Source organism: Copidosoma floridanum, unplaced genomic scaffold (assembly GCF_036245765.1).
Source record: "Copidosoma floridanum isolate Cflo_tuat_1 unplaced genomic scaffold, Cflo_Japanese_pri ptg000008l, whole genome shotgun sequence".
In the NCBI taxonomy this organism is placed as follows: Eukaryota; Metazoa; Arthropoda; class Insecta; order Hymenoptera; family Encyrtidae; genus Copidosoma; species Copidosoma floridanum.
This window is the reverse complement of record NW_028321885.1, coordinates 10,890,960-11,865,000: the sequence shown is the minus strand read 5'-3', so window position 1 is coordinate 11,865,000 and position 974,041 is coordinate 10,890,960. Positions and strand designations below refer to the sequence as shown.

Below are 974,041 nucleotides of genomic sequence, written 5' to 3'. Positions count from 1 at the left end.
TCGTGATCATCGTCATTATCACCATCATCATAATCATTATTATTATCGTCATCAGCATTATCATTATAATCATCAGCAACAATATTATTACCATCATTATTATTATTATTATCATTATAATAATTATTATCATTATCATCATTTTCATCATCATTTTGATTTACATCATCAACATTATCATTATTAGTAATATCATTGTCATTATCATCATCATAATTATCATCTATATCATCATTATTATAATTATTATGACTATTATCATTGTTTTCATAAACATCATCTATATTATAACCATTATCATCACGATCTTTATCATTATCATTATTTTTATCATAATAATTATTATCATTATTATTATGATTATTATCATCATCATTATTATAATTACCATAATCATCATTATTATTATTATCATCTTTATCATTATCATAATCATTATAATCATCATCATTATTATCATTATCATGATTATCATCATTATTAGAACCATAAGCATTATTATTATCATTATCAGCGTCATTTTCATCATTATTACAAACATCATCATTATCATCATCATTATTATCATGACCATCATTACAATCATTATTATCCTCATCATTTTTATCATAATTATCATTGTCATCAGCAAAATTATTATCATCATCACCAGTACCATCATTATTATTATTATCTTCCTCATCATTATAATTATCAGTATTATCATCATTATTATCATCATTCTCATCATCATCATCATCATTATCTTGATCATCATCATCATTATTATCGTCATAAGCATCATTATCATCATTTTTATAATCATTTTGATTTACATCATTGACATTGTCATTATTATCAATATTTTCGTCATCATCATTATCATTATTATCATCATCATTATCATCATTATTATTATTATTATCATAATCATCATTATCATCATCATCATTATCGTTATCATCATCATCATCATAATTTGTATCATGACCATTATCAATATCATCATTGTCATCATCATTATTATGATCATTATCATCAGCATTATAATAATCAGTATTATTATTATTATCAGAATTTTCATCATTATTATAATTATTATTATTATTATAATCATCATTATTATTATTAACATTATTAACATTATATTTATCATTATTATCTTTACCATCATCATCACTATCATTATTATTATCATCATGATCATCATTATTGATGTAATTATATAGAATCATAATTATCATTATCATTATCATTATCAGCATTATTATAATCATCATTATCATCATTATCATTATTATTATCATCATCATCATTATCATCATCATCATTATCATTATCATCATCATCATCATAATTTGTATCATGACTATTATCAATATCATCATTGTCATCATCATTATTATGATCATTATCATCAGCATTATAATAATCAGTATCATTATTATTATCAGAATTTTTATCATTATTATAATTATTATTACTATCATCATCATCATTATTATTATTAACATTATTAACATTATATTTATCATTATTATCTTTACCATCATCATCATTATAATTATTATTATCATCATGATTATCATTATTGATGTAATTATATAGCATCATCATTATCATTATCATTATCATTATCAGCATTATTATAATCATCATTATCATCATTTTTATTAACATTATAAACATTATCTTCATTATAATAATCTTTATGATTATCATTATAAGTATCGTAATATCATCATAATTATTATCATGACCATCATCATGATCATCATTTTTATTATTATCATTATTATCATAATCATTATTATTATTATAAATATTATTACAATTGTTGTCATCATTATCATTATTTTTATTATTATTATAATTATTATTATCATGACCATTATTATCATCATTATCATTATAATTATCATTATTATTATTATCATCATCATTATCATCATGATTTTTATCACCATTATTATCATAAACATTATTATTATCAGTATTATTATTATTATGATTAACATCATTATTATTATCATCATCATCATCATCATTATCATCATAATTATTTTTATTAGAATGATTAATATCCTCATTGTTTACGAGGGAAGGGGTTCTATGCTGCTCTCAATCCAGTTCAGTCGTGTAGAGGTGGAAGTGGTTTACGGCGGAAGATAAATATAACGCAAATGTGCAATAAAAAAATTTACAATATATTTACAGTGCTTAAATTATGAAAATGTGCTCAAGTGAAGGCAAGCGGAGGGAAGCTTTCTCTGCCGCCGTGGCGCGCTAACTGACATACTATGACTAATATGTACTATGACTAATACTATAACTAATATTTATAGAGACAAAAGTTAAAGTAGAAATTCTAGTACATAGATAAATAAAGGTACAAGAGTAAAGGTAAAACGGTCTCTTGGGCATTGCAAATGTACGCGATGATAAAGGCGTATGATCGGAAAATTACTTCAACTTTAATACAAGAATAACAAACGTGACGCAATTTAAATTTAGAAAAGGTTTGTCGGCAAATATTTAGGTACAAAACTGAACATACCGCCCGCCAGACTACGGTTCGGGGTAAACGGAGTATTAACAATTAGCACTGCACTTATGTAAAACAAACTTAGAGTCTGTATTTTGAAAATGTCTATAATGTAATGGACCAGAAAGCGTCCAGCCGAATATGGTGCGCTGGGCCATGGGTGTCCCAGGTAGTCCGATGCGTAAGCCCTCTTGAAGAACTCGTGGAAGCACATCAGCTCCTAGCAGCAACTCGATTTCCGTCAGATCGGCTCGAAAGTCGTCTGCAAGCTCCCAACCCTGTAGATACTTCCAGTCGCCTGGAAGCTTGAAGTTTCCTGACCTGTAGCTGGATATGAGCGAGAGCACTAGAGCTTCGCACGTAAGCTTCCCGTCGCTAACCATGGAGGCGAGAGTAAGGTAAGTTTTTCCATGAACTCGCGGAGTCTTGATGCCACCGATACCAATGACCTCCATGCTGGCCTCTTCATATTCCTGGCAAAGTTAACTTAGCAGGCTCTTTGCAACAAAGGATCGCTGAGAGCAGTTGTCGAGCATGGCACGAGCGATGAGTGTGCGTCCGTCCGGTCCTTGAATTCGGACGAGCGCAGTAGGCAACAGCGTAGTGTTTGAAGAGTCTGGCGATGCCATCCAATGACAGGATACGCGACTCCCTTTCGTGAGTGTAGCAGGCCATGCAGAACAATCATTATAAGCAACATTATTATTATTTTCATAATTATTATAATTATTAGTTTGGTTATTATTATTATGATTATAATGATTATTATCATTATCATTATCATTATTCTTAATATTATGGTTATAACTATCGTCATCAATTTTATTATTATTATAACTATAAATAATATACTTATAATTATCAATTAAAATCATAATTATTATAATTATTATTATCATCATTATTATTATCGTCATCATTATAATCGTCATTATCATCATCATCATCATCATCATTACATCATCATCATCATTATCATTATTGTTTTTATCATCATCGTCCCTATTATTGTTATGATCATTGTCAGCATCATTATCATCATTATCATGATCATTATCATTATTATAATCATTAGCAATATTATCAGCATTATCATCATTATTATGATAAACATTTTCATCATCATCATCATCATCTTTGTCATCACCATCATTACCCTCATTATAATCATCATCATAATCATTATTATCATCGTCATCAGCATTATTATCATTATCATCATCAGCAACATCATTATTACAATCATCATTATTATTATCATTATTATGTTTATTATCATCATCATTATCCTTATCATCATTATCATCATAAAAATCATTATCACTATCACCACCATCATCATGATCTTCTTCATCATCATTATCATCATCTTCATCATTATTATCATTATTATTATCATTATTATCATCATCATTATCATTATCATTATTATTAACATCACCAACATTATTATTATCATTATCATCATTACTATTATTATTATCATTATTATCATCATCATCCCTATAATTATCATGATCATTATCATCATCATCATTATCTTGATCATCATCATCTTTCTAATTATTGACATTATTCTTATCAGCATAATTATCATTATTATTATAAACATCATCATCATCATCATTATCATCTTCATCATCGTTATCATCACTATTATCACCATCTTTAGCATGATCATTATCATCATTCATATTAACATCGTTATCAGCATTATTATTATCATCATTATCTGCGACATAATTATTATTATTACTATGACTATAATTATTAGTATCGTTATTGTTATAATTATAATTAATTTTATTATAATTATTATTATTATCATTATTATCATTATTTTCACTTTTATAATTATTACTATTGTCATTATTTTTATTATTTTTTTGATTATAAATAATACTATCATTATTATTATCATCATCATTATAATCATTATTACTATAATTATTATCATCATCATCATTAGAATCATCATCATAATTATTATTATCATCATCATCCCCATCATTATCATAATTATCATCATTATCATCATTATTATTATCATTATTATGATCAACATCATCATTATAATTATTAGCATTATTATTATCATCATCAGCGTCCTTATCATCATTATTATTAACATCATGATTATTATTATTATCATCACTATTATCGTTATCATTATAATCATCATCATTATTATTTTTATTATCAGCATTATTATTATTATTATTATCATAATTTGTATTAATATCATGAACAGTATCTTTATCCTTATTATCTTTATCATTATTATCATCATCATTATTATCACTATTATCACCATCATTATTATCCTCATCATTATCAATATTTTCATCGTCATTAGCATTATTATCATCTTCATCATTAGCAACATCATTATTTTTTTTATTATAATTATAATTATTAGTATCGTTATTGTTATTACTATTATTGTTATTATTATGATTATTATTATCATTATTATTATCATTATTTTTAGTGTTATAATTATTACTATCGTCATCATTTTCACTTTTATCATAATTATTGATAATATTATTATTATTATCATCATTATTATTATTATCATGATCATTATAATTATTATCATAATCATCATTATTATCACTAATATCATCATTATTACAATCATTATCATTATTATTATCGTTAACGTTATTTTTATTACTGACATTAATATTATTATCATTATTACCATTATTATTATCATTAGCATAATTATCATGAACATTATTATTATTATAATATAGATCATAATTATCATTATTATCATCATTATGGGTAGGATCATCATCATTATTATCAAGATTATCATCATCATGATCAAATTTATCATCATCGTTGCCATCATTATAAGTATCGTGATTATTATGATTATCATTGTCTTCATCATAATAATAATCATTATTTATAACATCATTAACATTATCATTATGATTAGTATCTTAATTATTATTACCATTATCATTATTATTATGACCGTTATCTTTGTCATTATTATCACCATTATTATCATCATTATCATCATGATCATCATTATTGATATCATTATTAGCATCAATATCATCATCATCAGCATCATTATTTTTTTAATATCATCATAATCATCGTAATCAGAATTATTATCATTATTTTTATTATTATTATCATCATCAGCATCAGCATCATTATTATTATCATTATTTTTATCATCAGCATTATTATCATTTTTATTGTTATCATTATTATCATAATTATTATCATTATTATCAACATTATTAACATTATTGTTATCATTCTTATCTTTATCATCATCTTCATTATCATCATGATCATCGTCATTATCACCATCAGCATCATTCTCATCATTTTCATCATCATTTTAATTTACATCATCAACATTATTATTATTAGTAATATCTTTGTCGTCATCATCATCATTATCATTATCATCATTATCATCATCATCATCATCATCATCATCATCATCATCATCATCACTACTATCATTATTATCATCATCATTATCATTATCATCATGATCATTATCATTATTATCATGATTATCATCATCATTATAATCATTAGCATTATTATTGTCATTATCAGCGTCATTATCATCATTATTATTAACATCATCATCATCATCATAATCATAACCATCTTCACCATCATTATTATCACAATCAGCATCATTATTATTATTTTCATCATCATTTTGATTTACATTATCAACATTATCATTTTTATCAATATCTTTGTCATTATCTTTATTATTATCATCATCATTATCGTCATCATCATCATCATCATTTTTATATTTATTATTTTTATCATCATCTCTATCATTATCATGATCATCATCATCATTATCATTATCATCATCATTATCATGATTATCACCATCATCATCATCATTTGCATTATTATTATTATTATCAGCGTCATTTTTATCATTATTATCAACATCATTATCATTATTATTATTATTATTACCATCATCACCATTAGCGTGGAAGCACATCAGCTCCTAGCAGCAACTCGATTTCCGTCAGATCAGCTCGAAAGTCGTCTGCAAGCTCCAAACCCTGTAGATACTTTCAGTCGCCTGGAAGCTTGAAGTTTCCTGACCTGTAGCTGGATATGAGCGAGAGCACTAGAGCTTCGCACGTGAGCTTCCCGTCGCTAACCATGGAGGCGAGAGTAAGGTAAGTTTTTCCATGAGTTCGCGGAGTCTTGATGCCACCGATACCAATGACCTCAATGCTGGCCTCTTCATATTCCTGGCAAAGTTAACTTAGCAGGCTCTTTGCAACAAAGGATCGCTAAGAGCAGTTGTCGAGCATGGCACGAGCAATGAGTGTGCGTCCGTCAGGGCCTTGAATTCAGACGAGCGCAGTAGGCAACAGCGTAGTGTTTGAAGAGTCTGGCGATGCCATCCAATGACAGGATACGCGACTCCCTTTCGTGAGTGTAGCAGGCCATGCAGAACACTCACTATAAGCACCATTTTTATTATTTTTATAATAATTATACTTATTAGTTTGGTTATTATTATTATGATTATAATGATTATTATCATTATCATTATTATTATTTTTATTATTATGATTATAACTATCGTCATCAATTTTATTATTATTATAATTATAAATAATATACTTATTATTATCAATTAAAATCAAAATTATTATAATCATTATCATAATCATTATTATTATCATCATCATTATAATCGTCATTATCATCATCATCATCATCATTACATCATCATCATCATGATCATCATCATCATCATCATCATCATCATTATCATCATCATCATCATCATCATCATCATCATCATCATCATCATCATTATTGTTTTTATCATCATCATCCCTATTATTGTTATGATCATTGTCAGCATTATTATTATCATTATCATGATCATTATCATCATTATAATCATTAGCAATATCATCAGCATTATCATCATTATTATTATAAACATCTTATTCATCATCATCATCATCTTTGTCATCACCATCATTACCATCATTATTATCATCATCATAATCATTATTATCATCGTCATCAGCATTATTATCATCATTATCATCAGCAACATCATTATTACAATCATCATTATTATTATCATTATTATGTTTATTATCATCATCATTATCCTTATCAACATTATCATCATAAAAATCATTATCATTATCACCACCATCATCATGATCTTCTTCATCATCATTATCGTCATCTTCATCATTATTATTATTATTATTATCATTATTATCATCATTACTATTATCATTATCATTATTATCATCATCATCCCTATAATTATCATGATCATTATCATCATCATCATTATCTTGATCATCATCATCATTATAATTATTAACATTATTGTTATCAGCATAATCATCTCTATTATTATAAACATCATCATCATCATCATTATCATCTTCATCATTGTTATCATCACTATTATCACCATCTTTAGCATGATCATTATCATCATTTATATTAACATCGTTATCAGCATTATTAATATCATTATTATCTGCGACAACGTTATTATTATTACTATTACTATAATTATTAATATCGTTATTGTTTTAATTATTATTAATTTTATTATAATTATTATTATTATCATTATTATCATTATTTTCACTTTTATAATTGTTACTATTGTCATTATTTTTATTATTTTTTGATTATAAATAATACTATCATTATTATTATCATCATCATTATAATCATTATTACTATAATTATTATCATCATCATCATTAGAATCATCATCATAATTATTATTATCATCATCATCCCCATCATTATCATGATTTTCATCATTATCATCATTATTATTATCATTATCATGATCAACATCATCATTTTAATCATAAGCATTATTATTATCGTCATCAGCGTCCTTATCATCATTATTATTAACATCATCATCATTATTATTATCATCACTATTATCGTTATCATTATAATCATCATCATCATCATTTTTATTATCAGCATTATTATTATTATTATTATCATAATTTTTACTAATATCATGAACATTATCTTTATCCTTAATATCTTTATCATTATTATCATCATCATTATTATTACTATTATCACCATCATTATTATCCTCATCATTATCAATATTTTCATCGTCATCAGCATTATTATCATCTTCATCATTAGCAACATCATTATTTTTTTTATTATAATTATAATTATTAGTATCGTTATTGTTATTACTATTATTGTTATTATTATGATCATTATTATCAACATTATTATTATTATTTTTAGTATTATAAGTATTACTATTGTCATCATTTTCATTTTTATCATGATTATTATATAATATTATCATTATTATCATTATTATTATTATTATCATCATTATGATTATTATCATAATCATCATTATCATAACTAACATCATCATTGTTAAAATTGTTATCATTATTATTATCGTTATTGTTATTTTTATTACTGACATTGATATTATTATCATTATTACCATTATTATTATCATTAGCATAATTATCATAAACATTATTATTATTATAATATAGATCATTATTATCATTATTATCATCATTATAATTAGGATCATCATCATTATTATCACCATTATTATCATCATTATCATCATGATCATTATTATTGATATCATTATTAGCCTCAATATCATCGTCATCAGCATCATTATTTTTTTAATATCACCATAATTATCGTAATCAGAATTATTATCATTATTTTTATTATTATTATCATCATTAGCATCAGCATCATTATTATTATCATTATTTTTATCATCAGCATTATTATCATTCTTATTGTTATCATTATTATCATAATTATTATCATTATTATCAACATTATTAACATTATCGTTATCATTCTTATCCTCATCATCATCATCATTATCATCATGATCATCGTCATTATCACCATCAGCATCATTATCATCATTTTCATCATCATTTTAATTTACATCATCAACATTATTATTATTAGTAATATCTTTGTCGTCATCATCATCATTATCATTATCATCATTATCATCATCATCATCATCATCATCATCATCACTACTATCATTATTATCATCATCATTATCATTATCATCATGATCATTATCATTATTATCATGATCATCATCATCATTATAATCATTAGCATTATTATTGTCATTATCAGCGTCATTATTATCATTATTATCAACATCATTATCATTATTATTATTACTATCACCATCATCACCATCATTATCATCATCATTATAATCATCATTATTATGATCGTCATCAGCATTATTATTATTATTATCTTTCTCATAATCATTATCATCATCATCACCATCATTATCATTAATATCATCATTATTATTATCATCAAGATCATTATCATAATCAACATCATTAATATTATCGTGATTAATATCATTATCATAATCATCATGATTATAAATATTATCATTATCATTCTTAGCATTATCATAATCATTATCATCATCATTATTATCATGATCTACATCATCATCATTATTATAAGCATTATTATTATCAGTATCAGCATAATTATTATTATTATTATAAACATCATCAACATCATTATTATCACTATCATTACTATCATTATAATCATTATCATCAATATTCTCATCGTCATTAGCATTATAATAATCATCAATATCAGAAACATCATTAATGTTTTCAATATTATTATAATTATTAGTATCGTTATTGTTATTATTATTATTGTTATTATCATGATTATTATCATCATTATTATAATCATTATAATTATTATTATAATTATTACTATCGTCATCATTTCTATTATTATTATGATTATGAATAATATGATTATTATTTTCATAATAACTATTATTATTATGATCATTATAATTATTATCATCATAATCATCATTATCATCACTAACATTATTATTATTAATATTATTATTATTATTATGTTTAGAATCATCATATTAATCAAGATTATCATTATCATCTTTAACATCTTTATCATCGTTATCATCATTATTAGTATCATTATTATCATCATTATTATCATCTTTATCATAATAAAGATTATTATTTTTAACATCGTCAACATTATCCTTATTATTGATATCCTCATTAATATTACCATCATTATTATTATCATCATTGTCATCATCGTTATTATAATCATCATCATCATTATTATCATCATTATGATTCTCATTATTAATATCATTATTAGCATCATTATCATCGACATCAGAATTATTATCATTGTCACTATCATCTTTATAATTGTAATCAGCATCATTATCAACATTATCATGATTATTATTTTCATCATTAGCATCATTATCATTGTCATTATTTTTATCAACCGCTTTATTTTTATTTTTATTGTCATCATTATTGACATGATTATTATTAATATTATTAACATTATCAACATTATCATTATCAATATTATCATTACTATCATCATTGTTATGATCATCATTATCAGCATTATAATAATCAGTATTATTATTATTATGAGCAGTCTTATCATTATTATAATTATTATTATCATCATGATCACCATTACTATTCTTAACATTATCATCATTGTAATTATCATTATTATCCTTATCATTATCATTATCATCATTGTTATTATTATTATCATCATGAATATTATTGTCATTATTATTATCATTATGATCATAATCATTAATATCATTATGTAGCATCATCATCATCATTATTATTTTTATTATTATCATCATTATCATTATTATTTTTATTATTATTAACATCACCAACATTATAATTATTATTATTATTATCTTTATCGTTATTATTATCATTATTATCACTATCATTATCATTATCATCATTTTCATCGTCATCATTATTATTATAATCATAAGCATCATTATTATCATTATCATTATTATGATAAGCATTATTATTATCATTAACAGCATCATTATTATCGTCATCAATATTATTATCATTATCATCATTATTATCATCATTATCAATATTATCATTATCATCCCTATCATTATCATGATAATTATTATCATCATTATTATCATGATCATTATCATCATTATAATTAGTAGCATAATTATTATTAGCATAATTATCATTATTATTATAAACATCGAGAACATCATTATTATCATTATCATCATTATTATCATCACTCCTATCACCATTATTATCATCATCATCATCATCATTATTATTTTTATCGTCATCAGCATTATTATCATCATCAGCAACATCATTATTATTTTTATCATTATTATAATTATTAGTATCGTTATTGTTTTTATTATTATTGTTTTCATCATGATTGTTATTATCATCATTATTATGATTAGTTTTACTATTATGATTATTACTATCGTCATCATTTCTATCATTATTATAATTATGAATAATATAATCATTATTATCATTATTACTATTATTATTATGATCATTATAATAATTATCATCATCATCATTATCATTACTAACATCATCATTATTAAAATCATTATTATTATTATGTTCAGGATCATCATCATTATCATCAAGATTATCATCATCATCTTTAACATCATTATCATCGTTATTATTATTATTAGAATCATCATTATCAATATTATTATCATCATCTCTATCATTATCATGATCATTATTATCATCATTATCATCATTATCATCATCATTATTATTTTCATCGTCATCAGCATTATTATCATCATCATTATCATCAACATCATTATCATTATTATCATTATCATCAACATCATTATCATTATTATCATTATTATTATTATTAGTATCGTTATTCTTATTATTATGATTATTGCTTTTATAATAATTAATATTTTTATCATTATTATTATTATTTTTACTATAACGATTATCACTATCGTTATCATTTTTATAATTGTTATGATTATAAACCATATTATCATTATTATTATCATCATCATTATAATCATTATTAATATCATTAATATCATTATCATCATCATAATCATCATCATAATTATTTTTTTTTTATCATCCCCATCATTATCATGATTATCATTATTATCATCATTATTATCGTTATCATCATGATCATCACCATCATCATTATCATGAGCCTTATTATTATTATTATCAGGGTCATTATCATCATTTTTACTAACATCATTATCATCATCATCATTATCATCACCATCATCACCATCATAATTATCATCAACATTATGACATTATTATTTTCATCGTCATCAACATTATTATTATCATCATCATCATCAACATCATTATTTTTATTATCATTATTATGATTATTAGTATCGTTATTCTTATTATTATTATTATTGTTTTTTAAATAATTATTACTTTCATTATTATTATCATTATTCTTACTATTATGATTATCACTATCGTCGTCATTTTTATTATTATTATGATTATAAATGATATTACCATTATTATTATCATCATCATTACAATTATTATTTTTATTATTATTATCATTATCATCATCATAATCATCATAATGATTATTATTTTTATCATCATCTCCATCATTATTATGATCATCATCATCATTATCATTATTATTATTATTATCATGATCATCACCATCTTTATCATTATTAGCATTATTTTTCTTATTATGAGCGTCATTATCATCGTTTTTATTGACATTATTATCATTATTATCATTATTATTTTCCTCATTATCATCATCATCATCATAAGCATCATTATTATGTTTATCATTATAATAATGATCATTAGCATTATTATCATCATTATCAGCGTCGTTATCATTATTATTATAAAGATCATCATCATCATTATTATCATTAGTATCATCACCCTCAACACCATCATTATTAACATCATCATTATCATTATTGTTATCATCGTCATCAGCATTATTATCATCATTGTCTTAAGCAACATCACCATCAATATCATCAACATCATCACCATCATCATTAATATTATCATCATCATTATTATTACCAGCATCATCATCATCGGGACTATCATCATCATTATCATCGTCATCAATATTATCATCATCATCATTCTCATCATGATCATCATCTTTTATATTATTATAAAGCAGCATTATGATCGTCATTATCATTATTATTATTATGATTGTTATCATCACTATCAGCATCTTTATCATCATTTTTATTATTATTTTAATTAGCATCACCAACATAATGATTATTATTAATATCCTTGTCATCATCATTATTATTATTATCAATATTATAATTATTAGTATCGTTATTCTTATTATTATTATTATTGTTTTTATAATAATTATTATTTTCATCATTATTATTATTATTTTCGCTATTATAATTATCACTATCGTCACTATTTTTATTATCATTATGATTATAAATAATATCATCATTATTTTTATCATCATTATTATTATCATTATTACTATTATCGTTATCATTATTATAATCATAATCATAATCATTATTATTATTATGATCATTATTATCTCCATTATTATCATGATCATCATCATCACCATAATTATCTCCATCATTATTATGATCATTATCATCATTATTATTATTATCATTATTATTAACATCATCATTATCATTATTATCATTATGATCATCGTAATTATCACCACAGTATCATTATCATCATCTTTATCATCATTATTATTATTATCATCATCATTTTCATCATTATTATCATTAGTATCATGACCAACATTAATATTATCATGATCATCATCATTAATATGATTATATAGCATCATCTTCATCATCATCATCATTATTATTATCATAAGTATCATAACCATGATCAATTTCATCATGATCATCATCATCTATGTCATTATATAGCATTTTTATCATCATCGTTATCATCATCATTATCATCATCGTCATTATCACCATCAGCATCATTATCATCAATTTTATTATCATTTTGATTTACATCAGCAACATTATTATTATTATGAATATCTCTGTTATTATTATTATCATTATTATCACCATTATTATTATAATCATTATCATTATCATTATTACTATCATCATTTCTATCATTATCATGATCATCATCAGCAACATCATCATTATCATCATCATTATTATTATTATTATTATCATCATTTTTATCATCATTATTATTATTATCATTATCATCTCTATTATTATTATTATCATCATCAGCAACAACATTATTATCATTATCATTATTATCATTATTATCGTCTTTATCATTATCATCATTATCATTATTATCATCATCTTTATCATTATTATGATTATTGTCAGCATTATTATCATGATTATCATGAACATTATCATCATTATGTTCATAAGCATTATTATCTTTATTATCAGCATCATCATCATTATTTTTATCATCACCATCATTATCATTACTATTATCACCATCATTATTATCATTATCACCATCAATTCTTTTTCCGTCTTTAGCATAATTGTCATCATCATCATCAGTAACATTGGTATTATTATTATTATTATTATTATTTTTATTATTAAAATTATTAGTATTGTTATTGTTATTATTATTATTGTTATTATTATGATTATTATTATTTTTATCATTATTATTATTATTATTACTATTATAATTATCACTATCGTCATCATTTTCATTATTTTTATGATTATAAATAATATCATCATAATTTTTATCATTATCACTATTATCATCATTACTATTATCATTATCATCATCATAATTACTATCATCATCATTATTATTATTATCATCATTATCTCCATTATGATCATGATCATCATCATCATTATCATTATTATCATTATTATCAACATTATCATTATCATCATTATCATTATCTTCACCATTATTACCATCATTATCACTATTATCATCATGATCTTTATCATCATTATTATTATCATCATTATCATCATCATTATAATGAGTATTATTATTATCGTGATCATCGCTAACATCATTATTATTTAAATTATTAACAATATTGTTATTGTTAACATTATTATTATCACTGACATTATTATAATTATCATTATCACCATTATTATTAGAAATTTTAGCATAATTATCTTGAACATTATTATTATTATTATTATAAACATCATTATTATCATCATTATCATCATTATCTTTTGGATTATCATTATTATTATTAAGATTATCAACATCATTTTCAATATTATCGTCATCGTTATCATCATTATTATTATTATCATTATTATCATCATCATTATTATCATCATTATCATTATTATCATTACTTCTATTACCATCATTATCATCATCATCATCATCAATATTTTTTCCGTCATAAGCAATATTACCATCATCAACATCAGCAACATTAGTTTTATTACAATTTTTATTATCATTATTATTATTATTACTATAATTATTAGTATTGTTATTGTTATTATTATTATTGTAATTATTATGATTATTATTATCATCAGTATTATCATTATTTTAACTTTTATAATTATCACTATCGTCGTCATTTTTATTATTCTTATGATTATAAATAATATTATCATTATTTTCATCATCATCACTATTATAATTATTACTATCATCAATATCATCATTAATATTACAATCATTATCATTATTATTATTATGATCATTATCTGAATCATTATTATGAATATCATCATCATCATTATTATTATCATAATTATGAACATAATCATTATCATTATTATCATTATCATCACCATCATCACCATCATTATCACTATTATCATTATGACCTTCATCATCATTATTATTATTATCATCATTATTATAATTATTATAATTATCATTATCATTATCATCATGATAATCATCATCATTATTATTATTATTATCATCTCTATCATTATCATGATCATCATCATCGTCATTATTATCATAATTATCATGATTATCATTATTACTATCATTATTACTATCATTATCATTATTATTATACTCATCATAATCATTATTATCGTGATCAATAGTATTATCATTATTATCATTATTATCAATATTATCATCAACGTCTCTATCATTATTATGATCATTATCATCATCATTATCATTATCATCACTATTATTACCATCATTATCATCATCATCATCATTATCAATATTTTTATCGTCATCAGCATTATTATCATCATCATCATTAGCAACATTATTATTATTGATATAATTCTTATAATTATTTGTATCGTTACAGTTATTATTATTATTGTTATTATTATAATTATTATTATCGTCATTATTATCATTATTTTTATTATTATAACTATTACTATCGTCATCATGTTTATTATTATTATGATTATAAATAATATTTTTATTATTATCATCATCATCTTTATTATGATCATTATCATTAATATCATTTTAAGCATTATTATCATATTCATTATTATTATTATTATGAATACAGCATTATTATCATCAGCATTATCATTTTTACTATCATTATCATAAGAATTATTATCATTATCATTATTTTTATCATCAGCATTATAATCATCCTTATTATCATCATTATCATTATAAGTATCGTCATTATTATTAACATTATCAACACAACCATTATCATTATTATCTTTATCATCATTATTATCATTATCATCATTATTGTCATTATCATTATCAGTATCATTATCATTAATTTTATCATCATCATTATTATCAACATCATCATTATTTTCATCATCATCATCATCATTATCATTATCATCATCATCATTATCATAAGTATCATGACTATCATAAGTATCATCATGATCATCATCATCTATGTCATTATATAGCATCATTTTTATCATTATCAGAACATCATTAGCATTATCGTCATTATCACCGATAGCATTATTATCATCATTTTTATTATTATTTTTAATTACATCAGCAACATTATCATCATTATCAATATCTCTGTCATTATCATTATCATTATTATCACCATTATCATAATTATCATCATCAATATTATTTTTATCATTATCATCATAATCATTATCAATATCATTATCATCATCATATTTATCATTATTATGATCATTGTCAGCATCATCACCATCATTATCACTATTAACATCATGATCTTCATAATCATCATTATTATTATTATAATTATCCTTATTATCATCATCATCATTTTTATTATCATTATCATCTTTATCATTATTATGATCATTGTCAGCATCATCATCAACATTATCATGATCATAATCATCATTAAAATTATTAGCATTATTATCATTATTATCAGCATAACCATCATTATTATTATAAATATCTTCATCATCATGATCATCAATATTATCACTTTCATTTTCATCATTATTACCATCATCATGATTGATATCATTATCATTATTACTCTTATCATTATCATTAATATCATCATTATCTCCATCATTATCATGATCATCATCTTTATCATTATCATAGTCATCATCATTATTACTATCAAGATTAATATTAATATCATTATTATTATTAATATCAATATAATTATCATCATCCCTATTATTATTATGCTAATTATGCTCATCATTATTATTATAATTATCATCATCATTATAATTATTAGCAGTATCATTATCATTATCAGCATGATTATTATAATTATTATAAACATTATCATAATCATTATCATCACTATCATTACCATTATTATCATTATCATCATCATCAATATTTTCATCGTCATCAGCATTATTATCATCATCATCATTAGCAACATCATTGTTGTTATTATCATTATTATAATTATAAGTATCGTGTATGTTTTTATTATGATTATTATTATCATCATTAAGATCATTATTTCTATCATTATAATTATCACTATCGCCATCATTTTTATTATAATTATGATCATAAATAATATAATCATCATTATCATCATTATTGTTATTATCATAATCATGATAATTAGTATCATTATTATCGTGATCATCGCTAACATCATGATTATTAAAATCATTACCATTATTACTATCGTTAACATTATTATTATTACTGATTGATTATAATTATCATAATTACCTCTATTATTATTATCAGCATAATTATCATAAACATTATTATCATTATTATCATAAACATCATTATTATTATCATTACCATCATTATGTTTAGGATCATCATCATTATTATTATTATTATCAACATTATTTTTAATATCATTATCATCGTTATCATCATTATTAGTATCATCATTATTATCATGATTATTTTCTTCATCATAATAATAATCGTTATTTATAACATCATCAACATTATCATTATTATTGATATCATAATTATTATTACTATCATCATTATTATCATCATTGTCATCATTGTTATTATAATTATCATCCACAACATTATCATTATTATGATAATCATCCTAAATATCATTATTAGCATCATTCTCATTGTCATCAGCATCATTATCATTTTTACTATCATCTTTAGTATCGTTATTAGCATTATTATCATGATTATCATGATTATTATCATCATCATCATCAGCATCATTGTCATTATCATTATTTTTATCATCAGCTTTATGATCATTTTTATTGTCATCATTATCGACATAATTATCATTAATATCATTAACATTATCAACATTAACATTATCATTATTATCTTTATCATCATTATTCTCATTATTATCATTATAAACATCATTATCATTATCACCATTATCATCATGATCTTCATCATCATCATAATTATTATCATCATCATTACTATTATTATTATTATCAACATTATCATCATCATCATTATTTTTATTAATAATAACATCACCAACATTATAATTATTATTATTATTATCTTTATCGTTATTATTATTATAATTATCACTATTAATATCATTATCATCATTTTTATCATAATCATTAATATTATCATTATCATAAGCAATATCATTATTACTTTAATCATTATTATAATTATTAGTATCATGATCATTATTATTATTATTATTATAGTAATCATTATTATTATTATTATCAGTATTTATTACTATTATGATTATCACTATCGTCATCATTTTTATTATTATTTTAATTATAAATAATATGCTCATTATTATTATCATCATCATTTATATTATAATTATTATAATTATTATTATAATCATCATTATCATTACCAAAATTATCATTATATTGATAATTTTTGTCATTGTTGTTATAATTATTATTACCATTATAATCATCATCATTATTATCATTATTATCATGATCATCATTATTATTATCATCATCAGCATTATTTTATCATCAGCAACATTTCAATTATTATTTTTATCATCATCATTAACATAATTATCATTATAATTATCATAATCATTATCATAATCATCATAAGCATCATTATTATAAACATAATCATTTTTATAATTATGAGCATTATTATCATCATTATCAGCGTCATTATCATTATTGTTAAAAAGATCGTCATCATCATTATCATCATTATTATCATCACTCTCAACACCTATATTATTGATATTGTCATTATCATTATTATTATCATCGTCATCAGCATTATTATTATCGTTATCTTTAGCAACATCATACATCATTATTATCACTATTATCACCATCATCATCCCTATCATTATCATGATTATCATCATTATTATAATTATTAGCACTATTATTATCAGCATAATTATCATTATTATTATCTTCATCATCATTATTATCATTACTTATATTACCATCATTAACATCATCATTATCATCAATATTTATATCGTCATCAGCAATATTATCCTAATCATCATCAGCATCATTATGATGATCATTATTATAATTATTATTATTATAATTATAAGTAATGTTATTGTTATTATTATTATTGTTATCATTATGATTATTATCATCATTATTATTATCATTATTTTTACTATTATAATTATCACTATCGTCATCATTTTTATCATTACTATGATTATAAATAATATCATAATTATTTTTATCATCATCATTATTAACATTATTACTATCATCATTATCATTATTATCATCATAACCATCATCATTATTATTATTATCATCATTATCTTTATTATTATCATGATCATCATCATCATTATTATTATCATCATGATCTTCATCAATTAAAACATAATTAGCATCATTATCATTATTATTAGCATTATCATCATAAGAATCAGTATCATTATCATCATAATTATCTTCACCATTAATATTATTCTTATTATCATCATTATTATCATAATTATTATCATTAATATTAATATTATCAATATCAACATTATTATTAATATTATCAATATCAACATTATTATTATTATTATTAATATCTTCGTTATTATCATCTTTATTAGTATCACCATTATCATCAATATCATAATCATCATCAGCAACATTATTATTATCATCATTATTATTATCATTATCATCTCTATTATTATTATGATTATTGTCAGCATTATCATTATCATCATTATTATGATCATAATTATCATTATAATTATTAGCATTATTTTCATCATTATCAGCATCATCATCATTATGATTATGAACATCTTCATCATTTTCATCTTTATCATCATTACATTATTACTATCATTATTATCATCATCATTATTATTATTATCGTCATCTGCATTATCATTATTATCAGTATAAGCAGCTTTATTATTAATATTATTTTCCTCATCATTATCATCATTATTATTATCACCATCATTACATTCATAATCACCATGATGATCATCATTATCATCATCATCATCATCATCATGATCATAATCATCATTATTATCGTCATTAATATTATTATTATTATTATTATAATCATTAATATCAATAATATCATCATTATCCCGTTTATTATCATGATCATTTTCATTATCATTATTATCATTATCATCATCATAATTATAATTACTAGCATTAATATTATTATTAGCATAATTATCATATCATCATCATCATCGTCATCATTATCAATACTGTGATAACCATCATTATCATTATAGTCATCATCATCAATATTTTTATCGTCATCAGCATTATCATCATCATTATAATAATTGTCATCATCATTTTCATCATTATTATCATTATCATCATCATCATTATCATCATCATTATCATTAGTATCATGACCATAATCATTATCATCATAATTATCGTCATTATTATTAACATTATCAACACAACCATGATTATCATCATCTTTATCATCATTTTTTTCATTATCATCATCATTGTCATTATAACCATCAGTATTATTATCATCATTTCAATCATCATCATTATCATTATCAGTATAATTATCATCATCATCATCATTTTCATTATTATCATCATCATCATTATCATCATCATCATCATCATCATCATCATTATCATTAGTATCATGACCATCATTAATATCATCATGATCATTATCATTAATATTATTATATAGCATCATCATTATTATTATCATCATCATTATTATCATTAGTATCATGACCATCATCAATATCATCGTGATCATAATCATCTATGTCATTATATAGCATCATTATGATCATCATCATTATCATCATTATCATCAACGTCATTATCACCATTAGCATCATTATAATCATTTCTATTATTATTTTGATTTACATCAGCAACATTATTATTATTATCAATATCTCTGTCATTATTATTATAATTATTATCACAATTATCATTATTATTATTATTATTATTATTATCATTATTATCATCATCATCCCTATTATTAATATGATCATTATCAGCAACAAAATTATAATCATCATTATTATTATCACCGTTATTGTCTTTATCATCATTATCATTATTATTATCGTCATCATCTTTATCATCATCATAATTATTGTCAGCATCATCATCATCATTATTATCATCATTATCATTATTATCATAACTATTATTACCATCATTATCATCATCATCATCATCAATATTTTTTCCGTCATAAGCATTATTACCATTATTATCATCAGCAACATTAGTTTTATTACAATTTTTATTATCATTATTATTATTATTACTATAATTATTAGTATTTTTGTTGTTAATATTATTATTGTAATTATTATGATTATTATTATTATCATTGATATCATTATTTTAACTATTATAATTATCACTATCGTCGTCATTTTTATTATTCTTATGATTATAAATAATATTATCATTATTTTTATCACCATCACTATTATCATTATTACTATCATCAATATCATCATTAATATTACAATCATCATCATTATTATTATTATCATTATTATCTCAATCATTATTATGATCATCATCATCATCATCATTATTATCATTATTATTAACATAATCATTATCATCATTATCATTATCATTACCATCATCACCATCATTATCACTATTACCATTATGACCTTCATCATCATCATTATTATTATCATAATCATTATCATTATTTATATTATCATTATCATTATCATCATGATAATCATCATCATTATTATTATTATCATCATCTCTATCATTATCATGATCATCATTTTCGTCATTAATATTATTATTATCATGATTATCATTATCATTATCATTATTATTATCATAATCATTATCATTATAATCATCATTATCATTATTATCGTGATCAATATTATTATCATTATTATCATTATTATCAATATGATCATCAACGTCTCTATTATTATTATGATCATTATCATTATCATTATCATTATCATCACTTTTATCATCATCATTATAATCATTATCATCATTATTAATATTTTCATCGTCATCAGCATTATCATCATCATCATCATGATCTTTATGATTATTATTATCGTCATCAATATTATCATTATCATCATCATCATCATGATCATCATCATTTATATCATTACATAGCATCATTATTATCGTCATTATCAACATCATCATCATCATAATTATCATCATCATTATTATGGTCATCAATATTATTATTATTATCATCATTATTATCATCTTTAACAATATTATCATCATCAGCCCTATCATTATCATGATCATTATCATCATCATCAGTATCATGATCATCATCATCATGATTATAATTATTTGCATTATTATTATCAGCATAATTATCATTATTATTATAATTATTATCATCATTATTATTATCTTCATCATCATTATTATCATTACTTATATTACCATCATTATCATCATTATTATCATCAATATTTTTATCGTCATCAGCATTATTATCATAATCATAAACAGAGAAATTATTATTATTATTATTATTATTATTATTATCATTATTGAATTATTAGTATCGTTATTGTTATCATGATTATTGTTTTTTATTATAACTATTATTATCATCATTATTATCATAATTTTTTTATTAAGAATATCACTATCGTCATTATTTTTATTATTAATATAATTATAAATAATATGATCATTATCATTATCATCATCATTATTATCATTATTATCATGATTATAAATATTATAATCATTATTATTATTAACATTATCATTATAATGATCATCATCATTATTATGACTATTTTTGACATTAACATTATTATTGTCATCGATATTATTATTGTCATTAGCATAATCATCATGATCATTATCATCATATTTATCATCATAATCATTATCAACACCATCATTACCATCAATATCACTATTATCATTATCATCATCATTATTATCATCATTATCATTATTATCAGCATCATCATCATCATGATCTTCAATATTATTATTATGGTCATCAATATTATCATTATCATAATCATTATCATGATCATCATCAGTTATATCATTACATAGCATCATTATCATCGTCATTATCAACATCATCATCATCATAATTTTCATCATTATTATTATGGTCATCAATATTATTATTATTATCATCATTAATATCATCTTTATCAATATTATCATCATCAGCCTTATCATTATCATGATCATTATCATCATCATCAGTATCATGATCATCATCATCATTATTATAATTATTAGCATTATTATTATCAGCATAATTATCATTATTATTATAATTGTTACTATCATTATTATTATTTTTATCATCATTATTATCATTACTTATATTACCATCATTATCATCATCATTATCATCAATATTTTTATCGTCATCAGCATTATTATCATAATCATTATCAGCAACATTATTATTATTATTATGATTATTATTATTATTATTAATATTATTATTATTATAATTATAAGCAATGTTATTATTATTATTATTGTTATCATTGTGATTATTATTATTATCATTATTATGATTATTTTTACAATTATAATTATCACTATCGTCATCATTTTTATCATTATTATGATCATAAATAATATCATTATTATTCTTATAATTATTATTATTAATATTATTACTATTATGATTATTATTATTAGCATCATAATCATCATTATTATTATTATTATCATCATTATCTCTATCATTATTATGATCATCATCATCATCATCATCATTATCATCATAATTTTAATTAATTACAACATTATTGGCATCATTATCTGTATTATTAGCATGATTATTAATTTCATTATTGTCATTATTTTTGTTATCAGCATTTATATTATTATCATTATTATAAGTATTATCATCATTAGGATCATTATCATTATCATCATAATTATCATCACCATTAATATTATTCTTATTATCATCATCATCATCATAATTATCATCATTATTATTAATATCATCAATATCAACATTATCATTATTATTAATATCTTCGTAATCATCATCTTTATTATTATTACCATTATCATCATTATCATAATCATCATCAGCAACATTATTATTATCATCATTATGATTATTATCATGATCATTATTATAATTATTTATTTCATTATTAATATCATTATTTCTATCATTATTATGATCATTATCAGCAATATTATTATTTCTATTATCATTATTATTATTATTATCGTCATTATCATCATCATCATTGTTTTTATCATCATTATTATTATTATTATCTTTATTATCAATATTATTGCTATTATTATTATCATTATCTCTATTATTATCATGATCATCATGATAACATCATTATCATCATTATCATGATCATTATCATCATTATGATTATTAGCATTATTATAGTTAATATCAGCGTCATAATTATTATTGTTATTAACATTATTATCATTATTATCATTACTATCATCACCATTATTGGTATCATTATCATCATCATTATTATTAATATTGTCATCTGCATTATTATTATTATTGGTATAAGCAGCATTATTATTATTATTATCTTCGTTATCATTATCATCATTATTATTATCACCATCATTACTTTTATTATTATCATGATGATTATCATTATCATCATCATCATCATCATCATCATGATTATAACCATCATTATTATCGTCATTAATATTATTATTATTATTATCATTATTATCATTATTATCGATAATATCATTATCATCCCTTTTATTATCATAATCATTTACATTATCATTATTATCAATATTATTATCATCATCCCTATCATTATTATAATCAATATCATCATTATTATTATCATAATCATTATCATCATTATAATTGTTATCAAAATCATTATCATTATCAGCATAATTATCATCATTATCATAAACATTATTATCATCATCATCATCACTATTATCACTATTATTATCATCATCATCATCATTAATATTTTCATTGTCATCAGCATTATTATCATCATTATCAACAGCAACATCATTGATGTTATTATTATTATTATAATTATAAGTATCGTTTATGTTATTATTATTATTAATATTATTATTTTTATTATTATTATTATTAATATTATTATTTCTATTATTATATTTATTACTATCGTCATCATTTTTATTCTAAGTATGATAATAAATAATATTATTATCATTATTATCAATATTATTATTATCATGATCATTATAATTAGTATCATTACTATCGTAATCATCGCTAACATCATCATTATTAAAATCATTACCATTATAATTGTTATCATTATCACCATTATTATTATCATTAGCATAATTATTATAAACATTATTATTATTATCATAAACATCATTATTATTATTATTATGATCATTATGTTCAGGATCATTATCATTATTATTAAGATTATCAACATCAACTTCAATAGCATCATTATCGTTATCATCATTATTACAATTATCATTATCATCATTATCATCATCATCATCATTATTATCAACACTTACATCATCATTATTTAAAACATTATTATTATTAGGTTTAGGATCATTATCATTATCATCAAGATTATCATCATCATCTTTAACATCATCATCATCGTCATCAGCATTATTATTATTTTTACTATCATCTATATTATCGTAATCAGCATTAGTATCATAATTATCATGATTATTATCATCATCATCATCAGCATCATTATCATTATCATTATTTTTATTATTATCTTTATGATCATTTTTATTGCCATCATTATCGACATGATTATCATTAATATAATTAACATCATCAACATTATCATCAGCGTCATTATCATCATTTTTCTAAACATCATCATCATTATCAATATCATTACCATCATCACTATCATTATTATTATCATCATCATCATCATTATTATCATCATCTCTATCATTATTATGATCATTATCAGCAATATCATTATTATCATCATCAGTATTATTATTATAATCCTTATCATCATCATTATTATCATCATCATCATTATAATCATTATCATCATTATCATTATCATCATCATCATTATTATCGTCATCGGCATCATTATTATCATCATCATTAGCAACACCATTATTATTTCAATTATTATCATAATTATAAGAATCGTGATCATTATTATCATTATCAACAGTATTATCATGATCATTTTTATCATTATCATTATCATCTTTATTATCACTAACATCATCATTATAAAAATTATTCTCATTATTATTATAGTTAACATTATTATTACTGACATTTGTATTATTATCATCATCACCATTATTATTATCATCAGCATAATTATCATGAACCTTAATATCATTATGATTATAAACATCATTATTATCCTCATTTTTATCATTATCGTTAGGATTATCATTATTATCATTAAAATTATCAGCCTGATCATCAACATCAGTATCATCGTTATTATTACTATAAGTGTTATTATTATCATTATAATCCATATCTTTATTATAATAATAATCATTATTTAAAACATCATCAACATTATCATTATTATCGATCTGTTAATTATTTTTACGATTATTATCATTATCATCATCGTCATCATTGTTATTTTAATTATCATTATCATTATTATTATGCTTATGATCATTACCATTAATATTATTATATAGCATCATCATCATCATCATTATTATCATCATCATCATTATCGTTAATATCACCATCAGCATAATTATTATCGTTTTTCTTATCATTTTGATTTACATAATCAACATTATTATTATTATCAATATACTCGTCATCATCATTATTAATATTATCATCATCATTATTATTATTATGATCGTCATTAGCATTATTATTATTATCATCATTAGCAACATTATTATTATTATTTTCTTTCTTATCATCATCATTATTATTATTATCACCATTATGACCATCATTATCATCAAAATCATCATCATTATTATCATCATCATGATTATCATCATCATTATTATCGTCATCAATATTATTATTATTATTATCATTATAATCATCATTATCAATATTGTCATTATCATCCCTTTCATTATCATGATCATTATCATTATCATCATTATTATAATTATTATCATCATTATAATTTTTAGCATTATTCTTGTTATCAGCATAATTATCATCATTATTATAAACATTATTATTATCATTATCATCATTATCATCACTATTATCACCATCATTATCGTCGTCATCATCATTATCAATATTTTTATCAACATCAGCATTATTATCATCATTATCATTAGCAACATCGTTATTATTATTATCAATATCATAATAATAAGTATTGTTATTGTTATGATTATTATTGTTATTGTTATGATTATTTTTATCATTATTATAATGATTTTTTTTACTATTTTAATTATCACTATCGTCGTCATTTTTATTATTATTATGATGATGAATAATCTTATCATAATTGTTATCATCATCATTATTTTCATTATTACTATTATCATTATCATCATCATTATAATCATCATCACTATTATTATTATCATCATCATCTCTATCATTATTATGATCATTATCATCATCATTATTATCATTATCATGATTATCACCATCAACATAATCATTAGCTTTATTATTATCATTATCAGCGTCATTATCATCATTATTACTAACATTATCATTATAATCATTATCATCACCACCATCTTTATCATTATTATCATCATCATCATCATCATTATTGTTATCGTCATTAATAGTATAATCATCATCATCATCATCATGATCATCATTATTTATATCATTATATAGCATCATTATTATCGTCATTATCATTATCATTATCATTATTATGATTATCATCATCATTAAATATATTAGCATTATTATCATTATTATGAGCATAATCATCATCTTTATTATAAACATCTTTATTATTATCATCATCATCATTATCATTACTATCATTTTCATCATTATTACCATCATCATTATTGATATCATTATCGATATTACTTTTCTCATTATCATTATTATTATCATCATCCCTATCATTGTCGTGATTATCATCAGCAACATTATCATTATTTTTATCATTATCATCATCATCATTAGCATCATAATTATAATCATCATTATCATTATAATCATTAGCATTATTATTATTATTATCAGCGTCATTCTTATTATTATTATAAAGATCATCATTATCATTATAATCTTTTTTATCATCACTCTCAACACCATCATTATTAACAATATCATTATCATTATTATTATCATCGTCATTCGCATTATTATCATCATTATTTTTTAGCAACATCATCATTATTATTATTACCATCATCACCATCATCATTACCATCATGATCATTATTATCAGCATCATCATCATTAAGATCATTATCATTATTATTATCGTCATCAATATTATAATCATCATCATCATTATCATAATCATCATCATTTAAATCATTATATAGCATCATTATTATCGTTATTATCATTATCATCATTATTATTGTTATTATCACTATCAGCATCATTATAATCATTTTTATCGTCAATTTAATTTACATCGGCAACATAATTATTATTATTATTATCTATGTCATCATCATCATTTTCATTATCACCATTTCATTATTATCATCATCATTATCATCATCAGCATCATTATCATCATTTCTATCATCAATTTAATTTACATCATTAACATTATCATTAATATTGATATCTCTGTTTTCATCATTATTATGATTATGATCATCATTATCATCATCATCATCATCATTATTAGTATCATAACCATTATTTGTATCATTATTGTTATCATCATCATTATAATCATCATTATCAGCATCATTATCATCGGTGTTATTATTATTATCATCCTTAACATTGATATTATGATTATTATCATCATCATTAGCAACATTATCATTATTATTATCATTATTATAATTATAAGTATCGTTATTGTCATTATTATTATTGTTATTACTATAGTTATTATTATCATCATTTGTTCATTATTTTTATTGTTTTAACTATCTCTATCGTCATTATTTTTATTATTGTTATAATTATAAAAAAAATTATCATTATTATCATTATCATCTTTATTATCACTAACATTATCATTGTAATAATTATTATCACTATTATTATTGTTAACATTATTATTACTGACATTAGTATTATTATCATCATCATCATTATTATTATCATCAGCATAATTATCATGAACCTTAATATTATTATAATCATAAACATCATAATTATCCTCATTATCATCATTATGGTTAGGATTATCATTATTATCATCAAAATTATCAGCCTGATCATCAATATCAGTATCATCGTTATTATTACTATTAGTTTTATTATTATTATTATTATCCATATCTTTATCATAATAATAATCATTATTTAAAACATCATCAACATTATCATTATTATCGATATGTTTATTATTTTTACAATTATTATCATTATCATCATCATCATCATTGTCATTTTAATCATCATTATTATTATCATTATGCACATGATCATCACCATTAATATTATTATATAGCATCATCATCATCATCATTATCATCATCATCATCATCATTATCATCATCATCGTTAATATCACCATCAGCATAATTATCATCATTTTTCTTATCATTTTGATTCACATAATCAACATTATTATTATTATCAATATATTCATCATCATCATCATTATTATTATCATCATCATTATTATTATTATCATCGTCATTAGCATTATTATTATTATCATTATCAGCAACATTATTATTATTATTATCTTTCTTATCATCATCATTATTATTATTATCACCATTATGACCATCATTATCATCATCATCATCATCATTATTATCATCATCATGATCATCATCATCATTATTATCGTCATCAATATACTTATCATTATTATCATGATAATCATCATTATTAATATTGTCATTATCATCCTTTTCATTATCATGATCATTATCATTATCATCATTATTATAATCATCACCATCATTATAATTATTAGCATTATTCTTGTTATCAGCATGATTGTCATCATTATTATAAACATTATTATTATCATTATCATCATTATCATCATCATTATTATTATAATCATCATCATCCCTATTATAATCATGATCATCATCAGCAATATCATTGTTATCATCTTCAGTATTATTATCATAATCCTCATCATCATCATTATTATCATCATCATTATTATCATAATCATCATTATGATAATCATCATTATCATCATTACTATCGTTATCGGCATCAGTATTATCATCATCATTAGCAACATCAGTATTATTTTAATTATTATTATGATTATAAGAATCGTGATCATTATTATTTTTTTAATAATAATTATTATTATTATCACTATTATTATTATTATTAGCACTATTGTCATCATATTTATTATTATTATAATTATAAATAATATGATCTTTATTATCATTATCAACATTAATATCATAATTATATGATCATCATCATCATCATCATCATTATCATCATCATCATAACCATTATCACCATTATCAGCAGCATCATTATCATCACCATCATTCTCATTATCATCATACTCATCTTCATTATCATTATCATTATCATTTTCATCATAATCATTATCATTATTATCATTATCACTATTATTATCATCGTCATCATAATCATTATCATTAACATCATTATTATTATTATTATCATCATCTTCCTTATCATCATTTAATTTATTTTAATAATCATTATCGTTATTTTATTTATTATTATGATGATTATAAATAATATGATTATCATTATTATTATCATCATTATCATCATAATCATTATGATTATTATTATTATCATCATCATTATTATTAACATTATCATTATAATGATTATCATCATCATTATGACTATTGTTAACATTATTATTATTAATGTTATCAGTATTATTAGTATTATCAGCATTATTATCATGATCATTATCATCAATTTTATTATCAGCATCATTATTATCTTCATCATTACCAACATCATTATTATTTTTATTATTAGTATAATTATTAGTATCGTGATCATTATAATTATTATTATGATACTCATTATCTTTATTATTATCAGTATTTTTACTAACATGATTATCACTATCGTCATCATTTTTATTATTGTTATAATTATAAACAATATGCTGATTGATATTATCAACATTATTTATATAATAATTATTATAATTATAATCATCATTATTATAATTATTTCCAAAATCATTATTATAATAATTACTATTGTTATTATTGTTATTATTATTATCATCATAGTCATTAACATAACTATCATCATCATCATTATCATCATTATTAGCATCATTATCATCGTTTCTATTATCATTTTAATTAACATCATCAACATTATCAATATTATTAATATCTTTGTTTTTATTATTATTATGATTATCATCATCATTATCATGATTATCATCATTATCATTAGTATCATAACCATCATTTGTATCATTATTGTCATCATCATCATTATAATCATCATCATCAGCATCATTATCATTCGTGTCATTATTATCATTATCCTTAACATTAATATTATGATTATTATTATCATCATTAACAACATCATTATTATTATTATCATTATTATAATTATAAGTATCGTTATTGTCATTATTATTATTGTTATTATTATAATTATTTTTATCATCATTTGTTCATTATTTTAATTGATATAACTATTTCTATTGTCATTATTTTTATTATTGTTATAATTATGAAAAAAAATATCATTATTATTATTATCATCATCATTATCATGATCATTATTATCATTATCATTATCATCATTATCATTACTAACATCATCATTATAAAAATTATTATCATTATTATTATTATCGTTAACATTATTATTACTAACATTAGTATTATTATCATTATCACCATTATTATTATCATCAGCATTATTATCATGAACCTCAATATCATTATGATCATAAACATCATTATTATCCTCATTATCATCATTATGGTTAGGATAATCATTATTATCATCAAAATTATTAGCCTGATCATCAGTATCAGTATCATTGTTATCATTACTATAAGTTTTATTATTATCTTTATAATACATATCTTTATTATAATAATAATCATTATTTAAAACATCATCAATAATATTATTATTATCGATATGGTAATTATTTTTACAATCGTGATCATTATCAACATTGTCATCATTGTCATTTTTATCGTTATTATCATCATCATTATGCTCATAATAATCACCACTAATGATATTATATAGTATCATCGTCATCATCATTATCATCATCATCATCATCATCATCATCATTATCAATATTTTCATCGTCTTAGCAATATTATCATCATTATCATTAGCAACATCGTTATTATTATTTTTAATATTATAATAATCAGTATTGTTATTGTTATGATAATTATTATTATTATTATATTTATTTATATCATTATTATTATAATTTTTTTCACTATTATAATTATCACTATTAACGTCATTTTTATTTTTATTATAATAATAAATAATCTTAACATAATTATTATCATCATCATTATTATTATTATTTCTATTATTATTATCATCATCATCATTACAATAATCATCACTATTATTATTATCATCATTATCTCTATCATTATCATAATCATTATCATTATCATTGTCATCACCACCATCTTTATCATTATTATCATCATCATCATCATCATTATTTTTATCGTTATCAGCATTATTACTATCATTATTATTAGCAACATCTTTGTTATTATTGTTTTTCTCATTATTATCATCATCATCATTATCACCATTATTACCATCATTATTATCATCATCAACATCATTTTTATTATCATCATTATTATTAATATCATCATCATCATTATCATCATTATCAATATAATCGATATTATCGACATTATTATTATTCTTACCATTATCATTATTATTTTTACCATTATTAGTATTTAGACCATCATTATTATTATCTTAATCATATCATTATTATTATTGTTATTTTTATCATCTCTATCATCATTATTATCATTATGATCATTATCATTATCATTATTATTATCATTGTTTTCATTATCATCATTATTATGATCATCATTATCATCATCTTTTTTACTTTTATCATTATAAGCACTATTATTAAAATCATCAATTTTATCATTATCATTATTATTTTTTAAATTATTGTCATTATCATTATTATGTTCCTTAAAATTATCATTATTATCAATTTTATTAATATCATTAACATTATTATTATCTCCTTTATCATCATTATTATTAAGACAATGATTATTATTATCTTAAAAATATTATAAAAATTATTATCGTTATACTTATTATTTCTATTATCATTATTATTATCATTATTATTATTAGTATCATTATAATAATTATCATCATCATTATCATTATCATTATTATCATCATTGTTTTTGTTATTATCATTATTATGATTATCATTATCATCATCTTTTTTACTTTTATCATTATTAGCACTATTATCAAAATCATCAACTTTATCGTTATCATCATTATTTTTAAAATCATTGTCATCACTATCATTATTATTGTTATTATTCAAATCATCAACAAAGTTATCAACATCATAAACATTATTATTATCATTATAATCCTGATTATCATCATTATCAAATTCATCAAAATCATTAACATTAATATTATCTTTACCATCATCATTACTATTAAGATTATCATCATTATTATTTTAATCATATTATCAGAATTATTATCGTTATACTCATGATTTTTACTATCATTATTATAATCGTTATCATTATAATTATCATCATTATCTATATCATTATTATTACTTTCATTATCATCATCATTATCATTATCGTCATCTCTATCATCATTATTATTATGATCATTTCCATAATCATTATTATTAATATCCTCATTATTTTTATTAACATTTTTACCATTATTATTATCATTATTATTATCATTAGCACTATTATTATCACCACGCTTATTAAAATCATGATTTTCACCATCATCATTATAATGTAATTATTATTATCATTATCATCATTATCATTATTACTATCATTATCATTATTATTATCATCATTATTATTATTATCATCATCATGTTCATCATTATTTTTTTTATCATCATTTTAATCACCATTATTATCATAATCATTATAATCATTATTATTATTTTTATGATAATCATTATTATAATCATCATCATCAGCATTATTTTTATTATAATTAATATTTGTATTATTAGCATTATTGTCATCATCATCATTATCATCATTTTCATTATCATTATCATCATCATCATTATTATCATTATTTTTATTATTAATATTGTTATAAACATTATCATCATCAATAGCATCATTTTCATCATCATCATTACCATCATCAGCATTATTTTTATAAGTATTAGCACTATAATTATCATTTCTATAATAATCATTATTTTCATCATCATTATCATTTTTATTATTACCCTCATTATTATCATTATCCTTATCACCATCATTATTATTCTCGTCATTATAAACAAGATTATCGTCATCAGCATCATTATCATCATCATTATTATTATTATTATCGTTATTATCAGCATCATTATTATCATCATTATCATCATTATCATTATCATTTTCGCCATTATTAGTATCATCGTCATTATCATCATCAAAATTATCACAAACATCATCATTAAAATAGTCATTATTATCATTTTTATCATCGCTAACATTATTGTTCATATTATTAGCAGTTTGATTATAATTATCATTATTATTATCATTATCATAATTTTAATTATCATTATCATCATCATCATCATCATAATTATCATTATTATCAGTAACATCGATCATCAACAGTATTATTATTCTTACCATTATCATTATTATTCAGACCATTATCATTATTATTATTATTATATCATTATTATTATTATCGTTATTTTAATCATCTTTAATATCATTATTATCATTGTTATCATAATTATTATTATTGTTATAATCTATCATCACCACCATTATTACTATCATTATTATCATCATTATCATAAATATTATCATCATCATCATCATCCTCATAATCATTATTATTATTATAATAAACGATTTTTTAATTATTATTATCGTTATTCTTATCATTTTTTTTATTATTATTACTATTATTATTATTATTATTATTATCATGGTCATCATCATTATCATTATCATTATCATCAGTATCATTAACACTATTATTTTAATTATCATTATTATCGTAATCATCATTATTATCATCACTTTTATTATTATTATAATCATTATTGTTATCATTATTACCATCATTATCATTATCACCACTATTGTCATCGTCTTAATTATCATTATCATTATTTTGATCATTATCTCCATCATCATTATTATTGTAATCATTTTTATAATTATATTCATCGTTTTTTTAATTATTTTTATCATCATTATTACTATTATTATTATCATCAACATCATTATCATTATTATTATTATCATTAAAATAATCATCATTATTATTATTATTATTATCGTCATTATCATTATCATCATCATCATCAGCATTAATATTATCATTATCATCATTATCATTATTATCATTATCATCAGCATCATCATTATTATCATTGTTATAATTATAATCATTATCATTATTATTATCACCAACATCATTATTATCGTCATTATCATTATCATCATCATCATCAGCATTATTATCATCATTATCATTATCATCATGATTATCATTATCATTATCATTATAAATATCACTGTTATTGTTATCACCAACGTTATCATTATAATAATCGTCATTATTATTTTTACGATCGCTAACATTATAATTAATATTATCTTTAGCTTGATTATCATTATTATTATAATCGTCATTTTGATCATTATTATTATCATTATCATTATCATCATCATCATCATTATCATCATTATCAATATAATTGATATTATTGACATTTTTATTATTCTTACCATTATCATTATTGTTCTTACTATTATCATTATTATTTAGACCATCATCATTATTATCTTAATCATATCATTATTATTACTATCGTTATTTTCATCATCTTTATCATCATTATTATCATCATCATTATTATCATTATTATTATCATCATCATTGTTTTAATTATCATCATTATTATGATCATCATTATCATCTTTTTTTTTACTTTTATTATTATTAGCACTATTATCAAAATCATCAACTTTATTATTATCATCATTATTTTTTAAAACATCGTCATTATCATTATTATGATTCTTAAAATTATCATTATCATCAATTTCGTTAATATGATTAACATTATTATTATCTCCTTTATCATCATTATTATTGAGACAATGATCATTATTATCTTAATAATATTATTAAAATTATTATCGTTATACTTATTATTTCTATTATAATTATTATTATTATTATAATTATAATAATTATCATCATTTTCATCATTATCATCATCATCATCATTATCATCGTCTTAATTATCATCATCGTTATAATTATCATCATTATCATTAACATTATCATCATCACTGTTTTTATTATCATCATTCTTATCATCATTATCATCATCTTTTTTACTATCTTCATTATTAGCTCTTTTATTAAAATTATCAACTTTATCGTTATCATCATTATTTTTAAAATTATTATCATCATCATCATTATGATAATCAAAATTATTATCATTATCAATTTCATTAATATAATCAACATTATTATTATTTCCTTTATCATCATTATTATTAAGACAATGATTACTATTATCCTTATCATATTATCAAAATTATTATCGTTATACTTACTATTTCTATTATCATTATTATCATTATTATAATCATCATCATCATCATTATCATCAACATCATCATCATTATTATCATCATCGTCATTATCATTTTCGTCATCATTATCATAACTATTATCATTACTATTATGATCATTATCACTATTATTATCATAATCATCATCATCGTCATCATCATCATTACCCTCATCATTATCATTATTATCATTACCATTATCCTTATCATTGTCATTATCATCGTTATCATTATTATCAGCATCGTCATCAGCATCATGATCATCATCATCATCATTATTATTATCATCATCATCATCTACATCATCATTATTATTTTTATTATCATCATCATTATTATCAGCATCATCATTATCAACATTTTCATTATCATCATTACCACCATTATTGTCATCATCATCATTTTTATTATAATTATCATCATCATTGTCATTATTATTATCACCATCATTATTATCACCAACATCATTATTAGAATAATCGTGATTATTATTATTACTACCGCTAACATTATTATTAATATTATTATTAGTTTGATTATCATTATAATCATCATTATGCTTATTATTATCATTATAATTATTATCATTATCATTATCAAAATCATGATCAACATTATTATCATCATAATAATCATTATTATTATCATCATCAACGTTATTATCATTATTATTATTATTTTAATCAACATCATCATCATTATTATCGTCATCATTATCTTCATCATTTTCCATAATCATCATCATCATCATCATTATTATTATCATAATTATCATCATCATCATTATCATCAACATCATTGTCATTTTTATCATCATGAGTTTACTTAACATTATTATTATTCTTATTATCAACATTATCATCATCAACATCATTATCATTATCACTATTATCATCATCATCATCTTTATTAGTATCATAATTTTCTGCACTATTTTTACTTCTATTAACATTATCATTATTATTATTAGCTTCGAAATCATTGTCATCACAATCATTATTATGATTCTTATTAAAATCATCAACAAAGTTATCAACATCATAAACATTATTATTATCATGATGATCCTTATCATCATCATTATCAATTTCATCGAAATTATTAACATTAATATTATCTTTACCATCATTATTATTATAAAGATTATTATTATTATTATCTTGATCATAATATTAGAATTGTTATGGTAATACTCATGATTTCTATTATCATTATTACTATCGTTATCATTATTATTGTCATCATCATCGATATTATAATCATTACTATCTCTATCATTATTATCATCATCATTATCATTATCATCTCTATCATCATTATTATAATGATCATCTCAATTATCAATATTATCGTTATTTTTATTATTTTTACTATCATTTTTACCTTTATTGTCATCATCATTATTATCATTAGAACTATTATTATCACCACGTAGTTATAATTATGATTTTCGACATCATTTTTATCATTAACATCATTATCATCATCATCATCAGTATACTTAATATTGTTATCATTATCATCATCGTTATCATCATCATCATTATCATCATTATCATCATTATCATTACCATTATTATTATTTTTATTATCATCATCATTATAATAATCGATATTATCATCATTATCATCATTATCATCATCACCATCATTATCATTATTATCGTCATTATTATCATCATCATTATCATCAGAATCATTATCATCATAATCTGCATCAACAATATTATTATTATCGTCATCATTATCATTAATATTATTATCATTATCACTATAATTATTATTATCATTATCATCATCATGATTATCATCATGATCTTTATCATCAGTACGTTCAACATTATTTTTATTATCATAATCATCATTATCGTAATCATTATTATTATCATCATTATTATAATTATCATCATGATCATTATCACAATTATCATCATCATCATTATTATTATCATCATCATCATAAAGATTAACATTATTATCATTATCAATGTTATCATCATTATTATCATCATAATTATTATCATGATCTTAATCATTATTATTATCATTAACATAATTATTATTATTATCATCATAATCCATATAATAATCATTATTATTATGATCATTATCATTACTAACGTAATCATTATCATTATTATCATTATCCTAATTATCAATCAGATCTTTATCATAATTATTATCTTCAACATTATTATCATCATCATTTTCATTCTTATTATTATGATTATTATTATATTTAGTATTATTATTATTATCATTATCATTATCATTATAACCATCATCATTGTCAGCATTATTATTATTATCATCATTATTAATATTATCATTATAATTATCATCATACTTCTCATCATGATCTTAATCATTATTATTATCATTATTATCGTCTTTATAATTATCATCATCATCATCATCATCATCATCATTATGATCATAATTATTATTATCATTATCACTACCTTTATCATTATCATGATGATTTTTATTATCATTATTATCATTAACATTATTATCATCATTATTATAATCAGTATAATTAACATTATTATCAATTTCATCATTATAATTATCATTATTATCATAATCATTACTATTATTAGCATTATTATTATTATCATTTTGTTCATTATTTACATTATCATTATCATCATAATAGTCATCATGTTCTTTATTATCATTATGATCATCAACATTATTATCATCATGATTATTATCAGTATGATTAACGTTATTATCGTAATAATCATCATCATTATTATTATTATCATCATCATTATTATTATCATATGGATTATCATGATCTTTATCATCATTATTATTATTAGCATTATTATAATCATCAACATCATTGATATATTCGTTATTATTATCATAAACATCATTAACATTATTATTATCATTATTATCTTTATCATTATAATCATCATCATTATCATTATTATAATTATTACCATTATTATTATTATTATTAATATTATTATCATCAACATTATTATTACTATCAACATTATCAATATTATTATCATCATTATCATCATTATGATTAACATTATTATCATTATCATTATTATCATAATTATTATTATGATCTTATCATCATTATTATCATCAACATCATTATCACCATTATCATCATTAGTATGATTAACATTATTATCATAATCATCATCATCATCATTATTAATAATATCATCATGATCATTATCATATGTACCATCGTAATCTTTTTTATCATTTTTATAATTAGAATTATTACAATCATCAACATCATAAATATAATAGTTATTATTATCATTGAAATTATTAACATCATCATTATCATTATTATCCTCATCATTATTATCATCATCACTATAGTCATTATCTATATCATCATTACTATTATCATTATTAATATTATTATTATCTTCATTATCATTATTATCAACATCATTAATATTATTATCATCATTATTATCTTGCAATTATCATAATTATCAACATTATCATAATTACCATTATTATTATTATAATCATTATCATCTATATTATTAAAATGATCATCATGATCATCATAATCATAATTATTATCATGATCTTTATTAACATTATTATCATCATTATCATTATAATTAACACTTTTATTATTATCATTAATATCATCATTATTATTATCATTATAATCATCATGATTATAAACATGATCTCTATTATTATTATTATTATCAACACTATTGCTATTATCATTATCATCATTATTATTTTCATTAACATCATTATTATTATTGTTATTATTATTAATTCTATTATTATTATTATTATTATCTTTATAATTATTATCATTATCATTATCATTATCATTATCATCGTCAATATCATCATCATCATCATCATCATCATCATCATCATTTTCATCATCATTATCACCACCATCATTATCATCATCATTATTATTATTATCAACATCATTATCATCCTCTTCATTATCATTATGTTTTTTATCGTCATTATCATCATCATCATCATCGTCATCATTTTCATAATAATTATCGTCAGTATGATTAACATTATAATTATAATCAGCATCATCATTATTATTTTTATCATTATTATTATCACATGCTTCATCATGATCTTCATCATCATTATTATCATCAGCAATATTATAATTATTAAGAACATCAATATAATTGTAATTATTATTATTAACATCATCAACATTATAACTATTATTATTATCTTTATTATTATCATTTTCATTAAAATCATTATCATTATCATCATCAATATCATCAGCATTATCTATATTATTATAATCAACATCATCAATACCATTAACATCAGTATTATCTTGACCATGATCATTATTATTATTACTATAATAATTATTACTAGTATAAATCATCATCATTATAAACATCATTATCATTATTATTATCATTATAATCATTATAATAAACATCGTCATTGTTATCTTAATCATCATTACCATAATCATCAGCATTATCATCATTAGTATCATCACCATCATCTTTTTTATCATCATTATTATTCTCATCATTATTATAATTATTATCATTATTATAATCATCATCCTCATCGTCATCATCATGATCGTTATTATTATTATCAATATTGTTATCAACATCATCACCTTAATCATTATTATCATGATCTATTTTATTATTATTATCATCAACATCATTATTATCATCATTATAATCAGTATATTTAACATTATTATCATTTACATCATTATCATTGTCATTATCGCTAACATTATTATATTTATCATCATGATCTTTGTCATTATTATTATTATTATTATTATTATTATTATTATTATTATTATTATTATTATCTACATCATTATCAGAATCATCATAATAATTAACATTATTATTATTATCGTCATTATCATCATTCTTATCATCATTTTTATCATCATCATCATTATCATAATTATTATCATGATCTTTATCATCATTATTATCATCAACATTATTTTTATCATTATCATCATCATCATCAATAGCATTATTATTATCATCATTATGAAACTCATCAGCATTATTCTTATCATCATTATCAATAATATAATCAATATTATTATCATTAACAGCATTAACATTATCATTATTATGATAATCTTTATCATTATTATTATCATCATCTTTTTTGTCGTCATTATTATCTTCATCATCATAATCATCATCATCATCAGCATCATTATTCTCACCATTATTATTATCACCAACATCATTATTAAAATAATTGTTATTATAATTTTTACTATCGCTAACATTATAATCATCATTATTATCCGTTTTATTATAATCTTGAACATAATTATAATCATTATTACTAGTATCATCATCATTATCATCATTATTATTATGAGTATAATTAACATTATTTTTATAATTATTATCATCATTGTTATCATCATTATCATCATCATTATTATATGTATCATCATGATCTTCATTATCATTATTATTATTAGCATTATTATAAACATCACTATCATTAATTAAATTGTTATTATTAACATTAACATCATAAACATTATCATTATTATTATTTTCTTTATTATAATTAACATCATCATTATCATTATCATTATTATCATTATTAATATCATTATTATTATCTTGACGATTATTATAATTATTAACACCAGTATTATTATAATCATCATCATTATAATCATCATTATCATCAGCATTATCATCATCATCATTATTATCATCATCAGCATTATTATTATTATCATTCTTATTATTATTATAATAATCATCATTATCATCATTTTTATCATTATCATCAACATCATTATCATCATAATTATTATTATTATCAATAGCATCATCAATATTATTAGTATCATCAGTATGATGACTATTATCACTATCATTATCATCATTTGCATAAGCATCATGATGATTATCATCATGATCTTTATAATTATCATTATCTTTATTATTATCATCATTATTATTATTATTATTATCATTATCATCAGCATCATCATCATTATTATTATTATCGTCAATATCATCATCATCATCATCATCAATTTCATCATCAGTATCATCATCATCATCAATATCATCATTATTATCATTATCATTATTATTTTTATCATAATTATAATTATTATCATTATTATTTTCATCATACTCATCATCATTATTATAATCATCATAATGATCATCATTATTATTATCAACATCATCACCTTTATCATTATTATTTTGATGTTTTTTATCATTATTATCATCAACATCATTAGTATCATCATTAAAATCAGTATATTTAACATTATATTATTTTCATCATTATCATTGTCATTATCGCTAACATTATCATAATTATTATCATGATCTTTATTATTATCATTATAATTATTATTATTATTATCAACATCATTATCTAAATCATCATTATAATTAACATTTTTATCATTATTATCATTATCATCTTTCTTTTCATCATCTTTATCATCATCATCATTATCATAATTATTATCATGATTTTTATCATCATTATTATTATCATCATTATCATCGTTATCGCATGTATCTTTATGATCTTCATTATCATTGTTATTATTAGCATTATTATAATCATTAACATCATAAATATAATTCTTATTATTATCATTAACATCATTAACATTATCATTATCATTATAATCTTTATTATTATTGTCATCATAATTATTTTTATTATCTTTATCATTATTATTATCATTAAAATTATTCAAATTATCATTATCAACATCATCAGCATAATTATCATCATCATGATTATCATTATTAGCATTATTAAAATCATCAGCAAGATTATTATTATGATAATAAACATTTACGTCATTATTATCATTGTTTTTCTCATCATTACCACTATCATCATCATCATCATTATCATCAGCGTTATCCTTATTATTATCATCATCATTATCATTATCGTTACTACCACCATAATTATTAGCATTATTATTATCATCAACTTTATTATTATTATTATTATTATCATTATCATACTTATTATAATGATCTTCATCATTATTATTATTATCAACATAATTATCATCATTATTATTAGTATTATTAACATTATTATCATGATCATCATCATAATTATTATTATTATCATCATCATCATTATTATATGTTTCATCATGATCTTCATCATCATTGCTATTATTAGCATTATTATAAACATCGACACCATGAATATAATTGTTAGTATTATCATTAACATCATTAACATTATCATAATCATTATTATCTTTATCATTATTATCATCATCATTATCATCATTATTATTATCATTATCATTTTTATCATGAATATCATTATTATCACCATTATTATTATTATTAACATAATCAATATTATGATTATCATTATTATCTTGACCATCATCATAATCATCAACATCATTATAATTATCATCATTATCATTTTTATCTTTATAATCATTATTATCATTATTATTATTATCATCATCATCATTATAATAATCATTATAATCTTAATCAACATTTTTATCATCATTATTATCATCTTAACGATTAACAGTATTATCATTATCATTATTATAATTATTATTATCATCATTATCATTATCATAATTATAAATACGATCTTTATTATTATTATTATCAACATTGTAATTATTATTATTATCATTATTATTATTATTATCTTTATTAACATTATTATTATTACTATAATTATTGATATCATTAACATTATCATTATAATTATTATCTTTATCATCATTATCATGATAATTATCATTTTCAATAATATCGTCAATATCATTATCATCATAATCATCATGATGATTATCATCATGATCTTTATCATTATCATTATCTTTATTATTATCATCATTATTATTATCATTATTATCATTATTATCAGCATCATCATCATTATCATTATTATAGTCAATATCATCATTATCATCATCATCAATTTCATCATCAGTATCATCATCATCATCAATTTCATCATCAGTATCATCATCATCATCAATATCATCATTATTATCATTATCATTATCATTTTTATCATAATTATAATTATTATCATTATTATTTCCATCATACTCATCATCATTATTATAATCATCATAATGATCATCATTATTATTATCAACATCATCACCTTTATCATTATTATTTTGATGTTTTTTATCATTATTATCATCAACATCATTAGTATCATCATTAAAATCAGTATATTTAACATTATTATTATTTTCATCATTATCATTGTCATTATCGCTAACATTATCATAATTATTATCATGATCTTTATTATTATCATTATAATTATTATTATTATTATCAACATTATTATCTAAATCATCATTATAATTAACATTTTTATCATTAATATCATTATCATCTTTCTTTTCATCATTTTTATCATCATCAATATTATCATAATTATTATCATGATTTTTATCATCATTCTTATTATTATCATTATCATCGTTATCGTATGTATCATCATGATCTTCATTATCATTGTTATTATTAGCATTATTATAACCATTAACATCATAAATATAATTCTTATTATTATCATTAACATCATTAACATTATCATTATCATTATAATCTTTATTATTATTATCATCATAATTATCTTTATCATTATTATTATCATTAAAATTATTCAAATCATCATTATCAACATCATTAGCATAATTATCATCATCATGATTATCATTATTAGCATTATTAAAATCATCAGCAAGATTATTATTATGATAATAAGTATTTACGTCATTATTATCATTTTTTTTATCATCATTACCACTATCATCATCATCATCATTATCATCAGCGTTATCCTTATTATTATCATCATCATTATCATTATCATTACTACCACCATAATTATTAGCATTATTGATATCATCAACATCATTATTATTATCATTATCATCATTATCATACTTATTATAATGATCTTCATTATCATTATTATCATCAACATCATTATCATCATTATCATTATTAGTATTATTAACATTATTATCATGATCATCATCATAATTATTATTATTATCATCATCATCATTATTATATGTTTCATCATGATCTTCATCATCATTGCTATTATCAGCATTATTATAATTATCGACACCATGAATATAATTGTTAGTATGATCATTAACATCATTAACATTATCATAATCATTATTATCTTTATTATTATAATCATCATCATTATCATCATCATTATTATCATTATCATTTTTATCATGAATATCATTATTATCATCATTGTTATCATTATTAACATCATTAATATTATTATTATCATTACTATCTTGACCATCATCATAATCATCAACATCATTATAATTATCATCATTATCATTTTTATCATTATAATCATCATTATCATTATTATTATTATCATCATCATCATTATAATAATCATTATAATCTTAATCAACATTTTTATTATGATTATTATCATCTTTACGATTAACAGTATCATCATTATCATTATTATAATTATTATTATCATCATAATCATTATCATAATTATGAGCACGATCTTTATTATTATTATTATTATTATCAACATTATTATTATTATTATTATTATTATCATTATTATTATTATTATTATCTTTATTAACATTATTATTATTATTATAATTATTAATATCATTAACATTATCATCATAATTATTATCTTTATCATCATTATCATGATAATTATCATTTTCAATAATATCGTCAATATCATTATCATCATAATCATCATTATTATTATCAGCATGATTAGTATCATCATTATTATCAACATAATCATTATTATCATTATCATTATTAGTACCATTATCATTGGCATAACTATCATCATTATTATTATCTTCATCAGCATAATTATTATCATGATCATAATTATTATTATTATTATCATCATCATTATCAACATCATTATCATTTTGACCTTTATTATTATCATAAGGACTATACTTTTCATTTATAATAATTATTTATATCATGATTATCATCATTATTATCATCATTTTTATCATCATCATCATCATCATCGTCATCATTGTCATCAACATCATCAGCATCATCATCCTTATCATCATTATCATTATTATTTTAATTCTTATCATAATAATCATTATTATCGAAGTTATCATCGTAATCTTCATCATTATGATTATTATCAATTTCATCATTATCATCATTATCATCATCAACATTATCATAATTATCTTCATCGTCTTTATCGTCATTATTATTATTAAAATTATTCAAATCATTAATATCATCTTCATCAGCATCATTATTATCATCATGATTATTATTATTAGCATTATTATAATTATCAGCATGATTATTATTATGATAATAAACATTAACGTCATTATTATAATTATTCTTATCATCATCATTACCACCAACATCATTATCATTATTATGTCCAGCGTTATCCTTATTTTTATTATTATTATTATTAATATCATTACTATCATCCTAATTATCAGCATTATTATTATTATTATCATTATTATCATCATTGTCATTATCATTATTATTATAATTATTATTATGATCTTCATTATTATTATTATCATCAACATCATTATGATCATTATGATCATCAGTATGATTAACATTATTATTATGATCATTATCATCATCATTATTATTATCATCATCATCATTATTATATTTATCATCATGGTCTTCATCATCATTGTTATTATTAGTATTATTATAATCATTAACATCATAAATATAAATATTATTATTATCATTAACATTATTAACATTATTATTATCATTATTATTTTTATCATTATTATAATTATTATTATTATTACCATCAACATCATTATTATCATTACCATAAACGACATTATTATCATTATTATTATTATAATTAATAGAATTTTTAATATTATTAGTATCGTCAGTATAATTACTATCATCACTATCATTATCATTATTTGCATAAGCATCTTGATGATTATTATCATGATCTTAATAGATATCATTATCTTTATTATCATTATTATTATTATTATCATCATTATTATCATCATGTTTATCATTATTATCATTAATATTATTATTATCCTTATCACAATTATCCTCATGATCATTGTCATTGTTATTATTATTATTATTATTATTATTGCTCTCATTATCATCATCATTAGTATCATCATCATCATCATTATCATGATTTTATTATCATTATTATTATTATTATTATCATCTTTTTTATGATAAACATCATTATCATTACCAGCATAATCATCATCATTATCATTATCATCATTATCATAATTATCATTATTATTTTCATTTTCATTATTATCATCAACATGATTATCATCATTATCATCATGAGTATAATTAACATTATTATCATGATCATCATCATCATCATTATTATTATGATCATCATCATCATTACCATATGTATTATCATGGTCTTTATTATCATTGTTATTATAAGCATTATAATAATCATCCACATCATGAATATAATTGTTATTATTATCATTAACATCATTAACATTATCATTATCATTATTATTTTCATCATTATTATTATCCTTATTATCATTACCATCAACATCATTATCATCATCATTGTTATTATCATCAGTAGCATTATTAATATTATTAGTATCATCAGTATGATTACTATCATTACTATCATTAACATCATTTGCATAAGCATCTTGATGATTATTATCATGATTTAAATAATAATCATTATCTTTATCATCATTATTATTATTAAAATTATTTAAATCATCAATATCATCATCATCAGCATCATTATCATCTTCATGATTATCATTATTAGCATTATTATAATCATCAGCATGATTATTATCATGATAATGAACATAAACATCATTATTATAATTATTCTTATCATCATCATTACCACCAACATCATTATCATCATTATCATCAGCGTTATCCTTATTTTTACTATCATTATTATCAATATCATTATTACCATCCAATTATCAGCATTATTATTATTATCATCATTATTATCATCATTATAATAATTATCATTATAATCTTTATCATCATTATTATCATCAACATCGGTATCATCATTATGATCATCAGTATGATTAACATTATTATTATGATCATCATTATCATTATTATAACTATCATCATCATTATTACCATATGTATCATCATGGTCTTAATTATCATTGTTATTATTAGCATTATTATAATCATTAACATCATAAATATAATTGTAATTATTATCATTAACATTATTAACATTATTATTATCATTATTGTCTTAATCATTATTATCATCATTATTATTATTACCATCAACATCATTATTATCATTACCATCAACATCATCATCATCATTATTATTATCATTAATAGCATTATTAATATTATTAGTATCATCATTATAATTACTATTATCACTATCATTATCATCATTTGTATAAGCATCTTGATGATTGTTATCATGATCTTAATAGATATCATTATCTTTGTTATTATTATTATTGTTATTATTATTATTATTATTATTATTATTATTATTATTATTATTATCATCATCATGTTTATTATTAATATCATTAATATAATTATCATCCTTATCATAATTATCCTCATGATCATTGTCATTATTATTATTATTATTATCATTGCTCTTATTATCATCATCATCATTATCATCATTATCATTATTTTAATTTTATTATCATTATTATTATTATCATTGTTATCATTTTTATGATTAACATCATAATCATTATCAGCATAATCATCATTATTATCATCATCATCATCATCATCATCATTATCTTTATCATTATTATTAACATCATCAAGATCATCAACAACATCATCAACTTGACCTTTATTATTTTCATAAGGACTATACTCATTATTATCATAATTAATTTCATCATTATTATCATCATTATCATCATAATCATTATCATCATCATTATCAACATTGTTATCATCGTCATCATCATCATCATCATTATCATTTTCATCATTCACATAATTAATATTATTATTATTATCATTAATATGACTATTATTATTATCATCATTATTATCTTTATCATCATTCTTATCATTATCATTATTATTATTATCGTCATTATCATCATAATTTATATAATCATCATGATTAGCATTATTAATATCATTATCATTATTATCATTATCATTATTTTCATTATTATCAATAGTACCATCATTATTTGCAACAGCGTTATCCTTATTATTATCATTATCATTATCATTATAATCATTACCATCATGTTTAACAGCATTATTATTATTATCATCATTATTATCATTATTATTATTATCACCATTATCATAATTATAATTATGATCTTCATAATCATTTTTATCATTAACATCATTATCATCATTATTATCATCATTATCATTATCATAATTATCATTATTATAATCATTTACATCATTAACATAATTGTTATTATTATCATTAACATTATTAACATTATAAATAACATTGTTATCTTTATTATCTTTATCATTATCATCATCATCATTATTATCGTCATTATCATCATCATTATTATAATCATTTCTATCATAAGCATCATTATCATAACCTTATTATTATTATTATCATTATTATTATCATTACCATCATTAGCGGCATCACTATAATCATCATCATTATTATCATCAGCATTATTTTTATCATGATCATTATTATCATTATTATCATCATGATTTTCATTATCTTTATCATCATTATCATTAACATCATAATCATCATAATATTATCATCATTATCATCATCATGATCAGCATTATTATTATTATTATTATTATTATTATTATCATTATCAGCATTATTATAATCATCATTAGCATTATAATTACCATAATAATAAACATTAACATTATCATCATTAATTATATTATCATCAATATTATTACCATAATTATCATCATCATCATCATCATCATTATCATCAGCATCATTATCATCATCATCAATATTATTATCAGCATTATAAGGAACATCATTATCATCATTATCGTTATTATTATCATCATTATCATCATTATTATTATTATCATCATTATACCGATTATTATTATTACTACTATTATTATTAGCAATATTAATATTATAGTCATTATCATTATTAGCATTATTATCATCATCATCATCATCATCATCATTATCACCATGATTATTATCATCATCAATATTACTATCATCATTATCATTAATATTATTTCTTTTATTATTATTATTATGATCTTGATCATCATCATTATTATCATTATAATCATAATCTTTAAAATTATCATCGCATCATCAATATTATCATTATTACAATCATCATCATCTTTATTATTATCATCATTATCATTATCATCAATTCCTTTATTATTATTATCATGATCTAAATCATCATTTTCATCATCATCATGATTATAATCTTTACAATTATTTTCATTATTATCATTATTATCATTTTTGTTATTATTTTCATAATCTTGATCATTATAATCATTATTATTATTATTATCATCATGATCATCATCATCATCAACATCATCATCATTATTATTATTATTATTATTACCATCATTATCATTACCAACAACATTATTGTTATAATAATCATCATCATCATTATCATTACGGCTAACATTATTATTAATATCATTATCATTGGTTTTATTCATTATTAACATTATTATTATAATCATTATTATCATAAGCATCATTATTATTATTTTTGTTATCAGTATTATTATTATCACTATTACTATTATTATTAGCATGAGCATCATGATTATCATTATTATTATCATTATGATTATTGTTATCTGTATTATCATTATTATCATTACTTTTGTCATCATCACTATCCTTATCATTATCATCATCACCATTATTATCATCACCAACATCATTCTAATAATAATTATTATCATTACTATTATTATTGCTAACATTTTTATTATTATCATCATCAGTATTATTATTATTATTAACATCGGTATCATAATTATTATTATCATTAGCATCATTATTATTATCCTTACCATCAGTATTATTATTTTTTTCACTGTTATTATTATTATAAGCATTGGCATCATACAGATCATCATCATTACCATTATGACTATCATTATCTTTATTATCATTATTATTATTATCATCATTATTTTCATCATTATCATCATCAGTATCATTTTTATTATTATCATTATCATTATCATCATCGTTTTCATTATTATTATCATTATCATCGTAATCACCATTATCATTATCATCATTATCATCATTATCATCCCCATCATCAGCATTATTATTATTATCATTATTATCATTATCAGCATTATTATAATCATCATTAGCATTATAATTACCATAATTATAAACATTAACACTATCATCATTAATTTTATTATCTTAATTATTACTATAATTATCATCATCATCATCATCATCATCATCATCATCATTATCATCGTCGTTAGCATCATTATCATCAACATCATAAGCAACATCGTTATTATCATTATCATATTTATAATTATTAATACCGTTATTATCATTAATTTTATTAAATTTTTGATTAACATTGTCATCATTATTATAACCATCATCATTTTTATTATTATTATCATTATTGTTATCATTATCATAATCTTCATTATCACTATCATTATTATCATTATTATTATTATCATTATTATTATTATTATTATCATCATTATCATAATTATCATAATTGTTTTTATTTAGATTATCATCATCCTTATCATAATCAGCATTAATAATTATAATTATCATCATCATCAGCATGATAATCATTATTATTATCATTATCATTATCAGCATTGTAATCATTATCATCATTATCATCTATGTAATCATCAATATCATTATTACCGTTATTATCAGCATCATCACCATCATTGTCATTATTATAATCAGCATTATTTTAATTATCATCATCATTATTATCTTTATCATTATTATTATCATCATTATCATCATTATTTTTATTATCATTATGATACTGATTATTATTATTATTACTATTATTATTAACAATATTAATATTATATTCATTATTATTATCAGCATTATTATCATCATCATCATCATCATCATTATCACCATGATTATTATCATCATCATTATTATTATTATCATTATCATTATTATCATTTCTTTTATTATTATTATCATGATCTTGATCATCATCGTCATCATCATTATAATTATAATCCTTACAATTATTATCGCATCATCAATATTATCATTATTACAATCATCATCATCAATATTATTATTATTATTATCAATATTATCAATTCCTTTATTATTATTATCATGATCTTAATCATCATCTTCATCGTCATCATGATTATAATCTTTATAATTATTATCGCATCATTAATATTATCATTATTACAATCATTATCATTATTATTATCATCATGATTATTATTATTATCATTTTCATTATTATCATTATCATGATTTTAATCATCATCTTTATTATTATCATAATCATAATCTTCACAATTATCATTATTATGATTATTATTATCATTTTCATTTTTATTATGTTCATTATCCTAATCATTATAATTATCATCATCATTATTATTATTGTGACTGTTAACATTATTATAATTATTATTTTTAGTATTATTTCTATAATCACCGTTATTATTATCTTCATAATTATTATTATCATCATTATTATCATCATAATTATCATTTTCATAATCATCATTATTATCAGCATCATTATCAACATCATTATTATTATTATTATCATCGTTATCATTATTATCATCATCATCATTGTCATTATCATTATTAGCATCATTATTATTGACATTATTATCAGTATGATTATAATTAACACTATTATTCTCATTATAAGCATGAGCATCATGACGATCATCATCATTATCATTATAATTATTATAATTTTTTTAATCATGATTATCATTATTATTATATTTATTATAATTATTATCATTATCATCATCATTATCATCATCATCATCATTATTATCATCATTATCACCATTATTATCATTACCAACAACGTTATTGCTATAATAATTATCATTATTATTTTCAATATCGCTAACATTATTATTAATATCATTATCATAATGATTTTCAGTATCAACATTATCATTATAATTATTATTATCATTATTATCACTATAATTATTATTATTAGCATGAGCATCATGATAATCATTATCATTATCATTGTAATTATTGTTATCTGTATTATCATCATTATCATTACTTTTGTCATCATCAACATCATTATCATTATCATTATCACCATTATTATCATCACTAACATCATTCTAATAATAATCAATATCATTACCATTATTATTGCTAACATAATTATTATTATTATCATCAGTATTGTTATTATTATAAACATCAGTATCATAATCATCATTATCATTAATATCATCATTTTTATCCTTATCATCAGTATTATCATTATTATCACTATCATTATCATTATAAGCATAAGCATCATGGTGATCATCATCATTATCATTATGACTATCATTATCTCTATTATCATCATCAATATGATTATCTTCATTATCATCATTCTCATTATCATCATTTATATAATTTTTATTTGTATCATGAACATTATCATTATCATCATTATCATCATTATCATCATCATCATCATTAGTATCATAATCATCATTATCGTTATTAATATCATTATTATCATCATTATTGTTATCATTATCATCATCATTATCATTATTATTATCATTATCTTCATTATCATCATCATCATCATTATCATTAATATCATTATGATAATTATTATCATCATTAATATCATCATTATCAGCATCATTATTAGCATCATAATCATAATTATAAGCATTATCATCATCATGGAAATTATCAACATCATCATTATTATCATTATCATTTCTATCGTAATCATCATCATCACCATTATTTTTGTCATCATCATCATTTTAATCATTATCATTAATATTATCACCATTACCATCATCATCATCATCATCATCATCATCATCATCATCATCTAAATTATTATTATCATAATCACTGTCGTTAGCATCGTTATCATAAACATCATTACCAACATCGTTATTATTATTATCATATTCATTATTATTGATATCGTTATCATCATTATTATCATTTAATCTTTAATTAACATAGTCATTATTATTATTATTATTTTTGTCATTATAATTATTACTATCATTATCAGTTTAATTATTATTATAATTATGATTATTAATATCATTATTATCATTATCGTAATTACAATCACAATTATCCTTATCATTATCATTATCATTATTATCATTACGAATATCATCATTATAATAAGTATAATTGTAATTATTATTACTGTTAAGATTATCAGTATTGTAATCTCCAGTATTACTTTCATTGTCACAATTATTATTATCATTATCATCATCATTTTCATTATTAATATCATCATCATTATCATAATCATTATTATCATTATTTTAATCATTATCATCATTATCATCATCATCTAAATCATCATTATTATTATTGTTATTACTATCATCATCATCATCATCATTATTATAATCATCATTATCAGCATCATTATCGTTCTCATCATCGGCATTAATATCATTATCATTATCATTATTATCATTATTATCATCATCATTATTATAATCAGTTTAATTTTCATCATTATCATTATTATTATTATCATCATTATCATCATTATTATTATTATCATCATTATCATCATCATCATCATCATCATCATCATCATCATCATCATTATTATTTTTATTACAATCATCATCATCATCATTATTATCATTACCAACATCATCATTATAATAATCTTTATCATTTTTATTATTATTATTGTTAACATTATTATAATTATTATCTCCAGTATTATTTCCATAATCATCATTATTACTATCATTAACATTATTATTATCATCATTATGATCATCATCATCATCATTATGATTATCATCATCATCATCATTATCATTATCATCAGCATTATTATTATCATTATTATTATCATCATCAGCATTATTATTCTCATTATTTTTATTATCATCATCGTCATTATTATTATCATCATCATCATTGTCATCATCATCATCGTCATCATCATTATCATTAGCATCTTTCTTGTTGACTGTATTATCAGTATTATTGTTATCATCACTATCATAATTATTGTTAGCATGACCATCATTATGATCATCATCATTATCATTATAATTATCATAATTTTTTTAATTATTATTATCATCATTATCATCGTTATCGTCATTATTATTATCATCATCATCATTTTTATTTTTATCATTATTCTTATTATCATTATCATTATTATCATTATCATAATCATCATCATCTATATCCTTATTATTAGGATTATCATTGTCATTATCATTATTATTATCATTATCATTATGATAAGTATTATTATCATTCTTATCATCATCATTAGCATCATTTTATTCATCATCATCATTATCATCATTATCATCAGCATCATTATCATCATCATTAATATTATCATCAGCATTATAAGGAACATCATTATTATTATAATCATTATTATTATTATTATTATTATCATAATAATAATTATTATTATTATTAGTATCACCATTATTATCATCACCAACAACATTATTGTTATAATAATTATTATCATTATTATTATTATCGCGAACATTATTATTATTATCATTATTATAAGTATTTTTATTATCAACATTATCATCATAATTATTATTATCATTAGCATAATGATTATTATTATTATCATCAGTATTAACATTATTATCACTATTCCTATTATTATTAACATAAGCATCATAATAATCATTGTGATTATCATTATGATAATTGTTATCTGTATTATTATCTTTGTTATTACTATTTTTATCATTATCATTATTTTTATTATCATCTCCACTATTATTATCATCACCGACATCATTTTAATAATAATCATCATTTAAACTATTATTATCACTGACATCATTATTATTATTATTATAAGTATCATTATTATAAACATCATTATCATAATTATCATTATCATTAACATTATCATTATTATCCTTATTATCAGTATTATTGTTATTATCACTAACATAATCATTATAAGCATAAGCATCATGAAAATCATTATCATTATCATTATGACTATTGTTATCTTCATTATCATTATCATAATTATCATCATTATTATCGTCATTTTTACTATCATCATTTATATCATTATGATTATCATCATGAATATTATTATTATTATAATTATCATCATCAATATCATCGATATCAGTATCATTATCATTATCATTATTACCATTATTATCATCATAATCATCATTATTATAATTATCAATATTATTAGCATCATAATCATCATTTTAAGAATTATTATTATCATTGAAATTATAGACATTATTATTATTATTTTCATTATCATTATTATTATCATTTTTATCGTTATCATCATTATCACCATTATTTTCGTCATCATCATCATCATTATAATCATTATCATTAATATCATAACCATCATCATCATTATCAAAATTATTATCATTATAGTCAACGTCGTTAGCATCATTATCATCAACATCATTAGCAATATCGTTATTATAATTATCATATTTATAATTAATAATATCGTTATCATCATTATCATCATTTTATTCCTGATGAACATTGTCATTATCATTATTATTACTTTAATTATTATAATAATGACTATCATCATTATTTTAATTATCATTATGATTATAAATAGTATTATCATTATTATCATTATCTTAATTAATATCATTATTATCCTTATCTTTATCATTATAATTATTATCATTACGATTATTATTATTATGATAATTATAATTATTATTATTATTACTTTTAACATTATTAGTATTCTAATCATCAGTATTATTTTTATTGTTACCATCATTATTATCATTAACATCATCATTATCATGATAATTATCATCATCATCACTATTATCATCATCATTATCATTATTAGCATTATAATTATTATCATCTATTTTATTATTATCATTTTTATCATCATTATCAGCATAATTATTATTCTTATTATTTTTATTATTATTATCATCATTATCATCATTATTGTCATTAGCGTAGTTATCATTATGAGCATTACTACCATTACTATTTTTATCATTATCATCATTGTCATTATTATAATTATTATCATCATTATCATCATTATCATCATCAGCATTATGATTATCATTATTATCATCATTGTAATCATTACTATTATTATTACCATTATTATCAGCATCGTTGTCATTATTGTCATTATCATCATCAGCATTATTATTATTAGCATTATGATTTTTATTATCATTATCATCATCATTATTATGATCATCATTATTATCATTATAATTATCATTTTTATCACCATCATCATCATCAATATCATTATTAGCATTATAATTATTATCATTAATTTTATTATTACCATTATTATTTTTCTTATCAGCATTATTATCATTATTATTTTAATTATTATTATTATTATCGTCTTTATTATCATCAGCATTATTATTATTAATAGCATTATCATTATAGTTATTATAATCATCATCATCAATATCGTCATAATTCTTGTCATTATCATTATTATTATTATCATTATTATTATGACAATTACCATAACATTGATATCATTATCATGAGCATCATTATCGTCATTATAATCATCAGCATTATTATCATCATCAGCATTATAATCATCATTATTATTATCATTATCAGTATCATCATCATCATTATCTTCGTCATTATTTTTATTATTATTATCGTTTTATCATTATTAACATCATTAACATGATCGTTTTTATTTTTTTATTTTTATGATTACTAATATCAGCATTATTATCATAATCGGTATCATCATCAGGATTCTCATCATTATCATCAATTTTATCATTATCAATATCATTATCATTGTCAGCATCATTATCAGTATCATGTTTATTGTTATTATTATTCCTATCGTCTTTATCATCATTAGCATAATTATCATCATCAGCATTATCATTATCGTTATTATGATTATTATCATTATGATCATCATAATTATCATTTTTATTATAATCATTGTCATTATCATTATCAGTATTATTATTATCATTATTATTGTCATTATCACCATGATTACTATTATTAGCATTATTATTACTGTTATTATTATTATCATTCCCATTATTATTATTATTATGATCTTAATTATCATCATCATTATCATTATTATAATCTTTATTACAACCATCATCATCATCATCATTATTATTATCATTTCAATTATCATTATTATTATTATTATCATTATTATCATTATTATATATATTATTATTCATATTATTATTATCATAATCTTGATTATTATCATCATCTTTATCATTATCATTATCATGATCATCATTTTTATCATCATTATTACCATTATCATTATCATCATTATCATTATCATCACCAACATCATTATCATAATAACCATTATCATTATTATTATTAACATTGTTAACATTTTTATAATTATTATCTTCAGTATTATTTTTTAATCAGCCCTATTCTTATCATTATTAATATTATTTTTATCATTATTATAATCATCATCATCATTATCATTATTTTTATTATAATCATCATTATTATCACAAACAAGATTATTTTTATAATAATAATCATCATTATTATTATCATCGCTAACTTTATTATTATCATTTTTATCAGTATTTTTATTATAAACATCATCATCATAATCATCATTATCATTAGCATCATCATTATTATTATTATCATCAGTATTGTCATTATTATAACTATTATTATTATCATTGAAAAGAGCATCATGATGATCATTATCAATATCATTATGATTCTTGTTATTAATATTATTATCATAATTATTTTTATCCTCATCATCATTATCATTATCATCATCATCATCATTATTTTTATCAGCATCATAATTATTATTATTAATACCATCATCAGCATTATCATTATCATTATTATTATCATTATTACCAACATCATTATTGTCATCATAATCATCATCATCAGCATCATTATTAGCATCATCATTATAATCAATATCATCGTTATTATTATCATTATTACTATAATGATCATAATTTGCATGAGTATCAGGATGATCATCATCATTATTATTATAATCATAATTATTTTCACTATCGTTATCATTATTATTATCTTTATTGTTATAATTATAATCATTATCATCATTATTATCATTATCATAATTATGATTATCACTTTCTTTATCTTTATTATTATTTTTATTTTCATTATTATTATTGTTATTATCATTATCATCATCTTTATCATCATCATTATTATTATAACCATCATTATTATCACCAATATTATTATTACCATTAGTTTTATTATCATCCTAACTATTTTTATTATAAGCGTAAGCATTCTGATGATCATTATCATTATTATTATGATTATCATTATCTTTATATCTATTATCTTTATCATTATCATTAATATTATTATCATTCTCATTATTATTATTATAATCATGATTATTATCATTATTATCGTCAGTATTATTATTATAATCAGCATTTTTGTCTTAATCATCAGAATAATTATCATCAATATCAACATAATTATTATTATCGATATTATAAGAATTATTATCACTATAATTATCACTATCATTGTTATTATTATTATTATTATCATTATCGGCATTATTATTATCATCAGCATCATTATTATCATTATTATCAGCATCATTATCATCAGCATTATTATCATCATCATCATCATTATCATCATTAGCATTATTCTAAACATTAATTTTATCATTATCATTATCATTATCATTATTATTGTCATAATCATCATTATCATTATTATTATTATCATCATTATCATTATCATTATGATAATTATCATTATTATCATAAATATCATTATCAGCATCATTATTATTATCATAATTATTATTATAAGCATAATAATCATTATTCAAATCATCGTCATTTTCAATATCATCTTTAGCATTATTTCTATCATTATTAGCATCATCATCATAATTATCATCATTATCATCATCATCATTATTATCATGGCCAATATTAATATAATTAAGACCGTCATTATTATTATTATGATTATTATCCTTATCATCATTATCATTATCATCATTATTGACATCATTATCATTATCATTATCATTATCATTATCATTATTATTATCATCATCATGAGCATCATTATTATTATCAATATCTTTAGTATTATTATTATCATCACAATCATCATCCAAATTAGCATCAGCGTCATAATGATCATTATCATTATGATAATCAATATTTTTATTATCATCACCATTATCATTACCATCATTATTTTCATTATCATGATCATCATTATTATGATTATTATTATTATTTTATTATCATCATCAGCATTATTATCATTATTATTATAATTATCATCATCATTATTATTATAATTATTATTATTATTACCATTATCAATAACATTATCATCATCAGCATTAAAATTATTAATATTTATCTTAATTATATTAGCATTATAATCATTATTATTTTAATCATTATAATAATCATCATCATCAATATTGTCAACAGCATAATTATTATCATCAGCATTATCATCATCGTTGTTATAATTATCATCATTATCATCATTATAATCATTAACACTATTATCATCATCATCATCATCATCATCATTATTATTATTATCATTATCACGATTATAATCTCCATTATTATTATTACCATTATAATCAGGATCATTATTTATTTTAGTCATTATCATTATTAGCATTATTATTATTATTATCATCATTATCATTATTACCATCATTATTATCATCATTATTATTATCATCATTATTATTATTATCATTTCCATTATTTTTTTTATCATTTTTATCATCATCATTATCATCATCATAATCATCATCATAACAATCAACGTCATCATCATCGTCAACACTATTATCATCCTTACAATTATTATTATCATTATCATAATTATTATTTTAATCATCATTATTATTATCCTTTCCTATATTATTATTATCTTGATATTAATCATTATCATTATTATCATTCTAATCATTATCATGATCATCATTATTATTATTATTATCACCCTTATCATTATCATCATCATCATTACCACTACCCAATTTATCATTTTAATAATCATCATCATTATTATTATTATTATAATTGTTAACATTATTTCAGATATTATCTCCAGTATTATTCTAGTATTTACCATTATTATTATCATCATCATTATTATTATCATCAATATTATCATCATCATCATTTTCATAATCAACATCATTATTAGCATCATTATCATCATCATCATTGGCATTAATATCTTTAATATTGTCATTATCATTATTATCATTATCATCATTATCGATATTATCATCATCATCATCCTCATTTTTGTCATCATCATCAGCATTATTATCATCATTATAATAATAATTTTAATTATTATCATCATTATAATCATCATCATTAGCATCTTAATCATCATCATCTCTTTCATCATCAGCATTATTATAAACATCACCATTATCATTATTATTATCATTGTTATCACTATCATCATCAGCATTTTTATGAACATTATTATTATCATTATTATTATTATTATCATTATTATCATCGTGATCATCTTCATCATCATTATAATCACTATCATTATCAGCATTATTATAAACATCGTCATTATCATTATCATTATTATTGTCATCATTATTTATTTTTATTATCATCATCATTATCATCATAATTTTTATTATTAGTATCCTTATCATTATCATCATTGATTTGCTAGTATATATCGGTGCCCTCCGGTGAATTTGGAAATTCAAAGTGATCAGTGATCCGTTGGGGGCGAAATGTAAGAAAATAAATAAATACAAGTAAAGTGTATTTAAATTTTCTGCGTTGATTTATTGATGCGCAACGTTTCGCTGACAATATGCGTCAGCCTCATCAGGCTACAAAATTAAAATTAAAAACACACAATGAGTGATCTGGAAGGCTCAAACACAAAAATACAATAAATTTATTGTAAATTGTTACCGCAGATACGCGAGAATTCGTAAGTTTGGTTGACTTACTCGTCACCTGTCGTGCTGTCGACTGACAATCAATTACAACCACAAGTCAGCGCTTATATAGGCGGAGCCGCAAAGGTAGACGGTAAAGGGCGATGAACTCGATCGGGACATTTAAACTTTAGTAGTAAAGGAAGGTATGCTCTATGAAAGGAAAGCACATCCTCCTTTCTATTGATGTTGTGTTTATCGAGTTTTATATAAAGCATTTCGGAAATAATTCTTTTTTTATAATTGGATTCTTTGTCAAGGATTTTAAAGTTATCCCAATCGAATTCATGGTCAAAATTGATTTGGTGTGCACAAACAACGGAATCGGAGTTTTTACTTTTCATATGTTCACTGATGCGGACCTCCGCCGCTCGCTTTGTTTCACCCACATATGACGCGGGACAATTTTTACAATAAAACTTATATACTACATTTGTCTGTTTATGTTTATTCGTTGTATCTTTTCCCAAGCGGACGATATGCTGCAGTTTATTGTTAATAAGAGGGTAAGTGTGAATATTGTAGGGTTTTAACATGGTTGAAATTTTTTCAAAATTATTGTCAATATATGGTATGCCAATTTTGCAGAGAGGGTAGGTGTTTGTAGTGCTTCTGTTATGATTACTATATTTGTGTCTTTTTAATCTGACCTTTATGTTTTTATTAATAAAGTTAAAAGGGTAATTGTTTTTTATCAACAGGTTTTTCACCCTAGCAATATTCACACCGTGAAAACGTGTACTGGCAAGTAAGATCGCCCTATCAACCAAATTAAAAACAATATTTCTCTTATAGCTAACTGGATGACCAGAAAAATAATTTAAGATTCGTCCGGAAGAAGTAGGTTTTTCAAACCAGTCAAAATTAAAATTATTAGAATTTCTTATTATCGTCAAGTCTAAAAAGTTGAGTTTCTTGTCAATCTCCATTTCATATGTAAATTGTAGTTTGGGATGATATGAATTAAAAATATTTAAGATTTGGTCAATATGGTCGACATTAATAAAAAGCAATACATCGTCCACGTAACGAAAATAAAAAGATGGAATAATATTATAGGTATTTTTTAAAATGGAGAGACAATCATTTTCCAGGTCGTCCATTACAAGGTCAGCAAACAAAGGTGAAATAGGAGAACCCATTGGCGTGCCGAAAATTTGTTGATAAAAAATGTTATCAAAAGTAAAAAAAGTATTATTGAACAAAAATTCTGTACATTGTCGAATTTCATCAACCGGGATTCGACATTTATTCATTATGGTCACAATACGTCGATCGATGCTCCGTAGTACCAACTCTAGAGGAATATTAGTAAATAGGGAGCTGACATCTAAAGACATTAGTCTATAATTAGTAGTGGGTTTTATATTTTTTAGTTTGTTTTTCAATTCAAAGCTATTATTAATGTGTGATATTGGAACGTTGACTGACTTCTTGAGTTCATCGTAAATTACTTTTGCTAGAAAATATGTAGGGCTATTGATAAGAGAGACGATAGGACGTAAAGGGGCATCGACCTTGTGAATTTTCGGCAAACCATAACATTTAGCTAGAGTTGTATCTGTGAGCGACAAAGCGTTGGGATGGTATGTTCTAGAAAGGAAGCCGTTAGAGTTGAGATTCTTTAAAATGTTAGAGGTTCTCTTTTGTAGAGAGTTTAATGGGTTTTTCGAAATAATTTTATACGTCGATTTATCAGACAGTAAATTATGCATTCTTTCCGTATAGTCACTTTTTTTGAGACAAACCGTAACGTTGCCTTTGTCAGCAGAGGTGAAAAATATATCGGGATTTTTGTTTAGAAAATTTTTTGTTGATTTTAAATTTTTTGCATATTGGCGGTCCTTTCTAGAAATAGCTGGCTTTTGTTTACAAGTATTAACTAAATATTGAGATAATTTGTCACGGATTTCGGTCTTTACTCGATCGTTCGTATCGAGGTGTGAGAGACCAACTTCTAGGTTTTTGATAATACATAAAAAATCGCGTTCACGAAAAGATGATGGGAGATTGAAATTCGGTCCAAGAGATGCAATTTCGGCGACATCTTTAGGAATGGCTATATTCGTTAAATTGTATATTGAATTATTATTACTGGTTGTGGTGTTTGTTTCCGGTAAGATTTTTTTAAATTTTTTATGTAACGTATGATTAGATCTTCTGTAGATGGTGTTTTGTTTGATGTTGACAAATTTATAATGTCGTTCACGAATATTGGAGTCTAATTTTAAAGACGCGATGTGATCTTTTAAACGGGAAATTGAGTTTTGCAAAAATCTAATATGTGTGTTAATGTCGCTTATTTCGAAGTTCAGAAGTTTTCGACAGAAATGTAAGGTACTTTTGTTGAAATCAGCATGTATCGGAAAAGATACAACGAATAAACATAAACAGACAAATGTAGTATATAAGTTTTATTGTAAAAATTGTCCCGCGTCATATGTGGGTGTAACAAAGCGAGCGGCGGAGGTCCGCATCAGTGAACATATGAAAAGTAAAAACTCCGATTCCGTTGTTTGTGCACACCAAATCAATTTTGACCATGAATTCGATTGGGATAACTTTAAAATCCTTGACAAAGAATCCAATTATAAAAAAAGAATTATTTCCGAAATGCTTTATATAAAACTCGATAAACACAACATCAATAGAAAGGAGGATGTGCTTTCCTTTAATAGAGCATACCTTCCTTTACTACGAAAGTTTAAATGTCCCGATCGAGTTCATCGCCCTTTACCGTCTACCTTTGCGGCTCCGCCTATATAAGCGCTGGCTTGTGGTTGTAATTGATTGTCAGTCGACAGCACGACAGGTGACGAGTAAGTCAACCAAACTTACGAATTCTCGCGTATCTGCGGTAACAATTTACAATAAATTTATTGTATTTTTGTGTTTGAGCCTTCCAGATCACTCATTGTGTGTTTTTAATTTTAATTTTGTAGCCTGATGAGGCTGACGCATATTGTCAGCGAAACGTTGCGCATCAATAAATCAACGCAGAAAATTTAAATACACTTTACTTGTATTTATTTATTTTCTTACATTTCGCCCCCAACGGATCACTGATCACTTTGAATTTCCATTATCATCATTATTATCATTACGAATATTATTATTATAATAATCATAATTATTATGATTATTACTGTTAACATTATTATTATTCTGATCTCTAGTACTAATTTTATCATCACTATTATTATTATTTTCATCATTATTATTTTCATCATTATTATTATTATCATCATTATCATCACTATTATCATTATCATTATTATTATTATCATCATCATTATATCCATCATTATTATCACTATCATTACCATTATTATCATTATTATTTTTATTATCATGATCATTATCGGTTTTAATATTATTATCATCATCATCATAGGCATTATTGTCATAATCATTATCGATATCAGCAGCATTATCATAATTATTTTTATTATGATAATTATCATTTTTATTATTATAATCATCATTATCATCTTTATCATTATCATTATCACTATTATAATCAGCATTATTATGAACATCATCACCATCATTATTATAATGATTGTAAACATTATCATTATAATTATCATTAATAAGCTCATCATCATCATTATCACTATTATAACCATCATCATTATTATCATGGTTATTATTTTTATCATTACCATTATGACTATTATAATCATAATTATCATTATTATTTTCTTTATTATTTCAATAATTTTAATTATTATTATTATTATTGTTATTTTTATCATCATCATCATTATTATCATTATTATTATTATCATAACCTTTATTATCATCACAGACATTATTTTTATAATAATCATCATTATTACTATTAATATCGCTAACATTATTATTAACATTACTATCAGTATTATTATTATTATTAACATCATCATCGTTATTATTATCATCCTCATCATCATCATCATCACCATAAGCTATATTATTATTATTATTATCATTAGTTTTATTAACATCCTAACTATTCTTATTATAAGCATGAGTATTCTAATGATCATTATCGTTATCATTATGATAATCATTATCTTTATTATCATCATCATTATTATTATTATTATTATTATCATCATCCTTATCATCATTATTATTATTTTTATTATCATTATTATTATCAGTATCATCATCATCATCAGCATTTATATCTTTATCATTATTATTATTATTATCAATATCAACATAATTATTATTATTATTATTAAAATCATTATTGTTATCATTATTGTCATTATTATTATTATTATTATTATCATTATTATCATCATCAGCCTCATTATTATCATCATCAGCATCATTATTATCATCATTATCAGCATCATTATCATTAGCATCATTATCATCATCATTAGCATCATTATTATCATTATTATCAGCATCATTATCATCAGCATCATTATTATTATCATTATTATCATCGTCATAATTATCATTATCACAATAATAATTATCATTATCATTATTATCATTATCATCAGCATAATTATTGTTATCATAGTTATCATTATAAGCATTATTATCATCATTAAAATCATTGACATCATTACTATTATCTTAATTATTATTGTTATTATTATTATCATTATTATCATCATTATCATCATCATCATTATTATCATGGCCATTATTAATATTATTAAGACCATCATCATTATTATTATGATCATCATCTTTATTATCATTATCATTTTCATCATCAGCAACATCATAATCATTATCATTATTACCAATATTATCATTTTTATTGTTATTATTACTATATCTATCATTGTTATGATTATTATTATCATTATTATCATAATGATTATAATTATCATGATCTTTGTCTTTTTTATTATTATTATAAACATCATTATCAGGGTTTGTCTTACCATTATTATTATCATCAGCAATATAAACATTATTATCATCATAATTATCATCATTATTATCATCATTATCATTATTACAATCATTATCAGCATCGTTTTTATCATTACTATCATCGGAAAAATTGTTATCTTTACAAGCATTATTATTATTTTTATTACTATCATTAGCATTATTATTATGATCATCATTATTATCATTATTATTATTATCATCAGCATTATTATCATCATCATTTGCATCATCATTATCATCACCTTTATTATCATTATCATTATCATCATCATCATCATCATTATTATTATCATTATCATCATCATCATCATTATCATTATTATCGTTAGCATCATTATCATTATCATCGTTATTATTATCATCATAATCATAATTATCATTATCATAATCATCACCATTTTTATCAACAGTATTATCATCATCATTAGTATCATAATCATCATCATCATTAGCATCATCATCATTATCATAATCATCAGTATTATTATTATTATCATTACTATCAATATCATTATGATCATGAGCATCATTTGGATCAGTATCATTATTATTATGATTATCATTATCTCTATTATTATTATAAATATTATTATCATCCTTACTATCATTATCATCATTATTATTATCATTTATATCATCATCATTCTTATTATCATTATTATCATCATCATCATCAACATCAATATTATCATTATTATCATCATCATCATCATCATGAGCATCATTAATATTATCATTATCATCAGTTTTATTATCATCATAACAGATCTTACCTATATAAGCATTAACATTCTGATGATTATCATTATAATTATTATGATTATCATTATCTTTATCATTATCATCATGATCATAATTATTATTATTATCATTATCCTCATAATCATTATCATCATAAGTATCATCATTTTTATCATAATTATTATTATAATTATTATTATCATTATCATCATGATCATCATTATTATTAACATCATCATAATCATTTTTAGTATTTTCAACATCATTTTTATCATCATCGTCATCATATTTATCATTATTATTATTTTTTTCAGCATTATTATTATCATTATTATTACTAACAGCATTATTATCATTATCATTATTATCAGTAACATCAGCATCATTATTATTATTATTATTATTATTATCATCAATATTATCATAATCATTATCATTATAAATTTCAGCATCATTATAATAATCATTATAATTATTATCATCATTATTACCATTAACATCATCATTATTATCATTATCATTATCATCATTATGATCATCATTATCATTATTATCATTATCATTATCATCATCATCATCATCATCATCATCATCATCAGCATTATTATCATGATCATCACTATTATCAGAAATATTATCATTTTTATCAGCATTATTATTATCATTATAATAGGAATCATCATCATTATCATTATCATTATTACAATTCTCATTATTATTATTATCATAATTACTATAATCATAATTATTATCATCATTATTAGCATTATCATCATCTTTATCATTATCATTAGCATTATTATCATCATCATCAGCATTATTAACATTATTATTAATATCATTATTGATAACATTATCATTATTCTCATCATCTTTATTATTATTATTATTAACTTCATCATCATCATCAACATTATTATCTTCATCATAATTATTATCATCATTATCATTTTTATCATCATTATCATTATTGTTATCCTTTTCACTATCATCAGCTTTCTTATTATCATCATCGTTATCATCACTATCCTTATTATCATCATGGTAAATATCATAATTATTATTACAATCATTATTATTATTATTACTATCATAATTATAATTATTATAAATATTATTAGCAACATCATTATTCTTATCATTATTACTATAACTATAAGAATTGTTATTATTATTATTATTATTATTATTATTTATGATATAATAATTATCATTATTATTATTTTATTATTTATATCATTATAATTATTATTATTATCATTATCATTATTATCGTTATTATAATTATCACTATCGTCATTAATATTACTTCTATTCTTATCATCATCATTATTATTATCTTCATTATTATTATTATTATCATTATTATAATCGGCATTTTTATTATAATTATCATCATTTTCATTATGATCATTATTAGCATCATTATTATTATCATTATTATCATCATCATCATTATCATTATTATTCTTACCATTATTATTGTTATCATTATTATAATCATCATTATTCTCATCATTATCATTATTATCATTAGCAATATTATTATTATTATCATTATCATTTTCATCGACAATGCATTATTTTTATTAGCGTTATAATCATCATTATTGTCATCGCTATCATAATTATAATATTTTTATCATTATTTTTACAATCATTAATATTATGATTATTATTGTTATCATTATTGTCATTGTCTTTTTCATTATTATCATTATTATTCTAATTATAATTGTTATCTTTATCATTATTGTTACCAACATCACTATTATAATTTTTATTACCATTATAATTATTATTATTGTTAACATTATATTTATCATTATCATTGTCATTATCATTATTATTATCATAAGAATGATTATAATTATAATTATTATCAGGATCATCATTAATATTATGATCATTCATATGATTATTCTTATTACTTTCATCATTATTATTATTATTATTATTATTATTAATATTACTATTGTTATTATGAATAACATTACCAGAATAATTATCATTATTTCTATCATTATTATTATTATATTTATTATCATCATCATTATCATTATTGTCATCGATATTTTATCATTTCTATTTTGATTATAATCATAATAATCGTCATCTCTATTATGATTATTATGATTATAATTATTATTTTTGTTTTTATCTTTGTTATTGTCTTTTTTAATCTTTCTATTATTCGTATCGTGATCGTTATGATCATTTTTACCAATATTAATTTTATAGTAATCATTATTATCATAATCATTCATATCGTTAACATTATTATTATTATTAATATCAGTATTATTTATATTACGACTATCATCATCATTATAAGCATTATGAGTATTGTCATTATTATTACCATTATCATTATCACCATCATAATTATTATTTCAATTATCATTATCATTATAATCATTCTTTCTATTGTCATTGTTATCACTATCGTTATTAGTATCATGATAATCGTTATTATTATCATTATTATTTTTACTATTGTTATTGTCATTGTCATAATCATCTGTTTTTTATCATAAATTTTTATTATTTTTATCATTATCTTTATCGTCAACGTTATTGTTTTTTTCAGAAATATCTGCACTATTACGATAATTGTTATTATTATCATCATATTTTATTATAATTGTTTTTGTTATTGTCATTATTATCATTACTTTTATCATTATCATCATTATTACCATTATCATCATTATCATCATCAGCATTATTATCATCATTATTATTAGCATTATTATCATCATCTTTTTCATTATTATTATAATCATTATTATTGTTATTTCTTACAGTATCGTCTTTATCATAATTATTATTACTATCATTATTGTTATAATTTTAATTATCATAATTACCATTATCATTATCAACTTCAAAATATTTATAATCACTACCATTATTATTATTTTTATGATCATTATTATCATAATAGTTAATTTTATTATTAATACTACAATTATAATTACAAATATTATAAGTATCATCATAATTGTTGTTACAATTACTCTCATCATTATTATTATTATCATTAAAATTATTATCATCATCATCAGCATTATCATATTTATCATAATTATTACTATAAGCATTATTATATTTATCAAAATCATAAAAATCATCATTATCATCTCTATCATTATTATCATCATTATTATTATTAAAATCATTATAATCATCATCATGTGTATGATAACCATCATCAATATTATTAAAACCATCATTATTTTTACTGTGATCATCATTTTCATCATTATTATCATTATTATCAATATTTTTACTATCATTATCATTATTATTATTATTATTAAGATCATCATAATCATCATCATCAGCATCATTATTATCATCATCATTATCATTATCATCACCTCCAATAGCATCATTACTATTTTTATTATCAACAGTATAATTCTTAATTTTACTATCATTATTATTATTACCATGATTATCATGATCATCATCATCATCATGATGATTATCACCATCAAAATTATCATCATCAACATCATTATCATAATGATTATCATTATTTTTAGTATCATCACTATTATCATTAGTATCATGATCATTATCATCATCATTATCATTATCATCATCTTTATCAACATCATTATCAGCATTGTTATCATTATCATCACTATCATCAGCATTATTATCATTTTTATCAGCTTCATTATCATCATCATCAACAGCATCATCATTATAACTCTTTTCATCGTCACAATATATATCATTATTATGATCTTAATCAGTATTATCATTATTATGCTCGTTATCATTACCATTATTATATTTATCATTTTTATCATCATCATCATAATCATCATCATCATTATCATCATTATTATCGTCATTATTATTATCATCATCATTATCATTATTAGCATCATTATTATTAGCATTATAATAATTATTATTAATATTATCATAAATAACATCAATATTATTATAATTATTATTATAATTATTATTATCATCATCATGATTATTATCATTTATATAATAAATGTCTTTATAGACATTATCATAATTCTTACTATTATAAGTATAATTATTCTAATAATAATCTGTATTATTATTTTTACTATTATGATTATAGTAATCATTATCATTATTATTATTATAAACACCTTTATTAATATAATAATTATCATTATTATCATCATTATTTTTATTGTTATCCTTATCATTATCAGCGTGTTTCTGATCATCATAATCGTCATTATGGTAATCCTTATTATTATCTACATAACCATCATAATCATTAATATTATCATTATCATCATTAGCATTATCATCATCATTATCATTATAATCACCAACATCATTATTTTATAGATTTTTATTATTGTTATAACTGTTGTTAACATTAACAATATTATAATTATTAGTATAATTATTATCATCAACATCATCATTGTTATCTTCATTATAATTTTAATTATTATTATCTTCTTTAGTATTATCATCATAATTAATATCATTGTCATAATTTACATCATTGTCTTTATGATGATTATAATAACTATCATTTTTGTTATAATTCTGATTATCATGATTACCATTATGATTATTAACATCATCATAATTATCATCACTTTTATCATTATTATTTTCATGATCATTATTATCATAATAGTTATTTTTATTATTAATACAACTATAATAATCATTATTATTACAAGTATCATCATTATTATCATTATTATTACTATTATCATTATCATTATTATTATTATTATCATCATAATCATTATCATTATTTATATCCTTATCATTATCATCATCATTATGATCAGTATCTTTATTAACATTATTATTATTATTTTTATCATTCTCCTCATTATTATTATAATCATTATTATCATCATCATCATCATTATTAGCATCATCATCATTATCATTAGCATTATTATCATTATAATTATTATTATTATTAACATTATCATTATTATCATTTTTATTATCATAATTATTATTAACATCATCATCATTATCATCATCATCAATTTCATCATCATTATTATTATTGTTATACTTATTATCATTATCATTTTTCTTATTATTATTATTGTTATCATCATTATCCTCATTATTATCATGGTTATCATTATGATTATCATCATTATCATTATAATTATCATTACCATTATTATTATAATTACAACAAATATTATTAGCATTATCATCATTATTCTTATTTCTACTAGAATTATTAGTACCGTTGTTATTCTTATTATTATTATCATTATTATAATTATTATTATTAATATCATCATTTATATTTTTATAATTAATATTATTATTATTTTTATTATTATTATTATTTATATTATTATAATTTTTTTTATTATTATCATTATTATCATAATCATGAGTATTATCATCATTATTATGCTTATTATCATTATCATCATTATATTCATCATCTTTAACATCATCATAATCATTTTCATCATTATTATCATTATCAACGTCATTGTTATCATCATCATCATTTATATTATGAGCATCATTATCATCAGCATTATAATTATCATTATTAATATAATTATATATAACATCATCATAATTGTCATTATTATTATAAATATTATCATCACTTTCATCATTATTATCATTCATATCATAAATATCATTATAGCCATTATTATAATTCTTATTATTATCAGTATGATTATTCTGATAATAATTAAAAATATTATTTCTTCTATTATAATTATAATCATCATTATCATTACTATTATTATAAATATCTTTATTATCATTATCATCATCGGTATTATCATCATTATTATTATTGTTATCCTTATCATTATGATCATTTTTCTGATCATCAGCATCGTCATTATCGTTATTCTTATTATTATCTACATTAGCATCATAATTATCATTATTATCATTATTATTATTATTATCATTATTATTATTATTATCATTATTATTATCATTACTATAAAAATAATTATGACTATGGTCATCACTGTTAATATTATTGATTTTTTTTTATTATTATTTTAATAATAATTATTATCGTTATTAATATCATTATTAGTATTATTAGCATTATTATCATTATCATCGTCATTAGCATTATTATCATCAACTTCTTCATTATTATCATCATAATTATTATTATTGTTATAATTAACGTTATCGTTTTTATTATAATTATTATTACTATCATTATTATTATAATTCTAATAATTAAGATTACCATTATCATTATCACCATAAGTATAATTATCATCATGATCATTATTTTTATTTTCAAAATTATTATTATTATAAAAGTTATTTTCATTGATGATAGTTTTATTATTATTATTATTATTAGGAACCTTATCATGATTATCATTATTATTATTATTATTATTATTATTATTATCATTGTAATTGTTATCTTCATCTTTATTATTATCAATATCATAAGCATCATTATCATTATTATTATTATCATAATTATTATCATTGCAATTATATTCATCATTATCATCATTAGCATAATCATAATCATTATCATCATCATCAGCATCATCATCATTATCACGTCCATCATGATCAGCATCATAATCATTATTATCTTCATAATCATTACCATCGTTATTATTCTTATCATCATCATCATTATCGTTTTCAGTATCTTTATTATTATAATTATTATCATTATCATCATTGTCATCATTATCTATATTATTATTATCATTATTATTATTATCAATATCAGCATTATCATCATTATCATAAGCATTATCATTATTAATATTATTATTACTATTATCATCACCATTATTATTAGCATTATTATCATAATCATGATTAATATCATCAGCATCATTATTCCTATAATCATAATTATTATCATCGTTATCAGCATCATCATCATCATTATTATCATCATCAGCTTCATTATCATCGTCATCAGCATCATCATCATTATCACTCTTTTCATCGTCACTATATATATCATTATTATTATTTTAATCATTATTATCATTATTATGCTTATTATCATCATCATCATTATATTTATCATCTTTATCATCATCATCATGATTATCATCATCATTATCATCATTATTATCGTCATTGTTATTATCATCATCATTATCATTAGTAGCACTTTTATCATCAGCATTATTATCATTATTATTAATATAATTATAAATAACATCATTATTATTATCATTATTATTAAAATTTTTATCATCATCATCACTATTATTATCATTTATATAATAAATATCTTTATAGCCATTTTTATAATTATTATTATCATAAGTATAATAATTCTGATAATAATCTGTGTTATTATTTCTACTATTATAATTAAAATTATTATTATCATTATTATTATCATAAACATCTTTATTAATATAATTATCATCATTATTATCATTTTTTTTTATTGTTATCCTTATTATTATTAGCCTGTTTCTAATTATTATCATCGTCATTATCGTAATTCTTATCATTATCTACATGAGCATCATAATTATCATTATTATCATTATCATCATTATTATCCTCATAATTATTATTATTATAATAATAATTATTACTATAATCATCACTGTTATTGTTATTATTTTTCTATTATTATTATTATCATAACTATTATTATTATTACTATCATCATTATCATTATTAGCATTATCATCATCATCATCATTATAATCGCCAACATCATTATTTTATAGATTTTTATTATTATTATAACTATTGTTAACATTATTAATATTATAATTATTAGTATAATTATCATTAACAACATCATTATTATCTTCATCATAATTATTATTATCATTATCTTCTTCATTATTATCATCATAATTATTATCATTGTCATAATTTACATCATTGTCTTTATGATAATTATAATTACTATTATTATTGTTATAATCCTGATTATCATAATTACCATTATGATTATCAACATCATCATAATTATCATCACTTTTATCATTATTATGTTCAAGATCATTATTATCATAATAGTTATTTTTATTAATAATACTACAATAATAATTATTATTATTACAAGTATCTTCATTATTATCATTATTATTACTATTAATATTATCATTATTATGATTATTATTCTTATTGTAATATTAATCTTTATTATTATCAATATTATCAGCATTATTATCATTATTATTATTATCATTATCATTATCTCTATAATCATAATTATTATCATTATAATAAGCATTATCATAATTATTATCATCATCATCAGCATCATCATTATTATCTTGAGCATCATTAACATTATCACTTCCATCATTATCAGCATCATTATTATTATTATTATAATTCTTATCATCATTAGTATTCTTATTATTATCATTATTATTATAATCAGTATCTTAATTAACATTATTATTATCATTATTATTATTATTATTATTATCATCATCATTTTTAGCATAATCATTATCATTATTAGCATTATTATAATTATTATTATCACAATTATGGATAGCATCATTATTATTATCATTCTTATTATCATAATTATTATCAACATCATTATCATCATTAAAATTATTATCTCCATCAGTATTATTATCATCATCATCATTATCGTCATTATTATTTTTATTGTTATTCTTATAATCATCATCAGCTCTCTTATTATCATCATTTTAATCATTATTATTCTTATTATTATCATGTTTATTATCATAATTATCATCATTATTATTATTATTATCATTACCATCATTATTATAATTATTATAAATATTATTAAAAACATCATCATTCTTTTTGTCACTACTAGAGCTATTAGTATCGTTGTTATTATTATTATTATTATTATCATTATTTATATTATTATAATTAATATTATAATTATTATTATTAATATTATTATATTTATTTTTATTATTATTATTATAATCATTATAATCATAATTATCACTGTTGTAATCAATATTATTTTTATTCTTATTATTATTATCATCATTATTATCATCATTATTATTATTTTTATCATTAGTATTATCAGCATTTTTATCATGATTATCATTATTATTATTCTCATCATCATTATCAGCATCATTATCATCATGATCATTATCATTATCATTATTATCATTATTATTCTCATCATCAGTATTATCATAATCATTATTATTATTATCGTTATAATCATTATTTTCCTTATCATTATCATCATTATCATTAGCAATATTATTATTATTATCATTATTATAATTATTACTATCATTGTTATAATTATCACTATTATTATTTTAATCATTCTTGTTTTTATTATTATTATCTTTATTATTAGCATAGTCACTATTGTTATTATTATCATTATTATTGTCATTGACAATGCATTATTTTTATTAGCATTATAATCATTATTATTGACATTGCTATCATGATAATTATGATTTTTATCATTATTTTTACAATTATCAGCATTATGATTATTTTTTTTATCATTATTATAATTGTCTTTTTCATTATTATCATTATTATCTTAATTATAATTGTTATTTTTATCATAATTGTTACCAACATCACTATTATAATTTTTATTATTATCATTATAATTATCGTTAACACTTTCATTATTATTAATATCTTCATTATCAATATCATTGTTATTAAATTTATTACAATTATTAATCAATATTATTATTAGCATCATCATTATCAGCATTATAATTATCATTATTATTATAATTATTAATAACATTATTATTATTGTCATTATTATTTTAATTATCAGTATCAATTTTATTATTATTATCATTCATATAATAAATATTATTATAGCCATTATTATAATTCTTATTATTATCAGTATAATTATTCTGATAATAATTAGTATTATTATTCCTTTTATTAAAATTATGATTATCATTATCATTATTATTATTATAAATATCTTTATTATTATCATCATCATCGGTATTATCATCATTATTATTATTGATATCCTTATCATTATCATCATTTTTCTGATTATTATCTTCGTCATTATCGTTATCCTTATCATTATCTACATTAGCATTATAATTATCATGATTATCATTATTATTATTATTATCATTATTATTATTACTATAATAATAATTATGACTATGGTCATTACTGTTATTATTATTGATTTTTTTATTATTATTATAATATTTATTATTATTATCATAATTATCATTATTATCATCATTAGCATTATTATCATCATCATCGTCATTAGCATTATCATCATTATCTTTTTCATTATTATCATAATAATTATTATTATTGTTATAATTATCATTATCGTTTTTATTGTAATCATTATTACTATTATTATTAGTATAATTCTAAATATCATGATTACCATCATTATTATCAACATAAATTTAATTATCATCATTATCATCTTTTTTATTTCCATGATTATTATTATTATAAAAGTTATTTTTATTATAAATACTACTATTATTATTATTATTATTATAAACCTCAACATGATTATCATTATTATTACTATCATCATTATCATTTTTATTATTATCATTCTTATTGATATCTTCATCTTTATTATTATCAATATCATTAGCATCATTATCATTATTATTATTATCATTATTATCATCATTGTTATCATAATTATCATCATCATCATTAGCCTATATATAATCATTATCATCATTATTAGCATCATCATTATTATCAATTCCATCAAAATCAGCATCACAATCATTATTATCATCATAATCATTACCATCGTTATTATCCTTATTATTATCATCATCATTATTTTTAGTATCTTTATTATCATTGATATTATCATTATCATTATTTTCATCATCATCGATATTATTATCTTCATTATTATCATTATCATTATCAGCATTATCGTCATCATCATCAGCATCATTATTATCATTATCATTCTAATCATTATTATCCTCATCATCATTGTTATTATCATCATCATTATCATCATTATCCTCATCATCATCATTATCATCAGCAATATTATTATTATTATCATTATTATTATTATTATTATTATTATCTATATCATTATCATTATTATTATTGTTATTATTATTATCATTATTATTGTCATCGACAATGCATTATTTTTATTAGTAATGAATCATTATTGTCGTCATTGCTATCATGATTATTATGATTTTTATTATTATTTTTACGATTATCAGCATTATGATTATTATTGTTATCATTATTGTCATTGTCTTTCTTATTATTATCATTCTTATTTTAATTATAATTGTTATCTTTATCATTATTGTTACCAACATCACTATTATAATTTTTATTACCATCATTATTATTATCGTTAATATTATCATTATCTTTGTCATCGTCATCATCATTATCATCATCATCAGAATTATTATAATTATAATCATTATCATAATTATCAGGATCATCATCATTATTATCATCATTTTTTCAATTATTGTCATCATTTTTATTAATATAGTTATTATTATTATTTTTTATTATTATTTATAATATTATTTTTATTATTACCATCATTGTTATAATAATTGTTATTATTTTTATCATTATTATCATTATATTTATTATTATCATCATTATCATCATTGTCATCGACATCGCATCATTTCTTTTATTATTATATTCATTATTATTATTATCTCTATTATGATTATTATGATTATTAATATTAATTTTGTTTATATCATTATTATCGTCTTTTTTATTCTTATAATCATTGTAATCGTAATCGTTATGATTATCATTAGAAATATTATTATTATCATTATCATCATTATCATTATTATTAGTATTGTTAACATTATTGTTATTATTTTCTTCAGTATTATTATTATTACTATCATTATTATTATCAGCATTATCATTATTATTATTATTATTATTATAATCATCATTATCATCAAAACCATTATTATCAGTCTTATAATCATTATCATCATCATTATCAACATAATCATCAGCATCATTATCATAATTATCACTATCATCAACATTATTATTATCTTCATCAGCATCATAATTATCATTATCATAAGAATCATTATCATCATCATCATTATTATCATTTTTATCATTATTATCACTATCATTATCACCATTTTTATCAGCATTATCATCATAATCATTATTAACATCATCATAAACATCATCATTATTATAACTCTTCTTATCATCACAATATATATCATTATCATCATCTTAATTATAATGATCATTATTATGCTTATTATTATCATCATCATTTTATTTATCATCTTTATCATCATCATAATCGTCATCATCCTTATCATCATTATCATCGTCATTGTTATTATCATCATCATTATCATTATTAGCATCATCATCATCAGAATTATAATCATCATTATTAATTTAATTATAAATAACATCATCATTATTATCATTATTATTATAATTATTATCATCATCATCATTATAATCGCCAACATCATTATTTTATAGATTTTCATCATTTTTATAACTATTGTTAACATTATTATTATTATGATCATTAGTATAATTATTATCATCATCGTCATCATTATCATTTTCATCATAAGCATTATTATCATTATTTTCTTCATTATCATCATAATAATCATTATTATTGTTATAATTTACATCGTCGTCTTTATAATAATTATAATTACTATTATTATTGTTATAATTCTGATAATTATGATTACCATTATGATTATCAACATGATCATAATTATCATCACTTTAATCATTATTATTTTCATGATCATTATTATCATAATAGTCATTGTTATCATAAATACTACTATTATGATTTTTATAATTATAAGTATTATCATTATTATTATTATTATTACTATCATCATTATCATTATAATTATTATTATTCTTATTGTTATATTTATGTTTATTATTATCAATATTATCAGCATTATTATTATTTTTATTATTATCATTATCATTACCGTTATAATTAAAATTATTATCATTAATATAAGCATTATCATAATCATTCTCATTATCGTCAGCATCATTATAATCATCTTTAGCATCATTAACATTATCACTTCCATCATTATTAGCATTATTATTATTATTATTATTATAATTATTATCATCATTAGTATTCTTATCATTATCATCATTATTATGTTCAGTGTCTTGATTAACATTATTATCATCATTATTTTTATTCTCCTTATCATCATTATTATCATTATTATCATCATCATTTTCAGCATCATCATCATCATAATTAGCATTATTATAATTATTATTATCATTATTATAGATAACATAATTATTGTTATCATTCTTATTTTCATAATTACAATCAACATCATTATTATCTTAAACATTATTATTTTTATCATTATTATTATCATCATCATCATTATCATCATCGTTATTTTTATCGTTATTCTGATTATTATTATCAGCTCTCTTATTATCATCATTGTTATTATCATTATTCTTATTATCATCATAATTATTATCATGATTATCATCATTATCATTATTATTATCATTACCATCATTATTATTATTATTATAAATATTATTAGCAACATTATTATTCTTTTAATCACTGCTAGAACTATAAGTATCGTTGTTATTATTATTATTATTATTAATATTTATATTATTATAATGAATATTATTATTATAATTATTATAATTTATATTATTATATTTATTTTTATCATTATTATTATTATTATTATCATAATTATAATTATCGCTATCGTCATCAATATTATTTTCATTCTTATTATTATTATCATTATTATCATCATTATTATTATTTTTATTATTACTTTTATCAGCATTTCATTATGATTATCATTATTAATATTCTCATAATCATTATTAGCATCATTATCATCATTATCATTATCATTATAATTATTATCATTATTATTCTCATCATCATTATTATTATTATTGTCATTATTATTATCATTATAATCATTATTTTCTTCATCATTATCATTATTGTCATTAGCAATATTATTATTATTATCATTATTATAATTATTATTATCCTTGTTATAATTATTACTATTATTATTATTATTCTTATTAATATTATTATAATCTTTATTATTATCATTATCACTATTGCTATTATCATCATTATTATTGTCATTGACAATGCATTATTTTTATTAGCATTATAATCATTATTATCGACATCGCTATCATGATTATCATGATTTTTATTATTATTTTCACAATCATCAGCATTATCAGCATTATGATTATGATTTTTATCATAAATGTCATTTTTTTTTACATTATTATCATTATTATCTTAATTATAATTGTTATCTTTATCATAATTGTTACCAACATCACTACTATAATTTTTTTTATCATTATTATTATTATCGTTAACATTATTATTATTATTATTGTCATTATTAGAATCATTGTTATTAAATTTACTATAATTATAATCATTATAAAAATCATCATCATTTTTATCATCATTTTTATAATTATAACTATCACTTATATTATTATTATTGTTATTATCAACACTATTATTGTCATTATAACTTTCATTATCATAATAATTATTTTTATTTTTATTATCATTATAATTATATTCATTATTATTATTATTATTAATATTGTCATCAACATTTTATTATTTCTCTTTTTATTATAATTATTTTTATCGTCACCTTTATTATTATAATTATGATTATTATTATTATTTTTGTTTATATTATGATTATTGTCTTTTTCATTCTTATTATTATTGTTATCGATATCGTTATGACCATTATTACTAATATTATTTAAAAATAATCATCATGGTTATTATTATTAGTATCATTTTTATTATTATTATTATTATCAGTATTATATTTATTATTACTAACATATTTATTATTAGCATTATCAGTATTATTAATATTATTACTATCATCATTATCATCATCATTAGCATTATCATTATTATTATCATTATTGATAACATCATTATTATTATCATCATTATTATCATCATTATCATCAACATCATCATCATCATTAACATTGTCATCTTCATTATTATCATTATCATTATAATTGTAATTATCACTATCGTCATAAATATTACTTTTATTCTTATCATCATCGTTATTATAATCAGCATGATTTTCATGATTATAATCATTATCATTATCATCATCATCGGCATCATTATCATTATTATCATTAGCAATATAATTATTATTATCATTATTATTATAATTATAATCATTGTTATAATTATCCCTATTTATATTATTATCATTTTTATTGATATTATTATTATCTATATTATTTTCATCATTATTATTAATATTATTACTATCATTACTATTGTCATCGACAATGCATCATTTTTATTAGTATTATAATCATTATCGTCGTCATCGTTATCATAATTATCATAATTTTTATTATTATTCTTACGATAATTACCATTATGATTATTTTTGTTATCATTATTGTCATTGTCTTTTTTATTATTATCATTATTATCTTAATTATAATTGTTATCTTTATGATTATTGTTACCAACATCACTATTATAAATTTTATTACAATTTTTATTACTATCGTTAACATTATTATTATCATTATCATCGTCAACATCATTATCAATATTTTTAGAATTATTATAATTAGAATCATTATTAGAATCATTATCATTATTATCATTATTTTTATAATTTTTATTATCACTTTTATTTTTATTATTATTATTATTATTATTATTATGAATATTATTATTGTTATTATAACTATCATAATCATAATAATAATTATTATTTTTATCATTATTATTATTTATTTATCATCATCATCATCATTATTATTGTCATCAACATTTCATTATTTATTTTTTATCATAATCATTATTATCGTCATCTCTATTGTAATTATAATGATTATCACTATTATTTTTGTTTTTATTATTATTATTGTCTTTTTTATTCTTGTTATTATTGTTATTGTAATCGTTATGATCATCATTACCAAGATTATTTTTTTAATATTCATCATTATTATTATTATTAGTATCGTTAACATTATTATTATTATTATCATCAGTATTATTTTAATTATCACTATCATCATTATTATTAGCATCATCAGTAATATTTTTATTATAACCATCATCATCATCATCATTATTATTATTTTAATTATCATTATCATTATGATCATTTTTTTTGTTTTCATTGTTATCATTATCGTTATTAGTATTATACTTATCGTTATTATGATTATTATTATTACTGTTGTTATTGTTAATGTCATAATCACCTTTTTTTTATTATAATTATTATTATTTTTATTATTATCTTTATCGTCAACGTTATTGTTTTATTTTAAAAAATCTTCATTATTATAATTAACATTTATATTATGATCGACATTTTTGTTATTATTGTTATCACTATCGTCATTATTATCACTAATTTCATCATCATCATCATCACCATTATCATCATTATCATCATTAGCATTATTATCATCATCATTATCATAAGCATTATTATCATTATCTTCTTATATATTATCATCATACTTAATATTATTTGTATAATTTACATTATCGTCTTTATTATAATAATTATTACTATCATTATTATTATAATTCTTATTATCATGATTACCATTATTATTATCAACATGATAATAATTATCATCACTATCATCATCATTATTTTTATGATTATTATTATTATAATAGCTATTTTCATTATTAATACTACTATTATAATTATTATTATTATAAGTCTCATTATAATTATTATTATTATTACTATCATAATTATCACTATTATTTTTATCATTCTTATTTTTATCTTTATTTTTATCATTATCAATATCATCAGCATCATAATCATTATTATTATCATTATTATTATCATCGTAATAATAATTATCATCATCATCATCAGCATTATCAAAATCATTATCATCATCAGCAGCTTCATCATTATTATCACTTCCATCATTATCAGCATTATAATCATTATTATCATCATAATCATTATTATCATTATTGTTTTTGTCATTATCATTATCATTATTATTAGTATCTTTATTATCATTAATATTATCATTATCATCATTGTCATCATCATCGATATTATTATCATCATTTTTATCATCATCATTATCAGCAATATCATCATCATCATTAGCATTATTAATATTATTATTATTATTATCATTATTGATAATATTATTATTATTATCATCATTATTGATAACATTATCATTATTCTTATTATTATAATCATTATTATTATCAACATTATCATCATTATCATTATTATCATAATTGGAATTATCACTATCGTCATCAATATTACTTTTATTCTTATCATTATCGTTATTATTATCAGCATGATTATCTTGATTATCATCATTATCATTATTATTATTATCAGCATCATTATCATTATAATTGTTTTAATCATTATTATTATCATTATTACTCCCAACATCATTATTATGATCATCATCTTTATTGTCATCATCCTCATGATTATCATCATCATCATTAGCAATATTATTGTTATTATCATCATTATTATAATTATTATCATTGTTATAACTATCACTATTATTATTATTATTATTCTTATTATTTTTATTATCTATATTATTATCACTCTTATTATTGTTATTATTATCATCATTTTTACTGTCATCGACAATGCATTATTGTTATTAGTATTAAAATTATTACTGTCGTCATTTCTATCATGATTGTTATGATTTTTATTATTATTTTTACTATTATCAGCATTATAATTATAATTGTTATCATTATTGTCATTGTCTTCTTAATTATTATCATTCTTATCTTAATTATAATTGTTATCTTTATTATTATTTTAACCAACATCACTATTATAATTTTTATTACCATTATTATTTTTATTGTTACTATTATCATTATCATTATCATCGTCATCATCATTATCATTATCATCAGAATTAATATAATTATAATTATTATCATCATTATCAGGATCATTACTATTTTTATTTTCATTTTTGTAAATATTATCATCATTTTTATTATTATTGTTATTATTATTATTTTTTTTATTATTATTAATATTAATTATATTATTATTGTTATTGTTACTATCATGATCATAATAATTATTATTATTTTTATTATTATTATTATATATATATTATTATCATCATTATCATTATTGTCATCAACAATACATCATTTCCCTCATGATCATAATTATTATTATTGTCATCTTCATTATGATTATTGTGATTATTATCATTATTTCTGTTTATATCATTATTTTTGTCTTTTTTATTCATATTATTATTGTTATCGTAATCGTTATGATCATCATTAGAAATATTATTATTATAATAATCATCATTATCATTATTGATAGTATTGTCAACATTATTTTTATTATTATCTTTAGTATTATTATTATTATTACTATCTTTATTATTATCAGCATTATTATTATTATTATTATCATTACCATCAGCATCATCATCATCATTATTATTACTTTTTTTATTGGCATTGTCATAATCATCTTTTTTTTTAATATTATTTTGATTTTCATCATTATCTTTATCGTCAACGTTATTGTTTTTTTTAGAAATATCTTTATTTTTACGATGAACATTATTATTATTATTATCATTTTTATTATTATTGTTATTGTTATCGTCATTATTATCATCACTTTCATTATCATTATCATTATCGTTACCATTATTATCATTATCATCATTAGCATTATTATCACCATTATCATCATTATTTTTATCGTCATCGCCAATGTCATTGTCGTTTTCGTCATTTTTTTATTATTATCATTATGATTATGGTCTTTTTTTTCTACCATCGTTATATTGATTATCATCATTATTCTTATATTAATTGTTTCTATTATTATTAGGAGTATAATTATCATTATCATTATTTTTAATATTTTTATTTTTCCTATTCCCATTATGTATATCGTGATTGTTTTTATAAATATTGTTATTGTTTGTATTATTATTATTTTTTTTAATTATTTTGAGTCTTTTTGTTTCTTGTTGTTTTGTTATTTTTATTATTATCGTTGTAGTTATTGTTTTTATTTTCATTATTGTTATGTTCATTTCGAATTTTATTATTATTTTATAATTATTATATTTTAATTACTATTATTATAATGATTTTTATTTTTATAATCATTATGATATTAATTTTGTTTTATTGACTATTTGTATTGTGATTAATGTTATAATTAATGTTAACATTATTTTTATTTTTATTTTTATCATTGTCACCACCCCTGTTGTTATTATTATTGTTACTATTATTGTCGCCGTTGTAGTTATTGATACATTAACATTTAATTTATTGTTTATATCATTATTATTAACGTCATAATTGTCATTACCTTTTCGATATATAAACCAAACTTACTCAAATCGTTGTAATCTCCTACCACGAAAATTACCGAACTAATTTTGTTTGTATAATGCACACTGATTTTTAACAATTCGAGTTCGTTTCTGCACAGTTTTTTTCTTGAAAAAGTCAATAATAATAGTGATTTACAATCTTGAAGTTTGTTTTAATTAAGTAGCTTTGCACTTTAGTTTTGTAGGATTCGTTAGGTGGCGTCGATGTTAGGTGTTTATCGATAGTACACTAAGCATAGGGGTGTTAGTCGTGCAGCTGGGCACCTTGGCTACTGTTGACTCTTCTTTCATGGGCTAGCTAAATAAATTGTTCTTTATACCAGATCGCTAGAATAACCGAGTGCCACAGAAAAATTGGCGTTTGGAACGTCAACGTCATCATCTTTAACATAACACTTGGAGACGCGTCTAGCTAGAGCACAACCTGATTTATTACTTTAGAGCTTTAAGGCCGTTGAACCATCCGGCCTGGTGCAGTCAGAGAATTTTCTCTTTTAAATGCAGGCCAAGGAAGATAGTCCTGTAGATTACGGGCCGCTACAACAGCTGCCTTTTTTGAGATTATTTGGAGAGCATACCTACAGAGAAAGTATTTTCCAGGCCCACTTTCCTAACTAACGAAGAGCGGTTGGTTATTTGGGGACCGACTCAAAAACGAGATAGTCTTTGGTCAGCGGCGTACCACCTTCCGTCACGGTCTCCATACACAGAGACTTCAAGGGTAAGAGTCCAGCTACGTTCAACCAGCTCTTTATCATCAAGAATACTGATAAGGAATAGCTAGAAGTCTCATTACTGGCCCTTTTTGGAGCCACTTTGAGTATTAACGTTTCCTACTTAACCATAAATCTCATCGGTTTTTTTAAGGGCCACCTAAAGTTAAACTACCTTGCCAAAAAAGACATTTTACTACCATTTTCGAAAACGATTCATTGACTCAAAGACTATGCAAAGCTGGCCACTATTCAACCAAGTCAGTCATTCACTGGCAGACGTCACGAGCGGAGTTGTTTGTCATAAGGCTTAGAACCTTGGTGACCAACGACCCTATATTACCCTCTCCACTCTAAGCAGTTAACCAGGAATCATCGATCTTCTCTGAGGTCGGCGCTGGGAGAACTTAACAGCTATGAAGGAAAAATAAACTAGAGCCAACGAAACAGTCTCCAACGAGCAAGTATCACGAACCAATCTTTTCATTTTAGCTTACAAAAACAACTGAGTCTCCAAAGAAAAATTTGCTTTGGACACCAACGTCTTCAACGGTATACAAGGAGATGTTGGGAAAGAGCTCTATAAGTGGCTCTAAAGCTCCAGCCCTCCGAGTGTTTCTCGACGATCGGGAAGCCCTGCGAGTGTTTCTCAACGATCGAGAAGCCCTCCGAACGTTTCTCGACGATCGAGAAGCCTTCCCAGAATCCTTTGACTAGTTTTCCTCCTGATTAGTGTGATTTTATGATAACAGGCCAGAGAATATTACCCTGAGGTACACCGGTAATTGCATTTGCTGGAAACTTTAGTACAGAAAGAGTTTATTTGAGAAGCTCACCAGTCCTTTTCAGGGTGCTTGGACGTCAAACTACCTTGCCAAAAAATAAGTTACAACCTAATGAAGTTGAAAAAAACAGCCTTTAGGGCTTACAAAAGTCTTAACTTTGCCAAAAGTTGCAAGAAGTCGAATTGGCAGGAAAACTTTGAACGCATCTAATGAATACATTTTTTGAGATCAAGAAAATCATGCTGAACATTTATCGAGATTAAAGCAGCATAAAAATTGATAAATAAATGATTTATCAAGTGAGAGATCAGCTTTTCTCTCTAACCCTTATAGTAATCTCTTGAATCTTCCAGATTTTTAAATGGGTAGAATATGTATTTGTATTTTTGTGGTGATAAAAAATGTAGGGATTAGGCTCCAGGACTTTGATGCTGTAATATGACAGTTGTAAGATAAAAGAAAAAATTTTTTTTAATTATATATTTTTTGTAAGTTTCAAATCTTTACGGCTTTAAGAAATAGCCTTTATTATAGATTATACTGGAGAAACTGCCAATCAACGGCCTTTTAGAGCCAACGATTATTTTATGGCTTAAGGAATTCACGGTACTTTTCAGCATGATTATATTTTTTTCACTTCTTACAGCTTCATGCTTGTTCAAATAAACTGTATAAATTCCAAACAAATATGTTTTTAATAAGAAGATTCTTGTTCTGAGAAGTGTCAGAAATAGATGTAAAATTGTTAACTGCAAACGTTTCACATTACATGTCAACACATTACGGTATTCCATTTAGTAATTCTTGGACGAACCTGGACAAGGAGGCCGCTAGTACGTACACAAGATTAGCTATGGCACCTGACAAGCATTCTTATATTGACACGCTTTTTAATCTTGGCATAAATAAGCCTTCTAGCGCAATAATCAGTTATTAGCATCGTTATCGTTATCGTTCTCAGTATCATCATAATCATCATTATTATTATTACAGTTATTATCATTTTCATTATAAGTATTATTATTATTATGATTATGATTATCATTATTATTATTATCACTGTTGTTTTTATTGATTATCATTATTAATATCATTATCATTTCAAAACCACTGTCATTATCATAATTATTTTTGTTATCATAATCATCATTATTGTCATTATTGTTATTGTTATTATGATTATTATTATTATTATAAGAAAAATAATAATTATTATTCTTATCATTGTTACTGTTTTAATAAAGTTTAGAGTAGTTTGTACTCCATCCTAAATGATCCCATGGAAACATTAATGAAAATACCATTGGATTACGAAAATATAAGAGTTTATCTTGATTACCACTTTTGGATAGTTTTCTGTTAAACTCTTTGGTTAGACGAGTAGATTAAAACTTTTTGGTCATTTTGAGTCTGAAACGATGACTGCTTTTATTTACAGCTATTGATTTATTGTAGGTATGGTTTTTTTTATACTACCTTTTTGTAATTAATAATTTCTTTTTACATAACGAATGTAAACTAAATATTTATAGTTTGTAGTTAAGATTTTTTTCTTTCGTAATAAAAGTCAGCATTGTCATGTGATTTTCTATCATGTTATCGTTTGTACTTAATTTGAGTTCTTCTTTAATCGAAACATGATCGTCGTATGTGTATAATAAACCATGTTTAGTTATTTTGCCCTTATTTTATTTGAGACTATGAGGTACAAGTGTCAAATTTATCCTTGTATTTTTATTTTATAAATAGATTTACTTTTTTGATTTATCTTATTACTTATAAAATATAGAAAACAAAAAATGTCTTGTAATATTGGATTACTGTTCTAAAAATTTTATGATAAAAAAAAAGGTTTTTTCGTTTTTTGTGATATCTATTTGGAGAACTTAAACAAATTTTGTAATTGTGACAACGATATTTTTCACGTGATGTTTTTCAGAATATTGCTGATCAACAGTTACATTTTTAACTTATTTCACCGTAGCAAAAAGTTTTGTTCAGGATTTATTATTTGTTGCACTGATACGATGACAATTTTTATTACGATAATTTTTTAATTTTATTCTTACTTCTTTTCAAGTTAATAAATTTCAAATATACCTGTAGGGTAGGGGGAAATAAGTTCAGGTGTTGGGTTGTGGAAGGACTATGGGGGGTATGAGGGTATGTGTAGACAGCCCAACCAAAATAGCTATATAATATAGGAAGATTTATACTGGTGGGGCTCAGCTCAGACCCCTGCAATCTTTATACGCCAACCACTTACCAGATCGTAGTGTGAATTGTATGCACATCTTAAATTAAATCTTATTTTAGTAATTGTTACTATATGTTTGACGTTAAACTGTCTGTGTGTAACTTTAACATAAAGTTTGTTATAATAACATTATTACAAAAACAGTTTATAATCTTAAAATAGAAGTTTGATATACAAAAACGACTGAAACAAAAAAAGTACAATTCTTGCTTTTCAATGTTATTTCAGATGAGGAAATCTAAATTGTTTTCTTTTTCGTTTAAAGCGGCTAATAATTGATAAATAGATAATCATTCGAAAATTTAAAAGTAGTGAAAATTAAAAACCAGTGGACAGTGTGTGCTTGGGTATCTAAGTATAAAGTTGTACTTTAAAAAAATTTAATGACATACAATATAATTTTAAGTATTAAAATACCTTGTATAAAACAATATTGTGTAGAAGGTGGTGCAATTATCGTGGGAATGAGTACACCTACGTTGGTTGGGTATGATTTTAATTAATATTTAATGAGTTGACGATTATTAAAAAAAGTTACAGCATAATACAATAAAAATAATGTATAGGCTGGCCAGTACGAGACTGTGCTTTCATCGATTCTTCCGACGGTTTCAAAACGACTTTCTACTGCCTATACACTGATTAAATCTGTAACGTCACGCTCACATCTATTATATACGATCCTACGCTTACTCCTAGTTTATATTTAATACCCGAAATATAATTGTATATAGAAAGTTAAGGAGAACCATTTTGTAGTATAGTTTTTGTCAATAGGGTAGTATTACATGCTAGTGAATTTCTATACAGGACGTTCATCACACATAGGTTTTTTTGACAGATATTATTTAAACATGAAACGTATATTCAAATAGCATAAAAAATACTTACAAAAATTGCAGCTTATTCGACTGTATCAGTATTTTATATATGTTACTAGAAAAAAATCGATATTTAACGTGTAAACTTATGGAAAAATCACGTTAAATGGCATTTATATGATTTGTAGGAATCTTCCAATTGTTTGGGTACAAAAGATTACGTTTAGATAAACCTATCAAATTTTTAAATAGACCCACAAGTTGGCTTTTAAACAAATTTAGAAAAAGGGGATGAAGTCTACGTAAAAGCATGCATGTGAGTACATCCACATGAAAAAAAGAATTGCTAGCTTTACTGCACACATTAGCTTTTCTCTCACTTCTCTGAACTTTTCCTTCACTAACTATGTGAATAACGTCCTTGAATCGAAAGATCACTTCAATTACGAATGAAAAAATTTTAAAGGAATAAAACACAACAAAAAAATTTTTATTGTGTTTGTACAGTACAAAAAATTTTTTTTTTAATTTTTGTAATTTTTGAAATATGTAAAGAATTTTATAAACAATTATTTATTTACTGTTAAGGTAAAAAATGAAATACGTAAAAATGAATATTTATTATTATATTGGATAGGTGCTCTGCTAAAATATACTCATTTCCAAGTTTTCTGAAAAAAAAAATTATTTTATTAAGTGAATTATTTATGTGTTTAATTTATAAATAAACCGGATAAATTGATATGTATAAAAATTTGCACTTGTACATCCAAGGATGTGAATAATCAACAATTTCAACATTTTTTACTGCGTATGTCTACAAAAAAAGTCGTACACAATTTGTACTTAATGTAAGATCCGAGAGATCAGCAGTTTTAACCATCAATTATTATGTAATTATTGCACCACGACTGCGCCTATGTCAATACAGAGTAATCAGGTTAAGCACCGATTAGTCGGTCGAATCCCTAGCATGACGTCTCTTACTTAGATGCAAGAATATAAAAACTCTTTGCGCTCAACAATATTCGCCTTTTCTCTTTCATCAAGTGCGCTAAAGTAACTATAAAGGTTGGAGAGTTAGTTCTGTTACGTTTTTCAAGCAAATGTAAGACTGAGTTTGGTGACTAATCTGTGAAAGAAAAACTTAAACAAACGAGACCACCGTAAACTCGCCCGAAAAGTAAGTCAAGGAGGAACAAGAAAGTATGGACCATTGACTTGGGTTCTGACGTTGAAAGCAGCTGCCTAATTATTGTCATCGCCATGACTACTTTTGTGTAGGATTAAAATTATGGTTACGGTCAACCTGGTAAGATTTTTCAACTGCGTGCGCGAAATCAACGAATAACCAAAGATTATAGAAGTAAGAACTTGAGAAAAATTATGAATTGTATAAGCATAGTAAATGCAAATCTAAATTTTATAATTCATATCTTTTGTAAAATCAACTATTTCCAGCTTCTCTGAATGTATCAACTCATCGGATGAGACATTACTTGGTTGTCGGGTATGTTTACTTCTTTCATTCTAAAATATTTTAATTACTTAATTATATAAAACATTTCTAGAACCAATATTCTAATTGATTGACACATAATTCTTACTTTGATGAATTAATTGAAAATCAAGGAAAATGTTAATAGATATAACATAACAAAGACTTTTATAAGGACTTGAGGTAAAACCACGAATAAGATACGCTACTCTTGCATTACGCATAGTATAAATTCAAACAGTGGGTCAACGCCAGTTTGCGTATGATACTTTTACACTACTGCACACATCCCATTTGGTGAAACTCAACACAACAACGCCGAGTCAACAATTTAAAAGAAAAACATACTGTTAGTAAAAGCAGTAAGGTCTTTGGGCTGACAGCTGATTCCCGACGAACAAATAAAATTGAATTTATTTGTTTGTAGAACAAATTTATGAGTTCCACCCCTCACTTATAGAAGTTTGGACGTAACAAACTGGTATCTCTTGTTGGGAGCTAGGCTTTTTGTTTTACTTAGAGTATGCTTTGACCAAATTAAAACTTTGATTAATTTTTTTTCATTTTATTTCATTTTTAGTTTTTTTTTAAATTTCTTTATTGTCTTACTTCATCTATTAAAAAAAATTTTATTTTATAAAATGGATCAGACGCCTGAGGATATAAACATGGTAGCTAATGTAGCTACAAAAGTAAAGTTACTGGAACAGTACCATAGGGCAAAGGAAGCCAAAAAATTACTTGAATCCCTCGAATAAATACGTAACGTAGCCCTAAATAATCCAGCTTTACATATAAATCAAGCTACCGTACACATACCTATTAATAATGGCTAAAACAAAGTACTCCGAGATTTGTTGCAAGATATTGAAAATGGTAGGTACCTTATTTTAGATGCGGAACAACCTATGTTTTTAAGAACAGCCATTTTCAGGCTAAAGGGTAGAGCAAAAAGTTGTCTAGGCAGCTCAAGAACAAATACATTAGATAATCTTATAATCCATTAAAAGGTTAACTTTGCTCCTTTCTATACTTGTTGCAAAAATCGAATGTAACTTGTCTACTTCTCAAACGGAAATTCAACCCTGTACTCAAAACAACATTCAGATACAACGAAAATTACGAAGCGGTACTAGCTTTTACTCAAGATCGAATTCTTTCAATAACGATCAAAATTTCAGATTAAATTTTGCTGAACAAGGCCATCCTTTGAACGAGAACAGTGCTCGTCATCGAGACGCAGCGGTGAGCAAACACCTGAATCAGCGTCCACTGACGAACCAATTTGTGCAATCACCCGAGTGTCCGTCGCAAGATACATTGTCAATGCACCGACAGTGAGACCTAAAATTTTACAATTAAATAAATGTAAAAATCCTTTTTATTACAGATACAGGAGCTGACGTCAATGCTATAAAAATATCTTCTTGACTACCAAATATTATTATAAATACTGATACAAAAATTGCTCTTATTGAATTAAAATATCATAACATTGGAAACAGTAACGTAAAACATATTTGACAAGAATTACGATTTTCACGTCTTATCACAAGAAACATCCCTCAGTGAGACAGGAATATTAGAAAATTTATTTCTCGATGAAGAACAGGCCAGGCTTTGTTATGACATGCCTTGATACTAAACAGAAACCTATAAGTCTCATTCTATTTATAAGAAGAATTGCAACATAAACCGACGAAAAACGTGAACCCGAATTGCTTGATACGACAGAATATATAAGTAAAGATAAAAATTTTCACAGAATTATAAATAATCTTAGCATAAACGAAGAAAACCAAGAATCTCTGCCCACTTCTCAATATTTTAAAACTACGGAGATAACCTTTTGTCAAAATCATGTATACAAACTACCAGCTGAAATGAAAGTTCCTATAGAAATTCTTGTATCGCAAACTAACAGCCATGGGCAAGCATACCTGCGCTCAATAAAAACTACTACTGGTGTATACATAAGCAAAGCAGTAACATACGACAAAGGCCGCTGCTTTACGATGGCTGTAAACGCTAGAGAAGAGCTGATAGAAATCGAGATCCCTCTGCAAAATCTCGTACCTTTTGATTTAGATTTAGAAAACTTTCTCGACTCAGGTTAAAATGATGATGTTCCTAATTTGTTACGTCCAAACTCCTATTAGTGAAGTGCGGAACTCGTAGATTCAATCTACGAACAAATAAATTGAATTTTTGTTCGTCAGGAACCGGCCATCAGCCCAAAGGCCTTATTTGATTTTACTTACAGTATGCTTTTCTTCAAAATCGTTGACTCGGCGTTCTGGTGTTAGGTTTCACCGAACAATATGTATGGAGTGGTGTACGCTGAGCTGGCGTTGACTTACTGTTAGAGTTTATGTTTTCTGTCATACGGTAGTAGTGTATCTTAATCGTCTTTTCATCTCACGTCCTTGTAAAGATCTTTTTTACTTACTGTCCATTTTATTTTTCCTCGATATTTAATTTATTCATTTAGGTAAGAATTTTGTGTCTTTCAATTAAAATTATAAGATCTTGAAATGTTTCATATAATTAAGTAATTGAAATGTTTTTGAATTCAAAAAGATAATTTAATCAACAACCAAGCTATGTCTTATCAGATGATTTAATAAATTTAGGAAAGCCAGAAATAGTTAATTTTACAAACAGTATAAGTAATAAAGTTTTAGATTCGCATTTACAATGTTATACAATTTATAGTTTCCTTAACTTAACTTACCTCCATGAGCGTTGGTAAGCCGTTGCTTGCACCCACACAGTCACAAGATCTTACAAGGTTAACCTCAACGATGTTCCTAATCCTACACGGGAGCACTCGGGGCGATGAGAATGATTAGGCTTCTGCTTTTAACGTCTGAACCTAAGTCGACGGTACTTTCTTTTTTGTTCCTCCTTAATTTACTTTTTAGGCGAGTTCACCGTGGCCTGGTTTGCTCGAACTTTTCTTACACAGCTTAGTCGCCAAACTAACTCTTACATTTGCTTGAAATGCATGCTTTTAACATGTAGCTCTCTAACCTTTATATTGACTTTGAAGAACGTGACAAAAGAGAAAAGGCGAATATTGTTATGTGCAAGGAACTTTTATACTCTTGCGTTTAAGGAGGATGCGTCAAGTTCGGGATCTGAACGACTAATCAGAGCTTAATCTTATTAACCTCAACTGATACGAGCACAGTTTTGGTGCAATAATTTTACAGTAATTAATGGTGGAGACTGCTGATCCCTCGGATTTTACATTAAGTACAAGTTGCTGTCGAAATTCTGTATGAATTATTTGTGTACATCCGCAGTAAAGAATGTTAAAATTGTCGATTCATCATATTATCTGGTGTACGGATGTGAAATGATTTTGTAAGATGAGCGTTTTGTTAGATTGTTTGAGGTTGCACGCGTAGTTCGAGTTTTGTGACAATAGCTTGTTTCAATAGAAGTAAGTTATATGTTACGCGATTGCAAAATCAGGTATACCGCCCGATGGTTCGAGGTCGCTGAGCTTTTGCTTCTTATAATTTAAAAACGAAACTCTTATTTTTTGAAGTAACAAATATTAAGTATATGACATGGTATGTCACGGCCCTCCCCCCCTTAGCTGATTGCTGCTCTCGGCAATCCAAAGAGTGAAAGTAGTCGAACTCATGTCTAGTACTTAAAGTACGAACGCAGTTATAATATATACATATATATTTCTTGTAGTATAAAGTATTCAATTAAAAAAATAAGACATAAAAATTATGTTTTACATATGGATTAATACAATTTGTAAGATGGATCATTATTACTTTAGATTTTGTCGTTGCAAGTCTTCCGTGTTAAACTTATTGCAGGTGATGTTGTGCTACAATTATAATTGCAGAATGGATAGTCATTTAAAAATGGCAGCTTAATGGTCACAATTCTGCTTAGTTCAGCAGGAATAATGTTTGCACTTGATTTATGAATAAGGTGATTTCAAGTTGTTGGTCAGTTTTTTTTTCTCTTTTCTTTTCTCTTTCCTTGAGTCATTACATGGTATCGTGGTGCACTTTAACCGATGTATATGAAAAGGTTGGTATATATCTTTTATCTAGAACGAGTTTTAACGAATTGTTTGATGGACGTGTTTATAGAAGTCATTAGAGTTGACGGGTACTTTACTTCTTGGGTGCAGCTTTTATCGGTAGCGTTATGCAGTACACGTGGATGCTTCGTATTCTACGAAGTATCTTAATGGCGTTGATGTTTTACGCGATATTTTTGAGAGATCCGTGATGCTTTATTGACCTTGCTCCATGGCTCGATTGAAATCAAGTGAGAGAAGGTACTGCAGTATTGCTGTCATGCTTTTATTATGTTGTTTTTTAATCATGTGTAAAATTATATTGTAACACTATGAGGTATATTTCTATTGACGTTTCATATGTTTGAAAAGCTTTTTGCGAACTATGAGACATGAATTCCACTGTAGATTCCCGTTACATTTTTACCATGCATTACTGTTAAACAAAATGTTGTTGAAGTTCAGTGTGTGGAAACACATCTTCTAAACGTTAAATCTTCCGTTGGTGATTTTACACGTGCATATAATTTGTTTTATGTTTACAAGTTGTATGAAATACAATGAAATAGTATTATTTTGAATAGTAGTATACGTAAACTTTTAAGAAAATTTTTGTGAAATTTGATTTAATTGTAGAAAACTCTTTTTTTTTTATGGTTTCAACATTTAGGTATTATTGGTAATAAATTTGGAACGTTGCTTACATTCACAGTGGTTGCCCAGTTTGCAAACCAGTTAACTAAAATTTAGTTATGTATATTTTAACTGCTGAAATTATTCCCTTACAAAATTGTTAAGGTTTAATCTTGTATGGCATGACTTGTATGGCACTCTTGTAAGTATGGCATGCCTACGTTTTAATGAGCGGTCAGATTGGTGATGGTAAGGTGTAGTAGTCTCAAGAATACAACCAAGAATTAGGGCTAAATTTGTTAACATATAATTTCAAAAACTCTTTCCATTATTAGTAAGTACCATTTTAGACACTCCATAGAATGCCATGAAGTGTCTCGCCAGAGCGTCTGCGACTGTGATAGCTCGGATGTATGGTATAGCTACTGCTATACAGTGTTTTAGGAATAAACATTGTATAGTTAATGTATGTTTATTAAAAGATGTTATGAATGCTAATGGTCCTACAGTATCAATGGCTATGTTTGAGAAAACTTCAGCTAGAGTATCAGTTATAATCATAGGTTCTTTTATTTTTATCCATGTTAGTTTTTGTACTTGGAAAATTTTGCATTTTCGTACGAAATTTTTAATACCTTTTCTCATACCATTCTAGTAATACAATTCTCGTATTCTTCTGTGAGTTTTATTTATGCCTCTGTGTCTACAAAGAGACTGTTGTGGCATTCTATTAATTTTTTTGTCTTATTTCGTTTGATAAAAGAGCACATTCACGGAAAGATACAGTTATTTCAATATTTAAATGACTGAATTTTTTATGAATTGTCTTAGGCAATATTTCTCTGGGCCAATTGTCGGTTATTTCACCCTTTCTGGATATTCTCAATTATTCCATTATTTTGTTTTCTGTTGCTTTGACTAAACCTGCTAAGCATGAGTAAAGATCTTGAAGCAATATTTAATCTTTTTCTTTTTCTTTCATAACCAAACAGAATACAAATTTATTTTTATAATTGGTTTTTATTACGTCTCCTACTTGTGGTTGCGCTTTATTCAATTCAGATTTTAACATGTAATTTAAATCTAATCATAATTTATTGTTAATAGTATTAAGCGTCAAGTCAGCCGAAATAAACGTTGCAATGTTGTCCTTTGCATATGTTAAACATTCTCGTGTGCTTAATATTTCGAGGTAAACTATTTTTGTTCTTGTCAAAGGTCTAATTATAGTGCTTTCTTTACGAGTAACTTGGTCATCGCGTTCAGCATTCCATTGCTGTCCCAACATTTCGAATATGGCTGTAGGACTAGTAAACGGTATCGAGTAACTGTGCTTCGGAGCGTATAGCTGTCTTATGAATGTGTCCCGCTGCTCAGTACTTGAACGAAAAGGTGTAGCAAGTATATTACTATGCGTTGCTTCTTTCTCTCTAGCTTCTTCACTATCTTCTTGTTCAATGGTAGAAAAATTAGGCTCTTTCCATGCAGTATCGACATCGTCTCCTACTACCGTAAATGCAGCTTTGGAGCGTCTTATGAGTGATTTTGATCTTATTGAAAAGTTCTCTTCTGCTATAGAGTTTTCAGACTCATCGGAATAGTCTTATGAATTATAAGAAAAAGTTTTTTAATTCTGACAATTGGTTTTGGTTGACTTTGGTTCGTTATTCTCTGTTGTTACTGGCGGTATAAAATAATCCTAATATACAGATAGGTCAGCAAAATATGTATTTTGCAAGCTATTAGTTAAATTATTTTCATCTAAACTACTTTCTAAAGCATCTTCATACGTTGATCTGCGAGCAGTAGATTACAACTTCGAATTTTGTGGTATTTTAGCAATCTTATCATCTTCTGATGTACTTGATGAGTCAGTGTCGAATTTAAATCCTACTGATTTGCAAGGTGCAGTTTTGATTTTTTCATTTGTAGAAGTCGTAGAAGTCAACGTTTGTACTGAAGGGTTGGATATTTCTTCTAAGTCACTGGCTTCAGTAACAGTTTCTTGTTGTGACTCCATATTTTTTGTGGTTGAAACGGATGATAAATCTGATTTAGTGTTCAAGAGACTAGGAAGAAGAGATTTATCTCTTAGGGGTATCGGTGCTTGCTGGTTCACTCCATCTTCCGACGTATCTAGAATGTCTGTATCATCAGAGTCTGAAGTGACCGTGTGTACGAAGCGTATGCGTAAGCACACACTAGGCTCGGATAGGGTGATTGGGAAAACACAATAAAAAACAATAAAATTAAACAGCATAAAAATATCAACTTTGAATGTCACTAACAGGCCAAGAAAACACAGTTAATATACACAAAAATTGCAAAGGTCAAATTTATACCGGAGAAAATAAATACTGTCTATATTCTTAAAACAACGAACTATTGAAATATATAAAGGTAAAGAATGTAGAAAGAAAAGAGTCAAGTTAAATAACACGATATGTAAACACGCACTGGCCTTGAGCTCGCAAGAAATTTTGAAAGTTACTCGAAATAAATGTGAAACTTAAAGCACTGATAGAAGATAACTGATTGAAATATTGAATAACTATAAACCACTGTCTTTAAAAAATGCACAATTACTGTCTGTGAAAATACACAAGAGTTTCACTGAGTCTTGCTGTTGATAATCACTGGTAGTTCGATGAGATTAACTATTTGAGCTGGTCTGCAAACTATGCAATGAGCAACTTAAACAAAGCACTAAGTGCACTGCACTGCACAACTGAGTTTTTCGCACTGTATAGCGAGAGTTATTCAGAAGATTTACACTAGCATTTAAGGTGATGTATGCACCTTTAAATGCTAGAGTTTGGCAACGTAACTTAAGAGAGTCTTTCTTCGACGAGAGCTAAGTATAATCTGGCGCTTACAGTATACAAAGCTTGCCGCGTGAATACGCACACACACACCTGCAGCGCGCCAAGTCGACTAAGCGCACACGCACAGAGCGTTGAGCCGACCGAGACTACAAGTGTACACAGTGTACACAAAAGCCGGGCCTACTGTCGGTCGCTCTCATTTCCAACATTCCGCCTGCCGTCAGTCAACGGCTGACAACAGCCGTAGACCGGCAGTGGCACCAACTTGTGAATTGGTCTCTTGAGAGCGCCCACTGAGGTCTTGAGAGTCACTACTCTAACCAGGCCATCCTTGCCTAGGTGGACGTCGACGACTCTGGCCAGCGGCCACTTTCCTGGTGGTCAACTCCAACCTTGGTATTGACATCCTCTTCAGTGGTGATACTTTCGTCTTGGAGCAGACGAATGAGCCTGACGTGGCTGAGTCTGACTTTATCACCAGGTAAATTACAGCACCCATAGCATCCTGAGACGCATCAGCAAAGCCATGAAGTTCCACTGCAGAAGAAGGATGGGCTTCAAGCCATCTAGGAACCGTCACTCTGGAGAGTTTGGCTAGATCATCTCGTATTTGTAGCCACCTCTGAGCGAGAGCATCTGGTATAGGTGTATCCCATGTAATTTTGAGTAGCCACAATTCCTGAATGATGAGTTTAGCTGCAACAATCACTGGAAAAACTATTCCAAGAGGATCGAAGATTTGAGATATTTCTGAAAGAATTGTTCTCTTCGTTGGAGTTTGACTGAGAGACTTGAGTGTGCACTGAAAGGTGAGATTGTCTGAAAGTGGTTTCCAAACCATTTCAAGTACCTTAGCATCGCAGTCATCGAGAGAGAGTGCTGATTCTTCACTGGAGTTTGAGTAACTGAATCCTGGCGAGTTTGAGTGCCACTTAGCCAGGGGCAATCCGCCCGCCATGCACAGCTCCTTGAGTTGGAGGGCCTGCTCGTTCAACTCATCTGGAGTCTCCGCTCCACCAAAAATGTCGTCCACATATCTGCCGCCAGTGAGAATCCGGGCCGCCTGGGGGTAACGGTGCCCTTCATCCTTCACCAGCTGCAGCAGTGAGCGTGTGGCCAGAAATGGAGCAGGCCTCGTCCCGTAGGTCACTGTGGTGAGCTGGAAGTGAGCTTCCTCGTGAGTTTGGCTATGCCAGATGATTCGCTGAAGATCCCAATCGTCTGAATGAACCTTGATCTGACGATACATCTTGGAGATGTCCGCAGAGAAAGTCCATTTGAATGTGCGTAACCAGAAGAGTATATCTGTTATGTTGGGCAGTAGATTAGGTCCCGTGTGAGTTATGCTGTTGAGTGAATGTCCAGAGAAAGTGAGGGCTGATCCATTGAAAACCACCCTGATTTTGGCGTTGTCTCCATCTTCCTTCAATACGCCGTGATGAGGCAGATAAAAATGAGGCTTGATGTTGAGCTCATCTGCAAGCACCGGTCGCATATGGCCAAGACTCAAATATTCATTCATGAAATCTGTGTAGTGCTTGTCGTACTTGTCATCTGTTTTGAGCCTGGCCACCGTGCGATCGAAGCATTTACGAGCACGGTTGACTGAGTTGCCCAGCAGAGATGGAGATTGCTTCAGAGGAAGCTTCACCACGTATCTTCCGGTGCTATCCCGAGAGTGAGTTCGCACAAAGTGTTCCTCACACTCCTGTTCCTCTGGTGTAAGCTGTGAGCTTGACTTTGAAGGGACCTTTTCTTGAATCCAGAAGTTGATGGGTAATTCCTGAAGTTTATCTTCTATTTTTGAAACGATATGGTGAGTGTGACGAGTAATCTTTATAACAGGCTGGTTAACGCAACCCGATAAAATCCAACCAAACAGTGTACGTTGAGCGATAGGTTCTGATAAAGAACCTCTGAGCAGATCTGAGGTGATTATAGCTGAATAGTAGTCAGTGCCAAGTAGCAAGTCTATGTCTCGTGAAACATAGAAATGGTGGTCAGCTAACTCTAGAAACTCCGTATGCAGCCACTATCTTGTCTTACATTGAAAAGATGGTAGTGGAGCTGTTACTCTAGGCAAGACGTGGAGCACCACATCGACGCTGGAGTCAGAATATAATGAAAACATTCTGAGTTCTACTTTACCAAGTGCTTTACTGACTACGTTGCCTCCAATGCCCAGGATACAGATGTTGGACTTCGTGCGCGTCAGCTGCAGACGCTTCACAGCATCTTCCGAAATATATGATAATTCTGAACCTTGGTCGATCAGAAGCCTGAGATGATGATGTGCAGCTGGAGCACGTACCTGGGCTACTGCTGTTGGCAACAAGATAGATGAGTGACTAGATGTTTGTTTGGACAATGTGATCCTTGTTGAGTTTGACTTGATGTTAACTCTGGGATGAGTATTACTAGATGTGGAGTTTCGACGATGAATGTGTCTAATGACTGCGCTGATTTCCTATTCTTGATGTTGAGTCGGCTGAGACGCCAACCTGCTGATCGGTTGCAACAACCGAGCGCCGTGAATCATGGTATGGTGAGCCTCACCACAGGTTTGGCACCTCTTCGTGTTCATACACTTAGCAGCAGCATGGCGGCCCAAACAGTTGAAGCACAAAGGCTTTTCATCCACGAACTGGTATCGTTGGTCAATGAAGAGGGCCGCGAATGCCGGACAGCGAGCAATAAAATGTTGCTGGTTGCAGTACGTGCACGGGAACACTGGAGAAGCCGGTCTATCATCCTACGACCGAGCCGAACTCCTAACCCGATTCTGCTGAGCGTTGCTGCCCGGTTGAGTGTTGCCGAGCGTATGAGTTTGACCTGTATGAGCGTGCTGAGCTTTGCTCGGTTTGGATTGAATCTTACTAGATATAGATGAGTTATCTTGTCTCTTGGTTGACTGAGCATCAACCATCTCCAAGGCTTGGGCCCGCTCGATCAAAAACTCCTCCAAGGCTTCGCACGCCGGGAAGTCGGCTCTTGCAGGTGTCAATGTTTCCCACGCCTCTTTGGTGGGTCGATCCAACGCTCGAAGCAGCTCATCCACGAACAAGGCATCCAGCACCTCTTGAGCAGAGCCAAGGCCAGAAATAAGCCTGCGGAGTATTCGACTCTCCGTTGCCAAATCCATTAACGACCCAACGCTGCCAACACGCATCGGTGGAATGCGTCTCTTGGCCTGCAGCAGCTGTGCGAGCACAAACCGCTTATTTTCATATCTCTCGAGCAGAGCATCCCAAGCGATCTTGAAGGATTCAGCAGTGAGAGGGAGTCCCTCGATGAGCTTTGATGGCTGGCCCGAGAGCGATGCTCACAGGTAGTAAAGGCGCTCCAAATCGGTGAGCCTCTCGTTTTCCATAATACTTGAGAAAAGATCTCGGAAACTCACCCATTCTGTGTAGTTGCTAGAGAATTGCGGAAGCTTAATCTCCGGGAGCTTGCCTCGTTGAGTGTGACTGACAGTAGTTGATGCCGCTGATGAGTTTGCCTGTGGATCCGGATGCGCAGCGAGCAGCCGGGTCATGAATCTCATTGACCTCGAGTATGCCTGCTGCGCGGCTCCCGACGCACTCTGACTGAAATACTCATTTCTGAGCATTACCGCCGGGCACGCATTTTCAATGAGAGCATGCTCACGTTTGAACTCTTCATGGAGCGCGACGCAGTCCTCTCTGAGCTGCATGGCCTCAGCGTGACTGCACTCCACAGTCGCCTCCTCAGCAGCTTTGCCACACTGGCTCAGGCCAATTATGCGCGCTCTCTGTGACTCGATTTTCGCGAGGAACCCGGCCGGAATCACATTTCCCGTCGAGCGTGTGCCGCGCCCCGGCAAGCCGTCAGTCACAGAAACCCACTGGCCATCGATGATAGTAGTCACAGCAACATCGTCACTCGCAGCCGCGGCTGCTGCATCGGCCCTCTCCATTGCGCACTGCCACTGGATCACTCCCCAATCACCCTTATCCGGCTCGAAGGACCAAAAATGTACGAGGCGTATGCGTTAGCATACACTAGGCTCGAATAGGGTGATTGGGAAAACACAATAAAAAACAATAAAATTAAACAGCATAAAAATAACAACTTTTAATGTCACTCACAGGCTAAGAAAACACAGTTAATATACACAAAAATTGTAAAGGTCAAATTTATACCGGAGAAAATAAATACTGTCTATATTCTTAAAGCAACGAAATATTGAAATATATAAAGGTAAAGAATGTAGAAAGAAAAGAGTCAAGTTGAATAACACGATATGTAAACACGCACTGGCCTTGAGCTCGCAAGAAATTTTGAAAGTTACTCGAAATAAATGTGAAACTTAAAGCACTGATAGAAGATAACTGATTGAAATATTGAATAACTATAAACCACTGTCTTTAAAAAATGCACAATTACTGTCTGTGAAAATACACAAGAGTTTCACTGAGTCTTGCTGTTGATAATCACTGGTAGTTCGATGAGATTAACTATTTGAGCTGGTCTGCAAACTATGCAATGAGCAACTTAAACAAAGCACTAAGTGCACTGCACTGCACAACTGAGTTTTTCCCACTGTATAGCGAGAGTTATTCAGAAGATTTACACTAGCATTTAAGGTGATGTATGAACCTTTAAATGCTAGAGTTTGGCAACGTAACTTAAGAGAGTCTTTCTTCGACGAGAGCTAAGTATAATCTGGCGCTTACAGTATACAAAGCTTGCCGCGTGAATACGCACACACACACACCTGCAGCGCGCCAAGTCGACTAAGCGCACACGCACAGAGCGTTGAGCCGACCGAGACTACAAGTGTACACAGTGTACACAAAAGCCGGGCCTACTGTCGGTCGCTCTCATTTCCAACATTCCGCCTGCCGTCAGTCAACGGCTGACAACAGCCGTAGACCGGCAGTGGCACCAACTTGTGAATTGGTCTCTTAAGAGCGCCCACTGAGGTCTTGAGAGTCACTACTCTAACCAGGCCATCCTTGCCTGGGTCGACGTCGACGACTCTGGCCAGCGGCCACTTTCCTGGTGGTAGAATCTCATGGATTTGAGGGTAACATACGGGACTGTAATTTTTTATAATTACTAGACTCACTGGCAGAGCTCGAATTGTAAGATCGACTACTGCTCCTGTTACTGCTGGATGTTGAAACTTTTAAACCTTTTTTACGCCTCCCTTTAAAATCCATATTATTTTTTACGGTATTTATTTCATAAGAATCTAAAGAGTTAAGTGATAAAGCGTCAGCAGTTAAATTCGAACGTCCGGGTTTGTACTTATAGGTGTAGTTGTACCCGCGGAGTTTAGCTTTCCATAGATTAAGGCAAGTCATGAGATTTTTTATTGATTTAATCCATGTCAAAGGTTCGTGGTTTCCGTAAACTGAAAACTCATGTCTGTATAAATAGTATTGAAAATGTTGTACAGCGGCTATTACTGCTAAACACTCTTTTTTAGTAGGGGGTAATTTGTTTCCCATTCATTAAGAGTGCGAAACATGTAGTCTACAGGATAGTCTTCTCCTTACTGTTCTTGAGTTTAAACAACATCGAAAGCTAAGTTGGATGAATCAATGGTTTGTCGAGATTGACACATGCAAGTTCCAGGGCCTTACATAGGACTATTTTTAATCTTTCAAAGCTCTCCTTCTGAGGCTTAGTCCAATCAAATTTTTGATTTTTTCGTAATAATAGGCTTTGCAATTTCAGCATAACCTTTAATAAATCGTCTATAATATCCTGTAAGTCCTAAAAATTTTTGTACTTTCGCACAATTTATTGAAGTTGGGAAATTTGAACTGCTTTGAGTTTCTTGGAATCAGATTTTACTCCATAACCTTCTATTCTATGTCCTAAATATGTTTCTTCAGGAGTTAATATTTCGCATTTATTAAGTTATAATTTCAAACCAGCATCTGATAGTTCATTAAGTAATTTTTTTACTTTTTTTTCATGTTCTTCTAAAGTTTTGTCTCATATTATAATATCATCTGAAAATATAAATAGTTATGTGCTTTGCAATTCTAATAATACAGAATCCACAAGTCTTTGGAACATAGCTGGTGCATTGCATAATCCAAATGGCATACCACTATACTTGTAACGTTTGTACGAAGTACTAAAAGCTGTTTCATGGCGATCTTCTAAAGATACATTAATTTAATGTAATGCATTAGCTAGGCCAAATACTGAAAAAAATTTTGACCCACTAATTTGCTGTAATATATCTGTAATATCAGACAATGGGTAAGCATCAAGCATAGTTTAAGGGTTTAATTTTTTGTAATCTATTACGAGGCGATGTCAAACGTTCTTTTTCAGTAGTAAAGTAATTTCTTCCACATTTGTTTAATGTGCAAGACATAAAGGCTACAGGATGATCTTCTTCTAATTCTTCTTGACTTAAAACAGCACCAAGAGCTAAGTTAAATAAATCAATGGTTTTCCGAGATTGATACATGGAAGAACCAGGGCCTCACATAAGGCTGATTTTAATCTTTCAAAGTTCTTTTTCTGAGTCCTAGTCCAATCGAATTTTTGATTTTTCCGTAATAATAGGGTTAAAGGCCTCGCAATTTCAGCATAATCTTTCATAAATCGTCAATAATATCCTGTGAGTCTTAAAAAATCTCGAATTTTTGCACAATTTGTTGGTATCGGGAAATTTTTAACTTCTTCAAGTTTCTTGGGATAAGGCTTACTCCATAACCACCTACTTAATGTCCTAAATATGCTTCTCCAGAGGTAAGAATTTCGCATTTATCTAGCTGTAATTTGAAGCTAGCATTTGTATAATCTGCCTTGCATAATCTAAATGTCATACCTGTATAGTCGTAGTGTCCGTACGGAGTACCGAGAGCTGTTTTGTGGCGATAATCTGGAGAATTTGATGAAATCGCTTAGCTAGATCGAAAATTTAAAAAAATTTTGACCCACCAATTTGCTCTAATATCGTTGTAGTATAAAGCAATGGGTAAATATCAGGGATAGTTATTGTGTTTCAGTTTCATTACTCGGCGTCGTGGTGATAGGTTTTACTAAGCAATATGTATGGAGTGGTGTACGCTGAGCTGGCCTTGACTTATTGTTAGAGTTTATGTCTTATGTCATATGATAGTAGCGTATCTTATACGTCTTTTTATCTCACGTCCTTGTAAGGATCTTTTTCATACAGTGTCTATTTTATTTTTCCTCGATATTTAATTTATTCATTAAAGTAAGAATTTCGTGTGAATCAATAAGAATTATTAGATCTTGGAATGTTTCATATAATTAAGTAATTAAAATGTTTTTGAATTAAGAAAATTAATTTAATTAACAACTAAGTTATGTCTTATCCAATAATTTAATAAATTCAGAAGAGCCAGAAATACTTAATTTTACAAATAGTATGAATAACAAAGTTTTAGATTCGCATTTACAATGTTATACAATTTATAGTTTCGTTAACTTAACTTATCTCCATGAGCGTTGGTAAGCCGTTTCTTGCGCGAACGCAGTCATAAGATCTTACAAGGATGACGGCAACGATGTTACTAATCCTACACAAGAGCACTCGTGGCGATGACAATAATAAGGCTTCTGCTTTTAACGTTGGAACCTCAGTCGACGGTCCCTTCTTTCTTGTTCCTCCTTGATTTACTTTTTAGGTGAGTTTACAGTGGCTTGATTTGCTTGAACATTTCTTACACAGCTTAGTCACCGAACTAGGTCTTACATTAGCTTGAAATGCACGCTTTTAACACGTAGCTTAATCACCGAACTAAGTCTTACATCCGCTTAAAAGACGCAACAGAACTTACTCTCCAATCTCTATACTTACTTTGGAGCACTTGATGAAAAAGCCGAATATTGTTATGTGCACAGAACTTTTACACTCTTGCGTATAAGGAGGACGCGTCAAGTTCGGGATCTGAACGACCAATCAGAGCTTAACCTAATTACCCTTGGCTGACACGAGTACAGTCGTGGTACAATAATTTCACAGTAATTGATAGTTAAAACTACTTATCTTTCAGATTTTACATTAAGTACAAGTTGCTGTCGAAATTGTGTATGATATTTCTTGTGTAAATTCACAGTAAAGAATGTTGAAATTGTCGATTCATCATATTATCTGGTGTACGGATGCCAAATGATTTTGTAAGATGAGCGTTGTATAAGATTATTTGAGGTTGCACTCATAGTTCGAGTTTTGCGACAATAGCTTGTTTCAAGAGAAGTAAGTTATATGTCACGCGATTGCAAAATCAGGTATACCGCTCGATGGCTCGAGATCGCTGAGCTTTTGTGTGTCCGTAAACTGTAAATTTTTGAATGTATGAATAGTGTTGAAAATGTTGTACAACAGCTATTACTATCAAACATCATTTTCTAGCAGTAAAGTAATTTCTTTCGCATTTATTAAGATCGGAAGACATATAGGATACAGGATGATCTTTTTCTGACTCTTCTTAACTTGAAACAGCATCAAAAGCTTAATTGGATAAATCAATAGTTTGTCGAGATGGACACATGCAACTACCAGGGCCTCACACAGGGCTGATTTTAATCTTTCAAAGCTCTCTTTCTGAGTCTTAGTCCAATTAAATTTTTTCTTTTTCCGTAATAGTAAGGTTAAAGGCCCTACAATTTCAGCATAATCTTTCATGAATCGTCAATAATATCCTGAGAGTCTTAGAAAATCTCGAATTTTTGCACAATTTGTTGGTATCAGAAAATTTTAAACTGCTTCAAGTTTCTTGGAATAAGGCTTATTCCATAAACACCTACTTAATGTCCTAAATATGCCTTTCCAGAGATTAGAATTACGCATTTATCTAGCTGTAATTTGAAACTAGCATCTGTTACTTTATTTAATTGTTTTTATACTTTTGTTTTGTATTTTTTAACAGTTTTAACACAAAGCATAATGTCATCTAAAAATACAAACTGTCATGTGCCTTGTAATCCCTATAATACAGAATCCATGAGTCCTTAAAATGTAGCTGGTAAATTGCATGATCTAAATGTCATATCTGTACGAAGAACCGAGAGCTGTTTTGTGGCGATAATCTGGAGATACTTCAATTTGATGAAATCCGTTAGCTAGATCGATAACTAAAAAAAATTTTGACCCACCAACTTGCTCTTATATCGCTGTAATATAAGGCAATGGGTAAATATCAGGGATGATTATAGCGTTTCATTTTCTGTAATCTATTACGGGTCGATGTCTCTTTTCTAAGTTGGGTCATAGCTTCTTAGGGAAAATCTACAGCAGACTATTGTATGGTAGGCTAAAAGAATACCTAACGCTTCCTTCTTGTGATTATTTATTAATCTGATCTTAAACTTCCTTTTGTAAAGCAGGGGAATATCCATATTGTTAGTAAAAACAGGCTTATCGTCAGTTGTCTGTATATTATGTTGTACAAATGATGTACGTAGAGCAGCACCACCTTTGATATAAAATAGATGTAAATGCTTTTTTACTTTTTGGCAAAGTTGTTTATAACTTGTCTTATTATGATGATGCCAGCGAAATTTTTTCATAATATATTATATTGTTTACTCTATTGTTATGTTGATGTAAAATCCTTTATCATCTACTAAATATTGATTATCTATAAACACAGAGCTTCGTTTTTAAATAATAAAAAGCAAAAGCTCAGCGATCTCGAGCCATCGAGCGGTAAACCTGATTTTGCAATCGCGTGACATATAACTTACTTCTCTTGAAACAAGCTATTGTCGCAAAACTCGAACTATGAGTGCAACCTCAAATAATCTTATACAACGCTCATCTTACAAAATCATTTGGCATCCGTACACCAGATAATATGATGAATCGACAATTTCAACATTCTTTACTGTGAATTTACACAAGAAATATCATACACAATTTCGACAGCAACTTGTACTTAATGTAAAATCTGAAAGATAAGTAGTTTTAACTATCAATTACTGTGAAATTATTGTACCACGACTGTACTCGTGTCAGCCAAGGGTAATTAGGTTAAGCTCTGATTGGTCGTTCAGATCCCGAACTTGACGCGTCCTCCTTAAACGCAAGAGTGTTAAAGTTCTGTGCACATAACAATATTCGGCTTTTTCATCAAGTGCTCCAAAGTAAGTATAGAGATTGGAGAGTAAGTTCTGTTGCGTCTTTTAAGCGGATGTAAGACTTAGTTCGGTGATTAAACTACGTGTTAAAAGCGTGCATTTCAAGCTAATGTAAGACCTAGTTCGGTGACTAAGCTGTGTAAGAAATGTTCAAGCAAATCAAGCCACTGTAAACTCACCTAAAAAGTAAATCAAGGAGGAACAAGAAAGAAGGGACCGTCGACTGAGGTTCCAACGTTAAAAGCAGAAGCCTTATTATTGTCATCGCCACGAGTGCTCTTGTGTAGGATTAGTAACATCGTTGCCGTCATCCTTGTAAGATCTTATGACTGCGTTCGCGCAAGAAACGGCTTACCAACGCTCATGGAGATAAGTTAAGTTAACGAAACTATAAATTGTATAACATTGTAAATGCGAATCTAAAACTTTGTTATTCATACTATTTGTAAAATTAAGTATTTCTGGCTCTTCTGAATTTATTAAATTATTGGATAAGACATAACTTAGTTGTTAATTAAATTAATTTTCTTAATTCAAAAACATTTTAATTACTTAATTATATGAAACATTCCAAGATCTAATAATTCTTATTGATTCACACGAAATTCTTACTTTAATGAATAAATTAAATATCGAGGAAAAATAAAATAGACACTGTATGAAAAAGATCCTTACAAGGACGTGAGATAAAAAGACGTATAAGATACGCTACTATCATATGACATAAGACATAAACTCTAACAATAAGTCAAGGCCAGCTCAGCGTACACCACTCCATACATATTGCTTAGTAAAACCTATCACCACGACGCCGAGTCAACGATTTCAAAGAAACGCATACTGGAAGTAAAACTAAATGCAAGGACCGGATATTAGCAAGGTACCGGATGTAGCTACAAGGGTGCAGTTACTTGAACCATACCATACGGTAAGGAAAACCGAAAAATCACTTGAATTTCTTGGATTATCATGTAATGTAGCCTCAAATAATTAAGCTTATCTGATATTAACTAATAATTTATATTCAAGGCCAACATGATATCTAACGTACCAAGAACGTTTGCCAGTGATTTACAAGTACCTATAGAAGTTGAAAAAATATTATTCATTAATACTCACGCTACCATGTACCATAAGAATTAACATATGTACCTTGCTCAGCAGTTACACCCTACAGCAAGACAAATTTTATCAGTTCACCAACTAAAGAGACAAGAAAATTTTGCATATTTTTCGCCTAATCGAAACAATATACGAGTTGACTATAACGATCCCAACATGTACAATCGCTATAATATATCTTATTATCATAACCCTAATGACACAAAAATTTTCCTGACCACCTTTAATTCGGACGGAAAAATAGTATTACACCCAGCTCTTCAATATCAAATAACGACTTAAATGATCTATCAGTACAATTGTTGCAAAAATTGAATAAAACGCAATCTTACCAGCCTTTGAACGATTCGTGGAAAAATCATCGGAATTTTGGCCCCACACAAGCTACGGAACACCAAAACCAATCATTAGCCTATTTCAATAGCCCCTTTCACACAAGCTTACTGCAGTGTGTATTTGGTAACTCGTCTACTTCTACAAAGGAAAATTACATCTATCAGATACCACATAAATCGCTAAATGACACAAGTTTTCGCTTAAGGTCAAACTCGTTCAATAGTCAGCAAAATTTTAGATCCAGTTCTCCTAAACCAGCCCATTCTTTCAACGGGAATGGTGCTAGTCGCCCAAACGCAGTGGCAAGCAAAGACCTGAATCAGCGTCTACTGACGAACCAATTTGTGCAATCACCCGATTGTCCGTCGCAAGAAACATTGGCAAGGACCGACAGTAAGACTTCAAACTTAAAAATCAAATGAAAGTGAAAACACTTCTATCATAGTTACGGAACTGGACGTCAATGCTATTTAAATATTTCGTAGTAGAAACAGTAACGTTAAACATATTTTTTTTTAAATCACGTTTTTCACGTCTTAGCACAAGAAGCACCCCTTAGTGAGAAAGGAGTATTAGGAAATTTATTTCTAGCCGAAGAACGGGCCAGGCTTTGTTATAACACCAGAGCCTTGATACTAAAAAAAGCCCTATAAGTCCCATTCCATTTATAGGAAGAATTGTAACAATAAGCGACGAAAAACGTGAACTTTAATTGCTTGATACAACGACAGAATAAATTAGTAATAATAATAATTTTAACGAAATTATAGATAATATCAGCAAAAATGGAGAATATTCGGAATCTCTTCCAACTTCTCAGCATTTTAAACCTACAGGAGTAACCTATGGTCAAAATCATGTATACAAAATACCAGCCAGAATAAGAGTTCTCGTAGATTCCTGTAACACAAACTGACAACCACGGGCAATTATACTTGCGCTTGGTGAAAACTACTCGTGGTATATTCATAGGCAAAGTAGCAGTAACATACGATAAAGGCCACTTTTCCAAGAGGGCTGTAAACACGAGAAAAAAGCCAGTAGAAATCGTGATCCCTCCGCAATATCTCGTACCTTTTGATCTAGATGATTTAGAAAAATTTTTTGACTCAGATTTTAGTGATGATGTTCACAACATAACAATAAAGGATTCAACTAAATTTATTACGGAGAAACTTTGCTGGCATCATCATGATAAGACAAGCTATAAAAAACTTCACCAATTAGTAAAAGAGTATTTATATCCATTTTACATTAGAAGTGATGCTGCTCCACGTACGTCATATGTACAACATAATATACCAACAACTGACGACAAACTTGCTTTACCTAAACAATATAGATACCCTTCTGCTCTACACAGGGAAGTTAAAGATCAATAAATTTTCACTAGAAGGAATAATTAGCTATTCTTCTAGCCCGTACAATAGTTCGCTGTGGATTGTCCCCTAAAAGACCAAACTAAGAAAAGAGATATTGACCTGTAATAAATTACAGAAACTGAAACACAATAACTATCCCTGATATTTACCCATTGCTTTATACTACAACGATATTAGAGCAAATTGGTGGGTCAAAATTTTTTTAAATTTTCGATCTAGCTAACGGATTTCATCAAATTCTCCAGATTATCGCCACAAAACAGCTCTCGGTACTCCGTACGGACACTACGACTATACAGGTATGACATTTAGATTATGCAAGGCAGATTATACAAATGCTAGCTTCAAATTACAGCTAGATAAATGCGAAATTCTTACCTCTGGAGAAGCATATTTAGGACATTAAGTAGGTGGTTATGGAGTAAGCCTTATCCCAAGAAACTTGAAGAAGTTAAAAATTTCCCGATACCAACAAATTGTGCAAAAATTCGAGATTTTTTAAGACTCACAGGATATTATTGACGATTTATGAAAGATTATGCTGAAATTGCGAGGCCTTTAACCCTATTATTACGGAAAAATCAAAAATTCGATTGGACTAGGACTCAGAAAAAGAACTTTGAAAGATTAAAATCAGCCTTATGTGAGGCCCTGGTTCTTCCATGTATCAATCTCGGAAAACCATTGATTTATTTAACTTAGCTCTTGGTGCTGTTTTAAGTCAAGAAGAATTAGAAGAAGATCATCCTGTAGCCTTTATGTCTTGCACATTAAACAAATGTGGAAGAAATTACTTTACTACTGAAAAAGAACGTTTGACATCGCCTCGTAATAGATTACAAAAAATTAAACCCTTAAACTATGCTTGATGCTTACCCATTGTCTGATATTACAGATATATTACAGCAAATTAGTGGGTCAAAATTTTTTTCAGTATTTGGCCTAGCTAATGCATTACATTAAATTAATGTATCTTTAGAAGATCGCCATGAAACAGCTTTTAGTACTTCGTACAAACGTTACAAGTATAGTGGTATGCCATTTGGATTATGCAATGCACCAGCTATGTTCCAAAGACTTGTGGATTCTGTATTATTAGAATTGCAAAGCACATAACTATTTATATTTTCAGATGATATTATAATATGAGACAAAACTTTAGAAGAACATGAAAAAAAAGTAAAAAAATTACTTAATGAACTATCAGATGCTGGTTTGAAATTATAACTTAATAAATGCGAAATATTAACTCCTGAAGAAACATATTTAGGACATAGAATAGAAGGTTATGGAGTAAAATCTGATTCCAAGAAACTCAAAGCAGTTCAAATTTCCCAACTTCAATAAATTGTGCGAAAGTACAAAAATTTTTAGGACTTACAGGATATTATAGACGATTTATTAAAGGTTATGCTGAAATTGCAAAGCCTATTATTACGAAAAAATCAAAAATTTGATTGGACTAAGCCTCAGAAGGAGAGCTTTGAAAGATTAAAAATAGTCCTATGTAAGGCCCTGGAACTTGCATGTGTCAATCTCGACAAACCATTGATTCATCCAACTTAGCTTTCGATGTTGTTTAAACTCAAGAACAGTAAGGAGAAGACTATCCTGTAGACTACATGTTTCGCACTCTTAATGAATGGGAAACAAATTACCCCCTACTAAAAAAGAGTGTTTAGCAGTAATAGCCGCTGTACAACATTTTCAATACTATTTATACAGACATGAGTTTTCAGTTTACGGAAACCACGAACCTTTGACATGGATTAAATCAATAAAAAATCTCATGACTTGCCTTAATCTATGGAAAGCTAAACTCCGCGGGTACAACTACACCTATAAGTACAAACCCGGACGTTCGAATTTAACTGCTGACGCTTTATCACTTAACTCTTTAGATTCTTATGAAATAAATACCGTAAAAAATAATATGGATTTTAAAGGGAGGCGTAAAAAAGGTTTAAAAGTTTCAACATCCAGCAGTAACAGGAGCAGTAGTCGATCTTACAATTCGAGCTCTGCCAGTGAGTCTAGTAATTATAAAAAATTACAGTCCCGTATGTTACCCTCAAATCCATGAGATTCTACCACCAGGAAAGTGGCCGCTGGCCAGAGTCGTCGACGTCGACCCAGGCAAGGATGGCCTGGTTAGAGTAGTGACTCTCAAGACCTCAGTGGGCGCTCTTAAGAGACCAATTCACAAGTTGGTGCCACTGCCGGTCTACGGCTGTTGTCAGCCGTTGACTGACGGCAGGCGGAATGTTGGAAATGAGAGCGACCGACAGTAGGCCCGGCTTTTGTGTACACTGTGTACACTTGTAGTCTCGGTCGGCTCAACGCTCTGTGCGTGTGCGCTTAGTCGACTTGGCGCGCTGCAGGTGTGTGTGTGTGCGTATTCACGCGGCAAGCTTTGTATACTGTAAGCGCCAGATTATACTTAGCTCTCGTCGAAGAAAGACTCTCTTAAGTTACGTTGCCAAACTCTAGCATTTAAAGGTTCATACATCACCTTAAATGCTAGTGTAAATCTTCTGAATAACTCTCGCTATACAGTGGGAAAAACTCAGTTGTGCAGTGCAGTGCACTTAGTGCTTTGTTTAAGTTGCTCATTGCATAGTTTGCAGACCAGCTCAAATAGTTAATCTCATCGAACTACCAGTGATTATCAACAGCAAGACTCAGTGAAACTCTTGTGTATTTTCACAGACAGTAATTGTGCATTTTTTAAAGACAGTGGTTTATAGTTATTCAATATTTCAATCAGTTATCTTCTATCAGTGCTTTAAGTTTCACATTTATTTCGAGTAACTTTCAAAATTTCTTGCGAGCTCAAGGCCAGTGCGTGTTTACATATCGTGTTATTCAACTTGACTCTTTTCTTTCTACATTCTTTACCTTTATATATTTCAATATTTCGTTGCTTTAAGAATATAGACAGTATTTATTTTCTCCGGTATAAATTTGACCTTTACAATTTTTGTGTATATTAACTGTGTTTTCTTAGCCTGTGAGTGACATTAAAAGTTGTTATTTTTATGCTGTTTAATTTTATTGTTTTTTATTGTGTTTTCCCAATCACCCTATTCGAGCCTAGTGTATGCTAACGCATACGCCTCGTACATTTTTGGTCCTTCGAGCCGGATAAGGGTGATTGGGGAGTGATCCAGTGGCAGTGCGCAATGGAGAGGGCCGATGCAGCAGCCGCGGCTGCGAGTGACGATGTTGCTGTGACTACTATCATCGATGGCCAGTGGGTTTCTGTGACTGACGGCTTGCCGGGGCGCGGCACACGCTCGACGGGAAATGTGATTCCGGCCGGGTTCCTCGCGAAAATCGAGTCACAGAGAGCGCGCATAATTGGCCTGAGCCAGTGTGGCAAAGCTGCTGAGGAGGCGACTGTGGAGTGCAGTCACGCTGAGGCCATGCAGCTCAGAGAGGACTGCGTCGCGCTCCATGAAGAGTTCAAACGTGAGCATGCTCTCATTGAAAATGCGTGCCCGGCGGTAATGCTCAGAAATGAGTATTTCAGTCAGAGTGCGTCGGGAGCCGCGCAGCAGGCATACTCGAGGTCAATGAGATTCATGACCCGGCTGCTCGCTGCGCATCCGGATCCACAGGCAAACTCATCAGCGGCATCAACTACTGTCAGTCACACTCAACGAGGCAAGCTCCCGGAGATTAAGCTTCCGCAATTCTCTAGCAACTACACAGAATGGGTGAGTTTCCGAGATCTTTTCTCAAGTATTATGGAAAACGAGAGGCTCACCGATTTGGAGCGCCTTTACTACCTGTGAGCATCGCTCTCGGGCCAGCCATCAAAGCTCATCGAGGGACTCCCTCTCACTGCTGAATCCTTCAAGATCGCTTGGGATGCTCTGCTCGAGAGATATGAAAATAAGCGGTTTGTGCTCGCACAGCTGCTGCAGGCCAAGAGACGCATTCCACCGATGCGTGTTGGCAGCGTTGGGTCGTTAATGGATTTGGCAACGGAGAGTCGAATACTCCGCAGGCTTATTTCTGGCCTTGGCTCTGCTCAAGAGGTGCTGGATGCCTTGTTCGTGGATGAGCTGCTTCGAGCGTTGGATCGACCCACCAAAGAGGCGTGGGAAACATTGACACCTGCAAGAGCCGACTTCCCGGCGTGCGAAGCCTTGGAGGAGTTTTTGATCGAGCGGGCCCAAGCCTTGGAGATGGTTGATGCTCAGTCAACCAAGAGACAAGATAACTCATCTATATCTAGTAAGATTCAATCCAAACCGAGCAAAGCTCAGCACGCTCATACAGGTCAAACTCATACGCTCGGCAACACTCAACCGGGCAGCAACGCTCAGCAGAATCGGGTTAGGAGTTCGGCTCGGTCGTAGGATGATAGACCGGCTTCTCCAGTGTTCCCGTGCACGTACTGCAACCAGCAACATTTTATTGCTCGCTGTCCGGCATTCGCGGCCCTCTTCATTGACCAACGATACCAGTTCGTGGATGAAAAGCCTTTGTGCTTCAACTGTTTGGGCCGCCATGCTGCTGCTAAGTGTATGAACACGAAGAGGTGCCAAACCTGTGGTGAGGCTCACCATACCATGATTCACGGCGCTCGGTTGTTGCAACCGATCAGCAGGTTGGCGTCTCAGCCGACTCAACATCAAGAATAGGAAATCAGCGCAGTCATTAGACACATTCATCGTCGAAACTCCACATCTAGTAATACTCATCCCAGAGTTAACATCAAGTCAAACTCAACAAGGATCACATCGTCCAAACAAACATCTAGTCACTCATCTATCTTGTTGCCAACAGCAGTAGCCCAGGTACGTGCTCCAGCTGCACATCATCATCTCAGGCTTCTGATCGACCAAGGTTCAGAATTATCATATATTTCGGAAGATGCTGTGAAGCGTCTGCAGCTGACGCGCACGAAGTCCAACATCTGTATCCTGGGCATTGGAGGCAACGTAGTCAGTAAAGCACTTGGTAAAGTAGAACTCAGAATGTTTTCATTATATTCTGACTCCAGCGTCGATGTGGTGCTCCACGTCTTGCCTAGAGTAACAGCTCCACTACCATCTTTTCAATGTAAGACAAGATAGTGGCTGCATACGGAGTTTCTAGAGTTAGCTGACCACCATTTCTATGTTTCACGAGACATAGACTTGCTACTTGGCACTGACTACTATTCAGCTATAATCACCTCAGATCTGCTCAGAGGTTCTTTATCAGAACCTATCGCTCAACGTACACTGTTTGGTTGGATTTTATCGGGTTGCGTTAACCAGCCTGTTATAAAGATTACTCGTCACACTCACCATATCGTTTCAAAAATAGAAGATAAACTTCAGGAATTACCCATCAACTTCTGGATTCAAGAAAAGGTCCCTTCAAAGTCAAGCTCACAGCTTACACCAGAGGAACAGGAGTGTGAGGAACACTTTGTGCGAACTCACTCTCGGGATAGCACCGGAAGATACGTGGTGAAGCTTCCTCTGAAGCAATCTCCATCTCTGCTGGGCAACTCAGTCAACCGTGCTCGTAAATGCTTCGATCGCACGGTGGCCAGGCTCAAAACAGATGACAAGTACGACAAGCACTACACAGATTTCATGAATGAATATTTGAGTCTTGGCCATATGCGACCGGTGCTTGCAGATGAGCTCAACATCAAGCCTCATTTTTATCTGCCTCATCACGGCGTATTGAAGGAAGATGGAGACAACGCCAAAATCAGGGTGGTTTTCAATGGATCAGCCCTCACTTTCTCTGGACATTCACTCAACAGCATAACTCACACGGGACCTAATCTACTGCCCAACATAACAGATATACTCTTCTGGTTACGCACATTCAAATGGACTTTCTCTGCGGACATCTCCAAGATGTATCGTCAGATCAAGGTTCATTCAGACGATTGGGATCTTCAGCGAATCATCTGGCATAGCCAAACTCACGAGGAAGCTCACTTCCAGCTCACCACAGTGACCTACGGGACGAGGCCTGCTCCATTTCTGGCCACACGCTCACTGCTGCAGCTGGTGAAGGATGAAGGGCACCGTTACCCCCAGGCGGCCCGGATTCTCACTGGCGGCAGATATGTGGACGACATTTTTGGTGGAGCGGAGACTCCAGATGAGTTGAACGAGCAGGCCCTCCAACTCAAGGAGCTGTGCATGGCGGGCGGATTGCCCCTGGCTAAGTGGCACTCAAACTCGCCAGGATTCAGTTACTCAAACTCCAGTGAAGAATCAGCACTCTCTCTCGATGACTGCGATGCTAAGGTACTTGAAATGGTTTGGAAACCACTTTCAGACAATCTCACCTTTCAGTGCACACTCAAGTCTCTCAGTCAAACTCCAACGAAGAGAACAATTCTTTCAGAAATATCTCAAATCTTCGATCCTCTTGGAATAGTTTTTCCAGTGATTGTTGCAGCTAAACTCATCATTCAGGAATTGTGGCTACTCAAAATTACATGGGATACACCTATACCAGATGCTCTCGCTCAGAGGTGGCTACAAATACGAGATGATCTAGCCAAACTCTCCAGAGTGACGGTTCCTAGATGGCTTGAAGCCCATCCTTCTTCTGCAGTGGAACTTCATGGCTTTGCTGATGCGTCTCAGGATGCTATGGGTGCTATAATTTACCTGGTGATAAAGTCAGACTCAGCCACGTCAGGCTCATTCGTCTGCTCCAAAAACAAATGATACGTAAGTACGTGATCAACCATCAACGGAAGATTTCGCGTTTTGAAGATGTCTTTCTACATACGGACTTTCAAGAACGATTAGGTAAACACTTGTCCAGTGTAAAGTTGTAACGGAAACTGTAACAGTGAAAATAATGTTTAATAGTTAGCAAAAAGCTTTTCAAGCATGTAAAACATCAATGACAATAAGCATGCAGGACCTTCTCTCATTTTATTTCGATGAAATATTAAGGATCCCGCAGAAATTTTGCATAATACATTAACGCCATAAGGACAATCCATGAAATTTAAAGCATTCACGCCTAAGATAAATGTTCCGATTGTGAGACAAGGTTAAGCAAACTCATAAGTGAAATAAGCTATTCGAAGCTGAAAAATACATATAACCAAAAGATTTTTCGTATTATAATGTAAAATTATGTGTTTTAGCAATAAAAAATTTATGTTAGTGTATAAATACGATTACAATAATAATTTAATTTGAAATAATCGAGAAAAATATAAGGTCCCAATTAATGGCACATCAAAAAACAGCATGGCCCAGTTGTCCCACTCAGTCAGTCCCGGTTTATCGGACATACAAAAACTGTTACATTGAACCTACCGTGATAAAAAAAAAATATTTGGTAGCTCGTAAAAATTAATAATAAGTATAATAATATAAAAAAGTTCACCCCACAAAATCATAATTTTGTAAAATAACAAAATAAGCTCAAATGAAGATAAAAATAGAAATTTAAAAAAATTGTCGGAAATAATAATAATTGCTATTCATATTTTAACTAAATGTATTCATTAATTCACTTTCTAATTTAAATAAATTAATAGTATTATGCAAGATAATAAACTTTAAATTTTTACAAACAACGAAATATTAAGACAACAAAATCTATTAATCTTATTATATCTACTATTCTTGTTTAATTTGTTTTTGAATAATTGGGACGTTGTCTCGCAATCGGGACATTTACCTTACTGCGTGACACTACCAATTAGAACTGCAATCAAGAAATAAAGTAAACAACAACTTTCTAATGGCTTCAATCAACATGCCCAGCAACCAATGCGTTGCAATTCACTGCAGATAACAGACATGTATTGACCTTATCATACTCCAGTTATAGATAGGGATGTAAAGCACGAACATCATACTATCGAACTCAGCAAAAATTGTGACCATTAAGCTGCCATTTCCAAATTGCAAACCATTCTACAATGATAACTGTAGCACAAAATCACCTACAATAAATTCAAGACGGAAGACTTACAACAGCACAACTACAAAAATAATAATGCATTTTATTAATTGTATTGATTGTTAAGCGCGTGGTGGCTCAGTTGGCTAGGTCGTGGATTGGCACGCGGGAGACCGTGGTTCGATTCCCGGCCAGTGCGACTTTCGAGCAAGTACCTCTGTGATTGTTCACATGTGCTTTTTCACCACGCAATGCTCCTCGAGGAGGGTTTAGGCGACCTCCTCGCAGCATAATTGCCTAATTTCCCCCTACCCCCCTCCCAGTAATGGGGAGGCCTCCCCATCCCTCTTCTCTTCCTTTTCCAAAGTGCTAAGTGCCCTGTGTAGTGCCCTTTATAGGAGCCGGACGTAAAGCACTATAATATAAAAAAAAAAAAAATTGTATTGATTAACATATAAACATAATTTTTATGTCATATTCTTACAATTTTATTTATAATATGATGAATATGTTTGTGTTTAAAGTACTTGACATAAGTTCAACTGCATTCGCTTTTATAATTGCCGAGGGAAGCAATCAGCTAAGAGGGGGGGCGTGTATCATCCCATGTCATATACTAAATATTAATTACTCCATAACGCAGAGTTTTTTTTTTAAATAATAAAAAGCAAGATCTCGGCGCTCTTGAAACATCGCGCATTACACCTGCTTCTGTAATCGCGTGACATGTTAGTTACTTCTTTTGAAACAAGCTACCGTCGCAAAACTTTAACTACGCGTGCAATTTCAAACAATCTTATAAAGCGCTTATCTTACAATATGAATTCGCACTAGTCCATCCAAGGATGTGAATAATAAATAATTTCAACATTTTTTACTGCGTTTGTCTACAAAAAATATCGTACACAATTTGTACTTAATGCAAGATCCAAGAGATCAGCAGTTTTAACCATCAGTTATTGTGTAATTATTGCACCACGACTCCACCCGTGTCAATCGATAGTAATTAGATTGAGCTCCGATTAGTCGTTTAGATCCCTAACCTGACGTCTTCTTCCTAAATGCAACAATATAAAAACTCTTTGCATTTAATAATATTCAGCTTTTCTCTTTTATCAAGTGCTTTAAAGTAACTATGAAGGTTGAACAAGTAGAATATTCAATGTTTTAATTTCAAGGGCTGATTGATAAACATAAACTTTTTGTCAAAAAATGTATGTTCATCGATTGGCCATTTTCAATGTGAAAAAAAACATACCTATAACAGTTAATGGTATGCATTTAGATAAGCAATTAACAAAAGTACTATGACCAAATTTTGTCTACTTCACACTCATCCGAATTACAGTTTTGGAAGCTATCCATTATTTTTGTGCACACCGATATACAAGACTTGACAAAATTTTTATTCTAACTCTTGAATGAATGTATTTTAAAAAGAAACTTGTGTGAAGTAAAAAAAACGTGCTTACTTTTTTTTAGCTTTCCTGCAATAACGTCCCATTGCTTTTCTTTCAGCCCTGAATTTAAATATTGGGGATGAGACTTGTCCCACAGAGTTGGTCTTGCTTTTACTTCTTGAATATGCTGCTCTTCTGTCAATTGATCCATTCGATTAACTCCATGTACCCTAATACACGGTGTAACGATCAGAGAGGACAGGAAGAAAATACGGCTACATCACTGAAAAACGCACATTCACACTGATTTTATAATACAATAACATTGAATTAACAAAAAAAATTTTAATCACATTCACATTAATATTTTTTAAGCTTGTATTCGCATGTGAATTTATATAAACCTGCGTACATTGTGTGCCATAAATACTGTCCATGTACTTCTCTAAGAGCCTCGAGCTTTAAAGTATTTTTCTGTTCTGTTTGTGTTCAACTAGAAATTAGCAACTACGCATATACAAACGTTAAATACTCGGGTTTCCGCGTTAATAGACCTAGACTAATATTTAATAATAACTCATAACTGACCAGATCGTGTCTTAACGATGAGTTTGGTGTTGAAAAAAGAATTCCCGGTGCGAAAAAGCTTATAGCCCGAAGCACGTGTGCCGATAAGCAGGGCCGTGACTCGCTTTTCTTTTCGCCTGGCTCTAAACAGTTTTGTAGCTGCTGTAGCCACTTTAGGTTGCACAGAGGGACAGCCGGGTAGGGGAGTCGGAAGAAGTGGTAGTGCAGGGAGAGGCACCGTGTACAGCGGTAACGTGTGGCAGCACACAGCTTTATGCGTGTTAACGTGCCATCGGGAGGGGTAACGCGGGTGAATGCGGGAGAACGCTGGTAAACGCGGGATAACGTAGGTTAACGTGGGTAAACGCGGGTAAGACACTGTTACCCGAGACAACGAGTTGTGAGAGCCAGACTCGTCAGTCAAAAATATAATAGGAAAAGGGAACGAACTCCCACATGTAAGATGGTGCACCCAGCGCTACACAAGTTTTCGGAGACATGGGCGTCGTATTTCAGGGCAAACTCGTCATGCATGGAGCTGAATCAGGCAATTAAGGTGTTACTACAGCTATTTAAGGAGTGATACCAGATCACGGGGTGGCATACTTGTTTTTAATAATGTATGTTTGACATACACGCCAACAGCGTTTAAGAGTGAGAAAAAGGTCTGTGCTGGTAAACTTTTCAATCGCTGCTACTGTTTACATAAAATTTGTCGTCATATCGCTAGATGAATTGGTCTAAGGCATGTCAAAAGTCACTAGTCACTGGCTTACGCTGGCAGATACTGTATGGAAGCACTGCCGTAGGTGGCATTAGTATTGCTGGCACTTACTAGAGATTATTTAAGACTACTTTAGCTAGAACCATTGTATCGAGCATTTCCTTTGAATGCTATCTACTATAAAAGCATCTTGAGGCCGACAGTAGGACTTCTTGCGGACAAATGAGAGAATGTGCAATTTATGTCTCCGTCGTCAAGTTGATGCGTGAAATAGCTTGTTATTAAAGGTGTTGCGTAGTGGCCGAGTGTTCTCGGGACCGAGTTGGGTAGTCGTAACCTCGGTGCTGAGCGTTCTCTGGATCGCATGCGTGGAATCTCGAATGTATGTAGGTGTGTAGGTATAGGTGTATGAGTACAAGAGTGCGTGTTTAAATCTGTGAATTGGGAGTTTGCGCCGGAGGTAGCGTAAATTCACTAGGAGTGTTTGTCTTATGTAAATAAATAAAAAAGTCAATCTAAAAGTGTAATCTGTGATAAGTGCATTAATTCGTACGTGTCTCAAATGTGTGTAACCTACTCATTTTCCTCGAGAAACATCCGTATTCCAACGTACAGTTGGTAGTAGGGCCTTCTCTAAGTAAAGAGTTTGCATAGAGATAGCAGAGATGAGCCTCAGCGGTGTCGATGAGTATATCGGGTGAAATGGCTTTGACGTGGTGACTTTCAGATAGTACGATGAGGTTGAAAGTATTTTAGTGCGTAGCATCGGGACGGATTTTTGTTGGCGTTAAAATGTCGGCAGCACTGAAATAATATAACGTTATACAATAGCGTTAGTTCTTAGAATACTATAACAAACGATTTTCTCTACCAAAATAACACAAAGAAAAATATTGTTACATGCATTTCACCTGAAGATTCTTACTCACCAGAAATTTTATAAAAGTCCAAATTATTTTCTACTTTTTTACTATACATTGATATTTTTTAAAAACGTATTGAAAACGAAAAACAGAGAAGTTATTAAAATAAAAGCTTATAAGCCATAAATGACTATAAGTACAAGAAATTCATCTTCTTTACCTTTTATTTTATACAGAGAACATTTTTTGTAGTCTCAGCGTTTTTCGTGACTATCAACAAATAGAATTAAAAATCTAATAGCCCAGTCATAATAAAAAGTTAAGGAAAGAAAATCTAAAAATCAGAGTTGCGAAAAAAATAACAGACCTTTAACGCAAGAAAAATGTAGTAAAGTAGTCTATCTTTTTGATAGAAAGATAAGCAGATTTGCGTATTTTTGAAAAAAAACTAATTTACTTTATATTCACACGCTTATACCACATTATTCAAATTTTTTACTCTATTTATTGTTGAACTAGGTTCTTACGATTTGTACATGGTATAAGTTTTTTGTTCATTTTTTCACTTCCTCTTATGAAATGAGAATTTTATTTAAAAGTACTTCAAAAGTTTAAAATACCCAAGTATTTTTTAAAACGTCCTCATTGATTTCAGAGAGTAACATCACATGATCCGAAACATTTATTTTCTGTCTGCCAATTTAAGTAAATAAAATTTGTTTTGATGCTCCAAAACTCAAAAGGTAAAATCTAATGCTAAAGAAATAAGTACTGTTACGTACGGACTTCTATAAGTAAACGGCAGAACTTGTTAAACCAACCGTCGCGTCAGCCCACAGGTCTTGTTTGCTTTTACTTACAGTATACTTTTCTTTTAAATTGTTGGCTCGGTGTTATGGTATTGAGTTTTACTAAATGGTATGTGTGCAGTAGTGAAAGAGTGTCATACGCAAACTGGCGTTGACCCACTGTTTGAACTTGTATCTTATCCATTGCAATAGTAGTGTTACGTACGATATTCAGGGCATATCATATTGACCTCCATTGACAACAGCGAGGCGATCTCAGCAAGAGACCATCGACAGGAAGGGGACGAGGCTATATAAGGCCCAGCGAGCCTCTAATCACGGCTCTCTAGCCGGGCTCTCTAGTCGGGACTCTAGTCGCGGCTCTCGCGGGATTCGGCAGCCGGGCAGTCAGGCGAGTTCAAGGGGGTCAGGCGAACAAAGGAGATCGGACAGATGAAGCACACGCGCTAGTATGCCTTTAATTTCGGTATCTTTAATAAAGCTCTTGATATTACAATTGTTGGTCATTCTCACGACACTCCTCCTTACCGATAATATCCCCATGTAACAGTTTCCCAATTCCCACCAGCAGATCAAAGATTTAAAATTATCAGAGAATACCACGAGGCGGCAATAGGTGGACATAGGGGAATGAATAAGACGTAAAACAGGATCGCCAAAGACTACTATTGGAGAAACATGCGCCCAGATGTGAGACAAGTCATCCTGGGATGTACATCATGCCAGACGAAAAAACTCGTCCGAATTAAAACAAAACAAGCAATGCTCATCAGCGACACATCGAGTAGACCGTCCGAAAAAATTTTTATAGACTTCTACGGGCCCATCAGTAAACCCTCAGCAAATCAATAAGCACATATTTTATCTATACAAAACTGGTTAACAAAAATTTATAGTTCTCGCACCTGTGAAGAGAGCAACAGCTGAAAAAACGGTAAGAGTGATAACAGATAAGTTTATAGCATACTTTGGACCGCCAGAACATTTATTGTCGTACTGATGCACACACTTTATGGAATACATCAAAGCATATGTAAAACAAAATGATCACTGGGACAAACATCTACCTATGTGCATGCATTCATATAATACCACGGACCATCAGAGTACAGGATACTCACCGCACGAATTAGTTTTCGGACAAAGAGCTAAATCACCATCTAGTATCAAACTGCCACCTAAGGGCCAAACTTCGGATAAATATTTCAAAGAGTTAGTTAAGACCGTGACAGAAATGAGAGCTATCGTAGCAATGAACCAAGTTCAGGCGAAATACCGATCAAAGTATTACTATGACTGCTAACTGAATACAAGATATTTCTTAGAGGGAGAAATGATTTATGTGCTGAAAGAGCCATCAAAGGGTAAATATGATTTGCAATACGAGGGCCCATATGAAATAACAGGCATTGATTACATCAATAAAAATGTAAAACTACAGAGAGGTGACGAAATAAGAATATCCCACGTAGACAAAATTAAAAAAACATGTATGGTAAAGGCACCGCCAGAGAATGCGAACAGGGCAAGGGACACGAAGAGATAGACTTAAACATTCGACTTCGCTTAAAATTTTCGCGTCCCCCAGACGCAGCGCGAAAATATAACAGAAAGGAGGGATCAATTGTATTTACGAAAAATTTTCACGGCTTCTAGACGCACGCGAAAATACAAGTAAAAGATAGGGAAGGAGATGCAGGGATTGGGTCAGTAAACTATACAGGCAATGATAAGAGCAATATAATTGGGAAAAAAGAGCATATATAATAACTATAATTATAACATCACGGGGCATCCATATGTCAAATTACGCCAGTAAACAAAAGTGAGGCGTATGGCACTACCTCAATTAGTAAATTTGTTAACGACAAAAGGTGCTTAGGATGATGAGTGAAGGGAAAAATTTTTTTTAATTGCGCAGGTGAAAAGAATTTTTTTTACATATAACAAATACGCATATTATAGCGAATCAATGACTGCTGAACAAAGGACACGTTGAATATAAATAAATATAGGAACAAAAAACATGTACAATGTAAACGAAGAAAAAAGATAACAGACTATAGTGCGTGTCATGTTAAAATCGATATATAAGTTATCTGAAACAAAAGAAAAGTATATAACAGAACGGCGTGAAAAAAAAAAACGGAGGGGCAGCGCAATAAAAATCGAAAGCCATCAGTTCTGGAATTTTTATTTTATTTTTTAACTGATTAACAAAAGGAAGCAATTACTATTGCTCTTCTCTCTTTTACATAAAGGGGATCTTTCACCTTAATCACGGGCTTTCATTCCCGCTCCCAATCCCGCTCTCAGCCCCGTCCCCGCTCCCAAGCTCCCAAGCACAGCAAGGGCACCCTGCACCCCTTCCATTGGCAGAGCGGGGCCAGGATCAGACACCGCTAGCTGAGGTGCAACGACACCGTGACAGTGTAGGCAGGACGCAGTTACCGCCGCCTCGTTGACAACGGGAAAGTGTCCAACTTTAACCAGCTAAACCAACGGAAAAAAACAACAAAAATAATCAACAAAGGAAATAAACGCGAGCCGACAGATAGTGATAGTGCATGGTACTCACTCTTATGCAAGGCTGCCTTTCTAACGGGAAGCCTGCTGGATCCTCGGCCGTCAAATCGACCACCAGGGCGAGGAAGGAGCCGTAGCACGTGCACCCCAGGACGACGGTGTACGATGTCCTCGACTCCAGGACATCGCAGCGGGTTCGTACCACCCGACCTGAGGAATAGAAGGATGACCCTTGGGGACAGTCCTGGAAGAGGGCCACAAACAACTGCCCAGACGGACAGTACACGTCACACCGGACTACGCCTCCACGGTACTTATACCTCTGCACGAGCAGAGGCACCACATCGGACGGCCACCCGGGCTGTCGCAGAGAAGGGGACAGGGCAAAACAGTCGTACGAATCTACGATCAACAGTGTCCCCAACTACAGCACAGGAAGAAATCAAGGAAATCATACAAGCAGATATGTATACAAATAATACAATCAGATATATATATAAATTATGCAAGCAGATATATATATATATACATATACACTAGTGAGGCTCCACCCCCCTGCGCGATCCGCGCGCCAACCCCCCCTTTTATTGTGTTATAAATGTAATTTTTCCAAAATAAGGTTTGTATTAATATTTTTTTAAGCCTTAAAAAGTGATAAAATTAATTGTTAGTATTAAAATAATATGTTAAAGTATATTTTACAGACTTCGAAAGACTATGGCATTTTCCGAAAATACTCGAAAATAAATATTCTACGCTGAGGAATGGTTACTAGTATGCTTTTAAGAAAATATGAAGAACAAGCTGCTAATTTCAAATAAAAGTGTTAAAGTTTATATGGGCAGAAAGATGTAACCTTCACTATTTGTTGGTGAGCTTTATTATTGCTTCTAGTGGCTCCCTTTTTTAATGAGCTGTCTATCTTGCTTGTGTCAATAGATACTTCTAAGCTCTTATAACTATATATGCCCCCTGCGCGCTCTGCACACCAACCCCCGTAATTGCAAATTATATTGCCGAAGTATAGAAAAAAACCCGAATTATATTAATTGTTACTTACAATTTATATTTTTAAAAAATGTATATTGATTATAATTGATTACATGAATTTTTAACAATCACTTTTTATTTTCCCTGACTAATAACAGCTACTTCTATGGGATTAGTAGGACACAATTTTCAAAACGATATAATTTTTAAAGAAGCACGTAACGTTATGCTGCCTTTTCAACTACAAAAATTTTTTGCATGGTTTATTATATTTGAAAATTTTTTTGGTAATATTATTTAAAACAAACACAACAAATTTTTCATTAAAGATTGTAAAGATGATCAAAATAAAGCTCTTTGACATTCAAACGAAATTTTTAATTCTGAAAATATGTCTTGTAAAGATTTCAGTTTACCAGAACCAAGAGAAACGATTAAAAAAAATATCGATACTGACAATAATGAAAGAATATTTTGTAAACATAAATTCGATGAAATGTTTTTACAACTCAGGCATAATGAACGTCGAATTCTTCAAAAAATATAATTAGAAGAAAAAAATTTTTTCATCGATGGTTCTGGTGGATCTGGAAAAACTTTTCTATACAAAACATTAATTTATTATTTTATATCAATTGAAAAAAAAATTCTTACAATGGCTTGGACAGGTATTGCTTCTATTCTGCTCCCAAAGGCAATGACCACTTACAAAAGTTTCAGACTTCCTTTAGACTTGAGCACTATAGAAAGTGCATTCTTCCAGTTTGAGCCAGATAAACAAAAATTACGTAATGTAGAAGTAATTATTTGGGATAAAGCTTCTATGATACTGGAAAAAGCGTTAGAAATCGTTAATAGGACCTTAAAAGATTTACCTAGTAGTAATAACCCTTTTGGAAATAAAATAATAATTTTAGGTGGAGACTTTTGTCAAAATCTCCCAGTAGTAAAAGACGGAAGCAAAATTACTATTGTTCAAGAAAACATAAAATTTTCCAATTATGGCCTTTACTTAATATTTTTTATTTAAAAATTAATATACGTTAAATTGATAAAAAATTTTCTCCATTGCTACTGGAAATAGAAGAAGGCAAAATTAAAACTTTCATAATTCCTCAGACATAGAAGAAAATGATGTATGTTCTAAAATTTTCAATAATGATGATGATTCTTTTATAAAAAAAGCTACATTAACATTTTACAATGAATACACTCATTTTTTAAACAAAGAAATTTTAAATAATATGGTAGGAATATTAGTAACGTACTATAGTATTGATAAAGCACCTCACAAAGGAGTAGATAAAACAGACGATAATGTTTATATTAACTTCCCTACAGAATATTGATATAGAATATAAAAGAAGGTCTTCCTCCACATGAATTGAATTTATAAATTAACGCTATTGTTATGTTAATACGAAACTCAAACATATCTGAAGGACTTTGCAATGGTACAAGATTACGAATTACAAAATCATTTAAATATTACATCGAAGCCGAAATAATCACAGGTAAAAAAAAAAAAAAAATAAAGTCCTTATTCCAAGAGTAACACTACAAGCAAACAATTCTTCTTCGCTACCATTTATATTGTACAGAAAACAATTTCCATTTACCTTAGCTTTTTCTATGACTATCAAAAAATCTCAAGGTCAAAGTTTTGATGCCTTAGGAGTATACCTTAGAAAACCATTATTTTCTCATGGGCAAATATATGTTGCATTGTCTAGAAGTAGAAACCCAAAAAAACTTTTTATCCAAATTGAATCAGAAAACAAATTTGAAATTAAAAATATTGTTTTGAATGAAATTTTAGAGTAACAAAAAAACTATTCTATAGTTCATTACTATTTTTATACTTTCTTGCAAATTTTATCTTTTATCAAGAAAGCAAATTTTAGTACCGTCTAGTACCCAGATTTATGTAATCATAAGCAATTCATTTTTTGTAATATGTTTTCAGATACACCATCATGGATGCAAAATTTCATCAGTGTGACGAATGTATCTAAAAATTTTCAAATCAAGAGTGTCTATCATCGCACGAAAAAATTCACAAAAAAAAATTTTTTGTATGTGATCTGTGTAGCATTATAATATTAGACAAGAAAAACTATTTACGTCACACAAAGGAATGCCAAAACATTGAAAAAAATTTTAAGTGTATTAAATGCGAAAAAAGTCTCAAAAGAAATTATCACTCACAGAGACTTTTGAAAAGTCATGAAAAAAACGTTCATAAAAATATTTGTCAAAATTGTGGAAAAGGTTATGTAAGAGCAGAGCACCTAAAAATACATTTCAGAGTATGTCATTAAAATAAACATCGTAAGTTAGATAATTGCAACAAACTTTTTTGTTATGGTCAAATAAAATTATATGTGAAAATTAGATCACTTGTAACAGTTAATATATAAGGCTTTACGAATATATTTACTATATATATGGGGAAGCTGGGGGGGAGTTAGGAGGGGAGCTGGGGGAGCGGGGGGAGATGCAGGGGCAAGGGGGAGATAGCAAAAAAGTAGCATTACTCGAAAAATGCAAGAAAATGAAAGAATAACTAACTCATTTGGGGGGGAGATGGGGGGGAGCAAAACCTCGCTCTAACTCCTACGACTATATAATACAGGAAGATGTATTAAAAAAAAAATGAGAGAGATAAATAAATAGAAAAAATATGTATGTATACAAGCGAGCAAGATACTTACCAGTCTATGAGTCGGGCAGATGGTTGGGGCCCACGTGATCGGCCCTCCGAGGACCACAACCTGCACCCTCCGGGTACGGCCCACCAATGGCACCCGCCGGCAGATGTACAAAGGAATGGGTTAAGGGAAACAATTAAGGAATATAAATTTATGTATATATATATATATATATATATATATATATATATATATATATATATACGACTATGTACAGGAACTAAGGGATGAAGATAAAGAGAAGACAAGGAAAAAAATACTTACGTTGGCACACTCCCGGCACACCAACGCCTTCTCCACGACGGCCCCGTCCAGTTGGGCACAAATGCTGCCGTCAACAGCAGTACATCCTGGGCTGCGGATACCATCGTGAGACAAGCTCACAAAATTTCGCAGCTAGCGGACAAACTCAGACGCACTCGCGAACGTTGCCATGATAACAAAAAAAAAGGAACAAAAAAAAAGGGAATCAAAAAATGAATAAGACGAAAGAAGAAATAGAAGAAATGGTTGACTTTCAAAAAAAGAGCGTACGGTTAACGTACTAAATAAAAGCAGAGCAGACACCGAAAACTAACGGACACCAAAAACTAACAAACACTGGCAAAGGAAAGCAGGGAGCACTGTGACGAACTGAGCACAACAAAGTCAGGGTAAGCAGTGACGAAGTAAAGTAAAAACCAAAATATCCAACGATCCTTACATTTCACCTCCCTTGGAAAATGTAAAAGAGAGGGCTAGCATGGGAAGTAAAAAGATGACCAAAAAAAAGGGAGAGGAAAAAAGTGCAGGTCAGCCACAAAATCCGCGACACTATATGCACCTTCCTGTTATAAACAACACACAGCGTTGAATACATGTCTAGAGGAAAGGGAACACAGCAATCTGTTTATGATAACCAAAAAGGCAGTACACGCAGACACGTCCTTCGAACATTTCCTATACTGACGTTGTACCGATCACACAAAGAAACAAAAATTTTACGACAAACCGTACCCATTTAACAGAAAGAAGCAAGTGTACCAAAAAAAAGGGAAAAAGAGAAAAAAAATTTTTTTTTCGTTCGTGAAAATTGTCGTAAAAATGGTAAATGTAAACAGCGTCGTAGGACTTAAAATCACGAGTGCTTAGGTGTCCTCTGGTTTTAACCATATAATAATGCGATAAATATCTCAGCATGTCGTATATAGTTTTAAGCAGTGCACAAGCCCCACGTTATATAAGGGTAGAGCCATACTCCTGGCTTAATTTGCAGTGTACAGCCTTCTCACATAGTTAAATTATTGTTTCGACGTTTGTCATTGCCTGTACGGAATGTCACGATTCAGGGGGGTAACTGAAACCACGCACGGGTTATGCTCACAGTTAAATTTTTTTTTCTTTTTACCTCCGTATGAGAAAAGAAAAGGGAAAAATGTAGTAATTTGCAAAGAGGGCAAACGCGAAAAGAATAAAGAAAGGCACCAATTTTTTTTTGTTTTAGGGCGGAAGCCGCACAAGGGAAAAAGCAAATAAGGGAGATACAGTTAATTGAGGAAAATCCGGGGATAATAATAGAGGACTTGGGCCTGATCCAGTCAGCCACATCAACGTGGCGAGTTATATGGTATATAGATTGAAATCAACTAATGCAAGAGTCAATGCAGTTTTTACAGGCACAGAGGCAGGCTAGCTGGAAATGCTCAGTAACACTGAGGAAAAAACAGGAATGTACGGAAAAAATAGATCAGGCCACAATCAAAGTTTGACAAGCAGAAGGAAATGTGCAAAGGGGCATATAGAGCAGCAGTGGGACAGGGAATTCATAGCCAAACCGCAGCGGTGCAAGTGATCCAAGGACAATTAACGGCGGCAAAAAAGGGAAAAATACAGGTATTAATAGTTTCAAAGCCGACTACCACAATCAACACAAACAAACATTTAGCGGAACAAGTAACAATCACAGCGTTCGGGAATCATGAAAAAGAAATACAAAATATGAAAAATTTTGAAGCAAAAGCAGGAAAAATAACAGAAAAAGGTTAAAAAATATTCGCCGACTTAATAACAGGGAAGGACGAGGTTTCAGGCATAATAAAAGAATTCGAACAATTAGCCAAAGAGCTCGCAACAAAATTTAGAGAAGCAGCCAATATAATATATTTAGCCAGTTGAGGCGTGACTCACCTACCAGAGGAAGCATTAATGCTGTATCGGAAGCCAAAATCTTAGCAGGACAACTAAGACCGGACCTCAAATTCGCAGGAGAGGAAAGTACAACAACAGAAGAAGAAATCGGGGAAACTTCAGAGATAACGACTGTAGCATTTAATGGTAACATCATATATTATATAGAGATACCCTTGGTAACAAAAGACGATTTCCATCTTCTAAGAATATCGCCGCTACCGATGGAATAAAAATAGTTCAACGATACAGACATTGTGGCCTACCTACTGCCAACATACAAATATGTGGCAGTAAGCACTAGTGCGAAGAGTTTTGCACCAATATCGCAGGAAACGGTTAAAGGATGCAAAAGAATGGGACGAAAGCGCATTTGCATACTGATGGAATCAGTACATGAAGTAGAGGAAGACCATCCTTGTGAAATAAAATTAATCCTAGGCTACACCATAAAAAATCCAGAAGAATGCCCGATAATACTAGCTAAACTAAAAGGCACTTACTGGACGTGCCTATATGCAAAAAACCAGCATGCTTTTAGCACTACGGGAGAGGAGAAAATACACGTGCAGTGTGGGCACACAAAGCATAAAACATTTAAAACGGTAGATGCAGGAGTAATAAATTTGTCAGAGGATTGCACGGCTCAAGCGGCAGATACCAGATTGAGTCCGGGATCAGAGGAGGGCAAGAGCAAAATAGTCAAACCTAAGGACTCCAACTTGAATTTAGGAAAGATAATACAGAGCATAAAAGGAACAAAAGGGAACAAGTTACGGGAGCTTATGGGTATAATAATAAAAAGAGACGGATTACAGGAACTCGGCAATAATGAGTAGGGGACTGAAGGAAACTCAGAGACAGGCACAAATCTAATGGATATAGTCCAACGCGTGCGCGAACTCTTGCAAATACAAGAGGAATCATCCGATTGGAAAGAATATGCCTGGGTAGCAGCAGAGATAACGCTGGGCATTGCGACAGGATCGTTCGGATTCTTAAAATGGGCGGGCCCCTTAATACTAAAACTTGCTAGAATGTTCGCACGTAGACAACGCAGAGGTGACACAGAGAGAGACGAAACTACGACAAGGGGTCCCTCAGCGCCTCAGCCAACACCCATCGAAATACGAAGGACTCCGAGACAACTATTCAACGTCCCGGTAGTCATCACGGAGACATATTCCAAGGGCCGGGGGCCCATATAAAACGTACAACGCAACAAAGTGATCAAAAAAAAATTAAAAAATATTAACTAAGAAATATTAAATAACAAATAATATTCGTACGACAATAATATTATAATGCTAATAATAACAATAGAATAATAATAGTATTGTAATAATAATATAAACTATAAGGTAGTAGCAATATTATAAGAATAATAACAATAGTAAGAGTAATAAGGAAAAAAGGAAATGAGCGCCAGGAGTCGCTCGACTATATCGGAGGGCGCAGTCCGTAGGACGGAGATAAGAAAGAATTTTTTGTTCCTTTAATACTTGTAACAGGAAATTTATATGAATTTTTTTTGTTATTTAAAATAAATGACAGTTACAACATGTATTTAAAATTATAAAGTAAACAGTTCACGTGAAATGACAATGTACATTGAATGTAAAGTAGTTCTAAGCAAATGTCCAATTGGCGGCAACTTCATATATAATTATAATGTAAGGCAAAGCGCGCACACAACCAATATTGTTACACACTCAGCACACAAGAAAGTAAGACTACATGAAGAAAAAAAAAAGCAAAATATTAATGTAAAGAGTACAGCGGTTCTCTACGATCGAATAAAAGGATAAGTGTGGAATGCTACATAAACAACACATACAACAGAATACAGCACAACACACACACATGCACGATGGCAATCAAGCCAACAGGCTCAACACAGCATAAACTGAAGTCAGCGTCGTTGAGTGCGACGATGTCGCGGTCTCGGACGTGTTACGTACGATATGCAGGGCATATCATACTGACTCCCCTTGACAACAGCGAGGCAATCTCAGCAAGAGACCATCGGCAGAAGGGGGATGAGGCTCTATTCGGCAGTCGGGCAGTCAGTCGAGTTCAAGGGGGTCAGGCGAATAAAGGGGATCGGACAGACCAAGCACACGCGCTACTTTGCCTTTAATTTCGGTATCTTTAATAAAGCTCTTGACATTACAACTGTTGGTCATTCTCACGACGCACCTCCTCACCAAAAATATTCCCACGTAACAGTAGCGTATCTTCTTCGTCTTTTTATCTCACGTCCTAGTAAAAGTCTTTGTCATGCGTTGTGTATTTACATTTTTTTAAATATTCAATTTATTCATCAAAGTAAGAATCATGTGTCTATCATTTCGAATTTTAATTCTTGGAATGTTTTATATAATTTAGTAATTAAAATATTTTCAAATAAAAAAAGTAAATTCAATCAACAATTAGGTAATGTCTTATCTAATGAGTTAATATATTTAGAGAAGTTAGAAATAGTTGATTTTACAAAAGATGTAAATTATAAAATTTAGATTCGCATTTACTTTGCTTGTACAATTCATAATTTTTCTTAACTTAACTTACTTCTATAATCTTTAGTTATCCGCTGATTTTGCGCACGCAGTTGCAAGATCTTACAAGGTTGACCGCAACGATAATTCTAATCCTGCACGAGAGTACTCATGGTGATGACAATAATTAGGCAGCTGCTTTTAAAGTCAGAACCCAAATCGATGGTCCTTTTCTTCTTGTTCTTTCTTGACTCACTTTTTGGGTGAGTCTACAGTGGCCTGGTTTGCTTGAGGTTTTTTCACACATATTAGTCACCAAACTCAGTCTCACATTTGCTTGAAAAATACAACAAAACTCACTCTTCTTCAGTTTTAAAAATCCATATCTTATTTTCATTTTAAAATTATTGGTTTTAATATTTGACAGTTTCTATAAACCACACCTTCATAAGATCCACTTAAAAGTTCTATTTTATATACTTATAATTATCAATATATTTGAGAGAAATATATAACTTAATTCTGGTTTTTCAACAGAAAACGTTGTCTACAATAATTAGAAAAGTTTTGTGGCCAAGTATAGACAAGAATACAGAAATTGCAACGAAGTGTTGAGATGGGCTATATAGCTCTTATTCTTATAAGTGGAGTTACTTTAAACTATAACATTTTTTGGGCAACAAAGTTAATGCTAGAAAGTGAGCTGGAAACCTTGACAAATTGTTTCAAAGAGCAACTACGACTAACCAACTAAGAGTCAGCTTGGTTAAGAATCTTTCTTAAAACTCAGCCTCAACTGAGTACGGAGTTATCATACGGATGATACTATCCGTACTGATCGATATATGTTGAAAAAATCTGATTTTAAACTAATTTTTATTAATTATTTGTGAAAAATCTACAGCTGTAGTTAATAGCTATATTTATAGCTGAATTTTATACATTTTTTATAGCTGTTTTGTAGGTAGTTATAGCTATAATTATAGCTATAAATTATAGGCATATTAATAGCTATAAATTTTTGACTGAGCATTGGCATTCAATTTAATCAAAGTCAAGACTGGACCACAAGTCGCAGCAACCAATCATTTCTCCGCCCAACGATGACGCAGCTCATATGACGTTTTTCTTATCACTCTTACATTATTTGAACAAAATACCGGAAGATAAGCTTTTTATTTTTAGAAATCAGGTAACTGATACACCAGAAAATCGTGTTCTTTCCAGACGAAAAAAAAAAATGACGATGATAGTAAGCTTCTCTTTTGATGCATTTTGTTCCTGCACATATGCAGTGCAATTAATTAAATTTGTTCTAGACTGTTTCGTTGTTGACATCAAACTTATACGCTCACAAGCTTATGAAACGACAGTTAAGACCAAATCCAACTGGAAAATGGGAAATTTATCAAATCCCGTTTACAATCAAAGCAACCTTGATAATAAATTTTTCGTTGTTGTCTTAATATTGACATGCTTCTTCTGCATTGGGTGGAGTAATACGATATTTTGTTGTTCGGTAAAATTTTACTATGGCTTTAATTTGTGTTTTTATTTCAGTAAAATCTCAACTACCAATTCATCCAAGGGCTGCGTTAAATCTGTTATAAACCACTTCACCCGGTCCATCACCTGCTGGTACAAAAATGGGATTGCCAAGTAACCAGTCTAATTTTCAATGTATTGAGCAAAATAAGGTTCCACACTACAATCCACAGCAGTACCAACAAAATCAAAACATGCCGGTGTACTCTGCTCAAACTGCTCAAACTCACACTCGGCCACCTTGTCAATATTCGGATCAGATAGTACCTACTTATCAAACAGGTAATATAAGAGTGTCGTTTGACTCACAAACAGAAAGCATAAGTAATCATCCCAACGGGAATATTATTCAACAAGATGTTAATGGTGCGGCTCCACCAAGTTTTGGATCTTCTTTGAGAGTTGTACCACCATCACGACTGTTAAACAATTCTGCTTCAGTTAATATCCCCACAACTCCTTGCGAAAACAATTCTATGGATACGATTCCGCCTGAACAGTCGAGATCTCAAGACCAATCCTTTATTCTGATACAAAGTTTATTTACAAGAAACGAGTCGCTTGAAGACGCAAATGCAAGCGTACTGAAAGATTCTTCTCTATCCATCCAAACTTTTGGAGCAACAGACAACTTTTAAAGATTTTCATAAAAAAAATCTTACTTCTCACTATTTTCACGTATTTATAATTATTCATGTCTTAAAACTTTGATGTTCAATTTGGATTGAGATTAAAAAAAATTGTTAAACATATTAATAATTTCAAACGATCTAAGTCATTTTTTACCATCGTCAGTTTCGTTTTTATAAAGTTCTTTGAAATTTTCTTGAGCGTTTTGTTTTTTAAAAAAATTTGGAAAAACTTTGCTCGTCTTACCATTGTTTTCTTTTTATAACTTTGCATGAGATCTGAGTTTTGTAGAAGGGCAACTACAGATACGTTTTCTTAGTTATGAGAACTAATTTAAAACTGCTACTTTTTTATATTTACCAATTTGTCATTTAGTCTTCAACGTAAAATATGTGAATCTCCTAATAACAATTATAGTAAAAAAACACCTTTTTGAAATGTAACTTTTATTTTTATCATTTTACGTACAGAGGTTCAATGAAACAGTTTAAGTTTAATTTTTAAAACAGTCTATACTTGTTACTGTTAAGTTTCTTCTACAGTACGATTTTATAAATGAAAAAGGAGAGTTTAATAAGAACGATAAAAATATTTATTAATAGTAGCATATCTATTGTAATGTTAAGTATTTCGTTAATTTGTATAATTATTCTAAAAATATTAGCTATGTGAATTAAAGTAGAAATTATGCCCTGCATTACTATTAGAAATTTGTACTTAACATTTTTAATAAAATTTTGTATTGATAAGAAAAATCATGCTAAAGTATCACTGCTTTTTGCTATCAAACTTTTTTTAATGATTTTACAAAATCTTATTTTGATAAGTATACTTTTATGTACGAGTACAATGATTGAAACCTACTTAATATTTTTTAATTCCTTAATTTATAGCTTTTGATTAATGAAAACATTCTTCAATCATGATTGCATACGTTTTTAATAAAAAGTTGTTGCAATGCTGTCCTATTATCCCTAACTTCAATAAATAAGAGCGTCTATAATATTATTAACGAGTATTGTACTTTTGCAAGGCCTTATAGAAAAGGTTAAACAGTAAAATTTTGTGGACTTCATGGTATCTTTTTTTGAAGGACCATAGTTAACTTCAACTCTGTTTGGAGTTTGTAGCTAGTAGTTGCCACGCGACAAACGGTAGTGTTTGTGCCTGGTGGTGCATGTCACCAGCAAAAGTACTAGGCCCTAGGGACTTCTTGTGCTTGCCCTAGTTGAATGCGCAACAGGTGCAAGCACTATTTTTCCTACCAAGAACATATCCGACCCTCCAAAATGCCCGAGGTATGAAAATTATATTTTCTGTATTTGTTATCTTAATAATATAAAGATTTTTGCTTTGTTTATTTTAGGTTGAGGGGCTAATCACTTGCAGTCCTTCAAAAATTTTCTCATAAAATACTCTCAGTCCTCTTAGTCCTCTTTCCAGTCCTCTGTAAGTCCTCTACTCAGACGGTAGAACAAGAGTGCATTAGTAAGTACTGAAAAAAACGAAGAGGACTTATATAGAGGACCAGGAGTACTTTAGAGAGGACTCGTGAAGACTGAGAGGACTATACGAAGGACCAAGAGGACTCTAGTTAATAATGAGTATACGACATAATACACAATTTTTGCAATGAACATGCTGCTATTATCTATATCCATTTTAAATGGTTATTGAAATTCTAAACGAATGTGACTTCCAAAAAATAATATATAATGTTTTTATAGGTTTATAGATTTTATAAATTACACTTAAATTGATTGTTTTAAAATTTTTATCACTTGAAGTACGTAAAAATGATACATTATGATAATATACTATCTTGCCTTTCAAGTTTTTGAATAAGTGTTAGAATAAAACATATAAGTTGTTATACATTTAGAACTCCGTTTATTAATGATGAGTTCTGGAACAATTGTTAAAACTTGTAAATTAAAAAAAGTATTAAATAAAGTGTTGTAGTTACAGTATGTTTCAGAAGTAGCAAAACTTTTACCCGAGGCGCAAACTGGCCACTCTATGAACTAATAAAATATTATAGGCATGTGACTCTAATGCTTGTCGGTAAATTAGAATTCAATACGTCCAATAGGTATACAAGCGAACGTCGATACACTTTAATCATTGTATCAATAGGCGCATATGAATAGATGGCGGTACTCTTCATACAAGCACTCTCTATTACCATCTATACATGCCCTTTCTCAATATATAAGATATAGAAAATACTTGATAATACAAATCCGCATAATTTCTTTTTCAAGAAATTTTTCTTTTTGAAGAAATAATTAAGAACGAGAAAAAATCCTCCCCGGGTGCGGATCGAACACACAACCTCCTGTTTACTAGACAGTTGCTCTACCACTTGAGCTACCGAGGAGCTGTGCATTCACTCGCATCGTAAGTTTAGATAAGTTCTCGTTCTCAATTCTTAAGCTGTCTTTCATCTAAGCTCGATATTGTAGGCATGTAATTCTAATGCTTGTCGGTAAATTAGAATTCAATACGTCCAATAGGTATACAAGCGAACGTCGATACACTTTAATCATTGTATGAATAGGCTCATATGTATAGATGGCGGTACTCTTTATACACGCACTCTCTATTACCATCCATACATGCCCTTTCTCAATATATAAGATATAGAAAATACTTGATAATACAAATCCACATAATTTCTTTTTCAAGAAATTTTCCTTTTTGGAGAAATAATTAAGAACGAGAAAAAATCCTCCCTGGGTGCGGACCGAACACACAACCTCCTGTTACATTAGCATTAGAGTCACATGCCTACAATATCGAGCTTAGGTGAAAGACAGCTTAAGAATTGAGAACGAGAACTTATCTAAACTTACGGTGCAAGTGAATGCACAGCTCCTCGGTAGCTCAAGTGGTAGAGCAACTGTCTAGTAAACAGGAGGTTGTTTGTTCGATCCGCACCCGGGAAGGATTTTTTCTCGTTCTTAATTATTTCTCCAAAAAGGAAAATTTCTTGAAAAAGAAATTATGTGGATTTGTATTATCAAGTATTTTCTATATCTTATATATTGAGAAAGGGCATGTGTGGATAGTAATAGAGAGTGCTTGTATGAAGAGTATCGCCATCTATACATATGCGCCTATTGATACAATGATTAAAGTGTATCGACGTTCGCTTGTATACCTATTGGACGTATTGAATTCCAATAAAATATTAATTGATAGCACGAGCGCCTATTACCCAATGATCCAGGGCGCTTACTGGCCACTTTGTAATATTATAAAATATTATTTAAAAACACAAGCACCTATTACCCAATGATCCGAGGCGCTATTTGGCCACTCTATGAACTAGTAAAATATTAACATTATATTATTTAATAGAGTGGCCAGTAAGCGCCCTGGGTAATTGGGTGATAGGCGCTTGCGTTATCAATAAATATTTGATTAGTTCATAGAGTAGCCAGTAAGCGCTCCGGGTCATTGGGTGATAAGCACTTGTGTTATCAATAAATATTTTAGTAGTTCATAGAGTGGCCAGTAAGCGCTCCGGGTCATTGGGTGATAGTGATAGTGACTAGAGTGATTAGCCCCTCGCTTTAGTCTTTTTTGGTCAAGTACTGTATTTGCTGGAGCTTACTGAAACATATTTGTTACATATTCATGGGACGTTTGTTTATCATTGCACATTTCTTATGCCTAGAATGTTTAGCAACAGTAGAAAACAGTAGAAACGTATTAAACTGAATTTTAGAAACTACTTTAAAACTTTATTAGATGATTGTCTATGCTACAATTCAATAATTTTAGTTATATCTAATTTTCAATTGACTGGTTGGATAAAATAAATGAAAACCTCAGTAGTTGTGAGTCAGCAATGCATTTTTTTATCAATTAACTCTGTACATGTACGATAATTATATATTTCTGTGGGTCATTCCACCGAAAATGGTCTATTTCGTGTTTCTGTCAATTACAACATCGTAAAACAAGATATTGATCTGATAATATACTATATATAATCAAAGTCATTTTATGCTTAAGGTATGAAAAATTGAGATTTTCAAGAAGTATTCCTAAAGTTTTAAGTACAAATAAAGAATTTTTCCGATTTTTTTGACCGAAAAAAACCAATCTCTTAGCTCTAAGACAATAATCTTGCCAATGAAAAGAAAATAACAAAAAAATGTCTATTTTAAGCTTTTGTACATTCCAGCTTTTACAATACGCCATATTTTGTGGAATGACGCATACACGTACAAGAGTAATGTACAAATACATAATATATTTACATAACTGTACATAACTTAACTTTTACTTAACATGCAGCCAAATAATTTTTCAAATTTTCTCGCATTTTTGCTGCAGATCCTAGAACAATCATTTTCTTTAGTACTAGTATGAACAAACCCATTATTGCCCGATGATAATTCATTCAAAAAATTGTCTTTTTCTACGTCGATTAAAATATTGTATAGTAAGTAAGTGCAGTTGACGATCAGAGATTCAACATCTGGCGGTTGCTGAATAGTAGTATAAAATATTCGCCACTTTTGGCAGGTATGTCCAAAAGCATTTTCTACAACTACCAGAGCTCATGACAGTCTTTTGTTGAAAAAAATTTGTTCTCTAGACAAGTTTTGACCAGGTTATGGCTTCATCACATTTGGCATTAAAGCGTAAGCACCATCACTGACAAAAAAAGGGCGACATTATATTTGAATTAGGAAGAGACTTTCAGGGGGAATTTCTAATTTTCTGTGAACAAGAGCTGTGTACAAATTTGATGCTCTAAAAGTATCAGGGTCTCTTTGATGGCCATAATTGTCAACATCAATGAAAATGTATTCGTAATTAGCATATTCAACGGCCTGCAGACAATTAAAAAAATTTCTTGTAATTGTCGTATAATGACGCCGAAAGAGCAGGTTTTTTTATTCTCACGTGTCGACCATCAAGAGCTCTCGAACTATGAGGAAATTGCCACTTCTTAAAAAATTTCTGGGAAATTTTCAAAAACTTATGCACATCGGATATAGGCATGTGCACATGTTCAAAAACAATCCAGATAACGTTCATGCATTCGTTGACGATTTGACGACAGTTGCCACTCCCATCTGAAAAGAGAAGGCTAAATTACTGTACGACGAGCCAGTTGCAAGAAATCTAAAACACATTTGATTAAAAGTATTTATTAAAAACACTATATATGTGCATGTGTTAGTTCTCATTATAGACACATAGGATTTTTTGTAATGTTGGATGGATGGATACTCTATAGACTTCATTATTGCTTCCAGGTATGTGTCAGTAGTGTGATGTATGCATTTTACATGCGTATAAGTTACCAGAAATTATATCATAAAGTATTAAAAATCTGAAAAAAACCTATTTTCTTACGTTGCATAAAAGTCTTGCGTACATAATTCCACATACATTTCGTACACAAAAATGCATCGTACGAAAAGGAGTTTTCCAGTAAAAAATATGTGACTACAAAAATAACTAAAATCTAGAAGATTCTCATCAATTCAGTATTTCTATGCTGAAAAAAAATTTTTTTCTACGACACACCTAATTCCCAACAAAGGTGCTTTTCAATTTTTCAACTTTGGTAAAAGTTTATTCGTTTTTTTACTGATCATATTAGGAACTATAAAACTTTTCTTTTTTATTTATAAATTAGCAAAAACTCTGTCTGTAAATGAATATAAATCACGTTGTATTACTTTTTAGTTTCGATTCTTACTTCAGATAAACTAGTTCTTCCTCTGGGAGAATCGGTTGAGAGATTAAATTGCATCAATTTTTAGTCAAGTGACTTTCCGTTTTCGATAGTATGCATTGAAAAGTTTCCACTCTTATCCTTGAATATTGCTTAAATTTATCTTGGTTTTTTTTCAGTAGAGGAAATAAGTGTGCATATTCGTTATTCTTTCTATCCTTGTTAATTTTGTTAGCTTGACAACTTCGTATTATACGCAATACGGAATCAATATTTTCGTTAACACCTTGAACCAATCGTGAAACTTCAGATTCGACGACAACACCCTCGTCATCAGACTCTAAAATGATGACATCATCCTCAAGTTCAGACATGATGTCCTTCCGTTAATATTTGGAATGCAAGTCTCTTCAATCTACATTACAAAATATGTATAATTAAAAAGACAAAATTTCGAAGAGAGTTGGGACTTGCCTGAGATCACTACTTTGTAGGGTCAGTGTGCAGACGCCTTTTGTATTACATTTTATTCACTGTCATTTGACTTATTCTTCAATAATAATTAACAATGTTTACACCTTTCCCCTTAAATTTTCGTACGCACATATGCTAGCTTTTATAACAATCAGTACAAATAAATTCTAATGTACTGAAAGGGTCGCGCTGGAAATGATACAAATTTTTTATTATTGTATAAACAATGTATCAGAATAAAAATGACCAAGAATCAACGAAGGAGTGGATAATTTTTCAGCGAATTTCCATCCTACTGGAAACAACTAGTAGTTGATACGCAAAAAATGATATATAACGGAATTTCTGCCATTTGAACTAAAAATATTTCAATTGCTTGAAAATACACTCTTATTATTAGGAAAAATAGTTTTGTCTAATTAAGGCGTCAGCATCAATTGTTGTTTGAGAGATTTGGGAGTATCATTCAGAGAGATGAGAAACGGGGAGTCCTCCCGGCGCGCGTCGATGCACCCCATTTACATACTGCACACCCCGACTTGCATCCAACAAATTTGAAACTGTACGACTCTAATCAAGTGTTTTTACAAAAAATGTCGGGTACAATTTAATTTTTTTGTCAAACATCTTCCTTTTGTATTTGGTTATTTATAAGAACTTTTTTTTTATTCTAATACTTTTATATTATATCTTAATCTCAATTAAAAGACAACCTAGCCTTATTCTATCGTCAGAGAACGTGTTAAACTGTCAATATTTAATAATTTTTTTATGCTCAAATATAATATAAACTTTTTAGCATGATTCAACATTTTCAACTTGTCTCCCGAACTTCTTTAAACAAACTGAAAATTAATCGTATTTTTTTATATTTTAGCTTGTATCCTCTTTCCTATTGATTAAAGAAACTGTGGAAACAAAATTATTTGTAAGAAAGTGTCCTATCGATGAAGGTCATTTGTGGTTATTCAAAAACTTTATTTTTGCAATGCTATATTTCTAAAAAGCGCTAAATTGTTTACTTTTACAATGAATGCTTGTGTATTTTTAGTTTTTATTTTTATTGATAAAAACAGTTAAAAATTTGAGACAATAATGAACGGAAAAAAAAACTTGTCCCTCGATGACTTTCTTTAGTATAATTACGCGTGATTTTGGACCTTGCAAAAATCTCGAGTGGTGCCCGTGAGCTGAAAAACAAAAATTTGATCCTGTATACGTGATCTCTTACTGCCTTTCTCCCCACATTAACAACCCATTAACTAAAAATATAAATTATTTTTTCTATAGTCCGTGTATTGAAAAGTGTCTTGTATTGAAATAATGTGTACATGAGTATATTTTTAGTATGTTTTTTTAATACTAGAAGAGCTTTTTTTTAAAACTAACGAAATGAGTCAAATTAATTTATTTTTACGCCTTGTAGTGTACTACAGAAACAACAACACAATCATTAATTATTAACACGACACAAAATTTAAGTAATATGATACTTACATATAATTATTCAAAAAAAATCAGCAGCAAAATCTAAACAATGATAGATTCAGCAGCAAAGTATTTATCTTTTATGTCTATCAATTTTTTCCAGTACTCTCATCAAAAGTGTATAGAGGACTCTGGGAGTACTGAGAGGACTGATGAGAGAACCGATGAGAGTACTTGAGTTGGAAAAATTTTTACAGATATGTGAGAACCAAGAGAATTGAGAGTAATAGTATGAGAACTCTGGAGGACTGAGAGTACTAGTGTGAGGACTAATAGTCTCTTAGACGAGTAAGCAACGGCGATAAGAAACCTAATACCTTATCAGTGGATATATTAGTAATATCTGGTTTTAGCCAAGTAAGCATCGGCCATTCAATACCTAACAGTTTTCAATGAATTTATAAATAAAATAATCTTTTAGGCAAGTGAAAATCGACAATCAGAAATCCAATCACTTTTCAGAAAATTTATTAACACAATAATCTCTTTAATGAGTAAGCATGGGTGATAAGAAAACCAATAATTTATTATTATATTTAAGGGATGATTTTATTTATAAATGCCCTAAAAATCTGTTGGGTTCCTTGTCACCGATGCTTACTCACCAACAATTCTTTTTCATGAATAAATTTAATAAAAATATGTTGGGTTTCTAATCGTTGAAACTTACTCACCAACGATATTATTTGAATTTTAAATCCACTAAAAATCTGTTGGATTTCTAATCACCGAAGCTTACTCGCCAAAGAAGTTATTTTAATTATAAATTTACTAAAAATTTGTTAGGTTTCTATCGATGATGTTTGCTTACCAAAGAGATTATTTTATCAATTAATTCACTGAAAAACTGTTTAGTAACTAATCTACTGTGTAATTTTACTTTCACGATTCATATCGTTGTCGTAGTTTTTTCCAATTTACTTTGGTCCTCTTGAATTCTCACTGTGGTACTCTTTAAGTCCTCTTGGTACTTTCTTTAGTTCTCTGGCAATCTGTATATAGTATGTAAAGTGACCACTGTGACGTGGTAGCTAAAGCTATCACGTCACTGTATACCTATACTTCGGGGCAAGTCATCAGCGGCTACCGAGTCCTAGAATAAAAAATATATTTTCTGTATGTATATCTATAACACATTACTCAATGTGTGTTCTCGATGCCGCGGACTACGAGCCAGAGGAGAGAGAAGGACCGAAGACCATGAAAGAGATTGAATGTGTGTGATGTATGATTGGGTGAGCATGTGTGTAAGATAGAGAAGGAGAGATGGAAGGGCTCGCGATGCGTCGGAGAGGAGTGGGAGCCGAGTGGTCGCGTCGATTCCCTAGTTTTTAAAACCTCCAATAATTTACGGGTTTTTAGGCGTGTTGGAGATTTTTCGGATACACGGGAGGGGTGCGCGCATCTATTGAAGTGGACTGCTATAACGCAGTCAGTATCGCGCGGAGCTGCATAGAGAGCAGATAGGAAAGAGAGAGTCATTTGATATAGGAAAGAGTGACAGGTAGAGCAGAGAGTGAGGAAAGGGATCCAGAAAGAGAGCATAGGAGAACACCGAACAACAATATCCGAGAGTTAACCGTGCCGCCAAGTCAACGCGACGATCGAGACGAACTCAAGGTAGCAACTCAAGGTGTGCGAGGACAAAAGGAAGATCATTTCGCGGAGGATGGTGCACTAGGTGTTATGTCGAAGTAAAGGTTTAGGGATGATCCGAGTGAGTCAGGACAAAGGTGTGTAGGATTTATATAGAGATAGGGAAAATTGAATCGATTGAAGGTACGCTTAGGGTTGTGCCTGTATGTGCATGTAGCCTAGGTACCAGCCACCGACAGTCAAGCCAGGGAGATGTTAGACGGTGAGGACGATCGGAGGTGATAACCCGAAGATATCTACCTCGAGAATAACGTGCCAATATACATAGTTATGTATATAGAGAGATTTTGATTTTAACAAAGATTTATTGATGCCAAGGGTAGTTGACACCCGAATGGCAGTAGCATAATTGACAAAGCTCATGAGAATTAAGTAAAATACAAATATCAATTTTACAATAAATGTCGCAAGTTAATACATCGTAAGAGCGTTCGAAATACTTTAATTTCGCGTATACAATTAGCGCATGAGAATAAACATTAAAATAAACAATATGTTAATTGCAATGAAGATGTCGAAAACCAATATCAATCGTTCAAATGTAACAATATATACGCTTGTGTGTTGCTCATCTCTCTCTTGAGTTTGATAGCATGTAATTATGGTAATCGGCTTTAAATAAATCAAGCGAGTCCCTTATTCTAATGGAAACTGGGATTTTGTCCCAGGGTTTCATTGCTCGCTGGGAAAATGATAATGCATATGCATTTAAAGAGGCACGTGGCAAACTGAAGTCAGACCGGGGGAAGCGCTCGGATCTACGCAAGTCTTGGCTCGCCGGTGGAAAAAGATCGAATAGACACCTTGGCTGCTGAGTAGTGAAAGTTTTATAAGTGGTAACAGCCAAAAAGTAGTCCCTTCTTACACTTGGTCGCAACCAGCCGAGTCTTTCGTAATACTGTCCAAGCGATGCGTCACGTCTGATGTTGAATATGAACCTCACAACAGCGTTGCATAGCCTATTAAGTTTCACGGAAAGGTACCCAGACAATGACCCATACACCAAACACGCGTAATCAAAATGTGGAATAACGAGGGCCAACGCGAGCATTGCCTTGAATGAGGGGGACAGGAGTCTCGCCACGTAGCGCAATCGATGCAGCACCCCGTGCACCCTGGAACAAATGGCTGCCACGTGCGCGTTCCAACTTAAATCACCAGCGAGCAGGACGCCAAGCGTTTTGACCCTGTCAACGAATGTTATCACGTGACCACCAGAAATACGCGGAGGGAAAGCCGTTTTATCCACGCGCATAAGGCTTTGGCAAGTACCCATAAGAATTGCAAACAGCTTGCCGAAGTTAAACTGAAGTCCGCAAGACTCCGTCCAATGAACGACCCTAGCAATGTCACCGTTGAAGCGCTCAATGGCAAAAGGTACCTCCGAAGGCCTACAGGATAAGTACAGCTGAAGATCATCAGCAAACAAAACCCCAGACGAGTAATTCAAAACCGAGAGTATCTCGTCGATAAACATTAAAAATAATAGCGGCCCAGTTGACGAGCCCTGGGGTATACCCGATGTCACTGGTAGAAATCTAGACAGGCAATCATTCGATCCACTCACAGCCTGGGAACTACCCGTCAAATAGCTGTGGAACCATCTTAAAGCATTCTCGGCGAAGCCCAAGTGACTCATTTTTTGCAATAGCACTGCGTGGTCAATAGAGTCAAAAGCCCTACGGAAGTCAAAGAGAACGAGCATAGTCAACCTCCCAGCCTCCATACCCACGCGAATATCATCAGTCACCTTAAGCAACGCCGATTGTGTCCCTCTATACTTCCTGAATCCAGACTGCAAAGGCGACAGCAAACTATTACTTTCAAGAAAATCGGCAACCCTTATTGCTATCAGCCTGTCGAATACCTTTGCAAAATGGATCATATTAGCGATTGGCCGAAAGTCACTCGGCGCTCGAGGACTTGCTACCTTAGGCAAAGGAATTATAATTGATCTCTTCCAGTCCACCGGATAAACACCACTAGCAAAGGATAAAATAAAAATTTTGGTTAAATAAGGTACAATTACGTTAGGAATGAATTTAAAATAAATAAGAGAAAGCCCATCTAAACTACGGCCCCGTGAGCCCCCCAGACTAGTCGCAAAAGCCTCCCTTACTTCGTTCTCGGTGCACGGCCTTAGAGCGAAGGAATGTGCACAAGCAGGCATCTCTGCGATAATTCCTTCAAGTTCAACATCGGTACATGCCTGGTGTACACTGGACATCCGCGAGAAATGCTCTGCCATACCATCGAGCCCATCGGTATCAATTGGCACAGACCTATCGCGACCAACCACCCCATACTGACGAAGGATGCTCCAAGTCGCCGCAGGTCCACGGGTGAGTCGCAACGAGTCACACAAAAACTTATCTCTTGCTAAACGAAGTTCAGACTTTACGATGCGCCTCAAATCCCTATAACGCGACATCAGGGACACGCAACCCGTTCTCCACGCAAGCCCGTACACCCGAGCGCGCTCACGACATTTAGCCCGCAGCTCTGAATTGAACCAGGGCGCTGGTTTTCGCCGTAAAGGCTTTGATTTCATCGGAGCATGCAAATTCAAGGCTGCACGAAGGGCACCCGTAGAAGCCGAGATAACCGCGTTAATATCGCCAGTGGTAAAGCTTTGAGAGCTAAAGGCTGAAGCAACACTCTTAGTGAAGGCTGCCAGATCAAAACTACCGAAATCTCGTGTCCTACGCTGAGGAAGTTCTTTAAGAGGACTAACCACGTAGTCGATAAACATATAATCATGACCGTTGATATAGGGTGATGGAGAGGAAGCCACACGAACAACCCTACTTGCCGCGCTAACCAATATCACGTAGAGCCAAGTGTGTGCAGGGTCCCGATGGTGGGTCGCACCAGTCGGTGCCAAGTACAGAGAATTCTCCGAAATTAAACTCTTTAAATGCTCCGAATAATATCCGTCTGCAAGGAGGTCTGAATCAGCCGCCAGTGTAATATCAGAAAAACCGCGCGCCTCTTCCTGTATAACTCTAAAAATTTCCGTTAGGACCTCACCCTTAGGACGACGGTACACTGAGGCCAGCAGTAGCCGCTCCCCTTCCCCGAAACGTACATCAAGTAGCAAATATTCTGTGGAGTTAATGTTATTTATTTTCGGTACGGCTAGGATGCAAAAACCAAATTTAGAGCGCAAATACACAGCCACTCCACCACCCTGCACAAACACACGTCTGCCCGCACCCGCCAACAGCCCTCGATCATGTCTAACAAGAACATAGCCTGGAATCTCAAAAAGCGTGGAGCAATGCTGTGGGGTTAGCCAGGTTTCAAATATACACAAAATATCAATACATTGCTCCTCAATGAAAACTTGCACATAATTTAAGTGCTCACATATAGAGCTTGCATTTAGCTGTGCCACCCGAGAGAGAGATTAGATTAGATTTAGATTTATTAGGCTAAGGGCCATAGTCCCAGAATAGCCTTGACAAGGTAAGTACATATCAGACACAGAGATTGATACATTAGAGCTGCATAGCAGCAAAAATATGTGTCAGCATAAACATTGGCGCAGAAAAACAAGTATAAAGTAAAGTGAAGTAAAATTAAAATTAAAAAAAAATAATAATAATTGAATGAATTAAAAAGTAAATATAAGAAATTTGACACTGGTAATTGGTATAAGAATTAATCCACTATAGACTAAGGATCGTGTAGCCGGTTGTCTCGTGATCGAATTAAATCCAATAGTCTGTGCTTGAAGCCGAGTCTAGAGAAACTCATACGGAGGCTGACAGGTAACCTGTTCCATTCTCTGGCCGCCGCGATAGTGAATGAAGTTTTGAATATGTCCAGAGCGGCTTTGGGTACGAAGAGTTCTTTGGTGTTTGATCTTCTAGAACAGACTGTATCTGATAACGTAATTTTAAAGGCAAATCTATCTGCGAGGTAGGTAGGAATTCCAGTTTTGAGGACACAGGCCAACAGGCTAAGCATGCAGTAAAGGATCCTGCTACTGAAAGACAGGATGTGATGTTTGCGGTATGCTGGTGTGATGTGTTCTGATTTGCGCATGTTTTCTACAAAGCGGAGAGCGGCATTTTTGCATCGACCTAATTTGGTCGTCATCTCGGCCGAAAGTCCGTAAAGCAACGCTACACAGTACTCGAGTCGTGGAAAAACCAGTGATTGAACGAGAAGTAGCTTTGTATCTCTAGGTATGCAGTCTTTAAGGCGCTTGAGTTTTGCAAGCGCAGTGAAACAGCTGGCGGCGGTGGCATTGCAATGAGGTCTCATAGTGAGAGATGAGTCGAGGAATACACCGAGGAGCTTGATGGTATCACTGGTGTCGATGATGGCCTCGTTCATTTTGATAGGAGGTAGAGTTTGGTTCATTCTTTTCCTAAATCCCCGGGTTCCAAACCAAATGGCAACAGTCTTCAGTACATTTACTATTAGGCCGTTCTGTTCGGCCCATATAGAAATTCGCGATAATACTAAGTTCACTTGTTCAATAAGACGCTCGGCTTCTTTGACATGGCCATGGAAATAAAAACAGAAATCATCAGCATAGATGTGGTAGCCACAATCCTGACAGACAGCAAGAAGATCGTTAATGAAAATTGAAAACAGAAGAGGTCCTAGTAGGCTCCCCTGCGGCACGCCGAGGCTGCGAAACAAAGTCTGAGAGAGTTCACCATCTGGTGAGCGAACAGTCTGTGTGCGATTTGATAAGTAAGATTCGATCCATTGCGCGGCAGGTTCTGAGAAACCGTAACACTTGAGCTTATTGACAAGTAGTTCGATGTTAACAAGGTCAAAAGCTCGAGTCTGATCAATGGAGACAAGTAGGGTAATTTGATCCTTATCCATGGCGCTCCGGATATCGTCGACGATGTTAATCAGAGCGGTATGGGTACTATGTCCTGACCTATAGCCCGACTGATGACTATCGAGAATGCTCCTTCTACTTATGTATTCCGAAATTTTGTAGAGAGCGACTGCCTCAAGCAACTTTCCCCCTGCGGCCAGGATGCTTATGGGCCTGAAATCCTTAGCAGCAACAGCTTTGTCTTTTTTGGGTATAGGGACGATAGTAGCATGCTTCCACAGAGTAGGGAATATGCCTGTCTGGAGCGACGTGTCGAATATGTGAAGCAGAACCGGCATGATGACTGGGAGACATGTCTCGAGAAATCGAACAGGCAGCCCATCGGAGCCACAAGCATTGGACTTAGCTGACTTAAAAGCCCTCAGCACTTCCAATTCCTCGACGTGGTTGAAGTAGAATCGCTCATCCGGATCAACTTGAGCGAATTGATGAGGTAATAGTGACACTGGCTCATCGCAGCCCACAAAAAACTTGTTCATCTCCGACGGCGAAGAAGGGAGCTGAGCCCTCTTGTGTGTACGTCCACCAAGGCCAATCGACTTGATCATCTTCCAGGTTTCCGCAGTGCTGCGACATTGAAGAAACTTAGTTTTGTGGTACTGAAGCATGGCGTCGCGAGTAGCTTGTTTGACTACGTTACGCAGGGTTTTGTACTTTACACGAAGGTGTTCCGATGAATTACGCTTGACATCGCGCCAGGCCCGGTTACGGGCTTTAATCAGGTCCTTAATTTCAGAGGTAATCCATGGTGTTGGGCGTGTTTTTGCCTTGAAAGTACGTATTGGCGCGTGCTTATCGTAGGTGGTTTTCAGAAAGTCAGCGAAGAGATAGACTTTCTCATTAACGTCTGCAGATTCAGTTATCTGGTACCAGTTATATTGGTTGAGATCCTGTATGACGGCTTGTTCGCTGAAGTTCCTGAAGGACCTACAAGTGATGTAGCGTGGAGCTTTGTCTGGGACAGGGACATTAAGCTCAGCTATAACGACATCATGAGCTGATATCCAAGGCATCCTGAGCTGCTCGTTCAGAAGAAGAAGATGAGGAGTGCTGAGACAGATGTAGTCGATGGTGGAGTCTGAGTTGCAGCTGTGATGTGTAGGTAAGAAAGGTACTCGTTCTAGGCCAAGAAGACACATGCTTTCCTTAAAATTCCGAGAGGTTGTAAGATCTGAGTTCCATTCAATATTAAAATCACCCATGAGGATCAGGGTGTCATAAGCACAGGAGCAGTTAAGGACGGCCATCTCAACGTCTTCCCAGAAACCGAATTTTGGGGGGCTGTACGCCACAATGCACAGCATTGTGAAAGCACCTAATTTGATCACCGAAAGCATAAATTCCGGACGCTTGGTGTACATGAGAGGACGGTTGGATGTCTCGAGTATTTTACAGGTCAGGGATTGGTGCACGTAGAGGGCAACCCCTCCGCAGCCCCGGCCAATACGGTCGTGCCTGTAAAAGTTATATCCTTGCAGATGTACCGATTGGTCGGGTATTTCTGGCTTCAAAAAACTTTCACTAACACCAAAAATCGATATGTTTTTGCTGGTGATCAAGTTGTGGATGTCAACAAGGTGCGCAGTGAGAGATTGAGCATTGATGTGACCCAATTTGACATTGCCTGTGTAATTTGAGTAAATATTATTACTCCCCATAATTTATAGTACGCGTTTTTCGCTCAATGCTGGCTCGCAAAAGAGGACATTTTTCTTTGTCAAAGGCGTTGTGTTTGTGGTTGACCTGCTTGCTGTTTTTGCAGTTGATGCAACAGACAGCAGTCTTATGGGTACAGTCTGTAGTTGAGTGTTCACCCGCGCAATGGCCACATGCCACAGTGTTCGAGCAGTCGGCAGCTGTATGACCTAGCATGAGGCACTTGTAGCACTGTAAAAGAGAGACGTGGTCAGCAAAACGACATTGGAACCATCCAAGGCTTATCCGATCACGACAGAAAAGCGCAGTACGACATTCAGGGGATACCTCGATGATACAGGACCTGTGCTTCTTGCTCTTAGCTGGGTAGAGATAGACTATTTTTACCTCGTCGTTTCCGCAGTCAGGCAAATTCTGCGCAATGACACACTGTAGTATGTCCTCATTGGAGTACTCGACAGGTATGCCATTTATAATGATGCGAGGCATGAGTTTCTTAAAAGGTTTGACTTCGAGTCCCAGCTCACCAAGAACAGGGCTCGTAGCAAGAGCTTTAACGGTTTCGCCCTCGACAATGATTGAGCAATCCGAGCGTAGATTTACACGTCCAACACGAAATTGAAGAGCAGCAGCGCTGACTTTGTTGAGCAAAGCTTTTTTGGTGTCATTCGCAGAGGTAAATTCATCCGCATGGTCCCTGCAAGGGCCTATAACTATCCTCTCAGAGCGTTTGATGGGAATGGATTTTCCATGTCCTAAGAGAACCTTATTGGAAGCTTTTGAAGGCTTTGCAGCGGTGGAAGCATATGAAAGTTGCGACGTTTTTGTCGACGCGCCGTTGGAAAGTGCCTGCGTCATGGGCCTACAGGCAGTATCAACACTGGTTTTAAGTCTGGCGATAGCTTGTGTGCATGCAGTTAGGGCACTATCAGACGCAAGGCGCGCGGTATAAGCGGACATTATGCTCTCAAATGCAGCGGAGAAACCGTTGACTGCAGCACGTAGTTCTTTCTTGCGTGTGGCTTCTTTCTCGTTGGTTAGCCCAGTTAAAAGTTGTTCACGGTGCAACGAGACCTCAGTGTGGAGACGCTTCAAGTCGTCTGCTGTGAGCAGAGAAGCAGAAGTCTCACAGTCCTCGAATCCATCGCTGGAGATCACACTCATGATGGTAATGCAGAGCAGGCCCGCAGGTACCAGGACATGAAGCCAGGTGGCGTTGTCTCCGCCAGGCACCCCCGAACAACAGCTCCCAGCGCCCGCAGCTTTGAGGTTATGTGAGCGGACTCCGAGTACTTGTAAGCGTCTCCTGGCTCAAGGAAGAAAAGTTTGCAGTAGCTACCAGCTACAGATCTTCCCAGGCCCCACGGAGACCAAGCGCTGAAACAGTCTTACTCACAGATAGAGTATTAGAGGAGTGAAAGGTCACAAACTGCCGGAGCACATGACGAACGAACTGCACAAGAACTCACCTCAGGCAAGACAGAGGGAGAGAGAGAGAGTGTGTAGAGCATTGAGAGTGTGCGGAGGCGAATAAATAGCGCGAGCACGCTGTTAAAATTTATATCAGTGAGTGTTTATTGATAAGTAGTGCCTCCATTTTTCCCCTTCTATTGTCCTTTCAGGAGTGCTTAGTGTTCCCGAGCCAGACAGCTGTGGCAGACCTCCCGGAGAAGAGATATCCAGAGTGTAGGGACATGGTAAGAAATTCAGTGGGAGTTTTGTAAGGGGAAGGGACGTAGGAAGGGACTCCCGGGGCAAATTAGTTTTCAGGGTTTGAGTGCAAGTGTGAGTGAATTGAGAGTGTTGACGGATCTGGGGTAGATAAAAGAAACTTAAAATTATAAAAATTGGGAGCAATTTCTCATTTAATTTTAATACGTATTAGAAAATAAGTTTACAAAAAAGTAAAAAAATTTATATATATCTTTCTATATTGTATAGTTAACTCAGTAAGGCATTCTAAACAAACCCCCACCACCCCCCCACCGCCCCGCACCAACTTTCCACAAAATAAGGTAAAAATCCATTATTTTCTTGCTTATTTTGACATATTGTAGTTTTCCCCAAAACCCCCCACAGCCCCCCCACCGACCCCCCACACAATTTTTCATGGCCTCCACCGCCCCCCCACAAAATATTATATGAATAGTATAGAAGTATGGTATAAATCTTTATTCAAGCCAGGGGGTTCAACCACGTATGGCTTCATGGGATAATAACAATGTATGTTTTAATATTTAATCAGATAGTTACAGATTACTGCACAATACTATAATCAGCTAAACTTAAATACAATCGATTGTATTTCGATTTACTGCATCCCTTAGTTTCTTTGTAAGCATAAAGTTTTTGGTGGGCTGACATTTTTTGTTAGCATTTTGTAACGTTGTTTTTTGTCAGCCCCATCAATGTGTTAAAGTCTATTACCACATTCCTACCAAATCACATGGAAATATTGTATAGTTTTTTTCTCAAAACATCCCACATCCCCCCCACCTACCCCCCATGGTCCTCCCACCGACCCCCACGAATTTTTTCATGGCCCCCACCGCCTCCCCACACCACTTTTTTAAAACCTGACCGTAATCATACCGTCTGTACCTATCTTTGGACAAAACTGTCTCATTGCCATGATTTATTTCATCGTCAAGAAGAAATTTAAAGGCATAAATTGATTTATAGAGGGTTGTTGCGCAAAACATCATTATTTATACAACTAAGTACGTTTAAAAACCAATTAATATGGAGTTAACAGTATTTTGAAACCAAATAATATATACACATATATTGGTGCGCATGATTATTATATTCTCATCACTTATATAGTCCTTTATTACAAAATTCTTCTTTTAACGTACATAAACTTAAGTTAAATTTAGAGTATCATTAATATAAACAATAAAAGTTACACATCACTTTATGAGTCATCTTATAAAGACTGATGAAACCACGAAGACTTACGTCCATTTCCATTTTTATTTAAATTAATGCTGAACTTGGTACAATAGATGAACACGATACACATTCATGATATATATTATTAATTAATAAATTTTACCTATACATAAGAAAGTAGTAATTAAATCATGTTATAAATATTAGATACATTATTATATTCAAAAACTTCTTTCCAAACTATATTTTCAAACTCTTAACTGTTTTCTCTATCGACTTGAACAAAAATTTCATTTTAATTTTTGCATCTTGATAAAGCCAAGTATAATTGACCATGAGAAAATAAAGGATTTGTTAGTATAATCCCACATTATTAAAATTTTGACCTTGAGACTTCTTTATAGTCATAGAAAATGCTACAACTAATGGGAATTGTTTTCTATATAAAATAAAAGGTAATGATGAAGTATTTCCAGTATTTAATGTAATTCTTGAAATAAAAACTTTATTACCAATTTTTTCTCCCGTTACTATTTTGCCTTCTACGTTATACTTCAGTAATTTAGTAATTCGCAAATCATGTACCGTTACGTAATCCGTCTGATATACTCAAATTTCGAATTAACATTACTATTGTACCTATTTTTAATTTAAGTTCATGAGGTGGCAAGCTTTCACGAATGTTGTTTAACATTTCTACGGGAAAATTTATATGAATATTATCATCTGATTTATCGACACCTTTGTATGTTGCAGTATCGATGCTGTAATAAGTTTTAGTTTCCCCATGTAATTTACTTAAAATCTTATCGTTTAAAAAAAAAGTATATTCATTATGTGAAGTTAGTATGACGTTATTGTCAAAACAGTTGCTGTAATCACCAAATATGTTGGTACAGATATCATCTTTTATTCAGGATTTAGGAATGTTAAATGTTTTTATGTCCCCTTCTCCAATTCTTAAAAATAATTTTAAAAATTCGTTATTACTAGAACGGATGATATTTTGTAATTATAAAATTTTGAAGAAGTTACATAAAAATGATGATTTAATAGTTTCTTTTATTATTATAGTTCTATTACCGTAATTTATAACTGGAAGGATTTGTCGAAAATCTCCTCCTAACACTATTAATTTATCACCAAAGCAAAGTTTTGTATTACACAAGTCCCTCAACGTTTCATCAACGATTTCTAAAGCTTTTTTCGGAATCATAGAAGCCTCGTCCCATATTATTAAATCAACTTCCCTTAATTTTTTTTTTTCAGTTTTAAATTCCAAAAATACACTGTCAATATTATCTAAGTCTAGAGGTAAACGAAAAGTTCTATGACTGGTCATACCTTCTGGTAGTAATACAGATGCAATTTCTGTTCAAGCCATTTACAAAATATTTTTACCTCTAGAAATAAAGTAATAAGTGAGTGTCTTATATAAGTAGGTTTTTCCGGATCCACCAGGACCATCTATAAAATATATTTTTTCATCTTGTTCACAAGTATTTTTAAAAATTTTTCTTTCATCTTCATTTAACAAATTTGTGTACATTACATCAAACATTTTTTTACTGAAAGATATTTCCTCAATATTGCAATTTTTTATATAGTTGCTAATGGTTGGTGTCGGTGAACTAAAAGACTCACATGATTTACCTTCCTATACCAAAATTTGATTAATATGTAGAAGAGCACAATTATCATTATCATTATCGAAGTCTTCCGTAAAATATTTTTAATATTCGGAAATTCAAAGTGATCAGTGATCCGTTGGGGGCGAAATGTAAGAAAATAAATAAATACAAGTAAAGTGTATTTAAATTTTCTGCGTTGATTTATTGATGCGCAACGTTTCGCTGACAATATGCGTCAGCCTCATCAGGCTACAAAATTAAAATTAAAAACACACAATGAGTGATCTGGAAGGCTCAAACACAAAAATACAATAAATTTTTTGTAAATTGTTACCGCAGATACGCGAGAATTCGTAAGTTTGGTTGACTTACTCGTCACCTGTCGTGCTGTCGACTGACAATAAATTACAACCACAAGCCTATCTGCGGTAACAATTTACAAAAAATTTATTGTATTTTTGTGTTTGAGCCTTCCAGATCACTCATTGTGTGTTTTTAATTTTAATTTTGTAGCCTGATGAGGCTGACGCATATTGTCAGCGAAACGTTGCGCATCAATAAATCAACGCAGAAAATTTAAATACACTTTACTTGTATTTATTTATTTTCTTACATTTCGCCCCCAACGGATCACTGATCACTTTGAATTTCCAAATTCACCGGAGGGCACTGATATATACTAGCAAATCATTTTTAATATTCATTTCATATTTTATCTCCTTTTTTTTCTGAAATCAAAAACCAAGCAAAAAATTGTTTTAACTGGTATGGAAACATAATTGTTATGGCTTCTTTAAAAATTTTGTCGATTTTAGAATCATGTTTTATTAAACCCATTGCAATTGCAGTATCCCTGAAATTTTTATATGGTATTCCATAATGTTTTTCAACGTCTTTAAACGATGTAGCCCCCTGTAATTGATTTAAAATGAGTTTAAAAAAAAAGCGTTCACGATCTTTTGGAGATACTATGTTTAATCTACCTATAGCAATATTTCTTAGTGTAAGATATCTTTTTTTTTAAATTTTAAGTTTATAGTCAAAAATGTAATGTTCTGGAATGTTAACATATTTTAGTGATTTTGCAAAATCATCTACTTTATTTAATACAAACCAAGCTGTAAGGAGTGTTTGATAATTTTTTATAACGTTTTTGATATTATTTTCTTCGAACAAGAGTTTTTGTTTATTTTCAATATGAACAGCTAGATTTACAACTGTATGACTTCTACCACAAATTGGATATTCTTGAAGTCTCCAAGCTGCTTCCATTGAACTTAGATATCTAGCATCTACATAACTACTAATTTCATCTACTATTTCTTCATTTAGTTCGTTTGATTTTTCTATTTAAATGTATGCTTAATATCATTAATTAACATGAATGAAATATTGAATTCTATTAAAAAGTTTACGTGTTTTTTTATTTTAAATATTAACTTAAATGTTTTAAGATAACTTGACGTATCAGGAATCACAAATTCCCACTAAAAATTTGACGTGGTAACGTCAAATTTATCGTATTTCAATATATATCATTTTCAAAAAATTACTTTACTGAGTTACTGAAAAAGTTAAGAATAAATAAGAATAAATACACAAAAACTGTAAATATGTATTTTTTTAAAATATTCGGAAGTTAAAGGGATGGCGCGCAGTGCGCGCAGGGGGGCGTTAGCCCCACTAGTATATACATACACTAGTAGGGCTCCGCCCCCCTGCGCGCTCCACGCACCAACCTCCCCTTTTATTGAGTTATAAGTGTAATTTTTTCGAAATGAGGTTTGTATTAATATTTTTTAAAGCATTACTAAATAGTACAATTAATTGTTAGTATGAAAATAATATGAATAGGTATATTTTACAGAATTCGGAAGACTGGCATTTTTCGTAAATACTCGGGAATAAATTTTTTTCGCTGGGGAATAATTACTGGTCTGCTTTTAAGGAAATATGAAAAACAAGCAACTAATTCCACATAAAAGTATTAAAGTTTCTATAGACAGAGAGATGTGCCCTTGGTGAGCTTTATTATTTCTTTTAGTGGCTCCCTTTCTTAAAAGAGCTGTCTATCCTGTATGTGTCAATAGATATTTCTAAGCTTTTATAACTATATATGCCCCCTGCGCACTCTGCGCACCAATCTCCGTAGTTGCAAATTAGATTTACAAAGTATAGAAAAAAACCCAAATTAAATTAATTGTTACTTAAAATTTGTATATGTAACAAATGTATATTGATCATAATTAGTTACATGAATTTTTAACAATCACTTTTTATTTTCCCTGACTAATAACAGCTATTTCTATGGGATTAGTAGAACACGATTTTCAAAACGATATAATTTTTAAAGAAACGTGTAACGTTATGCTGCCTATTCAACTACGAAAATTTTTCGCATGGTTTATTATGTCCGAAAAATTTTATTGGTAATATAATTTGGAACAAATACAAAAAATTTTTCATTGAAGATAGTAAAGATGATCAAAATAAAGCTCTTTCACATTGAAACGAAATTTTTTATTTTTAAAATATGTATTGTAAAGATTTCAGTTCATTAGAACCAACAGAAACGATGAAAAAAAATATTGATACTGACAATGAAGAAAGAATATTTTGTAAACATTAATTCCATGAAATTTTTTCACAACTCAGTCATGATCAACGTTGAATTTTGCAAGAAATAATTAAAAAAAAAAAAAGGGTTTTTCATCGATGGTCCTGGTAGATCTGGAAAAACTTTTTTATACAAAAGATTAATTTATTCTTTCACATCGATTGAAAAAAAAATTCTTACAATGGCTTGGACAGGTATTGCTTCTATTCTGCTCCCAAAGGGAATGACCACTTACAAAACATTTAGACTTCCTTCAGACTTAAGCACTATAGAAAGTGCATTCTTTCAGTTTAAGCCAGATAAACAAAAATTACGTAATGTAGAAGTAATTATTTGGGATAAAGCTTCTATGATACTGAAAAAAGCGTTAGAAATCGTTGATAGGACTTTAAAAGATTTATCTAGTAGTAATAAACCTTTTGGAAATAAAATAATAATCTTAGACGAAAGCAAAATTACTATTGTTCAAGAAATCATAAAATTTTCCAATTTTTGTCCTTTACTCAATATTTTTTATTCAAAAAATAATAGACGTTCAATTGATAAAAAATTTTCTCTATTGCTACTGGATATAGGAGAAAGCAAAATTAAAACTTTCATAATTCCTCAGTTAACAAAAAAAAATGATGTATGTTCTAAAATTGTTGATAATGATGATGATTCTTTTATAAGCAAAGCTATATTAACATCTCACAATGAATACACTTATTTTTTTAACAAAAAAATTTTAAATAATATGGTAGGAACATTAGTAACGTACTATAGTATTGATAAAGCACCTTACAAAGGAGTAGAGAAATCAGACGATAATGTTTATATTAACTTCCCTACAGAATATTGAAATAGTATTAAAGAAGGTCTTCCTCCACATGAATTGAATTTGAACATTAACGCTATTGTTATGTTGATACGAAACTTAAACATATCTGAAGGACTTTAAAGTGGTACAAGATTACGAATTACAAAATTATTTAAATACAATATCAAAGCTGAAATAATCACAGGTAAAAAAAAAAAAAAAATAAAGTCCTTATTCCAAGAGTAACACTACAAACAAACAATTCTTCTTTGCTACCATTTATATTGTACAGAAAACAATTTTTATTTACCTTAGCTTTTTCTACGACTATCAATAAATCTCAAGGTCAAAGTTTTGATGCCTTAGGAGTATACCTTAGAAAACCATTATTTTCTCATGGGCAAATATATGTTGCATTGTCTAGAAGTAGAAACCCAAAAAAATTTTTCATTTACATTGAATCAGAAAACAAATTTGAAATTAAAAATATTGTTTGGAATGAAATTTTACAGTAACAAAAAAACTATTTTATAGTTTATTACTATTTTTATACTTTCTTGCAAATTTTATCTGTTATCAAAAAAGCAAATTTCAGTACCGTCTAGTTCCCAGATTTATGTAATCATTAACAATCCATTTTTTGTAATATTTTTTCAGATACACCACCATGGATGCAAAATTTTATCAGTGTGACGAATGTATCTAAAAATTTTCAAATCAAGAGTGTCTATCATCGCACGAAAAAATTCACAAAAAAAAATTTTTTTGCATGTGATCTGTGTAGCATTATAATATTAGACAAGAAAAACTATTTGCGTTTCTCAAAAGAATGCCAAAACATTGAAAAAAATTTTATGTGTATTAAATGCGAAAAAAGTTTCAAGAGAAATTATCACTTACAGAGATATTTGAAAAGTCATGAAAAATACGTTCAAAAAAATATTTGTCAAAATTGTGGAAAAGGTTATGTAAGAGCAGAGCACCTAAAAATACATTTTAGAGTATGTTATTAAAGTAAACATCGTAAGTAAGATGATTGTAACAAAATTTTTTGTTATGGTCAAATAAAATTATATGTGAAAATTAGACCACTTGTAACAGTTAATATATAAGGCTTTACGAATATATTTACATTATATATGGGGAAGCTGGGGGGGAGTCTGGAGGGGTGCTGGGGGGAGGTGTGGGGGAGCGGGGGGGGGAGCTAGCAAAAAAGTAGAATTACTCGAAAAACGCAAGAAAATGAAAGAATAACTACCTTATTTGGGGGGGGGTGGGGGGGAGCAAAACCTCGCTTTAACTCTTACGACTACATAATATAGAAAGATATACATATACATATATCATTTCCGAATATATCAGTGCTTTGGGGTGAGACCATTGGCGACAAGTGCGGGCAGGCAAAAATACACAAACAGGGTGTTTTCATTAGGTAGAGTCGTTTAGCATTTTAGTTTTTTTTTGTCAGTGTCTTAGCGTAAGTAACAAGATGGCGTCACATGAACAAATAATGCCGGCGCTTGTAAAAACGCGGGAGCTACTCGCACTTAGCCGTAGTATCACAACGATGCCATTAGAGGCGCTGGCGGACGAATTATTTTTGCGGGGATTCAGTACGGAGGGAAAGAAGCCGTGGTAAGAGATAGGTTTCTCCGGGTGTTGATGTTGGAAATGGAGACCGGCAACGAGAGAGTGCCTCAGTACGAAGATGACGTGCTGGCGGACGCGAAGGAGGGGCAATTAGGGCACAGTACTCCACGGACAACACAAATAATTACGGCGGATGAGTGAATAAATAGGGAGTTATCGCGCGAAGACAGATCGGAATCGGAGAGGAGGGAGAGTTCAGTGCCTCCATCAGGACCAAGGGTGACGGATATGACGAAAGAGACATCAGTGTGGGTGCCACGGAGAGGAGGGGGAAGACGTGAGAGCAAGTGGGTGCAAGCTAGAGGACGAGTTAAGGCGAGCAGCAGAGACGAATATTAACCCCTATGTGCCGCTAGCGGACTCTTGGGTACAGACCGTGACGACGACGACGTACACGGCAACTTACACGACGCCTATCACAACGTCAGTACTAGGGGGGAGGGGGGGGGAGAATAGACCGAAATCAGGGTACGAGCGAATGCGAACGATCACGATTGATCCGAACCTGCAGAGGTTTTTAACGGCTAGTCTCCAGGGTGAACAGACCCTTAGCGCAACCAATTACACTCTTGGGGGGAGTTTTCCCATTTCGGGAGAATTATCCCAAGAGACGCTAAAGTACCTCATGAAACACCCTTCTAGATTCACACAGGGTGAAGGAGCACTTCAGGGGGCTCCTTTGGGACCTGTGTTAGCTCATCGGACAGTTAGGGGGTAATCAGGGGACGATAGGGGCTAGTAAGGGGGACCGGAGGAACAAATCAGGCGACTTTAATAGATAATTGGGCATTTCCTAAGGAAAGTAGGGGCGCCCCGAAAATCAAAATAATCGCCCAACAGTCGACTTTGAAGAGATCGGCACGAAGTTTTGTTCTACCGAATAGAACCAATCGAAGCGAGTACTTTACCCCCGAACCAGAAGTGAACGTGAGCGACCAGGATTCCCAAGAGGACGGCGAGGGGTACGAAAGGCGGAGGGAGGAACAGAACCAACAGGCCGAAGAAGAATATAGGTTAGAGTGCGCGGGGATCAAAGGGGAATTAGAGGAGAGAGACAGGGAAAGAGATATAAGAAGAGATTTTGCGGGCAAACAAGGATTTATTAGGACAAATGAACAACAGAACGATAAACAGAAGAGCGAAGAGTCTGGTACTAAAAAAAACTCAGTTTAAGGGATTACCACGCACTTAAAAGAGACCGGGGTCTAGAAGACTGAAAAGGGGAGCGGGTATAGCACAAGTATCAAGGAAACTGGTCGAACACTTGGATCAGGGGAATTCAGAAGAGGATTGGCGTGATTGGAGGGAGCCAGTTCCCCTCCCCAACACGGGAGGGTACAGTTGACAAGGGGCTATGAGCTGAACCTGCGGAATAAGCGTTCGGAAAGGGTCTCCGACGGTAACCCCTCTGATAAGGGAGGTTGACCGGCCGACTACCGCAAGGCGAGATCTTGGCCAGAACCACAGCCTGATCAGAGGAGACGAGGGAGTTTACCCGGGGAGAGGTATGAGGATCGGCGGGGACCCCAGGATGATCAAGGGTTCCGAGGCAATGATAAGGGGAATCAGAGTGTGCGAAGTAGCCCAGCCGAGGGATACCGAGTACACGGGTCTCGGTCTCGGGCCGTTAACTTCCTGAAGAGTTGGGGAGTGAAATTTTCGGGTGAAGACAAAGGTGAGGATGCGGAAGAGTTCTCGGAGCAATTAGAGGATTACCGAGAAAGTGCGGAGTTCAGCGACCACGAACTTCTGAGTGCGCTGCCGTGCATGTTATCCAAGAGAGCAATCCGCTGGTTCCGAACGATCCGAGGAGAGTTGAGGGATTGGGGCACCTTCAACGTGTCATTTAAGAGGCAGTTTATAGGGGATTATGACGAGAAAAATTTGCGGGATGACTTGTGTCGATGCACGCAAGCCAAGACAGAGAGAAGATCGCCATGTATCTGTCAAAGTTCAAATACATCGTTTCACAATTTACGATGCCACCCTTTACGAGATCGGTAGTAGAACTGGCGCGACGGAACTTGTTGCCGGAGTATCGCCGGGCGATGTCTGACAGACTGGTCATGAGTCTGGATGATATCGAGACTTATGGTTTATGATGGGAGAGACAGAAGTAGCTGGACAGCCGCTATGTCCCGCCCCCACCAGGTGCAGGGTTCTCCGGAGCTCCAGTGATCAAAACCAAGATCGCGTGCGTGGCTGACGCCAGTGAGGGGAAAGAGTCAAAGGAGGAGAATGCGTCAACCAAGAAGACAGGAAACAAGGGGAGGAAAAAAGGCAAGGGAGGAAATAAACAAGTGAGCGGAGATAGTGAGGTTAGGAAGGAGACAACGAGCCCAGAGGGAAACGTATCTCCGTTCGTTGATCTACCTCCAGAGTTAATCGCGAGTTTCGCGCAGGCGCAGAACCGTCTACCGTGAAGCCAATACTGGAGGCCTATGGTGTGAAATAATCAGGCACCCGTGAAGTCCCCGACGAACCTCAAGGAGGGGGGTCAGCCTATGGCCCCAGGATCTAACGGGGATCAAAAGGTTCCAATCCTAAGCGGGCGGTTAACCAAGGGAAAGCTGAAGGGGGTAATAGCTTCTACACCACGTGCTATACCTGCCAGGCTGTCAGCCATCGGTCAGCACAATGCCCAGAGGTGCTCTGCTACGCATGTTGAGCCAAAGGACACCTGGCGCAAAATTACCAGTTGGGAAAAGCCCCAGTGAATCCCAATCCTAAGCCGACAGTCAAGTGTCAGGTTTGTGGTACCAAGGGAGTAGTTTTCTCATCATGTCCAAAGTGCGTATTCTGGCAAAAAACGATGGGAAACGGGGCATGCGGGGGCCAGAGTTAAACAAGTTAACTTCTGCAACCCCCGCGTTCTGTCCGAGACTAGAATTAAAGGGAAACAGGATCGAGACGAGATCCTAAAAAGAGGTTGAGAGTAAATTAAGTGATTCGGTGAGGTTAGAAAAAAGTGAAGGGCAGAGAACCAACAGCAAAAAAACGTGGATTCTGGGACCAGATGGCTTATTGGTTTTGGTCCCTAAGAAGACCTTCCAAGAACCACAGAGTAAGAGTAAGGACAAACGGTCGGGGATACCGTCAGAGGATAAGCGAGTGCAAGCGACTAACGACGCTCAGGAAGCGGCTGAATCCTCTCGGAGAAGTTTAGACAGGCCGAGAGAAAGGAGCACGGAACAAGCATTAAAGTTAGGAGAAGCTGCAGCGAAAGAGGAATCGAAGGGTAAATACGGAAGGATGAGTGAAAGGTTAGAGGGGTGGTCTCCGAGTAGGGATAGAGATATGGGAAAAACGAGGGGGTCGTTGGTCGCGTGGAAAGATCGAGATCCAATATGGCAGTCACGAAAAAGAGAGTGGAAACGAAAAGTGAACGAGAAAAATGAGTCGGTTTAGTACACAAAGGAAGTATTGGGTCTGGACAAAGACTGTGACATCCAAGTGGATAACTTTAAGGGGGAACGAGACTTAAGAACGGAAAGAGTTTGTTATAATGAGAAAGTCTTGGAGCCAGACTTTGAGAATGTTAGGACGACCACTGATTGGGAAATCAAGCGACAAGAAAAAGGAGAGAAGGTTTCGACTTCCAGGAATAAGGTGAGCCTCAGCAGATCGACGTAGAGGATCTTCAAGGTTTTTTCGATAAGGTCTTTGAAGATAAGGATAGGGACATTTCGGGAAAACGTAATCAGAGTGCAGTTCTTCCGACAGCTAAAGTAGTGCCAGACAGCTATAGATTAGGGACGTCTAGTTTGTTTGAGTTCGAAGGCGTACAAGAAATAAGGTAAAATATAGAGAAGGACATATAGCCGAAGAAGGATTGTATGAGAACATTTCGAGTGCGAAGAGCAAAAACCGAACGTATCATTCGGTAAGGTGGGGAGGGAAAGAGTACGGCGCTCTTCTAGATACCGGAGCTCAGTCTTCGATTATTGGACCCAAGTTAGCGGAACAATTCAAAGAGCAATTGGAGCCAACTAATGCGGTAATTGTTAGGGTTAATAATACTTTTAATTTAATTACGGGTAATGGAGTTCGCGCAAAACAACTCAATATTTCCTGGTAATCCGTGGGTACCAATACTATGGTGAGTAATAGCGTTCGCGAGAAACACTTTATATTTCCCGGTGATCCATGGGTACCAATACTATGGTGAGTAATGGTGTTCGCGCAAAACAACTTAATATTTCCCGGTGATCCACGGGTACCAATACTATGGTGAGTAATGGTGTTCGCGCACAACAACTTGATATTTCCCGGTGATCCACGGGTATCAATACTATGGCGAGTAATGGTGTTCACGCCAAACAACTTAATAGGAAGAAGGAAACTTTAGGAATTCGAAGACTTTCCACTTACTTTTATTTAAAAAGGAAAACTCGGTACAGGCGGTGAACAATCGTAGAACGGAAACCGCGCTCGAAGAAGATCAAGTGGCAGTAGAGGCAGACTCTGTTTACCAGTTGATCGTTCGACGGTGACAAACGAAATTCGACTGTGTCCTCACTTCGTAGTAGACTAGGTTGTAGCAGAGGCGGACTCTTACTTCTTAGTCTACTTGGAAGGGTATCGTTGAATGTCGTGTGCCAAACTCATTTTCCTCTGGGCCTCCGGGATTTTTTATTGCGAGAAGCGGACCTCGGTCTCGAACTGGCTCGAAAAACGCAGGAAAACTTGCCAGGGGAAAATTTTGAAGAAAAGACAACAGTCGAAAATCCAATTGGCTAGAACTGTTCTAGTTTAGCCACTCAAAAATTGGCACATCCCACATCCAGTTTGCTCTCCTCTATGCGTCAAGAGAAGGGAAGGTGATTCACTTACTCATGCCCTTCCTTTCTCTTTTACATTAAAAAGTTACAAGACTTTATCATAACTTGATATTAACGTTAAGATGTGGTATTATCATTATTAACGAATAGTAAACATTGTTACCGTGAACAAAATTGTTAACGCGATACATAAGGGTTACACAGTAAACCATGAGCCTGCGAACATGAATGGTAAAAATCGGATAATTCTTTGAAAGTTAATAAGATTGCTTTCGTAGGTTTATGTAATATTGTTAGTGGCTAATGGTGTAGCGTGTACAGGTTGTATTAGCCATATGTGATAATTCTAGCATTTGCTAATATTCTTGCTTAGTCTATGGGTCTTAACTCTAAGTTATCCTAGTTTTTAACATCACGTCTTTCAAACTCAATCTATACATACTAATATCTAATATTAATTTTCAGCGCAGCTGTTCCCAGTTGAACTATTGCATCAATTGGTTTTAATAATCATTTCATTTTTACTTTGCTTGTCATTTCCGGTCAGCATAGGCCCTTGTGCATGTGCATGAATCATAGTTGGTCATCGTGCTGCAGCTACGAGTAACTTGCAGGTGATTCATGCCTCTTTTCGGATACACGTGGGTCCTTGCTTGAATTGCTTTTAAATCTACATGGAGATTTCCTTACAAATGAGCGGGTGAAAAATTATTGGTAGTTTTTAATTTACCGACATAACAACAGAGAGGACTCAAACAGTACTAAGAAAACTATAGAGGACTTTTTGAGAGAACTTTAAGAGGACTGGGAGTGATTAGCCCCTCGGATTTGACCATGTGTAAACCCTTGAGTGTTACTGTTTTAGGTAAACAACAAAATAATAATTTGAATAGTAAAATTTTTTGCAGAAAGGCAGAAAATAAGGATCTATCCGCTATTTTCGCACCTACATCAGCGCCGCAGGTGGCCAAGAGACAAAACGCTATAGGCAGGATAAATACGCAGCTAAGCACTGTGTAGAATGCAGTGTAAAAAAAGTATTTTTAATATTTGTATTAAAAGTAATTAAAATTGCACAATAATGAATCCAGAAAATTGTTGTGTAGGATTTGATAAAACAGTAAAATACATTGGCGATGGTGTTAGGCAGTGTAAAGAAGGTCAGCGAGCGTATAAAGCTGGGCATATTATTTACTGCGTTATCAGTTAAAAAGCTCCTGAAACTGCACTAAAGGCACAGCTTTGTACATTTGTTTTGTGATATTTTTGAGCTGTCTTCACTGTTGCTTAGTGTCAGTACACGATAATACTTTGAACATATTCGATGGAGCTCTAGGTACAAGAAAAAAATTTATTATTCTAATTGTTTCAATGAAATGTAATATAAATAAATATTATTATTTACATTTACTTGTCAAGATGAATCAACACAGCCACACAGTGTTTGCACTTTCCTAAAGTGCATTAGCACTTACACAAAATGGCCTCGCATTTCTTTACTTTAATTTGTTATTCGTGTGGAGTAAGTATCGTGAAGTCAAGATGTTTGTAAGCGTAACGCAAAAAACTTAATCCAACTATCAGGAGCTTCTTGACTGATACCGCAGTAAATTATATGCCCTGCTTTATACACTTGCTGACCTTCTTCATACGGCCCAACACCATCGCCAATATATTTTAATATTTTATCGAATCCTACATAATAATTTTCTTCATCCAGTAGTGCGCAATGTTAATTACTTGTAATAGAAATAATAAAAATACTACTATCACAATGCATTCTACACAGCGATTAGTTGCGTTTATCCTGCCTATAGTATTTCGTCTCTTGGCCACGTGCAGCGCTGAGGTTAGTGCGAACATAGCGGATAACAACAACAAAAAAACTGTAAAACTTTACTATTTTTTGGGAAAAGTGCGCCCACTTCTTCATTTTTTCTTTGTTCTTTTTATTTTGATTCATTGTTTGTATAATATTAAACAATGTACAGTATTTTAAGCAGTGCCTTAACAGTACACGATTTGTTTATACTGATTTTTATAAAAGCAGCACATGCGCATATGAGAATTAAAGGGAGGGAGGTTAGACAGTTTTAATTACCTTTTTTACAACTTATTTATGTTATGAGCACTTATTAATACTATCTTTAGGTATTTTTTGTCATACTTAGATGCTCTTAAAGTAGTCGTACCGATTTTTAAATTTCGTTCCCGGAACATTTTCTGAACTTAAGCGTTATTTTTTTGAGATAGTCATTGACACGTTTAACTATGTCAAAATAAATATAAATTCTTAACATTAATCTGAAGTGGACGGGCTTTAATAATAACTCATAACTTACCAGATCGTGTGTTAACGATAAGTTTGGTGTTAAAAGAAGACTTTTCGTGCATTAATCAAGAAGTGACAAGCGTGACGAATTCCCGGCGGGAAAAAGCTTGTAGCACGAAGCGCGTGTGCCGATGAACAGGGCCGTAACTCGCTTTTCTTTTCGCCTGGCTCTAAACGGCTTTGTAGCTGCTTTAGCCGCTGCAGGTTACACAGAGGGGCAGCACAGGTAGGAGAGTGGTAAGAAGTGGGAGCGCGATGTACACAGGTAACGTACGGTATACACGTTGACATGCACTTTGTAATGAAGCCGGTAGTTGGTATACATGAGATTTAACTAGTTTCAAAGCGTTACATCTAGTGAGCATGTATACACTACATGTGCCAACAGTACTCACGCCAACAGCGTATAAGAGTGAGAAAAAGGTCTGTGCTGGTCAACTGTTTAATCGCTACTACTGTTTACATAAAATTTGTCGTCATATCGCTAGATGAATTGGTCTAAGGTATGTCAGAAGTCACTAGTCGCTGGCTTACGCTAGCAGATGCTGTATGGAAACACTGCCCTAGGTGGCACTAGTATCGCTGGCGCTTACTAGAGATTATTTAAGACTACATCAGCTAGAACCGAGGTATCGAGCATTTCCTTTGAATGCCATCTACTATAAAAGCACCTTCACTAGCCAGTCTACCAAGTCTGCATGTCTTCTATATATTCTTGCTTTCCACTCTTGCTCTTCCCTTTTCTTGCTATACTGGCTGTTTTACTCTGTCTTTTTCTTTATCTCTCTTGCATGAAACATGTCAAAGAGGTAAACACACGTAGGCGAGCATTAAAAACAAGCCTGAGGCATCAAAATTGGTATCAAGTCAAGGTTTGGTGTTTTTTGGCTCAAAAAGAAAAATGACCCTGTCATATCTGTTGTAGCTTATCTTAAAGATTTTGGTTTCTTCGTTACTTTTCATTTAGAACATTTATCATCAAAATTGCTTGTTTGTAAAGTTAATATCAACATTTAATTCTAAAATATAAAAGTAAAACAAACTAAATGGTTGTAACATAGTTTTTTTATGATCATGCTCCAAATACTTCTTCTTAAAACAGGTAGTATTGAACAAAAATTTGTCCCTTAAACTATAAATTCGTTTTATAAAAATATATTCGTAAAAACAGATCATGTACAGTATTGTCTTATATATGAATTTACAAAGCTTTTTTGTAGAATCATAAAAGCCTTATTCTATACTTGAATCCACTTCAGCTTTTTTTTTATTCTTATCTTTTCAAAACAATTTTGCTATTCTTCAAATCTTAAGATTTACACAAAGGATTCTGAAGTTTAATAGATGCAATACCAGTCCAAACAATAAAACACATTATTTTTACTTGAAAAATAAGTGAACAATATTAAGTTTAATGTAAAACAAATTTGTTGCTGCAACGCATCTGTTTTGGGCATTGATATGTTAAATAATTGACAAAACTGATCTTTAATTTAAGAGTTTGTAGATACAAAAAAATGTATGATCTTCGATATTTTTATCAAAAACTTTAGTAAAATAATTTTTTTACAATTTTTCTAACAAAACCCAAATAAAAAGTCTTTATGGCTACCTCCTCCAAAATATCATCAAACCAAGAAACCATTTCTTCGAAACACACCGCAATAGCATTTCCCTTTAAAATTTCGTAAGTTACGTTGCTACGCGTTCTTTAACTTCTAAACAACGTTGCTCCTACTACTTAATTTTATATAAATTAAAATCAAAAACAATAATAACTATTTGGTAACTAGAATATTTTGCTTTTTTTAACTTTAAAAACAAATTTTAAAACTGTCATTAAATATGAGGTTTACCTAGCATTTCAAATGATATATAATCATAATTTGGCTTATTTGAAAATTTGCAATGTCAAGATTAAATTTGTTACAACATTTTCAAAGAAAGTATACTAATCGTTCAATATTATAAAGAACATCTAATTAAAATACAATTTTATTCAATATATATGTAAACAATATCTAGAAGTAAATCTTTTCATTAAATTGTTATCTAGTTGTAAAAGGTAACGCGCAGCTCGCTCAAAAGGCAAGACCTACTAGGACATAAACCCTCACAGCCTCCCACACATTTTTTTGTGACGACGCCCCCCCCCTCCCACCACAGCCACACTATTTTTGGGAAACCTGACAGGGATCACGCCGTCTTTCTCAGACCTTGATGTGTATACAGACGTGTACATGTTGTAGATGGATTAATTTATTATTTTTAATCTGCTTCATTATTAAATTACTTCAAGACAAAACTGTCTTATCACCATGATTCATCTCATCGCCAAGAAGAAATTTAAAGTCATAATTAACTACCAATATAAATGGTTTTGTATGGTGGAACGTTGCTTGGAATGCCCTACACAGTTAACTATATAATGTAACAGTTAACTTTATAATTTAATATATAATAATAATGACACTTTACGCAACGACCCTCTATAAATTAATTATGACTTTAAATTTCTTCCCCCTTTTTTTCTCCCGTAATTATTTTGCCTTCTATATTATACTTCAACAACTTAGTAATTCGCAATTGTGTATCATTACATAATCCGTCTAATATACTAAAATTTAGTACCTATTTTTAATTTAAGTTCATAAGTTGGCAAGCCTTCACAAATATTGTTTAACATTTCTATGGAAAAATTTGCATAAATATTATCATCCGATTTATCAACACCTTTATAGGTTGCAGTATCGATGCTGTAATAAATTTTAGTTTCTCCGTTTTTTAATTTACTTAAAATCTTATTTTTTTAAAAAAAAGTATATTCAATATGTGAAGTTAGTATTACGTTATTACCAAAACAGTTGCTGTAATTACCAAATATTTTGGTACAGACATCATCTGTTTCCCGGGATTTAGGAATGTTACATGTTTCTATGTCCTCTTCTCCAACTCTCAACAATAATTTTGGAAATTAATTATCACTAGAACGAATACTATTTTTTAATCTTAAAATTTTGAAGCAGTTCCATAAAAAACATGATTTAACAGTTTCCTTTATTATCACAGTTCTATTACCGATTTTTATAACTGGAAGAATTTGTCGAAAATCTCCTAATACTACTAGTTTATTACCAAAGCAAAGTTTTGTATTACACAAGTCTCTTAATGTATTATGAACGATTTCTAAAGATTTTTTCGTAATCATAGAAGCCTCGTCCTGTATAATTAAATCAACTTTCCTTTTTTTTCAGTTTCAAATTCTAAAAATACACTCCCAATATTATTTAAGTCTAAAGGTAAACGGAAAGTTCTATGACTGGTCATACTTTTTAGTAGTAAAACAGATGCAATTCCTGTCCAAGCCATTGACAAAATATTTTTACCTCTAGAAAGAAAGTAATAAATGAGTGTCTTATATAAGTAGGTTTTTCTGGATCCTTCAGGACCATCTATTAAATACACTTTTTTATCTTGTTTACAAATAGTTTAAGAAAATTTTTTTTATCTTGATTTAAATTTATGTACAATATATTAAACATTTTTTCACTAAAAGATATTTCCTCAATATTGCAATTTTATACATAGTTGCTAATGGTTGGTGTCGGTGAACTAAAAGACTCACATGATTTATCTTCCGATACCAAAATTTTATTAATATGTAGAAGAGCACAATTATCCTTATCATTATCGAAGTCTTCCGTAAAATATTTTTTATATTCATTCCATATTTTATCTCCTTGAATGTTTTCCGAAATTAATAACCAAGCAAAACATTGTCCTAACTGGTACGGAAACATAATTTTTATTGCTTCTTTAAAAATATTATCATTTTTTGAATCGTCTACAATTAAACCCATTGCAATTGCAGTAACTCTGAAATTTTTATGTATTATTCCATTATGTTTTTTAACGTCTCCGAATGATGTAGCCCCATGTAATTTATTCAAAATAAGTTTAAAAAAAAGTGCTTATGATGTTTTGGAGATACTATGTTTTATCTACTTACAGAAATATTTTTTATTATAATGTTTCTTTTTCCAAATTTCAAGTTTATTGTCAAAAATGTAATGTTCTGGAATGTTGACATATTTTAGTAATTTTGCAAAATCATTTGTTTTATTTAATTTAAACCAAGCTGTAAAGGGTGTTTAATTATTTTTTATTACGCTTTTGATATCATTTTCTTTAAATATAAGTTTTTGTTTATTTTCAAGATGAACAGCTAGATAGAACAACTGTTAAGTAATATGTATATAAACTATCTTTCTATGTTAAATCGTCACTGGTCTGGTACATACACCACGGCCAATGGGGCTATTACTGACCACGCTATATTATTGGTACTGTGCAGTTAATAGTAGCCCCACTTTTTGGCCGTGGTACGTATACTTTTTTTCTTTACACCTCCGCCGAAAGTTCAACACAAAAATTTATATGATTCGTACCCTTCGTTGTACTCATATTAATGATTCAGGTTACCTCTACTTCTGTACTAAATCCAGCGGCCACGCTCCTGTGACAGTTGATCATTTTATTTAGAGGTCAACTCGTTATACTTTTTAAGCCTCTACAATGTATGCAGTTGCCACGCTTCTGTGACAGTCGATCATTTTATTTAGAAGTCAAGTCGTTATACTTTATGAACCTCTACATCTGCACTGTATGCAGCGGCCACGCTCCTGTGACAGTCGATCATTTCATTTTGAAGTCAATTTATGCTGATGTTTTTTATGTTTTCGTGGAAACACAAAGAAAAACTATCTACAGCAGAAGCTATCGATGATCTTGCGCTGTCAAAGCAATAGTGTCTGATCAGGGCATTTAATGTATAGCATATTTCACTAAAGTATAATGGTCATGCGACGTCATTTGCCTATTCCATACACAAATGTGAAAAAAATAACGCTTAAAAAATTAAATAGTTCACTTATATAACATTGTGATATAACGTGTATTATTAAGATGCGTTTCACATAAACAAAATTCAAATTATTTGTGAAAAAATCTTTGTTTTGATTATGATACTCAAATATATCCAAAGATTTTCTATGTTGCATAAACTGTAAAGGTTATACTTCCGTAGCCATATTTGTATGTAATATAACGTCTGCTGCTGCTGCTTCTTCTGCAGTTCTGCTGCTGCTGCTGCTTCTCGTCACATAATATATAACTATATATACCTGCGCACGTGGTTCTGCGTAAATAAGGCAGGACTGATATTAAGCTTTTTCTAACTCGAAATCGGGTCAGATGCAACGAACTTCCGGCGCAGGTGTAAGAAAAAAAAATTTCATTTTTTATACGTCTCTCTATGATATAATCTGATACATATTCAATACATTACATACATTCAAATTACTTTTTATTACGCTATACCAAACACCTTGGAATTACTGCCCCATCAAAGTGACTTACAAGTTTAAGTAAACATACAGAGCCAGTTAAGTAATTTAATAATTATTTATTGTGACATTAGATGGATGCATGTTTGTGAGAATATTTTGTAATTATTTGTATTCCAAGCAGAGTACGATGAAATTTTAATAGTCTTATCTTTTGTAGGTTAAGAAATTAAAAACATGTACATAAAGCTTGGAAAAGTAAACTTAAGAAATAAGACTGCCCCCCAATCTCTATTGAGTAGAAATTTTATCGACAGGGAGATCATCTTCATACGGGGCACATCATTGAATGTAGAGAAATGACACATAGAAAGTCATAGTTTAACATAATATCATTATATTCACAAACGCGTGAAATCGGAGAAGGCTTCTCATACTATTACGAAAATAATATCAGGATCTGGAAAAGTTATAAAAATGGGAAATACATGCAAACAGTTTCTTATTTTTTAAATGACAAATAAGTGTAGGGGTTGACATGCGAAACGCACAAGGAGACAAAGCTTTAGTAGCGTACAGTGAGTGTGTGTTTATATACATATATATGCTATGCACACATTGTTTCAGTGATTCTAATAAGTAGACCCTACCCCTGCATATACACATTATGGACGGTGTGTATCCGAAATCTATCTAGTAATTTATCAACCCATCTTTTATTGTCTAGTCAAACTCATAATTTTTATTAGTAATTTTATTTATAATCGAAGAAACTAGATAAGTTTTTTTACTTCATATCTTTCATTTTACCCTTGTTACTTTTTAAGTAACAATATTTTTATTGAAATTGAAAGTTACATTTTACTGTTTTGTTATGAAAAAACCAGACGGATAAAAAATTTAAAAATGTTTCTTGAAACATAAAAATCATTGTGTATCAGTTTTGTCACCATCGAAGTAAAAGTTTTGTATGAAATTAATCATCTAACATTTCTGATTATTAATATTATTCATATTTTATAGCTTTTAAATTATTTTACAGTAGCATGTTACTTCACTGTAAAGATTTAGTAGCCTTGGTACTAGACTAACATTTCTTTAAAATTTTTAAGTTTACATTAGTAAACTTTTATTAAAAAGTTTAAATTTTAAGGATAAGACTTTAAAAAACTGTGCGCATGTAAGGAGTATCTGAAAACAAACTTGGTTTCTTAGAAATTTACCATACGCATCAGTAACTTGAGAAAAACGTTCTACCCTAGCCTTAATAATATACAATTTTAACAGCTTTTCTAAAACACTACAAAATTTAGACTGACTATAAAGAATTATTATATTTTTAAATAATAATAACTCGACTATTTACAAGTTGATAATTTATCTTTGTTGAAAATTTAAAACATTAAAATTATAGTTGCCAATAAATTACATTCCGACTACCTTCACTACTTACCAGAAAAAAGCCAAAGCCTAATATTAATATACTAGAGCATTTTATACAACTTATAAAAGAAATCCCTTCTGTAAGTTATTAGTTATATCTATAGCATGTGCAAACAGGAAAAACAAAACTGAATTTGTTTTGAATAGTGTACAATCATGACTCTAAAATTATATTAAAACGAATAATCTGTGGAGCTTTATATTTCAATTTTGTAGTATTCATACAGTAAGAAAGATACTAATACACATGTTAGTTACATGAACAGACAAATATTTCCTGAAAACTATGGTTATTTTACATAATCATTTTATCAGAAGTTATAAAGTACATTATTTTCATCATATAAAAAATTATACCCAATGAATAGACAGCACATTGTTTCATTCTACTTAATATTAATAACTAAAATTGTATTAATTATATTATGTGCTGTAATGTATTTCAAGTCTCTTTTAATATTATCGACTATAATTTTTTTTTAATAAATGGCTAAATCGTGGATAATTCAAACAACAAACGCTTCACTTTCATTGTTTTGCATTTCATTGGAATTTAATTTTATCCCTTCATGTTAATTCTCATCCTACGTTAGAGCATCGATATGTATAATCGAAGTAGGTTTAGTAACTGAATCAAAAGTTGTTGTAACTTTTCTCCGCGTAAAATTTTAAAATAAGTGGAACAACGTCATTATCATTCACATGTATTTTGTACATACTTGTAATGTAACATTGATTGCATTTTCACTTTTATTACTGAATTGACAGCTAAATTATATCGCACAAATTACTATCCAACTGTAATGATACAAACAATTGTATCTAAATCTGCATTGAAACTTTTATAGCAAGTTTTTAACTATAAAGAAAGTTTTACGAAGCTCCACGAGAACATTGGAAAAGGACTCGAGCAACTATTGCTGCGACTTGTTGATCTAATATTTGACTCATAACAAGTGCTAGAAGACGAGATTCATGATGTAATAATAAAGTTCTATTGTCTGGATGTCTTGAAAGATTTAATAATGTACCGGCAGCTCGTCTAAGCATATCCAAACTTGTTCCCATTAATTCTGGGTTATCTCGAAGAGCTGCTATACCATGTTGATTTGCTACGGTTAAAGCACTATTTTCTGCTTGTTCAATAAAAGCCACTAGTAATGCTACACAAGGAGTTTGCAATGCTATAGTGCGAGCTATTCCACTATCTGCTGCAGAAAGAAAGTGAAGTAAATTTACGCCAAATTCTCTTAAAACTTGTTCTTCACTTCTACAAAGTAGCCGTGAAAGTACAGAACATAACTTCTGAATCCTGGAATATGGAGGTGTCGCTACAACTAGATCTACGTTACTTTCAGTCACACACAATTTACAGAGAGCTTCAAGAGCTAGTCTTTGTGGTGAGAGGGAAGAATTCAAGTTTACAGTTGGAAAAGGATCTTGACCATGAGCTGCAGGGCATACGGACCAATGCAGAAGCCCATCCAAGATGGGTCTAGATATTTCTTCTGGATATTGACTTAAATCCATGTATCCAGCTATATTGGCTGCCATGACTAAGATATTTTCACGTATATGGTATAAAAAGTCCCACCACCATTCATTTTCTCCTTGCAAACTGCTGCATGATTCAGCAAAATCTGCATCTTCTTCTCTATCGTAATTTCGAGTTCTTTGTGTACGTGTAGGATGTTCATGATGAAGTAAGAGAAGCTTTCCTAATAAACTTAAAAATGTTATATTCCGTGTGAATTCTAATTCATTACCAGGAATGAATGTTAAATTTCTTAAAATAGTTGAGAGACATACACAGCGCCGTGCTAAATTATCTTGCGTTTCGGTAATTAGGTGTAAGCTTGCTTCATCCCTAGAGTAACTTTCATCTTCGTAATCAGTAATTTTTTTTCGTTTAAGAGTTCCAGCAGGATCTCGAACTCTTAACTTTAATTGATCTTTGATTAACGTGGATATTTCGTACGTTTCATGTTTGGATTGTTTATTTTTTCTTTCTAATTTTTCAATTTTTTCAAACTCATTACCAATCTGCGTGTTTTCGTCTTCTCCATATTCATAAACTTCTTCTATTTCTTCTTCTCTTTCTTCTTTTTCTACAACTTCTTCTTCTAAATCTTTTTTAAAAATAGAAGTAGTTTGCATATGGTTTTGATCATAAGTGTTTTTCCTAGATTTTAAAACTTCTGAGTTCAATTGATCTGCGAAATCATTGGAGTGTTTTACACCACTTCCAAAGTCTTTTCTTAAATTATCATGTTTTTTTTCAAAGATTTCCCGCGTGAGGTCATTCATTTCAATGGGTTCTTTTTTGATTCTAGAAAGCACATAGCTAAGAGTTTTCAATTTTTTTCTTTTGTCTTGATAATATTGTTTGGTATCGGATAAACTTTCCTTTTGCTTTGCAAGTGAAATGTCTGTACGTTTTTCTTCTATACTATCATGAAATTTTTCAGATTGATGACTCTGAATGTTACCTTTAGAGTAATTGTAGTTTAAATCTTTTTGTAAAACTAAAAGTTGTTCGGTTCCAAAATGGCTTGTCAAAGGACCAGTGCTTATCTCAGATTCAAAACACGTAACAATATAATTTATGGCATCACAGTCGATGTGCCATGGTTCTACTTCAGTTTCTTTCTGTTGTTGATCCCAAGATCGACGATTATCTAGAACAAATATGTCATCATCTTTTGGAATATATTTAACTGATTTTCCTCGTCGAGATATGAACGTATAATTAGAAGAGGACAAAAGTTTTATTCGATCGTCAGGATCGATAGGAGTGATAATAGCTCCAAGATCAATATTCGAGTTTTTTATGCTAAGTTGACGATAAGAGCAATCTTCATTGACTAAAGAAGAATCAAACATGTCAGACAGAGAGCGTGAAAAATGTTCTAATAAAATATCCAGTAATCCAGGCAAATGAGCTAATCCAAAGTATTGTATAGAAGAATCATCGAATAATAATATGTTTAATATATCTAATGCCCAGCAACTTTCTGCCAATAATCCCGACCTGAGAGCCATCATGATTCTCCAAGCTTCTACAGGTGCAATGTCAGTACGAGCTAATTTTCTTCGTTTGTACGATAAAGGCGTTATCCCTTCAATACTATCAGGAGGAAACGTCATTTCTCTTTTTATGATAGATTGTTGATTCAGTGCCGAGCTGATTCCAAGTTGATTCTGAAATAATGATAAAAAAATTACAATAACATTAAAGTTGATTTATTTCAAGTATAATTTACAAAAAATACATTGTTATAATAATAATTGTAGTAGGTAGACTTGTAAAAGAAATAATTATTAAGGACTGATTTTTTGTAAAAAAATGAAGACATGAAGAAGGTCGCACAGTTAGAAGATCAATGCCTTATCGTATTTTAGAAGGATTCATGAAACAATTCAAATTATCTTACTTTTGACAACCAACAGTTTAAAGATAATACAATAAAATTTAAAATAAGTCGAACTAGTAGTAAAAAAGAATCACGTTTAAAATAATAAATACACGGAGATAATGCAAATTCTAAAGGTGTGATTATTTAGTAGATTTGTGTTCTATAAAATAATGATAAAAAACTCAGCTTGTTAAAGCATAAGTTCCTAGTGACACTAAAAAGCAATTTTTACTAATGGTCTAAGGAGTATAGGTAAATCTTTTTAATAAACAATATTTGTGTGAATTTTAGGCTGTCTCAAGAGTGTGCCGTCTTACAGATCAGCCAAATCTCAAAAGAGAAAGTACCGAGAAGAAAACTAGCACAGAACACATTGTATAAAACAAAAGAAAAAATTTTCATACATTTTAACAGGGAATACGAAAGTTGCCGGGCACGTATATATACATGTGTGTTTTTAGAAAGTGACTTATGCAAACTCCACGAGTTTCTAGAATATGTATCAATAACATAGTAGAATTATGCGGACGTCCGTAGGACCCCCCCCCACAGCCACTTCACACCATTTTTCATACTACCCCACCACCTTTCCACACCATATTTCTTTTCCCCTGAGAACCTCTTCTATTAAGTATAAATCGCCTTTATTTACAATATATTTAATTATACTTGGTTTTAGTAAGAATGATTTTCATTTATTTTTCCGCACCACTAAGGAGTCAAATAGATGGAATTCATACATATTGATGAAATGTAGAATTTGTTTTTAATTATGTATTAATATAAGTAAATAATGTATTAAAAACTGTAATATAATTTTCGTCAAATTTTTTTAGTTCACTAATAAGTATAAAGTTCTTGGAACATTCAACTTTTTGTAAAATACTACTGTTTTTAAAGAATATAACATTCATTATTCCTTACATGTGCATGTATGAACTGATGCAACTAGATACACAAATTAAAACATTACATAATTATTAAATAACAATAACCGTGGAAGTATCGCCTAATTTAAATAGGTCAAGTGAATAACCTATTAAACTCAGCTATATCATAACCACAAAAAGACAGAAGTTCCTGTACCCAATTTGAAATAAGGATAGTATCTATAACAATATATATACTGTAATATGTATATGATCAATTTATACATTTCTTTAATACATTAATAATTTATATGCGTATTTATATGTATTATCTCCATTTAAAAAATCAGTCTGTATCTTACATACTTCTTTAACGAATACATGTTATAAAATAATTATTGTATTTTAATTTTCTAAATCAATAAATCAAAAATTTAATTTTACAACTGCAGTTTGAAACATTTATAATAATAAATTTACCAAATGTTTTGAAAACAGCTATAATAATTTTTTCATAACAAATTGTTTCCTTAAAAACAAACCTACATTACCGAAACTTTGACCCATTCGTTTATTGTCATAGCAAATGCCACAACGATTGGAAATTGTTTACGATAAAAAATAAAAGGTAATGTTAAGGTTCTTTCTGTGTCTAAAGTTATTCTTGGAATGAAGAGTCTATTTCCAAGTTTTTCTCCAGTTATTATTTCTCCTTCTAAATAATACTATAATAACTTTATGATTCGTAAACGTGTGCCATTACATAGTCCATCTAAAATACTTAAATTTCTAAGTAACATCACAATTGTACCAATTTTTAGATTCAGTTTATGAGGTCGTAATCCTTCACAAATAATGTTCAGCATTTCCACCAAAAGATTTAAATAAATATTATCGTCCGATTTATCAATTTCTTTATAAATTGCGTTATCTATACTACAGTAAGTTTCAATTTCTTCAGTTAATTTTTTAAGAATTATTATTTAAACAACAGGTGTACTTGTTACTTGATGTTAGTATAACACTATTTAACGAACAATTATAGATACTAAAAAATATTTGAGAATATATATCATTTGATATCCAATTTTTAGAAATTTTAAGAGTTTTTATTTCCTCTTCCCCATTTTCAAACAATAACTTTGAAAATCCTTTATTGTTAGAACGAATGTTTATTCCTAGTTTTAAAATTTAAAACGAGTTTCATAAAAATAAAGATTTAATAATTTGTTTACTGATGATTTGTTTTTTTACCGTTTCTTATCATTGGGAAAATCTGATGAAAATCACCTCCTAAAATAATTAATTTATTTCCAAAACATTTTTCAGTATTACATAAATCTCTCAACTTTTTGTCAACTATATATAATGTTTCTTTTGAAATCATTAAAGCCTGATCCCAACTAGTGAAATCAACTTCTCCTAGTTTTTTTTATCCGACTTGAATTCTGAAAATACACTTTCTATATTATTGAGATCTAAAGAAAGTCTAAAAGTTCTATGTTTTGTAATTTCCTTTAGAAGCGAAATTAATCCAATACCAGTCCATGCCATTGACATAATTTTATTTTATTTTGAGAAATAAAAAAATTTATTAACGTTTTATATAAGTAAGTTTTCCCGACCCTCCCAGACCATCTATAAGAAAAATATCACTTTTTTGTTTGTAAATAATATGAAATATTTTTTTCTGGTCATTATTTAAACTTTTATACATCAAGTTAAACATTTCTTTACTGAGAGATAGTTCTTTATCTATACTTTCTTTTTACCTTCCATTTTTTTGATGTAGGTAAATTAAAGCATCATCATGGTTCTTCTGATTCTAAAATTTGCTCAATATGTAAGAGAGCTAAATTATCTTTATCATTCGACAAATCCTCCCTAAAAAATTCTTTGTATTTATTCCATATTTAATCACCCTGAACGTTTTTTAAAATTAAAAACCAAGCAAAAAAATGTCTGAATCGATATGGAAACAAAACAGCAGTAGTTTCTTTAAAAATGTTATCTATTTTTTATCACTGTCTATTAAACCCATTGCAATTACAGTATCTTTAAAAATTTCACATGTTATTTCTTTATATGTTCTTATATCTTAAACATTGTTAAACCAGTTTCTTTATTTCATACAAGTTTTAAAAAAATCTCTTAGGGTCTTTTGGAGATACGATGTTTAATCTACCTATTGCAGTATTTTTATTGCATTTTTTATTCTTTGCTAAATTTTAAATTTGAAAATGTAGTATTCTGAAATGTTCACATACATTATGGATTTTGCAAAGTCATTATGTTTATTAAATTTAAAACAAGTTGTTAACTGTGTTTCGTAGTTTTCTTTAACAGTTTCATAATTATTTTCTTCAACTACAAGTTTTTGTTTGTTTTTAAGGTGAGCAGCTAAATTTACAACTGTATGACTTCTACCACTAATTGCAACTTTTTGCAATCTTCTAGATGCTTCCATTGGATCTACATATCTAGCACCAATGTAACTATTAATTTCATCAAAAGTTTTTTTGTCTCGGTCCTTAAATTTTTGAATTTCGAAATACGCTGTCACTAACTTTATGTATTAAGTCATAAATATATTTAATGCTTTAAATAGATACACGTTGATATGATATTTATATTTCATTAACAAAAATGTATTATACGGTAGTACATTGAATTAAACTAAAATTTCGTCTTTTCTCCAAAATTTATTATCATGTTGTTCGGAAGTTTTATTTTTTCTTTTATATTCAGGGTAACTATTCGTTTAAAACAAAGTTACGTTTGTAAAAGATTTTTGTAAAATTTTTGAAATTTTTTATCAATCATACAAGGGCTTTTTTCTGTATGAGGTCTATATAGCGTATGTTTAACCACTAATTTTGTAAGTTTTGTATTACCAGAAGAAATTTTAGCTTAAATAATTGCATCAGTTTGTCTAGGTGTAACAATTTTTTTTATCAGGATGCAAGGTTGTTAAAATGTGTGCATGAGAAACGATTTGGAATTTAATGGTATTAAAGTATGCTAATATTTTACCAAGTTTATTGTTTTTAATGATGTTCTCAAAAACTGACATTAATTTCAAGTGAAAAAGTCTAACAGTGACGTTTGGAATACCATTTGGTGTCGTATTTTTGGGAAATTTTAATAAAGTTAACTAATTCTTTTCATTTGAGATCGCATGTTACTATTAGAAATGAATCTGGTCTACTACACTTTCTCATTGTAGACATTGCATTTTGATACTGTTTATGCATATATCTTGGACTTGCAATGTATGTAGATAGAAAGATAAAAAGATTTCCAATTATTTTTTTGTCTCAAAGTTTTAAAAAATGTTGGATGCACTATTAACGATTGCCTTAAAAAAACCTTGATAACGTTCAATTCTTAAATTTTTTTGATTATATCTCAAATAATTTAAACTGTTATACTCAATCATGATATGAAAATGAATAAAAAATTACTGTGGCAACCATCCCCCATATAATAATCGATTAAAATAAATTTCGTTTAGTCAGTCTGTAGGAATAATGTTGTATCATGATTTTTTACTCTTATTTCAGTAGTTTTCAATATAACCAGTACTCTATTCTAAATCTCCTAAGGGAAAAAATAATGCAAACACCATAAGATCGATAAAATGACTTTATTTAAAACTGTTTCTTTCGGATGATTATCGGGTAATTATTTTGGGTATACACAAAGATCGAAGCTCTCTGGAAGTCTAGAGTTTAAAGCTACAAAAGCACCCCCTTCTGCAGTCAATAGTTTATTGTCAATGCTTTTTCGCTATTGGATTTTCTTTTACATTTTTTGTCAAAGTTTTGATATGTTTTTTAAGAATCTTACTACTGTTTATGGATTTCAACCTCAGATCGATAGCAATTTTATCATCATCATCACCATCGTCATCATCATCGTCATCGTCATCGTCATCGTCATCGCCATCGTCATCATCATCGTCATTGTCATCGTCATCGTCATCGTCATCGTCATCGTCATCCTCATCCTCATCGTCATCCTCATCGTTATCGTCATCGTCATCGTCATCGTCATCCTCATCCTCATCGTCATCCTCATCGTTATCGTCATCGTCCTCGTCATCGTCATCGTCATCGTCATCGAAAAATGGCGGCTGATGGCATGACTTTGACTGTCGATGAAGACTGCAAAAAATGTTAAAATAAGCAAATATCTTTAAATCTTATATTGCAAGCCAAAAAAATGTGTAAATATGTTTTTTTTTGGTGTTTTAGTAAAGATAAGCATACGTGTCTTAGTATAAGGTCATATTTTGGTTCTAACCTCAAAAAACAGCTCTAAATCGTATTTTTTTGTCAAAATATTTCATGAAGCCATCGAGATAAGCAAAAAAATTTTTCTTTCATGCGAATTACCTTAAATAAACCTTTATTTAATAAGGTTATCAGTCTGTGAGAAAACAAAATCTGTCCATAAACTATATAAACAGTCATTAACGTCTATTTTGCTAGTATGAGGGCATATCGCAAAAAGCTCATCCATCAGATGGCACGACTGTGCTTAAGCGATTCACGTGGACTAGTGTGTTTATATATAAGATGGTTCTATATCTAGACGACATGTCACACCATCGTATATATAGGTACACTAGTCCACGTGAATCGCTTAGACATCGTTGCGCCATCTGATGGATGAGCTTTTTGCGAAATATTCTCATAAACTTCATTTATCGTTCTAAGATAAGTGACACAATATATTTGGTACGAGATGAGCTGTAAAAATATAGCCAGTGAGAATTAAAACCATACACATTATTAAATAATACTTATAAAATATAATACACCCTTCCTCTAGAGATCCTGCAAGTTTTCCTGCAAGATCTTTTGGTATATGTACTAGAGAAAAGTTCCCTTAATTAAAAAATTGTTGCATGGTTAATTTCAATGTGAAGTATTACTACTCGAAAGTGTACATTATTTTCTAAATGAGAAAAATTATTTCGTATTTACTAACCACGTACATAAAGTGTCACCACGCTAACTACAAACAGGCCAGCTAAATGAAAGAACGTCGATAATCAAGAACTCACATGTGTTATATTTATTGTTCATGTTTACAAACTTTTCTGAATCAGGATATATTCGCCAGAATTATATATTTTTACAAGTGCTGTTTGTTGTAAGTATATTTTGATTGTACATGTAATTCTACAGGCCCGATTTGATAAAAGTGCTGTAAATTATTCCATGATTATCGCTTAAGTATAGCCGTTTTATATACATACATTGATTTACTCTATTCTTAAGTAGCAAGCACTATGTAACTTGAAGAGACGCCTGAAGATAGGCTGTCAGCTATTACGCGAATAGTTATTTGGAGTAAAACATACAAGAAAAATATATGTTCTGCATTGGTTACCTTTTTGTTGCACCCTAAAATTTTCATTTACTTTGTGGTCATCCTAATATTTACAATTAGAATTAGGTATTGCAATTATTAAATTTTGATAAAAACATCCTCTAAATAGAATCATATATTTGTATTTTTGATAAGTACAAATATTTTTTTAATATTTTAATTTCTGATTTGACTTCGATCTGCATCTTATAGATTTTTCGACTGTTTCTAATACTTATTGATGCTAATAAATTTTTTTAAAACTAATTAAAACAATCCACTGGAGGAGAAGAGGGTGATACCTAAAAATTTTGTCCATAGCCGATATTACGATACAGTCTTTCATTTTCCATTAGACCTCCGACAATTTTTGATACAAAGTAAAAATTCCAGATTTCGACAATGGCAGATAAGATTCATCGTGATCGATGCATGAATCCGTACGCAGATAAAGGAGTACAGCCACATAAGGGCTCCAACTTAAGAAAAATTTAATTAGGCTTATTAAAAAAGAAGCCCAATCTGCCAAACGATAGTCATGTATGTAATAATTATCGATTGGGGCGTTCATTAAAACGTGCAAGTGATAGATCAATTGATACTCTTCGTGCAAATGCAGACATAGACAGTGATGATACAATCTTAACGATTCTTACGACTATTGTAAAAATGTGGATGATAGTTCAAAGCCTTTTCTTCAAGAAGCAGGAGAACTATTTCAAGAGCTAAAAAATAAATTTTCAGGATTAATAAGTACCGATCCATTGAAAGTTCGAATTCTCACTTTACGTCCAGAGTCCTGGAGTATCAACAAAATATTTAGCAAGAAAAGCTAAAAAATTTAGAAAAAGTGGAGGAATTTTTGGTGAAATAATCACATCAGTACGAAAACGTATATCAGATACTCACATGATGACTATAAATAATATTTTTAATAAGGATTCCATTAGTAGAATTATGCCTGGAGTGAAAGATTTTGTATCAGTTAAAATTGATGACAAACGTACTTATTTTCAGAAACGTCTTTTAATGTTTGGCTTAAAAGAACTGTTTAATTTATTAAGAAGCACATCCCGATGTTTCAATTAGTTTTAGTGCTTTTGCAAAACTGCGACCCAAACATTGCATTTTACCAGGAGCAAGTGGAACTTATTCCGTGTGTGTTTGCACTATACATCAAAATGTAAAGCTTCAATTAGATGCAATAGATATAGTAAACGTGACGAAAAATTATGAAAACCCGATTGAAAATTACAAGGATCTTTTAAGTTTGATTGTTTGCAAAAATCCAAGAAACTCATGTTATTTAAATGATTGTCAAAGTTGTCAAAATATTACACAGTTATCAGGTATGTTGACCGAGGCCTTCAGGAACTTTGGTCTGGAGCAAATACAATATAGTACATGGACAGCAACCGACAGAGCGACATTGCTGACTGTGACATCTGATGTTAGTGAATTTATCAACAATCTGTGTTATAAATAACAAGTACTCAAGCCGCACTCATTTATTACTAAAATGCAGTCAGAATATATAAAATATATTAAAAGGAATATTTCTAATTACGAAGTAGTTATTATGTTTGATTTCTTAGAAAATTACTCCTATGTTGTGCAAGATGCTTCGCAAGCGTTTCACTTTAATAATGCACAGTGCACAATTTTTCCCATTATATATTATTTCAAAGAGAGTGACCAAATAAGACACAAAAGTTGTTTTTTTTTTATCAGATAGTACAAGACACGACACTGCTGCAGTATACACTGTACAAAAGTAACTAATTCCTCAAATTAAAAAACAAAAGAAAAATGTTAAGAAGATAAGTTACATTACAGATGGTGCGAAACAACACTTTAAAAACAAATATCAGATTTCAAATCTCGTCAATCATGAGCACGACTTTGGTGTTCAAGCAGAATGGCACTATACTAAAACTGCTCACGGGAAAAGTGCGTATGATGAAATTGGAGCCACATTCAAAAGATAGGCTTATCGAGCTAGCCTAACGGCTAAGCCAACAAAAGCAATACTCAAGCCCAAATCTTTATTTAAATGGTCGAAAAATCATTTTAAAAATATTTAAATATTTTATTTTCGTAAAATTGAACATGATAAGTCCACAAGATGTTTAAAAAGAAGATTTGATGCAGCTGTTCCTATACCAGAAATACTGAAAAATAACTCGTTTAAATTATTGCAAAATGGAAATCTACTTATGAAAAGATTCTCAAATGACATTGGGGTATTGAATTTTTATTAAAGAATAAAAAGATTGTATGATATATTCTTAGATTATGCTGAATTAAAATACAATAAAGCCTCATTTAATGCAAAATTCGACTTTTCCTTGATTTAAATTTGGAATTAGCGATTTGTAGATATCGTAGACGAAAAATAGTTAACAAATTCCTTATAATTTGTAAATTATCTTACTATTTTAAAGCATCAAATATTGTATCTAAAGTTTCTACCTTAACAACTTCGTTAATTTTTAATTGTACAGCTATTTCTTCCTAAAATAATGAAAAAACATTTTGCTGGTAATAAGCTGATACTATGATGAATAAGCCTATGTCAAGTTTATTGAAATTAGTAGCAAATTTAGAGAAAAACGTTACAACGCGTAATCATGAAATTAATTCAAGTTTAAATTCATCCTGTGGATCACATAAAAAACTTATTGTGTAACTTATGTCGCTTACTTTAGGGCGATAAATGAGATTAAATAATAAATCACAATGAATAAATTCTAAAGTCATAATACTTAATATAAATGAATTCTTGATCAAGCCCTACTGTTTTGAGTAAATAATTAAATAACATATGCTTAGAATCCATGTATTGAGTAAATATTGTAGTATCTAATGAACACAAATGAGTACTTTAATTGAATTAAAATATAGTACTTTGATTTTAATAGCAATATAATCCTATTGGAAATTTAATGTAATTATAAATTGAGTATTGTTGATATCAAGTTACAATTAACCATGTAACCATTTTTGAGTTGAGAAAACTTTACTCTAGCACAAATTCCGAAAGATCCTGTAGGAAAGCTTGAAGGATCTCTAGAGTATGGGTGTACAATATTTAATAAGTATTATTTATTAATGTGTCTTGATAAAATTCTTACTATTTTAATTTTCACAGTTCATCTCATACGAAATTCATAGTGTGACTCATCTTAGTACGATAATTAAAGTTTATACTAGCAAACTAGACAATAATGACTGTTTATATAGATTACGGACAGATTTTGTTTTCTCACAGACTGGTGACCTTAGTAAATTAAGGTTTATTTAAGGTAATTTGCATAAAAGAAATATTTTTGTGCTTATCTCGATGGCTACATGGAATATTTTAACAAAAAAATACGATTTAGAGCTGTTTTTTGAGGTTAAAACCAAAATATGACCTTACACTAAAACGCATATGCTTAACTTTACTACAAAGACCAAAAAAAACATGTTTACACATTTTTTTGGCTTGCAATATAAGATTCCAAGATATTTTTGCTTATTTTGACATTTTTTGCGGTCTTCATCGACAGTCAGACTCATGCCATCAGCCGCCATTTTTTATGTTCAGAAAGAGCCGCTCGTTATCGTAAACTACAGGTTTTAAGCTACAAAATAGTGATTTATTATAATTTTTCAGCTGCTTCTATTTTCAAACAGCAGGGGGGGTAAATATTAAAAAGAATGCCATATATATACGTATATAAGGGTGTCCCTTATTTACCAATATCTTTTTTTTGCCATGCCACCCCCTAAAAAACTTCTATTTGGTAAAAAAATGACCCCTGAATTTTTTCAGTTAAAAAAAAAACATTTAACCATGCCTATTTTGAAATAACGGTTTTTAGTTCACGTATGCGTATTACGCTTGATATAATATACTTTCTCAAATGAGTTTGCTTAAAATTGACCTTTAACCATTTGGAAGACAAACATTTTTTATGTAAAATTTGTCGTACAATCCGAATTTTCACTAATTTTCAACATAAGAGTGCACAGATAGGGTATACAGGTCTTTTATGTCGTTAAACGGCCTTTTTTCAACGATTTTTCATATAAAAGTGCCCTGTGAGCTCGTTTCTACTATTGTAAATGAACGAAAATAATATTTTTCAAGTAAAATTTATCATAGTTCTCAAATTTTTACTCATTTTCAACCTTCATTCACATCAAATAGCGTGAAAAGGTCTTCGATTTTGATAAACGACCATTTTTCAATGATTTTTCGCATTACAGCTTGATAAAACTTTCGTAACTAAATGAACGCAGCGAATTTACAGCAAAATTCAACGTAGAATCTAATTAATTTTCTACTTATTTCCAACCTACAGTTTGATTACATAGTGTTAAAAGGTCTTCAACGGCCATTACCAGCCAGTTTACAATGATTTTGTAGAGAAAAGGGATTTGTAATAGCTGGCAAGCTCAAAAATGGATTAAAAGAAGTATACGTTGCTTGTAATTTACAGGTAAAATATTTGTTAATCTTAGAAAAAAATTTGATACTTGAAAAATGAAAAATTAATGTAACTATGATCTTCGCATTAGTACCAACGATATCCACTGATATCATTTTTTTTGCCTTTTGATGAAAAAAAAAAAAAAAAAATACTGTTCAGTAATAGATAATAGGAAAGAAAAAAAAGCCAATAAGAGGCACTAAGTAAATCTACAAGAATAATCATTACGGAGGAATAATTTTTTTATTAAAAATACAATTTTATAATTAAACATTTGTCAGTTTCAGTTTTTTTACCATTGTTTCCTTTTTTGAATTATCAAATTCTCTACGAAATTTGCTTACATTTTAAACCAAAAATAATTTTTGATCTTCATTCTTTGTGATATTCATTTGATCTTGAGCCAGTTTGACTGCTCTTTCACCTGCATCATTAACGACTCGTAAATTTTTTACGATTTTTAAACCTTTCAAATAATCAACGTTATTAGACCAAGTTTTACAGTAAATTTTTAAAGAGTTTCTATTTATATTAAATCTATCAAAAAAACGTAATGATTGCCAATTGATAAAGTTATCTTATTCCATATTTATCAAATTTTCTAAACTTATATCAGAATGGATTATATATTCTTTCAAAATACAATCATCATTCTCTACATCTTTTTCTAATGGTAAAATCATTCAAACTTTTATTTCAAAAGATATATCCTCATCGAAAAATGAAATGGCACTTGCTTTTGTGGATAAATACCATAAGCGCCTTGTGATTTTTTGTAAGGCAGTATTGGATACCTAAGGATTGACTGCAGCATAATTATGGAGCTTTTTAATAAAATCCAAATCATTTTTCAGAGCTTGCACCGCATTTGGAGTTAAAAACCAGGCTTTTACATAAATAAAAACAATAAATATACAGACATCATGTGATTTTTTTATTCTGAAGCAATCACTTTAAAGGTTTTACGAAATGAAAATATTTTTATCGAGTAAATCGCTTTTGACATCCACCTAGCATGATGGTATGCTCCCGGTTTACGAATTTTGAATGATTAAGGTTCTCCTAAGAAGATCGCACATAGTTTAAGCAGATCTTTATAATCATCTCTAGGTTAATGCTCTTTCAAACAGCTTTGAAGAAAAAATTATTTCGTTTTTTTGTGAAAGTAATGATGAATCTTTGAGTTCATCAGTAATATCATATTTTGTTGGATCTAAATCGAGCCACTGATCATGAAATCTTTTAAATAATGGAACATCTGGACCTTTAGTTCCAGGCAATTTTAGTTGAAAGACGGATGCCAAGATGACTTCGTAAATATGGTGTCAACAAGGTAGATACAACAAATTTCTGTCAAGTAAATGCTCAAGAATAATTGCAGTGCCATTTACATTACCCAATTTGCATTCGTGGTATCGCAGCATAAAGCCTTCACTTTGTCTAATAGACCCCAATCATTTAAAGTTTTATAAATAGCATTAGCTTGTGTAGAACCTTTTCTACCAGGAAGTGCTGGTACATTCAAAATCTTCTCCGATTCACCATTTGTAACAAGAATAGGTAAGCGGTCAACTTTTTCATGAGTCCAAGCGTCAGGTATTATTTTTCTATCCCAGTAGATAACAGCTGCTTCTAAATTTAAATTGAATGCGTCTTTTAACTTCTCTGCTTTCTTTTGCCTAACATCGAGTCAAGCTCGATTAAATGAACTTTTATTAAAAATGAGAGTTTGAGTATCAATGCCCGAAGTATTAGAAACTATTCCAATCATTAAAAAAAAATGTCTGTAGAATATTCTACAAGCATTCAAAACGGCTACAACATCTTCTGTCATTATGTCAATACTACCTCGAACACCTTTTTTTCGTAATAACGACCTTTCAAGATCAACTTTGAAGCAGTGCTTTGTTGTGAATTTGGTTCACTTGATGAATCTAACGAAGATTGTTGAAAGCTCTGAGCTAATCCATGTGATTCTAAAAAATATTGACAACTCATTGTGTTAGCTTTTACATAGGGATTTTAAGTTATATGTAATTTAAGTAGTTAATATGTGATATAAATATATATCATTTAATTTTTCAAATTTAGTATATAATTCAAGCCTTGAAAAATATAAATAATAATGATACTTTCCAATATTTAAAATTGTATTAGCTTTTTGAATTTGAAAGATTTATTAGCTTTCAATTTTTTGTTTGAATAACAAGTTGAAAAAAAAAGACAAATATTTGAGTATTACATCCTGAAAAACCAAAATACTACAAAAACATTGGAATAAAAAATGTTATCAAAAAATATTTTACCATGTTAATCAGTCATCTCATCAAGAATCAACTTTTCAAGAACTACCGTAGAATTTAAGTTTGTTTGCTGTAAATCAGAAAGCATATTACTATCACGCATATTATCAAAAGGCACTTTAAGACTAGGAGAGATTACATTGTTCACAATAACTGAAAAGTAATGTTATTTAAATGAAATTGAAATATTAAATTAATTCATTTTAAAACTTTACTGTACCCTCAACTGAATCTAAGCTTATATCATAAATAAAATCTCCTATATATAATTTTGGTTCTATTGATCTTTGATCTTAGAGATATGCTTTCTGCTTATCACTTATATTATCTAAAACATCTCCATGGGCTACATCGAATAACATGTTTAATTTCATAGTTAAATTATTTTTCTGAACTAAACTACTTCGTGCTTTCAGATTGTTTTGAATCTTTCTATACTCTTCATATAAATAAGCTTTCTCCCAAAAAGAGCTTCTTTGACTGCTCAAGCTACACTATCCTTAATGGTTAAATTTACATGCCTTGTATTGAAGAAAAAAACTTTCAATAATTGCCTCTTTGTTGGTAGCTTATTACCAATAATTTGTGGCATAGCATCACCAATCAAAAAAATATGATTCAATCTGCTAGTGGAAGACATTCTTGAAATTTTTAAAAATGACCTGAAAATTGTTTTTTATAAGTTCATTATTAATAAATAAGATATTGAAATTATATAAAATTCTCATTTTTCAAAAATACAGTCAATGGTATATTCATTGATAAAATGAATAAAAGTATAGTAAAAAGTGTATAATATACCTTCATAGTGAAAAATTAGAAATTATTATCATATTATTATCCAAATAATACGGCTTTCAATTTTAAAATTGATACTTCGTTCATCAATTTCTTAGTATTTTTGTCATTATTTAAAAACTTTAAACAAGCTTCCATGTCATCACAATAGTACTATCATAGAGATACTCTATGAGTAATATGACAGTTGAGCCTAAGGATCCAATCACGAAAAAAAACAGAGAACAAGTGAAGAATATTATTTTCGTTTATTTACGAGACTGAAAACGAGCTCACAAGGCTCTTTTATATGAAAAATCGTTAAAAAAAGGCCGTTTACCGACGTAAAAGACCTTTCACCCTGTCTGTGCACTTTAAGGTTGAAAATAAGTAAAAATTCGGATTCTACGACAAATTTTACATAAAAAATGTTTGTCTTCCAAATTGTTAAAGGTCAACTTTAAGCAAACTCATTTGAGAAAGTATATTATGTCAAGCATAATACGCATACGTGAACTAAAAACCGTTATTTCAAAATAGGCATGGTTAAACACTTTTTTTTAAACTGAACAAATTCAGGGGTCATTTTTTCACCAAAAAGAAGATTTTTAGGAGACGGAAAGGCAAAAAAAAGATATTGGTATATAAGGGACACCCTAATATATATACATAGTTGACTTTTTTTTGGTTTTTCATTAAGATCAGAATTCAACGTGTTTGGCGTAACATAAAAAAGATGTACTTGAATTTTAATATTATATAAACTATTTTCTTTTTTTTTTATTCCTCTACTTATTAAAGATGCTAAACTGAACACATTATTGTAGTACCTGACAAGTATTATAATATTTTTCAACGAACTAAGACGAATTTTTTCCTTATGACAACACGTTGACTCATGTTATTTTTTTTGGCCAAAATACTGCTGGACAATACATACACTTATAACTCACTTCACCATAACTCGCAGGATTTACTAATAAATCATTTTTCTTAGTTAGAGTACTATTTAAAATTCAATTTAAATTTTCATTATTAAATTTATTATTTATTCTTTTACATGCAGTTTTTTTTTCTTTTTTTTTAGACTCAGTATATATAAGATGATGGAGTTTTCTTTTAATACCACTATTTTGATAACACAATAACTTAAACATACCTGAATTTACAGTTCCTTAGAATTCAGTATCCAATTTTAAATAATTTTAACAATCACAAAAATATAACACGTTCATGGAATTTCAAACAACAATTGTAATGTATAGATTTATTATATCCACAAAACTTTGTATTTTAATCGACGTTCCATAAGTCTTTGAGTTAATCCTTATTTTAAAATAATTTTTAAAATTTCATACATTTTTTAAATATTGATTTCTAACAATGAAATCAACATAAAAGTTCCAGATTTTTACGACATTTTCAACTATTATTAATCTTTATTTAGAATAAAAATAGTCCTTATCGTAAAAAAAAGAGAAAAATTTTTGAATAATCCATTTCTATCTGTTTAATATTAACTATACAATTATTTTATTACATATATAATTATTTTATTTGTTTTACAATGTTTATGAAAAAATTTTTTTAAGAAAAATAATACCATGAATAGATTTTATAATATATTATTGAATATTTGAATAAAAATATAATATGTACATAATAATTTCACATATTAATTTCAATACTTGATCAGGAATACTGATATAATATAATTTTTACATTTGCGGTTTTTTATACAAAAAAAAATTTTTTTTAATGTCATTTAAGATTTATAAAACTAAACTTTCAAATTTTACGCCGGGGGTTAGAGTGCGAAGCCCTTTTAGTAGATATATATATGTGTGTGTGTGTGTGTGTGTATGGGTGCGTGTGTGTTAATAGTATAATACCATGTCATGCAAGTATCTTCAGCTTGCCATCAGTCAGAGGCTATAATTAAAAAATCGCACGCAGAAGACGATGCCAGGCTAGCAGACTCTCCTCTTTTTCTTCTATCTTCCCTGTTTTCTACAGTTCTTGTAACTTGAAAAAAACATGTCAATTACATAGTTTTTTCTCGACACAGCCAAAAGAAATAACACTTATAGCTGTGGCAGTGGTAATTATTTTTTTTCGTAAAAAAAAAAAAATGACATATCAAAGTTCAGTAAGAAAAAAATTTTTTTTGCTGCTTTGGGGAGAAAGTTTAATAGTCAAGTGGAGAGTTAGAAAAAAAATCAGTAAATCTAAAAAATTAATAAACGGAAATCTCGACATTTGCAAGTATACGAGTCTCAAATGAGTTTTTCCTTTATCAAAACGAAGAAATGTTGGTACAAAGTTTCTTGTATACGTCGTTTACATCAATAAGATAGTTTTTTTTATTGCAAATAAATGCAAATAAAAACTTAACAACACAAAACACTAAAAAGTTGGTTATATTATGATTAACCTAGTCTTTTTCACTTTAAACTTAAGGAGGTTCAATCCCTCGCTATAGTCCATGCGACGCTCTCTATAGTTTGGTTTGTCACCTGGCTTTTTCGCTCTCCTGTGACAACATAACTGCTTGTAGTTTTTATCTCCGTTATTAACTAATTTCTTCTTTTACTAGTACCCTCGAGATGTTTATTGAAATCAAGTACAATCATTAGATATTTTTTTATCATGAAATTTTGATAGCGTCATTGTTATGTCTTTATTAACTTGTACACAAATTTTTATTTAGTTCTCATTGTTAATTCGTTTTCCGATAAAACTCCCTTGATTAAAAAAATTATTTTTTTTTTATTCAGAACTATTGAAACATTACAACGCAAGATTAGACATTATTTTTTATAAGAAGAATATTAAGCTAAAAAAATAGAAGTTTTTTAAGCTAATTAACAGAAAAACAATAAACCAATGCATCATTCCAAAATTCGACTGGTTACTGGTTCATAAAATTATTGCTTTACTGATTGATTATTGAATGGGCACAGCTTTACTACAGTTCATTTGAAATCAAAAGTGGCCGTTTTAACGAACGCATCGTGTATCATATCATCATGGCATTCGAAAGCTCGTATGACCTTTCCAACTGACCACTTAAATAGTAGATTGATCTCATCTGTGATGAGAATTATGGTGTAACGTCCAAGTTTCTACCCAGTTTTTAAATGGGCGTTGCCACTTTTTTAGTTGTTGAAAGGCACATGTACTTTCTTTGCTATCTTAACTAGAAAAAATTCCTCAATAAAAATAGGACTTCCATCTGGCCAACGGTGGTAACTGCTCTTTAACGTAGCTTACCAGTGGTCAGTAATATTGGGTCAGATGGATTTAAACCAAAGTTAGTTAGAGGTTGTGCATTTAAACAGGTGTCAATTGTACAGAATAATATACTTGATGTGTCAAAAGTCAATATGATATAGCTTACTGCTCTCCGGAGATAATATTTCACAAAATAGCTTCCAGCTAACCAGAAACTTTTAATATGTGGCACGGCTGGGAGGAGAAATGACCATTAAACTTCATTGGTAGCCAACGTTTCTGTCGTTATTTATAGAAACTGTAAGCCTCTATGAACATAGAACGAAGCTTCTTATCGACCCCATTAAGTGCTGCACACTTGTCGCTTAGAACAGTTTGACAGTATTTTTTCCTAGTAGAAAAGCACTCAAAGGCCACGATGAAGGAAGACGCATCGGCAATAACTCCTTAATGAATTGCTCTGGTGGCTTAACATAAGACTGTAGTGTTTTTTGTTTACACAATAATCTAAAAGCGAGATAGTAAGAGGTGCATTTAAAGAGAACTATTATGACAAGTCTAAAAATAGTCACATCGAACTGAAAGTTTTGACAAGGAGCTTATTTTGTCTAGTAGTGTTTGATGATTTGAATCACACAAAATGTCTAAAGCACATGTAATGCGTTCTAGGACTTGTGGTAAGTCAAACTCCTCAAGGAAAAGCTTACATGTCAACAAGCAAGACAAATTTGGTAATGGATTATTTGATAAGATAGTAGACAGTCTTGCAAAAACAAGTTTTGTTGAGCTCCTCTCAACAAACAAGTCTCAGCTTCTTTGAGTTTGTGGAAAGTCAAAAATGAATAGTGCATATAGGATTTTTTTCAGATACTGATAAAACCTATGATTGCAAGCCACAATCCTAATTAAGAAGGTAAAAGACGAGAATAACGGTATGAGATTGTTATTGTTGGTAATTTAAGGCACTGTTACTTGGTTTCTTCGTTCAAGGATAATCAACGACGGTTCTGCTAGGTTAAGAGGCAGTTTGAGTGAACTTATCTCAAGTCAGAGAGATTCATGCCACTGCAGTTGCAGACTAATATACCTTGAGCAGCAACATATGCAGGGTTTTGGACATAAAAGACATGGTATCAAAAGTTCTTTTATTTGGGACATGATTTAACAATCAATTAAGGACGACTTGAGGGTTCGTCTATGCATAAACAGATACTAAATTAAATTACAGGCCCTTCTTGCTATATCTAAGCAAATTAACGCATAAGTCAGCTACACTTGGAAATCTCAATTGTAGAGAACACAGACTGGTACTGTCTTGGTTTTTGTTACCAACAAATAAGATGTGCTAAGCAAGACAGTATAAACAAGGTGCTCAAAAATCTATGTAATTAAACAACTTTTTTCAGATGAAAGTGTAAATCTAGCCAATAAGATATGTAAACGGATTCTTAATCCTTGAACAAAATCATAAAATTCAGACCACTCCCTTAACCAGACAATTGGCAACAGTTGATCCCAATCTAAATCCAGCAGCCAAGTGTTCTGTATAAAAATTTCAGTTAATGTTACTACTGGCGTAAAGTACTCTTGATGATACAAGAGATGGGCTAATTTTAAGAGCACTGAACACTTTATAGGCTATATAGCGCGAAATATTAGATTTAAGAATTGGAGCATAAATGTACTATTTTTTATATAGTAACATTAGCACAGAATAGACGTATTTACAGTCTCAGATATAGATTTGATGTCAGGCTTGACTTAGGGCCAAGAACATTGTACATAAACTGTTTACTTGCTCAAAAAGAAGCCTCCAACATAAAAAATACCCTTTAGCTCTCTTTAAGTTACTACCACCTTATTTAAATCATTAGCTCTGACACAGAAGCTATCCAGTTATCAATTTTCTTCTGAAATATGCGCTCGTATTGGATATGACTTATTTTCATCAGTGCAACTGCTTTAGAAGTCAAAATGCTGAAAGAGTGTTGCAGCCATACTATAGGTGACAATATTTAGCTAAAAAATATTTAAATACTGATAAGGGTTATATCGCTAAAGTAGACGCTACCACCAACGATCCTTATGGTTTACCAAGATCTGCCGGAACACGTCAACGATATCAACTGTGAAAACGAACGTGTACCAGTGCTAATAGATTAGAGTCATCCGAATATCCTTTTCTAATTCTGATTCTATGTGAACAATTTTTTAACTAATCGCCTAATGATGTGTTTAAGGATCTTTTGAGTAAAGCTCTTTCCGATTCGAGTCAGAGAGTTTTCAGATTTCGTGATAAGAAAAAAGATCTGTTAAACTATACAGGTAACAAAGCCTGTACAAGGTTTTAGGTGATAAGCTGGCGACAAATATCGGCAAGAGTTTTGTGATAGCTTATCATGCAATAGTTCAGAAAAAAAATTTACGTTAATCAGTGGTTACTTACAACGTGCAGTAATAGACCACGTGGCAGCGCACAGCAAGGCCAAATCAGAAAATAAATATCAAAACCGGCTACAATCTTTACTTATTTATCAAGTAGCACTCTGTCTCGGCTCACCAAAATTCACTAAGCAAAGCACCTTAGTGTATTGACACTTAACATAAAGTATTTTCAGTTTATTATTACATTACAACTTTGCATCTATTCTTGACATTTTTTAAAATAAAAAAATTCTAACCAAAAATTTTTTTGTTTGGAACCAAGGTAGTTTTGGTCGATTAAAAAGCTATAAGAAAGTTTAAAAAAATATAATAATACTAAAAAGTACCGTGCATTTCTCATGCCATAACATAGTAGTTGGTCTTAAAAAATGGTCGTTGATTTGCACTTTCTCACATCGAAGAGAAATGTGAACAACTATTTGTCAAAGTTGTAAAGGTTCAAAACTGATAAAACATATACTTTTTCAAAATTTTTTTTCAATTACAAAACTTCACCATGAGAGCAGCAAAGTCCTAGAGCTTCGTTCATCCAGCTTTCAGCACCACATTAAATACCTACAATTCATTTCATCTATTTGAATAGCTGGAATATTAAAGTAATCCATGTCATGATTATTATCAAAAGATAATCAATCATCAACTTACTTTTTTTTTGTCGGTTTTGACGCTACTGTTTCAATCTCGATAAATATTCTGCATCAGTTTCTGGATGCTTAAAATTGTATACAATTTATGCATTTGATGTTTTCCTACAATTCGCCTTGTTGTAACTCTAATAATTTTAAGAAGCTTTTCTAAACGGTTATTTTTTTCAACTTTGTCAAGTTGTAATGTATTTGTTGGCAAGGTATTTTCACGTTGAATGGTTCTTGAAAGGGCCAATGAGACAAACTCTTTCTTGACTGCAGGTTCCAGACTATCTTGGTACCTTAGGGTTGTCTTTTCTGATCTGCTGTTATATAATCTGATTGGTTAGAAGGTAAATAATAACACTCTATGGCGTTGAAGCTAGTTGTATTGCTCTTCCTCAAAGTCTTCTGGTGTTATGCCGGAGATGTTGGCCTCCAAAGTACCTTATTTTCCATCGAGCTCAGTCATTTTAATGATCCAAGATCGAGAATGGTTCGTGTCACTTGCCTGTTAAAGACTGTCCCGTTTTCTTGGGTTCATTTTTCCTTTACAGCTTACTACTAGGTTCACCTAGTGCAGACCTCGAAGATAATCGGTGACTTATAGTTAAATGTTAGAATCGAGAGGATAATGTAGGGTTATCGGTGGCCAAAGTTTCAAGCCTCGTGATGAACAACTCTGCTCGCGGCGTCTGACAGTGAATGATTGACTTTTTAAAACAACGGTCGGTTTTATACCGTCTATTAGAAGATGAATTTGCTTTTAAACATTTGTCAGAAACAGTTGTAAAAAATATATTTTTTGGCAAGGTAATTCAACGTTTGATGGCCTTAAAAAACCGATAAAATGGATGGTGATTTAGTTAACGTTAAGATTTATGATGGCTTTGAAAAGGGCCAGTGATGATATTTTTCGTCAAAAGTTCATGACATTAAGTTGAGGAAAAAGTAATTTCAGTAATTTTTATTTTTTTAAAGCGAATTCATTTACATAAATTTGAAACACTAATTAACGATATATATGCTGTTTTTAACGATGATTTTATGTCATTATTCTGGTAGAATCGGAATTCTGTTGCAAGAGAACTTCTGAGCTTTCTGGACAAAAAACTAAATCAAGTGATTTGTGCAAGCCTCTTTTGAAGCCAACTTTACACCACTAAGAGAGTTCTACAGTAACCGAAAAAATGGTAGTCAAACGGGGAAAAGTCCGTGCTATACGGTAGATGTATTAAAATTTTCTAGCTAGGCTCCCTCAGATTATGCCAAGTCACTAAAGAAATGTGTGGTCTACCATTGTTCTGATAGAAGACAACGTCTTTCCGATTGATCAATTTTGGCGGTTTTTTTAGCTATTGCCTGCTGCAATTGCATAAGTTGTTTACAGTAGAGAGTCAAATTAATTAATTTGCCAGATTCAAGCAGCTCATAATGAGTGATTCCTATCCAGTTCAGACACGTCCCACCAAACACTCAGCATCATCTTCCTTGACGTCAGTACAGGCTTTGCAACCGTCTCTGAAGCTTCTCGAAGCTTCTACCACGATCTTTTTTCTACAGGGGTGTCATACGTAAAACTTCTTATCACTCGTAATTATCTGTTTCAAAAATGACTTGAGTTTTTTCGTTTAAGCAGCGATTCATAAATGGAAACTCGGTCACTAAAATTTTTCTCTTTTAATTCATGTAAAACTTAAGTATCGAACTTTTTTGGTATCCAGCCTTATGTGAATATTTCGAAACTGTTTTATGGTCGATTTTTAATTCTATAGCTATGTCATGAGATAAAATATGTCAATCTACCTCGATTTTTTAGAATTTCATTAACTTTTTCCATGATTGGCCGACAAGGATCAGGTTCATCTTTAACATCAAAATTTTCCGAACAAAAACGAGCAAACCAATTCTGATACTGGGGTTCACTTAAGTGATAAAACACAATTTTCGATGAGCCTGCGCTACATTTTTTTCTTTTTTCAGAAGTAAAAGAGCAAAATTTGATGAAAATGACCTAAAATCTCCATTTTTAAACTGCAACAAGTTTTTCCTGAGTACACGAATGGCGCTACTTTGATATCTACAACGTTTTATGGACAGCTACCTCTACAAATTTTTTATGATATGGCTTTATTGAATAAGTGTTACTAGCAATATAAAACTTTAACATGATCTATTGGGAAAAATCGAAATTACCGTTTTCCCAATTTAATATTTCTGGCAGATGTGGCTGCCCGAACTCCTGAAGTTCACCTTTAGTGACTTCTTCTGTAGCAAAAGGTGTTTTCGTAGCACCATGTTGGTCAGAAGAATAGCCGCGATGCTCTATAGCGTTAGTTGTACTTTGGTCAGACGTCTCCTGTTATGACGCCGAAGCTATAGTACTTAGAACTTCAAAACATTTTTTTTTCAAAGCACTTGATCTTCATGGCTATTGAGAGAAGAAATGGACGTAGGTCGCTTGCCCATTGCAAAGTGTCAGAGTATGGTCAACACCTAGCAGCACAACTAACATCACTGTTCTTTACGTACTTCCAGTGAACAACTCTAGTACTTGATATTTTGCTCGAGAATATTATCACCACACTCACTGAATTCGGTTGCAACTGACTTGGATTTTACTTTGACACCACATAGTGAGCCTTACTGAACTAAAGATAGTCGTCATCGTCGTCGTCGTCGTTGTCGTTATTATTATTATTATTGTTATTATTATTATAATAATAATTATTATTATAATTATTATTATTATTATTATTATTATTATTATTATTCTCGTTATAATTATTCTTAAAATTTTGTTGACATAATCTTGCCAATAGTTTTTTAATGCACAGATCTTGGTTCATCGGACTAATTTTCTCAATTTGGTTTCTATCAATATACATTTTTTTGAACGTGTCCAGTTTTTCATGTTTATTTTATACTCACTACTTAACGCAGCGACTACATTGTTAATGACCTTATTATTGCTCTTAACTATAAGTACGTGGTCTACAAATGACGCTACACACACAATACATTCATTAATTTTAAATACGATGATATTTTATTAATATGCACCTTTTTAAAAACAAAGTTGTCTAGAAATTTACTTAACCTTCTGTATTTGATTCAGTGATTAGACGGCTGCATTAAACCATACAAAGGCTTGCACTTGATGCCAAACACCGTAGGTATTTTCTTATTAGAATCTAGTTTTAAAGTTCTCCGTAGAGAAAATCTGGTTTCACTTCATATTAGATCATCTCCAGATCCAATTGAGAAGTAATGGAGCACATTACTCTGATCTTTTCGAAACTGGATATTGGGACGTATGGATTTTTATTAACCACACCTAGCATCTGTAGGAACCCGCACGCGCAGTATCACTTTGTGACTATTTATTTGCTCGTTTCACTTTAAATCGAAGAAATTGGCATACTCTGGTCACTTCATAATTGTCCAGGCATTGTTGACTTTATGATGCGCTTTAAGCTTTTTCTTGATAGCTGTTCTCTATCTTTTGTGATGCAGCCTACTGATGGGAGCATCATAGGTGTTAGGCTCTGTACATCGTAAAGTTGACTTCGTGTTTTTTTAGCTCCTGTGTGAGATTATTTTCTTTTAGTATTTTACATTAAGTATTAGTGTTCTTTAAAGCTTTATCTTGGTTGTTTTTTTTTCCTTATTTTGGACAGTGATAATTACATGCTCAATTACTTTTTCAATTTCACCTGTTCACATCGTCTCTAGCCTTACCTCCTTTACCTTTCAATCAAATTTCAGGTGATGAAATTTGTTGCTAAGGGTTTTGTGAGACTTATTTCGAGCCTTCAACCAAATCGTCTCTCAAACGGGGTATTGTTTTGACCCAGAACTATAGGATAATTACGGGAATACTCTCACCTAGTTTGCTGGCCAGCGCTTGCCTAAACCTTTTTGTTGCTCAACAGCATGTTCTGCTGTGCACCGGTCAAGGCACACTGGTGGCACTCTCTCCAGTACTCATCCACCACAAGTGACTGAAGAATAACATCATAGTAGAAAGACGCTCTCTTGCGCTTGATTTAGAATATTTTATTTGTATTAGTTTTGTTAGTAACTAAAAAACTTCTTGATTTTGACTTGCTTGAATTTATCAATAGAAGTAAAAAAAAAAATAAAGGTAAACCCAGATTACAAAATTATTGACTTCTGGCAATTACTAAAATTAAAGCAATCGTCTTGATTTTTCGCTTGATTAACCAATTTCATAAGGAGCAGAAGACTATTCATCATAAACTAAGTAAAATAATGTTGGACTTTTTGAAAAAAAGTGTTGTCTCTTAAATATTATTCAACATAAAGTATCCAAAACCAAGAAAAAAAAAATCGCCACAAATAGCTTGTGACTGTCTCAATGGATCTCACTAAATACATACACTTACTAGTACCTAAATTCTTTTCAATCTATTTTTTTTTATCTAACCACCTCTAACTAGAAAAAGAAGTTGGAAATCTCCTCTTATATAACGTAAGCACGTCCACCTTAAAAAATAATTTTACAAACTTACGTCAAGCATACATAAAGACTGTAGATGGTTCTTGAAAACCAATAAAATTTTATTAGTCAACCCATAGGTATCATAATTTTAATGTAAAGGTTAACGACCTTTTAGATTCTTTAATATAAAATATCTTACGGCAAAGAGAAGAAGTAGAAAGACTAAATTTTTGTTGAAATTAATTTGCCTAACTAAAAAACAAATAATAAAAGAAAATATTCATTTAGAGGTAATACGATGACACACACAAAAAGTAAGCCAAATTTTGTAAAGACCAATTAAAAGAATTGTGAGATATGGTTAACTATGTACGCATGCAAACATGAATAATTCTTAGACAAAGAAAACATCTTTTTGATTGTTACAGCATCGATTTCGTTGAAATTCATTTGGTAAATTCCATACAAACAATGAAAGATACTAGTCCAAGGATTTTTTTCGCGTGTTTTAATAATATAAGTGACTAAACATTTTAAGAAAGCAACTTTTCAAGCAAACAACTATGGTACTACTCGATCTACAAACTTTTTGTTTATTTTATTTGTTTTAAAGTTAGAAGACTTAGTTTTAAGAAAAAAGTATTTTAAATAAAAATTTTTAACAAACTACATTACTCCTATATTATTACTCTAATTAAAGTAGCAGTTTATTTAGCGGGACATATCAAAAAACAAAAATAAAACCCTACATCGAATCAAAAAAGGTACATGTACAAAATGTAGTTTATAAAAAAGTTTATGATTAGTGTCTTACTTATTTTTTGACGTAACCTTTAACTTTTTTCATGAATCGAAACAAACCATTAAAAATCACTTTTTTCAAATTTGTATGTTACAGATTTTGCTTCAAGAATTTAAAGCGTAGCTCCTTACATAGAGCCCTTACTTGACAGAAATAGGGGAAAATTACCTTCTAACACAATTTTTTTGTCTCTAAAATGTATGTTTGTATTGCACCGATCCTGCAGAGTCCTATCTACTACTCCTTAGGTTTTTTTTAATCCTGAAGGCTTCATCTAAAGTTATTAAAGCAACTTAGCATAATGTTTTGTTTCAGATTCTATTTAACAAAATACACTCTCTATACTGATAAAGTCCTAGGTAAACCAAAAGTCATTGCCATTAACAGAATGTTTTTACCTCGAGAAATCAATAAATTTATTAATATTTCGTACGAAACGTTTTTCTTCGTCCTATTCATTATTTAAATAAAAATAAATTCAATTAAACGGGTGTTTACAGAATGCAAAATTTCTTAGTGTCACCATTTTACTTTTTTTTTTGGATGAATAAATTAAACGATAGGCATGATTCATCTCCAAATTTACAAAATTTTATTTATGTGTAGAAGAGCACGGTTATTTCTTATTATAAACAAAATTATCGACAAAATAAGTTTTATATTTTTTCTATAAATGATTGCCGTTAATATTTTCTAAAATTTAAACCAATTAAAAACTTGTTATAATTGCATAGGATGTATAATTATGCTAGCTTTACTAAAAGTCTTATCAACTTGTACTGTTCTTGATTAAATTCGTATTGAATGCAGTATCTTTTAAGCACTTTAGATTGCCTATTGATAGAATTACTACAGATTTTTAATCTTCGGATGTTGTTTACCATTTTTAAATGCTTAATATTTAATTACTTTCACGAAAGTTGTTTATAATTTTCAATAGACGTTATATTTAATCTGCTGTTGCTCTTTTTTTCCAGTTTTTTTTTTTTTTTTTATTCTTGACGTTATAATTAAAAATATGGTTTTTAAAACTATACTTAAAAATAATGACCATTTTTATTATATTTTCTGGTTTTATTTAAGAATATTAATTTTTGAATATTTTCTGTTTTTTACTTGCTTTTTTGCCATACTTACAGACATGATAATATAACACACAAGGTGATTTTAGAAGCATTATAAAAAAAATGTTTTAAAATCATCTAGTGTGCTACATTATTATGCCTGTAATGTTAATTTTTATTTTTTTTAAGGTGTAGGGCTTAATTCACTATTTTGAGTTTTTTACCGGACAAAACAGCATATATGTGGTGATCATATTTTATACAATAAAATGTACTAAAAATCTCGTAAATTTTATATCAATACAATTTTAGTAATATATCACTTATAATTATCATTATTAGAACAGTAGAACGATGGTAAATAAGGTAATCAAGATCCAAAAAGAAAACTTATGCAAAATCTTTTAGAAAACGTGAAGCTATAATCGATGCCTCAGGAGTCGGTGCGCAAAGTGCACAGAAAGTGAAGCTTTATTAGTGTGTTTAAATGTGTGTATATATATATATAAGGGTGTTAAATCTTTCCTCAATAATAACGAACAAATTTGTTTCTCTGTAAATAAAGTTTAGTTTATTACTATTTACAAGGGCTATTTACAATAATTACAAAGTTACCTGTAAATAAAAAAACGACAATTGAAGTTTATTATTATCACTTCTTTAATTCACTCGTTTAACACTCTTAACGAAATCTATCTAATAATTGCTTTTATTATAAATCCTTAGAATTATCTCTCTCCATTACTGTAGTTTTTCCAACGTATTTTTCTGATCTGTTCAGTCTCTCAAAATTTGCTGATCATCCTAGAGTTAGTTGAAGGAGAGTTAATTGAAGGAGACGTGCGTAGTGTATAAAGCGCGGCCGATTCAAATGAAGAAAGCCTACTTTCTTTACATCTCCCCTTCCCACCGTGAAAATTGTGTCAAGAATTTTCATCATCTGTTGTATTTTCTATTGGTACTAATTTTGTTTTATGGAATAATTCTTTTTCTTTATTTTTTTTTCCGGTTTTAATTTTGTATATTGAATCTGATATTTTTTCCATTATTTCGAATGGGCCAATCCTAAGTTCATCTAGTTTTTTTCTGTTTAATTTATTGCCATTTTCCACATATACTAGGTCTCCTATGTTGAACTCGTATTCTTTTCTGTTTTTATCAAAGAGTTTTTTATTGTAATCATGTGATTTTATGGTCCTTTGTACTGCTAGTTCTCTATTTTTCTTCCAATCTTCTGCGTTTTTATTCTCTTTTAATTCTTTGGGTAACAGACTTGTATCTGTACCGTCTAGTAAATATTTTGGTGTAAAACCTGTAACTGAATGTTCTGTTACGTTATATTTGTTTACACACTCTCTTGCTACTGTTGTCCAAGCTTTCTTTTCCTTGGTTTCGTTAATTTTGCATCTTATTTTGTTAACTATCGTTTGGTTAAGTCTTTCATTTAGGCCGTTTGAAAAGGGTGTATTTAAAGCTGTGAATATAAGTTTTACTTTTTGTTCTTTTAGAAAATTTTTAAATTCTTTTGAGTTAATGCCTGGATATTGATCTGTAATTATCATATCTATTTTATCCGTTTCTAGTATATTTTGGACCAGTTTTATAAAATCACTTGCAGTTTGTGTTTTGGATGTTAAAATAAATGCATATCTTGTAAAATGATCGACTAATAAATGAAGGTATCTTTTCGTTGATTTTTGACCGCCAAATCCACCAATCGTATCGATTGACATTATTTCAAATGGTCTAGTTGCTGGTCCTAAGTGTGACATCAATCCGTATTTTATTTGGCCTCTCGATTTATTTTTTACGCATATGTTACAATTTTTGCATATTCGTTTTATATTTTCTATTAAATTTTTCGCTGTATAATGCGGGTATATTCTGTTTAATGTTTGTCTAATTCCAATATGGCACCATTCCATGTGCGTTTCTTTTATTAATTTAATGCTTAGTTTCTCTGATAAGATTATTTTATTTTTATTATTTTTTCCTTGTTTGTAAAAAATACCGTCATTATCAACTATTTTTCTTTTTTGTTTTTGTAACATATTGTTTTCTTGTTGATCCTTTTTTATTTCATTTATCTTTATCAAATTTACTATTTTTAGCATATCTTGTGTGTTAACTGATTCTAATACCGGATTTCGACTGAGACAGTCTGCTTCAAGGTTATATTTTCCTGGTAAATACTTTATTTTGAAATCGAATTGTGATAGGTAGTATGTCAACTCACCCAGTTCTGCGTCCGTTCTTACTTTAATATTAAGATTTTCCAAGGGTTTGTGGTCTGAATATACTTCAAAATATCTTCCAATCAGCCAGTGTTCCCAGTAATTTATTGCCTCTTTAATTGCTAGACATTCTAAATATATAGCTTTTTTTCTTTTTTGTGTTTCTTTCAGTTTTTTTGAAAAATAAGCCACTGGTTTTTCTTTTCCATTTTGTTGAACTTGTTTCAATATTGCACCCATGCCTTCTATTGAAGCATCTGTATATATTTTGATGGGCAAATCTTTATCAAATATCTCTAGCACTGGTTGAGAGCATAATAACTTTTTTATCTTTATAAAAGATTTTTCACATTCTTCAGACCAATCAAATTTCACATCTTTTCTTAACAATCTATGTAATGGATCTAATATTATTGAAATTTCTGGTACATATTCATAGTAAAAATTAATTTTTCCTAAGAACTGTCTAATATTTTTTTGAGTTTTAGGGGTGGGGAAATTTTGAATTGAAATCAAGTTATCTTTAATAGGTCTTACTGTGTTATTCTCGATGATGTGTCCAAGGTATTTTACTGACCTCGCTGCAAACGTGCATTTCTTCAATTTCAGTCTAAATCCTTCTTTTATAACCGCGTTTAAAACTTGTTCTATATGTAATATATGGTCTTCAAAAGTTTCTGAAAATATTAATAGGTCATCTATATAGTTTTCTGTACAATGTTTGAGATTATGTTTTCGAAGTATACTAGATAGGATTCTCTGAAATATTGCTAGCGCTGTTTTTAGACCAAATGGTCAGCAAGTCCATTGGTAGTGCCCTTCTTGTGTTATGAAGCCGGTTTTATTTCTATCCTCTATCCTTAGTGGAATCGACCAAAATGCAGAATTTATATCTAACGTTGTAAAGTATTTACAGTTTCTGGCTTTTATTATTATATCATCGATAAGTGGGAAAGGTTGCGCCTGTGGTATAATTATCTTGTTAAGATCTCTAAAGTCGATGCATAATCGAGATTTTTTTCCTTCATCTTTTTTAAAAGCCAGAGTCACTGGTGCCGCAAAAGGGCTATAAGACTCTTCGATTAGGTTTTTCTCTAATAATTTTGCTACCTGCTGTTCTATTTCTTTTTTGTCTTCAATCGTACATCTATATGGTCATTTACAACAATATTTATTCACTGATAGATCTATCCTTGCTTCATAGTCTTTCACTGTTCCTATATCATATTTGTCTTTTGCAAAAATCATTTTGTATTTATCTATTAGACTTTCTATTTTATATTTTTCTTTTTTATGTAAGTGGTCTAATTTCACTTCAAATTCTTTTTCTTGGACATGTTCATTAAAGTTCACTTTAGCTTCTATTGAGCTTTTTTTTTCTATCTCTGTTTTTATTTCGTTCTCTATTAACTTTTGAGAGATTTTTAAGTTCTCGTCTTGAGTTAATCTAAATAGTTTTATCATATCAAGCCCAATTAAGAAATCTTCAAAATCATCATTTTTCACTATAAATACATCTACTTCTTTTTCTATTTCAAATATTCTAATTTTTATTGTTACTAGTCCATTTGTTTGTGTCACACCATTGACTGTTTTTAATGATATTTTATTCATATCTCCTTTATTTTCTTTTATCTTAATAAATTTTGAATTTATAATTGATATCTGTGATCCTGGATCATAAATTCCATCCATATTTAGTCTGTCTTCTAGTAACATTTTTACTCTTATCAATGGTGTGATGATTCGTTTTTTGATTCATTTTGTAAATTTATTTCTAAGACTGCATTATTACCTATTGTCTTTGGTTGTTCTTTAGTTCCATTTGGTTTTGTTTTAAACCAACATTTATCTTCTGGATGGTATCTTGCACCTTTATTTAAGCTTTCACATGTCTTGCATGGTTTTTTTTCTTGTTTAGTTTCTTTTGTTCTAAAATTACTCTTTTTATCTACTCTTCCTTCATGGTTTTTTAATTCATTAAATAAGTCTGTTATATTTTCTAAATTTTCTCTATCTATTTTTTTCCTAATGTTTTCTGGTAGACCAAATCCAATTCTATCTATAACTGTGTCTATGTCCATATCTTTGTTGATTTCTAATAATAACTTTTCTTTTTTTATTGCATAATCTAATAAATAGTGAGCCTTCTTTGTATTTGTAATAGTGAGCATATGCTCTATTATTCCATCCTTTGTTTCCAAAAGTCTTTATGAATTTTTCTTTCCATGTATCCCATTGACTTTCTCTCTCTTTCAGCATCATTGAACTATACCAGTTTTGGCATGTGTCATCCAAAAAAAATCTTAATATTTCAATCTTATGTTCTTCTTCATCTATCTGCAATCTTGTACATTCTTTTTCGTATATAATTATCCATTGATGGGCATTGGATGTTTTACTATTGAATTTTTCTACAATTAACTTATCTGCAATATGTCTTAAATTCTTTTCTTCTCCTTTTTTCTGAGAAGCTTCTACTAATTTTTCTAATATTTTGGTTAAACTTGTATTGTCTATATCACTGGTTTTTTCACAATCTATCTCCTGCAAAATTCTATCTTCAAATTGTAAGTTTCCTGCTTCATCTATATATATTTTTTTAAGATTATCTGTTAATATAAACCATGCACTGATTTTGTCATTTCTTCTCTTCAAATTTGCTTTTATTTTACTATATGTGTTTTCTTTTAGTAACTCTTTATGTGCACTAACATTCATAACATCCTCTGGTAATACATACACTTTCCCATCCTCTGTTTTGATTGATATTATAGCTATCACACTTGATTTAGTATCGGTCGGAGAAACTACGACTTTAAAGTTAAATTGTAGTTTCATGTTTCACCAAAATTGTCGTTTTATAAGGGTGTTAAATCTTTCCTCAATAATAACGAACAAATTTGTTTCTCTGTAAATAAAGTTTAGTTTATTACTATTTACAAGGGCTATTTATAATAATTACAAAGTTACCTGTAAATAAAAAAACGACAATTGAAGTTTATTATTATCACTTCTTTAATTCACTCGTTTAACACTCTTAACGAAATCTATCTAATAATTGCTTTTATTATAAATCCTTAGAATTATCTCTCTCCATTACTGTAGTTTTTCCAACGTATTTTTCTGATCTGTTCAGTCTCTCAAAATTTGCTGATCATCCTAGAGTTAGTTGAAGGAGAGTTAATTGAAGGAGACGTGCGTAGTGTATAAAGCGCGGCCGATTCAAATGAAGAAAGCCTACTTTCTTTACATATATATATGTATATTACTAGTATACTACAATAAAGGCTTCACCCCGTGGGCTTTGCTTGTATGCCCTCTAAGACCATAATTATTTATTATTTTAGTTCTTATCATAACCATATTTATTTTTAAGTAACTTATACTTAAATGTATGATTTTTAAAATTAATCTTTTTATTATTAGTAACACTTTCAATTCGAATTCATTTCTATTAAATTCACACAATGAACGAAGAATTTGTGTTAAAATGTATTTTTAAATATGGTTTGTTAATATTAATTTATTTATTTATAAGTTTATAAGATATTAATTAAAACATATTTCGTTTAATTTTACTTTTGTAACAAAATTATTATTATTTATTATTTTTTGTGATACGGGGCTTTTACTAACGACTGAGTTTTATATTTTATTTTTCATTTTACATCTAATTATATTAAGATTATATATCTAGTTTAATAGACCAAATATCTTGTAATAACTTTTTATTTTGTACATATTTTTTTATAAAATTTAAATATTCTAAATTAAAGGTTATAAGAAAACACTCATGGAGATAGGATGTCAGTGAAGACAGTACTCGAGAGCAGACAATGTGTAGATCACATAATGTAACATCGAAGGAAAGTATCAGAGCAGCCGAAAAATCACCAAAACTATTATGATCGTTAGCAATAGAAAAAAAACGAGTAGATGTTAAGAGCATATCATGAAATGAATGTTGCAAATCGTTAACGTCAAAAACGAAGGTAGTATAAGAAATAATGATAGCACTATAGTTAGTTACATTACTTGTAACAATTTTTATAACTTACAAGTAGTTAAAATTATGTTCTTTTAGAATTACATATTTCCGAGTTTAATAAGTATAGTATAGTTTAGTAGCTTTACTAAGGCCTTGTGGTTAAAACCATGTCTGGCCCTGCAAAAAAAAATCTTTACAGTTTCGTAGAAATTTAACTAAATGATGACTTATAACACAAGTCATGAAGATAAAGGTCACGTCAACTTAGAAATTTAACATTTATTTTATATTATAAATTTAGTGGCACATAAATTTTATTGCTGGTTAGGAGTATTTTTCAAGCGTTTGAACTAATTTTTTCTGATTTTTACAAAAAAAGCGTGCTTAAAAAAACAATCTTTTTTTTTTTTTTTTTAAGGCTATCTACTTGTCTAGTTTAAAACCACAAAAAAATTTTTAAATACTAATCAAATGTAGGCAACTACTCAAAATATCTAAAAATTTTTTAAAGGTAAAAGAGGGTGAATCCGGACACTTAGAAATTAAAGGGGACAGCTGAACAGCTGTGAAATTTATTTTAACCCATAATCATTTCGGTAAGTAACAGTAGACAAAAATATATTTGAAATCATGAGGCAGATCCATATAAAAATAAATGATCGAAATTTTTAGTGCGAAGCTCCGGTATTATCAAATAAATAAATGATTTGGTACGTCACTCTTCCTTATTTAAATTTCTGGACCGTCCAAGATTAGACTCCATTGTATAACATTGAAATTTATATTAGGCAGTAGTCTGACACACTAAGAATACATAATGTGCGGGTCCGAAAGGTTTGCAAGTACTTAAACTGCATTAGTTGTGGTCACGATACGTAATTTTTGCAATGATATCGTGCGATAGTCATTGAATTAATCAAGTTAAAAACAGCATAACTATCTTTCAAGCGTACATAACCTGATCAGAGTAATATATCTATTTGATTAACATTACTATTTAAGTAATGCTCTCCTGTGTCCGACTACACCATCCTTTCTTATGGGTCCTCATCATAGGTGTCCGACTTCATTCGCAAACGACGTTAAGTCTTAAAGTTGATTATTTAGTTATTTTTGAGTGGAAGTAATTTAAAAAAATTTTTTTTATCAATACAAATAAAGGTTGTTTAATAGTAAAAAACGATTTTTTGTTTTAAGAATGTGAGTCTTTGTCGTAGACAAATAAAATTAATTTTTTCTTATAAAAACTGTCCGAATATACCCTACTTTACCTTGGATGATGAATTTTTTTTTAATCATGAAAACTTTAAATCCAAAAAATTGCTTTACAATTTGGCAACATTAAATACTTAACTACATATCTAAATATTCTACTAACCTTATAGTGATCAAGTTCTTGGCATTTAAATGATAAATTAGTGGATTGTATATAATATGCAATTTGATATAAGTATACAAGTTATATACACACATACATACACATATACATACACAAAGATAAATACCTGACTGGACCCAGACGAGGCATAAATAGACGACGTTTGGTTGTATCTCTGGTCCCAAGGAGAGGACGTATGCAACAGTGTATTTACAGATGTTTGCGAATTAGTCCTAGGATTTTGTTGATTATTCCATTGATGATTATTATTTGAACTTGTCGTCGATGAAATCGATGCAGAAACTGATATTTGAGTTGGTTGCGTTTGTTGATGTTGAGAAGGTTGTAATTGTTGATTGGAATACGTCATTCGCACTACGTTAGTGTTACCATACTGACTTGTATTTGCCGGCCAACCTAGAAACATTAACCAGTTAGTTACAAACAAAATGGAAAAAAAATTTAATCTTGGATCATAAAAATATTTTTAAAAAATTATATTAGTTTTAAGAAATCTAGTCATAAATTAGACGTTTATTAATCAAACTTCTTTTTTGTTTTAGCATAAAAAAGTTTTAGTATATTATTGTATTTTTGATAGTCGACTTTTTTGGTAGTGTCTAGACCTCGAGGGGCTTTCTTTTCGAAAAAAGCCGACACCTGGCCATCTCATCGGGTAAAAGTCACCGCCAGCTGTAAAAAGGTTGGTAAAGCGAGTTTAGATGGTTTATTGGAATATATCTTTCCATGAAACTTGATAATAGGTGGGGTGTGCGTTGAGTAGTGTCACTAAAAGTGTCTGGACATCTACCCCCACTACTACCCCTTCCGCTATGTTCAGTCAAACAGTTCTGAGTGCGCGGCACACGACTGTGTCTCTGATATGGGAAAAGCTGAAAAGAGTCGTAGATACAACAAAAAACCAAACCATATTAATTTATTTTACCAAGAAATTTGAAAAATCACATCTGAAATTATAGAAAATTTTTTTATAATCACGATTCTCATACTGACTCCAAGGTTAATAACTAGAGTACGAATAAAAAAAAATGTAATTTTTCAAGTTCTGAATTATGACAAGCATGTCAATTGAAGTGTGAGGTAATGAGTTATACGTATTACCAGCTTAAGTTTGAAGACATTATCAATAAGTAACTAGGAGTAGGGCACTAGATCTTGAAGCACGATTAAAAGAATAAAACAATCTTGTTAAATAAAACATAGTATTACATAAAACTAGATTAAAATACACATTGAATATTACAAAAGCTACTTGCAAGTAGTGATATGTAAAAACATATGTATACTACCAAAAGAAAATAAAGTAGTGCTGACTCCCGAAATAAAGTGAGGATACAACGACAAAAGTCAAATTTGATTGCGCTGATAACAACTATAGTTTCATCACTCAGTCTTTAATAGTTTAAACACAATGGTGCCTTTAATGTAGTGCATGATTAAAAAAAAATTTTTTATTAATGATAAATTTTTGTCTAAAGTAATAAGATACCGATACTTTTAATACTTTAATACTTGTTTATTGCCTTTTTAATTTATAAAGTAGCTCACGAGGCCAAGTAGTTTATAGTGCAAGTAACGGTGAAATAATAACAAATATATCACGAAGAGTGAAACCACAAAATTGTAGACTTATTCTCAACGATCACTCACAAATGCTTTCAGCCTACATGTCTCGTGTTATGAGATTTTATGCCTCATAGTAAGATTGCAGCTACAGACTTACAGCTTTCGTTCTTTTTATTTTTGGCTTAAAATTGTTGAATCTCAAAATTTTTACTTACAATTATTTATTATTTCAGAACTTACAATCTTAGAGTTACATAGTTACATACTTATAGGATTTTACTTTATGGTGTTAGAGTGTTTAAATTAAAAGGTTCAGTGGTCAAGATTAATAGATCACCCGTGTTTAGGATATGAGTTAAAAGTTTTTAAATTTATAGATGTAAGGTCTTAACTATTAAGAATTAGAATTAAAAATTCCAGGTTTAAACTAATAAACTCTTTAAATCAATGAACGAGTTCTGTCAATGATAGTTATTAAATGTATTTTTTAATATAATGTTTTATCCCACTGTTACTTGTAGCCTGCAAAAAGAACTAGAAATAGAAATATTTTTCGATCGAACCAGATTTCTTTTCTTTTCACTTAGAAGACATAAAAAAAGACTTCTAACTTAACTTACTTACCTATCTTTTTACGGTCATCGTGGACATAATCGTAATCATATGTTAAATTATAAATGTGATGTTGATCTAAGAAATGCGTGCTAATAAAACAGTAAAGTACAAAGTACAAAAAATAGATTTTTCTCTCTGACAAGAAAAAAACAACAAATCATACAAGAAAAAGTTTTAAACATAGTGCACACTTCCAAGACCAAAAAAGCCATGCTATACATGAGTCAGTTCAGCCATGATTTTTTGTGGTTTATTAAAATAATTTGCAACTCCAGCTCATATGCATATTAAAAGCTGTAGATTAAAAAAAATGTTCCTCCAGTAGCTTACGATGTATTACTTTATTTGAGTGTCGAAATATTTCTTAGTTTTTGCAAACTAGCGTCTTTAGTTAAAAGAGGACCTATTTTAAAATGGCTTCAACAAAGTTGTTAGCCAATGTTTCGTCATACTCTTTATGGATTTTGTTACTGAGTGGTTTAATTGCTATGTACTAAATTTTCCATATTTCACAGTTATTGATAAAAACTCTAAATATTGTTCTTGATTTAGTAATCATTGCGATGCAGTATCCTGACGAAAAAAATCTTAACTACTTGGACTGGTGCGTCTTAAAAGGGTATGCTACGATCGCCTTCTCTTCAGCTACGATTACCTCATAAGTTTTCTTGCGTGAGTGTGTATAGGTATTTGTATATGGTTGATTAGTGGTAGAAGTTGAATGAAATCTAGAGTATGTTTATTTATTTATTTGGTTTCACTACAAATCAATTTTATCTTTTCTAATACAGTTTTTGTAATTTGTCTATTCAATACATATTTTTTCTCGACATCCCACTGACATTTTTTTTCTTGCTCCATTCAAACAAAGGGAATCATACATTTTTATTGCACCCTTTTTTGCCTTTTTCGTTTTTGCTTTTATTTAACCTATTACTATGTACATTCATTCCTATCAATCGTTATATTTAAATTTTTTTCTTTATCTCCAATTTCTTGGTTCCTTTTATCAAATTATTATATTGTTATAGTCGTTGTCTTTTTGTTACGTAGTTAATTTTAAAAGATCTTTAAACTCTGTAGTAGAATATTTTATTTAAGCCTTTTTTTCCTGTAATAAATTTCTAGTTCTCAAAACTGCTTTGTTCTCCTCTACAATATGTTCCAATTTATCAATTTCTTTGACTCATTCTTTTAAAATTCTTTCTCTAGCTACCTCATATATCCACGGATGTTCTAGTTTTTATTATTTTACTCGATTGGCTTGGCTTTCTTTGATTTTTTCTTTTTCATCGGCCCAATTTCTGATTCTTTCTTCAATAATATTGGTTAGTAATTTGTATATTTTATTAAGTAGCGCAAACAACGTATAATTATAAATATCTCTGTCACCTCCAGCTTAATATATAGGACTCATTTTTGCTGTTTCCTAACTTTTTGCAATTTCAGTTTGACTAAATATTTCATGTATGATTCATGTTAATTTTACTTTCCAATCTAATGATAGTTTTTTGAAAAATTCTACAACTTAACTATCTTTCTCATCAGCTATTAGTTTTTCATTCTTTAAGGTACATTAATTATTTGTAATACTGATAATTCTGCGTTTAAGACTCCTGCTACTCTGTTTCTTGGCTCTCTGCTCGTGTCCTTTTCAATGCTTTATATTTTTCTTTTTTTTTTGTAATTATTTTTATCCATCCTGATTTTTGACTTGAACCATTTCTCAAAAGATTTTCATACAATTTTTCTTTGTTCACCGTACTTTTTTCCTTAATAATTTATCTGCCCTGTATTTTCTACTTCTTTTTTTTCAGACCTAGATTTTTGCTGCTTCATAGATATTTTGAGTTAAGAAATCTCATCTTTCGTGTACATGTTTTTTTTCTTTTTCTACACTTCGTGATCTTTCTTCCATAATGTCTTCAAATTTGATTTTGAATTGGCCATTTTTCTTTTTTTTCCTCTCCCATTTTGAATCAGCTTCGATTTATGGTAGTATGGATTTGCTCCGCTCTTTTATTTTTTCCTTCCCAATCCCCCTTATTGTGATAGACCATTTTTTACTTTTGTACCTCATTTACCATTAAAATTTGTTTTCACTTTCTTCATTCATCTTCTGATACTCTATTTTCTCTATTGCCTATGATACAAAATTATTCACGTGTTTTTTTTATTAGTATCAACCTCTTTTAAAATAATCCAGAACTCAGATACCAAAAAAAAACATTCAGCATACGTTAAATTCTAACGGTTTCATCTATGTGTGCATCAACGAAGTTTGAGTTAATCAAGGGAGCCACACAATCTATCTTCCAAGGCATGGAACTTCAAGGCCAGCCAACGGAGTCACCTTAGACTATCGAGATGTGCTTCACATCCTATCTATATCCTGTCTTCTCCATGATTCCTAGGTACAAAGATTTAGTCCTGTCGCACCCAAACATACTTATGACCCTTGTTCTTCGCTACATTATTAATTCTTAAAAGAAGCTTATCTACGCATGGGGGCAAAAACTCAAACAAATTTAGTGTCGAATCTAGTGTGGAATCCGGAAATAGAGCTACATACTCAATTTTTCCTCTACAGTGTTTTAGCTTTGATAATGATATCACGTGATTATATTGATTTAAAGGACACCAAGAAAGACTTCCGCGACGTAGATCCATTTGCTTTCACCGATGATGTGGCACTCCCAGTTTAGTCCGGTAGCTGAAGCATCAAAAAAGAGCCAATAAGGAACAAATCGGAGATAGCGTCCAAACTTTGCAGATCGCTTCGTATTATGGTCTGTAAACATGGAAAAATAGTTTTGTCCAACCAAACCACGGGCTTCAATTGTTATTAAACAATTAGTAAAAATTTACCATTTTTTTTCTTAGTTTTTCTCATATAACTTTTTTTGTGGCTGTCGGATTGCAAAAATAGCCAAAGATATTTTGTTCGTTATTTAATTATCTACCGATCTGTGTAGGCTAGATCATTAGAAGACTTTTTTTCGCGAAGTTATATTGCAAAAAAGTGCAAAAATCGTCGTTATAAATTGTCATTTTGAAACATCCATAACTTTTATAATGTTAAATGAAAATGCTTCAAAATTTGGTATTCGATAGCTCTTATAGAGATCTTAAGCCATGCTTAAGGCTTTTCTTGTATCATGGAAAATAACGTAAATAAACTATAATTATTTAAAAAATTCATTTGATTGTCCTGATCGTTAAAATTGAGCTAGATTGAAACTTTAATATGGATTTTATCCAGAATACAAAGGACTTCAATATTGTGAAAAAAAAAGTTTTTTTTTTCAATTTTTACCCCGATTTTTTACAAAATTTAATTTTGCAGTATTAACAAATTAACATTACTCGATCATTTTTTATTGTAAAAAAGTAGAACTAGTTCCATTTAATAGTGTATATTTTAACACAAATTTACAAAAAAAAATTTTTACGATACGATGTTTTTAACTATAGTTATGACCAATTTAGTAATTTTTGCAATAGTTTAATTTCTATCGGTTTTTTCGATTTGGAAAAAATATTATAGTATCTACATAGCATCTGTTGTTGTAATATATGACTTACAGATTTTTTAAAAAATAATTGACAGTTAGAAAAAATTACTTATTTATACAGTTTTACGTGCGATAACGGCCTGTGTACGGCGGATTGCATGTTTCAGGCGTTTCCATACCAGTTCGAAAAATCATATTATTTGATCTTTTACTTTTATTATTGTTTTGTAATAACTAAAAATACATAAACATACATTTTTATACAAAATTTATTATGTGAATGCAAGAAAATACGATGTACATGATATTTGTTGCATAAATTTTTTATAAAATACTATTTCTTATATTTTACGTTTTTTTGTCACTGGTATGTGATCACTATCACTCTCGGTGTCATCTTCTATTTCGGCGAACAAGATGTCATCAGAATCGTCTTCTAATACTAATTCACTCATCTGGATTTGAATTGCTCATGCTCTACGTTCTGAATACTGTATATGTCGTTATTATCTTCATCTTCACTAAGAGACACTACTCTGTCTTCCATGTTAGCACAATTTTTACCTTCACAGTATTTACACACGGCTGAGCAATGGATTCCATTGTTCTCTATTCGTACGCAGTAAAATTGAGAGGTAGGGATTCTCAAATACGTTCAAAAAGAAAATTATCGTTCACATGCGTCGACGCCTGAAACATGCAATCCGCCGTACACAGGCCGTTATCGCACGTAAAACTGTATAAATAAGTAATTTTTTCTAACTGTCAATTATTTTTTAAAAAATCTGTAAGTCATATATTACAACAACAGATGCTATGTAGATACTATAATATTTTTTCCAAATCGAAAAAACCGATAGAAATTAAACAATTGCAAAAATTACTAAATTGGTCATAACTATAGTTAAAAACATCGTATCGTAAAAATTTTTTTTTGTAAATTTGTGTAAAAATATACACTATTAAATGAAACTAGTTCTACTTTTTCACAATAAAAAATGATCGAGTAATATTAATTTGTTAATACTGCAAAATTAAATTTTGTAAAAAATCGGGGTAAAAATTAAAAAAAAAAATTTTTTTTTTTCACAATATTGAAGTCCTTTGTATTCTGAATAAAATCCATTTTAAAGTTTCAATCTAGCTCAATTTTAACGATCAGGACAATCAAATAAATTTTTTAATTAATTATAGTTTATTTACGTTATTTTTCATAATACAAGAAAAACCTTGAGCATGGCTTAAGATCTCTATAAGAGCTATCGAATACCAAATTTTGAAGCATTTTTATCAAACATTAGAAAAGTTATGGATGTTTCAAAATGACAATTTATAACGACGATTTTTGCACTTCTTTGCAATATAACTTCGCGAAAAAAAGTCTTCCAATGATCTTACCTACACAGATCGGTAGATAATTAAATAACGAACAAAATATTTTTGGCTATTTTTGCAATCCGACAGCCACAAAAAAAGTTATATGAGAAAAACTAAGAAAAAAATGGTAAATTTCTTACTAATTGTTTAATAACAATTGAAGCCCGTGGTTTGGTTGGACAAAACTATTTTTCCATGTTTACAGACCATAATACGAAGCGATCTGCAAAGTTTGGACGCTATCTCCGATTTGTTCCTTATTGATTGCTTCAGCTACCGGACTAGTTGTTTCTGTGGCGGTATTACCTCAAAAGAGAGCGATAGATAGAGAGAGAGAGAGAGAGAGAGAGAGAGAGAGACGGAAAGAGAAAAAAACTTCTGTCCATTATGTAAAAATACAAGGTGTGGCGTTGCACATCTCTTTTGATGGACCAATCAGGAATGCTTTCATCGCGGCACCATGTCTGTCTGCAAATTTCAAAAGCTTTCAAAACACCAAGCGTATTAACAGTAAAAAACTCGTAAAGTAATACATATTTTGAAATTTTAATGTTTTAATTCCAGTTGTTTCAGTGACCAAACGCACAATTCATGAATATTTACACAGAAAAAAGTGACTAAATAGGTTAACATTCATCAATTGACGTGTGTGCATGTCTATATATACATACGTGGGGCTTCGCCCCTCTGCGCGCTTCACGCGCCTATCCCCTACTGTTCTAACTTAAAAGGAGAGTCTCTAAATTTTATCTGTTAGTGGGGAGAGGATGGTGCCCAGAATTTTGTGAGAAAAAAGAGTTTTTGATCTACATGGTTAAGCATAAGTTATATTTATCAGTAAATTTCCACACCATCTAGAAGGTATTATTGTGGTACGTCGAGAGTTTTTTTTTAGACTTTCTGTTATGTTTAGAAGAAAAAAGTTTAATATCGTGTACATAAATTTAAATCAAGATCAACAGAAATTTTTTTAACTATTTGTGAACAAGAAGAAGAAGTATGTTTCATAGATGGTCCTGGAGGATCCAGAAAAATCTACTTCCATAAAACACTAATTAATTATTTTCTTTCTAGAGGTAAAAATATTTTGTCAATGGCTTGGACAGCAATTGCATCTGTATTGCTACCAAAAGGTATGACCAGTCATAGAACTTTCCGTTTACCTTCAGATTTAGATAATATTGAGAGTGTATTTTTAGAATTTGGAACTGAAAAAAAAAAAAATTAAGGAAAGTTAATTTAATTACATAGGACGAGGCTTCTATGATTCTAAAAAAAGCTCTAGGAATCGTTGATAGTACGTTGAGAGACTTGTGTAATACAAAACTTTGCTTTGGTGATAAATTAATAGTATTAGGAGGAGATTTTCGACAAATCCTTCCAGTTATAAAAAACGGTAATAGAACTACGACAATAGAAGAAACTATTAAATCATCATTTTTATGGAAGCATTTCAAAATTTTGATACCACAAAATATTATTCGTTCTAGTGATAAAGAATTTTCGAAATTATTGTTAAGAATTGAAGAAGGGAACATAGAAACATTTAACATTCCTAAATCCTGAATAACAGATGATGTCTGTACTACAATATTTCATAATTACAACAACGGTTTGGTTATAACGTAATACTAACTTCACATAACAAATATATTTTTTTTTACACAATAAAATTTTAAGTAAATCAAATGGAGAGACAAAAACTTATTTCAGCATCGATACTGCAACCTATAAAGGTGTTGATAAATCAGATGATAATATTTATGTAAATTTTCCCGTAGTAATGTTAAACAATATTCGTGAAGGCTTGCCACCTCATGAACTTAAATTAAAAATAGGGACAATGGTAATGTTAATTCAAAATTTTAGTATATAAGACGGATTATGTACCGGTACGCGATTACGAATTACTAAATTGTTGAAGTATTACATAGACAGCAAAATAGTGACGGGAGAAAGAATTGGTAATAGAGTTTTTATTCTTAAAATTACAATAAAAACTGGAAATACTTCATCATTACCCTTTATTTTATATAGAAAATAATTACCATTAGTTGTAGCGTTTGCTATGACTATAAACAAGTCTCAAGGTCAAAGTTTTGATAATGTAGGATTATACTTAAAAAAAACCTCTATTTTCTCATGGTCAATTATACGTGGCTTTATCGAGATGCAAAAATAAAAATGGAATTTTTGTTTAAATCGATAGAGAAAACATTTTGAATATTGAAAATATAGTTTGAAAAGAAGTTTGGGATTATAAGTAATAATGTATCTAATAATGACAACATGATTTTGATATTTCTATATCTATGGACAAAATTTATTACTCAATAATACATCCCATAGATAAATATAAGTTTAGAAAGTTGGAAGGAACATTTTAGAGATCTTCTGGGAGGGGTAGATGTTAAAACAGAGGGGATAAGAGGGGCAATGGACAACGAGGAGGTTACGGGAGAGGCGCTTATGGATTGGGAGATCACCACAGCAATAAATCGATTGAAAAAGAAAAAGGCAGCGGGTATAGATGGAATTCCAGGGGAGGCCTGGTTATTTGCGGGGGATATGATTAGGAATTAACTGATGGCGATTATAAAAAAGGTGTGGAAAGGTGAAGGGTTTCCAGAAGACTGGAGGACAGGGGTAGTAATTTCGTTGTTTAAAAAAGGGGACAGAGATGATCCAAAAATTATAGAGGGATATCGTTAATGCCCGCAGCTTATAAAGTATATACGGAGATAGTGAGGAAAAGATTGGAAGCGGAGATAAATGATAAGAATATGTTACCTGAGGGACAGACGGGATTCCGTAAATCCAGGTCCACGATTGATAATATTTATGTGTTGGATTATATAGTACAGAGGGCGAAAGTTAAAAATGAAAAATTATACGCACTGTTTGTAGATTTCAAAGCGGCGTTTGATACAGTGGACAGAAAGATTTTATGGGAGGTTTTGGAAAAAAAGGTGGTAAGCAAATATCTGATTAAAAGGTTGAAGGAGATCTATGTGGAAACAAAAGTGAGGATCAGAGGTAAAGAAGGACTATCAGAGGAATTTTGGATTAAGATGGGATTGAGACAGGGCTGTCTGCTGAGTCCAGCGTTATTCTGTTTATATATTGCCGGATTAGAGGAGGATTTTAGGGCAAGGGGTGTAGGCGGGGTATTAATAGATAAGGTCAGAACATGGTCACTAGGATATGCAGATGACCTAGTGTTATTCGCATTAAACACAGAGGCTATGCTAGATATGATGGGTGTGCTCAGAGGATTCGTGGTTAAGAGAAAGTTGTTTTTAAGTTGTACAAAAACAAAGATGCTTATATTTAACAGTAGGCAAAAACTGGGTAAAAGTGTATGGAAGTGGGGAAATTAAAAAATAGAAGAGGTAAAGTCTTTTAAATATTTGGGTTTTATCTTTAATAGGAAGGGGAACTATAATGATCATATTAATAAATCAAAAAGAAAAGGTAGAATAGTGTCAAAAAGAACGTGGAGTTTAGGGGAAAGGTTATGTAAAAATGACTTCAGAAGAAGGTGTTTTATGTATGATTATCTAGTCAAAATTACAATGTGCTACGGGGCAGAGATTTTCGGGTGGAAAGAGAGGAAAGAACTGGAAAAGGTGCAATTTGACTATTCTAGATGGATGTTAAAGTTAGACTTTTGTACGCCGAGATATTTGATATCAAAAGAAACGGGTATTAAAAAGTTATGGATAGACTTCGGTTAAAGATCATTGAGTTATGAGAATAAAGTTGTTAGCCAGGGGGAAGACAGACTCACGAAGTTGTGTTATGAAGAAATGTATGAGAAAGAAAAAAATGTAATGCATAAAGAAGAAAGGAGAAAATACATCCCATAGATATTTATTATGTTGTACCAATTGTTCCAATTGTACCAATTTAAACATAGATTTAAAACAGAATAGGAATAGACCTAAGTGTTCGTGGTTTGATAGGGCCTTATAAGTTGACACATAAAATAAGTCATCTTAATGCGAAAGTTTCACGGTTTGTATGAATAATAAACTAAATGTAATTTAAATTTTTACACGTATTGGTATTATTCATTCGTATACAAAATAATATAATACATACACATAAAAATTTGGGGCTGTGGGGCGGTTGTGTGGAATGCCCTACCGAGATTACTATAAAATATAGGAAGATATATATATATATATGTAGAGCGCGCGGTGGCTTAGTAGGCTAGGTCGTGGATTGGCACGCGGGAGACCGTGGTTCGATTCCCGGCCGGTGCGACTTTTCCGGGCAAGTACCTCTGTGATTTTTCACATGTGCTTTTTCACCACGCAATGCTCCTCGAGGAGGGTTGAGGCGACCTTCTCGCAGCAAAAATTGCCTAATTTACTCCCTACTTCTCTCTCAGTAATGGGAGGTCTCCCATCTCTCTTCCCTTCCTTCTCCCAAGTGCTAAGTGCCTATAGTAGTGCCCTTGTTAAAGGAGCCGGACGTGGAGCACTAATATATATATATATATATATATATATATATATATATATATATATATATATATATATACAGCATGATATGTAACGGTGGCATTTCCCGAGAACCGCGTGTAGAGCGATTTTTTCTGACGCGAACCCCGTTGGAATTAATTTTTTAGGGCAAATAGCTTTTAAATGGGAGCCGATTGAAAATACGTTCCAAACTACCCCTAAATGGGGTTAGAAAGCTATAGCGCGCCCGCATAAACTCACGACGTTGCCACATTGTTATTGGAGCTTAGTCGGTAAGCAGTGAGAACTATATCCATGTGCGCACGCAAGAGCGTCAGCTACTGCTGGTAACTTGAAGGTTGAATGTAAAAATTTTTACCTTAAGGTAAATATTGTCTGCTCCTTATGTTGTCAGTTGTTTATCCATCACGCGCTTACTGTCTTTCTCACTCTCATGTTGGACAAAAGCATCTTTAAATTTTTATACTTAAGTAATGTTACCTCGAATGAAAGTAAAATACCATATCAGTAGGGATTTGTCCACTCTACACGATAGTGTTTTTGCAAAAATAGTCGAGCTCTTTGTCAAAAATATTGTTGTTAGGTATGTCTTGCTTACGTTCCCGGGTATGTCGTCTGTACACGATTTAGAACGAGTCCATTCATAAATTGCAATAATCAAGTACCCGCCAAGTGCCCGACGAAGTGCCCGCCAAGTACCCGGGAAGTACCCGCCAAGTGCCCGCCAAGTACCTGGGAAGTGCCCGAGAAAGTGCCCACCAAGTCCCCGCCAAGTGCCCAGGAAGTACCTGCCAAGTGCCCCGGAAGTCCCCGCCTAGTACAATACAGTCGGGTACTTCCCGGGTACTTGGCGGGCACTTCCTCGGGTACTTCCCGGGCACTTCCTCGGGTACTTCACGTGCTCTTCCCGGGTACTTGGCGGGTACTTCCCGGGCACTTGGCGGGTACTTCCTCGGGTACTTCCCGGGCACTTGGCGGGTACTTCCTCGGGTACTTCCCGGGTACTTGGCGGGTACTTCTCGGGCACTTGGCGGGTACTTCCCGGGCACTTGGCGGGTACTTCCCGGGCACTTCCTCGGGTACTTCCCGGGCACTTCCCGGGTACTTCCCGGGCACTTGGCAGGTACTTCCCTGGTACTTCCCGGGCACTTCACGGGCACTTCCCGGGTACTTGGCGGGCACTTCCTCGGGTACTTCCCGGGTACTTCACGGGCACTTGGCGGGTACTTCCCGGGCACTTCCTCGGGTACTTCCCGGGCACTTGGCGGGTACTTCCCGGGTACTTGATTATTGCAATTTATGAATGGACTCGTTCTAAATCGTGTACAGACGACATACCCGGGAACGTCAGCAAGACATACCTAACAACAATATTTTTGACAAAGAGCTCGACTATTTTTGCAAAAACACTATCGTGTAGAGTGGACAAATCCCTACTGATATGGTATTTTACTTTCATTCGAGGTAACATTACTTAAGTATAAAAATTTAAAGATGCTTTTGTCCAACATGAGAGTGAGAAAGACAGTAAGCGCGTGATGGATAAACAACTGACAACATAAGGAGCAGACAATATTTACCTTAAGGTAAAAATTTTTACATTCAACCTTCAAGTTACCAGCAGTAGCTGACGCTCTTGCGTGCGCACATGGATATAGTTCTCACTGCTTACCGACTGAGCTCCAATAACAATGTGGCAACGTCGCGAGTTTATGCGGGCGCGCTATAGCTTTCCAACCCCATTTAGGGGTAGTTTGGAACGTATTTTCAATCGGCTCCCATTTAAAAGCTATTTGCCCTAAAAAATTAATTCCAACTGGGTTCGCGTCAGAAAAAATCGCTCTACACGCGGTTCTCGGGAAATGCCACCGTTACATATCATGCTGTATATATATATATATATATGTAAATTTAACTGCGTATGAGAGCCTCTGCTCAGATTGAGAACCACTATACAGAGGTGATGTGTACACCGTGTCTACATCGCTTAGTTAGAAGATTTTTAGCTCTCGCTCTAGCGGTGTCTCGCACTGTGGTGCTTTTTGTAATAAACGTATACCTAAATAAAGTTTCATATAATTTTATGTATGAGAGTCATAAATTTTTTTCCCCAATTTCTAAATTTAACATGGTAGCAGAGGTCTGTGGTTACTTAAGTGTATAGTTAATCAAGTTTCTCGTGTTAATCGAGACTTAAATATAATTAAAAATAAGATAAATGTAATGAGCGATAGTGGTACTGATGAAGAAAGTAATACAAAATTGAAAGAAGCTTTAACCGAGCCAAGTGAAGTAAAATCAATAAGAAAAAGTGAAATTAAGAAAGAACTAATAATGGCGGATGAATTTAAGTTGACGTTACCAGTCTTTGATGGAAAGGAGTACAGCACTTGGAAAAAGAGAATAAGTGTGTTTTTGAAATTAAAAAAATGTGAAATGGTGATTCAACGAGCGAGAGTTGATACGGACAATGACGAGACGTGGAGCACAAATGATTTAAAGGCTATGAATTATATTTATAGTGCCTTACCAAATAAACAAATGGAATGAGTTAATGATGAAACAACAAGCTTTGAAATAATTCAAAAATTAGATCGAATTTATTTACGTGGGTCAACCGCTTTACAGATTCGTGTGAGAAATAAACTCGAAAGATTGAAACTAAAAGATTTTACTGAAACTGGTGAATTTTATGGTAAATTTGAAAAATTAGTGATTGAGTTGAAAAATGCTGGTGCTACAGTTAGTGAGACCGAAAAATTGAACTACTTGTGAAGAACTTTGCCAAGTTCATTAAGTCACATTGGAGATTTAGTTGACTTATTGCCAGAAGCACAAAGGACTGTAGATTATGTTATTAATAAAATAAAAATCTATGAAGATAGAATAAAGAATGAAAATGTAAAGAAAAATGAATACGTAAATTCAAACGTATTTAAAACTGAAATAAAGTACTCAAGGACATGTTATTAATGTGGAAAATATGGACATACTCAAACTGAGTGTACGTGTCAGCAAAGCAATGTAAGGAATTTCGGCAAAGGCTCGAGAGGCCCACAACAACAAGCGCGTGGAGGCGTAAGATATCAACAGAGAGACAATGCTAATTCATATAGAGGCAATGGCAGAGGTCGAGGCACATCGAGAGGACGAGGAAGAGGTAAAGGAGGACAACATCAAGATCTTCAGAACATTGCTTTAAACTCGATCACTTTTACGACCGAAATTGAGAACAGCGTAAGCGACAATATTGAGGTAAATAATTGCGAGAATAATTTAGAATGGGTTTTTGATAGTGGATGCTCTGATCATATAATAAATAGCGATAAATATTTTGTGAGATTAAATAAATTAGATAAACTGATAAACGTAAAAGTAGATGGTCGAATTTTAAAAGCGACAAAAATAGCAGATATCAAAACAAAATTTGTAACGTATTATAATGAAACGGATATTGAATTAAAAGATGTATATTTTGTAAAAGAGATAGATAGAAACTTAATGAGTTTTAGAAAAATAACAAGTAAAGCAAAAATTATTTCTACTGAAAATGTGTCACAAATTTACTCTAGAGAAAATAATTTAATAGCTCTAGCATTTAAAGAAAATAATTTGTACAAAATCAAAACAGTTTTTTAAAGTAAACAAAACTATGTGACCAAAAATGTAAACGATTGTATAACTTTAAAAGAAAAATTTCATAGAATATTAGGACATGTGAATTTTTGATATTTGAAATTCCTTAGCGAAAATAATTTATTCGAAGGTTTACCGAATAATCTTGGAAGTGAATATATGAAATGCGGGACTTGTGTACAAAATAAAATGACAAATACGAGTTTTGAAAATAATAGATATAGAGCAAAAGATATCGGAGAAATTATTCATGCTGATGTAAATGGCCCGCATAGTACTGTAGGAAATAAAGGTGAGAAATATTTTCTTGTGTTAATCGATGGCTATAGTAAAGCCGGAAAAGTTTATCCTATTAAAGAGAAGAGTGAAGTATTTGATTGTATTGTAACTTACGTAAACCAAATAGATAATTTTACGGGCAAGAAAATTAAAAGATTGAGATGCGATAACGGCAGAAAATTTTTAAATGGAAATATTTATAATTTTGCTAGAGAAAAAGGAATCTATATTGAACCATGCCCTCCTTATGTTCACGAATTAAACGGAATTGCAGAACGTTATAATAGATCAGTAATGGAAACTGCTAGATGTTTATTAGCTGATGCAAAAATGACTAAGAGTTTTTGGCCAGAGGTCATTAAAACGACTGTTTACTTAAAAAATAGGACTTTAGCTAACACATATGAGAAAAAGACACCATATGAAATTATGATGGGATGAAAACTAGATATTAGAAATTTAAAACTATATGGCAGTAGAGTATTTGTTCGAGTTCCATAAGTTCAAAAAAGAGATAAATGGGATAGAAAAGCTGATTTAGGCGTGTTAGTAGGATATGAAGATGTGGGATACAGGTGTCTCGTAAATCAGAAGATTATCGTAGCTAAGCATGTCGATATAATTGAAGAAAATGTAAAATTAGTAGGATTTAATGATATAGAAAATGACGAAGATAAATGAAGATGAGTTAATTTTGTAAGTGTTGATAATCCTGCAAATTATAATGAAGCGATAAATGATGGTGATTGTGATAAATGGATAGAAGAGATAAATAGAGAGATGAATTGTTTAAAGAAAAATGATACGTGGAAATTAGTTGAAAAACCTAAAGATAAGAAATTAATAGATTTAAAATGGGTGTATACGAGAAAAGCTGATAGTAAATTTAAAGCTAGAATTCATATGCGAGGTTTTCAACAAAAAGAAATTATTGATGATATTTATTCACCTGTGGCGAGAGCACAAACACTAAAAATTTTGTTAAATTATTGTGTTCAAAATGAATAGATGATTAACCAAATGGATGTAGAGTCAGCATTTCGAAATGGAAAAGTTAAATCTGAAGTGTATGTTTTCCAACCACAAAGGTATGATGATAAATCAGGACGAGTGTGTGAACTTGAAAAGGCTCTGTATGGACTGCGCGAAAGTCCGAGAGCGTGGTACAAATGTTTAGATGAGTATCTTATAAAACTAGGATTTACGAAAAGTAAAATTGATTATTGTTTATATTTTTTTAAAGATAATGATGAGGAAATATATATGATCATTTTTGTAGATGATTTGTTAGTATGTGGAAAAAGTAGAGAATTGATCAACATAATTAAAAATAAATTATCTGAACAATTTAGAATGACAGATATGGGCCAAGTAAAAACTTATCTAGAAATAAACATCAATTTTGATTGTAAAAATTATAGTATGACTTTAGATCAAGAAAATTATATTGAGTCGTTGGCGAGAAAATATGATATCAAAAAAGCGAAATTATATGCAACTCCAATGGAACAAAATTTGAATTGTGAACCTGCTTTATCTGCATCAAATGATATTAAATATAGAAACCTGATTGGAGCACTATTATATACTAGTTCAAGTACTAGACCAGATATTTGTTTTTGTGTGAATTACTTAAGTAGATTCCAAAATTGCTATGATGTAAGTCATTTAAAATATGCATTGAGAATACTAAAATATCTATATTACACTAAAGATTTAAAATAAAAATTTGAGAAAAACATTGATAAAGATATATTGGATTGTTGTGTTGATGCAGATTGGGCAGGAAATATAAATGACAGAAAATCAAGGACAGGTTATATTACAAGAATGTATGGAAATTGTATCTATTGGAAATCAAAAAAACAAGATATTGTGACTAAATCTTGTACAGAGGCAGAATACGTCGCTCTACCTGTATGTGTAAGCAAAATTAAATTAATTAAAGAATTGTTGAAAGATTTTAATATGAATATTAAAGAACCTATAAAATCAAACTATATAGAGACACATTATGATTTTGTTAATGAAAACTATTTAAGTGGTGTAATAAATGAAATGAAAATTAATTCAGAAGAAAATCCTGCTGATATAATTACAAAGTTATTAAGGAGAGTCAAGTTCGAAAAATTCAGAGAAATGTTAAAGATTTGTTAATCTAAGAGGAAAAAAAAAGGAAAGAAAAAAGAAAAAAAAAAAAAGAAAGAAAGAGAAAAAAAGGGGTTAAATTTAAGGAGGCGTGTTGAAATATATACTTAAATTTAACTGCGTATGAGAGCCTCTGCTCAGATTGAGAACCACTATACCGAGGTGATGTGTACACCGTGTCTTCATCGCTTAGTTAGACGATTTTCAGCTCTCGCTCTAGCGGTGTCTCGCACTGTAGTGCTTCTTGTAATAAACGTATACCTAAATAAAGTTTCATATAATTTTATGTATGAGAGTCATACATTTCTTTTACCTAACCTCTAAATTCAACAATATATATATATGGGGCATTCCACGTGAACGGAGACGAAAAAAAATTTTTTTTTCTCCAAAGTTTGGGAATCAATAGTACTTCATTAGAGAACAATACTGGAATTTTTTCACATTTTTTGACGAAAACCCTTGCCGTCAGCGATGGTCACAATTTTGGAATTTTTTCTTAGAAGGCAAAATTCTCAATTTTGTAGACCAATCGATGCGCATTAAAAAAAAAATGAAAATAGCAATTCGATAGCATTTTTTCCGTAGAACACGATAAATATATTGTTAAAAATTTTGAGGTTAGTTTTGTCCCTCATTTTTGGGTTTTAAATTTTAAAATCGGTTTTTCGAAAAGTATGACACTTTTTTTTTTTTTTTTTTTTGAGCTCAAAATATGGACGTTTGAATAATTTTTGTCCCATGATGGACGCAGTTAAAATGTAAGCGCTAGAGGGCGCTAAGTGATAAAAAACACAGTTTTACGTTATATCTCGTTCCAAATGATAAAAAAATATGTGAAAAAAATGTATTTTAACATAAGTAAAGGCGCCGCATGCGATCTCGGTGTCAAATTTAATGAATTCAAAATGGCGGATCCAATATGGCGGCCAACATTTTTTAAATTAACGAATTTTGAAAACTAAAAAGTGTCATTGTAATCTACGTAAAATTTTAAGTCGAAAATGTATCTTACAAAATTTTCCTAAATTGCGTTATTTTCGTGAAAACTAACAGTAAAGATTTGGTTTTTTTTGACTCGACAGATTTGGACAATAATAGATAATATGAACATGAATTTTTAAACGGTATAATTCGTAGGTTGTCCTCGGTTGTTAGGATCACTGATTACAAATCTAGTGTTCGTTTCACAGTACAAGACGCAGCTCCTGGTTATCACTGGAATAATAACCAGGCTACAGTTTATAACACAGTCATTTACTTTAAAGAAAATGAGAAAGTTAATCACTGTACTCTGGTTATCATTTCAGACTGCCTATAAAATGACTCAGCAGCAGTTTACACCTCTCAGAATGCCGCGATTTAATTTATGAAAGGTAAATTTTAAACTATTTATAAACTTTACTATTTTTCTGATGGTGCTCCACAACAATATAAGAATTATCAAAATGGGATCAACTTTGCTCACCATAAAAAAGATTTTAATATTGATGCTGAGTGGAACTTTTTCCCTACGGCCCACGGGAAAGGACCATGTGATGGCCTTGGTGCTACGGTTAAAAGAAGTGCAGTATGCGCAAGCCTGCAGTCCAAAGAAATAATACTTACTGCCTAGGAGCTCTACAAATGGCTGAATACAACAGATCGTTTACCAAATATTAATTTTGAGTACTGTAACGAAAAGTCCATTGAAGCGAATAGAAAAAAACTAAGCAAGAGATTTAATTCTAATTTCAGAGTTCAGAACTTACAACAGAAACATTGCTTGATAAATTTGGATGATGGATACGTTGGAGCTAAGACTCATTCTTTCTCTTCTACTTTTGAAAAGTTTAAAATATTTTAATTTACTGTGCAGTGTTGATTATGAGAAAGGAGCTACTTATTTAGGATTAAAATAAGAAATAATACTTATAAAGAAAACGCTAGTATTCATTAACTTCCACATTCCCACAATTATCTATAATAATTATTATTATGCACCATCAGAAAAATAGTAAAGTTTATTAATAGTTTTAAATTTACCTTTCATAAATTGAATCGCGGCTTTCTGAGAGGTATAAACTGCTACCGAGTCATTTTGAAGGCAGTCTGAAATGATAACCAGAGTACAGTGATTAACTTTCTCATTTTCTTTAAAGTAAATGACTGTGTTATAAACTGTAGCCTGGTTATTATTCCAGTGATAACCAGGAGCTGCGTCTTGTACTGTGAAACGAACACTAGATTTGTAATCAGTGACCCTAACAACCGAGGACAACCTACGAATTATACCGTTTAAAAATTCATGTTCATATTATCTATTATTGTCCAAATCTGTCGAGTCAAAAAAAACCAAATCTTTACTGTTAGTTTTCACGAAAATAACGCAATTTAGGAAAATTTTGTAAGATACATTTTCGACTTAAACTTTTACGTAGATTACAATGACACTTTTTAGTTTTCAAAATTCGTTAATTTTAAAAATGTTGGCCGCCATATTGGATCCGCCATTTTTAATTCATTAAATTTGACATCGAGATCGCATGCGGCGCCTTTACTTATGTTAAAATACATTTTTTTCACATATTTTTTTATCATTTGGAACGAGATATAACGTAAAACTGTGTTTTTTATCACTTAGCGCCCTCTAGCGCTTACATTTTAACTGCGTCCATCATGGGACAAAAATTATTCAAACGTCCATATTTTGAGCTAAAAAAAAAAAAAAAAAAAAAGTGTCATACTTTTCGAAAAACCGATTTTAAAATTTAAAACCCAAAAATGAGGGACAAAACTAACCTCAAAATTTTTAACAATATATTTATCGTGTTCTACGGAAAAAATGCTATCGAATTGCTATTTTCATTTTTTTTTTAATACGCATCGATTGGTCTACAAAATTGAGAATTTTGCCTTCTAAGAAAAAATTCCAAAATTGTGACCATCGCTGACGGCAAGGGTTTTTGTCAAAAAATGTGAAAAAATTCCAGTATTGTTCTCTAATGAAGTACTATTGATTCCCAAAGTTTGGAGAAAAAAAATTTTTTTTTCGTCTCCGTTCACGTGGAATGCCCCATATATATATATATATATATATCTCACTTTGAGGTGGATACGGGGGATAGGTTTTAGTTTTAACTTTGGCCACTTCGTCTCATTGTATAGGCACTTCAGCGCTGTAGTATTTACAGCGCATTTATATGTTAGTTTGATTAATAATTTAAATGAAATCAGGGAAGGATGTATGTATTGATGTATGCTTGATTGATGGTGAAAGTACAGTATGTAACTAGTAGTATTTTTTATGATATAACCAAGCGCTTACCACTACTACTTATCAGCAATTGGTTGGGATTCACTTCAACGCACCCGTTGGCCTCTAATGCAATTCTGAAAAAGTACTTTCATCGAACAACTTGAAAATGATTAAAGGGCTACGAAGTTTTGTGGACTAAATTTATTAAAGGTCATTTAGTTTAACAATGATGTTTTTCACGATGTAAAGTATGATATGGAATTAAACGTTATTAATGTCCAAACGTGCTAAAATGTCTAAGCACATGAACTTTCCCGCCTGTTTTCTTATTTTGTAATACTGACAAGTGCTCAGTAATTAGTCCGTTTACACCTATGTTTTTATTTCGGACTTTGTAAGATCGTAAAATTTCACGCAGAAAATGCTCTTAACAGAATTTTTTTTGTAGATATGCTGTTACAAACTAATGCTTATAATATACCAATATGCTTTTAATAACTTTTATATAGGTTATTTTTAAATCAGTGGCTAGCCTAACGAGATGTTTAATTGCATAATTCATGGTTCAGTTATCGATTTGATCTCTTTAGGTCAATAAAAGCAATGTACTTAATAGTATTTTTGCCGTAAAATTGTACGTTGTTTCAAAATCCTAAACAAATACAAGGGATTCTTTTAATATGATTTATCCGCAATATAAACTTTATTATTAAGGTAAAGGTCAAATTTACAGTCGCTATTTAATGTCACCCTTTGAACATTACAACTTTCGTAAAGGTCATTTTTTGATAAAGGACAACCTCTGGCAAGATATTTAGATCCATAGTTTTTTAATGATGCACCTTGTAAATGTATACATATAGTAAATGCCGACAAGCCTAAATAAATCTGCTTTTATGTAATAATACATACACACAATAACTGACACGGTGACGCAGCGATACAGTCGCAGTTTTCTCGATCACCGAATTTAAACAACTTTCGGAGCTGTCAGTATTTGGATGGGTGACGATTTTGCTGTTGATTTTTTAGGCCTTAATATAAAAAAAATTTTCAAAACTCTAAGTTTACACTAGGTTTGCTTTTACTATCACCAAATATAACAATGTAAGTTCGATCTTCATTCTTTACTTGATCAAAAAAATTTTTACTCACCATTGCGGGGTACCGATGTGAGAAGAGCGTACGAAATGTGCATATAGAGCCACGACCAAGTGCAAGGAAACGCGAACACAACGAAGGCAATTAGCGGTTTTGGCGGCTTTGGATGATATAGGGAGGTAGCGTGATGAAAAGAAGAGCACAATGGGAAATTCGGTCACTTGATCGAGCAGCTCGGCCAAGAATAGTAATTCTTTTTTTTCCTGGTCATAGCAGTCTCGCATATGGCGACATAATTTTTCTCGTAAGCCCTTCGGTCCAGCTCAAACTTTTGTTGGTTGGTAACCGTAAGTAAAGAAAACTGAATTTCGATGGTCGAGTAAAGCTCGCAAATTGTTTCTAATGATTCCTCGTCGTGGAGGCAGTTACACCGTTTGAGGTGGTTTCGTAGACATGCTCCATCTTGTACTAGAGAGACCCACTTATTTTAAATAAATTATTCATCTGTGATACCACGTAGTTTCGATACCAATACCCCATTGAATATTGTATCGTGTTCCAGTTTGATTCATTCAATTTTACGTTTTATTTAATTAAATTTATCTGTGTTTGAAAATATAATTTACAATCTGATCTTTAAGTATAAGTACTGTGATGTGTTAAATAATTAGGTTATTCATGATAAAAAGATTTATTTATTTTATAGGTAACTGCCTTAAATTATATCTCTCACTTACTTATATTAAAATTGTAGAGGCGTTTCAGTAAATCGGAGTGAATATCACCGCTACCAAAATTATATACTATTAGATTTGTTATTTGTTTATTTTATGATTATTCTTCTGCGATTCATTAAAAAAGCTGATCATTACAGAAAAGTTGAAACAAAAAACAAAGATGGTTTTTCTCTCAAAAAACTATTAATAACTCCTGTATAACTCGTATTAAACGAAAATTTCTCTTCTTGTTCTGTTTACTTTGAATTACTTACAAACTAATACCGCTACGTACTATAGTATCTACTTGAAAGGGACAGTACTTGTGTAAAAACAATTATCACACAAAAAAATTCGTCATTGTGGATTTTTTTATTTTTTTTCATTTGGTAAGCCAGCAACATTTTATTTTCTATTTCGTTTTTCATTTATATCATATTTATTATTCTGTCACAAATATTTCCGTAATATCAATTATAACAACAGTTGAAACTTTGCACAATTGTTTCTCACACTTCATTCTCTCTACACCTCAAATTTTGTTGTCCTGTGTGAGTGTCATCACAATTTTTAATCAAAAACTTACAGCTGTCCCATGAGAGCACGTGTTAACCATTGCATTTTCATTGCCACATTTCTCAATAATTAGTATTGTAACGTATGTTTAAAAAAATACGTGTATACTTAAGACGCTCTTAATATTGAGACTCATAAGGTCCATATTACTATAGTAAGGATGAAGTATGAATTAAGAGTAAATCTAAATCCAAGTTAGCGATTGCTTTATGACTAGCTTTAGTAAATCCTTTAAAAGAGAAGTTATAGATTCTTTATACACAAAGTTCCTACATTTCGGAAAACAAGGCAACGGATATTTTATACGTTGAAGTTTAATACAGTAACAAATCTTTGAAGAAATAGATTAGTAGTGAATTCTTAAACTAGAAAGTATAAATATTGAGCCTTGAAAGATAATTAATATTTGAAACATTAGATCAACAGTTGAATACAACGACGGATAGAGATAAAACGTTTATTAACAACAGATGATGAAATCGAATTTATAGCAGGGGTTACATTGTATAGTAATGAATAAAGTGGTGCCAGCAGCAGTAGCATATTGAAACAACTATGGCTTGAGAGCAATAACTACATGTAAGAGTTGTCCTCACTGCACTACGAGTAGTCAATGCATATAGTCATACGTGATACTCGTTTACGTTTTATGGGAGGGATAAGTGATTCAGGCTTACGGTAAGCATGTAGCTTGACCTGTAAAACGCAGTAGGTGACATGCGTTGCACCATCTTTTAACAACTGGGCATAAATTACAGAGTTTCTCCACAGAGTCATGGCTGCTATTGCGGCCCATAGTTTTTAAAGAGCTCTTGCAGTTCTCGTACTCCCTAAGTATTGGTGATCTATGGAAAAATGTTTCGTAAACGCCTCAAGTACGGCTAAGGCTCCGTAGTCAAGGGCTTCGAAGAGCTACTTGATTCTTGACTGATGTTCAGGGTTGTAGTAGAAGTATTGGGAAAACCATGGAAACAAAGTGGACCTGCTATAAGAGGCTACGACAAGTTGCAAGATTCCTAGATGCTTCCAAAATTATAACTTATGAATATCCTTGTCAGATTGCAGAGGAAAATTTTTTCCCAGCTGTAGTGAACGCACTCCTTCGATATTCCTGTGTCTTTGCAAAATAAATTATGTGTTCATTTCTAATTATTAGATAATCGATTCATACTAAGTTTCCGAAAAACCTAGAGGGCAGAAAATAGATCGTTTCACATGTTTCACATTTTTTACACCTCTTTTTTTATTATGTATGTATCTACAATATACAACGTATAAAACTGGCTCTATTTCCTAGGTAAGATGTACCAACTCACTACTTTGTTAAATGAGAGAGCGGCTGAACCTTCCAGGTCTAGTTGGGCGAGAGCGAAACGTCAGGCTATGGCAGGATGATGGTTCTACGGTAGGGTACAACTGGCCTTGCAAGTAACTGCATCTTCACTTGGCTAAGCCACCAAGGATCCCTCAGTTCAGGTAAATCCACCCTGGGCAACCTAGGTCTACCTCGAGGGGTTTCGGTATGCAGGTGGCGTGCCAGAGCAGGATAAAGAGTAGGCCGAATTGGCTTCCTATTACTGATGGTCCTTCAGTATCCCGGAAACTTGTCTCCAAAGGAGCAAGAACACTTAAGTTTGTTCTCCTGGATGACCTAGGATTACCCCTCGCTGGTCGGGCTAAAGGTGACCCAGAGGCAGAGTTTATCTGCGGTGGCTGAGTGGTAGCTCGGGTCGACGCCATGGGTGTCACACGCTTGGATCAGAGGCCTTCAGGGTGAATGGCCTCCTCTGGTGGTACTCCCAGAGGTAGATATTAGAGGGTGGTATCACCACTATACTACGTGAATGAGCAGTCGACTTGGTAGGGCGCTTCCTGGTGTTATACCGAAGTCACTGTCTCTCCGTTCGCCTCTTTTTCTGTGTCAGATTCCTACACTGAAAAAAGTTTCGAGGATCTGCCTCTCTGAAGTTGAGAAATAGCGCCCCTATCATTGTTGAGCAGCCGCTACTCAAAATTCGAGTAGCTGGCACTTGATGAAATCGAGTAGCAGGCACACTTTCTCATCGGGTGTCAGTTTCTCTATAAATCGAGAAGTATGACATCGAGATTGACTCATTAAAAGAAGTCTCACGTAGTTGATTTTTTATTCATCTCTATGAAATTACAAGTATTTGATGAATTTTAAGAGACTTGCGAGAATTATCAAAAAGGAATATTACATGAGTTGATGATATGTATAGAGAAAAATTTTTCTTTTATTTTTATTTATAATTTATTTTACAAGCCTGACCTTCAACATACTATCGATTCTACATTTTGTTCATTTTGAGAAATTGGCGTGATATTTTTTATTGTAAATAGAGCTGGTTCCATATCTATAAAAAAATTAAGATTCATACTAATATCTTCATTAGCATTTCGTTGGACAACGTATGAATGGTAATGCGAATGGAAGTACACCTCATTATAAAATTCCATAGTTGCATAATAATTATTTTTAACGCATATCATTCGGAACTATATGCTGCGGATTAGTACGCGAGGGATTGCCGCTCAAAGCAGTGAGGATCTGTCGTCTATCAGTCATAAGATGGCAGCTCCTCTTTGTAATGTATCACATACTCGCTGTCGATCTGAGTCATAAGCGGCTGTCAGCGTTCATGTCGAGTGGACGTTCCACGGTTCGGAGTAGCTGCTCCTCGAAACTTTTTTCAGTATATTGGGGGAGGTGCAGTGCGCCCCCGTGACCTTCTCGGGTGTGCCGAGTTAGAGCAGCTCCAGGAGGATCTTGGTGTCAAGATTCCAAATGGTCGCTATTTCAGCCAGTGTAGTGCGCAGGGATTCTGTAAGAGAGGACGTCGTCGTGTTCGGTAGAATGATCGTAGTCATTTTATTGATGAATGACACTAGTAGGATTGCTCCCGTCGAGTGTCGCTGGTTAAAGGTGGAAGTCCTGATAGGTAGCCAGTATGTCCAGTTAGCTAATGGTGGCTTTGTATGCATCAGTGGTGTAGGACCATCTGTCCCGAGTTCCCGATAGCGACTCCTTACATAGGCTACGCTACGGTCTCCCCTACATCAGGTTGAGAGGGTAAAATCGTGTGCAAGTGTTTAATAGAAGGAGTATACTTAAGTTACGGAGTGTCTGCCCCTTTCATACGAAAAATTTTATTTTTAATATCAGAATGCTACAAACAGGGACTAAAATTTTCTTTAGCATCATTAAGTTATAACTTTTCCGATTTTGAAGAACCAGTAATTACACAATTACATTTTATATAGTGCATAACTCTTTAAAAAAAAAAAAATTAATTCAAAAACAAAAACTGAACTAAGTATATATTGAATGGTATACATGTATGAAATAATTAACATTTAAAGTTCATCATATATTATAAGATTAGTATCTTTCATACTTATTATATGACAAATTTTTATTAAACACATTGATTTGAAGCAAAGCTTTTTATGGAACGGTCGGGAGCTCGGCTTGGGGAGTCACTTTCTAAAAACTGACATAATTTTGCGACATGGTCACGAAGTCTGTCTCTTCTACCTCCAGCGGCTGTGAATTGAACTTACACATATACAGTACAATGCTGCTGCTGCTGACTGGCGAGCAGCTAGCCAAGCTGGCCTCTATACTATAAATATGATACACTTACACTCATGATTCAGCCAACGCTTGCATACATGTATATTTTTGCATGCAGCAACAGCTTCTGCAGTTATTGCTTATTCTTACTGGTAACAAGTCTATACCTACCTACACGAAGAAAAATCCATAGCAGAATTAAATATTAGAATAGAATATCCTGATTTGTCATGAATGGCGTGCATCACGCACGAACAATCACAAGTAAATCTATCTGTAGTACCTGCATAATAGTGTGTGTCGCAGTACATCATTGGCTCAATCACGCGGGAACAGACAGAGTTCGGCTCAGCTGTACTACCGTATGTCTCCACTGCATATAAGGTAAACGTCCCTACTCGTAGAATGTGTACTTATTCATGAAACATAAGAATTCATGTATTTGTTATGCAACATATTTATCAAAGTAATTGTGATATTGTACATTCTATACATATTTATGAATTCGTCAGAAAAGTTTCATTATATATACGGTAAATGACCAATTTAAAAGATAATACGAATAAAGTTAAACATAACCTATCTTTAGAAATGTACATATTCTGGTACTTAACTTCAACGAGTAATTTATACAATTTTAATGAATCAATAAACGTTGAAATTATTTCTGTTAAATACGATAGGGTTATGCAAGTAACAAAACCTTAACTGTTTCATATTATTATACTAAATTTATATTTTTTTTAAAGTTTCATAGATAGGAACATAATTATGAAACAATAGAAACAATGTTTCATAGTTATGTACATTCTGGTCTTGTAATCTTTTTATAAGAAAAGTAATTCAAGAATTAAGAACCACATCTAAAAATAAAAATAATAATGGTAAGTTTATAGCACACGAGTAAAAACTAAAATTTTAACCATGAAAGCTCACAACTAAAAAAAAAAAATGAAGATACAAGTAGGATCAAATTTGTGGTCATAATGGGGACATTTACCTTACTAACCGTCTGCTAAACAGATTTCTTTGTATCTATCTCCTATAAGCTGTACATTTTTTTTTCAATTTTATAATTATTGTGTACTTTTCTTTAGCAAACAATATTTACTTACATGTTTGATAATAAAGTGTTGAATATTTGTCCCAAAAATGTGTGTGTGAGTGTTTGGATGGGTGGGTGTGTAGGCCCACGTGAATGCTTTGGCATGTATACGTATGTGTATCTACATACATTATAAGTAAAATTAATGTCAGATAATTTTTTTCTGCTACATATAACAGCTTCGATTCTGTCAGGAATCCCGAGACTCCTAAACTAAAAATCTATAAATTCAAGACAGGAGTTGGAAGAAAATAATAGCTTTCATGAAAATTTCACAAAATTTGTTAAAAAAAATGGACAAACACAAGAAAAATTCTAAGTTTCTTAAGATAATCATTAAATTACCTATTCATAGTTTTTTATTAACTTGATTAAAAATAATATTGCAGATGAAAAATATACACATTTATTAATGTACCATATTCTCATTCAGAGTTGTGACTGCCCTAATCCTTATATTTGTTAAATTATATAAATAACTTCAGTACCTGAAAAAGTTGATCGTTGACTGTAGGTGGCGAATGACTGCTCTTTCACGAAATCTGGATGTCGTCTAGGTTGTTGAGTCCCTGAAGGAGGAGGCATAGTTTTATTTGTTGTAGAGCTAGTAAAAGATGAATTTCCAAGAGAAGATCCATAAGAAGCCTGAAATGAAAAATATTGTGTATTGGTAACTTTCTTTTAGGCAACAAATGACATTTTTCTAAAAGTAAACAAATACTTGAAAATACTTCCCAAAGGTTGAGAATAATACTCAAATAGAGTCTTAATCTATTGTTATAATATGTAGTTACATTTTACGGGGTAGACGATAAGCCACCCACTTTACTGTAAAATAAGGGGAAGTTTTTGTAATTTCTTTTTTATTGCAACCCAACAAAATATTGGACAAACCTCCTACCCCACCGAAATACCTTCAGCAGACCTGCAATGTATCTCAAGAGCCCTCTCATGTTTTATGTAACTCTTTTATTATTTCAGTATATAACGCCCTTAGTGAGTGAGGTTAAGAATGTCTTAGATTTTACGTGAATAAACGCCCGAGGCGAAGCCGAGGGTAGTTAACGTAAAATCTAATGCATTTTTTAACGTCCGAACGTGGTGCGTATTCTGTTTTTCATCAATCCTGCGTCAAGAAAAGAGATTTTCGTCCTGCGAAGCGAGACGAAAGTTCCTACTTTTGGCCCAGTATGATAAAAAATATGTTTCTATAGAGTAAGAATAGAATTTATTACCATTTTTCCATGTCTCTGACGAGGTAAAGAAAAAGGGAATAACTTCAAACTCATGTGATATGAACATTTAAAATAAATGGATTAAATTATTAAAATGCAGTAAAATTAGTTGTGTTAAATTAGAAATGTAATTAGCTGAGGCATGCACACTATTTTTTGTCGACTGATTACAAAAAAATTTTATCCAGGCACAAATACAAGATGTCTAACTCAGCACTTTTACACAAGCTGTTAAAAAATGTGTGCATCTTGTTCAATATTTTCATATTTTAAGCCGTCAGTCCAATATTTAATAAAACCATAAGATATTATGAAAAAATGTATTATATATTTATTTACTACGTTTATTGTTCACTTTTCAAGTCATAGTGCAGTATTTGTGGGAGTAGGCAAGCGCGTATGTCTTGATAAAGAGATATGTTAAGGGTTTTATAAATGTGTGTGCATGGTAAGCAATCTAATAGAAACGAGTGAGCAGACGACACTTTGCCCAGCTATGAGACGAGTAAGGTGTCTTACGCTTGCTTGTACACTTGATCGATAATAAGAATTTGATACACTTGGATCAAATCAATACGTTATTATGAGTTATACCTTTTGTACATACATTTCTCACTGTTAATTTGATGATAATTCTTGTTAGTCTCCGTGTTTAATCAATGATATTTGGTACAGCTTCCTGCGTTAACTATATTAATGACTAATACATTCTTTCTCTTTTTTGTTGTCAATGAGTTAAGAGTATTTGATCTTAATACCTTCCAAATAAAACATTTTTTCACCTAGTATTAAGTTGCTAAATCAGTCTAGAATCAAACATATATGACGTTCGGATAAAATATGGCATATTATGTAATGGTTTGTAGCAAACAAAGAAATCACACTAAGATGGACTGAATTGTAACTTTTAAACGTCTATAGCATGCCTTATCATGCGATACATTCTAAAATTTAACAAAAAAAAAAAAAACAAAAAAAAATTAACCAAAAAATTACATAAAAGGTAATTTTTTAAACGTTGAGCTACATTGAAACGAAACAAATTGTAAGAAAACATCAAAAATATCAAATAAATGACATAACAAATAAGGTTTTTGAGTTGTATAATTTTGTTGATAAAAAACTCAAGAGAAAAATCACAAATGTACTGATATTGACTGGTACAGAAACGAGAAAAACATAAAACTTTTTGAAGGAGGTTCGAGAGTATCGTTTGAAGAGGAGAGTAAGTAGGTCCTCCTGGGGCTTTATCCTGGGTGTAGGGTGCTCCCATCTCGTGACCGTCACAGTGCAAGGGTATGATAGGACTCTGATGTGCCGACTGTAGAAATGTCATGGGAAATTGGTTTTATATTACCATTGACCTTTTTACGCTACTTTGATGCATGCACGTGAATAATACATACATATACAAACACACTCACGCACACACATTTATTACTAAATTTTATGACAAATCATAATTCGTTAGGGTTCACATTATCATAGAAAACAGCTTTTCATTACGAAATAATAATTATTAAGGCAAGTAAGAGAAGAAAATACCTGGTAAGAATATAATATACGATCAAAAGAATGTGCAGAAAACAATTAGAATAAATTTTTATTTTATTATATGATAAACACCAGAGTACAAATTTTTTAAACATAGAACTCAATATTAGATTTAATCACAATTCTTAATGGTAAAAAAACTTTATATGATTAACAGGCATGATACAAATACTAGGTGTTGATGAATCACATATTTTTATACTGAACGTCCTTGATAATACATACGTTTAGACAACTTAGTCAACATTAGCCTAATCTTGTTACTTAAAAAAATGTTTTATAAAAATATTAATCTATAACTACAATATTCCAATAAACTTAATGTGAGTGAACGACACCCTGTTTTACAGAATGAATGAAGCGGTGAACATTCTGAGAAGGGTTTAATATTACGAATAAAACTAAAAAGCTTTACAGATTTCCTTATTTATTTTAAATGATTCTTTTTTTTTTTTCTTTTTTTTTGTTATTCAGATGGCTCATACCTAAACAAAGACCTTATTTTAGAATTTTAATGTAACGATGAAAAAGTTAAACCAACTGCTCACGCATTGAATATTTTTAAAAATTTCTCTCGATACCCTGCGTAACACTTTTTGAAGAATGAAACAAACTATGAAAAAAGTAACTTGACTATAATACAAAACATTAAATTTTTCTCATTGAATTTATATTTTGACTTAATAATACCATCATACGTAACATGCTAAACTAAGAATACTATTTTTTCAACCCCTACAATTCTCTTGGATTCAATGGAATCAGCTTATTTCTTAATAAGTACCAATGGTGTTATGTACCAATTATTTTGGAAGAAGGCTTGCATTGAGGTAAGAGTCACCTTTGAAATCGACGTCAACACTAACTACTATACTAATCAACATACATTGTTTTTATTTTTTTAACGTAAGTGTTAATTTTTTGTTTCAGTGTCAAAAAGTAAGCTTATTAAACATAGTTGACAATGCAGCTTTGGTAATTCCACTCATTTTACAATTATGATTATATCAAACGTGTAAAAAATTGATTGCGCACTGTAAAACTTATCTTATACATCATTACATATTTTATCAACTTACTTTAAATAATTGTTGAAAGAAAACTCTCTACAATTAATTAAAATAATAATTTATTATAGCATCTCGTTCAGCAACACCGAGTCTATACTCATTATTTTCTTCGTTAGGCTCTGCCAATTGATCATCATCCAGTATTATTGTTATTAATTGCAAGATTATTTTGTTAACAGTATATTATAGTCATAATAATACTCTTACCCATAATGACACAAAAAATTGTACACGACTTTGCAGGCCTTAACAATCTGTATTGCAAATAGGGGCTCATAGTGCAGACACCTATCTTTGTTGATACACCGAAAGATTTCTTTCATCATTCCGAATAGTTGCTCGACGACGCAGCGAGTCACTTGCAATTGATCGGAAAATCGTCGTTGAGCTGTGTTTGGACGAGCATCAAGCATGGGTGTTAACAGAATAGGTGAAACGGTATATCCGCTATCCCCTGTTTAAATAATTTGTACTAAGCAAGGATACTGCATCTGGTCCACTATACTCTGAAGCTGAAAGTGTTACAATCTGACAATGAAAGTGTACATCCGTTGATTTACTCTTTCCAAAATAGCGAAATAATCTTTTTACACTTGTTAAAAGTGAAAATTGAGAATTCGCTCTTTTGAAAGGATAATTTTAACATTTTAGTATTTAAAGTAGTACTTCTACAAAAATACTACTTTCATAAGTGTAAGAATTATATTTACTCTTTTGAAAAAAAGAAATTTGAAGGAATACACTTTTTAAAAGCGTGGCTTCTAAATGGCTCCTTTTCAAAATTTTATACAATGAAATTTATTTTTTTTAAACGTGTAAAAATAAAATTTATACTTTTGAAAACAGGAAATTTTGAAAAATACTCTTTTCAAAAGTGTAAATAACATATTCTCACTTTAGAGAGCTCGTTTATTTATAGGCATTGAAAATACTTGCGTTTAATGTTTATTTTTGAATAGGCTGTATTTTACCATGATCCATGAGGGGCACTTTTCATTTTGGAGAAAAAAGGCTTATCGGTGATTTTAACCTATATTTCATAGCTCAGCTTCTGGAATGGTTGAAGAGCTGATATTTAATACTTAGTTTTGTTCCATTGAATTACAAAACCATATAAAATTGTAACTGACTATCTTCAATAAAGCCAGAGATTTAAAAGTTAAGGACAATTATTCAACAATACACATCCATTCGGTAAGTCTTCATTGTAAGAGTTTGAATTATTGTCCTGACGTAAGCTTCCAAACAGTTTGTATCCAAGGTTTCATTTGCAACCATGCTGTGAACAAGCTCTATTGGCTAAAAACACTGATATCTTCTTTATATCTCCGGTTTTATTGAAGTTAGTCAGCTACAATCTTGTATGATTTTGTAACTCAATAGAACAAAACTAAATATCAAATATCAGCTCTCCAACCATTCCAGAAGCTGAGCTATAAAATATGGGTAAAAATCACCGATAAGCCTTTTTTCTACAAAATGAAAAGTGCCCCTCATGGATCATGGTAAAATACAGCCTATTTAAAAATGAACATTAAGCGCAAGTGTTTTCAATGCCTATAAATAGACGAGCTCTCCAAAGTGGTAATATATCATTTACACTTTTGAAAAGAGTATTTTTCAAAATTTTCTGTTTTAAAAAGGATAAATTTTATTTTAACACGTTTAAAAAAAGTAAATTTCATTGTATAAAATTTTGAAAAGGAGCCATTTAGAAATCACGCTTTTAAAAAGTGTATTCCTTCAAATTTCTCTTTTTCAAAAGACTATATATCATTCTTACACTTATGAAAGTAGTATTTTTGTAGAAGTACTACTTTAAATACTAAAACGTTAAAATTATCCTTTCAAAAGAATGAATTCTTAATTTTTACTTTCGACAAGTATAAAAAAGATATTTCCGAGTTTGGAAAGTGTAAATCGATGGATTTAGACTCGCTTCCTCCAAGCTTTGGCTTTAGAGTGTACGTTTATTTATATAAGTAATGCTTGAAGTTACCAATTAAGTAGTATCTTCCTTCTTGAGCTGGGACTTGCTGATTGCCTTTAACTATACATGTGCTCTTTTACAGCACTCGGATCCCACACGAACTGGTCGTGGGTGGATCCATTCACGATTCGCATGCTAAGAATATTATACTCCATATCACTAACCTAAAATGTATTTTAAATTAATATCGATTTCTTTGAAATTCACTAAGAAACAGTAATGTCTTAATAAGATAACATGTATAAAAATATACCATTTGAACGTTACGCGAATGTTTTTGTTTGTGGTTGAGAAATGCCTCTTCATGCTCAACGGGCTTGTGGATTTTCGGTAGGGTGCAATCCACTGCTCCCAAAATTCCAGGGAATCCGATCCTTTCCTCAAATCTTAATAAATGATTATAATACTTATATTTGTTTATATTGAACTTGTTTATGGACGTTTTCGTTGGATAAAATCCGTATGAAGCGTAATGTGAAAATAACTAATTTGTTTCATAATTTTAGATGTGATTTCAAGAAGAGACAAAATTGAATGAATGTATTGCACTAAATCCAAATTTAAATAGTAGAAAAACATATTTTCTACTTTTTAGAAAGTAAAACATTTTTTTTCTTTTTCAAAATAAGGTATCATAATTATTTTTTTACTATGAATAAGTACTGAGATTTATTATTTCTTTGACGAAAGCAACTAATTCCATCTTTACAATAACAAATAAATATTTTGTTGCAAATTCTACAAAATATAAATCAATGCTTTTAACAAATACAAGTAGAACAAGAATCATCCATTGACAACAAAAACCAACTACAATACTGAGCAAAAAATTCAGTTCCACATACTTAAACGAAGACTAGCATAACTGCGTCACGACTCGATACCTTCCGACATATAATTACAGCTCTTTTCGCTTCAAAAAAATAAGAATAGCTAGCAGTTTTTTCTTTTTAATGAATTGTAAGTTTGCATGTATTGAGTTTGTTAATTAAAATGGTTACCTACCTTCGAGATATTACTTGTCATTTCAATGCATTTCTTGGGAATACAATGTAATCGTTGCTTAGTAAGAGAATGACGGAAATAACTCGATGTAAAATTCTACTGAATGTTTCTTGACTCATGGGATGCCAAACGTCAGCAGAAACACCCTTCTGGTAACCACCTTCCGCTAGAAAACGAAGAACTGCAAGAATCTGGTGATGAGGTTCTATTTCCTGGCCTACGGAGAGAAAATGTGGTGTTGAGAGATTGATCAAAATCTCAGCTACCCTCGGACTCTTTAGGTAATATCTTTGAAACAATTTATCTCCCATAAAAAGAGGGTTGTTGACATTGCGAATAGCATGGTAGAGGTTACAAGTTCTACGTCTTCTCTCGTATATATTATCCTCGACGTTCTCGTACTCCAAAATTGCAGCTGTCGCCAACATACTTGCTTTTAATATGTACAGAGTTGGATGAGTTTTTTTATAGTGACATACATGCCATAATAGGGCTATGTAAATGAAAAAATTACTTACCACGTGATGATTTTGCTAAGAAAAACCATACAACGTAAGTACTCGTAGAGCTGAACTGTAACCTGTCCGGGTCCCAACATTCGTAGAGGCAACCAACGTAATTTCGATTGACGTTAACGATACATCGATCCTCATATTTATCGAAGTGTGTTCACGCGTGTATGGGTGTAGTGCGATTTTCTATAGTCAGAGCGTTATAACAGAAAAGTTGGCGGGAACGTTTCACGTGTGTAAGTATGTTGAAATGTCAATTAACGTGAAGTGTGAAGAAGTACTACATACGAGTCACATATATATATAGAATCTGTATAGGCACACAAGTTGGAATTGTATATAGAAGTACACGTGAACGACGCCATTTTCACTAAGGCACGGTCGCGCCATCTGATTTGCGATATACCCTTATAGTAGAAATGAGTGGTTGAGACGTTGAGAGGGGGAGGAGCAAACTAGAGGAGTACGTATAGAGAGGAGAAGAAGAAAATCCCGCTTACACGTGTTCTGGTACAAAAAGTTCTCATTTGCTGTCGCACGGTCAGAGGAGAGGCTCGATGTGACTACCTACTTCGAGGATCCAATTGTATGTAGTACAGATCGTGACAGTTTCCAGTAAAAATCATCTATTTGGAATGGCACAAGTGAAACCTTCTATTGTAGTTCAGTAAGTACTAAATGATTTTTAAATACCCCAACAACGTACAGCCGGCAACTATAACACTTAAAATTGCTTATTGATAATCGTTCGTTCATAATAACTATTGTTTTTTTCGAAACCCGTTGCCAATGAATTTAGTTAACTTATTTTGCTGAAACCGACGAAGTATCATATGTATAATGTTTTTTCGGAGGACTATCGGTTATATGTAGTTTGCGTTACATATATAACAGTCTGCGGCAATGGTAGTGTAAAACGGACGTGTATCATTGTGCACTGAAAAGAAAAGGAATATTTAGAAATTGGTTTTTTACATCATGATCCTAACCGGTGTACTTATGCTTTATGTCGCGCAAGTTTAGCAGTTTATTTGTATTAAGCCTACTACATATATTGAACGGACAGCATGTGATATTTTTTGAGATTTTTTTATGTACAAATTGCATCGTAATATTTTTATATGCTTCCATAAAGCTACGTAGTTCCTGTGCACCTCGGTGATACGGTAGTATAATCACATTGACAAAGCGTAGTAGAAACAAATATATATATATTTATCATACGTATATACGCGTATACCTGTACACAGAAAAAATATACAGTAAACATTACGTATTACGTATCGTATAGGTAACGGTCACGCTGGAAGAAGCATATAAGTTTGAAATGAAGCTTTATTATGTCCTTAAAGGATTTTATAGCAAGAAATGTATAAGGTGTGCCATTGCAGACATTCTTTCAGCGCAGCATCCATACTGTCGCTATTTTCATGAATTTTGAAAATTAGTGGTCGTACAGATAGTAGTCTTCCAAAGAGTGAGTTACTGGGAGTTCCGTTGTGCATGCGAGAGAGTGCGGACGTGTCGAGAGAGCGCTCCGTAGAAAAGAGTAATTAAAAAGTAATTAAAGTAAAAATAAAAGAAATAAAAAAACAAGGAAGTGTAAAAAGTGAAGAAGCAGCAGAGAAAAAAGTGTAAAGTGAATAATTATGAAAGTTTGAAAGGATTAAGTGAGATTAGTGTGGTAGTGTCAAGGTAAAGAGAACACGTGTAAGGCAAGTAAGGAGTGAGTAGTAAGAATAGGAGATAATAAAGAAAGGTATTAGTGAGCGGAAAAACGAGCGACAAAAGGACAGGAAAACAGTGTTAAGTGGTGATAGTAAAAGAAAAAGTGCAGTGAAGTTTGAAAGAAAGTGAGGTTAAAAAAAATATTACGGAAAGAAAGAAGCGGCAATTGGAGAACGAGGTCGATAAAAGGGGTAATCTGAGAGGTAGATAAGGAAGGTCCCTGAAAAAAGAAAAAAGTAATATTGCGGTCGGTAAGGAAGATCACGACTTTGTCGAGTAAGGCTGGCAAAGAGAATTTCGGACCGATAGAAGTGGGTGTCGGTAAAGTAGAAAACAGCATAATCGGCAAATTTTACAAATGGCCAGAAAGCCGCCTGCAGCAAGTAGGAATGCAAGTAAGAATACAAATACAAAATTAAATGAACAGATTCTATTAAATTTTACAAAAGAAAATCAGGAGAATAAAGAATTAAACGATAAGATGAGCAGGTTAAAAAGGAAGTTGGACAGCATGATTAGTAGTCTAGAAAGAAGAGAAGAAGATTGGAAAGAGGAAAAACAGATGTGGACAAAAGAAAGGCAACAGTGGACAGAAGAAAAGAAGGCGTTAGAAGAAAGAATAAGCAAGTTAGAATGGGAAACAGAAAAAGCTGAGAGAGAAAAAAGGAGACCGAACATTGTTATAAAAGGAGCAAATGTTGAAGTAGAGAATCTGGAAAAGAAGGTCGAAGAATGTATTGAACAAAAGAAAATATAAAAGTCAAGATAGAGAAGGCTGAAGTGATAAGTGTCAACGCTGGGCAAAATGTGAGGAAGTTAGTGGTAGTAAGGCTGGCAAGTAAAGAAATGAGAAAAGAAGTAATGAGAAATAAAAATAATCTGGAGAGAGGAGTTTACATACAAAGCGATCTAACAGAAAGAGAAAGAGAGATCCAAAGATTTATTTAAAACAAGTCAAAAGAGCAGAGGAACAACGGAAAAAATACAAAAGTTGGATTTACGAAGATTTTTATCGATGGTAAATGGCTTAGATTTAATGAAAGGAAAGGAAATTTCACAGAGGAAAGAAGAAGGAGCCAAGAATGAAGAGATCAAGAAGATGTAGAGGAGGAGGGAATGAGAAAAAGAAATGTTAGTGTTTGTGCGTGGAACATTGCGGGAGTGCTAAATAAGGACAGTGAAGTGTGGAAGTATTTAAATAAATTTAATGTGATAATGTGAGTAGAGACATGGTTGAAAAAGGACAAGTGGACTGATGTAGAAAGTGAGTTGCCAAAAAGCTATGAGTGGAAGTGTATAGCAGCGACTAGAGAGCATAAAAAGGTAGAGCGAAAGAAGAAGTAATAATAGGAATAAGCAAAAAATTGGAGAGTAGAAATCATGAAGTATGGAGCGATAATATAGTAATGCAGGAGATTAAACACGGGAATCAGAACTGGAAGATCATAGGAGTATATAGTCAAAATGTAGCAGAGACGATGGGAATTATAAAAGAAAAAGTAAAAACGAAGGAAAGTAGATGCGTACTTAGACTAGGAGACTGGAATGCAAGAACTAAGAGAGAAGAAGGTTAAATTAATGAAAGTGATAGTGAGAGTGATAGTGACGACAAGGACGTAAGGTTAAAAAAGTCGAAAGACGAAAAGATCAATGAAAAAGGTAGAAGACTAATAAAAGAAATAACAGAAGAAGGATGGTGTATAGTAAATGGGCAAAAAGGAAAAGAAGGAGAATTCACATACGTTGGTAGCAGAGGAGAGTCGGTAATAGATTACGCAATAGAATGTCAAGAAGCGTTAGATCAGATTAAGGAAATAAAGATAGGACAAAGAACGGAATCAGATCATATGCCGCTAGAAGTATACCTAGAAAAAGAAGTAGAGGTAGGAATTGTAGAGAAACAAGAGAGAACAAAGGCAAGGAGGGATTGGACTCAAGAATTAATTGATCGGTATGGAGAACGGTGTAAAGACTGGGAGAGAAAGGTAAAAGAGATTGAAGAAAGATGGAGTGAATTAAAAGAAAAAATAGATAGTACAGTACCTAAGGTGGAAAAACAGTGTAGAGTGTGGAAGATGAGGGATAAAAAATGGCACGATAAAGAATGGAAGGAGAAGAAGATGGATTCAAGTAGAATAATGAAAAGGTGGAGGAAAAAGAAAATAGAATGAAGTTATAACATAGATAGAAAAAGAAAGTATAGGAACTGGTGTGAGGCAAAAAGGAAAAGGTTTAAATGATTAGAAGAAGAAGAGATAAAAAATGCAACATCGGAAGGCGAAGTGTGGAAATATATAAACAAGTACAGGAAAAAACGAAGGAGAGGAATATCTAAAAAGTTCACAGTAGAAGGGTGGAGAAGGTATTTTATGTAAAAGTTAGATGGGAAGAATGAAGAAGGAATTGTGAGGGAAGAGACAAGAAAGGATGCGGCAAGAACAAATGCAGAGAATCAGGAAGAAATGAGCAAGGAAGAGTTCGAGAGGCAGATGGCCAGATTAAAAGTAGGAAAAGCACCAGGAGAAGACAAGCTGAAGAATTAAGTATGGAAGTACATGCCAGGAAAAGTGGATGCAGCTCTGTGGAAATTGCTGAAAAAAGTGTGGGAAAAAACAGAATTACCGGATCAGTGGAGGCAAGGTACGATTTGTTTGATTCACAAAAAAGGTGATGAAGATATGTTAGAAAATTATAGAGGAGTTACATTGACATGTACAGCATAAAAGATTTATGCGAGTATGTTAGATGAGATGTTAAAAAAGGAAATCGAAGGTCAATTATCAGAAAGCCAGTTTGGTTTTAGAGAAAAGAGAAGAGTAATAGAAGCTATATATACATTGAAACACATTGTTAAGGAAAAATTAAGCAAAGGAAGAGGAAAATTATTTACATGTTTTATTGATTTAAAGGAAGCATTTGATCGAGTGGATAGAAAAGTTTTAAAGGAAAGATTAATAGAAATGGAAGTGAGTGAAAAGCTAAGAAATAGGATTATGGATATTTATAAAGAAACGAGAAATGTAGTTAAAGTTGGAGAAGAGGAATCCAAGGAATTTTGGACAGAGAAAGGTGTAAGGCAAGGCTGCCCACTGAGCTCGACGCTGTTTAACGTGTTCTTAGCGAATCTGGAGCAGGAATTAAAGAAAGGGCAGGTGGGAGGATGCAGAGTTGGTTATGAAAAAGTAAGGAGTCTATCTTACGCGGATGATATAGTATTTATAGCAGATAGAGAAGAAGAATTAAAAAAGATGTTAAAAAGATTTAAAAAGTACATAAATAAAAAGAAGATGATTTTAAGTAAGGAAAAAACGAAAATTTTAGTGTTCGAAAAAAGAAAGAGGAATGATAGAAGGTGAAAGTAGGGGAGTAAGGAATTAGAAGAAGTAAATGAAATAAGATATTTAGGATATATACTACAGAAAAATGGGAGAAACGATAGGCATATAGAAGAAAGGAAAAGGAAAGCAGTGATAGCTATGAAAAATGCATGGAGCATAGGAGAAAGAATATTTAAGAATAGCTATAAAAGAAGAAGAAAATTATTTACAGCCTTAGCAGAAAGTATAGCGCTATTTGGTGCGGAAGTGTGGGGCTGGGAAGAAAAAGAAAGACTAGAAAGTGTACAGAGAAGATATATGAAATAGATATTAGGATTAGACAGCAATACACCAAATTATATAGTGGAGGAGGAGTGTAGATTAGAAAGGATGAGTATAAAAGCGTTAAGGAGAGCGTTAAAGTTTGAAGAGAAAATTAGGGAGTCAGACATAAAATTAGTAAAAGAATGCATAAGAGAAAAGGACAAGGACAAGGAAAGAGAGAGAATAGGAAAGGACTCAAAAAAGAGAGCTGAATAACTACGGGAAGAGAAAGTAAAAGAAACAAGATTTATGAAAGGAGTAGAATTTAGGGAGGAAGTAAGAGAAAAAATATTAATGAACAAGAAAAGAAAAGAAAAAGAGAAGAGAATGGAAAAGATAGAGAATTTACAGTACAACAGAACATATAAAGGTATAAGAACAAAAGATGAACCAGAATACTTAAAAAAGGATATGCCATTAAAGGATAGAAAGTTAGTAGCAAGGTTTAGATGCAGAAATGAATGCAGAAGTAGAGAATACTGGAAAGGAGAGGAGGATAAGAAGTGTAGATTATGCAAGGAGGAGGAAGAAGATCTTAGACACATACTAAAGATTTGCGGAGATACGAGAAATAAAAAAGAAATGGAAAAAATACTAAGCCATGATGCAAAAGAGATAGAAATGCTAAGAAAAGTAATCAGAAAAAGGAAGGAGTCAGAAAAGATCTAAAAGATAAAAGAAAGTATGCAGAAAGTTAAGGTGGTAAAGAGAGAAGAAGGATTAGTAGGACAAGAAAGAAGAGAGAAAAAGAAATGCTAGGAAGAATGAAGAATACAAAAAATATATGGACAATTTAAAGAAAAGAGTTGTTAATTTTTTAAATTTTTGATGGTTAAGTAGTATTAGAAAATTTGTTTACTGAGTTAAGTATAGGAAATTTTGATAATTTTGATAATTTAAGTTGGAAATTTTTGAATTTTTGATAGGCATGTGTTTAATTTTGAATTTTGAGAATTGAGTTTTGTATATTTGGAATTGTAGTAATATTAAATTTGTTTTATTTCAATATTATTTTAACAAAAGACAAAGTAGAATATTAAGAACAGTTGAAGTAAAAATGAATATATTATATAGCGTAGATTAAGTATGTATTAAATGTACAAAATGTTACGGAACCCCTCCAAACCCGTAAGGGACGGAGTATGAAATAAAAAAAATAAAAAATAAATAAATAAAAAAAAAAAGAGTGAGTTACTGCGTACTGCGCAGTAGCACACGTACACACACACACACACACACACACACACACACACACACACCTTGTGTTTCTTTCATTATAGTATAAGTTATGAAGTTTGTAGTCAGGTGTAAGTGTACACAATGTTTATATTTGCATATGCGTCCCGAGGCCGTACCATATAACTTTATTTTAATACATCAGCATATGATACAATAGATTCACACGGTTAAAACAAGTTGTATGGCACGGCCCCCGGAACTCACTAATACTTGCACATGGAAGGCGGGCCGGTGCGGCAGGTGGCAGCCTGGACGGCAGTGAGACTGTACGATAAACACATGGAAGGTACGTTTACACGTAATGCACATGTATGTACAGTGAACATGTCCGGTGTTTTAGGGTGTACACACATGGAGGTGGATGGACATCCCGCAAGTTCGGGAAAATCACGCGTGGTTATTTTGATTTGAAATACGGAAATCCATCCTTGCGTGTTGGTATTACTTTTTTAAAAATTATTTGAAATATCTGAACGCATTCATTTTTTTTCAGCTCCGTTACAACCTTTCTCATTTTTTACTTCCAAACTTCAATGTTTTTTCATGGTATTTGAAATAATTTAAAAAACATTAATACCACCATGCATTTCGTATTTTAAATTAAAACAACCGCGCGTGGTTTTCCCGAATTTTCGGGACATCCATGCACCGTCATGTATCGCACTCTTAGGGTGCAGTCACATGGATCACGCAATCCGCAATACGGAACCACTTAAGCCCATGAAAGTGAGAGAGAGGTGCACGGAAGTAACACGGAAGAGACCTCTCTCTCACTCTCATGGGCCTAAGTGGTTCCGTATTGCAGATTGCGTGCTCCATGCGACCGCAGCCTTAGTCATCAGGGCCGTGCGCAGGGGGGCAGGGGGGGGGGGTTGAATAACATAACCTCTCTCATTATGCTCTAATTAGTAAAATTTAAACTTCAAGTGTGGTGAGTGAGGCTCCGGCCGTCTTAAAAACTTCGAAAATTTCAGATATTGAAAGCGTAGCACAGACGAATTAATAAGATAAAAAAATTTTAAATGAAATTTGCCTTATAAAATTAACATGCGACCAACATTTTGTTACATTTAATTAACAAACTATAAAGATATTTATGTTTATTCAGGAAACTTAATTTTTTTTTAATTAACAGGAGACCAAATACTTTAAACTTGCCTATGAATGAGAAGCAAAAGTGTTGTATCATAAACTGCATGCGAAATCACCACGATTTTGCTGCAAAACGCCGAACAGGTGCAAATGGTCAACAACTCCAAGACGAACAGGCCACACATTTGGCTTTACAAGTCAGCAAACTAGGTTCCACGAAAACTGGCCAGCAATGTGTAGATGTAAGTATGTCATACATGATTTTGGATCTTATTATTGCATATGATCAAATGTGTATGTACCTGATGTATCGTTAGTTCAGCGCAATAAAGACCCTTTAATTCAGCACACCTGGCAAAACATGCCTTTAAAAAGTAAGGTGCCTTTTTAGATTAATTTCAAGATAAAAATATTTTCATAAATCAAGACAAAGAAGTGCTTTATAGTTTAATAGCAACAAAGAGCCTTGTAAAAAATTGGATCAAAAATGGGTTTTCTCAAAATAGAAAAGAAATTTGGAAAGGCTTTTTCTTGCCATTCAAACTAATAGGTACCTTTTTCTTTTCACTTTAAAAAGGGCTCTGTTTTGTCAGAAAAAGGTAGAATGTGAAAGAATAAATTGGCATCAGTGTTTTATATTATTTTTCTTAATGTACTCATTTGTCATAGCACTGGGATCGATAACGAAGTGCTGCGAAAAAGTATCAAGCAGCAAAAGTCAAAGTTCTTAAGAGAGATACGGGCAATAAGAGTAATGGAGCCGACTTCACTACAAATGATATCTATGAAGCTATGCTCGACATAATTGGGACTAAGCATAGAAACGGTCTAGAATTGATTGACGAAAGTGGTATCCAGCCAAAAATACGTGTGGGTAGATAATACAAATACATAATAATTTAAATATTATGATAAATAGAAACACAGTTGAATATGTAAATAAATTAGATATTTTTTTAATTTTAAATAATAATATCCATGACGATTTAACGATTAGAAACAACGCCAAGTACTTCGAAAATGAGTGTCGATGCAAAGAACGACTTCCCTGAAGAAACACTTGAATCCACGGGTACCCATGTTTATCAGAAGGAAACGTCAGGATCTGCCAACATTAATCTTTGCCTCGAAGAAACCGTAACTGGTACCAGTAATCCTTCTTCAAACTGTACCGTTTCTAGTGCTATTTATTGCTCTACAGTCTTTGTAAATGGAACTCCAAGTGGATATAGTGCTATCAACATTACTGGTAACACAAATAAATTGTGTACTGCTTAAATGCTTAAGACTTGCTTCTATACTTGTACTGTATTTTTTTATCAAAATTATTTGTCCACCTATTTACACAATTATTTTAACAATATTTTCAAGACATGAAACGTGAGGAACCAATACATGCTACACTAAAACCAGGTAAAAAAGCGCAGACAGCGACTCCGAATCAAGCAGTCACTAGTAAAAGGTCATCCTCTCCACAATGGCATGAAACCAAAAAAAAGACGAGGCCAATTTCCAACATTGATGCAACTGCAAGCTCAGGAATCAAACATGGAATCGTCTTCAATTACGCCATTGAGTAAGAATAATGTAACATCATACGAAGAAAGTACGAGGGTTACATTAGTTCTGGGCAAAAAGAAAAGTAAGTATTACAAATTTTCGTCGCAAATCGTATTTTAATTTATGAATTAAAGTACAACTAATAAAAAAAAAATTTTTAGAGAATTAAGTCAAGATAAAAACTATAGATACAATGAATAAAAAAACTGATCTTGTTGGCAGTTGGGTGCAAGTGCTAAAAGATATTAAAAATACCCAAGGAAAAAATTATATTCTTAAAAAAGAACAGTCATTAAATGAAAAGCTGTGTTTTGAATCTGCGATGCTATTTTTTAATGCTTCAACCAAGTACATCTTCAGTAAAAAAGAAGACTTAATGGTTTCTGGATTAGATTTATTTTACGTTTTCAATTATAGAGAGTTTTCTTTCAACAATTATTTAAAGTAAGTTAATAAAATTTTTTTTTTCATAGTTTGTTTAATTCTTCAAAAAGTGTTACGCAGGGTATCGAAAGAAATTTTTTAAAATATTCAATGCGTGAGCAGTTGGTTTAACTTTTTTATCGTTACATTAAAATTCTAAAATAAGGTCTTTGTTTAGGTATGAGCCATCTGAATAACAAAAAAAAAGAAAAAAAAAAAAGAATCATTTAAAATAAATAAGGAAATCTGTAAAGCTTTTTAGTTTTATTCGTAATATTAAACCCTTCTCAGAATGTTCACCGCTTCATTCATTCTGTAAAACAGGGTGTCGTTCACTCACATTAAGTTTATTGGAATATTGTAGTTATAGATTAATATTTTTATAAAACATTTTTTTAAGTAACAAGATTAGGCTAATGTTGACTAAGTTGTCTAAACGTATGTATTATCAAGGACGTTCAGTATAAAAATATGTGATTCATCAACACCTAGTATTTGTATCATGCCTGTTAATCATGTAAAGTTTTTTTACCATTAAGAATTGTGATTAAATCTAATATTGAGTTCTATGTTTAAAAAATTTGTACTCTGGTGTTTATCATATAATAAAATTAAAATTTATTCTAATTGTTTTCTGCACATTCTTTTTATCGTATATTATATTCTTACCAGGTATTTTCTTCTCTGACTTGCCTTAATAATTATCATTTCGTAATGAAAAGCTGTTTTCTATGATATTGTGAACCCTAACGAATTATGATTTGTCATGAAATTTATTAATAAATGTGTGTGCGTGAGTGTGTTTATATATGTATGTATTATTTACGTGCATGCATCAAAGTAGCGTAAAAAGGTCAATGGTAATACGAAACCAATTTCCTTTGACATTTCTACAGTCGACACATCAGAGTCCTATTATACCCTTGGACTGTGACGGTCACGAGACGGAAGCACCCTACACCCAGGATAAAGCCCCTGCTCGCGCTGCTTAGCCCCCTGTACCACGCACCTCCTCTTTTACATAACAAACTTAATATTTTACTCACGTTGAACGTTGGCATTGCTTAAAATACACTATAACAGGTCTCAAAATCTTTCTTACTGAATTATTAAGTTATAATCAATTCATTGGTGGGTTTTTTTTCTGTACCTTTGCATTTTTTTAACTTTTTGTCCATATAAGTGAAACAAAGAAGTTATGTCCTATAAGAGCCTATGTTAATCACATGATTTTTATTTGTATAATTATTCTGAAAAATGATTTTAAATATTTAAAAAATTTACATAAATTCTGCATATTTAGGACAATTTAGAAAACTCAATGTCATTGTGATCTCTGTATTTCAATATTACTCCTGAACCTCCTTTAAAAGCATTAGACAATGAAGTAGAACAAATTTTGAGTACAGAAGTATAAAATATCCACACAAAAAAAAATGTTTAGTAAGAGTAACAAAGATTTTACTTTGATTTTTTTATATAAATCAAAATTCATTTCGTAAGTAAAAAACAGCCAACGTCTCGTATGATTAGTAAGACAAAGGAATTAATATTATTTTAGTTTATTTGGTGAGTCTTTTAAAAAAACTTTTAAAATTAAAAAAAAATATAAGGCTACAAAAAAATTACCTTTGCAATCATTAACGCTGATTCAATATTTTCATGCATATTTTGCCACTGATGACGAATCCACAATTAGTTACACTCTCATGTGTTATAACATTTTCAAACCCAAAAAAAAACTTCATGAAATCTAACAAGGTTTTCGAAAAGAGAGCACTTATATCAACAAAAAATGCCAACGCAGTCCACTTCACAGGTCATTTGAGGACGAAAAAATGCAGAAGAGCAGACAGTTCTTGAGGTTTCTTTCCAGGGTGTACTGTTTCTGAGACAAGTAAGTTATGAGCTTCGTAATGTTTAGACAAGACTTTTATCTTTTTCTGTTCAAAAATAATATAGTCAATAGGTTTTGTAAGTTTAAAGATAATAGGGTTATAAGGTCGATTTTTTTTGGGGGCATTTAGGGTTACACTGTTATTATGTACTTGAGTTATGGCGTTATCAGTCTTAGAGGTTATTGCTTCGAGACTAAAGGGTGGTGAGGTATAGTAATTCTGAGATTTCAGGGCAAATTTTATGGATAAAGAAATGCATTTGACGGTTTCAGTGAATTTAGATGTATTTTTTGAGGTAAGAAGAAAACCCTGAAAGGTAGGGTTTAAATTAGCTGCAACTGAGTATTAAGTGGAAAAAAGGTAGGTAATTTATGACGGTATTAACAGTACAAATATGAAAATTTTCCATGTAATTATGTAATCTATCATTAAATTAATTGTTAAAAAAATTTTTTTAACTAATATTTTTGTCACAAAGATTGGACAAAAAAATGTCATCTTATTAACATTGTCGTGGTATCAAAAAACTGACTCAACTCAATAAAAGTTTTAATTTAATATTAAAAACATATTTTCATAAAAGACATTTTCAAATAAATGTTATTCAAAGATATTCCATTAAATAAACTTTTGTCCTTATAATTTAACTTTACTTAATCTTTAAACTTTTTCTGTATTTCTGTTTTATATTCATTATGAATTATTTGTCAAATGAAATTTTTAAATTCTAAAACGTTCAATTGATATCAAAGTATAAAATCAAGTATTACCAAATTATTACGTACTGTATTTCAATAACTGAAGATTTTATTGTGGAAAGCCTGGGGTAGAATAAAAAGAATGAAATTAATATAATCTTGATGAGTGAAAGTTTGTAATTTCATTATATAAATTTTATAACCGTGCATATGTACATATATATCTACCTATATTATTTAGTTGCATAAGGCATTCTACCAACATACATAAATTAAAATAGCACTTAATTAAACAATAATATTGATCGCGAAAGTATTGCTTCCCTAGGAAGGCTTATTTTGATAAGTTAACTTACAGAACCAGTCAAGTAATTTAATTAGTATCAATTGTGCTGCTAAATGTGATCATGCTTAAAAGAAAGTTTTGCTATTATTTGTATTTCAAGTAAAATATGATAAAATGAAAATAGTCCTCTCTTTTAAAGGTTGAAAAAGTAAAACTGTATATCAAATTTTAAGCAGTAGGTCAATTTTAAAACTGTGTGCTAATCCCGATGTATGATTGATTAGCGCATAATTGAAATTGAAATGAGCGATGCAACAATAGTTTTTCTCAAAATCAAACGTTGATATAACTCTTCAAAGCTTTTTTGCTGCGTATCTGACAACTCAAATTTCTTTCTTTTCTTAACAAGGACGTTAAAGGCTCTGCGATTTCTGAAAAATTTTTGACAAAACGACGGTAATAGTTTGCTAATCCTAAAAATTGTCTAACATTCGTTTGATTTTTTGGTTTCGGAAATTTTTCAAAAGCTTTTAATTTTTTAAAATCTGGTTTGACTCCGTAGCTTTTTATTTTATGTCCTAAATAAGTTACTTCGGGCATTAATAATTCACATTTGTCAAGTTGTAATTTTAATTTTGGTTTCAAAAGTTTTTCAAATAAATAAGTAATTTTTATCACATGATCTTTTAAAACCTTTGAACTTACAATTATGTCATCAAGAAGTATAAGTAACTCAATGCCTTGGAGTCCTGATAAAATTACGTCCATTAGTCGTTGAAATGATGCAGGTGCATTGCATAGTCCAAACGGCATTCCTACATATTCATAATGACCGTTAGGTGTGCTAAAAGTAGTTGTGTGTCTATTTGCAGGGTCAACTTCTATTTGATGGAATGCACTCACTAGATAAAAAATGGAGAAATAATTTGAGCCTCCGATTTGCTCTTATATTTCAGTAATGTTTGGTAGTGGATAAGCTTCATGGATGGTTTTTTCGTTTAGTTTACGGTAATCTATAACGAATCTGTATCTTTTTGTTCGATCAGGTCCTTGTTTCTTGGGTACTATCCAGAGAGGACTACTGTAAGAGCTGTTTGATTTTATGATTGTATCGTCTGCTAATAATTTTTCTATTTGAGTTTTAATTTCTAGGTATAATGGTAAAAGGTAGTGGTATTGTTTGACATATACAGGACGGTTGTCTGTCATAGGTATTTTATGTGTCATAATAGAAGTACGAGGAGCCAGATCGCCTGGAATGTAAAATGAGTGAGCGTATTTTCCTACAATTTTTCTTATTTCTGATTGACTAGCTTTTGAGTGATGAGATCTTTTCAGCTTATCCATTATAAATTCAACGCGATCTTTGATATCGTTTAAATCGTTTTCTTCGAAGTCAGTATCAAAAAAGTCTTTAGATTCCATGACATTAAAAGACTCAAGTTCTTGCGCGTGTATTTCTATTTCTGTCAGCTCATCTCTTGTGTTTATAGATATTGTATAACAGTGACCTTCTTTGCATTCTACTACCACCTCGCCTATATATTTTCCGGGTACGGTAGTAATTCTACAAGAATAATCATGTCCAGTGATCTTGCTTCTTGTCGGTAATTTAATAGCTACTCTTGTTCTGGCTGGTAAATTATAACTTTTGTTTTTATTTTCGTCAAATCCTTGAGAATTATAATATAGAGTATCGCGTGGGGATGTGGATATTTTAACCTCATCGTGAAAGGAAAAAATAAGTTTTTTACAAGTTGATTCGAAATTTTGTTTAGTTTTCAGTCTTAAGAATTTTTGTTGTTTTTTAAATAATTTTATAGAGTTGATAATATTTTCTTGGTATGGAAAAGGTATAGGTTAAATTGGTCTGCTTTCGACTATTAATACAATTAATCCGTAATCGATTCTAGCGTTTTCTTGCGTAAAAAATAGATTTTCTAAATTACAAACATTATTTATTGGCGATTTTGGACTCATAACGTGAAATTAGTGATCTAACAGCCTCCACTGTGGGGCTTCTAATTCAATTGTATTATCACAATTTATTTCTGTGCCGTTTTTTAATGCGTTGTAACTGATAAAATTTACTTCTGCGCCTGAATTCAATATAAAAATTTCCGAATCTTTCCGAAATGTTTCGCAACGTATTTCAACTATAGATAAATTTCCTATTGTTCTTTTTTGGAAGGCTCTGTAGATTTCATTGCCATTATTGATTTCGGACGCGTCATCGGATTCAAACTCGCAATCGCGTCCTACTGGTGAGTCTTGTTCTCGTTTTTTGGGGAGTTAGGGCAAGAGTTTCGGTATCGTTCTTGATTATAATTTTGGTATTGTTTTTGGTAGTAGTATTAAAATGGAGCTTGTTGACGGTAAGCATAGCCTTGAGTATGAGAATAGGTACAATACATTTGTGGGTAGTAAGGTGGATAAAAGAAGGGTGGTTGAAAATATGGAAATTCTTGGAAATTTGGAGGGTAACAATAGTTTTAGGTTGATTATTCTTGGGTGGTGGTGGTGTACGGCTTAGTAGCTTAGTACTTATCGTCGTTGAGGTGCGTAAGGTTATAAACCTGCAGATAGACACACAACTGCTTTTAGCACACCTAACGGTTATTATGAATATGTAGTAATGCCGTTTGTACTATGCAATGAACCTGCATCATTTCAACGACTAATGGACGTAATTTTATCAGGACTGCAAAGCATAGAATTATTTATATTTCTTGATGACAAAATTGTATAAAAGATCATGTGACAAAAATTACTTATTTATTTGAAAAACTTTCTGAATCAAAATTAAAATTAGAACTTGACATATGTAAATTATTAATTCCCGAAGTAACTTATTTAGGACATAAAATAGAAAACTACGGAGTCAAACTAGATTTAAAAAAATTAAAAGCTTTTGAAAAATTTTCGAAACCAAAAAATCAAACGAATGTTAGACAATTTTTAGGATAAGCCAACTATTACCGTCGTTTTGTCAAAAATTTTTCAGAAATCACAGAGCCTTTAACGTCCTTGTTAAGAAAAAGAAAGAAATTTGAGTGGACAGATACTCTGCAAAAAAGCTTTGAAGAGTTCAGAAGAATATAATGCAAAGCACCTGTGTTAGCTTGCGTCAATTTAAATAAGCTATTCATCTTAACAACAGATGCATCTAATATAGCTATTAGAGCAGTATTAAGCTTTGGAGAACCAAGAAAAGACCGCATAATTGCGTATATGTCAAAAACTCTAAATAAGGCTAAAAGAAATTATTCTGCAACAGAAAAAGAATGCTGAGCAGTAGTTGTAGCAGTCTTATATTTTCGACATAACTTATACGGCAGGAAATTTACGGTTTACAGAGATCATGAACCACTATCCTGGATTGAGTCTATCAAAGATCCTATGAGTAGACTAAATAGATCGAGAGCAAGACTTCAAGGTTATATAGCTATACTTATGAGTACAAACCTGGTAGACTAAATACAAACGTGGATGCCTTATCAAAAAATCCAATAGAATGGAATGAAGACAAAAGAAAAAGGTGATAAAGATAATTATTCGGACGAAGAAATATAATTAAAAGCTCGTTTGCTACCTATGAATCCTAAACTAAAACTTCGATAGCTCGCCAAAATGTGTCAAAAACTAATCAATCTCATTCCGATACAATTGAAAGCATACAATCAGCACCTAAAGTAAGAAAACATAAACCTAGAGATACACTATTAAAAGTACCTCGGGGTATGAAAGGCGGACAGGTTGAATTAAATGCACCTACAATAGCGGAAAGATTGAAAGCGAGACAAAAAGAAACACCAAGAGCTCAAATACAAGACTTGTCATCCAAACCGACACCGCGTCTACTTTACAGTTTAGTGACCCACGACTTGACGCGCCTATACCATTACAAGAACGATCATTCATGCCAAGCCTAATAAATACACTTGAAGAAGAGACCCCTCAGAATATAATAGAAAACTCAAATGACGAAAATTCGGAAATCAGTGAAATTGAAGAAATAATCGAAAAAAATGTAGGTTTTTCATCAAGACGAACTAATATTTCAATAAAACCCAGTACATCCCGAGCCAATGACATTAATAAAAAATCTGTAATGTTTCAACAAGATGAAGACTTCACTTCTTCTGATGAAGAAACTTTAAATTTAACTACAATAAAACCAAAATTTCAATCTACTTTTTGACGCTCCGTACAAAAGCAAGTAAACAATACAAATAAAAATAAAGAGCAATTATCCGGTTCCAGAAATAACACTTACATTCATAAAAATTGCGACAAAGGGAGATTTATTGAAAATTAGAATCAAAACTTATTATGGTGGGATGGTTACGATAAGAAAAATGAAATACCAAGTAACAGCATTCTTGGAGGAATACAATCTTTACCTACATCCCCTACCAAACGTCATAATGGAAGTTACTTAAATCAAGAACAAATAAATTCATTTCCATCGTCACCTCAAAATTCAATCGCTCCTACTATAGTAAATAAATGGATCGATGAAACAATGAACGAATTTATTGCAAACGGAAATCTCATGAGAGCAAAATCTCTTATTAAATCATAATGAAATAGTCCTACCAAAAATAAATTACAAAACTCTAATGATGAACTATACAGAATAAGTGTATCACCTATATAACGAAATAGTAATAAAGAAAGAGACGACAACTCTTCTTAGTCAGAAAACGTAGAAAATAAATCTGATTACGATACCAAGAAAACTTTCAATCAAAATATTTTACTGCAAGCAAGCTATACAGCAGCGTTAGAACCCATACAGCAAAATTGCCACTTGGCTCGAAGCAAAAAAGTAACAAGAAATGTAAGTCTCGTTGGAAATCCCTCTAGTATAACTTATTAAACAGATAAATTAAAATTTTTAAGTACCCATAAAAATTTAACTTACACAAAGGATAACTATATCCATTTTATTTCTGAAACTGTAGATTTAAAATCAATAAACAATTAACTACTGATAGATATTAAAGTTATATCAAAAGAAGCATTATTAGATGGTCAACCAAAATTAAGAGACGTGCAAGGGGGCACTTCTATTACCTAGAATTTATGATACACGCTTTACATTTATATTTATATTCTTCTATTTATTATATTTTCTTGTAAAAAAAAATCCGTCTAATAGACAATTCAATAGTACACATTTTTTCTATATATACATATATTTCATTTTATAAAAAATTCCTATTTGAAAATTCAAATTTGAACGCCACGCGCGGGGAATGTGCGTCTAGTACGTTAAGAAAACGCTAGAGCGCGTTCACCCAAAGAAGGGAAAACCTGCTACTCAAAAGGAAATAACGTTAGCATAAAAGGCACCATTGCGCAATGAAATGAGTTCATCTTCCAGCGAACCTGGGACGCGGTATATCCGTTGCTCACCCAGACCTGGAACTTTCCCGTGCACCGGTACAATACCACGACGAGCACGAAGGGAGAGAAAGAGACGAAGAGAGAAAGAGACGAAGTACGAAGGCCGATAGCTGAAAAGTAAGTGCGTACATCATCAACAAGGTAACACTTCCACTAACCGGTACCTACTTGGACTTTCGGTGCTCGACCGCTTTAAGCGTGGAGACGACGCATCCCCAAGTAGTCGAGGCACTAGGATTAGCGATCACGTTCTTAGGCGAAGTTCCTGGGTTGATGACTTGAGCAGTGCTCAAGACACCCAAGGGCCCTGAGAACGACCTAACCTTACGTGACTTGGTCGGATAGGTAGTTACCTAACACTAACTTTCCACGGTTGTAATAAAATTTCGCATTAGTCTAACCTAACGTGTTCAAGCAGAGATACTAAAGAGGAAAAATTCAAATTGTCATTTTTGTAAAATTTTCTATTAAAAAGGCGGATAAATTTTAAGTGAATTGTCGAGTATATTATATATTGTTTTTTATTATTAACGTAAAAAATTGCGATCACTCAAATAAAATTAATACATGTAAAAATTTAAGATATAATTTCCTTAGAATCATATGATTGAATAAATATAAGATAATTAAAAATAAATTGATTGTACTTATTTAAGCAAACCTTCCCCTCCACATAAGATTGCGAGTTCCTTTTTATAGTTTAAGATAAAAACTAGAAAAATAGCTGTTAAGATTTGAAATCGTTTAATAAACTGAGAATATTATCTGAACCCCAAAAAGGGACAGGAATGAAATTAATAAGAAATTAAATTAGAAAAATATTGAATAAGTTGAAAAAGATATTAAATTATTAAATTAATTAAATTAAGGAAATATTCAGGAGAATTCAATAAAGTAATAATCAATAAACAATTGCTGTATATGGTGCAGGAATTAATTGATTATTCAACAGATAAATTTTGAAACTTGATAATAAATATTTTTAAGTATTGTATATAATCGGCAATTTGAGCAATTTTGCTCTTTTACACAGGGCCACGAACCCGCCCTCCGACATATAAACACAATCATTGTTTGTATGTTGGTTCCTAATCTTAGAGTTTCCTCGGTACAGATAATATTCTTAGCCGATTGTTACTACCACAAATTAACCGGGGTTATACTCGAAGAAAGGGAAGTCGTAGACGTTATTACTTCGAAAAACCAAAATCGCTACATATTTTCACTTGTCGTGAACAAAAACTTTACTGATAAAATAAAACGTAGCATTTTACGAACGTGCTTTAAAAATCTTGCATATGCAATATCAGTAAAGAAAGTTAACAACGCTCGTATTTCTAGAAAAGGTGAACTCACCGGTAATCTTTCTAGAGAAGAAATGCCATCAATTTTATACGGAGAATTACGTCACCTTTCTCTTACAGTAAAAATTTGTTTTGGTGCACGTTCTTATCTAACCCTAGAAGACAGAAAGGAAAAATTAGTTGAACGTCATACTAGCTTATTCGGAGGTCGTAGAGGAGTAGTAAAAACTTATACACGAATAAGAGAAAAATATTATTGGAAAGGAATGCGTAACAACATTGCTAAATGCATACGAAAATCGCCAGGGACAAAAATTAGTCCTCACAAAAAACTAAAGAACCTATGGTAATTACAGACACATCATCAGAAGTATTTTATAAGGTCGCTATAGATACAGTAGGCCCTTTGCCACAAAGTACATCTGGAAATAAGCACATTTTAACAATGCAATGCTTACTTACAAAATTTTTTATTGCAGTTCCTGTTCCTAATATACAAGCAATAACTATTGCCAATGCGTTATCAAGATATTTTAGTTCAACTTTCGACATTCCTAGGATTATTCTCAGTGACAGATCAAAAAGTTTTATTAATCTAGTACTGACAGAAGTATCAAAAAATTATGGATTCCGTTTAGCTCTCACTAATGTACATCACCCACAATGTTCATTAGAGAGAAGCCACGCTATGTTAAACGATTCCTTGAGAACTAACGCTAAAAACAAAAATGATTGGGATAAAATCGTTTCTTTTACAATGTAAGTATATAATACTTCAGTTAATTCAGCAACAGGCTTTACACCTTTCAAACTTGTCTTTGGTAGAGAGGCACGTTCCCTAAATCCACTTCCAGACAAATTCAAATTAGAAACATACAGCTCATATACTAGTAACCTTGTCCACTGTTTACGTACAATACAAGAAATAGCTCGTGACAGATTGAAAATATCAAAACAAAATACGAGAACACGATATGACAATAAGTCAGAGCCACAGAACTTGGAAGTTGAAATGACAGTCTATGTGCTCAAAGAACGCAGAAAAGGAAAATTAGATAAATTTTATCACGGAATTTTCAATATTCAAAAAATATATAGTTATAATATCATATTAGAATTAGGAAATAGAAGAATAATTAACAAACACATTGACAAAGTAAAACGTTTCTACCTGTATAAAAAAAAAAAAAATTTTTTATTTTATTGTTGCAGATTGATCCGATCAATATGTTGACTAAAAACATTGCCTTTTTGGATCTGCTAACACTTAGGCCTAGTATAATAAAAAGCAAAGAAGAAATACCTGCAAAACCTAACGACAACATGCTTTTAGTAAACAATTTAGGTACATATTATGAATTCACTGGCGAAGTCAGACTAATTCGTACCAAATGGCACCTTACTATTACGTTAGATTTTCGTAGCATTAAAGATAAAATTGAACTATACCATAAACAGCTAGATACTCTATTGAAACAGTAAACTAGAATACTTGAAAATCAAGAGTGCAAAAATTTAATACCACGATACACTTTAAATAATATGATTCGTTTAATAAAGTCAACACACGAAGTTTACAACTATTTTTTACACCTAAAATAGAAATACAAAGTAAAGAAACAAACTCTAACAATATAGTAAAAGTTATCCCTAACCACTAGAATTCATGGGATGGATTTCGAAAAAATTATTTGCATTTATGGATGCGGATGACCAAGATAAAATAATACGAATATAAATAATTTTTACAACTCCAAGCGAACAATATCATATTTAGAAGCAAAACAGACTCATAGTGTACGCTCAAATCTCGAAAAAATTCATATAGAATTAGAGAAAAATGAAAGCCACAATAAAAAAGTTACAAAAAATTTCAAAAGTTTAACCGAAGAAGCATGCCGATTAGATAATGATAATAGAAAAATTAAGTATAGAAGAGAAGTATTAGAATAGACTTACTCTTTCGAAAAATCCCCATGTTTCATACTGAATTCTTACAAAACGCTTATCAGTGCAGTGGAAAGAACGTCACAAGGACATCTACATCCGCTAATGATACAAAACGAACAACTATCAAAAATTTGTAATGAAATTAATTCATATAAAAAAGAGCATACGCTACCATGGGACGATTCAAACGTAACACTTGACCGCCTGCACGCACTGTTCACAACAAACGCAGTAATAATAGAAGGTAAATTAGCAGTTTAACTTAGTTTCCGGTTAATAGGTAAAGAACAATTTAATAACTATGCCATGCACTCGATTCCAGTTCTGAAATTTACACTCAGATTTAAAAGGCTATGTCAGCATTGAACTCCAACGTAGTAACCTGTCCGTTAGCAATAAACTTTAAAATTATTTCCTTACCGACGAAAAATTTTTAAATAATTGCATTAAAGATAAGAAGATTTTATATTGCCGACCAGATATGCCTATTTACGAAGATAATACAAATAATCCTTGCGAATTCTCTTAATTCATAAGCCCATCAACAGAAGCATTAAAAACTTGTCAAATAGCATTATATAAGTCAACCGAAATTTATTGGATAAGACTAAATACCACTAAAGAATGGTTATATTCTGCACAAAATACTACCATATTACAAGTATTGTGCGGAAATAATCCTTTAATGACACAACCAACTCAAATTAAAGTACCAGGTACGGAAATACTAACGATCAACAGTAACTGTATTGCTCATGCTCCCGGCTACATCCTGTATGGAGTCACAACACTAGAATTGACAGAGACTTACTACTATAGATCAAAGCTTCCCTATAGTTCAGCAAATTTATTGAACCTCCCTGATATCAGAACAATCAAAATCGGCAGTAATAACTTCACTCTTGATCTATAAGAGGAAGAAAAAACCGAAATAAATAAATTGGCAGAATCAAATGACGCAATAGCGTTAACTAGAATGGGGGAGATCTTAAAGGATAGAGCAATAAAAAAACAAGTAGACTATCGAAATACAGCAATAATTTTCAGAAGCCTAATAGTGAATTTCATTGTTACATCAGTCATCGCCTGAATTTCATTAAGATGCATTTTAAGATTTAAAAAAAAATCAACTAATTTACCACAATTTGTATATAGAGCTCAACCAAGTAGATCAAATGAGCCTTAAATTTTCACTATTAATTTATTTAATATCTGACCAATAAAACAGTGTAAAAATACAAAATTAAGAAATCATCCATTATTAATATTATATTCGATTTCTAGAAAAACTTTAAATGTTTGATCTCAAGCCAAGAAAGTCTACAAATAAATCAGCAATAAAAATTTAATCACATCGCTCCTCTTCTCTTTCTTTACCTTCTCTTCAGTAATGCTAAACTACAACCCTACAGTATTAGCAAACGTTATCACCACTATATTAACTGCATGTCACTGGAAAACATTCTAGCTACACCATAAATATAATACTTCAATCATAAAACTAACAAAACAAAAATACATGGGAAAACACACAGCACAATTGATACCTAACGCAAGCATATTTATATAACAACTTGATACCTACACTGCTTTACTATGAAAGCAAGAGTGTTAAATGATTGATCAATCATTTTTCAAAGAAGCAGAAAAAAAAAGAAACTTACGTCTATTGTCATAGTTCGTATCATCAGCTCGTGTGAACTCTCGATCGATCTGTAGTTGCCAAGGGCAGCAACAATCTAAGAAGGGGATTGTTATATCCCAAGTTGATACGAATTGTATTATGATTAAAAGCTATCCGGCCGTCAAATTCAGATAATACGTATTGTGAATATACAGCAAGCTCATATGACAAGAGGAGCTCGTACGTCGTTTATGTATGCGCGTATGTGTATTAGCTTTAAGGTGAATGCTTCATAATATGATGACATAGAATACGGCCAGCCTTGTTGTAAAAATGCATGTATGTATTAACGCATAAATCGTATTGTATGTATGAATGAATAGTAACTTGCTCATTAATGGTTCAATTCTGATAATGTATACTAATTTAAAATTTGTAATTTACACATTATTTAATTGTAATCAAAATTAATTTTAAAATCCCCAGAAGGATTAACTTAAAAATTTGTAAACTTACTGCCACAATTGAACTTGTATTTAGCGTTCTTATATTGCTGATGCGAGCTTTCATCATCACTGACCCAAAAAACTCAATTGCACTTGTCAGAAAAATGCGATTGGTACTGTTGTATTGTTATTTCCTAATATATGAAATCATAATATAAAACATCATCGTGCAAGCCTACTGTTATGCTGTCAACGCAGTCTACAAGAACATCGCTCATTGGTTGACCTAATTCAACCAAAGGCCTCTTTTACTCGTTCTAATGATATAAAAACGCACCATTAATCGCTCTCTTTACGTCTGTCACCTGTCCTTTAAAGTTGTCAATTCTTGACTTTAGCGACTCATGAGTATCTTACACACGTAAGGCATAACGTGTTGGCTGAGGCAACTCGAGTGCGTATCGAGAACATCAATAGTATCGGACTACGCTAAGGAGCGAGGTACAGCAAAGAAGGCGCGCCGAAAGTGGTTCCGGCGATAGCAGAGAGAGCCGAAATTGCAACATTCTACTGGCCACGAACTCATTCGTGTAATTTAAGGAGACACTGAAGGTTACCGCACGAAGCATTAGGGAACTCCGAAGCAGCAGTAACAACAATCAGTGATGGATGTAAGTTATTTATCAGTAATAAAATTAACGCTAAACCTTGTTAATTAGAGTGACCCAATTAAGTTGTATTTAAAAGAACAAATCATTCTTCAATTTCTTTAATAAAGAAGAGCATTGATTAAAATTACCTATATTACTTAAATAAAGATTATTATTCAATTTAGAAGAACAAATAAAGCTCATGAGCTGAATTCTAAAACATCCACGAATGACACTTAAATAAAACAGTTAAGACCATACTCTGAATAAGACCGTTCATAACATATGAATTGAAACTACCTGTAGCCAGCAATCGCAAATGGCAGCTCCTACAACTCACGGTAACGGTTTTTTAGCTATAAATAGTATATACAGCTATCCATTTTTTCCACATTGCCAGGAGGCGAATAAATCGATTTGTAATTGTTTTACTTATTAACAACGAGTACAAATAACATCAAATATATTAATTAACCCTACAAGACCACGAAGCCCTACAAACCAATTACCATAAAAAGATATAGTAATTGAATTACAGTTTATTAATTTTTTCATTTATTTGCTTTAAATTTTCTTTTTTTTCTTTGAAAACCCGTCTGTTTCAAACCTATTTTTTGTGTGTATACGAATTTTGCAAGTTTCTTATGATTTGAAGGTATTTCAGCTGATATAATTTTATTTACATGTTTCGGTAAAATTATTTTATATTAGGATGTAGTGTTTTGAAAAGAAGCGAATAAGGTGAACCACGTTTTTGAAATTCTATAGTATAAACAGGCTATTACTTTCCAAAAGAAATGTTTTCGTGCAATGTCATTTAAAATTGAATGCAACTTTGTATGGAATAATTCAACAGTAATGTTAGGAATATTATTAGGAGTAGTATTTTTTGGAAATTTGTATGAAATCCATTTCATTGCTTTTTATTTCGGATTGCATGTAAGGTAAAGTACCCTGTATTCGGACAAAAGTGTTGTTCGGACCTATATCCGGACAGCAGCGATAGTTACATAATTTTTTTACAATTTCTGAATGAAAAAATTTATTTGTAATCTACAGTATCAAATTAATTTAGGATAGTTACAACATACGTCAAATTAATTTGATAATTCATTAAAAGAAATGTTTTTTCTTGCAAATCGAGGTTTTTGTGTTTGGCTGCTGTCCGGAAATTAGATACTACGGTTCAAACTGTACCCCATATTCGGATACACATAATCCAGCAATTCACTTGCTTACAAGTGCAAAGAAATGGTTATACTATGTAGTAAAATACAATAATAATTTGTTTTTTGCATTTGTTGAACAAATTAAAGCCATTAAAGTAAAATATAACTGTATATAAAGATCTGCCATAACTTCATTTTCTCAATGTTCACGACTGTCCGAATTATGGTCCCTACGTCGTAACGGGACCTATTTAGAAATGCATTGTCCGAATATTCGGACTATTTAGAATTGCATTGTCCAAATATAGGGGTTTTGAGACTGAATCTTTATAATTATTTGAAACAATGATCACACGGTCACAAAGAACTGTTTTTTTTTTAAGTGACAGAAAAATTACTTTATTATCTATATGTCAACCGTCCTTTTCGCAGAAACAGCTAATTTCTTTGTGAATTTAGAAATAGTGAATTACCTAAAATTATGTGTCCGAATAGAGGGTACTTTACCTTAATTGTTATACACAAGTCAGGTCTACCACATTTTTTCATAATGGTCGTTGCATCTCGATAGTTACACATTATTTGTCCGTTAACAGTTTACTATATCAGTGTTTTTAATAATCATTTTTTTGTAAAAAAAAAAAAAAACACTTTATAATCAGGAAGCTTTCAATGTTTGTAACCTGATGCAAATGCTTATAAGTTTTAGCTGTACGTTTTTTTTTTTAAATTAAAGTCAAAGTTGTTATATACTACCTGAATAACTTATTTCTTTTACTAGAAATTATTTGTAGTTCAATTGCTGATTGATCGTTATGTATAAACAACTGACCATGGTTCAGTGCTTTGTCATGATGTGCTTTTAAATTATTAGGAGTCACGTGACAAATTTAGCCTTGAACTTTAATATTATAAATAGACTTTCCTTTTTGTTCTAGCTTGTTACTCATAAAAGATGCGAAACTAAAATGATTGGTACAATATTTTACAAGAATTCTAAAATTTTTATCATAAAATAATAGTCGTTTTAAATTTTTGTTATATTTACTTAAGGGACTCAGACGAATTTTTCCATAAAGACAACAAGTCATTTTTTTCTTTTTTCTAAAACACTTAAGCCGCCAGTTAAATTTAACTAAATTAAAATAGGTTAATTAGCCTCTAAATAAATAAGTGGCAACACAAGCAGCTCTAACTAAGTGATTTACTGCTGATAATTACTCTGTGAATAGGGGGTTGGCGCGCAAAGCACGCCTGCGGCGAAGCTCCACTGGTATATATTTATATTAATTGTTGTGACAGGTATCTGCGATCGTTTATTTTAGTGAAATTAAAAAAGGACGAAAAATTGTAAAAATTTCTGAAAAAGGATTAAACAAGCTGCGATTTTTTGTGGATATTTTTATACTATTTTGAATATACCTTGCAACGGCCCACCTTTTAGAGGGTGGCTCGTGGGGTAAGATGAAACAGAATCACGGCGGACAGAGGAGTCGAGAATAGGGGCGAATAAATAAAATACTGAGTCAACAAAAAATTTTATGAAATTCTTAATACTTATACAAATTATGGAACAAAAAAAACATGTAAATCGTGTTATAAAATCTGATGGCAAAACAGTAATCACTGGAACCCATTATTCAAGTAACAATTATTTTTTACGAACTAAAATTAACTTTTTACACGTTTTAGCAAGAAATGAACTGGTAAAAACAAACAATAATTTTCTTCAAAATTGTTATTAATTTATGAAACAGAATCTTACACAAAATTAAAAAAAAAATGAAAAGCTAGATTTAATGAAGTAACATAATGTAATAAAATCGCATTATAAGAAATAAAAAGCCTGAGAAAAAAGTTTTACGTTATGAAAATGAGATTTGAAAAAGAAAAAGTTTCATGGAGTCACCCCTACATATCAGTCCTCGCAACTCTGTTAACTTCGCTGGACTAACAAGTTTTTCTTAACTACTAAGCTTAAAAACTGCACTATCTTGAAAACCAACAATATAATCGGTGTTTACAATTGAACATTTAAACTTTAGTTTCACAATGGGAAGTAGTAAAATAAAATCATATTACTCAAGACTATTGTAGGTTAATATTAAGACTTAACTATATATACTATACATAGCTAAGAGATCGTTACTGTAAGTTGTAGGAGCTGCCGCTTGAGATTGCTGGCTTCAAGTAGTTTCAATTTATGTGTTATGACTGGACTTGTCTTTTAGGGTTCAGCTCGTGAGCTTTGTTTGGTTTTTTTAATTGGGTGAAAATTTTATATTTAAAAGATATGAATAATTTTAATTAATGTATTCTTTTATTAAAACAATTCAAAATAGTTATCCTTTTAAGTACAATTTACTCGGATCACTTTAACGAGGATTGGTACTAATTATAATACTGATAAATAACTAACATGTATCACTGATTGGTGTTACTGCTGTCTCGTTCCCTCATGCTTTCCTGCAGTATTTTTCAGTGGTTCATGAAACTACACGAATGAGTTCGTGGCCGAAAAGATGTTGAGGTCTCTCAGCTACCACCAAGACCACTTTCAGTGGGCCTCCTTCATTGTACCTCTCTCCTCAGCGTAGTCCGATACTATAGATGTCCTCAAAATGCACCCTTTGCGTCAGCCAACACGTTGTGTATGTCACAACATGTATAAGGTACTCGTAAGTTGCGGGAATCAAGAGTTGACCAAAACTTTAGAGAACAGTTGACAGGCGTAAAAAGAGCGATTTTTCCTGTCAGTGGTGCGTTTCTTTAGCATCAGAGCAAGTAGAAAAGGACTTTGGTTGAATTAGGTCAACCAATGAGCGATATTTCTTGCAAACTGCGTTGACAGCAAAACAGGCTTGCACGATGATTTTTCATGTTATGATTTTATATATTAGGAAATAACAAAGCAACAATACCAATCGCATTTTTCTGATAGATGCGATTGAGATTTTTCAATTAGTGATGATGGAAGCCCGTATCAACAATAAAAGAAACACAAAATGCAAGTTTAAATGTGACAAATAATTTAAAAAATTTTGCAATTCATCCTTGTGAATGTTTTACAATCAATTTCGAATATAATAGAACAATTTGTTAATTACAATTTTTAAAATAGTATACATTATTGAAAATGGACAACCAATGCGCAAGTCAGAATTCACTCATGCATACAATATAATTTATGAATACATACATGTAACATACAATTTTAATATATACATGCATTTTTACAACGAGGTTGGTCGCATTATATGTCAGCATACAATGAAATATTCAAGTTAATACATATAAGTAACGTATAAGCTCCACTTGTTATAAGAGTTTGTATACATACACAATTTGTCTTGTATGAATTTGACAGATAAACTACGTTTTTACTTATAATATGATTTGTCTGTATCAATTCGAGATGCAACATTAAAATAAATTAACTATACACAAATTCAGGAAGCCCTCAGACTTATCTATCTAGCTTTTTTTATAAATTAAAAATCAAATCAAACAAAAAATAGAAAAGTAACAGATGTATCGTATACATACAGGCAGTACCACTGGACAGACCAAAATACGAGAACGTCGTACTCGAAATCGAAACCCATCAAACGAAAAAACTAGCAGCAAAGAAAACCTCGGGCATAAGAAAGAAAGCGGCCGGTGGATCACCTCTTGGTTGACTTAACAGTCGAGGATTTCTATCTACTAACTAAATGATTTCACGAGGTAAAATAAAACACTTGTCATTAACCTTTGAATAAGACACACAACAGCCACTACTGCACTAAGTTGTATTTAATTTGAAAACGCGACCCTAGAAGAAAAAACGCCAGGAAGCGCTAAAAAACTTTCTCCAAGCTAAACCACTGCGCACCAAAAAAAAAGCACTCCTTTGCTACTGGTCACCGATTTAGGATCACTACTTAAATGTATTATTTATGCAACCAGGGATAATTCGTACTCTTCATTCCAACTCATCAAATAAATTGATGAGAAGACAAAATCAAAAATGAAAAGGAGAACTTACTATTTTCTCAATCGTGCAGCAACAAGGTGTGATGCTTTTACTCCCCGCAGGCAAGAAACACCTAAGCGCTGTTGAAGATCCAACTCAGATTTTTTTCTCGTGAGATCTTGATAGTTTTTTTCGAGTCAACTGTCTAAAACTGACTTCCCGAGCTATTTTCAAGCTCTCTTAAGTGAGTCCCTACTCCCGATCAACCAGTAAGCACCGCCGTAGCGATGCGCATCCATTACCAAACCGAGTTCTCGCGCACTCCCCTAACTAGTTCGCCCCCGACGCACTCGTACCCACGCTCACATAAGGCATCTTCCATAAGTGTACTCTCACCGTTTATTGTTTGAATAATATTTGTGACAAAATCCTATGTGTGATGAACGTCCTGAAGGGTCATTTAGTGGCATGTAATACTACCCTGTCAAAGAAAGCGGTACCATGTAACGTGGTAGCTAAAGCTATCACGTCACTGTATACCTATATTTCGGGGCAAGTCATCGGTGGCTACCGAGTCCTAGAATAACATATATATTTTCTATATGTAAATCTATAACACATTACTTAATGTGTGTTCTCAATGCCGCGGACTACAAGCCAGAGGAGAGAGAAGGACCGAAGACCATAAAAGGGATGGAAAGTGTGTGAGGTATGATTGGGTGAGCATGTGTGTATGATAGAGAAGGAGAGAGGCGAGGGCTCGCGACACGTCGGAGAGGTATGAGCGCCGAGCGGCCGCTTCGATTCCCAAGTTTATTAAACCTCCAATAATTTACCGGTTTTTAGGCGTGTAGGAGATTTTTCGTATACACGGGAGGGGCGCGCGCATCTATTGAAGTGTACTGCCATAACGCAGTAAGTATCGCGTGGAGCGGCATAGAGAGCAGATAGGAAAGAGAGAGTGATTGGATATAGGAAAAAGTGATAGGTAGAGCTGAGAATGAGGAAAGGGATCCAAAAAGAGAGCATAGGAGAACACCGAACAATACTGCCCGAGAGTTAACCGTGCCGCCGAGTCTACGTGACGATTGAGACGAACTCCAGGTAGCACCGGGTGACGGCGAGGACAGAGAGGAGGTCACTTCACGGAGGACGATGCACTGGGTGATATTTCGAGGTAAAGGTTTGGGGACGATCCGAGTTAGTGAGGATAAATAGGTGTGGGATCTATATAGGGATAGGAAAGATTGAATTGATCGGAAGGTATGCTTGAAGTTGTGCCCGTGTGTGTGCGTGTAGCCTAGGTGCCGGCCACCAACAGTCGAGCCAGGGAGGAGTTCGTTGAAGAGGACGACCGGAGGTGACAGCACGAAGATATCTACCTCGAGAATAGTGTGCCAATATATATGTATATAAAGTGAAATATATATGTAAAGGGAGAGAGAGAGAGAGAGACGCCACGTTGTGGGGAGTGTGCAGTAAGGCGAATAAATAGCGCGAGAGCGCTGTGAAAATTTATATCCGCGAGTGTTTATTGAGAAGTAATGCCCCCATTTGCCCCCTTCTATTTTCCTTTTAGGAATGTCTGGTGTTCCCGAGCCAGACACTTGTGGCAGACCTCCCAGAGGAGAGATATCCAGAGTGTAGGGACATGGTAAGAAATTGAGTGAGAGTTTTGTGAGGGGATCGGGGACGGCTGTGTATCGGCTAGAAAAATCCTCGTCACAACTATAAGTTAAATTATTTTATCTTATTAGACACAAATGTATTTTGGTTATTATACAAAGTGACAATTTACAAATTTTAACCAATTTTTTTCTCGTCCTGAGCTGTGTAACGGTTCGAGAGTTGCATCTAGTAGGTAAAATTTGACAAGGTTTTTGTTGGTGCTGTTAAATTTATTGTAGCATCAACCGTATTCAAGATAAATTTTGGTTTTTACCGAAATCAAATTTTTTGGTTAAATATGACGTAATGTAGCTGTTTTGCGTTGCTTTTTATAGCCACTGACACTATATCAAATGGATTTCATCAATAGATTTAGTCTCAAATATCGATTGAAAATTGAGTTTATTTGTATTTTCACCCTGTGTAGTGATCATCGTTCTTGGATCACTAACAAGATAACTAATGACAACTTCACTCGATTACACACGTGTTATCAATATGGTATAGCATTGCCGACTTTATCTTCTGCTACTCTATATTTGCTATCAAGTCACTTAACCTGAACATTATTTTTTACTTCCGGTACATCGGCTGTACCCACAAGTTCGTTAAGAGATTTTCCGAGCTGGTGATTTATAACGTAGCCAGCTCCCTTTGTTAAATCTCTACTTGCGTGTTAAAGACTCGTTATACTCGTCAATTTTGCGCAACACTTTAAGCAGTAATGCTCACCATAAATTTTTTATCATAGTTTACCGCGTGGTAAGCTTAGATAATGGTCTGCCGAATCGAGCTTGTGAATAAATTTACTTGCATGCTTATGATTTATTATCCTTGTCACTTTTTTTCAAGACATACAGCAGTGTTGCTCACAAAAATTGTTTTATCAAAGTTTACCACGTGGTAAACTTAGATAATAGGCTACTGATTCGCGCTTGTAAGGAAATTCCCTTACGTTTTTATAATTTTTTGTCCTTAATAAACTTTCGCCAAATACATTGATGGGTGTTGTTTATGATAAAAAAAAATAGTTTATCATAGTTTACCGCGTGGTGATTTATAACGTAGCCAGCTTCCTTTGTGAAATCTCAACTGAACCCCTTCACCGTCTTCAGGTACTCATGATTTACAAGCTCGATTCGGCAAACTATTATCTAAGTTTACCTTGCGGTAAACATTGATAAAATATTTATGGTGAGCAACACCGCCTAAAGTCTTGTAGTAAAAATCAAAAGTATAACAATTCATAGGCACCCAAGTAGAGTTCTTTACATACTCATTTGGCAAGCTAACATCATAGTTTATCATGCGGTAATTTTTGATAAATTATTTTTTTTATCATAAACAGCACCCATTAAAGTATTTGGAAAAGTTTTATAATTTCATCATAGTTTACCACGCGGTAAACTATGATAAAATATTTTTTTTTATCATGAACTACACCCATCAATGTATTTGGCAAAAGAATGTCAAGGACGAAAAATTATAAAAACGCAATGGAATTTCCTCACAAGCTCGAATCGGCAGACGATTATCCAAGTTTACCTCACGGTAAACATTGATTAAATATTTTTTGTAAGCAATACTACTGTAAGTCTTGGACAAAAAAATGACAAAGAATAAGAAATCATATACAAGCCAATAGATTTATTCACAAGCTCGATTCAGTGTACCATCATCTAAGTTTACTACACGGTAAACAATGATAAAATATTTATGGTGAGTAACTCATCTAAAAGTCTTGCGCAAAAAAATGACCAACATAAGAGTTAATAAACACGCAAGAATTTTTTTTCACTAGCTCGATTCGGCAGACCATTATCCAAGCTTACCACGCGGTGTTAATTTTGGTGATCAACAGCCCTATAAGTCTTAGGAGAAAATTCGCGAAGAAAACGAAATCATAAAGACGCACCTTACTGAATTTTTAGTTTTATTTTTTTTTGCAGGAAGAAAGCAAGAAAAATTAGATAAAAAACAAAGTTTAAGTTCATGTCTTGCGTGCCATAGCTGAGTGTGTTATACGCTCTGTTGATCTTTAGTTTTTTTTTTTTATTTAAAAAAATTAATTGTTTTTCATCTTTTTTTAGTAACTTAAGACACGATGGTGGTGTTCTTCCTCGCACACGCCAGGTTTGAATATTAAAGGCTCGGGGTTTAAAAGAGTTTGATTTATATAAGCTCGAGAGTTACGCAAGAAAAACCCATGTCCTGAGAAAATCTCCACTCTGTAGAACTTAAACATTTATCTTTACTTCATCGCCTTAATATAATTATGATTATTATGATTGTTCAATCAAAAAATATGATAAAACAAAAAATATTCATATGGTCAAAAGATACGGGTCGATTCATCAGTAACAGTCAACTTTTTGATCTATTTTAGGGGACTATTTTTGCTATAGCTCATCTCCCGATAAAGTTAGAGCATTCGTTCAAAAAGTAATAGAAAGTGCTTGAAATTAACTTAAATTTGAGCTCTTACAGAGTAAAAAATGCTTATCTGGTCGAATGCCATCGAGCGATTTAATCGCGAATCCAGATTGATTTGCTGATTTCATTGACCTAAAAACGCACCAAGATTTTTCATCATTTTGGAACCTAAACTTCAATCGCTCGTAACATTCGTCCTGATTAACATTTCAGACTTATCTGGAGCTTAAATTAAAGCTTATTTTAAGCGCTATCGATTGCTTTTTGAGCTGATATTGTAAGTAAATCCAGAGCTAAGTTATAGCCGAAAGAGTGAGACTCTAATTTTAAAAAAATTTTACATATTTTTCGCCTTCGGTATTCTTGCTGTTACTTTTTTCAGGGCTAAAAAAAGTGGGGTCCCGAGAGTCAAAACGTATAGTGGGGACCTAGACGAAGAGAATGAGCCCTCTCAGAGCATTTAATTTTGGTCCTGGGCGATGTTAATAGCACGGGAATCTAGGTTTAGTCTAAGTGCCGATTTCCCGGAGATTTCGATATTAGTGTGTAAAGTGTATGTTTAGTTTATTGTGAGAAAAACCAACAATTTAAAAGATGACTAAGAAAGTTACTTATGTAGTTAAATACTATGAAAGATATCAATTCGGTTAAGCGATAAAAAAAGTATCCATTTTACCGAGCTCTGTATAACATGCATTTTCATGGTTATAAAAGAATAAAATTTCTATGGTTTTACATAAATTGATTCAATACAACAGAAATATTATTGATTAAAATATTAAGATTTAATGCTTTCGTGTCTATGAAAATATCTGTTAGAACTCAGACAAATTGTTAACTTTCTTACTACTTTTTAAAATTGGTACCTTTCCTGTAACCTTTTTTTAACAAGTTCCTTTTTCTTCCCAAACGAAAATGTGTTATTGTAATTGCTGATTATTACGTTATTAATAAATTACACTTTTGATTTTGTAAGAAACGTTTTACTAATTTTCATCGACGCCTGATTATTTCGCTGGGAATATGACATAGTAGAAAATTCGTTTCCATAGCAACATAGAACAACAAACTACATACAACAACTAACAATAACTGTAAATCAGTTGCCAAATAATTGTTAACGAGATTATTTGTACTTTTCATCATGGTCAATTCACAAGTTACTTGGGACGGATTGTGCTCAGGCCAGCACGCTGGAAAGCTTGTAAAATTGCGAAGGCATTTGATCAAGCGGTGTCGTACCCTTGATGATTGGACAAGTGATTCTGAAAGAGGAAGGCAGCTCGTCCGTCTAGCGTATGACAAATCAATCGCCAAAGTAAAAGGTGCAGGAACGTTGGCTATACAGTCATTCAAAACAGTTGTTGCTCAACATTTTAATGACATCACTGAAATTGCGTTTGACTATTGGAACCCCAACATCCTCGCTTTGTCTTGGTGTTATGCGTAAGTAAAATCGCATTATACCTTAAGATTATTGTAACCTAGTTTTCATATCCTTGTTTGCAGTTATTATTAAAAACCTATGCATAACAATTGTTTGCAATTGACTTTTTCTTACTTACATAAATATTTCATTTTAGGGGGTTTTTTGAAAATTTTTCGGATTAATAGTTTTCAATTTTTTCACAGTAAAAATTACCTAATGTGTTTTAATAAATTTGATGATCAATAAAAGGCTTCAGTCACGTTAAATTATTTTATTTAAGGTAGGATAAAGTTTTTTGAATCGGCTCTAAAAAATTAAAATTAATTAAGATGGTGAAATAATACGGGCTAATCATTTTTAATAAAGCAGGCCTTACAAATGATAGTTATTTCAAAAAGCAATATATGTTTTCAATATTTTTAGTAGTGTTTTGCCAAACGTGTTACTTTTTTCGTCGTGTATAAACGCCAACCAATACGCTGCTGCTAATATTTTCAACATTCTGTATGAGAGTACAGAACACAAGATACCCACAGACGAAATCAAATGCATGCGCAACCTAAGCTCCAGCAACAACGAGAAAGTGATGATCATGAGACGATTGTTGACAATAGCCAAAAAAGATGCCCACATTGTCAAACAACACGTAAAAAAATACTACAACAATGCATCTAAAGAATGGATATCTAATGCAGCTTGACGACTGAAAAATATGATGTAAGTGTATGCTTTTTGCCTTAGAAAAAAATGTAATAACTATTTATCACATGTAAATGCAATGTGCCTTATTTTGCATCATTAAGCATGCACATTGCTGTCAATCACGTATGTTATGCGTAAATCACAAATACGTGTTATATTAATATAATTGCAAGCTTTTTTGTTCGTCAGTAAACTAAATGCACGCTAACCCTTATTTAATTAAACAGATGTACTATCCATATGCGCATTTGTGTGTACTGTTATTTACTATAAATTTTTTTTTTCTTAGTGGATATGACGTGGATAATGAAGCACTCGTGGAAATTATGGTTGCTCCACGTATGACGGAAAGTCCCCAGAAAACCAAAGTTGACGGTACAGAAACAGCAATATCAGATACTGATGAAAGTTTAAATAAAGATGAGTTATCCGAAGAAGAAGGTTTTGGGAAACTGGAAGATATTTCAGCAAAACGTACTGCCTTATCACGACCAATTTGTCGTAATTGCGGCGAATTATGCAAGTCGTATACCTCTCAGTTTTGCAGTAATCAAGCTTCAGAAATCAAATTCCATTCGCCTATTAAATCCCCTCGCAGCTTGCCTACGACTTCTAACTCTACTATGAGATCGCCAACGTCTTCCCATGCCTTTCGCAGATCACAAACGCCTTCTGACACCTCTCGACGATCTCGAGCATCTTCCAGTTCATCTCGACGATCGCGAACGCCTTCCGACATCTCTCAACGATCGCAAATGCCTTCTGACGCCTCTCGACAATCTCGAGCGTTTTCCAGCTCATCTCGCCGATTGCGAACGCCTTCTGACATCTCTCAACGATCGCGAACACCTTCTGACGCCTCTCGACGATCTCGAGCATCTTCCAGCTCATCTTGCTGATTGCGAACGCCTTCTGACATCTCTCAACGATCGCGAACACCTTCTGACGCCTCTCGCCGATCTCGAGCATCTTCCAGCTCATCTCGCCGATCGCGAACGCCTTCCGACATCTCTCATAGATCCCCAACGCCTTCTGACTCCTCTCGACACTCGCCAACCCTTTCCAACGACTCTCACCGATCGCAGAGCCCTTCCAACGCATCTTGCCAATCTCATGCGTCTTTTAGCTCATCTCGCCGATCGATGACTCCAGAAATGCGTGCAAACGTAAGGACCTCGCCGTCTTTACAAGTTACTACAACACATGTAAACAAAGAAGCTAATAATAATACAGTTGCTACTGCAACTGCTAACTTGCAGAATCATTTAAAAAAGCCATATGCATCGACTGCTTTAAAGACTCAGAAATATTGGCGTAACCAATTTCAGCCAGGTTCATACGTTCTTGCCACAAATGAAAAGTTTGCTTTTTGGCCGGCTATCATAACTTGTGTGACAGGAAAAGTTTTAAAAGCTCGCTTGTTCCCATTAACAGACGATAGTAGTGTATTTAAAATTAAATCTAAAAAAGACATAAAACCTTATGAACCATATAACAAAAGCTGTGAATCAAAAAATGTAAAATCAAAGTATGAAAAACGATTTTTACTTGCATGTCAATTATTGGAAAATTATAAATTACAAAAAAAAATAAACAATTTTTAATAACGGTATTGATTACAAAAATTATTTAATCACAGTTTATCGCGTGGTAAACTTTGATGCTTCATTGCCAAATAAAGCTTATGTAGAAATCCACTTGCGTGTTTACGATATATTATGTGTATCATATACTTGAACTAGACTACAGAGTTGCTCACGATAAAAACTTTATTGAAAAATTACCGCGTGGTAAACTTCGATGTAAGCTGTAAAACCAGTTTGTAATAAAATCTTCTTGGACGTTAAATATTTCATGTACTTGTTACTCCAACAATTCTAGCAATACTGCTCACAAGGAATATTTTATCAAAAGTTACCGCATGGTAAACTTCGATGTTAGATTGCTGAATCAAGTTTGTGAAGATATCTACTTGCGTGTTGAAGACTCGTTATACTCGTAAATTTTGCGCAACACTTTTAGCAGTAATGCTCACATTGATATTTTATCAATGATAACCGCATAAAAAACGTTTATAATGGTCTGCCAAATCATGCTTGTGAATAAATCTATTGGCGTGTACATGATTTATTATCCTTGTCACTTTTTCCCAAGACATACAGCGGTGTTGCTTACAAAAATTGTTTTATCAAAGTTTACCGCGTGGTAAACTTAGATAATAGGCTGCCGATTCAAAATTGTAAGGAAATTCCCTTGCGTTTTTATAATTTTTTGTCCTTGACATACTTTCACTAAATACATTGATGGGTGTTGTTTATGATAAAAAAAAAATATTTTATCGTAGTTTACCGTGTAATAAACTTAGATACTGATCTGCCGAATCGAGCTTGTAAATAAATCTACTTGCGTCTGCATTATTTCTTGTTCCTATCATTTTTCCCCAAGACATACAGCGGTGTTGCTTACAAAAATTGCTTCATCAAAGTTTACCGCGTGGTAAACTTAGATAATGGGCTGCCAATTCAAGCTTGTAAAGAAATATTCTCGCATGTTTATTATCTCTTATGTTGGTCATTCATTTGCGCAAGACTTTTAGATGAATTACTCACCATAAATTTTTTATCATAGTTTACCGAGTGGTAAGCTTAGATAATGGTCTGCCGAATCGAGCTTGTGAATAAATTTACTTGCACGCTTATGATTTCTTATCCAAGTCATTTTTTTCCCAAGGACATGCTGCAGTGTTGCTCACAAAAATTGTTTTATCAAAGTTTACCAGGTAGTAAACTTAGATAATAGGCTGCCGATTAGAGCCTTTAAGAAAATTCCCTTGCGTTTTGATAATTTTTTGTACTAGTCATTCTTTTGCCAAATACATTGATGGGTGTTGTTTATAATAAAAAAACAAAATGTTTTATCGTAGTTTACCGTGAGGTAAACTTAGATAATGATCTGCCGAATCGAGCTTGTAAATAAATCTACTTGCGTCTGCATTATTTCTTGTTCCTATCATTTTTTCCCAAGACATACAGTGGTGTTGCTTACAAAAATTGCTTCATCAAAGTACCGCGTGGTAAACTTAGATAATTGTCTGCCGATTAAAGCTTGTAAAGAAATATTCTCGCATGTTTATTATCTCTTATGTTGGTCATTCATTTGCGCAAGACTTATAGATGAGTTGCTCACCATGAATTTTTTATCATAGTTTACCGCGTGGTAAGCTGAGATAATGGTCTGCCGAATCGAGCTTGTGAATAAATTTACTTGCATGCTTATGATTTCTTATCAAAGTCATTTTTTTCCCAAGGACATGCTGCAGTGTTGCTCACAAAAATCGTTTTATTAAAGTTTACCACGTGGTAAACTTAGATAATAGGCTGCCGATTAGAGCCTTTAAGAAAATTCCCTTGCGTTTTGATAATTTTTTGTATTATACATTCTTTTGCTAAATACATTGATGGGTGTTGTTTATAATAAAAAAACAAAATGTTTTATCGTAGTTTACCGTGTGGTAAACTTAGATAATGATCTGCCGAATCGAGCTTGTAAATAAATCTACTTGCGTCTGCATTATTTCTTGTTCCTATCATTTTTTCCCAAGACATACAGCGGTGTTGCTTACAAAAATTGCTTCATCAAAGTTTACCGCGTGGTAAACTTAGATAATTGTCTGCCGATTCAAGCTTATAAATGATGAGTACCTAAAGACGGTGGAGGGGTTCAGTTGAGATTTCATAAAGGGAGCTGGCTACGTTATAAATCACCAGCTCGGAAAATCTCTTAACGAACTCGTGGGTACAGCCAATGTACCGGAAGTGAAAAATAATGTTCAGGTTAAGTGACTTGATAGCAAATATAGAGTAGCAGAAGATAAAGTCGGCAACGCTATACCATATTGATAACACGTGTGTAATCGAGTGTAGTTGTCATTAGTTATCTTGTTAGTGATCCAAGAACGATGATCACTACACAGGGTGGAAATACAAATAAACTCAATTTTCAATCGATATTTGAGACTAAATCTATTGATGAAATCCATTTGATATAGTGTCAGTGGCTATAAAAAGCAACGCAAAACAGCTACATTACGTCAAATTTAACCAAAAAATTTGATTTCGGTAAAAACCAAAATTTATCTTGAATACGGTTTATGCTACAATAAATTTAACAGCACCAACAAAAACCTTGTTAAATTTTACCTACTAGATGCAACTCTCGAACCGTTACACAGCTTAGGACGAGAAAAAAATGGGTGAAAATTTGTAAATTGTCACTTTGTATATGAACTAGAAATTATTGCATGAGCTTATGTGCCAGATGTAAACATGACGTTAGAGATTTGATCAGCATAGGCGGTTGAGAGTCGTTTTAGAATCATCGGAAGATTCGATAAAAGCGCACTACTTTGTATTGGCTAGCCTACATATTGTTTATATTGTATTGTACCGAAAAGATTTTTTAATATCGTTCATTTTTTAAATATTAAAATATTTATTGAACCCACACTGATTCAACGTGGGTACTCTCATTTCAACAATAATTGCACCACCTTTTGTACACAATATCGTTTCATAGAAGGTATATTTTTATTCATAATTATATTGTCTGCTATATAATTTCATAGGAGTATAACTTTGTACTTAAGTACCTAAGCATCCACTATTCTTTAGTTTTGTAGCTTAAACTACAATAATATTTTTTTATTATCAGAAATCTGTATTTCATCCAGCAAGGAATATCCCTTGATCTTTTATAAAAAATTTATGTAGAACTTGAATATTTAAGCGCTCTATAACTAAATTAAAAAATGAAGGTAATGACTTAGATGACTATATTGGGCTGCAAAAAATTCGGATATGAAATTTATTTTTAAAAGAAAAGAAAACAAAATATTGAACAAAAAAACAAACAAAAAAGTAGTTACTTGTACTACTTCATAAAATGGGAGTTCTGAAAATTAAAGGAGATGCTATAGAAATACTAGAAAATAGTCATGTCTAATAATATGAAAATACAAAATATGTCTTACAAAATTAACTTATAAAATAGATGCTAATACATTATGTAATTAAACCAAATTATAAAGAAGGTTAAGGACATTTGGGAGTTCATATCATCAAGACAGTTGGATGTCCATCTCGGTGAGTTAGTTTGTAAATTGTTTGTATTTTAACGATTCAGAACTATTAATTTTTTAAAGGAACTTGTATAAATCAATTTGCAACTAAGTAAAAGGATTGATATAAAATTTTTTCATAAATTAAAATATTTCTCAATATGTTTTCCATTGTTTGAATGTAAAAAGTTTTGTCTAAGCAAACGGTGACCATAAGCTTCATCAGATTAATTAAACATTACATTCTGATTTTATTTAGAAAAAGACTTCGTAGCTTTAAACTTATCTATACTTTAAGAACTTCCGGAACTAACTTGCTTATTTATTCATAGAATTAACAACAATCTAACTCCATTGTGATACTCAATGATTTAAGCAGAATTATTTTTTTGCGTGCGCGTGTGTGTGCAAATTATGTACTATCACAGAACACGGAGTGCATTTAAACAAAATTTAAGAATAGTGGAAAAAGGAGAGGAATAATTAATATTATTATTAAAATAATAACATTCCTTTTCTTTTTTCATTATTTCTAAATTTTCTTTAAATGCACCCCACGCTCTGTTATAGGGCCACAAAGTATGAATTTCAACAGAAAGTTAAACTTGCTTGGTACGGAGAAAACTGCATGTGTGGGTACAATGTGAGTTAAACGTACCAATTGACAGAACATGTTAAAATTCTCGAAACATGAAACTATACATGTTATTTTACAACTAATATCACCAAAAAATTATTTTTCAATAATTAGTAGTTAATTTTAATATTTTAAAACTGAAAAGGCTTGATTATTACATTTAATTCAAAGTAAAATGAGTTTTTTTGTATAACTGTTTTATAATAGGGACATAATTAAACATAACCTAACTTATTGAGTTGTCCGTATTATGAAACGAACTTTTAAAATTAAATTAAATTTCATTACAAATAACAAATTGGCATAAGATGCAATTGTATCAAAAGAAAATCGTGTGATTTGAACCACGTACTCCAAGTAACTTAAAGTAAATACCCACAAATTACTTTATAAAGGAAGTTCCATAATTGGGAAATAAGTAATGAAACACTGGGATAAGCCTTTTGGTGTTTTTGCATAATAAGGACATTTTAGATGTTTCATTTTTATTAGAAAAAAGCAGTCTATTTTGCATAAAAATAAAATAAAAAAATCATAATAAGTTACATAAGTTAAAGAGATTTAAGAAAAACCAAAATCACTAGCATTAGAGCATGTCCACTTTTTTTACGACAATAGAGAAAAAAAATGCGAAAAGTTGTTTTATAATTGGTACTTTTACCTTAATTTGCACACATACGCTCACGCAAAAAAATAACTCTGCTCAAATTATCTAGTTGCATAATGGGGTTGGATTGTTGTTAATTCTATAAATAAATGAGAAAGTTAGTTTCGGGAGTTTTTAGATTAATTGATTTCTTGTAGGCATACGATTGAAAATTCATGCATGTTTCCCAACCTTCTATGTAAATCTCACCAGCGTTATAGTAATACGTATCAGTGCAAGTGTTAGTAGTGTTCGTCTATAGCTAGATTGTTAGCATGCCACACTGATGAGTTCCAGCTAGCGATCGAATACGAAACGATTTCTCTCCTTTTTCCATTATTCCTGAATTTTCTTTTAATGCACTCTGCGCTCTATGATAGGGCCACCAAGTATGAATTTTAACTGTAAGTTAAACTTGCTTGGTATGGAGAATACTGCGTGTGCATGTGTAGGCGCAATATTATTTGCACACACGCGCGCACGCAACAAAATAATTCTGCTTAAATCATCGAGTTGCATAATAGAGTTGGATTATTGTCTATAATCTGCCTAAAACTACACAATGTTCAAAATTTTTTTAAATAGTAAGATTTACTAGATTTTTAATAAATAAATTATTGTAAGTTTGGTAGTGGTGTTGGTTTAGTAGTAAGCATACTTGGTACTGATGCAACACTGTTCTCGTAGCCCAGGAGCCTGGATACTTTTTTTAGCTCATGGAGGTTCATGGCTCCTTGTTCGATGTGTTTTGATGCGCTAAATTTGATTATCAATGGTGCTAAGCTGTAAGGGTGTAAAATTTTTAGATTCTCAGGCTCTTTTGGAAGAATAAATTTTTTTGTCACTTTATCGTAAAACCCTTCATTTACAAGTAAAAAATTCACGAAGTTTCGAAAAACATGGTTCTTATGAAATTTTACCAGGCATCACACAGTCATTAATGCACATTTTGTAATCCAACAAGGCTTAAAAGTTTCGTATGAATAGTACTATAGTAATGTATAACGAGTAATCAGTAATTTTAACTGGATTATTATCTAGTTACGCCTCATCGTTAGATATTTTTTGGAGCTCACATGGTATATACTGGAGGTCACACATCAGAGTTCATCATGTTTATTTATGAATAGCTGCATTTGAACTTTTTTCTCGGTATTTTCACTCTTTATTACAATGTTTGAGGGTGCATGTTATAAAAATAATAAGGTAGTACATTTTTAAACGTTTCTCATGAACAAAAACTTGTTGTTGGTGAATAAAAAATTTTTTTCACTTTCCCCAGCAAATTTTAAGCAACAAGACCTTCAGAAATGCAAAGATTTTGCGTAAATAATTCCCATTGACCCAAATATTTCAGTGATCTATCATTTGTACATTTTACAACAGGAAACATTTGGAGAATACATAAACTCAAATGAAGTGAATTCTCAATTTCAGTATATTAATCGAATCACACAAACTTGTTTGATCACTTACCCTTTTTACTTTTTACAGTATAATATTTTGTAACATCAGTGTATCCCCATTAATTTTTTTTTCCCCTTTCTTTAAAACTTTCCGTGCCGATTTCATAACACTTAACGCAGGGGCCAATGTGCAACTGCAAAGAGGTAATCACCTACAAGATTGCTCGTAGCTAAGGTACTACAACCATGCATAACTCACATACATGCACGCTGGCCTATGCTGACCGGAAACAACGAGCAAAGTAAAAACGTAATAATTATGAAAATCAATTGATGCAATAGTTCAACTGGAAACGGCTGCACTAAAATTTAATATTAGATATTAGTACAATGTTAAAAACTAGAATAACTTAGAGTTAAAACCCATAGGCTAAGCGAAGATAGTAGCAAATGGTAAAATTATTACATATTGCTAATACAACCTGTACACGCTGCACCATTAAACCTGCACACTATTAGCCAGCAACGATATTACATAAACCTACGAAAGCAATCTTGTTGACTTTTAAAGAAGTATCCGATTTTTACCATTCATGTTCGCAGGCTCATAGTTTACTGTACAACCCTTTTGTATCGCATTAATAATTTCATAAACATACTGCAATAGCCTAAATTGTAATCTTGTTAAAAAACTGTCATGGTTTCAAAGGTAAAGGAAAACGGGAAAGTAAAGGCACTTTCCCCTTTTCCTGACACAGAGATGTCAAGAGAGAATCCACACTGTTGCCCTAACACGGGTAACGGAATTTCCGATTCTCCAGGGCACCCCGAGCCGACTTCCTCTCCTACGACAAGCAGAAAAACCAATACTTGACCAAATGCTACTAACATTTTGAAATACATTCACAACTAACAATAAATGAAAACTATCGGTAAATCTAAGTAAGTTAACAATATAATAGTTCGCAACGAGCCCCCTACTACTGTTTCTATAGATGTACGTGTTTTAACCAAAGAAACCGCTGTTGTCAAATAATCATTCATGATTATTTATTAGTCCGATCAATGCTCACGTGTACAGCGGAAAATCTAGCAATTATTATAGTTATTAATATTTAAAATTAACTACTACTAAGACTATTATTAAAACCATGAAGTACCGAACATTTATTCAATCAAACCTGAATAATAAGCGATTTTCACCGCTCTTTTTGCATTGGGTTCGATTGAATGGGTGAACAATGATTACTATTTGTTAATACTTATTAATACCACATCTTAATATTAATATAAGGTTATGATAAAATCTTGTAACTTTTGATGTAAAAGGGAAAGGAAGGGCATGAGTAAGTGAATCACCTTCCCTTCTCTCGACGCATAGAGGAGAACAAGCCGGATGTGGGATGTGCCATTTTCTGAGTGGCTAAACTAGAGCAGTTCTAGCCAATTAGATTTTCGGCAAATGTCTTTTCTTCAAAATTTTCCCCCGGCAAGTTTTCCTGCGTTTTTCGAGCCAGCGCGTGACCAAGGTCCACTTCTCGCAATAAAAAGGCCCGTAAGCCCAGAGGAAAATCAGTTCAGTTCAGCACGTGACATTCGACGATACCCTTCGAAGTAGACTGAGTAGTGAGAGTCCACCTCTGCTACAACCTAGTCTACTACGAAGCGAGGACACAGTCAAATTTCGTTGTCACCCTTGAACGATCAACTGGTAACCAGAGTCCGCCTCTACTGTCACTTGATCTTCTTCGAGCGCGGTTTCTGTCTACGCTGGTTCAACGCCTGCACCAAGTTTTCCCTTTTAAATAAAAGTAAGTGGCAAGTTAGCAGATTTCTAAAGATTCTTTCTTCCTATCAAGTGTTTCTTTTGCGCGAATGCCATTACTCGCCATAGTATCGGTACCCGTGGATCACCGGGAAATATAAAGTGTTTTTTTTGCGCGAACGCCATTACTCGCTATAATATGAGTACCCGTGGAACACCGGGAAAAATCAAATGTTTTTGCGCGAATGCCATTACTCGTCTAGTATTGGTACCCGTGGATCACCGGGAAAAATCAAATGTTTTTGCGCGAATGCCATTACTCGTCTAGTATTGGTACCCGTGGATCACCGGGAAATATAAAGTGTTTTTCGCAAACGCCATTACTCGCCATAGTATTGGTACCCGTCAGTCACCGGGAATATTTATTTAGCCACGCATATACCATTGCTCTCCACGGTAGTAATACCATCAGAATAACAGGGACCGATCGGATTAAAGCAAATACTCACCACGATATTAGTCTGTTAAAGCCATATCGCGAGTTAACACGCCTCTTCCACGTACGATACCCTTACTCGTGACGGTGCTGACAGTTTTTAGATCGCGAACGAGATATACGCCACTCCTGTTAAAATCGAGCCACGAGCAAGTGCATCGGAATATTGAACAGCAGTTGCTCTTAGTCGCGTGAAAGCAGTAGTAGCCCTTTTTCGAGTACCGCGTCGTTAAGTTGAACTACCCCTTTAACCCCGCGTCCCACCTACGCTCCCAGTGTGAGTCCCGAGCTATTAAGCGAAAGCTTAGGCTCGAATAGTACGTTGCGCCGACGTAACAATTTATATAAATACAACCTGTACATAGATGTGAAACGAATCATTATTGTAATTATTTTTTATGATGCTTAATTAAACAAATTTTGAAAATAAATGGTCCTTAATAAACAAGATTAAACTTGCAACTTTAAGTGCTGTTTATCTGTACCTGCATGGCCGTTAGCACTGGCGCAAATATGTTTTAAATTAAAATTTTTAATTTATTACAACATTTTTTGCAGTTTCTCGAGCATACTGCGTAATTGTCAAAACATTCAAATAAAAATTGTACACACATACACGTGCACTTTTATATGTATATGTGTGTACATTAATGTACTTATATGGGTAAATGAGAAAAAGTATTATAGTAGGAATAATAATAAGATTAATAAATAAGATAATAATCGTAACATTTTATTTTTACATTGCTGTTGTCGCTAAAAATATTCAAGATCAATGAAAAAAAAAAAATTTTGTGTTTAGAAATATTATTGAAAAATGTATTACCTAACATTTTTTATGAGGTACACTTCCAAAAATTATAATAAGTAGTGAAAATAAAAAAAAAAAACAATTCAAATACAGTTATTTATAAATAAACATAATAAACTTTTATGTGTGGTCTCTAGCACGTACATAAGCACCGAAATAGACATAACGATAAGGCGTCACTGAATAAAAATCAGATTTACATCATAAATTGCTCGTTCTACATTATTATAGAACTATATCATACGAAACTTGTAAGCTTTGTTCGATAACAAAATTGTGCATTCATGACTGTGCAATGCCTGGTCAAATTTTGAAAAAAACCTTGTTTTTCAAAACTTCGTCAACTTCTTCTCCGTTAACGAAGAGTCTTACGAAAAAATGATAAAAAATCTTTTTTTTTCTAAAAATAAGCCAAAGAATTTAAAAAAATTCTCAATCAAAAAAATGAAAAATACATTATATGTTTATAAAAAATGCTTGTAACAATTAATCTTTGATAATCGGATTCAGCGCATCAAAATACATTTAAAAATCTTTAATACAACCATAGACTACCATCGGCAACGAAAAGTACCCTGGTTCCCAGACTATAGGAGTCGTGGGTTACATCTCTTGGTAACCATGATTTTATTGCTAAAATGCAAGCTATTGTCAAATGTACTAATGTAAACATTATTAGGAAATTTTTCAATTTTTTTAAGTATGAAATTAATGGTACGATTTGTATAAGAGAGTTGAGAATAATAATTATTAATCTTGATTAATATTCAAATGCAAACTTGGTAGTTTTGAGCATAACTGTCGATTATTAAATAGTCATGCTCCAAACTACCAAGTTTGCATTTCAATATTATTTGATGACAAAGGAGCAAGTGAAAGGAATCTATGGGTATTAATCTTGATTCTTAGTTCATCTGTCGCAAACTAATTTAAAATGTAATTTCAATTGTCCACAGATTTATTACGATGAATGGTAACGTTTAGACGCTGAACTGTACTATCCAAGTATTTTTGAAAGTAGCTTTTATATTTTTTTGTACTCAGAAACAGTAACTGCCCCTCTGTGCTGTTAGGATCAATGTGTATGACATTAATAGTTGCAACAATCTCAAAAATTCTTATTTTTTGTTCAAATTTGTTTTAGTCATTTTGTAATTTTTTTTTTACAAGAAAATGAGCCTGAAAAGGTGGGCATTTAGTTCTAATGAAATGTAGTTCATTCCTAACCAGCTTTGGTACATACAATTTTACACTCGTAACTTAGATACAGCGATAAATGTATACATTACAAAATAATAAGTTTGTAACCTAATAGTTCCAGTGAAAAATGAATAATATACTTATTTTAGTACGTATGTAACGTACAAAGTATTGATTGAAAGTTGTAATGTTTTTGAAAATCTATGCTGTAACCTACAAAAAGGTTTAACAAACTTGTGATAACCATAGTGTCTTGGTCAATTTATTAAAATACAGATACAATTTTACACCAGTAATCAGAAAAACGTGACACAGTTAGAAAAATAGAAAGGAAAGTACAAGTGTAAAAAATTTAAATTACGGCTGTGTGGAAGTAGAACCGAACAAAAACAGTTAATAATTACAGAATACCATGATTTATAGTATCTTAGCGTTACGATGCAGAAAAATAGTTTAAGAATCAAATCTTTAATCGTCAATACCCTAGAAATTTCCTTATTTTACTGAGTTTTAAAAGAATCGGCTGAACGTATGTTTCAAATTTGTCATAATCTTAAAACAGTTTTTTCTCGCAAATTAAGCGGATGATCATACTCGTGAAAAATTTTCAAAAACAAAACATAGAATTAATATTTTTCTCTTTGGTTAATATTCTTTTTTTTTATAGTATGAAAACTTTAAGATTTTTTGTAAAGCATTGTAACCGCAAAACATAAAAAAACTCTTATATATTGCTAAAAAATTTGATGTCTTTGGTTCTGTGGAAAAGTAATCATCAAAAAAATTTTTATTTATGGTTTGTTATACTTTTAGACTTTAATTGTACTTAACTAATAAAGTTTCAATAGACACTACTTGTTTACGTTAAATACAACACAAGAAGCCAAGTGCCTTAGAAAGCATTATGAATATATTTGAAATTTTTTTTTTCATTTTGCTAAATAAAAGCTTATAAAAAAAAAATAATTTTTTAAATATCATACATACTACATGTAGTCATGTCTCTCTAATAGTTAGTCATACGCGAAATTACTTCCCACTGCGGCTGATACGAAGAGAGTTAAAGGGTCAAGTATTTCAGGCAACGATGTCAAATCGATTCATACTGTTAAAACTAGCTAAAATTGTATTTAAACTAAATAGTTACTCATTATATTATTGAACTGCAAATAATATAAAATAATGATTACTGTCCTAATTTGTTATATGAATTGAAAATTTAAGTCTTTAAAAGTGAGGATCTTACTAAAGGATAACCTGCGCCAATTTTCGTTTGAAAAAAATTTAGTACATGCCACTTACACAATTCTATAAAACTAAAAGATACTTGTTCACATTTCATGTAAAATTATAAAGAGTAAAATTAACAGAATGAAAGAAGTGAGGTACCTGCTCTTGTCTATAATACTCTTGAGAACAGGAATAAGTTAATCCTGTACTGGGCTGATTTTGAGATGTCATTAGATGTGATGTATTTGGTTGCTGACCAGAATTAGAGTGGCTCTGTGATACTGTTGGATATGCATTCCTAGGATTAGATGTTGTACTGCTGGAATATATTACAGCTGATTGATTTCCACTGTATCTACTATAAATATCTTGACTAGGATTATTCTGAGCCAAATTATTTCCAGTGTAATTTCTAAATAATAAACTTGTACTACAATACTGCCTTGTAGAAAATTTATATGATTTGTTTATTAGAAATATCACACTTCTTACCTGTCTATATCGGAAACATATGGAGGGTAATGGGTGCGTGGAGTATAAGACTGACTATACTCATTTTGTTGATTTATGACGCTGCCTTGTGGTCGACTATATTGGTCTGGAGAGTAGTTTTGAAATGATCCCGAGTTTTGATAATTCCCTTGTTGTAAACCTATAACATAATTTTATACACGTAGCTTAACATATGTATTTTAAAATATAATTTTACAGAAATACTCATGTTAATATATTTCTTAACACTACCGAAGACCTCAAAGAATTATAATTATTTTTTAAGATATTATATTTAAATAAAAGAGTTACAGAAACTCTATTTGCACAAGTAGACAGGCATCTACGTATATGGTACGTTATACAACTACACTTAACCCAGAAACTTATTCTTTCGTTTTTTCTTTTGTCAAGCAAAAAACTTCTATATTCCATGTTAAATTATACATTTTCTGCATTGAAATATTTTTAAACTGTAAATAAACTGCTGTGAAATAATTTAAAAAATACATATTTGGCCATTAACAATGATGTTGTAGCATTGTGCTTTCTTTTACATAACACTTACCATAAGCAACCACTTGACCTAAGATTTATAAAGCCCTTTAGGACTACAACTTCCTAGAAACTAATTATATTTAGCAGAGGAGGCTGCAAGTGAATAAATATATATAACTACGTCACCCTTTTACGAATAGCTAAGGTGGATGTGTAAAAACGCAAACCTAAAAAGAGAAAAAGTAGAGGAGGAAGAAGACAAAAAAAGGGACGTTGAGCGCATCTTCGATGAAACACTAGGAATAGAACTCTAGTTATTAAAAAAACAATAAAATTATTAGAGTTCTTTGGCCATTATATTTAATTCTAAAATTACATGTATAGTAATATTTGTTTTACAAATAAATCATTTTCTAAAATATTTTAAACAATAGAAGAAGGAAAAATAAGATATTCAGACCGTGCAACAGTATAAAAGAGCGCCACCTCTAGCGATAGTCGGAGTCACTGGACCGTAGATAATGCACGGAAGTAAGTTACAATTCCTCTTTAATAATTTAATCTTACGAATCTATCGGGTTGGAAGACATTTATTTAAGTAATAATGAATTTTCTGTTACCTAGCTCATTTTTTTTCTATACGTTTTGAGTTTATATATTTTTTGTGATGTTTGTCTTCAGAAAAATGGATAAGGTTGTCAGAGATAATGGAATATCCATTACAACTTGCATAAATGTCTTCTAACTCAATAGGTTTGTAAAATTAAATTATTAAAGAAATATTGTCACTTACTTCTGTGCATTATCTCCTGTCCAGTGACTCCAACTATCGCCAGTGGTGGAGCTTTTTCAAACTTTTGCACGGTCTGAATTTGGAAATTCTAATAAAATGGAAAATCATCATGTTCCATCAAATGTTTTCAGTAGTTCTACTAATTCGGCGGTAAATACAGTAACTTTAGTATGATACAATGAGGACGATTGTTTTTTAAATTGTAAAATGGTAAATCAGATGTCAAATGAAGCAACTGTACATTACAGTATAGATTGTGTCACCTATAAGACTAATACAAATGTTTATACAAAGGTTATTCAAGAAATTTTTAATAGTATCAGAAAATATCTCCCACCCAATAAATTAAATTTAACAGTAGGAGCAATAGTAATGTTTATAAGAAATTAAAGTATAACTGATGGTTTATATACTGAAATGCATCTAAAAATGACTAAAATATTTACATATAATATTAAAGCAGAAATCATTACAAGCAAGAATATTGGAAATTTGGTTGTTATAAGTAGGATAACTTGAAATACAGGAAATACGTTTTTACTACTATTTATTTTATACAAAAAACAATTTGTTTAGTTCTGGCATTTTCTGTGAGCATAAATAAATGACAAGGTCAAAGTTTCAACAAAAGTTGTTTATACTATTAAAAAAAAAAAAAAAAAAAAAAAAAAAAACATTATTTTTCGACAGTTAATTCTACGTAACTTTTTCTTATCAAAATAAAACATCAATTTAAATAAAATCTGAAAATAGTGAAGAAATTGAAAATATTATGTGGGAGAAAATATTCGATATGTAACAAATTTATTGTAGCATATTTTTGGATTACCAAAAATTAAGCTTTCATAATGATAAAAGTGAACTATGTATTAAACTTTCTAAATACTTTATTAACTTAAACTCTGTTTCCATGTATAAAAAATAGTTATTGAATTTATTGATAACATACTGTATAAAACACGTAAAAATTGGAAGAATTTTAAAATATTACCTAATTTATAAATATAACCTATGTTTTCACGATATAGTGAAATCATTTCTTCACAAATTTATGATCAGTATATTGTAGGTCAATTTGTAAAAATAAATGCCTATGAAGTAGTGTTTTGAACATGGCGATATTTTTAGGCAAGGTACAAAGAATCCTCCTATTTCTGCTAATGATGACGAAGTTTTAAAGTTACTTTTGTGAATCAATAAATGAGTTATATATTATAAATAAAATTTAAACATTAATATTCACAAACTGATTTATAATTGTCACAACTGTACGCAACAGGTTCCATAAATTTAAAAACGTAATGTGCCGTAGCAGAACCTCTTAGATGAGGTAGAAATCTACTTTAAACCGGAGTTTTATGAAAAATTCTGTTTTATTTGAAATGCTCAGTGGGAAAACATGTCGGGGAGCCAAAGAGGAAGCCGAATGAGCTTAATTTGAGACAAGCGTGGGATGGTGGGGGAGTAACACACTAAAAAATATTTTTTTAACACGTGGAAGTCGAAAGAATTTTCCATTGTTTTTCAGAGAAAACCAGTAGAGACGGATAAAGGAGTGTAGGGGAGCATGGTGGGAAAATTAACATCTCCACATTTATATACACTATATACATATACACACCTATATATGTAGTTGTTTGTGAGCATTACTATATATCTCCTCTCTCCAAAATTTTATCAGATCCCTTCAAATAAAGTGAAATGACCTTACGTTTCTGTTTTTTTTATTGACTTAAAAATTTTATAGTCCTGTCTTAGCTTTCTTCACTGCTCCTTAGGCCGTCATCGTTTTTTATTCTTCCTTAGCTCTCCATAAAATGGGGTAAAATGTTCTCATGTTTTCGTTATTTTAATTGAGTTTTATATTTATCTACCCCTCCTCAGAATGTGTTTTAGCGTATCTTATAATTCCTCCGTCTCTTACTCAGCTTTTCTTTAACGGAAAACTCATTCAGTTTTTTCATAATTTTATTGTGTTAAATTTTTTAAACGATCTTTACTCGTCCCCCTTTATTTTTAGAACTTCCTTCGGCTTTCTATGGCCAAACAATCAGATAAAGCCGTTAAAGCTGACCTATTATTTTATTGGGTTCAATTTTTCAGCTAACCCATCCTTGACCTCTGTTAGCCTACTACTATTCTTCATAGTACTTATCGGCTCTACCTTACACCCCATCCTTTATATAAGGTAAAACAATTTTAGTTTCTTTGTTATTATATGAGGCTAATTTTTTTTTTTTTAACCTTCCTTAGTCCTTTTTTATGCTTCATTATCGCTCTTTACCCTTCTTAGTGTGAGATTGAACTGTTAAAATTGGTCCATTATTCATTTCAATTAAATTTTCTACATAGCCCCAATCCCTTATCGATTTCTGATACTCCTTTAGCCCTTCTTTAGCCACCTTAAGTATAAATTAAAATTAATTCAGTTCTGTGTTAATTTAGTCTATTTTTCTATTTTTTCCCCTTATTTGCACAAACTCTAACTACTATTCTAATAAATAAGACATCAAATTTTTTTCTCGCTTAGTTCAACAGTTTAAATTTAATGTTTAATACTATTTAATCTTGCTCAAATATAATGTAAAGTAAATTTTGTCTAACATAATGATTTATTACTACAAATTTTTCTGTACAACTTATTAGAAAGTTTTCAAACTAGTATGGAGGTGTTGCTATCGCACACTGATCCTAATTTTAACATTTTTAACAAGATTATTCATTATTCTTTGAAATACGTGTAAGAATATGTCACATACTATACTGACTCATAAAAAAAATGAATATTATCACGGAATAGTTGAGCACTGGGTTCCACCGGTATCTTTATTTACTGCGTAATAACGGAAATTTTCTTTCCTTGTTTATCGAAATTTTAAAGTTATTTTAATGAAGTTAAACCATTTTATCTTTATCATACTCCACATGTAACGTAAACTGAGAAAAGATTCAGATTTAATAAAAACTATATATAATTATGAATGTAGCTAAATACGCAAAAGACAGAGCTTTTACATGTAAGGCACGACTAACAAATTTATCTTCAGAGCAAATGCACGCCCGTGAAAAGTTCAATAATGACATTACCAGCTGAGCATCTGGTTGGCAAAATCGAAGGGTTGGCTTTCGATGAACCTTTTGCTTCTCTGCCTGGCTATTTTCAGCGACGACTTGTCGCTGTTTCCTTGACTGAAAAATTTGATATCAAGATATATAGTATTCTTTTAGTTATCGAAGCTATATTATTTATTGCCATCAAGCCCTGGATCATTCGGATATCATTAAAAACCAGGAGTTCTTGAATTTGTAAGACAAAAAATTTTAAACTATAATAAAAAAACTGACTATCAAAGCATTTAATGTTTGCTTTTTCACAATAAAAGCTTAAAAAACTATTTTTTTAAGCCATGTAGGTAGTTATCAGTTGTATTTCTTAAGAACTAAATTCCTTCTGAATCAAGAATGGGACAATAAAATAAAAGTGTTCAGTTATACTGAAAACACTTGTTTTTATTTTCTAAATTTCTGTAGTGTTTGGGCTAGAAAAATCTTACGTTTTAAGGACATGTTCTGCATTTAAGAGTATCAAGATGTAAAGTAAAAAAAAAATCCAAATAAAATGTTAGCAAGCAGTAGGATTTATAAAGTGCAGAAAAAATCAAAACCTTATTTCAATCTAATCAGTTCCAAACTTTTGATGAGAGTCAACTTATGTATCTTCGTACATGCCTGCATACATACATACATACATGCATACATTTTTAGACCTCAAAGGATTTGAAGGTTTCTAGGTTGTAATGTAAAAAGAAGCTAAGACTAAAATTTAAGTAAAATCCTGTGGAAGTACTATTGAAAACACAACTTTTTTGCTTTAGAGGTTTCAGGTAGATCTTCTTAAGATTTTGTATCACTTATGTCCAGTAGTGTATCACAGAGTATTGACTTTGTGTAATGTAGAAAAAAACTATTTTTCTAAGTATATTTTCAACGTTTTTGTCTATTTTGACCATCAAGACTTTTTCATAGATCCAAGCACATTATATAAACAAGATTTGGTTCGAAGAGAACTAAGAATTTTCTAGATGACTCAAAGGTATAAATGGTAAGGGTTGTAGTTATGGTAAAAATAGTGCTGTTCTCTGTAGTCTTAAGATTTTCTTTACTTAGTAAAGTATAATTCTAATCTTTGAAGAATAAATAGAACAATGAAACATTTGTATTTTTTCAAGATCCACAACTTTTCTCTCAAAACCAAACGTGTGTAACTGTTACTTGTTAAGTTATAACTAAGAAATTAGTTTATTTCAACTTTAAATATTCGTTTTTTTCTATCAGAACATCAATAAACTTTTTTTTATTCTTTACTAAAAAGTGTTTCAATCTTGTGTTTCGTTAAGACCTAAATTTTTTCTCAACTGTGTATATAGACTTAAAATGTTAAATTAAAAAATTTAGATGCAATGCTGATTTTAGTTTTTACATTTCAACCATTTTTCAGCTGGCAATTTATTACATTTTGATAAAATTAGCTGCATTTGAAACTGTCAAGTTAAAATGAAAAAACGAAGCTGTAAACCAGATTGGAGATCAATATAATGTTAAGTTGTAAAGATAGTCGATGTACATGTTTTCATAAGTTCATACGTAAGGATTTTTATTTTAGCAATTGATAGGTATCACTTTGAACACTTTTATGATGTATATGAAAATTATTTTATAACGAAAAAAAAATTTTTAGGCTTAGTTACACTTTTCGCTCTGACAAAAATATAGAGCTCTTTTACACAGCAGTTGTGCCTCAAAACTTTGATTTGAGTGTTATAGAAATACATACTTTTCAAGATTTATGAATAAATATTTTACTATCACGAGTAAAGTTTGTAATGAAAGTCAGTAAAAAAAAAATTATCAGCAGAAATAATTTGAGTTATTTTAATCAACCTGTAAAAAGTCTACATAAAAGTGATGTTTACGTAATAAACGCGGTAAAGTCCTTGTTTTAATCTATGTTGAAATAATATATTAACATAAAAATAGTTATGAAGTATTCATTCATTTTAATGTATTTGATTTATTTATATTAATTTATTAAATATAACTATTTATTTCATTATGTTACACGATCACATTGCAATAATTGTTTTTTAAATGCATATGTTATTCTTTATAATTTAAATCAAGTGCATTTTAATGTAGGCCATAATTTAAAACTTTGAAAAAGTTACAGCTGTAACGATCAAATTACTCATAATGTTAAATAAAATGTACCAAAAAATATATATAGTTATCAAAGTGGTTTAAGTAAAAATTAAATTTTGTTTTTATATCCTAACAAGATAAATAGGTACTAAACAAAAAATTTCATGTATCGCTAAAAAAACAATGAAAACTCAATATCCTCATTTTTTATTTATTAAAGAAGTAGTTAGAAAAAGTTTATGGGGATAAGGGAATTAAAAAGAAAATTAGACCAATTGAAGAAAGAACAAAAACAGGTTAGAAAAAAATTTTAACCTTCTAAAATAACAAACAAACTAAAATAGTTTCAACTTGTATAAACAGAGGGGGGTAGGGTAGGACCAACTAATACTGTATGAATAGGGGTGGGATAACGGGGGTCAGGGGTAGGTCGGTTGAAAAATTAAATCAAGCATCAGGCAAACTGAAACTTTTGCACTTTATTTTTAGGGGGGCTTAAACGGGCCAAGAGTTCTCCTCAAAATAAGAGGAGCCTAGTATGGGTTAGTCGAAAAAATTGACAGTAATTAAATTACAAGAAAACTGATACATTTTCTCTCATATTACGGGGAGGCTAAATGAAAGACTGAAAACCAATTAAGGGAGCTGCAAAGGAGCTGAGAAGGGGTGAAAATATATCTATCTCAATTAAAATCATGAAAAAAATTAGAAAACTTCATCTTGTAACAAGAGGAGCTATGGTAAAATTGATAAGAGCTAAAAATCGGTAAGAGGCTAAGAAAAGGTGGAAAAAGCCAGGAAGCAATTATTAAACTTAATTATTATAGTAGAAAAATAAAAGTGATTTTACTTTTTTCTAAGAGAAGAGGGCTAGGGCCAATGGCTGGTGAAAGATGAAAGAGGGTTGTGTAATAACCATCTAAAATAACTACATATAGAGGTATTAATATTATTATTATCATTATTACTATTATTATTGTTATTGTTATAACAATCGTTATAATTATTATTATTATTATTATTATTACTATTATTATTACTATCATTATTACTATTATTATTATTACTGTTATTGTACTAACAGTTACTATTTTTTAAACGTTGTTCAGATCCAAAAGGTTCACGAATGTAGAACTAAAAAAGATACCTTAAATATAAGGTCTGTTCAAAATTTCAGACTATACGCGCCACGCAGTGGGTGCATTTGATTTTTTTTATTTAAAAACCCGATATTTTATGAGTTAATACAGATGAGTAAAAAGATTGTTTTTAATTATGTTTGTTATAATATCTGTATTTAAAAAAAATACTTGCAAAGCCTACAAATACTAACCTAAAAAAAGTATTAAAAACTCATTTTTTCGATATATTGCTTATTGAATACGACAAAGAGCTGTTTTTTTTACTTACTTCCGAATTTATGGCAGTCATATACGAACGGTTAAAGAAACTCTTAAAGTCGTAATCTAATCTTAAATTTTTGGTAAATGTGTATTACATCAGTATATTAAAAATGGAGACATTTAGCATTTAGAAGCATTATTTTCGGTTAGTCTCTTTGATATTTCATATTAAATTATAAAAATATACTAAGAAGGTAACATTATTATAACCTGACTAAAAATAAGCACTGAACCATGAGTTCTGGGATATCTTTGTCAGTCCAAAGTGATATAGAGTTGATTCATAGTATTTTTTTCCCCAGATTCCATACATAAATGTAAAGATAGAAAAAAGACCAAGAAATTGAAACCTTGCCTCTAAAGTTTTATAAACCTTTAAGTCTTTGCACTAAACCATAAGTTACTGGACATCTTGTCAACGTAAAGAAGAAAAAAGCGGTTTTTCTTTTACTTTAAAATTTACTTCAGAAATACGTAGTAATCCAGAAAAAAGTTAAGAGTTTAAATCGCTGCATCAACAAAGCTATAAAAATTTGAAATCAGAATTCCAAATTTGTATTGAGTTTTAAATTTTTTAGTACTAAAAGTGAGAGTTAATACTTCATTTTTCCAACTTCGAATCTACTACACAGTATAAAGAAACTATGATGGGGGTTTGGTAACCAAAGTGCAATCTACCAATTTTCTCTAGGTATCTTAACATCTTGACTATTTCGCGAAAGCAAACTCATTAAATAATATTTTCTCGGTAATTGTCTTTTCTAATTTGACGTAAATTTTTAAAAAATTTTGAAAAAAGTTTGAAAAATGTAAGCCTCGCCAACAATATTTCATCATACTTTGATTATTGTGTACATACACTAAAACAAAGATAAATTATTATGATTGGATAACGTTTAATTGATCGTAGACTTACTATAGTAAAAGGTGATGAATTAAAAACTAACCTCCAAGTTTAAGTTGGTCTTAAACTTTGTAAGGAATAAGCAAACCTCATTGTGTCTCTTATCTCAGCATTTTTTACAAATAAATATATTTTTTATCACGGGTCACGGCAAACAAATAAGAGCTTCCGTAAACATAGTTCACGCTAATTTTGACATGGTTTGTTTGTCTTTCAAACAAATAAGTAGCTCAACAGAAGTATTAATTTACTGTTGAGTTAGTGCTTTTAGAAAATATTTTAACTAGTTCATCAAACAAAAAGCACAAGCACTATAGTCTGACTATTGGGTCACCTAGGACTAGATGTTTGGGATACAGATATGAGTATACTATACAGAAATGGGAGAGTAAACAGAGTTACTAAAAATATCATACTTGAAATATAGATTATTTGATTTATTAAGCAATAGCATAGTCACTACAGCAAATAGGGTTAGTCGGTATTTAATAGATGAGAAATGCCTCTTCTATGTTTATTTTTGACTTAACACTGAAGTAAACTGAAAGATAAAATACTATGTAGTCACTACGATTACGAGTTACTACGGTAAAAAACTACTACACATCAAAAGATGACGGGTGAAGGAAAATTTTTTTTTTTTTCAAACGGAAACTTTGTTTTTAAATAACGAGATTTATGTTAAAAGTTTCCATATTTTTACTGATCTGAGGAGGACGCTCACTTTCTTTAAAAGACAATCTTTTTTTGTCATTCCCTTCTAAAGTCATGCAGAGAACGCTTTTAAATGCTTTTCTTTTAATTTAAAAATATATATCACATTTACGTAATCATTACCCGTAAGAAAGAAGAGAAACACCTGTGTCCCTCTCCTTTTCCTTGTCAAAATCGTAAAACATCCACCTCTCACAAAAAATTTTTAGTTTTTTGTGAAAATTTATCAGAAACACACTGTTACTTCCAATTTGATGGTGTTTTTATTACATATATGTCGTAAATTTTCATATACAATTTATAGTTAAGGCTTCTAGTTTAAGGCCAATTTATAATTTATCCTTATTGAAGTCATAAGTAAAAAAAGTAATAAAAAAAAAAATTAGCTATGTGTTATTGCTGCCAAGATTTTAAGGAAATGTGTTATTTGGTCATTTTTATACACGGTTTGCATTCCCCATCCTACTAATTGTAAGAACTTTGTTTCTCAATCTGTAAGGTAATGACGAAATTAAAAAAAAATTTCTTTGTATCTGTTTGTATTTCCTAAGCGATCATGTATTTAATATTTAATTAAAATTTTTTAATAGGTTTCAATTTTTGTGCCCTTTGCAAAACTGCAAAACTTTTTTTATAAATAGGAATTAAATAAAAAAAAATTTGCTTTGTGAGTGTTTGCAGTGGCAAGATTTTCAGAAAATGAAGACAAAGACTGATTCTTGAGTAAGGAATAAACTTTTTGGCATCTTTAGTATTTTATCCCAATTTTAAATTTAATAAAAATAACAAACAATTTTCTATCAACACTTTGCGTTTGGGAAATAACAAAATTAAAAAAAAAAAAAATAAGCTCTCCAACTCTTTGTGCTTGCAAGATATACAAAATTCAAGTTTCATTGATTATTTTTAGATTAGGTTCTGATATTATGACATTGTCAAAGTGTTTTTACGATGAACAAGAAGATATATTACAAGTCATAGAGATTATCACTATGTAACAATTAAATATAAAAAGTTAAACTTGCAAATGTTCAAGTTAACAAGATGTATAAAATTTTAGAGGCGAAGTTTTGATTTCTCGGCTTTTTCAAACTTTTTTTATATTTATGTATTTAATTGGGAAGAAAACGAAAAAAAAATCGACTTCATATCTGTTTGATCTGGCAAGATACCCAAGAATTCTTGGTTAAATGTTTATTTTTATGTTACGTTACAATGTTATTTCCTTCTTTATATGTTTTTATAAATTGATGCGAAATGATAAGGGGACTAAAAGAATCATGCTTCTAAATAGTTCCGTTTCTGAAAAATTCGGCAAATGAATAGTCAACATAATTTAAAGGTTAGGTTTTGACTTCTGGGAATTCTATAACTTTTTGTATATAAATATTATCAATTTGAAAGTAAGTAAGAAAAAGTGTTAGCATTTTAACCTTTTGCATGGGCAAAATGTATAAAAAAAGTTTGTGTTTAATGCTAATTATTTAGTTTGGATTTGATTTTTAGGCTTCAGCTAAATTTGTCCTTATGTTTAAATGTAACAGCAAACAAATTTAAAAAAAATTGGTTTCAATCTGTAATCGTTCATAAAATGTGAGATATTGAGAAAAAAAAAAAAAAAAAAAAAACGGAATCCGCCCATTAAACGCTGGTTTAATGGATGGATTTAGAACTATATGTTTACTTAAGTATGACTTCTAAATATAGTGGTAACATCACAAAAAATGAGTTTTTTTATATCTTCAACTGATTTAATTTTTTGCGCGAATGACAGTTCTTAGTCAGGTACAGTCCTTTAATTAATTAAAATATTAAGTAACTAATAATAGTCTACTTATGTTTAAAGTTCACTGAGTTGTTTAAAAATCCCGATGAAAAGAGTCCGAATACTAAACAAAGAGTGAAAAAATCTTTCAACCGTTATTACACTAATGCTACTGGATCTGGAGAAAAGTGTAAACACATTAATGTCGCACTTATTTCTTTAACTAGCTTATGTCAACAAAATATTTTATAAGAATAAGGATCATTATTGAAAATTTAATTATGGCACATTACGTTATTAAGGCATAAAGTACAAACATGAGCGCCTGAGGGGCCGGGTTATTGCATGTTATTGCCCGAGTCACGTATAATGTTTTTCTTACTCAGGGCGCAAAATGCAAAATGCCCGTGGGCACTCTTTAAGCTCAGTAAATCATTTTAGGCCCTAGGGCAGAAAAGTATTTCGGGCACGGAGGGCGCAAAAAACTTTTCTGCGCGTGGGCCCAAAGTAATTACAAGGGTGCAAAGTGTGGCCTGAGAGTGAAAAGTGGCAGTCACACTGTATGCCCATGGTAAGAAAATGATATTGTATTTATCATTCGAAATGAAAATTTAAATAACCGAGGTGGCAACGTTTATTGACATGAAAAAAATAGGGTGAGAGTTTAAAAAATGATGCAAAAGCAATGAGCGAAGCTATATCTACAAAAAATCTGCTAAAAAATCTGGTCAAAGTTTGCCATATTTTGACCATGTACGTATTTGCGTTAACCATCTTTTACGTCATCCGTTAAATCGGCGAAAGAATTTTAAAAAAAAATGCATTTCTTGTGATGTCACGACAATTTGAACGCATACTTGAGTAAGCATATAGTTCCAAACACAACCATCAGGATGAGTTAGTTGTCACTTAACACCTTGAATACACACTAACTGGTAACAACAGACAAAATCTTATTTTTGTGCTTCGCGTGAATAGGAAAAAAGTATATGTACTTCCTAAATAACTTGTTTGTATAATGGTAAATTTTAGCAAGAGTTTCTTCTTCGAGATAAAATCTAATACTTACTATTGTGCGTCTACAACATATACATGAAACATTCTTTCAAGGTTTTGTCTAAGTAGTTAATCAAGCATCAATACATAAAATTCAGACATTTCAATTTACGTGCAATGATTTTTTGAACATATGTGAAGAATCAAGTAACAGTTTAAATCAATGTAAATTAAAAATAATGTCGATTAAAAATACAAAAATAGAAATTTACGTTGATTTACTAAGCCATTAAATCATCAACGTAATTTTTTTTCTATTTCTATTGTTTCAACATTATTGTCGAAGACAATTTTTTTTTGCAAATTAACAATGACTTTTTTCGAAACTATTTGCATTTCAATAGGTTTTTAAAATTTTTGTTGACAAGAATTTTTATTTTTTTCCTATTGTTTTAAATTTTCATCATGAAAAAGTGTTTCAGCAGATAGATGCGCTTAAACACCTTCTTAATGTCATAATTTTATATCCAGATGTAACATGTTGAAAGATAAACATGTAGCTACGCTCTTTCGTTGAACTATACAGTATACTTAGATTAAATTCTTTCACCAAAAAAGTTACTTTTTGTTGTGATCTATAAAACAAATAGTTGTTTGACATAAATTAACCTTACAGTTATGATTAGTATGTTATTTGGTGTCATAATATTGGGAAATTAAAAAAAAAATTTTACATGTTTAAATTTCGATGGCATGTCAACATATGTGATTTTCAGCATTTTCTCACTGTAGCAGAAATGTGGTCAACTAACATAGAATATATAGAAGCATAAAAAAAAGTTTCAAATTCTTAATTAGTTAATTATTTCACCTTTTTCAATAAAATTTAATGGCCACTTTATAATCACATCAATAAAACTCTGGTTTTGAATAATTTTACTCAACGATCTATCATCTTTCGTAAGTTTGTTTTTATTAAACTATTTAAACAAATAAATATACTATTAACACTTTTATGCTCCTTTAAATAAAATTTATTAAGCGACACTGTCAATGTGTCAAATAAATTATTTTTCTAATAACTAACTTACATCTAGCGCTGGTTGATACTGCTGCTTCCTAGTTCCCTAGTGCTTCAGAGAGTAAGTCTCAACGGTTCCTCAAAATGCACAAATACATTAGGGAGTGAAGTATTTAAGTGGAATAAATCTGAATTTCTTCAGTCAACACGTTATACCTTACGTGTATAAGGTACTCATGGGACGCGGGAGTTAAGAGTTGACTAAATTTGATAGGATATGAGACAGACGTAGAAACAGCTAATTTTTCTCTTACGGGAGCGTGTATATGTTATCAAAACAAGTAAAATAGGCCTCTGATTTAATTATACAGCAAAAACAGTATATTGTAACAATGATGGCTCATATTATTATTTTATACATTAGAAAATAACAGTACTACAGTACCAATCGCATTTGTCTGACAGTTGCGATTAAGGTTTTGGATCAATGATAATCTAAGCTAATATCAGAAATAAAAGAAACACAAAATACATGTTCCAGTATGACTAATGTGTTTACCATTTTCCCAATCTATTCAAGTGAAAATTTCACACATCGATTTTTAATGTAATGTAACAATTGATTAGTTTGAATTTCAAAAGCGGTATAAATTTTTAAAATTTTAAAATCAAAATACAAGTAAATGTCTTCATTCGTACACAAAATACAATTTATTTATACATGCTTACTATACTTATGAATATGATTTTTATGTACGTGAGTCACTGGATACATAAGAAAATGCAAACGTAAAAGATGCAATTACATATATGTATATATGAGCGCGCGGTGGCTGAGTCCGCTAGGTCATGGATTGGCACGCGGGAAACCGTGGTCCAATTCCCGGCCAGTGCGACTTTTTCGAGCAAGTACCTCTGTGATTTTTTACATGTGCTTTTTCACCACGCAATGCTCCTCGAGGAGGGTTTAGGCGACCTTCTCGCAGCAAAAATTGCCTAATCTCCCTCTAACCCCCTTCCAGTAATGGAAGGCCTCCCATCCCTCTTCCCTTCCTTCTCCCAAGTGCTAAGTGCCCATAGTAGTGCCCTTATTAAAGGAACCGGACGTAGAGCACTCTAATATATATATATATATATATATATATATATATATATATATATATATATATATATATAAGTGATTCAGCCATAACTTTCTCAGATCGTGTCCGGTACTCGTACTCACATGCCATAATGAAATCCAAAACTTTGAAAACGTGAACTTATGTTAAGTGTTGTCAACTTTACTTGACATATTGACTTACACCAATAAATTGATCTCTTCATTAGGATAATCAATCATTTAGAGTGAAATTTTTCATTCCAACCCATGTCCGCAAATCAATTTCACTCATAAAAACTTTCACCGGTAAAAAATAAGGCTTATCTGCCGCTTAGGTGTGTAAGCATTATATACTTTAGCTATTAGGGATGAAATTTGTACCTTAGTCCCACCAAAAATTGACAAGGACGAGTGAGTTTTCACTGCTTACATTTTGTCCACATATTTGCACCATAATTGCGGTTTTAACAAAAATCAGTTTAAACTAGTAACTTTTTGGATTAGAAATGCTAACCAATGACCACTTTTCAAAGTATAGGACTAAAATGAATAAATCCTTACGACAGGAGTACCAGAAGTTGTTATCTCGAATAGCCAAGGTCTTCTATTTGCATATTTCGTGCGAACAATCATTTTATTCCATTCCAACCCCCTATGGAACAACCACTCGGTATGCGTGTGCAGGTACGCAAACTACAGTTTCTTATTGCATTTTAGGCTAGTAAATTAAGTATGGGTGGGCTAGTCATTGTAATACGTCTATAAGTCATACGAGCACTATAAACTTTGAAAATTCCATTCCGTTTTTTAGAACGAAGTTCTTTATGTCGCGTTACTCGGGGGGCTGAAATTTTAAAACCGACTGATTTTTTTTTTTTTAATTCAGAAATCTCTTCCTCTCCAGTTTCCCTCCTTACCCCGTCCCCCTCACCAACTGTTCTCGACACACTTCCCCTCTCCTCACTATATATGTATATCTGTCAACCGTGCCGTGATACTCTTCTGCACACCTTCACCCACCATTTCCCCTCACACTCCCAAGCAATTAATTTTTTAACAAATTTTAATTTTATTTTCCCACAGTAATTTTTCTTTGACTTAGAATTTTTTTTTTTTACAATTCTAAAAAAAAAAAAAAAAAAAAAAAAAAAAAAAACATTTTTCAATAAAGAGATTTGAACCCTCGACCTTCTGCATGTGAGTCCTGTACCTTTCCCTCTCTGCTACGACCGCTGCCGACTATAGAAACTCGGTTTCTTGTACTTATCGTGTGGTTCGTAACTATAACATTCCATTTTTAAATGTATTCACTGATAATACATTCAATTATGAATTTGTTTTATAAATTGTGTATTTGTTTTCTAAATAATACATCTAAAAAAAAAAAAAAAAAAAAAAAAAAAAAAAAAAAAAAAAAAAAAAAAAAAAAAAAAAAAAATCAATTAGCATAAATATGGTTATATAGATTAAATATAATAAGGCGCGTTATTACGCATTAAATATTTGTATTTTATGCATTTGATGCATAAAATACCGACCGATTTTCATTAAACCTGAGGTTTTTTTGGCATTACAGTAATGCTAATAATTACTGTTATAAATGAAAAAATGAAATATGAAAAAAAATAATAATGAAATTAAATAAAATTTGAACAAATAAAATAATATATTAAAAAATAATGAAATGAAACATGAAAAAAGAAATGAAATAAAGGAAATACAAAAGAATGAATATAAAAAGAAAAATATAAAAAAAAGAAATAAAGGAAATACAAAAGAATGAAAAAAAAAGTAATGAAATTAAATATGAAAAAAAAGAATGATATATGAAAAAAAGGGAATGAAAAAAAAAAGATTAAATATGAAAAAAAAGAAAAAAATTAAATAAAGGAAATACAAAAAAATGAAAAAAATGTAATAAAATGAAATATGAAAAAAAATAAAACAAGAAATGATAAAAAAAAAAATAAAACAAGAAATAAAGAAAAAAAAAAAAAAAAAAAAAAAACTAGGGGGGATGAATGGGTCATGGGACCCACGGTAAGAACGAAGTTCTTTAAACATGTTATGAGTGTAAAGCACAATTTCTCAGGTAACAAGGGGGTCGCCAGACCTGTAGAAAGAACGAAGCTCTATAAACGTTAGTACTGCATTCATGTAGTTCACTAAACAAAAACTTGAAAAACGAATAAAAAATAAAAATAAAAAAAACAGTTTAGTACTCACGATGGTTGAACTTCGTGAGAACGTTGCGCATAAATACAGTACTCACGAAGTTCAACCATCGTGAGTACTTAACTATTTTTTTTATTTTTATTTTTTATTCGTTTTTCAAGTTTTTGTGTAGTGAACTACATAAATGCAGTACTAACGTTTATAGAGCTTCGTTCTTTCTACGGGTCTGGCGACCCCCTTGTTACCTGAGAAATTGTGCTTTACACTTATGTCATGTTTAAAGAACTTCGTTCTCACCGTGGGTCCCATGACCCATTTATCCCCTTTGGTTTGTTGTTTTTTTTTTTTTTTTTTCTTTATTTCTTGTTTTATTTATTTTTTTTTCATTTCTTGTTTTATTTTCTTTCATATTTTATTTTATTACATTTTTTTCATTTTTTTGTTTTCGTTTTAGAGCAATCAATCCCAGCCAAACTTCTTTTTCATTACTGTTGGGCTAAAAGACGAGACACGTGTCCCGGGGTTTTGTCAAATTAGCCTCTTTTCACTACATAAATGAAAAAACGGTGGTGCTACTTTTAACGTTGGTAGCCAAGTGGTGCACTTAATTAGGTGGTTTTATGTGGGCTTAAATGAAAGCAGAAACATAGTTATGATAATTAAAATACAAATCTTTGAATATCATGCCCCGAATAAAAAGTTATAGTTATTTTATGAAGAATACTGAATTTTAGCCAAAATCACATTAGCGATATTTACGCTCTAATTAAAACAGCTGTAACTTTTGAATGGAGGCACAAAATCGAACAAAACTTTTCCTCAATCGATAGGTCTTGACCTTAGCTTTTATTTAAGCCTAGTAAGAGCACTCGAACTATTGAAGGTGCTTAGCTACACATGTTAGAAAGAGATAAAATTTCTCAAAAATTGATGAAAACTGTTTTTTATAAAATTTTGAATAACTTTTGACTAGTTAATCTTGTAGTTGCATGGCTTTAGATATTTGTTACTGATGTTGTGTACAGTAGAAATACCATAAAAAAAATTTTTTTCAACCAACCTGCTTTTTAAACAATTTTTATTAAGTCGATCTCAGCAAGTTACGACAGAATGACGTATGTATATTTTATAGTGCTTTACGTCCGGCTCTTTTGTAGAGGCACTACTTAGGGCACTTAACACTTGGGATTGGGATGGGATTAGAAGGGAAGAGGGCCCAAACAACTGCTCCACATTCACCCATGACGATTGTCCCGTGGATCAGGAAAACCTCAGGAGATCTCTCGTAGGAAAAACTTGATCTGGAACAGCCCGGTTTATCTGCCTTATTTCTGACCCAGTGTCAAAGCTGCAGACTTAGATAACGGGGAAGAAATTTGGCACACCTCCCGCTCACAATGTCGAAGAGACAGAGAAACAGTCAATCGATCCACGAAGTGAACAGCAAAAGCAAAATGGCGCGTTTTGAACGGTCACCCATCCAAGTACTAACTGCGCCGAATGCTGATTAACCTCGGTGATCAACGAGACTGGGCCTATCGCTGAGCCATCGCACAGTGGTCCAGAAAGCCCGAAAAATTCTCAAAATTCGTACTTCCAATGAACTTTTACTCAAATTAAATGTTTTTAGGCTTATTTTGTTCCTCAGAACTTAAGCTACAAGGATCCGAGTTCCTTGCACGTTTCACTATTTTTGATATATATGTGGCGTCTGAGACGTCACATATATGTATTTCAGGTATATATACTACTAGTGTAAATACTTCTTATGAGGCCACTACACTATAATATAAAAAAAAGGTATATATTCAGCACCTTTCGATAGTCAAATTACTCAGGATACATAATGTGTTGTTAAAGTTAACCGATCTGTACAAAAATTGGTATACAAAAGTTTTTGGGGTCGCTGATTACGAAGTGAAGGTCAGAATTTAAAATTTTAAGATGGCGGATCCAAGATGGCGGTCAAAATTTTTAAAAATAAACCGATTTGTACAAAAATTGGTAAACAGGGGTTTTTGGGTTCGCTGATTAGAAATCAAAGGTCACAATTTAAAATTTCAAGATGGCGGATCCAAGGTGGCGGTCAAAATTTTTAAAAATAAACCAAATTGTACAAAAATTGGTAAACAGGGGTTTTGGGTTTACCGATTAGGAATCGAAGGTCAGAATTTAAAATTTTAAGATGTCGGATCCAAGATGGTGGACAAATTTTTGAAAACTACCCGTTTTCTGCTAACTTAGAGATGTTAATATTTTGGGGTTTTCTGATTACAAATCTGAGGTCACATTTTCTGATTCGAAGATGGTGGATTCAAGATGGTGGACTAAAATTTAGAAAAATTGACAGAAAATGCCTCACAATCTCTGCCTCTACTGAATTTTAACTGGATTGAGGTTTTTTTTGGCTTACGTTACTTCTTACATCGAAACCTACAATGATTCCATTTCCTTGGAGAAGTGATGTTAAAAAATATATGCGTATATACAGGGAAAATTTCAGTAAGTTGTGAAATTCCGACGTTCGGATCAAATTTAGAACTAGTTTCAGATATTTCAGTAGGCTAAACTTCTAAGTAACTGTTAAGTATTAAAAAACAATAAATGTAAGGTTACTAAACAATATTCAGGATACAATACGGCGGCCGATACAAAATGGCGAATTGTCTTTTGTCTCATAACGCATGAGACATGGGGTTTAAAGGGAAGGGTAAACTGAGTATAACATATGAATAAAACGTAATCCGTTTATAATCAAATAATGCCATAAATGAATATTTTAAGAAATACATATTATTTATTAAGTGGAACAAATTTCGTATCTACAAGTATCTGTTCATTAAAAAATAATTATTGTAATATTCAAGTTGGGTGTAATAGCTGATTGTAAATGAATAAGGCATTGATTTGTTAACGTACGTTATAGTTGTCCGTTGTACGTAATATCTTGATTAATAGATTAAGAAGAAAAGTAGGCACTTACACATAGAAAAGTACAGATGCAATTATTGTAAGATATGTCCATGAATTTGTTTTCTTCTTAACAATATAAATATATATTGATAAATTTTTTTTTAAAGAATACCAATGCATCGGAGTCGACCCGCATTTCCCGAAAAAAGTTATTACAAATATTATATTGATTATTATTTTCCAATTTCCATGTAGTCTAAAATATTGGTGGGAACGCGTTAAGTACGTACGAAATCTATTGTAATAGTATCCTCCTAATAATAACATCTCGGAGACAGTTACCGTAATAGTTTTTTAACTGTATCAGAAAAAAATGACATGTGCATTTTTTTATTAATGTTTACGCACAGTTCGTAGTTCATAATGTGTACTTTGAGTTTCAAAATAAAGGACATCTTGTTGCTATTAAGCAGTTAAAAAGGCTTATCGTGGGAAGAACAGAAAATTTGTGTTTTAGAATACTCAATTACCCAGTGGAAAATTAAGGTTAGTTATGTCTTAAGAAAAAAGATTGAGAATGAATTGCGGTATAAATTTTATAACAACGTAACAAAACGATTAAAAACAATGCCAAGAAATAAGAGAAGTTACGTACATCTCATGGAGAATGATAAATCGTGGGCAGAAGGAGTGTGTAATATTCGTATACAACAAAACACAGAGGATCTAAAAATTTTGTGTTAAAGTATGTACTACGTTTAATGTGTTTTATAATGAGTTTTAATTTTTCACTTTGCAATAGCTATTTTAAAGCTTTTAAAATCACAGATAGCTGAATTGTATTTAGTTAATCTTAAAAATGCTATCATACGATTTTCACAGTTTATGTTTACATACGCATGTATATTATTAATTTTACGATCGTCGTGAAATTTCTGAATATTCATACGATACTGCAACTGCCAGACTATATAACATTACTCAAGGTGCTCCTTAACAAAATAAAATAAAATAAATAGGTAACTAAAATTTTTTTTTTGGATCATTTATATTTTATTTTTGGGTGATTTTGTAATCAAAATGGAAAAAAAACACTGTGCCATTTCTTTTAACAGCAAAATTAGAAAAAAAAATTACAAAATCGATAATTTTTTGATTTTTAACAACCATACATATTAACTAACACCACGCTAGTAGACAATCAGATCACTGTTAATTCACAAAAAGCATGCAGTCAATACTATATCTCTAACTTTGAAGATAAAAATATTGTTGACACTTTCAGATTTGTATTTTTAAAATAAAGAAAAGGTATTGGAAAAAAATTTTTAAGTTTAATTATTTTACCTACAATCATCGTTGTTCAATTATTTATTTTTTTTTTTTTTAAATCAGTTAAAAAAACTATACGTTCTAATGGCCCTTTCCTACGAGATTAAATTGATTTTGTAATTTTTTTTTTTATTTTGATGTTAAAAAAAATCGCCTAGAGTTATTTTTTCATTTTGGTCAGAAAATTACCCTGAAATGAAATATAAATGATCCCAAAAAAATTTCAGTTACCTATTCATTTTATTTAATTTTCTTAAGGAGCACCGCGTACTATTAAGTACGAGTTCAATATATTTATATAGAAACGTATATACACGTAATGCATACAGTTCAAAGATTACGTTGGATAAACAGAAAATGTAACTAAGTGGATAGTCTGCTGAGGGGAGATTCCGATTTCTGTGGCGCCGTGATATGAGTGTGGTTTCTTGTATATTTTGATGCTAGGAGTACAAGAAAAATAATTAAAAAATTTCTTCTTACCTCCTTTTCGAGATATCCACCTCGAAAGTCGAAAAAATCGTATTTTGTAAAAATGCGATATTAGGTTTATTACTTACTAATTTGATAGTAAAAAATATGATAAAAATATTGAATAAATTTCTACTGGTGTACTTTTTGATTTTACTTCATTTTAAATGTGTATTTCTTCTTTAAAAATGTTTCATGTATTTTTTTTCTTAAGTAAAACATGATAAACATAATAACAATTAAAAAACAAATACTTTTCACTAACAGAAAAAAATAATGTATATCTTTAGCGTTACCCAGAGTGCGACACGAGGAGGTAGACCTACGTGCACTCCAATGTGTGTATGTGCAAGCCTGTCTGCATGTATATTTGTGAATTGCTCTTACTGTTACATGAAGAGCGTATCAGATACCAAGCTGATGAGAATAGATAATACACCTTGATATGTGTCAGTGTGTCGGGAAGCGATGGTAAAATTAACAGAAATTTCATCATTTTTAAATCAATAAATAATATCAATTTATCAAGTGTTTTCAAGAATTTGAATTTTGAATAGCCCTTACATGAAAAGCGTATCAGATACCAAGTTGATGAGAATACATAATACACTTTGATCTGTGTCAGTGTGTCAGGCAGCGATGGTAAAATTAACAGAAATTTTATTATTTTGAAATCAATAAATAATATTAATTCATCAAGTGTTTTTATAATAAACTCAAATATATTTAAAATATGTTTTTTGACAATCGAGATGCTACATTTCGAAAAAAAAGCAAATAGAATGGTTTTCATTATTTTTTTCATATTTATTACTATCAAATAAACAAGAAATAACCCTAATATCACATGTATACAAAATACGATTTTTTCGACTATCGAGTTCGATATCTCGGAAAGGAGGTAAGAAGGAATTTTTTAATTATTTTTCCTGTATTCCTGGCATCAAAATATACCAGAAACCACACTCAGATCACGGCGCCACAGAAATCGGAATCGTGCCTCTGCCGATATTAGCGAGACAGGAAACATCTGGACTTAGGCTAATTTTTTTAAAACATGATATATCCAGCCATATGAGCAAAGCATATAGCACGCATTAACAATTATGTAACAAAATATAGAAAATGCAATATGATAATACACAACAGTATCAACTTGTACATGAGAAGATCATGCTTGTAAATGGTTGAATCCGTCAACTATTTATGTAATATTGCATTAGCCAGTAAACAAAGTAAAGGGGTCTTCCAAATTTTGTTTTTATTGAAAAGTAAACTATGGTTTTTTAATTTGATGAATTCGCAAAATAAATGTTCTTAGTCAAGTTATAAATGTGTTAAATTGTTACAGATACATTTGTTACTTCTACTGTTTCTCGTTAAATAAGTCTTATAAGTGTACTAACGTATATTCAGTATACAGTAATACAAGCAACTTATTGATAAAATAATACAAAGTATAATAATTTGATACGAGAACAACTGCAATTTTTCTATAAACAACTATAAAAGCCACATCTAAGAATTTCACAAACGAGTATAAATTTACAAATATGAAAAAAATGTCATTATTTGTGTAAAGTGTTGACTACTCATTGTTATTTCTAATTAAAAAATTAAGGGAAAATTTGTTGGATAACTAAAAAAATACAAAATTACAAAGCATGGTAAGAACCAAAAATATGAAGCTAAAGGCATGGATGCAGGTGTATATTGTTTATCATACATAGGAAAAATATTTTATAATTAATAACTTCATAACTTTACTTATATACGATAACTGAGCTCGTATAATATTGGAATATGCAGATGATAAAGTGGACCGACCTGTCGTCAATTTTGTGGATGCATCAGAAAAAAGCCGGTATCGCAAAATATTAGCATGAGATGATAGTATTAATGCAGAGGAATGTTTCGCACTCGTAAAAAAAAAGTTGAAAAGTGATTCTAATCAACTTGCTGTAAAACTTTTTGTTGAAATTATAGAGCCAGAAAGCGCAAACAATATTCATGAAATTTTCAGCGGTATGAGGAGCAGGGCCATGACGCCAGAAGAAGCAGTTGTACTTATTCTAGATGCCAACCTGACTAAGCATGCCTATAAGCACATTCGATCTGCAGCCTTAAAAGTTGGCCATGATATATACCCAGAGTATAACAAGGTATTTCGAGGATATTGACCGATCTTACTCCTGTCAATACGATTTTTCTACAAAATACACGTAATTCTAGATATGATAAGTTTTTCCTTAATGAAAATTAATCTTATTTAATAAAGAACCTTCATATAAAATTTTAAAATACAAAATTTGTAACAAATAAACAGTCATATTCAATTACATTGCAGTATGCAAGTATAAATGGTTAAAAAGAATAAATTTTCATATTGTAGCATGATTTGAATCATGGAGACCTCCATTAATTTTGTCTGCATATCGACAGTATGTAGACAAACAAAAAGTATATTACCATAACTGATCTCTAGCAAAGTCTTTTAATATCACTAATTTTTTCTGTAATTTATTATATACAAGAATTAAATGTTCCATTAATATCTATTATAAAATAATACATGCATGTAATGGGTTTGATGCGGTATTTAAAATTCTTTTCAAATGGTATCTTAATTGTATTAGGGCGTAGGGAATTATAGTTATTATAGATGAAACTAATATTTTATGTGAACTTAAGACCTAACATTTATTCAGCTAATTACAATATTAAATAGTTTCTTACATATTACAAGATTTTATTGCATTCCGAACAAAAAAAAAAGTGACTAAACTAAAGTTGTACAGTCCTTAACTTTGTCACAAAAGTCTCAATTGTATTATACAAGTATCTAAAGTTATCTCAACAAATATTAATGATTTTTTGGATATCATGGACGCTTAATACCTAACCATAACGTAAACTGAACGGGTTTTCTAAATTTGATTTAAATTCAAAAAATATACTTTATACAGTATTCATATCTTAAGGTGATTTTATAGTGGCGCATCCTATCATTCCTTGGGGGACTAATATGGAATAGTATCTATGAAAGCTTTTGATACAATTCTTGTTTAAGTTGATATAAAATAACGATTTAGTGTTTTCTGTATAAAAATTGTTCCAGGAACATTAAAGCCATGTATAAAAAATTTTATGCATCTAAACTTAATGGTTTCTAGAAAACCGCTTTAAAATTTTTTTTTAATCATCATTTAATTCTGAAAAACATTTAATTACATGAATTTCTTATATTTCTTAATTAATTATGTTTACGTAATAGTTTATGTTTTAATGTCTTTCACCAAACTTTCATAAGATCGATAATTTTATTTACGTATTTAATTAATATATTACAACTAAATTTGGACTATGAAAAATATTGTGCATTTAAGTGCTATGATGCAATAAGCGTTAATTGGTTTTTCAAGATTGTAGAAGCGAAGAAGGAATCATACCCTGAGAATGTTACCGTAACAGAAAAGAAATGTGAGGTTCCTTTAAAAAACTTGTTGAATCATACCATTAAGAGATTGTTTAAGTTTCTACAACTTAGCTCGGAGAACAATGAGGAAGCTACATTGCTGCTTAATTATGGATTTGATGGAAGCAACGTTAACGGTTACAGACAAAAGTCTGCAGAAACAGATTTAGGGACCCAAAATATGTTTCACGTCTTCTGTGTTTCTCTTGTTCCTTTGCAGCTTTTCAATAAAAAGGACAGTTTTGTGCACTGGGAAAATCCCAAGCCATCTTCTACTAGATTTTGCCGTCCAATAATAATTACATATGAAAAAGAAACTGACGAGCTGTGCAAATAGACACAAGATAATATGCAACGTCAAATCGATGAATTTAGAACCGTTTCTGTCAATGGATTTTCTGTTAATGTTGAGATGGTTCTTATCATGATTGACGGCAAGGTTAGTATATTTATTATTACGATGCCTATTTTCATATCCTTCTAACTATTTTAATCATTGTGTATGATTACGTTAATTCTTCTGTAACTTAATTTCAATATCTTTTTGAGCAATAGAATGATATTCTGTAATATAATTACATTGTACGGTTGTACCCTCTTGTGCAGTACATGACTAAGGACTCTGTCTTTTAATTATTTGTCTCCGCAAATTAGGTTTGTAGTTCTATATGCTGAATTTGTTGTCCCAACAGAAAAAGAAAATAGAATGTAGGTAATCGTATACTGTAAAAAATATTTGTTTCTCTGCAATTGTATATTCATATTTTTTTTTTTAGTCAGAAAAAAATAAAAAAAATGTAACAAAAACATATGCAAATAATAATAATTATATTACACTAGTAATAATTAAATTACTATGCATCAAACCTCAGGTTCAGTAGAGCTTTAAAATTTCTGGAAATAGGTCTGTAATGCGTTAAACGATTAATCAAGTCAGAGATGCTTTATATGTAAGGAAACGATTTCGAAATTGAATAACATTAAAAAAATGTCTGTAGTCACGGTCAATGAAAACGCTCTGAAATATGGATTCTCTGTTTTGCACGCTCACATCCGCATAATGGAATTAGTACTGCACATCTCGTACAGGCTGGACGTAAAAGTATGGGCTGTAAGTTGAAACATGTGTATTTGAAGTAAATATAGTAAAGTCAATATGCACGTGCGATAGTGTAAACAAATAAAACTATTTTTGTACAAATCGGTCAACTTGAACAACGCATTATGTATCCGGAGTATTTTGACTATCGAAAATTTCTGTATACATACCTGAAATACATATATATCAAAAATAGTGAAACGTCCGAGGGACTCGGATCCTTGTAGTTTAAGTTCTAAGGAACAAAATAAGCCCAAAAATGTTTAATTTGAACATAAATTCATTGGAAACACAAATTTTGAGAATTTTTCGGGCTTTCTGGACCATTGTTTATTGTGTCGGTCCAATTATATGTATAGAGGGTGAACTCCAGCAATATAGTAAGCACTTCACTTTTTATATGAGCTAGTGTACGTACGCATTTACATCTTGCATTAATGTGAAAGATAAATTCTGTTTGTGCTTATAGTGTAAGTCGTTTTTATCAACTCGAGATATAACAGTTTTTCGCTTCATATTCCACCTGCTCTATTGCTAAATCTTACGTTTTATTTGTACGCTGCAATACGTTTTTTGTTTTGTTTCATTTTGTTTCAAATATTGTCGCTCAACGACTTATGAGTTTTGGTGAAATACATCAAAAGAATCTCGATCGATGTAACATCTGCCCTATCGTTGAATTTCGAATTATATTTATACTATGCAAAAATTTTACTATCTCTGAATTGAAATATTCTCCCTTAATAATACAGAAGTTCCAAACCGAGTAAGATAAATGTCCCTATTCGTGGAATATGTCCCTATTCATGGAAAATTCGTGTATTTGTTATACAACTAACTTGATAAGAAAATTGTGGTAGTTGTATATTTTATACATCTTTATGAATTTAAAGGAAAAATTTTATTTTATATACAATAAATGACCAATTTTAAAGATAGTTACATAAATAGGGACAAAGTCGTACATAACCTATCTTTTTAACTGTACGTATAATGGCACCAAACTTCAACGAGGAATTTATAAACTTCTAGTAAACAAATAAACGATATAATTATTTTTGTTAAATAAAATAGTGTTATGCAAGTGAAAAAGCTGTAATTGTCTTTAAATATTACCATCAATTTAAGTTTTTAAAAAAGTTTCTTAAATAGGGACATAATATAAAACAATAAGTACAACGTTTCATAATTATATATATTTTGGTCTTATAATCTTTTTCTTAAATAAAGTATTTTAAAAATTAAGAACCATATTTGAGAATTAGAATGATAATGGTAAATTTATAGCGCACAAGCTAATACCAAAGTTTTTACTGTTACAGCTTACAGTTAAGAAAAGAAAATTAAAGATGTAAGTGTTATGAAATTTATGGTCGTAATAGGGACATTTACCTTACTAACAAAAGTAAATAGAGGCTGGCTGAATTTTCTAGCACACTTAAGTATACCGCTCCTTTTATGACTTTTTTAGCTCCGCTGCTCAGGGTTCGTCCATACTTTTTCTCACAGTGCAGCAGCTTTTTTTAAATATTAGATTGTTTTCCGAGAATCTCGAATCTTTTAATAGCACAATAGTTTCGCTATAATTATAAATAAGACTCTGTTCTTGTTCAATCCAAGCAACACCTTAGAGCATATACTCGCTATAACCTATACCAGACAATACAGATCGTGCAATACGCAGTACGAATAAGTCCAGACTCTAGTAAGCACAGAGTAAGCATAGGTATGTAGAAGAAGTGTAACAGAGAGAGCCACAAGTAAATTAAAGGCTTTTATATCTCTTGTATTAGCGATTTATTCAAAAGTATTTTGTCTCAGTTAAGGTATACGGTTGAATATATAATATACAGAATACTTGAATAATGTAAATGTATATTTTTTCACCAGTTATAAAATAAAAAACGTGCTACCCTCTCAGTGGTGCCACCAGGGGCAATCCACACCTCCACAGCCCCCCTCGCTACGCCACTGATAAGCCACCTCTTAAAGGCAAAAACTGGTTTCAAGAAACAGTCTTATGCTTCTAAACGTATAATTACAATTTTTAGGTACAAAAAATAAATTAACCGAAGAATAATTAAGAAATTCAAAGTGATCAGTGATCCGTTGGGGGCGAAATGTAAGAAAATAAATAAATACAAGAAAAGTGTATTTAAATTTTCTGCGTTGATTTATTGATGCGCAACGTTTCGCTGACAATATGCGTCAGCCTCATCAGGCTACAAAATTAAAATTAAAAACACACAATGAGTGATCTGGAAGGCTCAAACACAAAAATACAATAAATTTTTTTTGTAAATTGTTACCGCAGGTACGCGAGAATTCGTAAGTTTGGTTGACTTACTCGTCACCTGTCGTGCTGTCGACTGACAATAAATTACAACCACAAGCCAGCGCTTATATAGGCGGAGCCGCAAAGGTAGACGGTAAAGGGCGATGAACTCGATCGGGACATTTAAACTTTCGTAGTAAAGGAAGGTATGCTCTATTAAAGAAAAGCACATCCTCCTTTCTATTGATGTTGTGTTTGTCGAGTTTTATATAAAGCATTTCGGAAATAATTCTTTTTTTATAATTGGATTCATTGTCAAGGATTTTTAAGTTATCCCAATCGAATTCATGGTCAAAATTGATTTGGTGTGCACAAACAACGGAATCGGAGTTTTTACTTTTCATATGTTCACTGATGCGGACCTCCGCCGCTCGCTTTGTTTCACCCACATATGACGCAGGACAATTTTTACAATAAAACTTATATACTACATTTGTCTGTTTATGTTTATTCGTTGTATCTTTTCCTAAGCGGACGATATGCTGCAGTTTATTGTTAATAAGAGGGTAAGTGTGAATATTGTAGGGTTTTAACATGGTTGAAATTTTTTCAAAATTATTGTCAATATATGGTATGCCAATTTTGCAGAGAGGGTAGGTGTTTGTAGTGCTTCTGTTATGATTACTATATTTGTGTCTTTTTAATCTGACCTTTATGTTTTTATTAATAAAGTTAAAAGGGTAATTGTTTTTTATCAACAGGTTTTTTACCCTAGCAATATTCACACCGTGAAAACGTGTACTGGCAAGTAAGATCGCCCTATCAACCAAATTAAAAACAATATTTCTCTTATAGCTAACTGGATGACCAGAAAAATAATTTAAGATTCGTCCGGAAGAAGTAGGTTTTTCAAACCAGTCAAAATTAAAATAATTAGAATTTCTTATTATCGTCAAGTCTAAAAAGTTGAGTTTCTTGTCAATCTCCATTTCATATGTAAATTGTAGTTTGGGATGATATGAATTAAAAATATTTAAGATTTGGTCAGTATGGTCAACATTAATAAAAAGTAATACATCATCCACGTAACGAAATTAAAAAGATGGAATAATATTATAGTTATTTTTTAAGATGGAGAGACAATCATTTTCCAGGTCGTCCATTACAAGGTCAGCAAACAAAGGTGAAGAATAATTAACATTATCTGCAAGTAGTCTAAACATAAAACAACATTATAAATATGAAGGTGATGAACATTCAATAGGCCAGTGTTTAATTAAATATGCGAGTAATCATGATCAAATGACGACATGGAAGATCCATTTCTGAATGACCCAAGTCTCAGAAATGTTTGTTGTATTTTTTCAATCTCACATATTGCTTGCTGTGAATACTATCTCCAGATTTGGGAATGGGTGAGGCAATACCAGGGTCTCATACAGATAAGCCAGTCTATTTACTTTAACAAAATCCATACAGCTTCTCATCAAAAATTCCGAGGCCTTGTACGCGACTGACAGGACAGAGTTGATTTGTTAATTACAATTAAAAGAGTCCTCAAAGAAGTTATCTTAATTAGAAATAAAAAAAGTCTTGTTAGCAATGATGGACTCAGCCCCTCATTATGTAGTATTCATTCCCTAGACCTTGAGAACAAAATTACAGACATTTGTTTACATTAGCTTCAAGACCGTAAGCCTCACTTCATTCAACACTCGCATAAAGATCACACTGTAATATCTGACAGTCAGAATCACTTTATATACATTTATATTATTTGATGTCATCAGCACACAAAAGAGTTCGAGATCCATGTACAAGATCCATAATATCATTAACATAAGTAAAAAATAAAAACTGCCCTAAGTGCAACCCCTGAGGGACTCCCGATCTAACAATTACACCATCAGATACAGCTCCGTCTGAAACAATCATATGTTTACGCTCAATAAGGTATGAGATAAACAGCTTAATCAGAGATTCCCCAAGACCAACACAAAGAAACTTTTTAACTAGTATATTATGATTTATAGAATCAAACACTTTTTCATAATCAATATAAATTGAGTCAACCTGAGTATTCGCATCCAAAGCCCCTCCAATACTATCACGATACATCAGCAAATTAGTAACAGTAGAACGCCCATGCCTGAACCCATGCAGCTCATCAACCAATATATGACTTATCATATCACTTACTCTTAGAAAAACAAGTTTATCGAACAACTTAGCCGCGGTGCCCAAAATTAAAATAGGCCTATAATTTTCAACGTAATCCTTTTTACTTTTTTAATTACAAAGAAAAACTGAGATAATCTCGAACACAGCATGCAACCAGTTGCCAACACTTGGTTAAAGTAAATCATAATTGACTCTGAGAACATAAAACTACAATTTTTTATAAAGGAAGCAGGTCACACCTCTGGACCTTTTTTTGTATCAGTTTTAGTACCAATCACTGCCTCTTGGGTGTTACCCAGGGTAAACGATAGAGTCATGCTATCCCGGTACTAAATTGGCCTCAAGATCAGAGGCGTCAGACAGTTAACTTTATCACTAAAAACAAAGCAAAATGGTCAGAAAATAAATTAGCTTTATCCACAGCAACCATGGTAGCATTTCCTGATATTAGAAGGCCAGTCCTAATAAGAGTGCACCTCGTTAACAAATTTCAAAAATTTTGACTAAGTGACACAGCTTGTTGATCAAGGGATACTTAGGTTCAAAAATATTACAACTTTAGATACTAAAATAGCGTTGTTAGAAAAGAGGCGTGGTCAAAAAATTAATTTTGAGCATCAATATAATTAATTTTATGTATATTTTTTTAAAGAACTTACTTCGATAGTATTAAAATCTAAAAAATATACAAAATAAAATCCAAATAACGGAAAATCGGTACAGCGTCTTGCATTTATGCTTACGATTTTAATATTTTACAAGTAGCTTGTCATTTTTATTTATAAACTAAATTAGATAAGAGTTTTTTATCTTTCTCACAAAGGTAATCAATCAATATATTACACTCGAGAATGAGTCGTAATACCACGACAACAAGAACAATTAAATTAGTTTGAGAATACGCTAGCAAAGAAATGTATTCTATAAATTACTTGTTCACATTTATCTCTGAAGCTTACTAGCTGATTCTCTTTTGGTATAAAACGTCTATTGATCAACATAAACCAAGATCAAAACAACAAAAAAAGCAGTCCAACCTTGTAATGGCTAAGGTTTATGGAATCGCTAAGTGAAATTAGTTTTTAATCAAGAACAACGTCCAATGGTGATACTATCATATCATTGTATTTATTAAAAACAAAAACAATGGTTTGGCTATTTGGACAACACCCTGGCTTTCACCAGATACATAAAAGCTATAAGTAAAAAAAAAATTTTTTACAATACAAATTTGAATAATATACAACAAATAAAAGTTAAGTTGATGTATAACATACCTCTGACGCTCTCGAAAGGGATGTAAAATCGTAATGAAGTCGCATTTTCATGTTTAGCTGCTTATTTACCCAGTGCATACACAAATGACATAAGTACACGAATACAATACAATTAGAATCGCGAGCAGCTCCTGGTGAGAAGTATAAAAAAAAATATGTATTTCTAATACTATAAATAAAAGAGGCCCGCTAAACCAAGTAGATCCAGTGAATCCTCTTTCATAATTCACTTAAAACTTGTAACAATTTTTCAATTTTCTTGTATTCCGTTGTCTATTAATATTATTATTTAAGAAATGTACATTTTAAATTTTGGAAAAAACTTTATTTTAGAAAAAAGGGTTTTTTTGTAATTTTGTTCTATGCCTAATATTCTTATCTCATCAAAGTTGAAGTTATGTGCCAATTCAATGCCATACTATAATAGCACATATCTAGTATTTTTGTTTTTTATGTTCCTTTTGTGTTCTGTCCTTCATAATTTTAGAGCTCTCGATGTTTGACCAACGTAGCAACAGTTGCAGTTTGTACTGTAGTTGTATAATACTGAAGTTAAGAACATTTCGGGAACGAAATTTGACAATTAAATTAATCACTTTTAAACAAAGCAAAGATGTTACAGAACAACTAAGAGCAGCATTAGAGACTACCATTAATATATGAGTCGTAATAAAAATAATTTTCCATTGTTATACCAAAGCCCAAAAATATCAATATGTGCCTATGCTAACTTCCTACTCATTCCAAATTCTGACTTTCATAACTCGAAATCCAGAACAAAACCCCACTAATAATGATACACATTGTTTATTATTACATAAACAATGTATGAAAAATTTTAATATTCAAGAAAAAACAAAAGGGCGGTTAAGGTTTAAGCAATTTTCTACCAAACGCGTATATCAAAAAAGGGCCAAATAGCAACATCTGGATTTCATAACTCGAAATCCAGAACAAAGGCCCCGCTGAAAATAATACACATTGTTGATCATTATGTCAACAATAAATAATAATTTAAAAACCCACAAAAAAAACAAAGAGGCGGGTAAGTTTTCAGCGATTTTCCACCTTACGCGTATATCGACAACGGCCCAATTGCGACTTCTGGCTTTTGTAATTTAAAATCCAGAACAAAGGCCCCACTAAAAATAATACACATTGTTGAATATTATATAAACAATGAGTAATAATTTAAAAATCCAAGAAACAACGAAGGAGCGGTAGAGTTCTCAGCGATTTCACTAAAAATAATACACATTGTTTATTATTATATAAATAATAAATATTCATTGTTTATATAATAATAAGCAATGTGTATCAGCATTTTCACCAGAGCTTTTAATTTCGTTTCTGAGTTTCAAAAGCCAGAAGTCACAATTTATTCGTTTTCGATAAACGCGTATGATGGAAATCGCAAGAAAATTACTTCCTCTTCATTTTTTCTTGGATATTAAAATTTTTGTACATTGCCTAAGTAATAATAAAAGATGCGTATTATTTTTAGCGGGGCCTTTGATATGGTTTTTGGGTTACAAAAGCCAGAAGTCGCAATTTGGCCGTTTTCGATGTACGCGTATGGTGGGAAATCGCTAAGAACTTACCTGACACTTCGTTTTTTCTTGGTTTTACAAATTATTATTTACTATTCATGTAATAATCAACAACGCGTATTACTTTTAGCGGGGTTTTCGTTCTGGATTTCAAGTTAGAAAACCTAGAAGTCGTCATTTGACCGTTTTTCATTTACGCGTAAGGTGGAGAATCACTGAAAACTTACCAGCCCCTTCGTTTTTTCTTGGATATTTAAATTCTTTTACATTATTCGTGTAATAATAAACAATGTGTATTATTTCTAGCGGGGCGTTTGTTTCATAATTTGAGTTATAAAAGCCAGAAGTCGCCATTTGGATATTTTCGATATACGCGTATGGTGGGAAATCGCTGAAACCTTACCTGCCTCTTCGTTTTTTCTTGGATATTAAAATTTTTGTTCATTGCCTAAATAATAATAAACAATTTGTTTTATTTTTAGCGGGGCCTTCAATATGGTTATTGAGTTACAAGAGCCAGAACTTGCAATTTGGCCGTTTTCGATATAAGCGTAAGGTGGAAAATTGCAATAAAATTATCCGTCCATTCATTTTTTCTTGGATATGAAAATTGTTTATCATTGCTTATGTTGTAATTAACAGTGTGGATCATTTTTAGTGGGGCCTTCGATTTGGTTTTGAAGTTACGAAAGCCAGAAGTCACAATGAGTAGGAAGTTTGCATAGGCACATATATGATATTTTTGGGTTCGGGTATACTTATGAAAAATTATCCTTTTTACGACTTATATATATCATTGGTAGTCTCTTATGCTACTCTTAGGTGTTCTGTATTATCTTTGATTCGTTTAAAAGTGATTAATTTAATTTTCAAATTTCGTTCCTGGAACGTTCCGAACTTCAGTGTTATGATTGTACATGGTATGTGTTACAACGTTTTTTGTTTCGAGTGGCACAGTTATGTCCTTTCTAATCGAAAAAATTGAATTTAACTTATTATTTAAACTGTATAGAAGAGTCACGTGAAGCTTTTTACAATTACATTTAATATGACTGCAAGTATAGAATGTACGGTAATGATAAGACAAGTACGTAATTATTATCATTTGTATTGCGATTGTTTAATTATATTCACGTTTTATACAGTATTTTATTTTTTTATTCAAAAACTTATCAAATAATTTCTGAGGACAGTTGTTAATCAGTAAAAATTTATTAAATAATTTCAAATTAACATCATGGAATTAAGTCTCTACTAATTTAACGGAAAAGTCTACGCATGTGTAAATGATACTTATTTTATGTTGTACTTGATTTTTAGACGAAAATAATAACAATACTCATATGATTATGAATGCAGGCATACGGTGCGTTTACATTAGCTGAACCAAGCAACAATTAATAGGTACACAGAACGTTGGTGACGCTGCAGTCCCGAACGGAATGGCTACCATACCTTGCTTTGGTTCCGCAGTGCCCTCACAGCTTTGGGAGGACCGCAGCGTTACCAAAGTTGGGCAGCAACACTACCAGTACGTTAGGTTAGATACCTTACCAACTAAAGTACAGCTGACACACTTCTTGTTTTGTGTAAGAGAACAACCACTGATCGCCTGTTTAACGAATCTGTAATATACATCACCACCTGCTGTTTGTTTGGTTTTTTATTGTATACATTCTAGAAAGGTTAAAAACTGCTTTAAAAGTTTTGGCGTACAGTTTCCTTCATTTACATAAGTTATTTTATTATTGTATAATTTCCTAAATTACGCATCTAAGGACACTTAGGGTATCTTTTAACCACTAAATAGAACAAATTTTTTAATTGTTAATGTAGCTGTTGTAATACAATGAAAAATGTACAGTATAATACCAGAAAAGAGTAATTTATAAGGTTGAAAAGAATTACTTTATAAAATTTACTATTTTGCATTTGTGTACAGATCTAAATTTTACCATTGCATTTAAATAACACAGGAATGTTTTTAATTTTGTACTTAGTTATCATTTTTAAAAGCTTTTTAGTGCTGTTTGGAAAGTTTAATATAATATTATCATGAAAAGATTTTTAAAATATTTAATGCGTAATGTTTTAGATGCAATTGTTTATAGCACCTTATGTTAGGAGTAGAACAAGCTTAATAAAAATTGAAATCAGATAAAAAACGAAAACGATTCCTGTCTTTTGTGAGTATGATTTTTAAATTACTGATTTTACTTAAATTAAATATTGTTAATTTTATAAAATAATTTTTCTTTATCTTCACAAGTGCCCCTATTCCATATTATACTATCTCTTTATTATTGTATTTAATCAGGCATCTTGATACATCCATATACATTGTGTGCTAGGTAGCGGTAGGAAGCCACCTTTAGATATAAAAAATTAATTAAAAAAAAAAAAAAACGATTAAAAAATTTTTTTTTGCTTCTGCAGTTATGAGCTTCGGATTAAAAAGAAAAAGCCATTTTTAATCAAAATTAATCGATGAAACCCTGTGTTCTTACTCACAAATTATACAAGATTATATAGTCCATTTTATCTATGCTCCTGTATGTACAATATCATTAGAGACGTACCGCAAATACTTCACCTAAATAAGAGTGTCACTGTGTACAAAATCGGAAAGTAATAGCACTAGGACGTAAGTATGAGTCCTTTATCTTATTTGGCGTAAGTTCTGTGCAAACAAAAAGGTATAGGTCTTGACCCGCATGTTGGTGCACACGCACTACCGTTTGGGAGCGGAGCGCTCCCAAAATTGGTGAAGCGTGCGTACCACGACGTTAGTATGCTATTGTAACTACAGTTAGCGCTTCAGCGTCACCAACGTTCTCTCAGTGTGGTAATGTCTGCGCTCCATAACTAAGGAATTTATAAACAAGTCATTGGGGGTTTTCGTATAAAAAAAATGCGAAAGTCAGTTTGACCTCTCTATCTTTCAACTTTGTATGTGAACCTACATTGTAACAACTTTCCAACAATTAATACGTAAAGCGTTATTGTTTTACTGTGCAATTGAGTAGAAAAAACGATTTTTTTCTTTGTTTTTCAGTTGTATAATAGTTACTTCAGATTTTACGTCAATACTCCAATAGAATAAGTTGTAAGTATAAGAAATATTTACCAAGTAAGCCCCAGAATATGTAAATAGATTATTTCGCTGTTTATTAACAACGAAAACACGGCAAATAACGTGATTTTGTACTGAATTCTTAACGGCAAAACTGAGAATCCTGAAGACTTGTAAGTCCCACTCAATATTTATTTTGTAGCGGAAAATGTGGTTTTTCTACATTCCTTATACTTATAATTTTTGCTAAAATTAATTTTAAAATATTAAAAAGTCACTTTTTTTTAAAAACTGCATGTCCTTTTTTATAACTGTCACAGCAATTTAATTTTTAAGTTTCAAGGCTTTTTATTTTATTTTTTAAGGTTGATGATTTTAATCACCTGTTTACAGCGAATCAATTTAGGCAACGTGGGTATTGCAAAATACATAACGAAAGAATGGTTAGTTGTAAAATTAATTTTATAAATGATTTGGACGATACCGATTCATGACTTTTTTATATCACATTATAGGCTGGAATCATTACGGATTTTTATAGCTGAAAAAAAAAATAGTGGCAGGCAACGGCTGGCTGAAATATGTATAGTTGAAGTCATACACAATCAAAAAAACAACAAACCAGGGGGTATTAATGGGTCATGGGACCCACGGTAAGAACGAAGTTCTTTAAACATGAGATGGGTATAGACACAATTTCTCAGGTAACAAGGGGGTCGCCAGACCCACAGGAAGAACGAAGCTCTGTAAACGTTAGTACTGCATTCATGTTGTTTACTAAAACAAAAACTTGAAAAACGAATGAAAAAAAAAAAAACAATAAGTAGTTTACTACTCACGATGGTTAAACTTTGTAAGAACGTCGTGCATATATATATATATATACATCTCTTCCTATATTATATAGTCGTAAGAGTTAGAGCGAGGTTTTGCTCCCCCCCGCTCCCCCCATCACCCCCCGCTTCCCACAGCTCCCCCCAAATAAGGTAGTTATTCTTTCATTTTCTTGCATTTTTGGAGTAATCCTACTTTTTTGATAGCCCCCCCCCGCTCCCCTCACCTCACCGCCGCACCCCATCAGCTCCCCCCATTTTCCCCATATATAACGTAAATATATTAGTAAAGCCTTGTATATTAACCGTTACAAGTGGTCTAATTTTCACAAATAATTTTATTTGACCATAACAACAAATTTTGTTACAATTATCTTACTTACGATGTTTACTTTGATTACATACTCTAAAATGTCTTTTAAGGTGCTCTGCTTTTAGGAGTAAACGCACTATCTACCGTACACCCGTAAATTCACTTTATTTTGTTACCATGATTGTAAGACAGTTTGATACTAAATATTGACTCAGTAAATTTTAAATTGTTGTTTAGGACCTCGAAAGAGCACCGAAAATTTTTTGAGGTGTTAAAGCTTGTTAAAATAATTGATTAATAAAAATAAAAAATTAAGTTAACCCTACATAACCTTTTCCACAATTTTGACGAATATTTTTTTGAACATTTTTTTCATGACTTTTTAAATGTCTCTGTAAGTGATGATTTCTTTTTAAACTTTTTTCGTATTTAATACTCTTAAAAATTTTTTTAATGTTTTGGCATTCCTTTGTGTGACGCAAATAATTTTTCTTGTTTAATATTATAATGCTACACAGATCACATACAAAAAATTTTTTTTTGTGAATTTTTCGTGCGATGATAGACACTCTTGATTTGAAAATTTTGAGTTATATTTATCACACTAATAAAATTTTGCATCCATGATGGTGTATCTGAAAATATGTAACAAAAAACAGATTGTTTATGATTACATAAATCTGGGTACTAGGCGGTACTGAAATTTGCTTTTTTGATGAAAGATAAAATTTGCAAGAGAGTATAAAAATAGTAATGAACTATAGAATAGTTTTTTTGTTACTTTAGAATTTCATTCCAAACAATATTTTTTATTTCAAATTTGTTTTCTGATTCAATTGGAATAAAAATTTTTTTTTGGTTTCAACATCTAGACAGTGCAACATATAATTGCCCATTAGAAAATAATGGTTTTCTAAAGTACAACCCTTAGGCATCAAAACTTTGACCTTAAGAATTATTGATAGCCATAGAAAGAGTTGAGATAAATGGAAATCGTTTTCTGTACAATATAAATGGTAGTGAAGAAGAATTGTTTGTATTGAGTTTTATACTTAGACTAAAGACTTTATTTCCTTTTCTTTACCTGAGATTATTCCAGCTTCGATGTTGTACGTAAATAATTTTGTAATTCATAATCTTGTACCATTGCAAAGTCCTTCAGATATGTTAAAGTTTCGTATTAACATAACAATAGCGTTGATTTTTAAATCTAATTCGTGTGAAAAAAGACTTTCTTTACTACTATTTAAATATTCTGTAGAGAAATTAGTATAAATATTATTGTCTAATTTATCTACTCCTTTGTGATTTGCTTTATCACTACTACAGTACATTACTTCCTACCATATTATTTTAAATTTTTTTGTTCAAAAAGTGAGTGAATTTATTGTGAGATGTTAATATAGCTTTACTAATGAAAGAATCATCATTATTGAAAATTTAAGAACACATATCATTTGTTTTCAATTACTGAGAAATTATAAAAGTTTTAATTTTGCCTTTTCCTGTATTCAGTAGCAATAAAGATAATTTTTTATCAATTGAACGTATATTATTTTTTAAATAGAAAATATTAAATAAAGGCCAAAAATTGGAAAATTTTATGGTTTCTTGAACAATAGTAATTTTGCTTCCGTTTTTTACTACTGGGAGAAGTTGACGAAAGTCTCCACCTAAAATTATTATTTTATTTCCAAAAGGTTTATTACCACTAGATAAATCTTTTTAAGTCCCATCAGCAATTTCTAACGCTTTTTTTGGTACCATAGAAGCTTTATCCAAAATAATTACTTTTACATTACGTAATTTTTGTTTATCTGGCTCAAACTAAAAGAATGCACTTTCTATAGTGCTTAATTCCAAAGGAAGTCTAAAAGTTCTGTGAGTGGTCATACCTTTTGGAAGCAGAATAGAAGCAATACCTGTCCAAGCCATTGTAAGAATTTTTTTTTAATTAATATGAAATAATAAATTAATTATTTGTATAGAAAAGTTTTTTTCAGATCTACCAGAACCATCGATGAAAAAAAATATTTTTTTTAATTTTATTATTTCTTGAAAAATTCGACATTCATCATGATTGAGTTGTTAAAACATTTCATGAAATTTATGTTTACAAAATATTCTTTTATCATTGTCAGTATCAATATTTTTTTTTATCGTTTCTGTTGGTTCTGATAAACTGAAATCTTTACAAGACACATTTTCAGAATTAAAAATTTCGTTTAAATGTAAAAGAGCTTTATTTTGATGATCTTTACAATTTTCAATGAAAAATTTTTTGTATTTTTTCCAAATAATATTACTAAAGAAATATTCAGACATAATAAACCATGCGAAAAATTTTCGTAGTTAAAGAGGCAGCATAACGTTACATGCTTCTTCAAAAATTATATTGTTTTGAAAACCGTGTTCTACTAATCCCATAGTAATAGCTGACATAAGTGAGGGAAAATTAAAAGTGATGGTTAAAAATTCATGTAATTAATTATAATCAATATACATTTATTACGTATATAAATTTTAAGTAACAATTAATATAATTCGGGTATTTTTCCATGCTTCGTAAATCTAATTTGCAATTACGGGGGTTGGTGCGCAGAGCGCGCAGGGGGCATATATGGTTATAAGAGCTCAGAAATATCTATTAACACATACAGGATAGACAGCTCATTTAAAAAAGGGAGCCACTAGAAGAAATAATAAAGCTCACCAACAAAAATTCAAGGGCACATCTCTCTGTCTATATAAACTTTACCACTTTCATTTAAAATAAGCTGCTTGTTCTTTATATTTCTTTAAAAAAAGACTAGTAATCATACCCCGAAGTAGAAAATTTATTCCCGAGTATTTTTTAAAAATGCCATAGTCTTCCTAATTCTGTAAAATATACTTCAACATATTATTTTTATACTAACAATCAATTTTATCATTTTTTAAGGCCTTAAAAAATATTAATACAAACCTTATTTTGAAAAAATTACACTTATAACACAATAAAAGGGGGGGTTGGCGCGCGGAACGCGCAGAGGGGCGGAGCTTCACTAGTATATATATATATATATATATATACAGTACTTACGAAGTTCAACCATCGTGATTAGTAAACTATTTTTTTCATTTTTTATTTTTATTCGTTTTTCAAGTTTTTGTTTTAGTAAACAACATGAATGCAGTACTAACGTTTACAGAGCTTCGTTCTTCCTGTGGGTCTGGCGATCACCTTGTCACCTGAGAAATTGTGTCTATACCCATCTAATGTTTAAAGAACTTCGTTCTTACCGTGGGTTTCATGACCCATTAATATCCCCTGGTTTGTTGTTTAAATTTCCTTTATAATTTTTTCATTTCTTTTTTTTCTTGAGTTTTTGCTGTATTTTTTTTTTTCATTTCTTGTTTTATTTTTTTTTATATTTCATTTTATTACATTTTTTAATTTTTTTGTATTTCCTTAATTTAATTTCTTAATTTATTTTCATATTTAATGTTTTTTTTTTCATTCCCTTTTCTATTTCATTTTTTTTTTCATTCCATTGTATTTATTTATGTCTTTTGTAATTTTATTGAATGTTTTTTTTATATTTCATTTTATCAATTTAAAGAAAAAATTTTTTTTCACTTATTTTTTTGCGATTTCATAGCCCATTAATATAATTTCTGTTTTATTTTTATATAATTACTCAATGACATTGTGCCATTATTCAATTATCAAATTAAAAATAAGTGTTCATAAAAACCATTAAAATGATGTGAAACTCGAAATATATTTATGTAATGGTCTTACATAATTCATTCATAATTGATTTAATAAATTACTTTATTTACGCAATTATGTGATAATGTAACATGATTTGTTTGTCGAATTTGAAATAAGCGCCTTTAAAAACCATTGATATGTTCTTTAACTCTATTTTACATGTTTATTTATTTATTTATTTTTTTTTTTTTTAGATGTTCTATTTATAAAACAAATACATAATTTATAAAACAAATACATAATTAAATGTATTATCAGTGAATGCATATAACAATGGAATATCATAGTTACGAACCACACTATAAGTACAAAAAACCGAGTTACTAGAGCCAGCAGCGCTCGTAGCAGAGTGGGTAAGGTACTGGACTCATATTCAGGAGATCGAGGGTTCAAATCTCTTCATTGGAAAATGTTTTTTTTTTCTTTTTTTTTTTAGAATTGTAAAAAAAAATTTAAAGTCAAATAAAAATTATTGTGGGAAAATAAAATTAAAATTTGTTTAATAAATAATTGCTTGGGACTGTGAGAGGGAATAGTGGGTAAAGGTGTGCAGAAGAGTAACACGGCACGGTTGGCAGATATACATAAATAGTGGGAAGAGGGGAAGTGTATAGAGAACAGTCGGTGGTGGGGACGGGGTAAGGGGGGAAACTTGAGAAGAAGAGACTCTGGATAGACCACTTTCGTTAAAAAAAAAAAATCTGTCGGTTTTAAAATTCCAGCCCCCCGAGTCACGCGACATGAAGAACTTCGTTCTAAAATAACTTTTAATTTGATATGAAGGGAAATAGTGAGACAGGGTGCTATTTGAGGGATAAAAACCATTTTTCGTTATTTGTGGCGAAACGAGATCTCCTAGAAAAAAGTGTTTCATACAAAAGTTGTGGAGACGAGGTGTGATCAAAAAGTAAGGTGACTTTTTAGATTGTGCGCACTCTTTACACTGTAAGTTAAAATTTTTTTTTTTTTATTATGTTGGTTCACTAGTCACGATCATTTGTTCATAGTTTTGACTATATAGCATGTGTTGTTTTTATGTGAGAGACTTAAAGGATAGACTCGTGTTTGCGTACTCGGCGATTTCTTTTTGTTGAAAATAATGAAGCAAAGAGTTTGTATTAATTTTTGTGTAAAAAATGGTATTAAGTGCTCAAAAACTCTTGAAATGTCGACAGTGGCCTACGGTGAGTCAACTACGAGCAAAAAAAATGTTTATAAGTGGTGTAAGTTATTCCAAGAGGGCCGAGAAAATGTTAATGATAAACCTCGCTCTGGACGACCTAGCACGTCAAACACCGACGAAAATGTTTAGAAAGTCTAAGAAATGGTGCTAAAAGATCGCCGAATCACGATAAGAGAAATAGCTGATGATCTTGACAAATCGTTTGGCTCACGCCAATAAATTTTGATGGATGTTTTGGGTATGAGACGTGTATCCGCGAACACCATGATAATGCACCTGCGCACAAGTCGTTATTAATTAGTAGTTTTTCGGCCAAAAACAGCACTTCCATCATGCCTCAGCCACCATATTCACCAGACTTGGCCCCCAGCAACTTTTTCCTCTTCCCAAAATTGAAAAAGCCCATGAAAGGACGAAGATTTGCCACGATTAAGGAGATCAAGGCTACATCGCTGGAGGAACTCAAAGCAATACCCAAAATAGCATTCCAGAAGTGTTTTAACGACTGGAAAAAGCGTTGGCACAAGTGCATTGTATCTGAGGGGGATTCTTTTGAAGGGGATAACATAGTTTTAGATGAATAAATGAATATTTTTTTATAAAAATGAAAAGTCACCTTACTTTTTGATCACACCTCGTACTAAACAGATCTACAACTATTATTGTATATGTTTTTCGACATAACCTTAAAGTTTGCGAGAAAATGACGGAAACCCGATTTTTTTGTTTCTAATTTTTTTCTCACTCAAAAATTATTTAATTTAAATAAAACCTTGTAAAAGTACGTAATCATTTTCATTTAACAAGCTTGAATTTTTTTAATTATAAAAAATAAATGTTTTTTGAGATTTTAAAATTTTTCCCAAAAACCGCCCCTATCTTCGGCCAACAATATTATTAATGTTTTTTTTGGATTTTGATGTTGTACAAGTGCTAATTTTTTCATCGAGATGTCTACTTTCAAATAGTGTATCGATTTTTATGATTCATTGTTTTTTAGCAGCTTGAAATTAAGAAAAACCGAAAAAAAAGGAACACATTTCGAATCCCAAACTTGTCAACTACCTTCTTTGGTTTCTATTTTTTAACGTATTTATGTTAATAATTCATAATAATTTGTTACGTGGGTAAATCGAAAGGTAAGGAGGTGCTTCGCGAAAACGATCAAAACCTTGGAACCTTAAAGACTTTTATTCAAGATACTTATTTATAAGGCAAAGACGCGTGTGTGTTCCCGATTAATTGCCCGATCTCTCCGAGTGTTCTCTTCGTTCTTCCGGTCTGTGCAAGTCTTCCCTTCGTTCTGCCTGTCTGCCCGAGTATTCCCTTCGTTCTCTCGATTTTGAAGCTTGCCGGGCCTTATATTACCTCGTTCCCCTCCCGTCGGTACCCTCTTAATAAGGTAGCTTTGTGGTCACCAGGGGGAGTTAGTATGATATGCCTAGCATATCGTACGTAACACGTCCGAGGCCGCGATGTCGTCGCCCTCGACGACGCTGGCTTTCCGATGTTGACGGTACTGAGCCTGTGGATTTGTTGTGAGTGTGCGTGTGTGTGCTGTATTGTATTCTGTTGTTTGTGTTGTTAATGTAGTTTAGTATCCTACACTCATTCTTCCATTCTTTTAGAGAACCACTGTTCCCTTTACATTAATATTTTTTCTCTCACAATCATTCAGTCTCCTCTCATCGTGTGCTAAGTGTATAACAATATTGTTTTTGTATGCGCTTTGCCTTACATTACAATTATATATGAAATAGCCGCGAAGCGGGCTTCTGTTTACGACTACTTTACATTAAGTGTGGTTTTACAATGTGGTTTTTTTTTTTTTTTTTTTTTTTTATACTTTTACTTGCGCTTATTTATCAATAAAGAGAGAAAAAAAATTTCGTACAACCTTATCATCAAAAGAAAAAAAAATTTTATTGTCCTACGGACTGTGCCCCTCGGTATAGCCGAGCGACTCCCGGCGCTCATTCTTACTTTTTCATTGTTAAAATGGTATTTGTTGTTATTATACTCATAACATTACTATTATTATTATTATTATCGCTACAACTACCAGTTTTTTTTTTTTTTTTTTTTGACTTACAGTGATTTTTTCGACACTACATACTTAAAAAAAAATTCTTTCCTAGTTTAATAGTTTCATCCTTCGGACTGCGCCCTCCGATATAGTCGAGCGACTCCCGGCGCTCATACCCGAGGCTCACGAATTCTAATTTTGGTCACTGACAATTCTAGTATCCGTCTAGAGGATCGCAGTCACCTTTCTGCTCTGAGTTCTACTGTCGGTGTAGTTTGAATTACTGCCAATTCTCGTGCTTCTTCTTGAACCTTTTGTTTTCCTATGAACATTCTATAACATATCAGTAGAAGGGCCCCCCCCGATGGAGAAGGCACTTATACATAAGAAAAAGAAGCCCCATGCCAAATTCATTAATCCTGTAATATATAAAGCTGTTAGCTATTAGTTACGAACCCCAATTTCTGTGGTAAATACTTGTCCTAACACTACTTATACTTCATCGATAGGTATTTATTTAAATGTATTACCGTATGTACCTTACCCTTTCTCTTATGTTTCCCCTTTATTTGGTTAGCATTGAGCTGCGAGTGTGGCTCTCTTCTCACATATAAAGTATATAATAATAATCGTACATCTTCTAATTCTCTTTTTTTACTTTTTTTTGTACAATTATTGTAATTTATTTTAGTGTCTTTGTCAATGTGGGTATTTTTCTCCTAGTTAAAAAAATAATCCATCGTAAATATCTTTCATTACGTTATCTTTTATTTCGCATCGGCTTTACGTGCGCATATAAGTTGCTTATTAAGTTTGTGAATAGTCGGATCTAATATAATGCGCTCCATTTTGCCTGAGGGGTCATATAACATATTCAAGAACACTGTTGAGTCAAATAGTTTGACAATTGGTTGCCTTACATTTCACTAGTATATTTTTTTGGTCGAGACAAGCTTGGAGGTATGAATTAAAAAAAAATCATTTCTTGGCAGTGAAGTTTTGACCCGTATCGTACATATTTCTAATACTTTTCACCGATACATTTTTTTTATATAATGTTTCCCTCATGCTCCTCTAATCTCTTTTCTTATGTGGTCAGATTTAGGAAAGGATTTATAAGGCTATTTTTTTTGTCAACAACCACTCTTGACACCGTAGACGTATTTGCTGAGTTAGTTCGCTGCTTTTTCGATATTCTTTTTTTTTTTTTTTTTTTTTTTTTTTTTTTTTCACCAACAAAGCTTTCATTTATTACTCTTTAATGTCTAGAGGAAGTGTACTTTTTAAGATGTTTGCGTGGCGACTGAGCTCTCAAAGCTGAGCTTCAACTCTACTTGCATCACAGCGTGATTTTTTTTCTTTTTGCGCCAGTAGAATCTCAGTGTGTGGTCCTTATGGATGCAATTTTATTTTTTTCTTTCTTGCAAAAGCAGGAGCAGCTCGCGTACACTGCTGCGCAATGTCGTTATGTAAGTGACAGCTTGTGTGATTGCAAGCGTCTTTTATTTTTTTTCAGTTAAGCATGCGGGTTGTAGATTCGTATGCCTTCTCCCCGATATCGACGGCCCTGTTTGAATGAGGCTGGCCTAGTAACGTTGTCCTTCGATGGCCAAGTTCTCAGAAACACTGCCACACACTGGGTGTGGTCGATTATTCCTCTCAATCGTCGAGCGGTGATCTGGGTGCATTATTTTTAGTCTCCCTTACATGAACGATTAAGTACTGGTCCATGTAGTTTTTTGCAAAATTATGCTAACTTTGAGGTGGACAGTTTGACGAACGGGCTATTCGTTAATTTAGACATGGTAGTCGATTCTATATCCCGTTACGATTATGTGTGGCGTTTCAGGTGTTATGGTTATCAGTATAACATGATGGTAGGAGCGGGATTGTTTCTAATGGAGAACGATAGCAGGAAGTAAAAAGAGGAGGTTTAATCTCTCATACTCGACGTGGGCTTGTGGGCCTTTTTAAAAAATAGTTTTATTTTTTCTGGAATTAGTTTATTTATTTTTTTCATCATTTCTCCATGCTCCTCTCTACCCAACAATAATTGCTAAAATTTTTTTTTTTTTTTTATATATATTTTTTTTTTTTACAATAATGAAGTCAATCGGGTAATCAAGAATAAAATTATTTTAATTTACAAGTATATGTCAGCTTATACGTCTGTTTTTTCCTTTTTATTTGTCTTTACCATGCGTAATTTGTACATTTGGCCTGTGAGTTAATTCTACTCCTATTGAGTACGTCTACTCACTAGAGAGTACCACCTCTCGCGATCCTCATTCGCTTTGCTTTTTTTTCATTCACATTACATCAAATTATAATTGATTAATATTATTAATGCTTTGTTCATGCGTACCTATCCATTATAGTTGTGGTTTTTTTTTTTGCAAATCTAAGTCTAACGTATGTAAATATCTAGTTTGCGGCGCGTCCGAGGCCGCGAAAAAAGTTTTATCGTAAACCTAATTAATCCCACTCTTTCCCTGAAATATTTTCGCGCCGCGTCCGGGGGCCACGAAAATTTAAGTAAAGTCAAATGTTTAATTTCGAACTTCCGTGTTCTTCACCCTGTTCGCATTTTCTGGCGGTGCCTTTACCATGCATGCTTTTTTGATCTTATCTACATGCGATACTCTTATTTCGTCACCTCTCTGTAATTTTACGTTCTTGTTAATATAATTAATACCTGTAATTTCATACGGGCCCTCGTATAGCGAATCATATTTGCCTTTCGATGGCTCTTTTAATATGTACGCCATTTCTTCTTCCATTAAAAATTTGGTGTTAAGTTTCCTGTCGTAGTAATATTTGGATCTAAACTTGCTTTGTACCTGTTTTAGTGCTGCTATTGTTCGCATTTATGTGAGTGTATCCGCGATTTGCTTAAAGTATTTGCTATACGTTTGATCTGTTTTTACCCTTTTAAAGCTCGAAGGAATACGTGCTCTCTTTCCGAAGAGTAACTCGTACGGAGTGTACCCCGTGCTCTCATGCTCGGATGTATTATATGCGAGCATGCATAAAAGTATTAATTCATCCCATTATTCGTTTTTGTCGACGTACGCCTTGAGATACTCGCATAGCACATGGTGCATTCTTTCTATTGCTCCATTACTCTGTGGGTGGAATGCTGTGCTGCCGATTTTATCGATTTTGAACAATCTTGCGAACTCTTCCATTGTTCTGTTCATAAAGTGTGTCCCCCTGTCTGATAATAATTTTTCTGGGGCTCCAAAATATGCCATAATGTAGTTTAAGAGAGCTTTTACCGTCTCTTGCGCCGTTGCTTGCTGTACTGGCGCTAATACTATGTATTTTGTCAGCCAGTCCTGGATTGACAATATATGCGTATTACCATGGTCTGAAGGCTTATTTATTGGTCCATAAAAATCTATTGAGATTTTTTCAAATGGTCTGCTCGGTGTGTCAGTAATAAGCATCGCCTGTTTGGTTTTTACTCTTACCAGTTTTTTCGTTTGGCACGATTCGCATCCCGCCACCAATTGCCTTACTTCAGGTCTCATGTTTCTCCTGTAAAAATCCTTTGTAACCTATTATAAGTTTTGTTGATCCCTCTATGTCCTCCCACCGTTGACTCATGGTACTCTTTAATAACTTTGAATCGTTGATCTACCGGTGGCACAACAAGCGTGTTTGTGTAGAAAGCAATTATAATATTCATTTCCTTGAAAATTTTCTCTAGCTGCTCGATCAAATACATCCATTGGTTTATGTCTAGAATGGCGAGGTCCCTTATTATTCCAATGTTTTTTAAACTATTACTTTTCACTAATCCCTGGAGTGATTTTAAGCATATCTTGATATTTGTCCTTAACGCCCTGTCATCAAAGTGTTTTTTCACGTACATGCGCATGACCGATACTTTCCTTTTTCTAGAAAGCATGACATTTCCGACCGCCCTCACTTCGTGATTCATCATTATTGGATCAATGTATTCCCGCTCGTAAAGCGCGTTAATTGTCTCTGTAACCGGGACGTTTTCCACCACTGTACAGAAGGCTAGATTGTCTAGGTATCTGAAGGGGTGATCTTCTACTTTCTTTACTTTTTGAAATGGAGGGGGGTTTGATCCATCGCCTGGGACCCATGGTGGCTTATCACGCGGTAGTCGGGTTCTGCATACCCTATATTTATCTAGCGCGGTTAAGTTCTTGAGATCACTCCCCTCCTTAGAATCGCTTTCGCTTTCCTCGACTAGAGCTTGGTTCAGTCCCCTGCTCTCTTCTTCGTTTTCCGAGGCTATTGTCAATGTGCTGTCGGAATCAGGTGGTGGTGGAGGGTCAGATGGTGGTGTATCCCTGTCCTCGTGCACCTTCTCTGTTGCGCTCTCTCCCTCTTTCTGTGCGAAATTTTCACTGCTCGTCTGTCTCTCTCCTTTTCCTGACTCATCATTGGAGCTCTCCCCGTTGCTCATGCGTCTTACATCACTATCTCCTGTTTCGTGTCCTTCTTCGCCATTGCCCTGCTCACTGGTGCTGACTCTAGTATCGTTCAAATCTTTCCCGCCAGCTGAGCCCTTTTCACTATTTTCTTCGTGGTCTGTTGTCAGATGGCTGCCTTCATCGTATTCTATCAAAGCCTGATAATGATCATTCTTGAGGCGTATGTGTTTAAATGTTTCCCCTTTTTTCCCTATAAAATGTTGAAAGATTGTTCTTTCTCTTGATAATTGAAAGTGGATGCATATGTTTACTTTATGTATTTGAGAAAATACAAAGGCGCATTCCCCGTCCCCAAACGCGTGGCTCTCCTTTAAGATATTTTTTGTGCCCTCTGGGTCTTTACATTTATATATCCATTCCGAGCTAAGGAGCGTTTTTCTCAGTCTGTCCTGTGACATTTCCAATCCATACAAAAGTATGAGGCAATGAAAGAGACAGCTTCCGTCCCAGGGTACGTCGAATAACGTGAGCCTCTTATTCGGCTCTGCGCAAGAATCTCCACATTCACGAGTCTCCCTATCTTCTCCTTCGCTCATTTCGACCGACGTTGCATAATTTTCCCTTAACTCATTTGTTGGTGGCGAATCGTTCCTAATTTTCGTGTTCTCATTTCCTTTTTGGTTTTTACTGTCCATTGAACTTTCTAATTTTTCTACTCGGTCATTTTCATCTTTCCATAGGTCTATTCTTAATCCTTGTTTACCTTCAACCGTTTGTTTTTTAACGTCGATTAGGACTTTTGACCAAAATCCGCCACCAAGGCCGTCTATTAGGTCGTAAAGGTGTGCGTCGTGTTGGATTGCGCCGTTTATATGTTCAGTATTATTATATATGTTGGTGCCGTTGGTGAGCGGGCTATTCATCGTATGCTCGTCCCGTGCTAGCTCCTCTTCGCTCTCTTTTTCCTTTGGTTCGCTTTGTGCTTGGTCGGCTCTCTCCATCACTTCGACCTCCTTGCTTTTGAAAACGCCTTTCTCCGTGATCTCGGTCTTTTCTGCTGTTTCGTCTATTTCCGTCAGCTTTCGAATATCGCTTGCTTCTTCTTTGTCTCTCTTTTTTTCCGCCGCTTCGGTTGCTAGGCTTGCTTGTATCAGCTGCCGACCCCAATCATCAAGTTTTGAACTATGGTTTTCTGAATCATCATTTGTTATTATTGGTGTCCCGCAATTTGCAATTATAATATCTCTTAACGGATTTTTGTTGTGTTCTGTGATAGAGAATGGTGCTTGCTTCCTCGTAAGTGTGTCTAATTGACGCTTACGAGTTTTCCGTTATTTTGGTCCAATTTCGTTTTTCTCGATTGCTGGTGTGCTTGTAGCAGTTATCCCTTTTCGAAAGCCCGGTTCTTTCTTAATGTAGCCCAATTTTTCGTCTGCTGACCCTTGTAAAATAAATTTCCTTTTTTCTGTAACATCGCGTATTTTCAACTTGTTTTGATTCCGTAGTGCTTGCAGCAGCGGCGAATACCTTTTGCTAGGCTACTCTGATTCGGAGTCCGCATCGCCGTTTTCTTGACCTTCTGTTCCCATAACTGAATTTTTTCCGATATTTTCACCCTGATATCGTTTCTTTTTATGTATTACGACGTTCGAGTTTTCTGAGTCGGTGCAGCGGATTTTTATTTTCTTCGGACTACCTTGAATTCTTTTCTTAAGAGTTGCCCGTATTTTATATATGCGCGCCGGTGGTACGCTGCTATCAGCCAGTTCTTCATTCTGTTGTTCGTCCGCTAGCTAATATAGCTCTTGGCGTGGCCGTTCGGGATTCACTTCCCCTTCTTGTAATATTGGGTTTCGTGATAATGCGTCAGGTGGTCTGTTGTGTATACCTGGGCGGTATATGACTTCGAACTCATACCCTCTTAATTCCGCTTTGAGCCTATTGAAACGAATGTCTGGTTTTTTAGATGAATGAAAGTGTTTAAGCGGCTCGTGGTCTGTAACTACCGTAAATTTCCGTCCGTATAGGTATGGCCTAAATTGCTCTTTTGCGAATACAATTGCCAAAAGTTCTTTGTCGTACGTCGGGTAGCGGAGTTCGCTCCCTTTCAGACAGCGAGACGCGTACTTACACGGTCTATCTTTTCCAATCTCTCCTTGACTCAAAATTGCTCCAATCGCGTAATCCGATGCATCCGTCGAAACGATAAAAGGTTTTTCTAAATCCGGGGTGATGAGTACAGGTCCGCTGCACAATGTATCCACAAGAGTTTTAAATGCCTGCTCCTGCTGATCGCCCCATTCGAATTTCGTGCCCGTTTTTAGGAGATTTGATAGGGGTTGGGCAATTCGTGCATAATTCTTGATGAATAGTCTGTAATAGCCTACGAATCCTAGAAATTATTTTATCTTTTTTGCATTTGTTGGTTGAGGGTAATTTCTAACTGCCTCAAGTTTCTTTCGGTCAGTCATTATCTGTCCATTGCCTACAATATGACCGAGCACTTTCGCCTCTCTTTTTAAGAATTGACATTTCTTGGGCTCCATCGTGAGGTTGGCGGCTGCCAGCCGTTTTAGCAATTTCGTTAATCGTTTCCCGTGTTCCTCAAGGTCAGGGGCAAATACCATTATGTCGTCGAGATAAACTTCTATTTCATGGCCTTGTAATCCTGCTAGTGCTAGTGCGATAGCCCTTAGAAATGTGTTTGGTGAGTCCTTGCACCCCATAGGCATCCTTTTGTATTGGTAGTGCCCGTCTAGGCCCAAAAATGCGGTTTTATGTGCATTATCTTCGTGTATTTTTACCTGAAAAAATCCTGATTTGAGGTCCACTACCGTGATGTAACGTGCTGATGCTAGATTCTCTAAAATGTCACTCTGAAACGGTAGCGGGTAACATGACCCTTCTGTGACTTCGTTTAGTAGTCGAAAGTCTGTGACTACACTTACTCTTTTTTTATTGTTTGGCCCCGGTTGTTTTGCCACTATCCATGTATTTGAGTTATACGGGGAGGTGGAGGGTTCAATCATCCCTTGTTCAAGCATTTTTTTAATTTCGACTTTCATTTGATCCCTTATTGCTGGTGGATATCTGCATCTTTTCGCTACGATGGGTTTATCCGACGTCGTTATAATTCGGTGTTTTATCAGGTGTGTTGCCTTGAGAGGCTCACCGTAGAGGCCAAATACATAAGGGTTTGACTCGATCAGTTTTCTCACATGATCTATTTTTTCCTTGTTGCAACCAGCTGTGTCTACAAGTTGCATTATTTTATCTACCCGTTTTTGTTTCTCTAGCTCCCCTTCGTTTTTTGTAAAAATTTCAATTTTTTTCTTCTCATCTCTTTTTTCTTTATTAAAAAATCTTATCATTGCTTCCCCCAAACTTTCGACGTCGTCCCCTTCGACGTCTTCTGCGCGCTTCCGGTAAATTTCCTCATATTCTAGCAGCTCTACTTCCGGAACAGGCACGTATTTTATTTCATTACTTGTATTAATGCACTCTGCGACTATTTTACCATTAACATTCCTGGCTATAAAGTTCCCGAACAATATTCCTTCCTCCATTTCTTGGAGGGGTATCCAGCCATTTTCTGAATTATTTTTGCTTTTTCTTATTAGCACATAAATTACTTGCCTCGATCTCGCAGGTATTTTAAAACACTTCAGCCTTACCAGTGGTATCTCTACGCTATCCAATTTAATCGTATTCTCGGCAGCGCTTATTTGGCCCCGGTATCGCTTAAAAATATCCCACCCTATGATTCCTTCCGCGTCAATTGGGAAGTCATGGGGGACTACATGTAATGTGCACTCTAATCCGTGCAACTGGGCCTGTACTGTGCCCAACGTTTTCCGTGCTCCGTGAGTCACGCCGATAATAGCTACTCGATACCTACTGTCTATTAGCATGTCTGTGCTTAGAAAATTAACCTTTACAATCGAAATCTCTGCGCCTGTATCCGCATAAGAAGTAGCCTTTCCATTCTTCAACTGTGGTCCCTGTAACTGGACCGATGGTGGCCTATGCCCTGTTCTTGTGAGTTTTATAGTTATCTTGGGAAGCTGCTCTATTTCTTCGTCGCGCTCTGAAAGCTTGGGTTCATCATTATGTACATGTGTGTCTGGTGCCTTTGTCCGATTACTTTTCTTGCGGGCTCTCCTGCCTTTTCTTGTGTGTTTTCCGCTCCGTTTTATCGGAGTGGTATCCTGCTGTGCCGTATTACTTTCTATTTTTTCTTGCACTGTGTAAGTACTCTGACTGTCGTTGTGCGTCTTCTTCTCTACTATCTCTTTCTCCGTCTTTTGCGGCCTCTCTCTCACACATTCTTCCTTACTGGACACACTTTTCTCTATCTCTTTCTCTAGTTAATGCCCGACGTTTGGGAAGCACGCCGAACATCTTGCGAGTTTAAAGCTGCCAGTACGTCCCTCCTATTGTCATGGCCGTATGCGTTGTTTTCTCGATGCTGTGGGCCCCTATCCCGTGGCGGCTCTTGCCTAATTAGGTGCCTATTATAGCCGTCCCTACTGTCTTGATTTTTATAGTCGTTCCCATAACGGTTAAATGATTCCCTGTTGTTGTTATTATACTGGTCACTGTAGCCGCGGTTGGTGTAATAATTGCTCCCTGTAGGGTTGTTGTTATTATACCTGTTATTGTAATCATTACTGTCATAGTAGTTGTTATTTCTATTATTGTAATCGTTATTTCTATTATTGTAGTTATTATTCCTATAATTGTAATTATCATTCCTGTTATATTGTTCCGCTGGGCCATTATTATAGCCCCTGTTGTAATTATTGTAATTATTTTTATTAAAGTTATCATTTTTACCCCTATAATCATAGGCATTTCTGTTTGTATGGGTATTATTCACGGGTTGGTTATTTCCCTCGTTTCGCCGTCTTTCCTCTTCCTCTATGTCTTGCATACGTAAACGACAGTCTCTCGCGTAGTGTCCTGGTCTCTGACAATAACTGCAATTTCCTTTTAACTCTCTTCCGTTGTCTCGCGAAGTTTTTCTGTCATTGATTACTGCTATTAATTTCCGGCATTCCTCGACTGAATGCCCGGTTCGGCCGTCGCAATATATACAGCGTTTTACGTTTGCTGCGGTCCCTTGTGCCCCGTTAGTGATTTCTGTTGTGTTATCCTCTTTACTTGCTAGGTTTACTAGTGGCCCTCGCTCGGTTGTTGTCTTATTGTATGCAGACAGTGCACTCACTGGTAATGCGTGCCGTAGACTGAGATCACTCTCTATTTTTAATGCCTCTATGATTGCTTCACAGAGAGTCCTCGGATTTAAGCTTGTGATTTTGCACCTGTTTGTTGGGTGCAACCCATATGTTAATTGTTTGACTGCTTCTGCCTCCACGCCTTCCTTTAGGACCTGCTTTTGAATCGGCAGTAAGCTTGGATTCGAATCGTGCAGCATCTTGAGCCTGTTATATAATCGTTGTACCCTTCTGCCGTAATCTTCTATCGATTCCCGATTTTGCTGTCTGATTATCTTCAATTGTGCCATTAAAGTGTCCGAATTATTTATACTCCCATATCTGTTCGAAAGTTCCCGAAGAAATTCCTGGACCGTGCCGAATAAAGCCAATCTAGGCGCGAAATGCTCAGCTGCTTTTCTTTTTAGTCTACTTGCAATGGTTCCAAGGAAAAATAATTCATATTCTGGACCGATCATTTGAGCAGTCATTTTTACCATTCTTTCGAATAGCGGCAGATTGATTGGGTCGCCGTCGAAGAACGGGATGCTATTTGCCATGTGGCTGAGCGTGGGCAGAATGTTTTGTTGTAAATTCTGCGGTCTGCGTGGATGGTTATAATTACCCGTAGCTTGCATATTTTCTGTATATAGGCCCATGGTTGGTGCTGTATTGTCCCTATCCCTATGTTCATTAAAATCGGTCCAGTATGTGTAATTATTAGTCAACGGTGGTTCTGCTGCCATAGACACGAATCCCTTTATTTTTCCAGGTTCTTTGTTCATATCTCTTAAACCGTCTCACAGCTGTTGAGCATGTAAGTCTCTCATCCCGGAGTTTCTTGTGCCTTGATATTCGTTACGGGGTGTAATGTGAATCGGCCGCTCTTGTTTCTCTGGCATGCTCCATTGTGTTGATAACATATTTGTTTTATTTTTTCGAGTTCCACGTATTTCTTCAGTTTCTCTTAAGCTTCGCTCGATGACTCGTTCGCCAGAAAGAGGGTCCATTTCTTTATTTATACGTCCTGTGTTTGCGTTTGTGTCACACAATATATCCCTTTGATCCCTTATCGTCGGTGACGGATTTCAGCTGGTCTCAGTGTTTGGCTCATGTGGCACATTCACTTCCTCTGCTCTTTTTAGTTTTGCTTTTATCTTTGAAAATAAACTTATGACTATTGTTTTTGTTTCTTCGTCCAGGGCATCTAGTTTCTCGCACCCCTCGGGTTTCAGCTCCAATTCCAACATTCGTTCCGGCATATTTTCCTTTTTTTGTTAACTATTGGGCTCTGGCCTGTACAAGTCTGCCGTCATATTATTACTTGGGCCTTCGCTATCACTCTCTGACTCATGGATAGTGTCGCGTAGATGAATCATTTTTTTTCCTTTTATTTTATTTTTCCTTTTTTTCCTCTTTTATATATGTATTTCGATGTGTCGTATCCTCCTTTTTGGTTCTGATAAGGTGTATTTATTCTCCTAGCAACGGGGCTGCATTAAATTACCTGTGTCACAGCTTAACAATAATCGGGTGGAAAGAGTAGTGACAGGCGAGATAAGAAAATAAAAGAGCAGCGTTCGTCTTTCACTAGCTCTCTTTAATTTTGTGCCCTTTCTTTGTTTAGTGATAACTAGGAAGAAATATTATTTTGGGAATATCTGCGGTCTGTTTTGTTAATAAGAATTATAATAATGAAATTGGTGGTGTATATGGGTGCCGGTTATTATTATTATATTATTATTTTCGGATATTTCCTATATCTATGAAAGCCTACTTATAAATTCCCTCTGTTTTATGTTTGATATGCCCAAATTTTCCTAATCTGCTGTTTGCTTAAGTCTGTTGTCTCACACGATTTCTCTTCGGGTTCTTAGAGTAAGAAAAAAAATACGCCAAACACGGGAAGCAGACGTGGTAATAAATATAAATCCAGAAACAAAAATTTTCTACGACCTTATTTTCGCCTAATAAGTGCCTTCCCTCTTTTTCCCGGGGAGTAAGGTATAAAATTAATTTTATTATAAATGGACTTACGTTCTCGTTGATATGCACACCAGTAGAAATAAGATTTTGAAAATCATCTCTTTTCAGCGCTCGCCGCTTGTCTCCTTGATCCTTGATACTGTGATTATCGGCAGTTGGTGTCCTAGTCCTGTTTTCCTGCGGGTTGATGTCACCGTCGCTTGCAGAATATGACTGCTCCTGTCCTTTTTGATCGGCTTCTCGGCTCCTCGATTTTTAATCGTTGTATTCTCGCGGCACTGCACTATGTGTGCTTCTCGGCATGCAAAAAAAATTTTGACTCTTACCAAACCCCACACCTAGCACCAAAACTGTTACGTGGGTAAATCGAAAGGTAAGGAGGTGCTTCGCGAGAACGATCAAAACCTTGGAACCTTAAAGACTTTTATTCAAGATACTTATTTATAAGGCAAAGACGCGTGTGTGTTCCCGATTAATTGCCTGATCTCTCTGAGTGTTCTCTTCGTTCTCCCGGTCTGTGCGAGTCTTCCCTTCGTTCTGCCTGTCTGCCCGAGTATTCCCTTCGTTCTCTCGATTTTGAAGCTTGCCGGGCCTTATATTACCTCGTTCTCCTCCCGTCGGTACCCTCTTGATAAGGTAGCTTCGTGGTCACCAGGGGGAGTTAGTATGATTTGCCTAGCATATCGTACGTAACAAATTTAATGGAAAAACTCACTTTGGTATGTGATAAATAAAGTTTAATAAAGTTCATCATGGAAAGGTAGGAAAAACTGCACGAAACTTAACATTTAGGTGCAAATTAAAAGTACTGTGTTAATTTTCATAAGCTACAGTTAAGTTTTGAAAATTTTACAAGCATATTAAATTATTTTAAATGGGTGTAATACAATACAACATACAATTCATTTACATTGGCTAAAAATTCTTAGCTTTATTTACAAATATTTACTTTATTAACATTGTTCGTATATAGCTTATAAAATGAAGAATCAATAACATCGTTGTTAAAATTTAGTCAATTTTAGGCCTTTTTGTTGGAGTTCGTTTTCTTAATCTATCAAACTCTCAAATTTCGTATTCTCTTTGAAATCATTGGCATTTTCAGGCTCTTTAACTTCGATGTCATTATTTTTCGCTGACTCTTCATTAATATCTTCAGAATCACTCAAATATACATAAAGGTTATTGGGACTGTTCGGGAATTCGATCGGAACTGTAAAAAAAATGCTGTACGATCTGTAGAAGCTGTAATAATTTTCTTTTTATATATATTTGTAACCACGTCATTTTACGACGTAGAGGGTTACAATTTTCAGGATTAGTAGTTCTATCCGTATGTATACCTACAGTTTCTGTGAGAAAATGTGGTATCGCATTTCACTCAATTGCAGTTTATTGCTAAAATAATGTTGTTATTAACGCACCGTGACGGCCGACACACAGTGGGCCCAAACTGACTCTTTTGATTCAAAATTATCTAGAAGCCACAGTTTTTGACCTACTTGGATTATTTTTTTATTTTTTTATTTTAAAGGTAAGATGATTTACAAGACATATATCTAGGCCAATTTTGAATTTCTAACTTTAAATTTAATTGACCTAACCTCAATTGTCAAAAATGAGAAAAACCTGATAAAAACACAATTATTTTGACGGATAAGTCTCATTTTACAAAGTGAAATAAGGCAGCAATGATTTTATATTATACTTTAAGATAGTCCATGACAAATGCATTGTCATAATAATTGAATTCAAGATGGCGGATCCAATATTGTGAACCGAAATCTAATCAAGTGCTTAAATCTAGACCACAATCCCTACTCAGGGTTATTTAAGGTCGCTGATTACGAATCTGAGACCACAATTTGCGAATTCAAGATGGCGGATCTAATATGAAGAACCGACATATTATTAAATACTAGAATCTCGACAAACACTCGGGGGTTATTGGGGTCTCTGATTACGAATCCGTGGTTACAATTTGAAAATTCAAGATGGCGGATGCAATATCGCAGACTACTACAGACTTACTATATGTCAACAGTGGCAGACATAACCTCAAAATAAATGTTAACAAAACAATTTTTTTTAGTTTAGATAAGTGACAGTTAGAAATTTTTTATTCTTCTCCCGTAAGTTGTATAACAAAATTAAACCTTACGATTTATTATATATTGTAGGAGCAATAAAGGAAGCCTAACCTTAAATGATCGCGAATTTTTCGTTTTATTTTCTAATTCATGCAAATATTTAAAAAAAATCTTAAAATTGATTATGACCAAGGCTAGTGATGGAATATTATAAAACAGTTTAAAGTAGATAATAATATCGACATAACACTGAAAGTATAGTTCTATGGTGAGATTTTATTTTCTTTAACTTAGAATGGTTCAATAACTGTGCGCTGAATGCGGTATCTATCATGTTACTGTAAGCTGGCCACCACCTATTGGACAGCTGGTTTCCACCACGTGAACGTTGTACAATATTTTTCATGTTAGCCTGTCAATATTTTAAAGTTATCACAGAATATTACACAAATTCCGTATACTAGTAATGTAGCATTTTGTCTTTAATTTTTGTTCAAGTACAATGTAAAACATATACGTATAGAATCAGCTTTTATAAGTAATTGGTTGCATACTCTAAGTCTTTGTAAAAGGAACACTTAGCGTTATAATAAGTGTACTAGTGATAGATTATGCATCAGTTGTGTAAAAATAAAATTATAAAAATGAAAATATATTTTAAATAACAATGGGACAAATTTTTTTAAGAATAGTATGTTATATGATGCAGTACTCTATATTTTACATAATAAGTACGATTATTGTTGGATCTATGGGTTTTGTATATGCATATTGGCGTGCTCTGATCTATGTGCATTAAACAATTGATGAAACAATTTATGTGACTTTATTAATGCATAATATAAATTATTAGAAAAAAAGTTTTTTTACTATCAACAATATACGTCAACTGTAACGATGCATAATTACATGTAATCTATTCAGGTAGCTTCAAGGTGAAAAGACTTTTCTTAAGACTATGTTGCAATTAATATTATAAGTAAGCTGGACATCAAGTTTTTAGAAATCCTCGTGATACCAGAGTTGAAAACATTTAATTCGATTGCCCGGAGACAAAAAAATATGATATTATCTGATGTTCTCCAGTAGAAAGAAAAATGATCATCCCCTTACAAAATTTTTCCAGGACTACGGAAACAATAGTTTTGTCCTAAACAAAAGTCAGCGTATTATGATAATTTAATCTCTGATAGCTCTATGTCATTGAAATTCCTATAAAACAAACACATTATTAGATCCATTGCTTTTTGTTGATAACACGTTAATGACAAGAAAAAAAAATGTTTTTTAACTTTCGATCAATAAAAAAAAAAACGATCATGTTAATTTGAACATAACCGTAAGAAAATGTTGATATTTAGTTGCATAACAAAAAGCTATTCATACAATTGCTAAATAATTGTTACTTTTTTGTTAATCCATTTTTTGAAGTCAAACTTTGAAGTGTGATAACAAACTTCACGATCAGTTTATCAAACTTTTGCTTCAGTAAAAACATTGTATTAAGTAGTATTAATCATAATGATTTAATAGCAAAACCATTATTGTGCAACTCAATTACTTGCAAATATCGTAGTCAATTTTGCATACTTCTTTTCTCACCAAACATTAATGCATTTAACATACAAAACACAAATTTAACGAAAAAAAAACGCTATAGCTCAATTTGAAGCCAAAATACCAAAAATAAGAGTTTTTTTTTAAATAGCGGACAAACAATTCAAATTTTTATTGCAAAAAAATTTGTGTATCATCTTCATGTACTTCTGCGTTACACTCACAAAGCACTGTATCAGATTTCATTGTAAGGAAAGCTAAAAAAAATCAAGAAAGTGACATTGTAATAGCCAGTGTAGCTCAGCACTTCCACTGTACCCCTCTTTTGTAACAAGGTGGCCAACTAGTTGCAGTGCACATAGGGCAAAACACGGGCTACGATTAGCGTTTAAATTTCATAAAGTTATCTTACTAATATATATATAGCAAAGTCGCTAGAACCGTTATAATCGCTAACAGCGAGAACTACTGAACCGATTTTGCTAAAATTTTTCATACTGATAATTGATTATCCCAAGATGGTTTTCATATAGTTTTTTTCTTAAAAAAAATTATACTAATAGCGATAAATAAGCTCAAAATTATGCTAAAGGTAGCTAGCTTTGCACTTTAGTTCAGTAGGATCCGCTAAGTGGCGTCGAGATAAAATTGAAGCTACCTGCAATCAAATATAGCAAAGAATGATTAGAAGGTGCCCCATCGAGTTGTCGACTACCGTAGTCGTTCATCGGTAGTACATCAAGAACAGAGTTGTTAGTCGTGCAGCTAGGCATCCCGGCTACTGATGATACTCTTCTTTCATGAACAAGCGAAATAAATTGGTTTTTACCCCGGATTGCCAAAATAACCAAGTGCCACAGAGAAATGGGCGTTCGGAACGTCAATGTCTCGTGGGGGAATACCAGGAGACGTGTCGAACCATAGCATATCCTGCTCCAACACTTAACAGTTTTGTGGCTGTTCAACCATCGTGCATGGAGCCGTTAGAGAATTTGCTACTTCAAATGCAAGCTAGGGAATACAGCCCCAAGGAGTACGGAAAGCCACAACGGCTTTTTTCTTAGTGGTCGTCCCAACGGCATACCTACAGAGAAGGTACTCTCCAGGCCCACTTTTCCAACTTACGATATGCGGTTGGTTATCTGGGAAACGACCTGAAGACGAGATATTCTCTGGTCACCAGCATACCTCCCTCTAGTATGGTATTCGTACACAGAGACCCCAAAGATAATAGTCAAGCTACCAGCAGCTGGCTCTCCATCATCAAGAACAATAATAAGGAATAACTGGAAATTTTACCACTGGCCCTTTTCAGGGCCATTTATAAGTATTTACGTCCCTCACTTAACCATCAACCTCATCGGTTCTTTCAAGGGCCACCTAGGTTTAAACTACCTTGCCAACAAATACATTTTCACTACCATTTCCAGAAACGATTTGTCGACTGAAAGACTATGTAAAGCCGACCAATATTAAACCAAGTCAATCATTCACTGGCAGATGTCATGAGCGGAGTTGTTCGTAACAAGGCTGGAAACTTCGGTGACCGACGACCCTGCATTATTCTCTCGACTCTAAGCGTTGAACGAAAATTACTGATTATTACCAAGGTCTGCGGCAGGCAAACCTAACAGCTATGAAGGAAAAATAAACTTAAGCAAACAGGACAGTCTCCAACGGAAAAATATCACGAACCAATCTTCCTACCTTAGATGGCCAAAACGACTGAGCTCTGCAAAAAAAGAAGGTGCTGTAGACACCAACATCTTTCCGGCGTAATACCAGGAGAAGTTGGGAAAGAGCTTTACAACAAAGTCTAAAGCTTTAAACATTCTAGTTTTTCTCCTAATCAGTATGATGTCACAATAACAGGCCAGACAAGATCACCCTGAGGTATAGAGGCAATCACGTTTGCTGCAAACGTTAGTTAAGAAAGAGTTCACTTATGAAGCTCACCGGTCATTTTTAGGGTCATCGGACGTCGAACTATCTTGCCAACAAATATCTATTACAACCTAATAAATTAAAAAAAAAATAGCCTTTAGGGCTTACAAAAGTCTTAACTATGCCAAAAGTCGGAAGCAGTCGAATTGGAAGGAAAACTTCAAATGTATCTAAGGAGTACAATTTTAGGCATCAAGAAAATGACGCTGAATGTTTATCAAGATTAAAGGAGCATCAAAATTAATATTGGATGCATATTATCGACAATAGTTGGGGGTTCTATTTTTACTTCTAATGTATTCAGTGTGTTATAATGAACAAACGTACGCTTTTTGGTCAATCTGAGCCATCTAGTTGTTGAGATATCTTAAAATGAAAAATAAGAATATAACATGGGCTGTTATGGGAAAAATGTTTTGACCTACAAACAACATACCATAGTAAAAGTTGAAAAAAAATATATTTCGATACATTAAATACTGTAGATTATTGTGATTATTATGATTTTCTGATTTACCCTTGTTTACGTATGAAATAAAGAAAAAATCATGATTTTCTCCACTGAAGACAAAGAACTGTGACTGACACATATGCGCTGTAGCCGCGGAAATTAAAATTTCAAATATTTCTTGTATAAATAAAATCTTGAAGATGCTTTTGGTTGAAAAAGGGAAAAAATGTAGAATATTACATATGTACATGAATACAAATTATTGCATAAAACGTTTTATTTTTGGTTTTCTGTTGATTTCGTGTATAGCTTTAATAAAGAAAAATGTTTTGTGACACATGACTTTTAGAAAAATATTGGTTATTGAAATATAACTAATTTTTTATATTTCCTTAAACACAAGCAATAAAATTTATTCTTTACTACCAGATACCGTAAAACTAATTTTTTGGTTCGATTACTTACTTATAGCATGCAATTGCACTTAAAACGTGTAATAAAAATGTATGCCCTGAAATTTTAACGTTGTACGTTTTAATCTTCTAATTGCTTGCGGACTTTATTCAATCCAGCTTTTGTTTTGATGATTGTGGGAGTTCCACCTGCATTACATCCTTTTAAATATTTTTCAGCCTCTTTGATACCTTGTGTTTTATATTTATTTGTCAAACAGTTTTCAGCTAATCTTTCGAGTATCATTTTTGATGGGACTCTTTTCAATGGTTGAAGCTTTGGTTAATATTTTGAAATCTTTTCTTTGCGTAAAGCATTTTGGTTAAGCTCAGATAGTACTTGTTCAAAAGTTTTGCTGTTATTTATAGTAACATTTACATCTACGAATTTACGGCATAATTTTTCCAGCATATTTACATCAAACAGTGCATTATGTGCATCATCTGTTGGAAGTGTTAAAAATTCTTGCGCTAAAGTTTTTAACTTGTGATTGGTAGCATCAGGAAACAATTTTCTGAATAATGGTAATGAATCTTGAAATCCTTTGATACAAGCTCTGAACCTATCTGTATACATAATTTATCAATTGCATAAACTTAACGATCAGCATCAAACTTACACTTATGAGCTACGAAGATACATTTGTTAACAACTTTCTTTTCTAAAAATCTTAATGATTCATTCATGGCATTTTGAATGCTTAATATAAATACTTCTTTTCCATTTCTATATAATTTTTTAACAAATTGTTTCGTCCATAAACCTGACTGGCCTTTTGATCAATCAAAAACGTTGGTGTAATATACACATTAAATATAAATTTTCCACATTTTACTGATATTTGCAAAATATAACATGACGCTTAAAGTGAAAACCACCAGTCTCCATATCAAAGAAAACTATAGAGACGTTTTCTATTTCAAAACTTTGATAATCATCACATTCTGAAATACAACTTTTAAAATATGATGATTTCTCAAATAATGACATATGACTAGAGTACGTTTGTCCTTCTGACTTTTTTTTTTCTATAATGCAACTGAGCTTTATCACAGTTTTATTGTAATCGCCTTTTTTTGAATTCTTTAATGATAGCTACAGCTTTTCGTTTCAAGTGAATCGTATTGCGTACATCAAAATGTCGCGATAGTTGTGGATTATAAGAAACATTCATGTTATTGAGTGTTTGTTGAACGTAACGTTCACCCTTATTTTTTTGAGCTATAGTATAAGCAAATCTGAAATGGTAAATATACAATCATTTTATTCTGTATCTAAATAAAACGATCAGAAATAAGATATTTTATCATTAAAAAGTGGGTAATATACCTTCAGTCCGCACTTTCTGACTTGCTATAACAAATTATATTTGGGCTTTGCTAGCCATCGTATTGTTTGAACTTTCATTTCCTTGACTTGAACTTGCCATTATAAACTTTTCAGCATTTTCTACTAATTTATCGAATAGCTTCTTGAGTTCAGCAAATAGTGTAAGATTGCCAAACTTTACAGCGTGAACGTGATTGTCGTTTTCTTTATTGGCAGAACACTAGGTACCGCATTTATCGTGTTGACCAAAAACGTGATGCGGAATTGACTTTAGACTTTCCCTTAAGTTATCAACATTTCCCACGTTTTGTTTCACTGCGTAAGTAAAGCATTTTTAAAGAAAACTAATTGATTCGGAATTTAGCTCTTTGTCTAGATCATGAGTTTGAGATTTTTTAGCTCATATAGTGCATTTTTCACCCCTTTTGACATGTGGTTTATATCAGATTGCTTTATAATACTAAAACAACCAGCTTTTCTCAATTCTGACATACATCCAGCATCATTATCTCCTATAAATACGCCAATGTCAGTATTAGCTTCTTTTAAAATTGGACTCCGACCTACTTGTTGAATTGCGCCGGAGGATTCCATAGCCTTAGCAGTACCCCAAAAATTTAAACGGCAATCATGAGGAGTGTTGGTATTATTTTCAACATTAGAGTCACATATGCCACATTTTCTATTGTATGACACGTAGTCTAATGCTTTTCCAGTATGATACCCTAGTATTGCACAAAAACTACTTAGACTATCATAGGCATATCCGTTGGAACGTTGTGCCCAGCCCATATCAAAAGATACTAATAATTTGACAGTTTGTTCTGGATTCGTTATAATAAAAGACTTCCTGTCATCAGCTGGCCTGCCAAAGGAAGGTAAAACAGTGTACACTTGGCTTGGTGTTTTTTGAATTTATTATTTTCAGCTACAGATATAAGAATTTTGAATAATCTTCAGAGGCATGTAAATAAAAATAATCAATAAAGAGATTTACAAATCACATAGCCTCTCTATTACCTATTAAGATTAACAAGCTAGTAAGTGTAGTAATTGTAAAAAAAATTAAAATAAAACTTATTAAAATGTGTACTTGTAAGTAAATCTGTGAGTACACCATTGTAATGTTAAAAAGGTAAATTAATAATAAAATATGAATTGTAAATAATAAAAAAATCTCAAGTGTATAAATCAGTAAAAAATTTAGAATTGAATTTCATCGTACTAAAATATCTTGTGTATATAATCATCGACTATAAATCATGATACAATTTAAAGAATTATGCTGCTTATTGGAGCTTCAAGAAGTACAGATTTTCTTGAAACATCGAAAAAAAAAAATATGCTTAGTTTAGGAGCATAATTTTCTTATACATCATGAGTCAAGTTTTTGTAGATTCAAAAAATAATTACAATAAACTCAATGTCTTATGATTTTTTAAGACCGTCAGCTTTTTTTCTTCTTGAATTGCTTTAACACAATTTTTACAGCAATTATTACAACTAACATGCCAGATAGATCCCAGAGCTTTGATTTCTTCATTCTTGATGTTTCTCAAATTCAGTCTCGTTTTGCAAAAGCGACAAAACATTTGTTGATTAACATGACTCAGATCAACAATCCTGCTGCCTTCTATAGAAAAGTTTGAAGATTTTTTTTCATGATTAGTTTGACTTTTTTCAGCACTGTGTGTAAAACAATGTTCATTTTTGTTCATTGTTTTGTTTCAAGATCCATCAGTATTCACATAAAATTTTTTTTTTTACGATGCGTCCACGGTTATTTTTTTCATCCGCGTGTCCAGCATTTATACTGTTTAACGTTCCTTTTTTAACAAACTGGCCTTTTTTATTACGTATACCTGGAATTTTTTCATCGATCAAAATAACACTTTTTACTTTACTCACTACATCAGCCGAAAAAATAATACTGATAATCATAACAAACACTGATCCCAACTCAAGAAAAAAAAATCTCTGTCGATAATGTCGCATACTTCCTAAGCCCCTGCCCCTGCTTCACCGCCCCACTGAAAGACTACATCCAACCTCCTTAAGTGAGATATAAGCTTTTCACTATACCTTTTATAGTAATCTCTTTATAATCTCTTAAATCTTCCCGATTTTTAAATAGGTAGAAAATGTATTCGTATTTTTTTGGCGATAAAAAATGTAGAGATTTAAGCTCCAGGACTGTGTTGCTGTGGTAATAAAGTTATTAAATAGGAGAAGAAAAATTTTTTTAATTATATATTTTTTGTGAGTTTTCAATCTTTACAGCTTTAAAAAATAGCCCTTGTCATAGATTATACGGGAGAAACTGCAAATCAACGACCTTTTAGGGCCAACAATTATTTTGTGACATAAGGAATGCACGGTACTTTTTAGCATAATTATATTTTTTTTACTTTTTACAGCTTTACTTGACCAAATAAACAATATGGATTCGGAACAAATAGGTTCTTAATAAGAAGATTTTTGTTCTAAGAAGTGTCAGAAATAGATATAAAATTTTTAACTGAAAACGTTTCATATTAGATATCAACATACTACGGCATTCTACTCAGTGAGTCTAAGGCGAAGCGGAGACGGGGGGGTTCGCTAGTTTTACATAATTATACAGTAACAACTATTTAATTAAACATTGAACATGCTTAGTTAGCCAATAAAATACAAAAAACGATTGTAATTAGAAATATATATTCATTCAAAAATTTGTGTTCATTAATAATCTTAGCTTATACATTGAAATTTTCCTTTTGTACGATTTTTTCGCAACAACTAATCGTCTGTTCAAAAACTTTCGCGTTATGAAATGGAAGATTTTTTAAGAAAATGTAGAAAAAAAAAAAAAAAAAAAACACCAACTCCACTTTTGAGTGCCAACTGCTTTAAAAGAATAAAAATCATAAATTTTAGTGTATCAATTTTTGTTCTGTCGTACAATGAGGATATACTTAGTGAATATTTGTTAATTAAGCATGTTCAATGTTTAATACTATCTTTGTAATTGTATAGTTATGTCAAACAACTTATTGAAATTCAAACGCCAGCCGTAGCCCATGTTTTGGCCCATGCGCACTACAACCGGTTGGCCACCTAGTTGCAGTAGAGGGGTTCAGATAAGAGCACTGAGCCACTCCAACTGTTATAATTTGTATTTTTTTAATTTGCTTTAGCTACACTTTTAATGAAATTAATAAAATGCTCTGGCAGTGTGACGCAGAAATACATGAAGATGATTTAAAATTTTTTCGAAATAAAAAAAGCAATTATCAGTCAGTTATTGCAAAAAACGCCAAGTTCTTGTATCTCGACTTCAGAGTGAGTTAAAGTATCTTCTTTTTTTTTTAATTTGTGTTTTTTAATGACAAATGCAATGATGTGTGTTAGGAAAAAAGTATGCGATATAAATGAGATATTAGCAATTTCTCAAGTTGCAAAATAAAATTTTTGGTATCAAAGCATCAAGCCCACAAAAAAATTTTTTTGTAATTGTTATGATCACAAACATTAAATGCAATGTTTTTACTAAATCGAAATGTCGATAAGACGACTGTGAAGGTTTTTATAACATTTTAAAGTTCACTTTAAAAATTAATTGACAAAAAACTAACAATTATTCTGAAACTTTACAAACAGCTATTTTTTATGTAACTTAATATATATATATTTCCTTACGGTTATATTAAAATTAGATGTCCATTTTTTATTTAACGTGAACCGAAAGTTCTTCGGTATAACAAATTTTTTTCTACACCTCCTTGTTATTAAAATGATATTAACAATGAACAGTAAATTCGCAAAAGTGTCTACTTCATAGAAAATTCGATTACAAAGAGATTGGTGGTTGAAAAGTTTCTCCAAGAGCTTTTTTGGCTCATGATAATTAATATTCACCTGTAGCCGTACTGAGAAGTAGAACGAAAATTGTAAGAATAGTGTTTTTGCTTTGCAACAACTTTTAATTCTAGATTTAAAAAGTAGCATATGCTTGTAAGGTAAGTGAATAATATTATTTCAAAAATTACATAATTTCATTCATAAGCTCAAGTAATACTTAAAATACTCGTACTAAAACTTTGTTAAGGATGTATGTAGAACGGTAAGTGTATTAGAATGGATGGTTTTAAAGTGAAAATCAGGAGCATCTTGTAAACACAGCAAGATAAAAAAGACTTGATTTAAATTAAACACAAGGGTGCTGATATGAATTTTGTACTTAATGGAAAGTTGTATCTTTGGAAGGCAACTAACAAAAGAATTTAAAACCAGGGACGTACAAAACTTTTCAATTATTGATATGCGCACATTTTATTATTCTTTTACGTGAAGGGTAATAAAACGGTCTAAACTGGTTTAATCAGCTATAAAAAATGTATATGATGAACCTTTAATTTGAATTTTTAGAGATCCAAAATTACTTTAAATCAAGTAAAACAGCTACTTGAGAGTAATTTTGATCAATCGTAGCTACCATATTGGTCCACTATTTTGAATTTTGTGGAAAAGCCAGACGACGAACAGGTTTAGCCCGTATAATATTTTTTTATGATTTATAAAATTTTTGAGCAGATCTTTATTTCATTTAACAAAAAACGTCCCGTATATATATATATATAAGTTGCTCACTTTTTACTTGAAAAGATTTGTATACAACCGAAACGTTGCACACTCTTTACTTTAATAGAAATACAACTTATTGACAGTATGCCGTTAGAGTCTAGTAATTAATTTAACTAATAAATAATGTTATATTAAATTGTATGTACACCATAAAGGACATAAGTGAATAGTAATGAAATTATAGAATTTGTTAACGGTTTCATGCACGTGTACAAGTGTATTAGGTACTCACAGGTGTTATTTGTGTACTGACTTACACACACTCTTAGAGTACTACAGTTAAATATATAGTAAAAGTCATATAGTCCAAAAATAATCTAAAAAATTGTTTTTGTTCTAATTAATTGCACAATAAACCATAAAGCACCACTTTTCAGCTGTTAGAAAATTGGTACAATAAATATACACACAAAAAGAAAAAATTCAAAAGGTCAAACTGACTTCGGTATTTTTTTTTTTAAATCACCATCGAATCTGCTGTATTGACTTGTCCATCACTGCTTGTAGCATTTGTTATACACCCACAAAACTTTTTATTAAAATAAAATACACAAAAAAACATTTTGAATTGTTACACACTATTTTTTAACTTCTATGTAGGTCCCCTAGACACCTACTTTCTGCAAGAGTACGGAAAATAAGGACTGACTGTGTATTTGCTCTCTACTTTTTTTACTTTGTGCGCTTTAGTGTCCATGCCAAGGATACTTAATGCTCCTTGCTTACAATAAGCATTAAATTTTCATATGTACAATTTCTAAACATTTACGAAAACAGTTCATTATGGAAGGGGGGGGGGCACAATTTGTTTAAAGGGAAATATATGTTGTAAGGTAAAACTGCGTAGACGAAGTCACAAGGTTTTAATAAAATCGTGTTAACAGATTTTGAGAATTAAATTTTTGAAGTGTCCTTTTGTCGTTGTCTTTAACATTGAATTCAATGTAAATTGTCAAAAAAGTTTTAAAAAAATACCTTTTACGGTTGACGTTGCCATAAAAATGTTTAGAAAAACTGATTTGTTATTTCTGACAACTTCATTAATACACTTACAAAGTTTCACCAAATTCACATTTGCATTTATAAAGATATTTGCTCAAATGTTAACAAGTTTTTTTCGAGCTCGTATGTTACGTTCATGAGCGCGACTTTTTATGTGGCAAGATGGCTTTTTACGACATCACTTTTAGTAGCCATTTAACTCAAAACTTTAATGTTAACTTGGTATAGTTTTTCATAAGATTTTGTACTTAAATACTTTACCATTAGAATCTATAATTTCAAAAATTTGTAGCACATTTTATCGCAGAAAGATCAGACTGATCATGCTGTTAACTCCATATTTTTTACCTCCTATAGAAAAAGTATAAATACTACTTGATTTATACCAGAACAAATGCGATACCTAGAAGGACGTTCTGTAATTTTTTCGAAGGTTTTTAATTATACACCAATGAGTACTGAAAAGTTGAACACAACAGCATTTTTCATAATCAAGGAGGCAGACGTTTTTGGGCTAGGTTAGTACAGCAGACTTCATCACGGCACCTTAAGCACATATAAGTGCTTCTCTTAACCTCTCACGGAAGCAACCGACTCTTTCAAGTAATCCCATCTCGTTTTCTTTGTACTTTAGTAATTAGCTATTCGTGGGTTAGACTATGTTACAGCATATGAATGTGACTACAACCGTAATAAAAATATTCGCAGAAAAAAAATTTACAAAAAATCATTCATAAATTAGAGATTTTAATATAATTTAAAAAAAGGAAATACACTGACTGAAGATCTTTTAAACAGCTTGTTAAAAAAAACATATGCTCCAAGTTTCACTAGTATGAAAAAGTCATTAAATAAAAATAAAACTCGCTTGTGTATTCATAATATTTGTATAAAAGCTGATTCTGTAAAAGAAATAACTTTTAAATTAGAGATTCTAAGACCACAACATTTTATATTATTTGTACACAAAGCCTAAAATAAAACAGTAAAAACCCATGCATTTTATTTTAATCTCACTAAACTAAAGACAATAGCTAAGACCGTTCATTTGAATATAGTTATTCCTATAAATCAGACAAACAAAGCAATGGGTAATCTAATTGAACACGTGCAATAATGTATGGATAACACATAGTGTAAGGGGAACACAAATATAAAAAAACAGTATAATACCAAAGAAAACATGGATAACTCTAACAATAACTACATCTTGCAAAAAAAAAAGAAATGTTATCTTACTAACATATAAAGCAAAGTCGCAAAAAACTTTGCAATCGCTAGTTATTCAACAAAAAAAATTAACCAATCTTGCTAAAATTTTTCATACTGATTCTTGACACTTCCTTGATGGTTGTAGTACAGTTTTTATCTTAAAAAAATTAATAGCAATAAATAAGCTTATAGTTTTGCAAAAATGTGCTTGTTTTGAGCTTAAGTTTAGTAGGATCTGGTAGATGGCGTAAAAGTAAAATCAAAGCTACCTGCAATAAATTAAGTAAGTCTGGTTATGATACGCCCAAGAAATTTGCCAGATACCAGTATCGTTCACCATCAGTAAACGAAGCATAAAGCTAGGAGTCGTGCAGATGGGTATTTCAGCTATCGACGACACTGTTCTCTATTGGAAAAGCAACTTACATTAAACTCCATCCAGAAGCACAAAGATTAATGAATGCCACCAATAAACATGCTTCTCGATTGCTAACGTATCTAGCGTAATACCAGGAAACGTCAAACCAGAGCACAATCTGCTCTAGCAATCAAGGGTTTCAAGACCGTTCTTCTAACTAACATGGTGCCACCAGAGCAAATTTTGGTACAACAGCAAGCCAAGGAAAACAACCTTTAAAAGGATTAGGCAACCACAATGGGCCCCCTCTCAGTGGTTCGTCTTAATGGCATATCCACAAAGAAGATATTCTTTCCCAACTAACGATGAGAGGTTGGTTATCTGGGAAACGACGTAAAAACAAGATATTTTTTGGTCAGTGGCACACGTCCTTCCAGCATGGCCTCCGTACCCAAAGACTCCCAGGGTAAGACACAAGCTACCCGCAGCTGGTTCTGAATTATCAAGAATAATAACAAGGAATAACTGGAAATTTCACCACTAGCCTTTTTCAGGGCCATTATAAGTATTTACGTCCCCCACTTAACCATCAACCTCATCGGTTCTTTCAAGGGCCACCTAGGTTTAAACTACCTTGCCAACAAATACATTTTCACTACCATTTCCAGAAACGATTTGTCGACTGAAAGACTATGTAAAGCCGACCACAATTAAACCAAGTCAATCGTTCACTGGCAGACGTCACGAGCAGAGTTGTTCGTAGCAAGGCTGGGTACCCCGGTGACCAAAAAACCAAGATTATACTTTCGACTCTAAGCGTTGAGCGAGAATTACTGATTATTTCCAAGGTCTGCGCCAGGTGAACCTAACAGTTATGAAGGAAAAATAAACTTGAGCAAACAGGACAGTTTGCAACGGGAAAATATCACGAACCAATCTTCCTACCTTAGATCACCAAAACGACTGAGCTCTGCAAAAAAAGAAGGTGCTGTAGACACCAACGTCTCTCCAGCGTAATACCAGGAGACGTTGGGAAAGAGCTCTACAACCAACACTAACTTTCAGACGTCGTAGTTTTTATCCCGATCGGTATAGTGCTACAACAGTAGGACAAAAAAATTACCTCGAGGTATTCAGACAGACACGTTTGCTGAAAACTTTACCCAAGAAAGAGTTTAGCTCAACGGTTCTTGTTAGGGCCGTTAAACGTCAAACTACCTGCCAACAAATATGTAAGAACTTAACAAAATGGACGAAAAAACAGCCTCCAGGTCTCATAAAAGTTTAAACCATGCCTATAGTTGCAAGAAGGCGAAGCAGAAGGAAAACTTTAAATGCTTCAAATGTATTTAATTTCAGGCGTCAAGAAACTGGTGCAGAACATTTATCGAGATTTAAACAGCAGCGTCAAAACTGACAAATAAAGAAGTCATTACGTAAGAGGTCAGTTTTTTATGATAACCATGACAGTAGTCATTAAAATCTTTTATATTGTTAGGTAGGTAGAATAATATGTATTTGTATTTATTGCTAAAACAAAAAATAGAGAGATTATGCTTTAGAACTTTGTTTCTGGGGTAACAAAGTTTTAAGACTGAAAAAACAATTTTTTAATTATATACTTTGTCAGTTTTAAGTATTTATAGCTCTAACAAATAGCCCTTCTCATTTAATATAAAGTGAAAAAGTGCAAACCAACGACCCTTCCAGGCCAACAACTTTTTTATGGCGTAAAAAACGCATGGTACTTTTTAGCGTAACTATATTTTTTTTAATACTTCACAGCTTATTGTTTGACCAAATAAACTGCAGGGATTGCGAACAGAAATGTTTTTAAAAAGAAGTTTTTTTGTTTTTAGAAGTCTTAGGAATGTATGTAAAAGTGTGAACTAAAAATATTCTTTATAATATGAAAACACACTGCGGTATTTCATTCAGTAAGTCTCGGGCGAAGCCGAGACAGGAAGGCCACTAGTACAACAGTATGAAAAATAATAAAGATAATAGATATTTAAATTATAATGTAAAAATAATAGTCGAGTCGTCAATAAAATAATAAAAGATACAAAAATGTAACATGAAAAAAATATTATTAATTAGAACTGTAACAACGCAAGAGTGGAACTATGGAAAGCAAAGCAACTATGGGACATTATAAGCTTAAAAGTCAGCAAGAAATTACTAGACAACTATAAAAGCACTAAGTATGTATGTATGTATGTATGTGTGTTTTTTTATTAGTTTTCAACAAAATGGTCAAGAAAAGAAACTCGTTACAGTGAGATCACATTGTTGTAAGGCTTGTTCTTAAATTTAATTACATTGTTCCATTTTATAGTCCAATGAATTTAAATTGAATACCTCCTAGAAAATCGTAAAAGCGATAACTTTAATAACTTCAATAACTTTCTAATCTATGTACCTCGTAGTCTGTTTTGTTGTACGCTGACAGCACGACTATTATTTTTACAGAAAAAACTTTAAGTAAAGTCAATAGTAAAATTAATCAGTGACTTAACCTTACAGACAATTGGCTGGCACTTAACATACTATCTTAAAGTATAGAAAAAGCAGGTATTGTAACTTTGGGTTACAACTGTGATAGTGTCAGAAGAAATATTAAGATAACTATAAAAGATAAGACAATACAGAGAGTAGGATATCCCCAAGTTTAAGATTTTTTTTTTTAATACCTTAAGACGGGACAAACTTATTAGACATATAATAAAAAGAACTTGATATCAAATTAACATTTTTTTCAATTTCTGAATACATGGATCATGATACATTGAAAAAAAAAATTCATTAGGCCTCTTTTTATAGAGTAGCAATTCATGGAATAGTAGCATAGAGAGGAGCTTACAATAATACAATAGAAATAGTACGAAGAACAGGAAATATAATACTAAACATAATTAATCAAAATAGTTTTATATTAGACAATCCCTTAACTACAAAATAAAACTTTACTTATAAGCCGTTACGTTCATACTACCAAGAGCTGAAAAATCAGTGCATGAATTCAAAAAGCACAACCAAAAGAAAATTTATACAATCACCAAAAATTTTTATAACAGTCAGCACTAAAAACAGTTAAGTTACAGCAGTAAAACTGTACAATAAGTCACCTATGAATCGAAATACAATTGACAAAAAAAATCATGGATACAATGATTCACAAAAAAGAATTACTTCATAAGGTAAGAAGAATAAATGACTACTGATGATTACATGTATATGGATACACGTGTCATTGGTAAACAAAAAAAAAATAAAAAAGAGAAAAGAGAAAAAGTTAATAAAAAACGAAATAAAACTACTTGCAATGTATAATAAATTACGTTTTCATCCATAAAAATAATAGATACGACGTAAGAATACCTGATGTCTCTTATAAGTATATAACAATATACTACTAAATTTCATATTTTCTTTTTCTTTCTACATTGTTCCTACCTGCAAACAGGAGAAGCGCTATCTCTGCAGGGTCAAAATTGCAAAATTATTGCTACTGTTTTATGTTGTATACTCTGATCAAATAAGTATGTATAAATTCGTTTTATGAAGTTAACAAAATATTCTATACATACGTATAATATAGTTATTCAACGGGGGCTGTCCGCATTACCTCCTCTTATCACCTGAGCTCTCCTCACCCTCCCCCCTCCCTCGCTCAACTACTACATAAGGAAAAAAATTTTTTTCCTGCAAATAACCCAATTTAATATTAGATGAGCAACCTTTTAATCCCCACACGTTACTCTTTCGCCTCCTCTCGTCATCTTTAGCCCCTCATAGCTCCCTCTGAAAATAAAGTAAAATTCGTTTCAATTCTCTGTAAATTTAATCCAATTCAATTTCAGATAGCCCTCCTCACTTTTTTCACCTCTTCTTACCCATCTTACATTTTGCTTGCCCCTTCCAAAAAAAAAAAATAAAACTCTATTACTTTGTTTTTTCTTCTCACTCTCTTTTATTTTGCATCCTCTCTTACCCCTTTTAAAAAGAAGAAATAATTTTTATTTATTTCTTCTCTTGACTCTCTCACATTATTTGTGCCACCATCATCACCCCTCAAATAAACAAAATCACATTTATTCGTTTTACTCCCATTAGCCTTTTCTCCAAATAAAGACAAATTTCTCTTACTTGCATGATAAATTAACCTAACCGAAATTTGGTTGGCAAACTTATATATTGAATCAGGCCCCCTCTCACCTCTGTATCTGCCACTCTTACACTTTTTATTTCAGTTAAGCAACTTACCCTCCTTTCATGCTCATAAAAAAAGTGTTAATATTTCCCTTATTTTTATGTAAAATTAACCTAATAAGACTTGTTTATATTTTTAATTGACCTGGGATTGTAAAATAGCAATGATTGCGAAAAGTGCCTTTCCATAAGATTTACTTTCTGGGAATAATCAATGAATATTTTGTAATTCATAACTTTTTTTGTACCTACTAGGAAATGGTGATAATCATAGTATTTTAAATCAGTGTCTCGGTGCTAGTTATCGATGACTAGGCCGCATTTGATATTTGATAATAGAAGCTCGGAATTGCTTTGACGTCTGTTATTCTTCTTCTTGTTGAAATGTTGCATTTCGATGCACTTGATATTTTTTTTATAGCTAAATGTTCTATTTTTCAATATTCTTTCGTTTCTCGAAATTGAATATTTTTCCCACACGAGTCAAGAATAAAAAAAAATTACTTTATCTTTATACTACTTCTCCACACCAGCTGCTACGTGTACTTCTTGGTTACTAAATTAATGTAAAGCGGACTAAAGTTAAATTAAGTTCATTATAATCTTTTATTTTTAAGGGAAGTAGCCCATATCTTTATCTTTTGCAAGCCTGATTCTCCGCTTATAGCGTAAGTGCAACTCCAATGCCAAGCCTTAACTATCTGTCTGGCCTTAACCTGATTATCCTCGCTACCTACATAGGGCCTCCCATTATAGCCTTATCTGTTGATATACAATTGCGGTTGCATGATGCTGGCGTTGAATGCGTCAAGTATATTGTACGTGACAGTACTCATGTTTTGAAAAAACTACAACCTTACTTATGTCTTAATACTTACAATAAAAGTAATTTCACATTATCAAATAAATTGCAAATCGCTTACACATTTAGAAAGCAAAATCAAGAAACCATTTTAAAAAATTTTTAACTACAGCTTCTCTAATTAGTAAATAATATTACTCAAGGAAAATTGAAAACACTTTTGTAACAAACAACTTTTAACTTGCAAAGTTATGATATCGACGTCACAACGTCAAGTTTTCGCTGCTATTGTAGAGTTTTACGTACAAAAACTTTTAGAAAAACTTTAACTCCTGTAACACATTGATTCTATTTTGACTGGGCAGCAACAAAGTTATTCTATGCTAAATTTAGTAAGGTACTTGTTTAAAAATGTTGACAATTATTTATGCAATCTTGAAAAATATAAAAAACTCGGTATGAATTATAAGTAGAGTATCAACTATATATCTCAAAGATACTGTAATGTAAGCTGTTAATACAATTGACTGTTTGATAGTTTTTCTGTAAACTTAAAAATAGTTTTGTATTGTAATTAGTTATTAATATTTGAAAGGGTATGAGGGTAGGATTTTAAAAACAATATTTTCATTTAAAATAGAAGGAAAATGTGAAAAATATTACAGAATCAAGATCACAATTTTATCAAACCTAAATAAGAACCATCTCAATGAACAAAAAATATTCTATATGATCGGTAGTTGTCCACCGGAATGATAATATCAAAGGTATCGATTGCAACTTCTGCACATCTTAAAGTTTAAAGTATAAGAGCACTAGTAAATTAAAAAACAAAGCCCTGCCAATTATGTCATAAAAATATAATAAAGCTACTGCATATCATTTGATTTCCCATGCATTATTTTAGTAGTATACTTATTTTAACTTATAAAATCGATTTCTTTTCATCGTCTTAATAATACTAAAATATTTTTTTATGTTCCTACTAATCACTATTCTTTGTAAAAATAATATTTAGTGTAAAAAAATGTAGTGTAGTCCAACTAATGTGTTAGAGACGTTAAAGTTATTCCTTGAGTTTTTTTACGTAAGCCTCACTATAACAGTGAATACTTAATGTAGTAAAATCAATTTCGTAAATTTGCGAAACAAAATTGTATCTTATAAAATTTTTTCCAGTTTTGCAATCTGAATATGTTAATGATTTTTAATTAAACAAATTGAGTTTTTTTTACTTAGCAATAGGAATTTTACGTTGTGATAAATTTAAATACATATGTGTAGTTATGTTTTTCAATAGAAAGAAAAAATGCATAACTGAATTAAAAAAACATTTATTTATTGTTTTCTTTTTCGTCTTTATTTTACTTCAACTATGCTACCACCACCAATTTATTACTTTTAATTTAAGCTTCAATTTCACGTAGTTAGTTGTAATATGTCAAACTTGCCGGATCTAATACTTTTGTAAAAAAGTAAAATTTTATGTGGGCATCAAAGCTTTTAAGCAAAATTCACTTCCTTGTATTTACTAAAATTAAGAAGAATAAAAATCAATTAGGGATTTTTTTATTGAAAAATAAGCGTAATTGAATTTTACAACTTACAAGTAAAATAAGTTTTATTTTCAGAAATATGGTCATCTGTTACAGATTTCCGTATATACATTTTTTAAAATTATTTACAAATTTGACATTTTAAGATTTGTTTATTTTAAATACTAATAATTAGATATTTTTTCTATAATTTCGCTTACGTTTTGTTAATAAAATCGTAGAAACTATTGGACAAGACATGAGTGAAATTGACTAATATTATAACTGTAAATTCTTCAAGTCTTATTTTACTATCAACTTTGACCTGAAAGCAATAGCTTAAGCTTTACAATAGTGACAGAACTTCTTAACATACTAGACATTGAAGAATTATAAAATTGAAAAAAGTATAATTTTTGTGTTTATTTTCAAGTGTTCTGTAATTTCCATATACTTTTTTTTAAATTAAATAAGTTTTTTTCCGAGGAAGTTTGTGACTTTAGGAAAATGGTATAATCTGAAACAAAATATAAACGCTCACTTTGTATGGATGTATAATAGAACCTTTTTTATATTTGTATACACCGGGTATTTACTTCTTTTAGTAATCTTTTTGTAGTAAGATTTTTTTCTTAAAATCTTAGGTGTTATTTCCAACATTACAAACTATTGGTATCTAATGATTTATATATTTTTTGAAATAATTAATAAACCCCCTAATGATAACACATTATCTTACATGGTTTCTTTTACGAACAAATTATTTTTTTCATTTTATCTAACGTTGAAGGTGAAACAATAAAAAAAAGCTGTTTAATTCAGAAGATCTACAAATGCTCCCCCCCCTCACACACTGACCTCCTACCAATTCGCCATAGACTACCCGCAAAATAAGGGAATATTTGATGAATTTCTCCGTTATTTGGACCCAATAAAACTATAGCAAAATCTTTGTATCGACCCACTACTATCTTCTGACGTCCCTCACTTCCCCACACAATTTTTTTTACCCCTTCCTGACCTCCTACCATCCCCCACAAGCCCCCCACATTATTCTATCGAACCTTTGCCTCATTAATCGTAGGAGCGGAAGCATTGTCCTTTGGATCTCGCACAATCTTTCTTGCAAAACAAATATTAATTTACATTGCTTTTCATGCTTCTGTCTTTATATTATAGAAGAAATCGACTATATTTACAATGTATAAATACCTCCCACTATCAGTATTGGCTATACCCATAATTTTGTCTATTAAAGTTTTACATTTTTATCTCAATGAGCTTTAAATAATGATACAATTGATTGTTAAGTAGGCAAAAAATATGTTAAAGGGAATCTAATCATATTCGAAAGACTTCAGCATTTCTTTCAAACACTTAAGGACAGATGTTCTGCGAGGGGGTCAATTATGTTAAAATAAATTCATGTAAATGCTGATTAAGTGTATTTAGTGCAGTAACATGAAATGTAATTGACAAAGTTTTAGTTGTACTTAATTTTATTTTTTTTTTTTTTTGAAGTTTTACTTATAGTTTCTATTTTTGTTATTTCAAATAAGACCAGCCCTGAGTTTCTTAGTCAAGACCACTGGTGATGTCACTCACGAATTGTAGTTAGGTTCTACCGAAAAAATAAGTAGACAAAGGTAATTCCCATACTTATATAATTTTCAATGCAGGCTGAGAGTGTATTTACATTAGCGGAACCAGGAACCAATAAAAATATACATAAGTTATACGGAGTTAATTTTACATGCAAATAAAGAAAACTAAGCCTCCTTTTTAGTAGGCAAGGCAGAGCGATAACTTGCTTAATGGAAATAAAACGTGTAAGGGTGACACATGGATAGGTAAAAGGGCGATACTGTATGTATTGTTGCTAACAAAAATTTGATAAGGTTCATTTAACAGGTAAGTAAAAATAATTTGTTTTAATTAAGAGGAGAGGCTAAAAGGGTAAGAGAGGGGGTAAAACAAATACTTAGAATTTTTTTAAAGTGGTTCTTTCAAAGTACTGATTCAAAATTTTAGGTCATAATATACGATATTAAAGTTCATAGGAATGACTATCCAAAATTCGCGCTTAACCTCAAAATACCAGCAGTGAATGCTTGCCTATGCTTTCAACATAGAAAAAGAAAATGTATGCCTGTGTTTCTTTTAATATTTTTTGATTAAGTCCGTAAACACATATATTTCGAGATAGATATATATTTGGAATTCAATAAGCTTTACTGTGTCAGTTTTTCACTTCATTACATTCAGTAAATAAATAACTAAGCTACAACTTTCAGTAAAAAATTGCTTAGTTGCCATAAGAGCACATGTTTAGAATTTAATTTTTATTTATTATGTTCTTGCGTTTATATTTGTCAGCCTACTCTGCAATTTTTAGAGATAGTGTATTGTAACTAAATAAATGATTCCTCAAGATTTCATGCCATTCTGTTCATAATCATTTCATTAAGGAACCACCTTACCACCTTAAGAAGAGGTAAGAGGAGCATGAAAAATGTGAGGGTGCGAGGAGGTACGAGAAATTTGAGGACGGCAAGAGGCAGCAAGGATGAAGTGAGAGGGCTATCTAAAATTTAATTGGAAAATTGTACAGAGAAATATAAAAAAAAATTTAGCCTTATTTCGAAAAGGGCTGAGGAAAATGAGGGGGTCAAGACGGACGGAAAAGAAAATTAAAAACTCCGTATTTTGCTTCCAGGCATCGTTAAAACTGCGAACTTAAGAATAAGACATAAGCCTGTAAGGCTCATTCAGCTCCTTTTTGCATCTATAACTAAATGAATACTTTTTCATGGTCTGAATTTTAGTGTACCTTTAGCAGTAAACATCCCTTGAATATTTAAAAAAGTTTTCAAATGGATATCTCCCTAAACGACGTTATAATCGACTCAGACATGAAATGTGCCATTTTTTATAGAATGACCTATATGTGTGCACACGTCTTTACAGTATTAAAGGCATAAGACATATACGAGTAGATGCATATTTTTATCATACTCTCTTATCATTCGGGAAAGCAAAGTTAAAAAAAATTGTTTGTTGTTACATTTTTTTTCTACTTTTAGACAGTTTATATAAATGTTAATAAATTTCTAAAAATGCAGATACATAACATAAAAACTTTGTAAATGCATGCATCTTTAAATTCAAGGGATTGTTGTGAAATTAGAAACTCCAATTTTTCAAAACATATTCTGATTACATTTTAGGAGTGCTAGAAACGTATCTGAAATGTAATCATCAGTTACATTCTGGATGGTATTGAGGCTATAATGGTATTTCGAACTTTAAACGAAAAATATACATGCAATACTACAGTACAGTTGAAAATGTACCTGTATTTTTTATTTTTTATTTTTTACAAAAGAAATATTTTGTTTTAATAGAAGTAAAAATTAGTAACAAACAAATTTATAATAATGCTGTATGATTTACCTGAGTGAGAACTACTCCCCTGGCTAGGTGGGCGTGGGGGCTGAGATGTATAATCCGAAGTCGGAGCACTATTCGAACTATTTGAATAATTATTTGGATAGCTGACATACGACTCGATAGGAGTATTATTTGTACCTCCAGCTGGAAAAGAATCTTGAGAATTGGAGGATCCTACAAGAAAATCTTTAATATTAGCATTATTACATTTTTTTAAAAGCTTAACAAACGTATTGCATACTGCATGTAATATATTTAAATTAAAAGTTTACTAAAGATAACCTATTTTTTCTTAGAATTATATAACCTACTTCGAATTAAATTTTAAAAACTAATTAAAGAATTGAGACTAAATATAAAACCATTAATCTAAGTAGAAGTATTGACCCACTTATTAGTAGAAATTAGTGGAAAATTTCAATATCAAAATTAATAAAACAAATAATATTAATACTGCGTACACTAGTTAACATTATTATTCTTATAAAGTACATTAACACATAATTTTTGTATATATGGCAGATCGATGCAGATAGCCAGTATTGATTGAACAGGTATTTATCATATGGTATAACCTCCAAATATTACAAGATACGCCATATCTTTAAAAGGAAACAAGATAGAGCAAAAATAACGAGTTTTACGGGTTTTCTAGAAGGAAAAAAAAAAAAAGTGATGCACAAAAACGGAGGCGTTAAGTAATGGAAAAACGTATTTTCAATTTTTAATGTTATCAATGTACCTTCATAAAATAAAGAGGGAAAATCATGGGAAAAATTATGTTACGTTTAGTACAAGATAATAATTATGCAGAAATGATTTTCCATGGTCATGGGTGCACATAACCTTTGAATATTAAAAATATGCCATATCTTTAAAAGAGAGTAAGATATAGAAAAAAAAAAATTTTTACAGGCTTTAATAAGAAAAAAAAACATCGTGGCACAAAAAAAAGAGGTGTTGAGTTATATGAAGGCATCAGTATTTTTAATATTGTGCTATGAAATCAAGATGGAAAATTTGTGGAAAAATAATAGCATATTTGCAAAATTATTTCAAATATGTAGGATACATTCCTCGTTTTTTGTCTAAACATTAACATTAAAAACTATTTTAAAAAGTTCTCGAGCCTTTCCGGCTTCAAAAATTCTTTTTAAGTTTGTGGTCCACTCGGTAATACATCATTTTATTCATAACCTATTAATTCAAACTATGTTAATATACATATGTACGTGTTTTATTATCTAGTTACTACGGGGTATAATTCAAGTTTCCCAAGTAATTACACAAAAAATGTTCACCATTTTAACATTTCACAATCTGCATTAGTACCCCAGAGAACTTTTCAATACAACTATCTTACTCTTATCATTTTCCTCACACTTATTATAAATAGCACAATGAAATACTACATCAAGGTCATCCTACACCAACTCAAGTAAATGAGCCTTGTAATTCTGATCGGCCAGTACAACCTTAACATGAGAATGGCAATGGAAAACATTTGAGACTAGTTAATTCACCAAATCCTCTAGATAATGCTCAAAATAATTTTGCAAAAGGTTTAATATTTGCTTAAAAACAATTTACTAGTCCAGAATTTTTTAATTTAACAAGAATATGAGGCATTTCACGTCAACTGTCCTAGCGCGATCCACGAGCACCAAAACATGTACTTTTCAACTCGCGATTGCGGTATTATAAATAACTGAGAAAAAATAATGAAAACATAGGATCGACGTGATTTTTCCTCAGCTTTTCGGTGATGTAATCAGTTTTTTTTAAAAATGACGATTTAACTTAGGAAAAACACAAAATGTGTTATATCTCAAAAACGGCATTTTTAATATTTTTTTAACCATCGCCAATCGAAAAAGCAGGTTTTTTTACGTCGGTATGGCAATTTCCAGAGAGTACTTTTTTATTTTAGCGAGATATTAAATGACAAAGTTGGGCGCAACGACACAGCGGCAGCGGCTGCTCGACTCGCGCGATAGTATGCTATATATATGTTGCCAAGCAAACATGGTTAGGTTGCGCTGTTTTGATTCAACTTTTACTACACAGCAAAATAAATAATTAAATGAATAGTTATGTTATTTGAATGAGTTGCCATTAAAAAAGAATAAACCAAAATCGAACTTAACAAAACAAAAGTATTGAAAATGTATTTATCAATCCAAAACTGACAGAGAGATAAAATAAATTATTTACATCGTTCGATAACTCTGTAATTATAGTTCTCACACAATGTTCACAATAGTCACTTAGTTTTTTTCTTCAGCAATATACATTTTTTCTCCTTAATGTTCGTTGATTTAAGATTTTCTTTCTTCACTTTAGGAAAATTTTGGTGTTTCGTGGCTAAAGATGTATTTTTAAGCATTAAATATTTGTTATCAATGGGAATGGTTGTGTGATAATTTAATATCCCTGGGATAGCTTTGCATTTTTCAAACCTACTTTTTAAAAATAATGAAGTTGCTTCATAATCTGATTTCGCACTAAAAAAAATTTCAGTTTCTTTGCAGTGACTTTTTGCCCAATCGTATAAAGCTTCAGCAGAGGTAATGTGCTTTTCCGACGTCAATTGCAAACTTGCTATTCTCGAGCCTCGTTTTAAGTTTGCTCTAATGCCATTACAAGCACCTTTGCCATGTGCAGTGGCAAAAAAATGCCATTCAGCTGCTATACCGAAATCTGTTTCGTGGTATGAAAGATTTTGGAAATTACTTTTGTTTTTAAAATGTTAGCCAGCTCCATTGGTGAAGTAAAAAATTTTTTTCGGATTAAAGTTCTTTTTTAAATAACTGACAATAATATTTTAATACTCATACACGGCTATGGTATCATGTGCTAAATTATCGGAAATAATGACAATACTTTTATGTTTTACTTCATTTCCTTCTTTATGATAAATGACTATCGTAAATACAGTTGCCTGATTGTTGTTACAATGAAACGATTGGGTCAAGTTTTGCACAACAAACGCGTAGTTCTCTGCAAAATCACAACACACAATAAATTGGCCATCTTCTAAGCTACTTATGAGATTTTGAAAATTCTGTGATTGTTTTTTCGAGAAATGATCATGGGTTTTCAACTTCATTAACTTTTCACGGAGTAAAACAGTGAATTGCCATATTACACCGATCAGTTTGAAACCAGTTCAGGAATTATACTTCACAAATATCGTTGTCATTAAATACTTGAATTAAATGATTTTGAATTGAGCTGTATTCGGGCAATCAAGACAGTCTCTCATGTAGAATTCATCTGACGGATTATCGCATAATAGGGCTGCAATGCCATCATTGTAGTTGTTTAATTGTAATTTGCTAAGTTTTGTTAATTCGGATACGTCAGCCCCTTCCAACATCAATTTAACATTTTCATGGTGTACGCAAACACAAACCGTATGCGTTTCATTGCTTCCAGCTAGAATGCAGTGGACGGGTAGAAGCAAAGTAAATTTAGTAAATCCGATCTCGATATTTTTGTGTTCTTTTTAAAACTGTAGTAATAAATCATTTAAATCGCGAAGTAATAATATTTTTTGTACGTAAATCCTTTAACCATCTTCTTGTTTCACCGAAATAAAATCCTTGAAGCCAGGCATAAGTCGACTTACATCATCACGTACATACAAATTTTTAACTAAATTTTCCGTTTCGAGACGAAGTACTTTGCCTCGTTTTTTTGGGAGCTGTTAATATGCCGTTTTTAGATAATAAAGTTGTAGCTTGCCTTGCTTCTCGTTCTGTACAGTTAAATTCTCTTATCATGTCATTACGGCTCCAGAATTTCGGAGACAGAGTAAGTAACAAAATTCTTTCATCTCTACTACTTGAAAGAGCAAACTTTTTTTGATCAAGGACGGCGACACCAGCTTTATGATAGCTTTCATCGCAAGTTGCTTCAATTTTTGCTTTTTCGTTCTTGGGACAGGAATCAAAATTTTGAGATTTCAATTTGTAAATTTGAAATCTGCACTTTGTACAAATCTTTGATCTATAACAAACAGCAGGGTGTGTCTCTCAAAAATCAGTTGGAAAGTTTAACAAATTCTTGAATATACTGCTGTAATTAGACAATTCCAAGGGATTACAGCACCGAGACAAGAAAGCCATTGTCAAAGCAAGCAAGAAGCATACGACTTTTCAATTCAGTAGACACGACGACGTACTTTAATTTCACTCTAAGTTAGGCCTCACCTACGTAAAAAGAATCGAATTAAATTTTATAAACTATCTAAAAAATATCCTTTATAAGCGTTTTAGCGAAGTAACGCTCGGCAAGTAAAATTAGCTCACATTTCATCTTCTGCGTGCATAATAACGTATTTGGTTACCAGTTAATGGAACCTCAAAAACGAGCAATAAATATAAAACACAACTTAAATACTGCTCCATTCAAGATAAACTATCAATCTGTCGATTACTCTTAACTTATGTGTCAATAAAAACAACTTTATTTACAAATATACTTAACAAGAAAAGTATGCGATCCAAACATCCATCGAAGCGTCGAATCAAAACAGCGCAACCTAACCATGTTTGCTTGGCAACATATATATAGCATACTATCGCGCGAGTCGAGCAGCCGCTGCCGCTGTGTCGTTGCGCCCAACTTTGTCATTTAATATCTCGCTAAAATAAAAAAGTACTCTCTGGAAATTGCCATACCGACGTAAAAAAACCTGCTTTTTCGATTGGCGATGGTTAAAAAAATATTAAAAATGCCGTTTTTGAGATATAACACATTTTGTGTTTTTCCTAAGTTAAATCGTCATTTTTTCAAAAAACCGATTTCATCACCGAAAAGCTAAAGAAAAAACACGTCGATCCTATGTTTTCATTATTTATTCTCAGTTATTTATAATACCGCAATCGCGAGTTGAAAAGTACATGTTTTGGTGCTCACGGATCGCGCTAGGACAGTTGACGTGAAATGCCTCATATTTTCTTTGACGCTTACGATGTCCTTTGAAAATTTTTAATAAAAAAATTGAGTTCTTACCCCCTCTCCTTTTTTAGATGTAAAGTCATCGCCATCTACTAGTTGTATCAAATCGACCTCCTTATTTTACGTACTAAAATAGTGTAACGAAGGCAAAAAAATACTGGCTGCTTACGAATTAGCTCAAACCCAAGAATCACATTTATTTAACAAGTATATTGCATGAAACTTGCACATTTCATCATCGGGAATAAATAATTTCAAGGAAACCACAAGTCAGATGATATTGTATTTTAAAAACCATATTAATACTATTTAAGCTTCACAATAATAAACTAAGAATCTGATAGCCCTTTTTTCCTGATTTAAACACTTTTTTTTTATTGAAATTTATAACCCAAATTATTTGATGAATTAGTTAAAAGAATTGTACAGTGTAATATTTCTTATTTTTAAACTTCATACAAATGATAGTGTTTTAAGTGCGAAAGACCCATGATCTATGAAATTTAAACAGATTTTAAAATTCTATCTCCCAATAAATATTCAGTCATACGTCGCATGTGTCCCCTTCATTAGAATTTGTTGAATAACAAACATTGTCTTTTTATTTATTAATAATTATATTATTATTATGGCATAAGCCGAAGTAAATTCTTATCATTAAGAGATTTAATATGTGCAACATTTCCGAATAACTTAAAACAGGAATTGTACTCTCCAAGTACAGGAAAAGTAAGTGCCACTAAAAACTTATACACTGCTTATAAACATGAAAAAAGCGAGTACATTTACTTCGAAATTTTTAAAGGAACAGATAAGGACACTCGTTATAAGTTTATCTGATGCAGAGAGTTTACTTAATAAGAGAAACCAAGAAACTTTTTTTTTTAAACTTTTTAGTTTTAAGTATTCATAAATCAAATGTAGTGGATATTTGGGAAACTTCGATCGATCAATGTAAAAAAATGTATAGTAAACAATTCATTCAAGAAATAATAGATTATTACCCTTAGCTCTATTCTCCTTCTGGATATTTACTAGTAAAAATCTAGTTATTAACGTGTTTTTTTAAATATTTAATAATACAAAATTGATAATAAAAGCTGCTTGATAATATTTATAAGCTTTTATTATTTCTCTTTTAGATATTAAAGAATTTTGCTCGCCTTTTTCCTGATAAATCGACTGCTTTTTTGAAAAAATGAGAATCAACTATTAATTAAATCATTACTATTAGTAAAGATAATGATTTTTCTTTTCGGAAATGTTATGAGTGTGATTAAATTTTAAAAATTTATAAGTTACTCAGTCGTACTAAAAGCAGTTTAAATTTAAAATTTGTAGGTATTAGCGACATTTATTATTTTCTTGAGCTAATACATCTTATGAAAGTACCACCAGTTTATTTGAGCACAAAAATAGTTATCTTCAAGCAAACCGTTTTTAATTTATTGTTTTGTCATCTGGAGGTACAGTTTAATGATATCATTTCTAAAATGATCATATATGTGAAAAATAAACAGTTAAAAATATATAAATTTTCATGTTTTAAGAATGCACAAAATTTGAACTGAGATGAAGACTTACAAGAGTTTATGAAAACAAATCGCTTTTCATCAATCTCTCGGATTGACAAGTATTAGTATATTCTTAGTAATTTGTGATGAATTGGACAACGCAAAAACTATTGACATAGTAGTTAGTAAACAAATCAAGTATTCTTTCCAGTCCTTTAAAGAAGGGATGGATGCTTTTTTAAAGTAATTATTGATTAGTAGAGTATGTCTACGTAAAGCTGTGAATCACATTATTCAATTTTTTGCATTTCACATTTGTGACATTAACAATAAGGGTATATATTTATAAGTTTCCAATTTTGTTAAAAAATTATGGAAAGATAACGATAATACAGAAAACGAAGAGCTTGATGTAGAAAAGCTGTAGAAAAAAAAAAATATTTTTGAAACTTACATGCTTGTTAAGCTTACGGAAGAAAAATTTTAGAAATGCTAGAATCAATACTTGATATTCAGAAGTATTTAATAGCACTAGAAAATGAAAGTTTTGTCATTTCAAATTTTATGCAAGGAACGTTATGGCGAAAAAATTAAAGTAATTGCAAAAATAACACTTTTCCATTATGATTGTTTTACGACGATTTTGAATTGGGTAATCCGCTGGAGAGCTATGCCAGGCTACTAAAATTGGACAGAGTTTATTTGTTTTTACTTTTTTTTCCTCCTCATCGAATAAATATCTAAACAATGTATTAGCTGGTATATTTTATACTCAACACCATGAATTATTAGGTAGTAAGGCAGTATTTGGAAAAATTATTGACGACATCAACAATGAATCAGTGTCGGGAGGGTGTTTCGTTACAGATAAACGGTTCTACAGTTCAGATTTTTTTTTCAAGTGAACGCTATTACTTGGTGACAATCTTGATATAAATAATATAGAAGAGTCTGTAGAAAGTTTTGCAGCAACTCGTCATTGCAGGATTTGTCGCGCTACATATATCAAGTGTCAAAGTATGGTTGTTGAAAATAAAGCTTTATTAAAGACTGTCGCCAATTATAATGGAGATGTAAAAAAAATCGATATCTACTGGTATAAGAGAAGACTGTATTTTTAATTTTTAAACAGGACTTCGTATTACAAAAAATAAGTACCTCGATATTATGCATGATTATGGAGAGAGAATAATACCATTTTCATTATCTAGTATTCTACCAGCCTTGATTTATGTTGATAAAGTATTTTCTTTATCAACTCTAAATAAAAGACTTGAAAATTCTGACCATAGGAAGCATTTAATGAATAAACCTTGTTTAATAACGAAAGATACTAAAAAGATTCCTAAGACGAATTACAAACCCAAATACGGATAAGGAAATCTTAAGCTGAGAGTTTTTGTTCATGCAGAATCACATGTTTCGCCGTAGCAGACTTAGTACTAGATGGTAACAAATATTTGGAGGTATATATGGCTTTGAGATAAACTGTAGGTAACATTCTATCGCCAGTAATGGTGCCATCTAACATGGCTCACATGCAAAGACTTATAATGCAGCATAATGAAATATACGTTGAGTATTTCGGCCCATTGAAGCCTAAAATGCATTTGTCAAAACACTTGCCAGAAAAATTGAAGGGAACCGGTCCACCTTTTAATTTATGGGGTATGATATCTGAGCGTAAGAATAAAAAGTTAAAAAGTATCGCTAAAAGCTCAAGCTCTCATCAAAATGCACCATGGTCCATTGCAATTGAAATTCAACTCCAACAGTGTTTTGCAAAAGAAACAGATTTTTTAAAAAATGATGTTGTTATAGGAAAACCGGATAGTAATTTGTTATTAGATACGCAACATAGTTTTGCAACCGTATCAAATGATCAAATGTATTAATCTATTGAAATTTTCGAAAAAATTATCCTCTCGGTGATATTATTGTTACAAAAGTAAAAGATTATGGTCCTGTTTTCAATCTAATTGAAAAAATTTACAGTCATGTACGAACGACATGCTTTTTAGTTTGTAAAGTTAAAAATATCTACATTAACTTCAAATATCACGCTTATAAAGTCGAGATAAATATAAACAGGACTCGTGAAGTTTTCGCTGAAGGTATACACGAAATAGGGCCATGTTCGTTAACAAAAAAGGGGCAAGAATTGTATGTATTGAGTAAGTACGACATTTAGTGTTGGTAATGATAAACAATATTTGTGGAGAAGAAAAAATCAAATTTTATAATAAAGATGTAATTTAATTTTGTTTAATAAGTAGTTTTATTTTTCTGAGAGCACAACCTATTTTTTATACATTTCATTATTAAAATGTTTTTTTCTTATATCTGAGAGTTTTTTTTTTTATAGTGTATAGAGAATGAGTCTTGAAATTTGTATATATTTAAGGTTACATATACATATCTATGGACATTTATATACGTTTTTTCTCTTTCATAGATATTTTAGTCTCTATCTATACTTTTTTTACTCAATGCCGAAGTATTGTAGCTCGATAATAGGATCGAGCGATCTCCACTAATGTTGAGCTCTTCTCTTCCAAGTTGGGAAGCTCAGCTTACCAACTCCAAGGTGTGATGCTTCCAGCGTCGTGCTCTGTGCGTCCAACGTATTGTCGACATCAGATGCTATTAAACACGTACGGCTATTCCTCCAATTTGTAAACAAGATACTTCAAAATTTTTTTACTTGATACATTACCAAGTTTAGATTGATGTCCGTCGTATTTTTAAATTTTAGAAGTAAGAAATTTATCGAGCTCAGGTAGTTGTAAGGTTGGAGATATCCTAAGCCCAAATATCTTTCAGTGTGTAATAGTTATAAAAAATGATAGGATAAGTAGAATAAAGGAAATTCTAGGTAGCTTGTTTTAAATATTGGATAAAAGAAACAGAAGAAAAATAGCTTAAAAAAAAAGTAAACAGATAAAAAGCAGAAAATAGTGATCAAATGATAAAAAAATTATGAGGGGAGAGTTAGCAGATAGGAAGGAAAAAGAGAAAAAGCTAAGGAGAGAACAGATAAAATGTCGTAGTAAAATATGCAAATATGAGAAATAAAGGTAAGCAGAACAAGATTAGAGAATTTATCAAACAAAGAAAAGAAAAAATTTATATAAATCTCGTAGTTACGAAACTGGGAAACAAGGCGATAAAGGAGATAAAGGGTATGGTTCTGATGAATTAGCGGCATCGTCTTGAGAGGAGCATCTTAGTGTATTGACACGTAATGTAAAATATTTTTAAATATTATTTTCTTGTAAATTTTGCATCTATTATTAACACCATTTAAAATAAAAAAATTTTTAATCAGAAAATTTTTTGTCTGAAGTCCACACAGTTTTCGTTAAATAATAATGTACGAAAAAGTAAATGTAATGTACTGCTAAAAATTACCATACGTTGCGTACGCTGTATAGTAGTGATGGACCCTAAAAAGGTCGTTAATTTGCACTTTCTTATGTTATCATACATAAAAAGATATATTTGATAAAGTTGTATTGATTTCAAGCTAATAAAAAATGCATATTCAAAAATGTTTCCTCTTTGATGAAAAAATTTTACCACCACAGCAACAAAGTCAAAAATAACTACAAATACATATTGCTCTACCTATTTGAATACCTGGGAGATTTGAGTAACTAATGTCAGGGTTATAATGGGAAGTCAATTGTCCTTTAATGAATTATTTGTTTGTTAATTATGACGTAGTTGTTCTAATTTCGATGAATGTTCTGTATCACTTTCTTGATGCCTCAAATTGTATACATTTGATGCATTTCAAGTTAAGCTTTAAATTCACCCTCTCGTAACTCTGGGCATAATTAGAAATACTTTTGTGAGCCCTTATAAAGGCTGCTTTTTTTTTAACTTTGTTAAGTTCTAAGATAAATATTTGTTGGCTAGTAGTCATGTGCAATACCGAGAAATACAACGAAACTTTCTCGTCTTGGCTCGAAATTTTGGGTCTCGGTCCCGAAATTTTTTTGAAGTCTTGTCTTGTCCCGAAGTCTCGACAAAATTTCTGAGACCTTTGAGACTCTCGGAAGACTCGAAAAAAATTTATAAGACCTACCATACTTTTGTGAGTCTTCGAGGTCTCGAAGAAAATTTTCGAGACTTCGAGACTAATGGGGTCTCGATGTGGTCTCGAGGAAGGTTTTCAAGATTTTTCAATTTATTAAGTGATAAACCTGTACAACTGTATCGTGTGAGCTTTTTTGCAATCCATATTCACATGTATGTGACCGCAGTCCAAGTTCTCTGTTAAAGCTTTTTTTGGTATGCATTACATGTACTTTTAAAATTTTTGTGACCACAGTCTTAGGCCGCGATCTGAAGGAGGTGGTAGACCGTGTGTTTCATTGTGAGTTATTGCGTTACTAAGTTGCGTGTAGCTCATATAAAATCGTGAGAGTGAAAGGAAGGTCGAAGGCTTTAATCTTTCACGCATCTTTTCCTCGCTTCCAAATATCTCATGGGCTTTACACACGCTGCAGCGAAGTATTGACGCACATTATGTAACCTAACCTATGGCCTACCACCTTCGCCAAGCACATCTCACTCCCTCTCGTAGGTTTGAACGTTACATCAACTGCCACTTCATCAGATCACGGCTTAAAACTGTGGTCACATAAATTATGAGAATACATATAATACGTACCGAAAAAAACTTAAAACCGTATTACTGTGTCGCATAAGTTTTGTTGCAATCCACGTAGACATGTATGTGACCGCAGTACAAGCTTTCCGATAATCACTGAAAGAATTCAAGAATCTCGAAAATCTTCCTCGAAATCACACCAAGACTTCCCAAAAAGTTTCATCGAGATCTTCGAGACTCACAAAAGTATCGTAGGTCTCGAAAATTTTTTCGAGACTTCCAAGAGTCTCAGAGGTCTCGGAGATTTTTTCGAGACTTCAAGATGAAACCGAGACAAAATGAGACTTTATCGAAACGAGATGAGACTTTATCCAGGAACTGCGCATATTGAGAAATTATAAGTTTGACCATTACTTGCAGACACTATGATTCTGACCAGATAATTCTGTTAATGTATTTTATCTAAGCCAGAACATTTTGCAAGATATTTTATGTAAATTTTACTAAGAAAATGTTTTAAATAATCAAATGTGCCATATTATTTTCAGGTATTTACAATGTTTTTAGTATCTTTAATACGTTTATTGAAAGAATTTTTTAATAATATTAACGGTTTGACAGTAATTCTTTTACTACATTAAGGAAGTTCTATCGATTACAGACTTAACAATGAGAAGTTGACGAAAATTTATTTACCAATGAATAAAGTCATGAAAATGACGCTGTCAAAATTTGAAGGCACGAGGGTCTCTAGAAGCCGAGTAATTAATATCTATATTTAGCTATTTTTTACATGTAAGATTATAGGCTATCGTCCTTTTAAGTGCTCCTATTGCATTTACCCCGCTTATTAACAATGAACTTTAGATAAAAATTTCATCAATGATAAAATAATTTTCAATAATTGAATTCAATTTTATTAAACATTTTGAGGGTTCTTGTAAAAGAAAAAATTAATAAGCAAGGTTACAAACACAAAACGTTATGTTTTGCACAGGAGAGTGAAAAAAACAGATGACATACCAAACTGTAGAGAGCGTCGCATGGACTAAAGTGAGGGATGGAACCTGCTTAATGTATTTGTCTTTTTCCATGACGACTGTACCATTGCCTTTGTCGGCTTTTATATGGTAAGTTTCTTACAATTTTACAGTGTTCTTACGAATTTTTGTTTAGAGACGCTTTTATTTATTTTTCATTATTTATTTCTAGTTGTTCTTTTTTAATTTAACCTGTGTAGTGCCTGATAAGAGTCGGGGTAGTTTATCCAAATAACTAAACCGTCAACTTTTATTTTAATAAAAAAATTTGACAGTACTACCATTTGACGCCTTTTTTACCAAATTTTATTCACTGTTCTTCGACACATTCTACAACAATTTAACATTTTAATGATGAACGTTAACGTAAGCGCTGTGAGTTCTTCGAGTATCACCAAAAACACAACATTTTGGTCGAATCTCCGCAAATTTTGGCATGTTTTTATTGTCTTTATTGAATAAAATGTGTAATGAGTTCAAATTTCTAACAAAATATCACTTTTGAACATTTTTTGATTTCCAGTGTCACCTTGTACTGAAATACAATCATTTATGCCAGGCATGAGACAAGACGTTGTCTTCTTCGTAAACCTCTTAAAAAGACCAAGAGTAGCTGTAACTTTTCGCTCTGTACATCTATACTTATTCATCATGTCTTTTCTATTCGAAAATCTTGGGGCAAGCGTAAGTAGTAGTATTTTTTCTTGCTTATCACCTGAAGATTTAAATTTTACAAGTGTTTGCTCCAATACGGCAACTCCAACTTTTACGTAGTTTTTATTACGTTTTTTTTTTTGGATTTCTGAATTTAAAATAATTATATTTTACATTGAAGCCAAAGCATCGGACAATTTGGTTTTATCGGAAAATTATTTTGCAGAATTTGTAGGCACTTGACAAGATCTTGATGTATTGTATAGTAACGTTTTACCAAAAGATTACAGTTTTTGACCATCGTAATAGAGTCGCAATGAATTAAATATACTATCTCACTTCAATAACTTAAAAAAAAGTAAATGAGATTCATGTTGCTAGTTACGTGATGAACATTACAAATAGCATTAATTGCAGCGCATAAAAAAGAACCTAGTCAATAATAAATCTGTTGTATACTCTTGAGTTCTGAAGTCGAAGATTCAAAATTCAAGTCAAACACAAAGATCGACTGCAGACGCGTCACAATGTCGTGTCAGTTTGATTCGCATTTTATTATTCGTAAAAATAAACACTTTTTTTACAATATTTATCAAAGTTAACAGACCTGATCTTTAAGTCTGAACTCAAAAAAAAAAATATTAATTAGTTAAAGATCATGTCGAAAATATATATTTCGTTTTAATTTGGCTTTTTTAGGGTTATGTGAGGAAAAATTGTAAAAATAAACAATGTCATTTAACAGTCAATACTTTGTTCATGTTTTGAAACAGAAATAACGCTATATGTAAAAAGATAGTTCATCATCAATTAACGTTTTAATTAACTTAAATAGTAGTTCAAATCCAATTAACTACTGATCCCCATAAGAGTTTATGTTAAACTGTGTAACTAATTTTTTTTTTCTTAAAATACGTCTTGAACAAAATATGCAAAATATTAGTACGGACATATAATCTACTTAAAGAAAAAAGTAATTTTTTAGCACAATTTAACATTTTTCATTTTTTGTCGGAACCTCTACAAAACTATGTTTAACTTTTAAATTTTTGAAAGACATCTTTGTTTTTGATTCGCATGATTCACTATGTTGTACGACATTATTGATGATTATTCATACCCATAACCTAATTTCAGATTGTTGTACTAGGAATTTTACACTTGCTACTTTTGTTATTTTTGACTTATTCTAATATATTTCATTCTTAATGAATTTACTGCTTTTTTTTCGTATAGAGTCTATTCTTTAAGTTATTAATGATGAAATAGAAAAAAATACAAAACAGGGCAACATTTACTTTAAGAATACAAGCGTAGCAGGCGGATTTTTATGAATAGTCTGATCCAGGACAAATTTATATCTGGGCATAAATTAGATCTGAGATGGACCAAAAATTCAGATTCATTCGAGATCTTATCGTCAGGATCCCTGATGATTTTTCTATTCAAGATATACGGTAGTAGGCGAGTGCTCTTTCTCTCTCTTTCTTTTTATTGGCATCACTGAACGGCGCAAAAATTTGGAAACGATATAAGACAAGAAACTATAAAATAAAATGGATGAAGTAAAAATGTAGAAATTTTCAAGATAATATATAACCCAGTAATACATCGAAAAACCCCGATCACAAATTTCCTACGTTGACACTCTAGCTAGCAAAGATTGATCCTAGTGTGGCAAATACATGGCGTTAGATAAGGGTATGATGTAATAATATACATGTAGTTATTGTATGTACTTACACAGGTACGGTATACGAAATACTTTTTCATACAATGTTAAGAACGTTTTGAAAACAAAAAAAAAATATGCATTAAGAAATTAAATAATTCATCATCATTGACTTACAAAATTATTCACATACTATATTTTTATACATTCTTTTGCTAGTTAAAGACGTTGCCCCGTTGACGTAAGTAACAACAAAATACCTTGAAATTTACTAGTATGGTAGATTATAGTATTCTGAACTTAAGTGCACTATTTAGGCATACCTTATAATAATAGAAAACGAATAGTACCTAAACAACAACAATGTGCAGTTTAACACTGATCATTTGAAGCGGTTCAATAAACCTAATAAAACTTATTGGACATAACAAAATTAGATTACTAGAAAGAAGTTCTTTATCGCGTGTTACCATAGAATGTATATGCTTTATGTATTTTCTGTGTATAAGGACGGTTGGGAACAGGGACCCATCAGCCAGAAAGTGTAAGAAAAAAGCATGCACTACCATTTTCGCTGACTAAAAAAACAAACAAACCCAAATTGAAAGGAATGTGATTACGGATCTGATGCAAAAAGAATCTATGCAAACCGATTTCATTTAAATAAATGAGAGTACTTTTTTGGTCGACATGCATACACGCGATTCTCACACTCATCTAAATCCAGGCATCACAATCACATAACGAGTAGGAAATTGGTGACAAATTTAAATACTAATTTAGAAAAAAAAATACAGAGAGCAAAAATTGAACACGCGTGTACGAGCATACGAAGCGACCCACAAAAAGGTGTTTAAGGAGACTGAATGTGTGTATGTGTGTTGGCACCATCTTTTGCTTGCATCTTACGCAATGCGCATACAGAGGAACTTGAGTTATCATAAGCCATTAATTTTTATGAGAAAGTTGGATAATTAAATTTTCTTATTAAATTCAAATTTTTTCATTTGTTTTAATAACGATTGCATCAATACATTTTCTATTTCTATGATTAAAGTTCACGATATAATTAACAAATAACTTCTTGCGTATTTCATTATTTGTTTCTCATTTTTATTAACCGAATAATATATTTTATACTTAATAATCATTAGTTTTAAAGAACCATTAGAATTGTAATTCAGTTGAGAAAAAGTTCCCGAGCCTTTCATACTTGATAAATGTACGGGAAAGACATATCCCGCCGTATTCCGCGAAAAAAAGACGTGTTGAACTCACATGTATTAACAAACCTGTTATTTTATAGTATGTACATGTGATTTCTACATACATGTGAGAGCTTCGTTCTTACCGGGGGACTCCGAGTCCCACACGCTGCTTTTTTCTGGTTCAGCCACAAAATAGCGCTTAAAATTTTAACTCGTTGTAATGCTATTTTTAAACATATTCATAAAAATAACGAAATAATATATTTAAGGTTAATTGGGCAATGCGGCATTTACAATAAAAACGTAGTCTTGGTAAAAACATAGTCTGATATGAAATTTAGCTAATTTGCTTGTATATACGAGACAAGAAATCAACTAGTAGATTTGTGTGTATATATAAGGGTGTCTCTTATTTGCCAATTTTTTTTTTTCACTGTTCCACCCCCTAGATCTCTTTTTTTGTGCTGGAAAATGAAGATCGCGCTTGTAAAAATTAAAAAAAAAAGATTGTTAAGCCGTGCCGAAATAAAAAAACGTATTTTCAATTTACGTCCACACTTTATACTTGATCGAATGCTCTTTAATGCTCAACAGTCAATTAAAGGCTGTTTTTATGATTTTTGGCATTAAAGTTTTCTCTAAGCTCACTTCGACTCTTGTAACTAAATGAAAATAGTAATTCTATGGTAAAATCTAGCGTAGAATTCGAATCATCTTGCTTCGAAATTTACATTTACTAGCGTAAGAAAAACTTTTACAGCAAGTAACTTTTGTTTTTTGGTTATTTTTACAACCGAAGTGCCTTTTTAGCTCTAATAAGCTTTCAAAACAATCCTCACTTACGTATACTGCGTCAAATAACACAAAATGAATACATCTGAATGAAAATTTAAAAATTTTTAAATATAAAATTCAGTGATTTGTAGATTTCTGTATTATTTCCAATTATCCACGTCTTTACTATTTAAGTAACTTCTTGATAAAAACAATATTTCATGAGTTAAAAGGAATGAGTGGAATCAAATGAAAACATTTAAATACGAAACAATGAAATTTTTATTCAAAATTCTGTAGAACATTTAATTTTCTCTTAAATGTAATTTTTTTTTCTGATTTTTCAATTTTGTTTATTATTGTTTGTGTACGTAAATCTTCAAAATCTCTTCAAAATTGACTTACGTTCTGTACTAAAATTGATTTTTGATTTTTATCTTCAGTCCTGTTTATTTATTATGCAGCAAGTTGTACAGCTCTTTCAGCTGCATCATTAAACACATGTAGATTTTTTACGATCTTTAGGCCGTTCAAGTAATCTTCATTAGAAGACCAAATCTTACGATGAGTGTATAAAAAGTCTTAGTTAACAATAAATCTGTCAAAAAAAAAAGTGATTGAGAGCTTATAAAATAATCCAACTCTATATCTTTTAAATTCTGTAAATCGGTATTATTAACTATGTCTTTTTTTTTAGGTACATCATTGTAATCCCTATTTTTTTTTTCTAACGGTAAAACCATCTGATACTTGACTGTAAGAGATAAATCATTATCAAAGAATGACATTGCTCTTGCCTTGGGGGACAAGTACCATAAATGGCTTTTGATTTTTTGTCAAGGCAGCATTGCATATAAAAGCATCGACGATAGCATAATCATAAAGCTTTTTGATAAATTTCAAGTCGTTTTTTGGAGCTTGTGGAGCGTTTGGAGCTAAGAACCAGGTTTCCACATGTACAAAAACAATAAACAAATAAATATCAAAGAGTTTTTTCAATTCGACAGCACTAATATAAAAGAATCTACGAAATGAATATATTTGTATATAGCTTTAGACCCCCATCTGGCATTATGATATGCTCTAGGTTTACGGATCTTTAAATATTTCAGAGATGCTTCTAAGAAACTAAGCATGATTTAAGTAGCTCCTTGTAGTGATCAAGAGGTTGCTGTTTTTTTAAACATCTTTTAGCAAAATTTATGACTTTGTCTTTTCGCAGAAATAACGATGAATGCAGATCTTTGAGTTCATTAACATCATATTTTGCTAGATCTAAATTAAGCCACTCATCACGAAATCTCTTGAATAATGAACTATCTAGTCCTTCAGTTTCAGAAAATTTTAATTTAGTTAAAAACGGACGCTAAAATGAGTTTATGAATATGGCAACGACAAGGTAAATACAATAAACTTGTATCGAGAAAGTGCTCAAAAATGGTCGCAACACCATTTATATTTCCCAAATTCGAATTCGTTGTATCCCAACACACAAAGCTTTCACTTTGTCTTTTAGACACCAATAGTCTAAGGCCTCGACAGTATCATTAGCTTTTATAATACATTTTTTATTAGGAAGGGCTGGTATATTTAAAATTTTTTTCTAATTTACCTTCGCTAACGAGAATAGGTAAGTGTCAAGTATGACTTTACCATTCCAATGGATAACATCTGCTTTCAAATTTTAATCAAATATATTTTTAAAATTCTAAGCTTTTCTTGGTCCAACCGCTAAACGGGCTCGATTACATGAACTTTTATTTAAAACAAGATTTTCAATATCGTGGCCCCCAGTATTAGCGATGATGCCAATTAATAGTACAGAATTTCTGTACGATATCTGACAAAAATCTAAAATTGCCACTTTATCTTCTGTCATGATATTTATGTTGCCTCGGGATCTTTTTGGTTGGTAATAACGACCTCATAAGTTACATTGTGAAACAGAGCTTTGTTGTGAGCTTGATTCACTAGCAGATGGTTCTAAAGATGATATTTGTTCGAAACTTGATACCAGTGCCTCTGATTCTGAAAAAATATAAATAACTCATTAAGTTTGCTTTTATTTATAGATTTTGAGTTACTATATTATTATTTACATTATTTAATTTAACAATTTTTAAAGTAAGTTTTTATAAAGCATTATTATTGATACTGTAAGTAATTATGAAATATGTATCGACAAACGCTAATGATAGCCTTACAATATTATTAATAAAAACTAAACTTGTCTGTTTATTTCAAGTAGTTATCTCATTTTCGATTAAAAAGCGACTTATGAACCTAGAACTCAGTTAATATTCTTTTAAAATCCGAAATACTAAAAAAATTTTGTTACTAAGAAAAAAGTGATCAAAAAATACTTTACCACGTTCATCAGCCATCTTATGAAAAATCAGTCTTTCAAGCACCACCTTCGAATTTAATACGTTTTGCTCTGAAGTCGAAGGCATTTCTGAAAAAATTTCAGTATTTGTTACCTCTGAAAAATCATTTGATTTAAAATAAAATCTTTATTATAAATCTTTATAAAATAAGTTTATTTTAAAACTTGACTATACCTTGAAGAGTATCGAACAAAATTTCATAAAAAAAATCTGCTACACATAATTTTGGTTCCATCAATCTCTGGTCTATGAGAAGATCTTTATGTTCATTAGTTATAATATTGAAAACATCTCTATATGCCCCATTAAATAACAAGCTTAATTTAGCAGTAAAATTTTCTTCGTGATTCACATTACTAGATACACCTATACTTTTTTGTATCTTTCTGTACTCTTTAATTAAATTGTCTAACTTTTTACATCTGTCAAACATCTGCGCGGGTATATTGGCTTTTTCCCAAAATGTCAAGGCTTCTTTGACCGTTAATGCTATACGATCCTTAACAATTCAATTTATATGTCTGGTATTAAAGAAAAGTACTTTTGTTTGTTTCTTTGTTAGTAACTTATTACCAATAATTTGTGGCACGGCATTACCAACGAAATAAATATCATTCAATTGTACAATGGAAGACACTATCAATGAAATTATCCAAAAAAACTTAAAAATAGAATGTACTAAGTTTATATATTAGTAAATAAAAACTTATTATTATTAACACTATATACCTGTAGAACGCTAATTTCTTTCAATGTAGTTAATGTACAATTTAATATATATTAATAAAATTTATGAATTTACAATAAATTTTAAAATAATTGAAACAAAATTTTACTTGAGTTTAATTTAAACATTAGCATTTAATCATTGCTCCTTGGATTAGAAAATTTAATAAAAAGACATTTATATAGATTAAAACATGATTGGAGGTAATAAAACGTTTAAAGATAATAAAAAAATAGAATAAAAGTTGTTTTGAGATAATAAGCCTGAAGGTTTGATCACGAAAAAAAAAAAAACTACATTCAATCACAAGAAACGGAAAATTGAGAGAAAAGCATAAAATTTCCAACATGAAGCACGGTGTGTCCGTTTTATGTCGTTTTTCTTCCAAAAAGTCATAGGTCTTCATAGGAAAAACATTATACGGACATAACATAGGAACAGAATTGTAAAACATAAGAAAACTATAGCACAATCACTTTCAGCACCAACCTGGCCAGAAAATTCAAGGTAAAACAAATTTTTTTTTGGATCTGCATTAAATAAGGTTATAATTCGCAAAAAGAAAAATTGTTATGCTTACATACGATCAATAACTTTCTGTTGAATTGTGTGTTTATACTCGTCACAGTCCTACGACCCTGGATATAGTTTATTTTTGCTAACGTAACCTCTAAAAATACAAAATTCTAGAGTTTTTTGTGTTTTTTTAACAAGCTTCCAGTGGAAATGACTTTAGGCTCCATCCGTCAGCATTATCGTTGAAATAGTATATTTTAAGCCTATACTTGAGAGTTTTTTTTATTTCATTCAGATGTTATAAAGTTGTTTGCGTTTAAAATAAACAACAGCAGTATTGGTACTTGTATTTTGAGATAGAAAACCTTAGGCCCCTAGCTAAAGTGTTGCTATGCAAGTAGTACCACATAATGTGTTTAATTTTTTAATCATAAACCTATTTGAGGTAAAAAAATATTAAATTCTACATTAAAGAGCCGAATGTCTATCTTTTTATTGAAAAAAAATTCTTTGGTCACATTGGACACCTTAGATTTGTATTTTAACATTACAAACAAATATACATTGTTAACATTTAGCTGGGAAAATCGATTCATAAAATTTAGAGGGACTTGGGCGTTTAATAAAAAGTTTTCTGATATGCTTGTTTTCTTTCATCGTAAGTACGTTTTTCATTTTTATGAATTACTACAATGAGTGTGAAAATGCGTTATTTTTTTTTATAATTTCTAAAAATCTACAATGTTAATTACGCTTAAAATAAGCTTAAAATTTTTAAGAACATGAAAACAATATTGACAACAAAATTAATCATGATTTTGCTTTTTACACTTGAAATAGAATTTAATATATATGTATACTAGAGGCCCCCGTCATGGCTTTGCCCGAGATTTACTAAATGAAACACCGTAGTGTGTTGACATGTAATGTGAAACTTTTTCAGTAAGAAATTTTACATACATTCCTGACACTTCTTAGAACAAAAATTTTCTTATTAAAAATATAATTGTTTGGAATTCATACAGCTTCTTTGGTACTGATAGGGAGAAAAATTACAAAGTCTGAAGCTTTGGAGCTAGTTGTAGAGATCTTTCCCAACGGCTCCTGGTATAACGTCGAAGACGTTGGTGTCTAAAGCCCCTTTTTCCTATTACTGGGGTTCCCAGCCCTGCAAACAATAACTCCACTCGTAACGATTGCCAGTGAATGACTGACTTGGTTTAATAGTGGCCGTCTTTAGATAACATAGTGTTTGAGTCGACGAATCGCTTCCAGAAATGGTAGCAAGAATGTTTTTATCGACAAGGTAATTTAAACTTAGGTGGCCCTTAAAAATACCGATGAGATTGATGGTTAAGTAGGGAACGTAAATACTTATTATGGCCCTGAAGAGGGCCAGTGGTGAAACTTCCAGCTATTCCTTATTATTATTCTTGATGATAAAAAGCTGGCTGTAGTTAGCTTGACTCTTATCCTTAAAGTCTCTGTGTACGGAGACTGTACTGAAGGGAGGTACGCCGCACAGTGCGGCGAAACGGACTTTTATGTACATAAATAAAATAGCACCGACTACTATGGACCGATCGACATGATTTTTTTTGGAATGCACAAGGAATACCAGAAAAATGGTCCCGACCAGAAAAAAGATGTGGAGGAGAGTGAAACTACCCTTAAAACTTGTAAAAAAGGTAGAAATGATACATAGTTTCGTCTAACTTATTTAGTTAAGACTTAACAATAATTAAATATAAACATTTTTATAAAATATAGCAAGATTCTAACGAATTACATTGAAATGGGTCATTATGGGTCTCATGGGGGTTGAAATAGTACAAAACTACGCCTAAAATTTGAATTTTCGTACTGTAAAAAATAAATTAATAACAATTCTGTAAGTTGGTGTATAATTTATTTTATATTTCACGAATTTACCAGTTATGTTGTGAGCAAGTCCCGGAAAAAGTACCGCTTAGCGTTACAAGAGTTGAAAAATTTTGAAACTTACCCCAAAATTGCAGTTTTTAGTATTTTTTCTCGTCAAATAACTTATATTTTTTGGACTTTGTATAAAATTACTATCGACTTTACTAAGTAGAAATAAACCACAAATATGAGGATACACAGAGGTTGAATTAACTAAAAACTACCCCCACAATTGATATACATGCATATGTTTTTTTTTCGCACTATTATGCTTCTGATAAGATCGTCATGAATTGTTTGTAAGATAACTGAAAACAAATTTATTAGTACCATTGTCGTACAGTCCATCATAACATAATTGTTGAGCTGTGAACGGGTTGAAATCATACAAAACTTCTCCTATCGTTAAATATTGTTGGGATAATTTTAAGCGCATTACGTCTATTTTTCTTTGTTTATCTGTATTTGTTTTTAAGGGAGTACACTCATAACAAATTGACCAAGAATTAGGTGTGATAAAAAGCAAAAATCGTACTTCTCCACTATACAGGGAAAAAATGTCGTGAGACAACCTGTAAATTGGCTATTTTACCTATTATACAGGTAACATACATATTGTTCCCCCAACCTTTTTTTACGTTATTGTCGAAAACGATTTAACCTGTTATTTTACGAAACTATTACTATAAAGCTACATATGGGTTAATATGATAAAAACTACCCCTATCAGTAATATTTGCTCATCAAGTATGTGGCACTTTATATTCGTGCAAGTTCGTATGTAATTACTCTTATGATTATTTAAGATCAATATATTAGTAATGCAAATGTATAATATATTGTCGAATGTTTATATTAGGCTACGCAGGATTCGTAATATCACAAAACTACCCCTGAACTGAAGAATTTTCGTAACGCTTGAAACAAAAGAATAGTATTGCTTAAGGTTAGTATATAATTATTTATAGTTTAGTTTACGACAAATTGAACAATAATTTTGTGACGAAATACTGGAGAGAAGTAATATTATGCCTAAGGGGGGTTAGAGTATACTAAAATCATCCCTAAAATTGCAATTTTATAAATTATTGAAAATTAATTTGATATTTATCTTTAAGTTGGTTTATACATATTCATAAGGTCACTGGAGACAAATTAACTAGTAATTTCTCGACGACATGCTAAAATAAAAGTAATACGAAGCTACAAAGAAGTTAAAGTATAACAAAATCACTTCTGTAATTTTACATAAACAAAGTCAAAATTAATTTTGTACCTTTAATCTATTTCAAAGCCGATGAATATATTGTAGAATTTTTTGTAATATTAAAAATATTTTTTTTAAACCCAAAAATTTTTCATCATCACTACGGATTGTGTGAGAAAATATGTATTTAACGAATTCTGTACTGATACGTTTAAAAAAATGCATTTTTAGGAGAGTATAACTAATGAAATGCTTTATCTACATTTTCAAATTAAATTCATTTTTTCACAAGGCTTTTAACTGTGTTTGCAGTCTTTTTTTAAGCTTTTCAAAATAATACCCATACCTAAATAACATTGAAGATTAACTTATAACTCATATACAAATATAATGGAAAACTTATGCATTATAAAAAACTTCTATATATATAAAATAGTTAAACAAGGGTCTGGAAACACAAATGCTGATGTACGGAACCAAAGATTTTTTGTGCGGCAAATCCAAATCTGGCTGTAGATTTACCCTATCGAGCAGATTGTTGATAAAACATAATCTAGAATTTCAAAAAATACTGTATTTGAACATATTTAAGGTTAGTCAATATCACAAAAAATTTATATTTAAAGTAAACTACTATCATTGCTTAAAAGTATTATTTTTTTTTTATCTAAACTTTATATTGCCAAGAAATCTTTTTCGTGATGAAGATGTAACAATTTGAAATTTGTTTCCCACATTTGAAAGCTTTCTTCCGTATAGATCAATGCAGGAACAAGTTTTATATTGTTATACATCGGTAAAAAAAATTTGTAGATGATTTAATGTAGAGTTGAAAAAAAGAAGTAGTGCTAGTGGCTTTTTTATAATACATATTGTGGGGTGTAAAGTAACCTAAATGATGTCGAAAAACAGTGTTTTTTGCACTTATTGGTCGGGATGTTTTTAAAATCTCACATAATAGAGCAATTGTAAAGCCAGATTCAAATTCAGCGCATCAGAAATCTTCGTAAAATTACTGGTACGTATCGCTTCTACAAACTTTGATATAATTATAGATAAATGTAAAAATTTGTTTCAAAAACAAAAATCATGTCTATATGAGGGTTAAGTATAGCTTACTTAACCCCCGTACTAAGCTTAATGATACTTTTCTGCAGTATTTGGTCACAAAATCATTGACTGATTTGTCCTAAGCATTATTAAAAATATTTTTAGACAAACTTATAAAAGCGGATGTCAGATGCTGTGAATTAAAAAAAAAAGTTGCATAGTTTTATGCATTAACAGCTAGTATTAGTTAAGAAATTAGTGTACGATCAGTTAAAATAAACCCATTGTATCATTTATGGAAATAGTTTTTTTAATTCTTTCTAGGTTCATAAATTTTAAGTTTCTTGTTGAAAAAGCAAACAAAAATAACATTATGTATGGTGGCCACCATACTGACTCACTATTTTGGGTTTTTCTGAAAAGATACTCGACAAGAAAATATACGTAGATTGAGCTTTAATTTACGTTAATAAACATTTTAAACGGCGACACAAAACTTTCAAGGCACCAGTGATTCAATACATACATTTTATTTCACGATATATATTTGAAATTGCACAGATACTATCAATAGTTTTGGTACTGAAGATTTTTTTTTAATTACTAAATTTTCAAGTAACGATAAATAAATTTAAACTTAAATATCTTTAAAATAAGGTACTTTTGAATTCGTACTCTTATATTTGCATGTTTTTTTAATGTCTAAAATTAAAAAATTTATTAAATGTAAGATATGCTCTACTATTATTTCAAAGCAGTTAATTTCAATGAACACGAAGTACTTATGTACTCATCCAACCTATAATGAACTTAACATTATGATAACCCAAAGCTAACGAATTCTTTGAAGACCAAGAACTTTTACTTATCTGTACTTTCATTCAATAATTAAATATACAAAATCCCAAGCTATCAATCCCCAGTTATCTGATGTGCTTTGTTGCTAATCCATTTACTTATTTATTATAGAATCAGTTATAGCAATCAGCAATAAAATACACAAAAAATTTGAAGACTAACCTGGAGATGGAATGGATGATATTCCTTTTGAACCTTTTTTTTTTGAGCCAGCTTCAACTTGATTTATAATAGGTTGAGGATCTACTCCCCCACGATCAAAATAACATTCAAATGCTAATAAATGTTTGGTATAGTGCTTTCGTAACGTATAAGCTGCACTACTACTAGCACCTATACCCAAAAGACCAGCGATATCTTTCCAAGTTTTATTTTTCGTAACCTGAAAAATTTTTAAACATAAAATGATTAAATCAGTTAAGTAATTGTACTATAGCTTCAATACAGAAAAAAACATTTTTAAACGTTGACATTTTTAATAAACAAAAAAACTACTGTTACAATAAAAACGTTTAAGCAATTTAAGTAGGTAAACGGTATCACAGGCTCTTGACCGATGTATTGTATGAATGACTTCAAATCCTTCGATCTCTTATTAGCGATCTGTTACCAGATTCATAAAATAAAATATATATTTACATGGTAGTACAAAAACAATATGAACTGAAGGTTATAAATCGGCCAAAAAAATATTTTCATCCATGAATGCCGAATGAGTTATCAGTCCTACAAAATTTGACAAACGGATCTAATATGTCAACCAAAAAATTATAAGTCTGTTACTCACAAAACAAATACCAGCTTTCAGATTTTTTTTATTGCTAATCAGATACAAAGCTTTGATACCTTAACTGGATATTAAATAAACTATTTTAACTGAGTAAGAAAACTAGATGTGTTGAATATAAGTTTACTTTATAAGACTATAGAATCTTGTAACTTAAGTTGATCAGTCGTATACTCTGATAATTTAAGGTTATGAATCTTATTACCACATCAACCATCTAAACTTAAATTGTCAAATGCCCAAACTTTTAAGCTTTTTAACCCAAGGTTTTGAGTTAATTATCAATACTTTTTTCATAAATTTATGTTATCCATAGGTCTGTATAAACTGAAGTTAATAGAAAGAAGACTAATAGTTACAGGTTCTTTGATTTATTTGACTAAGAAAGGAACATAGCTGATTAGACGTAGTCCTATTGTTTAATATATTATAATAGCCTTATAAAAAACATTCCAAACATGCTTATGGCTAGTATGTAAGAATTTAACCCATTAAACAGAGCTCTAAGTTAAATACCTCAAACAAACCATGTAGTGAAAATTTTTTGCCTGTTCAGCTTCCTGTTAGAAATACGTGATAACTTTTTCTTCTCCAAGATTATATTAGCAGAATATAGTTTATTAAAAAATTTTTAAGCTTTAACAGCTCTACTTTTTTTATATATATTGTTTAAAAAAATCATTGACACGTGGTTAAAGTACTAAATTCGAAGTTGCGATTCGATGTGGACTCATCCTTCCGACTGTATTTCTCGATAAGGCGTCCTCTTGAGGAATTGATAATTGCTATTATTTTTTGCATTTATTAGTTCTTGTCAACATTTTTAGAAAAAAAAATTTTTTTGAGGACAATTTAAGAACCAACAAAAACCTCTGTATTAAAAAAAAAACAAGAAGGGCAAGATGAAAATAATAAGTTTTGTGAACTTTTTATAGGGTAGTTAATTTAAAATTAAGCTCAAGACTTATGTCTTAAAGTAATTCCGACTAATAACGAAACCATTTGTAAAAAAGTATATCACTTCTAACATGATTGAAATTCGTTCGAATAAAAATACTTGCACTTAAAAGAGTCTAAAATTCTACAAGCAAATTTTTAAAAGCATTCGATTCAGGGTCAAAAATTTCTGAAACATACAAATAACTTTCGTTCTCTCTTGCCTTGAAGATCTATTGGGAAGGTTTTCTTCATAAGGATACAAAATTATGTGCTTCTTCATAAGTACCTATGAAAAATCTGCTGATCAATAAATATTAATTAGTACTTGATAAGCTGTATAATAACAGTACAATACATACTAAGTACAAATAGAGCTGACATTTATATAATACCTAAAATCAGTGACCACCTTGGATCCTTTCCAGCTGGTAATTTATTACAAAATTGCAGCGTTTCAGAAGTATAATAGACTCCTTTTTTTAAACTACAAAAATGCAATGAACAATAATAACTACAACTCATAACTCATTAACATAACTAATGTACATGTAAAAATATACATAATCTCACCATGAAACATTGAGAATTTCACTAGAGTGTAAATAAAAACATTACCAAAGCCAGCGTATAGGACGCTTTGTGTAGAGTTTTTGTTTTTCCAATTAACCCAACACTTTCACATCAGAAACTCTATAAGTAAGACAGAAAACCTTCAACATAAATGTAAACCTATTAAAATTATGCTTATTGGACTAATAAATAAACGTAAGATACAATTTCATTATGAAAGTAATGAAACTATTTGTTAACGTTGGATAATTTACTCTCTTGATAGGACGATCAATAAGATGTTTTATGTGTCCACAGAGAATATCTATACAAAAGAGCAGAAAGAAAGGGTGGTCAAATTTTAAGTCAAAAGGAAGCGTAATCTGCAAGTCAAGCCGAACAACGAGAACATTATCAAAAAAATACACGTGTGCAAGAAAAGTAAGGTTGACTAAACTCAGATCAGTTAGCATACTATAAGTGTATCTGTAACGAAACTTAAGGACTAACACGCCAATAATCCATGCACATTACTCACATTAACTACCATGGGCAGTCAATGTAAATTAAATAACAGTTTTCGTTGGCGATATGCAAAAATGAACATAACATATTTATTCAAATAAAAAGAGAAAATGATAAAGATATTAAAAACACTGTATTAGAAACAATTTTTAACTAATAATACACACTTATGTAAAAACGCAAGAGGCTCTGTTCAGTAATCGTATTAATTATTCATTAAATATTTGATAGTCACACACGACATAATGTGTTATTACTTTATAATGAAAACATTTAGTAAGAAAAATATAATTTACAATTAGTTGTCAACTAGTATTAAGAAGACTTTCTTTTTAACAAAATATAATTTTAAAATAATAATCAGTATACATTTTATAAATGGTACATTACATCACTAAGGCACAAACTACGAACATAAACGCTTGAAGGGTGCAGTTGTTGTATGTTGGTGCCCGAGTTGCACATAATATTTCTTCTTACCTTGGGCACAAAGGGCGATTTTGCGCCCCTGGGCACACTTTACGCCCAGTAAATCACTTTAAGCCCCAGAGCAGAAAAGTACTTTAGGCCTGGAAGGCACAAAAAACTTTTTTGCCCGTGGGCCTGAAGTGATTACAAGGGCGCAAACTGTGGCATCACGACGCGAAGCCGCAGTTACACCTTGTGCCTATCGTAAGAAAGTAATATTTACGTGTTATAATATTTTATTAAAAGTTTGCTATAATAAATACTGTATTATTTCTATAAAATAATTATAAAAATTTCTATTACGTATGTATTTAAATGATCATACGTCAAAGAATAAGGTGAGAGATAGGCTGGCTTGTTTCTTTAAAAGAATAAATCACCTGACACATGTATTCATTCATTATAGAAATATAATAACACGAATTTCATATAACTTTCGTGAGCTATGAGGGCTTCTGAAGATGGATCGTAGAAACACGACATTTATATTGTAAAACATCTACGAATTTTTATTATTTAATGACGAAAGAAAACTCAAATAATTACAAATATCATTATCATGTCAAGAAGATACATGCAACACATTTGAATTTCTCAAAGTTCTTATAATTTAAAAAAAAAACAACGCACTAAAATATAATGCATGGTATAAAAAAAGAACCTTAAAAAATAATTAAAAAGTTTAATAATGAGAAAAAAAAAATCAGTAAAATACTAATAACGATTATTAATTTTTTTATTATTCACAATGACCATAAGAAAATTAGATCAGCTTTATAGCTTGAAATAATGATTGAAAAATTTCTTAATAAATATACAGAGTTTATCAACGATGTAAATTGTTTTAAAAATATGTTTTGCGCTGTTTTGATGACAATATAATTGTATAAATATTTTAAATTTGAACGTACATGCTTGTTAAATAAATCTATTACTAAAAATATTTGTTAAAGTTAAATATGAAATATAATTCAATGTTGAATACGAAAAAGTCATTTTTTTAAACTTAAGATAAGCGACCGGTGCACAGTGAGCGGAAAACGGAGAAAAGTGGTCAAAATTACAGATTCACGTGAGTTTTTGACAAAAATGGAATCTGTTAATTGATATTGATTTCTGAGATAATAGCGGATAATTTAAGCTATCGCTTTTTTGGTTAGGTAGCTCATAGTATTCCCAGCACTTTCATAACCTCCAAATTTTTACTAAAATTCGCTAAACAGGCATAAAAATTGATATTTTACCAGTATTTTTCAAAATTTACAGACCAAATCAGTATTTAATGTTATTTTGTACCAGTCAGACAATCGAGTAGCCACAAAATTAATTGTTTTAAACAACAGTTTCTAGCATATTTATAGGTTTGAACGTTATTTTAACGAGTATTTTGTTCTTGCCTGTAATATTAAATGTTATTAATATACTTGACAGCCATTTCTTTCTTTCCATTTTCTTAATTAAGAACTATATTTATCCTGTGTATAAGGTTATAGTTTAATATGATTATAGTTTATTGATGTTTTGTTGTAAAAAATTAAAAAAAAAATTTTTTTTGGTGCTAACGGATATTATACTCTTCTCCATGGTTTTCATGGGTCCTGCATTAAATTCGGAAGAGTAATTTTTTGATGAAATTAATATACTTAAGTTGAAAATTAGTATAGTAATGTTGATTAATAATAAATTACAAATACTTAGGTTTGTCAATGTTATGAAGTGGTTAGTCGTTTTCGTGGTATTTTTATTAGCTATAATTGATCGCGATAAGAAATTCTAAGATAGTTTAATTTTACTAATAATAATTACTACTAATTACTAAGAACAAAAAATTGCTTAAACTAATGATTTGGTTAATTGCTGTCATGATATTTTTGTTCTAATTATTATTCACCTTTTTTTATTTGTTGTGGTACTTATGAAACGTGTAAAATGAACGGTGACAATACAAGCAATTTAATGAGTATACTACACTTAACAAAAAGACAAGAACGTAGCATTTGCTTTTGAACCTTCTAAGCGTCTGAAACACGCTGTTCAGGCGATTTGCACATTTGAGTTCGACTGCAGACACAGTACATTGATGTTGGTTATAAAACTACGTAACAATTTATATTGCTATACTTTCATTTTATGTTAATAGGTCAAAGTATATTATGTTTTTTTATTTTAGTCGTTGAAATTTATTTTGTTGCTATTAATTTATTGATTTATACATTCATTATTTTTATCTTTAACAATTATAATTGCTAAACAAATTATTAATTTTTTCCTTAGTCAGAACCTTAAATTCTATGGTATTAGTAAGTTAAATTTTCCTGAAATTGACTTCCTGGCCCAGTACTAATTTCTTATTTTTTATTTTAATATCAATCATTTTCAACACTTAAAGACCTACACTTAAATTATTTGTTGTCCCTTGAGTTACGAAGTTAGAGTCTATTGAGTTATTAAGTTAAAAATGTTTAAGATTAACTGGTGTAATCGTGGCTAATTTATCTATTAACTGATAGTAATTTTTGTTAATAATAAATAATGTTAAATAAATTGTTTGTTGACCCTTGTGTTATTAAGCGGAAGTCCATTGGGTTATTTAGTAAAAGTTGCTCAAAACTATCTTTCTTGCTAGCTGCTCATTTATTTATGTATTAATTATCCTAAACTTCAACAATAAATAACTTTTTATCCGTTAGTACCTTTTAAAATAGCCCAACATTGGTGCAGAATTGCCAACTTCATCTTTTAACGCATGATTATGGTATCATCCCGACTATAGGATACTTTGTATACGCATAGCATATATACACAGTAAATGCGTGACTAAAGCAGTTCTCTGATTGGCTCACAATATTTGTACCTCTACTCTATGGGGAAACAGCCCAATTAGTGCACTTAAAACGTTTTAAACTTGTGAGATCTGTTACTAAAGATCTTTCTACATTCCTCGTTACCGTTGATGGACAGTCCATTATCCGTATGCCTATGGTGTTATGTTTTCACGCAGTTGACAGTGGAAAAGCCCTTAATATCGTGGTGACTAAACCTTAAGATAGAATTGGAAGTTGAAAAGGTGACTAGACCTTAAGATAGAACTGGAAAAATAAAACTTCAGGCTTACTACTTTTACCTGGGGAGAGGCTTTTACAATCTCTTTTGTTGATTTATCCGAGACTTTAAAGAGTACCTTGTATTTTTTTTTTTTTTTTTTTCGTAATTACAATAATTTATCGTTTTGAAAAAGCAAAGTATCATTTGATATTGTAAAAATAAGTAAATTTATCGTTACGAATCGAAAGCTGTGTGAAATTTTTGAGTCGAAAAATGTAAGAAAGAAACCGTTATTAATTATGTCCTGAACCAACTTAATATTCCATCGAGCAAATAAGTGTTGTTACAACTCAAGAATGTACTAAAAAGTTGATTTTTCAATAACTATAAGAAAAGATTAGACGTCTTTAAAAAACAGAAGAAAGGTTATAAAATTTCAATTCAAGGAAATGTGTTGGTTGAATAAAAAATTGTCAATAAGAATCAACATGACAAAGAACGAGAGTATGCAGCCATGTAAGTAAAGTACATATATTATGACAGTTATTATAAAATTTACACGATAGAACGGATTTGGTTTATTTTAGCATGACTTTATTTTTAGAAATATTACATAGTTAAAAAGATTCCAATGTTTCGATCCTCATCCCGCATTCTCATCAGGGATTAACTCAAGTTTGACATGAAAATATACATTGTTATCAAATACAAATACAAATAATAATAATTACTACATATAAGCAAATCAAACCTTAATAATCACCGTGCAACTGCAAGCACGCCAAAAAAACCCACAAAGGCCACAGACTATCAAATTACATACAATATGCTAATAATTGTACAAATCAGGAAGTATAACATTAACGAAAGAGTTAATAGTAGCATTTAACTCAAATTAAGAATTATCAGCCGTGCACTAATACAGTCAATAGGCTTGTGATTTAATAGTCACAGTCTTACAATTAAGTACAGCATCACTTGTTCATTGAAAAAATTAATAATGGTCCAAAATAGGTATGAAACACACTTCATAAAGGTGTATTATACATGTATGTATAAATATAAGGGTTCGGAAAAAGGTGAAAAAAATTGTATTTTAACTATTTTCCGTTTAACGTCAAGAAAAAATCGTTTGTATTCACAGTTGAGCTTTTGTGCGTCTGTTTTCCTATTAACTTTTAGAAAACTCATGTTAACACTTATTCCTTTCATAGTCCAAAATCTCTGACATAATTCGTTTGTGTAAAGACAAGACTCCTAGAGCTGAGATAAGTAATATAGTTCATAAGGCTACATAAAGCTTTGGCTCATGATAAGTTGGACATTGTGAGAGATATTTGGGTATTCGAATGGCTGAACATAAAAAAATGATAAGTAAGGAAGATCTTGAATCAATACAAGCTATGCATGCCAAAGGGTGCCAATGCAAATTTGATTTTCATAAATCAGAGATTTTGGACTGGGAAAGAAATAAGTTTAAACATCAGTTTTCTGAGATGTTAAACATGATGACGTGCAAAAATTACTTTCATAGGAAAAAAGACGCATATAAGCTCAACTGTGAACAAAAAAGATTTCCTTGACGTTAAACTGAGACCAGTAAAATCATAGTTTTTTTTCACTTTTTCCCGAACTTTTACATTTACACATACATGTATATCACAGTTTCTTGTAGTATATTTAATACCTTTTTTAGACCACGATAAATTTTTTAAAGTACCAGTGATTCTGTACTCAATTGTAAGACTGTGTTTATTGAGTCACAAACCTATTGACTGTACTTATTTGTACGGCTGATGATTCTCAACTGTAGTTTCAGGCTATTATTTATTCTTTTGTTAATGTTTTACTTTCTGATTTGTATAATCATTAGCATTTTGTCTACAACTTAATAGTCTGCCTTGCATGCTTTCAATTGCATGGTGATTATTAAGTTTTAATTTGCTTATATGTAGTAATTATTATTATTTGTAATTGTATTTGATAACTATGTATATTTTCATGTCAAACTTTAGTTAGTCCCTGATGAGGGTACGGGATGAGCACCAAAATATCGAAATAGTTGTAACTATGTTATATATTCTAGAATAAAGTCATGTTCAAATACACCATGACCGGTGCATAGCATTATTTAGACAAATGAGCGAGATATTGAAAACATATTTTTGTATTATAAGATCTACGTATTTGTGATAAATACGGCAATGTAGAAAGTCAATCATAAAAGTAAATATTTTTTGGTTTTTGAATTACGCAATGTTTTGGTAAATGTTAGCAAGTTTCCTTAAGTTTTGATCACAGTCAGCCAACAATTTACTTGCTAATGGAATAAATGATTTCCGATGAAAATGAGCTAAGTTTCAAATACATCTCGGAATTGCAGTAAAGTTATGAGCTACTGCGATTTTTTTAGTGTTTGAGCTAAAATAGTTAAAAACTTTTTTTCCACTTACTCTCATGTAGATATATCAATGTACATTTTATAAATTACGTTTTTACATAGTAACCTGCTCGAGTGTGGTATATTTATAAAAATAGATTACCAAGCGAAATACGCTAAAATAATTTGTGCTAAATTACTTCATAAAACAAAATAATCTTCTCTATAAGATGCATCAGTGAACTAAGCATATTTAAGCTTGGAAAAGTTTCTTTGTACATCCCAATACTTTCCCTGAAGCTAATGAGAAGAAAATTATTTTATATCACTTAAACAGGCATTGAATGTTTAAACCTTTCTTGAAGGTCGACTATCACAAGAAAAAACTACTTTTTACAGATTCGAAAATTACAACTTTAATATTTAGTCTGTTAATTTATTTAGTGTTCCTTGTTTTCTTTTTAAATCACGAGTAGATGAGAAATTTAGGGGACTTTTTTCAGAATATCATTTTATGGACAACGTACCATGTACTTATTAAATTTGCGTACTGCGATGAAGGTGTAACGGCTCTGTAATGATCAGTGATAACAACCGTAAAATTATAGTAGCTATGCAGCTGAATCTAATTTTTAGATTATTTTTGTCCATTTTACGTAGTTGTTCACTTCGGATTTTCTTAAAACGGATATTTTTCTTCTTTAAATTTTGGTGCACTAAGCAGAGATAACATAATTTCTAAATCTTAATAGTTAAGCTTTTTATCCTAGTATTTAGTAATCATTATGCACATCGCAGTATACAACTTAAGATAAACTATTAAGCCTGTTGTAGTATGCTAACTAATTTTGAGTGGATTACATTATTTATGTGAAATACTATCTTATATACGTAAAATAAGGGGCATATGCTATCAATTTGATTTTGTAGAAGTATTACGTGGTCATCTGACAATACAATTCAATGGTGCTTTGAGACGAACAAAGGAGCAACATACTATAAAAATGATTAAAAACGTTTCAACGGAAGCTATTCATGCAGCTAGCAGCAGGATTTTACAAAATAATGGGAATGTATTAAGTTCTACAGTAATAAAGGGTGCTGCTACTAAGAAACCGTACACTTCATCACCCTAAAAAGGACAATTCAAGGAGGCTCCATCGCCTATTACAGTAGTCAATTCAGTGACGATCGATGCGATGTCACAAGACAAAAGCTTCCTTTTATACTAGTAGTATGTTGGTAATTAAGTCTGTTTCATTTTTAACTGAATCCACCTGATATTATATGTTCTTTACTGTAAATTTGTACAGCCAGCTGTCAAATAATTTAATATTAATGATTGCCGTAATTTACTACGATGTTACCCAACAAACAAATTTAATTAAAAAATCATTATGAAAGTTTTCATGTTATTTTACAAATTCAAATTTTTTTTATTGCACGCACTCCGTAGACCAATGTGGCCGGCAGTGTTTGTCACTGCACTCACCGAACGTAACTGCAGACCAAAATAGTATTTTAGCTATGTTATCAATTTTTTTATCGCCAACGCCTATGAAGTCACCCGGTTTCTAAACGATGAGAATGTCAGGAATACGGTAAGTATATTTTTTTTGCTTGTACATTCCATTAGTAGTTTAATTGATAGTCAAAAGTTTGCTTTCGGCCTTCGGCCTTAAGAGACCGTGTTAAGCAAGCTCGAAAAGTGCTGACTTTTAATTAAATTATCTCCGGATTTTAATCACCAACTCATAGAAATAAAGATACTATTGGATTCAGCGCGATCTCAACTTCAATAATATATCAGTCAAAGTTCTTGTACTTTCCGTGACGCAGCCTCCTTAAAAGCCAATCCAACAAAATGTCACCAGAAGAAGCTTTGGCATGATAAATATTTATGTATAATGCCAAAGCTTCTTTTAGATTAAAACCATTACATACAGCAGTGTGTTATAAAAGCAATTACTACACCTTACTTAAGGAGCGACGTTGGCTCAGTGGTTAGTGTGCTTGTTACTGATACAACGCAGTTCTAGGGGTCGTGGGTTCGATTCCCGATGAATGCAGATTTTTTCAAAAACTGTTTTCATCGGGAAAAGTTCCTATGTAACCCCGGCTGTTTCGGGGCGGATTTTTCCGTGGAATTTTCCTTCAGAGTAATTCCAGGGTTTTTTCCTTGACCCACAGGTTTTCGGGCTTGGGTGAATGCGAAACAATGTTAGGGCTATAGGTAGGGATTAGCGGACCCGATGCCAGGCGTCGGGCAGGGATCGCCGGCCTTACCGGCGAGGAGTGGCCCCTGAAACACGGGGCTTCTCCGGGGATGCTAATTAGCCTGGATCCGATGCTTCGGCAGAGAGCGCCGGCTTAACCGGCGAGGAGTGGACGTCCTGGAATAATGGAGTCTTCTCCAGGGAAAGGCTACACAGTGGTGAGTGGACCCGATGCACCATCGGTGCAGAGAGTGTCAGCTTAACTGGCAAGGTATTCCACCGAAGATACTCACATTGTGCCCATGGACTCAGGTAGGAGGCGAGGAAAAAGGTTTAGAGATGGGTGTGGCAATACACCCCCACACGTAGGTGGTGAGTGGGTGGTCCCCACGACTAGGCCAAGTAGGCTGTCGTGGTAACCCGGTATAAAAAAAAAAAAAATACTACATCTTACTTTTTATAATATAATTTATTAATTAGTAACTACTAACTAAACAAAAGATACCTATGTCAAGATACGAAGAACGGCACTTGACCATAATCACCTAATGTATTCTTCATATACGTTGGTATGTTGACAGTGAGTAGCTATTTCTGTAACGTCAATAAGTTATATTATGAAAAGTAAGGTGTAGTAATTTCTTTAATAACACGTCACTACATATAATGATTTTAGTCTATCAGCTGCTGATTTCCATCACCATTTCTATGCGAGCCCTTTTTAGAAGTGTTCTTAAATTACGTTTTTTTAATTTATTTTCATTAAAATTTTAAAAATACATAGAAATAAATTTCTATTTAATTATTTTTTAATTTCGTTATGATGGCAGCATAACATTATATTTAATAATGACAATTTTTATTATAATTTTTTTCTTAGTAATTCAATTCGGACTTATTGTTTACATCATCTTACAGAAGTACGAAAATCTACTAAGTTATCAAACCATATTATTTTATTAAATTTTTTTATTTTTGAACACACTCACTAACAATGCTGTATGGTAAAGTAAGGACAAAATCTTATTACTTGTAAATACGAAAAGTAAATTACTGTTTCACTTATACCTAATAAGATAACAATTAATAAATGAACAATATATAGCAATACGCTGCGGCATAATATTTAAATCATGAGATTTTTGTAGAAGCAGGCCACAAACAAAACAAAAAGCTGCTTTAATTTGTTACATTGCAATTTATAGATTCTAAAATGACAATATTGTAGCTTGCATGGTATAAACTATTACAGGACAACATTCTTAAAAATTTATTAACTATTTTATGAAAGGTTAGCGAAGCCAAGAAGGATACAGATCCGAAAAATATGATCATAACAGAGACAGTTTGTGAAGTTCCATTGCAAGTTTTATTGAATTACACAGTTGAACGACTGTTGAAATTTTTAAAATTATCTTGTTCAGATAATGGAGCAAGTTTATCTTTACGCGTTAAGTACGGTTTCGATGAAACAGTTGCAAACTCCTACAAACAAAAGTGGACTGATAAAACGGGCTAGGACGATAGTATTTTTCGCTCGTCGCTAGTACTATTACAACTTGTTGATGACAAGTCTCATGAAATTTTGTGGACTAGTAAATTTCCATCATCGAATCGCACTTGTCGTCCAGTTAGAATACTATTTTCAAGGCAAACAAAAGACGTCATTTTGGATGAAGAACGAATTTTGAAGAACAAATTCATAAGTTACAAAAACATTTGATTGATGAATTCCAAGTGATGTTTGAAATGGCATTGACGATAATAGATGGGAAAGTAAGTCGTAACTGTAATGATGATAGTTACAATGCCACCTAAGCATGATATGCTGTATACTTCATATGCCTACGAAAAAATATTTTTTGATTAGATATTTTCAGTCCTGAATTATACTTCGAATCAAACTTGTCATATATGTGGAACTACAATTTCTTATCTAAATGATATCAATTCACTCAAAGCAAGATTGATTAAGAAAGCAGCAATTAACAATGGAATACCAGTTCTTCACGACTCAATAAGAGTCATGGAATGTGTCTTGAATATGTTCTACAGATTGACAGTAAAAAAATGGCATGTAAGTATTTGTTTTCAATCTGTATTATCAAGCAAAAGATCTTGTCATGTATTGTAGAGCACGGTTAACAGTAATAAATGTATAAAAGAAAAACTTGATCATTTTTAGGTTACTTCAGACGATAAAAAAACTGTTTGAAAAAAAAAAGTTGATATTTAACAGGATTTACAAACAAAATTAGGAATTATAGTTGATTAACTAAAGCAAGGCTTTGGCAGCATCAATGCTGGCGATACTGGTAGAACTTTTTTTAGAAATGTCGATGTCATGTCTAAGATTTTAGGTATGTAAACAATTTTTGATGTTCATGTTTTAAAACAAAAAGTAAAAAAAAAATTTTTCTTATCAGTATCAACAACAGTCACATTTGAAATTTTGTTTAATAAATATTGCTCAATTATACAAGCTTTTTAAAAAAAATCCATTAACTTACAATGGTTATTTATTTGATTAACGATGGTTCTTTGTATAAGTAGTGTTAAGGTAAAAGATCAGATGGCATAATTTATTAGTGTATTTTTCGTCATGTGAAATATACAATTTTAAAATTGACATAAGCATGAGAAATCAAGTAACATCCATTACTCCTCTCACTTATTTGTGTCTGTTTTATTTTCAGGTTCATGAAGTATTCAACACTAAAAGTGTTAAATATATTTTGTTTATTTGAAAATGATACTCTTTTACTTAATTGTGAAAGAGACATTCAATTACGCGTTGTAAGTCATAAAAATTATTTAATTACTATAAAGAAAAAAAATAGTTAATGAATAATAATTGAACAAATCAATGATTCCATCAAAGTTTATGGCTTTTCCTAGAAAGGGCAAGAAATGATTAAAATCTTATTTTGCTACAAGTTACAAGAAATTATATAATTATATAAACATATAATTACATAAATATAATTTTTCTTACAAATTATTATTACGTAAGAATTATTCTTATAATCAGATAATAATGGATATGATTTATGTATTTTGTTTAATAACACTCACACGTACCTTGCAATTGAAAAAATTATTTTTTTTACAGTGTTCGATGAAACTCTTGTGGAAAATTTTTGCGAAAAAGCGGCTCATTGCTTTGTAGATTTGTATAAGTAGTATTATATGCCTCCATCATTACACATAATATAGATGCATGGGTATCAAGTTGCAAGCCAGTTTGTATTACCAATACGCTTTTACTCCGAGTACAAGAGCGACGAAACAAAGATTTAAAAAACTACAAAGAGCATCATGACAGAAAAACATCGAGGTGTACTAAAACTAGCTTAAAAACATTTCTTTGTACATATTAAGCACGTATGTGTGTTTAAGCATTTAATGAAATCACCTAATTTCTTAAATAAAATTTCATAGAAAATTACTGTAACCACTCTATGCGCGTGATGTAATTTCTCATTTATAAATGATATGTTTAAAAAGCTTTCTTTTATCGATGTTCAGTAGAGTGTATTGATCACTTTTCTGGGTACTTATAATATGATATGTGCCAATAACTAAAATAAAAACAATAAATCGCAATACGTAAGCAAGCAGAAAATACATCTTTGGATGACAAATAATCTATTTGTATTGGAAAGTTAAATGATCACAAACAAAGTATTTTCCTATTTTTCAGTAATAAATATAGTAAAATCTTAATAGACTATAATTTTAAAAACAAGTACTATGAACGTTAAGTGTAATAGATTAATATAAAACGTATGTAAGAATGCTCAACGTCTAAAATTTTAAAATATATGTTGGTCAGAACAGTATGAGTCTCGTGAAAATAATTTAAAAAAATGAGCTATTACATCTTCCCCGGAAAAACGGCATGGCAGTATATATTACAAAACCTTCTTAACTAAAAAAAAAAAAATTTGGCGGTTAAAAAGAAAGAATAAGAGAAGGCAGTCCACAAAAAGCTTTTAAAAGTATCATATAACTATTTTATCATAGAGTTTAAAAAAATCATAAATATAATATACATTAAGATTATTGTTAGACAGGATCGACACCAATACAGACATATATCAAAAACTTTTTTAAAGTTCAGATCCACTCACTTCTTTCAGTAGAGAACTCAAAGAAAAAAATTAACTTGAGCTGACAAATGCCATGAAGAAGCTAGTATATGATGAGTGAAAAAATACTGACATTTTGAAGAAAAAGGTTGGCAATCAAATTAAGTATTACATAATCAGTATGTCTTTGTAGATCATTGCATTCACATTCTTATATCTCTGTTTTAATCAGAATTATGACTAAGCTTGAAATAAAGTTACTTAAAAAAGAACAGTATTATTATTTTATGTTGCATAATATTACTTTAGTACACATCTGTAATAATTACTTCTTGTAAGACGATTCACTACTTGATATGTGTGGCGAAAATAAAGTGAATAAAGGTAAACATGATAATACTGAATTCGTAATACGTGCTTATTTTATCACCATTCATTAATACACGTCTAATAAATACCACAACCATTAAAAAATGTAAATAATAATCAGAACAAAAATATCATGACAGCAATTAACCAAATCATTAGTTGAGCGATTTTTTGTTTTTAGTAATTAGTAGTAATTATTATTAGTAAAATTGAACTATCTTAGAATTTCTTATCACGATCAATTATAGCTAATAAAAATATTACGAAAACGACTAACCACTTCATAACATTGACAAACCTAAGTATTTGTAATTTATTATTAATCAACATAACTATACTAATTTTCAACTTAAGTATATTAATTTCATCAAAAAATTACTCTTCCGAATTTAATGCAGGACCCATGAAAACCATGAAGAAGAGTGCAATATCCGTTAGCACCAAAAAAAAATTTTTTTTTAATTTTTTACAACACAACATCAATAAACTATGATCATATTAAACTACAACCTTATACACAGGATAAATATAGTTCTTAATTAAGAAAATGGAAAGAAAGAAATGGCTGTCAAGTATATTAATAACATTTAATATTACAGGCAAGAACAAAATACTCGTTAAAATAACGTTCAAACCTATAAATATGCTAGAAACTGTTGTTTGAAACAATAAATTTTGTGGCCACTCGATTGTCTGACTGGTACAAAATAACATTAAATACTGATTTGGTCTGTAAATTTTGAAAAATACTGGTAAAATATCAATTTTTATGCCTGTTTAGCGAACTTTAGTAAAAATTTGGAGGTTATGAAAGTGTTGGGAATACCATGAGGTACCTAACCAAAAAAAGCGATAGCTTGAATTATCTGCTATTATCTCAGAAATCAATATCAATTAACAGATTCCATTTTTGTCAAAAACTCACGTAAATCTGTAATTTTTACCACTTTTTTCCGTTTTGCGCCCACTGTGCACTCGTAGCAAATCATAACTACAAAAAAAATTGACTTTTTCGTACCTTCCATTTAATAAAACAATAAAAATTGATACTTCAACAAATATTTTTGGTGATAAATTTAGTTAACAATTTTTAATTAACACGGAAAAAAATAACGTTCAGATTATTCAATGATTTGTGATAACATTTCCATAATGCGAAAAAAGCCTTAAAAATTGTAAAGACTAAGTTTGTGCCATCAATGTTGTACAAACAAATTTTAAATATAAATAAACTGTCTTAAAAGATTTTTCCAATGTCTCCCTGTAATAAGAAATAGTTATAAAAGTTTAGACATAGTTGACAATATTCAATCAACAATTTAAGGAAAATTTTCTCATCCGATACACATACTTTCTTGGAAATTGTGGTAAACGAGTAAAAAAAAAAATATTTAAAATTATGAGACATTAAAAATTCAACAAAATTATTTTGTCAAATATGAATCCATCTAATTTTCTTATAATGACTACACTGTAGTTTAGATCGTGCAACTTGCTAAAGTGACAATATTACTGAACAGTAATATTTGTCTACATTTTCCACTTAATGTGTTAGATAGTATTCTGTCTAAGGAAACTTTAGTTAACTTTTGGAACAATAGTTATATTACAGAAAAATTCAAGTACATGTGACGGTTGTTACAATGGTACACAAATGCAAACAAACATTATTTCAGACTAATGTAAAGCAAAAAAAAAAATTTATTCGTAGAGAAATAAAGTTTTTGTACCAAAAACAACTTTAAATAAAGATAATTCATCATCCTTAACTTAGGAGCTACCTTAATTTCTTTTACTTTAAGCATTTGCTGTACTAATTATTAAATTACAAGGACAGTGATTCATAAGTGACAAGTTTTGACAGTGTTGGTATACATGAAAAAACACTTTGTTTGCTAACAGAAAAGTCTACGTTGCGTTATCACAATGCAAAACTATAAATAGTTCACTTACATAAAAATAAAACAGATTACGTTCTGTAGAAAAACATTTATAATTAAAACGTAAAAAAAATGTTTTTTATCAGTTAATGCAAAATACAAAAGTTAAAAATCAAATTTATTAACAAAAAATATATAAGGTTTCAAATAATAAAAACAAACAAAAATCGAGAGATATTATTTTAATGCAGTTTTTGTAATGTATTGATTATAATTATTGTTGTTAGAACACTAGAATAGTATGTAGTAAGGTAAAAGGAATCCCAAAAACAAGCATCTTAAGCAAGTTTACGAAAAAATTAAAGTTATAATCTATCTGAAAGTGGTTGGACACGTGAAGCGCGCAGAGGTGGAACCTTACTAATGTATAAATCTGTATATATTATGCCTGTAGCTTTACCAACGCTTTTCTACCCCCAGTTCCTCCCCATCACTCTATTAGTTTTCACATTAGATTTACCTGGATACTAAAAGTTTCTTATCACATCTGTTAGGTGCTAAAAATGGGTATTTTTTTCAATCTATTGTTGCAAAACTTTTTTCTACTTTTTTTATTTTATAAGCACAACACTAAATGAATAATTTGAACTAGTTTCACAATCTCGGTATTTTACATTCAATCACGTCTTTTTTTTGTGCAACTTTAAAATTTCAAATACAGATTTTGGAAATGCTCTTTAAATAAAATATATGGCTGTATTGACTTAATGTCGTAACTAAGATAGTGGCTTATTACCAGAGATTAGTAGGGAGATTGCTGACTGCCATGCTACGGAGTGTGCCCACTTTTTTCCAGTGGTTCGAGCGCCCCGCCGCGGCCAAGCAGCCGAACCAGGCGCACATTTTTTTTTTTATTTGAGAAGCACGGTAGGGGTATGAGAAGAGTGGATTCGCGTGGAAATGTCCATATAGGCGCACATTTTGGAGACGCGTGGAAGGGGTATACCGAATGTGCGCCTACGAGGAGAGGAGTGGAAATATCGGCTATATAGCTGCATATATCTGAACGCACAGCCAAAGCAAGCGACGACACGAGTTTTGCTTTTTTGAGAGTCTTTGGACTCTGCAACTGAGTACATGCTATGTATATATTTAACTGACTTGCTCTCGCTCTGGCTTTAATGTTATCCATGAATCTTATTTAATTAAATCGTGGAACTAAATGCTCATTAATTATATACACATAATTTTGATTTCAATACATTATGTTTTAACTCTCCCGTACTCTTAAAATTCCCAAATCCATTTATGTTTTCAAAAAATTAACCACAAATTAATAATTTCACACATCCTAACTTCTGTAAACTGTAGGACAAGCTCCGGAGGATATTTATGAACATATGTGACTTCGAAAGAGTTACATCCCGTCCTTCGGATAGCTAAGATGGATAAGGCTTATGCCCCTACAGAGATTGTTTTGCACTTAAGGGTTCAAATCCACTTTATGGTAGATATTTTTTTTTTTTTTTTTTTTCTATTCAATGTATCATTTTGTCTTCATTTCTTTTATTTATGTTTCGTTAAAATATATATATGTAGTCAACATTATTTTTCGGATAAATCAAAACAAATAAAATAATATTGGTACTTTGATACAAGGCAATTCTATAATTTTATAATACTAAAATAACTTTTAAGGATTTTAACATAATTTGTGTATTTTAAAACTCCTATAAAATTGTGAAATCCTATTTACGATAAAAAAAAGCCGCCCGTTTACTGCTATTTACTTAATGTTGAAATTTTAATCAGTAAACGAATTTGATGAACACAATATAAAATAGTTTTGTAAATATTTTTTAATTGTTTGCAAATCTTTAATAAGGTGTGCTACTTTTATTTATTTTAAGACAGCCAGAAGAACAATAATGAATGAAACAGTTCGATGAATAAGTAATAAAATTTATTCGGCAAGATTCTGAGACTAAACATTTTTTATAATACCGCAGTATTTTGTTAAAAACAAAAAAAAAAGTGAATTACCTTTAAGGGTGATGATTGTAATAAACATATTTTTAGGCTGTAGATTGTAAAGGAACTTTAATCATTTATATTGAATGCAGGAAAAGCATCGTAATACTTTTAACAATGACACAATCGGGTGAGTGCAAGAAAGAGTCTTTTTAGAGTAAAAGTCAAGAAAGAGCCTTTTTAAATTTTTGGGCAGAATAAAGTCTTCTTAAACTAAAAGAAAAAGCCTTTTTATACAGAGGTACACTCGCACTGAGGTGTATTAAGCCGGCGTCGATTGGTATAATTAAGCCCAACGAAACGTCGCTCAAGATTATTCTTCGACATTTTTGAGTTCTTATTTGCTCCTCACCCAGCTCTCAGTTGGTCTCGTACCCCTGTACGAATCCACACATTTATTCTATACTTGAGAGCAAAATGAGGAGTTTAACAAAAAGATATCAATGCCTTTTCAACTAATTTGTTTACTTCTATTTCAAGGTAGTAATATATATATTTTTATAGATCAATTATATACATACACACATAAATGTAGTACCAACTTAAAATCGGAGAAATAAAAATTCAAGGCTCTTTCTTATATTCAGTTTGAAAAGGCTCTTTTACGCCTATTACTCTGAGAAGACTCTTTATTATGCTAACGTGATAAATTATTTAGAATCAGGAATTGTGAGAACTAACAAAATTTTTTAACTACGAATTTCTATATTAGTAAAAACTGAGTCTGGATCTATTTCTGCTAGCAAAAACTTTGATTAAGTTACGGGGATGTTGTGATATTTCATTGTTTTAAGAAATTTCTGAAAAAATTTGTATAGGTATGTTTAAGTATCATAAATAACATATTAAAATTTCAAAGAGCCTAGTTTTACCGTTTTGGAGAAATAAAATCACGAAGTTGGCCACTTATACACATGCCTTTAGATGGACTTGTCGGAAAATGCACGTTTTTACTCATAACTTTTGAAATTTTCTTAAGAATCTTTTAAAAAATTAATATGTTAGGGTTTATTATAGTTGAAATAAGTATACTAAAATTGAGGAAGCCTAGCTTCACTGTTTGTAAAATATAATAGTTTAAAGTTCAGTTACAACGTTACTAGAATACCTATATAGTGGTACAGTCTGAGGCGAAAGTTAGGTTAATTTGGTGTTTTAACGTTTGTGTTTACTTTCCTGGGCATTTTTCTGTTCCATACACCTAATTTTTAAATTATTTACCTGTTTTGTTAAGAATAATCACAGCAAAGACATTTCTAACACGAAAATTCAATTCTGAAATTGACTGTACCACGACAACCCCCTCAAAATAGTATCAACATATACATTTGTAGTGCAAAATCTTTCAAAAATCTACAGTTTTCTGAAAAAATCAACCAATTATTTATTCTAGTTTTCCATTTTATTCTTAAAATCGTGAAGTATTCAAACTATTATTGTTTACTGTAGTTAAGTGCATACTTCTTTATGATGAATTAATTCAGCTATGATTATCAATAATTAATATGTAGAGCTATGAAAAAGGCATTTTAAAGATTTTAAAGTTAAGCTACTCGTCGTGAGAGTTCCGCGAACTTTGTAATAAAAGCAACCCATGTCACGTGGTTGAAGATACCGACAATGCGGTTGTTACTATAACTATAAAAAAAATATTAGCTGCCTTGCGTTGTGTGGCGAGAGGTGTTTTTTGATGGTCTATATTATCAACTACAAACAATCGAATAAATTTATGTGAATCATTGTGTGTTGCATACGATGTAAAATTAATTGATCGATTGCGATAGTTAAAAGAGCAATGTCAATTGTGAAATTTTAATGTTGTGTATAGTTATTCATCTATAACAATATATATATTGCCACCTTCAAAACAGAGGAAAAAAAATTTTTGTTAACTGTATATGATTTACGCACTGTCAAAAATTTTGGTAACTATTTCTGAAAAATTACAGTAACAATTAGTTATAGGTAAAAAGATTAATTGTTTACACAGAATACAAATTTTTTTTCAAACCATACTCTGAGTTACAAGTGGTTGAAACTAGTATGTGTTGAATAAAAAAAGCTTCGTTCAATCTCTGTAAGACTCTTTAATCTAAAATACGCACTATTTATAAAGACTATAAAGAATCTACTTTTATGTTTGTACATATATATATATGTAGTACGAATTTTGTCAATGCAATAACCACAAGGTTTTGATAAGGGATGTAAATATAAGCTCGAAAATATAATATACGTACGTAGTTAAATATTCACGTATAATTGGATCTAAGTTGAACTTTACTGGTAATGATCATATTTGATATAATCGTAGTAAAAGAATGAGATTTCTTTTGCCTTCGGTTTTTTTTGTCGTAAAAAGGATGTTTACAATTTCTTAGGAGTTTTAAAATACACAAATTATGTTAAAATCCTTAAAAGTTATTTTAGTATTATAAAATTATAGAATTGCCTTGTATCAAAGTATCAATATTATTTAATTTGTTTTGATGTATCCGAAAAAAAATGTTGACTACATATATATATTTTAACGAAACATAAATAAAAGAAATGAAGACAAAATGATACATTGAATAAAAAAAAAAAAAAAAAAAAAATATCTACCATAAAGTGGATTTGAACCCTTAAGTGCAAAACAATCTCTGTAGGGGCATAAGCCTTATCCATCTTAGCTATCCGAAGGACGGGATGTAACTCTTTCGAAGTCACATATGTTCATAAATATCCTCCGGAGCTTGTCCTACAGTTTACAGAAGTTAGGATGTGTGAAATTAATAAATTAGTGGTTAATTTTTTGAAAACATAAATGGATTTGGGAATTTTAAGAGTACGGGAGAGTTTAAACATAATGTATTGAAATCAAAATTATGTGTATATAATTAATGAGCATTTAGTTCCACGATTTAATTAAATAAGATTTATGGATAACATTGAAGCCAGAGCGAGAGCAAGTCAGTTAAATATATACATAGCATGTACTCAGTTGCAGAGTCCAAAGACTCTCAAAAAAGCAAAACTCGTGTCGTCGCTTGCTTTGGCTGTGCGTTCAGATATATGCAGCTATATAGCCGATATTTCCACTCCTCTCCTCGTAGGCGCACATTCGGTATACCCCTTCCACGCGTCTCCAAAATGTGCGCCTATATGGACATTTCCACGCGAATACACTCTTCTCATACCCCTACCGTGCTTCTCAAATAAAAAAAAAAAGTGCGCCTGGTTCGGCCGCTTGGCCGCGGCGGGGCGCTCGAACCACTGGAAAAAAGTGGGCACACTCCGTAGCATGGCAGTCAGCAATCTCCCTACTAATCTCAGCTTATTACCGCTATGGATACCATTTTTGTACTGACAAAGTTTACTTTAAGAAGGAAACGTAGAGTAATTGTCAACGGGACACTTTACGTTTTGAACATCTTTATATAGGAGGATCAAATCATGCAATTTAAAGATGGTGATTCCCTTCATAAGTGAAAGCACAAATTCATGTATAAATTAGTATCATGTCATACAGAGACAATTAAAAAATTAAATCTTCCTTAAAGATAAATTGTCGTTAAATAACCAAGTATTTTATCAAAAAATTTAGTTGGAAAAAGTAATGTAATATATGTAAATAGCTTATAAAAGAAATAGCTGAGAATTATACGATTAATAGAACAAAGAAAAACAAGAAACCATCATAGATTTAAAATCCTGAAACTGTCTTTTTTAAGAAACTTTATTTCGTTCGGTAAATTTATGAGCTTTTTGTACTAATTAACTTCTGTACACACTCATATATTTAAATCATCTTCATATGAACAAGTTTACGTAGAAATTTAGTCAGGACATTGTAGATCACCGTAGCTATGTCGCACAGACTTTATTTTTATCCAGTACTTCTTAATATGAGCAATATTTTGAGTAATTAAGTTTTTTGAAATAACTATTAAAAAAATGGCATTTTTCCGAAAAGTTGTGATTTCCCCACAAAAATACATTTTAACAAAACTAAAAGATTAGCTAAGTTTGATGTGTTGAGCTAATATTTTTTAAGCAATTTCTGAAGCCTTTATACATAACTTAACGGTTTTTATATTTTGATTTCAGAACTTTTTAAGCCTACATATTAATTAGGAAGATTACTATTCATTGCTAGTGTATAAAGGCTTCAGAAATTTCTTACAATATATTAACTTAACACATTAATTTTACTTAACCTTTTAGTTTTAGTAAAATATGTTCTTACGAGGCTTGGTATTAATTGGCGTCAGCTTAACTTAATATTAATTCTTAACTTAGCTGTGATTGATTCCTATAAAGTTTCAGGTTTAAAGCCAGCTACGTCGTTACTGCATGGTGCATAAAGCCGTACGTCAACTGTTTCATGATCTCCCTGCCTACACTATCCTTCATTGCTGCTTTTAGACGTATGAAACAAGAGGGTAGGAATCATTCATCATCATAATTGCGATACTGTGTAATTTGTTTTTTATTGAGCCTAAAACGTATTTGCCCCTGCTATGCTTCCAAGTTGTCACGAGAGTGCCAATAAACAATCGTTCACTGTCTTAAAGAGGAAGAGTTGGGCCCGAAACTGGTCTGCTGACATCCCTCTATGTCTATTCCCTAGTGTGCCTATCAGCTATTTTTCATATTATGGCGGAACAGTTGATTTCGCCATCCTTACTCTCTGCTAGACAAGAGGAAAATTTATTGGGTCGCCGTTGAATATGGGCTCGCTACTCAATTCGTTAACTTGGAGCAACACGTTATAGTGCATAAAGAAAGACATATTGTCAGTTTTCTGACTTATGACTAGGTTTGGAAACATTATGTTTAAGTGTATTGGGTTTTCACTGATTTTGTAGACGGGGGGGGGGGGGCTCTGTTAAGATTTCCACATTGCTAGTTACGTGATGGCGTGGTTCGTTGAATTCTCTACTTATCGTTGAAGGTGTGCATAAACTCTGGGTCGTGTTTAAAATAATTTATGCCTACACTCGTAGAACTCGACGTCTCTAGTCCATATTCTTCATATCCTTTTTTATCTCCTATCGCATGTGGTTTCGTCTCATGATATCTCCGATTAGTGAATTTGCTACCTGCACAATTTGGAAAAGGATCAGAGCAATACCCGTGCTATTGTGTGAAACTAAGCGATACTTTTTGTCTTCTGCTAGCAGACTGCTAAGCATTACTATCATAAAAAAGTTGTGTGTGTACATCTAAAACATTCTAAGGGTTAGATTTTAGATAAAATTATGAGTAGTGTATATATGTTTTACTCATGCATGTTCATGAAAATATTTCGATTAAAATACAATAAAATGTTTCGTGTACTGTATATGTTTTTAGCTAGGGCCTGATCCTTTTAGCTTATCGTATAAACGTGTATACATACTGTGTGATAATAAAGGATAAGACAAAGAGTTACAAATACGCAAGAGAACAAGAAATTGGAAGTCATGGCTGTAATAACATCTATACTGCAAAAATAAATAATAATGGATATGAAGAAAAAATAAAATGGACATAAAAAGACAAGTTGACAAGATAATGCGACTCATTGATATTTCGAGCTGTAATAAGGAGGAAACTCACGTTAGACAGTTGATAAAGTACCTATAACCTGTTTTCATTTGGCCTCGACAGAGAGCCACTAAGAGATACAAATGTTCTAAAAAATCAATGTACACTACAACAGACAAACGGATTACTGACGAGAAATATTGATCTTTACAAGCACAGAGAAAGCAAATGTAAATATAAATAAAGAAACTAATTCAGTTAGACATAATTGGGCTCATGAGATTACCGTACGACCCAAGTACGTGGATAGTACCAGCGCATGCAGGGCCAGATGGCGAAAAGCGATGGCGCGTAGTAACAGACTTTAGATAGCTTAATGAAATCACTGTTGGAACTTGCCATTCACTACCATTCCAAAGCGATATATTGGAACATCTAGCATCAGTTTTTTGTACACGGTTGTCAACTTATAACAAAGATTCTATTAACTAGAAGTACATAAGAATGATTTGCATGAAACTGCATTTTCAGGACTACACGGACACTATCAATACAGAAGAATACTAATAGACTGCACAGATTGTCTTAACACATTTTTGAGAGCAATGTCACTCACCTAGGGGAATTGCTATTGTGTGATGTACGTGTAAGGTCTCGAAATCGACATCAACTTAGACGACATCACGGTATTTGTTCCAACCTTCGAAGAGTACGAAAAGCGCTTTGTAAGACTCTTAAAACGACTCGGGAGGCTGCAAAAAGATATCCTGCGCCAACGAATACAAAGAAAATTTAACAGTTTTTCGGATTCATTGAGTATTATAAAAATTCATTTAAAATTATGCAAAAATTTGTCAACCACTTTAAAAACTTTTGAGAAAAGGTCTAGCATTTAAATGGCAAGATCCTTAATGACAAGCTGGCAAATGCACTATGTAACGAGCTTGTACCTATAGTACCTAATATGAATAAACCACTAATAGTGATGACGGACGCGTCAGATTATGCTACAAAAATAATTTTAAGCTACGAAAAAATAGGGAACGATTATCTGTGCGAATAAGTATCGAGGTATTTAAGGGGCATTAAGCTCCGCTACGATAAGAAATTGCTAGCAATAGTTTTTGCCAGAGAGCAGTTTCAACCCTATGTCTTTGGACAAAAATTTACAATGATCACAGATCAAGCACTTTCACGCGTCAAAAAACTGAACATCAGATTCAGCAGGTTCAAAGCTGAATAAAGCATCTACGAATTTTATATTATTTATAGACTAGGAATAGCTTACAGAGTACTAGATGCACTCTCCCGGGACCTAGTTATGGTGGAAGGTGAGATAAATCTAAAAATTGTCAAACATTCGTTTGATTCTTCGGTTTCCAAAATTTTTCAACAGCTTCTGATTTTTTAATTTGGTTTGACTCTATAACTACATATTTTGAGTGATAAATAAATTACTTCGGGCATTAACAATTCACATTTCTGTAGTTGTAATTCAAAATTTTAAATTCGAAAGTATTTTAAATAAATGAGTAATTTTTGTCACATGATCTTTTAAAGTTTTGGAACAAACAGCTATGTCATCAAGAAATAAAAATAACTCATTACGTTTCAGTCCTGACAAAATAAAGTCTATTAATCGTTGAAATGTTTCAGGTGCATTGTGTAGTCCCAACGGCATCGCTACATATTCATAATGACCGTTAGGTGTACTAAAAGCAGTTTCATGTCTATCTGCAGGGTCAACTTTTATTTAATGGAACCCACTGGCTAGATCAAAAACGGAAAAGTAATTTAAGCCTCCGATTTGCTATAATATTTCAGTAATGTTTGGTAGTGGATAGGCATCAGGGATGGTTTTTTCGTTCAGTTTACAGTAATCTGTTACTAATCTGTATCATTTTGTTCCATCAGGTCCTGGTTTCTTGGGTACTATCCAGAGAGCACTACTGTAAGGGCTGCACTGAGAAAGAAAAGGGAGAGCTGAACTCTTTCGAAGGAGCTCTGCTTTACCAAACAGTAGAGCTACTTATCTGCGCTCGAATGGGGCAGCTGCTGTCCCACAGCGAGAAACTAGAGCCCCCCTTGCGGTGCATACACAATCTCACTTGGCGAGACTGCAACTGTCTCCTATGTGGCTATTTCACTGACAGTGCGATTTTGTCCACCCAGTGGGACGCCACAGCTCCCACTCATGCAGGAATCAAGCGATCCTTCGAGTGTGGAATACCTGTTGTACCGTAAGTGGCGCTACATATGCCCTACAACTATGAGAGCATAACCTCACCACCGCTGGTACATCACCGTTCCCACTTCTTTCTCAGTGTGGTTGATTTTATGATTGTACCGTCTGCTCATATAAAGGTATTTTATGTGTCATAATAGAAGTACGTCAGTACGTTCAGTACGTATAGTCAACTGGAATGTAAAATAAGAGAGCAAAATTTTCTATGATTTTTCTTATTATTGATGGACTAGCTTTTAAGTGATGAGGTCATCCAATTTAGCTTATCCAATATAAATTCAATGCGATTTATTATATCGTTTCGATCGTTTTCTTCAGAGTCAGAGTCGAAAAAGTTTTTAGATTCCATGGTATCAAAAAAGTCAAGTTCTTGTGCAGGTATCTCCATTTTTGTCGGCTCTTATCTTGTATTATAAGCTTTTGTATAACAGTAACCTACTATGCTATCTACTACCACCTCACCTATACACACTGCGAGTACAATAGTAATTCTACGAAGATAAGCACGGCCGGTGATCTTGTTTGAAGCCAGTAATTTACAGAGGTTTGGTCGTTTTTAAGGAGACTTATTCACTCGCTGAAAAAAATTAATATTATAATTTAACATGCTGAAAGTACATATGAATTTTTCAATATTTTTTATCAGCCTAATTTTCAAGACAAAAATTGCCGAAATTGCATGGTTTAAGATTGCGCTTATTGGCGAGAGCTGTTATTCAGCCTTTGTTGCACAAATTTCGAGACTAGAGACTTATTCGCGATGAGAAAAAAGGTCAAACGGATAGCTTCACTTCTAAGGAAGACCCTAATATCAAAAAATGTGCACCTTATCAGGCATTTGGAAAAAGTATCTGTAAAAACGTAAAAAAAGTCACCAGCGGGTCTTACGCTAAGCATTTGGGAGAGAACCAAGCATTGTCTGCTGTCAGCTAGTGTTTTCACACGGAGCGAGACGTCATTATAAAATTGTTTCTAAAATTTGTTAAACTGGAAATCATGATCGGAAACTTAGGTCAGCCTTTCTTGAGACTTTAAACAATAATGCTGTACAAAAAAAAGTTTGTTTTTCGAAAATTCATAACACAATTTTATTGACGAAAGTTAGGTCTTCTCTTACTTTTTTTAGGTTACTTTTTATCATGCAAACAACATATTTTCAACTTTTTTAACTCGAACTATCGGAAACAAGCTTTTTTAAAGTATGTGTCGTAATTTGTTCATTACATCTAATGATGTAACTTCCGAGCACTGACCAGTTGAATACAGTTAAATGTGATGCAGTAGGCAGACCTTTTTATGCACAGTTAGGACAACTCACTTTAACATGGTGTCTTATGGCAGCCCCTGCACACCCACTAACCCCCCAGGAAAAACTACCAAACCTCCATAATAGCTACTCTTGTTCTGGCTGGTAAATTGTAACATCTGTTTTTACTTATTTTAAATGCTTGAGAATTTTAATAAACAATATTGCGTAAAAGTGTGAGTATCTGATCTTTGTCGTGAACAACAAAAATAAATTTTTCAAAAGTTGATTAAAAATTTTGTTTAGCTTTTAGTCTTCAGAGTTCTTTTGTTTTTAGTTATTTTAATACAGTTGATTTGATTATCTTAGTGTAAAAAAGGTATAGGTTCAATTGGTTTGCTTCCTACTATAAATGTATTTCATCCGTAGTAAATTCTAGCGTTTTCTTGCGTAAAAAACGGATGTCATAGAATACATACATTATTTATTGGCAATTCTGGACTCATAACGTGAAATTCGTGATCTGTATCAAATAAATTTACCCTAACAATACCTAGAGTATATATTCTCTGTGGAGCTATTCCTTCTAATTCAATTGTATTATCATGATTCATTTCTGTACCATTCATTAATGCGTTATAACTCATAATCTAGTCTTGGTCTTATCTCGAAGTCTCGAAAAAATTTCTGAGACTTTCTGAGGGGTCTTGGTGGTTTCGAGAACGATTTTTGAGAATTTCGTATTTCTTGAGTATTTAACGGAAAACTTGGGCTGCGGTCACATACATGTGTACGTGTACTGCAAAAAAGGTCACACGATACAGTTACACGAGTTCAAGCTGTTATTTTGGTACGTATGGTATGTATTTTTACAATTTTTGTGACTACAGTCTTAAGCCGCGATCTGACGGAGCGGCAATCGACAGGACGTTTACACGTGCAAGAGGGAATGAGATGTGCTCGGCAAAGATGGTAGGCTACGGGTTACATGATGCGTCAATGCTTCGTTGCGTCGTGTGTAAGGCCCATGAGATATTTGGAAGCGAGGAAAAGAGTGCGAGAAAGACTAAATCCTCTCACGTTTCTCTAATTCTTACTATTTTATACATAAGCTATACGCAACAAAGTAGCGCAAAAACGCACCATGCAACACACGGCAACACCTCCGTCAGAACGCGGCCTAAAACTGTGGTGACAAAAATTATTAAAATACATTTAATACGTACCAAAAAAATCTCAAACCCGTATAACTGTATCAACTAAGCTTTTTGCAATCCACGTGCACATGTATGTGACCACAGTCCAAGTTTTCCGCTAATCACTCAAGAAGTTAGAAAATCTTAAAAATCTTTCTCGAGACCTCCAAGACTCCCCAAAAAGTCTTGAAGGTCTCGAACATTTTTTTCGAGTCGAGACCAAGACGGGAAAAAAATTTCGAGACAAGACGAGAAAGTCTCGTTGCATTTCTAGGTATCGCGCATGCTTACGAGTGGGCAAGTGCGTTTAGTAAAAAAAGCAGCTTCCAAAGCTTTGTAGATATCTTAAGGTTTCAAAAATGATATACTTAATTTCCACTAGTCCGGTAAACCGTTCATAAACATTTGTTGAGCTGATTTTTCAAGTTGTGGTTTTTGTGTAGTCTTGAGTTTGTCATCATTTAATTCAACTAATGGGGCTGTTGAAGTAGTTTCTGTAAGAGAAATTATTCATAGACTAGCAGCCCCCCGTCTCGGCTTCGCCCGAGACTTACTAAATAAAACACCGTAGTGTGTTGACATGTAATGTGAAACATTTTCAGTTAGAAATTTTACACATATTCCTGATACAACTAAAAACAAAAATCTTCTTATTAAAAACATATTTTTTCGGAATCCATATAGTTTATTTGGTTAAATAATGAGGTGTAAAAATTCAAAAAAATTATTATGCTGAAAAGTACCGTGCGTTCTTTATGCCATAAAATAATCGGTGGCCATAAGAAGCCGTTGATTTACAGTTTCTCCCGTGTAATTCACGAAAACGGCTATTTTTTTAAGCTGTTAAGATTTTAAACCCCCAAAAAATTTATATTAAAAAAAAAATTTTTTTCTCATATCTCACAACTTTATTACCAGAGCAACAAAGTCCTGGACCTTAAACCCTACATTTTTATTGCCACAAAAATACAAAATTATTTTCTACTTATTTAAAAATCTGAAGTAGGATCTTTCAAGATTTCAGAGATTGCTGTGAGGGTACAATGAAAAGCTGATCTTTTACGTAATGGACTCTTTAGTTGTTAATTTTGACGCTGCTGTTTCAATCTCGATAAATTTTCTGCGTCAGTTTCTTGACGCCTAAGTGAAATTGTATTATTAGATACACTTGAAGTTTTTCTTCCGATTCACCCTCTTGCGACTTTTGGCATGCTTAAAATTTGTGTGACCTCTAAAGTTTGTTTTCTGTCAACTTTGTTAAGTTCTAATATATTTGTTGGCAAGGTAGTTCGACGTCCGATGGCCCTAAAAAAGACCGGTGAGCTTTTTAAGTTAACTCTTTCTTGACTGCAGTTAACAGCAATTGTGACCTGGATACCTCAGGGTGATCTTCTCTGGCTTGCTGTTGAAGACACAGACTGATTGGGAGAAAAATTACAAAGCCCGAAGCTTTGGGGCTAGTTGTAGTGCTCTTTCCCAACGTCTCCCGGTATAACGTCGAAGACGTTGGTGTCTAAAAAACCTTTTTTATTTGCAGATTCAGTTGTTTTGGTGATCTTAGATGGGGAGATTGGTTAGTGATACTTGTCCAGTGGAGGCTGTCCCGTTGGCTCAAGTTTTTTTTTCTACATAGCTGTTATAGGTTTGCCCAACGCAGACTTTGGAGAGGATCAGTGATTCCTGGTTGAATGCTTAGAGTCAAGAGGGTAGTATAGGGTCGTCGGTCACCGGGTTTTCCAGCCTTGCGAAGAATAACTCCGCAGGTGACGTCTGCTAGTGAATGGCTGACTTGGTTTAATAGTGCCCGTCTTTAGTTAATATAGTCTTTTAGTCAACGAATCACTTCCGGAAATGGTAATAAAAATGTATTTGTTGGCAAGGTAGTTTACACTTAGGTGGATGCTAAAAAGAACCGATGAAATTGATGGTTAAGTAGGGAACGTAAATACTTATAATGGCCCTAAAAAGCGCCAGTGGTGAAACTTCCAGGCTATTCTTTATTATTATTCCTGATGATGAAGAGCTGGCTACGGTTGCTTGATTCTTACCCTAGGAGTCTCGATATACGGAGACTGTGATAGAGGGAGATAAGCTGCTGACCAAAGAATATCTCGTCTCGGGTCGTTCCCCGGATAACCAACCACTTATCGTTAGACGGGAATATGTGGGTAAGCGCATTGGGGACGCGACGACCCAAGAAGGTAGCCGTTGTGGCTGCCCATGCCCCTCAGAGCTCAGAGCTGTTTTCTTCCCTTGCTTACAGTTGTAGCCACAAATTCTCTATCTGCACCAAGTGGGATGGTGGAACTCCCTCACAACTTTGATGAGTTGGAGCAGATTGTGCTCTGGCTAGATATGTCACCTGGTATTGTGGTAGAGACGGCATCGGTTGGAATTATTTTTTTTTTTTTTGATCGCACTCGTCGAGATTCAGAGTGAATGGACACTTAGGTCCCTTCCTCCTTAGAGAAGAGTGTCGTCCGTAACCGGGATACCCAGCTGCAGGACTATTATCAGCATTCTCAATTCAGCTCGTTGAGTTGCCAAAGATCGACTACAACACTATGGAGACGCTCCAGCCTAATATAACCACACTTATTCAATTATGTTGCAGGTAGCTTCGATTTTATGTCGACGCCACCTAGCGGATTTTACTGAACTAAAGTGAAAAGCTGGCATATTTTTGCAAAACTTTGAGCTCATTTATTGCTATTGTTGTTAAATTTTTTAAGATAAAAACTATACTAAAACCATCTAGGAAGTATCATGAATCAGTGTGCAAAATTTCAACAAAATCGGTTCAGTAGTTTTCGCGGTTAGCGATTATAACGGTTTTAGCGCTTCTGCTTTATATATTAGTAAGATAAAAATTTCTGACCGTTTTATTTTGTTTTACTGTAGTATTTGAAAGTTCTGCCACGTATTTATAATACGATTTGGTTGGCAAAAATTTTAGTTAAAGATATTTTTCTAACTAATCAATTGATGTGAAAGTAGAACCTATTGAGCTCCCTCGAGCTTCGCCTTTAAGTTTAGAAATAACTGACGCGAAGGTACATAGATTCTTGATCGGCTGTTATGAGATTTCGTTTATTTTCTACGTCTTGTGAAAAGTATTTTAAGAAAGTCGAGTATTCGTCAGGAGGATATGTATTAAGATGCTTAATTTCTGCGCATTAATGAATTAGTCGTATTAAATCCTTGTGAAATATTTAAAAACTGTTGTGTAATAGAGTTGTCGCCTGGCGAGTTTTCTCGACTATTTCCAGGCATTTTTATTATATTTTCCTTAATTTATTTTTATGTAATTTATTTGAATAGGTTATTTTTCTTTTTTGAACAAAACCAAGATTTGAAGAGCACACAAGGGATGCCAATTTGTTATGACCAGACTTGTTTAGAGTATGGTCTTAACAGTTTTGTTTTAGTTGCTTAAAAACCTTTCATTTAAATAATATGAATAATTTTAATTAATGTATTTTTTTATTAAAACAACTTAAAATGCTTATTCTTTTCAATACAATCTACTCGGATCTTAATAACAAGATTTAGTATTAATTATACTACTGATAAATAACTTAGATCTATCACTAATTGTGGTTGCTACCGCTTTAAAATTCCTTAATGCTTCGTGCAGTAATTTTCAGTGATTCCTTAAACTACATGAATGAATTTGTGGCCAGTAAGATGTTGCGGTTTGTTTTTTTTGTTATCGCCGGAACCACTTTCGGTGGGCCTCATTCGTTGTTCCTCGCTCCTTAGCGCAGTTCAATATCATTGATGTTCTTAAAATGCACCCGAGTTGCCTCAGCCAAGACGTTTCGTCTTACATGTATAAGATACTCACGAGTCGCGGGAGTCAAGAGTAGACTAAAACTTTAGAGGACAGGTGTCAGACGTAAAAAGAATGATTTTTCCTCTCGATAGTGCGTTTTTATAGCATTAGAGCAAGTAAAGGAGGCCTTTGGTTGAATTAGGTCAACCAATGAACAATGTTCTGCAGACTGCGTTGACAGCAAAACAGTATGCTTGCACGATGATATTTCATGTATAAGGAATTAATAGCCATATAACAGTACTAATCGCACTTTTTTAACAAGTGCGATTGAGTTGTTTTGGATCAGTGATGGTGACAGCTCACATGAGAAATAAAAGAAACACGGAATACAAGTTGAAGTGTGACGAATAAGTATACAAATTTCGCTATTAGGGGATTCACAATTAATTTTTAACATAACAAATTAATGTGTTAGTTAAAATTTTTAAATGGATAAACATTATTAGAAATGGACAATCAATACGCGAATACACTATTTATTTATACATACAGTACCATTCATACATATAACGTCCAATTTCAATACATACATGCATTCTTACATTGAGGCTGGTCATATTATATTTCAGCATACTATGAAATATTTACCTTGAAGCCAATACATACACACACGCATATAAGTGCGATGTAACACCATCGTGTTCAAACGTCAAACGGAAGTGACAGTCACAACTAATCTATTGATAGTATCCTCACACATTTTACTTCCTGCACCTTGATGAGAGTGATAACTATGTAACTACGGACTAAGCACATTGAGATGAATGATAAAATACAGCAAAAACTGTTACAAATATCTATTTATGTTTTTTAGCAATAACGAGTACCTACATCTGTCAGATGAACCATTCAAATCAGTTTGATTAACAGATCTTCAGAAGATTTTTCACGTGATGAAAAGTAGATCAATAAATTATTGAAAATTTTTACCAGTTTCCTGAGGTTATACTGAAACTCTTCCACAATACGATATTTATTGATGGTAACTGTAATTTGAGAAGATTTAACAAGACACAAAACTTTTCCTTTTAATCTTCATTGCTACGGAGTAACAAGATAAAAAAATTTATGATCATGGCATAAGATTTTGCTGAACGATGTAGCTTCTGCTTGATAAAAGAAGGAAAACTGTACTCCAAGATCATTTCCTTAGTTCTCTAAGAGAGGTAGAATACTACTAACTTTTGACTTGAACAACATGTTGCTCATATATAATATAAACTGTGTCATTTAATTGAATACTAAAAATTTGCCTAGCACGACGTACATACTCATATGTGTTTTGGTTAACAAAGATTTTTTTTTAATATTTACGAGCAGGAGACATTACAACTTACTACTTTAAAATTCTTTTCCAACACACAAATTCGTGCTGCGCACTCGTGCGGGTGCGTGTGTACGTCGAGATCTTTAGAGCCTTATTAGATGGCTCATAATCGAGGTCCCCACGCACGATGTATCAAATAGTTGTGTACACTATAGGTGCGAGAGGTTAGGTGATTGACACACGCGTGTCTTCGCACACTCGCTAGCATTCATGTACGAACTGACACGCGTGTGTCAATCGCCTTCCTGGCGCACTAGTATTTTAATATACTATTTTCTTCTTTAAACCATAGTACACATAAAATGGAGTGCCACGTTAATACATTAATACATACATTTACATGGAGCGGCGTTGGCTTAGTGGTAAGCGTGCTTGCTACTGATACAACGCTGTTCTAGGGGTCGTGGGTTCGATTCCCGGTGAGTGCAGATTTTTTCAAAAACTGTTTTCACCGGAAAAAGTTCCTATGTATCCCCGGCTGTTTCGGGGCGGGTTTTTCCGTGGAATTTTTCCTTCAGAGTAATTCCAGGGTTTTTTCCTTGCTCCACAGGTCTTCGGGCCTGGGTGAATGCGAAACAGTGTTAGGGCCTAATAGGTAGGGATTAGTGGGCCCGATGCCAGGCAGGGATCGCCGGCCTTACCGGCGAGGAGTGGGCCCTGAAACATGGGGCTTCTCCGGGGATGCTAATTAGCCTGGATCCGATGCTTCGGACCCAGGCTACACAGTGGCGAGTTGACCCGATGCACTTCCCCCCGGTGCAGAGAGTGTCAGCTTAACTGACAAGGTGTGTTACACCGGAGATACTTCCACTGTGCCCATGGTATGATATGTATGGTATCAATTAAAAGAGAAGATTTAATGGGTGTGGCAATACACCCCCACACATAGGTGGTGAGTGGGTGGCCCCGGCGACTGGGCCAATAGGCTGTCGCGGTAACCCGATATAAAAAAAATAAAAAAAAAAAATAAATAAATAAATAAGAACATACGTTTACATGTGTAATGTAACGCCAAACTGAAATGTTAACAAATACTTTATTTAAAGGGGTGATGTTATGATAAGGTCAGTCAAATAGAACCCGAAGTATAAGATATTCATTGAAGTGTGTCAAATCTTACTATTAAAAGAGTAAAGCATCGAATAAATAAATGTATTAGACCCATTTTCGCATGAATGCTTAAAATAGAAGTATAACTATAATGGAAAAATAAATATATAAGTATAACTATAAATATTTTGACATTACTTTTTAAAATGTCTAGATCTTTATAAATTCAAAAAATAGATGACAATTGTTAAAAAAAAAATCAAAATAAAGAATTTGTTGGAGAATTGGAGAATAGTTGAAAGCTTGTTCCTACTTATTCATTTGTTTAATAACTTTTTTTTATTTATGTTGATGTACACAACTGTATCGATAGGCTGTAGGTATGTATGAGTGGGTAGATGCGTGTGCTGTTTAAGTAAAAGTACGAACAGCGCCAGCCAGGCCAAGTCAGTTCAGATTTTACTGCAGTCACGCGTGCACGTTATACTTAGCTCTTTGTGAAATAATAAAGTCTGTAGAGTTTTTAAAGCTCATTGAGTCAAGTCAGTTGCTAATAAAAGTCTTTTTCTTAATATAAAAAGTCGTCTTCTCATTCTTTCCACAAGCCCAAAAAAGTCTTCAGGTATATAGGCTCTATAGGCTCAGCACGCTTCCACTACGCGTTGATAAGGCTACCGCGATAGCGGCAGAGCCAGCTTGGGGTGAGGTAGGAGATGTCGGTAAGTAACAGTGATATCAACAAATCAAAAAATGCTCGTGTCGGATCTCAGAGACAATGCTCCGGCAACAGGCAGTGGGACAGAAAAAGGTTAGCGAGTTCCTAGAAGAACTCGAGGAAAATATAACTGTCTACTCGCACGTGATGACAAATGCACCGTGGGCACGTGCTTAGTTGTTTGCCAGAGTGCGGGAGAAAGACGGGGGGAGGTGACGAGTAGAGTCAAAACAGAGAAAGCATTCTCTCTCTGTCTTACTTACAAGGGACCATATGGTCTCTCTAGCACGCGTCGTACAGCATTGCACGACCACCAACCACAACAACTCTTGTCTCTCAAGGTTTTTCTATAGTAACCGCGCGTGCCCTGCCAGTTTTTTTTGTTTTGTTTACAATAGAAGGCAGAAAGGCTGATACATAAAAACTCTGGGAACAGTACAACAAAGGCAGATATTTTATATTAAATAGAAGCCAGAGAAAGTTCCTTAATTTTCTGTATGAAAGACAGTAAACATGGTTTTAGATGAGCGGATATTTCATGCCCTATCTAGAGCCTGCCAAGGCATTAGTTTAAGCGTGGGACTAAATGTGCGAGGCTAAGAAGTCACTATATCGGCGGACTAAAGCTGTATATACCCCAGTAGTGCATTCTTTCTGTATTTAAAAAAAAATAGTTAATAATGGCAACCTTCTTATTTCGATACTAACATGAATATTCTTTACAGTTTACCAAAAGATTCATAAAGCTACAGAAGAAAGTCTTGTTTACTCAAGCAGACAAGGGTGATAGGACTGTCACCATTAAAAGGTCAGTTTACATAAAAAAAGTACAGGAAATTTTGGACAATAGCATTTTTTACGACAAGTTACACATAATAAAGTTTCCTCTTCAAGGTTTGATTGATGCCACTTAGACTGAGAGTCTAACTTTTAAATGGGATTCTCTAGGTGTTTTTGATGGTGTACATATTGCCAAGCCTGTTGTTGACTTGAACGGTAGCTGTTTATTTAAGTCTTATGGTATTATTAAGGTTTATGAGGTTGGATTCCCGGTCCTGATCATAGTTTCTTCCAAAGGTTCTTCTACTTATTGATTGGATAAGTGGTTCTCTATGATTTTTAATACGTTGTGAAGCAAAAGAAAATATTTTTCTAAAAATTTTCTTAAATTAAAAAAAAGTTTATTTACAATAGTTGTACTTCATAATTATTTTTAAATATTTTATGATGTTATTTCATTTTACACGAATCTGCTATTTGATTTGATTCTTGATGAAACTGAAAAAAAATTGAGAAATATTCCTCAAATTTTTGACTTAACAGACGATGAGTTTATTGGAGGCCTTAGATTTTTTATTTCTTGAAATTATTTTATTTTGAATGGCATTACATACAGACAATGTTGTAGTACTCATATGGGAGACGACTGTTCATCTTGGTTTACAGAAATAGTGCTAGAAGGTCTTGAGGACTACACCCTTCCAAGATGTGACAATGCTATTAATTATTAACGCCGTTATATTGACGATTGCTTTTTATTTATCAAAAACGGCTTAGTTCAATAAACACTTGAAATTTTAATAGTTACAATAGGTTTATGCAGTTATATCCAGTTTACTGACGAGGAGTAAGTTACATTTTTTTTATATTTCTTGGAATTATGCATTATTCGTGTTCCTAACTCTTTCATATTTTTGATTTGTATCGTTCACCATCAGCATCTGGTGGACTCATAAACATTTTTTTACATAACCACATTTATAAAAAAACGTGCAATAATCTTCTTTTTAATTGATAAATTTTTTAAATTTTCTGACCAAAAATTTAGAACGAAGAAATAACAAGAGGCTACAAAATTAGAATCACAGGTTGGACGAATCTGTTTGAGATCTAAACTTCACGTTGTTTTTACATCCTCAAACTAGCTCACAGATGTGATTAGACTAGGAAAAGATGATAAAAAGAAAGAAGGTAAGAGTCATATTGTTTATAAAATTAGTTGCAAAGGTTGTAGAGTTTGCTATGTTGGTCAGAGTAAACGTTAGCTCTCTGACTGCTTACGTGAACACATTAGGTATGTTCACAATAATGATGAGAGATCTGTAATTGCCGTGCATTTTCACTCTAAGAAACATCTATTTTTATTTGACAGGGCGGTAATTTTAGACACTGAACAAAAAAAAATAAAGAGAGAGTTTGCTGAAATTATTTTTATCTCAAATTATATAAATAATGTTTACAAAAAATGTGATGTTAGTAAATAACATTCTGAATGCAAAATTTTTATAAATAAAGTAAGGAATAAACTTTGTTGAATTGTTTTACGCAAATGATTTCTGTGACTGCGATATGACTCTTACTTATTTGCATTTTTGACTGAGTATTTTATACATACATATTTTTTCTTTATGTACGGTAAGAAATATTATTGATATTTGAAATATATTGTTTGATCATGAAGGGCTGTGTGTAAAGTTAGGACTCGGCCATTTATTTTGTTTACAAAAAAAATTTTTGTAAGCAAGCCACTTAGAGCAACCTTTTTGAACATATTATATTTTTAATGTTATTTTACATTTATTTTGTTTGTATAATAAGAAATCCATGAAAATGCCAATACTAAAGTGCCAAAATATCGGACAAACGTAATACTTTGCAATAATAAATATTCCTCCTTAACCAACCCAATTGTAATTAAATTTTTATATTAAACAATCTTTGTTGTAACGAATACATTATTTGTCGATTGTTATAAAATATCAAGACATATTTTAATTGGTATCTCGTATTTTGTAAGGATAATTGTTACTGTTTTTGTAAATGTATTTAACCATTTTAAATGGGATGATTTTAAAATTTCGTTACTATCAACATCACAGTTATAATCATCATTGTCATCATAAGAATGATCATCATTTCCCTTATCATTAAGACCATAATTATTATTATCGTGCATACTATAGTTATTATTATCGTTACCATTATCATTACAATAATAGTTATTATTATTACTATTATTATTAGTATCGTCATTATAACCATTATTACATATTATTACAAATACTGCAATGATCATCATCAATATATCTATGGTCATGATAATCAACATAATTACTATCATTACCATTTGCCCAATTAATCTTTTCAGAAACTTGTTTACGAAAATATAATCTAATCACAGTATAAGTTACACGAAATAAAAACAAAGGTTATTTGTAAATAAAAAATGAAATTTTCACTAACAAGTTTTATTCTCCCTTAAAATTTTTGTTTTAAGTAATTTGTAAATGTTTTTATAACTTAAAACCTGTATCGTTTAGGAAAAGTAGATGCGTCAAATTTTGTGTGCTATTACTATTCGAAAAAATAGCAATCGAAACAAAGTAAGAATAACTCGAAGACAAGTAATAAAGTTGAAAAAAATACATATTAATATACTATGTAAAAATACAAACAATAAAACTAAATTTTTTAAGTAATACATTTCAAATTAATTCAGTCGATTGAATTATAAATGTTATTCTTTCTTCTCTTTACATGCATACAAATTTTTATTGTTTAGCAGTTTACGATAGTCAAGAAAAAATTAAGAGTAATTGTTGTTGCAAGAATAAAATAATGTTATAACCTTAAAGTTACTACAAAAAACGCATCAAGCGGCTGTTATTTTTCCAACAATTAATTGAGTAACATTATAGATTGTTTAGTTTTGCAACATTTGATGTAAATGTATAGCAAGAAAAATAACACGTTTTTAGATTTAAATAACACAGTCAAGATTGGCATATTGATATTTTTCTTTTAGTGATTAAAAGTAATAAGTTTGTTCTATATGTATAGAGATACTTTAGCCATTAAAAAAAAAAAATTAACTGACTACAAAAAAGTGATTAAAAATCAGGTTTAAAGTTATAAATAAATATAAAACATACAGCCAACAGCAAAATATGTTGAACAATTATTATTAATTACAATAATTTATTTTTCAAAAGAACAAAAAGTGTATTCCTACGTAAAAATAAGAAATAAAAAAAAATGAATGGCAAGTAAATAAAGCGCAAAAATATATCCAAATCTGAAACAACTAAAAATTTTGACAGTTGTAGTTTATTGGAAGATAAGCCAATTAGTACTCTGAATAACATATACTTGGATAAATTAGTGTTATTTTTAGACCTTATGGACAATCTGTTAGTGCTTCCTTTAAAATATTTGGGTAAAACCACAAAATTCATAAAACTCAATTTACGTGATAAAAGACACGCTATTTATCACTATAATAAACATCTACAAGATAGTAAGTTTATTATTTTTCCCATAAATTTTTGTGTCAGATGTTTTCTTAAATTAAAAACTATGCACAAATTGTCGTTATTTAAAAAAAAGTATTATTGCGCTAGCTTTAGTCACATCGATTAAAAAATTAAAATTTATGAAACTAATAGCGATTGATTGTTCTTTAAGAACTTGACATTTATTATCATTATATCTTCTTAAATTTCAAAATAATGATGTTTTTCATTAAATAATGCTCATTACAAGAAAATTACTTTTAAAAAAATTGTTAATGATCTTGAGAAAGTTTCATATTTAATCTGCTATCATTCTGTTTTTTTCACGTAACTTTTTTTCTTCTCACGTTTTAAGGTTATAAATAAAATTAGTTTTCTAAAACATGCACGTACTTTAACAACTTTGTTAAATAATAGATTTTATTATTGATTATGTAAAATCATCGATTGTATTTAATTCCAACCAAGTTATTTACAGTTATAGCCATTTTTAATTATATTTCCAATTTTATTTTTTTCAAATGTTAATTTTAGCTTATTTTTAAGGTGTACGGCTAGACTCGCTAGATTTAAGGCTTTAACAAGAAAAATACAGCACACGTTAAGTTATAAAGTTTTATAAAACAAAATATAGTAAAAACGAAAATAATTCTCCTCTCCTACAACTTTGTACTATATGATATATGATTACCTTGTAACGTACGAAAGTATAGGTGAGACTCTACGCTCTCTGTCCTTAAATCTCGTAACAAGGGAGTCTAGGGCCAAGAGAAGGAAAGAGTAAGCAAAGAGAGAGTTTTTCGGGGGAGTACATGATAAGCCTTGAAAGGGAACACACGTGCGACTTCGCCGTATGAATGTAGTATCTTGAATAAAGGTCTTTGAAATAATAAGTGTTGATCATTCTTGCGACGACCCTCCTTACCAATCTCTTTTCCACGGATAAGATTTGGTGCTAAGTGTGGGGTACGGTAAGAGTTGGAATACTTTTTTTTCTTTTATTTTACATGTTTAAAAAAATTCTGCTAAGAAGCACACAGAGTGCAGTGCCACGAGACTATGACGATTAGAAATCGAGAAGCCGAGGACCCGATCTAAGATAACAGTACCGGTCGTAGTCTACAAGCAGCAGTAACAACAATCCAGGAATCAAAAGGACTAGGGTACCAATTGCAGATTATTACAGTATCAAGCAGAAAAACAGCGAGAGCCGAAGAGAAATGGTCTCTGTAATTTTATTTCTACTGATGTGCACATCAACTAGCACGTGAGTACGTACGTAATAAAATTAAGTTTATCCCTTACTCCCCAGGCAAAATAGGAGAGAAACTAATGAGGTAAAGATAAGCTTGAGGAATTTTTTTTAATTTTTTATATACATGTATAATTATTATTTCGTCCGCTCCTCCTTTTTCTCTGTTTTCTCTTAAAACCCCAAAACTAAAATCATGTGATATAACAGCTTAACAACAAATTGGATAAGTAGAATTTTTGTTGAAAAAACGATTCACATGATAAAAGAATTCTAGAACCGAAAGAAAAATAAGTGAGTCATAACGCAAAAATTCAACAAGTGGGTCGAAAACAGGAAACAGCAATGACCTGAGGAGAAAGAGAACAGCGTCTTAATAAACAGGATAAGTTTTATAAATCGGTTCAAGCACCAAAAGCAGAGAAACTCTCTCTATTGTTTGTTCTCTCTTAGCTGCAGCAGATAGGTGAAAGGGACCAAACATCAGGATCCGGATAACGGAAGAGACCCACCCACGGCCTTAAACTCGCAGGATGTTCGGTCCCCAAACGTCGAACATGAACTAGAGAGAAAAGCAGAGAGAAGCGTGTCCAGCGAGGAAAAATGTGTGAGAGAGACCGCAAACAGTGGTGCCAGGAATAGTAGAGATGGAAACGCACTAAAACAGCTCGACTACTTACGCAATGAAGAGACGAATAAAGCGTACTACAGCAGAGTACGAAGGCACTCTTACACAGCGGAGCCACAAATGCACAAGATAAGGCAGAAGAGCCCAAAAAGAGTAATCAGACAAAGATGCCAGGCTCACATGTAGAGAATGACGGACCCAAGCTTTCAGAGTGTGACAAAGAAATAAGGCAGCTTCCTAAAACAACTATCAAACTTGCGAGAACAGAGCATAGGCCACCATCGGTCCAGTTACGGAGCCCACAATTAAGGAATGGAAACGCAACTTTTTATGCGTATACCGGCTGCAACCATGAAGAGAAAGAATGTATGAGAAGATTAGTCGAATCGAACCCTTACGTGTTCGGCGTTGACGGGGAACCTCTCAAGGCAACACACCTGTTAAAAGATCGAATTATAACGACGTCAGATAAATCCATCGTAGGAAAAAGATATAGATATCCACCGTTGAAAAAAAAACAAATGAAAACCGAAATAAAAAAATGCTGGATCAAGGGATAACTTAACCTTCCACCTCCCCATATACTAGCTCGAACACCTGGATAGTGGCAAAACAACCAGGGCCAAACAATAAAAAAAGGGTGGGGAAAGTCACAGATTTTCGACCACTAAACGAAGTTACAGTGGGTTCAGGTTACCCACTACCGTTTCACAATGACATCTTAGAGAATCTATCGTCAGCACGTTATATTACAATAGTAGACCTCACATCGGGATTTTTCTCAGTAGAAATACACGAAGATGGTGCACATAAGACGTCATTTTCGGGTCCAGACGGGCATTATCAATACAAAAGGATATCAATGGAGTCCAAGGACTTGCCAAACACATTTCTAAGAGAAATCGCATTAGCACTCGCATTAGAAGTGTATCTTGACAACATAATGGTCTTTGCTTCTGATCTTAAGGAAGACGAAAGACGATTCATAAAACTGTTAAATCGGCTAGCAGCTGCAAATCTCCCGATTGAACCAAAAAATGTCAGTTTAAAAAAAAAAAGCGAAAGTGCTGGGTCACATTGTAGGCAATAAGCAGATAACGACCAACCCAAAGAAATTTAAAGCGGCTAAAAATTACCCTCAACCGACAAACGTAAAAAAAGGAAAAAATTCACGAAGAAGACCGTTCGAAAAAAATTGTGTAGACTTCTACGGGCCCATCAGTAAACCGTCAGCAAATCAGTACACACACATACTATACATGCAAGATTGGCTGGCAGAACTTATCGTCCTCGCACCTGTGAGAAGAGCAACAGCCAAGGAAACGGTGAGAACGATTACAGATAAGTTTATGGCGTATTTTGGGCCACCGGATTATTTATTATCAAACCAAGGCGCTCATATACTGAAAAAAATGATGGACAAACTCGCAAGGTTATTTAAAATAGACAAAATGGGCAGCACAGCATTCCACCCACAAAAAAACGGTGCCATCGAACGTATGCATCATACTCTCACGGAGTACATCAAGCTCTGCGCAAAACAAAATGATCACTGATACTCATGCACGAACTCGTTTTTGGACAAAGACCATCAAACTGCCACCTAAGGACTAAACTTCAGACAAATATTTCAAAGAGTTAGTTGAGACCCTGATAGAAAAAAAAAATATTGCAGCAATGAAACAAGTTTAGGCGCAATACCGATCGAAGTATTGCTATGACCGCAAACTGAATACAAAAAAATTTCTTAAATGGTGTATGTGCTGAAATGGCCATACAAAAATAAATACGATTCACAATATCAGGGACCATAGGAAATAACAGGTATTGATTACATTAACAAAAATATAAAACTACAGAGAGGCGACAAAATAAGAATATCGCACGAAGATAAAATCAAAAAAGCATGTATGGTAAAGGCCCCTCCAGAGAATGCAAACAGGGTGAGGGACACGGAGGTACAAACTTAAACATTCGACTTTGCTTAAAATTTTCGCGGCCCCCGGACGCAGCACGAAAATATAATAGAGAAGAAGGATCAATAAGGTTTACGATACAATTTTTCTCGGCCCCCGGACCCGCCACGAGCTAGATACATACATATGCTAGACTCAGATACGCAAGCTTACAGGAAATAAAAAAATAAAAGAAAAAAAAACAATAATCGGAAGGTACGTATGAACAAAGCATTAATAATGTCAATCAATGGTAGAATTTGCATAAATAAAACATAAATCAAAAAAAATTAAGCGAGTGAGGGGCACGTGTAGCACTCTCTAGTGAGAAGACTACTCCATTACGCATACAATTAACTCACGGACCAAATTTACATGTTATGTATGGTAAGAGACACAAATAAACAAAAAAACCGTATACGTAAAGACTAAAACACACATGTAAATATAAATAAGTTTATGCGAGGAATACACAAAGAAAAATTAATGTGAGATTAGAAAACGAATAGAGTATGAACAAATAACAATTTTTTTGTAACCTAATGACATCATTACTGTTCAAGAAAAAATCATTTTAGCAATTATTGTTCGGTAGAGAGGAACATGAAAGAATGAAAATAAAATAAGTAAAGCAATCGATAAAAAAAACAAATTTATTTTATAAGAGGCCCACGAGCCCACGTAAAATACAAAAAGTTGAGGCTCATCTTCTTCTCCTTTTCCATCATCCTTTATCAAAAACAACCCTATTTCAACCGTCATAATCTGCTGACAACCACAATGTCTGAGATGTCACACAGTCGTCATGAGACATCAATTGACTGCCACGTCCAAGGCAACGAGCAGACCATTCATCGGTTCGTCCACCGCAAAGAAAGCATAATTAAGCAATAACTACATGGACCATTACTTAATCGTTCATATAAGGGAAACTAACAATAACACACCTGGATCAGTGGTTGACTATCGTGAGGGATAATCGATCCCACCCAGTATGCAACAGTGTTTTCTCAGGAAATGGTCATCAAAGGACAACCGGGAAGTCCTCTTGTGATCCTGGAACACAACCAGGACAACAATATCACGTTACCAAGCGTTCAAACAAGGGCATCGGTACTGGTAAGAAGGCATACGGATCTTCAACAACAACCCACATACTTAACTGAAAAAATTGAAAGGCGCTTGTGATCGTATAAGCTATTACTGACATAACGACATTGCGCAACAGTACACAAGAGCTGCTTCTGCAAAACTGCGTCAACAGGACCACACACAGATATCCTTTTAGAGCGAGAAATTGCGTTGTCACCAGAGCTATGTCGAAGCTTAGCTTCGAAAACTCAGATAGTGGCACGAACACCTTAGAAAGCGCACTTTCTCCAGATATCATAAAGAAAAATAAAAGTTTTGTTATTTTAGGTAAAAAATAGAAAAAAAGCCGCGAACAAAATCAGCAAATGAGTGTAACATAAAAAGTAAAAGCAAACAAGAAGAACCCATATAATCCCTATCCTAAGCTTTAACACATGAAAGAAGAAAGAGAAGTAGGAGGACAACACAATACTATAAAACGTAAGAATGAAGACCACTAGAAAAATGTAGAGATACAGGTCGATTGTAAATGCGGAATATATTGCCGTAAAATAAATTTCTTTATTCATTCCTACAAGCTTATCTCAACCAAAACACAAGTAAAATGTAAGACGAACGATCGTCAAACTATCTGACTATCACTCTATGTCTATCACAGTATTTTCAGATATGTTATTTCACCGAGCAGGCAAAATGGGGCTCACAATATTATGATTATACAAATAAAGAAAGCGAGATAACTAAATAATACGTTTATCGTTAAACACATAATAAGAGAAGAGAGAGAGCTCAACGCTGAAAAGCTAAAAAAAACCAGGGTTCGCAATGTGAAGCTAGCAGTTTTATGTATTGTACGACACAATTAAAGGTTTCAGAACAGATTCAGTGGTCGATAGCAAAAATCCTACTTATATATACAGCAAAGTCACTAAACCTGTTGTAATCACTAACCGCGAAAACTACTGAACCGATTTTGCTGAAATTTTTCATACTAATTCATGATGATTTCGAGATGATTTTCGCATAGTTTTTTTCTTAAAACAGTTGATAACAATAACGATAAATAAGCTCAGAGTTTGCTAAAATGGGGTAGCTTTACGTTTTAGTTCAGTGGGATCGGCTAGGTGGCGTCGAGGTAAAATTAAAGCCATCCGCAGTTAAAGATAGTGAAGAGTGGTTATAACATGCCCCATCTTGATGAAATGTCGATTATCCTAATCGTTCATCGGTAGTACACCCAGAACAGAGTTTTTAGTCATGCAGTTAAGCATCCCGGTGACCGATAACACTCTTCTTGCATAAGCGAGCGAATTAAATAAGTTTTTACTCAAGATTGCACAGACAACCGAGTGCCACGAAAAAATAGGCGTTCGGAACGTCAACGTTTTGAGGGAAATACCAGGAGACATGTCTAGCAAGAGCACAACTTGCTTCAACACATCACAGTTTTGTGGCCGTTCAACCATCGGGCCGGGTGCCGTCAGAATATTTTCTACTTTAAATTCGAGCCAAGAAAGACAGCCCTAAAGAGTACGAGCAGCCACAATGGACTCCTTCTTAGTGGTCGTCCCAACGGCAAACCTACAGAGAAGGTATTCTTCAGGCCCACTTTTCTGACTAACGAGCGGTTGGTTATCCGGGGAACGACCTGAAGACGAGATATTCTTTGGTCAGCAGCGTACCTCCCTCTAGTACGGTCTACGTACAGAGAAACTCCAAGGATAAGAGTCGAGCTACTCACAGTTAGCTCTCCATTATCAAGAATAATAATAAGGAATAACTGGAAGTTTGACCATTGGCCCTTTTCAGCGCCATTATATGTATTTATAATCCCTACGTAACCAATAATCTCATCGGTTCTTTTAAGAAGGTAGGGTCGTTTTTTCCGGAGGGTGAGCGGGTGTGCGGGAGCTCCCATAAGACACCATGTTACAATGAGTTGTACTAACCGTGCATGAAAATGACCACCTACTGCATCACGGTTCATTTAACTGTGTTTAACTCGTCAGTGCTGAAAAGTTATACCATTAGATGTAATAAACAAATTACGGTACATACTTTAAAGCAGCTTGTTTCCGATAGTTCGAGTTAAAAAAGATGAAAATATTTTGTTTGCATGATGAAAAGTAACCTAAAAAAAGTATGAGGAGACTTAACTTTCGTCAATAAAAGTGTGTTATGAATTTTCGAAAAACAAACTTTTTTTTGCACAACATTATTGTTTAAAGTCTCAAGAAAGGCTGGGCTAAGTTTCCGATCATGATTTCCAGTTTAACAAATTTTAGAAACAATTTTACAATGACGTCTCGCTCCGTGTGAAAAGACTACACACAAAGATTCTTTCCCTTTACAAACATGGTGTACGTTCGGCCTTCACTCGCGTGGTGGCGTGACATTACTCGCTTAGCCGAGTGAACTTCGAGCGTTCATCGAAAATTTGGGGGAGGAACTACGTTCACTGGGATTTTCTAGTGAACGCACTCGTAGAGCCGAGTGAACTTCGAGCGTTCATCTGGAATTAGGAGGAATGAATTGCGTTCACTAAGATTTCCAGTGAACGCACTCGTAGAGCCAAGTGACAGCCTAACCTTCACTGAAATCATCGATGTTTGTATTATTATAGCTCACTCACGACTACATTGTTGTGTAGCTATAGCGATCAAGGGAGATAAGAATTTGTAGCTAGGAAGTAAAATTTTATGTCCTTTCTTATGATGACAGTAACTGTCATACTATTTTGATAGTTGGGATGAGGTAAAGAGAATTCGAGTGTAACAATTAAGTCATAAAATTTCAATTTTTTTCACGTCCTTGGTCTGAGAGTCCTGCAAAATATCACAGTGACCAAATACATGTATTCCATGGGAGTGATCACAACAGCTACATCCAGTGCGGCTAAAATTTTGTGCAGGCAAGTTGACAAAAAGTTTTAAAGTGCTGAATTAACTTGTGGTACCCAGATAAGAGTACACAAAATGATTTTAGAGCTGCCAACATCGGTTTGTGAGACCACCCACAACCTCCCTCATCACTGTATTAGCCAGTTGTAGGCATCTGAATATTTATACCGATGCATCACACCAAACTGGTTACTGCAATTTTTTCTAGCATTATCTTTAGGAAAGCAGTGTTAATGCATTTTTAATTCATGACAATGTAGGTTTTGGACCAGTAAAGTTAATTAAATAGTTGCTGTATTCAGTTTGGTTTTGTATCCTAGGGTCTAGATGAGTATGACATTCAGATACCTACAACTGGCTTATACGGTGATTAGTGAGGTTGTGGATAGTCCCACAAACCAATGTTGACAGCTCTAAAATCCTTTTGTGCACTCTTGTCTGGGTACCACAAGTTAATTGAGCACTTAAAAACTTTTTGTCAACTTACCTGCACAAAATTTCAGCCACACTGGCTGTAGTAGTTGTAATCACTCCCATCGAGTACCTGTATTTGGTCACTGTGATATTTTGCTCTTAAGCCAAGAACTTGAAAAAAATTTTAAATGTCATGACTTTTTACACTCAAGTTCTCTTTGCCTTGTGATAACAAGAATGTAGTTAGTCAAATAAAATATTAGAAATTTTTATAAATATACTTTTTTTACTGCTGACCCAAAATTGTATTTTCAGAATAAGCTTGTAAGATTTGATACAAATGTTGGATTACATTACTTATTTCTTTTACACATTACGTTAATTTATAAGTATTATTAAATAGAGCTTATTGTTCTAAAATAATAAATGTATTTGTATTAAGCTGATCCAATCTTTAATAAACTACTTATTATTTAGTACTATGATTATTTCATTCATTCACATTTTACCCAATAATATTGTATTAGTACTCTCTCTATTAGTAGAATAGTAATAATTATTATATATACGAGATAAAACTTTTTCATAACTAGTATATTATTAAGTAGCTGTCAACCTCAAAATATTTATACCATGCAAGTTCAACATTTTTACTTATATACTCATATAAATACACACATACCAATATCTAATTAGGTATCACTCGGCTCTACGAGTGCGTTCACTGGAAATCTAAGTGAACGCAATTCATTCCTCCTAATTCTAGATGAACGCTCGAAGTTCACTCGGCTCTACGAGTGCGTTCAATAGAAAATCCCAGTGAACGTAGTTCCTTCCCCCGAATTTTCGATGAACGCTCGAAGTTTACTCGGCTAAGCGAGTGATGTCACGCCACCACGCGAGTGAAGGCCGAACGTACACCATGTTTGTAAAGGGAAAGAATCTTTGTGTGAAGCTGGCAGCCGACAGTGCTTGGTTCTCTCCCATATGCTTAGCGTAAGACCCGCTGGTGACTTTGTTTACGTTTTTACAGATGTTTTTTCCAAATGCCTGATAAGGTGCACATTTTTTGATATTAGAGTCTTCCTTAGAAGTGAAGCTATCCGTTTGACCTTTTTTCCGCGAATAAGTCTCTAGCCTCAAAATTTGTGCAACAAAGGCTGAATAATTGCTCTGACCCACAAGAGCAATGTTAAATCATGCAACTTCGGGAACTTCTTTCTTAAAAATTCGGCTGATAAAAAATATTGAAAAAATTTATATACTTACAGCATGTTAAAGTACAACATTTATTTTTTTCAGCAAGTAAATGAATCTCCTTAAAAACGCCCGAACCTGTTCAAGGGCCACTTAAGTTTCAACTACCATGCCAACAAATACATGTTTACTACCAGCGCTGGGAACGATTCATCGACTAAAAAATTATGTGAAGCCGGCCACTATTAAACCAAGTTAGTCATTCACTGGCAGACGTCACGAGCGGAGTTGTTTGTCACAAGGCTTCGAACCCTGGTAACCGACGACCCTATATTACCCTCTTTACTCTAAGCAGTTAACCAGGACTCATCGATCCTCTCCAAGGTCTACGCTGAGAGAAAGTTATAGCCATGAAGGAAAAATAAACTAAACCAACGGGACAGTCTTTAACGGGCAAGCATCACGAACTAATTTTTCTAACTTAGATCACCAAAACAACTAAGCTCTACAAAAAAATGTGCATCTTTACACATTTAAAAAAATAGCCCTGTTCATAGATAATACGGGAGAAACTGCAAATCAACGGTTTTTTAGGGCCAACAATTATTTTATGACATAAGGAATGCACGCTACTTCTCAGCATCATTATATTCTTTTCACTTTTTACAGCCTTTTACTTGACTCAATAAACGGTATGGATTCCGAACAATTATATTTTTAATAAAAAGATTTTTGTTTGGAGAAGTGTCAGAAATAGATAAAATTTTTAACTGAACGTTTCACATTACATGTCAATACACTACGGTGTTTCATTTAGTGAGTTCTGGGTGAGGCCGAGACGGGGAGGGGGCCGCAAGTACAAAATAGTTCAAGATTGATCGCGGAAAAGTTTTTTTCGTTGGCTCCAACCAGCACAATTTCAAAAATTATACGAAAAATAGACTTATCATTCCACCTCTTGCTAGGGCTCAAATCAAGATTGATATGCAGACATATATGGAAAAAAGTGAACTTCTAGCGCCTAAAGCGGCTCTGAAGTTGAGACTACAAACAATAGGTGATGAAATAATGATAGCTATGGAGTCCTACAAGTGATTGACAAACCTACTACAGGGAATAAACAACCACCGGAAAAGAACATTGATGCCCTGGGGGGGGGGGACTATTCTAAAATTTCTATTCGGAACGTTAGGCAGTGACGATCATGAAGCATTAACAGATGCGTTCGACTCAAATAAAACCAATACTCGTAATATAGGAAAACTTCTGGCTACTCAGTCAGCGATGTAGAAGACAGGGTGGAAAAAATGAAAGCGGACATAAAGAGGATAAAAGACATAAATTACTTACAGAAAATTGATAGTTCAACAGTTGCAGCTATAAATACACTGGATGAAAGCTTGAAGCAGTATATGACAGGCTATGACTCTAAAAATAATGCAGTCCACTTTGCAGTAAGAGGACTAGTACAGCCGACGCTGATATCACCTACGATTTGTAACAACTCCAAAATACAGGCAAAACTGTCGAGAGCAGAGCTGATTTTTCCAGGAGCGGTATCTCAGCGAATCCTTGCCGATCAGAGAGTCATGGGACGGATGATTTCCGATGGCATATGCAGAGAAAAATCCTACACACCGCTTTTCCAAAAAGCTTACCGAGAAGAATTGGAAATCTTTTAGAAAGCTCTAAAGAAAGTCAGAATGTTGCGACTACATAACTAATAAAAAGACTTCAAACACGGTAACAAGAGTTCTCGTGAAGGTTAGTGGTGAAAAAACCTTCGCTTGAGTACTAGTAACCCAAGTTTTGTAGATTTTAATTTATAATAATGTTTATAAATTAACGACCGCTTATAAAAAAGTGAGAAAGTAGATTCTAGTTTTTTATCTTAAATAAATTAAAATTTCAATAAGTAAACAAACACCGTTAACAAAATAATCTAGTGCGCTCATATCGTTTTATCTTAAAAGTTTGGTTTTATTTAATTTGTGAAAGATGAGAATATTCGAGCAAACCAAATTTTCATTAATGTTATCGGTAAATTAAGCATGACACCAAATGATAATTGCCACTTGTTTATAATACAGGGTGATTTAACTAAGTATATCATATTAATCCATATATCAAATTGAAGATCAATGTTTGCCAATGCTCTGGCACAAAATCAAATATTAGTTTAAGATGTGTCCAGAGCAGTTTTATCAGACGGACATGATACATTTATGTCTAATGTATTAAAAAAACTTATGAAAACCCGAGGAACTAATTATTCAATTACATTAGCATATTATCCCCAAACGAACGGATCACTAGAACTAAGTCTTACCACGCTGGCTGATTGTATAAAAACTTACCCCGAAAAATATGATAACTGGGACAATTTATCTAAATTTACAACTTTTACATGTAACACTGCAACAAATTTTACACCCTATAAGCTAGTATTTGGGAGAGTAGCAAGATTGACTGTGACGATATCTAAAGATAAAAGGTTACGAACTTATACATAATATTTATAAGATCTTATCATTTAACAACTACAACAAATGCAAATTGCTGCAGAAAATTAAGAAATGAAAACTAAAATACAAGCAAAAACAAGATACGATATAAAAAATCTTGAAGTTTGGAGAAAGTAGGTTACGTGTGGGTGAAGAAAAAAATGCGTTCCCATAAATTTGATCGCTACTGTAATGAAACCCTGAAAGTTAAAACCTTTTAAAAGGGAACAAGGAATTACTTAAGAAAGACTATGGTGAAATCACACGAAAACATTAAATTAAAACCAGTTCCCCAATAACAGTATCCTTGTAATAATCATATTCTACATGACCTCCAGAAAAAAGGCTATAGGGATTATATTCACCATCTTAATGATAATAGTACCTGAAGATTGTACAGACTCTAACTATAGTATAGAACCACTGGAAACAAACTCTGAAATATACTACAAACGAATCGGTATTACTTTAATTAAAAGAGCTGATTAGAAAATAATGATATGGCTTAATATTAATAAATATAATATTAATAAGTAATTTATATTGGAACACACACCTACTCAAGGATTAAATAAAACCTTTTGATATTGTATTGTACAATTTAGTTATCCTAATTGTACTAACTGTATGAAAATAGTTGTATATGCCCAGCTGTGAAACCATTGAAAGAAGCATATTCTATGAATAAATATGAGATTCTTACGCTATTGCGACCTCGACCAGAAGTATTTGAACACTCTAAAATTATATTCATACAGAAAACAGAGAGTCAATAGGTTTACTTATTAGCTAATAATTCATGGTTATTCTCGACACCTTATGAAGAGCAATTAAGTATAATATACTCCAATAAAATGAATCGACAAAAAGAGTCAAAGGTATAGGTCTTTTACGAATAAATCATAGGTGTACGAAAAAAACACACTAACTAACCTTAACTAGTGAAAATGAAATCATCACTCCGATACAATATACCTATTAAGTAGAAGTGAACTTGAACTTAACTGTATTACATAAGCCCTTAGAAGACACTTATGCCTTCCATGACGCTGTAAAATCGATTCGAAAACCAAAATTTAATGAACAAACATGGACAGATAAAGAATTAAATGTAAAACATATAATAAATAAAATGAAGAAAATATGAACTCGAAAATCCAAGAGGACTATGAAACGTAGAGTTTCAGAAAATGTACTAAAACGCACCGTCAATTCACTAAACACAGGAGTAACTTCGAGTTACTTCAAAACAAGAACAAACTCAACTTTGTGTCAAAATTAAAGAGGAACGTAACAAATTGAAATCATGCAAAACCCGACCTACAATAAAATTTTGCATTGTGATACTCCCGTGTCATACACCACAAAATTTTAAAATAAATTCATAGATCAGTAGTAACTTGATATAATTTCTCTTTCTGGCTTTATAATAAACTTCAACTCCAAAATTAAAATAATAGTTAAGACCGAAATCAACGTAGGTCACCCTTCTCATAAATATATTGAACAATTTAAAAACAAAGAAAACTTTTAAGAAATTCGAAATTTACACAGTTATATACTACAAACTCTAATTGCTATTTACGCTAACGACTCATTATCAAAGAACCTGACGAAGTACTTAATAAAAGGAATAAAATCCAGACACCTTCTTCTTTTAAGATAAAATATACTATTAGTTGAGCGAAGAAGTTTTTTTTATCTACATCACCATAAGGTGGAAAAAATTGTAACTAATACTAAATATCCGTACATAAGTGTGTGTGTGTGTGTGTGTGTGTGTGTGTGTGTGTGTATGTGTGCAGATAACCAATTTGTGTTAAAGCTGTGGCAGCTTAAAAAAAGCTACACGATAATTTGTATGAACGCGTTATAGATATTACTTGCAATCAAAAATTGTACGCATTAAAAAAGCCTTCAGCTACGAGTCAAGCACTTTTGCTAGAGAGCTTAGCTCTTCAAAGAGTCACTAATATAGCTTTATAGTTAATTTTTACACATGTATTGATATAAATTACATATATATTATTTCTTATTCTCGTATTCTACATAGCTGTCTATTATTCCTTGGCATAGTGGGTGGTGACGAGGCTGAAACAGTTTCCTAGGTTACCCCATTTACCAGTGATCTTGGCTATACAAGTAAGATAGTGAGCGCATCTCTTGGGCAGTGCGTCCTGAGGGTGATTCTCTAGGTCAAGAGTTGGCATATTGGCTCACCTACTAGGCATTACGTCCTGGTGGATATTCTCTTGAGTTAACGATTTATCATGCCTCATGCAAGTATAGACAAGGTCTCCCTTCAAAACCATATACATCAGTAACGCAAGATACGTCATAATCTGGGACAGGGACAGTGCAAACTAGGTTTGAAACTTACGATTGCCTCCGTAAGGTGACTCATAATACCTCCAGGAAGCATTACGCTCTCAGGTGTAAACCTACAAGCTGTTAGTGTGTCTAACTTTCATAAAGGTGTATACTCCTATTTACTGACACAAATGCATATCTCACGTCACATCCATGAACTCTGAATAAAATTGTATTAAACCTACTATATATATATATAAATAAAATATTGTTGACTCTAACAACGTATTAAAAGAAGAGTAGAATACAAAATGAAACCGATATCCACTCATTCTTTTTGTTAAGAACATGTTAAGTTATGACATATCAAAGACATGGCATTACATGCACAAGACTACAATATCTACAGACTTCAAAAATAAAGCCAACATTTGATAAGACCATCTATTTACAAAAGAAAAACAATAGCAGAAAATGAACCCAATAATAGAATCCTATCATTCAACAAGCTATATCCTATGTCAAGAAGATACATCACTTAATATTGAGATTTAAATTTTAAGCTTCATTAAAAAAAAACGAATTTATATTTAGTGCTAATGCTAATGGAAACTATCAGTAGCTTTGGAGTAGCCCAGTCCATAGAACAGAAATACTGTGTTATGAGTTACTCGAGTTACGAGGCAATCTTTAGTTCACCACAAGAGATCCAAAAAGCAGCGAAGCAACTTAAAATAGTGCCAACATTACAAGCGCTAATTGATGTCAAAACTTAAGTAGCGGATAAGAGTACTAAACTGGTTTCAACTGTAGACACGCCTGTAGATGGTTACAAAAAGGAGCTGCTCCAATATTACGATTTCTAAAAGTAAATCAAAATGAAAAATAGCCCTACAGAGTCAATTATGTTGCTGAATTTTTTCAATACAAATATTTAATTGACGATATCTATTTTTCAATCAAACGACAAAAAGGGGAGATGTTATTCCTGTTCATGTAACATATGAAAATACTGAGTTGGTAGAAGACGTACGACACACAATGGTATATTGCATAACTCAGCAGCCAAAATATTTGAAAATAGAAAAATTAGAGAAGACATCAATACAACAGTTTTAAATACGTAATGCCCTTTCACATAAATTCACAGTGTTAAGCGACTAGTAGCGCCACCCAGATGGTAGAAAACTGAACCAATTATACGACTAATAATACAGTTTAAGCAGAATCCAGAGCTTTCCTTGTAGGGCACCCGGCTGCGACAATAATTCAAGCGTGCATGGAATGATTTGTCATAGTATACTAAATGATAGTTTTATTCGAAAATAATGGATTGAGACATGCAAAATAACCCAAATAACTACTAAGGCATTTGTTTGCAGTGCAAAATTTAAGAAAGACGACTATTTTGAAAGTAAGTTAATTATATAATATCGTATATCGTCAACAAAGTTATACTATTACAGCACAGCAAAAAGAAAATATTTCAAGAATATAGCTGTTCTATAAGTTAATCTTTCTACACGCGAAAAGTTTGTTCCAATTATTTTGAATACACCTTTTTAAAAAATAAGAACAATAGCATAAATATGAGTACCACAAGTACTCCTCAGTGTTTAAATCCATCAGATGACTTAAGAACAGTCATCAGTACTGCTAATGTTGTCAATGTAAACACTGGTCTTGACTGCAGTCATGCTGTGCTTGTAAAAACCATGGACATACCTACTACTAGAACTGATGCTAGTTTTGATTCCACAAATGACTTATTTGGTAGCTGCAATGCTGATAAAATAAATTCAGTTGTAATAGACGTTAATAGCGTAGCTGATGACTCTACAAAGTCCCTGGTCGACGTTGATACTACTGATTGTGTTGCTACTATTGATGTTACTTGTTTTGAACCAAATGTGTCTTGTGATTTTTACTACCCTGACAGCAAAGATAACCACAGCAAGAGTGATCAAGTGACTGATAAAATAGTAAATTATTTGATTCTAGGAGCTCAAAAAACGAATCTAATAAGTTTAATACGGAATCATGAAGATCCTTTACTGGGATCTCTTTCTTGTTTTTTCATAGTTGTGCAAAACGGTGAATACCTGCAAAAGTTCGTCATCAAACTAACACAAGTTTTTAGATTAAGTAAAAGATAAGGTAGTTCTTTGCTTTTGTAAATTACGTTTAAACTTATCTTTCTCATGCCTTGTAGATCTTTTTGGAGTTATCAGACCTGTACTATTAATTTTGTTCATATGCTAAGCTTATTATGTGAGATATTGAAGATTTTGTGCACTGGCCCATGAAAGAGAAAATACTATATTGCATACCTCAGTACTTCATTCCATTCCCTCAAACATATGCTGTGCTGGATTGTACTAAAATACCAGTAGAGAAACCTCGCTGCTTATACTATCGACTGGAGTTGTATTCGCACTATAAAGGACAAAAAACCATTCAACTGTTGATAGCTATCCCTCCTAGTGGAGCAGTAATGTGTGTAAGTGAAGCTATCGGTGGTAGAGCTTGAGATAAAAATAAATTAAACCATTCTAAAATACTTCGAAGACTTGATCCCATGAGAGACGCGGTTATGGTTGATAAGGGATTTGACATTGAGATGGACTGCCTCCAAAATCTCATCAAGTTGCTTATTCCCCCAAAACTGGGTAAAAAAGATGAGTCCTGCAGATGTTCAATTAACTAAAATGATAGCTAAGGTCAGAGTTCACGTAGGGAGAACAATCTAACGCATACAAATTTTCAAAATTTTAAAACACAAATAATCATGGAGTCTTGTTTCATTCAATTATAACTTGTACAGTTGTAGTAAGTATTGTTAAATTTAAGAATCTGATTCTTGCTAATGATAACTTTTAATTAAATTATTTATTCTAAGTCAGACGTACTTTTTTGTTATTTTGTCATTAAACTTATGTATTAATCAACAAATTACATTAATATATACACTTTCAACGGTACATTACAATAGCGTAGTCTTTTATACACATGGAAATTAGTTACATATTTTGTAAGGCAAGATGGCATAGAATATATGTGAAGTATAAATATGGCAGACTAATTTTTAAATACATGTCATCAAAAATATAAATAACAAAGTCACATTTATGCAAATTCGTCAAAAACAATCTTAACTACACTTGATAGTAATAAGTACTTTTCTCCTTCAAAACGTGGCAACCATTAACATGAGCAATCCACTTGTACTTTTTGGCTAGTTCATATGCACTTTCAGATTCACCTTCAATGGGACGTTTCATTTCAATTATTTAATCATTCACAACGATGCCGTCTGGGCTGAATGCAATCCAAGATACTACTGGATTAACAATCAAACCAGATTGTGATACAGTAATACTTTCTTTTTGTTCGTGGTATTATCTCGCCTTTCTTTCTAGTTTTAATCCATAAGCTGTGGCTTTATCGCCTTTAAATGAGCTACATATGAGTTTTTTTGTTTTATTATTTTAGTCTGGTTTTTTTATTCTGTACATATAAGAATAGATGAGAGGCCTTATTCATTGTTATTCTTTTTCTCTTTTCTTCTTTCCAAATATCACAACTTTGACTTCTCTTTTAATTTAATAAGATAGCTTTTTCTAAGGAACCACAAACTTTTTCTTGATAATAACATTCTTTAACAACCTTTCAAATTTGAGTACCTAACAACATTGTGGATAAGACACATGCAGTGCATACAGTATTAAGTCTACCTTGATTAAAAAATATATAGGTGAAATAAAAATTTGTTGACTCTCTTCTTCTTTCGAAAATGTGGTAGCAACAGATGGAGATTGTGCAGATAATTTAAAATTGCTTTTCAAGCAACCTGTTTTTATTTGTCCCAACATTCTATGTGGATTCTCTAAAAAATATTCAATTTAATTTGCATAAAAAATAAAAATCATTAATGGTTTTTTAATAATTTTATTAAAATGCCATCTTTAAGTAATACTTTTCTGGCTTCGTTTAATTTTTCAGACTCAATGTGGGAAGTTTTATAAATAGCTTCTTTTATCGTTCCGTGCCAAAAATTTTTTGCAGGTACAACTTCATGAATTTTTCTAGCTACATTTTCAGAAATTTTATCCCATTTCTTTATTAAAATCAGTACACGTGTCTACTGCTATTTTGGATTTGTCAGTTCTTAAAATAATCATTAGGTATGTGTAATAGAAAATTGTTTTTCAGTTTACTGTTTATATTTTTCATAACGTGTATACCTTCAAAAATCCATTAAAGCACCTACAATATGCTTACACCACCTTCAGAGCCAGCTAGGCAAGAACAATAATGTGTTATTTTTTTGGAGCCAACATAATTTATTTTTATCACTGGCTCATGTGGTTTTTAAAACAAATTAGTTAATTTTAAACATTAACTGACCAAATCTATTTTATAAGACGTTTCTGATTTTATAGCGCTATAAAAAATGTGGTTTGCATGCACTACATTTTGTCCTTCAAGGTAGTTACGACATTCATCACCTACATAATTCAATAAATCTACTAAACTTGTGAGGTACCTCACTTTTAAATCTATTCGTGCGTATACGGTTAAAACTACATGTGTAATAATAGAATTGGTTTAGCTCTTAACCATCAGGGCAGCGCTACTAGTTACTTATCACAGCGGATTAATGAAAAAAGTAGCAGTAGTAATGACACTAAAGGAATAGACTAGGCTTATGATGACGTTCAGGCCAGTCAAGGACATCAGATACTATCTATTAGGTAATAACCGAAATGACAAAAAGACATGGTCTTCGCTACGCGTTATAATGAGGATTCCAATGTGAGAGCCTTTGACGGACTCAAATCACGGAGGCCAATATTTAGAAAATGATAATCGTAGCCAATCGGAAACGACAATCCATCCTTCGTGTGGAAATATAATATATAAGGCAGATATGTTAGAGTATAGCCATCTATGCAAAACGCAATGGAACATGCAAAAAACTTTCCCCATATGAGAAGATAACTTCAACATAGTAAAATACGATTAGCACTACAGATTGTGATTTGAAAGTGTTGTCACAACAAATCTCGAAGGATTAAATGAATCAACTATAGGACAGCAAAAAAATGAAGAAAATTAAACAGCCTTGACAACCCAAGAACGTAAAAAAGACAAAAAGGACCTTTTTTGTGTACAGAATTATAGAAAAAATCACGAATACATATACATTAATTCATAACTAATTATAATTAATCCTATTATTAATCTTTTCCTTTTTCGCAATCCCAAATACATGTAATAACTTTATATATTTATCATCACTCATTTATTGTATTACATTATATTATTTTCTTTACAGTGATAATTTAATGCTACCAAAAATTTTTATTCTCTTATTATTAATATATTTAATAAATATCATTTTTAAGAGATTTCAACATATAAGGTTGGAGTAGTTTTAATAGAGGAGGGTAAAAAGTAGAAACTTTTTCAAAATTTTTGAAGTACTTGATTTACCATAATTCTCTTCTTACCTCAACTTGGATTACTTTTATAAGTATATTCACCGAGGACGGCAATATTTTTTAGAAAAGGAGGCTGTTAAGTCATAACTTAAACAAATAAACTTATTTTTCTCTTTCTCGACGAAAGTCATCCCCTAACAAAGATGACTATGTACTTCGTGGCTCTCGGAAGTGTCAAGTAGCAACCAGAGTGAGCCGCTAAGCCTAAACACATGAACTCAGAAAGTACCAGCCTCATAATAAGTAAGACAAAGAAGTATTGACTAAGACTTCGAGCAAGATGTATTTCTTTATGCAGGGCGTTTTAGTCAGTAGCTTTTTACCACTGTGGACTAGTTGTTAATTATTTTGTCAGATGTGCCAATTCTTAATTTATTATCCGTAGCCTAATATCGCTCTTATCAATTTAGTAGTATGTATCATCAATTGAAATAAAGACATAGAAATTTAAAGTTTAACTTAATTAAATAGTAATAAGGTTGCCCCTAATAGATTACTAATTAAATAATAGTATACAAAGAAAATAAAAATAATAACAAGACACTGTAACAACACTGTAAAGAAAGATAAAAAAGATATATAAATCTTCACGGAAAGAAAAATGAGGTAAAACTGTTTAATATTTCCTAAAATAAACACGTGTAATGTTTCTACATTAAAACAATATTCCTCAGAGCACCTCTGCCTATCTTCTACTTTGATAAATACGTAAATCAGAGCAGTAAAAAGTGTTAAGTAATGTCTAAACGAAACCATTATTAATAATCAATCTGATAATAAAACTACTGTTTTCTTGCTCCTTTGCCATAATTAAGGAAATTTGAATGAAAAAACTTGGAATCTTGGAGCATGGCTATTTATTTCATATATTAGTTGGACAATGTGATCCAATATTTCGGAGTCATCCTGACTCCCTCTTCAGGGAACTATGCAGATGCGAACATGAAAATGCCAAACGCAGCATGACTGATAAAGACTAGTCAGTCATAACCATGGCAATGGAGTACTAATAATTAAATCAACTTAATATTATAAACTTTACCAGTCAAAATGTATATACAGTTAAGTTATCTACAATATAAGTCACATCCTGACTCAGCACATGTAACTGAAAGATATTAAATAGACTAAATTAAAGTTCCCTGAAGAGGGAGTCAGGATAACTCCGAAATATTGGATCACATTGTCCAACTAATATATGAAATAAATAGCTATGCTCCAAGATTCCAAGTTTTTTCATTTAAATTTCCTCCATTATTAATAATGTTTGTTGGACATCCCACACCAAGGAATTCCCAACGAGTAATTGATCAGTTATTCGATACGGAAATAAAATCAAGTATATTCGTTTATCAAGACGATTTAATTATAGAGAATGAGACTTCAAAAACACATGTAGCCCATATAGGTACAGTTTCATAAAAAAATGTGTGTTCTAATGCTCACATATGTTATATTAAATTTTTTTCAGACTCGAAAAGCTTGAGACCTTATCCAGAAAAAGTAGTTCCTATACAACAATACCCTGCTTTTTTAGTTGTTCAACAGTTGCGATGATTCCTGGGCAGATGACCTAGAACGAACGACTTATTCTGAACTATTCAGAATTAAAGATCCTGTTAAAATTATTACGCAAAGGACAGGCTTACGAATAAAAAGATAAGCAAGAACAGATCTTTTACGTATTGAAAATACTGGCTTTGCTGTAAGTACTGTTGTTACTTAGGAATATGAAGATAGTGAACACTCTGCTATTTTTGCGAGTCAAATTTTAAATCTGATACAGAGAAATTATTCAACGGTAGAAAAAAATGGGTTTTGTTATGGTATGGGTAATTGAAAAATTTTAATTTTATTTTAAGAGATACCATTTTATTGTAACAACGGATCAAAGTGGCTAATGGTTTTAAAGAATTTAGCGGGCAGATTGGCTCATTGAGCTTTGCAGCTACAAAAAGATTGTGCACCGTAAAGGCGTTTTCTATCGTGTGACCAACAGCTTGTCACACATGTACGAGGCGACTAGAGACGTAATGGCATTTGATAAGGTCCTAGATTATTGGAACATTAAAAAGCTATCAAATTGACTTCCATAAGTACATGACCTTGCGTGTCAAAAACGAGTTGCTCTACAAATTCAAGACTGATTAATTACTCGATTCCATAACGTGCAGGTACGGCAGTAAGAAGCTTGTGATCCCTTCGAGAAATTATAAAAGATTTCGATTGATTCCCATAATTTTACTAGCACAGGATAGCCAACAATTTTCAAATAAAATAGCACCATTGTATGAAGACAGCTATCAATAGTCAAGGTTAAATCTCCAGTTTTGTATGTAGTAGATTTGGGAATGAGTGGTAAGAATTCTAAGGTTAATGTTTTGGAACTTAAAAATGTTTAACACAGTGAGCAGGGGAAAACTAGAGAACGGTAAGAAGGGAAGAGACATGTACCGCACCGGAATCTGCTTGTAGTGTACAAGTATACTTATATACATGCACCTGAAACCGGTTTTTTAAATGTTATTAGAAAAATAACTTGTCAACCCCTACAAAAATTTAATATAATAATAGTTTAATGGTATTGCGTCATACAAAAATGTTGGATGAATTTAATACATCATTTACTTACAAATTCCATTTTCATGTAACTCCTCCATAAGGATACGCTTTGAATTTCAACATTTACTATCTAGAAAATGGTATTGTGAAACGGTCTCAAAATTTATATGACCTTTTTCGGCAGCGGCGCTAAAGCATGAAGTTACCTTTGTCAAGGTAGTCAAATAGAGCTTTACGAGCACAAAAGATATTAAAATTTTTTATTCCAGTTATACACAGGATACAATAATAATGTAGATAAAGAATTAAAAAATTACAGTTAATCTAAGCTCGTATATAGTTTAAAGCAAAAGTGTCCTAGGGCTAGAGTAACCACTTGAATCTCTGACTTTGCAAGTATCTTTTAAAAGCATAATGTCTTGGATCTTGCTATTACTGCCAAATGGCAGAGAAACTTGCAAATAATAAGTGTTTTTCCTTTAATAGTAAAAATCAAAACATCAAAAATTCTATTTTTTTAAGAAAACTGAAGATTATTATATAACAATCAATGGTCATAAAAAGTAACAATATACAGAGTAAAGATAGTAAAAAAAGTGAGCGAATGGCAAAAAAAGATGCTTTTGAAAGATTGCACAAAAGGGGATGAAACAAAAAAGTCTGTAAAAAAAGGGGGGGGGGAATTTTTGAAATTTAAAGGCTGAGTAAAAGTGCTCGAGACGTATGTAAATAATTACTTAAAGTGGTATAAAATGTACGTGAAAAACAAGGTATGGTAGTGTTTTAAAATTTAATTTAACCTCATGAAATTTTTTAAAACAAATTTTTGTTTGCAAATTTTTTCGGAAAACATCTTTTGTAACCACTGATTTTAACTAGTACGAGATTTTATATGGAAATGGAATGATAAATTTTAACAAGAAATTAGAAAGTCAAATTTTTTGTTACAAAGACATACATCATGTTAAATGAAATTATTTTTAAGTGTTCGATAGTGTAATTCAGCTACCTTATAACATTTTAAAATGGTTAAAAAAACATAAAATGTAGTGTTAGAGGGATATTGTTGATACCAAAAATAAAAAATTTAAGATTCCGAGAAATTAATAAGAAAACTAAAAGGATAAATTTTATAAAGAATAATTCCATTTAGCACCAGTGTCGAAAAGAAAAAAAAAAAAAAAAAAAAAAAAAAAAAAAAAAAAATAAATGAGAAATACAAAACTGAGTTAAACTTTCTATAGGATTATTAAAATCTGAAATTTGCATAAAAAACAACTGATAACTCATGCGTAAATACTAATAATACGTAATACTGACCAAACGTCTTTAATGTTATAGTTCAAAGATCAAAAGAACAAATAAAAATGAGAATCGTGACGTTCTTTAAAAAAAATTTTTTGATACTAAGACAAAAATATATATTTCAAGTACACCGAGAGCTAGATGGAACTACACTGCACCTTGCATACCTCCATGAAGCCCCCTCTATCCTTGACGAAGAGATATAAACGAAATAAGTCGAGGGGGTTCTTGGAGATGGTGGGACAACTTGAGATAGGCGTCCTGCGATCCTCCATAAAACCTACAAGCTTGTCCAGCCAGGATCTTCGTTCGATTGAATCATCCATCTCATATAGTTTTGATAAGCTGTCTGATTTCTAAGAACAAAGAACTTTAGTTATAAATCATGTTAATAGAAATACTAAGTGAAATAATTATAAAATGATACCTTTGATCGAAAAGGATCTTGGCCAATATGACTGTTGTAAACCTGAAAAGTAATAAAACAATATAAATATCCTTTTACGCGATACTTTTAAGCCTCTTACTTATTCATATTTTGTTTCTCATTTTGAGCTATTCGATAAAATCGAAATGCTTTGAAAACTTTAAATTTAGAATTACATCTATCAAAAATATATTTTGCATTTTTGTAACATAAAATTTCAAAAAAACGATAACTATAAGTCAGTAGTTATTTGAGCCAGAATGATTTCAAGCGTACAAAGCAGATAGGAGTAATATTGTACTAAATAAGGATAGCTGATGTGACAAAAGATAACTGACTACACGTGTCAGGAGTATCGAGAGCTGAACAAGATATGTTGTACTTTTATGCTAGATTTCAACTGTTTTTTTATTCTAACAATACGGATTTATATGGTATATGAGTCATCGTGTAACGTTAGCAGCCGAATGTTCGAAATTTTTAAATTGCCTGACACACCCACACTTTTGCACCATCCTTGCTCTTTACTACTTCTATCCATCCACACAAACAGCACCAAAAGGAAAAAGAAATTTGGCGTTTTCTTATCACCTTCAAGAAGGAACTGTTTCAAAGAAGTCACACCCGCATGCAGTGCACCTAGTATATCTTTATTGCTCTAGATAAAAATTTTTGTGAGAAACCAGACACTGCAAACACGCCAACTTATGGATAAATTCTGAGGTGCGACAAATACTAAATGTTATTTTTAGTCATATAAAAATACTGTTTTTATCATCACTGGTAAAATTACCACCATTTCTGTTTTTTATCATTAATTTAGTATGCTAGCTCTTTTGTTGATAACTAGCATTGGTTTAGCAATATCTCTTTCTTGTATGTTGGGCTGGGAAGAGGACTTTCTAAAATTTGCAAACTATAACGTGCTCGAACCTGAGTGGCAGCCCCGAATTCTGCAAAGGTGTGACCTAGAAATCAAGCTTTCCCGTATGATCGCTTACCCGGTTCGCACTCGGAACCTCTTCCCAACACCCCTACATTGCGTTTACGCAAGAATGGCGCCTCCGCATAGACCAATGTGAAACCGTATATATATATATATATATATATATATAAGGCCCGAAGCATTCTACACTAGCCAGTCTTAATCAATCAATCTCACCATCCTCGACTATCTTTCGGTCGAGGTCTTTTGCTTGACTCGTTTTGGTCAAGTTTCCTATGCTACTGCTCTTAATTGGGGGGACTTTTTCAAAATCGTCCTCGATTCCCTCGGTTAAGGTCCTCTATCTCTCATAAAATCTATCAGTCAACTCGGGTTGCCTTTAGTAATCGGCAATCAATAACATAGTAAGTTAAAAGAAAACGAAAATCTTTTTTAATTTTCTACTACGTACCTATCCTCACGAATAGCCTTCCGTCGGGTTGCTTGTCTTTGTACAAAGGAGCAAGTGAGTTGATCTGCTCACATGTACCATTTCACCGTCTCGCGAGAGTGACTGGTGTTGGATTAAACCTCCCTTAAGTACCTAACCACCTCGCACCACGGCCTATCTTTATCTATCTGATTGCCAAACAGGAGACATCAGCCAAAAGGAATCCCGAACAACAAGCGAAAGCTTAAATCAAAACCTTATGCGTAACGCCGACCTAACAATAGTATTAATATTCACACAGTCTTCTGATATAATATATATTAAAATACCCTTAAATGCAGTTCATAATATTTGTTGACTTTATTTTTATATTTCACTTGCTTTTCAAATCCATAAAATTTTTTTGTAAGTGTATGATTAGGCTTAAAGTCAACAATTTTGAACAACGAAAATTTTGGTAATAAAATAAATGAAATCTGTATTTTAGTTTAGTGTCAGTTATTTTGATAATACTAAAACATTCTCATACATTAAGAGATTAAGGTAAGCCTCTAAGTGAAGCGCATATGCATATGCTGCTTGATCATAGTTAATCAACCACAGTTAAAAAAAGGCCAAAGAAAAAGGTTAAAATTATGGCTAAGACACCAATCTAGACAGGATCAGTGACATAGATAAAAAGTCTTTAAAAGTAAAACAGAAAAGAAATTTGAATAGTAGTAAGGGAGACAGTTGACAAAATTTAAGAGGTAGTTAATGAAATCGAATGGCTAAAAAGAGAATACGATATCAAGTACCGCAAAGAAAAAGAATGATGGGGAGATACAGTAAAGGGCTAAAAAAGAGAGTTTTACAGAGGCGAGGAACATAAATGAAAGAAATGGAAGATAGATATGAAAAGAAATCCTTATAAATACGAAATTATTATAGAAAGCATACATTCGAGAAACAAAAATGTTTATTATAAGTTTAAATATTTCTGAAAGAACAGTAATATACTTGAATTGGTGTTGTAAAAATTTTCAGGCTAAAATAAGTGTACAACAGGTACTCTTATAGTGCTAGAGTAATTGACGAGTAAAGACAAAAATACAGAGATAAAAAAAATCAAGCACCAAGATTAAGACATTAAAATAAAAAGTGACATGGTAAGAAAACTAAAAATAACAAAAAAAGGAAAATTAAGAAAAAAATCTGTGTAATAGTTCTAAAAGGATGACTTTAAGAGAAATGTTAAAGCAATTGGAAATATAAAAATTAAACCTGAAAAAGGTGTATTGTCAAGGTACCCCAGACAAGTATAATAAGGTAAGAAATGTATTACGAAGAAAGAACAGTGCAAGAATGGTAACTCTAGAGCTGTTAATACATTATCTGTAACACAAATTTCCAAAAAAAAAACAAAACTGTCATTGTGAAAATTACTGTATTACTGTAGTAAGTTATATTATAATTTTCTACAATAGGTTTAACAGCAATGAAGGTTGAAAAAAAATTCCTGCGTATAATATTCATTCCCTCTTATTTAAAGTCAGCAAAATTATGTTCATAAAACAATATTCAGATGAATAAGCGTTTAAGTTTTAAATCTTGACTAAGTTAGACTGTCTTGTAACTAACTTACTTGATTAAAGTATTTTTTTCATCTGTACACATCTGTAATTTATTGTAAAGAAAAATTTTATACTTAAAGGAACAAAAATTAGACATTATCCGATTTTGGAACTTTATTTTATCAATTACTAGCACCTCCCCTTCCCCCGTCACTCGAGACTCACTAAATAAAACACTATAGTGTGTTAACATGTAATGTGAATCGTTTTCAGTTAAAAAGTTTACATCTATTTCTGACACTTCTCTAAACAAATTCTTCTTATTAAAAACATATTTGTTCGGAATCCATACAGTTTATTTGGTTAAGTAAGAAGCAGTAAAACGTGACGAAAACATAATCATGCTCAATAAGACCGTTCATTCCTATTGCCATAAAATAATCGTTGGCCCTAAAAGGCCGTTGATTTGCAGTTTTTCTTGTATAATCTATAAACAGGACTATTTTTTAAAGCTCTCAAGATTTGAAACCCACAAAAAATATGCAATGGAGAAAAATTTTTTTCTCTCACTTCACAACTTTATTACCACACAAACAAAGTCCTAGAGTCTAATTTTGACATTTTTTATCACCACGAAAGTAAAAATGTATATTCCCTATTGAAAAATCTGGAAGATTCAAGAGTTTACTGTGAGGGTTACAGTAAAAAACTTATCTCTCACTTAATAAATTCTTTATTTATCGATTATAATGCTGCTTTAATCACGATAAGTATCGAGCGTAATTTTCTTGACGCCTAAAATTGTATTTATTAGATGCATTTAAAGTTTACCTTTCAGTTCAACTTCTTGCGACTTCTGGCATAGTTAAGACTTTTGTGAGTTCTAAGGGCTATTTTTTTAAAACTTTATTAGGTTGTAATATATATTTGTTGGCGAGGTAGTTTAACGTCTGATGGCCCTAAAAAGGACCGAAGAGCTTTTTAAGTAAACTCTTTCTTGACTGAAGTTAACAGGAATTGTGACTGCCTGGATAACTCAGGGTGATCTTCTCTGGCCTGCTGTTTAAGCCCCAAACTGATCAGGAGAGAAATTACAAAGTCCGAAGCTTTAGAGCTAGTTGTAAAGATCTTCCCCAACGTCTTCTGGAATAACGTCGGTGGTGTCTAAAGCACGTTTTTTTTCTGCAGACTCAGTTGTTTTGGAGATCTCAAGTAGAGAAACTGGTTCGTAAAGCTTGCCTGTTAGAGACTGTTCCGTTGGCTCAAGTTCATTTTTTCTTCATAGCTGTTAGTTTCTCCTAGCACAAACCTTGGAGAGGATCAGTGATTCTTGGTGGAATGTTTGGAGTCGAGAGGGTAATATAGAGTCGTTAGTCACCGGGGTTCCCATTAGTCTCGCGACAAAAAACTCCGCTCGTAAAGTCTGACAGTAAACGACTGACTTGGTTTAACAGTGGCCGGCTTTACATAGTCTTTTAATCGACGAATCGTTTCCGGAAATGGTAGTAAAAATGTATTTGTTGGCAAGGTAGTTTAAAACGTCAGGTTTCCCTAAAAAAATCGATGAGATTGATGATTAAGTAGGAAACGTAAATACTTATAATGGCCCTGAAAAGGGCCAGTGGTGAGATTTCCAGTTATTCCTTATTATTATTCTTGATGATGGAGAGCTAGCTGCGGGTATCTTGACTTTCATTCTTGGAGTCTCTGTGTACAAAGACCGTACTGGAGGGAGGTATACCACTAACCAGAGAATATCTCGTCTTCAGGTCGTTCCCCAGATAACCAACCACTTATCGTTAGTCGAGAAAGTGGGCCTGTAGAATACCTTCTCTGTAGATATGCCTCTGTTACTAACAATTCTGTTCTTGGTGTACTGCCGATGAACGACTACGATAATCGACAACTCGATGGGGCATCTTGTAACCACTCTTCACTATTTTTGATTGTGGGTGGCTTTAATTTTACTTCGACACTACCTAGCGGATCATACTGAAGTAAAGTGCAAAGCTACCTCATTTTAGCAAAATTTTTGTGCTTATTTAATGCTATTGTTATCAACTTTTTTTAGAAAAAAAAACTACGCAAAAACCATCTTGGAATCATTAAAAATCAGTATGCAAAATTTCAGCAAAATCGGTATATTAGTTTTCATGGTTATCGATTACAACGATTTTAGCGACTTTGCTTTATATATTAGTAAAATTTAGAATAACCGTTGTAGTTTTTTTATTGAAATTCATGCCCAGATTTTAGAAAATGTAAATAATAATGCATATCTTGAGACAGCATCTTTAAAAAAGCGTACATATAAGCGCACAACTTTAAGATCTAACTTTTCAAACCAACATGCAGCTTTCTAACTTGAGACAAAAAAAAATAGGTCAGGATAAAGAAAGTTATGTAAGAATTTAGTTACGGTCAAACTTTTGTTTTTATTGTATACGATATCCTTATTTTTAAGTACGTTACCATGTTTTCGAATAAAAAATATATCAAATTATCTTTTCCTTAACAAAAAATACACCATTAATGGTTTAAAGGAGTAATAGATATATGGACTGAATTTTTTTTTTTTTTTCGAGTTTCAAACTTTTTACAGAATTTAAGTTATAAAACTTGTCATAGGATCGGCAAAATTATTTATCATTTAGATTTGTATGCAACTGGTCATCACTTGAAGCCTAGTTCAGATTACAAGGACATGTAAAAATTTATCACTTGCCAAAAAAAATGTAAAAAACTTTCAAACGAACACTCTTGCATACATTTAAACTCACATTTTCACAAACACACTTTACAGTTAAAGACGAATAGAGAGTGAGAAAAAAAGAAAAGAATAGAAAGAGTTAGACTGAAGGAAGTAGATCTTTATATAATTTGTTTTAACTTAAAAATATGAAAAAATGTAAAGTATGAGTTTGGATATTGAAAAATTTAACTTTGAGGATTGTTGAGAATTCCGTAATGAAATAACAAATAGAAAAGATCCTATGAACCTACACAACATTATACCATTCGCGACACTTCTGTTCAAAAATCTTACTGTTCTTAATAGTTTTAGTAGTTTTGATTAATTCATTTTTAATATTGATAATAGCTCTTTAGCAAAAGCCTTTGTATTGATTAAAGTTTATAAAAAAACATATTTTCTAACAGATTAATTGTGTCCGTCTTGAACTCTCTTTTGTAACCATTAAATAAATGATTGTCTGTTACGCTGAAAATCAATATTCTTATGTTAAAGTTTCGTTTAAAAATTCAATACAGCTTGAGCAGTCATTAGGAGAGACAAAATCTACTGTATTTTACTTCCACATTTTTTTACGTGATAATTTCATTTTCTAATTCACCGTATGAACTTATTTCGTGAAGTATATTAGAAAACTAGGGAAGTGGGCGTCGTCGTCCGAAGCGGTCGGACGGGAAAATCAAGCGCTCGGTTGACAAAAAGAAAAAAAAAAAAAAAAAGGTTGAACGAACCGTATGTGTACAGCAGCAAAGACATGCAGATGCGCGTACGAGAAATAATTACTACTTAATTGGTCTTCCGTTGTGGACACGTAGGAGAGTGGACGTGTAAAAGTGAGCTCCTGAATGAAGCAATAAATAAAAGAAAGAGCAAGGGTAGATAGCTATAATAAAGTCTTTAAAAAGTGGTGAAATACATGAGGACATAATAAACAGTGACAAAAAGTGAAAAAGAAAGTGAAACAGGAGGATTATAAAGGATTGAAAAACAGGTAGGACAGAGAACGCGAGAGGCGAACAAGACGCCGATGCAAGTCGCAAAAGAATAGTGCAATCGGGTGAACAAAGGAAAAAGTTGTATACGAAGGAAAAGGGAGAAAGAAAGAAGTGATAATAATTAAAGAAAAGTGATCAGTGAATAGTGAAAAAGTGGGCAAACAGGGGTATAGAAAAAAGTGAGGTTAGGAAACCCGGTAAGAAGGAAGGGCACGGGCAGGAAAAGGTGATTTCTTTTTATCGGTTACCGACAGAGAAAGTAGAGACAGTAGATAAAGAAGTTTTTGACAACCTGGTTACTGGCAGTAGATAAAAAGAATTCCTGAATTACCGGAATTGACAGAGTCGGTAAGGAAGATATCTGTAGAGTCGGTAAAATTTTGAAAATGACAGGAAAAAACGCAAATATTAACACGAGGAGTAATACAAACACAATTCTAAAAATCAAAGAACAATCCACCCTGAATTTCCAGAGAGAAAAAGAAAAAAAGGATGAAAGTCAGGATGTTAAAGAACAAAATGATAAGATGAGTAGGATAGAAAAGAGATTAGATAGTATGTTTGAATTGATGGAAAGATTAGAAAAAAGAGAAGAAGAATGGAGAGAGGAAAGAAGCAGGTGGTTAAAAGAAAGACTAGAGTGGATAGAAGAGAAGAAAGCTATTGAAGAAAGGATCAACAGATTAGAATGGGAATTAGAAAAAAATGAAAGGGAGAAGAGAAGACAGAACATTGTCATTAAAGGTGCAATTATAGAAAAAGAAAATATAAAAAAGAAGGTGGAAGAGTTTGTGGAACAGAAAATCAATGTCAATGTAAAAGTGAAAAATGCTACTGAAATAGTGGTAAAGAAAGGAAAAAGTGATATGAAAATGGTAGTAGTAGAATTGGAAAGCAAGGAAATGAAAGATAGTATCATGATGAACAAGAAGAAGCTTGAAAAAGGAATATATATTGAAAATGATTTGACACGAAAAGAAAGAGAAATACAAAGATTGATATTAGATAAATCAAAGGAACAAAGAAACGAAGGAAAAACCACAAAAATTGGCTATATGAAATTGATGATTGATGATAAGTGGTATAGATACAACGAATGGAAGGGAAATTTCCTAGAAGAAAGAAGAAGGATACAGGGGAAGATAACAGGAAGATCGCAAGAATGAAGAGGACAAGAAGGGAATGAGGAGAGGGAGCTGGAGGAGGAGAAAAAAAAAGTGTAAATATATGCGTTTGGAACATAGCAGGAGTGTTAAATAAGGACGTGGAAGTATGGGAATATTTAAATAATTTTGATATTATAATGTTAGTAGAAACATGGTTAGAGAAAAATAAATGGGAAGATATAGAAAGTAAGATGTCGAAAAAGTATGAATGGAAATTTGTTGCAGCAAAAAGAGAACATAAAAAAGGTAGAGCGAAAGGAGGAATAATTACAGGAATTAATAAGAAGTTAGAAATTAAAAATTACGAGGAATTGAGTGGTAACATAGTAAAACAAGAGATTAAATATGGCGAACAAGAGTGGACATTTGTAGGAGTATATTGCCAAGACGTGGCAAAGACAATGGAAATTATAAAAGAAAAAATAGGAACGCAGGAAAAAGGTGGTATTATACTGGCAGAAGATTGGAATGCGAGGACTGGCAGGGAAGGTGGATGGGTCAGTGAGATGGAGATTGGAAGCAAGGAAGTCAGTAACAGGAAATCAAAAGATGAAACAATCAACGAGGAAGGAAGAAGGTTAATTAAGGAAATAACAGAAGAAGGATGGGGTATAGTTAACGGACAAAAAGGAGAAGAAGGAAACTACACGTACATTGGCAGCAGAGGTGAGTCAGTAATAGATTATGTTATAAGTAATCAAGAAGCGTTAGATCAGATAAGAGAATTAAAAATAGGACAAAGAACAGAGTCAGATCACATGCCATTAGAAATATACTTAGAAAATGAAATAGAGATCGTAGAAGATAGGGGAAAGGAAGAAAAGGAAATTTCAAGAAGAGAATGGACGCAAGAATTGATAGACCAATACCAGGAGAGGTGCGAAGGATGGAATTGGAAAGAGATACAAGTAGAAAGAAGTTGGGAAGAAATAAAAGAAGCAATAGAAGCAACAGTACCAAAAACTAAAAAACAGTCTAAGGTATGGAGGTTGGGAGAAAGAAAGTGGTATGACAAAGAATGGAAAGCAAAAAAGAAGGAGCTGAGAAAAATAATGAAGCTATGGAGAAAAAAGAAAGTGGATAGAAACTATCTAATTAACAAAAAGAGAGAGTATAGAAATTGGTGCGAGGCGAAAAGAAAAAGGTATGAAATAACGGAGGAAAGAAATATAAAGGTCGCAAAATCAGAAAGGGAAATTTGGAATTATATAAATAGATATAGAAAGAAGAAAGCAGGCGTTAATAATAAGACAGAAATTGAAGAATGGAGAAGGCATTTTATGAGGAAACTAGGCGGTAAGGATGAAAAAGCTATGATGATAGAAAAGGTGGAAGAAGAGAATGCAAGAATAGAAAAAAGTACACAGGACCAAGAAGAATTAAGCAAAGAAGAGTTCAAGAGGTTAATAAATAGGTTAAAACCGAGGAAGGCACCAGGAGATGACAAACTAGAAAACGAAATATGGAAATACATGCCAAAAGAGGTGGATGCAGCGCTATGGAAATTGATGAAGAAAGTATGGGAAGAAGGAAGGATTCCAGTACAATGGAGAAGAGGAGTGATATGCACAATTTATAAAGGAGGTGATAAAGAAGAGCTGGATAATTTCAGAGGGGTAACTTTGACATGCACGGCATATAAAATATACGCGAGTATGTTAAATGAATTATTAAAAAAAGAGATTGAACAAAAATTAGCAGAAAGTCAATTTGGATTCAGAGAAGGAAAAGGAGTGATGGAAGCAATTTATACACTGAAGCACATAGTGGAAGACAAATTAAGTAAACCAAAAGGAAAAATATTTGCATGCTTCATTGATCTAAAAGAGGCATTTGACAGAGTAGATAGAACGGTTTTAAAGGAAAGATTGCAAGATATGGAGGTGAGTAAAATATTGATAAGTAGAATTATGGATATATACAAAGAAACTATAAATATAGTGAAGGTAGGAGATAAAATATCAGATGAATTTTGGACAGAGAGAGGAGTAAGGCAAGGGTGTCCATTGAGCCCAACATTATTTAATGTGTACCTAGCGGATCTAGAAGAGGAAATGAGAAAAGGGCAAGTAGGAGGATGCAGAATAGGAAATGAAAAAATATGGAGTTTATCCTACGCTGATGACATAGTTTTAATAGCAGACAGAGAAGAAGAGCTAAAAGATATGTTAAAAAGGTTCAAAAGTACATTGAGAAAAAGAAAATGATTTTGAGCGAAAGAAAAACAAAAATTTTAGTATTCGAAAAAAGAGCAAGGAAAGATAGAGTATGGAAATGGGGAGAAAATGAACTAGAAGAAGTGACAGAAATTAGATATCTGGGATATATTTTACAAAAAAATGGTAGTAATGAAAGGCATTTGGAAGAAAGGAAGAGAAAGGCTATAATGGCGATGAAAAGCGCTTGGAGTATAGGTGAGAGGATATTTAAGTATAGTTACCAAAGAAGGAAGAAGTTATTTGTGGCATTAGTGGAGAGTATAGCGTTATTCGGAGCAGAAGTATGGGGCTGGGAAGAAGATGAGAGATTGGAAAGTATACAAAGAAAATATATTAAGTGGTTATTGGGATTAGACAGGAATACACCAAATTATTTAGTTGAAGAAGAATGTAAATTGGAAAGCATGAAAATGAAGGCGCTAAGAAGAGCAATAAAATTTGAAGAAAAGATTAGGGACTCAAAAATTAAATTAGCAAAAGAAGGCATAAGAGAAAAAGATAAAGATAAAGAAAGAGAAAACATAGGAAGAGTAGCAAAAAAGAGAATGGAAATATTAAAGGAAGAAGAAGTAACAGAAACAAGATACATGAGAGGGACAGAATTCAAAGAGCAAGTAAGATTTAAGATAATAGAGAGTATAAGAAGAAAGGAAAAAGAAAAAAGATTAGAAAAGATAAAAAACTCAAGATATAATAAGATATACAAGGACATAATAACAGAGGATGAACCAGAATATCTGAAGATGGAAATACCAATAAAAGATAGAAAATTAATGGCAAGATTTAGATGTGGTAATGAATGTAAAAGCAGAGAACATTGGAAGGAAGAAGAAGAAAGGAAATGTAGATTATGCAAGGAAGAGGAGGAAAATCATACACACATACTGAAGAGATGCGAAAAAACAAGGAGCGAAAAAGTAATAGAAGATATACTTGATAAGAGCGCAAAGGAAATAGAAATATTGAGAAGAGTAGTTAGGAAAAGAAAAGAAGGGGAGAGTTCCTGAGAGTGTCAAGAGAAATAGGATGAAGAAATCAAGAAGGAAGAAGGGAAGGATATGAGAAGAGAGAAGAGCGAAGAGAAAGGATCAAGAAAAACAGTGTTAAGTGTAAAGTGAAGTGTAAATATACTTTCAAAAAGACTGTAGTATTTAAGATTTAATTTATTTAATTGCAGTGGCTATATGGACAGTATATTTTTTTTTGTTTTTTAAAGTTTCTAATTTTATATGAAAGAAAAAGTGACTAATTGTTTCAGTATTATTAATAGATTTCATTTTATTTCATTTCTAGTTAAATTTAAACATAAATATTAATATGAATTTTAAATTAGTAGCAAATTATCTTTAAAAAGTTTTAGGTTCATAATATTATCTAAAAGTAAAAGTGACTAATTATTTCAGTATTATTAATAGATTTCATTTTATTTCATTTGTAGTTAAATTTGAATATAAATATTAATATGAATTTCAAATTAGATTTAAATTATCTTTGAAAAGTTTTTTTTTTTTTTTTTTAAATTTATTATATGTTTCTGTTTACTTACTAATAAGAATAGGTTATGTAACTTGAAAATCATGAATGAAAATGTAAAACATATGTAAAAGGAATGTGCAAAGATAACGATAAGAAATGTAACGGAAGTCCTCCAAACCCGAAAGGGACGGAGTATGAAATAAATAAAAAAAAAAAATAATAAAAAATATTAGAAAACTAGGCCTATATAAGAGACTATGTTCCTTTAAGTAATCAAGAATACCCAGGTAAGAGTCACTTTTTATTATTTTTAACTTTTTTCAAGTTTAATAATGGATTATTCCAGCCAATTTTGGGCTGGCCGACAGGCAATTGCCGTATTCTAACCTTTGCAAAAATAGTTTTAGAACAATTAGAGAAAAAACACTAAGATAGATTTTTTTTATAAGTTATTTACTATAAGAGATATGTTTTTGACGAAATACTAGTTATTTAAGAAGACATTGTGTACTCCATTTTTTTTATTTGACTCATTTTACGAACACCTTCACTTTACTGTTGAGCTTGAGTATAGTGGTGACCGTCCACTTTTAAACTTTATACTTTATGAAATTAAAAACTCTCATTATCTGTGTAATTGGTATAAGTGTCTAGTTTCAGAATAAATTTTTTTCTTTTTATTCTAAGCTTAATATTTAATAAGAAGACCACAATCATCAATTTAAAAAATGAAAATTCCATGCAATGCGGTTCTTTATTTAATCTAAAAAATCTTCAAGTCATCAAAAATGTTATAAGGTCGAAGAGGCTATCCAGAATATCTTATAATACGTACAATAAGATCGAGACTCTTATCAATGAATTCTAGACCTAATTTAGATACACTGTAAAAAAGTACCAAACGATAACGTAGACTAAGTATCGAATAAGACACATGACCATTTACTCAGTTAAAGACTCTTTTTAACATTCTCTTTAGTAGTTACATGTAATTAGATATTTTACGTATTTTTCTGTTCGATGGATCTATTTAATGTACCTTCGGTCCTTTCCGTTCCGTTTTATCACTCTTACTTTATCTACAACCATTTAGTTTTTTTTTTTTTAAGGTCTGTCAACTTAAGCCTGCATATTCGAGGCTGTCGTTATTACACAGTATTTAAAGTTGTTTTAATGCAAGCTTTGAGAAAACTTTATTATTATTAGCATTACAAGTAAGTTAAGCAATAACTTCACTGACCAAACTCAGTAGAGTGCAAAGATACAAGGTTTGCATAAAATACTAACATCATCTCTACAAAAAGTACTTTATTAGCTGTTTGTATTTAAATTTAATATATTATGTTGAAGAAGCGGCGTTGGCTCAGTAGTAAGCGTGCTTGTTACTGATACAACGCGGTTCTAGGGGTCGTGGGTTCGATTCTCGGTGAAGTCAGATTTTTTCAAAAACTGTTTTCATCGGGAAAAAGTTTCTATGTAACCCCGGCTGTTTCAAGGCGGATTTTTCCGTGGAATTTTCTTTCAGTAATTTCAGGGTTTTTTCCTTGCCCCACAGGTTTTCGGGCCTGGATGAATGCAAAACAGTGTTAGGGCTATAGGTAGGGTTTATCAGATCCGATGCCAGGCATCGGGCAAGGATCGCCGGCCTTACTGGTGAGGAGTGGACGTCCTGGAATATGGAGTCCTCTTCAGAGAAAGGCTACACAATGGCGAGTGGACCCGATGCACCATTAGTGCAGAGACTGTCAGCTTAAGTGGCAAGGTGTTTCACCGGAGATACGCACACTATGCCCATGGATTCAGGTATGATATCAGTAAAAAGAGTTGGAAATGGGTGTGGCAATACACTCCCACACATATGTGGTGAGTGGGTGGCCCCGGCGACATGGCCAGTAAGCTGTCGAGGTGACCCGGTAGAAAAAAAAAATGTTATGTTAAGTGCATTGTAAAAGTCAGTGTAATTATGGTCTCAATGCCTAGTAAAACTAGGTAAAGAGACTTCATAATGAACTTGCCTATCACTAAGCATTTTATACTAGACGTTGGATACTAATTACATAATATAATTGTAAATATAAGTTAGTCGCATCACAGTTTTGGTTTCTACAAAAATGCATGATATTTTGGAAATATCATAAGAGGTTAAAGTTATAGAAATAATTAGCAGATATGAACTGTTTTTGAAACTACATTTCATAAGTGAGTGTCGATATAACCTAGTTTATAAATTTCGGACAAACAGAGTAGTTTTTGTACTAAATTTATAATACCAGTCGTTATTAAATAGTTAACGTTCTTAACATAATCACAAAAGTCAAGAAAGCAAGCATACACTTATTTCATACTTTATATCATTTTTTGAATTACTTTTATTAGAAACATTCTCAGTCATTCAAAAGTTTAATCAAAACATTTCTATGTATCAAGGTTTAGTTTTTTTTTCCTCTGTATAACGATTTATGCGACGTTTGCGAATAATACATGTATTTTATTTGTCTGTGATTTTATCACTTGCATTTTTTTTAACAAAATTCTTTACAGTGCATTTCACTGAGGGGCAAACAGAAAAATTGAAAGGCCTTGAGTGAGTACGATATTTCCTATAAAATAGTGCGAAAAAATAATTGATTGCACAGTGCAGATGCAGAGGCATACAAAGACTCTTTATTTATATAAGTTTGCCTTTGTAGGCAGAACAAAAAATAAGAAAAAAAAGAGCAAAAGGGTACATAAGGAAAGAAAGAAAGTGTGTGAAATGTACACACCATAAAGGTATTAGAATTTAAGAGTCCATGTGATACGGACAGGATGTAAATATTATTGAATATACATATTCATACATCTTAATAGAGTCTACTTGGCACTGGTATCTTACTAGTCTAACGTCAATAAGGTTACTTTCAAAATGTAAGCATATACATGTATAACATAAAAAGATCGGCATTCTTGTTATGGATTAGTGTCGAACAAACATGCTGGTTTCCTCTTTTTCTTCCTCTTTGCTTCTAACTAGCTCGAAACAGTTTAATATGCAAGTGTTTGTATATGTGTATGTGTTAAATGAAATAGAATGCATATAAAGAAACAAATTAATGATACACAAAAAAAAAGCAAAAATAAAAGAAACATAGCACATAAACAGTTCTTCTTTTTTGAAAATGGTAACTTCGAAAAACTCTACTCAATACTATACCATTATCTAATTTATCAAAATGTATCGACAACTTGACCAAGAAAAAAAAACACAAAAGCCAAGGGACCAATACGATTTAATTACTTCAGCCAAAACGCAAGCCAGTACAACTTATTTTTCTATATGCCTGAAACTAAATAAAAGTGTTCCTCTTTCTAAATTTAAATTCCTACGCAAAACTTGGAATAAAAAAATTTTATATCTTTAATTGAAATTCATATCACACTACTTTTCTTGTATAACTTCAGGCCTTCTTTGCCTTTCTTCAGCTTCCTATTTTAACCTTCTTCTCTTTATTTTTCTCTTGTTTGCCACTATGCCTCCATGGTAGTGTTATTATTCTTTTTAAATTTTTCTGTCACCTTCCCGATTGATTCTTCTGTTTGTCTTCTTTGCTTTTAAATAATCTATGGGCTTCTGCAATTCTTCAATTTTCTCACTCGACGCCCACAAGACCAATGCCTTGCCAATCTAGTCCATTAAATAGGAAATCCTTTAGTTCTCCCAACGATTTCTACCCCACTTTCTGTAAATTTGGCCAATTACTACTCACTCTTTAACTATCTATTATCTTCTACTTACGTGCACTTTGTCATTCACAAGCCATACTGATCTACTCTGTCTAACGCTTACTCAGTTTCACTACCCTTTCTATTACTAGGCTCTCCTGCACATGATATTTGCTTCTAAGTGCTTATTTTGCCATGATAATCTACTAACATTAACATACTAACATTTCTCTGCAAAAATTTTGCCATCGATTTATGGTTAATCAATCGATGTTTCTAGTTTTTTTTTAATATACATTTCCATCTCAGATTTTCTGGCTCCCTCCGTATTTTGCTTATGCTCGTAAGATTCTTTATCCCTCTACGTTACTCATCGAAAACTTCTGCTATCTAACAATGCTTACGAATGTATCAGCACTTAGATAATACGTGCTTTAATATTTTTTGATCCATGTTCCATTAACAGCATACTTTTTTTTCTTTCATTGATCTTGTTCTATGAAGTAGTTTTCACTTTTTATTATGCATTCACACCTATGTCTTGTTAGTACTGCCCTTTTAGATTTCAGAGTTATGTTTTTCATATAATTTAGATCCTTCTCATTCTATACCTCCTAATAATGTAAGTTGTATTTTAATTACACTTCTTTACATTTTTTCTCTTTGGATTTCTTAAGCCTCAGCCTTTCTAGTGTGTAGAAAACATTATGTTATCTATTGATAGCATGTGTCTTGCACTTTTCTGATCTATGACTCCATTTCTATCATCTGTTGCATCTATAACTTCGTTTCTTTTACCCTTATAGTATTCCTTTTGTCCTTTAGATGTTGCTTTGTTTCTAATATCTGAGTATTAGTTCTGGTTATCTTTGTCTCATTTACCGGTGTGAAGTTCAGAGTATTTTTTTCTAAATTAATTATCAACGTAACATATATTCTCTTTGTACTATCCATACCTTCAAGTTTCTGTCCACTTACTTCTGCTCCGTATCGTGCGATACTCTTAACTAGCAAGCTGAATAATGAAATAATTCTTTCAAAGTTGTACCTAAGAAGTATTTTTTTAATACTTCATGCAATCTTCATAACTATCTTCACTTTCACTTTTCTCTACTTGTGTATGCCTCAGCTCTTTCATTTATTTGTAAAGTCTACCACAGATACTTATTCTCCTTCATCTTTATTTTCGTTTTACCATTCCAGTACTATATTATTTTCCTTGCACCTTATTTATTTTTCTTGAAAACTAAAAACTTTGTTTTCTCTGCTTTCAATACCATTTTTTCTTTCTACGGAAACCTTTTAAGCCTTTTCAGCATTCTCTCTAAGGCTTCTTTATGCTCCACGGCTAGGATAGCATCATCTGCGTATATTAACGATAAGATTTTGTTTTCTCTACTTTCCCCTCCCTCCCTCTCCCTCTACAACCTTATTCTCATACAAATCTCTAAGTCTCTGATGAATAATTTAAAAAACTTAGTGCTCAGAGAAGATCCCTGTCTTAATCTTTTGATTATCCTGAAGAATTACGATCTTCTTTTATTTACTTGAAGTCTGCTTGTTGTTTCTGTGTTAACTTCTGTCATTCTTACTTTAAGGTTTGCATTTACTTTAACTTTTGCTAAATGTTTTCTTAACACTTCTCTGTTAAATCTCTGAAAGGCCTTCTTCAAGTCTACGATGCAACAGACAACTTTTCCACCTTTCTATCCTTATCATCTTTCTACAATAGGGTTGAGTACAAAGACTACGTTCATCACACCCGTTGCACTCTTACAGGCAAATTAGTTCTTACCCAGCTTTCCGTCTACTTTCTTCGTAAATTGTTCAAAATTGACACGTGTGTGTATTTACGTGCGTTTATAGTTCTACGTATAGCCTTTTTACCCATTCTTATACATTAGCGGTATTAGACGCTACTTTCAATTGTCAGGGATGCCTTTTGTTGTCATTTCAGTATGTAGCTTTTAAGACGCTATTTTTATTTCCATCAGCATAAATTTACGAATTTCATTTTCAATTTCGTCCTTTCAGGCTTTCTTTACCTAAAGATTATATCTTCATAGATTAAGCACTTCTTATAAATACCTTCTTCTTATAAAATATCTTCCTATATTATATATAGTTTTATTATTGTTCGTTATTGCCCTCAAGCTCAGACATGGATTTTGTACAAGCTCAGTGTTTTTTACCGATTGGTGCAAACCTTAGTCATGACTAGGTGCTTATATGTATAAGCATGCAAAAACCCCAGAACTTACTTAATCATGTATGTGCTCATGTTGACAGAGTTTGAAACAAACAGTTAACAGACCCTCGAAAATCAATAGTATAGTCGAAACAACCAAACTCAAATGATCACCCATTTAAGTACTGATAGCACTAAATGCTGCTTAACCTCAGAGATCAAAGCAACTGCAGACTCTACTTACTTGTAACGTTAAAAACTTATGCAGACAGTCAGCATAAGTTAGTAAACGTCTTCATAAAGAAGCTTATTGTTTGTAGAGTGTCAGTATAAGTCAGAATACTTATTTATGTGGTTTCAAGTGAGTGCAATCTTCCCCTACCATACTTAACTCCTTAACTAAAGCTCCTTCTTAGCTCTCCCTAAATAAAGAAATATTTATTTCGTTTTTATCGAAAAATTTTTTGATATGCAATATTACAATACTACCCTCCACTTTCCTACGTGATAAAGTTTTTTTATTTTTTATAATACAAATATAACACAAATTTGAGTTTGTTGTATTTCCTTAAGATCCACCGTTGATCAACTTTTCCTATCTTCCAATGTTGATTGAAATTTTTTGTATACTAACATATAGTTGAAAGTAGCTACAGACAAGATAAGTAACAAAAAATAGAGTGTGTGTTTGTGTGGGTGTATATATACACTAGTGAGACTCCGCCCCCTACGCGGTGCAGACGCCAACCCCCGATACGCTGAACGATAATATGCTCTAATGTCTTTGAAGGGTGTCAGATTATTCATTCTACTCAAAATAAATTGAAAAAACTATACATAATCCTTTAAAAGTATTTTGTTAAATCTACTGATTGCAATAGTTTTATTACATTTTCTGTTTTTCTAACACACACTAAGAAATCTCGTAGTAACTCAACTGCTTTTATTAGATCTACGTATCAAGCATCAATACAATTTATTTTTTCATTAAATATTTCTATTCCATTAAATTGTCTACTAACATTGTATCTTTTGTACATATTTTTGTCAATACATATATTTATTTAGCGGGTACCTGTTTGTTTGGAAAGTAGTTTTAAATGTAGTACGTTTGTATAAGGTTTTAGAAAGTTTTTTGTACACTTCTGATTTGAATAAGCTGTAGGAGGACTGTGTTCTGGCTCAGGACCGTTGAGCATGTCTTTTATAACTCATTTTATAAGTTTCGCATTACCCGAAGAATATCCAGCAAAAATAAGTGTGTCAATTGATTCAGGCTTGATATTTTTTTAACTGGATTAAGAGTCATTTAAATGTGTGCATGAGATAGATCACCCTCCCCAAATTCAATTGTACAAACGTATGCTGACACTTTACACAAATATAATTTTCAATACCTACTAAAAATGATTGTAATTGAAAATAAAATACTTTATCTGTTATATTTAGAATATCATTTAATGTTTTATTTTTTGAAAATTGTGCGTAAGACTTACTTTATTTTTTTTTTATAGCTATTGCAATTTAATAAAGCTCGCAAAACATAAAGATGGTAGTATGAAAAAATTTCCAATTTTTTCTCTTTCTTTTAAAAATTTGAGAAATATTGGATGCTCTATTAGTCATTGCATTTAATAACCCTTATCACGCCCCATATCATAATGGACTTATTTCTCGTCATCTGATCTCTAAGATGGCCTGTATTCATAATAATTTAACATAGTAATTTTCTATTTTTTGCTAATCAATCTTTAACGAGTACTCCAGTTAAAATTTTGTAGAGGAAAAAATAATGGACTTACCATACGATCGATAAAGTAAGACAGTTTACTTGAAAATATATCTTTAGGATGTTGATCTGGTAATTCATTAGATATACATATACATAAAAGTCAAAATTCTACGTTAAAAAATCATTTTATAATCTGGTAGTTTTACCAACGTATGTAATTCGATGTAAATGTTTGTACTTTTTTCTCATGGATTTTTCTTTAAAATCTTCGTCAAAGTTTTGATATGCTCATTGATACGATTATAGTTCTTTTTTAAATCAATTTTTAATTAATAGCAATGTCCGTACGTATATATATACTAGTGGGGCCTTGCTCCCCTGCGCGCATCGTGCACCAACCGGCCAAGATTTATTTAAAACATAAAAATTTGATATCTAAATATCTACAGAATGATACACTTGTTAGTAATATAATCAAGTTTTAACAAGTGTAATTCAGTTTGTTCTAATTTTCTTAATGATGTGTCTAATATATCAATATGATTAAAATTACATACTACACATAGTTTCGTATAACATTATTTTATTCTATTTTAAATACAACATATACTTAGAACTGAAGGAGTTAACAATAGAAATTTTATCATAAATGCTTTTTGTAAAACAAAAATGTTAATATATGTACAAGAATATGAATTAAAACATTCATTAATCAATATAAAATATTATTATAATATAGCAGAAATATGGTATCTGGCACAGGAAATAAAATTATAAGATTTTCGTCGCTATACAATTTACGTTTGAAAATTAAAGGCTCTCCTGTTTTTTAACTTTGTAAAACTAATTTTTTGCTAAAGTTTAAACTTTCAAGACAAAGGTCAAAGTTACAACATTAATGAAAAATTTCGTAATGTGAGTTTTTCCATTTTTTTTCAATATAGAAATTTCAAAATACAGTGCCGTAATCGATGAGTAATTTTTTTTGCGTTTTTAGTTATTAATAGTCTAATTTTTAAAATGCATTTTGTATGTTTGAAAAACTAAATTTCTTAGAGGAAAAAAAAAAATTATAGAGAATAGTTTTCGACAAAAAAATAATAAAATTGTTAACGATAACAAATGTCTTGTTATACCATGTTTTTAGTGTTTTCTAGATTCTACAAACCATTTTGAACAAATATATTTTCAGGATTTCTACATCTTGATACGAATACGTGTAGTTAACTATGAGAAAACAAAGGTCTTTGTGGTAAAATACTAATTTATCAAAACTTTGACCATGCGATTTATTGATTGTCATGGAAAAATCTAGAACTAACGAAAATCGTTTTCTGTATAAAATGAACGGTAAAGATAAATTATCACCGGCATTTAATGTGATTCATAAACTGAAAACTTTATTACCAGATTTTTCTTTAGTTATTATTCATGCTTTTAAAATATATTTAAATAATGTTGTTATACATTGTCTTTTGTCATTGTACAAGCCATCGAATATACTCAAGTTTCTTTTTAATATAGGAATAGCATATACTTTTAAATTCAAAGCGTGGAGTGGTTATCCTTTATGTGTATTATTTGAAGTTTCTAGAGGAAAATTTATGTTTATATTGTCACCAGTACGATAACTACGTTCATATTTTGCGTAATTTCTGCTGTAAAAATCATTTTTTTCCCTTCAATAAAATTAAAAATTTTATTACTTAAAATATATAAAAGTTTGTTATGAGTTGTTAGAATTACTTTGTTTGGACAGGTATTTATACCTAATAAATTAATTTGTTTACAAACGTTATTAGTTTTCCATTCCTTAATAGTTTCAAAAAATTTTATGGTCTCACTTCCAGTGTTTATGAAAAATAAAAAAAAATTTTAATTTTAACACTGTTGAGATGTGTGTGTGTATTTTTTCTCGATTAGTTTGCGTCCGTGTTGTATTGCGGAAAGAAAGAGAGAGTGTATACGTGCGTATGACTATTGTTTGGTATCGAGCGCAGGGTCAACACCAGCCAAGGAACTCTTCGTTGTAGAGTTGCTGCCTCTGATTGTTTGACGCCGTTGATCGTCCTCCGAGTCAAGTCGTCGGCCGCTGCCAGGGGCATGAGAGCCTTGCGCCAGTACAAAGAGGCAAATCGATTGTCGTACGTACATAGTTTAGAGGCGAGAAAGAAAAAAAAAGGCCAATTCGAAAACATCATTTCTTTATTGTAAATGCGTACAATAAATGAGGAGGCGAGTGACCAAGCACGTTATTTCTTATGAAATCTCCAACTGATTCAAGTGAAAACGAATAAATTGTTACGGTCAGTTTGTTATACTTGATGGTTAATCGTTTTATTTATCCCTCCACACAACCAAGATATCTGCCGTGCCACGGAAAAAAGCGTAAGTGCAGCTAGTGTCAAATTGAGAAAATTGAGGAAAACTATTAATGTTGAAAAAATAATGAAAATCGAATTTCTCAACAGCGAAAAAACTGTTTGTAGGGTAATTAGGGCATGATCTAATCACTGCACGCGAAGAAAAAATGATTTTCCAAAAGGCAAAATAGATACTGCACTTACGGCTTTTCACTCACACACTTTTCTTTGAAAAAAAGCCGTAACTGCACTTACGTTTTTTTTACTACATCAAGTCAATGAGCACAGTTACGCGATCCAACGTTAAAAAGCCGTGAGTTTCATTAGAATACATACAAATGCAGTTACGGCTTTTTTTAGAGGGAAAGTATGTGAGAATCAAAGCCGTCAGTACAAATATTCATAATTCCTGTATGAAAATCAACTTTCTTATGCAAAAAATGAAAATTTTAATAGTTAAAAAACTATGCATGCATTAATAATTTATTTAAGGTAGCTCTCTTGCGAAAATCTTCGGAATAAAATATGTTTCATTCAATAGATTTTGATCTACTGAATTGAACGGTGTCCTTGTTTATACCCCAAGTGGGGCAAAATCTCGAGATATTTCAGCTCAAAGTTGTACCTTTGACACGAGCTTATATGGTAGAGCATCAAAATATTAGCTTTACAGGAATTTTCCAACTCACAATAAAAAATCTGAGCAGACAAATTATGATGTACTTGTAGAAAAATCTCTGTTCTTCTCAATCCTGTCATGTAAAATGCTGGTAATGGGGCGTTTTCCAAAGGTATTTTCCAAGAAAGACGTTAAAATCAGCTTCATGAACGTATACATACACAAGTGAAACTCTCCTACTTGACTAGAGCAGCAGACAAGGGAGCTACCTTAATGTATGGAAATCGTTTAAGTCGATTTTTTCTCTTACTGATTAATGTTTTATGACATTGTTTTACTATTATTATTAATTTGATTCCTTAAAAGTGAAAAACACATTGTTGAAAGTTTTTTTATATGAAACTATTTCACATTTAAGCAATGCAAATAATAATGAAGGTTGAAGCGTTACATAAAGAGTAAGACGTATTTGTTTAAAATAATTTTTAGAAATTTTATAAAAAACTTTCAAGTTTTCTTTTATTTTATAATTCTAATGGTTATATATTATGACGTTACTATCCGTCGGTCGTATAAGCTGCTGCAGAGCCTGCGTATATATATGTATACACATGAAATTGGCTGCTGATTTATAGTTACGCTTTTTTCTTCTTGTACAAAGAGATCTGCCTTACGCTAGCTCCAAGGAAAGAAAAGCGTAAGTGCAAGAAGTTTTTATAGTGTGACATCAGTAGCCTTTCTCGCTGACTAATACCGAGTAAAAAAAGCGCAAGTGCTGTTACGGCTGTTTCTCCCGTTAACGACTCGTTGAATTCCAATATTTTTGTTACTTACGGCTTTTTTCCATGGGAAGGCAGATTTCTATGGACTTTCAATTAATTATTACTAATAAATGAAAAAAGATATTGAATTTTTATAGATGCCATTGAATGTGTCATTCCCTAACAAATCGATCGGTATGAATAACTCATTTTTGATAAAAATGTCATTTACGGCTTTTTTCCGTGGCACGGCAGATATATTATATTCGTTGTTGCTCCACCTCGCTCACTAATAAATCCATTAGTAGAGACGTCAACAAACACAGCATATTATTTTTCAACTTCATAATTTTGAAGTGTTTTCATGGAAATGAATACTTTATAGTTTTACTAAATAAAAAACTTTTGCACCCATGCTTCTTCAGTAAAAGTATTTGTCTACAACTACCTCCTAAAATGAATAATTTTTTACCGAATAAAATATTATTATTTCATTAATTTTTTTAAGTTTAATCCACTATTTCCAAAGCTTTTTTAAGAATCATTATAGTTTCCTACCAAATAATTAAATTTACTTTCCTTAATTATTTTTATTAGCTTCGTATTCTAAGAAATAACTTTTAATGTTATTTAAATCTAGTGGTAATCAAAATGTTTTATGACTCGTCACGTCTTTAAATAATAAAACTGAAGCAATTTCCATTCAAGCTATAAATATAACCTTTTTGTTCTTAACAAAAAATGAAATTTAATGCTTTATACAAAATGTTTTTCCAGAACCTCCTGGACCATTATTAAAACATAATTTTGTATCACTAATAATAATTTCTTGAAAAATTTTCTTTTGACCATTATTCTGTTTATTAAATAAATCCTTGAAACTCATTTTTTAATTATTAAAAGTTTTATTGTCTTTTATATTTTTACACGTTATAGTTTCGTTTGGTTCTAGTCATCTATAATCTTCACTTAATTCTTCTTCAAGTGTGAAGATTTTACTGAAACGTAATAAATTATTATTTTGCTCATCGTTTTTTAAATCTTCAATAAAAGATTTTTGGAATGATTCCTAAATAGTCTTACCACAAATGTCTGTAGGTATTAAAAAACATGCCAGATATTTTCTCAGTTGATATGGCAGAATCAGAAATTAGACGTGAGATGGCTGACTACAATGTTACAGAATGTGCTAACTTTTTTTCACCGATTTGAGCGCACCGTTGTGACAAAGTGGCACAACCAGGCGCATATTTTATTTTATTTGTGAAGCATGGTAGGGGTGTGCACTCTAACGAAAGAGGTGGATTTGAGCTGTAATTTACACACAGTTGCACATTTTGGAGATGCGTGGAAGGGGTACACAGATAAAAATTTGGTACTTAAACAGCCTAGGCGATTAGATTGTTTGAGTTCAACCACATCTTTGAGGTATAAAAGTCCTGAGCTCGACTTTACGCAGGCAGAAGATTGCACTGTATGCGTTCAATACAGCATTGAACGGCGACGCATCAATCGTTTGCACCACTTAACTCTGACGGTAGGCTCTCTACAGTTTAGTGGTAGCATTGAACGTTCAGAAGCCAAAGAGGGGGAGCGCACGAGCTCGAGTCATGGGACCATTTCGGCACATTGGAAGGGCTCGGCTTCTTTGTTTGTATAGGTATACTTTGAGCATTCAATCTGCTCGGCTTCTTTGTATGTATAGGTATACTTTGAGCATTCAATCTGCTCGAGCTCTTCCAATGTGCCGAAATGGTCCCATGACTCGAGCTCGTGCGCTCCTCCTCTTTGGTTTCTGAACGTTCAATGCTACCACTGAACTGTAGAAAGCCTACCGTCAGAGTTAGGTGGCGCAAACGATTGACGCGTCGCCATTCAATGCTATATTGAACGCATACAGTGCAATCTTCTGCCTGTATAAAGTCGAGGTCAGGACTGTTATACCTCAAAGATGTGGTTGAACTCAAACAGTCCAATCACCTAGGCTATTTAAGTACCAAAATTTTTTCTGTATGAACCGAATATGCGCCTACGAGGAGAGGAGTGGAAATGTTGACCATAGCTGTATAGCTGAGCGCGTAACAAAAGAAATCTACGATGACGACTGCGGCGGGTCTTTCTCGCTACTTGCTCTTTCGTTATACCTATAAATATAATATGCTATTCAGCTAACTTGCTTCATTCTCATGATTTGACATCTTAGAAAGTGAGGGAAAATAAGTAAATAGTAATCAAAAAGTTTCAGCAGATGCTTATGATATAGTTTGTTGTTTGATGTTTATAATATACCAATTTCTAGCAGCATAACGTTAAAGCTTCCTCAAATATTTTATGTACTTAAGAATCGTGTTCAACTAAACATTAAGCAATAGCAGTATCTCTAAACGTTGTGTAATGTATGTTATTAACTGTTTTAAAACTTTCAGAAGATTTAGCTCTACTTGCCCGATTTGAAATTAATTTAAAAAAAAAAAAAAAAAAAACGCTCAGAGTAATTCGGTAACACAATATTTAGTTACCATATTGCTAAATTACTTTTTTTTTTTTTTATTCTAACCCAACTTTTTAGCGTTGAATTAAAACAGTAATATTCTGAAATGTTTACGTAACTAGGTTTTTTCGCGAAACTATCTACTTTATTTTATTGAAACCAAGCCGTTAATGCTGTTTTAAAATTTTCTTAAGCTTTAAACATATTATTGTCTTGAAAAACTGTTCTTTGTTAATTTCAATATTTACTGGTGAGTTTAATACAGAACGACTTCGTCCACGGAGAAAACTCTTGCAATCACCATGCTGCTTTCATAGGGCTCAAATAGTGACACTTTAGCAATAAACTAAAATTTTTTTATTCCTGTTATTAATTTTATACATGTAATTATCACATTTATTGTTTCTTATTAAATATATTAATTAAATATGTGCAAGACTAAATAAATATAACTAAATAAATACAGTGAGATTTGTTAGATATCACTGAATAATAGTAGTTAGTCTGGGTAGGGGGCCAGAGCGGGTCCGTAGTGTTTTCCTAAAAAATATGAGGGGCCGGTAGAGGGTCGTGAGGCGGCGAGGGAGGGTCTGGAAAGAAATAGGATAATTTTTATTTAATGTGTAATAGTTTCGGTCGTCACTTGATGAAGATTCAAATAAATTTTGAAATAAATGAAGATTATTTCATTTGTTTCAAAATTTTTGTTTAGTTTAAATAAGGAAGAAATATAAGGTTTTATACCTATTTTAAGGAGGTGGGGGGCTCGAAAGATAAAAACTTTTGAGTGGGTTGTGGGGGGGGAGGGGCAAGGTGGGAATGGAGACTTAATTTGGTATTACAACGACATATGTATATATATACTAGTAGGACTCCACTTCCCTACGTGCTACGCGCGCCAATCCCTCTTTACTTTAACTCAAACAAAAAGTTTATTCATCTTACTAATATATGAAGCAAAGTCGCTAAAACTGTTGTAATTGCTAACCACGAATACTACTCAACCGACTTAGCAGAAATTTTGCATACCGATTCTTGACACTTTTTAGATGGCTTTAGTATAGTTTTCATCTTGAAAAAATTAATAACAAAAGCAAGAAATAAGCTCAAAATTTTGCTAAAATACGCTGACTTTGCACTTTAGTTCAGTTGAATCCGCTAGGTGGCGTCAAAATTAATCGAAGTAACCTGCAATTAAATTGAATAAGTAAGGTTACAATACGCCCGAGTTACGTACGTAAGACACAGTCGTTCACTGACAGTGCATGTAGCCCAGAGCTGGAAATCGTTGAGAGCTGTTCAATTAAAAGGAAAGCTTTAAATGCTTCAAATGTTTAAAATTTTTGGCGTCACGAAACTGACACAGAACATTCATTGAGTTTAAAATAGCAGCGTCAAATTAACAAATAAAGAATCCATTAAGTGGGAGATCAGATTTCCATTATAATCCTGACAGTAATCACTATAATCTTCCAGATATTTAAACAGGTAGAATAATGTGTATTTGTATTTATTGTGGCAATAAAAAATAGAGCCATTAGGCTCCAGAACTTTGCTGCTCTAGTAACAAAGTTGTAAGATTGGAAAAAATAATTTTTTAATTATATATTTTTTGACAATCAATATTATTTCAACTTTTAACAAATAGCCCTTTTTATTTATGATAACGTGAGAAAGTGCAAATCAACGGTCCTGAAGGGTTAGTAATAATTTTATGGTGTACGGAAAGCACGGTATTTCTCAGCATAATTATATTTTTCTCACTTTTTACAGCTTATTGTTAGACAAAATTAACTGCATAGGTTCCGAACGAATGTTTTTAATAAGTAGATTTTTGTTTTGAGAAGTGTCAGGAATATATAGCTAAATTTTTAACTGGAAATGTTTTACACTTCGTGTCAACACATTTCAGTGTCCAATTCAGTAAATCTCTAAGAAAGCTGAGACGGGGAGGGGGGCCGCTAGTTTAGTATATAAAATAGATATAAGTGTAAAATTTAAATTTAACATCTCTTTAACCGACGATTTTAGTTCAACGCCCTTGTAAAAATGTGTAACTAAAGTAAATTTTTTATATTATCTCGCCGACCGTACCACGCTACACCACACTGTTGAAACGCATTTGCAATGAAATAAAATTTTTGAATTTTGATCTTCGTCCTAAACCTAATTCTCTAAAAAAGAAAAAAAAAACATTTTCTCGAGAATCCTATCAGCAACCTTCTGCACACTAGCTGAGGACTATTTACTCAAATAGGAGTGACCTCTATTTTAGATTGATCACTTTTTCGATTTTCTAGTGTGATGCACAACTTGTCTCTAATTTTAATCTTCATTTTCTATTTATTAATTACTAAGTCGATTATACATTATATTAATTGAAAAACCGTTGACTTCACTTACTACTTATTTTTATCTAATGAAATAGTTTTTTCCAAAACTTAGGAATAAATTTGTTACTTTATCCTTTGACAAATAAATGTTGTGAATCAAATATGTATATACAATAAACGGTAAAACAAAGTTCAGTTTCTTACTATTCCAATTTAGATACTATAAATCTTTAAATAATAAAAAACAATGATAAGATTTATGTATTAAAATTTTTTGTTAATAATTATTTTACAAAATGTACAGTCCATATAATTGAACTTCAGGAAAGTAGTCTACCTCATACACACGTTCAATAACTCTTCATCCTGTTGAAAAAATATTATGCTTGAACCAATTAATACACTTAGTTCTGCTGAGATTTCTTCGAGTAATTTAAAACTTCAAAAACTAGTCGTTAAACACATGATTCATGGTTCTCTTACGGTTCATTTCTTTTAGTCCTCGTATGGTTCATTATTTTCAAAAATATACGTTAAATTTTCTGAGACCTTTAACAAACGTACTACATCAAGTCACGCGGGAGCGCGACGAGGTAAGTTTGAGTAAGCAGACGAAGCCTCAGCGACCGCGCTACTATTTACTTCAGATTTGCATACTCGAATTTTCAAATACTGAAAAATAAGTATTTTGGCCAGTATGCCTGAAGTATTTTGGTTTAATTAAGTCTCTTTAATCCTAGTCCACAACTTTACCAAAAATTATAGGTCAAAAAGTCGTTAGAACAACAAAAATGAGACATCTGTATCTCGAAATGGCTTTTTTCAGGCTGAGTGTCCGAGAAATGGTCTTATCGTTAAGTTAGCTGCAAGCCAAATTTTTCCTGTGTATAGTTGGAATAAGCGTGTTCTTAAAATCAAGCAGAGCTGCCAACAGTGTGATATTAGCTACAGGTACTTTCTAATTTCACAAATTCACAGTAGATGATAGCATGCGGTGTTGGGAGTTCTCAGCGGCTAAGGTGGTAGAGCGCTTGCTTTCCACCTGGAGAGCTCGGGTTCGAGACTCCGTTCCGTCACTTCCTCCCGGGTAATTAGGTGGTGTTTTAATATGAATTAATCACTAGAATATCATATAAATAGGCTACTGGTGTATAGCATTCACCGTGGCATGCAGATGTGCAGTATATAGAAAGATGCAATGATGCCTCAGAAAAGGGAGGTGGTGGATACGACTCACTCATAGTAAAATAATCCCCTAAATGATCAAGAAATAATACAAATAACGCGATATATGTGGCAAATCGAGGTCAAATGTGTATGTGTGCCCTTATAAGCATGTAAAATGTACCCAGCCATTCAAACAACGACTGACAAGATGAGGTGTTGGTAAGGTAGGACACCTACCGTGGGAAAATTTTGACAACGCAAAAAATTTAAATATCAAGAATACTTCAATATCCTATTTATGCTAACCCTGAATTTCGTGTGCCTTAAATGGAAACACATTAATTTCAGTATCTAAATTAAAATTCGATATAAATTAATTACTAGTAATAAATTTTATTATTCTTTTAGTATACTTTTTTTGGCAATTTAAAATGAATCGTGTAACACAGCTGTAATAGTATCAACATAATCTGATCGATTAGATTGAAAACTCTAATTATTTCCCAGAGTGCCCTAAATAACAAGCTGTAAACCTAAGCCTCATTTGATTTAGCGATTTGGATAGTAAATAATCATACATTAATAATCAATTTTTTAAGTACTAGTAAAATAGAAAATGATTAAGAAAAATAATTCTTTTAGTAACTTAGATACCACTTTTACGATTTTCGTACGTATTTTCGTAATAAATAATTTTTTACTGTGAGAAAACCTGTGAGGTATTAAATAACTGTAATTTAGCAAATTTGGATTTTATCATTACATAAAAAAATAATGATTAAAGGTAATCAACTAAATAACAAATTTAGAATTTTTGAAGTTTATAATTACTAAGTATTTTATCTAAAAAATTTGTTGGAAGAAGTAATTAAATTTATGTAGTAAGCATAAAGAAAAATTGCTAAGAATAATATGATAAAGTAGTTTAATAAAAAAAAGAAAAAGAAAAGAGCATCTTAGATAAAAATCTTAAGACTGCATTTTTTAAGACAATTTATTTTATTTGGTGAATCAAGAAACTGTTTCTAAAAATTAACTGCATTCAAATATACTTGAAACATCTTTGAATGAGCAAATTTTAGTAGAAATTTAGTGGGACTGTTGTAGATCACCATAGCTATGTTTTACAAACTTCGTTTCTATCCAGTATTTTCTAATATGAGCAACATTTAATAGTATTAAGTTTTTTAAATTACACATTTAAAAATGGTATTTTCCTGAAAAGTTATGACATCCCCTTAAAAATAGTTTTTTACAAATCTTAAATGTTAGGTAAGTTTGATGTATTGAGTTCATATTTCGTAAGGAATTTCAGAACCTATATACACACTGGCAGTGAATAGTATTCTTCCTAATGAATCTGTATCCTTAACAAGTTCTGAAATCAAGACATAAAAACGGTCAAGTTTTTTTTTGCGCAGCATACATTTTGTATGACATTCGTAGTATGATACTGTTTAGTACTCGTACTTTAACAAAATCAAACTAAGTAATATTGCCTTTTGCCCAAATATTTTTATATATTTTCTACATAGCAAGGCATAATTGTATTTGATATGAGGTTTGCATGAAGTACTAGTCAAAAGTCAATATTACTTAGTTTGATTTTGTTAAAGTACGAGTACTAAAGAGTATTATACTCCGAATGTCATACAAAATGTATGCTGCGCAAAAAAAAAACTTGACCGTTTTTATATCTTGATGTCAGAACTTGTTAAGGATACAGATTCATTAGGAAGAATACTATTCACTGCCAGGGTGTATATAGGTTCAGAAATTCCTTACGAAATATGAACTCAATACTTTAAACTTACCTAACATTTAAGGTTTGTGAAAAACTATTTTTAAGGGGTTTTAAAATACATTCTAAAAAAACGATTACTCACGATGTAAAAAAAACAAATAAGACATATATTATGATATATACGTTTGCAAAACTGGGACAAAAGCTTAAGATTTAGTAGATAATTGAATGATTTTACCATTGGATCTCCATTGATGAAATGTAAATGTTATATTAACGTTGAATGTACTGCGTGAAATATGTTTGTGATTATATTTATAGAGGTAGCGACTGAGTTTACATTAAAATTCAAAAATTAGGAGAAGGAAAAGAAATATTTGACATAATTAACAGTGACGTTAATGCTAAATATCTAGGTCTGAGGGTAGCAGCCAAGAGGTTGCAAGAATTTCTAATTTGTGGTAGAAGTCGTACAGTTGTAAATTCAGCTGTTTACCTTAAAAACGAGGAAAAAAATGTCTTTGAGGAAAATAATTCTAAAAGTGTAAAAAAAAGCTAACAAACGCAGTTAACAGCTTGGTTTAAACTGAATAAACATGGTGACTTTGCAAAATCCATAAGGTATGTGATCATTTCAGAATACTACATTTATAGTAATAAATCGAAAAATGTACAAAAGGAGAAGAAATGTAATAAAAAATACTGCCATTGGTAAATTAAACATTAGTTCTCCAAAATATTATGAAAAATTGTTTTTTAAACTTACATTAAATAAAATAACTGGTTCGACAACGTTTACGAATATTAGAACATATAAAGAAAAAACGTATGAAACGTTTGAAGATATTGCACTTGCTATGCGTTTCATAGATTATTATAAGAAAATAGATGGCATTTTTAAAGAAGCATTTGCGGTTATGTTTTCATATCAGCTAGGACAATTTTTTGCTTGGTTTTTAATTTTTAGAAATTATTCCAGGTCATAAAATATGTAATGAATTGAAAGAGTTTTCCTCGAAGGATTTTTCTGATAATACAAATAATTAGGCTCTTTTATGTGTTAACCAAATGTGAGAAGTAAAAGATAAATATTCTGAATGCTTCAATTTGCCAACAACAAAAAAATTGAGTGAAAAATGATCTAGATAAAACAATATTTTTGGTAAAAAAAAAAAAATTAGTTCGTCAGTGGCTCTCGTGATAGCAGGTAATTATTATAAAAAAATAATGACTCTTTTGGTGATGCTATCAAAATCGTTTATTGCTGTGAACAACGTTTCGGCCCGTACAGTAAACCACGTTACAAGGCCCTCATCAGGTACAATTTTCGAAACAACAATTATAAAAATATAAAAATATGAAACAATAATATTTCAAGTCAACAATACTTTACAAGAAAATTGCACAATAATGAACACTCACATAGCCACGACAATAGCGACTATAGGTATCACGATGGATGGTAGATCGAAAAATACGCAGTTCTTAAGTTCCGATCGTGCTTATATACTATCGGTCAGTGTAAGTGTGTCACTGTACATGAGTATGTTTAAGTCGCACAACGCTACAGCCACCCTGCCCCAGTACAAGTCAACGAACTCGCATATTTAAATTACAGTAAATCTGTTGCTATATGTGTGTTCGGTTATAAAATTTTTGTGACATAATTTTAAATTTTGTGTGTCATACATTCTGTTGATATTATTTCGGTAACTATGTATGTATAACATCTCTAAAAAAAGTCGCTTGAACCTATTAGTTTCCGTGTCAAGAATTTTTACTTTATCAAAATTAAAAGAATGATTCGTTTTAGCAATATGGTCAGCCAATGCACACTTTTCTCTACGATGCTTACAATCATTCATGTGTTCATTTATTCTGGTTTTCAAGCGCCTGGAGGATTGACCTATGTAGCAACTATCGCAATCATTACATAAAATTCTATATACAGCGTTACATCTTACTGTGTGTTTGGTTCGATCTTTGCCTAACCGAATGAATTTCGAGAACTTGTCAATACATTTAAAAATTACGTTAATATTATTTTTATATAGATATCTCTTAATTATAGAGTCAAAGACTTGGAAGTAAGGTAATATCATAAGACCCCTATTGTTAGAGACCACTCGATTTAAAGGTGTATTCATAGACAATATTGTCAGTCTTTTTTTGATATATTTGTTAATAAAATTTAATGGATATTAATTATTCAATGAAAATTTTTTTGAAATGTCTAAATTTTCCTTATGAAATTTCCTATACGATAATTTGATACTACAATCGACTAGGGTATAAACAATGGCTATTTTTTGCGATAAGGGGTGATGGGAGTTATAATTTAAATAACGTCCAGAGTGGGTTGGTTTTCTGTACCAGTTGGTTATTATGGAACCGTCACTTTCAACTATGAGTCTTAAATCTAGAAAACTGATCTCATTATCAACGGGGGTCTCAACAGTGATCTGCAAGTGTCTGTCATAATTGTTAAAAACTGTTAATGTTTCCTCGATGAAATTATTCGGCTTGCAAATCAAGATATCGTCGACATAACGTGCATAAAAGGGAACAAAAAAACTCAGTTTTTTGAGGCAATCCTCCTCCAGACATCTCAACGCCAGGTTACACAAGACTGGACTCACTGGACTTCCCATAGCTGATCCAAAAATTTGTTTGTAGAATTTATTATTAAATTGAAATACGGTAGAATTAAGGATTAAGCTAACGCCTTCACAAAACTCAGGGCCTTGTAACGTGGTTTACTGTACGGGCCGAAACGTTGTTCACAGCAATAAACGATTTTGATAGCATCACCAAAAGAATCATTATTTCTTCATAATAATTATCTGCTATCACGAGAGCCACTGACGAACTAATTTGACGTTTAGTTGAAAATTCACGTCTTTGGATGTATCAACAACTGTTGTCCTTGACAACTTGAGGAAGCCGCACGATGAGTGACACCGGCGCAACCCTTCCCCGCCTTGTCTCAACGATAAAACCACGAATGGATCTCAAGGTATCTGTCATTTTACGCCAGATCAAGCATCAATTCGGAGGTGACATCTATACACTCTTTTTAAAGTTTTTTAAGGTACACAGATGTTTACGAATAGCTAGACTACATTGTAAGTTTTTAGTTAAATGTAGATATTACAATTTGTTACCTACACATATTCAAAATGGATTATCGTCTTTTGAAAATCTTGCATTCAAGAGTAGATACGCAAATCAAAAAAATAAAGAAATTATTGCTAGATTTAGTAAATCGATCCTAAATATTTAAATATTTGATTTCAACACACATAAAAGATTTTTAGTAAACTCAATATCAATAATTGAAAAAACATTAATACATAGGAATATTGAGCATAACATCATATTACAATTTGGAAACTTTGTATTTTTCAAACTAAAAATTGAATTGCAAGCTTTAGAACGAAAACTTAAAAAGAAATGGAAAAATTTATATGACATAAAGTATAACAGTTTTAAAAGTCCTTCTTTGGAAACACGCGTTGACGATACGTCTGAGGGTCAATGATCGTTTAGCCAAACAGCGTCTCCCTCTTCTGTAGCCAACAAAAACAATGATTTAAAGTGGCTGTTCAATATTTCTAATGTTACTATACCAGAAGAAGTCCATAATATTTTGAAAATGGGAAAAACTTTTAATTTTACGACTAATATAAATACACAATCAAAGTTTGAATTTTTTTAATTATTAGAAACAAGCTTACATTTCGTACCTATTGTTACTGATAAAATTAGAACGAATTTGTCAAAAATGTTTGACAAATTTCTGAAATCTACTAAAGCACAGTAATTTCATAATCAAAAAATAATAAATGATATTAACAAAACTGCTCTATTTTTGAAACACAACAAAGAATTATTAGTAACTAAAGTAGACAAAGGTAATGCCATTGTTGTTCTAGACAGAAGAGAATATATTAATAGTAAAGAAGAACAGCTAAATAACAATAAATATTACACAGAGTTATCAAAAAATCCATTGAATGAACTGATTAAATCTGTAACTACTTTTGTAAAGCGTTGGTGCAACTCTGGAATTTTTGAGGATTGCGAGTTCGACATACGATCGTCCGAAATAAGCAAAAATGATTTATCGAAGTGTTATGGTTTGGTTAAGGTACACAAGGCTGGAAATCCCATACATATTATAGTTTCTGCTGTTCATTCTCCTACTTATAATTTATCAAAATTCTTTACAAAATTTTTAAATGATAACATTCCAAAACCAAATTCATACATAAAAAACAGTTTTCATACAAAAGAAAAATTGAATTCTTTTATAATACCACAACATCACACAGTAAATAGTTTAGATATTGTTAGCTTATTTACCAACACAAGTGAAAATATTATTTTGAAAATCTATAAAAAATAACTGGAAGTATTTAAGAAATAAAATAAATCTTTCCAGTCAAGAGTTTTGTGAAGAAGTTAGCTTAATTCTTAATTCTACCGTATTTCAATTTAATAATAAATTCTACAAACAAATGTTTGGATCAGCTATGGGAAGTCCAGTAAGTCCAGTCTTGTGTAATCTGGCGTTGAGATGTCTGGAGGAGGATTTCCTCAAAAAACTGAGTTTTTTTGTTTCCTTTTATGCACGTTATGTCAACGATATCTTGATATGCGCGCCCAATAATTTCATCGAGAAAACATTAACAGTTTTTAACAATTATGACAGACACTTGCAGTTCACTGTTGAGACCCCCGTTGATAATGAGATCAGTGTTCTAGATTTAAGACTCATAGTTAAAAGTGACGGTTCCATAATAACCAACTGGTACAGAAAACCAACCCACTCTGGACGTTATTTAAATAATAACTCCCATCACCCCTTATCGCAAAAAATAGCCATTGTTTATACCCTAGTCGATTATAGTATCAAATTATCGTATAGCAAATTTCATAAGGAAAATTTAGATATTTCAAAAAAATTTTCATTGAATAATCAATATCCGTTAAATTTTATTAACAAATATATCAAAAAAAGACTGACAATATTGTCTATAAATACACCTTTAAATCGAGTGGTCTCTAACAATAGGGGTCTCATGATATTACCTTACTTCCAAGGCTTTGACTCTATAATCAAGAGATATCTATATAAAAATAATATTAACGTAATTTTTAAATGTATTGACAAGTTCTCGAAATTTATTCGGTTAGGCAAAGATCGAACCAAACACACAGTAAGATGTAACGCTGTATATAGAATTTTATGTAATGATTGCGATAGTTGCTACATAGGTCAATCCTCCAGGCGCTTGAAAACCAGAATAAATGAACACATGAATGATTGTAAGCATCGTAGAGAAAAGTCTGCATTGGCTGACAATATTGCTGAAACGAATCATTCTTTTAATTTTGATGAAGTAAAAATTCTTGACACGGAAACTAATAGGTTCAAGCGACTTTTTTCAGAGATGCTATACATACATAGTTACAAAAATAATATCAACAGAATGTATGACACACAAAATTTGAAATTATGTTACAAAAATTTTACAACCGAACACACATAGAGCAACAGATTTACTGTAATTTAAATATGCGAGTTCGTTGACTTGTACTGGGGCAGGGTGGCTGTAGCGTTGTGCGACTTAAATATACTCATGTACAGTGACACACTTACACTGACCGATAGTATATAAGCACGATCGGAACTTAAGAACTGCGTATTTTTCGATCTACCATCCATCGTGATACCTATAGTCGCTATTGTCGTGGCTATGTGAGTGTTCATTATTGTGCGATTTTCTTGTAAAGTATTTTTGACTTGAAATATTATTGTTTAATATTTTTATATTTTTATAATTGTTGTTTAGAAAGTTGAACCTGATGAGGACCTAGTAACGTGGTTTACTGTACGGGCCGAAACGTTGTTCACAGCAATAAACGATTTTGATAGTATCACCAAGAGAGTCATTATTTCTTCATAAAAAAAAAAAATGATTAACAATGTATGTATACATGTTAATAGAAAGTGACTTATGCGCACTTTACGTGCTTCTAAAACATATAATCAATAATATGGTATAATTATGCGGATGTCCGCATAATTCCACTTTTGTCCTTATAATTACCGTCACATACATGTGATTGTCCGTTCAAGTCACCTCTACATAAACATATAAATAAAAGTTTGAATAATCACCAGAAAAAAATTTTCAATTTTATTTGTAAACGAAAGGATATTTTCTTTATAGACAGTCCAGGAGAGTCCAGAAAAACTTATTTTGTAAAAAACGTTGATTTATTATTTTATACCTTAAGATTAAGAAATTCTGGCAATGGCCTGGACTGACATAGCATTATTTTGCTCCAAAAAAAAAAAATGACACGTTATAGAACTGTGAGACATTCTCCAGGTCTTAATAATATAAAGAGTGTCGTTTTAGAACTAAAGTCATATGAAAAAAAAAAAAAAAATTAGGAGTAGTTAATTCAATTGTTTGGGATAAGACGTTATTAATCCAGGATCATATAGTTGAATTACACTTTTTAAATAATATGATTAATGTGCTTATTGAAAATCTTATAAGAAGTCACCAGCAGACCATTAGCAATTCCCTATAGGTGGTGTAAAAATTTACTAAACATTTTATTCATGTGAATTGGGATGATCATTTTATTTGAGATAATGGAGAAACGTAACGAATTTTTAACGAAAATTTCTACCTATTGTGTAGGGCATTTGGAGGTTTTTAAAAACTAAGACCTAACTATAATAAGGGAAAACATTATCTGATTATGTAGGGGGTCTGTGTCTGTGGGGGCCTATGGATGGGTTTATCTAAAAGTTATGCAAGGCAGTAGGAGGCTCTTGGGTTTTTCCAAAAATTGTGGTGATCGAGGGGGCTTCTAGGGTTTTTTAAGAACTGTGATGGGTCGATAGGGAATTGCCTCTATTAAATTACCAAGCGGTATGACATGTCCCAGAATTTGAAGACTATCTTTAGATTTTAATACCATTGAAACAGCATTTTTAGAACGGGAATCTGACAAAAAAAATTGACAGAAGTGGATATTATTTTATGGAATGAAGCGTCAATGATTCCAAAGAAAGCTTTAAAAATAGTTGATTGAACGTTAAAAAATTTTCGTGATAATGATTTACATTTTTGTGAAGAAACAACAATATAAAACAGAGATTGTAAACAAATTTTACTGACTATCAATCTCACCATCGCATAATAAATATTTGCGTATAAGTGCAAGTATCAGTCGTATTCGTCTACGGCTAAGATTACTGGCAGGCTTTACTGGAAAGTTTAGCTAGTGGTCGAGAACGAAGCTAATTCGTTTCCACTCTTTTTGTCCTATAATTCTTTTTCTTTTTTTACCTCTATTTATTAGAGCCAAGTATAAATTCAACGCTTGTAGCAAAATCATAATTTGTGCCGTAGTATACACAGATCATTCCATCTTTGATTGATTAACCATGAATTGATGGAAAAATTCAGAAAATTAAAGATAGGAAAGTAAACAGAAGAAGCAATCGAGGAGGTGACAGAAAAATTTAAAAAGATGAATAATTGGTGAACTAGTGCGGAGGCATAGTGGCAAACAAGAGAAAAGTGAAGAGGAGAAGGTTAAAATAGAAAGCTAGAAAAAAGCATTGAAAGCCTGAAGTAATACGAGACAAGGAGTGTAATATAATATGTAATTAAGGGTATTAAAGTTCAGTATCTGAAGTTTTATGTAGGCAGTTAAATGTAGAAAGAGGAATACTTTTATTTATAGTGTCAGGCATACAGAAAATCAAGTGGTATTTCTGGCGAAGTGATCAAAACTATTGGTCTCTTGGCTTCTGTATCTTTTTTTTGTCAACTTGTTGATACATGTCGATAACTAATTTTATGATTTTTAAAAAAGAAAAATAGGTTATTTGCTTTCTTTCTATAGTTTTTGCTTTCTTTTCTTTTTAGGTCTGATGGTGTTGTTTCTTTATCTGTCATCTACTTTATCAAACACATACACATACATGAACACTTGCATCCTCAACTGTTTTGAGCTGGCTAGAGGCAAAGAGGAAGAGAAAGAGGGAGATAGCATGTGTGTTCAACACATTTACGCCACAATACTGTGAAATTTCTTATATTATATATGTATATGCAGACGTTAAGACAGTAACTAAATTGACATTAGACTATTAAGATACTAGTGCCAAGTACACTCTATTGTCACGGTGGCGTGACGAATTCTTTAAGTCTAAGCTTGCGCTTAATAACTTGGGACTTAGGTGGGAAATAACACTGGGCACGTAGGTGGGACGCAGGAGTAGAGTACTGCTGAATTACACGGTTAGGTATTCGAAAAGGGCGTATGAATGTTTTCGAGTGAAGGGAATCAAATTGCAATGCTCGAAGCGGTTGTTGTGCTGTATTCTAATGCACTGGCACGCGACGAGCCTAGGGGTGAACACTACAAGGAAAGGCGTTTTGAAGACGTCTCGTTCGCAATCTAGAAGCTACCAGTACCGCCACGAGTTTTGTTATTGTTGTAAAGTTTACGTTAAGGGCAATTTTTAATTCAGTTTGCGACCTATCTAGGAGCCACAAATACTATCACGAGTAAAGGTACTTGTTCTTGAGTTTACCTACGGAACAACTGACTATTTAACCACGACATCTAGAAGATACAAATACTGTCACGAGTAATGATGTGCATGTTTGATGTTATGCTCACGCCCGAAAGAAAAAAAAAATAAAGTTAAAAAGGTTTGCTAAATTTTAAACACTTATATTTGATTTTAACCTCTGCCTTTTTACCCCATTTATTTTTTTGTTTAACCTCCGGCACTCTTACAAATATTTTACTTCCATACAATTTTATATTTTTTAAGTTTGGCTTTACTCCCATCATACTTTCATATGGAGCTTTCTTTTCAAAAGTATTTTCTAAGGTTATGTTTTTCAAGTAAACTGTCGTTTTAACTACTTCTGGCCAAAGTTTTTTCTCTAATTTTCTGTCAGATAACAGACACTTCGATGTATCCATTACTGATCGATTGTGTCTTTCTGCAGTTCCATTTAACTCATGCACATATGGAGGGCATGGATCTATTACAATACCTTTGTGCTTTGCTAATTTATTAAATACTTTTGTTTAGGAATTCTTTCCCATCATTACACCTCAACCTTTTTACTCTTTTCCCGGTCAAGTTTTCTAATTTATTTATATAATCTACTAAACAATCATAAGATTTTTAAGACACAACTTTCTCTACGTCTACGGTTACGAAATTTAATATTATGCATTTTATTTTGAATGCAAGTACCATACTTCAAATAATCATTCTCTAAATTATCAGGTAGACCTTTCACTAACTTTCCTTTACACAAAATATTTAAATAATCAAAATAAACATGGCCTAGCATTCTATGATATTTTTTTTTACTCATGTTACATGTCACATCGTATGCCAGTTTTTTATCTACTGTGCTAAAAATCTTGTACATATCATTTATTAAATACATCGATATTCTCTTTTTCCACTAACTATAATAACTGTCATCAAAAATTGACAACATAAATTTAATATCGTCCGTCATCTTGTCTTCTTCTTTTTCACTTTTGACTACTTTTCATATACACAGTACGTTTTTTAAAATTTTCAAAACACTTTTTCTCACGTAGTCTGTCTTCCTTTTTTAACTCAAAATTTGCACTGTTCCTCTCTTTTGAAATTTTCTCATAGTTGATCTGTTGAGTTCTTTCTTTTCCTCGTATATTTCCCATTTACCTATACTCGACCATTGCATTTACACTTCTTTTCACAAAACACGTGCCAAACTTCCTCTCTTACAGAGCTTTTTAATCCTTTTGCATCTCAATAAATTTTCCACTAAAACACATATGGAATCCATCACTGCACATGTTTTATACTTATCTTTTAAATACTCCACATATTTTTTATCTGTTTTTGATTTTACACTCCCACTTACAAATGATTGTCACGTGCCTTCGAAGAGACACGTGAATAACAAAAAAAGTAAAAAAGAACTAAGCAGGCAACTCAAACCACGGACTGCTACCATGTTAAAAATAAATGAGCCTGGCAAAATAAATGCTTAATAACATCTTCTATAATATACTTGAATTTATTAATGTTAACACTCCATGTATAACATGAGGCATCTTTCCACAGCAACGGTTATCTATACGCTAAATATACGTATCATCATCAAACATGTATCAATCACGCAACTCAAGAGCTTCTACACATGCTCAATGCCTAGCGTCTCAGCGCCGTGCGCGTAATTTCAAATTTACTTATATTTCAACAATAAAAATAATAATAGTAATAATAATAATAATAATAATAATAATAATAATAATAATAATAATACTGACAATCATAATAATAATAAAAATAATAATAATAATAAAAAAAATAATAATAATAATGATAATAACAATGATAGTAATAATAACATTAAAGATAATAGTTGTAACAGTAAAAACAATGATAAAGATCATAGTACTGCTTCTGCAGCGAGTTCACATAATTAGGTTCACGGGTAGTTTTGGATTACTGGGTTATTGGGAGTCAGGTCAGGGCTATAACTTCTCCGTTTTTCTTTACATTTAAGAAAGTAAAAAAATTTAACCAGATTATAAATTAGGCTATTGCAGATGGTTTATAAATCTGTTATTGCGAGTGTAAAAAGAGTGTAACTTGGTAAATCATACTTCCGTAAAAAGGAATTGTAAAAATCAGATAATTTCTTGACAGTTAACAAAGTTGCACTGCTTAGTTTACCGTAGTTAACACTTCTGTGTGTTATCTAATTCTGTTGCCAGCTATGGGTGTAGCATGTATAGATTATTTTGTATCTTAACTATATGTAATAATTCTGGCATTTAATATTATTTTCGTTTGATGTTAATCTATATGTATGAACTCTATGTTATTATGACATTATATCTTAGTGTAGCTGTTCCAAGTTAAACTTATGCATTTACTGTTTTTTTCTGAAAACGTTTTTAGTTATTTACATATGAAATAATATTATTTTTCTATGTTTGGTCAGCATAGGCCAGCATGCATGTGCATGAATCATAGCAGTTCATTGTGCTGCAGCTACTAGCAAACTTGCAAGTTATTCACCTTTCTTCAGATGCACGTTGGTCCTTGCTCAAAATGATTTCGAATCAATATGGGAAATTCCGAAGGTATGAGAGGGAAAAAAACTATGAATTGATGTATTAACGATAGTTTACTGACATTATAGCATGAAGATGTTTAAATATAAATATTTAATAATATTTACATCTTGTCTGCATCACATAGACGATTTAATTCTCATACCTATATGACGCGTACATTCTACGCACTATCCCCTTTCTATAATTTGCCCTATCACTCTCTTTTTTAATTTTCTGTTCTGTTTCTGTACAAAGAATCCTTGTCTGCCACTCCATCTGCACTGTACAATCAATGTCTTTTTTTTTCGCACTTTTATACAGGAAAACATCGTATTTTGCGTCAAGCCCCTTTTTTTATAGTTTGCTTTTAAAGCTACCACTACTGTTCTAAGTAGTAGTGCATGCTTTAGAGTTTACGCGGGGTGAAAGTTATGTTCTAATTTGCGACCGATCTAGAGGCTGCCACTAGTACCACGAATACTGGTGCATGGTAAAGTTTACGCAAAAAACAAGGTGTATTTTAGTTCACGACAAATCTTAAGGCTACCACTACCGTCATGAGTAATGGTGCATGCCCTGGAAGTTATATTAACGTTGGAAAAGAGAAAAGTTTAAAAGCTCATTATTTTTGAGCAAACTTACTGTCATTTTTTGAATATTGACATTGTATACCCAAAGAACCATCAAAAGGTGTCCGAAGCAAAAATTAAGCCGTACTCGTGGAGGACCGTTTGGTAACAGAAGTGGACTCCAACTACGCAGTCGACCAATCAAGGTTAAAAGTTCAAGCTGAGCCTTTTCAAGGTCTCTGGGTTTTTTTATAGAAAGTAGCGGACTTTGATCCCGAGCGGGATAACAAATTACACAGAAAAGCGAGCCGGAAGAAAAGCATGATGAAAAGACAATAACCGAAAATCTAATTGCATTTGATCAACTCATTTCTCATTTCTTTCTACTAGTCGTTGGACAAACACTTAGCTCGTGGTATCCTGAAAATTCCGTTACACGTGTTAAAAGCACGAGTACGGACTCTCTCTCTCCCTCTCTGAGTCAGGAAAAAAAGAAATGACTATAGCTGGCTTGACTTTCTCGTTTTCCTGTATACTCGAAAAAGTAGAAATTTTTAACAAAATTACAAATTAGGCTATTGTTGATTGTTTATGAAATTGTTAGTGTAATAAGAGATTTTCCGGAAAAATATTGCATCTTCAAACATGAACGGCAAAAATCGGATAATGTTTCGAAAGTTTAATAACGTTGCTCTGCTAGATTAACCATTATTAATACTTCTATATTTTATATCGAGCTGTTGCTTACTATAGATGTAGCATATATGCGTTTGTTTTATATTTTAACTATATTTTCGTATAATCTTAGTCCATTTGTTTTAATTTTAAAAAAAGACAGCTAAATAGTGTTGTATTTATATAATACTCATACGAGTTTTGAAGATCTTATGCATCTTAAAATTGTTGAGTGAGCGCTTGCCTGTGGACTGAGGCACCCCTCTTTAGGGACGTGGTCGAGTAAGCAACGTCCCACTTGGACGTATTCAGACGTTGAGATGCAGGCACACGGCGGCGGCGAGCCCTCGTGCAGACCTACTGGTTGTACGTTGTACATCGCGTCTACTTATTGCACTCACCTTATCCTCACTCCAGTCACCACACAACATGGTGGCAGCGGTAGAAGGCTGAATCCGTACCAACAGAAGCTGAGAGCTAAAAACCTTTTGATATCGAGCTATCAGGCCAGCAACGGGTCTGTGAGACTACGAGTTATCACAGTCCCAATAAAACTATAAGTTTCGTACTTATACTTCGCGCGTGACAGGACCGTGTTTAAGAAAAAAAAATTAAAAAAAAAAAACAGGTACGCGTGTGAAGTGATAGCGATAACTAAGAACTACTGAAGAACTAAAAATTTTGTAGAAAATAATCAATTTAGTCGTATGGATCATGTGGAGAGCCTCTAGGAAGGTACAGAAGGGCTCAAAATATGTAACAAAATTCAATGTACTGTACCATCCACTTAATATACTGTATGAAATCCATGTACCGAGAAAACTGTAGTTTTGTAGTAATTCCTACCAGACTATGTTCTGAAATATTTGTTATTCTTTGACATACCATCGAAGAAAAATTTATATAAAATTTAAATTAAAAGCTTATAGGTCACATAATTACTACAAAAATAAAATAAAACAAAAAAATAAATAACAATTTTTACAACGACAACGATTGTTGACTTAAGATTTCACATGTTAAAATATCCCATAAAAATTTTTGGTGATTAGAACACACTTTAAGCCAAGTATAAGTGCAAAATAGGCCAAGAATTCAACAGAAACTAGTATAGAATCCACTCAAATCTTATATAAATACATTGTGTACTTTTTCATATGCATGACAACTTAGTGGATTGTAAAATTAACTTAGAACCTGAGACGGAATGGGTACTAATTTCTAGCTGACTGCTAAAGTAAGTAAAGAATGAATTATAAGGTAATACCAAATTTATGTTAAATTTTTATAGAATTCATGAGGAAATTTTTAGGTCGTAAGTAATTGTAACTTACTATGAACGGCAGTTTAATTAAGATGTAGAAGTATACACTTTTAAAATACATAAACAACCACTCTTTTTAGCGTACTTATTGAGAATCATTAATTAAGGCAAATAAAATAGAACCACTGACTTATAAGTAATTTGTTACTCCCGGGCTCACTAGATTAACTTGGTTCATGACAGCATCGCTTCGAATTAAACAAAATATGTAAATAATAATTTGATGGAATCAAAATTTCTATTAGAGTTTAAAATTTCTATTATTTAAACTATGTTTTTAACAATAAAATATTTTCACTAGATATATTCTCGAATGTCAAGGTAAAGGTCTATTGAATTAGTACACGAGGTAGTGCTTTTATAAATCAATCGTTGATAGTATGAAATTTTTTCTTGGGCGCAGAAAAAACTGGCATACTTGGAAAAAGAGAAGAGCAATTAAGTAAAAAAAGATAAACAGGTATAATTAGATATACGAATATTTTTTAACGGGTATATGTATAATATACATACTCAGAAACAATCACGTATAAAAACATTCAATAGGTAAAAAATGACAGTCTCTAAGTGTTTTATAAAACGTAATTTAAAATGCAAAAAATTAAAAATTTGATCAACTTACTGGACTTGCTGGTGTTCTTGGCCAGCTAGTACTGTTTATGTCGGGATAATCTTCATGTACTGAATTAATACTAGCTGCACCAGGAGATGAAACGGTACTTTGAGAAGTTGTTGAATGGCTATGATAACCTATCAACTCTTTTCGAACCTTTGGTACAAAAGATGGATCCTCGCCACTTGCTGTAAAAGGATGTCAAGCGTTTTATTTGTTTTATCTACTGACTTGGATGTACAATACAAGTATACAACACAGGAGCGCTTTACTTGCATGGGTTGTAAGACATTTATTTAACAAAAATAATATTAAAAAGTAAACAAACTTTAATAATATAATACTTGTATATTCTAATTTTAATATTTTTAATAATAAGTATCATATACTTGGAGATAAAAGTATGTACAAGTAATCCCTTGCACAAAATTTTTTAAAATCACATATATTCCCAATAGTTGATTTATAAGTTCAAACATAATTTTTAAGTAATTTTAGGGGCATTTAGTGAGAAAACGTATAAACCTATTTTTTTAACTATTGCCGTCACATACTCCATGCTAATTTGTGATGATCATTGTTTCAAAAAAAAAGTCTACAAACGTACAGCAGATATCATCACTTAAACGTTAGTTTTGACGCAGTCATCTTTACTGTTACTAGCAATTCTATGCTACATTTAACTATTTAATTAAATTACCCTTAAAGTAACGTTGAATTAAAAGATTTTATACTTTAAATAGTCACAAACAAAATATCTGCAAAAAGAAACCAGATGATTTACAAAAAAATTTTGGAGCGGTAAACATTATTATTTAAGAAAAATTACACTTAAGATTCAAGAAAGTAAGCGTTTTAATTTTAACAACTCATGTCACGGTTTCAATTCATTATAACAACGCAACAAAACTAAGTAATGGGTCTAGACAGGGTGGTGTCGGCAGTGCGTGACTTAACAACTCTAACGTGTGAATCGGTACCTGGGAAAACCTCCACTACGTGTGGTGAATTTCAAGAGCCAAGTAGTGTGACTTCGTTTTGATGATGACAAGATCCTCCTACGACCACCTGAGCCAAAATTGTTAAGCAAGTTAGGAAATGAGTTTCCAACCTCAGAGTGATCCGCATTAGATACAATATGACTGGCTGTAACTTCAGTAGATGAACTGGTGTCAAAGGCATTAAGTCAGAGGGATCGTCACCGAGAAGAGAAATATGTTGCAAATTCAAACAAATTTCAATTTTAAAAAGTAAGGTAAAATACTCGAAAAACGTAAAACCTATATTGCTAACAATGTGCCTTAAGTAGGTTTGGGAGTATCATTCAGAGAGGTGAGGAACGGGGATACCCCCTGAGTGCGCAGATGTGCCCCTTTCACCACGCACCTCCTCTTGCACTCTACAAACTGCAAACTATACGAGTGTAATTTATTACTTTTAGTTTCCGATCGAATATGAAACATAAATTAGTTATTTCTAAATTACACAAATTAATTTTAAATAATGAAATTTCAGACTCGTACACAAAAACTAATTTTTTAAGAAATAAAATAGAATTAATTAAAGAAAAAATATTTAGTGATGGCTGTGAATCTTATATGATAGATTAAGTTATTGAATATTACGAATTAAAATTAAATAGCATTTTTCACGAATATCGTTATAAATTAGAAAAAAAAGTTTAATGCCCTTTTCTCAGATGAAGAATCCGAGCGCGAAAGTATATACGATACACTTTCAACTAACAGTGTCAGTTACCCAGGCCCGGTTCGGTGCCCTGCATTTGTCAACAATGAAGGCATAAGTGAAATGAAAGAAAACTGGCTATGTAACCTTTCTAACACACTGCTACCAGATTGTGTTTCAAGCATATTAGAGTTGGGCGATAAATTTAATTTTGTTTCTAATGTTAATAAATGTGATTATTTTCAACTTTTCAAGAATGTCGAACATTCATTAAAATATTCGGAAGAATTTAAGACTGTTACAAAAGAACTACTTAACATTATTGGTAACAATAGACACAATGTATCTACTCGTCTTTCTTTAAATGATGGAATTCTCCAAGACAATTTAAAGCGAACACGAGTATTTCTTGAAAATAATAAACACATTTTAATTACTAAGGCAGACAAAGGTAACATCACTGTTGTCATCGACAAAGAAACTTACAGTAATAAAGTAGAAGAATTATTAAGTGATGATGAATATTATTTACAGCTAGAAAATAATCCTTTAAAGCAATTAATTGAAGATACAAAAAATTTTGTAGGCAAGTGGAATCAATACGGTATTTTTGATGAATTAAATAAGTTTAATAAAGATATTCATAAAAAAAACTTATCTAAATGCTACGGACTAATAAAAATACACAAAAAAGACTTTCCTATCCGTATTATTGTGTCGACACTGAATTTACCTACTTATATTTTTTTTTAATTTCATTCTGATTTTTTGATTGAGAATATTTCGCTGGCAAAATCACACGTAAAAAATAGTTATGAGTTAAAAAACAAATTGAAAGATATTATCATTTCACCCGGTTACAATCTTATTAGTCTAGATGTTGTTAGTTTGTTTACTAATACTAGTGAAACCTTAATCATAAGTGCAATAAGACATTTTTGGGAATTCTTGAATGGTAAAATAAATGTTTCTCACAATGAATTTTGCACAGGTGTATTTTTAATATTGAATTCCACTTTTTTTCATTTCAACATCAAATTTTATAAACAAATTTTTGGCTCTCCAATGAGCAGTCCCTGTAGTCCAGTTCTATGTGATCTTGTAATGCGTTTACTTGAAATTTCATGCTTAGAGAAGTAATGTTTTGATGTTTCACTGTATGTGCGGTATGTGAATGATATTCTCATATGTGTGCCTACTAAATATATTAACTATACTAGAAATATTTTTAATAGCTATTGTACGAAATTACAATTCACTGTTGAGACATGCAACAACAACAGCATTAGTTTCTTAGGTGGTTTAAAAATTATTATTCAACAAAATAACAAAGTGCTAACTAATTGGTACCAAAAATCCACACATTCAGGCAAATACTTGAATTTTCTCTCCCACCATCCAATACAACATAAAATAGGTATCATTTACACATTAGTAGACTTTTCCATTAAGTTAGCAGACACTCAATTTCATAACGATGATTTGAAATTAATCAATAAATTTCTACTAGCTAACAACTATCCTCAAAAATTTATTGATAAACTTTTAAACACAAGAATAAATACCTTGAAAAACATGAACATGATTGACATTTGCAATAGAAACAATCATAATTATAAAGTAATCTTATCATTACAGTATATTCCCCACTTGCACGGTCCTATCAAATATTTCTGTAAGAAGTTTCACATTGGTCTTGTATACAGTTTAAACAATAAATTAAATGCGATCTTTTCACTTGGAAAAGATGTAACTGAGCCACTCGATAAAAATAATGTCGTTTACCACATACCATGTGCGAATTGAAACTGCTGTTATGTGAGTCAAACATCGAGAGCTTTAAAATTAAAAATGGCAGAACATAAAAGAGACATAGAGAAAAAAAAAGATACATCTGTACTATCACAACATAGCATTGAATTTACACACAACTTCAATTTTGATAAAATCAAAATTTTAGACACAGAACAGAAGTACAAAAAGTACCTTTTTCCGAAAATTTAAATATACATTACTTCAATAATAATATTAATAGACAACAAGATACAGAGAAATTAAGTCAATTAAGAAAGGAGACCAACTTGATGTACATGATTTGAGGGCCCTTTTGATTTATGGTACTAGTAAAACATAATCTGTTTACGTATGTCTCACAAGGAGCTGCTTGCGATTCTTATTTGATTGTATTGTGTGCGTATATTGTGTCATTTGTATACGTGCCGGGTACAAAAGCAACAAAACTTGAAACTCTGACTACATTACGATTTTACATCCCCTTCGTAAGAGTCAGAGGTATATTATACACTTTACTTAATTTCCGTTTATTGTATTTGTCAAAATTTGTATTGTAAAGAATTTTTTATTACTCATAGATTTTTGTACCTAATGAGGGCCGGGACATTGTCCAAACGGCCGAAACGTCGCGCGTCGTTTTGTTTTTCAATAAATACAAAATTTGATAGTACTACCATTGGACGTTATTTTAATTATTAACCAACTGTCATTGGACGTCTTTATTATTGTAATTTATTATACTTTTTAAAAATGCCTGGCGCGTCGTCATTTTTTTGTTGAGTATCTTCCTTTTGTACTTAAGTGTCTATGAAAGCGGTTTTTTTTTAATCTAACACATTTATGAAGCGCCTTAATTTTTAATTAAAAGGCAACTTAACCTTTTTTCCTAACAAGAGACCGTGGTAAACTGTCAATATTTAATAATTATTTTCTCGAAAATCTCACCTGGTAAGAAATCTGAAAAATTCATGTGCAGTCCTGATATGCTCAAATATAGCATACATTTTTTTGGCACGATTCTACATTTTGAACTTTTCTTCCAAACCTCTTTAAATGGTACTTAACATATTTCACAGCAACCTCTCCAAGACCACTAAAGTGTGACAGCGCCAGGTTCAAATGCCAATTTGTCTTGAACGTCGTGAGCTGACTGGAAAAAGAGGACGATTGTCGAGATTTTATCCAGTGCCATCGTAACTAAGCGTCAACACCAATAAAATGTGTGCGACGGTCAATATATAAATTCGAACAATACCGTTGTCGTGCAGTAAAGCACTAAAAAGCAGCAATAAAGGCCTCTGTGGAGTAATCCTTGAGTACCTTTAGATGAACGGCCCTGGAAGCCATGCAAACGAAAACTGCGACGTATCCCTCTAAAGTAACTTTACCTCACATTTTGGAAAGTTTTTCTGGGAACGGACCTACGTAATCTACTTATGTTCTTTGAAAGGCAGGTTCTGGTTATACTTTAATATTAGGCAAATCAGTCATAACTTGGGTAAGAGTAGGAGTTGAGTAGCCCTTACATGTAAAACACTTAAAGATCATCGAGCGGATACTTCGGCAACCTCTTGTAATCCAAAACTCTCTACGTCAAGTGCTTAACGTGAGCTACGGACCTCCGTGAAGCGCAAGCTTATGAGCTGGCTTAATCATTAAACGAGCAAAATGATCGTTAGCTGCTGAGACTGCGGGATGTATCATGTCGTAAGCTGATAAAAAATGAATTAAACGACCTCCAACTCTGATAAAATGATCATTGAGAAATGGCTTGAGTTATGTCAGTGGGCTAGAGGGCGGCATTTCAATGATTTCTTGGTCAACAGGAAGGGAAGCCTCCAGGTCTAACGGATGTTTATCCTTGGCTTGCAGTAAGAGTTATAGCTTTGATTTGAAATGGATGGTCTGGTAAAAATAACTTATCAATCATTTTGCATTTCTTCATTCCAAAATGGTAAGCCAAAAGGTATCACGAGAAACGATGACGTTTATATTCAAAAGTAGCAATTGGATTTTTGTACTTATAAGGTTATATGTATGTTATATGTTATATGTATGTATGTATGTTATATGTTATATGTATGATTTTGTATGTATAAGGTTAAGTAGTTTTTAGAAATATCTTAAATAATAGGCAGTTACGCGCAAACGCTTATCTAAATTCGAATATTTATAATGTTCAAAATCGGGTTTCAATGCTTGAAATTTAGTAGTGATTTATTGGAGTTTGTTTAGGCCATGAAACCAGGTGGCATGTTTTTGGAGCCGGGCGGTAAAACGCCTTAAGAGGCAATATCTGACGGATTTAGCTTACCTTACGCATATTGCCAAGAAGTATCAGGAACTAGTTGATGAATTTCACTACAACGATTGGCAACAAGTGTTGGCCACTTGGAAGGCTGGGCACTGGTCCAATGAAGAATATTCCTTGAATCTGACTACAAATGTATAAAAGCAGTGAGTAGTTTTGTATTAAAATATAAACTACATATATATACGAGTTTTGCAACCAGAAGAGCTGCGCAGAGTTCGAGTCGAGGAATGCTAGTTACCTTTGGAGGAGCTAGTTTGGTTTTAGACTGTATAAATAACACACTGACACAATCCTCTAGTACTAGCTGGAGGTATAGAACAGCAGCATAGGCAGCTTTTGAAGCATCAGCGTAACCATGTGTCTCGATCACTTGTGTCAATCTTTGGATTAAAATGAGTCCGTCTAGAAATGCTGACCTTATTCAACTCTTGAATCTCAAATAACCAAGACAACCAACGATTCTAGATCTCCGTTGAAACTTAAGAGTTCCAGTCTAGTTGAAGTAACCTCAATGATTACAAAAGAGCTATCTAAGCAAGAAGATCTTATAGGTGAATTATATAAGATAGTATACCCCTTTTAGACTGTTCTTCTCCCTTTGGGTTCAAGTACATTATAACACAACACATCTTCTCCTGGAAACCATACGATGCTTAATACCTGTACTAGTAAATTAATAAAGCACACAGTATTGGCAATAATCATTTTTAAAGAAATCTCGTAGTCATGTAAAATTTTAACATTACTAGCCGATCATTTGGTGCAATGAGAAACCACTATAACCTGCAACCTCTATAAGTTGATTTCTTTTTTCCTTGGCTTCAAATAAGGCATATCATCTTAACAAAACATCGTCCATGCATTTTTCACTACTTAAGACTAACGAGGCTAGCGAATGAGATTCATTGTAATCAATAGCTAATTAATTTAGCACACGAGATGCTTCAAAGGGTGAGCAAGTTAAATCATAAGCAACCGTTTTCAAGGAATAAATCTTCATAGGCTCTGAAGAATCAAAACGCCAGTATATGCATTGATACCTTTGATCTTGTTTATCAGTCTGGATAGACTTGACAAAATGTTTGTTCTATATCTGAGATGAATACAAACACACAATTTCTCTACTTTGAGATTAGATCAGAGATATTTGGGAGTAAATTTGGGTCCACATGGAGTAGATCATATGATAAAATGCTTGACCTAACTTCAGCCAAGGCATTGAAAACAGTATACAGTTTAGCTGTAGTGCTGGGGAGCTTCATAATGCTGTGATGTGGCATAAAACAATACTCTTCAGCTCATTTAGAATTAATTTCACACCTGTGTCTCCAATCTAAATATTCATGCATGAACTGCATGTACAAACTTGTTAGTTCAGAATTTCTATTGAATCTACACTCTAAATTGATTATCATTTGTGCTGAAAGAAACTTAAAATCTTTACAAAGCTCGTATAAAGTATCTGGACATGATTTGAACGGCAGTCTAACGACATACCAATCTAATTCTCTCAATAATGCGTGGAAATGAAAGAGTTTTTACAAGCTTAATCAACCAAGTAACGTGCATATGGTAATTGATTTCTTAAAACTACCTCTCCTAATTCCTTCTTCAACTATTTTTGTATGTACGTCAGCACCTATTATGTCTATTTTATCTGGACTGGTAAAGTAAAAAACTCTTTACTCAAGATTGTCTAAATGGTGCAAGCTAATTTTGAATTTACTAACTGAAGGTTAATGAGAGGAGGCTTGGGGCAGAGCTTGAGCTTTTACTAGCATCTTAAATTGAGGTAAAAACCTAGGTCTTTCCTCGAAAGTGACTATTCCTTTGGCAGTTCTCACAAGAATACCATCAGAACCAGAAACTGGACTACTTGAATAAATCAGAGATAATGGAACGTTGAGAACATTGGTTTATCAGAACTCTAACAAGTAGTAGTACGCCCGTTTGTCCAGTCACGTACACTCAAGAAGTGGCTAACAAAACGTCAACACTACGAGAGAAAGGTAACTTAACATGATAAGAAACTTGCTTAGTCTCAAAACTCTGTAAATAAGAAGAGAATTAGACTCTGAACAATCCTTGGTAAGTGTCATACGGTATGATGACTTTTCTTACATGTGAAGCAACAATGCTTTTGATTTACAATTAACCATCGGGTAGTGACCTAAGCAACTGAAGCACAACCTTTCCTCCACTAACAATTATTTGCAACCATCAACTAGAAGACCTTTAAGACAATCACATTTGGATATACTATGATCACCCTTATATAATGGACAATTCACCGTCCCCTTTAACTTCTCCTCGAGACTCAATTATCTCGGAAGATGAATTCGACTGATAGGAGATCGCAATTATCTGCTTAAAAATTAATTACACGATTTGAGACTTTGGACTAGAGCTAAGTACCCCTCAAGTCTCTGATGTTATTATCTCAGCCGCTATAAAATCACGCAGTGTGTTAAGGTAGGGGGTTGAGTACTACTACCAAAGAACTTATTCCAATCTTTGCCAGTAGAAGTATCAAACTTACTAACAAGTGAAGCTATGTATAAATCTCTGGTCCCTAAATCACGACCTAAAGCATGGATTGAATCTATAAGACTAAGCATTTCTTTACTGATACGTTTTCACTCAGACCCAGATTCCAACTTCATAGGTTTGCTGGAAAAAATACCTTGAAGATAACTATTTACAAGTCCACGCTGATTGTCGTAATAATTGGTTAAAGTCTGCGAAGCTTAAGGGTATTGAACATTTATTAACCGAATTGTTTTGATTAAATCCGAAGCTTCTGCGCTTATATATACACGTAGTTGATGAAATTTATTAACATTGTCAATATCCTCTTAACGATTGACTAAAGAACGGTATGTATCGCGAACATTTTCTAATCCTGAATGTTTACCCGAGAATGTAGGCAGCTCAATACGCGACAAATAAGAATTATTGCTCAGTTGAAGTGTTGGATTGGGTAGCGTAGGTGGTGGACGGGGATCCCGAACATAAATTTTCCTAATAAATTAGACAAAATCCCCTTTGACTAAAAAATACAAATCTTCTACCTTCTCAGGTTATTCAGTAGGAAAATATACATGATTTTTATCGAAAGTAGTGAGTGAGATTATCTCATCATGGATCTCATTAAACCACATTAAATACTTTTCTAAAGCTTCAAATTGACGTCTCAGCCCTTCCTAGTGTTATTTTCTCACTGCCTGCCTTCTTAAAGTTTTTGAAACCATTACTGATCCTCGTATTAAGTTTGATTTGATTTTCATATAAGGTATTCATGTTATTCTTTAGTTAAAAATTACAAGGGCTCTAAGTTAGCAGATACTTTAATTAAGAGTTTCGCAGGTTTCATAAGCAAACTTATAATTTATCTTTATACTCAATACAGAGAACACTTCAAACTATGAGACACCACTTCAAGTCTTTATAAACAATTTAATGCTGCTCATTTCACGTAGAGGGTAGAACTTATTTGCAGCAAGTTGTAATGATGTGCACATTCAACTAAAGAAGAAAACGGTTAGCTGAGGTGATGTCACTCTTGATTTGTGTGTGTGTGTTTGTGTGTGTGTGTGTGTGTGTGCGTGCGTGCGCAGAAGCTTTGATGGCCCACAGCAGCAACTCTCTCACTCTCCCTCTCTCTCTCTTTGTAGTAGCATACCCTCCACCCAAAGCTGGATATTTTGTTGATGTACAAACTGTTCCCATGAACTGTAACTCCCCATACGACCAATTGGTCTTAATGAGTGATTTAAACATTGAAATCCAGAAAAAGTCTGCGAGTTTGAAAATTCTACAGCAATCATTACAGATATTGGAGCTCTCTCTGATTCCCTATCCCACCACACACAATACTCCAACTACACAGTCAACCATCGATTACATATGTTCAAGTGTCTAAATTATAATTCTTTCTTCAAACTCTTTCTTCCAGCAGAGCATACCTTAAACTTTTTATCATGATGCCTTTTTGTGAGGATAAAACAGGAATCTCCACCTTTGGATACTTAGATACTCACGCGTAGAAGATTAAAAGATCTTGATTTTGTGGCATTATGTCAAGATCTTCGGGCTGCTCTATAGATAGATACGAATCACCTGGAAGATGTTCATTTAAAGGTAGAATATCTATCTACAATATTGCTAGGTTTAAATGATATGTATGCATCATACGTATTTTTTACACTTAAATGGAAACCTTAACTATGGATAACGCCATACTTTAAGTCTCTCATTAGACGATGAAACAGAGCTTGGAGGGAATATAAGACTCTATCTTCTGTAAGGACTCATTCAACATTTAAAAGTATTAGAAACACTTTGAAACTTAAACTTCGCAATGCGCGTAATTCTTACTATTATATGAAAGCACGCCACTACACAAATACCGCTGACACGTGGAAGTTAGTTAACAGTATGGGTCTGAAAAATAAACTTGGTCTAGCTCCACTTCCATTTACCTTGAGTGAAGCAAACAAGCACTTCATTGGACACAACCATACAGGGCCTGTTAATGATGAAAGTTCTACAGTTACAATTAGTCCTAATGATAGATTTTATTTCAGGCATGTCACGCCATCAGATCTATTGAGGGCCATAGTTGCTACACGCTCCAATGCTCATGGCTATGATAAGATACCCTTAAATTTTTTCATAAAGATCATATCAATATTTATTGCCTGCCTTACTAGATATCTACAATACTTTCTTTCAGTCTTGTAAATTTCCTACGGCTTGGAAAACAGCGTTGGTGAGACCTATTCCAAAGAAGTCTCTCCCAAAAGAACTAAAAAATCTCTGCCCTGTTAATGTATTGCCAGCTCTTGGAAAAATACAGGAAAGCCTAGCACATCAACAATTATTGCATTTTATTAATGAGAGCAATCTTTTATCTCCGTTTCAGCCTGATTTCAGAACTAGGTAAAGTACGCAGTTTGCCCTCATTACTATTCTTGATGATATTCGTTCGCATGGTAACAATAAAAAAATGACTCTTTAATTTCAATGGATATGCTTTGTGTGAGAAGCTATTATTATGCATTTGGATTATCTGATTCTGCTTGCTCTTGGGTAAAATTTAGTTTGACTGATAGATCTCAGATCGTAGTTGATGGCGATAATTCTTCTAATCCGAAAAAAAGATCAAGTGGAGCTTCACAAGGATCTGTACTTGAACCACTGCTCTTCTCATTATTTATTGATCTTTCGGATATCAGTAATTGGTCTCACCATTTATATGCGGACGATTATTGCTTCTTCATTCATGGTCTAATTGAGGAAGCACCTGATATCATTGGTAAAGCAAATATTTTACTTTCTACAATCTACAAAAAAGGCTGTTGATGAATGACAGTAAGACCAAGATCATGTGGTTAAGTACTCGAGATTTCCAGGCAAAACTTGACAAACTTTTCTTACCTGATATTGTGCTGAGCAATATCTTATTACTCTTTAAAAAGGCTTGGAGTGGTACTCAACTCAAACCTAACTTTTCGTCAACAAACTACTAAGGTGGCAAAGAAATGCTTTATAGGACTTGCATGTCTACATAAAAACGCTTTTTACTTACCTAAAATCACAAAACTGATACTTACAAAAGCTCTTATTTTTCTTTATCTGAACTACTATGTAGCTCTCTACCTAGCACTCTTAGATGAGCTTTCTACTTGACTATCGAGATGTATAAATGCTGGACTAAGATTTGTCGAAGGCATCATTAAATCCGAACATATATCACTGATACACCGTAAATATGGACTCGTGGTACTTAAGGTGCGTGTAAAATATCTCATTTTACACTTTCTAGCGTCGGTTCTCAAATCTGGTATGCCTTAATATTTAAGGAAATTTTTATCATTGGTGAAATCTACTGAACGAGCCATTAGAAAGAATGATCTCGATTTAGAAGTTCTCCCAGAAAACATTTATTTTCTCATCCCTAGATTTAAAATTGGAGCAGTGAAGCTCTAGAACAGATTATCAACAGGTACACGAGCCTACTTTGATAACTTATCCTTTAGTTTTAGGCTTCATGAATAACTCCTTTAACGTCCTGAACTTTTGTACTACATGAAAATATCGGTGACCGCGATTGTTAATGTACACTTGTACTTATAATACTCTATAATCTACTCAGCTATGGCTACTTTGGATCTTGAGTCTATAGCCACTTATAAAGAATTCTAATCTAATCCCTTTCGATATGTGTGTAGGGGCCCTGATGGCCCATAGTCATAGCAACAACTCTCTCTCTCACTCTCTCTCTGCTGAGTGTGTGTGTGTGTGGGGGGGGGGGCTCTGATGGCCCACAGCAGTAACTATTGCAGAAGTAGAAATTTGAGCCTGCAGCGTTCAAATTTGTATAATTGATGATCAATCGCAAATCTTATTATAATCAAAAACTAGAGCTGTTTAATTGAATCACACGGTGTAATTTACGCTCTCTGAGAAACGGAGAAAGAATATACTGTTGCTCTAGTCATACACTATCGTCGTATAAAATTTATAATATGGCCGACCATCTGTCGGCTCCCATGGGTGGAATATGGCGTGATTGACGAACGTGGCACTTGAACCTAAATGGAAAATCAGCACAAAGCATTAGATAGAACGGTAAGACTTGCACAAAGTGGTAGGCTGGCAGAGCAGCGTCAACGTCAGGGGTCTGCTGGTATGCAAGCGTCAAGAGGATGACGGTGTCAACCTGCAGCGTGTAGTCAGAGCCTGTGTAGGGACAACAGGTACATCAACAAGATGTCACTTGCATTGGTGACGACACAGGTAGTGAGAGAGATTAAACTGCACAGAAAAAGGAGAATAAATACTTGTTCTAACTCTTACTTGAACAAGACAAGCCCAATGTGGCCTTTTCGTCTGTCCAGTCGACGAGCTAAACAACTAAAATGGCTACTCTCATAGGATTCCACGTGCTCAATGATAAGCCACACAGTCTCGTATACTTTTGCTCACGTCAGGCCCCTGTTCAAGAGCCAATGTTTATTTTTCGAATTTTGAATCTGAGGGATTTGTAACTCGGTAAAATGAAGGAATAACACATAAGAACTTACAACACTGTATTCAAAGAAGAGAGTAAATTAATATAAACAACTTCTAGCCTTTTCATATTTTAAATTTCCTTAATTTTTTTATATGTATATTAGATTAAAAAAACATGAAATTTATTAAATTGTTTGAGCGCTAAGCGTATTTACAGAATACAATACTAATGGCCTTATGACGAGACTCAAATATTACGATATGACGCTCGCTTAAAGTGCGCAAGGGGCTCTACGACCAGAAGCGAAGTAGCGTGTCACCTCGACGCTAGCACCAAGAGCCATTGTACACCTTGCAATCTGATTGGACGTACGAAAACGCCATGTCATCTCAAGATAGACTCAAACAAATAGCTTAACAATCAATCAGACCTAGCCAACCAGGCTAATTATGCTTGTGCTCTTTTAAATTCAACAGAACGCTATTACACATGGATTAATTCGAAACAAAAAAAGGTACTAAATTCTCAACTTTGAGTTATGTCGAGCGGAAAATTTGAAAATTACAGATGAAAAAAAGTTTTAGGAAGAGCTGTAGATACTCGAAGAAAAAAAATATTAAATAAGGATGATTTAAAACAATAATCTTTGGGTATTATTACAGTGCAAACACCATAAAAAATCCAAGCGCCTACATTCAGAAAAAAATTTAGTTTCATTTTGCTCGTATTGTAATAATAACTCAATCCTGTATTTTTATCAAACCAAACTATTTTTACCTGTACTCAGAACGCACAAAAAACTCAAAAAAGTTTATTAAGGTTTTACGGTAGTCAAAAAAAACTGTCCCTTTTGTAAGATGAAAATCACAGAAAATAACTTACAAAACTATATTAATAATAAGTCTGACGAAATTCTAAGACTTTTTGTCGTTTATTTTGGATATAAACTATATGGGAATTGATTAGCCAAAATGAATTTTTTTTATAAGGCTTGAAAAAAAGATTTTTATTAATATAGAGCCATAATTATTCAAGAATTTTTCAACATGTTAGCAGTTAAAGCTTTATTTTACACATCAAAAACTTTATTTTATTTTAAAAAAAAACGTACAAATAAGGTTTAAAATAGAAAAAAAACTCATTTTAATAGTATTATTAGTCCAATGGGTATTATATTTTGAATAAATGTGGTTGTTCTGAAAGATTTCTAACTGTTTAACAAAAATCGTAGCATCATTTTTTCTCATTAGACCTTTCACTTCAAAAAAAAAATTATTTTCTCTTTGCCTGATTCGTTGATTTCTGATAAATTAAGTGTAACTATTGTTTTCAGTATTTCATGATTTTGTTAAATATTTATAACGTTATTTTTTACTTTACAAACTCTATCTAGCAGTCAATTAGCAAACTGAAACGATGATCTTGTTTTTTTTGCTACGTTTGTTTTGGAAAGGTAAGATTTAATGGTTGTACTTTTAAAAATAAAAGCGCTTGAATAAGTCTTTTATAGAGCGTGATACTAACGGTACAGTACTTCACTAGCGCGCGAAGTACAAACATGAGCGCTCAACGGGTATGGTTATTGCATGTTCATGCCTAAGTCACGTATATTGTTACAGCACTTTGCGCCCATGATAAAGAAATTAACACGGTAAAGGATGTGAAAAATTTCTTTAAATCACCGTAAGTACATAGACGTATAAACAGTTGTAAAGTCATATTTAAGTTATTTTTAGATTATCTTTACGGTTAAATGATAAATGATTTCAACACAGTTATGCATCAACCTCATTAGTTTTACCTTCACCACTGACTACCCTCACTACCACTTTAGATAAGTTTCTTAACGTCCCCACTTATTGAACTGTATTGAACAATACAACAGTGTAAGATCAAGCAATAGTCAAATATATTAGTGAGTAAATAAGCGTGAGAGTTGAACTCCAAACGTGCATCTTTTAGAGTATTATTTAATAACTGATTTTGCGTCTAGGAATCTATAAAAAATCAAACGGGCGATCCAGAGAATCGTATTTGTTCAACAAAGGTTTGCAGTTTTAAGAATAATATGAATTTAATCATAAGTATTAAGCATAATGTGAATTCTGAAAATAAATATACATTTTACGCAATAGTGCATATTGATGGTTCGTATCAATAAGATTGAAATTATTACAAGGATAAGATTTTAAGTCTAAATGGTCTCTCACATTTTATACATATCTTGCAGTGATCAAAAGTATTAGCAAGAGCAGCTATCTGATTCTCTCCGTGTATTTAACAAGCCAGTATAACGATATGTGGCTTTTTGAACTAATTAAGTGTCTAGACATCTATAAAATGTCCTCAAATTTTATGAAAATCCAACATCACTACATAGGGTATCGGCAATTCAAGCTTTAGTATCACATTCAGAACTTTTCCTCAGTCGGTGGTTCATTAAGAAACTTCATTTAAATCATTCCTCAATCTCGTAAGTACGTGTTCATGTAAGAAATTGACTATAATTTTACGATAGTCTTCAGCAAAACCTAAAATCATGCTGGGAAAAATCAAGACATTAAAGTAGCTACTATTTGCTTAACTCCAGACTAAATTTATTTCCAAATAACAGTCTAACTTAATACGATTTAATCAGGTCCAAGCATTAACCAATTTTTTATGAGGATTGTTGGATCCATAATCTTACTCTTTATGAGTGAATATCGTTTATTTCATACTTTAATTCTCCGAATGTTTGTCAGATGGCGTTATTCACAAATTCAGTCCTTGCGCCAGCAAACACAAAGAAATCTAAGCCAAATAGTAGATTTACAATTGGTACTGTACTATTACGAACGTGGTCGTAACTTTATAATATTCAGCATTGGTCGAATTTCTTCCAACGCTGAGCGTTGCAAATGTACGATGCTATTTTTTACAGTGTAGAGATATCTATAAGCATACATTGATGTTCGCATAGTGTTCAACATTGTAAGAATCTAAAATTATTGGCTCAATATCAATTTTTTCAATCAAAGTTTCATTGAATCTGACAGCTAAACGTCTCTTTCTTTGCTTGTTTCATAAAAAAAATAAATAAAACGGTTTTGTCTCGATAATGATTAATTAACGTTAAAATAACAACATTTTATAGCTTGTTCACTTAAAAAAAGGCTCGAAAATAAACCATTCATTGATAACCATGCTAAATAGAACCTATCAAACTTAGATTTGAATCTTAGTTAGCAATGTCGTCTAGCCGTGAATTTTTATGTCGCAGTCATCGAAAGAGAGATTTAAAGCGCTAGTTATCGTCAAAATTTCTCCATCTATTCAGCATTCCAAGATCATTACGTTTTCCCGCATTCCAATTAAGGTGTTGATCCACAAGTGGTCGATCATAACTTTAAGCCTGCATATTTCTTTCGGACGAGAGAGTAGGCTAATTAAGTGGAAGCGATGCAGCCCTGTTCAGAAACGTCACAAGCAGAAATACAGCCGTGAAAGATGGCATTGGCTAGGCCCACTGGAGATTGAAGATATAGTAATTAGATAATTGAGGACTTAATCTATCAGAGGTCAAACTTCACAGTGTATCAATGGTACTCGAACGAGTAGAGGATAAATCACGATCCATGCGAAGATCCACTCCACCTTGGCTTTCCCTCTTCATATCACAACGATAAGAGCAAGAACAACAGTCCGTATTTTTGCGAGACTCAGAACGGGCCAATATATCACCTGAATGAAATGTGGTGCGGCAAACTTTCATTTCCTCTTTTAAGTATTCCAAATCTTTTAACAAACATACTGTTTTTTTCTATCTTTTGATTCTTAATTTTATTTATTCCTTGTCATTATCTCCAGTTGCTTTAATGGATACAATTCTACATTTTTTCATAAATTAACGTTTTGCTGACTCTTCTAACAATTTACTTTGTCTGTCAAGAAACAGTCTTCTAGATAATTTTTTCCCTTTCCTTCATTAACAAAATCCTCTATTTGCTCCAACATTTTTCTCAGGCATCACTTGTAGCCATTTACTCAGCGATACAACCATCTGTATTTTTTTTGTTTTTTTTTCCCCTAATTTTCTTTGACTTCTGTTATTTTCTTTGTCAAATCTTGTTTTTCTACGTCCACTGATAATCGTACTTTCCTTATTTCCTTTTTGTGCTCAACTACCTACTTTATCAGCTCTTGCTTGTCTGCCTTTCGTAATAATTTTATTACCGTCAGACTCTATGCTAATTCTTCTCTTTTATTCGATAAATTGAGTATTATTTTTCTCACCTTTTAAATTTTTTTTGGGCATAAATCCTTTAATTATTTAAATTAATTAATTAATTACCCTTAATTAATTAATTACCTTTAATTAATTACCCTTAATTATTTTGTTCACTTTTCTCAACCTGCTTAAGGACAGATACACACGCGTGCACAATCGCGCACGCACAAACTAATAAAAACTCGATTTTAGGTCATCAAAGATATTGTCATCACGTTCTCTCGATATGTGATTTTACATTTATTACAACTTTTCTTATGAGGAAAAAAAAGTTAATAAAATTTTTGAAACATATTAGATATGTAAACAGATTGAATAAATGAGCGTTGATACGTATTTACTTAAACTACAATACACGTCAGTCAATTAAATTAATGTGTATCACTATTGTTCTGCTGGATACTAATTAGATAATGATTTTTCACACTTGAATATCTATATTTGTCTTTTCTATACATACTGCAATGAAATATCATAATAGAATTACAAAATGCTTATTATAAGGCACACCAGAGTCATGTAATACTTTTCGCTTTATACAAGGTAAAACAATATTATTTTCATAACTGGTTTGACTTGTGTTCACACTGTTAACTTAAAAATTCTATATTTCATTCTAAAATTTTCATTTTGTCTCTCATCATCCACAGTCAATTGATCTATGTCTCTTTTTCCGAGATGAATGAATTTCAGATTACTTATTTCTCCAATATCATTCGAATTTGCATGTAAGTATACAAAAATAGTAGATTACGACACTAGGCCAGAAAGTTGGAGTTTATGGCTGCTATGTTATGACGTCATAAGTCGCATGCCATCGACTCAAACTGTCCGGCCGAGTATCGTATAGTACTTTTCTCCCTGCCCTAGCCGAAAGTACGTTTTTAATCAATAATACCTGTACATACAGCATACGCTGATATGTATAGGTATTAAGGATGTATGCGCAACCAGTATGAGCTTACGAGCTGACAGCTCGTTGTTCAATTATGCTTGCTGCTGTGCTGCCGTGCATGTGTGTGTTGACGCCCGCCGACCCTGCGCTGCCTTGCAGGTCGGGGGCGGGCGTCAAAAAGTACCTGCACAAGTTAACGAAAAATTAAGTCATAGGAATAGACACAAAATCACAAAGAAAATAAAATATGACCATGTAAATTTTATTAAACTACGAAAACAAGTTTTTATTTTTTTATTATTTAACATAAATAATAATTTATTATTCATTAATTATGGAGGATGGTCGTTGTATTTTTTTGTTACTTTTTTTGATTTTGTCACAGTACGATATCCTCAACTATCTGGTAATTCGTCAACACACAATATAAAATACTGCCACGACACTTAACTTAGGTTAATTAATCTCGGCTTAAAACGAAAAAAGTCGTGTCTCGACTGTAAACAAAAGAGACTCTTTCTTGCCAAGCAGACCGACCAGGAGGTACGTACTTTCGGCTAGAACAGGGAGAAAACATTGTTACGCAGTGGAAAACTTCTTTTTATGAATTTTGTTATTAGTGATTGTGGGCTACAGCTTCAAAGCACAATAAATTTAAATATTAGTTAATAACCCATTTATGCACGAGTAAGCAAAAATACCAACAATAATTTCTTAACACCTTTTTTTGTGCTCTTGTCCGCGATAATGTTATATGATGTGTCTATGCACTTACGTTTACAATAACAGCTCCATTCATTAAATTGTTTAATTTACAAGATATTCTTCACAAACAAAGTCTTCTAACGCTCTAAGCAAGCACAAAATAAGAGTACGAAAAGAGCTGTACATTATTATTAACATGTCATATTCATAAGAACATCTATCAGACATACTAAGAAATACTTATTTCACAGGAAAACGGCGCGCAACAGCAGCTCGAAATTATGTGTGCAGCTTACTAAGTTTCTTCTACTACCTCTCAACATTGCTATACTCCTCATTAATACAGACAATTTGTATCGACAGCACTGCACCGTGTTTGTTCATTACTAAATCTTCCTGATTACTTATAATTAGCTTTTCAGAAGTTCATCGACATCAATAACTAAAATTTTGCTCAAAACATATGCTTACTAGACATTTATCTACAAAAAATTCATTTCAATTAAGTGGTTACTATTCACGACTTCAGACTAACATAAGCTTGAAAAAGAAACAAAAACTAACACACTAAAAGTACTTTTCAGCACTTGGATTAGGTTCCCAATTATCCATGCATACATACAACCGTTTGTTTGCAAATCTGTAAAAACAACCAGGCATCGTAATTCTTAGTTGCTATTAGAATTCTTTCTCCGGATAACCTAGACGGTAATACTAGAATTTCATGAATAGATTCAAGCAAATTTCAAAAATAACTACAGTCAGTTATAAAATTTTACAAGCAATACAAGTTCATACCTGGGGCAGCTAAAGGTGATAAGCTTACTCGAGTTGTACCACCACCATCAGACTGACTGCTGGACGGTCTTGGAGGCATTTGAACGGGTTGCTGTCCTATAAAGTGAATATTAAAAAGTAGTAAGAATTAAAATAAAGAAACTATATTGATGATGATGATGATGATGATGATGATGATGATGGTGATGATGATGATCATGATAATGATGATGATGATGATGATGATGATTATGATGATAATGATGATGATGATGATGATGATGATGATGATGATGATGATGATGATGATGATGATGATGATGATGATAATGATGATGATGATGACGATTATGATGATGATGATGATGATGATAGTGGTAATGGTGATGAGGACCTAAAATGAATAAATAATTGTAGTAAACATAAAGAGTATGAATAGTTCTGGTAAAAATATTAAAGATATTACAATATGACTTAAGGTGGTTCTTCACGATGGTGCCGTATCAAAGCGACACGGGACCCTGTGGTTTTCTAATTTTCGATTAGCGTATTATTTGCAACATAAAATATGTTGTACTGGCACTTGACTGTAATATCATTGCATTTACATACAAATAAACATGCTAATAAAGTCAGAGTAAGAGTCATGAAAAAATTTTTTTTTTACGCAAGGTTCTGAAAATGTCATGTACGCTCCTACTCAAGCAGACGTTGCCGCCGATTTCTGCATGATCGATAACTGATTACGTTTACGATTAAATATCGTATACTATTTCCCTGATTAGCCCATACTTTTGTTATATTATTAGAAAGCTGAAAAGTTCTTCTTTCACTACAAACTTTTTCTATTACGATCTTAAGTCTACTTTACGAGATATTACATGATATCATAGTATGGAAAAGTAACCTACATAAGAATACATGTTAAAAGTGCATTTTTTGACTGACTTGTTTTCAAAAATATGCCTGATAAAGGGACTTGAAATTTTAAGAGAAGATGTCTTATAACTTTAATAACAATCCCTCCAAGTTTCTCTGTAAGTTTAAGTAAATGGGTTAGGTGAAGAACCACCTTAAGGAAAGCAAAAATACAATAGAATAAGTTTGAATTTGATTTAAACTGACCAACAGCTGGTGACATAGATCTTGAACCTGTAGAGCCTGTTGGTGATGGTGTTGGCCTTAATCCTTGTGAATTAGGAGTAGTTGGTCCAGCTGGCCCATTTGAACTATCATTACTGTTTTGTCCAGACAGTTCCTGTTGTAATTTAAATTAAAATTAAGTTTTCACATTCATTATGCATTGTATATTTTAATTTTTTTAATACATGAGTACTATTTACTATAAAATAATTTCATTTTATTGATCCAATCAGCAATAAAGAGCATCGCAACGTTAAATAAAAAAAAAAAGAGAAATATCTTTTTAACTTCACTTTTCTGAGTCTAAAACGTCACGAAAAAAAGGGTTTAAATACAATTCAATAAATTTTCGACTCAGCTTTCTAATGGTTGCATTGTTGCGTATGCGACGGTGTTTAATTTTTAAATTTCTAAAAAATAAAATATTAAATAAATTAATGATAATACCTGACTCGTATGTGTATATGTGTCGTCGCTCTTTTAATTGTCACTAACATAATTGAAGTTCAAAAACTCTCACTGTCAATAAAAAACATTATGGACAGGAAAAAACCTTTCGGCAAAAAGCCTAGTTTATTTGAGTAAAATAAATTACATTCTAACAATAAACGATAATAAAGTATAAATTTAAATGTATGTGATGCAAGAGAATGCGTAAAATTAAGTATATGTTAAGAAAAATACTTTTCGGTTGGGTTGTAGACTAACTCTTTTCTAAGGGGAAAGGTTGATCAAGGCGAGCCGTTGCTCTGAGTTTCGGGAACACTGGCCAGCCAATCTGCGTTTTCGTCGTCATGAAAATGTTTAATCTAGTGGTAGACGTTTTTGAGGCGCCGTGGGCAACTAAAGATTAGACGAATGTAAAGGTTACAAAAGTGAAACTTTATGTGGGTTAGAAGAGACAGGTGCGTTAGCTTGAGCTTTTTAAGAAAAAGTGAAGGAAGTGAGCGCATATAAATTTTTTAACTGCCTATTTCTTAGTCTGAATATAGCTCATAACAAAATCAACGCATCTGACATACTCAACTGTTTCTACTAATCCTCAAAACATACTCCCCCGCGATCGCGAAACGAAAGGATGAGCGAGGTAAGTATTGAACCTTAAAGATGGTACTATGAAGCTGAGATTGTAATTTGTAATCAAGTGTTTTTACAACAAAAACTAATTGAGCTCTGTATTCATTTTAACAACAAATAACTCAATTGCTTGCATTACAATTATTATTGTACAAAATACTTTTAAACATGATTAATATAAGAAAAAGAGATTATTTAAAAAGAGTAAGCTAATAACAAAATGATTTTTTAAATGGAATTTTTTAACCCTTATCACGTAAAATCACAATAAAATTTCCCTAATCTATTAAAATTTATGATTACTGAAAAAAAAAAATAAGAATTAGCTATCAATGAGTTTTAATTTTGTTTGCGATTCACTTATTCGGTTCTTCAAATTTTTTTCTAATTTTATCTTCACTAAAATTTCTTGTTGGAATTTATTTTTTTGTTAAATTTTATTTATTTTTTTTTGGTGTGCAACAAGTTTGGCCTTTGCTTTTTCAATTCTAGTTTGTTGTTTTATGGTATTTTTTTTTTCTTGATTAATTTGTCGTTTTCTTTTTTTATTTGTAACATTTTTCTTTTCTCTGATCTCATTTTTTTTTGCTGCTGTTTCCAATTTAATAACTTTATCTTTTTTTTTTTTTTACTGATTTTTTATCACAGAGGACCTGATATAATTGATGGAGTTTTCGTTATACTCTTCTTTTTGTTTACTGATTGAAAAATATCTTCAGAAGTCCAAAACAAATACTAAGCAAGAGGCTTTAGTGGTTGATGACTTTGTTAGGTTAGGTGGCTGTACCTTACCGAATCACTGCTAGTAATCCGACAGTAGCGACAAATACTGTACCAAATACTGGCATCAATAATTAAAAAGAAAAAACATTCAAAATTAATTTTCATTACATCCATCGAAAAATTGAGGTTTTTTTTAATTCAATAAATTGTTTTTTGTGTGATTTTGCCATAGTCATTAATAAAAATACCATTGAAAGCAAATCACTTTTTGCTGTAAAATTTAATTTTTTGAGAGACAATCACACACCCGTCTGTGTTATCATTGATAACATAATTCAAATTTATGTTTCGTACTGATACGCGATTGAATAATATTTGTGCAGTTATCTACTTTACGACAAAAATTTTATTGCATATTCATCATTATAAAATAAATTTGTATGTATTTATTTCTATTGACTGTCAGTGATTGGAGCAGTGCCAGTCATACCCGCAGTTACCACGCCCAGCCTCTAATCAGCGCAGGTAATCTTTTCTATCAGAAATACTACTGAATTTAATTTGATCCCTCCTTTCTCTCCCTGCCACTTCTATCTTTTTTAAAGCTCATATAAGTAATCAATATACTATACAATATACTCTTGAAATAAAGTTCCATAAGTACAAACGATTTTCCGAAATGCCAATAAAATCACAAGTGGGAAACAGAGTAATAGGCCTACCTATTAATAAATGTGCTGGAGTAAAAACTTGTGGATCGATCGGATGACAAAGAATAAATAAGCCGCGAATTTAAAATGCCTTCGACTTTAGTAGCCAATGTACTGTATTCCTCAAAAGTAAGCCGTTTTTTACCGACGACTCAGGTTTGTTTGTATGTTTGTCACATTTGTTTAGGTCACGTTGAAAATCTCTGGAATTTAAAAAACTGTATAATTCTTTCAAATTATTTTTTGCTCCGATGTAATAAGAACCGTTATCGGAAAATACGTATCCTGGAATTTCTCGATGGGTGACGGAACGCCTAAATCCTCTGAGAAAATCTTCAGTAGTAAGATAATTTCAATATGCACTGCTTTTGTGCTTATGCATATAGAAACACAACCGTAGGCCTTTACGTTATTACGATTTCTAAACTTTTTTTCTTTAATGAATGTTGGACCGAAAAAATCAGTACCATCTTTGCTAAATGCCAGTACGGGATTAACTCGAGATTCTGGTGAATCGTCCTCTTTAAGCATGAATTAATTTCGGTTTATATCAAAGACAAGTCACGCATTGTCGAACTATTTTAAGCACTTAATTTTTCCCGTCCAAAATCCAATGTTTGTGCCTAATAAAACTTAAAGTGGATTGAATTTCTAGGTGACTATTTGACATATGAATTTTTCGTATAATCAGATCAGTAATAACCCCCAACCCTTCAAATGCCGTCTGCATCCAGAAAAGGATTAAAAGCCTTTAAACGCGATTCTTTTCCTTGTTTAGCAAGATTTATTTCTAACGAGAAACGCTCTGCTGGTACGAGTCGTAAAATTACCGTTTCAGCTTCCAACGTTTCTTTCACGCTCATATCTTTCCCACGAATACGCTGCTTTGCAACCTTAAATCGTAGACTTCGAGCTATAAATCTAGTCAAACGATTAAAATCGGAAAATTTTTAAACCGATCATTTTTAATGACAGTAGCTTAGCAGTTACCTCGTGGAATAGAATTAGGCACTGTAATGACGACGCTTTTAGGTCACTACGATTCGGACTTTGCTAGCCAATTCGGATCCGAAAGCCAATTCGAATTTTGTAAAAATTCAACAGGAGTTTGACCGCAAGATAAAGCATCGGTGGGATTGTCAGCAGATCGCACTTGTCGCCATTTTACTTTACTGTCAAGCGTTTGAATTTTCGCTACTCGATTTGCATCAAAAACTTCTAGATCATGGGGTAATTTTTCAAGTTTGTGAAGTACGATGGTTGAATCACACCAGAAAATAATATTTTGAATGGAAAATTCAAACGTTTCATAACTTTCTCGAAATAATCTAGCAATCTGTAAAGCGTCGCATAGTTCTAAGCAAGGTATGGTACACTGAAAGAAATTTGGGTCTAGGATATCTCTAACCTTGGAACTATCTGAGCTCAATAAACTTCTTACTTCTGAAATTTAAAAATACGACGGATATCAATCGAAACTTGGTAATATAACAAGTAAAAAATGTTTAAAGTATCTTGTTACCAAATTGGAAGATTTGCCGTACGTGTTTGGTAGCGTCCGATAATGACAATACGTTGGACCCAGAGAACACGACGCTGGAAGCGTCACACCTCGGAGTTGGTAAGCTGAGCTTCCCATCTTAAGAGAGAAGAACTCGACATTAAATGAGGTCGCTCGATCCCATTATCAAGCCATAATAATTTTGGCATTGAGTATAAAAAGTATATATAGAGACTAAAACATCAATGAAAGAGAGGAAACTTATATACATGTAATATAAACTCATATATACATACAAATTTCAAAGATCATTCTCTATGTATACACTATACAAAACAACTCTCAGAAATAAGAAAAAAAACATATTGATAATAAAATGCATAAAAAATAGGTTTAACTCTTAGAAAAATAGAATTACTAAATGAACAAAACTAAATTACATCTTTATTAAAAAATTTTGGTTTTTTCTTCTCCACAAATATTGTTTATCATAACAAACACTAAATGTCGTACTTAGTTGATATATACAATTCTTCCCCCTTCTTTGTTAACAAACATGGCCTTATTTCCCGTATAGCTTTAGCGAAAACTTCACGAGTCCTATTTATATCTATCTCAACTTTATAAGCTAGATATTTGAAATTAAAGTAGGTATTTTCAACTTTACAAACTAAAAAGCATGTAGTGCACGAATTACTGTAAATTTTACAATTTGATTAAAAACAGGACCATCATCTTCCACGTTTGTAACAATAATATATCACCGAGGGTATATTTCTTTTTAAAAATTTCGATGGATGAATAAATGTAACCATTCAATACGGTTGTAAAACTATGTTGCGCATCTAGTAACAAATTATCATTCGGTGCTCCTAAGACATTTTTTTTTTTAATCTGAGGGTACTCTCAGATTTAAAAAACTGAGCCATTCTGACCACAGATGAGGAACCTAATGATTCGTGGAGATCCGAAATATTTTGGTCATGTTTTTTGTTATTTTGATAAAGAGTTTTGTTGGTGTTTGAGTAGTGCCATATGGTCAATTTTATAAGCCAGCCGTAACTGAGATCAATGGATTGAAAATAAAAAGTTGTCAATGGAATTACTTTTTGCGGAAAAAATTAAAATGCATCTTCTACCCGAAAATTAACCTCCAAAAATATATCTACATAGAGTATGCTGTGGGTGTACGTAACAATGTAACGTCAAAAAACCTGGATGTATAAGCATGCATGTATGTGTATTTCTAAATACACCTGAATATTATTCTATACATACCATGTACGCGCGAAGTTTGTAAAAGCATTTACTAAAAATACTAGATTTACATATTATCTTACAATGATTTGCCTGAAGAAATGCGATAAAATAAACCTTGTTATAACGTGTATCCAAATAAAAGATCTAGTTTCATAAATTTTGTTTCATAATATTGCCTTTGAAAAATTACAATTGATTTGTAAAATATTATGATTAACAAATTATTATCATGAATACTATATTATTTATTCATTTTTTATTTAATATACTAATACAAAATTATCATTATTATTGTTGAATTATTATTTACATTAAATATATTTCAAGTATACATACATTACTCCTCTCTCCTATCAATATATTCGAATCGGTTTACCTACATACTTTTTATATTTAATGCCGAAGTATTATGGCTCGATAATGGGACCGAGCGACCTGACTAATGTTGAGCTCTTCTCTCCCAAATTGAGAAGCTCAGCTTACCAACTCCGAGGTGTGAGGCTTCCAGCGTCGTGTTCTCTGCGTCCAACGTATCGTCGACATCGGACGTTACCAAACACGTACAGCAAGTCTTCTAATTTGGTAGCAAAACACTTCAAAATGTTCCGACCTAGTATATTCTGAATTTCAGAAAAAGTTGGTAATACCCTACAAATTTCTTCAATAGGTCTTACGCATGACTTAGAACATGCAAGATTTACCATAACTTTATAATCCTCGTCTACTGATTGTATATAAAGACAAGAACCATAACCCAATTAACTAGCGTCACAAAAACCGTTAACGTCTACTTGGACAAACCTATTAATCACTAATTGGCGTTCTACCATAAAATCTTGTATTAGTCCGATTTGATTGGTAAACTTTGTCCAAGAAGTGTGCAACTCAATAGGAACTGATTCATCCCAATTAATCTCCGCATGCCGACACTTTTGCATTAATGCCTTGACTGTAAAAACGACCAGTCCGATCAAACCTAACGGATCGAAAATTCTCGCGATTGCTGAGAGAATATATCGCTTAGTTATTTTTTGCGCGATTATAGGCCTGACTGAAAAAAACGAATACATCCTGTCTTGAATTCCATACGAATCCAAGTGTCTTTGGATTGGAAATTGACTCTTTAATTTGTTCTTCGCAAAATAACTTTTCTTCGGCGTTCTCAAAAATACATGGATCATTTGAAGCCCATTTTTTAACATTTAAACCGGTGATATCTAGCAAACAAATTACCTGCTCCCATATTTACCGCATTTCTTCGAGTGAATTTGAACCAGTAAGATGATCATCAACGTGAAAATGACGTTTTAAAACGGTCTGTGCCAGAGGAAATTTTTTGACTTCGTCTCAGCTAATTTTTGTATAGTCATAGATACATTTGCGCTATGTCTGCCGTCATGAGAAAAGCGCAAGTCCGAAATATCAATAAATTAATTAAAAACTTATCTTGGATGGTAGGACCCACCATAAGTACATCATTAAGAGAAAGTCCTTCATTGGTTCTACAAGAGGCGTTAAAAACGGCTCATACTTTAGTTGTAGAACTTGATGGCTTAAGCACTGGTTGTTGTGGCATAAAATAACCTTGTTAGCTTTCGTTTTGGACGATCGACATATGCTTCTGATCTATATAATCTTGAATAACTCGAAAGTATTTGACTCGAAGTTCACGTTTAAACGTCGTTCGAGCGAATAAAGTTGTCGTAACGCTGTAATTTTTGAATGACCAAGATCTATTTTACCTACACGAAACGGCAAACAAACAACATATCGCCCGCTGGTGATCCTGGTAGTATTTTGAACGTAATGATTTTTGAATAACGATTCCCCTGCTCTCTTGATATCTTTATTACGTGGTATTACTTCTTTTTCCCAAAATTTAGTCATGATTTGTGTCAACTTCTCAAATCGTTCAGTACGAGTACCTTTAGTTTCAAAAATGGCGTAATTAAATAATGAAAAATCTTTTAAAAGATAACGTCAAAGTCCTCCTGCGATGATCCAGCCTAATAAAGATTTCTGAGCATAAAGATCACATGGATCGGTAGCAAGTTTTATTTGGCCTACAGGAAACAGCGAAATTGTAGCTCCTGAGCTAATTAACAAATCAACACCACTTGGTATGTGAAATTGCGGATCAGCGAGTTAAATATTACGCTGTAACTCAATCAAATGACGCGGAAATTTTTCCGAAGGTACCAAACTTATTATCCAAGAAAAAATTAAGCAAGTATGCTTTTTAGAAAAATTATTGTAAATAGATTTAATTTTTGGTTACCCTCTGTACCTAACTCGTTGATTGCTCCAATTTTACCAGAGCAATTTTCAAAGAGCAAGCCTAATGAATTACGATAATGAATTAAGCCCACGGTAGAGCACGTATCAAGCAAAGTGCGAGTGCGTATACACTTTCTCTGCACATTTAAAACGTAAACGCTAGCCGTTGCCATAAGCTGAGAGTGAACATCGTTTATAGCTGTGCTTAACCCTTTTTTACGTAAAAGGATTTTTAGACGATTGAACTGTACTAGAAAAGGGTGTCGTGTTTATCATGTTGTTTATCTTTGGATCATTGTGTAGGCAGGTATAATACTTTTTGTTGCATCGTTTACAAAGGCTAGATCGACTAACACCTTGATGAATTCGTAAACAATTTGAGCACAACTTTTTTTTAACAAGTGACCAACGTTAACTAACATTGAGCTTGTTGACATCTAAATAAAAAATTTTCAGAACCACAACAAATGCAAGCGATCTTCGTATTGGTTGTCAATAAGCGGGGGTCTACCTCTTTGAACTGAAATTTTTTAGGACGCCAGTTGGTATGCTCAAATTTGCGCTTCTGGCTGAATTCAGAGTTCTTGGGAGGTGACTCTAAAACACTAACACGAAAAGACGCTTCTCGTATATAATCAAGTAATTTTTGCAAATTTGGAAGCTCGTCAAGAGAAAGAGATTCCTCCCATCTGTTACGCGTGGAAGCCGGAAGAGCTCTTTCAATCGTTCGAATTAGCTGACGATTTTAACCTTCGATCCCTAGAGCATTGAGAGCAACGAGATGTTACTCTACTGTGTCTACTAAGGCTGATAAACCGACAGAAGTAGCTTTCTGAAAATGAGATATATCGATGAGTGCGTCTAAATGTTTAGAAACTAGCACACGCTTTCTTTCATACGAGTCTATAAGAAGTTTCCAAGCCTTTGAGTGATTTTTAGCTGACGAGTAAAAAAGAGCTATTTTAGTTAGGATCTCACCACGCATTGCACTCTTTAAATGAGTCAGCTTGGTAACATCATCCAGATCTGTACGGGAGCGTATGATTGAACTGAAAGCATTTTTAAAAGAAAGCCATTTGTCGATATTTCTATTAAATAACGGGATCTCAGTTACCGGAAGCTTCAGAAGCTTTGGCTTTTCTGAAAAAGTAGAGTTTGCTAATGCGATAAAAGAAGGATTGACGCCTGTAGAACGCAGCCTTAGTTCTTGGAGATGACCGACGAGTAGGAAAATTTTTTTTTGTCATCCTATTAACTCGTCGAGTTGAGCGTGATTTGACTCAAGAGATGCTAATTCATCATGAAGTTCTTCGTATTTTCGAAATGCATTTGTTAAAAATTCTTAACACAGAGCTGCATCATTCGGAAGAACCTTACCGTCATCGAGCGCGGTTTTGGCATCCGAAAGCTAATTGCTTATAGAAACTCCTTTTCGCACAATATACGCGACGCGTTTACTTTGAGCCATCTTTGCAAGAAATGATTTTTAAAAGCGATGTTCAGTTTCTAATGCATGAAATGCAAACGACCCGACGCGTGTAACATAATGAGCAAATGATGTGGTAAAGGTTTGGAACCAAGTTCGTTTTGTGCAACAAAGATCGTACACATTTGTAACCTCAACGTACGACAGGAAGCAAATCTTAGTTGTTGAAAACACGAGGTTATGTAGACACTAAAATCTCCCACGTACACATTAATGAAAAAAAAGGTGGCAGTTCGAGAGAGACAATAATCAGTAAATGAGCAGAGAGCTTATCTGTCTTATGATGAGAACGATACCGAAGGTTGCACTGCAGGAGGGCAAGGCGCATCCACAGTAGGAGGAGAAAATTGGCGTTGTGCGCGGTGTTAGTGAGGTAAGGCGGTGGTTGCAGGATATCTCGTGTGCTGCGTGGCTGACAGAATATGGTGTGACTTGACAAGGCTCGTACCTCACAGGAGGCACCATGAATTGTTGCATATGCAACGATATTTAATTTTGAAATTTCTAAAAAATAAGTTGTGAAATAAATTAATAATAGTACCTGACTAGTATGTGTAATTGTTTCGTAAAGAGAGTAAGACCCCAGGGGTCAGGCGTCACTCTCTTGATTATCACTTACACAATTTAAGTTCAAAAACTCTTGCAGCTATCAAGTCAATAAATGATCATGGACAGGAACAAACCAGGCTTACTTAAGTAAAGTAAATTACATTTTGATTATAAACAACTAGCAGCCTCCCATCTCGGCTTCGCCCAAGACTTACTGAAAAACACCGTAGTGTGTTGACATGTAATGTTAGAACGTTTTTTGTTAGAAATTTTACGCAAATTTCTGACACATCTCAGAACAAAAATCTTCTAATTAAAAACATGTTTTTTCGAAATCCATATAGTTTATTTGGTCACAAAATAAGGTGCGAAAATTCAAAAGATACAATTATGCTGAAAAGTACCGTGCGTTCTTTATGCCATAAAATAATCGGTGGCCACAAGGAGCCGTTGATTTGCAGTTTCACCCGTGTAATTCATAAAAACGGCTATTCTTTAGAGCTGTTAACATTTTAAACTCCCAAAAAATTCATTTTAAAAGTAATTTTTTTTCTCTTATCTCACAACTTTATTACCAGAGCTACAAAGTCCTGGACCTTAAATCCTACGTTTTTTATTGCCACAAAAACACAAATACATTTTCTACTTCATTAAAAATCTGAAGTAGGATCTTTAAAGATTTTAGAGATTGCTGTGAGGGTACAATAAAAAGCTGATCTCTCATGTAATGGATTCTGTATTTGTCGATTTTAACGCTGCTGTTCCAATCTCGATAGATTTTCAGCGTCAGTTTCTTGACGCCTAAGTGAAATTGTATTTCTTAGATACATTTTAAGTTTTTCTTCCAATTCACCCTCTTGCGACTTTTGGCATGCTTAAAATTTTTATGACCCTTAAAGGCTGTTTTTTGTCAACTTTGATAAGTTCTAATATATTTGTTTGCAAGGTAGTTCGACGTCCGATGGCCCTAAAAAAAAACGGTGAGCTTATTAAGTAAACTCTTTCTTGACTTCGGTTAACAGCAATTGTGACTGCCTGGATACCTCAGGGTGATCTTCTCTGGCCTGGTGTTGAAGACCCAGACTGATCGGGAGAAAAATTACAAAGTCCGAAGCTTTGGGGCTAGTTGCAGTGCTCTTTCCCAACGTCTCCAGGTATAATGTCAAAGACGTTGGTGTCTAAAGCACCTTTTTTATTTGCAGATTGAGTTGTTTTAGTGATCTTAGATGGAAAGATTGGTTAGTGATACTTGTCCAGTGAAGGCTATCTCGTTGGATCAAGTTTTTTTTCCTTCATAGCTGTTATAGGTTTGCCCAGCGCAGACCTTGGAGAGGATCAGTGATTCCTAGTTGAATGCTTGAAGTCGAAAGGGTAATACATACAGGGTCGTCGGTCACCGGGTTTTCCAGCCTTGCGAAGAACAACTCCGCAGGTGACGTCTGCCAGTGAATAACTGACTTGGTTTAATAGTGCCCGTCTTTAGTTAATATAGTCTTTTAGTCAACGAATCGCTTCCGAAAATGGTAGTAAAAATGTATTTGTTGGCAAGGTAGTTTTAGGTGGCCCCTAGAAAGAACCGATGAGATTGATGGTTACGTAGGAAACGTAAATACTTATAATGGCCCTGAAAAGCGCCAGTGGTGAAACTTCCAGCTGTTCGTTATTCCTGATGATGAAAAGCTGGCTGCATGTAGCTTGATTCTTACCCTGGAAGTCTCTTTGTACGGAGACTGTTATAAAGGAAGGTACGCCACTGACCAAAGAATATCTTGTCTTCGGGTCGTTCCTCGGATAACCAACCACTCAGCGTTAGATGAAAACATGTGGGTAAGCGCGTTGGGGACGCGACGACTAAGAAGGTAGCCGTAGTGGCTGCCCGTGCCCCTCAGAGCTGTTTTCCCTGGCTTATATTTGTAGCCAAAAATCCTCTGACTGCACCAGGCGGGATGGTGGGGCTGCCACACAACTCCGAAGAGTTGGAACAGGTTGTGCTCTGGCTAGATGTGTCTCCTGGTATTGTGCCAGAAGCGTCATCGGTTAGAATGACTTTTTTTTCATCACACTCGTCGAGATCCAGGGTGATTGGAGACCTAGGTCCCTTCCTCCTTAGAGAAGAGTGTCGCCCGTAACCAGAATATCCAGCTGCAAGACTATCATCAACATTCTCTATGCAGCTCGTTGAACTGTCGAAGTACGACTGCATCAGATTTCTAGACACTCCGGCGTATTATAACCACACTTATTTAATTCTGTTGCAGGTAGCCTCGATTTTATGTCGACGACACCTAGCGGATTTTACTGAACTAAAGTGAAAAGCTGGCGTATTTTTGCAAAACTTTAAGCTCATTTATTGCTATTGTTATTACATTTTTTAAGATAAAAACTATACTAAAACTATCTAGGAAGTATCATGAATTAGTGTGCAAAATTTCAGCAAAATCGGTTCAGTAGTTTTCGCAGTTAGCGATTACAACGGTTTTAGCGACTTTGCTTTATGTATTAGTAAGATGATAAAGTTTAAGTTTAAATGTATGTGATGCAAGAGAATGCGTAAAATGGTGTATTAGTTAAGAAAAATACTTTTTAGTTAGTTTGTAGAATAACTCTTTTCCCAGGGGATGGTTGATCAAGGCGAGCCGTTGTCACAAAACTGTTTAATCTAGAGGTAGACGTTTTTGAGGCGCCGTGGGCAATCAGAGAGTAGACAAATGTAAAGGTTACAAAAGTCAAACTTTTTGTGGGTTAGAAAAGACAGATGCGTCAGCTTGAGCTTCTCAAGAAAAAGTTAAGGAAGAGAGCGCATTCAAATTTTTCAACTACCTTCTTTTACCGTCTGAATATAGCTTATAACAAAATTAACGCATCTGACATACTCAACTGCTTCTATTAATCCACAAAACATGCATCAAGTTTAAAAAATTTTTACACATTACTTCGAAAAAATAGAAAATGCATTATATGTTTCTTATTGAATTTTTAGATTTTTTACGTGGATCTTAATTAAAAGCCAAAGTTTCTTCACGCCGTTGTAACCAGAACGAAAATAATAATTTTTTGCTACTATAGCCGTAGAAACGTACTACTTGCACTGAAATCCTTGAACCATACGAGTTCAAAATTAAAAGAAAAAATATTATTCTGATTGAAATATTCACACTTAATATTATTTTTACTTACCTACAAAGCAATTAAAATAATTATAAACTTGTACTGTTTTCAGTAATTTACTCAGTACTTACAGCTAATGTTCACAGGATAAAGTTTCCACCTTTTTTAACATTCGTCAACGCATCACCTATGAATATGTAACAACGCTGAAATTAATGGGGAATGCTTTAATTTTCGCAATTGTTCTTTCTCGCTACTTCTGGTTTTCTTTGTTATTTGCTAATTACTATAAATGTTATTGCTTTAAAAGCTGTTTATTGGTACTCTTATTTATGTAATTATTCTCAATTTATCATGTTTCTAAATTGTTTTGTTAAATACAGTTGAGTTAGAGCGGAGAACGAGTCGCAACTCTATGAGCTTTGAAAGAAAAATACGTGGAATTTGAAAAAGTCATTTACGTACTTCACAAGCTGAGAACTTAATCAAGCAACAATACGTCACGCAATTGTGGGATATGGGCATTATCGGTACTGAGCAGGACAATGAACTTGTATTTGAGCGTCTTGTACGTCTTTCAAAACGTATTTTCTTAACAAGTGTTAAGATTTTCAAAGTTTAAGAAAGTTTAAGATTTAAAGCTTGACTAGTAATAATAATCCGAAAACGATTTTCAATACTGCAACAAAATTATTTATAACAATTTCAAGAGCTGTTTCATAAAAAAAGCAGTTACATATTTTGATAGTTTAAAGATTTAATGAACTTCTTATAATAGCGGTATTGATTAGGAATTTAAATAAGGCAAAATAACCGATATCAAACAAACGCCACATAGTGTTAAGTTAGTCTTCCTTTTTTAAAAAACAATTCTTTATACTCAAGTAAATTTTAAATTATTCTTCAATATGGAAAAAATGCATGTCAATCTTTTTAGCCACGCAAAAAGCGCAGAATGAATTAAATAATTTAAGTGAAATGAATTAGATGAGGATAACAAAGAGTTTTAATGGATTATGAGCTCTCTAAAAAATTAATAGAGCCTTCTTTAAGTGACATAAATCACGATTTTAATACGAAAGACAAACAATCAGATCATGTATCCTTCATTGTACGAATGATATTTTTACTTTTGACTTTTAAAGCTGTCTAGCCAAGTTTGAGCTTAAATTTTTTATTTACTTATAACACTGATACTGAATATAGTTAATACTTATATTTCTTACCTAATGAATAAATTGTTATTTATCAATTTACCTCACTTACTCTAATTTGGATCATCCCGAGATATAACAACTGATGACGAGGATTTTAATGAACTCGTGTGTGCAGTAAGGTGTCACATAGCTAAGAACGCGTGTTAAGGTCACGTAGGAAGGTGCGTAGACGGCAAAACCGCGATTCGAACACAAGCATAACAGAGTTCTTGATGTCAAATTCGGGAACCAGGTGGATCCAAAATTTAAATAAAGAGGAAATAACAGAAGAACTATTAAAAGCAGGAGTAACGTTTGATGCAAATGATAAATATAATAATTTGCGCGAATTGCTGAGGGAAACGATTAAACGTAATTAAAGACACAAAGACGAAGTAAACCCAACGATAAATAAATCGAAGCAAGCTGATACAAACACGCAACATACCAAAGACATAACGAAAGAAAACGCTGAGTCAGACGAAGATATCGATATGGCAAAAAAAAAATGTAAATTTCAATTAGACGACGATTGGGAATTATTTGAAGAAAAATTAGAGTGCTATTTTATTACGCTGCCGTAATTTCTGAGAAAATTTATAACGAACATTTTAAAGGTGTTAGAATAGAAAACACAGACAAAGATTTACGAGCACACTGTGGTCAGCCATTAGTGCATGTAGGCAAGTTATTCGATTTAAAAGCAAGTTTAGATAATTCGAAGAAATCGGTTCTATGTTTCATCTTGCCAGGTACGGGGCCTGCGTTGATGGGTCGTCAATGGCTAGAGCAATTTGGAGCCTGGCCATTGACGATACCAAATACGAATTTACTTGAAATTAATAAGTTAGATGACGACTTGCATAATTATATAACCAAAAAGTATAGTATTTTGTTAGAGAACACACCCGGTATGTATAACAAAAGTACTACCAAAATTCATTGAAAAGAAAACACACAACCTATGGCGTTGAAATGTCGTCAAGTTGCTCATGCCTTAAAACCGTTAGTCGAAAAGAAAATCGATAAACTTGTGAGCCTCAGACACTTAGAGCCGGTAACTGTCACGGAATGGGCTACGCCTATAGTCTCGGTTTTAAAAGGGAACGGGGAAATTCGAATATGCGGCGGTTTTGAATTAACTTTGAATCCAAATATCATCATAGATAAATACCCGCTTCATACTATCGACGAGATCTTTGCAACATTGCAAAAAACTCATAAAGGGTTGTATAGGTATACCAAAATACCCGAAGGAGTATCGTCGGCTCCAGTTGACGTACAATGTAAAATGGATGAATGTTTACGCGGAATCGATGGTGTTATCGCATACTTGAATAACATATATAAAACTGGTAGAAACGAAACTGAACATCGCAAGAATTTAGAAAAGGTATGTGAAAAATTAGCCGATTGTAATTTAAGATTGAATTTTAAAAAATGCAAGTTTTTGGAACCAAGTATAGATATTTTAGGCTTTGTCATCGACAAAAATGGCCTAAATAAGTCTAAGTCTAAAATAAAAGCCATGGTAGATGCGCCTCGACCGAAAAATGATAAGGAACTCGCGTCATTCTTAGGTCATGTAAATTTTTACGCAAGATTCTTAAAAGATAGGTCAATAAATCTAAAACCATTGTACGATTTACTCAATAAGAAAAAAACAAGTTGGGACGAATCGTGTAATCAGGCGTTCAAGTGGGTAAAAAACGAATTGATCGCACCGGAATTTTTAGCCCATTTCAATCCAAAGGAACAAGTAATCCTGGCATGCGATGCATCAGATGACGGATTATCTGCGATTTTATCACACCGATACAAAGACGGTACAAAAAAACCAATCGCTTATGCTTCTAAAAAAGTTCCGACATTCTAAATTAAACGCTCTATCATTGATAAAGAAGCAATGGCAATAGTTTTTGGTTTTAAGCGGTTCTATCAACTCGTTTTTGACAAGGAAATTATTCTCCGTACGGATAATAAGCATCTACAACTTATTTTAGGCCCGAGAAAAGGGCTACCACAGACTGCCAAAAATAAACTCCAGCGTAATGCATGCTACCTTTCAGGGTTTAGATATGAAATAGAGCACGTAAAGTCCAAAAAAAATGCAAACGCAGATGCCTTGTCGCGACTCCCAGTAGAGGACACCATAGATATATCCGATATATACGCTTCTACATCCTCGTTTATTAATTTTTTTGAAGAAAACGCAACAGCTTTCGATGGTAAAATGCTTTACTTCATCCTATTCTGTATATGTCTGCTGACTGACTGTAAGAAAGGTCTGAGCGTATACTGTTGTGTATGATGAAATTGAAGTAAGCAAGGCATACATTATGGTTTTTTGTACTGTAGACTTTCTATACTTCGTTTTTTATTACATTGAAAAAATGGAAACACAAAAATTACAGGGAAAAAATGTTTAAGTACCAGTACCTTATCGGAATATTATCTAAAAATCAAGTATTTTGAACAATTTAAGTATCAGTTTTTTCACGAACAGCTTACTTTAATGTTACAGAAACGAAAAAATAAAAATTGGAAAAAATGTGTTAAAATCGCATAAAAATTGTTATATCTCGGGATAATCCAAATCATAGTAAGTGAGGTGAATTGATAAATAATCAAATAGTTATTAGGTAAGAAATATACGTATTAACTTTATTCAGTATCTTACTACAAGGTTGATTGAAATAGTACATGAACGCGTATACATGACGACCGCTCGAACGATACTGTTCGACTTCTACATTTCAGCGCTCAGCGTAGACAATATGATTTGGCGCCACTAATCGTTTTGCGTAGGTACCACTAGGTACTAACAGTACAAATACATCACAACTTATACTCTTGTTTATTAAGAAATCTTGGGGAGCGACGCAAAGGTGGTTTTACCATCTGATCTACGTGTCGCTTATGTAATTTCCTGGAATCGGTTGTGACTGTAAACGTAGATGGCGCGGTTTGTTTCGAGCTCCATGAACTGGGCACCCGGCATTGTTTAAGTAAATAAATAAAATATTCAACTAATTGTGTCTCATTTGCGCTTTTTATATTCGCTTGAAACACATTTGTGCGTCTTTTTGTTTTTGTTTCATTAAATAATTAAATCCGGGTTCTCAAATTTTCTCATTTACATTTTGAACCATGAAAAACATTATGTTAAGCATCTTTAACTTTCTCATTAAATTGCGCTTTATTTATTCTTTCGATTTAGCTTTTTATTCTATCGAAATGATTAATATTTCGCGAGATTATCGAAAAAAAAAGGCTTTGTACAAATGTAAATAATAAATATAATTCTGCGCATGCGCATTGTGCGAGACTCTCAGACTCTAGTCCACAGTCCACGCTCCACTCATCTGCTCAATCTCTCCAGAGAGTCCACTGTCCAGCCCAGTCCTCCGTACAATCTTTAAATCCTAAAACGCTTGTATTTTTTTATATACACACATGTAGCATCGACTCCGAATTAACAAAAGGCTAAACAAAACCTCAGTGTAGTCTGCATACTTACCTATATTATTTAATAAAAATTTGCCAGATCAGTGATTGAGTCAGCAGGAAATGATGCTCGAGAGGAAAAGCATGGGATCATTCCTCCTCACCTTCAACTTGATATTTGCAACAACGAAACATTAAATAAGTTGCTACCTGGGCTTACTATTGCTCATCATGATGTTTTGCTCAAGATTCAGGCTGTTCTTTTACCCAAGAAGATAGAAAAAAAAGATTAAGCTAAGTACTTTTAATCACTGTGGTCTGCTTTTGAAATTGATAGCAATTCTACGACAGATATGATGATGGAAAGTGGAAAGGTAAGAATCATCTCAAAGACAAATGTACTCTAATTAGGTCATTACTATTTATTGCTCTAATATCTAACATTAATAATTTTACAATAAACAGAATGTAGCTTATAATTAATATTATTCAAAAATCTGTACGATTGAATGTTATGATCAATGTAACTTATATTTTCAGGTAAATTACCAAGGAAACCCTTATTGTTGAAAGTTGATCAGTGTAATAGTGTATCAAGTCCAATAAATCTTTTTCCCATCGGTTATTGACGAAAGAGTGAGCAATGTAATGGTTTGTGTTTCTGCCAGTATTAACAATTTCTATTACTCTAATAATCTGATACACATCATTCTTAACTGTTGCATGTGTAGGACACTGACTATTTATTATTTCATTTATCTCGTTACTTGTAAAAATGAATTCAGTTTTAATCATTAAAACGTTTCCTATTTCATATATCAGTTGTAAAGTTTGACTGTTACATGACGTACATTTCATTGGATAAGGATTGAAGATATTACTTAGGCAACTTTGTAAATTTTTCATGCCATTGTTTTCCTTAATTATTTTATCAACTACCTTGAAAGGAAGCGCTAGTGTATCAAAGAATTGAGCACTCATCTCAAATTTGCACGTAAAAAATCTCTTTTTGGTTTTTAATTAAAAAATTTGAGTTATCCCGCAACATGTTTTTAACTAATTCTGTCACATTTCTAGAGCAATCTTTACTATTAGGAATAGCGGTTTTTTTGCACATTGGATGTAACAATTTGCCTCTTTCCGTATAAATCTCGGTTAAACTAATTCCATGCATAGTACAATTAAAAATAAATTTTCAATATCTGCACATTTGTCCAATACTTACAAACGTTTTTAAGTTATCACGTTGTTTGTAAGACTGAATAAAAATTTCAGTAATACTGTCAAAGGCACATGTGTTGACAAATTTTGTTTATTTTCCCTCGTACAAAATTGGGGGTAAACTCAAACCATTTCTTAAAAATACTTTATTTTTGTCCGTAGTATCTTGATCTTCTGATTTACTGAGGGTTTTTTTGCATTGATCAATTCTCTATGATTATAATTATTTTCAATCTCTTCCACTTCTTGTCGTTTTGTACGTACAGTTTTCTGCTTAGATTTATTTTTTTGTAGAATTTAAATTAAAAGTGTCAGTTATAACTTTTTCTAAATTTTTATTTTTGATTGCTGCTTTTGCCAATTGAACTCCTCCTTGTATTGTTATTAAATGACTGAGTATAAATTTATTTGCACTGATTGAATGTTGTGCGTAACTATTTTTTTTCACATATTTAAAATATTCTTCAGATCTTGCAGATGTTGCTGCTTCAAGAGGAGATTCATACAAAGGTCTTAGGCAGTTTATTCAAGCTGAAAATTGACTGTAGAGCTAAAAAATGTTATCTTTGATTGACAGGCAATAAAAAATGTTGGGCATTGCTTTTAAAATCTTACTTTCATTGGCTATTCATTTAATACATTTTTGATGGATACTTATGATAAAATCTTATGTTTCACTAATAGTTACAATTTTATTAAATTCCTCTTGATTTTCCACATCGTGGTATTCTATTATATGTTCAATATCATCAAAATTTTCAATATCAGTATCAAAATAAAAACCTTCAAATTGTTTTATCAACCATTAGGTTTGTTGATCACATAAAGAACCATTTTTCAAACATTGGGTTAAAGAAAAAACGAATATTCCAAAAATAATGTCTGATAACATTTTAATATTATCTATTTTAATACATAAGCCCACGCAATGTGTATAAAAGTCTTTTGTTTTTATATTTTTTTCTCGAAAGCATTTCCATTGAGTTACATTTTTTATAATGTGTGTTCGGTCCAAACGAATATAACATGATTTTAATTGCATGTTTTCTTTCATATGTACCTTAAATCATGTTAATAAACACTATTTATAGGGGCAGTTATTAAAAGCCAATATAACAGCACTTAGCAAAGCAGAAGAGCCATCAGTGACAATTTCATCGGGACAAGGTGCACCATAGCCGATAGGCCCACTTAAGCTGAATTAAAGAGTGTTGGTATCGTGTCTTTCGTTAACATTTGTCAAAGGGGTATAACTTTATTATCATAAGCTGTAACCATGGCGTATAAGAAGACATGTCCTGATCCATAATCGTCAATGGTCACTTTCTTTACTAAACAACCAGTAGCATCAATTGAAACTTGAAACCACCCACTGTGTTTGAATTCAGTCCACAATTTTAATTGTTAATCTGTAAAGTATTTAACTATAAATGGGGATAAATAAATCTCTCTGATCTCGGGGAACCTATTACTTTGCAAGTAAATGAAAGATTGCAAGACTGGTGTTGGACCAGTCAGTCATAATGCATTATCTATTGCTTCTTGTCTTGCTTTTCTTAGTACAGGTGAAGTTGGCAACTCCGGTGATTCTAAATCTGAGTATTTCATCATTTCATTAGCTTTTTCTTGGCGGTACCGGCTGGCTTTTACGTACCTTCACACACTTTTAGCTTCTCTCCTGCGTTTTCCTTTCAATTTTCTTTTATTTTTATACTTCAAATGTTTGGTGTCGAATGTGTAAATATTAATTGTTACTGTTTCACTGTGTATATTGTAATCATTTGAGAAAATCCCTTTGATAAAATCATAACACTCTTTGCATTGGCCTTGAAATTCAAAAAATGGAAGATCTGGCTTCAAAAAAAATTTACTGTTTTTAAATGCATAACTGCAACCAAGTTTTTCTGTTTTTGATATTTTACTTGCAATTAAATCTGTCCAATCTGCTTGAACCGTGTACTCTCTTCCATCAGCATAAGTGATTACGATTGGTTTTATAGCTTCCCACTCTTTTATATTGAGGGTGATACTGAAATTTAGAGGTTCATATTTTGCACGGTTTGGTGGGTTTCTAGTCTTGTATTCTGGATCGTTCATAATATTTTCAATACACTCGTCATATGAAATTCCAGATGTATAAATGTCAACTTCGAGTTCTCAATCTCGTAGAGATTTAAATGCCATCTAAGTCTTGTTAAAATTTCTTTTCTGTTTTGATGAACAAATATATACAGATTTTTCCTCATTATCTCATAATTTAGTAAAGCTCATGCCTCATCCCACACTTTATTTCTTTTAACAAGTAATTCTCTACTCTTACTAAAAATGTTTAAATCCTTTAGCACATCAAAAATTGTATCTGCAGCAACTGCAGCCTGACGTCCTACCATTTTTTAAAATTCTACTGTTTTAAGACCTTTTAAGAGAAATACAATGCAGAATGAGACATTGTTAAAATTTGAGTTGCACAACTTACTACAACTGATATTTTAGATGTACTTCACATTTTAACTTTTATTTCTTTTCGAAATTTCATAAAATACTCTCGTAGAAAAATAATACGATTAGCCTTGTGCCTGTCTAATCTTGAAAAACACGCAAAACAAGTGTCTGCATTTTAATATGGCTCTGTCTTTTTTATATGTATTAACCACGTTATAAGTATAGTTATTTATAACCTTATTTAAAACTTTGATTTTTTCAGCAATATTTATCATAGTAGGAAGAAAACAATTAGTTTCCCATGAAGAAGTATTCAAAGCTGTCAAGGATCTTCTAATTTTTGACGATGATAAGAAGCTCAAAATAGAACGAGATCCAGTTTAAGAAATTGCTCGTCAAGAATTCTTTCAAAATCAGTAGCAAAAATATTCATACAAGATTTTATGATAACAGGCAAGATGCGATGGATACGTCATTGGAATATCATCATAATGCTAGTTTACAGTCGATGCATGCAGAAATCAGTAAGGATAAGGATAATTATATTAAAAATGACACCATTGAACAGCTTCGTATGTTAAAATCTGATGTGTCGATGAACTTTAACTTGAAAGAAATAGGAGCTAAACCTTTTCATGTATTATACTGGTTTCCTGATCAAATGAATTTGTTAAAAGAAGTGAAGTCTATTGGAGTACCCGTACGTTTAGGAGTTTCTGATTTCTTTGTACAGAAAGCACGAGTTTTTAACAATGATAGTAAGAATTTAGTGCTGTTTGTTCTGTTTAGTATGATTAACAACGAAACAATTCCATTTGCCCAAATGATTAGTAAAAGAACAAACAAAGAATTCGTTTTTCATTTTTTATGTGAAATTTTGAAACATGTACCTACTCCTCGTTCTTTTTGCACTATTCCTTCTCGTGTATTGTTATAATCAGCTACTTTGACTTTTAATCAGTGTAGCTTAGAAGATTATTGTCTAAGATGGAAAAGCATTTAATTAGAGAGAACAATAATTTGCCAGCTTGTTATGTAAATCTTGATAAGCTTTTGTTATTTGGTTTTTAAAACAATTAACTTCATGAAACTATAGATGTTGATTCAAATGCATTATATAGATTTTGTCCTGAATGTTTTATTTTTTTAATTACAACCACAAACTTTGAACAAGTTTCAGCATTCGCTAAAAATTTCATTGCCATTTTGAATAAAAGTAATCGTGACAGAGAATTTAAAGAAGCACGAGACCAAATAATGGTTGATATTACAAATGATGATATTTCCAATATAATTTCTAAGTTTAAAAAGTGCAACAAAATAAATCTTGAATATTATGTAAAAGATACCTTTAAGTGTTCAAAAATTATCAGTGAGTTTCCAAATTGAAAAATGATAATAAAATCTATATGTATTTTAAAAACATTGGCTTGACAATAAAAAATGGATTTTATTAAAATTTAGAAAATGATTTAATCCTTACAACAACAAAATATTACTAGAACATCTGATAAATTTTTCAACTTTTTTTCCCATATGGAGTAGCTTATTAAATGATAAAAAACATTGGACTTTCAATGTTAACGAACAAAATCTTATGACAATACGCGATAACATGGATTTATCAATCAACAGTGATTTATTGCTCGTTGAGAATTTTATTTTATAACACACAGAATTATTAACGAAACAAATTCAAAAAAGTCCCAACATTATTAAAAATTTAACACTTTCTTCTTTCTGAGCTTCAAATCAACAAAACCAAGATGTAAGTAATTCTTCTCTTAATTTTAGAGAAAAACTAGAAGGGCCAAGGAAAAAAATGTATTAAAAGTTTAGGGAATATTTAAGTTTCCACAGAAATAAAAAGTGGAACTCCAATGGAAACTAATGACATTTTTAAAAGAATAAATACAACAAAAATATCTCCGGAGTGTACTGGGTCGTCAATTAACGAAACGATAAGTTTTGAACATAGCTACTCATACCAGTCTGCTTCTAAATTTGAGCACTTTAAAACATTTCACCTGAAAATATTTCAAAAACCAAAAATATTTTGCATTCGACACCAATTAAAAATAAAAAATTACCTATTAAAAAGTGTCAAAAATCGAAATATATAGATCCGTGTCCTTATATTAATACAATGTATGTATGATAAACCATCGAAACAGAATTTTAAAGATCCTGTCTTAATAAATGGTAATAAACTAAGATTAGAAACGGTGTCGAACAAAAAGTATAAATTAGAGAGCACTTGTTTATTCGATAGTCTTGCAGAAATTTTTATTCATTCTGTGAAAAATTATGAAGAATTTCATAATTTTTGCGAAGATATTTTGAAAAAAACTAGTGATTTAACCTTTTTAAAAATAGTATTTAACTATGTGAGAAATAACAATCAACAACTTTATAACGATAGTAGATTTCAGTTTATCTTCCATAATGGCAACTTTGATGGAAATAGAATTTTATTTAACGATGAATTAAGTACTTATTTTACACAATTCATGCATCATAAGCATAGATTAGTCATAAAAATGTGTTGTGTAAACTGTAAAAAAGAATGTTTAAGATATGAAAATATTATTTGCTAACCGGTTTCTAGTATTACTATTAATACTCCTGATGACAACTTTGTCAAAATCTTAGGACTTAACTATGAAAAAGTTTGTGAAACATGCGCATTTGAAAGCGTTCGACTAATGTCATACACAGTGACAAAATATTAAGCTATATCACTTCGGCCTGAACAAGATACAATAAATATTAATAATATTCAAAATCAAATCAAGTTTTGTAAGAAATATTTTGTTTGAACTGGAATAATTAAGCATATACCAAATTTTATTGTAAATAGATAATGTCACTACTGTGACGTTCTCGTTATTATTACGGCTAATTACCGAGGAGAAAATCACGTTGTTGACTATAAAGGATTCGTGGGTTCACGGTACTTACCTAGACCATAACATTCTACCTAATGCATGAAATAAAACTAAGAATTATCTCCCGCCCTTCTAATGCCCCATGTAGAGATGAAAAGAGAGGAACTATGGAAAATTTAGATGTTTGTCAATACTCAATATATTACGAGTATATCAAACATCTAAAGGAAAGGTAATAGGATCCCTTACCCACAAACCTATAAATTATCTTATGGTGGCTAACGTTACAACTTTGTGAAAGGTGTCATAGTACATATAAATACTTTTTTAACGCAATTAATATGCAAAATAACGTGTAAATCGAAAATATCATGTATTCAATCAAGTTCTATACTCAGGAGCGCGTGGCTCGAATAACATAAACGGCATAATACGCTCATTTGCATGAAAACTTATTAAAGTGTTTGAACAATCGTAAAGTTCAATACGCTATTCTTAAAACAAATAAATTAATTGAGAATCGTTAGAAAAGAATTATCAAAAGAATGATTCAATAACTAATGAATAACAAGAATATAAAAATAGCTGACATAATTTGTACGCGAAAGGCTCGGACACAATGCCTCACCAAGCACGTCGCTATAGGCCAGTGTTGTGAGATCAGTCTAGAAGCCCGAAAAGCAAGGTACTTTGACCTGCTAGGCAGAGAATCTAGAGCTAGAATCTGATGTGGCTGTGTCTTGATCGTACAGCAAACCTCGGTTTTTCGGCGGCTCGGCAATTGCTTCGTGAGGGGGAAATTTGCGGACTCTCATCATTGGTAGAATGTTGTTGTCTCTTTCCCTCTACTCCTGCACTTTATGACGCACACTATCGCTATATTTGCATATCCTACTAATCGGTGGCAGCTTTAAACACTAAATAATAATTTTGTATTTTTAAGAGTCGAAATTTATAAAAAAATTTTACTATTTTTTTTTTGTAGGAGTGACCGATGGTCACACTACATTTCTTACAGTAGATTTATGAATGGACAATGGCAAAAGCGTGATGATAAAAATCGCAAGGTCTCACTCGTTGGCAAAAATAGCTTTTATATTATGTGTTTATACTGACAAGTAAACAACCAGCATATTTCATTGAAAAATGAACATATTGTAACTATTGAATGAACAATAAAAAAAATAAAAATAAAAAAAAAATTATCCTTGGTGTTATGTATTATTATATAGGAATATTACATATTCCTACCCAAAACATGGTCTCAAAACTAATTTTGCATAATACATTTGGATAATAGGATAAGGATAATCATACGCCCATCATTATCATGAAACTTCATACTTCAAGTAAAAAAATTATATTATGCACAACTTCACGCAGATAACAGAAAAAAATAATACAAACATATATAATCTACATGTATATTATAAATAAGAGAACCTTAATATCAACGAATACCAGAAGATAGTGGACCCCAAAACATTACATTTGTCAATAAAGGTTTCCTTGGTAATTTACCTGAAAATATAAGTTACATTGAACATAAAAATCAATCGTACAGATTTTTGAATAATATTAATTATAAGCTACATTCTACTTATTGTAAAATTATTAATGTTAGATATTAGAGCAATAAATAGTAATGACCTAATTAGAATACATTTGTCTTTGAGATAATTCTTAACTTTCCACTTTCCATCATCATATCTGTCGTAGAATTGCTATCAATTTCAAAAGCAGACCACAGTGATTAAAAGTACTTAGCAAAACATCATGATGAGCAATAGTAAGCCCAGGTAGCAACTTATTCAATGTTTCGTTGTTGCAAATATCAAGTTGAAGGTGAGGAGGAATGATCCCATGCTTTTCCTCTCGAGCATCATTTCCTGCTGACTCAATCACTGATCTGGCAAATTTTTATTAAATAATATAGGTAAGTATGCAGACTACACTGAGGTTTTGTTTAGCCTTTTGTTAATTCGGAGTCGATGCTACATGTGTGTATATAAAAAAATACAAGCGTGTTAGGATTTAAAGATTGTACGGAGGACTGGGCTGGACAGTGGACTCTCTGGAGTGATTGAGCAGATGAGTGGAGCGTGGACTGTGGACTGGAGTCTGAGAGTCTCACACAATGCGCATGCGCAGAATTATATTTATTATTTACATTTGTACAAAACCTTTTTTTTCGATAATCTCGCGAAATATTAATCATTTCGATAGAACAAAAAGCTAAATCGAAAGAATAAATAAAGCGCAATTTAATGAGAAAGTTAAAGATGCTTAACATAATGTTTTTCATGGTTCAAAATGTAAATGAGAAAATTTGAGAACCCGGATTCAATTATTTAATGAAACAAAAACAAAAAGACGCACAATTGTGTTTGAAGCGAATATAATAAGCGCAAATGAGACACAATTAGTTGAATATTTTATTTATTCACTTAAACAATGCCGGGTGCCCAGTTCATGGAGCTCGAAACAAACCGCGCCATCTACGTTTACAGTCACAACCGATTCCAGGAAATTACATTAGCGACACGTAGATCAGATGGTAAAACCACCTTTGCGTCGCTCCCCAAGATTTCTTAATAAACAAGAGGATAAGTTGTGGTGTATTTGTACTGTTAGTACCTTGTGGTACCTACGCAAAACGATTAGTGGCGCCAAATTATATTGTCTACGCTGAGCGCTGAAATGTAGAAGTCGAACAGTATCGTTCGAGCGGTCGTCATTTATACGCGCTCATGTACCATTTCAATCAACCTTGTAGTAAGATACTGAATAAAGTTAATACGTATATTTCTTACCTAATAATTGTCTTATTATTTATCAATTCACTTTACTTACTATGATTTGGATTATCCCGAGATATAACAATTTTTATGCGATTTTAACACGTTTTCTCCATTTTTTATTTTTTCGTTTCTGTAACATTAAAGTAAGCTGTTCGTTAAAAAACTGATACTTAAATTGTTAAAAATAAAATTTGTGGAGACAATGGAGGACAACAATTATAATTTAAGACATTAATAGAAAGAAATTAAATAACTACAGATTCACCTGAAAATTTTTGTCTGAAATGCTCACATCTGTATTCTAAGAGGAATTAAAAAATTTCTTACGAAATCTGTCTTAATAACTTAACTATCTTATATTAAATTATCAATTTTTCGTTAATTTTTTTGAAAAACATTTTGGGATGTCTCATAAATGCATCTTTTTTCAAAAACTGCTAACCACATTAAGAACAAATTTGATTAGTTTCCAAGTCTTTTATACAACGTATTTTTATGTTACGTCGTGAATAGGCCGCTATTTAAAGTTCTCATAACACACAGTGCGTTTTTATTTGATAATTACACATGACATGATTTGTTAGTATTTTATGGAAAGTTGCTTAAAGAAAAATTGGAAAACTAAGTAATAAAAAATAAGAAAAAAAAAATAACAAACTTCTCAGTAAGAAGTATAGTGAGTAACGAATGAAGCCTTTTTTTTTATCATTCAAACGTAGAAGTATTAAAGGCAATGTAAATCAGTATATGTTTTACAAGAAAGGATGTGCTAATTCAGGTGTCAAAACGTAGGTTCCTTATTTTTAATGATTTAGGATGAAAATGTGATCATTTAAGTGTGATGAATGAGACAAGCACTATTTCTCAGCTAAAAGTACTAGCGTCACCTCTCACGTATTGTATCAGGGCTTTACTAAAATAAATAAGCACTCGAAAATAATACAAACACTCGTAAAATTATTAATGCAGGCTAAAAGTACTTTTACACAAGCTAAACCAAACAACATTTAAAAGGTGGTGATACCAGAGCCCCCAAATAAGAAATTTACCACTAGTAACATTTTTGACAAGCCAACAAAACTGTTAGTGGAAATAAAATATAATGGAATGAAAGCATGATTTTGGTACTGCTAGTTAAGAATCCTTGCAATTTTTGGACTACATAAGTTACCTGATATAAATACATAAATCCGGCCACTTGCGCACGCTGCACGCCCACCTCTCGTAACTGCAGCATACCCTTAATTAAAAAAAGTAGTTTGTAAATAATTTTAATATACTAAAAAATTGTATTACGTTAATCAATACTCAAAAATAATTGATTAACACTTATAAATAATCAGCATTAGTCCTATTATTTACTAATTGCAGATACATTTTTGTTAAAATTTTTTTAAAATTGTTACCTCAACAAAAATTTTTCACGTTACAATAAAGAAGCGTCCTCACATAAAAACGTTTGATATTAAGGAGGTTCGGTCGTTTTTGAGAAGATGTATTTACTTGCTAAAAAAAGTTAATGTCGTACTTTGATACGCTTGAAGTACGCGTTAATTTTTAAAGTATTGTTAACCAGCTGAATATTTATGAAAAACATTTCCGAAATCGCAGTATCCAGCATTACTCTTATGGGTGGGAGTGATTATTCAGCCTTTGTTGCACAAATTTCGAGGCAAGACATGTATTCATAATAAAGGAAAAAGTTCGAAGAGATAGACTAACTCCTAAGGAAGACGTTTGTATCAAAAAATTTGTACGTTATCAGGCATTTGAAAGAAATATCTGTACAAACGTAAACAAACTCACGAGCAGGTCCTATGCTAAGTGTATAGGAGAGAACCAAGCATCGTCTGATGTCTGCTGTTCTTTTTACACGGAGCAAGACGTCTTTACAGAATTACTTGTAGAATTCGTTCAACTTAAAACCATAATCCAAAGCTCCTTAAGCTGAAATTTAGTGTGTATGATAAGGGCTATGATATCTATGTTGTGTAAAAATTTAAGCTTTAAATATTGTTTGGAATACGAGTTATCAAAGTTCGAAAAAATGGCTTAAAATGGCAGTTTTTTGCAATTTGCGAAAAAACGGCTTAACCGATCTGAACCCAACGTGGCTCATTTTGTTTACCTTGACATTTTATATCTCTTTTACGATACACTTTTTTATGTACGATCCTTCGGTTTTCTTTAGGACGCGAAAAACATGATTTGGCCATTTTGCCATTTTTTGGGGCTCTTGCTGACATTTCTACTTGTTAAATTCTGTTTCAATTTTGTAATATACATTGAAACTACTACCCCATTTTTTTTTAACTAGTCAGAATTTTTTGGTCTAAAAAACTAATTCTACCATGTCATTACCCTGAGAATACAGTAAGCTTTTTAGAGTTTGCTACGTTGAGGCCTAAACATCGAGTGTGTATTGGCAAAAAGTAGTGGCACTCATATGGTGTATGTCTGTTACATTTACAAAAACGTAAATTTAATTCTTGAAAACAAGCTTTAAAAATCTAATAAATATTTATTTTTTATTGTATAAAACATTACCTATTCATTTATTCGTGTGCTAAAATTTTCAGGGTGTGAGCTTAAATAACTTTCTAAACATAGTTGTTAAAGAAAAATCTAGCTTTAAAAATTTGATGAATATGTTGATTTATAAAAATCCTTTTCCGTGCTATGCACGCCCATAGTGATTGCAGGAAACAATTGAAATAATAAAAATTTTGTTAAAAGTTCTCGAAGAATATGAAGTTATTAGCTATAAAACCTGGGCCACAACAGATTATTACACTACTATTTTAGATTCAAAAAATGATATTAATGACTTTATTAACATTTTGTTGAAAAATATGGACACAATTATATTACATGATTATATCACATCAAAACAAAGTCAAGTTTTTTGTATTTAAAAGAAAATTTTAAGCAAGTGATTTAGCTAATTTTTCAAACTTTGCGGAAACCTACATTTCTGAAATACAAAAAGGTGTTCAACCTTTTCATTGAAATAATCAGCAGGCTACATTATTTAATATCGTGGCTTACTTTATCAAAAATAACAATATAAAACACTGTTGATTTTTTTATCTAATTATTTTAAAGACAATTCATTTGCAGTAAATATGTATTAAATATTTGAAAATTTAATTTAAAAAAATTAAAAAGATTTTTCATGTTTGACGGGGCAGACGGCGCGGCATTGCTTGATTTTTTCTGGATTTTGTGTTTACTTGAAAAGCTTTACGAACAATTCTTCTATTTGATTTTTTGCTTATTTCCTCATATACGTAGTGGAACTTTACTAGATGTAATAAAAAGAAAAGATTTTTGTTGGTTTCTTTTACTTTTTTTTATTTATATACTTCGTAACTAACAACTTTTCTTTGATTCAGTTAAAAGTTTAGTCTGTAAGTTTAGTCGTAAGTATTTTTATTGAGAAAGTTATTAGAAATTGAGACTTGTGCAAGGCCTTTAATTTTACATGTTTGCCTTTTTTTTTCTTTTTGCGTTTTTAATACAAAACTAAGTTCACATGGTAATTCCTCAAGCCTGACCCACAACAAGATCGGTTCCAGTGTTGTTTCGATCTCGATTTCTATTGACCGATAGGTGTAGAACACCAAGAAAAAATTAGCTAGTAAGCTCGAAAGATAAACGCAAACAAGTCATTTATAGAATGCAATCCTTTACTAGCGTATCTTTAAACTAATTTCATTGCTGTTGTTGGCACGTTATTATAATTCATTCTTGAGCGTAATATATTGATAAATTATCCTTAAAACAAGAAAAAATAACTTTTATCTCATTCAGTACATGTATAACAAAGACAAGTTAGTTGTAAGCTATGGCAGTCCTGAGCACAGAAGCAAGACCTTTCATAGATTTTGTAAAATTTTATTTGAATTTAGATATTAGTAAAATTTACATGTTATCAATAGAAAAAAATCAAAAGAATGTACTTAAAATAACCTTTATTGATATGCCTGTTAGTAGTAAGACAAATTCACTTTAATGATTTTTTTTACCAATAGCTTTTTTTATCCCAAGTGGCTAAAATTAAGTTGCTTGGTCAAATTTCACGCGTTTTTAACATATATATGTATATGTATCTTCTTATCTTACTAATATATAAAGCAAAGTCGCTAAAACTGTTGTAATCGCTAACCGCGAAAACTACTGAACCGATTAAGCTGAAATTTTGCACACTGATTCATGATACTTCCTAGATGGTTTTAGTGTAGTTTTTATCTTAAAAAATGTAATAACAATAGCAATAAATAAGCTCAAAGTTTTGCAAAAATACGCCAGCTTTTCACTTTAGTTCAGTAAAATCCGCTAGGTGGCGTCGACATAAGGTCGAGTCTACCTGCAACAGAATTGATTAAGTGTGGTTATAATACGCCGGAGCGTCTAGATATCTGATGCAGTCGTACTTCGACACTTCAACGAGCTGCATAGAAAATGAAGATGATAGTATTGCAGCTGAATATTCTGGTTACGGACGACACTCTTCTCTAAGGGAAAAGGGACTTACGTTTTCAATCACCCTAAATCTCGAAGAGTGCGATTAAAAAAAAAGTCATTCTTACCGATGACGCTTCTGGCATAATACCAGAAGACATATCTATAGCCGGAGCACAATCAGTTCCAACTCTTCGGAGTTATGTGGCAGCCCCACCACCCCGCCTGGTGCAGTCAGAGAATTATTGGCTACAAATATAAGCCAGGGAGAACAGCTCTGAGGGGCACGGGCAGCCACTACAGCTACCTTCTTAGTCGTCGCGTCCCCAACGCGCTTACCCACGTGTTCCCATCTAGCGCTGAGCGGTTGGTTATCCGGGGAACGACCTAAAGACGAGATATTCTTTGGTCAGCGGCGTACCTCCCTTCATCATAGTCTCCGTACATAGAGACTCCCAAGGTAAGAATCAAGCTACCCGTAGCCAGCTCTTCATTATCAGGACTAACGAATAGCTGGAAGTTTCACCACTGGCGCTTTTCAGGGCCATTATAAGTATTTACGTTTCCTACTTAATCATCAATCTCATCGGTTCTTTCTAGGGGCCACCTAAAACTACTTTTCCAACAAATACATTTTTACTACCATTTGTGGAAACGATTCGTCGACTAAAAGACTATAAGACCAAATATATACTAAATATAAATATAAAATTATTAAAGACTAAATATAAAAATAATAATTAAAAACGGGCACTATTAAACCAAGTCAGCCATTCACTGGCAGACGTCACCTGCGGAGTTGTTCTTCACAAGGCTGGAAAACCCGCTGACCGACGACCCTATATGCATTACCCTCTCGACTCTAAGCATTCAAACAGGAATCACTGATCCTCTCTAAGGTCTGCGCTGGGCAAACCTATAACAGCTATGAACGAAAAAAAACTTTAGCCAACGGGATATATAGCCTCCACTGGACAAGTATCACTAACCAATCTCCCCTCTAAGATCACCAAAACAACTGAATCTGCAAATAAAAAAGGTGCTTCAGACACCAACGTCTTAGACGTTATACCGGGAGACGTTGGGAAAGAGCACTACAACTAGCTTCAAAGCTTCGGGCTTTGTAATTTTTCTCTTAATCAGTCTGGGTCTTCAACACCAGGCCAGAGAAGATCACCCTGAGGTATCCAGGCAGTCACAATTGCTGTTAACTGAAGTCAAGAAAGAGTTTACTCAATAATCTCACCGTTTTTTTAGGGCCATCGGACGTCGAACTACCTTAGAAACAAATATATTAGAACTTAACAAAGTTGACAGAAAACAGCCTTTATGGGTCAAAAAAATTTTAAGTGTGCCAAAAGTCGCAAGAGGGTGAATTAGAAGAAAAACTTCAAATGCATCTAACAAATACAAATTCACTTAGGCGTCAAGAAACTGACGCTGAAAATCTATCGAGATTGAAACAGCAGCGTTAAAATCGACAAATAAAGAATCCATTACATAAGAGATCAGCTTTTTATTGTACCCTCACAGCAATCTCTAAAATCTTTAGAGATCCTACTTCAGATTTTTAATGAAGTAGAAAATGTATTTGTGTTTTTGTGGCAATAAAAAACGTAGGATTTAAGGTCCAGGACTTTGTAGCTCTGGTAATAAAGTTGTGAGATAAGAGAAAAAAATTTTTTTTTTAATATGAATTTTTTGGAAGTTTAAAATTTTAACAGCTTTAAAAAATAGCCCTTTTCGTGAATTACACGGGTGAAACTGCAAATCAACGGCTCCTTGTGGCCACCGATTATTTTATGGCATAAAGAACGCACGGTACTTTTCAGCATGGTTGTATTTTTTTAATTTTTGCACCTTATTATGTGACCAAATAAACTATATGGATTCCGAAAAAATATTTTTTTAATAAGAACATTTTTGTTCTGAGATGTGTCGGGAATATGTGTTAAATTTCTAACTGAAAACGCTTTACATTACATGTCAACACACTAAGGTGTTTTACTTAGTAAGTCTCGGGCGAAGCTGAGACGGGGGGCTGCTAGTATATTATATAGTTGTAAGACCAAATTCAGTCACCAACCCTACCTCACTGCCCCTCACTCCACCCCTCTCGCTACACAACAAAATTTTGGAATATTTTTCGAGCCCTCCTCAAAATAAGGTAAAAATGTTAATGTTGCTCCCTTAGTTTTAAACCAACAAAAGAAATCCTATTTTTTCACATACTTTCTTCACCCCCCCCCCTTCCGTGCCAACCGCATAATTTTGAGGCCCTACTCTGCTTCCACCTCAGGCTACCCACTATGATTTCTCTATGTCTAACAAATCTCATTATATTTATTGAGTTATACTCATTTGTTTTCACACAATTGAATTTAAATATTTAATAAGTAACAATAGGTATGATAATTACATGTATAAAATAAAAAATTGTAATAAAAGATGTTAGTTTGTAAATCAATGATGGTACCCTGTAGTCCATCGTACGGGGTACTATTAGGCACAGCGATTGTTTTAAGCACCCCCAGGCTATTATCGAATTTAATTAGAAGATATTTTTCAATAAACTATCTAATTTGTTGTACTGATCTTTTTATAACCGACGGTGACTTCACCCGATGAGCTGGCCGAGTGTTGACTTCTCTTCAAAAAGCTTTATAATCAATAAGACTATAAGCTGTTTATTTTTATCTAAAAATTACACTATAATTCAATCGATAAATTGTATCTTAGAAATCTTACTTTTTATTTATTTAGTTTCAAAATATAGTTACAAACTGAAGTCTAGTCAAGATTCAGACCATATTGAAAATAAATAAAAAATAGTTTTTCAAGAAAATGATATGTTTAAAGATATCGATAGTTTAGAAGCAGCATTAACAGCTTGGTTTCAAATAAATAAAATAGATAGTTTCGCGAAAAAAATTAGATACGTTAATATTCCAGAATATTACTGTTTTAACTCAAGACTTAAAACTAGGGTTAAAAGAAAAATAATTAGACGTAAGTTAACAATAGAACGACTGAATATAGTGTCGCCTAAGGACTCTTAGCTTTTTTTTTAATTGATTACGAATGGGGCAGCTGGAGCAGAATCTTTCAAAAGTTTAATAACAGTTAATAACATGCATGACAGTACGTTCAGAAATACTGCTATTGCTTTAGGTTTAGTTGAACACGATTCTGAAATATGTAAAATATTTGAGGAAGCTTGTCACGTTATTCTGACATATCAACTGAGAAAATTTTTCGAATAATTTTTAATATCTGAAGACAGTAGGGGTAAAACTGTTTGGGAATCATTCCAAAAAATTTTATTGAAGATTTAAAATACAATAAGCAAAATAATGCTTTATTACTTTAAATACAGTCTTCAAATTTTAAGAATAATCATGTTAAGATTACGGATTACCAGAACCAAATAAAACATTAACATCTGAAGATATTCAGGACAATGAAACTGTAGTTGTTAAACTGAATTGTGATAAAAAAAAATTTTTTAATTAAATTATTAATTGTGATACTATATTATTATATTTTATTAATGGTTCAGGAGGTTCTGAAAAAACATTTCTGTACACAACATTAAATTTTCTTTTCTTTTTCAAAAAAAGACTATTTATGGCTTGGACGGGAATTGCTTTAATTTTATTGCCTTAATGGATAACAAGTCATAAAACGCTTTAATTACTATTAGATTTAAATAACATTACAAGTTATTTTTTAGAATACGAAGCTGATAAGAAAAATTTACGAAAAATAAATGTAATTATTTGGGACGAAACTTCAATAATCCCTATAAAAGCTTTGAAAACAGAAGATAAAACTTTAAAAGACCTATGTGGTAATAAAATTTTATTCAGTAGAAAATTATTAATTTTAGGAGGCGATTTTAGAAAAATACTTCCAGTAATTAAGCATAGGTGTAAAAGTTCTACAACTAGTGAAACTATGAAGCATTCATTTCTATGGAAACATTTCAACATTATAAAATTGAAAAATAATATGCGGTGGAGCAATTTAAAATTTTTTATTATTGTTGAGGAAACTTAAGCGTTTGGTGCCGTATCAAGCAAAGAGCCCTACGGGTCCTGGAAAGTGATTTTAGTGATAGTAAGTTAAATGTAAGTTAAAATAATGGTAAACTATTGTTTGTTATGTAGATAAGCATTCGCAGACGACGCAGAAGAGGTTAAAAAGCAGTTTTTAGTGTAGTTTTTAACTTTTCTTCGGATGTAACGAGTTATCCCTACTTTTTATAAAGTAATAGATTCTTTACAATTAAAAGTATATGTAACAATTCTATTTCTGGGCCCACAGCTTTTATAACGGTGCAGTAGTCAATTAAATCTAGAGTTCCATTAGGTTACGTATTAAAATGACAAATTTTTATAAGCCACTTTCTCGAAAATTAATGTGTTGACCTACCCATTTTAAAAATTTTTTTTTAACATAAAAAAATAAATCGCAAGGTCAAAGTTTTGACAAATTAGAATTTTACTACAAAAGACCTTTGTTTTCTCATGGTCAACTATACGTATTGATATCAGATGTAAAAGTTCTGAATATATATATAATGTTTTATATTTATAACATTAGATACGAGAAAAATAAACTAATATTTGTTACTCTGAAAAAAGTAGAGTTTATTTAATAATTATTATACAATATTTACAATATTTACAGCGTAATTTTACCTGAAAAAAGTAGAGGAACGAAAATATAAGTCTATTATCTCTATTGTATTTTATATTTTACACTGAAGACTGTAATTTTATATTTCACTTGCTTCTTGATCCTTATTTGTTCGCACTACCTTTCTCTCTGAGTTTATATCTGTTACTACTCCTTTTCCTCTCTCTTCTCTATTGTTTCACTTCTTACCTTCAATATCCTTACCCCCTCTATCAATCACCTATCAAAGGACACGCTTTATTTGTATTTAAAGAGAGTATACTTTCTTTACATCTCCCCCCCTCCGTATTAGTCGAAAATTGGAACATCTCATTGCATTTTGTTTTATTTACATTTCTTTCTCACTAAAATCGTCGTCATTTAGTTCCATATTCATTTGAACCAATTTTGTTATGTGAAATAAATCTGGTTTTCTATTTTTTTCTGTTTTTATTTGATATATAGACTCTGAAATTTTATTTATTATTTCATAAGGTCCAATTCGTAATCTATCCATTTTTCTCCTATTTAGTATGTTTCCATTTTCTATATATACTAGATCTCCAATTTTAAATATATGATTTTTTCTGTTTTTATCAAATATTTTCTTGTTATAATTGTGCGATTTAATGGTATTTTCTATTGCTGTTTGTCTATTCTTTAGCCAGATGTCTTTGTTATCTATTGTTATTAATTCTTGAGGTGTTATGCTTACATCAGTCCCATCTAGTAAATATTGCGGTGTGAATCCTGTAACAGAATGTTCTGTCTCATTATACTTTTTTATACATTCATGAGCTATTGATGTCCAAGCTTTTTTATTTTGGTTTTCGTTTAATTTGCACCTAATTTTATTAACTATTGTTTGATTGAGTCTTTCATTTAATCCGTTAGAAAATGGCGCATTAACAGCTGTAAAAACTATTTTGATATTATTGTGTTCCAAAAAATCTTTGAAATCTTTTGAGTTTATTCCTGGGTACTGATCTGACAAAATCATTTCTATTTGTTCAGTATCTATTATTTTTCTTACTAGTTTAATAAAGTCACTTGCCGTTTGTGTCTTAGATGTTATTATATAAGCATACCTGGTAAAGTGATCTACTAGGAGGTGTAAATATTTTTTTGTTGATCTATTTCCTCCAAATCCACCAATGGTATCTATTGAGACAATTTCAAAAGGTTTTTTTGCTGGGCCTAAATGTGACATTTGGCCGTATTTAAGTTGACCTCTTGATTTATTTTCTATACATATTTTACATTCTCTACATGTTTTGATTATATTTTTTGTTAAATTCTTCGCTGTGTAGTTTGTGCTTATTCTAGTCATCATTTGTTTTATTCCAATATGAAACCATTCTTTGTGTATTTTTTTAATCAATTTTTTACTAAACTCTTCTGATAGTATTATTTTTTCTTTTTTTCTACTCTTTTTATAAAAAATTTCATTTCTTTTTATTAACATTTTATTTGATTTTTGTATTTCTTTGTTTTTTTCTTGATCTATTTTGATTTCATCTATTTCTATTAAATTTATTATTCTTAAAAATTCTTCGTTATTTATTTCTGGTTCTAATACCGGATTTCGGCTAAGACAGTCTGCTTCTATATTCTCTTTTCCTGGGATATATTTTATTGTAAAATCATATTGCGATAAATAGTAAGTTAAATCACCTAGTTCTTCGTCTGTTCTTACTTTAATATTTAGATTTTCTAATGGTTTATGGTCTGAATATACTATAAATTTTTTTCCAATAAGCCACTGCTGCCAATATTTTATTGCTTCTTTTATAGCCAAACATTCCAAATATATTGCTTTTTTTTTCTTTTGTGTTTCTGTTAGTTTTTTTGAAAAATATGCTATCGGTTTATCTTTTCCATCAAATTGTGTTTGTTTAAACACTGCTGCTATTCCTTCTATTGATGCATCTGTGTACAGTTTTATTTCTAAGTTTGGGTCAAATATCTCTAAAATTGGTTTTGAGCACAGTAACTTTTTTGTTTGTTGAAATGATTTTTCACATTCCTCTGTCCATATAAATTTTTCATTTTTCCTAAGTAATTTGTGGAGTGGGTCTAATAATATCGCACTTTTCGGAATATATTCATGATAAAAGTTTATTTTGCCTAAAAATTGTCTAATATTTTTTTGGGTTCTTGGTTGTGGAAAGTTTTCTATTGCTATTAAATTATCTTTTATTGGACGAACGGTATTATTTTCTATTATGTGTCCGAGATACTTTGCAGAATTTGAACCAAATGTACATTTTTTAAATTTTAATCGAAATCCTTCTTTTAATATTGCGTTTAAAACTTGTTTGATGTGTTCTATATGTTTTTCAAAAGTTGGTGAAAATATAAGTATATCATCTATGTAATTTTCTGCAAAATTTTTTAAATTATTTTTTTTTAAAATGTTGCTTAGTATTCTTTGGAATATTGCTGGTGCTGTTTTTAAGCCAAACGGAAGGCAAGTCCATTGGTAGTGTCCATCTTGTGTAATAAAACCAGTTTTATTTCTATCTTCAATTCTAAGAGGTATTGACCAAAAAGCCGAATTTATATCTAGGGTGGTGAAAAATTTACAGTTTCTTGTTTTTGTTATTAAATCTTCGATTAGTGGGAAAGGTTGTGCTTGCGGTACAATTAATTTATTTAGGTCTCTAAAGTCTATGCATAGTCTTGATTTCTTATTTTCTTCTTTTTTAAATGCTAGAGTAACAGGTGCTGCAAAAGGGCTGTACGATTCTTCTATTAATTTTTTTTCAAGTAATTTTGCTACTTGTTGTTCTATCTCTTTTTTATCTTCTATTGTACATCTATATGGTCTTTTGCTACAGTATTTTTCTTCTATTAAATCTATTCTTGCTTCATAATCTTTAACTGTCCCTATGTCATATTTGTTTTTTGCAAAGACTGGATTGTATTTCTTAATTATATTTTTTATCTCTTTCTTTTTACTATTTTCTAAATGTTCTAATCGTAAATCGCTTTCCTCTTCTGTCACATGCTCATTAAAGTTTATTTTTACTTCCGTAACCTTTTCTGTTGAATTCTGTTTTATATGTTGATCTTTTTCTTTGATTATTTTTTTCTTTTGGGAAATATTTAAATTCTCATCTTGTATAAGTCTAAATTTTTTTATCATATCTAAACCTATTATAATATCCTCAAAGTCTTCTCTTTCCACTATATCTAAGTCTATTTCTTCTTCTATTTCGAATATTTTTACTTTCACTTTTATTAAGCCTTTTGTTTCGCTGACACCATTGACTGACTTCAAATATATTTTGTTTACATTTTTTTCTTCTTCTTGTATTTTAACTATTCTTTTATTTATTAATGATATCTGAGCCCCGGAATCATATGTTCCTATAACCCTCAATTTATTATTTAACAATATTGGTATTTTAATCAATGGTGTCTCTATTCGTTTTTTTCTTCTGTATATAAATCTGCATTTATTCTTTCATTTGCCCCAACTACTCTTGTTTTATCTTTATTCTTAAACCAACATTTTTCTTCAGGATGGAATCTGTTGGATTTTCCTATTTTCTCACATATTTGACACGGTTTTTTTTCTTCATTTTTATGTTTATAATTGTATCTATTATCATTTTTCTTGCTTATAATTTTTTTGTTCAAACTTTCATGTTTTCTTATTTCATTTATTAATATTGTTGAATCTACACATTCTTCTTTATCTAATTTATTTCTTATCCATTCTGGCAGACCCATTACTATCAACGCTATTATTGTCTTTTTTCCCATGTTTGGGTCCACATTTATTAATAATCTTTCTTTTTTTATCGCATATTCTGTTAATGAACCTTCATAATATTTATAGGACAATGCATATATAGATGAATTCCAACTTCTATCTGCAAAAGTTTTTAGAAATTTTTCTTTCCATTCTTGCCAGTTATTATTTATTTTTAATTCTGTTTGTGCTGTATAATGCCAGTCCATGCAGGCTTTATCTAAAAATAATCTTAAAATTTCAATTTTTGTATTATCTTCAATAATTTCAAATCTTTCACATTCTTTTTCAAATGTATTCATCCATTGAGTTATATTCGTCTGTTTTTCATTAAATTTTTCTAAAATAAATTTTTCTGATATATTTTTTAAGTTAAGCTTGCTATTATCTTTTTGTTTGTTTGTTAATAATTGTTCTATCAAGTTGTTTATATCTACAGGATTTTCTATTATTTTTTTTTCTTTTTCAATTTCGTTTAAATATACATTCTTAAATTGAAAATTTCCTATTTCATCTATATATACTTTTGCTAACTCATCATCTAATCCTATCCATAACTTCTGTTGTGTACCCCTTTTAGCGTTACTTTTAAATTTAATAAATACCTCTGTTTTCTTGACTTCTGTGTGATTGTCTATATTTTGATATTGCCGTGGTATAGCATACTGTATTCCTTTTTCCGTTTCGATGAAGGTTATATTTGTTATGTTTGTTTTGCTATCACTCGGTGAGGAAACAACTTCAAAATTAAATCTTAATTTTGGCATTTTTGTTATCTTGAGACAATATTTTCGTTCTATAATGTTTTATATTTATAACATTAGATACGAGAAAAATAAACTAATATTTGTTACTCTGAAAAAAGTAGAGTTTATTTAATAATTATTATACAATATTTACAATATTTACAGCGTAATTTTACCTGAAAAAAGTAGAGGAACGAAAATATAAGTCTATTATCTCTATTGTATTTTATATTTTACACTGAAGACTGTAATTTTATATTTCACTTGCTTCTTGATCCTTATTTGTTCGCACTACCTTTCTCTCTGAGTTTATATCTGTTACTACTCCTTTTCCTCTCTCTTCTCTATTGTTTCACTTCTTACCTTCAATATCCTTACCCCCTCTATCAATCACCTATCAAAGGACACGCTTTATTTGTATTTAAAGAGAGTATACTTTCTTTACATATATTCATACAAAATAATTTGGAAAATAAAGCAAATATTGAAAACATTGTATGGCAAAATTTTTTTGATTGTTAACAGTTTTGTAATGATTTTGTCAAGTTTATTTCTTATAATTTTTATTTTTTTCTCTAAGTAATTTAGTTTTGGAAATATATAAAATGCACTTCAACCATTAGACTTTTAATTTGTAAATACACAAAAAAATTTATTTATTCATTACGACACTGTATATGGAAATTCTAACATTAAAAAAAAAAAAAAAAACTGAAGTACTCACATTACAAAATTTTTCATTTATATTGTCACTTTGAATTATATTTTGATCATCTTAAATTTTCGTAAAAAATTGATTTTACAAAATTAAAGAACAGGACGGCCACTTATTTTATACTTGAAATTTTATCATTAAAAAAAAATCGTCGTATACTTTCAAACGCAAGTTGTTTAACAAAGAAAATTTCATAATTTTATTTTCTGTGCCAAATACTATATTAATGCTATGTAATTGAAATGTTTAATATTGCCATATAATAAAAGAACGTTATACAAAACTCTATGGTGTATGTACATGTAAAGTACATTTAGATATTAGAAACATCATTAAGAAAAGTAGAATAAACTGAGTTACACTTATTATAACTCGATTATATAACTAACAAGTCCATCATTGCGTAGATATTAGGTTATTAATGTTTTAAGTTCTAAATAATTCTTGAGGGGTTGCACTCGAAGCACGCAGGGGGCAAACAAAGCCCCACTAGTAAATATATAATTATGAAACGATGGCTTAGCAATAGAGTTGCAGTCCTGTCCACCACTGAAGTCAAGCAGCATTTGGCACAGTTAGTACTTGGATGGGTGACCGTTCAAGTCTCGCCGTTTCGCCTCTGCTGTTCGCTTCGTAAGTTGATTGACTGTTCCTCTGTCTCATTGACATCGTAAGCGGGCGATGTGCCAAATTTTTGCCCCGTTGTCTAAGTCTGCAGCACCAGGTCAGAAATGAGACAGATACACCGGGCTGTTCTGGATCAGACTTTTTCTATGGGAGATTCCCGGGGTTTTCCTGATCCACATGTCAATTGTCATGGGCAAATGCGGAGCAGTTGTTAAGGCCCTCCCCCTTCCAATCCCTTCCTAATACCAAGTGCTAAAAGCCCTAAGTAGTGCCTCTACAAGAGAGCTGGACGTAAAGCACTTTATATATATATACATATATTTATATATATATATATATATATATATATATATTCCAAAAAAAGACATTTGCAGTGTAGGTCTCTTTATACATTTTTAGTATCATGCAAGTTATAGTACATTACATTATTTGAGATTTTTCAACAAAAAATAAATGCAATTTAACACCTCTGTCAAAAAAAGTCGAAAAATTTTTATTACGATAGAATGCAACATCGAAAAAATAGTAGTTTTCGTCAGATAAGTGCCATCGTCTCTAGGGCTATTTTGCAGCCCGAGGGACCTGCGAAGCAGGGCTCAAGGGACGTAAGATAGCCCCGGAGCGATAGTGCTTATGTGGCGAATGCTATTTTTCCTACCGAGAGCACACCAGCCTTTTAAAATCGCCCGAGCTAAAAAATGGTGCATTACGTTACTAGGGCACAAAGTACAAACATGAGCGATCGAAGGGCGAAGTTGTTGTATGTTGGTGCTGGAGTCGCATATAATGTTTTTCTCATCAAGGGCACAAAGTGCTATTTTGTGCCCATGGGCTTAAAGTACTTTCCTGCCCTAGGGCCTAAAGCAATTTACCGAGCGCAAAGCGGCAGTTGCACTTTGTGCCCATTGTAAGAAAAGCTTATCTTCCATATAGTAATTATATCAAGAAGCAACATGAAAATGATTCCTTAATGATACTCAATTTCTTTGAACTATGTAGAACAGCAATGAAAAATACTATTGAATATTATTTAAGGTATAGCTAGAAAATGATAGGCAGGAACTTTTTTAGCCCCGAAGCATCCACCCTTTTTTTATACATTAGCAACTGTTCGAAAACTAATTTCTCTCGAGGGCAAATTTTAGAATCTCAGGAAGTTGGAATAATGCTTCAAATGGGATACAGGTGTTTAACGTAGTTGTTTCCTAAATCAAAAGTATCTAAAAAGGTACGAAATTTTCAGCAGAACTAATATAAGCCTCGAGAAATATGAGTAAAAAATTTGAGACTCATTTACCACGTCGTTATTAAAATATATTTGTCAAAAAATGTATTTTTTTATGTCAAAATCCTACATAAATAAAAAATATTTGTTTGTATTCAGAAATATAAGTTACTACTAAAAGGTATTGAAGAAATGGTAGCATCATCTCTATTATTAAGAACTAAACATAATTCAATCCATAACTATTAAAGCCATTGTTTCCTAAATCAAAAGTATCTAAAAAGGTACGAAATTGTCAGCAAAACTAATATAAGCGTCGAGAAATATGTGTAAAAAATTTGAGACCGGTTAACCACGTAGTTATTGAAATATCATCGTCAAAACATCACTGTTTTAACGTTGTAGCAATGGTGCAAACACTACATAGCCCCATTATTTTAAAAAGTGTAACTTACCGCATATCTAAAAATAATTAAAAAACTACTGTAAAATACCTTAGACAGTAAAGAAACACATACATTTTTTAAAGAATTTTTTACCACGTAGTTTTAAAGTGATAGTAACCAAAAAGTACTTTTGGTTTGATTTTGGAAGATAACCAAGTAAGTATCGCGTATGGGGCAACTTCACATTGTCACATAAGTAAAAGTAGATAGATGTATATGTTTATGTACGTATAAGTGTACGCAAAGGCATTCACACTTCTCTCTGACATTTTGAATACGGGATGATATTTGAACATATCCTTAATATGGTATATCTATGTAAACGATTAACCTATATATTGTAAGACGACTACCTTAAAAGAGACCCTGTGCAATTTTCTTTGTGCAAATAAACAGTCAGGAAAACGCATCTCCTACCAGTCTAAAAAAATTTTATAGAAAGTTGAAAGAATAAATTATGAGCTACATCGGCGGTCGAGTTCGCCACGTATCTGCATTCATTCTACTCTATCGAAGAGTTTTTTTACTATGCTTTCTCGGAGATTCGGAAAGGGTGGACACTTTTTTCATAATACTTAAGATAAGTGCGCAGCGAGACGAGGTATAAGATATGGAATATTTCGGTGAGTTAAGCGGTAACAAAACGGAATCATGATGTTAAGTAAGGTAGATCCACACTGGACACAGACTGAGAAGAGTACAACGAAAAAGAAATCAGGTAACGAAACGATGAGACAGTTTTTTATTTACCCAATGAATCAGTACAAGCAGAGTGAAGGAAGGAAATACCTACTAATTTCGAGAAAAATGCGGAAATAACAACACAAACACCTGCAAAAAGTAAAAAAAATCCTGATGCTAGTGAAAAGGATAAAATACAGTTACCAAATAGTAAGATGTATTTAGAGTGTCTGAAAATATTGGATAAAACTGTTAATATTTCAGTACCGGTAGTGGACTCGTTGAAGTGCGAAGATATTTAAATATCTAAAACATCTGACGTTGAAGGGGGTGCCATCAAAGCATTAGGTTAAACCTTTCGTCAAATGTAAAAAAAAAAGTGTAAAGAAGAGACAGGCCCAGTTAGTAAGAGTGAAAATAATACAAATAACATGAGGGAAAGTAAGAGTAATGCGAGGGTTGTGGGTGGTAATAAGGGCTACAGTAACGAGGACAGCAAAAATATTTGAATTTGCGAGTAGAAAAATAACTAAGAAAAAGTGGTCAACAAAAAAACAACGGTAAAGAAGAGAATGAAAATAGTTAACATGTCCAGTTACAATGACGAAGGAAAGAAATACGTACGTAAACTTACAGAGTGTGAACCATGTGTTCTTGGACTTGAGAAAGAGCCTTTGAAAACAACAAATTCATTAAAACATAAAATGAGAACAGACACGGAAAAACTAATAACAACAACGAGATACACACATCAATTAGCCATGAGAGAGAAGATAAAAGTGAAGATAAAGAAGTTGCTGCGACAAGGCACGATTGAGCGATCTGAATCACTGTACAGTTCAAACATGTGGATCTCACCAAAACAGGTAGGGCTAAGTGGTAAAATACACGGTCACATAGTTACAGATTTTAGACAGTTAAATGAATTAACGATAGGTAGTTGTCATTCAATTCTATTTTAAAGTAATATACTCGAACATCAGGCAAAAGCACGGTATATAATAGTTGTTCACTTCAAAGAGAGATTTTTCCTAATCGAAAAAACCAGACATTACATTTAAGAGGCTCAAAGCTGAAATAAGAGACTATGAGTTTGATATAATATTTATGGCTCGTGTGGAAAGAAGCATAGTTAGGCTCATTTGAAAAAAAGTACAGCTCACGCGTTCAGGTAAAAAAAGCATAGCTCATCGCATTAAAGTACAAAAATCAAAGCTCACGCGTACGGATGAAAACAAGCATGACTCATCGCATTCAAGTTAAAAGAAGCATGGCTTAGACGTTTAGAAGGAAATAAGCACGAATCATCAGATCCAGATAAAAATAAGCATAGCTCACACGTTCAAATCAAAAAAGCATGGCTCATCGCTCTCAGGCGAAAAGAAGTACAGCTCAAGCGTTCGAATGAAATTTAGCACGGCTCTTCATTCAGCTTGCTTACATTCTTAGACTGTAAGTATCATGACTCATTTATGTCAAATAATTGTTTACAGTAATTGATCAGTACTATAATAACTTTCTGACAATAGAGTTAATGATATTCATGTTATATCTATAAACATTACACTAAATTATTTCAAGAAGTGCAAGAATTTTTCTAAGAAATCGAGGAGGTCCTTACATTTATTTATTAAGCTAATTGTTTCAGGGACATGCCCTGTTACAAATACTAAGATTTTTAAAAAAAGAAGTACACTAGTCAAATAAGCAGATATATAATTAAAAGACAACAAATTAAAAGTAAATTAAATCAGATAAAATATTAAAATTATAATGTATAGTAGTGATCGGAGAACGTGTATTAAATAACATATCTAGAATGAAGGCTCTGATCTTCAAAGCTTCGACTAAGAAGTAAAAAAAGTTGGATGTATCTCGTTTCGTGTGGTAGAAGAGGACCAAGCTGAGGCTATTTCACGTCAGAAACTTATTTCTTTGGATAGTGTAAGCTGGACAGTCGAATATAATGTGTGACCTCGCTTCTTTGGTTTTAGTATTGCACAGTGTACAGATCTTACTTTTGTTGATTTCGTGCGCCGTGTTGTTCAAGTACGTAAATACGTAAGGAGTTTTCCTCCCAAAAAGCCTACAATTTCCCGATGAAGGACAGCGGCAGAGCGTGCTTCAAGTATGGCTCTATATTTATAAAGCTGATGGTTTTGAGTGTTGTGTAGGTAAAATAATAGCTAGATTTTACAGTTCTAGCAGGATCTTCGTCGAATTTGCGTCTCGTGATATGTGCCTCAATGACTGGGAGAGCAAGACGAATTTCATATGGGTTATCGTTTTCAAATAGGTAGTTATTACCCGTTTGTCTACGAATGGCTTTTAATGCTGAGTACCAGTTGATGTTTGCCCTAAGGAAGGCAGACTCGTCGAGAGTTTTCAAGGCAGAGTAGAACTTTCTAGGGTAACGTGAAGTGTCTATTTCAAGTATTTTGATCCAGAACATCAGAATACGTTTGACGATTAAGCTCTTAAGCCTAGACTCGCTTGTTTCTAAACTCAGCAAGCAACCAGGTGTGCAACGTAAGAGGCTCAGCCACCTTTTGAGAAAGTCAGTGTGTGCCATTTCCAAATCACTGAGGTGACTGAGCCCCCAGACCTCGGAGCCATAGAGCACTGTTGACAGTACTGCAGACATGAAAATTTTTCTGGTTGTGTTTCATGTGTTGGTACCTTCCGCATTTAGACATGGCCAAACAGCACCCAATACCATTCTTCCCTTAGCCAACACTCTTCCTAAATTAGCATGATGCCCCACAGGATGCCGTGGTCAATTGCGTCGAAAGCCATCTTAAAGTTAAAGAAGGCTGCTTACAGTTTGCCCTTGAGTTTTGATAGCTCCATTGCTACTGAAGCTCTCAAGAAGAACAGGTTATCACTGCAAAACCTATTTCTTCTGAATCCAGCTTTGAAGCTCCTAACAATGTTCTTGTTTTTTAATGTTGTAAGACCACCAGTAGCTCTGCCAGCCAGTTCAGATTTCGTGGCAGAGCTGTTAATAATGTCAAAGTCCCTGAGCGCATTGGGTAGGTTTTTTTATAGGTTCCTTTAACCAAGTCTCCAAAGTACTCAGGACTGCTGCTCTCGAGAAATTAGTATTAAATTTGTCTGCAGTGATATTGCAAAGTTAAGAGAAACCGTGTGTATTCCAAAAGGTGAATGAGACATCAGGAAGGCTGAATCTTAATAATTGCGTGAAATAGTTAAGCATCTCGTCAGTAAAAGAGAGAACGCGAAGAGACCGTACGTAACAGTGTTCTGACACTGTAGAGCGGACCGCAGAGGGGAGCATACAGGTACTGAATGAGGGTGGCTATAAGAGAGCTGGGTGTCAGAACGATAAGTACTTATAGACGAGTTATTGATTGCAAAGGAGTGAGAGCTGGCAGAGCCAGGACTAGAGCCTTCGGGCTTCTTCAACGATTTGGACCAACCTGTGCCCTCTCGCCACTCTTTGATTGCTCCGTTGATTTCGATTTTCCTGTATCTTAGTTTGGCAGTGTTGCTCTTTTGTTTTTCTTCTTCCACAATTTTTTCCAGCTGGATCTGCACCATTCTTTCGGCCTTCGTTTAATCTTTTAGAATGGACACATCAGATACTCTCAGCTTGTTTTTGTTTCTCATAATTTGCTGTTTATTATAAAATAAGGCTTGTTTAAAAACAATGATGCTATCTTTTTTAGTTTTTATAGAAACGGCTTGCCTAACCTCTGGTGCAACTCCTAAGTTTCGAGTTATAGAGGAGCCAACGTCTTAACCAAAAAAGTTAGAGTTAGGTCGGAATCCTCTAATAACAATGTTATTCTTCTCATTAAATATTTCGCGTCTCTCTTCACTACAATTAACAGCCTCTATTCCTTTAGAAAGCTTATCTAAATCGCTTAACCATTTGGTCTCATGCGTGTCCAATTCTTCCAAAACATATTTTTTTATGTATGTTTCGACATACGAAACATTTCTTTCAATGGACGTGACTGTAGCCGTCAAGGAATCGAGCTTGTTGAGAACTTCCTGAAGTACGGAGTTGTTAACCACGGAATAGTAAGTGAAAGATCCCTGTGTGAGATACTCCTGCAGCCTGATTATTGCGCTAGCAGGCTTATTTACGCCAAGATAAAAAGCGTGTTAATACAAGAAGGCTTGACAGGTGCCATAGCTGATCTTGTGTTTGTACTAGCGGCCTCCCTGTCCAGCTCCGTCTGAGACTCGCTCAATAGACCACCGTAGTGTGTTGAAATGCAATGTAAAATGGTATCAGTAAAAAATTTTACATATATTTCTGACACTTCTCAAACCAAAAATCTTCTTATTATAAAAATCTTTGTTCAGAATGCATACTGTTAATTTAGTCAAATAATTAACTGTAAAAATTAAAAAAAAAGTGTAAGTATGCTGAAAAGTACCGTGCGTTCCTTATGCCATACAATAACGGTTGGCCCTAAAGAGCAATTGATTTGTGGTTACTCCCGTATAATTTATGAACAGGGATATTTTTTAAAGCTGTACGGATTTAAAACTCACAAAAAATGTATACTTGTAAAAAACTTTCTTCTCTCACACTTTTATTACCACAGCAACAAAGTCCTACAGCTTAATCTCTACATTTTTTATAGCCACAAAAATTAAAATACATATTCTACCTATTTAAAAATTGAGAAGATTCAATAGACTACGAGGATTGAAATGAAAAGATGATGTCTTACGTAACAAATTCTTTATTTGTCAATGTTGATGCTGCTTTGATCTCGATAAATGTTCAGCGTCATTTTCTTGACGCCAAAAATTGTATTCATTAGATGAATTTGAAGTTTTTCTTCCTATTCGACTTCTTGCGACTTTTGGCATAGTTAGGACTTTTGTAAGCACTACAGACTATTTTTTCAACTTTATAAGATTGTAATAGATATTTGTTGGCAAGGTAGTTCAACGTCCGATGACTCTGAAAAGGACCGGTGAGCTTCTTAAGTAAACTCTTTCTTCATTAAAGTTTCCAGCAAACGAAATTACCTCTATTCCTCAGGGTGATCTTTTCTGTCCTGTTATTGTAGCACCACACTGATCCAGAGGAAAACTAAAATGTTTGAAGCTCTGGAGCTACTTGTAAAACCTTTTTCCCAACGTCTCTTTGTACGACGTCGAAGACGTTAGTGTCTAAAGCACCTTCTCTTTTTGCAGACTCTGTTGTTTTGGTGATCTAAGGTGGAGAGATTAGTTCGTGATGCTTGCTCGTTGGACACTGTCCCATGGGCTCAAGTTTTTTTTACTTCATAGCCGTTAGGTTCACCGATCGCAGACAGTGGAGAGGATCTGTGATTCCTGATTGAATGCTTAAAGTTGAGAGGGTAACATAGGATCGTCGGTCAATGGGGTTCCCAGCTTTGCGACGAACAACTCCACTCGTGACGTCTGCCAGTAAATGACTGACTTGGTTTAATAGTAACCGGCTTTACATAATCTTTGAGTTAACGAATCGTCTCCGGAAATCGTAGTAAAAGTGTATTAGTTGGCAAGGTAATTTAAACTTAGGTGGCCCTTAAAAGAACCGATAAGATTGATGGTTAAGTAGGGAACATAAATACTTATAATGGCCCTGAAAAGAGTCGGTGGTAAAACTAGTAGCTATTCCTTATTATTCTTGATGATGAAGAGCCAGCTGCGGGTAACTTGGCGCTTATAATTTGAGTCTCTGTGTAAGAAGACCGTACAGTGTAAGTACGCCACTGACCAAAAAATATCTCGTCTTCAGGTCGTTCCCTGGATAACCAACCATTCATCGATAGTCAGGAAAGTGGGCCTGGAAAATACCTTCTCTGTAGACATGCCGTTGGGACGATCACTAAGGAGGCCGGGCTTCCCGTACTCTTCAGGGCTGTCTTCCCAGGCTCGCATTTAAAGTAGAAAATATTCTGATGGCACCAGGCCCGATGGTTGAACGGCCACAAGACTTTAAGGTGTTGGAGCAGGTTGTGCTCTGGCTAGACACATCTCCTAGTATATCCCCAGAGACGTTGACGTTCCGAATGCCTATTTTTTCGTGGCACTCGATTATCTTGGTAATCTGGAATAAATACAGATTTATTTCGCTTGCCCATGCAAGAAGAGCGTTATCGGTAACCAGGATGCTCAACTGCACGACTAACAACTCTGTTCTTGGTGTAGTGCCGATGAACGTCTACGATAATCGGCAACTTGATGGGGCATCTTATACTCACTTTTTACCGTCTTTGATTACGGGTGCTTCAATTTTACCTTCACGCCACCTAACAGACCCTACTGAATTAAAGCGTAAAGCTAGCTTATTTTAGCAAAACTTTGAGCTCATTTATCGCTATCGTTATTCACTTTTTTAAGAAAAAAAACTATGCAAAACCCATCGTGTAATGATCAAGGATCAGTATGCAAAATTTCAGCAAAATCGGTTGAGTAGTTTTCGCTGTCAACAATTACAACGGTTTTAGCGACTTAGCTTTATATATTAGAAAGATAGTTAGCCAAACCAGATGGTTAGCAGAAGTTGTGGCTAGGTATCGATTAAACAGCAAAAGTAAAGGTAACAGGTAGTATCACTGTGAGACCATCGGTAAAATAAAGCACAGCAAGACCACTCTTTTTGTAGATGAGCACTAAGTCTAAGCCACCAAGTCCAGCGGGGAAAAAATTAATACCAGACTTTTAATCGTGGCCTCTAAAGCGTGCTGATTTTGTGAATGGAGCAGGAGTGTCACCCAACCTCTTGAGCACTAGAATAGTACCACGTGCAAAGCCTTATCACCAGCTCTTGACTTTTACATACAGCTGCAATTAGCAGTGCAAGCAAACTAGCGGGATAGGGGCCATTCAGGTCAGCAAGCACCAGGGTATACTGAATGGCTCAGAAAACCGCAGCACGACAAAAGTCCTAGACTGTACAGCACCAAGCGCAAAGACCTAGATGGCAGTTTGAGGTTAGGCCACGGTTATATCGAAAAACCGTAGATACCTGGCCTCAGAAAATTTAATACTACTCACTAGCAAGGTAGGAACCAGCCTAGACTCTGGCAGAAGCTCACCCAGGGGCAAAACTCTAGTCGAAGCAAAACTTCAAATCAGCCTTCAAATCAGTCTAGCACTAAAACTTCAAATCAGCCTTGACAACAACCACTGCGACCACGAACCTAGACCGTTCAACCACGAACTCAGACCCTTCCATTTTGGTAAATCCTAAACATATACTATTTATTATTATCATGTTTAGTATTGACCGACATTTCTAGTTTTTTTAAATTATTATTATTAAATGAAAAAAACTATAGGCAAGTAGGCGTCAGTCACCAGAAACTTAACAGTATTTTTAGTATTAATAATAATAAAATGCATTCTAAGACAAGTAAGAATCGACGGAAAGAAACCAAGCAGTTTTTTAGAATTAATGATAAGTAAAATATGCTCTTGACTGAGAAAGCATTGACGATAAAGATTCCAACAGTTCTTTAGTACAATTAGCAAGTAAAAAACGATCTCAGGGGACTAAGCATTGGCGATTAGGAACCTAATAGTTTTATAATATTTATAAAAATAAAATACGCTCTTACACGAGTAAGCATCATCGGTTGGAAACCATACAGCTTTTTAGTATTATTCATATATAAAATACGCTCGTAAGTAAGCATCGGTGATTAAAAATACAACAGTTTTTTAAATATTATAATTAAATAAAATACGCTCTTATATAGGCAAGTAAGCATCGTCATTAAAAAAACTTACAGTTTTTTTGTATAATTAATAAATAAAATGTGCTCTTGAGTAAGTAAGCATCGGCGATAAGAAACCCAACAATTTTTTAGTATACTTAATAAATAAAGTTCGATCTCAGGCAAGTAAGCGTCGGCGATTAGAAACCTAATGGTTTTCTAGTGTTATCAATAAATCAAATGTGCCTTTAGGCAAGCAAGGATAGGAGATTAGAAATTTAACTGAAATTACGTACATTAAGTGTAAAGACGTAATCTCGGTCGGGCCACATTAGTGATTAGAAACTTAACTGTTTAACGCCAACTGAAAACGCTACCTACGTGATAACAACGGTCAGTGATTTAATGTTACTTAATAATATAAAGTATATTACATATAAGTTTAATTGTATTCATTAAATAATAAGTTATTTTGTTTTACAGTTGCGAAAAATCCGAGGTAAAGTGTGCACAGTGGGGCTACATCTCAAAAAGCTGGCCTAAAATCAAGTAATTGATTTAAAATTTTTAACTCGGAGGTCACTGATTACGAATGTAATGTCGCACTTCCTGAATTTTACCTACTTAACCCCTAATTCACCACCCCCTTGCATGAAATACCTGATATTTCAAATCACACTTGAGTTACTCATAATTTTTAAGGTTTTTAGGATCACTTATAAAAAATCTATTACAGTAATAAAATAATTACAAATTGAAATAATTCATTGTATTAGCAAGTTAGATTGCCCAGTTTATGTTGAAAAAATTTCAGGAATTACAAAATTCAAATAATTGGTCGTAATGCATTTTTTTCATTAAGTTTATAATTTTTTTAGAACGAAGTTCTTTATGGCACATGCTTAAGGGGCTGAAATTTTAAGAACGACAGATTTTGATGAAATGGAAGTAGCTTACCAGAAGTTTTTTCCTTCCAATTTATTTTATTTCCTCCTTTACCCCTTCACCATCTGTCCCCTACACACTTCCACTCACCCTTTCTCTTCCAACCATGCTGCCTTAGTCTCCTGCACACCTGCTCTCATCACTCCCCGTTTTGCCACGCCCCCATAGAGATATAAGGATAGAGTGCGCTAATAATACTAATGTACGTAAGGGGGTGCAATACGATTAAAGATACAATTTTCGATTCGTGATTAAAGTGATTTTTTTATTTAAGGACGTTCTTCACATAGTTTGTAAGGGAAACTTTAGAATAATGAAACGCTCATGTGTACAGTAAAGCTAGTAATTCTTTTTTTTTTTTGTAGATGCATGTATGCATGTATGTACAATTTTTTTATACATGTACTCATATACATGCTTTCACGCACACTTTATCCTATCTTTTTAAATTTATTTTTGAATTTAATTTGTGGGTCTATTGGAAAATTCGATAGGTTTTTCTCAAAGGAATCTTTTGTACCCAAAATATAAAGAGATTTCTACGAATCGTATGAATGCAATTTGATGTAATTTTTTCAGATGGTTACATGTTAAATATCAATTTTTTTGTATGTATCATGTATGAAATAATAGTACAGTCAAACGAGCTGCAATGTTTGTGGGTATTTTTCATGCTATTACAATATACGTTTGAAGTTTGAATATCTGTCAAAAAAACGTATGTGTAATGAACGTCCTGAAGGGACATTGACTGGCATGTAATATTACCCTATTGAAAAAAACTATATTACGGGATGATTTTTATTAATTTTTTGTATACAATTATATTTTGGGTATTAAATATGGACGAGAAATAAGTGTGGCATCGTACGTAAGAGATGTGAGCGTGACGTTACAGATGTAATCAGCGTAGGCAGTAGAATGTTGTTCTAAAATCACTGGAAGATTCGATAAAAGTGCACAGTCTTGTACTGGCCAGCCTATATATTATTTTGATTGTATTTTGCCGTAATATATTATTTATAATAGTTAACTCATTAAGTATTAATTAAAATCACACTTAATTAACGTAGATATACTCATTCCCACAATAATTGCACCACCTTTGTACACAATATTGTTTCATAGAAGGTATTTTTACACTCAAAATTACATTGTTTGCCATATAATTTTATAGAAGTATAACTTTATACTTGGGTACACCCAAGCACCCACTGTCCACTAGTTTTTATATGGATATACCTATATATGCGCTTTTACGAATACTTGACCCTTTTTTTCTTATTTTATTAAAAAAACAACTTGTGGATTAATTTCAAAACTTTATAAGTTCATATATTAGTAATACATATTATACTAAACATTAATAGCTTTTAACAGATCATTTCCTTATAGTTTTTTTCATTATACGACGCATCTTCGTAAAAAAGTATGACAAGTCTTCCACTGCATATAAACTAGTTTGACAGAAAAACTAAAAAAGTTGTCACAGCTTATCACAGATTGTCGTAAAACTGTTAACTATATACTTAGCGTAAAGAAAAAAAAAGAAAAAAAAAAAAAAAAAAAAAAAAAAAAAAAAAAAAAAGAAATAAAATGAAAAAAAGGAAATGAGTTTTTAAAAAAAATAAAGAAAAAAAAGTAATGAAATGAAAAATAAAAAAAATAAAAAATGTAATGAAATCAAAAAAGACATGAAAAAATACAACAGAATGAAAAAAAAAAAAAAAAAAAAAAAAGAAGATTCAATAAAAAAAAGAAATGAAATATAGGAAATTAAAACAATAAAAAAATAAAAAGAAACAAACCAGGGGGTACAAATGGGTCATGGGACCCACGGTAAGAATGGAGTTCTTTAAACATGAGATGAGAATAAAGACACACAATTCCTCAGGTAACAAGAGGGTCGCGAGACCCGTGGGAAGAACGAAGCTCTGTAAGAATAAGTACTGCATGCATGTAGTTCGCTAAAGCAAAAACTTGAAAAACGAATTTAAAAAAAATTTAGTTCAGTACTCAAGATTGTTGAACTTCGTGAGTACTGTTTGTACGCATGACGTACTCACGAAGTTAAACTATCGTGAGTACTGAGATTCCTTCTTTCTATGGGTCTCGCGACCCCCTCGTTACTTGAGAGATCGTGCGTCTTTATACTCATCTCATGTTTAAAGAACTTCGTTCTTACCGTAGGTTCCATGACCCATTTATACCTCCTGATTTGATTCTTTTAATTTTTTTTTTTTTTTAATTTCCTTCATTTCATTCCATTTTTGATTTGATTTTCTTTTTTTCATTTCTTTTCGTATTTTTTATACATACATACATCTATTGAAGTTTGTGGGCAAACTTTTTACTATCATTTATTTACTTGAGACCACAACATTATGCAATTTTTTACGATGTGGGGGTACCATTAAAGTTGGTAATATTTACAAAAAAAGATTAGTGAAAGTCTCTTTATGAAATTTGTTTTTACATTGTACACTAAGTGGGATTAAATGCACCAGTTTGGTATCGTGGAGTCTATATAGAGCCTTTGATAAGATTTTTGATAATGAATATATTTATTTAAACATTAATTGAAATAAAAATTGTTGTCTCTCTAACAAATCTCCTCAAGTAGTATTAGATTTTGAACAATCACTAGAATCGACAACGCTGGCAGACCTCGCATTTTCTTCTTGAATAAAACTCTTATTGATTTCAATAGACAGACACAATAATAACTGAACTACTTCGGATACTAACGATTAATATTGATTACGGGGCAGATCTCAAAAACTGTTTATGACAGGCTCTGATGCAATCAAAAATCGAAGAAAAACATCTTGCATAGTTTTATCTCAGTAATTTTTGCGTGCAAAATGTTTTCCATGTACTTTATAATATTTATTGCACGATTCTTGGGCTTCGATTAATCGGCAAAATCGCGTTGATGATGGTCTTGGATTTTTCTAAACAATAGTGGTTTTTTTTGTTAAAGGATCGATGTAAACTAGCTAAAATGGCACTTACGATGTGGAAATGATTTCTTCGTCTGAAAAATCTTTATTGGTAAACATTTGTTTATACTCGCTTTGAGTTGAACTTCTGTACGACCCTAGTTACACCTCGAAATTAAACTTTTTAATTGTTGTGTTGGTAAGCTGTTGGTAACTTTAAGTTGATATGACATCATACATTTGATAGTGTGATCTAGCAGAAACTACAATTTAACTTCAGCACTTTGATCTGTAATATTTACTATCGATGGATAACAATCGTTTTTAGGCTTTGATAATACTTTATATGAAGGGAAAAATTTTTAATTATTTTTTATGCAAGCATCAAGTAAATTTTGGCACTCATTTTTAAAGAAATCTGATTCAACAAAAAAAAATAAAGCCTCTTCAGCAGACAAACTGTCGAGAGAATCTTTCAATCCGAAAGATGCACGATACTTAGTAACTTTAGTTAAAGATCCAAGTGCAACGTCTTGAACTACTTTTGCTACATCGATTCCGCCATCAGATCTCAACTTTATCTACGCTGCATATGACAGTTTATCAGTGGAAACTCCTGCACATAATTGCTCTATTTTTCGGCGTTTACTTCTTTCAGATGGACTGTTAAAATCTAATTAAAGTCTGCCACGTATTACAATTGTAATTTTTGTACTTCTTCTATCTTTAGCCCGCACACACACGTACTTGTCTTATCTTATTAATACACGAAGCAAAGTCACTAAAACTGTTGTAATAGCTAACCACGAAAACTACTCAACCGATCTACCTGAAATTTTGCATACCGATTCTTGACACTTTCTAGATGGTTTTAGTATAGGTTTTATCTTAAAGAAGTTAATAACAAACGCAATAAATAAGCTCAAAATTTTGCAAAAATACTACAACTTTTTGCGTTAGTTCAGTAGAATCCGCTAGGTGGCGTGGACATAAAATCGAAGCTACCTGAAACATACTTTAATAAATGTGGTTATAATAGGCCAGAGCGTCTCGAAAAATTCTGCAGTTGTCTACCAGCAGTACATCGCACTGCATCGAGAATGTAGATGTTAGTTGTGCAGCTGGGTATATCCCGATTACCGATGACGCTCTTCTTCAATGGGCAAGTAACCTAGGTTTAATTCCACCCTGAACCTCCAGGATTAACGAGTGACACCAATAAAAGAATTTTTCAACAGATAATGTCACCAGCGGAATACCAGGAGACGTGTCAAGCCAGAGCACAACCTACTCCCACACTTTAAAGTCTTGTGGCCGTTCAACCATCGGGCCTGGTGCCGTCAGAATATTTTCTACTTTAAATGCGAGCCTGGGAAGACAGCCCTAAAGAGTACGGGAAGCCCGGCCTCCTTAGTGGTCGTCCCAACGGCATGTCTACAGAGAAGGTATTTTCCAGGCCCACTTTCCTGACTATCGATAAATGGTTGGTTATCCGGGGAACGACCTGAAGACGAGATATTCTTTGGTCAGTGGCGTACTTACACTGTACGGTCTTCTTACACAGAGACTCAAATTATAAGCGCCAAGTTACCCACAGCTGGCTCTTTATCATCAAGAATAATAAGGAATAGCTACTAGTTTTACCACCGACTCTTTTCAGGGCCATTATAAGTATTTACGTTCCCTAGGTAACCATTAATCTCAGACTGTTCTTTTAAGGGCCACCCAAATTTAAACTACCTTGCAAACAAATACATTTTTACTACCATTTTCAGAAACGATTCGTCCACTAAAAGACTATTTTAACTAAAGACGGCCACTATTAAGCTAAGTCAGTCATTCACTGGCAGTCATTACGAGCGGAGTTGTTCGTCGCAAGGCTCGGAGGCCCGGTGACTAATGACCCTATATTACCCTCTCAACTTAAGCATTCAACCAGGAATCATCGATCCTTTCCAACGTCTGCAATGGGTGAACCTAACGGCTATATAGGAAAAAAAAACTTGAGCCAACGGGACAGTCTCTAACGGGCAAGCATTACGAACCAATCTTTCCACCTTAGATTACCAAAATAACTGAGTCTGCAAAAAATAGAAGGTGCTTTAGACACTAACGTTTTCAACGTTATACCAGGAGACGTTGGGAAAGATCTCTACAACTAGCTCTAAAGCTTCGGTAATTTTTTTTCCAATCAGTCTGGGGCTTCAACAGCAGGCCAGAGAAGATCACCCTGAGGTATCCAGGCAGTCATGTTTGCTGGAAACTTCAGTCAAGAAAGAGTTTACTTAATAAGATCTCCGGTCCTTTTAAGGCCATCAGACGTCGAACTACCTTGCCAACAAACGTATTAAAACTAATTAAGTTGACAAAAACAGTCATTAGGGCTCACCAAAGTCTTAACCATACCAAAAGTTGCAAGAGGGCGAATTAAAAGAAAAACGTTATGTGCCTCTAATGAATACAATTTTAGGTGTCAAGAAACTGACATAGAACATTCATCGAGATTGAAACAGCAGTATCAAAATTAAAAAATAAATAACCCATTGAGTGAGAGATTAGCTTATCAGTACCCTCACAGTAATCTCTCAAATCTTCCAGATTTAAAAATAGGTAGAATATGTATTAGTATTTTTTTGGCGACTAATAATGTAGAGATGATTCTCCAGGACTTTGTTGCTCTGATAATAAAGTTGTGAGATGAAAGAAAAAAAATTTTTTGAACATACATATTTTTTTGGAGTTTTAAATCTCAACAGCTCTAAGGAATAGCCCTTTTCGTGGATTATACGGGACAAACTGCCAATAAACGGCCCTTTAGGGCTAACGATTATTTTATGGCATACGGAACGCACGGTAATTTTTAGCATAGTTACATTTCAATTCGTTTGTTTACAGTTACTTATTTGATTAAATAAACTGTATGGATTTCGAACAAATATGTTTTAATAAGAAGATTTTTGTTTTGAGAAGTGTCAAAAATATATGTAAAATTTTCAACTGATAACATTTTACATTAGATGTCAACACACTACGGTGTTCCATTTAGGAAGTCTCGGGCGACGCCAAGACGGGGGGCCGCTAGTAAATACATATTTTGTAAGATACACTATTGTGTAATGCCTGTGTCTTATCAATCTATTCTTTGCCTTTTTTCTTGCACGCAGGGTTACTTGGTGTTCACAGGGAAAGAACAAAATATTAATGTACGCACAAATTTTCAATACCACATTTTATTTAAGTAAAAAAGTCTTAAAAATGAAAGGGTCAATTTAAGGCAGTTGATATTTTTTTATTTTATAATTAATACTTTAAGTTGAAATCTTTGATAGGTTTAATAGCCAAATCGTTACTTTTTTTAGTTTAATAAATTTTTTTTTTCAATTTTAAGGACGAAAATAACATCTTATTCATGGCTTTCTAATAGTTTGCAGCTGTATCCAAACGTTATGTTACATATAAATTGTTATCATACTTACCTCCAGAAATCAACTCCATTTTTCAAAAGTGAATTTAGCTGTGCAGTTGAAATTCTAAGCCTCTTCAAGTGTTAGCATCTTCTTGTCGTTTACTAATACTGTATGTGCTACGCGTTAGAGGATCATGTTTGAACTGACTAGTAGAAGCAGGTAGGGCAAGAAAAACTTAATAAATTTGGGAGCCAACTTATCTATAAATTATACTAAAAATTATTGGGTAACTAATCGCCAATGCTTGCTTGCATCAAGATACATTTGATTAACTACTTAACTACCCTGAAAAAAATTTAAGCTGTTAATCGCTAATGCTTGCTTGTCTACGGGGAAATTGTTTACAAAAACATCTCAAAAAAAGAGTAAAATCGGTACTCTCTAATACTACATCGACTGGAGGTATTTTTCAGTTTTGTATAATACAAAAATACAGTTAGCTATCTAATCGATAATACTTACTTACCTGAGAACAAACTATTATAATAAACAATACTTGAAAAAAGTTATGTCACTAATCGACAATGCTAGCTTGCATATTTTATTTATTGATAATACTGAAAAAATTTTGGGTTTTTAATCTCTAATACTTGCTTCTCTAAGAGCACATTTTATTAATAAATACACTGTAGAATAGTTTTGTTTCTAATCATCGATAATTACTCTCAAGAGCATATTTTATTTATCAATAATACTAAAAAACTGTTGGCTTTCTAGTCACCGATGCTTACTCGCGTAGGATCGTATTTTATTTATGAAAATTACTAAAAAACTGAAGGGTTTCTAATCACCGACGCTTACTCGCCTGAGATCATATTTTGTTAATTAATAATTCAAAAAAAACTCGGAGGTTTCTAATTGTCGATGCTTATTCACCTGAGATCGTATTTTATTTATCAATAATACTAAAAAACTATTAGGTTTTTAACTGCTGACATTAACTCACCTGAAATCGCATTTTATTGGTCGATAATACTAAAGAACTGATGGCTTTTGAATGGCTAACGCTTACTTGCCTATGGTTGTTTTTTATTTATTAATAATTTAAAAGAAACTAGAAGTGCTGTTTAATACTCAGGATTATGATAGTATATAATATATGGATAGGATTTACTAAAATGCTAGGACTTGCTCACTTTTTGTAGAAAAACTTTGTCTCTCAAAACTCATTTAGTGTAATATTTATAGACATAACATGAATACCATTAATTATATTGTAAGAAAGTTATTCAAGAAATCGCTTTTACTTTTAATGTACTTAATATAATTGTATATGATATAAATATATTAAGTATTGTGTAAGACATGTCAATACTTTTGAGACAAAATATCTCAAAACTATACACAATAGATTTAAGTATAAAGCTAAAATTTTTCATTTTTCATCACTGTGCACAATTCTGTTGTATAATGAGGATAAGTGTAGCGTTTCAAAAATTGTATTTTCTTGAAATACTCGTACAGCATGTAAAAATCAATTAAACAAGTTACATTTTTTGCAGCCACCAATTTACATTCTATAAGAAAACAACTGTTAGAATAATTGTTTTTCGTTACAATTCTCTTTAACACTCTCACACTCAATTTATATAAATAGCTTTTAACTATAGGGACTCTTCAAGTTTGGTTAGGTACACTATTATTAAGGTAACCTAAAAAGGACATGCTGTACGCCCCATTACTTTGACTCAGTAAGTCTTCTGTAGACTACTTAGGTATCAAGAGGGCCTATCGATCACCTCAACAAGATTTCCAACAGAATCCAATAACATCTCTAAAGATACGAAAATCAAATCCTCTGATAATTTTCTACATTTTTTTTATATCTTAGAAGACTACTGTTCAACAAGTTTTTATATCTGCTTTAATAATTCACCGAAAAAGTACTGCATATCGCTTTTCTGTGGAATTTTAATGAGAACTGCCTATTCTGAGTTTGGTTCTAAGCTAATTAAGGTGTTACTTTTTAGTTAAGGTATGAAATCATAATTTTTCTTGTTCACTTATTTACATATCATTTTAATGATTGCGATTACAGGTCCAATACCATGGTAACATGCATGAATAGCATAAAAAAAGTACTTACCCCTGAGTCAATCCCTTGCGTATTTGGAGTTGTTGATCTTTGTTGCATTCCATGAAAAGTCTATCGAAAAAAATACCACATATTATTAATGAAGCATAAAACTAGTTTTACTAAGTTGTTTTATCACCCGTAAGAATTTGATCAACAGCACATAATTTGGATATCGGTGTATTATTGATCTATTAATTTTCTATTAAAATTCCCACCACACAAATAATCACATATGATTAATCAAGCCAGTAAAAAATACATCGTTAACTATTATTGTTTGCAGGATTACTATAAAAATTTTGTAATTTATGTGTATATATATATATATATATATATATATATATATATATATATATATGTGACAGAGAGCATACACGTAAATGTGTGTATTATTCGTGCATGTTAGTACGAATGAATTAATCTATCAAAAAGAATGGTAACTAACAACTTGAACCAAAAGAGGGCATCAATGAGCTGAGCCTCTAGCCAGTAATAGCTCTCAAATATGTTATGTACATAAGTATACATCAAAATGAACGGAGTCTTGTCTTCTAAGCACCATTCCAGCTGAACTTACTAAGTTGTGATTCCAATGCCCAATAAAACTAGACAAAACTATGGTTATTAGTTTTCTAAATAGTAGTGTAACTTAAAAAACTAAGTTTTATATTCCTTTCTGTTGTACGGTGAAAATTTCATTTTTTGTATGTAATACGTAAAGATGTAGCTTTTTCGAATAAAATTTAATAAAAAACAATTTGTCTAAGACTTTAAGAAAAAATAAAACATGTTATGTAACGTAACAAAACTTTCAATAACATACTTTTAAGATAATTTTGTGGGTGTATATTCTGAACAAACTGATTGAGAATAATGTCATCCTTTAAAAAAATCAAATTCGAATTTTTTATGTTTGCGAAATTTTTAAATAAGTCATACTTGTTGAGATAAAAAATGAAAACAATTTTTTTTAACACCTAAATTCAACAGTTTTTTAAAAGATACATCGTAATAACTTAGTTATTTATGCTCAAAATCATTCGAAATTTGGCATGGGTACGTAGAATGCCTTAGAGCTGCTGATAAAAGGATTAGAATTTGAAGAAGACATCTTATTTATCAAATATTGAATTACAAATAGGCAATGCACTTAATACGAACTTTTAAACTTCAACGAAAAAAATTTGTGCGAGAAAGTTTTTGCTTGACAAAACTTTCTGCGACAAAGTTGTTCAGCAATGTTTGAAGAAGTTTTTCTGAAAAATTTCAAATTGCTCCATAGATAGAAAAATTCTAATAAGTACGTGCAAAGTTGGCAATAACTACGATGTGGCGCGCGGGGTCAAGATGGTGTGTTGGGTTAAATCGTCTGCAGCATGCCGGTAGTAGCTTGTTGTTTACCAACTGTGTACGTTGTTGTTAACACTTATCATTGTTTATTAAGCTCTGTGAACTGGGCACCTGAAATCAATCATGACAAATCACAATTAGCATCATAAATTGTGCTTGGTTTCTGTTTTTACCAGAATTGTTCGTCTTTTCGGTTTTTTTATTTTTTGTTTTTTTATTTTTATTTTTTATTATTATTATTATCATTATTAACAAAAAACGATTCAGGTACTGATCAGACGTCAATATTAATTTAAGAAGAAATTATAAGTTGGAATGCAACGAAATTAGCTTTAATCATTTGTGCGTGAGTTGTCTTTTAAGATGAACCTACGGTTAACGCAATTTGAGTGAATTTAATAGTATCAATAAAAAAAAATTGTTTCTGTTAGTTCATTTGTACCTAAACCCATTGTGCATTACCTTGTGCATTATGATCGAATTCGATAGTGTCAATACTGCGTTTACTGTTCTTTTAACCATCGATTGTCGAGATTTATACCTTCTCATATGTCATCTACTTTGACTTTGAACTTTGAGTGTGTTTGAGTTTTCGTGCATTATGCTATCAAAAACCAATTTCGTAATGAGATAATGTAATAACACTGTCATGTTGTGTAACACACTGTAATTGTACTTATGAATTATTGTGATTTACGTGTAAACAAATCAAAAAGTTGTGCCAAGTTTGATAAGTATTTTTCCAAGTGTACAAGGGTATAAAGATATGGTTTAAACTACAGACCTGGGATAAGTATACTTCAAAAAATGACAACATTTTTCTTTTTTTGCTTTGAGTGTACGTATTTTATGGTTTTTATTTTTTTAGGTGCTACCTGCAACGTCTGTAACTAAAATGATAAGACTTACAAGCATCAACTTTCAATAGTGTTTCCATTACTATATATATATATATATATATATATATATATATATATATATATATATATATATATATAATACAATATATATATATATATTCCATTACTATATATATAAATAGGGAACTCCACGTCAACTGTACCGGTCGAAAAATAGTTTAGGTCAAAATCTATGGGAATCGATAGCCCTTCGTGAAAAAACAATACTCTAATTTTTTCAGTTTTTTTTACCTACACAAGAGACGGTTACAAATTTCAAATATTTTCTTTAACCCAATTTTTTAAAGTTATTTTTCCAAGAAATTAAAAAATATATACATATATTGATATACATCAGAGCCACATTTTGTAGATTAATTTACGTAGAATCATTTAAAAATATTTTTCAAAAAGATTTGAGGTTATGTAATCCCCTTTTTTAAAGTTTTAAAGTTTTAAAGTTTAAATACTTTTTTAGCAGAATATGACACGATTTCTAAGAAAAATTTTTTTTAACCTTGTAACAAACTTTACTTCTATGATTTTTTTCGTAGTAGGCTGAAAACAAAATTATGTTTACTAAATTTGAAGCTTGTTAGATTGGGTTTCAAGGTTTTGCAATTAGATACTTAACTTATTAGGATATATGGAGTTGCCGATAATAAGTGTGTGTCATCAGTGTATATCATATATGACTCAATATGATGGACGTTTTTGACAAAAATTAAAAAATAATTAAAAAAAAAAATGGTATCGTATTTCTCATTTAATTTTAAGTAAAACTTGTATTACGTCTTTTTTAATGAAATGCATGAATTCGGAGCAAATAATTTATGAATGTTTAGTGATACGAATTTCCATCAGATTCCATATTTTGTCTATTCAGCCATCTGTAAGAATAATTGTAATAATAATAATTATTATTTGTTAGCGTGTGTGTGGATGCAAACTATATTGCACCCACACATGCATACGCAATTTTCTCCATGCCAAGCGAGTTAAACCTTCTGTTTAAATTCATACTTGGTGCCTCTATTACAGAGCGCGGAATGCATTCAAAGGAAAAACAAGGAATAGAAGAAAAAAAGGGAGGGAATCGATTGGTCCTCGATCACTAGCTGGAACTTATCACAGGGTTCCTTTTATAAAAGTGTTTTAAATTTAGCAAATTACTATCAAGATTACTATTTACATGGCGAATGACAATTATTTCTGATAGCACATGGAAAGGGACCCTGTGATGATCTGGGAGCTATAGTTAAAGAAAGTGTTGTTTGAGCCAGCTTACAATCAAAAACATTGATCTTGACAACTTTGGAGTTGTTTAAATGGCTAAAAAGTACTGATAGACTGCCAAGCAGGAATTTCGCATACTTTAACATTAAAGAATATTAATCAAACAAAAGCAAAATTAACAGCGTATGTTACTCCAGTAACAAAATCAAGTCATTGCAAAATAAGCACTTTCTAATCACCTTACAAAACGAATTTCTAAGAGCACAAAAGTACTCTGAATCTACAAGTTATGAAGATCTTCAAATTCCTTGAAAAATGATAAAACCTTTTTTGAATAGTAACTTGACATTCATCAGAAGCAACCGGCTTCAACATCTATCTGCAAGCTAAAGTAAATTAACTCGTTTAGAAAAATATAAATTTATTAACTGTGCTTCTCGTCAGCAAACCACAAAACAAATTTTTACAAAAGTCTAATGCAAAGCATGATACGAATTCATATTTAAATTCTGTAACATCAATAAGCCGACATGTTGTTTTTAAACAATTCAACACTAATGTCAATATTAACATTCTACAAAGTGAATTGCTGAAATAAAAGCGTATCATAATTATTCTTACGGATTAATGAATGAGCAAAATATTGAATCTTAAGCGAATTCGTATGGTTAAACATTCATGAAATTTTTGCTCTAAATACTTGCAATTCACTGAAAAAGTCTAGAATACAATTTTTAGCCAGAATTTGTTATAAGATTCAAAAAAATTTTTTTTAAAATCGTGTTACACTTAGCAGAAAAGTTATTTAAACTTGAAAACCTTTAAAAGGGGTTTTATAACCTTACATCTTTAAAAAGTATTTTTAAACGATTTTACGTCAAAAAATTTACAAAATGTGGCCCCACAAATTTTATTTAATTTCTTATAGATAAAAGCAAAATAATGAGAAAGAATCGGGTCAAAAATATATTTTAAATTTGTGAGCATCTTCGGTGTGGATAAAAAAAAACTGAAAAAATTAGAGCAATTGTTTCTCACGAAGGACTATCGATTCCTATAGATTTTGACCTAAACTATTTTTTGACTGGTACAGTTGACATGGAATGCCCCGTATATAAATGTGTGCGCGTGTGTGTGTGCACGCACGCGCGCGACGTGATGTACAGTATACATGATGAATAATCTTGTATTTTATGTAGATAAATAAAATATTATAACTTATAGTTGAAAGATATGTTAGGTGTGCAGATGATGATCATCCGTCGATACTTTTCAAAATTTTTTTTGAGCTGACAAAAACTTTATATGACTACTACATATTAGTGTATATATTTATATATGTATATATATATATATATATATATATATAGACACGTTCATTTTCATTGCTCCAAAGTAACGGTTGTATAAATTAGAAGGTGATGAATGATGACGAAGTGAGTTAGTTTTTATATTATTTTCGAACTGTTCAGTCTTTATGTGGTCTTATATTAACTCAATTATCAATGTTGTTCAATAAATCCGGGAGTTATACTTTCAGGTTACAGTTTTTTGGTTAAATGCACAGTTAAATAATCTTGTTTTAATACGAAGACAAAAACATGAATTCTAATGATTTTATGAGATGAAAAAAAAGAGTCTTCATGTCATTATTTGTGTTTTTTTTAAATTATTTAACCTTATAAAAATATTTATGAAAAATAGTACTTTTATTACACGTCAAAAATTTTAGCACACGATTTTTTCAAATCTCGCCTTAAATTCATTTCTGTTTTATTTATAGTGTTAGCAAGAATGGCAACGTTTTATCAGGGGTTGACAAAGGAGAGAAAATATTTACAGGAAGATTCAAGTCAACGATTTTATTGATCTTACAATCATTTAACTTATATGCATACATTCTTTTATAATAAATAAAATTTTACTACCAATTATGTTAATGGTTTTACTGCAGTTCAACATAAAATAACAGAGAAATTGTTACATTTTCAGGTATTTTTACAACATTTTAAACATAATTTTTCATGTCATCTCTCAATTGCCATGCATCGTCGTTAAGGAAAATGTATGCTCTATTGTGACACAAGTCACCAGGTACTATTTTAATTACTTTCATTACAAAATACTTTTTTTTTTCTAATTTTTAACTAGCGTGAAAACCGATTCGTTACTTCGTTGTTGATCTTATTGGGCATAAAAAAGTTTTCTGTTTCTATTGTTAGCTTGTTATTTACCTTTTACAAAACTTTTATTTCATTCATTTTGTACTTAGCACAGCAAATCAATTCTTCGTTTTCAAATATCTCATTCATACAGCTCTAAAGATTCTATAGTCATTTTTCTTTATTTTAATTTTCAGGGTAAAAACTTTAAATGAAAGTGTTAGTGTATTGTAATGTTTTTGGGTTTTTTTTACATAAACACTTCGTGCATAATGTTTCAGTAACCAGTAGAGTGTCTGTAATGTTTTTTAACATAAATTCCAACAAGTTAACAGCATTTATTTGGCAATAAATTTTATTATCTTTAGTAATCGCTCCAATGGAATGTAGTATTTTAGCTCGACAAGAGTAAATTTGTTGAAAAGAATAATTATTGCTAACAGCTTTTAAATAATTGCACTGACTATTTAGGTCAATAAATTCTTGTATGTTTTCATGAATTCCATACGCTACTGAGAGTATTTCAGTAATTGAGTCATATGCACAACTGTTCGTGTACTAAAAAATTTTTCTGTCGAACATTATAGCATCGCATCCTGGGCCATTCTTAAGTAGTGGTTGTACCATTGTTCGTATTTTAATTGGTGCTTGAATTTTGTAATTGTTATTTTCATTGATTTGAGGTATTTTTGGGCCCAAGTTTACATTTTTTAACGTTGAATGTTTTTCCAAATCAAAAATTTCTGATCTTTTATCTCGGTTTGTCTGTCACAATTTGATTCTGGTTACTATAATTTACTTTGTTTTAAAGCTGCATATGCAAGTTTCACACGTTCTTCCAATAATTGTGTTTAATGTAAAGCAAATCTATCAGTACTTATTGCGTACTTGATATAATCTAAATTTTTAAATTCCATAATATGGAATTCAGATATAGCAGGCGTAGCTACGTTACATACGTCGTTATAGGATTTAACCATCACATTAGTTTATGCTGGAAATTGGGTGAATACATAAAATAAATTTTTAATTAAATCTGGACTATAAAATGAATCAGGCATTGATGTTAATGAATTGTCATTTTCACACAAATTTTAAGACATGAGGTAGATATCATCTATGAATTTTTTTTTTTTAATTATCATTCCGTCAACCACTGTTTTCTATTATCACACTCAGACTTTGCGAAGTGTGTGGAGCTCAAACAAACAATAAATAGTGGTTTCAATACATCCCCTATAATTTTAATGCTTTCAACTTGAATACAGTACCCAATAAGTCTTTTGTAAAAATCTTTAACAACGGTTCTTTTATTTCTTAAGCTTTTCATCTTTTTAAAGAATTCATCACATGAGCTTTGTCAGATAGAACAAAATATGGTTTTAAATCACAAGAATAATTTTTTAAAACATTTAAATAGGAACATATATATTCGGTGTATACGCAAGTGTTAAACGACTAACAGCTTACATTAAGTAAGGCAAGTGAGCCATCTATAGTTATTTGATCAGAAATAGGAACACCATGCTGTAAGTCGTTGAATGCTGACTTGAAGGTGTTCGTATCATGCTTATTGTAAAGCATTTACCGAAGTGCTAATATTTAACCTAATAATAAGCTGACTGTAACTTCAAGAAAAATTGTGTCGGATGTATTATCTGCACTTGTCACGGATTTAACTCAAGTGCCAGAGGCATCACCAAGCACAATTTGTTCTCTTTTTTAAACTTCTGATATAAAAATAGTTGGTCGTTAGTCAAATACCTAATAACAAATGGAAATTCACTGATTTCTCTTATGGATAAATATCCATGAATTTTTTAGAATAACAATGGCTTTATCATACCTATTGGTCCTTTCATATAAAGAGCTTCATCAATTGTTTCTTGTCTAGCTTTTCTTAATACTCCTGAAGTGTGCCAAATAGCAGGTTCTAAATCAGAAATATCGAGTTATTGGTTGGCTCCTTCTTTTCTATACACGTTGACTTTGACGCAATTTAATTTCTTTTTTGCTTCGTTTTTTCCTTCTCAATTAAGATGTCTTTTTTGTAAAGCTAATTTTTCTTGTATCAAACGTACTTAAATTTATATTGACTTAGCGTGGATACTCACCATGGAAATAAATACGGCATTCACTACGACATTCACTATGTAATTAAAAAAAAAGGTAATGAACTGTCTACGAAGAACTTATGGTTTTTAAAACTAAATGAACATATCATTTTTTGTGACTCCCATATTTTTCTTACACTAATATCAGTCCAATCTCATTGCTAAGTTAAATAATTTCTATTATCTTGATGTCACTTCAGTAGATTTTTTCTTGTCCCATTGTTTTTGACTAAGACTTAGCATAAATTTTAGTGGTTGACATTTTTGTGGATTTGGATTCATAATAATCTTTCGACAATGAAATTCTTCATCGTTCTCCATGGTACTGTTTGAGTCACTTTCATCGCTACTTTTAAGTGGGATTTTGTAATCATTTGTTATAATGATTTGAAAATGAGCAGTCAATTTTGTCACAACACCTTTTCTATATTGTTGAATAAGTACGTAGAAATTATGTCGTTACATATTATTGTCAAGCACTATACACGCTTATTTCCAAATTTCATCATTTTTCACGAGTAATTTCCCAGTGTTATCAAATATTTTAAGACTTTTAAGGACGTTAAAAGTTTCGTGTTCATGAACGGCAGCTTTTGAAGGCATTTTTTAAATATTGAAGTACACCTGAATGTTTATTATATTCAATTATTAAATCAAAATAGTTTTGTATTTTTTGATTTTTTTTTACGTTTACATCTATTAGGATTTTGTTGCAATCGAGTGAGCTTATAAAGTGGTAAATAAAAAAGTAAGTCAATTAGAAGGCCGTGAATAGTTGTACGTACTTCTTAGAAAATGTGCCAAGCAAACGCAACTATATGTATACTGCCTGTATTGTATATCTATACACAAATCATATATAAATATAAAATATGTTGACCAGGTTAAAAAATTCGCTAACCGCGCAAGTTGAATAGTTGTCATTAAGTAATAATTGTATATAATACAAGATCTCTGCCATTACTTCCAGGTTCTGAATGTTAACTTCTCAGAAGCACTACGTGCTGGATGAAAAAAGAACTTCAGTTTAATGCAAAGGTTACATTTAAACATTTTAAAATTTTCACTTAAATGTTTGACATTGTGAAACTTAACAAAGAATTTTTTGTCTTTTGCGGATTCTTGCGAAAAAAAGTAAATACCTCCATGCATTAATAGGTGGACTTTCACAAATTTTATTAGAAGCTGCATCATAAGCTTTTAATCACATGTTTTTAAGTCAATACTGTACGATATTTTTTTAATACTTTCATAAAAGAAATTCCTCACCAAGTTGTTCTTTACATACTGAAATAATTTTGATTATTAAATATTTCAAACATTTAATTAAAAGTCAGTTTGACCCCCAGTTTCATTTGAACAAAGAATTTTATTTAAGATGCATAATATTGAAAAGTCATTCGGAGGATTTATTATTTTTTAAGAATATCGTTTTAAACACATTTTCACTGCTACAAATAACATATCAAAATAACTATACAGTAACACTGAGATAAATTTTATTGAGTAGTACAAATGATTAAAACATAACGTACTTAAAAATTAAATATGAAGATTTGAACCAATAATGAAAAATGATGTTTTAAATTTTAATACATGTTATTCAAATTTTGACCTAAAAAGTTATTCAATCTACAGTTTTAGTGAAAATATAAAATTAGTAGTATAAAAAATGTGCTCCATCTCTAATAAATAGTATATTACGTACCTAGGCCAGAAAGTGGGGCTATTACTGACCGCGCTATATTATCGGCCGAGCCGAAGGCGAGGCCGGTAATGCACGGTCAGATGTAGCCCCACTTTTTGGCCGTGGTACGTATACTTTTTTTCCTTACACCTCCACCGAAAGTTCGTCACACCACGGTTTTAGTTTTGTTAAAAATGATGGTTTAAAGATCCAGTCAAAGATTTAGTGCATTATGTATTATTGTTGATCGATCGGTCGCTCGAACAATACCACTTAAATGCACGTAGATGAGTGTACATGTGTATAGGTATATCTGTATATACACGCTCGCCGAGACTTTAGTATATTATATAGAATCAGATTGGGCCGCGGATTTGTGCAGGTTGGTCGTGCTGGCAAAACGAGAGGAAGAGAAATCCGTTTAAATTCGAATCATGGATCCTATAAAGATCATTTTAAAAATCCTAATGTGTATATCCGTAAGTGCAAAATAAATCAGGTTATTATCAATAACTATTATAATTGTGATAAGCATAATTCGATTAAATAAAAGATTTCATAGTTTATTTTTGTAATATAACATGTATATACTACATTTATATACTAAATAAATCATTCGATTGAAAGTAACTGATCAAAAAACAGTAATTTGGTAGTTTTAATTTTGTGTTGTGTGTACTCTGTTGATATGAAATTAATAAATTTATATATACATGTAAATTGTGCAAAAAAAAAATATACATATAAATATATCCAATAATTTATGTAAATAAATATCCGATGATTTTCTGTGTTGTATAAACTATAAAGGTTATAACTCCGTTAGCCGTATATATATATATATATGTATTGTATAACTACTGCTGCTTCTTGGTGCTGAATATATAACTATATATACATGCGCACTTCGTTCTGCGCACATATGGCAGGACTGATATGAGGCTTTTTCTAGCTCAAAATCGGGTCAGATGGAACGAACTTTCGGCGGAGGTGTAAGGAAAAATTATTGTAGTGATCCCAATCCACATAGGAATTCAGAATTTATTCCGTCTATGAAAAATTTAATGTTTGCATTCCCGTCATGGAGACGTATGTCTTCTAGAGACGATGTAATAATAATTTTGATACACCTGAATCTATAAATGATGATTTTTCTAATTTGGAAAATTTTACCAGTAAAGAACAAACGGAATCTTTTCCTATGTAGGAAACTTTTGATACAAAAACGTGCTAAAAAATTAAGGAAATCGATTCAAATTTTTAGAAGAGTTAAAGAACAACATTCTACATGTAAAGTGTTCGGTAAAAGCTCCGTACACTATTACTTCAATCTCCAAAAAAATTAAAGGAACAAGGCTCCTATACAAAATGATGACTCTGATATACACAATGTGGATAAATCATTCGATCATGAAAATAAACTTAATCATCCATTGTCTAATACACAATCAAATAATGAAAATTTAAATAGCCATTTTTAATTGATAATAAATAAAAACAATTTTTATGTATTAGAAATCAATAGTCGCAGTCTTTTAGAAATAAATAAATCAGTACAAAATATGTCATGTTCAACACCCTTATATCGACAACATACAGAGAAAAAAAACCAAAAAAGTAATGCAGTTAACAGACAAATGTGTTGAACTAAAACAAAAAGGCAGATCTTCAAAGTAGATTAAGCCTTGTAAACACATTAATATTATAAACACTAGGCCTAACTTTAAAGATCCAATCATCAGAAACGGCATCTTCAGTTTAAAGTAAAAAAACAAAAAATAATGTGTACAGAGCAAATATTCATCAGATATTCTGACTAATTCAATAATAATTTAAAGTCATGAATTGTTTCATGTGGCTTTCACTGTGTGCAATGATAACAAAATTTTTAAATTTAACGTTACTTTTTTTTCTAGTAACCTGTACAAAAATTAAAACTCACTTATCAAAAGAAAATAAAACTTCCTATAAAAAAGAAAATAAGTATCATTTTACAAGCTGGTATGAACTTTCGTTCAACGATCCTTTTCAGTTGAGAAAAAAATGGTGCCGCTCAATATGACCAATAGAAACCGTCATGATGATTTGTTTAGCGAGAAGCGGAGTAAACATGCCTGAGATAAGGAAAAGTTCATAGATAAGCTACATATCTCCTAATGGTTTGATTTGAAAAGTGACGAGGAAATCTTCTATCAATGATATGCAATAGGACCGTTTCTGAAGATCCTTTGTAAAAATCAAGACATGACTACATCCAAAAAATTTGGTTATAAAAAATTATGATTGTTAATTAAAAACTTTTGTAATTTAAAAAAATTAAGGAATGAATTATATATCTAAAGCTTTTCCATATACTTTGAATTAGAATTTAAAACTTGTATTCAGACTTTTTAGATTAACGTAGCGATTAATTCATTATAAACATACAAAAATAATGCAAGCTTACAATGTGTTTTTTTATTTGTTCAATTTACTTCATCTTTCGTGATATCTCTTTTTTGCCACCTACTATTTACAAATCTACAAACAGCAATATAGTGCTTCGGGCTACTTTGTAATTGTGGTTGTGTGTAGGCTATTGCGCCAACTAAGAAAATGCTTTTAATTTAAATTTATCTCATCTTGCACTATTGATTAGTTATTAGCTTCATTATTAACAATAATAAATAATAATAATAACAGAGTCTAATACTTAGTATTTTGGAGCATGACTATGTATTTGAGGAATCATTAATACATATGATTAATATTTCCTCGTCATGCTGACGGCCTCTACAGGATAACAAAACATTCGGGTAACAAGCAGTGTTTCTAACAACCAAGAGTTCTAGCGCATGCGCACAACGGTTTTACTCTCTCTCCGACCAAGCTAGCAGTGGAGGGAGAGCTCCCCCTACCTTTACCTTGAACCCAAGCTCCCCTCGCTCAAATACCTTAAATATAATCTTATAACTTTGAGGGGTACACTTGTCCTTGGTCGAGCGGGCTACGTCTTTTGCCCGCGTATAGAATCTTTGAATTAGAATTTAAAACTTTTATTCCGACTTTTTAGAGTAACGTACCGATTAATTTATTATAAACATACAAAAATAATGCAAGCTTACAATGTGTTTTTCTATTTGTTCAATTTACTTTATCTTTCGTGATATCTCTTTTTTGCCACCTTCTATTTACAAATCTACAAACAGCAATATAGTGCTTCGGACTACTTTGTAATCGTTGTTTTTGGTAGGCTATTGCGCCAACTAAGAAAATGCTTTTTATTTTAATTTTTGAAAGGTGTAACTCGTAGATTCGTTTTACGATCAAATAAATTTTATTTTTGTTAGTCAGAAACCAGCCATCGGCCCCAAGGCCTTATTTGCTTTAACTTACAGTATATTTTTCTTTGAAATCGTTGACTCGGCGTTGTGGTGTTAGATTACACCGAGCGATATGTATAGAGTGGTGTACGCTGAGCTGGCGTTAACTTATTGTTAGAGTTTATGTCTTACGTTATACGGTAGTAGCTGATCTCCTTCGTCTTTCTATCTCACGTCCTTGTAAAGGTCTTTGTCATACAGTGTCTATTTAATTTATTTATTGAACTAAGAATCATGTGTCAATTAATTAGAACTATTACATTGTAATATATATGATTGTAATGTTTTTGAATCAGGAAAAAATTAATTTAAACAACTAAGTTATGTCTTATCTGATGACTTAATAAATTCTGAAAAACAAGAAATAGTTAATTTTACAAATAGTATAAATAATTAAGTTTCGAATTCGCATTTACAATGTTATACAGTTCATGGTTTCCTTAACTTAACTTACTTTTATGATCGTTGGTTAGCCGTTGCTCGCACGCAAACAGTTGCAAGATCTTACGAGGTTGACCGCAACGATGATCCTAATCCTACATGAGAGTACTCGTGGCGATCACAATAATTAGGCTTCTGATTTTGACGTCGGAACCCAAGTTGATGGTCCTTTTTTTCTAGTTTCTCCTTGATTCACTTTGAAGGCAAGTTTACAGTGGCCTGGTTTGTTCGAGCGTTTCTTACACAGCTTAGTCACCGAACTAAGTCTTACATTTTCTTGAAATGCACGCTTTTAACACGTAGCTTAATAACCGAACTAAGTCTTACATCCACTTTACAGACGCAACAGAACTCATTCTCCAATCTTTATAGTTACTTTGGAGCACTTAATGAAAGAGAAAAGGCTAATATTGTTATGTGCGAGGAGTTTTTATACTCTTGCGTTCAAAAAGGACGCGTCAAGTTGGGGATCCGAACGACCAATCAGAGCTTAACCTAATTACCCTATACGGAGTTGACAAGACAGCACGAAGAAAGGACACTCATGGCTTTCAAAGATTTAACACATATACAGCAATTCAACATAGCCGTTATAAAAGTCAAGTTAACAAATTAAACCGTCTTAATAGTTCCTTTAAATAGGAGCAGAGATTAGTGGAGAGATGGCTGACTGCAATGCTACGGTGCGAGCTCAGTTTTTGCCACTGTTTCTAGCGCCCCATCGTGGCCAAGTGGCTAACCTAGACGCAAATGTTTTTTTTTTTTTTTTTTTTTTTTTGAGAAGTGAGGAGGGGGGATGCTGAGTGTGTGCCTACAGATTTGCGCGGAAATGAGCATGAAGGCACTTACTATGGAGACCCGTAGAGGGGGTATACTGAATATGTGCCTACGGAGAAAGGAGCGAAAATTCCGACTACAGTTATATAGCTATATAACTGTATATCAAAGTGACGGCAAGCGATAAGTCTTTCTCGCTATACTTACTTCTTAAATAAGATCTAAGAAATTAAGTGGAAATAGAGAAAAGAAGATTTGACATCTAATATTTATAAAATGAAAAACCTATACTTTCATTTTAAAATTTTCTATAACATATGAAAGTTCGAGAGAGGCTAGCTATATTATTTTTCGAAAATTTAATCATCATACAAATAAATGCTTATACATTTGTAAGGTAAGACTTTCAAGGCATTACATTTTCAATTCTTCCTGTACTTTGGATTTTTTATAGTACGGCGTATCAAAGAAAGTACGTTGAAAAAATATTTTTTGAGGTTGACGGTACGACTTTAAGCACCTTACATATAAATTATTATTTTTACTAATCATAATCGCTATGAACTGTAGGCCAAGCTCCGGAGATCATCAGTGAACATGTGTGATGTCGGATTATACAATGACCAAAGTTGAAATAGCTGAGATGGCTACGGCGTATGCCACTGATGATATAGTTTTTAAATTTGTGGTTCAATTTTAATTTCCATTAGATTTTTTTTTTTTTTTAATACAATTCATTATTCTGCTTTAATATCTTATTATAACTTTCGTTATAATTTATTAATGTTGTCAACACTTTTTTTTCGGGCACGTCAAAAAAATTATATTTTTAATAGTGAGTCTATTAAATAATTAGTTTATTACGTTAATAGTTCTAGTTTGCAATGCTATTTTATAATTTTAAAATACTTAACAAGTCATTCTTTAGGATATGAATAAAATTTAATTGTTCTTAAGCTTCCTAGAAATTATGAACAGAACAGTTTACGAGAGAAAATAGCCAAAGGCCCAAAAAATTCACATTCGTTTCAATAATATGATTAACAGTTGTTACTAGCAAAATTTTAACAATAGTTTTTTTTCAATTTTGAAAAATTGGTGTCTAATATTTTTATGCTGTCAGCACATATGTATTAAAACTATATCAAAATCCTACAATTTAAATTGTACTTTTAATTGTGGCAATCTTTTGATAAGTAATATTGCCTGTTAGGCAATACTTAATGGTTATAATAAATTAATCTAATTGTTTGCGTGTGATAGATTTGATCATCAAAATGCAAAGCAGTTGAGTCTCTTTAGTTGAATTAATGTAGTATCATATATAATATGGTAGTATACAGTTTTGTTGAATGATGAATTACCGAATTTTTTTATAAAAATTGGGTACACCTTAAGATTTAGTTAATCGATTTAACTATGCAAGCTTTTAAATTTTTGTTTACTTTCACTTACAGTGGCTTTGATAAATGCATGCAAGCTTTGTATATTATTAAAGTTGATACAACAATTTCCTAATTTGTAATTTTAATTAATTTCTCAAAACGATTTTATTTCATACAGCATGAAATGCTTGATTTCTGTTTTTCTTTATTCCGTAAGGTTATTAGATGTTTTTTTTTTTTTTTTTTTTTCTTTTACTTTTATCAAATAACAGTTTTTTCAATAAGATAAATGTTACGCTTTTCTTAACAGATTTAACTAGCCTATGGTTGTAACTGATGTGCTTCAAAACGCTTTCCACAGCAAAATAAATAAATGTAGTTTGGTTTGTTTTAAAAGAACTTTTACGATTGTTAGATGATAAACGTTCGATTGCAGTTAGTGTCAAAAATTTCTCATTTGCAATTTTACATAATTTGAAAATGTCATATGATTCTTTTTTACTTTTAAGGAAGCAGTAAAATGTTCCACGGTAGCTATTTAAAATGTTAAATAAGTGTGTTGATTTTTTCAAGATTTTTCCCTGTAAATATGTTTATTGGTAATTTGTTGCGTAATGATTCAAGGAATTCTAGTGATTTATTAACTTCCCCTGCCCTATGGTATTGTTCTTTCTGGCCACGTTGTTGAATAATTAATAAAATATTTACGAATAACAAGAAAAGTTATCACTAAATGATACAGAGTATTTGCGATGTACTTTATCATTACAAATTCTTGCTTTGTTTATGTCATTATGGGCCAGAATCTAATTCGCGTTATCTTAATTAGTGCTTAAGTTATCAATTACTGCTTTTTTAGTTTAATAATGATCAAGTAAGTGCCTTATGTTTTTTGGTGATTAGAGTTATAGAGATATAACATTATAATCAGAGAAAATTTTTTTTTGGAAAAATACTCTTTCTTGTCACATAGTTTAAAAAGCTCTATTTCCCCTAAAAATCTCAAGAGACTCTTTATTTCCTTTCACTTTATAAAGACTTTTTCTTGTACTCACCCAAAAAATCATTTTTAAAAGTACAACTACATTGATGTAAATGATTCAACTTTCATTACGATCCAAAACATGAAAATAGCTTAATTATTACCATCCTAAAAAGTGATAAGGTATTTTTTTTCATAATAAAATATTACGTTATTTCAAGAAATCTTTTAAATCTCGAAAACTTCTTAAAAACTTTTAATGACTTGTTAATCAAATTTTTTTGATTTTTATACAAATTATTTTAGTAAATAAAAAAAAAGTCTCAGCTTATTTCTTACTAAATTGTTTATATTATAAGGTAGAATGTTACTGTGACGTCCTATGTCATATACTTAATATTTATTACTTCAAAACACATAGTTTCGTAGTGAATTCAAATAAAACAAAAGCTCAGTGATCTCGAACCATCGAGTGTTATATCTGCTTCTGCCTTTGCGTGACATATAACTTGCTTCTTTTGAAACAAGCTTCCATCGCAAAACTCGAACTACGAGTGCAACCTCAAACAATCTTATGAAATGCTTATTAGAAAATCCATTGGCCCAAATACACCAAGTAATGTGATCAACAACTCCAAAGTTCTTTACTGTGGATGTACACAAGAAATATCATACACAATTTCGACAGCAACTTCTACTTAAACGTAAAATCCGAGAGATCAGCAGTTGTAATCATCATTTACTGTGAAATTATTGCACCACAACTGTGCTCGTGTCCGTATCAGTGTTTCTAACAACCAAAAGTTCTCGCGCATGCGCACAACGGTTTTACTCTCTCTCCGACTCTCCGACCAGGCGGGCAGTGGAGGGAGAGCTCCCCCTACCTTTACCTTTAACCCAAGCTCCTCTCGCTCTAACACCTTAAATATAATCTTATATCCTACAGGGGTATACTCGTCGTTGGTCTAGTGGGCTACGTCTTTTGCCCGCGTAGAGAATCTGACCAATGTGCCATCGATTCTTTATCAATGCATTATTTTTTTTTTTTTCTTTACTTTTATCATTCATTCAAGCGTCCTTTTTTACAATAGTCATTTTGTTTATTAAATACTTTTTCGAAAAGCATCACATTTTTTGTTAAAAAATAATCTTTAGGTCCTATTGAATTCAATTTATAATTTAAACAATGTAATGTTAAACACGAAATATTTTTTGGTATGTTTATAATAATTATATTTTTGACTTGTTTATAAACTTTCTCTTCAAGTAAAAAAACTTTTTTATCATGTATTTACATGCTTGTGCAGCAAATAATATTTTTTCCATACCACCTTGCGGTAAGTATCTTGGTTCGTTGTTATTTAAAGAAAAAATACAAATTCTACAACAATACTTAATTTCAAAAAATACTAGATAATGTGACATAGAATTTAGTAAAATTTTATTTAAAGTTATGCTTAGCACTACTGGAATAGCTATTTTTTTTCAATATTTACCATTCATAGTAAACTTAAAAACTTTTAAAATAATTAAACTCTCAACTAGTCTCCTTTAGTAATAAAAATATTTGTTATATAAAAAATTTTGATTACGAGTGGAATGAGGCGTAGGAAACTACTTAAAGAAAAAATAAATCAGCAAAGATAATTACAGTGCTAAAGGTATTTTTTATTGAATTTTACATAATTCTATGTCACATTATCTAGTTTTTTTTAAACTAAGTATTGTTGCGGAATTTTAATTTTTTTCTTTAAAAAACAACACACCAAGATACTTACCGCAAGGTGGTATGGAAAAAATATTATTTGCTGCACAAGCATGTAAATACATGATAAAAAAGTTTTTTTACTTGAAGAGAAAGTTTATAAACAAGTCAAAAATATTACTATAAACATACCAAAAAACATTTCGTGTTTAACATTACATTATTTAAATTTTAAATCGAATTTAAAGGGATCTATAAATTATTTTTCAACAAAAAATATAATGCTTTTCGATAAAGTATTTAATAAACAAAATGACTATTGTAAAAAAGGACGCTTGAATAAATTATAAAAGTAAAAAAAAAAAAAAATGCATTAATGAAGAATCGATGGCACATTGGTCAGATTCTATACGCGGGCAAAAGATGTAGCCCGCTCGACCAAGGACAAGTGTACCCCTCAAAGTTATAAGATTATATTTAAGGTATTTGAGCGAGGGGAGCTTGGGTTCAAGGTAAAGGTAGGGGGAGCTCTCCCTCCACTGCTAGCTTGGTCGGAGAGAGAGTAAAACCGTTGTGCGCATGCGCTAGAACTCTTGGTTGTTAGAAACACTGCTTGTTACCCGAATGTTTTGTTATCCTGTAGAGGCCGTCAGCATGACGAGGAAATATTAATCATATGTATTAATGATTCCTCAAATACATAGTCATGCTCCAAAATACTAAGTATTAGACTCTGTTATTATTATTATTTATTATTGTTAATAATGAAGCTAATAACTAATCAATAGTGCAAGATGAGATAAATTTAAATTAAAAGCATTTTCTTAGTTGGCGCAATAGCCTACACACAACCACAATTACAAAGTAGCCCGAAGCACTATATTGCTGTTTGTAGATTTGTAAATAGTAGGTGGCAAAAAAGAGATATCACGAAAGATGAAGTAAATTGAACAAATAAAAAAACACATTGTAAGCTTGCATTATTTTTGTATGTTTATAATGAATTAATCGCTACGTTAATCTAAAAAGTCTGAATACAAGTTTTAAATTCTAATTCAAAGTATATGGAAAAGCTTTAGATATATAATTCATTCCTTAATTTTTTTAAATTACAAAAGTTTTTAATTAACAATCATAATTTTTTATAACCAAATTTTTTGGATGTAGTCATGTCTTGATTTTTACAAAGGATCTTCAGAAACGGTCCTATTGCATATCATTGATAGAAGATTTCCTCGTCACTTTTCAAATCAAACCATTAGGAGATATGTAGCTTATCTATGAACTTTTCCTTATCTCAGGCATGTTTACTCCGCTTCTCGCTAAACAAATCATCATGACGGTTTCTATTGGTCATATTGAGCGGCACCATTTTTTTCTCAACTGAAAAGGATCGTTGAACGAAAGTTCATACCAGCTTGTAAAATGATACTTATTTTCTTTTTTATAGGAAGTTTTATTTTCTTTTGATAAGTGAGTTTTAATTTTTGTACAGGTTACTAGAAAAAAAAGTAACGTTAAATTTAAAAATTTTGTTATCATTGCACACAGTGAAAGCCACATGAAACAATTCATGACTTTAAATTATTATTGAATTAGTCAGAATATCTGATGAATATTTGCTCTGTACACATTATTTTTTGTTTTTTTACTTTAAACTGAAGATGCCGTTTCTGATGATTGGATCTTTAAAGTTAGGCCTAGTGTTTATAATATTAATGTGTTTACAAGGCTTAATCTACTTTGAAGATCTGCCTTTTTGTTTTAGTTCAACACATTTGTCTGTTAACTGCATTACTTTTTTGGTTTTTTTTCTCTGTATGTTGTCGATATAAGGGTGTTGAACATGACATATTTTGTACTGATTTATTTATTTCTAAAAGACTGCGACTATTGATTTCTAATACATAAAAATTGTTTTTATTTATTATCAATTAAAAATGGCTATTTAAATTTTCATTATTTGATTGTGTATTAGACAATGGATGATTAAGTTTATTTTCATGATCGAATGATTTATCCACATTGTGTATATCAGAGTCATCATTTTGTATAGGAGCCTTGTTCCTTTAATTTTTTTGGAGATTGAAGTAATAGTGTACGGAGCTTTTACCGAACACTTTACATGTAGAATGTTGTTCTTTAACTCTTCTAAAAATTTGAATCGATTTCCTTAATTTTTTAGCACGTTTTTGTATCAAAAGTTTCCTACATAGGAAAAGATTCCGTTTGTTCTTTACTGGTAAAATTTTCCAAATTAGAAAAATCATCATTTATAGATTCAGGTGTATCAAAATTATTATTACATCGTCTCTAGAAGACATACGTCTCCATGACGGGAATGCAAACATTAAATTTTTCATAGACGGAATAAATTCTGAATTCCTATGTGGATTGGGATCACTACAATAATTTTTATTAGAGATGGAGCACATTTTTTATACTACTAATTTTATATTTTCACTAAAACTGTAGATTATATGTTGTCATTTTTTGAAGTATGCTTATCTCAGGATTTTACTTTAATTTGTTTACACGTAAATCACAATAATTTATAACTACAATTACAGTGTGTTACACAGTATGAAAGTATTATTATACTATCGCAATAAGAAATTGGTTTTTGATAGCATAATGCACGAAAACTCAAACACACTCAAAGTTCAAAGTCACAACAGATGACATATAACAAGGTATAAATCTCGACAATCGGTGGTTAAAAGAACAGTAAACGCAGTATTGACACTATCGAATTCGATCATAATGCACAAGGTAATGCACAGTGGGTTTAGGTACAAATGAACTAACAGAAATAATTTTTGAAGTGAAACTTCTTATGGCTTGTTGTGAATTTTTTCGAGCGACACGAAATTTCTGAGCCCCCCACCACTCCAGCCGCTCTCTCTCTCTCTCCGCGTCTCCCTTGCCGCTACATGCTATACTAGCAGTGCATCCCTACCACTCCAGCCGCTCTCTCTCTCTCTCTCTGATGCCGCGTCCCCCTTGCCACCACATGCTATACTAACAGGCATCCCTACTACTCCAACTTCAGCCGCTGTGTGTGTGTGTGTGTGTTATGAGGTATTATTTGTTATTAAATTACCTCAAATTCGTATTTTAGTTGTACTTTTTTGATGTATGAGTTATAAATTGCGAAAAAATTATAGTATACCTTGAAAATAATAAAGATGTCCACAAATCAATTTAAAGTTTTTTTTTCAACAATGTAACCTCATAAAATAAGAAAAATCGTCATATCTCGACGGAGAAGCAAAATAGGCCAAAAATATCGATTATTTACGGATATCCTAAAGGGGAAATAAAATATCGAGACGCACAAATAGAGGTGTCATTTGATGTGATCACATAACGTTAAATTCGTATTTTCGCTCTATCTTTATGAAAAAAGAGTTATAAATTGCGAATAAATTACAGTATACTTTAAACGTTAATAATACAGATGTGCGCGAAGAAATTCAAAGTGTTTTCATGACAACATAACCTCATAAAATAAGAAAAATCGTCATATCTCGACAGAGAAGCAATATAGGCCAAAAATACCGATTTCTTGCGGGTATCCCAAAGGGAAAATAAAATATTGAGACACACAAATTAAGGTGTCATTTAATATGATTATATAACCTCAAATTCGTATTTGCGGTCTATCTTTATGAAATTGTAGGTCTATCTTAACTCGTAAAAATAGCACACATGATTGCTTCTCATATAATTTTCTGTATAAAATGAATTCAATATTTGATACTCGAAGTTTTACTTCTATCGTGGGTCCCACGACCCATTTTTTTTAATGATGCTATTAAATTTACTCAAATTGCATTAACCGTAGGTTTATCTTAAAAGACAACTCACGCACAAATGATTATAGCTAATTTCGTTGCATTCCAACTTATATTTTCTTCTTAAATTAATATTGACGTCTGATCAGCACCTGGATCGTTCTTTATTAATAATAATAATAATAATAATAATAATAATAATAATAAAAACGAAAAGACGAACAATTCTGGTAAAAATAGAAACAAAGCACAATTTATGATGCTAATTGTGATTTGTCAATGATTGATTTCAGGTGCCAAGTTCACAGAGCTCAATAAACAATGATAAGTGTGAACAACAACGTGCAAAGTTGGACGTACTTATTAGAATTTTTCTATCTCCTCTGTTTGTTGATAGGTCAATTTAAAATTTTTTAGAAAAACTTCTTTGAACATTGCCGAACAACTTTGTCACAGAATGTTTTGTCAAGCAAAAACTTTCTCGCACACTTTTTTTTGTTGAAGTTTTAAAGTTCGTATCAACTGCACTGCGTATTTGTTATTCAACATTTAATATATAAGATTACTTCTTTAAAGTCTGATTTTTTTATCAGCAGCGCTAAGGTATTTCATATACCCATGCCAAATTTCGAATGATTTTGAGCTTAAATAACCGAGTTATTGCGATGTATGTTCTAAAAAACTATTGAATTTAGGTTTTTAAGAAAAAGGGTTTTTATTTTTTATTAAAAAAAGTATGACTTATTTAAAAAAAGTTGTAAGCAAAAAAAACTAAGTATGGTCTCATGATCCCCGGCAGAAGTGAGACTCTTAACTTAAATGTTATTAAATTCAGTATAAAAGAAACTGAGAAAATTAGAGGATACTTTATTTAAATAGGTCTTTAAGAATGTAATATTCAAACAGTGAAAGTTTTAATATTATTACGCACTTGAGTACGCATGTGCACGAAATACATATACTTTAATATACTACTTATGTTACATGTGATCCTCAGATTTTAAGTACTTCCATCTTTGCTATCATACAGGTACAAATTGTTGGTCCTGTAATGCAAAATAAAACAAAAATTTTCACCATACTGACCCAAAAAAAGGTTATTTTCTCCAGTTACGCAGGACAAGAATTCTTTTTATTCAAAACTACTATTCGTGCATTTGATGTGACATTGTTTTTGTACAATCAATTTTTGTTGGAATTATTGTATTTGACAATTAAAATTTTTTATTTATATTGTGGCTACTTCTCAAGTAAAATAATTCACTCTATCTCATTGAGATCAAGGACAATAATGTACATACGGCTGTTTATCATTTTAAAGTTGTAATTTTCCATTCAATTCGTTCAATATGATTATTTATAATTTAATATTTAATTTTATTAGCACTTAACTAATTTTTACTAATTTAAAAATAATAATAAGAATACAGGTTTTTTTCAAAAAACAATTCTTTTTATAAATTCTAAGTGATCAGTGATCCGTTGGGGGCGAAATGTGAGAAAATAAATAAATACAAGTAAAGTGTATTTAAATTTTCTTGCGTCGATTTATTAATACACAAATTGTTTGAAGAGGAGCATGAAAGACACCTTAGCATAGTTCTGAACAGGCTGAATCGTTTTCATCTTCGTCTCAATCTCTAAAAGTGCCGCTGGGATCTCCACGAAATTCTCTTCCTCAGTCACCTCATCAATAATCAAGGAGTCAGGCCCGTACCCAAGCACGTAGAAGCCATTCGTAATTTTCCGAAACCACTTACAGTAGAGGAGCTCAAAATAGTCCTTGGTTTAATGAACTATTATCACCACTTTATCCCTAAATCTGACACGGTTAAGGTCCCTCTAAACGCTTTGGTTGCCAATGTCAAGAAGCAGGACAAATGGCCGCTGTTATGGTCCCCCTTAGCGGAGCAGGCTTTCCTCGATTCCAAAGAGGCAATTGCGAACGCAGCTCTTCTTGCGTTCCCCACCAGATTGGCAGAGATTCGCTTGGTGACAGACGCTTCAGATGTCACCATGGGTGCGGTGGTCTAACAGTTTGTCGACAAGCTTTGGCAGCCGTTAGCGTTTTTCTTCAGGAAATTTTCCTCAGCACAGCATAACTACTGCGCGTACGACAGGGAACTAACTGTGATTTTCGAGGCTGTTCGTTACTTTCACCACTTTCTGGAGGGCACTGACTTTACTATTTACACTAACCATAAGCCCCTTATATATGCTTTTCTTCAGAAGTCCGAAAAAGCATCTCCACTACGTATCAGGCAGCTGGCTTTTATCTCTCAATTCACCACCAAAATCAAGTACATTCTTGCCACAAATAACAAGGTGGTAGATTCTCTCTCCCGCATCGAGACGCTCCCTCAACATTCAGAAAATCGCATCCCAACAGCCCAAGGTGACCTGAACATCGACACTTTTCGCTTGCCCAGTCAGTTTTCTCTAACTGAGCTTTCCGCAGCGCAGGCTAACGACCCGGAGTTGGTCGACATCCTAAAGTCCGCAAACTGTTTAAATAAACTTACCTGGGGCCCGGATAACACACCGATCTTCTGTGGCATCACCGATTCGAATCTTCGGCTTTATGTACCTGCTCCACTGTGAGACCAAATCATCAAGCTCTATCATCTTTCTTCTCATCCTGGTGCTAAGGTCACTGATCGTCTTGTTTGTCAAAGATTCATCTGGCCTCGTTTGAACTGTGATGTAGCTCGTTTCTGTAAACATTGCATAGATTGTCAACGATCCAAAATCGACCTTCATGTCAAACTGGCCCCAGGTTCGTTCGTCGAACCGGACGGTCATTTTGTCCACGTTCACACCGACACCATAGATTCCTTGCCGGTCAGTGAAGGCTTCCAATACCTCATCACGATGATGGATCGTTTTTCTCGTTGGCCCGAAGCTATCCCCGTTAACGAAATTTCGGGCAGCTCTGTCGCCACAGTCTTCTTCGACACTTGGATCAGCCGTTTCGGAGGTTCTGAGTTCCTCACCTCGGATCATGGTTCCTAGTTCGAGTCGCAGCTTTTCTAGACTTTCTTGTCAATGGTAAGCTACGAGAGCATTCGTACCACTGCTTACCACCCAGCAGCCAACGGGCTTGCGGGACGCTGGCACCACGACCTGAAGGTCAGTCTTATGTGTCATCAGGACAAGAGGACTCGTTCTCTTTCCTCGGTTTTTCTTGGCCTCAGAACTCGCATCAGACCTGAGGTCGAGGCGAGCCCGGCGAATTTTTTATACGGCACCTCCTTACGTATTTCGGGAGAGTTCTTCCTCTTCAGTGACTTCCAACCTATTCCACAGTTCTTCTTTGAGGAATTCAGAGAGGTAATGAAAAAGGTCAGACCTATTCCGATTGCTCTTAAGTACAAGAAACGCGTTTTTGAGTATAAAGGTCTTTCCTTTTGCTTACACGTCTTATGCTAGTCAAAGCGTCCAAAAAGTCCTTATAAAGACCTTATTCGGGGCCGTACAAGGTAGTCAGACGGGTGTCGGACCGCGTTTTCGAAATCGACATCAATGGCACCCTTAAAAACGGTTTCTATAAAACTTCTTTAACCTGCGTATCTGCTCGCTGACGAGTTAGGCACCCCTATGCCTTTAGACAAGTACAACATTGCCTCAGCATCGAAACCACAAAAAGCTCTCCAGACTTATTTAAACAAAAGTAAAGGTGAGTTTCAACCTACCAGCCCAGTCCAAAGATTAACTCTCTCTCTTTCTCTCGTTCTTTCCATGGATCTAGTTTTTTTGTTTCAAGTTTTGCGTTATGGAAAATGCGTTCTTATCTCTTAGTTATAAGAAATTTTTATGTAACTAAGCATACGAAATACTTTGCGTATGTGTTCCTAATTCTTTTGTAAAATGGCTAATGTAGCGACCTTTTGTTAGCGCGCACTGCACCTTCTGGTTAGTAGTACTAACAGTAATCTTTCCGTCCAGTACTCTTAGGCAATTTTCTTTAGATAATCAGTAAACCACGCTTATACAACTTTATTTTATCAAAAAGTTGTTCTAGTCAGTCTCTAATAAACACTATCATTTCTGTACTCATGTTTGTTTTATTGGCGTCACCCTGATCTCGTCTATCCCTACAGATACATTTGACGCCTTGTCACCCGCTACAGTCAGTTAATTACGGACATTGTTAGCATCTTTTTCCTCTTTTAAAACATTGACAGTATGATTCAAAATCTGTGGTATTGGAATTGATTTGTTAATAATTTTACTGCAGGCGCAAGTATTTTCTAATCTCTGTTCAGAAGTTGATAAAAACTATGACAACTTTCTTGGAATTTGTTGGCTCGTCTGAATTATGGATTAGAATTAATAGGTTACGAAACTATCTTTAAAGTGTACAGACAGATCGTGCAAAATACAGGTGTGGAAAATCTAATAGTTAAACTGTTAAAATATTACATAGATATTGTAGATGTCTCTATCATCGAGCCTATCTCTATTATGTACAATCTGAGCTATAAATGCATAGAAAATGTTAACTAAGAAATGTATACATCTTATTTTTTTTACACACATTTATTTAATATTGTTGCCTAAAACGTTATCATCATTTAAAAAAATATGCACTTTCACCCATTTAACACGTAATTAGAAATTTAACGTGGGCATTCATCAAGTTTAGGTCAAATTTTGAATGAAAACTTTAAGGAAATGCGTATTTTACAATAGCGTATGACTGTATTATCTTTTCAACACCTATGGTATGAATGCTATAGTTGTATTAATTGTGCACTTATTTATCGAGGCTCTTATAAATAGTGCTAGCAGCTGTTACCTAATCACAACCTTCTTGTTGAATATTTGTTAGTATTCGGTTGTGGTAATATGGAGCAAAGTATGTATTACATAGTTATTTACGAATAATAACACTTAAATTGACATTTAAATTATCCATATTTTAAGATGTAATTAATACAACCAAGTACATGCAGTATTTGCAGGAGAAATCATAGAGGTAAAGGGTAGCAGTAAAAATAAAAAAAGTGTCAGTATTTTAAGGGGGCCATGGAAAAAGCATTGATGGCTATAGCCAATGGGTCATCGGTGAAAACTATTGGTCTAAAGTATCAAGTGCCAAAAAAAAGATTGCTAAACAAGTCAAATGGTAAGGAGAAAAAAGCAAACCTGAACCACTCACTGTCCTGACAGCTGAAGAAAAAAGCCTCGTTCAATAGATTTTGCAAATGTGTAAGCTGGACTGAACAGTAACCAGAAAAAATGTGGTTAATGGCGTTACTGTTGCAATGAAAAAAAGATAAGTAATATTACGAGCAAGTATAAGAAAAGTAGTATAAAGGGTGTAAATGATAAAAGTGATGCAAAGAACATGGGAAAAAAGTGATGTGAAGAGTATGAACAAGAAAAAGCTAAAGTTTGTTAATAATAGACCAGGACACCAGTAGTTTGAAGGATTTTTACAACATTATCGAGAGATAAGCACAAGGTGGAGTGGAAATATTTTACTGGCAAGAGCTTTGGTTTCCAGAAAGTTCAAAATGGTTTCAAAATGCAGAAAGTTACATAACGGAACATAATTTAAAGAGCATTGGTCTCAGCAAAATTTTTAATACGGATATGACTTCACTTTTGCTAAATTTGAAGGGAGGTCGTGTGTTAGCCAAAATATATCTAAGAATTTAGATTATAATGAAAAAAAAGAATCTGACAGTAGTGGTAGTAGGAAACGCTACAGAGCAGCTGGTTTCAGCTATGATTTGGTTCAAGTACAAACGAGAACCATGAATAATTTATGAAAAATTATCAGAAAATGTTTGTGTGAGCCCATCAGAGACAGGATGGATGTCATGCGATATTTTTTATGAATACGTTGCAAATAAAATTCATCCATAGGCAATAAAGTAAAATATGAAACTACCAGCGATTTTATAGTTGGATAGCCATGCTTCGCATATATTCACCATTCAAAGCTCAGTGGAAAAAAGAACTCAGCTCTTATAGTATTGAAAATGAGTGTCTCAGTATATCTAAACATGAGTTTGCACCATTATTAGAAAAAGTAATAAAAAGTATGGACCTAGTAAAAATATTAACAAATGGTTTTAGAGTCTGTCGTTTATGCCCTTTTACAGTGAGTGCTATTGATTTGTCTAAAATTTTTTTTAATGAGACAGTTGATCAAGTGATTCAAATCAAAATTCAGCAAAGCCCAAAAATAAGATCCTCACGGACGCCCTAGAGGAGTTTTTGAGTGCAGAAAAATTACAGCAGTTCAACGCTAATCTTTACTGTATTAACTGAAAAGACGATATTGAGGAAAAATCGTTAAATCGTTAAATTATGTAAATCTGTCAAGAAACACGGCATAGATATTCCCCAAGTGATAATGGAGTATATGTAGATACTTTAACATTACAGAAATTTTTAGCCTTAAACGTACAGGGACCGTCATTTAATAATTTTATAGGGAAGTGTTGAGGATAATGTCCATATTCTCATTAACCAGAATGACGATGTCAATATGCTGACCAATCAGTATGATGTCAACGTACCAAGTAACCAGGATGATAATGTCAATATGCTGACTAATCAAGATAATGTTTACGTGCCAAGTTATAAGGATGATTATGTCAATTTTCTGGCCAACCAGAACGATATTATCAACATAGATTTAATTTTTCCATTTGCAAATGGTCATGAAGAAAATGAAACCAACAAGAAGAAACTATACTGGCTGATTTATACTTACTTAGACTTAAAATATTTAGATATTTACATTTTTTTTGTATGGTTTCATGTACTGTTTTTAAGTGACTGCATGATTATCATTTTTTAATCTTGGAATAGTCAACTAGCCGATTTTTCTTTAATCATTTGAGAAAACTGTCATATAAACATAAAAGATTATTGAGTGTATAGCAAAAATTTATACAATAGAAGACTTTTTTATCCATAAGATGAGCTTATCAACGGTAATAAAACATTTTTTCACCTTACAGTAATCAACGGCGTGGATAGAAGTACGATTATTACACGTGAAGATAGTAATGCTTTAAAAGAAACTTATGTTGGGCTTCATTTGCATGTACAGACATCCAGTCATGACTTGTCTTCTCTTGGGTCAAAGACAGAGGTTATTGTATCATTAGTCAACAAAGAGAATTTGAGTAGCAAAAATTCTAATGATTATTACCTGCCAGAGTCTATAAATTTGTCAAACAAATATTAATATTGGTCAATTCCAAAATCTGATGGAACAAGTAAAAGAAAAATAAATAAACTTTCATCCATAATGTCATTCCAAGAAGAAATAAACTGGTCTAACAAGCAAAAAAATAAAAATTAAAGAGATAAAGCTACTAAGAAAAAATTTAGGCTAGCTGAAGCTGCCATAAAGAAAAAATAAATTAAAAGAGACAAAGTAGACAAAAAAGATTTTAAGAGAGCAGAAGGCCTTCCAAAAAAAAATTAAAAGTAACCAACAGAAAATTTTGACAAAAAAGTAAAAAAAATAAGAGTTAAAAGTATTAATTAAATATAATAAAGTCTTTCTGTTGGACCTAATTTTTATCATGTTACCAAAGATAAACATTTCTATGCAATAAAGATTTATATTACCTTAAGTTTTAATAAATCATAAGATATATAAGAACTGTACCACTCGACTCTAATAGTCAGACTAAACTAAGAATCTATGTTTTTATCGTTCGAATGAAGGGTTATGTGAAATTTAGAACTCGGTAATTAGGACTCAATAATACGGACGAGCCTTGATAATAGGGCAAAAATGTAGTTTTTTCATTTAATTGATAGTTATCGTATTAACTAATTTTTTAGCACTAAGAAATTCATGCGTATTATTCATTAGTTAAATAACTAATAAGTACTTAGATTACGACGAAGTAATTGAGTATACATTGATTGTTACATTCATTTACAAAAAATTTTCTTTCGACACCCGATGATAGAGACATCCACCCATATCATTAATTTTTTTTTAAACTAATTAGTTGATATTTACATTATAATGTATCAGTATGTTAGGAAACAGGCAATATAATTAGAAAATAGACCTTAAAATGGCACTTTTAACAAGGCACTGACGAGTCATTTCAATTGTTTTGACTGAAGTATTACGTTTCTTGGGAGCATCACCAATGAAAAAATGCAAACTAACCAAAAAATATTTTTTTAAGGAAAAAGTTCCAAAAATTACGGAGGCAATTCAGAAAAAAGTGAAAACGACGATGATCTAGATGATGTTGATAATGTCACAATTTAAAGACCCTAATAAAAAAGTTTTAATATTATTTTCAACTAATCTCATAAAGTGAAAAATTTTACTATTTTCAGACACTGATTTTATGAGAAAATCTAGGTGCACTGTATAACTTGACATATGACAACTATTCTCAATGAGTTATAAAGATAATAAAAAAGTTTAGTTTTTATTTCTTAATATTTATAGTATAACACTATAGCTGTTTATCTTTTTTAAAAACAAGTAGTAGGATTTATAAGAAAAAATTATAAGTGTTAATAAAATGATATAGTATTTGGTTGGTGCATGTGTCCAGTAAAAAAAAAAAAAAAATTTGTATAAACGTTACGTATCACTTATAAGATTTTGTAATGGTAACCTAATGGCACTGTTTCTTAACATTCCATGGCAAGGGACCACATGATAAAATAGGTAAAACGTTAAAATGACTAGCTGCTAGAGCGGGTCTTAGAAGGAGAAATTCTCATATTCGAACACCCTAACAATTATTCACTTCGGCAACGAAAGCATTGCCTAATATAAGATGTCACTATTCGACAAAAAATGAGTATAAAAACGAAGAAAAATATTGTAAGCACAATTTCAAAAAGCTTCAACGAAAAAGGCACTGTACAATTTTATTATATGATTTTGATCTTTCTTCATATTCAATAAGCTGAAATTTTTTTATTAGATTAAGTAAAAAAAAAAGATTGAAAAATTCTTTTAATAAACATTCCAATTTTTATATTGAGATAGTATTGGACATCTAATAATAAGGTACGTATTAGGTATTAATAAATAAGAGCAATGTTTAAACATAAGAACTAATATGCTCCTTCTCTACAAGTAAACATAATTTATACATTGATGAAATAAACGTTTTAGATAGAAAATATCGGATAGAATACAATAGGCAGATTAAAATATCTTTCAAATTTAGAACCATCGAACAAAATCACTGTCAATAACTTCTTTAAGAGGATATAAAGTTATTTATAAATTTTTTTCGAAACCTTTATTCTCAAAATTAATTATTCAATCTTCAAAATAAAAAAAATTTTCCTCTAGCTTAAACAGAATCGGATAAATGACATTTTTAAATAAGTCTTTAAGACTAATATTTAAAAAATCTTTAACTTGTAATCCCTTTTAATAAAAAAAAAAAAAATTACTCACATCAGAATACCTTTTGCTACCATATCCAGTAAGAAAAAACAACCTTAAGGGTTAGGGCAGCCACACCAGGTGGAAATTTCACCAGCTTCTTACTAAGTGGTTCGTTCCAACAGCATACCCACGAAATTTATACGCAGATACTTCAAGGGTAAGAGTCAAGCTACCCACAGCTGGCTTCCATAATCGAACATCCTAATAAGGAATGACTGGAAGTATCACTGCCGGCTCATTTCCAGGCTATAATAAGTATTTACGTATCCTGTTTAACCATCAATTTCATCAGTTCTTTTTGAGGCTATTAAAAGCTATACAACCTTTCCAACAAATACATTTTTACTAATATTCCTGGCAACAATTCATCCATTAATAGACTGTATAAAGCTGGCCACTATTAAACCAAGTAAGCCATTTACTGGCAGACGTCACGAGCAGAGTTGTTCGTCAAGAGGCTGGGAATCCTGGCCACCAACGATCCTGCATTACTCCCTCGACTCCAACCACTCAACCAGGAATCACCTATGCTCTCCGAGGTCTACGCTGGGTGAACCTAACAGTGAAGCTATAAAGGAAAAATAAACTTGAGCAAACGGGACAGTCGTTAACAGGCAAGCATCACGAAATAATTACTCTACTTAAGATCACCAAAACGACTGAACTCTGCAAAAAAAGAAGGTGCTTTGTATATGAACGTCTTCAGCGTAACACCGGAGGACGTACGGAAGGAGCTCTAAAACTAGCTTCAACGATATTATAATACCATTAAATAATAAGAAAATCGTCGCGCATCGGTATTAGCGTTGTTAGATGTACACCGCAAGAAGGTTGCACGATCAGATTTTATACACCATATAGGTACCTCTAATAAGACTATTTAAGACATGATTAAAATAAAAATAAATTACTAGAATAAAAATAAATTGCCAGAGAAAAAACGAATGGTTGGAATAAAAATGAAGGACTGAAAAAGAAAACAAATTACTAGAATAAAAAACAAATTAGTAGAATAAACATAAGTGAATACAATAAAAAGCGAATAGCTAGAATAAAAGTGAATGACTAGAATAAAAAAGCATTAACTACAACGCATACAAAATATCTTCAGAATACCAATAAGTATCAAAATAATAATAAAGTAAGTTAAAAAGTGCAAACAGTATAAATAAAATTTATTACTTTACATTGCTACTAAAGAGGGTTTTTTTTCATTAAACGATCTACGTGATGCTTTTCGCTTTCAATCTCTGTTTGGTATATCTCGTTTCACAGTCCAACAAAAGTTTGTCATTATATTGACATCCCAACGTCCCTGATAACGTGTTTCTATAAATTTTAATCTTGTTAAAAATATTCTCCTTGCTTTTTTCTGAAATCTCAAGATTTTCTGGAAATCAAGCAAGATTTGCAAACAAGAAGAGTAATTTTTAATTTATCAAGCAGCCCAATTTTTTTTAGTTTTTAACTATCTTGGCAATAATCTCTTTATATTTTGGGCTCTGGTTATTACCTAAAAATTTGTGATACACATCATTCAAACGTAACTAAGCTGCTGATTCAAGTTTCAAAATTTTTTGTATCTTTTTCTTTGGACATCTTACAAATATGTGGTCCATTAAACACTCTTTCTTTAAAATTGGCCTCTGGAAGTTTAGGGAATTTAAAAGAGAAATATTTGAACGTTTCACTTGTTTGGTCCACAGCTTTTAAAAATTGTTTCATAAAACCAAGTTTTCTATGCAAAGAAGGAATGAGGATCTTTGATGGATCCACGAGCGGTGTATTAAAAATATTTTTTAAAGCAGAAATGAAGGATGATCTCATGGGTTCACGTTTCAATTAAACGTAATGGTTCTATATGTCTCTACTATCGCACAGATAAAAATAGCAAAGGTATTTTGTGAAGGCCGATTGTTGTCAAAGGGGCAACGTTAATATTTTTAAATCACCACAAATCTGCCAAAAGTGTTTCTAGTACCGAATTCTTTGCAGAAGTATTTCTATATTTTCGTACTTTTCGTTTATAACAGTTGAGTGAAGAATTGGCATCGGAGAATAAATATTTGTACTATGCATCAGGACAGCTTTAACATTTTGCTTTAATGAGTCTATAAAAAGTCACTCATCTAAAACTTGGTGAGAATTCGGTTGGAACACACTTATCAACTCTTCCATATCCTTACAAAATACTAAAGATGGATGTTAATCTTAGACGAATTACTTTCGGAGTTCAAAATCACGATTGCTATTAAATGAAACTGTCATTTCAGGTTTAAAGGATTTTTTTTTTTTTTTATAAAGCCTAAAATTCAGAACCATCTTTTGGTAAATTCAGATCTTGAAAAAGATCGTTTAGTTCCGTTTTCGATACTAATACAGGGATTTTTGATTTCTTTTTATCTAGTGCGTACTCTGACTCGCTACTGCTGTTGTCTTCTTAGCGTAGCTTGAAGTGTCGAATTCTTCAAATTCCATAGTATTTTCACCATGTCTAGTATCAGAATTAGTTTTTTTGTACAATACGGGGGAAGTAAGCGATTTCACAGACTTACATACAATTTTACTTATAGTTTTTATGGTAAAACCTTCAACATCATTCAAGCAAAAGTAGACGATTTTCGAGGTACAAGGATTCTTCAAGTCGTTAGAGAGGAGAATTTTACAACACCTTTAGTTTTTTTAACGTTTGATTTCAACAACATCTTCTCACAAACATTACAAATAACAGATAGAAGCCAACTGTTGTTATTCAGTTTACGAAGAGGTATGAGTGAACCCGACTGCTGTTTGGAAGTAACTCCCTTTTATTTCAACTGTAATGTAGGTACATACGTTTCTATTATCTAAGCTTGGCGTCACGGCGCTCCGGTCGTTCGCTCGTACACGTTCGTTCATACACATACACTACAACCTCCCCTTTTTTATTTCGTTAAGTGATTACAACTGTTTATTAAAGAAAATACATTTAATAATATTATGTAACAAATGTGTCGATGAATTATAAAATCATATCTCCGCTTCATAACGCTGAACTGGTCTTACAGTTAGATTTGATCGCCTTAAAATTCTGTTAATTGGCTCGTTACAAATTTTATCATTTTCGCTAATTACAGTGTTCTGATTTTGTATATCGTTTGTATTCGCGCGCCAATGACGCAATTGATTTCCATGTCTTTTATGGATTCCTCCCCCTTTAAATTTAATTAAACAACTGTTTGGAGATAGTTCTTCGACAACTTCCACTTTGGTCATTGGGTCGAAATTTTTACGGAAGTCTATTGCCACAACTAAATCGTTTTGTTCAAATTCTTCGCATCGTTTCCCAACATAATTTTTTACTTGGTTTTCCTGATTATGTGTAACATAATATTTGACATCTGGTTGTACTAAATGTAAAGGAGTTTTTAATTAACGCTTAAATAATAATTTGGCAGGTGTTTTACCTGTTGTTGAATGTTTCGTAGTTCTATAACCAAATAAAAATTTATCAATTGCGGTTTGTACATTAACTCCTGTACTATTCATTATTGCTTTTACTTTACGTTTAAACGTTTTGACAAAATTCTCTGCAGCGCCATTTGTTGCTGGGTGATTTAGCGCAGAAAAGGTTTGCTTAATGCTTAAATTTTTAAAATATGTCTGGCATTCTTCACTTTTGAACTGTGATCCTGAATCTGTCACTACGTGACGTGGCAGTCCATGAACCAAAAAAATTTTTTTAAATAAATCGATTGTCGCATTTGCAGACATATTTTTTACTATATATGCTTCTGGCCACTTCGAATACGCATCCATTAGCAAAAAATATGTAAAACCCATATGTAAAACCCATACACGGCCCCGCAAAATCTGCGTGTAATCTCTGTCAAGGGTGGTCAGGCCATGGCCACGGCATCAACACCATTTTCCGAGGAGAATCGTTTACCTGAACACAATATTGGCAATACTTTGCTGCGTTTTTCAACTTATTATCGATGCCGGGCCATCATACGACCGAACTTGCCAGAGATTTCATCTTAACGATGCCAAAGTGACACTCGTGTAATTGTTCGACAATACGCTTTTGAACTTTTTGTGGTATAATAACACGCTGTTCCCACATTAGGCAGCCTCGCTCAACTGATAACTCGTCCTTACGTTGTGCATAACTTTTTAATTCATCAGGCCATCCATTCACTTTACGTTCGGGCCATCCGCTTTTCACTAGACGCTTTACAATTGATAAAATTTTATGATTACTAGTCTCGCGAGCCACAGTTTTATAATCAAAACGAGCAATGTCACTTTGGACCACGTAATGTAAATAAGTAATCTCCGGTATGTTATTTTTATCCTCCACGATACTCAGCAATCTTGATAAAGCGTCGGCTACAACATTTTGTTCGGTGCGTATACATTCCATACTATAATCGAAACTAGACAAAAAATATGCCCAATTTTGCAATCGACTTGCTGCCATTCGCGGTATTTCTTTCTCCAGTCCGAAAATTCTATAAATCGGTCTGTTATCGGTTCTTAAAATAAATTTACGTGCAAGTACATAATCATAAGATCGCGATACTCCAAAAATTATTGCAGCCACCTCCTTATCGATTTGCGAGTACTCTTTTTGCGCTTCTGATAAACGTTTTGACGCAAACGCTACTGGTTTATCACCATTCGGATAGGGTTGACTTAAATATGCTGCCAATCCTAGCGGCGATGCATCGCACGTCAAAATTAGATGTAGTTTAGGATCATAGTTAACAACGGCTTGTTTCAAACTCTCTTTCGCACTTACAAATGCTTTTTCGCATGCCTCGTTTCACACAAATTCTTCCTTTCCCTGACATTCGTATAACCCTGCAAGTTTTTCTGCACGCTTATTTATTAACCTTCCATAATAATTAATTTCACCCAAAAACAATTGTAAATCTTTATAATCCTTAGGTCTACTCATTTCATCAATCACTTGATATTTATGTGGATCGACTTTTATTTCGTTACCGCTAATTTCGTAATCTAAATACGTAATTTTATCTTCAAAAAATTTGCATTTTTCCACACGTACTTTAAGTCCACATTCATTTAATTTTCCTAAAACTCTATCGAAATTTGTCAAATGCTCATCTGTAGTTTTACCCGTCTCAACCACATCGTCTACTACAATCGCTACTCCGGGAATTCCCTTTAAAATTTCCTCTATACATAATTGAAAAATTCCCGGGGCTGAACTTATTCCAAATGGCATGTACTTGTATTTGAATAATCCCATGTGTGTGTTAATAGTAAGCAACATCTGAGACTTCTCTTCGACCGGCATCTGTAAATATGCTTCTTTTAAGTCTAACTTTGAATATTTAACCCCAGCTTGTAACTGTGCAACTGCATGTTCAAAATTAGGCGCCGGATGCCTTACCGTGATAATTGCGGGTTTAAAGTGACTTTAAAATCAGCACACATACGTATACTGCCATCTGGTTTAAGCACTGGCACTATTGGAGTAGCCCACTCAGAGTGCTCAATCGCTTCGATTGTTCCTTGACTTTCTAATCGCTTTAATTCATTTTCAATTCGCTCTTTCAATGCAAATGGTACCGATCGTGCTAGCAAATATTTTGGCTTGGCCTCTTCTTTTAATTCTAATTTTACTTCGCCTTTTGTAAATTTTCCCCGGCCCGTAAATACCGCTTCATGTTTCTTTATTATACTTTTCAATTTCTCGTTCGCTACAACTTTTGGTTCGATCGTTTGATATTTTAAATCGTGAAATAGAGGCCACAAATTAAATGCTTTGAACTACGTTCGACCGACTATTGCTGGCCCGTTCGCATTTGTGATGTAAACATCAGCAGATACAGACTTTCCGTTTGCTTCGATTTCAATTTGTCGTAGCATACCTGCTGGCTTATATAAGGATCCATCGTGATTAAGCAACGTAATGTCTGACTCATACATTTCAATATCGTGGAAAAATCTATTTTTGTACTTTAACGGCAAGATTGAAATCGCAGCACCCGAATCAACTTCCATAGGAATTTCAACGTTATTTATCTTTACTGTTATAAACTGAGCATCTACTCGTGTACTTCCCCGCACATACGACCTTAAATAATAAATTTTGCTCACTCTATTTTTGGGAAACATATGAGTTATTTCGCGTGTCAAACTATCTGTATTGCTGTCTTTGTTCGCGGAATCTACGTAACTAACTCTCGTATTCTTTCTCTCATTCGCATCAGACACTCTTGATCTTTCAAAACATACTGTACTTAAATGCCCGCGACATTTACAAATATTACAAGTGCGCTGTCGATACCGACATTCTCGCGCAAAGTGATTCGCTTTTCCACAACAATAGCAAATTTTTTTTGCGTCACCTGTTTTCGCCGCTGTTCGGTGTCCGCCTCGTTGCGATGCTCCTGCCCCTGGTGTCGTTGATTGGTCCGTTGGTCGGCCTTGATTACCTCTGCCTCTCCCCCTGTTATTTCTGCCTCTGTTGCTGTTTCCTTTAGATTGAATATTTACCTTATGTATTTCACCTTGAGCTACGAAATTTTCCTTGCGTTGTAATTTTTCTGCTCCTACATGTGCTGCTTCGCATGCTAACGCTTTCTTCACTGCCGTCGCCATCGTTGGATTTTCCATTTTGAGCAGCTCCATTTTTATTTCCTTACTTCGCAGTCCTGTTATTAATTGATCCAAAATTTGCTCTTCCAACTGCGTAAATTTACAATCTTTGCTCAGATTTTTTAGTATTGCCACATACTCGGTGATTGATTCATTTTCCAATTGCAAGCGCTGACGAAATTTTGCTCGATGTACTAAATATGATGCTTCTGGTTTCGAATGATTTTTTACAAGCTTGACGATATCCTCATATTCTTTTTCGCCAGGTTTCTCGGGCTTGCAAATTCGATCGATTAAATCGTAAGTATCCGCGTTTACTTTACTCAACAAGATTGCTCTCATTTTCTTTTTATCCACTATATCATTGGCAATAAAGCACTACTCCAACCTATCAATTAATTTTTCCCAATCGTCTTTTTTTACATCAAAATCCAGTTGCACTGCTATTTCCATCGTATATTTCTTCTTTTCGTTTGGTTCACTTTCGGATTCGATATCTTCCAAAATAATCACCTCGTTTCCTTTTCCTTCGTTAATTTTTTTTTTGACCCATTCTCTCAGTTTAATTCTCAGATCGTCTAAATTTTCCGAATCACTCACTTGAAGTTCATTCGCAACACACACTTTTGTAATTTCCTAAGTCTTGAATCCATCTTGTTCCCGTTCCCCGCTCATTACATTTCCAATTATTTCTTGCTGTGTCTTTAATACGTATACTATTTACCGTTTACTTTAATCTAGTATCCTTTATTAACCGTTTACAAGTTTACCATCTATTTACTTTTACTTTTATCCTCGTCGCCACTATTCAGTTTAGGAAGAGGTATGAGTGAACCCGACTGCTGTTTGGAAGTAACTCCCTTTTATTTCAACTGTAATGTAGGTACATACGTTTCTATTATCTAAGCTTGGCGTCGCGGCGCTCTGGTCGTCCGTACACGTTCGTTCATACACATACACTACAGTTGTATTTATTAATTCGCAAATTAAAAATTTCTTCAAATATATAACTAATGGACTTGTCAGTTGGCGTTTGCCGTGATTTCACTTCAAATTTTGAACAGATATAACAAAATTGATCATAGTTTACATGACTATCATAAAATTTCACAACCTTTTGCGGAACTGCGGTTAGCTTTATGACGACACCTGGAAGCCAATTTTTACATCCTCACCAGCCACCAATACTGAGGCTGTGAGATTCCTATGGATGGTAAGGTACTTGCATGTACAAATAGTAATACAAATTTCCTGAGATTAACTATTTTCGTTTGATTTAGGAGCAATAGGGTTATTAGATTACGAAGTAATTTTTAAAAGTAAGGTTATTAGATTATAGTATAGGGATATGGTGTGATAGGGTTGTATGATAATTGAGTAATAATTTTTAGGTATCATAGGATTACTGCGTTGTTGCTTAAAGGAGTTACGGGGTTTAATATGAAGGGTTTATACCTATATTAAGCTCAAAAAGGGTTATATGGAGGTTATGGAAAATCCTAATGTAATGGGGTGATTCTGACTCCAGATTAATATTCAGCGACTCCAGAAACATGTATCTACCATAGTCCGACACTCGAACCCGAAATTTTTTTTTTGTGTGTGGCTGTGTAATATAACATTTGCAAAATCGCTTCTAAATAAATTTTAAATAAAATTTCATACAATATGTATGAAGGTATGCCCTTCAAAAATTGAATTTAAAAAATGGGTCAATAGATGTGTTGATAAGAAATTGAAAAAATTAAAAATAAAGTTTTCATATAAAAATTACATTGAAGACAGGAAGTTTATCGTTTTTGCCAATCATTGTAACGTAAAGCTGTTTCTTTTCATACTAGCATTTACGATGTCCAAAAATTAATCTTAAAGTCAAAGTTCTCACAATGTATTATGGTGAGTTATAAGGGGCACAGGGATTGTAAAACTCAAATGGTGGTATGTAGAAGGTAATTAGAATGTGTAAGCTAATTAATATTAAATTCGTAATATTGACGAAAAAGTTCGATCTATTTTTTTCCAAGAGAATGAAAAGTGGATAACAAACTATAAATATAAATAAATTTGTTTTTTACTTCAAGTAAGTAAAAGGTGGTACGAAACTTTCAATGTTTTTAGAGGCATTAAGTGACAGACAAAATGAGCTATTTCCACGTTATTGGGTGGAGGTTACCAAGATGTAATTTTGTTGATGGGGTCAGCAAAAAAAGTGAGTTGTTATGTACACAGCCCAATTAAAATAAATATATAGTATAGAAAGATGAAAATATATACTAGTGTTATACTTTACAAGCTAAACTTTAAGCACAATACGCGACTGTTAAGAGAAAAATTAGTTAACTTATTCCTGAAAATAAAGTAGTTATGCGAATATACAAATAAATTATGTTGACTTGCAGCTAAATTTTTGAAATTTCAAAAGAGCTTTTTTGATAATGGTACTTCGTTTGAAGTTCTAGTGTTGTTTTTAATATATATATATATATATATATATATATTTAAAACTATTCGTATGTATTAAAATCTATCTATTTACCTTGTAGGTGGTGTTGAAAAATAGAGAAAAATAAGTATTTCAAAGTAAGTATTTAAGTATAGATAAAGTTAGTGGAGTGTAGATAGCTTAATAAAAAATAATACAAGTGAAATAACAGGAAAAAAACTTGAATTTTTCCTTATTTTTCTCATGTTATTATTGTGTGCACTCAGAGCATATTTATTTTCCTACACGCAACAACTCTGCACATAATACTTTTTGTATGTCTGTACATGTTGGATACATATTGGTTAACGCATACGTGGAGATTTTGCAGGTATAGACTTGATTTTTTCCTAATCTTGAATTAGTGAAAACCAATTAGTGATTTATGCATAATAAGATTTATTTTTTCTAAATGCCTATATTTATTTAAATATGATTTTAAAATTGTTTTCACTCAAACGACATCCACATTCTTTCACTGTGTTATTAGCATACATGTTACAAGCGAGTGATGTCTACTAATACACAGACATGTACGTATTAATTTGTTTCAAAAATTTGTACATAAATTCAGTATAATAAATTTCATTTCAAATAACCACAGGGAAGTTAAGTATCATCGTAGTGTGATAATATAATAAATTAAAAAATGAAATAATATGTGTACACAACTGTGTGCGTGCGCGCACGCGTGTGTGTGTATGTGTGTCAGGATCTGTGTAAGGTGTTCATAAGGTTCCCCATAAATTAAGGTTGGTGGGGGGTCTGACGGCGGGTTGTGAGAGGACTGCATAGGGGACGTGTGGAATGCCTTACACAAATAACTATTTAATGTACGAAGATATATATATATCCTAGTAGGACTCTATATACCTGCGTATTTCAGGCGCCAATCGCCGTTGCTTGCACGCAAAAAGTTGTAAGATGTTACAAGGTTGACCGCAACGATGTTACTAATCCTACACGAGAGCACTCGTGGCGATGACAGTAATTAGGCTTCTGATTTTAACGTCGGAATCCAAGTCAACGGTCCTTTCTTTCTTGTTCCTCCTTGATTCACTTTTTAAGCGAGTTTGCAGTGACCTGGTTTGCTCGAGCTTTTCTCACACAGCTTTGTCACCGAACTAAGTCTTACATTTGCTTAAAATGCACGCTTATAACACGTAGCTTAATCACCAAACTAAGTCTTACATCCGCTTAAAAGACGCAACAGAACTCACTCTCCAATCTTTATAGTTACTTTGGAGCACTTGATGAAAGAGAAAAGGCGAATATTGCTATGTGTGAGGAGTTTGTATACTCTTGCGTTTAAGAAGGACGCGTCAAGTTGGGGATCCAAACGACTAATCAGAGCTTAACCAAATTACCCTCGACTGACACGAGCACAGTCGTGGTGCAATAATTTCACAGTAATTGATGGTTAAAACTGCTGATCCATCGGATTTTACATTAAGTACAAGTTGCTGTCGAAATTGTGTATGATGTTTCTTGTGTACATCCGTAGTAAAGAATTTTGAAATTGTTGATTAATCACATTATTTGGTGTACTGATGCGAATTGATTTCATAAGATGAGCGTTTTATAAGATTGTTTGAGGTTGCACGCGTAGTTTGAAAATTTACGACGGTAGCTTGTTTCAAAAGAAGTAAGTTATATGTCACGCGATTGCAGAATCAGGTATAGCGCTCGACGGTTCGAGATCGCTGAGCTTTTACTGTTTATAATTTAAAACGAAAGTCTGTGTTTTGAAGAACATTCACCGTTTAACACACACGTACAGTATACAAAATTTATATACACTAAATCTAGCCTCACGATGCCAATTTCATTCCATCTAAGAAAAAAGTACTGAGCTACAACTTGTTAGATGAAAACGTGTAGATTTGATTGATAAAAATAAAAAAATGTTTTTAATACCAATTGACCAGAACTCAAAACTTTAACCTCTTTCGAAAAAAATTTATGAATAATTACTTGATTTTATGCAAAGCAGACAAATGTAATACAGTCACCACTGAAAAAAAATAAATAAATACAAAAAATAATTAAGATAGGCAACCTAGAAGAACTAAGAATTAATATTAAAAAATTACAATAATCAAGTTCTTAATTTTTATGTAGTATCAAAATTCTCAGGTAGTTCCTTTGCGAAAATCTACGTAATGACATGTTTAAATTAGTAAATAATAGTCTGCTAAATTCTATCGTATGCTTGTTTATACCCCAAGCCTACCAAAATCTCAAAGATAAATTTTTACTTTGAGTTATAATTTTTAACGTATTATTTCAAAAGACAAAATTGATGATTTTTTTTAAAGTGGCAGGATTCAACATTTGAAAATATTAAACTAAATTATTGTACTTCCAAAAATCTATGAGTTACTAATGAGATACACGATTTTTGTATTTATGATTGTTAAAGCAACATTATTAGAAAAAATTCCTTGTTCTGAGGAATATAAGGTTCGAATATCTAATTACAAATTACTGATTATTTTTGTCTTTGAGCAAAAACATTTTATTGTGCTGTAAGATTTTACAAATATTTTTTTAGATGAAATTAACTCAGAAAATATTTTAGTCACAACCAGAAATTCTACTCATTCTAAGATTTTGATAAGAATTTTTAAATTAACTATATGGTGCATTATCATATTAAAATCAATCTATTTTATTACACATTTCATAGGATATCTATAAATTAAATAAATCGTTTCGATATAGTGTTGTAGATAATCAAATAGCCACACTTAAAAAAAGTAAATAATATTTTGGGGCAGTTACAGCTCAGTTGATTATAAGCTGATTTGAAATGGCGTTTCTAGTAAGGTACTCATTTTATTCGAGGTCAGATTATCTGTTTAAAAGACGAATCTGGCAAAAACTTTCTCTCAAGCAGCTCTGCACATCAGAGGGAAACAATAATAAAGGTTAGGTAATAGGTAAAAAATGTGTAAAAAGGGAATAAAAGGATTACTTGTAGAAAAAAGGATCGGCATTGATAATTTTTCAGTGAAGAGTGAAGTAAGAGACTTTTTTTTTATATTATAGTGCTTTACGTCTGGCTCCTATAAAGGGCACTACTATGGGCACTTCAGACTTGGGAAAAGGAAGTGAAGAGGGATGGAAGGCCTCCCATTACTGGGGGTAGGGGGAAATTAGGCAATTTTGCTGCGAGGAGGTCCGCGCCTAAATCCTCCTCGAGGAGCATTGCGTGGTGAAAAAGCACATGTGAAAAATCACAGAGGTACTTGCCCAAAAAAGTCGCACTGGCCGGGAATCGAACCACGGTCTTCCGCGTACCAATCCACGACCTAACCACGACATTTTTCAAAATATAAAAAAATTAGAAAAAAAATTTTTGTTGTGTATAAATACAATTGATTATTATTGCATTTTTTTCTTAAAAGTTATTATTTGTGATAGAGGTGATTTTCTGACTTAAGGACATTTATTACATAGTAAGTAGGGGAAAAGTTCAACTCAAAGTTCAGAGAGGTGGAAAGAGCGCAGATATATGCAGCAACGCTGACAAATATTTTTCTGATGTGGATGTTCTTGTGGATATATGTTTTAACGCATACTTTACCTTTTATTTCTTGTGTTATTAAAAAAAAAAAAAAAAAATTTATCTAAAAGGATATTTTATACAAACTAAAATTGGGATATTCATACAGATTTTATACATTCAGTTTCAAGTAATTTTTCCATAAGGTTACATCTTAACTTGCAATTTTTTAAATTTGAACATGTGAAAAAGGGTACACTTAAACAATCTGTGATATCTTTTCAAATATTTCTTGTGCTATTTTGAGTATACTTTTGATGTTTGAATAGTATCTGTCAAAAAAATCTTTGTGTAATGAACGTTTTGAAGGGACATTCACTGGCATATAGTACTATACCATTGAAGAAAGCAGTACTACAGGATGGTTTGTCTTAATTTTTCAACTACAATTACATTCAAGGTATTAAGTATGGAGTAAGAATAAGTGTGTGAGCGTATGTGACGGATGTGAGCGAGACGTTAGAGATGTAATCAGCGTACGCGGTAGAAAGTTGTTTTTAAATAATTGGAAGATTCGATGCAACTGCATAGTCTTATACTGGACAGCCTAAATATAGCTTATTTCTATTGTGACATAATACACTGTTTATAATTGTTTAGTTATTAAATCTTAAAACATTTATTAAAACCATACCCAACTAACGTAGGTATGCTCATTCCAATGATAATTGCATTACCTTTGTACATAACATCGTTTAATAGAAGGTACATTTATATTTATAATTATATTATCTGCCATAAAATTTTATAGATGTATAACTTCATACTTGGGTACCCAAGCACTCACCACCCACTGGTTTTTTTTAAACAAAATTTTCATAAAATAATTTGTAGGTTTGATCCAAATTTTATCACCTCACATGATTTCTGATTTCTAAAAGCAAGCAAAAAATGCTTCAATTAATAACAGTACTAACTTCTTGGAAAGTATCATTGACTTAAGCTGCTCCATATTTGTATTACTTCATAAATTTTAAAAGTATTCCTTATGACTTTTTGATGATACTGTATTAAGTTTATCCATGGCAAAATTTTCATTTACTTTTAATCAAAAGTTTGAGTTTGCTATTTGAAATGTTGTTTTCTGAGCTAATAATAGTTGAGCGGTTTTACAGAATAATATAGTTCATTTCATTTAAACAAAGCTGTGGATGCGTCCGTTACGCTTTTATTGACAACTCCCAAAAATCTGGGAGCCTGATCGAGATCCGGAACGAGGCGTTACGGCATATTGTGCCAGATACAAGGCGGATTGACAACACCAAGGGCTAAGTGAGTATCTCCTCCATAGTCCATTGGGGCGGCTTTTTTGCGGAAGCCAAAGAAAGAACGGAGACGTAACACCTTTAATCGTTAAAACGATTGAATCGGCAGATCTTGGCTCGACTACACGAAAGTATTAAGAGTAGTTTTTCCCTTGAAAAGTGTCAACCCCACGTGTTTTCGAAATAAACAGGTTCTTTGTGTCAATTCGGTTGAACAAGATCTGAATCAAGAAAACAATGCATTTTGTTGGGGAATCGTGTGCCTGTTTGCTCCGTCCTTTTTTTCTTGATACCTGAAACAGTCTGCTTTTTTTTTTTTTTTGGATGCAAATAAATATTGCCTAGCAAAGTCGATTTCAAGCGAAAGCTAATACATATATATTGTAAAGCTAGCCTGTTAGTGAATACGGAAATCAATAATATAAGAAATCCTTGCCAGAAAAAGAAGTTCCTTGCGCATTAGTGAAAAATGTTTGAAATTTAAAATTAATAAATGAAAGAGTGTTGCTTCTACGTTAGAAAAAGGCATTGTGGATGGTTTTAACATAATTAGAAATTTTCTTTTTAATCTAACAGACATACTATTATGATTGTATGATTAAGTTTATAATTTTTACGAATCCTCATGTTTAGAAACTGTCAAGTTTGATAATAATTATTTTTGATGTTAGATTCTACTGGCTGTTAACCAAATTTTTATACAATTTTGTCCAAAGTAAATAAAATTAATTCAAACTAGAATTCAACTATCACTTGATAATACGAACTAACGTTTGAAAGAAATTTAGTGTTTGAACAACGGATTAAATTCGTTATCAAGTTACAGTTTTGGTTTGTTTTCTTTTGTAATATTGTTGCTACTAACGATGCGTTATATTTTCTTTTGATTAATTTTGTTTATTAAAAAAAAAAAAAAAAAAAAAAAAAAAAAAAACCACGCCAAAGAGTAGTTATTAATCCATTCTGAATAATATAAGATTTTTATAAATTTTAAGCCCTTGTGTTTACATTACAAAAAATCCCTTACACATTATTTTAAAAAATTAAGAAATACGACTATGTCAGATGTTCTGCTCATTCTACTTCTACTTTTTCTGCAACTCAAACTGCTTTTAACTACTACGATTACTGATTTCACTACTTCTGCAGAACTTTTTGAACGTATACCGCCTACTTCCGCATACTAGAGGAATATAAGTCGCTGTGAACTCTTACTGTACAAGTGTACAGATTGCCTTGACTCAAAGATGCACGGCGTGCAGTTTTGCAGTCTCAGTTCAACGCTATTTTTAATTCGCGTGGCTCAATCTTTGAGGAAAGACAACTTGTACACTCGTACAGTAGGAGATCAAAGAGACTGAAACTTTTCTAGCATGCCTCATTCGGCTCTATAAGTTAAAAAATTTTTCCGTGCAGGAGCCCCACATATCCATGGTTATATATATATATAAATATTTCTAGAAATGTATTTACAAAACTGATGTAGTTTTAAAATTTAGGTAATTTATCTATTTTAAACAATTATATTATGATGACAAATGAGTTTTAATATAATGTAAACCATACCTTCAATTGCGTTTGTAAAAATCGAAGATTTGGATTGAAGATTATGATGTAAGCGTCGAAATATCAGTTCCGTAACCAGTGCTAAGTAAAAATTTCTTTGTAATGATTATGTTTAACAAAAACAAACTTAACAAATACTGCATATATGTATACATCTGAAATAATGGATGGTTCCTGGAAATTTTCATTAGTTTTGGATCTTTCTTTGACAAACCATTTATGTATACCATACGAAGTACTCCTTTTTGTCTCAATTTCAGCTTATAAATTACGTAAATATACAGGGACTACTTGATCCAAAAACTGTTTAATCAAGTTGTGGAAAAGTCATTCATTTGTACATAATAACTATGATCTCATGCACTAATAAATTTTTAATATTTCCAGATACACGAAAGTAATTAAAGTAATAATGGTTCAATACAAACAGAAATAATTCTATGGTCAAAGGTTACAAAAGTACATTTCTAAGATGAACTAAGTAAACAAGAAATGAAAATTCTTGTAAGAATAGTTACTGTTAAAAGTCAAGTTTTATTTAAATATTAATGTTAATTTACCAAAAAAGAATAATGTCGAGAATAATAAATTATTTTTCGCTTTGATACATTTCTCTGTTTCACTATACTTATAATATTAGTAAAAATTTGATGTATACCTAAAAAATATGTATAGATTCATAAAACATATAGCAATACAAAAAATGTTAATGTTACATAAGTCATTATTTCACATATTGAATTTAAAGACTTCTAAAAAGAAATGAAAGTAGCGGCGAGGGAGGTTGGCAGACAGAGATGTACGTATATATATATTTACACACACACATATATATATATATATATATATATATATACGTACTAGTGGACCGTTACTCATCTGCGCGGTTGATGGGCCAACCTGTACTACCAGAGAATAGGTAAATAGTACCACTGTATTTAAGAAGGCTCTCGTGACCTGATAATACGTATTCTCAAAACATCAGTATAATTACTTATATAATCATCAAGTAGCAAACGACAGCTCGTTGTTTTTACATGCATTCACGATACAGATTCTTGCCACTGCTTACTTCTAACACAAATATCTTGATGTTTTCCACGATAACATACATTTTACTATAGAAATTTTGAAAAATGAGAAATTTTTCTTCGAAATAGTTGTTTTTTCGTTAAGAGAATATGCTGTTACAGTTAGATTACAGACAATATATAACGTCTTGAAGCACGGTTTCATAGAGTAATGTTACGTTAGACAAACTTTAGTATCAAATACTTTGAAATTTTTCAGGATAACGGACAAAAATGCGAATACCGTTGAATTCATAACATTTTTTTCTGTAAAACAAATCGCTATTTAGTTGCAGAAGACCAGTGCAAGAGCATCCTTAAATTTTAATATGTTCATTGTATTATACAATTTTAGCATTTTCAAAAAAGAAGTAATAAAACATTCAACTTTGACATTTAGAATTTAAAAATTCAGTGAAAATTAAATTATTGATAATTTCAAATGATGACTGTAATTTATTAAATTGGTTGACGGTATGAAATTTAGTTTCGATAAACATTTTGAAAATTTTAATTAATTTGTAAAAGATCTCCCAAAAGTAATGAAATACGTTTATATTCTCAAAAACTATGCTATAAATAACAATTTTAAAAAAATTTATGTTTCAACAAAGCTTTCGAAATAAGAAATTAGACCTTACGTTATCTATGTAACACAAAAATTTTCTTCAGAAACAAATTAGTAGTTGAAAGAAGAAATTTATCTCGAATATTTTCTGGAATTAAAAAAAAGAAATAGCAGTATGATCAATAAACAAACTAATAAGAGCGGCGTTGGCTCAGTGGTAAGCGTGCTTGTTACTGATACAACGCAGTTCTAGGGGTCGTGGGTTCGATTCCCGGTGAATGCAGATTTTTTCAAGAACTGTTTTCATCGGGAAAAATTCCTATGTAACCCCGGCTGTTTCGGGGCAGGTTTTTCCGTAGAATTTTCCTTCAGAGTAATTCCAGGGTTTTTTCCTTGCCCCACAGGTCTTCGGGCCTGGGTAAATGCGAAACAGTGTTAGGGCTATAGCTAGGGATTAGCGGACCCGATGCCAGGCGTCGGGCAGGGATCGCCGGCCTTACCGGCGAGGAGTGGCCCCTGAAACACGGGGCTTCTTCGGTGATGCTAATTAGCCTGGATCCGATGCTTTGGCAGAGAGCGCCAGCTTAACCGGCGAGGAGTGGACATCCTGGAATAATGGAGTCTTCTCCGAGGAAAAGGCTACACAGTGGTAAGTGGACCTGATGCACCATCGGTGCAGAGAGTGTCAGCTTAACTGGCAAGGTGTTCCACCGGAGATACTCACACTAGGCCCATGGATTCAGGTAGCATGCGAGGAAAAAGGTTTAGAGATGGGTGTGGCAATACACCCCCACACATAGGTGGTGAGTGGGTGGCCCCCGCGACTAGGCCAAGTAGGCTGTCGTGGTAACCCGGTATAAAAAAAAAAAAAATAATAAATAAATAAATAAAGAAACTAATAAATCACCATCCCATTGTTTTTTAATTCCGTGTTTTAAAGTTGAATCATAGTATTTGCTTTATTAACAAATAACTCTTAACACTAGTATTACAAATTAGAGACAGAAAAATAAAAATGTTTAATGTCCAATACAATTGAAAAACGAAGGATATTTGAGCAAAAATATTCAAACAAGATTCTTTAGAAACTAACAGCATTATATTTACGACGTATGATGAATTTGATTATTCTTAAAATTACCTCGAATTTTTTTAATTACGTAAAATATGGGTAGTTGACAAAAAATTAATAACTTAAAAAAAACATTTCTTACATATATTTTTACAACCCCATATTGTTGTACATAATTAAACATATTATAACTTTTTATTTACACTGTTCAGATGTCTTTTATAACTATCTGTTAAAAAAAGACTTTTTATGTTCCCAAATACATTTTCTATTATTTTTATCGGATATTAAATGTCGATTAAAATGTCTTTTAAATAATATTGACGAATAATGCATTTTTCAGTATGAACATTTTTCTATTTTTGTTGTTTAAAGTATAATGTTTTTTAATTTTCATCATTCCAGGGTATTTACATTATTTAGAATATTTATAATAAATAATTCTTCTGTGAATTTGTAACTAGAATTGACTTTCATAAGTCATAAAAGAATATTCTTATTTTAACAGGTAATCAGACCTGGAAAAAATTTAGCCAAATTATTTTCATTTCTTTATGAATGAACTACCAACAATATGTTAAAAACTACATATCATTATCTAAAAAAATCAAATTTGACTGCATATTTTTATGTATTGCCCATGTACTAATACCAAAGTAATTGAATATTAATAAATTTACTCTATTGTTCGTACAACTAAGAACCACAATCTTTTAAGTAAGCTTAAACTATCAAGTTAGTTATTGAAGTACTAAGATAAACAATTACCTTTACTAAAATAAAAAAAATAAAAATTGAACTATATTATTTAAACGAAACCCTTAACTATAATTTACCTGAAATCGTTAGTAAACACAAATCTTTTTGAAATTCCCAATTATTTCTCACTATTTGAGTGTACAGTTTTAATTTTTCTGAAAATCCAGCAAATTACAACTGGAGAACAGAATCGAAATGAAAGTTTTTATACCATCAATTTTTTGAATACAGAAAATGCATCTTTATTCACTTTTATTTTATACAGAAAACAATTTTTTTTAGTCTTAGCGTTTTCCATGACTAATAATTAATCTCAAAGTCAAAGATTTTAATAAAGTTAGATTATTTTCAACAACCATTTTCCTATCATGGTCAATTGTACACTCCACTTTGTGAAGATGTTAAATTATACGTTGTATAATTATGCACTTAGTAACGCACTGTTACTACTGTTATTTAAAATTGCGTTGAAACTAGAACTACACGGAATTTCGTAAGCAAAAATCACATTTACACAGACTTTTACAGGTTTTCTAAAACATCTTAACCTTTTTTTAATACATATATTTTTATAAATTTACTGTTGGAAACTTTATTTGTATCAATAATGCATCCATTTAAGACCATTAAAACAAAAGTATTAAAATGACATCCAAATCAAAGTTTTTACATCATATAAAGTTTTTATTGAATCTTAATATTTTGTTAGTAACTTACAAATGAACTATATTGAAAACAAATGATTAAACTTCATTTAAGTAAACGAATTTTAATGAAGAGGAAAAAGGGACTTTTGTCTTTACACAGTAAATGATGACATCAATCGTATACATGGTAAGAGTTTTTTTTGCAATTATACAACTAGAAGTAAAAAAACATTGGAATAAGTATCTGTCGCTTTCTCTTTGAACGATATCTACGGTTATTGGTAGAGTAATACTCTTAATTATTAGTAGTACTCAAAATGAAGGGTAAACTAAGTCACAGGGCCCAATAATTTTGAAGGCTCCAGAACGCTCAAACACAGCGTTTTTGTGATTAATTTTTGTTCCTGCGTTGTAATCAACGAAAAAAACTGGATAAACTATAAATATACTTTGAATGACTACTTTAAAGTGAAAGTTTTTTGGCAATCATTAGGCATAAACATAACCTAAAAAAACTATTTTTACTGTAAATCACAGGGAGGGTACAGAAAGTTCTATTTTTTTTAATTTGTAGGGCAAAAAAAAATTAATGAATATTCTTCTGTATTTTTTCGATTAATGCATGGCACGAGATATCTAAACAATTGTTATTTTATTCCTGAAAGCACTTAACAATTGCATTGATTTATGTCCTATTTTTTATCCAGTATCGCAAAAATAGAAACAGTGTGGAAAATTCATGGGTACAGTAAATTGAGTAATGCCCAAGCGGATTTTTTTTTGACTCGTATATGGATAACGGGACCTTTAAAAAATCATTAATTTATGTAAAATTCAGTCCTTAAAAACTTTTACTTTGCTTGCCCTATTTTCAAACTCTTGTTGTAACAGGTCTCTGACTTTTTTTTTATAGAAGTATATTTTGTTAATGACGATTTTAACGATGGTGGTCAAACGGGGGTATTTAAAATTGAGTGGAAAAATATAATTTTTAACGCATTTTTTAGCTTTTTGTTATCAATCACGTTTTTTACAATTCTTAAAATCCTTTTGATGTGTAATTCACAAACTCTTACAACAATACAGAGGTATCGTGAATGGTGCGTTAGATTTTTTTTTACTGTAAATCTTCACCTTGAGTTCTCTGAGTTGCAATTTTACTTTCAGACTAAGTATACTACATCAATTAATAAAAAGCATCAGTTAGAAATAACAAAGCTTCTTTCATGATAGTGTACTAACATGTCTAGCTTATCTAAAATGAGTTATTACAATGTTACTATTTATTTAGGTCCAAACAGACGAGATAGTATCAGTATATGTTAATAAACTACCTTTGTTTATTATATTGTTTCAGCTTATAGGGTTGTATTTTGGTCCCCGTCACTATTTTGATCCATAACAGGGCAAACTTTTTCAATGTTACAAAGATTTCTTAATATTTCAGCTGGACAGATTACTTTAAATAAGAACCTGACATACAATATATAATAACTTAATGCAGCAACATGTGAGCAACAACCTATCATTCGTAAACCATTAGCACAATTTCAGCAATGCCTTTTAATAGGATTTATTTCTGCATAAGTAGGATTGTAATGAATGTAATATTGTAAGTTTTACTATTGATGTGTCTCGACCTTAAGTTAAATCTTAAAATATGTTGTTCGTCCTTTAAGTAACTGATTAAAAGTGTATTCTCTTTATCACGCATTTTACCTTAATATGAAATAGCTTATTTCAATTGTTAAGATCCTGTAAAAAACAGTTCTAGATCTTGCAATGTCAATTCTTGGAATTCAAGCAAATCGTTTGAAGTGATTTTTTGAAATAGTACCAACTTTTAATCGTAGTCAGCATCTGACACGCTTGTAGCTAAATAATTAGTTTCATTCTTTTGTATCTGCGTTCTTTCAATAATCACTGTTAATTTATCACTATCCAAGTTGAATCTTTTATTAGTAAGACTTTTAATGTCACATACTGTTCTGCAATATGTTCCAGCATCTGAAAAGGCTTGGATTTTGAATTGATGATGTAAGAGTTAATTTTTTTGTGCGCTTGTTCCACGTGAAGCCTTTATAACCCAGCAAAGTTTTGAAACAAATAATTTATTTTTCCTTTTAAGGCGGGCATCAGCACTTTTAAACCCTTTTTTTAAAGAAACCTACGATCCATAGTCCAAAATAAAAACACCACTTTTTTAAAATGCCGACAAGCCCATTGGGATCTTGCAATTAATGTTTGAGAATTTCAGCGTCACTGAGAGTTTCTTCAAATGGTATCACGAGAGCAATATGATTTTTTTTGGTAGGCATTATTAGAACTTTTTTCTTGTCTTAAATAGCAGGGTGTCCACCATACCTGGAAAACCTGGAAAACCTGGAAAACCTGGAAATGTCAGGGAAAAAATTTTGTCCTGGAAAAACCTGGAAATGTCAGGGAATTTTTATGAATACCTGGAATTTTATTTAATTTTTTGAGCGTATGGTGCTGGCGAGTTGACAAGCTCAGTTCAGAGGACGCAAGAGCGAAGAACTCCCAACCTATGAAAGTTTAATATCACAGAAAGATTATTTGTACACATGAAATATATATGCAGTCTGCAGCTTTTATCTGCTCAGTCTGCTGTTCAGCATGAGTATGCCTATGCGTATGGGTGAGTTAGTGTGTAGACTGTGTACTATGAGCGCTTCGCACGTAGTTCACACCGACTCGGTGTCGACACACCCGAGCAGATCGAGCATATATATATTACATATGCATCAGAAAGCCCGTGAGGCGAGAGATCGAGAGAGAGCATAGCAGCATCGAGGAGGGGGGATATACGAGAAAACGAAGCGGCCTGCAGCCACCACTATACGCTATGACGCTACGCTCGCGGGATCAGTTCGTTTCGACCTGTCTGCTAGCTTGCATCGCGCCAACCTAATCGCCTGACCTCTGAGACGAGAACCAAGCGGCTACCTGTAGTGTCGGCTGTAACCTCTGGAATGTGAGCAAAGGACTGGACAACACGGCCGAAGAGAGTGCCACGTAAGGACCATAGGGGAGTTTGCTACGACCGACGACAAGGATGTCAAAGCGAGTCCTGACGAGCGGTCTCCACCCAGCCGCCGCGCCGTTCAGCAGTGGGCCAGGCATCTCACGTATATAATCTACGCGTAGAGTAACAGGTGGGTGAGCTAAAATAATTGGGTTGGTAAACACAGCAAAGGGAAGACTCCCGACGGAGCGGGGGTAAAGTCGCGGTTGTTTTTTCGAGCGAGCGTGGGGAAGAGTAATATGATATTGTAAGCAAGAATAGTTTGACCTCTCTAAGTCGAATAGTGGCTGCGCGCGAGTGAGGACTATATGAGACACTAACTATATGAGAGGTGCAAGAAATCAGCTGAGCCATAACATCAGTATGGATAGTTCATCAATTTCACTGAATATGATTAATCAAGCGCTCGATGCGACTTGAATTTCATAAGGAGATCAAGATAGGATCTAGGGCTAAGTAATATCAAAAAATTTTGCGTCGTGAAAGTGTATCGTGAGTGGCATGAGCGTATTTCAGTCGGTCGGTCGGGTGACACCATGTATTTCATATACCTATACATACCTATGTATACATACTCAATATATATCACTTGCCAAACATGCACGCGAAAACGCTGAGCTGGCGGGGGAACATATATACAGATATACTTAATACATGGAGAGAGTCGATCTTTCAAAAGTAAAACGCTCATGCCACTCACGATATACTTTTAAGCTGCAAAATTTTTTGATAATCACTTAGCCCTACATCCTATCTTGATCTCCTTATGAAATTCAAGTAGCATCGAGCGCTTGATTAATCACATTTAGTGAAATCGATGAACTATCCATACTGATCTTATGGCTCAGCTGATTTCTTGCACCTCTCATACAGTTAGTGTTTTCTCTACGAAAGGGCACTCACGCTTCGTGTCAGATCCCAATACATCACTATCGTATACATACTCGTATATGTATCAACATGTACGTCTCGTGTGTCATATTTATATAAGTCTTTGTGACTGTAGCTTTCTCAATTTTTTTCTCTATTTATACTCGATGTATTTATTTACAAAAAAAGCTCATTTTTTTGAGCCAACATAATTATATGACTATTCACTAAATTATTTAAATTCAGGGTATTTAGAGTAGAATATGATTTTCTAGAAGTAGAGCTTTTTTGTTTTTTTAATCATCGTCTTGGTATTTTAATGATTTAACAAACGTTTTTAAATATTTGATTTCTAATAAAGTACGATTTGTGTTTATGGAGGAATGTTAAATACATTTTAACTAATTTATTTCTCTTATTTTGAACTTTGTTAATAGCTGATATAAAGGTTGGAAGATAGTACACGAGTATACGACACGTCACAGTTTCTACAAGGATATCAATTCCAAGGGTAGTTGTAGTTGATTTAAAACTCTACGATCTTCGAAATAGTTAGTATAAAATATAACTAGAGTTTTTTAGGAATAAAAATATAATTAAAAAATCTACTTCAATTTATCCCATTCAATTTACGTTACATTTAGTTTTTTGAATAATCAAGAGATTTAATAAATTAGAAATTTTATAAAATATTTAAACTTAAATGAACATATATTATTAACATAAATTTTTATTCCTACTATGATTATTTTTCATAACATGTAAAATATATAAAGATCTTTTTTTTAGGTAATCATGAGTTCATTGAGTAAACCTAATAATCGTAAATGTCAGTTTAAAGAGGAGTGGATTTTTGAATTCCCATGGGTCAGAAAAGATAAAGATCCACACTCTGCACAATGTGACTGGTGTAGGGTTAAGTTTAGTCTGAGCAATATGGGTAGGCAAGCCTTAATAAGTCACACACATTCAAAAAAACATGTAGGTATTAATAATACAAAAAATTCAACGCCCTCAGTAAGTCGTGAAATTTCCTTGCCTGATCCAGTGAAAAATGGAACAAACTTAAACCAAAAAAGAACAAGTCCTCGCACAAAAATTAGTGCAAGCAGCTCTTTATTATCACAGGAAGAAAAACAAATTGTAACAAACAAGACTGAAATACTGGAGAGAAACTCCAGATCTCTAAATATTAGTAGTTATTTAAGTAGTGAAAACGTAAGTAAAGCCGAAATTTTATGGATTATATTCAATGTTATAAGACATAATTATTTACGGGACATCGAGTCAAGTATTCCCATATTGGTAAAAATGTTCCCAGATAGCGAGATAGCAAAAAAAATGCAAGTAGGGAGAACGAAGGCATCGTATATTATAACATATGGATTAAAAACGTATTTTGAAAATAAGTCACTGAATCTTTTGAATGGATGTAAATTTGTTGTAATAGGTTTTGATGAAAGCTTAAACGTTGTCAGTAAAAAGCAGCAAATGGACATTGTTGTGAGGTTTTGGAATCAAGAAGAAAATAGAGTTTGTTCACGTTATTTAACTTCAGCGTTTTTAGGAAAAACGCGAGCGCTTGATTTATTAATGTCATTCCAAAAATGTGTACCCGAAAAAATGATCAATAAAATTATACAATTATCAATGGATGGTCCTAACGTCAATTTAAAATTTTTAAAAGATTTACAATTAACTTTGGAAAAAAATGAGGAACACAAAAAATTTATTGATATTGGTACGTGCGGATTACACGTTTTGCATAACGCATTTAAAGCTGGTATAAAAGGTGCTGGCTGGAAAATTGATGAATTTCTAAAAGCATTGTTTAATTTATTTAATAATGTACCAGCTCGTAGAGCAGATTATTCTGAAGCATCAGATTCAAACGTGTATCCTCTCTTTTTTTGCGGTACAAGGTGGCTGGAAAACTCATTAGTTGCTGAAAGAGAAAAACAAATATTACCTTCCGTGGTAAAATACGTTGAAAAGCCCAAAAAAAACAAAACAGAGCCCTTTTGTAATTCTGATGCGATAGTAAAGAAAGCTCTAGATGACCCACTATTAGATGCAAAATTAACATTTTTTCAATAGTGGAAACCCTGAAATAGGTACCGTTAAATTATAAACAAATTGTTGTTAAGAACATATAATAATTCAGCAGATGTAGTCTGTTGTTGCAATAATAATTGTTCATTACAAGCACCGATCCTAAAGTTCTTCGGAAGCACGTACTTTCTGAAGCATTTAAAAACAAAATTGATCAAGTTCTCAACAACCTTCTCAGTTATTATTAAAATAGCAGCTATCAAGGTATTAGAGTTGCCAGATCGTGATTTAAATAAAAATATCACGAGAACTTGGGTAATATTTATTTTATTTTTTATTATTTATTTAATTGTAGTCAGATCAAGACCCATTACAATTTTACTGGGACTTGACTACATAGTAAGTTATCCTGGATATGATAGTTGTATATAATCTAATTTTATAAAGTTACGTATACATGTCTAACAGTATTGTATTTAATGTTTACGGTGTATGCAAAACGTTAAAATGACATAAAAATAGGAATGAACAATTAGACGGATTTTAATACATCAGAGATCTTAATTTTGTAGCTTCGGAGAGGAAATAATACAAATTGGACACATCGTACGTGCTGTAGTATCTAAGTAATATGGTAAGATTGGATGCTTTGATGTATTTAGTTCTGGCTCCGTTGTAAGCCAGGCAATAGAAGATAATATATTCCAATGTTTCTGGTGAGTTTCGGTTGCAGAGAGGGCATTGCTCGTTTGTGTCAATAGAGAATATGTCTTTCTTTATATGTAAGCGGAGCGTGTGGCCGACAGCTAAACGGCAGGAAGCGAACAGCCTAACAAATTGCCATGGTAGGTTGGAAGAGAGGTATGCTTTGACATTGATGTTTTCTAGATTTTTGAGTTCTTTGAATAGAGGACAGTACGTGGACTTCAATGCTCTATTGACATCTTCTAGATAGCACATAGATGAGAGCACAGCTTCAACGGTGGGGATGGCCAGCAGTACTTTTTTGTGATCAGTCGTGTCGATTAGATAGTCATGTTTGCACCTGAGAAGGACATTTTTCAGAAGGCTAAACCAATTGAGTTTAAGTTTGTTATTAGGCAGTGTATCCAGAGTTCTTAAGTTTTCGTATGCTCTTCTTGGGTAGCTGGTAGGGTCAGATGCGAGAATTTTGGACCAAAGCGTCATGGCAATCTTCACTATTTTTGGTTGGAAGCTCATACTGCCCGTCTCTAAGAGCAAGGTGTATTCTGGTGAGCTGATTGGGAGCAGTAACATTTTTTTAGGAATAGTACATGAATGAGCTCTATCTCCTTGGACTGGGATAATCGCCAGATGCCAGAACCGTACAGTGCAGTAGAGGTGACAAGAGGGTCAAAAAGCTTTCTGCTTGCCAACCAGCTGTTGTTGTGTCCGCTGCACAGAATCTGCCAGACAAAACCAACTGCAGTTCTTTCTTTAGTAAGCATTCTAGCAGTATTTGGTGCCAAGGAACCCGAAGATGAGAATGTTACACCCAAGTATGTGAATTCCTTGACCTCTTCCAGCTGCTGTTCCATAAACTTGAAGGGCTTTTTCTTTTTGATTTTGCCTGAGTTCTTGGGTATTAGTATTTTGGTTTTCTTCGTATTAACGATCATACTTTTATATTGACAGAATAGAGACAACGTATTGAGTTTACTTTATAGGTCAGAGTGGTTCGCAGCTGTTATAATCAGATCGTCGGCAAATGGCAAAATTTCGATTTTTTTTTCGATTGATGTTATGCCTTGCCTGTTTGAAAAAGTCCAGGATGTTGTATAGGAGTAGTGAGAAGAGAGTGGGACTCAGAGTGTTCCAGCACACCCTCTGTGACTTCAATCTTACTTGATTTGGAACCGGAGTTTAGCTTCACTCGAATATGCACTCTAGAGTACAGGTCTTGTCACACTTGTATAAATTTAGAGCTAACTCCTGATTCATAAAGTGTTCTCCATAGCACAGGATGGGTCACTCAGTCAAATGCGCGTTGTCACATAAATAGTTTTTTCTAAAGCCCGCCTGGCACTTGGGGATGATGTTACATTGGTCACACCAGCCCGATAGTCTGTTAGCTGGAATGGAGGTAAAAATCTTTGTTATTATGTTTATCAGGGATATGTCCATCCTGTCTCCTTTTTTGAACAGGAGAACCACGTCACTGCAGCACCAGCTCTCGGGAACTGTCTCAGATTCCAAGATACGATTAAACAAGCTGCGCATATATTCAAGCCAATGAGTTGGCATAGCCTGAAAGAAGGCAGCCGTAATTCCATCGGGGCCAGATGCCTTGTCACTCTTCATACCTTCCATTTCACTCTTCACTTCATTCAGATCTATTTCAGCATCAAAAAGCGGATTTCTGCAATCGATGAAGTTTACTAATGTAACATCTCTCTGGGGGTAAATGTTTCTATAAAAGTATTCTATATCATTTTTTTGAAGCTGGCAGGGAGTTGAACTTCGCGGCTTTAGCCACTTAACAGCAGACTAAAAGCTTCAAGCGTCTTTTGTTCCAGCAAGACGAAGCTGTTGGTTGCGGACAAAGCTTTTTTTCTTATTCTTTATTAGCTTTCTGTGTCTGAGTAGAGCCTCCTTGAACAATACGTGGTACTCTGAGTTTCCGTACAGCCACTGTAGATAGGCCCTCTTTTTTTCTTTGTTTGAGCTCCTGCATTCACTGTCATACCATGGTTCATTTTTGGGGTAGTAGGATCCACTTGTACCAACGCGAGATACCTGTTCCATACGTAATTCACGTGCCACTTTCTAGATCTCCTTTAGTAGGGTTTTGTTGTCAGCTTCGATGCTTTGTAGGTTCGGGGCTCTTCTCGAGCATAGGGCGTCGTTAAACCCCATACTTTTTGATGCATCCCATTTTAGTCTTTTTACTATAGCATTTATCAATGGAGCTGTAGCTATCAGAGTGCTTTCAGACTGTAGATAAACTGCTACCGGGAGATGGTCCAAGGTTCTTAGGCCTAGAACCTTAATGTCAACGAATGAAGAGACATCTATGCATCTCGTCCATATTAGGTCAACAGTGCTGGCTCCTGAGCCTCTAACATATGTAAAGTTGCCTTGAGTATCGGCCTGGCTCCTTGCGTTCAGCACAAATAGACCTAGGTTTTCAAACGTTTCGGTCAGGGTGCGCCCTCGTTTGTTGGTTTCTAGGTCAAGAGCACAGCGTTGTGGAAAAAATTATGTCACCTCAAACAGTTCCTCTGGCAACTGGTTTGCTAATCCAATCCTAGAATTAAAATCTCCTCAGACAATCAAAGTGTTGTGAATGTCGTTTTGACGCTTTATAAAGTTGCTCAGGTTTTCCAAGTCCTGTTCAAAAATGTTAGGGATGGCTGGCCTCATGTATGCATTGACTATGGCATAGTTTTTTTCGCTAATGGAACAGCTAATTGAACAGCCATGAACATGTCATTAACCATTAGTAGAAGAAAAGGACCCAGCGATTTTTTTTCTAATGAGGATCGCCAGGCCCCGACTGACTCTGCCCGCAGCATAAGTCCTCAGCGTTGGGTGATCAGCAACGGTGAATTCAGAGAACAGAACTGGAAGGTATTTCATTTTTTCACCCATCCACGTTTCAGACAAGCTAAGCATTGCACAACCTTAAAGCATTTTAACAAGATTTTCGTTTGGGGAGTTTAGCAGATTAGAAAATCCATTTATGTTCCAGAACACAATTGAAGGCGAATGCGGGTACTACATGATAGCTCAAAGCCGCTCCAAGAGAGTGAGCTCATTCGAGCAGGCCGCCGTTATAGTCTGTGTATTTAACGCCTCACACCTTCCAAAAGAGCTGCTGGCCAAAGCCAGCCCCCAACGTGATAGAGAACTCAGGGTCTTGTAGCTGGGAAGCGTCAGTTCATCCTTGCAACGAATCTTTATTCAACTCTATCCTCCGGGACCAGGCCCTCCCCCTACTTCCAGACACTGCTATTTTCGTTGATGGTAAATCTTTTCAAACCGACTTTTACGTTATGGTCCTTAATTCTTTCGGTATCGACTAATTTAAACAGTGTAGCTTGTATTTTGCTTTCTATCTTAGTACAATCGTTAGTTATATAGACAGGGCTACCTTTTAGTTTATATTTGTTTTTCATGACTTTAATTTTGTCATCCAAATTTGCGAGCCTGGCTATAACAATATTGTCACTTTTCTTTGTTTGAATAGTTGATGTACTTTTGATCTCTGGGTAATACCTAGATTCCTAGATAGAAAGATCTGGACGCTTTTTAGGCTTAATTGCTCTCCATTCAGTTTACGTATCACAATTTTTTTTCCTATCTTTTCTTATATTGTCTGTCTCTGAGTTCCTCGGACTGTTCTACATTGTTTAGCCTGGCTTTCATGTTTTCCAGCTCAGTTGAGATTGTTTTGTCTCTTTTGTCAAGTTCTTCAGAGACTATAGACTTTACAAATGGCCTAAACCCTGCTATATCGTCCTTTATTTTTAAGATTTTTCCGGTGTAGTTATTAAGGGACGACAAAATGTCAGCTAGTACTCGGGCGTTTTTGCCAGTAGGAAGAAAGTTTGGCACGGGCGGCGAGCGAGCATCTACTTTCTTAGGTTTCTGCGTGAGATGGCCAATTATGGTCTTGTTTTCTTCAAGGTTCTGAGTAGTCCCACCACGAAGACGAGTCGATGCCATATTAGGAGTATGCGCCAGCAGTACAGCAGCGAGCAATAGCAATTTCAGTTCCAGAAGCGAGGCCAGTCAGAGCGCAAAGTGAGGTTAAGTTGTCGAGCTGAAGGGAAAGCGATGATAGCAAACTCCGGGAGGGACAAGACACTACGCTAGGAATGGTTAAGCCTGCCCGGCTGCCTGGATGGGCTCACCTGTAATCAAAACTCCGATTGGAGTCATCAGAAGGGGATCCTGGCACGATAGGCGGGAGCTCCCGAAATTCGTGACCGAATAGTTACTTACCCCATAACAGTCTCTAACTTGGGTAATATTTCTGTGATTGGATATTTTCCTCGATGTCAGTTTTTTTCGAATTGTAATAATATAACCCTATGAGTATCTAGTAAAAGCTTTGACACATTTCTCTAATAAAAACATCTTTACAATTTTATCACGAAGCCGCAAATCAACTTGGTCTGATAGTTTTTTAATGAATACTTTTACTTTTGTTGCCTCTGGTTTTGTTTCTGTCGAAAATACCATTATGATAGGTATTCGATTTTCATAAAATTTTTTCTTTATCAGATGTACATGACAGCATCGATTTCATTTGGAAATGAACAATAGTTATTTACGTTACAAGTGCGGAATAAAAGATTTCCCGCAAGAGTTGTGATTGACGCGCACAAGTGGCCAAAGTTGCTGGGAACGAGTGCCAGTTGAGCGCACGAGTGCGTGGCACGAGTGTGATCGCAGGGCACGAGTTACTGGCATCGGCCACGAGTACGAGTTAATCACACGAGTGTGGGAAATCGTCCGCACGAGTTACGTACAACATTTTTCGTAATATGTGTGAGGAAAATTGATATACATAGTAGAATAACTAATTTAAATAATGATTTTGAAGTTTATGCACTTTGCATATCATCCGTATGAGTTGGATACAATTAATATTAATATAATAAATTTCTGAATTAATAAAAATAGTTCAATATAAAGTAAAAAATAATTAACTCACAAGATAGGTTGTGCGGGGTCCAGGGGCGGCAGCTCCTGTTGGGAGACCAGAGGGCAAAGCCCCCGGCGGGGGGGGGGGGTACAAAATAAATAAAATAACCGTTCTTCAACAAAAATGATAATTTTTATTTTCGAAAAACTATATGAATAAACCTAATTTTATTACAATTTTACAATTTTATTTGAAAAAAACTTGTGTTTCAACTGTTTAATTAAGTATAATTTAATAGAATACAATTTATAAGAGAAAATGGATGGCTACAGGATTTGGCTCTCATCCGTGTCGGTAACACAGCTTGCTGGTAGTATGAAAAGTCATTTCAAATAACGTATGATATTTCGTTAACTTTTTAGAAATTTTTGTAACAATATTTTATGGAGTGTGGAAAATGATTTTTCGCACACTGGAAAACGTTTTCCGCACTCTGGAAAACAGTTTTCTGCACACTGGAAAATAAAAAATCTTTGCCGCACACTTGAAAATGAAAAATCTTTGCCGCACACCGGAAAATAGTTTTCCACACACTTTTTACATGATCAGTGTGGGAAATTTGATCTGCCGCACTAAAAACAGTGTGGAAAACACCTATTTTCCGCACACTAGTATAAAATAGTAGTTTTCCTACGAGTTTGAAAAGTCTTTGTTTGTGAACCGAGAGGTTTGCGGTCCGAGCCGAAGGCAAGGTCCGTAACGAGGTTCGTAAAGGAGACTTTTCGAACGAGTATCGGAAAACTGCTTTTTTGCCCGAGGAAGTACCAGCCTCTCAGAACCACCTGAGGGCGGAAAAAGTCTTTTGGTAAATACATCAAGATTCGATCGCTACATCAGTCATAATTGATATCTTGTCATAATTGCATGTTTGATGAAATTGCTTAATCTTTATTGATGGAAACTTGGGATAAAGCTTGAGATAAATGTACATTATAACTTCGTTCTTGCGAAAAAATCATTAGCTTTTGCATATTAAATATTGAGGATTAATTCTGCTCTTCGGAGCTTTAATTTTTATTCAGTTTGCTCTATGATAGTCTCAGGTTTACATAACATATAGCATAAAGAGTTTGATTTGGTTAGATTAATAAATTATACAATTAAAAAAATTTTTAATCTCTTTATTTGTTTTTATAGTTTATCCATATACTTTATCTTTACGAAACCGACATTAGTATTTGCAACATTTTTCATCATGTAATTTGGATATTTCGTTTGGGAGTTCTTTATGTTTCGGATCCATTTTGATCAACTATAAATAATGCATTCAATAATATCATAAGCCTCAAGTCTAATAATAACTGTTGGTTAGAAATTATTTGAACTATACTATAGGAAAATGCATACGTTCTTAATACTGTCTCCAAAATTAGGCTGTTTGTTTCAACACCACTACTGTCTGCCTTTTACGTGGAGAAAGGTAGTGGAGTTTTTGACCAAGCCAAAAGCAAAACCTAATAGTGTTACCACATGGAAAATGACACTCTGGAACTACAGAATAAAATATTACTTTACCGTCAGCATAATACTTTAGAATAGTAAATAAAAAGCTATATGATAAATAGTAAGTAATTTTAAATATGCGGCGTTATGAAAAGATTAAAACTTTGGAAACTTAAAATTATTTTCACGATACAATGAACAGGAACAAAAATAAAAATAGCATTGAGTAATATGTCTATAAAAAATAGGTCAGATCAGGTTATTTTAGGAACAACGCGCTGTTCCTTTGCGTTATGACTTGATAAATATATTTACAAATGCTATATATATTTTTGTTCCTGTTACTTCATACAGGTTTGATCCCAGTTCTATACTATACATGGTACATATACATACACTTTTTCCTACAAAACCTACCTGTGCATGGCAGAACTAAACATAAATTGTTTCTACCATATATATGTATGTTTTGTGGAAAAAAAGATATCGATACGGTGCAGAAAAGGCTAGTTTGAATTATCCTATTATAAAAAAAGCCTTATTGTTTTACCATCTTAGCATGCGGGTACATTCGATTTTCATCGTTCGTTCGTTTGGATACTCTCATCTGTTTCCTTTTTTTGTTTTATCTACGTGTTTACTCAGTGCGAAGTCTGTTAAAAAATGAAAATTAGGGGATTAAACAAACGGCCCAAACGAATCTAACAACCAAACGCACCCTATATGGGTCATGAATGTAAATACAACAAGTAATATTACTTTGTAGCGTTTCGTTCTTATTGTACATATACTACCACAAGACAGATACTTAAAGGAAAAAATGTAAGGAAATGAGAACATGAAGCATATAGACGCTACAAAAGCACTGAAATAGCTGACGCATTAAACTGTGTTACCACTGCACCGGTGAATACAGCTGCAGACCAGGGTAGATACATGGGGTATACAGTGGGCGAAGTAAATTAGTTTTTTTTTTGCATTAAAATCATAAATCTTAAGACAGGATAAATATACCACTATTTGTATTTTTATCTTACAAATAATTCGACCAAGTATGAACAATATTGTTATGAACAATTATAATTTGTCATGAACATTGAAAAAATTACTGAAGAATAAAAATTCTTTATAAGTTTTCAATACAGTTTTCTTGAAACTTGCCATACAGGGGTTTTTAGTCACTGATTACGAACCTAAGGTTAGTTTTTGGGAAATCCAAATGTCCGATTCAATATGGCGCACAAAAATCAAGAATTTAAAATAATTTGATTTTAATTGTTGTATAAATAATAATTTCACTTCCTAAGTTTAAAAAAGTCTTATTATGCATTTTTAATTGTTGTAGATGTCATTTTTCAAGTTTCTTATTTCAAATTTAAGGTAAAACTCGTAATTTATAATAAAGTTGTTGATTCAATATGGCTGACGTAAACATAAATTTAAAAAAAAAAAAAAATTTTTACATTGAAAAAAGTACGTAATAGGTTATTTTCACATGCTATTGTCTCCAATCTCAGTACATACGTATAGTCTGAGCTGGGGCTTGCGCAACATTCATGCATATTAGTATGTCCTGATCAATCATCGAAACATATTAGTTAAGCTCTGCTTTTCCATGCGCTTTGCACGCCAACCCCTACAACTATAATTTAAAGTAAAAGTTGTGTAATTTCATACATTAATATTTTTCTCAGTACAACATACCTTATCTATATGATTTTGTAGAGATTAATAGTATTAAGTTTAGTTTTCATTAACAAACATAACGCTTAAATGTATTTAATCGACCATATTGGAAACTACAACTTACAAATACGGAGAAGTAATTTTTTTATTTATTATAGATAAAGAAAAATTATATGTATACTTGTACGTATATGTCTTTTTTCTTAAAATAAAAAAATCAAATTTAATTGAAATTTCTTTTTTTACCAAATTTTTTATTCACAAATCATTTTCTGAATTGAATCGAATGAAAACGTTTCAATTTCTACATCTAGAAAAAGCAACATAAAATTGCACATAGGCAAATAAAGGTTTTTTATTGTACAGTAAAAAAAAAGGTTAAGATGTTGAATATCTTGGAGTAGTCGAGTGGGATCCTGGGTGATGATATTACTTAATCTTGTAACCAAGTTGGGTCCCGATTTTTTAGGATTATTGAAACATTATTCGAAATAATTTAATGAACTTATTGAAAGTTTTTATATCTGAATTATATTCTCAAGAAGATAAAATTTCTAAGAATACACTTTCAATGCAGCCTGAAATTATAATCTTTGATGTCTTGTCATCCCCTTGAGCAATTAAAATAAAAAAACACCAGTCCATTACATAAACAAACTTTTTTGTCCGTTGAAATGAAATTATAAATCTAAGTTGCATACAATAAAGTCTTAACCTTACTACCTTAATTGTCAGTTGGAATAATTATTTGTTGGTTGTCACATATTTATCGTTTCAGATACAGTAGAATCTCAACCATTATTTACCATATGTCATATTATTTTTGCAGTTACGTGCTTTCTCATTGTTACTCAAAAGTATAGGTATAGTGAAATTTTAAAATGTCTTCTTTTACAACTTAAGAACCATGTTTTACTGAATAAGTGCATTATTTTCTTTATTATTAAAAAGTCTTCTGAGAAGTAATTTTCATATATATTAAAAATGTTATCACTTACTACGTTTTACTAATTTTTAGTTGCTCAGAATAGCGTTAAACAAAAAAATATATGCCTTTAGTAAAAAGTTATTTTACTGTTATTTTTTTACTAATTACTTACGAAAATTGCTTAGTTATAATATTGATTATGAAAAAAACATTTTTTTTATAATTATGATTAGAACGATTCATACTCGTAATTAATTATCAACAAACCTGTGACGGATTAGAAGTTTGAGGTTGTGGAGATGCGGATGGTTGTGGTGCAGGAGATTGAGATAATGCACGTTGAGGTGACTGACCAGACGAGTTAGACTGATTAGTTGATGGTGGCATTGATGTACTTAACGATGTATTTTGAGACCAATTTCTTTGTTCAGCATATAAATTTGATGAATGACTTGATGATACCGAGTATGAACTCAACTAAAAGTGAAAAATAAATAAAACAATTTTTTATTAATTTTCAATTAAAATGATCATACGTTTATGTGGATAAAGAAAAAAACTTAATATTAAAAATTCTTGTCAAAAATAATACAAATTGTGAAAATGTATTTCCTGTAAACTTAACCTGGTGATTATACGGTGAATTAGATCTATTAGGCGAAGTAAAGCGTTGGCTATATGATGGATAAGATACAGTAGAAGGATTCGTGCCTCCAGGACCATGATGCAAACGAGGTGAACCCTGAAAATCAATAGATATTTAGTACAAAATACTTTATCAGGCAATTAAAATTTTGTGTTTAATTTATTTTAAAGTTTAAGTACAAGTTGTTATAAATAAAGACACATGGTACAGTAATAATCTTTATAAAGATGGTGTGGTAATAACATTAATAGATTTAATTGAACTACCAGGATATCACTGAAATCTAAAGTAATTCTTTATGTCTACAAGTTTGAGTTATTTTATATATCACTAGATTAATGTATTTTATATGTCACTCATTTGTGTTAGTTATTAACGAGGCCGCTATCTATTGCATATTAAATTGTTGCCTAATGCTGATAAATACAGTGTATTCGAAAACATACCACTTAGAGACTTGGTTAAGACCTTGAGAATTATTTTCAAGAAGGGTTTGTTTTAAAATAGATTGGTATCTCGGATGTGCCCTGCGGTGCATGTGTTGCATATATTGCAGTATAAGGCTGGTGCGTTCTCTTTAACGGTGACAAAAATGCTTGTAAATGCCTTCGTAGAACATTATTTTTTTATAAGCAAATCATTATGAAGAGGCAAAAATATTAGTTGCTAAATATTTTTGATATTAAAATTAAAAAACGACTATGACATGTTTGGAAAATTGACCTTAACGTGCACCGTTCAATTATAATTAGCTTTATTAAAAAATAACCTACAAAAGTGAGAAATAACAAATACTCTCCAAGTTTAGATATTTCTCATTAAAAAAAAAATAAAGTTCATCCATCTTGTCAGCAGTGGTTGGCCAAAAATTTAAGGGGTTAGGATATCAGCTTCCACCACAATACATTATAAAATGTATAGATTGTGACGTGGCGAATTAGATATATATCCGAACACGTCACGGAGCCCTTGTCAACAACAATAAATGGCGAGAGTCTCGTAATTAGCTCTCTCTCTCTCTCCTGCATGTAGCTTGCTGTAAGGTACGGAATCCCGGTGTGAAGCTCGGAGGCCACAGCGTTAAGAGTAGCTATAGAAGTTGATCTGAACCTTCTCCCGTGCTTCCTACGTGTATTTCAGAGGTGCGTGGGTGTGTGTGTGTGTGTGTGTGTGTGTGTGTGTGTGTGCGCGCGCGTGTATGCGATGTTGAGAGAGTGGATCCGTGAACGGCAGCTGTCGGTGTGTCGGGAGCAATCCTAGTATTGGAGGCCACTGTATAGTGCTGTATTGGCTGATAGTGTGTGGTGGGCCGCATAAGATGTGGTGCGCCTGCGCGGCGGGACAAGAGAGACACTTGAGCTCGTTGCGAGATTAGCACCGGAGCGGCGCGGCGCGGCTTCAGCAGACTCTCGCTTGCCTAGCCACCGTGTGGAAATAGCTCCAAGACCCAGTGCCACATACACACCAGAAAGCTCTCACACGGCCACCCAAGTTCCCCGGTGTCCACTGACACGTACAGCATCGTCGAGAAGATCAAGAGGACGGTCAGCGGTAATATTCTGGTAGGTGACATTACGTGGTGTTGGTGTTGCGTGTTGGGTAGTGTGCTAACAGCCGTTCCAAATTACCTTACCTTAATACCATATAGAGTCAGCCCGACTCCCCTATGGTGAGTTATCAGGTGAACGACACTAAGATATAATAAGTTTCTGTAGTAACAGTAAGCCATGATGCATGGGTCCTCACCTTTGTGATGTGCCGCTCCCTTGATGTAATTTAAATGGCTGTTATTTACATGAATAAATAGGCAGTAAATATTCAAATGTGCCTGGTGTCGTGACTCGGTAAGTGTAGTGCCGAGTGTGGCTGTAACAGAGTAGTGCCTCAGTGTTGCATGTTACAGAGTGCTTCGTAATTCAACAAAAAGCTATTCAACTTTGGTAGCTGTATTGCACTACCTGTTGCTGCACTAGACGCTGCACAATACCCGGATAACCCAATCCTTTCCAAAATACAGTACAGTATTAGTGGCATAGTATTCAACAGTTAAATCAAATGCGTTAGTCGCAACCTCCGGCTAACGCGTAACAAGATACGAGTATAACTAGATAAAATGTAGTGATTAGTGCAGTAAGCACTTGTAGTCACTTTCGTGTTACATAATTGTTTTTCACTCGCAAATAATAATTATTGAGCCAAACATATTACGCAACATGTAAACAAAATGACACAGTGGCAATTCCATACATGCATGCATATATATACATCACTCCACTTTATTAGCGCGTGTACTATGCGCGGTACAGTAGAAAGCCGTGCACAGTATATAAATTCAATAGACTATCCATGGTACAGAAAACTTCTGTACCAACACTATTAATAAACTTGTACTAGTATAGTTATAAAACCGACTCGTCACAGGTTTTTCGGTGATGCAGATACTACCACTGCAAATATACCTGTACTACTACAAATTTTTTTTCTAAGGAGTATCGAAAGTAATTCCACTAACATATAAGACCTGTTTTTTTAGTAACAACAATTTTCCGTGCATTGAGACACGTAAAAAATCTAGCTAATGGTAGACAGTATACTTAGTGCGTCCTTGTCTCTCACATGAATGTAGCATATGAGTAGGAAACAAATTTTTTTACGTTTGTGCAAATATCTCCATAACTGCAGACGCGATTTTGTTGAAACTTTGCATGTATCTCAATGAAGTTGTCATAAGTAACATGTTAGTTTTTCAAAACATTCTTATCGCTACGCCAAACGCAATGGGTATTTTTCTACAACTTTCTTGACAGCTTACATTTGAACTCATGTTCAAGATGACGAAAATGGGAAACTTAATTAATTTTTTTTCGTAATCTGTAGATGCGATTGTGTTGAAAGTTGGTAACTATATCCATGCAATGTTTCTTTACAACGTATATTTTTTTCAAACATTTTTATCGCTAAGTAAATTACACCTAACTTCCTTAAGTTGCATCGGCTGTGTAATACGATTGTAAGTTTTGTCTTCGGGGTTGGTCACGATGTTCAGATGTTACTTTACTACAAGCAAATGTGGTGGTTGAAAGTTGAGATAAAACAAAAGTACGTCTTGAAATTCACTGTATACTGTTTACGTTTCCTATCGCAAACAGTATAAAATTCCAGTCTATATAAAGGAGATTATAATCTTTCAAGGACACACTTTACCAGTACTTATTTAATGCAGAATAGCCCGATTTCGTTAATAACAAATTCGTAGTATTAAAATAAGACAATTGTGCTTAGCTGCTAGTTAAAACTCTGAGCCCAGAATGGCAAAATATAATAAACTGACTTGTTACATGTCCTTAAATAACTTCATGTTTAGGAGGAGCAGCGTTGGCTCAGTGGTAAGCATGCTTGTTACTGATACAATGCTGTTCCAGGGGTTGTGGGTTCAATTTCCAGTGAATGCAGATTTTTTCAAAAACTGTTTTCATCGGAAAAAGGTTCCTATGAAACCCCGGCTGTTGTGGGGCGGGTTTTTCCATAGAATTTTCCTTCAGGGTAATTTCAAGATTTTTTCCTTGCCCCCCGGGTCTTCGGGTTTGGGTGAATGCGAAACTGTGTTAGGGTTATTGGTAGTGAATAGCGGATCTGATGCGCCAGGCAGGGATCGCCGGCCTTACCGGTGAGGAGTGGTCCCTGAAATATAGGGCTTTTTTGGGGATGCTAATTAGCTGGAATTCTATGCTTCGGCAGAAAGCGCCGGGTTACCTGGTGAAGATTGGACGTCCTGAAATACGAAATTATCTACAAGGAAAAGGCTACACATTGGCAAGTGGACCCAATGCCCATTGGTGCAGAGAATGTCAGCTTAACTGGCACGGTGTTTCACTAGAGATATTCTCACTGTGCCTAAGGTATTACATAGATATGATATCAATCACGGGGGTAGTTTCACAAAATTTAAAAATTTAGGAACACATTGAAAAAATTTGTTTAAGCTAACAATTATATGTATAATAACACACTTAAATTTAAAATACCTTCGCTTCACCGTTTTTAAAAAATAAATTATCTATTTAACACGGACTCTTATCGGAAAAACAGTATTTTACGGATTGCGATTAAAAAAAATTTCAGGCTTTGCTGAAATTGAAATATAGTGTAAAATAGTATGTTTTAAACATCATATTTCAAGAACAGCACATGTAGCTTCACCGTTGTTTGGTTATAACAAATTAAAAGTGTGTATTTGAAGATCCGTGAAGATGTTGCAACGGAGATTGCACCACTAACTCAATGTTGACGTATAATATAACCTCCGAACGTATCTATACTTATATTATAGATATACAGAGGATTCTCGCCTCATGCGGGGTTGCCACATTTATTTTCACTTGCCTGTTTTAGAGCACGTAATGTATTTCAGAACACGCATTGACTATACATTGTGACACTACCCCCTTAAGGGATTGGTAAATGGGTGCGACAATACAACACCCCCACACACTAAGTGGGTGGCCCCAGTGGCTAAGCCAATAGGCTGTCACGGTAAGACGGTAAAAAAATACAGTCGACTCTGGATGTAGTGATGCGAGAAATTGTGTTTCTTAAAAATGTCTAAATTCAATGAATAAAGGCGGACAGAGAAAAACTAAGGAAATATTTTAAAATACTATCGCACAGATAAGTGTAAACAGGAATATACACACAGAGCTAATAAATAAAACTATTTTATATATAAGGTGAGTATTATTCGAGAAAAGAATAAGACCACTTGAGGTAGGTAGAACACGGCTAATAGCCTAGACGTCAGATAAAAAAAAAGGCAACATGGCTTTTTGCGCTTCCATCGAGTTTCTCTGCAGTGATCAGTTTACTTACCTGCAGATAGCAATGTCCTACGGTTGCTGACAAGTAAACCTTGTACTTGATTACTTGTTACTTACTGTCGTCAGTTCCAGCACATCGAGCTAGAATGCTTTAAATTAATAATATGTCAACGACAGTTAAAGGCTAGCAAATGATGCCGTATAATTTTTTATTGAAACTTAATGATCATGTGTTTATTACACCTTTTTCAGATGATGCTTTTAAGCTATGAGTAAGCGGAAGCTCATATTAAAAAAGTTTTATAGTTATATAGTTTCATACGTGTAGTAAAAACTATAATTTTAAAACAAACAGTTATAAAATCGGTTGCGATTTGTACAGGATGGTGCCCGGGAGGCAGTGCTCCTGCACTGTTGTTGCGCCAGATCGGAAGGACGGACAAGAGATGACGAGAACCTTTGGAAATTGTAGTGTACGCGGGTAAATAAAAAGGCGACTTCCTTTTTATTGAATCAACTTTAATTTTCGTTCGGAACTTAACACTCGCGTACATTGACTTTCTTACATAGGAGGGAGAAGAGACGCAGTGCAGCGTGACTGGCTCTCACTCCCTTTTGTGATGCAGATCAGTTGCAGACTGACTAGGCGGAGCGATGTTAAGCCGGGGAGAGCACGGAGCTCAGTCTTACCGTCTTTTTCTAGCGCGGCGCATGCGCTTTTCACTCAGAGCACACGCGTGGAGCACTCAGCTGAAAACACTTTTGACACACATACACGCACACAAATGACATCAAGCATTTGATGTCGTACACGATTAGATTATTTTTTTTAACTTTCAACAAAATGTTTTTTAGTCAGTTTTATCTTAACTGGATGATTGCAGAAACTCTTATACGATATGCCATTAAGCTTTGAAAAAAAGTGATTGCTTAGAACTCAAAAAGTTTATAAGCAATCGTCTAGAAATTTGGTAGGCTTGTTTACATAAGTTATAGCATCATTTTCTGAAAAATTTAAAATTGAGTATGATTGCATTTTTGAGCTATTTAATGTTAAAAAAATGCGCAAATTCAAACGCAAAATTTTCTGGCGATGTGTAGACCTCCAGGGGTTTTCTTTTCGAAGAAAAGCCAACACCTGGCCAGCTCACCGGGTAAAAGTCTCTGTTGGCTATAAAAAGGTTGGTACAGCGAATTAGACGGTTTATTGGACAAAATATATTTCTATTAAGCTTGATAATAGCTAGGGTGTGCTTGAGACAATCGCTGCGTCCTATAAATAGTACTCAGTAGGATGGATGACCAAGTCGTCTGCGGGGAACTTTTCAAGGACCCGCACGAAAAACTCGCACAGCGTGCGCTCAGGACAAAAAAATTGAAAGCCAAAAAGGTCGCTTGTGTGGCAAAGGCCAAAAGAGAGTCCTAGAAGTTAAAATATCAATCAATCAATCAAAATTTGAATGTTTAAAAACAAATGATTCCATTACTTAATGGTACATTACTTTACTAGGGCACAAAGTACATGAGCGCCTAAAGGGCACAGTTTTTGTATCTTGATTCTCGAGTTGCGTATAATGTTTTTCTTACTAAGGGCGCAAAGTGCAATTTTGCACTAGTAGGCACAATTGAGCTGACATGAGTGGACTGGCATGAGCCTATTATATCCGTCAGATGAGCAGCGTCGTCAGTGGCTTTGATTAGGCAGCTCAGATAGAATAGTTGCGAGCTCTAGTATAAGGGGTATCTCCATGTAATACGTTACAGTACTGAATCACTATTACATTTCTTAATGGCATGCAGATTATAATCAATAAACTTGACATTACGTTACCTATCTAACAAAAAACAATATTTAGACGACAAATTGATAGATATAGCGAGTTTCTTATCAAATCATTAGTGTTTTAGAATTTTAGTACAGTCACTTGCTATGATAGGCCAGACCTCACGTGCCTTATACTTACTGCTTCTGCCAATTTTTTAAATTCTTCACGCGAAGAATGTGCTACTATATTACATTATCAATGCAGGCAATTGTAATATGTATGTAAAAAGGCTTACAGTAGGCTTAGTTAAAACAATGTACAAGTGAGCTGACAACAAATATTTCAAACAAGCATAACTTTTATTGTAAAGATCTGAAGAAGAAGTTCGTAAGCACAGAGCTGAACGATGCTCTTGGTGTAAAAATGTGCAGAAAGTTAATAGCCTAATTAACAAAGATCAAAAGTCTCCCAAAACAATGTTCCGGCCAGTCAAGTTAGGAAAAGTATTCCTAGTAAAGCAGAATTTAGAACTTTAGATATTCGGAAACTATTTCTATACGCTGGCGTAACTACAGCTCAAGTAAAACTCAAAAGAGTCTCTACCCCAATCCTCCTACTCCTACTATCCCTCACAATGTGATATGGTTAAGGGGGTTCGGTCGTTTTTGAGAAAATGTATTTACTCACTGAAAAAACATTAATGTTGTACTTTAACATACTTGAAGTACACATGAATTTTCGACATTTTTACCAGCCAAATCTTCAAGAAAAAAATTCTTAAAAACGCATTATCTAGCACTTTTCTTATGGGTGAGAGCGATTATTCAGCCGTTGTTGCACAAATTTCGAGGCAAGAGATGTATTCATGATAAGAAAAAAGTTCGAGTGGATAGCTTAACTCCTACGAAAGACTCTTGTATCAAAAAATATGTACCTTGTCAGGCATTTGGAAGAAATATCTGTACAAACGTAAGTAAAGTCACGAGCAGGTCCTATGCTAAGTGTATGGGAGAGAACCAAGCATCGGCTGCTGTCAGCTGGTCTTTTCAAACGGAGCAAGACGTCTTTACAAAAGTGCTTCTAGAATTTGTTGAACTTGATACCATCATCTGAAACTTGGCACAGTCCTTATCATGACCTTAAACTATAATGCTGTGCAAAAAAGTTTGTTTTTTCAAAATTTCTAACACACTTCTGTTGACGAAAACTGAAACTCCTTCTACTTTTTTGATGTTAATTTTTATCATGCAAACAACGTGTTTCTAAGTTTTTTACTCGAACAATCGGAAACTAGCTGCTTTAAAGCATCTACCGTTATTTTTTGATAACATTAAATGGTTTAACCTTTGAGCACTGACAAGTTTAACACAGTGAAATTACCCGTGATGCAGTGAGCGGACGTTTTCATACACAGTTAGTACAACTCACTTCAGTACGTTGTCTCATGGGAGCCCCCGCATACCCGCTCACCACCCCCCAGAAAAATGATTAAACCTCCTTAACCCAAGCCCGCTTCACACCTTACATATAACGTTTGTATCTTAGTAGAGATAGTATATCGGAGCCAAGCAAGCTAACTAGTTTCGGTTTTTAGTAGTTATACCGTCGAATTACATCTGCAGTTATTTTTCTTAATTATTAAAGTTATGCTTCTGTAAGCGCATTAGAGTAAATTAACGATTTCAGATAGGTGACCTTCAGAAAAAGTTTGACGGAAGTGAATTTTTCATGTTACTACCTCTTCACCCTACCCCCCTTGCCGTACTATCCCGCGCTGGTACACTGTACACCACACCACAGCAAGCCACGCCAGACAGCTTAGCACACACTTTGAATTTTTGGAATTTTATTTCTTATTCTTTTAACCAATTCCGAAAAAAAAAGTTTTTAAATACATACAAATCCCTGACCTGCATAACAGCCGAGGCCATTACCCACTCTAATATGAGCGGTCTTAACATAGAAAATTCGATTACTGCATGTCACCTTGTAGTTCGTGATTAATTTTTAATGTCAATTTTTATTACTGTATGTTTGTTTATTTGGTTTAATTATAAGTTTCATTATTGAATAATTTTTTTAATAAACTAATTTTTTTTGTCAAATTTTTTTTTCGAAAACTTAAAAATTAGTATATTTCAGCAGAGCAGCTTTTCTATACATTAATAAACATTTATCAACTTATCAATAATTTGTTACTTGTAAAATAAATAAATGATTGCTTCCAGAATTTTTTACATTTTTTTCAAATTTTCAAAAATTAAAAAAAAAATATTTGCACTGTATAAATACAATAACTAATTTTTATTGCGTTTTATTCTTTCGCAATTTTTCCATTGTGATTGAGATGATTTTTTGACATACGGACGTTCATCACATAATTCGCAAGAGAAAAGTTCAAAAAAGTGGGAGGAGCACTAATATTTTCAGCAACGCTGGCAATTATTTTTCCCATATGAATGTACTTGTACATCTCGTTTTTACGCATACTTTACCCATTTTTTCTTGTTATCAGAAAAAAGACCGCTTACAGATCTACTTCAAAAATAATTAGGTTTATCTAAAAGTAATCTTTCATACAAACAAAAATTAGGAGAGTTGATACATCAGTTATAAAGATCATTTAAATGCAATTTTACGCTAGTTCTTTATAAGATTACATGTTAAATTGCAATCTTTTTTTTTTAATTTAACATATAAAAAAAAAAAGTACAGTTAAACGATCTGCAATTTTTTTGGGGTATTTTTTATGCTATTTCGAAAATATGTTCGATGTAAATAATACCTGTCTAAAAAGCCTATGAGTAAAGAACATCTTGAAGGGACATTCACTGGTATGTAATACTACCCTATTGAAAAAAGCGGTACTGTCAGATGATTTTTCTTAATTTTCTAGATACAATTAAATTTTGGGTATTCAATATTGACTAGTAATACGTGTGTGAACGTATTTGACAGATTTAAGAGTGAAGTTAGAATTTTAATCAGCGTAGGCAGAAGAAAGTTGTTTTGAAATCATCGAAAGATTCAATAGAAGCGTAGTCTTGTACTGGCCAGCTTATATATTGTTTATATTATATTGTAAAGTAATATATTGTGTAAAATCGTTAATGTATTAAATATTAAAATATTAATTGAAATCATACCTAATCAACCTAAGGTATACTCATTTCCACAATCATTGCACCACCTTCGTACACAATATTGTTTCATATAAGATATTTTTACACTCATAATTCTATTGTTCAATCAACATATAATTTTATAGAAGTATAACTTAACACTTGGGCACCCAAGCACCCACTGTCCACCAGTTTTGATTATTTTTTCTTATAGCTACCATTTTAAAACGTTAATCAAAATTAATTAAAGCTTATAAAATTTTTGCTCATAATTAATTTTAAGTATTAAAATTTCCATCTACGTTGTGTAAATCGATGGCTTAGAAGAGAAACCAGCACAACCTAATCGGATCAGTAAAAAATTAAAAACACTTACTAGATTATAAATAACACTAAAAATACCTTGAAAAAAAAAAAAGAAACACTAACAAAGCTTCGTTACATAGTAGGAAGAGTTGCAGTTTTTTTTTTTCTTCTTAATAATATCAGTGAATGAACAAGCGCATCTGACCAACTAACCCAGTAAGCTTAAGTCTATTTATTATAAATAAATAATATTAATTGATAAACAAGTGCTTATAACCCGAATACTATTAATTTCTTTAGTAATTATTTGCTGCATATATTTTATGCGGCTAGATGAGCCTCAAATGATCGTCGATAAGGAATTATCTGCTGCTACGACAAAAATTGTTAAAATGACTTCGTGTTTTTTCAGAATACATAAAAAATAGTTTAGGGTTATAATCATGACAGTTTTTTTTTGTTAGTAAACGAATTGTAACAATTGACAAGATTCTTTCTTTGAATGTCGTTTATAATTTTTTTGGAGCATCGTATTGCAAAAATAGTTGAAGATGATTCGCTCGCTTATAATTATTATAATGTTTATAATAATAATAATAATAATGATAATAATAATAATAATTAAATTGTCTATAAGCTAGTGCTTGTTAGATTATTTAAAACCTGTTTTTCCTTAAGTTATATAGTTAAATAGTAAAAATCACCCTTCATCATATCATCATATCAATTTTGCAAAATTATAAGCTTTTACATGATTTTAATGAAAATTTTTTTTAAACTTGGCACTCAATATTTCATATGGATTATTAACCACAAGTCATGATTTTTGTCTAACATAGGCAATGCTGTCAAAAAAAAATTTTGATATAAAAATTTTATTGGCTACCCTAAACGCCACACTACACCTGGATCAAGTTTTTAAATAAATTTTGTGATGGATACTAAACAGTTTGATGTGAAAGAAAAAATAGTTTTTCCGTTTTTATTTGACCCCGATTGTTGTTTTAAATTCAATTTTTTTACATCAACACAAATTGATATAACTCTGATGTTTTAGAATTTACCATGTTAAAACTATTTTTATTTGATAGAGTGTAATTTTATACGAGATTGAGAAAAAAACTTGGCGACAACGTGTTTTGAAAAAAGTTCATTGAAAGTTTAGTATTTATAACGGATGCTTAAATTTTTAATGTTTTTTTAACTTAAAAAAATTTCTTTCGGATTGACATAAGCTAATCATTTTTTATACATTATCAATTTAAAAAAAAATTATACTTGCACACTTTGACGTGTTCTCCGAAGAGTGGGTCGAATGTAAAGTCGTTTTACAGATAGAAAATGAGTCCTGATTTTGGCGCCAATGTCACTTCTTAGAAAAAACTTGACATTCTTTATCCATTGATCCGGTGAGAGCGGGTATGAATTTTGTGCGTTTGGAATTTTTTTCACACTGATGTTACCCATTATGGCGAGACTACATTGCAAAAATACTTTAGAACTCCACTGATCATAATTTAATTATTGTTTATGTATCGAAAAATTATTAACTTATGTATAACAAGAAAAAATACTCTGCAAGAAAAAAAATTTTTTTTTATTTAAAACAGCAGTTAAAATCTTGACAGTAGTAAAAAACACTTAACTGGAAAAGTTTTGTCGAAAAAAAGTTATCGACGTAATTTTTTTAATTGCGAAAAAAATATACTTTATTATTTAAATTGATTTCACTACCGTAAGTTGTAAAACAAAATGACATTCATTTTTTTATGTTGAGAAATTGAATCTAAAAAAAAAGGGTAAAAAAAATGTTTTTTTCGTTTATGTGAAAGATCTAAGGTTCTAATTATCTAAAATCAAGTATTCTGTGTAAATTTGATGTAAATTTACTGTTAAGTTCAGAGCGACTAATTAAATTTTGAAATTAACAATCGCTTGGTGACATCAGTTTTAATGTAACACTAAAGTCGTTGCGCACTGTTAAAGATCCCGATAAGAAGTATCCAATTTAAAACTTTGAGAAGTGTTAATTAAAAAACGTAAAAGTTAATTATGATTAAAAAATAAAGTTTTAAACTGCAATTTTTAATTTTTTTTGCTATGTAATTATGTGAAAAATAGGTTTCAGATAACTAAACGAGCACCAATCGATAGATAGTTTGATGAAAAACAATATTTTTCAAGATATTTTTGCATTTCACTGCTTAATAAAAACTTATAAACAAAATTCGAAAAAAAAGTCCTGTCAATTTTCACTATTTGTTAAATAACAAAATAGCCAGCACAATCATGCCCAAAAACTATTTTTCTGTACTATCCCGTCAGGCATCACTGGTTCCAGCTAGAGATTTAACATTTCTTACAGGAAATACCACCAACGCACTGAATTTACTGGCAAAAGAAGTAGTCAGGCCTGTGGAGAAGAAACTTTCATTGCCTGCAAACGTGTGCTATATCACAAGTGCTGCTAAGTTGTACGACTATACGTTGTACTACTACCTCTATCACTACCACTACCACGCCCATACCACTACCACTGCCACCACCACCACCACCACCACCACCATCACTACCTCTACCATTGTCTGGATCCCTGAATAAAAACCAGCTGACTGAGAGGGCCGGCAGGGGCTGACCCTTCGTCTAGGCCACTCAGAATCAGCCTGCTGTCTTGGTATGGTGGTAGCCTTGATGGATCTTAACCACTCTCCACCCTATCGTGTACAAAAGTAAGCGGCGGATATAACATTCTTCTCAGATACATGCATTACACTCTCACTAAACAAACACAAGTATGTTCACTAGTTGCTTCGGTTTGCGTGTGGTAGGGTCTTTCTCTGGCTCGCGTGGGGGGCCTGGTGGCGCGGTGGTGGGTAAAGCCAGACAATGAGGCCCAGGTAAGTCTGGGTAACCGTATCTGATGTGGCTGCAAGCCTCATGAACAAAAAAAAAAGACGTGGTGGGCTGACTAATCTCGGCAAACTACCACTGAGGAGGCTACATAGCGGCACTTTTAATGCCTTGTATACAATAGCTCATTTGGTCGGGTTGTCTGCGCCAGTCATGGGATTGTATGCCTGCGGCTCGTCTCGCTGGAATGACTGTAGTATACCAACATATACATACACTACACACCTACACCATTTCTACACTGTCTACACAACGCCAGGGCAGTCTCCGCGGATGGAACTGAGGGAGAGTAGCTACTCTTGGCCGGCCCGAGCAAGTAGCGCCTATTTTCGGCAACGAAGTGGACTGCTACGTTGGTTTTCACCCTTTCCAGACAGTTATTTTCGGAAAAAAGGGGAGTGTCGACTTTCGACAGTCAACACGATCTCAAGAAGAATAAAAAATGAAGAACGTCAATGTTGAACTTGTACCCCAGGCGGTAACCTCTCTGAGAGAATCTGCCGGCATTTCCGATCCGGTGAAAACCCGGGTGACTGCCACTGGCCCCACGGATTTTAGGGGGAGGGCCACAAAGACGTGTCTCATGGCCAACCGGGACTGTTAAACGTTCTATAGCCTGTTGTTACAGATAGAGGACGAAGAGGAAGCCTTTCAAGCATAGGCAGTAACGTCAGTGAGGGCAGCAAAGTGTCAGTTTTCAGCAACCAGACCCAGGACGAGCTCAACTCTTTGGAAATCACTGGTACTGAACTTATAGTGAGACGACGGCAACAGATTGAGCAAGTTCAATCGGCAACACTTAATATAATCATATATTGTTTTTATTGTTTTCGTATGATGCATCGGTATGTTATTCGTTTCTAACAGTACAATTGCCAAACGTATTCCAGATTTTTAAAAAATTAATCCAACCCACCCAAGCCAAATCTCAAGGTGAAGGAAAAATTTGCTAAAATTTTGTATTCATATAGATTTTTGATGTTATAACCTAGAAAATTCAATACAGTCGATAAACTTTTAAAGTAAATATGAATTAGGAGACATACACTTGCAAACTTATTTTGACAGATACTTAAACGAAGATTGAATAATAAATTTTCAGGTATAATTTTGTTTTCTGCGTTTATTTTTCCAGTTACCACCGAATCAATTAAATTACTTACCATAAAATATGATAAAATTATCATACGATTTTTTCTATAAAATCTAAATTAATTAAGTTATTAAAAAATTGGAAGAAACTGAAAGGATAAGGTATTGCAAGACTCCAAAATCACTATATCAAGACAAACGTATTTGACCTTATTAGTTGACGCGATTACGATACAATCGGATGGGGTAGCGAGAGGGTGCAAAAAACCGCAAGGGGGGTCTGAGGGGAGATTGTCTTCAACTCCTCAAAATTTTCTTTTGTTAAAATAGCTGAGAAGCAAAGCAAAGATTTCATTATTGGGGGGGGGGTGAGAGAAAAAAATTTCACTGACAGTGTGGAGGGGGTTTGGATGAACCTCCAAAATTACTTTATCACATGGAAAGATATATCTTTCCATATTATACAGTTTTTAGGGTAAAGTCATAATTTACCTTTTCCCACTGCCTCTTGCTCCCACTACCCAACCTCGAGCCTTCTTAGCACGCCATTAAAAAATGTAGTTATTTTGTGGTTTTTTCGTTAATTTTAACAAAATTACATTAGACTATTCCAACGTTCGCCCAATTTTACTTCCTTACGCCACCCCTTGCTACCCCACAGCTTTTCCTCAGCTTTTTTTTACAATTTCACAGCCATTTTTCTAACTTTTCCTGATAAACCACCTAATAACGTTAATAAACACGTATTTACGATAATTTCTCGATCAAAATCTAAAAACGTCTAAAAAATATCATTCGGCCATAAATAACTGTATGCATAAAATAAAAGGCAGCGGTTATGTATTCCCGGTGCTGAGAGTTATACTTTGTCTGACGTATCCTTATAATGGAGAAAAATGTTTCAATTCGTTCTTGAACTGAATGAATATTTTTAGTTAATCCTAAAATATGGGATTAATTCCATAGAAACTAAAAGTTAATAGTAAGAAAAGCTTTGATCCGGCGGGGCTTAATGGTAGTAACTGTCAGTGCTCAAACCACACTAGAAATCTAAATTTATAAATATATAAACAAACTCGACTTATACATTGTGTTTATAAGCTTTAATTAAGCTCTGAACACACCACGATAACAGACACAGCCGCTTTATTTTACGGTTTACGTAAAGATTAACTATATGATAACTATTGTTAAGTTTGCGATTGTTAAATACTTAATTGTAATTATTCAACTTTATCATCCAGTGACAGCTGGATGTTTGTGGACTTGAGTCTCACGCTCCCTGACGGGCCACGGGACCAGCAGTATGTCCACTATTCGGTTGTCTACTTTCCTTAGTGTAATGTGATTTTAGATTCGTTTATGTAGATGTGTGTGCATTAGAATAATAAAAAGTCAAATACCTGGTTTTATTCTCCTTGGTTGTATTAGACTTCATTGCTATCAGTCCGTCGTCTGGCGGTTCTTCCCCTTTTTTATTTATAGTCACTTCAGGTAAATTGGTTTAATAGTTTTACTCACTTTCACTTTATTCAATTTGTTGTTAATTGATTCATTTCTATTTAATTCAGATACAAATTGATTTTACAAAGTGATGAGGGAAAAAAACAGTCAGTCACTGTTTAGCAAGCTATTTGTTTCATGAAGTACTGCACTCGATGAGCGGCAGTGGGCTGCTAACTAAAAACGCCGCGCAAGGAAATGCACCTTGCACGAAGTTTTAGTTAAACTTCTTTGTCTAACTTGCCATAGGTCCAGTACTTGCTGACTTCATGTGTTCAGGTTTCGTGGCTCACTTCGGTTGTCACTTGATACTTCCGAGAGCCACGAAGTACGCAGTCAGCTTTGTTAGGTGACGACCTTTATTAAGTATGACTCTTTTAAGAGTCTTAAAATTTTATCATTGGGAATAAAATAGAATAAGAATTGTTTATTGATTTATAAGAAAGAATTATTTATTGACGCAAGTCGTCACTTAACAGCGATAATTATGGTCTCTTTTTTCGATAAATTGCCTACTTTTTGCTTTTACATGGGGTCAAAAGTAATACTTTGATGCAAGTAAAAGTTAATTTTACACAACGTTAAAATTGGTCAGAGATACGCACGTGTGGCCAGCTAGCTTGATATGCCGATCGGCAGAAATCACGTTTTCGCTCGTTCCATGATCGGCAACAAAATCGACAATAGGTTGATCTTTCAGTTCGATATTGACGAAAATATGTAGTGCGTATTTGTGCAGAGTCGAGGTTGAGCGCGCACAGGAAATGTATCTGCGAGCACTTAAAAATACGTGTATGAAAATTGAAAATACAGGTATCAAGATGAAAAAAGCTGTGCTTAAAGCCTCGTCTACGCATACCTATTCGGATGTAGTCTCTACTGCGTTGTCTTGTGCACAACAATTTGGTGATGGTGGAGGAGTCGAGAGAAGAGTAGTGCTTGATCGTGGTAGGCCATTTGATATTCAGCGAGGTAGTAGTCGTGTTACCATAGGGCCACGCGATGATGCTCAAGAAAATTACCCTGATTGTAAAGCTACGCATGAAGCTATTAAGAACGCCATTAAACAATCGCGATTACAACTCGGAGAGGGACGTATGATATATTCAGGTCAAAGTGCAATAGTATTAGAAGGTGCATCACTCGACCCGAATGCTATAAAACTACAGCTTGCGAAAGAAAGCCCGCAGCTTGAGGTAAAAGCTAATGCGTGAAATTTGGGCATACAGCAAAAGAGTGCAAATATGTGGAGAGCTGTGCTTTTTGCGCTGGTCCTCAAGCGTCAAATTCTTGCCGTAATAAAGCGATTCTACGATGTCAATCTGCGTCTCGTCCAGTGTTACAGTTAATATAAATCACTCAGCGTATGATAGATCTAAGGTAATGCGGAGACATCTCTAGATGGTATGGAATTCCACACTATACTTTACTGCGCAACGATCGCGTAAATCGAGATGGTGGGGGTGTAGCGATGTATGTCCACGAGTCTGTAAAATGCAGGATTGTTGCGAGCTTACCTGAGTAGTCTACTAATGTTAAGAGAGCGGAGTACCTTTTTGCTGAGTTAAGGGTGGGATCTAATAGGTCTCTTTGTGCGGTTGTTTAAAATCCCCCAAAAGTTGGTTATTGGTGCGAGACGGTCGAGGAAGCATTGCTCAATTGTAATGACGCGTATGATAACATTTTTCTTTTCGGCGACTTCAACATAGACTGGTGCTACACCCCATCACCACGTAATATACTTGCTGACTCCCTACAGGCCTGTAACCTTAAGCGTTTACCGTTCAAAGCCACACACCATGACGGCAACCTCTTTTCGGTTGCGAAAGTAAAGTTGGTTAGATCCTTGGTTCTGCCATACTTTGATTACTGTCCTTATTCTTCTCCCTCACTGACAAGCTCAAAACGAAGCTAAGTAGAAGCATTAACGCTGCGATTCGTTTCGCAACCGGCACACGTAAGCGCGACCATGTTACCCCTGACTATGTGAGACTTAATATGTTACCTTACCCACACAGGATCGAGTACCTGACTCTTTCTTTCCTTGCGTCTATTTTGAGATCTGGAGAACCTGGCTATCTTGGCGCTAGCTAATTTAGACCTTGCGATAAGCCTGGTTCCAGGCATGCCTCCAATCTCGATTTCTTGCTACCGACTTGTAAACTTGACTACCTACAAGGTGCTTTCTACTACGGCAGTGTAAAGTTGTGAAATAACTTACTCTTGTATGTGCGTGAGATGTACCGGCGGTCGTGTTTCATGCAGGCACTATATGTCCACTATATTAATAAATTGCGAAACTGCGAATAGTTATTGGCTCGACTGCAAACGATCTGGTCCTTAATAATTACTATGTTCTTTTTTTTCTTTTATTTCTTCTCTTTTTTCTTCATTGTATATTATATTATATTTTCAATGGCTACAGGGCGCGCAAAAGGTAGCCCTGTTACAGCTACGCGTATTGTAATTTGTAATGTTACTTGTAAACTGTTAAGGCTACACCGGAACATGGAGCCCTGCTCCGTGAATCCTCAGCCATATCAATAAATAAATAAATAATATAACTTTTTCGGTTCAAAAAAGTTAGTTTTCACGATAATCAGTGTGTTACTTTCATTATATGGATTTTTCCGTGCCCAAATTATATCTACATTGATCTGATGTGATAAAAATTAAGGGCGTTCATCAATGTACGATCTTACTAAAATTTAAACATGATGCTCGTAATGATGTGAGAAAGTCACATGTAAAATTTGAGATCGTCTCACAACACTGTTTTTTAAATGTTAAATGTTGACAAAACTTCAACGTAACCTTATGGAGAAGTCACGTAAAGATGGAATTTATAGGAAAATGGTATGTAAAATTTTTCAAGTTTTTTTTTGCATGACGTAATACCATAATACTGGTCTTATTCTTAATTTTTAAGGAGAGATCGACAAGATACTTTTGCAGTTAAATAAAAAAAATAGTGTCAGACGCCTATATATAGATATACAAATGCATTCAAAACAGTTGACGGAGCTGCCACATGCTAGCTCCTCCCTCACTGCACTCTCTACATTTCCCCTCTAACTGTCATGAACGTCCTTAATATGCTATAATTTAATTTCAATCTGAGTTAAAAAAAATAACGGCACTGATATAACTTAGAGTTTTTCTGACCTCACATGAGTGTTTTTTTAAGGTATTCTGCTTCTAATTATAATTGTACTAATATTCCCTCTTCAATTTTTCCACAAACTGAAGAGGTAACTTTTATTGCCTGCAAACGTGTGCTATAGCACCACTGCTGCTAAGTTGTACAAGTATATTATATCGTGCTACTGAGACTCGTGGAACCAAATTAGACTGTAGGCGCCAAATTTTTTTCTCTCACCCCCCCCCCCCCAAATAAGGAAATATTTGCTTTACTTCTCTACTATTTTAACAAAAGAAAATTTTGAGGAGTCAAAGATAATCTCCCATCAGTTTTTTGCACCCCCTCGCTACCTCATCCGATTGTATCATAATCGCGTCAACTAATGAGGTCAAATACGTTTGTCTTGATATAGTGATTTTGGAGTCTTGCAACACCTTATCCTTTTAGTTTTTTTCAATTTTTTTATAACTTAATTAATTTAGATTTTATAGAAAAAATTGCATGATAATTTTGTCATATTTTATGGTAAGTAATTTAATTAATTCTGTGGTAACTGGAAAAATAAACGCAGAAAACAAAATTGCACCTGAAAATTTATCATTCAATCTTTGTTTAAGGATCGGTCAAAATAAGCTTGCAAGTGTATGTCTCCTAATTCATATTTACTTTGAAAGTATATCTACTGTATTGAATTTTCTAGGTTATAGCATGAAAAATCTATATGAATACAAAATTTTAGCAAATTTTTCCTCCACCTTGAGATTTGGCTACGGCGGGTTGAATTAATTTTTAAAAAATCTAGAATACATTGTCAATTGTATTGTTAGATTTAAATAATATACCGATGCATAATACTAAAACAATAAAAAAAGTATATGATTATTTTAAGTATTTAAACAGTGGTCCTAGACGGTAGTCCTAGGTACCACGAGTAGACAAAAATCTACTGTCTAACTACACTGTCTTCAATCAAGACAGTGCATAATGTACACTGAAAAAAATATGACTTAAAAGGGTTCACGAAACTGAAGAGGTCAACTTTAAGTTTATTTTTATTTTTGAGGGCTGTCGAAGTAACATTCAAAATGATTAATATTAGGAGATAAATATCTAGTATCAAATAATTTTTAATAAAAAACGTGTACATAAAAACAAAAACTCAAGAGTGCAGCTAAATGTTATTTATGAATTATAATTTTTATAACTTTTCTATTAATGCTGTTTAAACAAAATTCAATAAAATAAATTTAAGGAGGGAAATATTTAACATCAAATGATTTAAAATTAAGAAAAACGTAAAAGAATTAAAATGTTACACATCAGAGTACAATTTTTTTCAGAGAATCTAGTATTATTCGTATAAATATTAAAATATTTATAAAATTGTGCTACACCAACATAAGCCAAAATTAAGATAAGTATATCTATGATTCTAATACAATAATTTTATAGCTATATACGTGATGAATAACATATTTTAAACAATTTTCAATTATAAAAATGAATTGACTTCATTTGTAATTTAGTCATAATTAAAATTTTCATTCCAAACTGTATTTTAATGGCAATAAAGATGCGTAACCTGTATTTCAACTTGTTTTTGCTTTTAATTTTTGTATCCAATCATCTTCAATTGCATGTAAATCTTAAAATTTATCTTGAAATAATTTTTGCAATAGATGTTAATTTATAAAAATATATATTTAAATCGAATATGCAACGGATTTGAAAATTTCAGTGGGATGTTGGCACGCGGAGTTTGATTAAGTTCACTAGTATATATAGAGAGGTTTCGAGAACTTCTTTGTAAAACTTGAAAATTCAATCACTGTACATGATTTTAATTCAATATCTATAAAATGATCAACTTGTTAGGTAATAGAAGGATAGAATTAGCAGAAAAGCATGGTCAGTTTTGGGAAATTTCTATTAGCGCGAAAAAAATCATGGTGGTAAATATTCGGTTTCTGAACAAATCTAAATTGTTTGAGACTCAAAATTGTGTCAGCTAACGGCCCAAAAAAATGGTAAATGTGGTCAAAAATGGGTTTACGCGTCTCAAAAAAAAACTGGAGAGTCAGACAAAAAAGTTGTGGTGTTGAAAAAGATGCTCAATTTTGAGACGAAGAAAATGAGCTCCAGGGAAATAAGATTGGCCCAGTCGTTTTATCGTAATTTGCCAAAACGTGCTCTTTTCAACCGTTTTTTTTTTAAATCCATAACTCACGTTCGTTTGAATACTAAGGCTTGAATACTAAATGCAAGGTAGATCTTGTGCCCCTTAACATCCACACTGAATTTAAAGACGATCGAATGTCAACTTTTTGAAAACCGCTGCAAGAAGCAAAAAATAGTCCCTCCGCAAAAAAGTTTGACGTGGCTGGTTTTTCAACACATTGCCATTTTTCAAACGGCATTGTACTCCTCGAGAGTTATTCTATAACCTACTAAAACGTTGTTCCCTTCGACATTCGGGAAGTACGCGAAAAATTAATGTCAAAAATCGGCCATTTTTCCTGGATGCGGCAGCGCTATTTAAAATGTTATAATGTAAGCACTTCTATTTTTTTTATGTAAGAACTCAAAAGTACCGTGTCTTAATAACCTTTAACAAACAAATAATAAAATTGTTAACGGTTCTAAAATTTTCGCCATAAAATGTTTTCTTCCTGCTATACAATGCTTGGTTCCTTAAATCATTTTGTATAAATATATTCTCAGGATTTTTACATCCTGATACCAATACGAATAGTTGTCCATGTAAAATCAAAGGTCTTTTGTGGTAATGTTACGTCTGAACTTCTGTAAGTGAAGGATGGAACTAGTAGATTCGTTCTACGAACAAATAAATTTTATTTTTCTTCGTCAGGAACCAGCCATCGGCCCAAAGTCCATATTTGCTTTTACTTACAGAATACTTTTCCTTGAAATCGTTGACTCAGCGTTGTGGTGTTAGGTTTCACCGAATGATATGTATGGAGTGGTGTACGCTGAGCTGGCGTTAACTTACTGTTAGAGTTTATATCTTATGTCATACGGTAGTAACGTATCTTAATCGTCTTTTTATCTCGCATCCTTGTAAAGATCTATGTCATACAGTATCTATTTTATTTTTCCTCGATATTTAACTAATTCATTAAAGTAGGAATTATGTGTTAATCAATTAGAATTATTAGATCTTGGAATGTTTCATATAATTAAGTAATTAAAATGTTTTTGAATTAAGAAAAAATTAATTTAACCAACAACCAAGTTATGTCTTGTCTAATGATTTGATACATTTGGAAGAGCCAGAAATAGTTAATTTAACAGTCTAGATAACAAAGATTCAGATTCGCATTTACAATGTTATACAATTTATAGTTTCCTTAACTTAACTTACCTCTATGAGCGTTGGCTAGCCGTTGCTTGCGCGCACGCAGTCACAAGATCTTACAAGGGTGACCGCAACGATGTTACTAATCCTACACGAGAGCACTCGTGGCGATGACAGTAATTAGGCTTCTGATTTTAATGTCAGAACCCAAGTCGACAGTCCTTTCTTTCTTGTTCCTCCTTGATTCCCTTTTTAAGCGAGTTTGCAGTGGCCTGGTTTGCTCGAGTTTTTTTTACACAGCTTTGTCACTGAACTAAGTTATTCATTTGCTTGAAATGCACGCTTTTAACACGGAGCTTAATCACCGAACTAAGTCTCACATCCGCTTAAAAGACGCAACAGAACTCACTCTCCAACCTCTACAGTTACTTTGGAGCACTTGATAAACGAGAAAAGGGGAATACTGTTATGTGCGAGGAGTTTTTATACTCTTGCGTTTAAGGAGGACGCGTCAAGTTGGGGATCCGAACGACCAATCATAGCTTAACCTAATTACCCTTGACTGACACAAGAACAGTCGTGGTGCAATAATTTTACAGTAATTGGTGGTTAAAACTGCTGAACTCTCGGATTAATCACGTTATTTGGTTTACTGATGCGAATTGATTTAGTAAGATGGGCGTTTTATAAGATTATCTGAGGTTGCACGCGTAGTTCGAGTTTCGCGACGGTAGCTTGTTTCAAAAGAAGTAAGATATATGTCACGCGATTGCAGAAGCAGGTATACCGCTCAATGGTTCGAGATCGCTAAGCTTTCGCTTTTATAACTTAAAAACGAAACTCTGTGTTTTTGAGTAATAAATATTAAGTATATGACACGCGATGTCACAGTAAGATCTAAATTTATTAAAACTTTAACCTAGCGATTTATTGATTGTCATGGAAAAAGCTAGGGCTAATAGAAACATTCATTACCTTTATATTTTGCACAATCTATGCTGTAATAAGTATGTTATTTTCCTTTAATAAAATTAAAAATTTTATTATTTAAAACATACGAAATTTCGTTATGAGTTGTTAAAATTACATTGTTTAGGCAGGTATTAATACCATCTCCGTAAATTGGTTTACAAACATCATCAGTTTTCCATCTCTTAATTTCGAAAGATTTTGATATCTATTTCCAATGTCTATTAACAATAATGAAACTTTATAGTTTCACTAATTATTGAACTTTTATACTCATGCTTTATTACTGGAAGTATTAGTCCCAAATCACCTCCTCAACTAAATAGTTTTCCACAAAATAGAAAACTATTATCACATGAATCTTTTAAAGTCGCATCCACAATTTTCAAAACTTTTTTAGAAATCATTGAAACTTCGTCCCTAACAATAACATTTACTTCTCGTAATTTTTTTTATCAGTTTCGTATTAAAAAAAAAAACTTTTAATGTTATTTAAATTTAATGATACTCAAAATGTTTTATGACTTGCCATTCCATTACATAATAAAATTAAAGCAATTTCTGTCCAAGCCATAGGTGTAACCTTCTTTTTAAACAAGAAATAAAAAATTAATGTTTTGTACAAAAACGTTTAAACAGAAGCTTCTGGACTATTAATAAAATATAATTTTGTATCACTGTTGATAATTTCATTAAAAATTATTTTTTGATTACTATTTCAGGTAACAAATAAATCCTTACAATTTATTACTAAATTAATTACAGGTTTATTGTCCTTAATATGTTTAGATTATACTGTTTCATTTGATTTTGGTAATCCATAATCTTTACATGATTTTTTTTCAAATTTAAAGATTTCATTTAAATGCAAAAAAGCATTATTTTGTTATCGTCTTTTGAAGCTTAGATAAAATTTTTTGTAGTAATTCCAGAATAGACTTACCACAAACGTCTTTAGGTATTACGAACCATGCGAAAAATTTTCTCAGTTGATATGGCAGCATAACGTTACAAGCTTCTTCAAATATTTTATATAGTTAAGAGTCGTGATCAACTTAACCTAAAGCAATAGTAGTATCTCTAAACGTACTGTAATGTATGTTATCAACTGTTTTCTAACTTTCGAAAGGTTCAGCTTCACTCGCCCGATTCAAAATTTGTTTTAAAAAAAAACGCTACGAGTCTTTAGGTTACACCATATTTAGTCACCCTATTGTTAAATTACGTCTAACTCTTACTCTTATAACCTAAGTGTTTACCGTCAAATAGAAACAGTAATATTCTGTAATATTCACGTATCTAATTTTTTTGCGAAACTATTAATTTTTTTTTAGTTTAAACCAATAGTGGGATCGAATTAGCTGAAATGTCGGTAATTTTTCATGAAATTCAGACTAGCTCGAAAAAAATATATTGTAGAGATGTAAACAATGTGACGTGGCAAAATTTTCTTCGCAATTTTGTTTGCCACGCCACAGTCGACGCTCCTGCTCTGAAGCTAGATAATCATGCTGATGTATATAGCCTTTTCCGTGTGCTCTGTTGTAGCGAATTTTTCATAAGGAGAAGAAAGGACGAGGCGTGAAGGGCCAATGGGTCAAGGTAGTATAAAGAGTGCGTATGGAGATTTTTTTAAGTGCCGCGGCGGCGACACGAATGAGAGAGATCGGTGGATAAGGTAGGGACCGGGTAGGTGGGTCAAAAGATAGTTAGTTGACCTACCGAGCGACGAGTTGGGGACGGACGCGACTGATGAGTTCAGTGGGTGTGAGACCACCGAGCGTGAAGTGTAGGAGAGAGAGAGTGGAGCCAGAGAGCCGAGAGTATAGCGAGTATTAAGTGCGAGAGAGAGAGTGAGCGGGAAAAAGGACCCGGAAAAATAAGCCTGATCCCGACCAATCCGACCCTGAACGGCGGCCATCTTGAGACGAAGCGTCCTCTCGTGACGACCCGAGCCGAGCCCGAGGAGAGAGGTGTACCGGACAGCAGGCGAGAGAGGCCCAGGTACCACGCACCGTCGACTTCCCAGACTGCGACCCTCGACGCTCATGGTGGACTCATCTTACAGTGAGGAAGCACGGGATACGCCAAGGTATAGTGCGTAGGTTACGCGGGGACGCGGGTGAAATCGTCGGCTGTAGTGATAGACGCGAGAGCAGGAGCAGAAGGATCGGGGCATAGGGCAGTGATTTTTGCCTGCCATGGTCGGGCCTCCGTCGAGACGTGAGGACGGACGCATCGGGCAAGGTGTGTGAAGGAGGGAAGGGGACCGAGAGAGAGAGAGAGGAGAGAGGGTACAGGCGGGGGCATAGACGGGAAGCAAACGCCGGAGGCACCTCTTGGGGGACGTCACCGTGGACTTTACGGGCCGCGACGGCGACCTACTCTGCGGGCTAGAGATCGGGCCAAGTGAGGGTGTGTGTGTGTGCACGTACAGCCAGCCGCGTTAAGGGGGCCTGGCCCCAACCGAGAGTTGTGTGGTAAAGAAAGAGAGTGTAAGAGTGCATGTGTGTGGGTGTGCGTAAGCGAACATCATGTCTCTCTGAGCGCACCACTGGCGTCGTGGTTGTGATCGAGGGATTACGGAAGTGTAATTGGGACCGAAGAGAAGTGTTTTAGTTATTGTAATAAATACGTGAAGTAAAGTCAAAGTAACTCCATGTCGTTTATTTGACCCAGACGCAAGTCCCCTTTTCAGATAGATCCAGTGAAGGGAGAGTCGAGAGCGCGAATCATCGAGTAGAGACCTACGAGAGTGAATTATCACGGTATTTCCTCTCCAACGGCAAGTCACTGTAGGGACGAAGAAATACACGTCATAACAATGCCAATCGATTGTAATAAAATCCAACAAAAATTATTTTCCACTAAGGTTTCAAAAAAAAATGGCAAAAATGGTAAAACACGGTTTTTAACGTCGAAAATGAACAATAAGCCTTAAAATAATAAATAGAAAATATTGGAGTATGGGTGGAAAAAAGACGATCAAAATGATCTTCGGTCGATCCTGATTGGTTGAGTGGTTTCCCCGCAAAATGTTATTAAAGTAAAATAATATTAAAAAATTAATAACTCTCTTTCGTATAAACATTAAGAGCTAAAATTTGGCAGTGTTCTGATTTTAGTAGTCTTCAACAAGCACACTAAATTTTAGCAAAATTGGATTGACAGTTTTTGCTAATCTTAACTAAATGCGAACAAAGGTACTTTGGCAAAAAGGCCTAAAAAAAGTTGCTTACAACGTTAGACGCAATTTTAATGCGGGATTATATTCTTGAATATTTACTCTACAACTTACAGAAGTATCAAATTTTGTTTCTATGTGGAAGTTGCTTTAAAAAAGATGAACCGAATGGGTATTTTTTTTGCACGGCGGTACGGCGCATGAGGGGCAATAATCCGCCGCGACGTAGCCACCGATGCATAAACCACGTCTACTTTCTCAAACTCGACTCCAGTGTTATCGACCAAGTACAGCTAAACTGCAAGTGCTCGTAAACATAACGATATCTTGGGAACAATATAACCAACTTTCACACTGTAAAAACATTTGAAACTTTGGTAAATTGTAGATGAAGCAATATAATAAGATTCCGCAATATAATTCCGCAAAAAAATTGAATCTAACGTTGTAAACAACTTTTCTTAGGCCCTTTTGACAAAGTACATTTTTTTTGCATTTAGCTGCGGTTTGCAAAAACTATCAATCCGATTTTGCTAAAATTTGGTGTGCTTTTTAAAGACTACTAAAGCTACAACCCTGCCAAATTTCAGGTCTTAATGTTTATACGGAAGAGAGTTATTAATTTTTTAATATTGGCTCAAAAAACAAGGATTTTGGATTTTGCGGGGAAACCACTGGACTACTTGGGATCGACCGGAGCTCATTTTGTTCGTTTTTTTGCCACGCATACTTTTATACTTTTTATTTTTTTATTACAAGGTTTATTCTTCATTTCCGACGCTAAAAACCGTGTTTTACCATTTTTGCCCTTTTTTTTGAAGCCTTAGCGGAATACATTTTTTGTTCGATTTTATTACAATCGATTATCATTGTTTAATTCATAACAACATATTTTTTTCAAGCTAGTCTGAATTTCCATTGCCGAAAACTTAATTCGATCTGACTACAAGCTGTTAATGCTGTTTCGGAGTTTTCTGTAGTTTTAAACATATTATATTCTCGAAAAACCATTTTTCGTTTATTTTCAATATGTACTAGTAAATTAAAGACATAACGACTACGTCTACACAGAGGGAACTCTTGCAATCGCCATGCTGATTCCACGGGGCTTTAATAGCACCCATCTACATACTCTGATATTACATGAAAAATTTCTGTATCGTCTTTTTTATCACTCGTATTTGTTTTCGTTATTTTACGTAATGCTTTATCTCGTCATTTATAAATATATTTAAAAATATACTTTATACTTTGAATAGATGCACAACACTAAACATTAATTTGACAATTATATTTGGTTACCCAAAAAAGGTTGTATGGTACTACCATTGATTTATCAACTAAAATTTTTTCATAACTATTTTTGATTCTATGTATGTGATTATCATATCTATTGTTACTTTTTTTGTAATTTGGGTATTCATTTTTTGTGAAAACAGTACGATGAGTAAACTTTTTTGGAAACTTTTTTGTACAAATTTTTTGATGACTAGTAAGACCTGGACAATCATTGCCGTGAGGTCAATAAAGCGTGTGTTTGATAACTAATTTTTGTATTTGTGAATAAAGTGGACTTTCCGCTGAAATATATTTATCTATGTCTGTAGTAGTTAATAATTTATTGTTAAGATGCAATAGTAAAATAATATGTAAATTAGGTAATTTTTTTTCAAATTTAATGGTATTAACGTAAGCAATAACTTTTCCAAAAGTATTGTGTTTAGTTATATTGTCTAAAATTAATTCCAATTACGTATAAAATAATCCAACAGTTATATTCAGTTTATTATTCGAAGTGGTACCTTGAGGGAAGTTTTTTAAAATTTGCTTTATTTATTTCTATTCAGAGTTACATGTAACGGTTATAAAAAAAATCAGGTCATCCAAACTCTCGCATTATTACAATTGCATCTTGATAATGTTTCTGCGTATACTTAGTACCACCGATGTATGTAGAAGTTAAAATAAAAATATTTCCAACTTTATTGTTTTCAAAATTTTTAGAGTTATTTGAGGCAGTGTGATCTCTTAAACCTTGATAACATTTAATCCTTAGAATTTTTTTGTTATTGCGACAAAAAACTTATTCTATTGCTTTCTATCATAAAATATGCATGCAAAAAAAATTAATGCATCAATCTTCCATTATAGAGCATGTAACTGAAAATTTTACTATTTAGTCGGTAAGTAGTTCGATATAAGTAATATTGAAACAACGTACGATTTTGTGTTTTTGTTAAAAATAAAAATTTTGTTCTATCGCATGTACTCCATCCAACACTTCCTACTGAAAATAATAAAGAAATACCATTAGATCTACATGCTGTATTCGGCATACAGCATTGATAATGCAACTTATAAAGCTGTTGATAGATCAGATAATAATATTTGAATAAGAAATTCAAACGACCAATGGTAAACATGCGAATGTTAATACATCTAAATCATTGTATTAAAAGGTGCATATGCATGGATGGCGGCACTATCAATACAAGCACACTATATCCTCCATACATGAACTTTAATTTTTTTTTTTTTCACAATATCCAATATACTTAAGACTCATAATATCAAACCACAAATATTCTTCTTCAAGAAAATTTTCTTAAGAAATAAATAAGAATGAGAAAAATATCCTCCCCGGGTGCGTATCGAATACACAACCTCCTGTTTACTAGACAATTGCTCTACCACTTTAGCTAACGAGGTGCTGTACGTTCACTCGCAATGTAAGTTTAGATAAGTTTCTCATTTTTAATTTTCAGAACTGTCTTTCACCAAAGCCCGATAAAGTAGTTATGTTACTCTAATGCTTGTCGGTAAATTGGAAATTCATACGACCAATGGTATACAAGCGAATGTTGATACATCTAAATCATTGTATCAAAAGGTGCACATGCATGGATGGCGGCACTTTCAATACAAGCACTCTATATTCTCCATACATGCCCTTTCTTTTCTTTTTTTTTCTTAATATCTTATATATTTAAGACTCATAATATCAAACCACAATTATTTTTCTTCAAGAAAATTTTCTTAAGAAATAAATAAGAATGAGAGAGAGTTCCGTTGTGCATGCGAGAGAGTGCGGACGTGTCGAGAGAGCGCTCCGTAGGAAAGAGTAATTAAAAAGTAATTAAAGTAAAAATTAAAAGAAATAAAAGTACGAGGAAGTGAAAAAAGTGAAGAAGCAGCAGAGAAAAAAGTGTAAAGTGAATAATTATGAAAGTTTGAAAGGATGAAGAGAGATTAGTGTGGTAGTGTCTGGGTAAAGAGAACACGTGTAAGGCAAGTAAAGAGTGGGTATTAAGAATAGGGGATAATAAAGAAAGGTATTAGTGAGCGGAAAAACGAGAGACAAGAGGACAGGAAAACAGTGTTGAAGTGGTGATAGTAAAAGAAAAAGTGCAGTGAAGTTCGAAAGAAAGTGAGGTTAGAAAAGATATTACAGGAAGAAAGAAGCGGCAATTGGAGAAAGAGGTCGATACAAGGGGTAATCTGAGAGGTAGATAAAGAAGGTCCCTGAAAAAAAGCAATAGTGAGATCGGTAAGGAAGACCACTACTTTGTCGAGTAAGGCTGGCAAATATAATTTCTGACCCTTAGAAGTGGTTGTCAGTAAAGTAGAAAACTGCATTATCGGCAGAACTTAAAAATGGCAGGAAAGCCGCCTGCAGCAAGTATGAATACAAGAAATAATACAAATACAAAATTAAAGGAACAGACTCTATTGAATTTTACAAAAGAAAATCAGGAGAATAAAGAATTAAACGATAAGATGAGCAGGTTGGAAAGGAAGTTGGACATCATGATTAGTAGTCTAGAAAGAAGAGAAGAAGATTGGAAAGAGGAAAAACAGATGTGGATAAAAGAAAGGCAACAGTGGACAGAAGAAAAGAAGGCGTTAGAAGAAAGAATAAGCAAGTTAGAATGGGAAACAGAAAAAGCTGAGAGAGAGAAAAGGAGACCGAACATTGTTATAAAAGGAGCAAATATTGAAGGAGAGAATCTGGAGAAGAAGGTCGAAGAGTATATTGAACAAAAGATAAAAATAAAAGTCAAGATGGAGAAAGCTAAAGTGATAAGTGTAAACGCTGGGCAAAATGTGAGGAAGTTGGTGGTAGTAAGGCTGGCAAGTAAAGAAATGAAAGAAGAAGTAATGAGAAATAAAAAACATCTGGAAAGAGGAGTTTACATAGAAAGCGATCTAACTGAGAGAGAAAGAGAGATCCAAAGATTTATTTTAGACAAGTCAAAAGAGCAGAGGAACAAAGGAAAAAATACAAAAGTTGGATATATGAAGATTTTGATCGATGGTAAATGGCTTAGATTTAATGAAAGGAAAGGAGATTTTACAGAGGAAAGAAGAAGGAGCCAAGAATGAAGAGAACAAGAAGATGTAGAGGAGGAGGGAGTGAGAAGAAGAAATGTTAGTGTTTGTGCGTGGAACATTGCGGGAGTGCTAAATAATGACAGTGAAGTGTGGAAGTATTTAAGTGAGTTTGATGTGATAATGTTAGTAGAGACATGGTTGGAAAAGGACAAGTGGACTAATGTAGAAAGTGAGTTGCCAAAAAGCTATGAGTGGAAGTGTATAGCAGCGACTAGAGAGCATAAAAAAGGTAGAGCGAAAGAAGGAGTAATATTATGAATAAGCAAAAAATTGGAGAGTATAAATCCTGAAGTATGGAGCGATAATATAGTAATGCAGTAGATTAAACACGGAAATCAGAACTGGAAGATCATAGGAGTATATAGTCAAAATGTAGCAGAGACGATGGGAATTATAAAGGAAAAAGTAAAAACGAAGGAAAGTGGATGCATACTTATACTAGGAGACTGGAATGCAAGAACTGGGAGAGAAGGAGGTTGGAATAATGAAAGTGATAGTGAGAGTGATAGTGACGACAAGGACGTAAGGTAAAGAAAGTCGAAAGACGAAAAGATCAATGAGGAAGGTAGAAGACTAATAAAAGAAATAACAGAAGAAGGATGGTGTACAGTAAATGGGCAAAAAGGAGAAGAAGGAGAATTCACATACGTTGGTAGCAGAGGAGAGTCGGTAATAGATTACGCAATAGGATGTCAAGAAGCGTTAGATCAGATTAAGGAAATGAAGATAGGACAAAGAACGGAATCAGATCATATGCCGCTAGAAGTATACCTAGAAAAGGAAGTAGAGGTAGGAATTGTAGAGAAAGAAGAGAGAACAAAGGCAAGGAGGGATTTGACTCAAGAATTGATTGATCAGTATGGAGAACGGTGTAAAGACTGGGAGAGAAAGGTAAAAGAGATTGAAGAAAGATGGAGTAAATTGAAAGAAAAAATAGATAGTGCAGTACCTAAGGTGGAAAAACAGTGTAGAGTGTGGAAGATGGGGGATAAAAAATGGCACGATAAAGAATGGAAGGAGAAGAAGAAGGATTTAAGAAGAATAATAAAAAGGTGGAGGAAAAAGAAAATAGAAAGAAGTTGTTACATAGAAAAAAAGAGAGTATAGGAACTGGTGTGAGGCAAAAAGAAAAAGGTTTGAAAGATTAGAAGAAGAAGAGATGAAAAATGCAACATCGGAAGGCGAAGTGTGGAAATATATAAACAAGTACAGGAAAAAACGAAGGAGAGAAATATCCAAAAAGTTCACAGTAGAAGAGTGGAGAAGGTATTTTATGGAAAAGTTAGATGGGAAGAATGAAGAAGGAATTGTGAGGGAAGAGACAAGAAAGGATAAGGCAAGAACAAATGCAGAGGATCAGGAAGAAATGAGCAAGGAAGAGTTCGAGAGGCAGATAGCCAGATTGAAAGTAGGAAAAGCACCAGAAGAAGATAAGCTGGAAAATGAAGTATGGAAGTACATGCCGGGAGAAGTGGATGCAGCTCTGTGGGAATTGCTGAAAAAAGTATGGAAAAAAGGAGAATTACCGGATCAGTGGAGACAAAGTACGATTTGTTTGATTCACAAAAAAGGTAATAAAGATATGTTAGAAAATTATAGAGGAGTTACGTTGACATGTACAGCATATAAGATTTATGCGAGTATGTTAAATAAGATGTTAAAAAAGGAAATCAAAGGTACATTATCAGAAAGCCAGTTTGGTTTTAGAGAAAAGAGAGGAGTAATAGAAGCTATACAGGGATATTCTTAAGTACTTAAGGAGCGGGAACCAGCGTGTAGATCAGCTTTCCTTGAGTCAAAATCCGTTTACAGAATAATTTTTCAACAATTATTCATTAAGTAAATGGATTTATAAAAGTGCTGAATTTCAGCGTATTTAGAACGCCAATTTCAATGGCGCGGGCTGCCATGAAGAGCAGTGTCATCGATCGCAACAACATAGCAACAAACCTCTAAGTCGGTAAACAAAGTCTGAATAGATCCCCTAGCGGGTGGGAGATGGCGCTCAAATGTGATTAAAATAGTAAAAACGTGTAGCTATAAAATTATTAGAAGGAGATAAAGGGCTGAGTATCAGAAACGTAAAAACAAATAAATAAGCGTACAAAAAGGTTATTTAGTTGACCCGAAAAATTATTGTGAGATCATTCTACATACGATGAAATTGACAATGACGATGAAGATGATGATGATAATGATAAAGATAATAAACATGATAATATAATACAAGAAAAAAGATAAATTGTAAACAACATTAATAATAATAATAAATACTTATAATAAATACAAATGTTTAACTTAAGCAGCTATCAGGTGGAACTTGGGCCGCACTTGGGTAGTACTTGAGCAGCGGCGCTTGGGCGGTACTTGGGCGGCACTTAGGTGGTACTTTGGCAGAATTCGAGCAGCGGAACTTGGGCGGTACTTGGGCGGCAGTTGGGCCGTACTTTGGCGGTACTTTCTCGGCACTTGGGCATAATTTGAGCAGCGGCTCTTGGGCGGTACTTGGGTGGTACTTTGGTGGTACTTTGTCGGCACTTGGGCAGAATTTGAGCAGCGGCACTCGAGCGGTACTTGGGCGGCACTTGGGCGGTACTTGGGCGATACTTTGGCGGCACTTGAGCAGAATTTAAGCAGCGGCACTTGGGCGGTACTTTGTCGGCACTTTGGCAGAATTCGAGCAGCGGAACTTGGGCGGTACTTGGGCGGCAGTTGGGCCGTACTTTGGCGGTACTTTGTCGGTACTTGGGCATAATTTGAGCAGTGGCACTTGGGCGGTACTTGGGCAGTACTTTGTCGGCACTCGGGCAGAATTTGAGCAGCGTCACTTAGGCAGTACTTTTGCTCAAGTGCCGCCAAAGAACCGCCCAAGTACCGCTCGAGTGCCGCTGCTCGAATTCTGCCTAAGTGCCGACAATGTACCGCTCAAGTGCCGCCCAAGTACCGCCCAAGTGCCGCTGCTCAAATTCTACCCAAGTGCCGACAAAGTACCACCAAAGTACCACCTAAGTGCCGCCCAAGTACCGCCCAAGTGCCGCTGCTCGAATTCTGCCAAAGTGCCGACAAAGTACCGCCCAAGTGCCGCTGCTTAAATTCTGCTCAAGTGCCGCTAAAGTATCGCCCAAGTACCGCCCAAGTGCCGCCCAAGTACCGCTCGAGTGCCGCTGCTCAAATTCTGCCCAAGTGCCGACAAAGTACCGCTTAAGTGCCGCCCAAGTACCACCCAAGTGCTGCTGCTCAAATTCTGCCCAAGTGCCGACAAAGTACCGCCAAAGTACCACCCAAGTACCGCCCAAGTGCCGCTGCTCAAATTATGCCCAAGTGCCGCCCAAGTGCCGCTGCTCAAATTATGCCCAAGTGCCGACAAAGTACCGCCAAAGTACGGCCCAACTGCCGCCAAAGTACCGCCCAAGTGCCGCTGCTTAAATTCTGCTCAAGTGCCGCCAAAGTACCACCCAAGTGCCGCCCAAGTACCGCTCGAGTGCCGCTGCTCGAATTCTGCCAAAGTGCCGACAAAGTACCGCCCAAGTGCCGCTGCTCAAATTATGCCCAAGTGCCGCTAAAGTATCGTCCAAGTACCGCCTAAGTGCCACCGAAGTACCGCCCAAGTACCGCCTTAATACCACTACGTGCCGCAACTCAAATTCTGCTCAAGTGCCGATAAATGTACCGCCAAAGTACCACCCAAGTACCGCCCAAGTACCGCCCAAGTGCCACTGCTCAAATTATGCCCAAGTGCCGACAAAGTACCGCCAAAGTACGGCCCAACTGTCGCCCAAGTACCGCCCAAGTTCCGCTGCTCGAATTCTGCCAAAGTGCCGACAAAGTACCGCCCAAGTGCCGCTGCTTAAATTCTGCTCAAGTGCCGCCAAAGTATCGCCCAAGTACCGCCAAAGTACCACCCAAGTACCGCCCAAGAGCCGCTGCTCAAATTATGCCCAAGTGCCGCCCAAGTGCCGCTGCTCAAATTATGCCCAAGTGCCGACAAAGTACCGCCAAAGTACGGCCCAACTGCCGCCCAAGTACCCCCCAAGTTCCGCTGCTCAAATTCTGCCAAAGTACCACCTAAGTGCCGCCCAGGTACCGCCCAAGTGCCGCTGCTCAAATCATGCCCAAGTGCTGACAAAGTACCGCCCAAGCGCCGCTGCTCAAGTACTACCCAAGTGCGGCCCAAGTTCCACCTGATAGCTGCTTAAGTTAAACATTTGTATTTATTATAAGTATTTATTATTAATATTTATGTTGTTTACAATTTATCTTTTTTCTTATATTATATTATCATGTTTATTATCTTTATCATTATCATCATCATCTTCATCGTCATAGTCAATTTCATCGTATGTAGAATGATCTTACAATAATATTTCGGGTCAACTAAATAACCTTTTTGTACGCTTATTTATTTGTTTTTACGTTTCTAATACTCAGCCCTTTATCTCCTTCTAATAATTTTATAGCTACACGTTTTTACTATTTTAATTACATTTGAGTGCCATCTCCCACCCGCTAGGGGATCTATTCAGACTTTGTTTACCGACTTAGAGGTTTGTTGCTATGTTGTTGCGATCAATGACACTGCTCTTCATGGCAGCCCGCGCCATTGAAATTGGCGTTCTAAATACGCTGAAATTCAGCACTTTTATAAATCCATTTACTTAATGAATAATTGTTAAAAAATTATTCTGCAAACGGATTTTGACTCAAGGGAAGCTGATCTACACGCTGGTTCCCGCTCCTCAAGTACTTAAGAATATTTGTTGAGGAAAAATTAAGCAAAGAAAGAGGAAAATTATTTACATGTTTTATTGATTTAAAGGAAGCATTTGATCGAGTGGATAGGAAAGTTCTAAAAGAAAGATTAATAGAAATGGAAGTGAGTGAAAAGCTAAGAAATAGGATTATGGATATTTATAAAGAAACGAGAAATGTAGTTAAAGTTGGAGAAGAGGAATCCAAGGAATTTTGGACAGAGAAAGGTGTGAGGCAAGGCTGCCCACTGAGCCCGACGCTGTTTAACGTGTACTTAGCGGATCTGGAGCAGGAATTAAAGAAAGGGCAGGTGGGAGGATGCAGAGTTGGTAATGAAAAAGTATGGAGTCTATCTTACGCGGATGATATAGTATTAATAGCAGATAGAGAAGAAGAATTGAAAGAGATGTTAAAAAGATTTAAAAAGTACACAAAAAAAAAGAAAATGATTTTAAGTGAGGAAAAAACGAAAATTTTAGTGTTCGAAAAAAGAAAGAGGAATGATAGAAGATGGAAGTGGGGGAGTAAGGAATTAGAAGAAGTAAATGAAATAAGATATTTAGGATATATACTACAGAGAAAAAGGAGAAACGATAGGCATATAGAAGAAAGGAAAAGAAAAGCAGTGATAGCTATAAAAAATGCATGGAGCATAGGAGAAAGAATATTTAAGAATAGCTATAAAAGAAGAAGAAAATTATTTACAGCCCTAGTAGAAAGTATAGCGCTATTTGGTGCGGAAGTGTGGGGCTGGGAAGGAGAAGAAAGACTAGAAAGTATACAGAGAAGATATATGAAATGGATATTAGGATTAGACAGCAATACACCAAATTATATGGTGGAGGAGGAGTGTAGATTAGAAAGGATGAGTATAAAAGCGTTAAGGAGAAATATTCATGAACAAGGAAAGAAAAGAAAAAGAAAAGAGAATGGAAAAGATAGAGAATTCACGGTACAACAGAACATATAAAGGTATAAGAACAGAAGACGAACCAGAATACTTGAAAAAGGATATGCCATTAAAGGATAGAAAGTTAGTAGCAAGGTTTAGATGCGGAAATGAATGCAGAAGTAGAGTATACTGGAAAGGAGAGGAGGATAAGAAGTGTAGATTATGCAAGGAGGAGGAAGAAGATCTTAGACACATACTAAAGATTTGCGGAGATACGAGAAATGAAGAAGAAATGGAAAAAATACTAAGCCACGATGCAAAAGAGATAGAAGTGCTAAAAAAAGTAATCAGAAAAAGGAAGGAGTCAGAAAAGATCTAAAAGATAAAAGAAAGTATGCAGAAATTTAAGGTAGTAAAGAGAGAAGAAGGATTAGTAGGACAAGAAAGAAGAGAGAAAAAGAAATGCAAGGAAGAATGAAGAATACAAAAAATATATGGACAATTTAAAGAAAAGAGTTGTTAATTTTTGAAATTTTTGATAGTTAAGTAGTATTAGAAAATTTGTTTACTGAGTTAAATATAGGAAATTTTGATAATTTTGATATTTTAAGTTGGAAAGTTTTGAATTTTTGATAGGCATGTGTTTAATTTTGAAGTTTGAGAATTGAGTTTTGTAGAATTGGAAGTGTAGTGATATTAAATTTGTTTTATTTCAATATTATTTTAAAAAAGACAAAGTAGAATATTAAGAAGAGTTAAAGTAAAAATGAATATATTATATAGCGTAGATTAAGTATATATTAAATGTACAAAATGTTACGGAACCCCTCCAAACCCGTAAGGGACGGAGTATGAAATATATAAAATAAATAAAATAAATAATAAGAATGAGAAAAATATCCTCCCTGGGTGCGAATCGAACACATAACCTCTTGTTAACTAGATAGTTGCTCTACTACTTGAGCTAACGAGGAGCTGTACATTCACTCGCACCGTAAGAAGCGAGTAGTAACTCCTTGGTAGCTTAAGCGGTAGAGTAACTGTCTAGTAAATAGGAGATTGTGTGTTCGATTCGCCTCCGGGGAGGATATTTTTCTCATTCTTATTTATTTCTTAAGAAAATTTTCTTGAAGAAGAATAATTGTGGTTTGATGTTATGAGTCGTAAATATATTGGATATTGAAAAAAGAAAAAAAAGAAAAGAAAGGGCATGTATGGAGGATATAGAGTGCTTGTATTGAAAGTTCCGCCATCCATGCATATGCACCTTTTAATACGATGATTTAGCTGTATCAACATTTGCTTGTATACCATTGGTTGTATGAATTTCTAATTTACCGATAAGCATAAGAGTCACATAACTAATATTTAAATAAATTTTCCCGTAGAAATGTTTAACAATATTCGTGAAAGCTTGCCACCTCATGAACGTAAATTAAAAATGGGTACAATAGTAATGTGAATTCGAAATTTAAGTATATCAGACGACTTATGTAACGGTACATATTGGCGAATTACTAAATAGTTAAAGTACAACGTAGAAGGCGAAATAGTTACGAGAGGAAAAATTGGTCGTAAAGTTCCAATTTTAAGAATTACGTTACGTACGGGAAATACTTCATCATTACCTGTTATTTTATATAAAAAAACTATTCCCGTTAGTTGTAGCATTTGTGATGACTATAAAATAGTCTCAAGGTCACAATTTTGATAATAAGGGGTTATACTTGAAAAAACCTTCATTTTCTCATGGTCAATTGTACGTAGCTTTCTCGAGATGCAGTAATAAAAATGAAATTTTTGTTAAAATCGATAGAGAAAATATTTTGGAATATAGTTTGGAAAAACATTTTTAACAATAAGTAATAACGTATGAAACAATAACAACATGATTTTAATATTCTTGTATGTATAGACAAAATTTATTACCTAATAATACATTCCATGAACGTATATTGCGTTTATCTGTTGTACCAATTTTAACATTAATTTAAAACAGAATAGGAATAGACCTATGGTCTTGGTTTGTATTAATGATAAACGAAATGCAATTTAAATTTATGTATGTATTGGTATTATTAACTTATATACAAAATATTATAATACGTACACATAAAAATTTTACACATAGTTTATCATTAACGCTAACAAAAAAAAGCTTAGCGCACCAAGAATTTTTTACTTACAAATAAATTAAAATACAATTGATATAAATTGGTTTCTGGTCGACTTAGTTGTAAAAATGGAATGGTTATTAATTATTTGTATGTATAAAGTCCATCAATTTGCCTTCTGGTCGGTGGTGCGGAAAAATAGATAGATAGATAGAATAATTTATTGTAAGCAAAGAAACATGTTCTTATTAGTTAACATTCTTTACAAATGAACATTTTTACAGTACAAAAATATGTATGACATATTATTTTTATGATGCATTCAATGATATTTTTCTTGAAAGACTTCAAGTAAAACACGAATTATTAAATAATCTTTTAACAACCAAGATAAATAGTTTTATATGGTTGAACGTTGCTTGAAATGCCCCACATAGTGAACTATATAATGTAACAGTTAACTATATAATTCAATAGATAATCATAATAACGCTTTGCGCAACGACCCTCTACAAATTAATTATGACCTTAAATTTCTTCTTGACAAAGAGATAAATAATAGCAATAATGAAGCAAATTAATAGATTAATACATATACGACAAGTTCGCGACTGTATACACATCAAGGTCCGAGAAAGACGGTATGATCCCTGTCAGGTTCCCCGAAAGTAGTGTGGGGTGCAGTGGTAGGGGTCGCGAAAAAGCATGATTTTATTTTTGTATCCGGGAAAAGTAACAATACTAGCTGCATTGTATGAAACGGTAGTGATACCTCTAAATGGAGATCAACTATACTGACTAAGCTACGATAAATAGTAACAAGTGATGCAATTCTTTCTTTTCTTCTTAGTAATGATATCAACTGATAAAGCACGTCCAGTAAGCGCGTGTGTATTGATTGTAACTAATTTACAATGTTAAATTATAAACAAGCATCTTTAATTCAAATACTTAGCATACTCAAGTATTTCCGATTTCAATAAAAAATAGAGTTAATTGAATAAGTTTGTCATCAAATACGGGACAACAACTTTTTTATGTATGTGTACATATATATTACATTATCTCGAGTAATATCTCTTATTGAATTATAATATTCAGCATTAAAAATTGTTGTTAAGTAAACAGCATAAGAACAAATACATAATAAGTACACATGTATTTCATATGCAAGCTGCGAGCGCCGAAAAGCCAATTATTATTTTTATAATAAAATTATGTTAATATAACAGTAGATGTCGTAAATAATTTTGTTTGATAATTAAATGATAAAAAGTAACACGAAAAACTGTTTTTTATAAGGGCTTGCGTTGTGATATCTTACTTTATCAATGTACTAATTAAAAAATCATTTAGTTAAAATTTTTTTTTACTGCTGATATGACTCGCTTGTATTACTGCGTACCGTTATAAAATCAGCACCAGTCGCTACGCCCCCAATTACATAGAGGGTATCTCCCATAAGGTTTACATGCTGAAGCTCAGACCCAATTGTTGCGCACGACTTTAAAGTTTTGTAGGTTAGATTCGTTAAAAATCATTTAGTTATCATGACATTTGTCATCAACAATTATAAATGTCATGATGTAAAGTATGATTCTGAATTGAAGGTTTTTAATGTCTAAACGTGTTACACTATCTGAGCCCACGAATTTCCGAGTGGGTTTTTCTCATTATGTATTACCGTCGAGTACGCAGTTATTGCATCATTTACCCATATAGATATTTTTGCATTTTTTTCAAAGTTTCTCAAAAAGTTTCGGACCGATTTTTATTAGTAAGCTTGTAAAATTCGGTATGTATATTATTGCTTTTAAAACACATACTTCGTCAAAATGTCAAGTCTTAATATTTAATAAAACATACGTTGTAGATTTTTGAGAAAATGGTCAAAAAGTGGTTTTTTTCCATCTCCTTGAAAACTAGGGAACCGCTCGGAGATCAAGAAAACTTATTTGATTAGTCTTTTCATTACGCACTTTCATGTATGGTACACTTTTTTGTTCAAATACTAAGTTTTTTTGTTTACTGTAAAAAAACCCGTTTCAACAATTTTTTAATTCCTTAAACTTTTGTCCAGCATTCTGATTGAGTTTAAACTCATGTGATATTTGCAATTTTACGTATCCGGCTTTACTAAGTCTATCATGTCTTTTCATGTTAAAATAGATTCCTACAAGCATTATGATACTCACAAGCTATAAATTATATTAAATTCTCTTTAAGTAACATAAACTATATTATAACATAAAATACAAAAATGGTAACCCTACCGTCTGGGGTGGTCTCTGGTTAGGTGATGGATATGCAGGTGGAACGATTGATGGTCTTGGTAAAGGCCATGATTGTTGATAAGAATCCGATCCAATCGATGGGTAACTGTGGAACCTATGAACTGGACTTGAAGCTTGAAGAAGCTGATTTAATGTAGGTGTTGGACCAGTTGCTTGAGATAAACTTTGACTAGGTAAAAACCTTGGTTGTCCTGAAAATGGAACTGATGAAGAAACAGTATGATTCAAACGAATATCTACTTTTGAAATAGCAAAGTTGTCATCAGCATCTGTAGAATGTGTTCTATCACTCTCGGATAGTAATTGTTTTGAATGATATGGTTCCAGTTGCTTTGATGATCCGAATTCGCTTGTACATTTAGTTAAGTATTCTGCAGCTACTTGTTTACCTTGGGGATATTCATTTAAAGGCTTAGTCAAGAAGTCGTCAGGATATTCAGGGCGGATTTGGTTGGATATAAATGAATGGGAGGAGTGCACCGTGGCATCTTGTGAATCAGACTTGGACAAAATTTCTGAATGGGAGGAACTCTGATGTAGATCCCTAGTTGATTTACTTTCGGTGGAATTTTGATGCCCACTCACATCTTCAGTACGAAACTGGCTCATTTCTATTTTAGCAACACTAATAACATCTTCCGAAGAACACTAAATTCAAAATAAATTTAACGTGCGACCTTTTTAATACACTTAATTCTCACTCAACATTACTAACACTAATAATCCAGAGAAGTTGCAACTGTTTCAGTAATCTTATTTATAAATAAACTAATAGAATAATTTTTCTGATAGCAGTAAATTTAAGCTTTAGAAAATGTTGATAGCAAAGGATCAATACTAAACTACACTAATTTTGATGGATTGTTGGAACCATCAAAATTATCCACACAGCAATGCCTACTCCTACAAGTCATGTAAGTAACACATGATTTATACATTTACTGTAACTGTAACAAGCCATGGAAAAAAAAATTTATTAAGTTACATGTCTAAGCTGAGAATGCACATTCCTTGTCAGCAATAAAACGTGACAAATGAAACAGAGCTACCAATATGAATTACTTCGTTACTTGTCTAAATTGTGCATACATTGGTGCGTTGCAGTCGTTGGAGCACTTACGCCGCGCAGATGAATGTAACATAGACCAAGAGCTGAAGCCGGAGGGCAGTCAAAATCTTGAACCAGCCGCCAATTTCACCTGAATGGAGGAACCTTATAATTCGTAGGGGTCCGAAATATTTTAGTCATATTTTGTTCTGGTAAAGAGTTTTGTCGGTATTTGAGAAGTACCATTTTAACTATCTTATAAACCAGCCGCAACTGAAGTCAATGGATAGCAAATAAAAAATCATATAAGATAATGAAAAGTGCCCCTTGTGGCAAAGAGGATATGTATTTTATACCCCAAAAACCACCTTGAAAAAAATAGAACCGCTACAAAAAATCTGGAAAAAATCAAAACTAAGCCACACCTTTGCCAGTTAATTTTTTTCACAATAATTCCAAAATTAAAGTTCCGGCGATTTTTGGATTGAATGAAGTTGAGAAAACGACCTTTCCATACCGATTATCTAACGCTTGTCGTATCTATAATAATCATCTAAAATGAGACACGTGGTAGATAAGATTATAGATAATGTTGAAATATCTATTTTTTTAAGGTCGATTTTTTGGTACAAAATGCATTCTTATCTTGCCGCCAATGGCACTATCACAACTTTTTATTTTTCATCAAATGGTTTAAGTTGCGACTGGTTTATAAAATAGCCTATGAGGTACTTTTCAAACACTAATAAAACTCTTCACCAAAATAAAATATGACCAAAATATTTCAGATCTGTTCAAGTCATAAAGTTCCCCAATTTTGGTAATAATAGCGGCTGATTAAGATTTTGACCACCCTCCAGCCTTACCTCTTGGTCTAATAGACTTGTTTAAGCCAGGTCATAAGGTGATAGGCGCTTGTGTTATTTTAACAATTAATTATTTAAAAGAGTGGCCAGTTAGCGCTCCAAGTCACTGAGTGATAGGCGCTTGTGTTATTTATTAATAATTTTTCATTTAACTGAGTTGCCAGTTAGCGCCCCGGGTCATTGGGTGATAGGCGCTTGTGTTATTAAAAATTATTTATTTGACAGAGTGGCCAGTTAGCGCCCCGGGTCATTGGGTGATAGGCGCTTGTGTTATTAATATTACAATTTTGAATTTCCGCGTGTCTTTTGCAATGCCCCTTCACTGCTGTGCTGTCTGCTCGACGGAACATTCTCCCTAGATCGTATAGCTATATATACGATCTAGGGAAGAAGTTCCGATATTGAATCCGCCTAACCCAACGCTGCGCTGATGAAGTAAACTATTAGCTACGTGCACAATTTTGAAGCAGCGCAACCAAGGCAAAAACGAGAACTATTGGTCTGGCACAGCAGAAGCTAGGCAATATTCGCGATATGTGCTTGATACCTATAGGAACACAACACCTCGATAGATACACGAAAAGTTCTGTGTTTATTAGGTATATCACGAATTAATACAATGTCTCAAGTGGTACAATCCTATATGAATATCGAAAGACAAAATTTGTACTACAAGCACTATAAGCGCTTGAGTATTACTTCAACACAAGCCCGTGTACTGTGTGATACGTGATAACGTGATACGTTTTATTAGTTTGCAATGTAGTTAACACAGACCTTCTCTGACCAATCAGAGAGCTCCATTAGCCCTATTGGGATTCCATAAGGTCACGTGACTCTCGCGATATATATAGTCACTTGGGGGAAAAATAATACAGGCCTTGTAGGCGATGCAATTGTATTTTTATTTTTTTTTTACCCGTTCAACGATTGTAATACGATAAAAGCCTTTCGATAACATATTTTTGAGGAGATAACAAAACCTTAACTATTTTTTCCAACTCAATTAGTCTTTTGCAGCTTAAAACTTTCCTTTGAAAGTGCAAAAACGCACATTTAATCTGTACAAAGTTCTCCCGTTCCCGATTATATATAGGAAAACAAGTGGGATTTTGGTAAGGTTAAATGTGCGTTTTCGCACTTTCAAAGGAAAGTTTTAAGCTGCAAAAGTCTATTTGAATTGGAAAAAAATAGTTAAGGTATTGTCATCTCCTTAAAAATATGTTATCGAAAGGCTTTTATCGTATTACAATCGTTGAACGGGTAAAAAAAAAATAAAAATACAATTGCACCTACAAGGCTGTGTTATTTTTTTCCCCCAAGTGACTATACATACCGCAAGAGTCACGTGACCTTTTGGAATCTCAATATAAGGCTTAAAGTTTTTCTCAAAATGTGCACGCTCTCAGAATTTTTTCTTTTAATCGTTAAATTTTCTCACTCATATTTTGTTTAATGTACATTTAAGAAAGTAATAAACAAGCATAAACAAAAAAAAGATTAATGAAATTGTGTGTGCGTATGTACATTCATATACATGGTACATGCACAGATGTGTAACGTCTCGAAGGTCGACGATTGTATAGTATATCACCTATATAATATATGTCCCAATCAAGAACTTCAATGCTGAATCAATGCTGAATCAACGTTGATTTTAGCGATACATCAACGCTGAACCAACGTTAAATCAACGTTGATTCCATGAATGATGGAACACTGAAATCAGTCGTAATTTACATTGTTGATTCAACAATGATTCAACGTCAAATGAACACTGATTCAACATTGAATCAGCGTTGAATCAGTGTTGATTTAAACGTTAATTTGATAACAAAAAAAATATAATGCGTATTCAATACAGTTTAACATCAAATAACTGAACCCCCCTGTTTTAGTGTTAACATACGGACAGTACCTCCATAAACGTCAATATATCTGCCCCAAATGATACTATACTACTTTGTAATTTTTTAAAATTTAATTTTAACGTTTTGATCGACGCTGAATCAACGCTGATTCAACGTTGAATCAGTGTTGAATCAACAATGTAAATTACGACTGATTTCAGTGTTTCAACGTTGATTCAACGTTGGTTCAGCGTTGATTCAACGCTAAAATCAATGTTGATTCAGCATTGATTCAGCATTGAAGTTTTTGATAGGGGTAGTACAACATAGGGCCTGGCTATCATAGAGATATTACTAATAACTTAAAACACCTCCTGTCCGTAGAAAAAGAGGGCAAATGAAGTGATCCTCTACGTATGGATTCGCTTCCAAAGTTTTCGTGCTTGTAGGTGGTGTGATGGAAGATCTTTTCATTTTCTGTCTTTCTCTTCCAACAAAACGTTTACACTTATGCGTTAGGTACTCACTCCCCTACTCTTTTAGTCATTTCTCTATGCTAGCCATACTCTTTCGATAACCTCATTACAATTAATCATGATGTAAAAATACAAGGTGTGGCGTTGCGTATCCCTTTTGATTGACCACAATTAGTAATGTTTCCATCATGTTGCCATGTCTGTCTGCAAATTTCAAAAGCTTTTAAAATACCAATTAAGCGTATTAACATCAAGAAACTCATGAAACAGTATATATTTTTTATTTCAATATTTCCATTCCAGTTTTTTCAGTAACCAAACGCATGATTCATGAACATTTACACAGGAAAAACTGACTGAATAGGTAAGCATTCATCAATTGATGTATATGTATGTCTATTCTAAGCGTGCGGTGGCTCAGTCGGCTAGGTCGTGGATTGACACACACGGGAGACCGTGGTTCGATTTCCGGCCAGTGCGACTTTTCGAGCAAGTACCTCTGTGACTTTTCTCATGTGCTTTTTCACTACGGAATACTCCTTAAGGAGGGTCTTAGGCGACCTTCTCGCAGCAAAATTGCCTAATTTCCCCCTACCCCCTCCCATTAATGGGAGGCCTCCCATCCCTCTTTCCCTCCTTTTTCCAAGTCTGAAGTGCCCATAGTAGTGCCCTTATCAAAGGAACCGGATGTAGAGCACTATTATATAAAAAAAAGTGTATGTCTATCACTATATATATATATCTCACTTTGAGATGGATGCGGGGGACAGGTTTTAGTTTCAACTTTAGCCACTTCGTTTCATTTTATAGGCACTTAGGCACTGTATACAGTTATAACTATAGTACTCACATCTCCCTCAATCCCTCAAATATGGCGTCGCGATGGAAGGCGCAGAACGGCACGAAAATGAGACCTCGGAATGCAACACCTTGTACTTTTACATCATGATTACAATGCTGGCCAGGGCCTGGTGTTCAGCTACGGCCGTCTAGTGTTCATTTTTTGTCGGGATGGGCGTTTAGCAGTCTGGAGACTGCAGTCTTCGCTGGGCGATTCAATATTCAATGCAAATTGATAGAAATCAATATTTTTTTTTTTGCATTCGGTACAACAGACACCTTGTTTGCAATGAAGCTAGACTCTGGAGTTGTATTTTAATTTTAGAAACTGGTTTGGTAAAACGTCAAAGAAAAAAATTGAGTATATAAGTATAACAAACGACTAGTCGGTAAACAGAGAAATTGTGTTAACAGACTGCCAGCAGAAACTAGTCGTTTGTTATGTTTACTTATAATTTTTTTTTACTTCCTACCAAAATCAGTTTTTGACATCAAAATACGACTTCAGAGTCTTGTTTTATTGCAAACAAAGTGTCTGTTGTACCGAATACAAAATAAAAGTAAATATCGATCTCTATTAATTTAAATTAAATTGCCCGCCGAAACTTTGGCTGGCAGTCTCCAGACTGCTGAGGTCTGATCGGGGCATTCGATATCTCGCTTAAGTAAGATTTTTCGATAGTCCCTAAACTATGCATGCGCATTATCGTCATTTTTTGTTATTTTATAGGGATTATCGAAAAAACTGCTTATTCGAGCGAGATATCGAATGCCCCGATCAGACCCTTAGGGTGCCTGTACATAGAAGACCTGCTGTTTGGCAACTGCCAGTCAAAGCTTATGGAGGCGGCTAAATCACACACTGATAGAGGTAGCAATAGGGTTGGAAGCATAGACATATAAAAAATAGACTGCTCGTTCTTCTGTACGGTGCTGAAGCACAGGTAGAAAGAGACACAATATCGAACGTGTATATCTGTGTCTCTCGCACAGACTACTTGCCTGCGGTGGAGAGACTGGGGAGGTTGCATCAGCTGGCCAAAGTTTACTGACCCCCACCTTTGGCAATGTGCAAGAGGGACAGATTTACACTTTCGATGTTGTGTTTTTTTCTACTCGTGCTTTAGCTATAAAAACGAGCAACCTACAATAGAAATCTACATTTCTAGAAATAAGCTTTATCTGTCTATGCTTTTCCCTATCACCGTTTCCCTCCATGTCTTCCTAGAGAGAAAAAGATACTTTCAACCCTATTGCTGTCTCTCTCAGTGTGCGAATCAGCCACCTCCATAAGAGTGCCCGGTCTATCCCATTGGAATTCTAATAGGTCTCGTGACTCGTGACTCGTGACTCTCGCGATATATATAGTCACTGGGGGAAAAAATAACACACGCCTAATGGGTGCATTCTATTTTTATTTTTTTTACACGTTCAACGATTGTAATACGATAAAAGCCTTTAAATAGTATATTTTTGAGGACATGACAATACCTTAGCTTTTTTTTCTAACTCAATTAGTGTTTTGTAGCTTAAAATCAGAGAATGTAGAAACACATTCCTTCATGTTTCTATATTCTCTGGTAAAACTTTCCTTTAAAAGTGCGAAAACGTACATTTAACCTGTACAAAGTTCTCCCGTTTCCGACTATATATTGGAAAACAAGCAGGATTTGGTAAGGTTAAATGTGCGTTTTCGCACTTTCAAAGGAAAATTTTAGGCTGTAAAAGTCTAATTAAGTTGGAAAAAAATAGCTAAGGCATTTTTATCTCCTTAAAAATATGTTATTGAAAGGCTTTTATCATATTACAATCGTTGAACGTGTAAAAAAAATTAAAATAGAATTGCTCCCATAAGGCCTGTGTTATTTCTCCCCCAAGTGACTGTATATACAGCGAGAGTCACGTGACTTTTTTGAATCATAATATAACGTCTTTGGAATAGCCTGAAGCCTGAATCCTCAATACACCATGTTTCGAAACTGCCCGACAATTGGGGGTGTAATCCGCAATCGCCGCCAGCAGTTACATATGTACGACGTGACAACGTTGCGTGGTTGGGGGCGCTACTGTCGATTTACTGGTGATGTGATCCGCAATCTCACCAGCAGTAAAGCAGACGACGTCGGTCTACTTGCTCTTTTTCGTGACATTTTCCGACATTCTATCGTCTGCTTTGCTTTGTTTACAATCAGAAAATGTCACGAAAAAGAGCTAGTAGACCGACGTCGTCTGCTTTACTGCTGGTGAGATTGCGGATCACATCACCAGTAAATCGACAGTAGCGCCCCCAACCACGCAACGTTGTCACGTCGTACATATGTAACTGCTGGCGGCGATTGCGGACTACACCGGGTGCATCAGCGCAGCGTTGGGTTAGGCGGATTCAATATCGGAACTTTTTCCCTAGATCGTATATATAGCTATACGATCTAGGGAGAATGTTCCGTCGAGCAGATAGCACAGCAGTGAAGGGGCATTGCCTAAAACACGCGGGGGCCGTACCATATAACTATTTTTCTGTACATCGGCCTATGTTATAACATAGGCCCGCGGAGCGGAAAGAGTTATATGGTACGGCTCCGGTAATATTATAACACAAGCGCCTATCACCCAATTACCCAGGGCGCTAACTGGCCACTCTGTTAAATAAATAATTTTTAATAACACAAGCGCCTATCACTCAGTGACTTGGGGCCCTTACTGGCCACTCTGTTAAATAAATAATTTTTAATAACACAAGCGCCTATCACCCAATGACCCGGGGCACTAACTGGCCACTCTTTTAACTAAATAATTATTAATAACATAAGCGCCTATCACCCAATGACCCGGGGCACTAACTGGCCACTCTTTCAACTAAATAATTATTAATAACATAAGCACTTATCACCGTATAACCTGGGGCGCTAATTGCAAATCTAGTAAATAAATAATTATTAATAAATATGTCAAGCACCTTTTTCCTAAAGATCCAGGACACTTATTTGCAACACTATTAAATAATAAAAAGTTGATCGATAACATATGTAAACATATCACAATTTTAATTGCCTAGCTATCTAGTACGACAAAGATCTTTTTAAATGGCGCTCTTGTAATTCCTTGAAAATTTATTATTCAATAGTAGCCAGTAAGCGCCCCGGGTCATGAGGTAAATAGGCACTTGTGTTATTAATATTACAATTTTGAATTTTTGCGTGTCTTTGGAAATGCCCCTTCACTGCTGTGCTGTCTGCTCGACGGAACATTCTCCCTAGATCGTATAGCTATATATACGATCTAGGGAAAAAGTTCCGATATTGAATCCGCCTAACCCAACGCTGTACTTCATAAGCCAGCCAGCGTTGGGTGAGGAGGATATGATTCTGCATTTTCATCACTAGGACCTATATATAGCTACAGATCCTAGTGAGAAAAATGCAAAAGCTGAATAGGAGGGGGGAGGAGGCCAGTGGTTCTCCCCAAATGTGGCTGGAAAACTTGTGGGAAATTCAAATATGCAATGTATTGCAAGCAAGACGCAAATACCCGGATAATATTCGACACAATTCATGCACAAAAACTTAATAAACTGATCCCAAGCCATTTAACCCAATAACCCAATGGGCCAATAAGCAGTCTCATGAGTTGAAATAAATAATAAAATTTATTAGTTAACAAAGCAAGCGCCAATCCCCATACGACCCAAAGCACTAACTGGTTGCTTTAATTATTTATGATTAATAAAATAATAACGCAAGCGCCTATCCCTACACGACCCAAGGCACTTACTGGTTGCTTTAATTATTTATGATTAATAAAATAATCCCGCAAGCGCCTATCCCCACACGAACCAAGGCACTTACTGGTAGCTTTAATTATTTATTATCAATAAAATAACACCACAAGCGCCTATCCCCACACAACCAGGGGAACTTACTGGTTGCTTCAATTATTTATAATTAATAAAATAATACCGCAAGCACCTATCCCCACACGACCCAAGGCACTTACTGGTTGCTTTAATCATTTATGATTAATAAAATAATACTGCAAGCAACTATCCCCACACAACAAAAGGCACTGGGAACTTACTGGTCGTTTACTTAAATTACTATTAGTAATATAATAACGCAAATCCTAACACAACCAGAGGTGGTAAGTGATCACTATGAATATTTAAAATCAATTGAATAATGCAAGCCTCTCGGGTCATGTGGGGATTAGCGTTCACATTATTCTATGTATTGCAAATAATCAAAGCAACCAGTAGACGCCCCGGGTCATGTAGGAATAGGCGCTCGCATCATAATTTTATTTATAGTAAATTAAGTAAGCAACCAGTAAGCTCCCCTGGTTGTGTGGTGATAGGTGCTTGCGTTATTATTTTATTAATCATAAATAATTGAAGCAACCAGTAAGTTCCCCTAGTTGTGTGGGGATAGGTGCTTGCGGTATTATTTTATTAATAATAAATAATTAAAGCAACCAGTGAGTGCCTTGGGTCATGTGGGGATAGGCGCTTGCAGTATTATTTTATTAATTATAAATAATCGGAGCAACCAGTAAGTTCCCCTGGTTGTGTGGGGATAGGTGCTTGCGTTATTATTTTATTAATCATAAATAATTAAAGCAACCAGTTAGTGCTTTGGGTCGTGTTGGGATTGGCGCTTGCTTTGTTAATTAATAAATTTTATGATTTATTCAAACTCATGAGGCTGCTTATTGGCCCATTGGGTTATTGGGTTAAATGGCTTGGGATTAGTTTATCAATATATTGTGCATGTAATTGTGTCGAGTTATCTGGGTATTTTCGTCTTGCAATACATTGCATATTTGATTTTCCCACAAGTTTGCTAGTCACATTCGGGGAGAACCACTGGCCTCCTTCCCCCTCCTTTTCAGCTTTTGTATTTTTCTTACTAGGATCTGTAGCTATATATAGGTCCTAGTTATAAAAATGCAAAATCATATCCTCCTCACCCAACACTGAAGCCAGCCCAGCGTTGTGTTAGGCGGATTCAATATCGGAACTTTTTTCCTAGATCGTATTTAAAGCTATACGATCTAGGGATAATGTTCCATCGAACAGATAGCACAGCAGTAAAGGGGCATTGCCAAAGATACGCGGATATTAAAAATTGTAATATTATAACACAAGCGCCTATCACCCCATGACCTGGGGTGCTTACTTTCCCCTCTATTAAATGAATAATTATTAATATATAATACAAGCGCCTATCACCTGAAGACCCAGGGCAATTACTGGCCTTTCTATTAAATAATAAAATATTAATTAACAGCACAAGCCTCTATTACCTGATGACCGTTGTGCTATTAATTAATAATATAAATCGTGTAATAAAGCGACCAGTAAGCGCCCCGGGACATTGGGTGATAGGCACTTGTGAGCGGCCTTCTTGCGTTTGCTCCATGGCTAACGCTTATGCTTAAGAGCTATGAGGCTCTTTCACAGTCAAGCTTGAATCAGATGGCGCCAGGGCACGTCGCGGCTGTCATGGCCGTCGCACTTACACACCGTCAAATTTGCAGTTGTGTATTGTGTCCATGAGCCTATCTGTGTGATGAGCAAAGTAGAAGACATAACCTTTGTAAATGGTTGCTGTTGTTTGCAGACAATTTTTGTTTGCATTTACGTTTAAAGATAGTAGGAAAAATTAAGTGCAGTGTAATATCCTGCGATAAGAAAGTGAAATTTAAATTTCCTTCTGATAGTGTGATAAAAAAAAGTGGCTCGAAGCAATTGGGAGACCAATCATTAGTAAACAAATACATAAATAGCCTTGTAAATATAAACTAAAATGTACACTTACCTGTCCACGAGTTCTGCTTTACTTCCACTGACTCTTGCTCCTTTCCCTTTTAAAAGCTTTTTCAATTCTAAAACTTTTAAGCTCCCATAATATTCTTTCTTGTCTTCCTTATTCATTTCAAAATTTCAAATATTGCGCTTTACCACTACACTTTAATTTCCTGTATACATACAATACTGAAAAGTAATGTTGTGTGAGTGAGACGGCCATGACAGCCGCGACGTACCCTGGCGCCATCTGATTCAAGCTTGACTGTAAAAGAGCCTCATAGACTCATATGCGTTGAGAGCATAGACGTCATGAACCGATCGCATAGGGTCAAAAAAGAGAGGGCATTTCCATCGCCGCTGTGCGTTTGCTCCATGTTTTTTTCCTCCGTGTGCCCTCGTCTTCCTTCTCTTTTTACGCGAGCTTCACTTATTAGGATTCCAAAAGATCATGTAACTCTTGCGCTATATGTAGTCAACTGGAGGAAAAATAACAGAGGCCTTACGGGTAAAATTCTATTTTTATTTCTTTTACACATTCAACAATTATGATGAAATAAAAGCCTTTCCGTAACTTGTTTTTGAGGAGATAACAATACCTTAGCTTGTGGTTGCTATGGCACAACGGTAGAATTGCAGTTCCGTCGATCTCCGAGGCAGTGTTGGGTGAGGAGGATATGATTTTGCATTTTTATCACTACGACCTATATAAATATAGCTACAGATCCTAGTCAGAAGTATGCAAAAGCTGAATAGGAGGAGGGAGGAGGCCAGTGGTTCTCCCCAAATGTGACTGGCAAACTTGTGGGAAATTCAAATTGGCAATGTGGTGCAAGACGCAAATACCCAGATAACTCGATACAATCACATGCACAATAACTTAATAAACTAATTTCAAGCCATGGCACTTGCATTATTATTCTATTTATAGTAATTCAACTAAGCGACCAGTAAGTGCCCCTTTTTGTGTGGGGATAGGTGCTTGCGGTATTATTTCATTTATAGTAATTTTAGTAAGCGGCCATAAGCCACCCCGGTTTTGTGGGGATAGGCGCTTGCGGTATTATTTTATTAATCATAAATAATTAAAGCAACCAGTAAGCTCCCCCGGTTGTGTGGGGATAGGCGCTTGCAGTATTATTTTATTAATCATAAATAATTAAAGCAATCAGTAAGTGCCTTGGGTCGTGCAGGGATTGGCGCTTGCTTTGTTAATTAATAAATTTTATTATTTATTCAAACTCATGAGGCTGCTTATTGGCCCATTGGGTTATTTAGTTAAATGGCTTGGAATTAGTTTATTAAGTTATTGCGCATGTAATTGTATCGAGTTATCTGGGTATTTGCGTCTTGCACAACGTTGCCAATTTGAATTTCCCACAAGTTTGCCAGTCACATTTGGGGAGAACCACTGGCCTTCTCCCCCTTCCTATTCAGCTTTTGCATTTTTCTCACTAGGATCTGTAGCTATACATAGGTTCTAGTGATGAAAATGCAAAATTTTATCCTCCTCACCCAACACTGCTCCAAGGTTAAACTGCAATTTTGCGCGGTTTTTGGTACTTGGAGACCGTCTGGTGACCAGTGTTGGGTAACGAGGATATGATTTTGCATTTTTTCCACTAAGAACTATATATAGACAACCAGAAAAGTCTAAATAGGTTACGCTACAACGACGTGGCGAATCAAAGCTCTCTCAGCTTTTGTTCTTTGCCTATAGTAAACACCAACCTAATTAGAAATGACCACTAGACAGCCGTAGCTGAACACTAAGCCTTGACCAAGCGGCCTGTGCAGGCCTGGCCAGGCAGCCTGTGCAGGCCCTAGCCACTCTGGCCAGTATTATAATGAAGTCATCAAAATGGCGTGGTCAGGCCCTGATGATAGAATACGCATGTAATTATACTATATAACCTTCGATCTTCGAGACGTGACACTGACATATACATACACATGTATATGTACGAACACAAACGCTTCCATTAATGGATTGCCTGGTTGCTTATGCTTGTTTATTCGTCTCTATCTGTAAGTACATTAAACGAAAGTTGAAAGACTAAAAGGAAAAATTGGAAGAGTGCTCAAATTTTGAGAAAGAAATTAAGCTTAATATACTTCGTATTATTACTATGAGTACGAATACAAGAGAAACAAACAACAAACGTTAGACTGCGCTTTTCAGGTGAATTGTAAACAATTTGATCAAGACAGTATTTCTGAGTTTGTAGCTACAGTGATAATGTAAGAATTTAAAAAAATTAGATTTGTAAAAATTTAATTATCATTTTCTTGTATGTTTCTAAAAATTAAATATTGTACATCACTGAGCAGTGTTTAATAAAGCAGCGATGATCTGCTTACAAGATTTTTCCTTATTATTTCCTAATATTATTCATCGTTGTTTTCTATCCAAAAGCGTTGAGTATACACATTATAACCCCTACTGTAGTACGTATCGACGGCTCCTACGAAGAATCGTACTCCAGAGGTTCCTACGAAGAAACGTACTCCCCGAGCCTTTCAACGAAGAATAGCCTACGTCGATATATTCCAGCGAAGAATCGTACGCGCAGATATATTCCGACGAAGAATCGTACGCGCAAATATATTCCGACGAAGAATCGTACGCGCAGATATTTTCCGACGAAGAATCGTACGCGCAGATATTTTCCGACGAAAAATCGTACGCGCAGATATTTTCCGACGAAGAATCGTACGCGCTGATATATTCCGACGAAGAATCGTACAGGCCACTTCTTTCCGACGAAGAATCGTACGTGCACCAATATACTGACGAATAATCGTACAGGCCGCTACAATAACATTTACATAAAAAATACAATAAGAATTACTATGGTACCATTATCGTTATTTAGTCACATATTACCCAATTATATCACCCAATAACACAAGCGATAATCCCCACACAACTAAGTGCGCTTCCTGGTCCCTTTATTTATTTAACATAAATTAAATAACAAAAGCGCCAACCCCCACACAACTCAGTGCGCTTAACAGTCCCTATATTTATTTAACATAAATAAAGTAACGCAAGCGCCAATCCCCACACAACTCAGTGCGCTTAACAGTCCCTTTATTTATTTAACATAAATTAAATAACGCAAGCGCCAATCCACACACAACCCGGGGCGCTTACTGGCCGCTTTGTTTATTAATTGAATAAATAAAATAAATAAGCGCCAATCCCCACACAACCCGGGGTGCTTACTGGCCGCTTTGTTTATTAATTGAATAAATAAAATAACACAAGCGCCAATCACCACACAACCCGGGGCGCTTACTGGCCGCTTTGTTTATTAATTGAATAAATAAAATAACACAAGCGCCAATCCCCACACAACCCAGGGCGCTTACTGGCCGCTTTGTTTATTAATTGAATAAATAAAATAACCCAAGCGCCAATCACCACACAACCCGGGGCGCTTACTGGCCGCTTTGTTTATTAATTAAATAAATAAAATAATACAAGCGCCAATCCCCACACAACCCGGGGCACTTACTGGCCGCTTTGTTTATTAATTGAATAAATAAAATAACACTAGCGCCAATCCCCACACAATCCGGACCGTTTACTGGTCCATTCAATTATTTAAAACAAATTAAATAACACAATCACCAATCCCCGCACAACCCAGATCGCTTATTGGTCCCTTTATTTATTTAAAATAAATTAAATAACACAAGCGCCAATCCCCACACATACCGGGGCATTTACTGGTCCATTTATTTATTTAAAATAAATTAAATAACACAAGCGCCAATCCCCACACAACTTAGTGCGCTTACTGGTCCCTTTATTTATTTAACATGAATTAAATAACACAAGCGCCAATCCCCACACAACTCAGTGCGCTTAACAGTCCCTTTATTTATTTAACATTAATTAAATAACACAAGCGCCAATCCCCACACAACTTAGTGCGCTTACTGGTCCCTTTATTTATTTAACATGAATGAAATAACACAAGCGCTAATCCCCACACAACTCAGTGCGCTTAACAGACCCTTTATTTATTTAAAATAAATTAAATAACACAAGTGCCAATCCCCACACAATGCGGACCATTTACTTGTCCATTCATTTATTTAAAATAAATTAAATAACACAATTGCCAATCCCCACACAACCCAGAGCGCTTATTGGTCCCTTTATTTATTTAACATAAATTAAATAACACAAGCGCTAATCCCCACACAACCCGGGGCGCTTACTGGCCGCTTTGTTTATCAATTGAATAAATAAAATAACACAAGCGCCAATCACCACACAACCCGGGGCGCTTACTGCCAGCTTTGTTTATTAATTGAATAAATAAAATAACACAAGCGCCAATCCCCACACAACCCGGAGCACTTACTGGCCGCTTTGATAATTAAAATGATAAATAAAATAACACAAGCGCTAATCCCCACACAACTCATTTCGCTTAACAGTTCCTTTATTCATTTAACATAAATTAAATAACACAAGCGCCAATCCCCACACAACCCGGGGCTTTTACTGGTCCATTCATTTATTTAAAATAAATTCAATAACACAAGCGCCAATCACCACACAACCCGGGGCGCTTACTGGCCGCTTTGTTTATTAATTTAATAAATAAAATAACACAAGCGCCAATCCCCACACAACCCGGGGCGCTTACTGGCCGCTTTGTTTATCAATTGAATAAATAAAATAACACAAGCGCCAATCCCCACACAACCCGGGGCACTTACTGGCCGCTTTGTTTATTAATTGAATAAATAAAATAACACTAGCGCCAATCCCCACACAATCCGGACCGTTTACTGGTCCATTCAATTATTTAAAACAAATTAAATAACACAATCACCAATCCCCACACAACCCAGATCGCTTATTGGTCCCTTTATTTATTTAAAATAAATTAAATAACACAAGCGCCAATCCCCACACATACCGGGGCATTTACTGGTCCATTTATTTATTTAAAATAAATTAAATAACACAAGCGCCAATCCCCACACAACTTAGTGCGCTTACTGGTCCCTTTATTTATTTAACATGAATTAAATAACACAAGCGCCAATCCCCACACAACTTAGTGCGCTTAACAGTCCCTTTATTTATTTAACATTAATTAAATAACACAAGCGCCAATCCCCACACAACTTAGTGCGCTTACTGGTCCCTTTATTTATTTAACATGAATGAAATAACACAAGCGCTAATCCCCACACAACTCAGTGCGCTTAACAGACCCTTTATTTATTTAAAATAAATTAAATAACACAAGTGCCAATCCCCACACAATGCGGACCATTTACTTGTCCATTCATTTATTTAAAATAAATTAAATAACACAATTGCCAATCCCCACACAACCCAGAGCGCTTATTGGTCCCTTTATTTATTTAACATAAATTAAATAACACAAGCGCTAATCCCCACACAACCCGGGGCGCTTACTGGCCGCTTTGTTTATCAATTGAATAAATAAAATAACACAAGCGCCAATCACCACACAACCCGGGGCGCTTACTGCCAGCTTTGTTTATTAATTGAATAAATAAAATAACACAAGCGCCAATCCCCACACAACCCGGAGCACTTACTGGCCGCTTTGATAATTAAAATGATAAATAAAATAACACAAGCGCTAATCCCCACACAACTCATTTCGCTTAACAGTTCCTTTATTCATTTAACATAAATTAAATAACACAAGCGCCAATCCCCACACAACCCGGGGCATTTACTGGTCCATTCATTTATTTAAAATAAATTCAATAACACAAGCGCCAATCACCACACAACCCGGGGCGCTTACTGGCCGCTTTGTTTATTAATTTAATAAATAAAATAACACAAGCGCCAATCCCCACACAACCCGGGGCGCTTACTGGCCGCTTTGTTTATCAATTGAATAAATAAAATAACACAAGCGCCAATAACCACACAACCCGGGGCGCTTACTGCCAGCTTTGTTTATTAATTGAATAAATAAAATAACACAAGCGCCAATCCCCACACAACCCGGAGCACTTACTGGCCGCTTTGATAATTAAAATGATAAATAAAATAACACAAGCGCTAATCCCCACACAACTCATTTCGCTTAACAGTTCCTTTATTCATTTAACATAAATTAAATAACACAAGCGCCAATCCCCACACAACCCGGGGCATTTACTGGTCCATTCATTTATTTAAAATAAATTCAATAACACAAGCGCCAATCCCCACACAACCCAGAGCGCTTACTTGTCCCTTTATTTGTTTAAAATTAATTAAACAACACTAGCGCCAATCCCCACACAACTAAGTGCGCTTACTGGTCCCTTTATTTATTTAACATGAATTAAATAACAGAAGCGCCAATCCCTACACAACTCAGTGCGCTTACTGGTCACTGTAATAATCGATAAAATTTATTAAAGAACAACGCGAGTGCTTATCACCTGACTATCCAGAATTATTATTCAATGCTTTTTAATAATAATTAATGCTACTAGTAAGCGCCCTGGCTTATATAGTGATTATCGCTTGCCTTATTACTTTATTGATTGTAAAATAAGTTTGCGACACGTAAGTGCTCTGGGTTGTGTGGTGATTGGCGCTTGTGTAATTTAATTTATTTTAAATAAATGAATGGACCAGTGAATGCTCCGGGTTGTGTGGAGATTGGCGCTTGTCTTATCATTAAATTTATTTTCAATAAAAAAAGGGACCAGTAAGCGCTCCGGGTTGTGTGGGATTCGGCGCTTGTGTTATTTGATTTATATTAAATAAATAAAGGGACTATTAAGCGCACTCAGTTGTGATGGGATTGGCGCTTGTGTTATTTAATTTATGTTAAATAAATAAAGGGACCAGGAAGCGCACTTAGTTGTGTGAGGATTGGCGCTTGTGTTATTGGGTGATATAATTGGGTAATATGTGACTAAATAACGATAATGGTACCATAGTTATTCTTATTGTATTTTTTATGTAAATGTTATTTAGCTGCCTGTACGATTATTCGTCAGTATATTGGTGCACGTACGATTCATCGTCGGAAAGAAGTGGCCTGTACGATTCTTCGTCGGAAAGAAGTGGCTTGTACGATTCTTCGCTGGAATATATCTGCGCGTACGATTCTTCGTTGGATATTTTGTGGAGTACGATTTTTCGTAGGAGCCGTCGGTATATAGTACTGTTAGTACAGCAAATATATGTTATAAGGTAAAGTAGGGCATAGTGGGACAAATCATAAACTGGCGGGAGTAGGGGAAAACGAAAATTTATGTGCCTTTACTTAGGAGTGACATTGAAAGTAAAATTTAATAAATATTCTGCTGCTTTTAAGTAAATTATTACTGTAAAAGCGCCATTTATTTGCAATTCTAATGGAAAGAAAAAAATTAATAAATGTTAGATGTCCAACTATTGCTTCAATGACTCTATTTTCAAGCACGTTTTGAAGTGCAACGCTGTAATCTTAAAGTAGTAAAAAATCCTAGTAAACATGTATTGATTTGCTAAAAAGTACTTGTAACTATTTTTTAAACATTAATGAACAAATTCCAAAGTTATTTAAAAAAAAAAAATTATTACACCTACTATATTATGGGTGTCCAAGTATACCCTCCACTTATACTGTAAGGCGGTAGTAGTGGGACGAAATTTGGCTCTACTGTCCAAGTATACCCTCTTTTATAAGAAGTTAAGCAGTACTAGGACGCACAGATGATTCAACAGCTGACTTCAACAATGTTTGTAATTATTATGTGCTCATTAATAGTGTAAAACAAGTTTATTACTTATTTTCACAAAACTAGTTTCATTCAATTGGTAATAAAAGTGGGAATCGTCTTTAGTCTAAAACTTTCTTGTGTAAGTACATGTAACTGTAAAACTAACCTATCAACTGATTTATAAATAAACAAGGCTAACGTAATTTTACAAAACAAACAGTTTTATTAATTAATAAATGTAATATAGTCAATATTTGTTTATTCAAAAGTAATAAAATGACAGTAATAAATTGAAAATTCATATATTCTTATATCGTCCCACTACTGACGCCTGTACTGTTCAAGTTTTATACCCGCCATCCTCGAAAGGTGTGTCCCACTACAGCCGCACGCAAGACTTCCACTAAAAATTCAATAATTAAATAACAAATCATGCAATTGAACCTTTTTTTTTTAATTGAATCTTCAAAACCTGTACTTCCTGTTGAAAAAGTTTTAGCTTCTATTTAATATTTATGGCAACTTCAATTTAAGCACTGAAAATTTTACACTCGAAAAAGCGTCCCACTACCCCCTACTTGACCTTAATACATATAAACATGTATCCTGGCCAGACCCTGATCACAGCCTGCGGTCAACCTTATTACACCGTGTGATAAACGCTACATCTAAGGATCTAAGCCTGTCCAGGTCACGGTGTAAGATAAGACAGGTGATACGAAGTACCACCACTACCACCACTATGCTTTGTGCGGTCTATTGCAATTTTGTAGCAGTACCAAAGTTGACCACTAGGAGGATCGGTGTCGAAAAGGCAGAGTAGCAGACGAGAAAACAATTGTAACGTAGAACGTAGAAGGTGCACCAAAGTGTAAATACAAACTCTAATATTTCTCACAATATTTTTCACGATAAGTTGTATTACTTATTACGTCACTGACTTCATTCGTCGAAAACTACGAAAAAAATTTGAAAAATGCACCACATGTCAAATGACTTAAATGGTAATCCCGGAAACTCTGTTAAACCAGAAGCATTATTAATCAACTTTTAAAATAGGGAAGGCCTCATCGATGCAAATACTCTTTTTTACAAACTCTTTGATGAAATAGAAAAATATTTTAGGGAAGACATAAATAACCAGCTTGTCAATGTTTACGAATATGTTGTTGAAAATCTTTTGCGCAATAAGTTTCAGTTCCCCTGCAAACAACAAAGAAAAGTTACAATATCCGAATCTATCTATTATTACACTAACATGGCAATAAGACAGTACGTTAACATACAAAATAAGGAAATTTTAAAACAAAGTAGAGAGAAAAAAACAATTATCGAAATTGGTTTCAACCTAATTTTTAATTCATTAATTTATTGCCTCTATTGGATCTTATTCTACGTATTAGAAGTAGATTGTGAAATTTGTAAAAAAAAAAGAGTTACGATTCAATCATATAGTTTTCATATCTATATATTGTGCCTTTTTTACTCATATATGTTATCTGACGAGTGTGATCATTAACAAAACTGCAACCCGTTGGAGGACTTGGAGGTTTAGACTTGTGAAGTTGGCGCCCGTAAATATTAAATATTAATATTTTGCACTCATTCAGGGCTTAAATGATTTTTCCTTACTTGCGGATTCATCCTCTACTTGTATTTTTATTTGCGGATCAATAGTTTGCGAGATATTTGCAAAATAAAAAGTCGAAATTGGGCGCGGCGCTGAAGCAAAAAAACTTTGTTTTGAGTGCTAAAGTGGGTTAAAATTCAATTCTACATGTACGATCCGATTCCTCCTTATTTGCGGATTATGGAGGTATGTAAATTAATGTAATTAAATGTCACAAAGTTTGTAAATAATGAATTTACTTACTGAGTGAGAGAATCTAGTAACTTTTATCTAGTGACTTTTGATCCAGTGCTCCGTTCCTATTGTTCGGTACACGTCGTTTCCTCTACGGGCGCCAAGCGCCAACGTTCACGGGCCTACGTTATAATGACATAGGCCAGTAAACAGAAAAATAGTTATATGGTACGGACTGGCAGTTGCCAAACATCAGGTCTTCCATGTACAGGCACCCTAATAACTAACCAAATTATGTGTTCGTTGTCGTAACGCAAATTGTAAGCCTTAAATTTTGTTTTCACTATTTGAATTATGAATATGCTGACAAGACGCTTGTCAATTTGAAATTTTTTGCAATGAATCACTTTAAATATGAATTTTTAATTGCTGGAGTAGCAGGAGGTACTATGTCAACCTTATTACTCCATCCACTTGATTTAATTAAAATACGATATGCCGGTAAGTATAAGTATAAAATTAACTATTCAAAAAGTCATTATTTAAGTAACAACTAAGGTAAATGTCCCTATTATGATAACAAATTTCATCACACTTACATCTTTAATTTTTTTTTCTTAACTGTGAGCTTTAACAGTAGAAATTTTGGTATTAGCTGGTGCGCTATAAATTTATCATTATTATTCTAATTTTTAAATATGGTTCTTAGTTGTTAAAATACTTTATTTTATAAAAAGATTATAAGACCAAAATGTACATAATTATGAAACGTTGTACCTATTGTTTCATATTATGTCCCTATTTGTGAAACATTTAAAAAAACGTAAATTGATTATAATATTTCAAGACAAATAAAGCTTTTTCACTTGCATAACACTATTTTGTTTAACCAAAATAATTATATCGTTTATTTGTTCACTAGAAATATAAAAATTCCTGGTTGAAGTTTGTGCCATAATACGTACAGTTCAAAAGACAGGTTATGTACGACTTTGTCCCTATTTACGGAACTATCTTTAAAATTGGTCATTTATTGTATGTAAAACAAAATTTTTCTTGTGAATTCATAAAGATGCATAAAATATGCAACTACCACAAATTTTTTATCAGGTTAGTTGTATAACAAATACATGAACTTTTATGTTCCATGAATAGGGACACGTTCCACGAATAGGGACATTTACCTTACGTTATTGAGCAATTAGTATGTACTCATAGTGACATACCGAAATTGGCTGAGTCGGCTATACTCTTAAACTCTGGAATAAAAGATACCAGAAGTGCTGTCATAATGTACAATCAGGTATAAATTCAAAGTAAAATTTATAAATTTAGTAACACCTAATTATCTGTTACAAAAGTACAGTTTCCTCAGTAAAAGCCCTCTAAACTGCTTCTCTTAACCTCTCAAACTTTCTAAACTGCTTTTTTAACTGTGGAAAAACATAATTGAATTGAAGGGCAATGTTGACAGAAAATTATTTTTTGTGTTGACCACTGTTAGAGTCCTTTTTAAGACAAAGATGGAACAATATCACTAAGGTAAATCACAATTTTTTTGTATGAATTGGAAATTTTTCTTCCATATGAGACTCATAGCTTTAAAAAAGACTTAAGTACAATCGAAACTTTGTCCAGCACTAAAAAAAATTAAACAATTTGAACATTTAAAAAAATTTTGCCCTTCAAATCAATATAAATATAATAATATAATATGTATATAAAATATAATATATGTATAATTTCCATTCTTGTAAAGAACAAAATTACATAAACAGATTAAATACAGATAGTAAACAGTTATCTACGATTTTTTTGGTATGAGCAGTAATTGTACTGCTGGTTTGTGCAATTTTCATTATGATCTCCAGTTTTAGATGGTACTGTACTCAAAGATAAAAATGGTATGTTATTTTATTTTTCCAGAGAATAGCACAAAATTTATTGTTTAAAAATATTCTAATACAAATATTTAAATTGGTCTCTAATATTGAAAGAACCCGTTTGTATTTTTTCAGATTTTGAGATTCTAATTTTATGATAATATAGCAATAAAATTGTTTTCTTAACAGGGCATGGTTACGAAATATTTTAAAAAATTACACTTGTAGCTCGTTAATTAGGTATATTATGCACTAAGTACAGAAAAGTAAGTGAAGTCTTAGAATTTTGTTTTATTGACAATAAACGGTTAATACATGGCTTCTTTATATTTACCCAGGATGTGTACCAATGTTATTTTTCTGCTTGACGATATATTAAAGTGACTTCTTGTTTGCGCAGTAGCCAGAAAGTTGCAGCTTTCAAGCTGGAAGGCAGAAAATGTTTTCTTTAATACTAAATTAAATGTCTTAAACAAATTTTGACCTTAGTACAATATTTTATTTTCTTGATGAAAAGTACATTATTTTTTATTATAGATGTGCAAGTAAGAATAATTCAAATGAATCCATGATATTGATACGACAGGTTGTTATTTTTTAATATTTTTCATCGTTTAGTGTGATTGAGAATACTTTTTTTCTTATTATTTTTCTTAAATAAAATAAATGCTTATGATATATTTACAAAATCTTACTGATCGAGGTTCAGTCTTAATTGGCATTTGATACGTAAACTACTCTACACTTTAACAAATTAACAAATAGTCATTAGTAATAGTTGAAATCCGAATGATAATTTTTTTAACTGTTCTCTTGGTAATTTTAGTAATTTTTTTTCCGTGTTCTCAATTTATGTTGTATTTTGTCTTTTTCTTTTTCCAGTTCTTTGAGTTTTCGAAATTATTTTATTGCTAAAGCGAGTTATTCGTGTATTTTCTATAATTTTTTCATTCTATAACCTCTTTGGTGTCATCATATAAGTGATTTTCTTTAGCTTCATCATTTGTCCCTACAATACATTTCACAAGCTTTTTACCCTCATCTTCAGAATCTTTTTTACAGAATTCTTTGATATTTTGTTGTTAATCATTTTCAGTTTCACATACGAGCGTTCCTACTGCATCCTGGAAATAATATTATACAATATAATTAGAGGATATTATAATTAAATTACTGTAATAAAACCCAACTTTTGTTAACAAAGGCCACTAAGAGCGCAAAATGCAGGTTTGCACGCTTAGGCACACTGTGCTTCCGCGAAAAAGTACTTAGGGTCTGGAGAGCCGAAAAGTATTTGCCTGTCCGTAAATGCAAAATGCGACCTTAAGGCAAATAGCCATGCATCTGACGGACGAAAACTTGTTTTTCCTTCTATGGTGCGTTTTTCGTGACATTGGGATGTTTTTTGCGCCTTCAGTAGGAAAAATAGCGTTCGCCACATAAGCATCATACAACTAGGGCTACTTTACGGTCCTTACGGTAATTGTATGCATGGAGATTCATTTAAATAAAAGTATGAAATAGTGTCACGCTCTTAATTATACATATTAAATTCTTTCGTTTTGCTTTCTTTACTTTGTTGTTAATAAAAAAAAAAATTTTTTTCAAATTTTTTGCCCTTGAAATTAGTAGTCAATAGTGAAATTTTCTGCAGTTATATAAACAAAAATTACGTAAAAAAATGTCAATAAGAGAGTCTATACTTGATTCAGTAATTCATAGTTGAGAAATATATGTCTGTAATGGAAGCAATTAACATCATGCGTATATTGAGAAGCGTTTTGTTAATGGTAAACGCAGAAACGTCTAAAGATTACATGTACAAGCTGAGTAAATTGCACTAAGTTTTTGGGTTTATGTAATTTCTAAGTACTCACATTGTAAAGTCTACTAACGAAGAATATATTTGTATCTGTTGTATCGTAAATAGAGTGGGTAAAATCTTCAAAATCTATTTCTTCGTCCTTATCATCAGAATCATTAATTTCTTCATCTTCTTCTCCTTCTAAATTCTCACTTCTTTCCGCACCTATAAATTCGATTTCTTCAACATTAAATATTTTTTTTATGATCTATGGTATTTCTTAAACGCTAGTTGTGATGTGATTAAAATTATCAATAAATAAGTTCTTGAAAAAAGTGGAACAAACCAACTCTTGTAATGAATTAGTAGTTTTCGTCGGATAAGTGCCGTAGTCTCTGGGGCTATTTTGTGGTTCGAGGGATCTGCGAAGCAGGGCCTGAGGGACATAAGGTAGCGACGGAGCGATGGCGCTTATGTGGTGAATCCTATTTTTCCTACCAAGGGCACACCAGCCTCTAAAAACGCCCAAAGTAGGAAAAATGTGTTAACTCAATTCTTGCGAAAATTAAAGAAAACAATAATAAATAACTGGAATCTCAGTAAAATAACATTCATCATTATTTGTCTAATATTAAACTTATTAATTTTTTTCTGTAAGTTTAAAAAAATCACTTTATGTATAGAAATGAAGGTAGTTAAATTTAAAAAAATTCAACGATTTCCTTGCTGAGACCATAGAATCTATGAAAACATAAGTAGATATAGATCTAGACTTAAACAAGTCTACTTAATTTCAAGGATAGTTCATTACTAATAAACCTAGCCATACGTTTTAAATTCAAATTTTAAATAAATAATTAAACTATTTGATATATTTGTTTATATTCTTTATAATCTCATACTTCTATCTTGTAGTTTTTGATTACAAGTGAAAGAATCTACAAACCTCGCTGAATAGTTTCTATGAGTGATTCATCTTCGTACCCTGCAGTCATTTAGTTAAGAAATTTTTCTACGGTCCACGGCTGTTTTGATGATATTTGCATCCAGGCGTCTCTAATCGTTTCATCGTGTAGTCGAGTTTTCATTTCAGGACCTTGTGTGACTTTCAACTTATTTTTGGCGCGTTTTGAATCCAATTTTACTCTTTCTTTAAGTAGGATAATAGCACCTATTTAACATAAAAAATTACAGTAGTGTTATGTGTTCATTGTATTCAACATTTTTCATCAGAAAAACATTCAGATACGATTATGAACTACAATTTAACTGCAAAGTAAGATGTACGAAGCTTTTATCTTACTAATATATAAAGCAAATTCGCTAAAACCGATGTAATCGCTAACCGCGAAAACTACTGAACCAATTTTGCTGAAATTTTGCACACTGGTTCATGATACTTCCTAGATGGTTTTAGTATAGTTTTTATCTTAAAAAATTTAATAACAATAGCAATAAATGAGCTCAAAGTTTTGCAAAAATACGCCAGCTTTTCACTTTAGTTCAGTAAAATTCGCTAGGTGGCGTTGACATAAAATCGAAGCTACCTGCAACATAATTAAATAAGTGTGGTTATAATAGGCCGGAGCGTCTCGATAGTGATGTAGTCGAGCTTCGGCAGTTCAACGAGCTGTATAGAGAACGCTGATGATAGTTTTGCAGCTGGGTATCCCGGTTACGGACGACACTCTTCTCTAAGGGGAAAGGGACCTAGGTGTCCATTCACCCTGAATCTCGGCGAGTGCGATCCAAAAAAAAAAATTAATTCCAACCGATGCCGTCTCTGCCACAATACCAGGAGAAATATCTAGCCAGAGCACAATCTGCACCAACTCTTCAGAGTTGTGTGGCAGTCCCACCGTCCCACCTGGTGCAGTTAGAGAATTTGTGGCTACAAATGTAAGAAAGGGAAAACAGCTCTGAGGGGCACGGGCAGCCACAACGGCTACCTTCTTGGTCGTCGGGTCCCCAACGCGCTTACCCACATGTTCCCGTCTAACGATGAGCGGTTGGTTATCCGGAGAAAGACCCGAAGACCGAAGACGAGATATTCTTTGGTCAGCGGCGTATCTCCCTGCATCACAGTCTCCGTACGTTGAGACTCCCAGGGTAAGAATCAAGCTACCCGTAGCCAGCTCTTCATCATCAGGAATAATAATGAAGAATAGCCTGGAAGTTTCACTACTGGCGCTTTTTAGGGCCATTATAAGTATTTGCGTTTCCTACTTAACTATCAATTTCATCGATTCTTTTAAGGGGCCACCTAAGTGTAAACTACCTTGCCAACAAACACATTTTTACTACCATTTCCGAAAGCGATTCGTCGACTAAAAGACTATATTAACTAAAGACGGGCACTATTAAACCAAGTCAGCCATTTACTAGCAGACGTCACCTGCGGAGTTGTTCTTCGCAAGGCTGGAAAACCTGGTGACCGACGACCCTATATTACCCTCTCGACTCTAAGCATTCAACCAGGAATCACTGATCCTCTTTAAGGTCTGCGTTGGGCAAACTTATAACAGCTATGAAGGAAAAAAAACTTGAGCCAACGGGACAGCCTCCACTGGACAAGTATCACTAACCAATCTCCCCATCTAAGATCACCAAAACAACTGAATCTGTAAATAAAAAAGGTGCTTTAGACACCAACGTCTTCGACGTTATACCGGGAGACGTTGGGAAAGAGCACTACAACTAGCCCCAAAGCTTCGGACTTTGTAATTTTTCTCCCAATCATGTATCTTTAACAGCAAGCCAGAAAAGATCACCCTGAGATATCCAGGTCACAATTGCTGTTAACTGCAGTCAAGAAAGAGTTAACTTAAATAGCTCACTGGTCTTTTTTAGGGCCATCGGACGTCGAACTACCTTGCCAACAAATATATTAGAACTTAAAAAAGTTGACAGAAAGCACACTGTAGGGGTCGCACAAATTTTAAGCATGCCAAAAGTCGCAAGAGGGTGAATCGGAAGAAAAACTTCAAGTGTATCTAATAAATACAATTTTACTTAGGCGTCAAGAAACTGACGCAGAAAATTTATCGAGATTGAAACAGCAGCGTCAAAATCGACAAATATAGAATCCATTACGTGAGAGATCAGCTTTTCGTTTGTACCCTCACAGCAATCTCTGAAATCTTTAAAGATCCTACTTCAGATTTTTTAATGAGTAGAAAATGTATTTGTTTTTTTGTGGCAATAAAAATGTAGGGTTTAAGGTCCAGGACTTTGTTGCTCTGGTAATGAAGTTGTGAGATATGAGAAAAAAAATTTTTTTTTAATATAAATTTTTTGGGGGTTTAAAATCTTAACAGCTTTAAAAAATAGCAGTTTTCGTGAATTACACGAGAGAAACTGTAAATCGACGGCTTCTTATGGCCACCGATTATTTTATGGCATAAAGAACGCATGGTATTTTTTAGCATAATTATTTTTTTTAATTTTTACACCTTATTATTTGACCAAATAAACTATACGGATTCCGAAAAAATATGTTTTTAATAAGAAGATTTTTGTTCTGAAATGTATCAGGAATATGTGTAAAATTTCTAACTTAAAATGTTTCACATTACATATCATTACACTACGGTGTTTTATTTAGTAAGTCTCGGGCGAAGCCGAGACGGAGGGCTGCTAGTTCTAAGATAAGCTTATAATATTTTTACTTACTGTCTACTGACATGTAGAAAATTGTGGCACTTACGTCTATTTGACTGCCTTCAGTAACTAAGAGTAGAATATTGTTAGTTGTTGGTTAATGGCGATTTAGAATATTAATTTCTTATCTAAAATATATGAGTTACGATACGTCCAAAACTTTAAACTTCAGTCCCAGTAATAACATGTAACAATTTATGAATACGAGGAAGATCACCACAATATATAATTCCCCATAAACTCACCATGTATTATTACGTGAGTTTTCTAACAAATCATTTAACACAGAATAGTAAAAAATAATTTTTTCATTAAAAATTTAGTGATCATCTTATTTCTATATGCCACTTTGGTGTAGATAGGTACATGTCGAATTGCTCTCTGGAAACGGAACATTTTTTACTCAAAAGTAAGAAAAATTATTTGTTAAAGTATCCTTCGATATATATTCCCAGATCCAGAAATTCCCATGATCAATAAAATATAGGGTAAGGTTGGAATAAATAATTGAATCGATTAAAAATATTTTCTTAGCTTTTTTCAATTTAAAGATCCAATTTTGAAAAAAAAATTTGTTTCTAAATTGCATGTTCCAAATATCAAACGAAGCCGACTATCAAATATACTGCTTTAAATTTATTATTCGCTCCGTGCACTACCAGTAAAAATTGAGACTTTGACACCTGATTAGCATTTAAAATAAATGTATTTTAAATCCGAATTGTTCAGTTGTCTTTTCGAAGAAACAGCCGATAATCGTTATATTTTATCTTACGAACCAATGCCTGTAAAATATCGAATTATTTTTTCTTTATTATATTGATCCTTAACTAACTACAAGGTTTTATCACTTATACAATTTTTCAACATTAATTTGGATAAAAGACGGTTTTCTCTGATATTTATACGTGTGAGAAAAACTAGTCAATCTTAGAATAATGGAGCTGAAACTAGCCCCTCGCCAAAGTAGCCACACAGGGGCAAATCAGGCCTGAGGGGCACTTGGGCTTAAGATTTTTTTTTTATTGGCTTATATGAGCCAAGAAACAATATATATTATTGCCATTCTACCACGTACGACGTATATGGGTCTTACAAGTTATAAAAGGCCATCAGACTTGAAAAATACTAAGTTTTCCGTCGATACGTATATGCATGTATACAAAAAAAATTAAAAAAAAAAAGTTTAAAATTTAGAAAAAATTTATTGTGCCATTTTGGAACTAAATAGAATACACTTTTTCCAGTCCTACGCAAAATTCCTATAAGTTTTCTAAGCCGTGAAAGGACGCTAGGCTTGGAAAACACCGAATTTTCCATCAATACGTGTACAGTCGTAAACAAAAAAAAATGGGATAACAATTTTGTAATTTTTTAAAACCTACTCTGCCACTTTGAAACAAAGCAGAATACATAGTTATAAGTCTCACACACAATTCTTATAAGCTCTTAAGCCTTGAAAAGCCGCCAGGATTAGGAAACAGAGTTTTCCGTAAATACGTACAAACGCGTAAACATAAAAAATCGATAAAAAAATATAAATTTTTTTTTGTAGCTCGCATACAAACTTAAAAATTAACACAATACGCTTTTTTTTACTACTACACATAATTTCTATGGGTTCTAAGCCGTGAATGGCCGCCAGGCTTGGGAGATCAAGAGTTTGCTGCTGATACGCAAATACGGGTATACGGAAAAAATTTGGAAAAGTCATAACTTTTTTCAGAGCTCTTGTACCAGCTTACAATTTCAAGGATACGTTTCTATTATTCATATACATGATTTTTATGGGTTTTTCGAACCGTTAAAAACTGCCAAACTAGTTATAAAATCGTATCCTAGTTATTTTCAAGCTGGCACAAAAGCGCTAAAAAAAGTTGATTTTTTTTCCAATTTCTTTCGTATACGCGAGTCTGCAAATTGGCGGAAAACTCTTCATTTTTAATGCCTGGTGGCCTCTTTCATTTAGAAAAACTCATTGAAACTGCAAGTAGATACAATTTTAATATATTCTATTTTTTTTCGTGATGCAAAAGCACCAAAAAAGGTATAAATTTTTTTCCGATTTTTTTGTATACGTGGGTGTGCAAATCTACGGAAAACTCTTTAGTTCCCAAGCTTGACGGCCTTTCACGGCTTAGAAGATCTGTAGGGATTAAGTATCGGCGTGATAAAAACGTATTATATATATTTTTAAGGTGGCACTAAAGCTCTCAAAAAATTTTTGTTTTCTTAATTTTTTCGCTTACGTGTATCTGCGTATCGGCGGAAAACTCTTTATTTTCAATACCAGACAGCCTTTTTCATCAAAAAAGACCTATTATTCATATGAGTTGATACAATAAAAATTTATTTTATTTGTTTTTATCGTGGCACAAATGCTCCCAAAAAGTTATAAATTTTTTTTCCTTCTAATGTATACCCGTATATACGTATCTACGAAAACATATTCGTTTTCTAAGCCTATTGGCGTTTAACAATTGAAAAAAATTTACAGAGATTAGATATAGGAGTAGTAAAAACGTATTTTACTAATTTTTGAGGTGGCATGAAAACTCAAAAATAAGTTATAAATTTTTTTTGGATTTTTTATGATTACGCGTATGTACGTAACTATAGAAAACTCTTTGCTTCCCCATCCTGGTGACCCTTCAAGGCTTAGAAACTTATAGAAATTGTATGTGGGACTAACGAATATGTATTCTATTTTGTTTTAATGTAGCATAATGGGTTTTAAAAAAGTTACAAAATTTTTTTCCAATTTTTTTGTATACACGTGTTTACGTATTGATAAAAAACTCAGTGTTTTCCAAGTCTGGTGGCTTATTAAAAATTAGAAAACTTGTAGAAATTGTGTGTAGGACTGATAGAAATGTATTCATTGTGATTTCAAAGTAGCACAATATATTTTTTGAAAACAAAAATTTTTTTTTCAATTTTTCTGTATAAATGTGTATAAGGTAAATGTCCCAGTAGTTGGCCACCTTAAGGCTGATGTATCCCAGTACTTGTCCACCTCCACGTTAAATATATGCAAAAGCTGGTGGCCAACTATTGGGACACATGCATTGCCTAATAGTTGGCCACCAGATTTATCTGTGCATTTTATACAGTGGCCAAGTATTGGGACCATTTTTTTGGTGGCCAACTACTGGGATATTTACCTTACGTACTGACGGAAAACCTAGTATTTTTCAAGTCTGACGGCCTTTTACGACTCGGAAGATCTGTAGTAGTCGTACGTTAGAGAACGGCAATGATATATATTGATTTTTGGCTCATATAAGCCTTAAAAAAATTGTAAGCATCGATACTCTTCAGGCCCGATTCGTCCTTGGTCAGGCTACTTCGGCGTGGGGGTAGTTTCAGCTCCATGCAAAAAAAATAACAAATTCATACTTGGGCGTAATGAAAATGACAACCAGTGACTTCAATGTTTTTAAATGACAGTCTTAACGATTTGATCAATGCTTTTTCGAAGTCACAAATCGCCTGATCAGGTTTAAAATTGGGGAAAATTTCTGTGATATGTTTCCATATTGATACGTAAGCTTTCGTAGTCTTCCTACTCATCAAAACCCAAATACAAGGTTGTACCTGTAAATTTTAATTTTTCAGAAAATAATTACTGTAGACACACAACAAGTATATATTTTTTATACGTTAAAACATCAGGTTGAGCAAAAAAAATTACTCAGATGAAACTTTTTCTTACAGATGATAGACAAATAAAAGTTTTCTGTAGATTATGAAAAAATTAAGGAAAATTATATATAGGTGAATTTATAAAATATTAAGATTTTCAATTGAAGTTATCGTCACGTGAGTACTATTGCTACCAAGTCTATTTTACGGACTGGTAAGATACCGTTTGGATGGCGTTTAGGTAGCAAACACTATTATTCCTACCGATGGTGCAACAAACATCAGAGGATCGAAAAAAATGCCCCGAAGTAAGGAAAATTTATTTATTTTTGATTTCAAATTTTGAGATAAAAGTTGATGCACCACAGATTTAATAGACAAATATTTTAATACTCACAGTATTACATTTCTCACACATTACTGTAGAAAATTGCTTGCAACCTTTGATGTTCAGGCAAACTTTGAAGGTCGCATCAATAAACATAAAATTCTGGCTTTGAAACTCTTGCACTAAGGATTTGTCATACAGTGTGAAATGATCACTACGTGATGATGATCTTACTAAATCTCCCTCTATAGATACCTCTTGATCTTTTTCTTTCTGTGTGAGAAATTCAGGGTTCTCTTCAACATGCTTAGCAAATGATTCAATCGAACTAAATTTTTTTTAAATACCAGGATTTTGTTTCTCACTCATTCTAGCTCTCTGAATGGTTCTTTGAATACTTGGGTAGGATACTTTTGATGCAGCTTCAGGGAAACTATAGTGACAAAATTCTTTATGTATAATCAAGTATATCGGAAATTATTCATTTATGCTACTAGGGGGCTGTGCCTTCTGCGCGCTCCGAGCTAACCCCCGAAATTTAATCAAATTTTTATTTTCTATGTACAAATTTAAATGACTTTTCAATGATTTTTCCAAATTTCATTATCAAGTATACCTGCGCTTGATCAGTCTCAGCCAATCATACAAGGAATAAACAGGTTTCATCTCGTGACCCATCACTTTTTTAAGATAAGATTCATGAAATTTTTTATGGAAATGAAGATAAAATTTTTTAGATCTTGACCGAATCAGCACCTTACTTTTTACGGCTTTGCTTTTAAAAAGAAAAGTTAAGAAAGTTTCTAATCTAAGACAAAGAACCTTACAATTACTACGCCCTCTTGGTTTTCTCAATTTTTTACGTGTTGTTTCTACGATTAGTTAAATAACTTCTTTAAGCAGCTTTTAGATCCTATGTTGATAGTGGGATACGAATAATTACACATTAATTTTGATAATTGTAACCAACTTACTTTACTGAAATATTATTAAAGATGGCTTTTGAAGATTGTGATACTGAATCCGTGGCCTTATTTTTAAAAAGCTTTCTCATTGCCTTTTTTTTCAACACTTTGATTATCACTTTTTTTACATGTGTGGGGACTTGAGAGTTTTATTGAACTAACGTTGTGATTAGCATTGATGTACAATTAGGTTTTACAATTCTTTTTCACGCAACCGTATCTGTAATTATGTAAATATTAAAAATATACACTTGGTTTAAATTGCTCAAAAAGCGCACAAAAATCGATGTATTATGATCTGCTCGATTTTTCTAATGGCATGGTCCATTGACGCTGCTGGGAAATTCTAAGTAAATATCTTCTTTATAGCTCAATTGTGATCGGATCCAGAGCGGTAAAAATCTTTATTTGTTTATATATTAAAATACACAAAATTAATCGCCATGTCTGGTGTCATCATGTGGATGACAACACCTTAAGCGGGGGACTAAGCTGACTTACTACAATTTTTTGAGATGGCAAAATTTCACTTTATTATTAACACAAAAGCTTGTAAATAAGTTTAGTTCCCCACTTGAGGTGTTGCTATCCTCATGATGACACTAAACATGGGGCCACTAATTTTGTGTATATTAACGTATTAACAAATAAAAAATTTTCACCCCGTGCATGTTTATAGTTTTACAGCTATATTTTCAGTTAAAAATATAGCTGAAAAGTATAGCTTAAAATACAGTTGTATATAGTTAAAAATTTAGCTACATTTTTGAACTGTATTTTCAGCTGTTAATTTTTACCCGGGCTAAGCTATAAGCTAAGGTGAGTTTAGAGAAAATTGGCCTTTGTTTTTAAGATTTTCAAGTAAAATAAAATAAGAAGTTCTAGCGTCGCAATGATGCTTTATTTATCAGTGTGAGTTGAAATATCAGAAATCGTAATTATGATTCGTGGCGGTTGCGCTTATGTACCGAAAACTACAGTTATTTCTCACTTTTTCTGAATACACTTTAAAAAAAATCTAATTTATACCAAAACATATTATGTATTTTAAAAAAGTTTTTTCTCTTTCGATTGTTTAGCACCGATACTTGAAATATAAAAACAAAAAAGCCATTTACAACCTACTTCAGCTTATAATACGATACAGACATATAGCCAATGTACAAAAAAGAGATCATAAAAGAGCTTTTCAAAATTTTAATGAAAAAGCAGTTATATTTTGGCTCAATAAAAAAGAGATATAGTTTTTCTGTCTTTGCTGCAAAATTTAAGTAGAAACAAGCTTTTTATGATTTCTGCTGTTCGTTCAAATAGTGTAGAAACTCTTTTATTATTACCATTAGCACGATTATTGTTGCTTTAGTGTGGAGGCAAGTACGAGTTTCTAAAGAAACTAAGATCGTTATTTTATTTATAACTTGTAATTGTTCTTATTGTAACATTAGTAATATTACAAGAAAAATAAAAATTGTAAACGGAATGTAAAGAATTGTAAAAAGAAAAAGTGTCAAAAAAATACAAAATAAAAATTTTAATGAAGTAGGAAGCAAATTTTTTTAATAACCGTAAAGCACACACATCCATGTAAATAAAGATTCTCCTTGTATGAACGGTAAAAAATTTACCTTGTTCTGTCCTTATTTTATTCAGAAAAGTTATAACCATCATAATTAAATCCAGGGAGAATCACATAAGCATCATTTTTTTCCGTTTCAGCTTCCTGTAATTATGTAAGCTTATTAGTAATAAGTTTTGTTTTTTAGTTTACGGACAACGTTGTGAATTATGACTTGTAAAGAACTGTTGACTGAAGTTCCTGCTTCATGAAATTTAATTTTTGGAATTTGACATTCATTCGACAACCCAATGATAACAGCATTTTCTTGAAGTGCTTCTGACTGCTGATACAAAATGAAATTGTAAATACAAATGACATGACTGTATCTCTTAAATCTAAGTCATTTTTACTTTAATTTGAGAGGCTTGACCAATCAGCGATGACTTTGCGATAATGCGATCTTGGCGACATGAGTGATGATGATCTTTTATCATACGAGTATTCTACATCAACTATCATCTTACACGAAATATTATTATTTAAATTTAACCAAAAATTATTTTAATGTAATTGAAAATACATTTTGAAATTTAAGTTTATTCGTGCAAATACGAGGTAAATCTGAAGTAGGAGTGGTATTGTTATACATAGAATCATTTTCTACCATCTTTTTATATAAATTTTCGGGATTAGAAATATCCATGGTACATTCCGGTGTTTTATTAAACTAAAGATCAGAAAATTCTTCTAATATTTATTTTCTTTTTAATGTCCGATACTTACAAAAAAATATTGAGATGTTTGGCTACTAGATAAAATAGGAGTGGAGAAATGCCAAGCTTTTAATTTTTGCGGCTGTAAAAATGACAAACGTTTACAGAATTTATAATTATCTTACTAATAATATATAAAGCAAAGTCGCTAAAACCGTTGTAATCGCTAACCGTGAAAACTACAGAACCGATTTTGCTGAAATTTTGCATACAAATTCTTTATGATTCCGAGATGGTTTTCGCATAGTTTTTTTTTTTTAAAGTTATTAATAATAGCGATAAACAAGCTCAAAATTTTGCTAAAATAAGCTAACTTCGCGCTTTAGTTCAGTAGGATCCGCTAGGTGGCGTCGAGGTAAAATTAATGCCACCCGCAACCAAAGATAGTGAAGAGTGGTTATAAAAAGCCCCATTAAATAGAGGATCATCGCAGTCGATCATCGGGACTACACCGAAAATAGAGGAGTCCGTCGTGCAGCTGGGTATCCCGGCTACCGATGACACTCTTCTTTCATGGGCAAGCAAAATAAATCGGTATTTACCCCGGATCCCCAAAATAAACGAGTGCCACGGAAAAACAGGAGTTCGGAACGTCAACGTCTCCGGTTTCTAGCCAGAGCATAATCTGCTCCAGCACTTCAGAGCTTGGTGGCCGTTCAACCATCTGACCTGGTGCCGTCAGAATATTTTCTACTTTAAATGCGAGCCTGGGAAGACAGCCCTGAAGAGTACGGGAAGCCCGGCCTCCTTAGTGGTCGTCCCAACGGCATGTCTATAAAGAAGGTATTCTCCAGGCCCACTTTCCTGACTATCGATGAATGGTTGGTTATCCGGGGAACGACCTGAAGACGAGATATTCTTTGGTCAGCGGTGTACTTCCCTTTCTGTACGGTCTCCTTACACAGAAACTCAAATTATAAGCGCCAAACTACCCGCAGCTGGCTCTTCATCATCAAGAATAATAAGGAATAGCTACAAGTTTCACCACCGACCCTTTTCAGGGCCACTATAAGTATGCTCCCTACTTAACCATCAATCTCATCGGTTCTTTTAAGGGCCACCTAAGTTTAAATTATCTTGCCAACTATTACATTTTTACTGCGATTTCCAGAGACGATTCGTCAACTCAAAGATTATGTAAAGCCGGCCACTATTAAACCAAATCAGTCATTCACTGACAGACGTCACGAGCAGAGTTGTTCGTAGCAAGACTGGGAACCCCGGTGACCGACGACCCTAGATTACCCTCTCAACTTCAAACATTCAACCAGGAATCACCGATCCTCTCCAAGGTCTGCGCTGGGAGAACCTAACTGCTATGAAGGGAAAAAAAACTTGAGCCAACGGGCAAGCATCACGAACCAACCTTTCCACTTTAGATCACTAAAACAACTGAGTCTGAAAAAAAGGTGCTTTAGACACCGTCTTCGACGTTATACCATGAGACGTTGAGAAAGAAGTCAACAACTAGCTCCAAAACTTCAAAACTTGAGGTATTCAGGCAGTCACGTTTGCTGGAAACTTCAGTCAAGAAAGACTTTACTTAAGAAGCTCACCGGTCCTTTTCAGGTTCATCGGACGTCGAACTACCTTGTCAACAAATATATAACAACCTAACAAAGTTGAAAAAATAGCCTTTAGGGCCCACAAGAGTCGCAACTATGCCAAAAGTCACAAGAAGTCGAATTAGAAGGAAAACTTCAAATGCATCTTATGAATACAATTTTAGGCGACAAGAAAATGACGAAAGAATTTATTAAGTGAGAGATCAGCTTTTCACTGTTACCGTCATAGTAATCTCTTGAATATTTCAGATTTTTAAGTAATTAGAATAAATAGTTGTATTTTTGTTGCGATAAATAACGCAGAGATTAAGCTTCAGGACTTTGGTGCTCTGGTAATAAAGTTGTGAGATAAGAGAAACAAAATTTTTAATGATAAATTTTGTGTGAGCTTTGAATCTTTACAGCTTTCAAAAATAGCCCTTTTCGTAAGTTAGACAGGAGAAACTGCAAGTTAACGGCCCCTTATGGCCAATGATTATTTTATGACACAAGGAATGCACGTACTTTTCAGAATAATTTTTATTTTTTTTACTTTTACAGGTTATTATTTGGTCAAATATTGGCCGCGCAGGATGGAATCACAAAAATGGAAAAGATCTTTTCAGGCGTTTTTATATAGTTTTGGACGTTTAATGGTTTCTAGACAGGAAGAAAAGTATTTGTTTAGCCACTTTTGTAAACCCATTGGTTATGATAAAAATCGTTCAGGCGTTGCCCTTGGGTCCAATAATCACCTGAGAGAAGATGATGCACACCAATGAGGGAAATACATATCTCTCCAAACAGAGAGAAGAAAACCGTTAAAAGTCATACGATAGTTATAATTAATTAAATGATGCTGATTTATTGAGAATGTAAATACAATGAAAAGTAAATGCAATGTAGCAGCATTTAGAGAACTTGAACCCCATAGCTTAATGTAATGTAAAATTGTATTGGAAATCCAAATTCAATATTGTTTTATTATTTTACTTAAATGATTATTAATTTTACCTGAAAGTCAGGGGCGGATTTGGTATGTTTTGATTGCATCTTATCGACCGTCTCAAAAGTAGGTGCAATCAAGTTGTTACCATCAGGGTTTTGCAAAAGCTGGCAAATCTATAATTTGTTAGAATATAAAAATAATTCGAAAACGTCCTTAATATGTGAATAAATAAAATATATAGAAAACTATTAAACAACGTTCAAACACACTAATAATTTAATTAAAAATTATTAAATCTGAATGAATCACATAAACGATATTTAAAATCTTACCACAAGAATGAATAAACGTTGATCACAGAGAGTTAGATTTTATTTTAGTCCATTTCAAACAGTAGTTTAAATTCGAGATATACATGTAAAAAACGTATAACGTCTGAGTTCAAGAAATTTTCATGTATATGTAAAATAATTTCATGTATACATAAAATTAGATAGTTTATGTCTTAGATTTGTTACCATAATATTTAGTAAGCTGTGGTGAGAAGTTGGTTGGGGCTGTATGGTTAGGACTCGAGTTAACACTGGGTATGAATGATCAGAAGATTGCAGGGTGTGGTATAGCTAGAAAAATTATTTCAAAGAAATTAAAAGAATTGTAATAAAAAAATATACACGTTTGTCTATCTGTGAATCCAGCTGACCCAACCTGATTAAGATAGATTCAATGAACTTTGAATGAAAACAATTTATTTCAATTTACCTTGGAATCAGATGCTGCTTAGAAGTTTTTCTGTTGTTTTGATTGGGTTGAGTTTGGCAAGGAGATGCTTAGAACTTGCTGGTAATTCTGCCAAATACCATTTACCTTAAAGAAACGTTATACAACTTAGCGATCGAATTGAATCTATTAAAATCATTTGAGCCTTTACGTATCCTTAATGTAAGTTATACGTAGTAATTATGCATAGGCACGCGATATGTTAAGAGCGGGTGAATGAGTAAAAAAAATAACTGTACATTGTCTAAGTACAAAATTATGTTGGTTCAAAGGCCAACCTTGTCAGGCTTGCTTCATCGAGACATTCGTTTACAGGTTAAAAAGAAATAAAGCACGCTAATAATAAATAGCCACGTCTCACAATTTGTTTTCTTACAAAATAATTTATATATTCTTACTCAAAGCTACTTTATTTTGAAATTGGCAAACGTAAAAAGAAGGGGGTATCGTTGTTAATGCGTAAAAACCAAATTGTATACATAAAGGTCTGCGGTAAGGAATTATACTCACAGTTTTAGAAAAATTCTTTGTAATCCATTTTAGACTAAGCATTGATCATTAACTCACGTACCATCATACTTTAAAAACATACTGTAAATAAATGAATGAAGTAGAAGTTATGTCCAATCTGTATATTTCTTATAGCTAGCGTACGCCTTGAACAAGCATAAATAACATTTGAGACTTACCAGTATAAGTTTTCGATGATTCTGTGATGCTAAAGTTTGTGAAAGGTCATTCAAATTACGAATAATACGATACATATTGTTTCACTATGGTGCAAACTTTGTTTAATACGTTAATAAAATATCTACGTTATGTATTCGAGGTTATAAACAAATTCAAAATATACGGAGATGTAACGTAAATGAACGTAGATACAAGCCACTGCATAAACAAAAGTTTATTTTTTCTATCAACAAAACGAACGATATAAATACATCTATAGATTTTATTTAAAAGGATATTATTTACTTACAATAAACTTAAACTTATGATTAATTAAATGAATTTATAAGTGTAGTCTTAAATATTAAGATCTTAGCTGTTTTATAAATTGTTCTACTTTTTGTTCTAAAATTGTTTTTTAATTTATATTTTGATAAATGAATAAAATATGTTATAAATAAAAAAAAATTATTGGTAAGTAAATGATCAAAATAAAAGAGAGCATGCTATAATCAATAAGTGCATCATAATAAAAATAATTACTGTAGGTTTGCTCATTGCTTATGAATTTTGTCGAAGATATCTTTGTGCTGGTAGTTTAATAACTATTTTTAATTTTATAATACTCTGCCTTGAATGCTGCAGCTTCCAATTTGTAGTCAAGTGTGGTGAGTTTTCGCTGTCTTAAACTTTAATAGATATTAAGATAATGCTTTTTTTTTCATTTCGATTGTGTCTAACACCCGAAACACAATAATATGTTGAAAAAATTAATATGTATACAATCTGACTCTACAGAAACCTGGAGTATCTTCTATGCATTAACTTTGTTAAATTAAAACGTAAATATATCAAATAATAAATTTCTTTTAATTTTTTTTAATAGTGGAATCTTCCCATTTACATTTTCATTTTTATGTAAAAATTTTCGTGAATAGTGTGATAGAATTGGCTTTTTTGAGTTTTCAATTATAAAATTTGAAAGAAAAATTTTCTTTTAACATTAATTATGATACATATTTGAAAAATTAAAATCGTACACTTTTGGGTTGCGAAAAGTAATTTAAAAAAAAAAAAATGGTAAATAAAGCGAAAATCGAATTTTCGTGCTTGACATCGTTGGATTATGTTAAAAAAAAAGAAATAACTTGGAATAAGCTTATGCTTTGTATAAAAAAAGAAAAAATAAGCTGCGGATGGACCCAACTGATCGAACGGTGACCTTGCAAATTGCAAAAAACCATCGATTTTGCTCGAAGTGTAAAAAATCCATGACTCTTGTTACATGAATCCATGACACCAAGTATCACTTAAAATTTCAGCGAGATCGGATGTATACTTTTTGCAAAGCCCAGATTAATACAAAAAAGTTCTTTGTAAAATGTCCCTAAATAAAGATTGTAGTTATATGGTGACGCGCTTTTTTTTTACGGGATCATCTTTTTCAATAATTAATTAAAAACTTACCAAAATTTCAACCTCTCCTCTTATGTAAAAGTTGCTAAAACAATGATGTTAAACGATGGTATTTTATACTCAAAAATGGTAGTTGGTGGTATAGTACTCAAAATACTGTTGTTTGACTTCATCGCTTTAGGAACTTTTACATAAGAGAAACAGTTGAAATTTTGGTAAGTTTTCAATTAACTACTGAAAAAGATGAACCCGTAAAAAAATAGCTTGTTACCGCAGCACAACTTTTTTAGGGCCATTTTACGAGAGAGATTTGCTTACATCAAGCTAAGGTTGGAAAAAAGTATACATTCGATCTTGCTGAAATTTTGTGTGGTAGTTTGTGAGCTCAAATTGATGGCCTGCAATTGTTGGATCACCGCTGGATTAATTTGGTTCATCTGCAGCTTATTTGTTCTCTTTTTACTTGGACTTAAGTTTTTTAATTTGTAGTATAATACTCTTTACTTAAATCAGTTTTTTTCTCAGAACTCAGAATGATGCAAAAATTACAGACATTATTTTCTAATTTTATCACAATAAAATAGCTTTTAATGTTAATGTAACTGTAAAATCTATAAAAGTATATATCTTTGTTTAAGGTAGTAGTCGATCAAAAACACTTTTTTTTGATTTTTCTAAAATTTTGTGTGTGCCTTAAGATTGCTATTCTTTATCATGAGCCAAAATTCGAAGAGGCTTAGCGGTATAGTTTTGGAGGTATTAAAGTTTTAATGTTGAACTTTTAACACAGGAGGTATAGGAAAGCGCCGGATTGGGGGTCGATTTGTGAACGAAATTGCTTATATCTCTAAAACGCTTCTTACAATGTTTCGTAAAAAATAGTATGATATAATTTATATTATAAAGCAACTGTGGTTCCAATTTTAAAAGGGCTCAGCGGTATAGTTTTGTTGTTCGAGCTTTGCAAAGTTGATAAATTCAGTGAAATTTCAGTAGAACGAGGAGCGTTAGAACGTATATATAAATTTTTTTTGAACATATATTGCGTTAAACATTTATTAAATTGATTATATTCATTATAAAAAAAAATATAAGCTATACTTGCACATGGTCTTAGAAAAATACTTAATTCTTTATCTTATGCTTTTTTACTATGAAAAAATTGATGAATAAAAATCAAAATTGAAAAAAAAATTACTTTTCCCAGCATGGTGTATCAAACCCAATGCTAGCCCTGGTCAGTTTTTCACCAGGTGCAAATGCTATTCTTCCGACCAAGGGCATGTACAAACGTACAGAGGTTAATAATTTTGTTCATCATAAAAAAATTGATTACCTCTTTCCATTGCTTCCAATTCAATGACCTGTGATATCTCAGAAAAAGGATTTTTTAGTAAAAAGCTCGAGTCTTGTCTGTTTCTTTCTGGCTTTGATAACCCATCGCCTGTACTCATTAATTTTGGAAGTTCCAAGAAGTTTAATATAACTATGTAAATCATTGTAAAAAATATTAATGAATTTTGATTGAGTCATTCAATCTAAGCAACGATCAATGTACGTGTGACTCGCTGGTAAAAATAGATTCTGGAGTGACGCTTAAAAAACAGATATAAGATACTTAAATAGGGCCCATCAAGTGGTATTATTTATGAAAACATGGGACGAGAAATAATATGTACTAGGATTGACACAGGGATATATAGAATATACCCATAAAACCAACACCGTCAACACTGATGGGTGAGAAAAAAAATATAATAGTATAAATACGTAAAATGAAAAATATTAGTGTATTCAGCTACTTGATTTCGAAGAGTTTGAGCTAGTGGGGTCATGTTTGTTGATAGCACTATCCAACCAGTTTTCAACCCATTCTTTGTTGTTGGTGAAAAACTTCTGTAACTGTTTCACATCTCTCTATAATAAAATGTAAGTGTGAGTAGATACATAAATAAAACTACTTTACGTGTAGTCCATGTCAAAAAATAAAAATCGTCACCTTACGCTTCTCATCGTTTACATTTGGATGATAGTCACTAGTTATATTTCTCTACGCTTGCTCTTTTTCTTTTATTGCTTTTGAATTTTTGCTTGGGTTTAAAACATCGCGGTTCTTACTAACTGCGATAATAAAAGCTTTTTTTTCATTTTCCGAATAGTTTGTTTTTGTTGTCATTTCAGTTTAAGAGATAAATGATTAATATTAGGTTATTAAAATCTAGGAGTATCAATCAACCATTTATATGTAACCAAGCAAATTTACCAACTTCAAGTAGTAAACTATAGATGACGAGAATTTTGTTATATCTAACTTTACATATGTGTAGTGAGAATTTTTTCTGCTTTCATATGTTACTTGTACAAATTTTGTCTGTTTGATAATAGTATAAAAATAATGTTTATTAAGTGTTGTGAAAAAATACGCAGACATTCGCTTGACAATATAGTTTTTTTAATGAGTCTGAAACAATATTGTTTTTTCATTAAAGGTAACTTACATTTATGAGAGAATATTCCATTTTTTTTAAAAAGTATGTTAGGAAATTTCTTAGTTACACGTTTTTAAGCTTTTATTGTTTCGTAAAATACAAGAGCAAGCGTACCATTCAAGTCTACGAGAACAAAAAATAATAACCATACTATAAGAAGGAAAAATTTTTCAAACGAATACCTTTGTTTACAAAAAGACTAACTCAATACTATTAGAAAATAAATACTTTTTTTTTTGATTCTTATAAAGTAATCAAAATTTGTGCAAGACATTTAATTTAGCATAAAAAAAATATTTTCTGCCCTCCAGCTTGAAAGCTGCAACTTTCTGGCTACGGCGCAAACAAGAAGTCACTTTAATATATCGTCAAGCAGAAAAATAGTATAGGTATACACCCTGGGTAAATATAAAGAAGCCATAGATTATCCGTTTATTGTCAATAAAACAAAATTCTAAGACTTCCCTTACTTTTCTGTACAGGGTGCATAATATACCTAATTAACGAGCTACAAGTATAATTTTTTTAAATATTTCTTAACCATGCCCTGCTAAAAAAACAATTTTTATTGCTATATTATCATAAAATTAGAATCTCAAAATCTGAAAAAATACAAATGGGTTCTTTTAATATTAAAGACCAATTTCAATATTTGTATTAGAATATTTTTAAACAATAAATTTTGTGCTATTCTTCGGAAAAATAAAATAACGTACCATTTTTATCTTTAAGTACAGTACCATCAAAAACTGGAGATGATAATGAAAATTGCACAAACCAGATATACAATTACTGCTCATACCAAAAAAATCGTAGATAACTATTTACCATCTGTATTTAATCAGTTTATATAATTTTGTTCTTTTAAGAATGGAAATTTATAACAACGATAACTTTAGAGTAATTTTTTCAAGAATTTTCTTAAGGATTTTCTTAAGAGTTTTCTTGAGAATATTCTCAAGAATTTTCTTGGGGATTTTTTTGGAAAATTTCCGTGAGAATTTTCTTGAGAATTTCCTTGAGTATTTTCTTAAGAATCCTCTTGAATGGTGGGCAAAATTTGCGCAAAACGTCCAAGACTCGTTAATCGTGTTTTGTACAAGCTATGTAAAGTCGAAATAAGCAGTTAAACACTCAAAATCCTGATGAAAGATTTATAATTATGAAGGCTAATAAGGCTCTGATTTAGTATAAGAACACACGTTGTTTTATTTCGAAAAAGGTTCAGAGATCGGGAAGGGATTATGTGAGTACTCCGTTGAGCTCAAGTGTACCCATAGAGATATTGAAACAGAGTGAGCTATCCTCATCCAACTCTGCATGTGTACTGTGCGATGATGCCACGTGAGAGAGAAAAAGCTACCGAAGGGCACCCTGGTTAACATGTATAAAGTGGGGCTTTTCGGCAGCGGTCTCTTGCACTTATGACAGCATGAGGGTACAGGGTAATAAATCGATAGCACACTCTATTCTTATATCTGTATGGGTGTACTATCTGCAGAGAATATAGAGTAGATCTCTGTAGGTACAAAAGGTCAATGCAGGGGTTTAATCGGGGTCTGCGATGTATCGCAATAAATCAAAAAAGTGTAGTGGTCTCAAGACGTCAATAACCTTGAAGTGCATTGAAACTAGGTTATGGTTACGTCAGATTTCATCTGACTGTCGATATATCGAATACCCCGATTGAACCTCTGCAAGTTTCTTTATGCTTAAAACTCACATGTAGTATCATGCTGATAGCTGTAGTTCCCAACCCATTTGTCTGAAGGCGAAGTTGTTTACGCACAAGATATCTGAGAACTCTCAGTTATTGCATAGTGCGTGAGTCATACCAGAAAACACCCAAGCTACTTGTTTTTTGACTTTTGTCTTGGAATTTGCTTGGGTTGAGTCATGTTGCAGACTATTTGTTTACCGATTTTTGTCCTTAAACGTTCATTTGGAGTGAAGCATGCTGGAAATCATGTAGGCTACTTGCTTATCGCTTGAAGCATGGTTTGTGTTAAGGCCAAATTCATTTTGCCGTGACATTATATCATCCCCCAGACCCTTCGAAAATCGATCAGTGTTTATATCAGATATTTCTCAACTACTGTAACTCGCTTATGTTTTTTATCCCTATAATCACTCGGAGGCGTGGCAGTAGCATTCTGTGTAGAGTGGGCACAAGGGAGTGTGGCCTTAGAGATATTAGAATAGAGCACGTCAGGAGTCTGCTAGCCTGTAAGTGGATCCGATATGCGGAGCGAGAGAGAAGGCTGCCAGTGAGTTACCCTGTGTCCTTGTCTAACAAACGCATGCGTATTGACTCTTTTCGTTCTGTACACTTGTTAGATAAGAACACAGGGGGACTCACTGGCAGCCTTATCTCTTTTTGCGCATATCGCATGATTTGGCCTCTAGCGTGCTCTATTCTAATATCTCTATGAGTGTGGCTGAAGACGCCATTCGGGACTGCATAGGTGAGAGAAGTGGTGGAAAAGAAAACAAAGATGCACACGTATACAAATGTACATCTCTGCTTGGCTTGTAATTTCCCAGTTAGTTCCGAAAATTGTAGAGCTAATCAGTGATTTTCGGACACTTTAGCCACATTTTCTTATACTCACTCTAATTCCGTTTACTTGACTGATCTATCAAAAGTGATACTCTGAGGCTGTTCATATAGATGCGACAGCGCGACACATTACCATTAGTTTTAATTGGGACTACGTAAAACTGTCGCGCCTATATGAATAGCCTCTATGGTTGTGAGATTGAAACAAGTACCCATCACCCCCTCCCCCTATGACAAAAACGACGACTGATGGTTCAACGACTGATGGTTCACGCTTTTAAATTTTGTGCCTAATTATCAAGCCCGTCGGAACACGCGAGATAGATCGAGCATCCTAGTGTCGAGGAATGCTTAATGTAGTTATAACATAGACGTTAGCTATCGAACACTGACTGCAGGTGGCGCTCAGCGTAATGGTCAATCGTCTAGACTGATGGGTTTGTTACCCGGTGAGTCACTGAAGTGCCTGGCAATGGTCAGAAAGTCTTCTTGAATTCTGGAGAGACCTTTCCTGGTGGTGTCATGGTCCTCTGATAGTCCTGGTACCAACGGTCGCTCGATTTAAGCTTTTCCTCGGAAATTCCCCGAGAAAGAGGTTCAGGTCCTTGAGCCTAAGCTTAACTCGTTCTAATCAACTTCGGGATACCCTAACTAATTGCAGGAGTAAGTACAGACTTTTACTAGCCGTAGACTTGATGAGAAATCGCTAAACTGAGCGTCAAAAACTCTGACGGCTCTCAATTCGAACTCCAAATAAAAACTGCCTTCCTCTCGGCTGGGCTTGCTTCTTTTATATCCAGTTGCAGTCATCCAATTGTCCTTTATTAGGTTATCTTTGACTGACTTCTCGTCTCCGGAAATCAGACTGCTGAGGCACCCGTCTCTGCGAAGTGGGAGGTTTTGTTTTGTGACCTTGACTGATTTTCGGCTTTGAATTGCGGTGGGTGAAACTCTCCGTCTCTGAACTACGGTGACTGAAACGCCAGTTTTCGGAAAGTGAGCAGTTGAGCCCTCCGTCTCCAAAAAGCGAGCAGCCGAGCCCGTTCATCTTCGAAAAGCGAGTAGCCGAACCTGTCTCTAAAAGATGGTAAGCCGAGTCATCCGTCCTTAAAAGTGGTAATTTATTTTTTAAACAAAACTTTTCTTCTGAATTCTTCGAAAACATTATATCATTTGGGAGTGTTTCACTATTTATAATTTTTATCACTGTTATCATTACAAAAATTATTGTTACAATATTACAACTCTCATTATTGTTACTATTATTTATCATTATTATTGTGTCTCTTCATTATTACTATTTTACTGTTACTAGTTGACTAGACGCGCTTTGCACGCTTCAATGGTTTTACTATACGGTTTAACAGAGATTAGAAGGGAGATTGCCAGCGCCTATGGTAGAGAGTGTGTCGCTTTTTCTCCACTGATTTGAGTGCCCCGTCACGGCAGACCAGTCGAACTATACGCACGTTTACAGCAGCGGAGGGGAAGATCAAACGTGCGTACGATAGGTACCTAGTAGAAGGGGAAGGAATATGTGCGTACACATGTGTATAACTATATACGTTTTGGCTGCCTCCTGCCTGAGCTCTCGAGTCGAGTCCCTCGGCTCTCGGCTATCGCTGCAGCTCTCGCATGCACGTATATACCTATATATGTTTCCGATGCGCTGTATTCCCTCAAAAAAGATTTTGTTATGAATGTTGGACAGTTACGTATGTTATTATGTCCGGTAATAAATTACTCGTTAAATAGGTAAGTATTAAAAATATTTGTACAGCTAAATATCGCTTAATACTGAGTTTTTTCTTGTTTAAAGTGACAAATCGAGTAATGATTACGTGAGTCCCGATATTTAATGTAAGTTCTCGGAACTTCTCAATAAAATTATTACTTTTACAACTCGCATAATGTATGTTATTATAGGTACACTAAAAAAAAAATTGTACATGATACATAAATACGACGTACCGTAACGTTGGAAATTATTAATTCTTTAATAAATATTTGCTTATTAAAATTTTTTCAATTAAACAAGAGCTCTTTGCTTTTATCTTAACGTTTATTTAGCAATAAAAGACTTTTCTAGAATTAAAATGTCGTTCTTCGATAGATGTAACATTTTCAATAAGAATAAGTATTCATTAAAATGTTCAGAAAAGTATTAGTTATGCTTTAAAGTAGTTACATTTTAACTCAATTACCAATAGAGAAAAAAACTTCAACTCAAACCTTGGAGCTTCATTATAAACTTATGTCACTTTATGCACTCGTGAGACCAATGTGCTAGTAGTCGAGGCAGCTAAGTACTCTGCCATACCTATCTACTATAATCACTACCGGGTTCAAATCTCCAGCGGGGTGAATTTTTTTTTTTACATTTGTTTTTTTTTTTTCCCCTTTTATTTCGATATTACTTAGTGTAAAATTTTTTTAATAATTCTTTAATAATTTTTTAATAATAATGGATTGACAAAGTGCTATTATTAACACTTTTAAAGAGGATCACACCTTTTATAACCTAATTAACAATCATATAAAATGTAGCTAAATAATTATAAGACTATTAAGAATCAGAGAAATTAAACTAAACTTTTTTAATCAACAAATTGATAAAGTGGGATGTTGCAGCACAAGCTCTAGTCAAGAGCAGTGTTTCTCTGCGTTCCTTTTTCGAGAAACAATACGTAACTAAGACTAACACATAAACCAAAGATTACCTGCGACTCCTGTTATTTTTAACATTTTCATGGCCATTTTTGCTCACGCAGCTTGCATATGAAATACATGAATTTGTTATGTATTCGTTCAATAATATATAATTGGTCAATAATATTTTCCCCTTACGTACATATATTCATGAAAAGAAACAGAATCGTTTGCAACTGCGCAACGACAATTTTATTACCCAACCCCTTAAATATTTATGAATTAGCATAAAAACTTCAACTTTTAAAAAAATACCTTTTATTCTTCGTTACTCCAACGTCAGCCAAGTTTTACTTTCACTTGAGCCTTGAAGCTTTGTTATTAACATATGTTACATTTAATCACTACGAAGGCAGAGTTACGGTAGCCTAGTTGGTTACGCCGCTGAGCGAATTTTTTGCCTCGACAATCTGGGGGTTCAATTCCCACTCAAGGCATAACTTTTTTTTTCTGTCGAAATTTTTTTTATCATACAAGTATGTAATTTTTTGGACTATAGTATTTATTTACGTTTCATATATACGATCCGTAATAAATACTTACTTGTTTATCACATATTTCATCAACTTACAAATATGCAAATGTTAAGTATAAGATTTATTTTAGTATGGTATTTACTAGATGAAAATCATTTTTACTGAGCGATTTTTGTAACCAGCTAACGATATATTGCATTGCAAGACAAATGAGGAGCTGGAAACGAAAAGGGCGCATAAGTTGAGAAACACGTAAAAGTATTGTCCAAGGAGTAAATTTTTTAAACTCACCATATCGATTTTTAAAAAATACTAGCTTGTATAGAATGAAAATCCACACCTTTTTTACATTTACAACTTTTTGAATCAAGTCGTACTTTTTTAAATAAGAAATAAAAACCGCATTTCTTGAAAACTCAAATTCAATCACTTTTAAAAACATAAATTGCTGTTTCTCAGTCAATTATGATCGAAATCGTTTGAAATTTAGTACGGGTACGTGAAATGCCTCAGCGCTGGCGATGAATTAATCAGATTTAGTTAAATTTTTTTTAATTAATTGATATTTAATTAGAAGTAGGTAGTGCACGGATTACGAAGGTTGTCAACTTCAATGAAATAAAGTGTGCGGGAAAGTTTCAGCTTGACAAAACTTTCAGCGACAAAGTTGTTCCTCAATATTCGAAGAAGTTTTCCTAAAAGTTTCAAATCGATTTATCAAAAAACAGCCGAGATAGAGAACTTTGTATAAATAGAACGTGCACAGCTGACAATAACTGAGCCACGGCGGTCGCCCAGCTCAACAACACCATCAGGTTAGGCCGTCTGCTGCATGCCGATGACAGCTTATTGCCTACCATCCGTGCACGTTGTTACAAATATGTGATAAACAAGTAAGTATTTATTACGGATCGTATATATGAAACGTAAATAAATACTATAGTCCAAAAAATTACATACTTGTATGATAAAAAAAATTTCGACAGAAAAAAAAAGTTATGCCTTGAGTGGGAATTGAACCCCCAGATTGTCGAGGCAAAAAATTCGCTCAGCGGCGTAACCAACTAGGCTACCGTAACTCTGCCTTCGTAGTGATTAAATGTAACATATGTTAATAACAAAGCTTCAAGGCTCAAGTGAAAGTAAAACTTGGCTGACGTTGGAGTAACGAAGAATAAAAGGTATTTTTTTAAAAGTTGAAGTTTTTATGCTAATTCATAAATGTTTAAGGGGTTGGGTAATAAAATTGTCGTTGCGCAGTTGCAAACGATTCTGTTTCTTTTCATGAATATATGTACGTAAGGGAAAATATTATTGACCAATTATATATTATTGAACGAATACATAATAAATTCATGTATTTCATATGCAAGCTGCGTGAGCAAAAATGGCCATGAAAATGTTAAAAATAACAGGAGTCGCAGGTAATCTTTGGTTTATGTGTTAGTCTTAGTTACGTATTGTTTCTCGAAAAAGGAACGCAGAGAAACACTGCTCTTGACTAGAGCTTGTGCTGCAACATCCCACTTTATCAATTTGTTGATTAAAAAAGTTTAGTTTAATTTCTCTGATTCTTAATAGTCTTATAATTATTTAGCTACATTTTATATGATTGTTAATTAGGTTATAAAAGGTGTGATCCTCTTTAAAAGTGTTAATAATAGCACTTTGTCAATCCATTATTATTAAAAAATTATTAAAGAATTATTAAAAAAATTTTACACTAAGTAATATCGAAATAAAAGGGGAAAAAAAAAAAACAAATGTAAAAAAAAAAATTCACCCCGCTGGAGATTTGAACCCGGTAGTGATTATAGTAGATAGGTATGGCAGAGTACTTAGCTGCCTCGACTACTAGCACATTGGTCTCACGAGTGCATAAAGTGACATAAGTTTATAATGAAGCTCCAAGGTTTGAGTTGAAGTTTTTTTCTCTATTGGTAATTGAGTTAAAATGTAACTACTTTAAAGCATAACTAATACTTTTCTGAACATTTTAATGAATACTTATTCTTATTGAAAATGTTACATCTATCGAAGAACGACATTTTAATTCTAGAAAAGTCTTTTATTGCTAAATAAACGTTAAGATAAAAGCAAAGAGCTCTTGTTTAATTGAAAAAATTTTAATAAGCAAATATTTATTAAAGAATTAATAATTTCCAACGTTACGGTACGTCGTATTTATGTATCATGTACAATTTTTTTTTTAGTGTACCTATAATAACATACATTATGCGAGTTGTAAAAGTAATAATTTTATTGAGAAGTTCCGAGAACTTACATTAAATATCGGGACTCACGTAATCATTACTCGATTTGTCACTTTAAACAAGAAAAAACTCAGTATTAAGCGATATTTAGCTGTACAAATATTTTTAATACTTACCTATTTAACGAGTAATTTATTACCGGACATAATAACATACGTAACTGTCCAACATTCATAACAAAATCTTTTTTGAGGGAATACAGCGCATCGGAAACATATATAGGTATATACGTGCATGCGAGAGCTGCAGCGATAGCCGAGAGCCGAGGGACTCGACTCGAGAGCTCAGGCAGGAGGCAGCCAAAACGTATATAGTTATACACATGTGTACGCACATATTCCTTCCCCTTCTACTAGGTACCTATCGTACGCACGTTTGATCTTCCCCTCCGCTGCTGTAAACGTGCGTATAGTTCGACTGGTCTGCCGTGACGGGGCGCTCAAATCAGTGGAGAAAAAGCGACACACTCTCTACCATAGGCGCTGGCAATCTCCCTTCTAATCTCTGCGGTTTAATTTGCATTTACCAATTTTAATATACAACTGTACAAAATAACTTTCCTGCATTTCTATTATGTCAAAAGTAAGAACGACTAATTTTTTTCCATCTAGTATTTGGATCCTTTCTTTAAACTAATAATTGTATAACAACTTTTTAATTTTAGACACTATAAGAAATACTCCAAGATCTTAGCTTCGTAAAGTAATGTAGTAACTCATAAAATGACAAATAAATTTTAAAACAGAAACAAATCAAATAGTATCGAATTCCAGATAGCTGTAACAATGCAGACTAGTTTTTTTTTGATTTATTACTTCAATTTAACAAAATTGATAATTAAAATGATTTTTCCCAATAAACCATTTGATCTATTTAAAACCAAAATTATCGATTATTTAGTTACGTTACATTACCGAATTTTAATTTCTTCAATTATGGGCTTTTTAAACAAAATTTTTAACACTCATTTCTAAATTTTCCCGCTCTTCACGAGGCTCTTACAGTTACACAGAATGAATAAAAAAGCTTCAGTCACGTGGCGTTTGATCTTTTAAGGTTGGTTTTGAATGAGCACTACTTTTACTACTGACATTATTATTGTCATCTTTTATCATCGTTTTAAAATTGAGCTGCTCGCTTATGCGAGAGTCGAGCTACCGAAGTCCGTATCGATCTGTGATAGGTCGAGTTAAAACAAAACAAGGATGAGCTCCTAATAGTACTCCCCTCAAATAAAATACAAGCCAATAGCTTACGCTTTTTTTGTTAAATTTGTCATTTTGTAAAGTGTTTAGCTATTTGGCAAGGAGCTGTTTAATCACAGATAGCGATGTCTTAACAAAGGAGCTGTACGGTGTTAATTATGTAATTGCCTCCTTTTAACCTTGTTCCTACCGCTATTGCGTTTGTTTAGCGTATGATTAGCAGGATTTTAATACTTTCAAGGCCTGGGCTTATGTCATGGGACAATCAACAAGAAACCAGTAACTACAGATCAAGTTGAGGTTGTTCATATTTTCTTTATTTGCGGCCATGTTTTTTTTAACGTTTATGAACAGAAACAACATTTTTTTTTTTAATCTAGATTGCTGCCTTACATGCTTGAGAGCACTATTCTTAAATGACATTGAGGTAGTTTTATTGAAGAGGAGTTGAAGACGTAGAATACCCATTTTACCAGTACAAGCACCTCCACAGTGAATCGATGGATATACTATTAATAATTAATTGTCCCTTTTACGGTTGAATCGAAAATGGCGCAAGAACCAATGCTGGAACTAGGATAATGCTGAAGTTTTTTGTTAATTTTGTTAAGTTGTAATATATTTGTTGTCAAGATAGTTCGACATCTAATTTTCTCTGGCCTGCTGTAGTAGCACCATACTTATCAGAAGGTAAGCTATAACGTCTCAAGCGTTAGAGCTAGTTGTAGAGCTCTTTCCCAACGTCTCCTGGTGTTACGCCGGAGACGTTGGTGTCTAAACCACCTTTTTTTGCAGAGCTCAGTCGTTTAAGTAATCTAAGGTTACAAGATTGGTTTATGATACTTGCTAATTGAAGACTGTTCCGTTTGCTCAAGTATTTTTTTCCTCCATAGTTGTAAGGTTCACCCAGCGCAGACCTCGGAGAGGATCGGTGATTCTCGTTAAATACTTAGAGTCAAGAGGGTAATGCAGAGTCGTCGGTAGCCGGGGTTCGCAGCCTTCCGACGAACAACTTCGCTCGTGACGTCTGCCAGTGAATGACTGACTTGATTTAATAGCGGCCGGCTTAATATAGTCTTTTAGTCGACTAATCGTTGCCTGAAATGGTAGTAAAAATGTATTTTTTTGGCAAGGTACTTGAATGTTGAACATACCTAAAAAGAACCGATGAGTTTGATGGTTGAATAGGAAATGTTAAAACTTATGATGGCCCTGAAAAGGGCCAGTGGTGATACTTCCAGCCATTTCTTATTATTATTCTTGATGATGGACAGTCGGCTTCGGGTAGCTTGACTCTTACCCTCGGAGTCTCTTGCTACGGAGGCCATGCTGTAGGGAGGTACGTTGCTAACCAAAGAATATTTCATCTTCAGGTCATTTCCTGCCTGACCAAACGCTCATTGTTAGTCAGGAAAGTGGGCTTGGAGAATACCTTTTATGTGGGTATCCCGTTGGGACGAACTACTGATAAGAAGGCTGTTGTGGCTGCCTGAACTCCTGAAGGATTGTTTTCCTTGGCTTGCTGTTGTACCAAAATCTGCTCTGGTGGCATCTGGTTGGTTAGAAAAACGGCTATGAAATCTCAAATTGCTAGAGCAGATTGTGGTCTGGCAAGACGTCTCCTTGTATTACGCCGGAGACGTTAGTGATCGAAAAGCCTGTTTATCGGTGGCCTTCGTTAACCTTGATGGTTTGGAATGATGTAGGGAGGATTTCCATGTTAGTCGATTATCCATTAGAGAACAGTGTCGTCGATAGCCAGGATACCCAGCTTCACGACTTCCAGCTTTATGCTTAATGCACTGTCTGTGAACGGCTATGATATCAGTTAATTTTTTCGAGGATATTGCAGGTAGCTCCGATTTTACTTCTTTGTCACGTAGAGGATCCTACTAATCTGAATTTGAAAGCTATCATATTTTTGCAAGACTGTAAGCTTATTTTTTGCTATTATTTTTTTCAAGATATAAACTATACTAAAATCATCTAGGAAGTGTCAAGAATCAGTATTGAAATTGTCAGCAAAATTGGTTGAGTAGTTTTCGTGGTTAGCGATTACAACGGTTTTTGCGACTCTGCTTTATATATTTGTAAAATTGAAGGTTTTATGTATCATTTTCTTGCGTTCTCATTCATAAGCTTACTATAAAATTTTAAGGCGTAGTGTATTGTAACTTAATTAACAATCCCTTAAGGTTTTATGTCATTCTGTTCATATTTATTTCGTGAGGGAACCACCTTATTAATAATAACAGTTGTAAGGCCACTCCCCCTTGCGCTTTCCGCCCGCCAGTCCCCTTTTTCCAGTTTAAAATTGATTAGTAACATTGAAAAGTTTCTTATTATTTTTTAATTTACAGTTTTTAATCGAAAAGTAATGAGTAATTTCATCGAAAATAGTAACTCGTTGAATTTCAAGATAAAATGAACAAAACATGATAATTTTTATGATTTTAGCAGTTTTTTTGACAAATTAATTATTTATTATAAGCTGGTCTTTGCGTGCTCTGCGTGCCATCACCATTGATAAAGAGTTGTGTGAAGTAAATTAAAACTGCTATTGGCACTGTATTAAAGGATTCAAACGTAATATAATTCGGTATGCTATTGAGACTTTCCACTTTGTCAACTACCTGTGTTGGGAAAGTTTTTATTCGTAGTCAAATTTATAGTGATTTAGGCAGAAACTAATAAAACAGAAAAAACACAAACTAAAGTTATGCTATACTGGAGGTGGGGTATTGAAAAATAAAAAAAAAATAACAGATATCTAAAAAAATTTCAATTTTTTTCACAACGGAGAGCGGTGAGTTAGCCCTTCTTGTCTGTATGAAAAAGTCATCTCACAAAAAATTATAAGTTATTTTCAGGGGTGTGGAGGGGCTGTAGATTTAAGATTCCATAATAACTCTATGATAAGTATCTTTACAATATATTCTAAGTATTTGTGGGAAGATGTTGGGAATGGCTGTGGGGTGGGCAAATTACCCCATGTGCACCCTTCCTTAATATATTTTTATTATAACAGCATTATTATCACATTTTCTCAAAATATAGGTTTCTGTAGAGGGAAGTGGGAGGTTGTGGGGGCCAATAAATCCACTAGGGTGATTGTGGATGGTTAGTAGGGGGCAAGGGGCGAGGAAGGGAAATAAATAAATAAATAAATTTTATACTCAAATAATTTGTATACGTGTATGTGTGTGAGTAGGTATTGGGATCCGTGAAGGTTAGATAGGTGTCAGTGACATTTTGCATAAATGGTGTGGTGGCTGTCGGACAGGTGATGGGTGGTTAAGAAAAATTCTCCGGAGGTGGAGGAGGCAATTGGTAGCCATGTGGGGGTGGTGGGAGGTCATGACAAAATGTTAGCTAAGCTAATATTAGTGAGGAAAAAATGAAATTTTACCTCAGTGGGGGGGGGGAAGTAGTAAGAGATGAATGGAGGGCTGTGAAAGATTTGTTTGAAATGACCCACGTAATTAACTGTATATAGGTTTATATATACGTGTATATACATTTATATTACATATTTACGTGGGAAATTTCATATGAACCATCTACAGACACCTATTCTCCCACCAGGGCCTTTCTTAAACCATCTATTACAACCTTCTCCCTAACTTCCTCTGCCTCCTCGCTCGTGTTTTCATGACTCCAAAGCATCCTGCTACATTTTTGGGAAACTTAACTGACACTCTATCAACCTTTACAGACCCTGGCTTACTTACATACACGTACGTATACATTATATTTTATTTTTACACTAATTTTATTATGAAATGATAATAAGGCACAACTCTTCCGTGGCTATTTAAAATAAGATTTATCATATTTATTTTATGTATGAATTTTACAGTAAATTGACACATACATGTACGTATATTGGTGGTTATTTTTTGCGGGTAACATGTATACTAATATATAATAATGAATACGTGCATTTGAAAAAAATTCACCTATTATATACAGGCTGATATTAAACAGTGGCATTTCCAGAAAATGACGTAAAGAGCGATTTATTCTTAAACAAATCCTGTTCGAATTTTATTTTTAAGTTAAACAATTTTTTAATGAGAGGCGATTGAAAATCCGTTCCAAACTACCCCTGAAAGGAGTTGGAAGGCAATGGCATGGCTGCTTGAACGCACGGTGTTGCCACATTGTCATTTAACTGAGTTGGTAACTCGCAAGATATTGACGATATTGTTTGCAGCTATACCTGACCCATGCACGCGTGCAAGAGCGTCTGCCATAACTGCTGTAAACTAAAAGGTTAGATTATGCTTACAGAACCCCTTTGAGCCTATAAGAGTGAGAGAGAGGTGCATGAAAGTAGCATCGGGCAAGACCTCTCTCTCTCTCTCTCTCTCTCTTTCTCTCTCTCTCTCACGAAGGAACTCACGAGATATTTTTGTAATAGTATAAGGCTCTCATGAATATGATTATGATTATGTTGATATGGCTGTGTTGAAGGTATGATTGTCACCATTAATTTTTTTTTCTATGAGCCTGCGGGTGTAGTGTTAGTATAAACAAAATTGAATGTATTTAAAAGAAAATATAGGTATGATAACGTTAAACCGTTAGCCATGTAAAAATGACATTTATAAAATTCCGTAAAAAATTTAATAGCTGCTTAAAGTTGTAGATACTGTAAAAATTATAAAAACTTTGTATATCAGCAGTTGCCATTCGGTTGTAATACCCTTGGCATAATAAATTAGCTTTTAAATTCAAATCAAATCTCTCTGTCACTCTCATGGGCTTAAGTGGTTCCGTATTGCGGATCGTGGAGAGGTGCAGGTGCACATAATAAGGTATTTTCACTTCTGACGTCATTATGCAAAATGGCAAGGGCCGGGGGACAAAGTTTGAATCCGCACAATAAGTTAAATCGTGACTATAAAATTTATTGAGACATTTCAGTTACTCGATTTGATTACAAAAACTTCTCTTTTTTCCGAGCCATCGAATGGGTATCAGATATATGGCATTTTTTCTTTATAAATAAGTGAAATCGATCAATACAGTTGTCGTGGCTCAAAAGTAAAGCCGGCAAACATTTTTTTTAAACCCTTTACAATCATCTGATCACACCTGTTTTGAAATATAGCAACGATCGATATTTGATTATTAACTAAAAATTTTTCTGCATGACATAATATCACGTTAATAGCCTAAAACTCAGCTCAACTGAAAAGTGTGGATTGTTTGGTTGGAGTGCGAGTTACTCCTATACCTATATATACAGTCTCAGTGAGCAGCCGATGTGATTGACGTGAACTGAGACTGTATATATAAGTATTGGAGTAACTCGCACTCTAACCGATCAGTCCACACTTTTCAGTTGAGATGAGTTTTAGGCTATTTACGTGATGTTATGTCATACAGTAAACATTTTTAATTAATAATCAAATATCAATTGTTGCTATATTTCAAAACAGGTGAGATCAGATGCTTGTAAAGGGTTTACAAAAAATGTTTGCCAGCTTTACTTTTTGCCCGTGACAACTTTATTAATCGATTTCACTTATTTGTAAAGAAAAAATGACGTTTATCTTATACTTATTTGATAGCTCGTGAAAAGGAGAAGTTTTTGTAATCAAATCGAGTAACTTTAATATCTCAATAAATTTTATATTCGCAATTAAACTTATTGTGTGAATTCAAACTTTGTCCCCCAGCCCTCACCATTTTGCATGATTATGTCAGAAGTGAAAATACCTTATTAGCATGGAAGAGATCTCTCTCTTACTCTTATGAGCTCAAATGGTTCCGTATGCGGATTCCGCACTCCATGTGACCACGGCCTTCGACGTATAACGTTGTCTGCTCCAAATGCTGTCATATTTAATAAGGGCCTTAATACATGATGGATTTTAAACGATGAACATTAGTTATGATTTTTCAAGTCTACATTATGATTATAACAAACGACTTTGTAGACTGACACAACAAATATTGCAGTAAATAGCTACCAAACGATTTGTAATGTATCTTTTTATTGTAGATTTGTCGTAAGTAATTTTAAACACGTTTTTTCATTAAGACGCTGATCGTTATATGAGCTTTTCTTTCTTATTGAAAAGTCATAATGTATTTGAGCGCGTCCAAGCGAAACCAGACAGTCGCCGCGCAAGGCGCATTTTTTCAATGAAGCGCGCTATGTTCAACTCCCTCACGATCGCCAGTTAGCGGCTAAAAAAATAATACAAAAGCATAAATCGATAGATTTTTATCTGCTCTTTCCGTTGGTGCTATTATTTTCGGCCGCAAACTCTTCCTTCGAGGTTAAAATCAAAATACAAGTTGAGGTTAGTTTTTCTCAGAGTACGTATTTTTTTCTTATGTTAATCGAAAAAGCAACTCTTTAAGTATACGTAAATAAATTTTTAAAGTGGGAGTGCAACGGGTTCAGGAGATATCAATAAATAAACACGGAGGCGCAAGGCTCGGCGAGGAATTATTACATAATCATTACATTATGTCTAATTATTATAAATACATAATTATTACATAATCATTACATTACGTATAAAATTACGTATACGTAAGATATGTTAACAACAATCTTGTCAAAAAGTGCCTTTTCGATTAATAAAAGTTAAAAGGCAAAAAGGTAAATAGATACCTATTACGAGAGTGAGCAATCTAATTTTATAACCTGATTAACGCCATGAAAGAAAAATTTTTGACTACATTTAATAGTACCACTAAAAAGATGAGATAAAAATCTATCGATTCGTATGAAAAAAAATTTTTTTAGCTACTTGTCTTCGATCGTGAAGTAGATGTGAAAAAGAGCGTCGCCCGGTTGCCGTAACCGTGGCGCGCGAGGCCGCGCTAAGCCGTGCGCATCCATGTTTATTTATTTATATCTCGTGAACCCGTTGCACTCCCACTTTAAAAATTTTTTTACGTTTACTTGATGAGTTGCTCTTTCGATTAACGTAAGAAAAAAAATAAAATAAAATACGTACTCTGAGAAAAACTAACCTCAACTTGTATTTTGATTTTAACCTCGAAGGAAGGGTTTGCGGCCGAAAATTATAGCACCAACGGAAAGAGCAAATAAAAATCTATCGATTTATTCTGTTGTATTATTTTTTTAGCCACTAACTGGTGATCGTGAGGGAGTTGAACATAGCGCGCTTCATTGAAAAAATGCGCCTTGCGCGGTGGCTGTCTGGTTTCGCTTGGACGCGTTCATTTATAAAGTATAACTGTAATAATTTTTTGAAATCACGTTATTAAAATAACAGTAAAACTTTAAACTCGCTTTAAGAAACTAGATTACAGCAATTCAAGTACAAAAGACTGTATCTTGGTGTTAAGGTAAAGACCTAGGCTTGACTTGCCGTAATGGCTGATCGTTGGGTTGGGGCGGAAGCGTTGCTGCAGGTTGCTACTGTTGAACTGCCGCCGAGGGCGCTGAGTTCATTGGAGACGCTCAGTAAGGAGCAGGAGAAGAACGGGCGCCCGAGGCGATTACCGGTGGAAGGTCATGAGGTGACGACCGGACAATTATTGTAATTCTCAAACAATCAGTATGTGAAACTTAATCATCATCAATAGACCTTTAAATAGAATAATTTTCAATAAGTTTTGTTTGTATTTCGTTGTCGATTGCAGTTGTTGATATACATTGCAAACGATTATCGGTTTGTGTGATACACGTGAACGTATCAAAGGTTGAATAAAATATATTAATAAAACATCTTTAAACATCATGTTTTCATTAGTAATGTGGGAAAATAAGAAGGCAAGTGTGGTTGTATCAAAGGATGTCAAAGTTAATGGACCTAAAAAGTATGGTTACGTGGAGGAAACGTTTGTACGAAGCAAGGGTTTTAGAAATCAGCGGCAAGTTACATTTTGTTCTTCCTTAATACTGCAGCTGTAAAAGATACATTGCTTTCGGTTCGATTTTTCTGTTTATCAGTGATTTTTGAGCCCTGCTGTGCTAATGTATGATCGATGTGACCATGCGAGTAAGATAAGCTGCAGATAAAAGCCTGCATTTTTTATTAAACGCTGAAGCACCATAATAGGGAAGCCCGTAAATATGTCTTTTAACTGCCGGTGCTCTAGCACTGCTTGTCGCAAAACGTATATTGTGCTTCAAATTCGCTGAGCAGCACTTTCTTTTACTGCTGAGAGTGTAAGAGTTTGGTGAGCAGTCAGCAGCAGTGATTTTTTTCACTGCTGTGTATTCGTCGAGAGGCGTTCTTTTTTTGTTGCGGTACAAATTCGGTAAGCTAATATTAACTAAACTATAAATAATTATCACTAATTTTTTTTGAAAATTCAAATATTTACTTTACAGAAAGAAGAGAAACAGTTGTTTTGGAAACTTTCGGTAAAACCGTGGAAAGGAAAAGGATAATCGAGCTCATCAAATTCCCAGCATTTCAAAAAACGCTGCTTGACGAATGGGAAAAAGTACTGCTGTAACTGCACATCAAACTCCCACGTACTAGTGAACGAGAGCGCTGCTTACCAAATTCAAAGCACACAGTACGCATCACAACAAGCATTCCTACCATGGCAGAAGTCAAATGATTCATGCAAGCATCTGTACCTTACAACTGTTACGTTGAAGATGATGTAGCAGTAATTTTTATATTCAGGCTTAAGCTTTCGCTCAATAGCCTGAGGACATAATAGGAAGGGTTGAAGACGGAGCACTGAGGTGGGAACAGGATTAATCATTGTAGAAAGGTTAGCTAACTACTTGGCCATCGGCATTTACACCAATGGCACGTAACGGGAAATTTGTTTGGAAATAATAGCTTGGTTCCTTTTTCAGGAGTCTGTAGTCGTCTGGTCACCAGTATTTTTTACTAGTGACACACAACATATACCTTCAAAGATTGAGTTTTTTTTTTTTTTTAAGCAGCCAGTTACCTGGCTGTCGGCATTAACACCAACCGGCACGCAACGTAGCGTTGTCACTTGATTAATTTAAATTTTACTGGGTTCTGGCGAATGAATGAAACGTATCTTACGGCCCTTATAGGAAAAAGTAATTTACTACACCACGGCACCACGTGATTAGTGGTTGTAAAGTGTTTGCGCAGGCTCAAAACTACACTTCGAGCCGTCGGTAAAAGAAAAAAATAGCAACTAGAATAAAAACGTTAAATAAAGACATGACCGTACAGTCTAAACAAAATCTACTATTATTTATAAAGAATTATTGGTATAGTCAATGCATCCTAATCCTGTATTTTGTTTTAGATGACAAAAGTTACATACAAGGATTAACTCTCTTGCCTAATGATGCTTGCGCTCGTAACAAAGTCTGCCAAAGGTCTTCTTATATTTAAACGATGTATGCTTACATACTTAATACGATAAAATAATACTTCACTAACTGGCAACACTCCATAATAAAGACTCCTCAACATATCCGAATCTGACTGGACAGTTGTCGTGACTACAAACTAATCGATGCAAAGTATTTTTTTTATATGCTTACTTATTAATCTGTCACTTAGTACATCACAAATACGTGTAATTTTTTATAGCTTACAATGATGATTTTCCAGTGCTACAGATAAAACCAACACAATCCATGCAACATACACAAAGTAATTATTGATATAAATAATTTTATTATGTACGTTATTACCCGTCAGCTTACTTCTCCTACAAAAATATCGTTTTTGTCATTATTAAAAAACTTTTTTTTAATTTTCCTCCCTTTTCTCGTCATGTACATTTTTATAAAAATGCTCTTGTCTTGTGCCCATCTCGGTGGTGTGATCAACTCTCTCCATAAGTATAAGTGAAAATTAAATGTTGGAATGAACAAAATTAAGAATAAAATATATGTTGTAGCTGAAAGTTCAGCCTGTTAAATTAAAAACTCGAATCCAGTGGAAACATCAATCAGTAGTAATATTATTTACAGTTTATTACGCAAAATATAACTATTTCATACTTATGAAAAAAATATGTGCAATCTAAAACGTACAGGTGATAAGAGCCACAAATAACAGATGATAAAAACAGTGATGGACAACACGCTCATAAAAAGATAGTTATTATTTATTAAGTGGATTATAATTAAATTTTCATCAGAAATATGCCTCATCAATGTAATATACATTTTGATTCACATTGTTACATTTTAAGTAAAATCTTACATTAAAAGATTGATTGACACATGCCCTTTGTATTAGTTCTGTCATTGATTTGGACAGATCACATGGGTAGATTTATGGTGTTTAAGTCAATTGCACTAAATTGTAGGAATAATTAAACCAAAATGGATTTACAATATAAAAATTATCGAGAGTGCTTCTAATCGATGTAAAAAGCAGTGTTTACTTAATTTTGAAATGGAAAGCAATATAACGTGCTACATATTTAATTTTTAAATTTTAAACTATCTCACGTTTTTATTACATTAATTTAATAAGTGTGTTTTCATTTGTTATTGTGGCTTCCACTCATTAGTTGATTAAAATTGCTGACTTACCTCATTGGCAAAATTCGTTTTTCATGTAGTGGTGTACAGTGTAATGCACATACAGAGACATTAAATTAAACTTCTTTGTAATCCAAAAACTTGAACCTTTAGTTAAAACTATTATTATTTTCATAGTTGAGTCTTTCTCGCCCTCCATATTGTATATATAAGTTTATTTCATTGATCTTCTGGGGCAAATGAAAACACTTAGTTTAATAACCATAATTTTGAGTGGGACAATATAAAAATATTAGACAAAGAGCCGAATTATGGTAAAAGTTTGATCTCTGAAATGTTACACATTACCTCCAACATTCATAATATAAATAAGAAAGAAGATGTTTATAATTTAAGTCGCACTTATCGAAGTTTCTTTAATTCTGTACGTTTTTAAAGATTATGTACGTTCTTAGAATTGTATACTGATAATGTGATATGTGAACTGAGGGCTCGGGTCAACGCACTGGGAAACTTGTATATGTTTGGGTGTGTGTGTGTTTGTTATAAAAGTGGGGTACATTGCGGTGTTGGGGCCTTTGCCAGTTTGACTTGCGTGTGAGCTATTTGCTCGATACATTAAATAAATTGTCTTTCACGGTTTAAATTAAGGTAATTTAATTGTCAGTTATACATTATATGTATCTGTTGTCTATATTAGTCATTGTAATAATTTATTATTGTTAATAAAGCCTGAAGAGGTCGACACACCAGTCGACGAAACGTCGCTTAAACTAAGTGTTTTCATTTGCCCCAGAAGATCAACGAAATAAACTTATATATATTATTATCTTCGTAATATTTATTTTGGTTGTAAAATACTTCATTGTCCCATTATATTTTGATGGAGTTTTATTATTGACACCTAAGTTATCGTATTGTAACTCAAAAAACTGTGTAGTATAACATCACTATGGTAGTTTTCTGTTGAAAATTAATTATTTTATGATGAAAATTTTTGTATCATGATTAAATTTTCAAAAAAAAAAATGATATTATAGATTCGATTGTGGCCAGATCGTTCCGTTTACGTGGAGAACAAGGACATTAAGAGAATAATATAAGTATTGGAAAGTAAAGTAGACAGTGTACGTAAGTTTAAAAAGTGGTTGGAATTGGAAACCAGTTTAAGGGAATGACTACAACTAGGAAGAAATTTACGAAAGATACCAGAAAAAGCTCATGAATGCATCTATGGTAATATTATAATACGACAAACTTTTATTTCCAAACTTGCATCCAAGAACCTTGGCCTCAGGGTAAATTAAATTTTATTGCATACAAACACTGAAAGTAGTACTTTCACACACACTAAGTAAGGGCCGTAGTGAACCAATTTTGAAAAATCTTTATTTCTATAACAATACATACGTACCAAAAAAAAAAAAAAAAAAAAAAAAAAAAAAAAAAAAAAAAAACACGGGCTACACGAAAACTCTGATTCTAGTACTAATTGTACTGACAAAAGATGCATCATCATATTTATTTAATTTCAGAGTTTGTAAGCAAAGACAGTAATCACGAAAGTGTCAAAGAACTGAAACGCAATGATTACAGAAAATTCATAATAAAGCTGTATAATAGGTTACGTAATTCAAGGAAATGTTAAAGAAATTTCAGAAATTTCACAACATTTACGTACTTTATGAATATATTAACTTACCTAATAAACAAAATGCCCAAAATAAGCTTTACAATGCAAACACTATAATATATAGCACTTACTACAAATACAAATGCATATTGAAAAATTACTAATATAAATAAAAACGAATCAATTGAGAAGCGAAGCAAGTTCCACTTAAATTTTGTATGAGTCCTTCTAACCACCTAAGTACCCTTGAATTCCGCTCCATTCCACAGCAAGTACCGCTCAAGTTCCGTGGGAATTCCACAGAAGACCTGCTTAAGTTTCGCATAAATACCGTTCTAATACCGTTAAAGTCACGCTTAATTCCACTACAAGTACCGCTTAAGACCTACGAAGGTCCTGCAGAAGTGTTGCAAAAGATCCACTCAAGTACCGCAAAAGTCTTGCAAAAGTTCTGCTGAAATTCCGGTCAAGTTCCACAGAAGTCCTGCTCAAGTCCCGCTTAATTCATGCAAAAGTCCCGTAAATGTCTAGCTCAAGTCCTACGAAAGTCCCGCGCAAATGCTGCTCAAGTCCCGTGGAAGTTACGCTTAATTTTTGCAGAAATCCTGCTTAAGTCCTTCGAAATTCCTGCAGCAGTCTCGCTCAAGTCCTGCATAATTCTTGCTTAAGTCTTGCGAAATTTTCGCTGAAGTCCCCCTCTAGTCTCACGAAAGTCCCGCAGAAGTCCCGCTCCAGTCTCGCAGAAGTTTTGCTCAAGTCCTGCAGAAGTCCCACGGTAATTCCGTAAAAGACTCCCTCAAGTCCCCCAAAAGTGCCATGAAAGTCCCGCTCATACCCTGTTTAAGTCCTGCAGAAGTCTCGATTGAGTCCCGCACAAATCCCACGCAAGTACTATTCTAATACCGTGGAAGTCCACCGCAAGTACCGCTCAAGTCCCACGAAAGTTCCGTGCAAGTATCGCTCAAGTTACGTTCGAGTTTCGCAGAAGTCCCACTTAAGTTCCGCAGAAGTCCTACGGTAGTCCTACTCAAGTCCTGCAACTGGAACGTTTGCCTGTGCTGCATGCTGGTGCTCGTATCATTGAACGTGGGAGCGTTCTTAACACACTGGGAGTATTCATTGACAGCACGCTGTCTGGCCTTTATCAGACCAATGCCATGGTTCGTAAACGTTATGCGGCCCTAATGCACTTGTGTAAAGGCCTACGCAGTCAAATTGACATAAGGTGCACAGTGCACAGTGCACAAGAATAACATTGGTTGACATACCTATATACATAATGCACAACGCGTTGTGCTTTACGTTTTTACAGATATAGATATACCAACCAATGTTATTCTTGGGCACCGTGCACTGTGCACCTTGTGTTAATTTGACTGCGTAGGCCTTAAGTATGGCGATTTTCTGCCTTGAGCAATGCGGCTTACTCTGATCAAGGCCCTAATATCCCCTTACTTGGATTACTACCCTAGCCTTTTCTCGGACCTCTCGCTTGAGCTTCGGACGAAGCTGTGCCGATTTAAGACCGCCGCATTGCGTTTCGTCACTGGTACCAGGATTTACGAGCACACTACCCCTGTATATAAGTAGCGCCGAGTATTTGGCTACGAGGTTAATCATGACTATCAGTGTCTGTGTCTGCTTACTAATGTACTTTGTCGTGGTGTACCATGCTGCGTGCGTGAGAGCTTGCAATTTGTCACCGTAGACGGCCCAGAGTCAAGGAGACATTCCGAAATTAATCTGATTATTCCCCACGCACGCACCGAGTGTTTCAAGCACTCCTTCACAGTCTGCACCTCAAGACTATGGAATGACGTACCCGTCGTTTTAAAGAGCCTAGCTGGAAGCCCCCAATTCAAGAGACTTCTACAGGAACATTTCCTTTCCTCCTTTCTTCACAATGTTAATTGACCTACAGTGAATTTTTAGTCCTCAACTTGCTGATTTGCCATTCTTGCTTTCTGTACGTGACATCTACTTCATGAATTTGTTAAGTAGCCAATTCTCACTATCAGTTTAATTTCATTCAGTTCTTGTTCACTTGACCGCTTTATAAATTTGACACTTTTTTAGCTTTGACATTTTTTACTCATTTATTTATCAATTTATTTTTTTTTTTTTTAGCTATTTATATTACTCTATTTTTGATATTTGTACGTGTTTTAATTTATTTTTCGTCTGTAATTTTTGTTGATGTTACTGCTACTTATATATTTATTTAGTTATTTATTTTATCTACGTATCAATATATATTATCTGATGTGCTCCACCTAATAGTTATGCTATTGTTTAAGTGTACCTGTACTGTTTGTAAATGATATTTTCATGTACTATATAGAGCCCCTGAGACCTTAGTACCAAACAAATGATCAATGATTCAATGATTCAAGTCCCGCGGAGATCACGTTCAAGTTCCGTGAAAGTCCCGCGCAAATACCACTTAAGTCCCGCAGAAGTCATGTGCAAGTACCGTTCTAGTACCGTGGAAGTCACACTTAATTCTAGCAAGTGTAAGAATTAGAATTAGAATTAAAAGTAGATTTTGTTGTGCAGAGAAGTACAAAAAAGTTAATACATAGTCTCTATCGCACTTAATGTTATAATGAGATATCGTAGTCAAATACAGATGCTTGCGCAGTTAAAAACATACGCTTACAACACTAAAACGAGTCAATGATACAAGAAAAATATAAGTCATACAAATTAACAATGTAGAGTGACATCACAGATGACATTGCATAAAGCTACATCAGTCAATGTTCATCAAAAATAATTATAATTTAGAAATATTACGATATATATGATAAAGTCAATGTGCATTGCAGGTTTCACGGTCGATGAGCTTAAAACACCGACAAAGAAATAAATTGATGTAGTTGATAAAATTAATAAAAACTGATAAAAGTTGCCAAAAATAGATACAAATTACATAAAAATTAAAGGAGGATTGCAGGACAAATATAGGTCACTTACTTACTGATGCATTCAATAAATACATTCACTCTAGTTAAAAGCGCAGAGGTGATGAGTACGGGACAGTACAAACATATGAAGACATATTAAGACAGGACATACATATCTACATATCTACATGTGTACTACACATACATGCATACACACACAAAGTCATCTCAAACCTGCCACTCCTGTCATATCTGCATTGTCCTGTCATCAAGAAACCGATCGATCACATGATCAGTTGAAGCAAACTAAGTGCTTTCGCACCGTCCGCTTAAAACCTACAAGGCTGGGGAGTTCGCTGATCCCGAGCGAAAGGAAGTTCCAGAAATGGGCTCCCTCTACATGAAATGATCTCCGTTCACTCTCAATCTGCACGTAGGGCAGTTGGCTGTGGTTTTTTCGCTGTTCCTTGCTTAATACCATTATTAGTGATTTGCTAGTATATATCAGTGCCCTCCGGTGAATTTGGAAATTCAAAGTGATCAGTGATCCGTTGGGGGCGAAATGTAAGAAAATAAATAAATACAAGTAAAGTGTATTTAAATTTTCTGCGTTGATTTATTGATGCGCAACGTTTCGCTGACAATATGCGTCAGCCTCATCAGGCTACAAAATTAAAATTAAAAACACACAATGAATGATCTGGAAGGCTCAAACACAAAAATACAATAAATTTTTTGTAAATTGTTACCGCAGATACGCGAGAATTCGTAAGTTTGGTTGACTTACTCGTCACCTGTCGTGCTGTCGACTGACAATAAATTACAACCACAAGCCAGCGCTTATATAGGCGGAGCCGCAAAGGTAGACGGTAAAGGGCGATGAACTCGATCGGGACATTTAAACTTTCGTAGTAAAGGAAGGTATGCTCTATTAAAGGAAAGCACATCCTCCTTTCTATTGATGTTGTGTTTATCGAGTTTTATATAAAGCATTTCGGAAATAATTCTTTTTTTATAATTGGATTCTTTGTCAAGGATTTTAAAGTTATCCCAATCGAATTCATGGTCAAAATTGATTTGGTGTGCACAAACAACGGAATCGGAGTTTTTACTTTTCATATGTTCACTGATGCGGACCTCCGCCGCTCGCTTTGTTTCACCCACATCCATGACAATCCGTGACAAATTATCTCAATATTTAGTTAATGCTTGTAAACAAAAGCCAGCTATTTCTAGAAAGGACCGCCAATATGCAAAAAATTTAAAATCAACAAAAAATTTTCTAAACAAAAATCCCGATATATTTTTCACCTCTGCTGACAAAGGCAACGTTACGGTTTGTCTCAAAAAAAGTGACTATACGGAAAGAATGCATAATTTACTGTCTGATAAATCGACGTATAAAATTATTTCAAAAAACCCATTAAACTCTCTACAAAAGAGAACCTCTAACATTTTAAAGAATCTCAACTCTAAAGGCTTCCTTTCTAGACCATACCATCCCAACGCTTTGTCGCTCACAGATACAACTCTAGCTAAATGTTATGGTTTGCCGAAAATTCACAAGGTCGATGCCCCTTTACGTCCTATCGTCTCTCTTATCAATAGCCCTACATATTTTCTAGCAAAAGTAATTTACGATGAACTCAAGAAGTCAGTCAACGTTCCAATATCACACATTAATAATAGCTTTGAATTGAAAAACAAACTAAAAAATATAAAACCCACTACTAATTATAGACTAATGTCTTTAGATGTCAGCTCCCTATTTACTAATATTCCTCTAGAGCTGGTACTACGGAGCATCGATCGACGTATTGTGACCATAATGAATAAATGTCGAATCCCGGTTGATGAAATTCGACAATGTACAGAATTTTTGTTCAATAATACTTTTTTTACTTTTGATAACATTTTTTATCAACAAATTTTCGGCACGCCAATGGGTTCTCCTATTTCACCTTTGTTTGCTGACCTTGTAATGGACGACCTGGAAAATGATTGTCTCTCCATTTTAAAAAATAACTATAATATTATTCCATCTTTTTATTTTCGTTACGTGGATGATGTATTACTTTTTATTAATGTCGACCATATTGACCAAATCTTAAATATTTTTAATTCATATCATCCCAAACTACAATTTACATATGAAATGGAGATTGACAAGAAACTCAACTTTTTAGACTTGACGATAATAAGAAATTCTAATTATTTTAATTTTGACTGGTTTGAAAAACCTACTTCTTCCGGACGAATCTTAAATTATTTTTCTGGTCATCCAGTTAGCTATAAGAGAAATATTGTTTTTAATTTGGTTGATAGGGCGATCTTACTTGCCAGTACACGTTTTCACGGTGTGAATATTGCTAGGGTGAAAAACCTGTTGATAAGAAACAATTACCCTTTTAACTTTATTAATAAAAACATAAAGGTCAGATTAAAAAGACACAAATATAGTAATCATAACAGAAGCACTACAAACACCTACCCTCTCTGCAAAATTGGCATACCATATATTGACAATAATTTTGAAAAAATTTCAACCATGTTAAAACCCTACAATATTCACACTTACCCTCTTATTAACAATAAACTGCAGCATATCGTCCGCTTAGGAAAAGATACAACGAATAAACATAAACAGACAAATGTAGTATATAAGTTTTATTGTAAAAATTGTCCCGCGTCATATGTGGGTGAAACAAAGCGAGCGGCGGAGGTCCGCATCAGTGAACATATGAAAAGTAAAAACTCCGATTCCGTTGTTTGTGCACACCAAATCAATTTTGACCATGAATTCGATTGGGATAACTTTAAAATCCTTGACAAAGAATCCAATTATAAAAAAAGAATTATTTCCGAAATGCTTTATATAAAACTCGATAAACACAACATCAATAGAAAGGAGGATGTGCTTTCCTTTAATAGAGCATACCTTCCTTTACTACGAAAGTTTAAATGTCCCGATCGAGTTCATCGCCCTTTACCGTCTACCTTTGCAGCTCCGCCTATATAAGCGCTGGCTTGTGGTTGTAATTTATTGTCAGTCGACAGCACAACAGGTGACGAGTAAGTCAACCAAACTTACGAATTCTCGCGTATCTGCGGTAACAATTTACAAAAAAATTTATTGTATTTTTGTGTTTGAGCCTTCCAGATCACTCATTGTGTGTTTTTAATTTTAATTTTGTAGCCTGATGAGGCTGACGCATATTGTCAGCGAAACGTTGCGCATCAATAAATCAACGCAGAAAATTTAAATACACTTTACTTGTATTTATTTATTTTCTTACATTTCGCCCCCAACGGATCACTGATCACTTTGAATTACCATTATTAGTGGTTTGACATTGCTGTTGCACCCGCGCTGTATTTTCCCATGAGTGTTGTGTTGTAGACCGCTGCAGTGTGTGTTAGTGACTTCAAGTACCTTGTGTGATGCGTGTTCTGCTTGATTTTTCAACTCATTGTTGAGACCTTTTGGTTGCCCACGCCATCTTGAGTTTTAATGGCTTGGTACCTAATAGCTCTTATGCCGGCACTAGTTGTAAACAAACAAACAAGTAGTGGATTATATTGTGAATTGCAACTATTGAACTTTAACACTTTGATCAAAAGCACACACTTTCTCTCGGTCACCGGGAAAAGTGCGTGATGACAAAGCGCTCGTCAAAACGGCTGCGTGAGGGAGACGAGCAAGAAGACAAAGAAGGATAGCCTTTAATTGTGCATATCGGTCTGTGACTGAGGCCAGTTCGGCTCTCATGGTTGTGAGTGTAGACGTTGCCCGTTGATCATATGCGGCTGCTGTTACTGTCGGCGTCCTGCAGGTGGACAAGTCTGTCCACAAAATTCCATTGAATAATGGCAAGACCATCTCTGTTGCACGTGAAGAACGTATCGTGATTGGCTCTTCAGAGACTGCTGCAGGGAGGCCTTCTACGTCAGCTAAGATTAAACAGAAGCTTTTAAATGCTGTAAATCCTGGATTGTTGGGAATTTTTATCAATCGTGTCGACTATGGGCTTAAAAAGACTGTAATTTTAAAGAGCCGTGGTTTGAGTCAACATATCTTCTCGCACTGTCCTGAGTTTGCGAATGCGGGGCTTCAGGTGAGACCTAACAAAGGAAAGCGTCCGCGTCATTATTCACGACATTCCTGTTGACTTCTTACATCCTGTGGCACAAAAAAGTTGCGCTCCGGTATAATTGAGGTAAAGCCGTAGCACAGATTGGACCTTCTGCGGTAGCGAAAAATCAATATCAACTGGTCCAGATATCGTATAAAAGACCATGTTAATATCGTGCAGTGTATAGGCGTGCTGGCCATGGTCATGTTGCTGACGAATGTAATGAGATTCTCAGATGTGGACCTTATGCGGGTGAGCATATGAGCAATAAGTGTATGGTGAGAGACAGTAGAACTTTAAAGTGTCGTAATTGCATAAAATCGGATAGTTAGGCGTTCTTACATTCTCCACTAGATATAACTAAATATACGATTCTCTGAAAAGAAGGTTAGCGTGAAGTAAGACTTATCGATTATGGGTCAATACACTAATGCCTTTCTTTTTTTTTTCTTTTAATAAATATCTACTAACGTAGTGTATTTACTTTTAGGCTTCATTATTAAACAGTAGATATAGCCTTGTTACAGTAAGGCACATTTTACAATACATAGGATACATATTGCTAGTAATGGTTACATATTGTTACATTATTGGTTACATTTTTCTCATTAATAGATACAGTTGTAGATCGTTGGTACAGTGACGATTTCACATAGACCACCTTGAGAGTTAAGCATCTAAGTGATAAGGCCATTTTTCTGCAAGAAGGTCGCCCATCCCTTCACGAGGAGCATTGCGTGTTGAAAAAGCACGTGTGATAATTCACAGAGGTACCTGCTCATAAGAGTCGCACTGGCAGGGAATCGAACCACGGTCTCCCGCGTACCAATCCACAACCTATCCAACCGAGCCACCGCGTGCTCCTAATACCTTTTTAAAAATTGGCCGTATGAAGGCTCAAAGGAGCTATAATCATGTACAAATAACAACGATAAGAAGTAGCTGTTTACAGCTATAAATTTCTAGCGAATTTTAATTAACAGAATTTATTCAATAATCTCTTATTTTGTAAGGTATATCAATCATATGAGGTGATATTATCCGCATAATAACATTAAAAGTTAAGAGTTCAAGTATTTTTTAACAATAAATGATATACCTTACAAAAAAAAGATTATTGAATAAATTCTGTTAAATAAAATTCGCAAGAAATTTATAGCTGTAAACAGCTACTTTTTATAGTTTTTATTTGTACATGATTATAGCTACTTTGTAGTTAATCATAGCTATTATCGTAGCTAATTCTAACTGTAAATACAGCAAATTTATAATAAAAATAATAGCTAATAATTTTTGACTGAGTAGGGTTATTTGTCAGTCCAATAGCTACGACAAGTACTCAAAAATATCAGAATTTATTTTTGTCATGCTAAGCCTTCATGGTGTAAGGGTGTTTCTTCGAAAGGTGATTACTGATCTGACGTCGAAAAAGGATTAGTGAACTGTAACATTTCAAATGATTTGTGAATGCTGGTTTGTGATTTGACTATCAACTAGACCTCCAACTTTACCGCGCACCGTATTCTTTGTGGCTCACTGACGATTTATGGCCTTGAGCCGCTTGATTTTTTTGCCAATACATTTGCATTAGTGCCCCGGAGCATGTAAATGGTCACACACAGAGGTCTTGCCTAGGTATATCGAGACATGATCTGCTGTTGGCTTCGTTGTCACTCAAAGTACCTCGGTATTTACAACGGCAAATCACCCGCCGATGGTTTCAGACATTTAACATAGACGCCTTTCATGCTTATCTGTGGCAGGCAGACTGAACAGGAATGCACGGGTTGGACAGTGTTACTCAAAAAGTTGAATTTATAACACAATCCCTTTCGAATCTGTATTACGTTCATGCCCCTTACCCATCTTACATTCGAAAAAAGACAGCCACCATGGCTTCCTAAAGAGTTGCAGAGCTTTATTCAAGCACGTAACAGATCATAGGGTGCGTATTAGCGTTATAAAACGGCCTCGGATCATATTGTTTTTTACAAACAACTGAGAAATTGGGTGAAGTTAACGGGGCGTGCCGCTGTTGCGTCTTATCACGCAGAGAAAATCAAAAGCTTGATGAACTTGGTGACGATCTGAAAAATGTATTGGCGAGATAGAAGTTACTTTAAGAGGTGTTAAACCATTTGTTCTCCCTGCTAGCTGTGATGAAATTAATAAATACTTTTTAGAACCTGATCATGCAGCGTCTTTAATGGATCCATGACCCTTTGCCTTTATTTCTACTGATAGTCGCTTCTACTTGTCCCATGTTACAAATCAAATGCTGCCGGATTTGATAATATCCCGATTAGTTATATTAAGGAATGCTTTCCAGAGATACTGCCGGCGCCATTGCAGATTTTTGACTGCTCGCTACATTATGTGAGTTTTCGGATGCATGGGAAATGGCCACTGTTTGCCCTATACCTAAGAAGAAGAAGCCAACAGAGAGAACCAACTGCGACCGATTAATATCCTACCAGCAGCATCAAAGATCTTTAAAACAGAGGCAGCAGAGCAGATGGTGGAGGATGTGTGGCGCAATGAATTCTTGAACCCTTTTCAGTGGGGCCTTAGAAAGCGCCACAGTGCCAACACTGCTCCTATGCAGATAATGAATGTTATCCGGAAGGTAGATTTTTCACAGGTATTTGATTGTGTAAATATTGCAACAGTGATAGAGAAGCTTCATCGACTGGGCTTTTATGACTCGGCATCTGCGTGGGTTACATCATACCTTTCAGACAGGCAGCAAGTGGTTGTAAGCAATCTGTTTTTAAGGAAGATCCCATCTCACTCGCCAACGCAACAGTGTTCATATTACAACGAGGATTTTTGTCGGTAGAGACCGAAATTTTCACCAAGAGCTGGTTAAGCTCGTCAGACTCGAAGCCACTCAAGCTCCCGCCTTTCCCGGAAGCAAGCTCTAGACAATGCACCTCGCGCCAGACGTTGTTGGTTCCGTCTACCTCATCAATCTTGCTCTGGTAGTACTCGATTCGGTGGTAGTACTGTCCACTCGATTCAGTGGTAAGGTGACAAGCCTCTTCGCTAAGGCACCAAAAAATGCGCAGAAGTTCTGGTCTTCTTGTACGTTTGTAGCGTCTGTATGTTGCATTTCGTTTGTGGTAAAGTTGCCGTAGCTCGACACTAATCCACAGATCCCTTCTTTTGCATGGAGATACGCGTTTGAGTGAAACAAGTGCATTGATAGCTTCAGTAAGTTTGGCAGCCAGACACTGCAGCAGAGCGTCGAGGTTGGTTACTGTCTCACTGTTTATCGGCCCCCAATCATAGCCATCCAGCATCTTGATCAGGCTCTCAACCGTGATGTCCCAGAATTTTCCATAATCAAACGCTCTAAAACCCTGCGACTCCTGCGTGACGTTTAACAAGACGTCGTTAATATGATGACGGCTGGGAAAGGTTGCCAAGAAGTTACATTCGTCATGTGTTAAGTCATTGTCGTCAGTAAAAAGCACGTCAAGCCAAGTGTTAGAAGAGTTGGTGAAGTATGTCGAACCGTGGGTGACCAGTTTGAGGGCCAAATCATCGACGAGCTTGCGAACGAGATACGAATTGCCGCTCTTTACATTCAAATCAGTGATAAGGTCTCCCATGATGACTTTACAATTGTAGTTGCCTGCAATCATGGTGTTGGAGGCAGCCAGAATTGTTAACTTGTTGTCCTCGCGAATGTAAAGCGCCACCCCGCCACCGCTCACGTTCCTGTCATTTCTGATTAGATTAAATCCCCTGTTGTCGACGAAATGTTCAGCAACAATCAGACCTAGCAACCCTAAAAAGATGGTTGGAGGGATTATTGCCCAGTAACTATCTAGATTAGTCGGCATAAGCTTTAAGTGATGTTGAATTTTGAAAAACAAACCGTGCCCCTTTCCCGCTACCGCTTTTAGCCTCAAGTCAATCAGCCCTATCACTGGATAAGTCGCTATCGTTCCGCTCATTGCGCTAATTATGATCGACCCATTTGCAAGGTATGCAGTTAAGAACGACGCGAGAGCGCGCTCGACAAGGAAATGATATTTTTAGTATTCACAGTACTTGTACTATCAGCCATATTTGTATTACTATTATTAGTATTATTATTATTATTGTTATTATTATTATTATTATTATTATCATTATCATCATCTATATAATTATCTATATTATTATCATTATCTATATCATTATCATTGTCATTATCATTATCATTATCGGTATCGTTATCGTTATTATTATCATTATTATTATTATTATTATTATTATTATTATTATTATTATTATTGTTATTATTATTATCATTATTATTCTTATTATTATCATTATTATTATTATTATTATTATTATTATTATTATTATCATCATTATCTTTTTTTATTATTGTTATTATTATTTTTATTAACATTGTTGTAATTATTATTATTATTGTGAAATTATTACACTTGTGAAGTCAGTGAAGTGCTTATGGCCTCTAGATGCCGTCTACCGTCTCAAATTAGTAGGGCCGCTTACGCTTCCTACAGTATAAGTTCACAGATGAGCTGGAGCAGACGCAAATAGTGAACGTTTTTTTTTGAGCCAAGAAGCTATTAACTGCCTGCTTTTAAAGTTCTCTACCACTGGTCCTGTCAAGCTGCCATGGGTCACTTAATTTAGCCAGTGCAGCGGAACCACTTTTTCATAGCTGTGAACTATTACATCATCTGCATTATTGTCGATCCATTGATCCACTGCATTACTCTCTGTTGATCCTCTACAGGAACATCAGTCAAATCTGAATCGTCACTATTGGTCAGTCGTATTTTAAGTTCATTACTATGAACTTTTGAAAGACAAGACAAAGGATTATATCATATATTAATGAAACGAATTTTTTGTTTTTACGATTTTCATTTCGAAACTCTTTGAAACTTTTAACAACACTTAGAAAAAACATCATTCCCGAATTATTTTTTCGATCACTGGTATTGCTTAAAGTAACACGGTGACAGACTAGACACGATTTGAGTGGGTATTTATGCATAATATCATCCAACACTTGAAATTAAACATTAAGAAAAGTTGGTAGTAGTACATGTAAATTGTAAGCATAAGTATGCACACACACTTAAGCCTAAATTAATCACGCTCCCTGAGAAATCAAATTACGGGCTTGCACGTTTCCACACAAATGTACACCGACAACAACAACAAATCGGATTGGACTCACATGGAAAAGCAGGCCTCGACAGAATTTTCACGTTGTAATCTGAGATCCAGGCGGCTCCATCAGGCGTTAAGCCCCTCCCAACATTGCAATGCAGCGCACCAAAAAAGCACGAAATGGCCCTCACAGTCAAACAGGCGCCCGACAGTAGTAACAGCACAACAGCACCGAGATGGCAGGCAGAGAGGCAAGCAGATCGAGCAGGTGACAAGAAAGAAGGCCAGGAGTCAGAGAAAAGTGCAATTTCCCATGTAGATTATTACGTACGTGAAAGCTGCCTTATTACAGCATGCAGCCAGTCTGAAACAAAAATGCCCAAGGATAGCTGGTGACAGAAATGGCTCTAAAAGCAGAGCTAAAAAAACAGAGATACACTTAATACTAACCCAACCCCAGTGAGTATGTACTCCCGAGACCGTAGGAAGTAAGGCGGAATGTTGACGGAACCATCAGGTACAGCAACAGCCGGGAACACACTTTATAATAAATTACAAGCTCTCCTTATATAACTTTAAAGCAGCTTCATTAACAAACTAATATTTATGTACACAAATTGAACAGTAATGTGAGCCATTAGCTTGATTAAAATAAATTATCTTTAATATTAACAATTGGAGTGGCACGAGCGCAGAGGATCAACAGAGAGTAAAGCAGTGGATCAACGGATCGACAATAATGCAGATGATGTAATAGTTCACAGCTATAAAATAGTGGTTCCGCTACACTGGCTAAATTAAGTGACCCATGGCAGCTTGACAAGATCAGTGGTAGAGAACTTTAAAAGCAGGCAGTTAATAGCTTCTTGGCTCAAAAAAAAACGTTCACTATTTGCTCCCAATAGCTAACGCCAACTGGAGCACCAAAGCCTGCGAATTAAATGAGAACTCACGAAGAAGTCTAACAGATATATAAGCAAAATATAAATTTGGGTGATATTAATCAAGAGCTAAAGAGGCACGTCTGCTCCAGCTCATCTGTGAACTGATACTGTAGGAAGCGTAAGCGGCCCTACTAATTTAAGACGGTAGACGCCATCTAGAGGCCATAAGCACTTCACTGACTTCACAAGTGTAATAACTTCACAATAATGATAATAATTACAACAATTATAATGATAATGACATAAATAATAATAATAACAATAATAAAAAAAAATAATGATATTATAATTACGATAATAATGATGATAATAATAAAAATAACAATAAAAAAAAGATAATGATATAATGATAAGGATAATAATTATGATAATAATAATAAGAATAATAATAATAATAATAATAATAATAACAATAATAATAATAATACTAATAATAGTAATACAAATATGGCTGATAGTACAAGTACTGTGAATACTAAAAATATCATTTCCTTGTCGAGCGCGCTCTCGCGTCGTTCTTAACTGCATACCTTGCAAATGGGTCGATCATAATTAGCGCAATGAGCGGAACGATAGCGACTCATCCAGTGATAGGGCTGATTGACTTGAGGCTAAAAGCGGTAGCGGGAAAGGGGCACGGTTTGTTTTTCAAAATTCAACATCACTTAAAGCTCATGTCGACTAATCTAGATAGTTACTGGGCAATAATCCCTCCAACCATCTTTTTAGGGTTGCTAGTTCTGATTGTTGCTGAACATTTCGTCGACAACAGGGGATTTAATCTAATCAGAAATGACAGGAACGTGAGCGGTGGCGGGGTGGCGCTTTACATTCGCGAGGACAACAAGTTAACAATTCTGGCTGCCTCCAACACCATGATTGCAGGCAACTACAATTGTAAAGTCATCATGGGAGACCTTATCACTGATTTGAATGTAAAGAGCGGCAATTCGTATCTCGTTCGCAAGCTCGTCGATGATTTGGCCCTCAAACTGGTCACCCACGGTTCGACATACTTCACCAACTCTTCTAACACTTGGCTTGACGTGCTTTTTACTGACGACAATGACTTAACACATGACGAATGTAACTTCTTGGCAACCTTTCCCAGCCGTCATCATATTAACGACGTCTTGTTAAACGTCACGCAGGAGTCGCAGGGTTTTAGAGCGTTTGATTATGGAAAATTCTGGGACATCACGGTTGAGAGCCTGATCAAGATGCTGGATGGCTATGATTGGGGGCCGATAAACAGTGAGACAGTAACCAACCTCGACGCTCTGCTGCAGTGTCTGGCTGCCAATCTTACTGAAGCTATCAATGCACTTGTTCCACTCAAACGTGTATCTCCATGCAAAAGAAGGGATCTGTGGATTAGTGTCGAGCTACGGCAACTTCATTTTGGAGGGTTATGGGAAGCTGTGGTGAAATCGACTAAGTATCACATCAAAAGAGTCATTGGCGAGCAGGCTCTGACATTCATAGAGTTCTCTACCCTTCTTTGTCGTATCAAGGCATTTCTAAATTCTAGACCTTTGTTAGCTCTCTCAGATGATCCTCAGGATTTTCTCCCCTTGACTCCTGCTCACTTCATAAACGCAAAACCAGCTTATTTAATTCCTGAGCCTTTTGTTAATTCCTAACTAAATATATCAATTGATTCTAACCTTATCTACTGTAACGTAATAAAGTGCCTACATGAATCGCACTCGTGGTATTGTAATTTGAAGTAAACAATTGAAATTATTTGTTTCTGTTTTGCAAAGTACTGATTTTGAGTCAAATAGGTTTAGTACTTTAAAATTGGCAAATAAAATCAATGCTTAAAGTAATAAGGTTAGGCATATTTTTTGAAAGTTGAGGGAAGGCAATATTGATAATGCATGATAAATAAATTGATAAATAAACTCCTCTGCTGATCCATCGTCTCGGAAACATCTTGTTAAGCGTTTTAAAAACGGGTCGAACTGCGTGTGCAAGAACCCCATCATGCTGCAACCTTATTAGCTCTCGCACTTCCCGCAGTAAAGGATCCAGAATTCCAGGAAGGCAGTGTATTGAAAAAGTGCGGTAGCCTACAGCAGTCAAACGGTCTTCAAATTAGTCAAGCCCAATCTATTATTTGTTTCAAGAGTATAATTTTTAGTATACAAAAAAACTATAGAAAATTGAAATTGTTATAAGGTTAGGTAAGCGAAGATGGTAGGGGCCAATAAAGATTCCATAGAAAACTTTTTAAATTTTACCTATTGCCAAATGTCAGAAATGTGATATGAGACCAAGTGATTTAAAAGATAAACCAATTTCTTTCGTGACAATCGTAAAACTGCTTTCTGGTATGCAATCAACAATAACTTCATGGCTTTATAGTTATATTTTATTTTTGTTCGAAAACTATCTCTGTAAGTACCCTCGCATACTTCCGACGACGTCACAGTTTATAGCCATTTTAAACTATAGAACAGAAAATATGTATTAACTACTTTTAACTTTGTCTTTTTTCTTCTTAACTCTTTAACAACTTCATTTTTTTCCTGATGTCCGTTAGTAATATGAATTATTAATAATTAGAGTAACGTAACGACGATATCGAGAAGGAGCTTAAAAAGTTAGATTTCAGTTCTAGAAGCTGGAACAATAACAATGGCCACGAAGACAAAAAGAAAAAGTAAACGATTTCGACTGTAAAGAGTATCCCATTAGTCCACGTAATTGTGGGATTGCCATACTGTATACTAACTCTTACCGTTCTGAGCAAGCGCTAATTGTATGATTAATCATGGAGAGTCCTAAGAGAGTTGTGGTCGTATGAACATTGACTTCGATGAGTTTCAACTAAACCCCGTTAAATCCAGAAGCTAAGGGAAAATTATTAAAACCAAACAGTAGTGATCAAATACAGGCCACAATCACAGATTATTCAGTTGAAGTCAACTAATAACTATGTCTTGTCCCATGTAACATGGGTCTTAAATACTCCGTTCAAATGATAAGTTTATAGAAACGGCGTAATATTTTTCACAGCTATTTAAAGATATATTAAATAGGATTAGGTTAACTTCTAGACGAAGGAAAATAAAAAATTAACGTCAAGACTTCATATCCTTCATAAGAAACTAATAAGTAATGAAAATAAAATGGTCTGTCATCCAAAAAAACAAAATCAAAAAGTCCTGTAAAGCACTTCATTGGTAATCATATCTATTAGAAGATTATTCTTAATGATGGTTTAGTAACTATTAGTATAGAAGCAGGCTCTTTTTTTCACGTAGTCAGTTTTCAATTGTGCCATCATGCATGACTGGAGCTGCCCTCATTTACCCCCCAATGCTCGTGATAAATTTTATGGAAGAAAATAATTCAAGTAACCGACATTGTCGAATTGACCCCCACAGCCCATAAGACACAATGTTGAAGTGATTAGTAGCACCAGTCCTCTCCTCCCACCTCGTGCATCCAGCGGATAAGTTTAAACCATAGAATAAGCTAACTCGTATAATTACGATGTAGCTTTACTACAGACGTATAATCATCAAAATAACAAGCAATATTTGGCGTATAGTACATACCACCTATTTCCCAATAATACCAGTCCACTTGTTGGTTGAAAACCTTACTTGGTGGTTGCAAGTAGTCACCACATGAGGATTTACCTCAGCCCAACAGTGATTGTTGTGAATGTTGAATGTCCCATCTCTACCTGAAGTCGATTCATCCGTAAAAAGGATACTTTTATGAAAGTTTGGATCATTAGTTATACAATTTAGCATCTCTTAGCAAAATGCAATCCTATAAAGAGTTTTTAAATAAAACAAAATAAATTTACAAGAATAATTTATGTGTTTCTCAGTCACTTATAATAAAGTGACATCCACTGCATTAAAATAGAAACACTGATGAATATTAACAATTTTTCCATAACATCAAAAAACTCGAATAAGAACAGGTATTGGGTCAGAAACTAAAAATTTCTTAACCTCGTAGAATAATCTTGCTCATTAAACTGCTGCACACGAATGTAGTGATACACGTGCAAGCGATCATCCTTAAGGATTTTCTATACTACCCAATAAGATAACTCCAACTCTTTGGCAGTATTCCTTATAATGCAAGTCAGATCCTCCTCTATACACTGCAGGAATCGCTCTTCGTTCCGCACATTACAGACTCTGCCAGAAGCATCAACAATTTATCCACCATGGTAACCACCACGGACGGCTAGAGGTATTAAATTACCGTTTTCGTGGAGACGGTTACAAGCGTCATGGATAACATTTGGATTTTGATGGTGATGGCAATGTTCTGTACTAAGCTGTTAAAACAATGGCTGTTAAAACTCTCTTAAAAAAATACATAAAATACAGCAAATTATTATAACTATTGGTAGTACTGTAACAAGTACTACCCAAAAACAAAAATAAAAGGACTTGACTATCTGTAAAAACCAAGCTAATACATTGAAAGTGATCAAAATTGAATTATAAGTGCCTAAACTATTCAAATCTATGTTGTATCACATCAGACGCTCTATGCCGTGTGTGTGTGTGTGTGTGTCTGTGTGTGTCTGTGTGTGTCGAAAGCGGTTTGAGTTTGAGCCAAGTGCTCCACAAGTGTGTTCCGTTTGTAAAAAGCGTATGCGCCATGATAAAGCAAGTCAGAGTGTGGGTCTGAACTCCTTGCTTCATGCTGCAGCAGCACAGTCCACGCTACGATAAGTATGAGAGCCAGTCGTTCCAAGCTGAGCTCTTCATTTTTTCTCTCTTCGTAAATCTGTACGCTATGGAAATAAAACTCATCTGAAATAGTAAAAGTTAAGCTCTCTTATGTGCATTCGCGTTCATTTTCATTCGCTACGCCTTTACCTTGCAAGTTCTAGCCTCTATCTAGTGCAGGATCGTGCCTCCCAGGACCTATCCAGCACATTTAGTCCTTCGACCCGGATCTAACAGGGAAAAGTAGATAGTGAAATGTATTGGCTATATGTGTAAGCTTTCAGCGCACGTTATCACAGTGCCGCGTCCTGGACATCTTCGTGTACTTCCCGTGCTCGTGGCCACACATGCTGTCGTTGATGCGCCCTTCCAACGGGCCTTTCTCTGCGGTTCTGTGGACGCCATCGCTGAAGTTGCCGAGCCCCGCTCGCCCTTGGCCCTACTACCGTCACCTAGGTTACCGAGCTCTCAGCTTGCCTTTGGCCTCATCGTCTTCGAGATTGCCGAGCTCCCAGCTCGCCCTTGGCCCTTCATGCGCTGAGGTTGCCGAGCCTGTAGTTTGACCCCATTATCATCGCCTAAGCGCGCCGTGCTTCAAGAGCTTTCTGCTCGAGGACGGCTATCTTGTCTCCATAGGTGAACGACCTTCCTGAAAACATCAGCGTCTTCGCTGTTATGCTCGCACGTCACCTACAGAGAGCTGCTGCTACTCTTACTCCGCTTTTCTGCGGGTCATCCAACAGCTATGCGTGCCGATGCTGCACACCGACACTCGCTGCTGAGAAGGACCGTGTGACTGCTGGTCGATGCTGCCCCGGTTCCTCTTCGAGCTCCGTGCTCCTGCTCTACGACGTTGAGACAGCCGATCGATAATTAGCATTGCCTTTGATTGCGTTTGCGTATGCGTGTATGTAAGCGTTTTATTATTCTAATACTATTCTGGATTTCAAGCACGTCTCTTTAGTCGATTCAATACGATTATTATTTACGAGATATTTTCGCTGAATTCATGTATTGTAGTGTCGATTTTAATTGTTTTACACTGTACGTGCCGCCTGATTCGATCTTGTGTCTTTTTATTTACATTTCCCTAAATAACTGACATGGGCAGTCACTACGCTCAGCAGCTAGCTTTGTATAAGAAGAAAATAATGCTTTCGGGAATTTCAAAAAGTTAGGCGCAGCTAGAATAACGGCGTGTGTCAATAGAAGTCTCGAATTAAAGTAGTTAACAATTCGTATGATCAAATCCTAGTGGTTCAAAATAAAATTCTGAATCTTGATGAAAACCTCCGCAAGCATAACTACTTCAAAAAGCATATGATTGATGTATTCGAAGAGAACTATTGCTTAATTGCGGGTAAATTTGAAGGCTTTGCGTCCTGTTTTAACTCCATGACTTCGCCAACCGCGATCACTAAATTTGTTTCAGTCCTTACTCTATATAATTTCGACGGCTCCTACGAAGAATTGTACTCCACAAAATATCCAACGAAGAATCGTACGCACAGATATATTCCAGCGAAGAATCTTACAGGCCACTTCTTTCCGACGAAGAATCGTACGCGCACCTACATACTGACGAATAATCGTACAGTCCACATCTTTCCGACGAAGAATCGTACAGGCCACTTCTTTCCAACGAAGAATCGTACACGCAGATATATTCCAACGAAGAATCGTACGCGCAGATATATTCCGACGAAGAATCGTACTTGCAGATATATTCTGACGAAGAATCGTACAGGCTACTTCTTTCCGACGAAGAATCGTACGCGCACCTACATACTAACGAATAATCGTACAGTCCGCATCTTTCCGACGAAGAATCGTACAGGCCACTTCTTTCCGACGAAGAATCGTACACGCAGATACATTCCAACGAAGAATAGTACGCGCAGATATATTCCGACAAAGAATCGTACTTGCAGATATATTCTGACGAAGAATCGTACAGGCAACTTCTTTCCGACGAAGAATCGTACGTGCACCAATATACTGACGAATAATCGTACAGGCCGCTACAATAACATTTACATAAAAAATACAATGAGAATAACTATGGTACCATTATCGTTATTTAGTCACATATTACCCAATTATATCACCCAATAACACAAGCGCCAATCCCCACTCAACTAAGTGCGCTTACTGGTCCCTTTATTTATTGAACATAAATTAAATAACACAAGTGCCAATCCCCACACAACCCGGAGCATTCACTGGTCCATTCATTTATTCAAAATGAATTAAATAATACAAGCTTCAGTCCTCACACAACCCGGGGCATTTACTGGTCCATTCACGTATTTAAAACAAATTAAATAACACAACCGCCAATTCCCACACAACTCAGTGCGCTTACTGGTCCCTTTATTTATTAAACATAAATTAAATAACACAAGTGCCAATCCCCACACAACCCAGGGCATTTACTGGTCCATTCACTTATTTAAAACAAATTAAATAACACAAGCGCTAATCCCCACACAACCCGGAGCACTTACTGGTCCCTTTTTTTATTTATAATAAGTATAATGATAAGACAAGTGCCAATCCCCACACAACCCAGGGCATTTACTGGTCCATTCACTTATTTAAAACAAATTAAATAACACAAGTGCCAATCCCCACACAACCCGAAGCACTTACTGGTCCCTTTTTTTATTTAAAATAAGTATAATGATAAGACAAGGGCCAATCCCAACACAACCTGGAGCATTCACTGGTCCACTTATTTAATAAAAATAAATCAAACAACACCAGCGCTAATTTCCACACAACTAAGTGCGCTTACTGGTCCCTTTTTTATTTAAAATAAGTATAATTATAAGACAAGGGCCAATCCCAACACAACCCGGAGCATTCACTGGTCCACTTATTTAATTAAAATAAATTAAACAACACCAGCGCTAATCCCCACACAACTAAGTGCGCTTACTGGTCCCTTTATTTATTTAACATAAATTAAGTAACACAAGCGCCAATCCCCACACAACCAGGAGCGCTTACTGGTCCCCTCGCTGGGCCCTCTATTTATTTAAAATAAATACAATGATAACACAAGCCCCAATCCCCACACAACCCAGAGTGCTTCCTGGTCACTGTAATAATCGATAAAATTTATTCAGTAACAACGCGAGTACTTATCACCTGACTGTCCAGAATTATTATTCAATGCTTTTTAATAATAATTAATGCTACTAGTAAGTGCCCTGGCTTATGTAGTGATTATCGCTTGCCTTATTACTTTATTAATTGTAAAATAAGTATGCGACACGTAAGCGCTCTGGGTTGTGTGATGATTGGCGCTTGTGTCATTTAATTTATTTTAAATAAATTAATGGATCAGTTAATGCTCCGGGTTGTGTGAGGATTGGCGCTTGTCTTATTATTATATTTATTTTAAATAAATAAAGGGACCAGTAAGCGCACTTAGTTGGATGGGGATTGGCGATAGTGTTGTTTAATTTATTTTAAATAAATAAAGGGACTAGTAAGGGCTCTGGGTTGTGTGGGGATTGGCGCTTCTATTATTTAATTTATGTTAAATAAATAAAGGGACCAGTAAGCGCACTGGGTTGTGTGGGGATTGGCGCTTGTGTTGTTGAATTTATTTAATTAATGAACAAAGTGGCCAGACAACGGTCCAGGATGTGTGGGGATTGGAGCTTGTATTATTCAATTTATTTTGAATAAATGAATGGACCAGTGAATGCTCCGAGTTGCATGGAGATTGGCGCTTGTCTTATCATTATATTTATTTTAAATAAAAAAAGGGACTAGTAAGCGCACTGAGTTGTGTGGGGATTGGCGCTTTTGTTGTTTAATTTATTTAATTAATAATCAAAGTGGCCAGTTAACGGTCCAGGATGTGTGGGGATTGGAGCTTGTGTTATTTAATTTATTTTGAATAAATGAATGGACCAGTGAATGCTCCGGGTTGTGTGGGGATTGGCCCTTGTCTTATCATTATACTTATTTTAAATAAAAAAAGGGACCAGTAAGCGCTCCGGGTTGTGTGGGAATTGGCGCTTGTGTTATTTAATTTGTTTTAAATAAGTGAATGGACCAGTAAATGCCCCGGGTTGTGTGGGGATTGGCACCTGTGTTATTTAATTTATGTTAAATAAATAAAGGGACCAGTAAGTGCACTTAGTTGTGAGGGGATTGGCGCTTGTGTTATTGGGTTATATAATTGGGTAATATGTGACTCAATAACGATAATGGTACCATAGTTATTCTCATTGTATTTTTTATGTAAATGTTATTGTAGCGGCCTGTACGATTATCCGTCAGTATATTGGTGCACGTACGATTCTTCGTCGGAAAGAAGTGGCCTGTACGATTCTTCGTCGGAAAGAAGTGGCCTGTACGATTCTTCGTCGGAATAAATCTGCAAGTACGATTCTTCGTCGGAATATATCTGCGCGTACGATTCTTCGTCGGAATATATCTGCGCGTACGATTCTTCGTTGGAATATATCTGCGTGTACGATTCTTCGTCGAAAAATATCTGCGCGTACGATTCTTCGTCGGAAAATATTTGCGCGTACGATTCTTCGTCGGAATATATCTGCGCGTACGATTCTTCGCTGGAATATACCGACGTATACTATTCTTCGTTGAAAGGCTCGGGGAGTACATTTCTTCGTAGGAACCTTTGGAGTACGATTCTTCGTAGGAGCCGTCGATTTGTCCTCTTTACCCTCCGTTAATATTCCAATGTTCTCAGGTAAATTTTAGGAATGGTAAAGCTTTCGCGACGTTTTTAAGGCCCTAATTCATCTTAAAACCAAGCTCCTGGCTGTAATCAAGAACCAGCATCATCGAACTCATGTGATCGGAGACGTGCCTGACCTTAAAAAACTTATCACCCTTTCGTTCTGATAATAAAAATACGTTTAACATCCTTTGGAAAAATAAGAGATGATAGTAATATTGCGCTCCGATGGTACAAGTACAGTGATCCAAATAACACGAGATAGTAAAAGTAATATCTAGTATTAAAGTTACATGCAGCTATTACTCTTGATTGGGGTAAGGGAATCTCGCATTGACTGCAATGTACATATATATGTATATTTCTACCTAATTTACGGTTCGTACTTCGCGCACTCGCACTGTAATCAATAATTCTGACAAAGATCAAAAGTAAATTTCTCATCAGGGCTCTTACATATTCGTAATCAGTAAGTATTAGGAATATTGTATATATAGTGAAAGCATTCAAGAGAGTAAACTCTTTTCAGGTTATGTATCATTTCATCACATCGTGAGTATACGCTTTAGTAGACCAATAGCTAAATATTTCGTATCTCTACAAATAATCAGGTTTCTCAAATGTGATGAGAGTAGCGGCTGGTTGAGATTTTCGATCATAATATTTTATGTTAATCGTACATTCGAATTTATGTAGCTCAGTGTTTATATAAATGAAACAATTTTTGCTAACAAAAAAAATGTTTGTAAAAAGCTACTTAAATATTCAAAATAAAGTTTTATTGAAATTTTAAAATAAAAATCAGTATATCTATGAACCTATGCAGAACTATAAATATTATTCAGACACAGTAATAAAGATATTTATATAAATGTGAAAGTAATACGTGTGTACACATATGTAACGTGAAGATATAATAACATAACCCTTTTGCTGAGAATGGATCTATCAACAGTACGATAGTGCTTCTTATACCCAAGATATGACTTTTACGTTTGGGATAGTAAAATTACTACGCGATCACAAAAAATTTCTAAAGTCTTCGGCCTCGCTAAGAATTACTATCTTGAGATTTAATATTACTCTCTGGAAATACATTTCACGAACCGATAGTAATATCCTTATGCTGAGCCTAGATCTTTACTTTGCCAATGCTGAGCATAGTGATTTTATTACAGCATTTTTTACAGTGTAGGTTTGATCACTTTACTCACAGAAATTAGCAAAAACACGGAGGTAGTAGTGATAAACCTCCCTTCCTCATTCGTTTGCGTGAGTTCATCGCCTCTCAAATTGTCATGCTGGAAAAGTTAGAGTCGACGAAACGCAAGCTGACTCCCAACTCCAATCCTGAATCTTAGTCCAAACCCAAATCTTCGTCTGTACACCAGAGCTCCTGACGATTCCCTAAATTAATATAATTACTCACCGTCTCCGAGATCGAATCAAAGGGTGCTCTTTAAATCTCTTGTATACAACCAAAAAAGTGCAATTTTGTATTCTTGGGCTCACCTCATCGCCCTTTCTCATTATTTAGTTCATGAGTATGATAGAATTTGAATTTATCAATCGGAAAATTATAATGAATTCAACTCTGTTGTCGTTTGTCACCTCAAAATAAAGCTTACCTTTGCTTAATTTGTGACTGAAAGTGAAAAGCGTTCCGCTAAATTACAATTTTTAACATTCAAATCGATCTTTAATAAGTATGCCATGATTTAAAAAAAATTCTTTTTTTAATAATCTCTGTGACATCCTATGTCATATACTTAATATTTATTACTTCAAAACACAGAGTTTCGTTTTAAATTATAAAAAGCAGAAGCTTAGCGATCTCGAACCATCGAGCGGTATACCTGTTTCTGCAATCACGTGACATATAACTTACTTCTTTTGAAACAAGCTACCGTCGCAAAACTCGAACTACGCGTGCAACCTCAAACAATCTTATAAACGCTCATCTTACAAAATAAATTCGCACAAGTACACCAATTAATGTTATTAGTCAACAACTTCAACATTCTTTACTGTGGATGTACACAAGAAATATCATACACAATTTTGACAGCAACTTGTACTTAATGTAAAATCTGAGAGATCAGCAGTTTTAACCATCAATTACTGTGAAATTATTGCACCACGACTAAGCTCGTGTCAGTCGAGGGTAATTAGGTTGAGCACTGATTGGTCGTTCGGATCCCCAACTTGACGCGTCCTCCTTAAACGCAAGAGTATAAGAACTTCTAGCACATAACAATATTCGCCTTTTCTCTTTCATCAAGTGCTCTAAAGTAACTATAGAGGTTGGAAAGTGAGTTCTGTTGCATTTTTCAAGCGAATGTAAGACTTAGTTCGGTGATTAAGCTACTTGTTAAAATCGTGCATTTCAAGCAAATGTAAGACTTAGTTCGGTAACTAAGCTGTGTAAGAAAAGTTCGAGCAAATCAGCCTACTATAAACTCACCTAAAAGTGAATCAAGGAGGAACAAAAAAGAAATGATGGTCGACTTGGGTTAAAAGCAGAGGCCTAATTATTGTCGTCGCCACGAGTGCTCTCGTGTAAGATTAAGAACATCGTTGCGGTCAACCTTGTAAGATCTTGCGACCGCGTGCGCGCAAGCAGCGGCTAACCAATAATTGTAGAAGTAAGTTAAGTTAAGGAAACTATAAATTGTATAACACTGTAAATGCGAATCTGAAACCTTATTATTTGTACTATTTGTAAAATCAACTATTTCTGGCTTTTCTAAATTTATTAAATCATCAGATAAGACATAACTTGGTTGTTGATTAAAATTATTTTCTTAATTCAAAAACATTTCAATTACTAAATTATATGAAACACTTCAAGATCTAATAATTCTAATTGATTGACACATAATTCTTACCTCAATGAATAAATTTGACAAAGACCTTTACAAGGACGTGAGATAAAAAGAGAAATAACATACGCTTCTACCGTGTGACATAAGACATAAACTCTGAGAGTAAGTCAACGCCAGCTCAGTGTACACCACTCCATATATATCGCTTGGTGAAATCTAACACCACAACGCCGAGTCGACGATTTCAAAGAAAAGTATTCTGTAAGTAAAAGCAAATAAGGCTTTTGGGCCGATGGCTGTTTCCTGACAAGCAAAAACTATATTTATTTGTTCGTAGAACGAATCTACGAGTTTCGCCTTTCACTCATAGAATTTCGGACGCAACATCTTCATTTTTTGTCCACTTTCGATTAGTAAAAGTCTCATGATAGGCGTCACCCGGTAAGTTGCCCAAATAAGGGTTAAAGTAGAAAATTCATGAAAACACTCTTATGTCTTAGTGCACACGACAAAAACAAATTGAGTTCGGAATGAATGTACATGATCTTAAGGCTTTGATTCCGCCGTATCCAATATGGCCATTCTTTCAAAAGTATTAGAATTTTCAAGTTTGAAAAATTCCATCGTATTTTACGTACTATTTTAAGTTAAAAACATATTCTTTGAAATTTTTTTAAAGCCAGGATCACAAAAAAGAATTTAGTAAAATTTTTATGTTACAATACACGTATATGCATAGGTCGATCAGCTTAATTCATTTTCAGACAGGCTAAAAGTACTTATTATATGAACTGTTTATCTTGTTGACAGTTTTTGGGGTCGCTTATTAGGAATGTAGTGTTAGATTTTGAAAAAACAAAATAGCAGATCCAATATGGTGACCATCTTTTTGAAAATTGAATATTTAAAAAATTTTTAAGTACTATTGTAATCTACACCAAAATCTTGAGTAAATAACAATTTTTTTTAAATTTCCAAGTTACTGTTTTTTAGAAAAAATTTCGTCATATTTTTATTTTTATAATGTACGTTTTTTCATAGGTCGATCAGCTTAATTTATTTTCAAACAGGCTAAGACTATTTATTATACAAACGAGTTATCTTGTTAACAGTTTTTTGGGTTGCTGATTACAAATCTAGTTATAGATTTTCAAAAAACAAAATAGCCGTTTGACTATCGTAGCCATCTTTTTTGAAGTGAATGATTAAGGGCCTGGAACCCTGAAGGGAGCATACCCAATACAATTTAAATGGGATATATACCCATTTTGTTTCTAGCCCCTCGATTTAGTATTAAAAAAAAAATTTTAAATCTATGAAAAATTTTAAGTAAAAACATTTTCAAAAGAAAAATTTTTAAAGCCACCGTAGTTGAGAAAAAAATTTATAAAGTTTTTGTTTTTATAATAGATGTATTTATACAGGACGAAAGAGTCTCGCATGATATAGGAATTCAGAAATACCTTTCGTATGTGCACTGGAATAAAAAATGGAGCTCTGTACACTTTCTTTTGATATTCTGTCATACAAATTTTTTTTAATAATAAACTTAAAATATAATTAATAAGATATGCTCAACCTAAGTTTATTTATAGAAATGACACTTATACATTCAAAATGGGGCTATACGCATAGCCTATAAGTATGTTATGAACTATCGACAATTGGAGTACTAAATTGTCAACTTACCTTTAAATAATGTGTATACAAAATTGCAGACTGAAATATTGAAAAAAAATAATTTGGGAAGTAATTTAATGAAAATTAATTATGCAGCGCTGCGCTAGAGCACGTGTTCTAAATTTTTTTACCGTGCTAATGCTGTATGTTGTTTGTTACCAGGCACTTTTTTAAACCCTTTTTTTATCTAGAATGTTGGAAAATAATGCTTACCGTGTCGTTCTCTACAATCAGTTAATATTTTAACATTGTTTAAGTAATAATGAAACAAGAATTTAAGGAAATGTTGCATAGGAGCGACTCAGAGCACTTAAGCTCTTGCAATTCTGAAGAAATTAGAACTTAAAGGCATGGAGGTAGTCGGCCATTTTTAGTGCTATGTTTGATTTTGTGACTGTTAAAGAAAAGGTACGAGTGGGTGTGTGTTGTATGATTTTGCGACTCTTCATAACCTTGTATATTACTAATACACAGCAGACAGCATTTGTATGCATGCGTAAGGCAAGCGCTGCCAATTACTGTGCTGCGCATACATGTAGGTATATACTTATACATCGTATAAAGAGGAGAAAGAAGTGTGCGCGCAAACCTCTGCTTGAGTGAGGCAGATATTCCTCGAATGTTCTGACGGTCATCCGTGCGTGAGCGTGTCTTCACCTTGTTGCGAATCTGTAGTATTGTAACTGTGCTTGAATTGTTGTAAAGTTGAATAAATTGTAATTGTGCTGTGTATTAACTGTGTCTACATTTATTACCACTATCCTTCATACCGTCCGCTGAAGTTTAGGCGACTAACCTACGCTTCTCTCCGCGGTCCTTACGCAACAGTGACAAAAAAAAAAAACCTAAAATAGGTGAAAATTTGTAACAGATTTTCATTACTTGAAGCTATGCTTGTAAGGTTAGAATTTTTTCAGGAAAGACACTCAACTTATCAACTTTTTTTTAAAAATTGTGGAATATTCGACAGTCTGAGGAACATGTGTAAGTTTTTTTAGTCTGATAAGTTTAGTATTCTTCGAGTTATAGCAATTTCAACATAACTTTATAATTAGTGCCCAAAAAATGTAATTTGAAAAAAAAAAAAAAAAATAATGATAATTATACGACCGATGTTTTTAGCCAATTTAATATAACAAAATTTGCTTTTTCGAACAAAATCAAATGTAAGCCAATATTTTTTTCCTCTCTAAGCGAGAAAATGCGATATATGTCTTAAAATTACATAACCTTCTAATTGAGACGCCTGAGACAAAACTAATGGTATTCAAACTATGGCGAATAGATTAAGAAATTAAAATTATTGCCCTTGTTGAACGGAAATCAACGAAATTATTTTGAAATTAACAATTATGTGCATTTACCATCAGTTATTGGGTTACCACAAAAGTATGTATTATGTAGATTAACAGCCTGTAATTATGAGAACTATATCATTTTTTTTTTTTTTTTTTTTTTTTTTACTCAGAGTTTTACATGAATAATCTTTCCATATGATAAGTCGTTCAAAAATTTTTTATTTTACATGTACTGCACTTTTGTGCTAAGAGGGGAAAAATTGACTTACATTTGATTTCATTCGAAAAAGCGAGTTTTTACGTATGATTTGCTAAAAAAAATTCAGGTATTAATTTTTTATCTTTTTAATTTACTGACACTTTAAGCTAATTTACTCTAAGTATGCCTTGTATTTACTATACTGAAAGGCAATCGGTACATACAGAGCTTCAATTTTCTGAGACACAGATAAACGAAACGCTTGACACACTTCAACTTAATATTGGCAGTATGAGACTGCTAACTTCGATGTACAGCTTTTTTTATATTATATTATGTCATACACCCTACTCTGGGCACTCGACACTTAGAGAAGAGGATGGGACAGGAATGAAGGTATAAAGATTTGAAAGGAGTAAGGGATGCCACTTTGCATTTGCCTATGACAAGATCTGTGGGTAGGGAAATTACTTGGAAAAAATGCAGTCCAGAAGGGCCTGGTGTATTGACTAAGTTTTGACTGGGTGGATACGTATTAACACTAGGACCAAGAATTTTTACACCCCCCTCTAACGTTGTCTAAGACGAAGAAAAGAATCAGCTAACCAATCAGAAAAATTTAGAAACGAAGGGAAAATCGTTGAGACTAAAATATTTATCCCTCCAACTAACGACTGCACCAAACGCTGCTTAACTTTGTTGCTCAGCAGATCTGGAACTCTACACAACCGCGACACCATATTGGTATCGAGCTACAGTTACTGTTTGTTTACACTCCCAAACTATATACTCATATACCTGTATACACTACCAAGGTCGAGCTTCGTGGCCCTGTGCGTACGTGAGTATGTACAGGTATGTACACGCACAAAACTATGTATACCAGGTGTCTCATTGCTAAAATTGGACCTCCAGTATATTCACACACGCACGATGTCACGAAGTCCCAGCTCAAAGTTGGTATTATAGACAGGTATATGGGGCTGTAGAACACTTGTGAACAAACAACAGCTCTACAGCTCGAAAGTAGTAGTCTCCAGATTTGTTCGACTATGGACTCGGGGCTTGGGGGTGTCTCCAGCGCTCTGTATTTCTAAGCCCATCACCTGTGTTTCTCCGAGAAACTCCGAGCTGCCCCAAACTGCTCTTTCAATGTTAAATACAAGTGCAAAAGATACTGCACGTTACTGTATAATGGCCGTCAATGCCATTGTCTCTCTTGCACTCATATTGAAAATCTAAAGAACGCTCAGAATTGCTCGGAGCAAGAACGGGTATTCTACTTAAAAATACGGAGCGGTTGGAGCGCCCGCAAGCTTATAGTAGAACAAATCTTCAGACTACCAATGTACAGTTAAAGTGTGCCGAGCGTTTGGATTTATCTATGTCTGAGAAAGTAGGAGCTCTGTGCGTGTCCATTTCTTTGCCGTCTAATTATACAAAAAAAAATTGAAAGTAGCGCAGTCAATGTAAATATGTGTTTATAAATTATGTTTAACGAGTAATCAAGTAATACAAAAATTATGTTCTGATTATTTGAGCTACAGTTCAGTGTAACAAAGCATTCCATAATCAGTCCAATATTATTCATACGATCTTGTAGACTTTTGACGTACAGTGGGTTCAAAATTATTTGAAACCGTTAGATAATCTGTAATGTTGGACCTGAAATCAAAACTGCATTTCGATAGATGTTGCAATCCATTCAAGATTGATGACCATGTCAAGAGAGAAAGCTTGCGTAGACCATTTGCAACTGCAAAGTCTTTATTTCTACATGTGACGGATGCTTACTACTTATGCAGTGTGTGTAGAAAAAAGATTGCATCCTTAGGTGAAAAAAAATTATCAAAATGTAACTTCTTATGCTGCAGTTGTTGAACAAGGTAATTTTTAAATGTTGTTAAACGTTAAGTAGTTTGAACGCGTGAATGAATCCTTAATTTGACCTTTGTTATCATTGAAATAATATTTGAAATTATTTATCAACTTGATTAAAACAAACGCTAAGAAACTGATTTTATATTTTTTGCCAAGAGGAAATAAAAATTGTTAAAATGTATTATTTTCTAGCAATTTCTTACAGCTGACCTAACCTTTAACGGTTAATACAATTAATAATAAATGATACTGTAGTAAAGGATTATGTCGTTTAAATCTTTAATTATTAATGACGTTTTGACTGAACTATTGGTAGTCCCTACCAAATCACTAAAATATTACAATATAGCACATAATTTTTTCACTGATTAAATGAATTATTATTATATTATAGAACCAATTAACAAAATAAAAAATAACAGCAACGTTTAGTATATTGGTTAATAACAACGAAAACGTGTACAGTCGTTCTGTACTTTTTAATAATTTATTATACATATTGACGTTATAATCAACCAATATACTCTAGGTTATTGGTTTTTTATTTTTTAGTCGATAGCATATTACACTTATAATTCATTTAATCAGTGAAAAAAGTATATTGAATATTGTAGTGTTTTAGTGACTTAATGAGAGTCTACCCGTAGTCTAAACGTTGTCACTAATAAAGACTTAAACAACGTAGCTCTTTACTCCATAAGCTCTTGTTGGATTTATGAATTCAAAAATGTTTAATTAACAACCTTTTTTTAATTGATGAATTAAAATAACTCTAATCTACCAGCTCTTTTTAAGTCTTGTAATCTTACAGAAATCATTCGTTGAAATTTAAAATGCTGTTTCGCATTACTTAATATTCAAATAATGTAGGAGTATAAAATGTTATATGCGCAAGTGCTAAGGCTCAGACGGGGGCCGAGCAACTCACACTTATTCTAAGCTGATCAGCTGGAAAGGAGTATAGAGTTTCTTAAACAATAATAAATTAATATTCCATAATGAATCATGCTCGTACAATCAAAAATTAAAGTTGCTTAGTCTTTTACCAAGTTGTTGGACCATAAGAACTATTCCAAAAAAACTTTGATGCAAGGAATTACATAATTAAAAAAGCTCAAAGAAAATGGAATTTTATCTTCTCCTATTTGTAAAAAAAGGTACATAAATAATTTTTCTATGTTAATATATTTTGAGAGGGAAATATTTCTATTTATTATAAATATGAAGTTTTTATAAGATTTCAGTAAACATAATGGTAACCTAGCTTAAAAAAAAAAATTCCTAAAAGCAAAAACGTAAAATACGACAATTTTTCTTTCTTTTGAAGGGTTATTGACTATTATACAACCTGAAGTTTAAAAAAAAGCCATTTACTTTAATACTAAATACTTAAATACGCTGTGTTTCTTAAAAATTTCTTACTATTGTAACCTATTGTGCATTTTTTTTTAATATAGCAACTAAATATTACACATATGCTGCAAAACTATTACTTATTATCTTACTCATACAAATTTTTACAGGTTAAAGTTTAGATGCAGATACAGTTATATAAGTATAGTTACTCTAGTAAAACAGTTTTATAGCAGAAACGATGTTTCTGCAACTATGCCTGGAATAAAAGATCTTATAAGTGTATGCACGGAAATCGGTAGCAAGTAAAACGGTAAAAGAGAGAAATTTCAAAAACAACTCTTGTAAATTTAAAGGAGATAAATGTTTCATTAAAAGATAAATACTTTGACTTGCTTACAGTGTAGATTTGACCGCTTTTGCATATAAGACACAACTGCTCAATTCATTACCAAAGAAAAAAATTTAACTAAAGTCAAAAAAAATATCGGATTTGAACAAAAAAATTAAATTATTTTTAAGTCCTAACATTTTGTGATTGATATTTTGTCCCAAAAACATAAAATGTTAGCACTTCTAAAACGATTTTCTTTGTTAGGTTCAACTGATTGTTATCGGTAGGAAAGTTGGAATAGCATTTTAGAGTAAAATGTATGTTACAAAAAATTTGTATTTTTCAAGGTCTAGAACTTTTTCATTGAAAAATTTTATTTTTATGCGTTACACGAAAAAAATTTAGGTGTTATTAAATGATTTTCTTTCAATTTAAAATGGATTTCAATTTTTAAAGCTTTAGAATGACACTGTAAAAAAAATGATCAATAGTGTTTTTCTTTAAGATCTATAACTTTTGCGTTTGACAATTTGTCGTAAACTGGGAATTTTTCTAGTCATAGCCAAAAATCGAGTTTTTGGCTGCTTTTGCACCTTTTTTGAATTATAGTGCATTTGCATTACTTATATGTGGTTACACTTTTTGCTTCGGTAAAAATATAAAGTATTTCTGTTAAACAGTCTTGCTTAAAAATAAAAGCAAGTAACACAAATTATCAAAGTACTTCGTTATTAAATTATGAAATTTTTAGTCAACACTGTACCCATCAATGATTTTAATATTTACAGATTCTCAGCTGTCAAAAAGATCAGAAAATAAAACTTTCATTTAAGTTCTGTAACGAACCACATGAAGAATGCTATTTTACACTCTGCAATAAATGTCCAGGTATTGAAAAGTTAAAACCTTATTTAGAAGAAATATTTGAGAAAATCACAGAAAACATTAAAATTAAGCAGTGGGTACTAAGGTAAAACGCCTAATACTTGGACAGATTTTTCGAAACTAATTTTAAAGCTCATATTTCGAAGTTAACGTGCAATACTTCCATATTTTTAAAATATTAACCTGTAATTCGGATGCCTTAGGGTTATATAACACACAAAAAATGTTTTAAAACAGCTCTTGAATAATAGTTATCATACATTTTAAAACATGTCAACTTATCGGAGTAGTTGGACAATCATTCTCGACTGTCGTAGTAGTTGGACAACCGTGAAAACCAAAAGTTGGACAATGCTGCAATACTTGGACAAGTTGGAAAGCAGTACTTGGACAATACTAACTTCAATGATTTTACAGTTGTATAAATCATGATAAGGCGCAAGTATTTATTAAAACTTAAGTATGTATTTAGATAAATACCTTATAACGAAAAAAGGTTAACGAAGGTGATAAATAATAACAAATTTATTACTTGAAATTCGTAAATAAAATTTTCAATCTCTTTTCCTAAAGTAATTTATTAAATACAAGATAAGTCCTTCAGGGTGCATTTTGATTTTCAACATTTTTAATTGTTTGGAATCACACTTCTCCTTCTTAATTTGAATTTTCTTTGGCAGGAACTGCATCTCTTCAATCGCAAACAAATTATCCAACTTAATTAAGTTTTCACCTCGGTTCTCACTCAGTTTTTTCAATTGTTCTATCAGTGAGATAGTGTTAAACCAATTTTCTTGATCTTTTTATTTTTGTTATTTGAGATTTATTTTCAATCAGATTATAATTTTTCTTACTTTCCTTTTTTTTGTTTTTGTTGTATGACCTCCACTTTTGTTCTTTTTCATTCTTTTACTCTTGTTTTTTAAACATTTTTCCTCTTTTCAGAACCCGTACTTTATCTTTACTTACAGTGAATTGGAGGTTAACTTTTTAAAATGTTAAAAAAACAATTTTCTTAAAGCGATGCACCCTTTAACAACAAAACTGATTAGTACAGTGTTTTTTTTCTACTTCAAAGTACTGCACTTTTTATACAATTTTTTTTTAAATTCGCGTAAAAAATTAACTTCGTTAAAAGGTCAACAACTTTGATTGTACGTCCATGTACTGGCTACGACGTTTTTGTGCCTCTGACCTGAAGTTGGACAAGAGCTCCACGTTTGTCCAACTACTACGAAATCGTGAGGTGTACTTGGACAGCTAATTTTAAATTATAAAAATTTTTTTTGTCCACGATTACATTAGAAATATTGTTAATTAATCTAAAACTTATAAAATAATACCATACAGCATGCATACAAATGCATTGGATTAATTTTAACAAGCATTACCTATTATCAAAATCTTAGAAAACGGAGAAAAATTATCGCACTTTTATGGCGTCTTATCGCGAATTATCTTACAACCAAGGGCTACTTTTGAATCCTTGACGAATGACGCATGTGAGTTCGTAGAAACGTTTTGTAAAAAAGTTTTAGGAGTTTTGCCACGTGCTTTTATAGCTATAAAACAGTTGCAGTACTTACGGTTCATGAAAAAAAAACCTTATAACCGGTGAGTTCGTAGTTTTAGCAGATTTTGCGAAGAACCATGCATTTACCGTACAAAATGTGCTCCGGGAATTTACTGGAATAATGATCAGGCTACAATGTACAACGATGTAATACATTTGAAAGATAATAATTCATCCAGTTATTGTAGTATGGTCGTTACTTCCGAATGTTTGCACCATGATGCAGTGTCTGTCTACGCTTATCGTGCTGTTGTGATAAATTATTTGGGAGAAAAGTTTGGTCCAGTGAATAAAATTTATTACTTTACGGATGGTGCTCCACAGCAATACAAAAATTACAAAAATGTAATTAATTCGGACGGTCATAAGAATGATTATGATGTAATCGCTTTTTTAAGCCTCGGTGAGCTCGGACGACGTCACTTCGTTGATTCCCTTTTTGACAGAGGATCATGATAAAGAAACATGGTTTCAACTCCTGTAACAATAGAATTCAAAATTTCTTTCTGTCAGCCTTAACAAAGTGATAAAAATTGAGTACAGCATTTTACACGTTCTTGTTTTTGAACAACGGAAAGAAGTTTTGGGACCCACCTTGCACTGACCTTATTCATACCGTAATGTTCATGTAGGATTCTACGCACAGTTGTTTTTGAAAATCTTGTCATAGCTGCTAATTCTTTAGTCTTTCCGAATGAAATTGTTTTGCCCATTCTTTGACGGTGAAAGACGAAAGAAAAGATTGCCCGTATACAAAATCCAGACAATATTTTATGTCGGCCGGCGTGTTACCTTCTTTTGTTGAGAATTTAATCACTGCCCGATACTCAATTTTATCCATTTCGAATTTTAAATTGACTATCTGTCTTTAAAATGCTATATCTGTCTAATGAAATGAAACGACTTAATATCTTTTATTGTGAATGGGTAACTGGAAGTGTAGTAATTTGATGTCAGGTTAGTTTTGTGTCTCTTATTAATGTAATGTAGAAAGGCCGGAAACTTCTGGACCTTACAACGTAAATATACCCGGCTCACTTTCCTCATGCACATGAATTAAATATTATTTAAAATTTTTTTAAATATTTTATAAATTTGATTTTAAGAAAGATGGCTGAGATATTAAAATGACTAATTTGTTTTTTTAAACTCTAATACTAGTTTCGTAATCAGCGACCCCAAAAACTGTCAACAAGATAAATCATTTCTATGATAAATACTTTTAGCCTGTCTGGAAATAAATTAAGCTGATCGAACTATATAAATACGTGTATTATTACAATGAAACTTTAAACGTTTTCTAAAAAACAGTAACTTGAAAAATTGTTGTTAAATACTTTATATACTTAAGATTTCGGCGTAGATAACAATAGTACTTTTTAAATTTAAAAAATATTTAATTTTCAAAAAAATGGTCACCACATTGGATCTGCTATCTTGTTTTTAAAAAATCTAGCACTAGATTCGTAATCAGTGACCTCAAAAACTGTCAGCAAGACCAATAGTTCCTATAATAAACACGTTTAGCCTGTCTGGAAATAAATTAATTATTTTATGATTACTTAATAGTGAATTGTACTAACCTAACAATTCAAAAACTCATTAGATCATAGTTTATATCAAAGAGATGGAAATGCATTATTCCAAAATTTTTTTCTTCTTTTGTATATTAAAGACTTTTTTCATTCTAAAACAAGATTGACGATAGTTTAAAATATCGTGGAATAGTGAAACTTTCATGTCAACTCCATTTTTGAGGATGAATATTTCAAAAGTGTAAAAATTCTGAAAATTATTTTGAAATATCGACTAACTCAGAAACTTATGGTACATCAGTTCAAATACAAAGTTTTGTAGATATGATAAATCTACACTTTACAATTGTTGTTCAAAATTTCATTAACATGTTATATTTTGTCGATTGTTCGAATGATTTATAATTGAATATTCAATTCTGAGGAACTGTGGATTCAGGAATATTTTAACTATTGTGTTATCAAAATAGTGGTATTGAAAGAGAACTACGAAATCTTTTATAAATATTGAATCTTAAATAAGAAAAAATCTGAGTATTAATAAATGAATAAAACATTTAATAATGAGAATTTGAATCAAATTTTAAATGGTACTTTAAATAAAAATAATAGTTTATTAGTAAATCTTGCGTTTAACGGTAAAATGAATTACAATTGTATGTATTATTCAGCAGCAGTTAGGCCAGAAGAAAGAAAAAAGTCAACGTGTTGTCATAAGGGAAGGGTTCGTCTTAGTCCGTTGAGTAAATATAATTTAAAATTAAAATAACTTTGACTTCATGATGAAAATTTTAGAATACTTATCAGGTACTACAATAATGTGTTCAGTTTTGCATCTTTGATAAGTAGGGAAATAGAGCAATAAAGAAAAGGTATATTAAATATTAATATTCAAAAACAAATTTTTCATGTTGCGCAGAACACATTTAATTCTAATCCTAATAAAAAACCAAAAAATAGTCAACTGTGTGTACATGAATATATGGTGATAATGAAATTGCTATTGATCTAAGGTTGAAATCTATGATAATTAGTAAGATTTTTAAAAAACATACCGAATTTTTGACAAAAATTATGAAAGAAAATCCAATAAAAAAAAAATACAAACATTAACATCAAATCGCAAAAGTAGAAAAACTACAAAATTATAAAATGAGTTTTTTAAGGAAAACCGGTCAGCAAAAACATACATACAATAAACCATTGACCGCAGAATGCGGTGCTATTATAGTTTTACACTCCAGAGAGCTTCGCTCTTTGTGTGTACCCAAAAGAATCACCCGATAATTACACTAAAGAAACATTTTTAAATAAACTATCTTATTGTATTGATCCCATGGTATTTCTATTATTTTTTCCTTTAGAAGATTTAGGATGCAGTACGAGTTCTTTTAAAAATTACTTGAATAATAGTAAAAAACTAACTATTATATTATTTCTACAGACTGTCTTACAGACCAAACGAAAGACGTTTTAATCCATTATTGTATGGGGGACGGCTGACACAATAAATTTTTATTTATTCTTACATTATAATTAAATATAAGCGTTTAAATTATTTGAGATATAATTTAAAAAAAAAAAACAAGAATTGAATGTTATCAAGGTGCATTAGACCTAATTGTTCCAACATTTCTTAACATTTCGAGACAAAGGAAAAAATTGGTAATTTTTCTATACTTCCATCTACATACATTGGAAGTCCAAGATATATGCAGAAAATTTATCAAGAAGCAATGTCTCTGAAGAGAAAATGTGGTGGACCAGATTTATTTAAAACATGTAATCCTGAATGAAAAGAATTAAAGTTGATTTTATTCAAATGTCCTAAAAATACGACACCAAATTATATCTCCAACCAAACTGTTAGACTATTTAACTTTAAATTAATGTTAGTTTTGGATGAAATTATTAAAATCAAAATATTCAGTCAAGTATTAGAATACGTTTATACCATCAAATTCTAAAAATGTGATCTACATGATGCACACATTTTAAGAACTTTCCATCGTGATGAAAAAATTATTACACCAAAACAAATTGATGCAATTATTTCAGCTCAATTCCTTCTGGTAATACAAAACTTACAAAATTAGTGATTATACACATGCTTTATGGACCTTATACGAATGAGGTCCTTGTATAATTGATAAAAAATATACAAAAAATTTTCCCCAATCTTTTACAAACGTAACTTTATTTTAAACGAAGGGTTACCCTGAATATATTTAAAAAAAAATACTTCTTAACGATATGTTCATAAACTTTGAAGAAAAGATACAATTTTAGTAGATAATTCAATAGTTGTATCGTGTAATAAATCTTTGTTGATGAAATATAATTATCATATCAACGTCCAATTCTGTGCATCTATTCAAAGCATACAATATATTTATGACTACATACAATATCTCGTTTCCCGCGCCAACCCCCCAACGATGCGTATAACGGCTCTGCATTGCTGTGTTACTATGCACGTACATGCTATCGTCATTGGCATAGTAAAAAAACTTCGTTAGATTTAATTGTAACATCAGTCACTTACACAACTAATGGGCTATTACAGCATCGATATTGCAACCTATAAAGGTGTTGATAAATCAGATGTAATATTTACATAAATTTTCCCATGGACAGTCTCTGTATGAACGTAACTTGTTGGCAACGGGTGGGCATACCATTAGTCGAACACGAAGTTATGACGGAGTCTACCATGGCAAGACCCTCTTGGTTCCAATGTGAAGTATATAGAGAAACGCGAGCAGCGAATGAAGATAAAAGTGGTAGGCGCAGTTCGGTCAAGGTCGCGTTGCATCTGCTGTTACATAGATATGCAATAAAATCCCGAAGACCCGAAAAACACTGAATATAAGAAGATAATTGGGTGTAGCTGCAGCTGCCGTGTGTACGTACACACGTGCACTTAGAGAACGTAGGTGCAGTTGCATTATCGACACTGGGGACTCTACAGTACTAACACTAACCAATTTTGAGAGCGTAGCAGTCTCAAACGGTACAGCGTGTCCGTGCCAATGAGCCCGACACTCCTACTCTGGAACAGTACAGCTCCCGATGTATTAAAGAGTATATACATGTACACCCCATTGTTATACGTGTGCGTACAAGTGCATATCCTTACAAAATTATGAGATAGAGGAGTAGGGGGTGGAAATGCTTTTGCGTGGCACGCTTCTAATACTAATTTGGTCCTCTCTCATCCACGATTTTTGGGATTGAAAGTCAAAAGTTGAGACTTGTGCTCACAGGAGGTGGAAAACTCAAGTGAAAATTTTTTATTTTCATCAATCTCGTGGTTTCGAATCTCCGACGAGTCGTGGTAATGGTATTGATGAAGAAAAAACCATAATTTTTCGGGCGTATTTTACAAGAGTAGCTTACTTTTCACATTCCTGTGACCTGAATGTCGAAACAAATGAATTTGACCAACTGTTCGGTCAAAATCCAAGTAATTCGCGCACAATTGCCAACTGTGTATATAATGGTAGTTGTACATAGATTTGAAGTTGCAACGACTCTACCAAACTCGTTAAATTTATATACCACCGCTTCTTGTCTGCGATAAAAAACAGCTAAAAAGTTGACGCTGCACTGCAGCTCTCTGGAGCCAATGTTTCGAAGGATGATAATATTACGACGGACTTGCGATGATATCAAGTTTCAATTTGTACCGATTCGCATAGATATATGTACATATATATATACGTATATAGTAACAACGGTAATGTAATCCATTGTTACTATTGTTATATTTAACCTTTATACTGATTAAGAATTATTTAGTTGCGGGATGGTAAATGCTGGAAAATACGAGCGACCCAGTGCGAAATAATCGGAAAAAATCATCATCAAGTAGATATTATTCTATATAGTATAGAAAGATGTATATGTGTGTATATATATATAATATGCAACCTCCTTCTAACACATAATGACTTACTGTAGAAACATTGTATTTGAGTTACACTATCCTAATTGTCTCATAAAATTTAAGCATTTTCATATTTAATAAAAAAAAACTCAACTTTATAATTCAGAATTTACAACTTATGTAAAATTTAAATTGTTGAGAATATCTCAAGAACCAATGGACGGTGGGTGTTTGGGTACCTAAGTATAGGGTTATACTTTTATGACGTTATATGGAATACACTACAATTACAAGTATAAAAATACCTTCTAAGAAACAATATTGTCTACAAACGTAGTGAAATTATCGTATAAATAAGTATACCTATCTTGATTGGGTACACTTCTATATAATACATATATGATCTCAATTAATATTTTTATAAATAAAAAATTCACGATAGTAAATAATATATTGCGGAACAATACAATTATAACAATCTACAGACTAGCCACTGTGCGCTTCCATCGAATCTTCTGATTTTCGAAAAACAACTTCCTATTACCTCTACGCTAATAACAATTCTAACGTCATGCTCACACACTTATTTCTAGTCCGTATTGAATACCCAAAATATAATTCTATCTAAAGAATTAAGAAAAACCATCCTGTAGTACCGATTTCTTCTGTAGTAGTAGTCGTATTTTTTTTTTTTTTTTTTTGTGGAGGGAGGGAAAATGCATTGAGGCACACCGCAGGGACGGCAGTAGTGTGGGACTCGGTGGATTTTTTTTATAAGACCACCCATACCCACTAAAACCCCCCATGCCGCGTGGCTTTTGTTCCACCTCGGAACCGCGTTAGCATTACTCCAGGGTGGAGCCACGAGGGAGAACATTGTATCTCCCAGCATTAGCGAGCAAGCTCGCCACCAGTTGTTAGAGGTGCCAATCCTCCCGAGTCCTGAAAAGGACTCGGGGTCCCTGAGGACTGGCGCCTTTGTCTAGCGCTTCTTTGTAGGCTGATTTCTTACCTTCGTGCCAAGATAACCTCTGGCGGCCTACTCAGGGCCCCCGCCTCTTTCACGGCAGCTCTTTTCTTTTCTTGCTCCCGCCGAATGACAGTCCCGACGAAGCCATCCATTGCCCTCCATCCCTCTTCGGTGCGTAGCATCTTAGAGATGATGGTTTCAAGGGTGTGAGCCCCGCCAAGCCTGTCTATCAGCTGCTGGTGCTCACGGTACCATCTCTCCCACACAAAAAACTTATGTTCGACGGTATCATCCAACGCAGGGCAGTAAGTGCATCTGGGTGATGCTATCACCGTCATGCAATGGAGATAGGCATTAAACTGACGATGCCCGGAAAGGAACTGGGTGAAATAGTAATTTATCTCTCCGTGTCCTCTCTCCACCCATGGCCGCAGGTGCGGTATCAACCGGTAAGTCCACCTACCCAAACCAGACTGACTCCATTCCTGTTGCCTCGTCGTCAACGTTTTTTCCCGCATGTCGCTATCGCTTTCGTCGCTGGAGCCCAGGAACTTCCTTCGCCGCTCCAGCGAAAGAAACACAACGGAAATTGTTCGTGCTATCACCATAGCGGCAGCGGAGGATACTGTGCAGTAGACGCACGCAATCCTCAGCGATCCGATGCGCTGCACCGAGTTAAGGCGCTCCCGGATATCCCTTCTCGCAAGCGCGTCCACCCACACCTCCGTGCCGTACAGCAGGATTGAGTTAGAGACCGACGCAAAAAGCCGTCTTTTGGCTTCTCGCGGACCCCCAACGTTCGGCATTAACCGCAAAAGTACGGCTTAGCCTAGCGGCTTTGTCGGCTGTTCTCCTGATGAGCTTCCAGAAGGTGAGCCATGAATCAATCCACACTCCTAGGTAGCGCACCACCGGACTCCCGCAGATAACCTCAGCCGCAACGTTCAGGCGAAAGTCCCCCCTGAACCATCTCTGGCTGGTGAGAACGACCATCTCTGTCTTTTTAATCGCAAGCTCGAAACCGTGATCCCGCAGCCACTCCGACACTATCGTGACCGCCCACCGAATTTTACGTTCGGCCTCCTCTCGGGATCTCGCTGTGACGTGCAGTGCTATGTCATCAGCAAAAACCCGTCAACTTAACCCCTGGAGGCATTTCAAGGCGCAGAAGTTCATCGTAGACCAGGTTTCAGAAGTCAGGGCCGAGGGCATAGCCCCGTGCGACTCCCGATGTCAGGCGCCTCTCTCTTGGTCCATCCTTCGTGTCGCACCGAAGTACACGATCCTGGAGATAGCTATCCAGTATCTTTCTGAGGTAGTCCAGTACATTCTGGCGCCTTTAGGCCGTCATTATGTTGGACCATTTCGCCGAGTTAAAGGCATTCCTGACGTCAAGAGTCGCCAGGACACAGACGCTTCTCGTCTTATGAAAGGGTTTCCATGCCTCCTTAACCGACTCAAGAACCTTGGCTACAGCCATAACCGTCCAACGCCCCTTTCGGAACCCGTACTGATTTTCCGACAGGCTGACTTCTCCTCTTAAGCGAGTTCTTATCAGCCTCTCGAGCATTTTTCCGCAATTGTCCAACATACCTTAGGGTCGGAATGACAACGGAACCAGGGGGGGGGGTGGTTTGCCCTTGTCCAGGAAAACATGTCTTTGGATCTTCCAACGCTTGCGGAACAGTCCAGCGCGTAGGCACGCATTGAACATGTCCAGCAAAACGTTTGGTTTCTCCACAGCTGTGACCTTAAGGACTTCGGAAGGCACCCCGTCCGGGCCAGGAGCCTTTCGCCCCGGCGTCTCCGATGCCACCAATCTCAATTCATCGAGGGAAATTAGAGGCACTTGGTCTGCATTTATGTCCTCCCGCCTCCTATCGGGATGCTGCGGAAAGAGGCAGGTGACCACCCGCTCCAAAAAAGAAGGTTCCATCGGTGGCGTTGGGTCCGAGCCACGCAGTCTTTTTAACGCGATTCGGTAGCCCAGGCCCCACGTATCTTCATCTACATCAGTGATGAGTTCGCGCCAGCATCGGTTCTTGCTCACCTTTATCTCCCCTACCGGAATACTTTTTGCTTCCCTGTACGCGGCAACAGCCACCCCCGCGTCTTCGCGATTTCTGTGTCGCTGTGAAAAACGGCGTAGGCACTGCGCCTTTCTGCGCAGGTTGGCAATTTCTTCGGTCTACCAGTAGCACGAATGCCGGCCCCATCTGGCGGTTCTTTTAGGCATACACGTGTCACGCCACTCTTTGACTTGTCTCATAGTGCCGCTCACAAGTGCCTGAACCTTCGCTGAGCTGCCCCTGCCGACGTCCGCAGCGCTTGACATCCAACAGTTTCAACGACGTTTTTAGTGTCCGGATTCGGGATCACGCTCTCGCACAGGTAGCAGCTAACTTTTTTTTTGAAGCAGCTGCGTGCGTAGCCCCTTTTGCCACACCTTTAGCACCCCCCAGTCCTGTCTGTTCCGCCACACTGTCTGGCATTATGGCCCAAGCCCAGTCATTTGAAGCAGTGCTCAACTTTGGGTTTGGGCCGCATCCTGCAGTTTACCCAACCCAGCCGCAAATGATCCAGTTTATCCAGGACTAGCGCCGCTGACGCAGAGCCCTCCACGCAAGCCTCCCTGTTGCCTCTTATTGTCCCACGTGAAAGCCGTACGACCAAATTTGGGGAAGCAGCTGTGTCAAATTGGCCTTTTATTGCCGCCTCGACTTCCTCCTTGGTCACCGCAGGATCCACGTCCCTGATTTCCCAGACGAGACTCGGGACAAGAGTGCTAACCCCACCAGCACCCGTCACCGCGTCTTTTAATCGCGGTGTTCAGCATTGGCGTCCCGCAGTTCGACGAGTACTCCTCCCACCTTTGTCTCCCTGGCCGACGCCACTCTTACCCCAAGCTCGTCCACGCTCACCCTTTTCATTTGGGCCAGGACTTCGGCGTAATTCCTGCCTTCGGCCGGCTTCACAAGGATTGCCTCTGGCCTGGCCCTTGGACCCCTTTTTTCAGCGCCTCCAGACGGTAAGGTCTTTCCCGAATTCCTGCTCGGGTCGGATCTCACCTCTTTTTCTTATTTTCCTTTTCTTTTTTTTTTTTTGAACGGTTTTCCACTCCTCTTGGTCGAGAGTATGACCGTCCCCGTTTCCTTCGTTTGTGGGCGGGGTCCATTCCTGAGTCTTCGGACTGGACTCCGCCCGTCCCTTTCTTTGTTTTGACGGTTGCACCGGGTTTGTAGGGCTCGGAGAATCCCGTCCCTTTCTTCTCCCCTGAAGGACCCGAAAAGAGGGGATGGAGCTTCCGACCCCAATCCCTGATCCGCAACTCGATTCATCCTCTTTTTCAGGCCCTGAGCTGTTGTTAGGGCCTCCACTACACCCTCCCGGATATCCGAAAAGGTTGTCCCGCACTTCTTAACGAGACTCCCCAGCTTGAACAAAATCTGGTGCGAGTGATTGAAGAGGGCATCTTCACTTAGGTTGTCCTCTCCAACAGCACTGCTCTGATGTACAAAAGTCCTAGCGAGAGCCTCTTTGACCTCATCTTCCTCTACAATGGCATCCAGGTCTCGGACCTCTAATGTCACTTTTCTGTCGCTCATTTTGACAGTACTCTGTCCGGCTACCGACTTTTCAATTTGCTGTGAGAATGCAAAAGCATTCTCTACACCTTTGGCCTTAATAAGTATGTCTCTTTTTTTTGTAGTGACAACACTTTGGACTGCCACTTTAGCCTTATCAGGGTCAAAGTTCGCCTTCATAGTCTTCAGCACCGTAAGAAAGGTCTGTCCTTCAGCCATCTTCACTACTACTGTTGTTGTGGCGTCCACTTTTTTCTTCCGGCTTGTTTTGTCATTCAGTGGAATTTCTTCTTGTTTGCCACTGCCTGTTTTCTTTTTCTTTGAAGACATAGTCTGCTGGCGTTTCTCGGAGCTGTCCGATGGGCTACTGTTTCTTTTACTTCGTTCTATTTCTTTTAGGGCAGTATTCAGGGTTTTTTTTCTGTACATGCCTACGAACATTATCTCGCCTTTAATTCCTTCACTGCAGGGGTAAAAATGACGACTTCCAAGCGTTGGTATATAAATCTTCGTCAGTAGGACAGCCTTTTCTCAGCACCTCCGCCTCTTGAAGATGCTTAAGCGCCGCTTTGAGCCCATTTTTGACAGCGTTTGCTGTGTTGCCGTACTTATCGTTCATCATTTGTAGCGTCTCTGTAATGTCTTCCGTTGCTGATTAGACTTTATCAGCAACTTGCTGTCGATTTACTCTGAGCATAGCGACACTTTCTTCTAAAGAGGCAAGCTCCTCCCGGGTGCGGTTGCTAAATACTGACACGTTGCTGTCCTCGGTGTCGTTAGTGCCTATACTCGACAGGCTTCCTCTTCGTCCTTTGTCTGTAAGAAAAGGCCATGAAACATCTAGCAGTCCCTGTTGGCCATGAGACCCGTCTTTGTAGACCCCCTTCCCCGCCAGAAGCCGTGGGGCCTACGACCGTCATCCGGGCTTTCACCGGATCGGAACTGCCGGCGGATTCCCTCAGAAAGGTTACCTTCTGGGGTACCAGTTTTGCATCGACGTTTTTCATTTTGGCATCTTTTTGAGTGTCGTACTGACCTGCGAAGGGCCAGCACTACCCTTTTTTTCTAGAAATAAGTATTTGGAAAGGGTTAAAACAAAGGCAGCAGCCCTCTCTGTTACCAGAGAAAACTGCTACTTGCTTGGGCCGGCCGGGAAACGCCACTATTTGTGTGTAATGTTGTATGGGTTAATACACAACAGTCATCCCAGTGAGACAAGCGGCAGGTGTACAGTCCCACGACCGCGCAGACAACCCAACAAAACGGGCTGGCATAAGGCACTAAGGTGTCGCCATATAGCCTCCTCAGTGGTAGTGAGCCTAGATAAGTCGGCCCACCACGTCTTTTTTGTTTATGAGGCGTACAGCCATATCAGATGTGGTTACCCAGACTTACCTGGGCCTCATCATCCGGCTTTACCCGCCGCCAGGCCTCCAATGCAAGCCCGGAAAAGGACCCGCTACACGCAACCCAGAACAATCCGTTAGTGTCCCTGTGTTCGTTTAGTGAGAATGTGTGATGCATGTATTTGAGAAAAATGTTTTAATCGCTGCTTACTTCTGTACACGACGGGTGCTTATTTTGTTGGCCCGCATCAAGAAATGGAGTGCCACCCACGGAAGCAGCAAAAAGCGAACAACAAGGAGCACAAGCAGAGCCGGCCTATTCATCAACACCGATGAAGGCATAAGGCACTAGTCTCCCATCCACATCGCCGCAGATACACCCGCCAACGCCACACACGCCTCCCGATTCACGCCCCCGACCACCACCACCGTGAGCCACCCCAGCTGCTCATCGTCACCTTATATTTTGAGAGGATGCCCCTATCCGCCACCCGGGGAAGCACCCGGTATGAAGAAACTAGCAAAAACCTCACCCTGGAGGGAAGTAGTGGTAGTAGTGGTAGTAGTAGCTGTGGTAGTAGCAGTTTTTTTTTTTTTTGTTTTTTTTTTGTGGAGGGAGGGGAAATGCATTAAGGCACACCGCAGGGACAGTGGTAGTGTGGGACACGGTGGATTTTTTTTTTTAGACCACCTATACTTACCAAACCCCCCTCCCCGCCATGCCGCGTGGCTTTTGATCCACATCGGAACCGCGTTAGCATCACTTCAGGGTGGAGCCACCAGGGAGACCATCCTTTCAAGTGGGTTGGTTTCCATTCAGAAATCAAAACAACCACCTTCGAGCTCTCGTCTCTTCACGTATACAAACATTCATACACTAATTCATTTTTTGAAGTTTCCCCATTTTTGTTTTTTCTTTTGTTTTGGAGAAACACGGTCCCTTACACATTTAGACGAATAATTACCTATTTCTTTAGAGCCTCCCCTATCCCAAGCCTGGCACCCTCACCAGCGACAGGGTCTTGCAGCCCCTAGAGGGTGAGGGGAGTAGTGGTAGTAGTGGTAGTAGTGGCAGTCGTTGTAGTAGTAGTAGTAGTTTTTTTTTTTTTTTTCTTTGTGGAGAGAGGGGAAATGCATTAAGGCACACCGCAGGGATAGCGGTAGTGTGGGACTCGGTGGATTTTTTTTATTAGACCACCCATACCCACAAACCCCCCTATGCCGCGTAGCTTTTCATCTACCCCGGAACCGCGATAGTATTACTTCAGGGTGGAGCCACCAGGGAGACCATCGCGTCTCACAGCATTAACTAGCCAACTCGCCACCATTTGCTAGAGGTGCTGATGCTCTCGAGTCCTAAAAAGAACTCGGGGTCCCTGAGGACCAGCACCTTGTCTAGCGCTTCATAGTAATCCGCCTACTTAGCCAGCACTACTATAAGCTTAATGCTTTTCCTTGCTGATAGGTAAGAAGTACCCAGCGCAGCGTGGGTCCACATGAGCCTGTCTTTCAACTCAAGGCCTTTTTGCCTTATTTTGATCCTGCTCGGGCCTTATCCCTGGCCTCTTTTAGGGCTCTTCTAAATAAAAGGCAGCTCCCGCTGCCTGCTTCGTGTTTGTTGTCCGTTGTAGGGCAAAGGAAGCATCGTGCTGGGCCTGGACACTCTTTCTTCCGGTGGTTTAAGCCTTCACACCGGATGCAAAGCTTGGATCTGTTTTCGTTTTTACAACCACCTGAGATGTGTCCATATCCTAGGCATTTGTAATATCTTGTTACTTCAATTTTTCTTCGAATTTGGCAGCTTTCAAAACCAACTCGTAACCTGCCTTCCTTTTCTACTTGTCTGGCAGATGCTCCGTCCACCTTTATCAACGCCAGCCTTTGTCCCCTGGCATTTGGCTTTAAGAGAGCGACTTCTGGCTCCTGGCTCTGATGTCCAAAAGTCCTAGCGAAAGCCTCTGACCTCATCTTGCTCTACAATGGCATCCAGGTCTCAGACCTCTAATGTCACTTTTTTGTTGCTCATTTTGACAGAACCCTGTCCGGCTACCGACTTTTCAATTTGCTGTGAGAATGCAGAAGCATTATCTACACCTTTAGCCTTAATAAGTATGTCTCCTTTTTTTGTAGTGACAACACTTTGGACTGCCACATTAGCCTAATCAGGGTAAAGTTCGCCTTCATCGTCCTTAGCACCTTTGCAAAGGTCTGCCCTTCGGCCATCTTCACTATTACTGTTGTTGTCGCATCCACTTTTTTCTTCTGGCTTGTTTTTTTGTTCGGGAGAAATTTTACTTGTTTGCCACTGCCTGTTTTCTTTTTTATTGGATGCATGGATTGCTGGCGTTTCTTAGAGGTGTCCGATGGGCTTCTGTTTCTTTTACTTAGTTATATTCCCTTCAGGGCAGTGTTTAGGGTTCTTTTCTGTACATGCCGTCGGAACTTATGTCGCCTTTGTTTTCTACACTGCATGGATTTGAACGACGACTTCCAAGCGTTTGCATACATTTCTTCTTCATAAAAAAAAACCTTTTCGTAGCACCTTTGCCTCTTAGAGGTGTTTAAGCGCGGTTTTTAGCCCATTCTCAATAGCGTTCGCTGTGTTGCCGTACTTATCGTTGATTAATTGTTCCGTCTCTGTAATATCTTTCGTTGCTGATTGGACTTTATCAGCCAATTGCTGTCGCTTAACTGTGAGCTTAGCACTATCTTCTTCTAGATAGGCAAGCTCTTCCTGGGTCTGGTGGCTAAATATCGACACGTTGCTGTCCTCGGTGTCAGGCTTCCTCTTCGTCCTTAGTCCGTTAGAAAGGGCTATGGAACATTAATCAGTCCCCGTTGGCCATAAGACACGTCTTTGTGCTCTCCTCCCCCCCCCCCCAAATACGTAGGGCCTGCGACAGTCACCTTTGCATCGCCGTTTTTCATGTTGGCATCTTTTTTAATATCGTACCGACCCGCAAAGGCCAGCAATACCCTTTTTCCTCAAAATGAATATTTGGAAAGGGTTAAAACCAGGGCAGTGGCCCTCTCTAATACCAGAGAGAACCTCAACTTGCTCGGGCCAGCCGGAAGTCACCACTCTCCCTCAGTCCCACCCGCGAAGACTGCCCTGGCGTTGAGTAACAAGTCTTAGAATGGTGTTTGTGTGTAACGCATGTATATGTTAGTACACTACCGTCATCCCAGTGAGACGAGCAGCAGGTGTAGAGTATCACGACCGGCGCAGACAACCTGACAAAACGAGCTGGCATAAGGCACTAAGGTGCCACTGTATCGAGGAAAGGCCCCGCCGCCTGCAATCCAGGACAATCCGTTGGTATCCCTGTGTTTGTTTAGTTAAAGTGTGATGCATGTATATGAGGTAAATGTTAGAACTGCCGCTTACTTCCATACACGATGGGTGCTAGTTTTTGTTAGCCCGCATCAAGTATTGAAGGGCCACCAACTGCGACAGCTGACAGCAAACAACAAGGAGCACAAGTGGGGTCGGCCCATGCATTCACATCGATGAAGACAGAGGGCACGAGTCTCTCGTCCACACTGCTACAGATACACACACCCCTCAATCAATGCCCACGACTACCACCACAGAGGGCCACCCAACTGCCCATCGTCACCTCATATTTTAAAGGATGCCCGTATCCGCCACCCGGAAAAGCGTCCGGTATGGAAAAACTAGAAAAACCCCACTTGGGAAGTAGTGGTTTTTTTTTATTTATGTTTTCTTTTAGAGGAAATGTTAGTGTATTGAGGCACACCGCAGGGACAGAGATAGTGTGGGACTCGGTGAATTTTTTTTTTAAGACAACCTATACCCACTGAACCCCTCCCCCCCACATGCCGCGTGGCTTTTGTTCCACTCCGTAACCGCAATAGTATTACTTCAGGGTGGAGCCACCAGGGAGACCATCGCGTCTCACAGCATTAACTAGCTAACTCGCCACCATTTGCTAGAGGTGCTGATGCTCTCGAGTCCAGCAAAGGACTCGGGGTCCCTGAGGACCAGCAACTTGTCTAGCGCTTCATAGTAGGCCGCCTACTTAGCCAGCACCACTATAAGCTTAATGCTTTTCTTTGCTGGTAGGTAAAAAATACCCAGTGCAGCGTGGGTCCACATAAGCCTGTCTTTCAACTCAAGGCCTTTTTGCCATATCTTGATCCTACTTGGGCCATATCCCTGGCCTCTTTTAGGGCTCTTCTAAATAAAGGGCAGCTCCCGCTGCCTGCTTCGTGCTTGTTTTCCGTTGTTGGGCAAAGGAAGCACCGTGCCAGACCTAGACACTTTCTTTCAGTGGTTTGAGTTTCCACACCGGAAGCAAATCTTGGATCTGTTTTCGTTTTTACAGTTGCGTGAGACGTGTCCATATCCCAGGCCTTTTTAACATCTTGTTACTTCAATTCTTCTTCGAATTCGGCAGCTTACAAAGCCAACTCGTAACCTGCCTTTCTTTCCTACTTGTCTGGCAGATGCTTCGTCCACCTTTATTAAAGCCAGCCTCTGACCTCTGGCATTTCTCTTTAAGAGAGCTACTTCTGGCTCCTGGCTCTGATGTCCAAAAGTCCTAGCGAAAGCCTCTTAGACCTCATCTTTCTCTACAATGGCATCCCGGTCTCGGACCTCTAATGTCACTTTTCTGTCGCTCATTTTCACGGTACCCTGTCCGGCTACCGACTTTTGAATTTGCTGTGAGAATGCAGTAGCATTCTCTACACCTTTGGCTTTAATAAGTATGTCTCCTTTTTTTGTAGTGACAACACTTTGGACAGCCACTTTAGCCTCATCGGGGTCAAAGTTCGCCTTAATAGTCTTCAGCACCGTTGCAAAGGTCTGCCCTTCAGCCATCTTTACTACTACTGTTGTTGTGGGGTCCACTTTTTTCTTCTGGCTTGTTTTGTCATTCAGGGGAATTTCCTCTTGTTTGCCACTACCTGTCTTCTTTTTCTTTAAAGACATAGTATGCTGGCGTTTTTCAGGGCTGTCCGATGGGCTCCTGTTTCTCTTACTTCGTTCTATTTCCTTTAAGGCAGTGTTCAGGGTTCGTTTCTGTACATGCCGACGGAAATTATCTCGCCTTTTTTCCCTTCACTGCAGGGATTCAAATGACGACTTCCAAGCGTTCATGTACAAATCTTCTTGAGTAAGACAGCGTTCTCTTAGCACCTCTGCCTCTTGAAGATGCTTAAGCGCCGCTTTGAGCCCATTTTCAACAGCGTTCGCTGTGTTCCCGTACTTATCGTTCATCATTTGTAGCGTCTCTATAATGTCTTTCGTTGCTGATTGGACTTTAACAGCAACTGCTGTCGCTTTACTCTGAGCGTAGTGACACTTTTTTCTAAAGAGGCAAGCTCCTCCCGGGTGCGGTTGCTAAATACTGACACGTTGCTGTCCTCGGTGTCGTTAGTGCCTATACTCGACAGGCTTCCTCTTCGTCCTTTGTCTGTAAGAAAGGCCATGAAACATTGAGCAGTGCCTGTTGGCCATGAGACACGTCTTTGTAGCCCCCACCCCCCCCCCCAGAATCCGTGGGGCCTGCCACAGTCACCCGGGCTTTCATCGGATTGGAACTGCCAACGGATTCCCTCAGAGAGGTTACTGCCTGGGGTACTAGGTTTGCATCGACGTTTTTTATTTTAGCTTTTTTTCAAGTGTCGTATTGACCCGTGAAGGCCAGCACTACCCTTTTTTTCTAGAAATAAGTACTTGGAAATGGTTACAACCAAGGCAGCAGCCCTCTCTGTTACCAGAGAAAACCGCTACTTGCTCGGGCCAGCTGGGAGTTTCCACTCTTCCTCAGTCCCACCCACGGAGACTGCCCTGGCGTTGAGAAACAAGCGTAAGAATGGTGTTTGTGTGTAATGTATGTACATGTTGGTACACAACGGTCATCCCAGGGAGGCGAGCGGCAGGTGTACAGTCCCACGACCGCGCAGACAACCCAACAAAACGGGCTGGCGTAAGGCACTAAGCTGCTGCCCTATAGCTTTCTCAGTGGTAGTAAGCCTAGATTAGTCGGCCCACCACGTCTTTTTTGTTTATGAGGCTTACAGCCATATCATGTGGTATGTGGTTACCCAGACTTACCTGGGCCTCATCATCCGGCTTCACCCGCCGCCAGGCCTCCAATGCAAGCCCGGAAAAGGACCTGCCACACGCAACCCAGAACAATCCGTTAGTGTCCCTGTGTTCGTTTAGTGAGAGTGTGTGATGCATGTATTTGAGAACAATGTTCTAATCGCTGCTTACTTCTGTACACGACGGGTGCTTGTTTTTGTTGGCCCGCATCAAGCAATGGAGTGCCACCCACGGCAGCAGCAAAAAGCGAAGAACAAGGAGCACAAGCAGAGCCGGCCCATGCATCCACACTGATGGAGACATGAAGCACTAGTCCTTCGTCCACACCGCCGCAGATACACACGCCAACGCCACATACGCCTCCCGATTCACGCCCCCGACCACCACCAGAGAGAGCCACCCCAGCTGCCTATCGTCACCTTATATTTTGAGAGGATGCCCCTATCCGCCATCCGGGGAAGCGCCCGGTATGGAGAAACTAGCGAAAACTTCACCCTGGAGGGAAGTAGTGGTAGTAGTGGTAGTAGTGGTAGTAGTGGTAGTAGTGGTAGTAGTGTTAGTAGTGTTAGTAGTCGTAGTGGTGGTAGTGTTAGTAGTGGTAGTTGTTGTGGCAGTGGCAGTGGCAGTGGCAGTGGCAGTGGCAGTGACAGTAGCAGTGGCAGCGGCAGTGGCAGTGGCAGTAGCAGTAGCAGCAGCAGTAGCAGCAGCAGTAGCAGCAGCAGTAGCAGCAGCAGTAGCAGCAGAAGTAGTGCAGGCTAGTGTATGTCTCTTCAGGCGTTCATTGCACATATGTTTTTTTTGACAGGTATTATTTACATCAAACACTTATTTGAAATAGTATAAAAAATTAAAGAAAAAAAAAAGTTGATCTTTCAACTGTACCCTTCTTTTTTATTTTTTATTATTAAAAGTTGCAATTTTATGTGTAACCTGAGTGGAAAATCACCTAAATATGCATATATACGATCTGTAAAAATCTCATAATTTTTTTGGTTTAAATGATTACTTCAAGATAAACCTATTCAAATAGATCCACAAGTTAATTTTTTGAATAGATTTAGAAAGAGGGGATTAATTATGCTTAAGAGCACGTATGTGAGAACATCTACATGAGAGAAACAATTGCCAGTATAGCTGCTTATATTTGCGCTACGCTCACTTCTCTGAACTTTTTCTTCGGTAACTATGTAAAGAACGTCCTTATCAGGAATGGAAAAATTGTAAAAGAATAAACTACAATAAAAATTCATTTTTGTATTTGTACAGTACAAAAAACTTTTTTTAAATTATTAAAAATTTTGTAAAAATAAGAAAAAATTGTGTAAACAATTCATAAAGAGCTTCTTTACCTTTAAAATACTGTGCGCCACTTAAGTATGACTTATTAAGAAAAAAATTTTTATGACATTTGTATAATTGAATTTTTAAGAACATGACTTTTTTTTTTTTTAATCAAGTTAAGTTGTTGCAATAATACGACCGAAAATACGTCATAGGAAACGAGGTAAAGATGGGAAACGGAGCAAAATCCACTTCTGTTAAACTTTTTCTCAAGGTCACGAATTTGAAATTGTTGATATACTCTCACGCATAACGCTCCTACAGATGTATAACTTCAAAACTACAATCAAACAAACCAATTTATCTTCTTGTTCATGTATATACTTTTTAAATTTTTGAAGTTATACTCCTATACGTGCGTTATGCGCGGGGGTAAATCAATGATTTCAGATTTTGACCTTGAGAAAAAGTGTGACGGAAGTGGATTTTGCTTTGTTCTCCCCCTTTGCCCTGCCCCTCGTGACGTACTTTCGGTTTCCTCTACACTACATGATGTCACATTACAATACCATGCCACAAATTTTAAATTTTATGAACTTTATTTTACACCAATTCTAAAAAAAAAAAAAAAAAAAAAAATTGGAATTTGAATTTTGAAAGACTTAAAACTAAAGAAATTGGAACACCTGACCTCTCACTTTCTGACCATGGCCCTTACCTACTCTGCTATGAGCAGGCCCAACGTAACAATATTAATTACTTTATCTTATCTTACAGTTTATAACTTATTTTTTACAGAAATTTTTATTTAATGTACATTAATTTATTTGGTTTAGTTATAAATAAAATAAATAAACAATTTACTTAATACAATAATTTTTTTTCAATGTTTTTAAAAAAACTTGGCAATGAGTATATTTTAGCAGAGCACCTTTTCAATTCATTGATGAATATTTATTCCTACTTATTTAATTTCTTACTTTTACAATAAATAGAAAAATGACAAGAACGCTAATGTGTACAGTAAAGATAGCAATTCTTTTTTTTATGTGGATGTACTTATATACATGCTTTCACGCACACGTTATTTCCTCTTTCTAAATTTATATAAAATTTAACTTGTGGGTCTATTTGACGATTTGATAGGTTTTTTTAAAAGTAATCTTTTCTACCCAAAAAATTAGGAGATTCCTACCAATCATATAAATGACATTTAATGTAATTTTTTTATGTGGTTACATGTTCAATATCCATTGTTTTAAATGTATCATGCATAAAATAATGGTGCAGTCAAACGAGCTGCAATGTTCGTGGATATTTTGTATGCTATTTCAATATACGTTTGACATTTGACGTTTGAATAATATCTGTCATAAAAATCCATCTTTGATGAACGTCCTGAAAGGACATTCACAGGCATGTAATACTACCCTATTGAAAAAACTGTACTATAGGATGTTTTTTCTTAATTTTCTATATACAATTATATTTTGGGCATAAAATATGGACGATAAAAAAGTGTGGGATCGTACGTGATAGATGTGAGCATGACTTTACAGATTTAATCAACGTAGGCAGTAGAATGTTCTAAAATCACCAGAAGATTCGATGAAAGTGCACAGTCTTGGACTAGCCAGTCTATATATTATTTTTATTGTATTTTACCGTACTATATTATTTTTAATCGTTAACTTATCAAATATTAATTGAAATCACACCCAATCAACGTAGGTATATTCATTCCCACGATAATTGCACCACCTTCGTACTCAATATTGTTTCGTAGACGGTATTTTTATACTCAAAACTATATTGTTTGCCATATAATCTCATAGAAATATAACTTCATATTTGGGTACCCAAGCACCCACTGTTCACTGGTTTTGTGTTTTCTCTTTTATGTAAATAACTTTATTTGTAATTATCTGTCTTGTACATGCTCGAAAAATCTAGCAATTCTTTGTATCATGTTCATTCATGAAACAGTTACATCAGTGATATAAGCTTCAGTCGCTTTCTATATATTTTTTTCACCCTCACCGCCAAGGCTTCCAAATTTTTGGAAGTTTGCCGCATTTAGAGTGTGCCATTACCCTTTTCCCACACAACAAGCAAGAGTGGGAGAGTCTATTTACCCAGACCTTTGACCTAAGGTCCGCCCACTTCTTACAACTTGAATATGACATGTTGTACTCTACAGGTATGATCGACGATAAGTACGTGGGCTCAGTCTTTTTCTCCAGCCAATTAGTCAGCGTTTGAATTTTTTTAAAAATAAATTTACAATTAAATTTTATTATTAATATATGATAAAGAATTATTGAACAACTCTGCAACACATTAATATGATTTTAGCAGTCTTATCAATAGAATATTTACTGTTAGGTGAGAATACGCGGAGTGATACAATTTTATCTAACAATTTCTTAACTATGTTGGAAAAATAACATTATTCGGAAAACTATAGCAAAAAATATGTTTTATTGAATGAAAACCACGACTACTGTCAATACTTGAACGATAATACCAAATTTTTTTTTACAAAATTGAATTTAAATATGATGACTGAATATGCGTGTTGTAAAAATTTTTTTAAATATAATTTTTATGTTATTTTTACTTAAAAAATATACTTTTCGATTTATTTTTCATTTAAAAAAAAGTTTTCAAGTGTTATCCCATAATACGTAAGAGTCAAAAGGTTTAATAAGAGACATGCGGGCTTGTGGAGTAGGATCTGTTATAAAAGAAATTTAACACTAAGCGCTGGGACCAAAAGTCAGTGTCGTGGACATTAGTCTTGAGCGTAGTTGACATTTTATACTCTATAATTGTCTAATCTAGTTATTGTCTCTCCATTTTATGTCTCGGTGACGTGGCGCGGTGTGCTTGTTTTCTTTTTAATGGGATGTGAGAATGGACGCACCTTGCTCACGTGAGAGAAATTTTACCATTTATCTAGTTTCAACGTTTGTTAAGCCTCTAGTTGACTCTCACCATATTGTCACACGAGCGCCTTGCCTTGCTCACTCAACAACAATTTTTACATGATGTTTTGTTATTTTTTTTTCTTATCTCTCGTAAGAGCTTTCACACAGGTTTAATAAGAAATTTTCGACGTTCTTCAAAGCGTTTATAGTTGTTTATATAATGTGCTGTTCAGTTTTGTACCTGAATATTTGCCGACAAACCTTTTCTAAATTCAAATTGCGTCACGTTTGTTATTCTTGTATTAAAGTTGAAGTAATTTTCCGATCATACGCCTTTATCATCGCGTACATTTGCAATGCCCAAGAGACCGTTTTACCTTTACTCTTGTACCTTTATTTATCAATGTACTAGAATTTCTACTTTAACTTTTGTCTCTATAAATAATGCTCTGCGAGCATAGTATGTTAGTTAGCGCGCCGCGGCGGCAGAGAAAGCTTCTCTCCGCTTGCCTTCACTTGAGCACATTTTCATAATTTAAGCACTGTAAATATATTGTATAAATTTTTATTGCACATTTGCTATACATTTATTTTTCTGCCGCAAACCACTTCCACCTCCAAACGACCGAACTGGATTGGGAGCAGCATAAAATCCCTTCCCTCGTGAACATTTTTGGTAGCAGAGCGTGGTTCCAGGGACCGACAGTCAGTGCAGGAGTGGATATGTGCTAGTGCTCAGTGAAGCCTTGAATTTTGCCTTGACCATTTGATGCCGTGTAGATGAACGCGCTCTCGCGAAGCTGCAGTAGTGAGTCATTCAAGGAATCAGAGTGTGTGCATGCTCTCCGTGCTTGAATTTGCCAAGGCGGGCGGTCGTTAGCTGCCAACACTCAGCCCCATTATCAAGCGCTTCATCGCGACATCGACTGCGTCATGGCAGACGTCAAGGAACTCAAAATTTTACTTAAGCGTCAACAGGAGTTGTACAAAAGCATTAGCAATGCTTACGAAAACCTCAAGAAGCGCGGCAAGGATAACTTCATTCGTGCAATCATCGAGAGCCGTATACAGCAACTACGAATAAACTGGGATGACTTCAAGGACACTCATCTCAGAATTCTCAACATTGCTCCAGACGATACTAAGGACATCGGCTATTTCGATGAAAACAGCTACGAAATCGCCGAAGAAACTTACCTCGATTCGGCAGCTAATTTGGCTGAACAGCTCGGAAAACTTCCTGCATCGCCCGCATCAGACCCAGCTCCTGTTCCACCAGCTAACTCTCGCAACCTGCCGTCCATTGCTGTGCCCACATTTTCCGGACATTTCAACGACTGGCTCGAGTTTAAGGATCTGTTCTCTGCGATCATAGTCAACGATTCTCGACTTTCCAACGTCGAGAAGCTTCAGCACCTCAAGACGCATGTGCAAGGCGAGGCGGCTGAATTGTTGAGGACGATCCAGGTAATCGACGCCAACTTCGAGGCTGCATGGAAAAGGTTGGAGGATCATTATGAAAACAAGCGGCGCTTGGTTGCCGCGCTAACTCGCGATTTGCTAGCCGCGCCGGCTGTAAGCAACGAATCGCCGCTCGAACTCAAGGCATTGCTCAGTGGCACTGTAAATGCCTTGGCTGCACTTAAACAGCTTAAGCGTCCGACGGACCAGTAGGATTACTTGGTGGTCGCTGTTACAGCTCGGAAACTCGACGCTCGAACTTTCCGAGAACGGGAGTCATCGCTCAGCAGTACCCACGAGCCTCCTGCACTTGAAACGCTCGTGCGTTTCATTGAACAACGCATCTCGATGCTCGAGATCGTCGCGTCTTCTACAGAGAAGGCAACACGGAAGAAGGACAAGACGGCGTCTTCTACTTCGCACGCATATGCCGCCTTTACGGAGAAATGCCGCTTTTGCCAAGGTGAGCATTTCATACTACGCTGTGCCGATTTCAAAGCAAAATCGCCACATGAACGCAAACAGTTTGTTGAGGCCAAGAACATGTGCTATAATTGCCTTGGTGCTCACAAACTCGCAAGCTGCAAATCAAGCAAACGATGCCTAACTTGCAACGGGCATCACCATACGCTGCTGCACGAGAATCCTGCCACTACAGTGCATCTTGCATCTTCTGCATGGCCTGCTACACTCACGAAAGGGAGTCGCGTATCCTGTCATTGGATGGCATCGCCAGACTCTTCAAACACTACGCTATTGCCTACTGCGCTCGTCCGAATTCAAGGCCCGGACGGACGCACACTCATCGCTCGTGCCATGCTCGACAACTGCTCTCAGCGATCCTTTGTTGCAAAGAGCCTGCTAAGTAAACTTCGCCAGGAATATGAAGAGGCCAGCATGGAGGTCATTGGTATCGGTGGCATCAAGACTCCGCGAGTTCATGGAAAAACTTACCTTACTCTCGCCTCCATGGTTAGCGACGGGAAGCTCACGTGCGAAGCTCTAGTGCTCTCGCTCATATCCAGCTACAGGTCAGGAAACTTCAAGCTTCCAGGCGACTGGAAGTATCTACAGGGTTTGGAGCTTGCAGACGACTTTCGAGCCGATCTGACGGAAATCGAGTTGCTGCTAGGAGCTGATGTGCTTCCACGAGTTCTTCAAGAGGGCTTACGCATCGGTCTACCTGGGACACCCATGGCCCAGCGCACCATATTCGGCTGGACGCTTTCCGGTCCATTACATTATTGACATTTTCAAAATACAGACTCTAAGTTTGTTTTACATAAGTGCAGTGCTAATTGTTAATACTCCGTTTACCCCGAACCGTAGTATGGCGGGCGGTATGTTCAGTTTTGTACCTGAATATTTGCCGACAAACCTTTTCTAAATTCAAATTGCGTCACGTTTGTTATTCTTGTATTAAAGTTGAAGTAATTTTCCGATCATACGCCTTTATCATCGCGTACATTTGCAATGCCCAAGAGACCGTTTTACCTTTACTCTTGTACCTTTATTTATCAATGTACTAGAATTTCTACTTTAACTTTTGTCTCTATAAATATTGCTCTGCGAGCATAGTATGTTAGTTAGCGCGCCGCGGCGGCAGAGAAAGCTTCTCTCCGCTTGCCTTCACTTGAGCACATTTTCATAATTTAAGCATTGTAAATATATTGTATAGATTTTTATTGCACATTTGCTATACATTTATTTTTCTGCCGCAAACCACTTCCACCTCCAAACGACCGAACTGGATTGGGAGCAGCATAAAATCCCTTTCCTCGTGAACATGTGCAAATAACTATTTATTTTAGTTTTAACACAAATACTATATCAAAAATAAGAGAGAGTTGTCTCGATTTTTATTATTATTCATTACGCTTCCACACTTGCATATATAAAAGATGCTTCTTCTCAATGAATAAATCGACCGAAATGTCATTAAAGAAACAATCAAAGTATAATCTTCATTGAAAGAAGAGACGGAGAAGTTTTTTTTAAAGGTTTGGTAAGGCTCTGTTAGATAGATCATAAAAATACGCCACTTTTGTTAACCGATGTTTCTACAGATTCTATTATTTTATATTTTTTATATAAAACATTAGCTTAAAATTTAGTTTGGATCCAAACAAAAGTTTTGTCCATAGCAGAACCAGTGCCTATTGACTGGTATTTACTTAATTAAACTTTTTAAGGGAATGGCAAGTCATAAAACATTCAAGTTATCAATACAGTTAGACAATCTTAAAAATTATCCTTGCAATACCAATTTCAAAATAAAAAGCTCACGAAACTTGAATTAAGTATTTAAATTAACTCTCTAATGATCCTAATCAAAGCCTTGGAGACAGTTTGTCAAATTGTACAAGGTTTATGCATTAATAATACACCATTTAAAATCATACAAATTGTTTCAAGTGGTATTTAATAAAAAAAATTTTCTGCCATTAAAGAGGTAACAGAAGCAAAATAATATAAGAAACAATAAAATTCTTACATTATTTCTGGTCGTCGCTTGCAAAATGAAAATTTAAAAACAATTTTTGTTTAGATTACGCTAAGCTTAGAGTTTTTATTATGAAAATAGAGAAAGAAAATGTAAAATCATTTATTCTCCCAAGAGAATAATAAAAACATAACGTACGTTTTAAAATATTTAATATGTTTAATTTTGATTAAAACATCAATTCCAACAAAACGTAATAAATTTACTAATTTTTAAAGGAATGAAATTCTTTATTTTATTAAGAGAGGAATTGTCACTAATTATAGTGTAGATGAAGCGACAGAAAAAACGTTGATTGAATTGATGTTAATACTTACATTTTTTGTTCAACAGTTATTAAACGTTGGTAGCAGAGTTTACCACCTCAAGAATAACAAGTATTAGAGCAGCAGTAATGTTAATTACCAAAGTGAATGAGTGATGCGACGCATGAAATAAAATAAAAAAATTATTGAGTTATTACATAAAAGAAAAAACAATAAGATATAAAGTGTATACACTCGAGCATTCATTCTACAAGCCATAGAAGAACAATATTTAGTTTTGTGGACGTATGTGTCGTACTTGTGTGGATTGGGCTGTATAAAAACAGCAAGTTACGAATCTATTGTAACATCATACTTTCTGAAAAAAATATTTTTATATTACAATAAATAATGACAAGTACTAAGGGCTATGCTGTTCAAATTGACTTTATTTGAAAAACGACGTTTCGACTACTCCAAGGTAGTCCTTATCAAGTCAAATATGAAGCAATAATCGCAGAGTGTCGTCAATGTAAGATGTTTATTCTACTCAACTGCGATATAGTGCTATATATGATGCGATATAGTATATACCTTTAGCTTTAGGTTGAGGTTGTTAGGAAAGTAAATAAAGCCTCATATGAATAGTTGGATGAATACAGGCTTATATTTATACATGACTTTAGTACATGTTTGCTTCATTACCTCTACAATATAGACTTCTTTACCTTATAACTTTTTCTCACTTACTTACTAGCTGAATGTTGACTCGCTTGCGCTCGATTTCAATAGTTTTACAATATACTATATTATTAGAAAGTTTAAAGAGAGATTTCAGTTAAACTTATTTCTTGCAAATTTTCTCTTTTAACTACTTAAGTTGATGTATGACTATAGTAAGAGGCTTTGATTGGATGTAATCATTTATTTTGTATTCTTTAAGCGTGTTAGGAGGCATTCTTTCGTTATATTAAAAATTTATAAAGTACTTTATTTATTGTTATTGTTGTTTTATCTCTTTAATTTTTTTTCCTTTATTTTTACATTTAAAACTATTGATTAGGTATAAACCGCTACTCGCACACGCCAAAAGGACGAATAATAGGACACAAAGGCTAATACAGTAAAAGTAAGTTTAAGTATAGCTACAGTGTACATAACTAACCGGTGCATTCTTGGACTTTTAGTGATCGACCGCTTTTAGCGTGGGAATGACACACCCCCAAGTACTTGAGGCACTAAAATAGTGACGGTGTTCCTCAGGTGAAGCACCTAGTTTGATCACTTCAGCAATGCTCAAGTTACTCAATGTCCTCGAGAACGACCTAACCCGACGTGACCTCCTTATGATAGATGTAGAGCCCCTTACTAACACTTCATGGCTGTGCTAATAGGGGGAGACTGGGTACGGTTGTGACAATTTGTACTTGAGAACCCGAAAGTATGACACTCAGTGGGATAAAAATTGCTGGGCATGATAAAGTAAAGACTCCTCTACATATGTGTACAAAAATTAATACTGCAGGTACAGCAGTTTACACGTACGAGTTGTTTAAAAAAAAAATTTATATATGTCACAACTGACCACACCCTAGAGTCGGTTATGATAATGCCTGGAGATGGTTGTGATAGTTTAAAAAAATACATTGAAACCGTTTTAAATTACTTTTATTCTATCTTATATTTAACATAATGTAACAGCACCTTTTTTTGAAAAGTTTAACATTAATTTTTAATTAAAGACATTAAATTTGGAACATTTTATGGCTTATCTCTACTTTTGAATAGTATAATTTAGTATTATATTTATTATATACTGAAAGTATGTATCCGCGCAACATGGTAAGTATACTGACAACCGCTGTTCTTGCTCCTTAGAAAAGACTTTGTTGTGAGCAACGTAACCTATACTGACGCTGCCTCCGTCATTGCCGTTTGCATTAGCTGCATTACGTATAACAAAGTATCGCAATAATGTCATGTGATATATTTGGTGCATTTCTTCAGCTTTTCGTATAGAAATCCCCTGATTTATATCATCGTATTCCTTTCAACATCACACGCACTTCTTTTCGTTCTTCTGAAACGTTGACACGGCATCTGAAAGGAAAAAAACTAATTTTACTTGTGTCACAAACATACCTAGGCAGTATGTCACAACCGTACCCATCGCACTCATTCAAAAAAGAAAAAATTATCATGTAAACATAACATAGCTTACATGGAAAACAACCACTGCTTTTTAAGTACTTATGTATATCTTATAACGAGGAAAAATACTCATTGCTCTATCTGTACAGATACAGCGATAATTACAAAAAAATTTTAATGAAAAAACTTACATTTCACTCCCAAAAAGTACTGTAGGCCTCTTCTGTCGTTGATATCACACGACAGCTGATGTTATACTGTGAAGCACAAGTGGCTTAGCACTCCACTTCTCCTCCCTCTTGTACTTGGCGGTTCTCTTTTACAGTTTCGCCAATATGACCACTGTCACAACCGTCCTTTGGCGCAATCGTACCCAGTCTCCCTCTACTCCGATGTAGTCTAACCACGTGTCAATAGAAGGAAACTTAAGTGCGGAAATTTTGAAAACTACTTCTTTATGCAAAATTATTTATAGTTCACGTGGAAAATTTGAGTTTCGCATCAAAAATTTATTTTAATGTTCACACGCAAATTTTAAATTAATTCTGGTTTTGTAATTCTTTTTTTTTTAAATTAAAATGACTAAAAATACTAGCTATGGATGGTTTCGTTAGTAATCTAAGTAAATAGAATTAACTTAAGTAACGACTGAACAAAGAACATTTCTTATTGTATAAACCAAGATAAAAAGATCACTATAATTGTCAAGCATGCTTGTTTATTGAATCTACCCCTTTTACAAATAATTGGGAGTCTTTATTTTACTTCAAATTAAAAAATTAGTCACTTAAAAATTGTTATTTTAGTTAAGTAAAAATTTTATCTAATAGTTGATTTGCTGTAAGTTGAAGAATTGTGTATTCTAAATTTAGATTTTCATCTAATAAGAATTTCATCTTTTCTTAAAAAACTATTTAAATTTTATTAGAAAAATGAGAAATATTTTTACCATAACAAATTAATCTAAAGAAAATGTACTATAAAAAAAAATCTTAATTGACTCTTAAAAGAAATAATCTAAAATAATCACCATAGGTCTTGCTGGAGTCAATAGATTATTTAACTAAATAATTCAAATTTTAAAAAAAAACCACTTTGATAATTTTTACAGCGCTAAGACTGCTGTAAAAGTCTATATTTAAGCAGTAAGGTCTTGAGACACAAGTCGTTTAAAGGATGCGGTGTACTCGTAAGAAAAAAAACTTTTTTTTGTCAAAAGCTTTATTTGTTTGATAGACTGATATTAGAACTCGTTGCTGAGTATCTTGAGCTTTTACAAATTGAAAGTAAACTGTTCAAGAGAAGACACAGTTTTTTGTGTGTGCGTGAGGTTTTTGCATTAATAAAAGTCCTTGAGAGGTTTCAAATATAAGATATGAAATATTGATCTAATAATAATTAAAAAGTTTTGCTGAGAAATTTTTTGAATTTAGTTATTTAGAATCTTTTCACAAAATGTATTCTCGAAAAAATGAGTAAGTGTTACATTGTTTTAACAAAAAAAGTTACAGTGTTATACAGTTGACGTATCTAAAGTTATAGGGTTATTTTCAAGTCTGGAAGCACTCTTGCTGGTTGTTTTATATCTACACTTTCTACGTAGACCTCTGCCAAGAGATTTGTCTCCCAAGTTTCTTTATCGCTTTTTTTTTCTCCACACTAGTAGGAAATCACCAACTTTATCAGCCAAACAAAAAAAACAGCAGAAACAGACATTTTTTTTAATTATGACTGGAATAGCATCATATTTATAATTACGTTACGAGTGAGTGCTCTCTTTTAAGCTTTTATTTCCCTTGCAGTCACTCGTCACACAGTTTTCATTGGTGCATTCAAAGTCTGTCATGTTTGCTATCATTCCTTCTTTCAAGTTGGTAGTTGCTATGTCCCCGCAGCCTACAGCTGGCTATATGTTGGTGTCCTCTTGACTTTCTCTTGGTGGATATTCCGAAGGTACAGAGAAGACAGTCTTCAACTGCTCTTACCTCGTTTTGAACCATCTTACAAACAGACTGAACATGGTTTTCGAGAAACAAGAAATTGAATTGAATAAAAAAAATTTCCATGACAAAAAATTCATTTTTCTAATATCTAATAATTAACAGTGTAAAATTTTTGTAAATGTAAGTGCTATTCATGAAAAAAAATTCTTTCAGAATGCTCAACATTTTTTTTTTTTTTTAGTACATGATATCTAAGATAATTAATTTTTTATTAAGCTAGCAAAAACTTTTGTCAAGGTGTTGCATTAATGTAATGCTATAAAAAATGATCAAAACAATTAATTAATGCTGTTTTTGTCAAGATGCTTGTCACATTACTTGTTAAGTTTTTTGCAGTTCCATAAAGATTATAATAGTTGTCTTTTTACGGTGAGAAAGTAGACTAATTTTTATTTTTTCCAAGTCAAAATTGTTTCTACTTTAGCAAGTTGTAAATTAGTTTAACACTTACATAGATCGTATCTACCTAAGCTAAGGAATATTAAACAAAACCTTAAAGTAAACTCTTCAATTAAAACAAGTAATACATTATGCTTGCTTAGTTTGTTACTCTTGAAAAAGGGGTTTGATTTATTTAAATATTCCCTGCACAAACTTTTTCATTGAGCTTTATTTTTCACAAAATATATCGTAATAGTTACTACCAGTATTGTGTCTAATACCTTTCTGCATCCCAATAAAAAAAAGCCACATTAATAACTACCTAATAAATACTAAATACGATCTTTGAACACATTACTATAGAGATATTATATTCACTCTAGTGGATGATGGACGCAGCAAACTTAATTTACACCACAATGGATTGTCTAATACTTTCAAGAAAATTATCATATCAGAAGGTTATTCTGGGTTGTACAAAGGGCTGACGCCCAATATTTTGGGATCAGGAACTTCGTGGGGACTGTACTTTCTTATGTGAGTTAACATTGTTATTATGATATACATTAATTTTTTTTCACAAACAAAACTAATTCCAAAACGTTTTTTTCTAGATATAACTATGTAAAAGCTTGGCTACAAGAACAAAAATCCAAAGAATCTTTAGGACCTTGGTCTCATATGTTAGCTGCTGCTAATGCTGGAATTTTAACTTTATTGATAACTAATCCGATCTGGGTTATCAAAACTAGACTCTGTCTGCAGTATGCTGAAGAAGTGCATCTTTCCAAAACCATAAAATACTTTGGCATGATGGATGCATTTAAAAAAATTAGTCAACGCGAGGGAATTGGAGCTTTTTATAAGGTTATGATTGTTGAGTATATCTTTTCAATTTTTTTTTTTTTTTTAGTATCATAGAATTGTTTCGGTTTTTTTTTTCAATCAATATCATTAAAATAATTCTGTTTTAGTAAATTATTAAAAGATTATTTACCAGCAGGATAAAAAAAATTTTTTTTCTTCTTTGTTGTGGATTTTCTCATTAATTGAATTTTGAATGTCAGTGATCTATAAAACAGTAATGTTCTTTGAAAAATTTATGTACAAAGCCATACAAACAATAATTTTGTGTTACTTCTATTATCAGTCGTATCTTCAATAAGCATTCTGTTTTTACACAGATTTTCAAAAAGATCTTATAAAATAAAGAAAATTTCAAGTTAATTACTGTAGTTAAAAGCTTTTTATAATTAATTTTTTTATGTTCTTATCAATAAAACAGGTAGTTTGTTTTCAAGTTTAGTATATACGATTTTATAAGAACTGAATCAAAGTTTTCTTAAAAAGCTGGAATTAACTGGAAAAAAATCGCTAGAACTAGTTAGTTGAATTTAAGAAAAAATACAACTTGGAATGCTCTACTAACAGAAACTCAGTTTGCTCTATTCTAATGACAACTATCTATTACCATAATGAATTAAAAAATATGTCATTACAAAATTGCTGGGTCCGAAAATCATCTCGTCCACGTAATTAATTATAATAAAAAATAAAAACTAAAAACTTCTAATACATAATTACGCTACGTCCAGACTATAATAATATTTAGCTTTCAAGTTATACTTACTTATATTTAGTTATCAGTTATACTCTTTTTTTTAATTTTTCTGTGAAAATTGAATCAAAAAATTTAGTTTCATCCTGTTGTTAAATAACGACAACAAATAATTTTTTAACAATTAGTAATAATGAGTTGAAACTTTTATTAGTCATTAAAAGATAAAATAATAGTAAATAATAGTTGATACAAATTATAAACTACAATTTTTAGTTAATTATAATTTGTAGTAGTTACTATCAGTTTTATTTGTAGTTCTCAATATGTAACTCCTGACAATAACAACAAAAAATAATGATAACAACTAATAATTACCGTTACACTAATTCTATTTTCAGTCTTAAATCTGAATATCATTATTTGTTATCATTGATTTTTATCACTTACCATTTATTCACTAATTGAATTTTTGCTTGAGATGAAAAGACTTATCGTTCTAAAGCTTTGTAGAAATGACGGTACTATTTTATTTTAAATCGATAATATTGATACTTAAATACATGTAAAATTTAGAAGTTTAAAGGAAAAACTCATATGGTGGAGACAGTGCTTTTATTGAAAAAAAGTTAAAATAATTTTTCTAAAATATAATATGAAACAGTTCATTCTTTCACAGAGCCATAGGTATGTGTTTAAAAAAACTTACTCGTACAACTTTTTGCTTCCTTTTACTCCTAAATATTCTGGGCCTCGTAATTAATCACTTTTAAACGAAGCAAAAATGTTACAGAACAACTAAGAGTAGCATTAAAGACTACCAGTGATATGTATAAGTCGTAAAAAGGATGATTTTCTATAATTATACCCGAACCCAAAATTATCATATATGTGCCTATGCTAGCTTTACTACTCCTTCTAATTTCTGGCTTTCGTAACTAAAAAACTAAATCAAAGGCTCCGTTAAAAATGACCCACATTATTTCTTATTATGTAAACAATAAATAAAAATTAAAAAAAATCCGGAAAAATTAGACAGGGCAGGTGATTTTCTTCCAATTTTCCACCACCAGAATAGGGCGAATTAAACCAAGCTCGTACTCTTGGCCTCCATAACTAGAAATCTAGATCGAAGGCCCTGAAAAGGACACTAACTGTTTATTATTATGGCAACAATAAATAAAAATGAAAATATCCGACAAAAATTGACCGGGCAAGTAATTTTCGATTGATTTTCCACCACCCAAATAAGGCGAAATCAACCAAGTTCGCGCTTCTGGCTTTCGTAACTAAAAAACCAAATCGAAGGCCCCGCTAAACACGACCCACATTGTTTCTTATTATGTAAACAATAATTAAAAATGAAAATATCCAGAAAAATCCACAGGGCGGGTGATTTTCTTTCAATTTTCCACCACCAGAATAGGGCGAAATTAACCAAGTTCGTACTCCTGGCCTCCATAACAAGAAATCCAGACCGAAGGCCCTGAAAATGACACTAGCTATTTATTATTATAGCAACAATAAATAAAAATGAAAATATTCGGAAATAATCGACAGGGCGGTGATTTTCGATCGATTTTCCATTATACGCATAGGGCTAAATCACCCAAGTTTGGACTTCTGGCCTTCATAACTAGAAATCCAGATTAAAGGCCTTGCTAAAAATAATACAAATTATTAATTATTATATTAACAATAAATGAAAATTAAAGTATCCGGAAAAAATCGACAGGGTGGATGACTTTCTTTCGATTTTCCACCACCTGAATAGGGCGAAATTAACCAAGTTCGGACTTTTGGCCTTTATAAATCGAAATTCAGATCGAAGGCCCCTCTAAAAATATTTTTATTCATTGTTTATATAATAATTAACAATTTGTACTATTTTTAGCAAGGCCTTCCGTCTGGATTTCTAGTTATGAACGCCGGAAGTCCAAATTTGGGTGATTGGGCCCTATGCGTAAAATGGAAAATTGATCGAAAATCATTCACCCTGTCGATTTTTTCCGGATATTTTCATTTTTGTTGAGAGCACTGATGCTATGGTAGTATGCGGATCTATATACTTCTAGAGTACAGTGTGTCACATACTACAGTAGTGCCCGTGGAATGCAACGGTAGTATCGAGAGTCTGCTACGGTAGTATAAAGACCTTTATACAACTGTAGATCGTGAAACGCACTACTAAAGCTTCTGTTTTATACTACAGTAACACCCTTGAGGCTCTGCAGAAGTATCGAATCTCACGTACTAAGTTAGCTCGGGACTCATACCAAATTGGTATGACTCTCGAGCAAACGGAGTATAAGTCGTCTGTACTACGCCACTTCAGATTTTCTACATCTTTCAGATTTTTTGCTAGCAGACGTTGAAATGTTGAATTTGTAAGTTTAAATATTTTGTTATGATCAATAGTAAGTGTAAGAAAAAATTCAGACTTCCGGTATGCTAAGATTCTCCAAAAGAAAAAGCATTGTAAAACCGTACATTTTTACTTTTTTAGAAAAATATGTTAAACCTGATTAAAAAAGCATTTGTTGTCTAGTATTACTTCTGTTACCATAAAAAACTCTTATACAGCCCGTATAAAAATCATAACTACGCTAATTAAAGTTCTCAGATTTTTTGTTTGCATACTTTTAAATCCGGAAAATTTTGAAAGGCACATTAACATAAACATTTCGATAGAATAGTGGTGATACGTATCGGTATCAATATATGTTACAATTTTTTAAAGTCAACATGCTGTGTTATTGTAACAAACTAACTAAAAATCTTCATCCAAGATAAGATTTGTGTTGAATAGTCTACTCAAGAAAAAAATGGAATGATATGAGTCTATTACTGTTAGTATAAGTTAATTTTGCTAACAAAAAATAATTTTTTACTATGTTTTATTGAATAGACCTCATCATCATAAGCACTGTTTTAATGATCCTAAAGTCAAACAATAACTTTCTACCTACTAATAACGGTATACTGGCGTAGTACAGACAACGTATACTACGTTTGCTCGTGTTCCATACCAATCTTGTATGAGTCCCGAGCTAACTTAGTACGTGAGATTCGATACTTCTGCAGAGCCTCAAGGGTGTTACTGTAGTATAAAGCAGAAGCTTTAGTAGTGCGTTTCACGATCAACAGTTGTATATAGGTCTTTATACTGCCGTAGCAGACTCTCGATACTACCGCTGCATTCCACGGGCGCTACTGTAGTATGTGACGCACTGTACTCTGGTAGTATATGAATACGCATACTACCATAGCATCAGAGCTCTCTCTGTGAAGGCCCCGCTAAAAATGATACAAATGGTTAAGTACAACATAAACAATGAATGAAAATGAAAATATCCCGAAAAAATCGACAGGGAAAGTGATTTTCTTTAAATTTTTACCACCTGAATAGGGCGAAATCAACCAAGTTCACACTCCTGACCTCCATGACAAGAAATCCAGAACAAAGGCCCTGCTAAAAATGACACTAAATGTTTATTATTATAGCAACAATAAATTAAAATTAAATTATCTGGAAAATATCGACAGGGTGGGTGATTTTCTTTCGATTATCCACCACCCGAAGAGGGCTAAATCGACCAAGTTCGCACTTCTGGCCTTCATAACCAGAAATCCAGATGGAAGGCCCCATTAAAAATGATACAAATTGTTTATTGTTAAGTACACGATAAATAAATATGAAAATATCCAGAAAAAATCAAAAGGACGGGTAATTTTCGATCAATTTTCCATTATACGCACAGGGCAAAATCAACCAAGTTCGGACTTCTGGCCTTTATAAATCTAAATCCAGATCGAAGGCTACGCTAAAAATTATACAAATTGTTTATTCTTATATCAACAATAAATGAAAACTAAAGTATCTGGAAAAAATCTACAGGGCGGGTGATTTTCTTTCGATTTTTCACTACCTGAATAGATCAAAATTAACCAAGTTCGGACTTTTGGCCTTTATAAATCGAAATTCAGATCGACGGCCCCTCTAAAAATGTTTTTATTCATTGTTTATATAATAATAAACAATTTGTATCATTTTTAGCAAGGCCTTGCATCTGGATTTCTAGTTATGAACGCCGGAAGTCCAAATTTGGGTGGTTTTGCCCTATGCGTATAATAGAAAATTAATCGAAAATCATCCTATGTGTCGGTTTTCTCCGAATATTTTCATTTTTTATTTATTGTTGCTATAATAATAAACAGCTAGTGTCATTTTCAGGGCCTTCGGTCTGGATTTCTTGTTATGGAGGCCAGGAGTACGAACTTGGTTTATTTTGCCCTATTCTGGTGGTGGAAAATTGAAAGAAAATCACCTGCCCTGTCTAATTTTTTCGAATTTTTTTTTATTTTTATTTATTATTTACATAATAAAAAAGAATGTTGGTCGTTTTTAGCGGTGCCTTTGATTTAGTTATTTAGTTACGAAAGCCAGAAATGGAAGGAGTAGTAAAGCTAGCACAGGCACATATATGATAATTTTGGGTTCGGGTATAATTATGAGAAATTATCCTTTTTACGACATATATATATCACTAGTAGTTTCTAATGCTACTCTTAGTTGTTCTGTAACATTTTCGATTCGTTTAAAAGTGATTAACTAAATAATCAAATTTCTCTCCCGAAACGTTCCGAACTTCAATGTCATATTATAGACCATTAGTACGAAAATTCGGGTTTTATACGTGACCGTATCAGCAGAAACATGACATTTTTTATATTGTATTGCTACTATACTTGGTATTTTAATTTGTATACTAATTTTTAAATCTAGAAGAATTATCTCTACAAATCTAAATAAAAATTAATATGAGATAGATATATGACATACTACAAGACGTAAGACACGTACTACTTTATTAAATTAGCCCATACAGTAATAAATACGATGATCCTAACATACATCGAATAACGCATGCACATAAATGAGTTTAATATTAACACCTATCAATTATAGTTTTGAACGTACTACACAGCATGCAGCTTGAATGAGTGATTCTGCCGTAAGTGACTCATTTCTAGTCCAGGGCTCATGCTACTGCATAAAACTTAAACTGAATATTCTAATCACGCGTAGTAACGAATTAAAATTAGAAATAAATACTATAGTAGTGTTAATAAGAACTTTGGGTATATCAGACGGTCTCTGTAGAGGCACAAGATTAAAAATAACAAAATTATTTAAGTATAATATAGAAGCAGAAATAATTATGGGAGAAATAAAAGCAAAGTTTATGTTGCTAGAATTACATTGAATACTGGCACCTTATTATCATTACCTTTTGTCTGCTATAGAAAACAGTTTCCCTTTGTATTAGCATGTTCTATATTTATTAAAAAATCAGAAAAACAGATTTCTGATTCTTTAGGATTGTATATTAAAAAACCTTTATTCTCTTACGGACAATTATACGTTGCTTTATCAAGATGTAAAAATCCAAAAAGAATTTTTATTCAAATTGCATCCAAAAATAGATCAGAAATTAAAAATATTGTTGAGCTAGAAATTTTTCAGTAATTCAAAAATATGTAACTTTGAAGATCGTCACATTAAAACAGACGTATGTTAATTCATAAAAACCATGAAAAACAAATATGTGAAAAATGTGGAAAGGGTTTTAAAAGAACAGATGGGTTAAAATGACACATAAAATGTCGCAACATTAAGCTAACAGAATGAATTATTGCTTTAAAAGCTTAATTGTGTTTGTCGATTTAATTATACCTCCTTCTGAATTCTGTCTTTTACTTAATAAAGTCCTCAAGTAATCAAGAATTTTATATTTGGGTAAAGTAGACATGGACCAGAAAGAGATTTGAAATGTAAAAGTTCACTCAAGTTAAAAAAATAATGGTACTTCAGAGACACATAGTGAGTAAGGGAAAGCGAATAGACAGAGAGAGATCTATGATCAGTGACTCAAAAAAACCCTAAAACCGAGTAAATACTGACAAGTACTAAGGGCTATGCTGTTCAAATTGACTTTATTTGAAAAACGACGTTTTGACTACTCCAAGGTAGTCCTTATCAAGTCAAATATTAAACAATAATCGCAGAGTGTCTATATCGCAGTTGAGTATAATAAACATCTTACATTGACGACACTCTGCGATTATTGTTTAATATTTGACTTGATAAGGACTACCTTGGAGTAGTCGAAACGTCGTTTTTCAAATAAAGTCAATTTGAACAGCATAGCCCTTAGTACTTGTCATTATTTATTGTATTATTAGCTGTTCTTGGAATCAAATAATACCTAAAAACGAGGTACGACTTAGGTACTAATTTGCGTATATTTTTTAACATTTATGATGGTAAAACATTAGATAAATAAGTATTTTATTGAGGGGGAAGAGGGGGAGCGAGGGGGGAGCGGGGGGGGATCTCACTCAAATATAATTTGATTAAAAATGACGTTAAAACAAGCAAATAACTACGTAAATTGAGGGGAAGCGAGGGGGGGGCTGAGACTCACTTTCGTTAAAACAACTATATAATATAGAGAGATATATATATATATTGTGTTATAAATATTATCCTAATTCAAAATAGGGTACGGGGAGTTCTGTTTCTTCCTGGTTCCAATATAACTGAATTTAATAAGTTATTCACTTAACCTTTTTAAATTGGGTGATAGTTCCACAGTTATTATTATTTAATAACTATTTAACTTTTTATTTTATACATGTAGTTGTATCGTGTCATATATATACGTATAAGAAATAATTAATGTTACACTGTTCTAAAATGATAGTAACACAAAATTAAATATGAATTCCATATTTCATCAATATGTATAAAGTCCATCTATTCGCCTCTTTGGCGGTGCGAAAAATAGTTGAAAATAATTTTTTTTGGAACTAAGTATAATTAAATATGTTGTACATAAGGGTAACTTATACTTAATAGAGGAGGTTCTAAGGGGACAAAAAAAATGGTGTGGAAAGGCTGTGGAGAGATAAAAAAAATGGTGCGGGGGCCTGTGGGGGGGGGGTTCAGAAAAAAGTTAAAAATGTCAAACTAACAGTGAAAACGGTCCAATTTTAGCTTATATGTGGGGGAGCTGTAGGGTTGGCAGAGAGGGGATGTGGGGGGATATGTGGAATGCCTTACACAAATCTTACTAATATATAAAGCAAAGTCGCTAAAACCGTTGTAATCGCTAACCGCGAAAACTACTGAACCGATTTTGCTAAAATTTTGCACACTGATTCATGATACTTCCTAGATGGTTTTAGTATAGTTTTTATCTTAAAAAATTTAATAACAATAGCAATAAATGAGCTCAAAGTTTTGCAAAAATACGCCAGCTTTTCACTTTAGTTCAGTAAAATCCGCTAGGTGGCGTCGACATAAAATCGAAGCTACCTGCAACATAATTAAATAAGTGTGGTTATAATAGGCCGGAGCGTATCGATAGCTGTACAGTCGAGCTTCGGCAGCTCATCAAGCTTTTCAAAGAATGCTGGTGATAGTCCTGCAGCTGGGTATCCCGGTTACGGACGACACTCTTCTCCAAGGGGGAAGGGACCTAAGTGTTCCTTCACCCTGAATCTCGACGAGTGTGATCGAAGAATAATAAATTACTTCCAACCGATGCCGTCTCTGCCAGAATACCAGGAGACATATTTAGCCAGAGCACAATCTGCACCAACTCTTCAGAGTTGTGTGGCAGTCCCACCATCCCACCTGTTGTAGTTAGAGAATTTGTGGCTACAAATGTAAGCAAGGAAAAACAGCTCTGAGGGGCACGGGAACCACAACGGCTTTCTTCTTGGTCGTCGCGTCCCCAACGCGCTTACCCACATGTTCCCGTCTAAAGATGAGCAATTGAGCAGTTGGTTATCCGGGGAACGACCCGAGACGAGATATTCTTTGGTCAGCGGCGTATCTCCTTCCATCACAGTCTTTGTACATCGAGACTCCCAGGGTAAGAATCAAGCAACCCGTAGCCAGCTCTCTTCATCATCAGGAATAATAATAAAGAATAGCCTGGAAGTTTCACCACTGGCGCTTTTTAGGGCCATTATAAGTATTTACGTTCCCTACTTAACTATCAATTTCATCGGTTCTTTTTAGAGGCCACCTAAGTGTAAACTACCTTGCCAACAAATACATTTTTATTACCATTTCCGGAAGCGATTCGTCGACTAAAAGACTATATTAACTAAAGACGGGCACTATTAAACCAAGTCAGCTATTCACTGGCAGGCGTCACCTGCGGAGTTGTTCTTCGCAAGGCTGGAAAACCCGGTGACCGACGACTCTATATTACCCTCTCGACTCTAAGCATTCAACCAGGAATCACTAATCCTCTCCAAGGTCTGCGCTGGGCAAACCTATAACAGCTATAAAGGAAAAAAAACTTGAGCCAACGGGACAGCCTCCACTGGACAAGTATCACTAACCAATCTCCCCATCTAAGATCACCAAAACAACTGAATCTGCAAATAAAAAAGGTGCTTTAGACACCAACGTCTTCGACGTTATACCGGGAGACGTTGGGAAAGAGCACTACAACTAGCCCCAAAGCTTCGGACTTTGTAATTTTTCTCCCAATCAGTCTGGGTCTTCAACAGTAAGCCAGAGAAGATCACCCTGAGGTATCCAGGTCACAATTGCTGTTAACTGCAGTCAAGAAAGAGTTAACTTAAGAAGCTCACCGGTCTTTTTTAGGGCCATCGGACGTCGAACTACCTTGCCAACAAATGTATTAAAATTAACAAAGTTGACTGAAAATAGCCTTTAGGGGTCATAAAAGTCGTAAGCATACCAATAGTCGCAAAAGGGTACATTGGAAAGAAAACCTCAAATGTATCTAATGAATACAATTTGAGGCGTCAAGAAACTGACGCAGAAAATTTATCGAGATTGAAACAGCAGCGTCAAAATCGTCAACTTAAGAGTCCATTACGTGAGAGATCAGCTTTTCATTGTACCCTCACAGGAATCTCTGAAATCTTTAAAGATCCTACTTTCGATTTTTAATGAGTAGAAAATGTATTTGTGTTTTTGTGGCAATAAAAATGTTGGGTTTAAGGTCCAGGACTTTGTTGCTCTGGTAATAAAATTGTGAGATATGAGAAAAAACAATTTTTTTTTAATATAAATTTTTTAGGGGTTTAAAATCTTAACAGCTTTAAAAAATAGCCCTTTTCGTGAATTACACAGAAGAAACTAAATCAACAACTTCTTATAGCCATCGATTATTTTATGGCATAAAGAACGCACGGTACTTTTCAGCATAATTATTTTTTTGAATTTTTACACCTTTTTATTTGACCAAATAAACTATATGGATTCCGAAAAAATATGTTTTTAATAAGAAGATTTTTGTTCTGAGATGTATTGGGAGTATGTGTAAAATTTTCTAACTTAAAATGTTTCACATTACATGTCAACACACTACGGTATTTTATTTAGTTAGTCTCGGGCGAAGCCGAGACGGGGGGGCTGCTAGTAACTATATAATATAGGGAGATATCATAGAGCGATATATAAGTCAATATAGCGTGCGTGTTTTTGTTCGTGTGTGTATGTCTGTGTGTGTACACACATAAGGAATATGAGTTATATAAATTATTTAAAAAATAAATGTTTCTATCTTTTATTTATTTATTAATACTTCAATCGTTTGAAGTAGTTTTAAGCCTCATTTTCTCAAAATAATTATAAAGTTAATCATCATAAATCAATCATGAAAAACTGTTTGATCAAAGTAAATAAAATTGAGACTAGTACATATTTTAATTAGTTTTTCATGTATCTGACTAGTAAAATTTTTGAATTATTTACAAATTTTTATATTTTCTGCTTAAGTGGTTCAAAACTGCATCAGCGGTTATTTTGTTTTTTACAATTTCATTCTCTATATGCAACAAAGACTTGTGCGAGAAGCGATTTTGGAGCATGGTTGCTTTAAGCCAGATTCTTATTTGCCGCTGTTACGTGGGAAGTGTGGAGTTTTGGGGTGTAAGGGGATTGAATACACGTGGAAGAAAGTATATGTTCGTTTATTAAAGTCTCAAAGCGAGAGCAGTCGCGTGCGTGGCGTTAGGTTCGGAGGCTGATCGGAGAGAGAGAGCGCGGGAGAGCTGATAACGCTCGGGCCCGCTGCCGAAAGGTGATCATCATACTCTGTATCCGCTGCTCATGCGCCGTGAGAGGTGAGTCTTGGGCGCGAACTTACAAAGGTTCTAGATACTGTACGTCACACCGCATTGCGGAGACACTTTTTTCGCAACTAATGGATTTTACTAGAAGTATCAACGTTGCTTGCAGCAATTTGTAAAAATTGGGGCAAGTTTCTTGTTTAATATATTTCTTTCAATTTTCAAAGTTTATATCACAATTTTTTTACTTAAACATATTCCTTATTATTGTGCTTCTGCATTTAGTGCTACAGAATCAATTTTTAAAATGTTTATATAATTTTTGATAAATGTATCGGCATTTTCCAAATCTAATTTAAAAAATGCATCTACTACTTTTGCCCAGGGAAGATTTTCGAATCGACGTTCCAAATTGATAATTATATTCTCTAATATCTGATAACAAATATTTATTTTCCAGTCATCCTCAGCTTGCATATCATGCGGCAAATCTAAAGTGGCGACTTTACCGATAGTTGTCTCAACAAAAAAAATTCCCTTTGATGACGCCTTCCTTTGAATACTCTGGCAGGCTCTTAGGATATTCCATAATTTTCAGCAAATTCCTCCATGTTTTTCCAAATTTTAAACTTGTTTCTAGATGTCTCAAAAGTATGTATAATGCTGTTGATTAAATCACTATCCTGGCCTAGAGTTGTATTTTTGGTCTGAAAAAATTTGCTTAGAATGTTTATTGTAACAACAACTGAGTGTAGTATGTGTAATGATACTGTGAACTATAGTTTTCTTGTAATCGTTAGCAAATAAAGTGCTTCTACAGTATTTTACAGTTTTTAGCAACCTCTTCCTCCAAAGCTTGCTTAATAGCTTTAAAATTGTTTATTACTGCTTTGCAGTTTTCGATGCAACAACTCCATCTGGTTGTACTTAGACCTCCCATTTCGCATTTTGTATCTATTTTAAGAAATTTTTGTGTCTTTTGAAGACTGGCATGATGACCTGGTTTTGAAAAATTACCATACAACGATTTGATACCATTCAGAAAGTCTTTGCCAGTGGTACATTATCGCAAGTGTCTACTATAGCTAGATTTAGTATATGTGCTAAACAATGTATATAAGCAGCATAAGGGTGGAATTTATGTATAATTGTTTGCAAGCCTTGATGTTTTTCAGTCATAACACTAGCACCGTCATACGATTGAGCAAGTATCGGTATTTCACCCAGTTGATTCTTGTTCAAAGTTTCAAAAATCAGTGGAGCTAGTCCTTGAGAATCTATAGATACCGAAGAATTGTTGAAACAAATAAATCTTACTACTACGTCTAAGCCATTAAAGTATCTCACAGTAATTGATAACTGCTGCTCTTTGTAGCATCTCGCTTCGTCAACACTCAAAGAAAAAAAACCACAAGTTTTTACTTCTTTTATAATTTCCTCTATAGTCAAAAAAGATATGATATCGACGATCTCATTTTGAATAACCGGGCTACAGTAATTAAAATGTCTTTTGAAGTTAAGAGAAAATTTCCCGTCGTATTTGGAAAATAGCGAAGAAAATTCCAAAAAATTACCCCTATTTTTTAGATGTTGGATCTTCTTAATATCTTCAAAAGGCAGACCTTGACGGACAAGCGTTAAAATAACATCAACAAGTTTTAAAAGTAATCTCTGTTTTGAATAACCTCCTGCTCCTGTTGTTTTACAATATTGCTGATAATATTTACATAAAAAAGATCTTATGTCTTTACCTATATTTGTTTCCGGAAAATTTATGTTGGGTTACGACACGGATCACGAATAAATATGTTGAGTAATATTTATAGGTACAATGTTCAGTGCTTCAATGCGTCTATAAGCAGCACGGGCGTATCTTACATATCTCTTGTAATTTGCAATATGAAATAACATGCAGTGGTTTTTGTTTTGAAAATACGTGACCCCTCATTGTCACTTATGGCTTTTATATACGTAAAATGTACATAAGTAGACTTTTACGTAGAAATATCGACTGTCATAGGAGCGTAGCTGCTGCATACAGTTCAGTGATTTAGAACAGCCAAGCAGCATACTGGCATACACATTCAACACAACTATTACTGCAGACACACTATTTGTTATACTCTTTCAGGATTATCTAAACGAATATTTTTCGTCGACTCATACAAATTTTGTGTCTAACTTTCAGAAGGGGTGTAAGAAAAAAAACAATATACGTACTACGGCTACAAAGTGGAGCTACTTTTGACCCCGTATTACTCGTCTATGTCCCGGCAAGTAATCACTACGTGGTCAGTATTAGCTTCACTTTTTGGTCTAGGATCTAGGTATACGTAATATACTTTTACAGATATTTAGCACCTATGCTGCATGCAGCTTAAAGACTATACCAGTTAGACTAATCACACATAACTGTTTGTTTCTACACACTATTCATACTTACTAAACACAGATTCAAGTTCGAAAATATACTGTAAACCTTAACAGTATAATGCGTTACATGTAGCACACAGTAATATGAGTTATTTGCTCAAACGCTGATGGGTAACGCCTGACCCAGCCGTGGCTGCACTTGACTCGCAATCATTTAAACACTTTCTGCGAGCTATTTCTCTTGTTGCGCATAATTCATACCTTCATATGGTAAATATTAATGATACTTAATTATTTCGATGCACGTTGCATATCAAGCAATACTAGCGACACCGCCATAGCGCTATATTTGTATGTACGCTGTCGCAGCAGAGCCCGCTTACATTAAAATTCATTTAAAGGAAATTTACTTGAGTTTTTTTTAAGTGTGAAAGTAAATGACTTATCGGGACTGAAACGTTATCATGTACTTTTTTTCTTGAGTAATAAATTTTCTAGGAGGGTTGATGCCCCACCCAGCTACGCCAATGAGTAAACCAAATTTCCAGAAGCAATCAACCAGGAAAATCTATTGGCTTTAAAAAATGCCATGTTGCTGGTAACTATGTCATGTGTAGAGGTAGCTAAATTTATCTGAAAGTTTCTGTGTCAAAAAGAGCATAAGCGTGTAAATATTTGAGAGTTGTAAAAATAAGTGAAGAAAATAAAATTAAGAGGCGATGTGTTACAAATTAGACGTTATACTTCAAAGACTTTTTGATAAAAATTCATTCCTATAAAAAAAAAAATTTATTTTTTAGAGTAAATGAGCTTTCATAATTTCTAAGAAAATTTTGCTTATAAAAAAATATTTAAAGAATAATCGAATTTCTTTCAGTCAATCAATAATTTAGAACGCAAGAAAAAAAATAAACATAAGCACTCATGTTTTTAGAATCCCTCTGGTCTAGAAAGAATTCTAGAAATCCAAGACCAAATTTTTTCTTTATCTAAGTCTCCTTAGACTTGTATATCATATAAAAATAAAGATAAGCTACGAGAATTTTGCTCCCTTAATAGATAACACCGTTAATATATAAGACTACTTTTTAATTATCTCACTAATATATAAAGAAAAGTCGCTAAAACCGTTTCAATCGCTAACCGTGAAAACTACTAAACCGATTTTAGTAAAATTTTGCATACTGATTCTTGATGATTTCAAAATGGTTTTCGCATAGTTTTTTTCTTAAAAAAGTTAGCAACAATAGTGATAAATAAGCTCAAAGTTTTGCTAAAGTAAGCAAGCTTTGCGCTTTGGTTCAGTAGGATCCGCTAAGTAGCATCGAGGTAAAATTAAAGCCACCCGTAATCAAAGATGGTAAAAAGTGAGTATAAGATGCCCCATCGAGTTGCCGATTATCGTGAACGTTCATCGGTACTACACCAAGAACAGAGTTGTTAGTCGTGCAGTTGAGCATCCTGGTTACCGATGACGCTCTTCTTGCATGGGCAAGCGAAATAAATCTGTATTTACTCCGGATTACCAAGATAATCGAGTGCCATGAAAAAATAGACGTTCAGAACGTCAACGTCTCTGCGGATATACTAGGAGACGTGTCTAGCCAGAGCACAACCTGCTCCAGCACTTCAAAGTCTTGTGGCCGTTCAACCATCGGGCCTGGTGCCGTCAGAGAACTTTCTACTTCAAATACAAGTCAGGGAAAACAGCCCTGAGTAGTACTGGCAGCCATAATGGCGTCCTTCTTAGTAGTCATCTCAACGGCATACCTACAGAGAAGGTATTCTCCAGGCCCTCTTTCCTGACTAACGATGAGCGATTGGTTATCCGGGAACGACCTGAAGACGAGATATTCTTTGGTCAGCGGCGTACCTCCCTCCAGTATACGGTCTCCGTACACAGAGACTCCAAAGGTAAGAGTCAAGCTACCCGTAGCTAGCTTTCTATCATCAACAATAATAATAAGAAATAACTGAAAACTTTACCACTGGCCCTTTTCAGGACCATTATAAATATTTACGTTCCCTACTTAACCATCAATCTCATCGGTTCTTTTAAGGGCCACCTAAGTTTAAAATACCTTGCAAACAAATACATTTTGATTACTATTTCCGGAAACGATCGTCAACTAAAAGACTATGTGAAGCCAGTCTGACTGTTAAACCAAGTCAGTAATTCACTATCAGACGTCATGAGCGGAATTGTTCGTTGCAAGGCTGGGAACCCCGGTGACTGACGACCCAATATTACCCTCGCGACTCAACCAGCATTTAACCAGGAATCACCGATCCTCTCCAAGGTCTGCACTGGGAGAACTTAACAGCTATGAAGGAAAAATAAACTTGAGCCAATGGGACAGTTTTCAAGGAGCAAGCATCACAAACTAATCCTCCCAACTTAAATCACTAAAACAACTGAGATCTACACAAAAAGATGCATTAGACACCAACGTCTTTGGCGTAATACCAAGAGATGTTAGGAAAGAGCTCTACAACTAGCTCCAAAGCTTCAAACGTTGTAGTTTTCCTCTCGATCAGTGTGGTGCTACTATAACAGGACAGAAAAGATCACCCTGAGGTATAGAGGCAATTACGTTTGCTGGAAACTTCAGTCAAGAAAGAGGTCACTTAATGAGCTCACTGGTTATTTTTAGCGTGATCGGTTTTTGAATTACCTTCCCAACAAATATATACAACTTAATAAAGTTGAAAAAAATGGCCTTTAGGGCTCACAAAAGTTTTAACTATGCTAAAAGTCGTAAGACGTCGAATTGGAAGGAAAATTTTAAATGCATCTAATTAATACAATTTTAGGCGTAAAGAAAATGACGCTGAAAATTCATCGAGATTAAAGCAACATCTAAGTCGATGAATAAAGAATTTTTAAGTAAGAGGTCAGCTTTTCACTATAACCCTGATAGTAATCTCTTGAATCTTCCAGATTTTTAAATAGGTAGAATATATATTAGTATTTTTGTGGCAATAAAAAATGTAGAGAATAAGCTTTAGGACGTTGTTGCCGTGATGATAAGATTGTGAGATAGAGAAAAAAAAATTTTTTTAATTATATATTTTTGTGAGTTTTTAATCTTAACAGCTTAAAAAAATAGCCCTGTTTATAGATTATACGGGAGAAACTGCAAATAAACGGTCTTTTAGGACCAACGATTATTTTATAGCATAAGGAATGCACGGTACTTGTCAGCATAATTATATTGTTTTCATTTTTTACAGTTTCTTACTTTATCAAGTAAACTGTACGGATTCCGAACAAGTGTGTTTTTAATAAGAAGATTTTTGTTCTGAGAAGAGTAAGAAATAGATGTAAAATTTTGAATTCAAAATGTTTCACATTATATGTCAGCACACTACGGTGTTCCATTTAATGATTCTCAGGCAAAGCCGAGAAGGGGGGGAGTGCTAGTGTCTTTATAAATTAGTAAAATTTTACGGCCCAAGGCCAATTTTCCGCTCGAGTTTTAAGCAACAAAAACCAGGCAGTTAGAGAGTACTGGGAACAGACGTAAAAACTTTGAACAGTGTGATGTCAAAGAAATGGTACATTAAAAGTATACAAACATAAAGATTTTTATATTAAATAATGGAATATCTCGTATTTTTCCATAAAACACAAATTTTCCTGTTACTGAAGCCTTTTTATTCGTTGAGAGATTTCGTGGGGCAGGGTTTTCAAGAAGTCAGATGCATGAAATAGTTGTCATACAATAGTCAAATAACATAGAGTAATAGCATTCAAATTTTTTAAATTGCATTACTTAAAAAAAGAAACAAAAAAATGAACTTGTTTCACGTTAATATGAAATTAAATCATCCGCCAAGAGTGGTTGTTATTCTGTAAAGTCTTTACATACAATGTATATATTTGCGTAAATAATATTTTATTAATCATTGTTGTTTATTTACACAAAAGTTATTAAATCAAAAAAATAATTAATAACTAATGACAAAGTAAAAACTGTACAAGTAAGATGTAGTACTTTCGTTTGCTATGGTAAAAAAAAATTAGAGAAACAATGTTAGCGAAATTTTATACTTTTTGAAAAAGTAAAGCATATACTACCTACTAATTAAATTGTAAATCATGCAAATATTCATATGTTATTTAAAAAAAGGGTCCATAACGAAGACTGTTTGAGGTTCGTTTAATATAACTTGTTTTCTCAAAACACAAATGCCTCATAAATTTTTATCGACAAGTTTTTGAAATATTCCGGTACATTTATATGATTTATAATTCTAATTACTCAAACATATCATCAACATAAAATAATTCTCTAAAGTCTGTACAAATTTTCTAAGCGTCCTATAATTTATAAAACATTCTTTGACCACAATTTTATAGAAATCAGTTAAAGAAAGAGAAGTTAAGGTTATATGTTTTTACTGTCAACTGCAAATTATTTCTGAATCTCAAAAGAATCATTTTCCTTTAGAAGTCATATAAAACTTGTTATTTTTTGCTAGTCTTAATATTTCTGTCAGATAAACTTTTTTTTCAATTCTTACCTCTGACTATCAAAATATGACCACGCTAAAACAAAATTTAAATTAATGAACCGCAATATTTGCGTTCCCCTTGACGAAACAAGTAAAGCTTTATACTTGTGTCTTACTTTGCTTCCTCGCAGCGATTTTTCTGGATTTCGAAGGTGATTTGTAATAGTATATTCTTAAATGTTTAAAGCACACAACTCGTAATGTTGAAACGTTCAGTACTGTTGAAATGTTCTACTCCAATTCCGTAAAGATATACTTGTAACTACAATCAGCATCCGGCAATATATTCTGACTTTTTAAAAACTCTTTGAACACCTTGGTAAAAAGGTATTAACAAACGAAACAAGCAAAATATCGATTTTTTGTAAAACGTTAACTGTAACTCAGCTCAACATGATCCCAGACATTTAAAATTAAACGTATATACTCTTTTATTAATAAATCATTAGCACATTATATGGCCAACATGAGTGAAAATTTGTTGAGAAAGTTACAAACAAATTAAATAGTCGAAATATCGATTGTTTATGAAAAATCGACTATAAGTCGGCCCCGCAGAATCCCAGACACTGAAAATTCAATATACTAACACTTTCATTGATAAGTTATTGGCAAATGTTATACTGTAGCGAACACGAGTAAAAAGGTATTTCAAAAATTATAAACAAATTAAATAAGCGAAATATCAATTTTCTGTAAAAAATCGACTGTTATTTGCCCTAGCATGATCCCAGACAATTGAAATTGAACATACGTACTCTTTTTTATTAAATAATTAGCCTATGTTATTGTAAACATGAGTCAATAGTTACTAACAAAGTTATAAACAAATTGGGAAGGCGAAATATCGATTTTCTGTATGAAAACCGACCATAACTTGGCTCAGCCTGATCAAAGACTCTTTAAATTAATCATACGTACTATCTTATTAGTAAGTTATTTGTAAGTTATTGGCACATATAAATGTAAATACGGGTAAGAAGTTATTTAAAAAGTCATAATCAAATTTAATAGGAGAAATATCAACTTTCTGTAAAAAGTTGACTATAACTTGGCCCAGCAAGAATTGAGACAGTTAAAATTAAGCATGTATACTCTTACAATAGTTCATTACTAACAGATCTTATTGCCAACAAGGGTTAAAATGTATTTTAAAAGTTATAATCGAATCAACTAGACGAAACATTAATTTTCTGGAAAAAATTTTCTGTAACTAGGCCCATCATGATATTTATATGTAACCTATAAAATATTAAAATATTATTGCATATTAAACATCAGTGCAGCTCATAATTGAAATAGCTTATTAGTAAAAACAGCATTCAACGGTTCCCATTATTTTTCAATTTACTTACTGCCTATCCATCTACGTAAAAAAATTATGTATTCATGTTTAATTACAGCATGTATACTTAATTAAAAATGCCTCAAATTATGCTCGACCTAGTTATTAGCGAAATGTAAGAATACGTAAGTAATTTTAGATGCCTGAGAAGAAACTAAGCAAAGTTGTAGACAATTATTTACAAACAAGGTGATTGTTCCCCGTTTAGTTTAGTTTAGCTTGTTTATAACTTTTCCAAAGACATTTTACTCTTTTTCGTTCGATCAAATACTTACTTGCGTTAAATAGTTGTAAAAGTACTTGTATCAAATAAAAGACTCTCCAAATGACGCTAAGCTAAATTATAAACGATTTATCTCGAAAAATCGATATTACACCAGTTTAATTGAACAACTTATGATAAATTTTAATCCGTTTTCGCACTAATATGTACTAAGAAATACCTATTATAAGAGTAGATGGACTTGACATTCAGCATCTGAGATCATCCTGGGCCGAGTTATAATCTTTTTTTCAAGGAATTTATATTTTGCATACTTAATTTATTTACAACTTTTTAAATAACTTGTACCCATGTTGGCAACATCATGTGCCAATGATAAACTATTAAAAGATTATGCATGTTAAATTTAAAGTGTCTGGGATTATGCTCGGCCGAGTTATAGTTAATTTTACATAAAAAATCTATATTTCAACTCTAAGCATTCAACCAGGAATCACCGATCCTCTCCAAGGTGTGCGTCTGTTTAATTTATTAAAAACTTTTTAAATAATTTTCAACCATGTTGGCAATTAAATGTGCTTATCATAAACGATCGTAAGAGTATGTTCGCTTAATTTTAAGTGTCCTGGATCATGCTGGGCTAAGTTGCAGTCGATTTTCTGTAGTTACATATGTATAATTTAGCTTTGATTTATTTTCAAATGGCTAGGAAACAAAAGTTGACTGCTCATTTACTATGCGCATGTTGTAACGGTAAGGTACCGTTGACGCACATCAGGTAAGGTAGATGAGTTAAGGGAAAAAGGTAAAATGAATAGGATAGGGAGGGGCAGGAGGAAAAAGATAGGAAGATGGAAAAAATTGAACAGCAGAGTATATTAGCTTGGCTCTACGACCACGCGTAAAGTGAGATTTTTAAGTCTGCTAACACGATTCGGTTTTTTATTGTTTTGCTTTGCTGTGAGTACATGCCCTAAGAGCGTGTTGACCTTTTTTGCTGTGCTTAGACCAGGAAGGGCGAGACCCGAGAAGGACAGGAGATACTGCTGCCAGGAGGTCGAGCCAAGGTCAACGCTGCCGACGAGTATCTTGAATAGCCCGAGAAGACCCCGGCTACCCCACATTGCAAGCAACGCCAGTAGGGATGCCTGCTAGCTTTACCATGGGTACTCGTTGAGCTCCCACGCTCGACATACATCCACAATAAAATATTTGTATATCATCATTCATTTTTTAATGTAACGCTTTTTTTACACTCATTACTCGCAAACGTTTATCTTGAAAGTATTCCAATTTACTCTCCTATCCTGTTCTGTAGTGATATTGTCGCGTTAAGCGACGACGACAAAAAGCTGCTATACCTGGCTGCAATGTCGTCTCTACGGGCGAGACCAGCGCAACTATAGCTTGTGAGTGTCACCAAAGATATCTGGACAACACTGGTTCGGTTGAAATCAAGTTTTCGCTTCGAGAATATTTGTCGTATGACACACCATAACAATGTATTTAGCGGTGTAGAAAAACGAAAGATGAAGTTTTACGAAACATCTAACGTGCTTAACGAAATCCATATGCCAACCTCAACTACGAATTTATGATACAACTTAAAAATTTGATTTAAATAACATATCACAACTGTAAACACAAAAAAATGGTTCCTACATTTAAACACATCTTTAACTTCTTTCTTTTATAATTGTATCTCAACTAATAGTGGTTAGACTATAATCAGCGATTATGACTTCACGTTCAATAAACGTTATGCTTTTGTTATGAGAAACTGAGGAACAAATAGTTCTGTATGATAATTTTATGAACAGATAAAAGTCGAGTACAAAAGTTGGAATACAATTTCACTTAGATTTATGTGTTTTTGAAATGTATGAATTATTTTCTTTATAGCTTGCCCTATCTAAAAAAATCTTTCAAAAGGCACTTCAAATTTTAAGTTTTACTGAGCTTACGGTTGGTTTTTTTATTGACTAAATAAGTTATTCTTGAAATTTTTAGCAACTTTGTTAGATACATTATTAAAAATTTTAACTGTTTTTTGTCAGCTGTAGCTTTTTATCAGCTTTTTGAATCACTTTTAATAAGCTGTGATTGGGTATAAAGAAATCAAATAATTAGTTCGAAAACTTGAACAATTTTGATGTTAAGTAGAACGTTGTACCCAATATTGCAGTTCTGTGATTTTAAAATTCAAAAAACTTCTACTTGAAAAACATCATTCTCAGTTAAAAAAACTTTTTCGTTATAAAATCCCTTGAATAAAGGTTAATTTCTTAATGGTTAAATAATCCTAAAGTTGTTTCAAATATTTTTAGTTAATTCTAGGGCATAAAATCAATAAATCAATTATTTGTTATAACATTTTTAAGCTACAAATATTTTTTTTTTCAAGTGTAGATCAAATGATATCTTGTCATGTGCATATTTTCAAAATGTGATCCGATATTGCGTTAAAGTTCGTTATCTGCAACTAAGCCAAAAAAATCAAAAGTTTTTTTATATAAATCTTGAAAAATAAAATATTTAGCTATCGTAGTAAATTAGTTGCTACAAAATATCGCATTTTTTAATTAATTTTTTCTTAAATTTTTGAAATAATTCATTAAAATGTACAAAATTTTCCTATCTTAAAAAAACGATAGGCCACGTGATGAAGCCTGTTTATTCGTCGTGTGATTGGCTGAGACTGATCAAGCACGGGTAGATTTGAAAATGAGATTTTGAAAAATCAGTGAAAACTAACTTAAATTTGTAAGTTGATAGATATTACAATATTACGTGTTACGAAAAAGATATAATTATTGTACTTTTCTTTAAAAATACAGAAAACAAATGTTGGTTTAAATTTTGGGGGTTGGCGTGCGGAGCGCGCAGGGGGTGCAGCCCCCTGAATATAGTGAATAAGCAATGAACATGTTATTCTAATAAAAAATAGTTCAAAGTTTTGCTTCTGTATAGCCTAATCGCTCTATTGGTGAGTATATATATTGCATTCTTCTTTAGAAAACTTCTTTGAATCTTTTTTCATTTCTTTATTCGACTTTTTCTTTGTGATATATTTTTTTTATAATTCCTTAAGATCATATCATTTGAATATTATTTGGAAATGATTTATACATGTTTTTTCTAGTTTTCTAGACACGTGAAAATCAAATGTTTAGGTTATTTTGTCGTATTTATTAACTAATACTTTTATTCCTTGACACTGCTACTCATTAAAAAAATGTCCAAATATTTTTTTGGCTCCTTTATGTCCCCCGTTATTGTTTTTTTTTTTTATTTTTTATTAATTTACTTTTTTTCAATCCGTATTGTCCTTTGCACTTTCTTGTTTCTTATGTGCAAACAACAGGTGCATAAGCAATAGTTTATTAAAAGTAAAAAAATTAGTCAGTTTTTTCTTTAATTTATAATACATTTATGCATTAAAAATATTGACCAAGAAAATTTTTAAAACCTGACAGTTTGCAGGTTTTGAATTTTGACAATTACACACTATCAGCAAAAATTAAATTTTTGAACAGTAATATTTTACGGATCAGGACTATAAATTTTTTGCCAAATGGTGTATTTAAATTGTGTATGATTTCAATTCTTATATCCGTTTACCTCAACTGACACTTTGTTAGTAGATAATTTTTTTCTTGGAACCTCTATAATAATACACCTTAATCAATACCAGTAGATTTATCGTACTATTAGATGAATTCTCCTACAAATTATTTACTAAGAAGCAATCGTTGGATACCTCACGACCGTTTAACTTAACTGTTAATATGTATTACGTATTAATTTATTTATTTAGTCTGCATACATATAATTTTAATTATAAACGAAGGGAGCTTAAAAAAGATTCTAGCTAGAAAATTGCCTAAAACCATGGGTTTTAAATAAGATGCAATTCACTATATTAGCCTACAATAATTTTTTTATTATATTTACACAGATATAAGTTTGTTGAGCCCACAACATTAGCCTATTCTAAAGATAAATGTACACTTATCTACTAAGTGTAGTGTAATGGATCGGATTTTTCAGAGCTGAGTAAATTTAAACTCTTAAACAGACTTAAAATTTTGTGATAGTTCAGTAGTAGAAATTGACACGTACACGTAATATACTTGATTGACTTTTATTTTACAAGACAATAATTTTACTTCAAACTAATAAATTACCACACACACAGATGTGAGAATCCATCCAAATAATGGGTTTACTAAAAAAAAAAAAATTTACGTAAGCCATCTAAAATGATAAAAATATTTTTGGTCGATTTATTAGTAACATTTGCCATTTGTAAATTGTGTGAAAGAGATTTTTATGCTCATTGAATGTAATTTAATTAAACAAAATAGATGCAAGTGGAATTGAATGGAATCGTACGGATAAACAGTTAATTATGGTGCTATTTTTGTAATCTTATTTATGTAATATTTTACTTCATAATTCAGTCATTTCAGTATTTTCTTTCTCGATAAAAAGAATGAAAGTATGTAACATTACACTAAACAGTTTTATGTTTTCAAAAATCAGTAAAAATGGATCACAATACAGTAAAGTTTTTAAAACATTTTTTGGAAAGAATAGAATTACTTTGAAGTTCATTTCTTATAAATGTATAGAATTTTCTCCTCAATATTTTGGATATAGTATGCATACTTAAGGTTGAAGTGTGACTATTAGTTGTAATATAATATATTAGTAGAACAAAAATACCTGGTTTTTTTTTTTTGTACCAAAGAGTACGTGAAACTGAAAAAATGACTTGCAGATCGTAAAAATCGCCCTTGTGCGCGTCGAGAAACACGCTTCTTATACGTATCAGCTGCAGATGCTCAGTGCGTTGTGGAATATGACCAATGTGCTCTGCTTACCTGCGTAGCAGCCAGAGACAACAACGGTGTATTCTAGCAGTATCCTTTGGTACTCACTGTGTCTACGAATAAAACGGTCACGGTGGCCTAGCGGTAGAGTTGCAGTTCTGTTGATCTCCGAAGTTAAGCAGTATTTGGTGCGGTTACAACTTGGATGGGTGACTTGCCTTTTCACCTGCACTGTTGATTTTTGAGGGTTGAATAACTGTGTCTCTTACGCTTCGCAAACGGCATCAGAGTTTCAATTAAGTGAGTCCTGGTGTTTGTATGTATCATCACTTAAGTTTGCACTGACATCTGGAAATCACTTTGCTTGTGTAAAAAAAACGATGTCTGAGCCTACAAGGTGAATTATAATAATAATAATGATAATAATAATAATAATAATAATAATAATAATAATAACAATAATAATAACAATAATAATAATAACAATAATAATAATAATAATAATAATAATAATAATAATAATAATAGTAATAAAATTTAGAAAAACTCCTAGATAATAATTTCAATCTTAAAAACATTTATTAAAGTTTTGTAATCTTAAAAATGTATATTTTCGTTGTTGTGTTTTGAGTATGAAATGTATGTGCGGGCTCTATAAAATTTTAAAAACATGTAAGAAGTATTTTCTATAACAGTCAAGTCGGTTTTGGTGAATACCAATCTGTAGACCGATGTGTTTCACAGAGAATACTTACCATCGAAAGATTGCATTACGGATTTATCTTGTAGTCATTACAATAACGATTTATATACATGGATGTATAAAATTAATACGGGTCATTCTTATAAAAATCGGATGGATTTGGAAAAAAAAATGAGCAACGCATTTTTAATTAGCTGAGATTTTTTTCTACAGGTTTAATATTGAAAAAAATATACGTGTTAAAAGAATTTTTTTTTCTAAATATTTTTGGAAATACAAGGTATCAAAAATCTGAGGTTTTGTTTGTTTTTAGCTTGGAGACCTATTTTCAAAAATTCTTTTTATTATTTTAAAGCTAAAAAAATGTACGTTTTAAAGAAAAGACATCAATAAAAATTAATGACAAATATAAACATCATAAAATAAAAGGGTGAATATGGAAATTCAAAGTGATCAGTGATCCGTTGGGGGCGAAATGTAAGAAAATAAATAAATACAAGTAAAGTGTATTTAAATTTTCTGCGTTGATTTATTGATGCGCAACGTTTCGCTGACAATATGCGTCAGCCTCATCAGGCTACAAAATTAAAATTAAAAACACACAATGAGTGATCTGGAAGGCTCAAACACAAAAATACAATAAATTTTTTTGTAAATTGTTACCGCAGATACGCGAGAATTCGTAAGTTTGGTTGACTTACTCGTCACCTGTCGTGCTGTCGACTGACAATAAATTACAACCACAAGCCAGCGCTTATATAGGCGGAGCCGCAAAGGTAGACGGTAAAGGGCGATGAACTCGATCGGGACATTTAAACTTTCGTAGTAAAGGAAGGTATGCTCTATTAAAGGAAAGCACATCCTCCTTTCTATTGATGTTGTGTTTATCGAGTTTTATATAAAGCATTTCGGAAATAATTCTTTTTTTATAATTGGATTCTTTGTCAAGGATTTTAAAGTTATCCCAATCGAATTCATGGTCAAAATTGATTTGGTGTGCACAAACAACGGAATCGGAGTTTTTACTTTTCATATGTTCACTGATGCGGACCTCCGCCGCTCGCTTTGTTTCACCCACATATGACGCGGGACAATTTTTACAATAAAACTTATATACTACATTTGTCTGTTTATGTTTATTCGTTGTATCTTTTCCTAAGCGGACGATATGCTGCAGTTTATTGTTAATAAGAGGGTAAGTGTGAATATTGTAGGGTTTTAACATGGTTGAAATTTTTTCAAAATTATTGTCAATATATGGTATGCCAATTTTGCAGAGAGGGTAGGTGTTTGTAGTGCTTCTGTTATGATTACTATATTTGTGTCTTTTTAATCTGACCTTTATGTTTTTATTAATAAAGTTAAAAGGGTAATTGTTTTTTATCAACAGGTTTTTCACCCTAGCAATATTCACACCGTGAAAACGTGTACTGGCAAGTAAGATCGCCCTATCAACCAAATTAAAAACAATATTTCTCCTATAGCTAACTGGATGACCAGAAAAATAATTTAAGATTCGTCCGGAAGAAGTAGGTTTTTCAAACCAGTCAAAATTAAAATAATTAGAATTTCTTATTATCGTCAAGTCTAAAAAGTTGAGTTTCTTGTCAATCTCCATTTCATATGTAAATTGTAGTTTGGGATGATATGAATTAAAAATATTTAAGATTTGGTCAATATGGTCGACATTAATAAAAAGTAATACATCATCCACGTAACGAAAATAAAAAGATGGAATAATATTATAGTTATTTTTTAAAATGGAGAGACAATCATTTTCCAGGTCGTCCATTACAAGGTCGGCAAACAAAGGTGAGATAGGAGAACCCATTGGCGTGCCGAAAATTTGTTGATAAAAAATGTTATCAAAAGTAAAAAAAGTATTATTGAACAAAAATTCTGTACATTGTCGAATTTCATCAACCGGGATTCGACATTTATTCATTATGGTCACAATACGTCGATCGATGCTCCGTAGTGCCAACTCTAGAGGAATATTAGTGAATAGGGAGCTGACATCTAAAGACATTAGTCTATAATTAGTAGTGGGTTTTATATTTTTTAGTTTGTTTTTCAATTCAAAGCTATTATTAATGTGTGATATTGGAACGTTGACTGACTTCTTGAGTTCATCGTAAATTACTTTTGCTAGAAAATATGTAGGGCTATTGATAAGAGAGACGATAGGACGTAAAGGGGCATCGACCTTGTGAATTTTCGGCAAACCATAACATTTATTGCTTGTGGTTGTAATTTATTGTCAGTCGACAGCACGACAGGTGACGAGTAAGTCAACCAAACTTACGAATTCTCGCGTATCTGCGGTAACAATTTACAAAAAAATTTATTGTATTTTTGTGTTTGAGCCTTCCAGATCACTCATTGTGTGTTTTTAATTTTAATTTTGTAGCCTGATGAGGCTGACGCATATTGTCAGCGAAACGTTGAGCATCAATAAATCAACGCAGAAAATTTAAATACACTTTACTTGTATTTATTTATTTTCTTACATTTCGCCCCCAACGGATCACTGATCACTTTGAATTTCCAAATTCACCGGAGGGCACTGATATATACTAGCATATCAAAAGGGTGAATAATTCTATTCAACTCCGACAGAATTATTTGCTTGGTCAACAGAAACTTTTCCTAATATAATATGTTACTGTTCGACAAATGATCAGTATGAAGAAGAAGAAAAAAAGTTATCAGCACGTTTTCAAAAAGCTATAATAATAATAAAAGGCACTTCACAGTTTTATGGTATGATTCCAATCTCTTCTCAGACATTGGAAGTTGAAAACTTTCATTAGGTGGTAATAAAACAGGTGTAAAAATCTTTCAATAACAAAAAATCATAGTAAATGGTAATAAATTTGTTTTGTATTCGCTAAAATATTATTTTTCGATTGTTTATAAAGTCTTATTCATTGGTAGTTATTTTTAATTTATAAAATAATCGAACAGTATAGAATAAATTTTAATATAATGAAGATGACGGTATGGGGCTAAAGAGTGTGCATGACGTACAAAAGAACCCCTGCGCTGATACAACGCACACCACTAGATTAATTAATTTATCTTCAGTAGTAAAAATAATCTTTCCATTAACTTAAATAATATTGTTGATAGGAAATTTAACGTCAATGATATTTTAACCTCACAAAATAATACCCGAAGACCCGCTGAGCCCCCTGCACATATTTCAAAGCCCCTAACGACCCACCCGCAGCTCCCCAGAAAAACACGAAAAAATTCCGTTAACTTCACCGTTATTTTGACCCAATAAAAAACTCCATTATTTTTTTGTAACTCTCCCCACGCCCCCCGCATATTTTTAAGTGCCCCCCCCCCTCCACCACCCCTCTTGGCCCCACCACTATATGTTATAGAGCCAGCACCCCTTGCAATAAAAGGGATAATTCTACAGATTTTTAGCATCTCCAAATAGTACATCGATAGGCTATTGTATACACGAACTGTGCATAAGCTGAAGTTCGCTGTAGCTAGCAGTCGTGAGTGTCATCTCCTGCGACTTACGGTAAACAAGCTTTTAGCTATATGTAGTTATCTATTTTTTCCACACCGCCCACGAGGCGAATGGATCGATTTTATACTTAGTAACAACAAGTACAAAAAAATATCAAATACAGTTCTTACTTTATATAAATTTTGATACTAAAAACATTTTATACGAGGTTTGTACTTCCGCTTGGGCAGTGGAAATTTTCAAAGCGTAATGCTTTTTATTTCACGCCTATATAGATATACTCATATCGTTCTCTCTCTCTCTTTCTCTCTCTCTCTCTCTCTCTCTCTATACTGAGAAGCGCTGAGTTTACGCTGCTGCCAGCCAAAATATATATATATATATATATATATATATGTATACTATATCATATTCGTCTACAAGCAGTTAAGCATACATGCGCACGCGCACACACACACATACTGTGCACAACTGCTGGCCAATAAATGGCCAGTGCTGCATGTTTACGCTGCCGCCTGCAAGAATATTAGTTGTCTAATTCAGAGATGAGGCGAGTGGTCTACAAGCCACAGGAAGAGACGGAGAGAGATGACAGTTGCCGTCCATCCGTGCGTGTGTATTATTTTGGGTCCGTCGGTTAAAATTGACCCGTATAAATATAACCTTACTTTTTAAGTACGTTGCTGTATATTTTTCACCAAATACTAACATGAATAAAATTATTCTTTTTTTGCGGATTGATTTGCAACCATATTCAGATATTGGTTCTACTGCATTGAAGAAAATTACAATTCTTTGTCTATGATTGTTTCCGGCGATTTTATTGTTAATTTCAATCATGAAAATTCGCATCCTTTAATAGACTTTCTTCACGATTTTCACATTAACATATTAATAATAATCGACATCAACTTACTACCATAGATGGTACGACTATAGACGGAATTTTTTCGAGACTTTAAAATAAAATTGTATCTACAACATTTATTTTTTACTATAGCTACCACAAACTAATTGTTACTATTGTACAGAGTGATGAACAACACACTTTGCAATAAATAATCATATAAATATTTTTTAGTTCGATTTTTTTGGGTACTTTTTCTACACTAATAAATATTTTTTATTAATAAGAAATATGATATACAATTTCGCATTTTTTCATTTACTGAGGACACAACTACTATTTGTAAGGTCGACTTTTTCAAAATTTCAAGAAATTATGTTGCATGTTTCAGAACGCAATAAAAAATAGTAGCACATATCAATATCCATATTTTCACATCTCCCTAGAGTCGAGTGCGACACTACGACTGGTTTTTGTTTGTAGTATTTCTTTTTTAACATTGATTTTTGAATTTTAAATACGTGTAACCGTATGACACGATATGATCACAAATATTTATTAAAACTCAAGTATTACAAAAATTATATAAAATATGGCAGTCATCGCCAGTAGCCTTATAAAACCACGAAGAGACAGAACTCCCCGATGATCGATTTTAAGAAAAAAAATAACTATTAATAGATGTAGTAATTAAATAGTAGTTTATTCATAGTTCTATGCATTAACTTATAATTTTTTTTTTTTTCTTCAAAAATCTATTTGTCTGAAACCTACTACTTTTAATGTAAACTGATTTAAAAAACAACTGTATAATACGTGAAAGTTATTATCTTATACATAACTCTAATTTTCATAGAAAAAGATGTTTAGTACAGAATCTCAAAATTTGATTAATTTAAATTATTGGTTTTCAATACGTATACGAAGTAATCACAAAAATAAAACAATTTTGCTAAAAAACATTGAAGAAGAATGTTACTTAGAAAAATATCATAAATAATTATCCTGAATCAATACTTAAACTTAAATTATTTCTAACCAAATTGTAACATAATAAAATATAAACATATCATGTCAAATGCTACTACTAAATAGTGTTGTTTTAGTTTATGTGATAACTTCCAATTCGTTAATTTTCTTTCCTTTGCGAAAAGTGTACTTCCTCTCAATCGAAAATTTTTTTCGAAACAACATTTTTTGATTCCGAATCATTTTTAAGTTTGATTTGCATAAATATCCCTTCTTGAGTTTTGCATCTTGATAACGATACGTATAGTTGTCCATGAGAGAATACAGGCTTTTTTAAGTATATACCGACTTTATCGAAACTCTTCCCTTGAGATTTGTTAATGTCATAGCGAATGCCAAGACCAATTGCTTGTGAACATAATTATTGCTTTAACTTTCAAATTTAGTTTATATGGTGGCAAACCTTCTAGAATATTGTTTAATATTTCAATAGGAAAATTTATGTAAATGTTATCATCTGATTTATTGACACCTTTGTACGTGGCATAATCCATGGTATAACAAGTTGTCGTACTTCCTTTCATTAGATTAAAAATTTTGTTATTTAAAAAAATAGTGTATTCATTATGAGAAGTCAGAATAACACTATTTCATGAAAGTTGATAATTTTTACTAAATATTTAAACATACGTCATTGATCTCTCTATCTTTGAATGTTTTATATTTTACATCTTTAAACGTTTTTCAATCTTTAAATAAAGTTGCTTCATTTTTTTTATTCAAAATCAATTTTAAAAAATCGTTTATGTTCTTTTGATAATACTGCTCTTAATCTACCTATTGCAGTATTTTTTATTTTTATTTTTATTTTTACTCAAATTTTTAGTTGATTATTAAATACATAGTTTTCTTGGGTATTAAGATACTTGAAAGATTTTCCAAAATTATCAATTTTATTTAACTGAACCAAACTGTTAGGTGCGTTTGCCATTTCTCTATTAACTTTTCAATTTTATTTTCTTCTAAAATTAATTTTTGTTCATACAGCAAGATTTACAACCTTGTGATTTCTACCACAAATTGGATATTCTGGTAATCTGTATGTGGCTTGAATGGGTCTGAAATATCTACCATCAAAATAGTCTTTTATTTAATCTAAAATTACGTTATCAAAATGATTTGGTCTTAAATTTAATAAAAACTGTATCACTACCTTTATGAATGTAGTCGTATATATATTTTATGCTATAAATAGATGCACAAAATTCAACGCTTTTGTGGCGTCTATATTTCATTAAGAAAATTTTATTATACAGTACAACCACTGTGAACTGTAATTTTATGTTTATTTTTAGTCTAATATACGTGATTATCCAAAATATTAGTTTTTCTGATATGTTCGGGATAACCATTTTTTTAACAATGTTATGTCAGCAAATGGTTTAGGAAAATTTTTTATACATTTGTTATTGGATGTATATTAACATGGGCTTTTTTTAGTGTGAGGACCATGAAGCATGTTTTTCATAACCAATTTGGCAAGTTTCTTATTATTTGAAGGTATTTTAGCTGATATAATTTCATTAATATATTCAGATAAAATTTTTTCATTGTTAGGTTGCAGTGTTATGAGAAGATGTACATGTGGTGAACTACGTTTTTGAAATTCTATAGTATAATCATAGATTATTACTTTCCCAAAGAAAACAATTATTTTGAATCCCAAATAATTATTTTAATAAGAAAGTAAATATAATTAGCTCTTAACATTCGCGTATCGCTCTAAAATCTCAGCGTATGAAAGGTGAGCGCATTTAGTACAATGTTTTTGAAGTTCACTATGATGTGGTAATGGATAGTCAGTACAGTGAGCGTGCAGGAAGGTGAAAAAAGTATAGGTGTATGATTTTAAATCATTGAAGCTCACTTTAAGTAAAGTTTTTTTTTACCAGTTTAAATTAACCAAGTTAAAATAGGTTGATTGACCTCTAAATCAATAAGTGGCAACGCAAGCACCTCTAACTAAACTACTTACTGCTAGTACTATATTATTACTCTGTTAAGTTAATGGGGGGTTGGCGCGCAGGGGGTCGAAGCTCCACTAATATATAAATAGTTTTTTCTGCTTGTGTATGTTGAAAAAAATCATGTTAGTTTTGTAATGTTATCTAATACCACTACTAAACACACAACTTAGTAAATGTTAACATCTTAAATATGGAGAATGTGTCTAATTGTAAAAAAAATAACTATTTTTCTTACTATTTGTGCTTAACAGCATTTAATAATCCGTTTTTAAAGAGCAAGCCATATAAACTATACAAAAGATTTTAATGTTAATTTTTAAATAGTATGTTACAGTAACAGCACATAAAAAGGTAGGTTTAACGAAGTTGCAACGGTTATAAAGCTCGCAAGCTTTATCAAAGTTATTCCAGATACGAATTTTTTTTTTATGGTCTAAGAAATGACCCTTTAATATAAAGTTTATTTTTGTAACAAAAGAGATAATAATCATACCTCTGAGTTACTTGAAAAAAAAATAAAATAAAATAAAACGATGCTTTACCAATCAGAAAATACAAATAAATCATACTTTCATTCCTCTAGCTAGAACCTTATTTATCCTCATTAAACCATAGAACCATGATTAAATTTAAACACTTAAGCATGTGTTACCAAGCCCACAAGTTACAAGAATCACTAGTATGCCCATGTTTCAAGACACTTATCAATATAGTTGAATCGCCTGCGCAATTCTGTTACTTTATTTACAACCTTCAGTGTTTTACGTACATATACTGATTACCAAGGAGCCACAATATTTATTTACCTTTTTTACTTCAGTTTTTTACATTTTACATTAATAATGCTTAGCATATAATCTGATTCAATTCCCTCGTGAACTTTACAGTCATAAATCACGTTCCAACATTTGTGTATTGTATATTTACTAACTTTAGTACTTTTTTCATAATAATCTAACTTTTTACTTGAGTTTAACAAGTTATTTTTCTGCATCGATTCACAGGTCTGCAAAAAAATGGTTTGAGTTGTTATGAAAAAGTGAAGGGTCATTTCTGAAGTAATTTTTTGTGTAGATACAGAATCCGGAATCCGAATCGCTTTATCACGTCAGGATTTTGAGATATCCTAACCTAAAAGTGCCAAAATCGCGATTTTTGGCTATATTTGAGGTTATGTAGCATCGCTATATTCTTTTTTCTCAAAAATCGACCAACAACAATGTAAAGTAGAAGTCTTGTTCTTTGAAATGCCGTTGAGTTTACTCAAATAGCTTATTTCTGCATTGAGATATTCCATTTTGAAGTTTTTGAGTTTCATGTTTTTCGTTACTTTTGAAATGTACGTGATTCTGTAGTTTTTGATGTTGAAATTGGGTACTCATGTTGATTTTTTAGATCCTACATTTGTATTAATTCTTTTTTCATTAATAGGTTCTTTAAAACAAAAAATTAATATGCATTAAGTATCAGCACCCAAAACCACCCTATGTATCTTAGCGGGGGTGAAAAACTCTAAAAACGGTCTAAAAGTATTCTATCTTTTGATTTTCCTCATATTTCAGTGCAGTTTAAAGTAAATAAGTTCATTACCGTTAAAAGACAATGTAAACGAGGTTTCACCACCTCAAACAACCCCTTAAGTATCTTAAGGGGGGTGAAAATTGGTAAAGTCAATCTAAAAGTATTCTACCTTTTGACTTTCAGCATATTTTTTGGTGTACGTTAATATAAATCAATTTTTTAGAGTAATGAGACGATGTACACTAAGTTTTAGCACCCAAACTGACCCTTAAGTACTTAAAAGAAGATGAAAAGGGGTGAAAAATGCTAAGAACCGTCAAGAACTATTCTTACTTCAAATGAGCAAATCCTAAACTCACATATGCCAAACGCACGTATTCCAATCCCTTAATTAACATGAATCTCCTCGCCTTTCACAAACTGTAATAACCTTACTTTTAACGCTACCCAGAAACAATGACGTGGACGTAGTAAGGGCTGTTTCCTTTGGGGTGCTTGATTAACGTGAGTCCCCTTGCCTCTCACAATCGGGGTGCTTGGTTAACGTGAGTCCCCTTGCCTCTCACGATCGGGGTGCTTGATTAACGTGAGTCCCCTTGCCTCTCACGATCGGGGTGCTTGATTCACGTGAGTCCCCTTGCTTGTTAGATACTTACAAACCCTAAATTGACGAACCCTGAACTTAAAAATAACAGTCCAAAACTTTCCGGTGAATTTGTGGATTTGTGGGGTTAAGATTTATGTGTGGTTTGTGGATTTGGGGTAAAATTTAGGTAAAAGAAATTTTAAAGAAAACATAATCTGATTGTATTCAGACAGCTTAAAAGCCATTCGGTTATATTAGAGCAGTTATAGATATTATTTAATATTAAATGGACGTTGCTCTACATAAAAGGACTGCCTTAAGTGCAGTCGAAACGTTGTCAACTAAATAAAAGACTGAACAGTAAGCCCTTGGAGTTTATTAATTCTTCGAATAATCAAATGGCTTTAAATATTGATTAATAATAATCAATTTGATTGATCTTACTATCTACCGTCATTGACATATTAAAAAATCGCCTCAGATTTATTTTGAAATAGTTTTTTTTATAGCCATGAGAACAAAACTTATTTTATATGGCTTTGAAACCATCCAACCACAGTTAAAAATACGTACATAAGAAATTAAATTCCCAGAGGTCTGAGATAAGTGAAAAAAAGGATGGGACTCGAACTCGTGCTATCAAGTCTCTAAGGTACATTAAGTGCAACCTTAACTATAACTGTGATTTAATTACTCTAATTTTTTCTAATATACGTTCTCCATACATTTTTTCACTACTCGTTTTTACTAGTTTTTTTTTTTATCATCTCTCCTGCCATTTATTTCATGCTCGCCCTATTCGAAATACTTTCACTGTTTTTTAGTTTTAAGCTTCCGATTCATTTAAGGTAATTATCTTATACATAATTTAAGTTGCTGACAGTGACAAAACAAGGCAAGATTAGTCTATAAATCTGCAACGCACTTAGCTAGTTAATACGCTCAAACTGTACAAATGGTATCCTTACTGTCTTAAGACGCCGGTATAATATTAACACTATCTTACAAAGTTTTAACATAAATGTTTCCCCACACTTTAATTATTTTCTTCACTAGTATTAATAACGCAAACGAACAACAAATACTAAAAATGTACTTAAAACAGTGGAGCTGCCTTTGTCTTTTATAATAGATAGAATTTTTTGATGTTCCATTTTTTGTATTGTTTCCTACTTAAACTTAAACTGAGATCGTATTTATTAGACGTATGCATATTTTCACAATTAATCTGTTACTCCTTTTATAAAAATTTGTAGCTTACTTATTTTGATAATTCTAGAAAACACCATATAATTATACTGACAATGCCCACGTTACATAAGCATGGTCAGGCTATACTTTCCAAAATTATACAATACTTATATAACATACACTCAACTAGTAAATTTATAGATAGAGAACAGGAAACTGCTAAGAAAATTATGTTATTTAATGAAACGACAATCCAATTTATTGATTGTAAATAACAGCATAAAGCTTTTTTAGCATGCATTGATTGTTAACATTATAATTTTTTAGGGTTTGGTACCAGGTTTATTTGGTGTATCTCATGGTGCGATGCAATTTATGACCTATGAAGAATTAAAGAAATTCTATAATGTTTATAGAAATCGTCCATTCAATGAAAAACTGGTAAGTGTGTGTCAATTCTATAGTTTTTTAAGATTTTAACCAATGAAACTGAATATTTAGTTGTTTAAAAAAGAGACAAATGTAGACAAGTCAATTCTTGTAATGAAGATGAGATTTTATCAAGCTTCATAATTTGAGGATAATTTTATGTAGCATCATGTTATGGGTGTTAGAAAATTTTTTTGTAGTTCTAATACAACGAAATATATAAATAAATAATAAACAAAAATCAAATACTTGGCCATACAGCCATGAAAAGTGTAATTCTTACCATGGTGTGTTATGCATGACTGCCACTTGATGAATTCTAACAAGCACGTAAAGACAATGAACAAAGAAAAATTAGATTGTATGCTTTAATCTCACTTAACGAAATTTTTATACGTTGTTAAAAAATAAATTTTGACAAATCGAGTGTAGTGGACGGACACACACTGCTCACTATGTGTTTATTTTATTTACTGTTACTAATTAAATATTTATATAGTGTAGTTAATTTGTTAGAAAAAATCCTCTGTTCACTTTTTTAACAGGATAATCGTAAGAAAAATACCAAAAAAAGCTAAGTAAATTTTTACAAAACTTATTTGAAAAAACGTCAAAAAGATCCGTAATAGTAGTTTTTGTCGTACAAGAAGTGCCATTGTCTCCGGGGCTATTTCGTGGCTCAAGGGAAGTAAGGTAGCCGCAGAGTGATAACACTTATGTGGCAAATCCTATTTTTTCTACCAAGAGCACCAAGTTGTATGTCGGTGCCCAAGTCACGTATAATTTTTTTTTTACCGAGGTCGCAAGGTATAATTTTGTGCCCAGTAAATCACTTTGGGCCCGGAGAGTGCAAAAAGCTTTTCTGCCCGTGGGCCAAAAGTGATTACACAAGCGTAAAGTGTGTCCCGAGGGCGCGAACCGGCAGTTGCTCTTTATACCCATTGTAAGAAATAGTAGTTTTCGTCAGATAAGTGCCATCATCTCTCGGGCTATTTTGCGGCCTAAAAGACTTGCTAAGCAGGACCTGAGGATCGTAAGTTAGCCTCGAAGCGATGGCACTTATGTAGCGAATTCTATTCTTCGTATCAAAGGCATACTAGTCTTTAAAAACGCCCAAGGTAGGAAAACCTATTTGTCCTACCTCGGGCGTTTTTAAGAGGCTGGTGTGCTCTTGGTAAAAAAAAAGTAGAATTCGCCATATAAGCGCCATTGCACCGCGTCTCCTTCACGTTCCTCAGGCCACAAAATAGCCGAGACAAGACGAGAGCACTTATCCGCCGTAAACTAAAACTTTTGCGATTTTCAATGTGAAAAAAGAATTGTTGCCAAAAACAAAAAATAGGCTGAAATAGCGCTTGAATAGACAAAAAAGCAAGTTTTCATTCGTCAAATCGGTTCACAGCTTTTTCCACAAATAAGTAAAAATTTCCGTTTCATTGGATATTAAATAACAAGGCTTCTAATCGTCGTATGAACTTTTTCCGAGGTTTAAATTGTAGATATTTGTAATACCTAACTCTAATGAAAATTTAGGTGGTATTTTTGTAGAAAGTCTTACCACAATTTTTCAAATCGTTACAAAAGGTGTTTTTCAAAAATGGTGGAGAACTTATCAAAAATGGTCCAAATTCAATTTTTCAGAGTAATATGTATTCTACAGATGTTTTTCTACGACACTATAATTATTTCAAATAATCATGATGTTGACAAGCCTTTAAAAAAAGGGTTATGAATTATCAAAAAACTTAAATGAATCAAGTAACATAATGTGGTAGTTGTTTTTTATTATTTTATTGTATGCTTTCTCTTTGCAACAAGTTTCATAGTTGGTTTGGAATGTAAATTTAAGATTTTACATATAGAGAGAGCAACACATACCTATACAGAAGATAACAAAGGATTTCTTGAATAAAAATTTTATTTTCTCAAAACTTTGATCGAGTGAGCTAAAAATTGTACAACTACATTGATTTATGGTTGTTGTTTTTCTTCTAAGAATCAGGAATCATAGTGTTATTTGCTATCGTGAATATATCAGGCTACTTGTGATGACTACGACGGTCCCTTTTTATCATAACTTACGTTTTAATTCAGATGTGCTACACAACGTCTTAGAATTACACGTAAATATTGAAAACATAACGCATGGAAGAAATAACAAAAAAAATTAAAAGATAAGTATACATGAGTAAGAAAAACAGTTAGGTCCATGTACATATTAAAAGGTGAGGTAAAAAGACAGTACGACTTCCCTTTCCTTGAGTATAACCCCGGTTAATTTGTGGTGGTAACAATCGGCTAAGAATATTATCTGTACCGAGGAAACTCTAAGATTAGGAACCAACACACAAACAATGATTGTGTTTATATGTCGGAGGGCGGGTTCGTTGCCCTGTGTAAAAGAGCGAAATTGCTCAGATTGCCGATTATATACAATACTTAAAAAATAATTATTATCAAGTTTCAAAATGTATCTGTTGAATAATCAATTAATTCCTGCACCATATACAGCAATTGTTTATTGATTATTACTTTATTGAATTCTCCTGAATATTCCCTTGATTTAATTAATTTAATAATTTAATATCTTTTTCAACTTATTCAATATTTTTCTAATCTAATATCTTTTTTATTTTATTCCTGTCCCTTTTTGGGGTCCAGATAATATTCTCAGTTTATATAAACGATTTCAAATTTTAACAGCTATTTTTCTAGTTTTTATCTTAAACTATAAAAGGAACTTGCAATCTTACGTGGAGAGGAAGGTTTGCTTAAATAAGTACAATCAATTTATTTTTAATTATCTTATATTTATTCAATCATATGATTCTAAGGAAATTATATCTTTAATTTTTACATGTATTAATTGTATTTGAGTAATCGCAATTATTCACGTTAATAATAAAAAAAATATATAATATACTCGATAATTTACTTAAAATTTATCCGCCCTTTTAATAGAGAATTTTACATAAATAACAATTTGAATTTTTCCCTCCTTAATATCTCTGCTTAAACACGTTAGGTTAGACTAATACGAATTTTTATTACAACCACGGAAAGTTAGTGTTAGGTAACTACCTATCCTACTAAGTCACGTAAGGTTAGGTCGTTCTCAGGGCCCTTGGGTGTCTTGAGCACTGCTCAAGTCGTCAACCCAGGAACTTCGCCTAAGAACGTGGTCGCTAACCCTAGTGCCTCGACTACTTAGGGATGCGTCGTCTCCACGCTTAAAGCGGTCGAGCACCGAAAGTCCTAGTAGATACCGGTTAGTGGAAGTGTTACCTGTTGGTGGTGTACAAACTTACTTTTCAGCTATCAGCCTTCGTACTTCGTCTCTTTCTCCCCCTTTGTGCTCGTCGCGGTATTATACCGGTGCACGGGAAAATTCCAGGTCTGGGTGAGCAACGGAGTTTCCGCGTCCCAGGCTCGCTGGAAGAGGACTAATTAGGCATTGCGCACTGGTGCCTTTTATGCTAACGTTATTTTCTTTTGAGTAGCAGGTTTTCCCGCGCTCTAGCGTTTTCTTAACGTACTAGACGCACATTCCCCGCGCGCGGCGTTAAAATTTGAATTTGAAAATAGGAATTTTTTATAAAATGAAATATATGTATGTACAAAAAAAATGTGTATTATTGAATTGTCTATTAGACGGATTTTTTATTATAAGAAAATGTAATAAATAGAAGAATATAAATATAAATGTAAGGCGTGTATTATAAATTCTAGGTGATAGAAGTGCCCCCTTGCAACAGACACATCAATATTATTGGGTTAAAAAAACGTATGCAGATACTAGCGCCCTCCCCCCACCTCAGCTATCCCAAAACTGGCTGATTGAAACACCACAGTGTATTGACGCGTTATTTTATACGTTTTCAGTCGAAAATTTTACATCTTTTCCTGACATTTCTTAGAACAAAAAATTTTTTTATTAAAAACATTTCTGTTTAGAATCCGTGCAGTTTATTTGGTCAAACAATAAGCTGTAAAAAAAATCGGCGTTAGCTCAGTGGTAAACATGCTTGTTCCTAAGTAACCCGGCTATTTTGGGGCGGGTTTTACCGTGGAATTTTCTTTCAGAATGATTACATGGTTTTTTTCTTGCCCCACACGTCTCCGGACCTAAGTCAATGCGAAACAGTGCTAGGAAGTAGGGATTAGCGGATCCGATGCGCCAGGCAGGGATCGCCGGCCGAATCAGCGAGGAGTGGTCACTGAAACATGGAGCTTCTCCGGGGATGCTAATTAGCCTAGATCCGATGCTTCGGCAGAGTCGATCCAGTGAAGAGTCGACGTCCTGAAATACGTAATCTTCTCCTGGGAATGGCTACACGGTGGCGAGTGGACCTGATGCATAATTGGTGCAAAGAGTGTCAGCTTAACTGGCAAGATGTTTTATTGGAGATACTCACACTGTGCCCATGGATTTAGGGTTAATTTCAGTAAAAAGGGTTGGAAATGGGTGTGGCAATACACCCCCATGCATAGGTAGTGCGTGGATGGCTCCGGCGACTAGACCTGTCCAGTAGGCTGTCGTGGTAGCCCGGTATTAAAAAAGCTGTAAAAAATGAAAAAAAAAAATTATGCTGAAAGGTACCATGCGTTCCGTATGCCATAAAATGGTCGATGGCCCTCAAGGGTTGTTGATTTGCACTTTCTTGCGTTATAATAAATGAAGAGAATACGAATACATATTATTCTACCTATTTAAAAATCTGGAGGATTTAAGTGATTACTGTAAGGCTAATATTGAAAAGCTAATCTCTTACATAATGGATTTTTTATTGGTCAATTTTGATGCTGCTGTTTGAATCTCAATAAATATTCTGCGTTAGTTTCTTGATGCCTTAAATTGTATACATTTTAAGCATACAATACATTTATTTAGAGTTTTTCTTCCGATTCGGCCTCTTGTGACAATAGGCATCGTTAAAACTTTGAAGTTGTAATATATGTATTGGCAAGGCAGTTTGATGTCTGATTGCCATAAATAAGACTGGTGAGCTTAATTCTTTATTGGCTAAGGTTTTTAGCAAACGTGATTGCCTGGATACCTTGGGGTGATCTTCTCTGACCTGCTGTTGTAGCACCATACTCGTCAGGAGAAAAACTTCAGCGTCTGAAGTAGTAAAGCTGTTTGTAAAGTTCTTTTCTAGCATCTCCTGGTGTTACTTCAGAGACGTTGGTGTCTAAAGCACCTTCTTTTTTGCAGAGCTCAGCTGTTTTGGCGAATTAAGGTAGGGAGACTGGTTCGTAATACTTGCCTGTAGCAGACTGTCCCGTTTGCTCTAGTTTATTTTTCCTACATAACTATTAAGTTTGCCCAGCGTAGGATGCGGAAAGAATTGGTGATTCCTTATGGAATGCTTAGAGTCAAAAAGGTAATGCAGAGTCGCTGGTGGCCGGGGCTCTTAATCTCGCAACGAGCAACTCTGCTCGTGACGTCTGTCAGTAAATGACTTACTTGATTTAACAGTGGCCGGCTTCATATAGTCTTTTAGTCGATAAATCGTTGCCTGAAATGGTAGTAAAAATGTATTTTTTTGTCAAGGTAGTTAAACGTTAGACGTCCCTAAAAGGAACCTATGAGTTTTATGGTTGAATAGGAAACGTTAACACTTATAATGGCCCTGAAAAGAGCCAGTGGTGATACTTCCAGCCATTTCTTATTATTATTTTTGATGATGGACAGCCGGCTTTGGGTAGCTTGACTCTTACCCTCAGAGTCTCTCGGTACGGAGGCCATGCTGTAGGGAGGTACGCTCCTGACCAAAGAATATTTTATCTTCAGGTCATTCCCTGGGTAACCAAACACTCATCGTTTGTCAGGAAAGTAGTTCTGAAGAATACTTTCTCTGTAGGTATGCTGTTGGGACGACCACTAAGAAGGACGCCGTTGTGGCTGCCAGTACTCTGCAAGGCTGTCTTCCCTGGCTTGCATTTGAAGTAGAAAATTCTCTGACAGCACCAGGTCAAATGGTTGGAAAGTGGGCCTGGAGAATAATTTCTTCGTGGGTACGCTGTTAAGACAAACCACTGAAAAGGAGGCCGTTGTGGCTGCTCGAACTCCTTAAAAGTTGTTTTTCCTGGCTTGCTGTCGTATCAAAATCTGCTTTGGTGGCAACAGGTCGGTTGGAAGAACGGACTAGAAATCCTCAATTGCTAGAGCAGACTGTGCTCTGGCTAGACGCCTCCTGTTATTACGCTGGAGACGTTAGTGATCGGAAAGCCTATTTATTGGTGGCATTCGTTAATCTTGGTGGTTTGGCAGGAAGTTCCATGTTAGTCGCTTTTCCATTAGAGAACAGTAACGTCGATAGCCAGGATACTCAGCTGCACGACTCCCAGCTTTATGCTTCATGCACTGCCACTGAACGACTATTATATCTGGCAATTTGTTCAGGAATATTATAATCAGACTTACTTAATTTTATTGCAGGTAGCTTCGATTTTCCTTCTATACCATCTAGTGGATCCTACTAAAGTAAAGTGTAAAGCTAGTGTACTTTTGCAAAAATTTGAGCTTATTTATTATTAATGCATTTTTCAAGATAAAAACTATTCCTAAACAATCTAGGTAATGTCAAAAATCAGTATGCAAAATTTTAGTTTTTGTGGACAGCGATTACAACGATTTTTGCGACTTGCTATATTTATTAGTAAGATAGGAGATTCATTCCACACCATATACACTCAAAAACGATCAAAATTTCACGAGGTGTGTTATCACTTAACATCGGCATGTGCTGATGTGCGTGTCACATTTTACTGAAGCCCACTACGAACTTTTACTTGTCAAAGTAATTTCATAAACCTAATTGCGGGAGCAGCTCAGCCAATGTAAAGTAAAATCGAAAATATAACCACTTAGCGGTCAAAAGTTAAAACTCCCTTTCAGAGCTGTTTTGGAGTTAGTTTTATAAGTAGCATAAAAACATTCTTATAAAATTTATCGTTTATTTTAAGTCTATAACACACTAGAAGTTGTAATTGAACTTCTGCCAAAAGTTTTAAAGATTTTTGCGAACATACAGGCAAACGCCGTCTCTTTATCTGATAGTAAGATTAAATTTCCTCAAAGTGTAAGAGGTCGTAGAAAAGTTAAGGGAAGAATTTAAAAATGTGTGCAGGTAGTAGTGGGGGATACAGGAGGTGCCAAAAAAGTAACGGTTTAAAATGAGGAAAAAATCGACGAGATTTTTCTTCATTTTGCGGGACGGCAGTGGGGGGTAACATGGGATTTTGAGAATTCTGTGGAAGAGGTTGCAGGAGCCCGGATCATGGAAGGCGCGGTGGCCCTGGATGCAGTTTTATTAGGTCAAAAAAACATCGTTAGCACTCCAATCTGGTCAAAAATTACTCTAAGCATCGATGTGGATCATGAACAGTGTGATATACTCACTATCTGGACCACTTACGGCACAGAACACGGGCACTTAGAGACCTGTGATCAGGGACGTTTATGGACAGCCTATGGCAGCCATACAGTGTGGCAACCGTACAGTATTTTAAAGGGGGCAGTGTACAGCAATAGGCAATATTGACTATTGAATTAAATTTTTATATTTGTTTTTCACGTATAAGATCATTTTTTTATATTTTACAGGAGCATAAGAGTAGGAAAAATTTGATTCTGTAATAGTAAGTTTCTGAACAAATTTTATTTTAATTAATATGAAGTGCAGTTATGGAAATAGAAAATTTACAAATAAGTTTTAACATTCGTTATATACAAGTAGTATTAAGTAATAAGTAAGTATTGAGAATGGAACTGGTAGTAAGGATCACTATTTTTCATTTATCTTTACGCTTTTAGAAGTCCTTTATAAGTTTGGTAATTGACCTCCATCCCATTCCGAACAATTGTGAATGACATTGTTAAGAGCCAGCTTTATTAATTTATTATTTTGACTGTTATCATTATTAGTTAAATTGTAAATAACCATCGTAGTTTCTGTAAAATGCAAACTAATTAACCATCATATAACTCTATTATCCATATTATAATTTTTGTTTTTAAGGTTCATCAACTGTTATAACCTATTAATTTAATTTTATTTATTTTTTTTTTTACCGTGCTACCGCGACAGCCTGCTGGCCTAGTCATCGGGGCCATCCGCGCTCCACCTATGTGTGGGGGTGCATTGCCGTACCCATTTTCAATCATTCTACTGACAACATACCTAATCCATGGGCACAGTGCGAGTATCTGCGGTAAAACACCTTTCCAGTTAAGCCAACTCTCTCTTCACCAATGGTGCATTAGGTCCACTCGCCAATGTGTAGCCTTTTCCCTATATATAACTCCGTATTTTAGAACGTCCAACCTTCACCAGTCAAGCCGGTGGTCTCTGCCAGAGCATCGGATCCAGGCTAATTAGCATCCCCAGAGAAGCTCTATATTTCAGGGACCACTCCTCACCGATAAACTGGCGATTCCTGCCTGGCGCATCAGATCCGCTATTCCCTACCTATAACCGTCACACAGTTTCGTATTCACCCAAACCCGAAGACTTAGAGGGCAAGGAAAAAATCTTGAAATTACTCTGAAGGAAAATTCTACGAAAAACCCGCCCCGATTCGTTCTTACGCCTGCTCTCCCCCCTCATTCTCTTTCTACGGTTAGAGAGAGAGAGAGAGAGAGAGACAGAGAGAGATGATGATGATGAAAACAAATTTATTAATGCTAAGGTTTAATAAGCCGTATGGCAATGTAAAAAAATACAAAAGGATTTACAAACATTATTATATAAAACAAGCATAAATATACAATATAACAAATTTTTGGCATAAGTAACAGACTATTAGAACAATCGATGAGACGCATTTTCATAACAATTAATATAAAATTATCTGTCAATATAAAATACATAAATTAAAATTATTGTGTGTCCAGTAAGTATATCCGCGAGTTCGAGAGAGAGAGACAGAGAGAAAGTCAAAGAGAGATGGGAGACTTTTTTGTAGTTACGTAAAAAGCCAATCAACCCTATGAGCCACGAAGAGATAGAGCTGCAAAAAATTAAAACAAACAATAGCAAAGTCCATTTATCTATGGTTGAAAAATTTCGTTCCACACGATATTTTTTACCTCAGCGTCATTTTCATTTTTATTTTGTACTGAATTACCATTTTTTGTTTTACATCTCGATAAGGCAACATACATTGGCCATGTAAACCCAATTCTTTTTAGAATATATTCCTACCGTATTAAAAATTTGACCTTGTTATATATTTATAGTCATTGCAAAAGCTGAATCTAAGGAAAAATTTTCTGTGTAAAATTAATGGTAATGAAAGTATATTTTCAGTATTCAAAGTGATTTTTGGTATAAAAACTCGTTGTCCAATTTTTTAACCGGTTATTATTTTTGACTCAAGATTGACTTTAAACAACTTCGTTATTTTTAACCTTGCGCTATTATCTATTATCATTTCTTGCGATAAACTATCCGAAATACTGAAATTTCTTGTCAACACAACTCCTGCTCCAATATTTAAATTAAGTTTATGAGGTGGTAGGCCTTCACCGATATTGTTTAGTATTTATATGAAAAATTAGATGTAGATATTATCGTGAGATTGGTTAACTCGTGTAAATGTTGCTTTATCAATAGTGTAATATTTACTTCTTTTTTTTTTGGTTCCCAATGTACAGAATTTGAATATTCGTTTTACATGTTTTTGACACCCTACACGACAATCTTGTATATTCTTGCTCGCATTAATTCGACTTTGTCTTATTAACCTTAGTTACTAAGTCTTCTATTATTCTCAAGCTATTCGCCGCGCTCTGTATCCATCCAAATCCACATTTTCGCTTATAACTGCATTTATCTTTGCGCTGCTGAATTAATAGTTGACCTTACATTTTCTTGGTCGGCTGTATTTTACGCTGGGTAATGCTATCTAATCTTACATTATAAGCAGTCTTTTTCTTTTAATTTCTATTATTATTAACTAGCCTCTTGGCTTTCGATCCATTTCATTTTTTTAATTCTTTAATATTTTACATAGACTGCTGATCGGATCCCCGTCTAGTAATTTCAATAACTTTTCCCTAGTTTACTTATTTGTGCCTAAAAATTTCCGTTCTTGAACATCTTTAACCCATCCATCACTAATTCTTACCTTTATATCTTCGCATACAAATATGTGTTCTACTTTTTCTGGTTCCTTCCCGTATGCCCTGCAATTTTCGTCCTGGAATCACTTCTTTCCTAACTTCCTATATCCCCACATCTCAACCTTGTTCATTGTTTTTTTATCTTTTCCTTTATCTGTCTATCTTTTCACTGTTTTTCAATCCTCGATTCCTTTTTATCTTCCTATAGTAATCACAGAAACTTGATTTTTTCATTTTTGACCCATTCTTTTGAGTTTCTTGGTCTCTTTTCATTTGTAGTCCCCTTTTTAGCCTTTCTGCAAATTTACTTGCTCCCTCATTATCAAATAGGCCTTTGATTCCCATTTCATTTTCAAGCTTTTCAAAGGCCGCCTCCATTGATCTAAACCACTTACTTCGAACTTTATTCATTGCACATCTTATTTCTTCCTTTCTCATTGTTTGCCTTGTGTATGGGGAATATTCGTGCCACTTGCCAACCGCTCACTAGCTCTGCTCTATCAAATACTTCATCTAAGACTCCCGCTAGTTTCCCAATCCAAAATGAAATTAACCCCTTGAAAACTTTTATTGGTATCCCGTCTTCTCCTGCGGCCTTGTTATTCTTCATTCTTTGATCGTACTTAGCACTTCGTTCCCTGTAATTTTCGCATTCAGCGTCTCCTCCAACTCGTGTCTTCTTCTTTGTCTTCTTTCATCGGCCTTTTAATCCCATTCTTATTTTTTGTTCTCGTGTTAGTTTCTCCTGATGACTTCCTTTTTTTCCGCCCAAATTGACCTAATCCCCTCAAAAATTCTGCCATTCTTTTGCTATTTTCACTCTTCTCTACCTTTTGTATAGTTCTTCTTCGTACTGTCTCCTCCTGATTTCCCTGAGTTTTTTCTCTTTGTTTTTAAAACCTCCTTATCCTCTTACGACCTTAATTTTGCCCATTTTTTTAGTACCGCCCATACTTGCTTTTTTGTATTTTGATCTCTTCGTCCCATTCTATTGATCATTCTCTTCCTGATTTTTCGATCATTTTAAGTTTTCTACCTACCTCCCAAATTTGACGCCCTTGCGCACACGCATGGGTCAGGTATTGCTACTAACGATATCGTTGATATTTTGCAACTTATAGAATCAGCTGATTGACAATGTGGCAACGCCGTGTGTTCAAGCAGCCGCACCGTTACCTTCTAACCCTTTAGGGGTATTTTAGAACGTATTTTCAATCAACTCTCATTTAAAAACTGTTTGACCTAAAAATATAATTGAAACTTAGAATGCTTTTCCCGGGAATGCCACTGCTGCATATCAGCCTGTATAGCATGATGTTTTTTTTGTATTCCGAATGAAGTTTGCTAACAATCTCCAAAAACTATAATGGCCTTAACTACACTAAAAAAATTATGGCTGGCACGAGCTGCCAACGATAAAAGTGCACGCCAACGTCTTTAACGTAGCTGGAATTAACTTCCAACGTTGTTTATGACATGCACTGCGTGTAGTATATCGTACGTACCATGATAAAAAGTCCTAGTATGGAATACCGTTGGAGCGAATAAGGACCATTAGTGGCGAGGGTGACAGCCATAGAGATGTTTTCAAGATTCGCTTGTGATACTGATACAGAACCATACATGTGTGAATGCCTGATGGGTGCGCCTTGGTAGGTACAGTAATCTGCGAATTGAAATGCTGCGGAACTACTCAAAATCATGGAGTAGTACTATATGAGAACGGTAATTCGTTCCCGGCATAGTTTTTCAAGGGCAAAGAACCAATCTATGTATAATAACGTCACATGTAGTCTTACTATTTTTCTTTTTCTGTTTTCTTTGGTTTCCTGATTCTTTCAAAATAAAACAAGTCAGTTATACGCAGCTGTGAAGCACTAACATAACCGTAAATTAAACTAAATTTCTCATTGTTAAACTTTTTAAGGTGTAAAAATGATAATTGCCAAATTTCTCTCTTACAAACAGAAAAACATATTCAGGAGTAAAGTAGATACTTGTTGAAACGCGTAACAACTATTTAATACTCATTCAGTCTTATCATACTACTCCAACTATTATTCCTGCCCTCTGTTCTCTTTTTTTGTAAACGTATTGATTGGCAAAATGATTGTGAGCAAATAGATCAAGCGTATGTCTTACTACTGCTTTTTTTTATTAAACCCCCTCTACTATGCTGCTTTGCTACTTCATTCAATTGTAAACCCATGACATAATAATTACTACTACTTTTTCTTACGCTGAAGTTTACTAAAAAGTATATGGTCACAAATATATATTGTATACAATATGTATTTATACATGTCTGCAAGCAATAAATTCTTAGTTAATTATTCAAGTGGTTGAAAAAATATTTTTATTGCTTATTCTTGTTATACAAATACATAGACACAAAACGACAATTTATATTTTTGGAAACTCACTGATCTTATTGCATTTTAGTAAATAGATCGTTCCGAAAAATCACTGAAATAACTTCTCAAAATTTTTGATCTCCCTCATTTGATAAATTCGGATAAAAAAAGACTTCTTTCTTTGTAGCTAAGCTAGTTAAGAATTGAAGACTCAATTAGCATGACCTATACTGAAATATGATTTTTTTGCGGACTGTGAATGATTTTCTACAAAAAATTATCTTTTGCAATGAATTTAAGCTTACAGTAAAAAAAATATTAATATAGTATTTTTTTCCTTATAAGCCCCAGTAAGAATAAGTGAGACACAGCATGCTTTCAGCTACTTTTTTCTGGATTATAAAGAAATACCATTTTTAATTATGTATCATGGTGTACCAAAAAAACAAATTAAATTAAGTTGTGAGATAAAGTTAATAAGGATTATACATTGCAACAATTTTAGTAGACCAAGAGTATATGTATTTTATTCCTTAGTTTTTTAATAAAATATTTAATTTTTAACTTTTGAATGCAGGTTTTAAAATTCCGTATTAAAAAAAAAAAAATAATTCCTTATTCCGCTGTAACTTCCAGAGAACCTTGAAAAATACGATTTCCTTGTTTCAGGGAACAATACAATATATTTTTTGTGCGGCCATTTCAAAGATGATTGCGTCAACCGTAACCTACCCGTATCAGGTAATAAGAATTCGACTACAAGATCAACACCACAACTATAAAGGTACATTGGACTGTATCAGATGTATATGGAAGTAAGAATTATTGATACTTAGTTTTCTTTACTTTTCGGTCTGTGTATATTTTTTATACACGTTTATAGAAAATTTATGCTCTTATATTTCACTATTGTTTATCTTTGAGTTCTAATGTTGTTATTTTCATAATGATATAATTATTATTTTTATTATTCTTAAAACTTAAATAATTACTATAATTATCATTATTGTTATTATTATTGTTGTTTTAATTATTATCATTATTATCATTACTATTACCGTTATTATTATTATTTTTTTTTTTTTTCTTCAACCGAGGTCGTTCAGATTACCTTTAGCACAATAGAAGGGGGTACGAACTTCTGTGTGGGACTTGCAGTCTGCTTAAAGATGTTGTTTTCTATTATGATGTTTGTAGTGATACATACTAAATATCTACTAAACTGGCAAGACCTTTTTCCTAAGACGCCTAGCTGGGGATCCGTTTTTGCATTAAAATTTCAAGCAGGAGTTACATAGTATTGACCGTTGACGTGACCTTCCATACGGGTGTTGTAACTGTCCCTGCCTTCTCTTTTTTTCGTCTGGTCATTTTCTGTCTCTTTCTGACCCTTTTTTCGTCGTTTCTTATGAATCCTAGCTCTTCCACGGTATTTGCTTGGCTTTTGACCAGAGTATCTCTATCCTTAACTCCTCTAACCTTGAGAAGAACTTAGTTCTTGGTCGTGGTGACTCCTTTGACAGTAATTTCAGCCTATTCTGGCTTGAAATCTGACCTCATCTTTTTGAGAACTTCATTAAAACTCTGCTCTTCCGCGACCTAAATAAGAATTTTTTTCCTTTTTTTTATGGAATGATGTTGCTCCTCCTCGTTAGATTATCGTGAGCTTGTTCCAAGAGGTGATTCATCTTCTTTTTCGTCGCCTCATAACTATCCTCAGACTTATACTAGAGATTTAGCGCCACTATTATACATACTTTAATTTGTAACGCAGTTTTGTGTATTTTGTTTTGCCGCTTCCACCATATCTTTGATCATCAGTTCAAGTTCTAAGAAAACAAAGCTGCCTTTGTCTGCTTAGCAGTTAGTTCTAATCTTATATTCCTGGAATATTTCAGATGCATGTCAGCGTTGTTGCTGAAAAAGCTGACACCACTTTTATCTAAGGTCATCTCCTCCAGCCTTCCGGATGTATTACTACAAAGGGTAGTCTGATAAACCACTATCTTCGTGCGGTCGCTTAATGATGATGCGTACCCTCTCACTGGCACAGTCGCCGGTGTGGGAGCTTCGATGCCAGTTGTACGACAAACTATCATTTTTATTATTATTATTATTATTATTATTATGATTATTATTATTATGATTATTATTATTGAAGTTATACTTCTACAGGCGCGTTCTGCCCTACATAATAAATCAACGATCTCAGATTGGTGACCTTGAGAAAAAATGTAACGGAAGTGAATTATGCTTAATTCTTTCCCCTTTTCCCCACCCCACATGACAGACTTCCGGTCCCCCACACGCCACACAACGTCATAGCACCACACTCACTACAGCACGCATTTTTAATTTATTTCTGTTAACAAAAAAAAAAAGTTTCCAAATAGATTTCAACCCCCAACCTCTTGCATATTAGGCAAGACCCTTACCCACTCTGCTATGAGCAGGCCCGATATGGAAAATTCGATTACTTTATCTTATCATACAGTTCGTTGCTTATTTTTATTGTAAATTTTCTATTTGCTGTGAATTAACTTATTTAGTTTGAGTATACATTCAATAAGAAGATAATTTATTTAATGAAATATATTCTATAGGTAGATGTTTATTTCGAAAATAAAAAAATTTGTATATATTAGCAGAGCAGCTTTCATATGAAACAATAAATATTTATTTACTTTTAATTATATTGTTACTTTTAAAATACATAAATAATTGTTTACATAATTTTTTCATATTTTTTCAAAATTTACATAATTGAAAATCAAGTGAGAAGTTATACTTCTATAAAATTATATGGCAGATAATATTATTTATAATCGTTTAGTTATTAAACATTAAAATATTAATTGAAATCTTACTTAATCAACGTAAGCATACCCATTTATATGATAATTGCACCACCTTTATAGATATAATCATATATAAAAATACACCTATGAAACGACATTTTGTACAAAAGTGGTGCAATCATCATATAAATGAGTATGCTTGCGTTGATTGAGTAGGGTTTCAATTAATATTTTAATATAATAATAATATATTATGGCGCAATACAATATAAACAACATGGAGGCTGGCCAGTACAAGACTGTGCACTTTCATCGAATCTCACATCTTCACATCTGTAACGTCATGCTCAGATTCATCACAAATTTATAAAATTTTTTTAATAGCATAGTAGTACATGCCAGTGAATATCCCTTCAGGACGTTTATCGCACATGAGTTTTTTTCACAGATATTATTCAAGCATCAAAAGTATACTAAAAATATCATCAGAAATGCAGATTTTTCAACTGTACCCTTTTTCACATATTTCGTTTTAAAAAGTTACAATTAAACATGTAACCCTATGAAAAAATCACTTTAAATGACATTTATTAGATTTGTATTAACCCCCCAATTTTTTTTTTTTTTTTTTAAATACAAGAAAGAAGGGGTCAAGTATGTGTAAAAGCGTGTATGTAAGCTCATCTATGTAAGAAAAACAATTCCCAGTGTTGCTGAATATATTTGCGCTTCTCCGACCTCTCTAAATTTCGTGAAAAAAAAACGCAATAAAAATAAATTATTGTATTTATACAGTACCGAATTTTTTTTTTTAAATACAAAATTATAAGAAAATGTTACAAATAGTATAAACAGTTATTTAATTATTTTAAAAGAATCAAATTAATGATAAGAAAATAAATGTTTATGAATACATATGAAAGCTGTTCTGCTAATATCTACTAGTTTCCAAATTTTTGAAAAAAATGCATACCAAAAAAATACATTTCATTTAATGAATTATTTATTTAATGTTAAATGAAACCTAAACTAAATAAAAAGTTGCATCAAACATACGTTACATGTTTTTTTTTTCTTTCTTGGAAATTTTTTAAAAGAGAAAGAGTACTTAGTGAAATTCAAAGTGTGTGCTGTAGTGTGGTGTGATGTAGGGGGACGTCAAGAGGGGTGGGGCGACGGGGGAGAATACAACAAAATCCACTTCCGTTAAACTTTTTCTCAAGGTCACCTATTTGAATTCGTTGATTTACTCTGTAGGGCAGAACTCGCCTACAGAAGGATAACTTTAAAAAAATTTTGTACTGTATAAATACAACAATTGATTTTTATTGCGTTTTCTTCTTTCACAATTATCCTTTGTGATGAAGGTAATTTTTTGGCATAAGGACGTTTATCACATACTTAGTAGGGGTAAAGTTCAGCTCAAAATTCGTAATTAAACAGGTTTATTCAATAGTACTCTTTCATACAAACAAAAATTAGGAGGTTTATACAGATCTTATAAATGTAATTTAAAGTGATGACTTGAGGGTCAGTGCCTAAGCACACGATTAGTAAGAGCTAATTTGAGAACTCTTACAGGCTGTAAGAGTCTGTAACGATCGTCTTAACGATATAGACTGAGCCTGATAAGGTTGGCGTTAAGACCAACGAAAGGTTGCTCAAACTAACACCTGATTTTTCGGAGTTTTCATTCGTACTCCCAAATTAGCTCTTACTGATCGTGTGCTTAGGCACTGACCCTCATGTCATCATGGAAACAACTGAGAGAAAAACGACATGTTCAATAAACGACATAATGCAATTTAAAGCGATTTTTCTACAAGGTTACATGTTAACTTACAAATTCAACAAAAAGATACAGTTCAACGATCTGCTATTTTTAAGGGTATTTCTTATTTTCTTGGGAAGTTGTTTTGAAATCATCGAAAGATTCGATGAAAGTGCTCAATATTGTACTGGCCAGCCTTTATATTGTTTATATTGAATTGTGCCATAATATATTATTTATAATCGTTTAGTTATTAAATATTAAAATAATCATTGAAATCATACTCAATCAATGTAAGCATACTCATTTATACGATAATTGCACCACCTTTGTACACAATATAGTTTCATAGGAGGTATATTGATATCTATAATTATATTATCTGCCATATAATTGTATAGAAGTGTAACTTCTTACTTGGGTACCCGCACCCACTGTGCACTGGTTATTATTAATATTATTATTACTGTTATTATTATTATTATTATTATTATTATTATTATTATTATTATTATTATTATTATTATCGTTGTTTCCCCGAAAAAAATGCCAATGAAGATTGAGTACCTATGAAAGAAGTATGATGTTAAGTTTAAATGCAGTCTTATATTTAATCATAAACATTAAGAATTCTTGAAATTTCATACAACCGGTAGGTATACAAGCAAATGTTGATACATCTTTAATCATTATGTCAAGATGCGAATTTGCATAGATGGCGGCACATTCTCAAGAAATAAATAAGAATGAGAAATACATCCTCCCCGGGTGCAGATCGAACACACAACCTCCTGTTCTCTAGACTGTTGCTTTACCATTTGAGCTACCGAGAAGCCGTACATCCACTGGTAGAGCAACTGTCTAGAAAACAGGAGGTTGTGTGTTCGATCCGTACCAGGGGAGAATATTTTTCTCATTATTATTAATTTTTTTAGAAAATATCTTGAAATGAAGAAATTATGCGGTTTAGTTTTATTAATCTTTAGTATATTGGATATTGAGAAAAAGGCATGTATGGACGATATGGAGTGCTTGTTTAAAAAAGTGCTGCTATTTATGCAAATGTCTCTCTTGATAAAATGATTAAGGATGTATCAATATTCGCATGTATACTTTTTGGTCGTGTAAAATTTCTAGTTCACCTACTTGTATTAGAGTCATACCTATTAAGAATTCTTGTTGGCCTTAGAAAAAACTTTTAAATGTTTTTTCTGTATTGAGATCTAAGGTTTTTTTTTGTTTCAGCCTCTCTTCACTTTATTTTGTTATTTTATTTATTTATTATTTATTAAAACAGTTTCATGCATATTATATGAATCTGAAATTATTAAAAATGAAATTAGAAATAAAGTTGCTGTATGAGTTCATTGGAAGAAGTAATGTTTTTAGGCCTAAACTTGTTTTTCTTGAGTACCAAGTAAGTTCACTTAATAAATACTAAAGTTTTCATTTATTTTTTAACAAAAGAGCCAGTGTTTACGAGATTTTCAATTTAAATTCACTAAACTTGAAAAAAATTAGATACATTACTGGGTATGGTAAGAGTCAAAATTATACTTAAAAATTTCTGAGTTTTACAATGTGCTCTATTTCAAAAGTTTTTTCAATTATTGCAGATAAAAGGTAATGAGCGAATCTATAATATGATGTCCGTGCTTATGAGACAAATGTAGGTAACACTAAGTTTTTTAGTAAATATGAATTCTTTTGACTAATACAAGTGTAAAATAATAGTTTGTTTTTAATCAGTTTTCAATTGATCTTTAACTGTCGTATAATAAAACATGTATAGATATTAAATAAAAATGTAGAATCAGTGCAGTGACAGCTTAACTTTAAAGTACCATGAAATGATAATGTAATGTGTATCGTACTGAAAAGACATTTAAGGGTACACTGTTTAAAAGGGTTAGATATAGAAATAGAATGATGCATTTACTCTGGTATGTCACGTACAGTATCGAACATACTACGTGGGATGGGCCTCAGTTATTAGTATTAGGAAGGAGCACAAGTGGGGGAAGAAAGAGCATAAAAAGGCCCGCAGCAGTGGCCACAGGGCTCTTGAACGTCGGGACTAGAAGGAGGATAGTCGCAATAAGTAACTCGGGACAGCAAAGCGCCTTCCCTCAAGGAATACAGCAATAAAGTGATTGATTGAGTTTAACCGCCGCGTTGTTATTAAGCACCCCGAACCTTTAGAATCCTACGTAACAGTTTTGGTGCTAAGTGTGGGGTAGGTTTTGTCGCGAAATAAAAATTTTTTTTTACTCGTGATATTTCGGAATTTTCGGGCAACAATCAGGAAGCACACATAGTGCAGTGCAACAACAGGAGCAGAAAATTCAAGGCAGTCATCTGCAGCTACTATCGAGTAAGGAAGGACTAGAGTCAACATCCAGTTTCAAAAAGAACCATCGTAAAGAGGATGACTTGGAGTATATTGGCGCTCATCGTTTTGTGCCTTTTGTCAAAGTAAGTAATAATTCTTTTTATCCTCCCAAATATATATACTTATTGTCGCTCGGGGTTGTTAAGCTAAGAAAACGACGTGCACAAAAAATAATACTTAACTCAAATACGGCTAGTTCCGCTCGTCTTAGAAGCCAGTAAAATAGAAATACAGAATCGGAAATAAAATAGGAATCCTTTTTTCTCTATTATTTCTTCGTGCGTGGACAGAAATCAACTAATATAATTAAGCTCACATCACTCTAATATAAAAAAAAAGGGAGAAAGAAATAATGATGTCCGACTACGGGGAAGAGATTGATAACGGTAGGAATGGTTTAAACGAAACTTTTTCCATGACACAGGAAGATTCAGATATAATAACGGTTATGCTTGAACATGACCCCGAATCGTATGCACTCTATGAGAAGATGGATAAGAAAAATCAAGTTCTTATGTTAAAGATATTTAAAAATATAAAACCAAAAATGTAATTTAAGAAAAATCCTAACACAAAATTAGCAGAGCCAACGAATGAAACAGCAGAAATAGAGATGTTGGAAATTGCACCAGAAAAATCAGAATTAAAAGAGAATGCGATTAAGGAGAACATAGGGGTAGACAGGATACGTGATCAATCAGGCGTGAAAGGGCTAGGCAAAACGAGTTGTCAGGAAAAGTATACCAAACGGCGAGAACAAGAAAATACAAACAGTGAACAACCTTTTATACCATTCTGCGATTGGCCACCTCTGCATTCAAATGACAAAAATTATAACTACTATACATCAAACAATAGGACAGATAGGCTGAGGTTTGGATACGAAGAAAATCATAATGACGTGTATACAAATACAGAATACCTTTTCCCTGCATGTGACCGACCAACCGAGCTGCCGATAAATAATCAGGCAGAATTTTTTCAAAGGACACAAAGTAACATACGCGATAACCCCCAGCATCAAACCATGCAATTTTTTCCTAGTAATAGGCAACAAACAGTTTTCGAAAGTTTCACGATTAATGCCAATGAGGAATATGTACACTTGCATCTCCTCAACAACCACTTCAGGCCACTCGTTGCCGCAACCAGGCATAGCGAGGAGGAACAAAGCCCGGTGGAAAGGGAATCGCGGGTTAGTGACGAATCGGGTGCCAATATAAATTGGAAAAGTGAAGTAAACGAATCATGGAAAGAAAAAGAGGAAGGAGTTGAAGAAATAGAGCGTAATAAAAGTGACTCCATAAATAAGGACGTTTATGAAGATGGGGACACGCCCCCACCTAATCCACCACCACCTCCCGACTCTTCAAGTAGTTCAGACTTACTAAACAATGAGAGTGAAGAGGGGGCTGGATTAAACAAGGCCAGACTGGAGTCGGAAAGCGAACCAGAGGAAGCAGACCTTCAAAAAAAAGTATTATCAAACCTCCCACAGCTAAAAAAGTACAAAGTATGCAGGACATGGTTACCACATGAGAAACCACTGTGGCTACCGGGAAAAGAAGCAGACATACAGCCATTCCAAAGAATGCTTCGGGCAAAGGATCACCCATTTCATTATCTAGATAACCTAGTATTCGCGACAATAACAGAAAGTGTGCCTGATACGGAAACAATAGACGCTCTATATGAGCGCGGATACATAGATCCAATAGCCCTAAATAATGAAAAAAAGATGGTTGGTAACGTCATGAGAGCAAATGTGAGAAAGGTAGCGGTAATGCGAATGAATATGAAATCGCATTTTGAAGATACGGCGCTAAAATCGGACATCAAGAAATGTATTACGTCACTCAAGGCACTAGTAATGATAAATAAAATAAAGTCTATAGGCGTGATATGTGACTTGGCAATACTCAACATGAGCCAATGGATCTACTTCGTGGAACAATTTGAGGAAACTTTCAAAAACCTCAAGGTCGTAGCGACCTTTTACATGAACACCTTAGTTAGACCACCAGTGGATCAAAGATATAAGGTTATTAAGGAGTATCACGAATCAACAATCGGGGGTCATAAAGAAATGAATAAAATCTACAATAAGATAGCGAGGGACTATTATTGGAGAAACATGAGGGCCGATGTAAGGCAATTTATACTTGGATGCAGGTCATGTCAGACTTAGAAACTAGTGCGTGTAAAAACGAAGCAAGCTATGCTCGTTACAGTTACGCCCAGCAGACCGTTTAAGAAAATCTCGATTGACTATTACAGACCAATTAATAAGCCTTCAACAAACGGCTATACACATATCCTGTCAATACAGGATTGGCTAACCAAGTTTATTGTATTAATACCGGTACAAAGAGCAACAGCTGAAAAAATGGTAAGAGCCTTAACGAATAAATTTTTAGCATACTTTGGAGCGCCAGAAAAATTATTATCAGACTTAGGAACGCATTTTATGAACAAAACGATGGACGAGTTTACGCGATTATTTAAAATTGAAAAACTTGGGAGCACGGCATTTCATCCTCAGAGCAACGGGGCAATTGAACGCATGCACCACGTTTTAACAGAATACTTAAAAGCCTACATTAGCGAGACCGAAAAATGGGATGAACTATTGCTATTGTGTATGCTCGCTTATAATACGTCGGAACACGAGAGTACAGGCTACACACCCTACGAGCTTACATTTGGTCAACAGGCAAAACTCCCGTCAAGCTTCAAGAGGCCAGAGGTGGGTCAAACATATACAGAGTTACTGCTGCAAATAACGGGGACACTCGCGCAATTACGATCATTGGCAGCAATGACTCAAACACAGAACAAATACAGATTAAAGTACTATTATGATAGGGCGCTGAACACGAATTTTTTTATGGAAGGTGAGATGGTGTATGTACTAAAAGAGCCATCTAAAGGGAAATTTGATGACCAATACGAGGGCCCTTACGAAATAGTCGGCATAGATTACAGAAACCATAATGTGAAGTTACAGAGAAATGAAGAAATACGGGTCTTACATGTGGACAAAATAAAAAAAGCTTGTGTATTGAAATCTCCGTGTCCAAGGGATGAGATTATAAGAAGAGGAGGAGAAGAAAAGTGAAAGGGACCAAGAGGCAACTTGCTTCCCACCCCAATAGTTACTTACGAATAATAGCATTATAGACGAATAGGGGGTAGAAATAGATGTGAAAATAAATACCACTTCTCTCGGGAACTCTTTTTCTTTCGCGTCCCCCGGACGTGCCGCGAAGATTCATTAAATATAGGCATACGGGAGGAGACATGTAACGAAAGGAAATATATTACGTTCAAAATTAGCACAGACTGAGGAATTCAAGAGAAGAGAGAAACATGCGATATAAAAATAATAATAACCATCACAATAATGAGAGGAAATAAATAAATAACGTGTATAATAAAATGATATTCTATTTTTATTTCCTTTGTTACTCTTTACATGAACGATGTATGAGAGGTGGGTAAAAAGTGCGTGTGGCTCTATCTAACTGACGTTAAAACCATGTTAATACAATTAACACATAAGAGTACACTTAGAACACATACGTATAACACGAAAGACACGAAAATTGAACGGCATTAGATAAAGCTCAGCGAGGGAAAGTCGCACCCGAACATATGCATGAGCAAACGTAATAGCATGTATATATACGTACTAATATATAAATTAAGTTAACACTTCAGAGCGCATAGGGAAATCCACATGTAAAGGGAAATACAAAACTCTAACGACAACGGGAGAGTGACGCGTGTGGTTTTCTCTCAAAGCGCGTTATATATATGTGTGTGTGTGTGTGTGTGTGTGTGTGTGTGTGTGTGTGTACGTGTATGTGTGTATTTACACATATATATGGATGCGTGTGTACGCGATGCAAAAAAAAACCACAAGTGCGGAATATGAAAGGGAAATAATAAAAGGATGAAAACACTGTATTTAAAAAATAACATTTTTTTATTTTTCTTCATTTAAACTAATGGGAGTCACAGTCCTTACAACAACCACACGAGTGGCTCACCCCCTCCTTTTTTCGCCACCACCCACGACCCAAACCACTCCTTCGAGAAGTCCCGTTAGAACCCTCCCCCAGCTGCAGCGTTTGCAACCGCTGAAGGCAGTCGGCGACGCTGGGCTGAGAATCAGTGGTAGCAGCGATCAGCGTGGAAGGGACGAGGCATCAGGTGGCAGAACGTTGCACCTAATAGCAAAAAAAAAGAAGGAAAAGACGAATTAAATAAAGAAATAAATAAATAAATCGAAATAAGGAACAAAAAATAAAAAATAAAAAAATTACCTGGATAACCGGTCGGTGATCGAGAAAATAGTTGGTGGCGCCTTCGAGGGTGACGTCCACCACTATCACCAGGATGGTACCGTGACAGCTACAGCCGACGGCCAGAGAGTAGGAAGCTCACCCTACCAAGGTGGGGCAGTGCAGCCACAACACCTTCCCAGTAAAATAGGGGACGGGCGCCTTCTCCTCCTCCCGCACAACCACGAGGAATGGAGACCCCGAAGGGCATCGCACCTCGCAGGACCCTATCCTCGATAGGGGTAGCGCAAGGTTGACAGTGGCAACGCGCCGAAAGGCCACCCCGGTAACAGCAGAAGAACCGGGACACTGAAGAAGGCATAGGGATCGACTATCAGTCGCACCCCAAGCTAAATAAAAAAAAAAAAAAAAAAAAAAAACCTTTTTGAGTTGCATAGTTGTACGGCCGAGAGGAGCATGGAGGAACGGTAAATAGAAATAATGAGGGGTAACCGAAAAAAGAATTTTTATCACACTTTAATCGTGGGCCACGAGTTCGCGAACTAGGATAGATCTTCCTCTTCCCTTTTCCTCCTTTCTTCTTCCGCCCGCCGTCAGGGACTATCCTGCCCCCGCCATGGTCACTCCCGGATAATAACAGCGCCCGTTAACGGCGCACGCAGTCGTTATGAGACAACACTGGATCGGCGGTCACGTCCTTGGCAACGAACAAACCGTCCACTGGACCGTCCACCTAGGGTAATTTTTCTTTACAAAAGCATATAACTGGAAACTATGACGAGAAGTAAATCAACTAATAGCGCACCTGGATTTTCGACCGGCTGTCGAGAGGATAGGAAGCAGCGTCGAACTGCACGTCGACTACCACCACCATGAAGGCCCGGTAGCAAGTACACCCGATAACAATAATATAAGTCGCCCCCGACTCAAGACTTCGACAGTATTTCTTCAGCACGCGGCCGTCGAATGACGTGCGCGCCACCACCTCCTCGTGGTCTTGGGAAACAAGGAGAAACGGTACCCCTAAGGGGCACCGAACCTCACAGGTTCCAACACCTCCACAATATGGGTACCGCCGCAAGGGCAAAGGGGCCACGTTGTGAGACCACCCTTGCTAACATAGAGGCCTCGGTACGCCAAAATAATCGTACGGATCAACAACAAGCCGTGTACCCAACTAAAACAAATTTTTCTTAAACTTCAAAAACTTAGGCAACCGCACGAAAATATCAAAAATCGTACTTGCACCAGTCATAGTAAAATTTTTTTTTGCCTTGTGAGGGAACAATAAGAAAGAGTACCGGACAAAATCAGCGAGTACACAGCCGGGAGAGCAGCAATGAGAAAAGGAAAACCCAACAGAATCCCTTTGACATTCCCTCTTTGAATCCTGTCACATGAGGAAAGGATAGATAAGGTATATATATATATATATATATCCATACAGTAAAAAAAAGGGGGGACGAAAGGAGATAATTTATTATGTAATGGAAAATGAGTGAAGTATTGGTCCCGACGTGACATACTGCTCACTACAGAAAGGTGCGATCATAAAATCATCTACTCCTCCAAGCTCATCCCAACCAAAATAGGGACAAACTGTAATACAATACGGTACCTTCCAAAGGTACAATAAACGAATAAATACACCAATGTCGCGAGAATCGGCGAAAACAACTCTGTAAACATACAGACACGCATGTACCTAACACGCGACGTAGGAAAAAAAACAGAATTTTGATTTAAAAAAAAGAAATTCCTAAGGAGTAAGACTATTATGTACCTTATGTTTATAGCATACACATACACAGTGTAACAAATATAGATGTAGATAAGTATAACATTAATATTATGTGCAACGATATACCCTGAATGTAAAGACGGAGCCACACTCGCTACTTACCGTAATAACCAGTCAAGCCGTAATACTAGATTGTATTTAATGATTATTAGGAAAATATGTGTAATGAATTGTATGGCATGGGCATTTGTATTTACACAGAACGTTAAAACAAATAAAAATAAAGAAATAAAAATAAAATGAGAAAAAAGATGGAATTTTTTCTCTCTTTTTCGTAGTTTTTCTCTCTTTCCTTAATCAAGGGTAACCTAGGGACCTAGGAGCTTACGATAAATGGGAGTGAGAACGGGGAAAAAGGATAACTATTTCATGTTTTAGGGGTGAACTAGCGTTAGGGGCGGCTGCAGGATCGGTCGGAATTTTAAAATGGTGGGCCCTACTTATACTAAATTTATCTAGAATGTTTGTACGAAGAAGAACCAAAAACAATGTCGCAAGAAATGAAAATCCGGGGAATTCTATGGCACTACAGCCAATACTTATCCAAGTACGGGGTGAGCGGCGACAAGAAGATCGACCGACGGGCAGTAACAAACAGTTACCATAAGCAACAAACAAATTTTAGCTAAGTTAAAGGTGAAGCCTATAACGTGGATTTTTCCTTCCCCAAGGTGACTTACCGTTGGAGAGAAAATACCGTTATTATTCTCTCTCGTACGTCTCTGCTCGGAAACACTCTCCTTCTTCGCCCCTTCACTGGACCTGTCTCAAAAGGGGATTCGCGTCTGGGCAAATGAACACAAGGCAATGTTGACTTTATTTTTACAGATTTATTTAAAATAACCACAACCGCTATCTACAATCACTTCTCGTACCTCCTTTCGGTCCCGATGCTATAGCGCAGGCCCTCGATCGCCACCACACGCCAGAGGTGCGCTCGGAGAGCCACGCTAGTCCGCTCACACGCACACACACTTACGCGCCTTCACACCCCCCTTTCCCTCTCACACTACTCTCGGTCTGGGACCAGGTCTCCTCGGCGTGGTAGCCTGTCCGTACCTATACACCCCCACACTCACACTCTGCGTACCCTATAGGTCCCGGGCGTGGATTGCCGTCACGACCGGAGACGATCACAAACACGCCTTACCACTCACGGCGTCCCGACGCCGGCTCTCGAACCGTCCCGCCCTTACACCACGACTACGCGACTACTCACTCGCTCTCGGTCTCACGCGCCCTTTTCTTCTCTCTCTCTCTCTCTCTCTCTCTCTCTCTCTCTCTCTCTCGTCTATCGCTATAGCCGACGATCTCACCCGCGTCCCCGCGTAACCCACACACTGTACCTTGGCGAATCCCGTGCTTCCTTACAGTAAGACCAGTCCACCATGAGCGTCGAGGGTCGCAGTCCAGGAAGTCGACGCTGTGTGATACCTGGGCCTCTCTTGCTTGCTGTCCGGTACACCTCTCACCTCGAGCTCGGCTCGGGTCGTCACAGGAGGACGCTTCGTCTCAAGATGGCCGCCGTTCAGGGTCGGATGGGTCGGGATCAGGCTTATTTTTCCGGGTCCTTCTTCCCGCTCACTCTCTCACTCGCTCTCTTTCTCTCACACACTTAATACTCGCTGTACACGCAGCTCTCTTGCTCCACGTACTCTCTCCTACCTTCACGCTCGGTGGTCTCACACCCACTGAACTCATCAGTCGCGTTCGTCCCCAACTCGTCGCTCGGTAGGTCAACTGACTATCTTTTGACCTACCTACCCAGTCCCTACCTTATCCACCGATCTCTCTCATTCGTGTCGCCGCCGCGGCACTCACAAAAATCTCCATACGCACTCTTCATACTACCTTGACCCATTGGCCCTTCGCACCTTGTCCTTTCTTCTCCTGATGGAAAATTCGCTACAACAGAGCACACGGAAAAGGCTGTGTACATCAGCATGGTTATCTAGCTTCAGAGCAGGGGCGTCAACTGTGGCGTGGCAAACAAAATTGCGAAGCAAATTTTTGCCACGTCACAAGCCTTAATACCTAAGCATTGACGATGTCTAGTAAAGAAAAAAAAAAAAAAAAAAGAAAAAAAAATCTATAGGTAAGAAAAAATATAAGTAAATAAATAGAAAAAGAAAATAGTAAGTAGATACGTAAATAAGAACGGTTGATATACCTTTTGGTTCAATAATGCGTTAAATGGATAAAAAAAAAAAAAAAGAATACGTATGTAATAATGATGATAATAAAATTTAAAAAAAAAAAAGATTTTTGTCATGTTGTGTGAAAAACGCTGCGTGAAATGTAATGAATATAGTATCAAACAAAAAAAAAAAAAAAAAAAAAAAAAAAAAAAAAAAAAGAAAATGAATACACAAAACAAAAGTTCTAAGTAAAATAAATCTGAAAGAAGGAAAATAATAACCATAATAATGAGAATGAATATGTATGAAGCAATTAAAAAAAAAATTTGTATGTAAAAAAGTATATATTAAATCATATAATAAGCAATAAATGGTAATTGAACAATCATAAATGAAAGTAAGACCCACAAGGGCATATTTATCAATTTATTATGTAAGAGGGAAGAGCGCAAACACGAACAATATGTGTAATAACACAATTATAAACTTGCGGAAAACTGATCAAAGCCTGTAAAAGAAAAAGAAACGAGGATGATCATAGGAACACCTCATTAATTTTTCTTATATGATTAGTATACATCACAACACGAACAACATGATACAGACACTAATTAAACAAACATTCCCGAGGTGGTACAGAAAAGAACGTTGTCGAGGGCGAAAACGAAGCGGCCTCGGACGTGTCACGTACAGTATGGAACATACTACGTGGGATGGGCCTCAGTTATTAGTACTAGGAAGGAGCACAAGTGGGGGAAGAAAGAGCATAAAAAGGCCCGCAGCAGTCGCTACAGGGCTCTTGAACGTCGGGACTAGAAGGAGGATAGTCGCAATAAGTAACTCGAGACCGCAAAGCGCCTTTCCTCAAGGAATATAGCAATAAAGTGATTGATTGAGTTTAACCGCCGCGTTGTTATTAAGCACCCCGAACCTAATAATAATAATAAGAAGCTAATAATAATTTCTTCAGTTATTATTAATGTATGAAGTAGAAACATCAAGTTTGTATATTTATTTATTAGTCGACCCCTCTTACAAGGGGATTACAGTTATTTTTTGGTTGATATTAATAGTAATCGTCAATTTATATGGTTTTTAAGTGTATTATGAGGGGGGAAATGGCACATGAGATACTACACACATCCTTTAATAATACTATTTAATAATATAGACACGGAATGCATTTAGTTATTTTTCTTGGAAACTTATTTCTATGTGTTTGAAATAAGAAAACAAAATTCCTTACGGAATCAACGTTTAATTATTAAACAACATCGTAATTTTAGGCTATTTAGAATGTGTACACCTTAAAAAAATTCCAAGCTAAAGATATACCTTACAAACTGTCTCATAAATGAGCCCTTTATTTAACATATTTTTTTTAAACTAGCACAGTTTTTTAGATGGTTTTTGTTTTAAATTATAATAGTATTTAAATTCCATGCATCCTAAATCTCAAATCTATTCCTTTCTTGTTCTTTTTTCTGTAAATGCTCACTATTTTCCAAATTTTGCAAGTTTTTTGTGCGAGCTCTTTGCACAGTTCTCCTCAAACGACTTGGTTATCCATTATACTGGGTACTATTTACAGGGTGCAACGATTGTCTCAACGACACCCCAGCTGTTATCAAGTTTAATGTAAGGATCTTTTCTGGAAGTTCAGACATTACCAAAAAAATCTACTATTCATTTTTTTCAATGAGATAAGTAATTTTTTGGCTTTCTGGGTACTCATTTCATCGAAAAAGCCCGAGGAAAAATCATGATAAATTTCGACGCGATCCGATTCCACGGCCTCTTCGACTTTCTCGGGCTAGAAGGCTAGCTCACTAAGGACTAAGCCATCGAAGCTCTTACCATTAATAATTCATTGCTTATGAATTTACAGAAAGCTTCGTTAAATTATTAAGTTCTTCAATTTAAACAGTCTATAAACAGCAATAGATGAACCAGTATTTCCTATACATTTATGTGTGATCGTGTGTACTGGTCCAGAGGTGACAATCGAAAATACTTTAGTAAAGGGAGAAACTTAGTGTAATGAAGTGATGATTACGGTACTGTGAGTGGATTAAAAAATAGTTATACACATGCAAAGGTTATTACCTATTTATAGGAACTTCTAAACGAAGTCTTAAAGCGATGTTTTTACACCCTAAAAATGTGTGATCGTATCTCCATAGTCCTCTATACAACACTAGTAGTCAAGTATGAGAATATTGACATGACTCGCTCGAGTAAGGATGCAAATTGCATCCGAGAACATTGCTTGGTTAAATAATTTCTGCAGCATGTAATGCAATATCAAAAAGAGGTATTTTCGATAGCTTTCGAATTCGCAAGTTCTTAAGAGATTAATCTTCTCACCACGAATTCCAGAAGGCTGATTTTTCAGATTATTTTTGGACATTTTTAGGTACTCACTAGTGTACAATTTGAAAAGAAACTGTTAGTCAATATTCTTTAAAACTAGGCAAAATAATATTTTAATCAACTATATTATAATAACATCTCACAAAATCTTGGAAATTACAGCAAGAAACAAGAAGAATACCATTATGAATATACGAAAAAAATAGAAAGATAGCGGCTTAGAACAATTAAAAATCACGCAAACAAGTATATAATTTTCTACACATACTGTAAATGCGCTAAATCAGAAAGATCTCGTTTTCGTGAGGTTTGTCATAAGCACTCAAAGTTTATTGTAACATTCGGCAAAAAATTGTAAGCGTACCTCAGCTTTCAACAAATTCATTAAAAACAGTCATGCTTACAGAAAACTGGTAAAACAATTCATTTATCAATAATATCCTAACTCATAAATATCAACTCTTTATATTTATGATAGAAATATCTCTACTGATAAAAGAGATAAATAAACTCAAAGCTCTGGAGGAGCCCTGTGAGCCTTTGGAAATGAGAGAAGGTCTATGCAAAGTAATTAGGGGGCTGTCGGACAGATCAACCAAAATATGGGTTACAATAACGACAATGTAAACCCTTATTTTGTGTGGGGGTTGTGAAAGGAATGTGAATGATTTTCTGTGAAAGTAGTTTTTTTGTTAAATTTAAATAAAAGAGAGAAAATTTAAAAAAAATTTTTACTTATGTTTCACTAAAAATTATTATTACATCAAATTATTTACAAAAAGTAGTAAATTAATTGTCTCGTTTAAAAACAAAAGTTAAGATGATGTCCCACAGAAAACAAAATTATAGGAATAAAAAAAAATGAATCAAGAACAGAAGAAGTAAAATTAAGTCATAATTGCATTTATTATTTTCATTTTGTGTACACAATATTATTTTAACTTCTCATTAGAGGATAAGCTGTCCATCAATAACAAAATTTACAGATCCATAACCAAAGAACAAACGACTTACTGTTTTTCATTTACTCCTTGCTAATGCAAAGGTAGCGCCTTCAGCAGCAGAAAGTAGTCCATTGCTTTTATATGTAATAATCTTGTTTTTAATTATAGAACGGTTAATAATAGAAGTTGCTGTTTGAACTTGTTTTACTCTTGTCACTGTTGATTAAAATTTTAACTTAAAAACTTGTAAAGCGTAAAAAGTTACTTTTTTTCTCATATTCAAAGAGTCAAAAAAATTAAAGCATTAGGTAATTAACAGTCAATAAAGTGTTTTCTTTCGTTTAATATGTTTTTCAGACTCAAAGATTATTGTCTGAGTGACAGAAGCAAAAACTAGTTTGATTAACGAGTTTCATTTTTGAGTGTACTATATTTTAAATTTAAATTCATACATATGTAAGATAAATATCACTAATTTTCGTTTACGTGCAAGATCTTTTGACTTTTTTCTACTGTAGAAGGCACTACCACTGCAATGCCCTAGATTTAATAAAATAGTTAATGAAAATGTAGAATTTTTGTGAAAAGTCACGTAATAGCACCTCTTTCATGCTTACTTTATAAACGCCTCTTTATAAAGTCAGGTTTAATTATGCTTTCTGATTGAAGTCTTTAAATACCCCCTTCACCACTTGCAATTATTTTCAGTCTTATTCCAATAATCCTTCTGAAATACATTTATTTTTTATAATTATGACTATAGTATTTGTTTTGATATTTAATTTGTAATGTAAAAAGTCTTTTAAAATAAAATTCAAACATTTTATTATTAATTTTTTATAAATATTAGCATTATGACATTTTTTCATTTGCAATATTATAGTTATAGAATTTAGTTAAAATAACAGCCATAGGTGATAAATGTATTATGATTTAGTCAATTCTGTAAGAGTAATGGATCTACATTTTCTAATACTTGTTTTGCTACCAGTAATGCTTAACTCTGAATAATAACGTTATTTTCGTACAACTCCTTTGTATCTAATTATCATTTAACCATGAAACTTTTAATTGCACTTGAGTTTAAAGGTGATTTAACAATTCTGTGACTTATTATTCTTGTAGTAAATAAAATAGTGGTAATGATCGTATAAACCATTAATAAAATATTTTTGTCTTATAAATCTAAATAGTAAATTAATGTTTTATGTATGAGTCTTATGTCATGTTCCTCTGCATTCTCAACGAAAAATTTATTTCATTAAATCATAGAACACATTAAATTAATTTTGTATTATCAACTAATTAAAAAATACAAATTTAAAATATTAAACTTTATGCAAAATATTTTTGTAGTTAAAATAATGACATCGCGATATAAGGCTTGGTCAAAAAATTGATAGATTTAAAAATGATCACTCACGAAGCCTATTCAAATTGCAGTTTTATTAAAAGCAATAATAGAAACATTTTTAAAATAATACTGTTTACCTAATTACCTGAACTAGCCACAAAAAATTTAAAATTTGGGAATATAAATGTAATCTACTTTAAATATTTGCGTTGAATTCGACTTTTAATCTTAAAATAGTAGGGTGTAACATCGGTGTATCCACATTAATTTTTTTCCTTGCTTCAAAACTTTCCGTGCCGATTTTAGAATACTAAATGCAGGGGCCAATATGCATCTGCAAAGAGGTGAATTACCTACAAGATTGCTCGTAGCTAAGGTATTATGACCATGCATAACTCACATACATGCACGCTGGCCTATGCTGACCGGAAACAACGAGCAAAGTAAAAACGTAATAATTATGAAAATCAATTGATGCAATAGTTCAACTGGAAACGGCTGCACTAAAATTTAATATTAGATATTAGTACAATGTTAAAAACTAGAATAACTTAGAGTTAAAACCCATAGGCTAAGCGAAGATAGTAGCAAATGGTAAAATTATTACATATTGCTAATACAACCTGTACACGCTGCACCATTAAACCTGCACACTATTAGCCAGCAACGATATTACATAAACCTACGAAAGCAATCTTATTGACTTTCAAAGAATTATCCGATTTTTACCATTCATGTTCGCAGGCTCATGGTTTACTGTACAACCCTTTTGTATCACGTTAACAATTTCACAAACATACTGCAATAGCCCAAATTGTAATCTTGTTAAAAACTGTCACTGTTTCAAATGTAAAGGACAACGGGAAAGTCATGGCACTTACCCCTTTTCCTGACACAGAGATGTCGAGAGAGAGAGAGAGAGAGAGAGAGAGTCCGCACTCTTGCCCCCAACACGGGTAACGGAATTTCTGATCCCCCAGGGCACCCTGAGCCGACTTCCTCTCCTACGACAAGCAGAGAAAACCACAGTTGACCAAATACTACTAACATTTCGAAATACATTTACAACTAATAACGAATGGGAACTATCGGTAAACCTAAGTAAGTTAACAATATAATAGTTCACTAATCAAAAAAAAATAGTGTTTTAACCACAGAAACCGCTGTTGTTAATTAATCATTCATGATTATTTATTAGTCCGATCAATGCTCACGTGTACAGGTGTAACTAGCGGAAATTCTAGCAATTATTATAGTTATTAATATCTAAAATTAACTACTGCTAAGACTATTATTAATACCACGAGATGCTGAACATCTATTCAATCAAACCTAAATATCAAGCGATTTTCACCGCTCTTTTTGCATTGGGCTCGATTGAATGAGTGAACAATGGTTACTATTCGTTAATAATGATAATACCACATCTCAACGTTAATATTAAGTTATGATAAAATCTTGTAACTTTTTGATGTAAAAGAGAAAGGAAGGGCATGAGTAAGTGGATCACCTTCCCTTCTCTTGACGCATAAAGGAGAACAAGCTGGATGTGGAATGTGCTAATTTCTGAGTGGCTAAACTAGAGCAGTTCTAGCCAATTAGATTTTCAGCTGTTATCTTTTCTTCAAAATTTTCCCCCGGCAAGTTTTCCTGCGATTTTCGAGCCAGGGCGTGACCGAGGTCCGCTTCTTGTAATAAAAAAGCCTGGAGGCCCAGAGGAAAATCAGTTCAGTTCGCAGTTCAGAGTTCGACTCGACTCGACTCGGCTCGACGATAGCCCTTTAAAGTAGACTAAGTAGTAAGAGTCCGCCTCTACTACAACCCAGTCTACTGCGAAGCGAGGTACAGTCAGAGTTTAATTTCACCCTCGAACGGTTGACTAGGCAGCTAAACTTCGCCTCTGCCATCTCACGGTCCTCCACGAGTGCGGGTTCAAAGCTTCGATCTCGGACACCTCGCGCTGGTTCATTCCGCTGTACGTTGTATATCAAAAAAATAAAAGTGGTATCGGTAAATACCACGTTACGAGATTAAACAGACAAATAAGTCCTCGCGTAAAGTCTACGACAATCGCATTTACCCTGGATGGTGCTTGTGGATCCTAGACCAGTCGCGAAGTTAAACCATTTTCCCTCTTTACGTAACCTCTAGAGCGTAACTACCTTTGCTCGTTACGGTACTGGTAACCTCTAGATCGCGAACGGGATACGGTACGACACATGACACCAAGTATCCTCGATAAATCTGAGGCGCGCCGCGAACAAATACATCGCATTATTGCTCGACAATTGCGTCGATTCAATCAAAACAGTCGCCCTCACCCCCTTTCAAATACTCGGACAAGAAAAATAACTACCTTTTAGCCCCGCGTTCCAACAACGCGTCCAGTGCGAGTCCCGAGCTATTAAGCGAAAGCTTAGGCTCGAGTGGTACGTTGCGCCGACGTAACAAGAGATAAAAATAACGTCTGCTTATGTTCACATGCTAATAAAATCAGACTTACCTCTGCATCCTTTATACATTCTATTATGTTTAGCCAGTCTATTTTTTAATCTAGGTGACGATTGACCCACATACGCATCACTGAATTCGTTATATTTAATATAATAAATAATATGACTTCAAATCAACATCTAGAGAATCCTTATTTTGATTACACAAGATAATTTATCATAGATTCAGTTTATCTCATATTTAAAAGGTTTGTTGTTCAAAATTTTTTATCGTCAAGATTAAAAGTTTTGTCAATCATGTTATACACAATGCCCTTTTTAATTGGGTTGCTGTAATGCCATTGAAAATTTAGGGTACAAGTGAAACTTCATGGTTTTTTCGTAAAATCGAAGACACACCTACCATTACTCTCCTTGATAACAAGTATGTCAAGGAATGGTTAATCTAAAGTTATTTTTTATTTTTTGACTGTCAATTTAACAAATCTGTTATAATTGCTCAAGTGATTGAGCACATTGTTAATGTCAGTCTATCTAACTCCTGTCAAAACATCATTGAGATAGCACTCATATAAAAACCACTGTCACTTATTTCAGGCAAAATTATAATCTTCTATTTTATACAGAAAATAATTTCCATTAATTTTTATTGAAAAACTTTGTGTTAGCACAATTCAAACTTATAAATACAAAAATTGTTAATTAAGATTTTCAGTTTTCGAAATACTTCATTTTGTGACGTTAAAACATATAGAAATTTTTTGTATACATGTAATGTTGTGAAGAAATTATTCTAGAATATATAAATCATATTCTATACTTAAAAAAAAAACATAATTAAAAAGCAGTTAAAATGTATTAAATGTAAAAAGCAGAGTAAGAAATCTACAAATTTGACGAGACACATGTTTCGAAACACAAAAAATATTCAGATGATAAAAATTGCAATACGTGTGGTAAAGGTTACCTAAAAACCTGTCTTGGCACCTTAAACGTTAAAATTTAAGTAAAAAATGTTGAAAATACTTACATATGCATTTTTTTGCGTTTACATTAAATAGTAAAAAAAAAATTTTGTGCATTTTGATTTCTGTAAATGAGAAGGAGCTTAGAAGGTATTAATGAGAAGAGGAAAGCTGCAAAGTGACTTTGTAATGTATAAAAATAACTACAATACGTAAAGAGCGTAAGGTTTATCGAAAATACATCTGAGGTTGTGACATGTTAGCCGGGGATTGCTATTAACGTGTGTTATTACTTTACTCATTCTATTATTTAAGAAAGGATCGGATTATTACAGCTTTTACGCAGTGCTAATTGCAGCAACAGGTAGTATAGTACAGCTATTAAAATTGAATAGCCTTTTTTAATTTATTAAGAAACACTCCCTAATAACACGTGCACCAAGTTACAACGCCAGAATTCGTTTCTTCAAGCACTAGCTGGTGCTCATTCTTACTACGCTACCACGTCAGCAGTCAGAATGCATTAACAATAACATTCGTTTAGCAACAAACTGCACCGAGGAAACGTGATACTACATTTTTCCACGGAAAATATAAACATTACACTAGAAAAACTGCAAAATTCAACCCCCCACAATGTAAGATAGAGCATCTAAATAATGTATAAAAAAAGTTATTTCATTTCCTACAGAGCGCACAGCAAACATTTTTTCTTAATTCAGGTAAAAACTGCACCTATACGACAAAAAAAGTCCCAAATCGTTGTCATCAAAATTCTGTATAAACTAAGCACTTTTTTTTGTCTTTTTCTATGTCAAAGATGTGCCTTCTTAATAAATGAATGCATTTCTACGGAAGGTATAATATTCTAAGTGCAAAAGAATATAACTTATCGCTTGCTACCAAATTAATATTCACCAGGGCTTACGAGTCTCTAGGGTTCTTATTTAGTACTTTCATGCACTTGATACACAGCACCAACACTATTAAATTTGTATTCACCTACCAGTACATTGCTCCGGTGGAATACTCGGTGATGCCCTGGGCGATGCTACGGGCGTTGAGGGCACCGGGGAACCTGGGTGACCGTGTGAGGGCTAGCTCGTGTGTATGTGTATAATGTCGTCATGGTAACTGGGCAGGCGAGAGTCTGCTGAGGCCGCGCCGTGATACTCTGGTGCCATCCTCGTAGCGAACTCAAGTGTCTGTCCTTGTCTTGCTACGCAGGCGCACCGTATACTATGAGGCCCAACATACACTATTAGCCAACACAGCACTACGCCCGCTCCCTACACACTGACACACCGATAGCTGCCGTTCACAGATACATTCTCTTACCATTGCACACACACACATCCTCAAGGTATGAGTATAGGACGAACGGAAAGGGAGTCAGACCGAGCTCTATAGTTACTCTTACTGCTATGGCCTCTGGGCCTGATACCGGAATTTCGTACTCTTCAGCAAGCCACATGCAGGAGAGAGAGAGAGCTACCTACGAGACTCTCGCCACTTATTACCGGTGACAAGGGCTCTGTGATGTGTTTGGATGTATCTCCAATCCAACACGTCACAATTAATAACTTTATCATTAAATTTGCGCATGTATAATATGTCTATTCATTTGTAATTTAAAAAAAATATATCAAAATATGGGCTTAAAAATTATTATTCAAGTATGTTGGAGGTATGTTGGGGTAAGTGTCTCGACGAAGAATAATGTAAGTCAGAATAACGAAAGTAACGTCCACATATATTTACTATGATACTAATATGTATGTAACTAGCAAATAATGCGAACTTACGTATATACTGTAAGGACAATTTTCATTTTTAAGTTTATGCATCATCGCAGTTTACTAATAAAATATATTTAAAAATGAAATAATACGTACACATGTATGTGTGTAGGTACGTTGGGGTCCAAAAAGGTTAGTAGGATGTCAGTCAGATTCCACAAAATGAGAAAAAAAACAACAGACTCTCATCTTATTTTGTGGTAGGTGCATTAAAGAGGGTTGTAGGAGGTCAATAAGGGCATGTGAGGGGCTGCTGGAAGTTTGTGTGGAACGCCTTACATAAACAACTTTATAACATAAGTAGATATACACGTATGTATATGTACATAATAGTAGGGCTTTGTCCCCTGCGTGCACCGCGCGCTAACCCCCTAAGTTTTTCAACTCAATAAAATAAAAACTTCTGTCAAATCGAAAGTTCATCATAATACACTACACTACCAAAGCGCATTTTCGAAGAAAGAAAGTTTTTTAATTTTGACCTTTATTCTACACTTACTTCTCCAAAAAAAAGAAAAAAAAACGCTTTTCTTGAGAGCCGAAACAGCAATCATTTGCATGTTAGCCAAGTACCCTATGCACTGGGCTACAAGAAATCCCTATTATAGATTGACCTCTTTTCCCTAGTTATAGTGTGGTTCGTAACATGTATCTAAATTTCATATTAATTAACTGTTTGTTAAATAATTAGATACGAGTACACATTGCATCAATTAATAAACTATACATTTTATTAACAAATTTTTTTATGTAGTTAAATAACTCCATCCAAAACTCAGAAGCAAATTTTTTTAAGTAGCTGCTTTTTTACATATTGATAAATACCGACCTAATTTATATAAATATGTTACTTTTAAAATAAATAAGCAAATGATTTTTTTAACAATTTTTTTTTTTCTTGAACCTTCAAAAAATTTCCAAGCAGTTCATTTTTTTCATTTTTTTTTATTATCAGCTTATTTATAGATCGAGGTTTGATTCTATTCGATATTAATAGATCCATTGATTTTTATTTTGATTCATCTTTTCACAATTGTTCATTTGAAACTCACGTGATTTTTTCTCTTACGGACATTTATTACAGTTAGCAGGGTGAGTGTTCAGAAAGGTAAGAGGACCGCAAATATGCAGTAACTCTGGCAATTATTTTTGTCATATGGATATACCTTTACCTACGCTTTCATGCATATTAGACCCTTTTTTTCTTATTTTATTAAAATAACCAGTAGTAGATTCATTAGAAAATTTAATGAATTTATGTCATAGTATTATATAACACAAAATAATTGGAAAACTTCTACAGATCATTTTCTGATAATGCAATTTTATGTGATTCTTTTATAAGATTACACATTAAATTAAGATTTTTTTATAATTAAAAGTATAAATAACAGTTAAGTTAAACGATCTGCAATTTTTAGAGGGTATTTTTATGCTATTGGGAATAGAAGTAAGATGTTTCAAGAGTATCTATTAAAATCCTATGTGTGAAGAACGTTTTGACGCATCATTTTTGAAACAAATTATATATACATATTACATATACATATAATTCCTAATTCAAAAGCTGGCTTTTTTTTAAGATAAAATAATATCATCATTAAAATTGTGTTCAATTGAACTCTTATTGAACCAAAAATTTTATCTTTGGATGCACTAGAGATGGATCAAAAAGAGTTTGCACAAATGGGAGTGGAGTGGAGGGAGAGCTGAGGAGGAACGGGGGAAGCTGAATCCCACTTCTGTCTATACAACTATATAATATAGGGAGATATATATTTGATAATCCCCACCTCCTAATCTTGCTTAAAATAAGCGTATTTTAACTCGCACATAAAATAGTGATGTATGTTTTAAAATGTAAGAAAATATGTAATAGTTGTGCAACCAGCGACATCTAATATGCAGCATGAATACGATAATTGCAGGATGATATCTATAAGTACTTTGATAGTGATTACGTTAAAAAGATTGAATAAGGTTGTTACCTTATACGCACGCTCTCGTAAAGTCTCTCTCGGTATCAATAGAGGAAATTTTGTAATCTGAAGTTATCTTTACTTCTGTTATTAAATATATCGATTAAAGTCTTAATGAGTGTAATTTTACTAATCCATTACCTTGTAGTCAATGTATTTAACATATAATAATTTAACACGTATAATTTATATTCTCACATTGAAAAGATTTATCTTTGAAGACGAAGAAAAGTTTATAAAAAAAGCCAAAATGATGGAAATGATTTTGAGTGTTGATGGAAAAGGAGAATCATGATAGTTTTTAAATCGAAGAAATGTGACGAAGTAGCGACTCAAGCCAGGGTAACGGCGGATAAAAAGGAGTGGATCAAAGAGGACTTAAAGGTGATCAACGTAATATATACTGGAATTTCAAATGATCAGTTGCAATTTGTGAATGACAAAGAAACGGCCTATAAATAATGAAGAAATTTAATGAAGCCTACTTTAAAGAATCTACTAAACTACAAATTTGTGTGATAAAGAAATTGGTAAAATTGAAATAAAAAGACTTTAAAAATTTAAGTAAAATTTTCACTGACTTTGGAATATCAATTAATAAGTTTAAAAGTGCTGTTGCAAATGCGGCTGAAAAAAAAAATAAGCTGCATTATAAAAATGCTTCCAAGTTCGTTAAGTTACATTGGTGACTTAATCAATGTTTTAATAGGATCCGATCAAATAGTTGAGTACGTAAAAATCAAAGTAAAAATGTTAGAGTTATAATAAAAAGAAGATGAAAGCAAAAATAGTTCAAGTGCTTTTAAAACTGAAAGAAAAAATATGGATACTTCAAAGCACAATGTACTCAAACGAGACAAGGCGATAATTCATGGGAGCAAGGTGGAGTGCAGCAACAATGAGATGGCGCCATCAACAACAATAACAACAACAACGACGGTGACGATGACAACAATAAGCAACAGTGGCAGCATTGAGGCAGCATGTCAACATCGTCGAAAAGGCGGTTGGCAGCAGAATAATGAAGGACATCAAAACGAAGATAGTAATGTAAGTAGTTTTAATGCAAGATTTAAGGAAAGACCTAATCAATTACGTGTTCAAGTAAACAGCTGTGCTAGTCAGGTATTAATTTAAAAGGAGTTGATGGTCGTTTTTTAAAAGCAATTAAAGTTGGTGATATAAAACAAAAATTTATATGGTCATGGAGAAAGTAAAGTTAATCATATGAGAAATAATTTTTTCGTAAATGAGATGGATATAAATTTAATAAGTTTAATTTTGTTAAAAAATGATTGTCTAAAAGGTTCGAAAAAAATGATTTAGGTAGAATAATTATTTACTGAGGTATTAGCATCAACTATGATTACGAAAATGGAAAAATGACACTTGATCAAAAAAACTGTATTGAAACATTAGCAAGGAAGTATGATATTGAAAATTTAAAATTTTAAGCCCATTCTTATGGAATAAAATTTGAAACAAGAACCAGCACAATCAGTGCGTAATAAGATTAAGTTTAGAAATTTAATTGGAGCTCTTTTCTATATGTAAGTTCAGAGGCTAGACCTGACATTAGCTTTAGTGTAATTATTCGAGTAGATTTCAAAATAGGGGTAAAGGGTACAGTTGTTGACCCCCCGATAGTGATTGACCGCCACATGCATTTTTAAATGGAGTCTTTACTTATAGATATACAAATTATACAGAGGTCAATCACTACTTTAAGGTGTCAATAACTGTACCGTTTACCCCTAGTTATGATAAAACATATTTTAGATATGCTTTGAGAACTTTAAAATATTTTTTTTCATTAAATGATTTACAACTAGTTTATAAAAAGAGTAGTAGTAATAATGTTATTAATTGTTTTGTTGATACTGATTGGGCTGGTGACATAATTGATAGAAAATCAGTGACACGCTGTGTCTTAAGAACGTCTAAAAATATAATTAAATAGAAATCCAGAAAACAGAATAGTGTTACAAAATTATCAACAGAAGCTGAGTTTGTAGCCTTGCCTGAGTGTGTGAGTGAATTAAAGTTAGAAAGATTCTTCGCTCGATTTGAATATTGAAGTTTATAATTCAATTACAGTATATGAAAAAAATTCTGGTGCATTAAGTTTAGCTGGGTTCGGAAATTTTACTAAAAAGTCGAAATACGTTGAAACTCATTATTACTTTGTAAATGAAAGCTATGCGAAATACTTAATTGATGATGCAAAAGTTAATTCAGAAGGAAATATAGTGGACATTTTTACTTAGTCTTTAAGAAAAATGCGCTCAGCCACCATGCGGTTCTCATAAATTAGTCTAATAAAAGCCTTTACTGGTTAACTTGACTATACTCGTTTTAGGCTACTACCCGTCCATTGTGGCTAACGCATGTACTTACGAATCCAACCTGCACTTGCAACTCCACATTGGTGACCCCGACTTGATCGTCGCCGTGAGCCGTTGCCTTATGGATAGTACGAGACGTGTTCTTCGTGAGCGTAAGGAAACACGCCACTCTGTCATTTCCTCGAACTCAGCAACAAGTTCGTGAGAGTTTTACTTCCGTCCTTAAACCGTACCATTTTCATGCCACGCTTGAACGTGCACTGTCCTGCGAGTTCAGCTTTGCCTCGTCGCTGACCTACCTCGTTGAACACTGTTTTGGCGAGCCACAAGCGAAGCACGCCCCACTATTCAAGCTCAGCGTCTCGTCATCATCTCTACGGCATCGCCACGCGTGAAGCGAGAACTGGCTTCCGAAATTGGCTCGAACCATCACCCTCCATATTCTGTTGGTGGCCATCTTGCAGCGAGCATTTTCGTTCATCCAGCGCTTGTAAACAAGGTAATTCTCAGAACTCAGCGTCGTTGTTAGCGTTTAGCACAAAAATACTTTTATTTAAATTGAGCGTTTTGCCAGTGTGAAGTTTATTTAGCTAATAATATTTTGTACTGTACCTGCGTGTGCAAAATAGGTTAATTGTATCCTCGTACTTCTCACTGATATGACTGAGGAACGTGTTAGGGCGCTCGAAGCTCAACTCACGGCAGCTCAGGCCACGAACGCAAACGCGAACGGTACGAGTAATGATGATCCCACCCCACGAAATCAAGTTCAAGTCGTTGATGCGCTGTACAGAAAACCCAAAATAGCTCCCTTCTCTAGGAAGAACCCTAGGAATAACCGCTAGATCTTTATAAAGCGTACCACCAAATTTCAGTCACACCTGAGGACGTTTCCAAAACGGCCGTGTGCACACCGTTCGGGTTGTTGGAGTATTAAAGTGCTCCGTTCGGGTTACTAAATACATGTCAGTCTTTTCCGAGGTATTTCAACCAAGCCTTCACCCGTTTAGATTTCGTGTTTGTCTATCTAGACGAAATTTTAATTTTTCCTCTAGTTTCGAGGAGCATGTCGACCATCTCCGTTTAGTTCTAGAGCGTCTTCGAGAGTTTGGCTTACTTTTAAATTTCAGCAAATGCAAATTAATGAGAGCGAAAGTCACATTTCTTGGATATACGGTTAGAAAGGATGGTTTTAAATTATCGTACGATAACGTCAAAGCAGTCTTGACGTTTCCCAAGCCTACTACTGTCGTGCAGTTGTGCTGTTTCCTTGGTATGATTAATACCTACCGTCGTATCATACCGTGCGTAACCGAAACTTATGCCCCTCTTAACTAGTACATCCGTGGGTCTGTTCAAAACGACAAAACCAACATCGTCTGGACTGCGGAGGCCGGCGCGGTATTTGAAAAGCCAAGAACGACTTGGCCATCGTTTCACTGTTGAGCCATTCTCCTTTGGAGGCTGAGACTCATCTCGTTACCGACGCTTCTGATCTGGCCATGGGTGCTGTTATCGAACAACTTCAGGGTAGTACGTCTAAGCCCTTAGGATTCTTTTCACGTAAATTTTCCCCAGGGCAAACAAGGTACAGTACGTACGATCGTGAGTGCACGGCCATGTACGAGGCAATTAAATACTTCTTCCACCTATTGGAAGTTAGAGATTTTTGCGTCCTTACGGATGAAAAACCTCTCACCCATGCATTCAAGCAGTGAGGATAAAATCTCGCCCCGACAGCTTAGGCAGCTTTCGTTCATCTCCAAGTTCACTACGTCGATTAGACAAATCGCCTGTGTTGATAATTCTGTTGCCGACGCTCTGTTGCGTGTAGATTTAATTTGTCTCCCAGGTGAGTGCAACTCACTTGAGTTGGCTCAGCTTTAAAGGGCTGATTCGGATCTTGTCGCGATTCTCGAGAGTTCCAGAAAATATTCACTCGTAATAAATATATCGAATGGGGCTAGAAACATCATAAAGTTCACTGCGATGTCTCAGGTGACATTTTGCAAAGTAAAAATATCACGTTAGTTTTGAATGAAAGATTGTGAAATAATACATCGAAATAAAAATCAATGAATGTATCAATAGAACTTTGATGTATAAATTAGCCGTTAATGAGAAAAGATTTAAACAATTCTAAACTGCTTGAAAATTTTTTGAAGATTAAAGCAAAAAAAATTGTTAAAAAAATCATTTGCTTATTTATTATAAAAGAAACGTATTCATAAAAATTAGGTCAATATTTATCAATATGTAAAAAAGCAGCTACTAAAAAAAATTTGCTTCTGAGTTTTGGATGGAGTTATTTAACTACATAAAAAAAATTGTCAATTAAATTTATATTTTATTAATTACTGTAATGTGTAATCGTACCTAACTATTTAATAAACAGTAAATTATTATGAAATTTAGATACATGTTACAAACCACAATATAATAAGGGAAAAGAGGTCAGTCTATAATAGGGTTCTCTTGTAGCACAGTGCATAGGGTATTTGGCTAGCTTGCAAAAGATTGCTGGTTCGACTCTCAAGGAATGCGTTTTTTTTATTTTTTTTTTTTTTTTGGAAAAGTAGGTGTAGAATAGTTATTACAAATATGTAGGATACACTTTTTTTTCCTAACAATAACATTAAAAATTATTTAAAAAACGCAAAATCGTGGATGGACAGATAGATGGACCAAACAAAACTACTTACATGTTTTCGAAGTTCTTACTTCTGTGGTGTGTCACATGTGACGCAACCCACTTAAAAAAAAAATATTTTACATTAAGTCTACTACAACATCCAAAAAAAATTATCAGTTTATGTCTGTTCGCGAGTTTCATGATTTTAGACGAAGAACCCTGTTTTTGCCTACTGTGCGCTTCCGTGGAAAAAAATCGGCAATTTACGGGAGTGGAGATGGCGGCCACCCATGCGATCCCCCTTAATTCTTATTAGTTCTTATAAGGACCTTAATAAAGCCTTTTTAAGGCCGTATAAAGTCAGTTTTAAAGTTCCGAATGACCTTTTACGTGCCTTTATAACACATTCATTGATTCTTTATAATTTTATTGTTGATTATTCATGAGGACTGTGTAAATTCTTTATTCCACACATATGAGGCCCTTACTAAGAGATACTTCAGACTGATCATTATTTTCCTTTTTATAAATTACAAATTACTGATCGAGAAGGCCTTGAATAAGTTAACAGTAAGATCATGCATAAGTTAACTTTAACAATTTGTAATATAGATTTTATTGTCTGTGATTGTATATGCATGTGCATTACTTAAAAATGTCATACATTTTTTTCTATTACTACTTTTCGAGTTGGGTATAGGTTACATGCACACGGGGAAATTGGCGACCGTAGTGAGCTAAATCATAAATTATAAATGATAGTAATAATAAATGGAATTATATTTTCTAAGCATTCGTTTGAAAAAATCGATGACAATTTATACTTAAATTATTTGAAATAAAAAACATTGTTTATTTTATATTATGTTATTGCAGATTTTCACAACACCTATAAGATAATGCTATAGTACGTTGAGTTCTTTTATCGTTAGTTTTTAATATTACACAAGAAAACGACTACGAAAAGTACAGGACAACATTACATTTCTCGACGTACACAAAATAAAAAAATTAAAAAATAATTAAAGTAAAAAAAATGTTTTAAGAAGTCTCCGATGATGACAAATGTAACACTTTTCAAGCAATTTTGAGGTTATCTTTTTACTTACTTTTGTTTATTCAATACTCAGGTACAATACGGCTACAACCTTACTATAATTCCACCTTCAATACACTTTTATGCATAAAAAACATCATTTGGACAAAGACGTATGCAGTAAGCAGTTATCATCACTATTAACGTTCCACGCTAAGTAAATACGTTCCACTTAGTCTCCTACTCAGGCAAGTCAACGGTTAACTGGAACGCGTCCTGTTTTCTTGCTCTAGCATTGGATACTATGTTCAAACATCGGAGGCTAATTGGGACATTCTTTTTTATGATAAATAGTTATTATTTATAGCAATACTAAATTACAATTTTACAAGAGAGGTATAGTATGGTTAAAAAAATATTGACAACGCGTTTTAATTCAATTCTTTTATATTTTAATCCAGTTTTTCGCGTTTACTTCTAATGCATGAAAACTGACTATACAGCAGGCTGCCCTTGCCAAAATTTCTGTATGATTTCTTTTGAAATTTATTTTATGTAATTAAATATTTGCATGTATACTTATAACTAATGAACTTAAGAATGTAATCGTATTTTTTTGTTTCCAATTTATTTTGATGTATACATAGGTACCATTAAGTCAATAATTTTTGTCTGTCCCAGTATAGGGTCAGGATTTTTATCTGTCCTAGTATACCTGCCTTCACCTTACATAAATTAAAAAAAATAAATAAATAAGTGACGTAAATATAATTGATTATTGGTGAGCGTGTTACGTCCGAACTTCAAAGTGAAGGGCGGAACTCGTAGATTCGTTCTACAAACATATAAATTTAATTTTTATTCGTCAGGAACCAGCCGTAGGCCCAAAGGCCTTAATTGCTCTTACTTACAGTATTCTTTTCTTTTAAATCGTTGTCTCGGCGTTGTGGTGTTAGGTTTCAACGAATGGTATGTGTAGAGAGGTGTTGGTATATCGTACGCCGAGCTGGCGTTGACCTACTGTTTGAATTTATCTGATGTAATACGGTCGTAGCGTATTTTATTCGTCTCTTTATCTTACGTCCTTGTAAGGTCTTTGTCACCCGTTATGTATTTAATTTTTCCTTGGTATATTATTTATTTATCAAAGTAAAATTTATATTTCTATCAATTAAAATTTTGATTCTTAGAATACTTTATATAATTTAGTAATCGAGTAATTAGAATATTTTAATTAAGAAAAGAAATATAATTATCAACCAAGTTATGTCTTATCTGATGACTTAATAATTTTGAAAAACAAGAAATAGTTAATTTTACAAATAGTATGAATAATTAAGTTTTGAATTCGCATTTACAATGTTATACAATTCATAGTTTCCTTAACTTAACTTACTTCTATGACCGTTGGTTAGCCGTTGCTTGAACGCAAAAAGTTGCAAGATTTTACAAGGTTGACCGCAACGATGTTACTAATCCTACATGAGAGCACTCGTGGCGATAGAAATAATTAGGCTGCTGCTTTTAACGTCGGAAACCAAGTCAATGGTCCTTTCTTTCTTGTTCCTCGTTGATTCACTTTTTAGGCGAGTTTACAGTAGCCTGGTTTGCTCGAGCTTTTCTCACACAGCTTAGTCACCGAACCAAGTTTTACATTTGCTTGAAATGCACACTTTTAAATTGAGCTTAATTACCAAACTAAGTCTTACACCCGCTTAAAATGCACTCTTTCAACACGTAGTTTAATCACTGAACTAAGTCTTACATCCGCTTAAAAGACGCAACAGAACTCACTCTCCAACCTTTATAGTTACTTTGGAGCACTTGATGAAAGAGAAAAGGCAATTATTGGTATGTGCAAGGAGTTTTTATACTCTTATATTTAAAGAAGACACGTCAAGTTGAGGATCCGAACGACCAATCAGAGCTTACCCCAATTACTCTCAATTTATACAAGCATAAACGTGGTGCAACAACTATATTGCGAACAATGGTAAAAATCGCTGATCTCTCGGTTTTTGCATTTGGTACAGTTGATGTTAAAACTGTTCACGACATTCGCTGTGGATTATTCTCAGTAATAAATGTTGAAACTGCTGATTGTTTTCATTTTTGCGGACATTTAGTGCAAATTGATTTTTGTAAGATGAGCGCTGTATAAGATTATTTGGAAATTGCACGCGTAGTTAGAGTTTTGCGACGGCAGCTTTTTTCAAAGGAAGTAAGTTATATGTCACAAGATTGCAGAAGCAGCTATGCAGCTGAATGTTTAACAATCGCTGAGCATTCGCTTTTCATAAGTTTTTAACGGAGCTGTGTATTTCGAAATAATGAATATAAAGTATATGACATGGGATGTCACAAGCGCGCAAAAAATGGTGACCCGTAGTAATAAAAGTTAATATAAAACAGAGTCGTTGATAGATGTTATAATTGAAATAGGTAAATGAATAACATAAGATATCCTACATTAAGAGTGTTTGTAAATGATCATGTATTTTTAGTACGTATATAAGGAATACTAAGAAATACTAATATTAATCTTTATGCATGGAATATTTAAGAAAAACTAATTTTTAAAGCTATAAGTAAAAAGGATAAACTAAATTTCTACAAAAACAATAATATCAATATTATTGATGTAAAATTTTAATAAAAATCATAGAGATAGGATTAAAATGCTTCAAGGCACAAAAACACATCTAAACAGAAGGTTTTTAATTTAAAAAAAGTGATTAAACTTGCCAGTACTACAATTATGTTATTTTTAATTCTGTTGAACAAAAAAAAAAAAAAAAAAATTTAACTATATAAAATTAAAAAATAGTTTAATAAGGATAAAAATAACGTTACTATTCCAACATTAACATCAACATCAATAAACCAAAATAATTAAGTGACTGATAAATCATTTTAGTTTTTGAGTGGGTTGGCGCTCGAAGCTCACAGCGATGTATGTATATATATACATAGGGGTGATTCTGCTGTAACTTGCTGAGATCGTGTCCGGTACTCATACTCACGTGTCGTAATAAAATCCAAAACTTTAAAAACGTCAAATTGTGTCAAATGTTGTCGACTTTACTTGATATATTATCTTATACCAATATGTTGATCCCTTCATTGAGATACTCGATCATTTAGAGGCAAATTTTCCATTCCGACCCATGTCCGCAACTCAATTTCAATCATGAAAGATTTCAGCGGTAAACAATGAGGCTTATGTGCCACTTGAGCGTGTAAGCGTTGTATACTCTAGCTATTGGTGATTAGATTTGTGCCTTAGTTGCACTAAAAATCGACAAAGACGAGTGAGTCTTCACTGCATATATTTTGTCCGCATATTTGCACCATAATCGCGGTTTTAACAAAAATCAGTTCAAACTAGTAATTTTATGGACTGGAAATGCTAGCCAATGGTCACTTTTCAAAGTATAGGACTAAAATGAATAAATCCTTACGACAGTAGTACCTGAAGTTGTTACCTCTTGAATAGCCAAGCTCTTCTTTTTGCGTATTTCATGCCTACAAACATTTGATTCCGTTCCGACCCCCATGAAACAACTACTCGGTGTGCGTCTGCTGGTACGCAAACTACAGTTTCTTATTGCATTTGAGGCTAGTAAATAAAGTATGGTTGGTCAAGTCATAGTAATACGTATATGATTCGTACGAGCACTACAAACTTTGAAAATTCCATTCCAACCCTATCTCACCTCAAAGTGCCGTTTTTTTCTTCGTTTTAAAGCAATCAACCCAAGCGAAACTTTTTTTTTATCACTGTTGGACTAAAAGACGAGACATACATATGTCTCGGAGTTTCGTCCCATTGGCCTTTTTTCGCTACATTAATGCAAAAACGGTGGTGCTGCTTCCAACGTTGGTAGCCAAGTGGTGCACTCTATAAGATGTGGCTTTATTTGGGCTTAAATGAAAGCAAAAACATAGTCCTAATAATTAAAACAAAAATTTTGAATTTTATGCTCTGAATGAAAAGTTATAGCGATTTTATGAAAAATACTGAATTTAAGCATAAATCACATTATTAGCGACATTTACGCTCTAATTAAAACAGCTGTAACTTTTGAATGGAGGTAAAAGATCAAACAAAATTTTTTTCAATCCATAGGGCTTGATCCCAGCTTTTATTTTAGCCCAGTAAGAACACTCGGACTGTTGAAGGAGATTAGCTACACGTGCTAGAAAATGATACAATTTTTCGAAAATCGATGAAAACTGACTCTTATAAAATTTCGTGTAACTTTTTACGAGCAAATTATATATTTTATATTTTATATAGCTGCATCGCTTTAGATGTTTGTTACTAATTTTGTGCATAGTAGAAATACGAAGAAAACTTTGTTTCAACCAACTTCTTTTTAAAAAAATTTTCAAGTCGATCTGAGCAAGTTACAGCAGAATCACCCACATATACCCGAGTAGAGCTTTGCCCCTTGTGCTCTACGCACCAACTTATTTTTTGAATTCAGTTGAATCTGAATTTTTTCAGTATGCCTTTAAAAGTCGAAAAAATACAAAAATCTTTGTAAAGTAGATTACAGTCGAAACAGAAGAAGTGTAAATTTAATAGATTTTTTATAAGAACTACCGAAAAAAACTTGTTTTATTCATATACTACCTTAACTTTGTAAGAATTGTCAAATGTCTGGAATTTCAAGACAAATTATGTGGAAGGTTTTGTTCCTCCACACCATCAAAAATTTTTGTAAGAAAAAATGACAAATATCACAAGATGTTCTTTTACTTAAATGGTTTATTCAGTTTATGAAAAATAAAGTAAACATGAAATGACAATTTTCAAATATATATGTAAACAAAAAAAAACTCTTTTTATTGATGGTATGGACTAATATACCATCATTATCACTTCTGAATGGAATGACGAGTCATGAGATATTTTATTTACCATTAGACTTCAACAACAAAGAAAGTTCGTTCTTATCATTTGAATCTAAAAATAACAAATTTAGAGAAGTAGATTTAATTACATTAGATAAGACTTTTGTAATCCAAAAAAAGCGTTAGAAATAGTTGAAAAAACATTGCGTGATTTATGTGACACAAATATTCAGAATTTGGTAATAAATCAATCAATTGTTTTAGGAGGTGATTTTCGTCAAATCCTTCCAGTAATGAAAGTGTAATCATTCAACACGCAACAAAATCATCAGTTCTTGAGCAATTATTTCAAATTTTAAAATTGACTTCTCATTGGTAACGTCGACGATTCCTATATGGCATCGGCTCTGCTAGTCTCTACCTATAGCCATAACACTATTTTGCAATTACGCTAGCCCAAAGACCTGTAGGGAAAGAAAAAAATTGTGGAATGACACTGAAGAAAAATTCCACGAAAAAACTGGTTCTAAAACAGCCAGGGTTTCATTAAAACTTTTTCTGATGAAAATAGTTTTTAAAAAGTTTGCATTTACTAGGTATTAATTCTACAACCCCTGAAACAATGTTGTACCAGTGCCAAGCATGCTTACCATGAGTTTACACTGCTCCTCAAAATTTGAATTATTTCTTCAGCCCTTCTCAAAATTGTAATTATTCCTACAGCCTTCATAAATAATGTAAAAATCTCAATATTATTCCGTTACATTTACCCAATAAAAAGTATTGTAGGAAAAGAAATGACTTCCCTTTCGCTCTCCTTTACCATCCTCCATTATAGTAGTTAGAAGCAAACTATTATATATATGTATGATCATACACAGTATAGTGTAAGACTAGATTTATTTACCAACCCCCCTCCTCACCTTCTTTTGGTACTGCATATGTATATTTGGGTGCAGTATAATTGGATGCACATACACGCAAATAAAAAGTACTGTTTAAATTGTCAACTGAAGTGTTAGAGTTTGATTGATTTTAATTTTATGAAAAAATGAGCAAGTTGTATTAAGAGTTTAGATTCATTGATTAATTTTGGTATACCATTGAAAATACATGCTTGTTACCCAATTTTCTGTATCAATATTGTCAGAGTTAGTGTAAATGATAGTCATGTTTATCTATGGCTAGATCGCTAGTACACCATACTGGAAGTTTCAGTTAGCGATTTGGAACGAAACTGTTTCCTTCCTTTCTTCTCCTTATCTTTTTTTTTCTTCAGACGACTTTGATTGATTTTAGAACGCCGAAAATTTTTTTAGTTTCTGGGAGATAAACAGCCTTCAATTGTTCCATATAAAAAAAATATATCGTAAACTATGAACCATGATTAGAGGTGCAAACGAGTGACAAACGCTAATAATAACAGAACGAACGCTGGGAAACTGAGAAATAGGCCACACACCATAGTCTCTCATTATAAGTACTTCTTTTCTCTCTTACTTAAGCAGGTGGACCTAAAATACTCTGAATCTAGAAATCAACACCAGAGAAAGTAACCCATCTACTGAAATTCTTCTTCTTTAACTGGTGAATATTTATCAAAATGAATACAATTGACATTATAAAATTCATTACCATTATTAATATTGTTATTTTGTTATTCATATTATTATTCAATATACTTCTTAGGTTAAAGGAAAGTGATCTCATGACTCTTTACTATTCTTATTATCATTGTCCTTATTACAGTTATTGTTTACTATTCTTATTAGTTTTAAGAAAAAAAGTAATTTTATAACCATTCACTGTTGTTCTTATCGTCATTATTGTTGCCACAATGATTTATTAGCGACTATGATCGTAATAATTTAATAACTTTTTTTTTTAGGTAAAACAATTTTTGTTTGGTTTTTAGTGTCAAGAATTATAATTTTTAATCATAATTATAAAAATTGTTTTTTTAAAGACTTTGACATGAATAACGAAAAACGAAGATTTTTTTGAATAAACAAAACTCTCAAAGTAAAAAATAAATTTTGTCATTCATTCAACGCATAAATGCCTAAAACAAGAGCTTTGAAAATATATGACAAAACTTTGCGTGATGCATTTATACAGAAGTTTTTTTAGTAAGATTAAGGAAAGATTTTTAATCAAACCGTGATCATAAATTAACTATTTATTAAAACAAATTTAAAAAACCTTTATATTTCACTCAAAAAAAAGAAAAAACTCTTGTCTTTACATCGTTAATAGGGATACTGGCAAGGTCCACTGTATAAACATTCTATTAGCTTATTAATTGTTTCTAGACTGTTTATGATATTAACGTAAAATATTTTCCTTTACGTTTGAAAATAGATAAACTTATTAGAAATTGAAAAAAATTCAGAGTTCCATAGCAACTGTTGGTTTGAAAATTAGTTAACGAATGATACACAAAATAATGTTGTAATAAAATATTATAACACTAAAATTCAATGAAATCTACCAAAAAAAGGTGGTGGATTTTTTTTTTACCCGGTTACCGCGACAGCCTATTAGCTTAGTCATTAGTCAGGCTGATAAGGATCTCCTGAGAATTCCCATGATTCAGGGACCACTCCTTGGTCGGTGCTCTCCTCCCGGCGCATGAAATCGGATTTTATTATTCCTACCTACAGCCTTAACACTGATTTGCATTTACCTTGGTCCGAAGACCTGTGGAGCAAGGAACAAACCTTTAAATAACCTTGAAGGAAACTTCCACGGAAAAAAATCCACCCCAAAACAGCTGGGGTTTAATCAGATTTTTTTTCGATGAAAACAGTTTTTTGAAAAAATCTGCATTCACCAGGAATTCAAATCTATGACCCCTACAACGGTATTATATTAGGACCAAGCATGCTAACCACTGAGCAAACAACACTCGTAAGTATGGTAATTTTTGAAGGAGTGCAAGTGAAAATAAAATTTTGTTATTATATTTTAAAATATTAAAAAGTACTTAACCAGCTAAACGAATAAAATAACGAAAGAAATTTTTCTTTATTTATTAATGTAGAAGTGAAAAAGGAGTTATGGGGCTAAGGGGATCAAACAGAAAATTTAACGAAATAAAGTTACAAATTAATTGTTACAGTTGTACCTTACAGTAAAGGTAGCTAAAACGAAGCTTAGTAGGTGATAGAAAGCCTTTGATGATAAGACCTGAAAAAGAAATTTTACTCAATTTAATGATGAACCAACTAAGATAGCTTATACTAATACTGAAAGGTAGCTAAGAAGGCCCAAGTTGGTATTATAAAAATGAGCGGGGGCTGAGGGGGGCATTAGGGTACTATAAAAATGAGGGAACGCTGTGATGGGCTAAATTTCGTTATAAAAATAAGAGAGGGGGGGGGGCAAGTGGATTCATCACAATAAGAGGGGTTGAGAGTAGACTTAAGAGTGCTCTTTAAAGAATTAAACTCAATAAAATCACGGGCAAACTCAACATATAGCTTGTATTGAGAGAGGGCTGAGGGAAGATCTAGACATAATAAGGGAAGGCTAAGAGGGGAAGGAGCGAGATTGAGGGGGGCAGTTAATTATTCAACTCATTTAAAATAAGGAAGAAATAAAAATAATGTTTTTTTTATTTTGAGAGGTTAATGGGGGTGCCAAGAGGAGGGGAGAGAGGGATGTGTGAAATGACCCTTCCAAATCACTATATAATATAGGGAGATATATCATGGGACGTTCTTTTACAAACCAAACAGATTTGGACAAAAATTGACCGACACATTTTAGATTTAACTGAAACTTTTTTTATGGATTCTATATTGAAAAAGAAAGATACGTCTAAGAGAATTTTTTTTATTTTCGATATTTTGAAAAATAAACAAGATCGGATATTCGTGAATTTGATGATTTATCGATAATAGCCTATTTTTCAAAAATTCATAACTACGGTTCTATTTAGGCTAAAAAATTCACTTTTTATTTTGAAGGTAAAAAGACAAGCTATAAGAAAAAAGTACTTACAAATCAAATTTTAAAAAAATTCTAATTGTTATTAACAATTTAAACGTTTAAATCGGTTTTTAACAGTGGCGCCACCCATGAATAAACTTTTTACTATTTTTATCGTATTCTGCGTCAAATTTTCTATCGAAGACGCATTTAAAAACGATGGAGAAGTTATTTTTACTGTAGGAAAAAAATTAAATTATTTAGCGTGGTACGTCACATCCACACGTGGGTAACATTTTACGGCTCATATTCTTGTTTTACACCGTTTATCTCTTAAATACAAATAATTGTTTAATTTTTTTAATTAAAAAACACATATTATTAGCCAAGAAGATGGGAATAAATAGAAAAAATACATAAATAAAAGTAAATAAAAAACATTGTTGAAAATGAAATTTTTTTATTAAGATTTCGATAATGCATTAGTTAATAAGAACAATATTTGGAATATAATAGTGAGTACAATATTTAAAAGTAAGACTATGTTTACATTTTCTGTTAAAAAATTTTTACAATATCCTTTTTTTCGCTAGATGAAAACCGTTTTGCTTCCAATCGCTGTAAAGAAATCGGATTATTACAATGATATTTCAAAGTTTATTTTATTATTAAAGCTTTTTGGAAACTTTCGGACAATTGTTTTTCTTCCAATTTGTATTCATTAACTGTCGAATAACAACACATTTTATTCGGCAATGCTTCTGTTGCCCAGTCAAATAACTCTTTTGGTGTTCGGATAGGGTTGTTAACCCTTTGCAGGCTAGCTCTAGCTGCAAGTCTTTTTAAAGTACCCTCAAGTCTATCACATGGCCCTTTTCCATGTGAAGTCGGAAAAAAGTGCCACTCAGCTGATAATTTAAAATCTTTTTTGTGGTGTGGAAGGTTAATAAAATTTTTCTTATTTTTGTATTGCCCACTGGCACTGTCCGAAAAATGTATTATTTTGTTAACCCCCTTTAAATTTAATTTTATAAATTGTACAAATATTTTTGAAAAATATAGACTGCAATTGTGTCATGTCGTAAACAATCAGACATACTTCTTGAACTTTTTAGCTGCAATTCGTTTTTATCGTCTTTGTAATAAGTAGAAAATGGATATATCGTCACTTGATCGTTATTCCAGTGAATACCGTGTACAGAATTTTGAATTACAAAAGAATAATTCTCAGAAAAATCGCAAATGACAATAAATTCATGTTTTGGTACTTTAATTTTTTTTTTTATTTAAAAAATCTCTCTGTTTATTTACTAAAAATGAATGTGTCAATAATTTGGACAAACCGTTACTTAAGATTTGTGAAAATTCATCAATAGATAATATTAATCTTTGTAAAGTTGTTCTTTTGATTGTAATCCACTGTCTGTACGTAGTATTTTCAATTATTTTGTCTTGAAAAGTTTGTTCGAGTTGATTAATAATATTAGTTGTGCCAGGACATTTATCACATTCTCCTAAAAAGCAATTAGTAGATTTACTAGGACAAATCATGCGATCTAAACAATCATAGTAATTTTTTATAGGTTGCGGCGAATCAGCAGTAATTAATTTTCAATTTGCTCCGTCATATAATAATTTAACATTTTTATGTATTGCACACACACAGACAGAATGAGTACCAGAAGCTCCAGCTAACACACAATGTTTGGGACGCAAACTAGCAAACTTTGAAAAACTACATTCAATTGTTGGATGTTTAATTTTGAAATGATCATATAATTCTTTTAAGTTATTTAAGATTAGTCTTTTTTGCATTTGAATTCGCGTTTTACCTACTTTAACAGAAACTTAATCTTTTTGGCCTGGCATCAGTTGAGTATAATCATCAGACTGATAAAACGTGAGTATAGTACTGATAGCATCTGCTTCTGAAGATAGATGATATTTAGGGTTTGGATTATTTAAAATACCTTTTTCTTTAGCAATTGTTTTTGTAACAGATATCACGTCACAAGTTGCTGCTGGAAAATTGATCAATATTATGTTGTAAGACCAATCTCTGAAAATGGTTAAAATCTTTATTTTGTGAACTCGGTCTTGCGAAGTATTAAAACTTTCTTGTAAAGTTCTTAAAATTGTAATGTCATCATCCTCGTCATCAAGATCATCTGGACCATCGTCTGTCACGTTAAACACTTTTTTCTTAGTTACTTCTGTAATTTTTTAAATTTTTTCTTCTAAATACCTTCTTTGCGTCAATTTTTTTTTTTAATCGGTGAGGATCCTAAGGCAGTTAATCTTTTATTCAAGTATTAAATACAATCGTTAAGAAATACTGTATTTTCTCTAGTCGCCCCAAAGGTAGATCCACTACCACTTTTATTGTCAGATTCTTCTTCACTGCTTAATGCTTCTTTGTTTTCCTGCTATAAATAATATAAAATCTATTATTTATATTATTTAAAATAGTAGAAGTATAATAATTTCCATTAAATTAAAATACAATAAAATGAATTTTAGTAATTTAATTCTAACATTTAATAAAAAACATTAAAATTTTCCAAGAAATTGATTTGATCGACTTGAAGAAGTTAACGGCCTAGAAGAATTAAGGGCATACTACACTGTTTGAAGCTGTACGTAAAAGTGAGATTCCAGTAACAATTTTTAACAATATACTACAGTTACATTCAACATTAATACACTGATACATACCATTTCGACTTGATAATTTCCAATATCGTCATTTTTTTCTTCTTTAATACTTTTGATACGCAGACGACACGAATCGCAAATCCTTTGCCGCAGTGTCTTAGCAGTAATTGACAAATTTAAGGTTTGAAGCTGGCTTTCGTTTACTTTTCGCAAATTCGACACACTTTTTTTTTGATGACTAATTTTTTTTAATGGATTAAAACATACATCAGTACGAACGTTTATAGATGATGATTTTTTTAACACTGTTTTAGGCATTGTTGTATGTTTTCATCTACAATTTGCCTTTAATTTCTTGCTGTACTCAAACAACGAAAGGCCACTTTCACTCATGGAGAAAGAACAAGTTGGTAAAAATTGTTGAAAGCAGTAAAATTCAAAATGTTAGAAAGAAGCTATTAAGAAGCTCGAGGAGCACTGAATGCGTAAGCGACAAACGGTCACTGTACAGCTGATTCACATAATAATAGTCTACTGCTCCTCCCTTCTACTGCCCCTACTCCTCAAAATTGAATCCCTGTCAGTGCTGCCAAAGCTACCAACAGTATTTACCAAACGCGTGGGAAATTCAGAATCTTTAAGGAATATAAGATAATATTTTCATTGCTCAAATTAATATGTAACATTAAAATTTTATACTATTTGATTCAAACTATTTTTTCGTTATTTATTTATTTATTTTTATTTATGTATTTTTTCTATTTATTCCCATCTTCTTGGCTAATAATATGTGTTTTTTAATTAAAAAAATGAAACAATTATTTGTATTTAAGAGATAAACGGTGTAAAACAAGAATATGAGCCGTAAAATGTTACCCACGTGTCGATATGACGTACCACGCTAAATAATTTAATTTTTTTCCTACAGTAAAAATAACTTCTCCATCGTTTTTTAATGCGTTTTCGATAGAAAATTTGACGCAGAATACGATAAAAATAGTAAAAAGTTTATTCATGGGTGGCGCCACTGTTAAAAACCGATTTAAACGTTTAAATTGTTAATAACAATTAGAATTTTTTGAAAATTTGTTTTGTGAGTACTTTTTTCTTATAGCCTGTCTTTTTACCTTCAAAATAAAAAGTGAATTTTTTAGCCTAAATAGAACCGTAGTTATGAATTTTTGAAAAATTGGCTATTATCGATAAATCATCAAATTCACGAATATCCGATCTTGTTTATTTCTCAAAATATCGAAAATAAAAAAAATTCTCTTAGACGTATCTTTCTTTTTCAATATAGAATCCATAAAAAAAGTTTCAGTTAAATCTAAAATGTGTCGGTCAATTTTTGTCCAAATCTGTTTGGTTTGTAAAAGAATATTTCCCTATATTATATAGTGATTTGGAAGGGTCATTTCACACATCCCTCTCTCCCCTCCTCTTGGCACCCCCTTAACCTCTCAAAATAAGAAAACATTATTTTTATTTCTTCCTTATTTTAAATGGGTTGAATATAATTAACTGCCCCCTCAATCTCGCTCCTTCAGTATTAGTATAAGCTATCTTAGTTGGTTCATCATTAAATTGAGTAAAATTTCTTCTCCAGGTATTATCATCAAAGGCTATCTATCACCTACTAAGCTTCGTTTTAGCTACCTTCACTGTAAGGTACAACTGTAACAATTAATTTGTAATTTTATTGCGTTGAATTTTCTGTTTGATCCCCTCAGCCCCATAACTCCTTTTTTACTTCTACATTAATAAATATAGAAAAATTTCTTCCGTTATTTTATTCGTTTAACTGGTTAAGTACTTACTTTAAAAATATCGAAAATAAAAAAAATTCTCTTACATGCATCTTTTTTTTTTTGATGTAGAACCCTGAATAAAAGTTTCAGTTAAATCTAAAATGTGTCGGTCAAAGTGTTCGGTTTGTAAAAGAACTTCCCCTATAGTCATGAAGATGATTTTTTACCTTTTTTTCGCCCCCTACATAAAATTTTATAAAAATAATGAACATTCTTTGGGTGTTTATGTTTTATCTACAAGTTTTTCCACTTTTTTTTCCCCCCTCTTTACTATTTTATGTATCGTTATCAACTCCTTAACAGTTTGGTTGAAAAAACTAGAATCTAATAGTAAAAAAACTCAACAATTCCTTTTTTTACGCTATTACCATGAAAAAAAAGATAATAACAATATGAATACTAAATACCAATAAAAAAACGTTAAAATAAATCGAATTTAAATTATAAAGATTAAATATATGTACATACATACAGAAAAAAAACAGTTTTTTATATCAATACGAATTAAATTACTTTGGCGGTATGGACAGTAAATAATATCTTTTTTTCACGATGTATTATTGTTCTTTTTGTTTAGCAGTTTATGAGAGTCAAGAAAAATAAAAAAATGATTCTTGTCTTAGGGATAAATGTAGGTTACCACCTTTAAATCGGTGCAATGAAAGCATTACGCAGTTCATATTGCATGGTTAAAACTTTTGACTGTCGATTAGGTTCTTTAATTATTTTTACTGTTTTCTAAACTAAAAGTTACATTTTCTCAGGACAAACGATGAACAAAGAAATACAAAAAATAAACTAATTGCAGTTAAATTCGGTGCAATTATAGTATCGAACTCTAAACTAATAATCAATTCTGATATTTGTATGTCTCCGAAAGATATGCTGAACAATATTTCAAATCACTCATACTCAACTATATTTTTACGCTTTGTAATCCCAAAGGTATGTCTCCTATTGTTTGCACTGCAATTTTGAAGTTATACCGCAAACCCTTAAACAAATTACAAGTATAATGAATAAGTTCTAATTTGTGCCTATTGTAAGCATTATGTTTATTTTCAGGAACGGAGAAAAACTTAGTCTTTTAATATAGACTTTGAGATTCATAAATGATATGATAGTATTAAGGATTTAAGTATTAGTTCCGTTTCTGTTTTATATATTAAATTGGCTTTTATTTTCGGTTAGAGTGGTAAATATATATAAGTAGGGCTTCACTTCTTTGTACGCTCTGTGCGATAACCCCCACTATATATATATATATGTGTGTGTGTGTATACAGAAGTGACTTATGTGGACAATCACATGTATGCAAGGGTAATTATGAGGACAAAAGTGTAATTATGCGGTCGTCTGCATAATTCTACCATGTTATTGATGTATATTTTAGAGACACGTGAAGTCCTCATAAGTCACTTTCTATGTGTGTGTGTGTGTGTGTTTGATTTATATTGATGTATATAATATCATTACATTATCCTGCTTAAGAATATAAGTAATGAAATATCTTTAATTTTTTTTAGGTACGAAAAAGGTGGTGGATATTACAAAGGACTCAGTATTAACCTCGTAAAGGTCACTCCAGCTACTATAATTACTTTTGTTGTTTATGAAAATTTAGTTAACTATCTTATTAGTTTAAGAGAAATAAAATTGTATTAATATTTCAAGTTTTCAAGCTTCCTAGTAGTTGATTTATAAAGCTGAAGTCACTTTCAAAGACTTATTTACATTTACTTTGGGTTAATTATGATTTTGTGTTAACAGTATCATGTTTAAAAAGTAATATTATATAAAATGTTTTGGCATTTTGTAAATAATAAACAAAAACTGTAGATGCAAGATAAAAAGAATTATTTACGATATCGTTTATGATACATTTAAAATGTTTTCTTTAGCTCAGAAAACCACACGTATATTATTTTATTCTTTTATTTAGTTTATACGTTTCATTAAATGAGTTGTTTGACTTATCTAATGAATCTATAAAATTCAAGCCATGTTTATAAGTAAAGTAAGTCATATTAATCGTAGAATAGTAAGAGCAATTTTAAGTTTGAAATATGACTGAACCAACCTATTGTTTTAAAACGCATCATAATTTGCCTTAAAAACAAACAGAGCTACTGCAGAGTTAAATGGAAGATCTTCGGACATTGTTCAAAATGATTAATAGTGATTGTTGTATACGTGCCACAGGTGAACGATTATGTATCCAGTACGTCATTGTTTACTTAACTTATTATTATGCAAGTTTTAACTAATTTACTTGCATATTTTTATGCTTGAGTAAATAAGGACACTTATGCACAAATTTTTCCCTCTTCCTTAAGTACTATAAAAGTAAGGATTGAGCACTGTGTTATCGCAAGATAGATTCTTATAGATGTAACCAACAGATGTTTTAAAGACTACATCAACATATTGATAGTCGCTTAGATATAGAAACCAGTAGTATTGAACATTTACATACATATAGTGGTCTTCTATGATAACAAAAAATTAGAACATGTAATTCATAAGTAAATTTTTTTAATTATATCAGATATTTCTTACACCGTAACACATGTAAATAAAAAAAAAAATGGTTTGTATTTTAAATTGTTATTTTCAATAATAAGTTATCACCAACACTTACCCGTAAATCATTTATAACATACTTATCTAAAATATCAAACACACACATATATTAACATGAAGCCATGTAGTACTATGTAAAAGCTCCACCTGTATTTGGCCTTTTTATACTGTCTGCACTATAGTTTGGTATATATCTCATCTGATCGTTTCAGTTTTTTTCTTACGCATTTATAATTTTTATTGGAGATCATACACTACATTCTTACGTAGCTTTTCAAAACTTAAAGAGCCTTTCTTTTCTTCATCATGTCGAAATGTTTTCGAAAAATTCGTTACGTACTGAAATATAGCTATTTTCATAATGTGGATCATATCTGACCATAGCTGTTTTATCAGCGGATAAATTTTTGTCAATGTCTCGATCGTTCACAACCCAGATTGTGCTAACACTCCTACGATCACCATAATCATTTTAAAATAGTTTTTCGTCGCACGCAGCATCATGGTCCTGATTATAATCGGTGCATTCAGTGAGTGGACAATTTTTCGAAAAAAGTTTTTCCAGGCTTTTTCTCCATTAATTTTTTTCCAAAACGTCTATTTCCAAAACTTTTTCTTAGAAACCATTTTTTACCAAAATTTTTTTTCAATATAAAAATATCCATTAAGCATTTGTTAACAGTGTAGGGTAGCATAATTCAGGTAACAGAAAAAATTTTTAGAAAACAGTAGCTGAGTTGACACGATCGTAAAAAAAATTTTATTCAAGTTAATGGTTTTTTGTACTACAAACTGTAATGGGGTGTTTATACTCGCTTACGGCTCTGATAGCCAACTTATTACGGTAAGAAAAACTTTGACCAGGACTGTGCTTTCCGGGTACCCGCGGAGACACACTCACGTTAGAACGTGGACAGCAAGACCGCTTTCCCCCATTCACGTCTGCTTGATAAAGGGTCAGCTCAACCCTAGTCTAACTCAGGATGCTCATGCGACGATGTCTACGTGCGCACCCGTAGAGGTGGCACAATAAGGCCGGTGCTCAACTTACGACTCCTTACTGTGTTACACGATCTATATATAGAGCCTGTAAATAAAGAATTGCTAGAAGGGCTTCATGACAGAAAAGGCTTGCGCAAAGCAGAACACAAATACTTGAAAGTCACAAGAGTTAAATGGTACAAAAGCATGTATATGTGTGTATAAGTGTGTATATATTTCGCTCGATTGTGCTAACGACAAGGCTCGTACAGCCGGGAAGGATTTTTTCTCGGAGCCAACGGTACACAATAATTCTGCCGTGCACAGAGAAAGTTTACGTTGCTAACACGTTTTTTGCACACGCACTGCGCTGCGCTTACCTAGCTTTTCATAGCCTTGCGTTTACTCTGTTGGTCAAGCGAATGATCCGCCAACAAGAACTCTTGGTCCAATATCTCGCTAGTAAGCCGTTGGATCGCAGGTGTGAGAGGTCAGGCGTTGACAAGGTGATGGCGAGGCTATCCCCCGGTAACTTCGTATATGATTAGCGGACAAGGGACACACGTGTAAGCTCTTCTAATACCTTATCCCTTCTCGCCTCATGGCGGAGTATCTCACGCTAGTCAGCATATCAAGACGCTTGCCTTTTCTTTCTCTCTATCTAGGCGATCGCAAACAGCGCTCAAGTATTCATCACCGTTACACAACCACACTAAAAAATTTGTAACTTTTCAGATCTTCTTTTCTGATTCGCTTGCTCGACGGGAAAAAGGAAGAAAGAACAGAATGAGAGTTAAAAGAGCAGTACAACTATCGAAAGATGATAATACTAATAATAAAATAAAAATTTTCTCAACTTTTACTTAAGCCGTTTGGCCTCTTCTCCCCCCTCCCACCTAAGATGGTTTGTGCTTATCACGAAACTTCTTCCAACTGCATCCTGTCTTGCAGTGGGAATCCGCAGAAGAAGAGGATTGTTAGTAGGTGAAAGAATGAATACTCGTTGTCTGCAAAGTGTTATGACTATGTTCCTAGCACTAATACACGTACTGAGGTGAAATGTATAAATGTAAATGTCGTTATTTATGTAAAAAGTTGCGCACTTCAGCTCCCATCATAAAAAACAATGTTTAAAGTTATCTTGGTACTCAAATTCGCAAAAAGAGTTGAAAATGACCTTTGCATCCACTATCGCTTTTTAATTTTTTTTACATAAAGGTGAGTAGTGTACATATAGTAGTAAGAAAAAACCTTAGATATTTAAAGCACTAAAAATCTATTGTATGCTTTCAATACACGCATAAAAAATACTTTGACCCCATTTAACCTAAGAATAGAAAAAAAAAAATTATTATTAAATGCATGCATACATTCTTTTACAGTATTACAAGATAATAATAATGGTAACATTAATTTTAAATTGTTCGTGCAATAAAATAAACTTTTGTGTATATACTGCTACTATGTAAAAGACGATGTAAATTTTCAATAATGTACATACCCATAGCAGATCATTACACTATAACACACACACAAATATATATATATATATCATCCTATATTATATAGTTATCTCAGTGGGGCATTCCACACAACCATCCACCGCCCCCCATTCACCTTCCATCGCCCCCCACCGACCCCCCACAAAATAAGGTAAAAATCTGTCATTTTTATCCTTATTTTGACATATCGTAGTTTTTTCTGAAACCCCCCACTGTCCCCCACAGACCCCCCACGGCCCTCTGCGCATTTTTTCGTGACCACCCACCGCCCCCCACCGTCTGCCACACTTCTTTTGAAGACCATGGATCACATCGTACATATCGTATTCTTGGACCTTGATGTGTATACAGATGTGTACGTGTCGTATATGGATTAGTCTATTATTTTTAATCTGCTTTAATGTTAAATTACCTTAAGACAAAACTGTCTTATCGACACGATTTATCTCGATGTCAAGATAAATTTAAAGTCACAAATCAGTTATAGGGGGTCATTACGCAAAGCATCATTATTATTATATATTCAACTATAAAGTTAACTGTTATATTATATAGTTGACTGTGTGGGGCATTCCAAGCAACGTTCCACCACATAAAACCATTTATATTAGAAGTTTTAAGATTACTTAGTCATTCATGTTTTACTCAGAGTCTTTTAAAAAAAAATATAATTTAATATATCATAAATATAATAAGTCATATATATTTTTGTACCGTAAAAATGTTTATTCGTGGAGAATATTAACTAATAAGAATATGTTTTGTTTTTACAACATATTTTGTTTTCATCTATTTTTCCACACCACCCAGAAGGTTAATATATGGACTTTATACATACGAATGATTCATAACCATTTTATTTATAAAACTCAATACGACCAAAAATCAATTTATATCAATTGTAGTTCCATTTATTTGTAAGTATAAAGTTCTTGGTGCTTTGAGCTTTTTTTTTGTTAGCATTTATGTTAAACCATATGTAAAATTTTTATGTGTATGTGTTATTTTATTTTCTATACGAGTGAATAATACCAAACATACAAAAATTTAAATTACATTTAGTTTATTATTCATACAAACCGTGGAAGTTTCGCATTAGATGACATATTTTATGTGTCAACTTATAAAGCCCTATCAAACCACGAAGACTTAGGTCTATTCTTATTCTGTTTTGAATCAATGTTAAAATTGGTACAATTAGTACAATTGGTACAACATAATGGAGATTTATGGGATGTATTATTCAGTTATAAATTTTGTCCATACATATAGCAATATCAAAATCATGTTACTATTAGATACATTATTACTTATAATCCAAAACTTCTTTCCAAACTATATTTTCAATAATTAAAATTTTTTCTCCATCGATTTAAACGAAAATTCCATTTTTATTTTTGCATCTTGATAAGGCCACGTATAAGTGACCATGAGACAATAGAGGTTTTTTCAAGTATAATCCTACATTATCAAAACTTTGACCTTGAGACTTATTTACAGTCATAGCAAATGCTACAACTAATTGGAATTGTTTTTTACATAAAATAAAGGGTAATGATGAAGTATTTCCAGTATTTTATGTAATTTTAGGAATAAAAACTTTAAACCAATTTTTTCTCCCGTAACTATTTCGCCTTCTATGTTATACTTCAACAATTTAGTAATCCACAATCGTGTACCATTACATAATCCGTCTGATATACTCAAATTTCGAATTAATATTACCATTGTACCTATTTTTAATTTAAGTTCATGAGGTGGCAAGTCTTCACGAATATTGTTTAACATTTCTACGGGAAAATTTATTTAAATATTATCATCTGATTTATTAACACCTTTACAGGTTGCAGTGTCGATGCTGTAATAAGTTTTTGTCTCTCCATTTAATTTACTTAAAATCTTATTGTTTAAAAAAATAGTATATTCAATATGTGAAGTTAGTATTACGTTATTACCAAAACAGTTGTTGTAATTATTAAATATTTTAGTACAGACATCATCTGTTATCCAGGATTTAGGAATGTTAAACGTTTTTGTATCTCCTTTTCCAATTCTTAACAATAATTTCAAAAATTCCTTATCACTAGAACGAATGTTTTTTTGTAATCTTAAAATTTTGAAATACTTCCATAAAAATGATGATTTGTTTGTTTCTGCTATTATCGTAATTCAATTACCGTTTTTTATAACAGGAAGGATTTGTCAAAAATCTCCTCCTAATGCTATTAATTTATTACCAAAGCAAAGTTGTGTATTACACAAGTCTCTTAACGTACTATCAACGATTCCTAGAGCTTTTTTTGGAATCATAGAAGCCTCGTTCCATATAATTGAATCAACTTCCCTTAATTTTTTTTTCAGTTTCAAATTCTAAAAATACACTCTTAATATTATCTAAATCTTAAGGTTAACGGAACGTTCTATGACTGGTCATACCTTTTGGTAGTAATACAGATGCAATTCCTGTCCGAGCCATTGACAAAATGTTTTTACCTCTAGAAAGAAAATAATAAATGAGTGTCTTATATAAGTAGATTTTTCTGGATCCTCCAAGACCATCTATGAAATACACTTTTTCTTCTTGTTCACAAATAGTTTACAACATTTTCTTTTGATCTTGATTTAAATTTATGAACATTATAGTAAACATTTTTTCTCTAAACGTAACAGAAAGTTCTAAAAAAGTCTCTACGTACCACAATATACCTTCTGGATGGTGTGGAAATTTACTGATAAATATATAACTAATGATTAACCATGTAGATCAAAAATTCTTTTTCCTCACGAAATTCTGAGCACCAACCTCTTCCCACTAACAGATAAAATTTTAAGACTCTCCTTTCAAGTTAGAACAGTAGGGTGTTGGCGCCCGGAGCGCGCATGGGGACGGAGCCCCACTAGTATAAAGCCCCCTTTTGTTGTGTTATGAGTCTAATTTCTTCAAAATAAGGTATATAAAACTCTAATTACTTATAATATATATCTAAGCTTGTGTGAATCATCAAGCTTGGCTTTGCCGTTGGTTCTCCTTATTGTTATAGTCAGTATGAAATAAGACTCCGAGTCGCGAGCTCCGTTATTGTGAGACATTGTACAGAGGTTTATTATCGGCAATTGTATTGATTCAGGTTAGTTGAATATTTCGTCTAGTGTAACTTTATTACAAGCTTCTGCTAATTTGTACATATTGTAAATATTACAGTTGTATTACTGCATCTCACTAGTGTTGATTAATTAATCCTTATCTCCTCCCGATTCCATCTTCGTAAATCGGGACTTACAAATCAATACAATGGAGATCAAGGCCAAATTTCACTTTGTCTCGGAGGCTAGCGCAGATCCAAAAAGCCCAGTGGTCAAAGTTAAGCGTATTCAACTGCTGGGTCAAGAGAAAATGTTTTTATTTCCAGCAGACAAACAGACCAGTGCACAACATAAAGTTCTTTTCGAGAATTCGATCGTTAAAAATGTCATCAAGAGTTTAAAAGTTCGTAATAAATTTCGAACTATAGTATTAACTTTAACGACAGAACTCCAAGATATTTACTTAGACACAGAAGGTAATGTTGTGTTCTACGACGAATATCTGGAAGAGACAACGGCTGCTCAAGAGTCAATAGAAAACAGAGAGCCAACAATAACATTAGATAGGAAAACGAGCACCTTTATAGAAGATATAGTGATTGAAAAATTTAACGGTGAGAATTTAAATGCGAGTATCTGGATGAATTTGTTTGTGCAGGAGTGTGACATAGTGGGAATTACCCAAAATAAATATGCCGAAGTTTTAAGATTGTTTTTGGAAAAATCCGCAATGGATTGGTATAAAGTATTCGTTAAACAAAACTCCGTACTGAATTGGGAAGCATGAAATAACTCATTTCTCGATACATTCTCGGCACAGTCCTGGACAAACATTGCGCATGCTTATAACTTTAAATTTTTCAACGGATCTTTGTTAGAATTTGCATTAAAAAAAAAAGGTTTATTATTAGAAATTAATAATAGCATGTCAATAAACACGCAAATTTTTAATTTTTAAAATATGTCTTGTTAAGATTTCAGTTTACCAGAACCAACAGAAACGATAAAAAAATATATCGATACTGACAATGGTGGAAAAACATTTTGTAAACATAAATTCCATGAAATGTTTCTACAACTCAGTCATGATCAACATCGAATTTTTCGAGAAATAATAAATCTTGAAAAAAAAAATTTTTTCATCGATGGTCCTGGTGAATCTGAAAAAACTTTTTTATACAAAACATTAATTTATTATTTCAAATCAATTAAAAAAAAAATTCTTACAATGGCTTGGACAGGTATTCTATTCTGCTTCCAAACGGAAAGACCATTCACAGAACTTTCAGATTTCCTTTAGACTTGAGCACTATAGAAAGTGCATTCTTCCAGTTTGAGCTGGATAAACAAAAATTACGTAATGTAGAAGTAATTATTTGGGATGAAGTTTCTATGATACCGAAAAGAGCGTTAGAAATCGCTGATAGGACTTGAAAAGATTTATCTAATAGTAATAAACCTTTTGGAAATAAAATAATAATTTTAGGTGGAGACTTTCATCAAATTCTCCGAGTAGTAAAAAACAGAAGAAAAATTACAATTGTTCAAGAAACCATAAAATTCTCCAAATTTTGGCCTTTATTTAATATTTTTTATTTAAAAAATAATATACGTTCAATTGATTAAAAATTTTCTTCACTGCTACTGGATATAGAAGAAGGCAAAATTAAAACTTTTAGAATTCCTCAGACATGGAAAACAAATGATATATGTTCTAAAATTTTTAATAATGATGATGATTCTTTTATAAGTAAGGCTATATTAACATCTCACAATGAATACACTCATTTTTTGATCAAAAAAATTTTAAATAATATGATAAGGACATTAGTAACGTACTGTAGTATTGATAAAGCAACTTACAAAGAAGTCGATAAATCAGACGATAATATTTATATTAATTTCCCTACATAATATTCAAATAGTATTAAAGAAGGTCTTCCTCCACATGAATTGAATTTGAAAATTAACGCTAATGTTATGTTAATACGAAACCTAAACATATCTGAAGGACTTTGCCAGGTACAAGATTACGAATTACAAAATTTAAATACAACATCGAATCTGAAATAATCACAGGTGAAAAAAAAAGAAGTAAAGTATTTTTACCAAGAATAACACTACAAACAAACAATTCTTCTTCGCTACCATTTGTATTGTACAGAAAACAATTTCCATTTACCTTGTTTTTTTTCTATGACTATCAATAAATCTCAAGGTCAAACTTTTGATTCCTTAGGATTATACCTTAGAAAACCATTATTTTCTCATGGGCAATTACATGTTGCATTGTCTAGATGTAGAAACCCAAAAAAAATTTTTATTCAAATTGATTTAGAAAACAAATTTGAAATTAAAAATATTGTTTGGAATGAAATTTTAGAGTAACAAAAAAACTATTCCATAGTTGATTACTATTTTTATACTTTCTTGCAAATTTTTTCTTTCATCAAAAAAGCAAATTTCAATACCGTCTAGTACCCAGATTTGTGTAATCATAAACAATCTGTTTTTTGTAATATGTTTTCAGATACACTATCATGGATACAAAATTTTATCAGTGTGACAAATGTAACTCAAAATTTTCAAATCAAGAGTGTCCATCATAGCACGAAAAAATTCACAAAAAAAGATTTTTTGTATGTGATCTGTGTAGCATTATAATATTAAACAAGAAAAACTATTTGCGTCACACAAAGGAATGCCAAAACATTGAAAAGAATTTTAAGTGTATTAAATGCGAAAAAAGTTTCAAAATAAGTTATCACTTTTAGAGACATTTGAAAAGCCATGAAAAAAACGTTCAAAAAAATATTGGTCAAAATTGTGGAAAAGGTTATGTAAGAGCAGAGCACCTAGAAAGACATTTTACAGTATGTAATCAAAATAAACATCGTAAGTAAGATAATTGTAACAAAATTTTTTGTTATGGTCAAATAAAATTATATGTGAAAATTATACCATTTGTAACAGTTAATATATAAGGCTTTACAAATTTATTCACATTATAAATGGTGAAGCGGGGGGGAGTGGGGGGGGGAGCTAGCAAAAAAGTAGGATTACTCAAAAATGCAAGAAAATGAAAGAATAACTACCTTATTTGGGGGGGGGAGCTGAGAGGGAGCTCGGGAGAGCGGAAAGGAGGTGGTGGGGAGCAAAACCTCGCTCTAACTCTTATGACTATATAATATGGGAAGATATATATATGGGGGGGGGAGAGACAGTAGCGATGAAACGCAAGAGGGCAATGGGAAAAAACTAGTGCCTCCGAAGGATTTTTCCACGGCTGCAACTCATGCGTTTAGAGCATCGACTGCTATGTAGTAAGGCTATATATTACGTTTGAGTGTACCATGCCGGTTCGTGCGTGTCATCCTCGGCTACAGTCCATGCGTTTGGGATATGGTACACTATGGATATAAGCTGTAGATAACATGAGAAACCATACATGATATATTAAAAATTTCTGCGTCGTATACTCCTTCTCTAGCTGAAGGCAGAGGGTATTATGTATGCGAGCTTTATTACGTTCTCTCACATTAGTTTCTAGACATTACACATAGTATACTTATCGTTTTGTCGGCAGTACACCTATAAAAATACTGCAATTTCGTTACACATGCATGTTCCACACAAACATTTATACTGGATGTATATATATACACACACAAATATGTTATACACACGTATTAAAAAGAAAGATATTTTTCTCTATTATCCATACTTAATCATGTATAGTACGTCAAATGCATGATTATCGATATTATTTATACATGTATGTATCTAACTATTTCCTGTATTAATAAGATTATATAATCGTATTATATAATTTCTTTATCGCTTGCGTCTTTTATGATGCATGACAAGCACCTAATAAAATATTTGTCTTAAATAAATAAGCAAAATAAAAAAAAATTTGTAGTAAATTTTTTTCCTGAACGTGATTAAATCTTAGTAAAGAAAAAACAAAAAAAAAAAGAAAAAAAAAAAAGATAAAATATAGTAAAAAATTATTTAAAGAGGATCGGTGTTGGCTTAGTGGTAAACGTGCTTGTTACTGATACAACGCTGTTCTAGGGATCGTGGGTTCGATCCTCGGTAAATGCAGATTTTTTTCAAAAACTGTTTTCATTGGGAAACAATTTTTACGTAACCCCGGCTGTTTTGAGGCGGGTTTTTCTGTGGAATTTTCCTTCAGAATAATTTTATGATTTTTTCCTTGCCCCTTAGGTCTTCGGGTCTGGGTAAATGCGAAACAGTGTTACGGCTATAGGTAGAGATTAGCGGATTTGGCACCAGGCAGGGATCAGCGGCCGGAGTGGTCAAAGATGGAGCTCCTCCAGCGATGCAAATTAGCCGTAATCTGATGCTTTGGCAGAGAGCGCCGGCTTCACCGTCAAGGAGTGGACGTCCTAAAATTTAGAGTTCTCTCCGGGGAAAGGCTACAAGTGGCGAATGGACCCGATGCACCATTATTGCACAAAGTGTCAGCTTAATTGGTAAGGTGTTTCATCGGAGATACTCACACTGTGTCCATGGATTAGGTATGATATCAGTAAAAGGGTTGGAAATGGCAATACGTCCCCCCACACATAGGTGGTGAGTAGATGGCCCCGGTAACTAGGCCAGTAGGCTGTCGCAGTAACCTGTTTAAAAAAATTAAATAAATTAATAAATAAGAAGGAAAAAACACCCACGCAACCTAAATTATACAACATAAATCACAATTGTGTTACATCCCGAGTTGATACAGACGAATCGTATCATAAATAGTATTAGGTAATGACGTAATGAACTCCATTTCATTTTTAAAAACTCTTGAAGAAATAGAGCAATTAGAAAGGGAGAAAAATGAACAAAAAGCAATAACAAGCGCAGAAAAATGAAATTTTAGCTACTCCCTTTAATAGGAACAAAGAAACAGATTATTCTAGGGATGAAATTGACCACCAAAAATTTTATGACAAATATACAGTAGTTCAGCCCGAAAAGTCACACATACATTAATACGAAAAATCTGAAGACGTAAAAGCTGATATGCGTTTTTGAGATAAATATGACAGATTGATTTTACCAAAAAGGAGTGATAATTTTATGAAGCCCACTGATAATAAAACTTATAATAGTGGCATACACAGTGAAAATAAATCACTGCCACCCCATGCCATAGAATAGAGTGAAAATACTCCTAGTGTCGAACAACATTGCCTTAATAAGGAATAAAAAAACACTAAAAAATTAACTAAATATACGATTACGGCTCGAACACTTTAAATGGTGAGAATTAATTTAATAAATACCAATTCAACTGAAGAATACTTACGACGAGTTAACGTAGGACAATGAACACTAATAAATAAGATGTAACGATTAAAATAGATCCAGGAGAAATTCTACTCTTTGAATATATTGCACCTGAATTCGACCCCAATACTAGAAGAGAATATAAGAGACCAGTTGTCAAAAACAAACGAGATAGAATAAGAGACCTAAAAGGACTTGAGCGTACCGGTCACTTAAACCTGGAAAAACGAGACCGAATTTATCGACTGATTTCCGAATTCCCAAACATCTTCTTGTTACCAGGAGACCCTTAATCCTGTACTAATCTCGTTACACATGAAATCCCGACAGAAAATATCATCCCTATTAACACTTTATAATACTATCAACCACCGGTACATAGAAAAGTTGAAAAACACGTAGCAAAATAACTTAACGATGTAAGAATTGAGCCTTCGTTATCGCCGTATCACTCACCTCTAGACTTTTCCAATAACACTTGATAACCATGGAAATCCAAGATGGAGGGTAGTAATTAATTTTCAAGAACTTAATGAAAAGATCATTGGTGATGCATATCCATTGCCTAACATCGTAGATATTACGGACCAGTTGGGAGGACCCGTATGTTTTTCAGTTTTTCATTTGGCAAGTGGATTTCAATCAATTCCTATGGCTGAACATAATAAATATAAGACAGCATCTACAACACCCTACGGACATAACCAATATAGACGAATGCCTAAAAGCTTGAAAAACGACCCTGCCACATTTCAACGACTAATGGATCTAATATTCAGAAGTTTATTAAATGTTGGAACGTCTGTGTATTTAGACGATATTATTATTTACGCAAAAGATCTAGTAGATTATGATCAGATTACTTTTAAACTGGTCAAGATTAGCGAATATGGTACTCCAGCCAGATCAAGTTGAATTTTTCAGAAAACAAGTAACATTTTTTGGGTATATAGTAAGTCAACAAGGAATTAAACCAGACTTTAAAAAGATGCAAGCTGTTAGAAAATTTTCCCAACCAAAATCTATAAAAAATGTAAGACAATTCTTAGGAGTAGCAGGATACAATGTCATATTTTATTAAAGATTTTTCGAAAACAGCTTAGCCATTATGAGATTTATTGTAAATCATTCAAATTATTAACAGATGCATTTGACTACGCTATTGGAGCGGTATTGAGTAGAAAAAAAAAGGGACTGACCATCCTGTCGCCTATCTTTCAAGAAGAAGAATACTTTCAAATACAAGCCAGGAAAACTAAATACTAACGTTGATGCATTATTTAGAAATCCAGTAGGATCACTTTTGTAAGTCAAATACAATATAAATAATGGATTACTATTGTTAAGAGTTATGATGAATAGTCGAAAAAAATAGAGGAAAAGAGAGAAACAGAATTACAAAGTTACAGAAAAGGAATAGTAAAAAACATCCGGTTTAACGACTGTCAAACCTAAAGCACTGCCAAGAACCTTGAAGGAGCCAGTAAAAGTAACAAAATCTAGAAGCATGACCAACTCAGGAATGAAAGTACCTAAGTTGGCCATGTGCCCTGGACAACTCCTTGATTCAAAAACAAACAAGAAAAGGTCTAAAGTAGATCATAGTATGATTGTTCAAAGAACTTGAACGAAAAAATTTTCACGACCACAGACATCATCTGCATTTTGACCGAGTGTATTAAGAAATGTTACTAAAAATACATCAAAAGATCAACATCACACGCTAGTGATATAAATACAGAAATCACCAGAACAAATCCTAATAGTTCTGAAAAAAAAAAATACCACAATAATAATTAACCTTGGTGCATCATTAAGGACAACTATGTTTTCTTAAAACGACCCAAGTAGTAGGAAAACACTCACCAGGAGAAGATACACAACCACCAGTACATGACCCTAGACGAAATAGATTACGGCAAGAACTGACTGAAACGGAAGTAAAATCAAATACAGATACTGATTGAGACTCAGATGCGACGAATGTTAAAGTCTTCGTTACACCCATTTCACTTAGTAAAGGTTCGAATGACAACGTTTTTGAAGACCAACCTAAAACTAAATAAGCAATATTTATAAGGTTACTTATCAAGAAATACAAAAGTTAACAAATAAATTTAACCAAAGTCTTCCAGAATATTTAGACAAATCTAACAACGAAAACAAAGTCGAGAAAGCTGATACGGATTTTTTATAAGTAACTATATTTTCTGATAGAGACAAACCGGATCCTGAAATTCAAGAGATATTAACCGAAACGGACACCTATGACTGCGATAATTTTGATGATTTTGTATTAGATAAAAGAATTTCAGATATATCAAGACGTACAACAGATTTCAAACCCCTACTTGACGAAGATGGAATTTTAATAAAATACACATCAAGTGGAAAATTATCAATTGCCCCTTGTATTCAGTAAAATACACCCCTAAGTTCTAGTACACTCTTGCATAAGAGTACTTCTATGATTGAAAAAAACAGGCAATCTAAAGTACGGGGCTTGGAACAAATAACAGAAGCCCCAGATAACTTAAATGAAAACAACAAACAAACAAACTGCTATTCAAATAAATCAATAAATAGAAGTATTGCACCCGATTTCATGCTACTATCGGACTAATACCCTTCAATCAATCGATACAAACAATAGTACGGAAAAGTGTACGTTAATCTTAGTGATAGTAGCAGTAGTACTGACAATTATAAGAGCATAAATTGAGCTAAGCTGGTTAACAATGTAATTACTATTAGATATTACCTTACATACAGAAGAGACAATATAGTTCACTTAATTAGCAAAGATTGTCAACCAGTCACATCCAGTGCCGGATTAAGGCATACGCCGAGTACGCCTGGGCGTAGGTCGGCAAGCTTCTAGGGGCGGCAGGCGGCAGCGACGATGTGATAAAAAATTTTTTTTTAGAATTTCGGCAATATTTTAAGTATTTAAATTTGCTACCCCTGTGAACCTATTTTTATTATTTATCAAAGGATAGTAATTTAAAAGTTATAACAGACCAAAATACTTTTATTACAAAAAATAAAACACTATATTTCTTACAAAAGTATAAGTAGTACAACTACTTTTCAAGTTAAAACATACGTTTACGTGCTTTTTTGGTTGCAAATTTATTAATCAAATCGTCATAATTCATTTGCTGATTCAACTCTGCTTCTTTACATGATAAGGCTAACGAGCTTAATCGGTCTGCACTTTGGGTCGTTCGCAAATAATTTTTAACACGTCGTAAGACGGAAAACGATCTTTCACCGGAACAGTTTGAGACCATCATGCATAAGACCGTGCAAAGTTCGATGTAAATATTAGGATAAATGTTGAAATAATCATTCTTACAATTAAACGAACACAAATTTAAAGCTGTAGGATTTTCAATTTTTATAGATAATAAATGAGCTCGAAAATGATAACATTCCACGTATAACGAGTCTTCCAAATCATCAGGATATAAAAATATAAGATTATCCACCTTTTTTTTTTTATTTCTGGGAGCTCTAAGTTATGTAAATTTGTTAAAAATCCAAATCTATCATTTATTTTTGTATACGCCTCACTTCTGATTTTTAAATCCGATTTCAATAAATCTAAAATAACATAAAGAACATTAATGCGCATATCATCACTTGCAGATAACAGAGGTTCAACAAAGTCATTTCATTCTTCGAAAGGAAGCTTGCGTTTCCTCTGTCTCGATTTTTCAGCTTTATATTGATTGATACCACTTTTTTTAATTGCTAAATTTTCATAGTATGGAAACATTTCACGCATCTCAGTAACAAATTGAACTAGAGATTCGTACAGTTGAACCACTGTTGATAATTCTGCTGATTCAAGCTGTAAGGTTTTACTTACAGCATTAAAGCGATGTAAAATATCGTTCCATGCTAATGCAATAGAGTAAGTGTCTAACGAGTTTAAGGACTTAAATGTACCGTAGGCTTCGGCTCTTACTTCAGGTTTTTCATTTTTGCTTTGGTGAATCTCTTGCAAAGCGGATAATATTTCTGGGAACCCTTCACATAAACTTTTACATACATCATGCCTTGCCGACCAACGAGTTTTTGAAGGTTTTTTTACAGTCAACTTAGACAATAACTTGTTTTGTAATATCTCCCACCTGTGAGTTGATGCGGAAAAAAATGCGTACAAGCTTTGCAAGCTACGAAAAAAATTTGCAGCTGCAGGACAATTTTAAACAGCACATGTACCAACAAGATTTAAAGAACGAGCTGAGCATGGTACATACACAGCACTTGTTTGATTCGAGCTTGAAGTCCAGAATAAACTCCCGACAAGTTGCTAGCATTATTATATGACTGACCCCTGCAGTTTTTAATATCTAAGCTTAGCTCTTTGATAATATCAAAAACAGTTTGAGCAAGCCCTTCGGATTTGTGTCCGCTGTTGAGAATAAATTCAATGAATCGTTGAACGGGAGCACCTGAAGTATTTACGTATCTTATTGTAAAAGTAAGTTGGTCTACGTGCGCTATATCTGGAGTTGAGTCTGTACTAACTGAAAAATATTTGGCTATTTTGACTTCAGAAATTATTTTTTGTAAAAGTGAATCTGCCATCAATTTTATAATCTCGTCGCAAATCGTTGAAGATAAATAAGATACATTACCTGTACCCTTATTTCCGTGTATTTTAATATGATTTTCCAAGGGGACGTCTATAAATTACGTAACGCTTATATGGGGGGGGGAGGGTACCTAGAGGTTTGTTACGAATTTCTTACATAAAAATCATTGGGGGGGGGGGGTATTTATATTTACCGTTACGTAACGCTCGAAGCTAGAAAATTTTAATTAATAGAAAAGTGTATCATTTAAATACGAGCTTAAATCATTCAAAAGTAATTTGTATCTCGCGCTGCAGCATGATAGTAAGCGTCTGGTCTCTTTTAGGTCTCTTTTAAGAAATATATATGCGTTTTCACCTCTACCATGCTGCATGTAAAGGTGGGTTTTGTTTTGTATTATGCGTATGTACGTGCATTTAAATTCGGCGCTCAGGGGCCTTGCTTTCTCAGGGTAGCGCCACTGCATGGTTTGAGGTGTCATAATCGTGTATGTATCGCTGGGCCTGCAGTCTGCAGCAGCAGATGAAGAAGAAAAAAAGCAGAGCGTGTGTGTGCATCGTGACCAACGGACCAAGAATCAGAAGAAGTTTGCGAGTCACCTCGTGCTAATTAATTTCCTGTATAAAGAGTCTGAGCTAAGGATTTCAATAAGATACCCATGATACCTGAGTCAAGACACGTTTCATTACTTATTCGTTGTATAAGATTTGTTGTGGGTATTTTGTGTAAAGACAATATGAAACGTAAGTATTTATTTAAACAAAACATAGTATAAAATTCATGCCTAGATTACAAGAACGGTTTATTGTACGAAGATTATTATAGGTTAAAAACTACCAATATTTCATCATAAACAAAACCAACATGTCATCTACCCTCGGAAACATATATCAAACCTTATTCAAAGAATATACTTTTCTTTACGACAAATATGGCCCAGCTGATGTGCAAGCAAAGTTGAATGAGAGATGGAACAGTATAATAAAAGTGGAAAAAAAGGAAAATCGTATTACTGCAGCAAAAAAGTTGTTAGAAGAAATTCGACAAGAAACCACGAAAAAAAAGGCTCAAAGAACTTTAAACTTTTTTAAAGTATTATAAGATTTCTTATTTTACATACGTAATATATTACAGTTTAGTGAATTAATTTACATGTATGTTTATATCTTTGTATTTTTAGCCATCAGGGTCGAAAAAAACAGACACATTCCATGAAACAATTGCTATCGAGCCTTTACAAAATGTAGCAGATATTAATAATTTCGATAATGTAGAAAATAAAACTATTGACTCAACTTCAAAAGATAGTACCCAGATAACTTTAGTAAATTTTCATTACTCTACGAATTCTACAAAAGAAACTGTTGACTTTCTAATACCAATTAATGTATCTGCACTATTGTTATTATTTTATTTCAAATTTAAAAGTGATTTAACATTTTTCAAATCAATTTTATTTTTGTTATTAAAAAAATGATTCAATAATACTAGAAGTAACTTGTTGCAAATTTTTAATAAGTTAATGACTCATGATTCTTATATCTATTTATTAATATCGTATTTTTTAAGAAAAACATTAAAAAATGTTTCATATTTTCAGAGATTTTATAATTAATTTTTTTTTATAAATTTATATTTTGAGTCAATTTTCATATTTGGTTTAGTTTACAGCTTGTTCACTGAACAACGTTGTGGAAATTCCTCCAAGTGGACAAAATAAGCGAAAATCTTATAAAACTCCAGTTCAAGATGCTGTTCAGGAAAAAATATCAAATTTTGAAAGAGATTTGCAGATTGAACTTTTAAAACAAAACGCTGGTTTAGCTACAATTGAAACAAAAAAAAATATCAAGGAATTACAAAAAAATATTGATCAAGAAAAAAATCATTTGAAAATTCTGCAACAATCTGCAAAACGCCAAAAAACTCATCGAGATGTAAAAAATTCTGCAATAAAAGAATTCTGCATAATAAATCCTAAATCAAGTAAAAAGTTAAAAGTTCATGCAAATCATGGAAGACCAAGTTTAGAAGTACAACAACCCGAACTTTTAAAAACTATTGTAAATCTTGTCACTTTTGGGGCTTCAGCTCATGATAAAAGACGGAATGAAACATTAAATAGTTGCAAAACTTTGACTGATCTTCACAAAGAGTTATTAGCAATCGGTTTTCAAATTTCAAGAGCTGGTACTTATTTACGCTTGCGACCAAGACAAGCAAGTTCTAATGAAGGAAAAAAACACATAACAACCGTGCCAGTTCGTCTCAAGCGGGCGCAAACCAACAAGCATAAGAATCATCTTGATCAAAATTTTTGTACTGCGACAATAAGGAGTCTTGAAATTTTAGCTTCAATTCTTGGGCCAGATCAATGCATATTTTTATCCCAGGACGATAAGGCAAGAGTCCCTTTAGGAATTACAGCAGCAAATAAACAAGCTCCAATTCTCATGCATCTAGACTACGAGGTAATGTACTTATAGTGTAAAAAAATGAAATTTAACTTCAACAAAATAAGAATTTAACTTAATGCGTATTTATAATATTTATTTGTTTACAATAATATTTATTTATTTACAATAATATTTATTTATTTACAATAATACACATTTACAATAACATTAAACACTGAAAAATTATATTTTTATATTCTTAAAAAATTTCACTTAAAAATAAAACAAACAATCATACTAATTAAGACATATTTAAATTTATAGATTCGTTTGCCAGATCATGACTGGGTTGTGGCCGAGAAGCATAAACTTATCCCTTCGGTGTATGCTCTTATTGTTATAAAACCTGATCAATTGGGAATACCAGATGCAGTCACATATTCTGGCCCGACATATATTTCTATACGAAGTGGTAAACATTCGGCTTCAACTGCCTCGACCCATGCATTAGATTTTGATAGACTTTTTGAAATAGAAGAATGTAAAAACATGCTGATTAATGAAAAAACTGGAACTGTTAAACCAATTGTATTCTTATCTGTTGATGGTGGACCGGATGAGAACCCCCGGTACCAAAAAGTTATTCGACATGTTATCGGTCATTTCATCAAATATGATTTGGATGCTATTTATGTATTTACCAATGCTCCAGGACGAAGTGCCTACAATCGGGTCGAGCGCAGAATGGCACCGTTGAGTAAAGAATTATCAGGAGTTATTCTTGAACATGACCATTTTGGAACGCACTTAAGTAAAAGCGGTGAAACTATAAATATTGAGCTGGAAAAACAAAATTTTAAATATGCTGGTAATGTTTTGGCAGAAATATGGAATAATATGATAATTGATAAATTCCAAGTTTTTGCTGAATATAAAGATTTAGAAGAAGAAATGTTGATGCCAGAACTTCCAGATGCTGAATGGTATTCAAAACACGTTCGAGAGAGCCAATACTTACTTCAAGTAAGAAACATTTTTATACCTTAAGATTTCATGCTGTGGCTCTGGAGTTTTACTTCAACGTTTATTTTCAGGTCATCAAATGCTCTGATATTTCTTGTTGCTCGCCGCATCGTAGTGGATTGATTTCAATTTTAAAAGAAAGATTTCTACCACCGCCTTATTCGCTTTCTCAAACTTCTACCGGACTGAATGCCCCTTCTCCAAATCCAAATGGTTTTGATGACTTTGCTCCGTTATTAATGCGTATTGCTGTAGATATCAAACCGGATACAGGCAATTTTAAATTAATGCCTTACGATTTTTTTTGCCCATCGGTTCAAAAAGATTTAAAAGATCGAACGTGCGATAACTGTGGAATCTATTTCGTAACAAAAAAGGGTCTTAAATATCATAGAGAACAACTTCACAAGAAAAATATCTCGTTCAAAAAAGTTCGACCAAATCGAATAATAAAACGGCGTGATGAAGAGCTACTATGTCTTTTTCATGACGAAGATAATATAGTAGAAGTGGTTGAATGGGTAGAAAAGGAAGCTCTCAATACCGATGGAATAGACTTACCAATTGAAAAACAGAAAAGTGACTTGCCTTTAATCGATGATATCGTTAAATGGTCAACGAATCCGTTTGAAGAAGATTTTTAGTATTATTTTTAAGACTAATTTCTTACGTTACCAAAAATTAAATATAATAACTAAAATATTTTAGAATAAAATAAAAAATGACTTATATTAAATTAAATAGTTTATGAAAAAAATGTAGATCTTAAAATTAAATAAATTACGAAACATTGTAAATTAAGGTAATTTAATTTCTTTTTTTTCCGTTTAAATTTTTCGTTGTTACGTAACGTTTTTTTTTTGGGGGGGGGTGTAAGGTTCCGTGACGGATGCGTTACGATGGGGGAGGGAGGGTATAAATTTAGCTCGTATATGCGTTACGTAATTTATGGACGTCCCCAAATCTGAAATAATAACCTTTTGGTAATTTTAAATAAATAGAAATGCATGAAAGCTGTGTCTGATTTCTGTATTCTACACTGATAGAAAAATACAGTAGGGTTAGCTTGGCAGTGCTGCCGCTCTGACTGTAGCAGCCCAAGTAGGCACCTAAAAGCTAGGTCTACTGGAGAGCCAAGTAGATCTGTAGATTCTACTGAGGAGTTCTCAGCAAATGTGACTATTGGTTTGTGACTGTCTCGTTTGCCTGGGGCAGCCAAATAGTATCTACTTGGCTTTCTAGTACTATAGTAGACATGTCTTTTAGGTGCCTACTTGGGCCGCTACAGTCAGAGCGGCAGCACTGCCAACCACACTGTATTTTTCTATCAGTGTATCACTTCTGTTCACTTCTCGTCATGAATGAACAACCTAAAACCCACTACAATCCTTTATACTTGCCAGTAGAATGACCTACAATCTCTCCAGAGACGGTTGCTTGTAATTCAACGAAAGATTGAGACTTGTGATTAATGTTAATTTGAGGATTCGTTTCTTCAGACGTATTATTGCTACGTATAAAGTAATCTAACTTAGGTGTCTTAGCTACAATCTGTTCCTCTCGTCTTAACCTCTCTTTTGCATTCTGTCTATATTGCGAACCACTTAATCTCTTACGAGGAACATTCATTTTTATCTGAATAAAAATAAGTGTGTTGTATAGGTTAAGAGATACGAGAATAGTTGTACAATTATTTATAATCCTAAAAGTTTATACACTCACCTTCTCACCTATGGATGATAAAGTATTCAAGCGTACGAATGCTTCAAATTTTTTCTACTCACAAATCTTACAATGGAAAATGCATAGCAGAGAAAAAGCTCATTTTTAGACTCAATTAAAGAACAGAAAATTATTTGTTCAGCTACACGATCAATGATTATACCATTATACGGTTATAAGTGACTAGTGTTACTGCCAAATGACACCAGTTAATGGCAAGCGATGGTTGTGCTGTCGTGCCAAGACTAGGCAATTCAGTGAATTCTGCGCAGTAGCTATTATACACTATTCACTGTTCACTCGCAGCGTTGTTTTTCTTTGATTCTGCCTTCGTAATCCATGATCGAATTGTGAAATAGAATGGGAGTGTAGAGTACTGAGAGTACGAAGCTAGCGATATGAGCGGAATTTACCTGAAGCCATACTAATACTAATTCCATGATATTTGGCCATAGACTACGAGCGTAGAATCACAAAAGAAACAACGCTATACACTCGTTAGTTGTTGTAGTTAGAGCCTAGGTATACATAGATATATCAAAACATAGGAATAAGGAACGATTCGCGAATGATCGATGTAAATCGAATACATCGAGCGCACTCAGCTCTAGCGATTTGCATATATTGTTGAAGCACTCAAAATGAAGTAATGTAGGGTGATAGTCCGTAACTTTTTGAGGTGCTGCATAAGAATTTGGACAAACCAATTTCCGTCTCAAAGGCATTTTAGAGCGTCTTTAAGACAAAAATTTGTTTGTCCAAATCTTCATGTAAAAGCAGGAAAAGTAACGGACTACCGACCCTGGTGAGCTTGCCATGAAAATAGTCATTTCGAGACCTCAAAATTACAGGGGTCTGGGGTCTAATTGAGATAAAAATTTGTCGTCATAGTACGGCTAAATGAACAAACCTACGAAGACAAAAAGTGCAGGAGGGAATCGTTGGCTCAGGAACCTAGCACAACTGTAAGTTACTTCATCTTACCATATCTTGACGTCAAATTCCTATTGCGATCAGACCCTTGATCTTGATCTTTCGATGTCTCGCGAATCGTTGTGAGTTAGTCGATTTGACCGTCGCATAAACAAATCCATCTGCAGTTGGGCGTTGGGCTGTTGGTGAGTTCGGTTGCACGACAGTCCAATTCGACGATCTGCTTACGTAAGACCTATTTTGTTCAGTTATGTGATACTCGTTACACGATATTAAAGCGGTACAACATCAATGGTACGACAGCATGATGAACAAACATGATAATACAATAGTACATAATTGCATGGATCAATCTTTATGTAGATAAACTCTAGGATAACAGTAATTGTAATTAATTTTAACTTCAGTGAAAAATTAATTAAGCAAATCAAGATCAAAAAACAAGCTTTTTGCTAAAATTTAAATACAGAGGAATTTTTTTTTCTTTTTTTTTTTTTTTTTTTTTTAGTCATGTTTTTAATGTAACCAACAATGTCTAGGCCAATAAGGGCGGCAATCCTGTGAAGGCGTAGGGCAGCTAGAAGCCTTAGTCTGCCCCTGGTCACATGTGTCTCAAGACTGTTAACATCGATAGATGCACTAGACTTTAATTATTTAAAATCAAAGAAATCAAAAATTAGCCGAATATTTATAACACCTTGTGGGCGATATAATATACTGTCAATCATTATCAGTGAAACACCTACCGATTTAATAACTTCAGAAAGTTTTATACAAGCTTTTAAATCACTCAGGAAAATATTGTTGAGACGAAATCTCAAAACTTTCAAAACTTCAAGAAGGGGCGGTCTTACAGACGACCAAGAATCTAAATTGATAACAGAAACGTTATTAACAACTTTTGATAAAACACCTACACTAATTACTGTCTGTTATGGTAAAGTTAATTTTCCGAAGAAATCCAAGAATGTAACGAAATAATACAAACACTACGTCACAGTCCTAATAAACCAAAATCATCGGAAAATAAGAAAATGATTTTACTGGCCTGGATTAAGAAATGATATTCTTCATAGTGTTCGTAAGAGCAGCAAATGACAAGAAAAAAAAATTGAACGAATAAAAACCGGAGAACCCCTGGTGCTTACACATTTATTGAAGCTTTTGACAAGGTTTCCATTGATGCTGTTAGTGATTTGAGAATGACACCAAATGGTAATTATCATTTGTTGACCATACTGTGTAATTTGACTAAGTAGACATGCTACATTTATGTCTTATTTATTGGAACAACTCATGAGCACACTAAAGACCAATCATCTAACTACATTAGCGTATTATTCTCAAACTAACGTATCACTGGACCGAAGTCATGCTACCCTAGCTGACTTGATAAGAACTCACTCTGAAACTTATGATGACTTGGACAGTTTGGCCAAATTTGGATCTTTCACGTATAACACGAATATACATGCAGCAACGAATGCAAGGTTGCCCTTGAAAATACCTTAAGACGTAAGGTTATGAACTTATCCAGTATACTTACAAGGTCTTATTAGACGACTTTAAGAAATGCAAATTGCTGCAGGAAATCAACAAAAAAAAATGAAAATACAAGCAAAACAAGATACGATACAAAATTGAAGCCTCTAAATGATAAACCAGGAGATTACGTTTGGGTAAAGAAAGAAGTTCGTTCCCATGAATTCGATCGCTACAATAATGAACCCCTCAAAGTAATAACAGTTTTGAAGAGAAATAATGTATTACTTGAAAAAAATGATGGTGAAATCATACGGGAACACACAGATAAATTAAAACTAGTTCTCCGATAATAATAACCTTGTAAGAATTATTTTCTTTACGTCTTCCAGAGAAAAAAAAACAACGATGCGGATTATATTGGGCATCTTCATGACAAAAGTGCTTGAAGATAGCGCAGATTTAAACCATTCTAATGATAGAAACTATAACATAGAACTACTGAAAACAAACCCTGGCATGTACTACGAACGAATCGGTATTACAGAAATCAAAAGAGCTGACTGGAAGATAGTGATATGGCTTGATATTAATAGATTCATATTCGAACACACCTATTCAAGGATTAAATGAATTTTCCGATATTGTATAGCACAGTTTGGTTATCCTAACTTTACTAACTATGTGGAAATGGACCTTTTGAAATTAAAGATAATGCGATTGAAAAATTTTAAAGCAACACTATTGAACATAATAAATACTGTAGGAACCTATGCGGGAGATAACATTATTCTACCTCCCAGCATACGAGCAAAAAGACTGACGCCTTTTGGAATTATTGGAAGCATTGCTGAAGCACTTTTCGGCTTAGTCACAGAAAACGATATCAATGTCATAAACACTAACGTCAACAATTTGCATACTGATCAAAAGGAATATATTAAATTGTAATTAAACAAAATCGCCATATTTTTATTTTTGCAGTTGCATTCAAAAAACTATATAACACTACAAAACGCCATGAGCATATTCTGAAACAAGTTGCTGATATATTGACTTGAGGACAACATTTTTTTTCGACAGATTTCTGATACATTCATCATTTTACCTTAAAAGAACTGAGGCTACCTAAGATCATATTTTTCATTCCCATGAAGATCTGATTGACAGCTTGCATAATTTACGAAGAGGTCAAGTACATAAAAAGCTATTTTCTCTAAATATATTTAAAACCGTAGCCCAGGATGTAAAGAACCTAGCAGGGAATCTAGAATTTGTATTACCAATACAGAATCTTTATGCTGGCGAAACAAACACTCTAAGCAAATTAGATGTTGTGCATCAAGAAAATAGAACCATGGTAATATTAAATTTGCCGCTCGTAGATCAAACCCCTTATAATCTTTATAGACTACATCCTGCCTTGAAGACACCTTAAACTGGACAAAATGGATCCGCCTACATAAAACGATCGTATCCTTACTAAGTAGCATCAGCAGACCATAATTTGTATTGACGATTTAACGAAGTTACATTTAACCAATGTGATAAAACAGTACATGGTTGTATATGATCTGCTATAGAACCGTTAAAAGAACCCTATTTTATGAACGAATGTAAAATTCTTTTGCCATTACGACCTGAAACAGAAGTATTTAAATGCAGCGAAATAATATTTACACCGAAAATAGAAAGTCAATGGATTTACTTACCAGCTGATAATTCATGGTTATTCTCGACACCTTATGAAAAACAACTAAGCATTATCTGCCCTAATAAATTGGATTGACATGAAAGAGCAAGAGATATAGATCTTTTACGATTAAATAATGGGTTTACGGGAAAAATACACAAACTAACTTTAACTAGTGAACATAAGATCATCACTTAGTTACAATATACCTATAAAATAGAAGTGAACTTGAACTTAACTATATTACAATAACCCTTAAAGGACACTAATGTTTTCCATGACACTGTGAAATCAATTCGAGAACTAAACTCTAATGAACACGAAATAACTGAACTTTATATCGAAATTGAAGAGAAACATAAAATACCTAAATCATACAAAACTAGACCTATCATGAAGACAAAGAGTTTAATACACCCCAAAAGTTGGAAATAGACTCATAAATCAATTGTAATTTGATACTATTTTACTTTCAGGCTTCACGATGAACCCTGACTCTGAAATAACAATAAAGAATAAAGTCAACGTAGATAATCTTTACCATTAAGCTATTAAACAATTAGAAAATAAAGGAAACATCAAGGAAATGCACATGCTTCCAGATTAACATAGTTATACACATCTAACTGTAACCACTATTCACAATGGTGATTTATTTAATAAATACCTGATGAAACACTAAATATAGAAGAAGAAGCTCAGACACTCTCTGCTTCTAAGATAAAATCCACTTTTTCTCGAGCAAAAAAGATTTCTTCACCAACATCATCAAAAAACGACAAAAATATACCAAACGTCGACCCATAAAGACTTATGTGTCTTCTAACATGAGATATATAAGTAACAAAAAAAAGAAAGAGATCTCTTCAACTATTTCTCTCAATTTGGTACCCTAGAAAATTGCTATACCGTTAGAGATCGACGTAATCATAATCAGCGACATAATCTTTCTTTTCCTTAATTGCACTTTATTGTCTAGTTTTATGAAGATATATTGTAGAAAATGTATGGTTTTCGGTTTCGCGTATGACAAAAAAAAATGAATAAATAAAAAAAAACAAAATTCCGAGGCTTTGAGATTAAAATGCATGTTGTATTTTATTACAGCTGTATGTTAATAATTGCACGCCAAATAGAAAGTACTTTTTACCAAAAACTACACAAATACATACCAATATTATAATAACTCAGCAGTTATTTAAAAACGAATTTTGTCAAGAGCAAAATCATACAAGCTATTTCATATATGTCAACGCTCATAATGTAGAATGAAACTAAAACTTCGATATAGCGTCAACACGGTTGAGTCGACAAAGCAATCCGAAAATTCTGCATATCTAATGTGTATTTTATACACTTTTGTTACGTGTGTAATTATGAAATTCATACAATAAAATATTTGCCTTTGAATATTTTTTTATGTAAAATTTGTATTGAAAAATTCTCTGATTGTTAGCAGTAAAACTGTGTATCTATTTGCCTTTTTATATTATTACTATTTAAGTAGATATGTATCATTTCTAATATATCTGTTAATCTTTTATTGATTTTGATATTCAGAATCCTTACATTAATTATATCGAGATCTACAGTATGTCCAGATTGATGACTTGCCTGACTTTCAATCGTTTTTATTTACTGCTCTTGTATGTTCCTTAATTCTAGTTTCTAAAGTTCTACTTTATTGTCCAACATGAAGTAAAGAACAATTATAACATTGTATTTTATAAATTATGTTACGTTTATTTTTCTTGTTTTTTTTTTTTTTTTTTTTTTTTCAAGCTTTCTCTGACTCATGTTAAGTATATAGTATTATGTCTTTACCCAATACATACTACTATTTAATTGCTTACATCACAATAGAACACATACATCAAGAGGCATCAAAGATAAATTGTGAACATTGGAAATTTCTAGATCTTCTCACAAGCCAAGGATGTGTTAGTATATTGGCAGTGATAAATTTATTGTCATTGATATATAAATAAATTATAGCGCAGAATTTTAAAGATTTGTTCGGTACTGCTCAAAATATTGCACAATGTCAAGTCCAAAGTTCTTCATTTTATATAAAACATTTAACTGTAATCTGCCACATCTGAATTATTGTATTAAAGGCATTGATAATGTAAAATTTAGAAGTCACACAGTTAACAGAAATACGACACTGAGAGAACGCTGGTGAAGCTGATGCGCCAACTGTAGTTACAATAACATATTAACGTCGTGGTACGCACGCCTCACCAATTTTGGGAGCGTTCCATTCCCAAACGGTAGCGCATGTGCACCAACACGCCGGTCAAGACCTATACCATTTTGTTCGCATAGTACTTACACCAAGTAAGGTAACGGACTAATACTTGCGCTTAGTACTATACTATTTTCCGAATCTTGAGATAATGACGCTCCTATTTAGGTGAAGTATTTGCACTAGGTCTCTAATCATATATATAGAGGCATGAGATGTAATAGGCTATAAACTTATTTAAATTTTTAGTAGGAAAGTAATATAGCTGAAGTGGATTAAATTACCTGATAACTTTTTGCTTTTGCATGGTGAAAGCTTTAGGTATTTTTCATAGAAAATATTATTTTTAAGTATTTATTGTTGTTTTTTTAATATATATTGGAAGTATTTTAAACTATCACAAAATTCACCGAAAAATAACGTATTCAATTGAAGAATTGTATAGGTGTAAGGGTTTAAGTATAGATTGACTCATCTAAAGATTTAATCGACAGATTTGGATTGAAAATAGCTTTTTTTGTTTAATCAGATGCTCATTTTCTTTGGATTGAAAAACAATTCATTCAAAGTAAATTTTTTTAGATCTGAAGGTAAATGATAGACTTACAGTGGCTTGTTACCACTACATAGCACACAATTGAAATTGATTTATAAAGTTGCCTGATTAAACAAAATAATAAAGAAATAATGTAACATGGGATAGGGGTACTTGTAAAGATAGAAGAAACATTTGTATACAAAATTTACTATATTACAATTAAGTAAGAGCCTTCATTTTAGAATCAGACACAAAATACAGGAATCTTTTTCGTTTTTAATTCGATTTCAATTTTTTTAAGCTTGTTATACTCTTTCAAAGTAACATTATATTAAATTTTCCAAATAGTACAAAAAGTTTTTTAAAATTACAATTGAACAAAAAATTAAAAAATTTTTTGTCTTTCCTGAGTGCGATAGTAAAGTTTAGAATTATACATAATTGCAAATAATTAAATTTTATAGCAGTTTTTTCTATCGTTAAAATTACTACTTTCTCGTACTACACTGTATATTTATTATTACATTATAACAGACAGCTACACTAATAATTAAAAATGTTGTACTATTTAGTGGTAGGGAGACACCTTAAGTGTTTAACATACAATTCAACATACATGTTGTATATACTAGAATTTGTCAGAATATGTGTATGAATATTTTACTACACATATCTTAGGATTTTCTTTACTTACTTTAATTTAATAATAAAGCAAGTATTTTTATAAAAACAAAATAACCAAATCATAAGCTTATAATAATTTAGTATGACTGACTATTTACATATCAAAGAAATATATTATTTATTTAAATGAGGAAACTATATGCCAAAACTTTTAAAGCAGTTTTCAACTTCTAATAGATTCTGTCATTGTTGTCATGGTTATTGGAAATTCTTATCTGCATGACACCATTATATCGATGAACGTTATAGCGCGTGTTTACAGTGTGAACTTTAAGCGGACAGTCTGGTTGTTCTCTCGCATGAAACAAGTGTGTCAGCTGTTCTGTAGTTGGTAAGGTATCAAGGTATCTAACCTAACGTACTGGTATCGTTGCTACCCTACTTTTGGGAACGCTGCGGTCCCAAACGGGAAAGCAGATCTCCCAAGCTGCGAGGGCACTGCAGAACCAAAGCAAGGTATCGTAACCGTTCCGGTCGGAACTGCAGCGTCACTAATGTTCTCTCAGTGTAGTAAATACATTAACAAGACAAAATTCTTTATATTGAGTTACGAGATAAGTGATTTGAATTTACATTTATAACTTGAAACAAATAGAATACATAAAATTAATAAGAAACTTACACAAAACAATAATGAAAATATTTTAGTAAAATTGGTTGAATTCATTGATAAGGAAGTATGAATTCCTAAAAAAACAAGTTGAATGTACACTCAGCAAGAAATTCAACTTGAATTACAAAAAAAGTTTTTGGTTAAGATTATTATTATAATAGTATAGAATATTTTCCTGACACATTGTTTGATCTGCTGACACAAAGTAATTATAATAAAAGTGACTTTCGTATGAATAACAATGAGAATTTACTTTACCAAAATAAGGAAAATATAAATGTTAATTTATGTAATATCAAAAATAAATTCAACCAAATCAAGTCTGATATTGATACGAATAAAAATAGGTGGGTAACTAATCTATCAGAAACACAGTTACCATTGCAAGTCATGGAAACGTCATAATTAGGAAAAAATTATAATTTTGTTAAAAAATTGGATAAAGAATTTAGTATTGAGGTTATGAAAAGTCTTAACAAACTATAAGGACTTAGTAACAATAGTGATAAGAAATTCAGACAAGATGTTAAACATATAATTGAGAATAAAATTAAACAAGATGCGAACTATTATAAATAAACTGATACTAAATTTTTAAAAATAAAAAATAATATTAACACATGTACATTTTTTAAAAACAATAAAGATCTTGCGATATATAGAGCTGATAAGGGTGCTGGCTTGGTTGAAGTCAAAAAAGTAAATTGTGTTAACAAAGTTGCAAATCGTTTGTCTGATGGAAAATTATACGACAAATTGACTGGGAGAGAGTATTAAAGAGATGGGAGGACCAATTAAGCCAGTACTGGGTTCAACGGACTACTTATAACAACTCAAAAATACTGTTTGTAAGCAGTTCTATTGAATCTAAAAAAACTTTTCTCAAGAACAAATTCAGTTAAACTTAAACGCTGATGAAGACTTGAATTAATTTTTTGTCTTTATAATAGCCAATTTTTTTGTATTAATTTTTTTATTAGTTTTAAGTAAACATTATTGAAAAGTTATGTAACGTTTAAACTGACAAAAATATGATTTTTTTGAAGTTACACTTCTATAGGCGCGTTACGCCCGAGGGTAAATCAACGATTTCAGAATTTGACTTTGAAAAAAAGTGTGACGGAAGTGGATTTTGCTTGATCCTTCCTTTTCGCATTGCCCCCCATGACGTACATCCGGTTTCCTCTACGACCACATGATACCACATGATCCCACAACACACTTTGAAACTTTGAATTGTACTTATTAATTTCATTTATTTTAACAAAGTCTAGAAAAAAAAGGTTTTCAAAGAAATTTGAACCTGCAACCCCTTGCACATAAGCCGAGGGCCTTACTCACTTTGCTATGAGCAGACCCAGTTTATGAATTTTTATTTCTACATTTTACCGCACAGTTCGTATTATATTTTGAATATAAATTTTTTTTTACTTTTGGTTTTATAATACATCAAATAAATAATTTATTTATTGAAATGTATATTTTTGGAACTCATTTCTTTTAAAAATTTAGAAATTAGTGTACATTAGCAGAGCAGCTTTCATATATATTAATAAACATTAATTATTGTATTTACTTATCATTAATTTGTTTCTTTTAAAATAAATAAATAATTGCTGATACGATTTTTCATATTTTTTCTTAAATTTTCATTTAAAAAAAAAAAATTTTTTCGGTAATGTATAAATACAATCCTTGTTTTTATTTCGTTTTCTTCTTTTACAAAATTCAGAAAAGTGGGAGGAGTATAAATGTATGCAGCAATGCTAGAAATTATTTTTTTTATATGAAAGAGCTTACATACACGCTTTTACGCATACTTGACCCCTTCTTTCTTAAGAAAACAAAAATTATAGATCAATTCAAAAATGAAACAAGTATATCAAAAAACAATCTTTCATACAAACAAAAATTGGAGTTTTAAACAGATCCAATAAATGCAATTTTAAGTGATTTTTTATGAGGTTACATGTTACATTGTAAATTTTTTAAATTAAACATGTGGAAAAGGGTACAGTTGAATAATCTGCAATTTTTTTGGGTATGTCTTATAGTATTTTTAGTATACTGTTGATGCTTGAATAATATACGTCGAAAAAACCTATGTGTGATGAACGTCCTGAAGGGACATGCACTGGCATGTACTACTGTGCTATTCAAAAATGTTATAAATATGTGATGAATGTGAGCGTGACGTTAGAGATGTAATTAGCGTAGGCATTATAGGAAGTTGTTTTGGAACCATCAGAGGATTCGATGAAAGTGTACAGACTTGTATTAGCCAGCCTTAATATTGTTTGTATTAGTGAGCGGCGTTGGCTCAGTGGAAAGCATGCTTGTTACTGATACAACGCAGTTCTAGAGGTCGTGGGTTCGATTCCCGGTAAAAGCAGATTTTTTCAAAAACTGTTTTCATCGAGAAAAGTTCCTATGTAACCCCGGCTGTTTCGGGGCGGATTTTTCAGTGGAATTTTCCTTCAGAGTAATTCCAGGGTTTTTTCTTTACCCCACAGGTTTTTAAGCCTGGGTGAATGCGAAACAGTATTAGGGGTATAGGTAGGGATTAGCGGACTCGATGCCAGGCGTCGACCAGGGATTGCCGGGCTTATTGGCGAGAAGTGGTCCCTGAAACATGAGGCTTCTCCGAAGATGCTAATTAGCCTGGATCCGATGCTTCGGCAGAAAGCGCCGGCTTAACCAGCGAGAAGTGGACGTCCTGGGATATTTTGGAGTCTTCTCTGGGGAAGGGCTACACAGTGGCGAGTGGACCCGATTCACCATTGGTGCGGAAAGTGTCAGCTTAACTTGCAAGGTGTGTTCCACCGGAGATACTCACACTGTGCCCATGGATTCGGGTGGGATATTAGGAAAAAGGTTTGTAAGTGGGTATTGGCAATAAGATTTACAACTTTGTTAACACAATTTACTTTTTTGTGTTCAACCAAGCCAGCACCCTTATCAGCTCTATATATCGCAGGATCTTTATTGTTTTTAAAAAATGTACATGTGTTAATATTATTTTTTATTTTTAAAAATTTAGTACCAGTTTTTTTATAATAGTTCGCATTTTGTTTAATTTTATTCTCAATTATGTGTTGAACATCTTGTCTGAATTTATTATCACTATTGTTACTAAGTCCTTATATTTTGTTAAGACTTTTCATAACCTCAATACTAAATTCTTAAATTAAAACTAGTAAAGAAATCAGTAGAAAAAAGATGGCTAATATATAAACAAACAATTAATTTAAGTGTTAATCAGTGTTTAAGTTTTATTAAATTGTTTCTTGAGAATAGTTATTTTAGATTTAATGGAACTGCTTACAAACAGTATTTTAGAGTTGCTACAGCTAGTCCGTTAAGCCCAGTTCTGGCTGAATAAGTCTCAAGTAACGTAGAGAAAATGTGTTCTAATAAATTAAATAAAATTACTTATTCGAAAGTATTCTTTGTAAAGTATAAAGATGATATATTAGTGTATCTAGACAAAAAAGCTGTCGATGTCATTTTAAAAATATTTAATAATTATGATAGTTTTATACAATTTACTATAGTGATACCAGATTGTAATAAAACAAATTTTTTCGGTTTAAGTATCTACTTTGATCATGGTATTCTCGGTACACGTACGAATAGGAAAATTCATGTCCTAATAAAAAAACCTAATAATACTTAATACCCGACGGAGTTCTTTGAATGTCCACACGGTATACAAGATATTTATTTTTTCCACAAACCTCAACACGGGAAAGATATCTTACCTGTTCATATCAAATATGACACGAAAGATGAAGTTAAAGCAATGCGAAATATAGTTATACATTGCATTACAACCCAACAAGAAGAGCTTAATGGCATCGCCAACACAATTACAACCCCAAATGAAACGAATATTCCACTAGTTGTAGACACTTCAAGCGGCACGACCGGAAAACTACCACCAAGGCTGATGATGAAAGTACAACGAGAGATGATGGAAAGGATTTATACATGACATTTGCTACGTAGTGCATAAAATGATCAAATATCAGAGCGTATAACGAACTTTCAATTCATGCACTTTGGTATGCCAACAATAAACGGACACGCAATCAAGAACAAGGAATAACAATACACACGCCATGCGGAAATCACGGATATAAATGCGATTTACAATTGCATAGTATATTGTGTACAATCCAAATTGAAATGGAAATGAGATACCATATTCATAATAAGAATTTCAGCCTCGTCAAATTTGTCTAGCACCACGACCGGTGTTGTAGAACAGGGCACAACACTAATCTCGAACGTTTACTCAAACTAAGGTTGAGAGTTAATGCAACTAAGAACACATTAGAGGAAAAAAGACAAACTACATAGGTGGAAAGTAAAAAAAGAATCATACTTTTCTTTACATGGATGTATAAAGATACCTTAACTCACATACCTATTATCAAACCTAATACAATCATTTCATCATCCAATGCCCAAATCATCAACCCTATACAAATCATTTTTTTTTAGGGATAAGTTTCTAGCACTAAATATATATATTTGTAACTTAGTTCATAACGTTGTTTTGTATTATGCTTAAATAACTATGTATTCACCGAGGACGGTAATAGTTTTATAAAGGGGAAGCTGTTAAATTACGACTTGCGTAAATAAATAAATTTTTTATTTATTTTTGTTTATATTTTATTTTTATTATACCTAATCCCTTAATGATACAATTTTGAGACTCTTAAAAGAGTCATACTTAACGAAAGTCGTCACCTAACAAAGCTAACTGTGTACTTCGTGGCTCTCAGAAGTATCAAGTGACAAATAAAGCGAGCCACTCAGTCTTAACACATGAAGTCAGCAAGTACTGGCCTCATAGCACGTAAGACAAAGAACTTTCAACTAAAGCTCCACGCAAGGTGCATTTTTTCGAGCAGCGTTTTAGTTAGTAGCGTCTTACCGCTCATCTAGTGTGGTTCTTAATCCATTAAATCCATTTATAGATACACTTCAAGTCTTAAGAAATCTGTTAAAATTACACTTGTGGTATTAAAATAAAAATATAAGTCCAACAAAATTGTATACAGTGTCTCATTGAATGAACTAATAATACCAACAGAAAAGTAATACCGAAGAGTAGTTAAAGTGCTGAAATTAAAATATGATTGCACGTCACGAGTCGGAGTCACATATTGCCTGGAGTTACGAGTTGATTGGTGAGATTAAAGACAGAGACCAAAAAAAAGAAATAAAGATAATGGTATCATAATATATACATTTCACAAACATAACATCTTTTCTCTCTTCTTTACTATGAACTGGTAAATAGTTGGACAGTCTGCTAGTTTCGCGGCCCGTCAGGGACTGTGAGACCTAAATTCACAAACATCTAGTTTTTACGAGATGATAAAATTAATCAATTATAATTCATTAACTAACAGTTAATGTACGAAAATATTTAAAAAAACTTTAACAACACTAACTGACGTAGACAGCAACGTATCTCAAATCTAAATCAGTAAAAAAATGTATTCTATCAATGAGGCCTGTTCAAAGATTGTTAAATTTCGGCTTATTTAAAACGAGTTTCTAATAGCACCGGCTGCCACAGTATGTGGTATGGTGTAAATAAACAAATGCTTATAAACAAGATATTTGTTGATGTATAGTACAGTAGTATATCTACAGCAACCAAGAAGTGGCGTGCTAATGTTAGTGCAAAATGCGAAGTCATTGAAACTCACTACTGTCACAACATAAGATACTTTTGTCGTTGTAAAATCTTAATTGCATTGCAAAATAAAACACGTTATCTGTTAACTGACATTTTTATTCCTATTTTGTGTTAAATAGTTTAAAATTATCAGTTGTTATCATGCTGCAAAAACGTTAGTACTTTGTGATAAAACAATTAAAGTGACTAAGGATTCACCGCAAACTTATAAGACAACTTGACATGACTTGAGTTAATTGTTTGCTAATAATTAGAGTCGCAGGCAACAAGAACTTCAAAACATATGAAGTTAAACTGGTACTTTTTCGAAACATTACCTGAATTTTATTAGGGCCCCGATAAAGCCAGAAACACAGTATTACAGAACGAACGACATTTGACAAACTCTTGGCGGGTACTTAGCGGCCACTTGGTGGGTATTTGGTGTGGTTAGCGTCAAATACCCATCAATTACTTATCAGGTACTCACTAAGTGCTCGTTAAATACCTACCAAGTGTTCGTCAAATGCTGATGGTTCTATAACATTGTGTTTTTAGCTTATCGGGGCCCTATTGAAACTCAGATGAGGTTTCGGAAAAGTACTGGTAAAACTAAATACATTTTAAAATTTTTGTTATCTGCGACTCCAATTAGAAGCAAACAATTTATTCGAGACAAGTTGAGTTGTCTTTCAAGTTTGCTATAAATCTCTGGTCACTTCAATTGCTTTATAATAAAAGGTTGACGTTCTTGCAGCGTGTTGATTAGTAGTAGTTCTAAAATATTTAACATAAAGTAAGTCTGGAAATGTCAGTTTACCGATAAAGTCTTTAATTTACAAATATAGTTACAGTTTTACAACGACTCAAGATCTTATGGATTATTTTAGAGATGATTTACATTTTTCGTGTCAAAAAAATAAAAAAAAATAAATAAAAAAAAAAGCAGCTGTGATATTTTATAGCCATCTTAGTGTACAGGGAGTGGTTAAAAAAACTTAGAATTTTATCTAACAACAAAATAAAAATTTGTTTTAAAATGTAAAGTGATGAGACAGATACAGTTGACTCCAATGCAAAACATAAATACTGCGATGGAAATGATCTTGGATATTTTTTTAATAATACTAAAATCTCCAACGAGTTCGAAAAATTTTCAAGTGCATTATTTAATACAAACGAATCGAGAATAAGTTCTACTGAAAATCCAGATGTCACAAATGCGTTAAAAATAAAATTTATGTTCTAAACAATTCACTACTGTTCTAACAATGGACGCAACCCTACATGTAATAACTTAAGTTTGTTTTAAATTTGATCTTTCTGTTCCCAAGTTATAAAGATTTTATATAGAAAAGTCTGATACAAAAATAATACACATGAACGATTTTCATACCAAACAGTTAAAAAAACATTACTGCTGTCATCCAATACAGATATTTTAACTCTAATCTTGAATTTTGGGATAACTTTTTTATTTCAAGATTCAAAAGTAAGCATTTTTTTGTATCAATAAAATTAATACATGCATCCATTTTGAAAGTGTCTCCCAATGTTTGAAATATGTTTTAAAAATTCACATTGCATGCGTTACTGTACTTTAATTTATTTTGAATTTTGTAGTTAAAAAATAAATATGCGTAGTAATAAGTCAATTTTATTTTAAGTTTCTTCAAATAAGCTTAAATAGTATAAAAATCATATGACAGCAGGGTTGGTAACAGTCGATTGTAAATTTATAAAAAATTTAGGTACTGACAGCAAGATTTAATTTTTTGTTAACTCCAATAAAATTAAAAACATAATTTTGAAACCACTTATTTATTATAAAAATAAAAAAAGTATGAAGAGAGTAATTAAATAACAAATTTTTAGGAACTTTGGATAAGCATTAGAGATGTAGATAGGGTAAAAAAGTTCTTGTTCATAAATTGATAAAAATTGGGGCTTAAATATACGTTTCTCTATTATTAGTGTCCATCATCTGACTTGATCAGGTTACACTAGTAAAGTAGGCACAAAGCTAAGTTGCATTTGCGTGCAACCTGATAAACATTTTTTTGACTTTGGTCATGGTAATTAAGCTAAAAAATTATTTAACTACATCATAGTCTAATATTGTTACAATAGTTGTTAACTGATTGTATGGACAGCAAAAATAATGAAAGAGTTTATTGTTTTTGTACACAAACGACGTATGTGTACGTAGGTGATTCCGCCATAACTGACTCAGTCGATGTTTCTGACTCGTATGCATGTACTAAAGTTTAAAAAAAACTAATTATAAAGTCATCGATTGTGTAAAAAGTTGCGCTTTTTTTGCTTCAATCACAAAGAACAGCGTCGTTTCAAAGTCGTTTTGGAGGTTTAATTTACGAAGAAAAGGTCTAAATGTCTTTTTTGTCCAGAGTCGATTTTTAGTATTTTTAATTTTGGATTCTCACTGTACGAACATTAAGCTTACATACCCCAACTAAGGGTGCAACTCAAACTTAAGGATATTTCGATTTTCCGCCATATCGCAATTGAGTTCTTCCATTAACAATCAGAAAAATGTGGATACATTGTGGCTCTCAAAATGAAGTCAAAAAGTTATGCATTTTACTTTAGGTACTGTCAACACTCCTGAGTAGTTAGATAACACCTTAAAATGAAGAATTTTTGAATCATACTATTCGTGTAAACAAACTTTGTAATTGTACGTGGATTAATGTTTCTGTCCTTTTTGTCTAACTACATCCTGCGACACGTATACTTTTTTAAGGTACGGACTATGCATTTTTTTGAAGCATATATTGGTACACATTGTCTTACATGCAGAAAAAATTCGTATCATGTTTAAGAGGTGTACGATCTTTGATATTGTACCAACCCATTGGGTCTTAACCCAGCGAAAAAGTATCCCTTTCTCACACATTAGTGTAACGGACGATTACAAAACATTTTTTTATTACTGTTGAGAAAAAATATAAAACATGTGTCTCAAAAACGACTTTTTTCGGAAAATGCGTTAATTAATAGTAATGCTACTTTCAAGTTATAGAGCTGATGTGACTATTTGATTATCCATTCCTATACATGTGGTGACTTAAATTTCGCTCCAACATCAAAGTTTTCCGTCTGAACTGCAATGTGTCTGCAACCTCAAAGCCACTTGTTCTAAAGCGTACAAAAATTGCTACGGTTACTGTATTCTACTAGCGTGATCAATCTCTAATCGATTCCACAGCTTAAATGTTTAAGGGAGAGCACGTCACTAGCCTTACTGAAAAGTCCAGGAGTGCTCTCGAGACGAAACACAACCGATCAAAATTTTTTCTTTATCTTTCTAAGATCAGCTTATTTGCTTCGCTATGTGCATCTTATGTAGACTTAGGTTGTGTACATATACTGTGTCACATAGTGGGTTAGCTGATATATTGTATAATGGTTTGGTTTCTGCTTCTCATGACTAACGTTACTGCTGTAATAGAATAAACCGTTTAGGATTCACAGTGTACTACCAGGAAATCCACTAATTGGATCAACAGATGTATACATAGTTGTACACCATGTTAGTACGTTACTTCACTAAACAAACTACTTTTCTCTCAGTACGTATATAGGTGCGCGAGAATGATAGGTTGACACAAAAAAAAAAGAAATCTGGTCCATAACAATGTCCTCTAGCAACACACTCAAGGCGTCAGTTGCGCCATCCAAGTCTGATAGAATCTGAATGGATCTTAACTGATGCCTTACATTTTTTTAAATATAATACAAGCCTTTTTCTTCTGTAGCTGCTCCTAATTTTTTTCTTTCACAAGTATACAGTAAACGAAGGAATGCTACAACGCTGAAATTAAAATGTTTCAGCCGTTAATCTCCTGTACATCTAACTGAGCTTTTACGAGTAATTAAAATGAAAAAATGCTGTTTCAATGAAGTTAATAAACTAATATAACTTTAAAACTTTAACTCACACAAAGAAAAAATCATAGTTACCAACTTTTGCATTTTATATTCTGCTTAAGACTATCAGAAATATTTCTTGACACTTAAGGGTACATCTGTTAAGTAATACATTGAGTTGGAAGCTATTTTGA

At 32.4% G+C, this 974,041-nt stretch overlaps 6 protein-coding genes, 1 non-coding gene and 1 pseudogene across 10 annotated transcripts; 5 read left to right on the top strand and 3 right to left on the bottom strand.

Moving 5' to 3' along the window:
- Window positions 1–102,271: 102,271 nt before the first annotated feature.
- Window positions 102,272–107,223, bottom strand: LOC149375306 (uncharacterized). The gene is made up of 6 exons (XM_089589298.1): window positions 106,687–107,223; window positions 106,063–106,590; window positions 105,788–105,990; window positions 105,333–105,703; window positions 103,608–105,212; window positions 102,272–102,621 (listed from the first exon to the last, which is right to left on the bottom strand). Exons 1-6 carry the CDS (start codon window positions 107,221–107,223, stop codon window positions 102,272–102,274), a joined length of 3,594 nt encoding a protein of 1,197 aa, XP_089445424.1.
- A 12,186-nt stretch (window positions 107,224–119,409) lies between these two features.
- LOC149375305 (uncharacterized) lies at window positions 119,410–129,789 on the top strand. Its single transcript, XM_089589297.1, has 7 exons — window positions 119,410–119,946; window positions 120,043–120,570; window positions 120,643–120,845; window positions 120,930–121,300; window positions 121,421–122,851; window positions 128,732–128,877; window positions 129,592–129,789. The coding sequence occupies exons 1-7, from the start codon at window positions 119,410–119,412 to the stop codon at window positions 129,787–129,789; spliced, it is 3,414 nt and encodes a 1,137-aa protein (XP_089445423.1).
- Window positions 129,790–143,859: 14,070 nt separating this feature from the next.
- TRNAT-AGU (transfer RNA threonine (anticodon AGU)) lies at window positions 143,860–143,932 on the bottom strand. Its single transcript has one exon. It is a non-coding gene; the product is annotated as a tRNA-Thr (tRNA).
- Window positions 143,933–181,083: 37,151 nt separating this feature from the next.
- Window positions 181,084–709,298, bottom strand: osa (trithorax group protein osa). 3 transcript variants are annotated; one of them, XM_089589255.1, is made up of 16 exons: window positions 708,176–709,297; window positions 667,611–667,727; window positions 667,253–667,462; window positions 600,378–600,437; window positions 539,214–539,346; window positions 538,110–538,205; window positions 518,639–518,817; window positions 473,628–473,669; window positions 473,359–473,556; window positions 409,040–409,259; window positions 383,768–383,950; window positions 302,802–302,961; window positions 302,469–302,721; window positions 246,818–246,974; window positions 218,479–218,768; window positions 181,084–184,091 (listed from the first exon to the last, which is right to left on the bottom strand). In XM_089589255.1, exons 1-16 carry the CDS (start codon window positions 708,803–708,805, stop codon window positions 181,764–181,766), a joined length of 5,256 nt encoding a protein of 1,751 aa, XP_089445381.1. In that variant the 5' UTR covers window positions 708,806–709,297; the 3' UTR covers window positions 181,084–181,763. The 3 variants fall into 3 exon arrangements, with proteins under 3 accessions (XP_089445381.1, XP_089445382.1, XP_089445383.1); XM_089589256.1 differs by having other exon boundaries at window positions 473,368–473,556; XM_089589257.1 differs by lacking the exons at window positions 667,253–667,462; window positions 667,611–667,727 and having other exon boundaries at window positions 708,176–709,298.
- Window positions 654,153–657,299, top strand: LOC149375303 (uncharacterized). Its single transcript, XM_089589270.1, has 3 exons — window positions 654,153–654,175; window positions 654,292–654,435; window positions 656,282–657,299. Exons 1-3 carry the CDS (start codon window positions 654,153–654,155, stop codon window positions 657,297–657,299), a joined length of 1,185 nt encoding a protein of 394 aa, XP_089445396.1.
- A 19,601-nt stretch (window positions 709,299–728,899) lies between the features above and the next one.
- On the top strand, window positions 728,900–934,538 carry LOC106647630 (solute carrier family 25 member 32). 2 transcript variants are annotated; one of them, XM_089589227.1, is made up of 6 exons: window positions 728,900–729,100; window positions 837,683–837,836; window positions 837,914–838,166; window positions 873,938–874,051; window positions 887,192–887,306; window positions 934,392–934,538. In XM_089589227.1, the coding sequence occupies exons 1-6, from the start codon at window positions 728,998–729,000 to the stop codon at window positions 934,439–934,441; spliced, it is 789 nt and encodes a 262-aa protein (XP_089445353.1). In that variant the 5' UTR covers window positions 728,900–728,997; the 3' UTR covers window positions 934,442–934,538. The 2 variants fall into 2 exon arrangements, with proteins under 2 accessions (XP_089445353.1, XP_089445352.1); XM_089589226.1 differs by having other exon boundaries at window positions 887,192–887,337.
- Window positions 934,539–941,223: 6,685 nt separating this feature from the next.
- On the top strand, window positions 941,224–941,973 carry LOC149375302 (uncharacterized; annotated as a pseudogene).
- An 11,406-nt stretch (window positions 941,974–953,379) lies between these two features.
- LOC149375301 (uncharacterized) lies at window positions 953,380–954,989 on the top strand. The gene is made up of 3 exons (XM_089589296.1): window positions 953,380–953,397; window positions 953,647–954,345; window positions 954,417–954,989. Exons 1-3 carry the CDS (start codon window positions 953,380–953,382, stop codon window positions 954,987–954,989), a joined length of 1,290 nt encoding a protein of 429 aa, XP_089445422.1.
- The last annotated feature ends 19,052 nt before the right edge of the window (window positions 954,990–974,041 follow it).

Bases quoted from the DNA above. Each gene is read 5' to 3' on its own strand.
- osa (XM_089589255.1), bottom strand. From the start codon at position 708,805: ATGAGCCAGTTTCGTACTGAAGATGTGAGTGGGCATCAAAATTCCACC. The intron at 409,260-473,358 runs GTGCAGTGTAGT...AAAATTTTTCAG, and splicing joins GCTTCATGGAGGTATGCAAG to GTTACGAAAAATAAAACTTG. The intron at 218,769-246,817 runs GTACTGAAGTTA...TAATGTTTCTAG, and splicing joins TCAACGATCAACTTTTTCAG to GTTGGCCGGCAAATACAAGT.
- LOC149375301 (XM_089589296.1), top strand. The intron at 954,346-954,416 runs GTAAGAAACATT...GTTTATTTTCAG, and splicing joins AGAGCCAATACTTACTTCAA to GTCATCAAATGCTCTGATAT.
- LOC106647630 (XM_089589226.1), top strand. From the start codon at position 728,998: ATGAATCACTTTAAATATGAATTTTTAATTGCTGGAGTAGCAGGAGGT. The intron at 837,837-837,913 runs GTGAGTTAACAT...GTTTTTTTCTAG, and splicing joins TGGGGACTGTACTTTCTTAT to ATATAACTATGTAAAAGCTT. The intron at 838,167-873,937 runs GTTATGATTGTT...ATAATTTTTTAG, and splicing joins GAATTGGAGCTTTTTATAAG to GGTTTGGTACCAGGTTTATT.
- LOC149375305 (XM_089589297.1), top strand. From the start codon at position 119,410: ATGGAGAGGGCCGATGCAGCAGCCGCGGCTGCGAGTGACGATGTTGCT. The intron at 120,571-120,642 runs GTTAGGAGTTCG...TACTGCAACCAG, and splicing joins GCAACGCTCAGCAGAATCGG to CAACATTTTATTGCTCGCTG. The intron at 122,852-128,731 runs GTGCTATAATTT...CATTGACAACAG, and splicing joins TGCGTCTCAGGATGCTATGG to CGAGGCGATCTCAGCAAGAG.
- LOC149375303 (XM_089589270.1), top strand. From the start codon at position 654,153: ATGACGCTACGCTCGCGGGATCA. The intron at 654,176-654,291 runs GTTCGTTTCGAC...ATGTGAGCAAAG, and splicing joins ACGCTACGCTCGCGGGATCA to GACTGGACAACACGGCCGAA. The intron at 654,436-656,281 runs GTATATAATCTA...AAACCAAAAAAG, and splicing joins CAGTGGGCCAGGCATCTCAC to AACAAGTCCTCGCACAAAAA.
- LOC149375306 (XM_089589298.1), bottom strand. From the start codon at position 107,223: ATGGAGAGGGCCGATGCAGCAGCCGCGGCTGCGAGTGACGATGTTGCT. The intron at 106,591-106,686 runs GTGAGTTTCCGA...CTCTCGGGCCAG, and splicing joins CTAGCAACTACACAGAATGG to CCATCAAAGCTCATCGAGGG. The intron at 102,622-103,607 runs GTTAGAGTAGTG...CGGTCACTTCAG, and splicing joins ACCTAGGCAAGGATGGCCTG to ACTCTGATGATACAGACATT.